This window comes from Triturus cristatus, chromosome 2_1 (assembly GCF_964204655.1).
Source record: "Triturus cristatus chromosome 2_1, aTriCri1.1, whole genome shotgun sequence".
NCBI classification, from domain to species: domain Eukaryota; kingdom Metazoa; phylum Chordata; class Amphibia; order Caudata; family Salamandridae; genus Triturus; species Triturus cristatus.
This window is the reverse complement of record NC_140581.1, coordinates 672,105,214-673,106,845: the sequence shown is the minus strand read 5'-3', so window position 1 is coordinate 673,106,845 and position 1,001,632 is coordinate 672,105,214. Positions and strand designations below refer to the sequence as shown.

Below are 1,001,632 nucleotides of genomic sequence, written 5' to 3'. Positions count from 1 at the left end.
TCTCACCCTTCCACATTATTTTTCTCCCTCTCTATTGGTTTATTTTTCACGTTCTCTCTCATATTCTGTATCTACTTCTCTGTCTCTCACATTCTTTTTGTGTCTCTCTCTTCCTCTGTCATCCTCCCTCATTCTATATAGTTCTCTATTAGTCTATTTTCTTTTAATTACGATTTCAAAAACTTTTTCATTCTTATGTAATGCTGTTTGATTGGTTTTAGCAGTGATATCATAATTGATGCCAATGGGATTGTCATAAGAGATATCATCATTTGTGTCACTTGTGATATCATCAATGATGTCATGTGCAATGCCATTCACATGGTTTGCACTGTGAAACATAACTGTCGAATTTCAGTGTTTTTTCACATTTGAGGCAGAAACAAAACTCAGTTTCAATTGTTTTTATGTGGGTGTGGGTGGTGCGAGTGTGGGTGTATTACATATACATCTATATATGAGTGTAAAGGTTTAGTACATTAAAAAATGTAAATTGTATGACAATTAGATGCGAAGTAAACGTTCATGAAAAATATTGTTTCCAGTGTTTAATTTGTGCCGCTGGTTTCCGGTGCTGAGCACCAGCACTTCTTTCCCAGGGCCGGGTCTATTGAATTTTTCTCCCATGTACATAGTTGATGCACTGGCCTGCACTGTGCATGGGCCATTAAAACGCGCTTCGGAGCTAGGCTTGTGCAGATGCATGTTCATATTTGGTGCATGCTGGTGTGCTTGCTTTGGTGCTCGCTGATGCCTTCAGGGTGGGGGCAGGCTGGGTGTGTGTGTTGTGTCATGCTCAGTTTGAACTGCACGTGCGATGAACTGGGAACATAATTTAAGCTGCGCCAGTCAGCAGTCTGCGCTTGCCAGTGCCAACGAAGCTACAAGGTTAGGTGAGTAGTGCGTGCGCCGTGCGTATATTAAACACGAGTTTTATCCAAGAGGCAACAGAGTAAAAAAAGTGCTTGGTTGTGGGACACAGTAGATAAATTCCGGCGCGACGGCACCCGCAGGAAACTGCCCAGTAACTGCCTGCCTCAGGAGCCCAGGCAAGGCCTTGCAGAATTATAGCAAAATACGGGAAGCAACTGAGGGTGGTCCGAAAGAGAAAAAAATGTCCTCCTGCCATTCAGCATATTAGTACCTCGCTTATACCTGTCCAGTACTCTCTCGTCCCTATCGCATCCGTCCTCTCGTTTCCGCAATGACCGCCGTTGCAGCCACAAGCGTCTTAAAGAATGCCTCCCATCCCTGCCACTGCAACTGTGCCCTACCGCTACCTCTGACAGTGCCCCTATCTGCACAGTGCCATTCTCACCTGTATCTCAGCGCCCCTCTGTCCACAGTCCCCTAACCCTCCATATCACAATGCCCCTCCCTGCCACAGCACTCGCCTACTCCTGTTACAGTGCCCCTCAGATTCCTGCCCTCTCATAGCACCCCTCCCCACCGTAGCTTGGTATTTAAGCCTGCACTAGGCCCTTATTACCCATACTTTCAGAAATCGCACTTGAGACCGAAGGCCTTCTCAATCTTAGCCACTCGAACCGGGGGGGCTTTCTCCTCACCGGAGAAAGGATACACAGGGAATTTCCCAGCTCCTTCAACCTGGAGGAAATATTACATTAACTCAAAACGTGCTATCAGATAGGCTAGGCTGTGCTGGGCGCTCTATACCTCCCCTACCCCTGCGAGCCTGCTGAGATATATATAACCCACACCATCTCTTCATCTGTAAACCCCTGCTGCGTACTTACAGCCAGGATGTTTAGCGAACTGCACTACCTTTCACCCGATACACATTTGTGTTTTAGAACGGTGCATTCAGTTTTCATGTGCAGTGTACGCCTTCCTGCCTACCTGTTCAATTCTGAGAGGTTTCCTGTTTGTTTCCCATCTGTATTCACATTTAATCCTGAGAGGTGCTGTGCACAGCAGTGCATAAAGGTCAGCAGTGAGTGTCTTCTTGTGCGCAAGGTCAGTCTGACGTATGGGGCAACTTCACTTCACAGTTAAGAACTATAACGGTGTGTGCAGTTCCTGTAAGGGGATGTGGGGAAGACAGCTCTTTCTTCGTGATGCCCTCACACACCCCGAGAGTGTCATGCTTCATCATTGGGCTGTTGCCCGTTGTCAAGCCAGCGCTGCAATGCCTGACTGGCTCCCGAAACCGGGGCTCTTTGGCGGGGATCTTTTGAAGAAGAAGCCGTAAGGTGCGTGCGGGTGTGGGGGCTAGGTAGTGCACAAGGGAGTGAGATAGTTAAAATAGGTAAGGAGCAGTCCTATTGGGATCAAATTTTAATAAGCTAGGTAGCTCCTGCCTAATTAAAAACGGTGTGTGTGCCCCTGTGTGGAAGATAATGTTCCTCAAGGGTCAAGTTATGTGTGAAAGGTCAACATGTTTCGTGCCTGGTTTGCCCCTAACGGGTCAATTGGCACTTCATCAGGACCGAGAATGTGTAAAGTAGTGCACTACCACCTGGCATTCAGTAATTTGACATAAAATACCAGGAAGGTAGGAAGGCCTAGTAGACGTATACTGGGGCGATCAGTAGACCCCTAGTACAAACGTCTACGGCTGACGGGGCGCGCCGGAGCACGTCGTTGCTCCAGTGATAGGTTACTGGAGGCAACTTGCCTGCGTCCTACCCTTGCTCCGGGACCCGGGACCTTTCACTCATAACTTGACCCTTGAGGAACATTATCTTCCACACAGGGGCACACACACCATTTTTAATTAGGCGGGAGCTACCTAGCTTATTAAAATTTGATCCCAATAGGACTGCTCCTTACCTATTTTAACTATCTCACTCCCTTGTGCACTACCTAGCCCCCACACCCGCACGCACCTTACGGCTTCTTCTTCGAAAGATACCCGCCAAAGAGCCCCGATTTCGGGAGCCCGTCAGGAATTGCAGCGCCGGCTTGACAAGGGGCAACAGCCCAATGATGAAGCATGACACCTCTCGGGGTGTGTGAGAGCATCACGAAGAAAGACCGGTCTTCCCCAAATCCCCTTACAGGAACTGCACACACCATTATAGTTCTTAACATTACCCCAGAGCCTATGTGCAGGACCTCTTAGACCCGGCTCTCTGTCCCTCCTTCTTGATTTAGCAACTTCACAGTTGCCAGAAAAGCTGGTGTGTTAGGTTAGGTTGTGGGGTGATTTTTGGCTGTTTGTGGCCTTGTTTAATGGTGTGGTGGGCCAGTTTTTACTGTTAATTTCCCTGATATCACAACATATAGTGACTGCAGCAAACACAAGTGCATGCAGGCCCCCAGAACACATATACAGTGTCTATACAAGTTTAAAACAGCCCTACTTTGAAAATGTGAGCCACTTTTTAAACTAGCCAATTTGTCAGTGGGATTCCTGGCCCCAATTTCTGTGTCTGACCGGCTCTTTTATTTTGAATATTCCAGCGGACCCTGCTACCCCATTGGGGATAATCCGTGCTTCTGATCCTGGTTGAGTGAGGGGTGTGTGGATCCAGTCTTTTGTGCCATTATATGCATGGTTAGGACATTCTGCGTCTTTCTGAAATGCATTTAAATTTCTTTGCATCCGTCAGAATCCTTTGTGTTCTGCACTGCCCATGAGGGGGCAAACTGGGGCAGGAGATTCCAATGACACAGGCATGCTGAGTAGGGCTCAAAATATGGCATTATCTCTTTGCAGGCCACAGTTTGCAACTTTTTTGCCAATTACCACAAAGGGCAACATCTTAACTTTATTTTTTACAGCTTGATAAATTCCAAGGAACCAGCATTTATCTGGATTTGTAGGTGTTTGTCTTCGGAGAGATAATAAAATATACATTTCACTACACGAGCAATGCAAATCAGGGAGCCTTATGCATTTTGTTGCATTTCTGCAAGGTTTAATTAGATTTCAATCTAAAGCCACCAGAAAATAAAAACTATGTGGATTTTAATTTCTGAAGAAAAAAAACATGTGAAAACATGTGTCACATCCCGAGAAGGACTTCAAGTCAAAGTCACACTTTAAATCCCTGGGTTGAGATCCCTGGGTTGAGGTTCCGTTTCAATACGGATTAGTAATTAGAGACTGGGCTAAATTGTTTGCCGGTATGGCTGCACCTGTGCAGAATTCACCTGGACTTCACTTCATCAGAGGGGATGACGCTAAAATGACTGTATATAAGAAAGCTCCAGGGAGCCCACCTTAGCAGCATGCAATCATGCACCGCGCACTGCCCAGCACTGTGCACAGGCTGCGGCCCTCTGGCCTGAGATCTCCTGAGCCCCAGAGTAAAAGGGGCGCCCTCATGTACTTTGCAGGAGGGCCCCCTCAAGTTTTTTTACACCACTGAGTGCTGCACTTGCTCGTGAAAATGCAGGGGGACTAGGCAGGTGGGGGAGTCTAACGCTTTTCAGGTCTGCATTTTTTATATTTTTGTCTACCACAGGCCCCATGTGCACCTGCCATGTTTAGGTACTGAACTTGTTTGGAAACTCTGATGTACAAGTTTCATGTATGTATGTTTTGTCCTGTGCTTTGCAGTAACTTCCCGTTATTAGCAGCAGTGTAAGAAAGTCAGACAATAAAAAGTTAATTCTTACATGATTCTGGCAATGTGCATTTGGATTCTAAAACTTGTTCATGTTGTTTTGGGTGACCAACAGCTGGGCATCAGACAGGGCCGGCTTTTAGGGTGGTGAGCACCTGGCATTGAGTTTGGGGGCACTGAGTTGAGGGGCACTGTGTTAGGAAATAACTTGGATTGAAAGCTTCTGCTACAGAGCTCCTTGTGTGTTCCGGCAAAATTCAGGCTACAATAAAAATGTGGAGATAATGCTGCACGCTGGTGATTAAATGTTATGTCCCTGCTGGAGAGAGATCAGTGTTTTGTCTAGTAGTAGTTTTAACTGTAGCACAGAGAGTTAAAGTGCCTTCTGCAAAGAACATGTACCTTGCAGATGACAGAACTGTATTTATGTGGATACATCAGTGGGTTTCTGTTATTGTCGTAGAGATCCTCTTCATAAATTACAATCCTAATATAGCACAGACGGCAGACTCCGTTGAATTAGTTCAAAAGTGCTTCTGGAAGCCTCTCTGAATGGAGTTGAATGTTTGACTTCATTTGAAAATAGGTGGAAGTGGGATTTCGCAACTTACAGCCTGATCATGTAATAGAACTATTGGCTTGAAGCATGAGACCCTGGTTCTCCATCAAAGCTTAATTCCAATGGTATAACTGACACTTTATTATCTTTCATTAGGAATACTTATTGTGATGCCACAAAACATCTTTTGATGGCATAAAACCTTAACACAGTCAAAGAATCCTTATTCTGTGTCTTGGACAGCACAGCTATGCATTGGTGAGACAGGCCATGAATGATATACTGCCCTGTCACCCCTCAACTTTATATAATGAATACCTGTATCTTTAATAAAGCAGAGGTGTACTCTTCTCTTGCAGTCCCTCAGTATCTGCTTTTCTTCCTCCCTTTCACACCTCACTCCTTCCCTTCTCTTCATTCTTCTTTAACTTTCTACCCTACGTCCGCATTTCCTCTTAATCGCTGCCTCCCCTCCTTAAATGCTTTTCATTGCTCACCTTCCCACCTTTCCCTTACACTCTACTTGCATACGCTCCACACTGTCCGCTCTTCTTTTCTTGCCTTTATCCCATTTCCACTTTTCATTCTAATCATGTTACACTCCAATCTTGCCTTCCCCATCTCTGCTTGCCACTGGAGGAAGTGGGCAAAGCCGGGGAAGTGGGCGTGGCCTCTTAACAAAATGTGAACGCATGCACTGATTGTCTAATGTAATTACAGGAAAACTCACCAGCTATGTAAAGACTGCAGATGTATTGCCTGTGATTTAAAGGTACGGCACCCCAGAACCATTCTACTTTAAAAAGGGGCGGGCTTCATACCTGCTGCAACCGGCCAAGCGACCAAATTGGCTGCTCATTGGCTCGAAATGTACTAGCAACATACATTCTAAAACTCGTACAGCTGTGCTCCCTGTTCATGGTCACACAAAAAACAAAAAAACACAACTCCCCGTGATAAACTCGGTCCCCTATTCACAAAGAAGGCACAAGGGGCTTTTAAGAAGGTCCAGCATAAATGCCGCTGACCGCGGCCCCCGCAGGGGGCCACTCGGCGGTCGGCGCCTTAGTGGCCCCGGGGCCCCGGTCACCCCTCCCCGCTCCCTCCTTCGGGGGGGGCGGGGGGCAGGGATCCTGACTGTTGCCCCCCTCTGTGTCAGGGGCCGGAAGTGTCGCGCAATGCGCGTCACTTCCGGGCCCAGGTGTGAGGGGGAGGCTATTTAGCCTTCCCCCAACCTCACTGGCGACCTCTTTGTCGCCCACCTCGCCTTGAACTCACCGCATCGGTCCGTCGTCCGCGCCGTCTTCGTGCGCCTCCGGCCCCCGCGGCACTGTTGTTTGTCGTCGCTCCCACGCTTCTTTCTGGTGAGTCTTGCAGCACCCACTCCGCCCCGGCCCTGTCCCTGGGCAGTACCAGGTCGACGGGGCCCTGTGGCAAGGATCGCCACGGGCGGAGGGGGCGCAAGATGGGTGCATGGGGGTTTGGAGAGGCGGGGTTGGGCTAATGAGCATGCGCAGTTGGGAATTCGCTCGGACCGTTGCGGAATTTGGGGAGTGCGGGCCACGCATGGCTGATGCCATTGAGCTGCGGCCCCGTCCCCTTGTGTCGATGGTCGTGCCCTGCAGCCTGCCTGCTCCCGGGCGTTGAAAAGCCTGGGGCGGGCCTCGGGCCACGTCCTTTAGTTGAATCGGGGGAAACGGGGCGAGTAGTGCAGGGCTGCCCTCGCGAGGGCGGCGCCGCCCACCGGTGGGGGTTGGCGTCCAATGAGCTGCTCAGGCTCGCGATACTGACAACTGTATTGCCGGAAACGCAGGGGAAAGGGTTGTGGTCCGTCGGCTGCGCGGCCGCCTCTGGTGCAGTAATACAGAGGGGGCGAGACGCGAGGTCGCGTCCACATTCTGTGTCACTTAATCACTAATTCACTCAATTTCCCGTGCCTAATTAAATGTACGTAAACATGAATTTAATTATGGTTCTATGTAGAGCGTTCGCTACGATGAGTTGGCCTAACGGCCAGGGCGCTCGACATCGGACCTCGGGAACTAGGTTCGAGTCTCGGTAATGCCGCTGAACTTCCTGTGATTCGGGGCAAAACACTTAATCTCCCCGTGCCTTACAAAACGTGAATGTGGGTCCTCATGTAACGTAACGGGGGCTATATAAGGCGCTGTAATACTTAATTGGTTTCGGGTCAAGTTCGCGCTATATAAAACTCGGCAAATATTTTCAATGCCTTCGGGTCGAGCTCGCGCTATCTACAATATGCGTAAAGGCGTAACCTATACATGAACCGAGGCTCATGTCCTCAAGGTCCGCTAGGAGCGGTGCCAGTTCACTGAGGCTCGGAGAATGGACGGGAGCGGTGGGAGCATCCCAGTCCCATGGTGTGTCCTCCTGTGCGGGACCCTAATCTCTAAAACGGTGTCTTTTTCACCAATATCAGCGTGAGAAAAGAGGTTGTGGCGTAACGGCCAGAGCTGCCGACATTGTAAATAGGAACCAGGTTCGAGCCTCGGCGTCGGCAAAACATCCCGTGATTCGGGGCAATTCACTTAATCTCCCCGTGCCCAACAAGAAACAAGCAACCTCGGAGCGGGGGACCAGGGTGCGAGAGTCGGTATTGTCTTTAATATTGAATGCGGAGACGATTCATAAAATATGCATAAAAGCATAATCTAGACATGAACCACGCCTCATGGCTTCAGGGTCCGAATCTGGTTTGTGTTTTCGCGGCTCGGGGCCGCTTTCGCATCGCGAGATAGGCCAGCCACTGATTCTACTAGGGCCTGTGTAATGTGACGCGCCTGGTTTGATCCCTGGTTCGGCAGACACCTTCATCCCCAGCGAACGGATATGGCCCAAGGGAGAGTGGGGAGCGGTGCCGGTTTCTGAGGCCGGGCGTATGGACGGGAGCGGTGGGAGCATCCCTGTCCCATGGTGTGTCCTCCTGTGCGGGACCTTGTCCGCCTGTCGTGGCATCTCCTCACCCCCGCCGCACTGACTCAGGGGGTGCGAGGTCTTAGAGCTTCGGAGCCGCGTCCGCATCGCGAGTCGATAGGCCACCCTGATTCCACTCGTAGGGAGCAAATGCGTCTGTCGGCTTTTACATCGGTGCTCGGGTACAGCGCTTTCAGACCTTCGCGATGTACAACTATAGTTGGGTTGTGATTTGAATAGCGAATGGCCCTTGGCCCTGACAACGATACAGGGTACTTAACCAGGGGCGAGCCGCGAGGTCGCGTCCACATTCTGTGATTCGGGGCAAATCACTTAATCACTCCGTGCCTCAATGTGTATGTAAATACGGTGCTACGGGATATATGCATAAAGAGCGAAACGTATACAAGGACCGAGGCTCAGGTCCTCAATCTCAATCTGGTTGGTGTTTCGAGTCTCGGGGCCGCATTCTGTGATTCGGGGCACATCACTTAATCTTAATCCCCACATTAAATAGGGTAAGTGGCTACTGAGCTCCCCGTGCCGGGCGTAATACTAATACGGGCTCATGTAAACGCGCCCGAGGTCGGTTGCTTAATCTTTCTGTGCCCTGAAAGGGGTTTTAGAACTAACTTTCAGCCGTGCAAACACTTTCCTGCGACATAAAACAACATGTCACAGGATGCAAGGTGTTAGCGGCTTTAAAAGAATGACGCGCATAGTGCATAGCGACGGCAACCGGCCACTCGGCGGGGTGAAACATGTGACGGGGTGAATCGGTGTAGTTGGCCTACGGGCTCAGGCGGTCTTTATAGAATGGGGGGACCCGGTTGCAAGCCTCGGCAATGGCGCTGTACAACCCAGTGATCATGGGCAAATCACTTAATCTCCCTGTGCCGGATATAAAAGGAATGGTGTCCGCAACTGTGCTCCGCCTCGCTATGATACCCGATGTTCCTCCAAGCGCCTGAGCCCACCCCCCACTCACTGCCTTATAAGATCTCATCTCACGTGGCGATAAAAGATGTAGTTAATAAATAGTGATTATTTGGCATATATCCTTTGTAAAGACCTAACTAAAACGTCAAACCTGGTAGCTAGAGGGCGTAGTGTTCAAACACTAGTACCATCAAACATATAAGGCGCTGAAAGGGCTGTGCAAAGGGGGTGACCAAGGATTGCCTGCATAGAAGGTGACATCGCTGTAATCTTTCTTGTCAACTCGGAACCCAATACACTTTAAATCTGCATCTGCACATGCATAATATTCAACTTTTTATGATGTGATGGTTGGACGCTAAGATGTACAATTTTGGGTCGTGGGTGAAATCAACAGTCTCTACTTTGTGATTTATTGCAGACTGTTGACGAGTCAGCCTGCAAAGGGACTAGTAGAAGTAGTAGTTATAGTTTATTCGATCATTTTTTGACCATTCCATAAAAGCAAATGAATCAGGGTGGTCCGCATGGGGGCCATGCCCATCCTTTTATGCCCATCTGCATTCGTGGTGCGCCCCATCCTTGGTGATTTCGGCCAGTATGACACCCCCTGCTCCGGAATGGGCGGTGCTAGTGCCCGGCGCTTTAGGGTTTTCGCGCACAGTACAGGTTTGAAGGAATTTCGGTATTCCACGCTGCTGGGGCGAGCGGGGGCAAGGGGTAGGCGTTGTAACCTGTGAGTTGGCTGTTGATTTAGGGTAACCAGTCCGGCCCGCGGGGTTGCGTCCGCATTCGGCCATTACTATACCCCCCGCACCTCACTGGATAATCGGGTGCGGTGCTCGTGTTATCTGTTACACTCGATCACGTAATATTGTATTTTGAATTAAGCGCCCAGTGCCTGGATGTGTAACGTAAATAGGGCACTCATGTAAAGCGCTCCAATACCTTCAGGTCGATCTCGCGCTATATAAATATGCAACATGTAATTGCGGGCTGCCTATATAGGCAGATCCATGATACCAGTACATGCATGGCTCGCAAGATTTTGCTCCATATACTCGAGCACGTAGGAGACTAGCGTGGGTTCACGGCCCCAAAACACCAGCACTGCACGGCTGGGAGCTGCCTGGGTCCCCGCTGATCGCGGGAGGTGCAACACATGTGGCGCTCCCTGGTTAAGGTTATCGCCCCCCTCCCGTCGGCTACGCTGCCGTTGAGGGTGGGGGGGCATGCAGTGGGCTGCGTGCGGCAGGCGCAATGGACCTGGCACGGGGATCGTTTAGTATGATACGAATCTTGTAAGCTCCCCGTGCTTGAATGTGTAATGTAAATAGGGTGCTCAGGTAAGGCGCTCCAACACCTTCAGCTTGCGCTATATAATTATCCAACATGTATTGCTGGCTTCCTATAAGGCAGATAAATAATACAAGTGCATGCAATTTTCACATACGCGATTACTGGCATTAATAAACCCCCCCGCACCTCAATGGAGAATCTGGTGCGGGACTCGCGCGGTTCGGTCGGGGAGCGGGTAATATGGTATGAATGTCGTAAACACCCCCTGCCTGAAGAGGTAATATAAATACGGTGCTCATGTTAAAGTGCTCCAATGCCTTCCGGTCAAGTTCGCGCGATATAACTATTCATCATGTAATTGCAGGCTTCCTATAAGGCGGACACATGATACCAAGACATGCACTATCCACATCACGCGATTACGGGTATTACTGATCCCCCCCGCTCCTCAAGGGTTAATCTGGTGCGGTGCTCGTGTGGCCGGGCACGGCGATCGTGTTATATGGTACGAATCCCCTATTCTCCCCGTGTCGGCTTGTGTAAGGACGGTGCTCATATACAGCGCTTCAATGCCTTTGGCGTCGAGTTTGCGCGACACAAATATGCAACATGTATGTGCTGGCTTCCTATAAGGCAGATACTTGATACAAGTGCAGGCATTGTTCACAAAAATTTGCACCAATACCTTCCGGTCGAGCGCGCGCTAGATAAATAGGCAACATGTGGTGGCTGGCTTCCTATGATGCAGACACATGATACAGGTACATGTATTACTCACAAGAAGTTGCTCGTGCCCACATTCGCGCGCATTAGGCGATCCCGGGCATTACGACTCCTCCTGCACCGGAACGGGTTATTTGGTCGGTGCTTGTGTCCGGCGCTCTAATTATTTGGTGCGCAGTACGGTTTGAGCTAATCACTAATCGACCGTGCCCGAATAAGGTATGTAAATACGGGGCTCATGTTCTGCACTCCCAACACCTTCGGGCGGGTCACGCGGTGACTCTGGCCAGATAATTATTATCCACGTGCCTGATGATGTATGTATATACGGTGCTCATGAACGGCGCGCCATTACCTTCGGGTCGAGTTCGCGCGACATATAAGGGCTAATTACAGTAAGGGTCGCGCAGTCCGATCCTGACCACACGTGACCACGTGTCGCTCGTCTCCAACCTTTTGCTGAAAGGGGGCTTGGGTCGCTTGTCATTGTTGTTGTCTCGTTACCCACCCCCATTGCTTACGGCCTCGCCCTCCCAGGTGCATCTGTCCTTGGGCAGGGCGGACCAGTGTGGGGATAGTCCTAACGTAGAACTGTCATTGCCATGTTAGTAACAGTTAAACACGGGTCGCTGCCGACAGTCTAAAAGAGGTATGCTTAAGCCCGCAACTTGGCCCCGCCAACATGCTTATGTGGGCCGCCTTCAACGGTCACTGACATGGGGAACTCACACATATCTAACTGTAACCTAGACACCCGGGTGGGTGCCTAGTCGGGCAGGGCAACGCAACCGAGATAGAATGGTAGTTATTATCTAATGCTAAAGGAAGTCTGGATTGAGCCACTAGATGGGTTAGATATGGGTGCAGCTCAGCGCCCCAATCGCATTGAATTCGGGGACGCACTGACATAGCGGCAAAAGAATAAGTGGTCACCACATAGCGCATCACTAGGGCCTAAATCACGGCACAAGGTTACCGGCGTGATTGTCCAAGTGGTTGCGGGTGCGCCGCTCGCGAGCGGATTGCAACCCGTGGTTTACCTCTGTCTCAAATCGACCGATAGTTCATGGTTAAGCCGATTGGCCTGCAGAACACTGAGCTGGGCACCATAACCAAGAGTTAGGCCTGCAGGAGGAGTAGCTGAAGGAACCATATAGGAATAGGTCCAGATGTACTTTGGGGGGCATTCCCCTGCAACCAAAGACAGATTTCGGGTTGCTTCAATGAAGACCTTCCACCCGGCTGGTGGGTGGTATGGTTGTTATATAGCAAGTGTGCGGTCGTTCAAAGTTTGGTAAAGACCACGTAGAGCCCCAGGGCATCAGGGCATTATTGACCGTGCAGCACTCGCTACGCTCAGAATAGGGCCGGTATTTGCACCAAAGTTTCCGGTTGGTTCCCACAGACTTGTCTGCTCCCAAGGTTATCCTCTAGGGGTAGAACTTGAGACTAAGGGGGCATGGCCTGCTTCGGCGGCACAAATAAGCGATAGCTACGCCGGGATGGAGTTACCATGCAGGTCCTGCCACCACTGGGTTCCCCCCAGGTGATGGGATCAAGTTAGGTGGGACCGCGAAGTCTACGGTTCTTGGGAAACTCCCTGCAGCAGGGCAGTTAACACATAAGGTATCAGCGTGTGAGTATCAGATATCTGCTTTCCAGCAGCACCGTGCCCTGGGAGCACACGCGTTGCCCTAACTCTGTGGCCCTCCCACAAGGGAGCCGGGTAGCAAAACAAGTGAATAGGCTCCTTAGGCGGGCCTCTGGCCTTCAGCTGGGTGTAATCACCATCAATTGGAGAGAGGCCCAGGTAAAAATGGGCTTTCCGTAATGCTTGGAGGACCATTGCGGTTGGTGGCACTCCCCACCGGAATCACTGGTCGCGTACGGCAGCTGCAGGAGACTGGTGCTGCTGTCCCAATATCTGGGGTGTCAGCGGGGCAAACACAAGGGGACATTATGACCGCGCGCAACGCTTAAGCCAAACAGATTCCCGTAGCTGGTATGCCTAAGGGATCATCACTGAGGGATCCGTAGTGGCATAATTCCTATAAGGTATAAGGGATGGTGGGCAGGGGCAAGAGTCGCCCCTTGCCCATGGTCACGCGCTGGCAGTGAGGTGCACTCCCGTGCCCCAGGTTAACTATCTGAGGGGACTGTACAAATGTTAAGTAACCCTTCTCGTCATAATAGTCAAAGCGGGCAGGCCCAGGATTGTGAATAGGTGTAACCTTCCCGCTGGGGGGCGAATAGTTATCGCACATCTTCACAGGCCCCTCTATTTCAACAGACCCTATCCGATTGGGATAGCGTCTAGGGATTGGGGACATAGATGGGGCCATCTACAATCCAGGAGCTATAGCTCACTGGTATGTCTTGGGCCTGTGGTTATAAGGGATCTCACAGGGTTTGAGTCCCGCGAGCACTGTCAAACTGTCTTGAGGTGGCAGAATGTCAATCCCTTCTGTCTGCAGGGATGGTTCCCTTCCAGCTAGTTGCAGGAAGCCCTAGATAGGAGAGGTGCTAAGACTATAGCGGGTTGGTGGGGGGCCCTGGCTGCGACGGTTAGCCGCCTCCAGGGCTGTGGCGGAGTTACAGGGCGATCTGGAAGCAGGCCGGTACAAAGGGTACCTCTGCGCGGCACCACGTGGTGCCTGAGCCAAAACGAGGAGCCTCCAGAGAGGTCCCGGAAGCCGGTCGGCGCCCCGCTAGGCCTGCGGGCGGTTGTGGGCCTGAACAACCGGGGGCTTGCTATGCGACGCTCCGCCCCGAGAGGGGGGGTGTGAGTAGAATCTCAACGGCACGTGATCGAAAAAAGAATCACTTGGGGGGCAGCACTTGCGGGTCGTTCCCGTGCTGCCCGGCTCATCAGGCGGGGCAGGTGAAGTAGATGGCCGCCTGCCCTTGGATCACCCGTAAGATAACCCACCTATTACATATCCTGGAATTATGTAATAAAACCTGCAGCATTTGTTACCCACTTACAACTGTTTCTTGTGTCTTCTTTGGGTAACCTAATTTGGGGGAGGGGGGAAAGCGGGGTGCCCCTGGGGGTACTATGCCGCTGATCGCGGCCCCCGCAGGGGGCCACTCGGCGGTCGGCGCCTTAGTGGCCCCGGGGCCCCGGTCACCCCTCCCCGCTCCCTCCTTCGGGAGGGGCGGGGGGCAGGGATCCTGACTGTTGCCCCCCTCTGTGTCAGGGGCCGGAAGTGACGCGCAATGCGCGTCACTTCCGGGCCCAGGTGTGAGGGGGAGGCTATTTAGCCTTCCCCCACCCTCACTGGCGACCTCTTTGTCGCCCACCTCGCCTTTTTACCCTCCCTACCGCTTACCCGGCGTAGGTGTGGCGGGGTGGGGTTTTTTGCTGAACGTTTTAATGTTTTCCTTTTCGTTGCAGGCGGAGTTACAGGGCGATCTGGAAGCAGGCCGGTACAAAGGGTACCTCTGCGCGGCACCACGTGGTGCCTGAGCCAAAACGAGGAGCCTCCAGAGAGGTCCCGGAAGCCGGTCGGCGCCCCGCTAGGCCTGCGGGTGGTTGTGGGCCTGAACAACCGGGGGCTTGCTATGCGACGCTCCGCCCCGAGAGGGGGGGAGTGAGTAGAATCTCAACGGCACGTGATCGAAAAAAGAATCACTTGGAGGGCAGCACTTGCGGGTCGTTCCCGTGCTGCCCGGCTCATCAGGCGGGCAGGTGAAGTAGATGGCCGCCTGCCCTTGGATCGCCCGTAAGATAACCCACCTATTACATATCCTGGAATTATGTAATAAAACCTGCAGCATTTGTTACCCACTTACAACTGTTTCTTGTGTCTTCTTTGGGTAACCTAATTTGGGGGAGGGGGGAAAGCGGGGTGCCCCTGGGGGTACTATGCCCCAGAGGAAGTATAACAAAAGAGGTCATACTGTTGAACAGCATAACCTCTTTCTTCAAACTAGGCCCCCTCTCATATAATTGGAAAGCTCCGTACCCACTCTGAAATATCAGCAGCTACAAGGCGCTTAGCAGGTCTGTACAACAAAAACCTAAATCCAAGTACCTGAAGTCCTTTACTAAACATATATGTTAGCTATGTCTGTTCTCACCAGTCCGAGCATGGGGTAGTCATACTGCCATAGACTGGAGTTTCTTTACAGAAAGGCTGGTCTTTCGTCCGTCTAATTCCTATTCCGGACTGAGAATGCATCACAGATGTGTGCAGACAGAGCTCTGAGCGCAAGTCAGCTGTTTATGACTCCTTTGGCAGGGAGAGATTTCTTACAGGTTTGTACAACAATGACCTCCGCTCGATAAAACCAATCATTATATGTAATTGCTTGACTTAGCTAGAGCCCTCAGGGGCCAAAGCAATTCAACAGACCGGGTCTTACAGCGCTTTTTAAGTATGACTGGAGTGGTGAAAAAACAGGGGAGCCAAAACACATCGGTACAAGATGGCGTCTGTACCTCAGCTGAGGAACGTTTGAGCATATATGTTGAATGCTTCACAGGAGGTCTACGTGCAAGGGGACCCAGCAGGCGTACCTCTCCAAATCCGAAGGTCAGAGTCGAGCATCTTGTCCTTGCAAAGTGAGACCGTCATCACCCCTGTTAGTCGCCTGTGCGTGGGAGTTATTCCTGCTGATGACTGCGCACGTGCATTAACCCACGCACACAAATCGCCAGTGGCGTGCCATTGGAGACAGAGGGGCAGATTTATGAACCCTTGCGCCTCATTTACGCCGCCCGTGCGTCACTTTTGTGACAAAGCGGCGGCGCAAATCCTGTGCCATGCTGCGGGGTATTTACAACGTGACGCATCTGGCAGATGCGTCACGTTGTAAAGTCCTGCTCCACATGTAGGCGTTCTGGAGCAGGGGGGGGGGCTTTCCGGCGCAGGAACGCCTCCTAAAAGTGGCTGAGTGAAATCTACAAGATTTCACTCAGTCACTTTTAAGGCCATGCTGCGTCAAAACCCTGCGCCTGCTTGAAGCAGGCGTAAGGATTGACGCAGCATGTAAGGGATAGGGTACCCCCGAGCCTTGCTGGAGCTGCGTCGCGCTTGCGACGCAACTCCAGCAATGCGCCGCCTTTCCGACAGGAGATGCGTCACGCATCTGCCCATCCGAGTGCCACGGTGCGCCGCATTGTAAATGCGGCGCATCAATGGTGGCGCACGGGTGGGCAGATGCGTCGCAACTCTTCTGGCGCATCTCTGCTGATTAGCAGAGATGCGCTAGACGTCATAAATCTGCTCCACAGACCTTAAAGAAGGAAAATGAGTCCCCCGTAACCTCTGATTGGGTAAAAGCATAACTGGGATGCAGTGGGCTTTTTACACCCCAGTGTCCTGGAACCACTACACTTGCGCCATCGATGCAGGCTCCTACCCCACCAACCGCTGTTGAACAAAGTGCTTGACACGTGAAAAAAAAATCCCGAAGCCACTTTAAAGAATGTGAGTCGAACTACTGATTGTTATAGCGATTGGATGAGCACGAAGGCAACAACACACATTAACAAGCATTTGCAATGCAACAGGTCTCGCATTTACCTGAGCATGAGCTATTGGCATTGTAAATAAAAAGGCCTTTTATTTATGTTTTGGTTTTTGAAATATAAATAAAACGCATTGTCATTTACAATGCTAATAGCTTAAACTCGCGTAAATGTGAGACATATTGCATTGCAAATGCTTGTTGTTACCAGTCATTGGTACATGCTTTTTCATCCTTGCCTCATCTGTCGACGTTCCATTTATAACCAAAAATTATTCCACCAGTTTATCTACTCATGTTCTGTATTTTCTGTTAACTTAGCTATCTGACACATGCTGGTGATCCAACATCCTTAAAATTATTAGCTGATTTTGCTTCAACCACAACCATAAATGTTTTCTTAATGAGCATTACTAACCCTAATGCTGCCTAGGCGAGACCTAAAAAAATATGTTTTGTGGTGCTAAGAAAGCAGTTTATATTCACTTTATGCTGTGTAAAAAGCATATTTGAGGAAGGTTGTTAGCAATGCATGGTTTACCACATTTTGGAAATCAAGCATTGGTTTTGTAGCCATGAATACAAATTAGAGACTGAATATTTTTTACATTTTGCATTTTTTCCATCAGGGAGCAATCACAAGGAGGCAGTGCCACCTATCGCACCACCATAAGTTTAAGATGTGGTTATAAATATATGGATCTCGGGAAAAAGAGTGTGTGTGTGTGTGCGAGAGAGAGAGAAAGAGCGAAAGAAAGAGAGAGGGGGAGGGAGAGAGGGAGAGAGAGAGGGACAGAAAAAGTGAGAGGGATAGAAAGAGATGGAGAGAAGAGGGTGGGAGAGAGAGAGAGAGGGGAGAGAGATAGAGAAAGAAAGAAAGAGAGAGAGGGGGAGAGAGAGAGAGAGTAGAGCGAGAGGGAACGAAAGAGAGAGAAAGAGAGAGGGAGAGAGATAGAGGGGGAGAGAGAAAGGGAGAGAGAGAGGGAAAGAGAGAGGGAAAGAGAGAGGGAAAGAGAGAGGGGGGAAAGAAAGCTAGAGTGGGAGAGAGAAATAGAGAGAGAGAGAAAGAGAAACAGAATGAGAGAGGGAATGAAAGAGAGGGGAGAGAGAGGGAGAGAAAGAGAGGGAGAGAGAGAGAGGGAGAGAGAGAGAGAGAGGGACAGAGAAAGAGAAAAAGAGAGGGAGAGGGAGAAAGGGAGAGAGAGGGAGAGAAAGAGAAAGAGAGAGAGTGAAAGAAAGAAAGAAAGAGAGAGGGAGGGAGAGGGGAGGAGAGAGACAAAGCACAGTGGGACAGCAAGAAAGATGGAGAAAAGTCATCATGGAAGAAGCGAGGGGGGAGAGAGAGAAAGAGAGTGGGAGAGAGAAAGAAAGAAAGAGTGGGAGAGAGAAAGAGCGAGAGAGAGAGAGGGAAGGAAAGAGAGAGAGAGAGAGAGAGAGAGAGAGAGAGAGAGAGAGAGAGAGAGAGAGAGAGAGAGAGAGAGAGAGAGAGAGAGAGAGAGAGATAGGACTGCAAGAAAGAAGGGGAAAAGTTATCATGGAAGAAGAGGCTGAGATAGGCAAATAGAATGAAAGGTAATAAAAGTGGAGAGAGAGAAGGGCGGGAAAAAAAGATTTGCCTATTAGCTGAAAATATAGACTAGCATGCCAAAGACATGAGACAAAAAAAAGTACTAACAAAAAAAGACAACAGTAATAATAACAAGTAAAATAATAACGCCAATACAATAATTATAGGACTGCAATAGTTATTATTGATATTAATAATGATAATAACTATAAGAAGGATTTAATGTTGATACCACTATAAGTAAAGCTATTTTATCTTTCTATTTATTATTTTACTGTTTTAGTGAAATGGTCTAATTCTTAGATATGAATGGATTCAGGTGTGATATAATTATTGAACGTGAGGGGCGCCTTAAACTATTGTGAAATCAGGCTGGTTATCTAAACAAGTGTTCATTTCTGTTTATGGCTTCATCAGTGTCACAGTAGGGTCAATATTGCATTCGTCTCGGAGCCGGTGTGCCGATGTTTAATACTGGCACTGCCCACTGTGTAAGCAGTAGTGCCATATGTGGTATCCATGGCTTTAAGGCGCCGCGTCAATGTGAAATTCATATTTAAAAGCAAGTAAGAGGCTGGCACACACATCACTGCACATGCATAATCCCTTCCAGAAGCCGTGTGCCCTGCTCGGTGGGTGCGACCACCGTGCACAAAGGCCGTAGATGTCCCTCGGGCTGGGGGATGCCACGCAGGGTTGGTACAGCGCACTCTGGGCTTTGATGCTGTGCCTGCCAGCCCCCTCACATGCCAGGCCTACTCTGCGGGGGTGAGCCAGCTGCACGGGGCCTGGGGTGTGGGCAAACATATGCTCCATTTGGGAAGGCTAGGCCCCGGCCCGGGGTAGCTTGCTCTGCAAAGGGGGCTGGACTCTGATTATAGGCAAATTTGTTTACGTCTTTGATGTCCACTGCCAGTGACAGCGCTGTGCTATGTCCTGTTTTACTAGGAAACATTTAGGTCTACAGCTCGAGTAGGGTCATCTAAGTATACGTGAGTGGTTCCGGAGCGAAGATAACAAGCATTGGCAAGGTCAAGTTTCAGATTGCCGATGTCCGACATTTGTGTCTGCCAATGTGCAGTACGCCTCGGCGGGCTTCTCCCTACCTGAGCAGGGAGATGGTGGAGGCCTGCTCGCAGAATGGGCGGACCACCGGAGGACTGTTTCTGCTGTGTTTGTGTTCGGAGGGTGGAGGGCGGCTGATAATGGAACAGAAAGCAATTGATTAAAACAGCGCGTGTGGGCTTGAAGTCAAAGCAGTGCACTTCATAAATATACAAGGAAGTTAACCGCGAAGTGACAGAATCTTGCCAAATTGCATAACGGGAGCTTGTTAAAGTGCGGCCGCGAAAGTGAAAGTGATCAAACATCAAAGCGGCCGAGCGGCCGCGAAAGTGAAAGACAACGAGTGCTTTCAGGCTGCCAAATGGTGCGCGCGCCCGGAGCACATGCACTGTAGTTGGCGGCCTGAAAGCACTCGTTTGCACTTCCAAAAGTGCTTACTATAAGTCTCGCCAGAGCAGCGCTAAAGCGCTGTCTCAGGCGAGACCTAAAAAGCATGTTGGGAAACCGTAATCCAGGCTTGCACTGACAAAGAATGTCTTTTGTGCCAGGGTAAAGGATGCTGATCAGAACTGTAGTTTATCTACTTAATAGGTCAAAAAAAGCAACGCCGTGTAATGATTCTATTCTCTTTTTTACAAAAATATGTTGGTATGCAACGTGTTGTTACCAAGTTTATTGTAGTATCTTTAAAAGGTTGGGGGCAGATTTATTAAAGAGTTGCATCGCACATGCGCCACGCAAGGAGGCGCAAGGGCGTCGCAACTACTAAAGCAGATTTATCAAGCCACGCAAGGCCACATTGCATGTCCCTGCATAGCTTGATACAATTAGAGTAATGCAATGCAGAGCAAATCGCTGCGTTGTGTTACTCTGCCCCAGGAAGGCATTCTGAGGCCAGGGGTCGCAAAGGAAGTGCCAGGAGTAGCAGGGAGCAAGCTAGAGGTAATTGCTGTGACCCCTTACTAATTCCAAATTACATCCATGGGAGAAATAAGTTTATTTCTCCTCGTTTTTTCCTCTTTCTATGTGCAGCACACATAAAAAGAGGACAGTGCCTCAGAGGATTGTGTTTTTTGCAGGAAGGTATCCCTTCCTGCACAAACGATCCTGTCTGCAACACAGGCAGGCTTGCATCACTGCGGAAGGAGGTTTGCTTTGGCAGTAGGCAGCACGCGAAGGAATGCGCCGTACAATTTTAAATATGGTGCATCATGCCCTTTCCCTTTCAAGCAGCGCAGCACAGGACATGGCTTAATGTGTTGTGCTGCTTAAAATATTGATAAATCTGCCTTTGGAGTTTTTAAAAATAATGATTTTTTCATAATGCATGATTTCTTAATGGTGTGTTCTGCATCAAGTCTAATGTTATTCTACTCTCCAACCCCCCGCCTCACAATGCAAAAAATAGAATAGACACATTTCAATCCTGTAATGGCTGCTTTTCCTTTCAAATCGATACGCACAATCAGTTCGTATTTGTTCTCTACCTGATGAGAATGTACAGCAATAACCTGAGAGAGATGCTTTTGTGAAATAGACTAAATCCGTCATCTGAATTACCAAAGTAATTATGAGTGCTTTCCCTGACGCGACCAGGAGATCACTGACATATTGTCGCTTACAACAATATCAAGACACAGAAATATTGTGTTAAAAATATTGATTACAAAAATAGTGTTTCCCTATACTTATAATAGTAAATACAAAAATATTGTTTCCATATACTTATAATAGTAAGTACAATATCAGAAAAAAATATTGTTTCACACTAATATTGTTAAGAAACATAGAAAAATATAACTTTTTAATATATATATATAGTTTAAAATAGTAAATCTTAAATATTTTAATATAGAACATTAATACAATGTAAATTAAATAAATGTAATATTTGACACTATATATAAATATATATTTATCATCATCATCAGCAAACTTTATTACGATCACACAGATCCTAAAAAGTATACAGCACAGGTAGTTTTTCCTTTAAAAAACATACACCAGCAATGCCATTAAAAAGGTAAAAGTTAAGAAAAAATCAATAGAACATTTATACAAATTCAAAATAGGAGGGCCCCAAGAACAATTGAAAAGTGCAACGTGCAAAAGCAGCCAAATATATAATAAAAGTTAAAGTGCTTAGTGCTCATGCTTACACAGCCAGTAGTAAACAGTTTCATAAGATTCAAGTCAAGCAGCACTTTTTAAGATAAGGTATCTCCCATACAAAGTTTCCTACATATAGTCCAAAGGGCATGCTAAACTCTAGCAAGACCAAATACAGTGGATTGGCGAATGTCAGTGGACAAGAATCTAAGGACATTTAAGTAATGCCCCTGTCCCGCTAGGAAACAAAGCGGGACGATCCATTTTTTTCTCAGGGACTGGTAGCTCGGGCAAAAAAAGACTAAATGGACTATGGATTCTGGACTTCCTTGACATGTAGGGCACAGATCAACCAAATCATTACAGCTAGACCATTTTGAGCAAAACAGTTTAGTGGGAAGGGATTTGTAACGAAACTGCAGAAAACGTTTCTGTGCCATCGGCTGAACAATTTCGTCGATGGTTGGCTCAAAAAGCGGAGAACATTTACATTTTAGAAAGTCTTTGGTTAGAGTGGATTCTGCGATTGTAAGATCTACTATTTAAATAGATTCCCAAAGCTGTTCTTTCATTCCCACTCTTGGCATTTATATATATGTGTGTATTTTATATATACATATATATAATATAACTATTTTTTTTTAAAAGTATTTTTTACACAATAATACACTTTTTGTGTTATTTTAAATGTAATGTAATGTAAAGGGCATTTGTAAAGCGCTCTGTTACTCCAGGGAGTGCCCTGGCACTATGCACCTCATGTGTTGACTGGTAGAGAGATCTAACCATTAAGCCTGATTAAAAAGCCAAGTCTTCAATTTCTTCCAAAAATGGGAGGTGGTTAAAATGTTCCATAACTCCAAAGGGCGTTTATCCCACGCTGACTGTCATAAGAATGAGAAGGACCTGCCACCCATTTTAGACTGCCTAATCCTTGGGACTTTGGCCAGAAAAAGGTTAGCTGAGCGAAGGTACCTGGATGGAGCATAGAAACAGATCCAATCTCTGAGGTACCCAGCACCAGCCTGATGAAGGCCCCTATGTACCAATAACAAGGTTTTAAAAAGGATCCTTTCCCGAATAGAGAGGCAGTGCAATGCCCTTAAATGGGGATATACATGTGGTCTCAGTGGTAGGCCTAGAAGAGTAAATTTACTACGGTTAAAAGTGCTATTATAAAACAAATATACAATATATATATATATACATACATATATATGTATGTATATATATATATACAACTAAATAATAGATATTTTTAAACAATATTAAAAAAAAGTATTGAAATCTGGGAATAATAGATATATTACCACGCCAGTCTGTGCAACAGTAGGGAAAGCGTTGCACTTGGAAGGGTAAGATTTACTATTCTCAACTCAGTCTGTGCAATAGAAAGTAAAGTGTTTGGTTTCCGAGGGTTAAATGTACTATTCCCACTCCAGTGTGAGCAACAGTTGGGAAAGTGTTGGACTTTAGAACGATTAAATTAACTATTCCCACTCCAGTCTGTGCAAAAGTAGGGAAAGCGTTGGACTTCAGAAGGGTTACATTTACTATTCTCTCTCCAGTCTGTGTAAAAGTAGGGAAAGTGTTGGACTTCAGAGTGGTTACATTTACTATTCCCACTCCAGTCTGTGCAACAGCGTACGACTCCGGAGGAGTAACATTTACTATTCCCACTCCAATCTGTGCAATTGTAGGGAAAGTGTTAGACTTTGAAGGGGTAACATTTACTATTCCCATGCAACAGAAGAGAAACGTTGGACTTCGAAGGAGTTAAATTTACTATTGCCACTCCAGCCTGTGCAACAGTGGGGAAAGAGTTGAACTTTGGTTAGGTTAAATTTACTATTACTATTCCCACTATTTCCACTTCACTGCAACAGTAGGGCAGGCATTGGACTTTGGAGGGGTAACATTTACCATTCCCACTTCACTCTGTGCAACAGTAGGGAAAGCACTTCACTTCACACACATAACATATTTGTAACATAACCCTATTACTTTATAACAAATATAAAACTCTTAATATGAACTTTATTGATTGATATATATATATATATATATATATATATATATATATATATATATATATATATATATTACCTACTGGCGGTCGCCAGTAGGTAGTTATAGTTAGGACCACGTTTCCATAGGAAAACCTCAACATTCTATTTTGAATAACTTTGGCGCCGGTCGACGAATCCTCGCGAATTTCTCAAAATAGGTGGGGCGCTACGCTCCGCTCCTACCCTGAAAGTCTCGGGGGGATTCGTCAAGCGGGGGCTGAGATAAAAGGGGGGTCCCAAAACGCGTTTTTCCCATGCATTTTTCCATAGGACCTTTAGAACGAGCTACAGCCCGAACGGCTGAACAGAATTACTAGAAATTTGGCAGAGAGGTAGTCCCTAGGTCAAGGAAGTGCCTTTTGTAGGTTTGGTGTAAATCTGTTCAGTAGATTCTGAGAAAATAGCCTTTAAATCAATATATATATCTGAGCCCGCTTACGGTACGCTTACCGTACGCTTACCGTACGCTTACCGTAAGCTTACGGTGGCGTGCGCGAGCGCGATTCTGATTGGCTCTTAGATCTTAGTAAACATTCGAATCGGCCGAAACCAGGAAGCGGCGTCCGCCATTTTGTCTCTCGCACTGAGTGTTGTTTATCAAACATGATGGCCAAAAACATGTTACGGGGCTGTTTTGACAACTCCCTCCCACATAGTCATGTTGAGGGAGTCCCCAAACATCCCCCAAGAGCAAAAACGGTTTTATTTTTTTTTCGGCAATTTCGCGGGGTACGCTTACCGTACGCTTACCGTACGCTTACCGTAAGCTTACCGTACGCTTACGGTAAAAAAATAAAAATAAAAAAAACACTATCCACACTTACCCCACCCCCTGTGCTTTTGGTGGCCGCAGGCCACCAAATGTGCAGGGCTTATTAATAGAGAAAAAAAACGTAATTTTGGCAACATGAAATTATAAAATCGAAATAAAAAAAACACTATCCACATTGACCTCACCCTCTGTGCTTTTGGTGGCCGAAGGCCACCAAATGTACAGGGCTTATTAAAGTTGATAAAAACCGTGCACGGAACGAACTGCGTTAAGTGGGCGCGCACGCCACAAATGGCGTAAAGTAACTTAGCATTTAAAAAACCGTACAAATTCACTGAAAAAACCATAGGTTTCACACACGTTATAGTTAGGAAATAGCATTTAAAAAACCTTGCTAATTCACTGAAAAAACCATAGGTTTCACACATGTTATAGTTAGCTGGACATTTTACTGATAAAAAACCAATGAAATTCCCCCGTTATAGTTACTGTAGGCAACTATAACTCACGCGACCGTAATCCTCTGCTGATGACATATGTGTCTTTATGAAAAAAAAATATTTGTAATATATTTATAGCTAAAATTTAATGGAAGAAGATATGGGCAAATAAGTGTCTAAATACAGTATTAGCATCAGCAGAGGATTGCGGTCGCGTGAGTTATAGTTGCCTACAGTAACTATAACGGGGGAATTTCATTGGTTTTTTATCAGTAAAATGTCCAGCTAACTATAACATGTGTGAAACCTATGGTTTTTTCAGTGAATATATATATATATATATATATATATATATATATATATATATATATATATATATATATATTGATATATGTATATATATTCACTGAAAAAAACATAGGTTTCACACACGTTATAGTTAGGAATTAGCAGTTAAAAACTCTTGAAAATTCACTTAAAAAACCATAGGTTTCACACATGTTATAGTTAGGTGGATATTTCACTCGTAAAAAACCAATGAAATTCCCCCGTTATAGTTAGTTCAGATAACTATAACTCGCGCGCCCGCAATCCACTGCTCATGACATCACATATTACATCACTCATGACATGGTCAGTGGCATCACTCATGACATCACTGATGACATCATCCTTGTGATAGAGTGGTGGTCGCGCGAGTTATAGTTATCTGAACTAACTATAACGGGGGAATTTCATTGGTTTTTTACGAGTGAAATATCCACCTAACTATAACATGTGTGAAACCTATGGTTTGTTAAGTGAATTTGCAAGGTTTTTTAAATGCTAATTCCTAACTATAGCATGTGTGAAACCTATGGTTTTTTCAGTGAATTTGTACGGTTATTTAAATGCTAATTTATTTATGTTTTATTATTTTTCTTATATATTTATTTGACAATAAACTATGTATTAAAATTTTTATTTTATTTTTTTTGGTTTTTCACAGTGCGCGCACCCCCGCGATTTAAAAAAAAAAAAAATGAAAAAAATTCTGCCTTCGGGGTCCTTCAGGGACCCCCTGACAAAGGCTAGGGGGTCAGGAACTCTCTACCCTGCCCCCTTTTCACGTTCGCAACCTTCCTTTTTTCACTCTCGCACTGAAAACAAACAAAATGGCGGCCGACACTTCCTGATTTCGACCGATTCGCACGTTGACTGACATGTAACCGCCAATCAGAATTACGCTCGCGCACATTAGGGTGCTCGCACGGTGCACGCACGTTGCGCGCACCGTGCGCGCTTATAGATATTTATATGCTTTTAAATGCTATTTTCTCAGGAACTACTGAACAGATTGACACCAGACCTGCAAAAGGCCCTACCTCTCTGCCAAATTTCAAGTAATTCAGTTCAGCCGTTCGGGCTGTACCTTCGACTAAAGGTCCTATGAAAAAATGCATAGGGAAAACGCGTTTTGGGACCCCCCTTTTTTCTCGGCCCCCGCTTGAAGAATCACCCCGAGACTTTCAGGGTAGGAGCTGAACGGAGTGCCCCATTAGTTTTGAAAATTTCGCGAGGATTCGTCAACTGGCGCCAAAGTTATTCAAAATAGAATTTTCAGATTTCCTATGGAAACTCGGTCCTAACTATAACTATCTACTGGCGACCGCCAGTAGATAATATATATACATATATATATCCAAAACAAAGTTACCCAAAAACGGAAGAGCCTCAATCAGGTAAATTTCGCTGAAATCTTTAATGGAGTTTGCTGTGTGAGAGTCCAAATCAAACACAAATCAGAATGAAAATTGTCCAGCATGAGCCGAGGCGTTTCGTGTACCAGCACTTCTTCTTGGGCTAGGGTGGTCTGGGCATACACAAACAGTTTTTCGAAGCACCTGTATTAGCATTTAATACCCGCCTGGATGGGGGTGGCTATTCTGCTCAGCCTCTTGGTATTCGTAGTGCTCCGGTATTCCTACAGTGAGTCTGTCGTGCATCTCAGACAGTATTGATACATAAAAACCACAGTGGGTCGTTGTGCATGTTTCAGTCATTTCACCGACATCTCATTACCTCCATTAACAGCTCCTGTCCCTCAACATGGCTATGCCGCTGGCGTTTGCCGAGGGTCTGCTACACTGCAGCGGGCTCATTCCACGGCGTAGGCAAGCCGTACAAATCCAAAACAAAGTTACCCAAAAACGGAAGAGCCTCAATCAGGTAAATTTCGCTGAAATCTTTAATGGAGTTTGCCGTGTGAGAGTCCAAATCAAACACAAATCAGAATGAAAATTGTCCAGCATGAGACGACGCGTTTCGTGCACCAGCACTTCTTCTTGGGCTAGGCTGGTCTGGGCATACACAAACAGTTTTTCGAAGCACCTGGATTAACATTTAATACCCGCCTGGATGGGCGTGGCTATTCCGCTCAGCCTCTTGGTATTTGTAGTGCTCCAGTATTCCTACAGTGAGTCTGTCGTGCATCTCAGACAGTATTGATACATAAAAACCACAGTGGGTCGTTGTGCATGTTTCAGTCATTTCACGAACATCTCATTACCTCCATTAACAGCTCCTGTCCCTCAACATGGCTACGCCGCTGGCGTTTGCCGAGGGTCTGCTCCACTGAAACGGGCTCATTCCACGGCATAGGCAAGCTGTACAAATCCAAAACAAAGTTACCCAAAAACGGAAGAGCCTCAATCAGGTACATTTCGCTGAAATCTTTAATGGAGTTTGCCGTGTGAGAGTCCAAATCAAACACAAATCAGAATGAAAATTGTCCAGCATGAGCCGACGTGTTTCGTGCACCAGCACTTCTTCTTGGGCTAGGCTGGTCTGGGCATACACAAACAGTTTTTCGAAGCACCTGGATTAACATTTAATACCCGCCTGGATGGGCGTGGCTATTCCGCTCAGCCTCTTGGTATTCGTAGTGCTCTGGTATTCCTACAGTGAGAATGTCGTGCATCTCAGACAGTATTGATACATAAAAACCACAGTGGGTCGTTGTGCATGTTTCAGTCATTTCACCGACATCTCATTACCTCCATTAACAGCTCCTGTCCCTCAACATGGCTACGCCGCTGGCGTTTGCCGAGGGTCTGCTCCACTGCAGCGGGCTCATTCCACGGGGTAGGCAAGCCGTACAAATCCAAAACAAAATTTCCTAAAAAGGGAAGAGCTTCAATCAGGTAAATTTCACTGAAATCTTTAATGGAGTTTGCCGTGTGAGAGTCCAAATCAAACACAAATCAGAATGAAAATTGTCCAGCATGAGACGACGTGTTTCGTGCACCAGCATTTCTTCTTGGGATAGGCTGGTCTGGGCATACACAAACAGTTTTTTGAAGCACCTGGATTAACATTTAGTAATCAATTAAAAGCAATTTAATTATCTTTAATACAATTTGTTACTTTAATTCTTAAATTCAAATAGATTACTAAAATATTTTATAACTAAATAATACATATGTACTAAGTTTAATTCTTTAACTTTAAGTTGTAATTATTTATATTTGTGACTATTTTCAATGATTTATTAAAATTATTTATATGGGGCTTTAGTTTAAGTCCCTGAATAAATAGATTTTTATGGAAGGGTGCTGCAGTACCAGTAGCTAGGCATGAGTGGTGATAGATTTACTCCAGCTGTGAGCTGAAGCAATTTACAAATGTTTTGGTGACCTTTTTGGCTGTAGACGCTTTAGAAGTGCAGTTTGTGATTAGCAATGGGTTTGTTTTTTTGTGGTTGTGTCTGTGTCCCGCCTTAAACTCCTCCCTAGTCCATCTCTAAATCATTCCTTACTCCTACCTAACTACTGGCAAATAGTAAACTTACGCTTGTGAGGATCTCCCCATAGAAAGAATAGGAGGTTGACGTGTAGATTTACACTTATGATTTATTTTAAATACATCACTATTCCGCACCAATCTTGTCCTAACGCTACCAAGGGCTTCTGGGAGATGACGGACCAAATTCCTTCAAGACGAATGGCATATTGATTTCCATCTATCAATTATCCAGATTTTACACAATCGTGGTACTATAAATAACAATGATACACACGGAAGTCACTGTAATGCGTGATCAAGACTGAGATCGAAACGCATTGAATGTTTGTTTGAAACTATCAATGATTTGTGATAAACGAAGGATCTAAATTACCCGAATTATCATCACTTTTTGAAGGCTTGGCTCAAGTCAGGAGTGGTTCTCCCAAGAGGTGAGCCCCGCTGAACTTGCTGTGCATCGCTGGAAGGTTGGAACCCTATCAGTGAAGGATATCTATGTATATGCATAGCCTAAATGTCAAAATAGTTGAATTATTTTACCATTAGTTCCTATGAGTAGTTATTTCATTTACCTGACTCCATTATTTTATAATGGGAGGTGTTGCAGTACCTGTGAGTGGCCATCTGTGGTGCTTGACTTACTTCAAGGCTGGGCTAGCATATAGTTACAGCTGTTTTGACACCTTTCTGGCTGTAGTGACTTTAAAAGTGTCATGAAAATGTATGGCCTTACTCTTTTCTGGTTGTGTGTTTAGATTAGCATGTCCTGCCTAAGCTCCTCCTTAAATTTCCCTAAATCCCTCGCATCTAGCAGTGAGTATTTACAGTCTTCCAGCCACTTTCTCTTGTACCTCCCACATTTACTACGAAACATATACCGTGTCTATGTCTCCACAATCATTGTGGAAATCACCCCACAGAAATATAAGAGAGGAGGACGTTACTATCCGTAGGTTTTGTGAATAGCATTTTTTAGTATATGAGTAGTACTACTGTACTGCTTTTCATAAATGCCTATTCACAAATGCAGTTTGTCAATAGGTCCTGTGTGTTTGTATGACAGTGTGCACCGGTATTCGTTCTTGTACTTTGCCTGCATGCGTGCAGCCAGCAGAAGACGAAATTGGAAGCAAGCACGAAGGGTGGTTGTTAAAATGTGTTGCCCTTTTCTTGTTCTCTTTCACATCCTCGTCTCTTTCTCCTTGCCTTTGATATATTTAGTGATTCAACTTCCATAATTAACATAACAAAAACCGGGCTATCTTAGGATCTCTAGCACTTGAGGTTTCTGGTCATTCAAATTCAGTCCTAACATGCAAAATGACTATTTCTATTTCAGGTCACCTACAGACCCACATTGAAAATTAACTGTTTGTATTCAGCCAGAGAACATTTAAAATGCTTTGATAAGCGTTTGCATATTTTTTATTTTTATTGCATACATGTGTTCTGTAAATGTTGTAGGAGCGTATTGCGCTTGTAGAGGATTTGTTAAAATTGTTCTTCTTTCATTTAGTTATTGCACATGCAGTACTTGGGAGTCAGCTACCCTTCACGTTGTAGTTCTTGGACACCATAAAACTACAAAAATGGCTTCTTCATTTTGCATGATTCCGATTGATTGCTTATGAGAACTCAGTGCACACCTTCCCACATTGACAGGACTGAACAGCAGAGTACAGTCATGGCTATTCGGACACATGATTGTCACGTTAGGAAAAAGAGTGAGGGGAGAATCCAGGAAAAAATAAAATTGCTTGGGAAAAAGGAGGATGACCTGCTCGGGGAATGGTAGAGACTTGAGTTCAACCCCGGGACTATAAAATATGTGCCAGTACTGCACACATATTACATCCCATGAATGAAGAGGCATCGGTGAGCAAAAAAATAAAAATAAATAAAAGGAAAACAGTAACGTCGAGTTCAATGTTTTACAAATTGCCACCATGTCATTATCTGTTCACCTAATCCTCCAAAATAAAACAGGTGGTGCTGATCCCTAAATGCATAAAAAACTGCTTAGTACACAAACCCAGGCAGAACATTAAACGCAAAACAATTCTATTTTTCTAAAAAAACACTTTTAAAAGTACTTCTGCATGCCGTACATCTCATAAAACAAATCGCAAAGATTGTTCAAGTCCAAAAGCATGTCCCAAGTACAACCACACCAAACCCTTCAATGCATGTTATTTATCACACATAACAAAAACCTAACTGGTGCTAATCAGAAAAGTAATGTCCTCTTACGCCCTACAACAACAAAACAGCTGATGCACCGCACAAAACTCTTGCTCTCAACGGGCATGGGTTTCGAGTCTCCCACGTATTGGTTCACACTTGTTATTCCCATGGTTTATCAAAATGAAAGAAAAACAATAGAGGCTTACCATCCAACACATATATAGAATAATTTACAGGTTTTAATTTCAGCTCAAAGGCTTGAATATATTCATCAAAGTGAGTGAATTAATGAATTGGCACACCTGCAGGGGTGTAGCTTGGTCAATAAGATTGGGGGTGTGTGAGCTTCATATTTTCCAACTATCAGGCTGGTTAAAATACATTGTATGAGTGGCAGGTGGGGGGCTTAATGAGCAGCAGGAAGGGAGAGGAATGCGGATTGTGAGGGGTACTTAAAATTCAATATTTTGCTAAATAACTATTAAGACCTTTAAAACAAAGAGGAGAGTGTGTGTGAGTTTTAACTGCATGTGTATGTACAAATCCCAAGTGAAATCCAACATGCACCTCACCATACCTGACTTAAAGCACCTGTACCCAACTATGTATTACCTAATATATTTATTACGGGGTGCAACACCCCAACAACCCCTACCCCCAACCTCCCATCCCCCGCCAAAGCCATGACACTGCAGACCTGATTGTTTTGGTAATGCCTCTATTAAAAAATAGAATCTTCAAATCACCAGGAATGTAACACATATGTAACATACCAACGCATAAGAACAGAACACAATTGAAATATGTTGTTTTGTATAGTTCAACTTTCCATTCATTAGAAAATAGCAGTTGTCTCCGCAATTCTGTAATGTAATATGTTTGAATAATGTAGATTACACTGATACTGCATAATAATATTTTGATACTTAAACCTTCTAAAATTATTCTCAGCCATTGCCTAAGGTCCTTGAATGTTCATATCTTTTGGTCCCTTAGGTCTTAGGTCAAGATATAGTCGTAAGGTCAAAACATGACATAGCTCTAGGTCACCGCCTTCGGCTTCTGTCCATCCTGTACTGCAACTTTCTTTTTTGCCATAAAGTACTATTTCAAGGTCAATGGAAAAAACTTAAAATTGGACTCTGTTTTACAAGAAAATCTGAATAAAACGAGTGTAAACACGGAACGGATAAGTCTGCGTGGAAACAATCAGTTCTTTGGCCTGTGGAAAATGTTGTGCCAGTAAGGAAGAGCTGTTATGGGTTTGATTTTAAGAACAGCTATTAGCTCACTGCTGCACAGTACACGAATAAACCCAGCGTTGCCTTTTATCTTTTCCGCACCATGAACCTTAGGCATTCAAATTCAATAAACCTCTGTAATGGACCATCAGTAACATGGCTGAGAGTAGGTGTCAAAGTAGAGGAGTTGGGAATCTCCAAATAACTCTAAATCCCCCTGTGCCATTTCTCGTTAGGGGTCACACTGTGGAAATCTTTACACTTTTAGGGACACCAGGACGACAATAGCACAACGACAATGTATATTTCATTGCATTTTTAAAAGGTATTATTGAATATACGTGCAATGCTTGAAATCTTATATATGTTCACAGGTGCCATTTTTAGGTCCAGCCTACACAGCGCTTGCACGGTTGCTTAGTAACCCATTGTAGATGATTTGTGGAGTCCCAACTCCGCCCATTACTTGCCTTTGCTTTTCATTTGTCTATGTCAGTGTCCTTTAAAAATCCTTGCTTGTTAGTGGTCAGTCCTGCCTCTTGGTCCCTCCTTTTTCTCTTCAGTTCCTCCCACTCAGCAGGGATTAAGTAATGTCTCATTACGCCGTGGTTCTTTGTCTGTTCTTTGGGAGACACTTATTTTCTTGGTTTCCTGCTCTGTTACCGTTTGCCTGTGTTCAGCTTCAGCACCATAGTTGCTTACATTTAAGTAAAGCATTGCTCCCTCCCGCCTCATCTTCATGCCACAGTTGTGTTAGTGCTGCTTCCCGCCGTGCCTCTCACTTTGTTGGCTGTATTCTTTTTTTTTTGCCATTTACAATGTCGCCTGTCAGTTGGGCTTCTTTTGGTAGGATGCTCTTTTGGTTTTGGGCTTCCTTGTAAGGGGATTGGGCTTGTTTTTATTTGAGAATGAATGTAGTGAGCTGTTTATATTCACCAGTATTACACAGTGATAAATGAAGGACAAATGTGATGATGTTTGCAGTCATTCTAAGACATTCCAGGGACCACCACAAAATTGGGTATGCTCATTCCGATTTTCACTCACATCTCAAACTGCTACAAAATGAAACATAATAAAGCTGTGTCATCTGTTGTAAAATACATATATTTTGAAGCAGTTAGCTTGATCAAGTATCTGTTGTGTTATGCTTGGTTGAGCTTGTCAGGGTTTTATCCGATGTTGGCAGAATAAAGTTGCGTTTTGGAGATTAGATCCGATGCCGGTAAAATGTGCACTGTTGTGTGACCACTTTACATCATGAGCCATGCTTCACACTGCTCATTGCAAGTCAGTGATCTAGTCTAGTTATCTCATACAAGGCGTGTCATTCAAGTATGTTCATGTTCCAGTGAACCCGGTCCCTTCCAGGGATACAGTTTCGGAATGCACACACTATCTTCTTGCAGGCGCGCACAGACGAACGGTATACTTGCCCCCAGCCAATACTCCGCGTGGCCCAGCATACCTTAAGAAAGGTACGGCGCATGCGCAAATATTTCACTAAAACACGCAGGGACCAGTAGTCCACCCGGCATTCCTACATGGTAAAAACAACGTAATCCCCCTCAATCCATGTAGTTTCCAGACGTGCTGCCACACCAAGCACCGTACTATTTATTACAAGGACCTGGCAGCAAAATTTTAATCATTTCTATTTACTCCTTGCTGCATTTGTATTCAGCTTCTATAAATTAGGAGTACATATTTGTAGCAGTTGTGAGTGTTACAGATTCAGCAAGTGACACTCTGCTTCTGGGCACTTGCTTATAAAAGGGGCAGAATCTCTCTCGATGGTCTCGTGCTCTCACAGGCTCTATAACTGAAGTGAAGTTATGCACCAGAGCTCAACTATTGCAGGCCCCATCTCATTTTGTTCAATACTCGGGTCAACCCAACGCTGCAAGCATCATGGTAAGGTGGCGCATTAGGTTAATGCCATAGTGGTACCAATTTGTCCCGTTTGTCTAAGTGGCATGTTTGAAATCCAGTGGGACTGGTTTGGCATTTCCCCCTTGTGATGTTGACAACACGCATGTTATTGATATTCAGAGTTCGCTACAAATGCCAAAGAATTCAACACACCACATAAATAAACGCCCCTACATACCACGACAACAAACAAAATACAATTCCACATAATTACATTCTATCACACAAAATCCCTCTCCATATAACTTCAGTACACTCAACATCACATAATTACTATCCACATATTTCCACTGCATACCATGCCACATAATGCCACCACACAACTAACAATTTCAATCCAACTCACATAATTCCACTCCACTCCACTCCACACCCCATACATTCACTCCACTCCAAACAAAACACATGGATAAAAGACATTGTCATTTACAACGCCAATAGCTTAAACTCTCAAAAATGCGAGACCTATTGCATTGGCAAATGCTTGTTATTTGGAATAACTGTGAGCAAATATACTTGCCATTTGGAGGGTGGGGTGTTACCTATGTTATTATTGCAAATACTTGCATATGTTATTATTGGAAATGCATAGCCGTTAGGGACATGTTTACTTTGGAGTTAGGGAAGTGAGCTCTGGAATGTGGAGTGGGATATACAATGAGTGGGGGATCGGTTTGGGGGGCTGGGTGGAAGGCATCTTGTGACTGGGACAGACTGGCAATCTGTTAGTTGCTGCTATCTGCGGACTCCAGTAAATGCTTCTGTAACTACGTATTCATTCCAGTAGTGTTAATCATTTTCATCTACTTACCCTACAAGTAGGCTGATGATTATTTTCTCACGAGGGTGGCACAGGATTAAAAAGTTTGAAGATTATTGCTGCAGCGCAAAAAGCAAAGAGGCAAGTCTATGCGATTTGCTTCAATCCAGACAGCATGAGAAAGGTGGCAATATTTTGAAACCATACCATGTGTTTCCCCAGAGTGAAACAAATGACACAAATGTGTTACACGTGAAGATACATCGCTTTGTGTCCTGTCTAAAGATGCAGTTATTCAATGTAGTCCAGATCGGAAATTTGATCTATCCTCTTGCCCACATAACCCCGAAAGGGTTCAAAAAGTGCTATTTGCCAAAGGCAGAAATGTTAAGGAGACTCTCAATTGTCAATGACTATAGCACTGCATTATTATGGCTCGCGAGGCAATATATATGGGAAGAGTGTACCCAACCGGTCCAACTGAAGAACATGCTCAAGAGACTATCTTCTGTCCGCTGACAATTGATACATATGTGACAATGAATGAATCTCACAAGTCTCAAATAGGACCATTCCCACCTCAGGATTTCACTTTCTTCTGTTACTTTTTCTGTCTTCTGAGTCGTTCCTCTATTAATTAATCACGCAGCATGGATTTTTGAGATTGGCTAATAGATCCAGTGATCAGCAGTCCACTCTCACACAGCATCACTTCCAGTCAAGAGGCTACCTCTATTTGATTTTATAAAGCTTCAGAAATGTGTTATCCATGTTGATCAACATAGCACTGTCCAACAAAGGCCCCTTTGAGTGTGAGACTAGAAGGGTTGTTTATCCCACATAAGTAAATCAAATGTATATAGGAGCATAGACTAAAGTTACTGTTCCAGTTCGGTCCTTATTAGCTTTTGTAACCACTACCCAATGAAGGAAACCAAGAAGGGAGTTCCCTGCACAACGAGGCTGCGCTTGCATCATACCAGGACAATTTAGTCCACAATTTAGGAATATCAAATAGAGTTAACCCCACCATTTGTCTTGTGACTCACTTCCTAAAGTAAACATTCATGCATTTCAGTGCACTGTTATGTTTTGCTGCAGAAATAATCTGGCTTGAATTGTGTCCAGAATGGCACCCAATATTTCAAGTGATTATAAGAATCTACCACAGGGTTCTACTGACTTCGCTAAATGGCTAACTCAAACAGAACCATTCTACCTGTCAGGAACATAATGAAAATTAGTAACTCAATGGACCGCGAAGCAACTGGCGACCCACATACATATAGTAGACACTGAGAAGAGCTATCATTGTTCTAATTTTCCTGCTGGTGTGAGAATGTGGAATTGGGGTGTTCCGTAAAAAAGTTTGTCTACTGAGAGATCAAGTCTATCAAGGCATGTTTACACTATTTGCTTCAAAGTACCCTGAACCATTAACAGGGTGACCATCTTGACATTTTTTTTTTTTTTTTTTGTAAAACATTTTTATTGGCATTTATAAACAGTTATACACGTATGCACAGGCGATAGCGCCATTATCATATAGGCTTACATATCAGAAGCGCACAGTCACATCCCTTTCGGTCTCTCAATCTCGTGGGCCCTCGGGCTGCTCGCCTCTACCCTGAGTTGGGCTGCAGGCATGTGTCCGGGATCTGCCTCTGGGTATGCCCTACTGGACCGCGCAGTGATCGCCTCGTTGACATTTTTTTATTTTAGGAAGAAGTTTGTGTTTCTCAAATCTATCATTAGGCATGGATCATCAGTCTTGTTTCCTGAAAGGTGGAAAGATCTGGAATAACAGGGGCAAATGTCTTCTTCCCTCCCTAAGCCATATTGTAAAGCTACTTTAATACAATCAATTACTTACTTTATGTAGATGTACATATATACATAAAGCAAGTACCCTGTACAACGAGCAGGGGAACACTCTCACTATGAAAAAAGCTAAATATAATATAATTTAAGCAGAAAATCAACAACACCCAGCAGCACAGAAGAAGTGGACCAAAGAGGGGGAGCTGAGTAAAGGAAATCAATGTTGGCTGAACTGGCCCTGGAAAGTGAAGTTTTTAGCTGCTTTCAGAAAATGAGGAGAAACACTGCAAGCCAAATGTCATCACGTGTGGAGCAATCAATCCTGAAACTGAAGACGAAAGTATAAAGACAGCATGTGTGAGAGTCTTAATTGATTCTTTTAAGGGAATTTCGAGACAAAGAGGTGGTTAACTCCTAACAGATCCTGAGCCCACAGTGTTGATAGCTAATTGATGATACAGACTAGGGGGCTAAATGCTAAGCGCAGTATATAATTCAAGTAATCTTGAATATACGATGAGTATCAAGGTACAGACAAGGCAGTAAAATGATCAAAGGAGCAAACATTTTAGATCATAAGTGCCCCCGTGATGAGAGAGGAAGCTTTTATGTATACTATCTCTCACCTCTTAAGGTGGTGTCTCTACACACATGAGAGAGATCCAAGGCCTTGGTGAGGGTCAAAGGGATATTTCCAATGGTGGCTTGAACTCTTGCACCACATCCAGTGATTCAATCACATAGGAATGAGGACAAACTTGGAGGCATTGACAACAACTTGTCATATTTCCCTTTCTACTCACAAATGAGCAATAGATGCTCTGACATTTTCTATTGTCATTATTCTTCCTTCAAACAATGATATTTGGATAGGCCTTCTTCTGTTTCTGTTGCAAGCCTATTTGATCTAATGCCTATGTTGGGAGGCCTAATGAAGAAATAACATCTCTATGTGTTGACTATTTCTAATACAGCACTTCGACAGTGTAATGCTTAATTATTGCCTTAGCCAATACAAAGGCGTTGGTGAATCAGGGACCTACAGCACAGTGTTAATTAACAACAGCTATGCAAACTTTACCTTCTGCACTTCTTTTACCAGACATATTAAAGAGGAAAGAGGTGGAGGCTATGTGCCTGTTTATAAAAGCTCCATCTACCCATGTGGCTACAGCCAAGTAAGATTAATTTGGGGTTTCTCAGCACAAAAAACATAATTTCTGATTTTGACAAAAATTACTCCCGTCTTACAAGTTAATGGAGACTGTCCGGATATGCCTTGGCAGTACTCATGGAGGTGCCCTTCCATCATCGCCAGCAGAAAGGGTACTTCTGGTGAAAAAGATTTTGCAGCACTTCTCTCATAATACATTATAACTAGGCGTTTCAGCCCAGAACCTGTTTTACATTATTGTGCTTCCTTTGAGCAGTATCCTGGAGTAACAGTGCACCTTTTTTTCACTCTCATTAAGGGGCCGATTCCGATCCGGGTCGGAAAGCACTCCGACCGACCCGGATCCGGAGTGTTTTCCGACCAAGCCGGAGTCCTGCAGTCCGACAGAGCAAGTACGATGCGGCCGTATGCTGCCGGACTCGGTTCGGTCGGACTCCCATAGAAGTCAATGGGAGCCGGTCATACGACGCGTACATGGGCTCCCATTGACTGAATGGGTACGTCACGGACAAGCGCGCCCCCTACAGTGGGTACGCGTCAGTGCCATCCGCACCGTACATGCCTGTATTGGGGAGACCCATGGGTCTCCCCATGTGTACGAGTCGTAGGGCTGCGGGTGACAGGGGGTCCAACGCAGACCCCCAAGGGCAACCACCCGACGATTTGCGAGCCGGACACTCTGGCTCGCACAGGCTGTCTGACGCGTGCATCGTACTGGCTCGGTCGTGAATCACATCCATTGCACGCCACGGTTAGCTTAAGACCGAGACGTTCGGAGCGGTTCAGACCCGGAAACAACTCGGTCGGTGAATTTCATGTAGCTAGCATTGTACTTGCTCGGCCGGAAAACACGCGTACGGCTCGTAGTTTTTCTGGCCGGATCGCGTTCGGTGACCTTCCGACCCGGATCGGAATCGGCCCCATAGTGTTTAACATTTAAGGGATTTGTTTCATCAATAACTAATTCGGATGAATTAGAAATTATTAAAATGTCTTTAGTGAACTGTATGCTATAGATTTAAGATTTAAATTAGAAAGTTCGGTAAGTGTACTTTAGTGTCAGAACGGATTCACTATGAGGGACAAAGACATAAAAAGGCATTGACTCAATCTGGAATGAATTAGCTTACTTTTATTCACCATAACACGATTTTAAAAACAACTACATGCAAAAAAGCTGCAAATTAGATGAATAATGTACTACAAGGATTAATAAACTTTTTTCATTTTCCCTGTACTTTAACTAGAAGATCTCCACCCTGATTGTGGAATCTCCCTATGGTAAAGTATAGGGAAAAGTAAATAAATGTGTTTAATGCTAAAACAAATTGTAAAAATATTTATATTTTAAATATTAATGTAAATTAATTGTTCACATTTATTTTAAAAGTAGAACAAAATTAGAAAATTGCGACATCCCTAGTAACTTAATGTTGAATTACATCTTTAATTAATGTAAATATAATACATCTAATATTTTTCTGAAGTTTAAATTAAAAATACATTTCCACCAAAAACAAAAAACTATGGGGCATATCAGCAAGGACCTGTGCTAATTATCGCAAATTGCGCTTAGCGCGATTTGCATTATCGTCGCCTATCGCTGGAGTACACCGTTTCAGCGGTGTATTATCAACGCTTTGCACAATGGCGATGTACATTCCAGCGATAGACGGCGATATTCGGCATCTGCGCAGGAAAATCTGCGATAATGGCAGTGCGTTACGGTAATCCTTGCTGATAGGGGAGTGTGGATTTAACATGTTAATCCACCTCCCATTGTTAGCATAGCTAAGTCAGGTCTGGAGCAGGTGTTAATTTCCGGCAATAATCGCGGGCAGCGCAGCTTTTGTTGTCGCTTGATCCACGTTGTTAATAGGGCGATGTTGTGGTGGTGAGGGATTTCATTCAGGATTAGGTGAGGTACACCCACTTTGCATGTCATTAGCGATTATTATCGCTGACATGCAAAGCAGGAAGGACACAGGCGCTATTGCCATTAAGCTGCCGCTAACTGCTGTTAGCGACAGCTTGTTAATTGGGTGATAATAATATCGCCGCTTTAGCGGCGGAAAGTGCCGCTAAAGCGGCGATATTGCCCTTGCTAATATGCCCCTATGTTTTTATTATGCATCAATAATTAATAAAGTGATAACATTATATTTAAAAGTGATATAATTATATTTAGTTAATGATAATATTACATTAATTTATAAATTCACAAAAAGTAGGTAAAATATTTTAACATTAAATAATAAATAGTTTTTATTTTTAGACCTTTTTAAACATCAAATTATATTTATTTACATGTTTAACTTTTTTCAATAATTAACTTGAATTTAATATTATTTCCTATGGAGTTTTATTTTAAGTTCCTACAAGTATTCTATATAGGAGGATATTGCAGTACCAGTGGCTGGAAATGTGTGGCACTTGACTTAGTCCAACTGAGTACTTCGCTACTGTTTTGGTTCCCTTTTTAGCTGTAGTGTCTTTAGAAGTTCAGTTTGTGAATAGCAATCGGCTTACTCTTTTGTGGGCCGGTGCAATCCCTTCCTGACCATCTCCCTAACCCTCTCTATGCCTCTCCTTGCTCCTCCCTGACCCCCTCTCATTTATTTGTATGTATGCCCCTTTTTCAAGCCACTCACACTGGCCCCTACCAAGTTTACTACAAAGTAGTAAACTTACATGTGTGAGAATCTCCCTATAGAAAAGATAGGAGAAGTGGAGGTGGAGTCTTACACTCATAGGTTTGTGAATAACATTTTGTAGTTCTTTAGTAACACTATTGTAGTACTATTAAATAAACAAAATGCAATTTGTGAATAGGCTCTTGAGTCTATATCTAGACACAACCCATACTTATACATCAATTTAGAGGTGAAAGCTTTGTATGTGGTGTGCAGCGTTTTAAGGCAACAAAAGGAGACCTTGTCTTCATACACTGGCTCTTCAGCAGTCATAAAGGAACGTTATAAATCAGTTATTGCCTCATTTTCATGTTAGTTTTATGTATTCCTTTGCCTTTAATTCTAATATGTTCATAAAATTGCAGGTGTTGTTCAGAATATGGTGGAAAGTGCTTATTCTTTTGATTACTATTTTTCCTCCTGTTAATGAAGCATCTGTACACATATCTCGACCAGGAGAACAGAACAAAACCAAAATACATTGCATTCTTAAAGAAACGGCAGGTAGAATATCTTCAAGCAATATGTTCAATGAAATATGTAAGTGAAAATTCTGAATATTTCTACTTAAGCAATATTTGAAGGGATATGTTCCAGGATTTTAAGTGCTGTTTACACATAACATGCAAATTAAAATCCATTGGACTGGCAATGCATCTTCCATCATGCTATTTATATGATGTATGTAATTGAATCTAGTGATCGCCCTTCTTCCTGTACCATTTAATTCCATAACTAAGTGATGGCTGTTAATGTTCAGGTCCTGGAAAGTTCTTCAAAAGAGGCTCACTCTACTCATAGATGTTATGTTAATTTAATTTATACTGAACACGAATCACCTCTGGAGGGGTATCTCGTCGCCACACAGCACATAATCAAATAATCAGACTACTTAGGCCAGAAAAAGCAGTGTTTTAAGGTATTTTCTGAATTTGAAGTGGTCAGCGCATTGACGAATGTAGATTGGGAGCTTTTTCCAAAGCAAGGATCTACCTCCTGTATGAGATTTAATGATCCGTGGTACTGTCAGTAAGGCTATATCACTTGATCTTAAAGGCCTGCCTGGATGATAGTGGGTAGGTTTAGAAGAAAGGTAAGTTGGACCTTTTCCATGAAGGCAGCCGTGGTCCGTGCAGGTAACAGTGGTGGGGTGGTGTAAGGGTGGATTTCGAGGGACGATGCTGAGGGAAAATTAATTATTTATTTAATTTTCCCTCGCCTAGTCCCTCGAAATCCCCCCTTATCCGGCCCCATCTCAATACCGCTGTTATCTGCACGGACCGCGGCTGCATGAAGAGACTTATGGGTCAGACAACAAACCTTGAATATGATCCTGGTACGAATCGGAAACCAGTGAAGCGCGGCTGAGGCCGTCCTGGCTGGAAGATTTTTGATGAGATGTGCTGCCCATGTTTTGCACAACTTGCAGTTTACTTAAGGCGGTCTCATTTATGGATGCCAGTAAGGCATTGAAATAGTCCAGGTGGCTCGTGACCAATGCTTAGACAAGGGTTTTCCTTGCTGAATGTGGGAGGAAAGGGATAACGCTCCGTATGCAGATATAGCATATGAAAACAGGTGCCAGTGGTGGTAGCAACTTGTTCTTTCATAGTGAGCACTTGGTCAAGGCAGACACCTACATTTTTTTCCAATCAACTTAGGAGTAGGGGCAATGACAAGTTCAGATGGCCAGCAGTAGGGTGACCAAAACTGTTGGGTCTTGCCAAACAACATAATTTCAGTTTTGTTGGAATTTGGCTGGAGACAGTTCTTTGTCATCCAGGTCACAATGGTTGTCATACCTGCTGAGAAACGAGCTATAGCATTGTTCAGAGCTTGGTCGAAGGTGAAGATTAGTTGGGTATCATCATCATATGACAGTGGTGGAAATTCATACTGTTTAACAAGGTAGGCAAGGGGGACCACGCAGATGTTAAAAAGTGTAGGGCTCAGGCAGAAGCCCTGTGGCACCCCCTTGTCAAGTTTCTGGGTGTGTGATTTGAAGGCTCCTAGAATGATAGTCTGGGTTGGGTTGGTTAGAAAGTCCTTGAACCATAATAGGGCCATGCCATGAAATCCTGCCTCCTGCAATCTTCATAGCAATCTAGGATAGGAAACAGCATTGAAAGTTGTGGAGCGGTGCAACAGCACAAGTAAGGATGGAATGTTTTTATCTAAGTAGCATCTGGTTACATCGGTCACTGTGACCAGAGTAGTCTCAGCACTGTGAATGGGTCTAAAACCCAACTGAGATGGGCCCAACAGCTTATTTCTTTCCCGCTGTTCCATAAGTTGGAAATTGATTTGACCTTCCAACAGCTTACTCAATAGAGAGATGGGAGAAATGGGTTGATAATTGGTGAAATCCATAGGTGACAAATTGGTCTTTTTTTAATAGGAGTGACCATTGCTGCTTTCCAAGCAGAAGGAAATTTCCCAGTATAGAGGAATAAATGAAATAGTAAGCAAATGGCTTTTGCTAGTTGAGAGGACAGGGTGCGCGAATATGCAGGGTGAGCAAATGTCTAGAGGAGACCCTGACTTAACAGTTGCCAAAACCTTCTGGATTGAATCTGGCAAGAGTGGCTTAAAATTGCCAAAGGGCAGGACCGTTGGAAGGGAGTGAGGAACAAAGAACAAATTGCTCTCTGTCTTGCCTTTTTATTATTGGAAAGTTCTCATAGATTATATTGATTTTTTCATCTAAATGATTCGCAAGATAGTTACAAAGAGCTTGTGATTGGATAATTTCTTGAGAACAGGCTTGAGGCTTTAGAAAGGAATTGAGAACCTTGAAGAGCTCCTTGGAAGAGTTACCAGCCTGATTACTTTGGAGGACGATGTGTGCCTTATGGGCTTCTTTACGTTACAATGATTCTTTGTTAAGGCTAGTTTGTATGCCTCTTTGTCAACAAGGTTACTGGAATGACGCCATCATTCTTTTTGCATAGAGCTTTTTCCATACGCAGTTGCGGTGTGTACCAGGATGGATGCGTGCCGCGGGTAGAATTAGGGCAAGAATTTATAGGTGCAATCTTATTAAAAGCTGCATTTGCAGCTAGGTGGCAATCTGCTAGACTTTATCTACCGCATTATCTTCTAAAGTCAGCAAAAACTTAAATTCATTGAGAAAGTGTCTGGGTTAAATTTTCCGCCAGTGTCTTGTGTTGTTCATCAAGATCTTCTGTGTATGTTCATGTACCTTGGGTTTGGTAATCTGAAAACGTATTAGAGAGTGGTCTGTCCAGAGAAGGGGTTGAGGGGCGTCACAAGATAGAGCTGGAGAGTTTGTGAACATCAAATGTAAGGCATGGTCAGTGAGATGTGTGAAACCTTGAACTTTCTGTTGGAGGCCCAGTGAAGCTAGGTCAGAGGTAAGTTGAACTTCCTCAGGATTAGCGGAATCCTCTCCATGGAAGTTGAAGTCGCCCACCAAAAGAAATGTTGGTATGTGAGAACATGTACAGCAATTAATTCCATAAGAAGCTGACTAAAGTCTTGTTTTGGTCCCGGAGGGCAATATATTAACCCCTTTGCCGCGGCAGGAATTCCGCCGCGGCGCGGGGGAAGGTTTGGGGGCAGCACGGTGGCGCTGTGCTCGTGACGGAACCGCTCCGTCACGAGCCACGGTTGAGCTGTGCTCATGACGGAGTGGTTCCGTCACGTCTCCGCCCACTGCGCTAATCGCCCGCACAGGCGGGAAATTAGCGCCGCGTGGGCGGAGCGGCGGCCAACGGCCGCAGCATGACGGAACCACTCCGTCATGAGCACAGCGCAACCGTGGCTCATGATGGAGTGGTTCCGTCATGAGCAGGGAAGGGGTTAAGGAGCCCCTCCAGATGCCATGGCAGATCAAAGGCAAAATGCATGGGACTCCACCTCAGTGTCCCCCATTGATGCTTCTGGAGTCTCGCTCACGGATTCATACAGGTCCTCAAACTCTTTCAAAGAGATGTTATTGCTAAAGAATCAGGGGTGGTTTCATATATATGATTCAACTGCAGTGAGAGAAATGTTCTTCTGGAACATAAGGGTTTAGCTAACAACCAGTTTTATAAAGGCCTTGACTGATATAGAAAATAAAATCTGCGTATTCATTACATACATATTAAAGTCTGAGCCCAAGCTACATAAAATCAATATCTGCATTTTTATCTAGATCAGGATGACAGCATTGCATACCCATTAAATATGCCAAAATTAATTCTGTGATTAAAAATCAAGAAAGGACACTTCGCAAGTACATGTGGTTCTATAGAGGAATCCACACATTCTGGTAAGTCTTTTGTGAACTAAGATGACCCCACAAAATAAGACACATTCTGTATACCATAAGGAAAGAGGGTATAAATATATGTATTACATAGAGCCTTTTGTTCTTTTCACATTCCATTCTGTATGTACTCCCTTGTGTTTTCATCTAAACACCTGTCTCTACTCTGATGCACCTTCAAAGTTAATCCACTTGTACACTGTCTATTCTTAACAACAGGTAAAAACAATCATGTGGTTATTGCCTCCAGAGAATACATCTAAAAAGTCACTAAAATCGTCTTTGATCACTCAAAACTAATTTGGCCTTCCAAAATAGAAGGGCTTCCTCTTCAGTTTAAAAGGGAAAATATATATTGTACAGCTTAAGCATTGCCGTGCAAGGCAACCACAACTATATGCAAAAAAAGGATCCGCGGAAAGGGTTTTCTGCTTTTCCTACACATTTAATGAATATATTATTCCCATACAAGCCAAAACATTTTATTAATAAAGTTAACCTGACATATTCAGTCAGTATCTCTTTACAAATTCTTTAGCGTATTCTAAGAGAAGAAATGTAAACCAGGGCAGTGTTTTCCTTTCTCTTTTTCATTGGTTATTTACAAACTTCACTGCCCACCAACCTCAGACACTTCATTAAATTGCTTTTAGATCCGATATTTTGGCACTGTTGGACAGTCTGGTTTCATCTTGGAACACGGAAGCTACCGAACAAAATTTACCAAAAGCTAGAGGAAATATTTTTAGACATTAAAATCTAGTTGCGTTGGAACTCGAATCTGTTACACAAACATGAGTGTGACAGGAGCTCTTTAATTCTATGATCAAAGAAGGCATATTTTCCTCTGCTCAATGTCCTCCTCTTTAATTTCTAACAGCGAAGAAACAGAACATGTGCAGAGGTTGGCATAAAATTTGGAAAAATATGTTACAGACCTCATAGATTCATGTGTTTCTAGCGTAGGTTCAGTAGGGACAGAACTTTGTGGTATCACTGATAATTTTAAGGTAAATACAATTAATTTAAAAAGAAGTCATCTACATAGTCGGCCCTGGACTGTGTTGGACACCAGATGACACACCTCTTTCTGAGGGCAACAGGGCAAGCAGGGGCTACTGGGCCTCAGCATGGGGTCTAAGGTCCTTGGCCTCAGAAGTCTTGGGGTCTGTTCTACTATGGCCCTGTAAAACTGGGCCAAGTACTACCCCTTCAGCACTCGTCTGTCAGTGGTAGCAGGGGTGAGCAGTCACTAGCCTCACAGGGACATAGAGTGGGGGTAGACAAGCTCAGAACTCAACAATCAGCCACTAGCTCAATAACTGATGGTCCAACCCAGTGATTTACTTTGGTAAAGAAAAGTACTTTAATACAGATATAAAACGTACTACTACACAGAACAGGCTACAGGCACAATCACTTTTTCTGATGCTTGGACTACTGCGCCGGAGTGTCCCTCCTTTGTGCGTTTGTAAACATAATAAGCAAAGACATTCTTCCTTTTTCATTTCAATTTAATGTACTTGTTCTACCCAGGTCATTCTACAAGTAAATCACTCCATATGAAGCTTTTTAGATTTTGACAAAAAGCGTGCATTAGTATCATATAGTTCAAAACGTTTGCAATATACTCCATAATTGGCCAACTTGGGTCATCAACCATCACCCATTACTAGGTCCTTCCTTTCATGTCTCCATGGATCTACCAGGGCATACAATTTCAAAGGGGTCATTTAACTTTTGGAAATACTGTTTGTTGTGGTAACATTGCTGCCCCTACTGTCTCCTCTGTCAGCTTCAAGTAGCCCCACAATGATCTAACACTAAAGCTGTAAAATTGCAACATTAGTTCTCCACAACAACACTGAATCTGAACTACTGCGTAATTAAAACAATGCTTCATCTCTATAACTCCAAAGGTTCAACAAAGTACAATTACACAACTGAAAAACTGAAGTAACACAACTCTAAGGGGCATATGTATCAACATCACCATTTGCGATTCTCAAATAGCGATTTTTAAAGAATCGCTATTTGAGAATTGCAAAACGGGATGTATTTAAAAAATTGCAAACTTTTTGCGATTTCTTTAAATTCCTTAATTGCGATTAGCAAATTGCGAAATCGCAATTAAGGAATAGCTGCCCATTCATTCCTATGGGCCAGGAGACCCATAGGAATGAATGGGAAGTAATTCTCAAATAGCGAATCGCAATTTGCTAATCGCAATTTGAGAATAATTTCAAAGGTGCAAGGGTGTCATGATGACACCCTGATGCACCCCTGAAATTAGCATGTGTGTGCATATGGCGCACATACATGCCCAAAGGGCATGTATGAGCGCCACGTGGCACTTTGTAAACTTCAAAAAAGTGCTTTTTGAAAGGAAATCGCAAATTACCATCAACTGAAAGTTGGTGGTAATTTGCGATTTCTTAAGGATAATTCGCACAACTTGGGTGCTTTTTACATATCATTTAAGAAATCGCAATTTGCGATTTCTTAAATGCTTACGCAAAATTAAGAAATCGCTAAATTAGCAATTCCTTAATTTTGCGATGGGATTTGCCTCATACATCCCGATTACCGATTTTTTAATGGCAAACGCTGTTATTTTGCGAATCGCAGCGTTTGCGATTAAAAATTCGTTTGATACATATGCCCCTATATCTCTGAAGGTGCTTACTTTACTAAGTCTATAAATACACACATCCACAACTTCACGACTCCATTACTTCACAGCTAAAGCTCTACAATTAACTGCGCATTTACAAACTTACAAAGAAGAAGTCTGCAAATGGATTGTTGCACTTCGTAAAGAATACTATACAACTCTATAACTACATATTTACAACAGCACAATATCCCATTAACAAAACTACAAATTTTTCAAATCTGCACCTGCACAGCCCTTGAATTATTCAACTGCACAGCTAAAACTCCACAACTTTTCAAATGCATGATTGCACAATAATAAAACTACAGCTGCACAATAGCACTACAGCTAACCTATAACTTGGCAATAAGCAGCTGTGCAACTATACAACATAGCAACTACTCAGCTACACAATTCCACAACTGCACATGAGTACAACAACCCAAATCTTTAAGTGCGAAACTTTACAACACTACAATTGTCTAGTTTTACAATTGTGCTCCCCAGAGCTACAAAGGTCTACAGCTGGCTGCACAAGTACAGACGCACAAGAGCATTGCAACTGAAGAACTACCATAGTTGTGCCTCTACAACTATGCTACAACTGTAGAACGGCACTCATAAAGACCACACAACTGCAAAACTCTACACCATGCACAAATATACAACACCATACCTCAAGACCTTCAATGCTCTACAACTGTGCAAATACAACACTACCAGTACTTAATTTATAAAAGAATATGTGCTGGAGTACAAAGATTTCCTCAGATGCCCGCGGCCGCTACATTATGAAAGGTCAGGGTGCCGAATACCAAAGCTGCAGAGTACATTTCAACTCTTGCCTCTTTAGTACACCACCAGAGGCCACCTCATTCTTTATCTCACTCTTGCAAGCTTATTTCATAACTGCTTTTTCCCCATTGTCTGTATTTTTCAGTCTTTTTCTTCCTTCTGCTCAGGGCCGGCTTTAGGGCAGTGCGTTCAGTGCGATCGCATTGGTCACTGACTTGGGGTGGGGGAGCCATGTTTTCAAAGCACCTGATGCCGCGTACATTGTCCCAGCAATTTTCAGGCATCAATAAAAATGACAACTCCGGTGATTATTGTTCTTCCTGGAGAGAGACAGGAGCTTTGTCTAGTGAACGTTTTGACTCATCATAGCACAGAGGATTAAAAGAACGTGTCCCATTCACATCACAAAGTGCATATAATAGGTCAATGGGTTACTACTTTTGTTAGACATCCTTTTGTTACTTGCAGTTTAGAAGTTAAAATCCTGATATAGAGCAGTGGGCTATTTACTGCTATCAAAGCGCTGCATGCAAACTGCAAGGAACATATTAGAACTAAATATTTTTTGGCCCAGTCAATCATTGTCCAAATCTTGCAAAAAGGGTTCATTTAGGTAGAAATCAATTCTTATTATTAAAGAAAACCCGTAACAATAGCGTTACATTTTAAATTCTGAATGTGTGCTTTTCCAGTCCAAGGACTCTTAAACTATATTGCCTACCAGTCTGTATGAAATGTGACTCTACTCCTTCTATGCCTCTGTCCTATGAAGTGTTTCCTATATACTGATTTACACAGGTATGATTGTCTCTGTGCATTGTGTGTGTGATGTAAAGTGTTCTAATATCTTAAACTGGTATGAGTGGCGCTATAAAACTAAATTAATCTAAGAGACAGTGGTTAAGGAGACTTGAGAGGCACTGTCAAATGGTGGTAGTGAGGGAATCCGTGGCAGAGGTGGTCATTGGGGCGGGGGGGGCAGCAAACATTGTCGCACAGGGCACCACCAGTACTAAAGCTGACCCTGCTTCTGCTTTCCCCTTTTTGTGTTTTTCTCTCTTTCTTGCTCTGGATCAAAATCTATTGAGGGAAAATAAGGGCCAGGTCCCAAAAATGAGTGTCGGTGGGCCACACCTGCAACTGCCAGCTCGAATTAAGCACTGTACGCTACCATAACAACTCCACCGCAGAGCTACTACTCTAGACCTCTACAACTACAACACTTCAGTTCCACAATATATGTAAAATTACAACACTACAATAACAATTGTAACAATACAACTATGAAAATACAGATAGAATGAAGACCCTACAAGAATAACAAAACTATGACTGTATCTTGAGCACTACCATTACAACTGTGATTATAGTACTGCAACCAGGACTACCGCAGCATGTGTAACCTGAATCCACAACACGTGGTTTTCTTGGATCAAACAAGCATACTAGGCTTCAGCATACATTGCATTCACTGATGATATGTCAACTGATGCTTTTATCCTTTCAGGGAAAGCATCAGGCACTGGAAAAAAGCTGACCTGGCGACGCTGAGACATGCTTTGGTAATGTTCCAAGATGGTGAGCTTCGTGGCCAGCTCAAGATCATACTCTCACAGCTTCATCAGTGCTGCTTGGCATCACACAAATCTTTAAAATGGTGAAATGATGAGCTCAATGGCTGTTTTATGTGCTCAACCCGGTTTTATTGGCAGTAGCGCTCGGGCAGTAAATTCCTTGCCCTTTGTGTAAGTAGTGATACCACGAACAATGAGGCTGTCCGAGAGCTGGCACTTTGATGAACTAGGCTTGGGTTCCCGAGCCGCCAGGAGGGGCTTTAACTTTACAAGGCTGTTGACTCTTCCTTTTTAAGAAATATTTGAAGTCAAGCAGAGACTACAACAGTAGACAGCTTAGCTACGCACAGCCAGCAGCCATGGAAACAGAAGAAAGGAGCCACAATTGTGTTCCATCTGTAATATGTAAACACAGTCCTCCTAACTCACGCAATTTACATAAGCCGGAGGCACCCGAGTGTGTCTGAAACCTGAGGTGCACTCACGCCTTGATATAATCAACAAAAATGTAATTCAGTTGTGTTTAAGAAAGACACTTTGGCGACCTCTATTAATCCATCTCTTTCTTTCAGTTATTGAAAAATAGAATAGACCCGGCATTACTGTGCCAGTGTCTGCTTTCCTCTGAGAAGTACAGTGGTTTTTGCATTGGAAGTACTTCATCCTTTTTTTAGGCTTTGCCTGCACAGCGTTTACGCTGTGCTTGTGAATTCTATTGTATTCAACATAAATCTTAAAAGGGGCTTACATTCTGCCCTTGCTTTTCATTGGTTTGCCTGCTTGCCACTTACTTTTCCTCTGTTTCTATTGGCTGTAGCACACTATTTCCTGTTGTTCCTCGTGTTCTTCTCTTAGCAGTCTCCTGAGGCCCAGGATCTCCTTTTCATCCTCGTTAGTTGGTGGAAATTCTTTTGTTCCGTTTCAGCTGCACCACGTTTTTTGTTTAGGTTTACCTAATCTCTCCCTACCTGCACACATTTAAAGCGTGCTTGTAATATCTCCCTGCGTGCATGCATTTGAAGCGTGCTTGTCGTCTGAATTTTTTTCACTGCGCCCGCTCCAGTATGTGAAGCCCCTCACGTTTGTGTGCTTATGAGCCAGCCTCCTATTTCCTGGAAGACTTTGAAGATCGAGCCATCTAGAATGGGGCGTAGTTGCTTCCTTTTAAGGAACTATTTACCGTGGATCTGAAGCACCACTGGTCGTCTTCACTATGGTTCTACTTTTAGCGTTGCAAGCCCCAACGCACAGCCCGTGGCTTCATGTTGATGCCCGCGCAGCCACCGCTCTCTTATCTGACAGCCTTGTGCCTGGCCCACTCCCTGTCTTCTTACTCTATCGGAATTACATGGGCACTTAGAATAAGGGCCTTAGCTGCAGGATGGCTTAGTGAGTTGAATGCTCATCTGCAGGACACATCTTCTGGCAAGGTTGACTAAGCCCTACAATCTTCTGAGTACCATGAAAATGAGTCATACAATACCTGTTATTTACAGCGGTTAGAAACTGTAGAAGCACTGTATTATTATTCTTATGTGTGAAATGGTTCATAACCTCACCAGAGTGGGGATCGGAATCCTAAACTCGCCTGACGGGTGGGACACACTGGGGTGGAGGAACCAAGAGTGGTGACCTTTTTACCTGCACATGCTTTTACAGCCTGGTAAAACAAAGTACTATTTCTCTCTCTGAATACTCAGAAAAACGACAGACTCGCAAGGACGAGCACGTGCGGTTCACTTGTTATTTTTTGGAAACTAGAGGTAGTTAACTACCTGTAAAACATGTAGAGTGAGCCTTAGGGTGGAGCTTGGGATATTTACTTTTGTTTTCCATTCATGGCCAGCTCTCCGAGGTCGGCTAACAACCCACTGAGCCATGTTAAGCAGTGGTAGCGTAGCTTATATGAATGTCCGCTTCATTTGGAAGCAGATCTTGGCTTCAAATATGTGGCCGTTAAAAAATGTGCTTGTTGTATTAAAAAGTATGGGCCCTCTTAACAGTTGGCTTATCAGTATTACAAAATCTACTGAAATTCTACATGCTTTTTAACCAGCAAATAATATGTATTGGAAGAGTTTAATGAAAAAATGGGTTATGGAGTGGAAACACAAGTTCTCACTAATATTCCTCATTTCTGATTGGGGAACATGTAATCAGAAGAAAATGTCTGCCCCTGCAATTACTGTCCCCTTAAATATCTCTAATTCACTAGTGAGAGCCTTTGAATTTTTGGTGTACAGTTTTATATACTGCGGACTTGCCCCAAAGGCATTGCAGTGTTTTACATAGACACCAGTTACTTTACACATGCTCTCATTCTTTTTTTTTTAAGACACAGCGAGGTTAATTTATTTCTTGGTTGTTTGGAATCAGGTTCTTACGGTTAAGAATTGTGTGCTATGCCCTAAGCCTTAATAACTCACACCCTTCTTTATCATTTGAAGCTACGGATAGCTAGCTACCAGTAGATCATGTAGAGTGAGCAATGAGGTAGCGTCTAAGGTATTTGTTTTTTTCATTCATATCTAGCTCTCAGTGGCATGCGCTCAACACACTAAACTCTCTCACACAGTGGTGGCTTTTCCTTTTAAATAGTGAGATATCGGCACAAGGGCATTATAGCGCTTTAGATGGGCACCACCTACTTAACACGGTCACTTTAAAAAAAATACATGGCAAAAATAAGATATTTCTTAAATTAAAAATGTATCCCTGTTAAGGGGTGCAAAAGCCATAAGCCTTAGTGACTTATACCCCTTTGAATTGTTTGAAACTAAAGGTCGCTAACTGCCTGTAGAAGATGTAGGGTGAGCATTAGGGTGGCATTGGGGCTATTTGCTTTTCTCATTCATGGCTAGCTCTCAGCGGCATGTGCTCAACACACTGAGCTATCTCACTTAGTGGTGGCGCAGCCTACATGTATATTAGAAACTTTCTGAAGCAGACCTTGGCTTCATAATTGGGTGCGTTAAAAACATACTGTTGTTTAATTAAAAAGTACAGACCATCTTTGTGCGTGGATTATTAGTATTACAAGTTGTATGGAGTTACCGCTTATTTTCTCAATGCAATCCAGCTTGAATACGGTTGGTATAATCCACTGGAGTGCAATGAAAAAGTGGGATACAGAGTAAAACATGGAATTGAATTATTTGTTCCCCATTCCTTCCACTGCAACTTGTAATCTGATAAAAAAAAAGCTCTGCGCCTGCATTTACTGTTCCCTTCCGAATTTGTAATTCTCGTGTTGGGCAATAGAGCATGAATTTTTGTTCAAATTTATATCGCGCAAACTCAACACTGGGGCATTACACAGGGGCGGGCGGCACGGCTCGCGGGTGGAGGGGCGTGGGCTGCATTTAAAAAATAATAACACTTACCTTGCTACCGCCATAGCCGCCGGGACCCGCGTCTTCACTCCTGCTCATCTGTATCCGACTCCAGGTTGGAACAGGAAGCAGGCAGCCAAGCACCCACCCCTAAGCCAATCAATTTGTGATTGGTCTTAGCGCCGTGACACAGCGCTCTGCCAGGGGCTGGAGGGGTGGGCTTGTTCTCCATGCAGGCTGTAATGCAGCCTGCATGGAGAACAGGAAAGTGTGCATGACTGTTCTGGGAGGCCTGAGAGGTCCAACCAAACAGTCATTGCGCACAGGAGTGTTCTACCACTCCTTCCCTGCTCTGCAGCCCCACCCGGCCCCCTCACATATGCTGTCGCAGCAGGACAAAATAAAATCATAATAACATTCCGTTATTATGAATTTCTTTTTTCCTTTCTTTTACTGGCAGAGAATCTACGCTCCTCCACCTTAGCAGAGGAGCAGCCATTGGCATAGCAGCGCTTTACATGCGCACCAGTTACTCTATGCAAGGTTTTTTTCACACAATACAAGATTTAATAATTTCAAGGCAGTTTGAAAACATGTTCTTTAAGTTAAGCATTAACACCTAATTAAACCTGGGCGGTGATCTACGCTCTGCTCGCGGAGTTTGCGAAGTTCTCCGGACTCCACGTTACACGGAGTTCCAAAAACCTTCACTTCATGTAGCGGAGCAGAGTTTTTTTCCTCACTCGTGTTCATCAACGTCAAGTCGGCGAGCGCGAGCGAGGAAAATCAACCTCCCGGTGAGATTTTTCCTCAGTTGCGATTGTCATCATCAAGTTGGCGAGCGCGAGTATGGAATATCAACCTCCAGTGAGATTTCTCAACGTGGGGGAACAGGTTTCTCATTGCGAGTGGTCGTGAATGCTCACGACTGCTCGCGTTGAGAAATTGCCCGTTCGCATTGAGAAAGCTGCCGTTCTAGTAAAAATCTACTCGAGTGGCAGAAAAGGAAAGCAGGGACTGCTTGCGCTGTGGAAGGTGCCGTCCGCAATGATTGCACAGTGCGGACAAGCATCCGGCACTGTGCAATCACCGCGAACGGCATTTTTCTATCGTACTCCGCTGCTTGCGGAGCTCCGCTTGCAGAGTTCCACGTAGTGCAACTCCGTGAACTCCGCCCAGGGTTACACCTAATATGGATTGTGCAATGCTGTAAACATTAATAACTCACACCACTCTTTAATTTTGGAAACTCCGATAGATAGCTACTTGTAGAACATCGAGAGAGAGCGTCTGGGTGATGCATGGGCAAATTGATTTTTACAGCTATGGCCAGCTCTCAGCTAGAGCTTCTCTGCCCACTGCACTAACTCACTCAATGGTGGCGTGGCTTGTGAGTATGTTCAACTCTTTCGGAAGCCAATCTTGGCTTCAACAACTTGTGTGTTAAAAAATGCCTTCGTTTTTTTTTTTAAGTATCCGTTATACATATTGTACCAAAATGCCTCTTCCATTTTAACTCTGGGAAAAACTGCAGAAAAATGTTTCGGAAAATGGTTTGGAGTGTCATGAAAAAGTGGAATACTGAGTGGAAACACAAATTTTCACATTTGAACATTATTCATGGCACTGCAACTGGTACTCGGATGGGAAATTCTGCGCCCTGCAATTACTGTTCCCCTCAGTATCAGTAATTCTCTGATGAGAGAATTTCGGCCTGATAGTTTTTCACAATTTCATATAGCGCAAACTTGGTACAAGGGCATTTCTACACTTTACAAGAGCACCAGTCGCTTTACACAAAGTTACATCATGTTTTGGGGTTAACACGGAGGGACTAAAGAATTTCCTGGCAGTTTATAATCAGGTCCTTTCAGTAAAAAAGTAACCCATATTGAGGTGTGAGCAATGCCCTGAGCCTTAATAGCTCACACCTCTCTTTATTATCTCACACTACGGGTAGCTAGCTACCTGTAGAGCTTCAGGGTGAAGTTTGGTTAAATATGCTTTTTAAATTCATAAACAGTTCCCAATGGCAAGTGCTCAACCCAGTAATCTCTCTCACTCAGTGGTGGTGCTGCAGCTAATGCACGCAGCAGTAGCCTCACCTGGGGCCGTGTTTCAGCACGATTAGTGCCGCATCAGCGTGCCTTCATCACGGCAGCACATAATACTTCTTTCTGCCTCTCACCCCGGCACCAGGAGCCTGCGACAACGTCTGTACCCACCTGCTCAGGGCAGCAATACATACTTTACACTTAGTAAGTCGCTTGCCCATGCATTTTTTTTTTTTTGTACCACTCTGTTCTCCCTGGCTCAGCTCATTGTAATGTTGTCCCTTATTCTCCTACAGTGTCCCACAGAGACAATGGTGTCATTCTTTTGCATGACATCGATCTGTAGCATGCACACCTGTACCTTCTGGCTTTCAGGTACCCCCGTTCACATATTTTAGTTTACCAAATCTGTTTTACACCTGCTCACCAAGCTAAAATTTACAACAAAATAATTATTAATAATCCCGTAGGTGAAACCTATTGCGTTTATCAATGCTTGTTTGAGTAATGTCAATACTCATCCGTTAACACTCACTTGCCTAACGCAGTTTGCCAGAGTACACGGTTTACACATTGTCTTAAAAGGCGGCTACAAAAAAACTATTAATAAAAGAAAGAGTATGTGCGACGCAAAGAAATGTTTAGCTTAAAAAACACTGAAATGTGGTAAATGTGCAAGACGGGAGGCGCGGCCCGCGCCTGCTGCGCGCGACTGGCTGAGACGGGAAATAATCGTGCAGAGAAGCCTCGGCAGGAGTGTCGCTCCCTCGGCAGGAGTGTCGCTCCGACATCCGTCCGCTCTCCGCCTGGAATCGCTCTCCTATAAACCTGTCCGAAGTCGCTCGCCCTCCATGTCTGCAATACCCAGTAGCAAAGTCGAGCTGTCACTGCGCATTACGGAAGTGCTATAAAGACACAGGGATGTGTTTTACCCGCAGCGTGGGTGAATTGGGGTTTTAGGGCCCTTCAGCAACAAAGCCGCAACATTCAGTGTCAGAAAACCCATTCTCTCCAGGGCGCTTTATTTGGGCTTCAAATCATTCGATGGTTGGTTGCATCAGTAAGCACGCCACGGCGCGGAGATCACATAACATGTGCGTCTAGTACCCGCATAACAGCGCGGACGGTCTCGTGGCCTCTCGCGCCAGAGCTCGTGTCAACAGCCGGTCTGTGTCAAGACGCTCCAATGATTCCACGATCGGTCGCACCGGCGCGCAGTGTCCAAGACATACCCTTGGCGGGGCTCAGATCTGCACAATCCTTGCAGAGGGCACAGCTTTGAATTTAAGATGGTTCAAGTTCACTGACTTAAACGAGGCATGATTCTCGTTTATGGCCCTAAAGTTTGCATGCCTCGCTTCCAATGCCTTCAACTTTGTGTAGTTCGGGCTCATTAACCTAAATTGTGCATGGCGGTTCGCATTCATTGCCATATCATTTTCATAGTTCAGATGTATTACCATAAATTATGCATGCTTTGGGCTGATTACCATAAAGTATACATGGTGATTCAGGTTCATTACCATAAGCCTTGCATGGTTCAGGTTTATTGCCATTGTTTTCACGTGCTCCAGTTCATTGCCATACATTGTGCATGTCCCATTACCATAAACTTTGCTTATTGTAACTGTCTCTGGACCTGCGGCTGCACCACAATGCCATTCAAGGGGAAGCGCAGTCATTTTTCCCAAATTCTCCCCATCTGCAGCGCATTTATTGACATGGAAAGTCAAGGTCATGCCTGGGTTACAGACATGCCTAGCAGTAATTGCCTCTCTGTCTATGCCAGCTCGGCTTTCTACCGCTTGTGCATTAACTCTCACATTTTCTGAGTTGATGTAGGCTGTGTAGGCAGATAGGTTTCAGGAAACACAAATGCACTGATCTCTCCCAGTTCTGGGCTGCGCACTGAACGGCATCAGATATCCGAACCTTAGATGGAGCCCTAAGTGCTGTGTACTAACGCTGTTGACTAACTCATCACCTACCTCACACAACATGCACACAACAGGCCTTTGGTTCACACTGCAGTGGATATAGCCAGGAGGCAAGAAACATTCCCAAAGGGGACCATCCAAGAACAGCATGGACCAATCCAGGCCATCTGAAGATCAAAGCGTCTCTACTTTTCCTTCCGACACCTCCTAGGAGCACGTCAGGTGCTCAGCAAGGCCGGGCTTTCTATAGATCTCAGCACCAGGCATTAATGTACAAGTACGAAACAGCCCTTACGCACTCACATTACATAGCCATGGAGATCCTATACTGGCTTACTTGCTATGTTTGTCCCCATTGCTTTTGCCTCCTATACATGTGCATTTTTATTTTTCAGTCTGGCCTCGTGTGCCATACTGCCCTTGGGTTGGAGGAAAGACTAATTTGCGTATGGGTAATTTCTTTCTGTACAGAAACTGAAAGTGATGGGATGGAATCCTACGACAGGAATTTCCTGAGCTAACAATTATCTAGAGTTTCCATTTTTTACTGAGTAGTTGATTGTCCCTGAATGATTTATATGTTGTGAATATATTCAGAATGTAATAGAATGAGGTATACACACAGGACTTGAAATCGTGGGTATCAATTCCAGAGTCATAATCACCAATTCCTCTCGAAAAGGGGCCCTCTCACTACAACAATGAAAACGAAAACTGCCCTGGTGATTTTCACAATTCCAACTGGATGAATCTGGCATTTTTCTCCATTATTTTCTCTGATTTGCCACTTTTCCTCCTCTCTAACAATACCCGTCTCTGGCCTCGAGTACCATTCTGCTCTGCTGAATAAAAGGAAGAGGGGGCACACAGAGGAAGAGACAGAGTGAGGGAAAGAGAAAGGTAGAAAGAGGTGAGGTTGAGCGAGAAGTTGGGAGAGAGAGGGATGGGTGAGGTACAGAGATGTGTTAGACAGAAATAGGTGCAGAGTAGAATGAGACATAGAAAATGACCGAATAGAGGTGATGTGGCAGGGTGATTTAAAGAGAGAGTGAGCGAGCAAGAGGAACGATGGGCCTGATTTTGCATTGCCGGATGGGTTACTCCATCACGACGGTGACGGATATTCTGTCCGCCAAAATATAAATCCTATTATATCCTATGAGATTTATATTTCATCGGACCAGATATCCGTCACTGTTGTGACGGAGTAACCCATCCACCAATATCTAAATCAGGCCCTTTGGCTGGATAAAAAAGTAAATAAAGCAATTTAAGTGGTGTGTAGTGGTGGGGTGGAGATGCGTAATGAGAGAGGCGAGGTAGAGAGGCGGTGAGGTTGAAATCGGAGTTAGAGCAAGAAAGAGGGTTGAGTTAGGGAGACAGAAATGTTACGGAGACAGAAATGTGAGCCAGAAAGAGAGAGAAATGTGAGGTAGAGGAGGTGAGGTGGAGTGAGTGAGTGAGTGAGTGAGTGAGTGAGTGAGTGAGTGAGTGAGTGAGTGAGTGAGTGAGTGAGTGAGTGAACATATCCACCAGGAAGTCACAACATATCCAATAGCTGCCAAGTGCCCCATGTCATGCGTACAATTTTCAGTCTGTGCTGGCTTTGGTATTGACATTTCACACAGGACATGCAAGCCTGTATTGTTTATGGAAAAAGCAAAGCTATATGTTACAGAATGCAAAGTGTATCTGAGTAACAATTAGTACTGATTGTAGGTTTTACACTTTGAATAAGTCCAATGGTTCTACCAGTCTGGGACTTGTAGGTGTGCTTTTCCAGTTAGACAAATTTGAATTTTTGCAAGGCCAGGAAAGCAAAAACATCAGGGCTGCTTAGAAAGATCGCATGTGGCAAGCAAGCACTTGAGATTTCTGATTACAGACATCCAGAAACAATAGACACACACACAATGAATCCCACACAGCAAACCGTGGTCCCACCTACAGCAGATGATCTCACTCAGATTTAAAGGGCAAGTGTTATCCACTTTTTCTACGAAAATGTACTTCTTTATTAAAAAAAAAAAAAATGGTATGGTCTTCCTTACTGTTTTTTTTCATTGTGTACTCCCTATTTGGAAAAGTGCAAAAGGGGCATAGGCTTTCTATTTGTACTGACTGCACATGAGTATTCTCTGAATATTCCCATTTTAGATGTTTTGGGCCAATTCACAAAAGTGTCTACGAGTGTGTAGAGCAGTAATACTGTACTGCACCTTATGACTGGGTGAACTGGCCTCCATAGTTCTGTTTCTTCACTCATTTCTCCTGATTAATAAGATTCAGGGCTTCAAAAGCTTAACATGTTTCTATTGTTTTAAACTACATTCCCTTTTTGGCTATTAGATCAAATAAACCATCAGCTGTCGTTCTTTAGCTCTTGAATATTAAAATATAGCTGAAATGTGGTCTTGTCGGACTAGAAGTTATGTGCTCTAATCCAAGTGCCCTCACTTGACTCCATCTTATTAGGCCTCATTTCCCTTTCTGCCAGCATCATAAGCACTTAGGGGCTTATTTACAAGCCCCTTGCGCCACCCATACGTCACTTTTCTCATGTTAAAAATTATGCAAAAGTCGCGCAAGGGGCTTGTAAATCTGCCCCTTAGAAACGAACGATCGCTGCATAAAAATGTGTAAAAATAGACATATAGACTGAATTAGGTAGTACAAAGAGAATGTTCTGGCATCTCCAGTGGACTGGCTTCTGAAGCCATGCGCGTGAGGGGGTGTTTTATGCAGCTTTCATTGGTTGGCCCGCGCATGCTTTTATATCAACAGATTAAGGTGTCCTATTATCCCTAGTGGAAGATGTCAGAACTATGACAAAAGAAGTGCTCTGTACACCCATGTAAGATGCTCACGTTCACCAGGGACGCACATCAGAACTACTCATGCGTCTTGGAGGGGCATTTAAACTTCATACACATTCAATTATTGGCCTCTCTGGTGAAACCACCAATTTTAAAGGCGTTAAGAAACTAATCCAAGACCATTAATAACCATGATGTGTGTCAGCGGGCAATGGATTCTACCCACGGTTGGCCCAGGTCACGATTGAACATGCATAATGAAAGCTTACCACAAGATACGTATGTATACTACTACATAAATACGAACAGTGAACATTCTGGACTGTGCTTTCTCTTGCGAAGATGTGCAATGAATATTTCTGGTTTGTTAACACTGTACGTCGCCTATCACGCCCTGCAGCGGTTTTCTGTTTTCTTCTTACAATTTGGAAACTGTACAGAACATTCGAAACATCAGAGGAAAGTTATGTTTAATAAAACCAACAAAGCACAGTTCGTCTCTTACCGGCATGGCATGTTCCTTCGTGTGTGACCGTTTGTAACAGCCATACCCATGTAAACGTGTGTCATTGTGCGGCCCCTGTTTTGAATCCCAGGGCTTTGCCTCCCTCTCGTTCCCTTCGCAGAGTTCTGGTGAGCCTGAATGCCAGGCGCTGGCACTGGAGGGAATGGGTGCCCTGGGCAGGGGGATGCTGTCTGTGTTCTTTAAACACTGCATTACTCTTTCTATTCGTTTAAAAATCAATTAGGCAGAGTCCCGACCTACATTATTAGGACGTGTTTCTCGTGTATTTGTTGCTTTCCGTTAATATTTCAAATGGGGAAGATTAGTAATGAGTTTCATGTCTTGGCATGAACCTAAAATACAAGCAAGGCTGGTACAAGTCTGGTATGTGGCAAGCCTAAATCCCAAAGAAAACTCTATGCAAGCCGAAGAAAAAAAGCAATTAGTACAGACTGAGAACACATTAAACATGTATGATTAACATGTGGACATACACTTTGACAGTGGCCATGTGAGTCCTTCACAGGCACCACCTGGGTCGAAGAGGGACACCGAGAGTCTCGTGGAAGCACAGAGTGGGACCGCAGATGGACTGAGAATGGGACAGAGACAAGAGACAGGTCAGTGGGAGAAGGGGTGGGGCACAGGGGTATGGAGGGAGTGAAAGGAATACAGGAAGGGACAGAGCGCTAAAGGAATATAGGGAGGGACAGGGGAGGAGAGAAGGGACAGAGCGCTAAAGGAATACAGGAAGGGACAGGGGTGGAGAGAAGGGACAGAGCGCTAAAGGAATACAGGAAGGGGCAGGGGCGGAGAGAAGGGACAGAGCGCCAAAGGAATACAGGAAGGGGCAGGGGCGGAGAGAAGGGACAGAGCGCTAAAGGAATACAGGAAGGGGCAGGGGTGGAGAGAAGGGACAGAGCGCTAAAGGAATATAGGGAGGGGCAGGGGAGGAGAGAAGGGACAGAGCGCTAAAGGAATACAGGAAGGGGCAGGGGCGGAGAGAAGGGACAGAGCGCTAAAGGAATACAGGAAGGGGCAGGGGTGGAGAGAAGGGACAGAGCGCTAAAGGAATACAGGAAGGGGCAGGGGCGGAGAGAAGGGACAGAGCGCTAAAGGAATACAGGAAGGGGCAGGGGCGGAGAGAAGGGACAGAGCGCCAAAGGAATACAGGAAGGGGCAGGGGTGGAGAGAAGGGACAGAGCGCTAAAGGAATACAGGAAGGGGCAGGGGCGGAGAGAAGGGACAGAGCGCTAAAGGAATACAGGAAGGGGCAGGGGTGGAGAGAAGGGACAGAGCGCTAAAGGAATATAGGGAGGGGCAGGGGAGGAGAGAAGGGACAGAGCGCTAAAGGAATACAGGAAGGGGCAGGGGCGGAGAGAAGGGACAGAGCGCCAAAGGAATACAGGAAGGGGCAGGGGTGGAGAGAAGGGACAGAGCGCTAAAGGAATATAGGGAGGGGCAGGGGAGGAGAGAAGGGACAGAGCGCTAAAGGAATATAGGGAGGGGCAGGGGAGGAGAGAAGGGACAGAGCGCTAAAGGAATACAGGAAGGGACAGGGGTGGAGAGAAGGGACAGAGCGCTAAAGGAATACAGGAAGGGGCAGGGGCGGAGAGAAGGGACAGAGCGCCAAAGGAATACAGGAAGGGGCAGGGGCGGAGAGAAGGGACAGAGCGCTAAAGGAATACAGGAAGGGGCAGGGGCGGAGAGAAGGGACAGAGCGCTAAAGGAATATAGGGAGGGGCAGGGGAGGAGAGAAGGGACAGAGCGCTAAAGGAATACAGGAAGGGGCAGGGGCGGAGAGAAGGGACAGAGCGCTAAAGGAATACAGGAAGGGGCAGGGGTGGAGAGAAGGGACAGAGCGCCAAAGGAATACAGGAAGGGGCAGGGGTGGAGAGAAGGGACAGAGCGCTAAAGGAATATAGGGAGGGGCAGGGGAGGAGAGAAGGGACAGAGCGCTAAAGGAATATAGGGAGGGGCAGGGGAGGAGAGAAGGGACAGAGCACTAAAGGAATATAGGGAGGGGCAGGGGAGGAGAGAAGGGACAGAGCGCTAAAGGAATACAGGAAGGGGCAGGGGCGGAGAGAAGGGACAGAGCGCTAAAGGAATACAGGGAGGGGCAGGGGTGGAGAGAAGGGACAGAGCGCTAAAGGAATACAGGGAGGGGCAGGGGTGGAGAGAAGGGACAGAGCGCTAAAGGAATACAGGAAGGGGCAGGGGTGGAGAGAAGGGACAGAGCGCTAAAGGAATACAGGAAGGGGCAGGGGAGGAGAGAAGGGACAGAGCGCTAAAGGAATACAGGAAGGGGCAGGGGCGGAGAGAAGGGACAGAGCGCTGAAGGAATACAGGAAGGGGCAGGGGCGGAGAGAAGGGACAGAGCGCTAAAGGAATACAGGAAGGGGCAGGGGTGGAGAGAAGGGACAGAGCGCTAAAGGAATACAGGAAGGGGCAGGGGTGGAGAGAAGAGACAGAGCGCTAAAGGAATACAGGAAGGGGCAGGGGAGGAGAGAAGGGACAGAGCGCTAAAGGAATACAGGAAGGGGCAGGGGCGGAGAGAAGGGACAGAGCGCTGAAGGAATACAGGAAGGGGCAGGGGCGGAGAGAAGGGACAGAGCGCTAAAGGAATACAGGAAGGGGCAGGGGTGGAGAGAAGGGACAGAGCGATGCAGATTGGAGGAAGCGAAAGGAATACAGGAAGGGGCAGGGGTGGAGTGAAGGGGCAGAGCCCTGAAAATTGGAGGGAGCGAAAGGAATACCGGAAGGGACCGGGGAATAGAGAAGGAACAGAGTGCTGCAGATTGGAGGGAGCAAAAGGAATACAAGAAGGGGCAGGGGTGGAGAGAAGGGACAGAGCGCTAAGTGAATACAGTAATGTAAGGCTGCCGGGGGGGGGGGGTTGCGTAGCGGCCCGCCCCTTAGAGGGCGGCCGTTTTAGTGCCACAGGAAGGCACAGGGGTGGGAGGTCGAGTCCCTGGGCTAGTCCAGGGGAGACCCCAGCAGATAGCTGCTTCCGGCGAGGGCGGGGAGGAGACAGGGGTACATATACTGTCTCCGCCCCCTCCTCGTCCTCTTGTCCGCTCGTTCGCCTTGGGTCGAGGTCGCAGTCCGCCGTCGTGGATCCGTCGTAGTGCGCGCTCAGCCTCCTTGCAGCCTTTGCGGTGAGTCTTGCCGGTCACCTTCCTCTCACCCCGGCCCTGTCCCTGGGCAGTACCAGGAGACGGGGCCCTGTGGTCGGTGTACCACGGGCGGGGGGGAGGGCCGTGCACGGAGGGCTGGCTGTGTTGCGTTGTTGTGGGGGAGCAAGTGGCCTGTGTGGGCAGTCTCGGCTCGGCCTCCCACCGACGGGGTGTGTTATTATGTTTAGTCTATCATGCGTTATCTCATCACTCCGAGGGGCCTTGTTCTCGGGGTGGGCCTAGCTGACCGCTTCCTCCTGCAAGGCTCCTGGCGACCTCGTTAGCTGGCCTACCTTCCCCCCCCGGCCCCAAGTGTGGGAGCGACTGTACCCTGCTACACCCGGCGCCGGCTCCTCCGCGGCGGGGACAGTAGTTTATATATACATTACATATATACAGGGCGCACGTCCGTGCACCTGGGGAACTTGGTTCGAGTTTGGGTAACAACGCTCTACAGCACGTGGGCTGTCCCGGGTGAGCGGGTCCCTTGTCTCGGTGGGATAGGAGTGGGCCTGCGGGTTGGTCGGACTCCCTTGAATGGGGACCTCGGTTGGAGTGCCGGCCATCCGCTGTTACCTCCTGGGACCTGGGCTTTACATCTACTGAGTCACTGTGGCCTGAGTGGCTATGGCCGAGACTCTGTGACTCTAGGTTAGTTTTCTATTCCATTCAGATTCCTGTTGAGGATGTTGTCTGTAGGCCCAAAAAAGTGCCGACTGTGGTGCAGCAATCCAGGGGCGAGCCTCGGGCTCGAGCGCACTCCCTGCGACTCTGGCCATTGCAAGTTACTCCCTCGTGTCTGACTATGAAATGCCATGCCACGCTCATGCCAGCGCTCCTCTCCCTCATGTCGTCCGTGCCAGATTACTAGGTCTGAGACTCGCCGTCTCGAGGCTACAGTCCTCTTCCCATTCATTCTTTCAATTTTGCCAAGGCGATCCTGGCCATTTGCAGTTACCTTCCCGTGCCGGAACATTTATGCACATGACGCGCTCATGCACAGCGCTCCCATCTCCTCCATGTTGTTTCAGCGCTAGATACACATGGTCGTAGAATCCTAGTCTCGAGGTTACAGCTTCCTTCCATTGATCCTTTTATTCAGATCTCCTCTGAGGGTGTGGTCCGTCAGCTTATTCTGCCGACTCCGGTGCTTACTCCTGAAGCGAGCCTCGAGTTCGCGTCCACATCGTTGATTCGGGGCAATTCAAATAATCACCTCGTGCCGGAGTATTTAATGTTATGCCGCGCTCTTGGGAGAGGATGTGGTTCATCGGCTTAAACTGCCGACTTTGGTGTAGGAGACCAAGGTTCGAGCCTCGAGGTAGCGTTCACATCCTGTGATTCTGAGCACATCACTTAATTTTCTTAGCGCTCCAATCCAAAAAAAAAAAAAAAAGAGGAGGACGCACCCCGTTGCACCTCACCTACCTGGAGTACACCCTCACGAAGCGCTCCGACTCTGATGGTGTGAGGGGTGCCCCGGCCTTGCCGCTCTCCAGGCGCGGCGGTGCCCGGCGGCCTGCGCGGCCCTCGCCGTGCTTGTTGTGCAGGCGTCGTGTGCTACGCAGTGGTGCTCCCCCTAAGCGCCTCGCTAGTTGAGCATGCTTCCGGCACAAGGTACCTGGTGCTCCTCTTTAGCGCTCCCCTCACTTAGGGCCCGGATCGGTGCGCTGGTTCCGGTTCAGGCATCCGCGCTCACGCCCGTGTCGCGCTTCGTGCGCCAGCGACCAGAATTTTGCGGGGGAGGGGAGGCGTGCCACATGCATTTAGTGAGCCTGCGAATGCGGTCCACGGACCATGCACTTCCTGGTCTGCGGCCTCTCGGTCTCGCGCCTCGAGTCCTGGTAGGGAATTTGCGTTGCTTTCCCGCGCATCAGGCTTCAGGAGGGGCACATGGAGCTTTGTGTGCATGCTACCGGTGCTCCTGCGCCCGGGGGCGCATCCTAGGCATCACCTTCGGGCCGTCCGACCCGCTCTGCTGGCGGGAGCGTGGCGGAGGTGACATCCCCACGGGAGGGGGCCCCTATGACCTTTTCCCTCTTTCGCCTTCCGGCCTGCTCCCCCCCACTTCAGCGGCACGCGCTGGTCGCGATAATGCCTGCAGGCCACAGAAGCAAAAAAAAGAAAAAAAAAAAGAAGGTATTAACCTCTCCATTCTCCCCCTAGATCGTGCCTGGTGTCCGGCTGACCGGTGGAACTCGCTCGCTGCTGGACAGGGGTGTAAGTTCGCTAGGGACGGGGAGGGACACGGAGAGTAAGCTCTCGGCCTGCAAGCACAGGAGCAAGGTCGCCGTTGGGCGCGGAATATAATAGTTGTTGTTCTTTATTTGATACAGGAATATTGAGATACCCTAAGTTCGGATCAGACGGCCGCGCGCACGCCACCGTGAGAGTTAGGACCCAGTCGAGGGTACCCCAGCGCTCTTCTCGACGCCGTCCCAGGTTGAAGAGACCCAGCTGGGCACCTCCCAAGACGCACAGATAGCGGCCATTATTGACCTCGCAAAATCTAAAGGCCTGGCCTGGGCAGCAGACCTCCTGAAGGCCAGCAGCCCCGACGACTCTGGGGTCTTTTCTGGTGGTCCTACTTTGGGACAAGAGCCGACTGACGAGGCGGGCCCGCCCCGGTCCAAACGTATTCGCAGGGCCACCGTCAGAGATTTCCCCGCAGAAGCACCACCACTCAGGATCCGCTCGGTGCCCACCGCCATGGGTGCAACCTGGCACCCTCCCCTGGGCGGAACTGCGGGGAGCGGCATGACGCGATCATTCATCGCCAGGCGGCGTCTAGCGCTGCCTTCCTGTGCAGGCACAGGACAACCCTACGTTAGGGTTACGGGGCGTGGCCCGCCGCATTGTGTTCGCCTCGTGCGCCAGCAGCCACCCCAGTGCCACCGGTAGGGGGGTCTGAGGGGCCCTATGAAACCGCGGCAGGTGAGGCACTGAAAGAGGGGTTGCGGAACTAGGTTCAGAGCGCTGGACACAGGGGCGCGGCACTCCTTGTGATTCTGGGCAATTCACTCTATCTCCTCGTATCTACCTGATAATGAATGTGTTCTTCTGTGGTGCAGCCGATGCTCTTTTAATGCGGCATGCTCACGCACAAAAAAAAACAAAAAACTATCCCTCCCTATTTTCCCTCACAGATCCTGCCGGTGACCCACAGAGTTGCGGGTACCACTCACTAGGGACTAGGAGTGTAAATTGGGTCGGTGGGAACAGTGGGGGACTCTGAGGCGTGGGTGTTCAGCACAGTTACCGACTCGGTTTGAAACACTAGTCATTAATTTTGTTTTTCTCGATTCTCCATATAATGAGCATGGGTAGCGGGTGCAACATGCTCCTGCCCGGCGATGTTTCGCGGTTTTGGAATGATTTGAGGTGGGGTGGTGTCCCCCGGGCGGCTGCGTGCGTATCTCTTCGCAGTCGGCGGTCAACGCGAATATAGATATGGTGTTGGTCATATCTGTCATCTTGCGGCCTATCTCAGATTAATGCGTGGGGGTGTGCGTTTCATAAATGTACAGGGTGCCATTGCAGAGATTGCCAACCGTGTCCTCTGGGCAGCTCAGCGGGTTTAGTTCGGCGGTGCAGTCCTCCCAGGTACGGCGAGAGGCGTAATCTGCCTGGGTCAGCACCCGTCTTGGGGGAATTTTGACATAGTTCAGTGTCAGCAAAGAGGTGGGCCCATCATTAAAATGGTTTACCTTTCGCAATGAGCTTGGTGAATGGGATGACATCCGCGTAAGGGTAGTCTCAGGTATTTACAAGACAATGAGGGAACATCAGAGGCATATATTATATTAGTTTCACTATTGGGTAGTCAATACTCCAGGAGGAGGGACCCATACATATCTCCCCCCCTGCCACAGAAAGCCACGGTGATACACCCTGCACCCGGTTATGCTTCGCGGTTTTGGAATTACTTTAGGCATGCTTTGTCCACTGGCAAACCGCGTGCGTTTTCGTCAGTCGGCGGGGAATCTTACTAGAATATTTGTGTTCTGTCATTTACGACCAATCCCAGATTAATGTGAGGGGGCGTGCATACATAAATGGTCAGGGTGCCTTGCTGAGATTGTCATCCGCGTACTCTGGTCAGCACAGCGGGAGTGGATTGGCTGTGCGGTCCTCACAGGTGAGGCACGAGATTTAATCTGCTTGGGTCAGCACCCGTCTTAGGGGCTTGTTTTCAATGCTTTGTTTCATAGGCTAATGAGACCGAGTGGACTTGGAACACCTAGTAAATGCGCGGTGTGTTGGTGGCCGGTCGGTATGCCATAGCCAGTGCCTGAGCATGCTGGGTAGCCCTGCAGACCAGTTGTACTCTGGCAAACACTTGTAGCTGCGCAGGGCTCCCTTGGTCTGTCGGGGTCTGTTATATTAGCCGGGCACTCCTGGGACGCTTCACCACTATGGTCGGGAGCAGGGGGAGGTGTCACCTTGCTTCCAGCACCTAGGCTAAGAAAAGGTTTACTCCTGTGTTGAGTGAGTGTTAATGTTACCTGGTCGTTCATTGGGGCTCCGTAGGGTAGGATGACCTAGCGGCAAGGTACAGCTAGGGTGGTTTACGTGTGCTTCAGCGATCAGGAAATAAGTATGCATCGCGGGCCCTGGCTCACACGGAAGTGGGCTAAGATCACACACACCACAGGTGCCGAGGCCTGCTCTGATGCCTGGCATTGGGGTCCCAGGTTACTTCTGAAATGGTTAGCCCTTCAGATGCGGAAAAGATGTCCGTTGTTAGTTATTCGATTGTTAAACGATTGGTTACTTCCTGGGTCATCCGCGGGTGTAGAGCGTTAGGCTCTTGTTGTCTTTCCAGCGGGTCGGTTTGATGCGGGATGGTGTTTTTTGGGCACAGCTACGTGGTGGGCCCTGCTGTGTCTGACTGGGGTTAGCCTTCCTAATCTCCCGGCTTGTCACACACGGTTGTAAGACGGGGGGGGGCAACTAGCCCTGTGCTGATTGAGTTGTTACTACGGTTATTGTATTAATCACATCAGGTTCTCGTGGTACTGATATTTGCACCCAATCAATAGGTACTCTAGGACGCATGTCCTCCATTCACACATCTCCAGACAGGACTGCCCCTCCTCCCCCTCCAATGCTTGGAGCAATAGGGGTCCAAAGTCTTGTGGGGCTGGCAAGCTTGGACAGTGGTTGGTGGCGAGCTCCCACATCATTCGGTAGGATGATTTCGTAGAGTCTTGGAGCAGGGCACAGGCCGCTTCCTCTCGCTTTGTTTGTTCTTCTAGGTGTGTTCGGGTCAAGTGACGGAGGTAAGCAATCATCGCGTGGTATATCTGGGCATGTAGGAACGCCAGGCAAGATTGTAGCGTAGGCAGATAGTGGTACTTATCGGGGACTGGATGTTGGTCTCAATGGCATGCCGCCATACAAGGGGACCATGTACCTAGGTCACGTACATCAGGCAGTGACAGGTGAACTGGGACCATGTGTACTAGAATATACAGGAGTGGTTCCCACCACGGTCGGTCAGATGGGAAGCTGTCATCTTGATTCTCACTGGATACCCTTACTCCATCACGCCTATTGTAAGCTGAGGATGCCTGTTGACGCTGTAAGACCTGCTATTAGTTAGTACACTCACTGTTGTGCCTTGGCTCGGTTTGTCTCGCATCAGGGCCAGTTGGGGTTACTGGCGAATTGTTTGCTCTACGGCTGAAGCGGGTGCTTCTAGAACAGGGCAAGATTGATTAGGCCAGGCAGCATTACAAAGGTCTTTCGGCACTGGCAGAATGGTGCAGGCTGCGAAGTAGTGCCATTGCAGAACATAGATTTGTCAACATTCGGCTAGGAAATGATTAGCAGCAGGAAGGTATTGAACCATGGTGAGCAATTGGTTTTGGGTTCATGCTCAACAGGAGCAAGGGAATTGCATTCTGTTCCATCAGGGTACGGGGACCATCTATAGCACCAGATACTGTAAAGCCGCCAATTTTGCCCTGGGTGGGGGTGTCAAGGTCATCCAACTTTGCAGCCAGACTCTGAGCAGGCAAAGGCATACTTGCGATGGTGCAACGGGCACTCAGCAGTAGAGTTAGATGTGTCATCATACCCCGATATAACGTCAGTGATGAAACATAGGTTGTGGCTACACACGACCAGGCACTCTAGGGCAGCTGGGGCGGGGGTGTGCCAGTGCCAAGAGGGTGCGGGTTGCCTGGGTAGGGCTGCTGGCTTGGAGGGAGCACTACTCGGATCGCCACAAGGGCACGTTTTGTTTCATAGAAGGATGAATTGATACTTTTATGGCATGGTGCCAGTTGCTTTAGCTATGCGCATGTTTCTTGGCAGTGTCAGAAACATTCAGAACGCAATGCTGGTGGTAAGCCTGTTGTCATGCTGTTCAGAGGTATTTTAGCTCAGGCATGGCCAAGCATGGGTTATAGGCCGGTGGTCTGCCCTGGGATTCGTGTTAACAGGCAGGTGAAGCAGCAGAACTTGGAGGGGCTTGGGTTTGACCTCTGGATACTAGGGCGGAGCCTGGTTGCTCACTTAGTAGCCCGCCCTTGAGTTCGACGAAACAGGTACCTTTGATGCGAGTATCGGTACCGGGTAACTTCTCCCGCCCTCCAGCACTGGCTGGCAGCTATGCAGGTTGTGGAAGTGGCCTTCCAACGGGGGCTTATGGTCTATATGATTAAGGGAAACACCGGGGTAACATTTTTGGGCTACAAATCAGCAGGAGAACAATTGGCTTTCCCAGTGTTCAAATAGAGAAGAATTTTACACGTTGTTCTCCTCTGTGGTCACCCTGACCTGTCTCTCCCTGGTATACTAGCAGAATTTTGGGAGGGCAAGGCTTTACATTTGGTGGTGAGTGATGGAATACGATGGGCGTACTCCAACGGAGTGAAAGAGGAAGTAAGGCGGGCTTGTCAACTCTTACCTCCTCCTGCATTGGCACTGCCAGGCAGGAGTGTCTTGTCAAAGGGATTGTTCTTTAGCCATGCAATGGCAACTTTGGACCATCGCCTATTTTAGGTTTAAGGTCATTTCAGTCAAATCCACGGGGTAGTTTAGAAAGGATGGGGGAACCTGTCCTGATGGTGCACGCTGGCCGCCGGCCCGGTTGGGCGTAGACTTGTTTTGGCTGGACCTGGGAGAAGCCCGGTATCAGTATGCTGTAGGTATAAAGGCCTACCGGAAGCCATGCGCAGTTGCGCAGAGCAAAGAGGTCTTGGCTTCATCAGGCATGGTCTTATACACGCCAAGTCCACAGGGTGCCTGGAGGGAGATGGGGTGCACCTCTCTAGTTTAGGCAGGGACCTTTTCCTACTGGACCTAGGGGAAGCTTGGGCTGCAGCAGGTTGTAAGTAAACAGGTCTACCTTGGTGGGGGGCCCTGGCCTGGTAGTGACGGTGGCCACTCCCAAGGCTGTGGAGGAGTTACAGGGCGATCCAGGGTCTGCACATACCAAGGGGTACATCATGCAGCAGCACCGCGGGGTGCTAAGCCAGGATACCCAGGGATGTTTTAGCGTTGTCCCCTGGAAGAACGACGGCGCCCTGTTAGCCGACAGGCGGTTGTGGGTCTGAGCAACCGGGGGCTGCCATGTATGCTCCGCCCACCCATCACGGGGGGGGCGTGTGAAGCAAGTGGACTGGGGGTCCACGGATGGGAGGGGTGGCCCCTCCCAATATTTGGTATACACCATTTGGCGTTGCCATGGTGACTCTAGGCTTATCAGACGGGCAGACGGCATAGGGGCTGGCCTGCCCTGGGATCGCCCGTAAGATAACCCACCATGTTTGCATATTGGTTATGCTAATAAACCTGCAGCAATATTTCTCCACTTACATTACAGTGTCGTCAGAGACGTTTTAAGGCATGGGCAAAGTGGGCTCTGGCCCAGGGCCCCAGCCTTTCAGGGGGCCCCTGATAGAGCCAGCCCTGTTCTGCAGAGAGTCTTGCCCTGGTGACCTTGACTAATTTTTATACAGATTGTTGTAAACAGCGTGTTTCTATTATTCATTTTTAAGGTGTGAGAGTCTATAACAGATATTTTGCAGACAGAATGTGTTTATGATTCATGCAACATCCATATAAAAAGTTTCTTTTAGATCTATACAAAACCTATCGTATGAGAAATGGGAGGGTGCTACAGAAATTATTTGCAATAATACTAGTGAACTGCTGATGTTACAATATTGAAAACACACATCACTATGTCTGAATATTAGATGTAAGCACACTTAGAATATGACCAAAGAGTTTATGAAAGAGCTGAAACTGGATCATAAAATCAAAGCTGTTCCGAACAGAGGCCCCCAAAATACATCTGGCCCCGGGCCCCCAAAATCCTTAAAACATCTCTGAGTGTCGTGTGTTTTATTGATGTACTTATGTGTTTTGTGATAACTGTTGCCGATATTGGCACTATAGGCATGGGTGGAGAGAAGGGACAGAGCGCTAAAGGAATACAGTAATGGGCAGGGGTGGAAAGAAGGGACAGAGTGCTGCAGATTGGAGGAAGCGCATGGAACACAGGAAGGGGCAGGGGAGGAGAGTAGGGACAGAGCGCTGCAGATTGGAGGGAGCGAAAGAAATACAGGAAGGGGCAGGGGTGGAGAAAAGGGACAGAGCGCTGCAGATTGGAGGGCGCAAAAGAAATACAGGAAGGGGCAGGGGTGGAGAGAAGGGACAGAGCGCTAAAGGAATACAGTAATGGGCATGGGTGGAGAGAAGGGACAGAGCGCTGCAGATTGGAGGGAGCAAAAGAAATACAGGAAGGGGCAGGGGTGGAGAGAAGGGACAGAGCGCTAAAGGAATACAGTAATGGGCAGGGGTGGAGAGAAGGGACAGAGCGCTGCAGATTGGAGGGAGCGAAAGGAATACAGGAAATGGGAGGAGAGAAGGGACAGAGCGCTGCAGATTGGAGGGAGCAAAAGGAATACAGGAAGGGGCAGGGGTGGAGAGAAGGGACAGAGCGCTGCAGATTGGAGGGAGCAAAAGAAATACAGGAAGGGGCAGGGGTGGAGAGAAGGGACAGAGCGCTAAAGGAATACAGTAATGGGCAGGGGTGGAGAGAAGGGACAGAGCGCTGCAGATTGGAGGGAGCGAAAGGAATACAGGAAATGGGAGGAGAGAAGGGACAGAGCGCTGCAGATTGGAGGGAGCAAAAGGAATACAGGAAGGGGCAGGGGTGGAGAGAAGGGACAGAGCGCTAAGTGAATACAGGAAGGAGCAGGGGTGGAGTGAAGGGTCAGAGCGCTGCAGATTAGAGGGAGTGAAAGGAACACAGGAAGGGGCAGGGGTGGAGTGAAGGGGCAGAGCCCTGAAGATTGGAGGGAGCGAAAGGAATACAGGAAGGGGAAGGGGTAGAGTGAAGGGACAGAGCGCTGCAGATTAGAGGGATCGAAAGGAACACAGGAAGGGGCAGGGGTGGAGAGAAGGGACAGAGCACTAAGTGAATACAGGAAGGGGCAGGTGTGGGGTGAAGGGGCAGAGCCCTGCAGATTGGAGGGAGCAAAAGGAATACAGGAAGTGGGAAGGGGTGGAGAGAAGGGACAGAGCACCAAATAAAAAGAGGAAGGGGCCGGGGCGGAGAGAAGGGACAGAGCACTGCAGATTGGAGGGAGCGAAAGGACTACAGGAAGGGGCAGGGGTGGAGTGAAGGGGCAGATGCAGAGAGACATTGGACCCAATGGTGCTGTAGCGGCTGCACCCTCCCCACACAAGACCTGAAAGGAATTAAGAATGGAATCATTTTGTGTATTTTTCTTGCTGTATTAAACGTGTGTTCAAAGAAAGTCAAAGTTAATCAAATCTGTGGTAATGCCTGTAGGATGCCAGATCCTGTTTATCTCCTGAGTGATTTGTATCTGTTTCTGTGTGGTCTGTTCTCAGAACCATATTGGAATGAATTAGATGCCCTGAGAAAGCCCTAGGCCTGCTTGCAGACAGAGTGAAGCCCATTGCTGGCTGAACTTTGCAAATCCATAAAGTACAACAAGCATTTGCAAAGCAATCAGTCTCACCTTTGGGACCTTACATGTATTTAGCTATTGAGTGATAACTTTATTTCGGTCAGAAGACCATAAAAGTATAAAAATAGAATACATACATACATAGCATAGCACATCAAATAAAATAATAAATATAGGTATTTCACTTATTAAAAAAAAGAATTAAACAGTAAGTTATCAGACATTTTTCGGTAGTTTAGATTGGTTTAAAACGTATCCTACGGCGCCACATACCATAAAGGAAACGAGAGACAGCAAATACAATGGGCGGCGAGGTATCATATTTAAGAACTCTACATGCCTGCACACAATGTCTAAAACCCAAGTTTCTGCATATTGGGATAAGCCAAGTTTTGCGTATATTGCTATATGGTGGACAGAAAAATAAAACATGAATGACATCTTCTCTAATGTAATTACATGCCGGGCAAGTTTCATTTTCAGTTTTTGCCCATTTCGAAGTAAATGGCCTAATAGGTAGGGAGCCATACCTTAATTGAGCATATAGTTTCCTCGCAAGAGGGGGTTGGACTACATCAAAGAATTCCTCCCACCCCATTTCAGATTTGACTGAGAGGAACTCAATAGAAAGCCTACCATAGGATGTTGACCGTTGTAGTGCACTTAGATTTTGCTGCCTCGCCAGATTTAACAACTGGACCCTGGATATTCTCGGGCAACTCAACTCAGGGGTCCCCCATAACTGAGGCAAACCTATTTTGAAGGAAGGAGCCCTAATATGGGAAAGCCATGGAATATTTTTGTTTTTTATCTGTTCCCAGATCTCCCGAAATTCAGCTCTAAAGGATACCAGCTCTGGTACTGACCAGAGCCTCCTCCAATAGAGCAAGGGTCGCACAGCTGCCAATTTCTCAATAGACTCCAGACCCAAGTCCACTCGCAAGGGGATGAGGGGTGTACTTTTCGGTAGGCCCACCAAATTCCTCATAAAGGCCTGTTCCACCCTCAGAAGGCTAAGTACGTTCTTATGGCCCCAAAGTTCGTTGCCATAAATGGATGCGTCTGAGCTTGGAGGCCATAGATCTCAAGGGCGGGCGCAACCGGTTTGGAGATCGATGCTCTCTGTAGCTTGCCAATACCCCCTGCTATTTGTGAAAGTCTAAGGGCGGATCTGGTAATCTGATGGCCCCAGCCAAAATCCTCCGTCAAAGTGATCCCAAGATAGACGAACACCATTCAGAAGAGGGTTCGGGCGCGTACGCCTCGGGGGATAAAAGATCATAAACTGGGTTTTATCCAAATTGATCTCCAATCCCCTCGAGGCACAAAAGCACACGAAACCGTCCAGGACGCGCTGGATGGCCGAAGATGTTCGGGATAGCAACAGGGTGTCATCCGCGAACATTAATGCGGGCACCCGACCAGTCGTCAACCAGGGAGCATCATTATCCTTTACATCCTTTAAGGTGTCGACAAGGCCATTAATAAATAAGCTAAAAAGGGTAGGGGCTAAAACGCACCCCTGCCGGACACCCCTGGAAACAGGGAAGCGGTCCGAGAGATCCCCGTGTCTCCCAGACCTGACCTGTGCATAATTTCCAACATGCAAACGGGTCAGGATATTAAGCAGGTAGGGCGGAAGGCCCAGGTCAGCCAATACCTCCCACAATTTTTCCCTAGGGACTAGGTCAAAAGCAGCCCGCAGGTCCACAAAGGCAAGGTAGAGGCAGCCACCCTCAACCCTTGGGGTTTTCCAGAAAAGGACCTGGAGCCGGAAGATTTGGTCCAAGGTTGAGATACCGGATCTAAATCCAGCCTGGAGGGTAGACAGTATTTCCCATTCCTCCATCCAAGCTTGTATCCTGTCCAATATGATTCTACCCATTAGTTTTTGTGTTGTGTCTAACAGGCTAATGGGCCTGTAATTTGAGGGGGTAAGTGGGCATCCCTTATTGTAAATGGGGACAATCTCAGCCCCCAGCCAGGTGTCCGGTGGATCAGACCCCATAAGAATCGCGTTGAACAAGATAACAAGGTATGGCGCCCATATTTTTGGCTGGGATCGGAACAGGTCCCCCGGCAATTTGTCGAGGCCGGGAGCCTTGTTTGGGAGCAACCTAGCTATGGCAGATTCTACCTCCTTCAAGTTGATGCTCTCTGGGGAGTCAGAAGGGTACAAGCTCGGTCCCGACCCTCCACCTGAGGCCCCCGCCAGTCTATACTCATGACGGGGGTCTGGGGCAGGGGCCGGGCAAGTGTCGCGACTCCCTCCTGTTGGAGCCCTGGGGCAAGCTTAGGTCCTAGACGAAGTGTGTCATCATACTCCAAACATACGTATAGTGCCCCGAAATGTGCTTCCCACACTGAGGGTGCAATGTTTGGGAAGATAGCTTGCCCAGCTCCCTTAGAGCCTGTACTAACAATGGCCCAAAATGTCTTTGCGTCCTTAGTCAGGAGCGCACTTCTCAGCTCTTCCCACCTTGTTTCCTCCCAGTCCCTCTTGGCTCCCTCGATTGCCTTTTTATAGAACAAACGGGATGACCTAGTTTCTAAACTGTCCTTAAGTTTGATTGCAGTAAGGAGGTCCTTCTTGGCATTCCTACAGGTAGCATTATACCATGGGTGTATCTTAGCCCCACCTCGTCTAGGCCTACTAAGCGGGCAAAGAACATCCCCCAACGCACTGGCCAACTGCCTATGAATTTTTACAGCATGGCCGTTTGAGGACAAGTCAGCCATCTCAGCTATCTATGGTATAGCAAGCTGGTATAATTCACCCAGCCTAGACGGGGAATCCTGAAAATAAGGCCATTTGACCCGACGTCGTTTGTTCGAAACAATAAGGGGCGTGATCATGCTGGTAAGACCAGCTTCAGGGTTAGTCAGCCCAAAGCTCCCCGGCTTCAATGTTAGGACAAGGGCGTTGTGGTCACTATCATATCTCGGTTGCACTCTGAATTCCAACAACCTATCCCAGTGTCTTACTTCCATCATGATGTAATCAATGGTGGAAGTTTGTTCTACCCTGTTAAATGTAGGAAATCCCGGATGGTCAGGGTCCAGTCTCCCATTACACGCCCGCAGAGACGTTGCAAGTGAGAGTGATTTTATTTGAAGGACCAACCGGGTCCATGCCTTGACAGGAGGGATCTTTGGTTCCGGGATACACCAGAGCAGGTCTTCATCATCCTGCTCATCCAAATCAGGGTTAACCAAGGGCTCAAATTGACAATTAAAGTCCCCACCAACAATTATTGTGACTGAGGGGTCAAGTGTCTGAATAAAGAGGTCTAGTGCTTTGATCGTGTCTGACTCCTGCCCGCTCCTAACTGGCCTAGAGTAAATATTTATTATGACTATTTTTTGGTGAGTTCAGGGGTGTCAATAACACACATTGAACATCAGGGGAGTCAGTTGGTATTTGGGTAGCTTGAACGCTCAAGTGGGTGCCTATCCAAATTGATAGGCCACCAGATGGGCGACCTCTGCCACTAGTTACTGCCAAGATGTGAAAAGTTGCGTAACCTGGGCTAGCACTCTCCTCTAAAGCCCATGTTTCCTGAATCAGGCAGATATCGTGTGCTGCCATGAAGGTGCCCCAGTCAGGAATAAGTAGTTTGTTTTTTAACCCCGCTACATTCCACGAAAGAATTTTTATAGTTCCATCATCTACCTTACCAGTGTCTTTTGGAATCCCTGTTGCCATAGTGGAAGAACCGTCGCAGGTAAGAGTCTCGGACTGAACTTTCCTTTCCGTTTTGTCTATACTAGGAACTTCCCCCCCTACAATAGAAACTCCCCGCAGATGCTTTGCATCCCCCAATTCGCTCCTTCCCACCCAGTTCGAGGAATTGAGTAGTGTACCTTCTGCTGAGGTAAAGGTTTTAATATTTCCCTCCAATACAATTAAAGGGGTGGATGTTTCACTAGTGTTGTTCAGGACAAATTCCTTGTCGAGTGAGCGTCAATCTACCTGATTCAGTACACTAAACCTATTTCTATGCGCAAAGGATGACAAAGGGGGAGTATAAACAAAAAAGTCCTCCCAGCTTGTTTGCCCCTGTTGCACTCTAAATGGACGACCATTTTGGCCCTCGTCATATTTAGCACTTTTACAGTGAACTGGTCTCAGATGGGGTATAGGATAAAAATATGACAGGTGGAGGGGGAGGATTTGGGTATTTAATCTAGAGGGAGACATACCACAGATGTAATCAACGGCAGCGATATCCCTAAAATGTATTACTACACAATTCACTGTAATAGTTTTGGGTCCCTTCCCAATCCAGTCTATTCGTCTTACAAAGAGTATTTCCCCAGAAATATGAGAGGGGAGAGGTCTGTTTACATTAAGCCACTGGATGCACTTATTTTTTAAGTCAGTATGACCTTCATTTTTTCCCTGGCTTAGAAGTGGTACCCCCGTTAAGACTACAACATACGGTAAAGATTCTGGGGGAATATTAATGGTTTGCAACTCCGGTGAGGTAGCTATAGAAGATGGCTTTATATTTATTGGGACCAAAACATCGGAAGACCCCCTTACCAATCTATATCTTTCGCATCCTGTTTTCTCATCACTGGGAGAGACTTTTGCTTTAGGAGAAACCGGGGCAGGGTTCCCAATTACCTGGGGGCCATCAGCAACTGAATTTATACATAGAGGGGGGCTAGCAATTTCCAAAGCTGGCTCATTGTTGGTGGGGGCCAATCGTGTTCCTTAGCTCCTAGTAACACTATCAACTACTAAGGCAGTCCTAACTTGAGAAACCATACCGCCAGCTTCACTAGAGGCAGACTTCCCATGTGGGACCGTTAGGGGCGTTTTCCCCAGACCCATATTATTAAGAGTAGAGGCTAATCTATCGATCCTAGATGCCAGGGATTTAATGTGTTTACCAATAGTCTGATCCAAGAGAGACTGAAAGTCAGCTACTAAGCTAGTAACCCACAGCGGAGCTCCCGCATTTGCTGGGGAAGGGCCGGTAGTAGCTAGTACAGAATCGTACTTAGGCCCTATATTTTTATTTGGCTTTTTTACAGGTCTCCTTTTCTTGCCTCTAGGGCCCGGTTTATTTATTATGATGGTGTTTGGGGGAAATGGAGGTGAACTTAGGGATGAATTGCTAGCTTTTGCATCTGTAGGGACCTGGGCACAGGGTAAATCAGCAAATGACGACGTAAGAAAAGAGCTTACGTCAGGAGGATTTGTTACAATTGCTGAATAGTCCCCTGCTTGCTCTACCAAGGGGGCAGCGGGAGTAATTGACAACCTTCACTCTGTGTTTTCAATTGCAGTTACCACTACCCCAATGGTTTTTTGAAGCATCTTATCGATAGCCGTTAGTGTAGGGAGGGGCAGTGTCGTGGCCACCTGTTGTCTCGTCACGGGGTGGGAAACTATGACCTTTTGGTTTTTACCCATTATGTAGGATGGTTAAAAGAGATAGTCCATTCCTACAAAGCCTTTGCTGAGAAGCCCAAGGGAATAATAATAATCAGTGATAACAGTACCTTTGGGTCAATGTCCAGGCTATCAAGGGTGTCCAATAGCAATGTTAGGGGGGTGGCCCGTCCCGGCCTCCTCCGGCTCCTGGCGGCCACAGACGGCCCGCCCTTTGTCCGGGTGTCGTCCGGCGCTTCCCGTGCGCGTCCTCGCGGGACGAGGGACCGGGCTAACCTTTAAGCGCCTCCTGGCGCGCACAGCTGAGTCTACCTGCCCCTGAGGACTCTGGATGCTGTAGTCCAAGGACGTCCGGCGGAGCCAAGCCCGGCCGGGTGTATCAGAGGAGCAGGGCACCACCGGTGATAACAAATGCTGGGACGGGGGGGCAAAGCCAAGCCCGGCCCCGTGAAAAAGGAAAAGGCGGCAGAGATCACCAGCACACAAAAGCAGCACACCTCGGGACTCCACACCGGGCACACCTTTAAGCGCCTCCTGGCGCGCACAGCTGAGTCTACCTGCCCCTGAGGACTCTTGATGCTGTAGTCCAAGGACGTCCGGCGGAGCCAAGCCCGGCCGGGCGTATCAGAGGAGCAGGGCACCACCGATGATAACAAACGCTGGGACGGGGGGGCAAAGCCAAGCCCGGCCCCGTGAAAAAGGAAAAGGCGACAGAGATCACCAGCACACAAAAGCAGCACACCAGCTATGCAGCACATTAGCCTGGGTGCTGAAACATCTTCTTTTCTTTAACATGGAGGGAAAGTAAGCACCAAACTGCGTGACACGCCAGGTATGGGAACACATGGAGAGCGGGAAATGGTATAGTCCAAAGCACTGTTTTTAATACAAAATCATGGCCTTCGTGGTCATATCACTGAAAATACAAGATTTGAAGAAAATATTATTGCCTATGGGTGCTCGTGGAAGACAATTTCTATGGACTTGAATCTAGAGAATGCTAAAGTGATTCTGGTATTTTACTGATCTCTGCTGGTCGTTTTCTATCAAGAAATTTACATAGAGGCAGTTGCCAGGAAAATAAAAAAAGAAAGTCCCTCAGCAACAAGCAATTCCGGTATTTTACTGACCTTCACTGGTCGTTTTCTATCAAGACAGTTAAATAGAGGCAGTTGAACAGAAAAAAAAGTCCCTAAATGGAAGCAGACAAGTCCTAGGGATGATCTCCGGAGCCCACAGAGTACATACACATATAAGTATATACTAAAGTAGATCCAAGAGGTTTCAAATGCTCGACCTAAAAAGTACAACACAATATTGAAATTAAGACTATACCTGAAAAATACTGATTATTGTACTATGTTCTTGAATTCATCCATCGTCAAAAGCTGAAAATAACAAAAGTGCTGTGCTTGAGGAGTGCCTGTACTTTATATTATGTTTGCCAACTGATGATATGTTTTGAGTTGAACTTTTGCTGGGGTCGTTGATAGATGAAAGGTGTTCTAACGAACATGAAAATAAGATTTTACTGAAAAATATCAATTTTAAAAAAGCACTGGCAAAGCCTAAAGGCTTGACAATTGCACGAGAGAGCAGACAAAAACAATTTTAAAACTGCCTGTTTCAATGCAAAAAAATGTATGAAAGGATTGTTTTCAATAAACAATGCTTAGATGCTATGACGAATTTTGGGCCAGATGTAGGTAAAATACATTTTGCGAATCCTTGATAGCGAATTTTACCGATTCGCTATTAAGGACTTGCAAAATTGAAAGTAGGTAGGAATCGCTAAAATATTTGCGATTCCTTAATATTCCTTAATAGCGAATCGCAAATTGAGATTCGCTAATAAGGAATACCTACTCATTCATTCCTATGGGCTAGGAGGCCCATAGGAATGAATGGGAAGACATTCACAATTTGCGATTCGCCAATAGAGAATCGCAAATTGTGGGCGCAATTTCAAGGGTGCAAGGGTTCCAAAAGAAAACCCTGTTGCACCCCTGAAATGTGCATGTGTGCACATGTGGAGCACATACATGCCCCAAGGGCATGAATGTGTGCCACATGGCACTTTTAAAAAAGCAAAAAAGTGTTTTTTTTAAAGGAAATAGCTAATTACCACCAACTTCAAGTTGGTGGTAATTAGCGATTCCTTAAGGCTAAAGTTCACTTTCTTTTGTGCTACTTACATTGCATTTAAGGAATCGCAATTTGCGATTCCTTAAATGCAATCACAAAATAGGGAATCGCAATTCTTGCGATTCCTTATTGTGCGAGTAGGTTTAATCTTACCTACATTGCTCAAAGCCCAATTGCGATCGCAAAGGACGAAATTCTGCGAATTTCGTCATTTGCGATCGCTATTTGGCTTCCTACATCTGGCCCTAAATGTTTGATGATAGAGTGGACTTTTCAGTGGGAGCAGAAGGGTGCACCCAAACAGAAGGCGAGACTAAAATACTCCAGTGGCTGATCCTGATGTGATTGACAATCTCTCAAGCGAATGGCTGAAGTTTGCTAGAAATACGGTGTCATGCATATGCAACTTATTAACCCCAACACACATTTAGCTGATAGAAACAATAAAACGAATCAGTACCACTTCTTGAATATTCGCTTAGGATAAACCAGTCTTTTAGAATTCTTTACAAGAATCTTGGCCACAAGTTAACAGGGTTGTAAATAAAGATAGCTATTCAGGCTGAAGAGTAGTCTTCACACAATTATATAAACAAAGTAAAGAACATTTACACAACTCTTTTCAATGGGATCTTACAGGTTGTGTGAAAAGATGGGAGGACTGTCTGAATTGGCAAAGAAAGAATTGGTACAGCTCTTCCTGTCAGGCCAGATGGTATACAGTCTTAGACTGGCATTGTCAGGTATTACCACTGCTGCCCACCCAGGCTGGCAGCCACTTTACTCAATGATGTCATGACCTGAAAAAGATATTGTATTAAGAAGTGTAGGAAAATACATTGGTGAAGACGATGCTCCATTGACACCAGCATCTCTATGGCAACAGGGCGTAACAGACTACAACCTTTAACCATGTACTAAGTAACTCCTGGGGCCATATTACCGGAGTGTCCCGGGGGAGCAACAGCCATTTGCGCCTGCATTGCGCACCCTGGGGCACTTTGGTATTAAAGAAGGGGTCGCAAACGCTTGTGCAGTCCCTACTGTACAACTGAAACCACTGGCGTACATACAGCGCCAGCGCTTTCTCAAGAAGGCGTTCCCTTATTTGCATGGGGCGTGCCTCATACAAATGAGGGAATTCCTTTACCTCTGAGCTTTATTATAGATGCTGGTGCAGAGGTAAAGTAGCGGTCAGGCGACGCACTGACAGTGCGCAACCTAAAAGGTGATACACTGTAAGTGCACCCTTTGACTGCAGCCCTCTGAAGGGAGGAAAGGGGGTCCTGTGGACCCCCTATACAACCCCTTGCAGGCAGTGCAGTCACTCACTCCAATCCCCTTTAAAAGTGCAGATGGTTTACCACCTTCACAGTGAATCACGGAGCGGTTACTTCAAAGCTGCTCTATTTTTCACCTGAATGCGCTGCCTATAGGGCAGCGCAAGTTTGCGGCTGCTCTGGGGGTAGCACAATCTATGGAATAGGGCTCACTTTCCTTGTTTTTACCCTGCGCCCCTTTTTTAAGGTGCGCCGGGCGGAAATAGGGAAAGTGTGCCCTATACATAATACAGCCCCTGGTGATATCAAGAGTAGAACACTGTGAAGTGTTAATAATATCAACAAGCATTGGCAAAGCCAAAAGGTCTCACCTACGCAAGAGCTATTGCTTTTGCCAATATGTTTTAGCCATGTTGTACACCAGTGTGGCTACTGTTCAGCATGGATAAAAGTTAGCGAAGTAAAGGAGAGTGGAGTGGAATGGATTGTCATAAAGTGGAGTACAGTGGAGTGTTATGGAGTGGCATAGTTAATCATGAAGTAGCATAGAGTGGTATGGAGTGCCGTGGAGTGGTGTAGAGTAGAGTGAGTGGCGCAGAGTGAAGTGAAGAGGAGTGTCATGGAGCGGTGTAGAGTGTTGTGGGGTGTTGCAGAGGGAGTTGACTGTAGCAGACTGGAAAGGCATATAGTTGAGTGGCATAGAGTGGAGTGGAGTGTCTGAGTGGAGTAGAGTGTTGTTGAGTGGAGTGGCATAGAGTGTCAAGGAATATGTAGAGCAGAGTGGAGTAGTGTTGAGGGTTTTGCATAGAGTGGAGTACAGTGTTATAAAGTAGAGTGACGTAGAGCAGGGTAGATTGTTATGGAGTTGAGTGGTATATATTGGAGTAGTGTAGGAGAGTGGAATGGCATAAAGTGGAGTAGAGTGTTGTTAAGTGGAGTGGCAGAGTAGAGTGAAGTTACACAGAGTGTCAGAGTGGAGTGGCATAAAGCTGAGTGGCGTAGCGTGAAGCAGTGGAGTTGAGTAGAATAGAGTAGTGTGTTGTAGAATAGAGAGGAGTAAAGTGGTATAGAGGGAGCTGCAAAGAGTGTTGTATAGTGGAGTAGTGTTGTAGAGTGGAGTAGAGTTATGCAGAGTGGTGTGGCATAGAGTGGAGTAGAGTCATAGAGTGGAGTAGAGTTAAATGGAGTACAGCGTCATAGAGTGGAGTATCGTAGTGGGGTGTTGTAGAGTGGACTAGAGTGAAGTGGCGTAAAGTACAGTGGTGCAGAGTAGATTGCAATAGACTGGATTGGTTTTCAGTAAAGTGATGTAGAATACATTGGCGTAGAGTGCAGTGGCATAGGGTAGATTGCAGTTGCATCGCAGAGTTGAATATACTTGTGAAGAGTAGATTGGTTCAGAGTAGAGTTAAGTGGCATAGAGTGGAGTGGCATAGAGTAGAGTGTTGTGCAGAAAAAAGTGGAATAGATTACGATGGTGTAGAGTAGAGTAGCGTAGAGTGCAGTGGCATAGAGTAGAGTATTTCAAAGTATAGTAGCATACAGTGCAGGGGTGCATAATAGATTGGCATAGAGTGCGGTAGTGTAGTGTACTGGTTTTGAGTAAAGTGGTGTAGAAAGCATTGGTGTGACGTGGAGTGGCGTAGAGTGATATGGTGCAGAGTGAAATAGAGGGGCGTAGAGTAAATTGTTTCAGAGTGGAGTGTAGTAGTGCAGAGTAGATTAGAGGGATTCAAAGTGGATTGGCAGAGAGTGTAGTGGTGAAGAGTGCAGTGGTGCATAGTAGAGTAGTGTAGGTTAGAATGCATTAGCATAGAGTAGAGTGGTGTACTGTAGAGAGGCTTCTAGTGAAGTAGCATAGAGTGGAGCGGTGCAGAGTAGAGTGCAGTGAAGCAATATGGTGTGAAGTAGTGTGACGTAGTGTGAAGTGGTACGGAGGAGAGTGCAGTGGTATGGAGTGGTGCAGAGTAGAGAGGAGTTGGTCATGGTGTGGTAGAGCACTGCCATTACAAACAACACATCTTCAATTTAAATGAACATTACATTTGCACAGCCATGCAGTTTTACTGATGAAAATATACAGTGCACAAACGATATTGTGTGGAAATGTCATCACCTAGTGTATTGATTTGTTTTTGTCGTATTAAAATATTTGCTTACACCACACTTCAGAATTACAAAAATATGTGCTTCATTTGTGCTTTCCATAGTCTGGAATGTCTGCCCAGTTCAATTACAGACATTTCAATTTTGTTTTGTCCTAGAAAAAGAAATAACATGCAGCACACCCTGAGTAACCAGTATGATTGTCACATAAATTCTCTCTCTCTGAAGTCAGAGAAAGAAAAGTAAACATCAAGATCTCCAGAAGACAGCATGTGACGTTTGACGTATGTCTTTGAACGCACAACAAATTAAACAAGATAAGAGCCAGAATCAAAGGCCTGTTTACAGAAATTCAGTACTGATGGAATAATTCAGTAAATAGAGTTTGGGCAACAAAATGTACAAACTCAAGATGGACAGCCTAAAACAAATAGAGCCAGCAAATAGAAAGTAAGCAATTGCTACTTACAAACCACAAAGCCAATGGTAAGCAACAAGAAAATGCATTATCAGGGATTCTTTCCAAATGTCCCCAAAATGTCATTAGCAAACCAGAAAGCTGCACTGTCTCGTAGGCTTTGACCTAAAAAGTACATGATCGTCAATGAAAAATCGAATACGGTGTAAAATGGTTGTATGTTCAAGTACATGAGCAAAAAAGCTGTTAATAGCGCTCTAGCTGCATTTCTTTATATTGCCAAGTGAGAAATCTCAAAACACAGGACAAAATTGCTTATGAAAATCCAAAAAGCTGAAATCAAATATAGGCTAAGCAGAGCATTCTCAGTGCAAAGTCACATTTATTGAATCTTTCTCTCAAAATAATTAAGACATTAGTCCTTAAACAGTAAGCACCGATTCTCAACAGCTTTATGAAACCACAGGAAAGCATTTGTTCTAAGGTAACTATGATGAAACCTGTGCTACAAGACGTCTTTGGTAATGTAAACATTATATGCCATAATATATAGAAGAGATCAATGGAATTATGTGTACCACCAGGCACAGAACTCTGAGTGCGTCTATCTTATCAGCACAAAGCACTGAGTGAGTCGGGATATTAGCAGAAACAGAGCTCTGAGCTTGTATTATCAGTAGCAGAGGAAGGAGTGAGCCTGGGTATTACCAGAAACAGAGCTCTGAGTTTGTATTACCAGTAGCAGAGGAAGGAGGGAGCCCGGTATTACCAGAAACAGAGCTCTGAGTTTGTATTATCAGTAGCAGAGCAAGGAGTGAGCCTGGGTATTACCAGAAGCAGAGCTCTGAGTTTGTACTATCAGTAGCAGAGAAAGGAGTGAGCCTGGGTATTACCTGAAGCAGAGCTCTGAGTTTGTATTGTCAGTAGCAGAGCAAGGAGTGAGCCTGGGTATTACCAGAAGCAGAGCTCTGAGTTTGCATTATCAGTAGCAGAGCAAGGAGTAAGCCTGGGTATTACCTGAAGCAGAGCTCTGAGTTTGTATTATCAGTAGCAGAGCAAGGAGTGAGCCTGGGTATTACCAGAAACAGAGCTCTGAGCTTGTATTATCAGTAGCAGAGCAAGGTGTGAGCCTGGGTATTACCAGAAACAGAGCTCTGAGCTTGTATTATCATTAGCAGAGCAAGGAGTGAGCCTGGGTATTACCAGGCGCAGAGCTCTGAGTTTGTATTATCAGTAGCAGAGCAAGGAGTGAGCCTGGGTATTACCAGAAACAGAGCTCTGAGTTTGTATTGTCAGTAGCAGAGCAAGGAGTGAGCCTGGGTATTACCAGAAGCAGAGCTCTGAGTTTGTACTATCAGTAGCAGAGAAAGGAGTGAGCCTGGGTATTACCTGAAGCAGAGCTCTGAGTTTGTATTGTCAGTAGCAGAGCAAGGAGTGAGCCTGGGTATTACCAGAAACAGAGCTCTGAGTTTGTATTGTCAGTAGCAGAGCAAGGAGTGAGCCTGGGTATTACCAGAAGCAGAGCTCTGAGTTTGTACTATCAGTAGCAGAGAAAGGAGTGAGCCTGGGTATTACCTGAAGCAGAGCTCTGAGTTTGTATTGTCAGTAGCAGAGCAAGGAGTGAGCCTGGGTATTACCAGAAGCAGAGCTCTGAGTTTGTACTATCAGTAGCAGAGAAAGGAGTGAGCCTGGGTATTACCTGAAGCAGAGCTCTGAGTTTGTATTATCAGTAGCAGAGCAAGGAGTGAGCCTGGGTATTACCAGGCGCAGAGCTCTGAGTTTGTATTATCAGTAGCAGAGCAAGGAGGGAGCCTGGGTATTACCAGAAACAGAGCTCTGAGCTTGTATTATCAGTAGCAGCGCAAGGAGTGAGCCTGGGTATTACCAGAAGCAGAGCTCTGAGCGTGTACTATCAGTAGCAGAGCAAGGAGGGAGCCTGGGTATTACCAGAAACAGAGCTCTGAGTTTGCATTATCAGTAGCAGAGCAAGGAGTGAGCCTGGATATTACCAGAAAAAGAGCTCTGAGTTTGTATTATCAGTAGCAGCGCAAGGAGTGAGCCTGGGTATTACCAGAAGCAGAGCTCTGAGTTTGTATTATCAGTAGCAGATCAAGGAGTGAGCCTGGGTTTTACCAGAAGCAGAGTTCTGAGTTTATATTATCAGTAGCAGAGCAAGGAGTGAGCCCGGGTATTACCATAAAGAGAGCTCTGAGCTTGTATTATCAGTAACAGAGCAAGGAGGGAGCCTGGGTACTACCAGAAGCAGAGCTCTGAGTTTGCATTATCAGTAGCAGAGCAAGGAGGGAGCCTGGGTATTACCAGAAACAGAGCTCTGAGCTTGTATTATCAGCAGCAGAGCAAGGTGTGAGCCTGGGTATTACCAGAAACAGAGCTCTGAGCTTGTATTATCAGTAGCAGAGCAAGGTGTGAGCCTGGGTATTACCAGAAACAGAGCTCTGAGCTTGTATTATCAGCAGCAGAGCAAGGAGTGAGCCTGGGTATTACCAGAAACAGAGCTCTGAGCTTGTATTATCAGTAGCAGAGCAAGGAGTGAGCCTGGGTATTACCAGAAACAGAGCTCTGAGCTTGTATTATCAGTAGCAGAGCAAGGAGTGAGCCTGGGTATTACCAAAAGCAGAGCTCTGAGTTTGTACTATCAGTAGCAGAGCAAGGAGTGAGCCTGGGTATTACCAGAAAAAGAGCTCTGAGTTTGTATTATCAGTAGCAGAGCAAGGAGTGAGCCTGGGTATTACCAGGCGCAGAGCTCTGAGTTTGTATTATCAGTAGCAGAGCAAGGAGGGAGCCTGGGTATTACCAGAAACAAAGCTCTGGGTTTGTATTATCAGTAGCAGAGCAAGGAGTGAGCCTGGGTATTACCAGAAGCAGAACTCTGAGTTTGTATTATCAGTAGCAGAGCAAGGAGTGAGCCCGGGTATTACCAGAAAGAGAGCTCTGAGCATGTATTATCAGTAGCAGAGCAAGGAGTGAGCCTGGGTATTACCAGAAACAGAGCTCTGAGTTTGTATTATCAGTAGCAGAGCAAGGAGTGAGCCCGGGTATTACCAGAAACAGAGCTCTGAGCTTGTATTATCAGTAGCAGCGCAAGGAGTGAGCCTGGGTATTACCAGAAACAGAGCTCTGAGTTTGTATTATCAGTAGCAGCGCAAGGAGTGAGCCTGGGTATTACCAGAAACAGAGCTCTGAGCTTGTATTATCAGTAGCAGAGCAAGGAGTGAGCCTGGGTATTACCAGAAACAGAGCTCTGAGCTTGTATTATCAGTAGCAGAGCAAGGAGTGAGCCTGGGTATTACCAGAAACAGAGCTCTGAGCTTGTATTATCATTAGCAGAGCAAGGAGGGAGCCTGGGTTTTACCAGAAGCAGAGCTCTGAGTTTGTATTATCAGTAGCAGCGCAAGGAGTGAGCCTGGGTATTACCAGAAACAGAGCTCTGAGCTTGTATTATCAGTAGCAGAGCAAGGAGTGAGCCTGGGTATTACCAGAAACAGAGCTCTGAGCTTGTATTATCAGTAGCAGAGCAAGGAGTGAACCTGGGTATTACCAGAAACAGAGCTCTGAGCTTGTATTATCAGTAGAAGAGAAAGGAGTGAGCCTGGGTATTACCAGAAACAGAGCTCTGAGTTTGTATTATCAGTAGCAGAGCAAGGAGTGAGCCTGGGTATTACCAGAAACAGAGCTCTGAGCGTGTATTATCAGTAGCAGAGCAAGGAGTGAGCCTGGGTATTACCAGAAACAGAGCTCTGAGTTTGTATTATCAGTAGCAGAGCAAGGAGGGAGCCTGGGTATTACCAGAAACAGAGCTCTGAGCTTGTATTATCAGTAGCAGCGCAAGGAGTGAGCCTGGGTATTACCAGAAACAGAGCTCTGAGTTTGTATTATCAGTAGCAGCGCAAGGAGTGAGCCTGGGTATTACCAGAAACAGAGCTCTGAGCTTGTATTATCAGTAGCAGAGCAAGGAGTGAGCCTGGGTATTACCAGAAACAGAGCTCTGAGCTTGTATTATCAGTAGCAGAGCAAGGAGTGAGCCTGGGTATTACCAGAAACAGAGCTCTGAGCTTGTATTATCATTAGCAGAGCAAGGAGGGAGCCTGGGTTTTACCAGAAGCAGAGCTCTGAGTTTGTATTATCAGTAGCAGAGCAAGGAGTGAGCCTGGGTATTACCAGAAACAGAGCTCTGAGTTTGTATTATCAGTAGCAGAGCAAGGAGTGAGCCCGGGTATTACCAGAAGCAGAGCTCTGAGTTTGTATTATCAGTAGCAGAGCAAGGAGTGAGCCTGGGTATTACCAGAAACAGAGCTCTGAGCTTGTATTATCAGTAGAAGAGAAAGGAGTGAGCCTGGGTATTACCAGAAACAGAGCTCTGAGTTTGTATTATGAGTAGCAGAGCAAGGAGTGAGCCTGGGTATTACCAGAAACAGAGATCTGAGTTTGTATTATCAGTAGCAGAGAAAGGAGTGAGCCTGGGTATTACCAGACGCAGAGCTCTGAACTTGTATTATCAGTAGCAGAGCAAGGAGGGAGCCTGGGTATTACCAGAAACAGAGCTCTGAGCTTGTATTATCAGTAGCGGAGCAAGGAGTGAGCCTGGGTATTACCAGAAGCAGAGCTCTGAGCTTGTATTATCAGTAGCAGAGCAAGGAGGGAGCCTGGGTATTACCAGAAACAGAGCTCTGAGCTTGTATTATCATTAGCAGAGCAAGGAGTGAGCCTGGGTATTACCATAAAGAGAGCTCTGAGCTTGTATTATCAGCAGCAGAGCAAGGAGTGAGCCTGGGTATTACCAGAAACAGAGCTCTGAGCTTGTATTATCAGTAGCAGAGCAAGGAGTGAGCCTGGGTATTACCAGAAACAGAGCTCTGAACTTGTATTATCAGTAGCAGAGCAAGGAGGGAGCCTGGGTATTACCAGAAACAGAGCTCTGAGCTTGTATTATCAGTAGCAGAGCAAGGAGTGAGCCTGGGTATTACCAGACGCAGAGCTCTGAGTTTGTATTATCAGTAGCAGAGCAAGGAATGAGCCTGGGTATTACCAGAAACAAAGCTCTGGGTTTGTATTATCAGTAGCAGAGCAAGGAGTGAGCCTGGGTATTACCAGAAACAAAGCTCTGAGCTTGTATTATCAGTAGCAGAGAAAGGAGTGAGCCTGGGTATTACCAGACGCAGAGCTCTGAGCTTGTATTATCAGTAGCAGAGCAAGGAGTGCAGGAGCATCGCTATCAGTTTGTGTGCTGGCACAATGTCTTTCCTCATAGATCATGCTTTACTTATTTTTTAGCTATGTTATTTATATATGATCACATGCCATAACAACGGTTCAGCCTTCTTTCAAGGACTGTGCTCCGTGAGTCAGCCTCACTAAGACCATTGGTGGCCAAACTCCATCGATAGAGTCTCAACATGCTCCAACACGCGCTTCATCAAGCAGCATCTGCATGCTCAACCCAACCGGTTGGAAGACCGGTCTCGACACCTGCTGAGGCGGAGCGGTGAGAGTGTGGGTGAGGGTCATGTCCTTATTATTCCCAAGCAAGGTGTGCACCATAGAACTAAACAATGTCACAAGATCACACAGTTAGAGTGCAGGTAAGATACACTGCAGCAAAGAATAGGCCACGGAAAATAATGGCAAACTACTATCAGTGTCACGGGGCGTGGAAAGAGACAGAGGGGCACCATGTGGAGAGGAACAGGATCGTCACGTGGGCATGTGGGGAGGGCATGAAATGGAGCACAAGCCCGAGACGTTCCGTGAAAGCAGGGAGGCCGAATTTATCTGATACGCTTTCTAGCAATTTAGAAGAAAGAAAACGTCCGCATTACTCGGCATCCTGTAAAGAGATAGAAACTGCAAAAAAAAACACTAGGATCTCCTATTTTTTAACCTGGAGAGAGTGAATACTCCCAATGATACAAAGGGACCCTTATTTTCCTGAAAGAAATATATAAATCACGGTGGTTTTCACGGAACCCAGACAAAACCTCATTATCATTAAGGCAATATAGCCCGTGGGCTGAAAACGAATTACAGAACTTGGAAAGGCCATCCTCCAACTAAAACGTTTATCAATTAAAAAAGATAAGATTGAAACAAAACTTCACTTTTTAGTCCTGAAGAAGGTGGAAATATCACTATTGACACCGAAACGCTGCGTCGACTTTTAACTTTTGTGACTTTTAATTGTTTGAATTATTTGGACCATTCTCTGATATAGCTAAAGATAGAGTGTAACCCATTAAGGGAGGGATAAAGGTATATGGTCCCAATGCAATGTGTTGTACTATAAAAATTTTATGGTTTATAATAAATGATTATATTTTAATCTACTAAGTTTTACTAAGAGCTTCTTTAAGTGCAGACAACATACAGTGCTCCCAGCAGTAATGATAAATTGGTAACATAACAGCAGTCCTTTGTGTACAATATTGAGTTGTAGTTCAATATTTCAATAATAGGGACACTTTGTTTATTTTCTCTGCATACACCCCCGTCCCTTTGTGTGGTGCACATTGGGGTAACTCCCCTCTTGTTCTTTGAATCTATGAAATGGAGCAACGCCATAGAAGGGGCACAGACAAGGGGGCAGAGGACGGCGCTCCATGGGGGCAGTTGACTTCAGCTGAGCAAATATGGAAAATGAATTGCCTTTTTATGTAAGTGTGTAATGACTACACTATACCGTTTGTGGCTTGAATTTATGACATTGATTTAATACAGGGTGCTTTTTTAACCCGCACATGTATTTACATCATTTTTTTGTAATCTCCTACATGCGTACACTGCCACGCACATATCATTATCTTTGGATAGCGCTCAACGTGCAAAGTGATAAAAGCGGGTTGCTGGTATGTTCGAAACAGTTTATTTGCACAGATAAAAAGAAAAACATTGTCTTAGGTTGGAGAAAATACCAACCAAGAGCGCCAACATAAAATATACTGCTTTTTCACAAATCCCTCCTTATCCGTGCAATAATATTTACATTTTATGAATATTTATAACTGCGCAGCAAAAGTCACAAGTCGGTATGTCCTACTGTGCGCAGCTCACTGCAGGCGTGAAGCAGGGCAACGAGCGCACACACTTCCGGGTCCCACGTGGACGCTCGTGGGTCCCTCTGACACGCGCCGGCGCTCGTGGAACTATTTGTGCTTTACTGTCGCTACAACTACACTACAAGGAACAGACTGCAGAACACAACATGCACAAATGAACCCTCTGTGTAAGTGGGTTCTGTTCCTGACTCGTTAGCCACGCTCTACAATGCCCGGGCGTGTTACTCTGGTTGTCGCCAGTGGTGGGAAGGGCAGAGGTGAGCAGTGACGGAGAGCTCTGTGATGGGCAGTGAGAAGAATACCGCTGGGCAGGCAGCGAGATGTGCAGTGTGCAGAAAAATTAGTTTTTAGTGGGTGGAAGGAGGCAGCCTGTTATCAGCGATTGAATGGACAGCGGAACGTTGTGGAGGACAGGGGGAGAAAATACATTTTGAGAACTTCATGGTGGAGATGTGGAGGGTGCAGTTGGGGTGGTGCTCTGGAGGCCAGTGCGGTGTGGCACATGAGTGGGCATTGCAGGGTATTGTGGTAAGCTGTGAGGGGCTGCTCTCCGGAGTGAAAAGGGAGGCTGTGGTCAGGAGTGTATAGTGACAGGGCGCCCTGTGGTGGGCATTGAGGGAAGACCAAAGGTGATGGGTAGTGTGCTAGTCTCAGGAGGGGGCCTGTGGCAGGCAATGAGGGGGCTGTGACGGGCAGGGAGAGAGAACCGGTGGTGGACAGTGACGGTATGGAGACACTAAAGACGAACACCCTCTGATGGCAAGGACCTCAGGTGGGCAGTGAAACGAAGACCCGTGCTGGGGAGCTGTAGGGGAGCAGTGACGGGAAGCACTGTTGGTCTCCTGCCTTAGGATCACAGCTAGCTGCACCTGCGTGCGTCTCTGGAGCCGGCGCTCTCTTGTGTGCTGGGCATGCACCGTGGGAAGGGTCAGCTACCTTCGGCATCTGTAAGGGCGCCGCGGCCACATGAACTCATTATCATCCCCCTCCCCCTTTAGCTGGCGAGGCAATGTGCACATACAGTCACACCCCTCTTCAGAGTGCAGTAGAAAGGCGCCACTGCCCCCCGTTCACCCTCAAACCTGCCATAGCATTCTAAGACCAGAGCATCCCTGCCTCTCACAGGGGCTCGCGCATGGCGCCTGGCGCGCGGGTGATGGCGAGTGACAGCTGGCACCCTGTGCCCGCACGGGAGGGTGAGGCGCCGCCGGGGCTTCTGCTTACCGTCCCAGCTCCGACTCCAGCTCGTAGTAGCGGGTCAGGGTGTCCTTGTTGGAGCCATCAATCCAGTACTCGGTTGCGCCGCTGCCTGAGCGAGAGGACGACGACGAGCCAGAGGAGGATGCTGACGAGGAGGACGAAGAGGACGACGAGGAGGGCATGGTGACTTTCAGCATCTCCAGCGGCGGGGGGCGCGGGGCCGGCTCTGTCCCTGTGCCGCAGGGGTGGGTGCAGAGAGCAGCTCCGGCGGCGGCTGTGTCAGGCTCTGGCACACTCCAGCATCCTCCCGGCGCACGGAGGAGAAGGCAGCAGCTCCCGCGTGTGGGAGTACCGGAGGGAGCGCAGGGGCAGCCGCTGGATGGAAGCAAGCCTGCTGATTTGTATGCAGCTCCAGGAAGGCAGAGGCAGAACCCGTTGCAGCGAGGTGGGGAGGGGGAGGTAGGTTGGCTGCGCTGCTGATGTGCCAAACTTGATCCAGAGGGATAGCTAAGAGAGGAGCCAAATAAGAGGGTTCGGTCACTGGCGCACTTCGGCTGTGTTTATTGGCGGCGCTGCCATCGCAACCCAGCCTTCAGCCAGAGCCGGGGACCGTCCCACTCTCGGCACCGGCTGCAGGGTACCTGCGCTGCCACCTGTTCGCCTCTGCCCGGGTCTGAGGGGCAGTAGCACGCCCACTGCTCCCCTGCAGCTCCAGCAGCAGCTCAGCCGGAGACGGGGTCTTCCCTGGCAGCGCTTCAAGAGGCTGTTATTGTTCCAAGCCACGCCCACCGCCCTGAGCTCCATTCACTGGCGTGTGCCTCGGCGTGCCCTGCAGCATCCCCGACCTCAGGCCCCTTCCAGCGCCTGCCCAGAGGTAGATTTGTTATATGAGGACGGTGGCATGACCCTCTTGTGCCAGGGAGCATGTATGACTCTTGACAACAGTTTTCTTCTGTTGTCCAAATCATGTCACCCAGATGTTTCGTTCTTTTTATAATTAGACTGTCCATAAGCAACTTTTACGTTATCGTTTGCTGTCTGGATGTAGCATGTAATACTTCTTGCACGTCACCGTTGCCTTTTCGCAAGCACTTTAACATCTGTGGGAACTGGAGCAGAGGGCAATAAAAACATGTCTTTACCCAGGATCACACAACTTTGGGAAAATGAGCAAACATCTAGTAGAACTTCGGTGCCCTGGTACCACTGAAAACTATTTAGCAATAAGGTCACATCTACAAAATATCACCATGGTTAAAGACAACCCATCGTGCTAAATGTGTCACTACCTGCAGAAGACCCATACACCAGTACAATCAAAATATATCAAAGCTCTGCCAGTAATTCAAGCTATCCCTTCTGGCCCAAGCGTAAACGAAGATGCTCTCTCCTGTTTGAGGGGAAACAGGGAAACCACAAAAGCGTGCAACGTAACTAGCCCAATATGCAGGACCTGCACATGGAGGACAACTACCCAGTGCTACACCTGAGGAGTTCAAAAATCAATCAGGAAGGAAAGGACAGTGCAGACTCGCGCGGTGGGATTGCCTTGCTTCTCACAAACACTGCCCCGTATGCCTGGCCCACAGATGCCATCAAGACAGACTGCAGGGTGGTCCCCCATTTTCATTCACGGGGATGGAACCTATCTCAGCAGATTCGAATTCACCTCCGTTTTGCGAATGGTATTGGCCTGGGCGGGCTAACGCGGCACGCTTTGTGTGTCATTCCTGCCGCATCGGGGCATCCTCAACCGCGACCACACCTGGTGTGGGGGCAGAGGGTGTCCACCAACTTAGGAGATGGAAATTCCATGCTTTTAATACCTACATCAGGCCTGTCAATAACGAATGTAAGGTTAATTTTTCGCCACAGAGAACGGAGCAGGAAGGCGAATGGTTTGGATAGTAGGCCACTCATTCATCACAAGGGCTCAGTGGTGGACCAATGCACAGAAGCTGTACAGACGCATATGGCTGCACAACACCAAAGTGGGGTGGCCGAGCAAGCCTGGAATGAAGTGGAAGTAGCTCCTTCCGAAAGTGCGGGGCACGCAACAAGCACTCGGAAACCCCGACGCCATAGTGGTGCATCTGGGTTACAACAACCTCATGGAGCTTGTGCGCAGGACACTTAGAAGTGATGAAGGCAGATCTGGCAGTCGTCTCTCAACTGCAACAGCCTGCCGACATACTATGGTCGCAAGTGATAGCAAGATATGACTGGCGAGGGGCAGTGAGTCATGGGGCAGTGAAAGGTCTAGGAGAAACCTAAACATTGTGATGAGTAAATTCTGTTAGGGCATGGTCTGGGAGTTTGTCAGGCCTCATCAACCTGACAATGGCAGGTTTCTACCCAGACGACGAGGTAGACTTTTCCAGTGTCGGAATGGATATGTTCCTACTGAACATCACAGGGCACTAGAACTCTGAGGTTTTTCATAGGCTAGAGGCGGAGCAGGCGGCGGTCAGTGAACCGCCATCAGCGTGGCAGGGGAGCTACAATGATTTAAAGGACAAGTGCCCAAACTGAGTCCTGGGGATGCCTCATGGCAGGAACACTGAAAAGCAATCAAAGGGCTAAGAGATGGCCAGCACAGGGCAGACACAGAACTCGCAGCCCAGGCACGGTCACAAGGCCATGAACACCAAGCATCTGTAGCAGGGGAAACCTCGAGTCTGCGACCTGGTTCACTAAGTAAGCAGAAGAATGAAACGTCACAACAGGATTCATGGTGATGGAAAGTGATTTTTGGTCAACCGTTAAAAGAGCTGTTCTGACTTCAATGATGATTTATGATATGTAATGACATACAAAGTTATGCAACTAAAAGGAATTGATGCTCACCGAATGACCAGTTATGAACAAAATTGATTGACATACAAGATATTCGCATGCCTGGAACATATTAATGACTGTTGCTATCGTGAAAATGTACATACCAGCTTGTGAAATATAATAAACTGCTGCCATTCTCACACCAAAGAGGGTCTTGGTGTCCATTATGTGGACGGTTAAATGGGGAACGGGGAGAGGGCCCGAAGGAAGCTTGCACAGCTGGGGAGCTAGAGGTTATCAGCTGGGAGATATCAGAGTCTAGAAAGACAGAGAAGCTTACAAAGATAGGCTTTCATTTCATGCTGCTGATTGGTGAAGAATACTGCACTGCAGGCCTCTAACTTTGGATGCACCGCCTACCTGTAATATTACTGGGCAGCATACCTCCTTCCTGAATACTGAGTGCAGCTACACAGCCGGGTGTGCCAGCGTATTAGATTTGTGAGTCGCTGCCATCCCATCCCATTTCCTGTGCTCAATGTCCCCAAAATGTACTCATAATTTTGCAAAACAAACTTGTGATGATGGAATTGGTGAGGTGCAGATGTTGTGCACAATGGGAAGTACAGAGTAATAAGCGGTGCAAACTAGAAAGAAATAACATGCCCATTCTGAATAGTGGGCCGGTGAGTTATTGCAAAAAATCATTTCCATTCCAAAAAAGATGAAGTTTGAGACAAACATTAGTCCGCTCGTTATTAGCAAAATCAGGGTAAACCAAGACTCCTGCCCAGTGCTACACCACCAATAACCCTAGTCACAAACTAGGGCAGTGGCTTATAAATCAATATAATATAATAATTGTTTCTTGAGGACAAAAGGATGCTTTGCTGAAACTGGTGTTAGTTGGTTATGGACAAATATGGGGAGGAAACTAGAAATAATGTTGTTAAATCATAAAAGGTATATATAACTCATTTGATTAGATTCCACAAGAAAGCAGCTTTATAATTGACTGTTCCAAAGATTGTGCATTGATACTCCTGAAGGCTTCAGGAGCCTTGAAAGAGCAGGTACTCCACGAAACACATGTCGGCTGTGAAGATGATGTGTTTGGATCTTGGATTCATACTTTGGTTGTGAAGACTGCTAGATTGGAATTTGTATAAACGTATTGTGGCAAAGAGGTAGTTATATCTTCTTCTCTTGTTACAAAGACTTGATGAACTACCGTTTGAAAATAAATCCTTGTTAAAATTGAAATTGAGTAGATATCTGATCACTTCCAAATTGCTTTAATTTTTATTTTAATTGCATCCAGCACCTCAAACATCAAGAATAATTACAGAATTGTGGGGCATGCCCTGGCCATCACACATGTGGTAGGTGGCCTTGGTGTGCATTTACCCGCACTTCATATCCTGTGAAGAGTTCTATCTTACAGCTGTGTAGCTTGTCATATGGTGGCCACACAATGAAACAAGTCTGAGACCATATTACTGAAAACTGAGAAGCGATTATAAGTCAAAGAGAAAATGCAATATTTGTGGCCCACTACAGGAGATGTAAAATGATGCAGATGACATGAATTGATATGTATTGGATTAAGTGCTCATAACTAAAGGCTTGGGAGACATTGTTTATTGTTGCTTAGGAAAGATCAAAGAAGTATTTTTTCACTGAAGACTTTTCAATCAGGAATAAATGAGATATTAGATTGGCAAGAGCCTATGGTGTCCTGTATTAGACAAAAATGGAAATATTGGTTATAGCACACAAGCTAGAAAGAAACAAGAGGATTTTCATACTACCTCATTTCTTGAAAACGTTTTCCCGTTTTGCAAAAGTTGAACTTATTACAATGTGATCAAGTTTTGTAAACTAAATACATTATGGGTGTAGTTGTGCCTAAATTATTTTCCAATAACTAATAAAAATATGCAAGGTAACTTCTAAAGAACATCATGATACTATATGGGATAAAGTATCATTTGGCATACATTATAAGGATATTCCAAGTTACCCGGGAATTCTGTTTTAATATAGATGATGAGACTGAGGGCCAGGTTTCTTTATACGGTTTTGGAACTCCAAAGTGACTTACAGTATCTTTTTTTTTCCTGTTTGAAAAGCTTTATTAAATAAATGATTAATACAAAGAGATGTCTTGTCAACAAAAAGAGGGATAGATGGGTAGGTTTAACGAGGTCCAGTGTACATACCCAAGCAACTAGTAAGACAAAAAAGGGTACAAAGTTCCTCAGATAAGTAAAGAAAAAATAGTAGTGATTTCAGCACAAGTTGTCGTTTGCCATGAAAACGGAGGGGGCCCCTTACCCCCACAGCACCCTTCGGCAGGAACAAAAGATCCCCGCCAAAGAGCCCCAATCTTGGGAGCCCGTCAGGAATTGCAGCGCCGACCTGACGAGGGGCAGGCTCAAATGATGAAGCATGACACCTAGCTTGCTGGGTGTGTGAGGGCCCTAGTTCCAACTAAAGGGTTTCCCCCTCCGTTTTCATGGCAAACGACAACTTGTGCTGAAATCACTACTATTTTTTCTTTACTTATCTGAGGAACTTTGTACCCTTTTTTGTCTTACTAATACAAAGAGATATCAGCAGCAATCAGAGATAAAGACAAAAATACAAATACATTGGCCAAGCTAATATCATATAAGAAGAATAAAAGCATTTTGTAAAATTTTATAGGAGAGGGGATAAAAGGGAAAGAAGGGAGGGGAGGCAACAAAGGAATAAAAGGGGGAAAGGAAAGATAAAAAATGTAACACTACAGTATAAAAATGTAAAATATGTCATATCAATAATTGCTGTAGATAAAGCAATAAATACGATTCAGCATGACAGGAAAATTATTGGAATATAAGAAAAAAGAAGGAACCTGTACAAGGAAGATAAAAAGTAAAGATGTAATCTCCTTCAAGGGGGTTTAAAGTTTTCCGAATTGACGTTTGACAGATTCTTCAGGGCCAACTGGTCTAAGTATGAAGGAAGAGGTAACCAGAAGAGATCCCTATTGTGAGCGGGATTGTAGGAGGAAGCAAAGGCAACATCAAGTCATTGGAAATGACATAAAGAGTTTCACCAACTACGTATAGAGACCGTCATAAGAGATTTCCAATTAGAAGAAATGTGTTGAAAAGCAAGAGCAAGCATGAGATCAAGAAGACCATGAGAGTGTGAAGGAAGGTTGATAGAGTCAGAGAGGCTGCCAAGAAAAAGAAGAGGTATAGAATACGGAACTGAGAGGAGAACTATATACCAGAAATTTACAGCCAAATATTTTCCCAGAACCGAGAAACCACAGGACATAGAAAAAAGAGATGAAGAAGATCAGTGTTAGGAGAACCACAAGTCCAACAGTTAGAATCAGGAGAGGCAGAGAATCGTGCTAAAGAAAGAGGAGAAAGGTAAAGTCTATGATACAGATAGAATAAAGATTGAGTAAGAGATGCAGAGCGAGACATTTTCAAAGATCTGAACCAAAGTTTATCCCATAGGGCAACAGACCAGACACATCCCAAATCCGCCTCCCAAGAGAGTTCCAACTTAGACTTAACATGATCCGGATTAGGATAAGAAAAGAATTTATAAATGAGAGAAGCTTTAGGAAGGGTAGAAAGGAGTTTAAGAAGAGGAGAAGTTTGGGAAACAGAAGAAGATGAGGAAGGAAGAGAATAAAAAAGGTCAAGAATCACTGCCATAAGAGTAACAAACTTCTGCTTAAAGGAACAAGGGCAATGAAAGGAAAGCTGAAATTGAGGAAAGGAGCAAGGTGACATTCCGTCAAAGAGCTGGTTAACCCATATGATACCTTTCAATCTCCAAGAGTTCCAAAAGATGGGTCTATTATTTAAAAGGATAAGCGAGTTGTACCAGATAGGGGTATGCAAAAAAGATTCACGGGTAACAGAGGCCGGGCTGACGAGGGGTTTTAAAAGAGAAGAGGTATATTTAAATAAGGGAAATAAAGTATGAGGAGCCTTGGCAGATAAATGGACAACTTCACTAAAGGAGAAAGGTAACAGCAGTGTTTGTTCAATGAGAAGCCAAAGAGGAGTAAAAGGAGAGGAAGCTGATGCGAGCCATCGTGAAGCCTGACGTAAAGAAAAGGATCTATGGTAGAGGCGAAAGTCAGGGAAGTTGACTCCACCATTAGGCTTGGGCTGTCGAAGAAGAGCTAAAGAAATTCTAGACTTCTTGTTATTCCAAAGAAATTTTGACAGACATGAATCAATACGTTTAAAGTAGATTGCTGGATTATGAACGGGTAGCATAGAAAAGATATATATTAGAATAGGGGCTATCATCATCTTGATCGAGTCTAATCGCCCCCACCAAGAAAGAAAAAGAGGGTTCCAAGTGGAGAATGATTGTTCAATTCGAGACAAGACTGCAGACATATTTAGTTTGATTGAAGAGGGAATAGAATTAGAGAACCAGATACCTAAATATTTTATCTTCGAGCTGTTCCAAGCAAACCCAGTAGATGAGAAGAGATGGGGGAGGCAAAATTTAGTAAGAGGAAGAATTTCAGTCTTATCTGAATTAATTTTGTATCCTGAGACCTGCGAGAATGAGTCGAATTCAGATAGTAAAGGGGGAATAGATGTTTCTGGCTCGGAAATGAATAAAAGAATGTCATCTGCATACACAGAGAGCTTCAATTGATTATTACCATAAGGAAAACCGGAAATTGAATCATTGTTACGGATAGAGGATAAAAAGGGTTCAAGGGCTAGAACAAAGAGAAGTGGAGATAAAGGGCAACCGTGGCGAACACCCCGTTGGAGAGGAAAATATGAAGAAACTTGTCCATTCACTAGAACCAAGGCTTTAGGAGCAGAATACAGCAGAGAAATAAGAGAAATTAAATGAGGACCAAAACCATGCCAACGTAGTGAAGCAAACAAGAAAGACCAATCAACTCTGTCAAAAGCTTTCTCTGCGTCAACAGAGACAGCAGCCAAAGGAGTAGAAAGGGATGAAGCTTTATTTAAAACATTGAGAAAAAGACGAGAATTATCCGAGGTAAGGCGACCTTTAACAAATCCACATTGCTCTTTACCAATGAGATGGGGCATAAACGGATCTAAACACAAAGCAAGTACTTTGGCAAACAATTTATAATCCACATTGACTAAAGAGATCGGTCGATAATTCTTACAAAATTGGGAATCACGACCATCTTTAGGGATGAGGCAAATGGTAGCTTCTTGAAAAGTGCCCTCCGCCTTACCAGACAAATAAAACGTTTGGAAAAGAGTTTGGGAAGTAGAAGATCAGAAAAATGTACATAAAATTCAACTGAAAAACCATCTGGACCTGGTGATTTATCCTTGGAGAGGGTAGTCAAAGCTGCGGAAAGTTCGTGTAATGAAAGGTCAACTTCAAGGTCTGGAAAGTTAAGGTGAGAATTAGAAGGATTAGGGAGTTTCTCAAAATAGGCTTGAATCAGAGACGGATAGGGAGGAGATTCTGGCGTATAAAGAGTACGATAAAAAAGCTGAAATTGGTCAAGTATGTCCTGATCTTTATGCAGTAAGGTGCTATCAGAAGAGTAAATGGATTCAATAAAGGAACGTTCTTTGCGCGATTTAAGGTAGTTAGCTAAGAGTTTCCCTGCTTTATTGCGACCACCATAATATCGAGCACTACTACGAAGAAGTATCGATGAAGCATTATCGGTAGTGGATTTATTCAATTCCAATTTAGCGCGGATAAGATCCGGAGAAATGGAAGTATTCGAGGAAGTATAGAATTCATGTTCCAGAGATTTAATATTAGCCAATAAGGATTTCCGCTTTTGGAGAAAATGTTTCTTCTTCCTAGAAACAAATTCAATAACGAACCCCCGTGCCGAGGCTTTAAAGGAATCCCAGAGAAGATGGGCTGGAGTGCTGGGATCATCATTGAATGAAAAGAAATCGTTAACAAAAGAGCGAAAAGAAGAAGAGAAATGATGGTCGGTAAGAAGAGAATTATTAAAGCGCCAACGAGAAGATTTGGGGTGCGGGAGGAGTAAGTCAAGGTCTGTTACAATAGGGGCATGGTCCGAAATGACTATGGGCTCAATAGAAGAAGATAGTACATTTTGAGATAAGGATTGAGAAAGTAAAATGTAATCAAGACGAGAGAAAGATGCATGAGGGGGAGAGAAAAAGGAGTAATCTAGGGTGTCAGGGTGAGAAAGCCTCCAAGAGTCAATGAGATGTGATTGAGAAATAGTGTCCAGGAACTGTTTGTGAGGTAGGAAACGAACAGTTGATTTAAGATCAAGAAACTGATCCACAATCTGGTTACGATCACCACCTAGAATAAAAAGGTCGTCTTTATGTTGAATACATTTGTTCGTAATTAAGGACCAGAAAGAAGAATCAAGCTGTGTAGGACCATAAACATTAAAAACAGTTAGAGGTATAGAATTAATTAGTAACCTAGTTATTATCCATCTACCTTCAGTATCAGTTTCTTGCTACAAAACTTTGCATTTTAATTTCTTGTGACATAAAATGGCAACACCATTCTTCTTACCGGCAGAAGGCGAGAATAAGACCGTACCCACCCAGCCTCTTTTTAACTTGAGAGACTCAGATTCAGTGAGGTGAGTGTCTTGTAACAGAACTATTTCAGGGTTATATGAAGCTAGGTGGGAAAGGACTCTCTGTCGTTTAATAGGACTAATAAAACCCTTTACATTCCAGGAGATTACTCTGAATTTAAAAACTGCAAAAAGGCAATAGAAGCAAAAACTACAGCAATAAATAGAGAAAAGAAAATGCCAAAAAGTGAAAGAAAAAAGGGATGAAAAAAGAGGGAGGAATCAGTGGAGAAGCCAAAGAAATACAAAGAATAACAATTTGAAAGTGTACAAATAAGAAAATAGGGTAATAGCACAGACAAAGGAATAATAAGTGTAGGCGACATGGGAAGGAAAAGGAAAAGAGAGGAAGGAATAGAGGAAAAAGGCACAAGAACCGACAGTACATATCCAAAAAGGATGACTGAAAGAGACATACCTGAGGGGGACATAGAAGAAGACAACGGGGCTATGGCGACACTCAACAAGACAAACCTCCCGAGATCAGGAGTCCAGACCGCACCAGGACGGAAGACTTAGAAGAAGAACCATATGGGATGAAGAGAAGCACACCAATCAATCAGAATGAAAAGATATAAAAGGCAATTAGGATGAGGGAAAAAAAAAAACATAGGAGAATATATAAGGATATATACCACAATCGAACAAACAACTGGAAAAAATCAGAGAACTAAAACAAGAACGAGAAGAGACATGTAAGGAGAACAAACAGAAAGAGAAGTAAACATTAGAAGAAACCGTACTTAAGTTCTTCAAAAATATCAATATAACAAACAAAGGTAAGTACAAAAAACATTATCTGAAAAAACCTGTAAGAAATAAGAAAATTAAACAGTCAGCCACAAGCAGAAGTGGAAGTGTCCATGCCACTTTTGGTCTGAATATGAATAAAGTTTTTAAGTTCAGCAGGGTCTTGAAAAGTCCAAGTTCGGTTTTGGTGGGTAACTTTGAAGATACATGGATAAAATAAGCCGTATCTGGCACCGAGAGAACGAAGGGGAGTGCGGAGGTTCAGAAACTCTTTCCTTCTTGACGCAGTGACATTAGAGACATCCTGGAAGAGAAACACCCTCTGACCCAACCAGGAAACTTGACGTTTGGATCTTGCTGCAGAGAGGAATGAGAGGAGATCAGTGAATTTCAAGAAGAGAATGATGACTCCTCGTGGTTTCGTTGAAGTAGATGTGCGAGGACCAAGCCTATGAGCTCTTTGAATACTAAGAGAAGTGGTAGGAGGCATATCCAAAAGTTTCAGAAGGAAGGAGGAGAAGAACGAGACAGGGTCATCACCTTCCAGGGATTCCGGCAGACCATAAATGCGTAGGTTGTTCCTTCTATTCCTGTTTTCCAAATCCTCAATATGCCGTTGGAGAGCAAGAACAGACTTTTCCAAAGAGGAGATGCGTTGAGAATTGACTTGGATCTCTGGAACCTGCTGCTCCATGGAAGTCACCCTGTTTTCCATATTCGACCATTTCTCCTCATGAAACTGAATTTTGGTATTGGTTTTCCTCTAAAAGTAGCTCCATGGAGATAGGAGATGACGATTTATCTGGAGAAGGAGAGTCATGCTTCAAACGTTTAGTTGATGTAGTAGGAGGAGAAGATTTGTTTGAACTTGACTGCGACGAAGAAGGGCGATTGGGAGCAAATCCCGCCATTTGGTCTGCGGTAGAAGGAGAGTCTAATGATGGGGAAAAGGAAGATGGTGGCGTGGAAGCACTCTTCGAGGGAACAAAAACGAACTTTGGATTACGTAATTTGCCCATAGAAACCTGAGTGCTCAAATAGTGAAGTGCGTAAAGATGAAGGAAACCAAAGGAGTAAAGGTTCCACTCAGAAACAGTGACAAGTAACCAGTATAAGGCAAACAGATCTCTGCCAGAAGCATTGAAGCACCACACTGGAAACCATTAAAGCTAAAAAGTAAGCTTGTGGGAATAGTAGCACGAAGGAGTCTTGACACTGCGTGGCTGATTAAGAGCTAACAAAACAGGCTTTATGATAAATAAAAGAAAAAATTGTGGCACAAATAATGCAGAGGCATCCAGAAAACCCCTCAAAGCTGGTACATTATACAGTTGAAAAGGACCAGTAATATGAGCATGTCAATAGTGCCAAAGCTGGGTCAGTGAGGCAGAACAAAGCAGCATGTACCTTGCTGTGGCTGGCTGTCCAAGGTAAAGGAAAACAGTATGCAGGCAGCAGTTGAAGTGAGCAAAGGAACGTTGGAGTTGACAAAAAGGCCACCAGAACATGAAGATGGTGATTAAAAAATTGAAGAGGTAAAGTCCTTGACGCGCGCTAGCGTCGCGCTAGTGTTGGACAAATCCCAAAATGGCGGACATTCTGAGGCGATAGAATCCGTGATGGAAACTAAGTTAGTTGAGCATAAAAAAGTTCATGGTAGCGCTCACCGGTTGCGCGCTAAGTTCCGACGCCAGGAACCATCAGGAAATTAAGCAGAGAAGCGTGGAAACGGGATCGGCATGCCAAAGACCGTCCCGATACAGCGGAGTCCCTGGCTCAGGCGGCCATCTTTGTCGGCGCTAAAACCACGCCCCGACTTACAGTATCTTTTTAACTTACATTCTAAGGCTCTTTATTCCTTACACAGCATGGCCACACCATTACCCTCCCCCACCAAAAGCATCCATCCATGGCCCTCTTGCTCCTCGAAATGAAGGAGCATGGCTACAAATATGGAGACTTAATCCAGAGTCTATAGTGCAGTATTAAACATATACAGCCGGTAATTTGTTGCAAAAAGCATACACTCAGTGCAATGTAAAAAAACATTTTTTTTAAACCTGCAGGTTTAAATGTGTGGTTACATTTAACGACTTTCCTGCTTTCGCATAATGAACTATAGCTGTGCACAGAATAAGCACACTGTCATAAGTAATTTCTTTCTGGCACTGTTCATTTCCGATAGTTCAGAAGAGCTGAAAAGCTGGGCATTGTTTTCATTGATAAAAAAGCAGCTCTAATTCTGTGACCTGCTTTTCACATTCTCTGCTGGCTCTGATAGCGGGCATTGTGACATCACAACGCAACTGTAATTGAGAAGCTAAGTTATGTTAATTTTACAGGTGCTTAGTGATGTCACAAGTAGACTGTATTAGGAACAATAGAGATAGTTTTTTATGAATGGACTAACGACAGCCATGTATAGTGCTACTATATTCACTCATTGATTGTGAAGAATATGGTGTCCATCCCATCAGACTGCGCTGTTCTGCCTTTTTGAATTTGGCAACTAGTATTGTAATATTTATTGGTGAAGAGGGCTAACACCTTCACTGGGAGTGAAACTAGTTCCATGTTTCTTACATGAACATGACAAGCAGTTATACAAGCATTGAAGCACCTGCAGATTGACAGATGAAAGTACTGATCAAAGACATTACTAACTTCAGATGGTTAACAGACCGGCCGACATGATTCTCCGATGAGGCAGAGTAACATATGTATGAAATAGGTAAATCACATTGTATCTGTCCCAACAGCAAGCATGCACCAACTGGGGCAGTAATTTTTCCATGAACTTGGAGTCTGGTGCGTTAATAAGATCAACTAAAGGCAGTCCAAATGCCCAAGGGCAATGCTGGACGCCCCATGCTCCATTGTTAGATTGTCAGGTGCAGTCATGAGTACTGAGCTGGACTTTATAGCCAAAGATGAAAGATGGCTGCCCAGATGTGCTGTTCTTGTGAGATCTTCCTAGTCTTATGAAAGCTACATGAATGCGTGCATTTCCCTTGACCTTTCCTCTGGCCCAGGGCCTGCTCATTCAACAAGGGGCAGACCTATTCCACATATCTTCCTGGAATCCTGGATTACCCTTACACCAAAACCCTTGCAGCCAGGCAACAGCACCTATGTTAGCATCATCAGATAGGAGACATGCCACACTCTCAGTGTACTTCACAGACTTTGGAGAACTAGAGGCAAACATTGTGTAGATGCCCACTTTCAAAATTAACCATAGTCAAGAACAAATCCCCTTTGGGTTAGCTTAATTCAATTAATTGTGTAGATTGAATTATGTGAATGTTTTTATCTTTTTTTAACATTGTAAAATGATCTCTTGCTCTTGATTATTGTCGGATAATTTTTAATAAAATATTTTTATACTTTGTACACATTTCGGCCTTTGATGGTGGTGGCATTATGTTCTGGTGATATTTTGAATGTGATGAGTGCTTTGGCTTTCTTGAATTAAGCTAACCCAAAGGGGATTTGTTCTTGACTACGGTCTATTTGGTGCCCTACTCCTTTGGTGGTTAAGGGGTCACTCTCATTTGTTTTGTATACACTTTGAAAATTAGTCAACATTATCCAAAAAATCAACATTGAGACTCAAGTAAATTGTAGATGCTTGTCAAATGGTATGCAAGAATGCTCAAGCCATGCGCAGAGTACATTTGAATGAGTTTACAATGCAAACCCCATGCAGTTCTTCAGCAATACCTCCTATCGCGGTAGTCTGGGCTCAGCCAAGATATTGGCCTAATCCTCCAGTGCCCAATGCACGCCAGTGCAGATACAACAGGTGTTCTGTAATGGTGCACCGCCATTGAGAATGCTTCCTTATACCCAATGGCATGTGATTGAAATGTTATGTTGCTCGGCAATGCACCAGCTGCCTGACAGTGAATGAGGTGTATGCTGATGCTGTATCTACACTAGGACAGAGGTGCAAAGATGTGCACAACTGCCTGGCTTGAGGGTCCCCTTCCGTTGAAAACTTGCAACTGTATGGCAGGGCCTTTGCTTTCAAATGTGCAATATAACCACCCTCAACAGCGATGCCCTCTGTAGCACCTGCCACTTCCAGCGGGCAATCGTGTTCCCCTTGGTCGGTGAGCAGTGGTGCATTCGTATAGTTTGGATGCACTTTTACCAATATTAAGTGCATAACAAATAAATAGTAGAGCATTAGTAAATCTATACTATAGAAAGTATAGCTTCCAACTGAAAGGTTGGCTCAACTGACCTTGCTTATAACATTACTACCAGAGAATTGATAGATCCATTAATTGAACACAGTTTAGCTTTAATGAGGGTCAGGAATTGAAAAAAACATAAGAGGACAAAGAGGGATTTACATCTTTGCCTGGAAGTACTTTACATTTGTTACCAATTTTCAAATATTCACAGTCGAACACCTGAAAAGATGTGCCACCTGCAAGTTTGCAGGCATCACGTGACATCCCACAGGCTCATATTCCTCAAGGTGCGCAAATATACACAGCATAAATTTAAACACACAGGCAATGGAGCCCGCAGGAGAAATGCATATTTTTTATTTTCATGGGAAAAATATGATTCTCTATGGAGAAGGCCTTTTCAATACATCCACTCTTAATCTAGAGGGGATTCCTTTCCCTTCCTATCCTAGGGAGAAATACTAGAGCAAATTTAGGACCATTCCAGGGCGGGAAATGATTGGATGAATATTAAGGAATGTCACAAACATGCAAATTTGTGGCTTTTCTCAGCCTTACGCGGCTAACCACGCCTTGCAACGGCCACTTGCCACCCTTCCATGGGCTTTCTTGCTGCAGATATCTCTGCACTTCGGACGGAGGACTCCACTATAGTAAATCCATTTACGCCTGGCAGGAATCCTTTGGAGAGTTACGGTCAGGTGCACATGGAGCTATTTTCGCCGCAAACACACGCCTATGACTGAAAGTACCTTTGTGACTCGGACTATTGTTTCCAGTAACCTCTACTGAAACTGAATTTTGGGAGAGGCTAAAACCTTCTGTGCTATACACAAGTGACTTAATACACTTCATATGCTCTGGTAGCTACGAGAAATAGATGAGAATTACTGAATGCAAAGACTCCAGTTCAGTTGCTTTGAGTGAAGAGAGGGAAAAAAGTTCTCCATTCATTGATGTAGTAAAATGTGTATTTACTTGTGTAGTTCACACCGCATGTCTTGATTGCTTCTTGGCACTACAATAGAGAAGGGATCTTGGTTTTAAAGGTGTTGAATGGGCAGCATTTAGTTATAATTGTGTGATATTGAGTAATTAATGCAGGATGAAGATAGAGCTATATAGGTGTGTGTGTGTGATCACACCTAAAATATTGACCTTGTACATACATACCTCAATGCATAGATGTCCACAATGATATCTGGGTAATTAAAGGAGGAATGCAGTTTCAGTTTCAGCCTGAAACCCATGAGACTGGAACACTGAAAAGGATTAGGTGTGGATAGTTCCAGAGGTGAGAAACATTGGAGGAGAAGTGCTTGGCCCCTCTGTATTTCTTCTCTGTTCATGGAACGATGAGGAGATTGACGTCATCTGATTGACGGTTGCACCAAAGACCTTACTTTTTCGATGGTCGAAGCAGGGGTATTTTATCCATTAAGTAGAGAATCTTAATCGTGACTCCGGTTTGCGCGAGCCATTAGTGTAAACATCTTAAGCAAGAAGAGACTGTCACATTCTGGCGATCAGTCACTCCTTCGAGGCGTGCACCAGACCGTCGGCATAAAGAGCCATGACATACCAGGCCATCCACAGGTGAAGTTTATGGTACATTTCAGTGGTTCTCATCGGTAGGAGAGAGGCTCGACCTCCGCGCCCACCAGATAATACTAGCAAGCGAGATGCACACCTTCCAGGCTCCAAACCTACTTTTGGAAGGTCACTGTGTTTCCTAGGAGCCAGCAAGAGTGGTTGAGGTTCTTAAGGAAGTGGGAGAACTTAGAACAAGTAGTTCAGAATTCAACCTTTTTAGTAGCTGTGTCAGAGACCACATCACTAGTAGAATGTCTTTTGTAAGCATTTGCTCCTTGCATTACGGTTAGTAATAGCTTGAGCGGTAACATGTTTTCAAATACATTGGAGAGTTCCGTGCCACATCAAACTTTGACAAATTGAGGAATGAACACAGGGGACTGTTTTGGCTTCTGCACCACATTTGCTGTCGCGAAACATTTTGGTTCAGTTAAGCAATTTAAAGCACTACCAACACGTAATCGCTAAGACTGATGCCGTTCAAATTATGAGACTGGAGCAGTGTTAGGCAATGGGCACGCTCAGAAATGGATATCATAGTCATAAAAGGCTTTATTTTAACCTGCGGGTTACTCATCACTAGTTCATTTGATAGGGATGCCAGAATAGCTTTATAAAAACACCTACTTGAGATTAACTGTGTTAAATTCAGAGTAGATGGGAGTAGAACATATGGCTGGCACCCATGTGCTACGTGCCAGTCAATAACCATGGCTATTTAAATACTGCTACATTAATACCTAAACATAGACACATTTCATAAAGCTAAAAAAGTTTCGTTGGTTGTAGGTAAGTGAGAATTGTGTGAGCACTCTAGTTGCTGACACAAGACAATAGAGTCCAGATTAAAGGACTGAGAATGCAGATGTCCTGGGCCATTTTACACATGCTGGTGATTTATAGGCAGTGGAACTAAAGAACATACCACAAGCAGAAACTTGTTGAGGAAGATTGTAGGATTGCTGAACTGCTTTCGTGATTAATGAGGTCAAGGCAGGATTGATGTTGTTGTGGGGATTATGGAAAGGAGATAACCCTAGTGAGTTGCTGCAGGGATTCAAACGACGTAGGCGAAAGTGACTGGCATTTCTGTGGATTAGATGATCAGGGCACAGTTGATGTAAATTAGGACGTTGGGAGGGATGGTGTTGGACTTGGCCCTTTTTGCAGGGTTATCCCCATTCTGCTTCTTCCGCCTATTTTTTCCTGACCTGTGTTTGTTGGTTGTAGGGCTCTGAGCACTTTACCACTGCTGATCAGTGCTAAAGTGCATATGCTCTCTGTGTAAATTGTTATTATGGATTGGTGTTTCCATGGTTGGCATATTTGATTTACTGGTAAGTGCCTAGTAAAGTGCACTGAGTGCCAGGGCCTGTAAATCAAATGCTACTAGTGGGCCTGCAGCACTGACTGTGCCACCCACAGGAGTAGCCCTGAAAAGCAATCTCCGAACTGCCACTGCAGTGTCTGCACGCAGTTGTTAACTGCCATGTCGACTTGGCAAGTTCACCCACTTGCCAGGCCCTTACCTTCTCTTTTTCTACATGTGAGGCACCCCTGCGGTAGGCCCAAGGTACCCCTCTGGGCAGGGTGCAGTGTATGTGAAAGGTAGGACATGTACTGGTGTGTGTGACATGTCCTGATTGTGAAATACTTCCAATTTCGTTTTTCACTATTGAAAGTCTATCTTGCCCTATAGGATAGAATGGGAGTTTATTTATAACAACTTATAAATATACCTTACCATTGGGACAAGATAGAGGAATACAGTTTGGGCTCTCTGAATTTAGAATGTAATGATCCATCTTTTAGTAAAGATGGTTTTTAAATTGTGTGTTTGAAAATGCCACTTTTGCACTTTTAGAAAGTAGGCATTTTCTTGTTTAACCATTCCGTGGGCCTCTTCCTGTTGTGTATTAACTGTCTGTTTTTGGAGTGCCTGGGGCTGGGGATGTGCATTCTCTCAGACAGCCACCGGGAGAGGGGGGTTGATGTGTGTCCTGCCTTTCCTGAATTAGTCAGAACTGGGCTGAATAGACCCTGGCTGAATTTAGAGTAGTGGAAGGAGATTTCCTTGCACCTGAATAGGGTCTGTCTCCCTTTCTCCCTGTGATCAGACTGCACCAGTGAGGACAGAACTGGTTTGGACTGGGCTCAGAGACCCTTGTACAAAGAGAAAAATACATTTTGGGGTATAAGTATTAGACCTAAAACACAAGCACTTTAGACTACTTCTGGAATGAAGAGGAAGCTGTGCCAAGGAGAAGAGCTAGAGAAACTGGAGGAGGAGTACTGCCGCTTTGCTGTGTGCTGTCTGGGGTTGGCCTGCAGTAGCTGTTTCTGCCAAGGAAAGGAGAAGGACTTTGCTGTGTGCTGTGTCCCCATGCTTGAGGAAGATCTCCAAGGGCATGAGTAGAGCGTGCCTCCTGTTCTGAAGTCTCAGGAACACAAAGACTTCACCCCCAGCTCCCCTGAACTTCCTTGCTGGGAGTTCTGACCTGCCAAGAGGTGCCTGTGACTGTATTGGGCCTCTGGAGGTTGGTCCTGCTGTTAGGAGCTGGAAAAACAACACAGCCACAAGTAAATCGACGCATCGCTCCTCTTGCGGCTGTTTTTCCGATGCAGCACTGCTGTGCAAGAAGAATCTCCACTCATCGCCACACCGCTGCTGAAAGCGACACAGCTCCTTTCACCACCGCAAGAACCAACGCATCGAGGGATCGCAGCTGAAGAAACCGACGCAGTGCCGCTCGACGCAGTCGCATTGATCACCGACGCATCCCAGATTTCCACGCATTGTATCTGTGCGGGAAGTTTTCCCGAGGCATCACCCGCGGACCAGAATCGTCTCGGAATCAGCGCATCACTGCCCCCTACAGACCGGATTCAACGCATCACTTCTGTCTGCCTGCAGCAGAACTGTCGCATCGCCTCCCCATGGTCTCAGGAACTGATGCATCTCTTTGTTTTTCAACGCTTCCCATCTCTGCGGCTGTGTGGCCTTGGAATTTTGTCTCAGCCACAGGGACTTTTAGAGAAATCACACATCCATAGTTTTCTATGGGCCAAGTTGTTTGAAACCTTTTGAAAGTCATATTCTTATTACATCTATGTTGGATTTTTGTCGTTTTGGTCTTGTTGAGTTTAGATAAAGATACTTTATTTTTCTAAACTGGTGTGGTGTCCATTTGTGGTGTTATCACTCTATTACTGTGAGTTTTGAGTACAAATACTTTACACATTGCCTTTGGGATAAATCGTGCCAAGTTACCCAGGGGGTGAGCAAGGGTTATCTAAAGTGTGTATCTACCTTACCCTACCTAGAAGCCAGCACCCCTATTTGGGCAAAGGTACCTCTGCCAACTAGAGACCCATATTTCTAACAGATGGAGGTAGAACTGTAAGGACCTTTGAACAGTTTGGGTAATTCTGTGGGGTATAACACAACATGATCATGTGTTTGTTGCATTGTTCGGGTAGATGCATGCTCATTTTATGTTCATGGTAGAGATAGAGCCCATTTTATTCTCAACATCAAACAATTTAGGTCAATTTGTATATGATGCCTGTGTGACTGCTGGATTCTGCCACAATGCGTTCATTTCCCTAAAGCCAAAACTGGTCCATGTAGGCTGGAAGTGCTGGTTGTACTGTCCCTTGCACTAGTGATCCAGTCTCCCTGACTGTCTTTTTTTGATTGCTAGCTGTGTCGATGCCTATTCATATTTCATTAAGTCCTTTCAATTTCAGTGAAAAACGTACAGATTCCAGTGGCACAATCCACCAGCCGAATGTCCTCTACCATTGTTTAGTACTTGAATATTGTTTTCAAAATATTGTCAGCACGAAATATCCCGCCTTAATGTCGTCCACATAAATATCGTCCACATTGAATTTAATAACAGAAAGCCTACCTCATTGGATGACATTTTTGTACACAATGTTCTGGACACAATTTGTATGTCATTTTGTTGGCATACAACCTTCAAATAAAGGGATGTGTATTCTGGGAAAAATTCAGAAGGTGCCTTGTACTCCGTAATTGGAGTCTGCTCCATAAAAATGGAAGATGTTTATTTCACTCCAAACTCTAAATATGGGCCAGAGTTCTGAGAGTTTGCTTCATTTTACCACATCTTTTTTGTGGCTGCTTTGCTTTGGAGCATATTTACAAGGAAATGACACAGCGCTGCAGCAAATTTTGCAGCTCTGTGCCATTTCCAGAACACAGTTATGCACCATATTTGCAATAATATGGTGCATGCCTGTCTTTCTCCTAGTGCTAAAAATAGCTGCCTAGCACCAACCCCGACACTCTTGTGCCATTGTGCAAGGGTGTCTGCGCTGCAGGGATGATTGTTCATGTGCAGGAAGGTGTCCCACCCTGCACATAAACAATAAATAATGGTAATTTGCTACTTCTATGCATGCTACATTCATCAGCACACACAGAAGTAGCAAATCACCATTCTTTAATGATTGTTTTTGAGCAGGAAGGTGTCCCTTCCTACACAAAAATAATAATTAATGGCGTTTTGCCCTTTCTATGTGTGCTGCGGAATCAAACACACAGAAAAAAAAGAAACGAGGAGAAATAAAAGTGTTTCTCCTCATTGCGCCAATCTAACACAGGCTTCTGCATCGTGTTAGTTTTTGGTTAAGGCTCAGATTTACATATCCTTGTAAATCTGGGGCAGAGTCAAAGAGCAATGTGTGTTGTGGTGGAACGCCCACAGCAACACCCATTGCACACCCTTTTCACTCAGACACCTGCGTGAAAGGGTACCATATTTACAAAGCGGTGTTAAGCCATGCAATATGGTGCAGGGCATTGTGCCACCGGAAAGTCGAAAACAGTGACGTTCTGGTGGCACAATCCCTTTGTACATATGCCCCTTTGTCTGCTGACAACACGCAGCCGAAGCTCATATCTTTGTAGCATTCACATGAAAAATGTGCTTATCTAAACTTACTGGTCAGCTATTTGGGTGGTTTATCACAAAACGCTAAAGGCACTTGTTCAGCATCTTCCCTTCTCCAAGGGCATGTGCCTGCACCGTTTTGTATTGTGGATGTCAAAGCAAACCTACGTGATTTCACAATGTAATGGGGTGAAGTACTACATTTCCCCTTTTAATCAATGTAGGTAATTAAATCAGTACTCAAGGTCGATTAAAGTTCTTTTTGGTTGACATCTCAATGTGAATATTATTTTTACTTCCCTCGTGTTGGTCTTGTTTTTCTATTCCTTGTTTAGAGTGATACTATTTAATCTTATATTTTAAGTGCAAGCATTCTTGTTTTTTGCATTGGTTTATCATCACTGAGAACGTTTGTTATCTGACCTGTCCACATGTTGGCTGTGACTTGTTGGTACGTCTGAAAAGTAAGAAAATAAGAAGTGCGATACAATTATGGGATCATTACCCTGCAAGCTATGGGCCTCATTTATGAGGCCGTAGCTGCACTTTTGTGCCGCCGGAACGTCACTTTTTTGATGTTCCAGTGGCGCAATGTGCCACTGGCATATTTATAATGCCACATAAAGCCACATTACATGACTTTTCATGACCTTATAAATATCTGCCTCTTTCACGCAGAAAATGTGAAAGGGGAGTTCCATGGGTGTTACTGGGGGTGTTCCTAGCAACATCCATGGCTTTTTGACACTGCCCCAGATTTACGAGAAATCATGAGTCTGAGGCAGCGCCAAAAACGTATGCATCCCAGAGGAGGGGAAAGGGAAGCACAACGAGGAGAAATATATTTATTTCTCCTCATTTTTCTTCTTTCAATGTAAAAGGAAAAAGCATTGTGTGATTGTTTTTGTGCTGGAAGGTTTCCCTTCCTGCACAAAAATAATCTGCCCCGCAACGCAGGCACCCTAGCAGCATGGTGCAAAGCTGCTTGCGTTGGCGCACTGCAGCCCATTGTGCGCTGGCACAGGGGAAAAAGACAGGAATGTGTCCTGTATAATGGCTATGGCATATTCCTGCCCTTTTCTTTTACCGTAGGGCAGCACAGCAGCAAGGCCTGCTGCGTTGCCCTACAGCAAAAAAACTGAAATGAGGCCCTATTTTTGTTTTTTTGCCAAATGCTGCTGTGCTATACTTAGCACAAAATATTATTTTAGGAAACATATTCGGGTTCTGCGTTATGTATTTCACATCGTCAAGATGTGTGGGTTCAAGCACCATTAGTATGCAGACCATTAATCACATTTTTGGACTAAGTTTAGGTGTACATCGCCTGTGCTGACTGCTAGTGACTGTTAGACCTGGCATCCTTGGCGTGGTTTTCCCTAACAGTGACCTCACCTAACTCAAAAAGAACAGTTAGCTTCCTCCGGGCTGCATTGCTGGAGTGATGACTGTAGAGGTTTTCGGCTGAGGGGAGATGGTAAGATGGCTGCCTCCTGTGAGGTAATTGGTTGCCGAGCTGTCTCTTTTGCCCCATGGCCGCTGTAGTTATAGTGTCTCCTAGCATTAGAGCTTGTCCTGTGTTTCTGAGGCAGCTCTGATGCTGATCTAAATACCTGAGAAATTGGAGTGGCACATATTATCCTGTAGTGGCCATTTCATGGGGTTACTCGGTGGGTGCTGCGGACTTCAGTTCTTGAAACAGTGATAGCTCGAAACATCTTCTTAGTGAAATGGCAGACCCCAGGCTGCCCTAAGCATGCTTCCTTCTCTCACTCTGCAGTGCACATGGCATGTCTGCAAACTGTTCTGTCTTGCTTGTGTGAGAGATTGCAATCAGCAGTCTGTTCTAGCAGGAGGCTGCTGAACCTAGCAGATCAGGCTTTTATTCCCTGCATCATACACAAAAGTACTGGGGCCGTATTTTCATTGTTTGCGCCGGGCGCGCCTTTTAAAAGACAATGAAAAAGCACCCTCTTATGACAAATGCCGCTGACCGCGGCCCCCGCAGGGGGCCACTCGGCGGTCGGCGCCTTAGTGGCCCCGGGGCCCCGGTCACCCCTCCCCACTCCCTCCTTGGGGGGGCGGGGGCAGGGATCCTGATTGTTGTCCCCCTTCGTGTCGGGGGCCGGAAGTGACGCGCAATGCGCGTCACTTCCGGGCCCAGGTGTGAGGGGAAGGCTATTTAGCCTTCCCCCACCCTCACTGGCGACCTCTTTGTCGCCCACCTCGCCTTTACCTCACCGCATCGGTCCGTCGTCATCGCCTCGCGGGTCCCGCCGTCACCATTTGCAATACGTAGGTGAGTCTTGCCTAACCTTTCTCGCCCCGGCCCCGTCCCTGGGCAGTACCAGGTCGACGGGGCCCTGTGGCCCGGATGGCCGCGGGCGGGGAGGGCGCAAGTTGGGCCTCGGTGGCTCAGGGCCTTTGTGTGGGATGTTGTTCGTGGCGTGCGCGTACAGACACCCCCCACCCCGATTCAACATTGCTGATAAGCATCGTCTGCTTAGCGTTGGGTGGCTAGCCTCTCCTGGGTCTTGGCCGGGGGGGGAATTTTCGCCCGTCCTTGTGTGCGGGAACTGTCGGCCGGTTGCGAGTATTGGGTCGGTCTCCGGGTGCCCCCCCCCCCCACACTCCCCACCACTCACGGGGCATGTCGGCGCTTAGATCGGGGGATATCAGCCTGCACTTACGGCGCAGCGAGGCGCGAGAGGGCTTGCAGGCAGGACAGCTCAGGGGGCAAATGCGCATATGGTAAAGCGGTCGAGAGGTCGAAGGCGCTGGGGAAACGTTTCTGTCTCTACGGAGACGTGGGTTTTGAATACCACTGCTGCTATTTATGGTAGAACCAAGGCGCTGGGGAAACGTTTCTGTCTCTACGGAGACGTGGTTTTAAATTCTATTCCGTGGCACACCGCGTGGCCAGTCACCCCCCGTTCTGTTTCTCAGGGGCCGCGGGATTATCACAGAAGCGCCCAGGGTTTCTCAGCTTTGTGCCAGCTGTTTCTTGGGAAACCCGTGCCCGGTCATGCTTTCAATCTGGTATTGTAGAGCAGTGCCTTGCTAGTGGCACAAGCCTCGGGTGCGGGGTTCCGGGCTGCTAGGTATGGCCTGGGCGAGCACTTCGTCCCGCCCCCCGGCACTAGGGGGGGATGGGCCTGGATGTGGGTTGGCGGCTCAACTTGCCGAGCTCGGTGCCAGGGCGCGTCCACTTCTCTGTGAGCCGGGGCTTACGCACGCACCCACCCGTGCCAGACTGTCCTAGGTTCGGTGTTTCTGTTCTGTGCTCTCATTCTGTGCCATGTTTTCCCGATGCGCACGTATGGCGCTCCAATCATATGTAACGCTTTCACGGGCTCAGGTGCAGCGCTCCGATCTTGTGCAATATTAACTATCGGTGCTGAAGTTTAGTGCCCAATCCTGTGCAATGTTTCACGGGTGCTCACGGGGACTTGCCTATTAGGAAAGGGGGGGATCCTGACAGGAGATGTGGTCTTGTTGATAATAGTTGCCTGGGGAACTAGGAGACTCCAGTTCTAATCCCGACTTCACCACTTCACAGTCAGTGTGGTCTTGGGCGAATTATTCATCTTCACGTGCCCCGGTCCATTTTTCACGGGGCGTATGCACAGCGCTCCATCTCCTGGCACTGTCTTCGGCGCTCGTGTACAGCACCACACGACTGCTCCTGAGGGTCATTGCTTTCGGGGAGGATGGGGGGTCAGCGAGTCCCTCGTGGCCTCCCTCTGGGGCTAACCAGTGCTTTCTGGGAGGACGGGAAAGGGTGTAGCGGGTCCCTCACGGGCTCCCTCCGGAGTTCAGTCTCTGGTCCAGGGGCAGGGCAGGGAGTCCGGAACCAGCAATGTTTCCGATGTGCTGGGGTTTAGCACACGGACTGCAGGCAGACAAGCAGGCACCGCAGTGGGGGACCGTAACAGCCTGAACGAGGTCGCTACGCCGCCGGAGGTTGCAAGTCACAAATTATGTTCCACTGCATTCAGTGGGCACTGGGTGCGATGTGCGTTCCCTTGCTAGTTGAAGTACAGTGTGCCTTTTAGTGAGGCCATTGTGTCGAGCCATGTTAGCAGGCGTGTGTCTGGGGACCGGGGTTCGAGTTCGGTTTTGACGCTGATCCTCCTGTGATTCTGGGCAAATCACAATCTCCCCGTGCCCAACATAATATGGAAGTTGTGTCCCCATGCAACGTAGCTGGTGCTATGTCAAGCGCCCTGATACCTGATTTGATCCCGGCAAGTTAGTGCTTTACACAACTGCACTATTACAGATATAACAAATGCAAGTTTTCGGCTACCCTACATGCTTTCCTGAGCTCACCGTGCCGGGCGTAATACTAATACGGGCTCATGTAAACGCGCCCGAGGTCGGTTGCTTAATCTTTCTGTGCCCTGAAAGGGGTTTTAGAACTAACTTTCAGCCGTGCAAACACTTTCCTGCGACATAAAACAACATGTCACAGGATGCAAGGTGTTAGCGGCTTAAAAAGAATGACGCGCATAGTGCATAGCGACGGCAACCGGCCACTCGGCGGGGTGAAACATGTGACGGGGTGAATCGGTGTAGTTGGCCTACGGGCTCAGGCGTGCTTTATAGAATGGGGGGACCCGGTTGCAAGCCTCGGCAATGGCGCTGTACAACCCAGTGATCATGGGCAAATCACTTAATCTCCCTGTGCAGGATATAAAAGGAATGGTGTCCGCAACTGTGCTCCGCCTCGCTATGATACCCGATGTTCCTCCAAGCGCCTGAGCCCACCCCCACTCACTGCCTTATAAGATCTCATCTCACGTGGCGATAAAAGATGTAGTTAATAAATAGTGATTATTTGGCATATATCCTTTGTAAAGACCTAACTAAAACGTCAAACCTGGTAGCTAGAGGGCGTAGTGTTCAAACACTAGTACCATCAAACATATAAGGCGCTGAAAGGGCTGTGCAAAGGGGGTGACCAAGGATTGCCTGCATAGAAGGTGACATCGCTGTAATCTTTCTTGTCAACTCGGAACCCAATACACTTTAAATCTGCATCTGCACATGCATAATATTCAACTTTTTATGATGTGATGGTTGGACGCTAAGATGTACATTTTTGGGTCGTGGGTGAAATCAACAGTCTCTACTTTGTGATTTAATGCAGACTGTTGACGAGTCAGCCTGCAAAGGGACTAGTAGAAGTAGTAGTTATAGTTTATTCGATCATTTTTTGACCATTCCATAAAAGCAAATGAATCAGGGTGGTCCGCATGGGGGCCATGCCCATCCTTTTATGCCCATCTGCATTCGTGGTGCGCCCCATCCTTGGTGATTTCGGCCAGTATGACACCCCCTGCTCCGGAATGGGCGGTGCTAGTGCCCGGCGCTTTAGGGTTTTCGCGCACAGTACAGGTTTGAAGGAATTTCGATATTCCACGCGGCTGGGGCGAGCGGGGGCAAGGGGTAGGCGTTGTAACCTGTGAGTTGGCGGTTGGTTTAGGGTAACCAGTCCGGCCCGCGGGGTTGCGTCCGCATTCGGCCATTACTATACCCCCCGCACCTCACTGGATAATCGGGTGCGGTGCTCGTGTTATCTGTTACACTCGATCACGTAATATTGTATTTTGAATTAAGCACAGTGCCTGGATGTGTAACGTAAATAGGGCACCCATGTAAAGCGCTCCAATACCTTCAGGTCGATCTCGCGCTATATAAATAGGCAACATGTAATTGCGGGCTGCCTATATAGGCAGATCCATGATACCAGTACATGCATGGCTCGCAAGATTTTGCTCCATATACTCGAGCACGTAGGAGACTAGCGTGGGTTCACGGCCCCAAAACACCAGCACTGCACGGCTGGGAGCTGCCTGGGTCCCCGCTGATCGCGGGAGGTGCAACACATGTGGCGCTCCCTGGTTAAGGTTATCGCCCCCCCTCCCGTCGGCTACGCTGCCGTTGAGGGTGGGGGGGCATGCAGTGGGCTGCGTGCGGCAGGCGCAATGGACCTGGCACGGGGATCGTTTAGTATGATACGAATCTTGTAAGCTCCCCGTGCTTGAATGTGTAATGTAAATAGGGTGCTCAGGTAAGGCGCTCCAACACCTTCAGCTTGCGCTATATAATTATGCAACATGTATTGCTGGCTTCCTATAAGGCAGATAAATAATACAAGTGCATGCAATTTTCACATACGCGATTACTGGCATTAATAAACCCCCCCGCACCTCAATGGAGAATCTGGTGCGGGACTCGCGCGGTTCGGTCGGGGAGCGGGTAATATGGTATGAATGTCGTAAACACCCCCTGCCTGAAGAGGTAATATAAATACGGTGCTCATGTTAAAGTGCTCCAATGCCTTCCGGTCAAGTTCGCGCGATATAACTATTCATCATGTAATTGCAGGCTTCCTATAAGGCGGACACATGATACCAAGACATGCACTGTCCACATCACGCGATTACGGGTATTACTAATCCCCCCCGCTCCTCAAGGGTTAATCTGGTGCGGTGCTCGTGTGGCCGGGCACGGCGATCGTGTTATATGGTACGAATCCCCTATTCTCCCCGTGTCGGCTTGTGTAAGTACGGTGCTCATATACAGCGCTTCAATGCCTTTGGCGTCGAGTTTGCGCGACACAAATATGCAACATGTATGTGCTGGCTTCCTATAAGGCAGATACTTGATACAAGTGCAGGCATTGTTCACAAAATTTGCACCAATACCTTTCGGTCGAGCGCGCGCTAGATAAATAGGCAACATGTGGTGGCTGGCTTCCTATGATGCAGACACATGATACAGGTACATGTATTACTCACAAGAAGTTGCTCGTGCCCACATTCGCGCGCATTAGGCGATGCCGGGCATTACGACTCCTCCTGCACCGGAACGGGTTATTTGGTCGGTGCTTGTGTCCGGCGCTCTAATTATTTGGTGCGCAGTACGGTTTGAGCTAATCACTAATCGACCGTGCCCGAATAAGGTATGTAAATACGGGGCTCATGTTCTGCACTCCCAACACCTTCGGGCGGGTCACGCGGTGACTCTGGCCAGATAATTATTATCCACGTGCCTGATGATGTATGTATATACGGTGCTCAGGAACGGCGCGCCATTACCTTCGGGTCGAGTTCGCGCGACATATAAGGGCTAATTACAGTAAGGGTCGCGCAGTCCGATCCTGACCACACGTGACCACGTGTCGCTCGTCTCCAACCTTTTGCTGAAAGGGGGCTTGGGTCGCTTGTCATTGTTGTTGTCTCGTTACCCACCCCCATTGCTTACGGCCTCGCCCTCCCAGGTGCATCAGTCCTTGGGCAGGGCGGACCAGTGTGGGGATAGTCCTAACGTAGAACTGTCATTGCCATGTTAGTAACAGTTAAACACGGGTCGCTGCCGACAGTCTAAAAGAGGTATGCTTAAGCCCGCAACTTGGCCCCGCCAACATGCTTATGTGGGCCGCCTTCAACGGTCACTGACATGGGGAACTCACACATATCAAACTGTAACCTAGACACCCGGGTGGGTGCCTAGTCGGGCAAGGCAACGCAACCGCGATAGAATGGTAGTTATTATCTAATGCTAAAGGAAGTCTGGATTGAGCCACTAGATGGGTTAGATATGGGTGCAGCTCAGCGCCCCAATCGCATTGAATTCGGGGACGCACTGACATAGCGGCAAAAGAATAAGTGGTCACCACATAGCGCATCACTAGGGCCTAAATCACGGCACAAGGTTACCGGCGTGATTGTCCAAGTGGTTGCGGGTGCGCCGCTCGCGAGCGGATTGCAACCCGTGGTTTACCTCTGTCTCAAATCGACCGATAGTTCATGGTTAAGCCGATTGGCCTGCAGAACACTGAGCTGGGCACCATAACCAAGAGTTAGGCCTGCAGGAGGAGTAGCTGAAGGAACCATATAGGAATAGGTCCAGATGTACTTTGGGGGGCATTCCCCTGCAACCAAAGACAGATTTCGGGTTGCTTCGATGAAGACCTTCCACCCGGCTGGTGGGTGGTATGGTTGTTATATAGCAAGTGTGCGGTCGTTCAAAGTTTGGTAAAGACCACGTAGAGCCCCAGGGCATCAGGGCATTATTGACCGTGCAGCACTCGCTACGCTCAGAATAGGGCCGGTATTTGCACCAAAGTTTCCGGTTGGTTCCCACAGACTTGTCTGCTCCCAAGGTTATCCTCTAGGGGTAGAACTTGAGACTAAGGGGGCATGGCCTGCTTCGGCGGCACAAATAAGCGATAGCTACGCCGGGATGGAGTTACCATGCAGGTCCTGCCACCACTGGGTCCCCCCCAGGTGATGGGATCAAGTTAGGTGGGACCGCGAAGTCTACGGTTCTTGGGAAACTCCCTGCAGCAGGGCATTTAGCAACAGATAAGGTATCAGCGTGTGAGTATCAGATATCTGCTTTCCAGCAGCACCGTGCCCTGGGAGCACACGCGTTGCCCTAACTCTGTGGCCCTCCCACAAGGGAGCCGGGTAGCAAAACAAGTGAATAGGCTCCTTAGGCGGGCCTCTGGCCTTCAGCTGGGTGTAATCACCATCAATTGGAGAGAGGCCCGGGTAAAAATGGGCTTTCCGTAATGCTTGGAGGACCATTGCGGTTGGTGGCACTCCCCACCGGAATCACTGGTCGCGTACGGCAGCTGCAGGAGACTGGTGCTGCTGTCCCAATATCTGGGGTGTCAGCGGGGCAAACACAAGGGGACATTATGACCGCGCGCAACGCTTAAGCCAAACAGATTCCCGTAGCTGGTATACCTAAGGGATCATCACTGAGGGATCCGTAGTGGCATAATTCCTATAAGGTATAAGGGATGGTGGGCAGGGGCAAGAGTCGCCCCTTGCCCATGGTCACGCGCTGGCAGTGAGGTGCACTCCCGTGCCCCAGGTTAACTATCTGAGGGGACTGTACAAATGTTAAGTAACCCTTCTCGTCATAATAGTCAAAGCGGGCAGGCCCAGGATTGTGAATAGGTGTAACCTTCCCGCTGGGGGGCGAATAGTTATCGCACATCTTCACAGGCCCCTCTATTTCAACAGACCCTATCCGATTGGGATAGCGTCTAGGGATTGGGGACATAGATGGGGCCATCTACAATCCAGGAGCTATAGCTCACTGGTATGTCTTGGGCCTGTGGTTATAAGGGATCTCACAGGGTTTGAGTCCCGCGAGCACTGTCAAACTGTCTTGAGGTGGCAGAATGTCAAACCCTTCTGTCTGCAGGGATGGTTCCCTTCCAGCTAGTTGCAGGAAGCCCTAGATAGGAGAGGTGCTGGTAAGACTATAGCGGGTTGGTGGGGGGCCCTGGCTGCGACGGTTAGCCGCCTCCAGGGCTGTGGCGGAGTTACAGGGCGATCTGGAAGCAGGCCGGTACAAAGGGTACCTCTGCGCGGCACCACGTGGTGCCTGAGCCAAAACGAGGAGCCTCCAGAGAGGTCCCGGAAGCCGGTCGGCGCCCCGCTAGGCCTGCGGGCGGTTGTGGGCCTGAACAACCGGGGGCTTGCTATGGGACGCTCCGCCCCGAGAGGGGGGGTGTGAGTAGAATCTCAACGGCACGTGATCGAAAAAAGAATCACTTGGGGGGCAGCACTTGCGGGTCGTTCCCGTGCTGCCCGGCTCATCAGGCGGGGCAGGTGAAGTAGATGGCCGCCTGCCCTTGGATCGCCCGTAAGATAACCCACCTATTACATATCCTGGAATTATGTAATAAAACCTGCAGCATTTGTTACCCACTTACAACTGTTTCTTGTGTCTTCTTTGGGTAACCTAATTTGGGGGAGGGGGGAAAGCGGGGTGCCCCTGGGGGTACTATGCCGCTGACCGCGGCCCCCGCAGGGGGCCACTCGGCGGTCGGCGCCTTAGTGGCCCCGGGGCCCCGGTCACCCCTCCCCACTCCCTCCTTGGGGGGGGCGGGGGCAGGGATCCTGATTGTTGCCCCCCTTCGTGTCGGGGGCCGGAAGTGACGCGCAATGCGCGTCACTTCCGGGCCCAGGTGTGAGGGGAAGGCTATTTAGCCTTCCCCCACCCTCACTGGCGACCTCTTTGTCGCCCACCTCGCCTTTTTACCCTCCCTACCGCTTACCCGGCGTGGTGTGGTGGGGTGGGGTTTTTTGCTGAACGTTTTAATGTTTTCCTTTTCGTTGCAGGCGGAGTTACAGGGCGATCTGGAAGCAGGCCGGTACAAAGGGTACCTCTGCGCGGCACCACGTGGTGCCTGAGCCAAAACGAGGAGCCTCCAGAGAGGTCCCGGAAGCCGGTCGGCGCCCCGCTAGGCCTGCGGGCGGTTGTGGGCCTGAACAACCGGGGGCTTGCTATGCGACGCTCCGCCCCGAGAGGGGGGGTGTGAGTAGAATCTCAACGGCACGTGATCGAAAAAAGAATCACTTGGGGGGCAGCACTTGCGGGTCGTTCCCGTGCTGCCCGGCTCATCAGGCGGGGCAGGTGAAGTAGATGGCCGCCTGCCCTTGGATCGCCCGTAAGATAACCCACCTATTACATATCCTGGAATTATGTAATAAAACCTGCAGCATTTGTTACCCACTTACAACTGTTTCTTGAGTCTTCTTTGGGTAACCTAATTTGGGGGAGGGGGGAAAGCGGGGTGCCCCTGGGGGTACTATGCGCTGTCCCAGGGATGCCGCGAACGTGCGCTGCCCTGAGAGCAGCGCATTTATGTGAAAACAAGCTGCTCCGTGCTTTCACAGTGCAGGCGGCAACCCACCTGCGCTTTTGAAAGGAATTAGAGATCCCCTTGCAGGCGGGTGCATTCAGTGACTAAGAGTGGCAAACCTGGGCATGCAGCAAATTGTGCAACTCCCCATTAGAAAACAAGAAGGAGATGCCAGTGCTGCCCATTTTTTAGCACCAATGTACATTCGGAATGTGGTCAATGAAACACCACACTACTGACTACTTTTTTTGTCGGATTTAATCCTCAAGCATTTAGATTTATAAAAAACAAATAACCATATATTGTGCCCCAAACCAAAAAGCCTAATTTACAGTGGTAAACATTAATTAATATTTACAAAATTCATTTTTTGTTTTGAGAGAAAAAAGACGCAACAAAGATATTTGTACAAAAAACATTAAATACATCAGTCATACCCATTCATACCATTCATATCATGTACAAATTACAATATACAACAACATTGAAAACGGCCATCAGTGTAATAGAACTCAGTACACTCTATTTGAATTAAACTAGAAGATTGGCCTTCGACTACAGGTCGACGCGTTTCAGATCCCCTTTCATGTGGAGATCCTCATCAGGACCTATGCGTAACTGAAACACAGAAAAGACAAAAAAACCTTATTTACTTAATGACCCCATGTATTGTGAGTCACAGGCTGCCGACTCTTTTGATGCAAAGCTTACCTGCAACAATGCAGAAACCAGATCAATGGACCTAAAGGGAGGTGGAACAAAAGACTCTAGATATAGTCACACTAAGTTGCAAGTAAGCGTCCGTCAACCAAAAACCAAAACCGTCAATGTTTTATGTGTAGCAATTGGATTCTTACTTGTGATATCTTGATGTTGTATTGACCCAGCTACGGGCGGCGATGGAAGATAAACTGTGTGCTGAAAAAGAATAGGCGAACACCTATAAGAACAGTGTTTGCAGAAGTGGAACAAGTTGACACACGCTGCTGGATTTTTTCGAAAAATGGTACCTTTGATCGTGGCGTTTCCCGGTTGGGGCGAGAGCAGGACTAGCGAAGACTTTAGTATATTGTCCGACAATTTGTTAATCTAAAATAAACGAAAACGAACGAATTAACATGCTGTGTAACAGCGGTTATGCCGATCAGTTGCAGAGTGATGGAAAGGCATAGTTCGTAGTCTTTAACTCTGAGTGAAACAGTGTCCTGTGTAATCTCTTTCTCGCGTTGGCGCCTTCTCCAAAGTGAATTGCCTGTGAGAATCGCGTATTCTCGCGATCTTTATTGCCGCTGGGAGTTGTAGTTTCTTTTCCGTGTACACAAACGAATCAACAAGCTTTATTTAGAACCTAAGTTTGTGACACTGTCTTTAGATATACGATTAAAACCGCAAGTGTTTGGGACAATGTATATTGACTCGATGTGGTAGAAAATAGGTGGGGGCGGACTCATTGTTTCCGTTTTGGCGCATCAACCGTCTTTATGAATCCAGCTGTTCTGTTTCGGATATTTCACAAATTAAAGAAGCACTGGTTTAATGGGACGGTGTGGTATTCAAAAAACTTTCTCCATGGGGTCATTAAGTAAATAAGGTTTTTTTGTCTTTTCTGTGTTTCAGTTACGCATAGGTCCTGATGAGGATCTCCACATGAAAGGGGATCTGAAACGCGTCGACCTGTAGTCGAAGGCCAATCTTCTAGTTTAATTCAAATAGAGTGTACTGAGTTCTATTACACTGATGGCCGTTTTCAATGTTGTTGTATATTGTAATTTGTACATGATATGAATGGTATGAATGGGTATGACTGATGTATTTAATGTTTTTTGTACAAATATCTTTGTTGCGTCTTTTTTCTCTCAAAACAAAAAATGAATTTTGTAAATATTAATTAATGTTTACCACTGTAAATTAGGCTTTTTGGTTTGGGGCACAATATATGGTTATTTGTTTTTTATAAATCTAAATGCTTGAGGATTAAATCCGACAAAAAAAGTAGTCAGTAGTGTGGTGTTTCATTGACCACATTCCGAATGTACATTGGTGCTAAAAAATGGGCAGCACTGGCATCTCCTTCTTGTTTTGTATATTAGGCTAAGCCTTGCTGCTAATTAGCCAAGACCCTGAAAGTTTTCTGGGACTCCCCATTAGAGGCATAATGAGGATAAGTATCCTTAATTCTTCTCGTTGTTTCCTCTTTCTAAGTGTGCTGCTTTCTGCAGCATACTTAGAAAAAGGAAAAAACCTCTAATCATTGTTTTTGTGCAGGAAAGTGTCCCTTCTTGCACAAAAACAATCCTGCCTGCAACACAGGCAGCCTTGCATCATGGCGCAAGGGTGCCTGCATTGGCACAGAGCACCCACAAGTGAGGCAGCGCAAGGAGAGAACAGGAATGTGCCATAGCTTGATAAACATTCCTCCCCTCTCAGTTTGATGCAGCACAGTGCGGCAAGTTGTTTTGCTGCTTTGCGCTGCTTCAAATGTTGTTAAATCTGGGCCTCAGTGTCCCAATGTTGTCTAGTGGTAAATATAGAAAACAGAATCAAGTCCCGTTCTGAAATGTAACTATGGATGTTGAATAGTAATTGATTTTACGCTGTTAAAAAGGCTTCCAGAGAGACATCTGTGTAAAACAAGCTTAATTCTCAACCATGTTCACACTATCACAAATGATGTGATTAAAATGAATTATTGAATTATACTCTTTCAACATTTATCATTAACCTTGCATGCAAATCTAAGTTGTCAGCTATTTCTAATGTGTTATCCTATAGCTTATTTCAGGTGACCAAGGCTCTGGGCTACAGCCATGGATGATGATCCTGTTTACTGCTCCACAGAATGATGGCCAGAAGCCATACAATGCTGCTTTGAGGAAAACCTGCAAGGTTGTGGAAAGGATATTTTGTGTACTGAAATCAAATGTGCCTTGCCTAGATCAATTGCGCCTCTACACACCCACAATGGTGTGTAAAATCATCATTGTTTGTGCTATCATGTACAACATATGTGTCAAAAGTAATCTACAGTGGCACTTGGAATGTCCATTGACATCTCAGCATGAGGAGAATGATGAATCAGTTAGAAATTGTACACTCAAAGGCAGGGCGTGCCAGGAGAGACAAAATTGTGTCAAAGCTTTTTGCAAGTTATAAAATGAAACATACAAGCATTACCTAAATGTGCACTGTCAACAGACACGTATGTTAAAACAAAAGAAAGACAAAGTCATGTTGTTGCGTTTGTGTGAATGTGAAACAAGAATGGTGCTGATTATGTTAAAAGGACTCTTACATTTATACATATATCACTGAATTTTACATGTATGATACTTAAAGTGTGTGGACTGGTTTCTATGCAATGGCAGACACCTGAGGCATGACCAATGCACAGAGCTGCAGTCTGGGGATGTATGATGATAGATGAGTAGAGTCACCAAAGAATCATCAACTTATGTATATAAACATTTCCTCAACGAATACCTTCACAGTGGTATTGCTTAGTTGTCTCACATTGTCATGATTAATGTACAATGTGCAGAACAATGACAAAGTACAACAGGTGATGTGTGTTACTGTATATGCGGGTCACCAATCACAAAGCGCATGTGCTACAATACAAATTATAGGTAGAAATAAAGTACTAACTTAGATTTCACTAATGCTTCATGTGAGGTATGTAGTATTAGGAGCGGACCCATCGGGGCATGTAATCATGAAAAAATTAACATGGTAGTTGAGGCACATAAGTGTATGAATTATCCAATTAGATACAAACAGTATGTATTGATTTAAGGTAACACATTTAGCGATGCAATGTGTGTCTTGTTTATTCTAAATGAATGAAGTCCAATGGCTGTCACTTAATTTCACAAGCTTGCATTGGGATGGTGCCCCTTAGAATGATCATGTGTGTACCTATGTATAGACCAAGGTATATGAACCGCACTGAGAAGTCACATAGCTTGTAATGGAAGAGCTATAAACATTGTAAAGGGGGGATGATGTGGGAGGGGAGCTGGTAGCACGTGTAATCTCAATGTCAATAAAGGAACAAAGACAACACATTATGTCGATTATGTAAATTGTGACATCTATTGTTTATAAAGCATCTTACAGCTATAAGCCCAAACATTACACAAACAGTACAACATCTCTTTTCATGTAATCACATCGCACTACATCTTTGAATAGTATGTGTCACATACTGCCATGTTCTGCCCACACTATGGAGAAAATCAATGATGTATGCTCTGCTAAGGAACTTGTTGGTGCTGTGAATGTTTAGAGAGTACGTATGTATTTTTTCTTTAACTATGCAAGATAATGTTGCCTATCCACTTGCGGTGATGTGTAAGTTAACAGGGATAGTGCAGAAATGCACCATATGTGACAAAATATGAGGCATTCCTGGCCTCTTACTGCACTGTGCCAATTAGTGCACTATAGTGCAAAACCACGCACCCTTGCACCAATGGTGAAAGCTCTCCTCGTTTTGCACTAGGCAATAATTAATGCCACATCACTATGAGGAACCTGAAATGTTGATGTGTCCTTGTTACACAATGGTGTGCAGCAGGGTGCACTGCTGTGCTATGTAGCATAACTTCAGATTGATTTTAGGTTAATTTGTGTGTATTGGCTTGCGTTGAGGTAAAGGTAGATTGATACCACAATCAACACAATTAAAATGTGGTAAGGTGTACTATCTGTGGTAAAATTGCCTGCTGCGTAGGACAAACATGCTTTGCATCGCTCCTGCATGGCATTATGGGACAGTGGATAGTACAAACGCCTTGTGTGGGCACCATGGTATTATGCGACACTGCTTAGCGCAAACATGTCATGTGTGGGCCCAGAGTTGTAAAATGGAATTCTGCGCAGCACATACATGTCTTGCGTGCCCCTTGCGCTGGAAAAGAGAGTGGATGCACCAAGGAAATGACTCAACAGGTGTGGCTGCATACCAGGAAAAGTGAAAAATTTACTTTCTCTTCGTGCTTGTTGCTTGGTGGTTATGTGTGGAGTTTTTGGCTGGATTGTGAGAGGAGATTGGCGATTGTAGGTTTTATCTTTTGTTCTGTTACTGAAGTGTAGTGTTTGCTAGTGTGAATTTGTTTGTCATTTGTGTATCCATAGGTGATCCAAAAGTAGTCTTTAAACTTGTCATTTGTTTGTCTGTTTGAGGTAGTTTAGGGGGTTAGTATTACAAGGGTGTTAGGTTTTTTGGGGGGTTTTCATATATTTTTTTTAATATTGTGTGTGACTATGACATCTCTTATAAGGAGAAAGAGTGCGAGAAACTATGAATAGATGGAGGTAGGGACCTTAATATATCTCATTGTGCACTACCTCCCTCATATGCTCGGGGCAGAAGGAAGAGTTAGCCAAGGGTATGGCTACAAAGAGCGATGTATTCTCTGGAATGGGTCCGAAGATCCCTGCTCCCTGTCCAAGGGTGGATCACAGCGTTCACCAAATACACCATTGGGCAGATTTGATGGATCTCTGGGGGGGGGGCTGGAGATTGCTGGGTCAGTTGGTATATATACAGTTTCTGAAACTACCACTTTATTAATTACAGGAATGAGTAACTGACCAATTTTCTATATGCATATCAGTTTAACAAGAAAGGAAACGTACATATTCTCAGTGATTTACATAGACAAATCAGTATGTTTGTTTTACAAATCCATGTAAATGTGTTATATCACATGTGTAAAGTGCAATTACCAAGGGTTCGATGATATTGCTATTTGTAGTGTCCCCTGGAGCTTGAAATGCATTGGAAATAGAAATGTTAACTCTGTCTAATATTTAATACATCACAAACTATGGCTCAACGTTCAACTTCTACATATGTAGATGTTTAGGGCATGTGTGTATCCTATCAGAATTGTGCTACGGTGAAAATAGTCCTAATAATAATTCTTTCCATATGTACAGTCATTACACAGAGGGCCAGATTTATTAATATTTCAAGCAACACAGCAAGACAACTTTCTGTGCCACATGAAAGGGAGAGGGCAGGAATGCGCCATATTTACCAATATATGATTCATGCTCTCTGCCTGCTCTGGCGCACAATCTACTGCCTAGCGCCAGTGCAGGCACCCTTGCACCAGGGTGCCTGCGTGACACAAGAACAATGCAATCCCCTTATATATCTGAACCATAGTCTGCATCTCAGGCCATTATAATTGAATGAATAACAACGTAGGGCCCTATTTAGGAGAAACTAATGCAGTGTGTTGCCACACGTCATTTTGTTGCACCGCGCTGTGTTAGTTTCAAGCACAGGGAGGCAACATATTTACAATATGTCACATCTCCGTGCTTTTCCCTGTGCTGCCGCGCAAACTGCTGCCATGTGCCACCGCAGGCACCCTTGCACTATGGTGCAAGGATGCCCACGTCATGGGGAGATTGTTTTTGTGCAGGAAGGTGCACCTTCCTGCACAAAAACATTCAATTGAGGTGATTTCCTCTTACAATGTGTGCAATAGAATGCAGCACAGATTGAAAGAGGAAAGAAATGAGGAGAAATGAACCCATTTCTCCTCGTTGTGCCCTGTGGTGGCTTAGCATACTGATGCATTTCCAGGTTAACGATTGCTCGTAAATCTGAAAATGCATGTGCCTAATGTCCCAGATATGTAGGAATAGATCTCTACCTCACTCCGAGGAAAGAACATCATATGGCAATTTTATACGTGGCAGGTATATTTATATTCATTTGATAAGTGAGTCTGTTAGCTCTACAGCACTACATTTGCATTATGAGGTTTATTATTGTGTAACATATCAAGATGTTATAATCCGCTTTGTGCCCACAAGTAACACGGGTCTCCTACCATTACTTTCAAAAGGCCAAAAGCCACATGATGCGCAGGAAATCACTACTTTCTCTGATCCAAATGCCGAGGGTAATTGTGAGTAATCCTGTACCATTTGAAGCTGCTACATGAGTGTGTGGCAGTTATTTTTTCAGGATTTACAAATAAATAGACTTGTTTTTATCAAGCAAGATAACAAAACAGAGATGTTGTTATCCCATGATCATAACTAAGTTATGTAGAAGGTGTGAATACACAAACACACAAGTCCTCTACAACACCCAAAAGGAGGACGGCTTGTTTCTTGTCTGAAGGATGTCCAGGGGTGTGTCCAAACACAACCTTATCAGTCCCTCTCCATTACACACAGGAACAAATATGGCACCCTTTCTTCCGCACACTGTTCTTCTCCCCAACAGCATACTCGCCTATTCCTTGATTTAAGAAAAATTGAGGCAGCTCAACCCAGCTAGACAGCTTGCTGTGCTGTGTCAAGTGGAGACAATATCTAACAAGGTATGGTGCTTTGCCGATCTGTCCTTGTGCTTTCACCAACGCAGCCACCGTTGCAGACAGGATTGAATTTGAGCATGAAGTGACTTCTTTAGGCACAAAAACAATCTGTAGAGGCATTGCCCTCATTCTAAGGGTGCTGTAGAATGCAACACACTTAGGGGCATATTTACAATGCCCCTGCGGTACGTTTACGCTGCTCACCCATATTTACAAGGCCACGTAAAGTCACCCTGCGTGGCAGCTCCTGGGCTTATAAATATGGAGTAGGGTAATGCCTTACTCTGCACGGAAGGGGCGTTCCACGGGTGTTGCTGTGGGTGTTACCACGCAACAGCCATGGTTTTTGACACTGCCCCAGATTTACAATATAGCGTAAATCCGGCGCAACGCCAAAGCTAAGGCCTTCCCAAAGCAGGCGTAACACGGAGACATGCTTACATTTCTCCTCATTTTTCCTTTTTCCATGTGTGCAGCATTCTGCAGCACACATAGAATGAGGGAAATGCCTCCTTTGATTGTTTTTGTGCAGAAAGGTGCACCTTCCTGCACAAAAACAATCATGCCAAGAACACAGACACCCTGGCACCATGGTGCAAGGATGCCTGCATTTGCACTTGGCTGCAGTTTGTTCGCCAGCGCTGGCAGGAAGGACAGGAATGCCCCATATATTGTAGATACGGTGCATTCCTGCCCTTTTATTTTGACGTAGGGCAGCGCAGCTAGCAGTCTTGCGGCATCGTCTACGCTAAAATATTGTCAATATGCGCCTTAGTATGAGGAAACACAATGCATACATTTGGATATTTCTCCTATTTGCTCCTCCCCTGGTAAGGTGTAGCATTTTGACCCATTCCTATGTTTACTAGCGTTGGTAAATCTGGAAATTGCCAAGGCGCGCCCAAATCGGGTGTGCCGTGCCTATGGCGGGTTGCGGCAAGCCCATTGTTTTGGGGCTGCCTGCATGTGTCGGCACCACCAGCAAGCAATATCTGCCTCAGCGATTGAGCCTTGGAAGGGGGGGCAAGACCAGGAAGTGTTTTAACACTTCCGGGTCCACGCCGATCCGGTCTGATATGGGTCCTCTGCATAAAAGCGGTGATGGAGTGGGCAAGCAGTCTCTTTTCCGCTCACCGCTCCACCAATGGGATTCTGCTGATCCCCCATGCCGGGTACCAGATAAAGCTCAAGTTTTTTGTGTCATCGAGATGCCCCATCCGCTGGAACAGCATACTTGGCTGCCGCAACTCTACAGCCACATCCCTCACAGTTTCTTGGGTGCCCCCGGGAGCCAGGGGCATAGCACAGGCCCCGCAGCCCCCTGCGGTGCGGGGAGGCCCCCTATCTCCAGGGGGCCCACTCTGCACTGCACTACTGCCGGAGATCTCCAGGTTTAGTCCAGAGGGGGCCCCTTCAAGTTCCCTGCATGGGGGCCCCCTCAAGTTTCGTTACGCCTGTGCCGGGAGCCGCACGGGTTGGAGAGCTCTTTCTCGCCCGTCCTAAGTTGTTTGCTAGGCAGGTACTCTGTGGTAGCTACGGGGGGGATGGGGGGGGGGGCGGGGGCTGTGAAGGTAAAGGTTCTTGGTGGAGCGGGTGCGCATAAATATAATTTCTCGAGCACTTTGTGTTCACTTCCTCACTAGTACTGAACCATCTGCATTAAGAGTAGCTGTTATATTGCACCTCATTTTTGTACTCAGAAGAGGAATGACTAAATCAGTGATAAGAAGAAAGGAGGCTTCGGTAGGTTCATTTTTCCTGTGATCCACCCTTGGTCTAGCATACGCCAATGATTGTTTTCTGAGTACCTTAGAACAGCACGGAAGGCAGTGTCAGAAATGAATCCCATGGGACGCGGGACTGATTATATATGATGCTGCACCTGTGGCACCCCTTTATTGGGTTGTTCTCTAAAGACTACTTCTTGTGTTTGACAATTTCATGATGCAAAAAAAATGGCCTGTGAATGACAGGGTGATATGGCAATATCTTTATTGTCTCATTAAATGTCCCCCCCCCCCCCTTCATAAATAGGCCCACCTTCTCTTATCTCCTGAAGTATTTGTTGCAGCATCGGGGTATTTATTGAACTTTACACAGTGAGCATCTCGACAAAAGGTCAGGTATTTTTGTTCTCATAGTAAAGGGGGGCCTGACATTTAGTTAACCTTAAAGGGGTGGCACGGTTGCCTGTTTCCTAGACATGGCTTGCTCTCATAATAAAGAAATGTCTTAAGGACATAGGCGAGCCAATAATGCTTGCCCGAACACCATGGTGACCCACTCAGTCCGCATGGCTGGGTTGGTCCATCCGTAGGTCAAGTGTTGGTCGGATTGTTTTGTTAGAGAAGTGAGTAAATGAGATTAGAGACCCTGCTGCAGCTTCAGTAGACTCTGGATGGAGGGCATCACACCAGAGTTAGCAGACTGATGCACCTGGCTGTTAAGCAATGCACACACGAGTTTTATTGCTTTTTTGGTGTAATTTACATCTTTTCCGTTCACAATACTTTCGATTAATTTAATTCCAGGGAGGGGAATGGTTCAATGGCATTGATTTTGCCTGCTAGCGCATTCCCACTCGAGCCTAAATCTCCCCGCATAAAGTCACATTTCAAGTCGCCTGAACCCACAATAAGGGTCCCGGTCTAGAATGTATCTTCAAAGTAATACAATCATTTTGCTCTTACGAATCCTTAAATAAGGAAACAGACTAAATGCCTCCAGTGGCTGGCACCATTATTAAGTGAGCGCCCAGGCAATTGGATCCGCTTTACTAAATCAGCCTGATCGGAGTATGCTGCAAACCATGACATGAAATGGCTCTGTGTCAAAGGAGTGATACGCAGTACTCACGTCTGCATTGTCTATAGTTTCACCACTAGCATCTCAAAACGCTAAACCATGGAGTCCCACAACATCCCCTGATGTCAGGTGCAGTACCTCCGGGGCTCACATTGGTTAGGTCTCGCTTGACCCAGCGCATGCGCTGGTCTGGCGAGACTTATTGAGAGGGCTCCAAAAAGTGCTACCAGGCCAGCCTAGAGCTACAGTGCATGTGCGCGGGCGCGCGCCGCGTTTTACCGAGATTACTTTCACTTTCGGCCGCACTGCCGCTTTGATGTTTGATCGTGATTACGATCACTTACTTTCACGGCCGCTTTGCATAGCCAATAGGTCTCGCTTTTGGGACCTTATAAGTATTTAGTTACGCAACTGTTGCATGGCTAAATACTTGTAAGGTCCCAAAGGCGAGACCTATTGGCTATGCCAATGCTTGTTTTTTAAGTGCAATGTTCTGCTTCGCTCTCTAGCAGGACCAAGAGATGTCCATGGGTTATTTTAGCTGTAAGGTGCTGTAATGTTTATACTTCGGGGCACTGCTATGGGTCGCGGTGCATTGTTTGGTTCCATGTGGGCAGCTGCATCCAGACCCCTTGTGGTTGAGTCTGCAGCCCACGGATAGTTTCAGTGAGTCAAGTGTGTGTGAACAACCCATGGGCCTCTGGCTGTAGAAGGTCCCGCCCCTTGCTCCTGAGTAAGTAGCGAGGAGAGGGGTAAGGCGGGCATAGTTTGCGGGAGTACCAAATGAAGAAATCAGTTTGCGCCATGCTATACTCGAGGGTCAATCTAATATTATTCTGCTCTCATAGGGTGTGGCCACTGGCAGAATTTCCATTTTTAACGCATGATGGTACAGCAGGGGCGGTGGGTGAGATTTTAAAGTGGTGGGGCGCAAACGAATTAGCATACAGCACCGTAGCGAGCGAGCGCAGCGAGCGAGCCCGAACCCCAAAAGGGGGGTTTGGGGGGATAACCCCCCCCAAGAAAATTTTGAAAAAAAAGAAGAAAAATCGTGCATTTTCAAGCAAATTTGAGAAAGCAGGAAGGTTAATAAAGCAATTGTGAAAGTGCAGTTATTACATTAATAGATGGCATAACATAGGTAGCAGCTTATTCAGTATTACCACAGAGCTTCATACATTCTGTCCTATTATGCTCAGGTGCTGAATTCAGACTATAAGACTCATGGAAATCTCAGCTCTAAGAGTAGAAGAAGTTGCACAGCAGTGTAATGGTTGCCAGGCTCGTTCCGCAGGAGCGTCAGGAACTTGAAGAAAAGTCCACAGTCTTCCCCTACGGCCTTCCGACTCTATTAGACTCTAGAGTAACGAATGGCACGCAAGGGGAAAACAGGGAAACAAAACAAGGAAAGGCGGGGGAAGAAAAACAGTCTTACAACATACTGAATAAGACTCTAGAGTAACGAATGGCAAGCAAGGGGAAAACAGGGAAACAAAACAAGGAAAGGCGGGGGAAGAAAAACAGTCTTACAATATACTGAATATAAAAGAGGCAGCGCAATGCGCTGTTACCGTGATTCTGGTTGAGCTGAACTTTGTACACACACTTCACATAGGTCCACGCAAGTACCCCAAATATAAATGGTATAAAGCAGTGTTTCCCAAACTGTGGTCACATTCCCAGGGGGGTCCTCAGGCAGTAATTTTAAAAGCACAAAAATGTTCCTTGTAGAATCAGCAGTTTTCCAGCAACAATAAAAGTGTCAAGATTACGTCGGTGATTAATGTACCTGCTGGAGAGAGATGAGAGTTGTGTCAAGTGGCAGCTTTGACTTATCTAATGTAGCACAGAGGGTTAATATGCCTACTGCAAAGAACGTGTACCATGCATTTTGAAAAACATTTTTTATGTGCCTAGGTTAGTGGGTTACTGCTTTAGTCACAGATTCTTTTGTTACTGTGCAGTTCATAAGTGACAACCGTAATCTAGCACAGTGACCTATAAACTGTCATCAAAGAGCTGCTTGCAAGCTGCATGATACAAGTTAGAAACATATGTTTGTTTCAAGTCTTTCATTATCCTAATCCTGCTAAAAAGGTTTATTTGGGTGGAAATACATTTTTATTGTTAAAGTCAATGCTAACCACTGTTATGTTCTGAATCCTGAGTTTGTGCTTCTCCAGACCAAGCACTCTTTAAAAATGCCTACCAGTATGAATAACATGTGAATCCTACACCCTGTAGTCGCATTTGCCTTATGTAACATTTTCTATACACTGATTTACACGTATGAATCATTGTCTCCATGGGGCAGATTTGCAAGAAAATTGACTGTGTGTCGCAAGCCATTTGGCTGCGCCGCACTGAGTCACTTTCGAAGCACAGGGATGCGACATATTTACAACAATATGTTGCATCTCTGTGCTTCCCCCTGTGCTGGCGCACAAACTGCTGCCATACGCCTGCACAGGCACATTTGCACCATGGTGCAAGGATGCCTGTGTCGTGGGGAGATTGTTTATGTGCAGGAAGTAACCCTTCCTGCATGTAAACAATCAGAAATGGTGTTTTTCAACTTCTAAGTGTGCTGCATTAGCACACATAGAACTTGCAAAACGTCATTGTTTTACTGATTGTTTATGTGCAGGAAGGGCACAGGGGAAGGGTCTGCACGGGGGAGGGGCAGGGCAGAGAGCAGCCTGCATGCAGGAGCACAGTGCAGAGAGCATCCTGCAGCAGCAGCAGCACAAGGCACAGATCAGCTTGCAGCAGCACTGGGGCAGGGAGCCGCCTCCTGCATGCAGGGAAGGGGCAGACAGCACGGAGACAGCCCCAGGTGAGTGTCACAGCGGGGCGCACAAGGGCAGAGCCTACAACAGCACTGGGGTAGAGGACTGGGTGCAGCATGCATCTGCACAAGCCCACCCCCAGGTCGGTGCCACAGGGGAGATGAGCCAGATCACAGCACGGCAGAGAGCATCACACAGCAGTAGGGGATATGTGAGAGGGGTAGTAACGCGCTTCAACGCCTCCTCAGGGGTAAGAGCTATATAAATGCAATTACAATGCAGTAGCCATCCGACAGCCTGCATGAGTGGAGGGTAGATATCAGGGTTCAGCAGTTCAAAACAGAACGGGCTGCACAGGGGAGAGGCTGCATGCAACAGCACCGTGCAGACAGCGGGTTTCAACAAAAATACTAAGCAGAGGTGCATCAGTGCTGTGTCAGACAGCAACCTGCTGCAGCCCAGGGGGCAGAGAGAAGCGGGCACTGCAGCAGTACAGTGGCACCCACAGCAGGGCATTAAGAGTGATCTGCGTGAGGAGCTTATCCATTCTGGGACTTGTGGTCCTCATATAATGGGATCCACTCCACAAACTGCAAAAGATATAGAACTACTGGACTTGATGCGCTACTGATGCAAGCAACTGGTGAACTCAAGAATCCTTATGACATGGGTGGAGCATTTCAAGGACAGGGACTTGCAGTAAGAGGCGACGAGCAACCTCCTGTACCAGAGGTGCAGCTCCGAGTGAGTGTCTCAGAACAAGGGCAGATGACACAAGGCGGCAGCACACGAGCAGATAAGGGATTCAGCAGCACAAGTGAAGCCTCGGGTGAGTGTTGGGAGCAGCAGGTGCAGGACAGGTACTACAAGCAGAAGCTTGCAGGATAGCACTCTTGTAGCAGCACAGAGGCAGATAACAGTGTGCTGTAGTAGAAAAGGGCAGAGAGCAGCACACAGGAGCAGCATTGAGCTCAGTGCGTGTGTGGCATGCATCATGTGAGAGAGGTCAAACAGCCAGAGAAGGGCCCACAGGGGTTTAATAGCATTCAGCAGAGATATTGAGACAGAGGGAAGCAACTAGGGTGGCCACATCTCTCCAGCTCATTCAGTCCTGGACTTTTCACATTCAAATCGTTGCTATAATTTGTTTTACATGAATTAGTACAGTGGAACTTGAAGCAATGAAAGACTACAACACCCAGAATGCATTAGGGTTGTCACATTAACGCCTAGGAATGGAGTTAGGGTATGTGATAAACAGGTGGCCCCTGGTACTGGGAGAGCAACATGGGGGGATGAATATCCCGCACAAAGGAAGGCAGAAAGCAGCCTGCAGAGGGAGAGAGTAGAAAGGCAGAGAGCAATCTGTAACAGCAGAGGGAGAGATTCTGAGGCCACATAGTGTAGCCTGCAGCAGAACCTGGGTTAGACAGCAGCCTGCTCCAGGTATCCTGCAGAAACAGGGGCGGCAGTGGTGGAACAAGGCACTTTGGATCACCACAGAGGACAGAGAGCAGTTTATAGAAGCACCAGGGACAGAGGGCAGTTTATAGAAGCACTGGGGACAGAGAGCAGTTAATGGAAGCACCCTGGATAGAGAGCAGTTTGTTGAAGCACTGGGGACAGAGAGCAGTTTATAGAAGCACCGGCGACAGAGAGCACTTTGTAGAACCACTGGTGACAGAGAGCAGTTTATGGAAGCACCAGGGATAGAGAGCAATTTATAGAAGCACCGGGGATAGAGCGCAGTTTGTGGAAGCACCGGGGGCAGAGGGCAGTTTATGGAAGGACCGGGGACAGAGAGCAGTTTATAGAAACACTGGGGACAGACAGCAGTTTATGGCAGCACCGGAGACAGCAGTTTATGGCAGCACCGGGGTCATCAGAGGAGTTTATATAAGCATCGGGGACAGAGGGCAGTTTATGGAAGCTCCGGGGATAGAGAGCAGTTTGTAGAAGCACCGTCCGGGGGCAGAGGGCAGTTTATCGAAGGACCGGGGACAGAGAGCAGTTTATAGAAACACCGCGGACAGAGAGCAGTTTATGGCAGCACCGGAGACAGAGAGCAGTTTACAGAAGCACTGGGGACAACTTGTGCGTGACTTGCACACTCACACATGAAGTTCCTTGTTTGAACAGAGAGGTCATTGGGTTCCTGCCAGTCGCTGATGCAAGAAACACGGCTGTTGGTGCAGCACTCGAACCCTGCTGCAGCTCCACTTCGACGGCTGCCCATGTTCTAAAGAAAACTTACCCTGTGTCCTTGCTGGCACATAGGGTGAAACGCTGAAAAGCAGTCGGAAACATCAGACTGGCACGTCCCCATACCTGCCGTACCTGAATCCACACGCCAGCCAGCACCAGTGCACCACTCCACACACCACGACGAGCGAGGTCCACGAGGCGAGTCCGCGACGCGAGTGAACGACCGTTACCGAACCGGATACGACACTGCAGCGCCGCGCGCCGCAAATGGCCAATCGCTGTGCTGCGCGGTGACCGGCCAATCCTGGCGCTACATGCAGCGCCAGGATTGGCTTGGAGGGCACACTAACTGCTCGCCCTGTCGCCGCCAGCATAAACCTTAACCTGCACCCTCCCCCCCCCCCCTACTAGCTAATGGGGCCCTGGCTGGCTTTAATGTGCGCATGCTCGGGCAAGTTGCTGCCCGAAGCATACATGCGGGAAGAGGAAGACTCACACAGTGTCATGTGTCAATCACGTCACCAGCCCGGCAGCCCGCCCCCCCGCGCACTCCCGATTCAGTCGGGTGCTGCCCGGCGGCGCCGGATAAATATCGACCGTGCTAAGTAGGTAAATACTGTAAATGTAAAAACATTTATTTTACTTATTTTTCCATACGGCAGTCGCGGGTCTGGGGCTGGTGGGGCTACGCCCCTACGCCCCAATGGACGCACCGCGGCTGTGGTACAGTGACTGCATTATTGGGGCTGTTGTCCGGCATTATGCAGAAGTGCGCATGCCATCTTTGATACAAAGGATTCAATGCCAGCATGATGCAGGGGGTACAGCGCCTGAGGATACAAAGGGGTCTTTTGCCAGCATTATACAGCACTCAGAGCAACCCCCCCCCCCCCACACACACACACACGCTCCGGATCCAGTGTGCTCAGTGCAGGTCTCAGGCCAGGGACCTGCCAGTGCTGGAGTCCCCCCCCCCCCCCAGGAGCCAGGGCGGGGGCAGTTTGTCACCACTGATACAGGTGGTGCAGTTTTGGAATGATGCTCATGTGCGGTGCAATCATCATGAAGAAGGCGCGTGCCAGCATCAGGTAGTGACTGCATTGTGCAGAGGATAGAGTGCCTGCATGATACGATTTGAGCCAAGCCATTGTTTACACCGGATGCCAATATGTGGCAGCGGAAGGGGGTTGTTGAGCGGTGAGGTCGAGGGCACATCCTGGGTTCAGAAAGGTTCCGTGATAGTTATTCGGGTTTTTTCGCTTTCACTGTCACATTTTTCAAATAATTCTTCACTTCTACAGCAACACAATTTGTAAGAAGCGCGACCAACAGGGTTGAAGATTTCACCTGCGACTGTTATCGTAGGACATGTTCATTGTTCAGCAGGGGTTCCCCAGCCAACCCAAAAACCTCTGTCTCTGTGCTATGTACTTAGCGGCTTCTCTGACTGTGCGCATCGCTCGGAGGAGTTTGGGCAGAAGGTTTAAAGCACAGGGCCTCATTTATGAAAAATGACGCATCGCTGCGTGAAAACAGAGATGCGTCACTTTTCATTGCAGCCTTCTTACGACATGACGGATGCGTCATATTTACTGTATGACGCATCCTGTCACAAGGAATGACAGATACGTCACTACGCATCTCTCAGCGCAAAAATGACGCATTGTTGGATTTGTGTCGGAAGCATGATGCAACTCCAGTAATGCAGGGGGAGGGCTATGGATATAGCACTGCGTCACCCTTACGCCTGCCCTGAGGCAGGCGTAAGGTTTTGACGCAATTGCGTCCTAGAAGCGGCGCTGTGAAATCTCATTGATTTTACTGCATCACTTCTACGAGGCTCACCTGTGTGGGAACCCCCCGCATACATTATACCTGACGCAGGTATATTGTAGCGCAAAGGTTTACAAAGTGACGCATCTGCTTAGATGCGTCACTTTGGAAATAGGGCGCAAATACGCCGCTGATGCGGCACAAAAAGTGACACAACGGCAGCGCAAAACTGTCGCAAGGCCTCATAAATAAGGCCCACAATGTTTTTACGTAGCTGTGAAGTTTCCATTTGCTTGCGCATGACATTTTCATAGTTTGGGTATGTATGAGTGGCCTTCAAAATCCAAATGTGGAACGCTTATTGTGACACTCTCTTGCAAATCAATCAAGCAATGAAGTCCATTCGAAAGACAATTCAAAATGACACCTCTTTTGAGCAGCTGTAAGCTCTGAAACATTTGAAATCTGCGCTAGAGGACGCACGATCTTCGAGGCGTAGGCCCCAAACAGTTTTCCCCAAGCATATGCCCTCCTGTTTGGCTCTGTTGAAGAGGGTTAGGTGTTTTAGCCCAGCAAATCTGGGTGGCCAGTTATTGTATAGTAGCTCCTCGCAGTCGCCAGTGTTTTGGCCCCGGACAGCTTGGGTCTGATTCAATCTTAACGGTTGAGGCACTGCCATTCTAAGGCTCACACTCATTTGATTGGGGGCATCACAACGGCGGCAGAAACTGGCTAGCTGGGCTGGTGGTGCCAAGGTCCTGCAGGTTGGGATTTGGCCACTACAAGTGCTAGGTGATTTTAAACCTGTCTTTCTGGGCTGTCTCTACTTCCTTTTTTCTTGTATTCTCTGGTTAATGCAGTTGTGAGTAGCAGAAGCAACAGCGGGATACCTCGCCGCCTTCTGTGGAAGAGGTTACAAAGGTGCTGGTGCAGGCCCGCTCGTACATGGGGCATTGTGAGGGTGAAAGGCATGCGGAGTTGAAACACCAGCTGTATACCTCGTCGCCTTCTGTGGACGCGGAAGCGGTTAGAGAGGTGTTGGTGGGTTATACGTAAAGCACTGATAACCTTTTTTCTTGTCCTGTGACACAGTCTGGAAGTCTTAAGTGCCAGGTCTGTTTTGCCAGATACCTGGGTGGGGGACAGATACAGGGGTGCGGCAGCTGGGAACTCCATTGCTTTCTGTCAACATGAGACAAAACGTGTTACAGTGGGGCTGATATTGGGCCGCCCTGTCGGGAGCGTGCAACGGTTGCATCTGCTTACGTTGCATGGCTAAACAAGCATTGGCATAGCCAATGGGTCTCGCCGTTGGGACCTTATAAGTGTTTAGCCATGCAACAGTCGCATAACTAAACACTTATAAGGTCTCAAAAGCGAAACCTATTGGCTATGCCAATGCTTGTTTTAACTGCTGCAATCTATTGAAGCCTCACGGAGAACATCAAAGCGGCCCTGCGGCCGCGAAAGTAATCGCGATCAAACATCAAAGTGGCCGAAAGTGAAAGTAATAGCGGTAAAGCGCGACACGCGCGCCCACGCACATGCACTGTAGGTCTAGGCTGGCCTGGTAGCACTTTTTGGACCCCTCACAACATGACTCGCCAGACCAGCGCATGCGCTGGGTCAAACGACCACCATTACATCGCAAGTCGTTCCTACATTAACATTCTACGACTTGCTGTAGGGGGCGCGCTGGATTTAAGAATAGTATAATGTACTATTCCAACTCCAGCGTGCGCAACAGAAGGGAATGTGTTTGAATAGTAAATTATACTATTCTTAAATTTATAGTGCGCCCCCTACAGCAAGTTGTAGAAATGACTTGTGTTGTAATGGTTAGCGTTATAACAACTTGGTCATTGTAACGACCGTGCTGTAACCGCATGCGTTGTACCGCATGCGATGTAAACGCTGCTTCCCGTATCTGAGGTACATTTTTTTACGCCAGACCTTGCATTGATTACGGCGCCAGTATGAGTGTTTGTTGGACAGGTGCAGGCTCATATGATGTCATGAGGTGAGAGGTATAAGATGCAAATAACTGCTGCAGTTAAATGCTAAGATCAATGGGTTGGACCTCAGGGGTGAACAAGTCTTGCAGTTTAACAGTGAGTCTTCTTCTGATGGGGTATGTTCTCACAATAAAATGCTTCATCCACGCACACCATTGCAAACTAGTGAAAGTGGTCGTTTCAAGATATAAAGTAATCATAAAATGTAAAGATGGCATTTGTGATTTTATTCTTTATGGGAAAAAAATCTGTGCCTTTTAAGGTCCTTGGGCTCTATGCATGAAAATGGCACGTACCTTAAGACACAAGCATTAGAGCACACACCCTGAGCCTGTGCTGTGCAGTCAGTGGTTTTAGAAGAGAGGCCCAGGCTGTCTACTTAGCCGTGTAAGGCCAACACATGATAAAATGGCAGCTCCTACGGAGGGGGCAACAGAAGGTGAAATAGGAAAGCAATGACTCATTCATTGTGAGGCCGAATCACCCCACAGACCCCACAATCGGATCCTACAAACATTGCATGATGGCCCGAAGCGCTCCAACTACTCTGTACTAGCAATAGAAAGAACCAATGTGATTTTTATCTGGCTCTCCTAGGCACACATATTTTAATTGTATTAATTTAACACAGAGTGCTCTGAATGAACAGCATGGAGGCCAGGTGGGCGCCGTGGGTCTTCGGTGGTCGCAGGTTGAGATGAGTGCTCAGCGAGTTGTCGCTTCCTTCCCTTTCCATTTCGGGTATTGCGAAGAAAAAGATTGCAAAAAAGATTAAACGTGTAGCACTTCCCACCTGTCTATTTTTACTCGTGGCTACGTCATCGCAGCAATAAACACTGTAAGTGTTAGCACCACATTTATATGTTTCCCGCAATCGACATGAAAGCCTCCTTCGAGCGAGTGCGGGAGGTGTGAGAGCACAGGAAATGGCTGTGATCGCTCTCGGAGCAGCGGGAAGACGAGTAGGTAACAGCCATTCACATAAGAAAGTCAGCGCCAAAGAATGTCACAGGTGCAGTACAACGTGGCCCCTGCTGCTGAAGATAAAAATATGAATGAAACATGAAAAGCTTCCGTGGACTGTTTCTAGGCATTCCATTCACACATTTTCTACTTTTGAGTGTGCAGAATTGTTCTAGATAAAGATATATCAGGCATCTACAACGGACGTGTGTAATTATGTTATCAATTCAGAATTCGCTATTATTTTCTCTTTTATTTTGGCATTTTTAAAACATGTTAGTAACATTTTTAATAATGTTAGAAAATGGGAAATGCATTGGACTTCACAGTTATAGATTCTGCAGAGCCGCCTATGCTTGTTAGCACATACAAAGGCATGAATATTAATTTCAGAATATGGGCCAGCAGAATATGGGCCAGCAGATTACTGTGTGTGAGGGCGGGCAGTGTAGGGGCTGAATGAGCGACAAAAGGAGTTCTCTACCTGAATAACATGTGAGAAGCCTGAGCCTGGGCTCATACCCTGATCCCATCAACCTTACATCCCTGATGAACAACTCCAATCTCGAGATATCTGCTGCCCTAGATTTATTGTCCTGTCAAATCTCCCAAACCCAAAGAAGAAATGAAAGTACTCAACAGAGTGTTGAATGAAGATCTTGTTGAACTGAAATCTGTAATTCCAGTCAATAAATCCAGGTCAAACGACGACAAAACTCGCATAAAGATGCTTATAAAAGGTTACCACGGGCAATCAGATGAGCCAAAAAAGGCACGTTGCAAAATATTTTACTAGGGCATCCAACACATCGAAGGAGATCTTGAACATCTGCCAGAAACTGGCCAATGCCAAGTCACTGAGAAGCAACGATGTTCATCTCAACAAATGTGCAAAGACTTATTTATGTTAGTTCTTCCAACCGAAGAGTTTGAAAAAATGCAACTGTATCTTCAACACACCAGCTCCATATCCATATCCACTTCCTTGCTGATGGTACAACTACCTGCATTCACCGCCACTAAACAGTTAAACAGTTAAGTACTGAAAAGATGCTTAGCCTACCTGCTAAAATAGAGGAATCCAACTCGCATACGGACATGTGCTCAGCCACATGCCTTAAGCAACTCCTTTCTTCTCCTGTACTGTACACTACACATATGATACATATGATCAACGCCTCTCTCCAAATAGGGGTTGTGCCTCACCCTCTCCAGAATGCTACCATTAATGTAAACAATGCATACTCCAAAGTCTTGGCTAATTAGAAGCCCATCTCTAACCTCCCATTCATCAGTATGATCCTGAAAAGGGGGTGAAGAGACAGTTACACGAGGATGTTGAACCTGACTGTCCCCTCCACGACCTCTAGTCGGAGTTTGGACCTATGACGGGGTACCAAAACACCCATAGTCAACATTTATTATACTTCTGAAAACGTTCCCTGTGCTCCTCTCTCTCAGTGAGGAGGTTGTAGTCTGCACGGTGACTAGGCGCGAGGAGGTTCCTGATGATGATGCATGCAACCTATGGTGGGTGAGGGATATCCTCCTTTAAAAGGAATACTCCATCGTAGCTAGGTTATTTTGTTTCTGGTTTTCAATTTTCTCTTGTTCAGACTCAGGTGCTCTATTGTATTACATATGTGAAATTGCTGACCATGTAATTTTTTTGGACAGGGTAGAAAATGGGCGGGAATAGAGTTCACTGCTTTACCCTGAGTCCAGTCTTCTCTCTTTCTAACCATAGTAAACAAATATCAAGATTGAAACAGCTGAATCTTCCACACCTCAGCTCTCCTCCATCATAATTGAAAGATCATCTTTATCTTGCCTTTTATTAAACTTCTGTGTGCCCTTTCCACCACTTCTCCAGCAGAACAAAGTAAACTTCCATAAGTGTGGAGGTGACACATTTAAATCCATTTCTGGCTAGACAACAATCCAAATAACACTACCTACATCATCTTGTGCTTGACTCACATCCTCCACAGGAAGAAGGGAAATTTGCTCTGCAAGAACAGAACCAGGACTAATATCATCATAATAGGAGAAAGTGAGGCAGTGTCAGTACCCTTAAATTGGCCTCCATGTTTTGGCACCCCAATTGCACCAACCCTCAATTATTATCTTATATTCAGAAATGTTTTTTCTACCAAAAGTCATTACATTGCAGACCATCAGGTAAAGAGACTCGGGGGATATTCACAAGGAGCATTGCCGAGTTAACAGCACTTTATCACAGCCAAAGTTGCGATAAATTTATCGCCCCATTCACAAGCTGGTGTTAACAGCCCACCGCACCAGTTTACCCGCAATAGCAGCCGCAAAAAACATCGCCACAGAAGACCCCCGCAACCATAGCTAATGTGATGCAGAGTAGGCGTTCACGTGCCCAAAGCCGTGACAACACCCCTCCACAACATTCACAACAACCAGCCAGAACTGCGATAAGAACACAAAACAGGTGACAAGGCGCGTTAGCAGCAGGAAAATAACACCTCCTCTGACCTGGTGCAAAGTCGGACCACAGCCTGCACCACAAAAGGGAGCACAGCCCACAGCCACATCAGAAGGGAAACAGATGCCAGTGAGCCACTGGTCATGCGGCCTGGACACCCAAGAGGGCCACAACACCCACCGCCACCACCCCAGGACCCCAAACCCCACCCGTAACATCCCCCCCGGACCACCACAGAGGCAGTGCAGACAAAGACAGCGGACCCCCAGGAAACACACCAGCCACACAGACCCAACACCTGACAATGTCATTGCCACTACAGGCTCAAAAAGACAACCATCGTACGCATCCTGACCAACAACGCCCAACAGGCCAACGGCACTAACACAGCGGATAACCAACATCCCACCCCACACAAAGCTGCTGGCTGTGCTGCACCTGTTGGCCCCTGATATCCCCCAACCAACACCTGCCACAGTCGGAGGAGTCACACAGCCAGCCACATCCAAGTTCCTCACACCTGACCTGGACATCATCATCAGTCTGGTACCCCAGTCCCCACACGTCCAACACAATGAGCAGGATCTGCTGGACACCAAGCAAGGCCCATACACCATTGCTGGATGCACACACGTGTTGGGGGCAATCCACAGCACACATGTCATACCTGTGCCCCCTGCCAACACAGCACACAATCACCGCAACAGAAAGCACACGTCTCACATCAATGTGCAGGCAACAACTGAACACCGTGGAACCTCCACCAATCTCGCCTCCAAATACCCAGCCAGTGTGCACGATTCCTCCATCCTCCGACAGTCCATCAGCAACCAGCGTCCTTAGGATGGCACCAAGGAAAATGCACAATTCCTTGGCAAGTTCCAAATGAACACCCCACTCACCTCAACTCCACAACCATGCAACTACAACTCTGGCAATGCACAAATCACAAAATCAAAACCAACATGCTAAACAATAAGCCCAGCCACCAGACACGACAGAACAACTCACAATGGTAACCTGGGCAAGCCGTGAACATGAGCCATCAACGGCATAGCACCTCAGTCACACACTAGCCCAATGTGGGGAGAGGTGGCAACCAGGCATGTGTGAAGGAGGCAGGAGAACCATGACTGGGAAAGCACACAATGCCAAGAGTTGCGGAGATGTGCTGGACAGACCGCAGCATGCAGAACACACCCATATCCATAGCGACATGGAGTGTAGTGGATGCAACCATGTCACCCCAGCCAGCGGGGGAGTTCGCGGAAATGTTGCCTGTTACGCCTCTTCCGGAAACGTGAGCGGAGTGGGATGGTCTGGCGTACACCAGGCCAGCATAGGGGTGTGAATAAAAAGCAAGCATGTAGCCCTGGGCGTGGTCCTCTTCCGGAAAGCACAACGTCTCTGCCATGGCAGCGCCTCTCACCACTCCACGATGCCGATGCCATCCTCGTGAGCAGAGTTGCCTGCGATCCTGCGCACCTGCCGTATCCCGGCCCACTGTACCCCGAACCCGTCAGGCCCGCCCCTGCGCAGCCAGGCCACACGGATCACCTTCTGACACCGGCGTGTGTCAAGGAGGGCCCACCACGTGCCTGCGCAAGTAAAGGAGGGCCCACCACATGCCTGCGCAAGCTCCAAACCCAAGGCCCGCGACATTGGCAGCCTCTCAGACCATCATGGCCTCCATGGTCTTTTGCAGACTCTGTGTTCTCCTCTATGGAGCTTGGCTGCCCGGGTCCTGGTGGTGGGTTGCGTGGGATGTCCATGGGCTGTTGTAGGGCCGGTGTCAATGGTGTGGTGGACCTCTCCGGCATTACAGATGGCGTTGTCTTCTGTGCTATGCTGGAGGAGTTTTGTGCCCCTCTGCAATGTGAAGGGAAGATGCATGTTGACATTGTGTTGACATGTATGTTGGCGCATTGTTCTGGGTTACATGCAGACTGTAAGATAATGTACATTGTGACTGTTTGGGAGCTGCTGACTACTGCTGCGGGACAGTGTACATTTGGACTACATGACTGATGTGAGGTTGTACACGTACATTTCCAATTCACGGTTTCCTGCTCTGTCAGATGTAGTAGGCATGTTTCTGTGCATGTGCGGAGCCAGTTGTGTCCTCTGTTCTGCAGTGTCGGCTTTGTGCATTGTACAACGTTGTCGTCAATGTGGGTGTGCTCTTCTTGCTATGTGTGTGTGCTGCAGTGTGCCAAGGGGATGAGGGACATGATGCAGGGTAATTGTGGGTGTGCAGTGTGCTACACCTCATTGTGCATGTGTGCCATTGTGCCCATCTCCCCCCGTCCCCCCAGTCCCTGGTCGTTACTCACCCAGTTGATGTTGTGTCAGGTCCTCTCGAGCTGTATCTGTACTCCCTACTCCTTGCACCATCTCCACACTGATGACTGTGGCCTCGGTTTCCTCCAGCTCCTCCTGTGGCGCAGGACTGCCGCCTCCTGTTGCCGTTGCAGCCTTCCTGTTGGCAGCGGGTTTGTGCCTTGTTTAGGTTGTCACATCATGCCAGTGCCTCTTGGCCTCCTCGATTGGCCTCCTCTGCATTCCGACTGCATTCCAGGTGGTCTAATGGTGGGTCGTTGCGGGTAGTGTTCTGTCACCTCTGTGACGCTGATCTGGTTTTGCTATGGATGGCACCCGTCTTCCTCTCCCTCTTCTCCGCGGCCGTCCCCGTCCCCGTTGTTCCTTGCTGGTGGTCTGTGGGGGTTGTGGGGTTCGCGTTCGCCTCTGCGCTTGGTCAGGGGCATCCATGTTGCTACGTGCTTTGGCTTGCTTCTGGTGTGTTGGTTCCATGGTTTTTATGGTGCATTTTCCCACCAGACATGTGGGATTTGCAAGCCTGTGGCTGGTTTTCGCTACTTTTTGTACCGCGATTGGCCTAATCGCATCATTTTTTCAGTTCACGTTTCGCATTTTTGCGGCGTGGCGTTGATTTTTGCACGGCCATTTGACACGTTATCTGGTGACTATCGCATGCTACCGCCCCGTTGTGAATACTTGGTTGTCACAGCGTAATTGTCCCGCGATAGTCTGCGATGTTGAGAGTTGCGTTAAGCTACTCTTGCGGTAGTTATCACACGTTTTTGTGAATATACCCCTAGAGCCCTTGCCATGTCTCACCTGGAAACCATCCACACAGGCATCATCAAATCTTCTTTCACGAGCTACAAAGGCCACATAACTAGGAAGCTAGAATGTGCGTTAATCTTTGTAAGGAGAAGCACATCAAACCTCCACTAAAAGTGCTCCACTGGCCACCAGTTGAAGCTAACATCACATTCAAGATTCTAAGAAACAAGCCTAAATACGTGTATAATTTACACGTATAATTTACACTCCAGCTGAATATCTCCAACTCAGTGGCTGATATGTTGATCCAGCAACAGTAGATAAACATAAAGGCATATCCCTAGAAGTACAAGGTCCAGAGTCCTGGCCTCAGCCCCTCACTGTGATGAGCTAAATTTTATGCATTTCTGAAAGTTCCTGAAAACAGAACTTTCTGGGACAGCGGGGACCTTGACAGCAGAACCTCAGCTCTAGGCACCCACCCAACCTGACTGAATGCGTTCTCCTTCTAAGTTACTCTTTCATCAGAATAGATAGTGGGGCATACTTACAAGCCCCTATTGCCACAAGAAGGTCACTTTTTGTGACTTCCTGTGGCGATAGAGGCTTTGCCTTATTTACAAGGCGGCGTTAAGCCACTTAATGTAGCTTAAAGTCGCCTTGTAAATGGGGCCCCATTTCACACTACACTTAGCGTGAAAGGAGTGGGCAATGTGTGTTGCAGTGGGCGTTCCACCGAAACACCCACTGATTTTGACACTGCCCCCTATTTACAAGGGTGGTCTAAACATGGTGAATGGAGGAGAAATGCTTTATTTCTCATCATTTTTGTTATTTCTATGTGTGCTGTGTTATGCAGCACACATAGAAACAGCAAAATACCATGAATCATTGTTTATGTGCAGGAAGGTCTCCCTTCTTGCACATGAACAATCATTAAAAAAATGATGATTTGCAACTTCTATGTGTGCTGCACAATGCAGCGCACATAGAAGTTACATTTTGCCATTCTGTATTGTTTATGTGCAAGAAGAGACACCTTCCTGCACATAAACAATCAATTCTCCCCAATGCAAACACCCTTGCACTATGGTGCAAGCGAGCCTGAATTGGCGCTAGGCAGCTAGATTTAGCACCAGCGCTAGGGGAAATGCAGGTGTGCACCCCATTCTTGTGAATACTGCACATCCACGAGTTTTCAGAATGGAGGAATGTGGCGTTAGCAATGTTTGCTTAACGCCACACTTCTCCATTCTATTGTAAATATGCATCAATGTTTCAATCCCCGTTTGTGCCTAAAATAAGTGAGAGGTCACATGCAGTGCATTGGAAAACTCCCAAATAAATACAATGAGGTCTAACATGCATCCAGATCACTGTGACACTCTTTTTATCTACAGATTGACCACTGTAAAGAACTCAACAAGTGCATACATTTTGCAATTCAAGCAAAGCAAGTTGACAACCCAGATTGATTTTCATTGTAGTAGTTTCCTGCAGCAAAGTGCACAGATATCTCAAACAACATCTTGATCATCACTCAACACCGTACAAAATGAGATAAAAAAGAATTCTGTAAGGTACAGCACCTTACATAATTCTTCTTTATCTCACCAAGATCCCATTTCCAATAGACTACCCATACATAGAAAATGGTACTGCTCTGTACATCAAGGGGAATAAAAACTTTTTGTCAGGATTCCTGCTACAGGGCACCTCTCTTGACTATCACAATATACTGACATGACTCATATTATTTTTCCAACACTTATGAATGAACAAACGTCTTGCACCATGACTTTTGACCATATTACATGCTGCAGCTAGTGTTTCACAGTTTGTTTGAAAAGGCCTAATAGCTTTTACGATGTGACCTTCATGAACGTTCTAAAGCAGTCTTATTTAAAGACTGTCCACATTTCTTCCCTTCGCTTAGCCTCTTCGCCTGCCACTTTCCTGTTTCTCAGCTTCCAGGACTCAGTCTTGCCAGCTGCCTTGATCCTCCTGCTTAATCCTCACTGCAAAGAATGTCCTGCATTAGTCTTGCACCTAAATGAAAAAAGAGCAAGGATAAAAGGAGAGATGCATTAACAGACTTGATTTTACTACGCGCTGAGCTCAGCTGCAACATTGTGATGTAAACAAAGTGTGTTTGTACAACTTGTACATACTGTTGGCAGGACTCTACCAGAGAGGACTTGGGTTAAGCTAACCATGTACAAATTTGCTTGTGGATTTGGTGCTGAAATCACACTCACTACAGTTTTAAAAAGTTTGATAAATGAGTCACTACAGACAATCTAAATAAAAACAATACAACAACAAAACTAAAGGTTCGTTGAGATTTGAAAAGCTTTTGTGAGGTGATACTTTAAGAGATAGAGTCAATACTAGACTGAAAGCGTATTCTTTGTTTGGTTGTAGGTACCATATCTGTCGATACCATTCATCAGACTAGTGTGAATGCTTGCTGCAGTGTTGCTGCTGAGTAGATGAGCCACAACATCTTTCACTACACGCTCTCTCCATCCCAACCCCCTTCCCCCTGGGATTTGCCACCGGAGCAGTGTCTCCTCCTGTAAATCAAGGACAAGTCTCAGGAGGATTCGGGAAGTAGTTTTGCCGGTCTGTTGGACTCATCTGTAGATGGCTTATGACAGAAGGCTAAGTCACACACCTAACATTCCTTTCGGGTGGCACCATGACCAATCAAGACTAAAAATGTATGGACGATCTAGCAGGTGCCTTATCAGGGGACCTCAATGATGCTAACAATCTGCCTGAGGTAATGCAGCAGTAGCAACTAGATCTGAATAGGTTAAAAGCAGAAAATGCAACACTTTAGGAAGAGTTGCAGTGAGAGAGGGCACATTTCACTCAATGTGGGATACTAAACCCAAGGATAGTCGCCCAGTTTTGACCCAGCCTCGATTTGGAGAACCATTTCAGAGAGGGGCGTTTACAACTACTGACCAGAATCTGCATTTATCTGTCTCTGCAACCAGTCCTGTGCACTTAGCATTTCCCAAATGCTTTCATGGTGACAGTACTTAATTTCCAGCCTTGATGAGTCAATGTCAATTACATTTCCTATGCAAACCTCAGGCGTTCCCTAAAGAAGCTGCTAAAGTAGCGTTTGTAATCTCTTATTTGGTAGGTGTATGTGCTGACTGGGCAATTCTTTTAATAGAAACAAATGATGTCCTGTTGTACAACTATTCTGCTTTTAAGGCTGCCATAACTAAACTATTTGAATAACATGTTTTATTCACGCATTCAGCAAGTTCTAAGGACCTGCTGACTTATATCTCTAATTTCAATCAACTGGTTGTGCATACGCGCTGGCCAGAAGAGAGAAGAACATTCTTATTCCAGCGAGGTTTAAGAGATTACCTTAATGATTCCCTCTTGTACATTGTTGATCTGCCCAACGGTTGTGAAGAATTTATTGATCTTGTGGTTAAGTTAGATCACCGATTGGGCAAGTGAAAGGGTGACCGATCTCGCAGTGACACCAGAGTAATTGCTCTCAAAACTGAGAAGGAGTCAGACAGTCAGACACTTGGTACTAAACCTATGCAGAGAAGCGGTATAAGGGGCCCACTATATAATGAGGAAAAGGAATGTTGCCGCAAATTAAGCCTATGTCTTTATTGTGGCAAAGCTGGTCCTGTCATTAGGGAATGTTTTGAAAACCAAAAAACACTAAGGCTGTGGCTAGTATAGAGGTTGATCAACACCAGGGAAAACTAAGGCTCTCGACTAAAAGGGAGATTGTCTCGTCGACAGAAGCCACACAGATCTCACAATATCTAACCAATGCAGGAACACGAATTCCATGGCATCTAACTATATGAGTCACAGTAATCCTATTCCCACAATGGAGGAACATAATATCCATGCTTATTGACTCAAGGGCCACAGGCAATTTCTTTGATCTGATCCCAGCTGCAAAGATCGGGCTCATAAAAGTTCCCAAAGAAAAACCTGAGCCTTTGTGAGCAGTAGATTGTTCAAAGGTATCGTCTGGACACATTTTTCTTCAGACAGCGGCTCTAACCTTAGTGTGCGATAAAAGGCATACTGAATGACTTGTCTTGGATCTAATTGACTTTCTCACCTTTGGGGTAATTTTGGGAGTACTTTGGCTAGAACCCCATAATCCAAAAATCATTTGGGTACACTGCACTGTAATCATGGACTCACTACCACCTGCTACCAAGAGACTTCAGAGATGGGAATACCTCTGCATTGTGCCTTGCTCCAAGGAACAGAAAATACTTGAACTACCCAAATAATATCAGTACTTTCAAGATGTTTTTGACCCCGTGAAAACAACCCAACTGCCCCCACACAGAGCCTTTGATTGCTTCATAGATCTCCTTCTGGGTGCAACGCTGCCTTGCAGTAGAGTTTACGAGTTGACAGAACCTGGAACTCAATATCTACGCAAATATCTGGATGAAATACTAGAGCTAGGTTTTATATGCCATTCCATGTCGCTTGTGTCTTCCCCACTCTTGTTTGTACCCAAGACAAATGGGGAGTTGATGGCTTGTGAGGATTATAGGGTGGTCAATAAGGTGACTATTAAGAACCGCTATCCTCTCACGTTAATACTACTTGATAAGGTCAGAAATTCCACCATTTACATGAAACTAGATTCACAGGGAGCTTACCACTTAATCCGTGTACGAGAAGGCAATGAATGGAAAACCGCCTTTAGGACTATCTTTAGGCTTTTTGAGTATACTGTTATGAACTTTGGGCTCTGTAATGCTACGGCAGCATTTCAATATTTCATTAACAAGGTCTTGAGGGAGTTTTTGGATGTTTGTGCAATTGTCTACATCGACAACATTCTGATTTACTCAAACTCAAAACAAGAACATGTGCAGGATGTACATGTCATCTTGAAGAGCCTTAGAGAAAACGCTCTCTTCGCTAAATGATCCAAATGTCCCTTCCATGTACAGTCAGTAAAGTTTCTGGGGTATCACTCATCTCTGACAGGGATCACTATGGACCCAGTGGCAGCTGGTAGGACATGGTGGTGGACAGGCAGTGGAAGGTAGTGGGGTTTAGGAAATACAAAAAAGTAAGCTTACCTTCAGGTTGCCGTCGCAGTTGCCGCCATTGCCAGCCATTGCCTCTCTTTGCAGGAACAGGAAGCACCCAGGCTTCCAGATTCCCCTGACCAATCACAATGCTTCTAATAGCAGCATTGTGATTGGTCAGAGCACCGTAGTTCGGTGCTCAGAGAGGGAAAGGGAGCCTGGACATGTTCTCCACCCAGGCTCTAATACAGCCTGGGTGGAGATAATGCAAAGTGTGCATGGCTGTTTGGCCGGTCCGAGACGGCCGGCCAAACAGTCATGTGCACTTTAGGTGCAGCACCAGTCACTCCTCCTTCCTGATGCCACAGGACCCTGCCCCGCCCTGCCCTAACCTGCCGCAACAGGAATACAAAAAAATAAAATGCTTTAAAGCAGTGGGGCGACACTCCTCCATCTTAGTGGAGGAGCCACCTCTTTATGCACCCCAAAAAGCTAGAAGCCATTACCAATTGGCCAAGTCCAACAAATGTCAAGGAAATTCAACAGATACTTGTCTTCACCAATTTTTAGCGTTGTTTCATCCCACACATTTCAGAGATAGTGGCGCCTATAACACTGCTTCTAAAACAGGGGCAATCATTTGCGTGGTCTCCAGAAGCCAATCAGGCATTGCAACTTTAAAAAACTAAATTTATCACTACACCCATTCCTCACCATACCAATCCAGACCAGCCTTATTACGTCAAAGCTGATGAGAAATGCTATCTCAAAAGAATCCAAGAACTGGCCACATGCATCCCGTAGCCTTTGATTCCAATAAACGTCTACCAGTGGAGCAAATGTATACAGTGGCTGAAAGAGAACTTCTGGCCATCAAACTGGTGTTTACTGAATTGAGGTATTAATTACAGGGGGCTAAACATACAGCCAAACTATTCTCAGATCATACAAATTTACAATTCTTTAACTCCGTTAGGACTCTCACCACCCCATCAAATGCGATGGCTGCATTTCTTTAGTGGGTTCCATTTTATCATCACCTATCACCCAGGGATGACGCAGTTACACTCTGATGTTCTTTCTAGACTTGGGTATGCTCACTCTTCCCATTCCAAATCAGACTCCCCTACTATCATTTCGCCGGAAAAGATAGTTGCAGTCAGCGAGGGTGACACCTTTATGGCAGCCTTACATGAAGAATATAATAAACTAAAGGCCAAAGAATGGATCAAAACACCTCACCATTCTATCACAGACAAGCTGTTCCTTCACGCTCAGAAACTGTACATCCCTACCATATAGAATTAAGACATCAGGTAATTCAATGGTATCACGACACAACATTAGCAGGGCACTCAGGTATAACAAAAACCCTAAGGAATTGTCAAAAACATTCTGGTGGAACAACATGTGGAAGGATATACAGGAATATGTATCTGGTTGCCCAACTTGTGCACGAAACAAGAACACTCTCACTGCATCTGCAGGCTTATTACAACCTCTGCCTATACTCTCAGTTCCTTTGCACACCATTAGTCTGGATTTTATTAATATCCTTCCAGCAAGCAATACCTTCACTATCATTTTAGTAGTTTTAAACATGTTATCAAAAATGGCACATTTCATCCCCCTCAAAAAGATACCTACCGCTGCAGAATTTAGTCAAATATTCATTGATCATATCGTAAGACTGCATAGCCTACCATCTAAAATCATCTCAGAACACGGGTTTCAGTTCACATCTAAATTTTGGACAACACTCTGTGATAAGTTAGGAATAGAGGTAGCCTTGTTATCTGCCTTCCACTTACACACCGATGGGCAAACTGAACGGGTCAACCAATCCCCAGAAACTGCACTACGGTGCTTACTATCCATGAACACAGGGCAATGGGATCAGGCCTTACCGCTAGTTGAATTCACTTATAATGACAGCACCCACTCAGCCACAAACTACACACCCTTCTTCTTCATATCAGGACAACATCCTCTAGCCCTTCCCATTGTTATATCAGGAGTTTCTAATATGCTACCTCCAGTAACTGAAAGATTAGAACAACTGCATGAGATTCAAAACACGCTAGGACAAGTTTAGCAAAAGCTAAATTGGTTGTGAATGCACAAGCTGACAAGCATAGAAGTCCAGCACCTATATACAAGGAAGGAGACAGGGTATGGTTATCAACATGACACCAACAACTTGAAGGCCCAAGGAAACTATGACCACAGTTTATAGATCCTTATGACATTATCAATATAGAAAATCCAGTCACCGGCACGTTACGGCTTCCTCCTGAATACACTATCCACTCAGTGTTTCACATTTCACTGATCAAGCCATTCCACCCGCCCCACAAAAAGATAACCACCCCCTACCCATACTGATTAATGGACAACAAGAGTACGAAGTTTACTGTATACTGGACTCTAAATGATCTTAGGGAAAACTATATTACCTTATAGATTGGAAGGGTTATTACTCTTCATTGCGTTCCTAGGAACCAGCCTCGAGACGATTCTATGCCCTGCATCCCACCAAACCAAGACTACCTTTGGGAGGGATAACTGTCAGGATTCCTGCCACAGTTCACTTCTCTTGACTATCACAATGAACCGGCATGACTCATATCATTCCTCCCAACACTTATGAATGAACAAACATTTTGTACCCTGACTTTTGACCATATTACATGCTGTTGGTAATAGCTAGCTACAACTGGCATTTGCTGGTTTGTTTGGAAAGGCTTAATAGCTTTTACAAATGTTTTACCATGCATATGAAAGGTCAGGTTTCAGACGCCACGGTAACATCCAGAAAATCCACTGGAATAAGCATCAAACAACCGGAATAGATGACCTCAAAGTGAACCTTCCAGATGACAACACTCATCAAATGAATCCCCTGCACCTATTCCTTGCTATAAGCAATTAGTATGCAACCTTTGTGAACATTCTAAAACACCTTCCAGAAGACAGCCCCATCAAGTTACTTGTCTGCACCTGTTCCTTGTTACAAGCAATTACCTGACCTGGTTATATCCCAAAGCGTAAACCAGGCAAGCTGTCATGACTCCTTTTTGTTATCTCTGTTGTCGTTCCTCAGTCTAAGCGCCAGGATGCCTGTAGGGCGATAGCTGCGCTATATAAGTTCCTCATCAATCAATCAATCAATCAATTAGAATGTGACCTTTATGAACGTTCTAAAGCAGTTTATTTAAAGACCGTCCACACTCCTCCCCTTGGCTTAGCCTCTTCACCTGCCACTTACCTGTTTCCCAGCTTCCAGGACTCTGTCTTGCCAGCTCCCTTTATTTTCCCACTTCGACGTCACTGCAAAGAACGCCTTGCATTAGTCTTACACCTGGATAGAAAAAACAACAAGAAGAAAAGGAGAAACTCATTAACAGACTTGATTTTACTACGCACTGAGCTCAGTTGCTACATTGTGCTGCAAACAAAGGTAATCAGTGTTTTTGTTCAATGTGTTCATACTGTTTGCAGGGCTCTGCGGAGAGGACTTGGGTGAAGCTAACCCAGCCCAAATGTGCTTGTGGATTTGATGCTGAAATCATATTCACTACAGTTTTTGAAAATTTTGATAAAGGATCCTCTACAGACAATCTAAATGAAAGTAAAACAACAACAAAACTAAAGGTTGGTTGAGATTTGAAAAGTTTTTGTGAGGTGATACCTTAAGAGATAGAGTTAATACCAGACTAAAGTCTTATTATTATCTTTTTGTTTATAGGTATCATATCTGCTAGTACCAGTACCATTCATCAGACTGGTGTGAATGCCTGCTGCAGTGTTGCTGTTGAGTATACAAGCCACAGCATCTTTAACTCTACACGGTCTTCCATCCCAACCCCCTTCCCCCTGGGATTTGCCACAGGAGCAGTGCCTCCTCCTGTAAACTGAGGGCAAGTCTCAGGAGGATTCGGGAATTAGCGTCACCACCCCATTGGCATGATCTGGGCTCCAGGTAGGAAGCTTATGACACTTTTGCTCCATATGACCTCAACATCAAGTTTTCATGCTCCAATCCATCGGTCCACAGGGAAACTTCAAAGTCTATGGGCACTTCCATATTTGGCTTGAAATCTCCTGTCAGCACTTATTCATGTGTCCTCAGCATGTTTACAAAGTTCACAAATTATAGAAGACTTTTTAAGTGACCATAAACACCTTCATCCACGATTGATCATGTAAACTGTGCACAGTTCAGCAATCTACCTCCAGATACCATCCCTAGTAGTGCAGTGGTTCAATTTGGTACTTTATCAATAAATGTAAAGAAACAATTGCTTTATAAAGATTAAAAACAAAGGGTAGTACATGAAAGACTAAAAAAAAGTAAAAAAGCAGTATTGAAATAATAATGGTTTCTAGAATGTTCATTGATTTAGTTGTCAACGATGATATTAAATACCTCTCACCTAGTTATTCATGCCATCTATGTGACCCTGGCTTCAAAGACTGCAACCAATTATCCAAATGTCTCTGACATTGGCAGTGTGATCATAGTTATAGTTGCCCCGCTCACTAGATGCAAATGTATTCTTTTCAAATCCTCAATAACTGCATATAGATATGTGATGTCTTGTGTGACCCAGTGCAGTACAATAGTCAATAAATTCTGGGGTATTGACTTTGTCAACAACCGACTGACAAAAGCTTGCTACTGCTAATAGCAATGTGTGATGTAGTTTTATTGAGTCATTGAGGAATCAGAATCAAGTCATCCATAGAGGTATTCCTGCAGAACTTTGAATGTGCACAATCAAGAATAAACAGCAAAGCTGTATTTTTCTCCAAATCTGAACTAAGAAATGTAAGCACATCTAACTAAACAAAGTCTAATTTATGTTGTCTCTGCCATACACCATTCTCAAGAACTTAAAATGTATGTGCCTCCATTCCCTTATCTGTGGCCCAGAATTATTAGTGCAGACACAAAGAAAAATTGATCTCTTCTGTGTAACTAATATTTGGAAGGTCATATTAATTAAACAAAACTTATACATGGATACATTTAGAACCTTGTCAAAAAATGTCAAGATTCCTGGGAAGGAGGGCTATTAAAGTTCAGTCTAAGCCGCACCTCACACAGTGACCATGCATGCAAAGACACGTATGACACCACAGATAAGGAAGTTGGATCAGTGATTCTAAATGAAACAGGCATAGGAACAAATCCAAAGAAGAAAGCCAAGATGCAGGATAAAACATGTCTTCCCTTTTCAATAAATGTCAAAGAAATAACTTCCAACAATCACCAAACATAGCAAGAAGAAAACATAGTTATATCATACGGCAGAGTAAATAAGTCACACCCTGACAAATTTCAACTATAAATAACAGACAGAGGATTCAAGGGGTACGTGCTGAATAAGAGCAAACAAAACACCACACATCAGTGAACATTCACAAAGATCATACATACCATGTACTGGTAGGGTCAATCCGGTAAACTTGTTACTTCTATTTCCACAGTCCGATTTAATTAACTCTATTTCTTCTTAATTCATGAGATGACAGCTGAAAAGTCTCAAGAACTTTCAGCATCTGCATACTCCATTTTTCTCTGTGAGTAAAATATCTAATGCTAGGTGATTCTGTGAAACCATTGCTATAATAGACACTAATTCTGTATTAACAACTGATAGAGCTCCGGAAATACTGGTTGCCAGTTTCTCCATAACTGTTGAAAGCTTTCTAATTTTCTCCTCATTTCAAACTCCTACTAGTGGTATGGTCACTCCAAAAATATATCCAACTAGTTGTGTTCCATCAACTATGCTATGCGTATGTCTGTGTAATTGTGTCATTGGCAAATCATTTATGCTATATACATGATACATCTTAGAAAATAGCAAAACTAAATAGCAAATACCCTCTCAATCAGCCAGCATTTGAAAATAAGCATCCTGAACACAAAGGAAAAAACTCCAGGAAGGACTGTTCTTCTCCTTGTAAAATTTGCCTTGAATCTCCCATTATCTCAAATCTATGCTCACAACTACTAATCCCTACCTGTCTACTTCCATTTTGGGTTCTTCTGTTGTAAATGTATATTTTCCCTTTTTGCCTCATGCTAATTTGAATTTAGGATAGATCATTTAATTCTTTAATTCATCTCTTTCTTTCTTCCAAATTTCTACTGTGTCAAATGTTTGTACTCCTTCCTTCTAATGTCAGAATGAGTACTTTCTCTATTTGTCTCATTAAGCAGGTTAAATTGTTTTCATACGCCTTAACACTATCTAGAGGCATGGATGGCCTAAAATAATACACACCTCAGATCATTAACTTGGATTTGTAAAGCATGGATAATCACCCATGAGGGAGTTCAGGCGCTGTGTTCTTGCTAGGGTCAGTCGAAAAGCCAGGTTTTTAGTCCCTTTCTGAATTACGGGAGCTAGCATGATATTTGCAGGTACAGGGGAAAGTCGTTCATGAACTTGGTGGCAAGGTAGGAGAAGGAACGTCCTCTACTTTGGCTTCAGTGGATGCGGGGAGTGTGAACGAGGGAGGAGGAGTGCAGGTGTCTGGAGGGTTGGTGGAAGTTAAGGCAGTGTTTGATGTATGCTGGTCCCTTGTCATGTAAGGCCTTGTAGGGGAATGTCAGCATTTTGAATTGGCAACTTTTCTGGATGGGGAGCCAGTGGAGGCTCCTGAGGAAGGGGGTGATGTGGGTCCATTTGGGGAGGTTGAGAATGAGTCTGGCAGTCGAGTTCTGCATCGTCTGGAGTCTCTTTAGGTTGGTGAGTCCTGCGTCAAGTGCTTTGCAGTAGTCGAGCTGGCTAGTGACTAGGGTGTGAGTGGCAGTTTTCGTAGTGTTGACGGGGAGCCATCTGAAGATCTTAAGGAACATGCAAAGGGTGTAGAAGCAGGAAAAGGTGACTGCATTGATCTGGTATTTCATGATGAGTTTGCTGTCCAGGATGATGTCAAGGTTGCAAGTGTGGTGGCGTGGCCAGGCTGCCTACCAAGATGGCCTAGCAGCGCTGAAGCTCCACCGGACGACCCCTACAACTGCATCCTATCCTAATCTAAGCCACCCTAGACCTACAGTGGGACGGGTGCCCGCATAGAAGATGATACTGTGGTGCCGTGGAGCCGTCTATAGCGGACAAAACTAAAGAAATCGCCCAGATCCAAGGCCGGCAAATGAGTGTGGGCGGAGCCGGTTGCTGCGGTGTGGAAAGGCCTAGAAGAAGGCTGCGCCTATTGCACACTGCAGCCTGGTGACTCCGGCGATGCAGTTTCGAAGGAGGGGTGAAGTCCTTTTCCCGCTGCCGGCGAGGTGAGCATGCCTGTATTTGCCACCGTCCCCTTTTCCTCCTCCCGCTGTAACCGGCTCTCACTGCCCAGTGTGAGCGAGACCAGCCCAATTTGCTCTGGGAGGTCCTGCGGTGATAGGGCCCGCAAGTGAGCATGGGAGACAGCCATTCAGCTGAGCGGGCCGGCCGGTGGGGGGATACCAATGCTTTGGGGCCCTGCCTGCACAATGTGATGCGTCGCCCATCCTACCGGGTGCCACGGCCTATGAGAGGCATAAATATGATCGGAGCAGCACCAGTGCACCATCGGCACTAGGCCAGCACTCCTGGGCATTACACAACATTGGGCATGGACATAATCTGTCGAAATGTTCACGTGGGTGGCGCAGATGTTTTACTGTAGCCCATGCAGCGAGGGCCCGCTGGCGGCGGTATATGCAGCATACATCATATTTCAGTGAGCTTGGTTGACTCTTCTTGCCAGATGCTGCCTGATGCCTGGAGCAAGAGGCCCCTTGTTTTTTGCTGATCAGGCCTGTGCGCCACATAGAGGCCCTCCGGCCCCTTCAGCTGATACCTGGCTGGGATAGATGCTACCATCCAGTGGGTTTCTGCAGCATGATATGGGTCGTAAAGACCACCAAGAACGGCTACTGCAGTTTGGTAAAACCACAGAGAAAACGCCAGAGGCGGGAAACAGCTTGGCTGAGGGTGGCTTGGATGTGGCCCCCACAGGCGACCCTCCCACAGGCTCGAGCTTGCTACTGCAGGAATTGAGGGCTGGCTGCAGAGCCCTGGATGGTCGGTTTGACACCCTGGAAAAACACGTAGACCATCTGGACGCCAAGCTAGAGGTACATGACAAGCGCCTCAACACAGTGGAAGGTAGGGTGTTCGACCTAGAAGATGGGGCAGCCCAGTCCATTAAGCGCCTGGACCGTATGGAAAAGATCCGTAAGTATGTAGCAATATAAAAATAAAGATTTGGAAGCGCGCAGCAGGCGCAACAACATTCACATCCTGGGAGTCCCAATACTGGCTGCACGGATCTTTTTGTTGAAACCCTGCTGGCCGGCATATTTGGCATAGATGCCTTTGCTAGAGCAGAGTTTTCAGTTTGAAAATTAACTGGGTTTTGAAGCTCTGGCATGTCTATTTGTTATATTAATTTATTAATTATTAATTATTAATTATTTGTCTTGTGTAAGTGTTTATACTAATCAACTCGTTTGTTTTAACAAGAGAGAATTACACGTGGGAATGCATAAGTGTGCTGTTTAATAATAATGTGCGTGTTTACATGTTTAAAGATTGCTGTGTGTTGTTTATTTTTAAGCATAAAACGCTTTTCAAATTAATGCTTTTCTATGTTGCAAGAGCTAGATAATTGCATACACATAAGGGTATTAGTGGGGTTAACACTGTTCAATCACTATGCTGTGGTAACGTTGTTTTTGTCTCTTTTAATTAAGATGGTCTATTGTGGCCTATTGTGGCCTAAACAAAGATGGCTGACATGTAAAGCCTGGCCTCGAGTAGAAATTTGTGACGAGAGAGAGCCTTGCTGAATATGGTCCTGAAGTCAGCTGACCACAGTCCTTGCTTTGCCTGGTTAAAACTTTCCGTGAGGACAGCAGCAGTTTTGGGCGATCTCCAAATGAAATGAAGCGTCCTTGGCAGCTTTGGGAAACAAAGGAGCTTTAAAGAAAGACTCTGAACTATGATCTCATTGCCGAGGAGACGTGGAAACTACAAGATACAAATGTATTTTTTGGTTCCTGTTCCGTTATGTTTATTTTGTGATTTTTCCTGAGCGGAGATTTTCAAATGTAGCGATGCTACATCCTTTCCTTCTCGCTTTGCTCAGAGGTTTGACGGAAGAAGTCAATACAAATTATATTTTCCTTTGTTTGACTTACTATAAGAATTGTTAGCCTAGAGAGGGTTTTTGCCACTTGCCATTTGCCTTTTGCCGCGTTCCGAATCTGCGTTGGTGAGGATCGTTGCTGAGAGGACTTCGTCTTAAGAGACTTTACCGAGAGACTTGTCCTGACCCGTTCTGACATTTAGCTAGAATAGGTAACTATGAGAAAAATGATTTATTCTGATTGATTTCCTTTGACTAATTTTAGATAAAGCAATATAATTTTGAATATGGTGTTGGTTATTATTTCTTGTCAATTATTGAGTATCCTATTTTGATTATTATTGTATAGATTGTTTAGATTATGTTTAAGGGCAGTCTCAATAACTAGATCTTATCGACCCCGATATAGATGCAGGGTGTTTAGGAGTTTTTCTTTCCACAGGTTATTGCTGGTAGAGTATTTGAGCGTATGTTAGTGAAATGGGCCCTAGTGTATGAAGAATGTATGTGCGTGTAACTGTGAGATTACTCTATCCGTGGAAGTAGGGATATTATATACACCCTGATCTCTATCAATTTCCTGGTAGCAGAGTAGGATGGTTATTGATGATTGTTTGATTTGATTAGATTACATATTGATTATTGATTATTGATGTTGGTAAATGTACTAATACTATATGTTGGAGTTGTCATGTTGAGTTATATGTAGTGCTTCTGGAACTTGGAAGCTGGTAGCAGTTCCGTAGTAGGGCAGAGGGAAGTATATGCTGCTCTCGGGAAAGACGGGATTGTTGGTCCTGTATGTATGCAGGAAAATTCACATTGTCTGAGTTCGGAATCAGTGACATTATTGTATGTTACTATTAGAATATATTTCTGGTATATAAGGAGTGTGTATGGTAGTGAAGGTTATCTGTGAAACTCTGGTCTTAAGTCCCAGGGATCCGTAAGGTTTACCGTTAAAGCTTATCGCGGGAGGAGTAATAGGTATTCTCTGAGCTTGTTTGAGGAACTGGGCAGGGTAAACTGCTTGGTTAATGTGTGTTATAATTCTGTAGTGGAGCAGATTGTTCGCTGTTCTCGGGAAGCAGGATTCTGTGTGTATGTACTATATTTTCTTGTATGAATGTGCGTGAATGTATATGCATTTAGTTGATTGTAAGACTCTTTGGACAAGTCCTAGAGGAAACAGTTAATGAATGTATGTTAGAAGGGCAGAGTAGAGGGATGTGCTACTGTGTCAACGAGAGGTTCTTGTGAAATAGATTTCTTTTACTATTCTGTGGTTAGCGAAGCAGACAATGGAGATGTTTATATGTTGTAACTAATAGATTTTGTAGAAATTTTGACACGAAGTCTACTGAAAAGATTTTGTAAAGGAGGGGTAGACGAGTGACAGGAGACAGGAGACAAGCGACTGCAGCGACTGCTGACGTCAGGAAGACTGCGCTCTGATTGGATAATAGATCAGAATAGTGTTTGCGCTGGGATTGGTGCGTTGGTGTGAGCCGCGCAAGGATTGGAAGAGCTATTCTAGTGACGTAGACGCTCCAGGAACACAGTTTGAGGCTTTAGTGGAGTGGGAAGAGGAAGTACATGAGCGAGAAAAACAGAGATCTGGAGGACAGTACAGGTACATGTTTGGGAGGAGACATGATCGTGAGACTCATCATGATCGAATGAAAAGGTGGCGAGATGCTAGTATGTCGGAGGGATTATATCCAATGAGAACAGTTGAAGAAGGAGCAGAGAGGGTTCCTGAGTCAGAAATGAGAAGATATGGAGTTAATGAATATGAGGATGAAGTCTTTAATGACATGATATACAAAAGACCACCTCCATATAGACCAGAACCAGATGAGAGTACACCAGTTGTTTCTCCAATAAGAGATACAGTTTGTATCATTGAGACAGAAAATGTGACATCTGAATCAAGAAGTGGTAATTCTTTCAGGGAGAAAGGGAATCGAAGTGGTGACGAAAATGCAAGAGAATTAGCTAGAACTACAACAGAGCTGACTGAAAAGATTAGGGAGTTAACGAAGAATCTGGAAGCTGTTACGGTGCCTGTAACAATAGGTCCGGTTATGCCTGTGTTTGACAAGCAGAGAATAGGTGAAAATGGTTTGGTGATTCCATATGTTGGGAATAATTTGATAAGTTCAGTTGGTCCTTCAGGAGATTCAGGAAAAAGGACAGGAAGTAGTGACCTGAGACAATCCAGACATGACACATGTAGTGAAATATTAGATGCTAGTGAAGCTAGTTGTTCAGGGATGCCAATTTTAGAACCGCAAAAGAGAGTGGTTCCAGTGAGAAAAACTACTGCAATAACAGCTGAAGATTTGAATGATTGGATGAAAGTTCTTCAGAAAAAGGATAAAGATTCACAAGCAATTGATGTGGCTAGGTTACGGGTAGAATTAGAAGAGCTTGTTACAGGGACAGTTCCAACAGAAATTCTTAAAAGTCATCATGATGGTGAATTAATGTTCATGTGTAAAAACATTACCTGGAGAGCGAGAAATACACATGACAGGTTAAGAGCAATAGCGAATGAGCAGGGAGTTGACATTGATAAGGTTAAAGCTTTGCAAAAAACCTACAGGATGGATTTTTCAGAAAAGGATATTGAAAATTTGAATGCAACTGGTAGAACAGGACAGATTAAAGAAATGGTTGCATTATTGCGAAGATGGGGAGATGTAGAAAAATGGAAGGATAGGTGGTATAAGAAAAGAGAGGAATCTGAAGATAGAACAACTTATACAGCTTTTCCAGTGAGAGAAAAAGAGAAACCAGTGGATAATTATCCTATGAGAGAAATACCTGGAGGAGGATATGTACATGTTCCGTGGACCAGACAGGATATTTTATCATTTACGAATGATTTCCCTCGATTGAGAGAAAAGCCCGTCGAGTGGTATAGGCAGGTAGATAGGTTTGTGAAATTGTCAAAAGTGCTGTGGATTGACCTGAATAGTCTCTTTGATATAATTGTTCCAGCAGACTTGTGGACTGAGTGTAAAATAGTTGTGAGTTGGCCTACTGAGGAATATCCAAGAGATCCAAGAACAGGAGCACCAGATCCAGAGGTAATGAGAAAGTACAATCAGGTGATGGTATACCTGAAGAGTAAAGTACCTGCAAAAGAGACAGATTGAGTAAAAATAGATAGAACACAACAGGAAGCAAAAGAATCAGTTCATGCTTTTTACGAGAGGCTGATACTGGCGTTTAAACAATTCAGTGGAGATGAACACCTGGGTGACAAAGATTTGAGTCATTTTGTATACAGATTTGTATATGGCCTGAGACCTGAAATTGGTGAGAGAATTCGTGAGCACACAGTGGATTGGCAGAGTAAGAAAATAGATGAGATTCTGAGACATGCTAAATACTTCAGTGATGAAATTGAAGCAAAACAAAGAAAGCTGAAAGAGAAAGCAATGTGGGCACAAGTGAAAGTTGCAGAAAGACAGGAAGCACAGTTGATGGAACAGGCGAATAATCCAGGAAATAATGCAGGGAATAGACCTAGATATGCGGGGAAAGGAAAGGGGAATCTTGAGGAAGCAAAAAAGAAGTTTCCTTGTCACAACTGTGGCCAATTAGGGCATTGGAGATCGGAGTGTACCAATCCACCATTAGTGAATAATGAGGGAAACTCCTTGAATCAACAGGTGCAGAACGAGGGGAAAAATCAACAGCAGCAACAGCAGAAAGTTGTGAGACAGCAGAGTCAAGAGCCAAAACCGCCCTTGCCGCAGAATAGAGGAGCACAAAAGTATAATCAGGATTCGGGATTCTACAATGATGAGCAGGTAAACAAACCAAGGCGTTCTAATCAGGTACAACAGTACTTGTTAAAAAATGAAGGGAGTGAATCTGAGGGTGATTATTGACGGTGCCGAAGAGAGGAGGAAGAGTGCATACTTGGTGCAACTCTAGAAATAGACCAGGCAGGACCATTTGTGGATGGGAAAATAAATGAGGAGAGTGTTACTTTTTTAGTAGACACAGGTGCGACAAGATCAACTGTCAGGTCAACAGATGTTAGAAATCTTCCTCTCTCGGATGAAGCAATCCAAGTAGTTGGTGTAGCCAATACACAAATTAGAACACGTCTTACGGAACCAGTAAGAGTACAGATAGGGAAATTTTCAGACATGCACAGATTTATTGTCTGTGACACGAGTCCAGTGAACCTGTTAGGTAGGGATCTGTTGTGCAAGATGAACTGCACAATTTTCTGTACACCGGATGGAATAGCTTTTGAAACACCAGATGAGGATGTTTTGTACCGAGTGACTCTAGAAAATAGGGAAAGTGAGTTAATTGGTGCATTTGCTGTGTTTGATCCAGAGGATTTGCCTCGAGAGCTGAGGGATGTCGTGGTCCGGTTGTCCTCAGAGTCGCACGATGCTGTAAGGGGTCCACCTCCTGATAACCCCTTGGTCTGATATATATTATGCACAGACACAGAAGGGTGATCAGGCGAGGGAAGGAAAGGAAGGGGACAGCAGGGAGGGAGATCTGTAATGAGAAAGAACAGGAGGCAGCGGTTAAATCAATCCCTAGCTGTCTTATATCCCTTTCACCCCCTAACTCCCCCTTATACCTGTAAACGAAAGAAAGCCCTCTGGAAACAGGAGACCGGGTGGACCTGATCCCCAGGCAACTGGAACCCTACAGACAAGACACTGGTCAGCCTATGGTGTGGCAGTCGTAAGAATACCCCCTTGTCGTAGTACCCCTCTGCGACCTGACCTACCATAAGTTCTGGATTCTTTTATGAACAGGGGGGAAGGACGTATGCCAGCAGTGACCTTTCCTCCCCTGTAGTGATTACAAAAACGAACAAATAAAACGCAGCAGGGCAATGGATGATGAGTACTTTCAAGATGCCCTAGAAGGTTTCTCCCTACTTTACTGTATCTATATGTCTGAGGCAATGTTCACCACATATATATGTAACAGCTTTATCACGGATGCTGGCCTCCTCCCTCGTAGAGGTTTGCCAACAAACACAGTTGCGAGATCCTCTCGCTCAGAACTTAGCGGCAGCCCTCCGCCCTCTTCTTTTGTCAAAAGGCGGGCTCGAAATCGTGATAGCAATATGCAAACGAACTATCCTTCAGGAATTGCGACCCCGCACACCTCCAAGTGGCATCCAACGGGGCCACGAAAAACTCATACAACGTATAATCAAACTACCCTCCGCCTGACTCGACGGGGGTAACCAAGAACAAAGGTGCGTACCAAGTCAGCTTAGGAACTAAGGGGTTGGTGCAGAGCACCCCTACCAGAACGCCGTTCTCCGTCCGCACCGCACTCCGACCTGGATATCAAAATAACCGGCACCCAACTGATGCCGGATGTTCCTTTTCTTCAACGCTGCGCCAAACGCGCTGACGTCACGAGCGTCAGCCCGCATTGTTCCATGGGACTTGTAGTTCCCGTTATGTCCGCCTCCAGCGGATGGTAGACGCTCCGACTGACAGTGCTCTATTGCGTTCCATATGGGCCACAACAGTACATCCCTCCCCCGAAGAGCACTGACACAAACATGCTTTCTTAGGATATTTCTTGTGGAACTGGGCTACAAGAGTGGGGGCGTGAACGCTGGTAGCTGGTTCCCAAGAGTTTTCCTCGTCCCCATAACCCTTCCAAGCCAGTAAATACCACAACAGAGAGCGATAAATCTTGGAATCAAGAACTCCTCTCACTTCGTATTCTGCTTCGCTATTTACAATGACTGGAGGAGGGTTCTTACTCGGTCCTACCAGAGCAGGCTTTACTAGGGACACGTGAAAAGCAGGATGTATCCGCAAAGAAGAAGGCAGAGACAGCCTCACCACTACCGGATTGACCAATTTCACCACCCGATAGGGCCCTATGTACTTGGGGTTGAATATGCTATACTTCATGAAACGAATGTTTCGTGTAGATAACCATACATAATCCCCCACTTTATAGACTGGACCAGACCGTCTACTCTTGTCTGCGAAAGCCTTGTATCTGCTCTTAGCCTCTCTCAAATTGGTTCTTGCCGCCTGTAAGGTTGTGTGAATGCGCTCTAGTCTACTCTGCGCCTCCGGTACCTTTTGTGTTTGAACAGGACTAAGGAAGGGCGAAAACCTTGGATGGAATCCATAAGAGCAAAAATAGGGCGTCAGTTTGGTGGAAGCATGCAACGCGCTATTATACGCTACCTCCGCCAACCAGAGTAAATCTACCCAATCATTCTTAGAAGCGCTAGAATAGCACCGCAAGTATTGCTTAAGGGTTTGGTTAACCCTTTCTGTCTGACCATCAGTTTGAGGGTGAAAACTAGTGGAGATGTTGGACTCTATTCCTAACGCCAAACACCAGGTCTTCCAGAAATGTGCTGTGAATTGTCCCCCTCTGTCGGAAACAATCCTCCTAGGCAGACCGTGTAGACGAACCACATTAACCAAGAGCAGGTGTGCTAACTGTCCTGACGTGGGCAGCCTCTCACAGGCTATAAAGTGTGCCATCTTTGTTAAATAGTCCACTATGACAGTGATCACTGTACAGCCCTTGTCACAAGGCATTCCCACTATAAAGTCCACTGAAATGTTTTCCCACGGGAGGTCAGGAGTGGGTAGTGGTTGCAGCAATCCTGCTTGTTTTGCATGTGAGGCCTTCATTTGGCTGCATATTCTGCATTCTTTGATCCACGTGCTCACATCTTCCCTGACTGTAGGCCACCAGAATTGCCTCAGGAGCCTTTCAAGCGTTTTCTCCCTTCCGTTGTGACCTGCTATAGGTAGAACATGACACCATTTGAATGCTAGAAGACGTAAAGCTCGGATGGGAAGGAGAATCTGCTTTCCTCGTAAGGGTATGTCTTGTACCAGCTTCCAGTCAGGATGTTTTCTCAGCCAGTTCTTCCATTGTGGATTATTAATGTTCCGGGATACACTCTTCAAAAACGGATCCGTGCACGTCGCCCCGATAACATGTTCTGGGCTGATGATGGCTCCTTTAGGAGAGATAGGGAGATCATTCTGGGATGCCTGCCTGGATAAAGCATCTGCTTTTCGGTTTTCCTTTCCGGGCCTATAAGTAACCAGAAAGTTGTATCCCGCAAAGAAGAGAGTCCACCTTAATTGACGGGGTGTAAGGTGTCTAGCCGCTGTCATGAACTGTAAGTTCCTGTGATCGGTATAGACCGTCACCACATGTCTAGCGCCCATTAAATGATGCCTCCATTCACTGAAGGCGTCTTTGATGGCAAGTAGCTCTTTTTCAGCAATGTTGTAATTGCACTCAGCGGGGTTTAATTTTCGTGACATGTACGCCACCGGATGTAATTGCCCTGTTTCGCCATGCCTTTGGGACAACACAGCTCCCAACGCTGTGTCGGAAGCGTCCGCCTCCACGATGAAGGGATGTTCTGGGTGCGCATGAGCCAACACAGGGGCCGTAGAAAACGCCTCTTTTAGTTCTTCGAAACCTTTTTGGGCACCTGCAGTCCATAGAAAAACGGACTTCTTACGCAACAGCTGGGTGAGAGGGGTTGCCAATTCTGAGAAATGGTTGATAAAACGACGGTAAAAATTGGCAAACCCTAAGAAACACTGTACATCTCTAAGGTTGTGTAGGGTAGGCCACTTCTTTACTGCTAGAACCTTCCTCTCTGACATTTCCTGCCCCCACGGAGTGAGGTTTACCCCTAGAAATTCCACCGATGTCACCCCAAACTCACACTTGCTAATCTTGCAAAATAAGTGGTGTTTTCGTAGGGTCTGGAGAATGGTTCGTACGTGTTGATTATGTTCTCTTGTGTCGTGGGAGTATATCAATATGTCATCGATGTATACTATGACAAAATGGTCCAGATATTCGCGAAGGACATCATTTAGGAAAAACTGAAAGGCCGCAGGGGCGTTGCACAGCCCAAAGGGCATAACCAAATACTCATAGAGCCCGAATCTAGTTTTGAATGCGGTCTTCCATTCGTCCCCACTTCTCATTCGGACCAAATGGTACGCCCCTTTCAGGTCTAAATGCGTGTAGATCACGGCCTCTTTTACCTGCTCCAGCAGAACATTAATTAACGGTAGAGGATACCGATTCTTCACGGTGATGGCATTTAATGCTCTGAAATCCACACACGCGCGAAGTTCTCCGTTGGCCTTAGGGATAAAAAAGAGGGGCGATGCAGCGGGAGATTTCGATACTCTGATAAACCCCAGGCCCAAATATTTATCCAAATACTCCCGAAGGTATTTATGTTCTGGCTCTGTTAGCGCATACACCCGTCCAGCGGGAATGACCGCTCCCGGTATCAGTTCTATTTGGCAATCATACGACCTGTGTGGCGGCAATTCTTCTGCATTGTCCTCATTAAAGACATCTTCGTATTCTTTATATACCTCTGGTAAGGCTACTGCTTGTTCTACAGCGGTAGCCACTTGGTAACAAAGCACCAATGAAGTAGCAGGGTTCTGTGTGGGAATTGTGCAGTTTGCCAAACAATAGTCGGATGTAAACCTCAGGGTTCTTTCGGACCAGTTGATGATAGGGTTGTGAAGGCATAACCACGGTAATCCCAGAATTAATCCGTAATGGGGTGCCGGAATAACGTTAAAAGAAATCAGCTCCTGATGCTCCTTCCCCTGTCGTACCGATAAGGGTCCCGTATGGAATCTCACGGGTCCTGAATCCAACATTTTGCCATCAACAGCAAATACCATCTCAGGCCTCTTCTTCTCCTGTAACGTTAGTCCGAGTCGGACCACCTGATTCTGATCCATAAAACACCCTGTGGCCCCTGAATCCACTAACGCCCTGACTGGCAACCATACGTCTTGCACCATAATGTGTACTTCCACATAGAAATGATTTCTTTCCTTGGTCTCTATGTCTTCCAATGAAGGGATATACATGGAGCTCAAAGGATTCCCTTCCTCCTCCTTTAAGCTGACTCGTTTCCCGCCACTGAGGCGTTTGTTCTGGTTACCGCAGCTTTCTGCTCCATTCTTGAACCTTTAGGCCTCAGACTACATTCACGTATGAAATGTCCCTTCCGTCCGCAATACAAGCATAAGCCTCTCTTCCGCCTGTACTCGCGTTCTTCTGATGTGAGCGGGGAACGGACAGCTCCAATTTCCATGGGTTCCGATTTTGTTGGAACCTGGTGGTTCGCAGCTCTGGTAGGTTCCAAGCTAGGTACTGGTCTCTCCCTCCGTCGGTGATCCCCTTTCCTTGCGCTTATGCGATGATCCAACCTTAACACCAGACTGATGAGAGCTTCGCATGTGACAGGTTGTGGGTCAATCTGAGCCAACACGTCCTTCATCTCTTCGCTTAACCCCTGATGAAAAATGGCCAATTGCTTCTCTTCTGGCCACTCGGTTTCTGAGATCAGTCTCCTGAAGTCGTTAAGATAGGAGATAACATCCCTACTACCCTGTCGTAATTCGAGCAGATCTCTGTCTGCCGAGAGTGTGGCGGCTCTGCGGTTGAAGGTTTTCTCGAATTCCTCCAGAAAGGCATTCCAATCGTAGAGGAGTTGATCATCTCTTCTCACCAATGGGACTGCCCATTGAGCGGCGTCCCCAGATAAATAAGAGAGAAGAAAAGCGACCTTCGCATGGTTGATGTTAAACGCTCTTGCCCTACAGGTGAAATGCAACATGACCTGGGTGAGAAATACTTGCAATTTCCCCCCATCCCCATTGAATCTTTCGGGTGTGGCTAACTGAACTTGCGTGGGAATCTCCACTACTACAGGGGCCACTGGGGTAGCTCTTTGTAAGCCCGCATCAAATGGATTGCGTTCCAGGCGGTCTACCTGCGCCTGTAGTGTTGCTGTCTCTGTTCTAGAGGCAACCACCTCAGCCTGTAACAAGGCCAAAGCAGCTATGACATCCTCTAAAGTGGCCATCCCACCGTGCGACTGGGAGGACAGTAATCCGTGGGCCGGTTATTCTGTCGTGGTCCGGTTGTCCTCAGAGTCGCACGATGCTGTAAGGGGTCCACCTCCTGATAACCCCTTGGTCTGATATATATTATGCACAGACACAGAAGGGTGATCAGGCGAGGGAAGGAAAGGAAGGGGACAGCAGGGAGGGAGATCTGTAATGAGAAAGAACAGGAGGTAGCGGTTAAATCAATCCCTAGCTGTCTTACATCCCTTTCACCCCCTAACTCCCCCTTATACCTGTAAACGAAAGAAAGCCCTCTGGAAACAGGAGACCGGGTGGACCTGATCCCCAGGCAACTGGAACCCTACAGACAAGACACTGGTCAGCCTATGGTGTGGCAGTCGTAAGAATACCCCCTTGTCGTAGTACCCCTCTGCGACCTGACCTACCATAAGTTCTGGATTCTTTTATGAACAGGGGGGAAGGACGTATGCCAGCAGTGACCTTTCCTCCCCTGTAGTGATTACAAAAACGAACAAATAAAACGCAGCAGGGCAATGGATGATGAGTACTTTCAAGATGCCCTAGAAGGTTTCTCCCTACTTTACTGTATCTATATGTCTGAGGCAATGTTCACCACATATATATGTAACAGCTTTATCACGGATGCTGGCCTCCTCCCTCGTAGAGGTTTGCCAACAAACACAGTTGCGAGATCCTCTCGCTCAGAACTTAGCGGCAGCCCTCCGCCCTCTTCTTTTGTCAAAAGGCGGGCTCGAAATCGTGATAGCAATATGCAAACGAACTATCCTTCAGGAATTGCGACCCCGCACACCTCCAAGTGGCATCCAACGGGGCCACGAAAAACTCATACAACGTATAATCAAACTACCCTCCGCCTGACTCGACGGGGGTAACCAAGAACAAAGGTGCGTACCAAGTCAGCTTAGGAACTAAGGGGTTGGTGCAGAGCACCCCTACCAGAACGCCGTTCTCCGTCCGCACCGCACTCCGACCTGGATATCAAAATAACCGGCACCCAACTGATGCCGGATGTTCCTTTTCTTCAACGCTGCGCCAAACGCGCTGACGTCACGAGCGTCAGCCCGCATTGTTCCATGGGACTTGTAGTTCCCGTTATGTCCGCCTCCAGCGGATGGTAGACGCTCCGACTGACAGTGCTCTATTGCGTTCCCTATGGGCCACAACAAGGGACACAGTGAAAAGGACAGTTTGGGATTTTACTGGAGAGGATGTGGGATTGATGAATAATGTAGATCCAGTGAAAATTGCAGTGAAAGAGGGAATTACATATCCTAACATTCCTCAGTACAAAATGACACCAGAAATAATTGAGGGAATAACTCCTATAATTGAGAAAATGATTCATCAGGGAGTCCTGAGAGAACTACTGAGTAGTCCGTGTAATTCACCGATAATGGGGCTAAAGAAGCCTAATGGGAAATTCAGGATCGTACAGGATCTGAGAAAAGTTAATCAAATTGTGGTGGCATGTTGTCCTATTGTGCCAAATCCATCAGTGATCCTGTATCAGATTCCACATGATGCTGAGTGGTATACAGTGATTGATTTGTGTCATGCGTTCTTTTCAATACCATTGCATCATGACAGCCAGCCGATTTTTGCATTTAGGTTTGGCCAGCGTATTTTAGCATGGTGTCGAATCCCACAGGGGTATACAGAGAGTCCTTCGATATTTAATCAGTTGTTGAAAAAATCGTTGGAGAGTTTGATCATGCCTGAAAATTCAGTACTAGTACAATATATTGATGACCTACTTGTGGCATCAAAGACACGAGAAGCTTGTGAAGTAGATACCATAGCTTTACTGAATCATCTGGCAGATGGAGGGTTAAAGGTATCTCCAGCCAAATTGCAATTTTGCAAGAAAGAGGTGCATTATCTTGGACATAATATTGAAAAAGGTCTGAGAAAAGTGACTGATGACAGAATCAGAATCATCAGGGAAATGAAAGCTCCAAAGACCCAGAGAGAAGTGAGGATGTTTCTGGGGATGGTGGGTTATTGTCGTCAGTGGATAATTAATTTTTCGCTGATAGCAAAGCCACTGATTAAGCTGACAAAAAGTGAGATGACAGACCCATTGGAACTAGATGGAGAACAAATGGCAGCATTTGAAGAGCTTAAAAATAGAATGTGTGAGGCTCCAGCTTTGGGTATGCCTGACTACGAAAAGGAGTTTGAATTGTACTGCAGTGAGAGAAATGGATGTGCACTTTCAGTGTTAATTCAGAAGCATGGATTACTGAGAAGGCCTATTGCGTACTTCTCATCGACACTTGACCCTGTAGCTGTGGGTTTACCAGGTTGTCTGAAATCTGTGGCTGCAACATGCAGGAGTCTGGAACAGAGTGAGGGAATCATAATGGGATATCCTGTAAGGGTATTCGTACCTCACAATGTGGCAATTCTTTTGACAAGAAGCAGAACTCAGTACATGTCACATAGTCGGTTGACTAAATATGAGAAAGTGATTCTAGGAGCATCGAATGTGACTCTTGAGAGATGTGTAAATGTGAATCCAGCGACACTTTTGCCGGATATTGAAAATGTGGGTGTGAAAACGGAAGATGATCATGATTGTTTGGATGTGCTTGATTACTGTACAAAACCGAGACCAGACATAAGGGATCTTCCCTTGCATGAGAGTGATCATGTGTTGTTTGTGGATGGTTCATGCCTGAGAAATGATGATGGTGTGCTATGTGCAGCATATGCGGTGTGCAAAGTTTCAGAGGTTATGGAAGCATCACCATTGAAAGGAGTGAAATCTGCACAGGTTGCTGAATTGGTGGCATTGACAAGAGCTTGTGAAATTGGGAAAGATTTGAGGACGACTGTGATGACTGATAGTCAGTATGGATTTGGAGTGGTGCATGATTTTGGCCAGCTTTGGCTACAAAGAGGTTTTTTGACATCGAGTGGAACTCCAATAAAGAATGCTGAAGTGATTGGGAAATTACTTGAGGCGATACAGCTGCCTAAGGAGTTAGCAGTTGTAAAGTGTGCTGCCCATGGACAAGGGGAGGATTTTATAACGGTTGGAAACCGTTATGCAAATGACATTGCTCAATACTGTGCGAAATCCAATCAGTCAATTAATAGGGAACGAGAGGGGGAAATGTCTTTTTGCTCTGTGATGTTTACTAATGTCTTAGAGACATGGGATGAAGTGAAGCAGTTGCAGGATGAGGCAGGAGAGGAAGAGAAAAAAGATTGGATTAAGGCAGGATGTGCCCCAAGAGAAACAGACCATGTTTGGGTCTATAGGGATGGCAGACCAGTAATGCCCAACTCCATTTTGTCGTCAATGGCAAGGATGTATCATGGCCAGGGACATTTGGGGAGGGATGCGATGATTAGGTCGTTCAAGCAGACCTGGTACAATGCAAAGTTCAGGACAATTGCAGAGAGCATCTGTCAAAGGTGTTTGATTTGTCAGCAATTTAACACTGGGAAAAAGACAGTGGTGAGTCTGGGAACAATAGGCAGAGAAGGAGGTCCTTTTACAAGAATGCAGATTGATTTCATTGAAATGCCCCAAGTGAATAGACTGAGGTATGTTCTAGTGGTAGTCTGTTTGTTTTCAAGATGGGTTGAAGCTTATCCGACTAGGAGAAATGATGGAGTGACAGTGGCAAAATTACTGTTAAGGGAGTTGATTCCTAGGTACGGGTTTCCAGTGACGATTGAGTCTGATAGAGGTGGACACTTCTATAATGAACTCATGAGTTTGATTTGTGAAGCATTAAGCATACAGCAGAAGCTACATTGTGCATACAGACCAGAGGCTTCTGGTGTGGTTGAGCAGATAAATGGCACAATCAAAAACAGGATTGGTAAAATGTGCTTAGCCACTGGCATGAAATGGCCGGACGTCTTGCCTCTAGTGCTAATGACTATTAGATCTACTCCAGATAGAACTACTGGTTTAAGTCCGCACGAAATAATCATGGGACGTGCAATGCGCCATTCATTTGTACCTGTCAATAAGTTGATGACAATAACTGATGACATGATTTTGGATTACTGTAAAGGCCTGGCTGACGCAGTTCATTCTGTGTTTCACCAGGTTGGAGAAGAAGCTACCACATTTGAGAAGAAGCAAGCTCATGATCTGAGTCCAGGAGACTGGGTGAGGATTAGGGTGCACAGAAGAAGAAATTGCTTAGTTCCAAGGTGGGGAAGGCCGAGACAAGTCATTCTAACAACGACAACTGCAGTGAAGTGTGCTGGTGTGAAAAACTGGGTGCATGCGAGTCATACTCTGAGAGTTCCAAACCCAAAAGAGGGAACTGGTAAAGAGTACTTTGAAGAATCAGATTCCAGTGATGATGAAGACCCAGAACCAGTGAGAAAAGAAGTAGAAAAAACTCCAAGAGAACAATTGAGAGTCTCAGAAAGGAGATCAGATTCTGTAAGAGAGCCTGAAATTTCAAAAAGCAGTGAAGAAAAAAGAAGAGAAAAGAGCAATTCCACAGAGATTACTCCTGAATCGGAAGAGGAGGAGACTGAAGAACCACTTGAGATTATACCTGAAGAAACAGGGTCAGAAAAAGATAGAGAGGGACAGATTGCGGTAGACCCCCGAGGAGGTGTAGGGAACATTCTTGACAAGCTAGGTGAAGGGACAAGTAGACAGCAAGAAGATTGCGTGTCGGAGACCCGAGGAGGGACAGGAGTAGGGAAGTCTCAAATAGTGGTGAAAGAAACTGTGGAGGAAAAGAAAACTGCTAGAAAAAGAAAACAGAAGGCACTTGAAACAGAATTGGATGAGAGTGAGAATGAACAAACAGAGGGTCGAGTTCTAAGAAAGAGAACTTGGATTGGAGAAAGAAACAATAAAGAAATTAGGCCGAAAAAGGTGATAAAAGGAGATCGTTGGCCTAACAACAGAGTAAAGGGATTGAGATACAGAGTAATAAGAACAAATACATCAAAAGCTGAACAAGTGAATGAAGTATCGAGTCAAAATGAAGTAAAAAGAAAGGAGCAAGAAGAATCAAGAGAACCTGAGGAAATAAAAAGAATAAAAAGACCCAACCAAAAGTACAGATCACCGGAATGGTCTTATGTGGCACTGTCTGAAGAAGGAGAAGAAGAAACAGTGACTCGAGATAATTCGGAGGGGATCTTGAGAAAAGTGGTTGAGGAAAAAGAAGGAATCTTAAAAGTTATCCTGACAGACATTGGAGAAGAGTCAGATGCACAAGATGTTGTTGATGATCTGATACAATTTGATGTTACTGAAGAAGAAGGAGTGAAAACTGATGAATATCCAAATTGAGTGAACTGAAAAATCACTTGGAGGAAAAGTGAAAAAAGAAAGTCTGAAATTCAGTTGTCTGAAGTAATCCAAAGTATAATAGTAGTGGAGTAGTAGAGGCTAAGTCAAAAGACAAGGTCAAAGTAATAAAATGGCTAACATAGAGGATAATCAAAGTAGATGTGCCTTCTTTAAAAGATGGTGTAGAATGTGCTGCTGCTGTACTGGATTATTAATGCTACTGTGGGGAGTTTTAGTTTTATTAGTTACTTTTAAAGTTACATTTGAGATGCATACAGAAAATATGACAGATATAGAGAAGAATTCGCAAAAAGTAGTTTTGACTAGAATTAGTAATACTTACATACACAAAGATAGGTCAATTAATAATTTTTCTAGTAATGTTTTTTCGAAGTTGTTGTATGAATATGTGAAAACAATGGAAGTTAGGGATTGCTACGTTTGTATGCAATTACCTGCATCCGTTTCAGAGGGTGTTACTTATCATCATTTGCCAGCTACATATGGTATTTCATGTAGTATATTAAGTAGTGTTTTCTATTTGTTAGGGAAAATAGATTATAAGATGTCTAACAGAGATAGTATTTTTGGGCATTTGCCAATGAACAAAAAGCTGAATCCAGCTAAAGAAGCTAACACTTTTGGTGAAATTTTTATTGAAGAGAAAGGATTAACATTAGATTACATTTTTAAGAATAATTTAACTTGCAGTCTGAAAGAAGAGGAGAAAGCTTTCCTGGATATGGTAGAGGAAAGGAGATTGAATATGCATGAGAAAGCAGGGAAATATAAAGTGAGTGAGACAATTTGGGACATTGAGATGGGGAAAGAATTGAGAAATGGGGCTAGTCCAACTTTAGCTCTAGATGTACCACAGAAGGGTAAGCTATGCATTACAAGAAGGAAATCCCAATATGATACATATTTTGTTGGGACTAGTGAGTGCCATGATACATACTTCATTGCAACAGGTTGGGGTTTCAGAGGTGGAGAAGATACAGTTTTCCCAGGAGTGTATTATGTTTGTGGGAACAAGGCTTATTACAAGTTGCCTGACCATTGGTATGGCACGTGTTATGTGGGTCTGGTCTTTCCAAAGATTTTTCATATAGATAAAATAAGAGATGTAGAACATATTAATTTACTAATGCGTTTCAAGAGAGAAACCTGGTCTGAAATAGTGGGTGATATTTTTGGGGTTTTAATTCCAGCAGTGGGAATTTCTTTAAATGCTTATGGAATTCGGAAACTGTCAACAGTGGTGGATCGCTTATCGACAAATACCGCTGGAGGTTTTTTTTTAGTGAATACGGAATTAAGTGCCGTACGTGCTATGTCAATGCAAAATCGACTTGCCCTTGATATTTTATTGGCCAAGGAGGGTGGAGTTTGTGGAATGCTGAAAGTTCAACATTGTTGCACTTACATTCCAGACGAAAGCAAAGACCTGAAGGTCTATATCAAAAATATTACTGATTTGTATGAAGAATTAGTACCACTTGAAGCTGAGAGTTTATGGACTAAAATAGCTAATAAGGTGATAGCTGTTAAAGATTTTATTGCAAAAATAGGTAGTACTATTATAGGTAGAATATTGTTTCCTTTAACTTGCATAATTATTGCTTTATTGATACTGAGATTAGTGTGTGTGTGTTGTAAAAACAGGGGAGGGAAGAAGAAATTGAAGAAAGAGAAGAAAAACAAAAGGTTGAAAAGAGAACCACAAGAAATTGAATTGGAAGAATTGAGGGAGAGTGTTTATTTAGAAACAAAGAGGGATGATGAAAGGGTGACTGGTGTGTAGTGTTGTGTAAGGAGGAAAAGACATTTCCGATTTCTCCTAAAATGGGACTAAATTTTCACTAATTTTTTTTTTTGGGCTTTATTTGGTGATAAAATCACCAAAGGGGGGATTGCTAGAGCAGAGTTTTCAGTTTGAAAATTAACTGGGTTTTGAAGCTCTGGCATGTCTATTTGTTATATTAATTTATTAATTATTAATTATTAATTATTTGTCTTGTGTAAGTGTTTATACTAATCAACTCGTTTGTTTTAACAAGAGAGAATTACACGTGGGAATGCATAAGTGTGCTGTTTAATAATAATGTGCGTGTTTACATGTTTAAAGATTGCTGTGTGTTGTTTATTTTTAAGCATAAAACGCTTTTCGAATTAATGCTTTTCTATGTTGCAAGAGCTAGATAATTGCATACACATAAGGGTATTAGTGGGGTTAACACTGTTCAATCACTATGCTGTGGTAACGTTGTTTTTGTCTCTTTTAATTAAGATGGTCTATTGTGGCCTATTGTGGCCTAAACAAAGATGGCTGACATGTAAAGCCTGGCCTCGAGTAGAAATTTGTGACGAGAGAGAGCCTTGCTGAATATGGTCCTGAAGTCAGCTGACCACAGTCCTTGCTTTGCCTGGTTAAAACTTTCCGTGAGGACTGCAGCAGTTTTGGGCGATCTCCAAATGAAATGAAGCGTCCTTGGCAGCTTTGGGAAACAAAGGAGCTTTAAAGAAAGACTCTGAACTATGATCTCATTGCCGAGGAGACGTGGAAACTACAAGATACAAATGTATTTTTTGGTTCCTGTTCCGTTATGTTTATTTTGTGATTTTTCCTGAGCGGAGATTTTCAAATGTAGCGATGCTACATCCTTTCCTTCTCGCTTTGCTCAGAGGTTTGACGGAAGAAGTCAATACAAATTATATTTTCCTTTGTTTGACTTACTATAAGAATTGTTAGCCTAGAGAGGGTTTTTGCCACTTGCCATTTGCCTTTTGCCGCGTTCCGAATCTGCGTTGGTGAGGATCGTTGCTGAGAGGACTTCGTCTTAAGAGACTTTACCGAGAGACTTGTCCTGACCCGTTCTGACATTTAGCTAGAATAGGTAACTATGAGAAAAATGATTTATTCTGATTGATTTCCTTTGACTAATTTTAGATAAAGCAATATAATTTTGAATATGGTGTTGGTTATTATTTCTTGTCAATTATTGAGTATCCTATTTTGATTATTATTGTATAGATTGTTTAGATTATGTTTAAGGGCAGTCTCAATAACTAGATCTTATCGACCCCGATATAGATGCAGGGTGTTTAGGAGTTTTTCTTTCCACAGGTTATTGCTGGTAGAGTATTTGAGCGTATGTTAGTGAAATGGGCCCTAGTGTATGAAGAATGTATGTGCGTGTAACTGTGAGATTACTCTATCCGTGGAAGTAGGGATATTATATACACCCTGATCTCTATCACCTTCACCCCTGGTTTTCTTGTTTAACGCGCACAACGTTCTCTGGGCCCCCGCCTCAACCCTAGTATCCACCCAGACCCATAATTGCGCGCCTCCTAAACTTTCGAGACAGAGGTACGGTACTGCGCCTGGCGAGAGAGCAGGGTGCTATATCATGGCTGGGCTCGGCGTTGGACCTGCTCCATGATTTCATAGCGTGGCACAAGAGGCAAGGCGCAAGTACAACGGAGTCAAGGCAACTCTCCGGAATCTGGGATTCAGATATGGTATGTTTGTATGTGGTGAGTGAGGTGGTAGTCACGTCACGGGGGATGGGATCGGGATATGGGTACTTTTGTATAAATTGGTTGGTATCAAAGAAGAATGGGAAATCATGGAGATAGTTATTTCATATCATGTGGGACGGAAATGCAATGTGACTGACATACATATTTTTACAACTTGTAGATACTCCTGATGAAGGTTTTCTAACCGAAATGCATTGAGTAGGATGTGAATCTAAATGTTATGGAGGAAATTCAGAACACGTTCATAGGCCTGGATGGGCAATACATAGAACAAGTTACATGCAAAAAATGTTATCAAAGAATTTCGCAGCTTTTGACGTAATGGAAAAAATAAGTGGAAAAATAATGCTGAAAATTGAAGAAAATAAATTGGACAAAAATTCAGGTGGATGTGTATTACTTTGAGATACCAATGTGCGTACAGTTGTGCAACCTGTTTGACCTGATATCTTGCGGGCCACTACTTGAGTGAATTATGCTCAGGTGCAGAAGGAACGGCGCACTAATACGGGTGCTGCACGCCAAACGATAAAAAAGGAAGGCAACATGAACCATAATGAAGAATAATAAGGGTGTGCTTCGGGACATTCTTGTCGTCTTTGCTGGTGCGCCATTATCTTTGTAGGCGTTTACAGTTGTGTTTCATGTTCTGGTGTGTACCAGCTGGCTTGTTTGGTGGATTTTTTGGTCTTAGCAGGCTTGATATAGGCCACTCTCTCGGCACTGTTAGTGATCCAGGCAGAGAAGTGATTGACAGCCTGTTCCAGATTGGTTGCGGGTTCCGGAAGGGTGGTGTTGAGGGCGTCCGTCCACTGGATCTCTGTCACTTTGTTCCAGCTGCAGTGGGAGGAGCTGGGAGGCTTGGTGGTGGTGCCTGAGGATCCTGCAATGGTGAAGTAGACAATGGCGTGGCCGGTTCAGGTGAGGTTGGTGGCATGCCTGTACTTAACTCTGTCGCTGGCAGTGAAGATCGTATCAAGTGTGGGTCATGAGCTTTGTGTGGGGTGGGTGACAAGTTGAGCGATGCCGCTGTTGCTCATGCTTTCCAGGAGGTTGGTGATGTTTGTATCTTTGAAATCGTCGAGGTGGAAGTTAAGGTTGTCAGGCTTGCCGGGTCCGAATCCTCAGGGCTGTGCCGATGCTCTATGGGGCCCACCTCTGAATCAACCCAAGTCTGGCTATGGATATACACAGACTTTTGGGGCAATTGAGCGGGGGAAGGAAAGGGTGGGGACTGCGGGGAGGGAGACCTGTGGGCGAGAGACAAGAAAACACAATAAGTTTTTTGATTCACCCTTTCTCCCTTACTCTGTGCTTCACCCCCTCTCAATCCACCCTTTCTTACCTGTAAAGAAATAAGAGCGATGTAACTTGTTAAGGAGGAGATGTGGGGGCTGCAGCTTTGCGTATCTGGCTCTCTGAGGTTTAGGCGTACGTCTCTTGGACTATAAAAGAGAAGCACACACGTACACCAGAAAGGAAAGCAACAAAAGAATAGGAATGCTACCACTGCAGCGCTAAAGAAAATGTAGACCTGAATAGTTCTGAGATGGAGAAGGGGCAGGTATTCGTTAGTGGACTTTCTCCCTTCCCTTTCCAAATGAGAGTTCCTGGTATACAGATTTGAACAAAGTCATGAAACAAATAACGTAGTATACTCTGTTTAGGAATTTAGAGGAGTAGGGCTACACTCATTCATCCATTCAAGGTTCCTTTTTCCAGGCACGATATAATGTTGTATAAACGGAATGCGAGACTGTCTTGGGACAAACAAACACGATGTGCGCAACTTGGGGATGCTCAGAGGGTTATCGTCACACTCATTCATCCATCCAACGTTGCAAAGCATACCATTCGCGGGCGCGTATTCACCCCGCACGAAACCGGGACCGGTTTCACCAACGGGGTCAATCTGGCAGCCCAAGCGCCACTAAGTGCGCAGTCGCTCCCCTGCACAGTGAATCTCTCACCTCCAACAGGGGAGTCACAGAAGTCGTTCTATGAATGCTTTGAAGACACTCAAGGGATGCGGTCGGAGGGTGTGTCCTTTGACACTCTTACCGCCAAAGTAACTGCAAGGCAAAGCGTCCAGCTTTCCCGCGGGAGATGTAGAATAATCGGCACCGTGGTCCGGACTGCAGGGCTTTTATTTCCTGCTTCCGGTCCGCTGCCGTCGTCCGATGCGTAACGTGCTCGCGTTGCCAATCGGGATTTGTAGTCCGTGTGGTTCCGCGTCTCGCGTCTCTGCCGTCTGCAGCGAGCGCGATCGCGGGAAGGCAAATCATGACAGCACATCCCCCTTTACCGGGAGCGTGAGCTGCAAGAGGGTCTTTCCGGGTGCAGACGATGAAACTGGGCAACCAACTTGGGAGCATGCACTGCCTCCATAGGTTCCCAGGAGTTCTCCTCCGGGCCGAAACCTTTCCAGCTAACCAAATACCACAACTTCCTTCCCACCCTCTTGGAGTCCAAAATGTTTTGTACCACATATTCCAACTCCCCCTGCACTACCACAGGAGCAGGGCGAGATGAGATCTTACCCCGAGCGGGTTTCAGGAGGGAAACATGAAAGACGGGATAGCTGCGCATATGGGAAGGAAGTTTTAGCCTCACTGCCACGGGATTGACATGTTTCTCTACCTGATAAGGGCCTATGTATTTCGGATTAAACACACTATACCTTCTAAACCTGATATATTTTGTGGATAACCACACCTTTTCCCCCTTGATGTAGGTTGGACCTGGTCTACGCCTTCTGTCTGCTTGTGTTTTGTACCTTTCTTTTGCCTTGGCTAGGTTGCCCTGTATGGCCACGAGGGTTTTGCGCATGTGCTGCAGTCGTGTGTGTACTTCAGGAATGCGTGTAGTAGAACTGGGAAGCGGCAGTGGTGTGACTCTCGGGTGGACACCATAGGTGCTAAGAAACGGGGTGTATAGAGTGGAGGAATGTTTGGCGCTGTTGTAAGCGACTTCCGCTGCCCACAACCAGTCCACCCACTCATCGGTGTTAGCCTTCACATAGCACCTGAGGTATTGTTTTAAAGTCTGGTTGAGTCTTTCGGTCTTGCCGTCCGTTTGGGGATGGAAACTGGTTGAGATGGTGGAGGCCATTTGTAGCTCGGAACACCATGTCTTCCAAAATCCAGCAGTGAACTGGGCCCCTCGGTCCGAAACAATATCCTGGGGAAGACCATGGAGACGGACAATGTGAATCAATAACAGCTTCGCCAGCTGACTGGCCGTAGGGGCTTGTTTCCACGCTATGAAATGGCCCAACTTCGTTAAATAGTCCACCACCACTATTATGGCGGTATTCCCTTGGTCTGTTGGTAAGCCCACTATGAAGTCGACCGAAATCCTTTCCCAGGGGACTGTCGGCGTAGGCATGATTTGCAAAAGTCCTTGTGTGGCCTGGTGATCTGTCTTTGCTCGCACACACTTGTCGCATTCTTGGACCCACCTCAATACGTCTGGACGGATTGTGGGCCACCAAAACTGACGTAACATCTTCTCCAGTGTTTTGGCGCCTCCTGGATGGCCGGCACATGGTGAGTCGTGACACCATACATACGCAGCCCTACGAAGCTTGTAAGTAGGAAGCAATAGTTGTGGTCCTTTCATGGGAAGCCCTTGTCTCACTCTCCATTCTGGATGTGCCTGGAGCCAGCGTTTCCACGTGAAGTTTTGTATTCCCAGTCGGGTATCTTGTAGGAACCTTTCGGATCGTAGAGTGCATATCACCTTGTTAGGTTCGATGATAGAATCCTCGCTTGTTTTTTCTTCGGGGCAAGCGACTTCTTGTCTAGACAGAGCGTCTGCCTTCTTGTTCTGGGATCCAGGACGGAAGGTTACCATGAACTGGTATTCCGCAAAGAATAACATCCACCTGAGTTGGCGGGGTGTAAGATGTCATGCTGCCTTCATAAACTGGAGGTTACGATGATCAGAAAACACCGTAATTTTGTGTACTGCTCCCATTAACCAATGCCTCCATTCCATGAAAGCATCTCGGATGGCTAATAGTTCCTTCTCTGCTATGGTGTAGTTCTGTTCCGCTGCGTTGAGTTTGCGAGACATAAAGGCAATGGGATGGAGGCTTCCCGTGGTTTCCTGATGTTGCGAAAGTACCGCTCCTATCGCTGACTCCGAAGCGTCTGCTTCTACTATGAAAGGAAGGTCAGGATTGGCATGTGTCAGTATGGGAGCAGTGACAAACGCGTTCTTGAGAAGGTCAAAGGCTGCTTGGGTATTCTCGGTCCATAGGAACGGGACCTTTTTTCGAGTTAGTCTTGTCAATGGTGTGACCAATTCCGAGAAATTCCTGATAAATCGGCGATAGAAGTTCGCAAACCCCAACAGCCTCTGTATGTCTTTGACAGTATTCGGACGAGGCCAGTCGGGAATGGCTTTCACCTTTCTTTCCGCCATCACTTGTCCGGATGGGGTGAGCATCACTCCCAGGAATTCCACCGTTGTGACGTGAAATTCACACTTTGTGATCTTACAGTACAACTGATGTTTTCGCAGAGCTTGTAGGACTAGACGTACATGCTCAACATGATCTTCTTCGTTGTCCGAGTAGATTAAGATGTCGTCTATATAGACCACCACGAATACATCCAAATACCGTCTCAGAACCTCATTGAGAAAGAATTGGAACGCCGCGGGGGCGTTACATAGCCCGAAAGGCATTACCAGGTATTCATAAAGACCGTACCAGGTCTTGAAGGCGGTCTTCCATTCATCTCCTGCTTTGACGCGAACCAAGTGATACGCACCCCTTAAATCCAACTTTGTGTATATGCTTGCGGCTCTCACTTGTTCCAACAACACAGGGATAAGGGGGAGAGGATACCGATTTTTGATGGTGATCTCGTTCAATGCCCTGTAGTCAATGCAACATCTCAAATCTCCATTGGCCTTGGGAATGAAAAAGAGGGGAGATGCCGCTGGTGATCTTGAAGGCCTAATAAACCCCAGCTCGAGGTATTTGTCCAAATATTCTCGCAGATACTTTGTTTCAGGTAGGGTAAGGGCGTATATTCTCCCACAGGGCACCACTGCTCCTGGGATCAAATCTATGCGACAGTCGTACTCTCTGTGTGGTGGGAGTCTTTCGGCCTGGCTGTTGCTAAAGACATCTGTGTAGGGCGCATAGTATGATGGAAGCGCAACCTCTTTCTCAGCGGCAGTGGCTACATGGTGGCTATGGGCTAAAATCTTTGAAGGTCTTAGCGGCGATGCGGTACAATGGACTTTACAATACTCCGACTCGAACCTCACGGTCTTGTGGGTCCACTGGATGGTGGGGTTGTGCTTTTGTAGCCATGGTAGGCCTAGAATAACACCATATTGAGGAGCATGTATGATGCAGAACGTTATGTTTTCTCTATGGGACTCATCGTACACGATTTCGTACTCCAGCGTGTTATGGGTGATGGGACCGGTTTCCAGCTCTTGTCCATCCACCGCATACACTTTCTCCGGATAGGGTCGGGGAACTGTTTGCACCTTCAATCGTTGTGCTTCGTGGAGGTCCATAAAACATCCGGTGGCTCTAGAGTCTACCATTGCCATCAGGTGTTGGGTTTCGTGGTGTACTGTAATTGTCAGCGGTATAAACAAATGATTGGAAGTATCGATATCGCATGCAGCCACTGAAGGGATGGCATATTCGCCTGAAGACTTCCCTTCTTTCGTCTTCAAGCTTTGTCGTTTCCCTCCTCCTTTTCCACGGTTAGGGCAGTGGTTTGTCCTACCCTTCCCCTACCGTACTTAGGTTTCACTGGGCATTCTCTGAGGAAGTGTCCCTTTTTTCCGCAATAGAGACACAACCCTTGTTTCCGGCGATGGTCACGTTCGCTGAGCGTTAATGACGCCCTTACCGTGCCTATTTCCATGGGTTCTGTGTGGTTATTCGTCTTATCCCCGCTGTAGCTTCGGTCGCTGAAACCAACCCCTTTTTCATTCTTTTTGTTATCCCCTCGTCGTTCTTTAAGCCGGTGATCCAATCGAAGCGTTAAGTCTATCAGCTCCATTCGGAGGAGCAGTCGGTGGACCTGTTCGTGGAGGACCTGGTGGTGAACCATCTGGCGCCCAAAGGCCTCAGTAAGTTCTTTGCTGTCGAACGGGCCCATAGAGTCCCTGGCGGGAGGCCCAAGGTGGGGGCCCCTCTGAGGCCGATTGTCGCTAGGATCTTTAACTTGAGGGACCGAGATGCCATTCTGCAAGCATCGCGGGTGGCCGGCCCGCTGCCATTCCAGAACACTACTGTAAGTTTCTATCCGGACTTTACCCAGATGGTGCAGAAGCAACGGCAAGGCTTCCTGGCGGTCAAGAGAAGACTACGTGAGATGGGACTAAAATATGCCATGCTCTTCCCGGCCAGGTTGCGGGTGGTGTTCGAAGAGCGGACTTTCTTTTTTGAGTCACCTGACATGGTCGGAGACTGGCTGGACACATTGCCCCAAGGACGGACTGGTGTGGAACGCTCCGGTGGCGCAGACGGTGGTGGGGATGAACACTGAGCCAGGACTTAAGTACTAGGACTCCGGTTCCTCCGGGAGGTTGATAATCCGGGGGGTAGCGGGGGCAGTATGGGAGCTTTTTCCTCCTCTGGGGTTCTTTTCGTAGATCAGTAGTTTTAAGGGGCGACAGGCACACTGCAAGTTGGGGGGCACTTTAGAGCTTACGCAGGGGTGCAGGGTGGGGGGTGGATGGGGGTTGTTGTTGGGGTTGTTGTTGTTTTTTGTTATGCAAGGCGTAAAGATGCAAGCTTCTGTGACTCGGGTCTGGTTCCATGCGGGGGGTGGTGGTCTCCTTACATGTTGGGATGGGGGGTAGGGGCCTAAAAATACTCAGTTGGAATGTAAATGGCTTGGGGGATCGTATTAAGCGTGGGATTGTCCTGCAATTTCTGAAGCGATGTACCCCTGATATTGTCTTATTGCAAGAGACGCACTTGATTGGTAACATGTGCTATGCACTCAATCGTAAAGGCTATAAATTTGTTGCACATTCCGGGTTTTCCTCGGGTTCTAGAGGGGCGGGAATACTAGTCAGGTCCTCTCTGCCATTCGAGGTTGACTCCACTACCGTTGACGATAGGGGACGCTTCGCGGCAGTGGCGGGGCGGTGGGAGGGCAGGACCCTGGTCCTGGTGTCGGTTTATGTCCCCCCTGCACTGCAGCCCTCTACACTAGCGGACTTAGAGAGGACATTGTTGGATCTCCCAGAAGGAATGTTGGTGGTGGGTGGCGACTTCAATGCGGTTGGCTCGGGCCTGCTCGACAGACACCCGCAGAGGAGTTCGGGGGGGGGCTCAGAAGTGGCTCCCTGATTTTATAGATACCCTTGGGCTGGTTGATTGTTGGAGACTGTTGCATCCCACACAACGACAATATACTTTCCACTCAGGGGCGCATGGCAGTCTCTCCAGAATTGATTATGTCCTTACCCTAGCTGCACACGCCTCCTTTGTCTCTGAGGCCAGGCACATGGCACGAGGTATTTCCGACCATTCCCCGGTGTGGATCTGTATGGATGTTGACAGAGGAGTGGGTGGTAGGGTGGCCCCAATTAACCCGTGGTATTTCAGGGACCCTGCGACTCGTAGTGCGGTACTGAAGGCGGTCGACCGTTACTTTCAAGAAAACCTCGGCTCGGTCACGTCGGCGGTGTCTTTGTGGGAAGCGTTCAAAACAGTGATTAGGGGTGAGGCCCTCTCCTTGATAACAGCGGCCAAGCGTTGGAGAGACGCGGAGGTCGCCCGGCTTGAGGCGGAGATCGCGGATCTGGAGTTGGCGCTGGAGGGGGAGGTCACGGCGGAGGCGCTGCACAAGTTGAGCCTTAAACAATCGGAGTACAGGGCCCTCGTGACGGATGCAGCCAAAGCCCTGAGTAGGGAACAGCGGGGCCGTCTGTACGACGTCGGGGACAAGGCCGGGAAATTGATCGCGTGGCTGGATAAAAAGGAGCGGGTCAATCGTGTAGTGCCGGACCTTGTGACGGAGGATGGCGTCATGGTCACGGAGCCGGACGGCATAGTCCAGTGCTTTGCGGATTACTTCCACACGGTCTATACCTCCGTGTCTGACAGGCCAGTGGAGGATTCATGTGAGCTCCTGCGCGATCTTGCCCTGCCTTGCCTCTCCGACATAGACAGAGACGATCTTGATGGCGACATCACAGTCGACGAGATTGCGGGGGCTATCCGCTCTTTGCGTCCGGGCAAGGCCTCGGGTCCGAATGGCCTGCCAATTGAGCTTTACAAACTCTGACCGGACAAGATCGCTCCGCATTTGCGGGCTATGTTTGTGGAGGCGCCGGAGATGGGCTGCCTCCCACTTGACCAGCGCCTGGCAACGATCGTGGTCATCCATAAAGATGGCAAGCCCAGGAACCGGTGCAGCTCATACAGGCTGATCTCGCTCCTTAATGCTGAGCCGAAGATCCTTGCCAAAATCCTCGCAAACCGGCTGGTCAGGGTGGTCGGGGATCTGATCCACCCTGACCAATCTGGCTTCATCCCGCATCGTAATACCGCGTTGAATCTTAGGCGCATTCACGGAGTGATCGCAAGGGTAGGGACGATGCGGGAGCCGGCCATGGTGGCTGCGCTCGACGCAACGATGGCATTTGACACGGTGGAGTGGGCATACCTGTGGGCTACGCTTGCGAAATTCGGCTTCGGGCCCGGATTTGTGGGCTAGGTAAGGCTATTATACGAAGGGCCTCTCGCCAAAGTCGCAGTTAACGGTAAGGCGTCCCGTCCCTTCGACCTGGGGAGGGGTACCAGGCAGGGGTGTCCTCTATCGCCGCTGTTGTTCGCTCTCGCCCTTGAGCCGCTAGCGGCCTGGATACGATGGCACCCAGATGTGAGGGGGATTCGATGGTCCCCTGATCACGAAGACCGCATTTCCCTCTATGCCGACGATATTCTGCTCTATCTTACTTCACCCCGGAAGTCCCTTATAGTTGTCTGCGACATATTGACTTCCTTCGGGAGGAACTCGGGGCTAACCATTAATTGGGGTAAGTCATATCTGTATGCCCTGTGTGGGGACGTCCCGGTTCCCCCGCGGAATTGCCCGATCCAGATCGCCCGGGAGGGTTTCCTGTATCTTGGGATTTATATCTCTGCCGACCCAACGGTACGGTATGAGATGAACCTGCTCCCTCCGTTGGCGCGCCTGCTGCGGGACGTGGCGGGCTGGCGGCGGCTGCCGCTTTCCCTCCTTGGCCGTGCGGTGCTATTCAAAATGATGTCTCTTCCCCGTTTTCTCTATGCCCTGCAGAACACCCAGGAGCTGGTTCCGGCCAGCTACTTTCGGGAGGTTGAGAGTCTGCAGCGTTCGCTGCTGTGGGACGGCCGCCCGCGCATAGCGATAGCAAAATTAACTCTCCCTTGGTACGACGGGGGTATCGAGCTTCCCGACATCCGAAGATACTATTGGGCCTCCCAACTGAGCGCGATCAATCATGGAGTCTACGGTCCGGCGCTTGGCCCTGGCTTTGCTATGGACCGGTGGTTGCTGCGGGGTGGTGGCTATTATAGAGCACTTTATTCGAAGCCACCGGCTGGGTCCCTCACAGGGCCGACCGGGGTGGCGGTGCACGTGTGGAAGACAGTCACGAACTCCCTGGGATGGAAGGATAGACTCACCCTCGCCACTCCGTTGTATGACTCGGACATGTTGGGGAAACTCTGGCACTCTAAGGGATTCGACAAATGGGATCTGATTGGCATCTCCAGGGTGGGGGACATGCTGACCAAGGGGCGGATTAAGTCATTCGATGAGCTGCGGTCGGAATATGCGCTTGAGGGCACAGAATACTTCCGGTACGCGCAGGTGCGCCATGCGCTGCAGTCGGTCCTCGTTGAGGGGGAAAAGGTGCCTGAGTCCTCTCCATTGGAGGACCGGATACTGGACGGCCATATGCCGGAGAGCGCAATCTCCCTAATTTACAAAAAGCTTGTGAATGTTCGGACCGATCTCCTCCTGGGGGTGCGGGACCAGTGGACTAGAGACGGCCTTGAGCTGGACGATGAGGATTGGCAGTACGCGGTCTCCTCTCCTAAGGAGGTCGCAATCCCCGCCAGGTTGCGGCTTGTCCAGCTTAAGATACTCCACAGAGTCTATGTCACTGGGCCCCGATTGGTCCATATGGGTTTTTCCGAGGATGGGCTATGTAAGAGGGGCTGCGGGATGGTGGGCACCTTTCTGCACATTATATGGGAGTGTGGTGTGATTGCGGAACTATGGAAGCGGATTCACGTTGTGATGCAGGAGGTCACGGGCATTGTGTTGCACCCAGAGGCGCGGCGCTGTCTTTTGAATGTGTGGGGTCCTACAGACTACGACGCGGCGCAGACTCAATGGGTGACCCTAGGTAATATGGTGGCTAAGCAAGATATTGCAAGATTGTGGGGATCCCCTAGCCCTCCCACCCTGGATGCGTGGAAGGACAACATGGACTGGTGCATGTTCTGGGAGAAAACGGTGTATAGTGCGCGGGGGAGGCCCAAGAAATGGCATAAGGTATGGGGAGGCTGGAACCAGTATAGGGGGTACATATGTTTGCCTCCTGCCACTGAACCACTAGAGGAGCAACTTTCCCCCTAGCCTCGCGTCCGACCTGGGTCTTTCTGATGCACCTCTGCTGGAATGTTAGCGCCTCTGCTTCTCCCTCCTCCTCTCAATCGGTGGCTTGATCTGATGTTGGAAATGGGGCCGCCCCCTCGCTGGGAGCTGACGCGAACTCATGATGTATATTGCCTTGCTTGTTGTGTTCATTTTAAAATTGGAACCTTTGTTTTTATCCTGTATGAGAGCTGTAGATGACTGCACGTGTCGATTGAGGAGCTGCCGAACCTCCGGGTTGTCGGCTGAATAGCAGTGTATCTGAATTATACGAATAAAGGTTTAAAAAAAAAAAAAAAAAAGTCTATCAGCTCCGCACACGTACGAGGTTGAGGATCGATTTGCGCCAATACATCTTTGAGGTCTTCCGAGAGCCCTTGGTAGAAGATAGCGGACTGTTTGGCTTCTGGCCAATCTGTCTCTGCTACGAGTCTCCTAAAGTTATTTAAATAACTAACCAACTCAGTGGTTCCTTGCCGTAATCTCAAGAGATCTCGATCCGCTGAAAACGTGTCGGCTCTGCGGTCGAACGTTTTTTCGTAACTGTCCTTGAATTCATCCCAATCGTATAATTTCGTATCGTCTCTCCTCACAAGGGGAACTGCCCATTGAGCGGCTTCTCCTCCTAGGTAGGAAATTAAGAACGCCACTCGGGCCTGATTCGTACTAAACATTTTGGGCTTACAGTTGAAATGTAGGAGGACTTGTGTGAGGAACACCTGTACCTTTTTAATGTCCCCAAAAAACCTCTCCGGTGGTGCTAGCTGAATTTGGGCTGGCATCTCTACCACTACTGAAGGTGTGTGTGTTGTGTCCCCTGCATTAAACGGATTTCTTTGTAGCCTATCTACTCGGGTATGAAGCGCCGCAGTTTCCTGACGTGAAGCGGCCAATTCAGCTTGTACAAGCGTTAGGGCCGCGACTACGTCTTCTAAGGAGGCCATGATAACTCAGCACAACCAGGAGGACACTGATTCGTGGGCCGATTATTCTGTCAGGCTTGCCGGGTCCGAATCCTCAGGGCTGTGCCGATGCTCTATGGGGCCCACCTCTGAATCGACCCAAGTCTGGCTATGGATATACACAGACTTTTGGGGCAATTGAGCGGGGGAAGGAAAGGGTGGGGACTGCGGGGAGGGAGACCTGTGGGCGAGAGACAAGAAAACACAATAAGTTCTTTGATTCCCCCTTTCTCCCTTACTCTGTGCTTCACCCCCTCTCAATCCACCCTTTCTTACCTGTAAAGAAATAAGAGCGATGTAACTTGTTAAGGAGGAGATGTGGGGGCTGCAGCTTTGCGTATCTGGCTCTCTGAGGTTTAGGCGTACGTCTCTTGGACTATAAAAGAGAAGCACACACGTACACCAGAAAGGAAAGCAACAAAAGAATAGGAATGCTACCACTGCAGCGCTAAAGAAAATGTAGATCTGAATAGTTCTGAGATGGAGAAGGGGCAGGTATTCGTTAGTGGACTTTCTCCCTTCCCTTTCCAAATGAGAGTTCCTGGTATACAGATTTGAACAAAGTCATGAAACAAATAACGTAGTATACTCTGTTTAGGAATTTAGAGGAGTAGGGATACACTCATTCATCCATTCAAGGTTCCTTTTTCCAGGCACGATATAATGTTGTATAAACGGAATGCGAGACTGTCTTGGGACAAACAAACACGATGTGCGCAACTTGGGGATGCTCAGAGGGTTATCGTCACACTCATTCATCCATCCAACGTTGCAAAGCATACCATTCGCGGGCGCGTATTCACCCCGCACGAAACCGGGACCGGTTTCACCAACGGGGTCAATCTGGCAGCCCAAGCGCCACTAAGTGCGCAGTCGCTCCCCTGCACGGTGAATCTCTCACCTCCAACAGGGGAGTCACAGAAGTCGTTCTATGAATGCTTTGAAGACACTCAAGGGATGCGGTCGGAGGGTGTGTCCTTTGACACTCTTACCGCCAAAGTAACTGCAAGGCAAAGCGTCCAGCTTTCCCGTGGGAGATGTAGAATAATCGGCACCGCGGTCCGGACTGCAGGGCTTTTATTTCCTGCTTCAGGTCCGCTGCCGTCGTCCGATGCGCAACGTGCTCGCGTTGCCTATCGGGATTTGTAGTCCGTGTGGTTCCGCGTCTCGCGTCTCTGCCGTCTGCAGCGAGCGCGATCGCGGGAAGGCAAATCATGACAAAGGTAACTAAAGGAGAGGTAGTGCTTGGAGTGAATGGTGAGTGGGGCAATGAATTCAGGAATGGCATTACAGAAGCCAGGGTGTGGTCCTGGGGGTCTGTAGGCGAGGGTGCCTTGGATGATCATTCTGCAGTCAGTTAATAGTTGCAAGTTGAAGTGTCTCATGATCAGTGTAGGGTCGTCTTCGGTAGTGGTGCAACAGATGGTGTCTTTGTGGATGATGGCGTTGTCACCTCTGTGTTTGTTGGTGTGGCCCCAGTGTTTTATATAATAGCCGTACCTGGGTGTCTCGGTGGTAATATCGAGCATGGAGGAGGGGTTGAGCCAGGTCTCTAGGATGAAGATAACATCAGGGGTGAAGGTGGTGATGGTGTACCAGATTTCGGTGGCATGTTTGCAGAGTGTGGAGCGTTGAGCAGGAGGCAGTGAAGTAGTTCCGGGATGGTTGTGGTCGGTGAGGTGGATGTTGTGATGGTTTCTGTGAAGGCAGGTAGCCCTGAGTTACAGGTAGAGAGAGAGACAGTGGCAACAGGTTATGGGTCCTAACGTTGATAATGGAGATGAGATGCAGCAGTTGTTGATGCAGCGTCGGGGGTCCAAAACTCAGAGTTCTGTGGATGAGCATCTGTGGGTGGCCGGAGAGCCTAGTTCCTGGAGCTGGGCGCAGTCCAGGTGTAATCTGGTTTGCCTTTGGCATGCCAGCAGCATGGCCGTGCTGCGTCCTCCATTAAGTGGGTCCTGGGAGGGGGAGCTGGGATGGGCACTGGATGGAAGGAATCAGGAGAGCGAACGGGCAGGAAAGGAGGTGCAAGAATGAAGCAAACAGCTCCTAAAATGGCACGGCACAATAGGAAACAACAGTATGAGCAAAAAAGGTACAAGAAAACTTAGGGGGATAGAAAAAGAAACAGCAGCACCAAACCTTAATTAACACAACATTAGTTAGCAAGGCAAAACATAGGCGATACCTGAAAAAACAGGCAAGTAGTGACGGCATGCAGAGTCAGGGAGACCTGCGGAGGAGGAGCGGATCATGGATCTGCTTAATATGGTAGTGCTGTGGCCTCCATTAAGTAAGTCCTGAGAGGGAGTGAAGCACTGGGTGGCAGGAAGCGGTAGGGCAAGTGGGCGGAAAGGAGCGGGCGGGGAAGGAGCAAGTGGCTCCTAAAATGGCACACTACAATATGAAACAACAGTTGGAGCAACAAAAGTAAAATAAAACTTAGTGGGACAGGAAAAGATACAGTAGCACTAAACCCTAATTAATACAACATTAATTAGCAAGGTAAAACATAGGCAATACCATCAGGAACAGGCAAGCAATGAACGCAGGCAGAGTCAGGAGACCTGATGTGTGGAAGCAGATCGGGGATCTGCTTAATGGAGTCACGTTGCGGCCTCCATTAAATAGCTGCTAGGAGGGGGCGGAGCACAGGGTGGCGGGAAGCAGGAGATCGACCGGGCTGGGTAAGAGCGGGTGGCAAAGGAGCGAGCAGCTCCTAAAATGGCGAAGCACAATAGGCAACAGTAGCAGGAGCAAAAAAGGTACAATAAAACTTAGGTGGACAGAAAAAGATACAGCAGCACTAAACCCTAATTACCACAACTCTAATTAGCAATGCAAAACACTGGTGAATCCGGCAGGAACAGACAAGCAGTAACAGCATGCAGAGTCAGGGAGACCTGTGGCGAGGGAGCTTATTGGGCTGTGTCCATTTCTTTCGCCTGTGGATGTAAATTCATGCTCTTCTGTAACGGTACATGTGAAAGAATCATGTTGTAATTTGAATAAAAATATTCAAAGTGTTCTCGTCTATATACTAAGCTAAGCAAAATACTACATGTGATTACATATGGCAGCTGATGAAGGTAAATGGGCACAGACATAACAATCCTTTGTGTCTAGTGCCTGTGTGTAATCTTGAACTAATCTAGAATAAATATTAGTAATCTTCTTTCTTGTAGCTCACAAAGGACGCATTTCATTTTGGCTCATCTATTGTGTGTGCGGATGTTCGCGGTTTCAGGTGTAGACATAGGCTTTTCTATCTCTGGTGTTGAATAAAACCCTAATAATATAATTCCCATAATAATTTTGCATCTATTCCAGGTTAGGAAGCACATGTTTCTCTACCATCAGATCGTTAAGCAAAAATAGAGCAGCAATGAATCAACAGTTCGGTTCAGATTTTCTTTAATGCAGTTTCTTTAGGTTTTCTTATCTTGTAGTCAATTTCTTTTCAGACTAAATTACAGCAGTCTTCGTATAGTCATCCCTAACCCTATTCCGTCTTCTTCTAAAAGTTTTATCTGTACTCTTCTTCAGCAGCGTTGGGCCTAGAGAAATGTTTAAAACAAAAAAAATGATTTCAGTATTTTTGCATTCTCTTTAATGATGTCTCCCAGACTTTTGTTTCTTTTTCAGAAATCTTTTACAAGTAACTTTGTCTCAATTTGTTTCTAACATGATGTCATGGGGGTTCAAACAGTTCTGATCTCAGATTAAGCAATACTTCCACAGGCACACGGACCACCTGATTCATGTAGTGTGTTCATTCAGGTGTAGAATACCTCCAAGGCACTCCTGCTCTTTTGAACCTTCTTGGTGTTTGCTGATCTTCTTCTGTGTCACTTATTCCAACTTGACTCTGTCTCTTTAGCAATTGTTTGTGGTATGCGATCAACTGACATTATTGATCTTAATTGTGGCCATTCAGTATTGTGAGTGAGCCTTCTTTTTCCAGTACATGTTCCTTCCCCGGATCATCTGTTAGTCCTGATGTTGTCTCAACCGTTTCTTAGGTTGAGGCCTTGTCTCTTCTTCTTCTTCTTCTTCAGAGACTTCAATTTCAATTTGTGAAATCACAGGAGCCAGGATTGATGCAACTGTTTGTCATTTTTCACCCCCTCTCTTTCTTGCTGTTGTGTCTCTTCACCTTGCAATTGTACAACTTGTGATGACTCTGTCAAGTGTGCTCTTCGTTCTGGCTCATAGAACACTATCTCTTCATATAGACTTCTTACTCTTCGAGTGTGCAATGCATGTACCCAGTTTGGTACTCCAGCACACTTAACAGTGTTCATGATGAGAATCACCTTGTAGGGGTCTTTTCATCTTGGTTCCAAGCATGACTTCCGAACATGCTTCTTGACCAATGCCCAGTCACCAGGACTGAGGCAGTGGCACTGTTATTGATGCAGATTTAAAATGACAGCTTCAACCTGGTGAGAGAAAGAATGCACCACATTAGCCAATCCTTTGCAGTAATTGAGTATCATGTCATCTGTGATGTTCACAGGGTGAATTTGAAGGTACAGAAGGCAGTCTCATTGTACGTCCTATCAAGGTCTCATGTGAAGATGACCCTGTCTTCCTGTCAGGAATACTTTGAAGACTCATCAACACCAAAGCCAAAGCATCTGGCTATTTCAGTGATGTGAAAGCACAAACGTTTGCCAATCAGGACCTTATGGTTCCATTGAGCTGTTCAACAATTCTACAGACTTTTGGTTGATAACTACAATGCACTCTCTGCTCAATCTGTAATGCTACACAAATCATTCTTTAGACTTCATTATTGGAATGAGTCCCACAATCTCACTCCAGAGAAACCTGTTATCCTTAGCTAGGTATCAACTCCCTCAACAACAATTTAGCTACAGTGAGACTGTCATTTCTCCATATTAGGTAGGTTCCACCAATCAAGTGAAAATGCACTCTATAAACAGGACCTATATCAACCTGTTACAAACAGGCATCTGGATGAAGTCTATTTGCATTCTGTTGAAGGGTCCATCTGCTCTCCCTATTTGACTTAGTGTTACTGGTGTTCTTTTGCCTACATTCATCTGTTGACATGATACACAACAATGGCACAATTCTTCTGTAAGCATCCTAAATCTGGGGAGAAAACAATTCTGTCAGAATAGTTTCACCATTGCATCTCTTTCTGGATGTGTTGGTCCTGGAAGTATTGTGTCATGCAAAACAATAAATTGTCTAGCAACACTGGTCTTCCATCTGCTGACATCCAAATGTCATTTGCATTTTTCTCACATCCCGCTCTGATCCAACTCTGTTCTTCTTCTTCTTCTGACACATCTTCCTGCAATCTTTTGAGCTCTTCCCATGTATCAGGTCTGTTGCCACTCCTGTGAGCTTCACATTTAACAATTGCAACTTCTGTTGGCTTTTGCAGTGCCTCAAGCAACTTTCTTACATTTTCCCCGTTCCTAATTGGGGTTCCAGATGAGGTCATAAAACCTCTTAGTGATCATAACTGTCCAAAGTCATGGACCGCACTAAAGCCATATTGACTATCTGTAAATATAGTTACACACAATTGAGCTGTTAGACTGCATCTCTTGTAAGGGTAATTAATTCTGCAACTTGTGCTGACGTAACACATCAAAGTCATGTAGCTTCTACAATTTCTTGAGTTGTACAGACAACGTAAGCTGCTCTCAAGGTGGCTTCATTGTTTCTCAGTAATCACTAGAGGGTAACTGTTCCTACTAGAAAAATAAGTAAACCTATTTGGTAGCTTAAAGAGACTTGTGAGAGAAAAACACTCACAGTAAAGGTGGATTTTGATGAAGGTGGGGGAATTCCTCCTTTTGGAAAGAGTACCCTCACACACCCATGCGGGTATCATGCTTCATCAATGGGCGTATGCTCCTCATGGGGGTGGCGCTGCTGTCCCCCACAGGCCCCACGAGAGGGCTCCTTGTCAGAGATCTTTTTAGGAGTGACGCAGCAGTTGTGAGTGTGGGTGTTTGGGTAGGAAAACTAAGTGAGTGAGTTAAAATGACCCCCTCGCTACCCAGAAACAGAGCTTTAGTCAAGGGTCCGAGTGGTAAGGTTAAAAATAGTAGACAAGGAAGGCCTCTTTAAAATAATTGCAGAGGAGTGAGTATTTTCTTGCTGTTCTCTTGTCAGTGAGTGTAAGTGCTAGTGATGGTGAGTACATTAGGTCAACATGTTTCGTGTTTCGTTGGGTCCCTAGTGGATCCCGTTGCGCTTCATCAGGACCATGATAGGGGTGTAAAAGAATAAAAAGAAGAAAAATAGGAGTCAGAGACGTCAACACTCTATATTCCTAGGGTACCTAGATTCAGGTTATAAGGCGTCAATGTGGGATGTATGATGGTACAACGCGTACCATCACAACGCGGTATGTTACATCGCGGTTTTGACAACGCAAGTCGTTACATCGACTTGCGTTGGAGGGCGCTGGATTTAGGAATAGTGTGAATTACTATTCCAACTCCAGTCTACGTACAGTAGGGAAGGTGTTGGAATAGTAATTCACACTATTCCTTAGTCTAGAGCGCCCTCCAGTGCAAGTCGGTGTAACGACTTTCATTGTAAAAACCACGATGTAACCATCCCGCGTTGTAATGGTTGCGTGGTAAAGGATGTTTCCCGTCAATGTGCCTACTTGAACATCCAACGGGCGTTCCTGGATCCAACCTAGTAAGAAAAAAGCAATAAGAGAAATAATACAGTAATGGGATGACAGTGCTCATTCACTCGTTGATGATTGGAGAATGAGCCTACTCGCGTTTACGAAAGTAAATGCCACATGAAGGCACGCTGTATCAAACATAACCCTGTCCCCAGTAATCATCAATGCAGTGCGTATATTCATCGCTGTAAATGTGTGACATGCTCAAATTCACTTATCACAGATGGAGTGGCACCTCAACATAAAGCCAAAGTGGTGAGGGAACCCAGTGTTTGCATGCAAGACTTTTCTATAAAGGAGGGCACACCTCTATTGTGTATCAAATCAAGGCGTGGGAGCCATTGTGGGTGAAACTGTCCATTATGAATAGCCTGTAGCGCCTTGTGAAATGTGGTATGTTACCGTGCATTCACAATCAACTCGTTGGGATGAGTGCGACAAACATGGAGACAGACATGGAACATAGAACACCAATCTCTCTCCTACCACTCAAATAATAAAGGTTGGCCTCATCGGCATGTTGGTGTGGTGATGAAGAGGAAAACCTGTGGGTAGTACATCCGTAGTGAGCTCGAGAGAGAGAGAGAGTGTCGCTAGAAACATACCTGCATTCATGTTAGAGTCAGCTGGGAAAATACTCACAATACCCCTCCTCAATTGCAGCCTATTACCTGCCCCTCCTCTGCTCGAATGCCGGTGCGATGAGCATGGCAGCCGAGACTGGTTAAATTCCTGAACCGGAGATCCCACCGGAAGTACGTTGGGGGAGCAGGGCGGAGCTCGTTATGGTGTGTGAAGTCTAAAGGTCTAGTGCAAAGTGGCAGCCAGCCATCTTAGATGGGGAAACCGATGGGTAACTGGTTGTGTATTCCTCATCATCTGAGTCGTACTGTAAGCATGTGGGAGTATTGTTTGCTCTCCTAATATTCAAAAATATTTTGCAGACGGATGAGTAAAAAGTTGTGTCCTCTCGTGGGTCCTGGATCTTAGTAGCCATCAGAATGACCTTAATGTTGCATTCTTTGACCTGCTGATCTCCGTTCATGATGGGGCACTCTTCACCACCAACTATAAAAAACCTACAGATAGGAATAGCCTCCTCCTGTACGACAGTCATCATCCTAAGGACCTGAGGGACAATCTCCCAGTAGGATAGGTCCTTCGTCTACGTCGTAACTGCAATACTATGAGAGACTTTGACAACCAAGCCAAGAGCCTGTTCAAGAACCTCATTGAACGGAATTACCCAAGAAAAGTGATACGGCAAGCACAGAAGAGGGCAAAAAACAACCACAGAGAGGGTCTATTAGAGAGCAGAGAAAAAACCAGCACTGACACTCTCACATGTGTCACCACATTTACACCCAGCTCCAACAGAATTCAAAAAGTGATTAAGAAACACTGGGGCATTTTACAGATGGGCAACTTCTCCCCTGGCCCAGTCCCCCTTTTTGCTTTCAAACGTACTCAAAACCTAAAGGACTTACTAGTCCATACCCGCCCAAAACCACAAAGAATGAGACAACACACCCTATGGTCTCTCCCCCCAGTAGAGGGACACTTTTCCTGCGGGTCATGTTCTGTATGTCATCTAACAACAGCAACTAAGCACTTTGACCTAGGTCTCCCAAGACCCAGGTACCAAAAGAAACATACTAACTGCAATACTAAGTATTGCATCTATTTAATAACATGTCCCTGTAACCTACAATATGTAGGTATGACGACAAGACTAATCAAAACACGAATATGTGAACATAGGAGCACTATGCACTGTAAAAAGACCAATACTTTGATGTTGAATCACTTCCTTGAGAAGAACCATACCCCGGTAGCCTAAAATGGACCATATTTGAATCCAACATTCTTTGGGCAGCCAGTACCCTATTTAAACAAGAACAGTACTGGGTGTTCCGTTTACAGAGTAACTCAAAAGGCCTCAATGATGAGATTCCATGGGCGAAATTACCAACGAACACCACACTACACGCCCATTATCAGGGTAAACCACACCATGTAGTAATATCACATTTATATAAAGGAACCCATGTCGGTAATTCTTTTTTTCATCATTCATTTACCATTCATTATTTGTTATGCCACAGGTCATTTGCCACTATGAACCTTTACCGCAAGAATAGTGGCGACTACATAACACAATAAGCGTAACAGATATATGGAGACCGGGCCGAGTAGGTAGGGACTATGATAATTATATATATATATTGATAGGTACATAGAAAAACATGTCATAAGATACATCTGAGGTCTATGTCAGTTAACCTTCCCGTCCACCACCAGATATGTGTCGATATCTTCACCTTCCATCATAGGTAACCTCCTCCCTAAGCGTTCCACATGAAGGGGCAGGTTTACAAGCCCCTTGTGCCTCCTTGCGCCGCCGTTGCGTCACTTTTTTTGACGCAACGGCGGCGCAAACAATGCGGCCTATTTACAACATGACGCATCTAGGGAGATGCGTCACATTGTAAAGCCCTGCGCCACATTATACCTGCGTCAGGTATAATGTATGCAGGGTGGGCGTTCCCACGCAGGCAGGCCTCATAAAAGTGACTCAGTGAAATCTACAAGATTTCACTGCGTCACTTCTAAGATGCCACTGCGTCAAAACCTTACGCTTGTTTGAAGCAGGCGTAAGGAGTGACGTAGTGAAGTGGGAATAGCCCTCCCCATGCATTGCTGGAGTTGTGTCATGCCTGCGACACCACTCCAGCAATGCGTGACTTTTGCACCAATAGATGCGTCAGAATGTCTGAAGCATCTGTCAATCCTTGCGCCATGGTGTCCCGTATTGTAAATACGGCGCATCCATGATGGTGCAAGGGTTTCTCAGGGTGGCGCAGGGAAAGTGACGCATCTCTACAGATGCGTCACTTTCTTGTAAATCTGCCCCAAAGTGTTTCCCTTCTTGATAACCAGGTTACACTTCAAACGACAATTTGTTTTTCTATTGATCAACATGGCACTCATGCTACATCACAGCAAGCTGTATGCTGATATGTCTGACTGTTAGTTCTGTACTCAGTATTCATGCTACAACACACAAATTGTACACAAACATGTCTCACTGTCCTCGCAAAATAAAGTTTTCAATGGGTCACTAAGGTCATTCTCACGGCTAATGAGACCCAGAACCCACGAGAGGCCACAATGTTTTACTCATCCGTCTGCAAAATCATTTTGAACATTAGGAGAGCAAACATGCTTACAGTACGACTCAGATGATGAGGAATACACAACCAGTTACCCATTGGTTTCCCCATCTAAGATGGCTGCCACATTGCACTAGACCTTTAGACTTCACACACCATAACGAGCTCCGCCCCTCTCCCCCAACGTAACTTCCGGTGGGATCCCCGGTCCAGGGATTTAACCAGTCTCGGCTGCCATGCTCATCGCACCGGCATTCGAGCAGCGGAGGGGCAGGTAATAGGCTGCAATTGAGGAGAGGCATTGTGAGTATTTTTCCAGCTGACTCTAACACGAACGCAGGTGTGTTTCTAGCGACACTCGCTCTATCAAGCTCACTACGGATGTACTACCCACAGGTTTTCCTCTTCATCACCACACCAACATGCCGATGAGGCCAACCTTTATTATTTGAGGGGTAGGAGAGAGATTTGTGTTCTATGTCCAATGTCTGTCTCCATGTTTGTCACACTCATCCCAACGACTTGATCGTGCACGCACGGTTAACATACCGCATTTCTCAAGGCGCTACAGCCTATTTATAATGGACTGCTTCACCCACTATGGCTCCCATGCCTTGATTTGATACACAATAGAGGTGTGCCCTCCTTTATAGAAAATTCTTGTCAAGATTGTGTTGCATGCAAACACTGGGTTCCCTCGACGCTTTGACTTTATGTTGAGGTGCCACTCCTTCCGAGACAAGCGAATTCGAGCATGTCACACATTTACAGCGATGAATATACGCACTGTATTGATGATTACTGGTGTCAGGTGTGTGTTTGATACAGCATGCCGTCATGTGGCATTTACTTTCATAAACCCCAGTAGGCTCATTCTCCAATCATCTACAAGTGAATGAGCACTGTCATCCCATTACTGTATTATTTCTCTTATTGTTTTTTTCTTAATAGGCTGGATCCATTAACGTCCATTGGACGTTCATGTAGGCACATTGACGCCTTATAACTTGAATCTAGGTACCATAGGAATATAGAGTGTCACTGTCTCCGATTCCTGTTTTTAATATTTGTATTATTTTACACCTTGATCACAGTCCTGATGAAGCGCAACGGGATCCACTAGGGACCCAACGAAACACGAAACATGTCGACCTAATGTATTCGCCATCACTAACACTTACACTCACTGACAAGAGAACAGCAAGAAAATACTCTCTCCACTGCAATATTTTTAAAGAGGACTTCCTTGTCTAATGTTTTTAATCTTACCACTCGAACCCTTGAATAACGCTTTGTTTCTGGGTACCGAGGGGGTAATTTTAACTCACTCACTTCGTTTTCCTACTCACACTCACAACTGCGGCGTCACTCCTAAAAAGATCTCCAACAGAGAGCCCTCTCACGGGGCTAGTGGGAGACAGCAGCGCCGCCTCCATGAGGAGCAATCCCCCGATGATGAAGCATGACACCCACATGGGTGTGTGAGGGCACTCTTTCCAAAAGGAGGAATTCCCCCATCTCCATCAAAATCCAACCTTTACTGTGAGTGTTTTTCATACACGAGTCTCTTTAAGCTACCAAATAGATGTGCTTCTTTTTCTATTAGGAACAGTTACCCTCTAGTGCAGGGGTCTCCAACGAGTAGCTCGGGAGCTACTGGTAGCTCGCCAGCACCCTCAAAATAGCTCTCAGAGGTGAAGACAAGCCAAGCCAATCCCAGAGAGTCAAAGCATATAAAAGAAGGCAGGACCGCTCTTCAGGAAACCCTTAAAGTGAAAGCCAACCAAACCAATGGCAGTGCCTTATAATTACTCTCATACACAAACTGTGTTGGTTTATGGGTTTTGTTCCATGACCATCCGTATCCACTCTAAATCCAACTCACAAGGAGATGGCCCACGTTATACCCCCTGCTCTATCAGTCGCTCAACACATGTGAACAATGCACTATCAAAGAAAAATGGTAGCAGTAATCAGTGCTGACCCACCAAAATATGGGACTGCAGGAGCCAGAGTGAAAATGTGCTTGTTGGTAACATGATCAGCCCAAGAGCTGATGAGAGCAGGGTATGGATCCAGAGGAAAGAAAAATTAAGAGCCTCATCAACATTTATTTATGTGTGTGTCTATCTGACATAGTGTCTCCCTAATAAACTGTGCTGTTTCCTGGAATCTACCCCTAATGTCAAAGACTGTCAGATTTGTACGCTGGCCCACATCATAAGGGTTTTATCTCTGGCACAATAATGTCCGTGCACGGAAAAATAGTGGCAATGGCATAATAACAGTCATCCTTTACTATAATGGCCAAATTTTAGTCTAGTTGTGTCACACAGGCTGCCATCATTGACATATTAAGGAACATGACTGGCCTACTTTTTGCCACCCCTGACAGAAGGATGACTGTTCCTCACATAATAATGGGCATGACTGCTATATGGTGAGCATCCTGGATGTTATGGCATTCTGCCTTGGCACAATGGTGCCCCGGTTATAATGGTGGCCATTATTGGCATTACATAGGCATCCTTGGTGTTATAGTGAGCATCCATGACCTATGTTTGTAATACCTTTTATTCAAAGAAAAATATGTTAATGTGAGGCATTTTTACATGGTAATACTCGATGAAAATGACATGCTGTTAATTGATTACTGTACTTTAAAAAAACGAAAACTGATATTTTAATGGTAAACATTGTTTAGAGCCAATTTTACTTCTGTAAAATTGAGTTTATTTGCCCAAAATGGAAAGTGGTATTTGATAGAAAAATGTGTATTTTCAGAAATTAAATATGCTGACAAAGACAAAATATTGCAGTTCTAAAACACATTTAAAGTTGATAGCTGAATGATAATTCAAGCTGAGTTGGGGGGAATTGCTAATGTGGTTATGACTTTTGTGCTGCAGAGCATGTGACGATTTGAATGTTACTTCGTTAGTCAGGTGGAATCATTTAATACTGAGAAACATTTTCCTCATCTCTTTTGGTAACCTTGTCTGGAATGCTTGGTTGTCACTCCGAATAATTCTGCTTAGGGAGGTCATAGTGTAATGTTAACGTGTTATCACTATTTTAAAGGATAACATTTGCTAGTAGCTCAGCAGGACTTTCCTTGAGCAGAAGTAGCTCTCAATACAGAAAAGGTTGGAGACCCCTGCTCTAGTGATTACTACGTTAACCTTGGGAGCACAGGTACTGGACCTATCTTTTCCTAAAGTTCCCTGTCCCCCCTCTTCAGTATTTTGTTCATTGTTTTTCAGACATGAGTCATTGACAAAAATTACATATTCAGGTTCAATCAAAGATTCATCTTTTATGTCTGGCCTTGGCATGGTGCATAAATCTGTGACATCTAGACAGTCATGCTCAACTTCATCTGAATTTAATTTCTCATTTACAGGTAACAGAGTTGACAGATTTCAAATCTGACAGCATTTTAAAACAATATTCTCATTAGCAAGGATCTGTTCCTCATACTTTGTTCATCTGCTATTTGTTATGTACTGGGTTTTTGTTCTAGTGAGCAATCTTTCCATGGAGTGAGGGACCATAACAATTAAAAGACGTCCCATCACTATGTACTCACATCTCTTGATACTGACTAAAACACCTGCCACCAATTTAAGGCAGCCAGGCAGTCCGGCGGCTACAGGGTCATGGGAAGTCGAAAATAAGCCACAGGTCTTCTTGCATCTCCCTGTATCTGGGTAAGCATACCTCCCTCTCACTGCAAAACAATGTGAACATCTTACTGTTATCAGGAATTCCCAATGCCGGGGCATGGCAAAGACTTTCTTTCAGCTCCAGGAAAGCTTTTAAGCACTCATTGTCCCAGATCAGGAACATCTTTGTGTATCAGTCTCAGTAAAGGCTTAGCCGCTAGGGAATAGATTGGTATCCACTGTCTACAGTTGCCAACAATTCCTAAAAACATTCTGACTTCTCTCTGTGTTTTGGGTGGATTTGTTTGAAGAATAGTGTCAACTCTCTCTGGTGACACTTTTCTTGCTCCTTTCTCAATGATATGTCTGGAGTATTAAACCACTTTTTGACATTATTACAACTTACCTGGAGATACTTTGTGTCCGTTTTCAGCAAGGTTATTTAATAGTGCAATTGCATCCTGTCTGCAAGCTTCTCATGTATGTAATGCCACAAGTAGGCCATCGATATACTGTGCAAGAACTGAACTGTAAGGCATCTGCAGAGACTCAAGATTCTTTTTCAAGATCTGGTTGGAAATGGATGGGCTCTGGGTATACCATAGTGGAACTTGGCACCATGCCAAACCTTTCTCTTTGAACACAAAAAAGAACAAGAACTGGCTGTCCTCATGCAATGAAACAGAGAAGAAGGCCTGATATAGGTCCACGACAGTGAACCATTCTGCAGTGCATGGAATTTGGAAATGTATGATGGCTGTATACGGTATCAACATGGAACAAGCATGCTTTTAATCTCTCTAAGATTCTGCACAATCTGATATTTACCATTACATTTTTGTAAACCCATGATCAGAGAGTTGCAAGGACTTCCAACAATTTCTTTTAAAATATCTTTGCTGAGGCGTGGCCAAGATGGCGGCGAGGTAGGACGTGTTATCCATAGCTCCTACCCGCCGCCCGGCGAAATCAGCATCTACGAGCTTCTAAGGGACCCAGAAATAGCTGGTAACACATGCGGAAAGCTCCCCCGGTGAATCTCTACCCCCGACTGCCCCAACGTCCGGCCGCGGACATCAATCAGCAGCGGCTTGACATGGGCGGTGGGAGAGGCGGTTCGGCCTACACCCGCCGACGCTCGGCAGAGGCTTCAACAAGGCGGCGGCCCGTGACAGGGGCCACAGGGGCCAGCTCCTCATCCATCGGCCTCTGCCTGGGGACCCGGACGACACACGGGTCGCCCACCACACCGCCTAGACGTCAGCCTCTCCAGCTTCAGAGATCAAGAGGGCCTACGCTCTGGAGGTGGCGTGGACCTTGCTGGCCACACGGCACCTCGAGCCGACCGGGAGTCCCTGAGAAGCCCACACCTCATCAGCCACCTCTAGCTGGGATTGAAGTAAGATCACTCCCTCTCCCACGCTGACCGCGGCTAATCCGTCCGGGGGACATCACCACCCCACATAGCGAGTGACGCTGCTGATTTCCCAGCCTCGATTTTAGTGGAGGTGGCCCACAGCACCACCCGATTAGACCCGGAGGAGGGCGCAAACTGCTGCGCGGCCTGGGGGTGGAGGCCCGAGACTCGGCGGCTTGCCCTGACCCCCGCAAGAAGCCCTGGGGTCGCTTCACACCTCCGTGGACAGACCTGGGGAGGCCGCGGTGGCTTCCCCCTTGCCCGCATTGTAATCATATATCTCCCTGCGAGGTCAGTGAGGCCTGCGTTCCCCTGCCTTGGACCGCGAGTGCTGTGAGCGGGGGTCAGGGGTGAGTCGCTGCAGCAGAGACGCGCTGCGATTCTGCCATCATATCAAGGGGCCATTACCACGCACTGCGGGCAACATCGCTGGATCCCCGGCCTCGAGTTTGGTGAAGGCTGCCCTCAGCACCAACCGACTAGGCCCAGAGGGGGCGAAGCCACGGTGTACTTTGTAGTGAGGCCTGTTGTAGAGACCTGAGACTCGGTGGTGGGCCCTGATGCCTTAAGGGAACCCCGGAGGTGCTCTTTCCCCTCACAGACCAGCTGGAAGAGACCACGGCGGCTCCCTCCCGCCCAGCATTGTGAACAGTCACCTCTCTGTGGGGACAGCGAGGCCCGCGTCTCCCTGGACTAGGCCGCGGGGGCTGGGAGCGGAGGCAGTGTGGCAGAAGAGCGTTGTGGCTCGGCCTCGCCCCCTTAGGTGGCCGTCGGTCCTTCCCTTGCTGTGGCCCCGATGGATGGACCCGCGTCTGGGGGCAAAAATCACCTAACCTGCACCCCAGTCTGACATCAAACTCTGACTTGTTGCCAGAGCACCGGACACGCACGCAGAGAGGGAGCCGCCACTGGTTTGCACGGGCGGAGTGGTCATTGAAGTTGCCCCTCGCTCATGCGGGGTAGGGGGTACTGATAGCAGCATGGTCCCCACTGGATCTGTCACATGCTCCCGGCTGCTGAGGGGTGACCTAATCTGGCACAGACTATACATCGCCTAATCTGAAAACTTGCACGTACTGTGAGACGTGCCCACACCGATTACATCTACACTCCCGGGGCAAGTACACCCAGGAGGCGGGCAGAGTTTCCCTCGTGGCCAGCTGAAGTGGAGACACGCGAGACACCCGAGGCCAGCTCTGTCTTCACAGTGTCGACGCTTCAGCACCCTTCAGTACGTGGCAGCAAGGCAGACACATAACCCCCATCGCTGACCTTCTGTCGTGGGACACATGACTATGTCCTCATCCAGGACGAGGAAGCCGAAACCTCTGAAAGACATCTTTGGACGCGCACATTCTATTCCCAACCTAGCAGCCACCACCCCCAAAATGGCGACCATGCAGCAGTCTCCTAGCACCGGTGATGAGCCCATCACTAAAGCGTTTTTGGAATCACCCTTTCACACTCTCAGAGCCGATTTGCAAACTGTGAAAGCAGATCTCACACGTGAGATAAAGGAGATCCGAAGAGATGTTGACGAAGTGGGGGAACGCGTTGGAGGACAAGAGCGATACTACAGCGAAGTGGCTATGCTCCAACAGGAGATACTCCGCTTACAAGATCAGCACATTGATGTCCAAACTCACCTGGAGGACTTGGAAAACAGGTCGCACAGGCATAACATTCGGATCTGGGGAGCGAAGACATCGGATGACACCAGAGACCTTTTTGCATTCACAACGGGCCTGTTCCACCACATCCTTGGGGCTCCTGATGACGCGGAAATCATCTTAGACAGGGCACACAGAGTTGGCCCACCACGCGCGCCTAACCCCCCCCAGCTGACATCCTTGTGTGCGTCCAAGACTTCAAAACTAACGAAGCTATCCTCACAAAGGCGAGATCCCTTCACCCTATCTCCTTCCAAGGGCACTCCCCAGTACTCTACCAGAATCTGGCCCTGATCACTCTGCAACGCCGCCGGCAATTCCGTCCTGTGACTGAACATCTCAGGCAGCAGGGTATCCCGTATTCCTGGGGCCATCCATTCTGCCTCATCTTTCGGTACAATGGCAAACTCCATCAGCTACGCTCACTTATTGACTCCTGCCGTCTACTGGGTCTGGCAGTACCAAGTGAAGAGGGCGACCACCAAAGCACTGGCTCAGGGCCTGAGACCTCCCCATCGGGATGGCAGCACCAGAATCGACGCCGACGTGTCCGGAAGCCGAACAAGATGGACATAGCAAGAAGCCAGAAAGACGCCCTAGCATCCGCGTCAGACGCCCTAGCCGGGATGAGCCCCAGTGCCGAGTGAGCATTTGGAACCTCATGTTTTTTCTGAAATGGGCTCTCTGACTCCTGGTGGGCGGCGGGGAGGGCCGAGACCCCCTCTCTTGGTCACAATATGGCCCCCACTCCGACGATCTCTTGGTCATTCCTGGATGACAGACTTTTTCCTTGGACCTTCATTCTTCTATTTGTTCTTGGTTTTGTCTTTCTGGTTGGAACTCTTGTTTTGAACGGGTTTTTTTTTTTTTTTTTGGTTATGGGCTCCCTCGTCCACCTCCTTTTGTTGCTCACCGAGAGCTATTTGTCACTAGACTTGACGAGCCGCTCTGTCGCCCCTTTTTGTTCAATATAACAAACAGCCTGCATCGCAACCTGTATTACCCCTTGATCTTTGATGCCACACAACTCCCTTAAGGTTCTCACCCTAAGTGTGCGGGGGTTGAATAACCCGATCAAACGCAGGGCCGTCCTTCATTACTTAGAGCACTCGAAAGCTGACATATGCCTCCTACAGGAGACTCACCTTCTCTCCAGGGACCATCATAGACTGAAATCCCAGACTTTCCCTACACAGTTGTTCTCCTCTAACACCTCCAAATCAGCCGGGGTAGCTAAACTGGTCTCCCGATCCTTTTCTGGCAGGGTCATACAGAAAGAGGCAGAATTGAAGGGCCGTTTACTTACATACCAGTTCTCATTGGGAGGGGTGACCTTTGTAGCCGGGTACATTTACGCACCTAATGAAGGGCAGATCAAGTTCCTCCTCAATGCACTCACTGAGGCAACCACATCCTCGGATCGCCGCTTATTGTTGGGAGGTGACCTAAACATTATCTTTGATAACAACACTGACCGTTCCTGTCAGAGGACAAGCCAGGCGGGCGTTCTTACGTCTGCGGAATGGGCTCGCCTCCATGACCTGGGGCTGACAGATCTCTGGCGCCATTTCCATCCATGCAGTCGAGGATTCAGGGGCGCATAAAACATACGCGGGATTAGATTACTTTCTTAGCTCTTCTTCACTTCAGGCACACGCATCGAACACCGAAATTTTAACGGCCTCCCTTTCAGATCACTCCCCGTTCCTAGCCACCTTTCAGCTCCCACCATCATCGCAACCTCTCATACACTGGCGCCTAAGCGACACTTTGCTACACCACTCCTCTGTAATCGAGCAGATCCAGAAGGCCATCACGAACTATATAACCCTTAATGCTAATTCGGACATATCCTTAGTGACAATATGGATGGCATTGAAGGCAGTCCTTAGGGGGGAATTTATAGCTATATCCTCGGCCCACAATCGAGCGCGAAGTCGCAAGCGGGCGGAACATTCCCAGCGAGTCTCAGAGCTTGAACAGTTGCACCAGAGAACCGGCGCTTCCCGCGCTTGGCGTCAGCTCTGTATAGAGCGGAAGCAACTCGCAGCCTTGGACCAGGATAGGGCCGAGTATGCGGCTCTCAGACTCTGTCATATTATACGGGAGGAGACAGATGCGGCCGCCTCCTAGCAAACAAGCTTCGAGAGACTAGACAGAGACAAGGTGTCCAAACTATCCGAACCCCTGGGGGCGTGTCAGTCTCTGATGACGCGGCTATAGCGGAAGTCTTACGAGACTTCTATGCAGACCTCTACACGGGTGACTCTCTAGATGCCCAAATAGTGCCAACTATATATCTACAGCTCACATGCCTTCCCTAACTCAAGCGCAGGCTGACCACCTGGATAGGGCCATACGGCCGGAGGAGGTCATTACCGCGATCTCCCGCCTCAAGCTAGGTAATTCGCCCGGACCAGACGGCTATACGGCTGCCTTTTATAAGACATTTTGTAGCCAGGTAGCCCCGCTTTTGACGGGTTTGTTTAATACCTTTGAACAAGCAAGGGCTATTCCGGAGGAGAAGTTGGAAGCAGCAATAGTTGTCATCCCGAAACCCGGGAAAGACAAGACGGCTTGTAGCACATACAGGCCAATCTCCCTATTGAACATAGATATCAAATTATACACTAGCATTATAGTGACTTGACTAGCACCCTACATGACCCAACTGGTTGAGCCGGACCAAGCCGGCTTCATCCCACAGAGGCAGACAAGTGATAATTCTAAGCGCATTTTGCACCTGATTGAAAAGGCGTCACGTACCTAGGGAAAATACATGCGCCTGGCCATTGACGCAGAGAAGGCCTTTGACAGAGTGCACTGGCCTTACTTGGAGCTGGTCTTGATGAGTGCTGGCTTTGGTGAGAAGCTACGCACACGGATCCTAAACTGCTACCGCTCTCCTGTGGCGACGGTTCGGGTTAATGGTCATACTTCCTTCCGCTTTACCATTGGAAGGGGCACTAGGCAAGGTTGCCCTCTATCACCCCTCCTATTTGCGCTCTACATGGAGCCTTTGGCACTCCGAGTCCGACAGCATCCCCTTATTTCTGGGATTAAATTTGGGGGAGACGTTCATACTATAAGCCTATACGCAGACGATATCTTGCTCTCCCTCTCGGATACGATACCAGCTCTGCGCTCCCTCTTCATCGAATTGTATGGCTTTGCACAAGGGTCGGGATTTAAAATCAATTTGGACAAGTCGATAGCTCTTAATATTTCGCTTTCCCCGCACACTCTTGCCCACGTCCAGGAGGAACATCCTATGCAATGGGCATCCGCTTCGATTCCCTACTTAGGAATTCACCTGGCTCCCACCATTCAGGCCACCACTGACATCAACTACTCTAATCTCCGCTCCCACATACGCAAAGAGTTGAACAGGTGGAAACATTGCACGATGTCCTGGCTAGGCAGGATTGCGGCTCCAAAAATGACCATTCTCCCGCAGATTCTGTACCTCTTCCAGACCCTTCCCCTTCATCCTCCGGCGGGCTGGATACAGTAGACCCAAGCGGACCTAGCGCGTTTATATGGCACCGTCGCAAGTCCCGATTCCAACACGAGGTTGCGGTTCTCCCACCGGAGAGAGGGAGGGTGGGGGTGCCTGACCTTCAACTCTTCTTCCACGCTTCGCAGATCAGATACTTAGTGGAATGGCACCGCCTAGAACCGGAGAAACACTGGCTGTTTCAAGACCAAGCGGTAGCAGCCAGGCCCTTACAAGGCATTCCCTTTCTCCGTAAACAGCATAGACAGCCCAATCTTTATGCCTCATATATCACAAGCACTGTTATGGAATCCTGGGACTGCACTAACATTGTACACCAACTGACCACCTTTCCATCCCCCCTCACACCACTGTTTGATAACCCAGAGTTTCATCCAGGCATGGATGCCTGGACCCTCCACGCCTGGCGCTCCTCCTCTTGCAGGTCCCTAGGCCACCTTTTCGACGTGGAAGGAATCATCACATTCACACAGCTCAAAGAATACTATGGCCTTTCAGAATCAGAGCGTCTGCCCTATCTGCAAATCAGTCATTAGGCACTTCACCCGCATATCAGACCTCAGGCACAGCGCCTTCTGACCCCTTATGAAAAATGGCTCATAACACGCACGTCCGATAAGAAAATTATCTCCGACCTCTACAAAATGCTTTTATCTACTACCACACACACATACAACGCAGGCTGAGCCTGCTGGGAAAGGGATCTGGGCAGGTCTCTAAGCCACAAGGAATGGGAAGGCATCCACCACAGGGCACGGCACTCGGCATACCATATGGATCTCACAGAGACCTTGACCAAGATTGCCACATATTGGCATTATACGCCGGAGCGCTTACATCGCTTTGACTCCCGCCAGAGCGCCCTATGCTGGAGGGGGTGTGGGGAGGTGGATCCTCTGGAACACGTCCTCTGGAGCTGTACCTGTATACAACCATACTGGTCCCAAATCCTTGATGAATTAGATCTCCACTTTGAGACACAGCTCCTGCGATTTCCTACTTATGTCCTCCTGGGCCTACCCAACCCATTGACATACCCACTTAAGTCCCGGAGGGGTCGGCTGATGGCTATTGCCTTAGGCGCAGCGACACAAAACATTCTGATACACTGGCACTCCACCCAACTTCCAACACATTCCGGATGGCTCCAGAGACTCTGGCTGGTGTTAGGCATGGAGAAACTAACCCTCACGCTAGCCGGCAGAGGGTCTGAATTCCCAGAGTTGTGGCGGCCCTTTCTAATCTTACTAGTGTCCGAATTCCGAGAGTTGACATGTCCTTGTTACCTTTGACTACTCCGCCTTCCAGACACACAGATCCCAAGCAGCGATTCCCTGAAGCGTCGCAAACAACGGTGCTGATCCCTAGACTGCTCTTTTCCATTAATGGTGGACGAGAGGAGGGGGGAGGGAAAGGGGGTGTACTGTTGGTTTTCATTTATTTGTCCTGTTTCCCTTTTAATGTTTATAGGCCCGCTCCACGCTTATTGCCTTTGGTAATCATATGACTTGCGACCTCGATGTCTCATTTCCACTGTCTCCAAGGAGCCGAGGGTCTTGTCTTTTCTACTTGTTTGAAAATCAATAAAAGATTTAAACCATAAAATATCTTTGCTGAGCATGTCTTCAATTATTGGTACTATTCCTGAAACTCTGTCTGGGGTCAAATTATATGGTGGTGTCGTTGGATACACAGCGTTTGGACTGGTTGTACACCTTTAATCAGTCCGGTAATTTTTCCAATAAAGTCCCATACTTGTGGGTCCACGGTTCCTTTTAAATCGGGAGGCAATTCTTTAACTGTCCTTCATGGATACAACGCTACAGCTGTTTCTTGGTTGGGCCATTTTAAATTCAACATCTTCATCCTGTGTTTGAAATTCAACCCCACCCGACATACAGCAAATAGTGCAATTTAACTTGCACAATAAATCACTCCCTAACATGTTTACAGGACCAGAATCACACACAATGAACAGATGAGTTTCTTCAAATAAACCAATTTTTACCGGGACTTTTTCTGAAGCTGAGTGTGTTATGTGTTTATTTGAAACTCCTGCAACTTGGATCTTCTTTTCTGAGAGGGGTCGGTCTGGGACCTCTGCTGATCTAACAGTGGATCGGGTAGTGCCGGTGTCGATCAAAAATGATACTTAGTTGCCATTAACTTCCCTTTTTACAAATGGTCAACTCTGGTCTACCTTGAAGACTGTGCCAAGTACGCAATCTTCCTCACCCTAAGGCATCGTCACTGGGAATTGTCGGAGCCATAACTGTCATACTCTAGTATTGGAAACTGTTGAAATGGATTCTGATTTTGGTTCTAGAATAGGTTTATATGTGCTATGGCATCAGATTCATATTAAATCTAGGGTTTACCATATTCTGTGAGACCATCTGGGCTTGAGAAACCTACATCATTGGAACCTGTTTCTGCATTGACACTTGCATTTGCTAAATTGGTACATTCTGCATCTGATTTCTTCCTTGCATTTGACTATTTCTGCTCATTCTGTCTGGATTATGTCTACACTCCCTCTTCCAAAGCCTGATCTTATCATAGAAGAGACAAGGAGTCATTTTCTTAAGCATTGCAACATCTACACCAGAATTTAGATCAACCAGAACACCTCTACCTCTACCCTGTGAAACAGCAAATCCTTCTTGAACACCTTGAGTCTCCATCCAACACCTTGCATTACACCCTGATTTCCTGCAAACAACTAATTCTGAAAACTTTTCTGAGCAAACTTTGCCTCTGCTAACATTAATTTCTCCTTAAGCTTTTTCTGTTTCATCTCTTGTTCATCACTGCAATACTTTGCAAGCCTCAGGATCTCATCCAATGATTTTGTCTGCCAACAAATCACACTCTGTTGTATGTGCATGCTGATATCTGGTCTTAACCCAAGAAGAAACTGAGACTCAAAAAATCCCATATCACTCAGTTCAGGATATTCTCGTCCACTGTGTTATTGAAACACCTGAAGCAATATTTCATAGTAGTGATGCACTGATCCCTTGAGATGTTATTTTAATCTTTACCCCATCAATATCTTTTGGAGGAACCTTGCCTTTCAGAAATGTAATCACTGCACCATATTTCTCCATAACCATAGGAGATGGTGCATAGTGTAAACATCTTGTGTTGGTATGAGGCCATTGTACAGCAATGTTACATTCAACCGACATATCACTTGGCAAAACAATATCAACAAATGTATTCAAATGAATCCACAGCACTTTTGATATTGTTACAAATTTGTCAATTTGCACGTACCACTGTACAGGCTTATGTCTCAATTTTGGAAAACTAATTTGTAAATGTTGCAAGATCACCTCTGTTCCAAGTTACATGAACATACCCTTCACCTGGTATTTCTCTCAACAGATAACCTGAAGCTTCTCCATCTGTCGGTGGCTTGTCATTTTATTTTACTGCCTCTGATTGTTTCTTTCTCTTTTCCTTTTTCTTTGACCTTTTGCTTTCTAATTTATCAAATTCAATCCACCTACAAATGCATTTTACTGATACGGTGATGTGTAATTGCATTCCTGAAGAGAATAGCTCCATCATCCAATTGTACCCTGAAACATTTCTGAGATGGAACACTTTTTGAAATATCAACTTCATATTTTCTAGCTTAGACTGCTAATTTATCATGAATAGTTCCTGTACATCTAGTAATTTCTTTGCTCAAATATATCAGCTCTTTTTCTTGGTACTGATTCACATGTTCAAAATCAAAACATCCTCTGATTATTTCTTCTGGTTCTATTTTTAATCTCGGGACATTTAATGGTCTCTCCTTCTCTGTCTGCTGTGCAGTAGAATCCTGACTTTCAAATAGGTTAGTCTCGCCCTGTGTTATTAGTGTTGTAAAGGCAATCCTTTTCCCTTATCTCAATGATTGAACTGTTTGCAGTGGTGTCCAAGCAACAATCTGTGAATTCTGTGATGCCGGCATAAACCCTGTCACCTGTCTGGTGCTCCTCCAACAGCTCCTTGTACTATTGCATTTGGGACAACATTAATTGAAGCAGTCATTGTGTTAATCTCTAGTGGCTGTGCTGTTGTTACCCTAGTAACAGATGCTGGCACAGTTACAATGAAAGCTCTAATACCTGGAGGCATCACTGTAGGAACATTCTCAATTTCGTGCAGGCACAACGTTTCATATAGCAGAGTGTACAACATTTTGTGTCATCTGTAATGGTCTTTCAATTTGAATTGTATTCAGTTCAACAGGGGATTTAGCCACTGTCACATGAAATGTCAAAGTACCCTCAAGATTTGTTACAGGGGGCACATAAGGTGGTGGACGCGCGGCTAACAATGTATCCAAATGTTCATCCCTTGCTTCACTCTCTGTATCTGATTTATTTACTGTACACTCATCATCATTTCCCTGTGTCTTATTCTTTTCAGCTTCTCAGGGTTTTCAATAGTAATAACTGGATAGTCTAGTCCGTTCGACTATAACTTTCCCCCATCTCTGTTGTTTCTCATCCCATCGAGTGTCTTCATAATTATGCACTGCTCTTTTAGTTTAAGACTGGTGTTTCTCTTTCTCCTTAGCATGTGCTGTTTTCTCTCAAATATTTAATGCTTCATATTGTGGGGGTCTGGGTGGTGGCCTCATCTCATATAGTTTTTCTCTCAACCTTTCAATTACTCATTTTCAGTTATCTTGCACGATTGACAAAGCCACAAACATGTATGCCAACCTATATTCGTTGTCATATAATGTGCTGGTGTACCCTCAGGGGAAGCCTTTTCACGTCCCTGTACCAGAATTGTTACATCACCGCTCACAAGATTCTAAAAACCCTTACAACATTTCATGATTTCAGATTATTCAACTAATAGCAAACAACGTAATGCAAATTCCCAAATGTTCTGATACTATTCCGTAAACGTCCAAATTATTTTCTCCAATCCTATTAAAGCTTGTAATACTTGAACACTCGTTAACCAATCTCAATGTGGCACTTAAACAACAATTGACCTATAGCAGCTCAGCACTTTGTATCGTCATCAACCAACAGCAGTGCGGCAGTACACCAACTAACCAATCTCAGCGCAGCACTGTATGACATATGATCTGACTACTTGCAGTAGCTCACCCTCCTTTACAATTTTTCTCGGGTGCACAATTCTACAACTCAAAGCAAATGCAAATAAGCAATCTTTGTCTGCTCCCCCAAAGAAAAAAAAAATGTATTTCGCAAACACCAATGAAATCTTGACCAGTGGGAAGACATTAATAAATGTAGTTTCACCTTTTGCGCAATTAGATTCTGCCAACACAAATCAATATTAGTATATCCACAACAGTCTGTTATAATCTCTATCTCAATTGTGTAGTCAACGGTACCTCACAACCTACACCACAAATCTTATGCAGACAAGTAAATCATATCAAGTGTATTCTACATTTATCTCAATATTCTAGGATCTTAGGATACGTTGAGCCTAATAACCTCTTCGACTTCTGCAGCTTCTTCACAATAAACATATAAACATCAGAAAGTGGGTAAAACTTTGCCAGATTTGGTGGGTCAAGAAGTGGAGGTGAGTCTTGCGTTGGTAATCTTTGGGGTAATACCGGAGGAAGACTCCATCAATTGGCATTTATCTTCATTTTAACCCTACTAGCACGTAGAGAGTTGTGCATTAAGTGGATCTCACCTATTGCACCCCTTGAACATGAATGGTAAACTCGATTCATAGAATAGCTAAAATGGACAGGGCAATGCGCTCCATTAAGAGAACGAAATAAATGTTGGAGCATCTGGGATAATTGGGTTAAGAGAGCATGCTCTTAGAAGTAGATGTATCCCCTCACTCTTTTATTACATGGTTCTCACTGAAAGTTCTATCTCTTTCTTCACTTATTTTTTATTCCTGCTCTCTTTATTGGTTTGGGTGTCCCTTATTTAAATTTTCAATTTCCACTTGAATCACTGGCTATTACTAATCCAATGATTAAGCATCAGTAAAAACAGGCTGTTCTCGAGAGCTCAGGGGCCTTAACAAGACAAACTGGTATCCCTGGAAAGAGAACCTATGCAAGTACCTGTGACTTTGGAGAAAAGAGTCAGTCGACCTCGCAGAAGAGGGATCCCATGATGGTATCCATCCCCTCCCTAGTGGAGTATCCGGGTATCACCCCATACGGAAGGCAAGAGACTAAGTCGGAAATCTCTTTTATCTCCAGTTTATACTGATCAGACATATGAGGACAAAAAAAGCAAGAAAAAAAGCATATAAACATCACCAATTCATTAAACACTCTTCTTCAAAATGTAAACAAAATCAACAATCACAACAACAAGCGTGATACATAACCTCTTGAATAATTACACTTCCAATACAGCAACAGCCTTCGTAATCGCACCTTGTCAGACTTTAAATTCTGGACTTTAGGCTATGAGCAAGGCCACTGTAATTAAGTCATGAGAGGGCCAAATTATCTGGCTGAGCTGAGTAAATTATGTGGGAAGAAAAGGCAAATTATGCAGCATAATGTGGCACATTTTGTAATAGTATGACTTCATTCTTTCATAATATTTAAACTTAGTAATGCTCCATAGACATTGGTTGCACCTGATTAGTGCCAGTGTAATACCCAAATATGGCAATAAAGTAACAGAAAGGTGATCAGCCCAGCTTTGCAAAGGGCCTTCCACTTCGCATTTTGAATACATTTTGAACCGTTTGACCTGGAAACAATTGTTTTTGTACAATCTGCAGATTATGTGGCAGATGAAGGATTAAGTGGCAAATGCGGCAAATGTATAAGTATGCAAAAATCACAGTGGCCACACAATCGCGTAATTCCAGTAGCCCTGGCTATGAGCCTCTGGCATTACGCTAACTCGGAGTCATTATTTATAGCTCCTCTTCTCATAATGTACACCTTCTCTCTGCTACCAAGTTTGTTAAAACTGAACTAAACCACAGGGACTTAAAGTATCGGTTTACCAACATCAGGGCTAACTCCTGATGCTCACTTCCAATACAATAGCTTTCTGCCATTGCTTTAGAGAAGATCAGGTGCTCAGCATCAGATAAAATATAATCACAAACATTTAACTATTTTGACTCAATAATGAGAGATTGGTATGAGTTAAAGGGTTTTATTGATTAAATCTTTTAGTAAATCATCGTTATTAGATCTCAAGTTAATTCGTATTAATCTTAATCATCAATATATGAAAAGAAATAGAAAATCAATATTATTCAGATCAGATCAAAAATGCATTGAACTCATTTTATAAAGGAAAGAATCCCTATTCTAAGAATTTGGGTGGAGTCAATAAGAACCCATAGAGATTTCTAATTCAAAAGAGTGAGAAAAGCATGAGGTGGTAGCATTAAAGTCAGCTCAAATAGATCAAAAATATCAAAGCAGTACGTCCCATAAAGAGAGATTCGATAAACTCAGTAGAGTCTCAAAGCAAGTGGGATAGAGCCTGGAGGAAAAAATGGAGAAGTCGTAATAGCAAATGGGCTAAACAGAAGTGGTCAGGAAAAGTGTCTGGGTCTGTTCTAGGAACACGCACTAATAAAGACAACACATTTGATCAATTTTGCACTTTTCGGCCTTCAGCCAGCCAATCAGTGTCCAATGCTTCCCGGGCACAGGATCACTCCTCGTCTTCTCACAGAAATACAATAGTCCACAGAAAATAATGTTAAGTTTGCAACTTAAGTTATAAATCCTAAATTAATGTGGGTCATTCTCCCATTCAGGCCTCCTTTCCCATGTTTAATCTACATTTATAATCCTTTTAATATATCACATTTATTCACAATGGTTTATGTAGGAGTTGAAACATGAATATAATGAAAAGAAAAGATTTAGCTCAACATCCATTCATATTCTTTAAAAAATGCCGCATCTTCAATATATGAACTTTTCATTTCCCCATTAAAGACTGATTTCTAATCAGTTGTTTACAGTGATCTTTGTGTAAACAGAAACATTCTGTGAAATATATGAAAACATTTAAGCAACTATTAAAAAAAATTAAAAACATGTTAATGGATAGGTCAAAAAATAAACATTTTATGCAAATTTAGCTTTTTTTAGTCGTCAGCTTGTCAAGCAAGGTTGCTTTACTTATTTGAGGACTAATGCAAATAAATATGATGCCCTACTACATTTTTTTGCATTTTTAAAAGGCATTATTTTAATGAAAGCTTACATGTTAATTCTGCACATTATAAATTATATTATTTTCTTATTATTTTTAAAAAATCGCATCTAACATGGCAGAAACTATATCTTTAGATGTCAATATTAAATTTTTATGCGCTGTGATTGTAGTAGTGCTCAAGGAGAAGCATTCTTCTTGAGTATGTTAAGATATTAAAGATCCTATGTCTGCATGAAGTTGCTCTAATCATGTGACCGATGTACTTATGTGGTCCCATTCGAATGTCAGGGAAGGCTGTCTTTTTGAGAGAGAGTGAGTATTGGTAGGTAACTGGGGACAGAGCAGAGGCTCAACACTATGTGCCCAGATTTGTTTTCTGTAGCGGACCCAAACCAGGTATAATATCCCAGGATAGAGTTTGTCTAAAACACTGCGGGGCACATTTGAAAGCCACTAACGCCACCAGAGGGTCACTTTTTCTGATGCTCCGGTGGCTTTGCTCTCTTTGTAAATATGCCCCTTACCGCATCAGTCCGCTGCATCAAAGGGGCGGGCAATGGGTGTTGCTGTGGGCGTCCAACTTAACACCCATTGCGTTTTGACACCACCCCCTATTTACAAGGATGGGGCAGTGCCAAAAACTAAGACCAGGTAAAAACTGGTTTTAGGAAGGGATACAAAGAGAAATGATTAACTTCTCCTCGTATTTTCCTCTATATGCAGCACACATAGAAACAGCAAATCACCTGTAAAGATGTTTATGTGCAGGAAGGTGTCCCTTCCTACCCATAAACAATTGGCCCTGGAGCACAGGCAACCTTTCAACATGGTGCAAGAGGGCTGCGCTGGTGCTAGGCAGCGTTTTTAGTGCTAGCGCTAGGGGAAATGCAGGGATGCGTTGAATATTTGCACATACAGCGCATCCCTGTGTTAAAAAAAAATATCAGAGTGTGGCATTTCCAATTTTGGAGTAACACCGCGCTCCCATATTTTATTGTAAACATCTCCATACCTCTTCTCTCACCTTGCTTTTAATGATGGAAGGCTCAAGCACTCATGTCCATGACCCAAATTGGGGGGAGTATTCACTTCTTACTTTTGGAAGGTCCAGACAGGAGTTAGTTTCCTGGGCCCGATTCACAGAACTAATCTGAGACAAAATCCTAAACGTACTACTTTTGGTATTCACAGAAGGCATTTAGTACTAGTAAAGTTAGGATTTTGTCTTAAGTTTGACTTAAGACAAACTTAAAGCAGGCTTAAGACAGACTTAAGACAGACTTAAGACAAACTTAAGACAGACTTAAGACAGACTTAAGATAGACTTAAGACAAACTTAAGACAGATTTAAGACAAAATCCTAACTTTACTACTACTGAATGCCTTCCTTGAATACCGAAAGAAGTACGTTTCTCTCAGAATACTCTTGCACAGATTCCCTGTGTGCATGCAGAAGAAAATTGGCAACGCCATTTGCAATTATTCTGGATGCACCTGCTTGTTTTATAAATGATATAGACCATTACGTCCTGTTTTCATTGCGCCGTCAGAGGCCAAGTTATGCATGATATTTTGGCGGCAACATATATGAAGGACAAGAAAGTGGAGTGTTTCCTGTAGGGCCATCACAGAAAAAAAAATCATTGCAATCTGATTACATTTATTAGAGTTCCTACATTAATCTAAATCACCTATGAGAACAGTCCTATACTGGAGGTGTTTTTGCAACATTAAGTTCATTTATCAAATTAGCCCCCCCATTTGATTAACACAATAGTGAGTTCCTTTTAAGAGCCCTTTAGATGACAGTTTTGGCAAATGAGGGCTCCTTTTAATTGATAGAACTAATCATGGAAAGAGAAGTAGATGTGCCTATTCAGTGCAGAGAGAAGACTTTTGCGGCACAAAGTATTTAAAACCTTTCGCCAAATGACTAATATTGCATCCTACAACATTATATAATCATATTCATGGGAAGTAATATTTCTTCCTCATTTTGGAAAATAATATTAATTAACTACCTAAAATCTAGAAAATTACTGTCAAAGCCTAATTCATATCACCCCATCACACATTGTTAAATACAAACTAACATTCTCGCCAAGGTTTTAACCAGTCTCTTAATTACAGAAGTGCCTTCATTGATTGATATAGAGCAAAATGGATTCTTGCCAGGTCCTGACACTGCTGCAAATACATATTTTTTTGGCTGAAGTTACAGATTTGTCGCTCTCCAATGGCAGTAGTGATGCAGATGCGGAGAATGCATTCGCTCTCATGAGTTAGGAAGTGTTGCTAATAATTCTGAAGCTTTATGAATTTTCTTCCTAACTCATGAGGCTGCTAGTGTCACTTTATCATGCCTCATCCTCAACAAAAAATGCTAACTAACTAACAGACAGCAACAGTGCATACAAAAAGGGGCAATCATAAGAGCTGCCGCATGCCTCCAATCCCTTTTCACCCTTTGTATAGAGCGAGTAGCCATCTATTTCAGCCCTTGGAAACCCTGCCTCCACCAGTTTTGGGTACGTGGATGATATTGCTTTATTTATCCATGCTGATTCCCAAACTAGAACTTCTGAGATAGAAGCTGACAAACTCTGTTCCACTCTTGGAGAGTATAAAATGATTGAGTTCAAGTCAATAGCAATTTCAAGGGATATATTGAGTCATGTCTATGACTCAGTGGAGGGCGGGGGTGCCTATCTCTGTGTGACCTGTACCATACAGACACATTTGTAACTCTGGAGAAGGCCCTGTGGTGTCTGTACATCATTTGTTAGTGCACTTCATTTATATGCATATGTTGGAATGTTACTTTGTACCTGTCATGCTTTGCCTTCAATTCCTCTAAAAGAGCACACTTCAGGCCCATGAGGTGTTCAGGTTGTTTCTTGACCAGTTTCTAAAATATGCAAATTTGAGAAATATTTGAAAGAGATTTAGACTTATTTCCCATCTGCACCGGAGTTTCCCCGACTCCAAAGCAGTAGCGGCCCGCACAGGTAAGAGCAGTGGGGCAGAGGGGTGGGGAGAGGGCAGGGATGGTGAAAGTTGACAGACAACAGGATAAGTAATATTAAATCAATATAACCACTTACTTTGCGCTTGCCGCAATGCAGCTAGCGCAATGTAAGTGGTTTTATTTATTTAATAGAAATTATCCCGTTTTCTGTTAACTTCCACCACTACCCACCCCACCCCGCCTCACCGCTCTTACCTATGAGAGCCGCCACTGTTCCTCAGTTACTGTTGGATGAGGAATAGGATGAGGAATAGGGTAAAATGATGTGTCCCCACTTGTATAAGGCACTGAAGAGCAACTAGGCGCAACTACCTTTGAAAGCCAGGCAACAGTGTGAAGGCGATCAATAAGGGCCCCTCACAGATAATAACTGGATGACGTCTTGTTTCAGGTACAGGAGTAAGCAAGTAATGCTAGATTTAAATTGTACATTTTAAGTTTCTACACCTTACATATCTAAACCTGGTGAAATACACAGAATATATGACAATAGATCCTCTGCATGCCCAAACTACAGAAATCATAGCACATCATTCCTGCATGTGTCCTGGACATGTAGGTTCATAGTAGATGCTGCGACAAATGATCCCCATAAATGTGGAAAGCACAGTACAGCAATGGCTCCTCTGCATCATTCCTAAGCCCATTGGAACAAAATGCAACAACAATTTGCCATACTAGGTCTATTAATAATAAAGCGATGGATTGCTATACACTGGTTCTACCCGAGGCCCTCAATAACATATGCCTGGGAACGGGATATTATAGAATGATCTTGGGCCAAGGAAGTCCTTTGAAAGAAATTAGAACTGAAAAGAGGACGACAGAGGAAATAGACATCTGGTGGAAATGATAAATGCAATGAACCGCCTCCCAATAGAGGAATAATGTTAGGGCAAATATGTACTGTTAATTACACTAAGGGCCATATTCACAAGGACTCATCTCCGATTTATCTCCACATGAACGCATCAAAAGTGGAGATAGATTTAACACCCCATTCACAAGCCGGTGCAAACTGCAGACATTGCCAGTATTCACACGATAACTGCCACAAAATTTATCCCCACGGTGGACACCACCAACTAACACTAATGAGATGCAGAGTAGGTGTTCCCCTGCAAAAACACATGTAAAACCACAACACAACATTCACAACAAACTGCCAGATCCGCAATGCGAACCGAAAACAGGCGACAAGCCCCGGTAGCAGCAGGGATTTTACACCTGCCTTCTGCTGGTGCTAAGCAGGATGTCTAACTGCAGCATGAAAGGGGGCCTAGCCAAGAGCCACACCGGAAGACCCACAGTCATGCAACTCACGACACTGCCAATGGGCACGCAGCACAACTACAGACAACATGACACACAACATGCCAACCAACCAAACACAACAACACGACCCCATTGGGAATCCGGCCTTGCCACGCACACAACCCAGCCACGTCATGGCACCACAGACACAAACTAGCAGGATGTGAGGAGAGGCATGGAGCAGGCAGGTGCGAGATCGGAAAGTGACCAAGGAATGTCAACCCACCCAATGCCAGGTGTGGCGTGGTGGTGCCGGACAGACCACAGAGTGCAAACCACGGGATTGGCCATGTGGAGTACAACTGCTGGTGCATGGAGTGAAGTGGCCAGATGACGCCACCATGTCCCCACAGGCTGCGTTGCAGAACGAGGAAATATTGCACGTTACGTCCCCCCCTGCATGCGGGTGCGAAGTGGGTTGGACCTGCGTATGCCAGGCCTGCGTAGGGGTGTGAACAAAAAGCCAGTCGCAATGCTCATGGTCCTCATTCGGAATGGACAACGCGCCTGCCAGGGTGGCGCACCGCAGACCGCCACGACTCCTGCACCAATCGCAGCGGGGCCTGCGTCCCTGTGCACCTGCTGCACCCCGTGCCGCTGGACCACAGACCTGTCATGCCTGCCCCAGCGCACCAATGAGGCTCCGCTCACCTGCCTACACCGTCGTGTGGCAAAGAGGCCCACCACGTGCCGGTGCAAGCTCCAAGCACCAGTTCTGCGTCCTCTGCAGCCTCAGCAGACCATCACTGGCCCCCCTGACACTGGCCGATATTACACCTTTCTCGTTTACATACTCCTCCGGTGTTCTCTTTGGCCCAGTAGGTCCCACATGTGGAACTGTGTCCTGAGTCCTGAATGGCAGTGACCCCAAGGGCGTGGCAGCGACCACAGTGCCAGACCCCCTTCGATCAGTGTGGCATAGTTCCACATGGCAGGCAGGCGACGCGTGGTGCCACTAACCCTGTTCAATGCCAGCCGGCAACACGTGGTGCCACTAACCCTGTCCAACGCCAGCCAGCGACATGTGTATGAGGGCTCCGGCCTACCCTGCGGACCAGTAGGTTCCACATCCAGCACCTGGTCGCGAATCTTAAATGGCTGAGTCCACACCAGTGAACGCACAGAGAGGAGTAAGAGGAAGATGCGGCTCAGTCCGGACGTATGCCAGTTCCAAGTCACGGAGGTGATCGAACACTATCAACAGCTGACCTGGTGCCATCAACCCTGTTCACCGCAAGTCCGTGGGCCACCAAACCTGAACTACGCAGGCCGGTGGGGCCTTCAACCTAAGCCTGCGACACTCGGTGAATGGCCCGTACTGACCGCTGCCTCAGGCCTACACTGCGGTCCAGTATGTCACACATGTGGAACTGTGTCCTTGGCAAGATGTGGAGGACCCAACACCATTGGCCAGGCCTCATCACAGGCGGCATCCCCTAACGGCACTGGTGCCACTAACTTGGTGCGCAATGAGTCATGGGCACTATCTGGTTGGAGCTTGGTGGCGACTGAGTCCAGAGGCTGGTGGTTTCCTGCATCTCCATCTGGCTTGGACCGGACTTGGTGTCTGACATGTGTCTGTTCCATTCTTCTCCGCCAAAGTGACTGTTTCTGCGTGGTCCTGCCCTCTGCATCATGCCCTGGGGGCACACCTTCCACTGTCCACCGAGACACTCCGCGACAAACCCCCTGCCATCTACGAGAACCTGCTCTGCGCTTGTGACCCTGCCCCAGTGCACCGCAAGTCCGCGTCCCGTGGCGCTAGGCCCGTGCAGGACGCTGGGCATCCGAGGCTGCTGACTCTGTGCAGCACAAGCCATGGGGCCCTTATGGTTGAAGGGTTGTGCTCTATCCGCTGTACACTGTTGTCCATGTCTGACAGCACCAGGCAGCCCTTGCTGGCTGGTGTGCACACCCCCACACACATCCAACACAGGTGTCACTCAGTATGTGTGCCTGCTAATAAATGTGGCTATGCGCACGTGCACATAGCCATTCACACCATCTGAGCAAGTGTGTCCGTGTGGTCATTGTGACAGCATGATGTGCATGGGCCCTGCAACTTCACAGTGTGCTATCTTCAGCGGACGACACCATGTCACCTCAGCGTTGGCAGTGACCCTGGACATGTAGATCCGCACGCATCACCCTGTATTCACGAGCGCCGTATGCTGGTCCGGCGTACGTCTGGTCAGTGCAGGGGTGTGCTGATTCGGCAGGGGGAGCAGGGCATGGCTCGGACCCGGCCTTGGGCAGGAAGTGTGGTAAGTGTTAGGATGTTGTCACCACCAGGGCCACAGTAGCTGATGTTGCAATGTGGCATGCACCAGGAGGGCAGGGCCGCACGTATGGAGACAAGTAGGATCGCAAGACCATACGGGGTCTTGGCACATGCATGCCAAGTGTTCTGTGTATCAGTCCTGCGGATGCATGAGTCAGTTGCCTAGCCTAATTCGCAGCGCGATCACTGCCCGCCATGCGCTGTACACCTGAGTCCACCCTGCCTGGACCATTGGCCTGCACTCACGTGTCCACCCACCCTCAGAGGCCAGCGTCACGGTATTGATGCCATGCCGCTGGACATGCGCGGACAGGCATTACCATGGTGTGCCGTAGGAGTGCACGTGAAGCAGCCGGGCAGCGCACACAGGTGTGGGGGCTCGTGGGATGGGTGGGGCAGCTGTGTGGCAGCGTAGTACAAAGGGAGGCTGATCATGTGCAACGTGCTGGGCATATCAACCTTGGGTCCCAGGTTCGCCGGTATCCCACCACACCCACGACAGGCCTCTGTACCTCTCCTGTATGCATGCAGATGGGGAATTGATTGTAGGGATTAATGGTCCTTTGTCTGAAGTATCAAGCGGTAGCCCATCCGCAGCTCTGAGCATGGACTTGCTTTTGGCCAGCACCCCCTGACCGATACGAGAGCATTTGCTTGAGACTCCCACACTACGCACTGCCCGCCGTGAGACCAACGTCTACACATACCACACGCAGGAGTCCTTGGTCGTAATTAGCCTGTGTGAGATGTCCTTCACACGTACACCCACCCCAACCCAGGCCTGCACCCGTTGCACACAGACACTGCTCATTGCACCGAGCTGTGCCATTTCATCCAGCGGACTGACGCAGGGTAAGCCATTGCCGCTTCAAGCAGTGCCACTGACACGATGGCAGACCATCCCGGACACATGCTCTGCTCCAGTCATGTGGACCTGTACCGTGCACGTCTGGTGCATGTACTGGGGGCACTGCCGTTGGCAGTGTTGCGGATCAGTTACCAGCTGAGCTTCTGCCTTGAGGATGTCTCCTGCATTCAGCCTGTGTTGCATTGTCGCTGGTGCATGTTCAAGTGGTCCATGGATGTCTGCCTCTCCAACATAACGGTGGCTGACCTGGATTTTGACATGTGTGTGTGCCCCCTGTTGGACCACGACCAGGAGTGTCACCTTGATGCCTGGCTATGGCATGCATGGATGTTTGGTATGCAGACTGGAAACTGGACCTGGGAGATTGCACGAGTCGTCGTGTGCAGTGAGCACATTGAGCCACTACCCGATTGGGCTTTGGTGCACATTGGGTCCAGTGGTTGGAGTCAGCACATCTGTCCGGGTCAGCTGATGGATTACATCGATGACAAGTCAGATGTGGTGGACAACGATAGCTCACTGGAGATGTTGGCATATGCTGCTGCACTCGCATTCATGGACGAGTGACAAGGTACCTGCAGCCACAACTGGATGTGACCTATTGCACATGGTTGCATGTTGTGAATCTGGTCCCATGTCCCAAGACGACAGTGGACATGGCTGCATTGGCCTGGACTCATGATCCCTGGGCGGACAACCAATGCGGGTTGGCACTAACTTGTGTTGATGATGGACTCCCCTGAGGTGGACTTGGGCGCCTTCCTACGTTCCTCCTTCAGACATGCTACTGCATTGGTTTGCATCTCGTGGCACTTCTCTTGTCCGTACTGACAAGCACTTGTAGATAAAGTTCCCGCACTTTCACTTATTTCCAACTGTGTTGTGTCTTGATTTGTATGCCAATGTGTGTGTCAAGGACTCTCTGGCTGCCTGCCATACGTGCATTGCTACCCCATCAGGGCGGTGGGTTTGTACTTGTGCATTATCATGTCCCTGTTTCGTTCTTGGCCAGATGCATATGGCAGTTTATCAGCCACTGGCGGTGCACTTGTGTCCTGTGTTTGGTGGTGCAGATGTTGGTGTTTGTACGACATTGTGTTCGAGGTTGGGGTGCTGTGCTTCCTATGTGTGTGTGCTGCATTGTGTGTGGGATGTCCCTTCTGCTCTGATTTTGCTCACCCTTCTCCCTTTCAGGCAGTGTGGTTTTGACGTCTGTGCTTGTTTGTGGTGTTATGTTGCCAGGATGTGTGACTTGTGCTCCTGGTTGGTGTTGTTACTCTTGAGCATGGTTTGTCTGCAGTTATGCTGTACTTGATTGTGCGTGTGTGCCATTGTGCCCATCTCCCCCAGTCCCCCCATTTTCTGCTGGTTCCTCTCCCTGTTGCTGTTGCTGTTGTTTTGGGCAGTTTCAGGGCCCCTAGTCCTGCCACCATCTCCAGACTGTGGTGGTGGACACCATTTCCTCCATGTCATCCAGCTCCTGGTGTGGCGCTGGCCTCCCACCTCCGATGTGCATTGATGCCTTCTTGTTGTGGGCATGCTTCTGCTTGTTTGTGCGTTTCGCATCATTCCGGATGTTCTGTTTTTCTGCCATTATCCTCCTCCGCTCTCAGGCTGCATTCACCTTGTCCACGATGACCTGCCATGTACAATGTTTTGTTGCCACTGTGGCTTGAGGGGTTGTCCGCTGGCTCGAATTGGCTCCATTGTGCTTAGCTGTTGTTTTCTGTTTGGTTTGTCTTTCTTTTTCAGGCTTTGGTTATGCTTATTCCCGCCTGCTGTGTGTGTCTCGCGGGCCTGGCAGTGCTTATCCCTGCTTTTCTCATCGCGAATGGGCTCATCACACATTTTAGGTGTTGTGGTTTGTGTTTTTATCTCGGTCGAAATGGTTGTATCGTGGACATATGCCGCGGTGTCGGCAGGCTATAGCATGCTACCGCCTTGTTGTGAATTCCATGTTGACACGGGGTTATTTCCCCGTGATTGGCTGCGATGAGTAAAGTTGCGTTAGCATTTTTTGGTGATGTTAAGCAGTCGTTCTTGTGAATATACCCCTAAGTGTTAGCGTTAAAGTTTTTTCTGATGTATAATTTTTGTGATAAGGTATTAGTGAAAATTAATAATTTTATTGATGCATATAGTCCTAACAGATGAACTAATGATGTTACACTTAATACAACATGATTATTTTGTTTAGAAATGTGATGGATAATGCAGTATTCTTATGTCACATTTTTAAGCGAGACACTATTTTAAAACGGATGCAATTTCCGGTGCTCAGCTTGCCTTGCTCCTGTCTCCTCCCCTCTTCCAATCAAGGCCCCGCTGTAAAACATCTCTTGCCACAGTTTCCGCAGAGCACATAGCTATGACGTAGGAGGTGAACTGTTTTAGAAAACATGTATTGTGAATGAAACTTTCCATCCTGCACCTGATGTATCAATTTGAAGGTCCTCCACATTCTATGAGCTATTATGAGGAATGTTTCATTATATGTTGTACATCTCTGGAGTGCAGTTGCTGAGAAAGTAAACAGAAGATTACTTTTCTGTAAGAAATGGATAAGGTACTAAGAATCTTTGGAAATTGGGTTTTTATTTCTGATTTGCCAGTGCAACCTAATCATCATCATACCATGCTGGATCTGCAGATTTATTAATTATTATGCATAATTTACGTATAGAAATCTGTGGTTTTGAACTATCGGGTGGCGACTTTCCATTTTCCTCCCAAAATTCTACGCAATTGTTTTGAGAGTTTCTAAGGTTTTCCTGAGATGTTGCCAGTACTTTTTTATGAGCTTGACATTTAGAATGTAGAGAGCCTTAATTGCTTACATAGATATTAATAATATGATTTGTGATTCTGGATTTCTGCACCTGTACCCTTAAGGCAAATTCATGCATCTTTCTGTATCATTTTTACTAATAATTCTGTAATAAATCCTTTTAACTCTATTTTTGATCTGGGACTAGTTATTAATGATTCCAGTTTCTATTTTGACTTGATAAACTTAATGCTTATCCTGATGAGAAGTGTAATCTCTTACCATAAGATCAGTGAGAGACTTTGGAGCTCAACTGACTAGCCACAAAATGAGGGTGCAGAAATATTGGGATTCAAGTAATTATTGGGGTTCGGCTCCCACTATTTTGGTAGCAGAATATGGTTTGCGTAACAGCACCGCCTCTTTAAGGGGTCCCTGAAAGTTTATTGTAGTTTTTTTAACTTGTAATGCCAGGATCAAAGGAGAAAAGAGTTTTGGATGTTTCCCAGCTTTCTTCTGTCGGATCCTATTGGGAAGTGACTAGCTGTTTTGGGTGAGTGGTCCAAAGGGAATTTGGAGTGTAATTATGAACAGAGAGAAACTGAGGGCCTTATTTACGACAAAGTAACACAGTACGGTGCGCAAGCCATTTGGCTGCGCCATGCAGCATTATTTTCAGAGCATAGGGATGCGTCATATTTACAACAATATGACAGATCCCTGTACTCTCCCCTGCACTGACGCACAATTGGTAGCCATGTGTCAAAGCAGGCGCCCTTGCACCACAGTGCAAGGGTGCTTGCGTTGCAGAGATGATTGTCTTTGTGTAGGAAGGGACACCTTCTTGCACAAAAACAATCATGAGAGGTGTTTTCCTCTTTATATGCGTGCCGCAAAGGAAGAGGAAAAAACAAGGAGGAATAAAAGTATTTCTCCTTTTTGCACCTCCTTACCCCTCCCCTGGAGAGGTGTAGGATTCTGGCACAATCCCATGTCCTTGTAAATGTGGAGCACCACATTGTGCCACCGATGCATCACAAAAAGTGATGACTGGCAGTGCAAGAGGCTTGTAAATATGCCCTTGAGTTTGTGAGGGAGATTCAGGGTATAAACTTGTGTTGGGGGCTGGCTTAGTATATGGTGCACACTTATTTAAGTGAAGCACCATGCACTAATCCATACAACCCTTAAGGTAATTTTTACTCTTAGACAATCATAGAAAGCTCTTTAAGTGGTAGCTGTGGAGAGCAGCCTTCAGGATTATCCAGAAGGAGTGTTAAGCAGCTTTCGTTTACCAGATCCAATCATGTAGTGTAGGTTAAACGGGAAAAAAACAACCATACAGTGTATATATAAAAATATGACGGTTGCAGTTTTGGAAAGGAAGGACCCTTCCCAGCGGATCCTGAAGAAACCCCGTGGAAGACAGAAGGTTGGAGAGTCTCCCCACCCATAGATACCTCAGGAACCAGGATACCTACACCAGGGAAGCCGGGTTCATAGGTGCAAAGTGACGTCGGAAACTGCCATAAATCATAATGGAGGACTTCAGTAACGATGCCGCTGGCAAAGACTGTGCAAGTCTCCAGAGAAATCCAAGGGTGGATACTTGAAGCGAAGAACCTGCAAGCAGAGGGGACAGAGTCTTTGCCACTCAGAAGTGATCAGGGGGCATGAAAGAGCAATGCCCACCGATGTCGGAAGGTGCAGGTGTGATGAAGGTGAGCATGTCGCTGGATCTGTAAGGACCAGGCAATGCTGAGGAAGACCAGGAGCAGTGTACGAGCTGCCCCATGTCGCAAGTCAAGAACCAAGGGGTAGGTTTCCAGCAGGAGCACCAACAAGCCTTGGCAGCTGCAACAGGCGTGGAATGCGAAGAAGGAGCAACGTTGGGACCAGAAAGGTTCAAGGGACTCACCACAAGCAGAAGAGTCAGAGCAGGCCCCAAGCAAGCAAGGGTGTCCACTGAAGCAGAAGACCCTCAAGAGGACCCACAGGCCAAAGGCACTGGAGTCACAAGAGGACCTCGAGCAGCTCATTAAAGATAAAGGCCCACGGTGCAGACGATGTGGTGAGGATGATGATCTTGGTGGGCAGAGATGCTGGAGGCTGGAGCTTCTTGTACCCCAAAGATCTCTGGAGTGCAGGACCAACAAGCCTTGGCAACGGCAAGTCAATGTGTTGCACAGGGGTTCGGTCCTAGCGGTTCCGATGAGGGATACTGGCCTCAAAAATTGCAGGGAGGACAGGTTAGGCCTCGAGGGAGTTGCAGAACTACCACCTGTTTGCTTAGTTTTTAAAAGTCGGTGGGACATTAGGAGCAGCAGACTGGTCAACTTCGTTGTGTTGCCTACTGATGCAAGGGAGTGACCCCTCACTCCAAAGGAGATTACTTTGAATGTCCTTGATACCTACAGGTCTGTTGAAGATCCTGGATGAAGCACAGTCACAGACAATGAAGAAGAATTGCAGAACAGCAAGACCAGGAGCAGCAGGAGTCTTCCATGATGCAGTCTCAGTTCAAGGCAAAGTCCAGGGAAGTCCAAGTGTCCAGACTGTCAAAGAGGGAAGTAGTTTCAGGCTTCAGTCTTGCCCCATGACGAATCTGAGGACCCACCCACTGGTAAGCCCTTAAATACCCTAGTAAAGGGGTTAGGACGACTCAGGGGTCACTCCCAGAGGAGGGGCTGACGAGAGCAGAGGATACTCCCATGTGCTTTGCCCAGTTTCATGCCAGAGTGGGAGCCAAAGGCTCCCTGATCTCGCTCAAACCAGAGAATGCAGTGAAGTGTCCTTCAAATCAGTTTGGTGGTGCTGGCAAGCGCTCCCACCCCAGCCCAATACACTAAGTCCTGTCAGGGAGGTGACCACACCTCCCAGTGACAGGCAACCTATTGTTCTACCTTCCCCTGCTTGAGCTCAGCTCAGCAGCAGGTGGGCAGAATCGTTGCTAGCAGACCCTGAAAGGCTGTTACTGGGAGTACTGGGGGCTTCCAGGAGGAGCCCCCCGGTGCATGGAATCATACCTCCAAAACCAATAACGGTGTTGGGGTATGATTCCAACATGCTTGATACCAAACTTGACTAGGTTCGTCACAGCCACTGTATAATCAGCCATTGCGTAATGACAAATGGGCGCTATATGTATCAAAATGGCTGATCACACTTACAAAGCCTGGATAATTGACTCTTGGGTTTGTAGGGGTCCCCCATACACTTATAACCCAGCACCCTGCCTTCAGGATTGAAAGGCCTGCCTTAGGGGTGACTTATAGGTTTTAAGTGTAGTGACCTCGGATATAAGGAAACCTATATCCGTCGTAAGTGATGCTAGCACCAGCCTACACAGGCTTCAATGGCAGGCCTGTAGTCAGTGTTTGAGTGGTCTCTCATGGGTGGTAAAATACATGCTGCAACCCATGGGAGACCACTGGTGTACCTATGCCCTGGGTACCTTAGTACCATATACTAGGGACTTATAGGGGTACACCAGTAGCCAATTGTGGGGCTACATAAAGTACTTACCAAGTCTAAGTTAGGGAGGAAGCACAGTGACTGGGGTCCTGATTAGCAGGATCCCAGTCAGACTAGTCAAAAAAATGTACTGACACCAGTAAAAAGTGGGGGTAGCCATGAAAGCAGATTCTACTTTCCTACTGCTTGTAATCATGGATCTCCGTTTCTGTGCCGAGATGCTTGGATACATGATGATGCTTGTGGGTTCAGTTGGTGAATTGATTACTGTTGCACTGATGTATTATTCGTATTTGTAATCCATTTGATGAATATGTTGTCATTGGATTGAACTGTATTACTTAACGGATTTGTCAAAAATCCAAGGACTCGAGATTTTTTTATAATTTGTCTGTATTGTGGTGTGTTGAGCGAAGTGCCGTATTCGCATCTATAGGGATTCTGATTTAACATTCTCCCTTTCAGGTCTGAACATTTAACTTGAGTTATTGTGCTTACCCTGAGTGCACAGGGTGGTGTACATTAACTAGGAGGTAGATTTCTGCTGGTCTGGGATTATCAAATGAGAACGTCTGCAAGCTATTGTGTTGTTCATTCTAGTTTCTTATTTCTGTTTTTTCATATGTTTTGTATTTGAGATTCCGTTTCTACACTTTGCAAAATAATTGTTTTACTTAATGGCCTGACTTTTATTTCCTTTCTGGGGTATGCAGAAAAACGATTTATTGATTTTAAATGATTTAATGTGGCACTGTAATATTTGTTCCTGTTCACAAAGAGGCCACGCCGTGATTGATTGATCAACCAGGGAGACGCACTGAGATTCATAAAGGAGTGCTCTGATCGGTGGGTTGACCTTTGACAGAGCCGCGCTGCAATTGGTTATTATTGCTATGTTGTTTTATAGTGTTTTTTTGTTATTTTGAAGTTCTTTTGAGTTCGTTTAGGTGTAAAACATGGGGAATCTATTGACAAAACCCACACTTAAAGTTGATATACAGAGAGTGGGTCAGAAATTGCAGAGTGAGGGAACGTTGGCATATGAAAGGATGGTAGAGGTTGGGTATGACACTTGCACCTGGATCTCTGAATGGAATAAATACACTGCACATGACGAGGCATTAAAATTTCCAAAGTAGGGGACATTTAATATTAGAAAGTTATTATCTAAGACAAACCTTGTACAATATGGGCTCAATGCCTAGAACTACACAATTTGAGACACTTAATAAGTTGGATCGCATGGCAAGTGAAAAGGAGAGGGGGGAAAAAAGAGATAAGTAAGTCATTTATCGGTCGGCTAGAAAATAAACTAGATTGTCAATGCCTAGCACACATGGAAGTGCGGTATTAGATGATCAAACACAGGTTATTTCTGAAAGGACAGTAGTAATAGACCCATCACCTAAAGAAATTAGAATTTAGTTTTTAAAAATAGAAACTGCTGAAATGCTTCATGAGAAGGTATACTTAAACAGACTATTGACTTATAATGCTGATGAGATGAGGTATTTGATCAAGTAAGCAGCTAGATGTGCTTATGAAGCGCATGATAAATTGGAAGAATTAGCCAATGAATTAGATGTTGGGATTGGTACATTGAAAAATGTGAAAAAAGATTCTTAAAAATGTGATTACTTTAAGACCCCCACATTAATGGTTTTATTGAGACAATCAGAAAACTGGAATTGCTTGAAAAAATATCGAGAGGAATGGAACGAAGGAACAGCAAATAAAAAGAAAATGAAAGGAATTGAGGGAAAGGCGAGAAACATTGCAAGGGATTCAGACGTAGAGATGAAGTCAATGGCAGAATTTTCATTTAAGGAAGTACATGGAGGAAATTTGGTGCATGTACCCCAGACGATGGCTGATTTATATGCTTTTACGCCAAATTTTCCAAAATTTTGAGAAGATCCAGGAAAGTGGTATAATGAAATACATAAGTTGTCACACATTTCCTGATGTTATGGACTGATTTAAATACATTGTTTGAGTTTGAGGTCCTTGGAGATTTATCGTTACAATGTAAGGCAGAAGTTGGTTGACCAACACAAGAATTAGCTAGACTTGGTCCTAATTATGTGCCAGGAGCAGAGATAGCTGACAAATACAAGGATGTACCCGAGTATTTGAAAAAAGCGAATTCCAAAAATTGATATAAGTTGGGAAAAGTTTTTGAGAACAACACAGGAACCTAAGGAATCAGCGCAAACCCATTAAGAAAGGTTGATACATGTTTACAAAATAGTGGAGTCATAAATGCAGAGAGAGAAGTAGTTCTTGACTTTGTTTCTGCTTGTGTGAATGGATTCTGATCAGAAATAAGTAATCATAGTCAAAAGAGTGAACTAGGTTGGCAGACAAAAGGGATTGATGGGATTTTGATGTAGGCGAAAAATAGTAGTGACTATTTTTAAACAAGGCATATGAAGTTAAAGGAGAAGATGATGATTGTTGAAACGAAACAGTTTGAGAGAAAGTTGCAGAATCCAATGGTTTCAAATATGAATTTTGTGTAAAATGTAATGAATGAGATAAATCAAGTGATGCAAGGAGGTAGAGGAGATGGGATGAATGCAAATGTTGAAATGTTGAAAAAGAATACATTGTGTCAATCTTTTGTAAGGAATGGACACTGGAAAAGAGAATGAACAGAGAATCCTAATAGAATCAAATGAATTTGGAATACATTCAGCAAATACAGAGCGTTAAAGCAATGTTGAATACCTAAAACCTGTGGCTGAACATACAAAATCAGGAATCATCTCTAATATCTATGCTAACAGACCCAGTAATGCAACAAAACATGAGAAATAAAATACACATAATGCAGGATTCCAATAAAATACTATGATTTTGGATGACGACGTTGCAGGAAGTAGTTTGCAATGATGGTCCTGGAGGTAGACCAGAATGTCCAAAATATTGACAGAGAAGTCAATGGCCATCCCTTTTCTTTCCGGATTCCTGATTGATAAGGGTGTTACCAATTCTACAGTTAGATGTGTGGAAGTCCCAAAAGCTACCCCTCTTGGGAAGAGAAGTCCAAGTTGTAGGTAACAGCAATAAACACATTGTTAATCAGGTTACAGCAGATAAACAATAAACACATTGTTAATCAGGTTACAGCAGATGTTCCAGTTAAAATAGGACAAATAAAGAATAAATATCCATTTATATTATGTGTTTGAGTACTGGGAATTCACAAGGAAGTGACCTTCTTTATGAGATAAATTGCATGATATATTTCACACTGGGTGGCGTAGGGATTAACACGCAAGATGAAGATTCAGTTTTCAAACTGAATTCAGAAGATGATAGAGTTGAATTGTACACAGATCTGACAAAAGAAGACCTATCTCTGGATGTAAGACATGCTGTTGAAAGTGCAGAAAGAGTCCAATATTTTAATTTTCAGTACCAGTTCAACATGTGATTTACAAGAACGGTCTCCAACTCTGCGCCAAATCTTTCTCCTACGCAACACATCTTTGCCATGGTTTTTGAGTGGAAGCCAAATTAAACCATCAAAACATATTAATCAACGTCAAACTTAATCAGTTCTTAATTTAAACAATAATGAGAGTTTGGGATTGGCTTTGTAAACCTTTATTCTCATAAAGAGATTAGTAAAATTATGTAATCATGTTATTCAATTAGTAAGTCAGATAAAATCAGTTTACAGAAATTCAAAAAAATATGGCTAAAGTAATTAATAATGCAAAAATGCCAAATGTGTTCCTTAAAAGAATTAATCCCTATTCTAAATAGAAGTTCAGAATCAAAAGTTATTAGAACAAATAAAGAGTTCAAGAAAAGAGTGAGATCAAAGGAGCAATAAAGTTAAATCAAATGAAGTAGTCAAATTCCCCATAAAGGGCAGTTCATAAAACGCAGTCTCTATATTCAAAAAGCATCAAAATACAGTTGAATTAGCAATTTGTACAAATCAAGCCTCAAATAGGGATAGATATGGGGCAATGGGTGAAGCAGTAGCAACAACCGTCAAGGACAAGAAGGGTGGTAAAAATCTCTAAGAGAGTCTAGGAGCCTATCCTCAGAATGAAAAGGGTTAGTGGAGGTTCTCTATCTAGAACACGCACTAATATAAACAACATCATTGCAGGTTAGATCACTTCAGTCCAATAAAAAGACATCTTTTGATAATGAGCAGGCTTTATTCTTCCTTTCCTACAGAAACACATAAAGTCAACAGTCTACTAGCAAATATGTAACAGACATCACTTATCATTTGTGTTCCTGGAAGTGTTAACCTTTGTTCCCAGGGAAGCTTAATGCAGAGTTTATTCTGCCATTTATTCAATGTTTCACTGCATAACAATGAAATATAAGAAAGACAGAAACTTTTACCTGCAGATTTCTAGTTAGGCAATGCTTTTCGTACTTCATGTAAGTGAGAATTATTGTTCAAATATGCAATTCTCTATTTAGTATTATATGAATACACAATAGATGTCAACTCCATCTTGACTCAATACCTAGAAGCTAATTTGATTCTAGAACAGTCACAAAACTTCTTCTGGCCTAAAGATAGTACGGAATCTGCACTATTTGCAGTTACGGAGCAGCTACGGTCTGCTTTGGATGAGGGCAGAATCTCGGCAATGATCCTGCTGGTTCTCAGCGTGGCCTTCAACACGGTTTCCCACAGGATTTTGCTTTATCGGCTAGAGTAGATTGGGTTCAAGGGCAAGACCCTGGTCTGGTTCGTGTTCTTTCTGACCGATCAGTCCTTCCAGGTCTCTGCTCCTCCCTACACCTCCAATGTCCACCCTCTCGGCTGTGGTGTTCCTCAGGGATCTGCCCTGAGCCCCACTCTATTTATCATTTATGTCTGCCTCCTAGCCCTTCTGGCCAAAGCCCGGAATATGGCTATGGTATCTTACGCCAATGATACCCAATTGGTGTTTACTTTTTCTAGCAACACTAAACAAGATCAGGCAAAATTCCAAGGCGACCTTACGGCCATCTCTGAATGGATGGCCAACAACTACTTACAATTGAATTCTGCAAAGTCAGAAATGCTTTTGGTGGGTCGAGAGACCCATCTATGGGGCAATCAATGGTGGCCTAGAGCCCTTGGTACCCCTCCCCAGCCGAATGTGTGGTTCAGAATCTGGGAGTTCTGATAGACAGCACCCTTTTGATCGAGATGCAGGCGGGTATTTTTGACACATCCACCGACAGACGATTGTTCAATCCACCGTGCTGTCACGTCTAGACTATTGTAACGCTTTTTGCACTACCTAAACATTGCCATGCCTCTGACCTCCTTCGATGGCTTCACTGGCTACCTATAGAACATGGAGTTCACTTTGAGAACTTATGCACCACACATAAGATCCTACATGGCCTTGGTCTGCAAATTTTGAGCAAGTTGTGCTTGGTGTATATTCTGGCTTGAGCCTTGCACTCTGCAGACCTGCACCTGGCCTGTGTCCCGCAAGTGCGCAGGACCAGAGCAGGAGGGCGCTCTTTCAGGGTACTGGCACCTGCCCTCTGGAATACCATCCCTCTTGCTGCCCGCAGCATGTAAGACCATTAGGCTTTTAGGAGAATGATTAAGACGTGGCTTTTCTCCAATATTTAGCCAACAGCCTCTCTACCTGCCTCTATCTGATTTAGTGCTGGGATGCCCCGTTGCTGGGACAGCCATGCCCTCTATAAATTCTGATAACATAACATAGATAGGAAGTTTAAGTGTGGGCCAGATGAGAACATATATTTTGAAGAAGATAATACATTTTATAAAAACAGGAACATTTTACAGTCATGATGATGTTTCTAAGCAAGTCACATTAAGATCAAATTATCAAATACTTTTGTGTAAAATTCTACAATTTCTAAAGCTTCTATTTGTTAAAGAGAACTATAACTGTGGCCTACCAGTGAATATGACTGTCTAATGCATTTTGCACATTTTGACTTCGTGTCCTTTTACAGTGTATTTTCACGCTAAAATCTAAGGCAACTTATCAGCGTGATTAATTTCTTTTTAATTTACATTTTCAGCTTTACCACTGTTAAAGAAGAGGTATGGGATTATACTGAAAAAAAGACTGGACTGATTAAAAGAGCAGAACCAGTGAAAATAAAGACTAAACCACAGGCAGTAACTTTCAAAAGAGGCAGAGAAAAAAATGAAGCCAGATATTTCGAAAATGATCAAGCAGGGGGTTCTTTAAGAATTGCTTGGTAGAACTTGTAATTCTCTGGTGATGGGAATTAAAAAGCTGAGTGGCAAATGGAGAATTGTGCAAGTTCTTCGAAAGATAAATAAAATTATTGTCCCTTGTTGTCTGGTGGTACCGAATCCAGCAGCCATAATGTTTCGATTTCCATCAGAAGCAGAATGGTATAGAGTAGTTGATTTATGCCTAGCATTCTTTTCAATTCCACTACATAAGTAATTACAGTTCCTCTTCGCATTTTAATTTTTGAACAAGTTTCTAGTGTGGTGTAGGATCCCACAAGTATATACTGAGAGTCCATCAATTTTCTCACAAATACTAAAAAAAAGATCTAGAGAGTCTAAAATGACCGTGTAACTCAGTCATAGTCCAGTATATAGATGACTTACTAATAGCATTCAAAACAAAAGAGGACTGTAAACTGTATACGATTGCCTTGCTGAGTCACTTGGATGAAAATCGGCACAAAGTCTCCCCAACTAAAATGCAGTATTGTAAAAAAAGATGTAATTTATCTGACACCATATTGAGAAGGGTATGAGGAAAGTCGCTAAAGAACACATTTCTGCAGTTCTGAAATTGATTCCACCAACCACCGAGGAGGAGGTTCAGATATTTCTTGGAGTTGTTTGGCACTGTTGTCAGTGGATGCCAAACTATTTTATTAATTGTAAAACCTTTAGTAAGGTTGACATGTAATGGTGTACAGGATCCGGTACCATTTCAGTGTTTTGATACATTTCAAAATTTGAACGAGAGTTTATGCCATGCGCCCTCCCTTGGAATTATTGATTAAAAAATTATTTTTTCATATTTTGCCAAGAGAAATATGGATGTTTACTTTCAATTCTCACTCAGAATCATGGAAAATGTATGTGCCCGGTAGAGTATCTTTCAGGTGTGTTGTATCCAGGTCTTTCAGGTTGTTTCAAATCAGATGCAGCTGTTTGCTTGGCAATTGAACAAAGTGAAGGAATTGTGATGGGCCATACTTTAGCTGTTTATGCCCTTCATTCACTTGAAATCCTTTTAACAAGATCGAGAGCACAGGACATGATGAACAGTAGGTTGATTCATTAAGAGAAACTATTCTTGCAGCAGAAAGTATTTCCTTTCGAAGATGTCATGTCCTAAATCCAGCCACACTGCTTCCAATTTCAGACAAAAATTGTGACAACAGGGGTATTCTATTGGAACCAGCTGATCTGACAATATTTGTTGATGGCTGTTATCTGAAAGATCAACATGAAAGATTAACAGCTGCTTATCCAGTCTGCTCTATTACGGAGACACTTGAGGCATCTTCCTTACCAAATATGATGTCAGCACAAAAGGAGGAATTTATCGCCTTGACAAGAGCTTGCTACTTACCAGAAAACTTGAATGTGACGATCTATACAGACAGCCAATATGGTTTTGGTATTTTTCATGATTATGGACAACTTTGATCACAAAGAGGATTCATGACATCTTCAGTTACCCAAATAAAAGATAGCATGTATATATTGGATTTGTTGAGCGCAATTCCGAAACCAAAAGAGGTATATGTTGTCAAGTACACAGCCCACAAGGCTACATTGGGAAACACATATGTAGACTATATGGCCAGGTACTGTGCCCTACAAGAAGAGTCAGATGTTCAAGAGAATGGAAATGTTAATTTCATAAATGATACTGTACAGAGTTCCAATAATGTGAATTGTTTCTTAATGGATTCAATGCTAAAATCTTCAAACGAGCGGAGAGATTTGTAGGAGGATGCTTCTGAAAATATGAAAAGAAATGGGAAAAACTGGGAGATAAGACACATTATCATGGTTTGTATGTAAATTCAGAACAAAATCAAGCAATCAAACCCATGCAGAAAGAGATAGCCTGGTCAGGATATTGAAAAAATACTGGCAAAACACAGGATTTGGACATGTTGCTGAAGATGTATATAGTTGTCGCCTGACATACCATTTAAATAATCAGGCCATGAAAACTGTTACGATCATGAATCAGATTGGCCAATCAGTAAGCCAGTTCACATTATTTAAAGGAAGATTTTATTGAGATGCCACAGTGTAATAGTCTGAAATATGTTTTGGTAATCATCTTGTTGTTGTTGAAAGGAGTGGAAACATTTCTCGCTAAGAGAGCAGATGGCCTTACAGTTGCCATGTTGTTGTCGAGGAAGTTGATACCAAAATGTAGTCTCCCAACTTCTATTAAGACTGATCGTGAACATTTAGTGTTGCATATAATCTTGCATTTCATTGTAGCTGTCAACCACAACCTTCAGGTTTAATGGAACATACAAATGGCACTCTCAAGAATAAACTGGAAAAAGTCTGGGCTTCAAGTGGATTGAAACGGCCTGATGATCTTTTCCTTGTTTTGCTGACTATGATGAAGTACTCCTAACAGGAAGACAGGCTTATCACCCCAAGAGGTAGTGATGGGCCGCACAATGAGACTTGCATAGGTACCTTCAGCTGCACTTGTTTCAATAACTGATGACATTGTTTTGGATTATTGCAAGGGTCTGGCTGATATCATGACATCTGTCTTTTGTCTGGTGATTGTGACAGGTAAAGGTCACAAGGATTCACCTTTGTAGAGTCTGTCTCAATGAAAGATGGAGAAGGCCATTCCAAATAATATTAACAACAAATAGTGCTGTCAAGAGCACAGGAATGCTTCAGTGGATCCACGCTGCTTACACGGAGTAGAAATAGGTGAAGAAGTGGATGAAGCAAATTCTCAACATAAACAGTCTGCTGAACAATCTCAAAGTCAAGTCCAAGTACGCAGCATAAATCCAGAGAGAGGTGAAGAATTTTCTAGACCTGTTAATAACAAAAACACAGTCTAAAAAGGTAATCAAAGGTTTCAAGTGAGCAAACGCTTGGATGAAGAAACTGTAACACCTGATGTACAGTTTCAGAGAGATGAATCAATCAATCAATCAATCAATCACATTTATAGAGCGCGCTACTCACCCGTGAGGGTCCCAAGGGGGGGGGGCGCTGCTACAGCTCGAAGAGGTGCTTCCTGAAGCTGAGATGGTCCTGGGTCAGTCGTAGGTGAGTGGGGAGGGAGTTCCAGGTCTTTGCTGCCAGGTAGGAGAATGATCTTCCTCCGGAGGTAGTTCTGTGAATACGTGGGACGATGGCGAGGGCGAGGCTGGTGGAGCGAAGCTGGCGGGTGTGGGTGTAGAACAAGAGTCGGCTGTTGAGGTAGTCGGGGCCCATGTTGTGGAGCGCTTTGTGTGCGTGGGTGAGCAGTCTGAACGTGATCCTTTTGTTGACGGGGAGCCAGTGGAGGTTTCTCAGGTGGGTGGATATGTGGCTGTGGCACGGGATGTCGAGGATGAGTCGTGCAGCGGCGTTTTGTATGCGCTGGAGCCGAGTCTGAAGTTTGGCGGTAGTTCCTGCGTATAGGGCGATCCCGTAGTCCAGTCGGCTGGTGACGAGGGCCTGGGTGACTGTTCTTCTGGTTTCTGTGGGGATCCAGCGGAAAATCTTTCGAAGCATTCGCAGGGTGTTGAAGCATGAGGATGAGACGGCGTTGACTTGTTTGGTCATTGTGAGGGAGGAGTCCAGGATGAAACCCAGGTTGCGTGCGTGGTCTGTGGGTGTTGGTGCGGTTCCCAGCACCGAGGGCCACCATGAGTCGTCCCAGGCAGATGGGGATTGCCCGAGGATGAGGACTTCCGTCTTTTCTGAGTTGAGTTTGAGACGGCTGTGCTTCATCCAGTCTGCTACGTCTTTCATTCCTTCCTGGAAGTTGGTTTTGGCGGTGGCTGGGTCCTTGGTGGGGAGAGTATCAGCTGGGTGTCATCGGCGTAGGAGATGATGTTGATGTTGTGTTTTCGTGCGATGGTGGCGAGGGGGCTCATGTAGATATTGAAGAGTGTTGGACTGAGTGATGATCCTTGAGGTACGCCGCAGATGATCTCGGTGGCCGCGGACCGGAAGTGGGGGAGGCGGACTCTTTGGGTTCTTCCGGAGAGGAACGAGGTGATCCATTCCATGGCCTTCCCTTGGATTCCAGTGTTGCTGAGGCGGTGTATTAGGGTGCGGTGGCATACGGTGTCAAAGGCTGCTGAGAGGTACAGGAGGATGAGGGCAGCTGTTTCTCCGTTGTCTATCAGGGTTCTGATGTCGTCTGTGGCTGCGATAAGGGCGGTCTCGGTGCTGTGGTTGGCTCGGAATCCGGACTGGGAAGGGTCGAGCGAGTTGTTGTGCTCGAGGAAAGCAGTCAGCTGTTTGTTGACGGTCTTCTCGATGACTTTAGCCGGGAAGGGGAGAAGAGGAGAAGAGAGATGGGTCGGAGAAGGGGAGAAGAGAGATGGGTCGGAAGTTCTTGAGGTCCTTGGGGTCTGCTGTGGGTTTCTTCAGGAGGGCGTTTATCTCTGCGGGTTTCCAGCTCTCAGGGAAGGTTGCTGACGTGAAGGAGCTGTTTATGACGTTCTGCAGGTGGGGTGCGGTGGTGGTGCCGGCTTTGTTGAAGATGTGATGGGGGCATGGGTCGGAGGGGGAGCCGGAGTGGATGGTGCTCATGACGTGAATGGTGTCTTCACTGCTGATGGGGTCCAGGAGTTGATCGTGATGCTGGGGGTCGCTGGTTTGGTGTCCTGAAGTGGGGTTTGGGGTCCAAAGCTGTTGTGTATGTCTGCAATTTTGCAGTGGAAGAACGTGGCGAGGGAGTTGCAGAGGTCCTGTGAAGGGGTGATGTTGTTGTTGCTGGCGTTGGGGTTGGAGAGCTCTTTGAAGATGCTGAAGAGTTCCTTGCTGTTATGGGTGTTGTTGTCCAGTCGCTCTTTGAACGATGTCCTCTTGGTGGTCCGGATCTGCTGATGGTATTCGCGGGTGGCGGCTTTGAGAGCTGTCATGTTTTCTGTCGTTCGTTCTTGACGCCAGGTCTTTTTGAGTGTTCGGCAGGATCTCTTTGCGGTTTTGAGGGCGTCTGTGAACCATGAGGGTTTTCTGGTGGTGGTCTTGCTGTGGGGGTTCTTCAGTGGAGCGAGGTCGTTGCTGCAGTTGGTGATCCACTGTGCGAAGTTGAGAGCTGCGCCGTTGGTGTTGGGTATGTTGGTGTCGGCAGGTGGGTTCTGGCTCAGTGACGTGGTAAGCTCGTCAGTGGTGATTTTGCTCCAGCATCTGCGGGGGATACGAAGCGTGTGGTGGTGAGATGTGGTCTTCTTGAATGTGAAATGTATGCAGCTGTGGTCAGTCCAGTGTAGTCCTGTGGAGTGTTTGAAGGCGACGTGGTTGCTGGCGGAGAAGATGGTGTCGAGGGTGTGGCCAGCGAGGTGAGTGGGGGTGTCCACCAGTTGCTTGAGTCTGAGGTTGGCGAGGTTGTCGAGCAGGGTGGAGGTGGTGTTGTCCTTGTTATTCTCCAGGTGAAAGTTCAGGTCTCCAATGAGGATGTATTCTGGTAAGGCTAGGGCGTGCGGGCTGATGAGGTCGGCGATGGTTTTGCTGAATTGTGTGTGTGGGCTTGGGGGTCTGTAGATGAGTGTTCCTCTGAGGGTGGTTTGGGGGTCGGTGTGGATCTGGAAGTGTAGGTGATCGGCGGAGGAGATGGAGTCTTCGGCGTTGGTCGTGACGCTGATGGTGTTTCTGTGGATGATGGCGATCCCTCCTCCCGTTTTGTTGATCAGGTCCTTCCGGGAGATTTTGCAGCCGTCCGGGATGGCTATGGCGATGTCGGGGGCTGAGTAGGCGTTCATCCAGGTTTCCGTGAGGAAGGCGACGTCAGGTGCTGTTGTGTCGAGGAGGTCCCAGAGTTCGATGGCGTGCTTGTGAACGGAGCGGGTGTTGAGGAGGATGCACTTGAGGTGGTGGTTGTTGCTGTTTGCTTTGGCGGGCGGGGTACGGAGTCTGAGGCAGGTGAATTTGCAGGCTTGACAGGTGAAGGGCCCGTGGGTGCGTCTAGGGGTGGCTTGATAGCAGGCGGGTGGGCGTCCAGTGTTGAGTGCGTTGAGGGTGGTGCTGTCGTATATCAGTCGGTTGGTCAATACAACAGTGGCACAGGCAAATACACAAGGACACAGTAATATAAAAGCACTAGATACTCAAAGCATAGGAGCAGCATCGAACTCGCGGCACCAGCGGTGAAAGTCCTGGGAACACACGGGGAGCCGTGCGGTGCGTGGAGCGACCGGCACTGCGAGCAGGGTTAAAGGTCACAGCTCACCACCGTGCGGTCTCCTCCATATATGGCCAAGTGGGAGGGAGGAGCAGCTGGGAGGCGGGAGCGGGTTGGCGAATGGGCGTCGGGGAAGCGGGTACAGAAAGCAAAAGGGGCGGGGCCACCGGGGAGCGGCGGCGGGGAGCGGGAAGGCACAAAGCGGGAAAGAAACAATCACGGGGAGACCAGAAAGGAGTAAAAACAGGCAATACAACAGTGGCACAGGCAAATACACAAGGACACAGTAATATAAAAGCACTAGATACTCAGAGCACAGGAGCAGCGTCGGACTCGCGGCAGCAGCGGTGAAAGTCCTGGGAACACACGGGGAGCCGTGCGGTGCGTGGAGCGACCGGCACTGCGAGCAGGGTTAAGGGTCACAGCTCACCACCGCGCAGTCTTCTCCATATATGGCCAAGTGGGAGGGAGGAGCAGCTGGGAGGCGGGAGCGGGGTGGCGAATGGGCGTCGGGGAAGCGGGTACAGAAAGCAAAAGGGGCAGGCCGCCGGGGAGCGGCGGCGGGGGGCACAAAGCGGGAAAGAAACAATCACGGGGAGACCAGAAAGGAGCAAAAACAGGCAATACAACAGTGGCACAGGCAAATACACAAGGGCACAGTAATATAAAAGCACTAGATACTCAAAGCACAGGAGCAGCGTCAAACTCGCGGCAGCAGCGGTGAAAGTCCTGGGAACACGCGGGGATCCGTGTGGTGCGTGGAGCGATCGGCCCTGCGAGCAGGGTTAAGGGTCAGAGTGAAGAGCAGTTGCAATGCAAAAGAGCCAAGCTTGATTGGCAGCAAGAAGAAGTAGCCTCTGATCAAAACTGTGACAAGTTACAGTTAAAAATAAAAGTGAAAAAGACCCCGTTTGGAAGAAAGAGATTCACTGAAGAAGAAGCAGGCAGAAAGGAGCATTATCAAAATACAAGTTCATGTCTGAATCAGACCCTTGAAGAAGACAGAAATCGAAACACTGTCAGAAAGAGTAAGCTGAAAATGACATTCCAAGAAACAGAACTTGCAAATAATATCACAGCGAACCAGAAACAGACTTCGAAAGGCAGCTAAATTCAGAAACCAGGGGGAGTGAGTTGCCAGTTGCTAAAAGATCAACCACAAGGAGGGTTCTGAATAGAAAATATGTCTCACCTGATTGAGTAGGTTTAGCCACAGAATCAAAAGAAGAAGAAGCAGATGAAATAGAGGAAGATTATTTCGAAATGAACAAATGCCAAGACAGTTATGAGAGGGGTTCATTTCTGGAAACTGAAAGTGAAGAAGAGCCACCTTGAAATGTGAAATAGAGACTTTGAAATATTTAGTTTTGATGCAAAGCAATGGAACGAATCAGAAAGATATTTGCTTAAAGACTGGGGAAATTACTGAAAAGATATTTGAAGTCTATGTGTTTTATTCTTTTTTAGAGTTTTATATAGCGTGAACTAGACCCAAAGATATCAGGTATCAGAGTGCCTTAAATAGCACCAGTTTTGTTACACAAGGACACATTCATGTTTTATTAGGCACGGGGAGATTAAGTGATTTACCCAGAATCACAGGATGTTGAGTGTCGTTGCCGAGACTCAAACCCTTTTCCCCAGCTTCGACGTCGACCGCTCTAGCCGTAAGACTACATCCTCTCCCCAGAGTTGATCTAGGAATGCTTTGAATTTTGAGACATGAACATTTACAATGACTGAGAAGCTGACACTGATTTGAAAGAAGAAAAGTGTTATTATTTTAAAGAAAATTTTGATTATTTTTTTATTTTTGTCATCAAAAGATTTGTAGCTTCAAATGAGAAGATGGGCAGTGACAGATGCTTTTAAAATTGAAGCGTTAATGCTGCTAATTATATTATTTTTAGCATTAGTTGGCTCGTTGGTGTGCTTACTGACTCCTTAGGGAAATTATTCAATTTATATAAATATTATTGCGAGAGTTAAAACTTATCATGAAGAACTTAAACAAATGATATTAATTCATGAAGAACACATATTTAGTAGTTAAGGACCATGTATGTACTAAAATGATTGCATAGATATCATGAAGATTAGTCGATGCTACAAATGCACTAACCTTCCTATGTTTTTGTTGCTATTTTTTTATCACAAAGAGTTTTTTTCTCCTTAACTAACTGATTTTAATGTGTCTCTGGAGAATTTGCAGATTAGGGAGAATAATAGTGGAATTAAATAGGGTGACTATTTGAGGCTGATTGCACAAAACAAATACAATACTAATTTGAATGGAAATATTCATGTTTGTTGAATAATGAAGAGCAGGATTTTATTAGAGAATATAATGATAGAGGAGTGAAAATAGTAAGAAATTTAGAGGAACAAAATATTGCTTGAGAGGAAAAATAATTTAGACTTCCACGTTTACATCCTAGATTAAAAATTGATCAAGCGAGGAGAGGTGAGATGTGTGTTGTAATATGTAGTCCTATGGAAGAGGAGAAAGTAGAATTTGTAGGAGAATGTGTTTTTGGGAAATCTTATAATGTCAGTGGGAATCTTTTGTCTGGAAGAGAACCTATTATGAGAGGAATGTATTGAGTTTGTAGAGAGACTGCTTATTTTAATTTGCTATGAAATTGAGTTGGTTCATGTATTTTAACTTTAGGTTTCCCTACAATTTCTCATGTGGAAGAATTGGATGCAACACATACTTCGACAAGAGTGTTATATGTACACACAGTAACGACTCGGCAGTGAAGTCGAAATTTTGATTTGGATTGTATATGCAACTGTTTACGAATGTGTAATCAATGTCTGATCAGCGTTGTCACTACTGTAATCATACCAAGGTCGACTATATGTGTTTATATACAAAAATGAATACTTGGTACAATGTACACAGAGAAACTGTTAACAATCAGAAAATCAATAAAATCTGTGTTAAAAACAAAATACTTCTACAAGAGTGAAACAAAGCTTTGAACAAGTAGTTTTAGACATTTTAGGAGCTATTATTCCCCCAATGGGAATAGTAATGAATGATGTGAAGATTAGACAACTGTCTACAGTGGTAGATAGATTTGCTAAAAATGCTTCTGGGAAATGATGCTTAAATATATAACAGGTTGAAGCTATAATAAAACCATGCAATATTGGGAACCCAAATGATTTTAAGGGTACTCCATTCTGTGTCTTTCAACTTATTTAAATACCTTCTGAGTCCTCCTTGTCTCCGAAAAGGCATATTAAAAGTCACAAAGTTTACTAATTAGGGGTGACGTCCATACACCATTATACATCATTATAGAAGGTTCCTTCATAGGTACATCAAAGCCTCTGCCAACAAGCAGAAGTCACTTACCCTCAATTTCGAGAGACATAGGCCTTCTCTATTGTTTTGACCATTGTATATTTCTATAGTGCTTAGCACAGCAGTGACAAAGCATGTGAGCCATTATGATGCCAAGATCTACTTATAGGTGCTACATATAGGCAGGCGACTGAGAGTGTGCAGCTGAGTCAGCCACATTATGTGACAGGGTTGAGTAAATTATGTGGCATGAAAAGGCAAATTATGCAGCATAATGTGGCAAATGTCACAATATTATCAGAGACATTTAAAGGCATGGGCAAAGTGGGCTCTGGCCCAGGGCCCCAGACCTTCAGGGGACTCCCTAATAGGTCCGGCTTTGTTCTGAAGAGAGTCTTACCCTGATTGCCTTAAGTAATTTTTAAAATGATTGTTTTAAATACTGTTATCCCCTTGCTTTATTTTTAATGTTGGTGATGTGTGACAGTCTATTACAGGCATTTTGTGTTTATGTTTCATGCACCATAGAAAAAGTTTCTTTTAGATCATAGCAGGACCTCACATATGAGAAATGGGGGGGCGGGGTGTCACAGAGATTATTTGTTGTACTATTAGTGAGCTGAGGTGTGTTATAATATTAAAAACACACATCATATCACTGAATATTAGATGTAAACACATACAAATTTGGACCAGTGTACTGTGCACTGTCGGTGACCTGGCCAAAGAGACCATGAATGAGCTGAAACTGGATCATTAATCCAAAGCTGCTCCGAACAGGAGCCCCCAAAATACATTTGGGCCAGGGCCCCAAAATCATTAAGATGTCCCTGATTATTAGTTCATTATTTCATCATTTTTAAACTTGGTAACACTGTATGTTCTCACTGTATGGCTCATTAGTACCAGTGTAACACCCGAATACAGCAATAAACAACAGAAAGATGACCATTACAGCTTTGCAAAGGGCCTTCCACTGTGCTTCACCCGGTGTCACAAGCATTTTTAGTAACTTTGAACCGTTTTAGCGAGAAGTTTTTTGTTGCCATCTGCAGATTATGTGGCAGATGGTGGATTATGTGGCAAATGCGGCAAATCTATCATTATGTTGAAAATTGCAGCAGCCGTACAACTGCATAACTCCAGTGGACCTGCTTATAAGCTTCTCAGACCCTAAATAAATCTTTCAAGACTGTGTTTTTGTAGAGCAATTTAATGCATGCTTAGCAAGTAGACAAATCTCATTGAAGGAAATGGCTGAGAGAAAAAGATGAAAAAGGAGATAATTAAATGTGTCATAAATGTAGGGTGGTGGGTTTTGCTGGCATAGTATCATATTAACGCTGATAGCTCTCAATTTGTTGACCTTGGAAACAGGGAAATCTTAGTTTGCCCTACTAGGATTCGAAGTTGTGACCTATTGATCCCTGCACACTACATCACAGTGACTGTTAACACACTCTCTTATTTATCATTTAGTTGCTAACTCACTCTCCTGCTAGCCATCACATGCAAAATGTCATAATCCTACATTGTCCAGTGACTTTCATGGTATAAAGTAATTTCTGCGAATTTGGTTTCCCACCATACCAATGCAGCACTCCCTAAATGCAGTGATCCCAGAATAAAGGAAAAGGAGAAAATATCTTCACAAAATTCTGGCGCACATGCACAATAAATGCTTGTAATTGATGTCCCGTGCTAACGCTGCCATTTTAATCCCTCAGATGGACACCGTGAGTGCACAGTTGCTGTCAGTAAGTAGTAGAGATGACCCTCCCCAAATACCGGGCAACACGTGGAGGCCTCTCTCCTGCTTTCACCTGCATTAAGTCTGCACCGTTCACTTTTGTATAAAGCAGCAATTTTATGTCCCCATTCGTAAAACTCGTTGGACTAGCAGATTTTTTGAAATTCTTAAAAGTTGGTTTTCCACTTGTAAAATTATTTATTCACGAGAAGATTTTCTCGTGAGTAAATCTACTAACCGGAGCATTCAGTGTGCATTTTTAGAGCTGGAGTGCCCTGTGAGCTTTTGCATAATTGCTAATTTGCACATTTGTTATTCACAAAACTACTGCGTGACTTCTGCCCACTCTGGAAAAGGTCGGCTCTTTCTAGGGTAATAAGGAGAAAGGTACCTCCACAGAATAGGGGGAGGGTTTTTAGGAATGGTCTTTCTCGATGAGACAAATGTTTTTTCTGTTGAGAAAAAAGGAAAGACATAGCAAGTGCAGATAATGCGTATATTTGCTCAGGTGAAAATGGATTCACAACAGTTTTCCAGGAGTGCACCTGAAAGCTTGCAACCGTCACAAGTTTCCAGTTGCAGCCTGGCAAACCTTTGTGAATGTCAAGGATGTCAGTATACCCTATGCAAGCTGGTAAACCACTGGGACCCAGATTTGCTATTCTTTGACGCAAGACAATGCTAAACCATAGTTGCTGCACTGCCTTGCATCAAAGGGAAAGAACAAATGCAATGGTATCTAATTAGATATGGGGCATTTTTCTTTCCACTGGCACACTTTTGGAAGCCATGCGCCAAAGCACACACCACTGTGCCATGGTGCAAGGGTCTGTGGGTTCTATGAAATATAGGTTTTGTCCTGGAATGGGTCCTTCCAAAACAAAAACTATGCTTTACGGCTTTTCCCACTTTGAATGTGTACTGTACAGTGCAGCAGACATGTAAAGTTGGAAAAACAAGGAGGCATGAAAACATTTTTGCGTGTTATGCCTGCCTGGAGGAGGCGTAAGATTTTGCCGTTAGTTCCACTTTACCAATATTTATAGATAGGGATTTGCCCATGGCTGGTTGCATAGGAATGCCCATGCACCACTCATGGAATGCCCCCTTGATGCAAAGCCCAACTTTGGATCACTTTGGGATACTATCCAAAGAAATACTTTGCGTTGGGTTTGTTTCACAAAAATGACACAAACCCAGCTCACAGCGTTGATAAATCTGGTCATGGGTGTAAATTTACAATGTTTTTAGAAACATTGGGGCATATCTACAAGGCGGCAATATAAAATTATCGCCGCTTTTGCAGCCGTTTTTGGCTGAAAAGCGACGATAATTTTATCGCTATATCAGCAAGGTCACGCTATCGCGTGAAACCTTGCCTTAGCACCTGAATTCCTAACGCCCATCTTTGCATCTCTAATGAGAGGCAAAGTGGGCGTTCCTCCCCAGGATAACGGGAGAAATGTCACTAAGCGACATTTCTCCTATTATCAAGCCTCACGCAAAGCAGCATAGCGACAAGAAAAGTAGCGATAACCTCTGTTATCGCTACTTTCTTTACGCCTGCTTTGAAACTGACTTAGCCATGATATCCTATGGAAGGTGGATATCATGGCTAAGTATGTGAGGCCCTATCAGCAAGCTATCGCCAAACTTCGTGGGATTATCGCTGGGTTTCCAGCGATAATCTCACGTTTGGCAGTTAGCGCTAGGATTTTTATCGCTTTTGAGATAAGCGTTGCTAATAGCACACTATCTCAGCGATAAAAATCCACGCTAGCCGGCGATAATTATCCTAGCGCTAAGTGCGCTTAGCGATAATTATCGCCGGTTGTTGCTGATATGCCCCATTGTTCTGGGAACATAGTGTCTGACACACAGACAAGTCACATGTGATGAAAAGAAAGTTCTAAAAAGAGGGCTGCCCTCTTTTGGCAAAAGCAATCATCCAGAATAAAAAAATGATTCACTAGAAAATAAAAACACATTTTTTGTGCTTTTTTTCATGTTCGAGTATTCTGCACTTTAACATAACAACGAGCATCGAGTATTCTGCACTCTAACACAACAACGAGCACATCTCAACTTGTGCCATTCAGTCACATCGAGGTGGTCGGTACGTAAGCCTTCGATAAAGCGCCACCAAACAGATACACAGGGAAACGCAGATTGCGTACCTTTTCTGGGATATCGTTCCTTAAGAAGGTCAGGGTTTTCTTGTTGCCCCGAAAAATTAATAACTCTCGACATGTGTAAGAAACCTTAAACATATACTTATTGAAAACGTATGTTTCGACTTCATTAAGGTTTGCAAATTAAAAGCAAACCCCTAACTTCAGCTAGAATTGGAAACTAGTTCTTTTTTTATAGTAGATTATATGTTTATTTCACTGAGGAAATCAAAATTACAAATTAATTTAATCAGACAATAACTTCACTCTCTTCACTGGCACAAAACACCATTGTCTTTTAATTTAAAATACACTGTTTAATTATTTTGATAGAGTAATGAGGCAGAATAGGAAGCAGGGTTTGTCATGTGGGATATTTACAAGCACACATTCTCTAAAAAGTGAATTTGAATGAGTGAATGCAAAACGTCGTGTTGAGGGGCTTAGGTACGCACCCTGGACCACGCTCAGGAGAAAAACAAGTACATTGGTATAATGTCCCTGAATGTAAACAGAGGTTTCATTCCCTTTATGTAAGAAAATGCCTCTTTTTGCATGGTCATCCCCATTTGTTGTGGGCTATTGCTGCTGGTTTAGAAACTCTGCACAATAATGCACTGCTATACAGTCCCCTCTGTATGAACGTAGAAAATATATCCATAGCATGATAGTTAAGGGTCACATGTGGTCTGCATCACATATTGTACTATTTACTAGGCTAAAGAAAAACGTGGCTTTAGGCCTACGTGTGTATCCTGACTGCTTCAGCTTTTAGACCTGCAGGAAGACCTGTTAAAATAACCCTTTTGACAGGATCAAAAACATACTTTTAAATATAAAATAATTCATCTCTAAGTAAGCCTTTCAGTCCACAAGCTAGAGGGCTGGTATTAACAATGGGGTGCTCTATGGGAAACATTGAAGTACAATAAAGTACTATTTTAGTAACTTTGATTTGGGAAAAGTTAAAGAGTCCATTTAAGTGCAGTTTTCAATATTTGTTACAATTGCAAACCAATGGGGAAGTTGGATTTTGATCAATATGCAAAAGTGACATTTATAAAGTTATAGTTCTCCTCCCTAAAGCTCCAGTGAACTAATTAGCATTAGCCTGCCTGGAGCTTCTCTTCCTAGCATTGATTTACCCCATGAAGAGGTGTGAAACTGTTCAAAGTGCAGAGACACTGGCTTGGGCTTTTTGGCAGGATGGCCAGGTGTGAGAGACGCTGCTTATCTCGGTAAGGGACATTTCAGAGGGTCCAGGAACTTCATTAACTTGAACGGGCGGCCTGCCCTTTCATAGTTAAGGGAATATATGATCTTGGGAAGTAGGGTATCTTGACCCAGGGTACACAACAGCCATCCTGAATTAATTCAAAGTGTTCTACCATGTTGGATTGCAGTATGAATGGTGGAGTAGTTTGCAGTAAGGGAAACAGGATGCGCAGAAAATAGCAAAAGTTAGCCCATGGGAACTTTTTATCCATTGGTCAGAGAGTGCCTAGGAGTTATACCCACTCACTCATCCTCAGCTCTTCAGACACATCTGGACTTGTATTAAGACAAGCCTGCTGTCTGTGAACTGTCTGGAGACATGAAGGACTGGACTTGCTCCCATTTGTACCCAGGACTAAGAAGTGGCTCCAAGAGTAAGTTGCCAGGCATCCTGTGTGGCAATTGGGACACCGAATTCTGCATGACGATTTCCCTGGAATGACCGGTGGTAAGTGGACCTTAACGTCACTGTGCTTGTCGCCTATCCTAGACTCTAAGCACTATCCCTGGGGCCCTGTGAGCCTTAAAAGTAACCAAGAGGAACTGCTCCAAAAAAAAGGTAAGTTGGGACTTAGAAAACGTTCATCTTCCTGAGGGCCCAAGGTGTGCCATTGACAGGCAGGAAATCAGGTTGGTCCTGCTCAGAGCTTTTTGCTGATGGAAATAAGGGTTCAGTGGACTCTTATGTCCAAGACTTGCCCTGCTAAAGATTTTTGCACTCTATTAAAGAGACTAAGGACGGGTGGCGTGGCTAGGCGCCCGAGAAGAATGGCGGCGCCGGCGTAGAGCTCCGTCCGAGCCAGAGCTTACCGGCGCTTCGCACGCCACACGCGAACTTTGGAAGGAAGCCTCTGCTCTCTCATGATGCTGAGCATGCCCTAAGCCCACTTCTGCCGCCGTGGCGGTCTTACCCTCGACTCTGCTGCTCCATTTCGTCCCGGTCGCGGCTCTGTAATGACCGCGACCGCCATTTTGTTTTTTGTATGCCCGGATTCTTCTCAGCAGCGCGTTTAATCGCGCATTGAATTCCCGGCTGCTACAACGAACCTACAATGTTTCCAGCATTATCAGCGACACAGATGACACAGGCCCGCATATTTAGGTGACTTTTTTATTCATTCTATGGCTTCTTTATGATTTACTGGACATTTCTTGCTCTCCTCAAACCCGGCAGCCATCTTAAGACTTCATTCTGCTTCTCTCGGCTTTTGATATTTTTTGTCCTTCCTGGCCTGGCATATTTTCTCGCTAATTCTTTTTAATTGCCTCTCTTTTATTTTTCACGTTCTTGAGATCCCGCGAAGCGCCTGTTTTGCTCCCAGTCGTTTTGTGATTTCTCAGTGAACCTGTACTTCATAGACACATTGATGGCTGACTGTTCTGGCAAGGTCCAAAAGCGCAACTATATTAAGAACTCCAAGCTTTTCACGGAACTGGCTCATCTAGAAGCTTCTCAGTCCCTTCCCTCCACTGAGATGACGTCGCATGCGGAAATCTCTCCACAACCTTCAGCAAAAACAATGCCTAAGAGGTTGAAAAAAGATCCACCTTCGCATCCCAAGTCCTCTTCGACCATCTCAATGGAGTTACTCCTTGAAGAGATACGGGCCTTGCGCCCTTTTATGGAAGAAACCAACGCTAAGTTACAGGTTCTTACTGACAATTGGGCTTCGATGGATGAACGAGTGTCGTCAGTGGAGCGTGATGTCTCTTCTCTTCAGGACTCTGCTGCCAAGGTCACCCATTTGCATGCACAGGTCTCCTCTCTCCAGAAGCAGGTGGAGGACTTGGAAAATCGAAATAGGCGCAACAATCTTCGCCTCTATGGCCTGGTGGAAGGATGCGAGGGGAACGACCCTATCAATTTTTTCAAGTCTTTTCTTCCCAAGCTTTTACACTTGCCCAAGGACACACCGCTCAATATCCAACGCGCCCATAGGCTTGGGCGAGCTCCCTCCTCTTTGTCTACGCCAGCAAAGCCCAGAGGTGTAATAATGTACTTCCTGGAATACACAGACCTACTGAAAGTTCTTTCAGCAGCCAGAGCCTCTCCTCGTCTCACATGGTCGGGTTCCACTCTGTTCTTTGCGCAAGATTATGCCAGAGCCACTGCGAATCGACGTAAGGCCTTTTTGGACATGAGACCTGACCTTCGCTCCATTGGTGCCAGATACGGTCTTTTCAACCCTTGCTTATTCAAAGTCACCTATAATAATAAAACAACGACATATGAGGAGCCTACGCGACTTCGGAGTTTCCTGAACTCTTGCGGTCAGATTGGCATGGAGCTTTCTGGGCCTTCCTCCTCTCTCCCGCCATGACTTTCTCTGAAGTTTTATTATAATCTTCCAGTTTCGTGGGTTTGCTGATTTTTCTAACTCAAATGTTCTTCGACTTGTATGTTCTCTTGATGAGTTTTTGCTGTTTACCGAATTATTTGTTATTTACGTTGTAATCTCTTTTTTCGCTCTATTCACTGCTTGTATTATGCCTTAGTCGTTTGTTGTCACCTCACCTTGTTATCTTTCTTCCCTCACAGCTTAATGTGCCGCGTTCCGCCTTGTTCCTCTGGTCGGACGTCTCACTGACCCCGAGTGTCCTGCCTTCTTCAGTTGGCCCTACCTTCCTCCCCTCGTCTCCACGTGCGTCTCTGTTTGTTCCTGTTCCTGATCATATCTCCCCTAACCTACCCCTTGTAAGTATTCCTCACACACTTTTTGACATGTTTGCTTTTGTTCTGTTTCTTCTGACTTTGATTTTTCTTTCCATGTTTTCAGGTTTATTGGTGTCAATACCTCTTTTGCGACCTTACTCTTCTTTTCTTTCTCTTTCCCCCTTTCTCCTCATTTTTCACTGCCTCTCTTGGTCATGCTTCTCTCTCTTTATACATTTTGTCCCCATATCACTTCATTTTTCCTTTGACTTCTACTTAGGTCCCTCTCCATTTGGCCGTCCTCTCTCTCATCCTGTCTCTTTATTGGTCTCTTTACGCATGTTCTTCTTTCTCTTTTATTGTACCTTTCTTATTAATATCTCCGGTCTTCATTTTATCGTCTCACTGATCTTAGTAGCACCTTGGCTTTACTTTATCTTTTGGTATATCTCAGCCTTCTACTATTCTTCTTTTTCTTGTCCATTCCATTTCTTCTTTACTCTTTTTCTTTCTTTCTTTTTTCTGCGTTTTTTATTCTTCGTGAGGCTTTCTTTCAATGCTTTAATCTCTCCTTGCATTTCCCTTTCAATAATCTTTAATGTCAGTTCGTATTGTATCCTGGAACATTAAGGGTCTTCACTCTCCCATTAAGCGGCAAAAAATCCTTTCTCACTTAGCCAAGTTGAATGTAGACATTGCCTTCTTGCAAGAAACACATTTGTCTGATATTGAAGCCGCTAAGCTCAGAAGGGGTTGGGTGGGTGATGTTTTCTCTGCTCCTGGGGATGGTAAAAGAAATGGTGTGGCTGTGTTAATTCGCAAATCTCTCTCTCATTCGCTTCTGACTTCTGAGTCAGATCCTGAGGGCAGATGGCTGTATGTCAAACTTTCCTCGAAGGGTACCCCCATCTCCCTTCTCAACATTTACGCACCCACTGGCGGTGACCCCGCCTTTTGGCGCACAATGGCTTCTCGTATTTCTGAATCCATTGATGATAATTTTATTATGGCAGGCGATTGCAACTTACCCCTTGACCCCTTTTTAGATAAGCATTCCAAAGCATCCTATGTCCCTAATAAGTCTCATAAATTGTTTGTTCAGGCAATATCCCAGCACAAACTCGTTGATGCCTGGCCTTTGTGTAATCCTACTACTAAAGAGTTTACCTTTTACTCCCCATCTCATCAATCACAGTCCCGCATTGATTACATTTTCCTTTCCCATCATATCTCTCAATCCCTCACTCACACCGATATTGGCCCCATCTTGTTCTCTGATCATGCCCCTGTTCTGGTTAACATTGATGTCTTACCCAAGTCCTCTGGGCCAAAAAGATGGCGCTTCAATAATACTCTCCTTCGTGGTCCCAAATTCACAACCTCCTTTGTTGAATTTTCCACAGAATTTTTTACCATCAATGATACACCCAATATGCCCAAACATGCTATTTGGGACGCTTACAAAGCTGCAGCAAGAGGTTTCATCATTAACCATGTGGCTAAAAAGCGTAAAATTGCTCGCAAACGCATTAGTGACCTCCTCCTCACGATCAAAAAACTGGAGCATTCTTTTTACACCTCCCACTCGCAGGAAAGTTTGACTACTCTTATTGAAGCTAAGATGCAATTTAACAAACAATCCACTGATGATGCTTCGTTATATCTGTTGACATCTAGTTCAAAATTTTATGGGGGTAAGAATAAAGCGGGGAAGGTATTAGCCAATTATTTAAAAGTCAAGCAACACAAACTGAACATTGAGTCTGTTTTTGATGTTAATTCCGTTTTAAGGCGCACAGATGCTGATATTTTAGAGGAATTTTCCCGCTTTTATTCCACGCTTTACTCTTCTGAAACTCACCCTACTGCCCAATCCCTCGCTACCTTTTTCTCCACAATTCAGGCTCCCCCCAATTTTCCTGTTGACTTATACATTCTTGAAACGCCTATCTCCAGCTCCGAACTACATAATGCACTCCAGTCACTTAAGAAAGATAAGGCCCCGGGTCCGGACGGATTTACAGTTGAATTTTATCTACATTTCTCTAAATTACTATTACCCAGATTACATTCTCTTATTGATTCTTTTATCCTCAGTGGTACCTCCTCTGGCACCTTCTCAGATGCCCACATATGCATAATACCCAAAGAAGGAAAAGATACCCAGTATTGCAAGAATTATAGACCAATCTCTTTAGTTAATATTGATTACAAGATATATGCTAAATCCCTTGCCATAAGACTAGACCCCTTTCTCCCTGAATTGTTGGGCCCAGAGCAGTCCGGATTTGTTAAAGGTCGGTCCATTACAGATAAAACTAGACTTCTGTTTAATGTTTTGTCCAAATCCTCACGATTCCAGGAATCGTTGGCAGCAATTGCTTTGGACGCAGAAAAAGCGTTTGACAGGGTAGAATGGACTTTCCTTTTTTCAGCCCTCAGATGGTTTGGGTTTGGTCCTAATTTTATTTCCTTTGTTTCTTTCCTTTATTCCAATCCTAGAGCGGCGGTCTGTGCTAACGGCCTAGTCTCTTCTTTCTTCAACTTAGGTAGAGGAGTTCGCCAGGGTTGTCCCCTCTCCTCTTTCTTTTTAATCTGGCCTTAGAACCCTTTCTCTCAAAACTCCGCCAAAATCTTAACCTGCATGGTTTCCAATTTTCTCAAACAAACATCAAACTTGCTGCCTATGCAGATGACATCCTTCTCTTTCTTTCTAACCCTGCCATCTTCATTCCCGCATTTCTAACTGAAGTCCGTGAATACTCCCAAATTTCTGGTTATAAACTAAACAACGACAAATGTGAAATTTTACCCCTCACAAAATTTACCTTCAAATCCGATTTCGCTGCGTCCAATTTCACTTGGAATGCCTCACATATCAAATATCTTGGTTTGCACATTACCCCCTCCCTCCCCGACACTGTCTTGTTATGCCTTAGTAGGTGTACCCAGAGATTGTCCGATCTTACTTCCAGATGGCACCCGCTTTACCTTTCCTGGTGCGGTCGCCTAGACACGATTAAAATGATGCTTTCCCCAATAGTTCTTTACACTATTTCCAATATTCCAGTTTCTATCCCGGCTAAATTTTTTAGGAAAATCAACACTATTCTTTCCACTTTCCTCTGGTCTGGCAAAAAAGCGCGTATGTCCCTGTTTAGACTACGACTCCCTAAATCAGAGGGTGGGGTTAACTTTCCAGATTTTCCCTCTTAGCATAAAGCTTTCCTTCTGCGACAAGCTTCCCTTTGGTTGCGAGATCCTGCTGAATCTCCTCCTTTATGGCTTGTTATTGAACGTCTTTCTCTATCCCCCTTTACCTTAGCTGAATATCTCTCTTTTTCTCGCAAACCCCGGCTCAATTCCACTCCCATCCACAAATTCACTACCAAACTTCTTCTTTCCACTTCTCCAAGCCCTCCCTCCTCTGTGGCCGAATTTCTCAATACCTCCATTTGGTATAATAATAGCATCCTTATTAATCACAAGCCCTTTTATTGGAAATCTTGGAGGCAAAGGGGATTGATCTGGGTATTCCACCTCTTTTCTGGCTCTGATTTCTTACCTTTCTCCGTTCTTTGCCAAAACTTCAGTATCCCCCACTCCTTTGCCCATAAGTACCTCATGCTCAAGAATGCTGTTATGTCCACCTATACCAACCTCTCCAGCTCTCTCGCCCAACCCGATCCTCTCAACCCCACTTTACGCCTCCATTCCCTGCTCCGTACTCACACTACTGCCTCCTTAATCTACCACTCATTTCACAAGACTCTCACTCCCAGGCCAAAATCCACGGTAGAGGAACAATGGGAGTATGACTTTGACACCTCTTGGCCCACCTCTCTTTGGGATAAGGTGTGGACCAAACTTCGCAAATCCTTCAGGGCTGCCTCCCTCACGCAAACCCTTTTTTTTAATCTACAACAGACTTCTCTTTTCACCCTATATGTTGAATAAGAGGTTTCCTTTAATCCCTGACCATTGTTGGTCCTGCTTGACACCCAAGGCTACTCTTTTTCACATGCTTTTCTCCTGTACTGCTGTGTACAATTTTTGGAAGCAAGTTTGGGCTCAGATTAATACCATATTTCACACTGCATTCCCCTTCTCCTTTACCACTGTTTTTTTAGGAAGTCTCTGTTAGAACCGGCGGTCTCTAGTTGGCAGAGGTATACACTTCTGACAAATAGGGACCAACCAACTCTAGTCAGGGAAAGGGGATTACACACTCAGATAACCCCTGCTACCCCCTTGGTAGCTTGGCAGAGCAGACAGGCTTATCTCAGAGGCAGTGTGTTAAGCATTTATGACCACATACAGTAATAAAGTGAATACACTACAGATGGACACGACACCGAAGTTATTATAGAAATAGGATCTTTATATAAGGTTTAGCACAAGACCAAATAACGACAAAAATATACCACAGTCTTAATAAATACTCTTTGGAAGGAAAAATAATAGTTCAAGTAAGGTTTCTTCTTGGCAAATAGTTCTTTAGCAAAGTATTCTTCTGAGCACAGTTCTTTGGCAACAATGTAACCCCCACGGGAGTCACACGACGTCGAGTCTACAAGATTCCCAAGGTTCGGCGTCGACCGCGAGGAGCGCTACGTCGAGCCTGGAGTCGCAACAGACCCCACAAGTACAGTACCTTGAGAAACGAAGAAAACGATGATCCACGGCGTCGAGATGTCGGCGTCGAGGTCGGCGTCGATCGTGCCTCGGAGTCGGGTCAATCCGCAGCGGTGTCGAGGGATGTCGGGCCGGAGCAGCGCTCACGGCGTCAAGACGGGCGTCGAGTCGATGCGATCAGCAGCGGCGTCGGGACGGGGTCGCTTGGAGGCAGAGCCGATACTCACTCCTCACTGGCGTCGATACCGGCGTCGAGACGGGGTCACTTGGAGCCGGGGCCGATACCCACTGCTCACTGGCGTTGCTGCTGGCGTCGAGACTGCAGATTTTCCCTTGTGTACTGGAAACAACACTTTCCAGCAATTCAGCAATTCCGTAGATGGTGAAGTCCTTTGGCCCTGTGACTTCAACAGGAGACTGGCACTCTTCCAGTCCTTGGAGATTTTCTAGCAAGTGTTCAGAGAGTACACACCAAGTTCCTCTCTCCTTGTTCCTTGGCAAAAATAAAGAAGCAGCTTTCAGGTTCCTCCACAGCAAAACAGCACTCTGGCAGAAAGGGGAGGCAAGTCCTTAGATCAGCAGGCTTCTTGTCCTTGGTACAGGTTTCCTTGTCAGAAGTGATCTGAGTTCTTGGTTCAGGGGTCCTTCTCTTATACCCCGTTTTCCCTTTGTTCCCTTTGTCCAAGCAGGGAGATTCCCACCATCTCAGGTTTGTTGTGGGTGTTGCCAGGCAGAGGCACCTGGCCTATTCACTGGGCAGGGCAGAGTCCTCAGCCGCCCAGCAGGAGGCGGAGCCAGTATTGTCACCGGCAGGAGCAGGGCTATCAGTCGCCCAGCAGGAGGCGGAGCCAGTATTGTGTCAGGCAGGGCAGGCTACTCTTCCCTCACTCTACGTGTAAACGCCCCATTCACCCCACACTGACTCACTCAGACCTCTGGAGCCACCCAGGCCCTGACACACACACCAAACCAGCAGAGACCGGTAGATAGTTGGACAAGAAAATAGCCACTTTCTAAAAGTGCTATTTTCAAACATAGAATTTAAAAACCATCCATCCTAAAGGGTGTGTTATTAAATTCTGAGTTCAGGGATACTAAACTCGATTTGCTACCATTCTCCCTGAGTCAGATAGATTATAATGGAGTTAATAATCAGTCTGCCCAGTCTGGCCTATTGGAGGCAGGTAGCCCTTCAATAGTGAAAAACGAAAATGGCTGTAATTCACTATTAGGTCATGCCACACACATCAGGGCATGACCTACCTTTTACCAACAATGCACCCTGCCCTAGGGCCTACCATAGAGGTGTCTGAAATGTGGCAAAGTGAAGGTTTAGAGACGGGTAAGTAGGTTTCCTTACCAAGTCGACATGGCAGTCAGGGACTGCACGCAGGCGCCGCGGTGGCAGGCCTGAGACACCTTTTACACGCTGCTTCTGTGGGTGGCACAACCAGTGCTGCAAGCCCACCAGCAGCAGTTAACTTACACGCCCTTGGCACACGCAGTGCACTAGACTAGGGTCTGAACAGTAAGTCAACCAAGCCAATCATGGTAACACCAATCAATGTAACAATTTAACATAGGGAGCACTTGCACTGTGGCACTGATCAGCAGTGGCACAGTGCCCAAAGCAATAATTCAGCAAAAACATCGTAAACAGAGGAGGCAAACAGAAAAAAAATGGAGGAGAGACTCATGCCAATGATGCCAGGTCTAACACGTGTCCCCTCCAGCTGAAATGTGGGGAGAACTACCCTTCACCCAGGGAGTCCTCATCACTAAGGCGGAAAAATCTGGACAGACCATCAGCATTGGCGTGATCTGTACCAGGGCGGTGTTCCACCGTAAAGTCCATCCCCTGTAGGGAAATGGACCACCTCAACAGCTTTGGGTTCTCACCCCTCATCTGCATTAACCATCTGAGGGGCCTGTGGTCCGTCTGAACCCGGAAGTGAGACCCAAACAAGTAGGGTCTTAGCTTCTTCAGCGCCCAGACCACAGCAAATGCCTCACGCTCTATCGCACTCCACCTTTGTTCCCTGGGAAGTAACCTCCGGCTGATGAAGGCTACAGGTAGGTCTCGGCCCTCCTCATTCATCTGTGCTAGAACAGCCCCCACACCATGCTCTGAAGCGTCTGTCTGGACAATGAATTCTTTTGAAAAGTCGGGTGCCTGGAGGACCGGTGCTGTACACATGGCAGTTTTCAGGGTGTCAAAGGCGTTCTGACAGGCGTCAGTCCAGATCACAAGTCTCGGCTGCTTCCTGGAAGTCAGCGAGGTCAAGGGGTGCACAATGTTGCCATACCCCTTGACAAACCTCCTGTAGTAACCCGTGAGACCCAAGAAGGCTCTCACCTGAGTCTGGGTTTTGGGCGGTTCCCAAGCCAGGATGGTATCTATCTTGGGTTGCAGGGGGGCCACCTTGCCACTCCCTACTTGGTGCCCCAAGTACACCACTGAACCCTGCCCAATCTGGCACTTACTAGCCTTGATTGTGAGGCCTGCTCTGCGCAGGGCCAACAACACTTCCTGGAGGTGGCGCAAGTGCTCCTCCCAGCTGGCGCTGAACACTGCTATATCGTCCAGGTAGGCGGCGCTGAAATCTTCCAGCCCGGCCAATACCTGGTTAACCAACCTCTGGAATGTGGCAGGGGCATTCTTCATCCCAAAGGGCATCACACGGAACTGGTAGTGCCCATCTGGTGTGGAGAATGCAGACCTCTCTTTTGCCCCATCAGTCAAGGCGATCTGCCAGTACCCAGACGTTAGATCAAACGTACTAAGGTACCGGGCAGCCCCCAACCGATCGATGAGCTCATCAGCTCTGGGGATGGGGTGCGCGTCAGTCTTGGTGACCGAATTGAGTCCTCGGTAATCCACACAGAACCGGAGTTCTGGTGAAGCACCAGGCGCTGCAGCCTTTGGGACCAAGACCACTGGGCTGGCCCAAGGACTGCTAGAGGACTCAACCACCCCTAAGGCGAACATCTTGGAGACCTCCTCCTTGATGTATGCTCTGACCTTGTCAGTCACCCTGTAGGCCTTGTGCCTCACAGGAGTGCTGTCCCCAGTGTCCACATCATGGACACACCACTGAGTGACACCAGGGATCAAGGAGAACAGATCAGGGAATTGTACCAACAGATGGCGACAATCTTGCTGCTGCTCAGGGGTCAGTGTGTCAGAGAGGACAACACCATCCACTGACCCATCTTTTTCTTTTGCACACAGGAGGTCAGGAAGAGGCTCACTCTCCTCCTCCATCCCAGCATCTGTGGCAAGGAGCATGCCCACTTCGGACCTTTCTAAGTGGGGCTTTAACCGGTTGACATGCAGGACCCTTAAGGGGTTCCTGGGAGATTTCAAGTCCACCAAGTAGGTGACATCGCTCTTCTTCTCCACAACCTCAAACGGTCCAGTCCACCTGTCCTTGAGCGCACAAGGTTCCACAGGGGCCATGACCCAAACTTTCTGACCAGGTTGAAGCTCAACCAGAGTGGCATTCTGATCGTACCACCGCTTCATCTCTTCCTGGCTGGCCTCCAGATTTGCCTGAGCAAGATCTCTGAAGCGCCGAGTCTGGTTCCTAAAGGCCAGCATGTAACTATATACATCCTGGGGAGGTTTCCTGGGAGATTGCTCCCAGCCTTCTTTGACCAGACTCAAAGGTCCTCTTACCGGGTGACCATACAAAAGCTCAAAGGGGCTGAACCCTAGAGACTTCTGTGGCACCTCACGGTAAGCAAACAGCAGGCATGGCAAGAGGACGTCCCATTTACGCCTCATTGGTTCTTCAAGACCCATGATCATGCCTTTTAGGGTCCGGTTGAATCTCTCAACCAGCCCATTACCTTGAGGGTGGTAAGGAGTGGTAAACTTGTAGGTTACCCCACACTCCTTCCACAGAGACTTCATATAATTCGAAATGAAGTTGGTGCCCCGGTCTGACACCACCTCTCTGGGGAACCCCATGCGGGAGAAAACACCCATCAATGCCCGTCCCACCACGGGGGCCGTCACTGTTCGGAGAGGGATGGCTTCCGGGTACCGGGTGGCATGGTCCACCAAGACCAGGATAAACCTGTTGCCCATGGCTGTCTTGGGGTCCAGTGGCCCCACAATGTCAATTCCCACTCGCTCAAAGGGGGTACTGACGACGGGAAAAGGTTGGAGGGGAGCCTTCTGCTTCCGCCCACTTTTCCCACTTGCCTGGCAAGTTTGACAGGTCCTACAATGGATATCTGAATCCCTTCTCATCTGAGGCCAATAAAAATGGGTGACAAGCCTGTCATAGGTCTTGTCCTGCCCCAGATGTCCAGCTAACGGAACGTCATGAGCCAACCCCAGTAGGAAGGCTCTGAAGTGCTGGGGTACCACCAGCACACGGGCTGACCCAGGTTCAGCAGCCTTAGGCTCGCTATACAGGAGGTCGTTCTCCCAGTAGACCCAATGTGATCCTGACTGATCACCTGTCGTTTGGGCTGAGGCCTGCTGCCTCATACCCACAAGAGAAGGGCACACTTTCTGTTCAGCACAAAATTCCTCCCTGGAGGGACCACCATCCTGCTGCCAATGGGTCAGCTCGGGCAGGTCTCCCAGTTCGGCCACTTGTTCTCCTGTCGGTTCCAGGGCATCCCCCTCAGGGTCTGCTCCCTCCTGGACCGCGGGAACGATGGGGGACGGTTTCCCGCGCCCCCTGCCTCTTCTCTTCATGGTTGGGACCTGGGCCATACTTTCAGGCTCCGGGCCCCCATCAACACCCTTACTGACTGACATGGACCGGGTGGTCGCACACACCCACTCGGGCAGACCCAACATTTCCAGATGCGCTTTTCTCTCCACCTTAGCCCAAGGGGAGTCCTCCAAATCATTGCCCAAGAGACAATCAACAGGCATGGCGGGCCTCACAGCAACCTGAAGAGTACCTGAGACCCCCCCCCACTCAAAAGGAACTTGAGCTACCTCACACTTACTCTGTGAGTTGTCAGCAGCTACAACGGGGTAGAATGCATGAGGGATCACCTGCTCTCTGGACACCAAGTGACACTTGACAGCTGTCACACTCGCTCCGGTGTCTCTGAGAGCTTCCACCCTATGGCCATTAATGGTCACCCACTGCCTATATTTCTTAGTGTTACTAGGCAGAGGGGTTGGAGGGACCATTTCCACGTCTCCTAAAGAGACCAGGGACATTTCTGCGGGACCCCACCCACCGGGGGCACCCATCTCCTCCCCTCCCAGGGCTACACTCGCTACCTGACGAGGGGGTGCACGCGGCGGTGCATTCGAATCCTTCATGGGACACTGGGGATCATAATAACGGTGTCCCACCTGCTTACAGGCATAGCAGGTCATGGGGCCCCTGTGAACAGGTTTACCTGTCGGGGCCTCTGGTTTCTTTACAGGGGGAGGCTGGGAACCCTTCCCTTGGTTCCCTTGGGGACTACTTTGGGGCCCTTTCTGAAACTCCCTCTGTTTACCCCTGTCCCCCCCCACTCTTCTGCTGGGGACCCTGCCCACCCTTGGCTGAGTCTCCCACTGGACCCTTGTGGACCCTGGTACTGACCCAGCGGTCCGCCTCCTCAGCAAGTTTTCTAGGGTTAGATAGCTTGCTGTCAACAAGGTGCTGGCGTAGCTCTGGAAAACAGTTATTAGACAAGTGCTCCCAAGCAAACAAATCATAAAGAGCATCATAACTATCAACCTTGCTACCCTTTATCCAACCATCCATGGTTCTGCAGAAAAAAGACACATATTCAACCCACGTAGTACCAGGCAACTTCTTACATTCTCTAAAGGTTTGTCTGTACTTTTCTGGGGTTAAGCCATATCTCAGCATTAAAGCATCTTTCATATGAGTATGAGACATCCTATCCTCAGCAGGAAGGCTCAACAAGGTATCTCTCCCCTCGTTTGTAAAGCGGCTCCACAACCCCGTTCCCCAATCCTTCTCAGGGACCCGGTGGGCCAACAATGCTAACTCATACGCTTTAAACCATTGGCTAATATCTTCATTCTTACTGTAATCTTTGATCACATCCTTAGGAAAATAAAACCTACTTTCTGCAGGCACGGATGGAGTGCTGCCACCAGAGGGATTCAACTCTAAACTCTTAGTTTTAAGCTCCATCTCCCTCACCATCTTCTCACGTTCAAACGCTAATTTCTCTCTCTCAAAATCTAATCATTTGCTCTCCATTTCAGCTTCTCTCTTGCTTCTCGCAGTCTCTAATTCCAACTGCCCTCCTAATTTAAGTTTCGCCATTTCTAACTTGTACCCCCTCTCCTTCTCCCTGTCTTCTAATTCTTCGGGGGAAAGGCTCCTAGAGGACGCACTACTGCCTGGAGATGACACTGGCCCACCTGTGGGCTCTTCCTCTTCCTCTTCTTCTTCCTCTTCCGGTACCACCACCGGATCAGAGGGATTCCTGGCCTCTAACCAGGCCTTCAGCGCTTTGAGGAAGTCGTCTTTCCTTGTGAGACCTGTGGTAGGAACTTTAAACTGCTTGCAAAATCCTTTTAGATCCTTTAGCACGTAGGAATCTATCTTCTCCTTATCAAATTCCCCCACAACAATCTCCACAGGTGTAGCAGCTCTGGCATTCTCCATGGTCAAAACTGGCAGTGTTTAAGAAAATAAGCTCCAGGAAAGCGGAGAACAAAAATAGAATATCCTACCAAACAGACTGTGGCCGCGTTATGGTCTGCTTTCACTATGTAGCGTACACAAATCACTGCACATGAGTCATAAATGCAAAGTTCAAATCCTCACCGCTGACCACCAATGTTAGAACCGGCGGTCTCTAGTTGGCAGAGGTATACACTTCTGACAAATAGGGACCAACCAACTCTAGTCAGGGAAAGGGGATTACACACTCAGATAACCCCTGCTACCCCCTTGGTAGCTTGGCAGAGCAGACAGGCTTATCTCAGAGGCAGTGTGTTAAGCATTTATGACCACATACAGTAATAAAGTGAATACACTACAGATGGACACGACACCGAAGTTATTATAGAAATAGGATCTTTATATAAGGTTTAGCACAAGACCAAATAACGACAAAAATATACCACAGTCTTAATAAATACTCTTTGGAAGGAAAAATAATAGTTCAAGTAAGGTTTCTTCTTGGCAAATAGTTCTTTAGCAAAGTATTCTTCTGAGCACAGTTCTTTGGCAACAATGTAACCCCCACGGGAGTCACACGACGTCGAGTCTACAAGATTCCCAAGGTTCGGCGTCGACCGCGAGGAGCGCTACGTCGAGCCTGGAGTCGCAACAGACCCCACAAGTACAGTACCTTGAGAAACGAAGAAAACGATGATCCACGGCGTCGAGATGTCGGCGTCGAGGTCGGCGTCGATCGTGCCTCGGAGTCGGGTCAATCCGCAGCGGTGTCGAGGGATGTCGGGCCGGAGCAGCGCTCACGGCGTCAAGACGGGCGTCGAGTCGATGCGATCAGCAGCGGCGTCGGGACGGGGTCGCTTGGAGGCAGAGCCGATACTCACTCCTCACTGGCGTCGATACCGGCGTCGAGACGGGGTCACTTGGAGCCGGGGCCGATACCCACTGCTCACTGGCGTTGCTGCTGGCGTCGAGACTGCAGATTTTCCCTTGTGTACTGGAAACAACACTTTCCAGCAATTCAGCAATTCCGTAGATGGTGAAGTCCTTTGGCCCTGTGACTTCAACAGGAGACTGGCACTCTTCCAGTCCTTGGAGATTTTCTAGCAAGTGTTCAGAGAGTACACACCAAGTTCCTCTCTCCTTGTTCCTTGGCAAAAATAAAGAAGCAGCTTTCAGGTTCCTCCACAGCAAAACAGCACTCTGGCAGAAAGGGGAGGCAAGTCCTTAGATCAGCAGGCTTCTTGTCCTTGGTACAGGTTTCCTTGTCAGAAGTGATCTGAGTTCTTGGTTCAGGGGTCCTTCTCTTATACCCCGTTTTCCCTTTGTTCCCTTTGTCCAAGCAGGGAGATTCCCACCATCTCAGGTTTGTTGTGGGTGTTGCCAGGCAGAGGCACCTGGCCTATTCACTGGGCAGGGCAGAGTCCTCAGCCGCCCAGCAGGAGGCGGAGCCAGTATTGTCACCGGCAGGAGCAGGGCTATCAGTCGCCCAGCAGGAGGCGGAGCCAGTATTGTGTCAGGCAGGGCAGGCTACTCTTCCCTCACTCTACGTGTAAACGCCCCATTCACCCCACACTGACTCACTCAGACCTCTGGAGCCACCCAGGCCCTGACACACACACCAAACCAGCAGAGACCGGTAGATAGTTGGACAAGAAAATAGCCACTTTCTAAAAGTGCTATTTTCAAACATAGAATTTAAAAACCATCCATCCTAAAGGGTGTGTTATTAAATTCTGAGTTCAGGGATACTAAACTCGATTTGCTACCATTCTCCCTGAGTCAGATAGATTATAATGGAGTTAATAATCAGTCTGCCCAGTCTGGCCTATTGGAGGCAGGTAGCCCTTCAATAGTGAAAAACGAAAATGGCTGTAATTCACTATTAGGTCATGCCACACACATCAGGGCATGACCTACCTTTTACCAACAATGCACCCTGCCCTAGGGCCTACCATAGAGGTGTCTGAAATGTGGCAAAGTGAAGGTTTAGAGACGGGTAAGTAGGTTTCCTTACCAAGTCGACATGGCAGTCAGGGACTGCACGCAGGCGCCGCGGTGGCAGGCCTGAGACACCTTTTACACGCTGCTTCTGTGGGTGGCACAACCAGTGCTGCAAGCCCACCAGCAGCAGTTAACTTACACGCCCTTGGCACACGCAGTGCACTAGACTAGGGTCTGAACAGTAAGTCAACCAAGCCAATCATGGTAACACCAATCAATGTAACAATTTAACATAGGGAGCACTTGCACTGTGGCACTGATCAGCAGTGGCACAGTGCCCAAAGCAATAATTCAGCAAAAACATCGTAAACAGAGGAGGCAAACAGAAAAAAAATGGAGGAGAGACTCATGCTAATGATGCCAGGTCTAACAGTCTCTCTTCCTGTTGGACAGATGTTGATTTTAATGTGCAGATTGTTGATTTGTTGCTAGCTGTTGCATTCCAGCAAATTACTGTTAATTGGAAACGTTTTGCTAATATTTCTTTTAGAGCATGGTGGTACAATGTATGTCATAATCACAAGTTAGATACTGTCTTTATTTACCCCCTCGGTCTGGCCAAAAAGCGACATGATCTTTGGCTTCCTGTGACCCTGTACCTTGATACCTGTGCTAAGCGCTCGTTTCATTCGTCTCATTTGCCTCCCTCTCAGCAGGAGGTCTCCAAACCTCCTTGATTGACCTTTTTGTTCCTTTGCATTTTTATGTTTCATTTTATTGCATATTATCTCCAGTACTGCTTTCTGTTATATAGCCTCAATTATTTGTTACTTCTCAATCTCATGTGTATTTCCATAGTCATGCTTATTCTACCTCTCATATTGCTGTTATGCTTTCGTTTTTCTCATGTATCGACACCTTTATCTCTCTAATAAAGATCTTATGAACTTAAAAGAGACTAAGGACCTTAATGAGAGTTTAGCAGACAGGTACTCCATCACAAACATGACAGATATCCCTTCCTCCTTATTACAAGTCCCACTGAATATAATGCACTTGTAATAAGTCAGGATATGCATCACATTTGTGAAAGAGTAACCACCAAACTCTAAATACCACCCAAAGTCCCAGCACAGAAAGCCTATCTGACTTTGAGAGGACTTGGGCAGATACAACCTTTAACCTTGCCCTGCTGGGGGAGTTCTACTTCTGAATAAAAAAAAAGATTGTCAAAAAACAAAATGTTTGATGACCTTTGTCCAGCCTCTGGTACATCATGGTCGGCCTCAACTTGAGCTTAGGTTTCAGTCAATCACACCCATGCAGTTTCTTGCCACCTTCTAACTTAAAAATGTTAGAAAAAAGAATATCTCCAGTTCCCCTGATTACATTTACACCATTTTTTACCATTTTTCCTACTGCAATGTTATTCATTTTTAGAATTTGGTTGTGGGATTTTTTATTGTCTTGTGACTTTTTTTTAAATTGTTTTGGTGCTGCTAAATTCTCTCGACTTTTCTCTAAGTTTAGCCAGGCAGCTTTGTGTAATAGCTACTACAGTGTTAAGAGAAGGCTTATTTAATGAACTCTGTATTTGACCTGACAGGATTTTGGAGTTATTATTTTGGAAGGACTCGCATCCTCCCCACTTAATAACCCAGTTTCATACACCCTAGTGCTCAGGAGCTTGTACATGACAAAGGCCAGCAGACTGACAGATGGTCCGTCAGATAATCATCCTGCCACTAGACTGGGTTCCTTGCAGCAAGACTGGATGGATTTAGTCTGTCAAGCTGCAATGACCATTACGCAGATTTGAGAACCTAGGATCAGGTCCTTTCACCTTTAAAGAGGCCTAGCATGACACCTGTAGTTGTCATTAAGTCAAGTATTGGTGTAAATATGTCCAGTGAATTCAGTTATCAGAAGCACTGCAACGTTTTACGAAAATCCATTAATCTGTTTAGGCTGCATTTGCTTCTGTTTTTCCTCATAAAGTCATAGAAAAGGATGATAGACTCACACAGATTTTCTCGTGTATATCCACCTTATCTGAAGGCAGTGGAGATTGGTTATTTGGGTAGGTAGGGAGGTGCGCGGGCCGCAGACGTATACACTCACACCCATGTATTTACACACACGTGCACACACAGCATTTCATAACACTCATCCATTTATACATACACGACTGCACGCACTCACCAAACATTTTTTTTTTAAACCTTACCTGCCCTGCAGCTCCCAAGAGGAAAATCTCAGCGGTCCCAGGATGTTTGGGACTGCTTCCTTCTCTCACTGGCTGACCTTAAATATGCTGCCATGTCATTGCAGCCCAGTAGGATTTTTGTTTCACAAACCCTAAATCAGAGGTTTGTTTCTGTAGAAGAAGATTGATGACCCTGATGCGCTACCAGTCTTCTATTAGTGGAAGGGCCATTGTTGCTTTTTGTTGTTCTCAACTCCCATGCCTGTAACTGTTGTCACTAGCAGGGGGAAAAGTGGTGCAAAACTCAGCAGGGCAGATCCATGGTATCTGTGAGGTTCACCCTGAGCCCCATGTGCTGGTGGGCTGTGTAACCCCTGATGTCAGCCTGCCTCGAAGTACACAGGCACGAACTTTGAGACATCGTCCCCATGCTTTGATACCATCCTTGACACTTTTCTACTGGAGTGCTCATGAACATCTAGATGTCTGAATAAAACCAAAGAGATGCAAAGTTCTATTTTGACAGGAAAAGGTTACTATCTTTCATTTTAAAGTAGCAGTGTCTGTCTTCAGCTTTGGGTCATTAGCTGCTTGCAAACCTTCTCTTGCGACGTCTTTGTTGCTTGCGTTGGTTCTCAATGCTCGCTGTTTAGGTACGATCCAGACTGTGCGAACAATACTGCTCCATGCACCATTCATCCCAGGTTTTTTGTTTGTTTATGGGTGTAATAATTCCGCATCCAGAAATGCCGATTCCGCAGGGTAACATCGATATGTGCCTTACGTTATTACCTGTTGTATTCACAAACTGCTGTGTCACTATTTCCATTTTCTGGTTAGTGTTTTTACATGAATTGGAAACTCGGAAGATGGGAAATTATAGAATGAAAAAATACTGTATCTGCTGATATTTTACATGTGCAAAACTGCAGAAGTTGCATTATTGAGCACAGGTATCAAAATAAATTGTCCAAGGTGTGCTACCTTTTGTAAACATAGATCATAATAATTACTTTGGGGCATATCAGCAACCACCGGCGATAATTATCGCTAAGCGCACTTAGCGCTACGATCATTTTCGCCGGCTAACGTGGATTTTTATCGCTGAGATAGCGTGCAATTAGCAACGCTTATCTCAAAAGCGATAAAAATCCTAGCGCTGACTGCCAAAACGTGAGATTATCGCTGGAAACCCAGGGAGAATCTCACGAAGTTTGGCGTTAGCTTGATGATAGGGCCTCACATACTTAGCCATGATATCCACCTTCCATAGGATATCATGGCTAAGTCAGTCGTGAAGCAGGCGTAAGGAAAGTAGCGATAACAGGGGTTATCGCTACTTTTCTTGCCGCTATGCTTCATAGCGTGGGGCTTGATGATAGGAGAAATGTCGCTTAGCGACATTTCTCCAGTCATGTCCGGTCAGGAACGCCCACTTTGCATCTGGGCGTTAAGAATTCGTGCTCTAATGCAAAGTTTCACGCGATAGCGTGACTTTGCAGATTAGGCGATAAAATTATCGTCGCTTTTCGGCCGAAAACGGCCGCAAAAGCGGCGATAATTTTCTATCTCCTCCTTGTAGATATGCCCCTTTATGTCTTATTATTCTGCTTTGTATCGCACAAGTTACATAAAAGTTGGTTAACTCCTCTAATTGAGGAGGCTGGAGTTAAATCTACAAAAGATTCCTATTATATTAAAGGAAGAGTCACCTCATGAAATTTGTTTTGGAATTGTGAAATGTTTAAGCTTTCTATTGAATACATTAATGTTTAATATGAATCTGGTAAAGCATAGGTGCGAAGGTGTTGTGTGTATTTTTACTTATAAAGATAAATAACCAAAAATACAAATAAATAAATGCAAACAAGGGTGGATACCCATAAAAAGCAATGCAGGTTGAGTGTTCCCTTGTAAAGGTGAACTAGTCCAGAAGATTAAAATCCAACTGACCACACTAATATAACTCCTCCCTGACCTCAAGTAGGCACAAACTGCAAAGGTCTGGGTGACTTACCATCAAGCAACATTTCAAAATGGACCTTCATAACCAACACAGAGATGGCATATTTGCATCAAGAGAAGAGGACAGAGCTCATGGGATATAAGAACATCCCTCACACAGAGGGTCAGGGTGCAATTACATTGTGACATATTAAAATGTTGTGAATCCCAACGGTGAATCAGATCGCACATGAAGCTCTCACCATGCTGTGAACATCTCAACACTTCAACCTGCAAGCCTGCAGTCGTTACTTGGAGGTGTTGGGATCCAAATTCAGTTTCAAATATACCCATCTGCCAACAAGAATAGAGAAGTAGCTACTACAGTTTGACTGCATTTCCTGCCAGATGCAGTAATCGGCATGGCCTTCAGACGCAGCTGAACATCTACCAACTACAACATCCTGAATGTCTAACCACAACATCACGGAGGATTCAGAGAGACAGTGAACCATATTTCAATTTCATTGTAAGTTACATAATTCACAAAGCATTCGAGTATAAAGACAATCTGCAGACATATCACTATTGCATGCAGCACATCAAGCACAATGCACAGGCGCACAGAGGGCTATACTATCACGACCACAGCACGGCACATCAGGACCCTTCCAATTATTATTAATGCAGCACAAAGTTCTGAAGAAACAGTTTACATGCAGGAGTGGCCTTCTAAAATGGACATTATATGTTCCCTATTAGCTGCTGATGCACAATACAGGGTATCTGGCAGAAAATACTTACAGGGGTTGTTGAGTCAAATGGTATGATTTTGGAATTAAAAAATGTGAATCCCTGGCATTAATAAATGTCTGGAAAAATAGAAGCACGCTGCCTAATGTGCATATCCACTTGAAATAAGACCCCTTATGTCCCCTATCATAAGGACGCCATGTATCATTTTCCTTTCACATAGAGCATGGTTTTTAGCACTCTTTCTAATAGTACCCACATCCTCATTATTGGTAACCTTATCTTCTGTTTCAATTTGAGTGTAGCTTCCTCCCATGCCCAGTAGCATGCAAAATGAAAACGCCACACACAAAGCTCATAACGGATATCTTTATGCACCAGAGTACAACATTCAACTGAACTTCTCATTATCTTCTAACCGTTAATGACCGCACCTTAAAACCTCCCCAAATTGTTATGTAATTCTCTCATTGAGTTTGCACAAAACCACAGGGTTCTGTCACTCATAGTCTTAAGATACTACCTCTCCCTTCTTGTTAAATCAAAAGGTGTAAACAACAGCAGTATTCTATATTTCTTTGATAAGTCATTTAGGTGCTCGCACTGTTCAGCCAGATCACGTGGTCTGAGGTCGTTGAAATGCACCCTAGGTGAATACCGAGGGTACAGAAGCTGATGTTTGATTTGGGCCGTCCGGGATTACAGGGGCTGATGACTGTCGAGATAGATGTCTGAAATGTGACAAACCCCTTGTGATGCATTTCCGGGACATTGCGCCATTATCATATGTCCTTTGTGCGTCACAACTCCCAGAGGTTCAGTTGCAAACAGAGGATCTCTCTTCCGCTTCTATTTTTGTTTGACAAGAACTCACACACCTTTGTCAAAGATGAGTTCCTGAGTTCTCCGATACTAATCAGCATATGACTTCATTTGATGTTTTCGAGCAGTGTCAGTGGCACGGAGTTTGTCAGCACTCTGAGTTCTTTCAGTGGTGCACTGTGGTAGCTTGGTCCTTGCAGGTCTACCAAACAGCAAGGTGGCAGGACTTTCACCAGTGGTTGAGTGAGGAGTCAAACAATAGGAACGGAAGGCTTGACATAAGGCCTGACTCCGCTCGATTACCTTAATCGATGCACGTTGGATCACTCTCTTTAGGGTGTGCATATATCGTTCCACAACACTGTTGGCTTGGGTCCACAAGGGCGTGCTCTTTTGATGCTTGACATTGAGTCTAGTTAGAAACTCCTTGCTATTGAACAGTGGCCCATTGTCAAATTTTATAATGTCTGGGATGCCGTCTAACCACTCGATAACCTTCTATTGTGTTGTTGATGACATTTCCTTCACTACAGGAAAACGACTACCATGAGATGATGTTCATTTGCTAGGGCCCCAAAGAAATCAATGACTACACTTTCCCACGCACATGCAGGATGATCAAACATAGCCAGTGGATGCTAGGTCACATTAGGGGAAAGGCAGTTACATAGGTGTCACTCCTTTAGCTCCCTTTCTACTCGATTGTCCACGCGTGGGAATCACACCCAATCTCTCAGGGCTCTTTTGGTGGCGACATTGCCACAGTGTTCTTCATGAGCGTCTGCCATCAGAGACTCTCAGATATGATGATCCATGAGCCTCTCAACACAATACCTTCTTTAATGGCAGACAGTTCATTTTGTACATTCTTTAACTTTTGAAATTCAACATCATCACTTAGAGGTCGAACAAATTGTCTCCATGACTGCGCTGAAATAATGTCTGTAAGGAAAAGCATGTCTTTATCTGGATTTGTGGCAGCAACGAACTGTTCAATGGATAAGGCAGCTGGCTGCTGGCGTGGTGGGCCTTACAATTAAGTTGATGTACTCCAGTTGTTTTCAATGTCGAGCTGCACCAATGTAAGGGTACTCATGAGAAGTAATCTTCAGAGTTTTGGTGCTTGCCTGGCTTATGCACAATGGTATAGTCGTACTGCTGTAAGTGCAGACTCCACTTCTCAATGCGAGGGGGCATCTGTCGCGATCACTGACCTGGAACAGGGGTATGGGGGTATAGGTCGTCTGCTCCTCCACCCTCCTTTGTTATCATGAGCAAGGTAATGCCTGCCGGGAACAGTGCGCCACCAGGGGGCGAGCAACACACAAGAAACTACACGACCCAGAAGCCCTTGGGACATTGACCGGGACACTGGTTCCGGCACTGCCAACCGAATCACAGCTATAAAGCCCCACCCCTTCCCAGGGTCGGGGCTTGACATCCTTTGCAGTTTTCCAGCGTTGAGCACTAAGCGGATGGTGTTCCCCGCTGGAGTTCGAGCACTTGCAAGTCCTGTCTCAGATGGCTGTGAGCGGTAGCGGGACAGGAGCCGTACTGTTTCTCGCCTTCTCTATGTACTTTGGTGAAGCCAGGTCTCGGAGGTACTCCATTCAGTAGCACGGGACTAGAGCTGCTTTTGGGTTCTGGATTCCCCCCCAGGAATTTAGGTGTGCTTTACGGTAGTGCTGCGCAGGAGCGCTTCTCCCGTGTGTGCAACTTTTCTTTGTTGATTATTCTCCCGGATTTTGGGCTATTTCAGTATTGTTTATTTGTATTTGGAACTCTCTCGCTGTGACGAACAAACAGCGACTTTGTGGGGCTGAGACTTGGTGGTGATTCATGCTGTATCCCCGGCAGCACTTCTCGATCACTACACGCTATTGTGGATGCGCTGTGAAGTGAACAGCATTGTGTATCACGATACGAAGCTGCATGACGAGTGGTCCCTTCTCAAACACAAAGAACTGATTGTGTTCTCCTTTGCAGGGATCAATGTCCTTGGTCCAACTACCCAGAAAATACTGCTGTACAGTCGAGTGAGTGGTTGGTTCTTTTTCAAACAGGGTATATGTGGTCTGAATGTTCCTTTCTGTTCCTCTGCCTAATACACGTTTTCTTGTTGTTTCTTGATGCACAGTTCTCACATGAGGGATCTCATCTGAAGCTGGGCCGACCTCTCTAACAGACATAGGTCTAGAGGATCCCATTGAGACCGCAGTGTTTATTGTTTTATCCTCCTCCCTTCTCCCCGGAGTGCTTCCTTGCGCAGTAGTGTTTGTGTTCTCTGTGTGGGGTTGCGCCCAGGGGAGGAGGGGGGCTCTCTGCGCGCCTTCGTCCCCACTGGAGTTCTCCAAGGTTAGTGGCTTCTCTTGGTTTTGCGCTACTGATATCACAACAGCATCTTAGCTTTTGGGTTTCCAAATATGGTGAGCAGTGCTCGGTGGTTGAGCACAATCAAGAAATGCTTTCCGTAAAGTAACACATAAAAGTGTTTGCAGGCCCACACCACAGCTACTCTCCTTTTCTGGTTGGAAATAGGCACATTCTGTGTCAGACAGACTTCGGCCAGCATATGCCACAATGTGTCTCTGAGCATTTGGATGCCCATTATGCTGAGCAAGCATTGCTCCTAGCCCTACTAGGCTTGCATCAACAGTAAGCTCAGTGTGCAATTTAGTATCAAAGTAAGCCATTTAAGTGCCAGTTTCAATAACATACTTTATCCTTTTGAAGCTTAGGTTGCATTCAGAGGACCATCGGAACTGGGCATTTCATTTAGTCAGGTCACTCAATAAGGCACTCACTGTGGCAACGTCAGGAATGTACCATGCCCAATAAGGATCGTAGCATGGTGACATCTTGTGGGGGTTGGGTGGCTAACAGTGCATTTACTTTATCTGGGTCAGGAGTTATTCCCCCGTCAGAGAATATATGCACAAAGAACTCGAGTTTGGTTTTGTGAAATTCACACTTTTCTGCATTTAGAGTGAGACCTCCATTTGTAAGTAACTGGCACACTTTTTTGAGAGTCTTATCATGTTCCTACTATGGTGTCCCAAATACCAATATATCATCACTGTAATTGAAAGCATGCGTAACAGGTTGAATTATTCTACATATGACATCTTGGAATATTTCTGCAGCAGATGGCACTCCAAAACTCAACCTTTTCTATCTGAACAAACCAACATGAGTCGAAAAAGTGGTAATGTACCTAAAGTTGTTTTCCAATTTGTTTTGATGTTATCCCTCATTCAGGTCAAGGCAGGAGAAAACTTTGGCTTCATTCAGCTGCATGATCATATTTGCAATGTGCGGACATGGATGTCTCTCTCTCTCTTGATTTGTTTTGTTGACCTTGTGCATATCCATACAAATGCGCACTGCACCGCCACTGTCCTTTTTATCACTACCACTATGGGCGACACCAATGGAGTGGGACCAGTAGAGCTCTAAATGATATTGTGCTTTAACAATGTTTGTAGTTTCTTTTCGACCGCTTCTTGCAGGATAAACGCTAGCGCTGTCACTTTGCAACAGTCTGGATGTCTTCGTTGGTGTGAAGTTGCACCTTCATTGTCTTGAGCTTTCCTAGGCCATGAAATAACGACAGGAACTGACTCACAATTTCAGACTGTGTATGTAGGTTATAATTGATAAATATTAGTCCCATGTCAGCAGCAGTTGCAAAACTGAATAGACATGCATTGGATGACGTACCTTAAAGAACATGAATTGGGGCTTGCACAAATGTATTTTTATGTCGTAAGGTCGTGGTGAATGATCCTTGACTCTGCAATGGTTTTGAAGCAGCCAACGTGTACGCCTTCATGTTTGACATGTTGAGTCGCGGTACGGGTGCCCAATTCTTAAATTGTTCGACTGGCATGATGTTGATCCACGCACTGCTGTCAATTACAAAGGTTATGGGGTAACCGTTAAACTTAAGTGTGATTTTGGGTAAGGGTGGGTGAGTTCCCTGAGTTGTGCTCTGCAGAATTCCACGGAGTTCCATAAAAACTCCGTCAAATCCAACCGAGTCGCCCACCCAGTGGAGCCCGATAAGATGGTGGCCTTGGCCGATGATTGCAAGTCTGGGGATAAAAATTAGAACTTATGTTTTCTTTTCCACATGTGATTAAGTACCTGGTCTCTTCCTAGGCATGGGAAATGATGATCTGTCTTTCTGTAATGCAACCTGACGGGCAACCCTGTCAGCCTGCATGCTTCCCTCACTCAGTTGGTGCCTCCTCTGCCCACAACTCCGCATGCATTGGGTCCAACTAGTGGCGACCACAACATGTCTCAGGGAAGGCAAGCAGCCTCCGTCCACCTACCCCTCCTCCCACTGTTATGTCATGTGACACACAAATCAAGATTCAAGAGTAAGGTGATAGTCAACGCTGTTTGTGATCTAAGGTGTGTGCGTCACACTGAACCAGTTTGTTAGCCCCAGGAATGCAGGCAGTTTCATGGCGAGGCCCATAACAAGAAACTATTATATATGCAACAAAGTGAAAAAATATTTCACACCCATATTTAAAAAGTTGAAAGAGTCACTTTTGCAGCAATGGGAACTTGCCAAGGAAAACCCAACAGGAAGCATGTATCCAATGACAACCTTCAGATAAAATAAGCTATGGGTAAACACATTACCAATATGCAACATTTTTCTTTAAACAGTAAGCCGTGTCCTACCATACAAACAATGATCATTGAACTCACCGCTTTATAGTCGCTATGTTCTTTCTACAAACTGCCGAAACAAAGAACGTTAGTCCACGATAGGTAAGCTTCCCTACAATCCCCAGAACATGTCCTGTTGTTATGAAAGCCTGGCCATGGAACCCACTCTTTTCCACACACATTAATGTTTGAACCAGCGTCTTATCTGTACAGGCACTGATGTGGGTGGAATCCAGGACCATACAGTGAATAAGAATCCTTCACTGGCACACAAGGGGCTGTCCTGTGACGATTACTTGATTAGTCTGAAAGTCTAAGTTCCTGTCTCTCTGAGAAAGCTGAGTGGGTTAGGACCAGGTCCTGGCTAAAATGGACTACACATTTCATCCTCCTAGATTGATAAGGAGTTTTGCTAATAATTAGACACACACAATTTAAAGTGCCAAGAGGCAAGTCAATTTTGTGCTATAGAAATACCGCTTTCTTCAAGAGAAGTGCCACTTACCGCTGCCGGAGTTCAGATGGTGGAAGCTGCAGGCCATGCTCTGGAGCGCTATGGCTCGGGCAGCCGCGGCCCATGCAGGTAAGAGCGGTGGGTATGTGAGGCCGGGTGGGGGGGATTTAGGCATATGACCACGAGGGAAAATCAATTTGTTATTTAATTTTGCCTCGTGGTCGTCTGTCGAATACCCATTCAACCTGGCCCCACCGCCCCATCACTCTTACCTGCATGGGCTGCGGCTGGACTCGGGATGCTAGAAGCTGCAGGTAAATAATTCAGCGCTACCTGCCTGGGCTCAGCAGAACATGCCCTGCTCCATCCTGCTGTCACTGAGTGAGGGTACTCCACTAGCTGTGCTGCAACAGACCCTAGACTTCCCCCTCCCCAGGGTGGAGAAACATTGAAACAGCTGAAACAGAAGCTCCTGTTCCGGCGCTGTCTGCATGAATGAGAAACTACCCGCCTCTCTCTCCTGTTCCACGGTGGTTCTCCCACCTGTCCGCCACTGCCTCCTAGGCAACGAGCTGCCTTGATTGATTTGAATTTGACTACTGTGATCAGATGTAAATACAAGCAGTAATAGGGTCTCAAAGCGGAGTGCAGAATGCCAAACTGCGAACTCCGCCGGTGGAGTGTAATTTAACGGCCACCCCTAATTTTGGGCAGTGTCCACATGAGTTTTTTTTTTCGTTGACTCACTTTTTTTTGTCATGCTTTTGTCTTCTTGGCAAGCAGTAAGGACCATGTGTGCATGTCGGTTTTTGCCTTATATGATCACCACCCATTCGCCCTCTTCACTGACGCTCGAGTGTGTCGCCGAAAAACTTTTGTTGGATAAGCTTGATGACGATCGACTTTGTTTAGTTTCCAACAGTCACAATTGAGGTTGCTTTTACTCTTTGAGGGCATGGTGAAAATCATTCTGGAACTTTCTGGCATCCATTTTCTCATCACTCCGTGATGAACGTGGTTTCACTTTTGCCTTGCAAACCATTATGAAGTGGTTATCCTTTCCGCAACCTTTGCACATTTGTCTGATGGCAGGATATTTGCCCCCATCCGAAAATGAAAATCCACATCAGAAGCACAGCTTTCCTTTCTTTCAGGATGTCAACTTACGTGAATCTACTTTGTGCTTTGTGTTTGTGTTTGCTATTCAGAATTAGTGCCGATTCACTCTTTGCTGTTCCGGTTTCCATGTCTGCATCTTGCCGATCAACTCTTTCCTCAGATCTTGCAACCATTAGCACTTTTTCTAAACTAAGCATCTCTCTCAACATGCGTTTTCTGAGCAAGTCAGAAAGACAGCCATCAATGACTCTAAGGCACATGGCTTCTACATCATTAAATTCACTACATTTACAATGTTTGATAAGCACATCAAGTCTCTCAACAAACTCATCTATCTTTTCTCCAACTTGTTGTCTGGCTTGATTGAAAATGTACCTTTCATAGTAGACATTTGGCATGGGATTGAACTTGGCTCCTATTGCTTCTAAGATTTGATGGTATGAGATTGTCTTAGTCTGTGATATTGTCTTTATCACTTCTTTTACTCCGTCACAGTCAAGGTTCTTTAGGTACTTAATGATTTTCTTACTATCTACTTCTTCTAGGGTTTCTATAAAATCATCAAACGTCTTGATCCATGCAATCCATCAGGCACCAATATTCTTCTTCTTCACAGTGTTGAATGCTGCTGGTGGTTTCAGGAATGCAGCAGCACCATACATCGCGCTCTTTTCACAGCCATTGAAAATGTCACTATTTTGAAGGTATTTTCGGTGCACTGGATGCCACTTCGTACTTTGCACGCATCGGCAGCTCACCTGAGGTTGTCATCAAGCTCAATTAGAGGTCATGTGGCACTTCCCTCTCTCAATCTGGTAAGTATGTTCGTACTTTAGGACCTGGCTATCACTGCCTTTTTCATTTTTGCATCGTACTTGGTTGTGGCTACCTTTAGCGTCACTTTTCTTTTAGTTGTACCTGGTTGTGACTGCCTTTACCATTTCCGCTTTGTATCTATGATGGCTCTGTGCTAGGCTGTGCCACAGTATCTCTTCTTTCAGCCTTACCAGTGAGTTCCTGGTGGGCTTTTGAGGATACTCCTTCAAGGCCTTTGACTTCTCTAAGGGCCGTATTTTGGCTGGAGCATGGCTTCGATTCCACACACGCCAACTTCGAACTGCTTCTCATTGAAGAGGCGTACATGGCACACACAATCAGTTTGCTGTAGCATTGCAAATTTTCAAGGAGAGCAGTTTTGTTTCTTCAGGGCACAGATCCCGCACTCGTCACCAGCTGTAGCATTCTCCCCAGTCTGGTAGCATGCAAACTGAACACGTTACACACAGATCTCATAGCTGATGCCTTTCTTCACCAGTGTACAACATTCAACTGAACTACAGTGAGCATGCAAAGATAGCAAAAATGTTATGTATGTCATTTAGGGGTTGCAGTTGCAACCCCTGGCTTGTCCGTTGTAAAGCTTTAAGGGACAACTTGCCTTATGGGCAATTTCTTCAAGTACGAAGAAACTGCTCAACTGTAAGCAAATTTAAAGATCATGCTGAGTGTCTGACTGAGCAATTGATAGCAAGACACTACCCCCGGAAACTTGTCAGACGATCATTAAAACGGGCCACGAATAACCATCAAGAAGCCCTTCTGGAACCCCCGGTTAATAAACCAGCTCTGGATTGTCTGACGTTTGTGAATACGTTCAGCACGATGGCTAACAGTATACAAAAATGTATTCAGAGGCACTGGTGTATTTTGAACTGTTGTAATGAAAAGATTGCCCCTCCCCTGTTTGCCTTTAAAAAAGCAGGCAATTTACGAGATAGGCTGATACACACACGTCCCAAATCGACACCTAAGAGGACGGTAGAAACATTATGGGATCTGCCGGCAGTGAAAGGACATCACCCATGTGGGGTGTGTTCAATTTGTCCTAAGACAAAACACACGAAGACTGTAGATACAGGAACAAACAGACCATGGGTCCAATCTAATTTCACAAACTGTAATGGCGATAACTTGATCTATTTGCTAACCTGCCCCTGTCTAATCCAATATGTTGGAATGACTACCCGTAAAGTTAGGGCTCGGATGCTTGAACACAAAAGCACTTTCAGGTGCAAGAAAACTACTACGAGGCTAACCAGACAATTTGTTGGAAAAAATCATGGAGAAGAAGATTTTTACTGGACAGTGCTGGAGAAACCATTTATACCAGCACACGTTAGTGAGGTCTCCAGATACTTGTTCATCAAAGAACAGAAATGGGTATTCAGACTTCAGAGTGATGTACGAGGGTTGAATGATGACATACCGTGGACCAGTCTATAGTCTCTTCAACCTCTGCGGCTTAACAATGTACTTAGGTTGGTGGTAACAGCTACACTCTAAAAACCTACACAGTCTGGCTCGGTATCAGATTGCAGTTTATTAAGATTGCTTGGTATAGATGTTGCGTTGTTTCTTTGTTGTTAGAGCTAGGTTTAACACCATCCAAAGTAGACCATGGGTACAGAGGATCTGGTGTAGCCCTAGAGTGGGACCGAGGTTGAAGCTATTATCAATGTATGACTAACGGCCACATGAAGATATGACAATGGAGATATGACAGTTGAGGGTAAATCTCCATTTACAACATCAGTTCTATTTTTATATCGAGGAACGTGTGAGGGGGTACAGCACAGACATTTGCTGGATTGGAACCTCGTTAACGATAGAACTACAGTTTCCAGAGGTCGTGATGTCACTTTGTAGTCCTACACGGTACGCTGGTAAGACATGGCTAGTGTCCTTTGAGGCCCTAGCAGAATAAAAGGGCGAAATGAGGAGGAGCTCTCGACATATCATCACTTCTGGCAATGCCGTGCAGGGCGAGTGGGCACTTGGGTTGAATCCGTCATGATAGGACCAAGTTTAGTTTTTTTTATTGAATAAGCTTTATTTCGATACATAGATATCATAAAAGCACATATAATTATAATAATGTGGGCAATCATAAAATCAAAGCTTTAAAAGTAACAACATCGCCAAGGTTCCTAAGCAGATAAAATTTAAAAACACATATAAACATAATAAATAGGACAATTGGATTAAAAAGATATATCAGAATAATTAAACTGCATTACATTTGGACTGCGAGACGTTTGGATCTTAGAACCCAGGCCCACCTTAAGAACTTGGAGAGTGCACAAACGTACAGGGTTCTGGTATCAGATTTAAAGATACGCAAGGCTTGATTATAGTCTCTGATCCCCATGTTTCTGCACAAAGGTTTAAGCCAAAATGACCTTGGGTGTTTATATTCCGGACAAGCAAATAGAATATGTGCTATTGATTCAGGCTTGGTCTCGCAGAAAGGACAGAAAGGCGGTGTTAGACCTGTCAGCCCTTTGGGTGGTCCCTCCTCATCATTATTTATTTTGTCCCACTTTTGACCCAAACCCTGTTAGTATTTTTCCTTTTTTTTGGGAACCACCAGACTTTTTCGTATTGATGCAGATTCAGGGAGCCATTTTATCTACCCCTGGAACTTCTGTCTGAGGGCCTGGAGCACAAAATGGTGGCCACCTGTGACATCATCAGAACCCACTGGAACCTACTAGAACCTTCTGCAACATTCTGGAACCCTGTGACAGTTGGAGGCGGTTTAGAATGTTGAGAAGCTAAAGCCAGAGTTGACAGTTGGAGCTGGCAGTTGGCACCTGACTGGTGAAGAGAGAGGAGCAGAAACCTGAAGGAGGAAGGAGTGAGGCAGCAGGGGTGGAAACTTGTGCCTGGAGTGGGGTCCATAAACCCACCCTTGATACTAGTCCATACTGACTGAGCCCAGCCTGGAGCCCTGTGTGGGACAAAGCAAGAAAAACCATCTTAAGGACCTGCACAGCAGGAACAGGCCTTAGAAGTAAAGAAAAGCAAGAATCTGACCTGTTTATTGGTTTCCCTGGAGTCCGACGTCGAGAAGCCTGAGACCTGGAGCCCGAGGTGGAGAAGCGGCGCTGACTGGAAAGCAGACGTCGTACCCGGAGCCGCCAGAGGTCGAGAGAGGGCGCCGACGGAGGTCGTGAGGAGTACCAGAGGTCGAGGAGGAAGTCACCCGAGGTCGAGTGAGCGGCGTCGACGGGGGAGTGAAGTCCGCCCTCCGGAGTCGCCGGAGACCGAGGTGAAGCGTGCCGGAGGTCGGGAGTGGAGATCGCACTCCGGAGTCGCCGGAACCTGAAGAGAATCGTGCCGGAGGTCGGGAGTGGAGGTCGCACTCCGGAGTCGCCGGAACCTGAAGAGAATCGTGCCGGAGGTCGGGAGTGGAGGTCGCACTCCGGAGCCGGCGGAAGTCGACATCGAGCCAAGACAGCCCGACGTCATCGAATCGGAGGTCGACATCGAGCCGAGGCCGCCGACATCGAACCGGAGCTGCCCAAAGTCGACATCGAGCCAAGACAGCCCGACGTCATCGAATCGGAGATCGACATCGAGCCGAGGCCGCCGACATCGAACCGGAGCCGCCTATCGACGTCGTCAAGAACTGACATTGCGCCGAGGCCGCCGACATCGAACCGGAGCCGCCTCACAGCGTCGACACGACTCCAGCGGCGTCGGAGCTTCATAAAAAGGGCAGTAAGTGGAATAGAGGGCGCCTAAGGCCCTGTGGAGCTCTAAGAGACCATCCTAAGGGATAAAGAGGTGTTAGAACCAGCCTGGAAGTGCCAGGGGTGGACTGAGACTGATACAGTGACCTGTGTGAGGGGTGGTGTAGTTTGGGAGAGCCAGATTCCTAGATTACCCTTGATCTACCTCAGTTTTAGCCTCAGCCTTACCCAAGCTAGGTGAGACACCCTCAGGCCATCCACCTAACCACAAGCTGTGACTGGGCCAAATCAGCCCATAGTATTTTAAATGTGATTTGATTTTACAAATGTCATTGTTGGCTGGTATTATTTATTGAGGGTACTGTATTTATTGTATTTATCTAAATTATTCCTGTAATGTATTTATTGTCCTGAGCTAACTTATTCCTGCACAGTATTTATTCCCTCACAGTATTTATTTGACCTGAACCTATTTATTGCACCTGTAAAGTGTTACTATTTATTTGACCTGCACTTTTTAAGGAGAAGCCTTGTGTTCTGTGATTGTATTATTATTTATTTAATCAGCAACTAAGAGAAAAGAAGATAAACACAGAGATATTTTCATAATTTTTAAGGTGTAGTGTCGTTTTTGGAACGGATGCACGCATGGTTATTGTATGGGTATTGCGTATGCTTAACACGGTGCCTGACCCCTGACCACTCGAGCCAAGCTACCACTGTGTATGTCTGGAAAGACCCCGTTACCACCACCCTTTCCGGTGTGGGAGTGGGGTTTTTCTAACATAATTGGTGTTCAGCGGCGGGATTGAGCTGTGCCTACGCATACTCGACAATAACTGTGGGTAGTCCATAGGCCTACACCTGGAGTTTTCTCAAAGCGGCCTTCCTAATTGTGAGTTTTTGTTTTTTCCAAATTTACTCTGGTGGTGGGAGGAGGTATTATTAAAGGTACCCCCCTGCATTGCTTCTGTAAAAACCTGTCTTCTGACCTGAGTGGGCAAAATGGAGTTTGTGCTAGAAGACCTGGAAACCTATACTGTGGCCCAACTCAGGGAGTTTTGTCAGCGGGAGGGGGTGTATTGTCCCCCAGGAGCAAAGAAGGGTGCACTCCAAACCAGCTTAAGGGCTTGGGGGGAGGCACGACGAGAAAGCAAGGCTGAGGAGGAGGACAGGGATAGAGAGCCCGACAGTGAGGGAGCTGGTCTGTACCAACCTGAGGTGGGGAACCTAGTAGCGGGGCCCGGAACCATTTCCAGGAAGGGCAGCAGTGCCTCTAGCGGTGGCTTGTCTGAAGTGGAGTTAACAGACCGGAGGGAGAAAAGACAGCTCACATGGGACTTAGCAAGGCTGGAGAAAGAGAAGGAGGAACAGAGGATGGCTCATGAGCTAAGGCTGAAAGAGATAGATCTTCAGATCCTAAGAGTCGGGGCACACACTGTTCCTAATGGTGGCAGCAAAGACCAAGAAAGAGAGTTCACTAGGGAACCCAAACCCTACCTGCCAAAGGACATAGTAGCTAGCTATGGAGTGGGCGACGATATTGCCAAGTGGCTAGCGGCCTATGAGGTCTCGTTAAGGGCCCATGGGGTTCCAGAGAAGTACTGGGGAGCGGGATTGTACAAGTACATGCCTCCAGCTGGTAGGGATGCTTTATTGGCCCTAGAGGAGGATGAGCAGACCCACTACCCCACCATGAAGGTGGCGCTCATAAGAAAGTTTGGACTAACACCCGAAAAGTACAGACAGAAGTTCCGGGGTAGTCACAAACTGGGCACACAGAATTGGGTGGACTTCCTGGACTATGCAAAGAAGGCACTAGAGGGTTGGATTCAGGGCAGTGAAGTGAGGAACTACGAGGGGTTGTTTGATTTAGTACTGAAGGAACACCTGCTCGAAAAATGTTTCCCTGAACTGCGTCAACACCTGGTGGATAGCAAGCTGACCAATCCCCGGAAGCTTGCTGAGGAGGCGGACATTTGGGCTAGTACCCGGGTGTCCACAAGGGGGACTGGAGGGGATACTCAAAAGGCCGGACAGGGCGCCCCCCAGAAGAAAGAGGGAGGGGAAAAGAAAAAGGAGTTCTCCAAAGGCCCCCAAAATAACTTCCAAGGGAAGGGAACAGGATTCACCCCTAGGGCTAACCCACCCAGAAACCCTAATCCTGGCCAGAGTCAGCAGCCAAGGGTTGTCCATTGCTACGAGTGCGGTGGCGTTGGACACTACAAGGGAGATGCGAAGTGCCCAAAACGACCACCCCCTCCCATTGGAGGAAAGACCCCCAGAGTAGCTAGTGTAGTGCTCGGGGAGGAGATGCCTTTAATTAAGGGAAGGGAGTGGGCGGGTGTCACTTTAGTGTCCCTGGGAGAACGGGAGATGGTTCCTAAGATCCAGGTGCCCGCAAATACCTTAAAGTATGGGCAGTGGGTCACCATCAATGGCCAAAGAGGGGAGGTTCTGAGAGACACAGGAGCCAGTATGACTATGGTACGTAGCCAACTGGTGTCTGCAGAGCAGGTAATTCCCGATGTACTCCACCCAGCCGCGATGGCTGACGGCAGAACAGGCCACTATCCAGTGGCCGAGGTTCCCTTTGAATGGGGGGGGGTTGCAGGTTCACTTCGAGTTGCCGTAAGCCCTGCCGTGCCAGTTGATTGTCTGCTGGGGAATGACATGGAGCACAATGCTTGGAAGGAGGTGGAATACCGGACTCATACTGAGATGCTGGGTACACCTGACTGGGCCTGTGTGAGCACAAGGTCCGTGACTACCCGGAGAGGGAGTTCATTTCGGCTGGAGCCTGGAAAAAAGGCCCAGCCAGCTGCCAGTCAAGGGAAGAACCGAGGACAGGAGGAGCCTGCCTCGGCGTCCACACCCCGTAGGATGGATAGGCCACCGGAGGTGGTGGACCAGGAGTCTGCGGTGGGGGATGTTACCAAACTGGAGGACCTACCCATCCCGGCCGAGTGGCACGTGGAGGGAGGCCCGTCCAGGGAGGAATTCTGCCAGGGCCAGAGGGAGTGCCCTACCCTTGAGGGGCTGAGGCGTCAGGCCGAAGCCCAGGCAGCAGGGAACGTTGAAGGGAACTACAGTGTTTACTGGGAGGATGGCCTCCTCTACAGTGAACCCAAGGCACCCCTACATGGATCGTCACGAGCCTTGGTAGTTCCTCAACGTTATCGAGCCTTCCTTCTGGAGTTGGCTCACGAGATCCCATTGGCAGGACACCTGGGGCAAGACAAGACCTTCGCCCGTCTTGTCCCACACTTTTATTGGCCTCAAATGAAAGTGTCGTCCGATACCTACTGCCGGACATGTGTGTCTTGCCAAGCCAGTGGGAAAACAGGGGTGAAGCTGAAAGCTCCCCTGGAACCACTTCCTGTCGTTAGCACCCCCTTTGAAAGGGTGGGCATCGACATTGTGGGTCCGTTAGATCCACCTACTACAGCTGGTCACAGGTTTATCCTGGTTCTGGTGGATCATGCCACACGGTACCCAGAGGCAATACCTCTGAGGACCATTACAGCACCTGTTGTGGCTAGGGCCCTGATGGGAATCTTTACCCGAGTGGGTTTTCCCAAGGAAGTTGTGTCCGACAGGGGGACCAACTTCATGTCAGCGTACATGCGGGCCATGTGGAAGGAGTGTGGAGTGACCTACCGGTTCACAACTCCTTACCACCCCCAGACCAATGGTCTGGTGGAGAGGTTTAACAAAACCTTGAAAGGCATGATCAGAAGTCTGCCTGAAAGCCTGCAGAGGAAATGGGACGTCCTCCTACCCTGTCTACTCTTTTCTTACAGGGAAGTGCCACAGAAGGGAGTGGGCTTCAGCCCCTTCGAGCTTTTGTATGGGCACCCTGTACGTGGACCTCTCAACCTGGTGAGAGACGGATGGGAGAGAACTCCCAGGAAGCTTCCCCAGGACGTGGTGAGCTACATGCTGGCCTTCCGGAGCCAAATGGCTAAGTTGTGGAAGCAAGCTTCTGACAACTTGGAGGCCAGCCAAGCAGTAATGAAGGCGTGGTCTGACCACAACGCTCACCCGGTGGAGTTGGAGCCTGGCCAGAAGGTGTGGGTGATCGAACCAGGAGAGCTTAGCGCCCTCCAGGATCGCTGGTCAGGACCCTTTGAGGTGTTGGAGAAGAAGGGTAAGGCTACCTACTTGGTGGATCTTAAGACCCCTCGTCAGCCCCTACGGGTGCTGCACGCCAACCGCCTCAAACCCCACCACGAGAGGCCCGAAGTCATCTTGATGATGGTGACTGACGGAGCAGAGGACGCGGAAAGCGAGCCTCTCCCCGATTTGTTTGCGTCTCAAGAGAAGGATGGGTCGGTGGAGGGAGTGATTCTCTCCCCATCTCTAACTCCTGAACAGCAGGAGGACTGCCGCCAGGTCCTGGGACAGTACTCTTCGTTGTTCTCCCTTGTTCCGGGTAGGACTCACCTGTGCGTCCATGACGTGGACACAGGAGACAGCCCACCTGTGAAGTCCAAGATCTACCGGATGTCAGACAAGGTGAAGGCCAGCATTAACAGTGAAGTCACTAAGATGCTGGAGCTAGGAGTGATCGAACCTTCTAGCAGCCCCTGGTCCAGTCCGGTGGTGTTAGTACCAAAAGCTGCACCACCGGGTGCCCAACCGGAACTGAGGTTCTGTGTGGACTACCGGGGACTGAATTCAGTAACCAAAACTGATGCTCATCCGATCCCTAGGGCGGATGAATTGATTGACCGGCTGGGAGCTGCCCAATATCTAAGTACCTTTGACCTTACTTCTGGGTACTGGCAGATCTCTTTGACTGATGGAGCAAGGGAAAGGTCAGCCTTCTCCACGCCCAATGGCCACTACCAGTTCTGTGTGATGCCCTTTGGGCTCAAGAACGCACCTGCCACGTTTCAGCGCCTGGTAAACCAGATCCTCACCGGAATGGAGAGTTTCTCTGCTGCTTATCTGGATGACATAGCCGTCTTCAGTAACAGCTGGGAGGATCACTTGCGTCACCTGCAAGCTGTTCTCCAGGCCCTGAGACAAGCTGGATTGACGATCAAGGCCAGTAAATGCCAGATCGGGCAGGGGTCGGTGGTGTACCTTGGACACTTGGTGGGTAGGGGAGCGGTGCAACCCCTCCAGGCGAAGATCGAGGCCATCATGGCCTGGGAACCCCCCAAGACACAGACTGAGGTCCGAGCTTTTCTGGGCCTCACGGGATATTACCGCCGCTTCGTGAAGGGGTACGGTACCATCGTAGCCCCCCTCACGGAGCTCACGTCCAAGAAACAACCTCGACGGGTAGTCTGGACGGAGGCTTGTCAGCAGGCCTTTGTGAGACTGAAGAAAGCCATGTGCGAGGCCCCGGTCTTAAGGGCCCCAGACTTTTCCAAGGAGTTCATTGTCCAGACGGACGCATCAGAACATGGCATTGGGGCAGTGTTATCGCAACTCAATGAAGAGGGTCTGGATCAACCCGTGGTCTTCCTATCCCGGAGACTACTTCCCAGGGAACAGAAGTGGAGTGCAATAGAGCGTGAAGCCTTTGCAGTGGTATGGGCTCTGAAGAAGTTGCGGCCATACTTGTTTGGCTCGCACTTCCTAGTTCAGACCGACCACAGACCCCTTCGTTGGCTGATGCAGATGAAGGGGGAGAATCCCAAGTTGTTGAGGTGGTCTATCTCCCTACAGGGAATGGACTTTCAGGTGGAACATCGGCCTGGAGTGGACCACGCCAATGCAGACGGTCTCTCAAGGTATTTCCGCCTCAGTGATGAGAACTCCCAAGGGGTTGGGTAGCTCTCCCCACTTTCAGCTGGGGGGGACGCGTGTTAGACCTGTCAGCCCTTTGGGTGGTCCCTCCTCATCATTATTTATTTTGTCCCACTTTTGCCTCAAACCCTGTTAGTATTTTTCCTTTTTTTGGGAACCACCAGACTTTTTCGTATTGATGCAGATTCAGGGAGCCATTTTATCTACCCCTGGAACTTCTGTCTGAGGGCCTGGAGCACAAAATGGTGGCCACCTGTGACATCATCAGAACCCACTGGAACCTACTAGAACCTTCTGCAACATTCTGGAACCCTGTGACAGTTGGAGGCGGTTTAGAATGTTGAGAAGCTAAAGCCAGAGTTGACAGTTGGAGCTGGCAGTTGGCACCTGACTGGTGAAGAGAGAGGAGCAGAAACCTGAAGGAGGAAGGAGTGAGGCAGCAGGGGTGGGAACTTGTGCCTGGAGTGGGGTCCATAAACCCACCCTTGATACTAGTCCCTACTGACTGAGCCCAGCCTGGAGCCCTGTGTGGGACAAAGCAAGAAAAACCATCTTAAGGACCTGGACAGCAGGAACAGGCCTTAGAAGTAAAGAAAAGCAAGAATCTGACCTGTTTATTGGTTTCCCTGGAGTCCGACGTCGAGAAGCCTGAGACCTGGAGCCCGAGGTGGAGAAGCGGCGCTGACTGGAAAGCAGACGTCGTACCCGGAGCCGCCAGAGGTCGAGAGAGGGCGCCGACGGAGGTCGTGAGGAGTACCAGAGGTCGAGGAGGAAGTCACCCGAGGTCGAGTGAGCGGCGTCGACGGGGGAGTGAAGTCCGCCCTCCGGAGTCGCCGGAGACGGAGGTGAAGCGTGCCGGAGGTCGGGAGTGGAGATCGTACTCCGGAGTCGCCGGAACCTGAAGAGAATCGTGCCGGAGGTCGGGAGTGGAGGTCGCACTCCGGAGTCGCCGGAACCTGAAGAGAATCGTGCCGGAGGTCGGGAGTGGAGGTCGCACTCCGGAGCCGGCGGAAGTCGACATCGAGCTAAGACCGCCCGACGTCATCGAATCGGAGGTCGACATCGAGCCGAGGCCGCCGACATCGAACCGGAGCTGCCCAAAGTCGACATCGAGCCAAGACAGCCCGACGTCATCGAATCGGAGATCGACATCGAGCCGAGGCCGCCGACATCGAACCGGAGCCGCCTATCGACGTCGTCAAGAACTGACATTGCGCCGAGGCCGCCGACATCGAACCGGAGCCGCCTCACGGCGTCGACACGACTCCAGCGGCGTCGGAGCTTCATAAAAAGGGCAGTAAGTGGAATAGAGGGCGCCTAAGGCCCTGTGGAGCTCTAAGAGACCATCCTAAGGGATAAAGAGGTGTTAGAACCAGCCTGGAAGTGCCAGGGGTGGACTGAGACTGATACAGTGACCTGTGTGAGGGGTGGTGTAGTTTGGGAGAGCCAGATTCCTAGATTACCCTTGATCTACCTCAGTTTTAGCCTCAGCCTTACCCAAGCTAGGTGAGACACCCTCAGGCCATCCACCTAACCACAAGCTGTGACTGGGCCAAATCAGCCCATAGTATTTTAAATGTGATTTGATTTTACAAATGTCATTGTTGGCTGGTATTATTTATTGAGGGTACTGTATTTATTGTATTTATCTAAATTATTCCTGTAATGTATTTATTGTCCTGAGCTAACTTATTCTTGCACAGTATTTATTCCCTCACAGTATTTATTTGACCTGAACCTATTTATTGCACCTGTAAAGTGTTACTATTTATTTGACCTGCACTTTTTAAGGAGAAGCCTTATGTTCTGTGATTGTATTATTATTTATTTAATCAGCAACTAAGAGAAAAGAAGATAAACACAGAGATATTTTCATAATTTTTAAGGTGTAGTGTCGTTTTTGGAACGGATGCACGCATGGTTATTGTATGGGTATTGCGTATGCTTAACACGGTGCCTGACCCCTGACCACTCGAGCCAAGCTACCACTGTGTATGTCTGGAAAGACCCCGTTACCACCACCCTTTCCGGTGTGGGAGTGGGGTTTTTCTAACAGGCGGTGTTTGTAGAGGAGGTTTCCAGCGCGCGGTTAACTCGCGCACTGGAAGGGTACCAACCCTAAATTTAAAATAGAGTGCGCGATCAAAAGGCTTCTGGATAATATCAAGGTAAGGCTCATAGCGCACTTCTTCTTTGAGCCTTAGGAATTCAATGGTGCATCTAGCACCATGGGAACTTGAATTCCTCCTCGCGATAACCCATCTCCAATAAATTAGCTTCAATTCAGGTTTAGGTGGAGAAGTTCTATTTACCCAGGCATCCTTTAGGCCAAGGTCAAACAGTAAGGACTTAACATCCCTTAGCCACTTGATATTATGCCAACACGACATAGAGAGAATTTCGGACAAACCCTCAGCATACTTCACGAGCTCCGGGGTGCGCCAGAGCCGGGCCCAAAGAAGGAGGGGGCGAACTCTTGCCGTATCCTTCAGAGCCTGGCACCCTAAGTCCATCAGCAGGGGAGTAACAGGTGTACTCTGAGGGAGTGCCATCAATTCCTTAAGGAAGGTCGACTCGGATTTGGCGAGCTGATCAATATTATTCATACCCCATAATTCAGCTCCATAAAGTGCTGAGCTTACACCTCTAGCTTTATATTTCGTAAGGGCGGGAGCTATTGGTCTAGAGGAGGAAGAACGATGCTCTCTAAGGAGGGCTCCAGTAATCCGCTTGTGATTTAGGAGCATCTTGTGTATGTGTGATGACCACTGCATTTTGTCCGAAATACGGATACCCAAATAGTCAAATTCTTTTACCCTTTCCAAATTGGCTGAGTTTAGTATAGGGGGCCGACCTAACTTCTTTGGTGGATTCAGAATTAGGTATTTGGTTTTGGAGGAGTTTATTATAAGCCCTCTATTGGTACAAAAGGATTGGAAGCTGTTCAGGAGAGTTTGGAGACCCATTGGTGATTTAGATATTAGGAGGGTGTCGTCAGCGAACAGGAGAGTTGGAATACGTTCGCCCGCCAGGGATGGTGCATCAGAAGGAACTTGTGCCAAATGCTCCACTACACCATTCACGTAAAGTGAGAATAGAGTAGGGGCAAGAACACATCCCTGGCGGACACCCCTGTTCACTGGAATTCTCTCTGTTTTTTGGCCTTGGGAACCCCAGCGTACCTGTGCGAAATTCCCCTCATGTAATTTGAACAGAAGAGCCAGCAGATAGGGTGGAATCTTCATAGTGGCAAGGACATTCCAAAGGGTGGAACGGGGGACTAGGTCGAAGGCTGTTTTAAGGTCTATAAAGGCAAGGTAAAGACTACCTTTCCCAAGAAAAACAACCTTCCAGTAAATAAGGAGCAGTCTGAAGACTTGCTCTATAGTACCAGTCCCGGTTCTGAAGCCCGCCTGGTAATCCGAGAGGATGTTATTGTCATTTATCCAAGATAACATCCTTTCCAGGATCACCTTCCCTATAACCTTCTGGGTTGAGTCTATCAGGCTAATAGGGCGGTAGTTAGCCGGGTCATCCCTGCCTCCCTTCTTAAAAATCGGAACTACCTCGGCCCCCTTCCAGGAGTCCGGGACCGGTGCTCCATTCATGATGGCATTAATTAAAGTTGAAAGAAGCTTCGCCCATCTTACTGGGTCGAGTCTAAGTATATCCCCGGGAATACCATCAGGGCCTGCTGCCTTCTGGGGGACAATGGATTTAATAGCATTAATCACTTCCCCTTCACTGAAGGGATTGATGGATGCTAAATCCTTGATGGGGGGAGCCTCCAAACAAGGAGGCTCACCCTCACTCTCAGGGCAAAATGAATAGAGCTTGGAGAAATGGTCAAACCAAGCCGCACAGGGAATGTTGCAAGTGATAAGATCTTGATCAGGTCTATTCTTTGTCCTAATGGTGCTCCAGAAGAGGCCAGAATCCCGCTTAAGGGAAGCTTCCTTTAGTGTCTGCCAGTATGAGTCTTCCCAAGCCTTTTTAGCACCAGCCACACTAGTCCTATACTCTCTCCTAGCCAGCTGGATCTCAGAAATAACTCTGCTTTTAAGGGCTACAATTAAGGCCGATTTCTTCCACCTGCAATCTTGTGAGTACCAGCCTCCTGCTGAGTTCTGCTTTCCCCCCCCTGCTGGTTGTCTACCTTTGCCTTTTTCTAAAAATAAGGACCCCAAATCTTTAATGAGGCCTTGGAAGAGCGTAGAAACCTTAGCATGATAGGTCTCATGGGAGTATAGGGAGGCTAACTCTTCTTGTGCACCACACAGGATGGATCCAATCGACTGGACTTTCATCTCATCGAGCATCACTTTGCGCCATTTAAGGCGTCTCTCACAATTAGATGGACATACCTCAAGGGTAGTCATGAGTGGACCGACTGGCAAGATCATGGGGCCAGTGTCTTTCTCCCAAAAAGGATGTATGCTTAGGGATAGCTGATTGTGGTCGCTATCAGCAGACGAGATTACTTCCATGTCTTGGACAAGTGGCCACAGTTTAAGATCAAGGAGGATGTAATCTATCCTTGAGGTGTGGCCTGTCCTATTGTAGGTGTGGGCACCATGTTGGTCCGACTGAGTTCTACCATTAACCGCCCTTAGGCCAAACTCCAGTGTCAAAGAGTTCATAAATATGACTGACTTTGACCATCTCATAATGGGAGGCAAAGATAATAAGGGAATACCTCTTTTAGCATCGTCCTCCAGAAGCTCTGGGGAATCTAGCACAGAAAGAGGCTCAAAGGAGCAATTAAAATCTCCTGCAATCAGAACATGAGAGGCCTGGGGACACTTGCGCAATTCCTGTTCAAGAGACATGAGAGTGGATGACAAAGCTCCCCCACTTAAGCCTCTAGCATAAACATTAATTAAAATAAGAGACTTTTTGCCCTGTGCTCCCTTGATAGTAATCCTTAATAGATCAGGGGAAATATGGTGGGCCTGCTTGACGGTACATCTCAGGGAGATACTAACCCAGATGAGGAGACCGCCAGAGGGGCGGCCTCTCCCAGACGGGGATAAAATGGCCGGTTCAAAAAAGGTAGTGTAACCCACCATATGGTGGGGCACTATACTCCATGTCTCCTGAAATATACAAATACAATAAGGCTCAATTGAGGAATTCCAAGCTGGGAGATCTAATTTGCTCGAAAGACCAGCAACATTCCAGCTTAGGATCTTCAAAGGAAAGTCAGTTATGGAGGGATCACAGAAGGGTGAAGAAGTAATATGATTAGGGACACCCTGTTGACAGGTGAGTAGCGGGGCCAGTGGGAGGTCGACGCTGAGCTGGGGGTATAGTCCAGGCTGTGACCTCTGGTTAGAGTCATAAGATAAAGAAAGGTTGGAAGGGAAATCCGCAGACAATACAGGGGAGGTCATCACTGCGTTATTAATAGCCTCCCCTGAGGGAATACAGAGATGAGCCATAGGAAGGGTTCCATGTCAGTATGAATCGTACTGGAAATATGGTTCTCTATGTCTATTAAGGGAAGGAATGGCAAGGTCAGTAACTCTGGTCAGCTGATCCCCATCATAGCACCCATCATACGTTGTATGGGAAAGAAACCGTGAGTGCTGGGAATAAGAAAAATCTGAATAAAATTGGCTTAGATCGTAACAGCCTATGCCATTCTGAGCAAGGCCAGCATGATGATTGCAAATAAACCTTGGGACCCTTGGGTCTCTAAAATTTACAAGGATGCAATCCCCAGATAAATTTTTACATCTATTACCCACCCAAGAGACCCTTCTAACGTGGAGAACATGACCATCCAAATGCCTCGGGAGCGGCCTATTATTGTTCAGCCAATATGTTGTTTTGTTTTTCAATTCGGAGAAGGATTCACGTTTACCAACTTTGAGATGGGGAACTCCCACTAGGACAACCACGTAAGGCAAACACTCTGGTGGTAAGTTAATGTGTGGCAAAACTTGCTGAGTGTTGGCAGAATTGGCATTCGTGTGGGCAAGAGCAGGGCTCACATCAGGAGGTATATGTTGGTTCGTAGTGGGCTCCATCTCATGAGACGATGCTCCTGCACTCGCACAACGTGATACCGGGCCATAAACTAAAGTTTCTTTATTCTTTGGTTTGCTATTCCGAGAAAGGGAGGATGGTACTGATTTATGGGGTGCAGTGGGTGGTACGTTCTTGGGCCTAGTGCTTGGGATGATATTAGAATTTGACAAGATAGGCGGGGAAGTAAGCTCACTTGACGTCGTCAGAGTAGGTTGGGCAATGACAGAGTTGTCATGGCCAATCTTCACATGCAACTTGATCAGAGATTTAAGGGAGAAGAAATTATCTAGAGAGGCCTGTTCGAACCTCTCAAGCCTCTCAGACAGAGTCCTCACCCTTTCGATCAGAGGAAGCATAAGGGATTTAAAAAGAAGTTCTATTTGATCAATTATAGAAGATTGAGACTCGTGGCCATGAGCACCTAAATTGGAAGATGGGTGTTCTGCAGATGAAAGATCAAGGGCTGGATTAGTAGAGAGCCTAGGCGATAGGTGATTTCTCTGGAGGCAAGAAGGAAAAGGAACTGTGCGTCCAGAGTTGGTATTATTGTTGTTACATGGCTTGGATTTTTGTTTCTTAGAAACTTTTTGGCGGTCCCCCTTGTGGCCACTACCTACTCTTTTCCTTTTGCTAGGAACAACTTTTGGTCCTACAGTAATAGGGGCCTCAGGAGGAGAGGCAAGAGCGTGAGCTGTTACTGGAATAGCTGTCGACTCAGGGGAGCTGGGTGAGCTACCTGCGTGGGAAAGCGAGGAGAATCTAAGTGAAGAGGAGGACCGTTACTAACAGAACTGTTGGTAATTGTGTCTCCGCTGGGCTCCACAGACTGCGTAAGACCTGGACTAGATGCAATAATCTGTGCAGGTCCTAGCACGGGGGAAACTGCTAGGGCTATGTTACCCAGTGACGACCTCTTAGTATACAACGGATCAAGTGATAAGCGCCGTTCCGTGATGGCAATTTCTTTTTCCAGCACAGAGCAAGCACGTATAATAAAATGGTCTAAAGTGCCGCTAACAGTGCGATCACCAATCCCACCTCCCTTTCCCGAACGTGTGAACATAGCCATAAATGCAGAAGAAGTGACCAGGATTACACACAAATCACGAGTGTCTACTGAAGTGCTCTGTGCCGGGAGCTTTTACCAGAGTCAGCGTGGTCGTGCGTAAAAAACCAGAAAGGGTGGCCCAGCCGTGCATGCACTGAGTATAATAGCACACACCAGTATACAAAAGTCTCAAAAGTCTCAAACAGTACCAACAGTCAGGCTTTACCTTGAGCAGCAAAACGCAGATGTAAGGGGGATAGGCCCAGCCCAGCCACGACCGGCCCCGGACGGCCACAGACGGTCCCGCCCTTGTCCCGGGCTTCTCCCGGCGCTACCCGCACGCGATCCCGCGACGCGGGAGCGGCGTCGTTAATTTAAGCGCCTCCTGGCGCGCAACTCTAGGTCAGGTGATTCGTGACCGCTAGAGCTCCTGGGACATGTGGTCCTGTCTCCCCACGGCGGCCACGCTAGATGGTGATGCGGCGGCGGGAGAGCGGGACAGCTTCGGGCAGCAAGGCAGCAGGAGCAGGCAACAGGGTCCACGGGACGTCAGAACCAAAAGAAACAACTTGCCAGGTAGGTTTCGAGAGAAGGAACCCAAGTTTAGTGATAGAACTACCATTTTGACTCCGATGACGCCATTCTGTAGTTCCCAGATGACGGAAGCGTCACGTTGCAGTTCACTCAAGGAGCGTCACTTTAATCAATCAACTGAGGACTGTATAGACTAACGGAACTACAGTCTTCATTACGATGACATCAATTTGTAGTTTTCGGTGACGACATCGAAACGAGCCGGTTGTTGTTAATGAGCAACAGGTGCGGCCAGAACTAGTATTTAAGTGGGTTTCCTGTACCGATCGTTACCTCCATCCCTGACTCATAAGACGCCGTAGGCAACGACGGACAGGTAGGAGAACGTCCTTTTCACTTAGTTTCCCCAGTCACTTGAGCGGTAATTTATCTGGTTTTATTGGTCTCCGCTGTTCCTGTTTCACACTGTGGCAGGGGTAGACAATGCTTTAAACAGCTGGAATCCAAGTATTAAAAAATATATTTTGTTTGGGTAACTAAGGCAAAGATAGTTCTTTCTGCATGATGCTGCTATTATAGGTCACTGGCAGGATACTATTTAAACAGTAGAATCGTCTGAGGCATGGCTCGTTCTTTAGCATGAGAAAGACTGTCTCAGAGAAAGATACCAAGTGTGGTGATTGGGCCCTCAGGCCCTCATGTATAGAAATGAAGGACGCAGACACCGGATGACTGGTACAGCAAACTGGCCACGAGCACGTGCGCTCGGCCCCTTTTATTGTCAGGGTCACCTGACTCGTGACGCCTGTGGTGGGTGGGTGTTCAGTGTGGGTTACAGTAAAGTGGAACACTAGAATGTATCCAGCCGGATACTACATCCCTCCCAAACTTTAATTAAAGTTAAACCAAAACGAAGTCCGAACCTGTGGGAGAAAACGCATAAGTTACAAACAAAACATTGACTGGCGAGCAGGACTTCCACGTAGTCTCTTTGCTGATGGTCGACTGCCGGCGAGGGTGTTCTGACAGCCGGGACCACTCTGTCTCTTTGGCACAATGTCCAAGTGCTCTATGGATGCGTGATTTGGGACTTACAACGTGGAAGTGCGCTTCACAGTCTCTTTCTTGTACCGCCGTCGGTGGAAGTGTGGGTGGAATGACGGTGGACCCTCGTTATTCGACCTTCCGCTGTATGCCCTGGTAGAGGTGTTTTCTCCAACTAGTAGTTGTCTTCCTACAGGACTCCCCGTTGCAGGATATCCCTCTCACGGATACCCCTCTCTCGTGGGTGTCCCCTCTCACGGGACGACCCGGAGGCCCTTTTGTTGCCAGGCTTCCACTGGAACGGTTTGACCGCGCCTTGTCGCTCCAATCGCGTTGGAGGAGTCGCTACGGGTCCTCTTTCCGTGTCCGAAGTTCCACCTAAAAGGGTGCTGTTGGCACTTGGTCCTTCGCGCTCTGCCTCTGTTCTCCTAGGATCTCCAGAGCCAGCTTCAACAGTCCATCTCTCGTCTTGGGGATCCGCTGCCACCGGTGCCCCTGAGGCCTCTGCCCCTTGGATGTCCACGGTCCTGTTTCCGTGACGTCCCAGAGGTGGTTGGTACCAACGGACCGGCCTGCTCGTCTCTGTCATCCCCGGGTGACCTTCGGGTTTACTCCCAGTGGGGCTGATGTTGTTTTCCAGGTACTAGGTCTGGGTGCCCATGCACCTTCGCACTTCCCTCTTCGGGTACTCCTTCTGGTGTGTGTGTTGACCTGTCACGCACGCCTCTGTGCTCTTCTCCTTTCCTCTTCGGGTGTTCTCCTTCTGGTGTGTGCGTGTTGCTCTGTTGCGCACACCTCTGTGCTCTTCTCCTTTCCTCTTCGGGTGTTCTCCTTCTACTTCCACTGCGACGTGATCCAGTCTTCCTGCCTTTTTGCTCGTCCTTACCAGGCTTCCTCGTGTAGCGTGCACTCTACGCGTTTCCCTCTGGTCTTGTCCCGCCACTCGGACACTGTCTTCCTTTCGCTCTGTGACTGGACCAATCATCGCGACCTTCTGTCTCGTAGTTGCTTCTGATGTTGAGTGACGTTACTGGACCTCTTTTCCTACTCCTCCTGGTCCTCTTTGTGAACCTCTCATGGGGTCCTCTTCACTGACGTCCCTTCGGACTTCCTGTTCTCTTCAGCTCTGACCTCTTGGCAGGTCAGTGCACTCTCCGACCTCTTGTAGGTCTATATCCTCCTTACGACCAACTGGTGGTCAGCTTCGTCCTCCTTGCGACCATCTGGGTGGTCGGCAACTTTCGCGCGACCATCTGGCCGGTCGGCAACCTTCGCGCGACCATCTGGCCGGTCGGCAACCTTCGCGCGACCATCTGGCCGGTCGGCAACCTTCGCGCGACCATCTGGCCGGTCGGCAACCTTCGCGCGACCATCTGGCCGGTCGGCAACCTTCGCGCGACCATCTGGGTGGCCGGCTTCACGAGGTGCGTCACGTCGTGCGACTACCTGTGTTTGCTGAGTTGTCGAGTGCTGGTGCATGCTTCTCTTCGTACCGTCGCGGTACATCTTCAGAGTCGCGTTGCTCCTTGCGCTGTGTGATTTCTTGACGTGGTGGCTTCTTGGCGCCACTGGGTGTACTTCTTCATCCTTCGCCCGCCAGTGTCGGATGCTTGCTGCGCGCATCTTCGTCAGTGAGTTCCTCTTCCTTGGCGCTGCTGTGTACCTTCCGCGTCCGGGGTACATCTGCGCTGAGTCCTTTAGTTCGCTCGAGGGTTCCGCTCCACTTGATGCGGCGACAGCGCAGTCCTCGCTGGGGTGGATGTGGCTAAACACCGTTCTTCTTTCTTGTTGCTGCGGGATGGCGCTGCATCCCTGTGGCACACTGTCTCTTCAACCTTGCCACCCAAGGCTGGTGCACTCTGGTGTCTTCACTCTTGCGGCGACTACCCCTGGCCAGTAGGCGTCACCGCACTCCACGCAACCTTGTTAGCAGGCTCTTTCCTGGAGGTTTCCTGGTGTGCGCACTTGTTGGCGTTTGCCACTCGGGTGTGGGCGGTCGTGCATACTCCACTCCACTCTGCTCTCCTGTGCAGTTTTCCCCTTGCTGATTGTGCAATTCAGCTGCAACCGTGCTTGCTCTCTTTACGTTCCCCACGCCCATTTGGGTTACTGCAGCTCCCTCAGTGCTGCATTATCCTCTTCTAGGCACTCCTTTGCCTCCCAGCCCACTAGCTCATGTCCTTTTCTTTTTCCTTTTAGCATGTAACCTTGCTGCCACAGTCTTTAATGTCTTGGGTGCAACGATGCCCTTTGGCCACTAGATGGCAGTGTAGGGTTTTCCAAGGCCCCCCCGGCAGTCTTACCGTCCCAGCTGACTTCTATTGCAGAGTGCTTTGTACCGAGGAACAGCGTGGCCTGCATTCACTGTGCAGGTGCTCTTCTGGGCCACCTTTCTGCCTCTTTCCCCACAGCTCCTGACGGCCACTCGGGAGGACTCGGTGAGTGCATTTATTTGCGTGAAGCCGCTCTTCGGCTCTTGGGATCCCAGCTTGTGCTCACGTCTGCTGCCTGGGGACACCTCGCGCTTGTCTCGTAATTAGCGCTTCTTCCGCATCCGGTGCGCCTTCGATCCAGCGCCCGTCCCCCGCTTACTTCACTTGACTCGCCCCACGGCGCCGGCCGCCTGCAGCCGCCTTTGCTCCCCGGGCTGCTCAGGGTGAGGAGGTGGGTGCCGGAGTAGCTCCGCTTGGCCTCATTCCGCTTTCACCCCGCCGCCACAGTCTCACCTTGCATGTGCTGCGCGGCGGGGGTGTTGGCGCTGTCCAGTCACCGCGGGTGGGCTCCGCTTTATTTATTTCCGACTGGCAGCCCACGCATCCATGCCGCCAACACTTTCCTTTTCGTTCTCCCCCCACCGCAGCAGCGTCTCCGGGTTCACACGCTGCGCGGGGGAGGAATTGGACGATCTCCTCTCTTCCTTGCCCCTCGCCGCCGGCTCGCTACTCACACGCCGGGTGGGGAGATTTGCGCTGCCCCTGGGGGCTGCTCACACTCGTCCTCAGACTTCTGGCTCATTCTACCGTGCCCTCCCACGCCTCCACAGCCAGGGCCTACCTTCTGCCCAGCGGGCGTTGCAATTGATGCGCTCCGCTTATCTCGCATCGAGCTCCCCTTCACTTTCGGGCGCGGGGTGGGCTCCCGCGGACCGTGCCACGCTCCGGGCAGACCACGCTTGGTCACGGGGGTGGAGGGCGCGGGGTGTGCTCCCGCTGGCCTTCCTTTCTTTCTCGGGCTCCCCTCTTCACCACCGGGCACGGCGGCAGGCTCGACGGGGTCGGGGTGGGCACCCGACGTCGTGTTGCGGGGTCACGGTGCCGCGGCCGATGCGGGTGGGCTCCGCTCGGCTCGCTCTTCTCCCCCAGGGCTCTTCCACGCAGGGGGGGCAGATCAACTCAGGCCCATGAGGTGTGAGGTGGGCTCTCAGACACCTCGCTTCCCGCCGGGGCTCTTCGCACGCCCGCAGGTGATCAGGCGCTGTCTGTGCCTGCTGGGGGTGACACGCAGACAGCTCTCACCCCTCCTTTCCTTTATTTGCTGGGCTGCTGCACGCCAGGGCACAGCCCCCTCGTCGCCAATGTGGTGATTGGGCCCTCAGGCCCTCATGTATAGAAATGAAGGACGCAGACACCGGATGACTGGTACAGCAAACTGGCCACGAGCACGTGCGCTCGGCCCCTTTTATTGTCAGGGTCACCTGACTCGTGACGCCTGTGGTGGGTGGGTGTTCAGTGTGGGTTACAGTAAAGTGGAACACTAGAATGTATCCAGCCGGATACTACACCAAGCAAGACTCTTGTTTTTTAAGTGCTTTGGAAGGTAGGATTGTCTCTGCATAACGATGGTGTGTATTTTTCGAACACAAAGATTTAATATGATTAAAACAGAAGTGGGGAGTTTGATTGTGAGTTGATAAGGACTACCTCTCTATCACCCTCCCTTCCGTTTCTGTTTTTCAGAGCGGGGCCTCATATTCCTGAGTAAGGTTCCAGGTGAGGTGAGGTCCAGTCCCCGATCAAGACGGGTAAGCAGAATATGCACATATGCTTACTGAGATTTCTAGACAATTAGCTGGAAAGTCAAGGATGACAAAGAAAGTAGAGGCCTGTTGGTCCTTGTATAAGTGAACTAATTAGGAGTATTGGTGGTTTTGTTTTATTCAGGTGCCATATGCATCCCTTGCAGCGGAGGATCTGAAAAGGAAAGGTTGTATTGATTCCAACCTTTTTAGTGGTGATACTCATTGTACATATCTTTACTTTTGACACTTTAGAGGTTTTCTGTTGGTGTGGTGATGCAGTAGTAAACTTTGACGAACTTAGGTCCTGAAGAAAGCCTTGGGCATTTTTACCCACATGGCTAAAACGGCGAACACCCATCGCAACGGAGTTATAACTTCGCAAGGACGTTACAACGCAATTAGAACATCGCAATAACGTTTACATCGTAAGGCACAGCAACGCTGAAACGTTTACATCGTAAGGCATACCAACGTAAGCCAGAACAACGCACCTTTACGATGTAAACGTTAATGCGATGGTCCTCTACAACTGCCCGGCACAGTCACGCAAAACTACAAAAAAAATTAATACAGTCACGCGAGATGTTATAATAGCATGTAGACGCGATGTTATTGCAATCATTGGTGTTTGGTGATAATAGCATTGCTTATTATAATAGTATTGTTTATTATTTGGCGTTGGCACGCATCATTATTATGATGTTAGAATAGCATGCACAGACGGGAAAGTAGACGATGTAAATGTTAATGCGAAACAAATATACATTAATAAGTAAATTAAAAATGTATGATGTTATAATAGCATTGCTTATCATTTGTAGACGCGATGTTATTGCAGTCACGCGATGTTATTATGATGTGATTATATCTTGTCGCGAAGTCATCATTGCTTGGTATTCGGCACACATCATTTTTCGTGAAGCCTATCAACTAAACACTGTTCCTCTAGGGAAAAATGTCCGGCACAAAAGGATGGATGTGTGAAAAGCTGGCAGGATGAATAATGGTTGGATGGATGAATGATGGATGGATGGATGAAAGGGTGGGTGGATGAATGATGGGTGGTTGAATGATGGGTGGATGGATGATGAGCAGATGGATGAATGATGGGTGGATGGATGAATGATGGGTGGATGGATGGATGAAAGGGTGGGTGGATGAATGATGGATGGATGAAAGGGTGGATGGATGAATGATGGGTGGATGGATGAAAGGGTGAATGGATGGATGATGGATGGATGAAGGGTGGATGGATGAATGATGGGTGGGTGGATGAATGATGGATGGATGGGTGAAAGGGTGGATGAAAGGATGGATGAATGATGGGTGGATGGGTGAAAGGGTGGATGGATGAATGATGGATGGATGTGTGAAAAGCTGGCAGAATGAATAATGGTTGGATGAATGAATGATGGGTGGATGGATGGATGGAAGGATGGATGAATGATGGGTGGATGGATGAAAGGGTGGATGGATGAATGATGGATGGATGTGTGAAAAGCTGGCAGGATGAATAATGGTTGGATGGATGAATGATGGGTGGATGGATGGATGAAAGTGCGGGTGGATGAATGATGGGTGGTTGAATGATGGGTGGATGGATGATGAGCAGATGGATGAATGATGGGTGGATGGATGGATGAAAGGGTGGGTGGATGAATGATGGATGGATGAAAGGGTGGATGGATGAATGATGGGTGGATGGATGAAAGGGTGAATGGATGAATGATGGATGGATGGATGAAATGGTGGATGGATGGATGAAGGATGGATGGATGAAAGGGTGGATGGATGGATGAAAGGGTGGATGGATGAATGATGGGTGGATGGATGGATGAAAGGATGGATGAATGATGGGTGGATGGATGAAAGGGTGGATGGATGAATGATGGATGGATGAAGTGGATGGGTGGATGGATGTGTGAAAAGGTGGGTGGATGAATGATGGGTGGATGGATGAATGATGGGTGGGTGGATGGATGAAAGGGTGGGTGGATGAATGATGGGTGGATGGAGGCAGAGCTTGACATTTAACCTCTGTCTTTGAATGCACATTACATGTGACAAGATAAGAACAACATTTAAAGGCCTGTTTAGAGAAAACGAGCACTGCCTGAACAATGTAAGGAGTGATGGTGAACAGGCTATGGTCCATTGGAGGGCAAAGTCATACTGGATAGCCAAAAACAAATAAAGCCAGTGAAAATATTTTAAAACTGTCAAAACAAATTAATTCACTTAAGCGTCCCTGCCGAGACTCGAACATGGTTCTCCAGCACCAAAGTCGACTACACTGGCAGTTAGGCCATATCTGAGCCAGTCCCCTTTTGGCACAGGATCCCTCTGGGCATGATATTTTATTCCTTGTTATTAGCATTACTAACGATGAACATGTTTCTAAAGGCGCTTTGGGGAGGACACTGTGCTGCAGCGACGACGTCCCTAGTCTACAACCAGTGGCCACTTACAGGAGCGTGGATACAAAGTATGCCCACAGCACGCCTGCAAAAGTTGGAACCTGCTCTAGGCATCCTTGCCTGCTCCTGATCACTGGAAGGCACCAGGACTCTAAACTAACCTTGATTTTAGGGCTCTGGATACTTTAAATCTGAGGGCAAAATTGATTGAAGTACGCAGATTTATAACATTCAAAAGTTGCCAAGGTTGCGGAAAGATTTTGCAAGATACAGCAAGATGGAACTTTTTGAAGTACTAAAGTTCCCTCTAACTTTTTTTAATTTGTCCGCTTTTTGAGGTTAGTAATGTTGGCGAAATGGAGTTGCGCAAATTTGCACACCTTCGATTTTACCATTCTGTTACATGGAGACCATAGCGACACATTAGTTCATGAAGGGTCTGTAAACCATTCTGGGTTTGTGGTGGGCAGTCCAATCCATTAATTGCTCGGATTCACACAAATACGTCATCCTTACAATTTTTCACATAAAAATGTCACAAGCAGTTCTTTCAAAATCTGACTCCGCTGCCACCAAGGGGCAGATACTATAAACGCAGTCTTCCATGTTTTGGGCTATTACCTCACAGAAGTCAGTAGTCTCGACACAAGAGCCAAGATGAAGAGTGGCAGTGCACCCCGACAGATGCCAACAAATAGCAGCTCTTTGGCCCCGCTCCTCTTCACCTAGATAAATGCCCCCCTCAACAAAGCACTGTCAAATGCAGGCTTGAGGTCGGTGAAGGCTAGAAAAAGCATACCTCACCTCAAGGTAACAATATCTTATAATGTAAAGTTTGCTCCACCGTTCCCACACCTGAATTCATGTTTGGGAATGTACTGTAACTTTCTTTCTAATCAGTTCAACATATAAGCAATCCAATATTTTTTTTCCTCATAAAGTTAACCTTAACTATCCAATAATGGGACAGAAGTAAAAATATATTGCGGAGAATCTACAGCCATTTAAAAAACAAAAAAACAGCCCAATATTTGCTGTTTTCCATACTCACACATTATCTCCCCCTTCTCCGACGGTTTCTTTTCACTCTGTCCTGCAGCATGTACTTGGTTTCGTCTCCTCGACGTCAACATCCGCTGTCACATTTACACACGCACACACACGCACACACGCACGCACACACAACACACACACTCGTTTCTTTTCCTACAACACTGTGCATATTTCGACAGCTTTGTAATGGATTCATAATTACAATTGGCACACATGTGACCATCACTTCGTGCACTTTGCAGAGAGGTCAAGGGCTGAATAAAAATGAAGTCAGAACACCTTTATGAAGCACATAGAACAACAAGCACTACTTTCGCCCTCGTCTCCAGAGCTCTTAGCAGTGCCATGTCATGGGCACCAACCTACACTGTGAAATCACCCGGACACACAGAGGCCTTGGCACTGAGCACCTCACACAATTCATGTGAAGTATGAAAAACAAAACTACGGCAACAGATTTGGGAAAAGAACATACTTTTAGGAAATCGTAGCACATGTACCATGTAACATGAAGCCAAATGTGTGAACTGTTAACAGGTACTGCGCCACTAACTGAATAGTGGTAAGGGCTCCTGCGCACAATGCAACTTCAGAGACGAGGGATCTTTGCTAGTAGAATTAAGGACCTGAATTTAGGAACCAGTTGGTACCCGTTTCAATGTCTATTTTCAAATGCTTCCAGTGCTGAGCACTGGCAGAACCTGTCCCACTTAAAGCCCTGCCCTGAGCCACTCCAGGTTTGACTACTGTAATGCAGCCTTTTGTGTATTTGTAGGAAAATGGAAATAGACTCGAGCGTATCCAAGAATATTTTAGAGTGCCTGGTGCCAGATGGCGAAATATACTAGATGTATTCACTTAAAGAGCAAGTCAACGTGTCTCAGTTCAGAGCAGCCTTTACGTTTTCAACCGGCCTCTTTAAAAGGGCAGTCCTGTCTGCTTTCTTTCAGTAGCACTCCTCTAGGGCCAAGACACCGCATCAGGGGGTGGGGCTTGTCCTATTCAAGTAACCCTCTAGGGTGGTGCATCCCAACCCTTTTAGAACCACGACCCACTTTTTAGTAGGACAATCTTTCGCGACCCACCTAGCTTTATTAGACGTGAGGCAGACAACGTTTTAATGTAAGTGTAGCTTATAGCTCATTGTAATTTACAGACAGCATATTTTCCATTGAAATGGACACTAAATTTGCACGGTCATCACTTTTTACACAAATGCTAATTTGAGGAAATTGGGTTTCAAATTATATTTATCTAGTTGCCAGGTTAGTTCTAAGCCAAATCCACTCGTGGATAGAGGATTCTAAGATACTATCACCTCTGCAGGCAGGGTTCCACCCCCAAAGCAGCACAATCGACCAGGTGCTCAGGCTTGTGATGATTTATTGGAGGGTTGTTATCGTAGGTGGGGGCACATTATATGCGGCCTTCATTGATTTAAAGTCCGCCTTCGACTTGGTTCCCCGAAACAAAATGTGGAGAGCCTTCTTAGAACTGGGGATGCCACTGGAACTGCTAGCCATGTTAGTTAAGCTGCATGATTCCAATTACGCTCAGGTTCGATGGGGTACACATGGAGAGGTAACAGATACATTTCCGGTGTTAAAGGGCGTGCGTCAAGGTTGCGTTCTCGCTCCTACCCTGTTTTCCTTATTCATTGACCGGGTAGTGCAATACTATTCTACATGTCCCACTGATGCGCCAACTCTGGGGGGCTTGAAATTCCCCCTACTCATGTTCGCGGACGATACCTTGATTTTATCTAAGACTCAATCCGGGTTACAGGTGGCTCTGTCCCGTTTTGAGGAATTCTGCCGCGATCATCAGTTGGCGGTCAATGTGGACAAGACAAAATTCATGGTTCTCCACAAATTTAAAGCTACTAAGGGCAAAGTTCATATGAATGGTGTTGCTTTAGAGCAGACTGAAGTGTTCACCTACCTGGTGATAACGTTAAACAAGAAGTTGAATTGGAAGCCACAGATCGATATCCTTGCCCTCAAGCACGCGCAGTTGGCTGGGGCACTCCTAAAAGGACACAGGCTATCACACACCAAACCTATAGCCCCTGCCATCAAAATTTATAACACTAAAGTTGTAAGCTCCATTTTAATGGCGCGGAGCTGTGGGGTCACGAGGACATCAGACCCATGGTTACCGCCCAAAATAAATTTATGCGGGCGTTAACGGGTCTGCCACAATCTACTCCATTGGTGCCCTTATTTTTGGATCTGGGATGCCATCACATTGAGGATCTAGTTAGTTTTAGGCCTATAGCCCTCTGGAGAAGGCTATTGGCCACCCCTGAGCTCTTACTATATGCTAAAGCCCTTCTGGATTTCAGGGGGGCGGGGACCCTAAGTAAGATCAGATGGCTCCAGTATATAAAAGAAACCTTAATAGAAATGGGGATGGGCAATTTGTGGGAGAATCCAGAATCGACCCCCTCCCCCTCAAAAAAAGAGCTTAAGGTTGTCTATTTGGATCTGGTGAAGATGAAGCGCTTTTCTTCCATCAAAGGACCTGCCCTCTCCAGGGACTTTTTATTGATAAAGCACGAGCTTGGGTTTGAACCCTATTGGGATCTTATTTTAAAACCAATTGATAGGAAGCTCTATCACCAGTTCAGGGCAGGTTCATTGCCAATTAGAGCGTTTACCAGTAGATGGCACAAGCCCACAACAGAATTATGTCCCTCATGTTTGGTCCAGTCAGAATCCATCCCCCATATACTATTTGTTTGCCCGGCCTATCGATCACCAAGGAGGAAATGGCTCAAACCTATCTGTGCTAATCTTGGCACAAGAGCTGCCATTGAGGCCTTGAGAATTCTACAGACAAGTACCCAGGAATCCATTGTTATTGCTATTGCAAAATTCTTGAGTTGGATATGGGTGATTCGGGCTAACAAACTTAAGGCACACTGACTCCACTTGCTTAAAAATCTCTGTGGGATGTGGGGTAGTTTGATTCTGATATATTTTCTTTTGTATAAAGGGGTAGATGCCGTATGGTTTACCCTATTTTATATCCTGCATCTTTCTACAATAAATGTTTTATAACATAAGACTAAGATTAATCATGGTTTAATACTTATTTTAATTGTATCATTGTGTCTGCTACATCAATGCTACTTTGCTACGACTCAATCATTTTAACTAAAGAATTCTTTTTTTATCACTAAATTTTAATAGATGCAATGTCTTTTATGGTTTTATAATCGAAATAAAGACTTTATGAAATGAAATGAAATGTATTTATTCATCACTAACTAGAGTGCCTTGATTTGTTCTGATCCTATTAAAATCTTGCTTTTCATCACATTTTGGAATTACAAACAATGTTCAACATTGTTGCTTTCCTAACTGCTGAATATATACAGTTCACTTAAAGGTATTTACATTTTACTGTGTTATGAAAAAATGACACCCTACAGCCTTTCCTTTCATACTTCATGCACCCCAGTAAGACAGCCACTTTATTCACTATACTTTTATTTCTCTGACTGTAAAGTGAGAGTGTTTGTAAACACCAGTCCCCATGTTAAAACAAATAACCAGCAGGAGACATAGCCTGACAAATGACCTCTATTTTTGAAGCCCAGCAAATGTGACAAGATATTTACAGAATTTAAAGGCATCTTTATTTACTGCTATGACTTTCAAACCCCACCAGAAATCATATTGCAACTGGACACACCATGTAGGAAACACTGCTCTAGCCAGATATACCTCGAGTACCAAACTCACACACTCACTTGACTATGCATCGCTTTGATTCACACAAACAAGCCATTCATAAAGCAAGTCTGATTGATAACATCATCAGAGAATGATTCACAGAAAGGTGTGGGGCTGCACAATTTTTTCCTATTTGCACAACACAAAGCTGCAGGTGTCTACACAAGTTTGATTTGCACGATTCTTGATAAATTTGGGCCTAAGTGTGAGTGTTCATGTACCACTGCCAGCCTGAACTTCTTTTGTCGCTTCTTGTGACTTTTTCATGTTTACAAGAATAATATATAACTAATCGTAATATCATAAAGCTCAGAGGTTGGGCAGTCAATCAATCAATCAATCAATTAAGCTTTATTCGAGAATTGAGTCATAAAAGCACATTACAATCATATCAAAAACAGTTAATAAATTATCTAAAAGTTTAAAATTACAATTAAATCTCTAGACAATCATAGAATACAATACTTAAAAGGCTATTAAGCCAGTCTAAAACCAATCCATCTTACATTTATATCAACATGGCACAGTTCAAGGGTCATACTGCTTTAGTTACCAACCAAGATTAATTACATCTAATAGATGCTAGAGAATATGGGTATATTAAAAACAATTTACATCTTACTTCAGGGCTTTTGACCGTATACCCCAGGCCCACCCCAAAAACTTAGCCACAGCTATACAGGTGGGCGGAGCAGAATCTGTGCACAAGATACGCAGAGCTATAGCGTATCTTCTAATGCCCAAAAGTCTACAAATGGGCTGTATCCAGATTTTTCGAGGTACTACATACATAGGACAAAAAAATAGTACATGTCCTACTGATTCACATACATCTACGCATCTATAGCACTTATCGTTTTTGCTATGTCAGCCCCCCCATCTGGAGGTGAATTCAGCAACGGGTAAAGTACCCACCCGTAATTGGAAATACAGCTTACGATCGAGGGTTTTTTCGATTATATCCCAATACACCTCTCAAGGGATGGACAAACCTTTAGGTCGAGGAAACGACACGTTAGATGGGTAGAAAGACCTTGTGTAGTTTCCACCTTGAATACCCATTCCCAATATATTGCTTTCAACTTCTCCTTTGTTGGGAAAACAGCATTTGATGGGTCATTCCAGAGATCGATCAGGCCTATACTACCAAGAAGAGATTTGATCCCACGTAACCACTGTATTTTGTGAAACAAATCAGATTTTATTACGTCCATAAGGCCACTCCTATAGTGGATGAGTTCACCTGTACACCAAAGCCGGCGCCAATAAAGTATTGGACGAAGCTTCACAAGATATTCAAGTGGCTTTTTGCCAAGATCCAATAATAGAGGTCGCAGTGGCGTACTTGAAGGAAGATTTGTAATCTTGCGTAAAAACGCGTTCTCAAGCACCGTCAGGCTGTTCAAATTACCAAATCCCCAGAGCTCAGCCCCATATAAGCATGAGCTCAAAACCATCATCCCATAAACTTCCAATACTGGGGAGATCGGTTTTGTAAATGAGGCTTTAAATCTGGAGAAAAGCACACCTGATTTTTATTTGTGTATAAGTACAGCACGATCTAATTGGCAGCCCCAACGCATGTCTTTCTGCAATGTAATTCCCAAATATGTAAATGAAGTAACCTGCTCCAGGGGTGAATTGTTCATATAAATCCTTCCCTTGTATGATTTATGTTCATTAAAGGACATGAACTTGGTTTTTTCAGTATTGACTTCCAGGCCCCTCACTTTGCAGAACTCTTCAAAACACCCAAGTGCCTTTTGTAAACCACTTGGGGTCTTGGAGATAATCAGCGTATCATCCGCAAACATGAGGATGGGGACACGTGACCCTGCCAATACCGGTGCGTCGGTGGGGGTCAGCGAGAGGAAGTCGGCCGCCCCGTTGACAAAGAGCGAGAACAGGGTCGGTGCCAAGACGCACCCCTGTCGCACGCCCCTGCCAACCGGAAAATCCTCCGTCACCTCTCCCACACCCCCCCAGCGAACCCGAGCGACATTACCCTCATGTAAGCGGATGATTACGGAAAGGAGTTCAGGTGCAATTCCCATTTCTCTCAAGACTTGCCAGAGCTTTCTACGTGGGACCAGATCAAAAGCCGCTTTTAGGTCGACAAACACCGCATATAAAGCACCCTTTCCTAAGACCACCGTCTTCCAATATAAAGTAACAAAACGGAAAACTTGGTCAATTGTACTTGTCCGACGTCGGAAACCAGCCTGCATTGGGCTTAGGATTTCCCGGTCTTCTATCCATGTTAAGATCTCATGTAGAAACAGACGACCAATGATCTTCTGTATTGAATCTATTAGGCTGATTGGTCTGTAGTTGCCAGCTACAGACTTATCCCCCTTTTTGAATACCGGGACAATTTCAGCTCCCTTCCATGAGGAAGGGAAATCGGCTCCCTGGGCGATTGCATTAGCAAGACGTGTAATATAACTACACCAGAGGTGTCTATCACTAGTAAACACATCTGCTGGAATTCCATCCATGCCAGGTGCTCTACCCCCAGTCACTGTGTCTAGGGCCCTTCCTACATCTATTGGTAAAAATATTGCCTTATCATAGTATACATGGCTAAAAGTGTCACCAGAATTTTCTTCACAGGTTGCTGCATACTGTGGTTTAAAGTGCTCAACCCACGCATTCTGGGCCACATTATTCTGTGGGCGCTCTGGAACACCGCCCCTATCCCATTTGTATATGTCCCAGAATTGCTTGCCATTCTTACGCATGCAAGCATCAAGGAGATCCTTCCACTTTTTATTATCCCACATTTCCTTAGCCTCTTTCATTGTCTTCCTATAGAATAACCTAGTAGACCTTACCAGTACTGAATCTTTCGTCTTGAGGGCACTACCAAGTTTAGCCCGGGCTTTCCTGCAGTCAAAATTGTACCATCCCTCGTTATTGTGGTGCTTGGTGTTTCTTTTTGAGATAGGTTTAACAAAATATTTTTTCAGACCCTCAAAAAACCTGTTGTGAACTTCCACCACAATCTGGCAGGAGTTCCAACTATCTACAGCTAAACCAGGTACCTGTAATGCACCAGTTACTTCCTCTTTGATCGCTGTCGTAATTTTTGAGTCTCCCACAATCCTACCCCACTTTAGATGACGCATATTATTAGACACAATTTGTTCGGGCTCAGAATTACCTTGCTGGGATACTAAATTACCAAATAAGGACAAATTAAATACCGAGGCGAGTGGATGGTGATCACTCTCGGTACGGTTGATGACCTTCATATCTCCAAGATAGGACCAGAGCTTCACATGAACAAGCAAATAATCTATTCGGCTCGCCCTGCGGCCATTTTCAAAGGTGTTCTTTCCGAGTTTGTCTGACACACTTCTCCCATTGGCTGCCCTCAAATGATTGCCTATGCACAATCCTTTTAACTGGATTGCCGCCTCTGTCCACCTTTTCACGGGAGCAATCTCGAGGGTTGGAATATCCCATCTAGCGTCCTCCTCTGTTGTAAACTGTGATATATCGTGGCCCAAAGGCTCAAAGGAGGTATTAAAATCACCTGCTACTAGGGGTAAAGTGTTCAAGGGCAAAGAGTCTAATAAGTCTTCCAGTTCCTTTACAACCACAGACTTTTTGCCCCCCGGTAAGCCTCTTGCATACACATTGAAAATTTCCAATTTAATCCTAGACTTGGAGACAATCCTTATTGAAAATATATCATCACTAATTCTTACACCTTGGTTTACTTGCCACCCCAAATCCTGCCTTACCATATAGTTAATCCACCCGACGGGCGGCCTCTTGTGCTTTTTAATGCAGGGACATAAAAATTGAGGAAGCCATTGCAGAACACAGGATCTATTGACCAAGTCTCTTGAAAGAGACATACATCATATTTTGTTATAAATCCCATCCATTCAGAAGAGGCAATTTTAGGACCTAAGCCTGCAATGTTCCAAGATATTATAGACAATGAACCATTCTCTCTGTGTTTTTCCTTGTTAATATCTAAACTCAGCAATGGAGCGCCTAGACCATCCCTCTCGGGGTGAGCCAGTTTATCCATAATAATAGTGCCCGTATTGGATTTGGTGCCATGCTCGCTGCCACCTCCAGCATCGCTTGGAGGGTGCAACGGACACCCCACCTCATTCACCAAAGTTAATGGGCTTACCACTCCTGTCTGATTCAGGTCAGTTGTTTTTGACCCAACTAACGGGTTTTGTTCATTGCCTAGTCTATCACCCACAACTATATTTAATTGGTCTTCACCTATCTCAAAGAGGGTTTGGGTTGGTTCAATTGTTATGTTCCTATCACCAGAGTGGGCTGGCCGTCAATCACAATCTTCCAGCCCAGAGGACCTAACCGTCCCATTATATACATTAGACCCTCTGTTATTCGTGACACAATTAACAAAACCTCTGTGTCCTTGGTCGTCTAGGGTTGGCTGTTGATGTACGCAATAAAAAAAGGACAAAGGCAAGGAAAGAATGGTAGTACACGAATTTGATTTCTGCCAATTACAAATGTGTTCAACTGCCTTCCTGTCTCTGAAATTGATTATTATGCAATCTCCCTCTATTGATTTGCTCTTGGGACCAACCCAGTCAACTCGTCTTGCAAACAGAATTTCGGCTGAAACGTGCTGGGGTAAGGGGCAATTTAAATTAAGCCAAAAAACGCACTTATTCTTTAATGCCCTGAAGTCCTCCCTTTTATCTGGGCCCAATGGTTTGACCCCTGCCAATATCACCACATAAGGTGTGGACTCAGGTGGGAGGTGTATACTTTGGGATTTTCTTGCTACTGAAGTACTAAGTGCTTCCCTCCCCAATTGCGCAGCTGATGAACTTTCATTAGCTGTTACCCTCCCTGCCCTCACTGTGTTGCATGCAAAACTCTTTTTAGTGACCCGGGTTTCCTGCCTCAGTATTGGGGAGCTGGCTTCAACTGCAGTGGAAGTAGAAGTTGGGGCAACATTAGCGGTAGTAATGCATTTGTCAGACAATGTACCAGATGGTTTAACAGACGCCTGACAATTACTAACATTCTTTAAACGAGTCTGTGCTGATGCATGTGACAGTTCCAAACATACCAATCTGTTTTCTATTGCATCCAATCTGTCATAAATTGGAAGGCATGTTTTATAGAAGATTGATTCTATCTTTCTCCAAAAGTCATCTCCCAGGTCTGGTGGCAGCTCTTTAGATGGAATCAAGGGAGGGAATATTGTTCCGTCTCCGGGGCCTGGAGTGGGTTTTTCCATGGGGGCAGGAATCATCTCACTAGCGTTTACAGGATTGGTTCTCCTTGCCTTTGCATTTTTCCCTCCATTAGCCGTTTCCCCACGCTTCCTTTTAGGTCTCTGGCTCTTCGCATTCCCGCTATTATTTGAGTTTAAGGTTTTCTCCTTGACATTAGTAGCAGAACGTGTCTTAACGCTCTGGGGCACGACGTCGGTTTGGATAAGGTTTGTTTGTCTCGCTTTTGGTCTAGTATTGAGATTAATTCCTTCAGATTCTGGGAGGCAGTGAGAGGGCCCTTCATGTAACGAAGAACTATTTGCTACCTCTTGTTCCACGAGGCTTACTTCATTGTCATTTCTCGGTGTTTTATGGTACACCGGGGAACGAACATAAGCCAGTTGTCCCAGAGAAGAACGTTTATCAGCCAAGGATCCCACAGACAAACGTTTCTCCGTGTAATCAATTTCCTTTTCTAAAATAGATGAAACTCTCACCAAGAATTGATCCAATGTCCCAGCTATAGATCTTCGACCTCTGTCTGAAGCTGACGTCATAGTACTGCCGGTAATAATGACTGTTTCTTATCCTTTATATTAGCCGTATACAATACTGATGATTTTTAGTGCAACAGGGAGCAACTAAAATGTTACTAACCTTGTCTGATAATGAAAGGGAGATGTCCCGTCCCGAACTCAATCGGCCTCTAACGGGCTCAAACGGGCCCGCCCTTGGCCCGGGCTTTGCCCGGCGCCCGTCCACGCGTGTCCGCGCAGCGGAAGTGGGGATAGGCTTTGTAGTTGCGAGGTGAAATCCGCTACAGGTGTGGAACGCCAAGCCCCCTGGGACACGTAGTCCTGGTCCCGCAGCACTCTCCACAAACAGCGATGCGGCTCCCCGCTACAGGTGTGGAACGCCAAGCCCCCTGGGACACGTAGTCCTGGTCCCGCAGCACTCTCCACAAACAGCGATGCGGCTCCCTCACCACTGTGGGTTAGTTGGTGGGCATGACCCACAAGGTGAACTTGAGAATCTCCACAACTGTAGACTATTTTGAGGCTGGAGGACCAGGAACATTCTTAAGCTTGCTTTTGCTGCCTAATAATAGTCCGAAATGTACGCATCGAAGTGGTTGGCCTCCAGCCCCACACATCAGCACGTCAGGTTGGGCAGTCAATTGTAGTTCATTCAGGCTGCATAATAGATCTCTTTTACTGCTTGACACTTACGTTCACATAAAACAAAACTGCTAAGTGGTATGTTAATCATCCAGTACTGTTCCAGTCTACAGCAAATAAACCATACATCACCAACCGAACAGGCATTGGATACGCAAAGAGATATGGCACGTACTGCTGGCAATGGAAGTATTTAAATATGTCCTCCACTGCAGGTCCTTACTAGCTACATATAACAGCTTTTTGACATCTCACAATGAAATTAATTTGTGGGATGATATTAACAAAGTCCATCCCAGCAGATAGCTCCATCATTTCCTCCTTTAATCTATGCCTGCTCAAGACCATTAACTCTAAACAAATATCTCAGTAGGGACAGCCCAATGCAGCAACCAGTTAAGTGAACTATGAATGTAACAAATATCATAAAGGGACTTGCAAAGCAGCCAGCTTAATGAAAACCATAAACTGCATGTCCAACTCTCACACTTCCTCATCCATCACACTGCAAAGTGTTGTCCCATTTCATGATAATTGCACCTCTGTGGTATCATGCACTACATGGAAACACTTTTCTCATTGGATCAAAACAAAGACAACATCCTTCCAACCACACACCCTACACAGTGTAGCATAATACCCATGTAGGCAAGGGTTTCAGCGCCTCACATAAGAGTAGCAAGCACTATATAAATAGTAAAATACAACACAAAATCTAGTTAACAAAGTAGTGTTAAATCCATAAGTCAATTTCAAAGATGACAATAATAGAAAAGGACCACAGCTAGATCAGGCATTTATCCACGTTTTTTGGCTAAATAAAGCCTTTCTGGGATTTTCTAGTAGCTCTATCTCCAAACTTGGGAGCGGTGAGGGACATCCAAATAGTAAGCATCAACATGAGAAGCCCCATGTAACTTTGCAAAGAAAACTAAATTATCATCCAAGAACCAGTAGCAGGCAGGCACTTCAATATGAGGTGACATGTCCCGCCCCACCTGTGACACGCAAACAAAGAAACCAGGAGAAAGCGTTTGTGGTCTGGATTGCGCAGAAGACATGTTGAGGCAAGCAGACTCTCACTTGGCATTGTAACCAAATATCAAGCAAGATACAGATTACTGTGGACTTAATGATGCTGACATCAACACTGTTTAGCAGCCAGTTCTTACTTTCTGTTCCTGGCTGTGATTACTATGATTTCAAAAGCTAAGTGTTGATGCTATTGTTACTTATTATCCCACATTCTACAGTTCTTCTAATGCTTCACGGTGTTTATTTATTTATTTGGAGTTTTAGGTGCGAACATGACCCATCAGGGTAACAGAGAGCTTTACAGAAGCAGTACAAAAGAACATGATAGGGTACAGGAAACAATATAAACACATTAGATGAGAGTACAATAAATACAGAATACAAAATATACATACATATGATAATGGTAGTCCCGGAGAGAGGAGAACACACTAGTATAGCATAGTTCTGGGCCTAAAACATAAACTGGAGCAATAAGAGGCAGATGACATATAGGCGGACGGAAACAAACAGATGAGTCAGAACCAAGTCCAGGTCCTCAGTGTTAGAGGAATTTGCTGGAAAGAAAATGTTTACTTCTTTTCTTAAGACGGTTGTGGGTGGGTTGCATCTGATCTTAGTAGGGAGAGAGTTATACATTTTCAGAGCAATTCCGGAGAAGGGTCGATTGTAGGTTTTCTTTTTTTGAATTTTTGTGACTTAAGAAGTAAGGAGCGCGTGCTTCTTGAGCAACTATTTCCATCTGATGGGGTCAGTTTCTGGGTCAGGGAGGAGGGAGTATTGTGGTGCAGCACTTTGTCCGTCAGGCAAGCAATTTTGAAGTGAATCCTGGCATCAACGGGTAGCTGTTTCAGAGAAAGGAGGTCTGGGGTGATATTATCACTCTTTTTTGATCATGTGATGAGCCTAGCTACTGCATTCAGTGTAGTATTCAGTGGTGCAAGTGAGGTTTTCAGGAGGCCCACCAGGGCAGTGCTACCATAGTTTAATTTTGATAGAACAAGTGCATGACCCAAATTTGTGAGGTCTGCTACGGGTAGGAAAGGTTTTAGTTCCCTAAGCATATGCAACAGATGGTTAGCTCCTCTGGTTATAGCGCTGATGTGTTTTTTCATGGAGAGGTCTTTGTCCAAGGTTCTACCTAGAGATTTAGCGGAGTCAACCAGGCATGGGGTGCAATGCAAGGCAGTGAGAAGAGGGAGCCAGTCTTTGACCATGGGAGTGGAGGAGGGTGGAGCAATCAGTAGGAATTCAGTTTTATCCAATGAAGTAGTCTTTTATACTAATTTTTATGTGTGTTGTTATACTTCTGCTTGCAAATACTATGTAGTTCTAGAGGCAACACTCTTGTTAAGCTGGAGTTTAACCTGAATATTCGTTGTCAAAAGCTTGCTAAGCAGCGACACTTGCCAGTGAGTAGTTCAGTTAAAAGTGTCGGTGAGTCACTCTTGCAGTGAGATTCACTGATGAACACATTGTAATCAGTTTTTAATGACTGAATGCCTGGCCTTGGGATCTATCAGTGATTGGCTGACCTAATCAATTTCCCTCCTCCAATATAGGAATAGGTGGGATTTATAGATAAGCACATTCTCCCTGGAAACTATGGTTCTCATGCCAATAACTTATCAATAATATAATTGCTTTAGGGCATTTGTGTTTGATATGTGGCTCATTTGTAGCCACATGGGTAGATGGATCATGCTCAAAAAAGTACATTGGTAAGATCAATCAGGAGATCAGACAACACATTTTTTTCAGCACCGCTTTCATCAACAAAGTGGAAGGCACACATTTCGATCAATCACAGCATTGGCTGGCCTCCTACGATGTTGTCTTCTTATACACCCAAATCCCACAGGACGAAGCATTGGAAGCCATAGAGTTCTATTTGGAATCTAGAACATGACCCCACTGGGTACCAATGGATTTCATAGTGCAACTAGCAGCAATGGCACTCAAGAAGAACTTTTTTAAGTTTGAGGATACTTTCAATTGGCAAACCAAGGGGACTGCCATGGGTTCTCCCTTTGCTCCAGAAATGGCCATACTGTACATGGCAAGATTTGAGGACAGGTTTTTTCACAATAACAATCCCTTTGTACAACACGTTACCCAATGGTACCAGTACATTGATGACATCTGGTGCCTGTGGAATGGCACAGACACCGATCTGGATGGGTTCCATGAATGGCTAAATTGTAGACACCCAGACATCCAACTTACCCTGAAAAAAAGTCAAACGACTTTGACCTTTCTGGATGTTGAGATTAAACCTTACTATTATTCACTCATGACCACATTGCACAAAATACCAACGGACAAAAATGCAATTTTGGATTACCAGAGCTTCCACCCAAGGAACCTTAAGGATAACTTACCTTATGGACAACTACTTAGGATCAGAAGAAACTGTTCTAGTAAAGAGGATTTTTTGAAGTGCATGGGAATGCCTTCTGTGAACAGTTGAAAGATCAGGGTTTCCCCTGAAAACTGTTAAAGCATGCTTTGAAAAGAGCTTAGTGCACGACAAAGGAATGTTTACTTACAAAAAAGATGAGGCCCAAAACTGAGAAATTGGTGTGTGTATCTACGTGCGGTCCACACACAAATACATTTCGACACATTATCCTAAGGAATTGGCATCTTGTGCAAAATCTGGAATACGGACTAGAAACACCACTCTTTGCGATGAAGAAAAACATGAGCATTGGCCAGCAGATTGTACGAGCAGAGATAGCCCGCTCGACCAAAAATCAGGATCTCAGAACCCAGTGGAAATTGAAACCATTGGTAGGCCATCACAAATGTGGCAACTGCACAGGATGCTGCACTACACTAGAAGGTACAGAACTCACACACCCCAACATCAAATGGACAAGGAAACAGTTCTCCAATTGTGAAACGAAAAACGTGATACAAGCCATCATCTGTCCATGTTCAATAATTTACATTGGTAAGACCAATCAGGAGATCAGATAACAAACTGTACAACACCGCTCAAGGATCAAAAACAAGGATATGACTGCTCACATGGTGAATCACTTAATCGAAAAAAAACATGAAGAACGAGAGTCCAAATGGATCGTCCTATCTGTCATTAAACCACACCCAAAGGGAGGCAACACGGAGACATTTTTACTTAGAAAAGAAGCCTACATGATTGCTAGATTCAACAGCATCACTAATGGTTTAAACAAAATGTCAGAAACAGGGAGAATTTAAGGTGGTCTTCTAAACAGACTCAATAAATATCGAGTTGCTTCCCTCCAGGACTCAATTTCCCAGAATGCAACAAGTTGGGTCACCGGTATTTAACTCCTGGGCACCTGGAAGTGAGATGAAGACCCGCAACATGTGTCCACGAGCTCCTGCTCTAAGTAAGCCTATATTGTTACTAAAGTAGACACTGCAATTCTTTGGGCCCAATGTTCCCACTAAAACAGGGTGTAACATTGTATAATGTTTAGTATAACCGGTTAAAGATTGAACGCTGCTACGCCAAAGAGAAAATCACATTTCCTGTGAAAACAGTAGGAGGATTTACACAATTTGCATCAAACAATTAATGTAATTCACCTTCGTCCCTCCATATTATGGGATTACCACCGAGTGCACTCGAGACAGCCTGCAGATTCTAAACGTAATTTTTACATTGCAGACGGAGTCATTTGAAACTCTTTGGACCCCTGGGGCTGCGCCCCGGTGAGAGTAAGAAACCTCTTTACCAGGTATCACAATGACTTATGCATACAAGCACATAGTGTGTAGGAAACTTTAGAGATCGATTTTTGAACAATTCCTATTCTTCCCCTTATAGATCACATCCAGTCTACACCCTGAAGAGAATCCCCAAAACCACTCTGGTATTCGAAACGCGTCGGCACCTTACACCATGGGGAACTTGCATTTGATTAATTTTGCCTCTTGTAGGAAGTTGCATAACTTTTTCACCTACCTACTAGGCCTAATAATTATCCCCCTATGTTCAGCAGCACCACTATTTGTTCAAATAATTTGGTTGCAAAAAATTGCTCAGCTACTGTTGTTGTTTTGAAAAACAAGACTGGTTTATTAATGTATGGAATTATTGTTTCTTTGTGTACCACAATTTTCGTTTTGTTTCACTTCAAATGTATGTTCGACATGCATTGTTTAAATGTGTGACAATTTTCAAGTATCACCCTTGGTCTAATTTATGTAATAATGTGACTATATTGTTAAAAAATGAAATTGATGTAGCAAATAAATTCTTAAGACCATACAATTTATTTATTGGCCTTCAGCCTGTGAAATAACAGTAACAGCAACTAAAACGTTACTGATAGTATACTTTTTCCTGTTGCACTTTCTAAAAGTGGCACTTTTAAACATACAATTTAAAAACCAACTTCACCAAAAGATGTATTTTTAAATTGTAAATTCAGAGACCCCAAATTTCAAATCTCAATCTGTTCCCAATGAGAAATTACACTTAATATATATTTCAAGGCAATTCCCATGTTAGCCTATGGGAGAGATACTCTTTGCAATAGTGAAAAATGAAAATAGCAGTATTTCACTATTAGGCCATGCAGAACACACCAGTACATGTCCTGTCTTTTAAATACAGTGCACCCTGCCATTGGGGCTGCCTTGGGCCTACCTTAGGGTGACTTACATGTAGTAAAAGGCAAGGTTTGGGCCTGGCAAGTGAGTGCACTTGATAGGTCGAAATGGCAGTTTAAAACTGCACACACAGACCCTTCAGTGGTGGGTCTGAGACATGTTGGCAGGGCTACTCATATGGGTAGCACAATCAGTGCTGCAGGCCCACTAGTAGCATTTGATTTACAGGCCCTGGGCACACCTGGTGCACTTTACTAGGGACTTACTAGTAAATCAAATGTGCCAATCATGGATAAACCAATCACCAATACAATTTAGACAGAGAGCATATGCAATTTAGCACTGGTTCAGCAGTGGTAAAGTGCCCAGTCCTAAAGTCAACAAAACAGTTCAGAAACAAAATAGGAGGAAGAAGGCAAAAAGATTGGAGATAACCCTGCATAGAGGGCCAGGTCCAACAAACATCAAACATCTTATGAGCCACTTCTCCCCTTTAACGCGGTACTAACAGAAACATGGTTAGGCGCTTGGGCCAAACCTTGCTCTTCTCCCCCCGTTAATACACAAGTTGCTAGGTGTCATTGTCCTGCTCCTGGTAACTCTGCTTTTCTTTCACAGCACCTCTCACCAGCTGTTCTAATCCCAACATATTTCCTACCCATCCCCCTGACAGGGAACGTAAGCGAGTGGAAACATACTGTAAATTAGTATTTTCATCTACCAGATCTGGTCATGCCAGCTGTTAGTTGGACCGTTACTCGCACACTCTTTGGGATTCGATGGCACAAGTCCTGGTGTGCTCAAAGACTTGGCCTGTACTCACAAGTAATTCAAAATGGTTGTGACGCTGTCAAGTTCACGATTTGTTGTGGCTTGGACACCACTGATTCCATCGGGAGGACCATAGGCACCAGTGTTACCATTATCTGCCTTGCGTGGTTGCAAAGGACTGGGTTCTCCACCAATGTCCAGTCTCCCTGATAAGCATGCCTTGGATGGGACTTGCCCGTTCAGCGAAAAAGCTGACTACGCTCTTGAGTGTTTTCAGGCGAGCAGGGCTACCGCACATTCACTGTGCCTTTCTGCCCTACCTTTCCAATCACAACAGTTCAATTACTCCTTTTGTGGCTTTGGTTGAGGTATCCCTTACCGCAAACCTGTTCCACCCCCATAGGGAACCCAGTAGTTTTGTGGTAGAGGTTGTGGTTCCCACTGCCCCCACAGACAATGTCAGCCTGCTGCCCAGCCTACCGATTGTGGCCCCATGTGTCAAACCTTTTTAGTATACTCTTGCAGGGACACAGTCTCCCAGTAGGAGGGAGAATCCACCGATTCTGATTCTTATCAGACTGGCAAGTGATCATGCCAGACAGGTGGTTCCTACAGAATGTTTGCAATGGTTACAGCTTGTCTCTTCTCTCTTCTCCACCACACCTTTTACCGTCCCCACAGCAACTGATAGAGGACCATATCTCCATTTTGCAGTAGGAGGAGCAAGCGCTTTTGGCCAATGGGATTATTGAGAGGGTGCTGTTGCCAGAAGTAGGGCTTGGTTGTCATTCCCACTACTTTCTGGTGCCCAAGAAGGAAGGAAGTCTTAGGCTTATTGCAGACATACACTCTCTCAGCACCTTCCTTCGGAAGAAGTAATTCAAAATACTTACCATGGCCCATGTCTTGTCTGCCATCGACCCTGGAGACTGGATGGTAGCGTTAGACCTGCAGGACACCAATTTTATCCAGTGGGCCCAACATCAAGGTGACCTCTACGACCACATTCAGATTTCAGAGGAGACTGCAAAACATCTGCAGGGGTGGTTACCAGACTACGATTGGGTATGTGGCAGACCCCCCTTCCTTCCCCATCCAGACCTGACAGTGGTGACCCACGCATAATTTCTGGGTTGGGACAGTCAACTGGGAGAGGTGGAGATCAGAGGCCACTGGTCTCCAGCAGAAACCCGACTCCATGGCTTGGTGTTGAAAGCCTTCCTTCAGTCCCTCAAGGGGAAGCTGGTATAAGTGCTAATGGACAACACCAACGCCATGTGGAACTTCAACAGACAGGTTGGAGTGGGGTCATGGAACCGGTGTCAGGAGACTCATCACCAAAAGAAAACAGATACTCATTACAAGGGATTATAGGGTGTCTTCCTTCCTGAGTCCCTTCTTGTCCTTCTTCCTTTTTATGAAGGTCCTGACGAAACGCTAAGGGATCCATTAGGGACCACGGGCAGCGCAAAACATGTCGACCACCCACCATTCACCCTCTCTCTCACTTTAAACTTATACACGGGTTGAGAGCAGCGGGAGAACACCTTTCTTCCCCCTACTCATTCCAGCGTAATTTGCACCTCCTTCCCCCATTTATTTTAACCAGACCCCGAGGACTCACGAATAAAACTATTGGGGTACCAAAGGGTCTTTTTAGTTTCACCACTTCCCATCTCACCCACACACCCACATGCACAACTGCGGCTACTCCTGAAAAGATCTCCGACAGAGCACCCTCTATGAGGGCCCGTGAGGGACTGCAGCGCCACCCCCACGAGGAGCATTGCCCTATGATGATGCTTTGCACCCACAAGGGTGTGTGAGGGCACTACCAGCACCCGCACAGGAGTACCTGGACTTCACTCCACATACTGGAACTTGGCCTCTGAGACTTTCCTTCCTAAACAACAGATCCCACAGGGACTGTCATTTTCTATACCCCTCCTTTCCCTTCAGGAACTGATACCACTTTTGTGTTTATGCTGAACCTTTTGGAGCATCGGTACAGGACCTTTTTCTACAATTGCTCCTTGTCCCCCCTCTTTTTTTGAGATTATTGTTATTTTTTGTGTCTCTTGGCTGGCAAAGCTTTGCTTTGGGCACAGTCAAGGGTTAGCTTTCAGCCCTTTCGGCTTTCTTACGGTTGCCAGATCAGATTTAATTATTTATGTCCCCAGTTGTTATGACCTTTTTGAAAGGTTTATAACATTTGTTTTCTCCCTCTTCCTTTGTCATGCCACAGATGGACCATAACTTGGTCCTTATGTTTCTGATGTGCACTCTCTTCGACCAAAATTCACAGATGCACCTTGTGGCTTCTCAACCTCAAGAGTGTTCCTCGTCACCTTAGCATTCACTCAGCCTGTGACTGAGCATCTGAAAGAGACTGTAGTTATAGATTCCTTACCTTTGGAATTAACCCTAGGCGTCAGACTGGATCCGGAGATTTTTTCTTCAGCAGTACCCCTGCATGTCGGTAGGTGACGTCGGTTGACTCCGCGTATGTCGTCGGTGTCATGGTCGCCAGGTTGATGTTGTGGTGTCTACTTAAACGCTGCCCCTGTGCGCCAACGTCAGTTCTTTCTTTTTCCGCGCTGGCCTAGCGCAGATCTGGAGAGACCTTACTCCTTAGTCATTGTTTGACTAAACCTTTTTTCGACTTTGTCAATGTCTTTTTCGAGTCTTTGACTTCTGGCGAGGGATGTCCCATCGTCTGACCAGATTCAAGCCTTGTGACTCCTGTCACAAGCTGATGTCCGTCACGGATCCACACCTCAAGAAGAAGACGAAGAAGCACCGTCGTTCTTTGCCTTCACCCATTCTGTCAGCTGACGTGGGACCGGGAGAGTCTTCGGAGCCTGCTTCTGGGACGGCTCCGCGCTTCCCACGTTTTCCCAGAGACAGAGCATCCCCTGCCCAGCTTCGAGCTTTCTACGAAATGCTTCACGGCATCTTTGTGCAGCCCGACTCTGCCGACGTGCCTTCAAGCCTCACAGACTCAGCTGGGGGCCCTGGGCCTTCGATGCCGGCGGCTCCAGTTCTGGCGCCAGAGGGCACCCGAGGATCTAGGCCTGGATCCGGATCAACGCTGGTCGACCTCACCGTACCTTCCCAGGTGCCAATTCCTGGGACGACACCCCTGGTGCGGGTTGTGCCCCCGACAGGGGGCCGACCTCAGCCTCACCCCTAACTTGGACATGGGGCCATACCGACGTCAGAAGGTACGTTTGTGTCTCTGTTCATTCCTGGTGTTTCTTTCATGCCTGAGTGGCAACCAGAGGAGGGTGAGGAGGACTGGGAGCGGTCTGTGGACCCTTTGACTGACCAGCTTGAAGACCCAGACTGGCAAGAGGAAATTGGTGATGCCGGTGGTTTGGGTATCTCCCCAGACCTTGGCATGCTCCCCCCCCCTACCATGGCTATGGAGGAGGGCGCTTCATACACAGTGGTGTTGCGTAGAGTGGCTGAGACCTTCAGTCTGGAGTTTCCTACAGTGGTAGTCAGGACTAACCTCCTGGCAGAGGTGCTTCAACCGGCAGCGGCCTCTTCGGAACCCCTTCTGCCTTTTAATGAAGCCCTCACCGACGTCCTTATAGGCACTGGGTCCGAGCCCAGCACAGGGGCTCCTGTGGACAGGATGAGTGCCCAACGCCACCGCCCAGCCCCGGGTGACCTACTTTTCCTCGCCTAACAACCGACCCCTGAGAGCTTGGTGGTCCAAGCCTCGTCCTCTATGGGCGCATTCCCTACTGTTCCCCCAGGTAGGGAATCCAAGAAGCTGGACCACCTTGGAAAGAAGATGTTTTCTTCCGCCAGCTTAGCGCTGCGGTCGGTGAACACTGCATGCCTCTTGTGCCGTTATACCTGTACAGTGTGGGATACGGTTATGCAAGTGCTGCCACTGTGCCCGGAGGAGGCCTGAGCCATTCTCACCAGCGCATTCGCAGAGGGTAGAGACGCAGCTAGGTTCACCAACAGATGTGGGCTAGATACCACCGACTCTCTGGGCAGAATGGTTTCCACGTCCGTAGCCTTAAGGCGATAAGCCTGGTTGAGGACATCTGGTTTCTCTGGGGATGTCCAATCCACCTTACTGGACATGCCCTTTGATGGCCGTCGCCTTTTCGGTGACATGGCGGACTGGGCGCTCAAGTGCTTCAAGGATTCTAGGGCTACAGCCAGATCCTTGGGCATCGAGGCAACCTCTCGCCCAACTCAGTCAGCTTTTTGCCCCTTTTGTGGCTACGGAAGGGGTACCCTACCACGTTCGACCCAATCTAGTCACGCTAGCTACCCAGCCTGTGCGTGAATGTGGACGTGGGACCCAATGACACAGGTCTGAATGCCAGCAGGCAGGCCAATCCACCCCTAACGCCCCTGCAGCAGCCTACAAGTTCTCCTAGTCTGACCTTTCAAGGCCACCAGAAGCCAGTGGGCAGCGGGATTCGCCATCACCTCCCCCACTGGCAAAACATCACGTCGGACAGGTGGGTTTTGCAGATAGTCCAAAGGGGTTACTCCTTCACGTTAGAGACTGCTTATTCTTCCATGCCACCATCCTTCCATAGTATGTCGGAGGATCACTTGGCCTTTCTCTGCCAGGGAGTTGCAGGTCTCTTGGCCAAGGGGGCTATCGAAAAGTCCCTGTGCCAGAAGTAGGTTGTGGTTGCTACTTCCACTACTTTCTGGTACCCAAGAAGGACAAAGGCGTACATCCTATCTTGGACCTCAGGGCCCTCAAACCCTTCCTCCAGAAGGAGTAGTTCAAAATGCTGACCCTGGCTCAGTTTCTGTCTGCCCTGGACCCTGGAGACTAGACGGTAGTTCACGAGCACTTTCATTTTACCGTGCTTCCCTTTGGCCTTACCAGTGCCCCTCGGGTGCTCACGAAAGTGATGGTGGTGGTCACAGCACATCTGCACAGATCAGGGATTCCAGTCTTCCCCTATTTCAACGACTGGCTGTTGAAGGCGGGATCACCCCAGGCTGTCTTCTTCCACCTACTGACTACAACGGACTTGCTGCACTCACTGGGGCCTCCTGTATGCCTTTCCGCCTGTACCACTTCTACCCAGAGTGCTGAAGAAGATCAAGCATGACCGGGCCCAAGTCATTCTTGTGGCCACGGACTGGGCATGAAGAGTTTGGTATCCAGAGCTCTTGAGCCTGGCCATCGGTCATCCGATCAGACTGCCTCTAAGGGAAGATCTTCTGTCACAGCAGCAAAGGAGGGTCCTCCATCCAAACCTGTCCAGCCTCCACCTCCTTGCGTGGAGATTGAGTGGCAACAGTTGACAGCTTTTGGCCTTCCTCCTGAAGTCTGTAATGTCATCTTGGCAGCCAGGCGCCCTCCACTGAGACGGTATACGCCTGCAGATGGAATAAGTTTGTGGCATGGCTGTAGATCTCCTTTCTGCCCCTCTTTCGGAGGTTCTTTTGTATATACTTTCTTTGGCCCAGCAGGGCTCGGCCCTGGGCACTCTGAAAGTTTACCTTTCGGGCATATCTGCCTTTATTCGCCTTCCTGATCAGCCTTCTCTTTTCAAGTCCCCTATTGTAAGTAGATTTCTGAAGGGCATAACTCACCTCTTTCCTCCTTCTCTGTTCGCAATGCCCCAGTGGGACTTGCACCTGGTCTTAACCTATCTTATGTGCGCTCCCTTTGAGCCTCTTTACAACTGCCCTCTCAGGCTCCTCACTCTGAAGACGGTTTCCTTGTTGCCATCACCTCTGACGGCAGACTGAGTGAGATTCAGGCTTTGTCTTTCAAACCTCCCTTTCTTGATGTTCATCCGGACAAAGTAGTCCTTCGCACAAGGCCCTCTTTTATTCCCAAAGTGGTTACCTCTTTCCATATAGGACAGACCATCACTTTGCCCACCTTCTTCTCACCTCTACCCTTCTAAGGAGGAGGAGAGACTTCACCGCCTGGACCCTAAACGTGCGCTGTCTTTCTATCTCAACCGCAGAAAAGAATTCCGGGTGGACGATCAACTCTTTGATGGATATGTGGGGGCCAAGAAAGGTCGGTTGTGCACAAACGCACCATCTCTCGATGGGTTGTCCTATGCATTAAAATCTGCTACTCCTTGGCAAAGAAGAAAGCCCCGGAGGGACTGCGTGCACCAGGGCGACGGCAGCTACTACTGCCTTGTAGCGTGGAGTACCACTCCTTGAGATCTTGCAGGCGGCCACTTGGGCATCTCTGCACATGTTCACAAACAATTATTGCCTGGACAGCCAAGTCTGGAGCGACAGCTACTTCGGCAATTCTGTTCTCCAGGACTTTCAGGTTTGAACTTGTTTCACAGACCCACATCCAGGGCTGGCATTGCTGGGGTATCTATTCTTAAGGTAAGGAATATATAACTACAGTCTCTTTCGGTAACAAAGTATCTGTAAGAGACATATGTAGTTTTAGATCCCTTACCACCCCATCAATCCTCCCCTTTCTGCGAACTGACTTCTAGGGATATGGACTACCTTCCAGGTCCATAGTTATGTGCACCAGTGGTCAGTGTCTTGCATGGCTCTCTGCTTCTGGCATGGAAAGTCGTGTCAGAACTGACGTCAGCTCCCAGGGGTGGCGTCTAAGTAGACACCGCGACATCATCCCAGCGACCCTGACGCAGATGACGAATGCGGTCGACTGGCGCCACCTACTGACACATAGGGGTACTGCTAAAGAAAAAATCTCCGGATCCAGTCTGACGCCTGGTGGTAATTCTAAAGGTAAGGGATCTATAACTACATATGTCTCTTAAAGATACATTGTTACCGTAAGTAAGTGACTTGTTCCTCAAGCTCTCTGTGTCAACCCACCATATACCTCCTCCTTTCCAGACAAACTGGTTTTGCTGACATGGTCATGCTGAAAGGTGCGATGGTGTTCCACATCAGTCAAACCATCAACTTGCCAGCATTCGATGCTGACACTCACCCCTCTAAGGAGGAAGAGAGACTCAAGCCCTGAGCTTTTATATAGATTTGAGCAAAGAACACTGGGTGGATGATCAGCTCTTTTTGGAGTAAAAGAAGATAACACTGTGCAGAAGAGAACCCTCTCCCTCTGGATCATGCTTTGAAGCTAGATCTGCTTTGTACTGAATAGAATGAAGCCTCCAGAGGACCGCGTGCTCAGTGTACCAGGGCCAAAGCTGCTACCATTGCAAAGTCCCTATACTGGACATTTGCTAGGTGACTAAGTGGCCGTCTTTCTATATGTTCACGAAGCACTATTGTCAGGACAGTCAGGTTCACTGAGAGGGGCATTTTGTCCTCTCGGTCCTGAAGGACTTTCTCGTTTGAGTCCATTTACAGACCCACCTTTGATCAAGAACTGCTTCCTTATTTAGAATTTGCATCTAGAAGTGTCTATCAAAAAACAATTCCTGAGCTTTGGTAACACTTTTTCTGGTAGAGACTCTAGCTAGCCGCATATTCCTCACCAACCCTCACAACCCCCATTCTGTGGTTGAACTCTATCCATTAATAACAACACAAGTTTAGGAATCTGAACACTGGTCACACAAATTTGCTTTTGAGGCTCAGTGTCTGTTGCCGCAAACAGTCTCAAAAGCAACTGACTTCAGTGCACTTGGGTGGCACCAATCTAGGCTCTGAACGTCATTTCATAAACAGAACGACATCAGTGCAGAGCCACAAAGCATATGTAAGAATATTCAAAAGCTTAGGAATCTGTGGCTAGTTAGTGTCTCTACCAGAAAGAGAATTGCTCAAGATAAGTAACATGTTCTTCTGTCATCTGTATCCAGAAATGGCTCTCTTCTGGTTAAAGTACTGCTTTCTGCTGCTTTTTCATAGGTGACGGGTGAAGAGATTTTATTCCTATATGGACCCCAAGCGCAAACTCCTTTCCATCATACCAGCAGTCTGTTTTGCAGGTGTCTCCTGACAACTCTTGACTTAGTCTTCTCCAGCGCTTCCATTCTTCTACATGATTAAGTGTCTTCAACTTTTCTCTTATTCCAGGAACATCCTCCTCCAACTCAACAATTGTCAGAGCTTAATCACACCTCACTACATCAAACAAATCTGTTCCATAACTTCTCTCTCTCTCCTCCACACCGTCACAGTCCCACCACACATCTTTGCTTCTTTTGAACATCTTCCATCATCCCCATCCACTTTAAACATCCCACTAGTCACTCATCCCAATCCAAGAAGTCACACAAAGTGACCCTGTACCCTAAATTCAGAATGGAAGAACAGCAAAGGTTGCTGAAAAACTTGAGCCCAAGCAAGGCTCTGTGAAGAGATGAAAGACAAATTAAGACTCCCTGTGTTGTAGCCACCATAGAGATCCTGGGCAAGGAACTAGGAACATGTGGCTATTTGCTCAATGTCCTGGATTAAGATGGAAGGCTGTCATAAATATGTTAATCTGGGACAAAAGCAGGGGGTGTTACTCTGGAGGAAGCTGGTGGCTCGGTAAAAAAAACCTCAAATCACCACATTGCTCTGTGTTTTGGTGAGGGTGTTTTAGAGAAGGTATGTAGCAAGAGGTGTGCACCTTCACAGGCGCAGTATGCAGTAGTCACATTGGTCATCCTATGTCCATGACACACTTGAGTGCTTACACTCTTAAGAATACTAATATCCAGAAAGGCCATCTAACTCTGCCGGCAGTCTGTTACCTCGTACCACATTTGTATCTTTTGCTTTTGAGAAACCTTTAGGATCTCAGAAGAACCCTTGCATTTCGCTGCATGACTACAAACTACTTTCTTTTGCAGTTCCCCTACATTATCCTGGCTTCATTCCTTTACCGTTATTCTGTACTCCAGGATCACATTATTATTTTTAATATTTGAATGTTACCTATCGTTTTCATTTCTTAAATGTCTCAAAATAGTACAACTAGGCTAAATAAAAAATTAAAAAATACAAATGCAATCAGCCCAAGTGGACTTTGACAATTAAATGTATAGTTTGATTCATAGCATTTTAGAATAGTCATTTGAATATTGTTGAGACCTCTGGGCTTGACTGGCATTGACAGAAAAGAATATAGGAGTCTCATATTCCCCTCGAGGTGGAACATTTCTCTGACTGACATACTCCTTGCAAACTCCAATGGGCAGAAGTGAAGACATTACGCATTCTCGGCAGTGGTGAACAGATCGAACCACGGTCCTCCCCATTCGCAGAAAATACCTTGTGCCACCTCCAAGTGCAATTGCCACTCGTGATTGGCTAGGTGGTGATAGCTCAGCTCATCTGCTTTGGCATTCAACGATCCTGGCAGGTGGTACACCACTCAAAATTCTTGGTACTCCAGCCATTTCCAGAGGCACAGGCCCTCCTGTAGCAGGGTCTGGGACCCTTCGCCCCCATCTAGACTTGGTTGTTGCAGTACCACACACTGGTGGAGCTGTCAGTGAGCACCGATACCAGCTCCGGAAGAATGATACAGAGCTTGGACTCTGCCAGAGACCAGAGGCCTCTCTCATCTCCACTTCTCCCAGATGGCCACCTTAAACTAAGTGATGCATTGGTCACCACTGACAGCGCACTGTCCAGTAACCACTACTGCAGAAGTTTTACAGTCTCCTCTGAAATCTTAATGTGTTCGGAGAGGTCCCCTTGATGTTGGGCCCACTGAGACTTCAGATCCCACTGCAGAGTCCTCATATGCTGCCTCGCATACTTGATCAGCAGGATGCCTGAGGCCATCAATCGCAACAGCCTCAGAGTTGATCTCACTGAAATCTAGGACCGAGGCTGAAAGATTAGAATCATAACCTGAATGTCCTGGACTCTTATTTGCCTGGGGGAAAGGCATGAAACCAAACCATGTACAAAAAGGCGTTGATGAAGGGGAGCATATGGGAAGGAGTCAGGTGTGGCTTCGGCATGCTGACAGTGAACCCCAAAGCTAATAGGAGGTTCGCCGTAACCTGGAGGTGGATGACGACTGCTTGGGGTGAGCCCTCCTTCAACAGCCAGTTGTTTGGTTGGGGGAATACTGGTACCCCGACCTCGGAAGGTGTGCTGCCACCACCGCCATCACTTTAGTGAACACCCAAGGGGCACCAGTGAGACAAACGAGAGCACAGTGAACTGAAAATGCTCCTGTTCCACCACGAACCAAAGGTAGCGCCAATTGGCCTGCATGACAGGTATATGGAAACATGCATTCTGCAGCACCAACACCACCATCCAGTCTCCAGGATCAGGGGCAGACAAGACCTGGGCCAGTGGGAGCCCAGCATGTCTATGAGGAACGACTGGATGTCGCCAGAAAAACTGGTGTACGGCAGCCAAGCCCGTCAGCGAAATCAGATACTGGTGCCGATGGCCCATCTGATGGAATTGGTGGTGTCGAAAGCCACAATAAATGGCAAACTTGGCAGCATCACGTATAGCCTCGAAGAGGGCATGCTCGAGATCCTCAGTAACACCTGGGAGGACTTGAGTCATCAAATCCCAAAGGGAGTGGGAATAGCACCCCAACAGGCATCAGGGATTTACAGATTGAAGTGCTAAGCTAGAGGATGAGACAACCATATCCTGTGGTGAGCAGGGAGGGTCCAACCGGCACCGAGGGTGAACCTACCAGCGATGTTACAGATGAAAGGCCTCCAGGCTCCATGGGGCACATAGGCATGCTAGAAGGAGTCACCAAGGATCGGAGGCGTCAAACCATGGCCTTGCAGGACTCTTCGTTCTGTTTAGGAGTGGCAGATGACCCAGCAAACACTGGTTGTGCCAGAACAAGTTGCAAGATAGGCTCTGAAGTCAATCGACTTTCGGGGCAAGATTGATACGTTTGACGCTACTGGCAACCATCTCAGGAGAGTAAGAGTGGTGGGAAGGGGCTGTGTCCCGCTTATATATATATATTTTTTTTCTTCATCTTACCCGCCTACTTTGATCGAGATGAAGACTGGCCACTTGAAACGACTCAACAGGATAAAAAATTTGACTTTGAGCAATCCTGTCACAGTGTTAAGGTGCTTGGTGATGCAGAGTTTCACCTCACGGTTCAGTATGGACTTTGGGTTCATCAACGTGCAATCACTGCAGACCTCAGAGTTGTGACTCTACTTCAGGCACCACAGGTAAACCTGATGGGGATCTGTCACAGACATTTGTTTGTAACAGTCGATACAGGGTTTAAAACCTGTCATTTTGGGAGGTGTTATTTCCCTTGAATACTGTTTTACAATTTTTTGAGGTAAAGAAGGGTCTCAAAGAGAAAAGAGGTAGCTCCAGATCCGTGTCTGGTGGCACAAAAGAAAGGAACTGACGTCAGCGCACTGTGGTGTAGCCTATCTAAGCTCCGCAAGTCAATTCCAGAGATGAATGGCATCAGTGTGGAGCCGCACTGTGTCATCTACTTGCATGCAGAGTTATTGCGGAAAAGATTCCAGACCCCCAGTGCAACACCTTAGGAATATTTAAAATGTGAGAAATCTGCTGCTAGAAGTCTATATCAGAAGAATAATCTATCCATGTACCCAGCTGATTTACGGATTACACAAGAAATAGTTCATTGCTTTGCTGGAAAACCTACAACTGTGGATTATCCATAAACCAAACCATAGGGATAGGATAAAATGCGCATTCTTGCTCACTGACAAAATGGGGATTAGTGGAACATTTGTCTGAACTTTTCGCATTATTTATGGCTACAGTGTGATGGGCATGGGAAAAGACACTGCAGATGTTTAACACCCACATAGTTACTGCTTTGCTGGTGTTCAGCACCTATGCAAAGCCAATTCCTGTGCCACTTTCATGGGAACACCCATTTTACTCCTCTACTCATCAATAACACAATGAAAATATGCTTACATAGCAAATTTCCAGCAGTTTTACACAGAGGTGAGACAATTCCTGCACAGAAAGCAAAACACGAGAAAATCACCTGTCAAATGTTCAACCTATGGGGGCATGCCGGAGGATCCACTGCTCCATGGCCAGTGAAAAAAGCTAAAAGCACACTTGCTTTTAAATGACCAGAGTTGTAGGACAATGTATTTACCTTAATGCTAAGTACATTAAGATAAATATAATGTCCGGACCCCCCCCCACTAGAAAGCAACTTCCCGGGCAGGGAAATCTGTGTGCCATGCCTGCCAGCAGGGACATCCTAGCACTTTAGCAGGCAGGCGGCACACACAGGCTCCCCCTCCTGGGAAAGTGGCTTTGAAAAGGATTGTCAGGGGGCATCCACTTTAATTAACCTAATGTAATTGCCATTAAAGAAATTACGTTGTCTGGCCCTGACAATAAAGGACCGCTCAAGAATTTCTCATGCAGTTCCTTCTTCGCTGCTTCAAACAAGGATTTTTAAGTCGAGCCCGGGCAGCGCATGCACTGCTCTGCAAGGCATGCTGTATTAAGGTATGGATGAGAAGCTCCGCTCACTCTCCACCCAGTCTTTTCATTGGCTTGTGTCATTGTTCATTGTAAAGTGTGGCTTTTCATTAGTCAATAGGCTTAGTAGTCCCTCCTTAGTACCACCTTTTCCTTTTTTGTAACCTCCCATGAGCACCCCCCCCCCCTGTAACGTGTGTTGTTGCTCGGTAGGCTTTAATTACAGCCTCCGAGCACTAGTTTCTCAAAGAGCTTTGTCTCGACTGCTCTTGCCAGCAGGAAAATGCAGGACACGCTTTTTCCTAATGCACTTGCAATGCAATAGGTCTCGCATTTGGTGAGAGTTCAAGCTGTTGGCATTGTAAATGGCAATGCCTTTTATTTATCTGTTTAAAAAAACCATGGATATATAAAAGACATTGTCATTTACAATGCCAATAGCTCAAACGCTTGTAAATGTGAGACCTATTGCATTGCACATGCTTGTTTGTTTTGCAGCGCAGTACACCTGAACTCCCACTCTTTTCCAATCATGAGCAGGTGAATACAGAAGCATAACATTACCTGCAGTTTTACATCCTTTCAACACCCCAGATTGACAATAATGGGATTTTCAATCCCAAAATGTGCTAGTTTGCTAATACAATACAAAGTATAAAGTGAATTGTTTCCATTCCATGAGACTCCTTGTGCCCCATGAGCCGCTTTGTACCTCTTCACGTCACAGTCCTTACATAGTGAACTCTAGCTACTCTCTCACCAGACGTATCAGCAAGCTTGTACATAACAGTTTGCCTTCCTCCAAAATAGTGGGCTCCCATGTGAGGCCCTGAAGAGTAGGCTCATTTATAAATATGCTGTTGGTAAGAGCTCCTGCTTTAGCAGAACCATGGACAGCGCACAAGATGGTTCTTTTAGCTTGTGGTGGAGTGTAGTGAGCACACGTATGCAGGGCCGGCCTTAGCGATGGTGGCGCCGAGTGCGACATTTATTAGCGCCTCCCAATGACCACCTCCACCACGGATTCCCTCACTAGCACCCTTTAACAGTGCCCCTAAAGTCGCCATTACCACTCTCTCAGATACATTTAATTTGTTTTATAGCGCCACTGCCACTCATGCCAGTGTAGGGAGTAAGAGCACTTTACATCATACACACTACACAAAGACAATCAATCATAGGTGTGTGAATCAGTGTATAGGAAATGTTACATAAAACAGAGGACTACAAGGTGTAGGAGTCACATGAGATCCTTACTGGTAGACAGTATAGTTTAATAGTGCTTGGTCTGGAGAAGCACAAACTAATAATTTAAAACGTAACACCATGGTTGGATGTTCTCTTTAATAATCAGAATTGATTTCTATCCAAATGAACCCTTTTTCTAACATTAGGATACTGAAAAACCGGGGGGGAAATTCATAACACTCTAATCTATATCTTGCAGTTTTTAATAAAAGTTAATAGCTCACTGTTATATATTAGGATTATAACTTATAAACTGCAAGTAACAAAAGATTTCTCAGACAAAAGTAGTAACCCGCTGACCTATTTACATTTTATGTACTTGGTGATCTGATTGGTACACGTTCTTTGCAGCAGGCATATTAACACTCTGTGACACCGAACCATGAGTCAAAACTTCCACTAGATAAACCTCCATCTCGCTCTAGGAAGAACATTAATCACCTTAGTTAGCCTAACATTTTTATTGCAGCCTATAAATTGCTTGAGGTCAGGAATGAGGCAGCAAGTGCTTTTAAAACCATAATATACTTCAAAAAGGATGTCCCCACCCGATGTCAGTGCGGTGACACTGGTCGCACCGCCCTACAGCCAGCCTTGCCTGTATGGGGTGTAGTACGGGGTGATCTGGGTTGTACACACCAAACATGAGTAGTCCAGATAAAGATAAAAGCTGTCGTTTCTTACTACCACATACACATAACCTAAGGGCCGTCTGGCAGGCTCGCAATCCACAGGCAACAGCCGTTACCCCTGAATTTCAGAACCCACCTTCAACCATCAAAAATGCATAAACAAACGAGGAGTACGTCATTAGCATAAGAACTGTAAAAGTAGGAAACAGTACCGTCAGTAACGTGAATACAGGTATCAAGTAAACACATATGTGTTATGCATATTTTCCTGTCTGAAACAACGCTATGCATCCATCCAGGAACCAAGTTAGATCTGGCTTACCCTCCCCATAACAAAGTAAAAGGAGAGATGCATGTGGTACATTGCGGAGTTGTCAAATATGCCCAGGCCTTTTATTTCTAGACATTCATACACATCCAGACCTGATGAGAGAGCAGTGTGTACTCCCTCGTTTAACAGTTGGTTGGCTCTTTCCACCGAACCATTGGCAGAGGGACTGAATAATGCAACTTGCAAATGCTGAACATCAAAACCCTTTAAGAAACCTTTCACTTCTTTGGAAACAAAATGCAAGCCATTGTCAGTTACAATGCACGTTGGGGCTCCCTCCACTTTAAAAACGTTTCAAAGATATTGTAGTGCATTTTTGGTATTTGGAGCATCCACAAAGGAAAAATATATCCATTTGAAAAAATAATCAATCAAGACAATGAGAAACCTCATGTCTGACGACAGCAAGTGGAATGGATCTGCAAAGTCCAAGGTAACTTCATCCCAAGCATTGGAAGGCAACAAAACCAGACACAGCAGTTTAGTAGTTGACTTCCAATGCTTTTGCGACACCAAACGCTGACCACCAATAATTCTGTTGAATCTCTGGCAAGTGGCAGATATGCCCAGGTGTCCCTCGTGAGCAATCTTTACAATAAGACCACATACTTCTATAGGAGGTTTGAACAATCCATTTCTCTAGCACACTAAGTTCTCACATGACAGCTCTGGTGAGATCTGATGGGAATCTTTCAATTCCCCAGACAACCCTCTTTCCCTTGGTCAACCCCTTTCAATAAAGTAAAAAAATTCACATAAAAGCAGGTCTTTCTCTGTGGCCTCCAGCCATTCTTTCTTTATTATGGAGACCACAAACCCCTGATCTGCGTCAAAGGTTGCACCAAAAAACTCACTTTTAAATTCTTCATCCATGGATTCAGAGTTAGGTAAAAGTAGACGAGACAGGGTATCTGCATGTACGTTTTTTCCTCCTTTGATATACATCACTGTTACATCATACTCTTGCTTTACCAAATCATTGCCACCCAATTTGTACACCAAGGGTTGCGATCCATGAACTCATCAAACGCTGTTCCCCAGATGCAATTTTTAAACATTTGCACCGCCCAAATACATGCAAGGATTTCTCGCTCTATGGTACTATTATGCATCTCTGCCTCCCTAAGCGTCGTTGAAGCGAATGGCACAGTGCTTTCCTTTTCTGATACCCATTGAACAAAAACTGCACCAATGCCTCTCAGACTGGCGTCCACAGTGATAAAAGATTTACAACTTGGCACATGAGCACTCAGTGCATGCGCATTAATATGCAGACCTTTCAATTTGTCAAATGCATCAGTCACCTGGGATGACCATTCAAACTTTGAGCTTTTTTTGAGCAATGATTTCATGGGTTGTACAATAAGCGCATAAACCTGAAACGAATCTAGCATAGTACTCCCATAATCCTAGGAAGGAGCGCAAGGCCTCTTTGTCAGTGGGAGGAGATGCCTTAACTATGGCATCCACATTACTGAACTTTGGCTTGATTCTATCTCCAGATACAGTGTGTCCCAAAGAGTCAGCACGTCGCACCACCAAATGACATTTCTCAGGCTTAACCGTCATGGCCCTTTCTTGTAAAACACTTAGTACTTGATGTAAAATCTCTAAATGTTGTTCTTTGTTTTTCGTGAAAATGAGGCTGTCATCTTGGAATGTCTGCACATTGGGCATTGCCCCAAATGATGCATCTATAATTTTCTGAAAAACGCTGGCCACTGAGGCCAGGCTGAATGGCAACCACAAATATTTAAACACCCCAAAGGGTGTAACAAAAGTAGTAAGTGTTTGAGATTCTGGCCACAGAGCAATCTGGTGGTACACAGGATGCAAATCTATTGTGCAGAAATATTCAGAATTCCCCACATAAGTTAACATCTCTTGTATGTAGGGCAAAGGGTGTCAGTCCACTAAAATATTCTTGTTGAGTGATCGCAAGTCAATACAGAGTCTAAGGTGACCCGAATGTTTCTTCGTCAAAACCATATGCGAAACCAAACCAGAGGAGTCGGTGGGCTGAATTTCTCCTTCAGAACATAACGTGTCCAAAAGAGTCTTCAGACCACTTCTGACACTAAGCGGTATGGGACAAACTTTATGTACCATGAGCAGGGCATTCTCTTTGAGCTTAAATTAATGTTCGAAACCCCTGATAGTCCCAATCTCAGTCTTAAAGACATTCAGAAACTTGGAAATCATTGCCTGAAGGATATCATTGTCACCAGAACAAATAGACAAAATTGGTAAACTTCCCAACACAAAATGTGGATCACATCCTGGCCGCAGTGAATGTCCAGCTTGGCTAGGTCCAACCAACCCACAATGTTTTGTCCTTTAACCACCTCATAAACCTTGGTCCATGTCTATCTAGCCAGACATTCTATATTCTCTAGGGAATAGCCCAACAAAACTATATCTTGCTCCCCAAACGCTTTTGGGCTAATGTCTGGTTTATCCACTTTCATTGAATCAGAACATATTTCATAAAAGGTGGTGAATGCCAAATTGGTAACTGGTGCACCTGAGTCAGCCATCACCAGTATATCATGACCATTAATAGTCACTTGGCACAGAAGCCCTTTGATTTTCTTTACTCTTCCTCCAAGGCCAGGACTATCTATCGTTAGTGAAACATTGGTAAACGTATCCACACATTCTTGCATGTTTCCATCTTCCCTCAGATTCACACTGGCGATTTTGACCTTGTCACCTCCACCCGTGTTTTTACATACTGCTTGAAAATGACCAATCTTCTGACACTGGTTATATTTCTTGCCCAGTGCCGAACAAGAAGCACTGTTTCTTAAGTGCCCCTTGGAACCACATCTAAAACATGTGTTAATCCTTCTTGGCCTATAGTTTTTAAAATTCACCACACATATTGGTGTTTCTTGTGCGACATAGCTGACTGGAGATGAACCCTACTGACGTGAAATAACCTGTGATGTTACAATAAAGCTTTCAATACTTTTAGGGAGGTATATAGTTTCTTTCAAACAAGGATTCCTACATGTCAGCAAGCTCTCCTGGACCTTTTTTGAAAAATAATTGAACAGGAAATTACTCTCTTATGTATATGTCTACGCTGTTTTCAAATTCACATGTGGGAGTTAGCACCCCGAGTGTCGCAATATATTCCTCTACAGACTCTTCACTCGACTGTTTAAATTTGAAGAAATTATGTCTCTCCAAAAGGACGCTAGACTGCTCCTCAAATTGCTTCTCAAGCCGTGCATTAGCCTCTATCTACGCATGCCATTCTACTCAATCAGGTGGTGCTGGGACAACAGTTAGGGTGTCAAAAACGCTCACTTAAACACGCATACACAATGCGTTGTGGATTCAATCAAATGTGACGTCGTATTTCAAATGTTGCCAGAATATCCCACAGATTATCCCACAACTACAACAAGTACTCTGGGCTAAAGACTTCCAGGCCCAATCTCATATGGCAGTATAAAAGGTACTCTAGGTTAAATGCTCACAATACTAATAAGCAAAAGACACACAATTGATGGACGGAATGCAGAACAAATCAAAACATTCTCCCCCATTCAAGAGATCTGGGTTAAATCCATCATTCTTTTGCTCACCATGCCACCCCAGTTTAGACCTGGCCATATAAAAATCAGTCTTGACCCTGTGCCTCATGGGAACAGTCCAGCCCGAACTGCCAAGCCAGGTCCTCCCTGGACCGGAAACAAGCATCCTAGGACCGGTTTCGGGGTTTCACCCCTCTTCAGCCAGGATAGCTTGATTCCAGTGGCACAATGAGCCCAGGACCCACGTCTGGTCATACCTGGCGCACTTAGGGCCAGAAAGCAAAAGACACAGAATTGCACAATACTAATAAGGCAACACATTCCACAATATCACTGGTACAAGTACCTTCAGGCCCAATCTAATATAGTGCTTGTTGTCAGCTTGGCATTCCCGCACTGGATTTTGGGGCATACTTCCCAGTACGTTCGCTGCTTTCATCCTGACAGGGAGTCAGTGTGTCTTGCTTCGGCAACGTGATGCATGAGATTGTCTTCACATCCGCATTGGTGCTGAGTTAAAATGTTCCCAAGGAGGTGAGTATAAGTCTGCTGCCGCAGAAACAATTATGATGCATAGGCACAAACTGCGCAGCCTAAGACTGCAGCTTGCAATTATAGTGGGCAGAGTTCCACTCTCCGTGTGGCAGGGGCACAAGAAGCTGCGTACACTAGGAAACCGACCAAAGTACCAAAATATAGCCACAGTGCAAAAAAATTAAAATACATTTAAATTGTCCCAAACCAGCGCTGTACTAGGCGATAGGCCTAATGAACCACACTGACCTTCCAGGAAAAGATTATCCATCCAAGTCCAGGTGAAAGCGGTCAGTGTTTAAATGTTCTGGTTGGTGGGTCTGTAAATGCTGGACATCCGACTCCTGTTACCAATATAGTATGGAGTGATCTGGGTTGTACACACCAAACATGAGTAGTCCCGATAGAGATAAAAGCTGTAGTTTATTACTAACACAGACCTACAACCTATATGGGGCGTCTGGCAGACACTCGTAATTAACAGGCAACATCTGCTACCCCTGAATTCTAGAACCAACCTTCAACCCGCAAGAATACATACATTAATAATGGAGTACATGGGGGCGTGAACGGCAGCCAATGAACATAGCCGCAGCCTAGAGGAGTTCCCGACCTCCGCCAGATTACCCGACCATCCGCCCCATTCATCCGGACCTGAATCACGTTCCAGTGCCGTCTAACACTGCTGGAAGAAGACGGGCATCGTTCGACCCAGCTGAGGTGCACGGCGGCTGCCGGTGCACCGAGTTAAATCGTGTTAAAATATTGAGGCCTACCTCCCACACTTGGACCGGGGCCTCTAGTGATCCATTGGCCCTGAGAGCTGAAACCGAAACTTCTCCCTACGTCTGGATTTGTGGGAGTGGTGCCGCTGAACTGCTGACCGACACCCCCCTGTGGGCCCGATCCGACTGAGGAATTCTGCGCCCCCGTCGGACTCCCTGAGTGCCGGTGCCCTCCCTCCATGCTATGGTCTTGCTCTGGTGCTGGAGGGTGCTGTCGGGAAGAGGCGCGTGCTGGCCGGCACACAGGCGAGGCTCGGCGGTTACGGAGGCTACGCAAGATGGATTCACTGCCGCCCCGCGCCGCGTCGAGATTTGAGCCTCCTTGCCCCTTTGTATCTGGGCCTCCCTGCGTCTGCCGTCTCGCCTGCGGTGATTGGACCCGCTCGTGCTGATCCTCAGAAGCTCGGAGGTTCGCGCCTGAGACAATACACAGCAGCCCCTCCTGCGGTGCACCCAGGATCTCAGAGGGCCGCGCCCGAGACAGTACACAGCGGCCCCTCCTGCAGTGCACACACAACACAGTACGACTCCAACAGACCTCCAGGCAGTGAGTGATCCCGCAACAGGAGAGCACTCTTTATAGGGGAGCAGGGGCTGGGAGCATATCACCGCCACAGCCCTCTGCCCCTGACCGGAGGACACAGCGTGATAGCATTGGCTGACAGGATCAGCAAGGCACCAGCAACTAGAGACACTGACCATCAGGAGAACATCTCAGAGAACCACCAAGCGGTGTATGGCTCCGGCGGTTGGAAACCCGAAAGGCCTCCTGCGTGGACCACACGCACAGGTAGGCAGCGGTGAGTCATGCCGCCTCGGTTGTCACAGGCGCGCGCCAGCTGCAAGCTCCTGTGGTCATGGGTGGACAGGGCCAACGTGTCATACCCCCACCTTGCCTACAGCAAGGTCGGCCAGGAGCTACCGGACCAGGCAGCAACCTGTCGGGGAGAACACCGCGACCGAAGACAAGGAAATTATGCTCCAAGATATGATGGCCACACTGACGAAGATACACACGTCCTTGGAGTCCAAGATTGCCACGGTATCTACTGAACTCACGTTAATCAGGGACGATTTCCAAAAACTGAGCACGAGGATGAAAGATGTTGAAACAACAACGGTCACTCTTGGTGAAGACACTGCAACCCTTAAGCGTCATATGCAACGCCTGGAGTCGGAGCACAAATTCATGGCGGCGAAGCTAGACGATTACGAAGGTCGCTCATGGCGCAATAATGTACGTATCGTGGGAGTGCCTGAGGGAGCAGGGGGGCCAGCCATGGACCTGTTTGTAGAGGACCTAATTCAGAACCACCTCCAGCCCCGAGGACTCTCTAACTATTTTTCAGTCGAGAGGACTCATCGCGTTCCTGGCGGCAGGCCTAAGCCGGGAGCACTACCCAGGCCCATATTAGCCCGTATCTTTAACTTTCGAGATCATGATCTCTTCCTACAGGCGGCCAGGGCAGCCCCTCCTGTCCGGTATGAACAGAGTACTATTTCCTTTTTCCCGACTATACGGCCACAGTTGCCAGACAACTACATAATTTTTGGGCAGTGAAGAAAGAACTTCGAGCCCGTGAGATCAAATACTCCATGATGTTCCTCTCTAAGTTGAGAGTAATTGCTAATGGGAAAACATGGTTCTTCACATGCACATGACTGGCTCGAGGGCTGGCAACAAGCCGCAAACTCTGGTGGGGCGAGCCGAGACCGTGGCCGACAAACAGGACGCACAGCAACAGCGGAACGACGGGACGCGACCCCAACGACTGAGAAGCCCGACGATGAACAATGACCAAAGGAAGGTAAACTTCCCTCTGGGTGAACATGTTCTCAACCATAACTCGTTACATACATCTGGTAACCACGACACTTCCAAGCGACTCAGGAAAACCGTGAACTACGAACTGCGGAACATCACGACCGATGGGCCACTTGTGCGTAGATAGGGGCCCTGCAGCTCCGCCAGGGGACACTTTCGAATGGACCCTCTATAATGGCAGAGAGACGTTATGGGACTGGTGCTCGTCTCTGAAGATTCCTGAGGAAACGGATCAGATAACGTATATAATGGGGTATATTTGGGGAGGTAACCGGGGTGATCTCACCCCCCTACGAAGTTACCGGAAAATGGGTTCTAGGCACTCTGCACAGTTGGGGAGGCAGGAAGTTTGCACACTGTCATGCAGGGAGGCAGGGAGGGGTGAATGTTTTGTCGTAATTTTCTAAGTTTGTTGTTTCTTTGTTCCAAGTTAAGGGCTATGGTGCACCCTTATTACACTCGTATCCGACCGCTGTAGTAGTCAGCATATGTACTCTTCCACTACAGACCCCAGTGTCATGTACGATCACCCACCCTAATATGTCCGTTACTCTACCTCAACACCCACTACACCTTTCCTTGATCTCCTGGAATGACAATGGCCTCGGTGACAAGGTGAAGAGGGGACTGGTATTACAATACATTAAATGTAAAGCGCCCTCAGTAGTTCTCCTTCAAGAAACCGAGTTGGTAGGGACAACCTGTAAGGCTCTAGACAGATGGGGCTTTAAATTGATAGTTCACTCAGAATTCTCCTCTGGCTCCCGAGGGATTGGGATTATGGTTAAAAAACAGTGCCCACTGATCATTAAGCACACATACACAGATGATCAGGGCTGTTTCGCGGCCATGTCCTCTAAATGGGAGGGATGAGCTCTTAACATTGTGACCGTATATTTACCCCCTGCACTCCACTCACTGGCATTCCCTGCGCTGAGCGCATTTCTGCTCCGGCTTCCAGTGGGAGACCTTATCCTTGGTGGTGACCTTAATGCAACCCTTAACGACATGCTGGATAGGACACCCCATTGACAACAGCACCAACTGCCCTGACTGATTTCCTCGACACGATTGGCCTGGTTGACGTGTGGCGCTCACAATACCCACAAACACAACAATATACATACCACTCGGGCGTACATAATAGTCTCTCTAGGATTGATTATATACTGACATCAGCGGACATTGTGGGGAAATTTACTGGCATGACTTGTCTCCCACGGGGGATATTGGAACATTCACCAATACTGGTAAACTACACGTGCAACACTTTTGCCCAGTGGCATCTCGTCCCTATGTATCCAGGCTATCTCAAGAACCCAAAGATCAGGAGAGTCTCACCGCTACTACAAAGTACTATTTTACTGAAAACAAATCCTCAGTCACCTCTCCCCTTTCCCTATGGGAAGCATACAAAACTGTCCTTAGGGGACAGGCTATATCCCTCATCACAAACCACAAGAGAGAAAAGGTCATACAGGTATCAACACTCGAGCAGGACTTGCACGACTTAGAATCGGAACACTTACGGGATCCCTCAGACTTCAACACGCGCCGACTCAATCTAAAGAAACAGGAATATAAGAAATACTTACGGCATGATGCCAAAACTAGATTGATAACCACGCTCCACACAACTTATGAGACAGGGGACAAGGTGAGCAAGGTTCTAGCGTGGCTCGATAAACGAGAACGAGCGAGTAGTTGGATCGCGGAACTTCGGGACCCCATGGGAGGAAAAATCACAGAACCCCAAGCAATAGTAGATGCCCTGGCACTTCACTACACTGACATCTACACCCCCGACTACCAAAATCCAGCAGGAATATGCGGCTGCATTTCTCTGCGACATACGACTACCAAGGATCACAGACGACGACATGTCAGTGTTATACTCTGACTTTACTACCGATTAGCTAACGATAGCAATAGGAAACATACAGACGGGGAAGGTCTTGGGACCGAACGGTATCCCAATAAAACTCTATAAACGAAACGTGACGGCACTTGCCCCCCACCTATTGAAAATGTACAACACGAGCCTTGAATTGGGAGAACTCCCTAAGGACCAAAGAGTGGCCACGGTGGTGGTTATACACAAGCTGGGAAAACCTGCCCAAGAATGCACCTCCTACCGGCCCATATCTTTGCTCAACGCTGAAGCTTAAATCCTCGCTAAGATGTTAGCCAATAGACAGATCCACCCGGGCCAATCTGGGTTTATGCCGGGCAGTAACACTGCCCTAAACCGGCATAGATTACATAGCGTACTTGGGCGCAGACACACAATACAAGAAGAGACAGCTATTTTGTCCTTAGAAGCCCGTATGGCTTTTGACACAGTCGGGTGTCTGTTTGCAGTTCTGGATCGACTGGGTCTTAGGCCCAAGTTCTGCTCTGGGGTGAAATTACTGTATACGAACCCTTTTGCACATGTAGTGGTGAACTGCCGCATATCCAAAGAATTCCCACTGGAACGTGGCACCAGACAAGGCTGTCCGCTGTCCCCGCTCCTATTTGCACTTGTGCTAGAACCACTTGCCGCATGGATCAGACAAGATCCTGTCATCCGGGAACTGTGTTGGATCGAGGACTTAGAGGACCGCATCTCCCTATATGCGGATGACATCCTCCTGTACATGGCGTCTCCTGCACGTTCACTGCACGGGATTTTGGACATTTGTAACTCGTACGGGAATTACTCCGGTTACACGATTAACTGGACCAAATTCATACTCTGTGTACTGGTAGGCCCTCCGCCGAAACTTCCTAAGGGATGTGCAGTGACAATAGTTGGAGATAATTTCAAATACTTAGGAATCCATATCACTTCAGACCCAGAGGACTTCATGACCCTTAACCTCCAAGAACCCCTAAAAAGATTGGGGAAAGATACAAATGATGGCGCTCCCCCAGTTCCTCTATGCATTATATAACACCCCATTCCTAGTTCCCCCATCCTATTTCCGCTCCATCGAAACAGAGGTTACCAAACTTCTTTGGGATGGAAAACCAGCCAGAATAGCGATGGCCAAATTGGTCAGGACATGGTATGATGGCGGCATAGCGCTCCCAAATGTACTATTGGGCATCACAGCTAGCAGTCATAAACCAGTGGATTCATGCCCCACAGGCAGACCCGGCCTTCCGCTTGGAGAGGTTGCTCCTGGGTCCGGAGAAGCTCAACCGTGCGCTATACAACGCTAACCAAAAACTGACCCTACTGGGTCTTACCAAACACACGATCCAACTCTGGCATATAGTGCAAAGAAAGATGGGGTGGCAGAATGTACTCACGCGGGCAACACCCCTCTGGGATACAAGTGCATTAGGTACACTGCGCAACACCAAAGAATTCCACCAATGGGATGCTATAGGAATATCTATGATAGGCGATCTCTGGAGCAAGAGAAAGGTACTCCTGTTCACTCACCTCCGAGAGCACTACACGATGGCGCCCACGGAACGATTCCGTTATCTTCAAATTAAACACGCCCTTGAAGCGGCCATCCCCCAGACACTAACCTTCCTGAAGCCTCCCCTCTGGAGGACAGGCTCTTCACCGATAATATGAACAAAAAAGCCACGTCCTTCACATACCGAAAGATAATAAACAACCATCCTGACCCCACACAATCTCTCTGGGAAAAATGGCAGACAGATGTAGGAGATCTAGATGAGACAGACTGGCAAGAGGCATTAGCATCCCTCAGGGAGGTAGCCATCCCGTCGAAACCCCGTTTAGTGCAACTGAAAGTAATCCATAGGATATATTATACAAGACCAACACTATGCACGATAGGCAAGACTGATAATCCACATTGCCTCAGACAGTGTGGAGCAAAAGGGACTTTTTTCACACGATGTGGGAATGCCCAGCAATAGCGATGTACTGGGAAGAGGTTATGACCTTTTAACTCGACTCAGTGTTGCCCCTGTACCACCGGAACCTAAACGCTGCTTATTGAACATTTGGAAGGCAACAGACCTTAATACCACTGAACAAATATGGGCGACGCTGGGCATGATGGTGGCGAAGCGAAACATAGCTAGATTGTGGGGGCGCGGAACGCTTCCACGATTCAAGACTGGAGCGCAGACATGGATCTGGCCATGGTGACAGAAAGAGCTGTGTATATAAATAGGAGGTGTCCCAAAAAATGGGAACAGTTGAGGGGAACATGGAATGCATTTAGAGGGGGGATATGTACTGCGCCAACTGCAGATTCCTCACAGGACGATGATTAACTCCCGTACACTGGGGCACTGTTTATGTTTCATAGAAACCGTCAGGATATGCTTATAAGTTGTACCGATATTATGTAAAAGTGTTGCAAGAGCAACCGGTCAAATGATTCCAGATTGTAATGCTGTATATGATTTTTGCACCAATAAAAAAAATAAAAAAATAATGGAGTACATGTCATTAGCATAAGAGATGTAAAAGTAGGTAACAGTACTGTAAGTACTATGAATACAGGTAAGTATCAAGTAAACATATAAGTGATGTGCATACAAATGAATAAATATTGCATATTACATGGGGATAGACTGTTCCCGGATTTTTTTCTTTGGCTTGATGTAAGGGAGACACGCTTTGATTGGCTGTTAACATTCCTAAGCAAACAGGAGCGCACTCTTTCTGGTTCACAGAAACGTGTGTGATTGATGAAAGCCTTTTCGACTGTTTCCAGGATATACAAAGCTGGGGATTTAAGTGCTATGATTGGTTCATTTTAAAGCCTTGTGTTTGTATACATTTTAGGTTGCTCAGTCTGTCTGTCATTGTTGTGGGCAAGATGGAGAGTATGAAGGCTAAGAAATGCTCCAGTGAGACAGATAATGTGGAGGGGAATGCTGCCATGGGTGGGCCATCAGCATCTGTGCCTTCTGTGGCTGATCTGCAAGCCATGATTCAAGGGCAGTTGTTGCTGCTTTTAAGACGAGAGAAGCTGCTCCCGCTCCAAAGAAGGCACAGCTAAATCCTGACGATCCCGACTTAGATGAGGAAGCTCTGGGCAGATTCATCCATGATGCTGACCTCAAGGAAGTATGGAAGCATAAAAGATTAAATATGTTATTTCCTACCCTCCAAGTGTGGACGGAGCTGAAGATTTTTCACACCACAAAAAGGAACCGGAAACCTTTCCCTTACGCAGTGCAAATAAAAAGGTTCAAGGGAGAGAATGGAAGGAGGTGTACAAGTATAACTTTCCATGTTTGTTGTCAAAAAGATACCCTTTGCAGTGTTTGCTGGGTGAATACCCGTCTGCAGTCAGAGGGGATTCTTTAATGGCTGGTCTTGGATCTCAGAACTCCATTACTTCTGAAGAGGCATGCCCATCAGATCTGGTGGACAAGAGAGTGGATTTGGTGATGAAGAGAGCCCATGCAGCTACCGATTTTGCTATTCAGGCGGCAGCCTATTCAAACTACACTTTATAGTATCTCATAAAAGACTTTCAGACGTTTGTACAGTTGTAAGACAAAGGAGCAGATGCTTCTCAGACATTATCCATTACAGAACAGCATGTTCGGTTCATCTTGGCCATCTTGCATGATTCTTTGAATGCTACTTATTCAGCAGCAGCTTCTACCATAGCAGCACATCAACTGTGGATGAGACCCTGGAAAGCCAAAGTCTTACAAAATGTTCTCATAACAATTCCTTTCGCGGGTTTGAAGGTATTTGGAGATCAGCTTGATAATCATATGAGGAAATCAGCTGAAGATATGTTGTTAGCTCCAGTAAGGCAAGCCTCTATGGGCAGAGGGTTCCATAGAGCGTAAGGGGCGGATTTTTATTCCAGAGTCGGGAATCGGCCATTTCACGGGAGGGGCCGGAAAAACCCTCCTTTTGACAAGACCTGGTCCCAGCAAACTACAGCAATGAGCCATACTCAGACAACCTAGACAGCCTGACTATGTCAGTACAGCATTGGACCTAAAGTTGGGAGGAAGACTGAAGCATTTCCAGAGGCAGTGGGAGCGCGCAATTCAGGACAAATTGGTATAACAAGTGATCCAACAAGGCTACCTGATAGAATTCAGTCAGCCTCCGCCACAGTTTTTCTGCATCATTCATCTCCCAAGTGATCTAGTGAAGAAAACAACTCTTCATGAAGAAGTACACAACTGTTGAACAAAAGAGCTATAATACAAATACCCTTTCAACAAAGTGGATGAGGAACTTACTCAAATTAGTTTTTGGTCAAGAAAGTATCAGGTTAGTTCAGACCAGTTCTGGACCTCAACTAAGTGAACTTTTTTATACCCATAAAGTTCAAAATGCTATCCCTGTAGTTGAACAAAGGAGATTTGCTCACTTATATAGAGCTCTGGGATGCATAAATGTATGTGCCACTTTATCCGGCATCCGAGAAGTACCTTTGTTTTTGTCTGGGGCACAATCATTACCAATTCAAGGTACTTCCTTTTGGGTTGTGTTCCGCTCCAAGGATCTTCACTAAGGTGATGGTTTTCTTGGTAGGATTCATCCAAAAGAAGGGCATTAAGCTTTTTTCCATATCTTGATGATTGGCTCATTCCTTGTTTTTTTAAGCACACAGGTTCACACCAAGGAGGTCTGTAAAGTGGTTCAGAGTCATGGCCTGCTTTTAAACCAGTAAAAGTTTCAACTGCCACCGTGCTATTCATGGGATGTTGTTTATTGGGGCACAATTCAATAGCACAGAAGGGATGGTATTCCTTCAAGGGATGAGAACCCAAAGACTCAGACTAGACTTGTCAAATCTTCTATTGAATCAAATTTCTGCAGTCAGGGAACGGTTGAGAGTTTAAAGATTGATGTCTTCTGCAATAATGTTGGTTCCTCAGCAAGAGTGCATCTGTATCCTCTGATCAATCACCTTCTATCGTATTGGGATCTGGGGTCAGAGCAGTACGATCAGGAGATTCCAAGGGACTCCCTAATTTGTCAAGAAATGCAATGGTGGATCCACAAGGAAAATTTGGTGAAGGGGTCTCTATTCAGATTCTGCACAACCAAATATTTACCACGGATGCTAGTCTAGTGGGTTGGGGTGCAGTTTTGGATCAGGTCTTACGAGGAAGCGCAAAGTGGTGCAATTAAACCTGCTCCGGTTTTCCCCATTGATAAGACAGCTGACAGCACAGATAAGGATGAACAGGATTGTCTTGAGGTATTTAAACTTTTAGGGAAGTTGTTGGATGCGGTAATTGAATTCTCTGGCTCAGGAGAGGACTCTTTGGGCAGAACAGAATGTTCTGGATCTAAAGGTAGTCTATCTTCCAAGAAAAGAGAGAGGATTATCTGAGCAGGAGCTTTCCATCGACGACGGAATTGTCTTTGTCGAGGCAGACATTCAAACAGCTGGTGAGGAGGTTAGGTCTTACACTGGTGGATCTGCTTCCCTCAGAGCAGAATGCTCCTCTTCCCTGGTTCTGCACAATTACACCTTCCCAGAAGGCATGGAGGGCAGACACAATTTCTTTTGTGTGGCCTACAGGGCTTCTGCATGTCTTTCGCCAAATTCCCCCTGATATTGAGGATTTTACAGAAGGTGAAAGAGACAAGGCCCTTCATGTTATATAATTGGTATGTAATAGTTCCCAGATGTAATCGTCGACAGTTGTTTCCAACTCTCCTGCAGGTGTCAGTAGGTCCTCACTGGGTGATTCCATTAGAGCCTTACCATTTGGAGTTTCCTGTGTTTTCTCTACCAACTTTTTCAAAGACTTGGGTTGGGGTTTGGTTGTTAACAGATTAAATCTGGAGGCAAAGGTTTGCTCTCAAGAGGCGGCCTTGCTAGTGCCTCGCTAGTGCCTCGCTAGTGCAACATTCTAGGTATTCAGCAACCTTAAAAGCCTCAATACTGGAACTCCTTTGATACTTGGTGCAAAAAACCAAAACAAAACAAAAAAGTATGTGCAGGTCCTAGTTTTGTTCTGAAAGTGCTATCCCAATTCCATTGCTCATAAGAGATAGTTCTACCTGTTCTGTGTCCTTCTCCAGATGTGTCTCTTCATTTATTGGATGTGGGTAGAGCCTCATCAATCTATCTAACTACAACTCGGTCTTGTTACTTTTCGTCTTGCTGGTCAAGGATTTAAGCCTTCAATCACTATCCTGAGTAAATGGTTGAAGTGTGCTATTATATCTGCTTCTGAAGCAAGTCCAGGAGTGTTCCAGGATAAGTCTACCAGAGGTATGGCAACGTCCTGGGCAGCGTTCAAGTGGGCTACAATGCAGGAGATTTGCAATGCAGCAACTTGGGTTCCTCAAACACCTTATAGTATGAATCATTATCAGTCGTGCTTGGGGGGTGGGTAAGTACTACAGATGCTTTTGGTGTGTCATTTTTAAGTGCTGTGAACAATTAATCTTAAAATATTCTTTGCTGTTTCCAAATGTAATGTTTATTGAATACATTTTTTTCTGCATTCAGTTGGCTTGTAGCCACTGGCAGTGTGGGAAAGAGTTGTCAAAAAAAGGAGCACACATCGTTTTAATTGTTAGGAATAAAATGTATAGGCATCTACACAGCGCTGAACTACTCAGATCGACAGCAAGTTGATGTGTGTGGGTACACAAAAAAACACAAGGGGGGAATAATCAGAGAAGGTATAGTAATCCATATGGCAACAAGTGCAGTGGAACTGGAAGTATGGATGCTGCAGCACCTATATATATCCTTGGTGGAGCTCTGATGGAGAATGAACTACAAGGCGGCCCTTATTAGTCTTGGAGCATTTACTGTGCACTTAAATTAAAACTGTCATGACAGGCAACTTGTGTAACAAATGATGCTAATTATTTTAACATAGAGCGCTGTGATTCCTGTTCCTTTCTTTAACTGCACGTTTAAGGAATGTTGTGCTTTTAAGTTATGACAGTCTTGCAGGGATACAGGTGAAAGAAGGCCACCGTGGTTTTCTAACACATTTGTAAAGAAAGATGTGCTTAATTGGCAAATTGAAACTCAAATAACTCGAAATATACATCACCAGCATGAAAAGTACAATCAAGGCTCGTAAGTGAGGGGATGTCGAAGGCCAGCACCCCCACTGTGAACATTGCTCCATCGCCATTGAACATGCTATGGCAGAGATGATGTGAAATGAGTACAAGGGTGCCAGGCTTCCAGGAATGGAATTGGCGAGAAAAACATCAGTCATTGTGGTGTTGTGGGCCCTAGGCCCACATGCTGATCAATGACTGACACCGACACCGTGGCTATCGTTATTCAACTGGCCACGAGCACATGCACCCGGGCCCTTTTATTAACAGGCTCACGTTACTCGTGATGCCAGTGATGGATGGGTGTGGGGTGCATGTGTGTCCACTCCCCAAGGGAGTGGCTAACCAACTCAGTGTCTGCTGAGACACTAGAACGTGTCCAGCAGGACACTACATTCCTCCCCAACTTTAGTGAAGAACAACAACAATTAGTTCAACATGTGGAGAGAATTAAACAGTTAACTAAATACCACATGGTCCATCAGTCTTCTGAGTCAGGTGGCAGGAGAACGTCAGACATGAGCTGGTGACTTTGCTTGTAGCAGGACTATCTCGGCAGGCACCCATAGTTTAACCTGAGGGGTTCAGGACACAACCGCCGGCTTGGAGAAGTCCGCTGCATACTGTCAGTTCACTGATGATGAGACGCCTTGCGGTCTTGCATGGCTTCCACTTTGCTGACGTCGTGATGGTCTGTGGTGAGTTCTAACAGTTCCTTATAGTGGGTTGCGTCATGAACATTGATGGGGTCCCAGGTGAGAGTTCACGGAATTGTTGCCTGATCAAATGTCTCTGGTCTCTTTTGTCGGCTTTTGAGGCAACGGTGTAGGACCCCAGTCCATCAGTGTTCTGGGAGTGGTTTCGTGTGACGCACTTGAGGACTGGCGTGATGGTATAGCCAGTTGTGTGGAGAATCTGGACGATGGCTGGTGATTACTTGCCTTGATGATTACAGGCTTTCAATCTTGAGTCGATCAACCAAGGCAGGGAGTGGCCAGGTACCTCCATCTCCCTTGGGGAGGTACTTGCATCCGTGTACTTGGACTTCTTGGGAAGTTGGTGACAGAGGAGTGATAGACCTGCTGAGAAGCGTGAGGCATGAGACTCTGTTCGTGCAGGCTGTGCGGCTTACTCTCGGACACCTGCTGTGCGGTTGCCAGTTCCTTCTCGGGTTATCATCCTCTTCTCTTGCTGTCGCTATGTCAGGACTCGCCCCTTTTGTAGCTCGGGTTCTCTTCACCATCCGGCCCGGCCACTCACGACTCCTCCTTCTGAACTTTGCCGCTTGTCCGATTCTTGGTATGGACCCTCCGGTCACACTTCCACGTCTCTTGCGGAGTGTGGTGTCAGGCACATGGCCCTGATGATGTAACTGTCATTGGGCCTGAACGACAGGTGGCGATGATCAGTTAGGAGAGGAGGTTTCTGGAGGGACGTCGTAGCTACATGACTTTGCCTCTTCTGAATCTGTTCTTTCACCTCTGGCATTTGCGGTCAGGAGCAGGGATGCCGTTCGACTCAGACTGCCGACACTCGGGCTGGACAGTCGCACTGTGAAGCGATGGGAGGAATGTGGTTAGCGCTTGCTGCGGCTCACTCTTGGTTTCCCTTGTTGCTGTCTCCAGGTCGACGGTCGCACTGTGAAGTGATGGGATCAACGCGGTTTGCGCTTGCTGCTGCTTACTCTTGGATCTCCCTTGTTGCTGTCTCCAGGTCGACGGTCGCACTGTGAAGCGATGGGATCAACGCGGTTCGTGCTTGCTGCGGCCTACTCTGGTTTCTCCCTTGGTGCTGTCTCCAGGGCCGTCGGTCTGCCTTGATGGCTGTCAGGTGTCTCTGGGGTACTCTTGGCTTGGGGTGCTATGAGTCCTCGAGCTTCTCCTCTTGTTCTCTCTAGCGACCCTGTGTCTGTCCAGCTCTGTCAGGGGGCGGGATCGTAACTCCTCTTTTCCTTCTTCTCCGGGTGCAATGTCATGAACCGTGTTCCAAAAGGCCAACAGGGCCTGTCAACTTCAATGGTCTCTGGACCATGTGGGCAAGACTTCTGTCTCTCTTCTTTGCTGCGTGGCGAACATCCACTCGTCTCGATCGTTCCTTCTTCAGGCAGCGTCTTGAAGCTCCTACTCCGGGTGTTCCCTCTCCAGGGAATGGCTTCCGCAGGCAGTGGTGAGCTGTGGTGGAGGCTGGCCACTCGTAGTGTGCGACTCTCCTCTTGCCTGTCTTGGGTCACCGACGACTCCGTCTTGAGGCTGCGTGAGGGAGGACACTGTGCTGCGTTTGGTCCCTTCTGGGCTCCATTGCTGTGGAGATGTAAGGGATCTCCCTGCCGATTCCAGCAGTGCTTTGTGTCTGTTGAGAGGTCTCTCTTCCTTCCTGGGCATTTACCTGTGCTGACGCGTTTCTGGGTGCATTTGTCGCGCACCTCAGACTTGACGCTCTTCTGCCCTCTTCGGGGTATCCGTGGTTCTGGTGGCTTGCCCAGCCACTACTTCGACCTCTTTCTGGTCGCCTCTGTTTGGCGAGCTTCCGAATGCACCTTTCGATTTCTCCACCGGATGCGCTTGCTGCGCATTAAGTTCAATCTTCCTTTCCTGGGATTGTAACAGCTGTTCCTGCACTGCTGCACACGTGCTTGGTGCTGTGCTCTCCTTTTCAAAAAACAATGGTCCTAGACCTATATTTCAATTGAATAGATCAAAGATTCTCATTTAACATATTATTGAGTAAAGCAATAAACATAGAAAATCAATATCAGAAATTGTCAACATAAAAAGTGCAACAAAAAGACCATGACCTGGATCACCATATATTTATTTAGAAAAATTAGGTGAAAACCAAACAGTATGTAATACAAAATAGCAATTTGAAAAAGGTTGCTCCAGAGGGGAGACGTGCAGTGAAACAGAGTGCTCAAGGGTGACGTGGTAAAGAGAGATGTTTCAGCAAGAATATATGTAAAGTTTCCATATGTCAAAAAAACAGCGGAACTGGTTGTAATCACCATCCTTGGGTAACCTGGCCCAATTATATTCAAACAATATTATTATATCAGTTCTTACTAGAAGTCAATTCTAGGGTAGCACGTGAAAAAGCCAGAGGGTCCAGGCTAAGTTAGTTGGGCGTCGACGTTTCGATCCGACTTATGGCCAACAGGGTAATTAGTTCCTCGGCCGGGCGGATCTTCATCAGGACTACACTGGGCAACATGAAAAAGGGGGGGACCAAAGGTCAGGTCGTTGCACTAAAAAGCTGAACTCATCACACAATTAGTGTATATGACAAAGTAGTCTCACCCGTCAAACACAGGTGTGAACATGAGTCCATGGTTTCCTTTATCAATCCAATATGGGGATATTCGTCTTCAACCGTAATCTTAAAGGAACAATAAACGCGCTTAAAAAATGTGCTAACTAAAACACATGAGATATTTAATAACCACCAAAAATGGTGAGGTAAATACCTTCACAATAGATTTCAATAAATGCACCCCGGTGAATCAAAGGAGGTGATTGCGATTCCCAGTCACCTACAGGGAGACAAGGTGATTTTAAGGTCACAATTACCAATTATTTCTCCGCATAGTAGCGCAAAATAGAACGTGCACTTCATGTACATGACCGTCATGAGAAATCACATTGTCCACTCTTTTTATATGTAACTTCTCCGATGGAGCCTATTCCGCATATATAATGCCAGGTTAACCTTTGAAAAGGCTTGGAGACATCAATAGATTGCGCGGCTAATTCCAAATGAGTAATGGTTGTTTAAGTGAGGGAAACCACGTTTAAATTGAACGTGACAATTGTGAAATGATGTCCACGCGTAAAGGGTTAAGCTAAATAATCTGTTATTTCCCTCTAACGATAGTTATATTAAAGGACATGCTCAAAGAAATAGTTTATCAAGTGTTCTCTACAGATCGGCTCCCTCTAAAATAGTAAGGTAGACGTGAGCGTTTTAGGGAAGGATAATATTTTACAAAAGGGAATCATACAAACGCTCGAGAAACTGCTTAAAAAATAATAATTGCGCTTCCTGACTACATGTACTTCGTAGTACAGCGGCCGCACGAAGGATATGGCTCACTTACTATAAAAGGTCGTGTAATCGAATTACTCCGGGTTTTTTTTTTCAAGCGTGTCTTCACTTCGCGGCCGTCTCCAGGTAGGAAAATTGCCTAATGGAGGCAGTCGACGCGCGGGCGTGTTAAATCAATTGCCGGTAACGTAACCGGTGAGGGAAAGGGAGGAAAGACTCTACCCGGTGTCGGGAAACGAGGGATATTTCAAAAAGAATATTTCAAAAAGAAAAAGAAGAAAGGAAGGGAGGCACACATGCCAGTATTTACCAACAGAGAAACGGATAATAAACAATTATGAATAATTCACATTCACAAAACTTTATATATACATTAACAATTTACATAGTGGAATCTAAAACCATTAGACAGATTTGACAATCATAACGAACGTTGCTAGAAAAACGTTGCAGGAAATAATTAATAAACCCATTACTAATGCCCACTAGATCCCTAGTGAGCTACATAGTAGGAACATGTAAATATAAGCGTAACATCCAGGTCCCTGGAATGAATAGCTCGCTCTTTCAAAATCAACTTCATACATTAGTGAGTACCGACACTTGTCTACTGATCTCCTCAAATTCATTTAACCCCCGGTTGACAGTGTTCAAGCGATGTATCCATTTGCACTCACGTTTGCTAAGCACAGTGCTAAAATCACCTCCCCCAGGGTTCGGTTTAACCTTTTCTATGACCCACCAACGGAGGCTTTCAGCTGTATGATCAAACAAGGTGAAGTGTTCAACTAATGGGGCACCTTGTACCCTACAACGTATACGACTGCAGTGCTGCAGGATACGGCATTTCACTCGCTGGACAGTTTGCCCGACGTACATGAAACCACAGGGGCAAATGATAGCATAAATGACACCACTAGTGTTGCAGTTACTGTGTTCATTCAATGTGTATGTTTGATCATTGTGTACAAAATCTGGCATTTCCTTGGTCATGGGGCAGGCTTTGCATGAGCCACATTTATGATGGCCCTTAACTGGCAGGATCCCCCATAGGGTGGTCTGTCCCGGGGCCCTTGGTGTGTCTAATAAAGACTTTACCACAGAATCCCTAATATTTCTGCCTTTCTTGAATGCATATAGGGGAGTATGTATGTTCCCCAACTCATCCGACACCAAATGCCAATGCTGATTGATGGTCTTCTTTATAGCATTACTTTTCGTATTGAAAGTCGTTACACACACCAGACGTTCATCCTTGTCATCAGTTCTAGCCTTAGGAGTTAGTAGGGTGTCCCTATGGTTATGCCATGCACGTTTGCGTGCTCTCTTTAGTAGTCACGTTCACTCAGTCTGGCTAGGAGACCAGCTGAATCCTCAAAATAATCTTCCTTTCTGGAACAATTCCTCCTTAACCTCAGAAATTGCCCAAAGGGCAAATTGTCCCTTAAGTTGCGAGGGTGATGACTAGTATATCTCAGCAATGTATTGCGCTCACTACTTTTCCTGTATAAACTGGTATATAATTTCCCTGACTGAGCATTTATTGTGATGTCCAGGAAGTTAATTGTCTCTCTACTGGAGTCAAGGGTAAACTGAATATCAGGAGAGCAGGTGTTGAGCCACTGATGGAAAGCTGTCAGGTGTTCCTCATTCCCCTTCCAGATCATTAAAACGTCGTCAATGTAACGTCGCCAAAGCATAATACAGTTTCTATGTGGATTGTAATCATTTAGAACAAACCGTTGTTCATATTCATTCATGAATATGAGTGCCAGATTGGGCGCGAAGCTTGCCCCCATCGCCACGCCCTTGGTTTGTACATAGTACTCCCCCAAGAATGTAAAATAATTACGGGTCATGGCAATGCGTAAGAGCTCAATGATAAATTGAATTGGCACCCTATGTGGCGTTGGCCGTTTGTTTAATACCGACTCAATACATGTTAGGGCAGAACACTGTGGGATGTTTGTATACAGTGACGCTATATCCATAGTGACCAGAATGTCAGTCGTGGGGTCATGTGGACGGTCATCAACTCGTTGAATCGTCTGCATAGTGCCCTTTAGATAGGTAGAGGTACTTTCAGCAATGGGTTCTAAAAACACATCGATATATTTACAGAGTGGCTCCAAAATGGATCCACAACCTGAAATTATAGGTCTACCAGGTGGACATTACATACGTTTGTGTATTTTCGGGAGGGTGTAAATTGTGGGTATCCTAGGATGTTTGTTGTTGAGGTACTCATTTTCAAGTTTGCTAAGAATGCCTGATTCAAAAGCATCACGCGTAACTACTCTTATCATGTTAGTAATTTCTTGGGTGGGATCCCTTCTCAATTTCTCATAGTTGCCTATAGTTGATAACTGGTCAAGGATTTCTTTTTTGTAATCTTCCACATTTTGCACCACAATTGCACCTCCCTTGTCGGCTGGTTTTATCATTATGTTGGTATTAGTTTTTAGAGAAGCCAAACCCTCCTGCTCGGATTTACTCACATTGTATTTCACATACTGTCGATTAGCCAGTATTTTGTCCACGTCCCTCAGTACCACCTGTTCAAAAGCCACCAGTTTATGAGATAGTAAATGGGTGGGGGAATTAAATCTAGACGGTGGTCTCAAACCACTGCCAGAGAACGTAGGATTGGACGGGATTTTTAGAAAATAGTGTTTCAGCTGAATTTTTCGAAAGAATTGGTGGAGTTCTACCTTCAGGTTGAAATTATTGGGCATATGAGTAGGTACAAAAGACAGACCCTTCTCCAGTATTTCTTGTTCATTAGGTTTTAAAGTGTAGCTGGAGAGGTTGACTACTGGGTTTACAGGTTCGTAGGTCACTATCTGTAATGTTGGCGTCTTGTTTGTATATCCCCATGTGTGTCTTGCTGGAAATGTACCTGATTGTTCGATCTCCCTCTGCCTTGGTTCCACATTTGGCCCCTGGTACCCCTGGGTCTGCCCCAGGGGCGTCCTCGACCTCGTTGACCCCACCATGAGTCCTCTACTAAAAAAGGGGTCGTGGAAGATTGCTGTTCAGTATATGCTTGGCCGTAGCTACTTGGCCCGTGGCTGGTGCAGTTGTACTTGTGCCTGGACGATCACTGTCGCTATCAGAGCCACTCCCTAGTGATGACCCCGAGAAAGTGGTCTATCTTCTATATCCACCCCTTCCTCTACTGGAGAAAGTGCCCTGTTGTTCTCTTGTGTAGTAGCCGGAGGGCTACTACACGAGAGAACAACAGGGCACTTTCTCCAGTGCCCTGTTGTTCTCTTGTGTAGTAGCCGGAGGGCTACTACACGAGAGAATAACAGGGCACTTTCTCCAGTAGAGGAAGGGGTGGATATAGAAGATAGACCACTTTCTCAGGGTCATCACTAGGGAGTGGCTCTGATAGCGACAGTATTCGTCCAGGCACAAGTACAACTGCACCAGCCACGGGCCAAGTAGCTACGGGCCAAGCATATACTGAACAGCAATCTTCCACGACCCCTTTTTTAGTAGAGGACTCATGGTGGGGTCAACGAGGTCGAGGACACCCCTGGGGCAGACCCAGGGGTACCAGGGGCCAAATGTGGAACCAAGGCAGAGGGAGATCGAACAAACAGGTACATTTCCAGCAAGACACACATGGGGATATACAAACAAGATGCCAACATTACAGATGGTGACCTACGAACCTGTAAACCCAGTAGTCAACCTCTCCAACTACACTTTAAAACCTAATGAACAAGAAATACTGGAGAAGGGTCTGTCTTTTGTCCCTACTAATATGCCCAATAATTTCAACCTGAGGGTAGAACTCCACCAATTCTTTCGAAAAATTCAGCTGAAACACTATTTTCTAAAAATCCCGTCCAATCCTACGTTCTCTGGCAGTGGTTTGAGACCACAGTCTAGATTTAATCCCCCCACCCATTTACTATCTCATAAACTGGTGGCTTTTGAACAGGTGGTACTGAGGGACGTGGACAAAATACTGGCTAATCGACAGTATGTGAAATACAATGTGAGTAAATCCGAGCGGGAGGGTTTGGCTTCTCTAAAAACTAATACCAACATAGTGATAAAACCAGCCGACAAGGGAGGTGCAATTGTGGTACAAAATGTGGAAGATTACAAAAAAGAAATCCTTGACCAGTTATCAACTATAGGCAACTATGAGAAATTGAGAAGGGATCCCACCCAAGAAATTACAAACATGATAAGAGTAGTTACGCGTGATGCTTTTGAATCAGGCATTCTTCGCAAACTTGAAAATGAGAACCTCAACAACAAACATCCTAGGATACCCACGATTTACACCCTCCCGAAAATACACAAACGTATGGAATGTCCACCTGGTAGGCCTATAATTTCAGGTTGTGGATCCATTTTGGAGCCACTCTGTAAATATATCGATGTGTTTTTAAAACCCATTGCTGAAAGTACCTCTACCTATCTAAAGGACACTATGCAGACGATTCAACTAGTTGATGACCGTCCCCATGACCCCACGACTGACATTCTGGTCACTATGGATATAGCGTCACTGTATACAAACATCCCACAGTGTTCTGCCCTAACATGTATTGAGTCGGTATTAAACAAACGGCCAACGCCACATAGGGTGCCAATTCAATTTATCATTGAGCTCTTACGCATTGCCATGACCCGTAATTATTTTACATTCTTGGGGGAGTACTATGTACAAACCAAGGGCGTGGCGATGGGGGCGAGCTTCGCGCCCAATCTGGTAATCATATTCATGAATGAATATGAACAACGGTTTGTTCTAAATGAATACAATCCACATAGAAACTGTATTATGCTTTGGTGACGTTACATTGACGACGTTTTAATGATCTGGAAGGGGAATGAGGAACACCTGACAGCTTTCCATCAGTGGCTCAACACCTGCTCTCCTGATATTCAGTTTACCCTTGACTCCAGTAGAGAGACAATTAACTTCCTGGACATCACAATAAATGCTCAGTCAGGGAAACTATATACCAGTTTATACAGGAAAGGTAGTGAGCGCAATACATTGCTGAGATATACTAGTCATCACCCTCGCAACTTAAGGGACAATTTGCCCTTTGGGCAATTTCTGAGGTTAAGGAGGAATTGTTCCAGAAAGAAAGATTATTTTGAGGAGTCGGCTGGTCTCCTAGCCAGACTGAGTGAACGTGGTTACCCCATTAAACTACTAAAGAGAGCACGCAAACGCGCATGGTATAACCATAGGGCCACCCTACTAACTCCTAAGGCTAGAACTGATGACAAGGATGAACGTCTGGTGTGTGTAACAACTTTCAATACGAAAAGTAATGCTATAAAGAAGACCATCAATCAGCATTGGCATTTGGTGTCGGATGAGTTGGGGAACATACCTACTCCCCTATATGCATTCAAGAAAGGCAGAAATATTAGGGATTCTGTAGTAAAGTCTTTATTAGACACACCAAGGGCCCCGGGACAGACCACACTATGGGGGATCCCGCCAGTTAAGGGCCATCATAAATGTGGCTCATGCAAAGCCTGCCCCATGACCAAGGAAATGCCAGATTTTGTACACAATGATCAAACATACACATTGAATGAACACAGTAACTGCAACACTAGTGGTGTCATTTATGCTATCATTTGCCCCTGTGGTTTCATGTACGTCGGGCAAACTGTCCAGCGAGTTAAATGCCGTATCCTGCAGCACTGCAGTCGTATACGTTGTAGGGTACAAGGTGCCCCATTAGTTGAACACTTCACCTTGTTTGATCATACAGCTGAAAGCCTCCGTTGGTGGGTCATAGAAAAGGTTAAACCGAACCCTGGGGGAGGTGATTTTAGCACTGTGCTTAGCAAACGTGAGTGCAAATGGATACATCGCTTGAACACTGTCAACCGGGGGTTAAATGAATTTGAGGAGATCAGTAGACAAGTGTCGGTACTCACTAATGTATGAAGTTGATGTTGAAAGAGCGAGCTATTCATTCCAGGGACCTGGATGTTACGCTTATATTTACATGTTCCTACTATGTAGCTCACTAGGGATCTAGTGGGCATTAGTAATGGGTTTATTAATTATTTCCTGCAACGTTTTTCTAGCAATGTTCGTTATGATTGTCAAATCTGTCTAATGGTTTTAGATTCCACTATGTAAATTGTTAATGTATATATAAAGTTTTGTGAATGTGAATTATTCATAATTGTTTATTATCCGTTTCTCTGTTGGTAAATACTGGCATGTGTGCCTCCCTTCCTTTCTTCTTTTTCTTTTTGAAATATTCTTTTTGAAATATCCCTCGTTTCCCGACACCGGGTAGAGTCTTTCCTCCCTTTCCCTCACCGGTTACGTTACCGGCAATTGATTTAACACGCCCGCGCGTCGACCGCCTCCATTAGGCAATTTTCCTACCTGGAGACGGCCGTGAAGTGAAGACGCATTTGAAAAAAAAAAAACGGAGTAATTCGATTACACGACCTTCTATAGTAAGTGAGCCATATCCTTCGTGCGGCCGCTGTACTACGAAGTACATGTAGTCAGGAAGCGCAATTATTATTTTTTAAGCAGTTTCTCGAGCGTTTGTATGATTCCCTTTTGTAAAATATTATCCTTCCCTAAAACGCTCACGTCTACCTTACTATTTTAGAGGGAGCCGCTCTGTAGAGAACATTTGATAAACTATTTCTTTGAGCATGTCCTTTAATATAACTATCGTTAGAGGGAATAACAGATTATTTAGCTTAACCCTTTACGCGTGGACATCATTTCACAATTGTCACGTTCAATTTAAACGTGGTTTCCCTCACTTAAACAACCATTACTCATTTGGAATTAGCCGCGCAATCTATTGATGTCTCCAAGCCTTTACAAAGGTTAACCTGGCATTATATATGCGGAATAGGCTCCATCGGAGAAGTTACATATAAAAAGAGTGGACAATGTGATTTCTCATGACGGTCATGTACATGAAGTGTGCGTTCTATTTTGCGCTACTATGCGGAGAAATAATTGGTAATTGTGACCTTAAAATCCCCTTGTCTCCCTGTAGGTGACTGGGAATCGCAATCATCTCCTTTGGTTCACCGGGGTGCATTTATTGAAATCTATTGTGAAGGTATTTACCTCACCATTTTTGGTGGTTATTAAATATCTCATGTGTTTTAGTTAGCACATTTTTTAAGCGTGTTTATTGTTCCTTTAAGATTACGGTTGAAGACGAATATCCCCATATTGGATTGATAAAGGAAACCATGGACTCATGTTCACACCTGTGTTTGACGGGTGAGACTACTTTGTCATATACACTAATTGTGTGATGAGTTCAGCTTTTTAGTGCAACGACCTGACCTTTGGTCCCCCCCTTTTTCAGGTTGCCCAGTGTAGTCCTGATGAAGATCCGCCCGGCCGAGGAACTAATTACCCTGTTGGCCATAAGTCGGATCGAAACGTCGACGCCCAACTAACTTAACCTGGACCCTCTGGCTTTTTCACGTGCTACCCTAGAATTGACTTCTAGTAAGAACTGATATAATAATATTGTTTGAATATAATTGGGCCAGGTTACCCAAGGACGGTGATTTACAACCGGTTCCGCTGTTTTTTTGACATATTGAAACTTTTCATATATTCTTGCTGAAACATCTCTCTTTACCACGTCACCCTTGAGCACTCTGTTTCACTGCACGTCTCCCCTCTGGAGCAACCTTTTTCAAATTGCTATTTTGTATTACATACTGTTTGGTTTTCACCTAATTTTTCTAAATAAATATATGGTGATCCAGGTCATGGTCTTTTTGTTGCACTTTTTATGTTGACAATTTCTGATATTGATTTTCTATGTTTATTGCTTTACTCAATAATATGTTAAATGAGAATCTTTGATCTATTCAATTGAAATATAGGTCTAGGACCATTGTTTTTTGTACCATATAATACCCAGGTCCTTGATTACTTTGGGTTTACCCCGTTCTTTATAATGGTGCTCTCCTTTTCAACATCTCCACCGGGATCTGCTTCTTCTCTCAACTAGCCTTGACAGGTGCCGTGGTGCTGCTGACCGGGTTCTGCCCATGCGGCTTCGCTGGGGCCAAGGAAGTGGTGGGTTACCCGAGGTGGTTGCTGCCTTTACTTTCCAGACAATGTGCTGGCTAGTCATCCACTCTACCAGTGAGGTTAGTGTCGCAGCATCTTGGGTGCTGCTGCTTGTGCTTGGTCAGCACTAGCCTGGGGCTGGCGAAGCTTCGGGCGTCCTGGGAGCCCTTGGTGGTGTGCGACGGTTTTTCTTCCTTTGAGAGATTGGGCAGACCGTCGGGTGGTGTGCAGTGCACCCCGTCTTCGTATGCCTCTCTTGGGGCTTGACACTTCTGTGCTGGAGCAGCATTGTCCTTTATGTGCTTTCTCTGTTTGGGCGCAGTACCACTGGTGATCACTGTGTGGCAGTGCAGTGTCCTTCTGTCGCAGTAACGTGAATGAGAGCCGCCCCTTTTCCTTCAGGGGATGGCTCTTTTGCATTTGCGCTGTTCTCCCACCCCCGGGACACTTCTCATGTGGCGTGCAATTAGACAGCCCCCCTGGCCGGAATCCGATGAGTTAAATGTCCTCTCAGTGGCACTGCAGCCACCCCTAATTCGAAGACTGTTTCTGGCCTTGTGTGATCGGCCTCCCCTCTTGCCTCAGCGTCCCTCAGACGGTGAGTGCAGCTGCCTTGCACACGGTGCTATTGGGGTAGGCCCGCAGCGATCAGTCCAGGAGTAGCAGCCTGAGGCTAAAGTGCAGCCCTGTCCTGTGTCTGACTCGGAGCTGGGGGTACTGCTGCTGTGGTGAGGTGGGACGTGTACACTGGTAAATCAGCGCTGCCGCGGGGTACGTTACCCATTCAGGAGCAGCACGAGTTCTCGTTCACTCCGGGGGCCGTTTGATGCCCCGTACATCCTCCGCGCTTCTGCAGGCTGGCAGGCTAGGCAGCTCGACTTGATGCGACCGTGGGAGGGAAGGTTTGCGGTATCCACAGTTGACCGCTGGGTGGCACTGAGTTTGCTGGGTCCTCTCTTTCCTCGTTTTGGCGGCTGAGCAGCTGCCGCTGGCTGGCTGACGAGTCTCACAGGAGCGGGAGCAGAAAGGGGCTGGAGGCTCAGCAGGCACGGCTCTTCGCTCACCGCCCGCTACAGGGTGAGTGTCATGATGTCATGGGATTGTGGCAGAGGCACGCATTCGTGGTGGGGTGGCCTCTCCTACCTTTGTGCACAGTTCTCTGGCTCACTGCAGGATGTGCTGCTGAATGGCGGTCCCCTCACCGGCTGCAGCGGCCTTCCTCCTATTCGCGGGCTTTGAGGTGCGCTGCGAGCAGCTGGCGCCAGGCTTCTTACTTGTGGAGGCGGCCGTCTGGGCACAGCAGCGGGTATAGAGCAGGCATTGTTGTCGGGGTCTGGGCGCCCCCCCTCACCCACAGACTCGGGCAGTTGCTGGGTCCTGTGGATGCACCGGTGAGCTTGGCAGCTGATGCGTAGGTGGCATCGCAGGGCACTCGCCTTCACCAGGGTGGCATGTCCTCTCCTTCACCTCTGACGCTGGCGGGAATGAGTTGTGGCTGGTCTCCGGTCTTTGCTTCCTGGACGTGGAGATTACCGCCGACACGGGTGGCCGTAGATGGCTTGGTGGGGGTGCCTCCTGCCAGGCTCATTTCCTCCCCCACGAGGGACGATGAAGTGCAGAGCAGCGGGCACGCGGGGTTGGCTACCCGCCTCGTCGTCAATGTGGTGTTGTGGGCCCTAGGTCCACATGCTGATCAATGACTGACACCGACACCATGGCTATCGTTATTCAACTGGCCACGAGCACGTGCACCGGGCCCTTTCATTAACAGGCACACGTCACTTGTGACGCCTGTGATCGATGGGTGTGGGGTGCATGTGTGTCTACTCCCCAAGGGAGTGGCTAACCAACTCAGTGTCTGCTGAGACACTAGAACGTGTCCAGCAGGACACTACAGTCATGTACCTTTTACCACAGTTTAGGAGATAAATGCGCCTAATCACGTCCCACTCTGTGAGAACGAAGTATCTCTTTAGAAAGACAGGTCGTTCTCATCTCCATTTGTGGAGCGCGTGGCACGTACGGTACTGTAATCTGACGTAGAGCGCAGTTCCCCCCAGAGCAGAGCGGCAGCATTTGTAACCGTGCCGTAAAGCAAGAACACAGTCCCACGAGAGGAAACCTTCTGTCATAACGTTTCATTTTGTCAGTGCCTCAGCATGGACTCGCACCCCAGGGTGTTTTTTCCGGCAGTGCATTATTTACTCGGCCTCGTATTAAAAGCAAAACTTCGTGTGTCTCCCATAGTAGCACAGTGTTGATTATTAAAAGACTTGTGCCGTTGCTTGCTTTCATTATGCTTATGTTTATGAAAACATATATTTTCATGAACATAAAAAAGTCATAAAAGTAAAGATTGTTCAACCAGGGAAATCCATCCTTGCACAACAAGTCATTAGTGCAATGCTTGGGAATTAAGGGGCATATTAACAACAAAGTGGCGAAGCACGTCGTTATGCCAAGAAGGGTAACGCCGCGCTCCGTCACTTTAGATACACAGGGCTGCACTATATATACAACAATATGGTGCAGCCCTGTGTTTCCCTCTGCGCTGCTGCTAAATTTAGCGACAACGCAGGCACCCCTACGTTGAGGGGAAGATTGTTTATGTGCAGGAGGGTCTCCCTTCCTGCGCATAAACAATCTTTAAATGGTGTTTTGTAACTTTTGTGTGCTGCTTGCAACACACATAAAAGTTACAAAATGTTATTTTTTTTAAATGATTGTTTATGTGTAGGAAGGGAGACCTTCCTGTACATAAACAATCATTGGCATTTTGCTGCTACCATGTAAAGCAGCACACATGGAAACAGCAAAAACGGGGAGAAATAAAGCATTTCTCCTTGTTTTGCGTGTTTAAGGTCAGATTTTTCATGATCCTCATTTTGGTGCTGCCTCCTATTTACACCACCCTTTTAAATGGGGGGCAGTCTCAAAATCAACGGGTGTTGCAGTGGAACGCCCACCGCAACACCCATTGCCCCTCCCCCTTTCATGCTAAGTACAGCGTGAAAGGGGGCCTTATTTAGAAAGGCAGTGTTAAGCCACGTTAAGGGGCTTAACGCTGCCTTGTAAATAAGGCAAAGTCTCTATCACCACCACAATGTCACTAAAAGTGACGTTGTGGTCGCAATAGGGGCTTGTAAATATGCCCCTAAATTTGAGCTTTGGTGTTACACTAAGTGAATTTCTTTATGTTAGAAAGAACACTCGTTTGCTATTTATAAGACCGCCCTATCCAATCCCAACCCATTTGACTCATACATAAACATCTAACCACCGCTGACGCATTTTATCGCAAAGTTAAAAACAGGTCTACCTTGATCCACGACGAAAGAATCGCCTGAAAATGGCGGCCACCATTGATATGGAAATCATTCTGTAGGTACACTCACTACCTACAAATCGCGTGGACGTTAATTCCCCAAAGCCTCCCTCCCCAGATGTTGGAAAGAGTGCTGTCAATTAATAGCAGCAGCGTGTGATGAAATCTTGCAAAGCAATAAATATATCACCAATCATTAGATGAGGTAAATATTAGAATATTTAGAGTCGTGGCCCCTGCACTTTCTGTAATCAACGAACTTTCGAAAAGAGAAGCCTCAGGAGGGAGGGTTTGACGCAACTCATATAGACAGCCCAGCACTTCTCTATGTAAAATATGGAAAAGATGCCCTTCCATTCACTTATCTCTTGCCCCCAAAAGTCTCTTCTGTCTTCGACAGCTTCAGGACTATAATCCATTGCTCTTCTAAACAATACATTTTAAGAATAGGAAGCGCCCCTGCAGCCTCGGATTGGTAAAGCGGGCAATCGGGCATCGGGAGATGGGCTTCTGGCTGAGGCCAGTTGGTGGGCAGGGTTTTGGACTCCACCCGTGGTGCACAGCATGAAAGGTTGTTACAGCCTTAACAAAACATGACCCCATGCAGCTGAAGTCAGGCCAGTGGGCAGTGCCCCCCCCCCCCCCCCTGCGAGGTACACAGGGCCACGCTCCGGATTTAATCCAGAGCTCTCAGGCCTCAGTACTGTGCTGAGGGGGGCCCCTGCAGTTCGGGGCCCCCTCGCACCACGGGGGCTGCGGGGGCCTGTGTTACGCCCCTGTAAGTGGGCTAATGTGGCAGAATGACAATAGGCTGCTCGGATTGTCACAGTATAAGGCGTGCCTGCCTCTGTCCGGGTGTGACAGAGGCCTCAAGGAGCTGCTGATGGGAGGCCATTAGCTCTTACTTTTCAGGAGCATGCAGCTGGGGAGAGGACTGGAGCATCGAGAGGTGGGGGTTTGTGAGGCCAGCGAGGAAGTGCCTCAGTTTTTGTCTTCCTCCACTCCAAGCAAGCAGTGGAGAGAGGACTGGAGCATCGAGAGGTGGGGGTTTGTGAGGCCCAGCGAGGAAGTGCCTCAGTTTTTGTCCTCCTCCACTCCAAGCAAGCAGTGGAGATAATTCTGTATCTGCTCTTCTCCTTTGTCTGCCACATAGCAATTACTGCAGTCAAAAGGGACAGGTTGTGGCCTGAGTTGACTTTGATACTGGGAAACCAGGTTCAAGTCCCAGCATCATTTCAACATCTTGTGATTCTGGGCAAATCACTTAACCCTCAGGAACCTAAAAAACATATGACCCTCTGTAATGTTATCTGGTGCACACAAAGCGCTCCGATGCCTATGCGCCTAGTTAGTGCTATATAAAAACTACATGTAAGGTAAGTGACACTATATTTTTTTTATTTTTGTATTTACACACTAGAATCATTCCCATTCTCAAAAAATACACGTGATGCCAGCCGCAAGTAAAACCAAAAACACATATGCACCTTTCACCAAACTCTGAACATTGAAGGGCCTCTCTTAAGCACTGCAAAAAATAAAATGAATATCATAAAAAAGTGAGTGTAAAAGGCAGTTTAGGTCTCTGCCGTATCATATTTCCGAACATTAATCAAAACATCCACAGCAAACGTATGGGTAAAAAACACAATTGTGCCCAGTATTTTTGATAATTCTGTGCTTCCAAAGTATATTTTTTTTAATGTCAATTTCCTATTTAGGTACTGGCTCCAAGCTTTAAAATACTTCTACAATCGCATCATTTCGCTTCATTAACTAACTAAGAAGTGTATTATTAAAGGTTGCAATCTACGAATGTGGGCCACTTTTTTGTGGCTGCCCAGGCTGAATTGTGTTCCCAATCCGCCCCTGGGGATGTCAGAATGCCCTGCACATTGAACTGTGTTGACTGCAGAACTTAACTGGCTTTGTGCCGCATGCTATCGAGGTACCCTCACTGTCAACATCAGAAGTTTTTATAACAAACAATTATACATTTCTAAAAGGGTGCTGTGTTTCGTACTAATCCTGTGATTGCACCAAGTAGATGGCACTGATTTATTCGCCGCTGAAGTTGCTCAGCACGATGGGAACTGTCAGGGCCACGGTTTCACAAGACCGCCCCTACCTTGAACAAGCATTGGCATAGCCAATAGGTCTCGCCTTTCGGACCTTAGAAGTATTTAGCCATGCAACAGTTGCATAACTAAATACTTCTAAGGTCCCAAAAGCGAGATCTATTAGCTATGCCAAGCGGCCGCAAAAGTGAAAGTGATCGCTATCGCGATCAAACATCAAAGCGGCCGTGAAAGTAATCGCGGTAAACCGCGGCGCGCACGCCCGCGCACATGCACTGTAGCTCTAGGCTGGCCTGGTAGCACTTTTTGGAGCCCTCTCAATAAGTCTCGCCAGACCAGCGCATGCGCTGGGCCAGACGAGACCTAAAAATCCTGCCCCATCCTAAACACACGGCATTTGTAGAGGGAAGATAACCCCTCCTGGTGCGTGTGAAGCCTGACCCAGCGTCCGCACCTCCTGATGAGGCGAGCAGCTGCCACGTCTGCGCGTGCTCGTCGAGCCTTGCTTTCCAGAGGACGGGGTTTGCGCGCAGGTTTCATTATCAGGCCTTGTCCTGGAAATGCTATAAGGTGCGCCAGGAGACAACACGGCAGCTCCAGTGACAGTTAACATTCACGGTGACCTTCCCGCTCCCCGGCTGACGAGCGAGGGGATCGCATTCACGGCTTTGTATCAGATGAGGCACATTTAAACCTTTTGTGGTTCTTGTTTCCAAGGGTCTGGTGCCTACCAAAGGCGTGCTAATGCAATCCCGTCCGCGTCAGACCGGGTCCAGGAACCCCGGTCCTTTCCAGTAGAAAAAGGCCGATTTATTTTTCTGATGAACTCAGGGCACTCCAACCTGCTCACCTTAAAAGCTGCTAGAACACCCCACCCCATTAGAACTCCTCCCAACCTTGATCCGGTATGCCAACCTAGCACTACCGCGGAAGCACACGCACAAATCACATATAACCAATCCCCCTTATGCTCGAGCATAATTGTCCCACTTGTCAACATACTCACCCCCATAACCAACACTCCAGCTAACCCATCGCCTTTACCCTCCGGGACTCCTGGCACAGATAGCCCTCAGTCCAGCCCAACACACCCGCTTCAAGTGCCAGAACATAATAATACTTTCCATCCCCACGGTGAGGATATACCACCACCCGAGCACCTTCTGTCCCCAAGTACACCTCCTACACCCTCTTCCCAACCTTCCACATCTACAGCTCAACCTGCCACATCCCCTCATCATCCTCTCGCGCCTGCTACACCTCCTCCCACACCACCCAAACCTGCACTAGCCCACAAACCTGACCAAACCCCAACGCACCTAGTCACATCCTCACTACAGACAACAACACCACTCTTCAACACCCCAGACCCTAGACTCGATGAGATCATGAGTGCACTACATCAAATCAAAGAAGAACTCCAAGCATTTAAGAAGTTGCTTTCTAAACAACCATGGCTCTCTAGAACTACAAGACAGCCCAATGCTAGCGGGCCCTTGATGCACCCAACAAACACCCCTATCCCGTTCTTACCCGGCTGGAAATCTGTTCCATCCATTAATAATCCAACCCGCCCACGCCGAAGCACCACTTCGCTCTCAGAGTTGGCTCTACTATCTCTATTGCACTCATACGCCCCTGCCCTTACGAACCCTATCACACCCTTGACAATGACCATTCCAACGATCCCCCTCAACCTACACAGGCCCATCAAACATAACACTAGAGGCATCATGGCCAACAACCTAAAAAGAGTCCCCCTCACCCAAGAACCCACTTCATGCCTCATCACGCCCCGCATTAAATGCATCCTCTTAAATTGTAGATCGGCTGCTAGACACGCAGCAGATATAGCCGACCTCATTCTCGCACAAGATCTCGACTGGATACTGCTTACTGAAACTTGGCTAAATGAATCCTCTTCTCCTATCATTGACATACTAGTACCTCCTAACTATGACATCATCAGATTGGATAGAGCTGACAAAATAGGCGGGGGCATCGCCTGTATACACAGGAGTAGTATATCAGTAAACAGATCACTTACCCCGGTATTCCCTTCTTGCGAATACATTTGCCTCAACATCACTAGTAATGACAAACCACTCTGCTCCTTACACACGATATATCATCCTCCAGGTAACAACCTGGCCTTCATTGAGCACGTCATGGACATGATATCAACAAACACCGGGCGCCAAAATACACAAATATTCTTAGGTGACTTCAATCTCCATTGGAACGACTCCAAGGATGTAATGGTGAATAGCCTCAAAAACATCTTAGAGGACCTAGACCTTACTCAAATATGCAACAGCCCCACACACGACAAAGGCTCAATACTGGATATAATAATCTCAAAAAGAGATTGCACTCAGCTAGACTCGATCCAACCTTGCGACTGGTCAGATCATCATATCGTCACCTTCTTTATCAAGGAAGTAGTGAAATTGAACCCGACGCAACCCACAAGACCTAAAGTCTGGAAAAGAGATACCAAAAAAATAAACCCTAACACCTTCCCATCGTCCAGTTACAACCTACTCCTGCCACCCACTCGATCGTCGGAAGTCCATGACCTTACCAACCACTACCTGAATACCATGACCAGGATAATAAATGAGGTAGCCCCCCTGCAACTTAAGAGAGCCTCCATAAAGGACTCCAAACCGTGGTTCAATGGCACGCTCAACAATGACAGACGCTCCCTCCGAGCCTCGGAGCGCACCTGGAGGTCATCTCCCTCAGCCAGCCACCTAAATACACTAAGGCAAAAGAGAAACGCATACTTCAGAAAGATCAAGCGCACTAAAGCAGAATTCTTCAGCCACCAACTAGACCAGGCGAGAAATCGTCCCAAAAAACTCTTCGAACTAATTAAAACCCAATGTAAGGACACCCCTCAACGTCCACAACACTTAAGACTGCCGGCAACCCAACTGCGAAGATTTCTCTGCCTTCTTCACTCTGAAGACAGATAATATCAAGATGGACCTCATCAATGATCTAACCCTACACATGGGATGGCACACAAAGTCCTCCCCTGAATTACCAATTGCACTAGCCCACTTCCCATCACAGCCTAACCCTAAAAACAACGCCAACTGGTCATCCTTTGCGACATACTCCGAAGAAGCCATAAGTAAAATACTTGGGGACATGAACCCTGCCAATCACTTTGCCGATCCTCTACCCGCAAACGCCGTTAAAGACCTAACACCATTACTTCTGCCCCTCTGGACTAAGATCATAAACAGTTCACTTCAACAAGGCTGCATCCCGGACACCCTCAAGATGGGGCAGGTCTCACCCATTCTAAAGAAACCCACGGCGGACCCGACAGACCTAAACAACTATTGCCCTATCTCCAACATCCCTACACTAGCCAAACTCTTGGAAAAATGTGTACACCTCCAACTGACAAGGCATATTGACCACTTTGACTTGCTGAATAAATTCCAATCAGGATTCCGAGTAGGTTACAGTACTGAATCAGCCACACATAATTGATGACGCTATACAAATCCTGGATCAAAACGGAGCCTGCCTACTCATCCTGCTAGACTTATCATCAGCTTTTGATACGGTCAAGCACGAGAACCTGCTGGATCTCCTGAAGCATAGAATGGGTTTATCAGGTGCAGTGTTAAACTGGTTTACCTCATTTCTCCAAAATCGAACACAACAATTCAAGGCCAACAACACCATGTCAAAACCCGTACCAGTTACACTAGGAGTGCTGCAAGGGTCCTCTTTATCCCCGACCTTGTTTAACCCGTTCATGGAACCCCTCACCGAACTTCTTCAAGCATCTAACGTGCACTACCACATGTACGCGGATGACACGCAACTATACCTCAAGATCAACACTTTAGAAGACATCAAACTGCTCAACACAACGCTTGGGGACACTCAGATATGGCTATCAAAAAACCATCTAAAATTAAATGCCCAAAAAACCGAATTCCTGCTTATAGCTCCACCCACCCAAGTCCCTGTAATGCAAGAGTGGATAAAACACCTGACGGCACTCAATGTTCAACCTACCATCGTTGACTCAGCTAAATCATTGGGAATAACTCTTGACAGTAGCCTCAATATGCAAAAACATATCAGCAATGCTACAAAGGGAGCTAACTACCAGATCAACACACTGAGGAAGCTGAAACCTTTCCTACCAAGCAAGGACTTCAAGCAAGCAGTACAAGCACTAGTTATCCCCAGAGTGGATTACGGAAGCGTCTCTCTCTGCGGCCTTCCCAAAGCAACTACGGCACCACTAAGAGCCTCAATCAATGCCGCAGCGAGACTTATCACCGGTTCGAAAAGAAATGTACACATCTCACCAGACCTCAAATCACTGAACTGGCTCCCCCTGGAAGCCAGAATTCACTTGAAGATAGCGTGTATGACGCACAAAGCCATGCACCACAACGCACCTAGATATCTAACACAGAAGCTGACTATCTCTGGTGGGCTCAGATCCTCCAGAAGCGCGGAAAAACTATTACTAAAACCACAGCGATTCAACAAGAAAAAAAACATACAACCGAACCTTCTCAGGAATGGCCCCAAGAATCTGGAATGCTTTACCAGCTGAAACCAGACTTAACCCCTCTACTGTCTCATTCAAAAAGGAAGTACAATCAATCCTCATGGCCAAATTCACCTGAATAAGGCCCAATGTTTTGTGACGAACTACCACAGCGCGGCCATTTCCCTGACTAGGACAAGGAACCGGCTAAGCAATCTGGACATTCCATATTCCTGTTGCTTATCGCATGAGGATAGCGTGCTGTTCTACCTAATCACCTTGCTTGTGTAACATGTTTTGTGTATTGATGCTTCAACTCGTCTTTTGTTTATGTATAAAAACTTTACTTCTGTTAAGCGCTCTGATACCCGCAAGGGTCTTGTCCGCGCTCTATAAAACTCTCAAATAAATAAAATAAATAAATAAATATGGGTAGGTCTGCTAACATGCTACTGCTGCAACTGTTCATTCAAGTGGATATGGTGAAAGGAAATGCCGACCGCTGTGATACAGCAGCGCCTTCAGGCAGCAGTTATACAAATGAATTTCTCTTTTTTAGCATTCTTGACCCTCCCTACCTAGGCATCAGCAACACATATTTAACTTCCTATAGGAAAACAGCCCCGATGCCCCAAGAATGGCGATAGGAAGTTGGGCAGCGGCCAGAGAAGTCAACTCGGGAGCTGGGGATCTCGGTTCGAGTCTCGGCGTCGGCGCAACATCATGTGATCCTGGGCAAATCACTTAATCTCCCCGTGCCCATGGGCAGCGCCTGGATACACTCAAACTACCATGATGCATCTCTACCATATGTGATTGCTACACTTCCACCTAACTATTCAAGAACGACTATAAATGTAAAATAGAAGAGCTCCCCTTCCCAACTTGTGAGGCTTTGTTCTCCCTCACACACAAACTCAAGATATCTGGGGCTTTGATTGATCGGCCTCCAGGTTATGTCAGGAATTGATGTGCCACTATAACTGATCTATGAGCCCCATACATCCCTAAATCTGCTAACTTTGTGCTGTTCGGAGATCTCAACATCCATTTGAAAGACCCCAGGTGTAGTCAGCGAGCTACTCTGAGGATTTGAGTGTCCTGAATCTGGCCCTGTGTAACTTGGCTCCTGCTCAGGAGGCTGGCCACCTCTTAGATCCAATTTTCTCTAATGTGAAGGGTCTGTCCACAGACCCTCATGTACCGTTACTTTGGTCGGACCATTTAGCAGTGCCATTTGTTATCAGGACCCGGGCAACTCCATCGATACTAGTGACCAAACCCGCTATCAAGTCTAGGAAGTGGTCCACATTGGATGCTCCGGGCTTTAACTTGCAACTTCAGAGCACAAAACCGGTTCTATAGCAAATAGTTGACTCTGATAAGAGCAAGATAGATAGCTGGATTACGAATTTCCTGGAGGTAATTCTACTGACCGCACTTAAGATCCCACCCGCCTGCCCCTTGTTGCAATTAAATGCTTCGCCTGGAGAGAAAAATGAGGTAAGGGCCTGGAAAGGCTTTGGAGAAAGTCTTAGGATGAGGAGTCGATGGCCAAATATAGAACAGCACTACAATTATTTGATTCCAATAAAATCATTAATGCTCAAAACTGTCCTACAACGCTCTTAAATTATGGTTAAAGAACTTTCCAAACCCTAGCCAAACGTCCCCAGCGCCCTTGCTCTCTCAGATTCCATGCGAGGAGCTTCCCCACTTTTGCATCAAAAAAGTGGCAGATATCCAATTTCTTCTGACCAAGGATCAAAAGGGTGGAGTGCAATCTGCGGTCCACCGCTTTACTTGGAATTCTATCCGAAAATGGCATAATGACACAATGCATACGGCTGGCTCAACTTCTAAAATGAAGTTGTGGTCCCTTCTGGATATTTCTACTTTTTTGCCTAAATTACAGTCAATTAATTCAGGCTACCTGTTGGATCCCCTGCATCCCACCAAGCTCAGCCTTGTGGACCCAAAATACTACAGGTGTTGGTGAATCTTCTTAACTCTTCACTACAGGAGGGAAATGTTCCACAGAGTTGGACGCATGTCATGGTCTTACCGCTGCTGGAAAAAAACAAATCTTGATCCAATCGACTGGCTGAAATTTCTACCAATTTCTCTGTTGCCCATTTTCTCCAAAATCCTGGAGAAACATGTGAATGAATTGATCACTACTTTTGTGGAGGCTCAAAACTTTTTACATCCCTATCAATCTGACTTCAGGCTAGGCACAGTACTGAATCCACCTTCCTAGGAGTAACTGAACATCTAAGAGGACTCCCAGATGAGGGTGGAACAGCTGCGCTTATTTTATTAGATCTTAGCGTGGCCTTTGATACTGTTTCCCATTCCATCTTGATCGAAAGACTTGGTCTTGAGGGTATGGCTTTGGCCTGAATACCATAATTCTTGAAGGATTAGCGGTTTCAGGTTTTCTTGGCCAATGCCAGGTCGGATTTGCGGTCTTTGACTTCTGGAGTCCCTCAGGGCTAAGCTTGTAGCTGGATGTTGTTCAATATTTACATCCTCCCACTGGCAAATGTAGTGGAAAGCTGTCGTTTAGCCCTATTTTCTTATGCAGATGAGACACAAATAATTTTCCCTTTGCCATCTGCACAGGGTCATAGACTGGCCGCTTTTAACCGGGGCTGGAGTCGAATCTCCTCATGGATGAATAATAACTCACTCAATGATGATAATACAGAGGTCATGATCCTGAGCAAGAATCCTCAACTCAGGGGCCTACAACAATGGCTGGAATTCCTAGGCGCTCTTCCCAACCTTGTCCCCTAAGGTAAAAAATTTGGGCTTTTTATTAGATGGGAATCTTTCCATGAAGTCTCAGGTGGTCAAGGTTGCCTTCACTTGTTTTGCTGTGCTCATGTGGGTGAAAACGATCATCTGGATTATTCTCCAATCAGCCCAACGCACAGTGATCCAAGCAATAATCTTGTCAAGATTAGAATATAACAATATTTTGTATTTAGGAATAGATAAGGCCTCCATTCGACTACAGATAGTTCAGAATTCAGCTGCTAGACTTCTGTATCAGATCCCAAAACACGCTTCAGTCTCAAACCTTCTCCGTGAGCTTCTTTGGCTCAAGGTTAGAAAGCAAATACAATTACAAGCTTTGTGCTATATGTGCAAAGCTAGAGCTGGAGTAAGAGAACAAGTTACTTTTCTTCGGAAACAATTTATCTGTAAGAGACATAAGCTAGGTATAGATTCCTTACTTTAGAATTACCCCCAGGCGTCAGACTAGACCCAGAGAATTTTTTCTTAGCAGGACCCCTGTGCATCGGTAGGTGGTGTCAGTTGACTCCACATCCGTCATCAGTGCTGTGGTCGCCGGAATGACGTTGCGGTGTCTACTTAGACGCCGCCCCTGCGCGCTTACGTCAGTTCTGACATGACTTTCCATACCAGAAGCGCAGAGCCATGAAAGACCCTGACCACTAGTGTGCCACAACTAGGGCCCTGTGAGGCAGTTCCTATCCCTAGAAGTCAGTTCGCAGAGCAGGGAGGATGGGTGGGGCAGTAAGGAATCTACAACTAACCTATGTCTCTTACAGATACATTGTTACCGAAGGTAAGTAACGTATTCATCTGAAAGACAGTTAGTTATAGATTCCTTACCGTAGAAGAGATACCCTAGCTATACCAACCACTGAGTTCACACCAGAAAATCCTGGAGGATAGAACAGGCAAAATGGCAAAATAGGCGTCCCCTCTGGACTTGGCTGCCCAGGCAGTAATGTCTGGTGAACGTGTGCATAGATGCCCACGTTGCCGACTGTCAGATGTCAAGAAGTGGGACTCCACGTGACAATGCAGTAGTTGCTGCTGTAGCCCTAGGGAAATGAGCAGCCCCACTGGAGGTTTCTTTTTCGCTAAAGCGTAACCGATTTTAAAACATAGGACAACCCAACTGGAGATGGTATGCTTTTGGATAGCCTGACCTTTCTTGGCACCCACATAGCCAACGAAAAGCTGATCATCCACCCAGAAATCTTTTGTGCAGTCAAGGTAGAAAGACCGCGCACGGTTTGGGTCCAGGCGGTGGAGTCTCTACTTGGAAGGGCGCGGAGGTGGGAAAAAGGTGGGCAAAGTGATAGTTTGTCTTATGTGAAAATGTGTAACTACTTTATGAAAGAACAAGGGTCTCGTCCGAAGCACCACTTTGTCCGGATGCACAGAGAAGAAGGGGGGCTTAGAGTATAGAGCCTGAAGCTCACTCATCCTGCAAGCAGAGGTGATGGTAACAAGAAAAGCAGTTGTCAAGCTGAGGAGCCTGAGAGGACAGTTGTGAAGAGGCTCGAAGTGAGCGCACATAAGTCAAAACGAGATTCAAGTCCCACTGGAGCATTATGAAAGGAGATGGAGGAAAAAGATGAATAATGCCTTTATAAAGAATCTGTTTACAATAGGGGACCTGAATAAAGAAGGGTGATTTGGTAGCCGAAGTAAAGCAGAAATAGCTGCAAGATTGCCTTTTAGAATGCCCAGAGCAGAGCCCTGCTGGGCCAAAGAAAGGATTAACAAGAGAACCTCAGAAAGAGGGGCAGAAAAGGGATCCACAGCCTTTGTTGTGTACCATGTCACAAACTTATTCCATCGACAGGCGTATACCGATTTAGTGGAGGGAAGCCTGGCTGCCAAGAGTACGTTACAGACTTCGGGCGGAAGGTCAAAAGCTGTCAACTGTCGCCGCTCAATCGTCACGCAAGGAAGTGGAGGCTGGCCAGGTTCGGGTGGAGGACCGTCCCCTGCTGCTGCGACAGAAGACCCTCCGAAAGGGGCACCCTGATCAGAGGATCGATGGCCATGCTAAGGAGCTTGGGGTACCAGACTCTTCATGCCCAGTCCGGAGCCACAAGAATGACTTGGGCCAGATCGCGCTTGATCTTCTTCAGCACTCGGGCAGAAGTGGTACAGGCAGAAAGGCGTACAGGAGGCCACAATTCCACTCGTGACGAAAAGCGTTGCTGAGCGAGTGCCACCTTGGAAACTCCAATAAGCAAAACTGCTGACATTGCGCGTTCCTGTTCGGTGGAGAAGAGATCTAACCAAGGCTCTCCCCACTGCTTAAAGAGTCCTTACACCACACCACCTCAGAGTAAAGATGCCATTTGTGATCTACCAGGCACTGGTGGCTGAGTTCGTCCGCCATGGCATTCAGAGAAAATGCTAGGTGTTGAACCACCAGGTTTGTGCTCTGATGTTCCAGCCATGTCCAAAGAAGAGTCTCTTGACATAGGCTCCACGACCCCACCTAGCTCTGCTTGTTGCAGTACCACATGGCAGTGGTATTGTCTGTGAACACCTGCACTACCTTCTCCTTGAGGGAGGGAGGGAAGGAATGCCTTCAGTGCCAGGCGGATCGTCCGGATCGCAAACAGGTTAATATGGAGCCCGGACTCCGCCGGAGACCAGACTCCTCTGATCTCCGCCTCTTCCATGTGGTCACCCCATCCCATGAGTGACGCATCTGTCACCACCGGGAAATCTGGTTGGGGAAGGGAGGGGGATCTACCGTTGACCCAATCCTGGTTCATGAGCCACCATTGCAACTGATGAGCAGTCTCCGCTGAGACCTAGACGACATCGGACAGATTCCCCGGATGCTGGGGCCACTGGAACTTCAGGTCCCACTGCAGAGCCCGCATATGCCACCTGGCATGATCCACCAGCAGGATGCAGGAGGCCATGAGGCCCAGCAGCCTCAGGGTCATTCTCACCGAAATCCAGGATAGAGGCTGAAACATTGGAATCATAGCTGGAATATCCAGGACTCGCTGCTCAGGATAGGACCGAAACTGCATTGTGTCCAGAACAGCTCCGCTGAAAGGGAGCGTCAGAGAGGGAGTCATGTGTGACTTCGGCACGTATATAGTGAATCCCAGCGAGTGCAGGAGGTCTGCCATAGTCTGGAGGTGGGAGACAGCCTGGGGCAAGCCTGCCTTCAAGAGCCAGTCGTCGAGACAGGGGAAGACTGGAAACCCACTTCTGGACAGATGAGCAGCAACCACCGCCATCACTTTGGTGAACAACCGACGGGCACTGGTAAGACTAAAGGGGAGCATGGTGAATTGAAAATGCTCTTGGCCTACCATGAACTGTAGGTAGCTGTGGGCTGGCAGGACGGCAATAGGTCTCCAGGGTCGAGGGCAGACAGGATCTGAGCCAACATGAGCAGTTTGAACTTCTCCTTCCAGAGGAAGTGGTTGAGGGCCCTGAAGTCTAGAATAGGACTCAGGCCTTTGTGAATAGCAACCATGACCTACTTCTGGCGCAGGGCCCCTTTCGATAGCTCCCTTGGCCAAGATAGCTGAGATTTCCTGGCAGAGAAGCACCAAATGATCCTCCGACATGCGATCGAAAGACTGTGGCATGGAGGGAAGGGCAGTCTCTCAGGAGAGGGAGTATCCCCTTCGGACTATCTGCAAAACCCCGTGCAATTTGATGGATTGCCAGTGGGGGAGGTGATGGCGAATACTGCCACCCACTGGCCGCTGATGGCCCTGAAATGTCTGATTAGATGGGTTTAGAGGCTGCTGCAGAAAGGGGGAAAGGGTGGACTGGCCTTCCCACTGGCTCCCAGGCTCACAAGTTCACTGAGTCCCACGTCCGCAGCCATGCAGAGGTTGGGCAGTGTGCGTGGACCGGTGGCTAGACTGGGCGGGACATGGTGGAGTGCCCCTTTTGTTGCCACTAAATGGGCGAAAAGCAGAGTGGGGTGGGCGGGAAGCGAGGCCCAAGGATCTGTCCGTAGCCCAAGAATCCTTAAAGCGCAGAGTCTGCTTTGTAGCCAAAAAGAGAACGGCCATCGAAGGGCATGTCCAGCAAAGTTGACTTGACATCACCCGGCATTCATAGACCACAGAGGCAAGCTGGAAGAAGAGAACATGCGCTTCCCAAGATGATACAGCTTCTTAAATTCCCTGGATGGGGGAGCAGAAGGGAATGCATCGTTGGAAGAAGATGCACCCAAGCTCTCGGGGAAGGCTGTTGGGTGAAGAAAACTGGGTCTCCCAGAGCTGGGCGGTGGTGGCGGACAGTTGTCCTTTCCACAGGGGCCCCTGTGCTGGGCTTGGACCAGGTGCCCAGAAGGACGTCAGTGAGCACTTTCTTGAAGGGCAGAAGGGGTTCACAAGAGTTTGCCGCAGGCTGAAGCACCTCTGTCAGGATATTAGTCCGGACTGCCACTAAAGGGAGCTCCAGGCACAAGGCCTCAGCTGCCCTTCGCACCACAGCGTAGGATGCTCCCTGCTTCATAGCCACGGTTGGGGGAGAAAGGGTGCCAAGGTCTGGAGAAGTGTCCAGACCACTGGCGTCACCCAGGTCCTCTCTCCAGTCTGGCTCTTCAAACTGGACTGCCAAAGGGTCCAGTGACTCCTCCCAATCCTCATCACCACCTTCTGGGTGATAAGGAACACCAGGGATGAACAGGGGAACAAAAGAACCCTCCGGCATCAGGGTTCGACATCGACCGACTCTGGGTCCAACAGGGGGACGGCATCGGCTGGGGGCACGGTAGACGCCGGGAGCATTGTCGCCGTGATCGTCGCCGGGGAAGTTCAGGTCACATCGACCTGCGTCAATCCGGATTCAGGCCTGGATCCACGGGAGCCTTCCAGCGCCGGGTCCGGAGCCACAGCATCGAAGGCCCAGGACCCCCAACCAGCGCCTTGGAGCCTGAAGGTGCGCCGGCGGAGTTGGGCTGCTCAAAGTGGAGGGCTTCGCAAAATGTATGAAGTTGGGCAGGGGACACCCCGGCTTCCGGAAACGGGTGCAGGCGCAGAGTCATCTCTGAATCAGGCACCGGAGATGGAGCCTTAGAGTGGTGACACTCCCGATCCCGCATTATGTGAGCCGACCGACAGGTAGAATGTGAAGAGCGCCAGTGTTTCTTCACCTTCTTCTTGTGCTTCGACTTCCCCGAGGACTTCAAAGACTTTGAATGGGACGAGGTGTGGGGGCTCCACGAACGGTTTCAAGACCTTCCCCTCGAACGAGACAGGGAGGGACGAGGAGTCTATCGTCGGGCTGCTAAAAGAGCTTTCAGGACTGCTCCTGCAAAGACTTAGGATTCATAACCCGGCAGTCAGAGCACGACTCCGGGTAGTGGTCGCACTCCAGACACCAAAGGCACACGAGGTGCAGGTCCGTAACTGACATCAGCCTGTGACAGGCCTCGCAAGGCTTGAAGCCGGGCCGACAATGGGACATCCCTCGCACACCAGGAGTCGAAGACTCGAAAAGAAGTCAACAAAACATCAAAAAAAGTTTAGTCAAAAAGTAACTAAAGAGTAGCTCTCTCCAGATCTGCGCTAGGCTGGTTCGGAAAATGAAAGAACGGACGTCAGTGGGCAGGGGTGGGGTCTAAGTAGACACTGCAACTTTATCCCAGTGACCACGACAACGGAGTCAACTGACACCACCTACCGACGCACAGGAGTACTGCTAGGAAAAAATTCTACAGATCCATTCTGACGCCTGGGGTAATTCTAAGGTCATGAATCTATAACTGTCTCTTTCAGATCCACAATATATTGAGGAACTAGTGGTGACTTACCAGCACACAACCATGTTGAGATCACCTAACCAGGCCTTTTGTACTGTGCCTCAGATTTATTTGGCCTGTGCTCCCTCACATTTCAGGGCCCGAAACTGTGCAACTCCCTCCTGGAGCCCCTGAGAAACTGCACTTCGCTGCTTGCGTTTTATAAATATATTAAGACACGGCTGTTTTAAGCAGACAATCTGGACAGCCTTACCTTTGCTCAGCACCAGGAAATCCTCTTTGGGTAGCTGCTCACTTTATAAGATGATATGATAATAATACTGAATTCCCAGCTTAGCACGGCGGTATGGAGGAGAACGGGCTGTAATGGCAGAACGGAGAGTGGATCTGTTCAGCACTAAAAGACAGCTATAAATGGGGAGTGGTGAGAACCTGTGTGCTGCTGCTGAGCTGAGCCAGTACTCTCTCCCATTAATTTTATTTCAGCGGTGTGGAGAAGTTCTGGTACTCTCTGTTTCAAATGAAAGATGTGTAGGTCTTTCTTACCCACTCTTGACTAGAGATACCCACTTGAGTGGATCTCTAGGAGTTAAGGATAAAGATTTGCAGAGTCCCCTACTTAGCTCTGCGTGCCTTCAAGCACCCCTGACATGAGACCTTGCTCTGGCAGGCATTCTGGCTCTGCAAAACCTGGCTTCTTAGGCTGGCTGTAGGGTGGGGAGAGCACCGCCCAGACCCTCCTACATGCAGGTTTGATTGTTCTGATAGCTCACAAACACAATCCTACCAAAAATACGTCTGGTTTCAGAGTTTCGATACACCAGGAAAATTGGTCCATCTCTGTGTTCAAAAAGATGGGGGGACAGGGCCATTGAGAGAGAACACAAACCAGCTACTTAAGCTAGGCCTGGTGGTTGCCTAGCTAAACTCGGGGCTATCTCAAGGGGCACATCTTTTTTTTGGAGGGAGGCTGAGACCCACCAAATAAATGCATTCTTGAATTGGTACTTGGGTCTGGGTGGCCTCGAGTCTGTTCTTCTGTATGTGATGTTTCTCGCTGTGCTGATTTTACTGCTGCATAAAGCTACTAGTACTTGAAGTCTGGTGTAAGAATGGGCTCAGACAATGGACGTGTAGTATGATGAGGCGCACAGTCTATGTAAACATTGAGTAAGTAAGGCTGCAGCTACTACATACTTGTCTTAAGGAGGTGCACAGTACACATTCACTTTAATGTGTAGATTCACACCCTGCTTATACCTGGAATAAACAACAACTGTTGCTTGGAGGCATCTATGAGACGCACAGAAACAGAACACAGTTAAGGGCCTGATTTAATCACCCTATCTTTATACATCTTGACTTAGGCATAAGCCTGAAGAACTTGTATGTTTGAGCTCCAGCACAGCTCACACCATTTTACTCACAAAGTAAATGTAAATGTAAATGTCAAGGTACTTATAGAGCGCACTGTCACCAGACGGCCACCTTGCGGTGTCGCCTTTTTGCGGTTTCCTGGCGCTGATACTCATACCGCTGTGGAACCCCTCCTGGCTTTCCCTGTGAAGTGTCCACTCCTGGGCACCCCCAGGGTGAAGCCAGGCATCCTTAGCGCTGTTGGGGCCGGTGTGGAGGCTAAGCAAGCTATTGCCCAGAGTTGCAGCGTGGGGCCCGTGATTAGAAGAGGCACCGAGGCGAGAATAGACAGGTCTGAGGAAATTTGAGCCAGAGCCCCGCCGAGGCGGGAATCGAACCCTGGTCAGAACTCTGCTTCAGGGTCTGCCGCTCTAACCATTGAGCCACACTCCTCCTGTCCCGGTGTATAGAATTTTCTGTCACACCAAAACAGCCTGCACTTATGAAAACTCAAGGGTTGGGTATAATTCAAGTCTTGGTGCATAAAAGGTTCAGGTATATTAACATATGGGGCCTTGAACCTTAGAAAACTCTGCCAGCATAATTTATCCAACAGTTGCTTTTTACTGGAAGTTGCCAGTAGGTAGATATAGTTAGGACCATGTTTCTATTCAAAAAGTGTTTTTTCTTTTGCCAATAACTTTAGCACCGTTTGACGAATTTTGCAAAAATGTCAAACCAATTGGCCCACTCACTTTAGCTGCTGTGTTAAAAATTAAGATGTGACCTGTCAAGCGAGGGCCGAGATAAAGGGGGGTCTCAAAATGCTTAATTTCCATTTCCATAGGAAACTGTTGACGCAGCTACACCCCGAACTGCTGAACGGTATTACACCAGATTTGGCATAAAGGTAGCTCTTTGTCCTGAGTGCACTCTTTTTGTTAAATGGTGTAAATCTGTTTAGCAGTTCCTGGGAAATGTAAATATTTCTCAGATATACAAATATGGCTGCGGAGGATCCGCGAACCCTCCTGATCTCAAGCGTGAGATCCGATTCGCTACCAACACTTTAAACCAGGAAGTGTCGCTAGCATCAGCTCATAGCGGACAGTTCCTTTCCCCCTCCTCACTTTTTCAGAGGCGGCCGGCCCGGATGGGTTGTAGGCGGCATGCTGTGTTTAAGTTTGCAATGTCTGCTTTGACTTCTGCTGTGCTTTGCCTTGCTGATATACCTGAGCAGTAACTCGCCAGCCCGCTGGGTTGTAGGCGCTAAGTGCTGATACCATTGACTGTGTTCTTTCAATAAAATAGATTAAAACCTAAATCTGCCACCTCTCCGGGGCTAATCATGTTAAATGCCCACTGCCCTGGATACTGTCTCCTCCCCGGGGCTAATTTAATGTAATGCGGGGGGTCACGTGCCCCCCACAGCCCCGGGGACCTCCACTTCCCAGGGCACAAATTCAAAAGATGTAGGGGGGGGAGGGGGCTCCAGCCCCCCCATGGAGCCCAGGGGACAGCCACCTCATTGGGCCTTATTTATTATATTGTGGGGGACATGCACCCCCCGCATCCCTTCTCCAGGGATACAATGTCCCCCCCCTCCAGGAGCCCTCTATGGCCCTGGGGACACTGCAGTTTACTATGGCTTGGCGGGAGCACTGTGTGTGTGTGTATATATATATGAAATTCACACATGCCTAGGAAAGACCATAATTGTTCTTTGTCGTTAGGAGGTGGAGCCTTAACAATAAGGTCTACCAACCCCTCTCTAGGTTTGCCACCGTCTCTAAACAAAACATGAACCACGTACTACATTTCATTTTCCCTAGAGATACATTTCTCATTTCTTAGAGGCACTACTTTTTCAAGTAGTACTTCTAGGACCTTTTTGACATTATGATTAGGTGTTGAATTTTGCCATTGAAAAAAATATATTTTGGGAAACCAACAACATTGGTAACCTGCTTTAATATTTCAGAAACTATCCTTCAGAAAATTGTTGCAACTTCTGCAAACCAAAACGGAGAACAAAATCAGTAAGTGCCTATATGAATTATGAAAGCATTACAGTGCCTTGAACTAGGTTCAAGCACTATTTAGTGATAAATAGGAAGAAGCTCGCTCAGAAACATGTAACAGATCTTCGATGGGAGTAAAGGGAAAACTCTTAGAGATCACCGGTTTTCTTACGTGCTACCACAAGTGGAGAAAGCCCGTACGTGGCACAAAAAGGCTCAATAATGCCCTGTTTTACCATGTCTTCAATCTGTTTTTCCCAGTGTGCATTAACATTAGGAGGTACATCCCGAAGCATGTGCTGCATAGAGGGTGGTCACTTTTAATTTAGATAACATAATTGTAGCCCTGGATGTTACCTAGTTATCACAGAAAACATATTTAAGATTGTCATACCAAGACTGAATAATATTATCTTCTTCTAATGAAACATGCACCTTCTCTCAATGTCAAAGAATCATTTTAAAGTCTACTTCATGTCACCAACAAAAACACAGAGTCACTTCTTGGCCTAGTAAACTTTCCAATGAATGCTGTGATCTCTAAAGAAATCACGCTAAATAACCACCTTCAAACACCACTATCGTAACATCATGAGAAAGGTAAATGTTACGTTTTTAGATGCTTTCGTACTTTGACAGAAAAAGCAGTGATTCTTGCACCATAGTCTACTAAAACCTTAATTGGTTAGCCATCTGCTAGCACTTCACTGCATGGGTCTTTGCATCTGTTATTCATTTCAACAGCACAGCTGCTTGCCACATCAATGACTAAGATCAATTCATCCAACTTTTGTTCCATGTTACCAACAGTTCTTTGTCTACAGCTACAATACAATATGCTTTGACTTTTCCCCCTCTACAGAGTTTACTGAAGGGTCTAGATTAGCTATACCTGCAAGAAACCAGCCTAATTGAAGGACAATCACGGAAATTATCTACAAGAGAAGAAGACCCACAATTGTAAGAAAGATGGGAGCTGTAGGTTTGTTTGATCAATAATCTGGGTTTAGTGCCCTTTAGATCTAAAGCTCGTGGGACTATGGCTTAGTGAACATATGTGGCAGTCATTGGATTGAGCAGTGTGGTGGAAAGGAGTGAAATGCTGACACACTAGTACGAATGACTAGAAGCACTGTAGTTGTCAGAATTTTCCATGCTATGAGCGGTTTCCAAGGCTTTAGCTAGTGTGGGATTTTCGCACGTTAGACTATGTTATTGTAGACTCCGAGTTACATCCGGCTACCAACTGGTCCCTGATAAATTGTGAGGTAAACTCTTCAAATTCACAATGGTTCTTCGATACTTTAACGGCTGTAACAAACAATTCAACAGGCTCATTGGTGGCCTCTCCTCTCGTAAGAAAATTACAACTGTAAGACAAGATTCATTTGCCCCTCAAAAAGTTTCTCTATTTGTTTTGTTTCTTCTTTAAATCATTTAAATCATCCCCTGCTAGTGCTTCTGAAGGTGAGAGATTGTGAAACATTTTGCCACTCACTATCCAAATAATATTAAACATTTGTTTTTAACTGAGCTGTATCTTTGACTATAAACTGCTCCTAAGTATCCACTAAACATTCTAAAACAAGTAGAAGAACAGCCAAGTCAGGTAAGCTACTGCCCCCCACACACTATTGCGGAGTTCAAGCTATACTTACAATCCACCTACAACCCACACATTTCAATGTGCAGTACATGATATAAGAGAAAGTGACTGAACAGAAAGTGATATTGGCTGATTCTTTAACCTAATATCTTCCATACAATTAAAAAACTGTGTTAAGAGGTGTGCATTCCAAAAAGCAAAATATTGTGCCCAACCACAGCAATTCATCAATTTTCACTGAGCACATAAAATGCAAAAAATATTTTGTTAAAATACACAAACCACACACATCTTTAAAGATTTGATAGAAATGTGTTATTCATTTTTACAGTTCTTAGGAAAAGAACGGCAATGAGCATGCTTTGTGCATGATCTAAACATACTCTTCAGACCTTCACACTGTACACATTTTTTTTTAAAAGTCAGAATATTATACCAGCAAAAGGCAAAAAATTTACAAATTATTAACTGCAAACAATAATACACAAGTTGGGCATGGGCGTTATCCCACAAATTTGAAATTCTTGACAAGTACAAGATAGTAGCTTGGGAACAAATATAGAAGGAATTTTATAACAAAGCACTTTTCATGTAATTTAATACACAAAGACTTTGATTGAAAAGAGTCTGTAGGTGGGTCCACGTGGTCTCTAATTGTGAAGACAGTTTGGAGAGTTCATCCAAAAGAGTTGGTTCTGACGAAATGGTCCTCAAATGCAACTGAAAACAAAACAAAATGTAAAATATATACAATTCTTTATTGCTGTATATTATTTACATTCACATTTAACTGCAACTTGAAATGGTACCTTTCGTTTTTTATTATATAGAGCAATAGGCAGTAATACAGGACGCACAAATGTGAAAAATTGGGCAGGACAGGTTTTCATGCATCATTGTGGTCTCACTCAAAAGGAAGCAACTCAACGGACCTTAGTTGTCTCAAGGATGTGCTGTAAAATGTTGAAGTGAGGAATATACTTTAGAGGTGCAATAACAGAACACAGGATATTCTAACAAGTCACACAGCCTCGGACACAGGCCGCCAAGGTAAGTCATCACCGAAAGATGATTCACCAGTACAAGTATGGCAGTTACGTGTCTGGGCCATATAGGCATATCAGCTGCATATTCCAGGAGGACTAGCAGTGGGACAGAATCTGATAATTTGGGTTATTTCTGTAATCAGTTTGTTTTCAGATGTTCGGAATATCAGGACAGTAACAGCAAGGTGGATAAAATAGGCCTGGGGAAGGTACATTTGTGGCAGGTAGAACTAAGGGCAGAGTTAAAGATGTTTAACAGTTTTGAAGTGTAGTATATTCAAGATAGAGATTTTTCTAATCACTAATTAATCAAGTGCTGATTCGCACGGTACATAGTGATATGAACATGAAAACAAGCAGGGCAATGCACTGGTCAAGAAGCGTAAACTGTACATGTATATTGTAGTAGTAAGCGAGCGTTGCTGAACCCCTAAGAAAGGATACATATGAGCATGGAATACAAAGTTAAAACATCTGTTGAATGGGTACAGTGGTATGCCCCCAGCTAGTCAGTAGCAGGACTGTTCCTTAAATAAGTCATCAGGTAGGTTACTTTACACAGATTCATACTTTTGCAACCGTTACACTATAAGAACTCTAATTCAAGAACACTGCAGACCACGCAGATGTCTACCCTAAGATTGCTCTATCCACCCTCCATGACTGACCAGTGCTATGAGGGATATTTGCAACAAGATCTTCGGGCAATGGGTATGGGAGGGAGGGACCCAATAATGAAGAAAACAAAAAGGTTTTAGTCCACACCTGTAGCCTACCAGATTTAGGCTCCTGCTACAGTGTCAATGATTAATGACGATTTGTCTGTACAGGTAGTTTGTACGTCAGTTAATAAGGTGTCCCAGTAAGTGGCAAAAGGATATTATTTGCAAGCCAAGCGTGTCTTCTCTATGCAGGCCATGCTTCCGGCTTGTGCCCAAGTAACCATTGAGCATTTCCAGGCCACAAACGGTGGGGGTGTGGGGAATTTACAACTCGAGTATAAGCCACTTGGCTACTATAAATCTTAGGTCTAGGAAGCGGGAGGTCACCCTATGCTTCTTATGTCTGCAGTACAGTCCCAGAAGACAGCTCTCTCATCTGATTAGTTAGGGGCGTTCAGTGCTTCCAGCACTCATCAATAAAATGAAGATCCAAATTAGTTTCCCAGGCCCTGCAGGTTAGATGTATTGTAGTGGTACGGTCTCTTAGAGACTGTAGAATCTTGTTACTCAACCACAGGCTGTAGTTGTGCGTATAACGCTAGTTAAAGGGATGAATTCTAAGGGTAAAATGTTGAAAGTAGAGTAAGCAGAGCACAATGCATATTTTAGCCTATAATATATGCAGCCATCTAAGGGTGAAGTGAACTAGTCGCCCTAAAATGGTCTAACATTTGGTATGTAAATAGATGGCCAACTTGGATCAGCTCTCTGCTGTTTAGAATTTACCCTACTAGTTTAGCCCTAGATATGGGAAATGATGGACTGTCTAAGAGTGGCACAACAGGTCTCTTGTCTAATCTTTTTACAGGCTTCTTGTCACTTCCAAGCCGTAAAGTGACTCTGCATTCAATAAGTGGATTTGATAGATGTTTGGATGGTATCATCTGTAGAAGACAGTACCTCCTTCAATTTGATTTTTTCTATTAAGTGCGGCAGAAGCTGATGCTCATTGTCTGAACAGGTAGCAAAATGGATTGCACTACCAAATAGTACTTCTCCATGTCTGAGATAGACAAGCCATCTTAATCAAATGGGAAAATGAGCCTGTCCCAACCTAACTCAAGGTTTCACCCTGGCAAGACTATGAATAATAAACAAAGTATACAAAAAAGACTTACAAAGTGATATAACAAGAAACAATATATTTAACACTTGTAACGATTGTTTTGCAGCTTGGAGCTCTTCTAAATTCACATGCAATGCATTATTCTGCCAACTAGTGGTTGGGACCAGATTATTCCCTCATTTTCTTTGTGGGTGATCAGCCACAGAAATTGTGTCGCCCCCTATTTCATAAAGTGTAAGCCTACAATGCCCCATTATGTGGCCCCCATTATAGATATTCTTTTATAAAATACACATTCCTCAGAAGAATAAATCTAGATTTTTATTTTGCAGGCTCCCTTCCTTTACCAGGGAGGCGGGCAAGTGGTCTCCAAGCTGCAACACAACTGTTACATGTAAATAACTTTCTTTTGCAGCATGGATCTATTCTAGATCAAAGTGTTGTGCATGTAGAGGCTTTATTGAGGTGAGCAAGTAGTGTGCGAAGTATGGGAGATTGCAAACAGGTGCTTTAATACTTCTCTCTCCTCCTTGATTGTACATAGACATAATACAGCACAATAATGCTTACAGAATGTGAGTAGATGACCAGGTTTCTGCCTTCAGAAGTCAATAATTAAGATGTTTTCTAAAAAGGCCATCAATGCCCCTTTTTTTCCCCTTGCGGAGCATGACCATCTTTGCTTAGGCTTTCCCCTGCCATTTTACAGAATAGTTGAATGGACTGCACTACCCACCTTGCTATTTTCTTTTTTGATGATGTTAACTCCTTGGTTTGAGGTTATTGAGCCACAAAGTAGTACGGTTTGGTTTTTCTCAGCGATGGTTTTGAATTCTAGTACATAATACCTGTTGTCACATCATGGGTGTGGAATACATTTTCTATCTGTGCTGCTGGACTTTGATAATAGGCTGGAATTTGTGAAGTCAGATTAACACAGAAGTCAGAGACCACATTAGGAATGAACAGAGTTTGTTCTCATAATAACTTTGTCCTTGTGTATCTGAAGATAGTGCACTTGATTAGTTAGTTTCTGCAGTTCACTAAACCTTAGCGAGCTTAATGCAATGAGGAATGCTCTTTTTAGTTTTAAAGGTAACAAAGTGGCAGCTTCGCTAAAGCTGCACACTCCAACAAAGTACATTAATTTCGACTTGAGATAGAAATCGGACTCTAATGTAACAGGTTTTTTGATATCTTGGAGTACCCACATTGGTCATATTGTTCCAGAGTTAGCACAGCTGAGGGGTTCAGCACATAACCCTGCACTCGCCAATAGGGCAACCGAGTCTTTCCACAGTAAAAACGGTTGTTTCATGCATTTTACTGCCTGGACACGTAAATTACATGTCTTGCATGTGTCAGATGTTGCACTCTGCATTAGGACTCGGTATTCCTGCCAGAGGGGTGAGACACGTCCAGGGAAAGGGGTGGGTTTGCCACTGCTTTCAATGGTAAAGCTGGGCTAGAAGTGCATGACTGCTCTACCAGTCTGAAGTGGCAAACTGGTGGACTTCAAGGGTGGCAGAATCAGTGCTTCAAGCCCCCGGGGTACCCCTCTAACTTACATGTCCTGGGTACCATTTACTAGGGACTTACAGGTAAGTTAGCCATTTCCAATTGAGTATAGCCAATTAGCAATACACTTTTAGGGTCAGGGCACTGGCACCGAGGTCTGGTTATCAGGCCTCAGTGAACTCTAAGTCGAAAAACCAACAGCATAAGTCGAAAAACTTGGGGGGTGACAAAAGACCTTACAGTCTCCAACCCCTCTTCATCCTGTCTATTCTGTTCTATATGTATCTCTGTATCATGATGATGAAGATCATCATCTACGGAAAACTATTTAGGGTGTTCCCTTGGGTCGAGAGCTGATGGAGCGAATTCATCTTCCTGTTGGGGTACTACACATCTTCCCTGGGTTAGTTTGATTTAATGGGGGTCTTGAGACTGTCATTAAGTTGCCTTTTTTTGTAATAGTGATACTATTTTTTGCTTTGAGACTTTGTTTTTTCTTGTCAACCTCAATCGCCTTCCCACTCTGCTTGGAGCAGTGTGCAAGAGTGGCTTTCTTAAATTAAATCCCCTTCCTTCTGGGGTACTTTGTGAGATTTGGAGGTTTGTCTGCTCTGGTGTCTGCCAACTTCAACTCAGAGGGTTCCTTGGCTTTTGGATCCAACTCGGCTATCAAATGTATTGGCGCTGATGGTTGTTTGCCAGTCTTTGAGTTTAACTGTCTCAGCACGGAGGAGCTGGGAGTGTGGGTGAACACTTTTTTAACAAACAGTTTTTCCACCACTGTGCACATGAGGTCTTCAATTTTGGGCTCTTATGGTGTCCAGTGATTTGTACCAGAGCCTAGTTGCTCCACCTGAGCCAGTGTCTCTGGCCCCTTCCTCTTTGTCTGGGCATCCAAGGTCTTTTAATAAGTACTGTTTTGCTTAATCCATGGCATAATGTGCCGTGAGCAGTTTTCCCTCACTGTTAGTTTTCGGGTCAAGAAAAACTCACAAGCTTTACAACTTCAGATTTATAGACCTTATTTGAGCCCTTTTATGATAGCTTGTGCTGCCACTTTGGACACACCTAAATGGACTTTTTTCCACCTCACCTATCATGGAAAAACTGATGCGACACTGGGTTTGCAACGGACCCATGGCTATGTATTTCTCGGACCGCTTTCCCAGCGGTCAAAGCCTAGACCGAAAAACAGTTCTCCTGTATTTCACAATGTGTTGATGAAGTGGTGCTGCTGTTGTACTGTTGAATATCCGCCACCAGCTTTCGCCACTGTCCGTCTAAGGTGATTTCAACATTCATTGACATGGAGCGCTCAGCATTGCTCCCGGACCCAACAGTGGAAATAAAAAATCTAAAATGGTGTTCCCGTACTGGAGCATTGTGAACTTGTGCTGGGAGGGTGGAATCGACATGATTCCTACCCTGGTTTACAAAAAAATATAAGCAATCTTCCAGACCCAAGCAGTAAATGACACAATAATGCCAACATATTAATCTAGAATTGATCCACAAAGAAAAACATTAGCAAAAATAATAAAAGTCACAGTAGTATGACCATTTTGATAATGGCTGGTCTATGACTGAAGTAGGCTATCCCAGCAATCTATTTGCATTGAGGTCTTCGCTGGATGGGCCATAGTTCTTCTGCATGGACTATGTCTCTGTGTACTAATATGCTCACTGCATTCGTACCTGCACCAGAGCAAGCAATATTCCAGTTAGACCTGATTCGAGCACACTATAAGGGGCAGAACTTCAGATTTATCCCAGTTTAATGAACTCCTGAATGTGAGCCAAACCAAATAACTTCCTCATCACAACTTAAGGTTAATATTCGAGTTTTTAATAAATCGTATAATATCAGGATAGAATGATGTGAAAATCCTCCTCCCTGGGAATGGAATTTCACTGAAACAATGTCGCTCCGTCAGCTCGCATGCCAATGGCGCTATATATATATATCAAAGAAACCAATGAGAGGCGATCGCTCTGATGAGTTCCTTTACTAACCATGAATGGTGAAGTGCAACCATTTACTTTTAGTTTGCCTGATGGTCTGGCACGCAAAGGCTTGATTAGGGATAAAAAATAGTGTCCTATACCCACACTCTATAATACTGTAGTATGGTAGGGCCATTTCAGGGAATCAAAGTCCTTTTCAGCATCCATTAATTCTGAAGCTGCCTTTTAGTTAAATATGGTGCATATAGCAAAAAGGGTGATAGATTATAATGTAGATTTAACTGGTTTGAAATTGGCTTGCTTTGGGAGTTCCAATTGATCCATCACAAGAGAAGTCTGACACATTTTGTTATCAAGATTTAGAACAGAAATACAGTGGTAAGAACAACAGTTTTACATCTTTTGTGGGGCTTTACAGCACTGCAAACACAGCTAATCTAGTCATTGTGAATAGGTTGCACGTTTCAACAGATTCTTGATAGACAGCTAGTAAATGGAGTGCCAGTAGTTCTTGATTCTTGATAGAACTCTTTGTTCAGATCTTCAAAGTCTGGGGCCTTACCATTTGCCAAGGAGTCACTTTCAGGATGTATTTTAAGTCAAGTCAATGGCTCTGTCAGTGGAGTCCGGATGGTCTTGTCTATTCAAGTCAGTGCTGTTATATTATTTAAAAAATGTTTATTAAGCGCGCAACACCAAACGGTTTCATGGCGCTGTGAACAGAGAGGAGGCGTATCTCTTCAAGATACACCTGTAACCCTTTGGTAGGAGTGGATGATCTGCTGGTATAGAGTTTGATATCGAAGTCAAGAAATGTTCATAAGACCCAATCACTGGTGGAGGCTATAAAGCCATCTGATTTATAGTGCAATAATGGGGATGCAAGTCCCATGGTACAGTTAGTTCAGTGAAGCGTAAGGTGCTTATTATATGGGATATTATATTTGACTGATGTTGCTTTCTTTCCATAAATATATTTGTCTCCCTTTCCTTTTTAGTTTGTTTATTTATCTTTGTAAATTAGCATCCCTCCTTCACAGGGGAGGAGAAGTTGCAGGTGATTCTAGAAGAGCAAAGCTGCAAATTAAATGGTTACTTATTCGCAGTTCTGGTCCTGCATTGTTGGAATCTTCATTAAAGTCATACATTTTAGAATAATTCCCCACTGTAAGCGTGGATAAATCCATACATGTCCCTATACCAGTATGTACAGGGTGGCAATAGCCATATGTCCATAAGGAGTGGAGTACTCTTCAGATGCATGTGTTAGAAAACCGGTTACTGGTTGACTAGGGTGTGAGTCATGGTCAAGCAGCAATCACAATCCTAGTCAGGGTAAGGCACAAGCAACCCCCTTTTAGCTTGTCACAGAGCACTCTGGCTTAACTTCGAGGCAATGCGTAAATTATTTGTGCAACAATTCCAACAGTATAACAATAAAAACACCACACAAAAAGGTCCCCACAACAGGTTATGAAAATAAAGCTTACGTCAATAAATAAAACAAGACCAAAATGACAAAAATCCAATAAGTAGAACCGGAGTTATGAATTTCTAAAGAATAAAATGTAAAATAGAACCTAAAAGTATAAGGCAGAAACTGTGCTGGACTGAGTACAAATCAAACATTTGGGCCGACTGTGATGGAGCGCTGGTCAGTTACAGTCCCTGATTAGTCCAGCTGAAGATTTACCTTTTCAAGTTTTTTACCAAGAGTGCGGTTTGCGCTTGAGAGGGGCACGGGGAGCAAAGAGAGCGAACCCAGGTGGTGATTGGTGTGGCGCAAAGAGCAGGCCGGGTGTTGCAGATGGGCGGGCTGGTGGTTCGCGGTCCTCTGCGTGAGATCGATGCTTGCTGTGCGAAGAGATTGGTTTGCGGTGACTTGAGCTGAATTTTGGTGCGAGCGGCGTGAGTCCGGTGCGAACAGGCACGCTCGCAATAGCGAAGGAACTGCTAGCCACACCAGGGGTCCAGGACCTGAGAGGCACAGCTTGGGGGTCAGGAACTCGCACAGACAGGACCAGGAGCTGTTGGGGAGCCTTTTATGTCCCTAAAGCTCAGATCAGGCCAGCAGACTAGCCCTTTGAGTCGCTCTAGGATTCTGGGTTCAAGGTGAGGTTGCACGTCCAGTTCTTCTTTCCCAGCCAAGAAAGCAGCAGGTCAGCACAACAGTGAAGCAGTTCCTTCAGAGCAGCAGTCCAGCAGAGTGACAGTCCTCGTAGCAGCACAGCAGTCCTTCCTGGTAGAGCATCCACAGGTCCAGAAGTGTACTGAAGAGTTAAGTGTCTGAGGTCCAGTATTTATACACAGTTGTGCCTTTAAAGTGAGGAATACGCTTCTAGAGGTTTGCCTTTTAAGTCCCCAGGCATACTGCCTTCACCTGCCCTGGCCCCGGACTAACCAAAGAGGCTATACAGCCCTTTGTGTCGAGGCAGGATACAGCCTATTCCGGTGTAAGTGTGGCTGTGCCAAGCGCCTCCCTCCCATCCGGCCAGTGATGGCCCATCCAGGCTCACCTAAGCTCACTATAGTATGTGTCTGTCTAGACGGAATACACAAAGCTCAACTGTCAGCTACAACCAGTCATGTGACCAGAGACAGGCTACAGGCACTAAATTGCCAAGGCAGGGGAATGCCAACTTTCTACAAGTGGCATTTTCAGAATTGCAGTTTAAAATCGGACTTCACCATAAGTTAGGATTTTAAATTGTGATTCTAGAGACACCAAACATGAACTGATCATCATTTGGAAATTACACTAATGAAATAAAATAAGGCAACTCAAATGTTATACTGCGTGAGAGATATGCCTTGTAGTAGTGAAAAACAAAATGTAAGAGTTATTCAATACCAGGACAAAACTTAAAAGAACAATGTCCTACTTTTTTTAAATACATTGCACGCTGCCCTCTGGGCTGACAAAGGCCAACCCTTGGGATGACCTGTGCGTATTAAAAAGGAAGGTTCGAGTCTGGCAAAAGATTTATTTTACCAGGTTGAAATGGCAGTTTAAAACTACATACACGGGCTCTGCAATGACAGGCCGGAGAAATGTTTAAAGGGCTACTTAAGTGGGTAGCACAATCAGTGCTGCAGATCCAATTGCCGCATTTAATTTAAAGGCCTTGGGCACATGTAGTGCACCTTAATAGGGATTTAGAAGTAAATTAACTATGTCAAATGGGGATAAGCCAATATTATCATGGTTAGAGGAGAGAGCACAAGCACTTTTCCACTGGCTAGCATTGGTGAAGACTATAGAGTCTTAAGGTCAGCAAAAACGAGATCAGCACAAAAATTGGGGAGGAAGGCAGAAAGGATGGGGAGGGTTGGGGTGAAGACCACCCTAAGGCTGACAGGTCTAACACTATGCGAGGCAACATTTCTTTCTAAAATGTAGACTGTAAGATGCTCCAAAAGTCCTTTTTAAAACTGCACTGTAGCATTTAAAAAGTTAAACATATAAAACTGTCTAAGATTGCATGAAAAATTCAATCTGAGACGTTCAAATTATGAAGTTGTGGAGAAAAAGACTGCTGTGCATTTAAGAGTCCAGGAGCTTGCGATGATGCACTTCACTGGTAGTTGCCTTCCTCAGGCACACCTTTTTTCATTGTGAGGACAATTTATGAATGTAACCCGAAAGGAATATGAAACTGAATTTCTGACACCCAAGCTTACCCAGCAGGGGAGGCAGGTGGGCCATTTATGACATCAGTGAAAAATCCTACGATGAGTTACCAGGACTAAAAGTTAAGTAATAATTTCTGCTTCAAAGGATCTTCTCTGATGGTCAAACTTTAGAATAGAATATCCAGCCACTAAAAGGAGTGTGACTCTTGGGCATATGAAATAAATTTCATAAGAAAATAGTACTTTTATGTATAGTAGCTCATCCTTACTGAAATAGATTTTTTTTTAGGGTACATGACCTACTCTGGCAGACTATGTATCTGAATCTAGGCAATAGTGCTTTGCGAAAGTGTGTACTGATTTCCAAGTGGCAGCTTGCAGATATCAGCTATGGGGACATTCTTAAGCCATGCTGTTGTTGCTGTTTTCCCTCTAGCTGAATGGGTCTACCTGGAAGTGGCTTTTGAGCTACTTGATAGCATAAAGAAATGCAAGCAACAGTTAATCTGGAAATGGGCTATTAAGACGTGACTAAGCCACGTCGGGTATAACCGCAAATAACAAACATTTAGTAAGACTTCCAAACTGATCTTTCCACTAGAATGGATAGAGTGGGGAAAATGTACAGATAAAGTTACGGACTAATTTATATGAATCTCAGAAACTACTTTGGAATGGATGCGTCCTCTCGACTACTCTGCATGAAATATGATGCATGATTCTATCTTTGGTGCCTGAATTTTCACTTACTCTTCTAGCTGAGGTAATTGCTATAAAAACACAGTAGTCCAAGACAAATGCTGCAATGTAGCTCTGTGTATTGGCTCCTAAAGAGGACACTGTGTGGAGAGGACCTGATTGAGATCCCAAGGAGACAATGGTTTTCTTATAAGAGGGAACACTTTATTGAGACTTTCAAATAAATCTTCGAACACATGTATTTTGCAAAAATAAATCTGTTCTGGTGATTTCTTATAAGCTGTGATCGCAGCTAGATAAATATTTGCAGAGGGGAAGGGTAATTTTTGCTGGGACATATAGAAGAGATACAGGTAGATTACATTCTCCTAGCATGAAATTGGATCATGGCTGTTACGAATGCACCATATGCAAAATCTTTTCCACATAACTGCACACCAAGTCCTTGTTGAAGGGTGTTTTATCCCTTCAAGAATCTCCATACAAGCGGGTATAACATTCAGGTGTCTCTACTGTCTGACTTCAAAAGCTATGCTGCCGAATTCAACACTGTTATAATTTAGTTGTTGAATTTGTCCCTAAAGTCTGGTGAGAAGGCTCAGTTTGAGTGGCAGTTTCTTTTTAGGGGTGACTGACATCTGGAGGCAATCTGGGTACCACCACCGTCTTGACCAGTTTGGTGTGATTAGAATCATGCTGGGCTGAGTTTTTCACAATTTCACTAGCACTTTTGGGATGAGTGGAATTCGTGGAAAAGCATAGAGAAATATCTTTGAGCAGTCTTTTAAAAAAACATTGCCAACTGATCTTGGATCTTGAGCCTGGGATGCAAGGTCTTGGCATTTTTTTGTTTTGGGTTGTCGCAAACAGGTCCCTCTAAAATCCACTTGTAGTTGTTTTTGGAAAAGCAACTGAGAAAGTCTGCTTGTCGGTTTTGCGTATCCAGGCTGTGTACTGCCTTCAGTGTGAGACCTCTTGCTAAAGCCCAGTGCCAGACTGCCCAAGCCTCCAATTACATAATCATTGTGTGCCTCCTTGCTGTTGAGGTAGTGCATAGTATTGGAGTTGTCTCTCTGGATCAGACTGCTGTCTGATCGCATGGACGGAAGAAATGCTTTTAGGGATAGGTGGACTATCTTAATTCGAGATAACTGATGCAATAGGAGCTCTCTTTCTCTGTCTAATGACTCTGGATGGACAAGTAAATCCTGTACATGAGCTTCCACCCTATCAGAGATCATCTGTGACAATAGTTTTTAGTGGTGTCTTTTGTTGGAACGAAACACCTTTCAAAACATTTGTCTGTCTGCACCACCACGTTGGAGTCGGTCTTGCTGAAACTATCATATCCACCTTGTCTTCCCAGTTGTTTAGCCTCGGAGACTACTGATCGTCCCGGCATTGCTGGAATGGCCTCATATGTAAGCTTGCATTTGGGATAACAGAGATGAAGAAAGCCAGAGAGCTTAGAAGCAATTACATTTGACAAGCTGTGGCAAAATTGTTTAGTAATAGATGACATTTGTTATTTTATTGAAAATGTCTCTCTTCTAATGGAAAGACTTTCCCATGAGGGAGTCGATAGTGAACACTAGATAAAGAAAGGCATTGCATTGGAGTCATTCCTGATTTTTGTCTGTTTATATGGAGACCCAGTCTTCTGAGGACAGAGACTATTTCACCAAAATCTTGTATCAGTTTCAAGTGACTATGAGTCTTGAGAAGCCAATTGTTCAATTAGGGGTATATGAATAGTCCCCTTTTTTCTCTCTCATGTGCTGCCATAACTGTCAAGCACTTTGAGATTGTGCGAAGGGCTGAGTTCAGCCTGTAAGTTAAGACTGAGTATCGAAAGTGTTGCCTGGCTACCAGAAACCTCTCAAGTACTTTCTTTGGAGTTTTTCTACTGGAAGGCAGAAGGAATATGCTACTTACCAGTATGCATCTGTTCTTGGCATGTAGAGCTGCAGATTTGTACACTTTTGCATAGATCGCCATCTGGTTTTGGGCCCGGATGTTTGCAGTTTGTTTTTGTTCTTGCACAGTCTTTGGAAGTCACGAGTTCGGTGACTCCTCCTTCGGTCCGTACTGCGCATGGGCTTCGGCTCCATCCTCAGATTGTTTTTCGCCAGCAGGGAAATGATGGAGTGTAGTGATAACAGTAAGAAACCCATGTGTGTTGTATCTAAATAAGATAGACTGCAACGGATACAGGTAGCCGGGGAGGCGGGTGGGCGTGTACAAATCTGCAGCTCTACATGCCAAGAACAGATGCATACTGGTAAGTAGCATATTCCGTTCGAGGCATATGAGCTGCAGATTGTACACTTTTGCATAGACTATATAGCAGTGTCCAGCCCTAGCGGCGACCACCAGTATCCGTTGCAGCGGTTTGAAATAGTGTCTTTAGTACAGCCTGGCCCACACTAGCTTGTTGCTTGGAATGCACGTCTACACAGTAATGTTTTGTGAAGGTGTGCGGAGTTGACCATGTGGCTGCTTTGCAGATGTCATCTAAGGGTATGTTTCCTAGAAAAGCCATAGAAGCCCCTATCTTTCTTGTAGAGTGGGCTTTAGGTGGAACAGATAATGTTCTTTTTGCCTTGTGATAACAAATTTGTATGCACTTTACAATCCACCTAGCTATCCCTGATTTAGAGATGGGGTTGCCTTTATGGGGTGGAGAGAAGGAGACAAACAATTGTTTAGTCTTCCTGAAAGGTTGTGTTCTTTGTATGTAGTACAGTAAAGCCCTTTTAACATCAAGTGTATGTAGAGCCCTTTCCCCAACAGATTGAGGTTGCGAGAAAAAGACAGGTAATTCCACCGATTGATTAAGATGGAAGGGGGAAATGACCTTGGGCAGAAATTTTGGATTTGTACGAAGTATCACCTTGCTGTGATGTATTTGTAAAAAGGGTTCTTGTATAGTGAACGCTTGTATTTCACTAACCCTTCTAAGGGAAGTGATAGCTACGAGGAAAGCTGTTTTCCAGGTGAGGAACTGTAGCTCACATTTATGCATTGGTTCGAAGGGCGGACCCATTAGCCTTGTAAAAACTACATTTAGGTTCCATATAGGGGAAGGTGGTGCCCTGGGCGGAATTACTCGTTTAAGGCCTTCCATAAAGGCTTTAATAGCAGGCACTCTGAACAGTGATAAATGCTGTCTGTTTTGCAGGTAAGCAGCAATCGCTGCTAGGTGTAGGCGTATGGAAGAATATGCCAGGTTACACCTTTGAAGATGGAGTAGATAGCATATAACGAAAAGTTTCTTACCTGTCGGTGTAGTTTTGCAGCTTGAAGATCTTTCTGGATTCACTATGCTGTGCATTATTCCGCGATCTTGTGGTTGGGTCCGGATTCGTAGTCTTTTCTTTGTTTTTTTTTTTTTTTTTTTTGTAGCCCAGGTGGGCGTCGACGTCCACCATTTGGTGCACCTCCCGTGACGTCGTCGTGCTTCCTGCGGAAGTCCCACCTTTGGGGCGCCATCTTCGGGTTCTTTTTTCCCTGTTTTTTTTTTTTTTAACCCTAGGCGATTGATTAATCCTTTTGTCCATATTTCTGTACGTTTCCACTTCTTTGATCCTATCCATTTCACCCCCTCTTCCTCCAGCCTCATCTTCCTGGCGGAGGTGGGTGGGCTCGCTAGTGAATCCAGAAAGATCTTCAAGCTGCAAAACTACACCGACAGGTAAGAAACTTTTCGTTTTGCAGCGTGAATCTTTCTGGATTCACTATGCTGTGCATAGACTTTGTAGCGGTTTTCCTATTTTTGTGGTGGCTGGGTGGAAGATGATCGCTGGTCGTTGAAAATGTGTTGTAGCACCTTCTGTCCGACCTGTGCTTCCTTATTCATTTGAATGTCCACGCAGTAGTGCTTTGTGAACGTGTGCACAGATGCCCAAGTTGCTGCGAGACAAATGTCTTGGATGGGCGTGTTTGCCAGGAAGGCAACTGTGGCCCCCTTCTTCCTTGTGGAGTGAGCTTGGGGCCCCTCCGTTAGCTCCTGTCCAGCCTGTTTGTGACAGAATTGAATAGTGAGGGCAATCCACCTAGCGATGGTGCCCTTGGTCACTGGTCTACCCATGAAGCTAGTAGCAAAGGATACAAACAGCTGCTTCGACTTCCTGAGTTCCTTGGTTCTTTCAATGTAGTGCATCACCGCTCTTCTGGCATCGAGGGTGTGCAGGGCCTTTTCTGCGTTTGTAGTCGGGTTTTGGAAGAAACTCGGTATCTGGATACTCTGATTCATGTGGAACGCCGACACTACCTTGGGCATGAAGTGTGGGTCCGTCCTCAGGACTACCCTGTCTTTGTGAATTTGAATGTAGGGCTCCTGTAGCGTTAGTGCTTGAAGCTCGCTCACCCTGCGTAGTGAGGTTATGGCCACTAGAAAGGCAGTTTTCATCGTCAACATTTGTAGAGTGGCCTTGTGAATGGGTTCAAACGGCGCCTTCATGAGCTCCGTCAGAACCACGTTTAAATTCCATGCCGGCGGCGGCAACCTTTTCGGGGGTGCCATTCTTTTGGCTCCCTCCATGAATCTCTTCACCACCTGCGAGGTGAAGAAACTTCCACCCTTCTCACCTCTGGTGTAGGCAACGATCGCTGCTAGGTGTACCCTTAGGGAGCTCGAGCAGAGGTTACTCTTTAGATGGTGTGTGAGGTACCTCAGCACAGTTGAGTCTCTTGTCATTCTGTTTTGCAGGCCCTTTTTCCTGCACCACACCGTGAATCTCTTCCACTTTGCGCTGTAGCACTTTCTTGTAGTAGGTTTCCTTGCCTCCCGTAGCACTCGCATAGTGCTCTGAGGTAACCTTAGGTGTGCGAACTCTAGGTCTTCAGGAGCCATGCTGCTAGGTTGAGTGTCTCTGGCTCTGGGTGCAGGACCTCCCCGTTTTGCATTGAGAGCAGGTCTTTTCTCCTCTCGAACCTGTACGGATTGCCTTGCGCCATTTCTTGAATCTGTGAGAACCATGTCTGCCTCGCCCACTGTGGAGCCACCAGGATCAGAGTCATGTTGCTGGTTCTGCACTTGTCGAGCACTCTGTGCAACAGGGGTATCGGTGGAAAGGCGTAGGCAAATGTCCTCCACCAGCTTATCCATAGGGCATTTCCCTTGGATTGCTGATCTGGTTGCCTGGACGCGAAGCTTTGGCATTTTGCATTGTGGCGTGTTGCAAATAGGTCTATTGTGGGAGTCCCCCATCTCTGGAAGATTTTCTCCGTTTCCTGGCCATTGAGCTCCCACTCGTGCGATGCTGAGGTCTGTCTGCTCAGCCAGTCTGCCTCCACATTGTCCTTCCCTGGTAGGTGAATTGCCAGTAGATCTATCTTGAGAGGTATGGCCCATCTCCAAATCTCCTGAGCTAGGGATGAGAGGGGAAACGACTGTGTCCCCCCTTGTTTGTTGATGTAGAACATCGCCGTGGTGTTGTCTGTCTGTACTAACACCCTCTGGCCGAACAGGTGTCTCTGGAATGCCTTCAGGGCTAACAGTATCGTTTTCAACTCGAGGTAGTTGATGTGGCGGACCGCGTCTGCTGGAGCCCACAGACCTCTCACTCTGAGGTTGTCCATGTGCGCTCCCCATCCCTTCTGCGATGCGTCCGTGGTAATGGTCATTGTTGGGCTTGGTGGTGTCAGGCTTCTCCCCGTTGTTATGTTGTCTCTGTTCCACCAAGTTATCTCCTCCTGCACTGCGTGCGTAACAACCACTAGATCCTCCCAACTTCCGTTTGCTTGTGACCATTGCTGTTGCAGCCATTCCTGGAATGGTCTCATGTGCAGGCGTACATTCGGCACCAGCTGGATACAGGACGCCATCATCCCCATCATCTTGCTCACCGCCCTCACTGTCAGAACTCGCCCCTTCTGGTAGAGCTGCGTCTCCTTCAGTAGAGCATCTGTCCTCCTGTCGCTGGGCACTACTGTACTGTTGAGGGAGTTGATCTTTGCCCCCTGGAAAATCTTTACCTGTTCCGGTTCCAGCGATGATTTTCCCCAGTGGATGGAAAATCCCAGATTTGTGAGGGTGTCTGTTACGCGTTTTGCGTGCCTCTCGCACTTCTCGCGTGAGTTTGCCTTGACCAGCCAGTCGTCCAAGTAGGGGTATACGTGTATTCCCTGCTTTCGTAGGTGTGCCGCTACCGCCGACAGGCATTTTGTAAAGACCCTTGGCGCTGATTTTAATCCGAAGGCCAGGGTTGTGAACTGGTAGTGTTCCTGTTCGATGTTGAATCTTAGAAGGCCCTTGTGCCTTCTGTTTATTGGGATGTGAAGGTAGGCATCCTTGAGGTCCACGGTGACCATGAAGTCCCCTTCTCTTATCTGTGGCAGTACCTCCTGCAGTGAAGTCATTTTGAACCTTTGCGTTCTGATGAACTTGTTTAGGTAACGGAGGTCCAGTATGGGTCTGAGGTCTCCATCTACCTTCGGAACCACGAAGTAGTTTGAGTAGACCCCTTTGTTGCGTTCCCTGAACGGCACTGTCTCTATGGCTCCCTTTTGTAGGAGTTTCCGCGTTTCTTCTCTGAGTATTGCCAGTTCTTGGGCCGATCTCTGTCTTCCCTTCGGCTTCCTGTTTGGAGGTCTTTTCTCCAAGTCTACGCAGTATCCGTACTGCACAATGTTCCGTATCCACTTGTCTGTGGTTATACGCCGCCACTCCTGAAGGTAGAACCTCAGCCTTCCGCCTACTGGTGACGTATGCTCGTAGGCTCTTGAATCTTCTCTTCCCCCTGATGACACTTTTTTGCGCCTCACCCTTGGGGACCTTACGAGGGTAGGCGTCTTCTTGCGGCTGAGTCACTTCGAGGAGGGCTGATCGCCCCCTCTCCTCCTTTGGCCACGTCCGTTCCCTCTCCCGCGAAAGGACTGGCCCCGAGGTTGATATTGCCAGCTTTGCTTCTGCTGACTTTGTCCGTGACCTTCGCCCTGCTGACCTTGTTGGAACGCCTGGTGCGACGTCCCCTGTTGGCTTCCACCCCTACCGTAGGGTCTCCTCGAGGGATTTCCTCGTCTCATTCCCCTCAGCTGTAGGGCCCCCATGGACCTCGCTGTCTCGTTTTCCTTCTTGAGCTGGGTGAGCTTTTCGTCCACCGTTGCTCCGAACAGTGTCTCTCCGTTGAAGGGGGTGCCAAGGATGTTGTTCTGCACTTCCGGTTTGAATCCCGAGATTCTTAGCCATGCATGCCTCCTCTCTGTGACCCCTATGGCCATGAGTCTTGCTGAAGTCTCTGCCCCATCCAACGCCGTCTTTATACAGGAGTTGGCGATGTTCTTGCCTTCATCCACCAGGTGAGAGGCTCTCTGGCGGTATTCTTCGGGGAGGTGCTTTACTAGCTCCCCCATCTCATCCCAGTGCTGGTATTGGTGTCTGTTGAGGAGTGCATTCGAATTCGCCATGCGCCAGTGCATTGCGGCGTTCCTCTCGACCTTCCTGCCTGTGAGGTCGATCCTCCTGCTCTCTTTATCCGGAGGTGGGCCCGAAGTTGCTGGAACGTTGGCCCTTCTCCTGGCCGTGGAGGCTATGATGGAGTCTGCGGTGACGCTACCCTTGATGTAAGGTGGGTCCAGGGAGGAGTGCTTATATTTCTTCTCTGTCCTGGGCGTGATCGACCGGCAGGTGGCAGGCTCCTTGAAGGCTTCTCTCCCCTGGTTCATCACGCTTTGTAGCATGGGGAGGAACTGACTCCTAGTCTGGATGGGGAGCAGTGTTTCGACGAGAAAATCGGCTTTCGGCCTCTCCTCGTCGAGTTTGACGCCGAAGGCCATTGCTGCGCTCTTCACCACCATATTGTACACCCCGATGTCGTCGGGTGGCGAAGGCCTAGAGGGGTACGTGTCCACGGCCTCCTCCGGGTTTTCGGTGTCGAGATCGTGCCATTCGACGTCGTTGCTGGTAGATGCCGCCGATTCGAAGAACGACTGTTGGTCTTCTTCCTCGGCTTCCTCCTCATAATAGGGCTCCTCTTCTTCCTCGAGATCCCTTGTCAGCCCTTCGGCGTCGAACTCGTCTTCGACCTCGACGACGTCCGCCGATGAAACCGTTGGAATCTTGAATTCCTTCATCTTGGCGTCGAACTCCTTCTTCCTTTGAAGGATGTTCTCCATTTCGGCCTCGAGCCGCCTCTTCTTTTTCTCCATTTCGGAGATGCTTTCGGCGTCGACCGCGGGTCTTTTCGATGAAGCTTGCGTCGACGTTGAACGTTCCTTCTGCGTCGATCGGCCCGTTTCATGGGATGATTTCGACGACCCTTGCCTTTCGGCGTCTTTCTGCACCAGGGAGTCCTTTTGTAAGGATCCGCTGGGCCTTTTGTCCGAAGTTCCCCCTTTGGACGTCGAAGTTTTCGGCGCCGGGGCTCCCTTCGTGGACCTTGACTCAGTTTTTCTCGAGTCACCCTCGTGTTTTCGAGGTGTTTTTTGATTTGCGCTCGACGATTCTCTTACCTCGTCTTCTTTTTTCTTGTCGGTCTCTACGACCGTGAAGTTTTCGGCTGTCTCGGCGACGTTGTCCTCGTCGTCCGTGTCGAGGCCCAGCTCGTAGAGTGTCGGGGGTTTCCCTTTGCCATCCATGTTGGCGTTGGCTCTTCTCTGCCTCTCTCTCACCCTGAGTGTCTTCGGCGCGAAGGCTGAGCAGGCGTTGCAGTCGATACTCTGGTGATCCACCGGTAGGCAGAGGTTGCAGACCGGATGCTGGTCTTTCTGCGCGAACTTGTGGTGGCAGTTTGGGCAGAACTTGAATGGCGTCTTGTCCATTTCGCTCAGGGTCTCTGAGCGTGCATTCTCCAAGGCTGTCGAAGAAAAAAGGTTTGCTGGTCCTCTTTCTTCGCGCTCCTGATGAAATCTGTTCTATTCCTGATGTCTTCTCTTGATTCTATCGATGAAACTCGCTTTTCTTCCTTCTTCCTCCGAGTGAATTTCTGGAGCTTCCCGATGCCGATCCAGACCCAACGGCGGAAAAAAGAATCTGAAGATGGCGCCCCAAAGGTGGGACTTCCGCAGGAAGCACGACGACGTCACGGGAGGTGCACCAAATGGTGGACGTCGACGCCCACCTGGGCTACAAAAAAAAAAAAAAAAAACAAAGAAAAGACTACGAATCCGGACCCAACCACAAGATCGCGGAATAATGCACAGCATAGTGAATCCAGAAAGATTCACGCTGCAAAATATGTTGTATGGATGCATCTAAAGGGTTGATTGTATTGTTACGGCAGTAAACAACAAATCTCTTCCACTTTGCGGCATAGCATGCTCGAGTGGTAGGACGTCTGGCTTCCTTGATAATGTTCATGCAATCAGGGGGAAGGTTAAGGTACCCAAATTCTAAGATTTCAGGAGCCAGATCGCAAGGTTGAGCTGAGCTGGGTCCGGGTGTCTGATTTCTCCATGGTTCTGAGTTAGGAGGCATGGGGACAGGTGCAGTTTTTGATGTGGTACCACTGAGAGCTGTAATAGTGTGGTGTACCACGGCTGCCTGGCCCATGTTGGGGCTACCAGAATGAGTGTGAGGGAGTGCTGTGCTGTTGTAGCTTCCTGACCACTAATGGAATTAGTGGGAGAGGTGGAAAGGCGTATGCAAATTTGCCTGACCAGTTCATCCATATCGCATTGCCTTTGGACAATGGGTGTGGGTATCTGGCGGCGAAGCTTGGGCATTTTTTGTTTTCGTGGGTGGCGAAGAGATCTATTTGCGGATGCCCCCACTTGCGGAAGAATGGGCGAAGAACTTGTGGATGCAGTTCCCATTCGTGTATTTGTTGCGTTTGTCTGCTGAGCAGATCTGCCATGGTGTTTTGTATGCCTGGGACGTGTTGTGCCAGGAGAAAGATTTTTTGTGGAATTGCCCATCTCCATATGCTCTGTGCTAAGCGGGAGAGCTGGGGAGAGTGTGTCCCCCCCTGTTTTTGAATATAATACATTGCAGTCATATTGTCTGTGCGAATGAGGACTGCTTTGGCTGAAATCTGTTTCTGAAAGGATTTTAGGGCTAGAAAGATCGCCAATAGCTCCAGATGGTTGATGTGGAGCGACTTTTGCAGTGGCGTCCATAGACCTTGCATTGTGAGGTGTAGGAGGTGCGCTCCCCAGCCGGAGAGCGATGCGTCCGCTGTTAGAATCACCTGAGGAACCGGGTCCAGGAACGGCCGCCTTTTGGAAAGGTTTGTGGTGTTCCACCACTGCAGAGAGTGATGGGTGCGGCCGTCCACCCACACCAGATCCGTCAGCTGTCCCTGGGCCTGGTTCCACTGCCGTGCTAGGCACTCTTGGAGTGGACGCATGTGGAGTCTTGCATGGGGCACTATGAAAATGCAAGATGCCATCATCCCTATGAGCTTCATGAACACTCTTGCTGGGAGAGAGTGCTGAGCAATGAATGTTTGGCGCAAGGCTTGTATGCTTGCGATTCTGGCTGAATTGGGATAGGCTATACCCTTGGAGGTGTCTATAGTGGTCCCGAGATATTGCTTTGTGTGAGATGGTATGAGGTGGGACTTTTGATAGTTCACCGTGAAGCCTAGCTGGTGGAGCAGTTGGATGGTGCTGTTTGTATGTTGCACACATTGGTCGTAGGACGCGGCTTTTATCAGCCAGTCGTCTAAGTAAGGGAAGACGTGAATGTGTTGGCGTCTGAGGTGTGCTGCTACTACCGCGAGGCATTTGGTAAACACCTGTGGTGCGGTTGTGACCCCGAAGGGGAGAACCGTGAATTGGTAATGCTGACCGTCCACCACAAACCTGAGGTATTTCCTGTGAGAAGGGTGTACTGGAATATGAAAGTATGCGTCTTTCAAGTCCAAGGTAGTGAGAAAGTCTCCCTGACAGAGGAGTGGGAGGACCTGTTGGAGGGTGACCATGTGGAAATGGTCCGAATGTATGTATGCATTTAGAGGCCGGAGGTCCAGAATGGGCCGCAGGGTCCCGTCTTTTTTCGGTATTAGAAAATACAGAGAGTAGACCCCTAAATTTTGCTGATTGACGGGGACTTGCTCTATAGCGTGTTTTTGTAGGAGGGAGATTACCTCCTGTTTGAGCAGTGTGGAATGTTCCTGTGACATTGTACGGTGCCTTAGTGGAATATTGGGTGGGGTAGATGTTAGTTCGAGACAGTACCCTGACCGACTCATTTGGGTCACCCATTTGTCCGATGTTATGGACTCCCAGGTGTGAATAAAGTTTTGTAGTTTGCCCCCGACCGGAGTGGGATGGTCTGGGGGGAGCGAGGGGAAATCATTGTGAGGGCGGTGTGGCAGAACGGGTGGAGTTGGTTTTGCCCCTGCCCTTATTGTTGTTGCCCCTGTATCCACCTCTTTGGTAGCCCTTTGAGAAGGTAGTTTGAGGAGGGGACTTGTAGGAGGTAGAGGCAGTATCGGTGGAGTAACCTCTGCCTGTGCCACGAAAGGACGAACGTCGAAAGGAGCGTCTAGGGGTTTGGGATTGTAATGCCCCCATAGACTTTGCTGTGTCCGTGTCCTTTTTCTAATGCTTCGTCCACCTTTGGTCCAAATAGGTGTTGTTGGTCAAAGGGGTGATTTAGTATGGATGCCTGGACTTCTGGCTTAAACCCTGAGATCCTGAGCCAGGCATGACGGCGAAGCAGGACACTAGTATTTATAGCTCTAGAAGCAGTGTCCGCTGCGTCGAGGGCACATTTAATGGAGGTGTTAGTAATGAGCTTACCCTCCTGTATTAGGTCATGAGCTTTACGTTTGTGTTTCTCTGGGAGGTGTTGCATAAGAGCCTCTAGCTCATCGTAGTGTGCTCTGTCATAACGCGCAAGCAGCGCCTGTGTATTCACAGTGCGCCAAATGTTTGCGGCTTGCGAGGCAGTGCGTTTACCAGACGCATCTAAGAGTTTCGATTCCTTATCTGGCGGTGGAGCCTCACCTGAGGACTGGGAGTTGGACCGCTTTCTAGCTGTGGACACAACTAGGGAATCTAAAGGAGCAGGTCCTTTAATGTATGCAGGATCTGTGGGGGCTGCTTTGTACTTTTTTCCTATTCTGGGGTTTAAGACCCTGGCCCTGACTGGGTCCTTGAACACCTCTGCTGCATGTTTGGTAACACCCTTAAGCATGGGCAAGATGGCTGTAGATTTATCCTGAATATCAAACGTATCCAGTAAGAAATCTTCCTCAACTGGTTCGCTATGTAGTTCTACCCCATGATAGTGTGCTGCTCGCTGCACTAAGTGGTGAAACCCTAGTGAGTCCTCCGGGGGAGATGGCCTGGATGGGTAGAGGTCATCCTGAGGCACATCTGGTCTGTCAGGGTTTTGGTAATCCTCCCATGGGTCTGGGGTCCCTGGGGGTGTGGGGTCCATCGGGGCGTCCGCTGGATCATAATCTGGATCCCCGTAATCCGGTTGTGGAGACGGGGTTGGGGAGTGATGAGGCAAGGGTGGTGGAGACCTGGGAGGGAGAGGTGGAAGAGGTGGAGGAGGTGGAGGAGGTGTAGGAGGTGGTGGGGAGGGCACTCTGAGAGGAGATGTGGCAGAGTCCTTCCGTTTGGGCGGTGGAGGAGGAGCTGGTGTGTCAAGACGTCTTTTCTTGATAGACAAAATTAAGAGCCCAGTCTTTGGATCCTTTGTTAAGGTTTTTTGAGAAGGATCAGGTGTAAATAGTTCCGTTGGCGCCGAATCGTCTGCTGGCGCCGATGTTTTTGGAGCCGAGGACTTGGGTGGTTTCTCTGCGCCATGCTTTTTTGGAACCTCTGGTTTTTTCGGTGTCGAGGTAGGCTTCGGCGCGGAAGCGTCGGAGCCGAGGGATTTATGCTTGTGTTTTGTCGGCACCGAGAGTCCAGGCTTCGGCACCGGTGGCATCGGAGCCGAGCTGGGTGTCACTTTCTTCAGTGCCGAACGGTGTTTGTCGGCACCAGGAGTAGGCTGGCTCGAGCCCGAGCCGCCTTGAGACTTGTGATGCTTCGACACCGGGCCCGAAGGTGGGGTGATAGAAGCTGCATGTTTGGTTTTCCCTAGGCCCGGAGGCGAAGGTGTAACCGGAGTCTCTTTGGATATGGGCGCGGGGGTGGGAGGGGGTAGAGTACACCCTCTGCGCCGGTGTGATGTCCTCCAGGTCGGAGTCGTCGGCCTCGGAAGCGCTGACGATATCTTCCTCCTGCTCGGTGTGTTGTTGCCCCAAAGCTCCGGTGTTGTCTACGGAGATGTCCGGTGGAGCCGAGGTCGATGAGTGCGCCATGGTGCGTCGAGCTCTTCGATCCCGGATGGTCTTTTTCGATCGAAAAGACTTGCAGGCGGGGCAGTCTCGGGCCTCGTGTTCGGGAGAGAGGCAAAGGTTACACACCTGATGGAGGTCGGTGTGGGGAAATTTAGACCCACATTTTGGCCACTTTTTGAACGGAGTCCTTTCCATCGGCCGGGACCGGAGTCGAGGAGGGCCCGAAGGCCGGTGCCGATGTGTGGAATCGAGAAAGTGCCTCTAAGAGAGATGAAGAAGATGATTGATGAAGAATCTCGATGGACGAGGATTTTCCGTAGAGACTGGAAAGGTTCGAAGCCGGAGCACGAAGTATCACATCCGAGCCCGATGGCGGAAAAAAACAATCTGAGGATGGAGCCGAAGCCCATGCGCAGTACGGACCGAAGGAGGAGTCACCGAACTTGTGACTTCCAAAGACTGTCCAAGAACAAAAACAAACTGCAAACATCCGGGCCAAACACCAGATGGCGATCTATGCAAAAGTGTACAATCTGCAGCTCATATGCCTCGAACATATAGGTCTTGGAGATCTATTGCACATAGGAAAATTGTGGTGACCTGCTCGCATTCTGATGTTTTTCCTTTATTAGGTCTGACTTTAGCCAAAACCTTTTAAGGTTACTAAACTTATATGTATAATATACTTACATAAAGGGGGACCTCTCTTTATCCATTGGTTTATTCTTGTGTCATTCACATTTTGCTTCTGCCCACTACAGCATAGGGCAAGGGGTCAGCTTTCTTCAGACACGGCTAACTTCACTGCGAGTGACTACATGTAGCCCTTTCACAAGGAGCGCATCCACACACAAGGTAGTTTCCTCCAGTGCCAGTGATTTTTTAAAAACGTTATTATTACTTTAGTTTTGCCATTTATTTGTAGAACCTGATGTGCGAGTAGGAACCTTTCTATCAGATGCATTTACAGGACACTAATTAGGTTTATAAGCGTCAGTTTCATGCTAATGCAGTTGTAAATTCCTTTCGAAATGATGTTATCCGACTGCTGTTTTTTTCACACCACACAAGCAGCTCACATGAACTCTGAACATAAACACATGAGGGTATGTTTTCTTTAGAACTCTGTCCTTCTTTCTTTTGTTCTTTCTCTTTTTTCTTTAACATTCTTAGTTTCTTCTTCTGTTTGTTCCTCTTCCCTTTTTCCTTCACTCTATCCTATTTCTTTCCTTGCTTCTTTCTTTCTCATTTCTTTCTTGCCTTCTTCTGTTTTTCGTTCATTCTCTTTCCATTCTTTCGATCTCACCTTCTTTCCCAAAAGTAAAAAGCTGGCAGTCAATGTCAGACCAATTGGCTATTTAAAGTCTGTGCTAGCCAACACCTTTTTTAATTTTACTAAAATTATGTATATAACATAGTTACTTATAGGAGTTTTAGTCAGACTTCGTCCATTAGTCTGTGGTTCAGTCAGTAACATTTCTCTTTCAACTGCTCTAGCATGCATCAAGGTGCATTGTGTAAGCGCACCTCAGTCATTGGTTGATTTCACTATTAGTTGAGGATTGCTGCCCTTTCCCAAGGAGTACATCAACATACAAAGTCGTTCCTTTTAGTGACAGGGAGAACTATGGCAAAGTGTGTTTTTTTGAGACCAAAACAACGTTTTGCCTTTAGGCAATGTTTTTGTTTAGATTAATGAAGGCCTGGCAGTTTCCCAAACATGGTTTTGCTACAACCATTCAAAACAAGAATGCCAAAAGGCTGGCAGCCAACTCCAGATCTATTGGCTTTACCAATGCTTGTTGTGTAGCTGGTGGGAAAACAAAAATCTAATATGGGTCTGTACTCTTTTCTTCTGTACTTTTTTGAGGACCATGAAATATCTTGAATATATTCCTTGACCTGGTTCTATTGCTCTTAGTTTTTTTTAATGAGTTTGATATTTCCTTTTTTAAGATGGCAATTTGATGTTTCAATGATGGTTTGGGGGTGAAGGCGGTGACTGGCCTTAAATCTTAAAGACTAAGCGCTATTCACTATGTTCAGCACTCAGTTGCCTGATGCTATGAGACTCCACTCTGCCAAGTGATAAGATGCCAGTTTCCCCACCAGAAGGTTGACAATTCTCATTTCTGGAGGGGTGTCATCCTCAAGAAGACTGTATTGGAGTTGTTGGTTTTAGCTTTAATGTCTTCTTGCTTTGACCATAATGTAGAAGACTGGGGTGCAGAACCTGACCACTCATTGGGAGAGAAGGTTCACTCTGAGCAGGAAAGTAAGAGGAGAGAACACAGGAAAAAGGCACAGATCTGTCTACCACACACTTCTCTGCCAGTACAGGGTGATCAGAATGGCTTGACCTGATCCTGGAGAATCTACTTCATAACCAGAGAAATCAAGGGTATGGAAAAACAAAGTCATTTACCTTTGGTAACTACTTTCTGGTGGATAATCATACATAAATGCAGATTCCTCACCTGAGAATATTCCCCAGTTGTCAGATTGGATCCGAAAACTTTAATAGCAGTTCTCCTGTGTGCCGATAGGTGACATATGCAGCTCTGTGTCATAGTCATTCCCCTCTGGAATAGACTAGTGGAGCCGCATACTAGTTCCACCCATGGGCGCTGACGTCAGTTGCTTTATAGGCTGCCTGCACTCTCAGATGCAGAGACTCAGCAAATTAGCATGACAGACTGCCGAGCTCTTAATATAGGACTTTTTAAAATTTGAAGAGTCCAGTTCACAGAACAGGGAGGTGGGAGGGGGATTGATGGGGGCTGAGAAATCTGCAGCTAGATAGATTATCCACCAGAAGGAGTATGTTACTTACCCTGTAAGCATCTATTCGCAGTGTGTAGTGCTGCAGATTCACATGCTATGCACAATCCTGCCATTAAGTGTGGGGCCTGGACTCTGCAAGTTGTTTTTCTCAAGGAAGTTTTATGGTCAGCATTGTGAGTTGTATCCCCTTCTCCTCAAGGCATTGCGCATGTTCAACGGCTCCTTTGTTAGATTGTAATGTTTTTTACACCGCCATAGATAAAGTGAGGGTATAGTCTGCTAAGTTAGCGTTTGCTGTTGAACATGCTGAAAGTTTTGTGTATATTTGTGTCACCATCTAAAACCTGCCGGGGAGGCGGGAGGGTGCATGTAAATCTGCAGCACTATACGGTAGGAACAGATGCTTACAGGGTAAGTAATATACTCCATTTGTAGAATATATTGGCTGCAGATACATATGCTATGCATAGACTGTAAAGCAGTACACCCTTCGCGATGGCTTCAGGCATCAGATGGTGCATTTGCTTGAAATAATGTAAGTAGAACAGTTTGCCCCACAAGAGCTTGTTGTCAGGCTTGCACATCCTCAAAATCCTGTTTGGTAAAAGTGTGTAGGTTTGTTCATGCTGCCGCTTTTCAAATGCGCATTAGCAAGTTATTACCTAAAAAGGCCATTAATGCTGCCTTTTTTTGTGTTGAATGAGCTCTTGGCATTGTAGGTAGTGTTCGTTTTACTTTGATGTAGCAAATTTGTGGATACATTTTACTATCCATCTAGCAATTCCTGCTTTTGATATTGGATTACCTATCTGTGGGTTTGAAAGCGCTACAAATAGTTGTGTTTTCGTGAAAGTTATTTCCACATAGTACATACATAAGAGCACATTTTACATCTAATGTATGTAATGCTCTTCCTGCGACTGTTTGTGGTTTTGAAATAAAATGAAATGGGAATTTATAAGGCGCAGTCATGCCTGGAGGCACCTAGGCACTAGCCAACTGATTAAAGAAGCCATGATGCATTAAATGAATAGCGTAATGAGGGATCTATATGCTAAAAAAGGAATATGCTACTTACCAGTATATGCATCTGTTCTTGGCATGTAGAGCTGCAGATCTACACACTTTTGCATAGATCGCCATCTGGTGTTGGGCCCGGATGTTTGCAGTTTGTTTTTCCTCTTGGAAAGTCTTTGGAAGTCACAAGGTTGGTGACTCCTCCCTTGGATCGTATTGCGCATGGGCTTCGGCTCCATCCTCAGATTATTTTTCGCCAACAGGGAAAGATGGAGCGTAGTAATAACAGTGAAGAAACCTATGTGTGTTGTATCTAAATAAGATAGACTGGAACAGATACAGGTAGCTGGGGAGGCGGGTCGGCGTGTGTAGATCTGCAGCTCTACATGTCAAGAACAGATGCATACTGGTAAGTAGCATATTCCATTCGAGGCATATGAGTTGCAGATTACACACTTTTGCATAGACTATATAGCAGTTCCCAACCTTAGCGGCGACCACCGATATCTGTTGCAGTGGTTTGAAATAGTGTTTTTAGTACAGCCTGGCCCACACTAGCTTGTAGCTTGGTTTGCACATCTACACAGTAACGTTTAGTGAAAGTGTGAGGTGTTGACCATGTAGCTGCTTTGCAGATATCATCTAATGGGATGTTCCCTAGAAAAGCCATTGAAGCCCCTATCTTTCGTGTAGAGTGGGCTTTAGGGGGAACAGATAGCGTTCGTTTTGCTTTGTGGTAGCAAATCTGAATGCATTTTACAATCCACCTAGCTATCCCTGATTTTGAGATGGGGTTGCCTTTGTGTGGTGGAGAGAAAGAGACAAAAAGGTGTTTGGTCTTTCTGAAAGGTTGTGTTCTTTGGATATAGTAAAGTAAGGCTCGTTTGACATCTAGCATGTGTAGAGCCCTTTCTGCAACAGTTTGAGGTTGCGAGAAAAATACCGGTAATTCTACCGATTGGTTTAAATGAAAAGGGGAAATGACGTTAGGTAGGAATTTTGGGTTGGTACGGAGAACAACCTTGTTCTGGTGCATTTGGAGAAAAGGTTCTTGTATGGTAAATGTAAATGTAGTGCATTTATATAGCACTCCGCACCCCCCCCGAAAGGGTCTCTCAGGCGCTGTGCACATACCGCTGTGGAACCCTTCCTGGCCTTTCCCTGTGAAGTGCCCACTCCTGGGCACCCCCAAGGTGAAGCCAGGCATCCTAGCGCTGTTGGGGCCGATGTGGAGATTAAGCAAGCTATTGCCCAGAGTTGCAGAGTGGGACCCATGATTAGAATAGGCACCGAGGCGAGAATTATCGGGTCCGGGGAAATTGAGCCCAAGACCCGCCGAGGCAGGAATTGAACCCTGGTAGGGGCCAGACCTCTGCATCAGGGTCTGCCGCTCTAACCATTGAGCCACACTTCTCTGGTAAGTGCTTGTATCTCACTGACCCTTCTAAGGGAAGTGATGGCTACAAGAAAAGCTGTTTTCCATGTGAGAAATTGCAGTTCGCATGTATGCAAAGGTTCGAAGGGCGGTCCCATTAGCCTTGTGAGAACTATATTTAAGTTCCACACAGGTGAGGGTGGTACTCTGGGGGGAATTATTTGTTTTAGGCCTTCCATGAAGGCTTTAATGGCAGGCACTCTGAAGAGTGATAGGTGCTGCCTGTTTTGTAGGTAAGCGTCAATTGCTGCGAGGTGTAGATGAATGGATGTATATGCTAGGTTACACCTTTGTAGATGGAGTAAATAGCATATGATGTGTTGTATAGACACGTCTAGAGGATTGATTGTGTTGTTATGGCAATAAACAACAAATCTTTTCCACTTGGCAGCGTAGCAGGCCCTAGTGGTAGGGCGTCTAGCTTCTCTGATGACGTTCATACAGTCAGGGCGAAGGTTAAGGTATCCGAATTCTAGGATCTCAGGAGCCAGATCGCAAGGTTGAGCTGAGCTGGGTCCGGGTGCCTGATCTCTCCATGGTTCTGGGTTAGGAGGCATGGTGAGAGGTGTAGCTTTTGGTGTGGTACTACCGAGAGTTCCAGCAGTGTGGTGTACCACGGTTGTCTGGCCCATGTTGGAGCTACTAGGATCAGTGTGAGGGAATGCTGTTGTAGCTTTCGCACCACTAATGGAATTAGTGGGAGAGGTGGAAAGGCGTATGCAAATTTGCCTGACCAGTTCATCCATATCGCATTGCCTTTGGACAATGGGTGTGGGTATCTGGCGGAGAAGCTTGGGCATTTTTTGTTTTCGTGGGTGGCGAAGAGGTCTATCTGCGGATGCCCCCACATCTGAAAGAAGGGGTGAAGAACCTGTGGGTGAAGTTCCCACTCGTGGATCTGCTGCGTCTGTCTGCTGAGCAGATCTGCCATGGTGTTTTGGACTCCTGGTACATGCTGGGCCAGGAGAAAGATTTTGTGTGGAATTGCTCATCTCCATATGCTCTGTGCTAGTTGAGAGAGCTGTGGAGAGTGTGTGCCGCCTTGTTTTTGAATGTAATACATGGCCGTCATGTTGTCTGTGCGAATGAGGACTGCCTTGCCTAAAATCTGTGTTTGAAAGGATTTTAGGGCTAGAAAGATTGCCAGTAACTCCAGATGGTTGATATGGAGTAACTTTTGTTGCAGCGTCCATGTGCCCTGCACTGTGAGGTGTAATAGATGAGCTCCCCAGCCGGAGAGCGATGCGTCTGTTAGTATCATTTGTGCAACCGGGTCAAGGAACGGTCTACCTCTGGAAAGATTTGTGGTGTTCCACCACTGCAGAGAGCGATGGGTGCGACCGTCTACCAACACCAGATCTGTCAGTTGCCCCTGGGCCTGGTTCCATTGGCGCGCTAAGCACTCTTGGAGTGGACGCATCTGGAGTCTTGCGTGAGGCACTACGAAAATGCAAGAGGCCATCATCCCTATCAGTTGCATAAACACTCTTGCTGGAAGGGAGTGTTGAGGTATGAATCTTTGACGCAAAGCCTGAATGCTTGCAAACCTGGCCGGATTGGGGTAGGCTATGGCTTTTGAGGTGTCTATGGTGGCACCAAGGTATTGCTTTATGTGGGATGGTGTTAGCTGGGACTTTTGGTGGTTCACCGTGAAGCCTAGCTGGTGAAGTAGTTGGATTGTAGTGGCGGTGTGGTGTACACATTGGTTGTAGGACGTGGCTTTTATCAGCCAGTCGTCCAAATATGGGAAGACGTGAATGTGCTGTCTTCTGAGGTGTGCCGCCACTACCGCTAGGCACTTAGTGAATACCCTTGGTGCTGTTGTGACCCCGAATGGGAGCACCTTGAACTGGTAGTGTGTCCCGTCCACTACAAATCTGAGGTACTTTCTGTGAGCATGGTGTACCGGAATGTGAAAGTATGCGTCTTTCAAGTCCAGTGTGGTGAGGAAGTCGTTCTGGGAGAGGAGCGGAAGTACCTGCTGAAGCGTTACCATGTGAAAATTGTCTGAATGTATGTATGTGCTTAGGGGCCGGAGATCTAGAATAGGTCGTAGAGTCTCGTCTCTTTTTGGTATTAGAAAATATAGGGAGTAGACCCCTAAATTTTGCTGATTGACGGGAACTTGTTCGATTGCCTGTTTTTGTAGGAGGGAGATTACCTCCTGTTTTAGTAATGTGGAATGTTCTTGTGACATTGGGCGTTGCCTGGGTGGAATTTTTGGGGGGGTAGATGTCAATTCTAGGCAGTACCCTGAGCGAATAATTTGGGTCACCCATTTGTCTGAGGTGATGTCTCCCAGACCTGAAGGAAATTTTGTAGTCTGCCCCCGGAGTGGGATGGTCTGGAGGGAGCGGGGGGAAGTCCTTGGGTAGGCAGTGTGGCAGAGCGGGCGGTATTTGTTTTGCCTCTGCCTTTATTGTTATTGCCCCTATAGCCGCCTCTTTGATAACCCCTTGTGAAGGTGGACTGAGCAGGGGATTTGTAGGAAGTGGACGCGCTATCTGAGGAGTAGCCTCTAGCCGTACCCCGAAAGGAAGAGCGGCGAAAGGAGCGCCTAGGAGGGTGTGACTGCAGGGCTCCCATAGATTTTGCCGTATCAGTGTCCTTCATTTTCTCGAGGGCCTCATCTACCTTTGGGCCGAATAGGTGTTCTTGGTCAAAGGGATGATTTAGGATGGAGGCCTGTACCTCAGGTTTGAAACCCGATATTCTCAGCCAAGCATGGCGACGGAGGAGGACGCTAGTGTTAATGGCCCTGGAGGCAGTGTCTGCTGCATCTAAGGCACAGCGTATGGAGGTGTTAGTTATAGTCTTACCCTCTTGAATTAATTCATTGGCCCTATTTTTGTATCTTTCTGGGAGGTGGTGCATTATGGTTTCTAATTCATCATAATGCGCCCTATCGTATCTGGCCAATAGCGCTTGGGTGTTTGCAATACGCCATATATTAGCTGCCTGTGACGCAGTACGTTTTCCTGACGCGTCCAGTAGCTTTGACTCTTTGTCAGGTGGTGGTGCTTCGCCTGACGCCTGGGAGTTTGACCTCTTCCGTGCAGTGGAAACCATTAGGGAATCTAGTGGCGCTGGCCCTTTGATATAGGCAGGATCTGTGGGGGCAGCTTTGTACTTTTTTTCTATGCGTGGGTTAATGACCCTAGCCCTGACTGGGTCCTTTAAAACCTCTGGCGCATGTTTTATCACCCCCTTGAGCATAGGTAGTATGGAGGTAGATCTATGTGCAGTATCAAAGGTGTCGAGGAGGAAATCCTCCTCTACTGGGTCAGTGTGTAGCTCTACCCCGTGATAATGTGCCGCCCTCTGAAGTAGGTGTTGGAAACCTAATGAGTCTTCCGGTGGAGATGGCCTGGAAGGGTAAAGGTCATCTTGTGGGACGTCTGGAATATCTGGATTATTGTAGTTGTCCCATGGGTCTGGGGATCCTGTAGGGGTGGGGTCTTGGGGCACATCCCCTGGATCGTAATATGGGTTCCACTGATCATCATCGACGGAGACGAGGTCGGAGAGCGATGAGGTGGGGGTGGAGAAGGCAGAGGGGGCGGAGGTGGAGAGGGTGGAGGAGGTGAAGGAGGTGGGGAAGGCATTCTGAAAGGGGAGGTAGCAGAGTCCTTCCTCTTTGGAGGTGGAGGCGGAGCCGGTTTGTCCAAATGTCTCTTTTTAGAAGAGAGTGCCAAATGTCCAGTTTTTGGATCCTTGGTAAGAGTCTTTTGCAAGGGATCCAGGGTAAACAGTTCCTGTGACAATGTTTGTTCCGTCGGCGCCGAAGGTTTCGGGGCTGATGACTTTTTAGGCTTGTCCGTGCCGTGCTTAGCACTGGGCTTGGGAACCTCCGTTTTCTTGGTCGGCGCCGAGGTGGGCTTCAGCGTGGAAGTGTTGGTGCCGAGGGCCTTATGGGGTTTGGTCGGTACCGAAGATGGCGTCGGTACGGAAAGGCTGGATTTCGACACCGAGGACTTCGGTGCGGAGCTCGGTGTCGAGGTAGAGGCCGTTTTCTTTTTCGGTGCCGAAGTGTGTTTCTCAGCACCGCTGGAGGGCTGGCTCGAGCCCGAGCCGCCGGAAGGCCTATTTGGCTTCTTCACCGGGCCCGAAGGTGGGGTGTGTGAAGCAGTGTCTCTGGTCTTGCCTAGGCCCGGAGGCGAAGGCGTGACCAAAGCCTTTTTGGGTGTGGGTGCGGGTGTGGGAGGCGGTATAGTACTCACGACCCTCTGCGCTGGGGTGATGTCCTCCACATCGGAGTCGTCGGCTTCGGAAGCACTGACTAGGTCCTCTTCGGTGAGCTGCTGTCCCGGATCTTCGACGTCGTCCCCGAAGATGTCGACTGGAACGGAGGTCGAGGAGTGCGCCATGTTTCGTCTGGCTCTTCAATCTCGAATAGTCTTTTTCGATCTGAAAGACTTACAGGCCGGACATTCTCGAGCCTCGTGTTCAGGGGAGAGGCAGAGGTTGCATACCTCATGAAGATCGGTGTGGGGGAATTTGGACCCACATCGAGGGCATTTCTTTAAAGGAGTTCTTTCCATCAGCCGGGACCGGAGCTTGGGTAGGCCCGAAGGCCGCCGTCGACAACTGGAATCAAAGATGTGTCGAAGAGAAGGTGATTGAGGAGAACTGGATCTGAACGATACTGCGATAAGCGAGGATTCCGCTTCGATCGTCGAACTGGAAATGTTCAGAATCGGAGCGCGAAGTATTACATCCGAGCCAGATGGCGGAAAAAAACAATCTGAGGATGGAGCCGAAGCCCATGCGCAATACGATCCAAGGGAGGAGTCACCGACCTCGTGACTTCCAAAGACTTTCCAAGAGGAAAAACAAACTGCAAACATCCGGGCCCAACACCAGATGGCGATCTATGCAAAAGTGTGTAATCTGCAGTTCAAATGCCTCAAACACAAGTTTTTCAGATCACGAAGAAGAGTGTTCCAGAGTTTGGCAACGCATGTAACAAAACTTCCACCGCCCCATTTTTCTCTTCTGACTTAGGGGACAATTAAGTTACAGGCAGAAGATGAACTAAGAGATCTAGGGGGTGTGTACCAGTGGAAACTTTGTTTCATGCAGTCAGGGTCAGAGTTGTGCAATGCTTAAATACTCTGCAAATACCTTCAAAGTTAATGCGTTTCTTCACCCGAAGCCAGTCTTTTGTAAGAGCTTGGGAGACAGATTGATATTTAGGGATGCCTAACAATAGTAATTGACCTGCAATTTCTTTAAACGTTTTTTCTGCACATTGAGGAATAGGGCATCGCAGTAATCGAGTTTAGGCAAAAGGAGGCCAGGAACCCGTGTTTTCTGCATCTCCTGTGGAATACATGGAAAGACTTTTGTCAAAACTTTCAGAGTGATGGAATTGATCTGGCTTTCGAATGACAGGCTACGGTCAAACATAAACCCTACATGTTTTGCTTTGGAAGCTGGAGTGGGTAAACTATCCAGCTCATGTGGCCACCACGAAGGCTATCGGAATGAAGTATTGATTCCAAAAAGCAAGACTTTGATTTTACCCGAATCAAGCTTTAAACTGTTTTTGTTCATCCACCTACTGATCTGTTGCATGCAGATATGAAAACTGGTGGCAGTGTCTTCAGGGTTCCCCGCCACTGACACCATGATTTGGGAGTTGTCGGCGTAGGATACCACTAAGAAGTCAAACGAATAACTGAGTTGTGCCAGCGCAGTAACGTAAAGATTAAAAGCGGTTGGACTTAAAGATAAAGCCTACGGCACCCCACAGGCTAGTATAAACAGTGGAGATATAAAATCACCTACATAAACGATTGCTCACGTAAAGACAAGAAGGAGTTCATCAAAGCAAGGGCTTCTACCCTAATTGCAACAGAGAAAAGGCGATCAATCAGCAGGTCATTACTGACCATGTCGAATGCCACAGAGAGATCCAACAATATCAGGGCCGCATTTCCCCCTTTGTCGAGTGTCTGTAAAATATCTTCAGACGCAGTAATCAGAGCCAGTACGATGCTATGTTTGGCTCTAAAGTCGAAATTGAGTAGGGCCCAGTAGCTGGTTGTTATTAAGGAAGGCCGTTAGTTCCTGATTTATTATTTTGGGACCTTATAAGTATTTAGTTATGCAACTGTTGCATGGCTAAACACTTATAAGGTCCCAAAGGCGAGACCTATTGGCTATGCCAATGCTTGTTCTCCTTGCGGACATGCCTAAAAATTAAGTAACCAGACGAAATTGCCGTTACTATATCAGGGCCTGAAACAGCATCAGCACAGGTTTCTGTGCCAAATGCTATGTCCAAACCTTGTGCCTCGAGAAAATCAGCAAATTTGATTTCATTTCTTAAAAGAGATCTTGCATTAATCAAAGTGCAGAGATGTACACATAGGATTGTTAACTTGTTCCCTTATGGGAGGCCTGTTGGCGTTAAGCGCTTTTACTTTCATGTGACTCAAAGAGAGATAAGTAAATGTGTGTCTTCTGAAGGCTCTAAACATGGGCTTGTGCATTTCTTACCTGTAGAAAGAAAACAGGTAAATCCAATGTTTGATTTAAATGGAAAGGTGGTATGACTTTTGGCAGAAACTTTGGGTTTGCGTGTAGGTGAACATTGTCCTAAAAATACTTGAAAATAAGGCTCCTCAAGAGTGAGTGTTTGTGTTTTGCTGACTCTGTAGTGATGTAATGGCCACAAGGAATGCCACTTTCCATGTTAGGAACTGTATTTTCCATTTGTGCATTGGTTCAAATGGTGTGGTTATTAGTTTTGATAACACAATGTTTAGATTCCACGTTGGTACAGGAAGAGTACGTGGTGGAAAAAAACATTTAAGTCCCTCCATGAATGATGGGTTTATGCTGTTTGCAGTGCAGCAGCGGCCAAAACGTTTTCGTTTTGCTGAGTAACAGGCCCTGTGGTTAGTCTTCTGGCCTCTTTAGAATGTTCATGCATTCCTGGGATAATTCTAGATACCCAAATTCTAGGACCTCAGGAGCCAGATTGAGTTGTTGAACATTGGGGCGTCTGACTCTGCCCCCACTGTGAGTGAGAAGATTTAGAATGTTAAGTGGTTTCTTGTGAGGTACTAGTGATAGCTCCAGCAGAGTTGTGTACCAAGGTTGCCATGCCTATATTGGAGCTATGAGTATCATAGTTAGTGAAGTTTGCCTTCGTTTCCTGACCACGTATGGAATGAGCAGGAGAGGGTGGGGTATAATTGCATTTGCAAAGGTCCCTTACCCGTTCATCCATAGAGCGTTGCCCTTGGATTGTGGGTGTCTGGATGCAAAGTTTTGGCATTTTGCATTTTTTACGGTGGCACAGAGATCTACTGTTGGTGTCCCCCAACTTTGAAACTAAATTTGTAGTGTGGATTTCTCACTTGTGCACTTGTTGTTGCATTCTGCTTAGTAGGTCTGCTAGTGAGTTGTCCATTCCTGGTATATACTGTGATGGGAGGTGGACTGTGTGTTTTCATTGACCTATTTACATGACTTGTGCTAGCTGAGATAGTTGTAGTAAATGGGCCACTGCTTGTTTCTGAATGTGGGCCATTGTTGTCATATTGTCTGCTCGAAGGACATTTTTCCCGGATATGTTGTGTAGGAACACTTTGAGAGCCATTTGAATGGCTAGCAGCTCTAACATGTTGATGTGCAATGTCTGTTGTTGTGGAGATCAATGTACCTGTACCACAACGTCCGCCATTAGAGCACCCCAACCCATCAGGGATGCATCGGTTATTGTTACCAGCGGTAACCACCATTGTAGTGCATGATAGACACTGGGTGAACCCAACACTAGATCCTCCATGTTGCCCGCCCCGCCAACGCTTGTGACCATTGCGATCTTAAGCACTCCTGTAGGGGTCCCATACATGGTCCTGCATGTGTAACTATCCCTATGCAAAAGGCTATCATACCTACAAAGCACATCATTGTTTTGACTGTTAGGCTACAAAGTGGCTGAATAAGAGCCAGCTGGTTCTGGAGCTTGAGAATAATAATAATAATACCGACATTTATAAAGCACGAACAGCTACCTCAAACAGAGGTGTCCGGCGCTCTAGCAATAGGCGGCAGGCAAAGAAGACCCGAGCATAGAAAGCCCTGAGCACACTAACCTAAGCTAGAGACACGTTTTCACCGCTTTCCTAAATAGTGGCTCTGAATCAATATGCCGGATATTATTTGGCAAGGAGTTCCAAAGCTTGGAGGCCTTGACCGTAAAAGATCAGCCACCTAGCCGGGCTCTCCTAAACCGTGGACTGCAAAGCAGATTTTGCGCGTTAGACTCAGCAAACAGCTACATAGCTGTTATTTCAGGTAGCTAGGACAATTACCATGGATAGACCGGAATGCTAGTGTCAAAGCCTTAAACTCGATTCTCCTTGCCACTGGCAGCCAGTGGAGCCCTTTGATATGCGGAGAGATATGATGATGGAATGGTACACGTCTAATCAGTCTCACAAACCCATTCTGAACCATCTGTAGTCTTATGACTAAGTAAACTGGCAGGCCCACGTAGAGGCCGTTAGCACAGCCCAGCCTAAATGTCACAGTGCAATGGACTATGACTTGGCGGCAGTCCTCCGGCAGCAGATGGAGGAACTTACGCAGGTTTCTCAGTTTGCTAAAACAGGACGCTGTCACCTGCCGAATTTTGGGCAGAAAAAGAAAGGTCAACCTCCCACTTAACTCCCCGATTTTTTGCCATGACTGTAGGGCTGGGAGGGGATCCTATTTACACTGGCCACCGTAAATCCATTGCTGGCGGCAGGTTTTTGCCAAAGAACAACACTTCCGTTTTCTCTGTATGGAGTTTAAGCTTATTGTTGTTCATCCATAGGGAAATGTCTTTCAAACAGCCCTTAAAACTCTTGGAGTCCTCCAACTGCTCGTTAAAAGAGAACACCAGCTGGGTATCGTCGGCGTACGATATCGCATTCACTCCCCAGTTGGCAATAAGTGTTAACAACGGGGCCAGATATATATTGAAAAGAAGCGGGCTTAGTGCCGACCCCTGAGGAACTCCACACCATAGATGTTTGGGTTTCGACCTACGGGGTTGCAGGGCGACCTGCTGAGTACGATTGTTAAGAAATTATTTCAGCCAAGCCAGTACCGCCACACCCATGCAGATATCCTGAAGTCTCTGAACCAATCTTAAATGATCTACTGTGTCGAACGCCGCAGATAAATCCAGGAGCACCAGCATCGCTGATGACCCTGAATCCACCGACATTCTCACAGATTCTGCCATCTCTATAAGCCATCTCAGTACTGAAACCGGGTCTGAATCCAGATTGAGTATCATGCAAAATACCATGATTCTCAATTAAATTGGCCAGTTATCGATGCACCATTTGTTCCAGCATTTTCTGCTGTGGCTGGTAGCAGTGAAATTGGACAATAATTGCTCAAATCTCCTGGATCTCCACTGGGCTTTTTCCTGAGAAGGAGAGTGGCATGTTTCCACATGTCAGGGAAGATTTCAGAAGTAAGATGAATTCCAAATGTGGGTCAACACCTGGATAAGCGAGTGAGCCAACTCTTTCCACAATTTAGGGGGGCAAGGGTTCTTCGGTGAGCCTGACTTACAACTCTGGATCTGTGCCAATGCTTCCTGCTGAGTGGTCGGGAGGAATTCCCTACAGGAGAACTCTGGTTTACTACTCCCCTTGACATCAGTTTTATTAGTCACAACTATTGCTGTAAACGAATTATGAATTTTCCGAATTTTGTTATCGAAAAAGTCAGAGATACTTTCACACAGTGAATGGGAAGGCTGCACTTCAATCTCTAATTCTCTCGGCTTGAGAAAAGTCAACAACCTTAAATATTTCTTTACTTTCGTTATCGCCACATAGTCTCTCCTGGCCTCTCTCATCAATTTATGGAGCTCTTTCAGCGCTTTCCTATATGCCACTTTAGCAGTATTTTAAGGAAAAGGAAAAGTTTAATCAATTTTTAAAAACCCTTGTATGTATTTTTTAATTTTTTTTTATTGTGGAATACTTTTTCATTGTCATGAACCTGTTGCTTTTATGATTTCATGAATTTTGAACTCGAATAAAGTACATGAATTAATTAATTAATATATGCCACTTTAGCTGTAGCACCGTAGTCCACCCTCCACTGACGTTCCAGGCGTTTGCACCTACTTTTATTTGTCCTGAGAGTCTCTGAAAACCGAGGGAGATTGCCTCAATGTTTTAGTGACTCTGGCCGGGGCAGTGGCCTCCACAGCGGCGGAAATCCATTTATTTAAAGCAAATGTGTCTGCATTTGGGTCTTTCAATAATGATGGTTGACTATCCTGCAAAACTGGCCCCAAGGAGTCAGAGGTCAGCTTCTTCCAATTTCTTATTAAGAAATAGTGGGAGGAGCCTAGCGCGCATCCGAGATGGTCGCGTGAGCACAGGGCTCCCCGGACCCTTTCTGCTCCTCGGAATAAATCCTGAGAATATCCTGATTTGGTGTATGGAATCTGAGAGATGAAGACCAGCTGACTATATATCTCTTTTCAAAACTCTAATCGGACCTGGGAATCCTGAGTTATCGTCGCCGGAACTTTTGGGACCCACTCGACGGAGGTGGCCGGGGTGAAGGTGACCCGTGGGGCCGGGCTGCAATTGAACAACAGCGGCCTCAGCGCGGTGCCAGTTACCGATTCAGCACTTTCGGTTTCGGTTTTGGCCTTCAGGAGATCAGCTGGCGTGCGTGCTCGAGGTGGCGAGGTGCCTCCTGGGCCTCTGCCCGAGGTTTGCTTCCATCTGCTACTGGCGGGTCTGACGCCTCCGACCCCTACACCGACAGTTTGTGGTCCTTTCGCGGGCACCCGCGCACCCCTTGATCGGAGGCCCCATTGAGTGACTGCGCTCACATGGCGGGCAAAGGGGGTCCGGAGGGGCGCAAGACCAAGGCTTCACTGCGCGGGGGAGCGGTCCAGAGCAACAACATGGACCGCTATACCCAGGGCAGGGGGTCCCCTGGCGCTGCTGGCCTTTCCCCGGATGCTGCGGGGGGAGGCACGACCGTCGCTGCGGAACCTTCCCTACAGGACATTATGGGTGCCATCGAGGGCATCAGGGAAACTATCGCGACGCAATATGAGGCCCTGGCCCGTAAGATCGACACTGTCGCGATCGACGTCACCCTGATTCGGGCCGACCTCTCTAAAACCAACGAGAAGGTCCAGGCCCTTGATACACGGACCTCCACCCTGGGTGCGGAGGTGTCGGATCTGCGGGCCGCGCTTGGGGACATTAGAGTGGTCAACGACCATATGGCCCGGCGGCTTGAGGACTTCGAGGGACGGGCCCGACGCAACAATATCCGCATCATTGGGGTACCGGAGTCCTCCGACAGCCGCCCGGTGGACCTCGTGGTCGAGGAACTTATCCTGCAACAGTTGTCCCCGGTTGGCCTAAGCAAATTCTTCGCTGTGGAGCGGGCCCATCGAGTTCCGGGCGGCCGGCCGCGGCCGGGGGCCCTCCCGAGGCCTATCGTGGCTAAACTGTTCCACTACAGGGACCGCGATGCTATTCTGCAGGCTTCACGGACCCGTGGCCCGGTCCGCTACGAGAACTCGACCATCAACTTTTACCCGGACTTCACGCAACTGGTCCAGAAACAGCGGATGGGATTCCAGGGGGTGAAGCGCCGTCTCCGCGAGCTAGGCCTGAAGTATTCGATGCTCTACCCGGCGAAACTTCGAGTGGAGCATGGAGAGCGGACAGCCTTTTTTGACACTCCTGTGGCCGCAAGTGACTGGCTGGACTCGCTGCCGGACAGGGGTGGCCGGCCCGGGCCCTCTGGGGGCACCGCAGGTGACGGGTCCCCTTAGACTGACCTTTGGTCCTTGCTTTTGCGGTTTTGCACTGTACAGTTGGGTCTTACTTCTTTTGCATACTGTGTTTTACCAGGACCCGTGAGGGGTGCGGGCGGGTTCGGGTCCCTTTCCTCCTCCGGGGTCTTTTTGTAGAATGGGGTTAGTGGGGCGACAGGCACACTGCAAGTTGGGGGGGGTCTTTGGCCCGCAGGGGTGCAGGGTGGGGGGCGTTGGACTTGGGGTGGGGTTGGGGGGGAAGAGGGGTTGTTTAGTTGTGTGTTTTTTGTTTACAGGGCGAGGTATTGATTTTTATCCAGATTTGGGAGCGGTGCTGCGGGCTGGGGGCCTCTTGACCCATTGGAGGGGATGGGGGGAGACGGGTTGAGGCTTATGTCGTGGAACGTCAATGGGTTGGGGGACCGCATTAAGCGGGGTGTTGTACTGCAATATTTGCGTCGTTTGACTCCTGATGTGGTGTTTCTCCAGGAGACGCATTTGGTCGGCAATGTCTGCCATGCGATGAACAGGGGGGGATACCGCCTCGTAGCCCATTCTGGTTTCACAACTGGCTCCAGGGGGGTGGGCATTCTCCTGCGAGCCTCCCTTCCGGTGGAGATCACGAGGATAGTCTCGGATGACAGAGGGCGCTATGTGTGTCTGATTGGGAGGTGGGAGGGGCAGCCCCTTACCCTGGTTTCAGTCTACGTCCCCCCGGGCCTCCAGAACTCCACCTTTACTGACTTGGGTCGAATGCTGCTTGACCTCCCGGACGGCCTCCTGCTCATGGGCGGGGACTTTAATTCTGTGGTTTCGGGTGAACTGGATCGTCACCCACCGAGGACCCTCCCCGCTGCCCAGTCATGGCTGGGTGGGATGTTGGAGACCTTCGGCTTGGTGGATAGTTGGAGACTAATGCATCCGACCCAGTGCCAGTTCACCTTTCATTCGGGGGCGCATGGGAGTCTCTCCAGGTTAGACTACTTCCTTATGCCCGCGGCGCAGACTGGTCGGATTCGAGAGGTCAGACACCTGGCGCGTGGTATCTCCGACCATTCTCCGCTGTGGCTTGTCTTTGACACCGGGTCGCGGTCTGCAGGGCGGATAGCTCCCATTAACCCCTGGTACCTGCGGGACCCTGTGATTCGTGACAGCCTGGTTAAGGCCATGGACCAATACTTCAGTGAAAACGAGGGGTCGGTGTCGTCTGCGTTGTCCCTTTGGGAAGCCTTTAAAACTGTTATACGTGGACACGCCCTCGCCCAGATAGTGGTGGCCAAGAAGGTTAGGAGCGAGGCGGTGGTGAAGCTGGAGACTGACATCTCGGGGCTGGAGTCGGCCTTGGAGGCGAATGTTACTCCGGACGGGCTACATGCCCTTAGCCTGAAACAGTTCGAATATAGGTCCCTGGTCACTGACGCGGCCAAAACTATGTATAGGGAGCAGCAGGGCCGATTGTATGACGCTGGGGACAAGGCGGGAAAGTTGATTGCATGGCTGGACAAAAAGGAGAGAGTGAATCGTGTGGTCCCCGAGTTGCGTGCTGCGGATGGTGCGTGTGTGACTGAGCCGGATGAGATTGTGGAATGCTTCGCTGACCACCTCCGGGCGGTGTACTCCCCGGTGACTGACAGGGACGAGGATGACTCTCGCCTCCTACTGAGAGATATTGCTCTGCCCGGCCTGTCCGTTGAGGACCGGGAGCGGCTGGACGCCCCCTTATCGTCGGATGAAATAGCGACCGCGATTCGTTCCCTTCGCTCGGGCAAGGCTATGGGTCCTAATGGTCTGCCCATTGAACTATACAAATTGCGTCCTGATAAGCTTGCGCCCTTCCTCAGCCGCATGTTCCGCGACTCTCTTGCGGCGGGTTCCCTCCCGGCCGACCAGCGCTTGGCCACTATAGTCGTTCTCCCCAAGGAGGGCAAGCTGCGTGACCGCTGTACCTCTTACCGGCCTATTTCACTGCTCAATGCGGAGCCTAAAATCCTGGCGAAAGTCCTGGCCAATCGATTGTTGAGTGTCGTGTGCGACCTCATTCATCCGGACCAATGCGGCTTTATCCCGCACCGCAACACCGCTCTTAACTTGCGGCGTCTGCACGGGGTCCTCGCCAGGGCGGAGCTCCTCACCGAACCGGCCGTGCTGGTTTCTTTGGATGCCACGATGGCATTTGACACTATTGAGTGGCCATTCCTCTGGGCCGTCTTGGATAAATTCGGCTTTGGAGAGGGATTTATTGGCTGGGTGAGGCTCCTTTACACGGGACCCATGGCTCAAGTGGTGGTGAATGGGCGGGTCTCTCGGCCCTTTGCCCTCGGCAGGGGCACGAGGCAGGGGTGCCCGTTGTCCCCGTTGCTTTTTGCTCTCGCCCTGGAGCCACTCGCTGCCTGGCTCCGTTGGGAGCCCTCGCTTGGAGGGATCCGGTGGGGCCCGGGCTTTGAAGATCGGGTCTCGCTGTATGCGGACGACATTCTCCTGTATCTCACCTCACCGCGGCAGTCACTCAACGTCCTCTTTGACGTTCTGACCTCCTTTGGGAACAATTCGGGTCTCACGATCAATTGGTCTAAATCCTGCGTTTATCCCATCGCTGGTGGTCCTCCTCTCCTGCCGCCTCGGCTCCCGATTCAAATATCTCTGAGCGGCTTTAAGTACCTGGGGATATACGTTTCGCTGGACCCGGTGGCTCGCTACGAGCAGAATCTTCTGCGTCCACTTTGGCGACTGCGTGAGGACACGGCCCGGTGGTGCAGGCTGCCCCTGTCCCCGCTGGGTCGGGCCGCGCTGTTTAAAATGATGTCCCTTCCCAGGTTCCTCTATGCACTCCAGAACTCCTTCGACGTTATCCCAGTGGCCTACTTTCGGGAGGTGGAGAGCCTGCAGAGGAGACTGGTGTGGAACGGCCGGGCGCGTATTGCTCTTGCCAAGCTCACTCTCCCCTGGTATGACGGGGGCATCGCGCTTCCTGACATTCGCAGGTACTATTGGGCCTCGCAGCTATCTGCCATTAACCACGCCACGTATGCGCCCGGCTTGAATCCGGCGTATGAGATGGACAAGTTCCTGCTTCCCGGCGGGAACTACAACAGGGCACTTTATTCCCGCCTGGCTGACCGGACCCTTACGGGTCCTACTAAGATTGCTGTGCGGACCTGGAGGGCTGCCACTGCGGCCATGGGCTGGAGTGAGCGAATGACATGTGCTACTCCCTTGTTTGCCTCCGACCGCCTGGGCAGCTTGTGGACCACCAAGGGGTTTGACCAGTGGGACACGATTGGTATTAGCACAGTGGGAGACCTGTGGCACAAGGGCGCGGTCAAGACTTTCGCGGTGCTCCAGGCCGAATACGAGCTGACCGACAGGGAGTTCTTCCGCTACGCCCAGGTTCGACACGCCCTGCTCTCGGTCTTCGGGGAGGGGACCAAGATCCCTGTTTCCTCGCCCCTCGAGGACCGCGTACTTGACGGACATGTCCCTGATAGTACTATTTCTTTAATTTATAAAAAATTGATTAATCACCGGGCGGATCTCCTGGTGCGCCTTCGGGAGGCTTGGACTGGGGATGGGGTCGAATTGGACGACGAAGACTGGCAGTCTGCACTGTCGTCCCCCAAGGAGGTTGCCATTCCGGCTCGTCTCCGGTTGGTACAGCTCAAGATTCTCCACCGGGTGTATGTTACGGGTCCGCGCTTGGTCGCGATGGGATTTTCCGACGACGGGCTCTGTAAACGAGGCTGCGGGCTCAACGCCACCTTTCTTCATATCCTTTGGGAGTGCCGCGAGGTGGCGGACTACTGGCGCCGGGTCCACGCGGTTATGGGACAGGTCACCGGGGTTGTGCTGCTGCCGGAGGTGCGTCGCTGTGTCCTGAATGTGTGGGAGCCCAATGACTACAACGCGGCTCAGACTCGGTGGGCGGCCCTAGGGAACATGATTGCCAAGAGGGATATAGCGCAACTTTGGGGCGCTCAACGGCCGCCCACCGTGTCAGTATGGAAGGAGAATATGGACTGGTGTATGTTTCGGGAGAAGACAGTGTATGTGGCCCGTGGCAAGCCGGGGGCATGGGGTAGAATTTGGGGTCAATGGAATGCGTATCGCGGAGGCATCTGTACGCCCCCCCTGGTAGACACTGATATCGCCATGTCCCCCTGACCCTTGACGGCTCCTGGCGCTTTTTGTAACAACTACATATGGACGTTCATCTCCCTTGACCCCCTTCCCCCCCCCCCTCCGTCCCCGGCCTCCCGGTACTCCTCTCTTTAGCGGATTGCTCAAATGTTCTGACTGGAGTTTCCCGGGGGGAGCCTGAACCGCACTGGTATCCCTCGTAACTCGCCTTTTGTTTTTATTGTTTTTCCTTTTGTTTCTGTTTTTGTTGGACTGACACTTGCTGCTCTTCGAGAACTATCTTGAGCCACTGCGGGGCAGTGCCCTGGGAACTGACTGCAGCCTTGATATGTGTATATTTCCTTATGTACCTAGCGGCCGGCCCGGGTGGTTGTAGGCCCATACTTGTAACCGAATTATTGTTCAATAAAAACTTTTTCAAAAAAAAAAAAAAAAAAAAAAAAAAAAAAAAAAAAGAAAGAAATAGCGGGTACCCCCCTGCTGCCTAGACTTTTCCAAACTAAATTTAAATGGAATCAAGCAATGGTCAGTCCAAACCAATTGACTAGGGGACTCAGTTATGAGGGACGCAATATAAGGAATGCCCTTCCTTATGGGTGGGGAGTTGCGTATGCTGAATCAGATTAGCACCAATAAGAGCAGAGGCAAACTGCGCTGCCTGAACACAGCTAGGATCGTTCACATGTAGGTTAGAATCCCCTAGCGCCATGAAATCCGAATACAATAGAGATTTCTGCGCAATGTAGTCACAAACTTCCACATTAACACTTGGCGCGCAGTCCGGGGGACTATAAATCATAAGACCTGAAAAGGAAGTGGTGGGGCCAATCTTAATACAAAAATGTAGCCCTTCTATCGCATCCATATTAGGTATCGCTGAGGACGCTATATCCCAGAAGTCCCTTAAAATAATGGCTACCCCCTACCTCTTTTTTCTCCCTCCCAGTTTGCGCAGCAAATTTTAAAACCAGGCAGAATGGCAAAAGCAACCACTGATAAGGCATCCTCTTTCAGCCATGTTTCTGTCAAGAACATGACATCCCGTTTATTCTCTGCCAATATGAGCCATATATCCTCTGCGTGCTTAGCCGAAGATCTGCAATTGATTAGGCATGCCCTAATCTTGTCTGCATGCTTACTCAACTCCATCTTATAGCCTCCCTTGCCACTATTGTCTAAATACCCTGTAGTGTTCCCTAGAACACGATTACATCCCGCACAGGTACTGGGGAGTGAATCCCTTGCTAGGTTTATAACGTGTTCTCCAGGACAAGGATTACGTCTGAAGGATAAAAGATCGTTCCTGACGAACAAGTTACTTACCTTCGGTAACGATGTATCTGTAAGAAACATTAGTTAGTTAGATTCCTCACCTTAGAATATCCCCAGGCGTCAGACTGGATCCGGAAGATTTTTCGTCAGCAATACCCCTTGCGCGTCGCTAGGTGCCGTCTGCGGCTCCGCGTCCGTCGTCGGCGTCGTGCGCCGGAATGACGTCGGAGTACTTAGACGCCGCCCTCGCGCGCTGACGTCAGTTCTTGTACATAGCTTTCCGCGCCAGGAACGCAGAGCCATGCAAAGACCGACACTGGTGCCAAAAATAAAATCTAGGGGCCTGAAAAGGATAACCTTAACCCTAGATGTCAGTTCGCAGAACGGGGAGGATGGGTGGGTCGGTGAGGAATCTAACTAACTAATGTTTCTTACAGATACATCGTTACCGAAGGTAAGTAACTTGTTCATCTGAAAGAAACACGTTAGTTAGATTCCTCACCTTAGAATAGATACCCAAGCAATACCATCCCCGGTGGTGGGTCTGCGAACCAAGATCACACCAGAAAGTTCTGGAGGACAGAACGGCCAAAGAAGCCATCCCTCCGGACTTGGCTGTCAAGGCAATAATGCCTGGCAAACGTGTGTAGCGAAGCCCACGTCGCCGCCTGACAGATGTCCTGCAAAGGGACTCCCCGCCCAAAAGCAGTAGTAGCCGCCGTGGCCAGAGTAGAATGGGCTCGCAGCCCAACAGGAGGGTCTTTTTTTGCCAAGGAGTAACACATTTTGATGTACAAAACGACCCGCCGAGAGATGGTCCGTTTGTGCACAGCTTTCCCCTTCTTAGCACCCACGTATCCAACGAAAAGTTGGTCGTCCACCCGGAACTGCTTTGTGCGGTCCAGATAAAAGGAGAGCGCACGTTTTGGGTCCAGACGGTGGAGCCTCTCTTCCTCTTTGGAAGGATGCGGAGGCGGAAAGAAGGTGGGCAAGGTGACAGACTGCCCAAGATGAAAGGGGGTCACCACTTTCGGAAGAAAGGAGGGACGAGGCCGAAGGACAACCTTGTCCGGATGAACAGAGAGAAAAGGAGGCTTTGATGATAAAGCCTGGAGCTCACTCACCCGTCTAGCCGAGGTGATGGCTACCAGAAAAGCAGTCTTAAGCGTCAGCAGACGAAGAGGACAATTATGAAGAGGCTCAAAGGGAGCGCACATTAGAAATGTGAGAACAAGATTCAAGTCCCACAGAGGCATTACAAAAGTGACAGGAGGGAACGTGTGAGTAATGCCTTTTAGAAAGCGTGTAACTACAGGGGACTTGAAAAGAGAAGGCTGATCAGGAAGCCGCAAGAAGGCAGAGATGGCAGCAAGATAACCTTTCAAGGTGCCCAGGGCAGAGCCCTGCCGGGCCAAAGAAAGAAGAAAGAGGAGAACCTCAGAAAGAGGGGCGGAAAGGGGATCCACAGCCTTTGCTGTGCACCATGCCACAAATTTGTTCCACCGGCAGGCGTATACCGTCTTTGTGGAGGGACGCCTGGCTGCCAGAATGATATCACAGACTTCAGGAGGCAAGTCAAATGGCATCAACTGCCGCCGCTCAATCTCCACGCATGGAGGTGGAGGCTGGACAGGTTCGGGTGTAGGACCGTCCCCTGCTGCTGCGACAGAAGATCCTCCCGAAGGGGCAGACGTATCGGAGGATCGGTCAACATACTGAGTAGCTCGGGATACCAGTACCTTCGTGCCCAATCCGGAGCCACCAAGATGACTTGGGCCCGGTCGTGCCTGATCTTCTTCAGCACTCTGGGCAGAAGTGGTATAGGCGGAAAGGCGTACAACAGACCGCAACTCCACTCGTGACGAAAAGCGTCGCCGAGCGAGTGCCGCCTTGGAAATTCCAACGCGCAGAACTGCTGACATTGCGCGTTCTCTTCGGTGGCGAATAGATCTAACCAAGGCTCTCCCCACTGCTGAAAGAGACCTTGCGCCACTTCGGAGTTCAGACGCCATTCGTGATCCATCATGCACCGGCGGCTGAGTTCGTCTGCTCTGGCGTTCAGAGAGCCCGCCAGATGTTGAACCACCAGGGTGACGCCCTGGTGTTCCAGCCATGTCCAGAGGCGCAGAGCCTCCTGACAAAGGGTCCACGACCCCACCCCGCCCTGTTTGTTGCAATACCACATGGCGGTGGTGTTGTCCGTGAACACCTGCACGACACTTCCCCGGACAGAGGGAAGGAAGGCTTTCAGTGCAAGCCGGATCGCTCTCAACTCCAACAGGTTGATGTGGAGACGAGACTCCGCCGGAGACCAGAGGCCTCTGATCTCCGCCTCTCCCATATGGCCACCCCATCCCAGGAGGGACGCATCCGTCACCACGACATGCTCCGGTTGGGGAAGGGAGAGGCTCTTGCCCTTGACCCAATCGTGGTCCGTGAGCCACTACTGCAACTGCTGTGCAGTGCCCTCCGAGATCAAGACATGGTCGGACAGGGTGCCGTGATGCTGGGCCCACTGAAACTTCAGGTCCCACTGCAGAGCCCGCATGCGCCGCCTGGCGTGATGCACTAGTAGGATGCAGGAGGCCATCAGCCCCAGAAGCCGCAACACTAGCCTGACCGAAACCCAGGATAGAGGCCGAAAGATGGGAATCACGGCCTGAATATCCCGGACCCGCTGTTCCGGTGGATAGACCCGGAACTGCGCCGAATCGAGAACCGCTCCGATGAAGAGGAGCTTCTGAGAGGGACTCAGGTGTGACTTCGGCACGTTGATGGAAAATCCCAGCAAATGCAGGAGATCCGCCGTAGTCTGGAGGTGGGAGACGACTGCCTGGGGCGAGCCCGCCTTCAACAACCAGTCGTCGAGATAGGGAAAGACTGGAACCCCTGATCTGCACAGATGAGCTGCGACCACCGCCATCACTTTCGTGAACACCCGAGGGGCACTGGTGAGGCCGAAGGGGAGCACGGTAAACTGAAAGTGCTCTTGACCCACCGTGAACCGCAGGTAACGCCGGCAGGACGGGGATGTGGAAATATGCGTCCTGCAAGTCCAACGCCACCATCCAGTCTCCAGGGTCTAGGGCAGCTAGAACCTGAGCCAAAGTTAACATCTTGAACCTCTCCTTCCGGAGGAAGGCATTGACGTTCCGGAGGTCCAAGATAGGGCGTAGGCCCCCTTTGCCCTTCTTGGGAACCAGAAAGTAGTGGGAATAACAACCACGACCTACTTCTGGGCTCGGAACGCGCTCGACGGCCCCCTTAGCCAAGAGGGCCGAAACTTCCTCGTGGAGAAGATTCAAATGATCCCCCGAGATACGGTGGTGCTGCGGTGGCATGGCTGGAGGGGTCGTCTCGAAGGGGAGGGAGTAGCCCCTTCGGACGATTTGCAGCACCCACCTGTCCGATGTGATGGACCGCCAGTGGAGCAGGTGATGGCGAACTCTGCCGCCCACTGGCGTGGAATGGGCCTGAAAGCTCGGACTAGGAAGGCTTTGAGGCGGATGCTGCCGGGGTGGATGTGGGCTGACCGCGTCGTCCTCCAGAACCGCCTCGGCGGAAACCACGTCCGCGACCGCGTGCAGGTTGGTTCTGCGGCTGGTGGCTAGGCGCATGTGAGGAGGCACCCCTTCCTTGGCCACGAAAGGCGGAAGTTTGCGACCGCGGGGCCGAGAGGCCCAAGGACTTGGCCGTAGCCCGGGAGTCCTTAAAGCGATTCAGCGCACTGTCCGCTTTCTCGCCGAAAAGGCGAGTGCCATCAAAGGGCATGTCCATGAGGGTGCTCTGGACATCGCCCGAAAATGACGTGGACCGCAGCCAGGCGTGACGTCTATGCGCCACTGAGGTAGAAATCGCCCTACCCAGCGAGTCCGTAGTGTCAAGCCCACATCGGATAGCATGTCGCGCTGCATCCCTCCCATCGGCCAGAGCCTGGGTAAGTCGTGTCTGGACCTCCTCCGGACACAGGGGCAGCACGTCCTCCACTGTATCCCACAGAGAGTGGGAATAACGGTTCAAGAGACAGGCGGTGTTCAAAGACCGCAGACCCAAACTAAGGGAGGAGAACAGCTTTTTGCCGAACTGTTCCAGTCTCTTGGAATCCCGGTCCGGCGGAGCGGTCGGGAAGGAGGATTGGGAGGTAGAGGCCTGGATAACCAGGCTCTCGGGGGTAGGGTGTTGGGACAGAAAACTGGGGTCGCCCGGAGCAGGGCGGTGGCGCCTGGCGACGTTCCTGTCCACAGGAGGAACTGTGGAGGGCTTGGACCAGGTGCCCTGCAGAACGTCAATGAGGGCCTCATTGAATGGCAGCAGAGGCTCAGTGGAGCTTGCTGCAGACTGAAGCACCTCAGTGAGGACGTTAGTCCTCACAGCCACGGCAGGTAGCTCGAGCCCAAGGGCTGCGGCCGCCTTGCGCAGCACCACAGAGAAAGCAGCACCCTCCTCCGAAGCCACAGTCGGAGGAGAGATGAATCCAGTGTCTGGAGAGGTATCCAGACCACTGGCCTCCCCCAGTTTATCTGCCCAGTCCTGTGACAGTTGAGCCTGAGCGGCCATAGGATGCTCGGATCCCTCCCATTCGCCCCCATCATCCGATTTCTGGTATGCAGGAGGAAGGATCGGAGCCGGGCTATAGACAAAATGTGTCTCCAGCGGCGCCGAACGCGGCGTCCATCGACGCCGTAACGGCGCCGGGCCCGGAGCGGGGCTGAACTGGGGCTCGACGCCGAGCGGAGTCGGCGTCGGAGGTGGTACCGGTGTCGACGCCGGCGGAGGAGGCGTGACGAGGTCGACCGGCGTCGGCGGGGACTCGGGAACGGGTCCCTCGGGCGCTTGCGGCGTCGAGGCCGGAGCCGTCGACGGCGCCGGGGCCGGAGCCGCCAGCAGGCAAGGTTGCCCAGTCGGGTCCGCGGGGCCCGAAGGCGCGCCAGCGGGCGTCGACGGCGGAGCCAGGTTCCTCATGGCCGAGAGGAAGGCACTGACTTCCGCCGGCGTCGCGTCAGTCCCAGGGACCGGCGGGTATGGGGACTTGCGCGGCGCCTGCGGCTCCGCTGGAGCCGCGGGGGTGGAACCAACCTGACCCTCGGCCGAGTCGCGCGACCGGCGAGGGGAGTCCGAAGAGCGGTGTCGCCTCTTGGACTTCTTGGAATGCTTCGACTTACCCGAAGACTTGAAGCCAGACGATCGATGATGACGTCGGCTGCGGCTCCGCGACCGATCCTTGGACCTCCTCCTGGACCGGGATCGAGAGGGGCGCGGAGCCGAGTGGCGAAGCTCGAGAAGCTTACGGGACCGCTCCCGTCTAGCCTTCGAGGTCAGGGCCTTGCAGTCCGAACACGACGCCGCGTCGTGGTCGAGGCCCAAGCAGTAAAGGCACCGGCGGTGATGGTCCGTAACCGACATCAAGCGGTTGCAGTCAGCACAGGCTTTAAAACCAGGCATCCTACCGGCACCGGAGTCGAGACAAGATCAAAAAGGATCGAAAAAAGTTAGTCAAAAAGTGACTAAAGGGGTAGCTCTCCCGGATCTGCGCTTACTGGCGCGGAAAAAAGAAGAACTGACGTCAGCGCGTGAGGGCGGCGAAGTACTCCGACGACGTCATTCCGGCGCACGACGCAGACGACGGACGCGGAGCCGCAGACGACGCCTAGCGACGCGCAAGGGGTATTGCTGACGAAAAATCTTCCAGATCCAGTCTGACGCCTGGGGATATTCTAAGGTGAGGAATCTAACTAACGTGTTTCTTTCAGATATTAATTTTGCAGGAGGACGCCTCTACCACCAGGCACTCTGGCGTTGGGTGCAGAGTGAGAAAGACTGGACTGCCCAGCGCACGGGCAACTTGCATGTTAACAGGCAGACCTAAACAAGGTTTTGACCAAATGCTTTGTAGGAGCCTGACAAAGTGATTCAGTCAAAACATTTGTCTTTACTTCCATAGTAGGTAGTTGCAATAGTACAACTTCTGCCACTTTCTGCATCTCAACAGTGAAATAGGTGCATTCTTCCGTTGAAGGACCAGGCCAGCATCTGGGTAAGTATATAGCCCATTGGCATCCTGTTTTTATAGCATTTTACATTGTCATAAGAGGAAACATAGTCGTCACCTTCATCAGTTATCAATGACTGAGTCAGAGCCGAAAGGATTATGTAAAGTTTAGGCCTTAACATGCGGTTAGGGAAAAGTATTGTAATCTGACAAAGGCTGCGTAACAATCAGAGCAGGGTGTAACCTCGGTCAAAATCATGGTGGATTCAGCTTGGATTTGGATAGTGCTATGGGCTGTACATACTCCACTAGCATAGATGAGAAAGAAATCAGCACAGGGGATGGTTCTGGAACCTGCACCATAGTCTGTGCTGATCCCGATGTGGGTCCAATGGAGAGTGGACTCACCACGGAAGACCAACTGGAGGCCCATGCGGATCCTTTGGGCCCAAAGGCGCTTCACAGGGAGTTAGTAAAGTGCAAAATATATACAGCATGGCCTCTCTGAAGGCCTCTACGCCAAGTAATGTCGCCAATGAACCTGGGAATTCAGGGTGCACAGGGACCTTATTTGGAATTGGTTCTGATGGAGCTCAGGAGTGAGACAGGGAGGCACACTGAAGGCTTTGTGCCTTCTCTTGAGTCCAAGAGTTGTAGGCAGGGGACGATTACTGCTTCGACTTCTTGCACTTTTCCTTTGAATTACCCGAAGACTTTGACCGCAACAATGATGTGTGGTGGGAACGACTTTGGGAGCAGACCTTGCTTTCAACAGACTGGTTACGGAGTGGAGTCTTCCTGTTTGTTTGAGACATAAAAGTTGGCCTTTGGATTCCTTTGGATGAGGTCGTGGCCCTAGAGGCGTGCCTAAGACCAAAGCTTAAGCACTTCACAACAGACAAGGTGAGACCACACTACCTTCTGCTTGTCGACATAACACATCATAGTCATATTGGCCATCAAGGTCTAGGCTGACTGACCGGAATTCAGAGCCATTTGAGTTCTGGTAGATTGATGTGCAACCTGCGTACTGGTGACCAGCAGACTCTGATTTCTAGTTTCCCAAATACAGGAGGAACGATACAACAGAGGCTGAGTTTTGAAAAGCCTTTCGTACAGGTATGGGAACACCAGGATTCCTCAACCTCCTGAGATGGGCCGTGACGATTGCCATCGCCTTGGTGAAGGCTCAAAGTGTCGAAATTAGTCCATAAGGAATACCTGCAAACTGCTACTGTGTGAACACCTGCACAAAAATCAGGCACTTTCTGTGCTACCGCAGAAAAGGTATATAAAAGTCGCGTCCTGCGTCCTTTTTCCAGTTTTATGCATCCAGTGTGAAAAGGATGTGAGCCAGGGACAGCATCTCCAACTATTCATTGCACAGGTAAACCTTCAGGGCCTGAGATCTAGGATCAGATCATGGCTACAGCCTTCTTGGAAACTAGAAAGGCTAGCACCCCTACTCAAATTTTCTGCTCTGGCTTCAATTCATCTGCTGCAGAACCTGCACCTCCTACTGCAGGATAAGCAGATGGTCCCAGCTGGAAGGAAATGCAGAGAAAGGGACGCGTAGGGGGATGCTGCAGGAAGAGTAGGACATGCACGTTTTCCATATTCTGCAAGGCCCACTGGTTGGAAATTAAGGCATTCCAGGTCTGCAGAAAAGAGGATGCTCCCCCTCTCACCAGCAGCACATGCTCCTTCATGGATAAACTACTGTGGCGTACGTGGTGGAGTGAGGGGGCAGGAGGAGGAAGAAGGCTGAACAGGACAGTCACGTCCTTTGCCTCTGCCCCTGGGGTGGATTTGAGTTGCGTGAACTGAAAACTCTAACCGCAGGCTTTGGGTCTAAGAAAGTAACTTAGGTCTTTCACTCATGAATACAGCCCTATCGTTCTTGCAGCAGCTACTTTGAACCCCTTCAGTGCTGTATCTGCTTTCTGACTAACGGCTCTCGCTGTCAAAAGGCATGTCCATGAGCATGGACTGGACATCCAAGAACCCTACTGAGTGCAGCCAAGCACCTGGTCTGAACGCCACAGAAGAACTCATGGCTATGACGATGTAGTTTGCCACATCCAGACCTGATATTCATTATAGGGTCCACTGGAGTCTTTGTTTAGTAATCCAACTCCAGTCCTGGAATATTCTGGGGAAGTTTAACTTCAACAGGCTCCCAGGGCAGGAGGCAGGTAACTTACGGTTGTGTTATATGCTGATGATGGCGTTTTACTCTCCAGAACAGGAGTAGGGCTACAGAAGCTATTGGACAACTTTGCTCTGTTTATGAACCAATTGGGTCTATCCATTAACAACTCAAACTCTTACACTATGGTCGGTCCCCTCGTAAGTTCAGATCTCACTATGTTAATAAAACCAGGCTCTGTTGTGTACCGAGTTTCACGTACCTGGAGTTTCGACATGAAACTACCTGGGGTTTTTGCTAGAAGTTAGAAAGAACCAATTTGAGAGATCTATTGCTGCCGTTTTTAAGTTTCCTGCCAAATTTAGGCTCTAAACCCCTGGATGCAATTATAAATGTTTACAAGGCCAGCTGCATCTCTGTGGTCACTCATGGCGTGGGTATTTGGGGAGTCTCTGAGACAGCACACATTCAAGTCAGTGAAAATGCTTTTTGAGAAGGCTGCTATCTGTTCCCATTAGTATACTGACCTTTGTCTGCCATTTCAGAGTTGGGGACATTAAGAATCGGATAAAATTTGCACCCTTAATATTGTGGCTTTCTATCTGGACAAAACTAGAAACACCACTTAATTAAGCTGCGATTACTGATTGTTTGAGGCTTGGTAATGCCAGTAATATTCCATAGCTAACACATGGAAGGGTTCAACTTTGTTGCCTGCATTAGCAGTGATTTTCTGTATCAAATTTGTTTTCTTTAATAATTATGTACACACTTATTTACGGACTTTATTGTTGACAAACTGTGGTGCAGAGCCAATCCGGTGTTTTTTTGTCTTGTATCCCCTTTAGTGGGGAGGTGCTCCGGGACAGTGGGCACATTTGGCTTTCGGCACACAAAATTGTCTTTGATTTATATTATAAGGGTGATTGACGGTATGGGTGCTGCACTTCGTATATGGTCCACTATCCATTATCTGTCTGTTTAAGTTTTTGTTTGCCTGCATCTGAATTTCTTGCAATGCTTACGAGAAGAAGAGAAGCTCTTGAGTGCAGCAAGAGAAGGGTGGAGTCATCAACTCCTAACCACCACACACTGTATGTAACCTTATTTAAACTTTGTCCCAAATCATCATCACAGGAACTATCTAATTAGAATTCACTTCATCATCGTTCATTTTTGGTCTCCTACCCGTGAGACTTGTTGGCGAATCGGATCTTGTGCCATTCCCATGTGACTGACTCCTCACAATCCACATTACACTCCTTTTCTGTAAATTTTATGGAGAACCAACAAAACATTTTTTAATCCCATTATTTAGGTTACCTAATATAAGATGTAGGCCGGCCCTATTGTAGTTGCACCTTCTGCAGCATGAATTTGTCTGTTATATGGTGTACAGATTCATTTCAGCTGCAGTCAGGTTACAGAATATGGAGGGTGGTTAATGCAAATCACCAATATGATTGTGGACAGTGATCAATTCTTTTTGATTTTATGCCTTTCTTTGTATGTGCTACCTGGAGGCATGAGGTAATTGAGCTGATCAAAAGCTATTGGGCTTCCACCTATGTGTTACTCTTCTCCTTTTTAAAGACCGCACAAAAATCCCTTAATGAGCTAATTTGTTAAATTTTATGGGTGTGAGTTAGCTAAATTCACTAAATATTAGAGGGGTTATTCCCACATCTTTTATTCCCGTAAGTTTGCTGATAAGATCTTCCCTAACCTCTTGCACAAGTCACTTTATGACTTGATTCTTAGAGTTTGCTAAATTTTTGCTATTTGTTGCACTATGCGCTGATTGTTTAGATGCTTAACTAACTTATGGCCAGACTGTAATATCCTTTTATTTGCGGTTGTCATATGCTTAAATGAAATTTTGTATTCTTTCATGTTTTTTTGTTTGTTTTTTTAAACTAAATAAATAGTGGTTGATTTTGCTTCAACAAAAGATTCCAAATGGGTGTTGGGCATCAGAATTAATGTACACGCACCGGTGGCCAACTTGGTATATGTTTTACTTTATTAAATTAAAAAGCCATTACAAGGAGGCCGCTCATGCAGGTACATGCGTTGTGAAGCATTAATGGCTGTCTTGGATGGACAAAGCTAATAGCTGCACAATCGTTTTAAAAAAGCGAGACCTACTGACTTTGTCAATGCTTATTTTAATATGAGATGGCCACTCTCTTCAACACTTCCAAACGATGCAAACACTTAGTTTTGAAAATTTGAAATCAGGGTAAATTGATTACCTCCCTCACCAGTCCTTCCTCACCTCATCTGGCCTTAAACATGATCTTTGACCCGTAACAATGTCAATAGTGTTACATGAACTTCTTGTCTTGACATACTGTACAGACCCATCTAAAGGTTACCATTCCTAACTCTGCTTCATAATCTTGTTTGTATGGCACCACCCTGCAAACAAACGTTGTACTGCATCTCTTCTAGGACATGGGTACACTAAGGTTCAATAGATAAAATGAAATTAAAAGCTCACAAAACGAAGAAGAGAAATTACCTTCAAGAACAACGCAAGGTATGCCTGGGCCAGTTCAAAATCCCGATTTGAATCCAGCATGGCCCCAACCATTCGCAGAAAACTTTGCATCACCTTCACAGAGCCTCCGTCGTCTGGCGCTAAACTGCGCAGCTCTGAATCGATGCTCGATGGCCCCATTTCTTTCAATGTTTTTACAGGACATTCATCTGTATTGAACACATTGAAAGCAAACGTCACCAGTAAAAATTTGCAAAACGGATTAAATAATCTTCCCGAGTAGTTATTGCATTATCAAACCCAACCCAGTAGGGACGGGGGCACAGAGAACATTAGTAGCATGAAGAGACCCATGGGGTAATTTACTTGCGTCTCTTCTGCAGACCATTTCTTGCTGCTAATAAATGCAATTAACAAAATATTAATTATGGGAAAATTCCCAACATGATTGAAAAATATTAATTCTGATATATATTGATGAAATTACAGCTTACATGTCTGATTTGAAAGGGCCTCTTCAAGCTGGATGTAAAAACTGGACTTTTGGGCAAGAATACCCAGATTCACCACCTTTGACTAGAACACAAAAAGAAGGGCATGCCGTTAAGTGATCATTGCAGAATGACAACATAAAAAACGTAAACGCATCTGAGACTATAAATCACATCCTTAGAAATTCACTTTTAATGACAAAGTAATTGAAGAATTCAGATCCCACCTGAAGTGGTTTGAATAAATGTGACAGATACCTTCATTTGGTGTCAAATTGAGCAGGAGATGTAAAGTCCAATGTCTATACAAACGTCAGGACGTGTAAGAATGAAATAAGAAATGTTTTAAAAGTGCTCAGTAATTTCTACCCAAGTGACTGCAATCTCTCCCCTCAACACAAGCCTACGTAGTATGGCCACGTGTACAAAGCTCGGGTCAAGGCTGATTTGCATATGGCTGGGTCCATACTGGAATGGCGTAGCGAGCAAAGTAACGGTGGCTTAAACCCAGATCTGTGACTGGGAGTGAAAGTTTGACAATGTTCAACATTCTGTCCATCATCTTTGTGTTGCATTTTCGCCCTAAGTGGGAAGGGTATGCCCAGACGTGGGTCCCTTGCTCGCAACGACACCAGTTTGAAGCTAACCTAGCTGATGAAGGGTGATACCCAGAAACCAGTTCTAGGATGCTTGTTTTCCGGTCCAGTGAGGACCTGTCCTGGCAGTTCGGGCTGCGCTGTTCCCTGGGGGACCAGAGTCAAGGCTGAGCTGCATATGGCTGGGTCCAAACTGGATTGGCGTGGTGAGCAAAACAATGGATTAAACCCAGATCTGTGATTGGGGAGGAATGTTTGACAATGTTCAACATTCCGTTCATCATCTTTCTGTGTTGCACGAGTACAAAGCCTCACCCTGCTTCGGATCATTCTTGAAATTATGTTCCGGGAGAACAGAATGAAACAATTTACACAATCCAGGCAGTTGATATTTGCAGGCGATCGTAATAAAATGTATTTTAATGAAATGTAGATCATGCAGTTTTATAAAACAAAATTATCTTAGAAAAGCGGAAGTGGCGGATTTAAATTGGACGAGGAAAAAGGATTTTCTATTATGAGGATATGTGGCCTTTGTGCCACGTCTTTCCTGTTGCCGGGCATATCGCTGCCTTAACTGCACTGTATAAATAATGCAACAGATGCAGGTGGCAAAATGTTGGTCGGCAGTGTCGAAAGTGGGAGTAGTAGAGGTGTTGGGGGGCACCTCCCTAAATTAAAAATAACTTGGGACAATCAGTGCCATGCAAACATCCACACCTGGCCCACTATTTCAAATAGGGCACACTTTCCCTTTTCATGACATGGTGCACCTTTAAATAGGTGCACAGGAGCAAACAGGGAAAATGCGCCCTATTACAATGACTGTGCTGCCTGTAGGGAAGCAGCGAATTTAGGCTGCACTTGAGGTAGCGTATTTCGTGAAATACGAAGCGGCTTCTTTGAAGCTGCTCAGTATTTCTCTGTGCTGAAGGCAACCTGCTTGCACTCTGAAGAGGGGAGAGCGATTTCCTTGCAGGCAGTTGTAGTGAGTGGCGGCACCCATCAGCAGGGTGATGTTTAGGGGGTCTCTCTCATCATAGTGCTGGCGCTACATGTGCACCAGCGCCATCAGTATTACAGAAGGGAGCTGCAGAAGCATCTGTAGTCAATGCTGTAATACCACTGTGACCTAATAAGAAACGGTTGGGCACCAGAGGGTCGGAGGGAGCAAGTTTAGAGACCGCACAGGATTGATTCCCCCATAGAAGTACATATAACACAACAGAAATCCTGGGGTCTAAAGGTAAAGGAAAATAGGTGGTATGTGGGGTGAGGAGAGAAAGCCTAATGTACGTAGTGAAAATGGAGGAGGCTCCAAAACCAAGGTCATGTAATCACCGAGGGTAGAACCCCATCACATGGGATTTTCATCCCAAAGAAAATCTCAAAATCTCCCAGGGCAGGCAGCGCCCTTATGTGAGATGTGAGTCCTTTGTGCTATGATTGATATGCACCAAACAATGAAATAAATCAAAAATGAGCCTAAAGTGAGTGGGGATTGCAGTGCTAGTAGTAGTGAAAAAAGTAGGTGTATTAAAACTAGTGACGGGACGGCCAGAGGACTTCTGTTAGACAATGCCGTCCCGATGTAAGATTAAAAAAGAAGTGGGGGCAACACTGATCTAGTCTGATCAATGAAGCAACGTGAAAGAATGTGGTCGACATGTTTCAGCCATAACGCCTGACTAGGCTAGGCTTTCATCAGGACCTAGAAGCTACTGCAGGGAAAAAAACGTGACAAAGGATATGGTATGCACCCTCAACTTGATTGTAGAGTGCAAGTCTCTTCAGCGAAACATACAGCACCTAAATAACAGATAAAGAGGAGACAGTGTGGAAATAAAACCGATATGCTCAGTCATGATAAATAGGAAAAATGTATAAATATAGACTTGAAGCATGGTCCAACTCACCCGATCAAACTGGGTGGTAAGAGGACCTCCACCTGGCAACCGCTCAGGAAGGAACACCGCTCTGGAATGGAAATGTAAGGACTGGTGAAGGGGCTTACACAAATAGAGCAAGTGTCAAATAGGTGGGAAAGACAGCTGAAAACTAGGGAGAATTGCCCGGGGCAGAGTCTGCACACAAAATGAGCTCGGTGAGATCATTGTGACAATTAAAACATGGCTGCAAAAGGGCAGATAGTCAGAGTGATCACGGATAATGCAGATCCGTACAGAGGCAGACCAAGATTGAGGCGAGGAAATACCATGCTAAAAGATAAGCGCCTTAGAATGAACGCAAACACCGGCAGCGTAGAAGCCTACCTGTCCGTCGGGGAACCAGGCTGGAATGAGCCTGCAGCCGGAGGTCCCGTGTGATTGGACGGAGGCAGAAGAAATGAAAAAACTGCCGGTGGAAGGGGCCAATGGCGTGGCAGGTATAGTACACAAGCTGGAGTGGGAGCCAATACAAAACGCTGTCACACGCATCTGGCTGTTGATGGAAATGACAGGGCAGGAATGACGCTGTCAAAATATCGCTGACTCGATGCACCTGGGGAGTCAGGGAGATGACGCGGTGCGCTTGAGGAATGCGGAAGCCGCCGTCAGATATAGAATGACGGCTCTCAAGGCACGTGTTGCTCTGAAAGGCGCGAGTCATCTTGGTGAATACGGGCGGAAGTCAAGAACACCAAAAAAAATGCTTGTGTGTAGTGTCCCAGGGAGGCCACGGGCTGTAGGGCAGACGGTTATGGAACAAAAATCACGGCCAAAGGTGTAAACGCCAGTGGATGCGGGGGGAAGAAAGCAAGGATATGATGTGGGCTGGACCTTTAGACCCCAGGATTTCTGTTGTGTTATATGTAATACCACTGTGCCCTGTGGGCCGCACAAAGCGGGCACACACACCTGTTGAGCCCCTAGGGTACAATATATAATAGGCCCCTAGAGGGTGTCTGTGTTTGTTCAGTGGTAAAATATCAAACATCCTGTAATACTACTGTGCCCTGTGGGCTGCACAAAGCGGGCACACACACCTCTTGGGCCCCTAGGGTACAATATATAATAGGCCCCTAGAGTGTTTCTGTGTTTGTTTGGTGGTGAAATATCAACAATCCTTATACAATACTTAAAACAAGTTTGTAGGAAAGTGCCCCTTTTTGCCATGATCACCCCCACCTTTGCCCTGTACTGATGCAGTTTTGACTCAAGGTGCACTGATTTCCTCCTAACCAGGTCCCCAGTGCTAGTGCTCTTTCCCTAAAACAAGGTAAAATGTTCAACTGTCCACCAATTGCCAAGGACTTTAGCACCCCGTAAGTCTCTAGTAAATGGTACCGCTGTTCCCTAGTGCATAGGTACTAAAGAGGGTGCCTAAGAGCTGAATCATGTATTAAGCCACCCTAAGGAACCCCTACACAAACACATGCAGACTGCCAGTGCAGGATGCGTGAAATGGTGTAAACTATTTTGAAAACATGACATGTCCACAGATACTGCATGCAATATATGTAAGTCACTGCTACGGCAGACCTTACAGGCCAAAGCAGTGTGCATTGCATTACATGTGAGGACATACCTGCATGAGCAGATATGCCCTTGTTGTTACAACCCCCTCATCTGCCCTGTGTGTAGTGGGTCTGGTGCGCAGGGCTCGTGTTACGCTACCCCTGTGGCGGATTATTACCTCAATGCCCCTGATTCCATTATGCCTGAGCTTGTAAGCATTCCATGAACACGGGAACCAATGGCTTGCCCTGCTCCCTCTCTTACTAGGTTCTTGGAGTGTTCCCATGTGCACGTTTAGACAAAATGGAACATTTGTTTCCTGTTCAGTGATTCCATCCATTAGTTTGCATCTGTCCTTCCTGTAAGGTTAAAGCCAATGTACAGGCACGTGTTTCCTTCAGGAGTCTTGGAGAACCTTCCACGTGCCACATGTGATCTCTCTCGCCACGTGCCACACCTGAATATGTTATATAAACCACACCAAACCAGACTCCCTTGCTTGGCCTACACTACCTGCGAAACAAGCTTCCTGTCTACCCACTCACCTGAAGAATCGACCGGACCTGGGCAGCGCACTTCTTGACTTGTCCTTCATTTTTGCCTCCTTGCAGTGACAACATGCCGCGCAGTGTCCCTTTGTCCGGTCCGACTGGGGCTGTCACAAACTACAGACACGGGTAAGCCCTTGTCCTCATGAGTGAGGACCACCACATAGTCAGTTTCCCTTCCCTCTTTCCATCCCCTCCCCTCCCCTCTCCTGTCCCTCCTTCCCCTCCCCTCCCCTCCATCCCTTCCCCTTCCTCCGACCCGCCGCCACTGTACGGTTTAAAAGCTTGCTCGTTTGAAGGCTTACATGTTTTTCTGAATGGTTACATCAGCTAGCGATCACCTTGCTGCCCCATATGTCTCACGGGGTAAACTCACTGGGAGGCAATCCCCCTTACCTTCCCATCTTTTTGGCTACCATGCAACCAGTAACTTCCAAGTTGCAACCTTCCTTTCATTGGCGAAGCAGTGGACAATTTAGACTGGGCTCACCCTTGGTGTCTCAAGTGCGTAATTCACTTATTCTTAACATATGTATATTATATCCTTTTAACATACAGGCAGCAAGACGGATATTTTCCGCGTCAAACTACACTTGTATCTCTAAGACACCCACACCTGTTCGCCTTGGACCACCTCACATCACTGCCATACCATGTGATCTACGATCCCCAACCCAACTGGGTCGACATACGACCATGGAAATTAGTTTGTTATGTCATCTTTGTACCTTTTTGTTCCCTCTATCTAGATCACATCCCTCCTGGACAACCTCCACAACATTGGCGCCAGATCGTAACGGAACCCACGCTCGCAGCGGGACACACCCTTGACCCCCTCTTCACAACAGGAAACTCCATCACTTTCAGCCACACCACCGAACTCCCGTGGGCAGACCATCGATGCATCCACTTCTCTTTCAGAACACCCACCACCCACAGACACCGTCATCTGCTCCCACGGAGAAACTGGGCCAAAATCACCAACGACCAGCTCACCTCCTCACTCATCACTCCACCCCGACCACTGCGCAAGAGGACGACCCCAACACAGTTGCCGGAACTCTGCACAGACGGATCACCGACAGTATCAACTCCATAGCCCTCTTCAAAAAGAACAACAACGCACATGCCAAGAAGGCCAGATGGTTCACCCCCGAACTCCAAGAGTCCAGGCGCACCTGCCGCCGCCTCGAGAAGACCTGGAGGAACTCCAAATCCACAGAAGCCCACAACAACTTAAAAGCCGCCACCACCAACTCATCAGAAAGAAGATGAGAACTGCAATTGAAGAAAGAATCTCCACACACGCACACAACAGCAAAGAACTCTTCAACATCATCAAGGAGTTTGCCCAACCCACCAGCGAGTCGACTGACATTCCTCCCTCACAAAACCTCTGCAACAAACTCAGCACCTTCTTCTACCACAAAATCAAGAACATCTATGACAACTTCGAGGTAGACAACCAACACATGGAACCCCCACCAGCCACCCCCAACACCCTGAAGCCGACGATTGACAGCTGGACAGCCCTCACCACCTAAGACACACTGAAGAAGATGAAGTCAATCCACCCCGGGGCCCCCACGGACCACTACCCCCACCACATCTTAAACAGAGCCGCCGACATCATGCACCCATGCTTCGCCACACCATCAACCGCTCCCTGGTGTATGCCTCCTTCCCCCACGACTGGAAACACGCCAAGAACAACCCCGTCCTGAAGAAGCCCTCAGCGGACCCCACCAACCTAAAAAACTACAGGCCAATCTCCCTGCTCCCGTTCCCAGCAAAAGTCATCAAGAAAGCCAACAACAGCCACCTTCATCGAAGAGCACAACATCCTCAACCCGTTCCAATCCGGCTTCAGAAAAAACCACAGCACAGAAACCGCCCTCCTCGCCGCAACAGACAACATAAGCTTCCTACTGGATATAGGAAAAACAGTAGCCCTCATCCTCCTCGACCTCTCAGCGGCCGTCGACACGGTATCCCAACTGCACCCTAATACGCAGACTCCACGACGCAGGGATCCAGAACACGGCCTTCGACTGTATCTACTCTTTCCTCTTCGGCAGAATGCAGCGGGTTAGACTGCCCCCCTTTCCTCTCAGACCCTACAGCAACCACCTGCGGAGTCCCCCAGGGATCCTCCCTCAGCCCAACGCTCTTCAACGTCTACATGGCTCCACTCTCCTCCATCGTCCGAACCTACGGACTCAAAATTGTTTCATACGCAGAGGACACCCAACTCATCCTCTTCCATTCCAACTAAGCCAACGCAGCCAAACACAACTTCCAAGAAGGCATGGAAGCTGTCGCCAAATGGATGAAAAGCAGCTGTTTACAACTCAACATGGACAAAAGGAATATGCTACTTACCAGTATGCATCTGTTCTTGGCATGATGGCGGAAAAAAACAATCTGAGGATGGAGCCGAAGCCCATGCGCAGTACGGACCGAAGGAGGAGTCACCAAACTCGTGACTTCCAAAGACTGTCCAAGAAGAAAAACAAACTGCAAACATCCGGGCCCAACACCAGATGGCGATCTATGCTAAGTGTACAATCTGCAGCTCATATGCCTCGAACCATAAGTACTCATCATGGGCCCACACCTCGATGCCTGGAACGACACCTGGTGGCTCCCCGCCCACGGTAGCCCACCTACCCAAATGGACCACTCACGCAACCTTGGAATCATCCTAGACTCCGAGCTCAAAATGGACCGCCAGATCAACTCAGTCACATCCTCCTGCTTCCACATCCTCCGCCTCCTACGTAAGACCTTCAAATGGATCCCCCTCGAGCACAGAAAAACCACCACCCACGTCCCTCGTCACCAGCAGACTCTACTACGGCAATGTACTCTACGCCGGAATAAACAAAAACCTAACCCACAAACTACAAAACATCCGGAACTCCGCCGCAAGACTTGTCCTCAACCTGCCAAAACACTGCCATATCTCCCAACACCTGCGCACACTCAACTGACTCCCCATCGAGGCTAGAATCACGCTCCAGATCCTCACCCGTGCGCACAAGGCCCTCCATTACACCGAACCAGCATACCTCAACAGCCGACTCAACTTTCACGCACCCCAAAGAACCCTACAATCAGCCCAGCTATCCTACGCCGTGGTTCCCGATGCCAGCAAGACCAGATCAGGAGGCCACTCCTCCTCCTTCCTCGCGGGCAGAGCATGGAACACCCTACCGCTCCACCTCAAATAGACATCACTCCCCATCTTCACGAGAAACCTCAAAACCAGGCTCTTCGACGCACCCTCTCCTTGAGGGACTGGAACCTACACCTCTCCTCTTCCCCAGCGTCTTGAGACCCTTACGGGTGAGTAGTTGCGCTTAACAAATTCCCGATGGATTGATTGTCTACCACCAAAGTGACGTTCCCCGTGTCTATGTAAAGTATACAGGATGGAATATGCTACTTACCAGTATGCATCTGTTCTTGGCATGTAGAGCTGCAGATCTATACACTGTGCATAGATCGCCATCTGGTGTTGGGCCCGGATGTTTGCAGTTTGTTTTTCCTCTTGGAAAGTCTTTGGAAGTCACGAGGTCGGTGACTCCTCCTTTGGTTCGTATTGCGCATGGGCTTCGGCTCCATCCTCAGATTGTTTTTCGCCAGCAGGGAAAGATGGAGCGTAGTAATAACAGTAAAGAAACCCATGTGAGTTGTATCTAAATAAGATAGACTGGAACTGATACAGGTAGCCGGGGAGGCGGGTGGGCGTGTATAGATCTGCAGCTCTACATGCCAAGAACAGATGCATACTGGTAAGTAGCATATTCCGTTTGAGGCATATGAGCTGCAGATTATACACTGTGCATAGACTATATAGCAGTACCCAACCATAGCGGCGACCACCGGCATCCGTTGCAGTTTTTTGGAACAGTGTTTTTAGTACAGCCTGGCCCACACTAGCTTGTTGCTTGGTTTGCACATCTACACAGTAATGTTTTGTGAAAGTGTGCGGTGTTGACCATGTCGCTGCTTTGCAGATGTCATCTAGTGGTATGTTCCCTAGAAAAGCCATAGAAGCCCCTATCTTCCTTGTAGAGTGGGCTTTAGGGGGAACAGATAGCGTTCGTTTTGCTTTGTGGTAGCAAATCTGTATGCATTTTACAATCCACCTAGCTATCCCTGATTTAGAAATAGGGTTGCCTTTATGTGGTGGAGAGAAAGAGACAAATAGCTGTTTGGTGTTTCTGAAAGGTTGTGTTCTTTGGATGTAATAAAGTAAGGCCCTTTTAACATCCAGTGTGTGTAAAGCCCTTTCCGCAACGGTTTGAGGTTGTGAGAAAAAGACTGGTAATTCTACCGACTGGTTTAGATGAAAGGGAGAAATGACTTTGGGTAGAAATTTTGGGTTGGTGCGGAGTACAACCTTGTTCTGATGCATTTGGAGAAAAGGTTCCTGTATAGTGAGTGCTTGTATTTCACTAACCCTTCTAAGGGAAGTGATGGCCACTAGAAATGCTGTTTTCCATGTGAGAAATTGCAGCTCACATTTATGTAATGGTTCGAAAGGGGGTCCCATTAGCCTTGTGAGAACTATATTTAAGTTCCAGACAGGTGAGGGTGGTACCCTGGGTGGAATTACTCTTTTGAGGCCTTCCATAAAGGCTTTGATGGCAGGCACCCTGAAAAGTGATAGGTGCTGCCTGTTTTGTAAGTAAGCAGCAATTGCTGCGAGGTGTAACCGAATGGATGTATATGCTAGGTTACACCTTTGTAGATGGAGCAAGTAACATATGTGTTGTATGGGCACATTTAGAGGGTGGATTGTGTTGTTGTGGCAGTAAACAAAAAAATCTTTTCCACTTTGCAGCATAGCATGCCCTAGTAGTAGGGCGTCTAGCTTCCCTGATAATATTCATGCAATCAGGGGGAAGGTTAAGGTATCCGAATTCTAGGACCTCAGGAGCCAGATCGCAAGGTTGAGCTGAGCTGGGTCCGGGTGCCTGATCTCTCCATGGTTCTGGGTTAGGAGGCATGGTGAGAGGTGCAGCTTTTGGTGTGGTACTACCGAGAGTTCCAGCAGTGTGGTGTACCACGGTTGTCTGGCCCATGTTGGAGCTACTAGGATCAGTGTTAGGGAATGCTGTTGTAGCTTTCGCACCACTAATGGAATTAGTGGGAGAGGTGGAAAAGCGTATGCAAATTTGTTTGACCAGTTCATCCATATCGCATTGCCTTTGGACAATGGGTGTGGATATCTGGCGGCGAAGCTTGGGCATTTTTTGTTTTCGTGGGTGGCGAATAGGTCCATCTGTGGATGCCCCCACTTCTGAAAGAACGGGTGAAGAACCTGTGGGTGAAGTTCCCATTTGTGAATCTGTTGCGTTTGTCTGCTGAGCAGATCTGCCACGGTGTTTTGGACTCCTGGGACGTGTTGGGCCAGGAGAAAGATTTTCTGTGGAATTGCCCATCTCCATATGCTCTGTGCTAATTGAGAGAGCTGCGGAGAGTGTGTGCCCCCCTGTTTTTGAATGTAGTACATGGCAGTCATGTTGTCTGTGCGAATGAGGACTGCCTTGCCTGAAATCTGCGTCTTGAAGGATTTTAGGGCTAGGAAGATTGCCAGTAACTCCAAATGGTTGATTTGGAGTAACTTCTGTTGCGGCGTCCATGCGCCCTGTACTGTGAGATGTAACAGATGAGCTCCCCAGCCGGAGAGCGATGCGTCTGTTAGGATTATTTGTGGAACCGGGACCAGGAACGGTCGACCTTTGGAAAGGTTTGTGGTGTTCCACCACTGCAGAGAGCGATGGGTGTGACCGTCCACCAACACCAGATCTGTCAGTTGCCCCTGGGCCTGGTTCCACCGGCGCGCTAAACACTCTTGGAGTGGACGCATCTGGAGTCTTGCATGGGGCACTATGAAAATGCATGAGGCCATCATCCCTATCAGTTGCATAAACACTCTTGCTGGGAGAGCGTGTTGAAGTATGAATTTTTGACGCAGAGCCTGTATGTTTGCAATCCTGGCAGGATTGGGATAGGCTATGGCTTTTGAGGTGTCTATGGTGGCACCGAGGTATTGTTTTGTGTGTGATGGTACCAGGTGGGAGTTTTGGTGGTTCACTGTGAAACCTAGCTGGTGCAGTAGTTGGATTGTAGCGGCGGTGTGGCGCACACATTGGTCATAGGACGTGGCTTTTATTAGCCAGTCGTCCAGATATGGGAAGACGTGAATGTGCTGTCTTCTGAGGTGTGCCGCCACTACTGCTAGGCACTTGGTGAATACCCTTGGTGCTGTTGTGACCCCGAACTGGAGCACCTTGAACTGGTAGTGTTGCCCATCCACTACATATCTGAGGTACTTTCTGTGAGCATGGTGTACTGAGATGTGAAAGAATGCGTCTTTCAAGTCCAGAGTGGTGAGAAAGTCGTTCTGGGAGAGGAGTAGAAGAACCTGTTGAAGGGTTACCATGTGAAAATGGTCTGAATGTATGTAAGTGTTTAGAGGTCTGAGATGTAGAATAGGTCGTAGACTCTCGTCTCTTTTTGGAATCAGAAAGTACAGGGAGTAGACCCCTAAATTTTGTTGATTGATGGGGACTTGCTCTATGGCTTGTTTTTGCAGGAGGGAGATTACCTCCTGTTTTAGTAATGTGGCATGTTCTTGAGACATTGGGCGTTGCCTGGGTGGAATGTTTGGGGGGGTAGATGTTAATTCTAGGCAGTACCCTGAATGAATAATTTGGGTCACCCGTTTGTCTGAGGTGATTGTCTCCCAGACGTGAAGGAAATCTTGTATTCTGCCCCGACCGGAGTGGAATGGTCTGGGGGGAGCGGGGGAAAAGTCATTGGGTAGGCGGTGTGGCAAAGCGGGCGGTATTTGTCTTGCCTCTGCCTTTATTATTATTGCCTCTGTAGCCGCCTCTTTGATAACCCCTTGTGAAGGTAGACTGAGGAGGGGATTTGTAGGACGTGGATGCGCTATCTGAGGAGTAGCCTTTACCCGTGCCCCGAAAGGAAGAGCGCCGAAAGGAGCGCCTAGGAGTGTGTGACTGTAGGGCTCCCATGGATTTCGCCGTATCAGTATCTTTCTTCATCTTCGAGGGCTTCATCAACTTTTGGGCCAAATAAATGTTGTTGGTCGAATGGGTGGTTCAATATGGAGGCTTGCACCTCAGGTTTAAAACCTGTAACTCTTAGCCAGGCGTGGCGACGGAGAAGGACACTGGTGTTTATGGCCCTGGAGGCTGTATCTGCCGCATCTAGGGCACAGCGTATAGAGGTATTAGTTATAGTTTTTCCCTCTTGGATCAATTCATTCGCCCTATTTCTGTATTTTTCAGGGAGATGGTGCATGATGGTCTCTAACTCATCATAATGCGCTCTGTCGTATCTGGCCAATAGCGCTTGAGTGTTGGCGATACGCCATATATTGGCGGCTTGTGACGCAGTGCGCTTCCCTGACGCGTCTAGGAGCTTGGACTCTTTGTCAGGTGGTGGTGCTTCGCCTGACGCCTGAGAACTTGAACGCTTCCTAGCTGTAGATACCACTAAGGAATCCAGTGGTGCAGGGCCTTTAATGTATGAAGGATCTGTGGGGGCGGCTATATATTTTTTCTCTATACGTGGGTTTAGGACCCTAGCCCTGACTGGGTCTTTAAAAACCTCCGGTGCATGTTTGATTACTCCTTTTAGCATAGGTAATATAGCAGTAGACCTATGTGCAGTATCGAAGGTGTCTAGGAGAAAATCTTCCTCCACTGGGTCAGTATGTAGCTCTACCCCGTGATAATGTGCCGCCCTCTGTAGTAGGTGGTGAAAACCTAACGAGTCTTCTGGTGGGGATGGCCTAGATGGGTAAAGGTCATCCTGTGGGACATCTGGGATGTCCGGATTGTTATAGTCATCCCATGGGTCTGGGGATCCAGTAGGGGTGGGGTCTTGTGGCACATCTGCTGGATCATAGTAAGGGTCCCCTTGATCATCCTGGTCTGGAGACGGGGTCGGAGAGCGATGAGGCAGGGGTGGAGAAGGTGGAGGTGGGGAGGGTGGAGGGGGTGGGGAAGGCACTCTGAAAGGGGAGGTAGCAGTGTCCTTCCTCTTTGGAGGTGGAGCTGGTTTGTCCAAGTGTCTCTTTTTTGAAGACAGTGTCAAATGTCCAGTCTTTGGCTCCTTGGTAAGTGTCTTTTGCAGAGGATCCGGTGTGAAAAGTTCTTGCGACACTGGTTGTTCGGTCGGCGCCGAGGTTTTCAGGGCCGACGGCTTTTTAGGCTCGTCTGTGCCGTGCTTTTTCGGGACCTCCGATTTTTTGTTCGGTGCCGAGAGAGGCTTCAGCACGGGAGTGTCGGCGCCGAGGGCCTTATGATGCTTGGTCGGCACCGAGAGGGCGGGTTTCGACACAGAGGGCTTTGGTGCTGAGCTCGGTGTGGAGGTGGAGGCCGATTTTTTTCTTCGGTGCCGAAGGGTGTTTTTCGGACCACTGGTAGGCTGGCTCGAGCCCGAGTTTCCGGAAGGCTTAATAGGCTTCTTTACCGGGCCCGAAGGTGGGGTGTTAGAAGCAGTGTCCTTGGTCTTGCCTAGGCTCGAAGGCGTGACCGAAGCCTTTTTGGGTATCGGCGTGGGTGTGGGAGGGGGTATAGTACTCACGACCCTCTGCGCCGGGGTGATGTCCTCCACATCTGAGTCGTCGGCCTCGGAAGCACTGACGAGGTAGTCGTCCTCTTCTTCGATGTTCTGCTGTCCTGGAGCTTCGATGTCGTCCCCGAAGATGTCGACTGGAGCGGAGGTCGAGGAGTGCGCCATGTTGCGTCTGGCCCTTCGATCTCGAATAGTCTTTTTGGATCTAAAATACTTGCAGGCGGGACAGTCTCGAGCCTCGTGTTCAGGGGAGAGGCAGCGGTTGCACACCTCATGAAGATCGGTGTGGGGGAATTTGGACCCACATCGAGGGCACTTCTTGAAGGGAGTTCTTTCCATCAGCCGAGACCGGAGCCAGGATAGGCCTGAAGGCCGCCGTCGACGACCAGAATCGAAGAAGTGTCAAAGAGAAGGTGATTAAGATGATTTATTATCTGAAGTATCTCAATGAGCGAGGATTTTGCGTCGAACGTTGAACTGGAAAAGTTCGGAACCGGAGCGCGAAGTATTACATCCGAGCCCGATGGCGGAAAAAAACAATCTGAGGATGGAGCCGAAGCCCATGCGCAATACGAACCAAAGGAGGAGTCACCGACCTCGTGACTTCCAAAGACTTTCCAAGAGGAAAAACAAACTGCAAACATCCGGGCCAAACACCAGATGGCGATCTATGCACAGTGTATAATCTGCAGCTCATATGCCTCGAACATATTGCTAACGTCTCGTCTTTTGCACATTATTCACAGGGCATGGTTCACACATTTCTCATCCCTCCCATCCCTGTGAAGAGTAGAATTAGGTCTTCCAGGTCCGAATGATATGCCATAATCCATTATGGACTGTAACAGGCATGAAACATGTTGACCTTGCTATGCACTACTTTTCTAGCTAAGTAGATCATTAAATCTATTTTATGCTCACATCACACTTTTAACCTTGACAAAGTGACCAGAGTATTAAAACTTCACTTCCTGTCTGGATCCCTTTAGCCAATTTTAACACACTTTTCACTCACCCATTCTACTCACTTTTCACCCTTCATCCAAGCCAACATACATTGGCAAAAAAGAAAAGACCTCCAGCAAAGAGCCCCCTCGAGGGGCCCGTTGGGCATTGCAGCGCCAGCCCAATGAATCACGATACTCCTCAGGTGTGAGAGGGCCCTTGTTCCTAAAGGAGCACTCCCCTCCCGCTTCCAGACCTAGCCTCTCACTCAGGAACAGCACACTCTATATTCTCTTCATCACTGGCGGGGCCTGTGTGCTGGACCTCTCAAAAAGCCCCAGTCCCTCCTTCTTTGTTTTGACCACTCTTGAATCAAACAGTTTCCGGCAGTACTCTGATACAAGGAACACCATGGAATGAGGACAGATATGTAGGTAGAATTATGGGATAGGACAACAGGTAAGACCCCCAAAGGACATCCAGTCGCCTATGTCTTAATGCTTGTGTTATCCCATAAAACACAGAGCACTGTAGGGGTAGAAATAGGAGGCTGAGACACAATTGGGGCACTAAAGTAATAAGCACTGGCAAAGCCAATAGCTCTCTCATTTGTGACCTACTGGCTTTGTCGATGGTTTTCAGCATGCTGCACAGCATCCCCAAATGATGAAAGGAAGGCATAAGCAACACAGAGTAGGGCGGGAGGTAGGCATAATTAACACAGGAGTGGAGGGAGGTAGGGATAAGCAACAAGAGGGAGGGTGACAGGAATGGGTAAGCTAGAGAGGGTTTGGGAGACAGCAACACTGAGGGAGGGGATGGGAGGGAAGGATCAATAGGGAGAGAGAAGGAAGGCACAGGTGGGGAAAGCAATACAGAGGGCAAGTGAGGCAATGGGGAGAAGCAAACGGGGGAGCACAACAAGGAGGGGGTAGGGAGAAGCACTCGGGTGACAGAAAGCAACCGAGTGCAGGGGGAGAATATTACACAAGGGAGATCTCTCAAAAACACATGCACTCTCATGGAGTGCTTAGCACAAAAAAGTAAAGTAGTGTTTAAGAAGCAAGCAGTGAAAGCAGAGATGCCAGTCAATCAAAGACATGGTAAAGAGACAACACTCCAAGGGAGGGACAAAGAAGATAGACAAGCTGAGACACAACTAAGAAACAGACACATGAGTGACAAGAAAGCCAACCACTGGTAAACAATGGGCTCAAGCCCATGTGTGTTCTTGGAATGCCTTCATAAGCCTCGCAACAGACCGCGCATACACGGTCTTGTAGCTTTGACCTAAAAACCTGACCAACTTAAACTGCAAATACTTGCATAACATAGCCCATTCCAGGTATCATAGGGTACACCCTGTATCCCATGTCATACAATATGGCCAGTGTAGACCTGGAAAGTTCACTAACATGAGAAGATGGTACAATTTAATTGTCTGGTAGGTTTTCAAAATCAATATATTAATGTACGTATTCATTTGGCTTTAAACAAGCAGATTCTGGGATTCAGCTCAACTGCATGACAAGTGCTCCGATATCCTCTGAAACTTAGGAATCATTTCTTCTACTGCTATGTAACACAGTTTATTATTTGTCTAGCTGCTTACACAAGGTTCCAGCAGCACATCTTGTTGCTACTTTCACCAAACAGTAAGTTACCTGATCCTGCAAACCATGAACCATCTGCCTTCATTAAACAACTTAAAAAAATGATCTAACAAGTTATACAAAAGCTAACCTGCTGTGTGTTTTCTTGTTCTGTGGCAGCGAATCGAGGTACCAGGCCAGGAATTGTTGGGATGAAGAAAGGTGCAGATTTGGGCACTTTTGGAGGTTCCTTTGGTTTGTTCCTTTTCTAACAAGAGAAACAGCAGTTCTGTTAGGAAAATTAGCAACTGGGTATACATCGTTTTGTTGCATGGCGTTTAGTCAACCTTGATCACTTGCCAATAAGAATTTTTATAACAAAAAAAAATCAATTACAATTTCTTTATGGAAAACACATTTAGATAATAAATTTGGCAATGAGAAAAGAAAAACAACCAAACTGTTGACAACAAGCATGCTTAGTGAGGTTACACAGTGATTGAGCCCACATGGAGACATGGCTTCCCCCATCGCCTTGATTGCTAACTCCCACAGTATTCTCCGCTTCTAAAATCAACAACATATCTTTTAGTGTGTGCATAGGAATATATTTAAATGAAGACAGTTCGCTCTTACAAATAATAAGACTTTATGTCTGTCAACATCCCCACCATAGTTCTCACTCCACTAAGATGGACATTAATCCTCCACACAAGATTGATAAACACAATGAAACACATACTCTCTTGACCATAGCACAAAACAATCAACACTTTAACTAAATGGCTTTAAAACAGATCACAGAAATGATATACAGTTCCCCATAAAATACAGACAATCTGGAATACTGCATGCCTGTGGCACTGTAGTATTTTACTGAATTAAGCTTCAGGGACTCGGGTGAAGTTCTTGTGTACCCCCCCGATGGGCTAATTGAGGAAGGTCAAATATAAAGGACCCTACTAATGGGATACAAGATCCAGAGAAGAGAGAGTGAATGTGGTTCGCTGCCATCCGATACAGAGGTTCCAAAACTAGAAACTTTCAGTCACAGGTGGGGAAAGCAATACAGAGGGCAAGTGAGGCAATGGGGAGAAGCAAATGGGGGAGCACAACAAGGAGGGGAGTAAGGTAATCCTGTAAGGAATGCTTTGGTGGCACTTTTTGATCATCTTTTAAATCAGTGACTGGGAAAACAGGGTAAACTCAAAGGATTCTCCGGAAGGTTCACAAAACTAAGGTCACCCATAGACCAGGTTAGTCCGCCCCATTGATCAAGAAAGAAGTTGTTCATTGATAGCAAAAATATTTAATTCAACACCTCACTGTTACATGTATGGAAGATAAAAAGATGACTGGACCACTCAATCCCACATGATGAGCAGTCCAAAGAATTTTGCTTTTATTAGCATTTTTAATTTGCTGAACATCTCAAATTAAAATGCTATGCAGAAGTTACACTGAATTGTCCAAAGTAACTCCGCAGTGGAAGGGGATAGAAAATGAAAATTTTGGAGTGTGGTTGGCGACCTAAATGTATATTCTAGCATGTACATCAAATAATATGCATCAGAATCCAAACCCAAACAGGAGCCATGCCATGTTTTGTGCAAAATGGTTCAAACAAAGGTGGTTGAGGAAATTAGAGATAAAGGAGGTGGTGTTTGAGGATTGTGTTAAAGGTACCCAGCATAATGTCAACTCTTGGGCTAAGAAGGGATCAGAAGGGAAAAATACCTGAATCTTAAATAGGTTTAGGACTGTTCAAAAGATATCCAGCTCATGATCAAAGAGGCGGCCAAGAAGTGAAAAAGGATTCCATGCAAATGTCAACCGATTGCACATTTGCTAATTGAGCTATTGGTAAGGAACATCAGCCAATACATCTATGCTGTGAGAAAGACGAAACAGCAGTTTCATTAAACTAGTTTGCTTTCTTACATGGTAACCTTTCTAGAAGTACCGCCTTAATACAGGAAGCCACACGCACTAACTTGCCAAAGTTGATTAGGAGCTCCTTAATGGAGTGCTGCTTCTTTCAGTGCCTGTGTTCTCTGCAAAGAGTGATAAGTTAGCTCAATTGATCTAAAGGCACTGCAAACGTTTAAAGTTGCTAAAATATGGTTGTATGATAGGAAGGATATGGATTCCTACACGTAATAAAATAGGTAGCTGCTAATAGCTTCCAAACTCAGGCCAAAAGAAAGCACCTTACGTTAATGCACTGCTCATCCTTTCATCAACATCAGGTGCCAGAACCCGTTTGAGTGGGTGGCAGCACGGCTGACAAACACCTGGGCCCCAACTTTGGTGATTCAGGTAATTTGCCACTGGTGTCTGTTCTACTATGGTTGTGCAAACTGGGCCAAGAACAAACCTTTTCGCACTTGACTCTTAGGCAAGCGAGGACAAGCAGTTACAGGCCGGTCAATGAAGTAATGTAGTGGCTGGGAGAAAGTGGCTTATTACCTGTAGTGAATGGTAGTTCACCACAAGTAATAATGAACAAGTTACTTACCTTTGGTAAAGCCTTATTTGGTAGACACTATATCTAGCCGCAGATTCCTTACCTTTGAATTTCCCAGTACTCTTGTGTGCCAGTAGGTGGCGTCAATTGGCTCTGCGCCCGTCACCAGCACCACCTGCGTTGAAGTGACGTCGCAATACCTATATAGGCGCCACCCAGGCGTGCTGACGACAGTTACTTTTTCAAAACTTTCCACGCTAGAAGCGAGGAGCCATGAAGTGCACTGACAATGGTGCGCCCAAACTAGGGCCCTGACCGGAGAAATCCAGCCGCAGAGCAGGAAGGATGGGTCAGTAAGGAATCTGCAGCTAGATATAGTCTCTACCAGATAAGGCATTACTAAAGTTAAGTAACTTGTTCATCTGATAGAGACAGACTTTTAGCCGCAGATTACTCATCTTTGAATAGCTACCCAAGGAATACTATACCCCGGAGGGTAGTCTGCGGACAAATTTAAACTAGTAAGTCATGCAGGACCGAACAGGGAAAGTGCCCATCCCTGCGGACTGGACTGTCCAGGCAATGATGTTTAGTAAACATGAGCAGGGATGCCCACGTTGCTGCCTAACAGATATCCAGGATAGGAACTCCACATGCTATTGAGGTGGTCGCAGCTTTAGCTCTGGTGGAATGAGCTCCTAAGCCTTCAGGAAGCTGCTTCTTTGCCATTGAGTAGCAGATCTTGATGCAGAGTATGACCCATCGAGAGATGGTGCGCTTTTGCACTGCCCAACCCTTTTTACCGCCAACAAACCGCACGAAGAGTTGGTCGTCCACCAAGAACTCTCATATGCGGTCAAGGTAGAATGAAAACGCTCTTTTTGGGTCTAGATGGAGGAGTCGCTACTCTTCTTTGGAAGGATGTGAAGGAGCATAGAAGGTGTGCACGGTGACAGATTGGTCTACATGAAATGGTGTGACCACTTTTAGTAAGAAAGAGGCCGTAGTGTGAAGCACCAGTTTGTCAGGGTAAACCGAGAAAAGGGGAGGTTTGGATGATAAAGATTGCAGCTCACTCACCCTCTGGACAGATAGGATTGCCACGAGGAAGGCTGTTTTAATTGTGAGCAGCCGGAGGCGACAATTGTGAAGAGGCTTGGAAGGAGCGCACATAAGAATGTGAGGACCAAATTAAGGTCTCACTGAGGCACACTAAAAGGAGAAGGGGGAACATATGTACAAGGCCCTTCAAAAATCTATTTGCAATAGGGGACTTAAATAAAGAGGGTTAGTCAGGCAGCCGCAAAAAGACAGACAGACCAGAAAGATAATCCTTCAGAGTGCCCAAAGCAGAGCCCTTCTGGGCAAGGGTAAGAATAAAAAGCAAAATATCAGGAAGGAGGCAGAAAGTGGGTCAGTGGACTTTTCTGTACAATATGATGCACATCGCTTGCAATGTCAGGTGTATACTGTCTTAGAGGAGAGATGCCTGGATGCCACAATAACACTGAAGACTTCGGAAGGAGGTTGAAAGCTATCAACTACCACAGCTCAATCTCCAACAAGAAGGCAATGAGTTGACAGGTTCGGGTGGAGGACCCTCCCCTGTTGCTGAAGATCCTTCCAAAGGGGCAGCCTGATTGCAGCATCGATGGCCATGCTCAGTAGCTCAAGATACTGGACTCTCTGTGCCCAGTCTGGAGCCACAAGGATGAACTGGGCCAAGTTGTTCCTGATCTTCTTGAAATCTGGGCAGGAAAGGTATGGGCAGAAAGGGGTACAGGAGAGGAGGCCTGAGCTACAATAGAGACGAAAAGCATCTCTGAGCGAGTGCTGCCTTGGAAACTCCACTGCGCAAAATTGGTGACATTGCACGTTCTCGGCAGAGACAAACAGATCTAATCAAGCCTCTCCCCATTGATGAGACCTTGTACAACCTACAGTTGGAGACTCCATTTGTGATCTGCTAGGCATCGACCGCTGTGTTTGTCCACCCTGGAGTTCAGGGAACTTGCTAGGTGTTGAACCACCAGGGGAATGCCCAGCTGGTCCAGCTATGTCCAGAGATGCAGGGCCTCTTGACAACGGGTCCACAACCCCACCCTTCCCTGTTTGTTGCAGTGCCACATGGCAGTGGTCTTGTTCGTCCATTTCTACCATCCTTTCCTTGATGGAGGTTAGAATGGATTTCATTGCTAATCGGATCATTTAGCGCTCTAACAAAGTGATGTGCAGCTCAGATTCCGCAGGAGACCAAAGTTTTCTAATTGGGGGTGGTGGCTGGACCAGACAGCTGGCTACCCAACCCAAGAGGCCAGTAGGAACCGTGACCTCATCCATGCAGAGGCTGGGAAGCTTGCACGGCTCAGTGGCTGGAATAGGGTTGGTGTGATTGAAAGCCCCTTATGTAGCCACGAAAAGAGCAAAAGGCAGACTGTGGATGACGTTCGACAGCCGAGATTCCCAAAGTCCAGGCTGTAGTCAGCAAGTCCTTAAAGTGCTCCAGTGCCGAGTCTGTCTTGTCTCTGAAGAGAAGAGTGCCATTGAAGGGCATATCCCTAAGGGAAGCTTGAACGTCACCAGAGAAGTCAGTCGTTCTCAGCAAGGCGTGGTGCCTCAGAGCCACCGTCAAGGAAGCCGCTCTGCCTTGCAAGACAGTCGTGTCCAAACCACAATGGATCGTGAACCCTGCTGCGTCTGTCCAGTCTCTAACGCAGTGGTCTTCGAACTTCTTAACCTCTTCCATGCTCATGACGTCTCCCGGCCGTCATGAGTCACGATGGGCGTGTGCGGACGACGGCCGGGAGACGTCATGACCACGCCCGCGATTTGAATGTCAGCACTGCGGGAGCGCTTCGGCGGAATTTGCGCCGCAGCGAAGGGGTTAATGCTGCCGCCCCCCGCCCTGTCCAAAAAAAAAAAAAAAAAAAAAATCCTCGCCCCCCCCCCAAGTTTTTATACAATTAAACTGCTAAATCGTCAATGTTTAACTATGTCTAAACATATTTAATCATTGCAGTCAAGCTGTTACCCCTTTTAACACATACTCCCAGTCAGGAAATAAATGACAAAAGTTGTTAGTGATGGCCCATTACAAGGTGGCTTACTGCCACTCATGCTTTTAATATTTAAAACAAAATATTATGGTTCTCTTGGCCAGAGACTGGCGTCCCCACTGAGATCACTTAAGGCCCCCCCACGGGGGCCCACCCCCCAGTTTGAAGACCTGTGCTGCAATGCCTCCTTCGGGGCATGCGGGAGCACTTGCGCAACCATATCCCACAGCATGTGGGAACAGCTACCCTATAGGCATGCAGTGTTCACAGACCGCAACGCCAGGCTGGCGGATGAAAACATTTCCTTCCCCAAGGGGTCCAATCTCTTGGATTCCCTGTCCAGAGGTACGGTAGGGAATGTGCCCTGGGATATGGAAGCTTGGACCACTAAGCTCTCCAGGGTAGAGTGTTGGGTGAGGAAGTTTGGGTCCCCAGGTGTGGGCGCTGGAGACGGGGAATCATTCTATTCAAAGAAGCCCCTGTACAGGGTTAGGACCAGGTTCCCAATAGGATGTCGGTAAGGGCCTCATTGAATGGGAGTAGGGGTTCTGCAGAGAAATCTTCCAGTTGCGGCACCTCAGTCAAGAGATCAATGTTGACAGCCACAGAGGGTAGCTGACGGTCAAGGACCTCAGCTGCTCTCCACACCGTCAGAGCCTAAAAAGCACCCTCCTCCGTAGCCACGATAAGGAGAGAAAACATGCCTGGATCTGGAGATGTATCGAGTCCACCGGCATTACCCAGTTACTCTAACCAGTCCAATTGGGACTCGTATGGCTGGTATTCCAGAGGGATCAGTGGACCCTCACGCTCCTCCACAAGACATAGCCTGTAGGAATAGGGCTCAGGATCCGATCTAGGACCCGAAGGACCTGCCGGCATCGGAGTTGTGCGATGCCTCCTACGGCTCCGTGTAGGATTTGGGAATGATAATGGGGCTGGTGCTGCCGGGAGTGTCGACATCGGGGCTGGTGCCACCGGGGGCACCGGCATTGGGGAAAGTCGAAGTGGTACGACTGGCGCCGAACCAGATCCATTATAGGATCCACAGGAGCCCATTTGAGCAGGTACTGGAGCCACGGGCGCATAACTAAATGTCCCCCTCAAACCCTGTGGGACACAAAGGGTCCTCAACAGGACCAGGCCACCCAAAAATTAGACGCAGGGCCTCATACAACTCTTTACATTGGACCGGGGTTGCTCCGGCTCCTGGCTATCAGTTGGGGATATTCTGAAGAACCAGGCCTCAGATGCTGATGTTCCTTGTTGGAGATGGCCCTTTTTGCAGGCCTATCCCTAAACTTTTTGCTTCTTCCCCCTATTTTTCCCTGACCTGTTTGAGTTGGTTTTAGGACTCTGGGCACTTTACCACTGCCAATCAGTGCTAAAGTGCATATGCTCTCCGTATAAAATGTGTTATGGATTGGTGTTTCCAAGATTGGCCTATTTGATTTATGTTTCAGTCCCTAGTAAGGTGCACTGCGAGTGCCAGGGCCCATAAACCAAATGCTGTTGGTGGGCTGCAGCACTGGATTGTGCCACCCACGCTAACAGCCCGTAAAGTGTAACTCTGGCTTGCCATTGCAGAGCCTGTGTGCAGCCTGGGGCTGCCATGTCAACTTGGAAAGTGCACACACTTGCCAGTCCCTAAACCTTCCCTTTTCTACAGGTTAGTCACCCCCCCCTAAGGTAGGCCCAAGGTACCCCTGTGGGCAGGGTGCATTGTATGTGAGAGGTAGGACATGCCCTGGTGTGTGTGGCATGTCCTGATAGTGAATTACAGCCTACTTTGTTTTTCACTATTGCAAGGCTACCTATTCCCCATAGGCCAGAATGGGCAGTTTGATTATAACATCCTATAATCCTAACTGACCCAGGGAACAAGGTAGACATTCAAGATTAGTATGCCTGAACTCAGAATGATAAAATACATCTTTTAGTGAAGATGGTTTTAACATTCTGTGTTTGAAAATACCACTTTTAGAAAGTAAGCATTTTCTTACCTCACCATCCAGCCTGCCTCTGCTAGCTTGGGTATTGTCTGTCTGGTTTGTGAGTGACAGGGGCTGGGGGACACTCCAGGAGACAGGGTGAGTCAGCACAGGGCTGAATAGACCTATATGCATGTAAATGGATGGGAGGAGTAGCACCTGGGTCTGAATAGGGCTGTGCCTGCCTTCCACAATGCTGGCTCCACCTCCTGTGGTGCGTCCGAGGACCCTGGACCACACTGACAAAGGAAGAAGGCGCACACTGGCAGAATGCACCCAGAACTGGTTTGAACTAGGTACAGGACCCTCTGCCTGCAGAGGACAAAGGATTTGCTAGTATAAACATTGGGGCCCAGATCCCAAGATTTCAGAACTCTTTTGGATCAAGAAGACTGCCAAGAAGAAGAGCTGGAGAAGCTGTAAGGAGGAACTACCACTTTGCTGTGTTGGACTGCAGTGGCTGCTTCGGTCTTGGACAGTGAATGGACTGAACTTTCTGCAATCTACTTTTGTGAGTTCCTCCATGGGCTTGAGGTAGAGCTTGCCCCTGTTCAAGAAGTCTCAGGAACAGCAAAGACTACAAGCTCGACGCCGTCTACGACGTCTCTGCCAACTCCGTGTCCTGAAGGCACCGCAGAGGGCACCGCCGCAACACCGCACCGCGACCCTGGTCACACCGCTGCCACCGAGCCACTGCTCGCACCGCGACCTGTGAGCACCGCACTCTGCACTGCCAAGCTTCACGACGATGCCTTGGTATCCCCGCCGCTGCTTCACGACGGAATCGATGCCACTGCTTGCACCACGGTTCGAGGGCACCGCTTGTAAAGTTACACAATGCACCACCCTCATCCCGCACCGCAGCCTTGGCCTACCGACGCCGGTGCCATCGACTCCAGTTCGTCAGCCAACGACGGCGCTCCAGCAACGACGATGACGCTGCTTGCACCATGACCTGCCAGCACCGTTACGAGCACCGCCTTCATCCCACACCGCGATCCTGGTCTCTCCGACGACGCCATCTGATGCCGCCACGAGCCGCAACTTGCACCGCGACCTGAGGGCACCACACGCCGCACCGCTGCACTTCGCACCGCAGCACCAGACGCCTGCCGACGCCCGCGCTCCTTACTTCAACAAAGAGGAGTTCGATCTGCAATGCGTGTGACTTCGAGGGCCCAGACGACTCCTGCACTGACCTCCGGAACAGGCGTCTGCAGACGCCATGTGTTCGGAAGCTCAACGAGAGATCGTCGACGCCCTGCATTTCTGAAAGGTACTGTTTGCGGGTCTTCCCGATGCCGTAGCTGGCCCGCAACACCACGGTCAGCCAGAACTGTTTGGATGTGTTTGCTCACGATGCCGTAATAGCCCCGGACGGAGCTATCTACATCAAGGAACTGTTTTACAGGAATATTTTGATGACTGAAGATTTTTAAGTACTGTATTGTGGATTATTATCGTTTTGGTCTTGTCTTAAGTATATAAAAATATTGGATATTTTTCTAAACTGGTGTGGTGTCCGTTTGTAGTGCTTACACTGTATTACTGTTAATGTTTGTGCAAATGCTTTACACACTGCCTCTAAGGTAAGCCTGACTGCTCGTGCCAAGCTACCAAGGGGGTGAACAGGGGTTATTTTAGTAGTGTAACTCCCTTACCCTGACTAGGAAGAAGGGTCCCTATTTGGACAAAGGTGCAAGCCCTTGCCAACTAGAGACCCCCATTTCTAACATTGGTTGTCAGCAGTGAGGATAGGACTTGTGTTTGCACTTGACTTACAGGGATTGGTGTGCACTACTACCATATCGCAGACCATTACGTACCAAATACTGGTTCTTGTTCTTTTTGGTCTATTTTTGCCTTTCCTTTGGTTTTGAACTTGAACTTTCCAGTACAAAATGCCTGAATCCATTGCATCATCTATTGCATCCTTGGAAGTGGCCTTTGAGGAGGAGAGGTTAGAAACCTACACTTTGAAGGAAAAGAAGGCGATCTGCAAAAACCTCAAAATACAAATCAGGGGCCTCACCAGAAAAGAGGAGCTACAAAAGGCGCTGAGGGTCTGGGTAGCAGCCAGACATGCTAGAGAGCTGTCTGGGGATCTTGGCATGGAGGCAGGGGAGCCTATTCCATGGGTGGACGTGCTTTTGGGAGGGGGGACCCTCTAACCCAGGCAGCAGTGCCTTGTCCCCAGAGGAGCTGGAGGACATGCGGGAAGCAAGGAGAGCTGCTGCGGAACTGGAGAAGCTTAGGTTAGCGATGGAGGAGAAAAGGATGATGTTAGACCATAACGTTAAGATGAGAGACCTGGACTGGGAAGCCAGTAGGGCTAGGCCCAGCTCAGATGGTGGCAGCAAAAATGTAGTGTCTAGTAATGAGGGTGAGGTACACGCACACACAGATTTGGGGCCCTGCTTCAAGGCGGTGGTTGACATACACCAGGGGGTTCAGGATTGTGAGGTTACTCCAGTGGTGCGCAGTGTCCCTGAGGTGGATTGGGGGAACTGGCACAGGGGATCATGTTCCTGGTAGCAGGAGGGACACTCTACTGACTCTAGATGAGAGGTGCAGGGAGAGGGGTTCCCCCATGATAGAAGCCCTGGTAAGTGAGTATGGAGACCAGCCAGAAGAGTATGGGTTGACAGACAGCAACAGTCAGACACTGTCTCACCAGTCTTGTGAGAATGATGGGGCATACTTTTCTGAGGCACTGGATGGTTGGGTGAAGGGTAGTTTGGTTAACACCTGTGTGGGGCTATGTGATTCAATTGTTGGAGAGCATATTTTAAGTCCCTGTTTTCCAGAGCTATGCCAACACCCGGTAGAATGTGAGTTCTCTGACCTCAGGGAGCTTGCACTGGAGGCAGACCTTTTGGTGGATTCCAGAGGGTCTGGAGAAGCATCTGGGGGTGACCTGAAGGAAGCGGCTTAGGTATTTGCCAACCGAGGGTGGTGGGAAAGGTTTGTGATAGCCCAGATAGGTCCCGGTGTCATGGGAAGGGTATAAGGACTCACGTCCGGTCTCTGCGGAGAAGGAGTGGGAATGGGCTGTGGCCCAAGGTGCCCGAAACACGGTTACAGAGCCTGGATGTATCCATGAGGGAACACCAGGTGGGGAGCCTAGGCTGTACTGGAAGGTCACCCATTGAGGGGGGATCTCCTAGTGTCTGGGGAACTGGAGGGGGGAGGGGGGAGGGGGGTGGGACTGCGGTAACGAGCATCCCACTGGTTCCGGTGTCTGGCAGCACCGCTCCAGTTGGGAGGGTGCATGAGTCCAGACAAAAGGATCAGGGGAGGACGCCGTCCCCAGTGGAAGGACCAGTGGGTCAGGGGTTGCCAGTTCTGAGGTCAGAGCACCCAAGGGCTGACCCTGGTGAGTCCACTTCTGGCCTGGGGGGTCTTCATGCTCTATCAGGTGGACAGGAGGCTGGAGACCTGCACCAGGCAGACTTTTGCACAACTCATGAGGAGTGTGTTTCCCTTGGGGGGGGTGGGGGGGGGGGGGGTTGGTGTACTCCCCCAGAAGTCCAGGGTTGCCAGGCACAGGTGCAACCTAAGGGTACAGACCCTGGGTTGGATGACCAGGTTCAGGGTGTCCTCCCTGACCTGGAGGAAGGGGTGACTGCTAACAGTGCCCCTACCAGTTTGTCTTCTGGGGGTGCCGTTCCAGGTGGGAGGGTACAGAGCCACAGGGAGGAGGACCGGGTGTGGGAGAGTCCACCCCAGTCCCTTGTTCAACCTCAGGGTACAGACCCTGGGCTGGGGTACCAGTTGCAGGATAGCACCCCTGAACTGGTGGGCGAATTATGCAGGACACCTGCCAATTCTGGAAGGGGGTGCCGCTCCAAGTGGGAGTGTATAGAGCCCCAGGGTGAAGGACCAGGGGTGGGAAAGCCTACCCAAGTCTCCTGTCCAGCCGCCAGGTACAGACCCCAGGCTGGTGGGTCAGTGCCAGGATGTCATCCCTGACCTGACAAGAGGGAGAGTGGACAAAGTGTGCCAGGCACCTGGGGCTACCGCCCCCCACTCTCTGACGCCACAGAAGTTAGAGAGCCCTGAGAGGCATAGGGCCTGGGTCTCCCCACTGACAACTGTCGGTAGCCACTGTGACTTGCTGTCCTGGTGGACAGGGTTGCCCCTGGGAGGAGGACAGGAGTCACACCCCAGGGGTGGACTGGGCCACACCACTGTTTTGGCCATGTGTGTACTGTCGGCCTGTTGGGACACATCTGTGAGCAAAATAAGTTCAGGCGCTGTGCAGATGGTGTTCACAGGTGAGGAGAAGGGTTCCCCATGGGTCAGCTTATTGGGCCCTGAGAGTATGGATAGAGGGATCCAACTGGGTTCAGGGAGGCATAGAACGGGAATGATACCCTGCTGTTGCGGGCCAGGTTCCATGTTCTATCGCCCCAAGCAGCGAAGTTCATCGAGGTATGGATTGGTCTACCCTGGCTTTAGGCTGGAAGGGGGTTGTGTTGGAGATGGCCCTTTTTGCAGGGCTATCCCTAAACTTTTTGCTTCTTCCCCCTATGTTTTCCTGACCTGTTTGTGTTGGTTTTAGCACTCTGGGCACTTTACCACTGCCAATCAGTGCAAAAGTGCATATGCTCTCCGTGTAAAATGTGTTATGGATTGGTGTTTCCATGATTGGTCTATTTGATTTATGTGTCAGTCCCTAGTAACGTGCACTGCGCGTGCCAGGTCCCATAAACCAAATGGTGTTGGTGGGCTGCAGCACTGGATTGTGCCACTCACGCTAACAGCCCGTAAAGTCTTAACTCTGGCCAGCCATTGCAGAGCCTGTGTGCAGCCTGGGGCTGCCATGTCAACTTGGGAAGTGCACACACTTGCCAGTCCCTAAACCTTCCCTTTTCTACATGTTAGTCACCCCCCCTAAGGTAGGCCCAAGGTACCCCTGTGGGCAGGGTGCATTGTATGTGAGAGGTAGGACATGCCCTGGTGTGTGTGGCATGTCCTGATAGTGAATTACAGCCTACTTCGTTTTTCACTATTGCAAGGCTACCTGTTCCCCATAGGCCAGAATGGGCAGTTTGATTATAACATCCTATAATCCTAACTGACCCAGGGAACATGGTAGAAATTAGAGTTTAGTATGCCTGAACTCAGAATGATAAAATGCATCTTTTACTGAAGATGTTCTTAACATTCTGTGTACGAAAATACCACTTTTAGAAAGTAGGTATTTTCTTACCTAACCATCCAGCCTGCCTCTGCTAGCTTGTGTATTATCTGTCTGGTTTGTGAGTGACAGGGGCTGGGGGACACTCCAGGAGACAGGGTGAGTCAGCACAGGGCTGAATAGACCTATCTGCATGTAGATGGGTGGGAGGAGCAGCACCTGGATCTGAATAGGGCTGTGCCTGCCTTCCACAATGCTGGCTCCACCTCCTGTGGTGCGTCTGAGGACCCTAGCCCACACTGACAAAGGAAGGTGCACACTGGCAGAATGCACCCAGAACTGGTTTGAACTATGTACAGGACCCTCTGCCTGCAGAGGACAAAGGATTTGCTAGTATAAATATTGGGGCCCAGACCCCAAGATTTCGGAACTCTTTTGGATCAAGAAGACTGCCAAGAAGAAGAGCTGGAGAAGCTATGAGGAGGAACTACCACTTTGCTGTGTTGGCCTGCAGTGGCTGCTTCTGTCTTGGACAGTGAAAGGACTGGACTGAACTTTCTGCAATCTACTTTTGTGAGTTTCTTCAAGGGCTTGAGGTAGAGCTTGCCCCCTGTCTCAGGAACAGCAAAGACTTCAAGCTTGACGCCGTCTACGACGCCTCTGCCGACTCCGTGTCCTGAAGGCACCGCAGAGGGCACCGCCGCAATGCGACCCTGGTCTTACCAACGACGCCTGCTGATGCCGCCACTGAGCCACTGCTCGCACCCCGACCTGTGGGCACCACACTCCGCCTCGCGACAACACCTTGGTATCCCCGACGACGCCTCTCCACGCCGGAATCGATGCCGCTGCTTGCACCGTGGTTCGAGGGCACCGCTCCTAAAGTTACACGACGTACCGCCCACTTCCCGCACCCCAGTCTTGGCCAACCGATACCAGTGCCATCGACTCCAGTTAGTCAGCCGACGATAGCGCTCCAGCAACGACTGCGACGCTGCTTGTACCGTGACCTGCCAGCACTGTGACGAGCACCGCCTTCATCTCACACCACGACCCTGGTCTCACTGATGATGCCATCTGATGTCGCCACCGAGCCGCTGCTTGCACCGTGACCGGAGGGCACCGCACGCCGCACCACTGCACTTTGCACCGCAGCACCCAACGCCTGCCGACGCCAGGCCTCCTGACTTCAACAAAGAGGAGTTCGATCTGCAACAAGTGTGACTTTGAGGGCCCCGACGACGCCTTCACCGACCTCCGGAACCGACGCCTGTAGACGCCGTGTGTTCGGAAGCTCAACGAGAGGTCATCGACGCCCTGCATTTCTGAAAGGTACTGTTTGCGGGTCTCCCCGACACCGTAGCTGGCCCGCGACGCCGACGTCACCCAGAACTGTTTGGATTTCTTTGCTCATGACGCCGTGATAGCCCCAGATGGAGCTATCGATATCAAGGAACTGTTTTACAAGGTTATTTTGATAACTGAAGATTTTTAAGTACTGTATTGAGGATTTTTATTATTTTGGTCTTGTCTTAAGTATATAAAAATATTGGATATTTTTCTAAACTGGTGTGGTGTCCATTTGTAGTGCTTACACTGTATTACTGTTGGTTATGTGCAAATGCTTTACACACTGCCTCTAAGATAAGCCTGACTGCTCGTGCCAAGCTACCAAGGGGGTGAGCAGGGGTTATTTTAGGAGTGTAACTCCCTTACCCTGACTAGGAATAAGGGTCCCTATTTGGACAAAGGTACAAGCCCTTGTCAACTAGAGACCCCCATTTCTAACACTCCTTCATCGCATTGGCCGCTGGACGAGGAGAAGTCGAAGAGCGCTTCGACTTTTTACTCTTCTTCTTGAGTCTCTTACCTGAATATCCCCACGATCTCGCAGAGGACTTTGGACTCCGTGAACGATCCCGAGACCTTCCTCTCGACCTGGACCCCTACTTTCACAGAGTCGCTGTCAGGATTCTCACCTGGGTATTCCGCGGGAGTGAAACAGGGTGATGACGTAAAGGCCCCCACTTCCCAATCAAACGAGCAGGGCCAACAATAGTCAAAGCCAAACCCGATCAACAGGGAAAAGGGGAAAGGAGGAAAAAGGTGACATCCACAGAATACTGTGCTGCAGGGAATGCGTCTGTCTAGCACCTGTCTATCTCTCTCTCCTTATGGATAAAGATAACCAAGACATTAATAAACTAATAAATCTATGGAATACCCCTTAACCCTTCCGCCAGGTGTTTACAGTGTTGAAAATTATGTGTACCTGTAAATCCCCTTTTTCCTGTGTAATGTGATGTGGAAGAATAAATGGCACTGTCAGCTTACGTATAAATACTAAAGGGACATCTGCCAATGGTTAATCAACACAGCACTATAGGCTCCGAAATACGTATGAGCACTTATCAGAGGCCTACCTATAATGCCTCTATTAACGTCCAAGCAAGTCTTTTTAGGAATGCAGGGATTTATAAGGCATAATCAAGGAAGAAGCAATACAATCAAAGCAAAGCATATTAACATCATGCATGAAACAATTGGGCAAATCTTTAGGTTCTCATTTACCCTACATAGTATGAGTAAATACTACAAAATGAATTAGTATGAAACTGTCCCATAATGCTTTCTATGACATGTTGATCTGACTTTTCTTATGTCCCACAGATCACCACACAAACAATCGCTTCTAACCATACAGTAGAGCTGAGGCTATGGAACACAATCAGGTTAGTAAACAAACTCTACGGTCTTTAGAAATCAACAAGTGTGCAAGGTGCGTTACCAGGAGGAGTTCAGGTTCTGCTTAATGTTTGGTTGTTGCTTTGTTTCCCATGCAAGTTTTGCTCACTAAGATTTCCTCCATGATCCAGGAGGAAAGAGAGGCCAACGGCTCAGGAGCACAAAGATGGGAAGACTCAGAGACGCCCAAAACGACAGACAAATCCGCAGGAACCCAGACGCGAGGATAAGCGAAACTGCAGGAAGGGAGTGATGAGACTCCAGGTTGCTGTAGCCAAAAACAACTAGAACGGCAAGCAGCTGCCTGTGGCAGAGTGTGCGTCTCATGCACTGCTTGCTCTGCCCCTGCTGCACGTGTAAGCCTGATCGGCGTGAATGCAGTCTGACAGCCGTGTGTCGGGCCCCTAGCAGCTTCAGGGACTGCTCCCTGAAAGCTTTTGACTTCATGGGCCTGCAATCGTGCGTGTTGTGGTCGCGATCTAGGCACCACAGACAGACAAGGTGCAGATCAGTCACCGATATCACCCGGTGGCAGGCTCAGCAAGACTTAAAACCTGTCCTACGCCATGACATTCTCTACTCACCAGGAGGAAACTTAAAAAAAACTTTCAACAAAAAGTCACAAATTTCCTGTAAAAAATACAGAGGGGTAGCTCTTCGGATCACCGGTGACTGGCGCAAAAAGAAGAGGACCGATGTCAATGTACCTGGGTGGCCCGAATATAGTTACTACGGTGTCACTCCGGGACAGACGGCGGCCAGCGATGGACACTGAGCCAATCAACGCTACCTACCAGCGAGCAGGGGTACTGCTAGAAAAATCTTCCAGATCCATTCTGACGCCTGAGAAATTCAAAGGTAAGGAATATGTGGCAAGAAATCTCTATCAGATAGCACTACTTTTGTTACGTCTAGTAAAGTTTCAGTCATTTAAACCTGTGCTCACCCCCTGGTAGCTATGCCACAGAGCAGACAGGCTTAATTTAAGAAAACTAGTCAAACATTTAGAAAAATCAAAACAGGTACAAAGTGGACCGCACAACAAAATAAAAATCCCACTACAATTTAGAAGAAAAGAGAATATTGTAACGGCCAAACAGACACCAAAATGACAAAAATCCAATAAGGGGAGCCAAAGATATGATTTTTTAAAATACAAAATAGCACCAATAAGCACAACGTGCCAACCAAGGGCAACTGGTCTTGCTCGACCGGGACAAAGGTAAGGTTTAAGGCCAACTGCGATGGAGCACGGGCCGCATACACAGGTAAGATTGGTCCCGGGCATAAACTTAACTTCACATTTAAAAAAAAATTAAATCGGAGATCACATCCAGGACGTTGTGGAAATTGATCAGCTGCTGCTCGACGTAGTGCAGCTTTCTCCCTTTGGACTTAGTCTCTTTTCAGCTTGCAGTTCTATCCATGTCCCTCAATGGTTCTCCAAGCAAAAGTTAGAAAAAACTTTCCAAGTCCCAGTTTTCTAGGTTTAGGCAGGAAGAACACACTCTGACACCAGTCCATAGTTCCAGGACATCCGGAACAGCACTCACTCCAATATAAGCCAACAGCAGAGTCCACGGCACATCCAGTTGAAATATATCAGCTGGGCTCTTCCATGAAAGTGGGATTCTTGCAGCTTCTGTGACCCTGTAGCCTAAAAGAATGGTAGCAACCTGACCTTTGGATTCCATGTCTTTGTCCTGAATACAAGTGGTCCAGCCCTTAGGGTTCTCCTAACCGGTCTCAATAGCATGTGCAGACCTTTTTCTGTCTTCCAAAGTTCCGGTATGGTGCCCAAAGGTGCCACATTCATGTCCAGTGGGCACCTCCTCTACCACTGGGATTGGAGCCTGGCTGGCTATGAAGACAAAGGGGAGGCAAGCCCAGGTGGGTGCTACATCTGCCAATGACAGAGCAAGCATCCTATGGAGATATGCAAGGGGTTGGTGCAGTTCCCAGACTATCCTGTCAAGAGAAGCGTCAATTCAAGTGTTATTTCATGGCATGTTACTTTAATTATAGAATGTAATTCTTTACTAGAATGTTGCTGCATCCTTTGATGAGGGTTCCAGGTTCCAGTCATGTTCCTGTCTGGGTCTAGAGGAGTCATCAGAGTATGTTATGTGCTGTTCTTCTCATAATCCATAAATAAATTTACAATGAAAAGCCAGTGCCTGGGATTTGTCTTGTGTTGACTATAAAATGAATTTGGCAATACGTTGTGCTTGGACCCTTTTTAGAGAGGAGCACCTTTCTATGTTTGAAACTCGCGCCAGTGATTAGTGTTTGTTAACGCTACTCCCGTTAAATGTCAACTCTTCAACCCTCTAGAAGAGAGCCCCTCAACTCCTGCTTATCACGCTTAAGTGATCATCCTCTGTTAATCTGCTCAGGGAATATCTGGCTCAATGTTCTGTAATTATTCAAACTTGCACGCGGTCTGGAGATGGGCTGTAGGAAAGTGACCCTTTTTGCATGGTTGCCCCCCACTTTTTGCTGACATCTGATGCAACCGGACTTAATGTGCCCTGTGTCCCTGCCAATCAGGTTCCCATGGCCTGTGTTCTTTCTCAAGACTGTACATTTGTATCCACAATTGGCACATCTCTGGCCACAAGTAAGCCCCTTGTAAAAGGTACTATGGGTACCACGGGCACTGTGATCAGGGAAAGCCACTAAGGGCTGCAGCAACTATTGTGCCACCCTTAGGGGACCTGTACCTTAACACCCACACACTAGAATAGACATGGCACACATCACTGTGTGCCATGCCTACAACCCACTGCCTGGGGCCTAGATAAGTCATCCCTCTAGCATGGTGCCCTAGTCCTCAGGTGAGCGGAGAGTGGCATGAGCCCTGTACCCCTACAGTGTCTAAGTCCATTCTTGGACATCGTATGTCTAGTAAAGCTATAAGGAGTATATATATGGTCTGGGAGTTGATCATTACAAACTCCACAGCTCCAAAATGGCTTTACTAAAAACTGAGAAGTTTGAGGGCGTGGCTTGGACGCCGCGGAAAATGGCCGCTGCTCGTCGGAGCTCCGTGAGGGAGTAGCGCGTTGGGATCTCCCCAGGGCATTTTTTCCTCATTTCGGGACTTTCTGCCAGCAACATCATGTTTGGGACATTCGCCTGCTCCGCCTGGGACATTGCCGACTTCTGGTGCTGACGGACTCGGCAGATTTTTGCCTTTTACTTCCTCTCGCGGCTCTCTGAATGCCGCGGCCGCCATTTTGAATGCTCCGGTTTCCCGCGATGGAGTTTCTCCTCATACTCGGCTCCTCATGTGACCAGCGGTGAGCTGTTTTGGCCTCATTTTCTTCAAGTTTTTTGTTTCCTGCATCCTCTTGATGTTGTTATATATCTTTTCATTCACAATTTTTACTCGGAGGCGTTAATTCTTTTAATTACACCGTTTCAGTCTCATTGGACTATTTTGCCTGCTCAAGTCAGTTTTATTTATTTTTGTGGCTTTTTGTATTTTGGTCTATATGGCAATGCCTCACACTAACCGTGGAAGTGTCCAGCAGGGTAAAAATGCGTCAATGGCAGATTCTAATCCTTTCAGTGTGCTACAAGATACTATGGAGGACGCTAACTCAGACTCTGTAAATTCTAAGCTTTTGCCTTCTGCTCCTCCTGGTGCCAGTGCTAAAGTAGTCTCGAAAATTCCTTCTGTCTCGCCTTCAACATCTGGTAAGAGAACTAAGGTAACTCCTCCTTCTCCTCCTACTACTTCACCTACAATTTCAATGGAACTTTTGTTAGAGGAGATACGCTCTCTTAAACCCTATATGACAGAGACTAATGTTCGTCTCCAACATCTTGAAGATAATTGGTCGAACACGGAGAAGAGGGTGGATGATCTTGAGATTCATGTCGGTTCTATTCAAGCTATCACAGATCATATTCCTGATATGCGAAGGGAAATTTCACATCTAACGCAACAGGTGGAGAATTTGGAGAACCGAAATAGGCGTAATAACCTACGCATTTATGGCCTTTTGGAGGGCCTTGAGAATCCTGACCCCTTGGTATTTTTTCGATCTTTCCTACCAAAGCTTCTTGGTTTTCCTGAGTCACCCCCTCTCAACATCCAGCGAGCTCACCGCCTGGGTCATAGTCCAGGTCCCTCTACTACTTCCGCTCATGTGAAACCCAGGGGTGTCATTTTATATTTTTTGGAATATACGGACTTGCTCAGGGTCCTTCAGGCTGCCAAACAGAAAGGAAAGATTCTTTGGAATGGCTCTACTTTGTTTTTTGCTCAAGACTACTCCAAAGCCACAGCGGATCGCCGGAAGAAATTTTTGGATATGAGGCCTGCACTTCGTGCGTTAAATGCTCGTTATGGTTTATTTCACCCGTGCCTGTTCAAAGTGACCTATCAGAACAAGACTACTAACTATGACGATCCCGCGCTTCTCCAACATTGTCTGAATACTTGTAGAGATGAATCTATGGACATATCCAGAGCGTGATTTCCCTATTGTATTAACATTGTTGTGATTTTTTGCCTCGTGTCCACCTTTTTTGCATTTATTCCTTGTTTAGTCTTTGACTTTGTTGGTTAACATGTTTTCTTTTCCATTTTCTTGTAGATGCATTATTCAATCCCTTCCTTCTTCCTCCGTCGCTCTCCCTGGAGGTCGTTATCCCTCGTGCTCTCGTCAGTCCTGGAGTTGTCCGTCTTGGTATGCTGCCTTTTCCTTTGTGGCTTCACCCCCCCCATCCTCAATGTTTACTTGTGGTATGTCTTTTTGATTTATTATATTGGTTTGTATTACCATGTCTCTTTACTCTTTGGTTTTCCTTTCAAATATTAGCGTTCTTCTGTACTGTTTCTTCCCCTACTCACTGTTTCCTACTTTTTTCTATTTCCCTCTCTTTCTTCTTTCCCTCTCATTGTTATATTTTTCATACTGCTGCAGCTGTTTTTCTGTTTTCTGTTCTACACCTCTTTATTACTTCTTCTTCTCATCCTATGTTGCTAGCTCTCTTCTCTCTTCACTTTCAAATATCGACATTATTTTGTATTGGTTATTCCAGTATGGATTCTTTGTCACTTTTTTCTTTTTCCAATTCCTTTTCTTCTTTTCTCTTTTCTTATTGTTGCATTACGCATGATGTTGTCGTTGTCTCTCTGTTTTCTGTTCTAATCCTCTCTGTTATTTCTTTCTCTCCTTCTGCTTTACTAGATTTCTTACTTCCTCGCTCTCAATTTTGTTCCTATCATACTTCTTTATTGTACCTTATCACTTCTCTTCCTGTGTTAATATTACTTCTCTCCAATTTCTATATGATGAGTTTATGGATACCTATTTGCCTGATTGTTTCTTATATAAATGATATCTTTTACTATGAGATGTATAGTTAGATGTTGCTAAATATATTTACCTGGAATGTTAAGGGTTTTGGTTCTCCCATTAAGCGGCAACGAGTTTTGTCCCATTTAGCAAATTTAAAGGGAGATATTGTGCTATTACAAGAAATTCATATACAAGAGGTTGAAGTTGCCAAATTACGTCGTAATTGGGTAGGGCATGTATTTGCATCTCCTGGATCAGGGAAGCGTAATGGAGTTGCAATTCTCTGTCATAAACGGTTAAATGTTAAAGTTGTAAATCAAACCAATGACTCTGATGGTAGGTGGGTTATTGTATCTATGTTGGTTGATAAAGTCCCTTTAACTATTTTTAATTTATATGCTCCTACTGTGCATGATAAGCTTTTTTGGCCCCAGATGTTAGTCTCGTTGATGCAATCCTCTGATGATTATCTCATTTTAGGAGGGGATTGCAATATGGTTATGGATCCTATTTTAGATCGGAAATCCCAGTCACGTTTTTCCCCCTCGTCCATGCACACTCAATTTACATCCACTATATCCCAACGCTCTCTTGTTGACTCTTGGAGACTCGGTCATCCTACACTCCAGGAATACACATATTACTCGCCAGGTCATTCTTCTCAATCCCGAATTGACTATATTTTTGTTTCTAAAGCTCTGATCCAACACATTACCCATTCTGAAATAGGCTCCATTTTATTTTCTGACCATGCCCCAGTTTCCTTGCAACTTGATTTGCTTCCCCCCATAAAAGGTACTAGGAGATGGAGATTCAATAACTCTCTCCTATTAGACCCTAAATTTACTCCAGCTTTCCTTGAGTTTTCATCCCTATTTTTTACTGAAAATGAGTCTCCTCTAATATCCCCTCAGGTATTATGGGACACTTTCAAAGCTGCTTCTAGAGATTTCATTATCTCGTTTGTTTCCCATAAGAGACGAGCTGCATCCCACTCCTTACAGTCCATTAATACACAAATTAAGCAATTGGAACATCGCTATTATTTAACTAACTCTCAATCTGACTTGGATAAACTTCTCAAGGCCAAACTCTCCTTTAATAAACTCTCCACGGACTCTGCTAATCTAATTTTACTTAAATCCAGTGCCAAATATTATTGTGCGCAAAATAAGGCAGGCAATCTTCTTGCCAAGTATCTTAAAGTTAAACAAGAGCCCACGAAAATTGAATCTATTGTTTCCTCGTCAGGCCCCACTCTTCATAAGGATGAAGATATCCTAGCAGAGTTCACTAATTTTTATCAAAATCTCTATACTCCGGAATCTCCTCCTCTTTTAACTGATATTGACCATTATTTATCTTCCATTCCTTCTCCATCCTTTCCAGACACAGACTTTGCCCCATTGGAGGCAGATATAGGTCCTAAGGATATCCTAGAGTCCATTCGAATAATTAAAAAAGGTAAGGCTCCCGGACCAGATGGCTTTACGATAGAATTCTATATACATTTTGCGAATTTGCTTGTTCCCAAACTTCATCAATTATTTTTGTTTTTTATATCTTCCAAAAAGTCTGAGGGGTCTTTTCAAGAGGCCTTAATTTGTCTCATACCTAAGGATAATAAAGATCATACTTTGTGTAAGAATTATAGGCCCATCTCTTTAATCAATTTGGATTATAAGATCTTTGCAAAAATTCTTGCACTACGTCTTGACAAAATTTTACCTAGTATAATTAGCAAAGAACAATGCGGTTTCATCAAAGGACGTCATCTTTCTGACAATACTCGTCTTTTCTTCAATGTTCTGAGTAAGTCTCACTCCTTTCCGCATTCTTTAGCTGCTGTTGCATTAGATGCTGAAAAAGCTTTTGATAGGGTTAATTGGCAATTTATGCTCGCCGTCCTTGCTTGGTTTGGTTTTGGTCGGAAATTTCTTGCTTATGTTTCTTTGTTGTATTCCTTTCCCAGATGCTTTATTTTGGCTAATGGCCTTGTTTCTTCCTCGTTTCCTCTCTTCAGAGGCGTTAGACAAGGGTGTCCACTCTCTCCTCTTCTTTTTATTTTGGCGTTAGAACCTTTCCTGATAAAAATTCGTATGAATACAGATATTACTGGTTTCCCCTATGGGGATAAGAATTTGAAGCTTTCTGCCTATGCGGATGATATTCTATTATTTATTTCCAATCCACAATCCTCTATCCCATCCTTTTTGTCGGAGGTATCTGATTTTGCGAGAGTCTCGGGCTATAAACTCAATGTTGACAAGTGTGAAATTCTCCCTTTGAATAAATTTTGTTTTCATGCAGACTTCTTGGCTTCTTCTTTCCACTGGAGTCCGGCTAAGATAAAATATCTAGGCCTCTGGTTTAAATCCTCTATCAAGGACACTGTAGCACTTAACATTAAAAATCTACAAACAATAATTCAGGACTCTACTACCCGTTGGCATCCTTTGTTTTTATCCTGGTGGGGAAGATTGGATTCCATTAAAATGATGTTGGTTCCCATTATTTTATTTTATCTGTCCAATCTCCCTGTTAATGTACCTAAGTCTTGTTATAAGAATATATACTCTACGTTGTCTAAGTTCTTATGGCAGCATAAAAAAGCTAGAATGTCTTTTGCAAAACTTAAACGACCCAAGCAGTTGGGTGGAGTTAATTTTCCGGATTTTGCCTCTTATCATTCCTCATTTTTCCTTAAACACTCTGTTCCCTTGTTATCTGAGCAGGAAGCTGATGTCATTTCAAGACCTTTGTGGGTTGAGATTGAATCGTCTTTTTTTCATCCATTTACCTTTGAGGAATTTGTATCGCTGTCTCATATTCCAAATAAATTTTCCCTCCCGATTCTTAAAAATTCTCGCAAAATCTTTTCTCCTCTTTTCCTGGGAGGTTTAGATGACCGGTCGCGTTTTTTACACTCTCCCTTGTGGTATAATCCTCTTATTAAACTTCGCAATAGGATGCTTTTTTGGAAAGACTGGAAGAACCTTGGTATTAATTGGATCCATCAATTGTTTGATGAAGACGCTTGTGTCCCTTTCTCTACTCTTCAATCTCGCTTCTCTTTACATGATTCCTTTGAACCCAAATATAATCTACTGCGTAAGGTTTTACAAAACAGCTATGACACTCTCTCTAATTCCACCACTCGCACGAATTTCTCCCCTCTTTCTCTCCCTTGTTTGCTTGCTTCTTCTTCTGCCTCCCAGATATATGCAAAGCTAAGAGACACTTCTGGCTTTCGGGATAAATCTAAAACAGAAACGGACTGGGAATCGGATGTAGAGGACACATTTTCTGTCTCCTTGTGGCAAAAGGTTTGGATCAAGATAAGGAAGTCCTCTAGGGCAGCGAATACAACTCAAACGTTATTTTTTATATATAATCGACTTTTGATTACTCCTGCCAAGTTGCATACAATTGATCCTTCCATCCCTCCCACTTGCTGGTCTTGTTCAGCATCGAGGGCAGATCTTAAGCACATGTTATTCTGCTGTCCGAGGATTCATAAATTTTGGACTGATGTGTGGAATCAGATGAATAAGATCTTTTCCACCTCTTTCCCTCTCACATTTTCACATATCTTTTTAGGTAGTCTCTCCGACATATGGTCCTCTTCCACCACTAATACGTCCATTATTGATTTACTTCTAGCTGTAGCATTTCAGCAAATCACTAAGTCTTGGAAGGATACCTCCAAGGTTTCATTTCAGGCTTGGTGGTATGGAGTCTGTTATCATCATAGACTTGACAGAGCCTATGTTTATCCCATTGCGCTTGCCATTAAACGTGATTTATTATGGCTTCCCATTACAGATTTTTTAGATATGTCTGCTCGATCCCTATCCCTACATAATCCACGTACAGAAGAAGTTCCCAAACCCCCATAAATCCATTCCTGATGATTTCATGTATATATTTTTACTGCTTGTTTTATGTTTATCTTGTATATTTTTTATTTTTCCTTTATTGGAGAATTTTTTGTACGTTTGACCTATTTTCTTATTCTTTTATATAATTTTATATGACAGTGATTACATTTTTATTGCAACTGCTTTTGTGTTATTTGATGATACTTTTTCCCCCTCTACCCTTTACCTCTTTCCCTTATCTTTTATCCCTTTCTTTTAATTATGATGCTTTATTTTTCTATTTGAGATGAATTTTAATTCTATGTCTTCCTGTTAATCTGTTGTTAATGAACTTCAATAAACTCTTATTTAAAACTTAAAAACTGAGAAGTTTGGTAGCAAACTTCTCAGCACATTAAACCCACACTGATGTCAGTGTGGGATTTAATGTAAAATGCACTCAGAGGGCATCTTAGAGATACCCCCTTAAAAACGAACAGCCCTGGTGTGGTTCCTGAATAGCTGCCCATTTGCCACCACCAGGAAGTTTTCTGCACCCCTGGGTAGAGAGCCTCCACTCTCTGGGTCCAGAAACAAAGCCCATCCTGGGCAGACGTGTCATGCCTCTTTCCCCAGGATGGGCTGGGTCCACGAAGGGGAAGCTTCAAAGGCATGCCGTCATTAGGAGCTGCCCCCAGCAACTGGCTCCCACTGGTTCCAGCCCCCACTTTGGGCTGGAGAATCGGCGGAAAAAACATGCTAGGAAGAGAGGTGTGCCCACCTTTGCCAACCCCATCCCTCAAGTGGGGAATGTGAGTTGAAGCACACATCTCAGTCCCCTCCATCTTCAGGATTAGGGCACTCAGTCAATTAGGGAGAGGCTCATGCACCCCTCCCACTGGAGGGTGGTATATTAGGGGGTGTACCCACCCCAAGGAAGGGACCCATTGGTTCCGACCTGCACACCCCTTTAAACGCCCTAAAATGCAGTATTTTGGAGCAATCCTAAACATTGCCTTCTGAGATTCGAGGAAGAAAGAAGGACAGAAGAGCCGTGCTGACCCAGGAAGGAGGACACCTACTGGTTTGGCCCCAGCCCTATCGGCCTATCCAGACACTTACCTGCCTACAGCGAAGAAACTGGTGTGTCCAGCAGCCCCTCAGAGCCCAGAGGACATGCCCCAAACTCACCTTACACACACTGGCACCTGTGAGCATCAGAGTTGCTCAACAAAAACTCCAAGACCAGAATCCTGATTCCTGCAACTTAGTGATTCTGCACCACTTTGCACCCGATGCCCACGGCCCAAGTTAGAGTGGCCCAATATCATCGATCCTAACCTGGGTTCTGGTGATCTTCGACCTCCCTCAAGCTTCAAGACAACACCTGCAGCCTCAACCTGAAAGGTCTGCCCACGACCAGAGATGTTAAAGAAACCAGATGCCCCACTGCCTTGGGTTTCCCAACCAACGGTGTCCAGGCATCCCAAAAGAACCCAACTTACCTCTCCAGTCGGTGGTCGCCTTCAGGAAGTCTCCCAGCCTGAGCCTGCATCAACTTTCCCAAACTGAAGGCCTCCATTGAGAGTCACAGGGTTTCCAACGTCTTCTGGGCACCCAGCACATGGCCACCCCAGTTCCGCTGGTGGTGCAACTCCTGTGTCGATTGTTGGCCCCTGCAGTGCTGTTCCTAACATCAGGAGCTTTTCTCCCACACCTGAGCGGCCTGCTCGTAATCAGTCTCTAACCGAAGGTCCTCTTAGCCCCATTGGTTAACACTGGGCACCTGCACTCAGCCACCCCAGTGGCGCTGGTGGTGCAACTTGAGTGCCTATCTAGACCTTCGGGAACCTTGGTCCTAACCCCCAAAATTCCCACTCACGAGACGTTTACCTACCTGTGAAACCGAAAACATTTTTTCTCCCTTAAGAACCCATGTTATGAGTTTTGGGCCTAAAACGTTCCAAGTGTTGAACTGTTGTTTTTTATGAAGGAAAAAGTCATTATAACTTAAACCAAGAAAAGTCTTACTTACCTTGTATTGTGAGATCCCTCTGTGTGGCATCCAGGCATACCACCCTAGTAGACACAGTATTCTAAAAGTATTCTAAAAGTTATTATTGTGAAATGTAACCTGCTTTTTGAACCAATACTAACTGGTAACTATTATAAATTCATCCGCAACTGCCTTTTCTTATTAAGTCTTGCATTTGAGAGTATACTTTACTTACCTGTGACAAGTCCTGCTTGGTTCGAATAATAAAATATAAGTATACCTTTTTTATACTTACCTAATTGGTCTGGATTCAGTTTGAGTGTGTGCCATCAGTCGATTGAATGAATACAATAAATTCTTAACACACCCTCTGGATAAGCCCAACTGCTAGCCCACACTACCACAAAGAGAGCTGTTAGTAATTACCTAATTTGGCCTCTGCTATACATCTGGGAACTCCCTGGACTCTGTGCACACTATACCTCACTTTGGTATAGTATATACAGAGCCAGCTTCCTACATGGGCGCTCGAGAGCGATTATGCCGGAGCAATAGGGTTTGATTCACTCTCCATTTCTACTTGCATCCTATTTAAAGTGTCTCATTTTGTTGCAAGCAAGCTCTGCCTGCGCTCTCGAAATCAGAGTTGGGCTGAACCGTCTCACTTCTTGAGAAAATGCAGCCTCTTTGACTTCCGCTCCATTCTGCTTCTTTGACCCGTGATATTAAAACACCCACCCTTCGGTTTATTGTGCTGGTCACAACAGACATAGTTGAGGTGAAAGAAGTAATTCCATTGGTCAATGGTTGTTTGCCAGTTTGTTACTGGACAATCTAAACTTGTTCTGGACTGGCTAATCTGCGAGAAAGCTCACTGGTATTGCTTAAACAATTGAATTTGTTACATTTTACATTGTTGTGTTGGTGGACTAAAAGAAATTATTCACAGCACAATTCTCAGTTAGTTACTTTTCTCAAAACAAAAGGCAGCAGCAAATATTCCTACTTCTTTTATAGCTGAGCCAGCTGCACAAAATGTAAAATGGTAAAAATGGTTGAAGATATTTGACAGCCATTTTATTGTAACTGATGGCACAAACTATGATACTATTGGAAACATGCTCTATTATAAAACTGCTTAGGCTCTGAAGGTCAGAGGATTTTTGATAATCTACCGGTGCAACTCCTCCAACGACTGTTCAGTGGGATGCTAATGTGGAAGTGATTAGTAGACTACAAAATCACTTCAAGAATGACACCATCAGTATTGACGAGACTAACAGGTTTATAATAAATTGGCAATCATAACATGAATCAATTGATTGATTTTTAGATGAAATAAAAATTCTTGTGTCAAAGTCTGAATTTGAGAGACCAAATCATGGTCAACTGCTTTGACAGAATTTAAGAGAAGCTACTTAACTGCAGAAACCCTAGTCTTGAAGAGACTTTAGAAAGTACCAGGAGCATTGAGAGGTCCGTACGACGGTACAACGCAAGTTAATACATCGTATGCCTTTGCCACGCATTTTTTAGCACGCATATTTTTACCGCCAATATCCATTTACAATGCATGCCAATACCACGCAGTTAAGTTAAGTTGGGGGGGTCTCCCCCCACAAATACATTGTTTTTAAATCTAAAAACAATGCGTGGTATTGGCATGTGTTGTAAATTCATATTCGCTGTGACAAAATGCGTGCTAATAAATGCGTGGCACAGGCATACGATGTTTTACTTGCGTTGTACCATCGTACAACCAGGTCAAATCTGAGCACAATGCTTACTCATATATCAAGACCAAAAGGGAAGATAAATTTACTGCAACGTCAATCGGTAAGTGTTTTAGATGTGGATCTAAAACTCACTTGGCAAACTCGAACGATTGTCCTGCATTGGGTAAGACTTGCTTAAAATGTAAAGAAGCAAGACACTTTGTCAGAGTTTGAGGACTGCTCCAGAAGTTGTATTAGTCAATGAGCAACACTTATTTTCTAATAAAATAGGTAAAAGGAACGATTTTACAAGTATAGAGGTATTGTCTATTAATCCCATGATTAACTCAAAGAGAAGTGGGGACTATATGTACAATAACAGATGATGTAGAAGCTGAGGTTGCTGTGGACTCAGGGTCTCCATCATCACTGATTATTTGTATTTCAAAGAATGGGGTTAGATAGAGATTTCTCCTCCAGACATTCAAACAGTGGCATTTGGGGAATTCAAAAGAGCTGTGCAGAGTTATTTTTAAGATAAACTTGCTTATACCACACCAAAAGTTACGTGAAATGTTTGGATACCAAGGTGATTTGGGGATGGTGGTAAGATCAGGCAATCTATGTTCCATTTCACTGGTTGATACATGCTCCCCTCACATGAGTTCCTTAGGTCAGTTGTTGTAAAATAATTTTTGAGGACTAGCTTGGTATAGGGAAGAGTTATGAAAATAAAATTTGTTTGAAGACAGATGCCTTCTCTATAATTCACAAATTACAGAATGTTCCTTTGAATATAAGGGGAAAATAGAAGGATCACCTAGACATGCTTGTTGTGAAAAATTAATTGAAAGTGTTAACTTCAAAACATGCTGGTCATTTGTTTCCCCTGCCAAAGATCCAAGAAACGCTAGCTCAAATGGGGTAGGCAAAAGTTTTCTTGACCTCAGACTTGAGAACTGCGTTAAGGAATCTAGATCTTTGGCAGCTGTTCTTACACCTTTTGGGAGGTTTTTGATTCCTTCGCAAGCAGTTTGGTCTTCCCTTGACTACTTTGGTTTTCCAAACATTGATGTTCAACTTGTTTGGGAGTTGAAAAAATATGTTGTCCTATCACAATGATGTACTTATTTTTACTGACACTGAGCAAAATGATTTGGCAGTGTTCGAAGAGTGTCTTAATATTATATAAGACAAAAGTATTACAGTTAAAAAGAAACATGCCAGTTTCTTGTGAAAGAAGTTGAACATTTGGGTTATCATAGTTCTGCTGAGGGGATCAAACCAAAAACGTTTATGGTGGAGGCCATTCAGAACAGCTCTTTCCATAAAGGAAAATATCTAATGCGGTCTTTTTGGGTTGAGTATTATTCCAGTTTTAACAACTTTGCTCTTCAAACAGAACCCCTGTTTAGGAGTGGGGTGAAACAATTTTGGGGGAAGTGAGAATGATTCCTCTGAAACCTTAAAGGTCGTTATTATTGATGCCCCTGTACTTCATGTTTCTAGAGATTATGTCAATTCTATAGTAACGGTGTAGGAAACTACGTTTTTGTCGCAGAACCAACCCCCCCTCCCCCCCCCCCCCCCCCTTGTGCCTGCCATCTGGTGCAACTTTGAAAGTGTGCTGTGCTCCTGCTAACCAGGTCCCCAGCACCAGAATTCTTTCCCTAAACTATTCAATTGTTCCACAATCCGCACCCCTTTAGGATCCCTTGCAGGCCCTCGTAAGTGGTACCCCAGGTACCTAGGGCATTGGACCTAAAAAGGGTCCCTAAGGGCTGCTGTACACATTCTGCCAGCCTAAGGGACCCCTCAACAAGCTCATGCAAACTGCCACTGCAGCCTGCGTGCCTTGGTGCAGAGAAAACTGAAGCGTCAACATGGCGCACATCACTGTGTGCCATGCCAGCAAAGTACTGTATGTGGTATAGGTAAGTCACCCCTACAGCAGGCCTTACAGCCCTAAGGCAGGGTGCACTATACTCATGTGTGGGCTTATCTGCAATAGTGGAAATGTCCCGGTGATATCCAAGTCCACCCTTCGATATTACCAGTGCACAGGGAAGTACTAACAAGTATATGGGCTGGAAACTCGTCATTATTTGCCAGATACATGATGGCTTCACTGTACCCCAAACTGTTTGATACCATACACCTCGTCTTAATAAACCCACACTGATGCCAGTGTAGGATTTATTAATATATGCACACAGAGGTCACCTCAGAGGTGCCCCCCTTAAAACCTACAGACTACTAGTGTGTTTACTGACTAGTATCGACCAGCCAGCCACCAGAGGCAGGCTTCTGACCTCCTGAGGAGAGAGCCTTCGCTCTTGGAGGAAAGGAACAAAGCCTGCTCTAGGGGGAGGTATTCACACCTCCTCCAAGCAGAAAAGAAATTCTAGGGCAGGAAGCTTCAAAGGCCCTGCCGCCTTTGTTATGCGACCCTGGGCCTGGCCAGATAGTAGAGGTGTCCACCCCCCTGTTCTGACCCCACTTTTTGGCGGCAAGACAGGTAGAAAAATTAGTTAGATTAGAAGGTGTGCCCACATTGAGCCAGCACCACCCCTAGTGTGGAAGTGGCCATATAGAGGGTGTAGACGCTCTAGGATAGGTAGCCCATTGGATATTTTCTGTCACTACCCATAAACGCCCTTAGATTGAGTATTTAGGTGGCACCCCTGAACTCAGATTTGACGGATCAAAAGAAGGATGAAGAAGAGTCACTGCCTGGCAAGAACTACAGCAGAAGTTTGAAATTTGGAACAAAACCCCGTCTTCCACAGCCCTTTCATGACAATCGTGATGGAGTGGCTCTTCCTGCGAGCTGGAGAACTACCAAAGCCTTGGGTAGCCTACCAGCACTTGAACCAACACTGAAATCTCCCTTGGAGTAAAGGAGAAACTCCCCTTCATTCCGCAGCCACCGACAAGCAGAATCCTCACTGCACCAGGCCCAAGCAGCCATCAAGGGACATCAGCAACACTGAAACCCACTTCGAGAATGGCCCAGCTGTCTTGATTTTTCCTCTTCCAGCTGTTTGTCCCTGACCGCAAGGTCCATCTTTACGCACCAACCCAGCCGACCTAACCACTCTGCTCCCAAGCCCCCAGCCCGGATCTCTACAAACCGGCTATGCTCCCTTGCTCCAAGTCCCCTTGCAACCTGAGCCCCCAAATGGGAGCCCTCACCTTGTGCAGCCTCTTTCTAGGTGGCCCCCTTCTCCGCAGGGCACCAGCTACCAGCCTCACTAGCACCCTGCTCTCTGTAGAAGTCGGGTGGTTCCCGAAGGATTGCTGGTAGTACTATGAGCCTTGGCCCACTACTATTCCAATTTCAGAAGTTGAACCCCTGAAACCGATTGTCCTTATCTTATATATGCATCTTTGACTTTTTCTCCCATAGGATTGCATCGTGCATAAAAGCACACGTCTGAAACATTTACTAGTGCATTACATTATAGAAAACTGTATTTACCTTGAAACCAAGATCTTGAGTTTGAAATATATATAAAGTGCTATTTTTTAAAATTGGTCTCAGATTTATTCTTTGAGTGTGTGTCTCATTTATTGCCCCTGTGAGTACAACAGATGCTTAGCACTACCCTGTGATAACCCTAACTGCTCGCCCACACTATCACAAAAGAGCGTGTTAGTATTATCTACTTAAGCCTCTGTAAACCAATTGGGGACCCACTGGACTCTCTGCACAGTGTACTTCGTTTTAGTACACTATTTAGAGAGCCAGCTTCTATACAAACAGCAGATGCTAGTGGTGTGGTTTTAGGAGCTTTTATCAGTGAAATTATTGGGGACAAAAAAACATTATTGCAGTTGCACCCGATGCTTGTCTAAGTGAGCGAAATTACAGCACACTAGAAAGAGAGGCATTGGCTTGTGTGTGGGTGACAAACAATTCCTCTACATACCTGGGGGGGTAGGGAATTTTTTTTAGTAACCGATCACACACCCTTACAACTGGCAGGAGTTTTAATAAAGCCTGCCCTAGGCATTCAGATTGTTGGCCAAAATGTTTAAGTTCTACTTCTGTGTGAGACATACTCTGGGTGGGTGTTGGGTGAGATGGGAGGAATAATTTTAGGGCAGATTTTTTGTCAATATGCTCTTTGAATGCAAATCCTGATGATCATGATATGGATGATGTGGAGTGTGCTGATCTGATTGATGGGCTGATAATTTCAGAAAATATGATTTTGAAATAAGAGTTGGTTCATTGCTCTGAATGCAATAGCTTCCAAAGTCTTTGAAGGATTTAATTGCCAGGGGGAAGCCCAAGGAGAACAATTTAGAGTGAGATTAAAGTTTTTTCAGAAGTGAAAGATGGTTTGATCATTTAACGTGAAGTGATTTTGGAGAGGGACTTGCTTTATTCCCCGTACATAATTAAGATTGCTCTTGTACTCCTTGACCTATAGAAAGTTAGTTAATAATCGTACCGACCCAATGCATAAGCTGCGGGCCAGGTGGGAGGCGGACTTGGGGGAAATGGCTGATGACGACTGGATTGACGCTCTAGCTTCCCCTCGTGAGGTGGCGATACCGATGCGACTTCGCCTGGTTCAACTCAAAATTCTGCACCGGGTGTATTACGATGCCAAACTGTTGTATAAATTGGGTAGATGTCCAGACGCACTCTGCCTACGGCACTGTCACCAGACAGGTACATTTCTGCACATACTATGGGCATGCCCCCACATTCAGCAATACTGGATAGAAGTCACCCGACAGATGGTGAGGGCGATAGATAAACCCGTCGCCCCTTCCCCCCAGCTCTGCCTCCTTAATGTGTGGGAAGATACGGACCTCATTCAGGTGGAACAGGAGTGGGTGGCGGGGGGTTGGGCCATTGCAAAAAGGAACATTGCCCAGAAGTGGGGAGTAGACACCATGCCGCAGCTGCGCGACTGGGCCACAGATATGGATCAGGCCATGGTGGCGGAGAAAACGGTTTACAAAAGTAGAGGCTGTCCGCGGAGGTGGGATCGCAAGTGGGGGCGTTGGAATAAATATCGGGGAGACATTTGTATCTCTCCAACGGTGGAACTTAGAAGGGAGAGGCAAGCTATCCTGGATAAAGTAGGGGCAGACGCTGTGACCTAATAGCTCAAGACCACCATTCAAATGTTGTGTATGGGGAGCTCCCCGATCCTAATATGTGTATGTAACCACCTCTGTAATGTTTTACTGATCGGTTTGATTCCAGGCATACTACCCTGGGTGTATTGCTTGCTGTCTCCAAAGTCCGGATGTATATCTTGCCGGCGAAGGAGTTATTTAAGTGTCATTACTGCTGCAATGTTGTGGATTTTATTTTCAATAAAATTGTTATTTAAAAAAAAGATTGCTCTTGGAAAATTTGCTCATCATGGGCCTGTGGGTATGACAGAAATGAAGAAAAGACTTCATGCATCTAATGGTGGCCAGTTACGGACATTCAGGTAGATGTTTTTGTTGCAAGCTGTACAGAATGCAGGGATGCAGATAAGTCCTTTGTCCTGTATAACATGCCTCGGTCTCCAATGGGCTTCCCTAAGATGCTGTGGGAAGAGATGGGTTTCACTGGGCCTATGTAGGGGTTACCTGAAAGACTGAGGTATGCTTTAGTGATTGTTGATTACCATTCCAAGTGGGTTGAATGTAATTTTTTGAAAGAACAAACCACAAATGCGGTCACTGAATGTCTGAGAAGTTTGTTACAGAGAGAAGGGATTCCTAAATGGTTAATGATAGACAATGGCATTCAGTACAAGTCACAGGCAATGTAATCATTTCAAACATTTAATGACATCAAGCATTTATCTGTGGCTTTGACAGTCCACAAGGTAATGGCATGGTGGCGAGTGATCCGGATGTTGAACAAGACCATCTTGTCTCAACTGAATGTTGCCGACATGGTGTTGAAGAGGCTGCTGGGTTACCACAATACCCCTCACATGATCACTGGAGATACTCCTTTCATCCTGTTGATGGGCATGCACTTATCCAATAAGCTGTCTCCCGGGTGGGTTTTGGCAGTACGCATGCAAGGAACTGTATTTCAAGTCTGAATGAGGTGTGTCAATGGGCAGATGTTTTTGAAGAACACATTACTTACCTTCGGTAAAACCTTATCTGGTAGAGACAATATCTAGCTGCAGATTCCTTACCTTTGTATTCCCCATGCGTCAGACTGGATCCAGAATATTTTTCATGAGCAGTACCCCTGCGCGCCGGTAGGTGGCGTCAGTCGGCTCCACTTGGCATCGCCCATGCCAGAAGTGACATCCACCTCACCTATATAGGCACGCTGACGTCATGAAGTTCCACATCCGAAGTGCAGAGCCATGAAATGCACTGACACTGGAGTGTCTAAACTAGGGCCCTGAAAGGGATCAGCCCTCACTATAGAAACTTGTCTGCAGAGCTGAGAGGATGGGTGTGTCGGTAAGGAATCTGCATCTAGGTATTGTCTCTACCAGATAAGGCGCTACCGAAGGTAATTAAGTTGTTCATCTGATAGAGACATCTTGCCACAGGCTCCTTACCTTTAAATAGACACCCAAGCAATACCATCCCGAAGGTGAGTCTACAGACAAATTTGGACTAAGATCTTCTATAGGACCGAATGGGCGAAACACTCATCCCTATGGACCTGACTGTCCAGACAGTAATGCTTGGTAAACATTTGCAGGGAAGCCCATGTTGCTGCCTTGCAGATATCCAAGACTTGAACTCCACGGACTAATGCAGTGGTTATAGCCTTAGCTCGGGTGGAATGAGCTCTTAAGCACTCAGGAGGCTGCTTCTTTGTCAGTGCGTAAGATCTTGATACAGAGAATGACCCACCGAGAGATGGTCAGTTTCTGCACCGCTCGACATTTCTTCGCAACTACATACCCCACCAAGAGTTGGTCGGCCACCCGGAACTCTTCTGTGCGGCAACAACAACACTCTTTTTGGGTCAAGACGGGGGAGTCGCTCCTTTTCTTTAGAGGGATGTGAAGGAGCATAGAAGTCGAGCCACCGACAGATTGGTCCGCATGAAATGGTGTTGCCACTTTTGGCAGGAAAGAGGCCCTAGTGCGAAGCACCGGTTTATCAGGAAAAACTGAAAGGAAGGTAGGCTTGGACGATAAATCCTGCAATTCACTCACCCTCCTGGCCGATGTAATTGCAATAAGAAAGGCTGTTTTGAAGGTGAGCAGCCTGAGTGGACAATTGTGTAAGGGCTCGAAGGGAGCACACATCAGAAATGTAAGAACCAAATTAAGGTCCAACTGACAAATAATGAAGGGGGAAGGTGGTAACACATGAACAAGTCCTTTCAGAAATCTATTTACAATGGGAAATATAAATACGGGGAGTTGGTCAGGCAGCCGTAATAAAACAGAGAAGGCAGAAAGATACCCTTTCAGAGTGCCCAGAGCGGAGCCCTGCTGGGCAAGGTGCAAAATAAAAATTAAGATATGATAAAGGAAGGTAGAAAGAGAGTCAATAGACTTTTCTGTACAATACTATACAAATATTTTCCATCTGCAGGCGTAACCAGTCTGGGTGGAGGGACCCCTGGCTGCCAGAATAACATTACCATTCAGGAGGAAGGCTGAAAACTATCAACTGCCGCTGCTCAGTCTTAACGCAAGATAGGCGGAGAGTTGACAGGTTCGGTAGGAGGATCCTTCCCTGCTGCTGCGACAGAAGACCCTCCCCATAGAGACAGCCTAATAGGAGGATCAATGCTCATGTTGAGAAGCTCGGGATACCAGACTATGTGTCGAGTCCAGAGACACAAAGATGACTTGTGCCCAGTCGTTCCTGATCTTCTTGAGATCTCAGGGAAGGAGTGGTATGGGTGGAAAGGCGTTCAAGAGGCCTGAGCTCCACTCAAGACCAAAATCACCTGAGAGCGAGAGCTGCCTTGGAAAGACTGCGCAAAACTGTTGACGCACATTCTCGTCGGAGGCGAACAGATCTAACCAAGGCTCTCCCCACTGTTTAATGAGACCTTGTGCCACCTCTGGGGGGAGAAATGCAAAAACAATTGATGGACAGAATGCAGAACAATGTCATACATTCACCCCAGTACAGAGATCTGGGTCTAAATCCATCATTGTTTTGCTCACCATGCCATTCCAGTTTGAACCCAGCCATATGCAAATCAGTCTTGACCCTGTGCCTCATGAGAACAGTCCAGCCCAAACTGCCAAGCCAGGTCCTCCCTGGACTGGAAACAAGCATCCTAGAACCGGTTTCGGGGATTCACCCCTCTTCAGCCAGGATAGCTGGATTCCAGTGGCATGGAGAGCACGAGTGCCACGTCTGAGCATACCCGTCCCACTCGGGGTGACAAATGCAAAAACAACAGTTGATGGACAGAATGCAGAACAATGTCATACATTCACCCCAGTACAGAGATCTGGGCCTAAATCTATCGTTTTTTTGCTCACCATGCCTTCCAGTTTGAACTCAGTCATATGCAAATCAGTCTTGACCCTGTACCTCATGGGAACAGTCTAGCCCGAACTGCCAAGCCAGGTCCTCCCTGGACTGGAAACAAGCATCCTAGGACTGGTTTCGGGGATTCACCCCTCTTCAGCCAGGATAGCTTGATTCCAGTGGTATGGAGAGCACGGGACCCACGCCTGAGCATACCCGTCCCACTCATGATCCGCTCGGCATCGACGGGCAAGTTAGTTCGCCCTGGCCCTCAGGGAACCTGCCAGGTGTTGAACCAGCAGAGATGTGCCCTGTTGTTCCAGCCATGCCCAGAGCTGCAGGGCCTCTTGACAAAAGGTCTATGACCTCACCCCGCCCTGTTTGTTGCAGTGCCACATGGCGGTGCTGTTGTCCATAAACACTTGTACCAGGCTACCCTTGATGGGGAGTAGAAAGCCCTTCAGTGCCAAGCAGATCGCCAGGAGCTCCAGCATGTTAATGTGGAGTCTGAATATCACCAGAGAACAGAGTCCTCTTATCTCCACCTCTCCCAGATGGCCACCCCATCCCAGGAGTGATGAATCTGTCACTATTGTGAGATCTAGTTAGGTATGGGAGAGGGGTCTGCTTCTGACCCAATCGTGGTTCGTTAGCCACCACTGTCAGTCCTTTGCAGTTCCCTCCGAGTTCTGGACTCTGTTGGAGAGATTTCCCTGTAGCTGTGCAAGCTGGAACTTCAGGTCCTACCTCAGAGCCCGCATATGCCATCTGACATGTGTCACTAGCAGGATGCAGGAGGTCATGATGCCCAGCAGCCCCAAAGTCAGTCTCAACGAAATCCACAATAGAGGCTGAAACATCAGTATCATAGCCTGAATATCCTGGACTCACTGCTAGGGAGCATAAGCCCAAAACTGCGCTGTATCCAGAACAGCTCAAATGAAAGGGCGCGTCAGAAAGGGAGTCAGGTGTGACTTCAGGATGCTGATAGTGAACCCCAGAGAATGCAGGAGGTCCGCTGTAGTCTGGAGGTGGGAAGACGACCGCCGTCAGCAGCCAGTCCTCGAGATAGGGGAAGACTGGCACCCCTGATCTGCGCAGATGAGCTATTACCACCACCATCACCTTGGTGAACACCCAAGGGGCACTGGTAAGGCCAAAAAGGAGCAGGGTAAACTGGAAATGCTTGTGGCCTACCTTAACCAAAGGTAACACCGATAGGTAGGCAGGGCTGGGATGTGAAAATAGGCGTCCTACAAGTCCAACGCTACCATCCAGTCTCCTGGGTCCAGGGCAGACAAGACCTGAGCCAATGTGAGTATCTTGAATGTCTCCTTTATGAGGAAGCAGTTGAGGATTTGGAGATCTAGGATAGGACAAACTCACTTGTACTTTTTCAGAACCAAAAAGTAGCTGGCATTGCAACCACAGCCTACTTCTGGCACCGGAACCCTCTCTATGGCTCCTTTGGCCAAGTGAGCCATGACTTACTCCTGGAGCAGAGATAGATGATCCTCAGTCAGCCAGTCGTAAGATGGAGGCATGGATGGATGGGTAGTTTCGAAGAACCCACCTATCTGATATTTTAGACTTCCATTGGTGGAGTTGATGGCATCTGGTGCTCTCCTTGCAAACCCTTGGCTCCTGCTCTGGTGTGAAACTGGACAAAGGACATGGACGTATCCTCTCCACTGTCGAGCCCTTCCTCTGGGAGGTACCCCTGAGTTGTCCTAATCCCCTTCCCTGGGTATTTAAGGGCTTGCCTGTGGGTGGGTCCTCAGATTTATCGTGGGCAAGACTCAAGACTGAAACCATGCCACTATTCGACCGTCTGGATACTTGTACTTCGCTGGACTTTGCCTGGAACAGAGACTGCACCAAGGAAGACTTCCGCTGCTCCTGGTCTCGCAAGTCTTCTTCGTCATCTGTGTCTGTGCTTCTTCCAGGATCTTCAACAGACTTGTGGGCATCAAGTACATCTAAAGAAATCTCCCTTGGAGTGAGTGAGTCACTCACCTACATCTGCAGGCACTGCAACAAAGCTGACCGATCTGCTGCCCCTGAAGCCTCACGGACTTCGAAAGGCTCAGCAATACAGGTGGTGGTTCTGCTACTCCATCAAGGCCTGACCTGTCCTCTCTGCAATTTTGAGGCCAGTATCCCTCGTCGGAACCACTGGGACCGAACCCTGTGCACTGTGTCGACTTGCCGCTGCCAAGGCTTGTTGGCTTTGCAATACAGAGATCTTCGGGCTACAAGAAGCTCCAGCATCTCTTCCTGCATCCTGTGCACCATGGGGATTCCTTCTTTGTGAGCTTCTTGAGGCCCTCTTGCGACTACTGCGCCTTCGGCCTGTGGGTCCTTCTGAGGGTCTTCTTCTGCTACAGTGAGCTCCCCTGCTTGCTCGTGGCCTGATCGGACTCTCCTCCTTGTGGTGAGTCCCTGGGACCTTGCTGGTCCAAATGTGGCTCCTTCACTTTCCACTCCTGTTGCAGCTGCCAAGGCTTATTGGTGCTCCAGCCCGATACCCACCCTCTGGTTCTCGACTTCCGACGTGGGACAGCCCGTGAACTACTTCTGGTCTTGCTCAGCGTCGCTTGGTCCCCACAGCTGCAGCGGCAAGGTCACTGTCAACTCTTCAGAACCAGTGGACATCTGTGGGCATTGCTCTTCCGTGCCTCCTTGTTACCTTCAAGTGGCATAGATTCTGTCCTCTCTGCTTACAGGTTCTTCACTTCAATAATCCACCCTTGGATTTCACCGGTCTCTTACACAGTCTTCTCCAGCGGCATCTTTCCTGAAGTCCTCCATTGTGGTCTACAGCGGTTTCAAATGTAACTACACCTATGCACCTGTCTTCCCTGGTCTAGGTATCCTGGTTCGTGGGATATCCGCGGGTGGGGTGACTCTCGAACCTTCGGTCTTCCACAAGATTTTTTCAGGGTCCACTGGGAAGGGTCCTTCTTGAAAACTGCAAACGCGACTTCCCCGGTGACCTCTATTGGACACGCGGCTGTGTTTCCACTCTGCACACAGCCTCCGTGGGGTTCCTCCGTACTTACCTCGGGTGGTTCCTTGTGTCCCCAGCTCCTCCGAGTCTCCTGGTCCAAGAACCGACTGGAGACCACTGTATTTTGTGCTTACGAACAAGTTACTTACCTTCGGTAACGATAGATCTGTAAGAAACATTAGTTAGTTAGATTCCTTACCTTAGAATATCCCCAGGCGTCGGGCTGGATCCGGAAAGATTTTTGTCAGCAATACCCTTGCGCGTCGCTAGGCGTCGTCTGCGGCTCCGCGTTCGTCGTCGTGATCGCTGGGATGACGTCTTCTGAGTACTTAAACGCCGCCCTCGCGTGCTGACATCAGTTCTTGTACATAGCTTTCCGAGCCAGGAACGCAGAGCCATGCAAGAGACCGACACTGGTGCCATAAATCTAGGGCCCTGAAAGGGATGTCCTTAACCCTGGATATCAGTTCGCAGAACGGGGAGGATGGGTGGGGCGGTAAGGAATCTAACTAACTAATGTTTCTTACAGATATATCATTACTGAAGGTAAGTAACTTGTTCATCTGAAAGGAACACGTTAGTTAGATTCCTTACCTTAGAATAGATACCCCAGCAATACCAACCCCGGTGGTGGGTCTGCGAACCAAGATCACACCAGGAAGTCCTGGAGAACGGAACGGCCAAAGAAGCTGTCTCTCCGGACTTGGCTGTCCAGGCAGTAATGCTTGGCAAACGTGTGCAGCGAGGCCCACGTTGCTACCTGACAAATGTCCTGATGAGGAACTCCCCGTCCCAGGGCAGTAGTAGCCACTGTGGCCCGGGTGGAATGGGCTCTCAGCCCTACAGGAGGATCCTTCTTAGCCAAGGAATAACAGGCCTTAATGCACAAAACGACCCACCGAGAGATGGTTCGCTTGTACACTGCCCGACCCTTCTTAGCTCCCACGTAGCCAACAAAGAGTTGGTCGTCCACCCGGAACTGTTTCGTGCGGTCCAGATAGATGGACAGCGCTCGTTTTGGGTCCAGACGGTGGAGCCTCTCTTCCTCTTTCGAGGGATGCGGAGGTGGAAAGAAGGTGGGCAGTGTAACAGACTGGCCGATGTGAAAAGCAGTTACCACCTTAGGGAGAAAGGAAGGACGAGTCCTGAGCACAACCTTGTCTGGATGGACAGAAAGGAAAGGAGGCTTAGAAGATAGAGCCTGGAGCTCACTCACCCGTCTAGCAGAGGTGATGGCAAGCAGGAAGGCAGTCTTAATAGTCAAAAGACGAAGAGGACAATTATGATGTGGTTCAATGGGAGTGCACATCAGATAGGTTAACACTAGGGTCAAATCCCACTGAGGTATTACGAAAGGGACAGGAGGAAACAGAGTAATGCCTTTAAAGAATCAAGCAACAACAGGGGATTTGAAAAGAGAAGGCTGATCAGGAAGCCGTAAGAAAGCAGATATAGCTGAAAGATAACACTTGAGGGTGCCCAGAGCAGAGCCCTGCTGGGCCAGGGAAAGAAGAAAGAGGAGAACCTCAGAAAGAGGGGCGGAAAGGGGATCCACAGCCTTTGCTGTGCACCATGCCACAATTTTTTTTCACCTGCAGGCGTATACCGTTTTGGTGGAGGGACGCCTGGCTGCCAGAATGACATCACAGAGGCAAGTCAAATGGCATAAACTGTCACTGCTCAATCTCCACGCATGGAGATGGAGGCTGGACAGGTTCAGGTGGAGGACCGTCCCCTGCTGCTGCGACAGAAGGTCCTCCTGAAGAGGCAGTTGAATCGGGGGATCGATGGACAGACTGAGTAGCTCGGGATACCAGTATCTTCGTGCCCAATCCGGAGCCACAAGGATGACTTGGGCCCGGTCGCGTCTGATCTTCTTCAGCAGTCTGGGCAGAAGTGGTATAGGCGGAAAGGTGTACAACAGACCGCAACTCCACTCGCGACGAAAAGCGTCTCCGAGCGAGTGCCGCCTAGGAAATTCCAACACGCAGAACTGATGACTTTGCGCGTTCTCTTCGGTGGCAAATAGATCTAGCCAAGGCTCTCCCCACTGCCGAAAGAGCCCTTGCGCCACGTCCGAGTTCAGCAGCCATTCGTGATCCATCATGCACCGGTGGCTGAGTTCGTCTGCCCTGGCGTTCAGAGAGCCCGCCAGGTGATGAACCACCAGGGTGATGCCCTGATGTTCCAGCCATGTCCAGAGGTGCAGAGCCTAAAGGGTCCACGACCCCACCCCGCCTTGTTTGTTGCAATACCACATGGTGGTGGTGTTGTCTGTGAACACCTGCACTACACTTCCCCGAACAGAAGGAAGGAATGCCTTCAGTGCAAGTCGGATCGCCTGCATGGAGCAGGGATTCCACCGGAGACCAGCGGCCTCTGATCTCCGCCTCTCCCATGTGGCCCCCCCATCCCAGGAGGGATGCATCCGTCACCACAACCTGCTCCGGTTGGGGTAGGGATCTGCCACTGACCCAATCGCAGTCCGTGAGCCACCACTGCAACTGTCTTGCAGTGCCCTCTGAGATCAAGACATGGTCGGACAGGTTGTCCCGATGCTGGGCCCACTGAAACATTCAGGTCCCACTGCAGAGCCCGCATCCGCCACCTGGCGTGATGTACCAGCAGGATGCAGGAGGCCATCAGACCCAGTAGCCGCAGCACCAACCTGACCGAAACCCGGGATAAAGGCTGAAAGATCGGAATCAGAGCCTGAATATCCCGAACCCGCTGTTCCAGGGGATAGACCCGGAACTGCGCAGAGTCCAGAACCGCTCCGATGAAAAGGAGCTTCTGGGAGGGACTCAGATGCAACTTCGGCACGTTGATGGAAAACCCCAGCAAATGCAGGAGGTCGGCTGTAGTCTGGAGGTGGGAGACGACTGCCTGGGGCGAGCCCGCCTTCAACAACCAGTCGTCGAGATGGGGGAAGACTGGAACCCCTAATCTGCGCAGATGAGCTGCGACCCCCGCCATCACTTTCGTGAACACCCGAGGGGCACTGGTGAGGCCTTAGGGGAGCACGGTAAACTGAAAGTGCTCGTGGCCTACCGTGAACCGCAGGGAACGCCGGTGGGCCGGCAGGACGGGGATGTGGAAATAAGCGTCCTGCAAGTCCAACGCTACCATCCAGTCCCCAGGGTCTAGAGCAGCCAGAACCTGAGCTAAGATGAGCATCCTGAACTTCTCCTTCCGGAGAAAGGCGTTGACGCTCCTGAGGTCCAAGATAGGGCGTAGGCCCCCTTTGCCCTTCTTGGGAACCAGAACGGGAATAACAACCCCGACCTACATCTGGGCCAGGAATGCACTCGATGGCCCCCTTGGCCAAGAGGGCCGTAACTTCCTCCTGCATAAGTTGCAAGTGATTCCCCAACATGCGGTGGTACTGCGGTGGCATGGCTGGAGGGGCCGCCTCGAAGGGGAGGGAGTAGCCCCTTCGGACGATTTGCACCACCCACCAGTCCGATGTGGTGGTACGCCAGTGGAGCAGGTGATGGCTAACTCTGCCTCCCACTGGCGTGGAATGGGCCTGAAAGCTCGGACTAGGAAGGCTTTGAGGCAGATGCTGCTAGGGTAGATGTGGGCTGACCGGCTCTCTGTCCACCCCCCCCCCCCCCTCTCCGCCTCAGCGGAATCCACGTCCGCGGCCACGTTGAGGCTGGTTCTGCGGCCTGTGGCTAGACAGACATGTGGGGTCGCCCCTTCCTTGGCCACAAAAGGGGCGAAAAGCGGAAATTTGCGGGCGTGGGGTCGAGAGGCCCAAGGACTTGGCCGTAGCCCTGGAGTCCTTAAAGCGCTCCAGTGCACTATTCGCTTTGTCGCCAAAGAGGCGACGGCCATCGAAGGGCATGTCCATGAGGGTGCTCTGGCCATCCCCGGTGAAATTTGTGGACCTCAGCCAGGCGTGGCGACGAATCGCCACTGTGGTCGCAATTGCCCTACCTAGCGAGTCTGTTGTGTCAAGCCCACATCGTATCCAGTACCGTGCTGCATCCCGCCCCTCGGCAAGAGCCTAGGCGAGCCGTGTCTGGACCTCCTCCGGACACTGGGGCACGTCCGCCACCGTATCTCACAAGGAGTGGGTGTAACGGTCCAAAAGGCACGAGGTGTTGATAGACCGCAACCCCAAACTAAGAGAGGAGAACAGTTTCTTCCCAAACTGTTCCAACCTTTTGGATTCCCGATCCGGGGGAGCGAACGGGAAGGCGGTCTGGGAGGTAGAGGCCTGGATAACCAGGCTCTCAGGCGTGGGGTGCACCGACCGAAAGCTGGGGGTCGCCCGGGGCGGTGGCGCCAGGCCACGTTCCGGTCCACAGGCGGGACTGTGGAGGGCTTGGACCAGGTGCCCATCAGAACGTTCGTCAGTGCTTCATTGAACTGCAGCAGAGGCTCCGAGGAGCTTACCGGCGGTTGAAGCACTTCAGTGAGGAGGTTAGTCCTCACGGCCACTGCAGGGAGCTCTAGCTGAAGAGCCTCAGTAGCCCTGCGCAGCACCACAGAGTAGGTAGCACCCTCCTCCGTAGCCACGGGAGGAGGAGAGATGATGCCAGTGTCAGGGGAGGTATCAAGACCACTGGCATCCCCCAGCTCTTCTGCCCAGTCCTGAGATAACTGGCACTGCTGTACCAGAGGGTCCTCAGACCCCTCCCAGTCGTCCTGGAGACGACGTCGTCCGAAGACAGCACCGAAGGGGTCGGCGCCGGCGGAGGGGTCGTAAGGTCGACCGGGATCCAGGCCTGGATCCCCCGGGGGCCTGCGGCGTCGGGACCACAGTCGACGACGGCGCCGGAGCCCCCAGTCGGACCTGCGGGGCCCGAAGGCGAGCCGGCAGGCCTCGGCGGCGAGCGAGACTCCACATGGCCACGAGGAAGTCTCGGATCTCCGTCGGAGTCGCGTAGGGCCCAGGGACCAGGCGCAGGTGGTGCCACCCGAACCCTCAGCCGAGTCGTGCGACCGGCGAGGAGAGTCAGAAGAGCGATGTCGTCTCTTCGACTTCTTGCTGTGCCTCGACTTACCGGAATGCAAGCACTTGGACCCCGACGAGCGGTGATGGCTGCGGCTCTGCGACCGGTCCCTCGACCTCCTCCTCGACCGGGACCTCGAGCGGCGCGGAGCCGACTGCCGGATCTCAAGCAGCTTGCGGGACTGCTCCCGCCTAGCCTTCGAGGTCAAGGCCCGGCAGTCGAGGCACGACTCGGCATCGTGGTCGGCCCCAAGGCAGTAGACACACCGGCGGTGATGATCCGTGACCGACATCAGGCGGTGACAGGCGTCGCACGGCTTAAACCCAGGCATCCCTACCGGCACCAGGAGTCGAGGTCGACTCGAAATAGGAACCAAAAAAGTTCAAAAAGTTTAGTCAAAAAGTGACTAAAAGGGTATGCTCTTCCCGGATCTGCGCTTACTGGCGCGGAAAAAAGAATAACTGACGTCAGCGCGCGAGGGCGGCGTCTAAGTACTCCGACGACGTCATCCCGGCGATAACGACGCAGACGACGGGCGCGGAGCTGCAGACGACGCCTAGCGACGCGCAAGGGTATTGCTGACGGAAATCTTTCCGGATCCGGCCTGACGCCTCGGGATATTCTAAGGTAAGGAATCTAACTAACGTGTTTCTTTCAGATTTACCTATTTGCAAGTGAAGTATTGTTGTGTATTTGAGTTTCTATCTCAGGGTAGGAGATATGCCAATGTGTTAGTGAGTGTTATGTAATAAATAGACAATATTGTTATATATACACTGTGTGGTTCTTTTTCATTTAACCTACACTATATGATTAAACTGGTAAAACAAACTGCTTAACACCCCTTCAAGATAATCTTGAAGGCTTCTCTCCACAGCTACTGCTTTCAAAGGTTATCAAAGACCACCAAAATCACCATAAGGGTTGCCTGGATTAGTGCAAGGTTCTTCACTTAAATAACTGTGTACCATATACTAAGCCAGCCTCCTACAAGCACCAAAGACCAATGTGTCAGATCCCTTGCAGCAGCCAAGACTTGTTGGTGGTTCAATCCAGACACCAACCCCACAGAGATCGACTAGCCAACGAGGGACATCAGCACTGCAGATGCCATCACCCAGAGCAGGCCAGCTGTCTTGTTGTGTCCTACATCTTCAGGTCGTCACCTGAAGCAAGTGACTCTGACCTACATGACCCGACATCTCAAAGCACCTCTGCACCTCTGCACCACAACCCAAGTCCAAGTCAGCTGACTGTGTCTTTAGCACCCAGAGACACCCCAAATCTGAAATCAGCTTTGAGTTATGCTGGACTGGTCCGCCAGTCCCTGCCTGCAGCCTCACCAAAACAGAGTGCCTCTGACCGCCGCTACCCCCTGGTCCACAGACCACTCACTGCAAACAAGCCCCACAGCCGGAGTCCAGACCAACTGACGGTGTATCCTGGTTCCAGGAACACTAAAGACCCGAGCCCCCCTCTGGTTTCGAACTAACTGGTTTCCCAGTCTCGGCTTGTAGCTTCTTTTTACAGGTACCATTTCCCGTTGACTTCAACGGGCTTCCCAACACCACAAAGAACTTCTGGCCCCCAGACACCCCAGTGCCGACACAGGTGACAGGTTGGTGCTGTCCTGGGCCTTGGCCCCTACTTACCTTAAGTCCTGAAGAACAGTCCTGACAAGTGGTCATATGCAGTGTATGTTTTCCCCATAGATTAACTTAACTGCGCATATAGTATTTTCGATTTAAATGCAAATAAACTATGTTGAAAAGTACTTAGAGAAACAAAGATCTTGGTGCCTCAAATAATATAAAAATGTGTTATTTTTAAAAATTGGTCTCAGATTTCTTTATTGAGTGTGTTTCCCATTTATTGAGTGTGTTCAACAAATGCTCAGCACTCCCCTTTCATTAGCCTAAGCTGCCAAAAAAAGCAACCACACTACCACAAAATAGAGCACTTTTTTGAAGAAAGCTCTATAAACCAATATAATGGTTGCCTTAACTCTCTATACAGTGTACTTTGTTTTAGTGCAGTATATAGAGAGCCATCTTCCTACACATAGTGGCATTATCAGTAGCAGATATCTAAATTGGTAACTTTTTAGCTCGAAAAAAGTCCAGTTCACAGAACAGGGAGGCAGGTGGGTTGGTTAGGAACCTGCAGTTAGAGTATCCACCAGAAAGATCCCTACCGACGGTAAGTAGAGTGTTCTTCTAATGGACACTTCTAACCGCAGATTTCTCTCCTTGTGAATAGTTACCATAGCAGTACTTCCCCAGGTGGTAGTTCAGTAAAATGCCTCAGACAAAAAAGTAGCGTAGGACGAAGTGGACAAAATGCTCTGTTGCAGTACCCCCCCCCTCCCCCCCCCCCTCCAATTTTTGCCTGGCTTTTGATTCATCTTTGACTGTAGAGTACTGGGTCCCTGCTGTCCGGGTTCCCAGTACCAGTGTTCTGCTGTACCACAATTGACACATCAGACCACCTGTAAGTTCCTAATAAGTGGTACCAAGGGACTCCTCACTAAGGCCATTGAAACTCCCACTGCAGCCTGTATGCCTTGGTGTAGAGTAAAACGACAAAGTCAACATGGCACACTGCCTGTGTGCCATGCCAAGCAGCACTGCCTAAGGTATAGGTAAGTCACCCCTCTAGCAGGCCTTACAAGCCCTAAGGCAGGGTGCACTATATCTCAGTGTGGGCATATCTGCATGAATAGATATGCCCCTACAATATTTAAGTCTACTCCTAATATTTTAATTGTCAGTGAAGCCATAGAGAGTACATGGGGTGGAAACGCGACGACCTGAGTTCCCCAGCACCATGATGGCTTTACTGAACCCAGGAGTGTTTGGTACCAAAAAACTCCTTTCAATAAACCCACAATGACGCCAGTGTGGGATTTATTGAAACATGTAGCCAGAGAGCACCTCAGAGGTGCCCCCTGAAAATCTACTAACCCTGGTGTGATCTCCGACTGGCTTTAGCCAGCCTGCCACCACCAGACATGTTTCTGGACCCATGGGCAGAGAGTCTCTGCTCTTAGATGCCAGAAACAAATCAGGAAAGAGGGATGACATCCTGGGCGGAGAGGTCACACCTCCTCTCCCATGATGAGCACAGTGCTCGAGAGGGAAGTATCAAAGGCCTGGCTGCCTTTGTAATACTAGAAGCAGATGGCAGCCCCCAGGTCAAACCCCCAGGAAACTGACAGGAAAACGAAGATAAAATAGGAGGTGTGCCCCCTTTGCCAACCCCACCCCTCAGGTGCTGGAGGCGAAGTTAAGCACATTTTTCAGTGTCCAGCATCTTGAAGATAGCGGGACTTCTCCGATCAGGGCTAGGGCTATGCCCCCTTCCACAGGATGGTGGCATAATAGTGGGTGTAGCCACCCAAGGTAAGAAACTCCCCTGTAACACCCCTAAATCTATTTAGGTGGCTCCAAAGACCCTGAAATCAGATCTATGACGGCCGAAGAAGCCCAGACGCGATAGAAGAAGGCACAGTGACTGACTCTGTGCCAGACCTGCTGGCCTGTCTGATGCCTTTCATCTTTGCTACAAAAAGACTACTCGTCCTGCAGGCCCAGCGCCCTCCAAAGCCCTGGGAGGACTGCCGGACTGGGATAAAGATTCTAAATCTCCTGTGGACAGCGGACCAGTCCAGAAGAAACCATATACAAAGAAAAGAACTCTGCCCTGAAGAACCGCAAACTCACATCCGGATCCACCCTTGCACCCGTCACCCACGGCCGTAGTCCAAGTGGCCCACAAGTGTTTCTGAACACAAGTCCACATTGGGCTGACCCCTGCCCGACTCTCTATCGACGCCTGCAGCCTCAACTCAAAGACTCCCACGGAACCGCGACCTGCATGATAAGCTGTTTTCCGATGCCTAAGGACACCCCTCCACTGAAGCTCCTGGGCCTTGGGGATCCTGACCGACGGTGTCCCTATGTCCCCTAGTATCTTTACTTACTTGGGCAGCTGTGGGCTTTCTTCATCCGGCGTCCTGCTGTGCTGTGGTGGCACTCGCCCCCTGTGCTGCGGAGGGTGTACGTTTTGTGCTGCCTTGTGCCCCTGTGGAAATATGGATTTTTATGATCAGTTATGTCCCCTATCTTGGACCCCAACGGTTTCATGTATAGATCATAAGTACATGTATGTTTCCTCCAGTTCCAGTTATGAAGACGCAAACACATGTGCGTCCACCGTCAACATGTCCTCTTTCAGACCCGCCATGAATGGGCCGGATACTCTATTCCTAAGTATGAAAGGCCACCGGCTTTATATGGTTCACTTCCCACATTTCTTACAGTCCAGGCGAGTAGGCCCTGATTCTGCCATCAAGCCTTTTCTGCCTTCTGCCTCTGAAAGCTCCAGTCTGAGCTCGCATCTGTATCCATGAACTTTGTCCTACTCCCTGTGCGGCTAACGGTGCCTGACTCGACCTGTCTGCTTGCCAAAAACTGTATTTCACCTTCAAGATTATCTGCTCTGCTCCGCTCTTCACCCAATGCATTCCTGTCTAGTAGTTTAAGTAAACATTCTTCCAGCTACCGAGCAAAAGGCCCGGCTTCTCTGTCTTTATGCAAGTAATTCATAGCCCTGTTACCATGGAATATTCCTACCCCCTCGCATCTAGTGTAGACACTTAGACGCTTGTACACGCACTAACAGTCAGTATAGTCAGTATAGTCAGTATAGAATAAGATTCTATCCTAAGAGACCTTTCTTTTTTAGATAACACAGTTCTTTAAACATAGGATGTTAGATATGATTTGGGATTAGGTTGACATAACCCCAGACTTCTGTCTCCACATGTAGAGCTAAATGTCAAGTCCCCTTCACCCCCTAGTTGCACGTCAATCACACGTCATGCTGCTGCGCGCGCATCTCTGCCAAGTATTTCTGCTGACATTGCGAAATTCTTCCGTGGAACCACCCATTTATGACATCATATCCAATGACGTTCTTTAAGTTACGCCCAGTTACACCCATTTTAGTTACGCATGTATGTTCTTATCTTTGTGATCAACTGTTACGCCTCCTGCACCTGTTTCACTGTAATGCCTATTGTATAAAAATGATTACTTGTCAATAAAGTTTGTTCTTCACTTCCTGAACCTTCGTGGTGATGGAATATGGAGTCCATCAATTCGAATTGATTTTGGAATAAAGCCCGTTCCGAACCTCTAATACCACGGATTCTGCCTCTTATTTTACTGAGCTATTATTATAGATTTTCCGCATCAAATTAAGTTCCGGTAATTAAATTATTTACCACATATATGGCGCCCGAACAGGGACACTTTCTCATCTCACGCGCCGGAGGTGCGTTGCAGGCCCGGTCTCCTGCCACAGCTGGACGGACAACAACGCGTACCCACAGGATTTCCTGTATCTCCCTCCTGCCGAGCGGGGGTAACTGAGGCTGCGATCGACACCCAGACGAGGCGGTGAGAAGTGCGAAGTACCCCGACCAGAGCCTAGCTGAGAGAGCAAGATCCGAGGTATACAGAGGCCCACCAGGTTCCGAAGTTCCGAAGTTTCGAGTCGAGTCCAGTCCGGTCCGAGTCCAGTTCAGTTCAGTTCCAAGGCCTTCCGTTCCGAGCTACCCGGTGAGTACCATTGTCGGGGAGGCGTTCTGACGTGCACATAGGTTGTGCCGGTCAAGACGGGTTTGGGTACACAAATCCGGTCTGCACTGTTTCAGCAGTGTATCTGTACTGTTTAGCAGTATATCAAGTAGGTCTAGTATATAATCCAGAATTACCTAGTTAGTGCCGAGTATCAAGTTTAGTGACTAGTTCCCTAAATGGCCATCATTGTTGTTCATTAAATGTTAAATGTTAAAATGTTTTAAATACGTTCTGCATATTGTGGTGTGAATGACTGTTCATTATTGTGTTTTGTTGTATCAAACGTGTTCAGAATTAGGTATCAGATCAGATTAGTTCTCAAAAATGCCGCTCTTTTCGAAATTAAGACAGATAAAAACTAGAAAAGGGGTACTCGAAGAAGCTGTTCCCATTCCTCCTAGGGACACTCCAGGGTACTTCATGTATCATAAACATGGCCTAGACGCCATATTATTTCTTGATTTATGGGTAGACTACACCAAGGAATTACCAGAAAGTCAGAGGTGGCCCGCAGCTGGGACCTGGGATGCAGATTGCATCGTGAAAGTAGAGGAAGAATTATGGAAAAAGAAAGCTAGACAATCACAGAAAGATGCCATTGAATTATGGCGTAAAGAATCGTATAGACGTACAGAAAAAGCACGTAGACAGGAAGAGAAGAGTAAGGAGAATTCAAATAAAGTTCGAGAAAATCTATTAATTGAAGAAGGTACTCGAGTAAAATCAGAACAAGTAGACAGACAACGAAATGCCCTTATGAATGGTATGTATCCTCTTCTGGCCGAAGGGTTACCTAAGGCTACTCTGGAGATACCCAAAGACTTGCCACCCCCATTGTTTCCGATAAAAGCACATCCCAAAGGGCATCCCAGAACCGCAGAAGATGTTTTTCTTTCCTCTTATTTAGACGACGCAGCTCCCGAGTATGCTAATGCTGCGCCACATAGACCGCCTGCCGAGGGGGTTCAACGCCAAGACCCTCCTCCGTCTGTACCGCCGCAACAACAAACTCCGACACAAGTTCCGGCAAGCACATCTGTTTCTACAGCTGTACCCACATCTATGGTTGCTATATCACGTTCAACGAATCCTTTCACATCCAGCACCCCAGGTGGTGCTACAGGAGGTACAACAAACATTTTTTCCACGCCACCCAGAGTAAATAAACTTTCCTTTCAAGAATTAGCACACCAACGTACGCCCAAACTAGTAACTCCCGACACGCTTAAGGAACTTCTAATAGATTGTAGATATGATCCTGTGCCCGGCAAAAAGGATGAAATGCTGCTGGCATCATTACGTATCCGACGAGCTGCAATATATTTAGGAAGGCTACCAGGAATGACTACACATTTAGAAAATATATATCACTTTGTCCAGTCAGGACGAGATTCTGAAAGTATTAATAGAGCCTTGGAGTACCAGAAAGTGGAGATACAGGGGGAACTGTTACGTTTCCTCATAAATTGTGTGATCAGAAATCAAGACCGACCAGGGGTAAATCCGGAAGAAATGCAAATTCTTACCACATGGAGTCGGAATATATCAGAGGGGAGACATGATAAACGATCATGTATAGTAGCTATGTGCCGCAAGATCCGCAAAGAAGTAGAACGAATACACGAAGAAAGATTAGCAGTAGACGAGCCTGAACAAACCGAGGAGGAGGAAGAATTAGAACTACCCACAGGACAGTTAGAAACAATGGCCTATGTAGGTAGAGGGAAATATTGTAATAATACTAGATGCTTTACTGATCCGATACGTCCGATACGTCCAGATAATAACAGAAATTTCCAAACCGCTATAATAAATATACGGTCCCCCGAACATTCGTTCCAAGCCGCTGACAAATTACTCCGAGAACGAAGGGGTTATCATCTACTCGATTCTATGGACGAACAAGAATTAGCCAGGTCAGCCGTTCATTGGGTTGACAGTCCCGGAAAATATAGTGATGATACACTAGCACACACGTTTTTGAACCTCAACCCCGACGAACAGCGTTTAGCTGGTATCTACATGATTCAACAACTCCTTATATTATATAAAAGCCAACACTCCGATCCTGGTCCATTACCTGATATATTGACTGAATTACTCACGAATAAATGGAGAGGTTCAGGTACTGAGTTAATTAGAGAAATACTAGAATCCAGAAAGCAGTACATTCTTTTTGTATGTCCCGAACATGTCTCACTGCCCATAAAAGAAAGAACGACGTATTATATGGATAGACAGAATCCCTTACGCGAAGTGCACCCGATAAAAGGTGATGACAATCAGTTTAAACGTGTGTTTGTATACACACCCATATCTAAAATAGAACTATTAGAAATGAAGAAAGTGGTACCCAGTCATGACAAAGACCCAGCGGGTTTCCACCGTGAAATTAAAGACATGTTGCTCATGGGAGAGTATACCTATCCCGACATTATGACAATATTGAAGGTATTAATGCCTGCGGGCATTTACGAAAAACTCAAGGAAAAGGATTGGGAGGTGGGAGACCAGAAGATAGATTGGACAGCATTAGAAAACGAAGAAAAAGCTCGAGGTCCAGGTTCAGGGCTTGGGGAAAAGACCAAAACACTACCAGGTTTACTAGTACAGGTACTGCCACGTTTATTAACTACGAAAAAGGAAGACTGGGGTGCAATTTCAGCCTGTAAACAAAAGCAAGATGAAGACACTAGTGATTTCTATGCCCGATTCGAAAAATGTTTTGGTATAAATAGTGGAATAAAAGCAAGTAGCGAATCTTATCCACATCTGTTTGTGACAAAATTAGTTGAAAATGCCCTGCCCCAAGTTAAGAATAGAGTATTGAAATTCGAGAGTACCTGGCAAGGTAACCCTCCGTCACAAATGTTACAGATGCTACAGTACCATCACAATAGAATTAGAGAGGAACAAGAACATGAACAAAGACGCATGAAAGATACGAAAATGAAAATGCTCGTTTCCCAGACAGTTCCAGCTGACGGTCATAAAAAGGGTATGACACAGTCTAGTGTTTCAGCAGGTCCTGTAAAAGGGACATGCAACTATTGTAAACAGCCAGGTCATTATGTACACGATTGTCCAGTTTTAAAACATAATATCGCCATAGGTAATACAAAAGAAAGACCACGGCCACTTAGACAGGATCAGAACCAACAAGGAGCTCCGCAGCATGCACAGGCCATGCCAGCTCCGCAACAGTCTATGCCAGCTCCACCACAGCAGCCTATTGCTGCTACACCAACAACGACACGACAGATGTACCAGACTGCACAGTATGACTATCCTGATTATCAACGATACTCATGAAACAGCCTAGAGAGGGAAGTTGGCTTACCCCTTATCGAGGTCCCTGTAGATCAAGAAGGACCTTATGTACACAGTGAACTATTAGGCCAAGATAGAAAATTTTTACTTGATACAGGGGCAAGCCGAACAACCATAAAACGTAGTGAAGTTCCAGGGGCACCCCTCTCAGGCTCACAGAATATTTCCCTTGGGTTTTCAGGAAAACCTATCATTAACGAAGTATCACAGCCTCTTCCCCTTACGATTGGTCCTTTGACACGAACTACAGATTTATTGCTTACTAAATCATGTCCAGAAAACCTGTTAGGTATAAAAACATTGAAAGCTCTAGGAGCTATAATATGTTGTTCTCCGGAAGGAGTAAGATTGTTTTTACGTGATTTCAAAGGGCACTATGTGTCCCGAGACATGGATCACCGACTGCAGACTTTACCCACATACTTATGGGCACAAGGCCCTACAGATGTTGGTTGCATGAACATTACACCATATCGAGTCACACTAAAGACAGGAGTGGTACTACCACGAATGCGACAATACAAGTTACCCCCAGATGCTGTAGTGGCTTTACTGCAAATCATTGACGAGCTTATCACCCAAGGAGTGGTTGTGGAAACCGACTCCAATAGATGTAATTCCCCGATAATTCCGATTCTTAAACGAACTGATCCAAAAGCCCCGCCAGTATATCGATTGGTTATTGATCTGCGCGAATTAAATAAATGTATTGTACCACAATACCCCGTAGTTCCAGACATTTCTTCATTACTGACAGCCATTGATTCCGAAGCAACATTCTTTACTGTAATTGATCTCAAGAATGCCTTTTTCAGCGTCCCAATAGATCCGGAAAGCCAATACTTGTTCGGATTTAGTTTAAATGGACGAAGCTTTAAATTCACACGCGCACCTCAAGGATTCACAGAAAGCCCCAGCATCTATAGCCAAGCACTGAAACGAGAACTTGACAGTATCCACATGCCAGTCAACACTGCCCTGCTTCAATATGTCGATGATCTGCTGATCACCGCTAGAAGCGAACATGAATGTGAAAAAGCTTCACTGACGGTTTTACAATTCTTGGCCGAAAAGGGGCACAAGGTGTCCCCTTCTAAGCTGCAATTCTGTGTCCAGCGAGTTGTTTACCTTGGTCACTCACTGTCCAAGGAGGGAAGGCAGCTTACATCCGACCGCATACAGTTAATTGATAACATGTCAGTACCCAAGACACAAAAGGAGGTGCGGGCTTTTATAGGCCTCACTTCATATTGTAGGCAGTGGATCCCTCAGTATGCATTTCTAGCAAAACCACTCATTCAGTTGACAACACAGGAGGCAGCCACATCGACTGTCCTCCCTTGGACTCAGGAACATACACAAGCTTTTGAAAGCCTAAAGAAAGCTTTATGTCAAGCACCTGTCCTAGCAACACCATGTTACAGCAAACAGTTTACGCTCTTTGTTACAGAACGCGAAGGTACTGCTTTGTCAGTACTCACACAGGAACAAGCAGGATCACACAAACCATGTGCTTATTTTTCTAGTACATTAGATCCCGTAGCTCAGGCTCTGCCTGCGTGCCTGAAGTCAGTGGCAGCGACAGCTTTAGCAATCAGACAAAGCGATGCCATAGTGTTAGGACATCCATTGACAGTACAAGTACCACACGCAGTAGAGGTTCTCTTGAACCGCACACAAACACAACACTTGACTATAGCGAGACTCACCGGTTACGAATTAACATTGTTTCAGCCACACATAGAAATCAGACGTTGTAGTACATTGAATCCTGCCACACTGTTACCAGTAAACGGAACAGACCCATTAGCGCATGATTGTATTGAAGTTATTACTATCACGACGAAACCCAGACAAGACTTGACAGACGTCCCATTGTCAGACCCAGACCTGACGTTGTATGTAGATGGTTCATGTATGAGAACAAGTACAGGAGAGCTAGTGGCCGCGTATGCAGTCACAACAGACACTGAAGTCGTTGAAACAAATCGTATTAATACCTTGTCAGCTCAAGCAGCAGAGCTCATCGCTCTGACACAAGCCTGTATTCAAGCCACAAACAAAAAGGTCAACATATACACAGATTCACGTTATGCATTCGGAGTCGTCCATGACTTCGGCGTGCTGTGGCGAGAAAGAGGTTATTTAACTTCTCACGGTGCCCACATTCAGCACGGACCCCTCATTCATGCCTTATTAGAAGCAATACATCTACCCGCTGCAATATCAATTATGAAATGTAAAGCTCATACGAAAGTTACTGATATCATTTCCCAAGGCAATGATCTAGCTGACAAAACAGCTAAACAGACTGCTCAAACTCACACATCTGACATGACAAAGACAATAGTTCCGACACCAACACATTGCATGATGGTTAAGGATCCCGCTCTTGACGTAATTGACATACAGACACATGCTACACCAGAAGAAATAAAGAAATGGACTGAATTAGGAGGGATCCAAACTGATCAGGGATGGATGACGAAGGAAAAATCCATATGGTTTCTTCCCGACTCAATGGTCCAAGTTATCATTAATACAATACATAGTCCAGCGCACCTAGGAGAAAAGGCTATGCTAGACAGCATTCAACACATTTGGTTCAACAAACATTTACGAGCAGCAGCTAAACAAAAAGTTCGTACCTGTATGATCTGTTGTCAGTTTAACCCAGGTAAAAGCATTCCCGTAGAACAGGGTGGATTTCAGCCTCCTGATCACCCTTTTGAAGTCCTCCAGATGGATTATATCCAGATGGAACGATGTCGAGGATTCAAATATGTTCTTGTAGTTGTTTGTGCTCTTTCCCGTTGGACAGAGGCATACCCGGTTTCAGATTACACTGCCCCGACTACTGCCAAACAGTTGGTTCGAGAATTCTTCCCACGGTACGGTTTACCACGTGCTGTCTACTCAGATAACGGCCAGCCGTTCTCATCCGAACTAATGAAACACGTTTCACTTTTGTTAGGTTATCAATGGAGATTTCACTGTGTCTGACACCCCGAGGCAGCAGGTCTCGTGGAACGACATAATCAAACTCTGAAAATTAGATTGTCCAAAATATGTAGAGAGAAAGGTGTCGACTGGGTAGTAGCCTTACCAGTTGCACTCTTTTACATGAGAATGGTAGCACATTCTCGAACAGGGCTATCCCCGTATGAGGTGATCTTCGGTAGACCACCAAATATGTGGGGGACGCCTATACCTCGTAAAATAACTGACGTTGACTGTAATATGCTGACAGATTACCTGGCTTCCTTGATGTCTGCACTACAATCTTGTCGTTCACAGGTAGCTGCAGCCTTTCCCGACAACACCGAGGTGAAACCCCACGACGTAGTTCCGGGGGACTTGGTGTTAGTGCGGAACTTTGACCGGAAGTCTCAGCTGGATCCTAGGTGGAAATCGCCTCAACTCGTACTGTTAACCACGAGGACAGCCGTGAAGATCGAAGGTCGAAAAGGCTGGATACATTCAAGTCATATCAAGAAATTTCATGGACTACCATCCGATATAGAGACTAAACCCTGTATTTCCTCAAAGACAGACTCAAAGCTCCCCTTGGTTGAGCAAACGAGCTCAGAACTATATAGACTAAAATTGAGGTCCAATAAGTCAGACAATTTGATTGTTTAAGTCCTCTCCAAGGTGAATCGGTTGAATTTGTCTCTGACATGTATCCTCTGGACCGGAATAGAGAAAGAAATAATCAAATCCAGTTGAAAAAACATGTGTACTGTAAATCACTGCGTAGTCATTGCACAGTGACGTTATTAATTCTGTTTTTCTTATGTCTTTTAATAATCGCTGCAAGTATATTGTTGCACATATATTATCCTATTTCTAAACATGTTTATAATGTTACTGCTGAACATTCTTTTAGTGAATTTCCCCCGCATGAGTTGTCATATAGATTTGCGCTGCGCAATAACACTTTTATTAGTATGTTACATCATTCCCATCAGGCTAGCAATGCTACAAATTGTTGGATATGTGGCCGACTCCCTCCCTATCAGAACTATAAGGGAATTCTGCCTCTCTGTCCATATCCGTTCACACACAATGGCTCCTGTGGAGCATGGTTTAGTTTAATTAATTCCCTAGATTCGAATTCCGCAGTTTATCAAGACAACTGGGTTTGGGGAAACCTGAACTTAGTTTTGCTTAAAGTCTGCTACCCTAACAAGGAGGGACTTCCCAAAAGAACAGGAACTGATCTAGAAAATGAAGTATATGGATTAGGTAATTTCACGCTTAATCTCATGATCCTGAACGTTGAATCCGAAGCTGCACCAATTTTGCCCGCTATGTCAGTATTTCCAGTTAAAGGTGAACTATGTATAAAAAAGAATGGCTCCATACACATGGGCCACAGTAAATGCACCACTGTAATAGAATTCAGTGATCAAGGCAAGTCTACATTTAGAGCTTCTCGTCATTCCTACTTTATATGTGGACAGACCGCATATATACGCCTACCATTAGATTGGGATGGTACCTGTTACATAGCATTCCTTCTACCACCTGTTTTCCTAGCTCCTCCTGATTATCATAGAAATACTCATTTAGTGCACAATAGACAGCAGAGAGATCTCCCAATAGTCGATTACACTGAAACAGCATGGGAGAAATACACAGATTTCAATAAAGGTTTCTTTCCTTATATAGGTACAGTCACTAATAGTAAGCTGATACGTAGATTAACCAGAACACTTGAAGCAGTAGTAAACGAAACTATTTCCGCCTTAGGCAATTTAACAGAAGAACAGTCTGCTATGCGGATTGTTGTGCTTCAAAATCGTCTTGTCCTTGACGTCATCCTGGCCGATAGGGGCGGAGCTTGTAGGGTCATCGGATCAAGTTGTTGCATTTTCATACCAGAAAATTCACCGTCAGTATATAAAGCCATAACCCGCCTTCATAAGATTGTAAGCCAGATACACCAGAATCCAGGCACCTGGACTTGGTCCGGTTGGTTTTGGAGTGTATTATCTACCTTTGGATGGAGGGTCCTATCCTTCCTAGGTATTGGCTTTCTCATACTATTCAGTTGCTGCTTATGCCTACAATGTGGGCCAGCGATTTGTGGTCTATGTGCCACCTCGTGTATCCCACATCCAAGTTTTCACTCAAGATTCCGGAAGAAGAAAGAAGAACAAATGATGTTATATGAACAAATCAACGGATTGATGAAGATTGATATCTCTTAAGGGCAAGTAGGGGACAAGGAGGGAATGTGGAAATATGGATTTTTATGATCAGTTATGTCCCCTATCTTGGACCCCAACGGTTTCATGTATATATCATAAGTACATGTATGTTTCCTCCAGTTCCAGTTATGAAGACGCAAACACATGTGCGTCCACCGTCAACATGTCCTCTTTCAGACCCGCCATGAATGGGCCGGATACTCTATTCCTAAGTATGAAAGGCCACCGGCTTTATATGGTTCACTTCCCACATTTCTTACAGTCCAGGCGAGTAGGCCCTGATTCTGCCATCAAGCCTTTTCTGCCTTCTGCCTCTGAAAGCTCCAGTCTGAGCTCGCATCTGTATCCATGAACTTTGTCCTACTCCCTGTGCGGCTAACGGTGCCTGACTCGACCTGTCTGCTTGCCAAAAACTGTATTTCACCTTCAAGATTATCTGCTCTGCTCCGCTCTTCACCCAATGCATTCCTGTCTAGTAGTTTAAGTAAACATTCTTCCAGCTACCGAGCAAAAGGCCCGGCTTCTCTGTCTTTATGCAAGTAATTCATAGCCCTGTTACCATGGAATATTCCTACCCCCTCGCATCTAGTGTAGACACTTAGACGCTTGTACACGCACTAACAGTCAGTATAGTCAGTATAGTCAGTATAGAATAAGATTCTATCCTAAGAGACCTTTCTTTTTTGGATAACACAGTTCTTTAAACATAGGATGTTAGATATGATTTGGGATTAGGTTGACATAACCCCAGACTTCTGTCTCCACATGTAGAGCTAAATGTCAAGTCCCCTTCACCCCCTAGTTGCACGTCAATCACACGTCATGCTGCTGCGCGCGCATCTCTGCCAAGTATTTCTGCTGACATTGCGAAATTCTTCCGTGGAACCACCCATTTATGACATCATATCCAATGACGTTCTTTAAGTTACGCCCAGTTACACCCATTTTAGTTACGCATGTATGTTCTTATCTTTGTGATCAACTGTTACGCCTCCTGCACCTGTTTCACTGTAATGCCTATTGTATAAAAATGATTACTTGTCAATAAAGTTTGTTCTTCACTTCCTGAACCTTCGTGGTGATGGAATATGGAGTCCATCAATTCGAATTGATTTTGGAATAAAGCCCGTTCCGAACCTCTAATACCACGGATTCTGCCTCTTATTTTACTGAGCTATTATTATAGATTTTCCGCATCAAATTAAGTTCCGGTAATTAAATTATTTACCACCCCCCCCCCCTTTTGTGAGAAAGTGCCCTCTTTCTTGCATGGTATGCCCTCACATTTTGCTGAATTGCTGATGTTCTTTGACTGAGTGTGCCCTGGGCTCCTGCTAATCAGGTACCCCAGGGCCTATGTTCCTTCCCTAAAATTGCATTGAAGCATAAACACAATTGGCATCTCTGGCCACATGTCAGCCCCTGGTAAATGGTACCACAGGTACCCAGCGCACTGTGACCTGAGAAGGCCTCTAAGGGCTGCAGCACTTATTAAGGACCGAACAGCCGTGCAGCCAGCTAACAATAGGAAGACGCCCACTGACTTGGCCCCAGCCCTACAGACCTGTCTCCCCTCTAACCTGCTCCTGCGAAATCCCGGTGTGTCCTGCAGCCAGCAACCTCAAAAACCTTAGAGGACCTGTCTGCCTTTACTGCCAAAGACTGCTTCTCCCGTGAACACCAGATTTGTTCAACTGCAACCTCTGGCAGTAGCCAGAGACCGCGAATCCAGCCCACTCTGCACCCACCAAACCCGTCCTGAGTTCGAGTGGAAAAACACCACGAGAAGGTCACCCCGGTGATCGCACCCAAGTTCCGGCAACCCCTGACCTGCCTCAAGCCTCCAGCTGACGACTGCAGCCTAAATCCAGAAGGCCCCCCTGACCGTGACCTGGAGCTGGTAAGAAGATCCGACCCCAAAAGGCACCCCTGCACCCAACGCCCCACGGCCTTGTGTGCCCAAACCAACGGTGCCTAACCAACCCTTTACTTACCAACTTACCTCTCTAAGTGGTGGTCGCACCCAGAAGTCCTTCGTCTCCCTGCCTGCAGTGCTTTTGCAAACCGGAGGTTCTCCATTGAAAACAGGGCACCCGACCTCGAAACAGCACTCTGCACCCAGCCACCTTAGTGCCGCTGAGGGTGCATCTTTAGAGCTACTGTGTTTCCCCATTTGCCCTGACCTAAACCCTAGGAGCTTTGCTCCCACAACCCAGTGGTCTGCTTGACAGCAGCCACCAACCGGAGTCGCCCTATCCTCCATAGGATAACGTTGGGCCTCCACACACTGCACCCGGCCGCTCTAGTGCCGCTGATGGTGCAACAACAGTGCATCACTGACCCTGGGGGACCCCTGAATCTCACCCCAGAACCTTAACTCCCACAGTCGATTACTTACCTGTGAACCGATAACCTGTTTTTCCTCCATAGGATAACATTGACAATTTTCTTCCAAAAAGTGTGGAGTTTTGAAATCTAAAAATATTCTTTAAATATCGCACAAATAACCAAAACCAAACTGTTTGCAGGAAATGTCCCAGTGCTGAATCTAGGTATCCAGCACTGCGTCAGAAAAGTAACGTAAAAAGTAACTTACCTGTAATTTACTGACAAAGCCTATTAATTTCAATGTACTGTATTTGCTAAGTGTTGCAACCTACTGCATTCTCTGTAAATCAAACAAAGTTCAATTTCTATTGTATTTTCAAACTGTTCTACAATCAGCAACTTACTACTGCAAAGTATTTATGCTTACTTTTGCCAGGCTTGCTTGGTTCTAAAAATAAAACAACAGTATATTTTTTATACAAAAACAACTGGCTTAGAGTTCAGTTCTTGAGTGCGTGAATTCATTTGCTGACTGAGTGTGCACATCAAATGCTGAACACTGTCCTCTGATATTGTCTTACTGCTCGACCACTCTACCACAAATGGAGAGTAAGGTTGTAATCTAACTTTAACCTCTGCCTACCTCTGGGGTCACCTGGACTCTATATACACTATACCTCATTTTGGTGTAGTATATATAGAGCCAGTTTCCTACACCCCCCTGTACTTAATTCCAGGAGATCGAATCCCGACACTGCTTCACTCACCTGTGAGCAGCGCATCTTCGAGAAGAACAAGTTACTTACCTTCGGTAATGATGCATCTGTAAGAGACATATATTAGTAAAAGATTCCTTACCTTAGAACTACTCCCAGGAGTCAGACTAGATCCAGAGAATGCTTCTCTTAGCAGAACCCCTGCGCATCCATAGGTGGTGTTGGTCGACTCCGTGTCCGTCGTGGTCGCCGGCATGACGTTGCGATGTCTACTTAGACGTCGCCCCTGAGGCTGACGTCAGTTCTGACACGACTTTCCATGTCAGAGGCGCAGAGCCATGCAAGACACTGACCACTGGTGCACATAACTAGGGCCCTGGAAGGGAGTCCCAATCCCTAGAAGTCAGTTCGCAGAACAGGGAGGATGGGTGGGGGCAGTAAGGAATCTATAACTAATATAGGTCTCTTACAGATACATCATTACCAAAGGTAAGTAACTTGTTCATCTGAAAGAGACCATTAGTTATAGATTCCTTACCTTAGAATAGATACCCCAGCAATGCCAACCCCGGAGGTGGGTCTGTGAACTAAGTTCACACCAGAAAGTCCTGGAGAACTGAACGGCCAAAGAAGCTGTCTCTCTGGACTTGACTGTCCAGGCAATAATGTTTAGGGAATGTGTGCAACGATGCCAACGTGGCTGCCTGGCATATGTCACTGAGGGGGACACCACATCCCAAAGCAGTAGTGGCTGCGGTCGCCCAGGTGGAATGGGCGCACAGTCCTACCGGAGGATCCTTTTTTGCCAAGGATCTTAATGCAAAGGACGAACCATCGAGAGATGGTACTTTTCTTCACGCCCCGACCTTTCTTGGTACCATGAAGTCGACCGGCGTCGATCCAGATCCAGGCCTGGATCCTCGGGAGGCCTCTGGCTCCGGGGCCGGGCATGCCGGCATCGAAAGCCCAGGGCCCCCAGCCAAGTCTGCGGGGCCTGATGGTGCACCGGCGGAGTTGGGCCACCCAATAATGCTTTGAAGTGCTTCGTAGAAAGCTCGAAGCTGGGCTGGGGACGCTCTGGCACCGGGCAAGGTAGGGAAACTTGGAGCCGTCCCTGTAGCAGACTCCGGAGACGGAGCTAGAGGGTCCCGTATCGCGTCAGCCGGGGAGAAGGCGGAGAGCGATGCTGCTTCTGCGCCTTCTTCTTGTGCTTTGACTTACCCGAAGATCTCGAAGACTTGGATGACGAATGGTGGTGGTGGCTCCGCGATCGGTCCCGAGACCTTCCTCTCGACCGGGACCTCGAGCGATGCAGAGCCGACTGCCGGGCCTTCAACAACTTTCGGGACCACTCCCGCAAAGGCTTCGGGTTCATGGCCTGGCAGTCGGAGCACAACTTCGGGTCGTGGTCGCGCTCCAGGAACCAAAGGCACACAAGGTGGGGGTCCATAACCGACATCAGGCAGTTACATGCCTCGCGCGGTTTAAACCCGGTCCGATGATGGGACATCCCTCGTACACCAGGAGTCGATAGACTCAAAAAGAAGTCGACAAAAGTTGAGGAAAAGTTTAGTCAAAAAGTGACTAAGGGGTAGCTGTCGCCCGATTTGCACTAGGCTGGCACGGAAAAAGAAAGAACTGACATCAGCGCGCAGGGGCGGCGATGTCATCCCGGTAACCACGACAGACGCGGAGTCAACTGATGCCACCTACCAACCCACAGGGGTACTGCTAAGAGAAAAATTCCCTGGATCCAGTCTGACGCCTGGGGGTAATTCTAAGGTAAGGAATCTATAACTAATGGTCTCTTTCAGATCCCTCAGTCTCCATTGGTTAACATTCGTCACCAACCCCGAATCAGACCTCTGCACCCGGCCACCCCTGTGCTGCTGGTGGCGCAGTTTTGGTGGCAATCTGAACCTTGCCTGGTGTTGACCCGAAACTCCAAAGACTGGAACTGTAAGTCTTGTACTTACCTGAAATACTACATTCTTGTTTTCCTCCATAGGTTAACATTGCAAAGCTTGATAATTGTACTAAGTGTTCACTTTTTAAAGTATTAAGTATTTTTCCTGAAATAAATACCTACCTTTTTGGGAACATCTTGTTCTTAAAATAAATCTTGAAAGAAGCTTATTTTTCTAAAATTGGTGTGGATCTCCTTTTTGAGTCGTGTGTCATTTATTAGTCACTTTGTGCATAACAAACGTCTTACTCTTCTGTGTTAAGACTAGGCTGCTCACCCACACTACCTCAAATAGAGCACTTTGGGTTTACATTGAGCCCTGTACACTTCTGGGGTAATCTCTGGACTCTGTGCACAATATAACCCCTTGGTGGAATACCATATACAGAGCCAGCTTCCTACAATGCTCATATCAATGAACCTGACTGTCGAGGCAGTAGTGCTTTGTGAACGTATGTACCGATGCCCACTTAGCTACCTGACAAATATCCAGGACAGGCACTCTGCATGCTAGCACAGTGGTAGCCCCTTGACACTGGTAGAATAAATCCAAAGGCTTTCTGGGGGCTGGTTCTTACCCAGTTCATAACACTTCTTACTGCAGAGAATAATCCATCAGGAGATGGTCTGCTACTGCACTGCCTTGCCCTTCATTGGGCTATAAAACCCCACAAAGAGCTGATCATCCACCCAATGTTCTTTAGTGTGATCGATATAAAATCGTAGTGCCCTGCTAGGGTCCAAACAATGCAGTATTTCTTCCTACCTAAAGGGAGGATATGTAGCAAAGAATGCCGGAAGGGAGATAGCATGTCCATCATGAAATCAGCAGAAAAGAAGCTCAGGTCCTCAACATCAACTTATTTGGGAAGAATTTAGTATAAGGTGAGTTGACAGTGAGATCCTGCCGCTCGCTTGCAAGCCTAGCCGATGGCATGCCAATGATAAAGACTGCTTTTAATGTCAAAATCCTTAATGAAAACAGAAAGAAAAATCTTGTGAGCACAACACAATAATATTTCAAGTTCTTCTTGTGCTTGAGCAAAAAGATTACTTATAATTATTTTCTTCAAAACAGGTGTCAAACTGTCATGACTTCTTCGGGGCTTATGTTCTGTCAAGTTACCTCAAGTCCTAGAGGTTGTCTATACTCTGTCTCATCAAAACTCCATGATGGAGAGCACGAGCCGAGTTGCATGGACCTGTTTATAAGCACTGAAAGCAACAACAATAAGATTTGATGACCATTAATCGGCTTAGTTGACGGCATTGTACAGCCTAATGTGTATCAGTCAGATTTCTCAAACAGTGTGCAACTGCAGTTAAGGAGTGGCGAAAATACTTCATAGTAGCAGATTGAGTACGGAAAAAATGTCGCTCAACCATTAGGTAATGGATTCTCACGAGTGTTACATTTCTAGAGCATTCTATTTGTCTCTTCTCACCCATAAAAAAAGTGTTTCCACTACAGAATATATGACTTGATAGTGGAAGAGGCTATTTAAAAATCTGCTGACAACCCACCGGTATGGGTAGATGTCAGACCTCCAAGTCTCAAGGAGCCAGACTGTTAACTGAAGGGACTGAGGGTAACCTGGCTTGAATCAAATCGGTGTTTTTAATGACATACTCAGATTGCAAATACCAATGCTGATGCACCCAAAATAATTTTGCACTGTTCTCTTCTGATCTTTAACATCTTGGAATCAAAGGGAGTGGATGAAATTTGTACTGGAATTTCACAATACAGTTCTTCGTGGAGGCATCCTATTGCGAACACAGCCATACTATTGGTTCAGAAATCAGGGGAATTCAGAGTGTGATCTGTTGCAAACATATACCACTGTGGCGTATCCCACATCTGAAACACTAAGTGTAATTGTTTGCTGCCTATCTCCTATTCAAGCATATCTGAGGATTGCCTGCTCAGAAGGTCTACCACATCACTATCATTGCGATTTCCTGGAATGTGAGTTACCAAGAGAGCAGACATAAAGATAGTCTTCGTAAATGCCCTTTGTGAATTCCCAAAGTTGTAAACTTAAACATTGGGTCTAAGTTTATACCAAACGTATAAGTTTACCTTTATTTATCGGGCCCTATGATTTTATCTTGCACTCCTATGTAAATTTTCTTGAAAGCCAAAATGAAACATTATTTGCCCACGGCAGAAATTAGGTAACTGAAAAGTTGAGAGGCCTTTTCTATTAAGGGCAATGAAACTTTCCTGTATCATTCGGTAATGAGACTCTTGGACTTGGTTCTGGGTGTGCCTCATGAAGAATAGTTCATTGGGTCCACTCCAAGTTCTTGCTGGGCATCGCAGGATGATTATGCGCTGACTCACCTGTGTTATTATCGTCTTCACCGAATGCCAATGGCATCTTCATCATCACTATACCACAAATCTCCTTCATGGTTACCCCTTCCGATGAGCTGGAGACAGCTCTATCCATGCAAGATTGACCTATTGTAGAATAGGTGTTCTTGCAGGTGCTGTCACCTGTCTTGATGCAAAATGTGGAAATTGTGGAGTTGCAGAGATTGAATGCAGAGTTGGAGGATACATGGTTAAAACTGCCTTGGGCAGAGGTTGAGGATTCGAAGGAGCAGATAAGGTCTGATATATGTCTGATTTATCTAGGATAAATGTCTTTAATCATCTTCAGCAATCATTTAACATATGGAGAGCTACTTGCATTACAGGTACACATGGAGGTAAAAGAAGCTCTGGTCTGACCCATTGATATTCCATGTGTGGTGATTCTCTGCAAATATTGCAGTCTTGACCTTGTAGCCATTTGTTCTTCGATTTGGTTGTCATAATCACAAATTGTATCTCTATCCGGCACAGACCTGGTTCAGCCTCTCAATTTTCCGTTTGGCAAAAAGAAGCATACTGCAAAAGTATTTTAGTGGATTTTGTGGCACAGGTGACTGAAACTGTATTGTTGACGAGAGTGGAGAAATGACTGATGCAAAAAACACAACGGATACTATTGCTTGTACTGTTCACAATGTAGGAGGCTGTACTGCCAGAATTCTAGTGCCCAGTGGAGACTGTAGAGATGCTGTCATTTTTGATGGAGTGCTGGTCAATGAATGTGCTGTCAATGGCTGAAGGCTTCTTGGAGTTCTCATTGATGAGGGACTTCTCTTTGTTGAGCACAGCAAGGTGTAGACACTATCATCAGTAGAGGTTTCATCGGAGCAGCAGAGCCAAAGGTGTTTAATCTATGGTGTTACGGCATCCAGAGAGGATATCTGTTTTTTGACATGACATGAAGATCAACGTCATTGTCAGGTCTGTATTCAACGGAAGGATGGGTGTCTGTCTGGGTTGTCTTTGAAAAAGTTTTAGATTTCTTCAGTGGAACTTCAGAATCTGGAGACAACACCCATGCTTTCTTAGTACATCACTGTCTGTTGCTTGGTCCCAGAGGGAACTAGCTGACTATTTGTCTAACTCTAAAATGCATGGCCAGAGGGTCCTTTGGCTGTTTTGGAAGTCTTGGCCTTCGGGTTCTCTGAGAAGGTTTTTTTCGATTACCTTTCTCCCCAGAGGTGGATGCCTCCAGTTTGGCCTCTAAACTTGCCAGACTCAGTATTTGTTTTCTATCTTTAAGAGTGTTTGTTGAAAATGTCTTGCACAAGTTATTTTATTTGGATTGTTAATTGAATGCAGCAGTCGAGATATCAGGTGTGAGGGTTATCGACATTTCTTCCTTTTGCCACAGGTTTTACAAGTCTTGTAGTCACAATTAACTCTGCCATAGCAAGATTAAATGTTCTGAAGCAAAAAAGTTTGTGTCTCTGTGCTGCACCCTTTTTAGACCAACCACCCATCACTGAGTTCCCCCGTGTGCCTTGGTGTTCAACTGGGGATATGGTGCCGACTAGGTACAGGTTTAGTCACTTAAGCCCCCCCAGGCATATTTCCCCTAACAGTTCAGTCTGCCTTTCATTCAGTTCAATATTAGCACTGAAAAAGTCCTGGTTCATGCAGCAGAATACTATCTGCTACCCAGCCTCTCATTCGCATGCAATCTTTTGCCACATGGTTAACTGCTTTCTGCAGTTGGAGTCCTTGCAAGTGGAGGCAGATGCGTGCAGCGGTCCATCACAGCAGTGTCTTTGAAGCTGTTGGTGCTGCAGCACTAGTGAGGATGTGGAGACTTTGGTAATCTCATTGCAGCAGCTTCCTACAGTACCTTCCAGCCTTGAGCAGGTGTAGTACACGAAGGGAGACTGGCCCATAGGGTGCAGCTGCTGGTTCGACCTCAATTTCGCAGGTGGTTTGGCAGCTGCAGCTTCCAGGCTGATAAGGGTCCACACCTCGGTGAATCAGGAGCACTCGATGCCTCAATGATGGCACGGAGCCTCACGACGCACTTATCGGTGTGCATGACCACTGCTTTAAACTTTTCAGATCCAGCCTAATGTAAGAGGCTTTTTCACAAGGTTAGGAATCTGCGGTTAGAAGCATCCATAAGAAACAGGGGTTTAAATATCGTAGAAAAGAAGCAAAAGAAGCTAGGAAACAGAGTGAATGCACTGAAAAATGCAAAAGATGAGAGAATCCTCGACATGGTAGTGTATAGTGCCCAACCTGCACTAGACAAGTAATTACTCAACAAGAAAAGCAAGAGGACTTACAAAATCAGATGAGACGGAGCAACTTTTGAATAAGTGTACCAAAGGGAAAGAGGAACCAGATACAAAAAGAAACATGCAAGACCTGACAGATGCTATACTGGAGAGACCGTAGATAATCCCATCCAGTTTGCTTGTGGATACCTATATCACCAAGCTCTCTGGTGTCAGAAGTTGAGTAAAGAAGGATGGGCTGCCTGGTGAAGGACTAAGGCAGTGAGAGACCTGCCTATTAAAAGGCAGACTTGAACATGGTCTAAAAGGGTATCCATAAGGGCTACATTAAATGTTAACAGGGACTCTGGAGCGGAACTGGCTTGGTTGAAGTACCTCAGTTAACACATTAGTCTTCACCTCCATTGTGGGGAGCTGCATGTCTAGAACTTCTGCCGCCCTTCGCATAACAACTGGGAAAGAGATCATTGCTCCGATGGAGAACCAGGTGCAACACTAGGCCAGAATCTGCAGAAGTATCCAGGCCACTGGCATCTTCAAGTATTTCATACCAGGTTTCGTCATCATATTGGGGAACATAGCTGTACACTTCATAGTAAGGAAAATGCTACTTACCAGTATGCATCTGTTCTTGGCATGTAGAGCTGCAGATCTATACACTGTGCATAGATCGCCATCTGGTGTTGGGCCCGGATGTTTGCAGTTTGTTTTTCCTCTTGGAAAGTCTTTGGAAGTCACGAGGTCGGTGACTCCTCCTTTGGTTCGTATTGCGCATGGGCTTCGGCTCCATCCTCAGATTGTGTTTCGCCAGCAGGGAAAGATGGAGCGTAGTAATAACAGTAAGGAAACCCATGTGTGTTGTATCTAAATAAGATAGACTGGAACGGATACAGGTAGCCGGGGAGGCGGGTGGGCGTGTATAGATCTGCAGCTCTACATGCCACGAACAGATGCCTACTGGTAAGTAGCATATTCCGTTCGAGGCATACGAGCTGCAGATACACTGTGCATAGACTACATAGCAGTACCCAACCGTAGCGGCGACCACCGGCATCCGTTGCAGTTGTTTGAAACAGTGTTTTTAGTACAGCCTGGCCCACACCAGCTTGTTGCTTGGTTTGCACATCTACACAGTAATGTTTTGTGAAAGTGTGCGGTGTTGACCATGTCGCTGCTTTGCAGATGTCATCTAGTGGTATGTTCCCTAGAAAAGCCATAGAAGCCCCTATCTTCCTTGTAGAGTGGGCTTTAGGGGGAACAGATAGCGTTCGTTTTGCTTTGTGGTAGCAAATCTGTATGCATTTTACAATCCACCTAGCTATCCCTGATTTAGAAATAGGGTTGCCTTTATATGGTGGAGAGAAAGAGACAAATAGCTGTTTGGTGTTTCTGAAAGGTTGTGTTCTTTGGATGTAATAAAGTAAGGCCCTTTTAACATCCAGTGTGTGTAAAGCCCTTTCCGCAACGGTTTGAGGTTGTGAGAAAAAGACTGGTAATTCTACCGACTGGTTTAGATGGAAGGGAGAAATGACTTTGGGTAGAAATTTTGGGTTGGTGCTGAGTACAACCTTGTTCTGATGCATTTGGAGAAAAGGTTCCTGTATAGTGAGTGCTTGTATTTCACTAACCCTTCTAAGGGAAGTGATGGCCACTAGAAATGCTGTTTTCCATGTGAGAAATTGCAGCTCACATTTATGTAATGGTTCTAAAGGGGGTCCCATTAGCCTTATGAGAACTATATTTAAGTTCCAGACAGGTGAGGGTGGTACTCTGGGTGGAATTACTCTTTTGAGGCCTTCCATAAAGGCTTTGATGGCAGGCACCCTGAAAAGTGATAGGTGCTGCCTGTTTTGTAAGTAAGCAGCAATTGCTGTGAGGTGTAACCAAATGGATGTATATGCTAGGTTACACCTTTGTAGATGGAGCAAGTAACATATGATGTGCTGTATGGACACATTTAGAGGGTTGATTGCGTTGTTGTGGCAGTAAACAACAAATCTTTTCCACTTTGCAGCATAGCATGCCCTAGTAGTAGGGCGTCTAGCTTCCCTGATAATATTCATGCAATCAGGGGGGAAGGTTAAGGTATCCGAATTCTAGGACCTCAGGAGCCAGATCGCAAGGTTGAGCTGAGCTGGGTCCGGGTGCCTGATCTCTCCATGGTTCTGGGTTAGGAGGCATGGTGAGAGGTGCAGCTTTTGGTGTGGTACTACCGAGAGTTCCAGCAGTGTGGTGTACCACGGTTGTCTGGCCCATGTTGGAGCTACTAGGATCAGTGTTAGGGAATGCTGTTGTAGCTTTCGCACCACTAATGGAATTAGTGGGAGAGGTGGAAAAGCGTATGCAAATTTGTTTGACCAGTTCATCCATATTGCATTGCCTTTGGACAATGGGTGTCGATATCTGGCGGCGAAGCTTGGGCATTTTTTGTTTTCGTGGGTGGCGAATAGGTCCATCTGTGGATGCCCCCACTTCTGAAAGAACGGGTGAAGAACCTGTGGGTGAAGTTCCCATTTGTGAATCTGTTGCGTTTGTCTGCTGAGCAGATCTGCCACGGTGTTTTGGACTCCTGGGACGTGTTGGGCCAGGAGAAGGATTTTCTGTGGAATTGCCCATCTCCATATGCTCTGTGCTAATTGAGAGAGCTGTGGAGAGTGTGTGCCCCCCTGTTTTTGAATGTAGTACATGGCAGTCATGTTGTCTGTGCCTTGCCTGAAATCTGCGTCTGGAAGGATTTTAGGGCTAGGAAGATTGCCAGTAACTCCAAATGGTTGATGTGGAGTAACTTCTGTTGCGGCGTCCATGTGCCCTGTACTGTGAGATGTAACAGATGAGCTCCCCAGCCAGAGAGCGATGAGTCTGTTAGGATTATTTGTGGAACCGGGTCCAGGAACGGTCGACCTTTGGAAAGGTTTGTGGTGTTCCACCACTGCAGAGAGCGATGGGTGTGACCGTCCACCAACACCAGATCTGTCAGTTGCCCCTGGGCCTGGTTCCACTGGCGCGCTAAACACTCTTGGAGTGGACGCATCTGGAGTCTTGCATGGGGCACTATGAAAATGCAAGAGGCCATCATCCCTATCAGTAACATAAACACTCTTGCTGGGAGAGAGTGTTGAAGTAGGAATTTTTGACGCAGAGCCTGCATGTTTGCAATCCTGGCAGGATTGGGATAGGCTATGGCATTTGAGGTGTCTATGGTGGCACCTAGGTATTGTTTTGTGTGTGATGGTACCAGGTGGGACTTTTGGTGGTTCACCGTGAAACCTAGCTGGTGAAGTAGTTGGATTGTAGCGGCGGTGTGGCGCACACATTGGTCGTATGACGTGGCTTTTATTAGCCAGTCGTCCAAATATGAGAAGACGTGAATGTGCTGTCTTCTGAGGTGTGCCGCCACTACTGCTAGGCACTTGGTGAATACCCTTGGTGCTGTTGTGACCCCGAACTGGAGCACCTTGAACTGGTAGTGTTGCCCGTCCACTACAAATCTGAGGTACTTTCTGTGAGCATGGTGTACTGGGATGTGAAAGTATGCGTCTCAAGTCCAGAGTGGTGAGAAAGTCGTTCTGGGAGAGGAGTGGAAGAACCTGTTGAAGGGTTACCATGTGAAAATGGTCTGAATGTATGCAAGTGTTTAGAGGTCTGAGATCTAGAATAGGTCGTAGAGTCTAGTCTCTTTTTGGAATCAGAAAGTACAGGGAGTAGACCCCTAAATTTTGTTGATTGATGGGGACTTGCTCTATGGCTTGTTTTTGCAGGAGGGAGATTACCTCCTGTTTTAGTAACGTGGCATGTTCTTGAGACATTGGGCGTTGCCTGGGTGGAATGTTTGGGGGGGTAGATGTTAATTCTAGGCAGTACCCTGAATGAATAATTTGGGTCACCCATCTGTCTGAGGTGAATGTCTCCCAGACGTGAAGGAAATCTTGTATTCTGCCCCCGACCGGAGTGGAATGGTCTGGGGGAGCAGGGGAAAGTCATTGGGTAGGCGGTGTGGTAGAGCGGGCGGTATTTGTCTTGCCTCTGCCTTTATTATTATTGCCTCTGTAGCCGCCTCTTTGATAACCCCTTGTGAAGGTAGACTGAGGAGGGGATTTGTAGGACGTGGATGCGCTATCTGAGGAGTAGCCTCTACCCGTGCCCCGAAAGGAAGAGCGTCGAAAGGAGCGCCTAGGAGTGTGTGACTGTAGGGCTCCCATGGATTTCGCCGTATCAGTATCTTTCTTCATCTTCTCGAGGGCTTCATCAACTTTTGGGCCAAATAAATGTTGTTGGTCGAATGGGTGGTTCAATATGGAGGCTTGCACCTCAGGTTTAAAGCCTGAAACTCTTAGCCAGGCGTGGCGACGGAGAAGGACACTGGTGTTTATGGCCCTGGAGGCTGTATCTGCCGCATCTAGGGCACAGCATATAGCGGTATTAGTTATAGTTTTTCCCTCTTGGATCAATTCATTAGCCCTATTTCTGTATTTTTCAGGGAGATGGTGCATGATGGTCTCTAACTCATGATAATGCGCTCTGTCGTATCTGGCCAATAGCGCTTGAGTGTTGGCGATACGCCATATATTGGCGGCTTGTGATGCAGTGAGCTTCCCTGACGCGTCTAGGAGCTTGGACTCTTTGTCAGGTGGTGGTGCTTCGCCTGACGCCTGAGAATTTGAACGCTTCCTAGCTGTAGATACCACTAAGGAATCCAGTGGTGCAGGGCCTTTAATGTATGAAGGATCTGTGGGGGCAGCTTTATATTTTTTTCTCTATACGTGGGTTTAGGACCCTAGCCCTGACTGGGTCTTTAAAAACCTCCGGTGCATGTTTGATTACTCCTTTTAGCATAGGTAGTATAGCAGTAGACCTATGTGCAGTATCGAAGGTGTCTAGGAGAAAATCTTCCTCCACTGGGTCAGTATGTAGCTCTACCCCGTGATAATGTGCCACCCTCTGTAGTAGGTGGTGAAAACCTAACGAGTCTTCTGGTGGGGATGGCCTAGATGGGTAAAGGTCATCCTGTGGGACATCTGGGATGTCCGGATTGTTATAGTCATCCCATGGGTCTGGGGATCCAGTAGGGGTGAGGTCTTGTGGCACATCTGCTGGATCATAGTAAGGGTCCCCTTGATCATCCTGGTCTGGAGACAGGGTCGGAGAGCGATGAGGCAGGGGTGGAGAAGGTGGAGGTGGGGAGGGTGGAGGGGGTGGAGGAGGTGGGGAAGGCACTCTGAAAGGGGAGGTAGCAGTGTCCTTCCTCTTTGGAGGTGGAGGTGGAGCTGGTTTGTCCAAGTGTCTCTTTTTTGAAGACAGTGTCAAATGTCCAGTCTTTGGATCCTTGGTAAGTGTCTTTTGCAGAGGATCCGGCGTGAAAAGATCTTGCGACACTGGTTGTTCGGTCAGCGCCGAGGTTTTCGGGGCCGACGGCTTTTTAGGCTTGTCTGTGCCGTGCTTTTTCGGGACCTCCGATTTTTTGTTCGGTGCCGAGAGAGGCTTTAGCACGGGAGTGTCGGCGCCCAGGGCCTTATGATGCTTGGTCGGCACCGAGAGGGCGGGTTTCGACACCGAGGGCTTTGGTGCTGAGCTCGGTGTGGAGGTGGAGGCGGATTTTTTCTTCGGTGCCGAAGGGTGTTTTTCGGCACCGCTGGTAGGCTGGCTCGAGCCCGAGCTGCCGGAAGGCTTAATAGGCTTCTTTACCGGGCCCGAAGGTGGGGTGTTAGAAGCAGTGTCCTTGGTCTTGCCTAGGCTCGAAGGCGAAGGCGTGACCGAAGCCTTTTTGGGTATCGGCGTTGGTGTGGGAGGGGGTATAGTACTCACGACCCTCTGCGCCGGGGTGATGTCCTCCACATCTGAGTCGTCGGCCTCGGAAGCACTGATGAGGTCGTCGTCCTCTTCTTCGATGTTCTGCTGTCCCGGAGCTTCGACGTCGTCCCCGAAGATGTCGACTGGAGCGGAGGTCGAGGAGTGCGCCATGTTGCGTCTGGCCCTTCGATCTCGAATAGTCTTTTTGGATCTAAAAGACTTGCAGGCGGGACAGTCTCGAGCCTCTTGTTCAGGGGAGAGGCAGAGGTTGCACACCTCATGAAGATCGGTGTGGGGGAATTTGGACCCACATCGAGGGCACTTCTTGAAGGGAGTTCTTTCCATAAGCCGAGACCAGAGCCGGGATAGGCCCGAAGGCCGCCGTCGACGACCGGAATCGAAGAAGTGTCGAAGAGAAGGTGATTAAGATGATTTATTATCTGAAGAATCTCGATGAGCGAGGATTTTGCATCGATCGTTGAACTGCAAAAGTTCGGAACCAGAGCGCGAAGTATTACATCCGAGCCCGATGTCGGAAAAAAACAATCTGAGGATGGAGCCGAAGCCCATGCGCAATACGAACCAAAGGAGGAGTCACCGACCTCGTGACTTCCAAAGACTTTCCAAGAGGAAAAACAAACTGCAAACATCCGGGCCCAACACCAGATGGCGTTCTATGCACAGTGTATAATCTGCAGCTCATATGCCTCGAACATGTCATTGTCCGAGTCAGTACCAACAAGACTGTGTAAAGCTCTCTATTGGGTTAATGACACTGAACCATAAACTTTAGTTCAGCTTTACATAGTTCCTTCATTAAATGTGGTCTTAGATGAAGTTTGTGAACTGCGGTGACAACGTTGGCTTGAATCTAACCTAGTGTTCAAACTAATTAGTAGGTCCAAATTTTATGAAAACATTTGTGGCATTTCGTCCCACACAATGTAGTGTAGTGAGATGCACACCGGCGTACTCAAAAATTAGACACGTAACTCTTTCAAACTGTGTTTGGCGTGCAAACATGATACGCGCTCCGTCCAGTTGCGCGTTACAACTTAAACAAAACACATTGACTCCTTTTCGGCGCCACTTCAAGATGCACTGCCGTTCGAGAATGAATCAAATCAATCAATTCGTCCCACACTTCATCACTACAGGCAGGTCTTTAAGCTAATAGGATCATTTCTTTTTCATTGGGATATAGCTTAAAGATTAAGTTACTCACGATGTTAGCATCTGTTCTTGGCATGCAGTGCTGTAGATTCACAAGCTTTGCATACTTGAGCCATCTAGTGTTGGGTCCGTATGTGTGTAGTTAATTTTTCTTCAAAGAAGTGTTTCGAGTCACGAGGTAGAGTGACTTCTCCTCTTGGTAATACTGCGCGTGGGCATTGACTCCATGTTAGAGTCTTTTCACGCAGGCGAGTGAGAATGGAGTATAGAGCAAGTAGAGAAATAGACATGTCCATGCATGTAAAATAAAGATGAATATAAATTACCACAGCCTCAGGTGTCCGGAAAGGACGGAGGGCGTATGTGAATCTACAGCACTACATGCCAAGAACAGATGCTTAAATGGTAATTGACAATCTGTTTGAGGCATGTGTGGCTGTAGATACACATGCTTTTAATAGACTGTAAATCAATGCCCTCTAAACGCAGTGGCTAACCTGTGGGTGTTGCACTTGTTTGAAAGCATGTTTTTAGTACTTCCTGTCCTACATTAGCTTGTTGACGTGCTAAAACATCCACACAGTAATGTTTACTGAAGGGGTGTGGTACAGACCATGCAGCTGCTTTGCAAATATCAGCTAGTGGGATGTTAGTTAGCCCCTATCTTACGTGTAGAATGTACTCTAGGGGGCATGGGTAAAGTCCCTTTGGCTTTAGCATAGCAAGTCTGAATGCATTTAACTATCCAGGGGGCAATGCCTAACTTGGATATAGGTTTTCCTTTGTGTGGGAGTCAAAAAGCAACAAAAAGTTACTTTGTTCGCCGAAAGTCTTTTGTTCTATTAACGTAATGAATAAGCGCTCTTTCAGCTGCGGTATCTGAGTGAGGGAAAAACACAGGTTGCTCAACTGACTGATTAAGGTGGAAAGGAGAAAACTTTTAGGAAGGGACTTAGGATTTGTACGAATCACAACCCTATTTCTTTGTAACTGGAAGAAAGGTTCTTCTAAGGTTCATGCCTGGAGCTCACCAACGTGAAGTGATGGCTATAAGAAAAGCTAATTTCTATTACAAAAATTGCAGAGAAAAATTATGCAAAGGTTCAAATGGTGAGCCCATAAGTCCTGTTAAATCAATATTTAATTCCATGTTAGTGCCGGTGGAACCTGAAGTGGAATTATTCTTTTGAGGCCCTCCTTAAAGCCTTTAATGACTGGTACCTTGAATACAGACAAACGTTGTCTAGTTTGATGGTAAGCTGCAACTGCGGCTAAATATAGCCTCATGGATGTAAAAGCCAAACTACAGTTTTGCAAATGCAACAAGTAACAAACAATGTTTTGGATAGTAGCATCAAATGGATCAATACTGTTTTTACGACAGTAAAAGACAAACCTTTTCCAATTAGATGCACAGCACGCCCTGGTAGCAGGTCTACGGGCTTCTTTAAGGATGGTCATACATTCTGCTGGGAGGTTCAGGTAATCAAACTCTATGACCTCAGGAGCCAAATAGCTAGGTTGAGCCTTGGGAGTGAGAAGATCAGGCTCGAGGGGAAGCTTCTTGTGCAGAACTCCTGATACGTCTGGTAGTGTTGTGAACCATGGTTGTCTTGATCATCTGGGGGCTACTAGCATTAGTGTGAGGGATGTTTGCTTGAGCTTCCAAACCAGAAGAGGGAGAGGTGGAAAAGAGTAGGCAAATATCCCTGACCAATTCATCCACAGAGCATTGCCCTTGGTGTGGGAACCTGGATGCAAGTTTGGGCATGTTGTGTTGAGGAGGACTTTCGGTGGAGTTCACACATGTGGACTTGTTGCCGCATCATGCTGAGGAAGTTGGCAAAGTCGTCTGTTCCCAGATGGTGTTCCACTAAGATGAATGTTGTACATGCAATGTAGAGCCCTGTGACTGAGACCATTGTGTTGCTAAACATTCTTGAAGCGGGCACATGTGCAGGCATGCATGTGGCTCCATGGCGATGCATGATGCCATCATCCCAAGTAGACGCATAACAGTTCTAACTATCAATTGTTGATTAGGTTGGAAAATTGGTTGCAGAGTTTGGAAGCTCTGGATCTGGCTGCATTGGGATAAGCAATTCCCTTCGGTATGTCCAGGATAGCTCCTAGATATAGTTGAATTTATTAAGGCTCAAGATACGATTTTTGGAAACTGATGGTAAAGCCTAGTTGATGGAGCAAGACTATAGTGTTTTGACTGTGCTGTAGACACGGAGTACTGGATTTGTTAAGCCAGTCGTCCAGATACGGGAAGACAGGAACATTATGTATGCACAGCTGCGGTGCTACTACTGCTAGGCACTTGTGAATACTATAAGTGCTATAATCACTACAAATGGGAGGACTTTGAATTGCTATTGCTTGCCTGCAATGACAATCTTAGATATTTGTGCTGAGCAGAGCATATTGGAATATGGAAGTAGGCGTCTTTCAAGTCTAGGGCTGAGAGAAAGTCGCTTTGTTGCAGAAGAGAGATCACATCTTGTAGAGTGACCACAGGAAAATACTCTGACAATGTAATGGTTCAGAGGCCTCAGATCTAATATAGGCCGTAGAGATACGTCCTTTTTGGGGATTAGGAAGTAGAGCGAGTATACTCCTGAGCCTTGGTGCTGTAGAGGGATGGCTTCTATTGGTCCTTTGAGGAGGAGGGCTGCAGTGTTTGGTGTTCCAGAGAGAGCTTGTGAGTGTGAGGTTGGAGGAAGCTGGCTCTGTATATACCATACCAAAGAAAGGTATAGTGTGCACAGAGTCCAGTGAAAGCCCAAAGGTAGGCAGAGGTAAAGTAAGATAGCACCTTACTCTCTTGGCGGTAGTGTGATCGAGCAGTAAGGAATTATCAGAGGACAGTGTTTAGCATTTGTTGTACACACTTAATCAGCAAATGATTTCACACACTCAAAGACTGAACTTCCGACCAATTTTTTTTGTATAAAAATATTTTTTGTTATTTTATATACAAATTAAAGTTATATAGTATATATAGAACCAAGCAAGCCTGTAACACACAAGTGATAAGTACTTTGCAGTAAATATACAGATTGTAACAGTTTGGATTGCAATTGTAAATGTACTTTGATTTGATTACAGTAGTATTACAGATAATGCAATGCTTTTCAGAATACAGTACATATACTTTGTATAGGATTTTGAGTAAAATTACAGGTAAGTTACTTTTGAGATTACTTTTCTTACACAGTGTAGTATAGCTGGATACTACACTGGGATATTTCCTGTAAACGGGTAAGTAAAATCGTTTTTGTTAGTACAGTTTTAAAGAATTTCTTTAGGTTTTCTAACTCCACACTTCAAAACTTTTCCAAGAAAAACAGTCAATGTTATCCTATAGAGGAAAGGAAAATGCAACTTACCAGTATGCATCTATTCTTGGCATGTAGAGATGTAGATCCGCATACTTTTGCATAGATCGCCATCTGGTGTTGGGCTTGGATGTTTGCACTTTGTTATTGTAGAAGTCTTTATAGTCACAAGATAGGTGACACCTCCTTTGGTTAGTAGTGCGCATGGGCATCGACTCCATCTCCAGATTGTTTTCGCCATAAAGGGTGATGATGGAGTTAGTCAGAAATAGAAAAGATGTCCATGTGTAATGTATCTAAGTGAGATAGTACTGCAACACATATAAGTGTCCGGGGAGGCGGGTGATTTGTATGCAGATCTACAGCTCTACATGCCAAGAACAGATTCATAATGGTAAGTAGCATTCTCCGTTTGAGGCATATGAGCTGTAGATCGCATACTTTTTCATAGACTATACAGCAGTTACCCCGTTAGCGGTGTATGTGCTGCAGTAGTTTGAAAAAGTGCTCTTAGTACAGCCTGGCCCACACTAGCCTGTTTTGCCTGCACATCTACACAGTAGTGTTTTGTGAAAGTGTGTGGTATAGACCATGTTGCGGCTTTGCAAATGTCATCCATGGGGATATTTCCTAAGAATGCCATGGATGCCCCTAGTTTGAGTGTGGAATGCGCTCTAGGGGAATGGATAATGTATGCTTTGCTTTTTGGTAGCATATTTGGATGCATTTAACTATCCACCTGACAATTCCAGCTTTTGATATAGGATTGCCCTTATGTAGTGGTGAGAAAGCTCCAAAATGTTGTTTAGTTTTCCTGAAAGTTTTTGTCCTTTCAATGTAGCAAAGAATAGCTCTTTTGACGTCAAGCGTATGAAGAGCCCGTTCTGCTACTGAGTCTGGTTGAAGAAAAAAGACTGGGAGCTCAACAGACTGGCTAAGGTGAAAAGGCAAAACTATTTTAGGTAAGAATTTAGGGTTAGTCCTAAGAACCACTTTGTTGTGATGTATTTGCAACAATGGTTCTTGTATGGTTAATGCCTGGAGTTCACTCACTCTTCTGAGAGATGTGATGGCCACAGGGAAAGCTACTTTCCATGTGAGGAACTGTATGTAAAGGTTCAAATGGGGATGAGCCTAGTAAGGACAATATTTAGATTCCATATTGGAGAGGGTGGAATTCTGGGAGGAATTATTCTTTTAAGGCCTTTCATAAATACTTGGATGGGAGGTACCCTAAACAGTGACAAGTGTTGTCTGTTTTGTAAGTAAGCTGCAAGATGTAATCGTATCGATTTGTATGCCAGATTACATCTTTGTTGATGCAGTAAATAACAGCTTATGTTTTGAGTTGAAACATCTAATGGATTGATTGTGTTATTGCAGTAAACAACAAATCTTTTCCATTTAGCTGCATAGCATGCTCTAGTGGTAGGACGTCTAGCTTCAGTAATGAAGTTCATGCAGTCTGGTTGGAGATTAAGGTAACCAAACTAAGACTTCAGGAGCCAGATCGCTAGGTTCAGTTAAGCTGGTTCTGGATGTCTTATCTCTCCATGGTTCTGTGTGAGAAGTTTGGGAGAAAGGTGCAACTTTTGGTGTGGAACTAGTGAAAGTTCCAGTAGTGTTGTGAACCATGGTTGTCGGGCCCATGTTGGAGCAACCAGGATCATTGTGAGAGACTGTTGCTTGAGCTTGCTCACCAGTAACGGAATGGACGGGAGAGGCGGAAACGCGTACGCAAATCTGCCTGACCGGTTCATCCATATCGCATTGCCTTTGGACAATCGGTGTGGATACCTGGAGGCGAAGTTTGGGCATTTTGTGTTTAAATGTGTGTCAAACAGATCTATGTCTGGGTGGCCCCACATTTGAAAAAACGGATCACAAACTTGCAAATGAAGTTCCCATTCGTGAATCTGCTGTGTTGACGACTGAGCAGATCCGCAATTTGATTGTGTATTCCAGGTAGATGCTCTGATAAGAGATATATCTTTTGAGGAATGGCCCATCTCCAAATGCTTTGTGCTAGGTGTGAAAGCTGTAGAGTGTGTGCCCCCCCCCCCCCGTTTTTGTATATAGTACGTTGCTGTCATGTTGTCCATCGGGACGAGGACAGTTTTTCCTACGAGATGTTTCCAAAATGAATTTAGGGCGAGAAATATGGTCAGTAACTCCAGGTGATTGATGTGGAGGAGTTTTTGTTGAGGGGTCCACATACCCTGAATGGTGTGGTTTAAGAGATGAGCTCCCCAGCCGGTGAGTGATGCGTCTGCTGTTAGCACAATTTGTGGAACCGGGTCTAAGAACGGCCGCCCTTTGGAAAGATTTTGTGTGCTCCACCATTGCAGAGAGCGATATGTGCGGCTGACAACCAACACCAGATCTGTAAGTTGACCTTGAGCTTGATTCCATTGTTGTGCTAGACATTCTTGCAATGGACGCATCTGGAGTCTTGCGTAAGGGACAATTAAGATGCAAGAGGCCATCATCCCCATTAGCTGCCTGAACACTCAAGCTGGTAGTGAGTGGTGCGGTTGAAATTTTGTTATGAGGGCTTGCATACTGGCTATCCTGGCTGGATTGGGGTATGCAAGGGCTTTGGAAGTATCTATTGTTGCACCTAGATACTGTTGGGTGTGGGACGGTTGGAGATGTGACTTAGTGAGGTTTATTGTGAATCCTAAGTTGTGCAGCAGCTGGATTGTGTTGTGTGTTTGTTGTACACAATCATTGCGTGACTTGGCTTTTATGAGCCAGTCGTCTAGGTAATGAAACACATGAATGTGTTGTCTTCTTAAGTGGGCTGCTACCACCGCAAGACATTTTGTGAAGACTCTAGGTGCTGCGGTGACCCCGAATGGAAGGACTTTGAACTGGTAATGTTGTTCGTCCACTACGAACCGTAGGTATTTCCTGTGAGCAGGGTGAACAGGAATGTGGAAGTAGGCGTTCTTGAGAACCAGAGTGGCAAGGAAATCGCCTTGTTGGAGCAGCAGGAAGACCTGTTGTAGCGTGACCATGTGGAAGTGGTTGGATTGTATGTACTGGTTTAACGATCTGAGGTCTAATATTGGCCTGAGAGTGTCGTCCTTTTTTGGAATGAGGAAATAAAGGAAGTAAATCCCTGTACCTTGTTGACGTTGGGGAACCGGTTCTATTGCATGCTTTTACAAGAGAGAGAGAACCTCCTGCTTGAGAAGCGCGAGATGTTCTGTGGACATTGGACGTTGTCTAGGAGGTATGTGGGGGGGTAGAAGTAAGTTCCAGGCAGTAACCATACTGGATAATTTGTCTTACCCACCTGTCTGTCTGTGGTGATGGAATTGCAGACAGGTAGGAACTGTGATAGTCTTCCCCCGACCGGAGTGGAGTGGTCTGGGGGAGTGGAGGGAAGTCACTGTTTTGTGGTGGGGAAGTTGCGGGTGTTAGAACCAAGTCTTCCCCCTCGGTTATTGCCTCTGTAAGTCCCTCTAAAATATCCTCTGTTAGGGATAGTTTGAGTAGGGCTTTTATAAGTGGAAGAGGTGTTTTCAATGACAATTGTTTTGGAGGCGCCCCTATAAGAGGAGCGACAAAAGGAACCTCTACTAGTTGTTGCCTGTAGAGCTCCCATAGATTTGGCTGTCTCTGTGTCCTTTTTCATCTTTTCTAAAGATGTGTCCACAGTAGGTCCAAAAAAGTGTTCCTGATCCAAGGGTTGATTGAGGATGGTAGACTGCACCTCTTGCTTAAAACCAGATACGCGTAACCACGCATGTCTGCGTAGTAACACACTTGTATTAATTGTGCGGGATGCTGTATCTGCTGTATCCAGGGCACATTTAATAGAGGTATTTGTGATTAACTCTCCCTCTTGTATGAGATCATTTGCCTTGGTCTTATATTGGTCTGGAAGGTGCTGCATGAGCTTTTCAAGCTCATCGTAGTGAGCCCTGTCATTCCGCGCTAATAAAGCTTGTGAGTTGGCAATACGCCAAAACTTTGCCGCCTGTGACACAACCCTTTTACCGGATGCGTCCAATATTTTAGACTCCGTGTCTGGCAGAGGGGCATCACCTGTGGTTTGGAAATTTGCCCGTTTATGGGCATTTGCCACTACTATCCAGGGGGAGTTGACCCTTAATGTAAGCTGGATCTGTTGGAGCTGGTTAGTATTTCTTTTCAATTCTAGGATTGAGCACCCTAGCCCTGACAAGATCTTTAAAAACCTCAGGGGCATGTTTAATCATCCCTTTTAGCATAGGGAGAGTATTTGTTGTTTTTTGAGGCTGCGAGATGGTCTCTAATAAAAAGTCTTCCTCCAGAGGGTCTGAGTGGAGTTGAACTCCATGGTATTGTGCAGCTCTATTTACCAGTTGCGCAAACGCTACGTTATCATCTGGAGGGGATGGTCTAGAGGGATACACATCTGGCTCAGGTACACCTGGGACATTATAATCATACCAAGAGTCATGAGGTGGGATACTGTGGGTGCCCTCGTCAGTATCGTCATGATCATGTGGTGGGTCTATGTCCTCATCCCCACCCCCTATATCCACATCATCATCTTGTGGTGCAGGTGAAAGAGGAGGCACTGGAGAGTGTGCTGGAGAGAGTGTTATGCTTGGAAGCTGTGGAGGTGGAGAGGAAGACCTCATTGGGGAGGTGGCTGAGTCTTTTTTCTTTAAGGGTATCTCAGGTGTTTCCGAGGTGTCCAATTTCCTCTATTTAGGTGCGAGGGAGCCGTTGGATCTGGATGAAACAGTTCTTTTGATGCACTGTCTTTTTTCGGTGCTGAGGAATTAGGCTCAGAGTCGTGTTTTGGACTGTCTTCTTTAGCTTTAGGAGGGGTTTTTGTGTCCTGCTTAGGTGGAGTTTTCGACTCCAAAGTTTTAGACTGCTTTTTTGGAGCCGAAACCTTGGGTTGACTCTGTTTCGGTGCCGAAGAGTCCGGTGTGGACGGTACCTTGGTTTTTTTCTTTCAGTGCCGAAGAGTCTGGTGTCGACGGTACCTTGGGTTTGTGTTTCGGTGCTGAAGATGATATTTCGTTACCGTGGTGTGGCTGGCGCGATCCCGAGCTGCCTGAAGGCTTTGTGGACTTCGGAGTCCGGCCCGGAGGCGGGGCTTTTGACGTATTGTCATGGTGTCGACCCAGACCTGAAGGTGAAGGTGTTAGCGGAGCCTTGTGTTTTTTCGGGGCAGGGGCGTCCACATCAGTACTCACGCTCCGTTGACCTGGAGTAATAGTCTTGTCTTCGGAGTCCGATTCATCGGCATCGGAGACGCTGGCTTGTTCATCTCCTGTCTCTGGATCATCTGGGCCTGCCACAAAGATGTTGTCCGGTGCCGAAACGGTTGATCTCGACATTTCGTGATGTCGAGCCTGGTGATCACGTATAGTTTTCTTGGACCTGAAAGAATCAAAGGCCTGGCAGTGTCGACTCTCGTGTTCTGGAGAGAGACAAAGGTTGCAGACCTTGTGGAGATCTGTGTGTGGGAATTTAGCCCCACACTTGCATTTTTAGAATGGAGTCCTTTCCATATGCTGGTTGATAGCGTCGATCGGCTCAACGGCCCGCGTCAATGACCGGACTCGAAGATTTAGTTGGATTTTGGATATGCGTCGATCGCAATCGAAACAATACCGTAGAACGGTGAGAACTTTGCGCGTCGAACGGTGAGAACTTTGCGCGTCGAAGGGTAGTCGGAAACAACACCCACCCGGAGCGCAGCAAATCACATCTGAACCCGATGGCGGAAAAAAACTATCTGGAGATGGAGTCGATGCCCATGTGCACTACTGACCAAAGGAGTCACCGATCTCGTGACTACAAAGACTTCTACAATAACAAAGTGCAAACATCCAAGCCCAACACCAGATGGCGATCTATGCAAAAGTATGCGATCTACAGCTCATATGCCCCGAACAAAGTGTTATCGGTTATGGGGTAAGTATTCGGTAGTGGGAGTTGAGATTCTGGGGGTAGACTCAGGGCTCCCCCAGGGTCAGGGATGCACTCTTGTCACACCCTCAGCGGCACTAAGGTGGCCGGGTGCAGAGTGCTGAGGCACAATGTTATCCAATGGGGGATAGGGGGTCTCCAGTTGGTGGTTGCTGACGAGCAGGCCCCTTGGTTGTGGGAGCCAAGCTCTTGGACTTTAGCTCGGGTCAAATGGGGAAACAAAGAAGCACCAAAGGTGCACCCTCAGCGGCACTAGGGTGGCCGGGTGCAGGGTGCTGTTTCGAAGTCGGGCGCCCTGTTGTTTGCAATGGGGAGCCTCTATGTTTGCAAAGGCACTGCAGGCTCGGGAACGAAGGTCTTCTGGGTGCGACCACCACTTCGAGAGGTAAGTTGGGGGTTGGTTAGGCACGTTTGGTATGGCCAGCTAAGGCCATGGGCGTCGGTGCAGGGGTGCCTTTTAGGGTTGGATCTTCTTACCACCTCGTGGTGTTTGCCCACTCGAGCTCGGGCCGTGGACGGTGGGTGCAGAGTGGTGAGGATTCGCGGTGTCCGGCCGGAGCCAGAGGTTGGAGATGAACGAATCCGGTGCTCACGGGAGAGACAGTCTTTGTGGTTGAAGGCACAAAGGTCCTCCGGGGTTTTCGAGGTTGCTGGCTGCAGGACACACCGGGTATTCGCAGGAACTGGTTCGAGGTGGATACAGGCCGGTAGGGCTGGGGCCAAATCAGTGGACACCTTCCTCTTGTTAGCTTCGGCACGGCTGTTCAGTCCTTCGTGTTTTCTTGTAGTTTCTTCTGGTCTGAGGAAGCAAGGTTCAGGGGTGCCCCATAATACTAGATTTAGGGGCGTTACAGGTAGGTAAAAAGTTGAGACCAATGGGTCCCTTCCCAGGGGTGGGTACACCCCGTATTATGCCACCCTCCAGTGGCAAGATGGCGGGGACAGACGTGTGCTCAACCCCGCCTCCCCCACCTGAGGGGTGGAGTTGGCAGAGGTGGGCACACCTTTCTCTTTCTCACTTGTTTTTCCCGTCTGTTCTCCTCGGGGTCAGAACCAGTTGGGACCAGTTGCTGAAAGCAGCAAGTGGCCTGGGGAAGCTCACAAAGGCGGCAAGCTTTTAAAGCTTCCCCTTCATGGACCCTGCCCATCCTACGGGAGGAGGCTTGTCACCTCGTACCAGGATGTGCATTGTTCCAGGCCCCCAAGAGCAGCAGGCTCTCGACCCAGAGATCCAGAAACATGTCTAGTGGTGGCAGCTGAAAGCAGTCACTCAGCCTGGACGCTAGTGGTAGGTTAGTTTTCAGGGGGCATCTCTAAGATGCCCTCTGTGTGCATTTTTCAGTGGGTTTAATGTGCTGAGAAGTTTGATACCAAACTTCTCAGTTTTCAGTGTAGCCATTATGGTGCTGTGGAGTTCGTAATGACAAACTCCCAGCACCAAATACTCTTAATGGCAGCACAGCAATGTCTAAGAATGCACTTAGACACTGTAGGGGTACAGGGCTCATGCACCTGTACCCTCACCACTGGTATAGTGCACCAAGCTAGAGGGGTGACTGATCTATGCCAGGGCAGTGGGTTGTAGGCATGGCACACAGGGATGTGTGCCATGTCGTCTCTTCACTTTGTTCTGCACCAAAACACGCAGCCTACAAAGGCAGTGTGTGAGTGTGAAGGTACAGGACCTCTAAGGGTGCCACAATTAGTGCTGCAGCCCTTACAGGCCTACTCTGGCCACAGTGTCCTGGGTACCTGTGGTACTATTTAAGAGGGGCTGACCTGTGGCCAGAGATGCCAATTGGGTTTAGGCTTCAATGCAGTTTTAGGGAAAGAACATAGGCCCTGGGTACCTGGTTACCAGGAGTCCAGGGCACACTCAGTCAAAACACATCAGCAATTCAGCAAAACGTGGGGGCAACCATGCAGAAAGAGGACACTTTCTCACAGAGGTGGTATGTTTGGAGGTGTGGTGAGGATCTCCAAACAATATCCATGTTGGATAATGTCCAACACCCATTGGTCCGAAGTTTTGGACTGCCTCATCTAGCATTTCTAAATTTCTCTTTGAAAAGACCACTGTCTGATAGCATGCAATGGTGAATTTGACTAATGGACTTGCAAAAATACAAATGATAAGAAAGCATGTTTATATGGTGGCAGAAATCCCAAGATAAAATATGTGCACATTTAAAACGATGCAAGTTCAGGCAAAAAAAGCTACACTAATAAAGGTTACCTTAATCACATCAAGATTCAGAAGATTCTTCCACCTTGACTCTGGCAATGAAGACAATGTTACTAATTGCTCTTCCAGCTGTTCAGGAGAATCATATTCAATCATTTCATCAGGTGCTTCTCCTGCATCGTCAGTAGTTATCACATCTAAGGAAAGAACAAAAATCACATTGAAGAAGATAAACTTAATCACAAGGTAGACTCAGAGTTACCTTAGGTACCCAAATCTATTTGAGGACAGTAAACAATCACAGTTCAGAAACACAGCATGCATCAACTTCTCTCAATGTTTATGGGGCCAGTATTCAGATTCTGATGTCATGTCATCAGCTGTAAACAGTTTAGCTGAAGTGGCTGGGTCATTACAGACAATGGCCTAACACCAGAAAATGTTAGTATGAGGTAATGAAGATGTGGCACTGTGTCAAATACATCTCTGTAGGAAAGTAGGATATTCTATGGTTACCCCACTTTTTGCCGTAAACGGTGTAGGCGGTATGATTCCAAGCACTGGAAGAGCCCTCCGTTAGGCTCTCTATGTCCCCGGTACCAGTCTTCCAGACCCGGACAGCACAAAATGGTTATTGCCGACCAGAGACACGAGTCTACCCTCCTGCTGCTGAGCCAAACTCGAGCAGGGGAAGGCAGAACAATAGGCATCCTGTCACAGGGAGCTGAAACCATCTCTCAGACATGATTTAGTGTATTGGGGCAGGGTGGGTGCGTTTGCCAGCGCCACTCAGTCTGCATGTGGGGCACATTTGGTGTCCCCATGCATAGTCCAGTTCAAAACAGTCCTGGGAGCCATTGGCTCCCACTCTGGTGCAAAACTAGACAAAGGACATGGGAGTAACCTCCCCTCTGTCCAGAACCTCCCCTGGATCAACCCAACCCTTTCCCTAGGGTACTTAAGGGCTTACCTGGGTGTAGGTCCCTAGATTTGTCGTGGGATAAGATTCAGATCAAACACCACTTCTACTGTCTGGGCACTCTGGACTTCGCAGGACTTCATTTGGGCTTGACTTCGTCCCCCTTCCAGTCTGCTGAATCGTCTGTGCACCATACAGGAACCTTCCAAGACAAGTGGGCATCAAAGACACCTGAAGGAATCTCCCTTGGAGTAAAGGAGTCACTCCCCTGCATTTGCAGGCACCGCAACGAAGTCGACAGGTCTGTTGAACCTGAGCTCCTCCGGATTCAGAATGGCTCTGCAACACAGGTGGTGGTTTCCCACAGCTCCCGAGGCCTGCCCTGCCCTCTCAACAAGTTTGAGGCCAGTATCCCTTGTGGGGGGGTTGCAATAACTGGATCCCTGTGCACTGTGTCAACTTACAGTTGCAAAGGCGTGTTGACTTCTCTCGAAGAAGATCTTCGGGCTCCAAGTAGGCCCAACCTCGAGCATCTCCTGGGACCAGAATCTTCAGCCACACCGCACCGTGTGCATCGTGGCCTGCGTCTTTTGGTGAGCTGCTTGAGGTCCCTCGCGACTCCAGTGCCTCCGGCCTGTGGGTCCATTTGAGGTTCACCTTTACTTCTGTTGGGCTCCCCTGATTGCTCGTGGCCTGCCCTGACTCCCCTACTTTTGGTGAGTACCCTGGACCTTGCTGGTCCAGACACTGCACCTTCTTCGACTTCTGCGTGGGTTGCATTTGCCAAGGCTTGTTGGTGCTCTAGCACGGCACTGACCCCTCTGCAATCGGCATCAGACGTGGGGCAGCTCGTATATGGCTCCTTGGCTTCCTCAGCGTCACCTGGTCCTCACAGCTGCAGAGTCAAGGTCCTCGCCACTCTCCTGCAACACCCGACATCGGAGGGCATGCGTCTTCCAAGTCTCCTGGGCACTCCTAAGTGACACAGACTCTGTCCCCTCTGCTTTCAGGTACTTCTCATCTAGAATCCACCTCCGGATTCCACCGGACACTTTCTCCTCGTCCAGCAGCAGCACATTCCTGAAGTCCTCCATTGGAAACTAAGCCGGTTTCAGACACCACTTTACACGTATGCACCCGACGAACAAGTTACTTACCTTCGGTAACGATGTATCTGTAAGAAACATTAGTTAGTTAGATTCCTCACCTTAGAATATCCCCAGGCGTCAGACTGGATCCGGAAGATTTTTCGTCAGCAATACCCCTTGCGCGTCGCTAGGCGTCGTCTGCGGCTCCGCGTCCGTCGTCGGCGTCGTGCGCCGGAATGACGTCGTCGGAGTACTTAGACGCCGCCCTCGCGCGCTGACGTCAGTTCTTGTACATAGCTTTCCGCGCCAGGAACGCAGAGCCATGCAAAGACCGACACTGGTGCCAAAAATAAAATCTAGGGGCCTGAAAAGGATAACCTTAACCCTAGATGTCAGTTCGCAGAACGGGGAGGATGGGTGGGTCGGTGAGGAATCTAACTAACTAATGTTTCTTACAGATACATCGTTACCGAAGGTAAGTAACTTGTTCATCTGAAAGAAACACGTTAGTTAGATTCCTCACCTTAGAATAGATACCCAAGCAATACCATCCCCGGTGGTGGGTCTGCGAACCAAGATCACACCAGAAAGTCCTGGAGGACAGAACGGCCAAAGAAGCCATCCCTCCGGACTTGGCTGTCAAGGCAATAATGCCTGGCAAACGTGTGTAGCGAAGCCCACGTCGCCGCCTGACAGATGTCCTGCAAAGGGACTCCCCGTCCCAAGGCAGTAGTAGCCGCCGTGGCCCGAGTAGAATGGGCGCGCAGCCCAACAGGAGGGTCCTTTTTAGCCAAGGAATAGCAAATTTTTATACACAAAACGACCCACCGAGAGATGGTCCGTTTGTGCACAGCTTTCCCCTTCTTAGCGCCCACGTACCCAACAAAAAGCTGGTCGTCCACCCGGAACTGTTTGGTGCGGTCCAGATAAAAGGAGAGCGCACGTTTTGGGTCCAGACGGTGGAGCCTCTCTTCCTCTTTGGAAGGATGCGGAGGCGGAAAGAAGGTGGGCAAGGTGACAGACTGCCCAAGGTGAAATGGAGTCACCACTTTAGGAAGAAAGGATGGACGAGGCCGAAGGACAACCTTGTCCGGATGAACAGATAGAAAAGGAGGCTTTGAAGATAAAGCCTGGAGCTCACTCACCCGTCTAGCCGAGGTGATGGCTACCAGAAAAGCAGTCTTTAGAGTTAGAAGACGAAGAGGACAATTGTGAAGAGGCTCGAAGGGAGCGCACATCAGGAATGTCAATACCAGATTCAAGTCCCACTGAGGCATTACAAAAGGGACAGGAGGGAACGTGTGTGTAATGCCTTTGAGAAAGCGTGTAACCACAGGGGACTTGAAAAGAGAAGGCTGATCAGGAAGCCGCAAGAAGGCGGAGATGGCAGCAAGATAACCTTTCAGGGTGCCCAGGGCAGAGCCCTGCCGGGCCAGAGAAAGAAGGAAGAGGAGAACCTCAGAAAGAGGGGCGGAAAGGGGATCCACAGCCTTTGCTGTGCACCATGCCACAAATTTGTTCCACCGGCAGGCGTATACCGTCTTTGTGGAGGGACGCCTGGCTGCCAGAATGATATCACAGACTTCAGGAGGCAAGTCAAATGGCATCAACTGCCGCCGCTCAATCTCCACGCATGGAGGTGGAGGCTGGACAGGTTCGGGTGGAGGACCGTCCCCTGCTGCTGCGACAGAAGATCCTCCCGAAGGGGCAGACGTATCGGGGGATCGGTCAACAGACTGAGTAGCTCGGGATACCAGTATCTTCGTGCCCAATCCGGAGCCACCAAGATGACTTGGGCCCGGTCGTGCCTGATCTTCTTCAGCACTCTGGGCAGAAGTGGTATAGGCGGAAAGGCGTACAACAGACCGCAACTCCACTCGTGACGAAAAGCGTCGCCGAGCGAGTGCCGCCTTGGAAATTCCAACGCGCAGAACTGCTGACATTGCGCGTTCTCTTCGGTGGCGAATAGATCTAACCAAGGCTCTCCCCACTGCTGAAAGAGGCCTTGCGCCACTTCGGAGTTCAGACGCCATTCGTGATCCATCATGCACCGGCGGCTGAGTTCGTCTGCTCTGGCGTTCAGAGAGCCCGCCAGATGTTGAACCACCAGGGTGACGCCCTGGTGTTCCAGCCATGTCCAGAGGCGCAGAGCCTCCTGACAAAGGGTCCACGACCCCACCCCGCCCTGTTTGTTGCAGTACCACATGGCGGTGGTGTTGTCCGTGAACACCTGCACGACACTTCCCCTGACAGAGGGAAGGAAGGCTTTCAGTGCAAGCCGGATCGCTCTCAACTCCAACAGGTTGATGTGGAGACGAGACTCCGCCGGAGACCAGAGGCCTCTGATCTCCGCCTCTCCCAAATGGCCACCCCATCCCAGGAGGGACGCATCCGTCACTACGACATGCTCTGGTTGGGGAAGGGAGAGGCTCTTGCCCTTGACCCACTCGCGGTCCGTGAGCCACCACTGCAACTGCTGTGCAGTGCCCTCCGAGATCAAGACATGGTCGGACAGGTTGCCGTGATGCTGGGCCCACTGAAACTTCAGGTCCCACTGCAGAGCCCGCACGCGCCGCCTGGCGTGATGCACTAGTAGGATGCAGGAGGCCATCAGCCCCAGAAGCCGCAACACGAGCCTGACCGAAACCCGGGATAGAGGCCGAAAGATGGGAATCAGGGCCCGTATATCCCGGACCCGCTGTTCCGGTGGATGGACCCGGAACTGCGCCGAATCGAGAACCGCTCCGATGAAGAGGAGCTTCTGAGAGGGACTCAGGTGTGACTTCGGCACGTTGATGGAAAACCCCAGCAAATGCAGGAGATCCGCCGTAGTCTGGAGGTGGGAGACGACTGCCTGGGGCGAGCCCGCCTTCAACAACCAGTCGTCGAGATAGGGGAAGACTGGAACCCCTGATCTGCGCAGATGAGCTGCGACCACCGCCATCACTTTCGTGAACACCCGAGGGGCACTGGTGAGGCCGAAGGGGAGCACGGTAAACTGAAAGTGCTCTTGGCCCACGGTGAACCGCAGGTAACGCCGGTGGGCCGGCAGGACGGGGATATGGAAATATGCGTCCTGCAAGTCCAACGCTACCATCCAGTCTCCAGGGTCTAGGGCAGCTAAAACCTGAGCCAACGTTAGCATCTTGAACCTTTCCTTTCGGAGGAAGGCATTGACGTTCCGGAGGTCCAAGATAGGGCGTAGGCCCCCCTTGCCCTTCTTGGGAACCAGAAAGTAGTGGGAATAACAACCACGACCTACTTCTGGACTCGGAACGCGCTCGACGGCCCCCTTGGCCAAGAGAGCCGAAACTTCCTCGCGGAGAAGATGCAAATGATCCCCCGAGATACGGTGGTGCTGCGGTGGCATGGCTGGAGGGGTCGTCTCGAAGGGGAGGGAGTAGCCCCTTCGGACGATTTGCAGCACCCACCTGTCCGATGTTATGGACCGCCAGTGGAGCAGGTGATGGCGAACTCTGCCGCCCACTGGCGTGGTATGGGCCTGAAAGCTCGGACTAGGAGGGCTTTGAGGCGGATGCTGCAGGGGTGGAAGTGGGCTGACCACGTCGGCCTCCATTTCCGCCACGGCGGAAGCCACGTCCGCGACCGTGCGCAGGTTGGTTCTGCGGCTGGTGGCTTTGCGTACGTGAGGAGGCGCCCCTTCCTTGGCCACGAAAGGGGCGAAAAGCGGAGGTGTGCGCCCGCGGAGCCGAGAGGCCCAAGGACTTGGCCGTAGCCCGGGAGTCCTTAAAGCGGTTCAGCGCACTGTCCGCCTTCTCACCAAACAGGCGAGTGCCATCAAAGGGCATGTCCATGAGGGTGGTCTGGACATCCCCGGAAAATGACGTCGACCGCATCCAGGCGTGGCGGCGGAGCGCCACCGTGGTTGAAATCGCCCGACCCAGCGAGTCCGTGGTGTCAAGCCCACATCGTATGGCGTGCCGTGCTGCATCCCTCCCATCGGCCAAAGCCTGGGTAAGGCGCGTCCGGACCTCCTCCGGACACAGGGGCAGCACGTCCTCCACCGTATCCCACAGGGAATGGGAATAACGGTCCAAGAGACAGGCGGTATTTAAGGACCGCAGGCCCAAACTAAGGGACGAAAACAGTTTCTTGCCAAACTGCTCGAGTCTCTTGGAATCCCGGTCCGGCGGAGCTGTCGGGAAGGAGGATTGGGAGGTAGAGGCCTGGATAACCAGACTCTCGGGGGTGGGGTGTTGGGACAGGAAACTGGGGTCGCCCGGAGCAGGGCGGTGGCGCCTGGCAACGTTCCTATCCACAGGAGGAACTGTGGAGGGCTTGGACCAGGTGCCCTGCAGAACGTCAGTGAGGGCCTCGTTGAACGGCGGCAGAGGCTCAGTGGAGCTTGCTGAGGTTTGAAGCACCTCAGTGAGGATGTTAGTCCTCACAGCCACGGCAGGCAACTCGAGCCCAAGGGCCTCGGCCGCCTTGCGCAGCACCACTGAAAATGCTGCACCCTCCTCCGAAGCCACGGTCGGAGGAGAAGTGAATCCAGTGTCTGGCGAGGTGTCCAGCCCACTGGCCTCCCCCAGTTCATCTGCCCAGTCCTGAGAAAGCTGTGACTGAACAGCCAGAGGGTCCTCGAACCCCTCCCAGTCGCCCCCTTCTTCCGATTCCTGATAAACAGGAGGAATGATCGGAACCGGACTGTAGAGATGGTAGGACTCAAGCGGCGTCGGATGCGGCGTCGGTCGACGCCGTACCGGCGCCGGGTCCGGATGAGGGCTAAACTGGGGTGTCGGCGTCACAGGCGTCGGCGGCGCCGGTGACGGCGTCGGTGGTTCAGGCGTCGGCGCCGGTGGAGGAGTGACTAGGTCAACCGGCGTCGACTGGGGCCCAGGCATGGGCCCCGCGGGGACCTGCGGCGTCGAGACCGGAGTCGTCGACGGCGCCGGGGCCGGAGCCGCCGGCACGCGAGGTCGCCCAGTCGAGTCCGCGGGGCCCGAAGGCGCGCCAGCGGGCGTCGACGGCGGGGCCAGGCTCCTCATGGCCGAGAGGAAGGCACTGATCTCCGCCGGCGCCGCGTCAGCCCCAGGGACCGGAAGGTATGGGGGCGGACGCGGCACCTGCGGCTCCGCCGGAGCCGCGGGGGTGGAACCACCCTGACCCTCGGCCGAGTCGCGCGACCGGCGAGGGGAGTCCGAAGAGCGATGTCGCCTCTTGGACTTCTTTGAGCGTTTGGACTTACCCGACGACTTGGAGCCGGACGATCGATGGCGTCGGCTAGGGCTCCGCGAGCGATCCTTGGACCTCCTCCTGGACCGGGATCGCGCACGACGCGGAGCCGAGTGGCGAAGCTCGAGAAGCTTGCGGGACCGCTCCCGCCTAGCCTTCGAAGTCAGGGCCTGACAGTCGTTGCACGACTCCGCGTCGTGGTCGGGGCCTAAGCAGTAGAGGCACCGGCGGTGGTGATCGGTCACCGACATCAGTCGATGACAATCCTCGCAAGCCTTGAACCCAGGCATCCTACCGGCACCAGATGTCGACAGACAAGGATCAAAAATGATCAAAAAAGATTTAGTCAAAAAAGACTAAAAGGGGTAGCTCTCCCGGATCTGCGCTTACTGGCGCGGAAAAAAGAAGAACTGACGTCAGCGCGCGAGGGCGGCGTCTAAGTACTCCGACGACGTCATTCCGGCGCACGACGCCGACGACGGACGCGGAGCCGCAGACGACGCCTAGCGACGCGCAAGGGGTATTGCTGACGAAAAATCTTCCGGATCCAGTCTGACGCCTGGGGATATTCTAAGGTGAGGAATCTAACTAACGTGTTTCTTTCAGATTTCCCTGGTATAGGTAACGTGGGTATTAGGGTATCCACGGGTGGGGTGGCTCTCCAACCTTCTATCTTCCACGGGGTTTCTTCAGGGTCCACTAGGAAGGGTCCTTAATCTTTAAAAATTCAACTGCGACTTACACGTAGACTTGTACGGAGCACGCAGTTGTGTACTCGCACTGTACAGGCTCTCTGTGGGGCTCCTACTTACTCACCTTGGGTGGTTCCATGGGTCCCCAGCACTTCTACGTCCTCTCGACATTGTCTTGACTCCAGTCGTGGTTCTTATACCACTTTCTTAGTATATGGGTTGGCCCCCCCCCCCCCGGGGCCCACTGTGTATCTCGTGCTATTTACTGTGATTTCTTGCAAAGTATTATGTGCATTCTGCATATCTTCTGGTAGGACATATTAGTATGTGTTATCGAGTATTATATAATAAATACATATTTTTATAAATACCTTGTGTGGTTATTTTCACTTAATCTAAACTATAAGATTGCATTCTGGTGAAACAAGCTGCTTTACACTCCCTTCTGGACTAAGCCTGAAGGCTGCGCTCCACAGCTACCACTTAGAGAGCTTTCTAAGGTTGTCTAAGAACTCTTAAATCACCATAAGGGTTGTCTGGACTGGTGCAAGGTATCAACTTACAGAAGTGTACATCATATACCAGGCCAGCTTCTCGCAATCTCTCTACATTGTATGCTGCACAAATTTGGTTAAGGCCCTTAAGGGGCACTGGCCTCAACGCCCCTTAATTGAGTATTTAGGCGACTGAGCCTCTGTCAAGAACTCTGATAGACTGCCAGTCCTTTGCAAATTGCCAGCAATCTCCCTTGGAGTAGAGGAGCTACTCCCACGCGATCTGCAGGCAACAAAACAGCAGAGACCGATTTACCGTGCAGCTGCTTCTCAATCGTACCCATGCAGGAAGAGGTCACCGTGCTCCAGAAGGTCAGATCCATCTCCCTACCAAGTGAGAAGATCCCAAGACCAACTGGAGCCGTATAGCACCAATACATGGTGTACCAGACCCCTTGCAGCAACCAAACCCTGTTTGGAGTCTAATCTGGACTCAAACGACACCAAAACTGAGCGGTCATCGAGGGACGTCAGCATCACAGAGACCGACTTCATGAGTGGCCCAGCTGTTCTGATTTCTGCACCCTCTACGGCAAGACCGACAACCACACATAAGGACTTGCGACCCACCAGCCCAGCTAAACTAACCCTTCTGCACCCTGGCCTGGGTTCCCGTAGAACAGACTGTGCCGCCTTGCTCTTAGGACTTTCTGAACCAAGCACCACCACCCCCCCTACCCACCTAAGTTGGGAGCTCCTGGTCTTGTACCCAAGTACCCCAAGAGCACCTCTCCAGTCTGTTTTTAGGCACCCCCCTCCTTCGGTGTAGCGCATAAGGCTACCAACGTACTAGCACCTCTGCACCCAGATGTCAGAGGGCAGGTAAACTAACTGCTAGTGATACTCTGGAACTCACCCCTCTACCACCTTAAGTCCTGAATGGAACCGCCCGGAAAACTACCTGTATCCCTTTTTCGACCATAGGAAAGCATTGCGCTTAAAGACGCATTTGAGTGAACATTTTACCTACCAGTAAAATTCGATATTTTAAAGAGTACTTACTTGTTTAAAAAGTGTTTAGTATCGACATTTATATAAAAATAAGAGGTTTTTTTCTAAATTGGCATTGGGTTTATTCTGGTGTGCGTCTCATTTATTGCCTCTGTGAGTACAACAAATGCTTAGCACTAGTCTCTGATAAGCTTAAACTGATCGCCCACTGTTTGATGTGGTCCATCCCACTTTTTGCCTGGTACATGATGTGATTTCAACTGAAAGTGCACTGGGTTCCTGCTAACCAGGTCCCCAGTGCCAGATTTCTTTCCCCAAAACTGTACAACTGCGTCCCCAATTAGCAATACCTTTAGCACTCTCTGTAAGTCGCTAGTAAATGGTGCACCTGGTACATAGGGCCTGAAGTACTAAAGAGGGTTCCCCACAGGTTACAGAACAAATTGTGCCACACCAAGGGACCCCTCAACAAACTCATGCAAGGCTGCCATCACAGGCTGCGTGTTTTGGTGCATATTAAAGTGAAAACACACCATGACACACATCCCTGTGTGCCATGTCCCCCAACATTGCATGTAATATTTGTAAGTCACCCCTACCGGAGGCCTTACAGTCCTAAGGCAGGGTGCCTTATATTACATGAAAGGACTGTGAGAAAATGGGGTTCTGTTGCAGTACACCCTCACCCCCCTTTTTGCCTGGCTTTCAATGCAGCTTGGACTGTCAAGCACTGGGTCCCTACTATCCTGGTTCCCAGTACCAGTGTTATTTCCCTAAAAAATATATCTACGGTTGGTACTTCTGCCTCCTCTAAGTCCCTAGTAAGTGGTACCCTGGGTATCTAGGGCCTGGAAGCTGAAGAGGGTCCCCTGGGACCCCCTCAATAGGACCATGCCACTGCCCTTGCAGCTTTCATGCCCTTGTGAGGTGAAAAACAACAAAGTTGACATGGCACCCTGCCATGCCAGCCAGCACTGCCCGAAGGTATAGGCAAGTCACCCCTCTAGCAGGCCTTACAGCCCTAAGGCAGGGTGCACTATACCACAGGTGAGGGCATATCTACATGAGTATATATGCCCCTACAATACTTAAGTCAACTCTTAAATATTGTAAGTGCCAGGGAACTCATAAGGAGTACATGGGCTGGAAACTCGACAACTCGAGTTCCCCAACACCATAATGGCTTCACTGAAAGAAGGAGTGTTTGGTACCAAACAACTCCTTGTAATAAATCCACACTGATGCCAATGTGAGATGTATTAAACCATGTAACTCGGAGGACACCTCAGAGGTGCCCCCTGAAAACCTACCGACCCTGGTGTGGTCACTGAGTGGCTTCAAGCAGCCTGCCACACACAGACATGTTTCTGGCCCCTGGGTGGAGTGCCTGGACCAGAAACAATGCACATCCTGAGCCGAGGTGTCACATCTCCTCCATCCAGGATGGGCCCAGTGATCGAAGTTATTTCTAAAGATAATGGTCCCTAGACAAGGATTAATGAGAGCAAACAATAAATATAGACCCAATCAGTACTATATTTTACAGCTGTCCAGCCAGACAGGTGTTTTTAATATATAGTTGCTTAAATATACACAAAATTGAGAAAGAAACAAATAAACTGAGACACAAGCCTGTATCCAACTTAGTGGGACAGACGTACAACATGAAACAAAAAGGCTCAGGCAGAGTAAATTGTTTGTATGAGACACATTTTGGTAGGACAAACAAATTATAGTGGAGACACCATTACACATAATAAGTATCAAATAAAGAGGTGTGTTAGAACTGGGGTCACCAATTTCGACACGGTAGCTTGGCGCGAGGTAGGAAAGCACCCGAAGGCAATGTGTAAAGCACTGGTGCAGCACTCACCCACACGGACCCAGCCACGCGCACACAAAGAAGGACTCCACAACAGGTTGTTTAGTAAAACACAAGATTCTTTATCTCTATCAAATAGTGAGGAATCAACTCATTTCGGGAATAATGCAGTTACTTAGCAAGGCAGCAGTAAATTCATCTGGGTATCTACATTCATGAATCCTAGAACAACAATCATTTCATTCAGTTATGTAAATCAGTGAATAGCAGGGCAACCATTAATTCATCACGGGGAATGAATCAGTTCATTTCGGGACAACAGCAATTCTTCCTGGTAAGTGAAACAGTGCATTTCAGTAAATCAAACAATTCATCGAGCCACAAGATTCAGGGGCTGTTAGGTCAACAATCAAGTCATTGAGATTAACACAGGCATGAATTCATTTGGGGGTACAGCACCATTAACCTTTTGGCCATAAGCAACTCAATCCCGCCCCAACACGGGCGCAACTCCGTCCAAAGGAATAATGAGAGCACTCTCAGGACAACTGAGGATTTATGCGGGCTCAGAACGGGGCCAAATTCAGTCCAGGAGTTCAGTGGGTACTCGCCGGCAACTCCCCTGGGAACAGTTACGCCCTTTAAACTACCCTGGCAGGCAGGTTCCCACTTTCGGTTACCTCGTTTACCTGGGGGGCACCTCGAGGCCTCGGCACGGCTCCTGGGAAGTGAGGGGTGGTGGCGGGGCTACCACACGGATCGTAGGGATGCTCTTCGGCAGCCCCGTCGTCCCCTCCGCGACTGGGCCGCTCCTGGGGGTGTTCCGGTGGTCTCGGCCACCACAAAGGGCTCTATCGCTCTGCCCCGGCCCGGGGCAGGTCAGGGGCTCCCTCCGTCTCGGGAGCCCCCCGCGACGAAGACTGAGGTGGGCCCGGGCTCTCCCTCGACCCGGGAACCAATGGGCGACCAGCTCCTCGATGGCGCGGCCACTGGGACCAATGGGGCCGCGCCTTTCTTTCAGGGCGCCTGATGTCACTTGCAGGGCCCAGCGCGGCCTCCCGCGCTATCGCGGCAGCCCTCCCAGACTGCGGGGCCGCGGCGGTGGATCCCCAGCGAGGCAGCGCCGAGGACGGGAGCGCTAGAGCCGCGGCGGTCTCCACCCGGTGAGCTCTCTTCGCGGCCCGGCGCTACCACGTGGATCCCGGGCCGCAGCGGTGAAGGTGGATGTAGTAGCTCCCCTGGAGCGGCGCACGGGCCCGCAGCGGTGTCTGGTGACAGTTGGCGCTACCCCTTTCGCAGCGCTAGACTCAGGCCCCTGGGCCGCGGTGGTGGATAGGGTTAGCAGCACCCGGTGTCCCGGGTACGGTTAGGTCGCCGCGCACCAGGGCCCCGCCGGTCGAGGGGTCCAAGACGACTTAGCGCTTTGAGCTGATACAACGCTGGAGGCAGAGGAGCGGTTACAGGGGGGACACAGCGACAGATCCGCGCTCCACAGCAGGCACGCATTTCCCAGGGTACAGTTCCGGCAGCACCACGCTAGGCAGGCACAGCGTTTGATCACAGCCAGCCTCTTCTCCAGGGCCCCAGGTCTGGCAGCCTAGCGCTTGGGGGGCACAGCGCATTACCTGCAATTCGGTAGGGCCCTCAGCAAGAGTCCAGGACAGCATTCGCCTGCGGGGGAAAGTAGTTGGCAGGTCCCCCTGGCAGGTTCAGGGGGGGGGGGGGAGGGGGGGGGGAGGAAAGGGGGTTTGAGTTGGCAGGCATCAGAGGCAGGGTGGGTCCCTGCGGCACGCTGGAGATGGTCCCCTGGGTTACCCCCTCACCAGGCAAGATCAGCGGCAGGTAGAGTCCCTCATCTAACTTGGGTACAGCAGGGCCTAGACTCAGTCAGTCCCCAGTAGTGTAGGTTCCTCCCCTAGGCCCAACCGCCTACGCTCCGGCAGAGGTTCCCCCAGGTCCAGTGGTGCCTCAACTGACTAGTCAGGTTTCCCTCCTTTCCCCTTATACCCCCAGGTCAGGTGACCCTCCTCCAAAGGCGGCAAAGCGAAATCCCTCCCAGGGCTGGAAGGTTCCAGGAGCTTCCACATACTAGTCTATGGGACAAAAAGGCGGGAGGGGAAAAAGATACTGTATCCCAATGTCCCAGCCTGCTCCTGACTACTAGTATGTGCGTGCAATAGCCACTCAGCAGTAGCAGGGGCCTGTGGCAGCCATGTTGTGAGGAGAGCACCTGCACCTCAGCACTGGTTAGCAGCGCTAAGGTGCCCAGAGACCTAGGGCCAACAAAAAGATGGCGGAAAAAAAGGAGGCAACAAGGGCAAAAAAACGGGGTAGACCACCCTAGGGCTGACCGGTCTAACCAGGTGTATATGGCGTACAACAAGTCAACGGCGTTTCGATCCTTACAAAAGATATAGGATCATCATCAGGACATTAACAATGGTATGCCTGGGGAGGAGCCTAGCGCGCAACCAAGATGGCCGCGTAGGTGCGAGGCTCCCGAGGACCTCCGCGACCTCCTACATAAATCCTGACAGAATCCTGTCCCAGATGAGGGGACTGTATTTGTGAGCCCGAGCAGAGGTGACGCCTGTTTTCCGTTTTTAAATCGGACCTCGGACACCGGCGGGAGCATCGATAGAGGTTTGCGGCCTTCTCCGCACCGGCCCCCCGTCCTGGAGTAGTGGGGCGATCCGGACACAAAGTGAACAACAGCGGCGGGTGAGGCTGGGTGGCTCGCGTGCCCCGCACTTTCACTTTCGCTTTTGCGCCCTCCTTGCTGCCAGGCGAGGTTGGGTTGCGGGGCGGTGTGCGGTGCTGTGGCCTCGTTGGGCTGCCCTGCCGACCCGCCGGCAGCGATCTGTCCTGAGGATCGGCGGTTGCCCCCCCCCCCGGAGCCCTTGAACGGGATTGTCTGCCCCCTTTCTGAGGAGATTGGCTCGATTTGGGGATTGCGACCATGGCCACAAAACAAGATGGCGACCGGGCCAAGGTGAAGTCGACCCGTCGTGGCACGGCCCAACAATCCAATAACATGGACCGCTACACCCTCCAGAAGGGATCTCCAGAGGTGCTGCGTAAGTCCCCCACGGGCCCGACTGATGCTCCCGCTCTGCCCACGGACCTGACCCTCCGGGACGTCATGGGCGCCATCGCCGAGATGAAGGCCTCGGTGGACCAGCGCTTTGACACTCTGGCGCAGAAGATCGACTCGGTCCTCGTGGACGTGGGCCTCGTGAGAGCCGATCTGTCGAAAACAAATGACCGGGTCGATTCTTTGGCCCACTCTACCTCGGGCCTCACCACTGACGTGGCGGCCCTTCAACAGGAGGTGCGCAGGCTAGGCCAGGCGAGCGCCCTGATGAATCGTCGGCTGGAGGATTCCGAGGGTCGGGCCCGGAGAAACAACGTCCGCATTATCGGGGTGCCGGAGGGACGAGAGGCGGAGGCAGCGGATCTGTTCGTGGAAGACCTGGTCCTCACCCACCTACAGCCCCGGGGGCTGAGCAAATTCTTTGCTGTGGAACGGGCCCATAGGGTCCCCGGGGGTAGACCTAAGATCGGCGCCCCTCCGAGGCCTCTCATCGCCCGGATCTTCAATTTTAGGGACAGAGACGCTATCCTGCAGACTTCTAGGCTCCAAGGGCCGGTCAGACTGGACAACATGGATATTAATTTCTATCCTGACTTTACCCCGGCGGTCCAAAAGCAGCGATTGAGCTTCCTGGGAGTCAAACGTCGCCTACGAGACCTGAATCTCAAATATTCTATGCTTTTTCCAGCTAAGCTGAGGGTGGAGGTGGAGGGCCACACACACTTTTTTGATCGTCCCGAGGCGGCCGGGGACTGGCTGGACACTTTGCCCGGAGATCGGGGCCGGGGGGGCGGGGGGGGAGCGGTTGGTGGGGAGGGCCCGCCGGATCAGGACTAAGAGACGAATGGTAGGCCTTGCTCCGGACTGTGTTATTGTCACCATTGACTGTTAGGGTAAGTTCCCCTCCTGAGGGGGTCGTGCGGGGTCTCTTGGGGGATCTCCCTCCTCCTCTGGGGGACTAGTTAGCTTTCTTCTATGGGGCGACAGGCACACTGCACTTTGGGGGGGCTGTCTGGGCTCATGCAGGGGTGCAGGGTGGGGGGAGTTTTGTTGGGATGGGTGGGTTGGGGTGGGGTGTGGTTCGTTTCTACCGCAAGGCAAACCCTTTATTGTACTGGTGTTCTTGAGTTGCTCTCGGGGGGACAAATGATGGCTTCTGTATGTGATGGGGGGTAGGGACCTGATTTTGTTGTCCTGGAACGTCAACGGGCTGGGGGATAGGATTAAGCGGGGTGTGGTCCTGCAGTATCTGAAACGGATTTCGCCTGATGTGGTCTTTCTGCAGGAGACACACCTTATTGGTAACTCCTTTTGTGCCATGAATCGACGTGGTTATCGTTTGGTGGCCCACTCGGGCTTTACGTCAGGCTCACGGGGGGTGGGCATTATGGTCAAGACCTCGCTCCCGCTCGAAATAGACGAGGTGCGCCATGATGAGAGGGGACGCTACACTGTCTTGGTGGGGAGAATGGAGGGCAAAGTGGTTGTCTTTGTCTCAGTGTACGTCCCACCGGGGTTGCAGTCCACCACCTTTGCGGACCTGGGGCGCCTCCTTCTTGACCTTCCGGGGGGGCTTCTGTTGGTTGGGGGGGATTTCAACGCAGTGGTTTCTGGGACTATGGATCGTTATCCCCCTAGGGACCTCCCCCGGGCACAGGCGTGGCTGTCGGGCCTTTTGGATACACTGGGATTGGTGGACTGCTGGCGTTTAAAGCATCCCACTCAGCTGCAGTACACCTTCCATTCGGGTGCCCATGGTAGCCTTTCGCGGCTTGATCATATCCTTGTCCCTGCGGCCTATGCCGGGAGGGTGGGGGAGGTGCGCCATTTGGCGAGGGGCATTTCAGATCACTCCCCGCTCCTGTTGCACTTTGGTGTCTTCCCGAGGGGGGAGGGCAGGGTAGCCCCGATCAACGCTTGGTACCTGCGCGACCCCACTATTCGCGCTGACTTGATTAAATCCTTGCAACGGTATTTCGAGGAGAATGTGGGGTCAGTCCTGTCGGCTATCTCCCTTTGGGAGGCTTTCAAGACAGTGCTGAGAGGGGAGGCCCTTTCCTTTATTTCCCATGCCCGGAGGCGCGCACAGGAGGAGGTGACCCGGGTGGAGGCTGAAATTACTGAATTGGAGGGTGATTTGGGGAGTGGGGTGACTGAGGCTGCGCTACACGTTCTGCACCTCAAGCAGGCGGCCTATAGGGCCCTCGTCACGGAGGCGGCCAGGGGCCTCAGCAGAGAGCAACAGGGGCGATTGTATGATGTGGGTGATAAGGCGGGCAAGTTGATTGCGTGGTTGGATAAGAAGGAGAGAGCGAGTCGTGTAGTCCCGCTGATTGAGAGGGCGGATGGCGTGCGTGTCACTGAGCCGGAAGGCATTGTTTATTGCTTCGCGGATTATTTCCGCGAGGTATATTCCCCGGTTTCTACCTGCTCGGAGGAGGATTCCCATGCCCTGCTGCGTGACATCGCGCTCCCCTCCCTTTCTGTGGAGGACAGGGAGTTGCTGGATGCCGCCCCCACCTCGGACGAAATCGCCCTCGCCATCCGCTCGGTCGCTTCTGGCAAGGCCATGGGCCCGAACGGCATTCCTATCGAGTTATACAAGCTGCGACCGGACGTACTGGCACCCCACCTCCGCGCGATGTTTCTTGCGGCCCACTCGCGGGGCTCCCTCCCGCCGGACCAGCGTCTGGCTACCATCGTGGTTATCCACAAGGAGGGGAGGCCTCGAGACCGAGTCACATCCTATCGGCCTATCTCGCTCTTGAATGCGGAGCCTAAAATCCTCGCCAAGGTGCTCGCCAACCGGCTGGTCGGCGTGGTGGGCGACCTGGTCCACCAAGACCAGTCCGGCTTTATTCCCCATCGCAATACGGCTCTTAATCTACGACGCCTGCACGGCGTGCTAGCGCGTGTTCCGTTCGTGCGGGAGCCGGCCATCTTGGCGTCTTTGGACGCCACCATGGCGTTCGACACACTCGAGTGGCCGTACATCTGGGCGATGCTGGCGAAGTTCGGCTTCGGGCCGGGTTTCGTCAGCTGGGTCAAATTGTTGTACTCGGACCCACTTGCGCAGGTGGTGGTGAATGGTCGAGTCTCGGCCCCATTCGTGCTGGGACGGGGCACGCGACAGGGTTGCCCCCTGTCGCCGCTCCTGTTCGCACTGGCCTTGGAACCTCTGGCGGAGTGGCTGCGGTGGCACCCTTCTATCCGAGGTCTCCGTTGGACCCCCGAGTATGAGGACCGCGTGTCTCTCTATGCAGACGACATCCTTTTGTATTTAGCCTCCCCGCGTAAATCACTGATTGTCCTGGTCGATGTTCTGCACTCATTTGGCCGTAATTCAGGCCTTGTCATCAACTGGGCCAAATCCTGTATCTATGTGCTCTCCGGGGAGGCTCCTGTCCTCCCGCGGGGCTGTCCGATCCAGATTGCCTCGGAGGGATTTCGATACTTGGGTGTCTACATTACGCTTGACCCAGTGGCCCGCTACGAGCGAAATTTGCTTCCCCCCCTCCAGCGTTTGAAGGAGGATGTCGCGCGCTGGAGGCGCTTGCCACTTTCGCCGCTCGGCCGGGCGGCTTTGTTCAAGATGATGTCACTGCCGCGCTTCCTGTACGCTCTCCAGAACACCATGGACCTGGTCCCAGCGCGCTACTTCCGTGAAGTGGAGGGTCTACAGCGCCGCCTGTTCTGGGACGGGAGGCCGCGTATAGCCCTGGCAAAGTTGACGCTCCCGTGGTACGACGGAGGGATTGCCCTCCCGGATATTAAACGGTATTACTGGGCCTCCCAGTTAGCTGCAATTAATCACGGCCTCTATGGGCCCGCCCTAAACCCGGCATTTGAAATGGACAAGATGCTCCTGCCCGGTGGCGACTACAATCGAGCGCTCTACGCTAGTGTGCCCGATTCCCGCTTGACGGGACCCACGCGTGTTATGGTGCGAGTATGGCACGCGGCTAGTGCAGCTATGGGCTGGAAGGACCGTTTGACCCGGGCGTCACCGCTGTATGCGTCCGAGAGGTTGGGCTCTCTGTGGACCTCAAAGGGCTTTGCGCAGTGGGACTCTATAGGCATCAGTACAGTGGGGGATCTCTGGACGAGGGGAGGATTTAAAACATTTGAGACGTTGCAGGCGGAGTTTCAGCTGCGGGGCAGTGAATACTTTCGGTACCTGCAGGTCCGTCACGCACTGGGCTCCGTCTTCCCAGACGTGGCCTCCATTCCGGAGTCCTCCCCCCTGGAGGATCGAGTGCTAGATGGCCATGTTCCGGACAGCACGATCTCCCTCATTTACAAGAAATTGATAAATGATCGCTCGGGCTTACTGACTGGCCTCCGCGAGGCCTGGGTTGCCGATGGGCTGGAGTTGGAAGACGAGGACTGGATTTCCGCGGTGGCCTCTCCGAAGGAGGTGGCCATCCCGGCTCGCCTTCGTTTCGTCCAGCTTAAGATACTCCACCGGGTGTACATGACGGGGCCAAGGCTTCTGCGTATGGGCTATGCCGCGGACGGACTGTGTAAGCGTGGATGTGGTGCCTCAGCGACCTTTCTACACATTTTGTGGGAATGCCCGAGGGTGGAGCGATTCTGGCGTGGTGTGCATGAGGTCCTGCGAGCGGTTACGCATGTCGCGCTGTTGCCTGAAGCGAGGAGATGTCTGCTGAATGTGTGGGAACCGACCGATTACTCAGTTCCGCAGACGCGATGGGTGACTCTGGGCTATATGGTGGCTAAGCGGGACGTTGCACAGCTGTGGGGATCCCAGAGGTCCCCGGCGGTATCGGCCTGGAAAGAACACATGGATTGGTGCATGTTCCGAGAAAAGGTGGTGTATGTGGCGCGGGGTAAGCCTGGTGCATGGGTGAAGATATGGGGCCCCTGGAACGCCTTCCGCGGGGATATCTGCGAGCCGCCGTCGTTGCCTACCGCCTCACCAGCTCCATCCCCTTAGTTTTCTCCCTTCCCTAGCTCCAAGCATAGTGTTCCCCCAGTCCTGGACTTGTTTCCCTTCCCCTCTTGGGGGTCTCCAGTGGATGGTTTGGGGTCCCCCATTTGAGGAGCACGTGCTGTCATTCTCGATCGTGGGTTGCCTTGCGGGTGTGTGTTTATTTATGTTGTTGTGTTGTAGAAAATGAAACCGTATTGCGGGCTCTGAGCCATATGGCCTGCGCTGTTGATACCTCCTGCCTTAGTGTCTATGCAAAGCTAAGTGCCTCATTGTATGTTTTTCATTTGTTGACGTCACTTTAGCGGCCGGCCGGAAGGTTGTAGGCCCATACCTGTATATATTTGAGATTGCAATAAACGGTTTCAAAAAAAAAAAAAAAAAAAAAAAAAAAAAAAATGGTATGCCTGCGCCGCATCTCCGTGCTATGTTCCTCGCGGCCCGCTCGGCGGGTTCCCTCCCGCTGGACCAGCGTCTGGCCACTATCGTGGTTATTCATAAGGAGGGGAGGCTGCGGGATCGGGTCACGTCTTACAGGCCCATTTCGCTGTTGAATGCGGAACCTAAAATTCTCGCCAGGGTGCTGGCTAATCGGCTGGTTGGCGTGGTGTGCGATCTGATTCACCAGGACCAGTCCGGCTTTATCCCTCATCGCAACACCGCGCTCAACCTGCGGCGTTTGCATGGGGTGCTCGCGCGGGTCCCGTTCATACGAGAGCCGGCCATTTTGGCGTCCCTGGACGCCACTATGGCGTTCGACACGCTTGAGTGGCCATATATTTGGGCGACGCTGGCTAAGTTTGGTTTTGGCCCGGGATTTATTGGTTGGGTGAAACTGTTATACTCCGGACCGCTGGCGCAGGTGGTGGTAAACGGTAGAGTGTCGGCTCCGTTTGAGCTGGGCAGGGGCACGCGGCAGGGCTGCCCACTATCGCCGCTCCTCTTCGCGCTTGCCTTGGAGCCCCTGGCGGAGTGGCTGCGGTGGTACCCTTCTATCCGTGGTCTCCGATGGACCCCCGAGTATGAGGATCGCGTATCCCTTTACGCTGATGATATTCTCTTATACCTTGCTTCCCCTCGTAAATCGCTGATTGTACTTGTGGATGTTTTGCATTCATTTGGCCGCAACTCCGGCTTAGTCATCAACTGGGCTAAATCCTGTGTGTATGTCCTTTCCGGGGAGGCTCCTATCCTTCCGCGGGGTTGTCCTATCCAGATCGCTCCGCAGGGATTTAAGTACCTGGGTATCTTCATTACCCTGGATGCTGAGGCCCGATATAAACAGAACTTGCTCCCCCCCCTCCAGCGCCTGAAGGAGGACGTGGCGCGTTGGATGCGCTTGCCGCTCTCACCGCTCGGCCGTGCGGCATTGTTTAAGATGATGTCGCTGCCACGTTTCCTATACGCTTTACAGAACACGATGGACGTTGTCCCGGCGCGCTACTTTCGCGAGGTGGAGAGTCTGCAGCGACGCTTGTTCTGGGGGGGTAGGCCGCGTATCGCCCTTGCGAAGCTGACGCTCCCGTGGTACGATGGGGGGGGTCGCCCTCCCAGACATCAAACGATATTACTGGGCCTCCCAGCTGGCTGCTATAAACCACGGCCTTTATGGGCCCGCTCTTAACCCGGCCTTTGAAATGGATAAACTAATACTGCCGGGTGGCGACTATAATCGGGCGCTTTATTCTAGATCGCTCGACGCACGTCTGACGGGCCCTACGCGGGTCGCGGTACGGGTGTGGCACGCGGCAAACTCGGCGATGGGGTGGAAGGATCGGTTGACCCGGGCGACGCCGCTGTATGCATCTGAGCGGCTGGGCTCTCTGTGGACCTCGAAGGGCTTTGAGAAGTGGGACATGATAGGCATCAGCAAGGTGGGCGATCTCTGGACGAGGGGGGGATTCAAAACGTTCGATGTGCTGCAGACTGAATTCCAGTTGCAGGACAGGGAGTACTTTCGATATATTCAGGTCCGTCACGCGCTGTGCTCCGTATTCCCGGATGTTGCCTCCATCCCGGAGTATTCCCCTCTGGAAGATAGAGTGCTAGATGGGCATGTACCGGAAGGCACGATTTCATTGATTTACAAAAAGCTCATCAACGATCGCTCGGGACTGCTGACTAGCCTTCGTGAGGTGTGGGTGGCCGATGAATTGGAGCTGGATGACGAGGATTGGGTGTCTGCGGTGGCCTCCCCGAAAGAGGTGGCCATACCGGCTCGCCTTCGCTTCGTCCAGCTCAAGATACTCCATAGGGTCTATGTTACGGGGCCGGGTCTGATGCGTATGGGATATGCCGTGGATGGGTTGTGTAAGCGTGGGTGTGGTTCTTTAGGGACCTTCCTCCATATTTTGTGGGAATGCCCGGAGGTGGCGCGATTCTGGCGTGATGTGCACGCGGTGTTGCAGGCGGTCACGCATGTGACGCTGCTTTCCGAGGCGAGGAGATGTCTGCTAAATGTGTGGGAGCCGACTGACTACTCAGTGCCGCAGACGTGGTGGGTGACTCTGGGATATATGGTGGCCAAGCGTGACATAGCGCAATTGTGGGGTTCCCAGAGGTTGCCAACGGTCTCGGCGTGGAAGGACAACATGGATTGGTGTATGTTTCGGGAAAAGGTAGTGTATGTTGCGAGAGGTAAGCCTGGGAAATGGGTGAAAGTGTGGGGCCCCTGGAACACCTACCGTGGCGGAATTTGTACCCCGCCGCTGACGCCTGATCTGGCACTGGCCCCGTCTCCTTAGTCTGCTTGTCGCCTTGGTTCTGGGCTTTGAGTCCACTTTGTCTCCTATCCCCCCCCGCTATTCCTGTGGATCGGTAGGGTCCTCCCCAGGGGAGCTCATACTGTTGCTTTGAATTTTGGCTGCCTTGTGGATTTGTTTGTCGTTTCTTATATAAAAATGGAACCGCCATGTGGAGGGTCCGGACGGTGTGGCCGCCAACGCTTCTTTCAACTCCTGTGACCTCTCTCACGCTGCAGAGATTGTTTACTGACTGTATTCTATGCTCACACTGTTTGCTAGCGGCCGGCCCGAAGGTTGTAGGCCCATTTTTGTATATCTTTTGAATTCTGTAATAAAGGTTTCAAAAAAAAAAAACAAAAAAAAAACAATGGTATGCCTGTATACATTTTGCCTAGATCCAGGTCAGAGTGACTTGTAGGAGGTTTGTTTGCGGCGAAGACCGAGTAGAAGTCTAGGCCCAGTACAAGGAGAGTAAAGGATGCAGACAGCAGTGGCCGCGGTCTGTGCAGTTGGATGCTGGGTCAGAGTCGACCTAATAAAGGCTGTAACAGCTTAAAGGAGGCGTTTGAAATGTTCGTGCTGCAGAGCGGTCTCGAAATCAAAGTGGCCTATTGCAATGGGCTGCTGTATATCAGGGACGGCAAGCCAGTAACCTGTGAGCCGCGTCCGCAGTCTCTAGTGACAAGGAATGGGGTTGTGGCCAATCTTTGAACAACCTCTGTTACCGCATGTCTTGCCTGTCAGGATCATGGTCGAAGTTAAGCAAACTCTTCCAATCAGGGCTAGGACTATGCCCCCTCCCACAGGAGGGTGGCATAATAGAGGGTTTCGTCATACAGGTGAAGGGCCCACCAGCCCTACTTGTTACTCCCTTAAAATGCCACCCTAAAACTACGTGTTTAGGAGGCTCCCTCAGACCTTGACACGAGTTACCTGCAACCTAAGAAGGACGAAGAAGAGGCTGTGCAGCGAAGCCTGATGACGACTACTGACTTGCCCCCAGCCCTACCGGCCTGTCTCTAGCTTCAAAGACCCGAAAAGACGACGCATGTCTTGCAGCCAGTGACTTCCAGAAACCCAAGGAAGAACTGCCTGAACTTTGACAATAAACAGAACTTCTGAGGCCAGCGGTTCTGTCCCCAAGAATGCAACACAAAGGATCCGAAAGTCCTGCCCACCCTACACCAGACGCCTGTGTCCAGATGGACCACCGATCCAGAGCAGGTTCCCCAGCGATACTGACCTCAAGTTCAGCATTGTCTGACCCTCCTGGACTTGATGACAATGCCTGCAGCCTGAATTCAGAGGCTCCCACTGACCGCGACTATCTCCGGTAAAAAGACTCCGATGTCTAAAAGCACCCCTGCATCAGACGCCCTGGGGCCTTGGTGAGCTGAACTGACAGTGCCCCTATGACCCTCTACACCTCTATTTACCTCCACTGTTGTTGGTCTCCCTCTTGCAACCTCCGGTGCGACGCCTGCATCCTCTTTGTTGAAAGCAAAGTCTCAATTGAAAAGCATTGGGTGCCCGCCATCGAATTTGCACCCGGCTGCCCCTGTGTCGCTGCTGTGTCGCTGGTGGTGTATGTTTGGTGCTGCTTTGTGCCCCCCACCCCACACCTCCCTGTGCCTGCTCTAGCTCCAAAAACCTTGGCCCCTGTAACCAATTCACCCTCCTGCAAGCAGCATGGGTCTGAGCACCCCCAGTCTCCATTAAAAGGTTTTGGGTTTAACTCAGATTTTGACCTCTGCACCCGGCCACCCCTGTGCTGCTGGTGGTGCAGTTTAGGTACTCACCTGACCCATGCCCCGCTTTGGTGCCAAAGATTGGAACTATAAGTTGCATACTTGCCTGTTTAACCGCATTATTGCTTTCTTCCATAGCATAACATTGAATTGTTCGGAAAATGCACTCAGTGTCAGCTTTTGAAAGTGAAAAGTATTTTTATTTAAGAAAGTACTTAGCTTACTGTGAAGATCTTATTTTTGAAATAAAATACTAACAAAGCTTTATTTTTCTAAAATTGGTGTGGATCTCCTTTTTGAGTCGTGTGTCAGTTATTGGTCATGTGTGTGCAATAAATGTCTTACACTCCTCTGTGTTAGGCCTAAGTCTGCTCGCCCACACTACCACTAGTTTTACATTGAGCCCTGAACACTTTTGGAGAACCCCTGGACTCTGTGCACGGTATAACCACCTAGTGGCATACCATATACAGAGCCAGCCTCCTACAAGGATATATCTGCATGAGCAGATATGTCCCTGTGCTGGTTAGTTCCAATGCTGCCAGTACAAGTGCTCAGGGAAGCCATTTTAATCCATGTGCTGGACACTGGTGAAAACTAGTTCCCCAACTACATGATGGCTTCACTGAAAATAGAAATGTTTGGCATAAAACATCTCGTATTGATGAACCCACACTGAATCCAGTGTTGGATTTACGAATACATGCACACAGAGGGCACCTTAGAGGTGCCCTCTGGTGTGTTGGCTGACTGGTCTTTTACAGTCTGCCACCAGAGACAGATTTCTGACCTCCCAGGGTGAGGGCCTCTGCTCTCAGAAGGTCAGAAACAAAGCCTGCATGGGAAGAGGATGCTCACAGTCCTCACTCAGAATGAGCTGCTGATTAGCATTCTAAGGTAGGGGAGCTTCAAAGAAGCCACCACCTTTGAAATGCAAATCTGGCACCCCTCAGAGGAGACTAAGCCAAACCCCTTTGTCCAGAGCCCCATTAGTCAGTCAAAGAGGCATGCCCACCCCCAGGCTAGAACCACCCTAAAAGTGGGCTAGCTGAAGTGGGCACAGCTTTTCAGAGTTGGCCATCTTTGTGATGGCATACTTAGGAAATCTGGGACAGGGTTATGCACACTTCCCAAAGGAAGTGGTCATATAGGGGGTGTAGTGACACCAAGGGTAAGTAGCCCATTGGCTACTACCCTACACTCAACTAAATCCCCCATATTCAGTATTTAGGGGAGCCCCGGGCACCAGAGAAACAGATCCTGCTGACCTGAACGAAGAAGATGGAGTCACAACTGTAAGAACAGAATACTCAGCAACTGATTTGGCGCCAATCCTGCCGGCCTGTCTTCTGACTTCAACAATTGTGCCAAAAGACTACTTGTACCCAAAGCCCAGAAGACCTGCCAGTACTTCGCCCAGGAACCAAGACGTCCCAAGAAGTAGCTGATCTGTCTCCCTGCATTCTGCAGGCATCCAAAGACTCCTGAGAGAACTTTGTGACCACAGAAACCCAATGCCTGAAGACACCACTGCACCGTGGACCAATGGTGTCATTGTGTTTCCCCAGCCCACCAGAGACCGAGTCCACCATGGTATTGCACTCCGTGAACTGTCTGACGTCGCCTGCAGCCTCTGTATGCAGGCCCCCTCTACTGGGACTGCTCTCTGTAAGAAAAAACAGACGCCTAAGGACACCTCTGCACCCGTCGCCCCTGGGACATGGAGAAGAGGACCAAAGGTGTCCCCCAACATCGTGAGGTCTGAGCTCCCCCTGTTGGCCCAGCCCTACTGACCTCCCAGTCCGAGTCTGTAGTCTCTTTACACAAAGACCGATCCCCATAGACTAAAATTCGGCACACAGCGCTGTTTTGAACCCTTGCAGTCAGCCGCCCTAGTGCCACTGGTGGTATTCTGCTGATGCTGCCTGGGACCTTGCCCACCACACACCTTAACTCCTGGAGATTGGTCTCATAAGTCGCTGAACTGTACCTGGATGTCGCATTTGTTTTTCCTCCCATAGGATAACATTGCAGCTTCAAAAAATTGCACTGTCAACTTTTTAAACTCAAAACTATTTCTCTTAAAAAACGCACTTACCTAAACAAACTGATTCTGGTGCCTAAACATATGTAAAGATACCTGTTATTTTTATAAATTGGTGTGGATCTCCTTATTGAGTTGTTGCATTACCTATTGACTATTGTGTGTATTTGCTGAATTCTTGCACTACTCTATGATAAGTCTAAGGCTGCTCGACTATACTACCACCAAGAAGAGCACCTTTAGTTGGCTAGAGCATGCCCCTGTCCATATATAAACGAACCCCTGGACTGTTTACACAGTATATCTCATTTTGATATATCATATAATGAGCCAGCTTCCTACACCCACACTTCCACAAAAGAGAGCCTTTAGTGATATCATTCTTGCCTCTCTAAACCAATAAGTGGTGCCTGGACTTTCTGCAAAGTGTACCTTGTTTTGGCGCACTGTATAGACAGCCAGCTTCCTACAGCGACAGACAGACCATATGGTGCCCTCTGCACTGGAGAGAGGATGTGAACAGAATCAAGGTTGATATTAACTTGTAACAAAAGGTTATGTAGGAAGTAAGAATGCAGATCTAGTTCACAGTTTAATAGAAGATAACAGTATTGGCTCAGGTGGGTCCTGGAATAAGCTTCCAATGGAATCAAAGTAAATATCTTTTATAAGGAAATGATAAAAAAAAAAATGGGAACATTTACCTTATATCACTCTAAAGTTAGATATTTGGAAAAATATTTACTGAGTTAACCTTCACCACAAACGGTATAGCAAACTATTGTTGAAAGCAATTTTTTTTGCTAAATAGCAAATCTATTGTACACCAGTTTTTGAACAGGAATAACGGTATGATCAGACCACATTCTCTATAATTTATGCCCATCTCTACGGACCGACAGTAGTGGTGCCCATGTAGCCGCCTGACAAAAAACGAGGACAGGCACTCTGCGTGCCAATGTGGTGGTGGCAGCTTTGGCTGAATAAAGCTGTGGGCTTTCCAGAGGCTGTTCCTTAACCAATTTTTAGCAGATCCTGATGCAGAGCACAATCGATTAAGAGAAAGTCTGCTTCTGCGCTGCCTTGCTGTTCTTTGCCCAAGCAAATGCCACAAACAGCTGATCGTCCACGTTATATTCCTTCGTGTGATCAATGTAAAAACTGGGTGCTCTCTTGAGGTCCAACTATGGAGTCTCTCTTCCTGTTTTGGGAGATGAGCAGCAGCACAGAATGTTAGGAGTGTGATTGCATGTCTAACATGAAATAGTGTTATGGCTTATTTCTATTTTCAGAATGGGTGCTACCTTCTGTGAGAAGCATCACACTACACAAAGGCTGTGTGTGAAAAGCAGTCTTAGGAGGACACTTGTAAAAAACACCACTGGTTCTGCAGTTTTAGACCGTGGATCCACAACCCCTTACTAGAAGTGGTGTATAAAAGAGGGGCACATGTCAACCCATTTTGTTCAAGTCCCAAGTCCTTTATGACCAGGGAAGGGAGTGCCCCACATAGTACTTAAAGGACTGCTCTACAACCAGGGCAGGTATCTGTCTGCAAGACAGTCTCCCACAGGTGAAGGAACATTACCTGGAGACTGCACTTTCTGCTGGAGCAGATGTGACAGGTAGAAGCCTGTCTACTAAGGGAGGGAATGGGTCTGCCTGGCCCTGCAGGAGGACAGACTGTCCATTTGAGAAGCCCAGTATTCCCCCTGTGCCTGAGGGACATCTAGAAGGAGCGGACTGTCTGAAAGAGAGCTGGAAGTGACTAGTGTGATAGAGGGTCATTCTGGTCTCTCATTTTGGTTCCTGTCAGGAAACGCTACAATTGCTGTGATCATCTTAGGCCCAGACAGGGGCTACAACTGCTGTGATCATCATAGGCCCAGACTGAAATTACAACTGCTAGGACCATTGCATGTTTAGACCAGGGTAACAACTGCTTTGATCAATGTGAGTGTGGATGAGGACTGCTACCGCAGTGATCAGCTCAGAGAGGCCGCATCAGGAGACTAAAGCTGGGCAGCTGCATTGTCAGAAACACCCCATTACAGGCTTACCCACCATCCTTAAGTACTACCTGCTCACTGCAGGCCCTGCAGTAGACATGCGGAGGAGATGGCTGAGCTGCCAACGGAGAGCAAGGACTCAATCTGTTGCGAACCCAATTCACCAAAATGGTTAAGACTTGATAAACAAACTTTAACTGAATGTGCATTTGACTTTTAGAGAGGCAACAGGCTGCACATGCACTTGATTCAAGCTTTACCTGTCTTTCAAAGGGGGGCTGGGGAGAGCCACCAGAAAAAGGACAATCCAGGATGGACTAGTAAAGGAAATCAGGGGGTGAAGCACCCCAAAGGAGAATCACACCCAGAGACAGTGCCAGATACAATCAATTGGATTGAGCAGAATTTTGTACAACGGCATGATTAAAAGTACTTTCTTTTTCTGAAAAGACAATGGACTGGACATTTAAGTTATTGTGTCGGCTGACCGATTGTTGAATGGCAAGCTTGACAACCCAAAAACAACAGGAACTGGGGGTCTTATAACAGACAGCACAAAGGTGATGAGTGAAAGTGGACTGAAGTGCAACAGACCAAATCAAACCTGGCCACGAGCAGAGCATGGATTACCATCAATCTTGCTCGAAGTACAGAGCAAATGGTGAGAGAAAGGTAGCTCTCATGATCAGTAATATCATTTGGTGATCCAACTATTTGGCAGAGGTATGTCCCTTGATCGTGGGGACTACCTCGCTAGTTTGAAGCTCTGTTGTTATCTCAGGCTGGTAAGTGTTAGCCAGCAACACATGAAGTGTAAGAGGTTGTGAAGAACAAGGATCGTGATCCTATAGTGTGCAGTGCAAGAGATAGAAACAGTGAGAACTAAAAAAGGTTGTGTAGAGAGGACAAATCTTGATGTACCGAGTACTCCACACACCTTGATTAAAAGGGTGTAACAAGGTTATAGCAGTGCTAGCAAGTGACTGCTATGTGAAGGTCAACATGTTTCAGCCATCCGGGTTTGACTCCCCACGGCTTTCGTCAGGACCTATGTTGCACTGAAACAAGCTACTGCAAAAAGTACATTACTAGGCGTGAAAGAGATCACACTTAACTACATATAAGAGGTTGAATAAGATTGGAAAAATACAACCTTCAACGCTCTAAATCCTCAGGAGCGTAGAGTGTAATCATCACCTAGAAAATAAAGCACCCGTTGCACAAAGTCCAAAACACACACAACAAAACAGAAGTACTGTCATTTTGAGCAAGAATCTATCTTTGCATTATCAATAAGCATATCAAAATCGCTTACCCCACGTGCTCTAGGATTGTACCTCACCTACCCTGGAACCATGCTCGGGTGTAGGAGGCCCCGCTCTGTAACGTGGGTAACAAAAAAACAAAACACAAGCAAAGAGTTTTTCTAAATTTTTCATTGTTTTGTAATTTCATTTTTTTGTAATTTTTCTAGAACTAAAAAATATTTTAATCAACTATGATTATTGGTTTATCTCAGAAGCAATCCCCTAGTGTACCCCTGTGTAGTTCTGGCTTAACATCCAGACTAGAAAACACTACACTCTCATTAAAATCAAATCACCCTGAAAAGAATTCAAAACGCCAGATTCACATAAAGCAGATGTTTATGTCAAGGCTGTAATCTCAGCCAAGCTCTATTAACAGTAAGCTGACTTCAACTAAGAAACTGAAGACAGGACACAAAGCCCAGTGAGTGCTCTGCCAAAAACACACACACACCTTATGAAAGAATTCGAATCCATTCTAAAACGATAGGAACGCTTACCTATCCGTCGTTGCCCCAGACCTGATCGAGCTGGGTGGGAGGCAGCGAGAGGACTGAGAAGTGCGCTTAAATAGTGTTATCCGTCTCACCTGGTAACGATCAGCGGTTGCTGCCACGCCCACTGAGGTCACCCATCGCTGTCTGTGAGTGGCGTATGCAAAAGACTACAAAATGACGTCATACTACTTGGGAAATGTAGTTTATGACTTAAACACAAAAAAGGGGCGAATCATTCGTCCATACTATGCCGATCAAATAATATGTTATGAGCGATGCTCAATGTCAAAGAATAAAAATAAACTAAAATGAAATAATGAAAGTCACCCACTACTCAAATCCTGCAGCGTCTGTTCGAAGCTGCGATCTGCGAACAATGTAACATCTACAATTCTGAAGTGTCAAGCCCTGAATCAATAGCAGACCGATAATGGACTGTTGCGCTATATGTCGTGGGGCTATATTTATCCTTCAAGGTCTGGTGGTACATGTAAAGCGGTCTGATTACTAATTAGGTGACTACAAAATGACGTCATGCTACTTGGGAAATGTAGTTTATGACTTAAATGCAAAAAAAGGGGCAAATCATTCGTCCATGCTATGCCGATCATATGATACATAATATGTTATGAGCGATGCTCAATGTCATGGGACTAAATAAAAATAATAAAGAATAAAAATAAACAAATTAAATAATGAAAGTCGCCCCCTACTCAAATCCTGCAGCGTCTGTTCGAAGCTGCGATCTGCGGACAATGTAACATCTACAATTCTGAAGCGTCAAGCCCTGAATCAATAGCAGACCGATAATGGACTGTTGCGCTATATGTCGTGGGGCTATATTTATCCTTCAAGGTCTGGTGGTACATGTAAAGCCATGTGATCGCTAATTAGGTGACCCCAACCAGGAAGAAACTACAAGAAGATGTCATATAGACTAGAATTATAGTTCCCAGGGGAATCATAATTGTATATGCTGGCTAGTCCTTTCCGTTATTATATTGCCTAGTACTGCATCACCTACATCAGATGTGTCATTCAAGGAAACTTGCTTCTAAGTGATCTAAATATAAACATGAATCTAAAAGGGACATCAAGGTCAGACTACTGACAATAGGGATGTTGTATAAAACCGCCAAACGGTCACTCATACTGGCAAACTAGGAAGGAGGTGCTTAGCATTATAAGTTCCTGACACATATAGATATCTATGAATCATATTAAAAAAATATATCTATATGTCGCCGGTGGATACTATTCACTGTGATCGAGTGTTATATGTCCTGTCAGTGATTAAGTCATGTGTGAAGCCCTTAGTAGTTATATACTTGGGTGTCCCCTCAATCATGAATTATGAACTGTATTTCTACAGGCTAGTCCAAGGTATATCATCATTTAGACCTAAAGTGTCGCTCTGAAGTTTGTATACCCATTTCTGTTCTTTAATGAACAGGAATCTGGAAATATCACTCATGTGCAGAGGTATGATTGGTTTTTCTAATACTGTCCAGTGAAACTCTTCTGCAGCATGGTTCGCCTCTACAAAGTGTCTAGTAAGTCTGGTTGTGAGTTTTTTGCACCTGAACGTGCTTTTATGTTCAAGCATACGTGCCCTCACTTTCCGAGTGGTCATACCCACATATCGGATGTGACACGGGCACGTGAGTAGGTAGATCAGGTTACTACTGTTGCAATTAGTAAATTGACTTTGGATCCAAGTTCTGCCGGAACCAATGTCAATAGTTGTACTATGAGTGGTTTGTGGGCAAACCGAACAACCCCCGCATGGATGGTGTCCAGAGACTGGCAGTAAGTCCCAGAGAGTCCCCAGTGGCCTTGGGAGGCACACCTGGGGACGTGTATGTACCGGTCTGTCTCTTAAGTTGCCTGATCTTTTAAAGGCAAACAATGGTGGAGCAATATTGTCATTGCAGCTGTTTAAATGTAAATGTAAATGTGCAGATATTTATATAGCGCAAATCACCAACCGGTCTCTAAGCGCTTGCTTAGGGAACCCGTCCTGGTATTCCCCTGTGAGATAACCCAGCAGGGCATCCACAAGGTGAAAGCCAGGCATCCCACCGCGAGGGGCCATTGTGGAGATTAAGCAAGCTATTGCCCAGAGTCACAGAGTGTGAACCCATGAATCGAGTATGCACTGGAGCGAGAATTATCGAGTCCATGGACAATTTATGGACTCAAGACCCAGCCAAGCCGGGAATTGAACCCTGGTCCCAGGCTGACCTCTGCTTCCAGGTCTGCCTACTCTAACTAGTGAGCCACACTTCTCCACAGTGAGCCACACTTCTCCACTTCTCTTTAAGATACGCCAATGTTTCTTGATACTCTTCTTGATTCTGTTAGATAGAGTACTGAATGTGTTGACAAACGTCAACCGTTCGAGGGGTGGTTTCGGTGTAGGTAGGTCTAACAGAGCTTCTCGGTTGTTGTTTGAGGCTCTCTTACATGACCGTTTGATCAGTTTGTGTGGGTAGAGTCTCTCTTTGAGTTGTTCTGTTAAGAGGTTAGAATGTTTTACAAAGCCCTCTGTAGTAGAGCAGTTCCTACAGACTCTTAAAAACTGGCCATAGGGTAAATTATCCCTAAGGGCCTTTGGGTGCTGGCTATCATATCTCAACAGTGAGTTACGTGCCATGGGTTTTCGGTACAATTCACTCGCAAGGCCCTGTGGTGTTACAAAGATGGATAAATCCAAAAAAGCCAGACGCATCTTGTCACTCTCTACTGTGAAGTTCATGTAGTCATTGCGTGTATTTAGCCAATGATGGAATAAGCCAATTGACTCTTGGTCACCACGCCACACCACCAAAACATCATCAATATACCGCTTCCATAAGCAAATCGATGTAAGGAAGGGATTGGTGGGGGCCAGCACAAATTCCTGTTCAAAAGAATGCACATACAGATTCGCTAAGCTGGGCGCGAAAACGCTGCCCATGCTGGTACCTGAGATCTGCAAATAGGTGGTATTCTCAAATTTGAAAAAGTTTTCTTTCATCGCTATACGTGCCAAAGACATAATGAAATGTACTGGTGTGATGGACTGTAAATCCGTAGCTTCCAGAATAGTGCATATTGTATCAAGTGTCTCATTTTGAGGGATTGATGTATACAGAGACTCGACGTCAAAGGAGACTAGAAAATCTGTCTCGACGTCGAATTCAACTTGTGGAAGCAGTCGCAGGACATCCTTAGTGTCCTGTAGATATGTTGGCATTTTCTGGACAATGGGTCTTAGAAAATGGTCCACAAAAGTTGACAAAGGTTCCAAAAGGGAACCTATGCCGGAGATGATGGGCCTCCCAGGAGGTGGCCTACTGGGCTTGTGCACCTTAGGTAGGGCGTAAAAATACGGAATGACAGGGAATTTTGTTTGTAAACACTGTGCTTCTCGTGTTGTTATCCAACCTTCCTTCAGTGCTTCTTCAATATGTTGCCCAATTGTGCTTTTTAATCTTTCAGTGGGATCCTGTGTCAGAGCTTTATAAGAGCTTTAGTCCCATGACATTGAGCATCGCTCATAACATATTATGTATCATTTGATCGGCATAGCATGGACGAATGATTTGCCCCTTTTTTTGCATTTAAGTCATAAACTACATTTCCCAAGTAGCATGACGTCATTTTGTAGTCACCTAATTAGTAATCAGACCGCTTTACATGTACCACCAGACCTTGAAGGATAAATATAGCCCCACGACATATAGCGCAACAGTCCATTATCGGTCTGCTAATGATTCAGGGCTTGACACTTCAGAATTGTAGATGTTACATTGTTCGCAGATCGCAGCTTCGAACAGACGCTGCAGGATTTGAGTAGTGGGTGACTTTCATTATTTCATTTTAGTTTATTTTTATTCTTTGACATTGAGCATCGCTCATAACATATTATTTGATCGGCATAGTATGGACGAATGATTCGCCCCTTTTTTGTGTTTAAGTCATAAACTACATTTCCCAAGTAGTATGACGTCATTTTGTAGTCTTTTACATACGCCACTCACGGACAGCGATGGGTGACCACAGTGGGCGTGGCAGCAACCGCTGATCGTTACCAGGTGAGACTGATAACACTATTTAAGTGCACTTCTCAGTCCTCTCGCTGCCTCCCACCCAGCTCGATCAGGTCTGGGGCAACGACGGATAGGTAAGCGTTCCTATCGTTTTAGAATGGATTCGAATTCTTTCATAAGGTGTGTGTGTGTTTTTGGCAGAGCACTCACTGGGCTTTGTGTCCTGTCTTCAGTTTCTTAGTTGAAGTCAGCTTACTGTTAATAGCGCTTGGCTGAGATTACAGCCTTGACATAAACATCTGCTTTATGTGAATCTGGCGTTTTGAATTCTTTTCAGGGTGATTTGATTTTAATGAGAGTGTAGTGTTTTCTAGTCTGGATGTTAAGCCAGAACTACACAGGGGTACACTAGGGGATTGCTTCTGAGATAAACCAATAATCATAGTTGATTAAAATATTTTTTAGTTCTAGAAAAATTACAAAAAAATGAAATTACAAAACAATGAAAAATTTAGAAAAACTCTTTGCTTGTGTATTGTTTTTTTGTTACCCACGTTACAGAGCGGGGCCTCCTACACCCGAGCATGGTTCCAGGGTAGGTGAGGTACAATCCTAGAGCACGTGGGGTAAGCGATTTTGATATGCTTATTTATAATGCAAAGATAGATTCTTGCTCAAAATGACAGTACTTCTGTTTTGTTGTGTGTGTTTTGGACTTTGTGCAACGGGTGCTTTATTTTCTAGGTGATGATTACACTCTACGCTCCTGAGGATTTAGAGCGTTGAAGGTTGTATTTTTCCAATCTTATTCAACCTCTTATATGTAGTTAAGTGTGATCTCTTTCACGCCTAGTAATGTACTTTTTGCAGTAGCTTGTTTCAGTGCAACCTAGGTCCTGACGAAAGCCGTGGGGAGTCAAACCCGGATGGCTGAAACATGTTGACCTTCACATAGCAGTCACTTGCTAGCACTGCTATAACCTTGTTACACCCTTTTAATCAAGGTGTGTGGAGTACTCGGTACATCAAGATTTGTCCTCTCTACACAACCTTTTTTAGTTCTCACTGTTTCTATCTCTTGCACTGCACACTATAGGATCACGATCCTTGTTCTTCACAACCTCTTACACCTCATGTGTTGCTGGCTAACACTTACCAGCCTGAGATAACAGAGCTTCAAACTAGCGAGGTAGTCCCCACGATCAAGGGACATACCTCTGCCAAATAGTTGGATCACCAAATGATATTACTGATCATGAGAGCTACCTTTCTCTCACCATTTGCTCTGTACTTCGAGCAAGATTGATGGTAATCCATGCTCTGCTCGTGGCCAGGTTTGATTTGGTCTGTTGCACTTCAGTCCACTTTCACTCATCACCTTTGTGCTGTCTGTTATAAGACCCCCAGTTCCTGTTGCTTTTGTGTTTAATTTAGTAGTAGGGGAGTGGTACTTGGGCAGGTCTATAAATTACATTCCCTTAGACCCTTTTATCTCACTAGGATTATTGAAGCTTGACAACCCCACATTGCCTCGCTCTGATTGCTCATCCCAGAGAGTAATGTGCACAAAGGGTTGTACTTAATCCTACTATGGTACAGGATGCTAGTGGCAAATGACCTCAACCACTACGGTTTTAGCCCAGAAGCCACTGCCTGCTCCCTGGCCCTTACAATACCTCAACTGCTAAATTGTTTGAGGTAGCCGACAGTCTGAGTCACATGCATCTCACACTCGTTGCCACGGAGATCCCCTGGACTAGATAGGTGTCTTTACTCATGAGATAAGAATATACACATATGGCGCAGTGAGGAACAGCATCCACCTCTTGCGCTGCTCACACCACTGTGACCAGTTCAAGTCTACATATTCTAATGCCACATTTGATGCTCAAGAAGTACAGTTATCACAGGTACAATTGCTTTTCCTTTCTAAAAAGTAAAATGCTTTGGTATTTTTTGAGAAAAAAAATATTACTTTGGGCTGCTTGTCTACCTTGCACAGGACATGTTCCAGGAAGCATCACCACAGAAGGTTGATAATCTGCAGGCAGTGGTCGTAATGAAACAAGGCGAAATAGAGAAGTATTTGACCTAAAGAAATTAGAGAACAAAACTCAGTAAACATTAGAAGGTACTGTATAAAGGAAATGAATACACAAATGTTTATATGTTGATGCTTCTACTGTACTTGGTCATTGCAAATTATTGTGTCACTTGACAAAGTCAGCAGGGAACCAACACACCTGCTTTCTTTAGAGAAAAGCAGGAAGAAAGAGGACTTTTTCCACAGGAGACAACAACCTAATCAAGGAAGCCATTCTCAAAGGGGAAGAGCTGGTCTCTAAATAAATACAAGGTAGCTTATATTTCCTCACTGAAGATCTCACAACTCGGGCAGTAAGGAGCTAAAATGGGCAGAAATGCACACTGCTAATTGCCAGGAGCTTGCTGCCAAGCAGACATTACAGATTTTCTGACTGATATGCTCTCATTAGAAAGCACCCCTGTAGGAAGCTGGCTCTGTATATACTATACCAAAATGAGGTATAGTGTGCAGAGTCCAGTGGAACTCCAAAGGTAGGCAGAGGTAAAAGTAGATAGCACCTTACTCTCCATTTGAGGTAGTGTGGGCGAGTAGTAAGGCTTTATCAGAGTGCAGTGTTAAGCATTTGTTGTATACACTCAGGCAGCAAATGATGTCACACACTCAAAGACTGAACTCAGACCAATTTGCTTGTATAAAAAATATTATTTAGTTACATTTATTTTCTAGAACCAAGCAAGCCTGGTACAGGTAAGTGTAAATAGTACTTTTCAAGGCAGGTTGAACAATACAAGCAAGCTGAATGAACATGTCCTTGTGACAGGTTTGTAAATCTTTTCAATACAGTGGGAATTACTGTTAGATTACTTTATAGATTACTTTTTCTACTCAGTGTAATATGCCTAGATATCACACTGGGACATTTCCTAGAGAAAAGGTAAGCAAGGAATATGCTACTTACCAGTATGCATCTGTTCTTGGCATGTAGAGCTGCAGAGTTGTACACTTAGCATAGATCGCCATCTGGTGTTGGGCCCGGATGTTTGCAGTTTGTTTTTCTTCTTGGACAGTCTTTGGAAGTCACGAGTTTGGTGACTCCTCCTTCGGTCCGTACTGCGCATGGGCTTCGGCTCCATCCTCAGATTGTTTTTCGCCAACAGGGAAATGATGGAGCGTAGTAATAACAGTGAGAAACCCATGTGTTGTATCTAAATAAGATGTACTGGAACGGATACAGGTAGCCGGGGAGGCGGGTGGGCGTGTACAACTCTGCAGCTCTACATGCCAAGAACAGATGCATACTGGTAAGTAGCAAATTCCGTTCGAGGCATATGAGCTGCAGATTGTACACTTAGCATAGATTATATAGCAGTACCCAACCCTAGCGGCGACCACCGGTATCCGTTGCAGCTGTTTGAAAAAGTGTCTTTAGTACAGCCTGGCCCACCCTAGCTTGCTGCTTGGAATGCACATCTACACAGTAGTGTTTTGTGAAGGTGTGCGGTGTAGACCATGTGGCTGCCTTGCAGATGTCATCTAAGGGTATATTCCCTAGAAAAGCCATAGAAGCCCCTAACTTTCTTGTAGAGTGGGCTTTAGGGGGAACAGATAATGTTCTCTTTGCCTTTTGATAGCAAATTTGTATGCATTTTACAATCCACCTAGCTATCCCTGATTTTGAAATGGGGTTGCCTTTATGTGGTGGAGAGAAGGAAACGAACAATTGTTTAGTCTTCCTGAAGGGTTGCGTTCTTTGTATGTAGTATAGTAACGCCCTTTTTACATCAAGCGTGTGTAAGGCCCTTTCTGCAACAGATTGGGGTTGCGAAAAGAAGACAGGTAATTCCACTGATTGATTGAGGTGGAAGGGGGAAATGACTTTGGGCAGAAACTTCGGATTTGTGCGAAGTATGACCTTGCTGTGATGCATTTGTATGTAGGGTTCCTGTATGGTGAACGCCTGTATTTCACCAACCCTTCTAAGGGAAGTGATAGCTACAAGGAAAGCTGTTTTCCAGGTGAGAAACTGTAGCTCACATTTGTGCATTGGTTCAAAGGGCGGACCCATTAGACGTGTAAGAACCAAATTTAGATTCCATACAGGGGAAGGTGGTGCCCTGGGAGGAATTACTCGTTTAAGGCCTTCCATGAAGGCTTTAATAGCGGGCACTCTGAAGAGTGATAAATGCTGCCTGTTTTGTAGATAGGCAGCGATCACTGCTAGGTGTAGGCGTATGGATGAATATGCCAGGTTACACCTGTGAAGATGGAGCAGATAGCATATTATGTGCTGTATGGATGCATCTAGAGGGTTGATTGTATTGTTACGGCAGTAAATTACGAATCTTTTCCACTTTGCGGCATAGCATGCTCTAGTGGTAGGACGTCTGGCTTCCATGATGATGTTCATGCAATCAGGGGGAAGGTTAAGGTATCCGAATTCTAGGATTTCAGGAGCCAGATCGCCAGGTTGAGCTGAGCTGGGTCCGGGTGCCTGATTTCTCCATGGTTCTGGGTTAGGAGGCATGGGGATAGATGCAATTTTTGATGTGGTACCACTGACAGTTGTAGTAGCGTGGTGTACCACGGCTGCCTGGCCCAAGTCGGAGCTACCAGAATGAGTGTGAGGGAGTGCTGTTGTAGCTTCCTGACCACTAATGGAATTAGTGGGAGAGGTGGAAAGGCGTATGCAAATCTGCCTGACCAGTTCATCCATATCGCATTGCCCTTGGACAATGGGTGTGGGTATCTGGCGGCGAAGCTTGGGCATTTTTTGTTTTCGTGGGTGGCGAAGAGGTCTATCTGAGGATGCCCCCACTGTTGGAAGAATGGGTGAAGAACTTGTGGATGCAGTTCCCATTCGTGTAGTTGTTGTGTTTGTCTGCTGAGCAGATCTGCCATGGTGTTTTGTACGCCTGGAACGTGCTGTGCCAGGAGAAAGATGTTTTGGGGAATTGCCCATCTCCATATGCTCTGGGCTAAGCGGGAGAGCTGGGGAGAGTGTGTCCCCCCCTGTTTTTGTATATAATACATCGCAGTCATATTGTCTGTGCGAATGAGGACTGCTTTGCCCGAAATCTGTTTTTGGAAAGATTTTAGGGCTAGAAAGATCGCCAAGAGCTCCAGGTGGTTGATGTGGAGCGATTTTTGCTGTGGCGTCCATAGACCTTGCATGGTGAGGTGTAGGAGGTGCGCTCCCCAGCCGGAGAGCGATGCGTCCGCTGTTAGAATCACCTGAGGAACCGGGTCCAGGAACGGCCGCCCTTTGGAAAGGTTTGTGGTGTTCCACCACTGCAGAGAGTGATGTGTGCGGCCGTCCACCAACACCAGATCCGTCAGCTGACCCTGGGCCTGGTTCCACTGTTGTGCTAGGCACTCTTGAAGTGGACGCATGTGGAGTCTTGCATGGGGCACTATGAAGATGCAAGACGCCATCATTCCGATGAGCTTCATAAACACTCTTGCTGGAAGAGAGTGTTGAGGAAGGAATGTTATGCGTAAGGCTTGAATGCTTGTGATTCTGGCTGAGTTTGGATAGGCAATACCCTTGGAGGTGTCTATAGTGGCCCCGAGATATTGCTTTGTGTGAGATGGTATGAGGTGGGACTTTTGGTAGTTCACCGTGAAGCCTAGCTGGTGGAGCAGTTGGATGGTGCTGTTTGTATGCTGCACACATTGGTCGTAGGACGCGGCTTTTATCAGCCAGTCGTCCAGGTAAGGGAAGACGTGAATGTGTTGACGTCTGAGGTGTGCTGCTACTACTGCTAGGCATTTGGTAAACACCCGCGGTGCGGTGGTGACCCCGAAGGGGAGAACCGTGAATTGGTAATGTTGCCCGTCCACCACGAACCTGAGGTATTTCCTGTGAGAGGGGTGTATTGGAATGTGAAAGTATGCGTCTTTCAGATCCAAGGTTGTGAGAAAGTCTCCCTGGCAGAGGAGTGGGAGGACTTGCTGTAGGGTGACCATGTGAAAATGGTCTGAGTGTATGTAGGCATTTAGAGGCCGGAGGTCGAGAATGGGTCTGAGGGTCCCGTCTTTCTTTGGTATTAAGAAATATAGGGAGTAGACCCCTAGATTTTGTTGATTGACGGGGACCTGCTCTATAGCGTGTTTTTGGAGGAGTGAGAGTACCTCTTGTTTGAGCAGTGTGGAATGTTCTTGAGACATTGGACGGTGCCTTGGTGGGATATTGGGTGGGGTAGATGTTAGTTCGAGACAGTACCCTGACCGAATGATTTGGGTTACCCATTTGTCCGATGTTATGGACTCCCATACGTGGATAAAGTTTTGTAGTCTGCCCCCGACCGGAGTGGAATGGTCTGGGGGGAGCGGAGGGGAGTCATTGTGCGGGGGGGGGGTGGCAGAACGGGTGTTGTTGGTTTTGCCCCTGCCCTTATTGTTGTTACCCCTGTAACCACCTCTCTGATTGCCCTTTGAAAAGGTATTTTGAGGAGGGGACTTGTAGGAGGTAGAGGCGTTATCGGTGGAGGAGCCTCTGCCTGTGCCACGAAAGGACGAGCGTCGAAAGGAACGTTTGGAGGCTTGTGTTTGGAGTGCCCCCATAGACTTTGCTGTGTCTGTGTCCTTTTTCATCTTTTCCAGCGCTTCGTCTACCTTTGGCCCAAAGAGTGTTTCCTGGTCAAAGGGGTGATTGAGTATGGATGCCTGGACTTCAGGCTTGAAACCTGAGATCCTGAGCCAGGCGTGGCGACGAAGCAGGACACTGGTATTTATGGCCCTAGAAGCAGTGTCGGCTGCATCGAGGGCACACTTAATGGAGGTGTTTGTAATTAGTTTACCCTCCTGTATCAGGTCATGAGCCTTGTGCTTGTATTTTTCTGGAAGGTGCTGCATAAGAGCCTCTAGTTCGTCATAGTGTGCTCTATCATATCGCGCAAGCAGTGCTTGTGTGTTTGCAATGCGCCACATGTTTGCAGCTTGGGAGGCGGTGCGTTTACCAGACGCGTCCAGAAGTTTAGATTCTTTGTCTGGCGGTGGGGCATCTCCTGAGGATTGGGAGTTAGCCCGCTTTCTAGCTGTGGAGACAACTAGGGAATCTAGGGGAGCAGGGCCCTTGATGTAAGCAGGGTCTGTGGGTGCCGCCTTATACTTCTTCTCTATTCTAGGGTTCAGTACTCTGGCTCTGACAGGGTCTTTGAACACCTCTGTAGCGTGCTTGGTGACACCCTTAAGCATGGGTAAAATGGAAGTGGATTTGTCTTGTATATCAAATGTATCCAGTAGGAAGTCTTCTTCTACTGGTTCACTGTGCATGTCCACCCCATGGTAGTGTGCTGCTCTCTGCACTAAATGGTGAAACCCTAAGGAGTCCTCTGGAGGAGACGGTCTTGATGGGTATAAGTCGTCTTGAGGTACATTGGGTATATCAGGGTTATTGTAATCCTCCCATGGATCTGGGGTCCCTGGTGGAGTGGGATCCATTGGGGCGTCCACCGGGTAATTGTCCGGATCCCCATCATCCGGATCTGGGGATGGGGTCGGATCGTAGTGAGGTACAGGTGGCGGAGACCTGTGAGGTGGAGGTGGTGGAGGAGGTGGAGGGGGTAGGGGAGGCGGTAGTGGGGAGGGCACTCTGAGGGGAGAAGTAGCAGAGTCCTTCCTTTTGGGTGGAGGAGGAGGAGCCGGAGCATCAAGGCGTCTTTTCTTGGTAGTTAAAGTCAAAAGCCCAGTCTTAGGATCTTTGGACAAAGTCTTTTGTAAAGGGTCTGGTGTAAACAGAGCCAATGGTGTCGAGTCGTCTGTCGGCACCGGTGATTTCGGAACCGGGGGTTTCGATGGTCTGTGTGCGCCATGCTTTTTTGAGGTCTCCGGGTGTTTCGGCGTCGAATGATGTTTCGGCGCCGGAGCATCGGTGCCGACAGATTTGTGTTTGTGTTTGGTCGGCACCGAGTGTCCAGGCTTCGGCACCGGTGGTTTCGGAGTCGAGCTGGATTTTGCAGTCTTCGGTGCCGGATGCTGTTTTTCGGCACCGGGTGTCGGCTGGCTCGATCCCGAGCTGCCATGAGACTTTGGGAGCTTCGACACCGGGCCCGAAGGTGGGGTGATCTAAGTTTTGGTTTTGGTTTTGCCCAGGCCGGCAGGCGAGGGAGTAACCTGAGTCTCTTTGGTTTTCGGCGTGGGGGTAGGAGGGGGCATATTACTCACGGCCCGCTGCGCTGGTGTAATGTCCTCCACGTCGGAGTCGTCGGCCTCGGAAGCGCTGACGACGTCTTCCTCCTGTTCGGTGTGTGTTTGCCCCGAAGCTTCGGCGTCGTCTCCGAAGATGTCCGGTGGAGCTGCGGAGGATGAGTGCGCCATGGTGCGTCGAGCTCTTCGATCTCGGATGGTCTTCTTCGATCGAAAAGACTTGCAGGCGGGGCAGTCTCTAGCCTCGTGTTCCGGAGAGAGGCAAAGGTTACACACCTGATGGAGGTCGGTGTGGGGAAATTTAGACCCACATTTTGGGCACTTTTTGAACGGAGTCCTTTCCATCGGCCGGGACCGGAGTCGCGGAGGGCCCGAAGGCCGGTGTCGATGAACGGGATGGAGAAAGTGCCGCTTCGAGAGATGAAGATGATGAAGGAACTCGAAGAATCGAGGATTTTCCGTCGAGGCTGGAACCGTAGAAGTTCGAAGCCGGAGCACGAAGTATCACATCCGAGCCCGATGGCGGAAAAAAACAATCTGAGGATGGAGCCGAAGCCCATGCGCAGTACGGACCGAAGGAGGAGTCACCAAACTCGTGACTTCCAAAGACTGTCCAAGAAGAAAAACAAACTGCAAACATCCGGGCCCAACACCAGATGGCGATCTATGCTAAGTGTACAATCTGCAGCTCATATGCCTCGAACATAAGTTTTTAGTTATTTGCAGTTTTTCAAGTTCTCATACAAAACCAACTCCACACTAATTTTCAAGGAAACCCAGTCAATCTATTCCTATTGAGAAAATGTGGTTATCGGTTAACATGCAAGTACTTGGTTGTGGGAGTTGGTATTCTAGGGTAAGAACCAGGGTTCCCCAAGGTCAAGGAAGCACTCTCATCCAATCCAATCGGGGATAGGGTCCCTCCAGTTGGTGGCTGCTCACGAGCAGGCCACAAGCTTGTGGGAGCAAAGCTCCTGGTGTAAGGCTCAGGGCAAAGGGGGATCCGATTTACCACCCAAAGTACACCCGCAGCGGCGCAGGGGCAGCTGGGTGCTGGTTTGGCGTCTGGTGCCCTGTTGATTTTCAATGGGGATTCTCCGATTGCAACAAAGACTGCAGGCTTGTGGACGAAGATGGCCACCTGTTGGAGAGGTAAGATGCCTGGGGATGCTGGGACCCCGTCGGTTGGGCCACCCAAAGCCGTGGGGCGTCGGTTGCAGGGGTGTCTTTAGGCATTTGGTTTTTTTACCAGCTCTGGTCACGGTCGGGGAGACCCTCCAGAAAGAGGCTGCAGGCTTCGCTTGGAGATTCGAGGCAGGTCAGATCACCAGATCTCAGGTCAGGATCGCTGGGGAGACCTCCTCGTGGTGTTGGGCCACTCAAACTCGGTCCGCTGGCATCGGGTGCAGACTCACGGGTTTGGCTGGGGCCACAGTCTGTTGGTGAGCAAATCCGGTGCTCACGTGAGACAAAGTCTTTGGCTTGGAAGGCAGGTCCTCCGAGTTCTTGAGGTTGCTGACTGCAGGACACACCGGGATTTAATCGGAGCAGGTTTGAGGTAGGGACAGGCCGCTAGGGCTGGGGCCAAGTCAGTGGGTGTCCTCCTCTTCTTAGTTCAGCAAGACTTTTTCGGTCCGTCTCTTCTTGACGATTCTTGTCTGAGGAGGCAAGGTTCAGGGTTGCCCCTAGATACTAGATATAGGGGTGTTACAGGTAGGTAAAGGTTGGGACCAATGGGTCCTTCCTTGGGGTGGATACACCCCCTAGTATGCCACCCTCCAGTGGGATGGGGGCATATGCCTTTCTCTGGTTGGCTGGGTCCCACCATCTGCAAGATGGCGGGGACTGAGAGTTGTGCTTCACCTCGCCTCCTCCACCTGAGGGGTGGGGTCATCAAAGGAGGGCACACCTCCCTTCCTCACTTGGTTTTCCTGCCGATTCTCCCGCCCACAGTGGGGGTCAGAACCTGTGGGAGCCAGTTGCTGGAAGCAGCAAAGGGCTGGGGTAGCTCACAAAGGCAGCAAGCCTTTGAAGCTTCCCCTTCGTTGCCCCTGCCAATCCCGGGGAAGGAGGCTTGGCACCTCGTTCCAGGATGTGCATTGTTCCAGAACTCAGAGCAGCAGGCTCTCGACCCAGGGGTCCAGAAACATGTCTGGTGGTGGCAGCTGGCGAGCAGCCTTGACATTAGTGTTAGGTCATTTTTCAAGGGGCATCTCTAAGTGGCCCTCTGAGTGCATTTTTCATGAAATCCCACACTGGCACCAGTGCAGGTTTAATGTGCAGATTTCAGTAAAGCCATCATGATGCTGTGGAGTTCGTTATGACAAACTCCCAGCACCATATACTCTTTATGGCATTACTGCACTTACAAGGTCTAGAATTGGTGTAGACACTGTAGGGGTACCGGGCTCATGCACCTGTACCCTCACCACTGGTATAGTGCAACCAGCTAGAGGGATGGGTGACCTATGCCAGGTCAGTGGGTTCTAGGCATGGCACACAGGGATGTGTGCCATGTCGACTCTTCACTTTGTTCTGCACCAAAACACGCAGCCTGCAAGGACAGTGTGTGTGTAAAGGTACAGGGCCTCTAAGGCTGGCACAATACGTGCTGCACCCCTTGGAGGTCTTCCCTGGCCACCGTGCCCTTGGTACCATTTACAAGGGACTGATCTGTGACCACAGAGTGCCAATTGTTTTTTGTTTTTATTGCAGTTTTAGGGAAAGAACATAGGCCCTGGTACCTGTTTGGCAGGAACCCAGGGCACACTCAGTCAAAGTAAATCAGCAGTATAGCAAATTGTGGGGGCAACCATGCAAAAAGAGGGCACTTTCTTACAACCACCATATGGAAAATTGGGGTACTTAGTTTGAACAAACAGCACCTAATGTAGCCTATAAAAGCAGTTGCCATTAATATTGCTTTATTTTTCTCCTTTCTTAATTTACTGTTTTCCAGCAACATGGCATCACCACCTTTTACTACAAAAAAAAGCTCAGGCATACTTTCAAATGAAAACATCAATGTCAAAACACAGCATACTACTACAATTCGTTTTTTAGGCGTCATGACACAGGAAAAGATTATTGCTCAAGTCTATAGTAAAGAAGATCTTGCTAATGTGGATCCAAGAAAAGCAAAATTTATAATAGAGAAAACGACATCAACATACTAAGCAATACTGAGAATCAAAGCAGGGAAAATAGGTGTGAATGTATGTAAACAACCACACAGTCCACCTAGTGATCAGTACTTATGCTTGCCACATAAACTCTCTCTGCTAAGGAAAGCCCCATTTTTTATTAAGCTCAGTTTTCGAAATCTGGAGCATTGCCCTGATAACATCTGACTGTCCACAAAATCGGGGAATGATACTAACAAACGAATGAATTACTTTAATGACTTACCTCTTATCATCCATTAGTAGTGTTAATACTACTAAGCAAGAACACCATTTATAATTTAGTACAAGGTAGCCGATCACTGATGTAAGCAGTATTAATTATTGCACAGAGAGACTAAAGAAAAAGTGAAAACCATTTTGAGATGGTACCCTTCGTCTAGTCTTACACCACATTTTATGATAGGGTACTAGACATTGCTTTCTCCCACTGGTTCACCGCCCTCCGAAAGGGAAATGCAACGATACGATGAAGAGGGCAGATTCCATATCCATATCGGTTTTTGGGTACTACAGCCTACCGATCCTTCAAAGACTTACCCATGGAATTCTAACCTACCAGCCTACAACAGATGTCAATGCACTCAAGCACATTACCAATTCCACTCTGCATACCCACATGGGCATTTAAAACAGAATCTTGCAAACCCACACCCCTACAGCTCTCCGAGAACAATCACACGTTTCGTACCAAGAATTGAGATGTACCAAAGACCCTAATGATTTCATTTGACTCGAAAGAATCTGCTCTGTACCTAGTCTCCTCATCACCTCAGCCAAAGCCACAATATGTTTGCCATCAATGCAGTGGCCCATAGAAACTAGGAACTCCAGACAGTAAAGCTGTTGTGTAGCTATGCATTATTTTGTACTGTGCAAACAGTTTATTTATGGCCCCTGACTGCGGATTGCATACAGCCAAACATCAGTGTAATGTTTATGTTCTAATTTACTATGAAAGTGTACTTTTATCTGGTATGTTGATTTGGATAGCGCACTAATCACCCAAGAGGGTATCCAGGCACTTGGGCAGGTGTCTAGGTGTGTGTGGTCCCCGTGGAGCTTATATGAGGAGCAAGGTCTTCAGCTTTTTACTGCACTCAAGAAGTGAGGAGTAGGCTCTGATAGGCTGAGGGAGGTCGTTTCATGTCTTGAGTGCGGTGTAGGAGAATCAGTGGCCTCCAGTTCTGCATCGGCGGATGTGGGGAATGTGTGCGAGTGAGAGTCAGACAGATCATAAGTGTCTGGTGGGTTGGTGCAAGTTAATACGGCTGATTAAGTATTCTGGTCCTGTGTTGTGTGCATGAGGAGTTTGAATTAACTGTGCTTTTGAACGGGGAACCAATGAAGCTTCCTGAGGAGCAGTGTGATGTGGGTGTGGTGAGAGAGGTTGAGTAGGAGTCTTGCAGCGATGTTCAGGATGGCCTGGAGACTATGTAGGAGCTGTTTGGAGATTCCGGCATAGAGTTGACATAGTCCAGCCTGCTGGTGACTAGTGCTTATGTGATGGTCCGTCTGGCGTTCTGAGGCAATTATTTGAAGATATTTACAACATGAGTTGGATGTGGAAGCAGCATGTTCCCACTGCGTTGACTTGAGCAGTCATGCCGAGTTTGTCGTCTAGGATGATACCTAGATTTTCTGCTTGGTCTGTGGATGTTGTTCCCAGCTCTGACGCCCACCAGTTAGAGCCCCATGAAGACTAGTACTTCCGTTTGTTGGAGTTGAGCAACAGGCACTTGGTTCACATCCAGTTTGTCACCATCATCATGCAGTTGGTGAAGGTGGTTGTGGTGGTGGTGGTTGTTTTGTCTGTCAGTGAAAGGATGAGTTGGGTGCCATTGGGATAGGCGATGACTGATGATCTGTGATTAAACGATGTTGATGAGCGGTGTCATGTATATGTTGGGGCAATTTTTCATTTATATATATAATTATAGATCTAAATCTGGCATATTGTCTTGCTTAGTACAGTGTTCTTTTATAAGTAGAACAGTACATAATGTACACAAGTGCATAAGAATTCCCATGAGATTTTCCAAAAGGTACTTCAGTTATCACAAGGACACTTTTGGACAGTCCTCTCGCAGACACACCACAAATAGGATGTCATTATCTGTCTGAGACCGTGTGTAACATTCTTTCCTTCAGGGACTAACAGTGCATAGGACATTGGCCACTAATCATGCCAACCTTTCCACAGACTTCACTGTGTGAGCTAAGGGAAGCACATCTTTGGAAAACAAATATGTGATTGCGGTTTGCCACATTGGCAGGCCTTTTATTCCCAATTCATAGGTAAAAAAAGGCACCCAAGGAAAAAGTAAGAAAAAGGTTATTTACCTGTAATGATTTTCCTCCAGTACTGGCATCTTTCAGAGATTCACCAGCTTCCATGATCCTCCAACATCCATCGAGCTGGGAGTCCCACAGTATCTTCACATTTTTAAAAAGTACCAAACATTCAGCCAATCATGTTAGACGTGACAGAATACCGCACCCTGCAGAGGTCACCATCCAAAAGATTTCATAGGACTATATTCAATGATTATAAGTTTAGGTTTGCCTAAAGATGGGAGGAGGGTGGGTCTGGTATAGGAAAAGGGGGGTTGCTATTGCGAATCAGAGTATTTACTTTCACTAGCACACATCACCTCCCCTGAGTAGAATTGAACTGCTCTGCTTCACTACCCTGAGAGGGTGAAGTGCTAAAATGGAGTGCTTGGTTCAAGGTTGGGTTTTTACTTGCTAAGGATGTGAGGCCTGCACATGCAGTTGGTCACAATTGTCTCAAACCCAATTTCTTACACTATCAATACAGGTAAGTAACTTTTTCTTATACAAAATTGGATCTTTCTAGATTTACATGCGGATTGCTAATTAATTCCATGATCGATCTCAACCCTTCAGAGAGCCTCTGAGCAAGCTCCTGAGTAAGTAACACACATGCGTTTTCCTTTTTCCCTTTTGGTCTCCCACTTCACCCCAAACACGTATGCAGATGACCTCCTCCCATTTGGCACCAGGACAGGCAGGAAATTAGCTATGGAAGTAGGTGTGATGCACTACCAGGCTAGTCACACCCCTAGGGTGGACTGCCTGAGGTGCTCCAGGATAGAGCCCTGCACACTTTAATGTTTAACATCTATATTGATCTCTTTGGAACTTCATTCACAGTAACAGCATCAAGAATCATCAATATGCAGACACAAATTTACTAAAAAATCTATATTGCTCAGGACATCTATCAACTCAAACCCGCCTCAAACTGATTCAGAAGTGTATCTCCAGCACCTACAAAAAACTGAATTCCTACTGTTCACCAATAGCAACAAACAGTTACAAATTAATACCCGATTCTCAACAATAAATATAGGCAGATCACCCATATAATACCAAATGCAAAAACACTTGGATTCACCCTCAACAGCAGCTTCTCCTCCAAAGAACAAGTAGGCAAGAAAGCCAAGACAGTATAGTACATACAATCTCAATTGAAGAAAGTAAAATCATACTTCAAGGAAACCAACTTCAGAGCAACAATCCGAATCTTAGCCCTCTCATACCTGGATGGAGGCAATACCCTATATGTGGCCTCACTGATTTCACACTTGCTACAATTAAATGCACCCTATGCTTCTTCATGTTTCATCAAAGGGCCAAAAAGGTTTGACCAGATAACCCCCCAAAACGGACTAAAACACTCTAGTCCCCGCCCCCTCGCAAATGTAGCACTCTGGAACATGAACTGCCTAATGTTCTTTGTATGATTTTTATGCAAACATGCATTAACAACGCCTACCAATGTCAACATATGTGTATCTTTCCCTAACATAGGTTGGCATATTAGATTAGGTGAGAACTGTTTCGTTCCTGTAAAATAGTAACTGGGATAACTGAGAAACCCATTTTAATCTTGTCACACATGGCTCTTCTTTAGCTCCTTCACTAATACGCATTCCCTGTATCAAGATTCCAATAAGATTTTTCTTATTAAGCAGTAATGTTTTATTTCTGAACTGCATTCTCCAAATTGTGTTTAGTTTGTTCCATATGCTCTTGAAACATGAATAAACAACACTTCTTGTCAGCTGCCTCTAAAATTATAGAACACCATCTTGTTAAAGGGTTCTCTTCCATACTTGACAAGACAAATGTCCTAGACATTGGCCACAAGCAGACCTTCTCCCAAAACATAGCACTGGGCCATCCTGGTTGGCACTCTAGATGAGCCATGGTACCATCCTTGGACAATGCCATCTAGCTGGCCTTGTTCTGCTTCACTTATAGGCTGCCTTTGATAAGGGTTGATAACTCCACATTAGTAGACCATCTGAAATGAGTAGGACCGACTAGAATAGTTCTCGAATGGTTTTAGTACTTTCTTTCAAGCAAAACACAATTTGTGTCCATGGCCCCATTAAGGTACCCAGGTATGCAAAGTATCCTGACTTTCGGGGATTACCAGAGGGGTCACTTACTCAATTAACATCTATGTGCAGGCCATGGGTGAACTGATTCACAGTTCTAGCTTCACCGGTTGGCTAAACGCAGAGAACACAATAGTTGCTAAACTTCAGGCCATGGGTGAACTGATTCACAGTTCTAGCTTTACCGGTTGGCTAAACGCGAAGAACACACTAGTTGCTAAACTTCTGACTCCACTTCTTCAAGTAATACAAGTAATCTGTATAATTGTTTGTCTGGCATCTAAATCTGTTGGTCAGGCAACATTTGTAAGCTGAAAAGCACCAAAACTGAAATCTGGATGCTCGGGAAAGACCCCTCAACCTTGGTCCTGTGGCCTCCTTATTCGGTGATATGCCAACTCCAACTGGACAAGCCAAACATCAAAATGGTTACATATCTGTAAGAGTAGTTTTGAAGCTTGAACAATTTTCTAGATTCAGATACTGTGCATTTATTCCGCCATCTAGTGATTGGGTCCGGAATTGTGTTTCTTCTTTCAGTTTTTTTGTGGGAGCGGTCTACCACCATCATTTGGTGGTATGCCCATTCTCCTGTGGCATCAGACGTCCACCGTGGAAGTTCCTGCAGGGAGTCATTATTTCCAGATTCTCTTTTCTCCTGTAATGTGTAGATTTAACTTCCTACGTAATGTGTTGTCTCTTTCGCTGTTCGTATAGAAATATTTGCCAGAAAGACTAGGATTGCTCCTGTGTTCCTTGTGGAGTGTGCCCTTTGTTTTCATCTAGCACTCGCCCAGGTTCGTGCAACATGTTTGAATGTTTACAATATCCATAGTGCAAAGAACTCGTTGGATATTGGTGTTGATTTGCTTGCTGGTAACAAAGGAAACAAGCATTTACAATGCAACGGTCTCGGCATTGTTAAAGTTAGAGCTATTGGCATTGCTCATGACAATGCCGTTTCTTTAAATGTTTTAAAAACAAAAACATAAACAAAAATAATGTCATGAGCAATGCCAATAGCTCTAATTTTACCAATGCAATTACTACTTTTCTATGAAAGTTTGAACCACCTCCTTCAGAAAAACACGTGGACAATAATACAGCCTCACGACATGTTCCCCAAACAACCTTATTTTGTCACCTTGTACGGAGATTGATTCAGGAGACTTGTTGAGAACACTTTCTAGAATAGGAGCAATTTCGGGAAAACTCCGGGCATTATTGGACGCTTTACATCCAGCTCGAGATATAATACACGGTAAATAGAATATAAAACATATATAGGTCAAGCCAACAAGCAGGTTGAGTATACAAACACAAACTACCACTTTCCAGCTATACAAACACACGGTCTAGACCTGCGTAGATTTGTGGTGCCGTATAGTGTGTAAAAAGCAGTGCAGCGGTCCCGTGTGTGTTTTTGACATTAACAGCTCAACAATTACTCTATCAGCAGTAAAGCGCTCACAGGACAGCAGTGTTACATTTTTATATGCAACAGAGTTGTGCTGTGTGTTCCCCCTAAAGCTTCACTAAATACACGTGTTATTTCAATCTAGAACTGTTCCAGGAAATATGGAGTTGAAATAGCGCATATGTACGGGAATGTCATAATATTTTCGGCAGCAGAGAGTGCGTTAATGCAGTGGTGTTTGCTTTTAATGTCATTCTTCCTAATAAGGGCACAGCGGCAGCTGCCTAGATGTTCGTAATTGGGAAAAGTACATAATTTGAATGCAATTGACACTGCATTAAAGCAGCCACACCTGGCACCACCCCTCCCGTGTGCGATGCCAAGAGCCGGAAATGCAGGGACGAGTTTCGGCTAAGAAAAAGTGCAGGGTGTCCTGAAGACAGGGGCGCCACCCTTTTCCCTGCACAGACAAGTATGCGATGCAGACGCAGGAACGGCTGCTTTCAAAAATGGTTCCACGAAGTCCCGTCACTGGAGGTGCAGCGCGTGGTTCCTTCCCGCCATCATCCTCCGCACGAGCAGCACTTGGTCTGTGGCACTTAGAATGGCAGTAGAGCACCCATTAACACTGCAGTAGTGTCCTTGAGTGGGATGTGCAATGGACAGTCATTGTTTTCCTTCTGAGATTCCACCTATTGCAGTGATCAAGGAGCACACTCCATCCGGACGCATGACGTCAGTACATTTAAAACGTCACAGTTAAGAGGGATTACTGCTTCCTACTAGGTCTGTAAACAAGCCAGGCGCCATTGCTGTATTATGGGAAACAAAAGGAAATACGATAGGTTTACATTATCCCATCATTTAAGGAAGGCGGTGGGCAGTAAGAGTGGGCTAGCCTGAACTGGATAATGCTCGACGCTACTGAAAGAGCTCTGAGACCACTGCCCGTCCCTTCCCACCTCCCGGGTCACAGACACAAAAGACCAAGACACTATGTGCTTCACCTGACAGAAGCGCTGGCAGTACTCGCTGGCCGCTTTCTCTGCAGGCTCCTTGCTCCGCCGCAACGCCTCTTCTAGCGCTCTCAGCCGCTCAACAAGCCTCGGCGGCTCCCTGGGGCGGCCGCCGCCACTCTCCTGCTCGGCCTCCTCGTCCCCTCGTCTGCCATCTTCACACCGCGCTCCGTCACCTACGCACTCTCCTGCGGGTCACGTGCGAGGACAATGCCACCTCCGGGGGTGGGGGGGGCGACTCGGGCACCGGGGAAGGAGTGAGGCGATACAGCGGCGGAGAGCACAACTTGGCGCGCGGGGGGAGAAGGCGGTTTAGAATGGCCTGAGACTGGCACAAGGCCCGCCCCCGACATAGGAGAAACAAGACAGATCCCCGATCGGCCCTGGAGCCACTAGCAAGATGTATATAGAATTAAAGACACAGAAACGTAACAAATCGTAATAAAAACATGCATAGTCAACTACTGTAAAACTACACAACACAACCGCCAAACGCAGCGTCCTTTTCGGATTCGGGGGCGTGTTTTGCTGTTGTCTCCTCCCTGAGACTTTTCGCAAAAAACACGCCCCCCGATCCGAAAAGGACGGGGCATGATTGGAGTGACGGGACCTCTTCTCCAATGGCTGGCCAGCATTTACGAGACCAGCCAATGGAGAACAGGGCAGAAGAGGGGCGGGTTCAAGCCCCTCTTCTCCCAAGTCATTAAATCTCCGGACTTCCGGTCTGCCGACCGGATGGTCCCGAGACCTAAAAAACTGCTTTCCTTTACTTGCATTCTTAGTTTTCTAGAGGTAGTACATGACCAATCTGTGGATGCTTAGCGTGTACAAGGCTCTTTCAGCATGTCTTTGGTTTTTGGAAGTGTGAGATAAAACAAAGACATTATTATGCTCAGCATGATTTTTATCAGCACTCACTGGTACAATCTCTCAGTGATTCTGGCTTCCAGCAGAACCCCTCTGAATAACAAGAGCTGGGCCTTCCAAATAAATTCTTAAGACCTGTATGGACTTTAGAAGAAGCTCTATAAAATCAGTTGGGTGAAATACCTAACCAGGAGACCTTATATTGCTCTTTCTGACTCTGCACCCCTTTCATCAACACTGGGAAATACATCTAGGACACTGGAGAAGCCTTGCTGTTGTACTTCACTGGAAATGGTAAAAGGTGTGCAATCCAAGAGAGAAGAGGCTTTGCTTGACCATTAAGGAAAATTGCAAGAACCAGCTGTCTGGGTTTATGAGGTACTAAATCTGCCACAGAGCCACCAGAATACGAAGTTAGGCAATATGTGTTATTGTGTCATTGACAACAGATTTACAAAAATGATCTTGCACGTAAGAAAACAAACCCTTGTTGCCACTCAACACTCTCTAAGAGACACAAACAGACAGACATGCACAGAAAAACACATGTGATCAGAATAAAAATCAGTTGTATTAAAATCTTCAAATGCCTTTGCTTACCATAGGTAAATCCCAAGATCATCAACGTGGGAGGAAGCTAAGAAATCTCCAGTAGGGGACATGGTGATAGAGACAGCCGCTGAATCCAACAGAAAACAATCTATCAGGCTGAAAGCGAAATGACAAAAGTCGATTACGTTTCTGTAAAGGATTGGGTCTTTTTAGTTTCAAGTTTTAATCGTAAAATGTAAGTTTGAAGTCAACAACGTTCTTGAGCAGAAAATTGTTTTTGCACATAATGAAAAAAAGGGATGGCTTTTCAGACAACTGTCATTTGGAAAGAGTGTGCCTCGAAAAACATTAGTAATTAATCTGAAGCATAGCAGTTCTTACAACAATATCTACACTGAAAGCAATATTACAATAGAGTAAATCTTGCCATCGGACTGAACTATGGATGCATTTCATAAATATTTTTATGAGATTTCCAAGGAAACTGATGTTTAGTTCTATACTTTTCATTAACTCACCACCCTGATGGAAGATCCCACACTTTAATGCAGCAATCCATTGACGCAGTTATTAGCCATCGACCATCGGGACTGAAAGCCTGAGGGAGGAAAAAAGGACCTAATTTTACACTCTGATAATTGGGTCTGTGCAGTTCCGGAAAGAGTAAACCGTGCATTTACTTTTAATCAGTACTGTACTTTTAATCACTATGGAAACACATTCCTCGTTTTCCATTGAGTTGGTTCAATAACATATCCTGATTGGCTTGTTTCACTTTCTACATTTGTGACAAGGAAGATGCATGGAACCAGTATTTGAAGATCTGACTGGGCGAAACTAGTGTTATATACTAGTGAACAAACATTAGTTTGCTGTGGTGTCTCATCTGTTAGACCAATTATTTGTGCCTTAGTTCCACACTTGATGATGTGCCTGAAGTCTGCCTTTTGTCTGTCACTTCCATCTGTATGAACATAAAATGCACCTCTCATGCCTTGTTATGGTACACACTGTTGACGGATATTTGCTACTTACAGAATTCCTAATAGCTACATGTGTTTCATTTAATAACGTTAAAACCATCTGCATGGCAAACTGGTTGCATTTAATTTATTGCATATGATCATTGTGAGAATATGAATTGACAGTTGCAAACCATCAATCCCAGTAGATGATTACAAGGTGATTAAAAGGTGAGAAGAAAGAACTGATGGAAAACAAGAAAAGGAACAAAACCGATATAAAAAAAGCTTATGAGTCAGAAGTCTAAACGAATAAATTAAAACTTTAAAAAAATATATATATATTTTTTCCAACTATACCGCACAATACCAACAAATCTGTTCAAGAGTGAGCTCACACATTGGCAACTACAGGTCTCGAGTCATCTTTACCCAATCAACAGTGCACAACTATGCCTAGTTGTGCCACCCCGATACTCAAGAAGTGTCACCTCCCCATTCTGATTTAATTCGGATTTAATTCTTATGTTTGCATCTTCCACTCTTTGTTTGGATCAGGGCCTTAACCAGTAATTCTGAATTTTCAGGATCCTCTATCCGGCTGTCCCCTCCTATCTGGATAATTTCTTCCACCAGGGACCATGTCTAAATTGAGCTCTCCCTAGTGAGGGTAACTGGGGCTGCGAGCTGCGTGTTACCAGAACGTGGTGACAATCTTTATACTAGCAACGATCTTGAATGCACTTTGGAGCGATTTTATATTTGTTGTGTCTTCATCTTTGGGGGCTTTGAATAGCGTTAAGGGGAATTTTAAGCCAGGCACACTGACATTCTTACCATCTTGTGATTTCCTTTCACTTTGCACAGCCGCTTTTCAGCTGACACTCGGCGGCGGTGGGCGCCATCTTTGGTGAGGCTGGGGGAGCGCTCTAGTCGCGCCGTCCTCCCGCCCTCCTGGAATATTTAGTAGGGCTTCCCAGCGATCTCGGTGCCTAAACGGAGCTCTCCCTAGTGAGGGTAACTGGGGCTGCGAGCTGCGTGTTACCAGAACGTGGTGACAATCTTTATACTAGCAACGATCTTGAATGCACTTTGGAGCGATTTTATATTTGTTGTGTCTTCATCTTTTGGGGCTTTTAATAGCGTTAAGGGGAATTTTAAGCCAGGCACACTGACATTCTTACCATCTTGTGATTTCCTTTCACTTTGCACAGCCGCTTTTCAGCTGACACTCGGCGGCGGTGGGCGCCATCTTTGGTGAGGCTGGGGGAGCGCTCTAGTCGCGCCGTCCTCCCGCCCTACTTTCTCCCTATATAATGTGCAGACCGGCCAGACGGTGCCAGCGGTCTGGCGCAGCGGGCGCGCCGGATGCACGCCGAAGCCGCGCCTAAGCCAAGCCCGTCTGCGCCCGGATCGCGCCGGCCGCAGGGCACGCCGGGCAACAGCCACTCACCGTTAGGTACGACAATAGGGCATTTTTAGCATTTCGTCCTAAGATGGGTGCTCTGTGTAAGGGTTGTCCCCCCACTGTTTTTCTCTGGGGCCGCTTCTCATGTTTACATTGTAAATGGACTCCTCCCGGGACATCCCTAGAGATGCCCAAAAATTCTGTTCCCTCTATGCACGGCGGTAATAGCTTCAAGGGAGGTGTTATCAATGCCCGCTCTCTGTGTGGCCACAGCCAAGACATACACGATTTAATAATGTGTCATGATCTTGATGCCCTTTTTATAACAGAAACATGGCTCAACGACTCTTCCAATCCTGATTTGGTTACTGCCCTTCCTCCAGATTTCACTATCTTCAGGCAGGACAGACCAATTGGGCGAGGAGGGGGGGTTGCATTCATTGTTAAAAAGTCCTTCTTGTGTCATACATTTGATCTGGGCCTTCTCAAAGGAAGTGAGAGCATCGGCTTCTCGATTAAACTTAATGCCTCTACCTCCTTCTCGGGAGGCCTAATCTATCGCCCTCCAGGCAATGCCACCCCATTTCTGGACTCCCTAGATGAAGTTCTCGGGTCACTCATGTTACGCTACCCCCACTTCACTCTATTAGGAGACATGAATATGCATCTGGAATCACGTGTCGACCCTCATGCTATTTGTTTCCAGCATACCCTGAATATTTTTGGACTGGCTCAACTAGTGACTGCACCTAGCCAGCCACACTCTTGATGGTATCTGCTCCAACTTAAGCACCATGACTACGTCCCCCCCCATTCCGCAAATTTGGACCGACCATAGTCTCATTCCCTTTGACATCAAGAAACAAGTTCTAGCTTCATTAACAACAAAGCGCCCTCAACCTTCCTTCTCGGTAAATTGGAGAAAGGTGACTGATCGTATTAAGCTGGACACCCAGCCATTGGCCCAGGCTCCTAAACTGATGGGAGACGTATCGGTCGATTCTCGCAACTTCCACGTCTGGATGGATCAGATTATTTCGGAAAATTCTGACTCCAAAGGCGATCGCTTGAACTGTCTTAAAAGGAAGTTAAGTGCCCCATGGTACACCCAGGCCTTAACTGAGAGTCATCTACTTTGTAGAATAAAAGAAAGGAAGTGGAGGAAAACATACGACGAGGCCTCAAGAGCCCTTTATGTTCAGCAGAGGAAATCATACCTCTCTAGCCAAAAAGGTGTATTACACTAAAGCTATCAACGATGCCCACCAGAAGCAAAAAACCGTCTTCTCTATAGTTCAATCCTTTACTCACCCCAAAGCTCTTCAGCCCGAAATCCCGCCCTCCGAAACTCTGTGCAACCAAATTGCAGATTTCTTCGGGGAAAAAATTGCAAATATTCAAAAGGATTTCTCGCCTCCTTTGATCTCCTCTACCCTAAGTTCCCAAAAACATGTAGTCGACAATCGCCATTCCCTTTGCAGCTTCCAACCTGTCTCCCTTCAACAGACCCGCAAGGCGATCTTGGCTTGGAAAATCAGGAGCACCAACCGACTCCTGTCCCCCTCGCATTCTGCATCATCTAATTGAGGTAGTCAATCCTACCATCAACGCCATCATAAACGCATCCTTAGAATCAGGGATAGTGCCTAATGAATGGAAAAAGGCCATCGTGAAACCCCTGATGAAAAAGCAGAACAAATCTCCAACGGATCTGACGAACATGCGCCCCATCTCACTCCTGCCTGTTCTAGGAAAGATCACTGAACGGATAGTGCATTGGGAGCTAAAAGCATTTGTGGAGAACCATAACATCCTGCATCCCCAGCAATCTGGGTTTCGCCCTGGCCACTCCACCGAAACGGCCCTGATAGAACTCTCTGATTCCATCAAGTTCCTGCAGGATGAGGGAAGGCAAGCCGTCCTCATCCTGCTTGATCTAACAGCAGCTTTCAACACTATCTCTCATGTCATCTTGAGTGATAGGATGCGAGAGATTGGCGTGACAGACACAGCCTTGGCATGGGTAAAATCCTTCTTGTCCAATAGGTCCCAATCTGTATCTTTGGGTCCCTACCTATCCAGTGAAAAAACCATTACATCGGGAGTACCGCAGGGGTCCATATTAAGTCCACTTCTTTTTAACATCTATATGGCACCCCTCCTCGCTGTGATAGAGTCTCATGGGATCCTCGTCACGTCATATGCTGACGACACCCAACTGGTCGTCTCTATCGACAAAAAACGCACGGATACAGAGCTGCGATTTCAGAATTGTCTCACGGAGGTATTTCAAGTGGTTGAATAAAAACCACTTGAAGTGCAACAGTGGGAAAACTGAAATCATACCATTGGGCCAGGATTTACTCTTCTGCCAGAAGAACTGGTGGCCCAAAGACTCAGAGGCCCCACCTAGTGCTGTGTCTTCTGCGCGCAATCTGGGCGTGCAATTTGATGCAACCTTATCCTTTGACGATCACGTCAGGATCACGGCCGGTTGCTGTTTCAGACTCATTAAATCTCTAAAGAAATTTTTTGACTTCCTCCCCATTGCTTCCAGGAAATCGGTCGTGGTAGCACTGATACTCTCCCGACTCGATTACTGCAATGGGTTGATGGCAGGAGTGAAAAAGTCCACTCTGAAGAAGTTGCAAAGTGTACAGCACGCGGCGGCAAGACTAGTGTTAAAACTTCCCAGGAAATCTTCAGCTTCAACTGCATTAAATTCTCTTCACTGGTTGCCACTGCATAAGAGAATCATTTTCAAACTCTTACTTACAGTTTTCAAATCCTTGAAAAATATAGGTCCCAAATACCTCGTTAATCGTTTCATTCATTATGATCCCGTACGATGCCTGCGATCCTCAGGGGCCAACCTTGCTAAGATCCCGAGGTACAAATACAAAACTAGGGGTGGAAAAACCTTCACAGTCCTAGCAGCAAGGGCTTGGAACAAACTGCCCGTAAATCTTAGACTGACCGAGACCGAGTGTCTCTTTAGGAAACAACTGAAGACCTGGGTTTATCAGCAATCTGATACCTATGTGTTGGCAGCTATTTAGATCTTTCACCACTTGACCCCTATACGCATGCTCAGCGCCAAGATGCTCCCTTCAGAGCGAAAGATTGCGCTTTACAAATATCCAAATACAAATACAAATATCCCATCATGATGGGTCCCCTATTCAACCACCAATATATCACTAAGCAGTGTTTCACCAGTAATAAGCCCACGGAGACGAACCTGAGTTGCATTTTCCCTTGTTTGGGTTTAGGTATAAAGCACAACAGGCAATGCCTTATAGACAATTCCTGATGAACACGAATCGCGGTCTGAACCTCCGCATCAATACTCCCCAGCAACAGTAACCCCGAATGCCCAGGTCATATGTAGGAAGATGGCTTCCCCTCCCGCCACATTTAGGGCATGATGAGTATCTATTGGGGTATATTCTGTGCAATCTGGTGGGTGCCAGGAATGTACAGTAATGGTAATTAAAGTGCGTCAGATTGAATCTAGCATTACTTGCCATGTCTTGCACAAGTTCTTTTTTTGTGTATGCATTTTTATTGGCATTTGGAACAAATTGTTACAGATCACAATTATCGACATATAAATATTCAGAAAGAATAAAAAACAAAAGGAATATATTAAAGCAACCCCCAACACCCCACCCCCAACCACCTCCTCCTCCTCTGCTCTCCTGCTACAGTTACTGCAAACGATTCTGGAGGTGCATCAAATACTTGTGCACAAGTTGTCACCCATTTCGAATCTTTCAGAGGGGTCTGTAGATCTCTATTCCAAGCCAGCCATGCTTTGAGCAAGGTGGGTTGTCTAGCCACTTTCAATGCTTAATATATACGCGAGTCAAGGATCCTGCCCTGCTCATCCTCCAACACCAGATTCACTGTGAGGGAGATCATCTGGACATTCAGGAAGTCCATCAATATCTCCCTATCTCTCTGGCTTATCATACTTCAGGAACTGCCCAGTGCTAACCCCAAAAGTGTCTCAGGCCTTATCAAAGGTTAAAAACCAATCTCCAAGGTACAGGTCTCCCATTGTTAGGTAGCCTCCCTTTCTCCATGCCATTAATGACAGTGTTACAAATCTGATGAAATGGTTGCAGCCGCTTAATTTGCATGTCCCTACCGGTGGGTGATACATGCCCATCAATAAGCAACCTGGTACAGTCCCCTCCACAACTACACCCCCAAGGTCTTTTTTCCCAGTTCCCATCTGTAGGAAGCAGGATTTTTTGTTGCAGTAATCCCCCATCACGTTTTGCCTGGTATTTGATGCAACTTTGCCTGAAGTGTAATGGGTTCCTGCTAACCAGGTCCCCAGTGACAGTGTTCTTCTCCAAAAACAAAACAACTGGTCACCTGATCTCCAGCTGACCAGGCATTTAGCACCTCTAAGTCCCTACTAAGTGGTACCTCTGGTACCTAGGGCAGAGGTACTAAAGAGGGTCCCTTAGAGCTGCAGCATATCTTGTGCCACTCTAAGGGACCAAACCCATACAGACTGTCACTGCAGTCTGTGTGAAAAGGTGCTCTAAAAAGGGAAAGCAACATAAGACACACTTGTGTGCCATGTCCCCTAACACTGCATGTAATATGTGTAAGTCAACCTTACAGCAGGCCTTACAGCCCTAAGGCAGGGTGCATTATATTCCATGTTGCTAGAAATGGGGTTTCTGGTTGGCTAGGGTATGCACCTAAGCCAGGCAGAACCCACCACTCCTAGTCAGAGCAAGGGAGATACGATCTGAAGATAACCCCATCTCATCCCCTTGGTAGCTTGGCAGAGCAGTCAGGCCTATCCCAGAGGCAATGTGTAAAGCGTTTGCGCAACCCACTCAAACAGCAGCGACACACTAGGCACACCACAAAAGAAACTCCACACAGGGTTATATAAAATTAGCTTTCGTAATATCCATAAACACATTAGAACACAATCACATATGTATCACTGCGCCATTAGGTACTTGTCATGATTTCACAGGGATTTACATAAACCTTTTGGCCACAGTCAAACATTAGAGTTAGTTAGGGTCACCAGTAACTACTGATGGGATTGCATTTAGCGTGACGCACTAGGTATAAAACCTCATCAGCAGTGCACCATAGTAATCACTTGCAGCTGTGTACACATCATGGAATACCATAAGCTCATCATGCCCTTCTTAGGCGTAAATAGGACACATCAAGCATAAGCAGGGCCATGGGATACATATCATCCACAATGCACTTTCGTAAAGACTAGTGGCGTGCACACATTATACATCCTCACTGGTAATGTAATATCAAAGCCTAATCACGTTAAGGCATAACACAGCCCATAACCATGTTTCCCCTTCGTACGCTCCTGGGCTACATACCTGCCTACACTATAAGAAATGCGGTAATGCTGAGCGGTTCCTTCCCAATTGGGGATTACCAGTCCTACTCCTCTTCCTCAGTTGGGGGCTCCATCGAGGTTTCCCCTTTATGCCCCCAAGCTGTCAGTACAGACGGGGCCCAAAAGTAGATATAACCGGGAGTGGAGGAGTCCTCCCTACCCTAGTTGGCAGGGGACCTCTTTACCCAAACAAAGGGTGGCCTCTCGTGAACATGCGGTCCAGCCGGTAATGGGCAGCCAGCTCAGCCCCACTCACCAATCGTGGGCTGAGAGGTTCAGGTTGCAGCTCTCAGCTTCTCAGCCCCCAGCCCGCATGATTCCTCTGTGCGACGGCAGGACCCAGAGCGAAGTCTCTGTCGACTTCACCTCTCCTCCGCTTGCGGTCAGGAGTACATTCCCGCCTGGCACCGCCCACCATCAGGCTCAGGCACGTGGCCTGCTGCCTCTGCCTGACTTCTGGGTGTCTTGGGCTGGGGACGCACGGAGCAAAGGTTCTTCCGGCTGCTTCCTTACTCAGCTTCTCACGGCAGTGGGCCCCGCCCAGACTCAAGAGAACACGCAGGGCTCTCCTATTCCTCACAGGAGCCCAGCCCACAACCAGGTGTCCTCCGCCTGACTTCCTGCTCTCGGTACGGCTGCTCTCGCCGTGTTCCCTGTAAGAGCCCACTTCTCGGGCTTAAAAGTTAAAGTTAGAAGTGCCCCTCCCACGCTGTACTAAGCAGGGGCACACACCTTTGGGCCATAGGTTTTTCAACGCTTTCCCCGCGCACTACGATACGGACAGAAATGACACAAGCCCACATCAGGGCTCACCTACACCGGCCACAAAAATCCTGGAACGCCCCACGCACTGCTCCGGGCGCAATGCCTCTCCAGGGCACCGGAAGGAGAGCGCTCACCATGCACTGGAGTACAGGGCAATAAGAGGAATCTAAAGCGCCCTGCCGGTCTCCCACTTGAAGACACAAATAGGGAGCAGGCAGCGCTCTTCTCCAGGAATCCACAAGGTCAGAGCAAGGCACAGGCAGGCCAGAACGTAGGGTCTCCCAGCAGGCAGTAGCTGAGTCCCACGGCGGTTTCTCTTGGCTGTGTGTACCTCAGATCCTGGTCCCAGCAAACTCAACAGACATGGGGTCACAGGCCCAGTACTTATACTGGTAAGTGTCTTTGTTCTCCCCTAGCCCAGGGCTCTGAGCTCAGTCCAAACCAGTTCTGGGGGGCACTTTGCAAGTGCACAACACTCCCCATTGTAAGTGTAAGCCCTGGCCCCAGACACACCACAGTGGGGCGGAGCCATCATTGTGGAAGGCAGGCACAGCCCTATTCAGGTGCAGGTGCTCCTCCTCCCACCACTCCAAATGCACACCAGGCCTATTCAGCCCATCGCGGACTCATCCAGACTCTCTGGAGCCACTGCACCTCCCCAGCCCCTGTCACTCCAAAGCCAGACAGTCAATACACATCCTAGCAGAGGACCAAAGAGACACAGCACACAGAAATGCCTACTTCTAAACGTGCCATTTCTAAAATAGTAATAGTAGATCCGCTGACACCAATACGCAGCATTTATCACCACTATTACAAACATACCAAATTTGATCATGATTAAGGCTCCCTGTTTTCCGTTTTTACGGATAAATACAGACACAAAACAATTTGTTTTCTGTCTGCATTTATTTTTAAAAGTGGATAAATACAGAAAATTGTGCTACTTTTAAGTGACTCTCAGTGCTGTCTTTCATAACTTATAGGCCAGCAGCTGAGCAGATGGACAGCATGGGCAATTAAAAAATAGGATGACATTTCTTTATATAATGGCATATGTCAACATACATTTATAGTATAATGCTAGTATTTACCAGTGGATGTATTATCATGTATTATTTTGACAGCCTAAATAGCTAAAACACGACAGATAACAAAGTATGAGTGTGTGTCTAACAGTTAAATAAATATGGGAATGTACAGTTTGAAAACTTCATTTATGTGCAAAACACAAAATAAATATGGATAAATACAGATAAAAGGGCCAAAAAATAAATATGGATAAATATAAACAGAAATGTTCATAAATAAATACCATAAAACCGGGAGCCCTAATCATGATACCCCTCTCATGTCAGGAATTATCACTGAAGCACATATCATGGAATCCCCAAAGCATCCCTATGAGAGGGCAGGCTCACAGCATTGAGAAATCAAATAGGCTCTTTGTCACTACCAGGACATGCCACACAGTTAAGGCACATGTTGTACCTTTTACCTACACCGCACGCAACCCATAGGGCTAGGTAGGGCCTACCTTAGGGGTGACTAATATGTAGTACAAGGGAAGTCACAGACGTGGCAACCACTTTATGTGCCATGTCACAGCGGCAGTAAACAGTGGCAGAGGCCTGAGACAGGTTTGAAGGTTACTTTGGTGGGTGGCGCAAGCAGCTGTGCAAGCCCACCATTAGCATTCAATTTACTGGCCATGGGTATATGGGATACCACTGTACAAGGGACTGGTAGGTAAATGAAATATGTCAAACAGGTGTAGACCAATCTTATCAAGTTTACCATAGAGAGCACATGCACTTTAGCACTGAACAGCAGTGATAAAGTGCCCAGTGTCCTAAAACAAACCAACAGGTCACAAAAAATACAGGAGGAAGGCAGAACATTCTGGGAGGACCCTGCAAAAAGGGTCAAGTCAAGCACATGTGAGGAAATAAGTGCATGAGCAGATATGCCCCTGTGCTGGTCAGTTTAATTACGGACAGTACAAGTGAACAGGGAAGCCATCTTAAGGTATGTAGTGGGCACTGGTCAAAACGACTTTCCCAGCTACATAATGGCTTAATTGAAACCTATGGTATTTGATATCTAACACCTCATATTAATAAACTCATACTGATTCCAGTGATGGATTTATTGCTACATGCACAAAGCGGTACCCCCTGAGCCCAACTAACCTTCTAGTGTGCTGGCTGACTGGTCCAGTCTGCTACCACAGATGAGTTTCTAACCCCCTAGGAGTTGAGAGCATTGCTCTCAGAGGACAGAAACAATGCCTGATCTGGAGAGAGGTGCTATCACCTACTCCTCCAGGAAGGCTGGTAAATCAGCATATCAAGGCAGCAGGCTTCAAAGGCCTCTGCTGCCTTTGATATGCAACTCAAGCCTTGTCCAGACAGGGGAGATGTCGCCCCTCCCCCCCGCCCTGGGTAAATCTGGCACCTGGACAGGCAGGATAATTAGCTATGCAGGAGGCATATTGCACTGTCAGACTGGACTCAACAGCCTAAAATGAACATATAGCTAGGAATTATGCCATCTTGTGTGTGGTGCAAAAACAACAATTGCTGGACAGAATGCAGAACAATATCATACATTCACCCCAATACAGAGATCTGGGCCTAAATCCATTGTGTTTTTTGCTCACCCTGCCATTCCAGTTTGAACCCAGCCATATGCAATTCAGTCTTGACCCTGTGCCTCATGGGAACAGTCCAGCCCCAACTGCCAAGCCAGGTCCTCCCTGGACTGGAAACAAGCATCCTGGGACCAGTTTCAGAGTTTCACCCATCTACAGCCAGGATAGCTTGATTCCAGTGGCATGGAGAGCACAAGACTCACGTCTGAGCATACCCGTCCCACTCGGGGTGACAAATGCAAAAACAACAATCTTGTGTGTGGTGGAATTAGGAATTCTGGGACAGGGTGAAGCCCACTCTGCAAAAGAAGTGGTCATCTAGGGGGTGTAGTGACCCCAAGGGTAAGAAGCCCATTGGCTACTCCCCCTTTATGCCCCTAAATTAAGTATTTAGGAGACCCCTCCATCCCCTCTGATACCCGAATATCAGACTCTGACGGACAAATAAAAGAAGTGGACAAAGAAGAAAGGCTGACCCGAGAACCAAGGAGCAACTACTGACCTGGCGCCAACCCTGCCAGCCTGTGTGCTGCACCTGACTCTTGTAGAGAACCGGACTCGTTCTGCTGCTGTGCAGACTCCAAGAAACCCGGAGGGCTGCCAGTGCTTCGCCAATCACTAGAGAAACTCCCTTGGAGAAGAGGAGTTACTTCCCTGCAGCTGAAGGCACCAAAGAAGCAATGTCCGGTTTACTGTCCTGTCGCCTACCGGGACTACCGGCGCTGCAACCACCCAGGAAGAAGTCACCATGCTCCTACAGGTCAAATCCATCCTCCCTCCAAGTGTGGGGAGGCCAGGACTGACTGGAGCTGCGCAGTACCAACACCTGAGTTACCGGATCACTTGCAACAGCCAAGGCTTATTGTGTCCAGACTGGACACCAAGGAAATCCAACTAGCACGTCGAGGGACAGTGAGACCTACACTGAGTTGCCCAGCTGTCCTGTTTACTTCTCATCTGCAAAAACAAAACGAAGTGAGAGCCTTTGACTGGCACCACTAGAGACCTCAAAGCACCCGTACCCCACAGCTGGCGTCCAGAGGAAGTGACGGTGCACAAAGTGTCCTGAGACCTACAAGAGCCAAGCCCATCTTTGGGTTTTGCCAGACTAGACTTTGTCGCCGCCTACAGCTTCTTTCTGCAGGACCCCCCAATCGCAAGTGAATCAAGCCGGAATCCAATGCTAAAAGACACCACTGCACCCGAGCCCCACATCCCAAAGAGAAGTGGACGAACGGTGTCCCTACGTGCCCGAGCACCTCAAAGGACGGGCCCCCCCCCCCGTGGGTTCCCTAGGACTGCTCCCTCCCTCCCCTAGTTCCAGTTTGCAGACTCTGTCTGACCGGACCGTTCCGCATTGAAGTGAATAGGTCACCCGACGCCGTAATACACCTCTGTACCCAGATTCCCCAGAGCCTCCAGAGGTGACCTGTTGATGTGGCCTTGGATCTTGCCCCAGCCTCACTTTACGTCCCGATGAACAGCCCCATAAGTCGCTGTTTAGTTCCAGAATGTACTACATGTTTTTACCCCATAGGATAACATTACCGCACCCAAAACGTTTTCAAAACTGCAAAAATGTATAACTCGAAAAGTACTTCCTGATTCTAAAGATCTTGGTATCTAAATTCATATAAAAGTAAGCGTTATTTTTATAAACTGGTGTTATATTCCTTTATTTAATGTGTGTCTCACTTACTGCCTTTGTGAGTCCAATAGATGCTTAGTTAAACTACCCTATGATATGCCTAACTGCTCACCCAGATTACCACAAAAGAGTATTTAGGGTGCCATTTGTGCCTCTATAAGCCAGTTGGCGTTTGCCTGGACTGTTTACACAGTTTAACTCTATTTGGTACACTATATAAAGAGCCACTTCTCTACACCATCTTCACACCATTTAGCTGTGTATTGGAGTTAAGTGACCATGTAATAAAGCTCCACGTCCAGTACGCCCAAGTCGCCCTGTTCTTAGTCCATTTTTACCATGTGCAACAAGATTCGATTCCTCTTTCACACCCACACCAGCAAGATGAGAAGGCTATATATTTCATAAAATGTCAACCTCGGAATTTGACACATAGCATTTTGTAGCATATATAAACAGTGGGCAAAAGCATCATTTTTGCCAATGCAAATCTCACCATAATGAAGAGTTGTAGGGAATTCCGAAACATTATTGAGGCTTTAAGTTCTTGTAAGACGCAGCCTAGATTACAGTAATATAATAGCTTTGCTCTACGGGTCACCCATATTCTTATGTACCGGAAAACACTCCTTTCCCACTGTATCCTTAAATCTAGTAGGTGTTGTTGGGGTTTTCTCTCCCAGCACAGCTAATGGTAAACTATTGTTTTTGGATTATTAATATATAGTCTGAGAAAACTGCAAAGTGATCCAGTTTTTGCATCACAATGGGAATAGACTCCTGGGGTTAGGTGAGCTAGACTAGGGTGTTGTCTGCCTACGATGAGACTACATGTAATGTAGAGCGTGTTATGAGTCCCCTGGCTGAATTCTCAGTATCACCCATATTGTCAACAGTTCCACTGCCATTGCAAATAATGTGTAGGAAAGTGTACCTTTTTGACATGGTCACCCCTACTTTTGCCTCGAAAATGATGCAATTTTGACAGAAGTGCACTGGATTCCTGCTATCCAGGTTCCCTGTGCCAGATCTCTTTCCCTAAATCTGTACAGTTGTTCCTTCAATTGGCAATACCGTTACCACTCCTGTAAATCCCTAGTACATGGTACTCATGGTACCTAGGGCATGGATGCTAAAGACCGTCCCTAAGCGCCGCAGCATGTATTGTGTCACCTTAAGGGACCCCTCACCACACTCATGCAAACTGCCATTGCAGGCTGAGTGACATGGGGTAGACAAAAGTGAAAACATGACATGGCACATCTACTGTGTGCACTGCATGCAATATATGTAAGTCACCCCTACATCAGGCCTTACAGCTCTAAGGCAGGTTGCATTATATTTAGGGTTTTATGGTATTTATTTTTTTGCCATTTCTGTCTGTATTTATCCATATTCATTTTTTGCTTATTTTATCTGTATTTATCCATATTGGGTTTTGTGGAAAAAGTACGCTGAAATTAGTATATTTCCACATTTAGTTAACCCATAAATATGCACTCATGCTTGAATGCCTGCCAGGTTTCAGTGCTGTGAACATCCGCAGAAGATAAATCAGTGCACTTATATGGAACTATCCAAATTTAGTATCAACTTTGTACATATTTACTGTTGTTAAAGCCTCTTTACTAAAATTCCTTTCTTTTTTAACACCCTTATCTATCAATCCACACACATCTAGTGGCCTGGCAGTCATGGCAGACAGTATTTAGAATTACTCAAAAAGCAACCCAATTTCCATTTTTACCCATATTTAAAAATAAATACAGACGAGTAAATGGATGTTTTCTGTCTGTATTTATCTGTACAAATCAGTAAAAACGGAAAACAGGGAGCCTTAATTATATTACACGTGAAGACATATCTGCATAAGCAGATATGCTCCTGTGATGTCCAAGATTCCACTTGGACATTGCCAGTGAACAGGGAAGCCATCTTGAGTATATGTACTGGGCACTGGTGATTACATGTTCCCCAGCTACACGATTGCTTCATTGAAACCAAAGATTGATTCTAGTGATGGATGTATTAATACATGCACCTAGAAGGTACCCCCTAAAAATCTACCAACCTCTAGTGTACTGGCTGAGTGGTGTGAACCAGCCTGCCACCACAGACAGGTTTCTGACCGCATGCAGGTGAGAGCCCTGCTCTCAGAGGGCCGAAACAATGCCCGCTCCGGCTGGAGGTGTTGTCACCTCCTCCAAGCAGGATGGCTAATAATCAGCATATCAAGGCAGGAGGCTTCAACGGTATCTTCCGTCTTTGATATGCAGCCTAGGTTTTCCCCAGACAGGGGAAATGCCACCCCCTGCACCGGGCCCATTTGGATCCAGGACAGGCAGGAAAACTAGCTAGTCAGGAGGCATGTTTACTATCAGGCCAGTTCCACCCCTAAGGTGGACTACCTGATGTGAACACGAAAACTAGAATTGCACCATCTTGGTTTTTGGTGGAATTAGGTTCACTGGGTTAGGGTAGTACCCACTTCCCACAGGAAGTGATTATAGGTGATGTAGTCATAATAAAAGTGAGTAACCCATTGACTCCCACTTGTCACTCCCCTTAATCCCCCTAAATTGAGTATTTAGTGACACCTTGGATGCCAGGAACTCAGATTCGGCAAACCCAGAAGAAGAGGACAAAGAAGAGGCATGAAAAATTAAGACATGCTGTGGATGTTTTGGTGCCAAACTCTGCCTGCACCAATCTCGACAATCATGAAGAAACAGACTTTTCCTGCAGCTGAACCTATACCAGGAGCCCTAGTACACTGCCAGCCCTTCGCAAATTGCCAGCAGTCTCCCTTGGAGTAGAGGAGCTACTCCACTGCAGTCCGCAGGCACCAAAACAGCGGAGTCTGGTTTACTCAGCTCCACGGTCATACCAATGCAGCCCCTGCCCAGGAAGAGGTCACCCTGCTCCAGAATATCGGATCCGTCTACCCACCAACCGGAGCTGCACAGCACCAATCCCCGTGGTACCAGACCCCTTGCAGCAACTAAAGCCTGTTTGAGTCCAATCTGGACTCCAATGACACCGAGACTGAGCAGCTGTTTGGTGCCATCAGTACCACAGATCCCCACTTTCACAGTGGCCCAGCTGTCCTAATTTTTGCACCCTCAACCCGCGTGACCGACAACCGCAAGGATCTGCGACACACCAGCCCATCGGCCCTAACTACCCGCACCCGAGCACCCTGGCCCGGGTTCTCGAGAACAGACTGTGCTGCCTTGCTCCCAGAGCCCTTGTGAACCAAGCCACCCTCTTGTGAGCTCTCGGTCTTGCCCACAAGTCCTCTTCTGCAGCTTGTTTGTAGGTGCCCCCCCCTCTCCTTTGGTATAGCACATAAGGCTACCAACCCGACCAGTACCTTAACTCCCCAGGTAGGTAAACTCCAACTGCTTGTGGTACTTTGGATCTTCCAAACCAGCTTAAGTCCTGAAAGGGATCCCCGAAAACATACTACAAGTAGCTGTATACAGTATATGTCTTTTTCTCCCATAGGAAAGCATTACGCGTAAAGACACATTTAAGTGAACATTTAACTTACCTGTGAAAGTCGATATTTTAAAAAGTACGAAGTTCTTGGTATCAAAATGTATATAAAAATATGAGTTTTTTCAAAATTGGTCTTGGATTTCTTCATTGACTGTGTCTCTCATTTATTGCCTCTGTCAGTACAACAAATGCTTAGCACTACCCTCTTATAAGCCTAAACTGCTAGCCCACACTACCACAAAAAAGCATTTAGTGTTATAATTTTTGCATCTGTAAACTAATAAGGGCTGCCTGGACCCTCTGCCCAGGGTACCTCATTTTGGTGCACTATGAAGAGAGTCAGATTCCTACACAATGACGATAGCAGCCATCTTTCCAGTTCTTCTTTCTACGTTCCAGCTCTGAAAGATTTTGCCACTTGATTTAACCCTCGCCACAGAATCCTTGTATAGGAGTCTTTTCCAGCTTAGGATATTAGTGAGGACTTCCATCCTAGTGAGGACACCATTCTAGTGAGGACTTCCATTAGGTGCTCCCAGCTAAGGGAGTCCAAAGCCTTTACAATATCAAATACCACTGGGGCACATCCCAAGGGAGATTTCTCAATAGAGGCTATGGCATGGCCGAGTCATCTAAGATAAATCATAGTGCTATAGCCTGGGAAGAAACCACATTGGTTCTCATGTAATAGAGTCCCTACTCTGGTCAACAGCCTATTAGCAAATATTTTGCGGAGCACTTTTGAATCTACGTTTAGCATGGATAGCGGTCTATAAGGTCAGGATCCATTAGGTCCTTATCAAGTTTTGGTATTATGCCTATAATTTGCTCTTCAAATGGTCTCTTGAAGTCTCTCTCTCCACTTGGTCTCCAAAGATATTTTTGGAAGTCTGTCCGCCACCATATCCAAAAACACCTGGCAGAATTCCTGACAGAACCCACCCTTACCTGGGGCTTTCCTGGGAGGCAGTCAGTGTAAAGTGGAGACCTCTTCCTCTCCAGTGACCGCTAATTTTAGGTCATATTTATCTTTATGGGATATTCTCATGCGGTCAAGCTGCACCAAGAAGACCTTGATCCGTGGTGCTCAGTGCCGCTATGGTCCTGTCAGGCTTTTTCAAGGTCAAGAACAAAAATGCTGAAGCTTTCCTTTTCAGGAGCCAAGCTAACGGTCTTCCAGATTTATCACCCTCCCACTGTAATTTTTGCCCATCTTCAGTCAGTGTGGGCCTGTCCAACGAATCCCATGTCTTTGCTATGTCCTGGCTAAGTTCCAGTCGAATCCTTACCCGAATAGGGGTTGCAGTCTCTTCTTCCTGGAATTGTGCTAGTCTTGATTCCTGTTGAGATAGCTTGTGCTGAAAATGTTTAAATACCACATACTTCAAAATGCACTCCCTCTTTATTACTGCTGTCAGGGTCTCTCCCTCCATTGCTGTAGTAGTTGTCGATCCCCAGTTAATTTTTCAATTAACTCTGCAGGGCCACTCCAATATCTTCCTAGAACACTACTTTACTAAGGGCCTCTGGGTTAGACACCAAACTGGTATCTGTTCTTGCCATCCACCACTATCATAGGTCATCATAAGCAGGAAGCACTTAAAATTCTGGATACCAAAATGTGGTATAGCCTCTTATATGTATCGTGGGTTAATAAATGACAAATGTTTGCCTGTGTATCAGGTGCATGGTTTGCCAGATCTCTAATTAGCCCATTCACTCCATTACCTCAGATAATGCAGCGGTCATCGCGGGCTTTGTGCAATGTTTGGGGGCAGGAGGGTGTCTATTCACGTCAGTATCTAGGACTGAATTAAAATCCACAGCCCAGATGAGGTCAATATAAGGGATTATCAATTCAAACAATGACCAAAAGAAGGCTCGGTCATCACTGTTTGGAGCACAAGAGTTTAAGATGTAGACTTCAACCCCATACAAGAGACTGTATCCAAACACATACCTTCCCTCTACATCAGCTTGGGAGTGCATGGGCTGGAAGGGCAACCCAGAGGCTATCCACAGAGAATCCTCCAAGGTAGGAGGAATATGTGGAGGAAACCATCTGTCCAATTAAATTCTTCTTTATTTTGTTTTCCTCTTCCTCCTCCATCAGGAGGGTCTCCTGAAGCATGGTGATACCTATAGCATGTCGCTGTGCTCTATATTTATTAGTATATGTGGTCTGCCCTTTGAAGTTCCAGGCATCTATTTGTAGTGAACTGGAGGAGTTGATCGTCATCGGTATCCTATAGTGTGCACACTGAGGGGGAGCAAAAAAATCCCCACATAATGTGGAGTATTATTATGGGTCTCAGGTGTCAGTGCGTATCGTTTACCAATCTGCGTGCTTATGTTTGACTAGTAATTATGTGCATGAGATGTCTATCTTCCCCTCCCTCCCTGCCTAATCTAAACTGTGTGTGATGTAATGTATGCTGGAACCAGTTCTCCCCAGGAGGTGCCACAGGCAGCAAACTGACTAAGGTAGGCTCCAGAAAGCCAGGCCCCCGCAAAGCCAATTCTCGAATACAGCTCAATGGACCCATTAACTCATACAGTAGTATCCTTGATCTTAGTGCTCAATCAGTGGGGCTCTCTTACATATTGGGGTTGTCTCTTTTTCCTTTGTCAACTAAGGAATATGCTACTTACCAGTATGCATCTGTTCTTGGCATGTAGAGCTGCAGATCTATACACTGTGCATAGATCGCCATCTGGTGTTGGGCCCGGATGTTTGCAGTTTGTTTTTCCTCTTGGAAAGTCTTTGGGAGTCACGAGGTCGGGGACTCCTCCTCTGGTTAGTATTGCGCATGGGCTTCGGCTCCATCCTCAGATTGTTTTTCGCCAGCAGGGAAAGATGGAGCGTAGTGATAACAGTAAAGAAACCCATGAGTATTGTATCTAAATAAGATAAGACTGGAACGGATACAGGTAGCCAGGGAGGCGGTGGGCGTGTATAGATCTGCAGCTCTACATGCCAAGAACAGATGCATACTGGTAAGTAGCATATTCCGTTCGAGGCATATGAGCTGCAGATTATACACTGTGCATAGATTATATAGCAGTGCCCAACCCTAGCGGCGACCACCTGCATCAGTTGCAGTTGTTTGAAACAGTGTTTTTAGTACAGCTTGGCCCACACTAGCTTGTTGCTTGGTTTGCACATCTACACAGTAATGTTTTGTGAAGGTGTGCGGTGTTGACCATGTCGCTGCTTTGCAGATGTCATCTAGTGGTATGTTCCCTAGGAAAGCCATAGAAGCCCCTATCTTCCTTGTAGAGTGGGCTTTAGGGGGAACCGATAGCGTTCGTTTTGCTTTGTGGTAGCAAATCTGTATGCATTTTACAATCCACCTAGCTATCCCTGATTTGGAAATAGGGTTGCCTTTGTGTGGTGGGGAGAAGGAAACAAATAGCCGTTTGGTTTTTCTGAAAGGTTGTGTTCTCTGGATGTAGTAAAGTAAAGCCCTTTTAACATCCAGTGTGTGTAAGGCTCTTTCCGCAACTGTCTGGGGTTGCGAGAAAAAGACTGGTAATTCTACCGACTGGTTTAGATGGAATGGAGAAATGACTTTGGGTAGAAATTTGGGATTGGTGCGGAGTACAACCTTGTTGTGATGCATCTGAAGAAAAGGTTCCTGTATAGTGAGTGCTTGTATTTCACTAAATCTTCTGAGGGAAGTGATGGCCACTAGAAAAGCTGTCTTCCAAGTGAGGAATTGAAGCTCGCACTTATGTAATGGTTCGAAAGGGGGTCCCATTAACCGTGTGAGGACTATATTCAAGTTCCAAACAGGTGAGGGTGGCACTCTGGGTGGAATTACTCTTTTGAGGCCTTCCATAAAGGCTTTGATGGCAGGCACTTTGAAAAGTGAGAGGTGCTGTCTGTTTTGTAAATAGGCAGCATTTGCAGCAAGGTGTAACCGAATGGAGGTATATGCTAGGTTACACCTTTGTAAATGGAGTAAATAACATATAATGTGTTGTACAGATACATTCAAGGGATTTATTGTGTTGTTGTGGCAGTAAACAACAAATCTTTTCCACTTCGCTGCATTACACGCCCTAGTCGTAGGGTGTCTAGCTTCCTTGATAATGTTCATGCAATCAGGGGGAAGGTTAAGGTATCCAAATTCTAGGACCTCAGGAGCCAGATCGCAAGGTTGAGTTGAGCTGGGTCCGGGTGCCTGACCTCTCCATGGTTCTGGGTTAGGAGGCATGGTGAGAGGTGTAGCTTTTGGTGTGGTACTACTGAGAGTTCCAGCAGCGTGGTGTACCACGGTTGTCTGGCCCATGTTGGAGCTACTAGGATCAGTGTTAGGGAATGTTGTTGCAGCTTTCGCACCACTAATGGAATTAGTGGGAGAGGTGGAAAAGCGTATGCAAATTTGTTTGACCAGTTCATCCATATCGCTTTGCCTTTGGACAATGGGTGTGGCTATCTGGCGGCGAAGCTTGGGCATTTTTTATTTTCGTGGGTGGCGAATAGGTCTATGTGTGGATGCCCCCACTTCTGAAAGAACGGGTGAAGAACCTGTGGGTGAAGTTCCCACTCGTGGATCTGCTGTGTCTGTCTGCTTAGCAGATCTGCCATGGTGTTTTGTACTCCTGGGACGTGTTGGGCTAGGAGAAAAATCTTTTGTGGAATTGCCCATCTCCATATGCTCTGTGCTAACAGAGAGCTGTGGAGAGTGTGTGCCCCTCTGTTTTTGAATGTAGTACATGGCAGTCATGTTGTCTGTGCGAATGAGGACTGCCTTGCCTGAAATCTGCGCCTGGAAGGATTTTAGGGCGAGGAAGATCGCCAGTAACTCCAGATGGTTTATGTGGAGTAACTTCTGTTGCGGCGTCCATGTGCCCTGTGCTGTGAGATGTAACAGATGAGCTCCCCAGCCGGAGAGCGATGCATCTGCCGTTAGGATTATTTGTGGGACTGGGTCCAGGAACGGTCGACCTCTGGAAAGGTTTGTGGTGTTCCACCACTGCAGAGAGCGATGGGTGCGACCGTCTACCAACACCAGATCTGTCAGTTGCCCCTGGGCCTGGTTCCACTGGCGCGCCAAACACTCTTGGAATGGGCGCATTTGGAGTCTTGCATGTGGCACTATAAAGATGCAAGAGGCCATCATCCCTATGAGCCACATAAACACACTTGCTGGGAGAGAGTATTGGGATATGAATTTTTGACGCAGCGCCTGTGTTTTTGCAATCCTGGCAGGGATAGGCTATAGCCTTTGAGGTGTCTATGGTGGCACCGAGATATTGTTTTGTGTGTGATGGTACCAGGTGGGATTTTTGATGGTTCACCGTGAAGCCTAGCTGGTGAAGTAGTTGGACTGTAGCGGCGGTATGGTGCACAAACTGTTGGTAGGACGTGGCTTTTATTAGCCAATCGTCCAGGTAGGGGAAGACGTGAATGTGCTGTCTTCTGAGGTGTGCAGCCACTACTGCCAGGCACTTGGTGAATACCCTTGGTGCTGTTGTTACCCCGAACGGGAGCACCTTGAACTGGTAGTGTTGCCCGTCTACTACAAACCTGAGGTACTTTCTGTGAGATTGGTGTACTGGGATGTGACAGTACGCGTCTTTCAAGTCCAGAGTGGTGAGAAAGTCGTTCTGGGAGAGAAGTGGAAGAACCTGTTGGAGGGTTACCATGTGAAAATGGTCCGAATGAATGTAAGTGTTTAGAGGTCTGAGATCTAAGATAGGTCGCAGAGTCTCGTCTGTCTTTGGAATTAGAAAGTACAGGGAGTAGACCCCTAAATTCCTTTGATTTATGGGGATTTGCTCTATTGCTCCTTTTTGCAGGAGGGAGATCACCTCTTGTGTTAGTAGCGCAGTATGTTCTTGCGACATAGGGCGGTGCCTGAGTGGAATGTTGGGGGTGTAGATGTTAATTCTAGGCAATACCCTGACTGAATAATTTGTGTCACCCATCTGTCTGAGGTGATTGTCTCCCAGACGTGAAGGAAATGTTGTAGTCTGCCTCCGACCGGAGTGGAATGGTCTGGAGGGAGCGGGGGAAAGTCATTGGGCAGGAGGTGTGGCAGAGCGGGCGGTATTTGTTTTGCCTCTGCCCTTATTATTATTACCTCTGTATCCGCCTCTTTGATAACCCTTTGTGAAGGTAGACTGAGGGGGGATTTATAGGACGTGGATGCACTGTCTGATGAGTAGCCTCTGCCCGTGCCCCGAAAGGAAGAACGGCGAAAGGAGCGCCTGGGAGTCTGTGTTTGTAGGGCTCCCATAGATTTCGCCGTGTCTGTATCTTTTTCCATTTTTTCCAGAGCTTCATCTACTTTAGGGCCAAATAGATGATCTTGGTCGAATGGGTGATTTAGTATAGAGGCTTGAACCTCTGGTTTAAACCCTGAAACCCTGAGCCAGGCATGGCGACGGAGAAGGACACTGGTGTTTATGGCCCTGGAGGCTGTATCTGCCGCATCTAGGGCACATCGTATCGAGGTATTGGTTATAGTTTTCCCCTCTTGAATAAGTTCATTAGCCCTAGTCTTGTACTTTTCAGGGAGATGGTGCATGATGGTCTCTAGCTCATCATAGTGCGCCCTGTGGTATCGGGCCAACAGTGCTTGCGTATTGGCAATACGCCATATATTGGCCACTTGTGACGCAGTGCGCTTCCCTGACGCATCTAGGAGCTTGGACTCTTTGTCAGGTGGGGGCGCTTCGCCGGACGCCTGAGAATTTGAGCGTTTCCTGGCTGTAGATACCACTAGGGAATCTAATGGTGCAAGGCCCTTAATGTAAGAAGGGTCTGTAGGGGCGGCTTTGTACTTCTTTTCTATCCGAGGGTTTAGGACCCTGGCCCTGACTGGGTCTTTAAAAACCTCAGGGGCATGTTTAATTACGCCCTTTAACATAGGTAGAATGGCAGTGGACCTATGTGTATCATCGAAGGTGTCCAGGAGGAAGTCCTCCTCTACTGGGTCGGTATGTAACTCCACCCCGTGGTAGTGTGCCGCCCGTGGTAACAAGTGGTGAAAACCCATGGAATCTTCAGGAGGGGATGGCCTAGATGGATAAAGGTCATCCTGTGGGACATCTGGGATGTCCGGATTGTTATAATCATCCCGTGGGTCTGGGGATCCAGTAGGGGTGGGATCTTGTGGCACATCTGTTGGATCATAGTAAGGGTCCCCCAAATCGTCTGGGACAGGGGACAAGGTGGGGGAACGATGAGGTGGAGGGGGTGGAGGAGGTAAAGGAGGAGGGGAAGGCACCCTGAAAGGAGAGGTAGCAATGTCCTTTCTCTTCGGAGGTGGAGGTGGAGCCGGCTTGTCCAAGTGTCTCTTTTTTGAAGACAATGTCAAGTGTCCGGTCTTTGGATCCTTGGTGAGGGTTTTCTGCAAAGGATCCGGCGTGAACAGCTCCTGTGACACTGGTTGATCGGTCGGCGCCGACTGTTTCGGGGCCGACGGTTTCTTAGGTTTGTCGAAGCCGTGCTTCCTGGGAACCTCCGTTTTTTTTGGTCGGTGTCGAAGGGGGTCTCGGCCCGGGAGCGTCGGTGCCGATGGTCTTGTGATGTTTGGTCGGCACCGGAGCAGGTTTCGACACCGAAGATTTCGGTGCCGGGTTTGGTGTGGAGGTGGAGGCCGATTTTTTCTTTCGTGCCGAATGGTGTTTGTCGGCACCGGTGGCCGGCTGGCTCAAGCCCGAGCTGCCGGAAGGCTTAGAAGGCTTCTTCACCGGGCCCAGAGGTGGGGTGTCAGAAGCAGTGTTCTTGGTCTTCCCTAGGCCCGGAGGCGAAGGCGTGACCGACGCCTTTTTCTGGATCGGCGTGGGCGGGGGAGGGGGAATTGTACTCACGACCCACTGCGCCGGGGTGATGTCCTCCACATCGGAGTCGTCGGCCTCTGAAGCGCTGACGAGGTCGTCGTCCTCCTGTTCGATGTCCTGTTGTCCCGGAGCTTCGACGTCATCCCCGAAGATGTCGACTGGAGCGGAGGTAGAGGAGTGCGCCATGTTGCGTCTAGCCCGTCGATCTCTAATGGTCTTTTTTGAGCGAAAAGACTTGCAGGCGGGACAGTCTCGGGCCTCGTGTTCTGGGGAGAGGCAGAGGTTGCACACCTCATGGAGATCGGTGTGGGGAAACTTGGACCCACATCGAGGGCACTTCTTGAAGGGAGTTCTTTCCATCAGCCGAGACCGGAGCCGGAATAGGCCCGAAGGGCGCCGTCGACGACCGGAATCGAAGAAGTGCCAAAGAGAAGATGAATAAGATGATTTATGTCTTTGAAGAAGCTCGATGAGCGAGGATTTGTGCGTAGATCGGTGAACTGGGAAGTTCGGAACCGGAGCGCGAAGTTTTACATCCGATCCCGATGGCGGAAAAAAACAATCTGAGGATGGAGCCGAAGCCCATGCGCAATACTAACCAGAGGAGGAGTCACCGACCTCGTGACTCCCAAAGACTTTCCAAGAGGAAAAACAAACTGCAAACATCCGGGCTCAACACCAGATGGCGATCTATGCACAGTGTATAATCTGCAGCTCATATGCCTCGAACACTGCTTTTGGACATACAACAACTATATGTCGTATAATTATATTTCCCATACCCTGGTTTTTCCATCAGTTCTGATCCTTCCCCAAAATGCCCCCAACCACTCCCTGAGTAATACTCATCAATTAACCACCAGTTCACAGCAGTGACGATCTTGTCTCTCCAGGTCTTCGCACACAGATATTACATCTGTGTGCAGCGCTGACATAACCATATGTCATTAGGCTAGGTCCTTAAGCCCTCGGTCATACTCTCATCACCTATATGTTCACAGTAGGGGGTACCAACTTCCTCTTCTCCCTCCCAGCTCCCAATGCCCAGTGTACCATCTCCGCACACAACTATTTTCTGGGTACCTTCTAGATATCCATGTTGAAAGATTTTTCCGCAGTGGGAGATCAAGGACACTGACCACATCTACGGTGTATTCCAGATCTGCACTATGCTGAGCTGCTCCCATCCCCCCTAGCCACGCACTAACCTCTTCTAAAGATGTGAAGTGGGACCAGCCATTGGGAAATAGCCTCAACTTAGCTGAAAATGGAGCATGTACTTCAGGTTCATAGCTTTGTTCAACAAAGGTTTTATGCAGTCTCTGAGCCTTTTGTGAATAGTCGTGGAAGATTCTTATAGTGCAGGCTTCATATCTTGAATCTCCCTCATTCTCGATCGACCACATAATTGTGCCTCTACTCCTGTAATTAAGGATCTTGGCAATTATCACCTGGGGGGTGGGGAATCTGGCCAGGTGTGCTCTTTAAATCATAAGCATCAGGGAGAGACCGGATGGCTGCAGCGTGCCTTTTAGCCATTGTTCCAGGAAGTGTTCTGGCCAGTTTCCCTTCTGAGCCTTCTGGAAACCCCATTAAACAAAGATTGTTTTTGCTAGATCTGCCCTCAGAGTCTTTTGAATTTGCCCCCCAAGAAGCAGGCTCGATCCGTAACTGAGCGCACCACTGTCTTTAATCCAGCTACCACTTTTGTTATGCGTTATATGACCTTCTCGCTTTCCTGAGATGTTTAGTTGACTCTGCAAAGGTCAGCCCACACAAGATTTACTTCGAGTGCTAATGTGTCCATATTAATTTCTAGTATGAAACTGGAGTTTCTATTACGGGTAGAATTTGCGCCCTTGTAGGTTCTGATGTAGGGGGTATGTTGTGGAAGCTCTCCATGCTGTCTTTCTCCATATCCAGGAGGCACCAAACAATGCATGGGGAAATGGAGGAGATAATATCCTAGGGACACCTCCAGGAGGTCATGCTGCAAGTAAACAATCAGTCTCTCTTAGTTCAGCAAGACTCAACTCACCTCTAACCAGCAGATGATCCCAGCTAAGGGACAGCAGTAAGCTGTCCGTACTCCAGCAGGTAGGCAAGCATACCTCTCAGATCAGGGGGCCACCACAACCCTGGTCGTATAGTCTGATTCCAGCAATCAGACGTTTCTTAACATAGAATCGCCATGTGCTCCCACTAACTCTTTATTACAGTCCTGAGTGAGGAGTATCTAGAGAAAGAGGAGAGGGGTGGGAGGGTCTGCACCATCTGCCACCCCACCCAAAAGCATCAGGCTTGTCGACACAGGGTCACCCCCCACCCAACATTCACCCAGTAGCCCTCTGAGGCATGCTAGCCCCTCACTCACTTTACAGTCAGAGAGGTTTTATAGTGTGACTTGGATTTGTTTCCAGGCCGTGGAGGCCACTTGATTTTCAGGAAAGCAGCACAGGAAAGGGACCTCCCGACCCCACCAGTCCTGCCTCTATGAGGCGTCCTACAAGAGGCTAAAAATAAAGCAATTTAAGGAAATCATCTGACAATCTGCTGGAGAACATGCTGATCAGATAATTCATCAATGCGGTTATTTTTAAAATGTATCATTTTTAACTTCTCAATTCTGCCTTGCTACGAGATATACTTTGGATACCATACCTCAAGAAGCTAGGCAATCTTGGACATGAATAAGTGCTCATTATGGTTCAAGTACTCATACAGATCATTATTAAACCATTTCCTCAAAGATTTAATACATTTAGATTATCAAAACAGGCACGTTTTCTTATTACAGTTTATAAGAGCAGATGTTTGTTGCATTGGACTACACAGGAAGGATTATACACAGATACTGTCAACAGCAGAATTAATTTAAAGATCGTTACAATATATCTTTGCATATGTCTGCTAGCAAAGTGCTTGCCTTAACAAAGAGGAAGGCAGCTACTTGGAGGTCAGACTTGCAATAAGTAAAAAATCAACAGAAGGGCTTAATAAACACAGGTCAAATATCAACCGGCAGCAGGTCTGCGCTACTGAATTAATCTAAAACCGCTCTAGAACTGGACCATACATGCACATTGCACACTAAATTACTATATTTGGGTCTAATGTTCAATAATAGCCTTTATTTATTTTTTTACAAAAAAGGGAAAACTGAAATCCAAGCAATTTTTATTATCCAATGTTACCATGTCATTGATTTTTCCTTGATGGCCAGAAAACTTTCGGACGATTTTTCTAGTTTCCATGTCGAAAACACAAATGCAGAAATCATCACAAGCAATTCCCAGCATACCACTGCAAGCAAATAAAAGTAAAATAACTACATTGGAGACGTTTTTTATCACAATAATTAAATTACAATAATGAAGAAGCGGCTTTCTATAAACCGCCTATTGTAATGTATGGACTGACACCTGTAACTCGATTGCTTTTTTGGAGAATCTTACATCAAAAAAGCAATGCAATTATAGAGGTTAGCATGCTTGAATCAAACATGTTTCTAGGCTTAAACTATTCTTTGAAAAGGATACATAATTGAAGGCCACATTAGAAATTCTGAAGACCTAGAGCCGCAACTGCCTACAAGAAATACAATTCCACCTTTCCCTTTCTCTCAAGAGAACTAACAGGAAAAAGTTATCTTAATGAGCACACTAGTAATCCTATGGCCTCACATACTGAGAGCTCTTGAGAAAATTGTATTACTGCATGCCATTAGAAGAAACTGAAGATGAAACAATGACATTTAGGTTTGTAAAGCTAAAAACGTGCCTTGTGTCACTCAATAATAAAAATTACATTCTCTATAGTGGCCCGATACTCACCATCTCAGTTTCATCTAATAAACTAACCAATGAAAGGCTGAGCCACCATGAAGGAGGAAAGAGATGGGTGGGTGCAAATAGTAACAGAGACGAAGACTAGTAATAATTGCCACGAGGTTCACTCTTTCCTTACTCCCCTGGCGTACTCTAAACTATCAAATTATGAAGGCAGCATCACAACCATATCAATACCAGTAAAGGATACAAGTAATGCCACACCATGCTAAAATGGCACAATGACAGTGTACCGTTCTGGCTTCACACAAGGGGCACGGGGCACAGCCATACGTGTACATCGTAGGGTGCCGCTCCAGGTTACACAACACTGGCTAGATCCTGGTGGCTGCTTCACTGTGATTGCGGGTACCATAGCCGGCGAACAGATTACACTAGGCAGTATATACGCCCCCCCCCACCGCTAGGCCAGATGTTTACAGATAAATTTACACAGCTCTGGGGTGATCTTCCGGGTGGCCTGATGGTGCTAGGGGGTGATTGGAACGACACTATGGGTCCCTTGGATAGGTGGTGAGCTCGACAACCAGATTTACCCCCCGCTACGGCCAAACTAAACGTGCCGGCACACACTCTGGGCTGGGTGAACACGTGGCAGGCCCTTCACCTAGCTAAAGTCAGGTTCTCCTACGCATCCTCAGTTCACCCCACTCTTTCTCGCCTCGATTACCTGTTCATCCCACATAGCTACATGCATAAGGTGTTGTGAGAAAGTGCCAACTTTCTTGCATGGTATGCCCCCACTTTTTGCTTAATTGCTGAATGTACTTTGACTGAGTGTGCCCTGGACTCCTGCCAATCAGGTGCCCAGGGCCTATGTTCCTTCCCTAAAAACCTCAAACCCAAATTGGCAAACCCTGGCCACATGTCAGCCCCTGGTAAATGGTACCCTAGGTACCCAGTGGCCTTGTGACCAGGGAAGGCCTCTAAGTGCTGCAGCACTCCTTATGCCACCCTTAGAGGCCCTGTACCCTAACACAGACACACTGCCCTTGCAGGCTGAGTGTCTGGGTACGAGACAAAACAAAGTCGACATGGCACACATCCCTGTGTGCCATGCCCACCACCTACACTGCCCTGGCACACATCAGTCACCCCTCTAGCTGGGTGCCCTATGCCAGTGGTGTGGGCACAGGAGCATGAGCCCTTTGCCCCTACAGTACCCGGGTCCATTCCTGGGCACTGTAAGTGTAGTGCTGCAATTTAAGAGTACATGGTGCTGAGAGCTCGTCCAACACGAACTCCACAGCACCATAATGGCAACACTGAAGACTGAGAAGTTTGGTATCAAACTTCTCAGCACATTAAGCCCGCACTGATGCCAGTGTGGGATTTAGTGTACCAAGCACCACAGAGGGCATCTTCGAGATGCCCCCTGAAACCTAACCTACATTCCACGTCTGGTCTGGGAGACTGCCAAGGCTGCCACACAGCAGACATGTTGCTGGACCCCTGGATAGGGGGCTCTCCTGGGCCTGCAACAATGCACATCCTGGGCAAGGTGCTAGGTCTCCTCCCCCAGGATGGACAGGGGGAAGCTTCAAAGGCATGCCGCCTCTGTGAGCTTCCCCAGGCCACTTGCTGCCCCCACTCTGGCTGGAAGCCTGGCCGGAAACCACAAACAAGGGCAGGGGATGTGCCAGCCTGCCAACCCCACCCCTCAGGTGGGGGAGGCGAGGTGAAGCACATCACCGGGCGCTCGCCATCTTGAAGATGGGAGGCCCTGCCCAATCAGGACTAGGCTACTGCCCCCCTCCCACAGGAGAGTGGCAGGATAGGGTGTGTACCCACCCCAGGGCAAGGACCCATTGGTCCCCGCTCTTTAGCTACCTGTAACGCCCCTACATATAGTATTTAGGGGCACCCTGAACCTTCCTTCCTTAGATTCCAGATTTTGAAGAACAAAGAAGAGCAAGAAGAAAGAAGACCTGCGGTGCAGCTGCTAAGAAGAGGAAGACACCAACTGCTTTGGCCCCAGCCCTACTGGCCTGTCGACCCTCGAACCTGCTCCTGCTACATCCCGGCACCTCTTGTGGCCAGCAACCTCACAAACCCCGGAGGACCTGGCTACCTTTTGGCTCTAAGCACCTGGGACTGCCATGAGCAGAGGCTCTGCTCCAAATCAGCTCTAATCCCTGGCATCAGCCCGGAACCGCGAACCCTGCACACTCTGCACCCGTCAAGCCTGGCCTGTGCCGGAGTGAACAAAGACCCCGAGGACGTCCCCACGGCGACTGTGACCCCGAATCCGGCACCCAAGGACTCACCTTGACGCTCCTGACTAGGTACCCTGAAGCAAATCCACTTAGGACTACAGCCCCTGCAGTAGCCAAGGCCTTCCTGGGTGTCTTCACCAGGGTAGGGTTTCCTAAGGAGGTGGTTTCAGACAGAGGTTCCAACTTTATGTCTGCTTACCTGACACACATGTGGAAGGAGTGTGGAGTGCATTACAAGTTTACTACACCCATCCACAAACCAATGGCCTTGTTGAAAGATTCAACACGACATTGAAAGGTATGATCATGGGTCTCCCTGAGAAACTCAAAAGGAGATGGGATGTCCTGTTACCATGTCTGCTTTTCGCTTACAGAGAAGTACCATAGAAGGGAGTAGGTTTCTCACCCTTTGAACTTCTGTTTGGTCATCCTGTGAGGGGACCACTTTGTCTTGTAAAAGAGGGCTGGGAGAGGCCTCTTCAAGAGCCCAAACAAGACATAGTGGACTATGTGCTTGGCCTAAGGTCCAGAATGGCTGAGTACATGGAGAAAGCATCCAAAACCCTTGAGGCCAGCCAGGAGCTTCAGAAGCACTGGTATGACCAAAAAGCTGCACTGGTTGAATTTCAACCTGGGCAACAGGTGTGGGTTTTGGAGCCAGTGGCACCAAGGGCCCTCCAAGATGGATGGAGTGGCCCTTACCCTATCCTAGAGAGAAAGAGTGAGGTCACCTATTTAGTTGACCTGGGCACTAGCAGGACACCCAAAAGGGTTATCCATGTGAACCGCCTTAATCTCTACAATGACAGGGCTGACATCACCATGCTGATGGTGACTGATGAGGAACAGGAAGCAGAGATGAACCTCTCCCTGACCTCCTCTCCTACAGCCCCCAAGATGGGTCAGTAGATGGTGTAATCTTTTCAGACACCCTCTCTGCCCAACAGCAGACTGACTGCAAGCAAGTCTTGCAACAGCATGCTAGCCTCTTTTCCCTGACCCCTGGTCTGACAAACTGGTGTACCCATGATGTGGACACTGGTGAAAGTGCACCTGTCAAGAACAAGATCTATCGCCAGTCAGACCAAGTCAAGGAAAGCATCAAAGCTGAGGTCAGCAAGATGCTGGAGTTAGGGGTCATTCAACCCTCCGAGAGCCCCTGGGCTAGCCCAGTCGTTCTGGTCCCCAAACCTCATCAACAGGGTGGAAAGAGAGAGATGAGGTTCTGTGTGGACTATAGAGGGCTCAACGCTGTCACCAAGACAGGTGATCACCCTATTCCAAGAGCAGATGAGCTGATAGATAAATTAGGGGCAGCCCAATTCCTCAGTACATTTGACTTAACAGCAGGGTTCTGGCAGATTGGCATGGCCCCAGGAGCAAAAGAAAAGACAGCATTCTCCACACCTGATGGGTATTATCAGTTTACTGTGATGCCTTTTGGGTTAAAGAATGCCCCTGCCACCTTACAGTGGTTGGTGAACCATGTCCTGGCTGGGCTAGAGTCCTTTAGTGCAGCTTATCTTGATGATATTGCTGTCTTTAGCTCCACCTGGCAGGATCACCTGATCCACCTTGGGAAGGCATTAGAGGCTCTGCAAAATGCAGGTCTCACTATCAAGGCATCCAAATGCCAGATAGGGCAGGGCACTGTGGTGTACTTGGGCCACTTTGTAGGTGGAGGCCAGGTACAACCCTTACTACCCAAGATCCAGGCCATCCTGGACTGGGTAGCTCCAACAACCCAGACCCAAGTCAGGGCATTCCTTGGCTTGACTGGGTACTACAGGAGGTTTGTGAAGGGATATGGGTCCATTGTGACCCCCCTCACAGAACTCACCTCCAAGAAGATGCCCAAGAAGGTTAACTGGACAGTTAGTTGCCAAAAGGCCTTTGACAACCTGAAAGAAGCAATGTGTTCAGCACCAATTCTAAAAGCTCCAGATTATGCCAAGCAGTTCATAGTGCAGATTGATGCCTCTGAGCTAGGGATAGGAGCGGTCCTATCCCAGACCAATAATGAAGGCCAAGACCAACCTGTTGCTTTTATAAGCAGGAGGCTACTCCCCAGAGAGCAGCGTTGGAGTGCCATTGAGAGGGAGGCCTTTGCTGTGGTTTGGTCCCTGAAGAAGTGGAGGCCATACCGGTTTGGTACTCACTTCCTGGTTCAAACTGACCACAGACCTCTCTGATGGCTAATGCAGATGAAAGGAGAAAATCCAAAACTACTAAGGTGGTCCATCTCCCTACAGGGAATGGACTTTGAAGTGGAACACAGACCAAGGACTGCCCATGCCAATGCAGATGGACTTTCCAGGTTCTTCCAGTTAGACAATGAAGACTCCATGCGGCAAGGTTAGTCTCAACACCTTTCGTTGGGGGGGGGGGGGGGGGGGGGGGGAGGAAGGGGGGGGGGGGTTGTGTGAGAAAGTGCCATCTTTCTTGAATGGTATGCCCCCACTTTTTGCTGAATTGCTGAATATACTTTGACTGAGTGTGCCCTGGACTCCTGCCAATCAGGTGCCCAGGGCCTATGTTCCTTCCCTAAAAACCTCAAACCCAAATTGGCAAACCCTGGCCACATGCCAGCCCCTGGTAAATGGTATCCTAGGTACCCAGGGCCTTGTGACCAGGGAAGGCCTCTAAGGGCTGCAGCACTCCTTGTGCCACCCTTAGAGGCCCTGTACCCTAACACACACAGACACTGCCTTTGCAGGCTGAGTGTCTGGGTACAAGACAAAACAAAGAGTCGACATGGCACACATCCCTGTGTGCCATGCATACCACCTACACTGCCCTGGCACACATCAGCCACCCCTCTAGCTGGGTGCCCTATGCCAGTGGTGTGGGCACAGGAGCATGATCCCTGTGCCCCTACAGTACCCAGGTCCATTCCTGGGCACTGAAAGTGCAGTGCTGCCATTTAAGAGTACATGGTGCTGAGAGCTTGCCAACACGAACTCCACAGCACCATAATGGCAACACTGAAGACTGAGAAGTTTGGTATCAAACTTCTCAGCACATTAAACCCGCACTGATGCCAGTGTGGGATTTAGTGTACCAAGCACCACAGAGGGCATCTTAGAGATGCCCCCTGAAACCTAACCTACAATCCACCCCTGGGTAGGAGAACCCCCGCTCTCCTGGGCCTGCAACAATGCACATCCTGGGCGAGGTGCTAGGTCTCCTCCCCCAGGATGGACAGGGGGAAGCTTCAAAGGCATGCCGCCTCTGTGAGCTTCCCCAGGCCACTTGTTGCCCCCACTCTGGCGGGAAGCCTGGCCGGAAATCCCAAATAAGGACAGGGGTTGTGCCAGCCAGCCAACTCCACCCCTCAGGTGTGGGAGATGAGGTGAAGCACATCTCCGGGCGCTCGCCATCTTGAAGATGGGCGGCCCTGCCCAATCAGGACTAGGCTACTGCCCCCCACCCACAGGAGAGTGGCAGGATAGGGGGTGCACCCACCCCAGGGCAGGGACCCACTGGTCCCTGCCCTTTACCTACCTGTAACGCCCCTAAATCTAGTATTTAGGGGCACCCTGAACCTTCCTTCCTTAGATTCCGGATTCCAAAAAACAAAGAAGAGGAAGAAGGAAGAAGACCTGCCGTGCAGCTGCTAAGAAGAGGAAGACACCAACTGCTTTGGCCCCAGCCCTACTGGCCTGTCGACCCTCGAACCTGCTCCTGCTACATCCCGGCACCTCTTGTGGCCAGCAACCTCACAAACTCCGCAGGACCTGGCTACCTTTTGGCTCTAAGCACCTGGGACTCCCATGAGCAGAGGCTCTGCTCATAATCAGCTCTAATCCCTGGCATCAACCCGGAACCGCGAACCCTGCACCCACCAAGCCTGGCCTGTGCCGGAGTGAACAAAGACCCTGAGGACGTTCCCCCGGAGACTGTGACCCCGAATCCGGCACCCAAGGACTCACCTTGATGCTCCTGACAACGCCTGCAGCCTCAGAACCAGGTACCCCCCCAACCGCGATCAACAGAGGGTAAGATTTCCCAACACCAAAAGGCACCCCTGCACCCAGCGCCCTGCGGCCCCCTGTGCCCAACTCCTGGTTACCTACCTATCCTCCAACTACCCAACTTAGCTCTCGAAGTGGTGGTGGCACCTGAAGAATCTTCGTCCCAGAGCTTGCAGCCTTTGTTCAACCAGGAGCTTTCCCATTGAAATTCACTGAGCGCCCGGAGGCTCAAAAGCACCCTGCACCCAGCCGCCCGAGTGGCCCTGGCAGTGTAACCTCTACACCTATCTACTTCCCCATTTGTCCTGAGCAAGTGACCAGGAGCCCAGCTCCCACACCCGCGTGGCCGGCTAGTCAGCAGCCACCAACCAAGGTCCCCCTGCCTCCCATAGGATAACATTGGGCCTAACTCACTCTGCACCCAGCTGCCCCGGTGCCGCTGAGGGTGTAACAACTGTACCTACCTGACCCTGGGAGACCCCCGAGTCTGTGCCCAGAACCTTAACTCTGCCAGTCGAGTACTTACCCAAAAGCGGATAACCCAATTTTCCTCTATAGGGTAACATTGACTGGTTTCTTCTGAAATTTCTTCTAAGTGTGGAGTTTCTAAAACTTAAAATATTCACCAAAAATCAACTGAGTAATGAAACCGAAAATACTCACCTGCTATTAGGAGAGATCCCAGTGCTGGATCTTGGTGCCCAGCACTGACCCTGAAAAATATTCACAACCGTACTTACCAGTAACCCAATTTTCTTCCTTTGTAAATCACTCACTGTTTTTCTGTGAAATTTCTGCTAAGTGTCGATTTCTGCAAACTTCAAATATTCTTTAAAAATCGTACCAACTGTGAAAACTTAATTACTTACCTATTTTAGATAGAGGTCCCGGTACTGAATCTAGGAGCCCAGTACTGGATTACAAAAGTAACGAGAACCTACTTTACCTGCAACTTGAATTTTCTCCCATAGGAAATCATTGACTGTTTTTCTATGAAATTTCTTGTCAACTTTTAAAATAGCAAAATATTGCCTAAAAATCACAACAGTAACTAAGTCGACTTTTATCACTCGTTTCTAAGAACTGTCCCAGGACTGAATCTAGGATCCAGTCCTGGAGTTACAAATGTAATCCTGAAAGTAATCTATTACAAATAACTTAAAACTTCCATTGAGCTCAAAGCATTATTGTGTTTGAAACTGTGTTGCCTATTGCAACAACCAAATGCTTTACACTGTCCTCTGATACTGCCTTACTGCTCGACCAACCTACCACTTTAGAGAGTAAGGTTATATCTAACTTTAGCCTCTGCCAAACCTCTGGGGACTGTGGACTCTGTTCACACTGTACCTATTTGGGAACAGTATATACAGAGCCACTTTCTCACAGGTGTCACATACGTCCATACTGCCCCGGGACTCACAGATCATCCACTGATTCAACTTAAGCTGTGCCTGCAGACTAACAGGGCCCCATATAGGTGGCGCATGTCCCCTGGTTGCTTCGGGACACGGAATATTGGGAGACGCTGAGTCAGGCAATCACTGAATATCTCAGCTTCAATGTCGGTTCTTGCCAGTCCCCGGTCAATCTCTGGGAGGCGCTCAAGCCCACGATTCGTGGGGTTGATATCAGCTATCGCACGGGGGAGAAGCAGCGTCGGCTGGCTCAGGTGCACGACCTTGAAAATAGACAAGCCGAGCTCTAGTCCCTGGTAGTGGAGGGCTCTGACCCTGCTGCCAGAAGTAATCTCTTGCATGTTCAACAGCAGCTTCATCAAACCCACACAGACTCTGCCAAATAGGCCTGGCTAGCCACTCAGCATAGTATCTACCAATGGGGCGATAAGTCTAGCCATATGCTTCATAGACTTTGTCAAGCCAGGGCGGCCCGACGCAGGTTCCCCTCTTGCGGTCTCCCGAGGGGGTCATGTGCGCCTCCCCGGAGGCGGTTGTACAGGCCTTCGCTGATTTCTACACGGTGTTATAGGAGGAGTGGGAGTTATTGCAGAACCCCTTAGACGCCTTCTTCGTAGATATCCCTCCCCGCAGCCTCTCAGATGAGCAACATGCTGCCCTGGGTGAACCCATTTCTTTAGACAAGCTACGGGCGGCATTATCCAACACACAACCAGGACTGGCGCCTGGCTACTTCCTGCAGCCCCATCTGGAGACTCTGGGACCTCATTTACTGGGTGCGCTCCACGATGCCTCGGAGCGGCGCGTCCTGCCTTCGGATTGGAGGCATACGGAGATCGTAGTCTTTCTAAAACCGGGCCGCCCACCGGAGGACCCGGGCTCGTACCGCCCCATGTCCTTGTTAAATTTCGAGCCGAAGCCGCTGGGGAAGGTCCTGGCGGACCGACTCCGTACGTGTATACAAGATCTGGTACATCCAGATCAAGCAGACTTTATGCCCCACCGTTCCACTAGACATAATATCAGACGCGCCCACAATGCTGTGGCGGAAGCCCACCGTCTGGTGTGCCCCGCGGCTGTCTTGCTCGCAGATATCGACAAAGCGTTCGATTGCCTGAGTTGGAAGTACCTCTTTTAGCTCCTGGAGGCAGTAAATCTGGGCCCCCGCTTCAGGGCGTACGTAAAGTTACTATATACTATATTTGAGTTGGTTGTTGCCGCGCGTTTCTCTGCTGCCAGCGCTCGTTTTTAAAATTGACTAAACTGCTTGAAAATCTCATTGTTTTAAAAATTAATTACCTGTGCATAGAATTGAAGCCATATTGCTATTACCCACCGCTAAATCCTGACGTTCCTTGCCCATTCTCCAACCCCTAGGCCTTAGCCAATCGGCCGTAAGGAGGAGGAGATAGAGGCGGGGCAGGTATAAAAGCAGCTGCAGCGCGGGAAGTGGGCAATTTGAGTCGAATGTTGCCGCGTGTTTCTCAACTGCCAGCGCTCGTTTTTAAAATTGACTAAACTGCTTGAAAATCGCATTGTTTTAAAAATTAATTACCTGTGCATAGAATTGAAGCCATATTGCTATTACCCACCGCTAAATCCTGACGTCCCTTGCCCGTTCTCCAACCCCCTAGGCCTTAGCCTATCGGCCGTAAGGAGGAGGAGCTAGAGGCGGGCCAGGTACAAAATGCTTGCCATATCACGGGAGCGCAGCGGATGTGCCGGCGGCGCGCCGAAGGCAAGCCCGTCTGCGCCCGGCCGGGCCCAGGGGCCACGGATTATGGCCAAACGATCAGCAATCCCTCTAGAAAGCTAAGATCACTAGCGCAACACTGCCCCCCCCTTGGACCCTGCCACTTACGGCCGTATATTGGCTAACGGCATCCTCCAAACTCAGCCGGGGCATGCCCTCCCTCCTGCTCCCAGCCACTACTCCCCCTCAATTATCAATCCTACAAAAAGCAAATCAAACCATCCTCCGTTTCCTTTACCTTAATACACGCTCCCTGGTAAAGCACCAACTTGACATCTTTTTGCTGCTTGCCTCTGATAAACCTGATGTCCTCCTGATCACTGAAACCTGGTTAACTCAAGATTCCTCGCCCGATATCTTAGCAGCACTCCCTTCTGACTATTACATCCTGTCGGCCAACAGGCCCCCAGGGAAGCTGGGTGGCGGTGTTGCCGCCATAATCCACAAAGATTAAAAATTCACCAGCATGACTTCTTGTCCTCCCGGAGGTCGAGAACATTGTTGTCAAACTCGACACTGACAAAGGGTCATTAGTGTTAGTGTTTATTTACCGACCCCCTCAGGCAATGCCCACCTTCCCTTTCTCCTTAAGTGAACAAATGGCCACTTTAGTTGTAAATCATGCTAAGGTTCTTCTTGTTGGCGATTTGAACTACTGGTTCAATGATGTCTCAGCGGGCCCCATGCGGTAGAACTATCTGAGCTTCTCTCCAACTTGAACTTGGCCCAGCATTTATTCACCCCTACTCATGAAAGGGGACACACCTTGGATCAAATATGGTCCCACAATCTTTCACTATCGCTGCCTATAATCACCGCTTGTATCTGGTCAGACCACCACTTGATAGAGTTTACAGCTACTGTCTGGTCATAACAACCCCATTATATTGGCGGGAGGCATGACAAGGAAGTGGAAATCCCTAGATAAGCCGGATTTCATTAACTCCTTGGCTTGCTCTTTACCTACCTTCAGCCCTGACGTCAATTCCATGGAAGAGAACATTTCTGAGTGGTTATTGTCGGCAAGTAATGTACACGTCCCCCTTGCTAAGTTTTCCCGCACTCGCCACTCAGATGCTCACAAATGGTTTACAATCGATGTCAAAAAACTAAAACTCGAGTTGCGCTAAAAAGAGAGAAAATGGAGACTAAGATACTCCACTAAAGATAAAGAGCAATTTTTGAAAGCTCATAGAGTATAAAAAAAGCTATTGTGGACACTAAAGCAGCTTACTTTTCTACTCGAATACTAAATGCCCACAACAAATCTAAAGAAATCTTCAAGATAGTGAATCATTTGTGCAATGATGAGAACTTCGCCTACTCAGGCACCTACTCAAGAACTCTGCAATTCCCTGAATACATTTTTTCTGGACAAAATCATCACCATTAAAGCCAGTATCCCTTACATCATCAGCTTGGAACCACAGGAAGATATTTCCAGCAATCAATTCACATTAGACCTTCTTCCACCCATCTGTCCCAAAACACTATTAGAGCTCACGACCCGTGTTAAATCTGGGTCGCCCAATGATAGTTGTCCACCTCATGTCTTAAATTAAAAGACATCCTTTCCGTCTTGACTCACAGTGTACTCCCTTTCCTTTATGAGTCACTTGCTCAGGGCAAGGTTCCCAGCACTTTTAAGAATGCGACGGTTGTTCCCCTTATTAAAAAACTAGGGGCTGACCCCACGAATCTCTCAAATTACCGCCCCATTTCTCTCCTCCCCTATCTGGCCAAAATACTGGAAGCCCATGTGGCTAGGTGCCTGTTGAGCTTCATTGAATCATCAGACTACTTAGAGCCAAATCAAGCCGGTTTCTGACCGCCGCACTCAACTGAAGCGGTGATCCTTGCAGTCATGGACACTCTCAGAGCAAATGCGGACAGAGGCATCCACCAGGCTCTGGTGCTCCTGGATTTGTCGGCTGCGTTCAACACGGTCGACCATAACATCTTGTTGAACCGTGTCGAACAGGAGGGCCTGAGAGGACCCACACTCAGCTGGATTAAATCTTTCCTTGCAGATCGTACTCCAGCTGTAAGGCTCGGAACTTTCACCGCCCCCAAGCTCACCTCCACATGTGGGGTCCCACAGGGCTCATCTCTCTCCCCGTTACTGTTCAATCTGTATCTCAGGTCTCTTATCCATTCGTTAAAAAAGAGAAAGATCACCATTTTTAACTACGCTGACGATCTCAGCTTATTTTCCCACTGGAATCCTCTGACTCCGCTGCTGAGTTTCTGGCTACCATGCTTCACATCCAACGTTGGATGGATCTGAACCACCTGTAACTCAACCCAGGAAAGACGGAATTAGTGCTGCCTGGGAACAGCGAGAGCTATTGGGGCCCGCACTACTGGCTGGCGGAATTGGGGCCACCCCCCACTCCCTCCCCCTCGGTGAAAAGTCTAGATCAACGCAGATCTCTCGCTCAGAGGACAGGTGGGAGCGGTGATCTCCTCTAGCTTCTTTCAATTGCGCAAAATCAAGAAAATCGCCCACCTGCTGACTCATTCAGCTCTCATACAGGTGGTGATAGCCCTGGTCCTCTCGCGACTTGACTTCTCGAATTCTATCCCAGCTTGTCTACTACAACGCCTACAAATCGTCCAGAATCAGGCAGCAAGAATTATCCACAAACAGCCTAAATGGCTCTCAGCCAGACCCGAGCTGCTGAAACTTCACTAGCTACCGATGGCTCAACGGGTAGCCTTTAAGACTGGATGCTTAGCCTTTAAGGCCCTGCACGGCAAAAGCCCCAGATTCATCAATAGTATGATCATAAAGCACGCACCCCTGCAAAGTCTCCGTTCGGCCCACCTCCACCTGTTAACCATCCCCTCCTTCAAACGGAAACGGCAAGGAGGCTGCCGCTTTTCCGATCTAGCTCCTAAATTCTGGAACACTCTCCCCCTGGCACTCAGGAGCTGGGACAGCCTCCTGGGCTTCAGGAAAGCTTTGAAAACCTGGTTATTTGAGCAAGCCTATGCATAGTCACTCTGCCACGACATTCCTCATGATTAGCGCCATGAAACCTACCGGTGACCGTGCGCTTTAAAAGTTGTTATTAACATAACATAACATACCGACCTCACTGCATCGGTCCGAGTGGCTGGTCACTGTTCGACCCCCTTCCCAATCCGCAGGGGTGCCCACTCTACCCGCTTCTGTTTGCGTTGGCCATCGAGCCCCTGGCTGCCTGGGTCCACCTGGACTCTGTCTTTCAGGGTCTGGATTGGTCACCGGAGTGCTCAGACAGGATCGCCCTTTATGCTGACGACGCCTTCTTTTTTTATCTCGGATCCCTGGGTCTCCGGGCCTCGGGTGCTCCAGATTCTGCGGATTTTCGGGGAGACCTCTGGGCTGTACGCCAATCCATCTAAGTCCATTTTGTTCCCTATCACCGGGGATCAGCGGTCTCAGGCTTGGGCCTTACAGTTTATTTTCGCATAGGAAGGCTTTAGGTACCTTGGGGTGGCATGGTCACGCAACATTGCGCCCCGTGGTGCGAGATGAGACGACGGTGTGGTCTCAAGTACCCCTCTCGTTATACAGCAGATCTGCCATTTTTAAAAAGGTGTCTCTACCACGCCTGCTTTATCGGCTACTGAATTACCCATTTCCCATCCCACCATCATGGTTCCGTCAGATCAATGCTCTTTTGAATAGGTTTCTCGGAAGGGGGAGGGGTTGCAACATGTGTTCAATCTACGTACTGCGACGGGATAGCGGCAGCAGACGTTCGGGCATAATACTAGGCATTGCACCTTCTAGTGATAAATAAATGGTGGTATAGCTCTCAGGCAGACCCGGCTTATGCTGTGGAGAGACTCTTCATGGCAGAAAACCCACTGCTCCACCTCCTGTATAGTTCCTCGTCTGACGGAGCTTCCCCCGGCCTGTAGGACAGTCATCCAGATATGGAGGCAGGTGGTCCGCCAAATGGGTTGGTGGGGTAAGCGGACATGTGCAACATCTCTTTGGCAGGGTTCCCACCTCCGGCCAGTTTCATCTCTGGTAGGGTTCCGTAGGTGGGACGACAAATGGGTTGGTGGGGTAAGCTGACATGCGCAACATCTCTTTGGCAGGGTTCCCACCTCCGGCCAGTTTCATCTCTGGTAGGGTTCCGTAGGTGGGACGACATAGGGATCTCCACGTTGAGAGATATAATGCAGGGGTCCACGCTCAAGTCTTTCCAGAGGCTGCAGGAAGACCTTGAGCTCTATAAAACACAATTTCATAGATATCTGCAGCTCCGTCATGCCGTGTCCCCTTTAATAAGAGACCTCAAAACTCTACCTGAGTCTCACCCGCTCAAGGGCCGGTTGCTCATGGGGAATCAGGGGGCCCATAAAATTAGACAAATATATCAAACAATCAATACACACTCCGCTCGAGGGCCGGTTGCTCATGGGGAATCAGGGGGCCCATAAAATTAGACAAATATATCAAACAATCAATACACACTCCACGACCACTATACACTGGACTCGGGTGGCGTGTGAGGCGGATGTACCCACTCTGACTGACGACGACTGGGCTGAGGCATTGGCTAGCCCTAGGTACTCCACTGTCTCCACCCGGTACCGGTTGATCCAATTTAAGTACCTCCATAGGATTTACTATACATGCTTCTGCCTCTATAAGATGGGGGCTATTCGGTCTCCCACGTACCTCCGTTGCGACTCGGAGGAGGGGTCGTTCCTTCACACGGTATGGAGCTGTGGAGCGCTGCAACACTTCTGTTCTGGCATTAGGTCATGCTTGGGGCGGGTCTTAGCGTGGAACATTCCTGCAGACCCAAGGCTGATTCTCCTACATGGCACGGAAGACATCGGGGGGAACGACACCTGCTATTCTTGGGTCTTACACTTGCCAAGCGTGACATTGCGCAACACTGGAAGGCGGCGTCCCCACCCAGTATAGGTAATTGGAAACAAGCCATGGATAGGTGCTTGTCGGCTGAAGTGGCGGTGTTTCAGGCACGGGGATGTCCGCAAAAGCACAGGAAGATATGGGGGGGCTGGGCCACGTACCGAGGTATTGATCTATCACTCATGGGGCCTCCGGTTTCCTGGGACCCGGTTGACAGGCTAGTAGTAAGCAACTCACCGGTTTAATGCAATAGTGTTGCGTGTGGGCAAGGAGCATGTTTGCACAATGTTTTAGAATATGTCCGTAGGGTGTGTGGTGCGTGGTTGGGGGAGGGGGCTTCTGGTCTGATGTTTTGCAAACCCTCATTGGGGTTGATATTTGATGCCAAGAACTTCTACAATATGCCTGTTCCATGTATAATGCTTGCTGGGCTTTGCTCATTTGGCACTTTTGAAAAATCAATAAAATCAGTTGTTAATAAAAAAAAAATGGCACAATGAGATGTTCTCTGAGCCATAATTAAAATAGGTGGTATTTCAGATATTGTCTCATGCCAAATGTTGTACTCGTTCCTCAGTTTAAGACCGGAAATGAATAGCATTTGATATAGAAACACAATTCTCGTCATTGTGGTAATTAATTGTTGAGCCTACTTAGTAAGTAAAGGATGAGTGGAGTACCACAGTCACCGTTGAAAATAGTGGAAGGCTTGTGCATAAAGCTACTGAGTAATACATTAAAGGTTCCACTACATAAACGTTTCCAAATAGTAGTGAAGGAAAACATGCTTACGTCTTTCAAAAGCCGTGCAACCCCCCTCAACTGACCTTGGAGAAAACACCACTGTTTTCTTTTATATGTTTCAAAAAGGGAACTTCATGAGTGCACTTGTCTGTCTAGAGGTTTAAGTTACTAGTTATGACATTACAGTATAAGCCCAATGAGTCAAACGATTAATGCGTTTAGATCGCAGCAACACATTATCGGCTGTTTCATCTTTTAATTTCGCCACAACTTTGAATTTGATTTATCCGCTTGCTCAATACTGGTTACTTGTGTTGCACAGTGCTTGTTGCACGTCGTGGGAGGGCGGGGCACTTCCTGTGGAGTAAGCGGTTCCCGTGAGACACAGCGGGACCGACATTGACAGGTCAGCAGGCCAGTCTTTACACCAACACGCTATAAATGTGTGCGCTGATGTGGACGCGCCGCTGGCGCGCCTAAGTCAAGCCTGTCTGCGCCCGTCCGAGCACAGTGCCAGCAATGCTGCCCGTTTCCCGCAGGAACCTGGACCAGCTTTAAGTGCTGAAGCTGAATGTGGGTAGAGACAGACCAATATGTAAGAGTATCTCTATGCAACCAAAGAATTCCTTAACAACAGATACATGTCCAAACTGCCACAGATCACTCCCTAAGATCCTATATCAGAGAATCAAACTCAGCAGACCTAGTGAGTTGTCCTCTGGGATGGGCAACACAAAACTCAAGGACGGTGCGACAAAATGTCAACTGGTTAATGCCCGATCCTTAGTGAAGCATAGCTTCGAGTGCGCCAGACTCCTGGAAGAGCAGGATGTAAAACTGGCATTTATAACGGAAACATGGGTGGACGAGGCCTCAGGGTCAGACCTAGTGACGGCCCACTCCACCAGGCTTCTTGTATTCCACCTTAAATAGACCTACGGGGAGAGGAGGGGGGGCTAGCAATAATCTATCATAACACTCTAAAAATAGCAGTGCAGACAACAAACAGCACGGCCTGTGAAGCACGTTCATTTAATGTTTGCATATCGCCCCATCGCTCATTTAAGGGTATTCTAATGTATAGACCGCCAGGGTCCAGAACATCCTTTCTAGCCACGCTTGGGACCCTACTTGAAGAAGGGCTCTGTTCCAACTCATTCACCATTCTGGGAGATTTTAATTTCCATCTGGAAACCCCTATGGATCCAGATACCAAAGCACTCCTAGATCTGATGAGCAGCGATAACCTGAACCAACGGGTAAACGAGCCTACCCATAAGGCAGGACATACGCTGGATGGGGTCTTTTCCAACCATCCACATTTAACCTACACAGGAACGATTCCACTGGTCTGGACTGACCATGCAGGAATCCTATTTGCATTAACCACCCCAGTCCACCGTCTTAAATTAGGGGGCAGTTCAAATCAGTTAAAAACAAGAGACTGGAAAAAAGTGGTGGGATCCAAATTACAAGGACTGCTTAATACCACCCTGCGGCCACAGCCAATAACCGTGGCAGACACGGCCAAATCATATACCCAATGGGTTGACGCAGCCTGTAGTACACTAGCTCTGGATAAACTTGTTCACCCCAAACGAGCCACACCAACTTCTCCATGGTACTCAGAAGAGCTCAGAAGTCAGAAACTTGCTTGTAAACGGCTTGAACACAACTGGCGTAAAAAATACGGTATAGCAGAGCAGGAAGTCTATAAACAAGGTCTCATAATTTATAAACAAGCCGTGTTCAACGCGAAAAATCTCTTCTTTATAAACCAAATTAACACAGCCAAAAATTCCTCTAAACAACTTTGCACAACAGTATCTAGGCTAGCATCCCCAAGCCCATCTAGGGTCCAGCCAAGTCCAAAAATGAGTGAGGAAATTGCTAAATTCTTCCAAAAAAAGTTAGAAGTTATTTTCTCAGCTTTTAACCAACTCCTACAGGGAGCCACAGAAAATAGGACAATGGGCTCAAAGCATAGGAGCTTGTCATACACTTGAGAAATTCGCCCCACTCAGTATCAATGACACAAAGATGTTAATGGGCTATGTTAAGTCCAGATCTCCCTATGACCCCTGCCCAGTGACAGTGGCCAAATTAGCCCTGGAACCAATTGCCACCACCTTGACATCAATATTTAATGCTATGTTTGAAACAGGCGACTTTCCTAGATGCTGGAAGTGGGCCTTGATACTCCCACTTCTGAAGAAAAATAACTTGGATCCAAATAACTATAGGCCCATCTCCCGCCTCCCACTACCAGCAAAAGTGGTGGAAAAAGAAATAAACACTCAGTATTTATTCACGAAAACAAGCTACTGGATCCCACGCAGTATGGTTTTAGAGCAGGGCACAGTACAAAGACCGCATTGATAAAGTCAACAGAAGAAATCAGGAAAGCCCTGGAACAAGGTGGTGAAGTGGTCCCCATCATGCTAGACTTTTCTGCGGCCTTCGATACGGTTCATCATAATCTTCTGATGGACCGTCTGTCCCAACGGACAGGAAACAAATAGTGTCCTTAGGGAATTTTGACTCTAAACCTTTTTCACTGCCTTGTGGTGTTCCACCGGGATCGTCCCTTAGCCCTACCATTTTTAATGTATATGTGGCTCCTTTGGCTCCCCTGATCAGATCCTATGGCGTTAGCCTCACGTCATATGCAGCTGACACACAAATAGTTGTGTCACTTCCACCAGGACATGAATTAGGCATCGGCAAGAACTTCCATGACTGTATGGGAGCAGTTAAATCGTGGATATCGCAAAACTGCCTGAAGCTAAACTCTGGCAAAACCGAGGCCCTCACGTTTGGAAACAAGTCCAATTTCTGGACCCTAGACTGGTGCCCAGCAGATCTGAGTGTCCTCCCCAGACCCACGATGAAGGCAAAGAATCTAGGTATCGTAGTGGACGATAGAATGAACTATGAGCACCAGATAAACGTGACAACTTCAGCCACCTTTCATTCCCTTAAACTGCTAAAAAAGGTCAAACCCTTCTTGCCAGAAGATGGCTTACAAACAGTCGTCTCATCCAATATCCTGTCCTGCCTGGACTACTGCAATTGGCTCTATTTGAACATCTTAGAACGACATTTGAATAGATTGCAGATCTTGAAAAATACAGCAGCTAGGCTGGTGACTAGCACCCCCAAATTCACATCGGTAGCCAAAGAAATTAAAAGACTACACTGGCTGCCCATTAGGAAAAGGGTGCAATTTAAGTCACTTTGTATTGTCTTTAAGGCACTACATGGTCAGGGTCCTGATTTTTTGACCTACCAGTTTCGATGGTACACCCCCAAAAGAACCCTCCGCTCACTAGGAGCTGAACTGGTGTGCATACCACCCACGAAGAAAGTCTTGTTGAGCCTTTGTTTGACCCAACTGTTCTGTACATGGTGTCTCTAGATTTGAAGCGTTCTCTAGATTTAGAGAATGTCCCTCTGGGCGCAACTTAAAAAGGATCACTGAAGTGTGATTTTCACATGGTTGTCAAGATGTAAAGAAAGTCTTCTAAGCGTTGTGAATGAAGTTCAAATGATCATGTATTCACTCATATAGCGATGACATTTTATTCATTCAATTCGCAATTTTCAATTCTAATTCTTCGTGTTTGACAATAATTATTTCAAACATCCCAATGCATTTCAGACTCTTACTGAGTCCTTCATCAGGGGAAATCTAAACAAAAAATGGAAACATATATATATTTAACGAGGGTCCACAACCTTTGAATGAATGGGTGTTATGGATTGCTAACCATAAACTGTGCACCAGCATGAATTAAGTGCTATAGTGTTAGGCAAGTGTGAGAAAGTGCCATCTTTCTTGCATGGTATGCCCCCACTTTTTGCTGAATGTACTTTGACTGAGTGTGCCCTGGACTCCTACCAATCAGGTGCCCAGGGCCTATGTTCCTTCCCTAAAACCCAAATTGGCAAACCCTAGCCACATGTCAGTCCCTGGTAAATGGTACCATAGGGACCCAGGGCCTTGTGACCAGGGAAGGCCTCTAAGGGCTGCAGCACTATTTGTGCCACCCTTAGAGGCCCTGTACCCTAACACACACACACTGCCCTTGCAGGCTGAGTGTCTGGGTACAAGACAAAACAAAGAGTCGACATGGCACACATTCCTGTGTGCCATGCCCACAAACTACACTGCCCTGGCATACATCAGCCACCACTCTAGCTGGGTGCCCTATGCCAGTGGTGTGGGCACAGGAGCATGAGCCCTTTGCCCCTACAGTACCCAGGTCCATTCCTGGGAGCTGTAAGTGCAGTGCTGCCATTTAAGAGTATACAGTGCTGGGAGCTCGTCAAACACGAACTCCACAGCACCATAATGGCAACACTGAAGGCTGAGAAGTTTGGTATCAAACTTCTCAGCACATTAAACCCGCACTGATGCCATTGTGGGATTTAATGTACAAAGCACTACAGAGGGCATCTTAGAGATGCCCCCTGAAACCTAATCTACAATCCACGTCTTGTCTGAGAGGCTGCCTGGGCTGCCACACAGCAGACATGTTGCTGGACCCCTGGGTGGAGAGCCTCCCGCTCTCCTGGGCCTGCAACAATGCACATCCTGGGTGAGGTGCAAGGTCTCCTCCCCCAGGATGGGCAGGGGGAAGCTTCAAAGGCATGCCTTTGTGAGCTTCTCCAGGCCACTTGCTGTACTCAGCAACTGGCCCCCACTGGTAGCTCACTTAATCACCTTATATGTATCAAACCTTTTTGTTAACAGATTGCGGTCGTCATAAATACAGAGTTTATTAATATACACTCTTCATAAACACGTGTTTATAAAATGTACATTCCTCGCGTCACATTTTGGCTTAAAAATTTCCCTTGTGCCATGTTAAAATGGCGCTTGTTTGCACATTTAATTTTAAGCAGCTTCATGGTGCGCTTTTAGTGTCGATCGGACGCACAGCCCGCCACTCCCAGCTTGCACCTTGCATTCATCTTCCGGTAAAATCACCATCTAGCATTGAAAACCACCGGACGGATACTAGTTCCGTGTAACACCGCTCACGCGAGAGGTAAGAAATCGCTTCTAAAAGCGATCTGCATATGTCGAACCACTTTTTAACAGCACGCCGACTGTTAACACTCTTTGTTTACCAGTTTATACGCATCAACTAAACTTAAATGCGGTGGCGTTTTGCTGCACAGTTTCTTCTCGTCTTTTAAAATAAACACTCACAACTTTCATCAGCACAGTCTTTTCACTTCGAGCACAATTTTCGTTATTAAGCACGGAACCGTTTTAACATTTTTGAACACATTACGTTCAAATCCAATTTTTCTTTTGACCTAAACTCATGCGTTCAATTTTCAAGGTTCTATTTTAACATCACAGAACACGTTATGCTTATTTTTTTAAACCGATTCTTACCAGATCCAAACTTGCTTGCCAAACAATATAGCACTTAATTCATGCTGGTGCACAGTTTATGTTTAGCAATCCACAACACCCATTTATTCAAAGGTTGTGGACCCTCGTTAAATATATATATATGTTACCATTTTTTGTTTAGATTTCCTCTGATGAAGGACTCAGTAAGAGTCCGAAATGCACTGGGATGTTTGAAATAATTATTGTCAAACACGAAGACTGAGAATTGAAAATTGCGAATTGAATGAAATGAATAAAATTTCATCGCTATACGAGTGAATAAATGATCATTTGAACTTCATTCACAACATTTAGAAGACTTTCTTTAGATCTTGACAACCATGTGAAAATCACACTTCAGTGATCCTTTTTAAGTTGCGCCCAGAGGGACATTCTCTAAATCTAGAGAACGCTTCAAATGTAGTTATTCATTAAACACTCCCTGATCAGAGAGTGAGACCTCCGTGGCACACTACAACTTTGTTTCTAAATTTCAAAACCACATAGCACTGCGTGTTCAATCCCTTTCATTTTATCTTACTTGGCCTGATCAACCCGAACACAGCGCGCACTTTTCAGAACTTAAAGAATCATGGCTTATGAAGACATATCACGACTCACAGATCTACGAGCGGACACATTTGCCTTCGCAGATGATGACGCTTCCAAAATCTATGCACTCATCAACGAGGACACCACACCAATAACGAATGCAAGAAAAGAGAAATCAATCAACGTTTGCATGCAAGCACTTTGATCAAGTATCACCGAGCGCAACGAATTTCGAGAGGTCTCCGGATTTCTTTAAAACCACTATTATGCAAGAGTAATCCAAAATTCGTAGAAAGGTGGTACGTGATACTCAACAAGTGTTCTCTAGACCTTATCCTGCTCATAATCGAAGAATTATCAAAAATTCTTGAAGGGCGGTGTTCCTACCTGGCTGGAGACGAGGGGAGATTCTGCCGGAGTGTTTTCCGGACTGCTGCTGTCTGTTTCCCTCCTGCTCCCGCCATTTCCAACGCGGACGCTGCACGGAGGGGGACTACCATCCCCAGGATCCCTAGCGGCGCCACGGGAAGCGGAACCCGAACACGCCCACTGCTCTTTCGCGCCGGGAGGCGCTTGAAAAACACTGCGACCCACTGACAGAGCGGGCGGTGTTCCTACCTGGCTGGAGACGAGGGGAGATTCTGCCGGAGTGTTTTCCGGACTGCTGCTGTCTGTTTCCCTCCTGCTCCCGCCATTTCCAACGCGGACGCTGCACGGAGGGGGACTACCATCCCCAGGATCCCTAGCGGCGCCACGGGAAGCGGAACCCGAACACGCCCACTGCTCTTTCGCGCCGGGAGGCGCTTGAAAAACACTGCGACCCACTGACAGAGCGGGCGGTGTTCCTACCTGGCTGGAGACGAGGGGAGATTCTGCCGGAGTGTTTTCCGGACTGCTGCTGTCTGTTTCCCTCCTGCTCCCGCCATTTCCAACGCGGACGCTGCACGGAGGGGGACTACCATCCCCAGGATCCCTAGCGGCGCCACGGGAAGCGGAACCCGAACACGCCCACTGCTCTTTCGCGCCGGGAGGCGCTTGAAAAACACTGCGACCCACCGCCTCGCGGGACCGCGCGCGGGCGGCGCCGGGAGAAGCCCGGGACAAGGGCGGGACCGTCTGTGGCCGTCCGGGGCCGGAGGAGGCCGGGCTGGGCCGCCCCTCTAAGCTTTCCTCCTCGGATCAGTAGTGTTTGATTTCTTTTGGTTATTTCATTTTACTCTTTATAGTCAGTCATTCTTTTTGGATTAGAGTGTCTTCCTTTTACTGTTGGTTTTTATTGATTTGTCCCATAAGTTTTCATTGCTTGTGTTGTGGACACTCTAGAATCATGGGGAAGCACTCCAAACCTACAGCTAGTCGTCCGATGACCAGACAGCTAGCGAACTCTGCTTCTCAGATCCCTAGTCTTACAGCAATAGACAAGATGCTGCAAAAGACAATCGGGGTGGTGGCTTCAGCCATTGAAAATACAGAAAAACGGCTGTCGATTACACCGGCATTCAATATGGCCCCCCCTCTAGATGGTCTGTCTGATTTTTCATCATACCAGGTGGATCCTGATGCTATGTCTTCTATGCTGCCCTCATTTACACAACTACCGTGCGCTCAGGCCCAAATAGATGAGCCAGCTCTAGTGGAAGAAGGGTTATCAACATCTTCCTTTGTGTCTATTGTGGCCCCTACAAAACAGGTTAAGACTAGGAAAAAACAAAAAAAAAAAAAAACTGAGAAAAAGGAGACTCTTATCAGCCCCTGCTCCAGATAGCTCTCCCTCTTCGGCCCCGATCCACCATCACCCCCCTACTTCTATCCCTCCGACTTGGGCGACCACCCTATTAATTGAGCTCCAGTCACACATAGACCAATCTCTAAACCTTCTGGCTAAATCCCTGTCATCTAAAATGGACAGGTTGGTTTCCTTAGTTAACTCCAAAGGATTTGGGAAGATGCAGTCTACCCAGGACCCTAAGGTCAATTCGGGCAGTTCGGAGGGTGCTAGTTCCAAAGTAAATCTAACTAATTCTATCCCCCAAACTGAGTCACCTTTATCCCTGATGCAGGTGCACACGGATCCGGGCCAGCCCGCTATGGTGCATACAACTGCCCCTTCACACAACGCTGGTCCTCATTTGCCCCTGACTGTGTCCCGAGTCCCTATCGTCGTTTCAACACATGAGCAGCCTACTCACTGCAGGGACTTAGTTTCTCGGATTACAGACGGGGTCGGTTCCCGCCTACCTGAGGGGGGGAACCGACCCCTCCGGAGCTTGGAGGATCCTCATCTTCTGGTCCAGCTTCCCCCGGAGGCAGCCCCTTATGTGATCGTCCTTACAGGAGTTCCTTCGGTTATGAAGGGAAGGGGGGAATCCTATCTTGAACTAAAAAATAAAGTCATCCACTGGCTGTCTAAAAATAGACCACTAAAGGGAGTAGGGAGAGGGGAGATCCTGCACGTTCGGAGGGTTAACTGGCTAGGGACCCGCTCAAAAGACATAGGGGGGGACTGCGTCCTGATTAATTTTAGGGACCCCAGAGTAGTAGATCACATTTTGATGCAGGGAGGGCACTATAGAAGGGGTGCTATTGAGGCATTTCATTTGGGGTACTTCTATTCCATTTCCAACACTTTGGTCTCAGCTGATTTACCTTATTTCCACCAGGCCCCACATAATTTGCACTTTAACATCCCGGTTGAAAACCGTTATGGTGCACTAAATGTGGTGGATTGACCACTACATTCGAGTCCTTGTAAGGGAGAGCTTATGCCCGTGGGGGGGAGTCAGGATGAGGATGTTTATGATACATGGACGTTGGTGCCCCTGGTTGCCCCGGGAGTGGTGAGTGGCCCTGGGCCCCCCTCTCCATCGTCTCTGTCCCCCAGTGCTCTGGTGGGCTCTCTAGAGCCGAACCCCCCTGTGCATTCAGCTTCCCACAGCCCCCCCTTTCCCATCCCTCCGGTTGACAGCTTACTCTGTATACCTCACCGGAAACCATTAGTTGGGTCCTGGAACGTGGCCGGTTTAGAGTCCAAACTCTCTGATCCCGAGTGGGGAGAGTTAATGGACAAATATGACATCTGTATATTTCAAGAAACCTGGCTGCGGTCTATACCACGGAGGGTGGGATATGCATCTTTTGCAGCCCCAGCAGTTCAGGGGTTCCGAGGGAGACCCTCAGGGGGGTTAGTTGTTTGGGTTGCATCTCACCTGGGGTGCTCAGTAAAGACATTGGATTCAAAGTCCCCTGATATTCTATGTCTCCTACTATCCTTTCCCGCTAGCTACTCACTAGCAGTTATAAATGTGTACTTGCGCCCACAGCCGGTCCAGTTAGGTTTGTCGATTCTGGGCGCCCTGGAAAATGTTCTACACTCTCTACCACAGGCGTCCCATAAACTAATTGGAGCCGATTTTAATTGCCACTTCGAACCCCTTCCAGGGATCCCTTCCCCCTCCTGTGAGGTGGACGAAATCTATCTAATCCCTGATCTTATTTCCCACCCGGCTAAACGTCTCTCCCCCCTTGCCCTTGAGATTAATAGGCTTACCATTGCACACTCCTTGCGGGCCTGCAATGGCAGACTCTGCCCGGATGTCCCGGGGTCCTTCACCTTTAACAGAGCTGGGAGCTGTTCGTCAATCGATTATGTTTTGGTGAACGTAGAATTCTGGGGCCATTTGGCCTCTTTTTCTATCATCCCACGGGCCGACAGCGATCACAACCTACTGTCTCTGGAATTGATTAACAATCTAGGTGGTAGTGAATCTTCTAGGTCCCAATCTCCATTACAAAGTGAGAATTTGGTCCTAGTGGCAGGTGGCAGACGGATTAGGTGGGAAAGGGTGGCGTCTGATGATCTAAAGCTGGCTGATGTATATAGTGCCGTGACCTGCTCCCTGGAAGCAGTTTTCCATCTTCTGAGTCCCGCTGGGGTTATTCCGCAGTCTTGTTTTTCCGAACTCCAGACTATCCATACGGATTTCCTAGGTAGCTTGGCCAGTTTTTTCTATAAACCCACGGCCTCAAAATCAAGGCCTCTTAGGCCCGAGCGCTGGTTCAATGGTACCTGCAGGCGGGCTAAGTCTGCCCTGCTAGTAGAAGTAAAAGAGGGTACCTTGTCCAGTATTCGGGCAGCCAGGGCCACCTACAAAGACCTGATCAGGGAAGCTAAAGCCGAGTGGGAGGATCTAAGGTGGCAAAATTTACTCCAAGCTCTAGCAGACCGTGACTCGAGGGCGTTCTGGAATATTGTTCGTTCGGGCTCGGCAGCCAGTACCCCAGCACTACTTCCTAATCTTAGTGAGGAGGTCTGGCTCGCCCATTTCCAACCCCTCTTCTCGGCCTGTAACCCTCTGGTTAGTAACGTTGTAGGCCTCACACAGATTGATACTGCAATGGACTTGTTGAGCCAGGCAGAAATTGAGTCTAGCCTCTTTTCCATCCCAGAGATTGAATTGGCCCTCAATTCCCTTTCGGCAGGGAAAGCTCCGGGGCTCGACAAGATCCCCGGTGATCTCTACCGAAGTGATGTAAAAATTTGGGCACCTTATATATGTGTATATTTTAATGCTATTTTGCAGGGCCTTAGAATCCCGGACACTTGGTTGGGTGCAGAAATTATTCCCATCCACAAAAAATCTTCCCCACTGGACCCAGCCAACTACCGCCCCATAAGCCTGATTGATGTAATTCAGAAGCTGTTTGCTCGAGTCCTATTATCCAGACTGCAGTTCTGGATGGAGGATCAACATGTTCTAACCTCCCTACAGGCGGGGTTCCGAGCTAAGGTTTCTACCATTGATCAACTATTTAGATTACTTTTGATCTATTGGAAAACAGTCAGCATGGGCGCCGGTAATTTGTATCTGATCTTTGTGGACCTTCGGTCCGCTTTTGATATGGTGCAAAGGGAAAAACTCTGGGCCATTTTGCTAGAGATGGGTGCCCCCCCCTATCTTTGCCACCTATTCAAACGACTCCACCTAGGCACCTATGCAAGGGTGAGATATGGGAGAGATGGGGAACTTTCAAGGCCATTTCCGGTAGAGAAGGGTGTGAGGCAGGGCTGTGTCCTGGCCCCCACCCTTTTCTCCCTTTTTATCAATGGGCTGATAGAGTTTCTTTTGCGCTCCGCTAACCTGGACTCCCCTGTTTTGGCGGGACGTAAGGTCCCGGCCCTGATGTTCGCTGATGATACGCTTTTGCTATCTCAATCTTACATGGGCATTCAGCGTACATTAGAGGCCTTCTGCTCTTTTTGCAAAATTAGGGATCTGGAATTGAACCTCTCTAAGACCAAATTTATGGTGTTTGGTTCTAATTCGCGTAATTGCCCCCACCCCAAACTGGGAGAGGTTGAGCTGGATAGGGTCGCCACGTTTGACTATTTGGGGGTGACCCTCAACGACAAAATGAATTGGGGTTCCCATTTGGCAAAGGCAAAATTGAGACTAGCCCAATCAGTGGGGGGTATCCTCAAGGTGTTTAACAACTCTTCGTGTAAACCTCTGGGCCCCCCGCTGGAAATTTATAAATCACAAGCCAGAGGAGGAGCACTTTATGGTGCTGAATTATGGGGATACTCCACCCCCGCCTCCCTCTCATCTATTGAGAATTCCTTTATCAGGAGTTTGCTGAAACTACCTGTCAGCACCCCATTAATCCCTCTGAGATGGGATTTAGGTTTGATTCCCATAGAAGAGATTGCCCTGAATCGTCCTCTTCAGTTCTGGAGGCGTCTTTGGTCAACGCCCGAGCTGGAAAGCTATAGGCTCGATCTCGGTGACATTTTGGCAAGGGGTAATTCGGATAAGATCCCCTGGCTTGCCCACATAAAGAACCTTTGCAACCTAATTGGGATGGGGAATCTATGGTCTGCCCCGGAAGTGTCCTGCTGTACACTTTCGAAGAACTCATTGAGGGAGGTTCTGAAATCTTTTAGGAAGGGTATTCTACTCCAGTCCTCCCTGGGTAGGCTTACTGATACTTTTTTGGATATTAAGTGTAGTCCCCAATTTGAAGTCTTCTTAGACGTGATCCAACCTCCCCTGGCTAAGAAACTCTACACACAGCTTAGACACGGTTCCCTTCCACTGAGAGATTTTACCTATAGATGGTCTAACGTTGTAAACCCCGTTAGTTCTTGCCCCCTATGCTCTGATACCCGCGAATCAGAGTTGCATGTGGTTCTCTTTTGCCCCTTATATACTATTGCACGGAAAAAATGGATTATCCAGCTATGCAAGTCTAGGGGCCTTAGGGACTACAAGGAGGTGCTTAGAATTCTGAAATATGACACCACCCCTTTGGTAGTGTTTGCAATGGCCAAATTCCTCCTCTCAATGTGGTTTGTTAGGTCCAAATTTTTGTCTCTTGCTACTCAGCCCCCTGATTCAGCACTACATATATCATCATCTTAGTTCTTTGAGGTATATGTGTATATCATTGGCCCTGGATCAATCTTAACTTTTCTCCCGTTTCGCGGAATAGTTCTTGTTTTTATTGTGCTTGTCCTATAGAACTGTTTTAATGTTTTAATCGATCTCACTCTATTCATTGTGATTTAATCATGTTTTTTAAAGTATTTATGTATTTATGTCTTTTTATGGTATTTTACCGAAATAAAAGTTTTTGACTGACTGACTGACATTAATAAAGAAATCATACAAACAAAAACAGATTTACAAAATGTGATGGAAACCGAGGACTGGCAAAAAACCCTTGAAGACATCAATAGTCAACTTGAAAAATATGCACAAGAAATCAATGAACGAAAAATCCGCAAATATAAAAGAGATACTATTGATTATAAGATGGGAGAGGTTTATTCATGGGCAGAAGTGTACGCCAGGAGGCGACAATCAAAGCCATACAACCAAAATAAAGTATCTGAAACCTTCTCATCTGAAGAGGAATCAAGAAGGAAAAAAAACGCACCTCCACCTGAACAACCCTCGACTTCATCAACTATTCAACCTATTGTAAGCGTCTCATTTTTAGAGGAAGGCCAAAAAGGAAACCACGACCCAGGAGGGGCAAAAGAAATAGAACAAGAAAAAACAGCCTCAAAACACCAACAACAACGGGCAGGAGAAACAAGGGGAAGAAAGCATAGATGACAAGAGTTTAGTAATAAACATTTCATCGTGTAACCTAAACCAAGTAGAACTACAAACCTTACAAATAGGTACATCGTTTGTACCCACCTGCCACACCAACAAACTAGAACTTGAAATCAGTTTATTCACACTTATGCGTAACCTACAGCTACGACACTTTTTTAAAAACATTATTCAACCCCAAGATCGGTACGAAGACAAGCTACTCAAAGGTCTATAAACCAAAAGTACTTTTCAAGCCTCTATCAGTCACAAGAGCCTCGATTCCTTCGGGAATCTCGTAAAGCAAGACATCAACAAATTTAACTTCAGAAAATCATCTACACTGAAGAACCTAACCTCTAAAGAGCGGAACATCATAAAAAATCTAGCCAACAACCAAGCCATAATTTGTCAAATAGCAGATAAAGGCGGCGCCCTTGTTGTAATGGATTCTGACTTTTAAAATACAGAAGTCAACAAACACGTTAATGACACAGAAACCTACAGTAAACTGTCATTCAACCCCACAGAACAATTCCAAAAATTTCTCAACAATATTTTGATCAAGGCCACAGAACAAGGAATCATCAATGAAAAAAATCAAAAAATACTTAACGCAGACACATCCTAGAACACCGACTTCACACATGCTTCCAAAAGTGCATAAGTACCTTAGGAATCCACCCTTCCGCCCAATCGTCTCCACCAAAGGAAGCATTCATGAACCAGTGGGAAAGTTTCTAGACACACATCTACAGCAATTTGTCGTCAAGATGAATACCTATATCCGAGATACAACAGACTTCCTAAACAAAATTAACCAAATCCAATTACCGGAAGATGAAGAAATCTGGATGTGTACAATTGAAGTCAAATCACACTATACCTCTATACCACACAACTTAGGCATAGAAGAAACACTCCTACATTCACAACTAGACCATGATTTTCAAGTATTTTTAATGGAATTACTCAATTTCACTCTATATCAAAGTTATTTTGAATGGAATGGAGAATACTATTTGCAACTCACCGGTACATCAATGGGCAACTGTGCAGCACCTTCGTATGCGAATATTTTTATGCATACATTTGAGAACAAATTCATTCTATCCCTTGACATCTGGAAAAAACATGCCATCATATTTTTACGCTACATTGATGACATCTTTGTACTATGGAAAGGTGTGGACCCTCGTTAAATACATATATGTTTCCATTTTTTGTTTAGATTTCCCCTGATGAAGGACTCAGTAAGAGTCCGAAATGCATTGGGATGTTTGAAATAATTATTGTCAAACACGAAGACTGAGAATTGAAAATTGCGAATTGAATGAATAAAATTTCATCGCTATATGAGTGAATAAATGATCATTTGAACTTCATTCAAAACGTTTAGAAGACTTTCTTTACATCTTGACAACCATGTGAAAATCACACTTCAGTGATCCTTTTTAAGTTGCGCCCAGGGGGACATTCTCTAAATCTAGAGAACGCTTCAAATATAGTTATTCATTAAACACTCCCTGATCAGAGAGTGAGACCTCCGTGGCACACTACAACTTTTTTTCTAAATTTCAAAAACCACATAGCAGTGCGTGTTCAATCTCTTTCATTTTATCATGGTGTCTCTAGGCCATATTAAGAGAGATATATCGGAGCATGATCCAGGAAACTGCCACCCAACATGTAAAAGGTCCGAAAATCAGAACTGAGAAATCCGTAAGAGTTAGGCTAAATTTCCTTTTTCTATGTATTCTAAAGAGAGGCAGGTGACAGAATGCGCCTGACAAACTGATCTGGAGGACATCTCCAGCAGAGTAAAAATCTGAAATTATTAAATATTCTTAGAATTTCGGGATTGATTAGCTCCCACATGCGAGTGGAATTTAACACAGTCTGCTCAGCTGCCCAACTTTCACACAGATCACTACTGCTAGATGGAAGACAATAGTGACAATGTTGCAATAGTCAAATATTTTGGATGTCTATCGTCCTGCTGCTTGATATAAAACACACCACTTGTGTTTCATTGAGATCTTGAACAACTTCCCTTCAAGACCATTTCAGCTCTGGTACGTGAAGGGTCTGGCCAAGGCATGTATACAAAGAGGTGTTTGTAATAGATAACACAACAGAAGGCTGAAGTAACCAGGTGGATTCCCATGGCAGAAAAATCGACCTTTAATCCTCAATGATGGAGACATAAACATTCCAAAATAAAATCAAATGAGATAAGACCCTGATTGAGGACTCTTGTGATATAGTAAGAATGTAGATGATGGGGCCTTATGTATCAAAATGGCTTTGCAAATCTGTGCACCAGTGTTCAATGGCAGGTTGAGAAAAGTGAAATAACACCAAGGAGAAACATTTGCGTCAAGCACACAAGCAATTTCTTATAGAAATTTGGCTTTTGTTTGAAACCTAACATGCAATATATATGAGGTTCTAGTAATAGCAAGGCTCTGCGTGATATGTGTTTTCACTTCAACTAAGCAAGGGCTCACTGTGCATGTTCTATTTTCTTACCTGTCTCTGTGGAGAAGAATAACAGAAGGTGGTGAACTAAGTTCAGTGATGTGTACTAAATCTTTCGTCTTGAACTTCCAGCATTTAATGAGTCCATCACTACCAGCTGTGACAGTCAACTGGTTTAAGCCATCCACAGCTATACCTCTCACTGCACCCTTGTGAGCTTAGCCAGCGAAAAGGAAAAAAATGGAAAACATGGCACGTTCTTAATGAGCACTTAAAAAATACAATAAATATTTCACAAGGAATGTAAAGACCACATACATAGTATATTATTTTTTTTAATCAGGCAAACATGTTGCAACCTAATCATTACAGATCTAATTACACCAATATAAAAGAACCTGGTGTTGGGTAAGTCAGTTCCATTAACAGCAAGTCAAACATTTCAACTTTAAAATCTGTAAAATGAATATTTGTGCACCCACACACTTATGACTTAGAAATTAAGCTTATGTTTCCTTTTTAAATGTGTGTGCGCTCCTTAAATTAGGATTGAACATTTAATCAGCTGGGCCTTACCTTTCGCAAGGCAGTTACAACTGACTTGCACAAATTTGTTGTATATTTCGTATAATCACGGTACTTTTTTCTTAGCTCGCTGCCAAAACGCTCTTTAAGCTAAGTTTTACAGTGATGTAGATTAGAATTGGCAATAGTGACTCTAGATGTGATTCAGCTGAGACTTACAAAGGATATAGATTTTTTTGATTTGCTAGTACGGAGCTGATCGACAAAGCTTATGGAAATTATCTGACACTTGTGTTATCTAGCTCACGTGCTTATTTCAGATTTTATGCAGAACGGTCACAGAAGTGGTCCAAGTTATTGAAGATGATCAAAAACACAGCATTTGCCTTTTGAAACCCCTTAGGAATATTTGTTCTGCGCTACAGAAAATACTGCTGAATGGAATTATGGAAATTTTGAGATGAAGGCAAATCTTTTCTGTAGCTTTGTGTAAATAGTCATTGAACTATTGCTACCCATGAATGTGGTGCTCCAGAGATACTGCTTGGCTTAAAATTCCTGACACACTCAGGCAGGCGTATCGTTTAACCCCTTCGACGCGCATGACGGAACGGTTCCGTCATGCACGTTGGTTGGGCTGTGCTTATGACGGAACCGTTCCGTCATGGCCCCGCCCGCGCTCAGAACCTTCAGCGTGGCGCGGAAATCCGCGCCGCGCTGAAGGGGTTAAGGAGGCAGTCTTTATTATTTGGAACCAATATGTGTTGACTCTACACACTATACAGTTAATGGATGTATTGGAAACAAACTTCTCTTCCTGTGCAGGTTCTCTTGCTGCTATTATCTATGCTGTTTACTGGCCTCTGTTTAAATAAATCCTCTCCAGTGTTAGAAATTTCATCTCCTACATCACATTCTTCGTCTCTAAGACCTGGAGACCACAATAGGATTATATCAGATATTGATGGCCAGGGGGCAGGTGGTCTGTCTATTAGGACCCGTCCATTCAAATAAAGCCAAGCTGTTGCCAGTTAACCAATGCATCCTTCGAGAATTTACTGGAGCTATTAATGGGGTTCTTTTCCTATTCTGGAATTCCGCTGGCCTGAAATCTAAAATCTTCCTTCCTGACTGGAATTCTTTCATTGAGCTGTATAACATCCGTTTGTTTCAAGAAACCTGGAGTGTGGAACCTGTTTTCAAACTTGCTTACTTGAATTATTTGTATTCCTGCTATCTGTAGACCAGGGGGCTGGCCGTCTGGGGGTCTTAGATTCTGAGGTAGAATGCTTTAGAAGTAAAGTCCAATTGCTTAACATCGATTCCCCAGACATTCTGGCTATTCACCTCGTGGCTGGAAGAGAGAGGCTAATGGATATCAATATATTTAATATATATTCCAGAGGTGTTCGGGTGGATTAAGATCTCACACTATCACAGTTTTGGAGGAATTCCTGTCAGCCCGCAGTCTTAACCCAGGTTTGATTTGAATACCACGTTTGAGCCTTTAGATAATGACTCTTGCAATGTAGGTAAGGAGGATGAGATATGGGGTATACCAAAGCTTGATGTTCCCCCAATTATCGTGGTGGAGGGCGGCTGCTCTACCATTTAAAGCACAAACGTTGAATTTTGGCTTGATAGCCAATGGCAGAGCCCTATCTGATAGACAGGGTGCTGGCACGAGTAATGACGCACTCCACTCTAGTCAACTTTATTATATCCTTTTAGACCTCAGTCTTTGGTCATCTCTCATTGATATGTCTGTTATAAATAGGATTGAGAGTGATTATGATCCATTGAGTCTCTCTTTGAATTCTCTTAGCACCAAACTAAGACCCGATTGTTTGTCTACAGTCGTAACTCGGAATGTGATACCAACGACTGACATGCAACAGCTCAAATGGTCCCAGGTCGTTGAGTCACCGTTGATCTTAGATCAAAGAAGTATGGATCTAAAGGATTCTGGGACCGATTTAAGTCTTTTGGCCTCTACGTCATTAGGTAGTTTTATGACCATGATTGCTCTGCATAAGGTGTTTTTTGAGAAAATATTGACATATTTTGTGGCTCTTTGCACTAACTATGGAAAGAAATCCCTCAAAGCGCACAAGTGGTTTAACATTGAATGCAGACGTTTTCGTAGAGCTCTTGGATGGTGTGAGAAAGTGCCCTCTTTCTTACATGGTATGCCCCCACTTTTTGCTGAATTGCTGATGTTCTTTGACTGAGTGTGCCCTGAGCTCCGGCTAATCAGGTACCCAGGGCCTATGTTCCTTCCCTAAAACTGCATTAAAGCCTAAACCCAATTGGCATCTATGGCCACATGTCAGCCCCTGATAAAGGGTACCACAGGTACCCAGGGCACTGTGACCAGAGAAGGCCTCTAAGGGCTGCAGCACTTACTGTGTCACCCTTAGAGGCCCTGTACCCTGACACACACACACACTGCCCTTGCAGGCTGCGTGTCTTGGTGCAGAACAAAGTGAAGAGTCGACATGGCACACATCCCGGTGTGCCATGCCCATAAACCACTGCCCTGGCATACATCAGTCACCCCTCTAGCTGGGTGCCCTATGCCAGTGGTGAGGGTACAGGTGCATGAGCCCTGTACCCTTACAGTGCCCAAGTCCAATCCTGGGCACTGTAAGTGCAGTGCTGCCATTAAGAGTATATGGTGCTGGGAGTTTGTCATTACGGACTCCACAACACCATAATGGCTACACTGAAGACTGGGAAGTTTGGCATCAAACTTCTCAGCACATTAAACCCACACTGATGCCAGTGTGGGATTTAATGTAAAATGTAGAGATGCCCCCTGAAAGTCGACTAACTTCTAGTGACCTGACTGAGTGTCTGCCTAGGCTGCCACCACCAGACATGTTTCTGGACCCCTGGGTCAAGAGCTGCTGCTCTCAGGGGCTTGAAACAATGCACATCCTGGGACGAGGTGCCAAGTTCCTCCCCCAGGATGGGCAGGGTTCACGAAGGAGAAGCTTCAAAGGCATGCCGCCTTTGTGAACCTCTCCAGATCAATTGCTGCTTTCGGCAACTGGTCCCCACTGGTAATACCCCCCACTTTGGGCGGGAGAACCTCCGGGAAAAACAAGTGAGGAAGAGAGGTGTACCCACCTCTGCCAACTCCACACCTCAGGTGGGGGAGGCGAGTTGAAGCACAACTTCGAGTCCCCGCCATCTTGAGGATGGGGGGACTCAGCTAACCAGGCACAAGCTCCTGCCCCCCTCCCACTGGAGAGTGGCAGAATAGGGGGTGTATCCACCCTAGGGAAGGGACCCAGTGGTCCCTGCCCTTTACCTACCTGTAATGCCCCTAAAGTTAGTATTTATCAGGCACCCTGAATCCTGCTTCCGCAGATCCAGACAAGAAAGAAGATAAGAAGGACTGAAGAGCCGTGCAGAGCTAACAAGAGGATGACGCCCACTGACTTGGCCCCAGCCCTACCGGCCTGTCTCCACCTCGAACCTGCTCCTGCGAAATCCTGGTGTGTCCTGCAGCCAGCAACCTCAAGAACCCCGGAGGACCTGCTTGCCTTCACTTCTAAAGACTGCATCTCCCGTGAACACCGGATTTGTTCAAACTGCAGCTTCTGGTGCCAGCCAGAGCCCGTGAAACCAGCCCACTCTGCACCCGTCGAACCCGGCCCAAGCTTGTGTGGAAAATCACCACGAGGTGGTCACCCTGGCGATCCTGACCCGAGATCCGGCGACCCCTGACCTGCCTCAAGCCTCCAGCCAATGCCTGCAGCGTAAATCCAGAAGGCCCCCCTAACCACGACCAGGAGCTGGTAAGAAGATCCGACACCAAAAGGCACCCCTGCACCCGACGCCCCACGGCCTTGTGTGCCCAAACCAACGGTGCCTAGCTAACCCTTAACTTCCCAACTTACCTCCTCAAGATGTGGTCCCACCCAGAAGTCCTTCGTCTCCCTGCCTGCAGTGCTTTTGCAAACCGGAGGTTCTCCGTAGAAAACAGGATGCCCGACGTCAAAACAGCACTCTGCACCCGGCCGTCCCAGTGCCATTGAGGGTGCACCTTTTGTGTTACTTTGTTTCCCCATTTGCCCTGACCTTAACCCTAAGAGCTTTGCTCCCACTACCCAGTGGCCTGCTTGCCAGCATCCACCAACCCCATTGGATAACATTGGGCCTCAACACTCTGCAGCCGGCCGCCATAGTGCCGCTGAGGGTGCGACAACAGTGCATCACTGACCCTGGGGGACCCCTGAGTCTAACCTCAGAACCTTAACTCCCACAGCCGATTACTTACCTGAGAACCGTTAACCTGTTTTCCCTCCAGAGGATGACATTGACACTTTTTCTCCAAAAAGTTTCTAAGTGTGGAGTTTTGAAATCTAAAAATATTCTTTAAAAATTGCACAAATAACGAAAACGTGTTTATTTACCTGTTTGCAGGATCTGTCTCAGTGCTGAATCTAGGTATCCAGCACTGAGTTAGAAAAGTAATGTGAAAAGTAACTTGCCTGCAATTTACTGGAAAAGCCTATTAATTTCAATGTACTGCTCCACAAAGTGTCTCAATGTGGAGTTTTGAAAACTGAAAATATTCTTTAAAAATCGCACGAATAACCAAAATGTATTTACTTACCTGTTTGCAGGAAATGTCCCAGTGCTGAATCTAGGTATCCAGCACTGAGTTAGAAAAGTAACGTAAACAGTAACTTACCTGTAAATTACAGAAAAAGCCAATTCATTTCAATGTACTGCATTTGCTAAGTGTTGCATACTACTGCTCCCCTGTAAATCAAACAAAGTACAATTTCTATTGCATTTTCAAGCTGTTCTATATCCAATAACTTATTACTGAAAAGTATTTAATGCTTACCAGTGCCAGGCTTGCTTGGTTCTAAAAATAAACAACAGTATATTTTTATACCAAAACAATTGGCCTAGAATTCAGTTCTTGAGTGTGTGAATCCATTTGATGACTGAGTGTGTACATCAAATGCTTAACACTGTGCTCTGAGCCTCTGAGCCTTACTGTTCGACCACTCTACCACAAAAAGAGAGTAAGGTGCCATCTAACTTTAACCTCTGCCTACCTCTGGGGACACTTGGACTCTTTACACACTATGCCTCATTTTGGTGTAGTATATATAGAGCCAGTTTCTTACATTGGTGGATCAGCGGTGGGATACACAACTTGCATTTGTTGGACTACTTGGTTACCACCTGATCACACAACAGAACTCTTAAATTGCCTTTAGAATTCAGATTTTTCAAACTGGCATTTTTTACCAAAATACTAAAAGTCTTGTTAGGGCCTTGCTTAAGTCCAAAAAAACAGAACCCAGCTATTAGTGAAGATAACCATAATGGCATAGAGGACATGGTTGAGGAGCTTGACCTCACCCCTTACCTTCACTTGTCTTTTCAGGAAGTAAGGTCTCTATGCAGAATAAAAAACATAGCAATGGGCCCACATCCAACCAAACAAAGGCTTCAGGAGCTATTGGCTGAGTATGCAAAGGCCCACTCTTCTGAAAATGGTGATGACCAAGCAGAACAGGAAGGAGGAGAGGAGGATGGAGATAAGTACCCACCTCTATCACTTCCTAAGTAAGACAGGGTCCCTGTACCCTTACTTCCAAGAGTTAACCTCTGAGGACCTAGAGGCCACACAGGTGGTTCAGGTCCTGGTGAGGACATGGAGGGCAGCCTCAATGGGAGGACAGCCTTTTAGCAAGGCTGGCCAAAAGATTGTATCTAGAGTCCAGACTCCTGGCTCAAGAAAAAGAAAGAAAGGAGATGGGTTTAGCACCCATCAATGGTGGCAGCAATCCAAATAATAAGGACAACGAGCAATCTTATGATCCTAAAATCCCCAAAGGGATTGCCCCTAAATTTGAGGAGGGTGATGACATCACTAAATGGTTCACAGCCTTTGAGAGGGCTTGTGACATGAGAAAGGTGAAGAAACCTCTTTGGGGGGCACTCCTGTGGGAACTGTTCTCTGGTAACTGCAGAGACAGACTCCCGACCCTCTCTGGGCCAGATGCTGGGTCTTATGACCTCATGAAGAGAACTCTGATTGAAGGATTTGGACTCACACCTGAGGAGTACAGAATTAGATTCAGGGGGGCTCACAAAACCCAGAACCAGTCCTGGATTGATTTTGTAGACTACTCAGTAAAGACACTAGATTGTTGGTGAACTGGACACAATGTGCATGACTTTACTGGATTTTACAATTTGTTTATGAAGAAACATTTTAAGTAATTGCACGAATGAAAAGTTACATCAGCATTTGGGAGACCTATGTCCAATTTCTCCCCAAGAATTGGGAAAGAAGGCAGACCACTGGGTCACGACTAGAGTGACCAAGACAACCACTGGGGGTGACCAAAAGAAGGGGGGTCACAAAACCTCCCCAGGGGAAAGGTGGTGAGAATCCCCAAGATAAAAAGTCTGAGTCTTCTAAAGGGCCCTAAAAACTTGCACGGGGGTGGGTCCAAAAACACTTCCTATACTCCACAGTCCTATAGGGGGAAGAACTTTGATCTTGCAAAGGCCTGGTGTAACAACTGTAAGAAGTTGGGACACTTAACTGGAGACAAGGCTTGCCCTAGCAAGAAGGCCCCTAGTCCTACAACTACAGCTACTCCTGGTGTAGCCAGTCTCCAGATGGGATCAACAGTGTGCCCAGAGCAAATCAGGTTGCACACTGAAGCATTTCTAGTTTCAGAGGGGGAAGTTGAGTTTGCCACTGTAGCTGTGTGGCCACCCAACTTAAAGAAATACTTGCAATACCCTTGGATTAATTGAACTAGGATAGTGGCTCTGAGGGATACAGGCGCCATTGTCACTATGGAGAGAGACACACTGGTTTTCCCCTGAGAAATATTTGATTGGGCGTACTTACCCAGTCACCAATGCTGACAGTGTTACCACTAATCATGCAATGGCTATGATGACATTAGACTGGGGGGGGGGGGGGGGGGCGTTAGAGGGGGTTACTGGCCTGAAACAAAGGTTCTATCCAACTTTAACCTCTGCCTACCTCTGGGGACACTTGAAATCTATACACACTATACCTCATTTTGGAGTAGTATATATAGAGGCAGTTTCTTACAGATGGGCACTAAGAGCTAAGGATGTGGGAGAAATATCGCGAGGCCAGCAAGAGATACAAAAGTGCCCAGTTTAAGGCTAAGAAGGCTTGGAATGAAAGTAGATGGCAGGACCTTAAATAGGCCTGCTCTCATAAGGACTCCACTATGTTTTGGGCCCTTGTTAAACGAGGGAAGGATGTACTTGTGGATCCTGTGCATACTAATACAGCTCCGCAATCCTGGATTAAGCACTTTTCTAGTCTTATATTCTGGTAGTTTCATCGAATGAACTGAGAAGGGAGACAGAGGCAAGTGAAGATTTTATTGACATAAAGGATCCGTTCTTTACCATGAGTGATGTTATGTCAGCCTTACTGCTATAACCAGAGGTAGAGCACCTGGTTTGGACGGCACACCGGATGACATTTTTTTTGTATGAAATAGATACATGAGCGTAATACATCCTATTGTTGGCAAATGCAAACTTAGGTGGCGCCCCGATCCCAGATTTAAAGAATGGAGCTGAGATCATCCCATTATTCAAAAAGGGGGATAGATCCATCCCTGCGAATTACAGGCCGATTAGTTTGATGCACTGTATACAGAAGATTTTTGCTCAATTGATTTTAAGCAAAATCGAGATATGGGTTGAGGAAAAGGCCATCATTTCCCCCCTATCAGGCGGATTTCCGGAAGAAGGTGTCTACAATTGATCAAATCTTCCATTTCCTTTTACTTTATCGGAAAACTGTGACAGTCGGCGGAGAAACACTATGTTGCCTTCATCGATCTGAAGCCAACCTTTGATCTGGTCCTGCATGACCAGCTATGGCAAGTCTTGAATAGCCTGAGTCTTCCCGAGAAACTTCTGCTACTCCTGACTCGTTTCCATGAGGGAAACTTTGTGCTGTTCCGCTGGGGTTCTTAAGGACAGGTGGCAGACCGTTTCTCTATCACAAAGGGTGTTCATCTGGGGTGTGTGCTGGCACCAACTCTATTTTCCCTTCTCTTAATGATGTTGTCTCCTACCTGTCCTTCCTCCATACTGACGCTCCATCTCAGGCGGGTATCAAGACACCGATCCTTCTCTTCACGGATGATACCTTATTGATTTCCAAAACCACCGAGTGGTTTGCAACATGCATTAGATTGTTTTTTGGAGTTTTACTCCCTTCGAGGTTCGGAAATAAATTGTGCGAAGACAAAGATAATGTTCTTCAATAAGCACAGATCTTTCAAAGGGAAACTTGAATTAGGGGGCGAGCCAATCGATAGTGTAGAGATTTTTAGCTATTTGGGATTTACTATTTCCTCGAACCTTTCAAGGAAACTCCAGCTGGATCCACTAACTCTTAAGCACAGACAAATATTAGGAGCTAAAGTCCCATGCTCCTATTTTGCGGATCTACGATGCCAAAGCCATTGGTGCCTGTTTTTATGGCTTAGAGCTATGGGGTTTTTCAGATCTTTTCTCGCGGAGATCAGATAATCGTTTTTTGGGGACTTTGGTTAATTTACCGCAAATAACCCCCCTTAAACCTTTGCTGTTGGACATGGGACAACAACCATTGGCCGATAGAGCCAAATTGTGGCCTTTGTTCTTCTGCAGGAGGCTGTGGTTTCAGCCCAAGCTGGCATATTATGGTGATGCATTAAGGGATGTGATGACTGCAGCTAAATTCTGTAAAATCCCATGGCTAAGATAGGTTCACAAGTTTCTTGTAGCCATTGGTATTGGGGATTATTGGCTTAATCCACTTCTAAGTCCGCCTCTAACATCAAGGTTGTTCAAGGTCCATTATGGGCAGTGGGTAGAAGAAAATGCAGTTAGATAGAGTATTGGTCACTCACTGATTGGAGGCTTTAATGATTTTAAATACACATTCTATCTGGAACCATACCAGGATTTAATTACTGTACCTTTGGACAGGAAATTATATTTTTAATTTAGGACAGGTAAACTGCCTCTTAAGACGTTCACTGCTAGATTGTACCCTGACAAAGATGATGTTTGTCCAATATGTAATGCTGCCCCTGAATCTGTTGGTCACGTTATCTTTGCCTGCTTTAGATATGGCGGCATTCGCCGCTCATGGATTAAAGCCATATGCAGGCTGATGGGGACTCCCAGTAGCCAACCTGTCCTCAGGATGCTGAGATCGTATCCGAATCAGGCACTTGCATGTGCTGTTGCCAAGTGTCTGGGTAAAATGTTGGTTATTTGCACAAAGGTAATAATAAGTGCTGCTTGACCAGACTGACATCTTTTTATCTGTTTAAGCAGTTATTACATCAGTTGTCCATGTCCATTTATTGTGAATATATATGTGGTGATAACCCTTATACCCCTTGGATCCCAAAGGAACTTGCTACTATTAATTTTATTTGTTCTGTTGTATGTAAATAGAGAATGTAGCTGTCTAATCAATTTCCTAAACTCTTAACTGTTTTCAATGATGATAGTTTGTAATGTATAGCTCTTACTTTATTTTATATTCTTTTATCATGCTCTATAGAAGTTGCATTTTATGAGCAATTTTGTATCTGTTAAATGCTCTCATGAATTGTATTGACGAATAAAGCAGTGATTGATTATTTACAGACTGTAGTTTTATATGGAAAGTTTTGGTGTTGCACCACCACTATGAATTTAGCTGTCAGCCTGTTTATTTAAACTTTTCTCCAGCATTTCATTGATCAACTGCTCCCAGACGAATGTGGTGCACCAGAGATACTGCTTCGCAGAAAATTCCTGACACACTCAGGCAGGCTTGCCGTTTAAGGAGGAGGTCTTTATTATTTGGAACCAACATGTGTTGGCTCTACACACCATACATTTAACGGACGTATTGGAAACAAAATTCCCTTCCTGTGCAATTTCTTGAGCCAGTTTGTTTCGTAGGTTTGGAAGATGATGAATAAGTTACTCTAAGTTACTCCATTTTCTCTAACTGGTGGCAGTCTTAACAGCTAAGGAGTCCTTGCAATCTGGTAACCCGCTGGGTCATTGCAGCTCATTATGCTACTCTTTACCCAACTCCCACAATCTTTTTGGTTTCTTATCTAAGAGTAGACTTTAGGACTGTCTTGAGCACTGGAAGGTACTGGTTGGACAGTCTCCAGAAGGAAGTATTCCTCTACCAAGTGCATAGCGAATCCATGTTGTACTGCCATTTCTGTATGACTGCCTGATATGCTTATGTGTTATCTGGGAGGAGCTGACTTTGTTATTACACCGTGCATCACCTTGTTCTGCAATTGGTGGTGTTTTATTTTGCACCTTCTCTTCTGAGCTGGTGTCATGTGTTGGTTATGAGCTACAGCCCTTAGGAGTTCATTTAGATTTTGTAATCTGTTGCAAAATGTTTGATCTCCTCAAATTGACTCTTCAAACGTTGGCTTGAATTTCTTTTACTAGCAGCTGCAGCTGGCTTTCAGGCTGGGCAACAATATGAACTGTGCCTGGGTGAATATGGATGCTTCATTGTTTATTTGCAATTGTAAATTGTATTTAAATAGCATGGACTACCCCAGGCGAGGGGTTCAACAGCTTCGAGACAAGCAGCACTCTACTCTGGTTAGAGGTAAATAGGCAGTAGATTAGTAATATGACCTCCATTTTCTTAGTAGGATTAGTTGTGTTAAGTTTGTGCTCAAGATTCCATGCATTTACTCTAGTGTTTTAAGAAGGGATAGATTAACTGAAATGGATTAGTAAAGGAAAGATGTCAGAGATTGAGGGCCAGATGTACGACGGTTTTTGCAGGCGCTAACGGTTTTGCACATGCAAAAACCAATACGGGTATGTACCGTACCAAAATAGCAAGTCGCAATTTATTTGCAACTCGCTATTTTGGAATTGCGAGTCGCTATTAGCAAGGAGGATTCCCTTCCTAATAGCGAGTGCAACCCCATGTACAAATGTTTTGCGACCGCAATTGCGGTCGGAAAACACTCGCAAATTTCCACCCTCTTCAAGAGGGTGGTAATGGGGGTCGCAAAAGGGAAGGGGTCCCTAGGGGATCCCTTCCCCTTTGCAAACGCAGGCTAAAGGAATATGCTACTTACCAGTATGTATCTGTTCTTGGCATGTAGAACTGCAGATCTACACACTATGCATAGATCGCCATCTGGTGTTGGCCCTGGATATTTGCAATTGTTTTTGTCTTGGAAAGTCTTTGGAAGTCACAAGGTAGGTGACTCCTCCTTTGGATCATAGTGCGCATGGGCATCGGCTCCATCCTCAGATTTTTTTACGCCAGCAGGGTAACGATGGAGTTTTGTAAGAAACAGGAAAGATACCCATGTATGCTGTATCTAAATAAAATAATACTGGAACAGATAAAGGTAGCCGGGGAGGCGGGTGGGAGTGTGTAGATATGCAGCTCTACATGCCAAGAACAGATGCATACTGGTAAGTAGCATATTCCGTTTGAGGCATATGAGCTGCAGATAACACACTATGCATAGATTGTATAGCAGTATCCCGTCCTAGCGGCAACCACCAGTATCTGTTGCAGTAGTTTGAAATAGTGTTTTGAGTACAGCTTGGCCCACACTAGCCTGTTGTTTAGTTTGTACATCTACACAATAGTGTTTTGTGAATGTGTGCGGTGTAGACCATGTAGCTGCTTTGCAGATATCGTCTAAGGGAATGTTCCCTAAAAATGCCATTGAAGCCCCTATCTTTCGTGTAGAGTGGGCTTTAGGAGGAACAGATAATGTACGTTTTGCTTTGTGGTAGCAAATTTGTATGCATTTGACAATCCACCTAGCTATCCCAGATTTGGTTCTGGGTTAAGAGGCGTGGAGAGAAGTGTCATTTTTGGTACGGAACTACGGAGAGTTCCAGCAATGTGGTGTAACATGGTTGTCTGGCCCAAGTTGGAGCAACTAGGATGAGCGTTAAGGAGCGTTGCTGTAGTTTGCGCACCACTAGTGGAATGAGTGGGAGAAGCGGAAAAGCGTACGCAAATCTGCCTGACCAATTCATCCATATCGCATTGCCTTTGGACAATGGGTGAGGATACCACTCGTGGGTTTGTTGTGTTTGTTGTGTTTGATGGCTCAACAGATCGGCTATTGTATTTTGGACTCCTGGGACATGTTGGGCAAGGAGAAAAATGTTCTGAGGTATAGCCCACCTCCATATGCTCTGTGCCAGCTGAGAGAGCTGCAGAGAGTGTGTCCCGCCTTATTTTTGTATACAATACATGGCTGTGATGTTGTCCGTGCAGACTTGGACAGCTTTGCCTGATATGTGTTTTTGAAAATGCTTTTAAGGCTAGGAATATGGCTAGTAACTCCAGGTGGTTGCTGTGGAGTAACTTTTGTAGAGGTGTCCACCTGCCCTGCATGGTGTGATGTAGTAGGTGAGCTCCCCAGCCGGAGAGCGATGCGTCCGCCGTCATAACTATTTGAGGAATCGGCTCTAGGAACGGTCGCCTTTTGGAAAGGTTCTTGGTGTTCCACCACTGCAGAGAGCGATGGGTACGATCGTCTACCAACACCAGATCTGTTAGCTGACCTTGAGCCTGGTTCCATTGGCGTGCTAAGCACTCTTGGAGAGGACGCATCTGGAGTCTTGCATGAGGCACTATGAATATGCAAGAGGCCATCATCCCTATGAGTTGTATGAACACTCGAGCTGGAAGAGAGTATTGCGGTTGGAATTTGGTGAGAAGAGCTTGTATGCTTGCTATCCTGGCGGGACTGGGATAGGCTAGCGCCCTTGAGGAGTCTATTGTGGCACCGAGGTATTGTTGCATGTGGGACGGTTGCAGCTGGGACTTGCCGTGGTTTATTGTGAACCCCAGGTCGTTAAGTTGTTGAATAGTGGCGTGAGTGTGTTGTACACACTGATTGCATGAGCTGGCTTTTATGAGCCAGTCGTCTAGATATGGGAAGACGTGTATGTGCTGTCTTCTTAGGTGTGCTGCCACCACCAATAGGCACTTGGTAAACACTCTTGGTGCTGTGGCGACTCCGAATGGGAGTACTTTGAATTGATGGTGCTGACCGTCCACTACGAATCTGAGATATTTTCTGTGAGTGTTGTGAATGGGAATGTGGAAATAGGCATCCTTGAGGTCTAGGGTAGCAAGGAAGTCGCCCTGTGAAAGCAGAGGAAGGACCTGCTGAAGTGTGACCATGTGGAAATGGTCTGAGTATATGTATAGGTTTAGGGGTCTGAGGTCTAGAATAGGCCTGAGAGAGCCGTCCTTTTTTGGTATGAGAAAATAGAGGGAGTAAACTCCCTTGTTTTGTTGGTGATGGGGAACTGGTTCTATTGCACTTTTTTGTAGGAGGGAGATTACCTCCTGCTTTAGCAGTAACAGATGTTCTTGTGACATTGGACGCTGTTTGGGTGGTATGTTTGGGGGGGCTAGATGTTAGTTCGAGACAGTAGCCTGATTGAATAATCTGTTGCACCCACCTGTCTGAAGTGATGCTTGCCCAGGCAGGGAGGAATTGGTGGAGTCTTCGCCCGACTGGAGTGGATTGGTCTGGAGGAAGAGGAGAGAAGTCATGGGGTGGGGGTGGAGGCAGAGCGGCAGTTGTTGTTTTTGCCTCTGCCTTCGTTGTTGTTCCCCCTTTGGTAACCTCTAGTAAAGGTGGATTGGGTGAGAGCCTTGTAAGAAGTGGAGGGGCTATCAGAGGAGTAGCCTCTGTGGGTGCTTCTGAAGGATGAGCGACGAAAAGACCGCCTGGGAGCTTGCGACTGCAAGGCTCCCATAGATTTGGCTGTGTCTGTATCCTTTTTCATTTTTTCAAGTGATACGTCTACATTAGGGCCAAATAGGTGTTGCTCATCGAATGGCTGATTGAGTATGGAACTCTGGACTTCAGGTTTAAAACCTGTGATGCGTAACCAGGCATGCCTACGCAGAAGGACACTGGTGTTTATTGCCCTTGAGGCGGTATCTGCCACATCTAAGGCACAACGGATGGAGGTGTTAGTGATGGTTTCACCTTCCTGTATGAGTTCATTTGCCCTGTTTTTATACCTGTCAGGGAGGTGCTGCATTATGGACTCAAGCTCATCATAATGTGCCCAGTCATACCTGGCTAACAGCGCTTGGGTATTGGCAATGCACCATATGTTTGCTGCCTGTGACGCCGTTCGTTTGCCAGAGGCGTCCAGGAGTTTAGATTCCTTATCTGGTGGTGGTGCGTCACCTGATGTTTGGGAATTGTCTCTCTTCCTTGCATTGGAGACTACAAGGGAGTCTAGAGGTGCGCGGCCTTTAATGTAGGCTGGATCAGTAGGGGCAGCCTTATACTTTTTTTCTATTCTCGGGTTGATGACTCGAGCTCTGACTGGGTCTTTAAAGACCTCTGGTGCATGCTTAATGACCCCTTTAAGCATGGGTAAGATTGAGGTGGACCTTTGTGTGGTGTCAAAAGTGTCCATGAGAAAATCTTCCTCTACGGGGTCTGTATGAAGGGCAACCCTGTGATACTGGGCAGCTCTGTGGAGGATCTGGTTGAAGCCGATATTGTCCTCTGGATGGGAAGGCCTGGATGTATAGATGTCATCTTGTGGGGTATAAGGGACGTCTGGGACAATATAATCATCCCAGGGGTCTGGGGAGCAGGTATTGTCCCCTAGGGGTTGATCGTCCGCACCTCCCCCTGCATCATCTGAGGTGTTGGCATCATCATCTATTGGAGTAGGTGACGGTTTAGGAGAGCGGTGTGGTGGGGGAGGAGGAAGAGGAAGAGGAGAAGGAATCCTTAATGGAGAAGTAGCAAAATCTCTCTTTTTTGGTGGTGGAGCCGGTGCAGGCGTATCTAGGGGTCTCTTCTTGATGCTAAGCATTAAGTGATCAGTCTTAGGATCCTTCACAAGAGTTTTTTGGGTAGGATCTGGGTGAAAAAGTTCTTCTATGGGAGGCAGATCCTACGGAGCAGACAGGTTTGGTGCCGTAGGCTTTTTCGGCACCGATTCGGTAGCGGTTCTGGGTTTGGAACCGTGCAGTTTTGCAGTGTGTTTGCCCGAAGGAACCTGTTTCTTCGGTTCTGAGGTCTTTTTCGGCTTCGAAGGATGGGAGTCGGGGCCCTTTGGTGGCAGTGTTTTGCTCGGCTCCGAGTGTGTGGTCGGTGTCGAGGAGCCGGTGGTGGTCTTGGACACCAAGTGCTTAGATGTCGAAGCAGCGGTCGGCGTGGATGAGGAAGAGGACGATTTATTTTTTGGTGCCAGTGTATGTTTTTCGGTACCAAGGGTAGGCTGACTCGAGCCTGAGTCACCTGAAGGCTTAGTAGACTTCTTTACCGGGCCTCAAGGTGGGGCATGGGAAGCAGTCTCTTGGTGTGCACCTGGGCCCGAAGGTGAAGGTGGGACCGAAGCCTTTTTTGATAGTGTCGAGGGGGTTCGGGGTCTACGTCTGTACTCACGGCCCTCTGAGCTGAAGTGATGTCTTTGACATCGGAGTCATCTGTTTCGGAGACGCTGATAAGGCCTTCTTCAACCCGCCCCTGCTCTGGCACATCGATGCCTTCTTGGAAAATGTCGTCGGGGATCGAAGATGACGAGCGAGCCATTGTTCTTCTAGCTCGTCGGTCCCGGATCGGCTTCTTGGAGCAGAAGGAGGTGCAAGCTGGACAGTCTCTGGCCTCGTGCTCCGGTGAGAGGCAGAGGTTGCACACCTCATGCAGGTCAGTGTGGGGAAACTTCAACTCACATCGAGGACACTTCTTGAATGGCGTCCTTTCCATGAGCCAGAAGATGAGGCCCAGGTAGGGCCGAAGGCCTTCGTCAACAACCGGAATCGAAGACTTCGAAGTTGAGAGTCGTGTGGATTGGGAAAACACGATCGAGACAATACCGTGGAAAAGGGAAGGATTGCGCGTCGAAAGAGAAAACGGTTAACGGTTCCGAACTGGAGCGCGAGTAGCACATCCGAGCCCGATGGCGAAAAAAAAAAAAATAGGATGGAGCCGATGCCCATGCGCACTATGATCCAAAAGAGGAGTGACTTCCAAAGACTTTTAAAGACAAAAACAAGTGCAAACATCCGGGCCCAACACCAGATGGCGATCTATGCCTAGTGTGTCATCTGCAGCTCATATGCCTCGAACATATTTTTTTAAGGGCAGGCAGTGGTCCTAGGAACCAATGCCTGCCCTTAAAAAAATGAAAGAAAAACGTTTCATTTTTTTACAAAAATACATCCAGTTTTCCTTTATTTAAAAGAAGACCCCAGCAGGCCACCATACCTGGGAGGGCCTGCCATTCCAAATGGGGTCGCAAATTGCGAAAGGCTCATTAATATTCATGAGCCTCTCAATTTGCGACCCCATTGGGAATCGCTAAAAGTATGTCACACACTGTTGTACACCCAAAATAGACGCTCGCAAATTGCAAGTCCCAAAAGACTCGCAATTTGCGAGGCGCTATTTTGGGTGTCGTACATCTGGCCCGGATAGTGGTGAAGGAGTAGTTTCTTACCTGTAACTCCAGTTCTGTAGTAGGGGTATCTCTGTTATAGTCATAATCTATGAATAATCCCCGCCCATGTGCGGGGACCCCGGAGCAATCAAAAATATCTCTTAAGCTGTCCCGCATTTGCAAACCTGCAAAGACACTTAAGAGACAGACAAAATAATACAGCCTAATCACCACAAGGCTGCACTGGCCAGCACTTCCTCTGAAGTGAACACAAAAGCCAAAATAAAGTTGAAATGTCATTTTTATTCACATTTGACATGTTCCTTTATTATCACACACTCCCTTCACCAAAATCCCTTTAAACAATAGAGAGGAAGGGGTGGACAGACAAGCCCTATAGGCTGTCATTATGTGTCTGCTAAAGGGATACCGTGCCTTTAAGAAACTCTCCAGAGACCCCCGGTATCCCAGGATGCACAGCCAACACAAGTTACTTTCAGTTCTTTTTGAAGGTGTACAACAACAGGCCTGATACCGTCAGGTTACTCCACCGGGGAGGAGGGAGGGTCGCTTATGACTATAACAGAGATACCCCTACTACAGAACTGGAGTTACAGGTAAGAAACTACTCCTTCTGTAGTAGGGGATCTCTGTGTATAGTCATAATCTATGAATAGAATGGCAAGCCCATCCCAACCAACAAGAAGCGGTGGAGTAAGACCAACCACCAACAAATCACTGTGCAAACAAATTCCTTAGCGAAGCCTGTCCAACCTGCGCATCTGCCCTAGCATCAGAGTCCAGGCAGTAATGCTTTGTAAACGTATGGACTGACTTCCAGGTGGCAGCCTTACAAATGTCAGCAATGGGAACATTCCTAAGCAAAGCGGTGGTAGCCGCCTTTCCTCTAGTCGAATGTGCTGTAGGCTTACCCCCTAATGTTTTATTAGCTTTTTGGTAACAAAGCTGAATACAGGAAACAATCCATCTGGAAATGGACTGCTTTGAGGTAGCTAAACCAGTTCTTACCGAACCATAATTAACAAACAGTTGATCCGACCTGCGGATATCTTTTGTCTTATCCAGGTAGAATTTCAACACCCTACGCACATCAAGTGAATGCAGAGACCTCTCCGCCGGAGAGGAAGGATGCTGAAAAAACGTAGGCAAAGTTATCATCTGATTCACATGGAAATCTGATATCACCTTAGGCAAAAATTTAGGATGGGTACGCATCACTACTTTAGAAGCATGGAAAACAGTATACGGCTCTTGGCAACACAGAGCCTGAATCTCACTCACCCTCCTGGCCGATGTAATGGCTACAAGGAAGGCCGCCTTCCAAGACAAATGCTGCAGCGAAGCCTTATGAATAGGTTCAAAAGGCTCCCTCATCAATCTAGATAACACCACATTCAATTCCCAAGGTGGAGAAGGCCTTCTAACAGGGGGAAACACCTTACGCAAACCCTCCAAAAAATCCTTAATCACAGGGATTTGAAAAAATGAGGTTTGAGAAGGGCCCTTCCTATACGCAGTCAGAGCTGCGAGATGAACCTTAATAGATTGGAAATTAAGCCCAGACTGAGCTAACTGCAGCAGATAAGGCAAAATAACGTCTTCTTTACAGGATGTAGGGTCAAAGTCCTTCGCCTTGCACCATAAGCAGAATCTCTTCCACTTATAGGCGTAGGAGGTCCTCGTAGACGGTCTCTTAGCCTCTTTTAAGATCTCCATACAGTCCTGAGGCAGGTTCAAGTGTCCATACTGCACTAGCTCAGGAGCCATGCTGCCAAACTCAATGACGAGAGATTGGGGTGAACCATCTGCCCTCCGAACTTCGTGAGGAGGTCCGGCCGGCACGGCAGGCGCCAGTGCGGCAGAACAGACCGGTGAAGAAGGTCGGTGAACCACCATTGTCTCGGCCACTCCGGAGCAATCAGGATCATTCTGGCTCTGGATTGCGACAGCTTGATCAGCACCGCCGGAATCAGGGGAATGGGTGGAAAGGCGTAGAGAAAGCTGTTGGACCAGCTGATCCATAGTGCATTCCCCAGCGTCCCTGGTTGGTAGTACCTGGACGCGAAGTCGCGGCATTTGCTGTTTTCTGCCGTGGCGAACAGATCTATATCCGGAGTGCCCCATTCTGCGAAGACGTCTCTTAGCACGTCGTCGTTTAGCACCCACTCGTGGTTCTCTTGAACGAGTCTGCTGAGCGCGTCTGCTTGGGCATTCTGCACTCCCGGCAGGTGGGTCGCCGTGATCGTCAGATTCCTGGCCACCAGCCAGTTCCAGATCGCCTGTGCCTCCCGAGACAGGGTGCGTGACCGGGAGCCCCCCTGCTTGTTGAGGTAATACATGGTCGTAGTATTGTCCGTCTGAACCAGCAGGGAGGACGTCCTGAAGGAGGGATGGAACGCCTTCAAGGCCAAGTGTACTGCTCTGAGTTCCAAAAAGTTGATATGGTAGGTCGTCTCCATCTGCGACCATATCCCCTGAATCTGAAGAGGGCCCGAATGCGCTCCCCAGCCCTGGAGAGACGCATCGGTCACTATGGTCTGGGCCGGAATGTCCTTGTGAAAAGGGGTCCCCTTGCAGACATTCTCTGGGGAACACCACCATTTCAGAGACTGCCGAGCGTGCTGAGACAACTGGATCTTGTCCTCCCAACGCCCCCTCCTCTGGTCCCATTGATCCTCCAGACATTCCTGCAGGGGCCTCATATGCAGACGTGCATTGGGGGTGAGGAAGATGCAAGAAGCCATCGACCCCAGTAATGAAGACACCGTCCTCACCGTAGGAGAGCGGGCTGAGATGAGATGCAGAGCCTTCCCACGGATCGATAAGCGTCTCTCCTCCGAAGGACACACGCTTGCGGTCAAGGTATTGACTGAAGCCCCCAAGTACTGGAGACACTGCACAGGGATCGGCACTGACTTCGTCATGTTGATGTGCAGCCCCAGACGGTGAAGCAAAGCCGCCGTCCTGTTGAAATGGCACTGGGCTTCCTGATAAGTGGACGCTTTGATCAACCAGTCGTCCAGGTAAGGGTACACAAACACCTTGGTCTTCCGCAGGTGTGCCGCGACCACTGCCATGCACTTGGAGAACGTCCGTGGCGCAGACTTCAGGCCAAACGGGAGTACGGAATACTGGTAATGGTTGTTGCCTACCAGAAACCTCAGGAATTTGCGATGCTTCGGTGCGATCGGCACATGAAAGTAAGCGTCCTGCAGATCTATGGCGCACAGCCAGTCTCCTCGATGCAACTGAGGGTAAATCTGATGCAGGGACAACATACGGAACTTTTCTCGGCGGATCCACCTGTTTGCTTGACGCAGATCCAGAATAGGCCTGAACTCGTTCTTGTCTTTTTTTCTTACGAGAAAGAACCGTGAGTAGAGACCTTTTCCTTTTTGCCTCAAAGGAACAGCTTCTATCGCCTTCTTTTTTAATAGAACGTCCGCCTCCCGCTGGAGCTCCCGCACCATGTAAAGGGAGCGCACTGGTGGAATCTGTGGAGGCGAACTGATGAAACGAAGACAGTAGCCATTGCAAACAATATTCAGCACCCACTTGTCCTTTGTTATTGTCCTCCACTCTGCCAGGTAGTGTTGAATACTTCCCCCCACCGGAGCGGGTAACGGATGAGGGGGAAGTAACTTTTCAGGGCTTCGACCCGGACGGGCCTTTGTTCCCCGCCGAGGACTGATGCTGGCCTCTGCCCCTCTGGCGCTTCTGAAAGGGCTGCCTCTGGTACTGCTGCTGTTGCTGGGGCTGTTGCTGGGAGCCCGACTGACGCCCTTGGCCCCTCTGCTTGGTGTAGCGCCTGCCCGAGGAACGGAAGGACCTCCTCTGCTCCTTAGGCCGCTCCAGCCCCACCGCCTTCAGAGTCTCCGCCTCAGCCTTCATGCGGGCCATCTCGTCATCCGCATGCGACCCGAATAACGTCGTGCCAGAGAATGGTAGATTGGCGATCTTCTGCTGCGCTTCCGGCTTGAGCGGAGTCAGCCGCAGCCAGGAATGCCTCCTCATATGTATGCCGTGGCAGTACCCATGGGCTGCCAACAACGACACGTCCCCCGCCGCACTGATGATCTGATTAGAGACCATCATGCCCTCGTTCAGCACCTCTTGAAAATCCTCCCTCTTGTCTCTGGGCAGGGAGGCCGCGAACTGTTGCAGGGAGTCCCAAAGAGACCTGTCATAGCGCCCCAACAGAGCGGAGGCGCTAGCGGCCTTCATTGCAGTAGCCGACGTGGAGCACATCCTCCTCCCCAAGGAGTCCATTTTGCGACTCTCCTTATCCGGGGGAGCCGTGGAGGAAGGCGTCGTAGAGTGTTGCTTACGAGCCGCCGCCACGATAACAGAATCCGGTGGGGGGTCCACTCTGAGGAACGCCGGATCCGAGTCAGGGGCCCTGTACTTCTTTGACAGTCTCGAGGGCGCCGGCTTCACCACAGCCGGCGTTAAGAACACTTCCATCGCAGGTTCCTCCAGTCCTGGGACCAGCGGGAGGAGGGGGCGCGACAGATGTACTTTATGCAAAGTCTCAAAAATCACAGACGTAGTGGGAATAGGGGTAGTCACTGATATCCCCAACTTCGCAGCCCCTCTCAGTAACACCTCCTGGAACGTGGCAATGTCATCCACTGGAGAGACGCGGGAAGGAGGCGTCTCTGACAGCGAGGGCGAATACTTGCCAGCCCCCGGAGAGTACGTGCCCCTCGACCCTCTGGAACGGGACCGATACCTCCGTCGACCATGTCCAGAGCGAGTGGAGGATCTGCGCCTACTCTGTGATCGCCTGCGAGGGCGAGAGCGAGATCTCTGCCGGTGAGGGACCCTCGGGGGAGGAGGCGGTGGCTGCGGTGGTGAGGCAGGCAGCTGAGGCACGGGCAGAGGCAGCGGAGGAGGTGGAGGAGGAGGAAGAGGAGGCGGAGGAAGAGGAGGAGGCTGAGGAGGAGGAGGCAGTGCAGGCACCGGTGGAGGCGCCGGTGGAAGGTCAGGCACCGGAGGCAAAGGAGGCCGCTGGGTACGCAGCGGGGTCAGATGGTCTGAAGCCCCATCACTTCTAGCCGGAGAGCCCCCATCATCATTGTCCGGGCTCGCGGCCACTCTCCTCTTCTTGGCGGGCCTGTCCCGCGGGGAAGCCACCGAAGGCGAACGTCCGCGCCTCCCCGATCCTCGACTGGAGATCGTAATCACCGAGGACGTATTCCCCGATGTCTGGGACGTCGAACTGTACCTTGACCTCGAACGGCGTCTCTTCGCCCTCGACGACGAGTGCCGCCCCGCAGTCGATCGTCCTCTCGACGTCGAACCAAGTCTCCTCGACGTCGACCTATGCCTCCTCGGAGTCGAGCCCCGCCTTGATCGCCGTCGCCGGGGTGTCTGCCTCGACGTCGACTGTCTCCTCGACGCCGACTTCTGGCGTCTCGACGTCGACCGCCGGTGCCTCGGCGTCGACTGCTGCGATCTTGACGTCGATCGTTGGTATCTCGACGCCGATCGTTGGTGTCTCGACGTCGATCGTTGGTGTCTCGACGTCGACCTGCGTCTCGGCGTCGACCGCCTCCGCTTCGACGGCGGGCGCCGGGATCTCGGCGTCGACTCCGTCAGCGTCGAGCCGTGGGTAGACGGCGGCGAGTGCAGTCCATGGGGCTCGGTACGACGTCGATGTGTTGTCGACGTCGACCGTGACACCTGCGACGGCGACCCGGTCCCGGGTCTCGCCGGCCCCTCCCTCGACGTCGAACGCCGAGGCTGCCGCGACCCAGAGCCCTGGATCGACGGCGAACATACCGGTGCCTTCTCTCTCGCCGTCGGCGTCGTCGCCTTTGACGTCGAACGCGACCTACCAGCCGGTAGGTGTCGTTTCTGCCCCTTTTTCTGCCCGGAGGTCCCTCCAGGGGCTGAAGCATGGGCGGAGGAGGGGGAATGGGACCCTCCATGCCCTGAAGTCTCACCGGTCCTCTGCTTCTCCTGTCCCTGAAGGCGAGTCTTCTCCCGGTCCCTCAGGGTCCTTTTCGAAAAGGTGCTGCAGATGTCACAGGCAGCTGGGACATGTGAGGGCGACAAGCAGAGGATACACACCTCATGTGGGTCCGTCTTAGCCTTCTTCCTCCCACACTCAGGGCATTTATCGAATAAAGCCATGCTGAGAGTGGGCCAAAACTGCTCCAGATTGCAGGCAGTAGTAGGCAAAGGCTTTAGACGTCGAATGAAACCACTTTTAATCCAAAAAATCCGATTTTAATCAATTAAACCACCCAAAAGGGTAGAGCTCAAGCTCCAGGGTCCTGCTAGCAGGAGCCGGAAAAAAGAACTGAAAGTAACTTGTGTTGGCTGTGCATCCTGGGATACCGGGGGTCTCTGGAGAGTTTCTTAAAGGCACGGTATCCCTTTAGCAGACACATAATGACAGCCTATAGGGCTTGTCTGTCCACCCCTTCCTCTCTATTGTTTAAAGGGATTTTGGTGAAGGGAGTGTGTGATAATAAAGGAACATGTCAAATGTGAATAAAAATGACATTTCAACTTTATTTTGGCTTTTGTGTTCACTTCAGAGGAAGTGCTGGCCAGTGCAGCCTTGTGGTGATTAGGCTGTATTATTTTGTCTGTCTCTTAAGTGTCTTTGCAGGTTTGCAAATGCGGGACAGCTTAAGAGATATTTTTGATTGCTCCGGGGTCCCCGCACATGGGCGGGGATTATTCATAGATTATGACTATACACTGAGATCCCCTACTACAGAACATGTACGCCTGTTATTTGGATACATAGGTAGATAGAGAGGAGTTTGGCAAGCATATATAGGAGTCCCTTGTAAACTGACATTTTTGGGGTAAGTCAGAGAGGAAGAAATGGGAGACGTGTTCTGAGCGTAGTGGGAAAAGGCAAGACTTATTCCAGCTGAATCGGAGTCCAGAGACAGTTACAAAATTGGTTAGAATCTGGCCAATATTGGAGTGACCTCCTGTCAGGTCTTTATGGTAGAACAGGACATCGTCCACTTAGAAAGGGATGGCATGGATTCTATCTGGTAGTGGGATTGCCCCTCGCCACCGCCTCAAAGACAGAGCCTGGCTGCCACGGGCTCAATTGCTAGTGCAAATAGGAGGGTTGACAGAGGTTAGCCCTGTTTAGTGCCCCTTTCCTACTGGGACAGGGGCAGATATCATGCCAGTTTACTCTAATCGAGGGATCTGTGTAGAGGAGTCAAATCACCTGGATAGTGCGGGCTCCAAACCTGAAACGGTCGAGGACCTGGAAGAGGTAATCCCAGCAAAGGGTACTGCACACCTTTTCCAGGTCTAGTACGAGTGCAGCTGCTTGGGGCCATTGTGATCTTCCAGCTTCCATTACTCCATATAATCGTTGGATGTTTACAGAGATGTTCCATCCCGGGATGAAGCAGCTTTGATCAGCCTGCATAAGTGGCAGGAGCACCCATTTGAAAGCGGGCGTCTAGGATCTTACTAAGTCTTTTTTAAATTATGTTTAAAATCTCTAAAGGGCTTTAAGAAGCTGGGTTTGTGGGGTCTTTCTATGGCTTTAAAATTGAAACAAGTCAAGCTTTCACAAAGAGTAGAGGGGAGACAAATGGACTCAATCACAGCTTCGTATATGTTGGTTAATTCTGGTGCTAGAGAGTTTTTATAGAATTCGACTAGGAAGACGTCAGTACGGGGAGTCTTTCCAATAGCCAGTTCAGCAATTATCCCTTTGATATCTTGGGCCATAATAGGCTCATCAATTTCCTCCAGGTCTACCATGGACGATCTAGGTTGACTCAGGGAAGGCGGATATTGCTTCAAAGCAGGACCCAAGGGAGGAGTAGTAGTCGGTACTATAAATTGTAAAGAAGACTGCATGCTTGTCCTGCTGGGTAAAGAGCAAGTTGCTGTCCGGGCTGCAAAGCACCATTCTAGGGGATTGCCTGGACTCACTTACAATAAACCAAGTGAGAAGGTGCCCAGACTTGTCTCTCTCTGAATGTGCGCAGGCTATAAACGCTGCATGGTTGAGACAGTCCAAACACTTTACCAGAGCAAACTTAACTTCGTGCAATGGGCTAAATACGCTGAACATGCAAGGTCTTTGGTCGTCTGTTTTTCCATGTCAATGTAGACTTTCTCAACTCAATCTAAATCATGCAATATGGATTTCCAGTCTCCCAGTTGGGTATGGATACATATCCCTCGAATATCAAATTTGAAAGCCTCACACACCACAGCCAGGGAGGAGGCTGTCCCCTTGTAATGCTCAAAGTTTCCATGGACATTGTTTGTTAGAGTACCTTGAAAGTCCGGTTCCTCGAGAGATGTCGGGTTCAGGTGCCAAGTGGGAATAAGGGAAAGGAGTCCAACCGCAGGTCTAAGTGGTAGGGAATTATGTTCCGAAATCTAAACAAACATACAGATCATATACAGACAATAGAGTCTGACCCCAGGCCTGTGATGGTGCCAGACATGCCGAAAGGACCACTGTTGCAACCAGGAGGAGAGACAATGTGCATTTATTTACAGTGGGAGTGCCAGGTAGAGGGGATGTGATTGATCAAGTCAAACATCTAAGACGCAATTGAAATCCCTATCTGCCAAACATTAGATTTGTAACAATTTTGCCGAGTGGGTTGAGAGCTGTTGTAAAAATCTGGGTTGCTCAGTCCTAGGGACACAGACACCAGAAATTATTATAGGGGAGCTGTCTAGCCTGGCCTCAAGTAAGACCAATCAAGAGTTCAATGTGTCCCCAAAGGTATGGCAGAGGTTAAAGTAGATAATACATTACTCTCAATTTACATTAGCTGGGCTGAGCAGGTAGGGCTATCAGAGGGTAGTGTGAATACATATGGTGTAAATACTCATAAAAGGTAGAAACACACACTCAATGACTGACTCCAGGACAATGTTTGTAAAAATATTATTTTAGTTATTTTTGTTTCTAGGAACCATGTTTAATTCTGTTACAGATAAGTAGACTTTTATGCAATACTTTCATATTACAGGAAATAGGTTTGTATAGCATCAGACAATACTGTAAATGTGCATGAAATGCTTTTCAGTACAGAAAAAGATACTTTGTATTCAGGATCACACTTAGTACAATACAGTGAGAGACCAATGCAATACTATGGGAGAAAATACAGGTGAGTAAATTACAGGTAAGTAAACTTTTTTGAGATTCAGTCTCCAGGGGTTTTGGTCAACACTGGGAAAGGGTCAGACCAAGGTAGGTACTGCACCACCAGCGGCACTGGGGCATTGGGTGCAAAGGTCACTGGGGCCAATGTTAATGGAGGCTGGGGGACCTCGAAGAGGCACAGGTTACAAATATACAGGCGATTCAGGGCACAGGCCCTGGGGGTTAAGCTCAACTCTGGCAGGGCCACCAAATAGCACTGAGACTGAACCACCAGTGGCACAGGGGCAGCTAGGTGCTGAATGCAAAGGAGACACTGGGGCTCAGTTGAAACCAATGGTGATACTCGGTTAGAGAAAACGGCTGCAGACTCGGTTCTGGAGGCTGGTTAAAGGAATCCCACGACACGAGAAGTACGTTGGATAGTGGGTGGATGCCGGGACGCCGTCTGTTGGGCACTCCTAGGCCTCGGGGCAAGGATGCAGAAGTGTCTTTGGGCATTAGGTTTTTCTCACTAGATCCGGTCGCAGTTCGGGGGAAGTGTCTTTGGGCATTGGGTTTTTCTCACTAGATCCGGTCGCAGTTCGGGGGACACTTCAGGTTGAGGCTGCAGGCGTCGAGGGGGAGGGCAGGAGAGGTCATCCAACACTGGATCCCAGGTCAGGATCACCTGGGAGACTTTACTGGGTCAGTGGGCCACCTGGAATTTGGCCGTGAGTGTCGGGTGATGAGTGGTGCAAGTGCCGCGGATCCACCAGCAACCAGAGTCCTTGAGTTAGCTTCTTGCTGGAACTTTTTGATTCCTTGGCAACATATTGGGAAACTAATGCACTGAAGATTAATATCTCTAAAACCAAGGTGAAGATAGTCTCGAGAAGTCTAGCAAGACAGCGCCCCTGGTATATCACTGGGAAACCTATAGAGGTAGTTGCCACATATAAATATCTTGGAGTCTGGATAGACCACAGAGGGAGTCCGGGTCCGCAAATCGCTGCAATGCAAGGTGTGGCTCGCAGCCTGGAGGGGGCTTTCTTAAGAACTAAGAAAGCTCTCCATTCTCCAGACTTCACCCCGTTAATCAGAGTGATAGATGCCAAATTACTATCCACAATGGCCTTTGGCGCCACTACTTTTAAAGACAAAAGGTTCAGTTGGTTGGACAGAATGCAATCAGCCTGTTTCCGCAGAGTGTTTCACCTAACCAATTCGACCTCTCATGCCCAAATCCGTATGGAGTTCCGCGTGTTCCCCCAACATTGGATTATGAAAGCTAGATTAATTGCCTACTGTGCAAAAACCAAAATGGCTCACCCCTCCACACTAAAGAGTTGCATCTGGTCACTGTTAAATAACCCCAGCACTTCCTGGAATAAGTTTTTAATATTCTGCTTGGACGCATTAGAAGCTCATGATCTATGGGCGAGCTTGCTGCCCATAGGGGTTCCCGCCAAAGCTCTGACCAAACAGGCAAAGATACTTTCAGTGGAACACGATGCATTATCCGTGAAAAAACTATCACATAGCAGCTGGGCGTCAAAACTTTATGATCTAAAAACCCTACCAAACTATCTGTCATCCTCCATGAAGCCATCAGTGAAACACCAGTTAATGAGACTACGCTTTGAATTAATCCCCCTGGTGGAGTACAAATATGGACGGAGGTACAAGGCAGATATGTCTTCCCAGTGCCGCTTTTGCAACAACGGGGAAGAAAACTTAACACATGTTTTGTGCATCTGTAGAACTTTACTCCCCCTTCGAACTTTCTGGTTGCGCCCCATCTGGCGAATTCTTAACGTGCGGACATGCCAAGAAGCCTTAGAGGAGTGTATGAAGGGGGACTCAGCTCAGATGGCCGCCCGATTCGTAAAATTTATGATTAAGATTAACTCAATTTTACCGGCATGTACCACCCATGAACCTCTGCCGTGTCAGCTATGAATTTTCTTTCCTTTTTCTTTTAAACAGAGCAGAAAGTGCTTTTTAGGTTCTTTTTTGTATGAATTGCAATGATTTTAATTAATTGTGCAAATAAATATATCCATCTATCTTGCTGGACAAATTCGGTGTCCATGGGAGACAAGAGTCTTTGTTTAAGACAGCACAGGTCCCCGGGGTTCTTGGAGGTTGCTGGCCGCGGGCCACACTGGTTTCTTGAAGCAGGGTCCCTGAAACAGGAGAAAGGCCAGAAGGGCTGGGGCCAAGTCAGTTGTAGTCTTCTCCACTGCTGCATTGCTCTTCGGTGCTTCTTTGTAGGCCGTCAAATCTGTGGAACAAAGTTCAGGGAAGCCCTTAAATACCAAATTTAAGGGTGTCACTGAGGTCAGGGCCAGTAGCGAAGGACTACTGTCCCAAAGGGTGACTACACACTTTGGGAGCCCCCTCCCTTTGCGGAGGGGCACATCCCTCTTCCTATTGGGCCTAATTCTCCAAACCAAAATGGAGAATTTTCAAGGGAGTGGTTCACCTCAGCTCCTGGTTACCCTAGGGGTGTGCCAGCCTAAGGTGGGCAATCCTACTCCGATTACTAATTTTACCGCCTGTCCTGCCGCCAAAAAGTGGGGTGATGACATCTCTACTAGTTGGAGCCGCCCAAATCAGCGTAACACAAGGCGAGAGCCAGTGGTAAAAGTAGGGATGACCATGACAAAAATGGGCACTTTACCACACAACACCCTGCCCCCAAACGAAAGAGGATGAGACTAACTTTTCCCAAGAGAGTCTTCCTTGTCTAAGTGGAAAAACCAGGAAAGGAAATCTGCATTGGAATGGTCAGTGCCAGGTCTGTGTTCCACTGTAAAGTGCATCCCCTGTAGGGAGACGGGCCACATAAACAGTTTTGGATTTTCCCCCTTCATTTGCATCAGCCATCTGAAAGGCCTGTGGTCAGTTTGAACAAGGAAGTGGGTCCCAAACAGGTAGGGTCTCAACTTCTTCATGGATCAAACCACAGCAAAGGTTCCCTCTCAATGGCACTCCAACTCTGTTCCCTGGGGAGTAACCTCCTGCTAATAAAAGCAACAGAGCAACACGCTGGTCCTGGCCATCATAGTTGGTCTGGGATAGAACTGCCCTTATCCCATGCTCAGAGGCATCAGTCTTCACAATGAACTGCTTTGTATAATCTGAAGCTTTTAGAATGGGTAATGAGCACATTGCTTCTTTCAGAGTGTCAAAAGCCTTTTGACAGCTCCCTGTCCAATTTACTTTCTTTGATTACTTCTTCGAGGTCAGTTCAGTGAGGAGTGCCACAATGGTGCCATACCCCTTCACAAACCTCCCGTAGTACCCAGTCAAGGCCGACTTGAGTCTGGGTTGTTGGAGCTTCCCAGTCCAGAATTGTCTGGCTCTTGGGCTGTAAGGGTAAAACTTGGCCTTCACCTACAAGGTGGCTCAAGTATACAATAGAGTCCTGCCCTAGCTGGCACTTGCTTGCCTTGATAGTGAGTCCTGCATGCTGCAGAGCCTCAAAGGCATTACCAAGGTGGATCAGGTAATCCTGCCAAGTGGAGCTATAGACTGCAATATTATCAAGATATGCTGCACAAAAAGACTCCAGCCCAGCCAGGACTTTGTTCACCAGCCTTTGGAAGGTGGCAGGGTCACTCTTTAAAGCAAAAGGTATCAAAGTAAACTGGTAATTCCCACCTGGAGTGGGGAATGCAGACTTCTTTTTTGCTCTTGGGGTTAGCCCAATCTGGCAGTACCCGGATGTCAAATCAAACTTTTTGAGAAACCTGGCTGCCCCTAACTGGTCTATGAGCTCATCTGCTCTTGGAATGGGGTGTGCATCTGCCTTAGTGACAGCATCAACACCTCTGTAGTTCACACAAAACATCAGCTCTGATTTTCCTCCCTTGGAATGGGGTTTGGGGACTAAGACCACTGGGCTGACCCAGGGACTCTCAGAAGGCTCAAACGCCCCTAATTCCAGCATCTTCCTGACTTCAGCTCTGATGCTTTCCTTGACTTGGTCAGACTGTCCCCATGTCAGATAACCTGGTGTACACAAAGAAAAGAGCCCAGCATATTGCTTCAGGGCTTGCCTGCAGTCAGTCTGCTGTTAAGCAGCGAGGGTGTCTGAGAAGACAACTCCATCAAGAGACCCACCTTAAGGGTTATTGGAGAGGAGGTCAGGGAGAGGTTCACTCTTCTTCCTGATCCTCATCAGTGACCAATCCTGATGTGATATAGTGTAAGGCCATTCACATCGACAACCCTCTTGGGACTCCTGAAGTGCCAAGGTCCACCAGAGAGGTGACCTCCCAACTTTCTTTGTAGGTGAGGGCAGGGTCAACGCCACCTGTCCTGAAGAGCACTATGTGCCACAGGCGCCAATACCCATAGCTTTTGTCCTGGTTGAACTCCACCAGTACAGCCTTTTGGTCAAACCATTGCTTCTGAAGCTCCTGGCTTGCCTTTAGGTTTTTATTGGTTTTCTCCATGTACTCAGCCATACTGGAATGAAGGCCAAGCACATAGTCTACTGTGTCCAGTGTGTGTTCTTTGAGAGGCTTCTCTCAGCCTTCCCTTACCAAACATAGTGGCCCTCTCACAGGATAGCCAAACAGAGGTTCAAAGGGACTAAAGCTCACTTCTTTCTGTGGTGCCTCTCTGTACGCATGTAAGCAAAAAACAGGCATTGCAAAAGGGAGTCCCATGACCATACCTTTCATGGTCTTGATGAATCTCACAGACAGACCATTTGTTTGTGGGTGATATGGGGTGGTAAACTTAAAACGTCACCCCACACTCAGCCCACATAGCTTTTAGGTAAGCAGACAAAGTTACTACCTCTGTCGGAAACCACCTCATCAGGAAAGCCCACTCTAGTAACAATACTTATGAGGGCCTTGGCAACTGCAGGAGCACTGACAATCCTAAGTGGAATTGTTTGAGGATACCTGGTTTCATGATCCACTACCAACAGCAGAAATCTGTTTCCTGAGGTTGTTTGGAGGTCATGGGGACAAACAAAGTCAATCTCAACCCTTTCACAGGGAACCCCAACCAAAGGAAGTGGGATTAAGGGGGCCTTTGGTTTGCTATCTATCTTGCCACTGGCTTGACAGGTAGCACAGGAGCTGCAGAATTCCTTTACTTTCTGGGACATACCTGGCCAATAGAAGTGGGTGACTAACCTACCCCATGTCTTTTTCAGGCCAATATTCTCAGCTAGGAGGATGTCATGTTTTTGAGAGAGTAAAACCTCTCTTCTAGTGGCACCAGGTTTAGGGTCTCTGGCCTCAGTATACAAAAGTTCCTTTTCCAATAGGTTCAATGGGAGCCACTTACATCTCCCTTTTCCTGGTCAGCAGCTTGCTGTCTCAGGCTCTCAAGAGTGAGACAGGTCTTCTGTCCCTGGCAAATATATTCCTACAGGGTGCCCCTTGGCTTAAGAGCTCTGGCTGGTAAGGCCCAAGTTCCTGGGGCTCAGTTCCCTCAAGGGCTGACAGGTCTTCTTCCCTGAGGAAAGGGGACCTGAGCTTTTGCCTCTGTAGAAGTTGGTTTAGAAGATTTCTTTCTTTTTCTCTTGGAGGATTGAACCATTATTCCAGGTTCTGTTAAATGGTAGCGGCAGTCACAGTCGATAACCTTTCAAGTATTGCCCGGCGGTAATCGCCTCTTATACCATTCGATGCTAAACCAATAAAGAGGCAGGCGCCGGAGACTGGAAGGCAGGAAACAAGGTTTTATTCTCTCCGGAGGAGAACACATCAGGTCAGACAGCAAGGTATCGTCATGAGGTGCTCTAACTGCATCTCTGAGGCCTGGCCTCTTATACACAGGTTTATGACTTTATTGCAGGTTTATCATACATGGCACATTCTTGAGATCGCTTTGATATCTGAAAGAACATCCTCAGAATCCCCACTTCAAGCTCGTTCCCACACATATCTTACAGTGGAAGTCCCCACCCCACCCACAGTAGGAGATGGCTATCACACAGCTGGACATTCCGCCAATTCCCGGGGGTGTGTGCGACCGGTCGGGTCTCAGGGGGTGGGGGGCCTTGATCTACTGTAATCCCTTTGATGTGGGGTGTTTCCCTTACAGTAGGGGCAATAAACTGCATCCGCAGGGCTAGGTGATGGCCTGGGATCGGTTCGGACAATGGGGCGCAGAGGAAGGGGGTTATTAAAGAGATGCATGACCATGTATGGGATGTCGGTCAGGCGTGGGATGAGGTTCCATGGCAGGGTCGCGCAGAAGGAGAGGGTTTATGGCCCGTGTATGAGAGAGCGGGGGTGGCCGGCGCGCGGGGGAATGCTTGCAGCGCCAGGGGGACGCGCTGGTGATCGGCAATGAGCAGGGAGAGACCAGGGTGCCTAAAATGGCTGCCGTGCGCTTTCCTGTGTGTCGCGCTGGGGAGAGGCAAGATGGCGCAGATAATGTTCAGTTGTAAACTACATTTCCACAGTTCCAACGCCTCTTTTTTACAGTGGGCTGGGCACTGTGCTCTAGTTTTCTCACACACCCATTTAGGTATTCCCAGCATGGCTCCATAGGATCTTAGCTCAACTTCAGCCCATGCTGAGGTCTCAAGATCATGTCCTAGCAGACACTGTACTGGAGTGGCAGAGGACACAACCACCTTCTTTTGGCCAGTAACCCCTCCCCACTATAAGGTCGCCATTGACATGGGATGGACCTTGGTATGGATATCAGCACTGAACACTGCATAAGATTGTCAAGGACTATTCTGGGGATATCTGTTTTTCAGTCACCATGATGATTCTTACACCTGTATCCCCCAGTGCTTCTACTTCAGCCCCATCGATGTGTGGCTTTTGTTTGACTTCTCCAGGTTATTGGGGCAAATAGCCAGGGAAGTTATATCCACCAACCTCAGAGATTAAAGTAGCTTCAGTGTGCTCTCTGAACGGGTCAAGGCACACTAAGGATCCCATCTGGAGACTCAACACCCCAGTAGAGACTAGAGGAACACTAGTGGAAGCCTTTTGGGGACAGGAAGAGCCCCTAGTTCGGTGTCTATTTGCCTTGCAGTTGAAAAACCAAGCCTGTTGAGGATCCCAGTTCTTACCCTGGTACCCACCCTTTGATTGGGAAGTGTCTCTGTGCCCAACCACCGGAACAGGATTTTGGGGGCCTTTAAGACTCTTTGGGTTTTTCCCCTTTGTTTTCCATGTTTCTCGTCGGGGGTGGGTGAGCTATTAGCAACCCCTTTCTTTTGATCAGCCCCTCCTTGAGCCTTCCTGGACACACTTGTTTTGTCCCAAAGGTCAGCCGTCTTCCCCAGCTCTTGGGGAGAGACTAACCCTAAATCCAGTAGGTACTGATGTAGTTATTCTGATGTACAATTACTTAACAATTGTTATTTCATCAACAGCCTGTAAAGCCCTTCATAATCTTGCACCTTACTGCCTTTCAACCAGCCACCCAGTATTCTGACTGAGAAGTCGACAAAATCTACACAAGACTGACTCGACATTTGGTCCACGTTGTGAGAAAGTGCCATCTTTCTTGCATGGTATGCCCCCACTTTTTGCTAAATTGCTGAATGTACTTCGATTGAGTGTACCCTGGGTTCCTGCCAATCAGGTGCCCAGGGCCTATGTTCCTTCCTTAAACCACACAAACTCCAAATTGGCAAACCCTAGCCACATGTCAGCCCCTAGTAAATGGTACCCTAGGTACCCAGGGCCTTGTGACCAGGGAAGGCCTCTAAGGGCTGCAGCACTCATTGTGCCACCCTCAGAGGCCCTGTACCCTTACACACACACTGCCCTTGCAGGCTGAGTGTCTGGGTGCAGGACGAAACAAAGAGTCGACATGGCACACATCACTGTGTACCATGCCCATCACCTACACTGCCAAGGCATATGTCAGCCACCCCTCTAGCTGGGTGCATTACGCCTATGGTGTGGGCACAGGAGCAGGAGCCCTGTGCCCCTACAGTACCCGGGTCCATTCCTGGGCACTGTAAGTGCAGTGCTGTCATTTAAGAATACATGGTGCTGAGAGCTTGTCAAACACGAGCTCCACAGCACCATATTGGCAACACTGAAGCCTGGGAAGTTTGGTATCAAACTTCTCAGCACATTGAACCCACACTGATGCCAGTGTAGGATTTAATGTACTAAGCACCCCAGAGGGCATCTTAGAAGATGCCCCCTTACAGCTAACTTACAATCCACGTCTGCTCTGAGGCTGCCCAGGCTGCCACACAGCAGACACGTTGCTGGACCCCTGGGTGGGAGAGCCCCTGCTCTCCCGGGCCTGCAACAATGCACATCCTGGGTGAGGTGAGAAATCTCCTCCCCCAGGATGAGCAAAGGGAAGCTTCAAAGGCATGCCGCCATTTGGAGTTTCCCCAGGCCACTGCAACCCCCCACTCTGGCGGGAAGCTTGGCCGGAAACCCCATACAAGGACAGGGGATGTGCCAGCCTGCCCACCCCACCCCTCAGGTGGGGGAGGCGAGGTGAAGCACATCTCCGGGCTCTCGCCATCTTGAAGATGGGAGGCCCTACCCTATCAGGATTAGGCTACTGCCCCCCTCCCACAGGAGAGAGGCAGGATAGGGGGTGTACCCACCCCAGGACAAGGACCCATTGGTCCCTGGCCTTCACCTACCTGTAACGCCCCTAAATCTAGTATTTAGGGGCACCCTGAACCTTCCTTCCTGAGATTCCAGATAGAAAACGACAAGAAGAGCAAGAAGAACAAAGACCTGCCCTGCAGCTGCTAAAAAGAGAAGAAGACACCAACTGCTTTGGCCCCAGCCCTACCGGCCTGTCGACTCTCGAACCTGCACCAGCGCGGCATCCCACGTGGCAGCAACCTCACCAACCCCGGAGGACCTGGCTACCTTTTAGCTCTAAGCCCCTGGGACTCCCACGAGTAGAGGCTCTACTCAAGAAACCTATTTGCTATCCCTGGCACCAGCCCGGGACCGCGGACCCAACACACTCTGCACCAGCCAAGCCTGGCCAGTGCCGGAGTGGACAAAGACCCAGAGGACGACCCCACGGCGACTGTGACCCAGAGTCCGGCACCCAAGGACCCCCCTCGACATCCCGGAAGAAGCCTGCAGCCACAGAACCAAGTGCCACCCCAGCCGCGATCAACCAGAGGGTAAGATTCCCGACGTCAAAAGGCACCCCTGCACCCGGCGCCCTGCGACCCCCTGTGCCCAATCCCGGGGTACCCACCTAACCTACAACTACCCAACTTACCTCTCGAAGTGGTGGTGGCACCTGAAACATCCTCGTCCCCGAGCCTGCAGCCTCTTTCCAAACCGGAACATTCCCATTGATTTCCATTGAGCGCCCTAAGGCTCAAAAGCACCCTGCACCCAGCCGCCCGAGTGGCCCTGGCAGTGCCCTCTCTACACTAACCTACTTCCCCACTTGCCCTGAGTAAGTGACCAGGAGCCCAGCTCCCACAGCCGCGTGGCTTGCCAGACAGCAGCCACCAACCAAGGCCCCCCTATCCCTCATAGGATAACATTGGGCCCAACTCTCTCTGCACCCGGCCGTCCTGAAACCGCTGAGGGTGAACCAACTGTACCTACCTGACACTGGGGGACCCCTGAGTCCATGCCCGGAATTTCAACACTACCAGTCGAGTACTTACCCGTAAACCGCTAACTTCGTTTTCCTCATAGGGTAACATGGACTGACTTTTTCTTCAAAAATCTTCTAAGTGTGAACTTTTCAAAACTGCAAAAATTCACCAAAAATCAGCCAAGTGACAAAAACGAATTTACTCACCTGCTCCTAGGTGAGCTCCCAGTGCTGGATCTTGGTGCCCAGCCCTGACTCCGAAAAGTGTTCACAACTATACTTACCTCTAACTCATTTTTCTCCCATAGGAAACCATTGTCTGCTTTTCTGTGAAATTTCTTCTAAGTGTCTACTTTTGCAAATTCGAAATATTCTTTTAAAATCGTACCATTTCTGCAAACGAAATTACTTACCTGCTTTTGATAGGGACCCCAGTCCTGGGTCTAGGCACCCAGTCCTGGATTACTAAAGTAACGATAAAGTACTCTACCTGCAATTTGAATTCTATGTCAGGACTGGAGGCGAGGATTATGCCTTCTTCCTTCACTTTATTCCACAGCAGCCTGAAGGTTAACAAAAGACTACATTTCCCATGAACCATAGGGAAAGAGTAGTCAAAAAAAACAACATGGTAACAACCAATGAACACAGAGTATGAACGTCCAATCCACAATGAGAGCGTCCCACATAGTCCTTTGCTAGTGTCCTCCCTTCCTCTTTCTTCGCTGCTCCGCAGCAAGATAAGTACCCTTTAATGCTTTCTCTTTGTAGTGCTAAGGGGTTCTGGTTTTATATTTCATACTAGCGTTTCTATTCATATTGTTGCGCGTAGAGGCTTTACTTATTGCCATGATGTTGGAATGTGCTGTGAGACATTTGTTTTTGCCGGTATTGTGATCGCGCTTCAGCGCTACTTCTCAAGCGCTTCGGACGTATTGGTTTTGTTCGCGCTTCAGCGCGTTCGGTAGTTATTCTCTCCCGCCGCGGGGTCGAGGTTCTCCTCGTCCCTACGCGGCGCATCGCTGGCTGGCTCTGGTCCTCCCGCCTCTAGAGGGCGCAGGTGGGACGCGGGAGGCGCGTCGCGGGGTTTGATTCTCTTCAGAGAATTCAAACACCGCGCGCGCGTCAGTTCCCGAGGAGCTCCGGTCCGAGGCTTACGCCCGCTTGGGGGTCTGTACCGGCGAACGGCGGTAAAGTTAACCCGCGATCGGACGTTTTGTTCACATTACGCCCTGTTCACCCAAAGAGCAGTTGGTGATCAGGGTCTGGTATTCTGCTCTAAATAACGCCCCTTTTGAGGTCTTGTACATTTTTCCCTGTCAGGGGTTCATAAAGGGACCCAGCCCAGACCGGCAATCACCTCTTGGCATAGGGGTGGAGTGTTATATATTCTTTGGTAGCCAGCAGTGGTCCCTGGGAGGCTTGTTCCCTGTAATTGCGGCTTTTTTAGCTGCGCCTCTGATTTGGCTGACACCCAGCCTCTACTTCAAGGCCTATTCACGGCTGTTAAATTGCCACTCCGCTATTTTGGCTCATGGAGTACTACGATCAATACCCGGAGGAGGAGGACCCTCTTGCGGAGATGCCCTGGGAGATGCATTTTATGAGGCGGTAGATTCCTCGATTTACCAGGCCGTGGGTCAAGTTATTTCTCCCCTGGAAGACAGGCTGTCGCGCCAGATTACTGAGGCATTTTCTCGTCTGGAACACCGCATGGGTTCTCAAGCTGCCCTGCCTATTCCACCGGCCCCCCTTCCCACAGGTTCCCCTCCGAGTAAGCGCCCTCGGGTGCCTGGAGTGGATGGCGACGCTTTTGAGCGGTTGCGGCAAGCTTTTCTCGACACTCAGACAGTACAGCCAAGGGTCGTTCCCCCTACCCCACCTCCTTCTACCCCTAGGGATATGGATCAGGGCGCGTCTGGTGATCCGGACTCCGACCCCGGCCCTTCCAGGCCGTGGCTTCCCTCTCGCCCTACTGTTCCCCCCTCGATTACCGCAGACATGTTGGATCCGAATGAGATCGTTCACCCCCGCTCTTCGGAGTGGGTCCCAGGGGACAAGGTGGCGGCTTATGTGGCGGAGCACATCCGTCGTCCTTTAGAAAAGGAGGCCCGCAATTGCTTGCGGGCAGAGTGCCCTCGGCCCTCGCTGGAGGGTAAAGTAGCTCTCACCCCCGAGATTGACTCCAGGATGTTCACCTTTTTACAAAAATGTATTCGCGATCCCAAAAAAGGGATTGATCGGTCCTGGAGGGCCTGCCAGGACAAGCTTCTGGACGCCTTAGGGCCGGCCACCAAGATTTTGGATATGGCTGAAGAGGCCAAGGAGTCAGGCTCTGTTATTTCCCCGGAAAACCTCTCCAACTGGGCTCAACGAGTGATCATATTCCTGGGCAATGCCAATTGCGCTCTTTCAACCGAGCGCCGCAGGTCCCTGCTCATAAAGATAGATCCGAAATTGGGAGACCTAGCGGATTCCGAGGCTGGCGCCGTGGCTCAGGGTGGCCTGTTTGGCGAGCCTTTCGTGAAAGAACTGGGCAAGTTCGTGAATACCTTCACATCCCTCGACAGGGCACAATCCACCATCAAGAAAGTTTTTCCCCGTGTTTTTCGCGGGGCCGGTCGAGGCAGGGGCCGCTCGGCCGGTCGAGGTCACCAGCAGGGTAACCAGAAGGGCTCCGGTCAGTCACAGGACCAGTCGCGATTTGGGAACTTCTTCCCTACCAGAGGCCGCAGAGGCAAAGGACGAGGATTCCGCGGTGGCTCCACCGCCTCCAACTCCGGTGAGTCTTCTAATTTTTTCCCCATCGCAGATAGGGGGACGGTTGCAAGGTTGTTTTCAGGCTTGGTTGTCCCTAACACACGATGCTTGGGTTCTCCAAACAGTGAGGGGGTTCCATATAGAATTCACAGGGTCCCCGTTTCAGCGGTCAAGTCCCCGCCCCATTCAGTTTTCGACTCCAGACGCCGCCCTCGTGGACGAGGAGATCGCATCCCTCCTTCACAAGGGCGCCGTCCTTCCCGCCACCCGCCATTCCAGAGGTTTTTTGAGCAATATCTTCTTAGTGGACAAAACAGACGGTGGCAAGAGGCCAGTCATCAATCTAAGCGAGTTCAACGAATGGCTGGTTTATCGCCATTTCAAAATGGAGGGGATTCACCTCCTGAGAGATGTTTTACGACCCTACGACTATATGGTTCGCCTAGATCTCAAGGACGCCTACCTGGTGATCCCGATCTTTCCTCCGCACAGGCGGTTTCTCCAGTTCTCCTGGCGCGACCGGATTTACGAGTTTGCTGCCCTCCCGTTTGGCCTCTCGTCGGCGCCGTGGTGCTTCACCAAGGTTCTCAAACCGGTGGTGGAGTTTTTGAGGGCAAGAGGGGTCAGAATGATCGTATACTTGGACGACCTTCTTTTGATGGCGTCTTGCCCGCGTCAGCTGGAAGGCCAACTTCAGATGACGGTGAACCTCCTTCAAGATCTCGGGTTTGTTATCAACCAGAGCAAGTCTCTCTTACATCCGACCCAATCGCTTACCTTTCTGGGGTTCGTGATCGACTCGCCCTCTTCCCCTCTCAGCCTCCCGGCCAAAAAGATCGCCAAGATCAGACACGAGTTGCGTCGTGTCCTGACCAGACAGAGGATCTCCCTCCGTCAGCTCGCCCGTGTGGTCGGCCTCCTGTCAGCCTCCATTCAGGCCATATTTCCGGGCCCGCTTCATTATCGGGCTTTGCAGCGCCTCAAAGCTTACTTTCTACGGAAGGGTTTCCCTTATTCGCACATGGTGACTCTCACCCCAGAGGTGAATGCCGAGATCCAGTGGTGGCTGGAGCATATGGAGGCCTGGAACGGCCGAGCGATTTTTGGGTCCGCCCCGGATTTGGTGATCGAGTCAGACGCCAGCCGGTTGGGCTGGGGTGCGCGCTGCGGGGAGCTATCCACAGGGGGCTTGTGGTCTCCAGACGAACAGAAATTACACATAAATTGTCTGGAACTTTTGGCAGGTTCGTTTGCCGTACGGTGCTGGACGAAGGACTTGGTGCAGTCGTGTGTTCTGCTGAAAATGGACAACATTTCAGCGGTCCGCTACGTGAACCATCTGGGGGGCACCAGATCCAAGGCTCTCTCGGACCTAGCGGCCAGCTTTTGGCAGTATTGTCTGGACAGCCAGATCTCCGTCACGGCAGAGTACCTTCCCGGTCGGGACAATGTAGAGGCGGATTTCTAATCTCGTCATTTCCGAGACTCCAGTATGTGGAGGTTGGACGCAAGCGTTTTTGTGGCCCTGAACGAGCGGTGGGGTCCTTTTTCGGCGGATCTGTTTGCATCCAGACTGGACCACCAGATACCTCGGTTCTTCAGTTGGAGACCGGACCCGCTGGCGGCGGCCACAGACGCATTCCTGCAGGATTGGAGCTTAGAGCGGGGGTACGCGTTTCCCCCCTTTGCGATGATCACGCGCTCTTCGGCGCAGGTTCGCAGGCAGAAGGCAGACCTAGTGATGGTCACTCCCCTGTGGAGGTCGCAAGTATGGTTTCCGGTTCTACTGGAACTTTCCTGGGATTTTCCAATCCTACTCCCCCACTTTCCCACTCTTCTCACGAATCCCGACGGGGGTCTCCACCCGTTAGTGTCAGCAGGGTCGCTGTTTCTCATGGCGTGGCGGATTTCCGGGGTAGATGGGAAGCCCCAGGACTTTCGCGCGCAGCTGAGAGTCTCATCTCAAAGGCCTGGGCGGACGGCACAGTTAAACGATACAAGTCCGCATGGAACAGATGGGTCAGTTGGTGTGTGCGACGGGGTTACGATCCCTTGGGCGCAGACGTGGTTCAGGTGGTAAATTTCTTGGCCCACCTGGCCTCTGAGGGTTTGGCCTACCGATCCATTAATACCTTTCGGTCGGCTATTTCGTCGGGTCACCCCCCGATTAATGGTAAACCTATAGGAGAACACCCCTTGGTGTGCAGGTTGCTCCGTGGAGTGAGGCTCTCGTTACCCCCAGAGCCTCGTTACTCCGCTTTGTGGGATGTGAATCTAGTCCTTAATCTCTTTCTCTCTTGGCAGCCTAACCGGTTTCTTTCTCGGAAAGAGCTTTCAGCAAAATTGGCAATGCTCCTTTGCTTGATCTCTTGCAGGAGAGTTTCAGACGTGCGAGCCCTGGACATCTCTGGAAGAATGTTTACCCCTGACGGGGTAACCTTCACCCTTTTACGGCGTACGAAGTGCCATACTAGGGTAATCTCGTACCCGGCCTTCCCGGACTCGCCGAAGTTATGCGTAGTTCGGTGTCTAAAAGCATATGAGGAGATGACGGAAGAATTTCGTCCCCCGGGAGAACGCCAGTTGCTCATCGCACTCCGGAAACCCTTTAAGGTGGTTTCCTCACCCACCATTGCCAGGTGGGTCCGGTGGGTGATGCAGGAGGCTGGGATAAGCCTTCGGGACTTTGGAGCACACTCTGCTCGCGGTGCAATGGCGTCGAAGGCGTTTGGCTTGGGTGCTCGCCTTGAGGATATCCTCAATGCTGCTGATTGGTCTTCGGACTCTACGTTTAAGAGGTTCTATTTCAAACCAGTTCTGAATATGGCTCAGCTGGTTGTGGGCAAGCTTTGAACAAGCATAATCCTCGCCTCCAGTCCTGACATAGAATGAAAATTTTCCTAGCTAACGTAACGGAAAGTTTCAATTCTATTAAGGACTCGGAGGCGAGGATTATCCCGCCCGTCACTCCTGGAGGAGGTCCCTCCCCGTATGACAGTAAGTAGATGTTTTCAATGTTGATGGACAGTTTTCTGATGTTTGTAACCGGTCTTACTCCGTAACAGGGTTCCTTTGTGTTTCCTGGAGTAATACGTTTCTGTTGTTCGCAGGTTCAGACACTCAAAAGCAAGATGTTTGAGGAGTTCGGGTCAGCTGGCGTCGCGCTCCGAAAGAGGAAGAGAGGACACTAGCAAAGGACTATGTGGGACGCTCTCATTGTGGATTGGACGTTCATACTCTGTGTTCATTGGTTGTTACCATGTTGTTTTTTTTTACTACTCTTTCCCTATGGTTCATGGGAAATGTAGTCTTTTGTTAACCTTCAGGCTGCTGTGGAATAAAGTGAAGGAAGAAGGCATAATCCTCGCCTCCGAGTCCTTAATAGAATTGAAACTTTCCGTTACATTAGCTAGGAAAATTTTCATTTCTTGCCATAGAGATCCATTGAATGTTTTATGTGAAATATTTTCTAAGTGCTAACTTTTGAAATAGCTAAATATTATTTAAAAATCATTACAGTTATTAAGTCGACTTTCATCACTTGATTCTGAATACTGACCCCAGGCTGGTTCTAGGAGCCAGACCTGGAATTCCAAAAGTAATCTGAAAAGTAATTTATTACAAATAACCTGAATTTACCATTGAGCTCAATGCATTGTTATGTTTAGGAAATAGGATTGTTTATTGCAACCAACTGTGACTGTTTACACAAATTTATTGCTTAAAACAAAAGTATTTATATTCAACCTCTCATTCTGAGAAAGTATATTTTTACCCCCTTTGTGGTTCTAAAAATAAAACAAGCATATATTTTATATATACCAACCATTGGCCTAGAGTTCAGTTATTGAGTGTGTGAAACCATTTGCTGACTGAGTGTGTACAATAAATGCTTTACACTGTCCTCTGGTACTGCCTTACTGCTCGACCAAGCTACCACTTTTGAGAGTAAGGTCATACCTAACTTTGACCTCTATCAGCCTCTGGGGGACTGTGGACTCTGTACACCCTGTACCTATTAGGGAACAGTATATACAGAGCCACTTTCTCACATTGGTGGATCAGCGGTGGGATACAAACTTGCATTTGTTGGACTACTTGGTTACCATCTGATCACACGACAGAACTCTTAAAAATTGCCTTTAGAATTCTGATTGGTTTTTCCAAAATTACTAAAAGTCTTGCTAGGGCCTTGCTTAAGTCCCATTAGAATTTTAGAAAAATAAAAGTCACTATAGTCAGGGTAGAGGGTTAGAACTGTCAGGTTAGAATGTCTCAAACAAACCCAGCTATCAGTGATAATAATAACATGGACCTGGTGGAGGAGCTCGACCTCACACCTTACTTACACTTGTCTTTCAAGGAATTGAGGTCCTTATGTAAACTCAAAAATTTACAAATGGGTCAGCATCCAACCAAACAAGGGCTCCAGGAGCTCCTGGCTGAGTATGCTCAAGACCACCCATCTGAACATGGTGATGGCCAGTCAGATGAGGAAAGGGAAACAGGGGAGGAGGACAGCAACCTCCCCATACTATTCCCTAGGGAGGAGATGGCACCCATACCCTCCAACTCAAGACATAGCATCTGGGCACCTAGAGACCACACAGGTGGCTCTAGTCCCAGAGACAACACTGGGGGACCCCCCAGTGAAGAGGACAGCCTTGTGAGGCTGGCCAAAAGAATAGATCTAGAGTCCAGGCTCCTGGCTCTAGAAAAGGAAAGGAGAGAGATGGGTTTAGCACCCATCAATGGTGGCAGCAATAATAAAAATAAGGATAGGGAGGAAACTTCTGACCTTAAAATCCCCAAAGGGATTGTCCCTAAATTTGAGGAAGGTGATGATATCACCAAATGGTTCACAGCCTTTGAGAGGGCTTGTGATATCAGGAAAGTAAAGAAACCTCTCTGGGGGGCACTCCTGTGGGAACTGTTCTCTGGTAACTGCAGGGACAGGCTTCTGACTCTCTCTGGGCCAGAAGCAGGATCCTATGACCTCATGAAGAAAGCTCCGATTGAGGGATTTGGATTCACCACTGAGGAGTATAGAATTAGATTCAGGGGGGCTCACAAAACCCAGACCCAGTCCTGGATTGATTTTGTAGATTTCTCAGTGAAGACACTGGATGGTTGGTTAGCTGGACATGGTGTGCAGGATTTTACTGGATTGTACAATTTATTCATGAAGGAACATATTTTGAGTAACTGCACAAATGAAAAGTTGCATCAGCATTTGGTAGACCTAGGTCTAATTTCTCCCCAAGAATTGGGAAAGAAGGCAGACCACTGGGTCAAGACTAGGGTGACCAAGACAACCACTGGGGGTGACCAAAAGAAGGTGGTCACAAAACCTCCCCAGGGGAAAGGTGGTGAGAATCCCCAAGATAAAAAGTCTGAGTCTTCCAAAGGGCCCCAAAAACCTGTTCAGGTGGGTGGGACCCAAACTACTCCCTATGTGCCCCAACCATATAGGGGGAAGAACTTTGATCCCTTAAAGGCCTGGTGTAATACCTGTAAGAAGCAGGGACACCTAACTGTATCTTGCCCCCAAAACAAAGCCCCTAAGGCACCCAGTACAGCCACTCCTGGGGCAACAAGTATACAAATGGGATCAGAGGTGTACCCTGAGCAAATCTGGGAACACACTGAAGCAAGTTTAGTCTCCTTGGGAGAAGTGGAGCTTGCCACTGTGGCTGTGTGGCCCCCCAACTTAAAGAAATACTTACAGTACCCCTGGGTAAATGGAACTAGGGTAGAAGCTCTGAGGGATACAGGTGCCAGTGTCACTATGGTGAAAGACACACTGGTTTCCCCTGAGCAATACTTGATTGGGAAGTCTTACCCAGTCACCAACGCTGACAGTGTCACCACTAGTCATCCCATGGCCATGGTAACATTAGGCTGGGGGGGGGGTTACTGGCCTGAAACAGGTAGTGGTCTCTCCAAAGTTGCCAGCTGCATGCCTGCTTGGAAATGATCTGGAAACCTCAGCCTGGGCTGAAGTTGAGTTAAAGGCCCATGCAGCCATGCTGGGCATCCCTGAATTGGTGTGTGTGCAAACCAGAGCACAGAGCAAGAGGAAGGGTGAAAAAGTAGGTTTGGAGCCTGGAATAATGGCCCAACCAACCAAGAGGAAGGGCAAGGAGACTGGGGGACCAGCTTCTGTACAGCCAAACACTCAGAACACCTCTCCCCCTGGAGAGGATGTAGATACCCCTGAGGGAACTGAGTCCATGGAGCTTGACCCTTACCAGGTTGAACTCTTGGGCCCAGGGGGACCCTCTAGGGAAGAGCTGTGCCAGGGCCAGCGAGACTGTCCCACTCTTGAAAGCCTGAGACAACAAGCTGCTTTAGAAGCCAGGGGAGATGTCAGTGGTACCCACAGAGCTTATTGGGAAGAGGGATTACTGTATGCTGAGGCAAGAGTCCCCACTCCTGGAGCCACCAGGAGGGTGGTAGTGCCACAGAAGTACAGGGAGTTCCTCCTAACTTTGGCTCATGACATCCCCCTAGCTGGACATCTGGGGCAATCCAAAACTTGGGAAAGGTTAGTGAGTCACTTTTACTGGCCCCAGATGCACCAAAAGGTAAAGGAGTTTGTCAGCTCCTGTGTTACCTGTCAGGCCAGTGGCAAGACAGGTGGCCACCCAAAGGCCCCCCTCATTCCACTTCCAGTGGTGGGGGTCCCCTTTGAAAGGGTAGGTGTGGACATTGTGGGTCCACTTGAACCTCCCACAGCCTCAGGGAACAAATTCATTCTAGTAGTAGTGGATCATGCTACTAGGTACCCTGAAGCAATTCCACTTAGGACTACTACAGCTCCTGCAGTAGCCAAGGCCCTCCTGTGTGTCTTCACCAGGGTGGGTTTTCCTAAGGAGGTGGTTTCAGACAGAGGTTCCAACTTCATGTCTGCTTACCTAACACACATGTGGAAAGAGTGTGGAGTGCAGTACAAGTTTACTACACCCTACCACCCACAAACCAATGGCCTTGTTGAGAGGTTCAACAAGACATTGAAAGGTATGATCATGGGACTCCCTGAGAAACTCAAAAGGAGGTGGGATGTCCTGTTACCATGCTTGCTTTTCGCTTACAGGGAAGTGCCACAGAAGGGAGTAGGTTTCTCACCCTTTGAACTTCTGTTTGGTCATCCTGTAAGGGGACCACTGTGTCTTGTAAAAGAGGGCTGGGAGAGGCCTCTTCAGGAACCCAAACAGGACATAGTGGACTATGTGCTTGGCCTAAGGTCCAGAATGGCTGAGTATATGGAAAAGGCATCCAAGAACCTTGAGGCCAGCCAGGAGCTCCAGAAGCACTGGTATGACCAAAAAGCTGCACTGGTTGAATTTCAACCAGGGCAACAGGTGTGGGTTTTGGAGCCAGTGGCACCAAGGGCTCTCCAAGACAAATGGAGTGGCCCTTACCCTATCCTAGAGAGAAAGAGTGAGGTCACCTATCTAGTTGACCTGGGCACTAGCAGGACACCCAAAAGGGTCATCCATGTGAACCGCCTTAAACTCTACAATGATAGGGCTGACATCACCATGCTGATGGTGACTGATGAAGAACAGGAAGCAGAGAGTGAGCCACTCCCTGACCTCCTATCCTACAGCCCAAAAGATGGGTCAGTAGATGGTGTGATTTTCTCAGACACCCTCTCTGCCCAACAGCAGACTGACTGCAAGCAAGTCTTGCAACAATATGCTAGCCTCTTTTCCCTGACCCCTGGTCTGACAAGCTGGTGTACCCATGATGTGGACACTGGTGACAGTGCACCTGTCAAGAACAAAATCTATCGACAGTCAGATCAAGTCAAGGAAAGCATCAAAGCTGAGGTCAGCAAGATGCTGGAGTTAGGGGTCATTGAGCCTTCAGAGAGCCCCTGGGCTAGCCCAGTGGTTCTGGTCCCCAAACATCATCAACAGGGTGAAAAGAGAGAGATGAGGTTCTGTGTGGACTATAGAGGGCTCAACTCTGTCACCAAGACAGATGCTCACCCTATCCCAAGAGCAGATGAACTGATAGACAAATTGGGGGCTGCCAAATTTCTCAGTACCTTTGACTTAACTGCAGGGTACTGGCAGATTGGCATGGCCCCAGGAGCAAAAGAAAAGACAGCATTCTCCACCCCTGATGGGCATTATCAGTTTACTGTGATGCCCTTTGGGTTAAAGAATGCCCCTGCCACCTTCCAGAGGTTGGTGAACCATGTCCTGGCTGGGTTGGAGTCCTTTAGTGCAGCTTATCTTGATGATATTGCTGTCTTTAGCTCCACCTGGCAGGATCACCTGATCCACCTTGGGAAGGTTTTAGAGGCTCTGCAGAGTGCAGGTCTCACGATCAAGGCGTCCAAATGCCAGATAGGGCAGGGCACTGTGGTGTACTTGGGCCACCTTGTAGGTGGAGGCCAGGTACAGCCCTTACAACCCAAAATCCAGGCCATCATGGACTGGATAGCTCCAACAACCCAGACCCAAGTCAGGGCATTCCTTGGCTTGACTGGGTACTACAGGAGGTTTGTGAAGGGGTATGGGTCCATTGTGACCCCCCTCACAGAACTCACCTCCAAGAAAATGCCCAAGAAAGTTAACTGGACAGTTAGTTGTCAAAAGGCTTTTGACACCCTAAAAGAAGCAATGTGCTCAGCACCAATTCTGAAAGCTCCAGATTATGCCAAGCAGTTCATAGTGCAGACTGATGCCTCTGAGCTAGGGATAGGAGCGGTCCTATCCCAGACCAATGATGAAGGCCAAGACCAACCTGTTGCTTTTATAAGCAGAAGACTACTCCCTAGAGAGCAGCGTTGGAGTGCCATTGAGAGGGAGGCCTTTGCTGTGGTTTGGTCCCTGAAGAAGCTGAGGCCATACTTGTTTGGCACTCACTTCCTAGTTCAAACTGACCACAGACCTCTCAGATGGCTAATGCAGATGAAAGGGGAAAATCCAAAACTACTGAGGTGGTCCATCTCCCTACAGGGAATGGACTTTGAAGTGGAACACAGACCAGGGACTGCCCATGCCAATGCAGATGGACTTTCCAGGTTCTTCCACTTAGACAATGAAGACTCCATAGGACAAGGTTAGTCTCATCACCTTTCGTTTGGGGGGGGGTTGTGTGAGAAAGTGCCATCTTTCTTGCATGGTATGCCCCCACTTTTTGCTAAATTGCTGAATGTACTTCGATTGAGTGTACCCTGGGTTCCTGCCAATCAGGTGCCCAGGGCCTATGTTCCTTCCTTAAACCACACAAACTCCAAATTGGCAAACCCTAGCCACATGTCAGCCCCTAGTAAATGGTACCCTAGGTACCCAGGGCCTTGTGACCAGGGAAGGCCTCTAAGGGCTGCAGCACTCATTGTGCCACTCTCAGAGGCCCTGTACCCTTACACACACACTGCCCTTGCAGGCTGAGTGTCTGGGTGCAGGACAAAACAAAGAGTCGACATGGCACACATCACTGTGTACCATGCCCATCACCTACACTGCCAAGGCATATGTCAGCCACCCCTCTAGCTGGGTGCATTACGCCTATGGTGTGGGCACAGGAGCAGGAGCCCTGTGCCCCTACAGTACCCGGGTCCATTCCTGGGCACTGTAAGTGCAGTGCTGTCATTTAAGAATACATGGTGCTGAGAGCTTGTCAAACACGAGCTCCAAAGCACCATATTGGCAACACTGAAGCCTGGGAAGTTTGGTATCAAACTTCTCAGCACATTGAACCCACACTGATGCCAGTGTAGGATTTAATGTACTAAACACCCCAGAGGGCATCTTAGAAGATGCCCCCTTACAGCTAACTTACAATCCACGTCTGCTCTGAGGCTGCCCAGGCTGCCACACAGCAGACACGTTGCTGGAGCCCTGGGTGGGAGAGCCCCTGCTCTCCCGGGCCTGCAACAATGCACATCCTGGGTGAGGTGAGAAATCTCCTCCCCCAGGATGAGCAAAGGGAAGCTTCAAAGGCATGCCGCCATTTGGAGTTTCCCCAGGCCACTGCAACCCCCCACTCTGGCGGGAAGCTTGGCCGGAAACCCCATACAAGGACAGGGGATGTGCCAGCCTGCCCACCCCACCCCTCAGGTGGGGGAGGCGAGGTGAAGCACATCTCCGGGCTCTTGCCATCTTGAAGATGGGAGGCCCTACCCTATCAGGATTAGGCTACTGCCCCCCTCCCACAGGAGAGAGGCAGGATAGGGGGTGTACCCACCCCAGGACAAGGACCCATTGGTCCCTGGCCTTCACCTACCTGTAACGCCCCTAAATCTAGTATTTAGGGGCACCCTGAACCTTCCTTCCTGAGATTCCAGATAGAAAACGACAAGAAGAGCAAGAAGAACAAAGACCTGCCCTGCAGCTGCTAAAAAGAGAAGAAGACACCAACTGCTTTGGCCCCAGCCCTACCGGCCTGTCGACTCTCGAACCTGCACCAGCGCGGCATCCCACGTGGCCAGCAACCTCACCAACCCCGGAGGACCTGGCTACCTTTTAGCTCTAAGCCCCTGGGCCTCCCACGAGTAGAGGCTCTACTCAAGAAACCTATTTGCTATCCCTTGCACCAGCCCGGGACCGCGGAACCAACACACTCTGCACCAGCCAAGCCTGGCCAGTGCCGGAGTGGACAAAGACCCAGAGGACGACCCCACGGCGACTGTGACCCAGAGTCCGGCACCCAAGGACCCCCCTCGACATCCCGGAAGAAGCCTGCAGCCACAGAACCAAGTGCCACCCCAGCCGCGATCAACCAGAGGGTAAGATTCCCGACGTCAAAAGGCACCCCTGCACCCGGCGCCCTGCGACCCCCTGTGCCCAATCCCGGGGTACCCACCTAACCTACAACTACCCAACTTACCTCTCGAAGTGGTGGTGGCACCTGAAACATCCTCGTCCCCGAGCCTGCAGCCTCTTTCCAAACCGGAACATTCCCATTGATTTCCATTGAGCGCCCTAAGGCTCAAAAGCACCCTGCACCCAGCCGCCCGAGTGGCCCTGGCAGTGCCCTCTCTACACTAACCTACTTCCCCACTTGCCCTGAGTAAGTGACCAGGAGCCCAGCTCCCACAGCCGCGTGGCTTGCCAGACAGCAGCCACCAACCAAGGCCCCCCTATCCCTCATAGGATAACATTGGGCCCAACTCTCTCTGCACCCGGCCGTCCTGAAACCGCTAAGGGTGAACCAACTGTACCTACCTGACACTGGGGGACCCCTGAGTCCATACCCGGAATTTCAACACTACCAGTCGAGTACTTACCCTTAAACCGCTAACTTCGTTTTCCTCATAGGGTAACATTGACTGACTTTTTCTTCAAAAATCTTCTAAGTGTGAACTTTTCAAAACTGCAAAAATTCACCAAAAATCAGCCAAGTGACAAAAACGAATTTACTCACCTGCTCCTAGGTGAGCTCCCAGTGCTGGATCTTGGTGCCCAGCCCTGACTCTGAAAAGTGTTCACAACTATACTTACCTCTAACTCATTTTTCTCCCATAGGAAACCATTGTCTGCTTTTCTGTGAAATTTCTTCTAAGTGTCTACTTTTGCAAATTCGAAATATTCTTTTAAAATCGTACCATTTCTGCAAACGAAATTACTTACCTGCTTTTGATAGGGACCCCAGTCCTGGGTCTAGGCACCCAGTCCTGGATTACTAAAGTAACGATAAAGTACTCTACCTGCAATTTGAATTTCTTGCCATAGAGATCCATTGAATGTTTTATGTGAAATATTTTCTAAGTGCTAACTTTTGAAATAGCTAAATATTATTTAAAAATCATTACAGTTATTAAGTCGACTTTCATCACTTGATTCTGAATACTGACCCCAGGCTGGTTCTAGGAGCCAGACCTGGAATTCCAAAAGTAATCTGAAAAGTAATTTATTACAAATAACCTGAATTTACCATTGAGCTCAATGCATTGTTATGTTTAGGAAATAGGATTGTTTATTGCAACCAACTGTGACTGTTTACACAAATTTATTGCTTAAAACAAAAGTATTTATATTCAACCTCTCATTCTGAGAAAGTATATTTTTACCCCCTTTGTGGTTCTAAAAATAAAACAAGCATATATTTTATATATACCAACCATTGGCCTAGAGTTCAGTTATTGAGTGTGTGAAACCATTTGCTGACTGAGTGTGTACAATAAATGCTTTACACTGTCCTCTGGTACTGCCTTACTGCTCGACCAAGCTACCACTTTTGAGAGTAAGGTCATACCTAACTTTGACCTCTATCAGCCTCTGGGGGACTGTGGACTCTGTACACCCTGTACCTATTAGGGAACAGTATATACAGAGCCACTTTCTCACACACGTGAGCCCAGACTGGGTTGCTCGGGCACAGAGGTGTTTTGTCTGGCGGGTCGGTGAGTTAGAGGCTCTGACGGTTCTTGGTGCACCTACAGGAGAGGGAAAGGAAACACAGCAGGGCCACTCTGGGTGTGGTGCTGGACTCATTCTGCGTCCCTTAACGAGCAGGTAAGGTTTGTCAGCAGTGTTGTTCCAACTGAACATAAACAAGCTTTTGTACAGACAACTGGCTCCAGTACCTCGGCTATTGGTGCAGGGTGGCTCCTGGGGGTCCTGGCGTCTCCAGACTTGGCAAGGAAATGGATCTGACCTCCTGGACCACGAAGACCTCTTGCTGGGGTGCTACTCCCTTGGTGGCCCCCGGGGTCAACAAACGCTGTACCGGGCAGCTGCAGTCAGTGCCTGCTGGTAAGTGGCTCCTCCGCTCCAAGGGAAAAGCTGCGTGGTCGAAAAGGTTTGGGGAGACTGTCCCGCTTCCGGACAAGTCAGTGTTTGCCGGGAGAGCAGCAGTAAGGCAGGGTTTTATGCCAAGGTATATGCTGGTCCACAGCTCTCACGTCTTCGGCTCTACTTTGTCCTTCTTTTAGGCAGCCAAATCTGAGTTCCTTGTGTCAGGGGGGCACTTAAATACTAAATTTAGGGGCATTAAGGGGAGTGAAGGGTAGTATCCAATGGGCTACTTACCCCTGTGGTCACTACACCCCCTATATCGCCACATCCTGTGGGGCATAACCCTGTCCCAGAGTTCCTAATTCCACCTACAACAAGATGGTGGACCCCTTCTTTAGTGGAGCACATCAGGTAGACCACCATAGGGGTATAGCTAACCTGGAGGGGCAACATGCCCCACCTGTCCTGGTGCCAAATGGGCCACGGGGCAGGTGGTGGCATCTTCCATGCCTGGGGGGAAGCCGGGGGTCACAAATCAAAGGTGACAGGGGCTTTGAAGCCCCTGGCCTTGATATGCTAAATCACTAGCCATTCTGCTGGAGTAGGTATGAACACCTTCCTCCGTATCAGACATTGTTTCTGGCCTCAGAGAGCATAGGCTTTTACTTGGAGGGGGTCAGAAACGTGTCTGTAGTGGAAGGCTTGAAGATACCCGTCTGCCAGCACATTAGACATGGTAGGTTTTTTAGTGGGTACCTCTAAGGTGCCCTCTGGGTGCATGTCATAATAAATCTGGCACTGGCAACAGTACACATTTATTAAGACAAGGTGTTTAATACCAAACACCATAGGTTTCAGTGAAGCCATCATGCAGCCGGGGAACTCGTAATGACCAGTGCCCAGTACATATACTTAAGATTGCTTCCCTGTTCACTTTTACTATCCAGTAATTGAGCCAGACAGCACAGGGGCTTACCTGCTCATGCAGATATGCCCTCACATGTAATAAAATGCACCCTGCCTTAGGGTTATAAGGCCGGCTGTAGGGGTGGCATATACATTAGGTGCAGTGACTTTGGCCTGGTACACAGTGAGTGTGCCATGTCGGTTTTTCACACAGTGTTTGCACCATGTCACGTAGCCTGCAATCGTAGTTTGCATGCAATTTGTATAGGGGTCCCTTAGGGTGGCACAACACATGCTGCAGCCCATAGGGTCCCTTTTAGGTACTCTTGCCCTAGGTACCAGGGGTACCATTCTCTAGAGACTTACAGGTGCTAGAATGTGTACCAATCAGACCGTTATAGCTTGTTTTAATTAAAGCGCACTGGTACTGGGGCCTGGTTAGCAGGGACCCAGTGAACATCAGTCGAAAAACATCAGTACCAGAGGCAAAAAGTTGGGGTGACCATTACATAAAGGGGCACTTTCGTACAGTAGCTATGACAGAATCAGCTCTATTTGGCATGGAAAGGAAAGAACTGACATCAGTGCAAGGAGGTGGCACCTATATAGGTACCGCACACATCACTTCTGGCACAGATGCTGCTGATGCGGAGTGCAACAAAGCCACCTACTGGCATTCAGGGGTACTGCTCAAAAACATCCAGATCCAGCCTGACTGCTGGGGATTAATCCCAGGTACGGAATCTGAGGCTAGAAGTCTTTCAAATAGAATACAATAAACTAATTTAAGTAAAAACAATACAATCAAAGTGTAATATCCCATTCTCACTGGAATAACTTCATTAAAAACAGTTGCAAATTGAGAGGGCTAAAATTGATAAGCTTGAATCGGTAAAATGGCAGATATGGCAGTATGCAGCGTGGCAAATAAGAGTCATGACTATCTAGCATCCTGTGAAACTCAATGTTACTCATCCACACCTATCCTCATCCACACTTTCTGCATCAGTCATTGACATACAGTACCTCCCAACTTCATAACGACTAATTCAGGTAACCCAACCATCCCCAAGATCTGCCGCCTCAGCGAGGTTCTGCAAAATAGACTTGAAACACAACTCAAAACAGTCTGTGGCCATTTCAAAAGTCAAAGCCATATGCAAATGGTTCATAATAAGCACTAAGTGGACCTTCCGCATAATATTCAAAGTACCTTTTGTTATTGCATAATTTATTCACCACCACTTAATCAAATCTCAACTGTTGCCCTAAACTAATAATGTCAATTATTTAACAAAAAGTAAAATATTAACTACATCCACTCCACATTAAAAACATTTTCCAAAAAGTTACAAAGCTTACCTTTGTCATTTCCAAAGTGTCCTCTGTGAATGCCAGACTGAATGTTGTACACATCTACTTCTCCAGTTGAAAGTCCAATTAAGGCAAAGTTCCCACAACTTGTTAAATCAACTGCCTTCAGAAGAGAAATGAACTTGTTTTTGAAGACGATAATAACACTATTGATAAAATTGAAATACTCCCCAGAAAACAGGATGAAATAACTGAGTGATAGTACCAAATAAAATAGATTCTTTTTTATAGTGCCATTCCAGCCTATGGGCATCTCAGTGCTTGGAGCAAAGCAGGAACGTGACAATGCTAAATGCAGAGTGTTTGGTTGAGTAATACATTTATATAAAGTAACAGCACAAAAATACACAAAGTACCAATGAACTATCCTTGTGTTCTGTTTTTATTGAGAGTGACAGGACTTCTGGGGGATCAAATATTTTTAGATTTTCTGCACCATACTGTTTTTAGACAATTCATTTTCACATTTCAACTCTAGACTTAACAGAGTCGGGCTCAGTGGACTAATACATCTGCTTTAGGTATCGGAGTTTTAATTCAAAGTCAGAGGTTGGAACCCCATGTAGTCCACTCTGCCTTTCATCCATCCCAAGTTGATAAAAGGAGTACCACTGAGTAGGGTAACAATGAACTGTCTGTTATTCAGGGCCATGATGACCCAATGCACAAATCTAGACAAACTCCTCTGACGGATAACTTTTGCTGGTTCTTTGCTCTGAACACCTATGTGCTCAAATAATCGGAGGGTGAGGCAACCTATGGGTGGCAGACCCCATGCCCTGAAAACAAAATGGACTAGACTGTCCCTAACAGAAATCACAACTCCCTTATTCACTTTCCAAGTTAAATATGTACACTCCTAGCAGCCCTCTTAACTTTATAGAAGTCTGTGTTTCTTTAATCTTCTTTGACTTTTCTAACTCTTTCTACATATTAAATGGGAAAAGAGCTGATAACATTAACATTACACAAATCTGACAAAATAAACCTTTACTATTTACTGTGATTTTGATTGAGGTCAAACCTAAATTAGCAGTCCACATTTTGCACCAGAAAGACAGAATAGTGAAGAAGAAACATTTAAACTGGAGACTATGGTTAACAGTAGAACATCAATTTCATGAAAATACACAAGACTGACATTTATAATATGACAAAGCAAACACAAGGAGATGATGGCCGGAGCGCTGAAACTTTTCAGACACTCACCCTAGTCACAGATCAGGGTTGAATCCATCATTGTTCTTTAGCTCACTTCGCCAGTGCGAACCCGTGCATGGAGTTATCAACTGGCAAGTGGGAGGAGGCATGAGAGTTGGAATTTCTGCGCAGTGAACTCTAGGGATGATGCAACTTTAACTGCCTGCATCAAGACTTATCAGGAGACGATGATGGAGAGTGACGTTCACGAGAACAGCTCCTGGAGCGTGCCTGCGAACAGACCGTGACTGCGAGAGCAGCGCTGACAGGAGAATCACCCGACGTTCCCGCAGCACCTTCGCTCAAAGTAGACGCCAGGAGTCGCCCTTCTCTGACTCATGATGCTCTCCCAAGCACCACATACGAATTGGGTGAGGGTCCGTGGACGAAATTTGCTGACCTGAAGACCCACAAGATTTGAGCAGAAAAGCTCCCCGTTTCAATAATGAAAAAGTCATGGTAGGCCAATAATGGGCCTGAGGTAAACGCTTCTCCAGATCCGCGTTGTAAGCGCAGAAAAGAAAAAACTGTAGAAGCGCGTCGGGGAGGGACTTATATGGAATCTGGTGACATCGCATACGTGGACTACGTCGGTATGGTGTCACATGACGCCCTCTACCAACACACAGGGGTCCTGCTGAAAAGATTTCTGGTTTCAGTCTGGCGCCTGGGGAGAATTTTAAGGTAAGGAATCAGTGGCTAGACGTCTATCAGATAATGTATCTCTTTCTTCCTCACATCATATGATTTCATCGTTTTAGGCAAAGGCATTTGCTATATGCTTATAGTTCTCATGATTTAACCAGGATATTGCAGATAGAAATTGTTTAAATCAATAGACTTGTCCATTGAACACACAATGGAACACTGAACAACTAACAGAGTAGGCTTGAAAAGGTTCTCTTGAAAACCTTCTCTATTATAGCAACTGTACAAAATGTTAGCAAGCTACAGATAACATTATGTTGACTCAAGCGTTTACCGTGAGATTTGGGAGGAAAGATGACAGACCATTAGAATATCCTTCTCCATTGGCTCTAGATGATGATCTACCACCCGGAGTTTGTAACATGTTTTCATGTTTCAATATAGTACCTGTTTCTAGCTAGAATGCAGCAGCATTGCATTCTATGCATCTTTCCCGGTCATACCCCTTAGCACTTGACTGTGCTACTCTTGTCCAATTTGCAGTAAGCTACTGCTAACAGTGATTTTCTGTTTCCTAGTTTTTGCTAGGAGACACTCCCTCTATGCTAAAACTTGCTCTTTTCCAAATGGAACTCTTTATAGGTCCATTAGATTAAGATAGGGACTTTTTTCCTTTATGGAACACATGGTTATTTTTACATGCTGACTAACCAAATTTTCTTGATATTTCTGTAAAGAGAATAATCTGACCAACCTAAACAAAAGAAACAACAAGGTCCCAAAAGCAAGACCTATTGGCTATGCCAATGCACCCGCCAACCCCGGACCCTCTGTGACCACAGCCTCATGTACAGAAACTCGTTCTTTTGCAAGAGATTTACGGACAATGCTTAACATAGTGAGGGTTGAAATGGTTGCTAGTCTGAGAGCAGACTTTGGAGAGCTCAAGAGACTCCATGTCGCGTCTTCTCAGAGCTGAGACATATTCGATTGGTTCTGGTTTACTCCCTGCGCAATTGTTTGGTGCAAGTTTTGATGGGTAATAAATACTAGGAGATCTTTCCACCCTCGCAGAAAAGTAGCCAGCATGTGGTTTGGGCCATCGTTCACAATTTATTGGTGTGTGCAAGCAATTGTGCAGAGGTTGGCAAAACACCGAATTAACCCCAGAGGACGATTTAGAGAATTAACACTCACCACTGACATCTGTAGGGATCTCAAGGTTACAGTGGTAACTTTATCACTGTTAAATTGGATTATAGTAATATCCGTTATGATGCTTTATATATATATGTGTGTATATAAAGACTAAGTAATTATTATTATTGTGAACTCAATGAATATTGCATCACAGAAGTAAGGAGTAGTGAACCTGCTGTTTGTGTGATGAGGGATCCCAGTGCTGTCACTGGAGAGAAAACAAAATGCCATCTGTTTTGTTCAAGAGATTATCCCTCTGGAGATCTTTCTAAATGGAGCTTCTGTGCTGAGCCGTGACTAGAAAGTAAATTATGGGTTTTCTCCGATGCCCATCATCTCTTGGTTGATCAGGGAAATAAAAGCTGTAATGTCACATAACAAAATTGACCAAAACGAAGTCTGATTGCTTCCAGTTGGACAAGAATGTTATGGTAGTGGGATCCCCTGAAGATGTCTTTCCATACACCCTTTTGCTTCCTTTCGGGGGTAGGGGGGGTGTATCTGTTGGTTAAGCGGGGAGAAACTCCTCCTTCCAGTTGACGCATGTTCTTCCTTCCGGGCTACAGGCCAAAAAGAGCATTGGCCACTGCCAGCTGATGTGGTCGATGCCGGCCCCTATTTGCCATCTTGGTGTATTCCTTGAAATTATTGTGGTCACACCCGGTAGACTTAATAAGCCCCAAAAGTGAACTATGACCTTTCCCGATAAATGGGAACCTGGCAGGTGTCTCTCACTTTTACCACAGAGTTATTCTCTTGTAGAAAGGAGTATCAGACAAACCGGTCAGAATATCTCTCATCTGCAGGAGAAAATGGAGCCTGAATCACGAACTCAGTACATACAGACCCACACACAGGTATTGGCATTTTGCAATAAACTAATGTTTATTTGGTGGTCTCTTCCTACAAATAATGTGGGTAAGCATTGTTGCCATAATTATTAATAATTCAGCAATCAAAATGTATATGAGGGTGAGTGCTACATACACCCCTATAATATTTCATAACGCATTCGTAACCAACTAGATTAAACCATTCCTGTATTCTATTCACATCTTATATAATTCAGAATATCTCATGTATAGTCCTGTAAAGCCCCACATCTTTATGTCTTGTGACCTGACGTCGGAGGCCTTCCTGGGAGTGGCCCTTTAGTACCAGACCCCCTGCCTTGCCTCATCCCAGTCACAATTACTTTTTATGCCTTTTTCAAATGTGGTGGTCAATAGAGCGAGGAGGGACTTGCCTGCTCTCTTTGGTAGACAGGATGGTAAATAGTTACTCACTTCAGAAAGCACACGCAAGCTGCTGGTTTTGTATGTTCCTCTGATACAGAAACATGAACTGCCATGTACACTTGGTGAGCCGATCCCCATCTACTGCGAAATGTGAAAAGCAGCAGGGAATGGAAAATCTTCTGGAAGGTTAATGCAAGCAGCAAAATATATGTGATAATAGAGCATGCAAAAACCCGAGAGGCTCACTTTAGTAATAAACTGTCCTGTTTTCGAGCCTGAAACTACTGTTGTGCTCCTCAGCACATTGAGTGCACAAATAGTAGCCATGTTGACATACACAAAAATCGTGCTGTATTCAATGTAATTCACACACATAATAACAAGCAACGCAAAGAAATTCTTCACCAGTGCAGCTTGTGTGAGAGAAAAATAGAGACTAATGAAAACAATTGAAAAGGATCAGTAAGTGAATATACCCACATCGTGCACATTCATTTTTCATGATGTATGCCTCAAAGTACACATTAAACATCAACAGGGTTAGACACCAGTCCGAACATTCACTTACTGAACCTTTTTACTTTTTTTCCACTATTCTCCATTTTTCACTCACACTATCTGAACTAGGGAAGGATTTCTTCGCGTCACCTGTGTGAATTTGGAAGCCAGAGGGAATTTTACGAAAGTGTTTGTCTGCATGTATCACAGTTCAGCATGGCCAAAAATGTATTTATTTTGTAAGTAAGTATAACACTTAACGTTTACATTTACTTCGTATTTAGGTTGCAGTAAATGTAAACGTGAAGTCATACACTTCAGTTTTTTTTTTTTTACTTACAAGGTCCCAAAGGCGAGACCTATTGACTATGCCAATGCTTGTCTAATGGGGGCGACCCGCTGGGATAAAGGGGCGAGGGAGACTGAGTTTGTGCTGGGATGAAGGGGCGAGGGAGACTAAGTTCGTAGAGGGAGGGTGGGACGTACTCGAGGCCTTTTCAGTGCTGCAGAAGGGCTGTGGGCCCCTGCATTCCTCGGGCCATGTGTTTAGGGAGATTAGGAAAGCAGAGTGGATAATGTGCCCGAGGCAGAGCGGGAGCGCAAGGGTGGCTGCGAATTTCCCGGCAGGAGGTCTGTGGTTTACCGTAGTCGACTTCGGATTCCGCAAAGTAACATTTCTCTGTTGGTCCAGTGAACAAATTTGGAATCTAGTGCCTTGTTAACGTTTGTGGGCATAACTGAAACGGACATGGAAAGGTGGCCTCCAGTGCTCGTTCCAATAGCATGGAAAACATCGATTTGGGTGCAAATTAATTATGGCAATCTGTTGGTTTTTCTGCCTGTTTGTACTGTCTTACACAAACTGCGCATCGAAAAAGTAAGATCAGGCAGATTTTACCCCATCATACCGGGAGGGAAACCAGGCAGATTACCACACTACCTCCGGCCGGGCTGAAAGTTAAAAGACGCGCTCTGTTGTGAGGGGGGGGGGGGAGGGAGTTGAAGCACGAGCAAAACAGAGGCAGAGTGAGGCGCGCGCGAGCACCATTTCCAGTGGCTGTTCAACTCCAGCAATGATGAATGATAAATGGCCAAGGAAGCATAACTTCGGCATCAAAAAACATATCATACAACTGCTGCTGGGACCTGTGCCAGATCTGCTCCAACTCCAGCCCTGATCTTGCAGATCTCATTCGTTCAATACATGTGGATGGACAGCGAGGAGGGGTTTTTGTTTGTTTGTGGAAAGGGTGCAAAGTGTTGCGTTGGTGCGCAGCGCGGGCCTAACTGTAGTGGCGCGCAATGATGGAGACCACACATGCGGAGTCAAGGTCGGTGCGCGAGTGCCCGACATGGGCACACCCCTTTTATTTATACTCTGCGCGTACGCCACCGTCGTGGCGTACGCACGTCACCTGTAACAAGGGCGCTCTAGCGAGAACCGCTAGAGCGCTGACTGCAACATCCCTATCCAGCTTTAGCTGAAAGAACTCGGACCAAAAGTCCCTTTTATCAGTCACTTACTTGACAGGCAAAGTCTTTGAGGCGGCTGCTTGGCGGGGGGTTCCATCGCAGTTCATACCTGGCCGTCGCTCGGGTGTTGGTGACCCCCGGGTCGTCACGGGCTGCTTCCTCAGCTCCGGAGCTGGGCCCGTCCCGGGCTGCCGTCTCTTCAGGCTGGTCGGGCGGCGGTGACTGCGGCCTCACGGGGCCCTGTGCGTCCCCGTCGTCCTCTTCCTCCGATTCGGGCCGGTGTCTTGTGGCTGTGGGGATGCGTTTGAACCACGATATGTTTCGGGTGGCTGACTCATTTCCCCGGCGAACTGTGACCATTGTCCCCTGGCGTCGTTCTACCGTCCAACTTCCCGGCTCGTATCGTGGCTTGAATTTGCTCCCCGGTCGCCGATCCTTGATAAGGACATTGTCTCCCGGCTCGAGGGCGCGCTCCCGACACCCTCTCGTCCGGCTCACCTGCTGGTTTCGGTGCGCTCGTCGTCGTAGCGCTTGTTCTGCATCAAACGGTGGGGGAGCCCATTCCGGGATCGTGGGTAGACCATCGCGGCGGGCCCCCTTCAGCATGAGGGCCCAGGGAGTTTGCTTGGTGGAGCAGTGGGGTGTACTTCGATATTCTCCAAGGAAACGCTGGATCTCTCGCTCGGGGTCCAGCTGTTCCGTGATGGCAATGCGGAGGATTTTGTTCAGTGTCCTCATAAATCGTTCGACCTCGCCGTTTGCCTGAGGCCACTGTGGAGTGATCCGCCGGTGTCGTATTCCTTGGCGGGCAAGGAACTCTTTAAACTCGTGGCCTTGGAACGGTGGCCCGTTGTCACTTTTGAGTTCCGACGGGCGTCCGAACATGTGGAATACTTTCTCCAGTGCTGGTCCTACAAATGTGAACGCAGTGGATGGCAGCGCTTCTACCAATGGATACTTGGAGAAATTGTCCATCACTACCAGCGTGACTCTGCCATCAGGGAGGGTCCCAAAATCAACGCTGATTTTATCCCAGGGGTGTTTTCCGGGTTCTTCAGTTGTGATGGGGGCTGGACGTTCCGGTCCGCTGGTCATTTGGCATGCTGGACAGCTCTTTACGACCTCACCCACCAGGGCATCCATCCCTGGGAACCACACCTTCTCTCTCATCCTGGCTTTCATTTTCTCAGTCCCTTGATGTCCATTGTGGGCCAGAAGGGTGGCTTGGCGTCGCAGAGTTGTTGGCACGACGATCCTGGCCCCTCGTAGGACTATTCCGTCTCTGGTGATGCTGAGCTCGTTTCGTACTCTCCAGATCTGCTGCAAGTCCGCTCTTTCTTCCGGTGTCCACGTGTTAGCGGACTGTAGGAAGTTAGCCCATGATCCGTGCAGGAGGGCTTCCTTGGTTCTGGCCATCACGGGATCTTGCTCCGCCGCTTGCATTATCTCTTGTATTGTCAGCACTTGTGGGCACGTTAGGGCCGCGATGAAATCGAGGTGTGCTTCGGCGTCGTCCTCCTCGGTTGTCCCCTCTGGGATGTGCTCGCGAGGGCCAGGGTGCCTAGACAGGAAATCGGCGGGGTTCTTGGCTCCAGGCCGGTACATTATGTCCAGGTGGTACTGCTGCAGCCCGATGGCCCACCGTTCTATCCGTGGCGGGGGGTGCGGAGCTGTTCCTCTGAACAGGGGTACCAGCGGTTGATGGTCCGTCACGACCGTGAAAGGATGTCCACAGACATACAGGTGGAAATGTCGACAACCCCACCGTATGGCCAGTGCCTCCCGCTCAATCTGGGAGTATCTCCGTTCGGTCGCTGTGAGGGCCTTGCTTGCGTAGGCCAACGTGGCCCATCGGCCTGGTTCTTGCTCTTGGGTGAGGACTGCACCAAGTCCCACTGGGCTGGCGTCGACTATCAGCTCTGTCTTCTTGTCCGGGTCGAAGTATACTAACGTGGCTTGGTCAAGGAGCGCCGTCTTAACGGACTGAAACGCCGAGTCTTCTTGGGGCCCCCATTACCACGGGGCGTCCTTTTTCGTGAGCGGTCGGAGCGGCTCTGCAATCGTTGCTAGGTTCGGAATGAACCTTCCACAGTATGTGGCCATCCCTAGAAAACTGCGCACCTCTGCGGCAGACGTGGGTGCAGGAGCGTCCTTGATGGCTTGTGATTTGCGGGGGTCTACTTGAATGCCGTCGTTTGTGAATGTGTATCCGAAAAACTCTATCCGCTGCTGGAACAGCTGGCATTTGTCTTTGTGGAGGGTAACTCCGTACTCTCTGAGGCGTGTCAGTGTGGCTCTGACCCGCCAATAGTGTTCATCTACGGTCGTCGAGTGAATCAGGATATCGTCGCTCACATTCATGACCCCAGGCAGGCCTTGTAGGATGTCTCTGATAGTGTTCTGGAATATTTCCGCTGCCGAAGATATTCCGAAGTTGAGTCGCCGGTATCGCCTTAGCCCTAGGTGCGTGCTGAATGTGGTGATGTATCTACTCTCCTTGGCTAGTGTTAGTTGGTGATAGCCCGCGTTAAGGTCCAGTTTGGAGAACCACCTCGCGCCATTCAGATCTGCAATGATGTCATCCATGGTGGTCGTGATGTGCCTCTCCCTCTTGATGGCTTTGTTGGGGAGCCTCATGTCGATGCACACCCGGATCTTGCCTGGTTGGCGGGGTTTTTCCGCGATTACCATCGGGGACACCCACGGAGTGGGTCCGGTGACTGTCTCTATGACCCCTTGTTCTTCGAGTTTCCGGAGTTCTTCCTCTACCAGAGGTCGTAGACAGAACGGGATTCGCCTGTGCTTCAGGGCTGTGGGCGCAACAGACCGGTCGATGTGAAGTTTTACCGGTGGACGTTTGATCTTCCCCAGGCCCGTGAACAGTTCGGGGAACTGATCCAGAAGGTCGGCAGTCTGCGTGTCCTGAACCTTCCGGAGGAACACCAGGAGCCCCAGGTCTTCAGCGGCGTGCCCACTCAGGAGGGTGTCTACCTCTTGGTTGATGATGTGCACTTCAATGGTGATCTCCGCATCTTCCGTCCCCACCGGCACGGTCATCTTCCCTAGGAGGGGCAAAGGGACATCGCTGCCGTAGGCATAGATCCGGGCCTTCGAGGTTCTGAGCTCTGGCTTGGGTCGAAGGCGGTTGTACTGCTGCACCCCCATGACGGTGACAGACGCCCCTGTGTCGATCACGGATTTTACCTTCGATCCGGCGACCATGATGTCGCCCCCGAGGCTGGGGACGTCTCGTGCTCTTTAGTGCCCTGGTAAACGAGACCACGTATGTCTCTTCGTCGTCATCAGACTCCAAGTCGTCTTCTTGTAGGGCTTGCGCGTGCCGCTGCCCTGTGTCGGCTTTAGATGAGAGGGACAAATGGGACAGTTGCCTCACCATGCCTCTTGTGGGCCTCTTCCCTCGAGCATCCTTCCTTGTGGCGCGCTTTCTGCAAACGGAGGAGAAATGGTTCATCGTACCACAGTTCGTGCACGTCTTCCCTTTTGCTGGGCATGTTTTTCCCTGGTGTTCTTCATACCCGCAGTAGTCGCACTGCGTCGGGGTTGACTGTCTGGCTGCAGGCCTGCGTTTCTTCTCGTGCGTCCGCACTGCGTCTGCGCGCTCTGTTTTGATAGTTGCGCTCGGCCCTGGGCCTCGCGTCAGTGCTTGTTCCATCTCTTCTGCCCGTGCGTCGGATAGGTCATGGGAGCGGGATAGCACGAGGATGTCGGCCATGGGAATGTTCGGCTGGCGGAGGATGAGGGTCCGCAACTTCTTGCTGCGGATGCCGTAGATGAGCTGGGCTCTAATCTCCTCCTTTGCGCGGTCGCCGACCAGGTGGGTGTCCGCCAGCGCCCTCAGTCGTGCATGAAATGTGTCTACTGACTCCCCCTCCTTCTGCTTGGCCTGGCGCATCTTGAACATCTCGAAATCCGGGTTCGTCTGGGGGTCGAAATATGTGTTGAGGGCCGTCACAGCGGCATCATAGTCGTCTGCGTTACCCGTGTTCGGGAGGTGCTTGAACAACAGGTATACCTCCTCCCCCGCGTAGTGTAGAAGGAGGGACCTCTTCACTGCGCCATCCGTCTCCCGGGAGCCGATGAAATAGTTGTTCAACCGCCCAATCCACGTGTGCCAGCGTGGTGCGGCGGTCGCCGGGTCGGCCGTCTCGCTAAACGGAGGCAGGACACCTGTGGGCGGGTGGAACGGGTGGGCAGGAGGCGGAGCCTCGTCATCTGCCATGGCGCTGCAACTGGGGGGTGACTCCGGGCAGTGAGGAGCACAGAGAACGGCCTACGGCGGCACAGCCGGGGCGCCAGGCAGTGGGTGGCACGTGGGCAGTGCCAACAGCCAGGGCAGAAGCAGGCTCGGTGCAGGGCCAGAGGGCGGGAATCTTCGTCCGCTCAGCTGCGTGGTCTGTGGTTGGTGCACGTGCTCACCTCGCAGGTCAGGCCTGTAGCGTGAGAAGCGCTGGATCAGGAGAAACTCGAGGGCCTCAGATGCGCGATCGCGGGTCTGCCGCGATGCGCTCACCGGGGCGCCGTTGAGGGTGTGCACGGCGGGTCCGACCGCCTCGTCGCCAATGTTGCGTTGGTGCGCAGCGCGGGCCTAACTGTAGTGGCGCGCAATGATGGAGACCACACATGCGGAGTCAAGGTCGGTGCGCGAGTGCCCGACATGGGCACGCCCCTTTTATTTATACTCTGCGCGTACGCCACCGTCGTGGCGTACGCATGTCACCTGTAACAAGGGCGCTCTAGCGAGAACCGCTAGAGCGCTGACTGCAACACAAAGTATACAACACACCTTCAATAAGTCAAAGCTGGTTACAGAGGCATATGCTGACCGATAGCGGGGATAAGCCATTCAAGTGTGTGGTTGGAGGTGGCAATGCAAGTTTTGCCTCTCAGTGGGGATTAGCACGACATGTACCAACGAACTTCAGTCAACAGAATTCCTCAAAGGTTTAAAGTCAACCAAAAGCTGAATAAAAGAATAAAGTTAAAGAATAAAAGGAAACGCACGTTACCGGCAGCGCTGGGAACATCTCCATATTCTGCTGCTACAATACAACTCAAAGCAAGACCCCATGATTTTTTTGATGCACAAACGCTGGACGCAATTCGACATCGTGCCATCTGCTTAACCTGTTACCTGTCTGCTCAAATTGAAAGTGTAGGAAATGGACACAGTGTTGTCTTTCAAGACGCGCTCTGTGGTGAGGGAAGGGGAGGGAATTGCAAGACGGAGAGAGGCATGCAAGGCTTAATGAGCCTTGACAGAAACCCACATGGCGGCTGCGCGCGTGCACGCGCACGCAAGCTTGAGGCCAGTGGTAGCACTTTGAAAACCCCCTTATTAAAAGTCGAGCAAGAAGCCATGCGCTTCTTGCTCGACTTTTAATAAGGGGGTTTTCAACTATTTCATCGGCTCCCGGGAGACGGATGGCGCAGTGAAGAGGTCCCTCCTTCTACACTACGCGGGGGAGGAGGTATACCTGTTGTTCAAGCACCTCCCGAACACGGGTAACGCAGACTACTACGATGCCGCTGTGACGGCCCTCAACACATATTTCGACCCCCAGACGAACCCGGATTTCGAGATGTTCAAGATGCGCCAGGCCAAGCAGAAGGAGGGGGAGTCAGTAGACACATTTCATGCACGACTGAGGGCGCTGGCGGACACCCACCTGGTCGGCGACCGCGCAAAGGAGGAGATTAGAGCCCAGCTCATCTACGGCATCCGCTGCTCTAGGCTCGACCTAAAAAATATTATTAATCTCTTAATGAGAAATAAAGCCTCAAAAACTTTACCAAACCTCTCATCATTGACTTAACTTGAAAATGCTGTAAATTGATGAATTTGATTCGTGCTCCATTCTAATATGATGGCAAAGATCTGTCGACCGAGAGACGGAGTGGCGCAGAGTTGGAGATCTATGTCGTAAGTTAAGGGTTGAACTGTTTATTACATATTTCATCATTTCCGTGCTGTGAGATCTGGTAGCAGAGGAATAGGTTCACACCCTGAATAGAGATTTAAAATATTACCCAAACTCTAATTAAAATTCCCCAATTCCTGAATCCAATGTCCAGAATTTGAAGATCTGTCAAGGTGAGTGAAAGGAAGTATCTATAAGTTGTTGAAAGAAAGTGATTAAAGATTTCAGGCTCGTTGTAGTCAAAAGAACCCAGGATAATCACCTACACCGTTGACACAGAGATACAGAGCATGCTGTGATTGGTCAGTGTTAGTGGAACCTAATTGCACAAACAGGGGAAACTACATTGGTTTGGGTGATTTCACGCTGGTCGAGATTTCACTTGCAGTTGTGGAAAATTCTTGAATGATTGTAATACTGTTGTTTCTATTTAGTAGAGCAAACAAGATGTTTGAAGTTATTTGTTGAAGTTGTGTGAATGTGAAGAAAATTGTAGAAGAGGGTGAACTTCTGCAAGGAGTGACGTTCTACGTCATAGTGTTTTGCCGCGATGATTGGTCGATTATTGTGCTTTTGCACTGGGTTTGGTTGGTAGCGCTGTAGTGCTGCACTGCGATTGGGTCTCCAAAAAAGTGAATACGGTTTATGGATTGAATACCGAGACTTGTGAAAAATAATAGCTGAAATGTAATTGGCTCATTGAAATTTGACAAATACGAGGCAAAACCAAAACATTCTGAATAATTTGTGTTGGTTCCAACTGATTTGTCATTATGAAATGTTTTAAAGATTTCATGAATTTGGTGAGAGGGGATGTTACTATTCCAGTATGCAAAAGTAAAGAGGCACGCCCTGAGGGTAAGCCTGCATGCGTTAGGACTACTGAACATAGTCTGAACACCTGTCTTTGGCTTCCCATTGGAGCAGAATTACTGAGACAGAGGGTGTTTGAGTTTTCCTAGATATAGGACATTTAATACCAGAATTCTTGACCATTTGAAGGAAAAATTGTATGAGATGAGAGCACCACCTTGACCAATTCAATATGAAGCATTAAATGCTTGGGAAAGGGTTGCTAGGGAAAAAGAGGGAAAAATATCAGAGAAGGACCAATAAACCAGTGAAAAATTATGTGATTGCCCGATGGGATGAGGAACAGTGCAGCTGGAGAAGGGAGATTATAGAAGGAGCCAGATTTTACCCAGTGATTACATCAGAAGCTGCTAAGAAAGAAAAGGATAAGGATTCCACTAAGAAATAAGGGAATGAGTCAGATACTGATTCAGGTGATGAAAATTTAGAGCAAATGTTAACTTCCAGACATCCACCACAATTCAGCCTAGCGGATCAGGGAGGATAAGGTTCAAGTAGAAGCCAGACAGTGGATACTGCCCCTGTAAATCCAGGTGTTCTACCAGTTGAACGGCCCTTACAAATTTTACAATTTGCACCACCAGTTGTGGCTTGACCACAAGCTACAGTTCCTACTGCGACAAATAGAGCTGAAGTGCCTAGCACAGCTCCGGTACCTATTATCAATGCCCAGACTGCTTCTCGAGTTGTTGCGAGTGCTCTTCCACCAGCAGAGACGAGACCCGACACACAACTAGCATCTACATCTGGATTTGTCCCGACTTCACAAAATTCCCAGATAGTTTTGTGGAAGCCCCCACACACGCTACAAGCACTGACAGATGGAGTGACCTTAGTCTTTACAGCCCTGATGACTCCTGGTGACTTAAGTGTCACTGAGGAAGGATAAATACCAGCTTGGTTTTAGAAGACAGCAGGAAATAAAAATTCAGAGCACAGAGGAACAAGAGGAGCCAAATACGGAAAAGGAGAGACCTTTAACACATATCCAAATTGAAGGTAGGAAATAATAAGGGAACGTTTAAAATTTAAGCACCTAGAACAATATCAGAGACAGGAATTCATCTAACTGTATAAGGAGACTACGAGGAAAGCAGCTCTAGTGTATGATAGATTGACTGAAATAGCCCAAAAAATATGAAGTAGATCTCACAAATAATGTAAATTTGCACCAAAGTTACAGGGTTCATTTAGATGAAGCCGCTATAGAAAATATAAGAATTGCAGGAGTGCGCTTGCCCTTTGTGGAATTAGTCACATGTATTCACAGATCGAAGGATACTGAGAAACTGGAAAATAGATGGAAAAAGAAGCACAAAAAGAAAAAGAAGGAAGCAGTATCACAGGAAAGCCAGATGAGGGATAAGTGACAGTTTACCCACTCAGAGAAATAGTGGGAGGGACTTATGCGCACGTCCCTTGGAGGCAACGTGATTTGGCAGCATTTACAAATATTTTCCAAAGCCAAGAGACATGCAGGTGCAGTGGTACGCACAAGTAGAAAGGTTCATAAAAAAATCTTCAAAGGTCTTATGGACTGATTTGCATACACTCTGACACTGTAGTGCCTGCTGATGTATGGGCTGAATGTAAAGACTGCGGTACAATGGGCTAAGGAGGAACCAGTGAGGGAGGTTAGGACTAATGCAGCATCACCTGTGGTAATGGAAAAATACAAAGCTGTAATTACCTTTTTGAAAGGCAGAGTACCACCGAAAAATATGGTATGGCTCAAGATTAAAATAACCACCAAAGTGCCAAAGGAAACTGTTCATGAATATTTTGAGAGATTATGGCAGATGTTTCAGCAGCATAGTGGACGCGAGTATCTTGAGGAAAAGGTTATGGTGATTTTTGTATCCCAGTTTGTTTTAGGGCTGAAGCCAAATATTTGTTTGCACATAATACAAAGCATGATCTGCTGGCAGAACAAATAGCTTGATGAAACCCCGAGATAACCAAAATACTGTAGCAATGAGTTAGTCATGAACAGAAGAGAATACAAGAGAAATTCATGTTGGAACAGACAAAGCTGGTTCAGAAAGGTTTTCAGAACCCTTCTTTTGCGAGAAATCAGGGACACATGCAAGGAGTTGCTGTGCCACAGCCTGGTTTTCGGGGAAATCAAGGAGGAATGAATGTGTTGCAATCTAGAGGTAGAGGTGTTCCTGCGGGAACAGGTTCTGGATCAGAAACAGCCACTATAAAAAAGATTACTGCTGGTCATTTCTGTCATAGAATTGGACATTGGAAAAGGGAATGTTGATATAATCTTGATAATACTGGGGGAAATGTACAAATGCAATGAAGTATGCAAATCCAAACTGTGCCTGCACAATAGATCCAAATGCTGATTCAGGGACAGGTTCCAATGAGGTTGTTGCAGCCGCACACATGGGAAATCTTAGATTCACTCTAAATCAAATGCCAAAAATGAAAATGAGTCCATTTCAAAATGTTATGCCACAATTCCAAAATTCAAACCGGAATGTATTGCAGCAATTAATTAATTTGAGAATGATCGATCCAGTTCAGATTCTTCCCAATGACGGTGTTTGAGAGGGGAGGAAGATTGAGTACTTGGCGCAGTCTTCAAGGTAGACCAGAGTAGTCCATATGTAGATGCTGAAGTCTATAGCCAGCCCGTATCATTTCTCAGAAACAGGTGCTACCAGGTCCACTGTCAGGACAGTGGAAGTCCCAGACCTACCTTTCACAGCGAAGACAATCCAAGCAGCGGGAGTCACAAATGAACAGATACTAAATCCAATTTCAGAGAAAGTCGTAGTAAAAATAGGATAGTTCAAAGAAAAACCATTCTATCATTTCATTTGAGTCCTGTAAACCTATTAGGAAGAGATTTAAAATGTACCATTTATTGTACAGCGGATGGTGTAGCCTTTCAGACCCATGATGAGGATGTGGATTTCAAAATGATCAAGCAACATGCCGAGAGCGGACTGTTCCCTTTAATAAACTTTAAGGAAAACAGTAGACACAGAAGTTTAGGATTTTTCAGGGAAACACAGACTTTTTAAAGGTGTAGAACCAGTCTGAATCACCATGAAAGCAAATGATGTTCATCCAGAACACCACCATATCATTTAACACCAGAAACAGTTGCAGGGATAAACCAGCAATAGAGAACATGCTATAGAAAGGGATCCTGAGAGAACTAATTGGAAATCCATGTAACTCTCCAATTATGGGTTTACAGAAGCACAATGGGAAATTTAGAATAATGCAGGATTTAAGAAAGGTGAATGAAATAGCAGTGCCCTGTTGTCTCATGGTAACAAATCCAGCCACCACATTATTTCAGATCCCATGCACTGCAGAGTGGTTTACAGTTGTTGACTTGTGCCAGGCTATTTTCTCCGTGCCATTGCACAAGGGAAGCCAGTTTCTATTTTCCTCCGTGTTTCAGCAGAAAGTATTAACATGGTGTCATGTCCCACAAGGGTATACAGAGAGTCCATCTATTTTCAACCAGATTCCGAAAAGAAATCTGGAGACTTGCAAAGGCCCTGCAATTCTGTCCTTTTCAATACATAAATGACTGGTTTGTGGCATCGTAAACACGAGATGAATGTAAATATTACACCATTGCACTCTTGAATCACCTGGCTGAGAACAGGCACAAAGTGTGTCCATGGAAATGGCAGTACTGTCAAAAAGAGTTTCAATATCTGGGACACATCATTGTGAAATGAGCTAGGAAGGCATCTCCAGAAAGAGTAGAAGTGATTCTCCAGATGAATCCACCAAAAACTCAAAAGGAAGTGAGAATGTTTTTGGGAATTGTTGGCTACTGCAGGCACTGGATACCAAAACTTTCCTTGACAGCCAAACCTCTACTGAGGTTGAAACACAGATGTTTCTAATCTGATTCCATGGGACCACTAATGTACAAAGGCGTTCTTGGAGCTGAAAGAGAAATTGTGCGCTAGGGATGCCTGATCACACAAAATAATTCATATTGTTTTGCAGTGAGAGAGATTGGTGTGCTCTCTCAGTTCTGACACGGACGCATGGAGGGGCTCGAAAGCCCATTGCTTATTTTTCTACTACCCTTGACTCTGTAGTCGCAGGTCTTCCCGGTTGTCTTAAAGCGGTAGCTGCGTTAAGTATTAGTTTGGATAAGAATGAGAATGTAGGGATGGGGTCCCCTTAAACTGTTATGGTCCCACACTCTGTGGAGCTATTACTAACCCACACAAAAACCCGGTATTTGACCCACAACAGATCGACTAAACACAAACAAAACAAACTTTCGTCAGATATCTTTAAGAGGTCTAATATAGTGAACCCCTTCAACACTGTTACCTGTAAATGATGATGATGAGTGTGAATAAATTTAACATGATTGCTTAGATACCACGGAATTATGCACCAAACCGGATATTAAGGATAAACCCCCGATTTACCCTGACCAGGTATTGTTTGTGAATGGCTCATGTTTGAGAGGAAATGATGGCACACTAAGAGCAGCATTTGCCATGTACATTATAAGGAATATGCTACTTACCAGTATGCATCTGTTCTTGGCATGTAGAGCTGCAGAGTTGTACACTTAGCATAGATCGCCATCTGGTGTTGGGCCCGGATGTTTGCAGTTTGTTTTTCTTCTTGGACAGTCTTTGGAAGTCACGAGTTTGGTGACTCCTCCTTCGGTCCGTACTGCGCATGGGCTTCGGCTCCATCCTCAGATTGTTTTTCGCCAACAGGGAAATGATGGAGCGTAGTAATAACAGTGAGAAACCCATGTGTTGTATCTAAATAAGATGTACTGGAACGGATACAGGTAGCCGGGGAGGCGGGTGGGCGTGTACAACTCTGCAGCTCTACATGCCAAGAACAGATGCATACTGGTAAGTAGCATATTCCGTTCGAGGCATATGAGCTGCAGATTGTACACTTAGCATAGATTATATAGCAGTACCCAGCCTTAGCGGCGACCACCGGTATCCGTTGCAGCTGTTTGAAAAAGTGTCTTTAGTACAGCCTGGCCCACCCTAGCTTGCTGCTTGGAATGCACATCTACACAGTAGTGTTTTGTGAAGGTGTGCGGTGTAGACCATGTGGCTGCTTTGCAGATGTCATCTAAGGGTATATTCCCTAGAAAAGCCATAGAAGCCCCTAACTTTCTTGTAGAGTGGGCTTTAGGAGGAACAGATAATGTTCTCTTTGCCTTTTGATAGCAAATTTGTATGCATTTTACAATCCACCTAGCTATCCCTGATTTCGAAATGGGGTTGCCTTTATGTGGTGGAGAGAAGGAAACGAACAATTGTTTAGTCTTCCTGAAGGGTTGCGTTCTTTGTATGTAGTATAGCAACGCCCTTTTCACATCAAGTGTGTGTAAGGCCCTTTCCGCAACAGATTGGGGTTGCGAAAAGAAGACAGGTAATTCCACTGATTGATTGAGATGGAAGGGGGAAATGACTTTGGGCAGAAACTTCGGATTTGTGCGAAGTATGACCTTGCTGTGATGCATTTGTATGTAGGGTTCCTGTATGGTGAACGCTTGTATTTCACCAACCCTTCTAAGGGAAGTGATAGCTACAAGGAAAGCTGTTTTCCAGGTGAGAAACTGTAGCTCACATTTGTGCATTGGTTCGAAGGGCGGACCCATTAGTCGTGTAAGAACTAAATTTAGATTCCATACAGGGGAAGGTGGTGCCCTGGGAGGAATTACTCGTTTAAGGCCTTCCATGAAGGCTTTAATAGCGGGCACTCTGAAGAGTGATAAATGCTGTCTGTTTTGTAGATAAGCAGCGATCGCTGCTAGGTGTAGGCGTATGGATGAATATGCCAGGTTACACCTGTGAAGATGGAGCAGATAGCATATGATGTGCTGTATGGATGCATCTAGAGGGTTGATTGTATTATTACGGCAGTAAATTACAAATCTTTTCCACTTTGCGGCATAGCATGCTCTAGTGGTAGGACGTCTGGCTTCCATGATGATGTTCATGCAATCAGGGGGAAGGTTAAGGTATCCGAATTCTAAGATTTCAGGAGCCAGATCGCCAGGTTGAGCTGAGCTGGGTCCGGGTGCCTGATTTCTCCATGGTTCTGGGTTAGGAGGCATGGGGATAGGTGCAGTTTTTGATGTGGTACCACTGATAGTTGTAGTAGCGTGGTGTACCACGGCTGCCTGGCCCACGTGGGAGCTACCAGAATGAGTGTGAGGGAGTGCTGTTGTAGCTTCCTGACCACTAATGGAATTAGTGGGAGAGGTGGAAAGGCGTATGCAAATCTGCCTGACCAGTTCATCCATATCGCATTGCCCTTGGACAATGGGTGTGGGTATCTGGCGGCGAAGCTTGGGCATTTTTTGTTTTCTTGGGTGGCGAAGAGGTCTATCTGAGGATGCCCCCACTGTTGGAAGAATGGGTGAAGAACTTGTGGATGCAGTTCCCATTCGTGTAGTTGTTGCGTTTGTCTGCTGAGCAGATCTGCCATGGTGTTTTGTACGCCTGGAACGTGCTGTGCCAGGAGAAAGATGTTTTGGGGAATTGCCCATCTCCATATGCTCTGGGCTAAGCGGGAGAGCTGGGGAGAGTGTGTCCCCCCCTGTTTTTGTATATAATACATCGCAGTCATGTTGTCTGTGCGAATGAGGACTGCTTTGCCCGAAATCTGTTTTTGGAAAGATTTTAGGGCTAGAAAGATCGCCAAGAGCTCCAGATGGTTGATGTGGAGCGATTTTTGCTGTGGCGTCCATAGACCTTGCATGGTGAGGTGTAGGAGGTGCGCTCCCCAGCCGGAGAGCGATGCGTCCGCTGTTAGAATCACCTGAGGAACCGGGTCCAGGAACGGCCGCCCTTTGGAAAGGTTTGTGGTGTTCCACCACTGCAGAGAGTGATGTGTGCGGCCGTCCACCAACACCAGATCCGTCAGCTGACCCTGGGCCTGGTTCCACTGTTGTGCTAGGCACTCTTGAAGTGGACGCATGTGGAGTCTTGCATGGGGCACTATGAAGATGCAAGACGCCATCATTCCTATGAGCTTCATAAACACTCTTGCTGGAAGAGAGTGTTGAGGAAGGAATGTTTTGCGTAAGGCTTGAATGCTTGTGATTCTGGCTGAGTTTGGATAGGCAATACCCTTGGAGGTGTCTATAGTGGCCCCGAGATATTGCTTTGTGTGAGATGGTATGAGGTGGGACTTTTGGTAGTTCACCGTGAAGCCTAGCTGGTGGAGCAGTTGGATGGTGCTGTTTGTATGTTGCACACATTGGTCGTAGGACGCGGCTTTTATCAGCCAGTCGTCTAGGTAAGGGAAGACGTGAATATGTTGACGTCTGAGGTGTGCTGCTACTACTGCTAGGCATTTGGTAAACACCCGTGGTGCGGTGGTGACCCCGAAGGGGAGAACCGTGAATTGGTAATGTTGCCCGTCCACCACGAACCTGAGGTATTTCCTGTGAGAGGGGTGTATTGGAATGTGAAAGTATGCGTCTTTCAGATCCAAGGTTGTGAGAAAGTCTCCCTGGCAGAGGAGTGGGAGGACTTGTTGTAGGGTGACCATGTGAAAATGGTCTGAATGTATGTAGGCATTTAGAGGCCGGAGGTCGAGAATGGGTCTGAGGGTCCCGTCTTTCTTTGGTATTAAGAAATATAGGGAGTAGACCCCTAGATTTTGTTGATTGACGGGGACCTGCTCTATAGCGTGTTTTTGGAGGAGTGAGAGTACCTCTTGTTTGAGCAGTGTGGAATGTTCTTGAGACATTGGACGGTGCCTTGGTGGGATATTGGGTGGGGTAGATGTTAGTTCGAGACAGTACCCTGACCGAATGATTTGGGTCACCCATTTGTCCGATGTTATGGACTCCCATGTGTGGATAAAGTCTTGTAGTCTGCCCCCGACCGGAGTGGGATGGTCTGGGGGGAGCGGAGGGGAGTCATTGTGCGGGTGGGGTGGCAGAACGGGTGTTGTTGGTTTTGCCCCTGCCCTTATTGTTGTTGCCTCTGTAACCACCCCTTTGATTGCCCTTTGAAAAGGTATTTTGAGGAGGGGACTTGTAGGAGGTAGAGGCGTTATCGGTGGAGGAGCCTCTGCCTGTGCCACGAAAGGACGAGCGTCGAAAGGAACGTTTAGAGGCTTGTGTTTGGAGTGCCCCCATAGACTTTGCTGTGTCTGTGTCCTTTTTCATCTTTTCCAACGCTTCGTCTACCTTTGGCCCAAAGAGAGTTTGCTGGTCAAAGGGGTGATTGAGTATGGACGCCTGGACTTCAGGCTTGAACCCTGAGATCCTGAGCCAGGCATGGCGACGAAGCAGGACACTTGTATTTATGGCTCTAGAAGCAGTGTCGGCTGCATCGAGGGCACACTTAATGGAGGTGTTTGTAATTAGTTTACCCTCCTGTATCAGGTCATGAGCCTTGCGCTTGTGTTTTTCTGGAAGGTGCTGCATAAGAGCCTCTAGTTCGTCATAGTGTGCTCTGTCATATCGCGCAAGCAGTGCTTGTGTGTTTGCAATGCGCCACATGTTTGCAGCTTGGGAGGCGGTGCGTTTACCAGACGCGTCCAGAAGTTTAGATTCCTTGTCTGGCGGTGGGGCTTCTCCTGAGGATTGGGAGTTAGCCCGCTTTCTAGCTGTGGAGACAACTAGGGAATCTAGGGGAGCAGGGCCCTTAATGTATGCAGGGTCTGTGGGTGCCGCTTTGTACTTCTTCTCTATTCTAGGGTTCAGTACTCTGGCCCTGACAGGGTCTTTGAACACCTCTGTAGCGTGCTTGGTGACACCCTTAAGCATGGGTAAAATAGAAGTGGATTTGTCTTGTATGTCAAATGTATCCAGTAGGAAGTCTTCTTCCACTGGTTCACTGTGCATGTCCACCCCATGGTAGTGTGCTGCTCTCTGCACTAAATGATGAAACCCTAAGGAGTCCTCTGGAGGAGACGGCCTGGATGGGTATAGGTCGTCCTGAGGAATATCGGGTACATCAGGGTTATTGTAATCCTCCCACGGGTCTGGGGTCCCTGGTGGAGTGGGATCCATTGGGGCGTCCGCCGGATAATTGTCCGGGTCCCCGCCGTCCGGATCTGGGGACGGGGCCGGAGAGTAGTGAGGTAAAGGTGGCGGAGACCTGGGAGGGGGAGGGGGTGGAGGAGGTAGGGGAGGTGGTAGTGGGGAGGGCACTCTGAGGGGAGAAGTAGCAGAGTCCTTCCGTTTGGGTGGTGGAGGAGGAGCCGGAGTATCAAGGCGTCTGTTCTTGATAATTAAAGTCAATAGTCCAGTCTTTGGATCTTTGGACAGAGTCTTTTGTAGAGGGTCTGGTGTAAACAGAGCCAGTGGCGTCGAATCGTCCGTCGGCACCGGTGATTTCGGAACCGAGGACTTCGATGGTTTGTGTGCGCCATGCTTTTTTGGGGCCTCCGGTTTTTTCGGCGTCGAAGGAGTTTTCGGCGCCGGAGCGTCGGTGCCGACAGATTTATGTTTGTGTTTGGTCGGCACCGAGAGTCCAGGCTTCGGCACCGGTGGCTTCGGAGTCGAGCTGGATATTGCTTTCTTCGGTGCCGGATGCTGTTTTTCGGCACCGGGCGTCGGCTGGCTCGATCCCGAGCTGCCGTGAGACTTTGGAGGCTTCGACACCGGGCCCGTAGGTGGGGTGATAGAAGCTTTGGTTTTGGTTTTGCCCAGGCCGGCAGGCGAGGGAGTAACCTGAGTCTCTTTGGTTTTCGGCGCGGGGGTGGGAGGGGGTATAGTACTCACGGCCCGCTGCGCCGGTGTAACGTCCTCCACGTCGGAGTCGTCGGCCTCGGAAGCGCTGACGACGTCTTCCTCCTGCTCGGTGTGTGTTTGCCCCGAAGCTTCGGCGCCGTCTCCGAAGATGTCCGGTGGAGCTGCAGAGGATGAGTGCGCCATGGTGCGTCGAGCTCTTCGATCTCGGATGGTCTTCTTCGATCGAAAAGACTTGCAGGCGGGGCAGTCTCTAGCCTCGTGTTCTGGAGAGAGGCAAAGGTTACACACCTGATGGAGGTCGGTGTGGGGAAATTTAGACCCACATTTTGGGCACTTTTTGAACGGAGTCCTTTCCATCGGCCGGGACCGGAGTCGAGGAGGGCCCGAAGGCCGGTGCCGATGTACGGGATGGAGAAAGTGCCGCTTCGAGAGATGAAGATGATGATGAAGAAACTCGAAGAAACGAGGATTTTCCGTCGAGGCTGGAACCGTAGAAGTTCGAAGCCGGAGCACGAAGTATCACATCCGAGCCCGATGGCGGAAAAAAAACAATCTGAGGATGGAGCCGAAGCCCATGCGCAGTACGGACCGAAGGAGGAGTCACCAAACTCGTGACTTCCAAAGACTGTCCAAGAAGAAAAACAAACTGCAAACATCCGGGCCCAACACCAGATGGCGATCTATGCTAAGTGTACAATCTGCAGCTCATATGCCTCGAACATAATGTTGTCAGAGCTTCATGGCTTCAGAAAGATTTCTCTGCCAAAGTCACTGAATTGATTGCTCTTACTATAGCTTTCAGTTTAGCTGTACAAATGAGTCACCATTTCACTGATGGCCAATACGAGTTTGGTGTTCATGATTTTGGGCAATTATGGTCCCAGAGAGAGCTTCTTACATCCTCAGGTACCCCAATCAAAAACAGTACTTATATCAAGAACCTGTTGGAAGCTCTGCAGTTACTCAGAGAAACTACTGTGGTAAAATGCTTGGTTCATCAAAATGGAAGCAAATACGTTTCTATGGTCAACGGATACGCTGACTCAGCTACCAGATATTGTGCTTTGTTAGCCTGTACATTCAATGGAAGTTTCACAGGTGAATCCAAGTAAGAGAGTTCTTTTGCAATGTTGATGAAAGTCACTGACACATGGAACAAGCTGAAAAGTGTGCAAGAAAATGTGTCAGAAGTAGAACAGTTGGATAAAAGCAGGATGCAAGAAAAACGTAAATGATATTTGGATGCCGGCTGATGGGAGACCAGTATTGCCAGACAGCTTGTTGTTTCCAATGTGTAGTGAAGTATTATGTAATCCGAGTCAGCAGACAGAAATACTTCTTGTTCTATGTTTATTAGCCACAGCCTCAGCAGTCCGAAAGTAACTGACTAACATAGAATCTGTTATCAAAAAACCACCATTAGACATTCCACAATCCAGTGATGTAATGCAGTAAACATGAGATCACCACAATATCTCCCTTTCTTTACAATACACAAAAACAAAATAAATAAAGGAAAATGTTAAAGAAATATAGCAATTCAATACTCAACAATATAAGTATATTAACATAAAAAAATTCAATCACGAAACCTCAATGGTTTAACAATCTTCCGGTTACTGCTCCTTCGTTCGGACACAGGGTGAAAGGAATGCCTCGACTCAGAAACATCAATGTCAAAAGGAGAAGATGAAGAAGGAACAACACGAGGATGCAAAGACGAATTAAACAGAACAGAAAGATCACGAGGAAGAGCATCATGAGGATGCACCTTCACAACTCTTCCTTTATTCCACCATTCATTCCTGTTAGTTCGCACTGCATTCCTGGTCACAACTTCAATTCTGACAGGAGGTTTTAATTTCGACATTCCTTTAGGAACATGATTGGGATCTTTGACACAAACCCAATCACCCACACATAGATCTCTTTCCGTAGGTTTTACTCAATGCAAAATGTCATAATGACTTTTCATTTTAGCTTGGAAATGTTCAATATTAGGCCTCACAACTTTGTCTACATTTAACATGCGATCACTTTTGGTCTGACACTCTAGTAACCATGCAGGACACAACCTGGAAGCAGGAGGACGCCCCCGTAGAATTTCAGATGGCGAGAGACCAGAAAAAGCATTAGGACATGACCTATGTGACCACAACATTTCTTTACACACATCAATCTTGTTTTGAAAAGCCCACTGTATACACTCCACCAGTGTGCGGTTAATTTTTTCTACTAGACCGTTTGCTTGAGGATGATATAAAGCAACACATTTGTGTTTAATGGCATTGGTGTCCAGAAAACTTTTAATTTCTTTTGAAATAAATTGGACACCATTGTCTGCGACAATTTCTTTGGGGAAACCTTCTCTCAAAAACAAACTTTTTAAAAACTTGATAACACTAGCTGTGTTTGGCTCTTCTACAAATTTAACTTCCCACCATTTACTATAATAGTCAACAACTACAATAGCAAACTTAAACTTGCGTGGTAGAACACCAAAAGGTCCAATGAAATCAATTGCGAGTTTGAACCACACAGATTCAGATAACTTGACAGGCTGAAGAGGAACCGCTTCAGTTTTGAGTCCTTTATCACTAGTAGCACAAATAACACATGCTCGAACACTAGCAATAAGAGCAGAATCCATCCCAGGCCACCTATAACTGTCTGTGATTTTTCTTTTGGTCATGGTCTGGCCTAAATGTCCCTCATGACCATACATAATGATCCTGTCTCTCAAAGAAACAGGTGGAATAAATGTATCTCCCCGTACCAACATCCCATTTTCTTCAATTGACAATTCATCAGATACTTTAAAATAAGCTTGTAGATCCTGAGGTAAAGCCTTTTCTTTAGGCCATCCGTTCATTACATATTTCCTTACACTTTCCAACTCAACATCTTTTAAGGATTCAGAATTCCCCTCTTGTTCAGTGAAAGTAGTAGGGTGACCAACCGTCCGTAAATTTCACGGACAGTCCGTAATTTCGGCCGTCTGTCCGTTGTCCGTGAAGGATTCTTTAACGGACGCCATTTGTCCGTAATTTTAACCGGGCACCGGTCGCACCACCCTAAAGCCGGCACAGCTTCCACCCACCTCCCTTCTTGACTCTGATGCTGTTGAGGTCGATGCAGTACCAAAGCTCCGATACCATGCAGCATTGGAGAGGCACAGCAGGATGGCAACCCTCACACCTGCAGCCCTTGATGAGCTGTTAAGAGGGGCTTGAAGGTGACTGAGAGGGAGGGGCTGCAGCTTCGGGAGCAGGGGCATCTATTCAGATGCAAACAGCCCTGAATGCGTCATGTCTCTGCAATTTAGAGGGGCCTTACACTTTCCCTTCCTGCCCATGGCCCCAAACAGCCTACAACCGGCCCTGATTACCTGAGGCAGCACGTGGTTCTCTTCACAGAGCTTAATTACTGTCACTAAATTGTAAGCACACCTCATTATTCAAACATGCAGTCTATAATGTGATAACATTAAGAAATGGCACAATCGCACCCACACTGATTAACAAAGTATGGAGGACAATCAGTTAAATCAGTTCTCTTGGAGTATCTCCTTTAAGTACTGTATATCACAGTGGGGGATGGCAAAACTAACATTTTGGAAAGAGAGCCTGTCTTGTCTTGTCCAGGAGGGGGGTGAGGAGCCCTACCCCACCCTGGAAGAGACCAAGATGAAACTAGAATACTGCATGCCCATCCCTGTTCCCACCCTGGTGAATCCTGTTGCCCCTCCTGTGATGGCTCCTGCCCCCCATGTGGTGGCTCCTGACCCCCACCCCCCGCCTGTGATGGCTCCTGTCCCCCCTGTGGTGGATCCTGTCTCTGCCCTGGCTGGCTTCTGTCCCAGTCCTGGAATGGCTTCTGCAGCGAGGGTGAAGTTCTTGATGGGCCTCTTCTCAAAAAGGCTCAGCTCAAAATCAATATGAAAAGGTGGGCGAGTAAGTAAGTGAAGGGATGGGTGGATGGCTGGATGAATTAGTGAAAGGGTGAATGGATGAATGAAAGATTGAATAGATGGATAATGAGAGAGGATGGATGGATTGATGAGTGAGTGGAAGGATGGATGAGAGAAAAGGTAAATAGCTGGATGTATGGGTGGAAGGGTAGCTGGATGGGTAAAAGGGTGGATAGATGAGTGAAAGGATGGATGAGTGAAAAGGTGGATGATGAGTGAGTGGGTGGATGGATGAGTGAAATGATGGATGGATTGATGAATTGATAAGTGAAAGGGTGAATGGATGGACGGATGAGTGAAAGGGTGGATGTAAGGATGGGTGGGTGAAAGGGAGGGGAGATGGACAAAAGGATGAAAAGATGAGTGAAGGAGTGAAAGGATAAATGGATGAGAGAAAGGATGGATGAGTGATAGGGTCAATGGATGGATTCATGAATGGATGAGTAGATGGGTGGGTGGATGGAAGGAAGGATGGCTAAGTGAAAGGGTCGATGGAGAGAGAAAGGGAGGATGGATGGATGACTGAAAGGGTGGATGGGTGGAAGGATGAGTGACTGGGTGGATGGATGAGTAAGTGAAAGGATGGCTGGATGGGTGAAAGGCTAAAGGGCTGGATGGATGAGTGAATGGATGGATGGGTAGAAGAGTGGATGGATGAGTGTACAGATGGATAGTGTGAAAGGGCGGATGGATGGATAATGGATAGATGAGTGAAAGGATGGATGAAGGGATGGATGAGTGAAATGATAGACGGAAGGATACATGATGGATAGGTTTGCAAATGGTTGAATATGTTTGGATATGGCTGGGCTTACTTATATACTATTGCGCGACCCCATCTGATGTGTCTGTAAAACTTACCTATTGTCCTGAAGTTTTGTCCTGAATTTTGACCTCCTGTCCTGAATTTGTGTCCTGAATTTTGACCCTTTGTCCTGAATTTTTACACTCACCATCCTGAATTTGCACCAATGCCAGTTGGTCACCCTAGAAAGTAGTGTCGTGGCAAACATCAACACTAGCAATTAGGCCCTTTTCATCATTCTCATCGTTATTTTCAGGATAATCAGTAAAACTTAAAGTTGAGCAAGTAATCCACCCGGATGTTCTTACCACCTGGGATGTATTCAACAATGAAATTATGTTGTAAAAGTTTTGAACCTAATCTTGCTATTCTTGGTGTGTGATCTTTAATAGCAGAACCACTCAAAATACTTACTAACGGTTTATGGTCAGTCTTGAGGACAAATTTTCTTTCCCAAATAAAACATTTAAATCTTTCAACTGCCCAACAACAACCCAAAAGTTATTTCTTGATGACAGAGAAAACCTTTTCATTCGACCTCAGAGACCTAGAAGCAAAACCAATGGTCACTTCAATTTGCCCCTCCATCTGTGCAATTGTGGCCCCCAAACCGTCATTACTAGCATCAACCAGAATGATGCATTCCTGAGTAGAGTCAAAAGGTGCAAGAACACCTGCTGATATAATAGAATTTTATTTTTCAACCTTTCAAATTCTTCTTGACAGTTTTTTTCCCAGACAAATTTTTTCTCTTTCTTCAACAATTCTCTTAACATAACAGTTTTAGCAGAAAAATGTTGAATACATTTAAAATAAAATTCACAAAGTCCTAAAAATAATGACACAATATTAACATGGATATACACACTTGGGAAGAGACTCAATGGTGAGGCTTTCCAGGTAGAGTGGTACAGCCCCAGATTTTGTATGTTAGCAGATGAGATTTGCCATAGGTGTATAAGATGTCAGCAATTGAATGCAGGAGAGCGAACACATCAAACTAACAGACATGGGGAGATCAGGTTGTACCTTTAAGTGGATGCAGATGGATTTTCTCGAGATGCCGGTACTCAACGGGCAGAAATGTATCCTGGTGATAGTATGTATCTTCTCGACATGGGTGGAAATGTACCTGACTAGATGAAACAATAGTCTGACTGTTGCAAAGCAGTTATGACACAAGTTAAAACCCAGTTCCAGCATGCCGACTTCTCTTGAGTCAGCTATATAGTACATAAAGTTGACATCAAGTCAATTATGAGATGTCTAACTATATATTGGCTGCACCCAGACCGGTCATGTTGAACAAGTTACTTACCTTCGGTAACAATGTATCTGAAAGAGACTGTTAGTTATAGATTCTATCAACCATGTTGGAATCCTACCCCAACACCGATTCCAGTGTTGGATGTGGAATTCCATGCACTGGGGGGCTCCCCTAGAGTGCCCCCCCTATATTCCTGGTACCAGCCTTTAAGGTCTAACAGCAAGCTAGTACTGCTGCAGACCACAGACACATTTCTGCCTTCCTGCTGCTGAGCTGAGCTCAAGAAGGAGAAGGTAAAACAATAGGTTTCCCGTCGCACTGAGGTGTGACCACCTCCTAGACAGTACTTAGTGTATTGGGCTGGGATGGGGACGCTTGCCAGTGCCACCAGCCTGCTTTGAAGGGCACATCTGGTGCCCTCCTTGCATACTCCAGTTTGAGCCAGTTCAGGGAGCCCTGGGGACAAAGTACATGGGAGTATCCTCTCCTCTGTCCCGCAGCCCTTCAGGGAGGGATCCTTGAATTGTCCCAACCCTTTCCCTAGGGTACTTAAGGGCTTAATTGTAGGTGGCTCTTTAGATTCGTCAGGGGACAAGATTCAAACCCGAAACCACTTCAGCTTTGACAGTCTGGGCACCTTGGACTTCGCCTGGAACTGAGACTGCACCAAGGAAAACTCCTGCTGCTCCTGGTCTCGCTGTTCTGCAAGCCGTCTGTCGTCTGTGCCTGTGCTTCATCCAGGTTCCTCTCCAGGCCTGGGAGAATGAAGGACACCCTAAGTAATCTCCCTTGGACTGAAGGAGTCACTCCCCTGCATCTGCAGGCACCGCAATGAAGCTGGCATCCCACGGTCTCCGAAAGGCTCAGCAACACAGGTGGGGGCTCTGCAACTCCCTCAAGGACTGACCTGTCCTCTCAGAAAGTTTGAGGCCAGTATCACTTGTCGGACCCACAGGAACAGAACACCTGTGCACCGCGTTAACTTGCTGTTGCCAAGGCTTGTTGTCTCTGTCCTCAACAAGAAGCTCCTGCATCTCTTCCTCACAAGATATTCGTCCTCACAGCATCCTCTGCACAGCGGGCCTGCATCTTTGGTGAGCTGCTCGAGGTCCTCTTGGGACTCGTGGGCCTTCAGCCTGTGGGTCCTCTTTGGCTTCAGTGGGCTCCCCTGCTACCTTGGGGCCTGCTCTGACTCTCCTGCACTTGGTGAGCCCCTTGGACCTTGCTGGTCCCAATGACAAGGTCAATGTCATCACTCCTGCATCTACTGTCATCGGTGGTCATTGGTCTTCCGTGCCTCCTGGACACTTCAGAGTGGCACAGGCTCTGTTCCCTCTACTTGCAGGTTATCCTCTTCAAGAATGCATCCTTGGGTTCCACCGGACTCTTTCACCTTCTTCACCAGTGGCATCTTTTCTGAAGTCCTGTGGTCTATTGCGGTTTCCGGCATCACTTCGCACCTATGCATCCAGCTTCCCTTGAGTAGTTATCCTGGTTCCTGGGGTATCCATGGGTGGGGTGTCTATCCAACCTTCCATCTTCCACGGGGTTTCTTCAGGGTCCTCTGGGAAGGATCCTTCTTAAAATCTGCAACTGCGACTGTCCCATTGACTTTCATTGAGTAAGCGACTGTTTCCACTGTGCACACAGACTCCGTGGGGTCCCGGGTACTTACCTCGGGTGGTTCCTTGTGTACCCAGCTCTTCTGAGTTTTTTGGTCCAAGTCCCAACTTCAGTCGCAGTTTGCATTCCACTTCTTTAGTATATGGTTTGGTCTCCCTCTGAAGACCACTGTGTATTTGTGCTTACTTTCATGTTTACAGTTGAAATATTGTGTGCTTTGTGTGGATATCTCCGAGTAGGAGATAGACAAATGTGTTAGTGAGTGTGTATAATAAATTGACTTATTTTTATAACTACGCCGTGTGGTTCTTTTTCATTTAACCTACACTATATGATTAGTTCTGGTAAAACAAGCCGCTTAAAACTGCTTCTGGACTAAGCCTGAAGGTTGCTCTCCACAGCTACCACTTAAAGAGCTTTCTTTGGTTGTCTAAGACCACTAAAATCACCATAAAGGTTGTCTGGATTAGTGCAAGGTGCTTCACATACATAAGTGTGCACCATATAATAAGCCAGCCTTCTACACTGGATATAATACCAAGAAAGCGAGCAATCAATCATGCTGAGAGAACATGAACATGCTCAATAGCACTGGCCACAAGACAGAACCTGAATAGCAATATATTCTCATAAAGCTTCACTAGATAAGCGTTTGGTTACTAATGTTCTACATCTAGCAGACGTAGAGAACCTCATCCATCAAATGGAAGTAAGGCAAGTACTAAGGAAAAAGCCGAAGCCACATAAATAATAATGTAGGCTACCAGCTACCTCCTGAGAAATATCAGAAGGAATTTTGTGATAGACGCTCTAGAGCCTTGCCATACAAACACGAAAGGCACTTTATCATATTACCCAAGCTCATTATGAGGGTCTTCGCACATAAGCCTTTCATTAAAGGGCACATCATATACCCCAAGAATCCAATGGGGTACAAATTCAAAAGTACCTAACAAAGGGTACAAAAGTTCACGGATATATGGTATCATGCTACAGAGAACTAACCGTACACAGAGTAGAACTCAGCCCACTCAAACATGAGACTAAAACTGCATATCCTGTGAGACAGACAGACAGACAGCCAGACACGGTGAATCTTCCCAGCCATCTTGCACCACCTGCAGTAGCTCACTTCTGGCTTCCTCTGGCAGAGAAGGTAGCCTCTGCACCACAGAATCCCATAAAGCATGAGAAATTCTGCCCATAACACATGTAGTGTTTACAGTCCTCAAAGCTGAGATTTCAGAAGAAAATATATTCCTCCCACAACTTTCTAACCATCTGGATTCTTTGTCAGATGGAACCAAGGAAAGGGCATTGGGGTCCGAAGAAGCTGTAGAAACTTGAACCACCAGCCCTTTTGCCTTTTATAGTGGGATGTTGCAGGAGACATTCTGGGTACACAGATGCAGATGTCTGTGCCCCACAGCCCGTCTACTGGAGCACCCGTAGCGGGTTTTGCCCAAGCTCCTAATAACAGGTCAAACAGAGACTCATTAAAAGGGAGAACAGGCTCCACTCCCGCCTTGCCCTAATGAAGAGTATTCACCAAAACACCTGTGGACAATTCCACTGAGGGAAATTGCCAATCCAACACCACAGATGCCCTTCTAAATAGTTCAGCCAAAGAAGAACTTTCCTTCATTGCCATACCAGGTGGAGAAAGTAAATCTGAAACTGGGGAGGACTCTAACCACTAACCTCCCCCAATTCAGCCACCCAATTTTCCTCCACAGGAAGTTAGACAGCATTATGCAAAGGGTTTTGACTCTAAAAATTCTCTCCTTCAGTTACCAAACTGGTATTGCCATAGGAGAAACAGACAAGGGCTGAATAACACCAGAAGGAGCTTCATCCAAAGAAGGCAGATACTGTCGGCGCAGCACCCGGCACCGTCCGATGCCGCTGTGGCGTCGTCTAGACGTCTGAAATAAGAATGAGATAGTCGTCTATCGGCGTCGCTGATGTCACTTACTAATTGGACTCTGAATCAAAAAGATGAACTGAGTGGACGTCGAAGGTATGAACCCCGAAGGGTTGTTCACCAGCGCCGTCTCAAATCCAATAACTGATTCAGAGGGCCCCAACTGTCACCAAAGACAAATCAGCCTGTGAGGATTCAGTCAGGGCACCACATACTTCCTTGGGGCAAGTGGGCACACCAGGGGGAGACTGACGCCCCAAAACCTTTTGCAGGGAAAAATAGTTATACCCACATTTGGGCTAGAGTCACCCCGGCTCCAGGACATTTAGGCAGGCGTGGGGTAGTCTCTTGTTAAATGCTAGTCAACTGATGGTTTGGAGATGGTGTCAGACTTATTAATCGACGGTTGGGTTCTCGGAGCCTTCCTTGAAGTCGACAGAGGCGACCCCAAACGACCCCTCAACCGGTCCCTGGTCTTCGGTAAGGAGTGACAACACTGTGGTTTATCAGAAAAGCACGCTACCAAAAGTTTCATATGCCACTCTTTCAATGCCTTTTGTCAAAGACGTTGGCAGGAACCCTAGTCCTCCGAGTCGTGTTGTCCTCCGAGGAACCACAAACAGATGGTATGTGGATCAGTGATCAAAATTTGTCTATCACAAGACCCACAGGGATTAAACCCGGTTAAGATCGCTTGAAAAACTGTTCTCTTGACAAGACGTTGAGATGGGCCTAAACAACGGCCCCTTAACCACGCCAGATCAGCATTGCAAGCGTGGAAAAGAAGGAACTTACAGCGTCTCGGTGAGGGAGTTATATGGCCTCGGTTGGCGTCACATCCAGTGGACGGCGTCGATACGAAGTCGCCTGGTGCACAGACGTGCTGTGGGAAAAAATTTCCAGATCCAATTTCGCGCCTGGGAAGGATACTAAACTAAGGAATCTGTGGCTAGAAGTCTCTATCAGATATAACCACTTAGTGGTATACCATACAGAGAGCCAGCTCCCTACATTGGTGGTGCAGCTGTGGGGTACAAGACATGACATTTGTTGTACACTACTTGATTAATAAGTGATTTCACAAGAGGAAATCCAAAATTGTTTGTAGTTAAAATATTTTTCTAATTTTCAATTTTTTTCCAAATGTAAATAAACTAGTTTTAGGGCCTTTGTTAAGTCCCTCAGTGTGTAAAAATTAAACGTCTGTAAAGTAGTTGGGTCCTTAGCAGTTCTTAGCATTTTTTGCAAGTTTCTTATAAATGCCCAACTACTTTAAACCCCCTGTCTGAGACACCAGGGACCTCCCAGGAGCTCAACCTGGCCCCATATTCACATCTGAGAGTGCAACAACTTAAAAAACTGTGCAAGGCACTGAAAGATGCGATTGGTCCTAAACCCACAAAGCCCATTTGCAGCAGTTGCTGGCAGAGAATGGCAAGGCCCTGGCAAGTAAAACGTCCCCCACTTGGGAAGAGGATGATGAATCCCAAGAGGTGGCGGACTTGCTACCTATTCAGATAGCAACATCACTGGAAGTGATCCCTGAAGTGTTCTAGAAGAGGCAGATACTGAAGATGCAGATCTTCAGAAACTGGACAAGACAATAGCCTTAGAGGCTAAACTCCTGGCCATAGAAAAAGAGAGAGCCGAGATGGGCTTAGGACCCATCTCTGGGGGCAGCAAAATAATAAATAGGGAGCAAGTAGAATCTTTTGATAATGAAGGAGCATCTTTTAAGTAATTGTCACAAAGAGAAACTACATCAATTTCTGGTAGACCTAGGTCCACTTTCTCCTCAAGAATTGGGGAAGAAGGCAAACCACTGGGACAAGACAAGGATGACCAAGACCACCACTGGCGGGGGAGACCAAGAAAATAGGGCAACCCCCTTCCCTCCTCCAAGGGAAAGAGGAAAACTTTAAAAACAAAGTCTTCTTCAGTCCCCCAAAAATCTGTTTAGGAGAGTGGGTCCAACGACTCTTCACAGCCAAAGGGCAAGTACCAGGGGAAAAACTGGGATCCCAAGAAGGCTTGGTGTCGAGACTGTAGGTCATTGGGGCTCCGAATTGGAGACCCTAGTTGCATAAATAATACAAAAATTCCTCTAACCAACCTACAGTACATGCAGTTGCTAATATCCAGATGGGATCCCAGACATAGCCTGGCCATATCAGTGATCCCACTGAAGCAACTCTAGTCTCTGAGGGAGGGGTAGACATATCATTTGCTGCCTGGCCCACTAATATGAGAAAATACAGGGAGCACCCCTGGATTAATGCTACCAGAGTGGAGCCCCTGAGAGATACTAGGGCTAGTGTTACCATGGTGTCAGAGCAACTGGTTCACTCAGAACAGTACCTGATTGGAAGGACCTATTCAGTCACCAATGCTGACAATGTCAAAAAGATCCATCCCATGGCTATGGTATCTTTGCACTGGGGAGAGTAGTTGATCAAAAGGTAGTGGCTGTGTCCTCATCCATCCCTGTAAACGGACTGCTTGGAAATGATCTGGAAACTTCCCCTTTGGCTGAAGCCAAACTGAGGAGCCATGCAGGAATGCTAGGGATCCCAGAGTGGGCTAGTGTAAATACAAGAGCACGGAGCAGATCCCGGAGAGAAAAAAAGGTGCTGGATCCAGAAAGAGTGGAACAGCCCTCCAAGAGAAAAGCCAAGACAACTGGGGAACCAGCTTCTGAACAGATTTCAGGTCAGAACCCCTCTTCTCAGGAAGAGGACCTGTTAACCCCAGAGGGAATGCGCCTGAGAAGCTTGGGCCTTTAACAGCAGAGCTCGTGGGCCCTGGGGAACCCTCTAGGGAGGAACTGTGACATGGACATGAACCCCGTCCTACTCTTGAAAGCCGGAGGCAGCAAGCTGCTGTACGGGAAAAGGGTATTTCAGTGGACCCCCCCCCCCCCCCCCCCCCAGGGTCTATTGGGAGGATGGACTCCTATTTACTGAAGCCAGATACCCCAAACATGGAACAACCAAGAGAGTGGTAGTCCCTCAGATGTTTAGTGAGTTTCTCCTCACTTTGGACCATGATATCCCCTTAGCTGGGCACCTTGGTCAGGATAAAACATGGAGTAGATTAGTCAATCACTTCTAGTGGCCAGGGATGTCTGGGTAGATTAAGGACTTTTGTCAGTCCTGTGTCTCCTGCCAAGCCAGTGATAAGGCAGGAGGCTACCTAAAAGTACCCTTAATTCCACTTCCAGTGGTTGGGCTACTCTTTGAAAGGGTAGGGGGGTCGACATTGTTCGCCCCCTAGACCCTCAAACAGCCTCAGGAAACAGATATATTCTGGTGGTAGTGGATCATGCCACCAGGTATCCTGAATCTATTCCCCTTAAGACCACCACTGCCCCTGCAGTGGCCAAGGACCTCCTTGGAATCTTTAGCAGGGTTGGTTTTCCTAAGGAGGTAGTATCAGACAGAGGCACAAACATCAAGTCTGCATACTTAAAACATGAGCGTGGAGTGACTTTCAAGTTCGCTACGCCCTACCACCCACAAACCAATGGCCTGGTTGAAATATTTAACCACATATTGAAAGGTATGATTAGTGGACTCCCTGAAAAACTCAGAAGGAGATGGGATGTCTTACTTCCATGCCTGCTTTTCGCCTACAGGGAGGTGCCACAGAAGGGAGTGGGGATCTTTCTCTTTGACCTTCTGTTTGGGCATGCTGTTAGAGATTAATGACAATGCTTTTTATCTATGTTTTAAAAACAAAAACAAAAATAAAAGGCATTGTCATTTGCAATGTCAATAGCTCAAACTCGCGTAAATGCGAGACCTATTGCAGTGCAAATGCTTGTTTAATAAGAAAATCGTGCAATGTTATTCGTGTCATGTTCCTGTGTGTGAGGGAGAGGTGTGTAGTATGCACTGCTGCAGCCCCAGTTGTAGCCCCTGCTGTCAATGGGAAGCATTCATTCTTGAGGGGGGGGGGGGGGGGTCGGGGGGGTGGAGAGGTGTGCACTGCCTCAGCTCCTACTGTGTGATTGATGGAAGCATGCATTGGTTCATTTGCCCAGTGAACGTGAGGGAAGCTTGCAGAGTCTCTGTCCTGCTACTGTCTTGTTTATGGTTACCAAGAAAGTTTGCATATCTGTTTTCTTGCCGGTACCTGTGTGCCCTACGTGTGTGTGTGTGTGTGTGTGTGTGTGGCGGGGGCGGTTGGGGGGGGGGCGGTGGACTATGCTCCAGCCCCGGCTGTCGCTTTCTGTGATAAATCGTATTTATTATGTACCTAGTTTGTGTGTGACGCAAGTAGTTGTATTTATGGGGGTATATAGAGTGTAAGGGAAGAATGCACTGGTACTGACTGGGGGAGGCCTACATTGTGTTGTGAAAAGCTAGCTCCCCCACCCCGTTGGATGGTGGTGCACAGGGGAGGCCTGTATGTGTTTTGAAAAGCCTGCGCCCCCGCCCCCTGGTTCGGTTCATGTCTGTGAGCAGATGCATTCACGCAGGCGGCCAGTCTCTCCCGAGGATGTTGTCACTGGCTTGTAGGCTGCTCTGCAGGGCTGGGGAGGGGGGGCTTGCTGCAATGCAAATATGGTTCGAGAAACCGGTTCTTTACCTTCAGACCCGAAGGCAGCTCTGGCCCAACCTCCGGTTTTTGGACGTGAGAAGGAGATATATATATATATATTACCTACTGGCGGTCGCCAGTAGGTAGTTATAGTTAGGACCACGTTTCCATAGGAAATCCGCAACATTCTATTTTGAATAACTTTGGCGCCGGTCGACGAATCCTCGCGAATTTCTCAAAATAGGTGGGGCGCTACGCTCCGCTCCTACCCTGAAAGTCTCGGGGGGATTCGTCAAGCGGGGGCTGAGATAAAAGGGGGGTCCCAAAACGCGTTTTTCCCATGCATTTTTCCATAGGACCTTTAGAACGAGCTACAGCCCGAACGGCTGAACAGAATTACTAGAAATTTGGCAGAGAGGTAGTCCCTAGGTCAAGGAAGTGCCTTTTGTAGGTTTGGTGTAAATCTGTTCAGTAGATTCTGAGAAAATAGCCTTTAAATCAATATATATATCTGAGCCCGCTTACGGTACGCTTACCGTACGCTTACGGTAAGCGTACGGTGGCGTGCGCGAGCGCGATTCTGATTGGCTCTTAGATCTTAGTAAACATTCGAATCGGCAGAAACCAGGAAGCGGCGTCCGCCATTTTGTCTACCGCACTGAGTGTTATGTATCAAACATGATGGCCAAAAACATGTTACGGGGATGTTTTGACAACTCCCTCTCACATAGTCATGTTGAGGGAGTCCCCAAACATCCCCCAAGAGCAAAAACGGCATTATTTTTTTTTCGGCAATTTCGCGGGGTACGCTTACCGTACGCTTACCGTAAGCGTACGGTAAAAAAATAAAAATAAAAAAAACACTATCCACACTTTCTCCACCCCTTGTGCAAATGGTGGCCGAAGGCCACCATTTATGCATGGCTTATCAGAGCACAGAAATTTCCCAAAAAATTTCAACAGATTACCTATCACAAGGAAGCGCATAATATGTCCTCCATGTGCGCACGGTGCGCGAAGCGCATCGTGCGTACATGGCCCATCTAGCGTAACGTGGGCACGGCACTAACTGCGTAAAGTGGGTGCGCGGTGCGCGAAGCGCACCGCGTGCTCACTGTGCGCGCACGGTGCGCGAAGCGCACCGTGCGCGCACGGAACGAACTGCGTTAAGTGGGCGCGCACGCCACGAATGGCGTAAAGTCACTTAGCATTTAAAAAACCGTACAAATTCACTGAAAAAACCATAGGTTTCACACACGTTATAGTTAGGAATTAGCATTTAAAAAAACCTTGCAAATTCACTGAAAAAACCATAGGTTTCACACATGTTATAGTTAGCGGAAATTTTACTGATAAAAAACCAATGAAATTGCCCCGTTATAGTTAGTGCTGGCAACTATAACTCACGCGACCGCAATCTTCTGCTGATGACATATGTGTCTTTATGAAAAAAAAATATTTGTAATATATGTATAGCTAAAAATGTATGGAAGAAGACATGGGCAAATAAGTGTCTAAATACAGTATTAGCATCAGCAGAGGATTGCGGTCGCGTGAGTTATAGTTGCCAGCACTAACTATAACGGGGCAATTTCATTGGTTTTTTATCAGTAAAATTTCCGCTAACTATAACATGTGTGAAACCTATGGTTTTTTCAGTGAATATATATATACACATATTCACTTAAAAAACCATAGGTTTCACACACGTTATAGTTAAGAATTAGCATTTAAAAAACCTTGCAAATTCACTTAAAAAAACCATAGGTTTCACACATGTTATAGTTAGCTGGACATTTCACTCGTACAAAACCATTGAAATTCCCCCGTTATAGTTAGTTCAGATAACTAACTCGCGCGCCCGCAATCCACTGCTGATGACGTCACATATTACATCACTCATGACATGGTCAGTGGCATCACTCATGACATCACTGATGACATCATCCTTGTGATAGAGTGGCGGTCGCGCGAGTTATAGTTATCTGAACTAACTAGAACGGGGGAATTTCAATGGTTTTTTACGAGTGAAATGTCCAGCTAACTATAACATATGTGAAACCTATGGTATTTTTAAGTGAATTTGCAAGGTTTTTTAAATGCTAATTCCTAACTATAACGTGTGTGAAACCTATGGTTTTTTAAGTGAATTTGTAAGGTTTTTTAAATGCTAAGTTATGTATGTTTTATTATATTTTTTTATACATCTATTTTACAATAAACTACCTATGTATATAGTTCTAGATTTAAGGTTTTTCACCGTGCGCACACCCCGCGGTTTTTTGAAAAAAAAAATGTTTTTTCACCCTTCGGGGTCCTTCAGGGACCCCCTGACAAAGGCTAGGGGGTCAGGAACTCTCTACCCTGCCCCCTTTTCACGTTCTCCACCTTTCTTTTTCACAGTCACACACAAAACACACAAAATGGCGGCCGACACTTCCTGATTTCGACCGATTCGAATGTTGACTGACATGTAACCACCAATCAGAATTACGCTCGCGCACGTTATGGTGCGCGCCTATAGATATTTATGTACTTTTAACTGCAATTTTCTCAGGAACTACTGAACAGATTGACACCATATATGCAAAAGGCACATGCCTGACCTGAGGACTACCTCTTTGCCAAATTTCAAGTAATTCTGTTCAGCCGTTCGGGCTGTACCTTCGACTAAAGGTCCTATGGGAAAATGCCTGGGGAAAACGTGTTTTGGGACCCCCTTTTTTTCTCAGCCCCCGCTTGACGAATCACCCCGAGACTTTCAGGGTAGGAGCTGAGCGAAGCGCCCCATTAGTTTTGAAAATTTCGCGAGGATTCGTCAACCGGCGCCAAAGTTATTCAAAATAGAATTTTAAGATTTCCTATGGAAACACGGTCCTAACTATAACTATCTACTGGCGACCGCCAGTAGATAATATATATTCTCAAAGCTCCAACTTGCCGTCCGGCACGGCAGCATTCCCCAACAACTCCGGGTACAAGCTCACTGTCCACTTTGTCCTTTCAGTCCTCATGTCGACACTTATTTGCCTGAAGCGTTTCTGGGCATCCGCCCTCATCAGAGGCTTTCGAAGAAGAGATCGTGCTTTGTTGACACACCCACATAATTGATAATTATGTGGCCGTGTCAAAATTGAAAGTCAAAATTCGTGCAACCATCATGGGACTAATTAAACGCACCACACAATCCAGAATGCAATGAGTTTCACTCACCTGAGCTAGCCCATCCATGGGCGAGTAATTATCAATTATGTGGGTGTGTCAACAAAGCATGATCTCTTCGTCGAAAGCCTCTGATGAGGGCGGATGCCCAGAAACGCGTCAGGCAAAAAAGTGTCGACATGAGGACTGAAAGGACAAAGTGGACAGTGAGCTTGTACCCGGAGTTGTTGTTGGGGAGTGCTGCCGTGCCAGAGGGCAAGTTGGAGCTTTGAGAATATGAGAATATATATATATATATATATATATATATATATATTATCTACTGGCGGTCGCCAGTAGATAGTTATAGTTAGGACCGTGTTTCCATAGGATATCTGGAGTCAATCTGTTCAGTAGTTCCTGAGAAAATTTCAGTTAAAACTACATCTTTATCTATAGGTGCGCACCGTGCGCGTACGGTAAGCATACCGTACGCGCACGCTGACGTGCGCGAGCGTAATTCTGATTGGTGGTTACATGACAGTAAACATTCCAGTCGGTCGAAATCAGGAAGTGTCGGCCGCCATTTTGTCTCTCGCAGTCTGAGGCAGTGAAAAACAAAGGTGGAGAATGTGAAAAGGAGGCAGGGTGGACAGTTCCTGACCCCCTAGCCTTTGTCAGGGGGTCACTGAAGGAAACCGCCCCCCCCCCCCCAAGGACGAAAAAAACTTTTTTTTTTTCGAAAAAGCACGGGGTGCGCGCACTGTGCGCGCACAACGCATCGTGGGCGCTTGTTGCGCGAAGCGCACCGAGCGCCCACATAGTGTGCGCGGTGCGCGAAGCGCACCTTGCGCGCACGGTGCGCACACGGTGAAGAACCTAAAAAAATATATATTAATAAATACATAACTTAGCATTTAAAAACCCGTACAAATTCAGTTAAAAAACCATAGGTTTCACACACGTTATAGTTATGAATTAGCATTTAAAAAACCTTGCAAATTCACTTAAAAAACCATAGGTTTCACACATGTTATAGTTAGCTGGACATTTCCCTCGTAAAAAACCAATGAAATTCCCCCGTTCTAGTTAGTGCAGGCAACTATAACTCACGCGACCGCAATCTTCTGCTGATGACGTCAGATATTACATCACTGTATTTAGACACCTATTTACCCATGTCTTCTTCCATTAATCTTTAGCTATACATATATTACAAAAATTTATTTTTCAGAAAGACACATATTTAATCAGTGATGTAATATCTGACGTCATCAGCAGAGGATTGCGGTCGTGGCGGGGTGTGAGTGTCTATATAGGTGTATGAATGCATTTGATAGTCCTGTACTGAGTGACCAGAAGTATGAGTGACTGTACGGGTGAGTGAGTGGATGTGTGTGTAAACCTAAGAATCAGTGAGTGGGTATGTAGTTATTGGTGTTGGTGTGTCTATGGTCTTGAGAATGGCAGTCTGTAATTTAGAGTGGGTGTATCAAAAGTTATATTAGAGTGTGAGAAGATACATCAATTTATCAAATGGATGATGTCATCAGTGATATCATCAGTGATGTCACTGACCATGTCATGAGTGATGTAATATGTGACGTCTTCAGCAGTGCATTGCAGGGGCGCGAGTTATAGTTAGCTGAACTAACTATAACGGGGGAATTTCTATGGTTTTGTACGAGTGAAATCTCCAACTAACTATAACTTTCCCTAAAACCTATGGTTTTTTCAGTAAATTTCTAAGGTTTTTTAAATGATAATTTCCAACTATAACGTGCCTGAAACCTATGGTTTTTTAAAGTGAATTTCAAAGGTTTTTTTTAAATGCTGGTTACTAACTATGCCTACAGAGGTAGGACATGTGAAGAAAGAATAAAAAACACACAGAAAGAAGCAAAAGAAATGCAGAAAGAAGCAACAGAAGTCCACAAAGACAAAGAAAAGTGCAGGAAGAAGGAGTAGTTTCTTTTCTGTAACTCCAGTTCTGTAGTAGGGGTATCTCTGTTATAGTCATAATCTAGTGAATAGTCCCGCCCATGTGCGTGGACCCCGGAGCAATAAAAAATAATCTCTAAAAGGTGACAAATCATGCAGACCTGCATACACCTTTAAGAGAGAATTTAATTTTAAAGACAGATAATGCAGCCTATACCCACAGGCTACACTGTCCAGTACTTCAACTAGAATTCCACCAACATCCACAAACAGCACTGCCTGTCTAGTTTTTCTCCACATAGGAAAAAACCCTGCCTCTACCAGCAAAAGCCTCTGGAATGATAGAGAGGAAGGAGTGGACAGACAAGCCCCATAGGCTGCCATTATGTGGCTTAGAACAGGATACTGTGCCTTTAAGAAAACTTTCCAGATTTCCAGAACTTTCCCCAGTATCCCAGAATGCCCAGCAGGTCCCATTTACTTTCAGTTCTTTTTGAAGGCGTAGCACGCCAGACCTGTAGCATTCTTCATATGAAAACCGGGGAGGAGGGCGGGCGCTTATGACTATAACAGAGATACCCCTACTACAGAACTGGAGTTACAGAAAAGAAACTACTCCTTCTGTAGTAGGGGAGCTCTGTGTATAGTCATAATCTAGTGAATAGAATGGCAAGCCCATCCCCACACAACAGCAGCGGTGGAGAACAAACAAGACAAACCCACTACTGTGCGAACAAATTTCGCAGCGAAGCCTACCCAACCTGAGCATCTGCCCTGGCATCCGAGTCCAGACAGTAATGCGCAGCAAAGGTATGGACCGACTTCCAAGTGGCCGCCTTGCAGATTTCCGCAATAGGAACATTACGCAGCAAAGCCGTCGTGGCAGCTTTGCCCCTGGTGGAATGAGCCTTAGGTTTACCCCCTAAGGTCTTATTAGCCTTTTGATAACACAATTGTATGCAGGACACAATCCACCTAGAAATGGACTGCTTAGAGGTCGCAAGACCAGTCCTGACTGATCCATAATTAACAAACAATTGGTCAGACCTACGAATATCCTTGGTCTTATCCAGATAAAATTTCAACACCCTCCGAACATCCAGGGAATGGAGACACCTTTCCGCTGGCGAAGAGGGATTCTGAAAGAACGTAGGTAAAGTTATGGTCTGGTTGACATGAAAATCAGAGATCACCTTAGGAAGAAATTTAGGGTGAGTACGCATCACAACCTTAGCAGCATGAAATACAGTATAAGGTTCTTGACAACATAATGCCTGAAGTTCACTCACCCTGCGGGCCGATGTAATGGCCACTAGGAACGCCGCCTTCCAGGATAGGTGCTGCAATGAAGCCTTGTGAATGGGTTCAAAAGGCTCCTTCATCAATCTGGACAGCACCACATTCAAGTCCCAGGAAGGCGAGGGAAGTCTGACAGGAGGAAACACTTTCTTCAAGCCTTCCAAAAAATCCTTGACCACAGGGATCTGAAAGAAGGAAGTCTGTGAAGGGCATTTCCTGTAAGCAGTCAAAGCAGCCAGATGAACCTTAATGGAATGGAAATTAAGGCCAGACTGCGCCAGATGTAAAAGGTTTGGAAGGATGACATCTTCCTTACATGTCGTCGGATCAAAGTTCTTGGACTTACACCAGATACAGAACCTCTTCCACTTGTAAGCATAGGATGTCCTAGTGGAAGGTCGTTTAGACTCCTTCAGTATGTCCATACAATCGTCTGGTAGATTCAGATGGCCATATTGCACTATTTCAGGAGCCATGCCGCCAAACTCAAAGACGAGAGGTTGGGGTGCACCATCCGCCCCCCGAACTTCGTGAGAAGGTCCGGCCTGCACGGCAACCGCATGTGAGGAAGGAGAGACCGGTGAAGAAGGTCCGTGAACCACCACTGCCTGGGCCACTCCGGGGCGATCAGGATCATCCGCGCCCTGGACTGGGACAGCTTGATGAGCACCGCCGGAATCAGGGGAATGGGTGGAAAAGCGTACAGAAAGCTGTTCGACCAATCGATCCATAGCGCATTCCCCAGCGTCCCCCGCTGGTAGTACCTGGATGCGAAGTCTCGGCATTTGCTGTTTTCGGCGGTGGCGAACAGATCTACGTCTGGAGTCCCCCACCTTGCGAAGACTTCTCCTAGTACTTCGTCGTTTATGACCCATTCGTGGTTTTCCTGAATCAGCCTGCTCAAGGCGTCCGCCTGAGCATTCTGCACCCCTGGCAGGTGCGTGGCCGTAATCGTCAGTCCTCTGGCCAGCGGCCAGCGCCAGATCGCCTGCGCCTCCTGCGACAGAGTGCGCGATCTCGACCCCCCCTGCTTGTTGAGGTAATACATCGTAGTTGTATTGTCCGTCTGTATCAGCAGCGAGTTGGTCTGGAAGGACGGAAGGAAGGCCTTCAGCGCCAGGAAGACAGATCTGAGTTCCAGGAAATTGATGTGATAAGTCGATTCCAACGCAGACCACTTTCCGTGAATCTGCAAGTCCCCGGAATGCGCTCCCCAGCCCTGGAGAGACGCATCCGTCACGACACTCGTCGTGGGAATGTCCTTGTGGAAGGGAACCCCCTTGAGGAGGTTTTCCGCTGAACACCACCACTTCAGAGACTGAAGAGCATGCAGCGACAGTCGTATCTTGTCGTCCCAAGAGCCTGTCCTCTGATCCCACTGATCCTCCAAACACTCCTGCAGTGGTCTCACGTGTAGCCGAGCGTGAGGCGTGAGGAAGATACAGGAGGCCATCGATCCCAGCAGCGAAGACACCTTCCTCACTGTCGTCGATGGAGCAGTCCTGAGGTCCTGAGCCTTCCGAAGGAGTGATAACCGTCTCTCCTCCGAAGGAGACACGCTTGCTGACCGCGTATCGATGGAGGCCCCCAGGTACTGTATGCACTGGACCGGAGTCGTAACCGATTTGGACATGTTGACGTGTAACCCCAGCTTGTGCAAGAGCTCGCACGTCCATCGGAAGTGTTCTTGAGCTTCCGCGAAGGATGATGCCTTGATCAGCCAATCGTCCAGATACGGGTAGACAAACACCTTGTTCCTCCGCAGGTGTGCCGCTACCACCGCCATGCACTTCGAAAAGGTCCTGGGCGGAGACTTTAGCCCGAATGGCAGTACTGTGTATTGATAGTGATTGGCGCCGACTTGGAATCGCAGGAACTTCCTGTGCTTCCGTGCTATGGGCACATGAAAGTACGCATCCTGTAGATCTATGGCACAGAGCCAGTCTCCCCGTTGCAGCTGAGGGTAAATCTGGTGCAACGATAGCATGCGAAACTTCTCTCTGCGAATCCATTTGTTTGCCTGTCGCAAATCCAGAATGGGCCTGAACTCGTTCTTGTCCTTCTTGCGAACGAGGAAGAACCGAGAGTACAGACCTCTTCCCCTTTGAGACAGAGGTACCTCTTCTACCGCCTTTTTTCTCAACAAGATGTCTGCCTCCGCCTGGAGCTCTCTCAGCTGGAATCGAGAGCTGACCGGCGGAATCGCTGGAGGCGGGCTGAGAAACCGAAGACTGTATCCATTGCAAACAATATTCAGCACCCACTTGTCCTGAGTAATTTTTCTCCACTCTGCCGGAAAAAATTGAATGCTTCCCCCCACTGGAGTGGGTAACGGTTGAGGGGGAAGTAACCGCTCAGGGCCGAGACCCGGCCGGGCCCTTGGTTGTGGTAGTAGCCTGCTGGCCTCCTCTACCCCTCTGGCGCTTCTGGAAGGGCTTGCGGAACTGCTGCTGTTGTGGCTGCTGCTGTCCCGAGCCCTGCCCACGCCCTCTGCTCGACGACCCGAACCTCCTTTGGAACGGGCGCTTCTTTTTCTCGGCCTTCTCCAACCCGACGGCCGTCAGGGTTTCCGCCTCAGCCTTCATGCGGGCCATCTCATCGTCCGCATGCTTCCCGAACAGGGTTTCCCCCGAGAAGGGCAGGTTGGCCACTCTTTGCTGCGCCTCTGGCTTGAGGGACGTCAGGCGCAACCACGAATGGCGCCGCTGGTGGACGCCATGACAGTAGGCGTGGGCGGCCAATAAAGTTACGTCCGCCGCTGCACTGATCGTTTGGTTCGACACCAGCATGCCTTCGCGCACCGTCTCCAAGAAGTCCTCCTTCTTGTCCCGTGGCAGGAGGTCTGCATATTGCTGCAGGGACTCCCACAGGGCCCGGTCGTAACGGCCCAACAAAGCCCCTGCACTCGCCGCCTTCATGGTGGTGGCGGCGGTACCACACACCTTCCTGCCCGCAGAATCCAGCCAGCGGCTTTCTTTGTCGGGTGGAACCGTGGAGGACGGGGCGGTCGCATGTTGTTTTCTTGCCGCCGTCACGATCACCGAATCCGGCTTCGGGTCCACTCTCAAAAATGACGGATCCGACTCCGGGGCCCTGTACTTTTTCATGAGCCTGGAAGGAGCGGCCTTCGTCGTCGCGGGAGTGAGGAACAGCTCCAAGGCGGGTTCCACCAGTCCTGGTACAAGAGGCAGTAGGGGGCGAGACAGGTGTTTTTTATGAAGCGTCTCGAATATCACGGACGTCGTGGGTGTTGGAACCGTCACCGTGATACCCAACTTTGCAGCCCCTCGCAACAGCACCTCTTGGAACGAGACCAAGTCGTCCACCGGAGACACCCTCGTCCCCGGGGAGTCCGACAGCGTCGGGGAAAGGTCTCTGTCCGAGAAGCGCGTGCGCGACCTGGACCTATACCTCCTACGGCGTCGTCTTGAGTCCGACGAGGACCGTCCACGGCTCCGTGATCTTCTCCTCCTGTGAGAGCGGGAGCGCGACCTCTTCGGCTTCGGCCTGTCCGCCGGTCTCGCTGGTCCAGGCGACCGTGGGCGTCGTGGCTTCGGGGTCCCCTGCGGCGGAGTCGGGTACCGTGGAAGGGAAACCGACCGCGGGGGAACCGGCGGCGGTCCCACAGGGGTGCGTGGCAGCGACAGAGGCTGGGTCGGTGGAGGCAGCGTCCGCGGCCGAGGTGGCGGTGGTGGCGGTGGTGGAGGTGTTTGTGGAGGTGGTGGAGGCGGAGGCGGGAGAGGAGGCGGCGACGGAGGCATCCGAGGAGGCGTATACACCACCGAGTACACCGATCCCGGTGACTCTCTCTTCCTCGACGTCGATCTTCTCCTCGACATCGATCTTCGCCTCGACGGCGACCTGTGCCTCGACGGCGACCTGTGCCTCGACGGCGACCTGTGCCTCGACGGCGACCTGTGCCTCGACGGCGACCTGTGCCTCGACGCCGATCTTCTCCTCGGCGTCGATCTTCGCCTCGACGGCGACCTGTGCCTCGACGGCGACCTTCGCCTCGACGGAGACCTTCGCCTTGACGGCGACCTCAAGCGTCTCGACGTCGATCTCCTTCTCCTCTTCATCGACGGCGAGCTGCGATCCCTCGACGGCGAATGCCGACGCCGGGTCCCATCTCGACGACGACCACTGGACGGAGCCGACGACGGCGTCGTCGCCGACGACGCCGATGTAGTCGACGGCGGCCTATTCAGGTCCCTCGACGGCGATCATAGACGCCGCTTCTCCCCAGAGCCCTGGGGGGACGGCAAACAGACGGTGGTCATCCTCCTCGACGTCGCCGTCGACGCCCTCGACGTCGACGGGGAGTGGGAGCGCTTACTGGTCTTCCTGCCCCTGGGGAGCCCCCCAGAGGCCTCAGTATGGGCCAAATCAGCCCCTCCAGACCCACCTGGTGCCTTCAGTCTTCGCTCCTCCAGAACTTGAAGCCTGATTTTCATTCTGTCCCTCAGGGTCCTGGCTGAGAACGAGTGGCAGATGGTACAGCTTTCAGGCACGTGGGACTGGGGAAGGCAACCTATGCACACCTCGTGTGGATCAGTTTTAGCCTTCTTTCGACCACATTCCGGGCACTTGTCGAACAAGCCAGGCATGTTGACAGTACCAGCTACTAAACACAAGAAAAAGTGACAAAAATTGCCAAAATCTCAATTAAACCCTTGAAAAGGGGAGAGCTCAATGCTCCAGGGTCCTGCTAGCAGGAGCCGGAAAAAAGAACTGAAAGTAAATGGGACCTGCTGGGCATTCTGGGATACTGGGGAAAGTTCTGGAAATCTGGAAGTTTTCTAAAGGCACAGTATCCTGTTCCAAGCCACATAATGGCAGCCTATGGGGCTTGTCTGTCCACTCCTTCCTCTCTATCATTCCAGAGGCTTTTGCTGGTAGAGGCAGGGTTTTTTCCTATGTGGAGAAAAACTAGACAGGCAGTGCTGTTTGTGGATGTTGGTGGAATTCTAGTTGAAGTACTGGACAGTGTAGCCTGTGGGTATAGGCTGCATTATCTGTCTTTAAATTAAATTCTCTCTTAAAGGTGTATGCAGGTCTGCATGATTTGTCACCTTTTAGAGATTATTTTTTATTGCTCCGGGGTCCACGCACATGGGCGGGACTATTCACTAGATTATGACTATACACAGAGATCCCCTACTACAGAAGCAAGACGTGCAGAAAGAACCAACAGAGGAGCAGAAAGAGGCCTTGTAGCAAAATAATCCTGTGCCCACAACCTTTTCAGACGGGTACTGGTGCTAACTGACTGACTAACCAGGCCTAGAGCCAGTGCTATGCTAAAAGGCACTTAGAATACAGTGAAAACACATACATACACTAGGGAACACTATGCGCTGGGGTACCCCTGTGATTAGAATGACCTCCTCTTTAAGTCCCTAGTACATAATAGGGCAGGGGGATTAAACCTACCTCTTAAAACGCGCTACGGGGCGCGTTTGCACAGTGATTAAGGGAGGAGGGGGGCCTAAGGTGACATGTGTGCAAACACGCCCTGTGGATGTTTTAAGTTGGGAGATTAAGTCCCCTTGAATCCTGACGGTTCCTGAGGTCCAACTAGCCAACCAGGTACCTCCAGTAAGCACCACAGAGCTGCGTTGCAGAGGTGTAAAAAGGGGCATGGCCTTGCCCACCTCTCTGCAGTGCAGCGGCGATTACTGGAGGTACCTGGTGGGCTAGTTGGCCCCCAGGATTGAAAGGGAATTGATTCCCCAACTTTAAACGCGCCACAGGGAGTGTTTGCACACATGGCACCTCAGGCCCTGCCCCCTCCCTTAACCACTGTGCAAAATCACCCCGTGGCGCGTTTTAAGTTGGGAGATAAAGTCCCCTTCAATCCTGAGGGCCCCTGGGGTCCAACTAGCCTACCAGGTACCTCCAGTAAGCGCCACAGAGCTGCGTTGCAGAGAGGTGTAAAAAAAGGTGTAAAAAAGGGCATGGCCTGGACCACCTCTCTGCAACACAGCCCTGTGGCGCTTACTGGAGATACCTGGTGGGCTAGTTGGCCCCCAGGGGCCCTCAGGATTGAAAGGGACTTAATTCCCCAATTTAAAATGTGCCACAGGGCGTGTTTGCACACCTCACCTCAGGCCCCGCCCCCTCCCTTTACCACTGTGCAAACGCACCACGTGGCACGTTTTAAGTTGGGGGATTAAGTCCCCTTGAGTCCTCAGAGTCCCTGGGGTCCCACTAGCCCACCATGTACCTCCAGTAAGCACCACAGAGCTGCGTTGCAGAGGTGCAAAAAGGGGCGTGGCCTGGACCACCTCTCTGCAACGCAGCCCTGTGGCACTTACTGGAGGTACCTGGTGGGCTAGATGGCCCCCAGGGACACCCAGTATTGAAGGGGAATTAATTCCCCATTGTAAAACGCGCCACAGGGCGCGTTTGCAGTCTGTTGCTAGGAGGGGGCGGGGCCTCGGCACGATCTCCATGTTTTTTTATTTTTATTTAGAAGGGGGGCAGCGTGCCCCTTCTTCATTTTACTTTTTTTGGGCCCTGGGGACCCCATCCCCCAGGGCCTTACCCCCATTTAAATAAAAAATTGAACAGGAAGGGGGCCGCGTGGGCACCCCTCCCGTGGCCAATTCCAGCCCCGGGGACCCCATCCCCCGGGGCATGGCCACATAAATATTTTTTTTTAATTATGGAGCGGGCTGTGTGACCCCCTCCCGAGCCAGTTCTAGCCCTGGGGACCCCAACCCCCGGGGTAGGCCCTCTCCGTTGAGGACCGTGGGGGGAGGCCCAATGCCCTCACGGTCCCACCGGCTCCGCGCGTCCTGCGGGAGCCGGCATTGCTTTTCCACATGGGGAGCTGCTAACATGCAGCTCCCCGTGTGTAAAATCAATCTGCTTTGCTTCATTGAAGTGAGAGCAGGTTTCCCTGTTCTCGCTTCAATGAAGCAAAGCAGTTTGCAATGACCCCTTTCATTGCAAATAGCAGTGTCCTGGGGTGGGCACCCCGGGACACTGCAGAAGCCGGCCCTGGGCCATCAAGGGCTCAAGGAGGAGGGGCCATGCAGCCCCCCTCCCACCTATTGCACAGCCCGGGGGTGGTGGTCCCCGGGGCTCAGGGGTCCGTTACGGACCCCCTAATTTGAATATTAGTGCCCCGGGGAGGTGGCGGTCCCCGGGGCTTGTGGGGGGGCTCGAGCCCCCCAACACAGATGTAAATTTTTTAAAATGGAAGCCCCGAGGGGGGGGCAGTCCCTGGGGCAGCGGGTGTGCCCCCGCAATTATAATTAATAAAAGCCCCAGGGGTGGCGGTCCCCGCGGCTTGAGGGGGCCATGTGCCCCCCGCAAATATTTATGGAAAGCCATCCCCGGCGGTACCCGGGGCTGCGGCGGCCTCCCTGGGCCCCCGCAATTACATTTGTAAATGCCCCGGGACTTGGCCCACCCGGGGGCTAAAGAATAACGAAGCGCGGGAGCCCGCGCTTCGTTTTAAAAAAATAAAATTCGGCTGAAATTCGCACTGGGTGCGCGAATCTCACTGATTTTCTTTTTTTTGGGCCCTGGGGTTCCTTGAGGGACCCCCTGAGCAGGCCTAGGGGGTCAGGGTGTTTCTACCCTGCCCCCTTTTCTTTTTTTTTGCGTTTCTTTTTCTGTTTTCGGCACAAGATGGCTGCCAATACTTCCTGGTTTGAAGTGTTGACAGCCAATTAGAATGCAGCTCGTGATCGGGAGGTTGCGCGGATCCTCCGTGCCTCTAAATATCAAAACTTTTATTTTGGGATTTTCTCAGCAACTAAAAAGGTCGCTTTCTGAGCCAAGCAGTACCTTTTTGCCAAATTTGGGGTAAATCCTTTCAGTAGTTTCGGCTGTATCCTTGCATAAAGTTTCCTATGGTAAATTGGTTTTTTTTACTCATATTTTTTGAATTTCTCAGCAACTACTGAACGGATTCACACCATTTAAAAAAAAAAAAGGTCTCTTTCTGAACCAAGGGATACTTTTTTGCCAAATTTGGTGTAATTCAGTTCAGCAGTTCGGGCTGTAGTCGTGTCTAAAGTTTCCTATGGGAAGTAACAGAGAAAACGCGTTTTGGGACCCCCCTTTTTTCTCGGCAACCGCTTGGCGAATCACCCCAAAACTTTCAGGATAGGAGCTGACCGGAGCGGGACCAATGTTTTGAAAATTCCGCAAAGATTTGTCAACTGGCACCAAAGTTATTGGGAAAAGAAAAAACGCTTTTTGAATAGAAACACGGTCCTAACTATAACTACCTAATGGCGACCGCCAGTAGATAATATATATGTGTGTGTGTGTAATTCTTTTTCAATTTTTTTCATCTTTTTAATGAACAAGGTGACAAAAGGGAAGGGGTTGGGTGAGTTTGAGGGGGAAAATTTATTTTGGTCCGGATGTGAGGCCTTCGTTTTTTAATAATAAATGAGATGTTTATATGTTTATTATTATTGTTCTTCTTCTTATAGTTCTTCATTGTTGTTATTGCTAATAATAACAATAAGAATCATTAGTTATATTTGTGCTGGCAATTAAGGACAATGTTAATAATAATAATAATAGTTATTATCATTATTTTTATTGTTATTACTATCGTCATTATCATTCTTATTATCATTATTATGGCTGTTATTATGCTTGTTATTATTGGTATTATTACCATTATTGCTCCGATTGCAAAAACACAATAGTGTTAATTACAAAAAATACCAGCAATTGTAAGGCATGTTTTTAATTACGACTCTTCTTCTCTACAGATTTATTGTAACAATTTGAGCACACTCAAACGCTGCAAGGATGAGAGGAGTTCCGCAACAGTCCTGCTCACATCTACCCCTACACCCCCATGATTTAATGTCCCTCTCTCTTTGAGGTCTCAGTACAGGTGCTGTAGGAGCATGCACCTTCTCTGGAGATAACTGCAATTTAGTGGCTGGAGGCGCCGCACCAGGAAAAGGAATGTGCCTGCAGCTCCCAAATCCAATTTGGGGCTGAGAGTTGGTAAACTTCTCAGTGGCTGCTTGTCCCAACTAGAGACTGGTTGAATCCTAGCGGCAGCACGCTCATCAATCAACCCTGTGATTCTGATCAAATAGTATATCAATCTATCTATCTAAATAGGTATATGTTCATTTATTGAACAGTCTTGTTTCTCATGTAAGAGATATGAGCTGTTACAATCACAAGACAGTATGCGAGATATAATACGTACAGCGTAAGCAGTAAGAAGAAATAATACTGCAATAGCATTGCTTTCTAGCCATGACATATTCATATATACATACATAAATGACACAGGCTAAAAAGTGGATACTCGTCTGATGCTTCTAAATAGTTCTACCCCAGTGTACCTAACCTAAGTGTAGTACAAGGTAAGAAGTAGGTGCTGTATTCTATAGCATGGTAAGCTATGGTTTTGCATATGCAAAGAGTCCCTCTAGGTTCTAGTCGGCTCCATACCTTAGAATGAGAGAGGTGGGAATCTCTTTCCGGGTCTCAAATTCTAACACCCCGCGAAGGGAGTCAGAACACTGGAAGCTGGATTCTCTGCGAGCAGGGATGACAGCGTCTAGTCAGTGCGTCAGGCGGCGACTCTAATTCCTTCCGAACTTGCTGTTGCGAGCCATATCGAGCTGTGCAGCCGAGCCGTGGTAAGGGAAGGTATATTTATACCTGGAAGGTGCTTAGGAACGTTAGCATTGACGTAAAGTCGGGCAGAGGAAGACGCCATGAATGAACCTCTAAGGAATACTAGTTCATGCATAATAGATGAGTTCTTGAATAAATCAATAATCCTAGCTAGGGAAAGTCCGAATGGCTTAAGGGTCTGGTTTCTAAGAACTCGTTGTGCCGTTGGTATGGACGGATGTAGGTGACCATGCCTGTATTTGGATAGCATGTCTAATGCCTAAATAAGGTCTGGCATTCTATGCCTAAATAAGGGCAATGCGAATTGTGTCCATATAAGGACATGATTTAGGAAAACCTATGTACGGACATCTAATCGAAACACAACACCCACTCCACTTTCGAATGAACGAGAATACTAAATGCTAAACATAAAATGCTAAGCAAACATTTAAAACGGAGTACCGCATGTTGCTAAAAACGTTTGTAAAAGCATACTAAAATAATAAGTTTATGTTAAAAAACGTTTGCTAGACATAAAATACAAAGGTGCTGTACATATTAAAGCAATGTTTCATTCTAAGCATATGTTTACAGTGAATGCTAAATGAATGAACAGAAATATATACACATATGATGAAATGGCTCACAATCACAGAAGAAACAAGCATTTACAATGCAATGACCTCGGCATTGTTAAAGTTAGAGCTATTGGCATTGCTCATGACATTATTTTTGTTTATGTTTTTGTTTTTTAAACATTTAAAGAAACGGCATTGTTATTTACAATGTCAATAGCTTAATCTCTCTCAAATGCGAGTCTTATTGCATTTGCACCCACACACAAAGCCACACACACAAAGCCACCCACACAGAGCCACCCACACAGAGCTATTCACATAGAGTAACCCACATACAAATAGAGCCATCCACACAGAGCCACCTACACACACAGTTACCCACACAGACAGACACCCACGCATAGAGCCACCTACAAAAAAAGCCACCCACACAGAGCCACACACACACACACACACACACACACACACACACATAGAGCCTCCCACACACAATTCATGAGGACACAGTTCCAAATTCAGCAGCTCTGGCCATAGGGCCACATCCTCTACCCCACTGAACACCATACTGTCCCACTGAGAAAAACTCACACTGCCTTCAACTACAACCCAATTGCTGCCGGCTATAAACACCTGGATGAGGCTCAATTTAAATGACGCAATAGACAAGAGCAATATGTGGCCTACAAAAAAAAGTAACATCATCCTGGAAAAAGCAAACACTCATAGGGGAATGCAAAATTTAGCAAACCATGTGAAATGCAAGCAGGAACAACATTGTTACCTTAACGCTTTTACACTCCCTATTCAGAAATCAGTGAGTGCTTTTGCCTGAAAGGGGCCTTGAATGGTCCCATTTCAATGTCCATTGCTGATATCCTTACAAAACATTAGCAGTATGGTAAAAAGACCACATCCCTGGACGCAGAGCCGCAGTACACATTTTGGTTTTCCAATCCACACTTTGCAGTACCTCCCGGAATGGTGAACTAGATGCAAGCCCAGGGAAAACAAAGACAAGAAAACAAAAATAGCGCTTCACTGGCAAACTCTGTAAAAGTGGTGCTAATGTGTTTGGGTGTGAATAAAATCAATCTGGCCAGTTTGCTACCACTCTGTCTTACTTTATTTAGTTATTTTTCATATTTTTAACCTTTTATTCCAGATGCTGCACCTTTCCAACAAAAATGATTTTCTTTTTTGGATCCATTTCACATGGGAGCAAATAAAAGAAAGTAGAGGAAAGAGAGTGAGAACCCTATCTTGAAGTCAAGGTTTTCAGTAAGAAAAGAACTGCTAGACAGAAAGAGAGGGAAGAAGGAAAGAGTGGTGGGGGGGGGGGGGCCGCTAAAGCATTGTCGCACATGGCACCACCAGCACTAAAGTCGGCCCTGTGTGCGTCGAAGGCGCTGTACAAACCGTCAGATGCCCTTAGCAAGTGCGGAATGAAGGAGGGAAACCCTACCCCGTGATCCAGTAGAACATAGCTGAAGTGCACGCGCCTCTTCTCCTACTGCAATGCACCGTGCACCAGTAAAATCAAGTACAACTATACAAATGCACGCGCCCCTTCAATGCCCCGTGACGAGCCCCTTCGCCCACTGCAATGTTCAGTGTACCAGTAGAATATAACAAGGGGGAGTGCGCCCCTTCGTTCGCTGCAATTCCCCGTGCACCAGTAGATATAACAAAAGTACAGGCGCCACTTCGCCCACTGCAATGTTCTCCTGCCAAAGAGTGGGTGGGGCTTGACTGCAGCACCGGGGGCGGTGCAATAACCGGCACTGGATAAGGTCTGATGCAGGCCGGGGCAAGGTGCAGGAATGAAAGGAGGGGGGGAGGGGGGGAGGGGGGGAGGGGGGGAGGGGGGGAGGGGGGGGGGGGGGCAGGGCGAACCTCGCGGGACTGGGGCTGGATATTATGATACAGGCACTATGCGGGGTGAAACCATGGAGATCATGCATGTTGTATGTATGCATGTATGTATGCTTAGCTAAAAGGCAGCGGCGCACATGGTGGTGCGTTGTCAGGGGTCATAGGTGCACATAGGTGGATAGCAGCAGACGGGGTGGGAGGGGTTGGAGGATAATTAAGGCTGTCTTGGAAAGGTTTGTCAGAGCTCCACCCCAGCCCCACCATCCCACCCTGGTGGCACCGGTAGTGGCGCCCGAGACCCTCCCATACAAACAGCTCTGATCAGACTCCAGCGTCGCCCAGATCTGAGGGGGTGGGTTGGTGGATAGTAATGTCCTAAGCATAACTGGGTGGGGTGGGGAGGGGGCCATACTTTCCCCGTCGCATCAGGGATGCTGTCAGACCTTTCCCTACAGTGCTTTGATCAGCCGGCAGCCCCTACAGCTCTCCTGGGGAGGAGGGTGTGGGTGGCGCATGCTGATGGCATGCAGGAGGGGCTGGGGGCAGGTCACCGGGTGGTATGAGGGCTGAACCCTCCCCAGCCCATCTCTGCCTCTCCACAAGAGACGCTGTCGGTCCTGTCTTGGAATAGAGCGCTGTTATCTATTTTCTCTTGGTAGTGGGGGTGGGGGGCGGGGGTCCGGCTCTGCTAGGGTATCATGTTAGCGAGCCCTGCCCACCCCCTCGGTGGGTAGCAGAGATGCTGGCAGTGCCCACGGGCAGCTTTGATCACACTCCAGCCCCACAGCTCGTTCACACTGCAAAGACTTAACTACGATTCTCCGCTCTACAAAAATAATAGCTATAATTAATTTAATTCCCAGTTTTATGTATTGGAATACCAAACGAGGCCTATTGTTGTTGGTAGGGTCTGAATTATAAAGTGAATTACGGGTGATGATGCTCCGGGGAAAGACATTACTCACTGAGGTCCGAAGCGCACATATACAGTTTCCGGTTGGTGGTGTATCCTGTTTTCGTCTCGCACCAGGCTGTAATTTCTCTACGCATGCGTCAAAGAGACGGTAGTTTTGGGCATGTCTGGAAGAGAGGGCGCTCGTGCCTTCCAGAACCTAATGTGAGGCTGCTCTCTTTACTTCAAACGCGTCTGAAACGATTTATGTACTGAGGGACGTTTAATATTCGGAGGAACGAAATTTTCTGGTATGCAAAGGCGTCTCAGCAGATCTCTCGATTTTCTCAGGTCCATGCGCGCATATCTCATTCAGAACAGTTTTTTCGGTGCACTCTGGGATTTGCAGTCCTATCATTACATTATAAAATTAAGGCTACAATTGCAGAATGCACAGAGAACGGTCCTGTGGGGCCTGACAAGGAGAGGAAGACAAATGAGCTCCTGCATATACCCCGGGGTCCGCCTTTCCCAAACAGCACTGGCCCGGTGAGAGCTTCGAGAATGTCCCGATCTGGGCTGAGGCGAGGGTTTTAAAGGGTCGGGTGAATACGAACGGTTTTAGTTCCAAGCCCAGGAGGCAGCAGAGTTCGGGTGGGTGGGGGAGGGAGGAGCAGGGCAGGAGGTGATCTCACCGCAGCGGCTCGGAGGAAAGTGAGACTGCGTGCTGTTGGAGATCAAAGACTCGGAATGTGTTTGCACAAAGCTCACCATCTCTTTTCATTCAGCCACTAGGCAGCGGCATTTTCGGATTCGGGGGCGTGTTTTGCTTTTCTCTCCTCTTGCCATTGGCTGGAGGAGATAATTAGAAAAGTTGAAAAAAACACGCCCCTGAATCCGAAAAGGACGGGGCCTGTTCGGAGTGACAGACCTCTTCTCCAATGGCTGGCCAGCATTCAAGAGGCCAGCCAATGGAGAAGAGGGGAGAAGAGGGGCGGGTTCAAGCCCCTCTTCTCCAAGTCATTATGTCTCGTGAGCGAGACTGCGCAAGCGCAGCCTTCGCTAGCAGAGACCTAAAAAGGTCAAAGCCATTTTATGTCATGGTACATAAATGAAATTGTGGTGAATTAAGGTGACAATGTGTCCCTGGAAGTGTTCAAAGAAGTCTGTTCTCTATGAATAGTTCTACTTTAAGCATATTACTTTGCCATAAAAAGATAAATTCAATTTTAGAAAAAAAATAGATTAATCATATAAAAAGAGTTCCAAGGTTTGTCTTTGTTTAGAAAAAATGAAGGCCAAATTCATAGCTTTCCCGGTACACTGTGAGCCGAATCAAAAGTCAGTGTAAGGAGCTGGTGAAAACATGCAATCCTCTATTCCTGTAGACAAAAGATCTACCGATGTCTGTGATAGTTGGAATACCTCGTTTAGAAGATTAACTGCGCATAAATGTGAAGTATCGCCAGTAGCAATGTTCGTTTCCGATGTTACCTGTGTGCCGGTTGATCCATCTCGTACCTCAGCAGTAGCATGTTGCGTCTGTGAGATCTCAACGAATGCCGTCATCAGGATTGATAGCCTCTGGGGACAACACAGAGCATGGGCCGATATCGGGTCCAGCAGAGTATCGATATCCGTTGGAATGACTGATGGGAGTGTTAGACAGAGGTCTAGCACGCATTCTTCACCGCAAAGCAGGCAGTGTAGAACAGGTAAGATGCAATCTTGCCAGATTGGTCTGAATGACAGAAACCATGTGGTATTTAATTCTCGTAGACGAGGTAATTCCAAAAGTTGTACTATGCGCTCACGACACTTCATTTCGAGGAGAGCTTTCTCCTAAGTGCTGGGAGTGACGCTGGTGGATTGGCTTGCCATAGCGTAGTATTAGGAATAAAAACAGGATTCCTGCAACGAGTGCTAGAATTAGTGGCAGACCACCAAACACCGAGTGCACGAAGTTTGGAATGATTACGAGGACTGCTTGAAAAGGTGTTAACAGTCCTGAACATACGGTCTTAAATACATGTACAATACCGCTTGTATCAGACATGTTTAAGATACGTCCCAACATTTCTGTGAAATGTGTAGGGCAGTTTGTACGCAACAGAACCTGTATCTCAGCCGAAGTCCTTGTAATTTGTAGATCATAGATTTCTTTGGCCGAGGTCAAAGGCACGGTTTGTTGTAAAGAATGGCTTTCATTCTGCTTAAAGTATCAATTCGTATAGAAGAGATGTTCAGTGAAGGCGACTCCCTGACTGTGTCTATTTGGGGGAACAATACTTGCATACAGCAAATGACCTTGGAGCCAACCGTTACCAGATATGGAATGCCTGGTAACATGCCACAACAGCTGTGATCATTCAACATGAGGTAACTTCCATTCGAAAGTTGTCCAAACGTTGGATTAATTACAGCGGCTGGCGAACCTTGCAGGTGGCAGGACAAATTTGCATTAGAACCGCTACAGGCCCCATGTAAACTAATATCCTGACATATTAGTGAACCGCTCAGTGCATTTTCACAGTGTGTACTGCTAATAAACACTTCACACCCCCCACTCCAACATCTGGATGTCTTGATGTATTCTTTACCCAACCTTTCATATTTGCCTGTTTGCATTTGTTTGAGGCAATACTAAAAATGGAAAGTTGTAACAGGCAGAGTTATTTTGCATTGAATGATCCATTCTGTAGCTGGTTTTTCTGCTACCGTAAATGTCAATTTTTCCAGTTTTTCAATGCTCAGCACTGTATACTTTGCTCCCCTTTGTGCCAGTTTGATCTGTTTATCATTGAGATTGTATTCTGAAAACAGAGACGACGTGTTGATGAAACGCCAAGGAACATAGCCTGCACGCAAGTTTTGAAGCATCCAGCCTAATAACAAAATAGAATGTAATTGAGACTGGCCTTGTCGTAGCCGGACCAAATCTTGTTCCACAATGTCTATAGCAGAGGATACAATGTTGCCCAGTGAATATATCCTGGATGACAGAGTCGTTAACCCATTGTCGACTACAGCGAGAGATCTCTAAATTAATATGATCAATTTCTCGTATTCTTTCTGCGGCATCTGCTTGGGTAACCTTCCATATTTCATTATAAGCAGCATAGATGCCAACATATATGAAACGTTTTTGACGTGGTTTTCTTGGACCTAGCAAGAAATTCCTACGGTCTGCGCCTTCTTTAAGTAAAGATAAGTGTTGTTTCACATCCTCTAGCGTAGACCAATCAAGGCATAATTTTCCTACACTGTTGTTGTTACTACCCCTGGATGCGGTCTTTGAACATAACGTGGGTCTGGCCTATTGATTGTAAAACCCTGTATTCTGTTCAGGAATCTTTCTTGACAGATGTTTGTGTCTGTGGGCCAGAGCAACCATCTTTCCCATTCAGGATCTGATCTGTTTTGTAAAATAGTATGTACATCAACCTCCCCCCTGTGTAGTGCTATTACTTGCAGGTGTAGGTATGGACGGTGTGTTCATGTCTTTGATCTTGGCTAACCCAAGGCAAGACTTTTGTTGGACAGTGTCATTCAAAAACATTATTTGCTGTGGGATGATACAGGCTCTAAACAAAGCTTCAATTCCCAGCACTTGCCAATCTTTTGTACCCCAGACAGATTTTGTGTCAATTGTGTCTTTCCAAAAGTCGAAACCCTTTCTAGACAGTTGGGAAATAAAGGCTGCAGAATAAATCTGTTTTGTATTGGTTAACATACTTTTCGTTTCTCTTTTGTTCACATTGTTTTTTTTTTTTTAAGTAAAACGGTTCCGGATTGGATGTAATATACCCTGAAAAATATGGAAATGTATTTGCAGAAGTTTTTGAGCTACCCCTTGGTGGTGTAGGACAATGTTCCCATTGGTTATACATAAATACATTTCTAGGTGTTGCAGATTTATGCAAGAAATGATAACCATAGTGGTTGTAACAATAAAGCTGTTTATAGTCTGTTGAACCCTCTAAGTATTCATGGTTAGAGAATGCAGCAGACCATTCTAGATCAGACATCATGTTATTAACAGTCTCAAAGTCCCAATCATCAGAATAGGTACTGGAGGTAATAAAGTCACTTAATGAAATCTTAAATAAGTGTGGAATCTTCAAAAGTTCAGACGGGCCGAATATATCATAATCCGTTTTGTCCCAAATTATACCATCTTGTATAGGAACTGCTGTGATGTTCACTGCTGACAAGTCTCTTGCCTCACAATGGGATGGTTTGTGTGGTTTCAAAAGTAAGTACACATTTTTAATTTCTGTGTCCAAGTGAATATATCTTCCATTTATCAGCATGCTCAGAGTCATTACTAAAGCTAGCCAAAGCAGAAAGAAAAGTATTTCCATAGTTCAATCCATGGTGAAACCAGATAAGTCCTTTTCAGAAGCTGAAAAAAGTCTTGTGCTTGTTCTTTGAAAGTTCTTTTGGCTGGCATCGTTTCAGATTCGCTTGGATCCTCAGAAAACGTATCAAAGTTAATGAAATAGCCAGAGGCAGTTCTGTCAATGGTTGAAATTGCATCAGGATTCGTTGAAAGCGCTGGCACCAGTTGATCACGTGTTACGTTGGTGTAGACAGGTGTATCAGGACGAACTGTTATTTGGGTTTCAAGAGGAATGAGTTCCATAGCATTGTTACTTAGTCCTTCATTTATTACTGCTGACTCCTCGATGGTGATGAGTCTTTCAGTTTGAACCTCTTGGATGGTAGCTAGAGGAGTGTGTCTGCTACTTGGTCGGAGTCCACAAGGCCTACTGTTTAGTATTGGCCACATAGTGTGGTTTGATGAGGTCGATTGACAAATCGTTTCTCCTTTTTTCCAGCAAGGGGCGGCAGAAGTACTGTTCTTGTTCCGTGGATGGCTAGGACAGGTACTGGTTGTCTGTAAGAAGGACCAAATTCCTTCTTGTCCGCGATCTTCTCTCAGACTAGATACCCAAGCTTCGGGATCCAGACAGGCCTTGCTGGGACGACTGGAATTTACCCAGTGGTGGTTGGCTTCAGGAACACATTGCTTTGTTTCGATCTTAGTTCATTTAAGTCCTGTAAAACAGGCAAACGATCTTTAATATCAAATGGTTTATTTTCCACCACTGTGCCTTTACATTCGAGATCTGGAACCCACATTCTTGTCCCAAATAGGACTTCTTGGCAAATTGTTTAAGGAGCGTTGGACCCCATAAAGATGTTTGACCCACCCATCACCCGAACCTAATACCCTAGCTGTTATAGACTGTTTTATGTCCCGGTTTTTCCTTTCCACAACAGAATTTCCCTCAGGATGGAATGGAGAGGAGTACCGCAATGCAACGCCCAAACTGGCCATGGCTTCTTTGTAAGCTCGAGAGCTAAACGCAGGGCCATGGTCAGAGTGTAGTGTGCCTATTGCGTATGTGCCGATAAAGACTCGCAAATCTTTTATAACAGTTCGAGCGTCATAGGAACCTTGACTTAGTGTTTCTGGGATTGCATTTGTCCAAAAGGACACCTGCGCGTAGATAGTCTAATGCTGTCTAACAATGGTGTCTGTACTGGGCAGGCTACTTCGTAGTCTGGTGTCTGGTGGCGTTCTGCACTGCGATCTCTATTGCAGTCTATGCAGTTATTGATGAAGATGTGAATCAGTGTATTCATTCCAGGCCACCAGTACATCTCTTTTAATGTTAATATGGTTTTAGAGATCCCCTGATGTGACAGACTCTCTCCCAGATGTGCTTCATAAATCAAAGCTGCTCTACGTTCCATTTTTGGAATTACCCTAGCCCCCACTCCAGGGATTCGAGCAAACGGAACATTGTTCGCATCAATTACATACGAGCATTTGAGTGGAAGTTTTTTAGGTAACGCTGCACCACTGCCTTTGCTTGAAGCATTGACAGCCAATAATATCTCACGGTCTATCCTCTTTTTTAAACGCGTGATCGCAGGTACGGAAGCCGTTTGTACACCCCCCTTTGCGGCTTCATCAGCCAATGAATTCCCTGCAACGTGAACACCATCACATTAATGACTCAGCGTGTGTATCACATGAGTTTTTTGTAGTCCGTCTCGCAACTAAACTACTTGTTCCCAAAGCGTTTTATGCTTGATTGTGCCACCTTTTGCCTCTTTGAAACCATTTTGAGGCCAATTCTGTAAATATTAATTATATGATTGAACACGGTAAAAAGAATCGCACACTATAAGTGTGGGGAATTTGCGATCCGTATTTTCAAGTACCTATTCGAATGCTTGTTGTTCAGCTCGCTGAGCTGTACAATCTCCTAGAGATTGTGTTTTAGTGACCATTGGTCGGAATTTACCATCGCGCATGCGACCTTTAACGATTGTGCATGCTGCACTGTAAGCTTGCTTACATATCGTAGAGGGTTGTGCTGATCCGTCAGTATAAATTATAAATTTGTACTGATCAAGAGGGAGAATCTCAATAGGCAGAGGACATTCATGTTCATATTGCAGGAATTCTTGTGTTTTTAAATAAGGATCAAAATCATATTCAACATCTGTTGCAGCAACAGAATTAACCCATTGTATCCATCTTGGATGTAAAGCTTTTGCATTTGGAATGCTCGCTTTTGTAACTGCCTCTAAGGCTGGTACTGGAGTCACGACAATAATGCGTTTCACCTGAGCTAGAGCTCTTTCTTTTGCTACAGCGGTTTGAACTACTGTCAGAATTTTTTCTGTCGAAGTGAAGCGCATTTCCGCTTGTGTATACAAATGTAATTTGTATGCAATTGGTACTTTTTCACCTGCATTAAAAGTTAAGTAGGTGAATTTGAATTGACCCGAAATTATTCGGATCCCTAAATTGCGTGTATTTACGGGTGTTTGTAAGTGATTTGTTGATAACATATCAGCTTGAAGTGAATGCAGGATATCTGTGTGTCCCGGTGTCCAATTTTTGATTTTGAAATCAGGGTTGATTAATTCGTAGAGAGGTTTAAGCCTTTCTGCGTAATTTAGAATGCAAGTTCTTCCAAAATTCAGGAAACCTAGAATCGACTAAGTTTCTCAGCGTTTTTGTGGAGGTTGGAGCAGAGCACATTTTTCTAAAAAGTTAGCTGCCATGCTTTTGCCTTCACTTCAAAGCTCATATCCTAGGAAAAGGACATTGAGATGGGCAAGGATTGATTTTTTTTAAATTGAATTTGTAGCCCTCAGAGGCAAAGGCCATTATAATGGTATTCACCCTGTTCAAGTGCCTATCCAGGTCATCGTCTGTCAGATAGATATCATCGACATATGACAATGCCTCTTCATCATAAATTTGTAGTAACTCTGTTACTCTTGCTGAGAATAACCCCGGGCTGTTCTTGAACCCTTGTGGGAGTCGACAAAAGTGACGCTGAGTCCCCATTATTGAGAAAGCTGTCAAGTTCCTTCTTTTAGGTGCTATGTTTTGACAAATAAACCATTTGAAATGTCTAATGTGGTTTTATATTTTTTACACACAATGTTATTCACTAATGCTGTACTGAGTGCATTTTGCACTGCAAATTTCTTAGAACAAGTGTTCAGGGGGCTGTAATCCAAAACTAGACGATATGTATTGTCTAGTTTGGAAACAGGAAACAAAGGATTGTTCATTGATGAGCTGCATGTTTCAATCACCCCTTGGTATTCAAGTTGATCTAAGATCTCCCTGACCTGTTTTAGCTTCTTGCTTAATTGGGTACTGCCTTTGTGCAGTAGGTTGATTTTTAACTGTACCTTGTGGTGAGGTGAGTCTTCATCCCATCCTACATGATTTTTGTATAATGTTGGGGCCTGGGCAACTGCCCATTTCTTGGCATATGTATATTTTAAATGTATTGGAACATGGTTGGAGAAGGCTGGCATAATGATCTCTTCGCCATGTGGGTACTCCCTGACAAATTCTGGTGGTCAGTCTTGTTCTGCTAGAAGTATATCATAACCCCTTGAACGTTTCTCCCAAAAGAGTGCTTTCACTTTTCTTGGTATGTCTCACTTCATCTGGAGTGTTATTTCATACATCATTTGTGGAGTACTAACCCTGGTGTCTACAGTCTCATCTGTGATGTACTCATTCAAGTCCACTATCTCCATAAGTTCCTTCAGGTTCTGGCGAGATATTGTTACTTCTGCTGCACTGTCCAGCATTGTCTGAGCCCATTTTCCGTTCTTGAGTGGTGTCCTCCGAATTCTCGGCATGTCTGATCTTCAGACCTGCTATCTTCTTCTTGGTGAATTGAGGTTTTGGTTTGTTTTTCTGAACGTGTTGTTTGTCTTTGGACTTTACGCGTTCTTCTTTGTGATCTGACCGTCCTCTTCTTTCGGATGTCTGTGACGATATCTGAAAGGTACGAGAGGAACATGTATCAGTATCTTGATACCTGTCAGGTTTTCTCAAATTATCCTATTCCTGAGGTTATACCTCCTTTCAGAGGGCTCATTTTGAGGAGACCTACCTGGGGATTGAGAACGTTTCTCTTTTGAATGTAGTTTGTTATTTTTCCACTTCTTTTTAGAAGATGTAGGATTGTGTTTATTAGAGTCCTTCTCAGGACCTTCAGACAGTTGTGGTTTAACTGGTTTTCCACCCAAACTATCTCTGCTTAATTCTTCATAGGATTTTTCTATTATTCTGGGTAGTTATTTTTGATGTTCTGTTACATCAAATTACCTTAAGCGTTGGCGGATCCCCTTTAATATTAGATCATGTTATTGTTGAGACCTGGTCGAAGTTTTTCAGTAATTTCATACCTAAATTCAGAGCAGGCTTTGCCCCATATTCATTTTGAATTTGTTTCAGGACATCAGGTATTACCGCAATAGACGGGACACCATGGGTTTTTGTATAGATGGCAGCAAAGACTGTGCCCCAAGTGGTGCAGTCTTCCAGATGTTGTGTGATCCCCATTGGTAAACAGATTGTTAGCATTCTGTGTTTCTCATAAGTGCTATTAGGAAATACTGCTTCGATTTGAGTAATTTTTTGAGCTATCCAGAAAGGAATTTGTTCACGTTTTGTGGGCATTTTACCCATGACTGCGTGTAAAGTCTGTGGAGTAATTTTCAGTGTATTCCCCTGATGAGGGGTCGGATTTGCAATGGTTAATGGTGGTTGGACTGTGAAAGTCCGCATGACATATTGGACTAACTGTCTGTAAATGTTTATTAACTCTTTGAGTTGAGTGAGTAATTCATCGTGCGACATCTCTTCGATGTCAGGATGAGGTGTGTAGCCGGCTAAAATCGGCCATGTTGCTCCTGGTCTAACTAGTGGACCGAGCCTGGTAATGTGATTGTAATGTTTTAGGGCGCCTTTAAACCAGAAATTATGCTCCTGGTATGTGAGTGGAATTTCAACATCCTCGAAGGGAATATATTCCTCAGGTGGTTCATCTTTTTTATAGAAGTGAAACACTTTTGTTACTGGATTTGATTCTAGGAATACTATCCATGAATAGTATACCTCTGTCTGGTGAGATTCATGTGCCTCTATCACGAAAACTGCTCTACCACCTGTTGGTGTTAGGCCATGTTTTATAAGTTTTAGAGTGATGGCTCTCCTTAAATTTGGATGGATGTTTAGAATACCCTCATCAGTTTCATTTAAACCTGTAAGATTAAAAGCTGTTACGACTTGGTCAGTCGCAGCCTCACCCGTCACGGTATTATTATCCCCATTTTGGGACATTGTTTTTTTGAAAAATGTAGAACAAGTTTCAAGGAAACAAAGATAAGGTGCACTATATTTTGGAACACTGTATCCTTCAACAACCAAACAGCTAATACATAGGATTTTCGTCCTACTCAGCTATGGCGGATATTAACCCTAACCACTCCAGACGTCTTATGGAGTATTACGAGTAGGGGTCTCTGAGAAAAGCACAACTGAGTTACTTCAGTATCTAGCATTAAATTAGTGCCTTACCAAACGTTGGGCGTCATGTAGTGTAGTTTCTATTTTCCTTATAGGCTCTGCGCATTGGAATAATACACACTATAGTTGTGGCATAGGACTGAGGTCAGTATGCCTCTATCGAGTACATTAAACTTAATTACTTTGTGTGCCAGCTAACTCAGAGGCCACTTGAAACTCCTTGAATAAACAAGAAGGGAGTAGTTTCTGGCAACCGCATGAACATGACAACTTTGTTTCCCTTAGAATCGGAACAGGTCTCAGAATCGTGGAAACAGCAGATAACAGTTTCAGTAAGTCAATCGTGCATGCTTAGTTTCCTCAGAGTTACACGGAAATAGTAGACGGGCGTTTCAATAAAAGGATTTATTGCACAGACTTGTTTCTCGTGTAAGAGATATGAGCTGTTACAATCACAAGACAGTATGCGAGATATAATACGTACAGCGTAAGCAGTAAGAAGAAATAATACTGCAATAGCATTGTCTTCTAGCTAGGACATATATTCATATATACATACATAAATAACACAGGCTAAAAAGTGGATACTCGTCTGATGCTTCTAAATAGTTCTACCCTAGTGTACCTAACCTAAGTGTAGTACAAGGTAAGAAGTAGGTGCTGTATTCTATAGTATGGTAAGCTATAGTTTTGCATATGCCATGAGTCCCTCTAGGTTCTAGTCAGCTCCATACCTTAGAATTAGAGAGGTGGGAATCTCTTTCCGGGTCTCAAATTCTAACACCCTGCGAAGGGAGTCAGAACACTGGAAGCTGGATTATTTACGAGCAGGGATGACAGCGTCTGGTCAGTGCGTCAGGCGGGGACTCTAATTCCTTCCGAACTTGCTGTGGCGAGCCATATCGAGCTGTGCAGCCGAGCCGTGGTTTGCCATGGTAAGGGAAGGTCTATTTATACCTGGAAGGTGCTTAGGAATGTTAGCATTGACGTAAAGTCGGGCAGAGGAAGACGTCATGAATGAACCCCTAAGGAATAGTAGTTCATGCATAATAGATGAGTTCTTGGGGAAATCAATAATCTTAGCTAGAGAAAGACCCAATGGGTTAAGGATCTGGTTTCTAAGAACCCGTTGTGTGTGTTGGGATGGACGGATGTAGGTGACCACGCCTGTATTTGGATAGCATGGCTAATGCCTAAATAAGGACTGGGATTCTATGCCTAAATAAGGGCACTGTGAATTGTGCCTATATAAGGACATGATTTAGGAAAACCTATGTAGGGACATCTAAATCGAAACACAAGACATGTGCCGGTCTCACAAGATCAGATGCTGGTGGTTGGCGTTTAGAACTTTTAGACGCTAGATTTCACTTTAAATATTTTAAAAGTGTAGAACTTTGATTCTACAGATTGCATTTTTGTTGTTTTCGTACCAAATTTATTAACATTTACTATATTTCTCTAAATTGGGGCGGATTTCACTTTATTACTGTTTGTGTGTTGCTAAATGCTTTACACATTGCCTCCAAGTTAAGCTTGACTGATTTTGTGGCAAGCTACCGGAGGGTTAAGCACAGGTTCCACCATTTTAGAGAGCAATGTGAGCGGCTGTCCACCAACACCAGATCTGCCAGTTGTCCGTGAGCCCGATTCCACTGACGTGCTAGACATTCTTGCAAGGGACGCATTTGAAGTTTTGCTCAGTTAATAGTTAACTTTTGCAGCCGCGGGGCCGCGCTTGTGTTTTAGCGCTCGTTTTCCTACTCGCGCATCAACACATGCACCCTCTAGTTTCAGCACATGCCAAGAATGCTCTGTTGCTTAGTGACCAACTATTTTGACGAAATACAGTCTCGCCAAGGCTCAGTTTATAAATGCGAGATTTATGCCTACAGCCATTTGCTGATACACACTGAGCTGTGAAGTTGAAAACAAGCATTTGTCCTTTGTTACATGGATGCAACGAGTAACCTTGCTTTTTAGAGTGCCTATTCACGTTTCCCACTGTACATTGCTCGCTTTGTGCGTTTACTCTCTTCAGGAATTTTGATGCAGAGGCTCGGCCAACAATGCCTTCCAAACGACAAGAACTCCTCCCGTTCCCTGGATGCAGTCTTCTGGAGAGTTCAGGGAGTCTTACAGAAACACAGCGGCCTTCAAGTGTGGGGGCGTCTCCTTTGCACCCGTCCAACCTTTTTGTAAAACTGCCCCCAGGCCAGAGTCAGGCAGTTACCTGACAGCCTTCCAGCCACCCCTCCCAGCCCAGCAGGGACGTGTTCAGTCAGTACCTGCTGTCTCTCGGCATCTCGACACTCGCCCTCCACTTCTGGAACACACTCCCTTTGGCAATCAGGTCTATTCCCTCCTATTTGGACTTTCGGGCTGCCCTGAAAACCCATCTTTACTCCTCTGCCTATCCCTCTTAAACCCTCACCCCCCTTCCCTCCTCAGTTTGTTTCTTTCTGCAGCGCCAAGAAACCGCTTGGTAATAGAGCGCTATACAAAACCCTTTCAACTTCAACTTCATCTCTCGCCGGGCGGTGGAAATTCCGCCCAAAAGTCCAAGGCTTCCACTCCGGGGGGGAGGAATGTAGTGTCCACCCCCCGAGGCAGGCTGCTCTGGTGGACACATGTCAGCAGCAGGCTCCTTCCAGACTAACTGTCGCCTACCGCCCACGACCTTTTTGTGCTGCAAAACTGTTCGTGTCCTCATGCAAGGCAAACACCAGCGCCTCGTAGGGGGTTTTAAGCGCTATGTAAATGCAAAGTTTTTTGTTTCTAAACGGCGCCTTTACTAGTTCGAAGGCGTAAAGTGCCATCGCCCAAAATAATACAGTCGAACAACCCAAAAAGCGCCCTTGGCCTATCGGGTTTGTAGAAAGCGCTACATAAGGACTATATAAGCGCTATACGTGCATAGTACAGTAAACAATTTCTGTTAAATTGCCATGTCAGGTCTACAATGTCTGCCACGGCACATTATATTTACCCTCTTCTGCACTGAATGCAGCAAGTGGTGTCAATGTTTGTTAAGAATACTTCCTTGAGTTAGATTTTGTGTTAGGTAGTTCGACAGGTAATGCACCTTCAATGGAGAACTCTGTGATGTTTTCTTTATGAGGTGACTCCATGCCCCTGGGATGCAGTTCTTCCAATCCAGGAATTTCTTTTCACAAATCCGTGCCTACAGGTGTTTTCGAACATTTGCTTAAAATAAAGTGCAACATGACTACAGCTCTAGAAGCATGTACGTGCTCAATGAAAGTGCAAGACTGTACAGATGGTGTTTCTGTGTCATGGAGTCATCTAGTCATCCTAATGTAGCCCGGAGGCCATATTTTTAAAGTCCAGTGTGACTGATGTACTTTTCATTTTAGTGAGACCTATCACCAGGGCCACTGGAATTATGCAGTTACTCCTTTTTTTTCTGCATACATCGATTTTCGGCACTTGCCACATAAACTATCATCTTCTGCATAATTTGCAGATTTTAGCAAAAGGAATATGCTACTTACCAGTATGCATCTGTTCTTGGCATGTAGAGCTGCAGAGCCACACACTTAGGATAGTAGAGCATGTTGGGCTCGGATGCTTGCAGGTTGTTGTCTTCGGAAGAAGTCTTTGGTCATGAGATAGGAGACTCCTCCCTTGGACTACAGTGCGCATGGGCATCCACTCCATCCTCAGATTGTTTTTCACCAGGATGGGAAATGATGGAGTTTGTAAAAATAAAGAAAGGATGTCCATGTGTAATGTCTAAGTAAGATGATGCTGGAACAGATACAGGTCCCGGGGAGGTGGGTGGGCGTGTGTGGCTCTGCAGCTCTACATGCCAAGAACAGATGCATACTGGTAAGTAGCATATTCCGTTCGAGGCATATGAGCTGCAGATCACACACTTAGGATAGACTATATAGCAGTGTCTCCCCTAGCGGTGGTCACCTGTATCAGTTGCAGCAGTTTGGAATAAAGTTTTAAGGACAGCCTAACCCACAGAAGCTTGTTGTTTCGCTTGCACGTCAACACAGTAGTGTTTAGTGAAGGTGTGTGTTGTAGACCATGTGGCTGCCTTACAAATATCTTATAAGGGAATGTCTCCTAAGAATGCCATGGAAGCCCCTATTTTGCGTGTGTGATGCGCTCTAGGGGGAACGGTTAGAGTGTGTTTAGCCTTGTGGTAGCATATTTGGATACATTTAACTATCCACCTGGCTATTCCGGATTTGGAAATGGGGTTGCCTTTATGTGGTGGAGAGAAAGCAACAAACAATTGTTTGGTTTTGCGAAAAGATTTGGTTCTATCAATGTAATAAAGCAGGGCTCTTTTAACGTCTACGGTATGAAGAGCTCTTTCAGCTACAGAGTCTGGATTTGGGAAGAACACTGGTAGCTCGACTGATTGGTTAAGATGGAACGGAGAAATGACTTTTGGTAGGAATTTTGATCGCTAGGTTCAGTTGATGTGGATCCGGGTGTCTGATTTCTCCATGGTTCTGGGTTAATAAGGACGGTGTGGAACTAGAGAGAGTTCCAGCAGTGTTGTGAACCAGGGTTGACGCGCCCATGTGGGAGCTATTAGTATCAGCTTGAGAGACTGTTGCCTGAGTTTGCGTACCACAAATGGAATGAGTGGGAGAGGCGGAAAAGCGTACGCAAATCTGCCTGACCAGTTCATCCATATTGCATTGCCCTTCGACTGTGGGTGGGGAAACCTGGCGGCAAACAGGTCTATGTCTGGTTGGCCCCATTTTTGGAAGAATGGGAGTAGGACTTGAGGGTGTAATTCCCATTCGTGGATCTGCTGAGTGTGTCGACTCAACAGGTCGGCAATCTGATTGTGAACTCCTGGAAGGTGTTCTGCTAGCAGGTATATGTTCTGGGGAATGGCCCATCTCCAAATGTTCTGTGCGAGCTGGGACAGCTGGGGAGAATGTGTGCCTCCTTGTTTTTGTATGTAATACACGGCTGTCATGTTGTCCTTTCGGATGAGGACAGTTTTGTTCTGGAGATGTAGTTGGAATGATTTTAGTGCTAGGAATACTGCCAGTAGCTCCAGGTAATTGATATGGAGCCCTTTCTGTTGAGTGGTCCATGTGCCCCGAGTGGTGTGTATTAGGAGATGGGCACCCCATCCTGTGAGAGATGCGTCGGTTGTCAGCACTATTTGTGGAAGAGGCTCTAAGAACGGCCGCCGTTTGGAGAGGTTAATAGTTTTCCACCATTTTAGAGAGCAATGTGAGCGGCTGTCCACCAACACCAGATCTGCCAGTTGTCCGTGAGCCTGATTCCACTGACGTGCTAGACATTCTTGCAAGGGACGCATTTGAAGTTTTGCATAAGGCACAATGACGATGCAGGACGCCATCATGCCTATGAGTTGCATGAACACTCTTGCTGGAAGAGAGTGTTGGGTTTGAAATTTTGCGATCAGAGCTTGTATTTTGGCTATCCTGGCTGGCCTGGGATATGCTAGTGCTCTGGAGGTATTTATGGTGGCTCCTAGATATTGATGTATGTGGGAGGGTTGGAGATGAGATTTGGGATAGTTTATTGTGAATCCCAAGTTGTGTAAGATTTGAATAGTTTGGTGAATGTGTAGGATGCATTTGTTGAATGAATTGGCTTTTATGAGCCAATCGTCTAGATATGTGAAGACATGAATTTGTTGTCACCTGAGATGCGCTGCTACTACTGCTAGGCATTTGGTGAATACTCTGGGCGCAGTTGTTACCCCAAATGGAAGGACTGTAAACTGATAGTGTTGTCCGTCCACCACAAATCTTAGATACTTCCTGTGAGCAGAATGCATGGGGATGTGAAAATGGGTGTCCTTGAGGTCTAATGTGGCAAGGAAATCGCCTTGTTGTAGTAGTGGGAGTACTTGTTGAAGAGTGATCATATGGAAATGATCTGAGTTTATGTACTGATTTAGGAGTCTGAGGTCCAGTATTGGTCTGAGCGTCTCGTCCTTTTTGGGGATTAGGAAGTACAGTGAGTATACCCCTGTCCCTTAATGTTGTAGGGGAACTGGTTCTATTACGTGTTTTTGAAGCAATGAGATCACTTCTTGTTTGAGGAGCGTAAGATGGTCTGGTGACATATAGCGTTGCTTGGCTAGAATGTGTGGGGGGGTAGCGGTGAGTTCCAGGCAGTAACCATACTGGATAATTTGTCTTACCCACTTGTCTGTTGTGATGGAGTTCCAGACAGGTAGGAACTGTTTGAGTCTTCCCCCGACTGGAGTGGAATGGTCTGGGGGGAGTGGAGGAAAGTCACTGTTTTGTGGCGGGAGAGGTGCGAGTGTTGGTACTGCCTCGACCTCGTCCCTTGGTGTAGTTTCCTCTATAGCCTCCTCTAAAATATCCTCTACTGGGGGATGTTTGTGTAGAGGGTTTGAATGTGGAGGAGGTATCTGTCCCAATGTTGTTGGAGGCTCCTCTGTAGAAGGAGCGTCGAAAGGAGCCACGTGGTTGTGGAGACTGCAATGCTCCCATGGATTTAGCAGTCTCGGTGTCTTTTTTCATTTTTTCAAGTGCAGTGTCTACTGCTGGTCCAAACAGTTGTTCTTGATTAAATGGTTGGCTAAGTATAGTAGTTTGTACTTCTGGCTTAAAGCCTGAAATGCGTAGCCATGCATGGCGTCTAAGGAGTACACTTGTGTTTATTGCCCTAGAGGAAGTGTCTGCGGCGTCAAGCGCACATTTAATTGAGGCATTTGAGATAAGTTTGTATAAGCTCATTTGCCTGGGCCTTGTATTGGTCTGGTAGGTGTTGTATCAGGTCTTCTAACTGATCATAGTTAGCCCTATCGTAGCATGCTAATAGGGCTTGGGTGTTTGCGATACGCCAATGATTAGCGGCTTGTGCTGCTACTCTTTTGCCCGATGCCTCTAATAGTTTGGATTCCTTGTCGGGGGCGGTGTATCTCCCGTAGTTTGGGAGTTGGCGTGTTTCCTTGCGTTGGAAACGACCAGAGAATCCAGATGGAGCTGCCCTTTGATGTAACAAGGATCTTCTGGGGCAGGTCTAGATTTTTTCTCAATTCTTGGGTTGAGTACCCTGGCCCGTACGGGGTCTTTAAATACTTCTGTGGCGTGTTTTTTGACCCCTTTAATCATGGGTAAAATTTGAACCGACTTCTGAGACTGTTCAAAAGTGTCTAAGAGGAAGTCTTCCTTGGGTGCATCGGAGTGCATGGTGACGCCATGATAAAGTGCTGCTCTGTGTACTAGTTGTCCAAACCCCAGGTGGTCATCTGGAGGTGATGTTTGGAGGGATATGGTGTAGGCTCAGGCATATCTGGTGGAGGGTATGCCCAGTCGTCCAATGGTACGGTATCTGGATTTGTGAACGGATTATTAAGATAATCAGGATCACCCCCTCCCCCTAGGTCATCAACATCATCCTGTGGGGGTGGTGGATGGTAGAGGTAATGGTGGTGTAGGCAGAGGGGGTGGGGTAGGAGGTGGTACAGGAGAGGAAGGAGGAATTGGTGATGTTGCCGAGTCCTTCTTCTTTATAGGAACTGGGGCAGGTGTTGTATCCGGTTTCCGTTTCCAACAAGGCACAGCAGTGACATGTCCAGTTTTTGGATTAATACAGATCCTTTTTTGTGTTGGATCTGGATGGAAAAGTTCTTGGTCTTCAGGAACAGACTTTGGCGCCGATTTTTTCGGTTCCGATCGAGGTTTTGGGTGATCGGTAGAGTCTTTGGCTTTAGGAGGTGTATTATAGTCCTTAGCCGGTGGTTTTGGTGCCGATGAAGGTTTAGGTGCCGATGAAGGTTTCGGCGCCGATGAAGGTTTTGGCGCCGATGAAGGTTTTGGCGCCGATGAAGGTTTCGGCGCCGATGAAGGTTTCGGCGCCGATGAAGGTTTCGGCGCCGAAGTTGAGTCTTTGAGCTTGAGAGCTTTCGGGGCCGGTTTGTCTATGGGCCTCGGTGTTTTCGGTGCCGAAGGCGCCGGAGCCGGTTTCGGTGCCGAGAGGTCTTGTGTCTTCGGTGCCGAAGGTGCCGGTGGCACAATGATATGTGGTTTGCTCGGGCCAAGCCACTGGAAGGCTTGTGTTTCTTCGGAGCCGAGCCCGAAGGCGGGGCTTCTGAAGGGTGTTTTCGGTCTCGACTGGGGCCAGCTGGCGAAGTCTTGACCAATGCCTTTGGTTTTGGAGGGGTTGGGGTAGGGGCAGGTGTACTCACGCGTTGCCCCGGAGTAATGAGGTCGTCTGAGTCGTCTGCTTCTGAGATAATTTGAAGTTCCTCGGAATCTTCTTCCGGGACATCGGGACCCTCATCAAAGATGTTTTCTGGTTCCGGGGCTGGTCTGTGTGCCATCATATGGCGTCGAGCTCTTCGATCCCGAATGGTCTTTTTGGATCGAAATGCGGCGCAGGCTGGACAGCTGGACTCGTTGTGTTCCAGCTACAGGCACAGGTTGCAGACCTTATGATGGTGACTGTGTGGGAATTTTGCTCCACACTGGGGGCATTTTTTAAACGGCGTCCTTCCCATGAGCCGTAGGCCTCACGGCGTGGATAGGTCCAATTGCCCGCATCGCCGTCCGGAACCGGTCCGATGAATTCGATGTCGAGTGAAGGTGCCTCGATGTAGTTTTGTAAAAGTTTTTCGCTTCGAAAGCTTGTTTTTGAAGTTTTCTACCGGAGTGGAAAAGTTACATCCGAACCCAATGGCGGAAAAAAACAATCTGAGGATGGAGTGGATGCCCATGCGCACTGTAGTCCAAGGGAGGAGTCACCTATCTCGTGACAAAAGACTTCTTCCGAAGACAACAACCTGCAAGCATCCGAGCCCAACACCAGATGGCGATCTACTATCCTAAGTGTGTGATCTGCAGCTCATATGCATCGAACAAATATATTTCTAGCTAAAACGGATCAAAAGATGCTAATGATGCCACCATGTGTGTTGCTGCGCAGAGACGGGCCTTTTGTCACACGGAAGCAGATGGCTTTGCTGATTGCTGTATTAAGGTGTTAAGCGGATCTTACTTAATGAGGTGAAACCTTTGCCCATGTAGTGGCAACATGAGTAGGAAGCATTGGCAATGTCAATAGATTTCGCCTTTGGGACCTGTTGTCTTTGCCCACGGTTTTTATCCAAGCTATACGGCATCCCCGAAACTGTGCAGCATGGATAAAGAAGAAAGAAAAACAAGCATTAACATAGCCAACAGGTCTCGCCCTTGGGACCTTATAAGTGTTTAAAATGCAACAGTTGATGTTGTTGCACCAAGGATATTGTGCTGGATAACTAAACACTTATAAGGTTGCAAAGGTGAGACCTATTGGCTATGCCAATGCTTGTTCTCTTTACTAGCATTTTCAGCATCTTCCTCTAATGCTGGATGTATTTTTTTAACACGTGTTTACATTACAGAACATTACATAATGACATTTTTGCAATTTCTAAATACATATGATAGTGTCTTTACAAAGACCTTTTTGGTTTCTTTATACCGTACTACTTTTTTGAATGAGTATGTTCATGGTTATAAATTGGATTTCGTTTATGGTCACCTATATATCTATTGATTTCTGGATAAAATTCTATTAAAATCATTTTAACCAAAAAATAAAACACATGAAAATGCAGCTTGGAGTAAACAATATACGCAGATCCAACAAAAGTAAAAGATTAGTTTATCACTATTGTTTCCGAAGGGTCATTATTACCCACGCAAAGCCTTCCCTCCTGAGGGTAATGGCCTTTAGCACACTAAAAAATGCCACAAATTTAACAAAGCACTAAAGAGAATACATGAATAATTTCAAATTCCACACAAAAGATAACATTTGCTTACAAACACACACTGCACTGTAATCAAAGCACAGAAGACATTTTCCAGACTTACCGCTGCATACACATTTAGTGGAATGTTTTTGTGAAACCTTTCTGGTTTAAGTTTATGTGCCCCCATAGATGTTTTCTGGTAGTTCCAGGTTGTACAGGTAAGATAACCTTGATGACATGCAATAATTCCATCCCAGTCACTCTGCCTTGCAGCTTCTGCAACGTAATGAAAAATGGTGACACAATGATTAACAAATGGCAAGTTACTTAACTGTTAAACTGTTAAACTGACAAAATAACACAATTATTTCACACTACTTCAAATAACAAAATAATCTGTTTCTGTATGCTCATTTATGAAAACATTATGCCATCAAAAGTTACCACATCAGCTTACTAGTGCAAAATAAATATTTAAATGATGTTAGCGAAATGTACATTCATGGTTAACGTAACAGGTTTGAACTCAACACAATTAAAGCACAATAAGTGGGAAAACATTCAAACGAGTGCTGAAAAAAAGACTGTAGTGCAGAAAATACACAATTTTAACAGTCAAACAAAATGTACATTTTTGCACTGCTTGCCTTCGGCAAGATTGTTTCTTTCCGTACATCACTACCATCAAACCACTCCTCCACCTAGGATCAGCCTAAAATACCTCAATTTAGTGGTAAGCTGTTAAAAGCACTATCAGATTTTGTAACGCAAAAGACACTGAAAGCGTCAAACTATGGCTAAAAAAAACAGTTGCAATATTTAGTTACAGGGTGGGCAGGCACTGGGGGGACTCTGTCAACATTGAAGAATTTTGAAAAACAGACACCAGGTAAATTGGAAGGGGGGTGGTTGAAGCATCAATGGGTTCCTACATTTTAATAGTAATTGTTAATGACCTCCTGTTGGGTTGGCACTCCTAATAATTTTTATTTTTGTTCTAAAATACTTCATGTGCAACACGGGTAGGCTTTAATAGACAAGATATTCTTGTAAAAAGCCAACTTGTGTTTTCCCTAAATTTTGGTTTAAGTCTGTGTCTTGGTTTCTGTCTTGGTTTGGTTGGTCTCTCACAATGTTCTTGCGACTCGGTGGTACCTTTCTCATGATATTGCTAATCTTTCTTACAAATGTGTAAATGATTTAAAAAAACTATTTTTTATGCAATTTTCCCCAAAAGTCTCTTTTGTAAGTCTCTATTGTAACTACCATTGTTCATTCAAAAAAAGTTATTTTTATCTGTGCGTTTTACGCACAGCTGTTATTTCACACTCCTATGCATATCAGACAGAAAGGAATATGCTACTTACCAGTATGCATCTGTTCTTGGCATGTAGAGCTGCAGATCTACACACTTTTGCATAGATTGCCATCTGGTGTTGGGCCCGGATGTTTGCAGTTTGTTTTTCCTCTTGGAAAGTCTTTGGAAGTCACGAGGTCGGTGACTCCTCCCTTGGTACGTATTGCGCATGAGCTTCGGCTCCATCCTCAGATTGTTTTTCGCCAACAGGGAAAGATGGAGCGTAGTAATAATAGTGAAGAAACCCATGTGTGTTGTATCTAAATAAGATAGACTGGAACAGATACAGATAGCCGGGGAGGCGGGTGGCCGTGTGTAGATCTACAGCTCTACATGCCAAGAACAGATGCATACTGGTAAGTAGCATATTCCGTTCGAGGAATATGAGCTGAAGATTACACACTTTTGCATAGACTATATAGCAGTTCCCAACCCTAGCGGCGACCACCGGTATCTGTTGCAGTGGTTTGAAATAGTGTTTTTAGTACAGCCTGGCCCACACTAGCTTGTTGCTTGGTTTGCACATCTACACAGTAATGTTTAGTGAAAGTGTGCGGTGTTGACCATGTAGCTGCTTTGCAGATATCATCTAATGGGATGTTCCCTAGAAAAGCTATAGAAGCCCCTATCTTTTGTGTAGAGTGGGCTTTAGGGGGAACAGATAGCGTTCGTTTTGCCTTGTGGTAGCAAATCTGTATGCATTTTACAATCCACCTAGCTATCCCTGATTTAGAGATGGGGTTACCTTTATGTGGTGGAGAGAAAGAGACAAACAGTTGTTTGGTCTTTCTGAAAGGTTGTGTTCTCTGGATATAGTAAAGTAAGGCCCTTTTAACATCTAGCGTGTGTAGAGCCCTTTCTGCAACAGTTTGAGGTTGTGAGAAAAAAAACGGTAATCCTACCGATTGGTTTAGATGGAAGGGGGAAATTACTTTGGGTAGGAATTTTGGGTTGGTACGGAGGACAACCTTGTTCTGGTGCATTTGGAGAAAAGGTTCTTGTATAGTAAGTGCTTGTATCTCACTGACCCTTCTAAGGGAAGTGATGGCTACAAAAGCTGTTTTCCATGTGAGAAATTGCAGTTCACATTTATGCAAGGGTTCGAAAGGCGGTCCCATTAGCCTTGTGAGAACTATATTTAAGTTCCACACAGGTGAGGGTGGTACTTTGGGGGGAATTATTCATTTGAGGCCTTCCATGAAGGCTTTAATGGCAGGCACTCTGAAAAGTGATAGGTGCTGTCTGTTTTGTAGGTAAGCGGCAATTGCTGCGAGGTGTAGCCGAATGGATGTATATGCTAGGTTACACCTTTGTAGATGGAGTAAGTAGCATATGATGTGCTGTATAGATACGTCTAGAGGGTTGATTGTGTTGTTATGGCAATAAACAACAAATCTTTTCAACTTTGCAGCGTAGCAGTCTCTAGTGGTAGGGTGTCTAGCTTCTCTGATGACGTTCATACAGTCAGGGGGAAGGTTAAGAAGGTTAAGGTATCTGAATTCTAGGATCTCAGGAGCCAGATCGCAAGGTTGAGCTGAGCTGGGTCCGGGTGTCTGATCTCTCCATGGTTCTGGGTTAGGAGGCATGGTGAGAGGTGTAACTTTTGGTTTGGCACTACCGAGAGTTCCAGCAGCATGGTGTACCACGGTTGTCTGGCCCATGTTGGAGCTACTAGAATCAGTGTGAGGGAGTGCTGTTGTAGCTTTCCCAACACTAATGGAATTAGTGGGAGAGGTGGAAAGGCGTACGCAAATTTGCCTGACCAGTTCATCCATATCGCATTGCCTTTGGACAATGGGTGTGGGTATCTGGCGGCGAAGCTAGGGCATTTTTTGTTTTCCTGGGTGGCGAAGAGGTCTATCTGTGGATGCACCCACATCTGAAAGAACGGGTGAAGAACCTGCGGGTGAAGTTCCCACTCGTGGATCTGCTGCGTCTGTCTGCTGACTGCAAAAACAACAATTGATGGACAGAATGCAGAACAATGTCATACATTCACCCCAGTACAGAGATCTGGGCCTAAATCCATCGTTTTTTTGCTCACCATGCCATTCCAGTTTGAACCCAGCCATATGCAAATCAGTCTTGACCCTGTGCCCCATGGGAACAGTCCAGCCCGAACTGCCAAGCCAGGTCCTCCCTGGACTGGAGACAAGCATCCTAGGACCGGTTTCGGGCTTTCAGCCCTCATCAGCCAGGATAGCTTGATTCCAGTGGCATGGAGAGCAAGGGACTCACGTCTGAGCATACCCTTCCCACTCGGGGTGACAAATGCAAAAACAACAATTGATGGACAGAATGCAGAAAGCGTCTGTCTGCTGAGCAGATCTGCTATGGTGTTTTGGACTCCTGGGACATGTTGGGCTAGGAGAAAGATTTTGTGTGGAATTGCCCATCTCCATATGCTCTGTGCTAGTTGAGAGAGCTGTGGAGAGTGTGTGCCGCCTTGTTTTTGAATGTAGTACATGGCCGTCATGTTGTCTGTGCGAATAAGGACTGCCTTGCCTAAAATCTGTGTCTGAAAGGATTTTAGGGCTAGAAAGATTGCCAGTAACTCCAGATGGTTGATGTGGAGTAACTTTTGTTGCGGCGTCCATGTGCCCTGCACTGTGAGGTGTAATAGATGAGCTCCCCAGCCGGAGAGCGATGCGTCTGTTAGGATTATTTGTGGAACCGGGTCCAGGAACGGTCGACCTCTGGAAAGATTTGTGGTGTTCCACCACTGCAGAGAGCGATGGGTGCGACCGTCTACCAACACCAGATCTGTCAGTTGCCCCTGGGCCTGGTTCCATTGGCGCGCTAAGCACTCTTGGAGTGGACGCATCTGGAGTCTTGTGTGAGGTACTATGAAAATGCAAGAGGCCATCATCCCTATTAGTTGCATAAACACTCTTGCTGGGAGAGAGTGTTGAGGAATGAATCTTTGACGCAAAGCCTGAATGCTTGCAATCCTGGCAGGATTGGGGTAGACTATGGCTTTTGAGGTGTCTATGGTGGCACCGAGGTATTGCTTTGTGTGGGATGGTATTAGCTGGGACTTTTGGTGGTTCACCGTGAAACCTAGCTGGTGAAGTAGTTGGATTGTAGTGGCGGTGTGATGTAGACATTGGTTGTAGGACGTGGCTTTTATTAGCCAGTCGTCCAAATATGGGAAGACGTGAATGTGCTGTCTTCTGACACTTGGTGAATACCCTTGGTGCTGTTGTGACCCCGAATGGGAGCACCTTGAACTGGTAGTGTTGCCCGTCCACTACAAATCTGAGGTACTTTCTGTGAGCATGGTGTACCGGAATGTGAAAGTATGCGTCTTTCCAGTCCAGTGTGGTGAGAACGTCGTTCGGGGAGAGGAGCGGAAGTACCTGCTGAAGTGTTACCATGTGAAAGTGGTCCGAATGTATGTATGTGTTTAGAGGCCGGAGATCTAAAATAGGTCGTAGAGTCTCGTCTCTTTTTGGTATCAGAAAATATAGGGAGTAGACCCCTAAATTTTGCTGATTGGCGGGGACTTGTTCCATCGCATGTTTTTGTAGGAGGGAGTTTACCTTCTGTTTTAGTAACGTGGAATGTTCTTGTGACATTGGGCGTTGCCTGGGTGGAATGTTTGGGGGGGTAGATGTCAATTCTAGGCAGTACCCTGAACGAATAATTTGGGTCAGCCATCTGTCTGAGGTGATGGTCTCCCAGACGTGAAGGAAATTTTGTAGCCTGCCCCCGACCGGACTGGGATGGTCTGGAGGGAGCAGGGGGAAGTCATTGAGTAGGCGGTGTGGCAGAGCGGGCGGTATTTGTTTTGCCTCTGCCTTTATTGTTATTGTTATTGCCCCTATATCCGCCTTTTTGATAACCCCTTGTGAAGGTGGATTGAGTAGGGGATTTGTAGGAAGTGGATGCGCTATCTGAGGAGTAGCCTCTGGCCGTACCCCGAAAGGAAGAGCGGCGAAAGGAGCGCCTAGGAGGGTGTGACTGCAGGGCTCCCATAGATTTCGCCGTATCTGTGTCCTTCTTCATCTTCTCGAGGGCCTCATCTACCTTTGGGCCGAATAGATGTTCTTGATCAAATGGATGATTTAATATGGAGGCCTGTACCTCAGGTTTAAAGCCTGAAAATCTCAGCCAAGCATGGCGACGGAGGAGGACGCTAGTGTTAATGGCCCTGGAGACTGTGTTTGCTGCGTCTAAGGCACAGCGTATAGAGGTGTTAGTTATCGTCTTACCCTCTTGAATGAATTAATTGGCCCTATTTTTGTATTTTTCTGGGAGATGGTGCATGATGGTTTCTAGTTCATCATAATGCGCTCTGTCGTATCTGGCCAATAGTGCTTGAGTGTTGGCGATACGCCATATATTGGCTGCCTGTGACGCAGTGCACTTTCCTGAAGCGTCCAGTAGCTTTGACTCTGTCAGGTGGTGGTGCTTCGCCTGACGCCTGGGAGTTTGACCTCTTCCGTGTAGTGGAGACCACGAGGTAATCTAGTGGCGCTGGCTCTTTGATATAGGCAGGATCTGTGGGGGCAGCTTTATACTTTTTCTATATGCATGGGTTAATGACCCTAGCCCTGACTGGGTCTTTAAAGACCTCTGGCGCATGTTTTATTACCCCCTTGAGCATAGGTAGTATGGAGGTAGACCTATGTGCGGTATCAAAGGTGTCGAGGAGGAAATCTTCCTCTACCGGGTCAGTGTGTAGCTCTACCCCGTGATAATGTGCCGCCCTCTGAAGTAGGTGGTGAAAATCTAATGAGTCTTCTGGTGGAGATGGCCTGGATGGATAAAGGTCATCTTGTGGGACATCTGGGATGTCTGGAATATTATAATTGTCCCATGGGTCTGGGGATCCTGTAGGGGTGGGGTCCTGTGGCACATCCCCTGGATCGTAATATAGGTCCCCCATATCATCATGGTCTGGAGACGGGGTCGGGGAGCGATGAGGCAGGGGTGGAGAGGGTGGAGGTGGAGAGGGTGGAGGAGGTGGGGAAGGCACACTGAAAGGGGAGGTAGCAGAGTCTTTCCTCTTTGGAGGTGGAGGCGGAGCCGGTTTGTCCAAATGTCTCTTTTTAGAAGAGAGTGCCAAATGTCCAGTTTTTGGATCCTTGATAAGTGTCTTTTGCAAGGGATCCGGTGTAAACAGTTCTTGAGACAATATTTGTTCCGTCGGCGCCGAAGATTCTGGGGCCGATGACTTTTTAGGCTTGTCCGTGCCGTGCTTTTTTGGAACCTCCGATTTCTTGGTCTGTGCCGAGGTAGACTTCGGCGTGGAAGTTTTGGTGCCAAGGGCCTTATGGTGTTTGGTCGGTTCCGAAAGGCTGGGTTTCGACACCGAGCTCCGCACCAAAGCCCTCGGTGTCGACGTCATCCCCGAAGATGTCGATTGGAACGGAGGTCGAGGAGTGCGCCATGTTTCGTCTGGCCCTTCGATCTCGAATAGTCTTTTTCGATCTGAAAGACTTGCAGGCGGGACAGTGTCAAGCCTCGTGTTCAGGGGAGAGGCAGAGGTTGCACACCTCATGAAGATCGGTATGGGGGAATTTGGACCCACATCGAGGGAACTTCTTGAATGGAGTTCTTTCCATCAGCCGGGACCGGAGCTTGGATAGGCCCGAAGGCCGCCGTCGACGACTGGAATCGAAGATGTGTTGAAGAGAAGGTGATTGAGGAGATCAGGATCTGAACAATACCGCGATGAGCGAGGATTCCGCTTCGATCGTCGAACTGGAAATGTTCGGAACCGGAGCACGAAGTATTACATCCGAGCCCGATGGTGGAAAAAAACAAATCTGAGGATGGAGCCGAAGCCCATGCGCAATACGAACCAAGGGAGGAGTCACCGACCTCGTGACTTCCAAAGACTTTCCAAGAGGAAAAACAAACTGCAAACATCCGGGCCCAACACCAGATGGCGATCTATGCAAAAGTGTGTAATCCGCAGCTCATATGCCTCGAACATAACGTTCTTTTAGGGGTGAGGCTTCACGTGCATTCATTTGCTTATTTACTGTTAGCAGAGAATGTGTGGTACCATGTTCCTTGAAATACTCGACTTTTTTAAACGCAGAATGCTATGTGAACATTAAATTACAGCTGCAAAAAAATAAAACATCCTTACAAATCCCATAGGGAACTGTTGCAGTGTTTCAGCCATGGTCGTGCAGCACCAGGGAACGCCCACCTCGCAAGACACTTAAAAAAACAAGCATTGGCATAGCCAATAGGTCTCGCTTTTCAGACCTTATAATGATTTACTTATGCAGCACAATATCCTTGGTGCAACAACATCAACTGTTGCATGGCTAAACACTTTTAAGATCCCAAAGGTGAAACCTATTGGCTATGCCAATGCTTGTTTTTAAAGTAGCAGAATCAACAGGAGGTGGAAGCACCATGAAAGGTCTGAAGGAGTGTGGAAGCAACATAGAGAAATGCGGATAGTGGCGTGGAAGCGACATGGGGGAGTTTTGACAGAAGCAACACGGGCTTTGAAAGTAGCAACGTGGAGGGCACAGGTGGGGGGGGAAGCACTGACGGGGAGAGAGGAGGAGCAGGCTTCCATGCGGACTAAGGGCAGCAATGGTGAAGAAGCACACGAACGAGTGCTACAGGGAATGGGTCAGGCAGAAGCACATGGGCGACCGAGAGCAACACTGAGTGAGAGAGAGAGAAATACACCAGGGAGACAGCTTAAAAGACATGCACTCCCCAGCACTGCTTAAACACAAAGGAAACGAGAACAGCTGATGTGGTTGCTATGACAGCTCCTCGAGCCTTGACAGGTGCCAACACTGAGCTTACCGTCTGAAAATTAAGGTAGCTGTAGATTACTACCCAGACGAGGTCACTGGTGCTCTGCGAAGGTGGATCCATTCGCTTCCCCGTCATAACTCATGGTTATCGAAAGAGAGCCCGATGCTGAAGTTGCTATGGTCTAAGGTTTTGTTTGAACACGCAAATCAATGGACACATTTTGAAAACTTTTCGGCATCTGGTAATTTTTTAAACAAAATAGGAGATCACTTCCGAAGATATGTAAACACTATATACATGTCACAAACGTCATTCTTAATTCGGTTTTAGGATGCCTGCCTATCATATCGGCTTAGCAATTGACAACCATTGTAAATTGGAGAAAAGAAAGGCACGGTCCAATATGACGACTGCATCCAACCCACCAGTCCTCTGTCTGGCTCCGTGCACTCGCCGTGCTTGGCTGTGACGCGACCTACTCGGCGGAATGGTTGGATCGTAGTCTCTTTGGGATGCGGCAGGACTCGGGTATGCGGGCAGCAGCCGCAGGTAAGCCGATATCGACAAGGGAAAGCGTCCGAACCGAGTGGGTGCTTCCTGGCTTTTTGTGAGAAGTGGGATGAAACTGCGCGTAGGGTGGGACTCTTTTCGGGTGCAACTGTAATTGGCGTCTGCACGTGTGTTGATTATAGGTAACTGACCCGGCCCTCGCACCCACAGTGTGTGACTGACTGCGGGCAATGTCTTCAGCTTATATGCTTGTCCCGCACAGCCCTCGGGTTGCTTGCCTAGTCAACTTTTTGACAAGCCGCCTGGCGCGCATCAAATACGCAACTTCCGGCTTGACAGAATGTAAACAGAGACACATTAACAATTACGCCTGGACATTTAACCAACCCACATTAAACAAGCACGCGAGTGGTGTGTGCGCGCGCGCCACAGCGAGCCATCTGTTTTGAATTATCGAGCAGAGCACAATAATTCAAAAACAGATAGCGCCCGTGGGGGTAACTGCAAGCATTAGGCCGTGGGCGGAGCAAAGGCGGGAAACGCACCTGCCTTTGCCCAATTGCGTGCTGTCGTTGTTAGAAAGACACACGCAAAGGCCAATAGCCTGTGACTAAAACAAAAGCACAAGCGTGTGGTCAGATTTTTGAAGCCCTTACATAAAGTCTCGCAGCGCATGCGTGCTGCACTAAGCTCGACCTAAAAATTGAAAATTCAAGGTGTTCTGGCTTATAAGGATGCCACCCCATTGTCACACCTTATATTTATCCAACAAAAAAATTAGAATATGGGGAGAATGATGAATATGGGGAGAATGATGGAAGACCTACCATCCAGCATTACCACACTTTTTCCTGATAACAGTCTCCCAAATGTGGGACGGGGTTATATCATGCACGACAGTCTAAGCCCAACATCATGATCATGTAAAGCAGGTGGAGATGCTGGGAAAAGATAAAGTTTAAGATGGGTGTGGATGCAGCATTTGAGCCCAGGGTCAACCAGTACTAAGTGTAGGAAGCTGGCTCTGTATATACTATACCAAAGTAAGGTATAGTGTGCACAGAGTCCAGTGGATGCCCAAAGGCTTACAGAGGTAAAGGTAGATAGCACCTTACTCTCTATTTGTTGTAGTGTGGGCGAGCAGTGAGGCTTTATCAGAGGGCAGAGTTAAGTATTGTGCACACTCAGGCAAGAAGTGATGTAAAACACTCAAAGACGGAACTCAAACCAATTTTTTGCATAAAAAATATTTATTTAGTTGTATTTAATTTTTAGAACCAAGTAGGACTTGGTACAGATAAGTGAAGTTGTACTTTTCAAGACAGACTGACAAGAATATGCAAGCTGGATGAAACCGACTTTGCTACAGGTTTGTAAAATGTTGAGACAGTTGACATTTTGTTGTAATTACTTTGTGATTACTTTTTAGATTACTTTTAGGATTACTTTTTCTACTCAGTGTGGTATGCCTCGATATCACACTGGGACATTTCCTAGACAAAGGTAAGTAAACCACTTTGACATTAAAACACAGTTGCGTGGGTTTCCATATAAACAACTCAACACAGAACTTTTTCAGAGTAAAAACAGTCACTGCAATCCATTGGTAGAAAGGAAAACGCTACTTACCCAGTATGCATCTGTTCTTGGCAAGTAGAGCTGTAGATTCACATGCTTTACTCGTCTGCCATCTAGTGTTGGGTCCGGATGTTTGCACTTTGGATTTTCGTTGAAGAAGTCTTTTCCAGTCACGAGGTAGGCGACTCCTCCTTTCGGTGATAGTGGGCATGGGTATCAACTCCATTGTTAGATTGTTTTCCCACAGTGGGTGAGAATGGAGTTAGTAAGAGTAGAATAGAAATGTCCATGCATATGTACACCATATGGGTAACTTTCCAGATCTATGAAGAAGTTTGTAAGTTACAGTTTTCTTTTCTTTTTTCTGTTTTGGGATTCACAGGGTTCTTTCCTCCTCCACTCATTAGCTTCCAGTCCCAGAGTAGACCTCACCAGCGGCGGTGCGTCCATTGGGGCGCAGGGGCGGAGCCCCACTTACCACACATGCACGCAAATCAATCCCCAGACCGGCAGCAATGGCAATGCAAATGATGCATTGCGTCGGACATGAAGGGGGTGGGGCCGGGGGGCGAGCACTGACAGTTGAGACTAGTTGACAGACAGGCAGCGGCTCGCAATTTTATTGCGCATGCTCGAGTTTGTCTCACGACAAGCACGAGCATGCGCATTCGCCGCACTGTCTGCCACTGACTACTGTACTGAGAGGAGGGGGCCGAGAGGCCGAGGGTTGCCTCTGCAGCAGCCCCCCTCTAGGTATCCGGGCGAGCCCTATCCGTGCTCTTTCGCCAATCCAGGGCAGGCGCTGATAATGCAGCGTCTCTGGATTGGCTGAGAGCCTGATACAGCAACGAGTAACTGCTAATTGGGTGCCGCGCACCTATGGCCAATCACTGTGGCTTATGTCTGAACACAGTGACAGTGATTGGCCATGAGGTGCGCACTCCAGCAGTCGGTCGCGTCATCACGCACGCGGTGGTGCGACACTGTCTGCTCATAACCTCGTGGCGGCGGTGCGTTCAGAGTCAGGAGGACCCGTCGTGACTGAGTGACTCGTCGTGTGTCATCGTGAAAAACTCGTGATATCATATCACTGCATAAAAGTACCTGGGCTGAAGTAAGTACTGTATAATGAGAAAACAATAAGGAAATATGTACTAGTAAAGAAATACAACTGAAAAAATTAAATAATACATATTTTTGGAGATGAAAATGCCATCTTGTCAAAGGGTAAGCTGATTTTCGGACTCTTCGGAGACTAAGTTACCTGCGTGACTGCGTCGTGGACATGCTGTAGCTCTTACACTGTCTGCGAGCTCCCCGCGCTGTTCACGTGCATCAAACTCCTCACGCCATTCCTCCACGCCTAACCTTAACCTAGCTCCTCACTCTGCCCCAAGCCACACGCGCTATGTGCTGAATACTCCGCAGACCGCATAGTGTCCGTAACGTAAGTATAAAGCTCCCGACACAACATGTCGTCTACATCCATCCCATCCGAGCTAGGCTAGCTTCTCACACCGTCGTCAAGCGACTCAAGCTCGGGCCCCCCTCAAAGTTTCTCACACTCGGCCATGCGCGTCAAACACCTCACACACTGCCCACGTGGAGTATCTTTATCACAATTGGTAAAAAATCACCTCTCACGATAAAACATCTACATTGAAATGGCAGCGGTAAGACTGCAGAATCCCAATCCGGTCTCCTTCATTAACTGAGTGTTTGAGAAAAACCCCTGAAAGACACTGCACCGTGCAGGGGAATCAAAGCCAAACAACTGTAACCGGGGCATGGTTCAACAGAACCTGAGTGTCTATCTGACTACCAATGAAGGCCTGTAGGTCAGATTGTTGTGTGACGAACGTGCCCAGTCTAGAGGAGGTTCTATGCACATTGGGAAAAAATGGTATATTCACAGTCGGTCGGGTGATGCGCCTCTAGATGTCTAGTACCAGAGGACAGTCCCGAAGTCCCTCCAGGGCGGCACGTGGAGCCCCATATGTATCTCCCTGACAGTAAATATGGGTCAATAACTATATTGAATTTCTCACCCAATAACAGCTGCCCAAACATTAGCTCCCCCAGATGTTCAAATAGTGTGGCATAGAATTTTGCTTTATGATCTGGTTACCCATAGTCATTGGCAAGCGTAACCTCAATTCCCTCCAGCTGACCCCGAACAATGAGTGACCTCCCTTCACCATCCTAGAATGTGGAATCTTCTTGGAAATGTTGTAATTGTATGCGTGGTATTATGTGCGTTGCAGAGTCGCAACTAGAGCCAAATTTCGGGGGGGGGGGGGGGGGGGGGGCTGAATCTTTTAAGCCATAGGCAGAGTGGAGCTGCAGGGGCTCTTAGAAGGGGTGAAACAACAGCGAGGCCTCATTAACATGCAAATGGTTTTTTAAAGACCTGTGAAGTGCTCGGGTGCGTCTGTGTGAGCGCCGGGATGCTGTCTCAGCCCGGGCTGCCACACGCGACGAGGGGGGGGGGGGGGGGGGCTGAAGCCCTGTGAGTCCAATGGGTGTTGCGCGCCTGCGTTGTAATAACGTGTGCTAAGCAACGCGCTGTAATGACATACAACCAGCAGCTGTATTATGAAAAGGAGAACAAAGCAGCTCCTCGACTACAAAATAAATAGAATCGTGACTCCCTTTGTTTTCGCTTTGCTCGGGGATTGATATTGTACGCACCGGGATGTATCAGAAAGTTAAGGGGGTCCACATTCTCCCCAAGGAGGTGAATCTTCTGGAGAAAGGCCATTGACACCTCTCTAGCATGGACACATTTTTAGCAATGTGCGTCTTTTCATGGGAAAACTTAAACCCACCCTGCACGTTCTAAGTCAACCATTTAAAGGTGTCCTAGTCCTAACTGTCTAAGTAAGCAGCAATTCATGCTCCAGCAAAGCTGAACTCCAAAAAAACAGGATAGAAAATAGAAATGCATATGTCCCACAATTATGTGATAAACCGATAGGGCGTATGTTGGGCGCTTGTGAGCTAGGAGCAAAAACAATGAATAAAAGTGTTGCACGGTCAACATAAAAAGAATCAGCTAAATACATTGCAAGGTATCAACCAAAAACATAGATAAAGAAAAACGTTCACAGAAGGAACAGCAAAAACAGTCTGGCATAGATCCAGTCAAGAAGGCAGCTCACATATGGATCCTGGCGCCAATATAAGGGGTGGGTAGATCTCACCAGAGTGCCATGGTTGACATTGAGCCCTTGATATGGAGTGGTAAATAAGCTTAGTCCTCATCTGCCAGATCCTCCACCAGTGGCAGCCGGTGCTGCTGGTGCTCTCTTTAAGACCATCCCAGGCATTTTTTGCTGGCATCGTTTCTTTCTTTGGGATTGCTGCTGTGAATGCATTTACTATCAGTGGTACTAACTACACTTCCGAATTCCTCTCATTTTACCACCTTTGGCAGATCAGCTCAATGGTTTTAAATGCTGAGCAATATTTTTATGACTGGTAGTAATTTAGTCAAACATTCTTTATTCGGTCATCAAGTGACTATAAAAGATACAATGAAATAACATGGTTTATAATAATGGCATTTTAGCATATACAACCATAGTTAAAAATAAAGATAAAGATGAGGAAAAATAAAACAACAACATTTTGGTGGTAATTACTACTCACCCCATTTGGTATTCAAGACGGTCTATCAATGGGAGAACCCACGGGGACTTTCTTAAAGGGCCAGGTACTGTTTAAAGCCCCGGATGCTGCAGTTGGAGCACCCGTTTGCCTCTTGAAATGTGCATTGAATGTACCTAACATTGAGGCCTAACATTTATGACGATACATATTATAAACCTGTAATCTATACTGATACATATTTAGCATGTTTTGAGAGTCCATGGATTCTTGGGGGAGGTTGGGGGGGGGGGGCTGATTGATGCGTCTTTCGACTTCCTTCCCTTTAGCTCTGAGGAAGGGTCTGTTGGAAAGCGGGGAAGAAAGACTGCGGAAAGATTTCAGCAAAACAAACACAACTTAGCACGTTCAATAATAGCGAGTTGAATGCATCGGGCCTGGTTTACAAAGGCTGCTAGGAGTAAAATAAAAGAGGACTCATGTAGTACTACTTCCCATCCTCATCCATTCTTTGGTTAATCGGCCCCTCAGATTGAAAGCCACCGCAGAGCGCAATGTCAGACCAGCTGCATAAAAGCATCCTAGACTATGATGATGTTGCTCTCATCAGTTTCCACCAATATATGTGTGTGTACGAAGAATGTTTGTATGCGCACTTTCTCTGTCCATGTACACAACCGAGCGATGAGGTGGGATTCAGCTGGGTGTGCAATTTATCACCCCAACTAGGATTTATAGTTTATAGCTGCACAACCCGAAATAAAATAAAGGAGCAAAACGCTGTTTTGAAGCAAAATCCGGTAGATTTACAGATTTTAGAGACAGTTCTCAAGGGGAGCTCTTGAAATAAATGCTTGAAGATCTGCACCAGTACCGGGCAGAATTACCCTTCGGTGCAGCATGCACGCCAAGCTTTTCACACTATGCCCATGCACACTGACTGAACTACTCGCACGCTCTGTCCGGGTGGGTCAAGCTCCTTGCAGATTCACGACGAGACGCAGTTTCACGCTATTTTTTCACGTTGGACTACTACCAGTGTTGCACTTCTTAATGTATTGATTAAAGGATAATTTGAATTTAAAATTGTGATCTATTGTATTCCATAAAGATACTGAAAGCTAAAGATCATATCATTATTACATTTAAATGTAAGCAGGTTCCAATGGATAATTTTAACGTAGCAGACTAAAAAAAAGTCTGGTTTCCCCGAACATCAAACAAAATAAATATTTTAAGAACACTGTAGTTATTTTATGTTAACTTGAAGAACTGACGCTGGTAAAATTCATTGGGATTACTTGTATTTTAAAAGCATTGCTTGTCTAGTTACAGCACGTTATTTTTATTTTCAGCACCTTCTAAAGCTTGACAACCCTTACCAAATTTTTGGTCATATTTCCGGCGAAGAACAAGACCTCCTTTGCTGCTCTTTCACCCCGGCTACGACCCAGCAAACACCAGAGTTAAAGGTAAGGAAACTGATGCTATTTTTTTTTTTAGATTGGAGTTAGAGCTATGTGTGTGGTCACTGTACATGGTGGTTGGGGTAGGCACACATTCTGAACATTGTACCCTCAGTAGATGGAATTTACTAACAGCCTTAGCCCTGTGATTTGGCCAATAACGGTTGTTAACAGCACTAACTATCCCTTGCCTTGTTCAAGGCCCTCAAGCAGTGTCTGTTTCAGTGCCTTCAGCAACCACTATGGCACACAGAGGCAGCAGGCAGTAAGGCTGTATTTTTAGCAGTCATGTTGTGCAAAGGGGAGCTGTTGGAGATTTATTGCGATACTGCACAAGATATATGTATTTATACAGAAACTTGATATTATTGCACCGCACCTTATATGTTGTACTTTGATTATTGGCAGGTTTCTTTAATATATATTGGTAAGGCCAGCATCGTCATCATGAATACAGTACAAGAGCTGATTACAAGGTCATTCCAGGCACGGCCACTTCAAGAGAAAATAGATTTAAAGCAATTGGGACCTCATCGGCCTGACCTAAAACTACAGCAAACTTCCCAGGACAGAGGGAAAATGTCCACACGTACATTCTCAAACGCCTGGTACACAAAAGCTGATTGGCTTACAGGGTGCCCTTTAAGAAATTCTCTGTTCTGCTTTCCCTGCTTGCTGTTTGGTGGTGAGTTTTCTTGGACAAATCAAGGAGTAACAGACTTGAAGCATTTGTCTGAAAAAATAAAGAAGCATTCACGCACAAGAAAGCATATGGAAAACCTGACTAGACTGGGAATGTTGGGGGAAGATGCTCCGATTGAGCAGCAGATAAATGATGCATACCGCAAAGCAATACAGAAACACAATGAAACAGTTGATAGGAACAGACAGATTCTATCCAAAATAATTGATTGCATTCGTTTCTGTGGTGCTTTTGAACTGGCATTGCGAGGCCATGATGAATCGGAAGGTTCCCCAAATCCTGGAATATTCAAAGGCCTTGTGGATTTAATAGCAAGCATAGACAAGGATATGGAAGCACATTTAGCACGTGCTACAGTCTTTAAGGGCACCTCTAAAACAATACAAAATGAACTTCTTGAGTGTATGCTCGAAATTATGAGAAGCCATATTGTGCAAGAATTGCAAAACACAGACTTTGTGGCTATTCAGGCTGATGACACCACTGATGTGGCCACTAAAACACAGTCCGTATTAGTGTTTCGATACATTGACAATGACAGACAAGTTGTGGAGAGGTTCTATGGTTTCACACATTTAAGAGACTCTAGTGCAGAAACCATTACTGCAGCTATACTGCGTAAACTGAGCTTAATTTTTCCAGAGCTGCCTCAAAAAAAAAAACTTATTGCGCAAAGCTATGATGGTGCGTCCGTAATGAGTGGAAGCCTTAGTGGAGTACAAAAGAGAATTCGAGATGTGTACCCTAATGCTCATTATGTGCACTGTTACGCTCACCAACTTAATCTTATTATGCAACAGGCAGTATCAAAGATCACCGAGACACGAATTTTCTTTCAGGATATAGGAGGCATGGCAGCATTCTTCTCGCGTTCCCCCAAAAGAACAGAAGCACTTCATGACATTGTAGACAAAAGCGTTCCAAGGGGATCCTCAACTCGTTGGAACTTTAACATCCGTACAGTCAACCTAATCTATGAACATAGAGAGGACCTTCTGAAATGTTTTGAAGCCATAGAAGCCAATGATGAGTTTGATTACAAAAGTCAGATTGAAGCCCATGGCTTTGGTAGAACACTACAAGACAGAGAGTTTCAGTTCTTACTGTATTTATTTCATGATATAATGGTAGCTGTCGACCTGTTATACAATCAGTTACAAGCACGAGAGATAGATACTGTCAAAGTGCAAGTATATACTACTATGTTTGTACAAAGCATAAGCAAAGTGAGAGATGGGGTTGACAATTTAGACAGCAAACTGCCAGAGAAATCTTTTTTCACATACCGCAGGAAAAACATCACCACTATGGTCCGAATTGCAAAGGAGATCTGTGACATTGTAATTGTGCAGGCACGAGAGCGTTTTTCTTTCACTAAACATTTGGTGAGTGCCACATTATTGCAAAGTCAACAGTTTGCCAAATATGATGAATCCTTCCCGGAGCGTGCTCTGAATGAGGCTGTGGGAGCTTATCCTATGCTCAATAAAGAAGAGCTGAGAACTGAGTTGACTGTACTGTACGGAATGCCTGTGTACCGGAAGGCCACAAGTGCCTTGTCTTTGCTGGCTTTAATCCATAAACTTAATATGGAAAAGTCACTTGGAGAGACAGTGGCTTTACTTAAAATTGTCATAACCACTCCTATGACAACAGTCGAGGCAGAACGATGTTTTTCAGCCTTAAAGAGGATTAAGACATTCCTGAGAAACACCATGCTTGAGGAAAGACTCAATGCTTTGGCAATGCTCTCTGTAGAGAGCAAGCTAGTTCAGAAAATCCCGGACTTTAACACTAAAGTTATTGAAAAGTTTGCTGCTCTTAGAGAGAGACGTGCTGATTTCATTTACAAAAAGTAAACAATGTTGAATGCTGCTACTTTGCAACCAGTTTAGTTTGTTAAATAAAAAACATCTGTGAGTGAGGTACTCAGAAATGCATTGTATCTCGAAGTCTGTTATGAAGCTCTGTGGTTATACACTGAATAAGCAGCTACCTATGTTATATGACATCTCTTTATTAATGTTATAACTGCACTTTCACAATTGCTTTATTAACCTTCCTGCTTTCTCAAATTTGCTTGAAAATGCACCATTTCTCTTCTCTTTTTTCAAAATTTTCTCGGGGGGAGAACCCCCCGAACCCTCCTTATAGGGGTTCGGGCTCGCTCGCTACGCTCGCTCGCTATGGTGAAGTATACCAATCATTTTACGCCCCACCACTTTAAAATGTCACCAGCCGCCCCTGGACCTCACAGGGTGAGGACTGAATCATACGGCGCTTATACATCCACAAACAAATTCGGAACATACGGCCAATCTGACCTGCAGGGACTCACCGCACCTTTGAGACACCTCTCTCATGGCTGGAGCCCTTAAAGTAACAGCGCTTAATGTAAAAGGCTTAAACAACCCAATCAAGAGGCGGACGGTCCTGTCCTATTTGGAAAACACAGATGCCCATATTTGTCTCCTCCAGGAGACACATCTGCTCCCACGGGACAACCTCAGAATGTATGCGAGGGCGTTACCCCACCAATTGTTCTCCTCTCAGTCCTCCAAAACAGCGGGGGTCGCCATTCTAGTCTCAGCTAAGTTCCAGGGCAAGATAGGTCCTAAACAGGCCGAAATAAGGGGAAGGCTCCTAGCACACACATTCACCTTAGGCCAACGCTCCTTCACCATAGCTTCCGTGTACACTCTGTATAATGGACAGGAGGGGTTTCTCCGGGTGGTGAATCTAGAGCTATCCATTTCCCCTGACGGATCGCTACTAGTGGGGGAGACCTCAATATGGCCCTTGACAACGACATTGATATGTTGTGCCAACGCTATGGGCGGACTGGGGCCCTCTCTATGAAGATGAGACAACTCTTGCGGGAGGCAGGCCTGACAGATGTATGGAGGTTACAACACCTGACATCCAGGGAATTTACCTTCTATTCGCACACCCACAAGACAGACACCAGGATTGACTACTTTTTGACCACTGATACCTTGACACAGCAGACGCAACGGGTGGAGATCCTTCCTTGCCCTCTGTCTGACCACTCAGCAGTGTCCATCTCTTTATCTCTCTCCTGCCACCGGCCAACCCGGCGGCTGTGGCGACTTAGGGAGACGATGCTACAACGTCCTACAGTAGTGCAGCGGATCACTAAACTATAGACTATTACTTGGCCATTAACAATACCCCGGACACCCCTATCACTATCTTATGGGACGCGCTCAAAGTGGTGGTCCAGGGAAGACTTTCTAGCTATATCTGCACACGATAACCGGTCAGGAAAGAGAAGAGGGAGCAACTCTCTAGCACGGTAACCGAATTGGAACGAATACACCAAGGAACGGGAGCTCCCAGGGTCTGGAAACAACTTAAGGCAGCGAGGACTCAGCTGGCGGGCCTAGATACCGACAGGGCAGAACACGCCACCCTGAGGCTCCGCATGCCTTCTACTCGGGGGGAGGGGTGTACAGGAGACTCTTGGCCAGTAACTGAGGGCCCAGCGCAGACATCTAGCATTTCCATGGTGGTGGACCACGCCGGACAAGAACAGACCACAGACCAAGGTATAGCAGACATGTTCAAGTGATATTACGCATCTCTTTACAGGGCACAGACACTCCCTATGGACGCCCATGCCCAATACCTGACAGATGCAAGGACCGCTAAATTGACCCTCGGTCAAGCAGAAGATCTCGATTCCCCGATTAGATATGGCAGAGATGACTTCCTCAAGCCTAAACTAAAACCGCTTAAATCCCCGGGCCCTGATGGATTCTCTGCCATCTTTTATAAAACATTCTGAGCTATTTTGGCTCCGCTGCTAGTGAAGGTGTACAACTCGATCGGGGTGTCCTCTCCCATGCCACCTACAATGCTAGAAGCCCTAGTTACTGTGATACCTAAACCAGAGAAGGATAAACATAACTGTGCGTCATATCATCCCATTTCCCTCCTTAACATGGACCTCAAAACTTTTTCCGGGATCCTAGCGCAGAGATTATCCCTCAGACCAGTCGGGCTTTGTCCCGAGACGCCAGTGCTCTGACAACACTAAGCGCCTCCTACACCTGTTAGACAAATAGGAACGCTTTGAGGTCAAGCGTATGATTCTCTTGGAGGACACCGAGAAGGCGTTCGAAAGGGTGCATTGAACTTACCTTAAGGCTACTCTGAACCACTTCGGTCTGCCACAGCGATTTATAGGATGGGTACTGGCTAATTACACTGCCCCTACTGCCTCGATTAGGGTTAATGGACTGATATCACACCCATTCCCCATCCAACAGGGGACGAAGCAGGGATGCCCGCTCTCACCACTCCTCTTCGCCCTGTACAGGGAGCCTATGGCTCAGCGAGTGCGCAATGATCCTTTAATATCGGAGGTAAGCTTTGGCAGGGAGGAGCACAAAACCTGCCTGTACGCTGACTATGTGGTCGCCACCCTGGGAAGACCTGGTGAGTCCCTGCCTGCTCTTTTGACAGAACTTGAGTGCTTCGCGCAAGCCTCGGCTTTTAAAGTTAACATTCAAAAGTCACAGGGCCTTAGTCTATCTCTTGGCACAGCCACTCTGGAGGCGCTTCCGCGGATGCACCACCTCCACTGGGCCCGAGATACCATCCCCTACTTAGGGCTGAAACTCTCTGCCAGCATGAAAACAACTACCTCCCTCAATTACACGGTGCTCTTACGACATGTGCGCGACTGCCTCTGCACATGGAGACCTCATTCTTTGTCCTGGTTGGGTCAGGTAGCGGCGATCAAAATGACAATCCTACCTAAGATAATCAGCCTTTTTCAGAGCCTCCCACTTCACCCCCACCGGGAGTACTGCGCTCACTAAAGCGTGATCTAGAGCGTTTTGTCTGGCGCGACCAGCAGCCACGAATGCACTGGGAACTAAGCTATAGGCCCCCGACTGAGGGAGGACTGGCGATCCCCAATCTGCAAAATTACTACTGGGCGGTACAACTGCGGCCACTGGTGGAGTTGTCACGACCAGAGTCTGAGAAACGCTGGCTTTTCATGGACAGAGCCTTAGCCAAACATCCACTTTGGGGAGTCCCCGTCCTCGCTAAAGATACTAGGCCCCGCAACTTGTATTTATCTAAGGTTGCAGGCACCACCATATCAGCTTGGAACAGGGTCGCTACCTCAAAGGGGCTCACAACATTTCCATCCCCAATCACGCCCATAGTAAACAACCCTGACTTCACACCTGGGCTGGACTCGACATCATTCGCACAATGGACGCACGAGGGCAGCTGATCAGTAGGACACTTCTTTGACGAGTGGGGGGCACCTCCCTTCACTGACATTTGCACACTGTGAAATGTCCCTGAGATGGAGCGCTACAGGTACCTGCAAATTCGACATTGGGTTATGCAACTGGGGATCGGGGGGGGTAGAGAGATCCCTTACACAGTTCGAAAGGTGGTTACTCACAAGGCACACAGATACGCGACTGACGATGGACCTCTACAGATTCCTAAGACACAACCCAGGGTCAGATAAATCCCCAGGGGAACTCCGATGGGAAGGGAAAATAGGTAGGACGCTTCCACAACGAAAATAGCCACGTACTGGTACCTAACCCTCCCTTGACTCCACCAAGGCAACCCTACACAGAGCCCCAATTGTTGGAGAGGCTGCGACTCATTGGGTACCCAGGCGCACCTGCTGTGGGAATGCCCCCAGTTAATGAGTTATTGGAACCAGGTCCTGGATGACATTGACACCCACTTCCACACCCAAATACCTCGCTTTCCAGCTTATACACTCCTGGGCCTTCCTAACTCTCTCATGTTTCCACTTAGATCGCGGCGAGGAAAACAAATGGTGCTAGCGCTGTGTGCAGCTCAGCAAAACATCCTCTCACACTGGGGCACTGCAAACACACCCACCCATCTGGGTGGCTTTATAGATTATGGGGGATTCTCGGGATGGAGAAAATTTCCCTTTCAATCTCCAATCCGGGAGCCTCTTTCCACGACCTCTGGGAGCCCTTCCTGACATTGCTGACTACGGAGATCACAGAACTCACCTGCCCGAAATACCGCAGATTGTTGCACCTGGCAGACCCACCACAAGAGGTGATACCTCGCGACACGACGCCCCAAAAGGCGTAAACCCTACAGAGACGGGCACACAGAGCTGGGGGGGGGGGGGGGGGGGGGGGGGGTGCGCCCGACAGCATCTAATGTACGAGGCTGTATTATTTACAAGGAGGAGGAGGAGGGAGGGGAAGTAAGGGGGGTTATACTCACCTGTTTACTGTTTTGTTTGTTTCTTACTGTAGCTAGCCTACCAGATGAGGCAAATAGCGGAAGCACAGAATGATGCAATTGTTGTAGGCCGTATATTTGACATGAAAACTACCAATAAAGAAATTTAAACATGAAATGGAAGCCTGGACTTCAGGTTTAAACCCTAAAATCCTTAGCTAGGCTTGACATCTTAGAAGAACACTAGTGTTGATAGCGCGAGCTTCTGTGTCAGCTGCGTCTAAAGCACACCTAATGAAAGTGTTGGAAATTAGTTTTCCTTTCTGAATTAACTCATGTGCCTCTTGTTTATGTTAGTTTGGCAATAATTGGAGCAATTGTTCCAATTCGTCATAGTGAGTCCTGTCGTATCTTGCTAAGAGAGCCTGGGTGTTGGCAATAGGCCAGTGATTGTCTGCCTGTGCTGCTACTCTTACCTGAGGCATCTATAAGTTGGACGCCTTGTCAGGAGGAGGGGCATCTCCTGTTTGAGAGTTTGCTCTTTTGCGGGCATTGGAAATGACTAGGGCGTCTAAGGGAACTTGGCCTTTAATGTAGACAGGGTCTGTAGGTGCAGGTTTGTATTTTTTATCTACCCGTGGTGTTAGTATCCTTGCACGCACTGGTCCTTAAAATTATTATCACAGTGCTTAAGCATGCCCTTAAGCATGATTAGAGTATGAGTTGCTCTTTGAGAAGAACTTAAGGTCTCAAAAATAAAATCCTCTTCAAGAGGCTCCTTGTGAAGCTGAATTCCATGATAATGAGCAGCCCTGTAAATTAATTCTATATACCCTACATTGTCGTCAGGTGGAGAGGGTTTTGTAGGGTATAGATCTGGGTCAGTGTCAGTGTTAGGATCTGTACTGTAATCATCCCATGCATCGGGGCTATTGTCATGTGGTGCGTCCTCATCCCTGTCATCCTGGTGATCCGGTGACTGTGGATGTGGTGAATTTGTAGGAGTAATCAGTAAATTAGGGTCAAGTGGGGAGGGGGGTCAAGAGGAGGAGGAGAAGGAGAAGGATTAGTACCTACATTTTTCTTTTTAAGGGGAATGTGGTAAGCTTCCTCCATCTCTGGTTTCCGTTTAGCTGGCAATTAATTTGACATGAATATGACCAGTTTTAGGGGTTAATGACAAGTTCTTTCAGCTTCAGGTCCATGTTGGAAGGCGAGACGTCGAAACGAGGCTCCTTTGATTGAAGAGAAGCGGTTTTGTCTTTCGGTGCAGATGTTTCGGTGCAGACGTTTTCAGCGCCGAGGTTTTTGGATCCGAAGATTTAGGTTTTGGTATAGCAGGGATGTCAACGACGACGTGTTTGGATTTCGGCACCAAAAATTTTAGTTCGGTGCCTGAATGGGCCCATCTCGGTCCTGAGCAGGAAGGCTTTGGTTGGTGTTTCGGTGCAGAGCCCAAAGGTGGGCATTGGAAACATGTTTTCCGTGCCGACCTTGGCCTGAAGGCAGAGGAAGGACCGGAGACTTTTTCTTGGGCATGAGTTGGGGAAGGAGGGTATCAGTACTCAGGATATGCTGACCCTGCGGAACGTCTTCTTCCATGTCAGAGTCGTCTTCGGACTGGGAAATGTGTTCCTCCTCTTCTTTGGCTCCTTGTGCGCCGAAGATTTCGTGTTCGGAATCTTCTCCAAAGAGATTGGGAGTGCAGCCGCCTTGTTGGCGCATCTCGTGAAGTCGAGCCTGACGATCACGGAGTGCCTTCTTCGATTGCAAAGATCAGCACGTGACGTAGTCTTGCTCGTTGTGTTCGCGGATACTTCGTGCGACACTTGGGACAGAATTTAAATTGAGTCCGTTCCAGCGACTGCGGGCTGACCCAACGCGGGTAGGCCCAACGGTCGGCCACGAGTTTTCCGATCGAAAGGAGGAGTCACCTCGTAACTGGAAAAGACTTCTTTGAAGAAAAACAAAGTGCAAACATCCGGATCCAACACTAGATGGCAGACTATGCAAAGCATGTGATCTACAGCTCACATGCCTCGAACATGTAGTTATAGGTTTGCAGGTAAGAAATTGGTTTTGAGAGTCGAGTTTCAGGGGTTGGAACAAGGGTTCCCCCATGGTCACTGATGCCCTCAAAGAGCACCCTCAGCGGCACTAGGGCAGCCGGATGCAGAGTGCGGCGGCCCAATGTTAGCCTATGGGACAAGTGGGCCGTCGGTTGGTGGCTGCTCTTTAGCAAGCCACTGGATTGTGGGAGCAAAGCTCCTAGGGTTAAGCTAAGAGCAAAGGGGGGGATCAGAGTTAGCACACAAGGTGCACCCACAACGGCACAGGGGCGGCCGGGTGCAGGCTGCCGTTTGGCGTTGGGTGCCCTGTTTTCAATGGGAGATCTCTGGTTCGGAACAAAGACTGCAGGCTCGGGCAGGGAGGCTTCCTGAAGGCGACCACCGTTTGGAGAGGTAAGTTGAGATACAGTGAGATGCCTGGACACTGTCGGTTGGGCCACCCAAGGCCGTGGGGCATCGGGTGCAGGTGTGTCTTTAGGCGTTGGGTTTCCTTACCAGCTCGTGCTGCGGTCAGAGGGACCCTCTAAGTAGAAGCTGCAGGTGTCATCGGGAGGCTTGAGGTAGGTCAGGGATCACTAGATCTCTGGTCAGGTTCGCTGGGGGTACCTCCTCGTGGTGTTGGGCCACTCGAACTCGGGCCATGGGCGTCGGGTGCAGAGTGGCGCGGATTCGGCCAGAGCGTTTGAGAAAGTCCAGTGCTCACGGCAGGGCAGGTCCTCTGGGTTCTGGGGGGCTGCTGGACACGCCGGGGTTCCGTTGGAGCAGGTTGGGAAAAGCGGGCTGGGCAAGGGTCAAGGCAGTTGGTGTCCTCCTCTTCTTCCTTCAGCAAGGCTCCTTGGCCCTTCTTCTTGCTGGTCTAAGGAGGCAAAGTTCGGAGTCGCCCATAAATACTAAATTTTGGGACGTTTCAGGTAGGTACAGGTCAGGACCAATGGGTCCCTTCCTTGGGGTGGGTACTCCCCCTATTATGCCACCTTCCAGTGGGAAGGGGCATAAGCCTCCCTCTGGTTGGCTGGGCCCACCCGATCTTCAAGATGGCGGGGACTGAGAGGTGTGCTTTGCCTCACCTCCTTCACCTGGGGGGTGGAGTTGGCAAAGGTGGGCACACCACACCTCGTATCTTGGTTTTCCTGCCGATTCTCCCTTCCAAAGTGGAGGTCCGAACCAGTGGGAGCCTGTTGCTGGGAGCAGTAAAAGGCAGGGTCATCTTACAAAGGCGGCAAGCCTTTGAAGCTTCCCCTTCGTGGACCTTGCCCATCCTGGGTGGGAGAGAAGGCTTGGCACCTCTGCCCAGGATGTGCTTTGTTTCAGGACCCAGAGAGTGGGAGGCTCTTGACCCAGGGGTCCAGAAACATGCCTGGGGGTTGCAGCTGGCGAGCCAGGACACCAGAGTTAGGTTGTTTTTCAGGGCGCATCTCTAAGATACCCTCTGAGTGCATTTGGCATTAAATCCAACACTGGCCCCAGACTACACGAAGGACTTCAGGCTCAGCGCCGCACGTATGCTAAAGTCAAACAAAAATGCTGCAACCTGGGCTTGCGCTATGGGCTCCTCTTCCCGGCCCGACTCAGAGTAATTTTAAAGGACAAGGCACTCTTCTTTGATAGACCGCAGGCGGCGTGGACATGGCTCACGGAGGAGCGGCCCCTATGGCCCCATCCCACGTCCTCCCCCAACCCCATGTCTGGCCCTTCCCGAGCCCTGTCCTCTACCCCCAAACAACAAAGGAGGCGCAACCGATCTCGTAAGAAGGGGGAACATCGAGGAGACCGCTCGAGATTGCCCGGAGCTACTTTACAGTCACGGTCTGCCTCTGGGGCTCCTCTGATCTTGGATGAACACAGCTGGGCCAGCTCACTGAGTAACTTACACCATGAACAACATTCAACCTCGCTGCTACGCCCGGCCCTTTCCGACTCAGACCTATCCCGAAGTCCTGTGCTCCGTGGCTCTGGGGAGGATGCCGGACTCTGAGTGTGGGGCCTCATGGGGCCAAAGCAACGCCAAACTTATGGGGCTCGTGGCAGCAATAATCAACCATCGATACTGACCTACCGACTTCATGGAGGGGTCCATTGCTATCGCCACGACTTTCCCAGCTAACCGTTTTAGTGTAGCTTCTTGTTCTTGAACTGGGCGACAGATGCTTCACGTTTGGAAGTATAGGGTGGGGGATGTTGGGAGGGGGTTTGGGATGGGGGGTTGCTGTCCTTCATCTTCTGTTCGTTCTGACTCCGTTTGAGTCACTGTTCACAGCATTGTTTCGGCAGATAGTCTTTGTTTTTTCAGACAGCCTAACGCAAGTATATTCACACTTTCACAACCTGGGTCATTCCATCCAGCGCCAGCCCCATTCCTTTCTCACAACCGAGACATGCCGTCTCACCCGAGGCCTGGGCCTCTTCCAGCTCTTTTCTCCCCTGGCCACCTGTTTTCTAGATGCTAGTCCCTCCACATCTTGTCGTGGAACGTCAACGGGCTGCTAGACCGTATAAAACGCACTGCCATCCTCAAAAGCGCCCAACGTCAATCCCCTGATATACTTCTTCTCCAAGAGACACATTTCCTGGGAACCCAATGCTCTTTCCTTGGCAGATATGGTTTTGATAGGGTCTGGCACTCGGGCTTCACAAGGGGATCTCGGGGGTGGCTATCCTGACTAGGCGTGGGCTGCCCTTCGCCCCAACGCAGTTAAGGACTAACACAGGGCCGCTATGTGGCCCTCTCCGGTCGGATTGAGGGACAGGTCTTCAACCTCCTTTCCACATACATTCCTCCGGCCACACTTCCCTCTACTCTCCAACACCTGACGGACGCCACGGGGGATCCCTCCCCGTCACGCCTTGCCTGTTCGAAACGACTACTGGACTCGTCGTCTACCCTCTGTTTGTGTGACACATGGCGGATCTGGCACCCCTGCCTGAAGCAGTACACTCACACCTCCGCTCCTCCTTCCTGCCACAGATTGCCAGCTAGTTTCTGATGTCTCTATTCTCCCACGGGGTATCTTGGATCACTCCGCTATCTCTCTTCACCTGGGACACACCTCCGTGGGCCCGTGCTCGATATGGCGGTTCAACGCATGGTTTCTGCAGGACGTGGACCTCAGGGACGCGCTTGCGGTGGAGCTGAAACCCTATTTCCTGACCAACACGGGATCGGTCTCCTCCGCGACCACCTTTTGGGAGGCCGGCAAAGCCACCCTGCGTGGGGTGGCTAGAGGCCTGGTCTATGCGAAACGGGCGGAACAAAACGCACACCTGACCCAACTCGAGACACAAGCTGCACAGCTTGAGATGACCTCGGGACACACAGAGGATGCCCACTCAGCTAAACAACTGCCAATGCTCCGTGACGAGATCCGCCAGATCTCTCTGGATTCAGCCAAGATGCTCTGGCGCTCCTCCGTGGCACGTGTCTAAGGATGGGGTGACAAAAATGGTAAGCTGCTTCATAATCTGGTCTCCTACCCCAAAGCGAAAATAATTATTCCTGAAATCTGAGATGCCGTCGGTACCCACCACTGTACCTCAGTGGCTATCGCCCAAGCCTTTGCGGGCTATTATTCACAGCTCTGTTCTGCCGGGACCCCCGGGGCCTCCCTAGCCGACCTGCTGGGGGGGAACCGGAGCCCACCTCCCTGGTCTGCCCCAGGCCGCCTCGGTGGACCTTGATCTTTCCCTTACTCCTGAGGAGCTCCAGGGTGCTATCTCCCTACTCAATTCTGGGAAGACGCCGGGACCCAATGGCTTTCCGCAGGAATATTACGCAACTTATCCCGACGTATTGGTCCCTCACCTGGCCGACCTTTTTAAACATGTGGTAGAGTCGCGCTCTTTCCCTCCTGAGACCGACGTGGCCACCATAGTGGTCATTCCGAAAACCCACCCACCTTCCCTTTCCTGCACAAGAGTACCGCCCAATCTCGCTCATCAATACTGAAATGAAAATCTTCGCTACTGTGTTGGCACAGCGTCTTCGCCCCTTGCTGCACGAGCTGATCCATCCGGACCAAGGCACTCAACATTGTATATGGCGCCTCCATCTTGCCCTAGCTCATCGCCACCTGCTCACCCGTACTCGGCCCTACTCCTAATAGACTTTGAGAAGGCCTTTGATACGGTGGATTAGGGATACTTGGGAGGATGTATTGGCCACAATGTGCTTCGGCCCCCACTTCCGACGCCTCATCCGAGTCATGTACTGGAGGCCTATGGCAAAGGTCCTGACCAACAGAGTTTTCTCAGAAGCATTCCCTATCCGCAGAGGCACCCGTCAGGAATGCCCCCTCTCGCCACTTCTATTCGCGCTGGCAATGGAACCGCTGGTGTGCCTCATACGACGCGACCCTCAAATCAAAGGGTGGTCGTGGGACCCTCATCAGATTGACAAAATTGCCCTCTATGCGGATGATGTCCTGCTTTTCCTGGCCGACCCGGAGACCTCCAGCCCACGCTGTCTGGAGGTGCTTCGGAAGTTCGAGACAACCTCGGGTCTGCGCCTAAACCCGACGAAGTCCACCTTGGTCCCCCTTCACCCCTCAAGAGCCTGCTTTGATTGCCTCCGCAGGGGGATCGAGGACTGGCAATCATTCAAATATCTTGGGATTTGGATAACCCTGCTTCCTGAATTAGAGTGTGCTCTTAACCATACGCCCCTGATCACTTTCCATCTCCCGGGTAGCTGGTTCCGTGAGTCTGATGGGGTGCTCACCAAGTTTCTGTGGGGGAGTGGGAGACCACGTATGGTCTTGACCCGCTGTCGGATACCTCCCTTTGATGGGGGTATGGGGGTGACCAACCTTCACCTCTATTCCCTGGCCACCCGAATCATTGTCATCCATGACTGGTTTGCTGGAGGCTGGTCCGAACCGGCCTACCGGACTGAGCTCAGGACCATGGACTTCCAAAGGATTTTAACCTACCTGTACGGGACCCCCCATTCCGCTGACCATCCCACCAATCACCAGAGCGGTCCTCACCACCTGGCGCACTGCTTTGCGTCACAAGCAATGGGATAAGAAACTCACTCGACACACGCCATTGTGGCATAGTACATGGCTACGTGAAGTATCGGCTCTCCGAGGGTTACAGCGATGGGATCGGGATTACACTCCTTGGGGACATTTGGGTGGAAAACCACATTCGGGCTTTCTCTGACCTGCAACAACGCTACTCCCTTCTCCCCACTCAATTCTATAAATATTTGCAACTTCCCCACGCCCTTACTACACACATCCCACCTGGTACCTCACTCCCTGAATTTTATCCGTTAGAGGCTCAGGTTATGAAGGGCAATCTGGGTAAAAGGGAGGGTGTCACGAATATATCGCTCCCTGTCACCTTAGATGCATTGAGGACCCGCTGGGAGGGATGGGTGGGTCCCCTGCAGGAGGTAGACTGGCGACCCGCCCTGATGGCTCCCAAGACCCTGACATACTCTTCAAAACTGCGTCTCATCCAGCTGTATTACCTCGATATATGGCATATCTCACCCCTACATGCCTACACAGGGCGGGTCTGTGCCCCTCGCCGGATTGCACACGTTGCAGCCAGGCCCCAGCCGATTTTTTCCATATGGTCTGGCTGTGCCCCGATCTCACCACCTCCTGGCCAGGTATCGAAACTGAACTCACAAACACTTTGGGGTGGCAGGTCCCACATGATCCCATCCGTCTCCTTCTAGGGGTGTTTGGCAGCTTAGATGGTTCTCGAGCCGACAAGTGTTTCTTGGGCACGGCATTGGCAGTGGCCAAACGAGACATTGCGGCGGCATGGTCGCAAGCAAAGCCTCCCACTGTACGCAAGTGGCTCCAGGGGGTGGACTGTTGCGCGGCCAGGGAGAACCTCTTTTCGAGGCCCGGGGCTGCCCTGAGAAGTTTCAAAAGGACTGGGGCAAATGGATGAATATGCTGGGCTGAACTTTATGCAGATTTCCCACTTGTTTTGTTGTTTTATTTTACGTCCAAGAGAGCCAATACAAGGACTTTGTATTCTGAATGGGCCATCTTATTATCTGTCGTTGATGGACACTGAGGTATCGTGCATTTCCTCGCTGTCTTCCTGTGTTTTTGCTCCTATAAATGCTAATAAAATTTATATTAGGAGATTTATTCAGAACTGACCAGGTAGTCTGGGTTCCATACCTGTGGTCTCTATTTAATGCAATTCTTCTTGGTTTGTCACCTCCCAAAACGTGGGTGGGTGCTGATATTATTCTCATCTACAAGAAAGGTTCTCCAATAGATTCGGCAAACTATAGGCCTATTAGCCTAATTGATGCATCGCAAAAGATCTTTGCACGTGTTCTCTTGGGAAGACTCCAGTTATGGATAGAAGACCATAACATACTTACCCCTCTCCAAGCTGGTTTTAGATCCAAAACTTCAACTATAGACCAGTTGTTCAGATTACAATTAATCTATTGGAAAACCATCATGTTGGAGGGTGGCTCCCTCTACCTTACTTTCGTGGATCTCAAATCAGCTTTTGATTTGGTAGATCGAGATCAGCTGTGGGACCTGCTGTTAGAGATGGGGGCTCCAGTTTATCTCTGTCTACAGATAAAACGCCTCCACGAAGGCAATTTCGCCAGAATTAGATTTGGAAAAAGAGGGAAACTCTCTGCTCCGATTCCTATAGAGAAGGGCGTGAGACAAGCTTGCATTCTCGCACCAACTCTCTTTTCCCTTTTTCTAAATGGGCTAATTGAAGATCTCTTATCAGTTAAGGATATAGACTCCCCTAAACTTGCCAATCGTAAAATTCATGCTCTAATGTTTGCAGATGACACGCTGCTCCTATCTAAAACACCTATGGGGATGCAACGTGTCCTAGAGAAGTTTGGCTCGTTTTGTAAGAAAAGGAATCTTGAGGTAAACATAAAGAAAACAAAGTATATGGTGTTTCATGCCAACTCCACAAATTGCCCACATCCCAAAATGGACGGAAGGCCTCTAGAGAGGGTCCCAGTCTTTGATTATTTAGGGCTTACCATAAGTGATAAAATGGACTGGGGCCCGCAGATCGCCAAGGCGAACTTAAAACTTATTTAAGTTAGTGGGGGGATTTTAAAAGTCCATATGAGCTGTGCCGCAAGGGTTATTGGCCCCCCTGTAGAAATTTATAAAGTCCAAGCAAGGAGTGCTACCCTTTACAGAGCTGAATTATGGGGTCACTGCCAGACTAAATCCCTGGCACTGACCGAAAATAATGTTTTAAGGCAACTTTTGGGTCTCCCTCAAATTACACCTTTAGTCCCTCTAAGGATGGATCTGGGTATTCTCCCTATCACTGAAGTGATAGCCTCTCGCCCATTATTGTATTGGCGAAGGCTATGGAGTACCCCTGAGCTGGTTATATACAGAGAGGAACTAGAATCAGATATGCACATCCGGGGGGCGGAAAACATCCCTTGGCTGTCCTATATTCGGGATACCTTTCGTCAAATTGGGAGGAGTGATTTGTGGTGTTCTCCCGAGGAATCTTGTCTTGACACTTCTAAACAGTCACTAACCTCTGCTTTAAAAGAATACCGACTGATGTGTACCAGTAGGTGATAGAGTCTAACCTCTAGGTTTTTAGATGTTAAAATAGACTACAAATTGGAGCCAGCTCTTGATCTCATTCAACCCTTTTTAGCCAAGAAACTCTTTCTTCAATTCCGACACAGGACGCTCCCTCTCTATGCATTTACTAACAACTGGGCGGGGGCCAACGAACTATTATGTCCCGGGTGTAACGAGACAGATGAGACGGAGACCCATGTTATCTTTTTTTGTCCCGCATATAAGGCTGCTAGATCTAAATGGGTCTTTCAGCTCTGTAGGAATTAGAAATTTTAGAGAGGTTTTTAGGCTACTGAAATATGATACACATCCGGTCCTTGTTGCTGCTACATCCAAATTTCTTTTTGCTGTGTGGTGTAAACGCAGATGCCTAGTGAAAAGTTAGGGCTGATATTTGGGTGGTGATATTTAAATCGATTTTGTTAGCGTGATTTTAAAATGTTATTACTGATGTTCAAATTTCAAATCATGTCTACCAGCTTATTTATATTGTTTTTTAAAAGGTATGGTGCAAGAGGATGATACTTTTCCGTATATGGTCAAAAACTGCTCCATCTAATATACCGCTCCTAGTCTAAAGACTTTAATGATCTAATATCTCTGTGGGAGTGAGAATTGTTTTTATTGTTATCTTCCTGTTAACAAGGTTTTAAATCTAAACAGCACCTTTACCTGTTATTTGTTTCTATCTTTTATTTTCTTCTTTTTAATCTTTAATATTCAAATTCTATAACGATGCTGTATTTTTAATCCTATCTTATTGTGCTTTTATGGCAGTAATTGCCGAAATAAAGCTTTTGACTGACTGACTGGCTAATAAAATGTATTCTAAAAAACTGGCATCAGTGTGGGTTTAATGGGCTGAGAAGTTTGATACCAAACTTCTCTGTCTTCAGTAAAGCCATCATGTAGCTGTGGAATTCAGGGTCCCAAACTCCCAGCCCATGGTTTAAAAATGGCTTTACTGCACTTAAAATATCTGTGAATGACACAGGTACTGTAGGAGCCCAGGGCTCATGCCACTGTGCCCTCGCCTGTGGTACTTTGCATCTGCCTTAGAGCTGTACGGCCTGCTAGAGGGGTGACTGACCTATGACACAGGCACTGTTTTGGTGGGCATAACACACAGGGATGTGTGCCATGTCCACATGAAGTTTTAGGGTCTCTACCTGAAACACAAACTGCACTATTAGTGTGTATGGGTCAGAGGAGGAGTCTCTGAGGGTGGTAAAATATATGCTTTAGCCCTCAGAGACTTTTTCTGACTACAAGGCCCTTGATACCCCTGGTACCTTTTACATGGGACTTGTAGGTCAGAGGAGTGCCAATGTGGGAGCAAAGGTACAGTTTTGGGGAAAGAACACAGGCCCTGGGTACCTGATTAGCAGGAACCCAGGGCCCACTTAAGTCAAGGAGCATCAATCATCAGGCAAAAGGTGTGGGGCACCCATGCAAAAAAGGGCACTTTCCTACACCAAGGGCTCAAGGTCCGTGAATCCTGCTACACATAGCACTTTTTAAGGTGATGTTACTTTCTCAGACCCCTCCAGAAGAACTCACAAACCATGAGTATAATTACCATCCCCACCATGTAGGGGCCAAGGATGCAAATATTGCCCTGGATATCATTTGCAGATAAAAGTTAAGACAACTTGGATGCTAACTGTCCAAAAGACTACTTGGGTATTTATTGATCCAAATGTCAACAAGCATTAGCCAAGCAAAACGTCAGGATTGGACAAACTCTTGCATAACATTTTTATTTTTCACTGCAAGCATTTGGCACAAAATAAAGAGAAAACATGCTACCACCAAAACATGCAGCCATATGATTAAATAAAAATATGACAAACAGTATATAATATTAATAGAATAGGGCAGTCAAAGGATAGTATTATTCTGCTTGAGGCAAAGAAGAGGTGCAATTGGCTTTGAATTACTGAACCAGAAGACATAGCGTAAACACACAATAAGGTCTAAAAAAAAAAATAAAGACAAATAATAGAAAGAACAAAAGCATTGGCAAAGGAATGGCTCACAAACCATGGCACTTTTCGTCAGGCAGATGTGCATAAGTCATCGGGTAAAATGACGTGGCATGCCCTAAAATAACTGAAGTAGTGTGCCCCTCTGCCACATGCTCTATGATGTGGTGAAGGAAGAAAAATGTGGCTGACCGATGGACAGACAAATGGATAAGGAGAGGTGACCCATAGACCCTCTAAGTATTTAAACATTTATGGATTTCTTTTATTAAGATTATTTGATTACATGAGGCTGGCAAAAACAGCTAAAGAGGTCTACGGCCAGACCTAAAAAAACAAGCATTTGCAATGCAATAGGTCTCGCATTTATAAGAGTTTGAGCTATTGGCATTGTAAAATTACAATGCCTTTTATTTATGCTTTGGTTTTAAAACAAATAAAAGGCATTGTCATTTACAATGTCAGTGGCATAAACTCGCATAAAAGCAGTGTGTGGAGTGCAGCAGTGTGCGGCGTGCAGCAGTGTGCGGCGTGCAGCAGCGTGTGGCGTGCAGCAGCGTGTGGCGTGCAGCAGCGTGTGGCGTGCAGCAGCGTGTGGCGTGCAGCGGCTTGCAGCGGTGTGCGGCATGCAGCAGTGTACGGCATGCAGCAGTGTGCTGCGTGCAGCAGTGTCGTGCAGCATGCAGCAGTGAGTAATGCAGCAGTGTGCAGCAGTGTGTGGCGTGCAGCAGTGTGCGGCATTGTGTGGCGTGCAGCATTGTGCGGCGTGCAGCATTGTGCGGCGTGCAGCATTGTGCAGCGTGCAGCAGTGTGCGGTGTGCAGCAGTGTGCGGTGTGCAGCAGTGTGCGGCGTGCAGCGGCATGCAGCAGTGTGTGGCGTGCAGCAGTGTGCGGCATGCAGCAGTGTGCGGCATGCAGCAGTGTGCTGCGTGCAGCAGTGTCGTGCAGCATGCAGCAGTGAGTAATGCAGCAGTGTGCAGCAGTGTGTGGCGTGCAGCAGTGTGCGGCATTGTGTGGCGTGCAGCATTGTGCGGCGTGCAGCATTGTGCGGCGTGCAGCATTGTGCGGTGTGCAGCAGTGTGCGGTGTGCAGCAGTGTGCGGTGTGCAGCAGTGTGCGGCGTGCAGCAGTGTGCGGCGTGCAGCGGCATGCAGCAGTGTGTGGCGTGCAGCAGTGTGCGGCATGCAGCAGTGTGCGGCGTGCAGCAGTGTGAGGCGTGCAGCAGTGTGTGGCGTGCAGCAGTGTGTGGCGTGCAGCAGTGTGTGGCGTGCAGCAGTGTGTGGCGTGCAGCAGTGTGTGGCGTGCAGCAGTGTGTGGCGTGCAGCAGTGTGTGGCGTGCAGCAGTGTGCGGCGTGCAGCAGTGTGCGGCGTGCAGCAGTGTGCGGCGTGCAGCAGTGTGTGGCGTGCAGCAGTGTGTGGCGTGCAGCAGTGTGTGGCGTGCAGCGGCGTGCAGCAGTGTGGCGTGCAGCAGTGTGCGGCGTGCAGCAGTGTGCAGCGTGCAGCAGTGTGTGGCATGCAGCAGTGTTTCGTGTAGCAGTGTGTAATGCAGCAGTGTGCGCAGCATTGTGCGGCGTGCGGTAGTGTGCGGCGTGCAGCAGTGTGCGGCGTGCGGTAGTGTGCGGCGTGCAGCAGTGTGCAGCGTGCAGCAGTGTGCAGCGTGCAGCAGTGTGTGGCGTGCAGCAGTGTGTGGCGTGCAGCAGTGTTTCATGTAGCATTGTGCGCTGTTCAGCAGTGTGTGGCGTGCAGCAGTGTGTGGTGTGCAGCAGTGTGTGGCGTGCAGCAGTGTGCGGCGTGCAGCAGTGTGCGGCGTGCAGCAGTGTGCGGCAGTGTGTGGCGTGCAGCAGTGTGTGGCGTGCAGCAGTGTGTGGCATGCAGCAGTGTGCGGCGTGCAGCAGTGTGCGGCGTGCAGCGGCATGCAGCAGTGTGCGGCGTGCAGCAGTGTGCGGCGTGCAGCAGTGTGCGGCGTGCAGCAGTGTGTGGCGTGCAGCAGTGTGTGGCGTGCAGCAGTGTGTGGCGTGCAGCGGCGTGCAGCAGTGTGTGGCGTGCAGCAGTGTGCGGCGTGCAGCAGTGTGCGGCGTGCAGCAGTGTGCGGCGTGCAGCGGCGTGCAGCAGTGTGCGGCGTGCAGCAGTGTGCGGCGTGCAGCAGTGTGTGGCGTGCAGCAGTGTGTGGCGTGCAGCAGTGTGTGGCGTGCAGCAGTGTGTGGCGTGCAGTGGCGTGCAGCAGTGTGTGGCGTGCAGCAGTGTGTGGCGTGCAGCAGTGTGTGGCGTGCAGCAGTGTGAGGCGTGCAGCAGTGTGTGGCGTGCAGCAGTGTGTGGCGTGCAGCAGTGTGTGGCGTGCAGCAGTGTGTGGCGTGCAGCAGTGTGTGGCGTGCAGCAGTGTGTGGCGTGCAGTGGCGTGCAGCAGTGTGTGGCGTGCAGTGGCGTGCAGCAGTGTGCGGCGTGCAGCAGTGTGCGGCGTGCAGCAGTGTGCGGCGTGCAGCAGTGTGAGGCGTGCAGCAGTGTGCGGCGTGCAGCAGTGTGCGGCGTGCAGCAGTGTGCGGCGTGCAGCAGTGTGCGGCGTGCAGCAGTGTGCGGCGTGCAGCAGTGTGCGGCGTGCAGCAGTGTGTGGCGTGCAGCAGTGTGTGGCGTGCAGCAGTGTGTGGCGTGCAGCAGTGTGCGGCGTGCAGCAGTGTGTGGCGTGCAGTGGCGTGCAGCAGTGTGCGGCATGCAGCAGTGTGCGGCGTGCAGCAGTGTGTGGCGTGCAGCAGTGTGCGGCGTGCAGCAGTGTGCGGCGTGCAGCAGTGTGCGGCGTGCAGCAGTGTGAGGCGTGCAGCAGTGTGAGGCGTGCAGCAGTGTGTGGCGTGCAGCACTGTGTGGCGTGCAGCACTGTGTGGCATGCAGCAGTGTGTGGCGTGCAGTGGCGTGCAGTGGCGTGCAGCAGTGTGCGGCATGCAGCAGTGTGCGGCGTGCAGCAGTGTGCGGCGTGCAGCAGTGTGCGGCGTGCAGCAGTGTGCGGCGTGCAGCAGTGTGCGGCGTGCAGCAGTGTGCGGCGTGCAGCAGTGTGCGGCGTGCAGCAGTGTGTGGCGTGCAGCAGTGTGTGGCGTGCAGTGGCGTGCAGCAGTGTGCGGCGTGCAGCAGTGTGCGGCGTGCAGCAGTGTGCGGCGTGCAGCAGTGTGCGGCGTGCAGCAGTGTGCGGCGTGCAGCAGTGTGCGGCGTGCAGCAGTGTGTGGCGTGCAGCAGTGTGCGGCGTGCAGCAGTGTGTGGCGTGCAGCAGTGTGCGGCGTGCAGCAGTGTGCGGCGTGCAGCAGTGTGCGGCGTGCAGCAGTGTGTGGCGTGCAGCAGTGTGCGGCGTGCAGCAGTGTGCGGCGTGCAGCAGTCTCGCATTTGTGAAAGTTAGAGTTTTTAGCATTGAAATCTAATGTTTTTTTTACTTTAGTCTGTTCATTTGCAGAGGAGTGATTATATTTGCATAGCGCTATTGCCATTTATATGACGTTGTGGCGCTGGAGAACCTGGAAATAGGTTATAAGGGAGGGGAGACAAGAGTGATAGGTGCGTGAAAAATAAGAAACAAAATCCTTGAAAAAACAAACACATAGGTAATGCAAGATTAAGTAAAGCATGTGAAATCTAGTCAGGAACAACATGTTTACTTTAAAGGTTTTGGTTAGTTAGAGCCAAACGCAATTTACCGGCAGCCCAGAACTGCTCGCCTCTATCTAATGTGCTGAACCACCGTAGCGCGAGCGGACTCAAACTGTGAATTCACTCCAAAATACGATGACAATGACAGCGACATTAAACGAGGAGGGAGTGGGAGGGGGGAGTGGGGGCGGGCCGCAGTTGTAAAAGGCAGGGAGAGGGTGAGATTGAGGAAGGGAAAGATAGGGATCAAAGGAAAAAACAAGGGGGTGGCAAATGGTGTGCACTTTGATGTCCTCAGTGTCCGCACGGCTCACTGAGGACATCAAAGCAAGTGATCAGGCAGTGCTTTTCAGGCTGCCAAATGGTGCGCGCGCCTGGGGCACATGCACTGTATTCGGAGGCCTGAAAAGCCACTGTTTGCACTTCCAAAACTCGCTTACTATAAGTCTCGCCAGAGCAGCGCTAAAGCGCTGTCTCAGGCGAGACCTAAAAAAGGGCCTTGCATACTAGTGTAAAAATGCTTAGCAGCCACAAGGTTATATAAAAAAAACGTTATCTGTAAAATATGGAATACATCCTAGTAATGGCAATGAAGCATTTAAGCTGGTGTGAGATTTTCAAGACTCAAATTCAGCAAATCCTGAATTCAGCACTGGCTGGGACCTACCAACCTATTATAGCAGTGCGACAGGAAGTCTTCTGCAACTTGCCTTTAAACATATAAGCTCCAGTGCCACCTTTTCCTCATAACACAACATAATGCACTTTTTCCGTATGCTGAACAAATAGTGTTTTGTGAGCTGTCATTACCTAACTAAATAAATCAAAGTTTAATTATTTAAAGAAGTGCGATTCCATCATACCTGCCAGGACTATGCTGTAGGAGTGGTGCAAGTGAAACAATATAAAAACATCTACATACAGTTACTGCCCAAGTACTTTCCAATGTGACACAGTAGTTCTGGATATCCCAGGTTACACATGTAGCAACTTACTAAATGTGCACTTTAAAAATAAAGTTAATAAGCACTGCACAGAGTACACTGGTTATCAGATTAGGTATCACTCATGACAATTCACTTACCCACACCTCGCTGTCTCTCCCGAGCCGTCTCCCCAGTCCATCACGGAAAATCCCGTTTGTGTGGAGAGAGGTACTTCTGGCGGAAGGAGGCCACTTCCACTACAAAAACTCGTGGTCACCGGAGCGCGCAGCGGACACGCTTTGATTGCAGCATCGGCATCAGGCGCTAGCTGCTTAACTCCTCTGACTTGTCTCCCCCAGCTCGCACCCAGAGGGAATATTACCGAGGGCAGCCAATCGGTAACCGCTAATTGTATGAACTGTAATTGTGGAATTTTATATGTGGCTTTTAAATAGCACTTGAGAGATTTCGCGCATTTTTTAATTCACTTACCCACACCTCGCTGTCTCTCCTGAGCCGTCTCCCCTGTCCACCACGGGATATCCAGTTTGTGTGGAGGGAGGTACTTCCGTCGGAAGGAGGTCAGCGTTCTAGCTTCCACCCCACTTCCACTACAAAAACTCATGGTCACCGGAGCGCGCATCGGGCGCGCCAAAGGCAAGCCCATCTGCGCCCGTCCGCCGCCAGTCGCCAGGGACCCTGCCCAATTAAGCCCAGACCATGACGCTCGCATCAAATACGTCTACTCCAGGAAAGAGCTGATGTCCTTTGGAAGTCGCCCACCACCACTGACCCTTCCAATGTCATGGCAAAGGACCACTCTCACCCCAAGTCCTTGAAGGATTTTTCTCTTGCCCTCACTGCAAATACCAGAGAATACACTGCACCACAGCATAACATGATAGTTATCCTCCTATCTCCCTGCCCACTGCATACCATAAGGAGGACATGAGGTGGAAACCGGCGCCCAATCCTCCACAAAAATCCCCTCCACCTCGGCTAAACTGGAAAGGCTTCTTGGGAAATGTAAGATCCCTCCCGAAGCACGCGATAGAGTTATGGGACCTACTGGATACCAACTCATCCGATATCGGCCTCATTACCGAGACCTGGCTAAAACCTTCTAACACTCCAGCAATCGACATTGCCCTACCTGAAGGGTATAGAATTCTCAGACTTGACAGGCAGCCCAAAACCGGAGGAGGAATTGCTATAATATACAATGACAGGGCAAAAGTTTCCATCCTGGAACAACGCTCAAATGACCTGATTGAGATTATGATATTCAGGCTTGACCTCTCTCCACAAGTAAACTGGAAAGGGGCACTGGTATACCCCCCCCGGGCCCCCTAGCCAACTTCTCTCTCATATTAATTGAACTAATAGCCCCTCACGTGATCTCCTCTAATAAGTTCATGCTAATAGGAGACTTCAACATTCACAGCGAAAATCTAGACAAGGCGGAAACCGCATCTATCCTCAATGACCTCACCGCCATAAATCTAAATAAAATAAACAACGGCCCAACTCACTCAGCAGGACACACTTTAGATATTGTCTTTTCTAACTCCTCCTTCCTCACATGCGACGCCCCAAAACCAGTCAATTGGTCTGATCATGCCATCATCGACTTTCAACTCCAGGGACCCATAAGATCACAACGGCCCACCGCGCAAAAACAATCCCCATATAGACAATGGTATAAAATCAATCCTGACACCTTTGCATCCGCTTTTACTATCCCCATAAATTCATCTCACAGCAATACTGAAGTCAGCCTAGCACATTTCAATCAATACACCCTAGCTGCCATCGACCTGATCGCCCCAGTAAAAAAGGCCTCCTCCAAACCCAGATCCACTAAGGCTGTGTGATTCTCTCTAGAACTCCATATAGGAAAAAACAGGTGTAAAAACCTTGAAAGGAAATGGCGCCGCACCAACCTTACAGCCAACAAAGAGAAGTACAAAGCCGCCCTCTCCCTCTATCACAAAAATATTAAACTTACCCGTAAATCTCATATAGCCCTTAAACTTAGCTTAGCTAAAAACACCCCCAAAGTTATGCATCAAATTTTGAAAACCTTCACCAATCTCAAAGCCTGCGAAACAGAAGTTCCCTCCCAAACACTTTGTGATAAAATAAGTAACCACTTCATACAGAAAATTGACACCATATACAACAAAATTATCGCCTCCAAGCATCCCCCCTCTTCAGATACTGCCTCAGACACTCCCCGTAACCACCCACCTAACCATACCACCCTACAGAATTTCCCCCCTCTAACACAGGAGGACACGGAATCTATAATGAATCAAATAAAATCCGGCTCCCCTCTGGATATTATACCAGCCAAGATCATGGCATCTTTAGCAAAACAACTTTCCCTACCTATCTGCTCCATACTGAACCAATCACTGGAGGAAGGGCACCTACCCCTCTCTTGGAAGGCTGCTCAGATCATCCCCATCCGAAAAAAACAAACCTCCCCACAGAAAAACTCTTGAACCTCCGCCTCATCTCCCTCCTCCCTTATCTGAGCAAAGTCTTGGAAAAACACGTCAATAAACACCTTTCCGACCATATCGAAGCAACTGGCTACCTGGACCCGGCCCAATCGGGCTTTCGTCCAAAATATAGCACGGAATCAGCCCTTGTGGCCGTCACCGATAACATCAGGTGTACCTTAGATCAAAACCAGTCCACCCTTCTTGTGCTATTAGACCTCTCCGCCGCATTCGATACGGTCGACCACCAGACTTTGCTCACGAGAATTAGGGCGGCAGGGATCGGTGGGATGGCCCAGAAATAAATGACCAGCTTCCTCTCCAAGCGCTCCCAGACTTTCAACCTTGACCCTTTCCGGTCAAAACCTCAAGACCTCACAAAGGGGGTACCACAGGGATCGTGCTTAAGCCCGACTGTGTTTAACATCTACATAGCTCCCTTGGCTACTTTCCTAAGACACTATGGATTCGTCCCAATATCCTACGCGGACGATACTCAACTTACATTCTCCTTCAACAAAACCTCTCAGACAGCTCAATCCACCTTCTCCTCCGGCATGGTGGCTATATCTCGTTGGATGGAAAGCAATTTCCTCCAGCTGAATGCCGGAAAGACCCAAGTTTTTCTCTTCGGAGATGCCCCTCTCCTGTGGACACCTCAATGGTGGCCCCCAGAACTAGGCACCCCCCCCTACCCCGGCGACCACTGTCAAGAACCTCTGAGTTTACCTCGAACAGACCCTCTCCATGAAGAAACACATCTCACACACAGTGGGCTCATGCTTTCACATCCTGGGCCTTCTAAGGAAAGCTTTTCCCGATCTCCCCGACTCTACCAGAAAGACCCTGACTCAGACCCTGGTACTGAGTAAGCTAGATTACTGCAATGCCCTTCTGATTGCAGCCAACGAGTCCTCATTAGACCGCTTGCAGATGATATAGAACACCGCCGCCCGCCTGGTCCTAAATGCCCCCTACAGATCAGCCTCTCTCCTCCTCCTTCACCAATTACACTGGCTACCCATATGACAACGCGTGAAATTTAAGATATGTTGCCTTACACACAAAGCGATTTGGGGAAATGGACCCTCCTATCTGGTGGAGAAACTATCATTACACCCCACACCGGACTCTGCGTTCTAGCTCTAAATCGCTCCTCAAAATCCCCAGGATAAAAAAACAAGAACGGGAGGAATATGCTTCTCTTAAAAGGCCCCTCTCATTTGGAATCAACTCCCTCTCCCCTTAAGACAATGCCCTGACCACTGGAAGTTCAGGAAAACCCTGAAAACTGCCCTGTTTCTAGCCTGAAACCCTGATAACTGCTTCACTGCAAATCTAGAGCGCTGAGATAACCTCCTGATTCAATGCGCTTTATAAGCCTATAAATCAAATTACACATAAACCTGAATCCTTAATGGAAATCAAAAATTAGCTTACAGACAGGCAACGGTCAGAAGGTACATACACCATCTACAACATCCAATTACCAAACACAGAAATTGCTAGGAGAGTGTGTTTAGTTTCAAGCAGGAATTCAACCAGAATGTGACAAAATTGCTGATAGTTCAGCATCACATTCAGAGCTCCCCACCACAGAGAAATGTTAGATTTTTAATATACTATCTTTGAATCTCTTGTACGTTACCAAGTAACCAGCAGGTTCAAGTACTGTTCCACTTACCTGAGGCAAAGGTAATGATTGGAGGGAGTTTCAAAGTGTCGTACTGAAGACCTTTCTTTTTGGATTTCTTTTTATTGATAGATCCTTCAAAAAACAGAAAATTATATTTGAGGGCATTGCTTTCATTATAAAACAGAAAAATATTTTGGTAATATGTAAATGCGCTCTTACGGGACATGTGAACAATGCAGTATTATTAAGCCTGTATTGGATAGAAGTCCTGAGCTTAGTTCTGATAAAGTACTTTTTTGTGATAAACAACCTTGATTTCTGATCAAGTTGAGATTCTCTGAAATTAGATTCCTATGGCATCACACACAACAACAAAGAGCCCCCAACTCAGCATGCAAACCAAAGGTTATAATGAGTGTCACATCACTGTTGGACAGGCCACACGAAGGGCTTGCTCCCTCCCCGCACGACAGGGCCCGAGCTCCGGACCTCCAGGCATAACCCACGAAAAGCACCTGTACCCCGTCTCCCGACGGATCTTCTGCCCTCGGACCTCTACTCATCACGGGGCCCAGCCCCACCGGCTCCCCCGGCCGGTTCAAGCCGCCATCTTGGGCCCTGCACCACGAGGCCGCGTGGCCTCGCCCCGACCCTAACCCCGGGCCTGGCCGGCCCCGACATCCCGGCACCACCATCCACCCAGGAGGTGAGCGGACCACTTGGCAGGTCAATGGGAGAACGAAGTGCCAAGAGCTCTTTCCCCGCCAGGTGCCGATCGCCTCCAGCTCCCCCAGGCCCTGGCTCCACCCCCTGCTGGGTGTCTGGACACCTTCATCCCGGGCCCTCCGACCTCCAAGTGCGAGGGTCCGGACATCAAAGGGCGCCTGCCCTATAACTGGGGCAACTCCGGAGCAGGAAGGCAGTTGTATCCTGGAGTCGAGAGACACCGAGAGAACTCAGCCTTGACGGACTACTGCCGCTGCCGTAGCCCGCTCTTGTGAACCATCGTCCTGCCTGCTGGCGCTGCCGCGGCCTTCTGCAACATCCATCCTCGTCGGGACCTGCTGGCGCTGCCGCGGCCCGTTGTAACGACCATCCTCACCGGGACCTGCTGGCGCTGCCGCGGACCGTACATCGACCATCTTTCCGGGACCTGCTGGCGCTGCCGCGGACCGTGTGCCGACCATCTCGACCGGGACCTGCTGGCGCTGCCGCGGACCGTACATCGACCATCTTTCCGGGACCTGCTGGCGCTGCCGCGGACCGTGTACCGACCATCTCGACCGGGACCTGCTGGCGCTGCCGCGGCCCGTACCAACTAAACCACCAAGCTCGAGGATTGTGAGCTAGTCATCATCTCATCCGAACGACCTGACTGGTAAACAGACTGTCCCGCTACCCCTTACCCTGCATTGAGAGACTTGAACCGAGGGGACCCCTGAGTCCAGACCTCCTTGTACCATTCAACCGTACCTTAAGAAGTGCTTATAAAGAACACTGAACCTTATCCGTGTGTGGTATCTGCCTGTGGGGGGGGGGAAGTTACTTGTCTGTACGATCGCTGGAGACGGCTCTCCCCGGAGACCTCTCCTCCTGACCCCGGCCGACCCTCCCGGTCCGTCTACCCTTTCTAACATTGGTGGCCAGCGGCGGGATCCGAATCAACGCGTAATCGTACAGAGAGTAGCTCACCCCACGACAAAAACACGATGTCAGCCAAAGATAGCAGCTCCACCGAGAAATTCCAAATGGATAAGTTAGAAGAATACAACCACCGCGAACTGAGACAATTCTGCATAGAACTTGGCATTGCTACCACCGGCTTGAGTACCAAGGATGATCTAAAGCACGCCCTAGAGTCGTGGACAGAAACTGGGGTCGCCGGACCCTCCGACCAAAGCAGCATCACACCAGAGGGGAACGCCACGGCTCCCGAGGAGCGGGGAACGGGCCTCTCGCAGGAGGAGATCCGAGAAAGAGAAAGAACCAGATTGCACGAGTTGGAAATGGCACGACTCAAGATGGATGGGGAACTCAAGTTAGCTGAACAGAAACTCAACCTCGAGCATATGCGGCTCCGAGAAGAACGAGAAGAGAAGCAGAGACAGAGAGAGCTGGAGGAGAAAAAAATAACGCTCGAGCACGAGCGCCAACTAGCGGAGATAGAACTTCGGAAACAGAATAAAGAACTGGGGGTGCCTGAGCGACCACACACCCAGGGGCCAATCGAGAAAAAAGTCCACATCCCCAAGGATGTTGTCCGCGAGTATGTCCGAGAAGACGACATACAACAGTGGTTTAAAGCCTACGAGATCGCCATGACCTCCCACCGGATCGACCGGAGTGATTGGGGAGCCGGACTTTGGGGGAGGTTTATCAACGAGGGTCGCGATGCCCTACTGCAGCTCCCAGATCACCAAATGTCGTCCTACGACCACATGAAGGCTGCCCTCCTCACCCGCTACGGCCTCACACCCGAGATGTACCGCCAGAGGTTCAGAGATTGCACCCGGATCCCAGGTACAACTTGGGTAGAATACGTGAACTATTTCAGCCGTGCCTTCGAGGGTTGGATCAAGGGGAGCCATGTCACCACCTACGAACAACTCTTTAACCTTATGGTATTGGAGCACCTGTCGAACAACTGTTTCGTCGAGCTCAGGCAGCACCTCCTCGACAGTAAGCTGACTGACCCCCGGCAGCTCGCCGCCGAAGCTGACCGATGGGAAAGCACCCGAGTGGGCCGGAGGGGGCCACACGAACAGAACAGAAGCAACCAAGGCCAGCACCGTCCTCGGGGAGGAGGAGGGGGCCAGGGGCGGGGGAGAGACGCCTTGCCAGCAACACCCGTGGCCAGCACCCCGCCTCCGGCCGGCCGGGGCAACCCCCCGTGGCGTCCTGGGTTCCGAGCCAACGTCACGTGCCACCGATGCCAGCGAGTCGGCCACTACGCCAATGACCCGAGCTGCCCGCAGAACCAAACACCCAAGCCCCGCCAGGTAGCTGCCGCCGCCCTGGGGGAAGAGCGATTATCGGAGGAACCAGAAGAGTATGAGCCGGCACAGCAAGAGTGGGAACCGGCCGCCATGGTCCTGGCGTGCTTAGGGGGAAGAGACATGGTCCCGCGGGCTCCCCTACCCGCTAACACCAGGAAATACGGTCAGTGGGTGACCATTAATGGACAGCGAGCCGAGGCCTTGCGTGACACAGGCGCCAGTGTGACGGCCGTCCGCTGTCACCTGGTGAAGCCCGAGCAGATCCTGCCGAACATTCTCTGCCCCGTCCGCTCGGCAGACAACTCTGAGAGTATGTGTCAAATGGCCTGCGTCCCATTCGAATGGGGAGGGGTCTCCGGCCTGTTGAAGGTGACGGTCCGGGACGATGCCCCCGTGGACTGCCTCCTGGGGAATGACCTCGAGAGTTCCCCGTGGGCCACCGTTGAGAGAAGAGAGCACCTGGGGATGCTGGGCCTCCCGGACTGGGCCTGCATAACCACCCGGTCCATGGCCGCCCGTGCCGTCCCCCGATCAGAAGAACCGGAATGGCCAGCACCTCCGCCCCCGGTCGCCCCAGTAGAAGACAACGACGAGGCCAGCCTCCCAGACCCGACGACCGAAGGGGACGCGCAACCCCAGGACCTTCCTGACCTGGCTCAGTGGCGTCAAGAAGGGGGGCCCACCCAAGAACAGTTCCGCCAGGAACAAAAGACCTGTCCCTCCCTCGAGGGACTCCGCCAACAAGCCAGCGCCCAGAACGCAGGGGACTCCACCGGAACTCACTGGGTCTACTGGGATAACGACCTGCTATACAGCGAGCAAAGAATCGCCGAGCTGGGGGCCGGTCGAGTACTGGTGGTACCTCTCCGCTTCAGAGACTTTCTGCTCAACCTAGCCCACGATGTCCCCCTGGCTGGACACCTGGGCCAGGACAAAACGTACAGCCGCCTAGTGACCCACTTTTTCTGGCCGAAAATGAGGAACGACGTACTGAACCACTGCCGATCTTGCCCCACATGCCAAGCCAGCGGGAAGAGTGGTCGGAAGCTGAAAGCCCCTCTGCAACCCTTCCCTGTGGTCACCACCCCGTTCGAGAGGGTGGGGATAGACATTGTGGGGCCTCTGGACCCCCGCACGGCACAAGGACACAGGTTCATCTTAGTACTGGTGGACCATGCCACCCGCTACCCCGAGGCGGTGCCCCTACGGACCGTGACAGCTCCGGTGGTTGGCCGGGCCCTAATGGGGATCTTCTCCCGGGTAGGCTTCCCCCGAGAAGTCGTCAGCGACCGAGGCACGAACTTTATATCCAAATACATGAAGTCCCTCTGGCAACAATGCGGGGTCACCTACAGATTCACGACCCCCTATCACCCCCAAGGGAACGGACTAGTGGAGCGTTTTAACCGCACTCTCAAGGGGATGATTGGGGGATTGGAAGAGCCCCTCCGTCGCCAGTGGGATGTACTACTCCCGTGCCTCCTCTTCGCCTACCGAGAAGTTCCCCAGAAGTCCCTCGGTTTTAGCCCTTTCGAACTCCTGTACGGGCACCCTGTGCGAGGGCCCCTCAGCCTAGTAAAAGAAGGTTGGGAGATGGCCCCCCTAAAGACCCCTCCAGACGTCTTCAAATACATCCTGGCCCTACGCAATCAGACCCGGCGCTTCAGAGAGATGGCCAAGGCGAACCTCGAGGCCAGCCAGGAGGACATGAAGAGGTGGTATGATCACAATGCCTCCTCCGTTGAGTTCGAGCCTGGACAACAAGTATGGGCGATGTCCCCCACCGAACCATGTGCCTTGCAAGATAAGTGGACGGGGCCCTTCAAAGTGGTCGAGCGCAAAAGCCCCGTCACTTACCTCATCGACCTGGGGACCTCCCGGAACCCCCTTCGGGTCCTCCACACCAACCGACTCAAACCACACTTTGTGCGCTCAGAACTCAGCCTCCTGATGGCTACGGACAGTGGGGCAGAGGAAGACTCCGAACCCCTCCCGGATCTTCTGAAGACTCAGGAGAATGACGGCTCCGTGGACGGGGTCCGGCTCTCTGACGCCCTCACTTCGGAGCAACGCCAGGGCTGCCGGAACCTCCTGCTGCAGTTCGCTACCCTGTTCTCCCTCACCCCCGGGGTCACCCCTTGGTGTTTGCACGACGTGGACACCGGGGACAGTCCCCCTGTCCGACACCGGGCCTACCGCGTACCAGATCGGGTACGGGCCTGCATACAGGAGGAAGTGGCCAAGATGCTCACAATCGGGGTCATCGAGCCCTCGGACAGTCCCTGGGCCAGTCCGGTTGTATTGGTTCCCAAAGCCGCTGCCCCCGGCACCGCACCTGAACTGAGATTCTGCGTCGACTACCGGGGCTTGAACGCTGTCACCCGGACCGACGCTCATCCGATCCCCCGAGCAGACGAGCTGATCGACCGGCTGGGGGCCGCCCGCTACCTCAGTATCTTCGACCTAACAGCGGGCTACTGGCAGATCGGCCTCACACCCAGGGCTCAGGAACGGTCAGCCTTCTCTACCCCCGATGGCCACTACCAATTCAAGGTCATGCCCTTCGGCATGAAGAATGCCCCCGCCACGTTTCAACGCCTCGTGAACCAGGTCTTGGCGGGGCTCGAAGAGTTCAGCGCTGCCTACCTGGACGATATCGCTGTATACAGCCGCCACTGGCCCGACCACCTCCGTCACCTCCAAGAGGTCCTACAGGCCCTCCAGCGGGCCGGCCTCACAATTAAGGCCGGCAAGTGCCAAATTGGCCAAGGGTCTGTGACCTACCTTGGGCACCAAGTGGGAAGCGGGCTGGTGGCCCCGCTACAACTTAAGATTGCTGCCATCCAGTCCTGGCAGCCCCCCGTCACCCAGACCGAGGTCCGAGCCTTCTTGGGGCTCACCGGCTACTACCGGCGGTTCGTGAAGGACTACGGCAGCATCGTGGGGCCCCTCACGGGTCTCACGTCCAAGAACCAACCGAAGCGGATTAACTGGACCCCCGATTGTCAAGCGGCCTTCGAGAAGCTGAAGGCCGCCCTGTGCACCGCCCCTGTGCTCCAGGCCCCCGATTACAGTCGGGAATTCGTGGTACAGACCGACGCCTCCGACCACGGCATCGGAGCCGTCCTTTCTCAGTTAAACCCCGAAGGTCATGACCAGCCGGTGGCCTTCATCAGTCGACGTCTCCTGGCCCGAGAGCAGCGCTGGAGCACCATCGAGAGGGAGGCCTTCGCAGTGGTGTGGGCCCTCAAAAAGCTCCGGCCCTATCTCTTCGGTACCCACTTCCGGGTACAAACCGACCATCGACCCCTGCAGTGGCTGATGCAGATGTGGGGGAGAACCCAAAACTCTTGCGCTGGTCCATTTCCCTGCAGGGAATGGACTTCACTGTGGAGCACCGACCAGGCCAAGACCACGCCAACGCGGATGGCCTGTCCCGCTTTTTCCGCCTCGACGAAGAGAGTCCCCAAGGAGATGGGTGACTCTCCCCGCCTTCAGCTGGGGGGGGACGCATGTTGGGACAGGCCACACGAAGGGCTTGCTCCCTCCCCGCACGACAGGGCCCGAGCTCCGGACCTCCAGGCATAACCCACGAAAAGCACCTGTACCCCGTCTCCCGACGGATCTTCTGCCCTCGGACCTCTACTCATCACGGGGCCCAGCCCCACCGGCTCCCCCGGCCGGTTCAAGCCGCCATCTTGGGCCCTGCACCACGAGGCCGCGTGGCCTCGCCCCGACCCTAACCCCGGGCCTGGCCGGCCCCGACATCCCGGCACCACCATCCACCCAGGAGGTGAGCGGACCACTTGGCAGGTCAATGGGAGAACGAAGTGCCAAGAGCTCTTTCCCCGCCAGGTGCCGATCGCCTCCAGCTCCCCCAGGCCCTGGCTCCACCCCCTGCTGGGTGTCTGGACACCTTCATCCCGGGCCCTCCGACCTCCAAGTGCGAGGGTCCGGACATCAAAGGGCGCCTGCCCTATAACTGGGGCAACTCCGGAGCAGGAAGGCAGTTGTATCCTGGAGTCGAGAGACACCGAGAGAACTCAGCCTTGACGGACTACTGGCGCTGCCGTAGCCCGCTCTTGTGAACCATCGTCCTGCCTGCTGGCGCTGCCGCGGCCTTCTGCAACATCCATCCTCGTCGGGACCTGCTGGCGCTGCCGCGGCCCGTTGTAACGACCATCCTCACCGGGACCTGCTGGCGCTGCCGCGGACCGTACATCGACCATCTTTCCGGGACCTGCTGGCGCTGCCGCGGACCGTGTGCCGACCATCTCGACCGGGACCTGCTGGCGCTGCCGCGGACCGTACATCGACCATCTTTCCGGGACCTGCTGGCGCTGCCGCGGACCGTGTACCGACCATCTCGACCGGGACCTGCTGGCGCTGCCGCGGCCCATACCAACTAAACCACCAAGCTCGAGGATTGTGAGCTAGTCATCATCTCATCCGAACGACCTGACTGGTAAACAGACTGTCCCGCTACCCCTTACCCTGCATTGAGAGACTTGAACCGAGGGGACCCCTGAGTCCAGACCTCCTTGTACCATTCAACCGTACCTTAAGAAGTGCTTATAAAGAACACTGAACCTTATCCGTGTGTGGTATCTGCCTGTGGGGGGGGGGGAAGTTACTTGTCTGTACGATCGCTGGAGACGGCTCTCCCCGGAGACCTCTCCTCCTGACCCCGGCCGACCCTCCCGGTCCGTCTACCCTTTCTAACAATCACCTTATCTGCTGTAAACTTTTTTAATCTAGTTTTGAGATTTGCTGTGAGTTCTAGTCAAGTAAGATGTTCTTGCGTAGCATTAATCTATTACAGATTTACATATTACAGTGTATTATTGTAAGAAAATGAATTATTTCAAGTGGGCAACTGCCCACATCAAAGAATAATAACACTCCTTTACAGTGTCAACCCTCAAAGTCACTAAATTAAACTGAGCTTAACCCACTGGTAGCTATGGCACACACCATTCAGGATTAACATAGAATATGTGTTTAGTATTTATGCAGTACCAAAACAGTATTAACCTCAAAACACCAAGCAATGAAAATCCCAAAAAGAACTAGAAAAATGGAGTAAAATTTAATACACAAAATGACACCAAAATGACAAATCCCATAAGGGGAATCAGAGACATGAATATTTTAAGTTTTAAGTAGAAATAGCACCAGAAAGGCAATGATTGTCTATGGAAGCAGTAGAGTGTTACACAGGTGTGATTTGAGGCCGACTGAGGTGAAGCTCTGGTCGGATACAAAAAGTGGATCGGTCCCGGCGAAAAGTCTGGAAGTCAAAGTCTGAGAAAGTGTATAAGTCCCACTTCAAACAAGCATTGGCAAAACCAATAGGTCTGCCTATGCGAGATCTATTGGCTTTGCCAATGTTTTTAGCCATGTTGCAAGTGGCTGAAAGTAAAGAAAAAAAAAAACTTTGAGAAAGTCAGTGTTGACTGCGTTATAGTGTTTTTTAGTTTGTTTTTACTTGCAGCTATGCTGCACTGAAGACAGCACAGCTGTATAGTCTATACTATAACGCCCCTGTAGATCTATAGTCTGGGAGACGCAAGCACATTCCTGATTTTTGCATGTGGCCCCCTGTTCAAAACAGGCAAACATTTAGTTACAAGTTAATTGACATGAAACAAAGCAAGTAACTAGGATGTCATGCACAGTTAACTTTTGGGCCAGCCTGCAACAAACGTAAAATATGATGAAGTCTCCTCAAAAATGTCAGAAACGTATTTTATTCACATGCGGAACTGTTCCATCCTAGTAGTAGTAGAACAGGAGACAATCAGTGCAATTATAATTTTTTTTTTTTTTAAGGAATAGTTTTCAAACATACATTTTGAAACATTCATGCTTCACCCACACTGACAATGGTAATAGTGAACTAAGAGGCAAGTCAGTTATGTGCACCCTTTGGATAGCTTGGGTTGCTATTCTACATGGACAACATTTTAGTGAAATCATTTGTTGCAGAAATGTTAATACAGAGCACATCCTGAAGGTATGAATTTCAAGATTGTATGCACTGGCAAAGCCGAAAGGTTTCGCCTATGTGAAATCTATTGTCTTTGTCAATGTTTTTTACATGTTGCAGATGACAATGATAAAGATGTAGAAAAATGGAAAGTGCTGCCGACTTGGAGAACCGGGTTAGAGTCTCAGCTCAACATCCTGTGCTCCTGCACAAATCATGTAATCTCCCCAGTGCCATAAAAGAGTGCCTTTGTGCAATATAATTGTGCTCTCATAAAGCACTGAAATACTTTATAGAACTTAAGTGCTTTTTATGAAAGCTGCCCGTATTGTGAAAAAAGGTGACCCGAACACTTAAGGTGTGTTAGTGTCCGTGAGGGATAGAGGAAGTGTCAGGAAGTGCAGAGGTGATGCTCGGACTGCGCCACATGGAGCACTGGAACGGCAGACAGTCTTGGGGAGCAGAGAAATATCAGCCAGAGCTGGTTCCGAGTTGGTGGCAGTAGTAAAATATAGCAATAATCGGTATTCTGTGATTTTCCTACACCTTTTGGACCCTGGGCCACTGCACCTGCTGCACTATTTGAATCCTGACTGTAGGAAGCAGACTATATATAGTGTACGAAAACGAGGTACATTGTGCAGAGAGTCCAGGTGATCCTTATTGGTTTACAAAGGCACAATTAATGAACCCAAATGCTCTCTTTTGTGGTAGTGTGGGCGAGCAGTTTAGGCTTCTCAGAGGGCAGTGCTAAGCTTTTGTTGTACTCAGAGGCATCAAATGAGATGTACACTCAAGATTAAATCTGAGACCAATTTAGAAAAATAACCCAATTTTATGTAAATTTCAACACCAAGAACTTCGGTATCACGCAATTACTTTGCGATACTGTTTTTTTTTTTTTATGTAAACAAATTTTGTCAAATGCACATTCAGCGGAGCTCTGCAACCCAGAAACTTCCGTAGCATCAATGAACCAAATCCTGACTTTGACAGTTTTCTCATGTAATAACAAAAGAAGAATAAAGAAGGGACATGCATATAAAATACAACCCAATTAAACAAAAAAACAAATAACACCGCCCACCCCATCGCACAACCAGCCCAGCAAAATCAGCAGGTATGATCGGAGCTACAGTTCTACCCTCGCTATGAAACATGTCCAATAGACACCATGCCGCCCAACACGTGTATGTTACATGCCCCCCCAAGACAAGGGAGGAAAAGACCACAACCCACCCAATCCCTACGCTGGAATGGGCTCCAAATCCAATCCCCTGTAACCCGCCCAGCGCTTCCAGATTTTATAATGTTTACACGGGCAGCCTCGTGCTATAAAAATGGGGGCTTCAAGGCCCATACAAAAATCCAATCCTGCCTTCCACACTGAGACGGAGGGTGCGGCCGTCGCCTTCCAAGCCCTCGCAATGTCGCGCTTGGCAAGGGTAAAACCCAGGAGCATCAGGCGGCGCTTGTAGACATTGCCTCCTATATCATCCATAATATGCAGAAGTACTAATTTAGGAGACCGAGGGAGATCCCAGCCCAGAACCTCTGAAAGGCATGCCAGTACACCACGCCAAAACCTAGTTAGCGCAGGACATTCCCATATAGTATGCAGCAGAGTCCCTTCGTCCTGCAAACAGCGAAGGCAATTCGGGGATGCCACCAGACCAGCCCTGTACAGTCTGACTCTAGAAATATATACTCTATGAAGGTATTTAAACTGGATGAGTCGAAGGCTCAGAGCAATAGCCGCCCCACGTGGGGAGGCCAGGGCCTCCGTCCAGTCCTCCTCCTCAAGTGAGCCCACATCCTCCTCCCATGCCCCGCGGAGACGCTGCAGAGATGGGGAGCAGTGCATTACCAGGGACTGGTAAATTTTTGATATCTTATGGTCCCGCAGGTCCCCCATGAAAACTTTCGCCTCTACCGGACTGAAGTCGGCCAGCTCCCCCAGACCCACCAAGCTAGGAGAGAGAGCATGCCGGAACTGCAAATATTTAAAAAATTGTGTGCGCGGCATTTTAAAGTCCTTCTGCAAGTCCTGAAATGAATTCAGGATAGGTCCCCTCATGACATCCCCCAGGGTGGAGATCCCAATCACATCCCAGTCATGGAAGCCGGGCAAGGCCGCCAACTGCGGCAAACGCCAATTTTTCCAAAGCGGCGTCTCACGAGTTAGGGGATTCCACCAGCCCAATGCTCCGCAACGCCTGTCTCCAAACCTGAAACACCAACTGTGTCACACTCGGCAAAGAACGTCGCAAGGGCGCAGAATAGAGAAGCGTATGTAGTGAGTGATCTCCTATCAAACGGCGCTCTAGGGTATACGCCGGATCCAACCTGTCACCATACCACCATTCGTTAAGAACCAACAGGTGTGAGGCCATATAGTACGAGAGAATGTCGGAAGTCGCGAGTCCCCCACAGTACGTGGATTTAAAGCAAGTACGGAGAGCCACCCTAACAACACCCCCGCCCCAGAGAAACTGGCCCAAGGCCGCATTGACCTGGCAGAACCAACCCGGGGAGATAGGATATGGATGGTTTTGCAGCTGGTACAGCAAGCGAGGAAGAGAGACCATCTTGAAAATGGCCGAACGGCCATATATAGATAGGGGCATGTGGGACCAGACTAAGATTTTCACGCACCCTGTTCCACACCGGCACCAAGTTCCTTTCCCAGGAGATCGACCGCGCGTCCGAAAGAAGCACACCCAAGTATTTCAGCCCACACGCGCCACCTGCACCACGGAGGCCCAAGCACCAGGGTCAGCCCCTCCACCAAGGACCCACAGGGTAGACTTACGCTCATTCATATAAAGGCCCGTAGTCTCCCCAAACACCTGCATGATACGCAGCAACCGCAGGCTAGTCCTATCCAGCTGAGTAAGAAAGAATAGTACATCGTCCGCATATAAAGCTATACCATCCGACAGTCCGTTGGCCCATTCAAGCCCTGACAACTGCGCATCAATACGCACCCATGCAGCTAGGGGCTCCCTTGCCAGGGCGAACAGATAGGGTGACAGGGGGCACCCCTGCCTGGTGCCTCGACCAATGGGAAAGACCGACGAGACAGAACCCGCCACGCGTACAGACGCTGTTATGTCCGTGTAAAGTAGCGTCAGATAGGAGAGAAAGCGGGGTCCTAGATTGAAACTGCGTAAGAGGGCGAATAGATATTCCCAGCACAATGAATCAAAAGCTCGATTCATATCCGCAAGCAATAAGGCCGCACGCACCCCCAAGCTTTCGGCTGCCGCGATTGCTGTATGAGCTCTACGAATATTGTGACGGGTCGCCCGCTGAGGCATAAACCCAGCCTGGTCCGGATGGACAATAGACGAGATATGGGGACGGAGGCGATTAGCAAGCGTCTTGGCCAGAACCTTAGCCTCGACGTTGAGAAGAGATGGGACGGTAAGATGCATGGTGTTCAGGGGGCCTGCCGGGTTTGTGGAAAACCACCACCTCAGCATGCCGCCAATCTCTGGGCAAACGACCAGCCTCCCTAGCCTCTTCCACGACCCTGCAATAATGGGGACCAAACTGCCGGAAGTACCGTTTAAAGAATTAATTCGGGAAACTATTTGGACCCGGCGCCTTACCGGGCTGCAGCTCCTGGAGAGCAGAATTCAGTTCCTCTGCCGAGAATGGGCAGTCAAGGACCGCAAAACTTTCTGCGATGGCCGACGGATCCGAGATCGCTTTCCATCGGGACCGACTATACCCGGGAGGACCAGGGAGCCCGTCGCCCCTTGACACAATCTATGTAAGAGTTTGCTCGACTTGTCCCCCCCCACTGATATATCCTGCTGCGGGTGGCCAACCACGCATGTCGGGCTTCTTCTAGCAAAAGGGACGAATAATCCTGTTGCGCTAGCGACAACTGGCGGTGGACCAGCCGCCCCGCCTTCTCCACTGCGCGCTTCTAGGTCCAAGATCTTTGCCCCTGCCGAATAAGATTCCCTGCTTGCCCTGCGTGCCGCAACGCAGAAGGAGATGTCCACCCCACGTAGTGTGGGCTTCATCGCCTCCCACAGAGACGCCGCCGCCGTTCCCACATTATGCGACAAATAGTGGTCTATGGCGTCCCCCATGTGTTCCCTATACTCTGCCTTTTGGAGATTCCATGTGGAGAGGCGCCACCGGAAAGGTCCTCGCGCAAGGCCAGCATGCAGTGTAATGGCCACAGGCGAGTGATCAGATCGCCCTCGAGGGAGAATGTCAGCCTCCACCACCCTGCCAGCATCCCCCCGAGACACGAAGATATAATCAATACGAGAGAAGGAGTCGTGGACCGCAAAGAGATAGGTGAACCCCGGAGTCCCGCCATGCAACCGACGCCATGGGTCATCCCAATTCTGGCCCAGCACGAGGGAATAAAGCTTGGTGGGATTGCGAACCATCGGGGCCCCGTCGGGCCTCCACCTGTCAAGAGCAATATCTAGCACATCGTTCCAGGCCCCACCAATCACTGCCAGGCCCTCTGGGATATCTGTCCACACGGTCGCAAGTTTCTCTACAAAACCCCAGGACAGCGGCGGTGGGGCATAGATGCTACCAAAAATCATGGACTCACCCCTCAACGTACCCTGTAGGAAAAGATATCTGCCCAGCGCATCACCCCACGTTCTATGTATGTATGGATACTTGTATAGCGCACGACTACCCGGAGGCCTCTCGGCGCTTGTACGAATACCGCTGTGGAACCCATCCTGGCTTTTCCCTGTGAGGCGTCCACTCCTGGGCACCCCCAAGGTGAAGGGCAGGCATCCTTAGCGTTGTGGGGGCCGTTGTGGAGATTAAGCAAGCTATTGCCCAGAGTTGCAGAGTGGGACTCCATGATCAGAATGGCACCGAGGCGAGAATTATCAGGTCCGTGGAATTTTTTTAGCCCAAGACCCGCCGAGGCGGAGAATTGAACCCTGGTCCCGGGCTAGACCTCTGCATCAGGGTCTGCCGCTCTAATCATTGAGCCACACTTCTCCACAAATGTGGATAGAAGGGAGTCGTCCGTGGATCAAGACCACCACTCCCCTCAAACCCCGCACAAAGCCCGCATGAAACACTTGGGTATATCCGAAGCGCTGAAAACAGAGTGCTTTAGTCCCCATAAGGTGTTTCTTGTAGCATCAAGATATCAGCGCTGGCGCGTTTAGCCCGCTTAAGGATAGCGCCACGCTTAATCTTATCTAGCGCCCCTCTGACATTCCAGCTCAAAATGCGCAAGGACCGCAAGGAATCTAACGATCTACCCGCAGTGGCGGCCATGCCAAAACATCAGAAACATGAAGAGCCCTGGTGACCCAAGACATGCCACACAGCGCGACCCCGACCTGCAAGTGGACAGTGCGATGAAAGAACAGCAACAATTCCCCTGAACAACCCAACCAACCCCCACCCCCCCCCACCCTGTACCTCGAAAACGGTGAAGTACCTGTCGCGGCAGGCAGAGCAGGCAGACCCCAACAGGGGGAACCACCCCTCACCCGCCAATGGATCCCCAAAACTACAGCCCATTGTCCCCAAGCCCCCATCCCCGTCTGGAATAACCAACGGAGATACCGGCCCTCATCGGGCTCCTCTGACCACTACAAATATTTCTAAGAATTGTAGATACACATGCACAGAAATTAATCAGTCAGCTGGTGCCGCTTGATCCAAAGCAGATCCCACACGCGACGGAGCATTGCCGGATTTGGACCGCCTCCTGGACCTGGAGCGGCGAGACCCCCTCCCCCGGCCACCGGGCACACTCCGGACCACACCACTCGAGGAGGAGTCAGATTCTCTCCCGGGCGCACCGTCTCATCCGTCCAACGGAAAACCTCCTCCGGAGAGTCAAAAAAATACGTGCGGGAGCGATAGACCACCCTCAACCGGGCCGGGTAGAGCAACGCATATGGAAGTTTGAGTTCCCGCAGGCGGGCCTTAGCCGCGAGGAATGATTGCCGCTGTTGTTGGGTCTGTTAAGTATAGTCCGGGAATATCAGGATACGGGCATTGTTATATTGAAAAGGTTCTTGGGCCCTGGCTTGCTTCAGATCCCGATCATGATAGTTAAGTAGTTTCGCAATCACTGGCCGCGGACGAGCCCCCGGGGGAGGCTTCTGCATCAGGGCTCTATGTGCCCGTTCCACCACAAAAGCATTTAGATAGGGAGTCGGGGGGGCAGCCAGCCCTCCAGCCACTGGGTGATAAACCTCTCCATGTTTCCAGACTCACACCCTTCCGGAAAACCAACAAAGCGGAGGTTGTTGCGTCGCGCCCTGCCCTCCGCATCCTCCACCCTAGACGCCAGGCCCCGCTGAGTAGTCTCCAGAGATGTCATTCGTTGTTGCAGGGTAGTCACCACATCCTCCACTCCAGAGATCCGCGTCTCAGTCTCAGCGATGCGCGCCACCGCATTTCGCAGGTCCTGGCGCAGCAACATAACGTCTGAGCCCACCGCCCCTATCTTGGCATCAAGGGCGTCCCTGGATTGGGTGATTGCCGCCAGGAGGGCGGCATTGTCTGGAACATTACCCTGGGCCCCACCAGCCGCCACCGCAGAGCCCCCAGGACCAGCAAACTTGTCCAGCGTACTTTGCTTGGAGGACCCTCCACCGATTTTGTCTCTCGTCATGGTGGGCCAGGTGTACCTTCGTGATCCCCCTCCCAATAGGCAGGCTCTATCACTGTGCACCCCGGTGGGGTATCGTAGGTAGCACAGGGGCGACACTACTGTCTGGCAGCGGTCCGCGCAGCTCGATCCCACAGCCGATGTGGCCGTCAGGGTGCCCTCGCCAAGTGACCCTAATCCCTGTGCGCCAAGTGGCACCGCTCCACGCCGCCCAACGGGTGAATGTCAGTGTCCCACAGTGACCCTGCGGGCGATGAGGGTTCTGCCAGGGCGTCACACAAGGCACCGCACGGGCCCCAATATCGCAGTATGCCCCGGAGCCTGGGTCCTCAATGGTACCCCCACAGGATCGCAGTAAGGCCCCCTGGGACGGGCAGGATGCACCCCTGGGCCATCCAAGAGACCCTGTAGACTCTGCAGGCCGCGGTCGCCAACCTGCACCCCCACGCGGTCCGACAGCACCGCCGAGCCCCTACACAGACCTGGAGAAGACGGGGGGGGGGGTTTAGGGCAGGGACCCAAGTCCACCCGCGTAGAGCTGGCCACTGCCACCGGTCCACCACAGCGCAAGCTTGGGCCCAGCGGGGGATGCGACCACTCACGCTGTGTCGCCCGGGTCCTCCCCGCAGCCCGATCTGGCTGCCGACTACTGAAAACGATCTCCTGTGAAGGCCGGGAATCACCGGAACAGATGGGCGGAAGCCCACTCACGAGCCACGAAGAACGCGCCAGCCTCCGCAGACCGGGGGCCACGCACCAGGCCCCGGCTCAATGATGTCCAAGCCAGCAAAGCCCCAGAAAGGGCGAGCCTCCGCCGACCGCCAACACCACCAGGCCAGACACGGGTCCCGGGAGCTCCACCGCCGGGGGGCCAAAATGGCGGCCGCAGCAGAAAACACCTCCCTGGGTGCCAACTCTCACCCCCTCGGTCCGACCGACCGCCGATCAAAAGGGGGGGGGGGGTGCGGGGGACTGCCACACAGGAGATCTCGCCAGCAGGGTTACTCACTCCGCGCCACCAGCGGGGGGCCACCCTATCCACAACCGCTCTACCGCTCCGGAATCCGCCAGTCGGGCTGCACTCGAGGCCGCTGTCTCAGTGCCGCCCACAGGCCTCAGCGAAGATACGATCCCGCCGCCGCTGCTGCAGGATGCCGCTCCGGCCCCCAGCACACCACCAGCAAGCGTCGCCTCGTCCCACCACCTCCAGGCACAGCAGGCAGAGGGTATCGTGGCCAGAGGAGCAGGATAAAGGAAGGATTAATGAAGGGCTGGACGGAGCCTTCTCAGAAGACGTCCGCCATGCTGGCTCGCTAAGGCACGCCCCCGCGATACTGATTTTTACAGCCAAGTAAAACGTTCACTTAAATGCATCTTTAAGCTGCAATGCTTTCTCATGGGGAAAAAGGCATGTACTGCAAACAGTTACTTGCAATAGGTTTCTGGGGCTACCATTCAAGACTTAAGGTGGTTGGGGGCCAAGGCCCAAAGAACCATCAGCAGTTAGTCTTTACCTGCCCTGGAGCGTCTGAGTGGAAGGGTGATGGTCAGATAGGTGGAATTGCGTGCTGCACCAAAAGAGCGAGGGGGCCTCCTAGAAACAGGCTGCAATGAGGGACATCGGGACAAGTCCAGGAGCTCCCAACTGGGGGCTTGGTTCATGAGGGCACTGGGAGCAAGGAAGAACAGTTGGTTCTCAGAAACATGGGCTGGGGGGCTTGGGTGCAGTGATTAGTCGACTGTGCTGTGCGTCACAAGCACTCCCGGTTGTCAGTCGCACCCGTTGAGGGGACAAAAACAGGACAGCTGGACCACTCTTGAAATGGGTCCCTGTGGTGCTGATGGTCTTAACGGCAGCTCGGTTTTTGAGTCCAGGTTAGTTGCTGCAAGGGGTACGGTACCCTGGGTGGTGCTATGCGGCTCCGGTTGGTCCTGGCGTCTTCTCACTTGATGGGGAGACAGATCTGACCTCCTGGAGCAGGGAAAGCATTTTTCCTGGGTGGCTGCTGCTTTGGTGGAACCGGGGTGGGGGGGTGTTAGGGGGAGGTGATAGAACAGTACACTGGACTTTGCTGTTTGGTGCCAGCAGGCTAGTAGCTGCTCTAATCCAAGGGAGACTGCTGGCAATTTGCGAAGTACTGGCAGACCACCGAGGCTTTTGGCAGTAGCACAGCAGCAGGACTACACGGTTTGTCGCAATTGCTGGGACAGGCACAGGTAGGTAGGATTTAGAGCCAAAGAGGTCTGCAGCTGGTCCTCAGTTCTCGCTTCTTCGCTCTTCTTTGTCCTCTTTTCTTGCGTCCATTGAATCTGCGTTCTTGGTGTTATGGGTGCCACCTAAAAATTAAATTTAGGGGTGTTGAGAGTAGTGTATGGTAGTAGCCAATGGGCTACGTACCTTTGGGGTGCCTACACAACCTCTATGACCACTTTCTGTGGGCATAACGCTGACCCAGTGTATCTAATTTCACCCAAAAAAAAAAACGGTGGAATTCTACTTTTCATGTTCACTTTGGGTAGCCCATCTTGGGGGTGTAACTAGCTTGATAGGGAACACGCCTCCTGACTAGCTAATTTTCCTGCCAGTCCTGTTGCTAAATAGGCCCATGGCAGGGGGCGGCATTTCCCCAGTCTGAGGGAAGCAGAGGCCTTGAAGCGACTGCCACAGCGTGAGAGCAGCTACACTGAGAAGAGGGGTTGCTTAATGAACTGGGGACACGGAAAGCTCACATCCCTCTGCTTGGAGGCAGCTGGGGGGAGGGCCTTAATGCCTGAACCTGAGCACAGCCCAGGGTCTAACTGCAGAGCCACATAACTTTGTCCCAGGCCAGATGATCACTATAGGGTCGCCTGGCCCTTTGCATGATTGATTGAATACCTGATTGGGGACAATTGGTGATGCTTGTTCTCCGGAATCCGTGGTGTGAGCTCCGTGCTTCCACCTGCCTCCTACACTCTCCCAGTGGATTTACGAGAGAGCCTAAATGCTGTGGCTTACCGATGGGCCCAACAGTGAGAAACGAGTAGACGGGCTTGTCGGCCCGTAGGTCGACTGGTGGCCCTGCTGCTTAATACTGACTTACAGAGGGCCGTCATATTGTCCTTGAGCTGGAAGGTGAGTGTGGGAAATTAGAGGAGAGGAGATCTGCCCATCTGCATGACTCTGGCCCTTCTCCCCAGCCTCCTGAACCACTAGGGAAGGAGAAACCCTGGTCCCTGATCTCTTGAGCCTAATGTTGGGATGCTGGTGCCCCAACCAGTGTGCCTGGGCCCGGTCTTATAAACCACCTGCGCTGAAGGCGTCAATGCCCGGTGGGGCCTGCAAGAGCTGATGTACACTGGTGGCTGTGATGACCCCGGTGAGAACCTGCGTGCTGTTGATTCTACTGGCCACCCACCTCCAGGGAGCAAAAGAAGGGGGAAGGCCAAGAAGAAAACAAGTTCTCCAGTATTGGTAACTTTCATAGATTCCCATGCGCCCATCCTCCTCCCCTGGGAAAGCTCAGCCTTCAGCATCTTCTATTGTACTGTTACACAACGGCTACCAAAATCGGAAGCTCTGAGGCTCTCTCAGCAAGGTTCTATGGGGTGAGGCTATTCTGGTTGGCTGTTCAGTTTGTTTGGTCTCCTTTACAAAAAGAGGTGGATATGCTACAAAACTAGAAGGGGCCTAGGCCTAATTCTTTTTTGCACTTATCTCTATATTTTATGTATACCGGGGACTCCCATCTCGACAACGGGGAATGATACAAGCAATGGGAATCTATGAAAGTTCCAAAACTGGAGTAAACTCTGGCTCATGCCTGTTGGTTCTGTGAGTCAGACAAGCAATAACTCACTGATAGACCTGTAGTTCCACAAACATCAATAATACTGAGTGCCTTGGGGTGGACTCACTTGCCCCCGGCCGCTACTTGAAAGGAGTAGTTTGGTACCAAACACTCCTGTGTTCAGTGAAGCCATCATGGTGCTGTGGAACAGGAGTTTCCAGCCCATGTACTCTGTATGGCTTCACTGACACAATATTAGGACATGGACCCCAATATTGTAGGGCCATGCCCTCACCTGTGGTACAGTGCACCCTGCCTTAGGTCTGTGAGGCTTGCTAGAGGGGTGACTTACCTATGCCTTCAGCCAGTGCTAGTAGGCATGGCACACAGGCAGGGTGCCATGTCGACTTTGTGGCAGTGTCATGGTCCCGGTGACTAGGGGACCCTCTTCAGCTCCCAGGTCCTAGGTTCTCAGAGTACCATTTACTAGGGATTTACAGAGGGCAGAAGGGCAAATTAAGGATTTGGTTGTAGGTAGAAGCACTGGCACAGGGGACCTGGTTGGCAGGGACCCTGTACACTACATTTGAAACGACATCAAAACAAGGCAAAAAGTGGGGGAGTAACCATGCAAAAGTGGCTTTTTCTCCAAAGTGCTAAATATGCAAAAATGTATTTCATTCACATGCATAACTGTTTCACCTTAGCAGTACTAGTACATCAGACTAAACAGTGCAGTCTGCAAGCATCCTCCTGAACTTTGCATGCGCCCCCCGTTGAAAACAGGTAAGCATTTATTTACAAGTTAATCGACGTGAAAGAAAGCAAGTAACTAGTACATTACACTTAATCAGTGCGCCTTTTCTTTTAATAGTTTTCAAACATTATCTTAGAAATGTTCATGTTCCATCCACCCTGACAAAGCCAAGAGTGAACTTCAGGCCCCACAAGTGAAAGGCAAATGTTTTGTGTAGCTGAACAGCGAGATACCTTTTGGGATGGCGATGTCTATAATAAAATGAAGAAAGGGTACAAGCAGGCTCCATGGAGAAAGTACACTGCATTACTCTTTCCTGCAAATGCTCTCCCTTTGAAGTCAACCGAAAGCCAAATACCAAGCTCCCGCAAAGACACAGCTTGACATTTGACCTCAGTCTGTGAATGCCCAGCAAATGTGACGAGACAAGAACAAGATCTACAGGCCTGTTTATTACAGAAAACGGGTTTGTGAAAGAATACTGAAAACACGGCTTTCACACGGGGAGGTACAAACTCATGCTGGACAGCCTAAAGCAAATAAAGCCAGCAAATGGAAATAAAAAAAACGTGAGTTGCAAACCACAAAGCCAATGGCGAGTGATGGGAGAAATGCATTCCCTGGTCAACTTTCTGAAACTCCACAAGATGTGTTTTGCATACCACACAGCTGTGCTGTCTGGTAGGCTGTGACTTAAAAAGGATTTAGTTACTTTTTGTAGAAGATTTTTGATTTTTCTTCTAAGTGTCAACACAGAAAGGGACTTTTTCTCTTGAAAGCAGGAGGTTCAGTAACATGACTCAGAAGGTTTGTCTCCCTGAAAGAGGACTTTATAGTTAATAAAAGTTCTTAAAGAGTCAATACTAAATAGGGGCAGTAATATAATTAGCACTTTTCCAGAAATTAAGATGCGTTCGGACAAGCACACAAGTGAGCGGTATGAGCCAGGCAAGATTCCGGCAAGATGCCCCACATTCTGACATGGCTGTATTTTCTCCCGAATTGGGTCTCGTGACTGAAACTGAGGTTCTCGAAAGCTTAAAAATAGGCTTTCGCACAAGTTTAGCGATCCTAATGATAGTGATAAGTGATTACACTAATACTTTTTTTCCCCACAGAGAGGGAGAGGCATTTTATGGCCTGCGTGGGTGTTTCATATTAAGGAGATTATAGCCTGTAATAGTTTCCGCATTCCCTAGCATGCGGCATTCATGGGACTAATAGTTTATTAAAAGTCAAAGAAATCATTGTAGGACATGTTTTTTAATGCGAGTCTTATAAGTTTTACTAACAGTAAGTGATATGTGTTGTTTTCTGTAGGAAAGTACTCCTTTTTGACATGGTCACCCCCAATGTTTGCCTGGTACATGATGTGATTTTGACTGGAAGTGCACTGGGTTACTGCTTATCAGGTCCCCAGTGCTAAATCTCTTTCACAAAACAGTACAATTGTTCCCCCAATTGGCAATACCTTTAGTGCCCCTGTAAGTCCCTACTAAATGGTACCCCTGGTACCTAGGGCCTGAGGTACTAAAGAGGATCCCCCCTTCCCCAAAGGGCTGCAGCATAAATTGTGCCACCCTAAAGGACCTCTCATCAAACTCATGCAGGGTTGCTTTCACAGGCTGCAGATTTTGGCGCAGACAAAATTAAAAACTCAAGGTAACCCTCTGCATGTAGTACTTGTAAGTCGCCCCTACAGCAAGCCTTACAGCCATTAGGCAGGGTGCTTGGAATTATATGTGAGGGCATACCTGCATGAGCAGATTTGCCTCAGTGCTGGTCAGTTCTATTACTACCAATGCAAGTGAACAGGGAAGCCATTTTAGAACATATGCTGGACCCTGGTGAAAACGAGTTCCCCAGCTACACGATGGCTTCACTGAAAATAAGGATGTTTGGTATCCAACATCTCATATTGATAAACTCACACTGATTCCAGTGTTGGATTTACCAATGCATGCACACACAGGGCACCTTAGAGGTGCCCTCTGAAAACCTACCAGTCTCCGGTGTGCTTGCTTAATGTTTCTGCCAGCCTGTCACCCGAGACTGTTCTGACCGCCTAGGGTGAGAGCAGCTGATTAGCCATCATAAGCCGGCGAACTTCAAAGACCTGCCTTCTTTGAAATGTGAATCTGGCTCCCCTCACAGGAGAGAAAGCCATTTTGTCCGGAGCCCCTGTGGCACCTGGACAGGCACAAAAATTAGTTAGTCAGGTAGGCGCGCCACCTCCAGGCCAGTACCACCCCTAAAGTGGGCTAAACTGAAATGGACACAACTTTTCAGAAGTAGCCATCTTTGTGATGGCATACTTGAGAATTCTTGTACAGGGTTTTGCCCACTTCTCACAGGAAGCAGTCATAGAAGGGGCGTAGTGTCCCCAAGGGCCTGTAGCCCATTGGTTACTACCCTGCACTCTCCCCTAATATCCCTAAATTAAGTAATTAGAGGAGCTCTTGGCACCAGAACAACAGATCCTGCTGACCTGAAAGACAAAAAAGTATGCGAAGAGTCACATCCTGCAAGAACATAAGATCCAGCAACTGACTTGGCACCAATCGTGCCGGCCTGCCTGCGGCCTTCGCCAATTGCACCAAAGGTCGACTGTCCTACAGCTGCTGAGTCCCCAAAGCCTGCGAGACCGGCCAGCACTTCACCCAGGAGCCAAAACCTCCCGAAAAGTAGCAGACCTGCTTCCTTGCATCCTGCAGGCATCCAAAGACCCCTAGAAGTACTCTGTGACTGCAGAAACCCAATTACCTGAATACACCACTGCACCTGTCGCTCTGAGCCAAGGTGGGCCAACCGTGTCAGCGTGGTCCCCTAGCCCTTTAGAGACAAGTCCAGTGTGGTGACACCTCTCGAGGACTCCCAGATGTCACATGCAACGTCGCACGCAGGCCCCCTCTACCACGACTGCTCATGGTAAAAAAAAAAATTAAAAAAAAAAGACACCTCTGCACCTGTCACCAACGGCCCGTCAAAAAGAGGATCAATGGTGTCCCTACACCACTGAGCGTCGTGAGGCCTGAACCTCCCTGATGGTTCAATCCAACTGGCCTCCCAGTCCGAGCCTGCAGTCTCTTTACGCAAAGACCAATCTCCATAGAGTAACATTGGGCACCAGACGCTGGTTTGCACCTCTGCACCAGCACGCCCTAGCGGTGTTCTGCTGCTGCTGCTGCCGCCTTGGGCCTTGCCCACCATCCACCTTAACTCCTGGAGATTGGTCCCATAAGTCGCTGTACTATACCCCAATGCTGCATTCGCTTTTCCCCCCATAGGAGAACATTGCAGCTTCCAGAAATTGCACTGTGTCGACTTTTTGAACTCTAAAATAATTCTATTTAAAAAAAAAGAAGTACTTACTTCAACAAATTGACTCTGGTGTCAAAGCATATATACAGACACTTGTTATTTTTATAAATAGGTGTGGATCTCGTCCTTGAGTCGTGTGTCTCACTTATTGACTATTGTGTGTATTTTCAGAACTCTTGCACTCCTCTGTGATAAGCCTAAGACTGCATGACCACACTACCCACTAGAAGTGGACCTTGGGATTGCTATAGCAAGCCCATGTCCACTCATAAGAGAACCCCTGGACTCTTAACAAGATATATCTCATTTTGATATATCACATAGGGAGCCAGCTTCCTACATATTCTATTTATGTTTCAGTGATAAAATAATAACAGCTCAATATATTTTAACATATTTTCATCCTTTCAACTCTGTAAGCCTTGTACATATTCGCACAATCGTCTGCTGGCCCCTTTCCGTAGCGCCTTGACCACCCTGGGCAAAGTTCGCGCTCTACAAAGCTAATATTCATTCATTCATTCATCTCCATCTTATAATAAAGTCTTGCTTAAAAAGATAAGATTTTAGAAGTAAAAGGTACATTAAACAATTTTCTCTAGAAACTGAGAATCTAAAGTTATCTCAAATAATCTTGAGAATGACTGAATTAAATGGTTTGCTTTGCTTTTCAGATGGGTTATTGTATTAATATCTCGATATAGTTCTTGTCACTGTAAAATTTAACGACCAACAGTTCATGAATTGCAACGTAAAATGAGAATTGGTACAGACTATTAATCTTTATGTAACTGTAAAATATTTATAGAGCGAACAAAGGCCCTGCAGTATTGCTGAACAAAGGAGTTAACTGTTAACATGCAACTAATACTTGCACCTTTATAAATGATGTAAACTAACTTTTAAATCTTAGTTTCAAGAAGCACACGGTGAAAAATATGCTGTCTTGAAATGCTCCTTAATGGGGCAAGAGAGGTTTTATAAATACAGTACACTTTGTTTCTCAATATCTTGAGTACAAGCTATTCTTTGCCCCTCTTGGAAGGGTCCTTTGATCTAATCTCTTTTTCCTATTCTGGTGTCACCTCTTGTGCCTCATGTAACCTGTTGACACAGGCAAGGATTTACGGTTATGAACATTGTCACCCGTTTCGGTTTACCGTTCCCATTTCCTCATTCTTCACAAGATACTGTAAAATTGGTCTGAGCACCAAGGTGTTGTTTACACTTCTATCTACTGGATGTATCTTGTGCTTTTCCTAAGTAAGTAGATTATGTAAAATGAAAATCTGTAACTGAAAGATTTGTTAATTTGAGATTCTAATGGCAAATATATTTTTCTGGTTTTGTTCGGTCACCTTTTTGATTCACTTACTTCTAATCTGGTTATGTTCACTTTCTGTTTTGACATTTGACTGTACATAGTAGATACTGTTAGAGGCTCTGATGAAGCAACCTTGAAGTCGTGAAAATCGTGGTGGCCAGTTTCCTTGGTTGATTAAGAATAAAAAAGGCTTCTAGAAAAAGAATCCTTATAGAATTCCCTGCGTTATTTGTTAAACCTCAAACCCGGGCCAGTTTGTTCACAACTGTTTGGCTATAAAGATCAGTGGTCATTTAGAATGTACCTTGAGCTCAGAAGGGCCTACTGCTAAGAAAGTAGTTAATGTTTCTAAATCTCTGGTAGGACCTTCTAAAGACAACAAATAAAAATACTGTCAATGTTCTTATTCAATACCATGAAAGATAAAACTATAACACAACATGTTAGCAATAGAGTTGTTAGAACCGAATACTAGGAGAGACAGTAACATTTGCATGTGAAGTCAATATGTAACACAATTGAACTTACCACGACCCAAGCTTTTATTGAACCTTTCATGTACAGTGGAGAAGGACTGCAAGGTGCTATCTTGACCTAAAAAAAAGTACAGACAATCTCTGTTCAATTGGAAACATGCTAGAGATCATAATCATCATCTTTAGGGGGAAAAACTCGCGAGATTAGCTTACCAGCACTTAGTATTTGCTCTCCATTATTCCCATGGTATCTGATCTTTGTAGGAGGGGCGCTGTGCCCCATACGTAATCTCAAAAGCCGCCCTCCACCTCCAGGACCATCAAATATCCACACCTGTAAACATAAGTTCATAAAATTAAGATCTTGTCAGAAAACAATTAAAGCAATGGACTGCATCTTTTTTATTTTCTAAAAGGCAGACGTATAAGATGTAGTATTTCCTGCAATCCAGCATAACAAGTTCAGTGAACAAAACACTTTTCCATTCCGATATCAAGCATAACAATGAAATTATTCATGTAGAACATACTTTCAATTGGTCGTAATGCTTTTTCGAGTGCAGGATGGCACTTAGTCTAGGAAGAGCCTTAGAAGTCTATCCGTCCTCTCCTCAAAATACAATTGGCTTATTCAGCTTGTTAGAGGCCGTTAACCACTGCAATTTGCTTCCTACACCATTTACCCTCCTGGTAAAAATCAGCACAGCAAGTTCTAGCTCAACCAGAAGATTATATTCTTCAGTAAACTGGGTGGATCTTGTCGTCCTGCAAACATCAACATTGCTTCTAGCTAAAGTGTATAGCAAATCAGCAGGGAAAACCAACTTGGGAGCACTGTTTAACAGGTTGGGGAAAGAGAGTGGCAAATAGATACTTATACGTAAACCTCATCCTCTAGATTTAAAATCTATTTCTCTTGCTTTCACAGAAACTCCACTGGCACTATGTTAAGGTATCATTAGTCACTCAAGATAACGCAGTCTACCAACTGTTTTAAACCTCAACTAAAGCTGGTTGGACACTGAAGGTGTTTGAAAAACTCATGATATATAAATAAAGATGCTGTCCTAATATTTTACACCAACTACCATTTGCTTTTTGTAATACCATTTTTCCCCACATTAGGCTGATTCCTGGTTATCTCCATTTAGGGGTTGCTTTTTCAGTTTTCTTTGGAAATCTGAAATTGAAGACTTACTCCAATTATAATTGTTTGCCTTATTTTTCTTTCATTCATTTTACTTGGCTGTGTGTTATAATATTGCATCCCAACTTTGATAAACTACCCTGCATCACGATAAACTGCAAAATATCGAGAGAGACAGTTTTACATGAAAACTGTTTTTCTGAAAACAGACAGCAAAGACTATCAAAATACTAACCTTTCATACAAAATTACCCCTACAGAAAGTTAAACCTGCATCCAACCATACAGCACAAAGCACTTACCACTAAATATGCCAGGACTGGTGTTACAACACTAAATTGAGCCAGTCCTGCTTCCCTGGGAAGTGAGTTTGGCTTTATTTAGGAATTTTTATATGTCAGTCAAAATGTTTGTAGAGAGAAAATGTAAGGTTTGGATTTTGGCAATCAATATTTTGGAATCTATGTTTCAACAGTCTTCAGTTTTCATTTTCAAACACCAAAACCACAACAGGAAACATATGCACTGCTTAAAATCCTGCACGTACCCACTTGATTAGCAGTATACTGGACTGTTTTACAAATAATTACAACTGAAAAATATGATCAGATTAAAAAAAACTCCACCCTTGCTTCTACGTGTACTGCCATAACAATAGGTCCAAATCAGGGGCCTCGAGAGTGATGCGCCAGAAAACCACGTTATATGAAATAGATGCATATGGTTTAATATTTTAATCTACTTTTTGCCTACTTGAATAAACGAAAGTAAAGAAATTAGTATTACACCTGAAACCCCCAAAAATCAATTTACTCCCACCTCCCAAAAATAGGGCGGAAACTACCCCCACTCATAATCGTACCTGGAGCCCTGCATGTTAAAAAGCTTGACACAATTTATAAAATATAATAAATGGTTGAGAAAAAGGGGTATATAAATACCCTTATAGCATTATCTGCTCCATTTGTAACAAGAAGTGGTTCTCCGTGGACGAATGTCATTCCAGCAATGGCTGAGGAATGCACGTCTCTCATCTGAATGATCAATCTCTTCTCTTCCAAGTTCCATAATCCAATATGTCCAACAGGACTTCCAGCTGCCATCACTGGGTGTCCATCTGCAAATTCAGCATCCACAAAAAGAGGTTAATATGTTTGCTTTCCTCTCCTTTAGCATTTAATAGTAATCTGAAATTGGTAAGCAGGATAAGTAATTTAAAGTTCCTTCAAAATACCAGCAGCAGTGCTTGTTACAACTGCAATATACCAATGAAGTACACCAATAGCTATAAATAAATATTTTACAATAGTTTCTACAAACGCATTGAATGCCACCCATTTCAAACAACTAGGTCTTCATCATGACAAACTGTTTTTCCAAATTAAATCTTTTCCGAGCACTTGCTCATCACTCCACAATTGGTTTGCAAACTTCAAGACAAGAATTTATAAGACCGTCAGTCAGAATGAAGGAAAGTTCCATTGAGAATTTGCTGGTAATGTAAGAAAAATATCTTTTTCTTTTTTACCTTCATCACTAGTTTGAAGAAATAGTGGATTCACTAAGGCAGTAAGAAACTTCCATTCGTTCTCAATGGTGATTCCTTGTCTAAAAGCAATGAAATTGTCTAATATTGCACACATACTAAATGAGAAGATATTAATTTTCCATTCAATATTTCACCACCAGACACTGAAATATACAACACGTTTCAATCTTTTGAAAAACCTAAGTTCTTGCTTCTTGTTTAATAATGCCTATTGTCAAGATAAGCTTGGAGCATTTGCATCAGTAGCAAAAACAATCAGGCAAATATTTCCTATTAGACATGATGCTAGAACAGCTTTTATGTGTTCAATTCATGTAACAAATCTAATGAGTAATAAATTAAGCACAACATAAATAGCTTTGCTTGTAGTCTATCATGACCCAATCATTCACTTGTATGGTTTCAAACCCGAGACCTATGCTTTATAAAGAGAACTTGTATGAACTACTGTTCCTACTTTCAGTGGCTGAGAAAAGTCTGCCTTATGTACATAAGGTTTGTCCTATGACTACATGCAAAGGGAGTAGGCCTGAAAATAATAGTGCAATCCAAAAAGTGAATTAGACTAGGTAACAATATATATTTTCTCCAGTAGGCCTAGAGGTTTTTCTGATTGGGAAGGATGTAAAAAAGGATGTCAATTTGCATCAAGAAGAAGTCTGAAAACCAAACAATGCATTTAAATTAAGATTATGTGACATATTGCACACATGTGCACAGCTCTACAGATGGATATAGGGTATTCTACTAATCCCACAGGATAAGAATTATAACCATATTTTAATGATGACGGAATAGTATCCGGAACACGCAAGGGTGGTGGTGGTTGTATCAAGCGGGAGCAACTGCCTAGCTGTCACTGTTCACAGGCTTACAGGTAACAGACCCAAGTTTATCTGCCATTGAGCTATGAAACCGCACCAGAGGGGAGAGAGACCAAGCAGATGTGGAAGTGGGGCTCGGTGAGGATGATTAAGTTTGTGGCAGCAAGCGGTGGCATGTGTGATGCACCCCAAGATGGTGGACACGTAGAGACACTTCCCAAGCAAAAGAGCGACCGTTGAGTCAAGGCAGGGCCGATGGCTAGCAGTGTGAGGACCTGTGCACTGGTGTAAATCACTTCTGACATCGGCCCCCAAATTATGAATGCCACACAAGCATACATGCAAGCTTGCAGTCTGAGAGGGGCCAAGCCAACCGCTACAGTTCAGTCTTGAGCTTTAAGGCTGTAAGGCAGGACCCATGTTAACCTTTGAAGTGTGATATATGTGACCAAATCAGGAGCTCACGGAGGGGAGCAGGCTTTAGGGTGTGAAGTTTAGAGATGGGTCTGAAGGAAGCTACATAAGCAAGAAGCATTGAGGCATGCAGGCCCGTGGCACCCAGAGTTAGGGATATTCAATGTAGAGCATGACAGGTTGGTTATTACATCAGCTGCCCCCTAAACCTCAAGGAGATATGAGCCGGCCCTCACAGACGGCCAGTAGTTTGGGCACGAAATAGCAAGCAGAAACTGTGGGTTCTGCTCACATTAAAATCTGGAGCCAATAACTGAATCATTAGCATGGACGAGAAAATATGGGAGGCCATCTGGAATTAAATATATATAACATTGACAAAATATAATGTTTTCAAGCCTTTGGAATTGAGAGAAAGGGCGCTTGATATTCAATTGGGAGGGGAACAAATGGGCTTTTCAGCCTCTGGCAGAGGCACGGACTGTCTTGAACTTGAAGCCAATGAGAAGCTTCAAGGATATGGCAGAGCAGATTGTGAGCTTACCAACGTGGGTGCAGGAACCTCTCTTGGCACAACACAATAAGACTCTTCCAGAATCAGCACAGATCATGGCAAGCAAAAAAGTAAATAATCCAGGAGGTGTGTAAGGGTAACAGTGAACCCAAGGTTCTCATACAGGACTGAGCTGAATAGAAGACCACCAACAAGTTTGTTTAGACAAAGGGGAGAGCCAGCTAGGCACTCAAGAGTAGATTAGTTTACTCCAACGAATATAGGGCGGGGTTTCAAAAGGATTTGGCTGCTTGTTGGGAAGTTGGGGCTACTAGCTGATGTGTCGTGGTCTGAACTTGCTCTCATAACTGACCTAACTTTCCATACAGGGGAGAATGCAGCATAGAACACTCATAGTCTGAGAATAGCACAAGAGAACCTAATGTTTTGACAAATGTTGCAACTTATATTGTTGAGGGGAAAGAAGAGGAGTGGAGAAAGGAGGAGAGATACACGTGAGTTCCATTCCAAGCATGCCCAGACGGCTGAGAAGAGTAAGAGTGAAATGGCCCCATTAGAATAGAGATGAGACACTGGCCCTTGGACACATTAGGCCCATTCACTGTCACAAATCTGTAATAGCAAGAGATTTAACAGTCCAGGCAAACACTTAAATGTCTTGCAGGAGATGTAAGGCTTGAAAGCGGGCATATACTTAACCAGAAAATACAACTATTGAAAGTAGACTGAAGGCAGGTTCATTTAGGCCTTTTTCTAGGCAGTTTTCCTCATCTGCCTCAAGAAATGTTGCAGGGGTGGTGTCCAATTTATCGAATCGAGGTGAAGGAAGACAGGGAAGGGTGGTGGTCAATGACTCAGCGAGAAGGAACACTTTGTTGGTAGCATCAACATATTCTCTCAACCTGGGACAAGAGGGTTTCCTGCGGTAAGTAATTTAGAAGTAGATTTCATCTTTGGGCAGTCTGTTATAAGGGCAGATGTTAAACTTGTTATAGGTCGGCATCTGGATAGATCACATCAGGCAGGGAGGAAGGCAGGTTGCATCTGTGGAAGGGAGGTTCAGGCTCAATGATATGGGGTTGATAGATTGCTGCTGATATTGGCACTCACTGGTAATTGACTATTTGCCGTCCACCACACTTACATTAGGTTAGACTTTCTACCATTAGGCAAGAGATAGAGGGGCCCTGGAGAAAGTAGATCAGGGCTCTAAGGCCTGTCGGATCATGGTCTGTTAACAAGGGTTTTGCAGTGGCCCACTCTGTGATCGAGAGAAGGAGGAGGGCATTGGCGATTAAATGATGTTCTGGTGAGAGCCCTGCTATGACTGAATCCATCAGACAACAGATTAACAAATATCTGGCACACAATAATACAGGGTTTTAGCGGCTCATTTAAAAGATTTGAGCGAAGCACAGTTATGTAGGCTGATGGAGGGAGTAACAGAGGTCATAACAAAGCACATAGCATCGCAGTATTGAGTAGCCTAGCACAGAGTGTTGCAGGGTTATATCTAAGCTGCATAGGGAGGTCAGAAGAATTATGTTCTGACAAAAATAGGAATGAAATTCCCTGGGGGAATAAAGCTAGGAAGCTGTTGGAGAATAATCTGCGGACACACCAAGCTTGTAGATTTATTATACAAGTGAAGAAACCCTTGAGGTCAGCCACACACCAGCGGCTGTAAAACTCAATTTATTACATTCCTTCCAAGCAGTGTACACGGCATTGAACTCTGAGGAACAGGCTAGAAAAAATATTTTAGGTTGTTGACAGTGCCTAGGTTGCATTTGCTAGATACTGAAGCTCTAAAATACCACATTTCTAAAGAGAAGGCCTTGCAACTACTGGAGACCTTAATCAAGGTAAGGAACAAGGCCAGATGGTTTCACGTCTGCATTCGACAAGATTCTACAAGATATTCTACAAGATATTTACCTGCAGCTAATGCCTCTATTCACGGACCTATAGAAGAGGCAACAATATTGGTAATTTGTACACCTAATAAGGATCCCATTCTCTGCTTGTCATTTCGGCTGATATCCCTTTTCAACTCGGATACTAGATAATGGAAACACTGACAACTTCGCCATGTAGGCCCTACATTTGATTGACATAGCTAAGTTTAGGGGGAGTGAAGCAGTTCTACTCTCCATAGATGCAGAAAATGTGTTTGACCAAGTAGTGTGGGATTTTTTGACAGACAAACTTGGAGCTTTTGGTGTAGGGGTTGGTGTCACAGATTGGTTCCTAGCCACCTACAAAAGATGTAGGACGCCAGTCAGGATGACTGGGCATCAGTCTGTCTGAGTGTAAATTTGGAGGGGGATTAGGCAATGATATCTATTGTTTCTATTGCTTTTCACACTTACTGTAGGAACCCTGCTACAGAAAGACAGTGAAAATGATGCAGGCATGGTGGAATTGTACTTGGGCATGGCGGCTTTAAGTGTATGGCATCTGCGGGAAAGTGAACAATCCAGTGGCAAAGTCGGGACTAATGATGTCAGTCATACAAAACAGACTCAGCTCTCCTAAGCGAACCCCTAGGACCCACCAGACTAGTGGCTAGAGACCTAATATTTAATTAAAGCAAAATGAGAAGAGCATTAAAAGTCTCTGTCCAACAAAATGTTACTCAAAAGGAAAGATGAGCTTGATCTAATGGAGCACTAGGTGCAAGCACAGTAAGGTCAGATGATGTAGCAGCAAAAAGAATACTTGGTCCTTGAGGGACTGTGGCTACTGGACGCGTAGTCCCTGCTTACCAGACATTGAAGAATAATTGATGTCACAACTAGGTATCATTCAACCACAGAAAGATGGTCAAAAGGCCCACGGTTTTCATCTTCCTAGGGTTACTAGCAACCGTTACTTTGGTTAGTTATTCAGACATCACTACAATGGACTGTACACCGCACAACTGTTCCCTGGAAAGGGAAACAGGGAGAACAAGAGTAAGCTGCTTCAAACAGTTCTGAGACAGCACACCTGGCTTGAACTCAAGTATTTTAACTGTGCCACCTCACCAAGTTGAAGAGTCAAGGCAAAAGAGAAAAACAGCTTGCTTGAAATGAAAAAAGGGACGGAATCCACTGTATGGAAGCACTGATCACAATCTCATTGAACTTCAAAACGTGGTTTAAAATCTGACCAACAGCTGAACATGCACTGTAAAAAATACCAAGAACATAATAAAAAAACAAATATTTTCTAGGACACATCAATCAGGGTTAAGCAGGAACAGACTACTTTGCACACTGACACAGTGGAAAGGATTCTTGGTGTGCGCTACTAATATTTAAGTGTGGTGACAGCAGTGCAGTGATTCTGGGTGGCACAGTAACCATGTGTTTCAAAAAATAAAGTGGCTAAGAGATGGGGTAAGTTTAATTCCTAAACTCATGATGCATATTGCTCTTGAAAGAAGTCTGTATTTCAAAGATAAGGAAACTTTAAAGCAAACCTGTGCGGAAGGTAATTGCTGTTATGGGTCCCCAGTCCTGCTGAAATTTCATCAAGGTTTCGTCAAATTTGATATTGTGTACAATAATTTGACCTGAAACCAGGCCCACTGCTACAACATCCACTGCTGGAGCCTGGAAAAAGTAAACAATGGTTTTATTACTATCAAGATACACATAAGCGATTTTGGGAACTAACAAAATGTACAAAACTAAAACAATGCATTACTCATACTCTCTTTGGAGACAACTTATGTTGAAGAGTGTTACCTGTCACAATGGAGCTATGACTTTACTGTATCAAGACTATTAGAATTTTCACAATCTGAAAAAGACTGCGTTTTTCACTGCTCATCTTTTAAATTGAATGTACAACTTCATCCCACCCTTTTGAACTGGCTTGGATCTAAACTATGGAAGACACCTCCTCAAGCCCTCCAGTGCTAAAGATATTGAGAGGTTGCGTCTTCAGCATTACTCCCTATAGCTAAGAAAGTGAACCTTCACATTTTGGCATCATGGGCAAGAAAAACCCAGGAGACAGCACTAGGGTCTTCCCAAATTCCATTCCACATTTAAGGGTTGGCAGTGTTGTAGAAGTGCTTCAGGTACCATCAACGTTGGTAGCTGTGACAGACTGGGGATGGCAGCATCCCATTAGCAATGTGAAAACTGTGAAAAGTTGCTGCTGATCTTTAAAAAACAAAGTCAATGCTTTGCAGTTTCTGTTAGCCATAACCTTTGCCATCAGGCCCGGATATACATGGAAGAGGCAATACTGCAAAGGAGGGACTATCCCCTATCCCTCAGCAGGTGGGGAGGGGATTAAAGTGAAGGATTGGTGTAGGAAGCTGGCTTTTTATTCAGTGTACACAAATGAGTTATATTATGCAGAAAGTTCAGACAACCCGTATTGGCTTACAGGGGTTAAATTAATAACCTCAAATGCTCTCCTATCTCCTATCCCAAACCAATGATGATGATGGCCATGACCAACCTGTTCCTTTCATTAGCAGGAGGTTACTCCCCAGAGAGCAATGTTGGAGTGCCATTGAATGGGAAGTCTTTGCTGTCGTTTGGCCCCTGAAGAAGTTGAGAAGATACTTGTTTGGTTCTCACATCCTTGTTCAAACGGACCACAGGGCTCTCAGATGGCTAATTTAAATGAAAGGTGAAAACCCCAAACTGCTCAGGGTGTCCATCTCCCCACAGGGTATTGACTTTACAGGGAAGCACAGGCCTGTGACTGATCATGCAAATGCAAGTGGCCTTTCCAGGTTTTTCCACTTAGATGATGAAGACTCTCTTGGGAAAGGTTAGTCTCATTCTCTTTAGTTGGGGGGGGGGGGGGGGGGGGGGGGGGGTCGGGGAGGGTTGTGCAGGAAAGTGATCTTTTTTACTCCCCCCCCCCCCCTCCCCTTTTTCATGGTGTTTAATGCAATTTTGACAGGAAGTGCACTGGGTTCCTGCTAACCAGGTACCCGGAGGCAGATCTCTTTCCCTAAACTGTACAATTCTCCCCCCGAATGGCAATACCTTTGGCACCCATGTAAGTCCTAGTAAATAGCACCCTAAGTACCTAGGGCAGGGGTACTAAAGAGGGACCCTGAGGGCTACAGCACATATCGTGCCACCCTAAGGGACCCCTCACCTAACACCTTGGTGCAGACATAAGTGAATACATAACATGGCACACTCACTGGGTGCCATGCCAAAGTCACTGCATGTGATATATGCAAGTAATCCCTACAGCAGGCCTTGTAGCCTTAAGGCAGGGTGCATTATATTACATGTGTGGACATATCTGCATGAGCAGATATGCCCCTGTGTTGGCCATTTCAATTATTGCCAGTGCAAGTGACCAGGGAAGACATTTTAAGTACATGTACTGGGAAAAAGAGTTTCCCAGCTACATGATGGCTTCACTGAAACCAAATATATTTTGCATCAAACATCTTGTATTAATAAACCAACACTGATTCCAGTGATGGATTTAGTAATACATGCACCCAGAGGGAACCTTAGAGGTGCCCCCTGAAAACCTACAATTCCATAGTTCTGACCAGCCTGCCACCACAGGTTAGTTTCTGAACCCAAAGGGTGAGGTCTCACACTCTCAGGTCAGGAGCAAAGCCTGCTCCTTACAGTAGGATGACCTGTAAAGTAGAATTCCAAGGCAGGGAGCTTAAAAAAGCCAGCTGCCTTTGCTATGCGAATTGGGCTTCCTTCAGAGGTGATGCCACCCCCTCACAAACCCTGACCAGGGTCCATTTGGTGACTGGACAGATGAGAAAATTAGCTGTCAGAAATAAGTGTTCACCCTCAGGCTAGTTCCATCCCCAAGGTGGGCTACCCGATGTGGACACGAAATTTAAAAATCTGCCAACTTTATGATGGCAGAATTAGGAACTCTGAACAGGGTTATTGCCCACATCTCACAGGAAGTGGTCATATAGGGGGCATAGTGACCCCAGGGGTAAGTAGTCTGCTGGCTACTACTCTACACTCCCCTAATGCTCCTAAATCTAGCATTTAGGCGAGTCCCTTGCATCAGGAAATCGGATCCTGCTGCCCTGAAAGGAGGACACTGAAGGGCCTCAAAAGCAAGAACAGAGGAACAGCAACTGACTTGGCGCCATACATGCCAACCAGCCTGCTGTCGCCGACAATTGAGCCCAAGACGACTCCTGCACCTCCAAAAGCCTGGGAGGACTTCCGGCCTTCACCCACAACTCAGGAACTCCCATGGACTAGCGTAGCTGCTCCCCTGCAGGTATCCCAGAAGCTCTGCAAGAACACTGGACCACCAAACACCTGACACCAGAAAGCACCACTGCACACATGCAAGCGTGGTCCCCAGGCCCTCCATAGCCGAAGCTCACCTCGGGTTTGGCAAATGTGCTCTTTACAGAGCTGTCGGTAGCCTCTTTGTGCAGGCCCCCTCTACCTTGAGTGTCTCTAGTAACAAAACCCAACACCTCAGGACACCTCTGAACCTGGCCGCCTGGCACGAGGAGAAGAGGACCAAAGGAGTCCCTACGTCCCAAAGTATCGTGAGACCTGAGCCCCCTTATTGGTTCAGTCGTATTGGCTCCCCGGTCCCAGCTTGCAGCCTCTTTCTGACCGCATCAATCCCCATTGACTTCAGCGGGGCACCAGACGCTGTATTGAACCTCTGCACCCGGCCGTCCCAGTGCTGCCTGAGGTGACTTGCTGGTGCTGCCTTGGACCTTGCACTCATGCTCATCTTAAGTCCAGAAGATTGGTCCTGAAAGTCGCTGTGAAGTATCTGAATGCAGTATATGTCTTTCCTCCATAGGATAACAATACATCTCCAAAAATTGCACCAAGTGCCGACTTTTAAAACTGTAAATATTTCTAACTCGAAACATACTTATCTGATCAGAATGATTTTGGTGCCTACATATATATAAAGATGCGAGTTGTTTTTAGGTCGAGGACTACCGGTCTGCCGAAGGCAGAACCGGAAGTCGGAAGATTTAATGTTTCCTAGAGTGGCTAATTAGCCCGCCTCTCTTTTTGCTTCTCCTCCATTGGCTGGCTTCCTAAACGGAGGCCAGCCATTGGAGGAGAGAGCAGTCCCTCCAAATAGGCTCCGTCTTTTTCAGATTCGGGGGCGTGTTCCTTGCTGTTCTTTCCACTTTTTAGCCACGCCCTTTTAGAACAGCAGGAACACGCCCCCGAATGCGAAAAAGTTTCGATTCTTCCATCCGCCATTTTTATGCTGTTCTCTGGCCGTGAGGATCCATCCGTCCGGCGCCGTGTTGTTGTGCTGGTGGCGGCGCTGCTGGGGCAGGCTCCAGTTCCACGAGCAGGGATCCGCACCGTGCTTTGGACGTCTTTCCCCCTTGTGCCACCGGATCGGGTTTGTGTAAATCTGGGAGGGAGCTCCTGAGTTCCGAGTTTGCTTTCCGCGGTCACGAGATTACACAGTTGGCGGGAGGGAAGCGCTGTTCTTTCCGTGCGGCCGCAGCCCTTTGGCCCTCCACCTCTCCCGGTTACTCAATTAATGGGGCTGTGTGATGTAACTTCAGGCAGCGCGCGAATCCCCGGCCCGTCAGCATTCCATGTCCCTCCGATCCCGGCGCAGCCTGCACGCGGCTCCCATGCCAGGGAGAAGGCGCATTTACATTAAGCCTGGCACACGCTGCCAGCAGGCTGCAATTGCATTAGGACTTGTGTCCTGCAAAGAGAGGTGAAAATGTGAGTGGTGCAGTGAGGAGTGCTGCAGCAGGCAGGGTGTTAGAACTTCGGCTGCAAACAGTCGACATTGGAAAAACCTTGAAGTGAGCGCAGTAGTCCCCATACAGCTCCACTTGAGCCCATGAGACATACGCCCGATGCTTATTATTACAGAACGACATAACTCAGTGTTGTAATTCCCTAACTCCGCCCTCTACTATGCCCCTTGGTGTGCACGTTGTGCGACGGAGCGATGCACAGCAGTCTTAAAACGAGCGGCATTTGTCCTATATGCTACGGCTGATGCAGTCCGCAGAGTGGGGTCATGAGCCCTGGTTTTGAAGCAGGGGTCGACTCAGCGAATCGTGAAATAATTCTGCTCTGTGTTTCTGTCAGCCCCAGAGACAGGGAGCACATGGACTGCCATACCATGACGCTGCTTTGACCCCCCCCCCCCCCCCCAGTTCCAAGAAGAATAAAAAACACAAGTTAAAACCCTGTATTTTTAAAGCGCGAACTAATCTCCCCCAAGGCACTGGGGGCCGTCGAGAAGACTAAACGAGCTACTACCCAGAGTCACTTGGTGCTGGCTGAGCTGCCGCCGGGATCCAACCGTGAGCCCCGTGCTCTGGAGTCAGCCGCCTGGTCGCTGCGCCACACCTCTTCGCAAGCGAAGGGGTGTAACTTCAGATGGTACAGCAGGTGCAGTGTCACCGGGGCCTAGAGGCCATAGTACATCACTAAACCCCGATTATTGCAAGTTCAAACCGAGTGTATCAAAAGCAGATTGCACAGGGCTGATGTCCGGGGAGTAAAGAGTAAGCTTTCTTTCCAAGACTAAGCCAACAGGAGCTCGCTGCACATGGCCTACACATGCATGTTTATTGCGACCTCGACATAAATAAACATCACTTTGCACCGGAGGAATATAAAGGGAGTCCTTATCAACTCAAATCCTATCGTTAGTTTACATTGTCCATTTTAAACACAGACCATTACTGTTTCAAAAACATAGGGCCTGACGCCAGGGTTCTCAGTCACAAAACTGTCAGTGGGCATGAAGGTACCCATTATATATTGTAATTGTAAATATCCAGTTTTGGACAAACGGCAACCAAGCATTTAGTCTAATTCTAAGCACTCACGATCGTTAAAGGCCCACACACACACTGCATCTCTTGCCTGTTTGTGCTGATGCCTTTTGGTTGGATGTGTTACCTGTTATTGTGTTACGTTCAGATATATTTTTTGTACATAGTTTTATATAGCGTGAACTTGACCCGAATCGGGTTTCAGAGCGCTTTACATAGCACCAGTTGCATTACATGAGGACACATTCATTTTTGTCTCTGGGAGATTAAGTGATTTGCCCAGAATCACAGGATGTTCTGCGTCATTGCCAAGACTCGAACCCAGTTCCCCAGATTCGAGGTCGGACGCCCTAGCCAACGCTTCATAGGGCGCTACAAGCAGCACTAGTGCCATTTCTAAGCACTGTAAATGAAAGATGTCACTCACTATTCTGTATTGCAATACATTTAAAGTTGAAAGGCTGAGTCTGCCTTCCCGGATTCGAACTCTTGATCTTCAGAACACCGCATTTGTCAGCAGGGAGCGCTCAGCTTACCGAGCCTTCCTGCAGGCTTTTTGCAAAGATGTTGTGTATTGTGGTGATGTTATGATGGTCCAGATTTGTCACGAGATATCGTGCTATTTGTGTATTTGAGTTAAAAAAAAAAAATCTTTGACAGTTGGTGTGGCACTGGCGCGCGGTGAAACCATTGAGAGCATATGAGTCCTTCAGTTTGTGAGCGTTCCATATATAGGAGGCGCGTGGCTTCTAGACTCCTACACAGCCGTACTGCAGACCGTGAGCATTGTATCGCAGTGTGTGATCTGCAATATTTGCCACACACACATGCAGCGGATCACACATGCGGTGGAAGCTCTTTTGATCCTATTGGAATATAGGATGCACAACCCAGGGTGACAAGCGCAGGCCCGATCCACTGTATAGTTTCTGGATAATGTAATATGCAGGAGTTCAATATAGATTGTATATTATACGTTAGTGCTAGGTTTCCAGAGCCTGTGTTGACGGTGTTATATAGTCATTCTAGAAAAAAATTTGGGAATGTGCGTTTCATCTTCACGTGAAACACCGTTCTGGGTGCCAGTGGGCTGGGGCTGTACTCCAGGGGTGACTGCCCTTTTACAGGTGACCATCAAGGGACGCTGACGAGCCCACCCTTTGGACTCAATTGGCTGTTGCGGAAATCCATTATAACGATGGAATGTTCACATAAACAAATAGATGGATGCCACGCCGTGCCAACTGTGCCCACCCCAGCAGTGTGGATGACTCCACGTCCGTGGCATTCAGTTTGTGAAGTGTGTTTGTATAGCAGGCACCCAGCATTGGCACCGGATTCGCCAGGATAGGATTTCATGTACCAGTTTATCCTTTGGGGAAAAAAAGCTTTTAAACTATCACCCTGCAGACACAACATCGGCAGTCAGCACAGCTTCCCTCTGGTGTTTAATCATTCATTCATTCAAATGAGGGGAAGATGCCCAGGATACAATACGCCCCTAACCTGCGCATGCCCTGCTAAATCTGGAAGGCAGGAGTAAATCAAGTGCACGCCCGTCTCATCCCCTCAGAGAGGAGTAAGTGCACGTCTGCCTAACCCCCACCCCCTTGAAGAGGAGTGCATGCCCGTCTCATCCCCCCTCAGAGATAAGTAAGCAAAGAGTAACTGCACGTCTGCCTCACCCCCTCGAAGAGGAGTAAGTGCATGTTAGTCTCATTCCCCCAGACAGGAGTAAGTGCAGCCTGCTGCTGCGCTCCTGTCTCACCAGAACACTCAGATAAGCATGTCGGTGCTTGGGTGCGGCGTGGGATATGCTGGGCGAATGGGAGTGACGTGGAGCTACAATAACAAAGGACGTCACAACGCAATCTGACAGGGCAAGGTTAGTGGGAGGGGGTGAGAACTGATTATTTGGAAGGGTGGCAAATTATATTGTTAGCACGCTGCTTTTTGTTTCCCACAGCTATTCTCTTTGTATTGGTTTTATTTTTCAATGCACGGAAAAAGAGGCAGCACAACTGATGGGAGAGGTTTGTGTATTTCCAAAACCCCGTGTTATCTATCGTTCTGTTTTACATATGACCACAGTTGCCTTATTTCACTAGAACGCTTTTATTAAATAGCGATATGACCGCACTGTACAGTATGAAAAGGGACACGTAATACATTTCAAAAGTATGCGTACTGGGGTTGCAGCAATGGCTACAAAGCACAGCATCCAGGTGTACGCATATTATGCACGGGCAGCCAGTACACCCAGTCTGCTGAGCCTCATCGCTCCAGATGTACTCATGAACTGATATTAAAATCTGTGGGCTTCATACTACACTCAAGTCATTCTGAAAGATAAGATGAGCAATTAGTAGCTGGCATATATTCATAGTGAATAATAGGTTAGTTGTAAAATGTAATATCCAACGTGAAATAGGATTGAGTCCAACCACAAGAAAGGCCAGTCACAACATCACTCTATGCTTATATATCACTACCTCACAACATCCCTCTCCCTCACTACCTCACTCTTTCACTACCTCACTCTCTATCTACCTCACTCTCTATCTCACTACCTCACTCTCTATCTACCTCACTCTCCCTCACTACCTCACTCTTTCACTACCTCACTCTCTCTATCTCACTACCTCACTCTCTATCTCACTACCTCACTCTCTATCTACCTCACTCTCTATCTCACTACCTCACTCTCTATCTACCTCACTCTCTCTCACTACCTCACTCTCTATTTCAATACCTCACTCTCTCTCTCTCTCTCTCACTACCTCAATCTCTCTCTGCTAATGCAATAGGTATCACATATGCAAAAAAAAGCTAATGCCAATAGAAATGAAAATGCCATTTATTTAGGGATACAATAATGATAAAAAAATAATGAGCAATACCAATAGCTCTACCTATAATATTGCCGAGACCATTGCATTGTAAATGCTTGTTATACATTGCTGTGGATCTCCTTATTGACTGTGTGTATACTGCAGATGACTAACACTCCTCTCAGACAAGCTTAAGCCTGCTCAAACACACTTCCCCCTAAGAGAGCACCTTGGGATTGCACGAGGAAGCCCCTGTACATTTATAAAGGATATCTGGACTTTTTGCACAGGATACCTCTTTTTGGTACACTATATAAAGAGCCAGCTTCCTACAGTGTGCGAGACGTTTAGGCTTATCAGAGGGTAGTGTTAAGCATTTGTTGTACGCACAGTCAATAAATGAGACCCACTCAAGAAAAAACTCGAGACCAATGTGGAAAAAGAACTAGGATTATTATATTATTTTAGACACCTAGATCTTCAGAATTAGTTAAGTACTTTGAGTTATCAATTTTTACAGTAAAGCAAAAATGTCACACAAATGCGCTTTTACACAGTAATGATTTCCTAAGGAGAAAGAAACATATACTGCATTTAAGTACTTGCAATTGTATTTTGAGTATCCCGTTTAGGACTAGGGGGTCAATGTCACAAGATCCACCAGCAGTTCGGGTTTACCTGCCCTGGAGTGTCCGGGTGCAGAGGGGCTGGATGGATTGGTAGCCTTGCACGCTACACCATTGGAAAAGTGGGGCGAGGGGGCACCCAGAAACAGGCTGCAGAGGGGAACTTAGGGACAAGTCTAGGAGCTCCCAATAGCGGGCTCTGTTAGGGATTGTCTTGGGAGCCGGGGGCACAGTCAGTGTTCATGGACCCGAGCTGGGGAGCTAGTGAGCAGAGGGTTTTGGTTGGCTGTACCCATGCATCGAAGGCGCTCACGGTCTTGGTCAGACCTGCAGGGGGAACAAAACGAGATAGCAGGGCTACTCATGGTGATGGCCTCTCTGGTGCAGGAAAAGGTCGGTCTTGGAGGTGTTGGTGACCGGGTTGGCCACTAAACAAGCCTTGGTTGCTGCAAGGGGTCTGGTACCTCTGTTATTGGTGCAGGGCGGGTTCTGGGGATCCTGGAGTCTCCAAACTTGGTGGGGGAAAGGATCTGACCTTCTAGAACACTGTGACCTCCTCCTGGATGGCTGCTGAGTTGATGGACCCGGTGGTCAGCAGAACGGTGAACGGGATGTTGTGGTCAGTGCCTGCAGATTTCAGGGAAGTGTCTCCTCCACTTCCAGGGAGATACTGGCTGGTTGGCCAAATGCTGGCATACCTCCAAGGCTTTTGGAGGATGCAGAGCTGCAGGTCGAGAAAGGTTGTTGCAATTGTCAGGACAGGAGCAGGAAGGGTTTGCGCCAAAGTCCACAGGTAGTCCACAGTTTTGGCTTCTACGGCTCTTCTTTGTCCCCCTTCTTATTTAGTCAGGCGAATCAGAGTTCCTGGTGGAAGGGGACCACCTAAATACTGAATTTAGGGGCGTTAAGGGGAGTGAAGGGTAGTAGCCAATGGGCTACTTACCCTTGGGGCCACTACACCCCCTAAATTATTACTTTCAGTGGAAAGTGGGCATAACCCTGTCCCAGAGTTCCTAATTCCACCAAAATCGAGATGGTGAAATCCTTCCTTCATGGAGCACATTAGGTAGCCCACCTTAGGGACGTGACTAGCCTGGTGGTGCAACATGCCTACTTGCATATACAATTTCCCACCTGTCTTGGTGCCAGTTGGGCCGCAGGGCATGAGGTGGCATCTTAAAGATCTGGAGAAAGCCGGAGTTACATATCAAATACGGCTGGAGCTTTAAAGCCCTTGGCCTTGATATGCTAAATCACTACACAGCATATCCCCCTTTTCCATCATTTGGACAACCATGTCCTTATCCACCACCACCGCCTCAAATGTACTCCAACCAGCCTTTTTTAGGGTTTGGCCGTGGCCGCTCCAGGGGCAAGAGGCGACAGCATCAGAACCAGGTCCATTGGGCAGACAATCAACCGACAACTCCAGGACAGGGACCCAGGGAGAACCAAGCAGGTCCGAGCTCAAGCACGACCTTGTCATAAATATGAGTAGCAAGGTCCTTAACCCAGATGAATTGTCTCTTTTGAACAAAGGATTGGGTTTTGTACCTTGATATTTTTGAAATCAGGCAGGAACTCGCTCAATTCTTTCGCAAGATTAGTTTAAATTTTTTCTTTCGGAAGGACCCTTTCACATCGTCTGACGATCTGGATAAGAACACAGGATTTAGAAATAAATCCACATTCAATCCGTTGTCCAGCCAAGTTGCCCCTCAAGTACTTACTTTTGAGAAAGCTGTTTCGACTCAGGTCACTGACATCTGTACCATTGAGAGTCGACAATATCAGAATCTGAATAAACTACAACAACAAGCTTTGACTTCTCTCACTACAGACAACACTATCACGATTAAACCTGCGGATAAGGGTGGGGCAATCGTGATTATGGATACCACCACTTATAGGGCAGAATGTTTGAGACAGCTCAATGATGGTCGTTCGTATCGTTTACTGAGTGAGGACCCTACCAAAAGATTGCGATTGGAAATTAAGATTCTTGTAAATAATGCCAGTGCTAACGGCTGGATTACAGCTAATGAGGCACTTTATTTGGTTAAAACCTTTCCTATTGTGCCTTATTTTTACATTCTTCCTAAGGTGCACAAGAACTTACATTCTCCACCTGGTCGCCCTATTGTCTCTGGTCTAGGATCCTTATTGGAACCTTTATCTGTTTTTTCTGATCACTTCTTACGTCCCTTGGTTGCCAAAATGCCCACATATCTCAAGGACACTAAAGATATCCTTATCTTGATAAAGGATTTGTCCTTTGACCCTGAGACTGAGTATCTTGTCTCGTTTGATGTAGAATCACTTTATACTTGCATTCCACAGGATGAAACATTATCTGTCATCGAGACTCTCCTGTTGGACAATCCTCCTGATTCCATCACTCCGGTTTCCTTTATTATTTCTTGTGCTACAATGGCAATGAAAGAAAACTTTTTTCAATTTGAGGAACAGTTGTTCCTCCAGGTGTCCGGTACATCGATGGGGAGCATTTTTGCTCCCAGCCTGGCAAATTTGTATGTCCACGTGTTTGAGCAAAAATACATCTTCAGTATCAATAATCCATACAGAACTCAGATACGTGTGTGGAAAAGATACATAGACGATGTTTTTGAATTATGGCATGGCTCTTTGTCTTCTCTACTTGAATTCAAAATCTGGCTGAACAACTGCAATGTTTTCTTATAATTCACCTGTGAGTATTCTAAAATCCATCTACCTTTCTTGGACATTTTGATTGCACCTTGTGAAGGCGGTCTTAGCACTGAACTATACAGAAAACCATTGGCTAAAAATGCTCTCTTGGAATATAGTAGTTACCATCCACAAGCTTTGCGTGACAATTTGCCTTTTGTCCAGTTTTTACGCCTTAAAAGGAATTGCTCTTCTATTGAGAAATATCAGGAACATGCCCAGAATCTGTCTAAACAACTCCTATCTAGACAATACCCGAAGAAATTGGTGAGAAGAGCTTCCAAACGGGCTTCTAACAACAATCGTGAGGCTTTATTAGAACCCAAAATTGTAAAGGATACAACGAAGAGATTGACTTGTGTACACACCTTTTGCAAGTTTTCTAATCAAATTAAAAAGACAATTCTTACAAATTGGAAAATCTTGAATATAGGCGAAGACCTCTGTTTGCATTTAAACACAGTAGCAACATCAGAGATCGGTTGGTACACACTCGCCCTCAGATCCATAAGAAAGAAACACAAGACACTTTATGGGGATTGGTGCCTGTTCTAGGACATCATCCCTGTGGGTCTTGTGCAGCCTGCTGTCATACATCTATAACCAAAGAGATTGACATAGGTTCATCTAGACCATGGGTCCTCAACTGTCATACGAATTGTAACAGTACCAATTTGATCTACATGATCACATGCCCCTGCCCATTACGGTATGTAGGGATGACGACCAGTCGGGTCAAAACCCGCATCCTAGAACATAAGAGTACCATTCGTTGTGGTAGGGCTTCTACCAAATTGACCAACCACTTTCTCACAGCTAAACATGCTCCTAGTGATCTCAAGTGGACAGTTCTTGAGAAACCCTTTATTCCACCTCACCTTACTGACAGTACTTCTTTTTTGTTTAAGCGTGAACAATGGTGGGTACATAAACTACATTCAGACACCAGTGGTTTAAACGATGATATTCCATGGTTGTTATGAGCACTGTATCTTGCTGTGGATTCATTTTATTTTGATCAGATTCGGGTTGACATTTAAGTATTGTTAACATTTATCTGTTAGTTATTTCTTCTGGGTTACCAATTCGAACTTCCCTGGTATATGTTATCTCTTGAGTGTGCCCTTTCTTTTGTAAGCCTAGGGTTTTTTACCCTTACATAGGGCCATTCCAACGTCCTAGAACTACTTTGTGTCTTTTTCTATGCACTTGGATTTCTTCCTGAACACGCATGAGTGCAACTTCCCTTGAATGCCTCTGCTATCGTTGGTTCATTGGTGTTTCACCAGTGCGCATGCGCATTACTCATTAGATCAGCGCATGCGCACGGAGTTAGTGGCTTTTCCGATCTAGCTTCAAGGAATTTTTCCTGATTTTTCCTTGTTCCCTGATCGCGTAGGATATCTATACTACGTTTTGCCCGCAATTTGGTTACCGATACAATTATGTTCTATTTTCACATGGGTATGAATGAACATACATTCGTCATCAGGAGACGTTTTCCCAGGTGCTTTCTTATTGGTTAGCGTTTTCCGAGATTGGATTTTTAAACGAGAGGACGCTTGCCCGCGGTACCTCCGGCTTCAGGCTCACAGCTACGCCGGTTCACCGACGGACAGGTAAGCCTCTCTAGATTGTTCCTGCTTTACTGCGGTGTTTCAGCCTTTGTTTGTACTTTCTCTTAATTTAAGACTATGAAGCCATATGTTGATCCCTGCTAAACTGGTCTTAAGACATTGCCTATAGGGCATTATGTACAAACATTGTTAGGCTTTATCTTTGATTGTGGACTTTTGGCACTTTGTTTATCCTTCACAGCCAAACAAACCACCTTATTGTTGGGTATGCATTTTGATACTCACTTATTACTATGATTATAACGGTGCTTTATACAGCACACTGGGAGTTCAGACTTTTGTTTTGACTTCAATTTGAATATGTGTGTTGTGTTCACCATGGTCTTCGCTGTAGTAGATATTTACCATGAAGGTTGAATTGTCAGTCTCCTCTCTAGTTTTAGTTAGTCTCAAGCATGCTTTGTTAAGGGTGAACAGCAGAATTGGTGTGCCTATTCCCCTTGCAATATGCAGTACATGTGCATTTCGAAATACTGATAATCACCGTATTTTACAGAGCGGTGTTCCTTTCCTGAGCGGTTGCCAGGCGGAGGTTGGTGTCTCACCCAGTTCTTACGGGTGAGCCGATTTTGACTTTTATTCATTTTTATTCTTCCTTTTTTTGTCATTTTGGTTTTGTGCATCATTATCTGTGTTGTACTAATACCAAGTAATGTTAGATTTGTGTTTAGGTGAAGGTGAAACACACCAGTATTTGGACACATGAAGAGACTTTGTGTTTCATTCGTATCCTTTTGTGTGGGGGTTCCACATAGTTGTATTTTTGCAGTAGCACAATTGGTCCTGATGAAAGCCTAGCCTTTTTGTCGTTCTTGAACTAGTTTTAACTTCACAGTTTTCACATAACTTGTTTTTCACCAGCACTGCACCCCTCACTTACATTAGTAGCTCATCACTTGTGGATTTATAACATCCTCTATTACATTTCAAAACATCCCTGAGCTCCTCCCGCTCAGAGAGGGGGTTGTAGCCCCCAGAGGAACTAGGTTTTTCCTCTGGGAGGAGAATCCCAAATGATGAAGCACGTCACCTATGGTGAGTGAGGGATTACGTCCTACATAGGGATATGCCCTTAGAAGTATCTATTGGGCTTAGAGTGTTTCTGTACTTTACTTCCTTTACCCATTTGTAATTTTTTATTTCATTATATTGTTAGACCTCAGGGTTTTGTACTTTTGTTGATGCTAAATCACTAGCCAGCCTGCTAGAGTAGGTGTGAACACCTTCGTCCAGAGCAGGCATGGTTTCTGGCCTCAGAGCGTGGGCTCTCACCTGCAGGGAGTCAGAAACAGGTCTGAGTTAATAGGATGGACGAGACCAGTCAGCCAGCACACTAAGAGGCTAGTAGGACTTCAGGGGGCATCTCTAAAGTGCTCTTAGGGTGCATATCTTAATAAATCCACTACTGGCATCAATAAAGATTTATTAAATATTTGATACCACACACCATAGGTTTCAGTGAAGCCATCAAGTAGCTGGAGAACTCGCAATCACCAGTGCCCAGTACATATATGTAAGATTGCTTCCCTGTTCAGTTGTACTATCTAGTAATTGAACTAGACAGCACAGGGGCATATCTGCTCATGCAGATCTATCATCACATGTCATATAGTGCACCCTGCCTTAGGGCTACAAGGCCGGCTGTAGGGGCGACTTAAATATACTGCATGCAGAGTCTGTGAGCATGGCACACACCGTGTGTGCCACGTCGTGTTTTGTTTTTTGTACGTCATTTTACGCAGCCTGCAATGGCAGTCTGCAAGAGTTTGGTGATGGGTCCCAGAGTGGCACAATACATGCTGCAGCCTTACGGACCTTCTTTGGTACCCATGCCCTATGCACCAGGGAAAACATTTATTGGGACTTTGAGGTGCTAAAGGTCTTGCCAACTAGGGCACAAATGAACAGTTAACTTGTTTTAGGGAAAGAGTATTGGCACTGGGGACCTGGTTAGCAGGAACCTAGTGCACTTCAGTCAAAAGTGCAACAACTACCAGGCAAAAAGTGGGAGTGACCATGTCAAAAAGGGGCAATTTGCTACAATTGGGTGAGCACAGAATGGAAGGGTGTAACTCAAGATCTCCCATCCCACCTCACACCAGTGGAGAAGAAAGCCTACTAGCACCACAGATGATAAAAATAGGGGCTCGAAGTAGAACCCCAGAATACACACACACTCCAAAATTATGTCATTTCTCAGGATGGATGGCAGATCAGGAATTTCTTTTTAAATCCCATCCCCCCTTACCTACTCTAAACACCTCCTAATTTGCCCACCAGGGTATTGTTAAAAATACACTAAATTGCTGGAGTTATGAACTGGAGAACTAAAACCAGACTGTTTATTAGCCCCTGCAGCAGATTGTTAAAGTCTTTCCACTCCCCTCTAGCACACCTTGAAGGCCATCGTTAATAATTGGGGAACAAACCGGTGCATTGCCTCAATATCTGCTCGCCTATGGGTGTGAAAAGTATATTTGGCTGCAGTATCTTTTGAAGTCTTTCTTCAGCAGGAACACAATTCATGAGCAGGTATGATTTCGGGAGCAGCAAGATTTCTCCTCTGTTCTACTGCCATCTCAAAGCATAAATTATTTTAAGAAGGCCCCTGTTGGAAACAGTATCTCCATTATAAGTGTACAACTATTGTCTATCTATGTGCTTGTGGAGCCGCAATTTCAGTCCTTCTCAATGGTGCATAAAGGAGACCAACCAATCTGTCCCCAAGTGAGCTTCCCTCTTAAATAAGAGAGGCAAGGCTAGGTTTAATGCCCCAATTGTCTCCACAGTGAGTTGAAAGGTAATTTGTTGCTGCTGAGCTTGCACTGAGTGGAGTCCTCTACAGCAGAGGCCTGCTCCCACTTTGAAAGTCATTGATGCCTAGTGAAAAGGATTTCTGCAAAGGCTATGCTGTTCTGCTGAACTCTCGATGCAATAATGTAAACCAGAAAACAATTAATCTTCAGATGTCGCAGCTGTCCCTAGCACGGGGCAAAATTCCATACAGCCACAACAGTGTTTCCCATACTGTGGGGAGACAAATTAGGCCAATACCTACCAATTGTGACCATCATAAGATGCTAGCATAGCATATTTTTGCCACCTATCTGAGCCAAAGAAAGAGGCCAAGATCACTGCATGACAGGCTATAGTTCCTAGCTAGAAGCACGGTTAGAAAAGGCAAGCTATTCCCTTAAAAACTGTACTCCTCCCAAACATATTGGCTGGGGGCAAAAGGCAAGATGGATATCCCTAAGCAAACATCTTTTTGGGAGAGGCGTTAAAGCCCAAAACATTCCTTCTTAGTAGGTGTGGTTTTACTACAACACCAAAAAAGGTCTCCTTTTGTGAGGATCATCACGGGAAAGGGACAGCAGTACAGGAGTATTACTACCCTATCTACCTTACGGAGAACAGCAATGTCCCTTGCCCATCTAGGTTAGGATATTTTTTGTAAAATGAAAAAGCAGAAAGATTCAGGAGCCTGACCCAAGGGGTACCACTCTCTGGCCTCTAGCAGCCATCTGCATTCGAGATAATCTGGAAAAGCAGATCAAGGGACTAAACTCCCATCCTGCATCTTAAAGGAGACACTAATTAGGAAGGATGATTCATTTTCTCAAACCGTGAATACAGAGGAGCTGTGATCTGTGGCCTAGTGCAGAGCTAGCTTGCGCCTTCTCACCCATCTATCTATCCCACACATGACTACGCTAAAATGAGATCAGATCATATGCATGGGCAGCCATACGGAAGCACACATGAACAGGCAAAAACTGCTGCCTTGGTTTAGCATTCTGGATGCATTGCTTCTCATTGTGATTCAACCAGTTCCATGTCTCACGTTTGTGATCCTAGATTGGTCCAGCACCCAAGAAAACCCACCAATCCCACACATCTTTGAAGAATTTAGACCTTGGAGAATCAAAGGAGGTGTGAGTTGCGCATTTTGTGCATCCTCTCCTTTCCGATAATGCCTTGTGAACATCAAATATCCAGGAAAAATATTATTCACATTTACGTAACAAAAAATATTGGAATTACCTACAATGAGAAAATGCCCATTTTGGCGTGAAGACGCCCATTTTAGCTGAATTTCATTGGTGGTTTTTAGACTCTGCACACTGAGGTTTTGCTGTTCAGTGCCCGGCGTATGTGCTTTAAATATGTTTAAAAAAAAAAAAAAACGGGCAATCCCATGACTGCCTTATTTAAATTTCATATTTTTGGGAAAATGCACCCATGGCATAGAACATTAAATGTTACCAGTGGGCTGCAGCACGTATTGCTCCCTCCGTTGGTGTGAAAAGGAAAACAGGCTTCAGGCCTATCGCAGTAACCGGACAACTGCAGTTTAGATATGCAGCCTGGCCTGTCAAAATTACCCTTCAGACAGGGGAAAATCATTAATAATAAATTGCCATTATAAAGGCCTTGACGCCCACATGGGTGGGTGCATACTATTTCAAAATGGGAGATGTAGAAATTTAATGTCACCATGTATTTGCAGTGACAAGCTTTTAGAAGCTACTTTCACTGTAGAAGGCCCTGGCTGTCCTATGAGGAAAAACTAGAGTACATACTAAAATATGAAATCCTTACCAAAACCAAAGCACATGGTAAAAATATTAATACTGTATCTCAAGATTGGGACCAGTTAAAAAAAACATAATTCAACCACTCTTTAATTCAATGGTCAAGCTGGATTTTGAATAAATATTTAGTGGAATAACATTTAGAACTTTTTGCTGCTTGGAGTTCGTTCCTTTACATTAGTTCTCCAGTAGCTGTCACTCAAGTGTTTGGCCTTAATGAAGTGTGAAAACTGTTCCCAGAGCAGGGACAATGGCCTGTGGGTGGGGAGGGGCTTTTGCAGTTGTGATGGGACCAGGACTTGATTTAACTTCAAAGGGGCCTGCACTGCCACAAGAAAATGTTAAGTAAAACCAGGCGCTGTCCATAGCCAGGTTGCCACAAACCCAGTGGGACGAAAGGTAACCCCAGAACCAGTTGTGAGTGTCCTCACAGGCACTGCACAAGTGGAGAGGGTTTCTCCATCTTGGATTTAGGTAATAAGGTGCACTGTGGTATTGTTTGCAGAAGGGCAAACAGAATCTGCTACAAAAGTAGGTAGGTTTCCCAGGGGAATTGTGAACCCTTTGGTTAGGGAAGAACTAGGAGTCACACCTGCTCAGGCATAAATGTGGCACCCCAAAACACCTCTTCAGAAAACTATTTAGGCCCGTGGAAGAACAGAAAAAAGAACAGCACCTTCTACTTGAGAGCTGCGAGGGGACCACTTTCCACTTGTAACCAGGAAAAAGCAGTGGACTCCAAGGGTTAGTTGGCGGACCTTCTGTGCAGCTGAGGTGACAACTAGCTGCAAGAGGCCTTTCTCCTTAAACTGCTGGACTTGGACGGGACCCTGCGGTTGGCCTCTACCTGGCACCTTGATAGTCCCTAAGTGCCCCCTTCCCCCATGAGGTCATGGAGGCCTTAAAAGTGTACATCCGTGGTCGTTTGGTCACCTAAAGATAGTTTGGAAACCGTTTCTCCAGTGGTCCAGCAGTATCTTTTGGGAAAAAGTATCCTACCAGCAAATTCATGCTGTCGGATTAGATTTCAGCTAAGTTCCACTCAAACATCAACCACACCTCTGGAAAAAATAATTAAGTCCATTCTGCATTGGGACTTTTTCCAATCGAGAAATCTTCAGGGCTCCAGAGCTTCAGAGGAACCAACCTACTGCAGGCATTGACAAATGCGCAATCAACCTGCATTTGAGGAGCACCCCTCATAAAAGTGGTACTCTACCTACATCAGTGGGCATATCGCATAATAGAGGAATGGGTCAGTAAGGTAAATGTTACTTACCTAGTAAGCATCTGTTCATGGCATGAAGTGCTCTAAATGTGCATGCTGAGCATAATCCTGCCATCTAGGCTTGGATGTGTGCAAGTTGTTTTTCTTCTAAGAAAGACTTTCGAGTTACAAGGTATTGTGACTCCTCCTTTTGCTGGTAATCAGCATGATCATCGACTTCATTGTTAGATTGTGTTGCCGCATAGGGGTGAGAATGAAATGTGAAATGACGCACAGTATAGAGAGATCTCCATGCAAAGGCGAAAGTAAGAAATATTAAATTGACTGCAACTATTAGATATGTTTGGGAAAGAGGGTGGACGCATGTGAATCTACAGCACTACATGACATAAACATACGCTTACTGAGTAAGTAACGTTTTCCGTTGAAGGCATGTGTGGCTGTAGATACACATGCTGTGCATACCTGTAAAGCAGTACTCCCAAAATAGCAGTGGATAGCCTGTGGAAGTTGCAGTGGTTTGGAAAAGCGTACCTAGAAAAGTCTGACCTAGCTTGTTGGAAAGTTAGTACATACACACAATAGTGTTTTGAAAACGTTTGTGGTGTGGACCATGTAGCTGCTTTCCGAATATCAGCAATAGGAATGTTCCCAAGTAAGGCCATAGCGGCAGATTTCTTCCTAGTGGAATGGACTCTAGAAGGGATAGTTAAAGACCTTTTAGCTATAGCATAACATCTCAGGATACATTTAATAATCCATCTAGCACTGCCCGATTAAGAAATGGCTTTTCCTGATTGGGTTTTGAGAAAGCAACAAAAAGCGGTTTTGTTTTCCTAAAATATTTAGTTCTGTCAATAGAATACATGAGGGTTTATTTACCATACAACGTTTGGAGAACCCGTTCTGAAACAAAGTTGGGTTGAGGGAAAAATAATGAAGTTCAACAGATTGATTTAGGTTAAGTTGTGAAACCACCTGTGGGAGAAAAGTTGGGTTGGTGCAGAGCACAACCCTCTGTTTATGTATTTGGTAGAAAGGCTTTTCCAAGGTTAGTGCCTGGCACTGGCACATCTAAGGGTAGAGATGGTGATCAGAAATGTTACCATCCATGTTAGAAACTGGTGGGGGCAGGAGTGGAGGGGTTCAAATGGAAGGCCTGTTATTCTTGAGCTGAGGAGGAATGACTCTTAAGACCTTCGATAAAGGTTTTATTGCCAGGAATTTGGAATAGGGAAACATATTCCCTGTTCTGAAGATAATCGGCTACAGCCGCAAGGTGTAGTCTTATGGATGTGGAAGCTAAACCCAAAGTTTGTAAGTGAAAGAGATAGCAGACAATGTTTTATACTTCGGCTGGTAAGGGATCGATGTTTTGAGTGACAATAATGAAGAAATCTTTTCAATTTAGTGGCATAACATGCATGTGTAGTAGGCCTGTGTACCTTTTTAAGATTGTCCATACATTCTGGTGTAGTAGAGTGGCATAGAGAGCAGTGGCAGAGAGTACAGTGATACAGAGTAGAGTGCAGTGGCATAGAGTGCAATGCCAGAGTGATTCAGTTGTGTAGAGAGCATTGGCATCAAGTGAAGCAGTGCAGAGTAGAGTGGCATAGAGTGCAGTGGCGTAGAGCAGATAGTTTCAGAGTAGAGTGAAGTGGCGCAGAGTGGACTGGTGCAGGGTAAGTGCAGTTGCGAAGAATGGCAGAGTGTAATGGCGTAAAGTGGGCAGAATGCAGTGGCATGGGGTGCAGAGCAGATTAGAGTGGCATTCAGTGGATTTAAGTAGAGTTCCGGGGCATAGAGTGGAGTAATACAGAGTAAAGTGCATTGGCGTAGAGTGTATTGGCACAGAGTGGAGTGGCATGGAGTGCAGTGTTGCAGAGGGGAGTAGACTACAGTGGTGTTGAGTGGAGTTGTGCAGAGTAGGTTGGGGTGGCCTAGAATGGAGTAGTGTACAGTGCAGTGGGGAAAAGGGCAGTGGTGCAAAGTAGAGTGCATTGGCACAGATTCGAGTGGTACAGGGTAGAGTAGAGAGGCATAGCATGAAGCGGCACAGAGTGCAGTGGCGAAGAGTAGAGTCATGTAGAGTGTAGTGGGTGGAGTGAGGTAAAGTGGAGTGGTGCAAAGTAGATTGCAGTGGTGTGGAGAGGTGCAGAGTAGAGTGGAGTGGTGTAGAGCGGATTATGCATGGTATGGTAGCGCACAGCCATTACAGACAACACATTTTCAATTGAAATGACCATTACATTTGCACAGACATACACTTTTTGTAATAAAACAATACAGTGCACAATGAAAATGTGTGGAAATGGCATCACCTAGTACAGTGGTTCCCAAGCTTTTTCCAGGTGTGGGAATGTAAGCCCGACCTCAGGAGCAATTAAATTTTTCTCCCAGAAAATAATTGGGATGAAGCTGATGAAGGCATAATAATCCTATACGCAGAGTATATCTTATTAGAAAGGCACCACCTCTAATAACGGACTCCTAGTTACCCTTTTTTGTCCATGCCTTTTTTAGACAACCCTCTCAAACTTTGTTATCCCACTAACAGTACTGGTTAGCACCCCTATGCATGTTGGTCTCATTGCTAAAGTGTTTCTGCGCTTGAAGAATATTTGCATGCACTTCGATTTCTATCCATTCTATACATGCCAACACACCTGTCTCAGCAGGGTGATTTAAGATTTTTTAAAGGCATACAGCTTTATTTTAGCTGTCTCATGCCTAAAATTGCCTCCAATTCAATGCAAGTCAAATAAATTCCTCAGTTTCTTTTTTTAAACGTCCCTCTTTCTTGTTTACAAATGTTGGCATTATGCTGTATATGGTGTTTTACTTCCCTGCGCACATGGAGAGAGCAGGCCTGTCTGGAAAAGTGTGTGTACTGGAAGAAATGTGTACTGGAAGTGCCTGTGGTTCAAGCACATGTCAATACTTGACAACACTTAGTGAGTTTAAGAGACAAGACAACTGTACTTTCCTGATAACTTGCATTATTGTAAAATGCATTCGGAAAAAAAACAAAATTATCAACAAGTCCAACAAAATAAAATCAGGTGTGTTCTGCTTACTTTGGTAGTGTTGGAACGTGGAGATACAGTAAAATATGGAGGTCACCTCCCTCAACATGCCATCAATTACACACTAGGTTTCCAGCTTTAGGCATGTCACTTACAAATCACAGACATTACGAGTCTAAGTCTATAGGGGCACAGAGGTGCATAAGGGGTAACATCACTAGTGAGCCCCCTACACACCTCACTATACAGAACCTTCACATTCTCGGTCAAGGCAGACACTTAGTCTGTTGGCTGACTGTGTTGCAACTCTCACACACATCACCAACACTTGCATCCCTTCGCGGACAGTGGGAGACAGATCTCAACCTTCCTGCACGGATAGTGAAAGGTCCTCATTATTAGAGAGGACCACCTACATACCACGCAATACACGATTTCGATTGCTTCAGTTATATATTCCCTATGCTTGTAAGTGTGCAAAAGCAAACAACCCAAATAAACAGTTAAAATAATAATAATAAACATGATTTTTTTGGGGTTAAATCTGTTTAAGTCTAATTAGTTTAACTGAAGCCAACTAACCCTTCAACATTAAATGCATTAAAGTGATTAGTGCTCAGCCCCTTCAGCTAGTATTGATGGGGCACCAGGGTGCCACGGCACAAAGATTGGGAACCACTGACCTAAAAATAATGATTTAATTTGATCATATTAAAGTATTAGTTTCCAACACACTTCAGAGATTACAAACAATGTACTTCATTTGTGTTCCTAATTCGGATATATTCTGAAATATTTACACAGTTCATTTAAATGTTGTGGTGTGCAAAACTCTTTCCTACCCAGAGTATCCAGTAAGATTGTCACAGTAATAATCTCACATTGAAGTCAGAGAAAGAAAAGTAAAAAGAGCTCTCAGAAGACAGCGCCTGACATTAGACCTCGGTCTTTGAGTGCATAGCAAATGAAACAAGATGAGAACAAGATTTAAAGGCCTGTTTACAGAACAGGAGTTAGTTGGAGAATACAGTGAACACGCTTTAGGCGATAGAAGTGAGGAACTGAACCTGGAAATCTTAAAACAAATAAAGCCAGCAATGAAAAAGCCAAAAATTATGAGTTACAAACCAAAAAGCCAGTGTTAATTAACAGGTGGAATGCATTGCCAGGTTAACTTTCTAAAAGTCCCCCAGAGGTCTTCAGCTGCGACCTAATAAGGGTACCCTGACAGGGGAAACTGACAAAATCACAACCATGCTACGTGTCATTTTTACAACCACGAAGAGTGTCACTTTGAGGAACAGAAGTGCCAACATGCAATATATGGAAGACATAATACAAGCAAAAAGGAAACTGAACTCTAGGGTAAAACGCTACCGAGAGTGAAGCAAAAATAATGTACTCCCCTTAAAATAGAAATGGCGACAAAAAATTAATAAGGAAACAACTGTCTGAAAAAATATATCAAAATATTCGGAGAAGATATAAATCGCCCTAGAAGGAGGTGACAAAGTGACACAAAGGTAAAATGAATTATATCGAAGCTAATACCAAAAAAGTAGATCAAGACATAGAACTGAACAATGCAATACAGATCATAGGACACTACTAATTCAGAAACGAAACATACAAAAGCATCTTATCTGACAAACTTTGGTCTTGAGAGCATAGAAGTTACAGTGAAAATACACTTGATTAAAATTTTATAGAACATGGTGCCTCATTCAACTTAGGACTGAAAGGTTCAGGAACACGGACAGCGCTGGCTAGGCCTAAAGGAAACAAATCACGGTGACACAGCGTAGATGTAAGGCACATGATTATCTCACAGCCCTATGCAAATGTACATTACGTGTGCACAGTAAACCCTTAACATTTTGGGTGAACTCAAGCAATATTGGGAGATGTACATTTTTCCCACATTGTGGAGAAATATTTTAATTGGGCAAACCAATATCTTAATTTATGTGCTCTTTCAACAAAGTAAACAATGCCACAGGTAGATGGTACATGTTGAATCTTTCAGGTTTTAAAGTGTGTGCCTTTTTCTATTAAGAGATGCCACTAGTAATCCATGGAAGTAGAGGGAGCATCTCATGTTTAAGACTGTAGCTATGACCGATTTCTTTCAGAGCGCTTTTTAGGAAAAAGATGACTAACCTGTTGAAGAACCGTGACACCAGACTCCCATCCTTGGAATGTGAATAATAGTTTGCTACACGGAGAGAAAGAAAAGAAAGATTACAGTGCTGCTAAAACAACATGCACAGTAATGTCAAGATTCGCTAGAAATAAAACAAGCCAATTACTTTTACAAATAGTTCTTCAATCATATGTTTAATAATCTGCAACCTTTTTCACATTTATCTTGTGATTGCTTTGCACTTGGTACTGTGATGAGTCCATGGTGTTTGCAAGGCTTGTTAAATTAGCACAACTTCCAGATTTACCAAACAACCCAAGAATGGCAACAAGCTTAAGTGTTCATAGCAACCATGGCGTTGCAATTAGACAGTAAAATCACTGCATGTTTTTACTACAGAAATGTGCTTAAAACATTTTCCCAAAAGAGAGGCAATTACACGGAAGCCTAATGGGTCCCCTACTTAAATGTTTCACAGAGCATCCGATTATGGACTTCTGAGCACAGTCATGAAGAACAAGCTATTTATCTGCATAATGTTCTTTCTGGTGAGTACACTATCCAGTCGCAGATTCCTCACCTGAATTTTTCCAGGCATCGAACTCAATCCAGAAAACTTAAAAGAAGTGTTCCTGGGGGCCGGTAAGTGACGTTGTGAAACTCCACAGCAATGCTGTTCTGCTCTGGAAATAACAAACTGAGCTGCATATAAGCGCCATCCATGCGCACTGTCATTAGTTTCTTTCATGAAGTCTTCTGCATCCTCAGACACGGAGCCTACACCACCTACAAGGACAACATGACTGACTACCACAACCAGATCAGAGCCACCAAGCGGAACTTCATCCACAACAAAATCCTGGCCAACTCCAAGGAACTTTTCAGTGTCATTCAAGAATTCACCAACCCACGCAGCGAAGTCACAGACATCACCTCATCCCAAGACCTCTGCGACAAGCTTGGACCCCATTTCCACCTCAAGATCAAAAATCTCTATGACAACTTCATCCACCATCCACCAGGCGCCACAGACGGCCCCCCGCCCCCTGCGACAAGCTTGGATCCTATTTCCACCTCAAGATCAAAAATCTCTATGACAACTTCATCCACCATCCACCAGGCGCCACAGACGGCCCCCCGCCCCCTAGAAACACCAGCCAGCCCACCATCTCCAACTGGACACTGATCACGGCCGAAGACACGGCCTCGACCATGAAAAGCATCCACTCGGGGGGGGCCCCCACCGACCTCCGCTTCCCTCACATCTACCACAGAGCCGCGGCTGCCATTCCACCCGAACTACAACGCACCATCAACACCACCTTCTAAACAGGCACCTTCCCAGACGACTGGAAGCGCGCAGAAGTCAGACCTCTGCTCAAGAATCCCACAGCTGACCCCACGGACCTCAAGAACTATTGGCCCATCTCGCTCCTCCCCTTCGCAGCCAAAGTTGCAGAGAAAACAGTCAACAGGAAACTGACAATTCATTGAAGAGAACACCGTCCCTGACCTGTCCCAATCCGGATTCCAAAGCAACCACAGCACAGAGATCGCCCTACTTGCCGCTACAGATGACATCCGCACCCTCCTGGACCAAGGCCACTCCGTAGCCCTCATCCTACTTGACCTATCAGCGGCCTTCGACACCCTCTCCCACCGCACACTAGTCGACAGACTACATGACGCAGGCATACATGGAACAGCCCTGGACTAGATCCGATCATTCCTCACCGGAAGAAGCCAAAGGATCAGACTCCCACCCTTCCTCTCCAACCCCACAAAAATCACCTGCGGAGTCCCACAGGGTTCATCCCTGAGCCCCACTCTCTTCAACATCTACATGGCCCCCCTCGCAGCCATCGTCCGACAACATGGCCTCAACATCGTATCCTACGCCGAAGACACCCAGCTCATCCTCTCCCTCACCAAAGACCCCACCACTGCCAAACTCAACTTCCAGAAAGGAATGCAAGATGTCGCTGTCTGGATGACCAACAGCTGCCTGAAGCTCAACGCCGAGAAGACAGAAGTCCTGGTCCTCGGTACCACCCCTTGTGCGTGGGACAGCACCTGGTGGCCGACCACCCTCGGAAGCCCACCTACCCCCGCAGAGCACGCCAAGAACCTCGGCATCGTACTCAACTCATGAATCACCATGAACAGACAGGTCAACGCCGTCACCTCCAGCTGCTTCAACACCCTGCACATGACCTTCAAGTGGCTCCCCCCTATGTCAAGGAAGGCAGTCACGGACGCACTCATCACCAGCAGACTGGACTATGGAAACGCACTCTATGCCGGCATCAACAAGCCCCTACTCCGCAAAATCCAGACAATACAGAACACTGCCGCCAGACTCGTCCTCGGCATCCCCCGACACGAACACATAAGTCAACACCTACGAAGTCTCCACTGGCTCCTCGTGGAGAAAAGAGTCACTTTCAAAATCCTCACGTCTACAAATGCCTACACAACAACAGACCCAAACACCTCAACGACAGAATCAACTTCCACGTACACAAAAGAAACCTCCGATCTTCCAACCTCGCACTGGCCGAAACCATGCGTATCCAGAGCCAGAGCAGTCGGAAGATCCTTCTCTCACATTGCAGCCAAGACCTGGAACAAGCTACGGGCAGACACCAGACGCGCCCCCTCCCTGAACACCGTCAGGAAGACCCTCAAGACCTGGCTCTTCGGCTAAACAGATCTGCGGAACCCCCCCTCCCTCCCCATTCAGCGCCTTGAGACCCTCACGGGTGAGTAGCGCGGTTACAATCCTCTGATTGATTGTTTGAAAACATTTTCACAAAAGAGAGACAATTATGGTGAAGCCTTACGGGTCCAACACTTAAATGTATCTGCAAACAGAATGAACCAGTAAACAGATTCCTAGATTGGGATTGCTTTAGATGGAAGTGACCATTCCACAGAATGGGGAGGTAAGAGAGTGGTGAGGAGTCTGCGGTTAGCTAGAGTATCCACCAGAAAGAGCATTACAGAAGGTACATAGCTTATTCTTCTGATAGATACTTTCAATCCCAGATTTTGCACCTTGTGAATAGATACCAAAGCAGTACCTGGGAAATTTGTTGAATGGCTAAGACTAAAATTCTGCAGTTCCGAGGGGGTAAAGTACCCTTCGCAATGGACCCAACTGTTGAGGCAATAGTGCTTCATGAATGTGTGCAAAGATGCCAGCGTAGCTACCTGACAAATATCCAGGACAGGCACTCCATGTGCAAATGCAGAAGTAGGAGCTTTGGCCCTAGTGGTGTTGGCCGTTAGTCCTTCCTGAGGCTTCTTCTTAGCCAGTGTGCATCAGGTCTTAATGTAGAGGACTATCCATTGAGAGATGGTCCGTTTCTGCACCACCGTGTCCTTCTTCGCTATAGAGAATCCACAAAAGCTGATTGCATCAAAGAACATCAGGTGAACAATCGATGTAAACACTAAGTGCCCTCTTGTGGTCTAAATAATGGAGTCTTGCTTTCTCTTTCAAAAGATGAAGCAGAGCAAAGGAAGTCAGAAGTGTGTAGGCTCGTCTAACATGAAAAGGAGTCACCAACTTTGTCAGGAACGCAGCTCACGTCCTTAACACCAGTTTGTCTGGAAAAAATATGGTATATGGAGGCTGGACCGAAAGGGCCTGAAGTTCACTCTCCCTACATATGGATGTTAATGCAACCAGGAAGCCCGTTTTTAGTGTGAGTAGGCAAAATGGACAACTGTGTACTGGTTCGAAAGGGGTGCACATTACAAACGCGAGAACCGGGTTCAAGTTCCATTGTGGCATCATGAAGGCTTAGATGGAAACATGCTGTAAAATGTTTAGAAAATGTATCACAATCAGTGATTTGAATAAAGACAGCTGGTTGTGTATCCATAAAAAGGAAATAGAAGATAGGATAACCTTTAGCTGTGCCCACAGCAACATCTTGCTTGGTCAAAACCAAAGCAAAAAACAAGTTCAACCTTTTTGCCTACAATGGGCACCAAGCCACAAGTCACAGAGCACTGCTTACACAGATGTCACTGAAGGGCACCTGCCTGATAAAATTACATCAACATCCTCTGAAGGAAGATCAAAGGCAATCAACTGTCACTGCTCAATTTCCACGCATGGAGGTTATAGGATGCGCAGGCTCAGGTGCAGGACCCTACGCTGTTGCTGCAGAAGGAGGTCCTCCCAGATTGGTAGCCTAATAGAAGAACAGATGCTCATCCAAGAGGTTCCAGGTAGCACACTCTCCTGGCCCAATCTGGAGCCTCTAGGATGACTTGGGCCCAGTTATTCTACAGAGCTTAGTGCAGGAGAGGTAGCAGTGGGATGGTACACAGGAGTCCCAGGCTCTACTCTAGATGGAATGCACCTCAAGAGATTATTCTTGGGAAAGCCAGAGTACTAAAGTGTTGACACTGCACATTCTCTGCATTTGCAATGAAATCGAGCTATAGTTCACCTCACTTTCAGAAGATGCCCTGTGATGCAAATTCCATTTGTGAGCCCCAAGGTGTAGTCAGAAACGTTACTCCAGTCTGGCATTTAAAGATAATTCCTGGAGGTGTCTCACCAGGGAAATCCCCCGACAATTCAGCCAGCTCCAGAAATGAAGAAGCTCTTGGCAAAAGAGTTAGACCCCACCGCACTGTTTGTTTCGGTAACACATGGCATGTAGTGTTGTCTGTGAGAACCTGCACGAGCCACCCCTTAAGGGAGGGCAGAAAGTACTTCAACACCAAGCACATTGCCTGCAACTCCAGCAAATTTATGTGGAGGTGGGTCTTTACTGAAGACCAGAGTGCTCTGATCTCCAACTCTCCAAGTTAACTTCCCAATGCAGTAGAAACACCTTGGTCACCACAGTAAAATCTGGATGGGACAGGGAGAGCAGTCTGCCTCTGGTACAACTGCAGGTCTTTTCCAGTCTCCTCCAACAGCTCGATGGAGTCTGGCAGTCTCCCTTGGGGCTGCGTCCACTGGGCTTCAGGACCAACTGCAAAGTTTGCATGCGGTGTTTGGCAAGGTCGATGAGCAGGATGCCTAGACATCCTCAATGAGAGCCAGTACAAAGGGTGAAACATCGGGATCCTAGACAATGTCCTGGACACATGGGTCTGTAAGAGGCTTGAAAGTGCAATGAATCCAGGATGGCTCAGAGGAACAGAAGCCTCTGCGAAGGAGTCAGGTATGACTTAGGCATTTGGTCTGTTCTATGACGAACTATGGCAAGCTCACCTGGGGGCGCCCGCAACACCGGAGTCCACCCCGGGTAATGCACAGGCAGGCCAAGATCCCGGGGTCCCGCAGAGGTTGTCACCACAGGCCCCACAACTAGAGCCCTCATAGGCCATTTTGGATGCTCCCGCCCCCTCCTCATCTCCGCGATCGCCCCGACCCTTTCCCACACGATGGTCCAGCATATGAGCGCGCAGCTACCAGTACTCCCGAAGGGCGACACAGTTCACCCCCCTTTTCCCTGGTTTCTCCGCCCCCAGTTAGTTCGTGGTTATTTAATGGCTGCAATTCTATAGCCACTGCGACGCCCCTCACGGGGGGTTTAGTCCTACTGCATGGCACTCCTGCGGCGAGGCGATCATGGCGCGCTCTAGTAGGGTGCACCCAGAGGCTGGGCCCGGGCACGCATCTGCGGCCCCACTCAGGACAGCGACGAACGGCTTGAGGGGCCAGAAGGCTGCAAGATCGTAAGGACTGCATGGGTGCACTCGAAATGTAACCCTATGTGATAATGGCGATATCGCCTGTGCCCGCGTGTTATACTATATATAAATGCCAATAAAGAAAGTTTTCAAAAAAAAAAACTATGGCAAGCTCACCTTTAACAGCCAGTGGCCGAGAATGGGGGAAGACATGTACCCTTGACATCCACAGGTGGTCAGCAACTACCAACATTACCTTGGTGAACACCTGAGGGGGCACCGGTCAAGCCAAAAAGCACGGTAACCAAAGCACTTGTGTCCTACCTTGAAGTGTAGGTGATGTCTGTTAGCCTTTCAGGATGTGAAAACAAGCGTATTTATAATATTTATGCTGGTGTTGAGCATCCCCGTTCGGTGTTATACAACCCATGGCAGAAAGATTGGTTGGAAGACTTACTGCGTGATGGACTACAATTACTTACTGAGTGATGGACTACTATGCTGAACCAGGGGCAGATGAACAGGAGAGGAACAGTAAGTTTGGATATTATGAGTATTGCAAGACAATCAAGAAAAATAAGAAAAATAAGGAAACGTAAGGTGCATTAAAAGAAACATGGAACAAATGAAGTGCATTTCTGTGAGGTTGATGGGGTGAAGTTAGCAGGATACAATGTGTTCTCAAATTTTCTGAAACCAAAACGTGAAAGGGTGGGTTTGGATGCAGATGTGAGGGTGTGGGCATGTGGATTTTTGTGTGGTAACATCAAAGAACCTGTGATGTAGATCACTTGTTGAAATATAAAAGCAGTTAACTTAGCTGAAAACCTGCAGCTACATATTGATTTGGGGCATTTATCTATATTTGGTTTGGATTCCCTGTAATTTCAGCGATCTTTTGTCTAAGATATTGATGCTGGCAATTAACTGTTTGCCATTCTTCAGAAGAGGACACAATAATACAAGATAATAGAGTCATTCAATGAGTGCATGGCAACAAAGTCAAAGAACCCGAACGATGTGTATTACAAAAACAAGCGTATGCATTACTTAAAGTCTGATATAGAAAGGAAAGCATGAACTCTGTTTCACAAGGACCACAGCAAGTGACATTTCACAACTTGTGCTGCATAGATAGCCGATGGTGAAGTATTCTCATTGAGTGGGAAAAACTCAGACAACCAACAAGTGTACAATCATACTTAAGTTTTACCACTTTTGTTCCATTCCAAAGAAATGTTTGCACCCTCAATAATATGTCCTCAGGATCACATTTTCTTACTTGGACTTAACATTCCACAGTTGCAGGCTTCCCTGGCGACTCCCAAGCAAAATTTTGTTCACATAGGTGCTTGGGTGCATAATGGCAGATACAGCGAAAACATTCTTGTCAAAGTTTAACTGTAGATATTCTTCTGCAAGGATAAAGGAGATCCAGTTAGCTGACATGGAATGGCCCACATATTGGTAATAAACTTTCAAAGCAGCAGTGCAGGAATTGTTGTGTGCACATAAGCACTTCAAACTGGAATGAAATGTGACGATATGAAAACTGTTCACAGGTTCCATACCAGAAAAACCAATACTGAATCAGACATATAAAGGTGAAATACCATTGTAGATAAATATGCACAATATGTCTGTATGTTCTTGAAGCTCAGCAATATTCATGAGGCATCAGTATTTTCCAAAAACAATACTGAAGTTAAACTGTGGGTTCTTTTATGTACAGCATGTTCGATAGACTCTTCTCAGGCCACTAGGATAAGGTGGCAAGTATTTCAAAGTTTTTGCGCACATTTTCAATTATAACTGGCAGCCACTCTCAATCTGACCATTCAAGATTAACACATTATTTTACTGGATTGCAGTAATCAACTAATATACCCTGAAAAATGTCTAGAGCTTTTAACACTGAGTTATATGTTGTGCTGAACTATTATGCCGTAGTGGAGGGACGGTGGTAAAATAAACTGCCAAAAAGTGAAAAAAGTGGAATCCAACAAATCCTATTCCACCTAACTTAAAACAGAATCTTTTGCATTCTATTCTCTTATCCCTAAAGATCGTAAGTGGTAACCTGCAGGCAGGCTGCCTTGGACCGCAAAGATATAAAAATGAAGTTCCTATGGCACTTCTGTCAGTATGACTGTCAATCTCGCGAAGTCTGTCTTGTACTTGCAGGGTTTGCAGTGTGAATTACTGGATAGGGTGAAGAGGTGAAATTATTTCAGGAGGGCTTTGTATGGAGAATGCTGGCAGTACACGAAATCCTGACAATAGGGACATCAAGATCCCCTTCTACCATGGGCCCTTTTTCCCATCCACAAAAGAAAGCAGCACGTGACACTATCCAAGTCGCCACAGAAGATTACGCAATTGTTTGGAAATAATGTATGAATTATAAGCATGCAAATCTCAGCCTGTTCCTGGAACATATCATTCCCCTTGTCAGGCGAGATCAAATTTATATTGAAACACAAACCGTTACCCCTGTGAAGGTGAACTGCAATATTACATCAGATGAGCCAAATGGTAAGGAGACATGCTGCTCCAGTTTGGTTACTATTATCAGCAGAAGTCCCCCATTAGACCTACTATTCCAACCACTACGTGTGCGGTGTGCAAATATCTTGAACCCTTAAGTTTTATGTCAATTCTTTAAAACATCTTCTACAGCAGAATTGCATCAAACTCAAAGACGATCAAAATGTCACTTGATTTAATGTTTTACATTAAGCAAGATATGATCTGCAGAAAAAAAGACAGGGTGTCTTCCCATTTCTTGTACATCTTAAACTTTTCCGAGAAAAGTACAACTAAAAAGCATAATTGGGTGTTTTTATAGTTGTATATTTGAAGGTCGGCTTTAGTCAACACCTTTGATTTTACTAAAATTACATATATAATATTATCCATATATAATACACTTACTTATAAGGGTTCTCAGCCAGTCTACTTCATTCATTGGTCTGTGATTGTGCAATTCACATTTTTATTCCAACGACTACAGCAAAGGGCAATGGGTCAGCCCACTTCAGCCATTGCCTAACCTTACTGTCAGTAATGGCATTTTGTGTTTTCTCAACGAATAAACCTGCACACAAAGTAGGTCCTTACAGTGCTATGGACTGCTATGGCAATGCGTGCTTTTTGAGATTAAAAAAATACTTTTGCTTTTAGCCTTTTTTTTTTATATGGGTGAAGGCCTGGTAGCTCCCCATACAATAATGTTTTGCAGACACCATGACATAACAAAACAAGCATCGATTAACAAAGCCATAAGGCTGGCCACCAATGATTATTTTAAATAGTATCTCTGTTGTACTGGGATAAGCCTCATATCAATTGTAGGCCACACAGAAGCTTCTTCTTATCAATTTACAGCATTATCAACACTTACAGATTAATGCTTAAAATTGAATCAGGTCTCAAACTCATGCAAACTTTTAAAAATCAGTGAAAAACATAATCTCATAAATTTTTCACTGAAATCACAGTTCATTTTATGGTCATAGGCACTCTTCGTTATTTTAGCTGTTTTTCCCCTTTGGCACCAATTGAACCAAACTGAAATATTGCTACTTTAACAAATAGAACTTACAAATGAAATGTGTGCTAACATTTCTAAAAATTCAGGCCCTGGAAAAATTACCTTCCAAACATGATCTTACCTTCTGACTGGACATCCCAAATGATGAGTAGATTATCCTTGTCCACGGAGATGACATGATCACCAAATGGCTGCAACAGGTGAATTTCAGCATTGTGGCCTACGTAAGTATGAACTACCTGCAATTTAAGCACATTTTCAAAACATTATGCTTCAAGTGGCAAGAATGAGAAAATACATTCTAAACATACAACATGATTGCAGATGATCAATTAAAGGCCAAAGTGCAAATGATGTCGATATGACAGGCATAAGTGAAGTGTTAGTGTGTGGGGCTCAGGCAATCAAAAACGTGCTCTGTAACGGGAGGATAAGAATGGTTTCACTGTACTTATTTTAGCAGGTTATTTTGTTCATATGTAAAAAGGTAACGAAGAAAAAGACAAGCCATTCTGGAATGCTCGTAACACATGAAGCAAAAGGAAACTCCTCTAAGTGTTTGGTGCTGCTACCAGAAAAGCTGGCTTGCACCTGAGGTGATCAGACTTTAGTCCAAGAGTGGCTCCTTGGCCGTTATTACATATCAGAGATTGTGGGTGGTGGAGAACACTGCATCCTTGTCATACACCACATATCACAGGATTTTGCAGGACAATGACAGAGGTGTGCCCGACAATGACCTCTGATGACATACAGCCATCTAGAAATGGGGAGTCTCACTGTATAACACAACAAGGCGCAGATGAGCCACCAGTCCATGGGACATGGGCACAGTATTTTGTGTACATTTCCAATCTTTAGGGCCTGCTTTCCAGTCCATTATTTTTCACGTGCTATGCTGGCTCCAGATAGATACCAGCTATATTAAAAACCACCTTGCTCTTGCTCCAATCAGATCAGTCAAGCCCAAACTACCAAGTCAAGTCAGGTGCACTCTGAAAAGGAATGCAAGCAACCTCAGACCTGTTTCGGCCATCCTAGGCCTCCTCAGTGAGGTACAGCCGGAATCCTGCCGCTAAGTGAGCAAGGGACTCATGTCTGGGTGCACCAGTTGCACTTAGGGTGTCTCACTGAGGCAAAAACAAAGGTGATTGGTGGCCAGTGGCTGAGGGACAAGGCCTCAGCAACAGTCTAACACCTGGGGCCACATTACAATTTATTGTTATTCACCCACAATGACACTACAGAGATCAGCTATATGCAAATCAGCCTAGATCCTGCTCCAACAGGAACAATCCAGTTTGAAGTGCCAAGTCAGGTCCCCTCTGATCAGAAACACCCATCCCCTTTGCGTCCTCCTCAGTGTACCCCTCCAATGATGTTCCGCATTGGAAACAGATGTAACACAAAATGTTTAATCACTAACATTTCTAGATAGAGAACACATATTACATCCATGATGTATGTAGTAATAATCTTGCAACTTCAACTAGGAACATCTGAAAATCTTTTTCCAAGATCTATTTGGAGAGACATTAGTGACAGGATTCACCAAAATAGTATTTTGCATTTCTAATGCATAGTACAGGGTCAGAGGGATGCAGAGTGTATAAACATTACCAGAGGCTGGTCGGTAAAGATGAGGTGACAGGAGTTAGATGAAAATGCATGGATGCTACAAATACTGCAACTTAGAGAACAAGGTTGTGTTGAACATCATACAGACTCATTTTAAGAAGGCTATTAGCATGGGAATCCACAAATCATTACAAATGGACACTATCTTACTTTGCTTCAATCAGTTACTGAGATTTCCACGATTATGATGTGAGAGATCAAGTGCTCAGTAATAAGCTGCCCGAAGAGCTGGAAAGGCTTCTACTTGCTGAAGTCCTAATAGAGGGCTCTATAACTATAGCAAGCAAGGCGAGTCCTATTACTAGGTGAATGAAAAACAATTCTTAGCATGGCAAAAGAAAGTGCTTAACATCAAACCAGGATTACATGTCGAGCCCAAAATTTGGGATTCTGGCTGGAAACACAAGCAAAAAAACTTGCCGCTGATTGCTTTAGTACGTGAAGGGTGGTCAAAAGATCATAGAATTATCACCAGAGTCTGCTCGAAAAACCATACTACAAGCATTAGTAACCTCTGCTTGAATTTCCGAAATGTGCTTTACTTAGGAGCCTCACAATCACTGTTGAATAGACTGCAGGTGGTGCAAAACGATGTCTACCTATAAAAAGGCATTCATTTTCAGGTCTTATGCGTAGCACACAGAATCTACAATAATAAAGGCCCAAGTCTGTTAGGTCATATGTTGCACCATTACAGCCCTGGAAGACTGCTTCCAATTTACCAAATCCGATCTGGTAGTTACCCTGAGAATATATAAAAGCCAGTGTGGTGGACACGCCTTCTCGTTCCTGGTCTTGAAACCATGGAACAAGATAGCTCTTTTCCTGAGCATGAACTCTGATGAATTAACTTTCAGGAAAACACTTACAACTTTCTGATAAATCAGTTGTTAGGGTGTCTTTTAGTGCATACATTTTTAGCACTGGGAAAACCTTTGTGGGTAGTCATGCGTGACATAAATCTGGTAAATAGAAAGCAGCACATACTCAAATATTTAGAGTAGTGAGAGGAGTACTACATGTAATTTTGCAGCAAGCTCTAGATTTTCTAACAATAGTTGGTGCTTTGCTGAAGAGTCAAATACAAAGAAGAGCTCAAGAAAATGTGTCAATCTTAGAATTACAATATTTGTAATTCAAGAATGGACTGATAAGCCATTCAACGGATTACCATATAGCAGTGTATGTATGTATATGTATATTCATATCTGAAAGAAGAACTAATATAGTGGCAGATTCAAACCCTCTTTAGAACACAACTTTGGAAGGTTTTTTTATTGGTGCCAAAAGATGTGTATTGGGAGGAGGTGGGGCTGGGGAGTGGGGGGGGGGGGATAACTAAGGGAAGCCCATTCAGATGCTAGGTTTTTGAGGACACCATTACTTTCCAATTGTGAACAGCACATGGCAAGGGTTATGTGTTTGTTACCGCAAACCTTAGAGTTGCAGTTAATTCAATCAACGTAACCCCAACGTCCAGATACTGCTTCGAGCCCTGACAATCGTGGCAATATACCCATGAGGGAGAAAGGATTTCTAGAGAGATTTCAGGAGTATCTAGTTAACCTCAAAAGATTTAAGTACAAAGACACAAATAAAGTAGGTGGTATAAACTAGAGCTCACATATTCTTAAAGAAAAGCTTCACTGGCTCCCCATCCTGAAATGCTGCCAATTCAAGTGGCTCACCCATGCTTACTTCAATCACCGCTTACACTTCTAGCAACCCACCAGACAACTGCGATCTACATCTGTCTCTCGTACATATCCCTTGCATCTGCGGGAGCAGAGCTGAAGGTTGCACTTTTTCCTACATTGCTGCCAAGAACTGGAATGAACTCCCCCATCAAATCAGGAGCTACTCCTCACAACTAGACTTCCGCAAGAAGCTTACAAACTGACTCTTCAACTAACCCTGTGGATCTCCTTCGGATGACCCTGACCTTCTCCTACACTCGCTCGACACACCTGCTTAAGCACCTGGATGCCCTCACAGGTGACCAATGCGATTAGAAAAAACTACATAACATAACAAGAGAGAGACTGAGGTAGCTACTAGTAATACTTAAAGGAGTGTGGTTTGTCTCTCAAGGAAAAAGGTGTTTTAAGGTCTCACCTGGCGTTAGCAGCGCGCATACGCTGCTCTCGTCTTGCGAGGGCTTCTTGGTATCAATACGGTTCCAGAAGTCGTGCCTCAGCTCCGCCTGCAAATCAGATTCGTGCGCATTGTTTTGCGTCATGGATTATGCAAAACACAGTGTAATGATTGCACCGGAGGCAACCATTACACTGAGGGTTGCCACCCTGTCCGCTTTTTGCCCCGGCCACCGGGATTGGATCGTTTGCTTGCGGAGGGACACGGCCTCCTTCAATTACTCAGTAAGCACTATATTTGTTATTTTTTTTTTGTAAGTTACATGCGTGGTCCGCTTTCATTTTCGGGACCGCGAACACTATTTTTTTTGCTACTTTGTCTATGCAAATATCTGCTACCATCTGCACGCACTAAGGGAGCGCGGTCCACTTTCATTTTCGGGACCACAAGCACTATATTTGTTTGTTTTAATCCCCTCCTGCCACAGATGAGCTTCTCTCTTCCTGTTTTCTTGTTGAGATCAGTTTACGTTCTGTCCTGGTGGGTGATGAGTGGACAAAAAACAAACCAATCCGGTTTAAAACTGTTGCCTGGCTCAGAGTGTCTCCCCTGACTTATACCCCAGGTGCAAATGCAATGCAAAGTGTGATCTAAACGTAAATGCCTATTTGTGTATAGCCCCCGGGTTAGGCCGATCTGTGCCACAGGTAGATGTTATCTATCCTGGACCACACAATGTCATCACTGGGAAGTCGGGATTACAAGGGAGGTCTCCTGGTTCCGTTCTGTGCTCTGTTGTGTGAAGCTGGCTTTCTCGATATATTGTGACATATATTGTTTCTCAACGCAACGTTCGCTGAACGGTTGTGTTTTTACTCTCACACGTACTCATTAAACAGCGCGGCTTGAAACGGAGGGCAGTGAGAGGCAGGCGCTGGAATGAATGAAGCTGCTGGCATCTGTGCAGGTGGGTGTGCGAGCCCACCTGCACACCGAAATGGGAGCCCATGCGTTGTGAGAAAGTGGCTCTGTATATACAGTTCCCAAATAGGTACAGGGTGTACAGAGTCCACAGTTCCCAGAGGTTTGACAGAGGCTAAAGTTAGATATAACCTTACTCTCTAAAGTGGTAGCTTGGTCGAGCAGAAAGGGACTATCAGAGGACAGTGTAAAGCATTTGTTGCACACACTCAGCCAGCAAATGGTCTCACACACTCAATAACTGAACTCTAGGCCAATGGTTTATATATACAAAATATAGGCTTGTTTAATTTTAGAACCAACAATAGGCATTAAAATATACTTTCTCAGAATGAGATGCTTTATATAAATACTTTTGCAATATGCAATTGACCTTTGTAGACAGTTACAAGTGGTTGCAATAGGCAACACAATTCTAAACACAATAATGCATTGAGTTCAATGGAAGTTTCAAGTTATTTGCCATAGATTACTTTTAGGATTACTTTTGTAATGCCAGGACTGGATCTTAGATTCAGTCCTGGGTCAGTACTTGGAATGAAGTGATAAAAGTCGACTTAATTACTGTGATGATTTTTAGACAATATTTTGCTATTTTAAAAGTTGACACTTCGAAAATATTTCATAGAAAACAGTCAATGATTCCCTATTGCAGAAAATTCAAGTTGCAGGTATAGTAGGTTCTTGTTACTTTTGTAATCCAGTACTGGGTGCCTAGACTCAGTACTGGGACCTTTATCCAAAACAGTTAAGTAATTAAGTTTTCAGATATTATACAATTTTTAAAGAATATTTAAAGATTGCAGAAATTGACACTTAGAAGAAATTTCACAGAAAACAGTCAATGATTTCCTATGGAAGAAAATTGGGTTACTGGTATGTACAGTTGTAAGTATTTTTCAGAGTCAGTGCTGGGCACCAAGATCCAGCACTGGGAGCTCATCTAAGAGCAGGTGAGTAATCTCGTTTTCGTTACTCGGCTGATTTTTGGTGAATATTTTAAGTTTTGAAAAGTCCACACTTAGAAGAAATTTCAGGAAAAGCCAGTCAATGTTACCCTATGGAGAAAATTGAGTTATCGGTTTAAAGGTAAGTACTCGACTGGCAGAGTTAAGGTTCTGGGCATAGACTCAGGGGTCTCCCAGGGTCAGGTAGGTACAGTTGGTTCACCCTCAGCGGCACAAGGGCGGCCGGGTGCAGAGAGAGTTAGGCCCAATGTTATCCTATGAGAGGTAGGGGGTCCTTGGTTGGTGGCTGCTGACTAGCAGGCCACGCGGCTGTGGGAGCTGGGCTCCTGGTCACTTACTCAGGGCAAGTGGGGAAGTAGGTAGGTGTAGAGGTTGCACTGCCAGGGCCGCTCAGGCGGCTGGGTGCAGGGTGCTTTTGAGCCTTCGGGCGCTCAATTGATTTCAATGGGAAATCTCCGGTTTAGAAAAAGACTGCAAGCTCGGGGACGAAGATTCTTCAGGTGCCACCACCACTTTGAGAGGTAAGTTGGGTAGTTGGAGGATAGGTAGGTACATCGGGAGGGGGCCGCGGGGCGCCGGGTGCAGGGGTGCCTTTCGGTGTTGGGAAATCTTACCCTCTGTTGATCGCGGTTGGGGGGGCACCTTGTTCTGAGGCAGCAGGCTTCTTCAGGAGTGTCGAGGGAGGTCCTTGGGTGCCGGACTCGGGGTCACAGTCGCCGTGGGGTCGTCCTCGTGGTTTTTGTTCACTCTGGCACAGGCCAGGCTTGGCTGGTGCAGAGTGTGCTGGGTTCGCGGTTCAGGGCTGCTGCCGGGGATTAGAAGTAGATTTTGAGTAAAGCCTCTACTCATGGGAGTCTCATGGGGTTTAGAGTCAAAAGGTAGCCAGGTCCTCCGGGGTTTGTGAGGTTGCTGGCCACAAGAGATGCCGGGTTGGAGCAGGAGCAGGTTCGAGGGTCGATAGGCCGGTAGGGATGGGGTCAAAGCAGTTGGTGTCTTCGTCTTCTTAGCAGCTGCAGGGCAGGTCTTCTTTCTTCTAGCTCTTCTTCGGATTTTGGAATCTGGGGAAGGAAGGTTCAGGGTGCCCCTAAATACTAGATTTAGGGGCTTTATAGGTAGGTGAAGGGCAGGGACCAATGTGTCCCTGTCCTGGGGTGGGTACACCCCCTATCCTGCCTCTCTCCTGTGGGAGGGGGGCAATAGCCTAATCCTGATTGGGCAGGGCTCCCCATCTTCAAGATGGCGAGAGCCCGGGGATGTGCTTCACCTCGCCTCCCCCACCTGAGGGGTGGGGTTGGCAGGCTGGCACATCCCCTGTCCTTATTTGGGGCTTCCAGCCAAGCTTCCCGCCAGAGTGGGGGGTTGCAGTGGCCTGGGGAAGCTCACAGAGGCGGCATGCCTTTGAAGCTTCCCCCTGCCCATCCTGGGGGAGGAGATTTAGCACCTCGCCCACGATGTGCATTGTTGCAGACCCAGGAGAGCAGGGGCTCTCCTACCCAGGGGTCCAGCAACATGTCTGCTGTGTGGCAGCCTAGGCAGCCTCAGAACAGACGTGGATTGTAGGTTAGGTTTCAGGGGGCCTCTCTAAGATGCCCTCTGTGGTGCTTGGTACATTAAATCCCACACTGGCATCCGTGTGGATTTAATGTGCTGAGCAGTTTGATACCAAATTTCTCAGTCTTCAGTGCTGCCATTATGGTGCTGTGGAGTTTGTGTTTGACAAGCTCCCAGCACCATGTACTCTTAAATGGCAGCACTGCACTTACAGGGCCCAGGAATGGACCTGGGTACTGTAGGGGCACAGCGCCCCACACCACTGGCATAGGGCACCCAGCTAGAGGGGTGGCTGATGTATGCCAGGGCAGTGTAGGTTGTGGGCATGGCACACAGGGATGTGTGCCATGTCGTCTCTCTGTTTTGTCTTGTACCCAGAAACTCAGCCTACCAGGGCAGTGTGTGTGTGTTAGGGTACAGGGCCTTTAAGGGTGGCACAATGAGTGCTGCAGCCCTTAGAGGTCTTCCCTGGTCACAAGGCCCTGGGTACCTAGGGTACCACTTACCAGGGGCTGACATGTGGCCAGGGTGTGCCAATTTGGTTTTGAGGTTTTTGTTTAGGGAAGGAACATAGGCACTGGGCACCTGATTGGCAGGAGTCCAGGGCACACTCAGTCAAAGTACATTCAGCAATTCAGCAAAAAGTGGGGGCATACCATGCAAGAAAGATGCCACTTTCTCACATGCGTGCGCTGCGTGAACGTGTTGGTGAGTTTAAATCGTGATGAATGAGTCTGACAGTGTGTGTGTCCCATGTAAATATGTTGCAGAGTCTGCATTCCGGTGAGTGTGTTGGCTTATGTGTTACTGTAGCGCTAAAATAGCATCCCGCTCGGAGGTGCACAAACCTGATGAGCACGGCTTGAAGTGCAGGGCTTCGCCGGGATCCCGTTCTGCAGTGCACAACCCAGTGAGCAAGTCTTGAAGTGCAGAGCGGCACAGTGAACACTCTGTGGTGCTCAACCCTGGTGAGCAAGGCTTGAAGTGCGGCGCTAAGAAGGCATCCCGGTCTGCAGTGCACAACAGTGGTGAGAAAGGCCTGAAGTGCAGCGCGGCACAGTGAACACTCTCTGTGGTGCACAACCCTGGTGAGCAAGGCTGAAAGGGCAGCACGGCACAGTGAACACTATCTGTGGTGCACAAGCCTGCTGAGAGCAGCCTGAAGTGTAGGGCTGCACCGGTATCCCGATCTGCGGTGCACAACCCAGGTGTGCAAGGCTGAAATGCAGCGCTGCACAGAGTGAACACGCTCTGTGGTGAACAACTCTGGTGAGCACCGCTTGAAGTGCAGCGCTGCACCAGGATCCCACTCAGTAGTATAACAGGGAGTGAAGTGCAGCCACATACACTCTCCACAGCATTAAAGTGCAGCAACAGTGGCGCTGGCCTGGGGAAGGGGGCAGGGTTGCAATCACAAGATAAGGAGCCCGAATACATTGAAGATGATGCTCATACCAATTTCTCCTCTTACTTACTACAGGATGAAGGAAGCTAAAGTAAAAAAAAAAAAAAAAAAAAAAATCCTTGCTGAATTATTAAAACTCGGCTTAATACTTCGCTTTGAAATGTTGAACACGCGCCTCTAAAAGTTCACGCATGATGTGCTTAAAATCAATGTCATGTTTTTCATTCTATTTTATATTTTGTGGATCAGCTGCAACTTGCAGAATATGGCTCAAAGAAGAGAAACTACCCAAGAAAGTGCGCACGGATGTTTTGGCCATAAAAAGAGCAGATAGCTTAAACAGAGCCAGTGTCAGAAAGGTCTGCAAAGAACAAACAATAAGTGCCTAGGGACCCACGTGGATCAAACGCGTTTTTTTTCACTCCTACCTCTGATCATTATACTTTTTTAGGTGATAAATCCTGTGAAATGTTCTCCAGGGAGTGTAGCACATATTGCTTTGATGTGAAAATGTTTACATTCCTCCTATCCACTAAGAATCACCCCCCCCCCACCCCTCCAAACACAACCAACTAACTCAACAGCATATATTCGTCGCAGGATTGGCTCTTCGTTCCTTTTTCCTTCTTACGGTGCACACATGAAGAGTTATTGCGTCCAACAAATAATACGGCGGGAGTGGGCAGTAAAGGCAACGATTCCCAGTCGTTTTCGTTTGGTTTTATTGAAGAATAGTTTTGGGCTTCCAGAGGAAAAAAAATCAAACTATAAAGAAAGCATGGCAAAAGAGTGGCTTTACTTCGCTAGCGCTTGGGGCTGAACAACTCGCCGCTATGAGCAGACATACTCGGGTCGGTCCTTGTGTTTCTTGGGCTTAGTGTGGACAGTGACCCCTTCCGTCTTGAAGTGCAGCTACAACAGACTGTGCACATACAATACGCTCACTTCTCACCTGAGCATACTGTAGAAACCTAACCACGAGTACAAAACTATAAACCGTGCAGGGGACCTCAGTAGCTCATGTGAACACCCCTTAGCTATGCCCCCCCTTACACACACCTTATCTCTGATCGTGACAACCTCCCGTGTAGTTGCAATCAACTCTCGCAGCACTCTGGGCTCCATGGGGCGAGAAGCCGCCAGCGCATTTGGCCCATTTGGTAGCTTTGCGGCGCTTTGAAAACAAGCATTTGCAATGCAATAGGTCTCGCATTTACGCGAGTTTAAGCCATTGGCATTGTAAATGACAACGTCTTTTATTTATGTTTTAAAAACCAAAACATAAATAAAAGGAATTGTCATTTACAATGCCAATAGCTCAAACTCGCGAAATGCAAGACCTATTGCATTGCAAATGCTTGTTTAAATTACCATGGGGTGAGATCTACATAGACGAATCTCAAAGCAATGGGCTGGTTGAATGTTTCAAGGTGTGTTCAACTAGCCACCATAGGAGACAAAGCAGTGCAGCATTCGCTCTGGAGCACATTGTTTTTCCTGTGAGGGAACAAATGCCTTTTTAAGTGGTCAGGTATTGTGTGTCATTCTATATCTGCTTTTAATGGTCCGGTATAGTGTGACAGGGAAAGTCCTAGAACTGTCAAACGGGAAAATAAAAACTGTTAAATTGAAGTGTAAATGAAGGTGCAGGACCTCAGTAATGGCAAATATTTTCAGTTTAGAAATCGCCTGGATAATGAGAAACAGGTCAAACCTGGGGACACTAAATTAGGGAACTTTATTATGGCAAAGGCTAGAGGGTCTCTACAAGCAAGCACAAAGTCACACAGTGCAGAGATGCTCCCCCCACCCAGAGGCTCGCCTCAAGAGAGCAACGGAGAGGCTGCTTACCTGCCGGATTCAACAGACTCTGGAACAATGGCAATGGAACGCCGATGTGTCATCCTACGCTATTGGCAGCAGACCACATCCTCTAGCAGAAACAGTATTTATTATGTTTCCATGCTTCAATGGTTATTTAATGTTAGGCATGAGGGTCAGATATGGACTTTCTATAGCAGACTTCCATTATACAGCAAGCAGGTGAAAAGCGCATGCCTGCATTAGGTGAGATACGTTGGTTCAAACTCTCCTGAAGGCATTGTTGTTCTGCATGTCTGTTCCTTACGTGCAAACCCCTCACACAGTCCTTAGGGGAAGGGTGGTTGTCAACCCCCAGGAAGAAAGCCACACTCAAGACAACTATCATTTGTCACCAGCTACCCACGTCAGTGTGTTTTTGTAACTGTTCCTTTAATGTTCCTTAGTCATCCTTACAAAATTTAAAGCAATATAATGAGGTGGCATAATTTGTGAATCCCTTTATTTCTAGGTCTCCCATTCAACAGAAACTGCAAGTAGCAATAAAGAAAAGGCCACAAGGCAGCAGCTCCCTAGAAACAACTGTTTATTGCTGTTGCACCTACAGAATTGAACATAAGTGTTTCCAACTCCCTTTCTGATGTTTTGTCCTGGTAGGTTTCTATGTGTTGCTCTGTTAATTGGCATTAACTGCTTGTGAGCCCTTACCCTACACTTTACTCTCCACATCCTGAGAATCAAGTTATTTTACCTCAGTTATATTGTTAGCTTTTGGTCTCTTTCTTTATTTTTGCTTGAAGTCTATTTGGGGTTTGCTTTGTGTACTTTCTGTAATTCTATTAAATTACTTTGTATTGACATTCTTTTAACCATGCTTAAAAAAAATAAAAAAAATCAGGCTTATAATATGGCTTATATAACCCTGATCCTAGTCACATTTCCGATAGCAACACTTCCAAGTCATTTACTACCCTTGCTGAAGTACGCGATTTTCTCAATGTTCAAATAGGACATCCTTTTGAAATTACGTTATTTAGAGAGATAGATTCACATATGTAAGCATTTGCTCTGGGTGCTGCTATTAAAATATTAAATATCCTGTGGTTAACTCCACTGATAGCAATTTGCATGTTCCCCCACTGTTTTTCCCAGACTAATCGATTGCTGCTCTCCAGGGTTTTAGGAACTAAGGCTATTCCACTCACCTGTCTCACGAAGCATACATGGCAAAAGTATCTGTGCTTGATACGGTTTGTGGGTACATGGCTTCATTTACTACTGTTTATATCCTATTTAGAGGCCTGTATGTAGTAAAAAAAGAAAACGGGCAACAGTCTCAAATGTATCATGAGGTAAACAGATAGAAGAGAGTTTTGGAGGGAAAGTGAAAGAAAAGAAGTAACGAAGAGAGAGAGGAAATGCTGCAGAGAACACTAGCAGTGCTGATGTGCAAAATAGTGACCTGTTCAAAGTAAACTGGCGCTGTTGAGGAGAAAAACTGAGTAGCATGCATAAAAGATGACATAGAAGGGCGGGTGGACAGGACAAAGGACTTTTGTATCCTGATTAACCTTAGCTGCAATTCAACAGGACAGAAGCACACAAATTTCTCCATCTCGTTGGGTGCATGGACCTGCTTCTAGGCTGCTACAGAACCAGTAGTGTGGTTCAGCAGGGTGATGAAGCCGGCTTAGTAAGTGGCTTTTAGCCGGTGGGAGAAGGACAGTGTGTGCGATGGGGAAAGGCACAAGCAGCAGGACATAGAGCAGTGACGCGCCCACATGGGGTCTGAACATCCACTCAGGCATGTGAAACGGGAAGTTACACACATACTCCTACTGGAGTATTAATACGAAACAAGTTAAAAAAGGAAGACGTAAAATGAAAATCTAGTATTTTGTGGCAAAAATGCTCTTTTCCCCATAAAAACGGCAAATCTCTAAAGGGGAAAGTAAGCTCAATTATCGAAATAAAAATGTTTTATTGCATGGTGAAATCGCTAGATTTTCAGAAACTGCCAAGCTGATTATCTAGTAAAATGAATGCCTTTCTGAAACATATTTAAGAATGAAATATACGCATTTGCTGAGATCAGGAGAATTATTGTCCATTGAGGCTCCATGGTAAACAAGCATTTGCAATGCAATAGGTCTCGCAAATACGCGAGTTTGAGGTATTGGCATTGTAAATGACAAAACCTTTTATTTATGTTTTGGTTCTTAAAACGTAAATAAAAGGCATTGTCATTTACAATGCCTATAGCTTAAACTCGCGTAAACGCGAGACCATTTGCATTGGTTTGAAAGCTGAGCAGCAAAGGCAGGCGTTACTTGGCCGGACAAGCTCCCTTCCATGAATACAGGAACCAGAGGAAGGCTCAGCTGTCGGCCTCCTAGTACAGGCAGCAGAAACAGAGTTGAGGAAAAAATAGACTTGGCAGGGAGCCGTTCTGTGCCCTCAAGGGAATACAGCACTCATTTTGCAAAACCTGCCCATAATTTATCCGGCGCAGAGGGGGTGAATACCGCTCAGATGACCTGCCCGTGCGCGCTTGCACCTATGTTTGAAAAGAAACAGAGGTCCCGGTGGCAAGTGAAAGAAGATGGCTGTGTGGACATTATGGGGTGGTTAAAGCACAGTGCCCATGTTGATAATATGAATGCGGGCGCCGTACTATGAGAGAAGGAATAATACTGAGCAGTCAGCAGGCCACCATTGTTGAAGCTAAAGCACGGCGTGCCCGCTACTTTCAAAACCAGCTGAAGCAGCGCATGTCGTGCTTGCAGTAAGAAAAGTCATTGAAGAAAATAGTGCTTACAGACTAAATAACACGTACCGTGTAATAACCGAAGTAAAAGGGCCAGTCCTCATGGGAGGTTACAAATGAAGACAAGGCGGTACTAAGGAGGGACTAACAAGCCTATTTACGAATCAGAAGCCAGCATTTACATAGGACAATGACACAAGCCAATGAAAAATATGGGTGGAGAGAGTGCATACTCCAATACTGCATGCCTCGCAGCAGCGCAAGCGCTGCCCAGGCTCGACCTAAAAAGGAGGACCAGAATTTGTAAACCAAAAACCACCGAAATCAAATCGAATCAGCAAAATGAGCCAAATGTTTGACCACAACTTTGCAGCGAAGGTGGGGCACAGAATGGCTTAAACAATAAATGATATTGTCACCTGCCTTCTATATTGATGAGCATTAAGACACTAAAGTATCAAAATTGGAGTTTATATGATAATCGTAATAACATGGAGAAAATTAAATGCAAATGGACACAGAATATCTGTGTGTGCACTGATTCCAAATGAGAACTATTAATTAAATCATAAATGATTTCCCATACATTTCAAGAACTTTGTATGGACAGCAAATGAAAAAAAAATTGGGCTATCCAGGAAAATCAGGGGCATCAGGTCACTCCATAGCAAAGGGAATATACTGTCATATTTGTTACTTGAAGCGTTTTGGATATCACTGTTGCTGGCTGAATTCTGAGCACGTTAAGATTTGTTTACCTGTATGATTATGCAAATTCTATGTAATTAATCAGAATGACTGTTATACAAGCCTATACGATCTGTCCAGCTCTGATGTTTGTCACTGTGTAGCTCTGACGTTTGCAGTCTCTAATTGAGAGCATTGGAAAACTTTTGATTTGTTTATCTTTCTCTTCAACATTGTCCTGGTCACAAGATATAACTGAGAATAAACTTGGCAAGGGCTGGATTGAAAAACTAATTAAATGAGGAGCCTGCATAGCTAGATTTTCTTGACTGCCTCTAAACCATATATGCAAAAACAACAGTTGATGAACGGAATGCAGAACAATGTCATACATTCACCCCAGTACACAGATCTGGGCCTAAATCCATAGTTTTTTTGCTCACCATTCCGTTCCAGTTTGAAACCCAACCATATGCAAATCAGTCTTAACCCTGTGCCTCATGGGTACAGTCCAGCCCGAACTGCCAAGCCAGGTCCTCCCTGGACTGGAAAGAAGCATCGTAGGACCGGTTTCGGGGTTCACCCCTCTTCAGTCAGGATAGCTTGATTCCAGTGGCACGGAGAGCACGGGACCCACATCTGGGCATACCCTTCCCACTTGGGGTGACAAATGCAAAAACAACAGTTGATGGACAGAATGCAGAACAATGTCATACATGGTGAGCAAAAGAATGATGGATTTAACCCAGATCTCTTGACTGGGGGTGAATGTTTTGATTTGTTCTGCATTCCGTCCATCAATTGTGTGTCTTTTGCTTTCTCGCCCTAAGTGCGCCCGGTATGCCCAGACATGGGTCCTGGGCTCACTGTGCCACTGGAATCAAGCTATCCTGGCTGAAGAAACCGTTCCTAGAATGCTTGTTTCCGGTCCAGGGAGGACCTGGCTTGGTAGTTCGGACTTGACGGTTCCCATGAGGCACAGGGTCAAGACTGATTTGCATATGGCCAGGTCTAAACTGGGGTGGCATGGTGAGCAAAAGAATTATGGATTTAACCCAGATTTCTTGACTGGGGGTGAATGTTTTGATTTGTTCTGCATTCAGTCCATCAATTGTGTGTCTTTTGCTTTCTAAACCATATATAGCTCTTTTCCCAATTATTAACAGACATTATGTTATAAATTCCACTATATGGTTAACATTTTTTGAGGGAAAGGTGAGCCCCCCGCCCTAAGACCACTGGAGGAGGTAAGCCTTGTCTAGTACACCACAAAAGTATTTTTTTTATTAGTACACCCCTCAGAGCCTTTGCATCCACTGTATGTACAAAATGTACTGTAAAATTAACCACTGGTCCTTTTTTCAAATATTTCTTAGCCGTAGATACGTACCCTAAACAGCCCATGGCCCATCAATTATAAATACTTGCCATCAACCACTGATAGTCAAGTGGACAGCCCAGTGAACCCACGTGCTCCACCTCTTATTCATTACCGTCAGAATATTTAAATGGACATAAATATCAATGCAGACCCATTTCTGTTTGGGGTTAAAAGAGGCTAATTGACAGCATTATTAGGTATGACAAAATATTGCCAATATTTCCACACAGGAAACAGGTGGAAGCCTTTAATGACATATTTAGTTCTCCCACAAAAAGGATAAGAGTAGAACAAGAGGGTGTTAAGAGTTGTTGTTAGGCCCACAACATGCCTATACAGGTCACTGAATCCTGTCAGGAGTCTCAGCATTGACCCGGTGAGCTAGAGGAACGCTAGATTTGTAGGCACTTGTGTTCTAACACCACCTCTACTTCCTGATATTTGAGCACTCCATCGGGCTGACCCATCTTGCCCGGAATCGGGTGTGGAGGTGGGGCCGCGTCCGGTCAGATGGGCGGATCGGGGATCCCCACACGACCGAGCTTATTTCTCGCAGCTGCCCCCCCTCTCTGATCGGACGGTGCCTCGCCCAGTGGTTCTCCCGGCTGGGGTCCTAAAAAGGCGAAACCCTTGGATCTGACCGTTTGGTCTGAAGAGTCAGTGGTGGAGAATAACTTGGCTCGACCTATGAGCACCATGTGAGTTTGTCTTGTTCGTTGGTAGGTATTGCGCCATCTTGAATTATTTTGAATCTGGTCTGTGGACCCACGAGATACAGAGAGTTTGCGAACGCTCTGCCAGGCCACCTGCTGAATTTGGTTTACTCTTGAAAAGGCCTGGGTACGTTCTTCGGACTGTCTGGTGCAGTCTCCGGACTGTCTTGTCTGGGTACAGAATTCGGACTGTCTGGTGCAGTCTCCGGACTGTCTTGTCTTAGTGCAGTCTGTAGGCAGCCTGTTGGATTCCCGTTGTTTGACGTGTGGTTTGTTTCATGTAAACAGTGAATGTGTCTGATATTAAGATGCCTTGTCTGAGTAAATTGTGGTGTGTGTGGTGCCGCTGTTGTTCTTCCAAAGCTCGGCTGGAGGAGAGGCAACCTGCACCTCCGGAAGGCATCCCGAATTTCGATATGTATACCAAGCACGGCATTGCTCCTATTATGTTAAGTCCATTATGACACAAATATATGAGGGACAATGCCAATCCTCTAACTTATTCAACAATAGATACCTCATCAGTTTTGCTGTACTATCTAGCAAAGAGATAGGTCTATATTTCTGAGGTAGAGACTTGTCCACCTTTTTAAAAATGGGAATTATTATTGTCTTTTTCAATGAAGGTGGAGGACCCACCTTACTTCTGGCATTAAAAATATTGGTCAGAAGTGGTGCCCAGAGCACCTGACGATCTAAGAAATAAAAATCTATCAGACTCCCGTAAGGGCCCAGGGCTTTTGCCAAGTCCACACCTCACCCCTGCCGTGCCAAAGACCACAGTATCCTCCTGTTCTACCTGCAGGTTATTAGATGGAGAGGCCGGGGCACATCAGCCGTCCCAAATATTTGTCCCAAATGAGCCACCCAGGCTTCCTTACCAATATGAGTATCTAGTGTCGGGTCACTAACTCTTTTGACAAAGGGAGCATTAATCGCTCTCCAAAAATCACTCCATTTTTTGTGGCTGCTGCTTGACTCGGATTCACCCATGCTTCCTCCCTCAGCCCTCTTATCCTGCCATTCCATGCCTCTCTATAGATTTCTTAGAGTCCGTACCAATCTCTGACCTCTTGGGGCCGTTCGAGCGGCATAGAAATTTCTTTAGATCTTCGAACATGCCGCATCAAACCAGCAGGCCAATGGGATCGTCTTGGAAGAGTTAGATGGGACCAGATTACTTTTAACTTCATCCAAAAGATCAGAGAATGCCCCAAAAAAATTTTCCCGAGGTTGGAGAATATCTTTTTTTAAATATATTTTTAAAAAATATATTTTTATTTGCATTTTAACCAACACAGACACAGCTGACAAGTCACAGGTGGTTATCCACACACCCAGGCGCCCCCGAGAATGCCAACATTAATCCTTCCGGACTGAGGTTAGGACCAAAGCATATCAATACCTCACTCAAGGTTTTTTTTTTTTTTTTATTATCGATGACACTATTGATTTTAGCGCACTTTAATTTATAGCCATTCTTTCTTGCTAGAATTGGCTTGGAAACTTTGTCTGCTATGGACTTATTATTCATCTCCCATATCATAGAACAAAAGAGACCGCATTATCACTATCTATAACAAATTTTGTTTCTCCTTGGTTTCTTCTCCCACAAAGGTATTCAGACGCTGATATATAGTCTATGGTAGAACCCCGTTCCATACTCCCAATTTGGGAATAATCCTGTGTCGGGATCTATCTTATTAATTAGCTCGAGGATTATGGTTATTAGCAGCCTGTTCAGCAAATTACCATAGCAGTTGTTTGTGAAATTGGGTGTTACATCTACCTCAACATCTACTAATCCAAACACAGGTGTTGTCATATTTTCAGACCTATGAGCATTACAGTCTCCCAACCACAGAATATTAATACGTTTTTGGTGTGCTTCACCAATGGCAGCGAATTCCTTTTCCAGTAAGCCAACCACCGAAGCCATATTCCCTCCAAAGGTATTATTGTAATAATCAATCAATAACCAATCCCAGTCGTCTAGACCGTCACATATTAAACTATGGAAGTAAGAAGAGGAGCTAAAAAACCTTTCAACATAAAATCTTAGTGTGTTCGCTAGCAGAGTCACAAAACCGCCTCTCGCTCTGCCCATCATAGGAAGGAACTGCTGTGGTTTGAAATGATCGATACCCATCCAAGGAAAATCTGGGTCTGTTTCCCACATTTCCTGGAAACACAAAATATCCTGACCCGCCACAAGGCTTTTCCAGTGTGAGTTACCCACCTTTTGATTTAAACTTGCTACGTTCCAGGTAGCTATTTTAAAACAGCAGTTGACTAATCCCTTCATATACACCCCTTTTTATCCTATATTATCGGGATGAATAACTGCATTTGCTTGAATTGCTCGGTACTGGTTTGTAGAGACTTGAAGTCGAAACCAGCTGAGAACCAGTTACAATGCTCATTAGCCACAAAGGGCTGGAGTAAGGCCCAAAGAGGTGGGGAATGTGATTTTGTTTCTCCAGATCGAAGCCAGTGTTCGCCACTATGTATGTGATAAATAGTAAATATCGTCCCTCTTACTTGCCTTGAACCTAAAACTAAACCACCTTCATTTTTTAAGCTGTTCAAAAAAATGCTTCCTTGATTCCATTTCCTCTTATACATTGACTGTACAAATAATTTTACCTTATAATCAGCTTATCATACATAGCAGCTGCTCTGCAAAGTCTTTTATAAATGTATTCAAGATGTCTGGAGTGAAATCGAAGTAGCAGGACGATGTAATCTCCTTTTCTTCAGAACTGATCCCATTTCTGACACTCTTATCTGCATGTGACTCAGCTCATCTATAATTCATTTTATTGAACTTCTTACTGTTAAATCTGTTTATCTTTTTTTCACATCTCTCTAAAGATGTTTATCAAGCATTTTACAGTATACAAATTTCTAGGTGCTAACATGAAACACCAACTCAAACTACGCATACAAACCTCTTTGTTGCGGGCAAATGCCTGGAGAAGTGTTCCATGTGATGCAAACACCAGCATTCTGTCAGCAGCCAAGCAAGTGATATCTTGAGGAACAGCATTGCCTGAAAAAGTAGACGAGGGCTGAGTTTTAGAGGGCTGTAAACAGTCTCACTTTATATTATCCAACATGGTTTGCTTGCTGAAGCTTTTAACACAACCCCAATTCAAATCAATTTCAAAAATCACCTGTCCTTCTCTCTCAGCATCAACTGGGTAGAGAGCACATTTTGCCAGTTCTTAGCCCGTACAATTGTCTCCAAGTGGAGGTGGCAACACAGTTGGGGTCTCTACTGGCAGTGGACCCAAGGCTCCTTGGGCATATTAGCTCCTGCTTTTTAGCACTGCATATGAGCTGTCAGAGTAGGAGGAGAGTACAAACAAGCGAGGCCATCGCCGTTACTTACACATGCGACAAAGCAAAGCGACACTCAGTGAAGGGCCATTGATCATGGGTGCATAAAGTCCTAGAGCAAAAAGTACTTTTATACAAAGCCAATGGGTCCTCCCTACATCCACTCGCTATGGGTCCAACTCAGCAGTCTCAGACAATACATGACATCATTGAATTGCAGGTTAGCAATACCAGCACCCACTTAATGGATTCTTCTGACAATTTATCAATGGTAAAAAAGCAACCCTGCCTGATTTTTACATCTCATCTCTCAGAAACCGATCTTTCTTTGTTAACTGGATTTTGCCTAGGTTTCACTCATAACAGTCATAAAACAGTCCATACACTGGATTGACTTTGATTTCAGTGCTAAGATACTTTTTTCCTTTTGTCATACCTTTACTCAAACTGCTGACACACTATTTCGTACAGGCTTTATAAACAAGCTACATCAAGGTTGCCCCCTCACTTGCATACTTTGGCATTCTAATGGCTAGAAGTTCCAGTAATGCAAGCCGAGAGTCATGCTACTCTTTTTCAAATTTCACACTGCATCACTGTAATGCATGCCAATTTAAGACCGGGGTTGTGGGGTCATTTCTTGGGGTATAAGGACAATCAGTGATAACTGGGCAGTATTGCGTTTAGATATTCGGGGTCCGACCCGAAGGGCTGGTCGGTCAGATAAGTGTTTGTGCCTTTTTATGGCTGTTTGTGGGCCTGCTTTACGGTTTGATGGACTTGTGTTTACTTCAGCTTTCCTTTATATTAAAAACATTTAAAAGAAAATGTACATCTGAATAGGTCTTACTTCGGTTTGCATACATTATTTCATAGTCAAAAAGTGAATGTGTCTAAAATGGTTTGATCTTGGATAATTGCAAAAATGTAATCAGCAGGGCACTAGTCATTCCGTGAAACACCACACCTCTCTAGAACTGAGTGCAATTGTTACTAGCTACAAAACGGCAAAGAACCTTGAAAAGCAAGGGGTAATCATAGGCCAGGTTACATTCATCTCTCTAAAAGAGCTTGAAATATCTTTTCAATAACTTATTTGGAAACAACCATGGGCAGACTTAAATGACCAACTGCTACCACGTCTCACAGTTATTGCGCTATGGGAACATAACAGATCCTTCAAAACACAGCAAAGAAACACTTTTCTGGAAAATCATGACGCCTGTCCGCAGATTAAAACACATTAATGCAAGCTGAAAGCTTCAGTGCACTGCTTCTCTATAGGCCTCACCAATAACATACACTAGATTCCCTCACAGGAAAATAAATGAATAACAGAACATAACTACAATAAACTCGCTCTACCGAAGTCCCTCGGCGCAAATTGGGTAAAACCAAATACTATACCAACACCATCAATAAAGCTGCAAATAGAAGCAAACCACTTTTCAAAACAATCAAGCACCACACCAACCTAGTGTGGCCCTTCTAACCAAAAGTCTATATATAGACAAGAGCAAAGAAATCAACCTCTTCTTCTGTGGAAACCCCCCCCCCCCCAAAAAACACAGAATAACCAATAGCACAGACAAAACTAAGCCTGCTTCGCCACTTAAAACTGCCCATTCTCGTAACCTCCTGCAATGGTCAGCCTTCAAAGCCCTATCTCTTGCAGATCTTGCCTACTTACTCAACTCCCACACAGTCACCTATGAAGATGATGTCTTACCGTCATGCTTCATCAAAGTTCTCTTGAAAAGCTTTCTACACCACTCACCACTGTCAATCCCTCCCTCACTGAAAACATAATCTCAGAAGCTCTCTAAATAGGCTAAGTCCTGCTACTCTTGAAGAAAATCACACTAGCCCCATATGATCTCATCAAATAACGTCCCGTCACTCACCTACCCTTCACCAGCAAGAGCATCAAAAAAGCAGCCAATGCTTAACTCCAAGATTACGTCAATGCCACCGTCTCTTGCACAACTACCAATCGAACTTTAGATCACTCTGTAGATGAGAGAACGCAACCTTACACATTGTTAACAAAGCCCTCCTGAGCACAGATGAAAATCTGTGCCTCCTGATGTTGCACCTCAAACAGTGCATGCACCTAATTCGGAGCTGGATGTCCGATATCAAACTTTAGCTCGACTCCAACACAGAATTCATGCAATTTGCTAGGAACAACAAGCAAAAACTAGTTTAAACTTGGCTCAATGACGTGAACTTTCCCCCCATGTAACCCAAACTTTCACCCATTGACAAGTCATTTAAACTAACTATGGAAAAAACTCTCAAGGAACACACTGCCAAAAAAACAAAGGTGGCCTGGTATCGACTCTCAGTACTAAAGAATATGAAAATATTCCTCCCAGAAAGAAACTTCAGTGAAACCCTCACAGTCTTGCACCTGGATTGTGGCAACGAAATGCACCGTGGCCTCCACGACTTCACAGTGGCCATTCTTAAGGAAATTATACACACCAAAGCACATCTCATCTAAGGCCTTAAGAAATATGACCACAATACCAATCTCCAGATGAAACTCCACTGATTCCCCTTACTAGTTTTTACTAGCATCTAAAACAATCTCAAACAGCATCCCCAACTATTTGGCTGACATGCTAACCATCCATCTCCAGTGGCTCATGGCGCACACACACAACCAAGACCAGCAGACTGGTGGCACATAAATGTAAAAAAAGAACAAAAAAGCAACTGAAAATCTCCATCTATGCACCCATCTGTGGATCCACCAGGACTGGCCCATCTCTACTGCAACTTATTAAAGATCTGAATTTGCACCTCCTTAACCCCTTGTGTGCCACGCCCTTTCCCCGCCCTGTGCAGGGCGTTGCATTAGCGGGCGGGGTTCATGACGAGCTGGACTCGTCATGGGCACAGCGCAACCGCGGCCCATGACGAGTCCAGCTCGTCATGGGCACAGAAGGGGTTAAAGAACACTAACTAGAGCAATTCACTTCTGCTTCCAGACCATAACTATGTCTTCAATCATTTTTCGACTGTATTTTTGCCATTGACCTTCAACAATGTTCCACTGCCCTTTGGCTAAGCTTACAAAAATATGGTATTCATACATAGTGATGAGAGCCCGCAAAAGAAAAATCCTGTCTCCTGCTCTTAGAAAATTCCTACTGCCCATTTGTAGGAAAATTCATGATCCTTAGTTGATGTACCTAGGCATGACTACAGTTTTCTGCAGCAGTCTAAATCAAAATTCTATCAGTGGAATTCTAGGACTAACTCAAATCCGTTAAGAGAAGTGCTTTTTCTTTAACTGTCCAGGACAATATTACTATGAGGCCTCCAGTCTCGGACCATTCACAGTCACGACAGTTTAGAAACCTCTGAAAACACAACTTTCCTGCATGGGCTATTGATAATAACCAATATAAATTGTCCCCTCCTGCCAACAGCAGTTCATTCAATCTAACCCTTAAAAACTCTTGCACTTAGCAAACTACATGTGGACTTCACTACCCAATCCATTACTACAGAGTGCGGTGAGAGGAAACATTGACAAGACGAGAGGATTCACCTTTTTGTGCTTTTGAGCAGGAGGCTAGACCACTAACGAGAAGTAATTAAACAAATAATTGGTAGAAGACACTATAAGTAAAAGTGGAAATAGGTTTCATACTGTAATCCAGGTACAGGCAGCTGAAAAATAACTAATAATCAGCAAATAAAGGTAACTGAAGGTAGTGCACACAGGGACAATTGGTCAAGGAGGAGTAGAGAGGCAGAGCCACCAACTAGCTCCCTGCATGTACAAACACATCAAGACTTTATTTTTATGCTGCTCATTCAGGTTACATAATAGATGCCTGGTTTGTTGATCTCAACAGCTTAGAATTTATCGGAGTTGGAAAGAATACTCATTTTTGTTTGTGCCTCAGGAAGCAGATTTTGCCAGCTGGTTTCTACAGTAGTAGTTGAAGCTATCCTTAGCACAAGCATAAAGAGAAGTATTCAGACTTTGTAATAAGACTGATAAACACAATAATAAGTGTAACAATAGGTAGGGGGAAGACAAGGATCAATTGTGATCCAGTAGGGCATTAATTACCATTCACAGGAGAAGGGAATGGAAGGTCCGGCCACAGTCGTAGCCCCAGATATGAAAGCAACAAAAAGAGATGACTGGGCTGTTCCTTAGGAAAGGAAAGAGGAAAGGATCACTAGGAAAAAAGGCTTAGTGCTCAATGGAGGACAACCCCTGGGTATCCAATTTGTTGGATATAATGGCCTCACACACCCTTGCGAGTGTCATGCTTCATCATCGGCAATGCTCCTCGTTGGGCAGGCGGTGCAATGCCCAACGGGCTCACCTCTAAGAGGGGCTCTTTATCGGAGATCTTTTATCCAACTGCCTATGGGTGAAGTGGGGGTGAGGGGCCAGGACAGAGTAGATACTGTGGTTGAGGATAAAATGTGGCCTAAGGTACCGGAAAGCAATTTTTATTCTGGTGGTACTCTGCCACAAGTAAAATCAAGGATAGCCGGTGCTCATGGGGACTATGGTTTCCCGGAATGGACCAGGGCTAGAGTGCAAATGGTGTGGTCAACATGTTTCTCGCTTCTAGTACATTGACTGCGATTCTTCAGGACCTAGTAAAAAACTACAATCTACAAAACATGACCTAATGATTAGTATCAGTTTAAATACAGCACATAAGTTGTACTACCTGTATGACACTGCTCCTACCTAAGGGTAGGGTTAGAGTTATAGGGTGTCAACAGTACCCGGTGGATCTGACATCAAGGGAGAAGCCATAAAGTTTCAGGTTTCTACTGCTCGTGTCAGGGCCAGTCAAGCCTACCCATCTCACCGGCTATCCTTGATTTTACTTGTGGCAGAGGACCACCAGAATAAAAATTGCTTTCCGGTACCTTAGGCCACATTTTATCCTCACCCACACTATCTACTCTGTATCTCCGATAAAGAGCCCCTCTTAGAGGTGAGCCCGTTGGGCATTGCACCGCCTGTCCAACGAGGAGCATTGCCGATGATGAAGCATGACACTCGCAAGGGTGTGTGAGGCCATTATATCCAACAAATTGGATACCCAGGGGTTGTCCTCTATTGAGCACTAACCCTTTTTTCCTAGTGATCCTTTCCTCTTTCCTTTCCTAAGGAACAGCCCAGTCATCTCTTTTTGTTGCTTTCAAACACAATAATAACCCACAAAAAAGAGGACCGATACAAACGTAATTGCTACAATATTACCAATCTCATTGATACGCAATTTATCCGTCTGAGAAGGCCGAGAAAACCCTGCTGGAACTAAAAACCCGTGTGACCCCCAAGGTTGCACACATATCTCTGCAAAAGGTATGCAACCTACTGAACGCTTTCAGCAGTTCACAGCACCACCTTTGGAAATAATCAACAAAACAATGGGTCTCTAATGGCAAGTGTTAAGTGAACAACTAAAACAAACTTAACGATCATGGCCAAGACATTATATTCTACTATACCCACCCATATGCAAATTAGTCTCGGCCCTGGTCCAATTAGAACAGCCCAGCCAAGTCCTCTCTAAACGAGAATTCAATCAACCCGAGATTGTTTTCGGCCTGACCAGCAATCTTCTGTTGGTTGCAGCTACCAAAGCTAAAACAGATATGGGGTTTGCTTTGGTGCCCTTCTCGGGGGGCCTCATCTGGCAGTTCAGGATTGACTGTTCCCAGGGTGAGTAAGGTCAGTACTGATCTGCATAAGAAGGCATTGGTATATAGTGGCACAGTGTGCGAAAAACAGTGGGTTGGTATGCTACCCTGAGCGACTGCCAGCGGCGACACATTTTGCAAGCATTCCGCTCATCACCTTTTGTGTGATTAATACTTTGTTCACTAGACGAGTAGTCCCAACCCTTTAAATCACAAACCCTTTGTCTGCCAGTTTACAGTACGGATCCAAGAAAGGACTGTCCACAAACAAAGCAAGATTTGTATTTATATGTGTAAATATTCAAATATCTATCTATCCTACTGGCCGGTCGCCAGTAGGTAGTTATAGTCAAGACCTAGTTTCCACCGAAAAAGTGTTTTTTTACATGCTTATAACTTTGGCGCCGTTTGACGAATCTTCACAAATACTCACACACCCACATAGGTACTCACAGACAGAGAAGCACTCACACCCCCACTCATATACCCACAGAGCATGTACAACCACTGACATAGTTACTAACACGCATACAACTACTACACACCGACTCACACGCTCATACAACAACGCTCAAAGCAACTCCTTTACCCATATTGCCAATTACACAGCCATTGAGACACCCAGTCTCACACACACACCTATCTAGTCTATGATACCTACACAGCCAGTCAAACACCTACTCACTCACTACGTCACAGACTCAAACTCACTTAGCGACCCTTACCGCCACTCAGACACCGGGTCAGAGACCCATACAGCCTCTTATACATCCTCTTATTATACATCCTCTTACACAACATCAAAAACACTGAGACACCTACTCCCAGACCTAAATAGGCAACCCCCTTTTTCTCTTAGATACCCATGTAGCTAGTTATACGCCCATTATATTAAATATGTTGTTTTACATAAATGATTTTGGTTATGGGGAAACTGTTGTTATTATGTGTTGAATGTGTGCTTTTGTTTGGGATCTGCAATGCTCAAAACACTAAACTAGGACTATTTTTGAGGGAAGGGTGGGTAGCACAGAATAGAAGGCTGTAGGCTAAAATGAGGCAGTTTTGAAGATGAAAATGGAGGACAGCAAGCAGAATTTAAAAAAAACATACTTGATTAGATGGTGGAGCTGTATATATGGAACTAAAATTAGGTAGTGATTTGGAAGGAGAAAAAGTAACTACATTTGTGATTGATTTTGGGGGGGGGGGGGGGGGGGGAAATGTTAGGAATATGCTTGAAATTACGAGTCAACCACACCAGCAACACTTTACTTTTGAAGCTGGTATGCTGCTTACAGAAAGTAATGTGCACTTTTGACATAGAGGTAGGTGGAGAGTGCTGCTAAAATAGCTACAAGAGCTAAAAGAATATGGGGTGGGGAACAAAAACAACTGCACTTTGAAACTCAAAAACAGAGGTGTGGAAACAATGGCAATTATGGAGTGTTTGGCTTTTAAATTGAGCAGTTTTTACAAAGTAAAACATGAATGCCAACTATTAATAGTAGATTGTTAAATGCTTCTACGGGCTTTCGTGTGGATCCACGGGTCCACCAGTTAGGAAACAGAATAAAAAAAACTAAAAGCAATTTACTGAAAAAAATACAAAGTTTACAGGGACGTTCTAGTTCGGTTCAGATTTTACACAGAAAACTATAAACAAATTCAGCAGTCACAGTTACCCGAGCGAACTATAACTCACCCCCCCGCAATGCACTGCTTATGACGTCACATATTACATCACTCATGACATGGTCAGTGACATCAGGGATGACATCTCGAATGACATCACTTATAACATCATCTAGTGATTATGAGTGTTTTCTAAAAGTTTGAGTGTTTAACATTTATACTAAGGTACCACAAAAATGTAATTAGTATACTTAATTTTAAACGCTCAGTAGTACATCTCTAACATATATTATGCGAGTGACTGTGTGTATCCTTGCATGAATGACTGTTTGGGTGTGAGAGTGACTGTGTGTATCCGTGTGCGAGTGATTGTTTGGGTGGGCGCGTGGCTGTACGGGTGGGCGAGTGGCAGTATGGATGATGAGATTTGAGATGTTATCAGTGTTGTCATGAGTGATGTCACTGACCATGTCATGAGCGATGTAATGTGTGAGATCATAAGAAGTGCACTGAGTGGGCGTATGTTATATTTAGCTCAAGTAACTACAACTGCTGGAGTGAGTGAGTCAGAGAGTGAGTGAGTCAGAGAGTGAGTGAGTGAGTGAGTGAGTGTGTGTGTATAAATGTGTAAATGTGTAAAAAACATCAAACTGAAAAAAGGTGTTTTGCCACACTGTTGCACAACCTTAGACACCGTTTCTGTAAGGCAGATATGTGTAGTGCTTGATTGATTTATAGTTTAATAAAGAGCAAACAATTGTCCAGGGGCATCTCGGCACTGCACCACACAAGTGACAGAGAAAGAAGAGATCAGGAATACTAGTCTTGCCAGAACAGCCAGGTTTTTAGAGCTTTCCTAAACCTAATAAGGGAGGTGGCCATTTTTAATTCTAAGGGCAGACGATTCCAGTTTTGAGCTGTGCAATGGACCACCCCACGTAGTCAGTCTGTACTTGGGGGTTCTCAGATCTTTAGCAAAACTAGAGCGTAGCGACCTGCCCAATAAATACCATCTGAACTAGTCTTTGAGATGCACAGGGCCATGGTCATGCAGTGCCTTATAGGCTGTGCAGAGTCCTTTAAAGATGATCCTTTTTTCGGACCAGCAAACTGAGAATAGCTGAAGAGGCTGACACAAATCTAGAAACTTTCATCAACATTCGCATTTTGTAAAATCTGAAAATTTGTAACGATTATTTTCGGCAAATTGTGGTAGAGGCCATTGCAGTGGTCTATCCTGGATAGCACTAGTGCAATGAGAACTGTTTTAAGCATGTCAATAATGAGAAATTGCTTCATTTTCTTTTTCATCCGAAGATTGAAAAAGGCACTAGAGGTCAGACGGTCATCAAGCATGACTGAGGCTAGTCTTCTGAACCTGGTTTGGGAGGGGGCCTAGTTCCTCAGACCACCGTTGGGGTGACCAAAAGGTTGGATTATTAACAAACAATACGACTTCCGTTTTAGGGGAGTTGAGTTTTAGGCAATTTTGGTCCATCCAGGAACCTACTGCACTCATGCAGCTGTTTACTCAATCGGGCCTTTGTTCGATAAGGAGACCACGAGCTGGGTGTCATCGGCATATGAAACCAATGACAACCCAAATGATTTATTAAATGCCGCTTAGGGGGAGGCTGAACAAAGTAGGGCTTAAAGATGAGCCCAGAGGGACTCCACAGGGCAATGTAAAGGGTGCAGAGGTGAAATCTTTGAAGGAGACCGAATAAATGTGTTGTGTCAAAAATGATCTCAACGGTGAATGGCTGTCTGTTGAATTCCCAGGCTCTGTAATCAGTCAATCAAAAGGGCATGATTGACTGTGGCAAACACCGCAGAGAGGTCTAATAGGACAAGGACGGCATTGTTTCCCATGTCAACTGCGGCTCTGATCTCTTCTGTGGACATGTCTAGGTTGACTCCATACTAAAACCCTTATGGAAGCCGCATTGTGCGTCATCAAGAAGAGCGTGGTCTTCCAGAAAAGCTGCCAGATGAGAATTCATAACTTTCTCAACCAGTTTTGTCAGAAAAGGCAGTCTTGAAACAGGACAATAGTTATTCAGATCCTGTTTGTTTAAGTTCGGTTTCTTTAGCAGCGGGAGTATGGAAGCTGCCTTCCACTGTTTAGGGAATACTCCCGAACTGAACATGGTGTAACAGTTTTGGTAAGAACTGGTGCTACTAACTCTGGGACCAGATGCAAAATGTTAGGTGGACAAGGGTCCAATGGGGAACTCGATTTTGATTTGGGTATAGGCTCAATAACTTGCTCCACCGCTACTAAAGCGAACTCAGTAAAAGTGGGTTTATCTAGGTGTACTGCATTGCCGTCATGACTGTTTTGGTTTTGAGAACAAGTAGCAGTAAATGTATTGAAGGTAAGTTCTACTTTCTGAAGAAAGAAACTTTCCAGAGAATCACAGAAGGTCTGACTCCCTTCTATAGACATATGAGTTACTGGAGCTGATAACTTAGTTCATACCAATATCTACACACAAAATTGAGGGGGAATCCTTCTAAACCCATCATGAACGACATGAAAAGAAGTTAGGGGCGCAATTCTTAAAGACAAATCTTCACCCATTGATATATATCCTTGCATGACTGCAGATGTACGATTTTTACAAATTCACAAACGTTTACTTGAAATATGTCTGGAAACCATAACTCTAGCACACTTTTGTGAATTCCATTTTCACATGAGCAAATATACATGGTCACAGGTTTGAATCCCAAAGGGCCCACTCAGTCTTTCATTCTTCTGAGATCTATATAATGAGTTAGGTAGCAATAAACATCTGTTATTTCAATGCTAAGAGATCAGAGGGTGAATGTGAGCTTTACAAATATGTTATAAGGCCTCTTGAAATCTACTTGCCCACTATCTACGGGCAGTCAGATTTTATCAGGGTGAGCTATATTTAGGGTCTACTGGCCCGTTCTGGCGAGTTGACATAGAACAGGTGTTCTGTTCACTCAGAAAGTGAAGGAGCAATAAAGATGCCTTTAAACCTTGCTTTTATCTTGTCATATTTGCTCGGTGTATAGAGACCGAGGTTAGAAGTCAGTTTACATCTTCTTACAATTTGATTTTTTTTTCTGACTGCAGAGTTCCAGGATTTTGTGAATTGAACTTTCTGGCGTGCATTACAAAGTATGAGAAATGAAAGGCTGTAGGGTGTAAGCCTTTTTTCTAACATACAACATTTAAATAGCTAATAAGTGAAAAGTACAAAGATTTCAAAACATTTCAGTAGTTATGAAAGCCCATTTTTATGTCTCGCGACTAGGGTTGCAGTGCGCAGCACTGCTCGCGCAGCAAGAGACCTGTAGTAGAGGGTTTGAAAACGACCCTAGGAATCGCACACGCTTGTGTGTGTGCTTTTCCTTTTGGGCCACGGTATTGGCCTTTGCGTGCGTCTTTTTTACAAAGACAGCACACAATTGGCCAAAGGCGGGCGCATAGCTCTGCCCACGGACTATTGGTGTCTATTACGCGCACCGCCACCATGTGGTTTCAATTATCGTGCCCAGACACGGGCGCGATAATTGAAACCACGTCTGCTGTGGCGCGCGCGCGCACACACCACTCGTTTTTTGTTAGAAGTTCGTCAAACTGGATCCGAAATCTCACTTCCTTGGATTTGGTTATTTGCTGTCCTGAAAGCTTAAAGGTGAAAACGGATGGGCACAAGCGGTGCCGGTGTTGTGCGTGATGTACAATCTACTACTAGCAACAATACTGGACCTCGGTAAGGAGGTGGTTTTTCTTTTACAACTTTTTCAAGGTTTGTGCTGAAGAGAACGAACATCTGACGTTGACAACGCCGTGATGGTCATTAAAAACCCATGCTTCGTTGTTGGAGAGAGGATCATGAACATTTGTATCATTGAAAACATCCAGACTAATGTAAGCGAATATCTGGGAAAACGCTAGCTGCTTTTCATCGTACACGCCATAAACAGATGGGCTGCTCGCACCACTGGCGGGCTTTCCTAATCCGTTGCCGCCGTCGCCACCCCCGACCCCTTTGCTGGTTTCTATTGTGAGTTCTGATCTGCAAGACCCTCCAGGTTTTGTCATATTGGCAACGTTATAAGGTAAAAAGCATTGTCAAAGCCTGTAGGCCTTGCCTTGAAAGCTTGTCTGACCATTACATTTTTTTTTTTTTAAATGCCAAAATAATGAAATGTGGGGGCATTAAAACGGCGCTACGAGTACCGTTGGGGCACGGCTCATTAGCAGCTTGAGACCAGGAGCGCCGCCGCCTACCTCAAGGCGCTGTGGACCAGAGCACTGCTCGTGGTCCCAGCCCTGTCACACGTGTTAGGGGCTGGGGTGTCGTTTGTGTGCATACGCCTGGGCCCTCGCGTGCAGCTTGTGACCATAGACACGAGTCTCGGGTGACGGAACCCTGAGCGCAGATAAACTTACCTCGGGACGCTATAAACGTGAGACCTACAGCACTCCCAGCCCCCGTATTTGGGGGCCAGATATCGCTTGTGTGCACTCCTCTGCCATTAGGGCTCTTGCCCTTACCGGAAGCAGCGACACCTTGGTTCTGGGACCCCGAGCAGAAACCCCTACCCCACGGCCCTGCGTCACGAGTACAGCTTGTGACCATGCAAACACCCCCGACTTATTAGGGGCCATGATGTCACTTGGGAGTAGATTCACCTGCCTGGGGCCAGTCTGCAAGCTGTGGCCAGAGACGCATACCATGGGGCCCCGAGCACAGCTCAACACATGACACCTCCCCATGTTAGAGCGCTGGGTATCGTTGTGTGCGGGGTCGCCTGCTCGCAGGGGCCCAGCCCTCGTCTGCAGATTGTGACCAGAGACACTTGCCCTGGGAACCCGAGCAGAGAGACACTTACTTCAGGACCCTTGAAACAGGAGCAAGTTTTGATACCCACCTCCCTTCCTCCCTTCTCCACCCCCGCCCCGTGTTAGGTGCATCTCTTGTGTGCAGTCATCTTTCCCCAGGCACTTGGGCAACACCTGCAGCTTGTGAAAGAGAGGGTCCTGCGCCAAGGTTCTAAGCCGCTGGAGACTTGGAAGTTTCTGGTCCCCTGAGGCGCTAGCACCAGGGGCCTTAGGCTCCACACTTACAGCTTATGACCAAAGGCATCTCCTGCAGGTCACTGTGCTCCCGAACCTGGCTTGTGACCCTTAGTGTGGAACACAACTTGTGAATAGAGGTACCCGCCCTTTGAACGCGAGTACAGCCTAAGAAAGGCACAGGGTTATTGCATGACCCAGGCTTGTGAGTACATGCAGGTGTTCCTGGCTTTTGGGGCCCCAAACGCCACTTTACTTGACCTTCTTACCCCGAGCACGACCGGTGAGCAGACACACAAGCGTCAGGGTTAGGGCCCCAGCAGCACGCCCTCAGCCTTCACTAACAGGTGCTCTGCATTGATGTTATTGAGCCCTTCATGGCCTCTTAAACCCAAGTCATGGAAAATGACTGAAGGACACTGCGACACGGTACAACTACAGAGACCCAGCCTGTGTGACCCGGGCACTGGAGCAGAGGTACTCCCACACTCAGAGACAGGCACTTAAGCGCTACATGAACAGCAGCAGTGTGTCACGGATTCACTAATATTAGCACAACAGTCATGCTCCACTAAAAATACGTTCCCCTGTACTTTCCTCACATTAGTTTCCAACTGCGGACATTACTGTCACCTTCGGCAGCCCCCACCGCAACTCCCTCTTGCAAGCTTCCACTTTCTCATTTTAACTGTCCCCCTAACCCCCAGAGAACCACAATCGTTGGCACCATTGTGAGAAAAATCAGGGCACCTGCTGATGGTCAAAGCTGAGAGGTCATTAACGGAATGGGCATGGAATCTAGGCTCTCCAATCAGCCTCCTGACCCTAACCGAGCACCTCATTGGCAGCTCCTATTCTGACACCAAACCTTACCCTGAATGCTCCTAAGCGTCTAAAAGCCCTTCAGTTGGAGTGTAAACGTTGCCAGCCCCTTGCTGCAGATGCAAAATTGGCGGCGTTTGGATAATAACGTTATATGTGTGTGTAGGCAGTTTTTGGAGGGAGATGGTATCACTTCATTAGTTTGTCAGTTTTACACATGATGTTTCACCTCATTATTACAGCACTAAACAATAAAATGCTGGTGGTCAGCCTTTGCAAACAGCATTCCGCTGCACAACAACGGTCACTGCGTTTTTTAGCTACTTTCCATCCATTTGACCTACAAACTATTTTTTTATTAAAATCTTCTGTAGATGATGGATTTTGGTGCAAATGCGGCACATCCATTATTATATGGGAAACACCAAAAACGCAGAATTGCACAATTCCAGTGGTTCTGATGATAGTCCCTCTGTCCACAGCTCCTCCTGCTCTCCCTGACCTTTATCATCTCACTCTTCTCCGCCTTCTTAGTGCTCCCTTGCTGCTATGGTCCCACTTTACAGGTGTTCCTGCTCGGCATCTCCTCCTATGTTCCTCTCTCCACAGCTCTTCCTGCTTCCACTCTACTCTCGCCTCTCTCTCCACAGCTCTCCCTGCTTCCACTCTCCTCTCGCCTCTCTCTCCACAGCTCTCCCTGCTTCCACTCTCTTCTCGCCCATCTCCACAGCTCTCCCTGCTTCCACTCTCTTCTCGCCCATCTCCACAGCTCTGCCTGCTTCCAATCTCCTCTCGTTAAAATTAAAACGTCATTAATTCTTTGAAGACATCTACAGTTCTTTGCTCTGCTGTGACAGTGTTTCCTGAAACTGGGGTCATAAATAACTGATTCCACAGGGAATATATATTGAACCACGATTATGAAACACACCTCTCCTGTGCGCATGGACGTTTGTACAAATCAGGCTATTTAAACGAGCATTTGCAGTGCAATAGGTCTCACATCTGTTCAAAGTTAGAGCTGTTGACGTTGAAAATGACAATGTTTTTTACTTTTGCTTTTTTTACACCAATGGCAATAGCGCTATGCAAATATAATTACTCCACTGCAAATAAAAAACAAAAGTAAAAAACATTGTCATTTACAACGCCAACAGCTCTAACTTCAATAAATGCGAGACCTATTGCATTGCAAATGCTTGTTTATAATTCGGTGTGATATAAATTGTTTTAACAGGATGAAATCGAATCAAAACATTTCACTTGGTGATGTGCAAATGATAAATATGTTTGCTGAAACCCAATTTTCACAGATTATGGTTTATGCATTATATGGTTTTATTAGTAAAACTGCATGTTAATGGGAAAGTTTTGGGCCATTTCAATAGAAAATTTACTGTCTGTAAATAACAGTACACTACCACATCAAGCTTTAGTAACATATTTATTAAAAGTGAGTTTTTAAACATGAACTGAGAAACACTCCTGCCCCTGCCCGGATGGCAATGTTATTAGTGAACAAAGAGGCAAGTCAGAGATCATGTGACTTAGATTCTTATTATACATGAAGTATACGTTTATTTTATTTAATCAAAAAAAAGGAGGGTTTTTTGTGCAGCAGAAATGCTGAACTCACATATTTGAAGATTCTCTCAAATGTGATGATAAAGAAAAAGGCAGCTGTAATGAGACTGCTCACATAACTTGTCACCTAACTTTATGGCATACAAACAGACATGTGGATTGTTTTTTTTGTTTTTTTTACTGGATAAGTAGATTTCGTAAGGGGGGCGTGGCTTGGCGACCGCGAGTGATGGCGGCGCTCGAGTGAGGCTCCGGGACGGCACCGGGAGACAAGCTGGTTCCTGCTTCTCAACCACGGAGGAAAACAGCTGAAGATGCGTCGGAATATGCCCTGAACCTAATTAATATCGATGGCAGCCTTCTTTTGCTTCCGCGACGTTACAACTGCCGCCAGTAAGTTCTGACAGGCTTTTCATGGCAACGGCCGCCATCTTAGATTCTTCGAATGACGCGCGTTACATTGCGAACACCGCGCCGTCAGCCCATATTTCAGCATAACCGAAGGTGTGGCCCCAGAGACTGTTGTATCCACGGCTGAGACCCAGCATGTAATTTATATGATATTTTAAATGAGACATTTCCTCACAGACCTTTAGCGAGACCAGGGATACAACATGTACAAGGACTTTTGTCTGTCAAAACACAAATTGGCTCGATGTTTTGGGTTGCAGGGTCCTACCTGCTGTGACCACGCTACACTTACACTATAGCGGTACATCTTGCATTGAGGGCTACTATGAAAGACTGCGACTCGCACTTGCTTCCAAATTACATTGCCACCTTCCAGTCTGTACTGAAACCCTAGGAGAGCGCGGGGAGTTGCATTCTGGGGGCTTTTTCGACAACGTAAGGTAACCACCTCAAGCACTCTGAAGCCAAAGAAATAATCTAACAAGGTTTCACTTGGTTGTTCTAGAGGACTCCAGGGGACTTCATAGAAGTGTGAAGGGAAAAGGTATTGCGCAGGATGGTACGAGGTGTCTGAGCACTGAACTTTTGTAATAGTAACCAAACAGCGCCTTCTGTCATTAATGAAGAATACCAATAGTCACCCGGCCCTTGTAAGCAAGCAATTCAAGACAGCACTGCCAGAATATATTCACTTCGAGAGCGCCCTGGTGTCTATACACATTTGAGTTGTATGGAGTTGGCTGCGTCCCCTTCATAACGTACTCAATTACCCTCACACACCTGCTCTGCTGCGTCTTGTGCTGTCCACGTTTTGACCTTTTGTTACCTTGGCCGGGCTAATAATTCTACGGCCTTGTTACATGGGTAAGCTTAAGTCAATGTCGCATATGCCCAGTTTGACCAAACTTCATATTGTGAAGAATTTCAAGGTTTTTTCTGCTTTTTCGCAATTGGAAGATTCCCTTAACACATCTGCTTCAGATACACCAATGGATCCTTCCAGACCTGCGCAGGACAATTCTAAATCTAACACAAAGCGGCTCAAGTCGAACTCCCTCTCACCCTCAAAGCATCCGGGACCAGTATCCATGGAATTATTGTTAGAAGAAATAAGATCCCTGAGTCCTTTTATGGAAGAGACTAATATTAAGCTTCAGGTCCTTACAGATAATTGGTCACAAATGGAAACAAGGGTTACTTCAATTGAAAAATCTGTTCAGTCATTCCAAGAGACATCCTCTGTTGTCTCAAACCTGAAATCTCAAGTTTCAGATCTTCAGCAACACGTCGAGCAGTTGGAAAATAGAAGTAGGCGCAATAATCTTCGTATTTACGGTCTAGTTGAAGGGGTTGAGGGGTCTGACCCAATCGCTTTCTTTAAGTCGTTCCTCCCAAAGATCCTGCACTTGCCACAGGACAAAGCCCTCAACATCCAACGTGCCCATAGACTGGGTCGGCCACCATCGTCTGCTTCTTCCTCACAAAGACCTAGAGGGGTCATCCTCTACTTTTTGGAATATACAGATCTCCTGATGGTATTGACAGCGGGTAAGTCTTCTCCAAATCTGACTTGGTCTGGTTCGTCCTTGTTCTTCGCACAGGACTATGCTAAGGCTACTGCCAATCGTCGTAAGGTTTTCCTGAGCTTCCGAAATGATCTACGTGCGATGGGAGCGCGATATGGCCTCTATCACCCATGTCTCTTCAAAGTTACTCATAACAATCATACTACCACTTATGAAGATCCAGTGCGCTTGCAAAGCTTCATCAATGCGCACAAATCAACTGCTATGGATGCCTCTGGACCACTCTCCTCTGCTCCTGGTTGACTTGTGATTTTATGATTTTCTTGCTGTGATTAACCTGAGTTTTTCTGACTCTCTGGATATTCACTTTGCCAGCCCTCACTGTTTATGCTTGCTGGTTGTCCCTTGTTTTACATGTTTCTCATGATCTCATCATAATTTCCCAATTTGTCTTAATCCCTTTCTCTTCTTTTTCGTTTTACAGGATCTTTTGTTTTCGTGTTTTGATGATGTCTCCCGGTCTCCGCCTCGTTGCTCCTGGATGTGTCGCCTCACCCAAGTGGCTCCTTCCCTCCTCCACCCTCTCTCGCACCCTTCCTTTGTAGGTATGTCCCTTCTCTATTTCCTCATCTGTCTTTCCTATGCATCCGTTGCTCCTTCCTTCGATTCCTCCCCCTCTCCCTTCTCCTTGCTCTCATTTTTGTTCACATGTCTATATTTTGTCTTCCTACCTCTGGTTGGAACCCTTTGCTTGTGTAAGAGTTACATTTTCTGTTTTTCTTGGTGCATTTGTTTTTCATCCTCTTCTTTATTTCTGATTATCTATTTCAATCTTGATACTGCTGCCTTTTATTCTCCCTTTCTTACTAATGCTCATATTTTCGATTACTTATTTTTCCTTTACTTCATTATATCTCCATTGGTTTCTCTTCTCTTTTTCTGTCTTCACTCCTTTTCAGGAGTCTTTCTTTCTTTAATCATGTTTTCCACATTTTTTATGGCTAAGTTACTGTTATGTCATTGAATTTATTGTCATGGAATGTGGAGGGTATCAATTCTCCGATTAAGCGTCAACGGATTTTATCACACCTAGCTAAATTGAATGTTGATATTGCATTCCTCCAAGAAACGCATTTAACTGATGTAGAATCTGTTAAGCTTAAGCGTGGATGGGTGGGTGAACTGTTTTACTCACAGGGTGATGGCAAACGAAATGGTGTGGCAATCCTATGTCGCAAGTCTCTCCCCTTTCAGGTCCTTGCCCACGAATCGGATGCTTCTGGTCGGTGGGCTTTTGCCAAGCTATCACTCAGAGGTGTTCCAATTTCTTTGCTCAATGTCTATGGCCCAACCACGGGTGAACCTTCTTTTTGGGCTGATTTCTCTCCACTCTTAACCAAATTTATGGATCACAATTTTGTTCTGGCGGGGGATTGTAATCAACCTCTTGATCCCTTTATCGATAGGATGTCCAGGGTTCCCCACATTCCCAACAGACCTCATAAGTTATTCAGCCATGCTATTTCGCAGCATAAGTTAGTAGACTCTTGGCGCCTTTGTAATCCAAAATTACGGGAGTACACTTTTTATTCTCCTTGCCACCATTCCCAGTCACGACTCGACTACATCATTGTCTCCCACAATCTCGCCCAATCACTTCTTCACTCTGAGATAGGGCCAATACTGCTTTCTGATCATGCTCCTGTCCTTACAAGTGTTGACGTATTCCCTAAGATTACTGGCCCCAGAAGATGGCGGTTTAACAATTCCCTCCTTGCAGATCCCAAGTTTACAACCACCTTCACCTCTTTTTTTGATGAATTTTTTCTGATTAATGATGACGTCACTCTCCCTGATCATATTATCTGGGATGCTTTCAAAGCAGCTGCGCGTGACTTCATTATCAGTTACGTCGCGGACAAACGCAAGATTGCGCGAAGGTTCACCAAAAACCTCCTTTCTGACATTAAGAAATTGGAACATGCATATTTTACCTCTCATTCTGCTGATAGCTTGACTGCTCTTGTTGCTGCAAAAATGAAATTTAATGAGAAATCTACGGAGGACGCCTCCTTGTACTTGCTGAAGTCTACTGCTAAATTCTATGGGGGTAGGAACAAAGCAGGAAAGCTCTTAGCTAATTATTTGAAGATCAAGCATAATAAGTTAAATATTGAATCTGTATATGACTCTGATGATACCTTGAAACACACAGATGTTGATATTCTTGCTGAATTTTCACGTTTCTATGAGACTTTGTATACATTTGAATCTCAACCCTCTCCCAGCTCCCTTGCTCGTTTTTTCTCCACCATTCACACACCACCCAACTTCCCCCTTGACCTTTCCTCTTTAGAATCCGACGTCACACAAAAGGAATTACTCATTGCATTACAACATCTCAAACCCAATAAGGCTCCTGGCCCTGACGGTTTCACCGTCGAATTTTACCTTCACTTTTCTAAATTGTTGATTCCACGACTGCACTCCCTTCTTCACACTTTTATTGCCCATGGTGCCTCCTCGGGGACGTTTTCCGATGCCCATATCTGCCTGATACCTAAGCCTGGGAAAGATGTAAAATACTGCAAAAACTACAGGCCCATATCTTTAGTCAATATGGACTACAAACTCTTTGCTAAAGCATTGGCGATCCGATTGGACCATCTTCTCCCCGATCTTCTAGGCGAAGAGCAATCCGGGTTTGTCAAGGGTCGGTATATCACGGATAATACTAGGCTTTTATTTAACATCCTGTCGAAATCCTCCCGTTGTCAACACTCGCTTGCAGCGATTGCCCTAGACGCTGAAAAGGCGTTTGACCGAGTTGAATGGCTTTATCTCTTTCACACTCTCACTTGGTTTGGTTTTGGCCCCAAATTTATCTCTTTAGTCTCCCTGTTATACTCGCATCCCAGAGCTGCAGTTTTTGCGAATGGTCAAATTTCCTCCTATTTCGATCTAGGCCGAGGCGTTCGCCAGGGTTGCCCTTTGTCCCCCTTTCTCTTTAACCTCGCTTTAGAGCCTTTTTTATCCAGGTTGCGTCAGAATCCTGACATTCATGGTTTCCAGATTGCAGACTCCCATATTAAACTTGCTGCTTACGCAGATGATATTTTACTCTTTCTTTCCAACCCTGCAGAATCTATCCCTGCCTTTTTGAACGAAGTCCGGAACTATTCCTCTATCTCTGGATATAAACTTAATCATGACAAATGCGAGATTCTTCCCCTGACCAAATTCACTTTCAAGCAAGAATTTCATGACTCTCAGTTTACTTGGTGTCCTTCTCATGTTAAGTATCTGGGTTTATACATCACCCCCTCCATTTCGCACACTGTCTCTTTATGCATGTCCAAATGCACGCAGAAGATTGCTGACCTCACTGCAAGGTGGCATCCTTTATACCTATCCTGGTGGGGTCGTCTCGACACTATTAAAATGATGACCCATTTCAACGAAATTCTTTACAAAGATCAACTCAACGTTATCTTCATTTTTGTGGAACTCCAAAAAACCCAGAATGTCTCTTGCCAGACTTATCCGTCCTGCCTCTGAGGGTGGTGTCAACTTTCCTGACTTCCCTGCATACCAGAAGGCCTTTTTATTACGTCAAGCTTCCCTCTGGCTACAAGACTCCACTTCCCCTTGCCCTCTATGGATTAAGGTTGAGCGCGCTCTCCTTTCTCCGTTTTCTTTTGCAGAATACCTTGCTTTTTCTCGCAAGCCCTCTTCGCTTCCTACTTCTATCCACAAGTATACTCTTAAGCTTTTATTGTCTGCTGCCCCTGGTCCCCCTCAGACCGTTGCTGATTTACTTTCTTCCACTATCTGGCATAATAAATATCTCTTAATTGACCATAAGCCCTTTTATTGGAAATCTTGGAGAACTCGAGGATTGATTTGGATCTCGCAGCTATTCTCTGGCTCCACCTTCCTCTCTTTCCCTGATCTCCGTTCTTCTTTTGATCTACCCCTATACTTTCTCTCCAAATATCTTTTACTTAAAGCTGCGGTTCTGGAGGTTCATGAACGACTCTCGGTTTCTCCTCTTCTCCCTGTTCCGCACATCCCTATTTCTCAACTTCATTCTCTCCTGCGTACCAATCCCACAGCGTCTCTTATTTATAAATACCTTCACACGCATGAACTGCTCAGACCTAAGTCAAAGGTTGAATCTCAGTGGGAAATCGACCTCGAAATAGATTGGCCGATATCTCGATGGGACAAAGTTTGGACAAAATTACGTAAAACTTCTAGAGCGGCTTTCTTGACGCAATCCTTATTTTTCATTTATAACAGACTACTTCACACTCCTTCCACACTACATAAGCGATTTCCCAACACCTCAGACAAATGCTGGTCATGTGGCTCTCCCAATGCTACATTACTTCACATGATATTCCTTTGTAAGCATGTGCATGCTTTTTGGTTACAGGTGTGGGCTCAAGTCAATGTTATTTTTCATACCTGTATCCCTTTTTCTCTCACTCACCTTTTCTTGGGCAGTTTATCTCCTAGTTGGGATAATGTAGATATGTATGTTCGCATTGTTGATTTGTTATTGGCCGTTGCCTTTCAACAGATTACTGTTAATTGGAAAAATACGTCTAATATTTCTTTCAAAGCATGGTGGTATAATTTCTGTCACAATCATAGACTTGATAACGCCTTTGTTTTTCCTATTCAAGCAGCAACTAAACGTGCGGACTTATGGCTCCCCATTACGTTGTATTTAGATAATTGTGTTGCCCGTTCCTCTCGTCCATTGCCTGCTCAACAAGAAGTTCCTAAACCCCCATGATGCCCTTCCCTCATCCATAATCTTCCAACATACTGTTTTGTTTTCACTCTTTTTGTACTTAGTTGTTTATAATATGATTGATGCAATTTTTTCGCCTCTCTCCAAATGCCCATGATTATTCTTTAGTTGTACACTCTCTCTTACTTATTGTATTTTGCATTCCCCTCCCTTCCCTTTTTTCCCTTCTCCCTCTTCTCTCCCCTTCCTAATGGATATTCTGTATTGCATTCTTATTTTTCATTACCTAATAAAATTCTTTAAACTTAAAAAAGTAGATTTCGTAAGCATTATGCCCCTTGGCCAAGTAGATGTTTTATAAAATTCCACAGCCCTGAATTCAAAGTACATTTAAAGAGTATTACAAGTCTGCATACTTACTCACTGCTACTATCCCAAGTTTGTTCACCTGTAAGAGAGAGCACAGTAGATTAGTTTCCAAGTTCAACTTATCTATGCAAAAGAAACACAAAATTACATGTTTAGGATGGGCTATTATAACAGCACGCCCAGACTGAAAGTAATCAGTTACTCGTTGTTTATAGATCTGTCCAAAGAAGCTTTCTAAGATACAGTGCGAGGGAAAACCACATTACTAATGTTTTAAAATGGAAAACAACAGGCATGCACGTGTAACCCTTTAAAAACTTTGTTTTCCAATATCTCACATGCGACCCCATTTACAAAACTATGGCTTTAGAACTTGTAAAATTGCATCTATACGATAGATCTCAACATCTGGAGCACATGTAAAAATTTAGAGAGATTCAAATCAGATGTCAAATACTTAATGAAATATACGACTGAGATTATATCCTTCATTGCGCAAATAGGCAAAATGTAAAAATAAATGCCGATTTTTGACCAGGTGGAAAAAGTTGCATATGTAAACCTGCCAGAGAAGTGCCTTTTGACATTTAAATTTTTTATTTTGTTTCCGTATGATTCTACAATCGTGAAACTACCATCACGATGCATGTAAATACCCACAAGCCTATATATTTCAAATGTTGGAACCCACCAGAAAATGACCAGAAACATGCACTGGCTTGTAAATTGCAAACACGGTCTCACAAATCCAAGAAGCAAGGTCGGTAGTTAAAGGCAAAGAAGGAACATTTTTGACACCTATTCCAAGTTAAATGCTCAAACTTTTTGTTAATTGGACCACATGCAAGTGAGCCAGCAAAAGACAACTGCATTCTCTGAAACAGTACTCAATGAAAAGATATACAAGAAAGAAAATGAAACAGTTTATTTTATGGTTTACATTTTTTATTTACATGAATCAAGAACATTAACATAGAGCATATGAGCGAACTTGCTCGTTACTTTCAGTACACCTACAGATCACGGCTACAAGTGGCTCTTCACTGGTCATGTGGGGATTCAGTATTAACAGAAAGAAGACTAAGAACTAACCCAACAAGCATTGGCATAGCCAATAGGTCTCGCCTTTGGGACATTATAATTGTTTAGCCATGCAACAGTTGATGTTGTTGCACCAAGGATATTGTGTTGCATAACTAAATACTTATAAGGTCCCAAAAGCGAGACCTATTGGCTATGCCAATGCTTGTTCATGTTTGAAAGTGTGTGGCTCTCAGTTTGGAAAGAAAAAGGTTTTGGTACTTGCAGTCTAAATATGTTTCATTTATTCTTTTTCACCCTGACAATTCCTGAAATGTATTTCGGTTTTCTTTTAGTTCTGCAGTGTTAATGCTACAAAATATATTGATTTGTATGCAGGTCCGTCATTTAAAATGAAGACCACTAGTTTCTTTTTGTTACGATGATAAAGTTATTGGAGTGGGTTGCAGGGAGATTTATTTGTTTATTTTATAACTTGCCTGACATGCTCTCTGCACATGTACTTCCTATGCAGAGGTAATCAACTATACAGCAAGGTAGATGGCCATATATGAGAGAGGTTGTTGGACCCTGAGAGGAAAGAGACAGAGCTTCGGAGTATCTCTCAAAACAACCCCCAGGTGGCATTTTATAGAACCTGGCTTCGTTTGTTTGCACTGCATAAAGCCATTGCCTGATTTAAAGGAATGACATCACACCCATGATTTATGGCTCATAATTGGCCGGGTAGGTTTTTAATAATATGTGCATTCGTATCGCTTTACAGAAAAGTCACCTAAGAAATTATACTCCGAAGAAGCCAAAGAAATAGATAAAGGACCATATGGGCACCATAGACAGGATTCAGTAGCGTTTGCGATGGGTTTGCAGATGCTACTCTGGAGAAGAATGTCTAAATTCCACATTTGGAGTGTTCACTGGACGATGGAATACTTATCTTAAAGTGTAGTTGAACAGCACAGTATATTGACAATAAAATATCCCCCTCCCCCTCCGTTTAAACTCCTCACCCAGCAACTGACTGAGGTGTTCCTGCGCTCGTCAAGCAAAGACACCAGGTAATCTCAGCTCACCCTGTACATGCTGTTGTCCAAGATCACACCAGCTGCCATCTTATGGTGTTTAACCAAGCACAACGATGTACCACATTCTTCGGGTTGAGATGTACTTCATCAAACTATTTGACACCACACAATATAGGTTCCAACATAGCCTCGCTACTGAATAACAGTAGTGTGCACACCACTTTTGAGGGATGAAGTGTCCTAAGAGACTGCAGAGAGGGTACGGCATGTATCCTATATCTAGAGATTGTAAATAAACCGAAGTTATGCACGAGTCCTTTTACTGTTCAGAAGTGGTTATTCGCCACCGATGAGTAAATTCACTGTTTGTAGTTAGTTATTGCACAAGACTTAGATTTTAATTGTGTGAGCTGAGAGAGTAAAATTCCTTTGGGAGGAGCCAAGAAATGGTAACAATAATCACCAGACGGATAGTCTGTCACGCCAGAACTAAACAAGTACTGAAACACAAACGCGGCCCCGAAAGTGAAACAGTACTGGGATAACAAGTGGGAGGGGGGAGGAGGGGGAGTGCGAGAGAACACTCAGCGATTCCCTTGCGGGTGCGAGCAAACATGTGTTGCCAAAGCTCGCTCCCGCAAGGGAATAGCCAAACGTGCACGCATTGCCATTGAAAGCAATGCAATGCGTGCACTTTTTGGCTAAAAAGCCGAAGCGATTTCTATAGGTCTTTTTCCTATGCAGTGCATGCAGCGCATGCGCGCTGCATAGGCGAGACTTAAAAACCACTCCCTACCCCAGTACTCATCAACAGGATGCAGAACCGGTCTACTGTGAGGAGATGTATCTGCCCCTCGCAGCCTATAGTAATGCTGAGATCTACTCAAATTCAGAGAGCCGTATAATGCGTAGGTATTTAGGGCATGTAAGTTCTCTAAACACAGTCGACAGAAGTGCTATAAACGGGTGCCATATCTCACGGAAAGAGGTCTTAGAAGTTGTGAGGTCAGCAGACATCCTTTCCATCCTAAGAATATACCACAGTCTATGGAGCCACCCCAAGTGTGTGGGAGTAACAGAAGTCCCCCAATGAGCAAGAATGTTCTGGAGCGCTGCTCCTTGTACCAAACCCATCTGTCTTCCTTTGCCGGATTTGAGTGGGAAAGTCAACGGGTTAGGTAAGCCTAGTACTGTATATGCGGGGAATCGAGGAATCTGAGTGTCAAAGTGTGTATGTACCTCGTCTAGAATCTGGGCCCAGTATGCTGTAATCTTCAGACATTCCCAGAGTAAGTGTAAGAGCGTGCCTGCTACGCCGCATCAGCGCCAGAAGTCAGGGCTGCACTCTGGGTTGCCCTTGTTAAGACGCACTGGGGTTAGGTGCCAATAGGTGACTATTTTAGTGGCCGTCTCTACACCAGATGTGAGGGAGCAGGTTGGCACAACAATACATAGAGTTTGGAGATCGGTTGATTACCTGTGGGTTTTGTAACTAGCCACTTCTCGTATCTGGCATCTGCTGACTGTAGGAAGCTTAGCGAGGTGTAGCAAACAATGTCGCACCAGGAGGTAAGGAAGCCTCTCTGTCTCCGGCAGATTATATTGTTGACGCAGTTGTGAGAAGATTCCCCCCTCGTCGAACATGTGGCCCACAGCAATGCATGGCGTCTGATGCCAAGACGCGAATGCTCCCCTTGTAAGCCCGCAGTGAAATCTCCGTTCTCAAATAGAGGTGTCATGGGGGAAGGGAATGTGATGAGCTCTCTTCGACTTGCTACATAGCCCCACACTTCCATAATCGTCTTTGTGATAGGGGACTTCTGGAGACTTCGCTGCCTATCCGATCTCTTGAGAAAAGGTCACTTCCAAAGAGGGAGCCGCGAGATTGCCTTGTCCTGGAATAACCAGTGCTTTTCAGATTCCTCTCTACTCCACTACACCAGGTATTGCATCTGTATAGCTTGAAAGTACCGCTGCAAATTTGGGATTCACAACCCCCTTTCTTCTAGGCATAGGTAGCTCAAGATCTTTCTCATGCGTGGTCTAGTCCCCAACCACACAAACCAGAGTAACTCCCTCTGCATCGCCGGAAGCGTCCCTCTGAGTGGAGGGGGAGGGGGGAGACCTTCAGTTTCTGAAAGAGGAATAAAATCTTTGGTAGGATGGACCTTTTAATAGCGGCAATGCATCCAAGAAGGGAGAGGTGATGACACTTCCAGGTACTTAGCTCTTCTATAATTTTGAGCAGTAGGATCAGGAGGATTACATACCCCACTGATCAATTCCTACATTGAGGTTTAAAATAAAATAGTCTGTAATTCTATTTTCACATGTTCTTCAGGCCAGTATCTTCAAAAGTTATTTTGCTCAAACCCAGGTGCCAAGGGGTGTTTATTTACAATTGTTGCCTTGTCTCCTGCCCTTGGAACCATTATTACTTTCAGGGGGTCCCTGTTTCTCAGCACATTAAGTCAACCGGTAATCCATCTTAAGACCTATGCTGGACACTGGTGGAACATCAGTTTCCCAGCTACATGATAGCTTCACTGAAAATAGGGATGTTTGGTATCTAACATCTCGTATTGATAAACCCACACTTATGCCAGTGTTAGATTTACCAATACATGAACCTAGAGGGCACCTTAGAGATGCTTCCTGAAAATCTACCAGCCTCTGGTGTACTTGCTGACTGGTTTCTGCCAGTCTGCCACCTGAGACCCTGTACTGACCTCCTAGGGTGAGCGCCTCTGCTCTCAGGAGACCCCCCCCAAAATGCATTAAGTATTTAATATCTACAAGTAGAAAATGATAATACAGACATTCCTTTAGCCAGATTGACAGTAGTAAGCTATCAGATTTCAGAACAGTGATTTAATCAAGCATTGGGCATACAAATATGAAAACTTTGGCACATTGATGATTTGTAAGCTTGTGATACAGGATTCAAAAATACAGTGTATAAAACTAATAGGTGTCTGCTTTCTGCTATCAACTAAATCAAGTAAAGTGATGCATGTGCTACCTTTCAAGACTATTCTGAATACAGTTTGAGAAATATTAACTATTCTAAACAATTACTTCCGCGCAGATCAAAAATGCAAAAGGCTAGGGATCATTACATCATATTATTAGGAATCCCCTGTCAAATTTTCTTGGCTATTCTCTTCTTCAGTGACACATGAAGGTATGCCATAACAAAAAACACGCTGACCCCCAGTAACAATACTTTTGATGCAAAAAACCAAATGGCAAACAATTTATTCAAAGGAGTTTATGAAAAACAATTTCAAGGCACACATCGGCGCAGTGAATATTGGTGCAAAACAAACATATTCAGTGCTCTCTTTTGAGGAGGTTGATAATGATTTATCACTTGAGTGTATCAACAGAAGAACAGCACAGCCTGTTACAGCAAGTTCACCATTACTACCGTTTATGCGGATTTTAAGCAGCTCCTCATGTCATTCTTTTTATGTAGGCCATTCCCAGTCTCCCTGTTCTTGAGGCTTGTCACCAGGGACCCCCTCCTTTAGCAATTGTATTACCCTTCATAATGTAAGTACGGTCTGATGAATATTGCTTATGGCCTGTAGTGGCTCAAGTTTCTTTTTCTTACCCTCAATCTGATCAGCCTCTCTCCATTATTGTTTCACCACTCTCTCTGGGTCTTTGTATACCCCGACTCCTTATGATGAGCCTACCGTTTTTATTCAATAGAAACTCATTGACTTTCAAAAAAAGAACTCTAAATGATTGTTGAGAACTTGCTGTAATGGGCTGTGCTGTTTTCTGTTTATTGATACACTTATTGATAATAACTCATCACTTGACTGTATCACCTCATAAAGAGAGCACAAAGCATGTTTGTTTTGCACCAATATTCACTGCTCTACTGTGTCTCTTGAAATTGGTTTTCATAAATTCCTTTGAAAATGATCTTTGTTATAGGCATTATCCCAGGCCCCCAGTGATCCTTGGGTTTCCCTTGTTGAAATATTAAAGAAGGCATCTCAGTCAGCTTATCAACAGTAGCAGCAGCTGCCACCAAAGTAACAGTCACTTCCACTACTAGTAAAGTGGCTTGATTCTACTAAACAGCAACAAAAATATTTGAGGGGTTTGGCAGTAACCCATGATATGGTGCCGAAATGCACACTAAGCAACTTTATTGAGGTTACAAGTAAATCTTTTTCCATAATGATGATTGAGCTATTTCACAAGGAATGCAATTCTAGTAGTTGCTTGTAGGAGTTTCCAAACAACTAACGTAAGTGTCTTTTTGGAGTTGTGAACCATTACCTCCAGTAGTAGTAGTAGTTGATAAAGTAAATAATTGATTACTTCTCTTTTCTGTTTATTAGATCGACTAAGAATGTGTATTAAGTTATCATGGATACCAGTCTACTTTTTGATGACTAGATTATGGAGTTAAACCCAACAACTCTGATTATACCGCTCTTCTCGGGAGAAAACTAATAAATGATTGCAAAAAAAATATTTACATTTGGCTGGTGTTAACAGGAAATGAATAATCTCCACTAACTGCAAAGTCACGCGTTTGAGGTAAATAATCTACAGCAGAAGTAACACGTGGGCTTCATAGAACCTTAAGGAAGGCTTATGGGAGCCATCATCCTGCCATTTTGGAGACCTGACAACAAATGTATTTCTCATCTGAAAGAGTATGCCAATGAAAGGAAGTTCATTAAAGGGAGGCAAGGGGGGGATAGGTAGGGGGTAAACAAAAGAATAGACAACTAGCAGACCTCATTATTTAGTGTAGAGGTTTTTCAGTCTGGTCTCAGAGTGCGCACAGCGACGGGAGAATACGCCGAATGGGAGAATGGCAGGCCTAATTGATTGAAGGCGTGATCTCAAATAATCGCACCTCACAGATTTTAAAATTGTAGCCAAAGAGGATCGACTTTATAAACAGAAGTTGCCGCTCGTAGGCTGTGGACATTGCTGAATCCTTGGCCAGAATCATCCTCGCTGCTGTGAATACCATCTGGGGCTGCGGACGTTACCTGATCTCACCGATTGTGCCCTCGCTGCCGTGTTGACTGCAGTGTGGGTGCAGGTGGCGCTCTACTTGCAAGGGAACTTTTATTTGTAAAACTAACTTACCCGGGACTGCGAGGACCAGGCTGCTTCGTGCTCCAGTCATCGCCCGCACCTGGCTCCTCTTCTCGGCCCCGCCCCTCTTGTAATTTAAATACACACCTCCCCGCGCGGTAGCGGGACGCGTGAGGGGCGTAACCCGGGGCGAAGACCGGGCAAAGAGCGGGCCGTTTCAGGACGTTCGAGGACGAGTGAGGACAGGACGGGATACCCCCTTAACCCTTATTGTGTGGTAAGAGTTGTATGCCCACACTATCATAAACATTTATAAGCCTCGGACCTTGTATCATCGAGCTTTTGGACTTGTTTGTGCACTGTTTTCCCTTAGTAATTCTGTGTAGGTTAAAAATATGCCATCAGACATAGGAAAATCACGCTCCTTAACTGTTAACACATCTAATGGTCCTGTCTCTGGCACTATAGATCAATTTTTTAAACGTGTTACTACTGTTTTAGAGAAGGAAATTGCAGAAACAGAAAAACGTTTATCCCTTGATTTGTTAACTGGCAAACGCTCTTCATTGGGCACAATTGGAAAAGCACTCTCCCCGGGGGTGTTGAACAAGGGAGTAGGTTCCATCCCTGAAAGGGACGAAATAGTTTCAGATATAAACCTCCCAGGCATGGTTCCCCCTACCGATCACACAATAAGTTCATCCACATCAAGGTTATCAGATTCGCCAAATCTGGTAATATCCTCTCCATTGACAATAGGGTCTCCCGATATCAGACATACCTCAAGAAAGAGACAAGGTTCTCCCGTTATACCATTCCTGGCTAAGAATAAGAAGACCAAATTCATAGCACAAACCTTGACTCATATTGACTTTGTAGCAACGAATAACCCTTCTTCAAGCGTTAATAATATAGGGTTATCTACTGATACGGACCCCCTGGGTGAACTACTTACAAAAATAGAGGTTATGGTCAAGTCCCTCTTACTCCCCCTCTTTGAGAGGACCAGACTAATAAGCCTACACCAGGACGATTTGGGCAAGCAAATGCAGGGGATTAATTTGACACTAACTGAACTGTTAAAAACTCAGACTAAAACCACCACTGTCGAGTTAGCCACCTCTTTCCCTACTTTGCCAGATCAACTAGTGGCATTCCAAGGGAAACGCATATTGTATTGGGGGAAAAAAATCGGTGGGAAAGTTTTTGAAAAAAATTGCAGACAATAGTAAGATTAATCCCCCACTAAAAGACATAAAAATAGATAGGGAAACAAGGGTGGGCAGTAGTTTCATATCTGAAATGAGAGGAAATGCCGAAGACCTAAAAAATAAAAATGTAAATAACTCTGAGGGAAAAAATAGCACATCAACAAAATATACAATGGATAATGGAAATTGCGAACCGTTTCCCCAGCGCCAGTATATTCAACCAACTAGAAGAGTGGACTTACCCCCGGAATCAGCCCCATATACGATCATTATGACAGGGGTACCTGAACTTCCAGAGAGTTCCAGGGAGGACTATTATGCCCTAAAAAATAAAATCATCTACTGGTTGAATCAAAATCGGCCACTTCCCGCACATATAAATGGGGAAATTTTAATGGTGAGAAGAACGAGCTGGGTGGGAACAAGACCAAAAGAAAGGAAGGGGGATGTGATAATCATAAACTTCAGGGACCATAGAGCCGTTAGATGTATTGGCGACTGGTATGAAGCTAGAGGAGGGGATGCTATTTCTACACACTACGTCAACTATTTTTATCCACAAGAACTGATCCCCCATCTTAAATCCCACTCTGCAAAAGACTCTTACAAAGGCTGGAGGGAAGCAGACCATCAATTTTTTTATCAAAACGCTCGTAAATATCTGCCTAACCCCCAGTTTGGGAGCTACCCGATTAATAACCAATATCCATTTCAGACCATAAATCCACTATATCAGAACAACTATGCCCAGCTACAACAGAGGTTTAATATACCTACTTATAATCGTTTTTCAGCTTTGGGTGGTTTGGAAAATATAGATTGACTCAACTTAGAACAGGTCCGAACACAAAATCCCACTGTGGTAAATCGAACCATCTCTAACGATACCACTCCCCCAAGTGAAAGTGTAGAAATACAGGGAATGGAAAGTAGCAACCTCTCCCCAGGTCCAATTTTAACACCATTTAGAGGAGCTGATACTGCCACCCTTGGGAATTTCTGTAATAATCTATGCAGATGGTTGACAAAGTGGAAACATTCTCGGAGCATGTACCAGTAGTAGAGGCAGCTTGTATAAATAAATGTTTCGATTTTAGAAAGGATGACAATATAATACAAATCATGTCATGGAATATCGCAGGATTACGAACCAAAATAATGAACGGAAGTATGTTGGATTCTACCCAAGATTACCATGTAATCTGTCTACAGGAGAGATGGTCTACCAATGAACAGCATCTAATGGGCTATAAAACTTATTTCTCAGCGGCAGTGGCATGTCCTCATGGTAGGGCCAAGGGGGGCCTGACGGTATATATAAAAAACACCATATCTGGGCTAAAAGTAACACCACTTAACCTATACCCTAACTATCAGATATTGAAACTCTCATTCCCGAAGAACGGGACAATAATTCTAGTGAATACATATGATAATGTCCCGGAAAATGAGAGAGTAAATTTACTTGGGACTCTCCGTAACAAACTTTTTAATTTGATAAAAAAAATGCTAGGATCAGATGTCCCAAGCATCATTTGGGGTGGCGATTTCAATCACCACCCCTGTGAAGTAAAAAATAGTAATATCTGTGGTATGGCAGAAGAAACAGATAAGTATATGACTCACTTCTGCCACACTAAAGTTGGTGACTTTTTAAATGAAACACTGTCAGAGCTAGGCCTAGTAATCCTGAATGAAACTAACATCGCATCTGGCCAGCTAAAACCCACATATCTGGGTAGGGGTTGGGAGTCAACGATTGACTATATATTGGTTTCAACAACACTCGAAAGTAAGGCCCAGAGCTTTAGATTGATACCCAACACTTTAAGTGATCACGCCGCATTAGCTTTTGAGCTGGTCATTGACCAGGGGCTTTATACATCGCACCCGATAATGGCCACACTTACCCAGAATAACATCCACCTCACAAAAACAAATGGCTATGCTATAGGGTGGGGAATGATAGACTCAGTGGCCTTGATGAACAAGGTGGTTCAAGTGACATATCCCGCTATTGTGAAGTGCCTCGACAATGATACTAGTGAAGAAGAACTATTACATAATTTTAGCTCAATTATGGAGAAGTCGAATGACTCTTTAACCAGAAATATGAAAGGGAATAAGGCCAAAAAAAAAAAAAATAGGTGGTTTGACCATAAGTGTACCTTGGCCCACAAATCCTTAAAAAAAGCGCTGATGAAATCTGTAAGAGATCAGGAGTAAATATGCAGATTAAGGAGGTCCTATCGTCTAGCCTGCAAAATTAGAAAACAAGAACTGAAAAAAGCGCTCTGGGACCAACTATAGGAGAGTTCCCGGAATCGGAATAGTGAGCAGTTCTGGAAGGTAGTGAAGTCCCCCTTTTTGATAGATACCAGCGACATGCCAAGAGTAGAAGTAGCGATTGAGGGCCCAATATGGGCAAACCACTTTTCAAAAGTTTTTGGCAAAGTAATAGGAGTAGAGTTACTAGAGGAAAATAACCAGAGTCCACAAGATAGTTTATTTCCGATTCCCCTAAAATTTGACTTAAATGAGGTCATAAATGCGGTTAAAAAGAGCAAAAGTGGAAAAGCCCCTGGTCCAGACGGTGTACCAGTCGATTAAGTCTGAATTAGACTTATGGGCTCCAATTCTAACAAAAGTGTTTGATGCAACAATGAACTGTGGTTTAATTAAAACATGGACCCAATCGATTATGGTACCCATCTTTAAAAAAGGAAATAGGGAAGATGTGACCTGTTATAGGCCAATTTCATTACTGGACTCCCTCGGCAAAGCTCTGGGCAGAGTGGTTCTCCAGCGCCTACAGGATTGGGCAGATGACCGTAATATACTATCTGATATCCAGTTTGGCTTCCGAGAGGGCTTCGGAACAATTGAACAGGCTTTGAACTTAGCCCTATTAATGGGTAAATATGTCTCAGCAAAACAAGGAAGGTTACACATGGTCTATGTCGACCTTTCCGCGGCCTTTGACTGCGTCTCCCACTCGAAGCTGTGGTCAGTGCTCACTCATATGGGCATAGACCCAGCTCTTGTGTATCTCCTACGGGCACTGTATTCTAATGCCTCATCTAGGGTCCGTTTTGGAACGCAGGGTGAATTATCGGATTCCTTTAATGTGGAGAGGGGCGTGAGGCAGGGGTGTGTCCTGGCCCCCTTTCTTTTTTCCCTCTACACGAATGGTCTTGAGGCAGAGATGCTGAAAGGGGCCCAGGACCTCCCACGAGTGAAAAATCGCCCGATCCCTGCCCTTCTCTATGCGGATGACGCAGTAATACTGGCACGTACCCCGCGAGAGTTGGAGAAAGCTTTAGATAGATATTCAAAATTCATGGGTAGCTTGGACCTCAAAATAAATATAAAAAAAACATATGTGATGGAGGCAGGAAAGGGAAAGAAAAGGGGAAGGTCTATCTATCTTGACAAAGAGAAAGTGGATTCGACTACACAATATCCATATCTTGGGGTCATGATAGATGACAAACTTAACTGGAAAGCGGCTATAGAAGCCCGCAAACACCAACTTTTGCGAGCCATTATTGCCCTTATAAAATTTAACCAGAAGCTTGGAAAGAGGCCACCAGTAGAGCTCCTCCGCATTTATAAAGCAAAGTGTCATTCCATCGCACTTTATGGGGCGGGGTTGTGGGGACATAAAAACACCAATGCCCTCCAGATAGCAGAGAACACATTTTTGAGATTCCTACTGATGGCACCCAAGCGAGCATCCACCTTTGCCTGTCATGCAGAACTTGGTCTGCCCCATATCGAAGATTTGGCGAAAATCCAACCTCTTTTGTTGTGGCGCCGTATCTGGACGTCAACAAAAAACTCAATCACAAAAGAGATAGTGGCTGATTGCATGTCTCTGGAACACGCGGGGAAAATTGACTGGCTGCTTTATGTGAAAAACCTCCTTATAGATTTGGGGCTCAATAAATACTATGTTAACCCCGAACTAATTGCTGAAATTTCGAAGAAAGACCTAAAAATAAGGGCCCTCAGTCACATGGAAGAATTACGGTTGAGTAAGGAGATAAAAAAAATATCTGCTCAACACTCCCTGATAGTCATGACCACACTGGAAATGGAACCATACTTGACCTATGTCGAGTCACAATTTGAGCGTTTTTTGTTGACACGATTTAGATTGAATGTTTTCCATAGGCTTGTAGCCTTCCCAAAAAATCATGACTGGAAAGAGGGTCTAATGGCGTGCCCTTGTGATGAGTTGTCGGAACAATCAACAATGCATACGGTATTGTTCTGCAAATTCTACTTTACTCATCGCAAACTATGGCTAATCCCATTGTTGAGAACCCTTGGTCTTAGAAGGTGTCGTCCCGCCATGTTGCATCTACAACTCCTGAATAACATACTGACTACGAAATATGTTAGTACGTTTTTAAAGTGTATTTTTAAACATAGAGTAAATCTTGATTGAACTAATGTTCATTTTTATAAGGAATCTTTTAAAATGTGTGCATTGTGTATGATATGTTTTATCTGTACTTTAATGGTTATTATTGTTTTTTATAACCGAATAAAGATTTACTTACTTACTTACTAACTAGTGTAGAGGTGCCAGTGAAGTCTTATAAGAAAAGAGAAATAGAAGTCGACAATAAGGACAAATGGTGGAAATTAGGAACTAGTAGCAAAGAAAATCAAGAATGACTAAATGGTGGGACTGTTGTAAGACCGAAAACAACAGACATGGGTGACAGCTGAAACGTCTGATTAGAAAGAACGAATGAATGAATGGCGGCCATGGGCAGGACACAAAGGATGCTACACAGTTAAATACAGTGCTTTTCAGATCAAAGAAGAATCATAAGAGAAGAAAGAGGAAATAAATGGTTGTACTGTCACCGAGAAATAGCAGTATAGACCAAAGGTAGCCATAATGGACGCAATGGGTGGTGCAAATATAATAGGTCTCGCCTTTGTGAGAGTTTGACGTATTGGCATTGTAAGTGACAATGCCTTTCATTTATGTGTTTTGAAAACCTGTAAGCGGTGCGTAAACACGCACTTAGTACTAACAATCCTTGCTTATGCAAACCAAGGCTGGCAGTAAAAGAGGCGCAGTTACTGCCAGCCTTGTTTCTCGTAAGCAACGACTATAAGTACAAAGTGTGTGTTTACACACCGCTTGCAGGATTACAGTAGCAGAGTAGTTTATTTGTGGTGCTGCATTACAAACTCAGTCAGTATGTAGTTTTGTAGTGGTGTTTGTAGTTAAAAGTAGACGTGATATTAGAATTAGTTACTGAAGTCCTCTAGGTTCTGCCGGGCCCAGTGCTTGTAATGGTCTGAAACTGGCTAGAATATAATTGTCGTTCAGCCAGAGTCTTTCCTAGAAAGTCATGCATCACTCATGATGGCAGATTTTCCATTTGAAATCAAATTAATCTAAGACTGGTGTCAGAAAGGGCAAGTTAATAGGAAGCAGCTACTAGGCCCTCAACTATGATAAAATGTTACTGCTGCTTCCCTGTAAATTGGCTGCAAACATATGATATGTTTTTGCATAAGAGCTCTATTGCTGTTCAAAAGACATACTGCTCAAGCTATCAAAATGATGACATTGCCATTTCCCTTAATAACTTGCCGATGGACGAGGTTTGGGCCCGCGCAAGAGGAAACATGCATGCGCCCGAGAGACCAAGGGTGCGTTTGAGTGAGTTTGTTAATTTACTACTGAAGATATATTTTCACTTTAACTGAGAAAATAATACTTGATTGTTACAGCAGTTGCAGTTGAATGTAACAGCAGTTGTAATGGAATAGAACAGCAGTTGGCCCCTTCACATCACGATAGACAGAAAAAGAGAAAAAACACCCAAATTAAATGTCGGAGGCAGGAGAGACTAGTGTTTGGTGCGGTCTTGTTCTGTGTAATCCAAAGCCAATATGATATACATTACAGAAGCACTGGTTTATTAAAATATTCATGCTTCCAGCCACCGTGCACAAAATAACCTAACAAGACACGTCATGCTCTCTAAGTGCCTTAATTGGTCCGATGGTAACATCATCCATCTAACCAGAGCACTAGTGAGAAGGTTCCTGTTTGCCCGTCTCTCGGATCTCGCTATCTGTTGAACAAAAACTCACTGTATGTGTCGCACAGCTAACAAATAATTTTAGCACCCACTGATGTTGAAAGAGCAAGATTTAATGGCAAATTATTAATCATTGGATCGGTACTGATAAGCAATAGGTATCTATATTGCCTCACCTGTTCCATCGGAACCCGACAGGGCAGGCGAGCTGAGCGTGGGCCTCTTGGCGGACGGTGGCCCTGCTCCACCACATTCTCCGCCATCCTCGGTCAAAAGGTGCAATTTTCATCTAGAGAACGAATGGGAGTAACCACTGTTGAAGGCCTCTTTGTGGAGAGAGTGAAGGGGCCTTCCCTAAACTGTACTGTATGTGCTCTACAATTTCTGTTGTCTCCTCTTGTGCGCCTCTGGGTCTTAGGACTGCATATGAAATCGAGGCTTCTGAAGTGCAGAGAAGGTCGAAGGTGTCGGTGAGCGCAATTACCCTTTATAAAGCCTCAAACAATTGCGGAAGTGAGACTTGAGAGGGGGTGGGGGCTGTTCAACACCGAATGGAGCAGAGAAAGTCTGTTGTGATGTACAGCTCCATCCAGTATCCTTGACCGCATGGTGACAGTCACAGTGCCGGTCGTGGCGTGGAACTGCCATACCTTTCTCTGTGTGAGGTTGAGAAGGCAATACTTTAACACATAAGTAAGTCTGCCTATCGCACAGCAGAAAGGAATTTTACTCGTATGTGCTTAACTCTTGGGTATACATATCCCTGTATACTTACGAGTTAAGCATGTTTGAGTACAAGTCAGTTCTGTTGTGCGATAGGCAGACTTACTTATGTGTTAAAGTATTGCCTTCTCGGCCTCACACAGAGAAAGGTACCTCCACTAGACTCTTAACACGGCAAAAGTCTCTCAGGTCACCCTGAAATTAGCGCTGGGTGTGTCCGGAACACGTGTTCCCCTGCCTGAAACAGTAGTTTGATTTCCGCCACTGTGAAATTTATATGGTGCAGACAACAGTCCAGTGACCTCACGGCCAGAGCTGCCGACAATTGAGCTGGGCAATCCGGTTCGAGTCTTGGAGCAGCTTAACATCCTGTGAATCACACTGTTGTAAAAAAGGCAATTACTGAAGACCATCATCCACTCCGGAAGTTAAAATGCCTACATCTGCTAAAAGCAGCATTACGGAGAACAAACACCATATGGCGGAATAGCTAGAGTTGCCTGGCTTTGGATCGGAGGAGCAGGGTTCGAGACTCCACGTCGACTCGACGCTCGATTCTGGGCTAATCGCTTGATTTGCCGTGCTAAATGTAAACAATTAGTTTAAGTGGCCTCATAGAAAGAGCTCCAAAACCTTAAACCCCCTTGGAGACAACCACAGAGCTACTGCTCGGCATCTCCCTCGGACCGACACTAGCGGCCCTGCAAATCGTTTTACTGCACCCACGTTCTTCAGGGTGCTGGACTCTGACTCACTGCTGTCCTCGGGACTCCGGCTTAACTCCGTCATCCCGTAATTACCTCACTGGCCCCCCACGGCCTCCAGGCTCAACCCTCCAATTCAGGACTCAGTCGGCCCTCGCACACCCACATATCTCGGGGTGTTGGCCCTTTCAGTTCTGCACCTCGGGATGGTGTTCATCTCCGCTCCCTCGACTACCATTCAGGACCATCGTGGCCTCTTGGGTCTGCCGTACCTGGCAAGCGACCGACAGCCCACGCGGTTATCCGGTGCTGTTTCTTCCACCCGTCTTGCTTACATATTCCCTACCGATGATGATCTCGAATTAATAAGATCGAAACGCCGTCGACCTTTTACAACAGAAACTCTTTCGTTGTATAAATTATTTTCAGAGTTTTGCCTACTGTTGTCAATGCAATGGTAATTTTTTTAAATGTGTTGTAACTTGCCCTTTAAGTTTATAGTTCCTTTTGAGAATGTCAACTACATCAGCAGCAGAACGTGTAAACCACAGAGAGAGTTGGAGTCAGTTGCGGTGCCTGCTGTTGGTGTGGACTGTTCCAGTGGGTGTAAAATAAACCTCTTCTTATAACAGACTGTAAAGCTTTGTTTTATTACTGGCGACGACTACACCCACCGAATAACCCAGCGTGCTTAAGAAGAATCACACAGATGACAACAAGCAAGGTTTGTCTGCTGTTCATTTGTTTAACGTATGCTATTTTGGCCCTAAGACAACTGCGGGAAACAGTGTGCTCTCGGGTTATTGGGCTGAATTGTGGCAAAGCTACGTTATTAAAAAATAAAGACTGAAGTGAAGATTGAAGTGAAGTCTGACTGCAGCCAATAAGTGCGAGACTCGCAAAGCAAAAACTGACCCAGAGACGAGACGCGTCATTTGAAATGACCACGGGCAATGCTTAACACACATGAGCGAACTTACTGCGCGAGTCAAGACTCCAGCAGGGTAACATGTGTGCCAGAGAATGTGAACGGAGCGATGTCATCGGAGCTCCTGTCCTGACGCACAGTGAGGAGATGCGTGCGCATTGACGGTCCTGACAGGCACACGCAGAAAGCAGCGTCGTAAAAAAAAAAAAAAACAGTTTAAAAAAAGACTAGAATGATGAGCGATTATGCTCGTCAACGGCACACTTCATGAAGAGAACTTCCTCAAGTTAAGTTAATTATTTTAATTTATTGTGTTATTTTCATTAGTTTGACTTTCTTTACTTAACTGACACCAGCAGCAGCAAGCATTTCTTGTATTTTGCTCGAGTACCTTAAGGATGTAAGGCAGTTTTGGAACTAATCAGCTGACAACTTCCAATACTGGAATTTTGGGGTTTAGTTAGCTTGTGGCTTTGCCTTGTTATATTAGATTGTTGTGTTAAAATATTGTTTTAACTTATTTTGTTAGTTTGTTAAGTTACTCTTTCTTGCAGCATGTCAATGTCCGGTGGCATGAGCCAACCTCAGTTTTTATGGGAGCAGGGTGAGCCGGTTATTCCTTGGAAGAAATGGAAACCACTTTTTGATTCCTACCTCGTAACCATCGGTGGTGAAAAATTCTCTGCCGCAAGGAAACAAGCAGTTCTACTCTATAATCTTGGCATTGAAGGCAGGAATATATATGATAGTTTGGATCCCATACCAATAGGCAGAGGGGCTGGAGAACCTAATGATGCTTATGAAATGAGTGTACTACAAATTCAAAGGCATCTTGGACCACGATTGAATGTTGTCATGGAAAGGCACAAATGTTTTATGCGCGTGCAGGCCAAAGGTGAGGGAGTTGGTAACTATGTTGCAGCTTTAAAGTCATTGGCACAGACTTTTGAGTTTGAACAGTTATCTGACTCCCTCATCTGTGATCAACTGGTGCGTTGCACTAATGACTTAAGAATTCAAGAAAAGTTGTTATAAAAAAATCCGAATCTCAAAGGTGCCATAACTATTGTTGAGAGTATTGAGCATACCTCCCATTGGGTTAAAGAAATACGCAGCAGCACCAATCCTAGTGACGCCATTTCCAACATAACTAAAGACTCGGTGTGCTTTTACTCGGACCCTGGGCAAGTGGACCCTCATCCCAAGGAATCTTGTGCCCGGACCTAATTGTTGTATCTGCCATCACTGTTCGCCGGACCCGCTTCGCGGGTTCCGCTTCACGGGAAAAATCAGCGGAGAACCTGTAGTTTCTACGGCAGCTGGGGAGGTCTGTGCAGTACAGCAGGGCTGCGAGCATTACTGCAGGGACTCCATCTCCCAGGAGTCCCTGCCTGGCCAATAGCTCACACCTGGCCCGCTCTCCCTGCAAGCCACGCCCCCAGCGCACCGGCTACATTTAAGAACACCTTCTTTCCCTGGTGCTGGTGGGACTCTGTGTGCTTTTACTCAGACCCTGGGCAAGTGGACCCTCATCCCAAGGAATCTTGTGCCTGGACCTAATTGTTGTATCTGCCATCACTGTTCGCCGGACCCGCTTCACGGGAAAAATCAGCGGAGAACCTGTAGTTTCTACGGCAGCTGGGGAGGTCTGTGGCAGTACAGCAGGGCTGCGAGCATTACTGCAGGGACTCCATCTCCCAGGAGTCCCTGCATGGCCAATAGCTCACACCTGGCCCGCTCTCCCTGCAAGCCACGCCCCCAGCGTATACGTACATAATCGCGCTCACGTCCGCGAACACGGGTCACGCGCGGGTCGGAGCGAAGCCCGGGCAAAGGGCGGGCAGTCTGTGGCAGTCCGGGGCTGTCCAGGGCCGGGTCGGGCCACCCCCCTGACAACATCACTGGTATCTTTAGACACATAGGGGTTTATCATTATTATTAATATCTGGTCACCACTATAGCCTGTGTTAATGTCCACCCGTTCAGGGAAGAGCCTCAGGAGAGGAGGAGTGGGTGGAGCCAGCTGTATTATAGGCACTATGGATCAGTTCATTACACGGGTAGCTGCTGTCATAGAGAAGGAGATTGTAATGACAGAGCGGCGTCTCTCCCAAGAACTTCCTCTGTCGAAACGGTCCTCATTGGGTTCCCTGGCGCTTGTTACCTCGCCTGTATGTAGTTCAGATCCCCTCTCAATTACATCCCCTCCACTGGAGCTTCTTCGGGTTGCATCTCTGAGGGCCAGTATAGATAGGTTGGAGAGCTTGGCAGCCATATCTATTCCCCCTCCCGTTGATAGTAGTAGTTTTGACCCATGCTCCAGTGAATTCCCTGTCCTTACAACTCGTCCTATCATTCCTACTATCCAAGTTAATATCCCTCAGCCACCTGCCTTACCACTGATGGTATCCAAGAATGTAACTTATACCAAAAGGAAAAGGATTGCAAACCCACGTAAAGGCAGCTTCCCAAAACTTTATAAGAGACCAATGAAGTATGGTGCCAGGGGAATAGGAACTAAAGCGGGTGAGGGGTTGGGCGCGAAAAACCCTGGGATGGAAAAGGGGGGTGATCATTCAGGTCATATGATTGAGGAAGCATGTGTAGATCCAACATCAGTCTGTCATTTAGCTCCACCTAATGACTCTGTAACAATTACACAATTTGAAGACCTGATGACAACATTACTGTCCCCGATTGTAGAGAGAGTAAAAGGGTTGGGAGAGAGGTTGGATAGATTTGAACAGGCAACCTTGGATAATTTCTTCTCTCTGAAAACCCTTATCAAACTGCACTCGAAGATCGGGGAGGATGGACAGGGAGGGGATAATGGCACCTGGATGTTCTCTGCATCCACACAGGCCACACCTACCGCCTCTAATACAGCAAACACTGTAAATATGTTGGCTGTGGCTAATGTACCTGCTGCACAGGTTGCGGATACCTCAGGCAGTACTAGTCATTCAGGCCTAGCACAACCGAGTGCACCTAAGCCTCTTAAAGTCCCGGTAAAGAAGCCTATCCGGGCTGAGCTGCCGGGTAGGAAGGGACCTCTTAAATATAAGGGAACCTCGAATGGGATTGCCAAAGGCAATGGTCCCGATCAAGCCCACTCGACCAGAACTTGTACTAACCTCCCCAGAGAAACCCAGCCAGAAGAATCTTCCCCCAAAGCGGCTCCAACTATTCCACCGGTGAATTTGCCCCCCGAGTGCCACCCGTATGTCGCCATACTTCCTAACGTACCCACTTTGAAGGATGATCATTATGAATCCCACCAGGCTTTAAAAAATAAAACCATGCACTGGTTAAAGACCAATAGACCTCTTCCTAGGGGTCTAGATGGGTTGATCCTAGGAGTGAGAAGGGTAGGGTGGGTAGGATATGGTCGCAAGCACCTAGAAGGAGATTGTGTGGTGGTAAACTTCAAAGACAATAGGGTTGCTCAAACTATTTGCAATCAAAAGTATGTGATTGGGGGGGCAAGCATTGGTGTAGTAGATTGAACCTATTTTTACCCTAGGACTGCAGCAAATAATAATGGTTTACATTCTGGCGGGGGTTGGAACAATAACCCTATTTATCCTGAGAATCCTGTCATCCCTCAATTATTCCAACCGGCAGTCTGGCCTGGGTCTTATGGGGGGGCCGTCGGGATATTGAACTGACACTTGCCATAGGGTGGCCTTCAGGGACCAAAGCCCAGGTGATGTTCCTGTGCCAAACGAGTCGGGTGATAGCAATGTCTTTCTTCCCTCTCAGTTAGACGAAGCCACTACCCTACCTCAGGACATTAACTCGCTTGCAGGAAGACTAAGTGGGGGCAGTAGATTAAGTCTTATAGATCTGACGGAGGGGTCACCTAACACCAAGCCCCGCAGCGAGCCGGTTGTGGCGGATCCAGACTTTAAGATTTTTAGCTGGAACGTCGCGGGTATCTCAAGGAAGCTGGGACTACCAGACTGGAATGTGCTTGTGGAGGGTTACTCCATTTGCATTTTTCAAGAAACATGGTGCAGGGAGCCCTGCCACAAGGTAGGATATTCAACATATTTTGTTCCCGCTGTCCCCCCTGTTTCAGGGAAGGGACGCCCTTCGGGCGGTCTCCTCATATGGGTTGATGTCGCTCTCGATTGCCAGGTGGTTCAGCACCCCACCAACTCTCCCGATCTCCTCAATATTACTGTAAAGGGTGCACGGGGTGGCCTCCTCCTGGACATCTTTAATATCTACGCCAGAGGCACGAAGGGTGGTATACCATCGGCCACAATATCCCTATTAGAAGGTCTGCTCAGGCAGCGCCCCAATAAATCTCGCATCTTGGTGGCAGGAGACCTGAATTGTACGTTCGAGCCTTTGGGCCTGGACGATACATTGGGAAGTGGTGAGGAGGACTCCAGGAGAGGGATTCCTGCCCTAGCGCTGCCTCTGCCTCCCATCAAGAGGTGGACCCAAGTGGCGGTACAGATTAATTCCCTCACCATGGAATTTGACCTTAGGGCTGTTAATGGGAGGTCCAAGTCTGACCTAGTGGGTGCTCATACTTATAATAGGCCGAATCATACGTCTAGAATAGATTATATTCTTCTTGACGTAACTCTATGGAGCATCCTGAAGGATATGGAGATCATACCGACAACTGAGAGTGATCATAATCTCCTCTCACTCGCTCTCTTTCCCCAGTGGTTAACTGATAAGGGGGATTATCATCTTATATAGCTCCAAACCCCCACGAAGTTTTCCCATCCAATTGTGGTAGACGGCTGAAGTGGGCTAAGCTTATCATGTCCGAAGAGAAAGTGGCAGATATAGGGGCACTTCTGGCTGCAGCACAGTGCAAATTGGAGTCGCTGACCCGATCGCCTGAGGAGATCACGCTGACCTTCTGCGACTTAACTAGGGTGCTGAGCAACCTATTTATTCTCCCTAGCATGGCTCCTCGTGCTAACAACAGGAAGTTGCTGCCCAAAACGCAGGGTTGGTTTACAAAAAAAATGCAGAGTCAAGAAAAAAGCGCTGGTAGGGGCTGTCAAATCTAAACCCCAGGTTGCAATTAGGCTCGCAAGGAAAGATTACTCCCAGACTTTAAAGGCAGCAAAAAGAGAGGGGGAGGAGAAGTTCTGGGCGGACCTCTTGGCTGCAAGCTTGGACAGGATCGCTAGGGGATTTTGGAGTTTGGTAAGATCCAGGGAAAGGCCTGTTGGCACATTGCTGACATGTAATATCCCAGCTCAGAATTGGTTTAGTCACTTCTTGTCCCTTTATACCCCTGCCGAGGGGGTCCTTAATGACTCCTTTGCTCTGCTGGTCGAGGCAAGGGACACTGAGGTCGATGCCTTTACTGACAGAGAAGTGGAGGTCGTAATCAAGTCCCTGGTCCCCCTAAAAGCTGCTGGGCCTGACGGGATACCCGGTGACTTGTTACGTACCAATCCCAAGCAATGGGGGAAGTTGGTTTCCACTCTATTGAATGCTATTATGGGGGGAGCATCTGTACCTGAATCCTGGAAAGGGGCGGAGGTTGTCCCGATATTCAAGAAGGGATGTCGGGACAACCCCGCTAACTATAGGCCCATAAGCCTTATTGATTCATCCCAAAAGGTGGCAGGGAAGGTAATTCTGGGGAGGATCCTCCAATGGGTGGATGATAATAAGATTCTGTCAGATTTCCAGGCTGGTTTTCGCTCTGGAACCGGGACCATAGAGCAAGCCTTCAGACTGGCACTCCTGCATTGGAAGGTGGTGGTGCTGGGCAAGGGCAGTCTTTATCTGGCCTTTATCGACCTCAAGACTGCCTTTGACCTGGTACCTAGGGAGGAACTGTGGAGGGTCTTGCAGGGTTTGGGGGTGCCTTCTTATATCCTATCACTCCTGATAAAACTACACACAGGCAATTATGCGCAGGTGCGGTGGGGTAAGAATGGGGAGAAAACCGACAGAATTCCAGTGAGTAGGGGCGTCCGCCAGGGATGTGTGTTAGCTCCCACCCTATTCTCTCTCTATGTGAATGGTGTGGTTGAGTATCAGCTACAAGAACCTGCTGATGCACCCTCCCTGGCGGGCACTCGGATCCCCACACTGCTCTTTGCAGATGACACCCTCCTCATTGCAAAGACCCCCCAGGGCCTCCAAAAACTTCTTAACCGCTTCCAGGAGTTTTGTTCCCTTAGGGGATTGGTGATCAATGTTGACAAGACCAAATATTTGATCATGAATCCTCCTGGGAAACTGGGGCGCCCCCCGGTCTTGAACTCTGCTCACCTGGAGAGGGTGTCAGAGTTTGACTACCTGGGAATCCGCCTTAGCGACTCTATGAGTTGGACTCCGCACATCCACAAGATGCTCCTTAACCACAAAAGGGTGGGTGGTGTGTTGCTTAGGGAACATCGTTCTTCCACAAAACTATTTATTGCCCCAGTTGTGGAGATTTATAAAGCTAGAGGGGTTAGTGCTGTCTTGTATGGGGCGGAGCTGTGGGGTACAGGCAATCTCGATGTACTTGCAAAATCGGAGAGCAAATTTCTGAAAGATCTGATGGCTCTCGCTTTGAGCACACCCACAGTTCCAGTGTTGCTGGATCTAGGCTGCAGATCAATTGAGGACCAAGCTCGACTTCGTCCCTTGCTCCTGTGGGCCCGCTTGTGGAGGGTGCCCGAATTAGCCTCCTATGCGGAGGGACTGTCCGAGGTGATGTCAATGGGGGGCTGGCATAGGATTAAATGGTTGAGGGACGTTAAACATCTTTTGGGGGAGCTGGGCTTAGGTGAAGCTTGGGTTACTCGATCTGCCCCTCCTAAAGCCACTTTAAAGAAATTGTATTGGGATTGGGTTTCGTTTAAACTCACTGTCGATCCACGCCTATGTAAGTCAACTGTAGCCTTTTTGAGGATTAAAGACGTGGTAGCTTACGAACCCTATCTCGACACGATTACCATTCCTTTTGATAGGGCTTTATATTTTAAATTTAGAGTAGGGATTCTACCTGTTGGTGACCTGATATCCCGGTGGAAATTGCCCCCCCAGTCCTCCCCCTTTTGTGCCCTCTGTTCCACGCGGGTCGAGACGGTGGCACATATTCTTTTTGAATTCCCTGACTATTGCTCTCCCAGGAGGCGCTGGCTCACACCACTTTGTAGACAGTTGGAAACTCGCTATCAAACTGTGGCCCTACGTATTTTATTGTCCGACACATCCACTTTGGTGGCTTGTGCTGTGTCTAAATTCTTAAAGTGGACCTGGTTGATTCGTGCAAAAAGGCTTTCCGTATCAATTTAATCCTGGTTTTAACTGTATTAATTGTATTTATTAAGTTATTGTTTTTTACCTTCTTTTTCTTCTGGGAATGTGTTTTATTTGTTGTTTTTCTTAACTGTTGAACTGCTTTTAAGATATTTTATGTATAGAAATAAAGCCAATCAATCAATCAACTAAAGATAATCTTGAAAATATATCACTTGACACTCAAGTTGCAACTGTGAGTAAAACAAATGTCAAGCAGGAGAAAGGCAAAAGGTCAACTATAATTTGAACAAGAATAACTAGCCAAAATGCCCTAGGTGTGGAAGCCAGAACCATGGACCAAATTTTCCCAACTGTTTTGCTAAAAGCACAAATTGCAGTAATTGTGGAAAAAGAGGACATTATGCCAGAATGTGCAGAAACACAAAAGTAAACTTTGCTGAGGATGATGAAGAATCTTCTCAGCAAGCGATTCACTGCATTACTGAAAGCAATTCTGAGCCTGTGCATGATGTAACACTAGTTGATACTGATATTGTGACCATGCCGAAATGTGGTGTATACATTGGTGACAAGAGTGTTCCAGAGCTGGCTGATTCGGATTCACCTTATACCCTGTTGAGCGACAAATTTTGGCATGCCACTTTCAAGTCCAATAATATAAAAATGTTGCCACCGAACATCAATCCTGTAGGGTATGGGGGGCAAACTATTGACTTAATTGGGTATTCCATACAGCCCATCGTGTTCAAAGGAAGAGAAACAGTTGGTAAAATATATGTTGCCAAGTGTGGAGATAATCTTTTAGGTTGCCGTCATCAAAAAGACCTTGGAATTATTTTGAACCCGAATGCGCCTGACCAAGTTATGCTAGTCACACAACAAGGAGATAATCGAGATATTGTTGGAAAATATCCTAGGGTTCTCAGTGGAGGACTTGGTCTTCTTAATGAATTTAGCCACAACATAATTTTAAAAGACAAGGCAAAACCGGTGGTACACAGAGTAAGGAAAGCACCCAACCTCATGTTGAAACCTCTTCAAGAAGAAATCAACAGACTGCTTGATTTGGGAGTTATAGAGGAAATTGAGTCATCGGAATGGTTGGCTCCCATTGTTTTAGCACCCAAAGATAAGGGCAGTAAAATTAGGATGTGTGTGGACTTGAGAAGTTTAAATAACTGTATCATGGTCGACAGGCAGGCCTTGCCAAATATTAATGAAGCTCTCACAAAGATTGGTGGTGCTTGCATGTTCAGCTTGATGGACTTATCGTCAGCGTATCATCAGATCTTACTACATGAAGATTCAAGACCACTTACAGCCTTTGTAACCCCTTTGGGTGCTTATAGATTTATCAGAATTAGCCCCAAAATTGATCGTGCAGAAGCGATATTACAGGCACCAGCTCCATCAAACAAGGATCAAGTGAAATCTTTCCTTGGTTTATGGGAATACTACTTAAAGTTTGTGTATAACTTTGCAAGTGTTGTACAAACCCTGAGATTACTGTTAAAAAAGGATGTTGACTTCAAGTGGTCAGCAGATTGTGTCAATGCCTTTAACAAAGTTAAAGAGGAAATTGCGCGCATGCCAACTTTGGGTCATTTTGATGTACATAAAAAGACTATCCTGACCACAGATGTCATGGTGCAGGGTTTGGGTGCTGTCCTATCCCAAATAGTTGATGGCAGTGAGAAGGTCATTGGTTTCGCTTCTCGTTCAATGAAAGGAGCAGAAGAGCGCGTTACTCTGAGAGTAGCGTGAGGTGTTGGCATGTTCTTGGGCCTTCAATCATTTCAGATTTTACTTGTGGGATTTACCATTCCTGGTTAGGATTGACCACAGGCCCTTATACACATGTTTTCTTGTAGGTATGTTGAGAACACAACACCCAGAATTAAGGGGTGGATCGAAGGACTCTGGGAATACAATTTTTCGGTAGAGTATCTGCCTTGTCTTAAAAATATTCCAGGCTGAGTCTCTCTCAAGGATGCCCGCAGAGAAAAAGTCCCGACTGCTTGTTTTTTTGCGTAAAGGAGTCGGCTCTTAATAAGGAAGAGTAGAATGTTTGTTCTGAAAGTGACAAAACAAGAAAACCAGTTATGGATTTCGTTGTAAATGGTTGGTCCACTTTGAATGATGTTCCCAGCTGTGCGAAAGGTTACTGGAATGTTAGCGAACAATTGAACATTTCGAATGGTGAGCTTTTTCGGGGTGAGACATTGAAACCTCCCTGTATGATGAGAGAGAAAATAATCAATTTGGCAAATGAGAGGCATCTTGGTCGCAGCTTAACAAATTCAAGAGTCAGGGAATCCTATTGGTGTCCGGAGGTTGACCGTCAATTGGAAGATGTTGTTAAGAGACTGTAATATATGTGCGGGGAATGATAAATCAAGAAAAGTGAGGACTACTCCCCTCTCGCCTGTGGCAATACCTGAACATCCCTGGTCAAAACTTGCCATTGACATTGTGGGTCCATTTGACAGTTTGTCTCCCTGTGAAAGGTTTTTGGTCGTCCTCGTTGATTACACTTCTAAGTGGGTCTCTGCCTCCTGTATGAGTTCTGTTGTGACAAAGAATACCATTGAATTTCTTAAAGATGCATTCACGTGTCAGAGCATCCCTGATATTCTAGTCTCTGATAATGGAGTGCAATTCACTTCTCTAGAGACGATAGATTTTCTAAAAGACCTCTCCATCACAAGATTGCTCTCTATGCTCCGCAAGCTAATGGCTTAGTTGAGAGCATGAAGAGACTGGTCAGAGCCTCTGCTCAGACTGCCCTAGAGTCCCTCTCAAGCCCATCCTTAGGGAAAAATGATGGGCGCATTGAAATACTCCCAACAGTGTGACTGGTTGTTCTCCGTTCAAAAAGCTCAAGGGTAAGGCTGCTGGTTCTAAATTAAATCCCCTATGGTTGTGTGTAAAATATAAGGGCAGTATAGTGAACAACTGGAGAGTGAAAAGGTACCAGGAAAATTACAAACACAGGTTTGACGTGAAGCTGGGTGCACGGAAGTCTGTTTGGAAAGTGGGTGATCTTGTCTTTGTCACAAAGGCTGTTTGGTCTCCCAAAGGTGAAACAAAATGCTTTGGTCCCAGGCGCATCATTGAGGTAATGCATAATGTGGCCATGCTCAGTGGTGGTGGTGTTTGGAGCATGTCCCGTCTATCAAAATGTACAAGGGAGGCTGATAGTGTGGAGCCTCAGGACGGTCATCTACCTCAGGACAGTCATTCCCAGTATAATGATGGTAAAGTCCAAACTGATTCATTTGCTCCTCAACCATAGAGCAAGGAGTTCGCCATTGTATCTTCAAGATTATTTTCTCAAGTAATGTTGTGAATTCCTTTCTGTACTCACCCGTATAACTTTCCTTCATTATTAGCCTGACATTTATTCCCCCAGCACACTATTGTGTTTTGCCATGTAATTCATTATTTTGTAAAGGGAAGGTGCGTTGTAACTTGCCCTTTAAGTTTATAGTTCCTTGTGAGAATGTCAACTACATCAGCAGCAGAACTTGTAAACCGCAGAGAGAGTTGGAGTCAGTTGCGGTGCCTGCTGTTGGTGTGGACTGTTCTGGTGGGTGTAGAATAAACCTCTTCTTATAACAGACTGCAGAACCTTTGTTTTATTAAAATGTCACTAGCACCCCTCACTTCAAGCACCTTCACTATATTCTTGTGTGAGCACCCAAACTATCACTTGAATAGCAACAACTGATATTCCATTTATGTTGTTAATAAATGTTAGGTCATTTCAACCGAGCGTCCCTGCATATATTGCTTAATAAGTTCCCCATGGGCTAACTTTGGTTTAAACCTGAATAGCGCTTATTTAAATAGTAATAGCCTAGGCTAATCCAGGACCCTTGTGGCCTCATTGTGTACCATTGTTTTTTGTGTAAACAGACTACCCCTGGTCGGAATACTGAGGTCCCCTTGTTCATGATAGTATACCAATACCTTATGAGCCACTGTAAACAAGCATTGGCCGATGCAAGAAAACATGCTGCAGCCAAAAGAACTTAAGTAAGTGGCCTGCACAGCAACCAATGAAAAGCTAGGAAAGAGAGGAGGCGGGACATAAACCCTTGCAGGCCATACCCCAAAAAAAGCCCAATCTGCCTTAAAAAGAAACCCAAACCAAGCAAATGTGCTACTAGAAAAAAACCCAAATGAAGGTGGAGGTCGCAGAGTGCAAAATCCTAATTAAAAAAATACAAACAAGAGTAGGGGTAGCCACAGTGGGCTAGGAAGAGGTAAAAAAACGGTAGCAGTAATACAACTGTGGCATTAAGAGGAGGTGGGAGGAAGAATGCTATATTTGAATAAAAGCAGCTAGGGGGCTGAAGCTAAAACACAGGCAAACACAGTAACAGAGCAGGAAACCTAGAAATAAATAGTCCCCCGAGACCATATAAAGAGGCATAGGGTAATTAGACAGTACTAAGTCCCTGCTCTGTGGGAGGAACAAAAGACAGAAAGGAGGGACAAAGAGACAGAACTGACCACTAATAAGCAAGGCTTTTTAAAGGAATCTGACAGACAAATGAAAAGTACTGGCAAAAAAGGGGATGGACTTGAAGCACACATACTGATCACAGCACTGTCTAGCTCGACCTAAAAAAAAGAGCTGAACAAGGATAGCCTTGAACAACTACATACTGGAAAGGAAACTGTTTCGAATGTTGACTTTGTGAAGAAAAAGTTAAGCATGATCAGATATGAGACGAGCTCACAGAGAATATAGTTATTTGTGGACACCTTTAGCAATCAATGGACTGTATGTATTGAGCTAGTAGATACCAGCTGCAAAACAATATTTAGATATAATGTGAAAACAGCTTTTCATTTCAAAAGAAAAAAGTTTAGACGCACAAGTTACAGATTGTATGTGGTTGTAAAAAATTGTCATGGCATCCAACAGTTGATATATACACAAGTTTCCACTTTTCTCACTCTGCCATGCCTCCCACCAAACAGTCACTCACATTGAATGTGTGGAAGGCTCGTCCGACGCTGGTCACCAGGTAGAACTCGCGATGTTTACGGTGGTAGCGCAGCACATGTGGCAGGTGATTTGAGTAGAGCCCAAGAGCACGGAATCCCTGGAAGATAGTGCTGCCACGGCTGGTGGTCTTTTCCTGCTGGAGAGGTGTACTTTCGTCTGACTCTGCCATTCCAGCAGGCAATCTTAACTAACAGCTAAGGGAGAAGACCGGCGAGTGCAAGATGCTCCTCGCACTGAAGGAAAGCAACACACGTTTTAGGTATAGAAAGCGGACTCAATGCTTGAAGCAGTTGGACATCCTGCGATAGCACCTATTCGTCCTTTTGTCAAACTTCTGTACACAAGCATGATCAAGAATCGATTTTTTTTTTATAAGACGTGTATATTTAGCGGACACATGCTTGATGGGACAAACTAAGCACACTTGTACAATATTATGTTCAGATCAAAATCTTTGTTGTTATACTTAGAAAGAAAAAAAAGTGAAGAATCCTCTCCTTTAGCGGCACTATTCTCTGCTAAAATGTTTCAGTTCTTGTTATTAGACTTTGCAACTACCCCAAAACAAGTTAATTATTTTTTCAAGATGGCCGCTTCTATTTTGCTGCAGATGCGATAGAGAACTTTAGAGAGCTTGCGCGCATGCGTATGGTTGTCAACTATTCCATTCCCTTCACGGCGACTCTCCACCTAATATAGCTAAGGAATGCAATGTAGCGAAAAAAAGCAAACTAGTCTCACAAATTAACGGGAAAAAATATGCCACATTCTCGATTTAGTCGATAGTCACCGTTTTCGAAAGATAATTGCAGAGGTCTACATTTTGCAGCATTATTTGAAGCGAGGACAATTTAGCATATGTAGACCGCAGAGCAACTGACACTTAATTTTTGATATCAATGACAATATGAGCAGAGTTCTCAAGTTTTATGGTTCATGGGTGAAAGGCTCATCCACTACTGATTTTTAGGTCGAGCCTAGGCAGTGCATGCACTGTCTTCAAGCGAGACCTGCTGTATTCTCTTCTGTGGGCTAGCATACTGCCCACGCATTGCCATTCCTTCTTTTGTCTGTCCCTCAAAAATGCTTAGTCGCTACTGGTCACTTTTTTGTTTATCATCCACCTTCTTAGCATTTGTATCCTCCCAGTAGCAGTGCCTAACTTCTCGTCTCATTATGCATTTGTCTTTTTGTGTTTATTTTCAGGGACTTTTTCTTCCAGATACTCAGTTTTCAGTTCCGGGTGCCTTTACTCAGAGCAGTAGCTAACTGCCGCCGCGCTTCTGGTTTCAGCATGGCGATCGCACAACTTTACTTTTATCTACACAGCTGCAAAACATTAGTGAGGAGAAACACATTTTAATTGGAATATTTGAATCTTGGATTATATTTCCTTTTTGAAAGGAATAATTAATTAACTGTGGTAAATGCCATTCACAGCCGCTGCATTTCTGATTTCAGCATTGCGGCCGCGTGCATAACTTTACTTCAATTTCTTCTGCAAAATGCTATTCTTCAAGTACAGGGCTTCTTTGATCAGTGCAGGAGCCATGAGATCTCCTGAGGCGTGAGCCGGGAGACGAGTGAGTAGTGCGAGTTGATTTGCGAATTTGCACAGTTTTTAAACATTGCTAAATGTACTGATATTGCTGCTATTGTTTTGAGGGACACTGAGGGGAAAGTGTTTTTAGCATTTTAGGAAGGTCGCTATGTTACTGTGGACTCGGGGGGGCACGGGGGACGAAGGCTGAACAGGAAGCGGGGCCGTCTTGCAGTAGTACGCAGGTCAGCGGTCTAGCCTCCCTTATAGCGCATTTAAGGACGAGCTGGCACGCAGCAGACGCGCGCAGCGGGCGCGCCGCTAGCGCGCCTAAGGCAAGCACGTCTGCACCCGTCCGCGCCAGGCCAGCGCCCTGCGCCAGGGACCCTGCCAGTTTCGACCCGGCCACCAGACCGGTACTTAGATACGACTCCTCTACTTTGCTGAGGCTTGGGAAAGAAAGGTGCTCCCCAACTGTCTCAGTCTTATACCGAAGGCATTGCCATCTACCGCCCCTGACATGTGCCCTGGATGTCTGTCCACTATCCCAAGGATTTTTAACCGCCCTATTGCCACTAAGGGAGAGAAGGGGGGAAGGGCAGAAATCAAGAAGGATCTCTCATTAACCTGTATCTTACTAAACGCAAGATCATTAGTCAAGCATAGCCTCGAGTGCGCGAGGCTCCTGGATGAACTCGAGGCTAGGATAGCTTTTGTCACGGAAACCTGGACTGATCCGGCCGCGGGGCCAGATATTGTGAATGCTACCCCTCCGGACTTTATCTGTTATACACATGATAGGCCACTAAGGAAAGGCGGAGGCCTGGCGGTGATCTATCATCACTCGATTAAAGCATCCTTTCAGCCTATTCCTATGGATACCTGTGAAGCCCTATTCTTTAATCTGACGTTAACGCATCACCAATCCTTTAAGGGATGTTTAGTTTACAGGCCTCCTGGATCTAGAAATGCATTCCTGGCTTCCGTGGGTACGCTATTGGAAGAGGGGCTACTCTCGGATGCATTTACGGTATTAGGTGATTTTAATTTTCACTTGGAACGCACGGAGGATGCCGACACTAGGGCCTTGGAGGAACTGATGCTGCCTATAGATCTTAGGCAGCGGGTGGTGGGCCCTACGCAGAGGGGTGGACACACGTTGGATGGGATTTTTTCCAACCAACGTAATATACATTTTAAGAATCTTTTTCCCCTGACTTGGTCAGATCATTCCGCGGTCCAATTTGAAATTTTATTAAATGATCCTGGTAAGATAACTACAGGACACAAAGACAGGATAAAAACAAGAGCGTGGAACAAGGTGGAGGGAGACTCTTTGATCAAGTTATTGTCCTCATCTGCTGTCGGAACGCCTGGAGATGTGGATATAGCATGTGATAATTATACAAGTTGGCCGCAGCAAGCTTGTGATACCGTAGCTCCCACAAACATTTTGTGGCCTAAGAGAGCACAACCTTCTGCTCCCTGGTACTCTCAGGAGATTAGATCCCAAAAGCTTATCTGTAAGCAGCAAGAACGTAGATGGAGGAGTAACTATAATGAATGTGACAGAAAAGCATATAAAAGCTCCCTCCAGACATATAAACAGGTTATTTTTATGGCCAAACAATCATACTTTTCAGCCCAGATTCTGGATTCTCAGCCAAGAAGTTATTTAAGACAGTGGCCAAGCTGGTAGCACCCAAACCATGTCCAGTTCAACCCAGCCAACAGCTGTGCGATGACCTGGCCGACTTTTTCTTGTCTAAGGTGGAGACTGTTTTTGCGGCCTTTAACAAGAGGAGTATCAGCAGCCCAGACATTGGCTGGGAGGGCTCGAGGCCAGTTCATGCCTCCTATCCGACCCTGGTCAAATTTTGGCCAGTGTCCTCATTGGACACGCAAAAGATTCTGATGGAAGCTAAGTCGGGATCACCATTTGACCCGTGCCCCATCACGACGGCGAAAATAGCCGCTGGACCGATTGCTGACCAGCTTTCCAGTTTATTTAACCTGATGTTTGAAACTGGATCTTTCCCCAGTCACTGGAAAGTAGCATCTGTTCTGCCTTTATTAAAAAAATCTCATCTCCCCATTAATGACCTCAACAGTTTTCGCCCAATAGCTAGACTTCCGCTTCCAGCTAAACTTGTTGAAAAGTTTATGAATAGACAACTCAGCCGCTTTTTGGAAGACTCCCAAGTACTTGATCCCACTCAATATGGTTTCAGTCCAGGCCACAGCACAGAATCCGCCCTAATTAAAGCCACAGAAGAGATTAGGGAGGCAGTGGATCAGGATGGCAAGGCAGCTCTGATTTTGCCAGATTTGTCTGCGGCCTTTGATACGGTCCACCATTCAATTCTCCTGAATCGCCTAAAAAGGTGTGGGACTGATGGTAAAGCAGGGGACCTTATCAAATCTTTTCTAGCCGATAGAAAACAAGTGGTGACCTTGGGGGAGTTTCAGTCGACTCCTTTTTCAACACCTTGTGGGGTCCCTCAGGGGTCCTCACTCAGCCCCACTCTTTTTAATATTTACGTCCGCGCACTGGCACCCGTCATAGGGTCCTTTGGTTTCGGTATTACCTCCTACGCAGATGATACACAAATCGTTGTATCACTGACACCAGGGGGGGAGGTGGATGTGGAATTGCGTCTGCGGGAGTGTATGGTGGTTGTGAGCAGTTGGATGTCCGAAAATTAAACTCGGACAAAACGGAAGTCATACTGTTTGGTAATACCTCTCATTTTTGGACCCCTGCCTGTTGGCCCAACTCCATGGGCACCCTCCCAATTCCAGCCAGAAAGGTAAAAAACCTGTGTATGATACTGGACGATAAACTCACCATGGAGCACCAAATAAATGTATTGACATCCCAAACTTGGTATTCCATCAGAATGATGAGAAACGTGCTACCATTGCTTCCTCAAGATAGTAGGCAGATGGTGGTCAGGGCCCTGGTAACAACGAGACTTGATTATTGTAACGGGTTGTATGTGAATGCGCAGCAAAGCATATTGAAAAGACTACAGATTTTGCAGAATGCGGCAGTCCGTTTACTTTCAGGTTCTTCCAGATTCTCTTCAGTGGCTTTGGAAAGAAGAACTCTACACTGGCTCCCCATAAAAAGCCATATACGTTTTAAGGCGCTGTCCATGGCATTCAAGGCCTTGCATGGACTTGGTCCAGATTTTTAAAGCAGCGTATACTATGGTATAATCCGGGAAGAAGCCTTCGTTCTAAGGGAACAAAACAGGCACAAGTCCCTCATATCAGGAAGGCCCGATGGGGAGGTAGAAGTTTTTTTTACGGAGCCGTAAAGGCCTGGAATGATCTACCACTTTATCTCAGAACCATGCCAGACCTGCTGTCCTTTAGAAAGGAACTCAAGACCTGGCTGTTTAGTTTTGATTGACCCCCTTCATTTGCCGCTCGGACTTATAGGTTTGACCTTCAGGATTTCTAGACAGCGCCAGGACACCTCCGGGTATTTGTCGCGCTTTAAAAGTGTCATTAACATTACATAACATAACATAACATAACATGAGGCCGGCTAAGAGAGGGGGACCCCTAAGCAACGATGAAAGGCAGGTACAGGCGGGGTAAATAATAAATAAATCAGGAAAGGTACCTGCCCAAAGGGTATATAAGCGGGCCTAAAATGTAGGTCCCTCGATCCACACAAAACTAAGCTGGGACAAAGCAGACAGAACAGACAAAACGAGGCACCAGACAGAGATTATGGATACAAAAAAATATATATATCTTGTTTATTTTGTTTTTAAACATAACATTTTTTTCTTTTCCAGATACTTTTTAGTCAATGGATAAACATACGTTCAAGAATAAATAAAGACAACAAATATATATATAAATCAATACATTGTTCAATGTCCCACACATAAATTTAAATCATGCACACAGACATTCATTCCAAAAGACATTCCAAACAAAAATTCCGGTCAAGATGGAAAAGCTATCCAGTGGTGCTCATATAGGTGGTTAACTCATGTATCATCCAGATGGACATTGGCAATACTATGAGAAACGGAAGGCCGAAAGTTCAGGCGCCATCGCGCGTTTCGGTATTGGACCCAGAAGAGGGCCCCACCTTCATCAGGGCGTAGACCAATAGATAGTGGGGGACATGAGCAATACCTAGAATCAATCAAACAGGTACAAATAAACAATCAAACAAATAAATTAAAAAACGTGTACATATAATCTGGTGCATTATGATACATATGGAAATATAAATCTGTCTGTCCGGGTCAGTTCCGGTTAACATGGGAGGTATAAAAAGATTAGTATTAACAAAGGTCCAACAGGTACCAAGGTAGCATAGAGATAGAGGGGGGCACACCTCCGAAGTAAAGTATCAACACGGAGTAAACTAACAGCTATATCTGAGAACAGAAAAGGTTACTTAAAAAGAATATGTGCAACTAGATGTAGGCTAGGCCACAGACGAAAAGGAGAAAACACCACCAACACCGAACCAAATCCCCGTGTAGGAGCGCGGATCATGCAACAGATAAACGTGTAAAGAAATGAAGAAGTATCTACCGCTATACGTACTTAAAATTCAACCCGCATGATGGGGGTCAAGGGAAACATTTTCAATACGATGCAGATACTCAATCAAAGAAACTACTACACGTCAAAGGTGGTGGCCAGGCGTCTTCATATAAAAATATCTCAACCAAATCAGATCAAAAGACGAGTATTCAGGAGATATGAGAATCAGGCTGATAACATATCTAGGAGAAACACATGGAATAAGTCAGATTAGATAATAAAGAAATCACAACACTTCACCATGGATCAATAGCATCTGATCTGCTGGGCGAGGGGGGGTACATATAAACAAACGGCAACATACTTGTCAGTCACAAAGACGCCGAGACGGGAGGTGCACAGGAGTTGCAAACCAATCTCACAGTGCTCAGGTTCATGGATGCCAAAGTGATGAAGATTGCGCCAAAACGCTAGTTACGTTTACGCTTCTATTGGGTCTCAAAATGGACCTGTATATATAAAAAACAGACAACAACAGACTGTTATGGGCAAAATAGAAATCCAAGAGGACTACTGGCTGTCAAGATGTCAAGAAAGACTAGAGTAGGTTAAGTTAGCGACACAGAAGACATCATAAGTATATAGGGGGCAAGAGCGAGGAATTAAACGCCCTACCCCAACCGCAAGAGGGAGAGAGAATAGTCTCAGTAAACAACGGGTGATATACCCGGTTAACACAAGATCAATTAGTGGTGGACCGAAACAATCCTATAGCTATACACTTACTTAGTGATCCTGAGGTCGGGTTCTATCAGTACGTCAATCCCGCGGCGGCAACAACATTGAAGGTGCCTACGCTAGATCGACTCAAGCGCACCTTCCTTTTAAACCCGTCATAGGTTTCCCGCACACCAATGAGCGAATATCTTTGACCGGGAATGAATCACCATAGAGAGAGGACTACAACCTCCGACGTCGATTAGACTATTGAAGAAAATCGTCGGCCATATTCGAGCGATGGACACAGTTCAAGAGTGTCAAAAAATAATATGCAGGATCAAAGCACAACACGGAATTACATAGCATCTATCCCTACTACATGGGAGTATGCAAATAGGCAGACGAGTCCTGTCGTGAAAGATAGATAAGTAGGTAGCGCACGATACCTAATCATTCCTTCAAGAAGACAAAAGTAACACTCTCCAGTGATGTCATGAGGGGAGGGTGTATCAGGGGCCGGGGAGTTAGGTGATAGCATTCTCCCACTGAATCATCACATTTAATCCATGCTGTACTGAGTCTAGATAGAAAATCCAAAAGGTCTCTCTTTTTTTCCTAATGGAGTTGGGGTTTCGTCCTGGCGGGGTGTGTATTTTTTCTAGAATAAACCATCTGAGGTCAATTTCTTTATGATTCATGTTCGGCCAATGGCTAACCAGCGGAGCAGAGGTTTTTTTTGTTCGAATATTCGATTTGTGTTCGCAAACCCTAATTCTTACCTCACGGCCTGTTTCACCGATGTAAGTTAAGTCGCATGGACATGTAATAATGTAAACAACATTGGAGGACCGGCAGTTAGACATCCCTTGGAGAATGATAGTCCGATTGTTGGCACTGATGGTATTGCCAACAATGGCATGAGGACATGCCTGACAGGTACCACAGCGGTGGTTTCCTTCAATAGGTTCAAATCCAGGAATAGCAGTCTGGATTAGAGCCTTTTTCTCCGTAGTTCTCCCTCTAATGAGAAAATCTTTTAGGTTCTTGTTCCGTTTGAAGGCGAACAGAGGTTTGGGAATTTTCATCCCATCATTGCCGATGTTTAACAAGTACCATAGTGAATTAATGGTTTGTCTGACCCTATGGTTAATGTTGGAGTGTTTAGTAACATAAACCAACTTGTCCATTGGATCAGTCTCCCTTTGATCAAACATGGATTCTCTGTTAAAATATCTGGCTCGTTTGAAGGAGTCTTTGATCAGTTTCTTGGGATATCCCCGGCTTAGAAATTTGGACTGGAGGATGTCTGCTTGAACGGGAAAGACTTTCATATGAGAGCAATTCCTCTGAATACGGAGGAATTGGCTAAAGGGAATGCTGTCCCTTTGGCACCTAGGATGGTAGCTGCCGTATTGAAGCAGTGTGTTTCTGGCAGTAGGTTTAATATACAGAGACACACTTATTTTGTTTTGGTGATGTTCAATCCAAACGTCCAAAAATTCAACCCTAATATTACTGCAGTGAACAGTAAATTTCAGGTTGATGTCAGCTGCATTTAACCAAGCCACAAATTCATCCAGGGAGCTGTGGTCTCCATTCCAGATGAAAAAAATATCATCAATGAAACGTGACCACGCTCGGACATTTTCGTAAAAGGGTGCCAGATCGTTGTAGATGGTTTTTCTGTTCAAATTTTCCCATATAGAGGCAGGCTATGCTCGGAGCACAGGACGCCCCGATACTGACGCCCTGTATCTGGTGGAAATAATCACCATTGAATTCAAAGTAGTTATCATTCAAAACAATCTTCAAGCATTGAATGATGAATGGGGCATTGGTAATTTGTGTTTCCATGGCCAAGATCTCTTGCAGCACAGATAGAGCTCCCTCCTGTGGGATGTTTGTATATAGAGATTCCAGATCCAGGGTGACCAGAAGGTCCCTATCTGGATCAAAAGGAATGTTCTCGATCTTTGAGATAAAATGGCCCGTATCTTTCACATACGATTCAAGATTACTCACCAGAGGTTTCAAAAAGCAATCCACGTATTTAGAGAGAGGTTCGATGGCCGAACCAATGGTGGAGACAATGGGTCGTAGGGGGGGATCCAGAGTGTTTTTGTGGGTCTTCGGTACCCCATATATGATGGGCATACGGGTATAGCTGGGTGTTAAAAATTCAGCTTCCTTAGTACAGATAAACTCCTGATCTACCACAGTCTTAACCATTGATAGGATGCGTTGCTTGAGATTGGTCTCGGGATTTCTCATAATACGTTTATAATGTCTGGTGGATGACAGGAGAGTGTTCATTTTCCCAATGTATGTAGTGGTGTTGAAAACAACAATGCCCCCACCTTTGTCACATGGCTTAATGGTCAATTGCTTGTTGTTTTGAAGGGATTTCGGAGCTTGCTGTTCTACAGGGGGCAGATTGTTGACCGGTTTGGGAACACTTTTAATGATATTAGAGATTTTCGATAACACAGCTTTCTCAAAGATACCCACCTCTGGACCAACAAGGTCCAGCCCAGGGGTAAAGTCAGAGGTGGGTCTATATTTTTTTGTATCCATAATCTCTGTCTAGTGCCTCGTTTTGTCTGTTCTGTCCGCTTGGTCCCAGCTTAGTTTTGTGTGGATCGAGGGACCTACATTTTAGGCCCGCTTATATACCTTTTGGGCTTGGATTACCTTCTAAATGTGAACACTGCATGTGAAGTGGCATGGCGAGTTTGACTTTAGGTGTAGAGGCGGGTTCTCAGATGTTTGTAGTAGAGAGGTAGACAGTACACACTTAAGTGCCTGGTGCCTAGCACGAGGAACGGAAGCACTATATCACCACCCTTTCTATACAACACTCCAACTCTAGAAGGCCTAGAAGGCTCCAGCAAGATCATGGGGGCTTCACTCACAGACAATGCTCCTTATTGCCTATCAGCACTTAAGCTTTGCACGTGTCTTGGGGATTTGGTGGGAGGGGGATGCAACAACCCTGCTTTCATTTCTCGTGAGGTTGTGTTGATAGAGATCAGGGTGTATATAATATCCCTACTTCCACGGATAGAGTAATCTCACAGTTACACGCACATACATTCTTCATACACTAGGGCCCATTTCACTAACATACGCTCGAATACTCTACCAGCAATAACCTGTGGAAAGAAAAACTCCTAAACACCCTGCATCTATATCGAGGTCGATAAGATCTAGTTATTGTGACTGCCCTTAAACATAATCTAAACAATCTATATAATAATAATCAAAATATAGTACTCAATAATTGACAAGAAATAATAACCAACACCATATTCAAAATTATATTGCTTTATCTAAAATTAGTCAAAGAAAATCAATCAAAATAAATCATTTTTCTCATAGTTACCTATTCTAGCTAAATGTCAGAACGGGTCAGGACAAGTCTCTCGGTAAAGTCTCTCAAGACGAAGTCCTCTCGGCAACGATCCTCACCAACGCAGATTCGGAACGCGGCAAAAGGCAAATGGCAAGTGGCAAAAACCCTCTCTAGGCTAACAATTCTTATAGTGAATTAAACAAAGGAAAGACACATTTTGTATTGACTTCTTCCGTCGAACCTCTGAGCAAAGCGAGAAGGAAAGGATGTAGCATCGCTACATCTGAAAATCTCCGCTCAGGAAAAATCACAAAATAAACATAACGGAACAGGAACCAAAAAATACAACTGTATCTTGTAGTTTCCACATCTCCTCGGCAATGAGATCATAGTTCAGAGTCTTTCTTTAAAGCTCCTTTGTTTCCCAAAGCTGCCAAGGACGTTTCATTTCATTTGGAGATCGCCCAAAACTGCTGCTGTCCTCACGGAAAGTTTTAACCAGGCAAAGCAAGGACTGTGGTCAGCTGACTTCAGGACCATTTTCACCAAAGCTCTCTCTCGTCACAGTTTTCTACTCGAGGCCAGGCTCTACATGTCGGCCATCTTTACCTAGGCCACAATAGGCCACAATAGACCATCTTAATTAAAAGAGACAAAAACAACGTTACCACAGCATAGTGATTAAACAGTGTTAACCCCACTAATACCCTTATGTGTATGTAATTATCTAGCTCTTGCAACATAGAAAAGCATTAATTCGAAAAGCGTTTTGTGCTTAAAAATAAACAACACACAGCAATCTTTAAACATGTAAACACGCATATTATTATTAAACAGCACACTTATGCGTTCCCACGTGTAATTCTCTCTTGTTAAAACAAACGAGTTGATTAGTATAAACACTTACACAAGACAAATAATTAATAATTAATAATTAATAAATTAATATAACAAATAAACATGCCAGAGCTTCAAAACCCAGTTAATTTTCAAACTGAAAACTCTGCTCTAGCAGTGTCGGCTGGGAGCTGAGTCTGGAGCTCCAGTAGCCCATTCAGTAGTTCTTTCATGTTTCTTCTGTTGTAATTAATGCCTATTTTATACAGGAAGATGGCAGAAAATCTCCCCCTCCATACACCGAGCTAAGCATCCCACCTCTGGGAAGCTAAAATAATGGGGGTCCTTCCCTGAAAGGACACATGGGAAGGAAATCACTTGAGAAGATGGCTGAATGCTAGAAGCCTGCTTTGAAGATGAAATTAGCGAGAGGGGCATAATTGCACCATTGCAGACTGGTGATGGGTGGTTAATCATTGTGTCCTGCGTGATTCCCCCCCCAGCACTCGTCGCATCCTCTTCTGTTTTTATCTAGCTAGCTAGCTCCCAAATCATCTGCAGCGTTTTTTCACAGTATCATACAGGCTGAGTGACCTTTGACATGTTGAGATGTAATGTATGCAGGCCCTCAGGAGTTCACAGTTGCTGGTTTTCTGCAGTCTCCACACGCCCTCAGGAGCTGTAGTAGGAGTCGCTTGTAAAATGCCAATATCTGACTCCTAATTCATCCCATACATCATGTTTGCGTTTCAGGAAAGATAGAATTACAATGAAATGCCACAGAATGCACAAAGGCAAATATCTGTTTTTATCCTAGTTGTTCTCAGGAGCTACAAGTATGCTAATTCATGGGGGAGCACTAGGTGGCGTACTGACAAGATGGCCGCACTGATGTGAGGCTCCTGCCGATCGGCGTTTTAATCCGATCATTTATCCGATCCAGTCGCATGTTAAAGCATAAAAGGAGTGGCTGAATGCAGGTGTAATGTTGGAGAACTGATGGTTTAAAATTGGTGCGCCTACAAGATTATCCGGAGTTGCTGGTGAGGAGTATAGCAGACACCGTGGAAAGACCTGCTGAGGAGTGGAGCTGGCAACGGGCAGCGTGAGTCACGAAAATCCGGTGCTGACCACGAGGCGTGTGGGCCGTGCCGTTTGGACGCAGCAACTACAGCCTGCTAACAGCGAGGTGAGAGTCAGCCCCCGCATATACAGCACTGCGCTCACCCCTATTGCAAAGACACAAATCTCCACACGCACTGCTTAGGAACGTGATGCCACTCTCTATGTTGTCCGGGTGGTAGATCGGCCACAGGCGTTCCAGCGCGATGGCGGCAAAATGACTCCCTGATACATGCGCAAGTCCTCAGCTCTGCACTAAACAGAGTAGATCTGCGATCATAGGCACCCGCTCACAGGGAAGAGAGCGAGCACCTTGATCGAAGGTAGATAACTGCAGGCATTTTGACCGCGGCAGTACGGGAAAGCCGTATTAACGTCGGACCGCCATATTAAGAGCGAAGAGCTGGGAAAGCGGAATAGTGGAAGACGCGCTGAAGAAACAACAGATCGCTGCTAGGGGCGCTGTGAATTGTCACAGGAGCATGCAACTCGCGTCTATACAGAACTGATGTAAAAGAGAAAGCGATTGTATTAGCCCAGCCAAGAAAATACTGCCAGCAGGATTAAGGTGTATTTGAGGCACACTGATGTTGAGGCAAAGAAGTAAGGCCAATGCTGAGCAAAACTGTTGTTGAACTAACCTCAGATACGTTGTTGTGGAGGTTGTGAGACCTTTCTTCATACTCCCACTGCACCCACACTATCCAATGAGCCCATTCCTTCCACAGTAAAGCACAGTGGGTGCTGGATCTGGCCCCTCTAGCTGTTACGCCACATCGCTGATAAAATGGATGCCATGACCATACGTATGTGTCAAGAATTCCTGTCATGCGAGGGGAGGAAAACGGTAACCAGCGAAAACGGATTACATCTCCCAGGATGCTTAGCGGTTGAGAGGTTATGTAAACAGGAGAGCTGTTACATAACTCAAGGAAAACACGCCCTTATGTAAACAGGAGAGCTGTTACATAACTCAATGAAAACACGCCCTTATGTAAACAGGAGAGCTGTTACATAACTCAAGGAAAACACGCCCTTATGTAAACAGGAGAGCTGTTACATAACTCAAGGAAAACACGCCCTATAAAGGGAGGAACCGGGAGGTACAACGCTGTCGGATATTGTGTTTACACCGACGTACCTGCTTAGTGAAGAGCAGTGTTCCGGAGTGGTGCTCCAGTAAGGCAAGAACGGAGGTAGGTCGAGTCGTTACTCCCTGGGCCGTGTCTTGCCCCATCGTCACCTGTGAAGGACCCGGAAGCTCTACCGGATAACCATTGAGCTTCGCTTTTTGACTCGGCTGAGTCAAAGCGCAGTGGCGCTTTTGCTGGTTGGAGTCGTAACTCCCAGCCCGACCAGAGATACAGGGACTGCCAGCTGTAACGCACACCAGGAGGTGTTTGCCGCGTTACAGACTCGGAAGTCCACGGGATCGATCGAGCGGCTGCTCTCGGTTCAGTCTTCTTTGCTTGTGATTGGGGTATCGGTGACGCATCACCAGGAGGTGACTCCGCGTCCCGGTGCAGTCTGAGGAAGAGGTTGAGCGGCTGCTCCCTTCAGGTAGAGACCCCGGCTGGGTGTTTCCCTGACTCCTCGATTCTCCCCAACACTCTTCGTGCCCCTCACAGCCTACCGATTGGCATTGTCGGCCATTTCATTTCTGCCCTCTGTTGGCATACGCCGGGATCGGCGTATATGCAGAGGACGGTTAGGACCATCCGTGCTGTGGGCTGGTAACGTACTTAGCCTGGAGGATTCCAGTGACTATAACCTTTGTTTATTCCTTGTATTATTTTTGCCTTCATTAAAATAACTAAACCTTCACAAGTGGTTGCGTTCTCATTATCGTGTCTGTTAAACGATCCTGAGACGTTCAGGGCGTTACAAAATATCCGACCTTAATAACACTAACTGTCTCCCGGTCGATAACAGACATGGCAACACTTGATGATGTGCTGGCTGCTTTAGCGACCGTGCAAATTGAATTGGCTGCCTCCAGGCAAGAAACAGCCGATGTAAAAGCCAGACTGGATGCTATCCAATTGGACCCGCTCACGCCCAGCACCTCCCTCACGAACCAGACCCCTGCGGTAGTAGTGGAAATGCCGGTAGCCGTCCCCTTGGCAACACCAGAGAGGTACAGTGGGGATCCTAACACAGTGCAGGTATTCCTCACACAAGTGGCGCTACATTTATCGTGCAAACCAAGGGCGTTCCCCACGAGTCAGGCTCGTGTGGCTTTCCTTATATCCTATTTGGCTGGAAACGCGGCACAATGGGCCGTACCTCTGGTGAGCAGGGACGACCCCATCTTATGTGATTGGGGTGCTTTTCGCGAGGAATTCCTGAAGGTCTTCGACAGAAGGGCTGACTCGTAAACGGCGGACCGTGAAATGCTTGAGTTGAGACAGGGATCCAACGACCTGGTGCAGTATCTCAACGCGTTCCGAAGGCTGGTTGCGGAAACCAAGTGGCCTGTTGCTAAACAGATGGCGCTCTTCCATCACGGGCTGTGCGATGAGCTCAAGGACGCCGTGGCTCATATTGACCCACAACCCAAGACATGTGAGGGCCTTATCAACCTGGTATTACGGCTGGAACATAGGCTAAGTGAAAGAAAGGGGGATCATGGGAGAAAAGGAAAATCCCTTCCATCCTATGTGACAGTGGGAAGTCCTGAAACTGCCACCGCATCCAAGGGAGAACCCATGGACATCGGCGCAATACGAGCGAGCCTCACAGCCACGGAGAAAGAGTCACGCCGTAAACAAGGATTGTGCCTATATTGTGGCAAAAAAGGCCACTACGTACGTGAATGCCCTGCCAAACCGAAGACGTCACGTTATCGGGCCAACCGGTCGGTAACAGCCGTGGTGGACGTACCGGCGGAAAACTAGAGGACTCCCAGACCAAAGAAGGGGCATCTCAGAGTCACTCATCCATCCCTTCACTTTCCAACTCGGTCACTAAGGGACAACGACACCTGTTTCTCACGGTGCACGTGGGAGTGCATGACCAGTGGATACCCGTTGTGGCCATGGTGGATTCAGGGGCCACTGGCATGTTTATGGACCACAACGAGGCATGCAGGCTAGGGCTAGGGCTTCTTCCCAAAGCTGTACCCGAAGACGTCTATGCTGTAGACGGAAGGCGATTGGTGACGGGGCCCATCGGGCAGCACACGGGGGTCCTTCCGATGAGATGTGGGAGGAACCATTTGGAACAAATCGATTTTAACATCATCCGAGCGCCCCAATATGGCGTCATATTGGGATTGCCGTGGCTACAGAAACACAACCCCTCTGTGGATTGGCCAACACATCGCATCGAACTGACGTCACCGTATTGCATCCTGCATTGTGGAATAAGAACGGAATCCTTTGACGCAGATGAGAGCGGGAGTCAGACGGTGGCTACAGCGGCAGAAAAAGATGTGGCTCTCCCCCAGGCTTATCACAGTTTTGAGGATGTATTTGATGAGGTGAAGGCGGAAGTGCTACCACCACATAGACAGTTTGACTGCCAGATCGACCTGGTGCCAGGGGCCAGCGTTCCCAGCGGCAGGCTGTATGCCCTGACGGAGCCTGAAAACGTGCATCTCCGGGGGTACCTGGATAAACTCCTCAAGCTAGGATTCATCCGCCCGTCCAAGTCTCCGGCCGCCTCGCCACTCTTCTTCATCCCGAAGGCTAATGGGGAGCTGAGAGCCTGTGTGGACTTTAGGGCATTGAATGCGATAACCGTAAAGAATCGGTACCCCTTGCCTCTCATCAGTGTACTTCTGGAACAGGTCAAGAAAGCTCGTATCTACACCAAGTTGGATTTGAAAGGGGCATACCATCTGGTGCGCATGAGGGACGGAGACGAGTGGAAGACCGCCTTTAAGACCAGGTTCGGCCTTTTTGAGTACCTCGTCATGCCGTTCGGTCTGTGCAACGCCCCGGCAGCCTTTCAGTACTTTTTGAATGAGGTATTCAGAGAGGAGTTGGATATCTACGTGGTCGTATATATCGACGACATCCTCATCTATTCGTCCAGTGTGGAGGAGCACGTACACCACGTCAAAGCTGTGCTCCAAAAGCTGAGGGAAAACATGCTGTTTTGTAAACTCAGCAAGTGTGACTTCCACGTCACATCCGTGGAATTCCTCGGAGTGATGCTGAGTCCAGAGGGACAGGAGATGGCAGAACGAAAGATCAAGGCGGTGAAAGAATGGCCGGTGCCCCAAAGCGTGAAGGACGTCCAAAGTTTCATTGGCTTCGCCAACTTTTACAGGCGGTTTATAGATGGATTTTCAGGATTGGTGGCCCCAATCACACAGCTACTGAGGAAGTCCAAGGAGTTTGTCTGGTCCCCTGAAGCGAACACAGCCTTTGAGGCCCTGAAAAGCGCCTTTGGTAAGGCGCCGGTGTTGGCTCACCCCGATCCGGATCTCCCCTACGTGGTGGAAGCGGATGCATCGGATGTGGCGCTGGGGGCTATCTTGTCCCAACGCAACCACGACACAGGGGTGCTTCATCCCGTTGCGTACATGTCCCGCAAACTCAACGACGCCGAACGCAACTACCATATTGCGGAGAAGGAGCTTCTCGCAATCAAGGACGCCTTCACCGAATGGAGGCATTGGTTGATGGGGGCAAGACATGTGGTATCGGTGTACACGGACCATCGGAACCTACAGTTCATGACGGCCACAAGACACCTTTCTCCCAGACAGCTGCGGTGGATGATCTTCTTTGCGGGGTTCAACTTCCGCATCACATATCGGCCGGGGACGGAAAACCGGAAGGCGGACGCCCTGTCCCGTCAATCTGCAGTTAAGGAACCATTGCCTGCGACCGAGCATTCCATCATTTCCCCGAGGATGGTATTGGGGGTTATCCAACCGGATACTTTCCTGAGGGGAATAAAGAGAGGGATCAGGTCATTCGCATGGCGGAGGTGGCTCCTCAGTCACAGAGAATGGCAGCTGAAGGACGGGATACCCCTGAAGGGCAGGTGCCTATTGATACCCACGCCTAGGCTAAGGAAACAAGCATTCATCTGGTGCCATGACTCTCCATGCGCAGGTCATTTGGGCTTTGAGAAAACGGTGGCTAGCATGGGACGGCATTTCTGGTGGCCAACCATGAGAGTGGATGTCAGGAGGTGGGGACAGGAGTGTCCTACGTGTGCTACCATGAAGGCCGACCATGGCCGAACCCAAGGGCTCTTACATCCACTTCCGACCCCGGATAGACCATGGGATAGCATATCACTGGACTTCGTGGTGGGCCTACCGGTAGACCAGGGGATGACGGCAATACTGGTGGTGGTGGATTACTTGACGAAAATGGGGCACTTCATCCCCTGCAAGAGAGTCCCTACGGCCGGGGAATTGGCGTCACTACTCCTAAAGAATGTGGTACGACTGCATGGATTACCTGGGGTGATCGTGTCGGACCGGGGGTCGCAGTTTACTGCGCAATTCTGGAAGACTTGGTGCACTGCGCTGCATGTTAAGACCGCCCTGTCCACCAGCTACCACCCTCAAACGGACGGCCAAACCGAGCGCCTGAACCAAACGCTCAAACAGTATCTGCGATGTTTTGTGGACCAGGGCAGGGAAGAATGGGTCGACTTGCTATGGGTTGCAGAGATAGCCTATAACAACGCCACTCACAGCTCCACACAGTCATCTCCGTTCTATAGCAACTATGGCCAACATCCCAGGTTCTTGCCATTTCTACATCCGTTCAGAGAGGACAGGATTCCCGCCACAGCGGACAGGGTGGCACACATAAAAGACACGTTGATGCGCTCAAGGGCTGTCCTAATAGAGGCCAAGAGAAGATACAAGGCTGCGGCAGACAGGAAGAGAAGGCCCGGGCCACTGTACCGCACTGGAGACTACGTCTGGATATCCACAAGAAACATGAGGTTTCGAAAGAACAGTGTGTTCCATCCCAAGTACATGGGCCCCTATCGAATTACCAAGTGTATGGGTCCCGTGAACGTGAAGGTGTGCTTGCCCCAGTCATTGCGGATACACCCTGTCTTTCATGTATCATTGCTCAAACCAGCACCCTCCAAGCCGTCTGGGACACCTAGGCCGGTATGCGCGGAGTCGGAGGTGGAGTATGAAGTGTCGGGCATACGGGCGTCCAAATGGCGCAGGGGGAAGCTGTGGTACCTGGTTGCGTGGAAAGGCTATGGCCCGGAGGAGCAGTCATGGGAACCGGCTGAAGGGCTTCATGCTCCGCGCTTGGTCTCCTTGTTCCATCGGCGTTTTCCTGCCAGCGCTGGACCCGTGGGGAGCCGCTGAGAGGGAGGATGTACTGTCAAGAATTCCTGTCATGCGAGGGGAGGAAAACGGTAACCAGCGAAAACGGACTACATCTCCCAGGATGCTTAGCGGTTGAGAGGTTATGTAAACAGGAGAGCTGTTACATAACTCAAGGAAAACACGCCCTTATGTAAACAGGAGAGCTGTTACATAACTCAATGAAAACACGCCCTTATGTAAACAGGAGAGCTGTTACATAACTCAAGGAAAACACGCCCTTATGTAAACAGGAGAGCTGTTACATAACTCAAGGAAAACACGCCCTATAAAGGGAGGAACCGGGAGGTACAACGCTGTCGGATATTGTGTTTACACCGACGTACCTGCTTAGTGAAGAGCAGTGTTCCGGAGTGGTGCTCCAGTAAGGCAAGAACGGAGGTAGGTCGAGTCGTTACTCCCTGGGCCGTGTCTTGCCCCATCGTCACCTGTGAAGGACCCGGAAGCTCTACCGGATAACCATTGAGCTTCGCTTTTTGACTCGGCTGAGTCAAAGCGCAGTGGCGCTTTTGCTGGTTGGAGTCGTAACTCCCAGCCCGACCAGAGATACAGGGACTGCCAGCTGTAACGCACACCAGGAGGTGTTTGCCGCGTTACAGACTCGGAAGTCCACGGGATCGATCGAGCGGCTGCTCTCGGTTCAGTCTTCTTTGCTTGTGATTGGGGTATCGGTGACGCATCACCAGGAGGTGACTCCGCGTCCCGGTGCAGTCTGAGGAAGTGGTTGAGCGGCTGCTCCCTTCAGGTAGAGACCCCGGCTGGGTGTTTCCCTGACTCCTCGATTCTCCCCAACACTCTTCGTGCCCCTCACAGCCTACCGATTGGCATTGTCGGCCATTTCATTTCTGCCCTCTGTTGGCATACGCCGGGATCGGCGTATATGCAGAGGACGGTTAGGACCATCCGTGCTGTGGGCTGGTAACGTACTTAGCTTGGAGGATTCCAGTGACTATAACCTTTGTTTATTCCTTGTATTATTTTTGCCATCATTAAAATAACTAAACCTTCACAAGTGGTTGCGTTCTCATTATCGTGTCTGTTAAACGATCCTGAGACGTTCAGGGCGTTACAGTATGGATGCCATAGTGCACAAGTTAGACACTCATGACGAACGCCTTAAAGAAGCAGAGCGTAGAATATCAGATACCGAGGATGCGACCTCTCATCTACAGGATAATGTCACACAAATGGAAAAAATATTGAAAATCATCGCAGCCAAAAATGAAGATATTGAAGCGAGAAGCAGGCGCAATAATGTGCGCATAGTTGGCATTCCGGAAAGCACGAACATGGGTAAAATGGAGGAATATGTGGAGAAGATGTTGTTAGCAACAATCGGATCTGATGCCCTTTCCACGCACTTCATAGTAATACGAGCTCATCGGTCCTTGGGTCCCAGACCTCCACCAGGTGCTACGCCCAGGCCCATCATCGAGAGAATATTGAATTATCGGGATCGGGGTGTTATCCTGAAAATAGCCCGAGACAAGCGGCAGCTCAGCTTTGAAGGAAATTCATTTACAATATATCCTGACTTCACGGCGACTGTACAGGAGGAGAGGTGCAAATTTATACCGGTTAGCAGAAGTTGAGAAAAGCTCAAATTGACTACGCACTTCTATACCCGGCTGGACTGAGAATTACGCATCAAGGGAAACAATGGTTCTACACCAAGCCGCAGCAAGTGGAGGAATTCCTGAAGCGGTTGAAATGGCAGAACTGTGATTCCAATGAGCCTGATACATCCTCCAGAGCTTCCTCACCGATTACTGAGTGAACCATGCAGCGCGGAGGTGAAAACAACACTACCCACGAGGCTGATGATGATGCGATAAAACGTTGCCTTTCAGGAACTGATATGTACAATTCCAGAGGTTGATCTACATCACCTATGACCTGAAATCCTGGTATGCTGGATAAGTGTGTCTGGACACGCCGACCACCCTCACTCCCATGGAGACAGCTGATATCACCTTGCTGGCTCTATGGTGGTGTGGGAAATTGTGCTAGCCCCTAGAAAATTTCCCCAAAAGGGCATTTCCCTATTACCCTGGACTGCGCTCATATGTGCGCTTTGGTTATTGAATTCTCTTGGGCGAGGGAGGGGGTTGGGATTGTTATTGTTATGTCTGGCATGATTGGGATGCTTCAGTGGGAGGGTGGAGGAAAGGGGGGTGTTTTACTGTTTATTGATACTCTCAAGATACAGCACGACATACAAATATATGAGATCTCGGTACATGCTACACGCAGGAAGCAAAGCCTGCACAGAGTACATTACTACTTATTGTATGCCATAGACACAGATGGCTACTGGGACTACACATCAGAATTTGCACATCCTCACCTGGAATGTGAGAGGGATTGGTGATCCACGCAAATGTCGTCAGCTACTAGCGTATTTGGATAGGCAGCAGATACACATTGCCCTACTCCAAGGAACACATACTAACCCATTGCATCCCATTACCTTTGCTAACAAGTGGGCAGACCATGGGCTGTTTTCGTCTTATTCATCCTACGCTATGGGCACGGCCATACTTATTAAAAGGAGTACCCCTTTCTCACTGAGTGGCACTCTGCTTGATCCAAATGGTAGGTACACCATTGTTTGGGGGCGATTGGGAACAGATTCAGTTACGCTTGTGAGCTGTTATGGTCCAAACAAAGATACTCCGGAATTTTTTACATTGCTGGGGGGGAAGATTATGGAAATAGGCTCCACTCATATAATCCGGGGAGGCGATTTTAATGTAGCACTTGACCCTGCAGCGGACAGATCTAACCCTGCTACACATCATTATAATAAATCATATCACACTATACAGGGGATTAAATCAGATAATGGTTTACGTGGCGTCATCTCCAACCTACTACACGAGAGGATACACACTACACGACTCATGCCAACTCCTGGGAGCGTCTTGACTATTATATGCGATCTCGAGGCCTAGGCCCCACAATTAAACATGTTGCACATCTGGCCAGAACCTACTCGGACCACTCCCCTGTTAAACTAACACTCACCCCACTGGGATATGACAAACCACGCAGTAATTGGAGGCTGCAACCCTTATCCCTTCTCGACACTGTATTCCATAGTGAGTTAAGGGATGAAATCCAAGATTTTTTCCAGAGAAATAAAGGGTCGGTTGACAATGTAGAAACTATATGGGAAGCCTTCAAGGTCACAATTTGGGGATTTTGTATTACCAAAAGCTGTGGGGTGCTACAAGACATACAAGGAACACTCTACAAGCTGGACGCAGAGCTTAAGGCTCTAGAAGTACAACTGGCTGTGGGAGGCGGTAGTGATGTGCAGAATGCCATTCGGGAAAAGATAACGAATATACTTCAACGGCAGATCGTGAAATGAAATTTAAAGGGAAATATTGGATAGCCCGACGCTATGGCAAAGGGGATAGACCGGGTAAGTCCCTCGCTTCTCCAACTCTGTGTTGGAAATTGTGGGACCTGGGAAGATACTACAAAGCGACACCACTGACATACTTACCACTTTCACTGCCCACTATGCGGCACTGTACACTTCACAGAGAAGAGACTCTTTTGAATTAGATAGCTTCCTTGGAGATGTGGCTATAGGATGACTAGCAGACAGACAGAGGGAATTCCTTAGTGCCCCATTTGAAATTGATGAAGTATGAGAAGCGATCATGCAGATGCAATCTGGGAAGGCCCCTGGCCTGGATGGGCTGCCTGCTGAATTTTATAAAACCAATGTAGATCTGATGACCCCGATTTTAAAGGAGGTATATGAAGAGTCATTTGAAATTGGCGTACTCCCATCTTCCATGAGAGAGGCTCTTATCACCTCCCTCCTTAAACCTGGTAAATCACCGAAATCATTTTGATTCCTATAGGCCATTATCCCTCCTTAATTGTGATACAAAAATGCTTGCAAAAATACTTGCGAACCACCTGTCTCTTCTTATGGAGAAGTTGGTGCTTCCGGATCAGGCAGGATTTGTCCCAGGCAGAGCAACTACACACAATCTACGAACCCTCTTTTCCATTCTACAGAATGTCGCTCCTGAACTGCCGCTGGCGGCAGTCTTTCTAGACGCCACAAAGGTGTTCGATTCTGTCGAGTGGGATTACTTACTGGGAGTGCTGCAACGTATGGGATTTTCTCCTGTGTTTTTGTCTTGGATAAAATTATTATATCAGAAGCCCACGGCCAAAGTCCTAATCAATAGGTATGTGTCTGATGCATTTTCCATAACTAGAGGCACGAGGCAGGGATGCCCACTCTCACCCTTTTAACGCTTGCAATTGAACCATTGGCATCTAAACTGAGGCAACATCACCAAGACAAGGCACTGAGATGCTATTTGCGACAGATTCTCATATCACTATATGCGGATGATATAACCCTCTATGTGAGAGACCCAGAGAATAATTTAAATCCACTATTGTGTGAATTTACAACATTCGGAAAATTCTCTGGAATCCAAATCAGTTGGGAGAAGTTGCACATTTTTCCCCTGACACAAGCAACATCTAGATTTCCCCTAGATTTTCCCTTGGAATGGTGTGATCTCAGATATCTTGGGATAGTGATAACTAGGGATAGGGAGGAGCTAATGCGCCTTAATTATGGTATGGCAATAGATCGCATTACAGATTGTGTCACGCGATGGATATCGCTGCCGCTTTCTCTAGCAGGGCGAGCTGCATTGATCAAAATGGTGATCCTTCCACAAATACTATACCTTTTTTAAAATATCCCCTACTATTCCGGTCGTCACTTCTTTCAAACACAGATCCAAAATAGTAAGGTTGATATGGGGAGGCAAACAGCCACATTTGCAATGGCAAATACTCACACAACCATACACACAGGGGGGCTTTGATATCTCGAGCTATGAATTGTACTATACGTGTGCCCAGGCTCATTATGTTTTTTACTGGATTCACCCTCGTAGGTATATGCCACAGATTGCAGCGGAGCACTGGCTGGCGGATCCCATCCCGCTGAATGGTGTGCCGTACACACCCCCCCGAACACGAGACAGTACACCTACCACAATCACATGTACAGTACATGCCTGGCACCATATCTTGCAGCTTCTCCAATGCCCAATGCTATACTCTCCGTTACTAACGCTCTCATATCATCCCCGCATGCCACTGCTACAAGAAACGGGGATCCACAGACTCTGTGGGCGTACTCACATTGCCACATGGGGAGACCTTTATCAAAATGGGAAATTTCGATCGTCAGAGTCCCTTTTTCGGGAAGGGCGACCCTCCTCATTGGACATATTTCTTTACGTCCGCCTCCGCCAGGGCATACGATCAATTACCCCAGACTTCCCCCAAGAACCTCCTGCACTGGCTCCCCTACATAAAATGCTTCGCAATACATCGCCAGGTTATTTGGTTTCCACACTTTATCATACGGTTCACTCTCAACAGTCAGCACCTCCTGGCTTCTCCCGTGCGAAGTGGAGTTTGGAACTAGGGCAGGAAATAACGGACGATCAGTGGACGTACTGTTGTCTGTGCTCCAGCGGAAAGGGCAAATTTACATATCCTCCCTGCGTCACAGACCCATCATCACGCTTATTCATTCATACACTCATTCATTGGTGGGGCCCATAACACCAACACTCATACGTCTCACTCCGAATCTGCACACAGGAGGACAGAAGCGCTGGACATGTGGGGGGGTACCTTATTACCTATAGGAGAGAATTGTTTTACAGTATATACATAATTTACATCAGTACCAATAGGATCCTAAGTTTAACATCAAGGCACTCCACCACTTGGTCGATGGACCAATTAGTTGGACTGGTTGATGGTGATTTAGAACCAGCTATAACACATTTAAAGCTTCAGAACCTTAATCAATACCTTATTTAAAGAATCACAAACTCATTTTCTGTTAATCAACGTTTAGTTTATCTAATGAATTCACTTTCATTGGCATTGTCCGCTTTTAATCAAATCTGCATAATTTCATTGAATAATTGACATAAATTTACATACAAGCATATTTACCTAAATTTTGATATCGGTGACCATTTCTCAAAACCCTTTTGGCCCTGCATAAATCAAATCCCTTTGGGTGAAATCGTCCAATCGATTGCAGGCTAATACCCAGATAAGTCCGGAAAAGTTCCTTTTCACTCGGCACGACACAGTCCCAAAGATATCCAAAGGACCAGGCAATCGTGCAAGCAAATCGATATACAGTCACCAACGCAAGTTTGGGACACCCTTCTGGAACGCACTAGACTATACCCTCTTCTACAGTTCCCCTTTTATAGTAATTTCTAAGATAACCTGCAACATTTTCCCAAATCTAAACACTTTGATTGGCTAAGCCTTCAAAATTGTAATATGGTCCGTTATTCCCATGTTCCTTGGTTCTCAGGGAAACGAATATGTCATTCTTTTAGCTTGTACACTTCTCATGCGAAAAAGGTCCGAAGTATCAACATGTTGACCTCTAAGTATAGGTGGTTATTGTTTTTCTGTCATTCACACTAGCTGAATTCTGGCAGTCCTCCACGTTCCTATCCTTGACGAGGAACACTGTGCTCTGATCGGAGGACGCCTGGAGATCTTCAGAGCCATCCGAGTCTTCGCAGTAGACATCGCGCTCACACGACGGTGGCCACTTCCGAACTCCATTTTGAATATCATGGCCTAGTAGGCCCGAATGCCAACTTAAGCAAAACAAACATAAAAATAAATTAATATACGGAAATGAAGTTTCTAATGTTTAAACCCACACTAATCCCATTATAGGGCTGCGAGCTAGTCTGACCGATACTATCACCTGCTGGCAAGAACACGCTGTGTAATGCGTTTTTAAGGAGCTTTTAGATCGAAAAATATTTTTATTGTTTGGGGGCTCTAAATTGTTTATTTCAGTGGGAATATTGATCAGGAACACTGACACCCCTCCACACGCTATTATATCATTTCCCTGCCTCGCCCAGCCGGTCTTTTGATCCGGTGTAGGCGGCGGTGGGTGCCATCTTTGGTGTGGCTGGGGGGTGCGCTCTAGTCGCGCCGGCCTCCCACCCTCCTCACACCCTATATAATCTGCAGCATGGCCAGACGGCGCAGCGGGCTGGCGCAGCGGGCGCGCCGGATGCGCGCTTAAGCCGCGCCTAAGCCAAGCCCGTCTGCGCCCGTCCGCGACCGGACTCGGCCCAGGGCCATAACCCCTGGCCCTCTAGTGCGTTATTCTTCCCTGCAACTAAGACAGTTGAACCCTGGCCACTCCCACCGACATTGTATCATTCGGCCTCTCTCCACTGCAGTGGGCGTTACCCCCATTCCTTGCCCTGGGTGTCAATACCAACTTCCGCAACCTCGTTTGCATGGCTCCTCAGCCTCAGACCCCCCTAGCAATACACTTTCTCATGAATTGCATATCACTCAACCCCATGGTTGTCGAGCAGCGCTCATTAATACGCGCTCTCTTCCATGTCACAGCTTACAGATCAGCGAATTTATTCTCGCCCATGATCTTGACTTCCTTTTTGCCACCGAAACCTGGGGAGATGCTGGTTCAGGACCGGACTTCTGCCTGGCAACCCCTGAGGGCTATAGTGTCGCTAGGCGTGACAGACATATAGGAAGAGGTGGCGGACTTGCCATTATTTATAAGAACCTGTACCGCACTACACTCGATCCTATACAGTCCACTAACTGTGAAGCAGCCACCTTTGCTATTAATATTAATTACAAACAAGCCCTCAAGGGAATTTTGCTATATCGACCTCCCGGGCCCCGAAATTCTTTTCTTGCCACACTTTCTGATTTTAATGATCACATCATAAGTTCGCTGGAATACATGATATTAGGAGATTTTAACTTCCCTCTGGAAGAACAGGGCAACCACGAAACCACTCAACTCACTGCTGATTTCCTAACCTTAGGACTTCAACAATTGGTGAAGGGAACTACACACCAGGCGGGGCACACACTAGACGGTCTGTTCACCAACAACTCAGACATCTCTGTACTGGATATTCTTCCTCTTACGTGGTCAGATCACAGGGCCATTATCTTTGGGATCCATACCCGGCACGCTAACCCTCCCCCGTCCAGGCCACGAATTAGGTTAGGGACCCGTGCTTGGAAAAATGCGGATATCCATCAGATGGTAGATATCCTGACACTATCCTCTCCTATGGGGATAGCCAATCACGCTTTATCAGCCTCCGACTTCCAAGACTGGATTCGGAACGCTGCTGATCAGGTGGCCCCGGAGAAGCTTATGCGACCTAACAGAATATCCCTATCGGCGGCTTGGTATACCGAAGAGCTTAGGCTCCACCGACAACACTGCAGGAACTTAGAAAGGCGCTGGAGGAAACTTTACTGCCCCATAGCCAAGCATTCCTACAAAGACGCCCTGACAATATACAAAAAGGCTATTATTGCCCGAAAAAGTGCATTTTTCTCGGCTCAAATCGAGAATGCCAGGAACTCTGCTAGAGAATTGTTTTCAGTGGTCACTACTCTGTCCACCCCCTCTACGGGACCTGGGGTTGAACCCTCTCAGTCTCTTTGTAATGCTCTGTCCAGCTTTTTCACTACTAAGGTGGCAGATATATACTCATCCTTTGCAGGGAACGTAGGGACAAGATCCAGAGTCTGCAGTGGTGAAGAACCAGCCACTGACCATGATCCCTTCTCTTCCTTTGCTCCCATTACGCAAGATCAAATCAGCAGACTCATCTCTACTACCAAGTCTGGCTCCCCCTTAGACCCCTGTCCTCCCTCAGTGATGGCTAACCTTAGCGAGGTGATCTCTCATCCACTCATGAAAATTTGTAACACCACATTCCAAACTGGTCGCTATCCAGATCCTTG

General features: G+C 47.0%; 2 protein-coding genes and 1 pseudogene across 6 annotated transcripts in view; 1 reads left to right on the top strand and 2 right to left on the bottom strand.

The window, feature by feature from the left end:
* The window catches only part of CAMK4 (calcium/calmodulin dependent protein kinase IV), a 1,094,446-nt gene extending 1,000,920 nt beyond the window's left edge, over positions 1-93,526 (bottom strand). For all 4 annotated transcript variants that reach the window (XR_014970336.1, XM_085632589.1, XM_085632590.1 and 1 more), the window contains exon 1: positions 92,799-93,526. Coding sequence is in view for 2 of the 4 variants with exons in the window: in XM_085632589.1 (XP_085488715.1) it covers positions 92,799-92,971 (173 nt within the window). In the remaining 2 variants the exon portion in view is untranslated. The remainder of the gene's footprint in view (positions 1-92,798) is intronic.
* Positions 93,527-394,182: 300,656 nt separating this feature from the next.
* WDR36 (WD repeat domain 36) lies at positions 394,183-974,615 on the bottom strand. 2 transcript variants are annotated; one of them, XM_085632587.1, is made up of 23 exons: positions 974,337-974,615; positions 945,361-945,388; positions 923,051-923,151; positions 904,215-904,332; positions 901,823-901,955; positions 894,894-894,948; positions 870,790-870,922; positions 864,964-865,139; positions 863,089-863,209; positions 862,928-862,993; positions 837,660-837,743; positions 795,230-795,384; positions 719,249-719,363; positions 665,894-666,059; positions 634,659-634,767; positions 607,845-607,924; positions 607,375-607,482; positions 589,644-589,759; positions 554,070-554,215; positions 467,228-467,344; positions 451,319-451,400; positions 450,846-451,033; positions 394,183-394,610 (listed from the first exon to the last, which is right to left on the bottom strand). In XM_085632587.1, the coding sequence occupies exons 1-23, from the start codon at positions 974,523-974,525 to the stop codon at positions 394,461-394,463; spliced, it is 2,736 nt and encodes a 911-aa protein (XP_085488713.1). In that variant the 5' UTR covers positions 974,526-974,615; the 3' UTR covers positions 394,183-394,460. The 2 variants fall into 2 exon arrangements, with proteins under 2 accessions (XP_085488713.1, XP_085488714.1); XM_085632588.1 differs by having other exon boundaries at positions 589,662-589,759; positions 974,337-974,614.
* LOC146865740 (zinc finger protein AEBP2-like) lies at positions 721,056-743,135 on the top strand (annotated as a pseudogene).
* Positions 974,616-1,001,632: the final 27,017 nt, after the last annotated feature.

What these genes read in the sequence shown, in the direction of transcription:
- WDR36 (XM_085632587.1), bottom strand. Translation starts at nt 974,525, where the DNA reads ATGGCAGAGTCAGACGAAAGTACACCTCTCCAGCAGGAAAAGACCACC. An exon ending in ATTCTTCTCCACAGAGACAG is followed by an intron (nt 634,768 to 665,893) that starts GTAAGAAAATAG and finishes ATTTGCTTGCAG; the next exon opens with TGGTATGCTGGGAATTGCTT. An exon ending in AACAAGAAAACACACAGCAG is followed by an intron (nt 451,401 to 467,227) that starts GTTAGCTTTTGT and finishes TTTGTGTTCTAG; the next exon opens with TCAAAGGTGGTGAATCTGGG.